The following is a 1,145,410-nucleotide window of genomic DNA, read 5'->3' on the forward strand; positions in this document are numbered from 1 at the left end:
TTTTATTTATCGATTATTAAAATATATTGTGGCTTTAATTGGAGTTCTAACAAAGGAATACAAAGGATAATCCAATACCGTGTTGACATTGATGAATGGGTAAACATTAATCAAGCACAAACAGAAAGTCATTTCAACGAAACAAAGTTAATTTTTCCAATCACGCATTGTCAAACTTTCTTTTCCTATTGGTTGAATAACAATGATGGTATAATGTTTATTTGATTGATTGGCTTGTATCGTATCTAAATTTGTTTTATCGTGAAACCATTTGTGGCTAATTATATATTTAAATGCACAAGACATATGCTTTATACATATTTTTTATTGTATTAGGCAAGCCGTTATTCAAGTGGGTCACCTCATGATCACTCATAGACTTAGTGTTGCAAGAAATATTATAAGCATATCTCAAGCTCTTATATCGTAAATGTGGCTCCAACCTTGTGGAGCCACCATAAGTATTAGAAGAGTGGGTGAAACAAACGGGTTAGCACAAAACCTTACCACCAAAATTTTTTTTCCAATTAAGTTGACTTTTTTATATAATTTGAGCGGCTTGGTTGTTAATATAATTGTATTATAGTTAGCACAATACATCCCGACGTATTGATTGATTGTGTTTTCGCATTTCCAGATGGATGGCCCACTAAGAGCTTATTTGATTATCACGAAGTCGTATGCATCTTACTAATAACAATTTCTGTTTTGGCCTGTCATTAATATCTTGTAAATTATTATTATAATATATACTAAAATTATTAATGCGAAACTAAATCTGTCTGTCTGCCAGTGTTGTCTGTTTTGCTCTTTCACGGGCAAACAACTGAATCGAATTTGATGAAGGACATAGATAATTTTTACCTAACAACCAACCATTAAAATGCGGGCAATGCCGCGGGCGACGAGAAGTGTTTTATATGAGTACACTTTGTTTTAATATACTTGATGTTTAGCTAGTAGCTAGTGCATTAGGACAAGCTAAGTGTAAGCGTAATTATACTGTAACATAAAGAGGTAAGTTTTCTTGCAGATTCACGCATTAAAGTACAACAAAAGTATTCAAATTTCATCTTTCGAACTTCTACTATACGAAATATACTAATTTATAAAATATAAATTATACTTTAATTATTCAAATTCTAAGTGTGGGTAATCTTAATAAGTCAAAAATAAAAATATTCTCCTAAAAAACATCAAAAATTACTTTAAAACCATTATATGAAAAATATTAATTTGATGTTGAAAATGTTAATGTTTATATTTAGTAAAATAAATTGAATGTACAAAAAACTTATGAGAAATTAATAAGTATAATGCGAATAAAAATATTTAAAAAAGATAAGTGTTTAACCGTCTGGAGTGATCTCATGATAACATTCTTCCTATCAACCAAATTTTAGACGCATTAAAGTAGAAAACGTTCGAAACGAATACGTTACCGCGCCTTTTTTTAAATTATTTAAACTTATAATGCAAAAAGTTGAACATTTTTTAAATGTTATTGACTATTTTTAGAAGGTTTGTGTCTATTTGATGTATACGGTTTTGGGGTGACCCCTATGACCGCTCTCGGTCCGCGCTTAATCGACTAGTCGTTTTCTCATAAAATAATTAAATAATTCTAAAATATAAAATTTAATTTGCTTAAAACAGCGATGTTTGTTTGACATAACAATATGTAACAAATTCTTAACATAAAATAGGACGAGCAAAGTCATTCAATGGAATATTTTTTTCCTTATTCTATTGTAACACCATTTGAATTGTTATAGAAATATGAAGATAGCATGGAAGCAATGACGCGTAGCATGTTGATCTACCTAAGGGCGGGCGGTTGTGGGTGGAGAGATAGAGATACGGGCAGAACGAGCTACGTCCCGCACCTTACCGCAGTCTACTTCCATCTTTCGACTTAGAAGGACGTATTCCCGCGCAATGCATACACGCACACCGCGTAAAGGAAATATAAATATTATCAATTAAAACCAGTGAAAAAACATCTAATTCCGAGTGTATTACAAGTTTTCATTAAGTGTCAGTGTGTACAAGGATTTTCAGTGATTGTGGTTTGTGAAACGAAGAACGTAGTTTTTTTGTTGTTGTGACATAAATAATGTAAGTAACTTTAATTATATTCGAATTATGCTTTGTAATGGTTGATTATAATTTTTCTAATATGAATTGTTATTAAAATAAGTTAGATTTTGTAATTTTTTTTTTGCATATTTTTGTATTTTCATTAGAATTTAATTGTGTCAAAATTATTATTAACAATATTTGAGTTGCAAAATAACTTTTTATAGTTTAATAAAATGTTGATGCTTTCCAATTAAATAAAATTAAAAAAAAAAAAATACTTACAAATAATAATTACAAAATTGCAGCCCAATTTAAGCCACATGCATTTTTGCAAAATTAAAAAGAAACGTCTTAAACGTCTCTTGGTACGTTGATTGCTCTTTTGACGAATTTGTGTACTGTTCATAATTTATGGAATGGCATCTTAAAAATGTATTATAAAATATTATCATTCCCTGAACTTTCTCCTCGGGTCCTTTCGAATGAGAATTTCGAATTTCGAATGATTTATCTATCCTCTTGTAAGAATTAGTTTAAATATATACTATATATTTTCAACTATATGTACAAATGATTTATCAATAATACTTTTCGTTTAATTATTTGCTTAAATTTGATGTAAAATATAAATCTGGAATAAAATGTTAGTTCAATTTTATAAATTAGCTTGACTTTAAAATTTTATCTCGAAGAATTATCTGTTTAAGCTACAATGCAACCTCTTTATCCTCTTCTCTCTTCTAGCATTCATTTATGCTTTACATTAATAATGTGATCGATATTTTTTTGGCACGGCGACCTAATTACCTGTTTCGAAGACTAGCATCGGCGCAGGATTAAAGAGCACGTGTAAACAAAATCAGATGATAGCACTGTCGACGGCAATTGGAAACGACCAGAGGGCTCAGGTTGACCAAAGACATTATGTGTTTCGCGAGGCGAGGATATATATCACTACTAACTTCTCAAGTTCGGGTTTCTACTGAGGATTTTGTTGCACGATTTGAAACAGGAACCTCAAGGCTTTATAAGTTTGTTATAAGCTTGTTTGTATTATTATTGTATCGTATATATTTTCAAAGTATTGCAATTCGTTTGGGTGCTTATTGGTCCAGTTTTACAATAAATTTCTCATTCGATTCCTTTATAAATAAAATACAGTCTCCAATGTACGTAATTTAATAAAAACTTATCAGTAGTTTTTATGAAACTAAGAATCGGTAAATAAGTTTTAATGTGAAACATTATAACACTTAGAAAAAAAGGCATACGGATACATCATTCTATTATATCAGGTCTAAGAGATTTGTCATTTACATTAAAAAAAATTATAAAGATTTCCATTCCGTTCTTAATGGGATGGAGAATCGATTGGACGGAGGTTTGTTTTTTATTGGATTAAATCGAATGAATTGAATATTATAATTCTGCCTAAATTTTCATCAAATGTTGACCTAAAATCTACAAAAGAAATTATACAGCCAGTTTATGGGTATGGTAATGTTTGCATCGTTACTGTGAGAAAGAAGATTGTATATATGTATATAAGCCCACGGAAATCAGTCCGCTCGTTACGGTTATTGGAAGGTACGACTGAAGGTATACCAAATCTTTTGTAAATTTTCATGCGTGTTACGATACAAAACGAAGATGGAATTTGTTTAAAGACGTTGCGTCTCAGAATTTTAGGAACAGTAAGTGTATTTACGAAAAGAAGAAGAGATTAATGAAACAACATATCAAATAAGAAAATTATGAAACAATGTTGATAAAAAGACAAAATATTTCACATATTACGATTATATACACATAGTAATGTACAGATTGAGCGAAATAGTGAATTAATCATCACGAGATTTTCGGAACTATAGGTTACTGAGTTGGGATTTAGAACATATAGTTTTTTCACGACGCAAACGCTCACTACGAAAACATTTTTGGTAATTTCAACTTCGAGGGGTTTTACCCTTTCCAAATGTACAATTATAAAAAACTTTTTGTGTAAATTTTATCCGTACAAAGTCGGTATGGACAATTAGTAGTTCATACCGTAGTGATAATATCTGAAATATTTTATTCTCTTTGCAATATTAGTGTCTGTTGACAGAGGTGACGTTTTACCAAAAGACAAATTACCGTTTAAGCCCGTAGCTTTGTGCAAACCCGCCTGCGTAAGTATTACTCACTCATCATATTCTACTGCCATACTGTTTCGCAATAGAATATACTTAGTATAATTGTGTTCCGTTTTAAAAAGAGCCAGTGTAACTACAGGCACGTGAGATATAACATATTTGTTCCGAAGATTCGGAAAACATTTCCAGTGGTGACCACTAACCATCAACTGATGTTTTGGTGATGCTATTTTGCCAGTCTCCTTAAGTATTATCAACAAAATGGTCTCGTAATCTTAGAAGTACCACTTCTACATAGGTAAGTACATCTTCTCGGATACTCAATATATACGACATATAGACGTACTTAAGATATCTAAGTGGCCTTTTTTATATATGCAATATTTTATAATAATTGTTATAAGTCTAATATTTTTTACTTATATCATACTGCGAATACAAAACCGGTCGTAGTGATGAATGGCCTTGATCTTAACGTTCGTGTGAAACGATTACAATAACAATTAGGAACACCCAAATAGTAAAAAGATTTGCTTATCATTTAACTCATAAAGATAAAAGTATTTGAGTGTAAATAATACTACTGTACTAACGATTTAGGTCGCCACAGGTCGGAGCAGATACGAAGCAAGCATGTTTAATTTTTTTTTGTATTTGAATCGGATTTTGCCTACCATGCTTTGCTATACTCGCAACTCGGTGCGCAGTGCGCAATATCAAATTAAATATGGCAAATGGTTGGTCCATGAATTTGGCTCCGTGTCTGAAATTCGCAGAACATTATTGTCAATATGGAACTGTTCTCCTACAAACACTTCGTTACGCTTACAGTATAAAATTGATGGTGATAAGTAATTTTATTGAAATTCAATCAGATGTTTTCCAGTGGAAAATAATAAAAATTAAACTCACTTAAATGCGCCACAAACATTTGAGATTACTTTTTTATCTTTCAGCGCTAATTCATAAAGTGCTTTGACTTTACTGAGAAATTCACAAATATAGTACGTTTATTCTATTAATTCCTGGGATTACTTGATTGCTGATATAATATGTAAATCTTATGGAAGTTCAAATTTAAAGCTTATGTCGTATACTAGCTAGCCGTCTCGAATTTACACGGGTTATATTATACGGGGCATATTATTTTTATTTCTTCATTGTTATTTTCTTACGACGGTAACTTAAAAACAATATTAAAAAATAATAACACAGCGAAAATCAGACCTAATAACGTCTGTGCTAATATCTGTAATCATAGTACGCCAGACGTCTTTCTTCTTATGGATATTTTAAACATCGTATAACATATCCAAATAAGATTCATTTTACGACAAATAGGAAATTATTAAATTTAATACGTAATTATTGATAAGTACTGTTTATTTTATGCCGTTTTTATCAATCAAATGTGAACCATTTTAATGTTAAAGAGTTAGAGTGACTTATCTATAAGAAGTACGCCAGCTTATAGCCGGTATATAATATACTTTTTGGAACCTTAATACATTTTTAATCTAGCCTTGGTTTCATATTAAAAATAATACCAACGATTTATTGAATATTTTCTGTCGAGCTTGGGCTTTACGACAAACCCATTTTTTAAAAACGGGTCAAGTACGAGAACTGCTTACCAACATACAAATATCCTACAGCTCTATGAATTTGCAATGACGTATTTATGTCAATTTTTTATCTCTACCAAAATTTAATTTATTCGGTATACTTATGATAAAATGCGATTTTACTTATTCACTAAATATTAATACGATATTCCTGAAACATAATCAGCAGAGTCAACCATTAACTAATTTTTCTTATCTTTCTGCGAATATATCTCATAATTTTATATTTTCCCAAATTAAGATCAACTAAATGAATAATATTTTTTGTAATATACATTTACGAGACAATAATGCGAGAACAATGGATGATTAATCTAAAATATAACGCGTAGAGTTCCGCACTCGCGTCGTTGTGTTAAAAGGAATGTTCTTTTAACAACTCCCTCGTAACCTACATAAATAACATAAGCTACACATCAAAAGCGACATACAAACAATATCCAACATTAAAAAAACTGAATAATAAGCTTATAGCGCGATAAATGAAAGAGATTAATGGGTTTGTAATGTTTTCCTTCAAGATTTTCCTATTAATTTATATTAATCATAAAATTTGTACTTTGGATAATCATTCAGTCAAAATCAAATATATATTTTATTCAAGTAGGCTTCAAGTCCTTGTAGGACTTTTTATTTTGGACTGTAGATTCAACCGGGAAAAAACGTAAGTACTAAAATGTCAGCAGTTACTCCTTTTTATTAATCAAATAAGATTTGTATTCTAATAAATAATTGGTGAATTATCAGTAATCTACAAAAACAAATAATAATGAATTTTAAATAGTGATTACTCAATCACTATTCAACAAGCATATTATCCAACATAAGATAAATAAAAATTATTTAAAGAGTGGAGCTCATACTTGTTGACTTTCAAGCTGGATATGTTATATATATAATTGTATTTACTTAGTATTTTAAATGTTGGTAAAGACTACTACTGGGTTTTTTGACGGTTCTACTTGGTAGAATCTAAATTCCGAACCAGTGGTAGTTTCAATTAATATTGTTTTGTAAAATGACGTTTCAAAAATGCTTATAAACGTCTACTTGAATAAAGTATATTTTGATTTTGATTTAGTGGCAAAGTCACCTCTCTCTCGCGGTCCGGTTGCAGAGCAATCCGTCAGGATCGAACAAAAATAACGAGCAGTCGAGGGAATATTGATACACCTATTCTATAATTCCTAAAACTAGGCTGATTGTGACATCTCATATATAGTAGTGCCCGAGATGTTGTGTAGATGAGCCGAGATAGCCCAGTGGTTAGAACGCGTGCATCTTCCAATGATTTCGGGTTCAAGCCCAGGAAAGCACCACTGAATTTGATGTGCTTAATTTGTGTTTATAATTCATCTCGTGCTCGGCGGTGAAGGAAAACATCGTGAGGAAACCTGTATGTGTCTAATTTCAGTGAAATTCTGCCACATGTGTATTCCACCAACCCGCATTGGAGCAGCGTGGTGGAATATGCTCTAAACCTTCTTCTCAAAGGGAGAAGAGGCCTTAGCCCAGCAGTGGGAAATTTACAGGCTTCTAATGTAAATATATAGTAAAATCCAATAATTAATATGATAGTATATGTTTTGTGTCTATTCGTTTTTTATACAGTTAGTATTTAAAAAAAGTTAAAAAAAATATATAATTTTTTTCCCAGTTACTTCAATAAAAGCATTTCAATTTGGTAATAGTTTACACTCCAGAAAATTAAAATCACCAGACCAGAAAACATTTGTACAAAATATATGATTGATTAATTTTAGTACCTAATGGGCGAGTTAGTGAATGATAAATTTACATTAATAATATTTATTACGATTGGAAATATTTCGAGGCATTAAATGGTAATTATTTTGAATATTTAAATAAATAATAGCTAGAATTAACAATCAATATGAATATAAATAATTCAGTCAAATTACGTTCCGTCCGAGTGAATTAGAAAAATACTTTTATTTTATTTTGAAGCGATGTCAAAGACAAACAAATAAAATCAATTGCGGTTGGCACCCTATTGGCAATAAAAGAAATGATTAATGATTTTTACCAGCACAACTAATATTGAGCACGCATGACTTATCAACATTTTAATATACTTAGTAAACTTTATTTGGGTGCAAAGGCCCTTTGACTCACAGAATATCCCTTCATCGCGTTCGTTTCGCTTGGTTGTTCAAGTGTGTTTCACGCTATACGATGTATTTATATTTTTTAATAATTTTACATTTTAACTTATTTAATTCTTGTATAGTTTCTGAGTTGTTTAGTTATTCTTATGAAATTTGAGAAACAAACTCGTTTCGCGCGGTTTACGTATTATGTCATGAATCGCGGGCAAAGTCGCGTCAGTTGCAATACCGCACCGACTGCAATGGAACTCGCAACGCGTCACGACGCATAAGGTTTGATGAGTTGGATAACATTGCCGCGCAGTGTCGTGCCGCGCAGATTCCCTGCTGCGTGCGTTCTGTCTAATACGATTTCGAATTATAAACAACTAGTTGTCGCCTGGGGATTTTCTCGCATTTTAAGGTTTGTCGTCAGGCATAAAAAAAGTAGCCTATGTCCTCCATGAAGTTCAAGCTTGCGTCATACTAAATTTTATCAAATTCGGCTTAGTAGTTTGACTTTGAATGAGCTAAAGTCAGACGGAGTTACTTTCACATTTATAATATCAGTATAGAGTATATTTATTAACCTACGTCGACTCTATTGCAGTGCGGTTTCGCTCAGTAGAAACCGATGGAAAATAATCCTCATGTTTAAAACTGAGGTCTACTGCGTAATCGAATTAAATTTTAGGCACAATTTATTATCTGACGTTACAGGTCAATATATCAGGTAATATATTTAGTATAATGTGTAAATTATCACCGTCACAGGCAAAAGGTGGGATTATTTGTGTTATAGCAAGTCTCTGTCGCAAGGGATTTATGTTACTACTTTCTAATTCTGAATACCAGTTGTTTGTGAAAGGAGAATTACAAAAATGATGTTCGGCAAAGTCAAATTATATTTTGATTGAATTTAGTAATATAATATTATATTAACGGCACGGCAAGGTTGAAATAAAAACAATTATTTTAAGTGGGTTAATATAATTTAAGTCAAAGTTAATACATATGGCAATATATATAGGCAATATATGTTACATATATTCTAATTACTATATTGAAGAACATTCAAAATTATAATAAACTCACTTCTATAATTGTCCTTCGAAAAATAATTTAATAAATGAATATTTAAAGCTGCGGCTTATTGTGCCCAAAAAAGCCCATTACTGCCATTGTCTGAGATATACTCGACAGATACTCGTAGATAATAAACCTGGCATTTAAGAACAAACCGCGAGGTTTTTATTGTGCTTATCATATCGCTGGTGTATTTATTTTAGTTTTTATATACATATCCAATTATTCCTGAGTTTCAACAATAGTGTTATTTATTTTACTTAGTCGCATTTACACGTAAAATTATTACCTTATTCATGTGCCGTTTTATTGTATTAAACAACATATGTAATACACGTTTCTTTTAAAAGAATAATTACTTTCTTCTGTTTTTATATATGTTATAATACTGATAAAGAACTATCATCCCTGGCCTACCTCATCTACCGTGGAGGAATACTTTCGGAAATATTTTTAACAAAGTTTTAGCGATACGCTCAATCGGTTTTTTATTTTTATTTTACATATTTTATGGTAAATCCAACCTAATATAAAAATATAAAAAAGACACTTAATGCGTATTATAATAATAATGATACTGAACTAATCTCAAGTCAAAACGGCCAATTGTTCGGCGCAAGATATATTATATGTATGTGCGCAATCACAAGTACCTACTAATCTTTATTACCGCACAATTTAGTCTAATAAAAGGGCAATCCGACCTAATCGAAACAGAAAAGGTGTATATAAAATCCAAAACAATTAACACATTTAAAACAAATGAAGCGCGTGTCACCTCGTGTTATTTTTAATAATAATAAATACAATTTATGTCAAGCTTAAACCATATAATGTTGGTAACAATATTTCTCAAAAAAATAATTAGTAATTTATAAATTTTAGATATTTACTTTATTCAGATTCTTACGTTTGGACACTGGGGTACAAGGAACACAAACATATGTGTGTACCCGATACCTCAGAATATGGCGGTCACGTTTCTCACTAATCGTCTTCAGCGTGACGTTGCAGCTACTCACTGCGCATGAGCCATGCAACCCGTTTTCAAATGACCGTATTTAAATTAAAACACAGGAACAGTATATTATGTTCGATTTTTAAATTTGATTTTTGTTATCATAACGTATTAGGCTTCTATTATTGTAATTATTTTTTATCTATACCAATGGCGTTCCTTATATAAATAAATACATAAAAAGAAATTAGGTGATTATGAATTGCGTTAAAATATTGTCGTACGTCGCAAGAAATAAATATGCTTCTATATTGCTAACCTTGTCAAAAATATAAATGTTGTTAGTGAACAGAAATGATTCCAAGCGTTCGTATAAATTGAAATTGATAGCAGACATGGATCAGCGGAAACGCGATCAAGGAAATTGGAGCGAACAGAAAATCTACTGAGCAGAATTGTGTATTAAAATTACGTTAATGTTACCCATTTCAGAAGGAAAGATTTACAAAGTTATCCTAACATTTTGCATATATTTTAATAAATAACAAATCAAATTCTAGATATCATTTTACGGCCATAGATTCTTTTGATTGTAATATTTCATTGGTAACTCTGTCTTTCTGTATAGTCTTAACATAACACAGTCCTATATCAAATCTTTTCTTATTTTGCCCTCTTCACCTTTTTGACGGAAACTAAGTAATATACTTTAGGCACAAGCAGTAAATGGGATCCGGATTTTAATGCTATTAATGATAAAAGCGCCGGACATTACTAATGAGGAACTAATGGGGAAGGTACACAAGGAAATTCAACCAATATACACTTTAAACTTTGCTAATTTTTTACTTAATATTACTTACTAAATAAATCTTTATTTTATTTTATACTACCTATGCGTCTCGACTTCGCACAGGTAGGACATCTACTTAAAACTTTTTAATATAATTAGAAATAAAAAATCTTGTTTGTTGGATGTGGAATCTTTTCGTGTGTATGCAAGAGAACTCACAAAAATTTTACCATAATCCGATGAATGGCTTAGGAAAACAAAGAAGACAAACATACAAATATTAATTCTTATTTATTTATTTTATCATATAAGTACCAATTATGTTTGTAAAAATATTATATATATAAAAAATCGTAGCAATCTAAGCTTATCTCTAGATATTTATTCCAGTCAGCCTAGATCTAGAGCGTGATTTACGTGAGTTTATAATTATCTTGACGAAGGTATCATTAATATAGTAAATTAACAAATACTTTACAGTCTCTTATAATAATTTCATTTAAAAATAAAAAGAAGATTTAAAAAAAACATCCCTAACATTCTACTTTTAAACATTTATGTAATTCACGCACCACCTATCGTCCGTTAATGGAAACTATCAAGTAAGTGTCAAAAACAACTGTACAAAATTTCAACTCAGTCGTTGATCGATGACTAAAGGTGTCGAAACGTCGCACAAAATAAAAACGGTATGATCGCGGGTAAAGCCCAAATATGATGTAAAAAAATATAAATATTTGGTATGATCCCTTTCAATACAACTAATAGTTCAGTCACAATATTAATTAAAAATAATGTGTAATGGAAATTATAACTTTCGATGTAAAAATCACCCTAACAGTTACAATATATATATATATATTATATTATACGGCATCAGTACAAATTCAATTGAAAGACCTCCGTGGTCGAGTAGCGTGTACACCGGTTTTCATGGGTACGTCACTCCGAGGTCCCGGGTTCGATTCCCGGCCGAGTTTATAAAAAAGTTCATTCGTTTTCTATGTTGTCTTCGGTCTGGGTGTATGTCTTCTGATTTTCCATAACATAAGTGCTTTAGCTACTTACATTGGGATCAGAGTTATGTACGTGATGTTGTCCAATATGATAAAAAAATATATGTACGTGTATATTTTGATGGACTATAATGAAAGTTTATTGGATAATTAATCATCGACCGAATCTAAATATGCGGTTAGACTTTAGAACCCCACAACATAATGAACTTCAGAAACAGTGTAAAATCATTTGTAAAGCTTCAACCACACCTGGACAACTATGTTTATGAAATGATCGTTCTAATCTCATATAGTATATCATCGTACAGGTAACATTCCAGATGATTCGTCGTAGTCGCGGAGGCGACGCTTCGTTGAGCAGGTGTGATGAGTCCCTTAAGATATGCGACTTAGTATCTCTTTGTTATCTCAATTCGTCGCACAGGTATACCGCTCACTTAACAGAGGACTAAGCACCGCCTTTATTCCACATAATTATATATTTCAATTATAATCTAACAATATGATTCCGAGCAATATAAAACCGCATTTTTATCACAAAACATTAATATCAATATTACTGTCTATAAAAGTACGATAGCGGAATTAATTTCCATTTACTCCGAACAGTGATTACAATCAAACGGGTCTTTGCATATTCAACTGTTATATCATCAGTATATTATAAATTAAAGCAAGCCTTACCGCATTCAAATTAGGTGTCAAATTTATTTAAATCGCGAATTTGTATGACCAAATACGCAGTACGCTTCCGTTTTAAACCGTCGGTACAAGCATGACACGAGCATTATTATCTTTATTGAATTACGCTATGAGAATCCTTTATTATTTTGAAGTTCTGTTTTTGAAATAACAGGTTTGGTACCATGCATTTAATATTGTATTGTAAGCAATTTAACTTTGAAAGATATAAGATAAGATTACTTGGTCGAACGGCGTAGTGCTAGCCCGTCTATGAAGGTACCGCCCACTCATCAGATATTCTACCGCCAAACAGCAGTACTCAGTATTGTTGTATTCCGGTTTGAAGGGTGATTGAGCCAGTGTAACCACAGGCACAAGGGACATAACATCTTAGTTCCCAAGGATGGTGGCACATTGGCGATATATGGAATGGTTAATATGTCTTACTCTTTTGTCAATGGGCGGTGGTGACTACTTTCAATAAGTTGGCCCATTTGACTACATATATATATATATATATGTATATATAAAATAAGTGGTTTGTGAATATCACAATTTGACTGATAATCAAACATTTAGGTACCGATTTAGAGTAAGGCACACAATTTACCGAAGATGAATCAAATATTATACAATACTGTTACAATGCACAAGCCTAGTACACCACTTTTTTTCAGCGTGGGTTAACAATTGCTATTCAAACAAGTCATATAGATTTATTCTCAGATGAGCTTACTTTATTCTAATCTCGGAAGCTTCGTCACTTCACTAGTCCGGCTTATTCGAAAGGAAAATACCTCATTTATTTAAATCGTTTCATTTATTCATGATTCACAAATGGAAAAGCATCATCCGATATAGTTGTACAAAAAGAGTAAGTAGATGAAAAGTGAGCTACCTTTTTTCAATTAACTCAGATCCAGTTTGCCGGGCGTTGTAACGACACTAATATAACTGAACGTAATCTTATCTGCGAGGGCAAGGGCTGAGGCAATGAATGGAATCTGATTAAGTTTGTAACGCTATTTGCATTTTAATATTTTATGCTTGTACGTGTGTATGATTTAAAACACAGATATAATATTATACATTATACTTTGGCATTCAATGCTCATATTGTATGTGTTAGTATTTAAAATAAATCTAGTGTTTGCCAGTGAAATTTCAATAATTTGAAAAAAATATGAAAAAATAATTTTTAACCTCTATTAGAGCGACGATAAGGCTTAAGATATTTTCTTTGATGAATTCTTAAAAAATATGAGTTCTTTAGCAGTAATTAGTTTTATATTATTTCCAACGATAACGGTTATATAATATTATCAGCAGTGATAACAGTCAACCGACTAGGCGTCGCACTCCCTCACGTAACATGTATATTATATACAAGGCCAACGCCATAACTACAAAATATATTTGTTTAGTCAATAGGTCTGTCATCAATAGGATTGAATTCAAACTGACTTAAGCGAGTCCTTATTTAATAAACATTTGGCATTAATCACTGGATATTTTAGGAGATTATTTTACTCATAAATGTCTTGATTATTCATTATTTTTAATCTATTGATATCGTCTAACATTCCTGCTCTTTGGTAATATTTGTTACTCGTATAATGTCTTAAACTACTGATCTATCACACACATTTAAATATATATACCACGCGCATGAAACACAATTTATTTTTGTTGGGTTTATACGGACATTTTTTTTTTATTGTTACCGTCTTAAGATTTTTAATTGTTTTAAACACATAAGTATATTCTACAAATATTTTAGTATCTCAGTTGATTCTTTTCGATTAGATTTAAATATTTATTTTGATTAATAATATGGTTTTTATTTTGACTCGAAATTGGACTTATAATTAATGTCAGAAAACCAGCCATTTGTTTGCCTGATACCGCGCTAGAAATGTGTGCTGGCAAATAAATAATTATAACATTAAATTTGTAAGTGCCTTTAATTATAATAAAAAACATAACGTAAAGTGTGATAGTGAAAAATAAAGTGTTGTGCAGTTCGTGTGACTAAGATAATAAGATTACAAATAGGCCCAATGAATAGTTTTTTTCAGTTCATAGGTCGGCAGATGGAGAATTACGACACCTTATGGTAAGTGGTCAGTACTACCCCAAGACGTCGGTGCTGTAAAAAAAGATTAACAGCCCCTTGAGCCTATATTTATACTGACTCACCCAAACCGAAACACAGCTATATTAACTAGTTGCTTGGCGATAGAATATATAATATAATAAATAAGTAGGTCGTATCTAATAGGTTAGGTATCATCTGGAAGGGCTTCCAGCAAATAAATCATAGTTTATAAAAGACTATAACAGGTAAATCCTCATTTAGCAGACAGGAATTAATAGTTTTAATACTTTGTAATTAAATTTGTACTATTACTACACAGAAGCCATGTTTTTCAATAAACAGGTTATCAAACGCAAATATATTTTTGACATAAACGCATTTAGATGAAATCTCCAATCTTATATAATACTATAGGTAAATAAATAAGCGTAATATATTTAAACAACGATGCCCAAGAAAACGGTATCCAAAAATTCTCTCGAAGTGGAGCAAGGTGAATAAATGATGAGCTGGTGCGGAGCGTGATATCAATTATGTACCGGGTTACGGGATAGAATCGCTTTATTTTAGCCACGCTACCTGCAATCAATACTTGAAAATAACTTGGCCGCATTGTGTTGAATGCCAGCACTGATCTAAAAATCGCACCGATGTTTAATTGGACCACGAATTTTAACTTTAATGACCCATTACTAACTGGTTCAATTGATCAGCACAAAGCGTCTGACATGTTTTATAAAAAAACTTTGTAGTAATCCTTGTAATTGTTCCATTGCTAAAGTAATTCCCCCCTCCTTTTAAGGAAATGTCTTGGAGTTGCTTCCACAACGCTACACATGTGGAAAAATTTCATCTAACACATGCAGAAATCGTTAGAACATCTTTACTGAATATTAAATTCGAAGTGCTTGTCAGGTCTTAAACCCACTAATTTTTGAGCGAGAATCGCTTGTTCTAACAACGGAGCGATCTATTTTCATTATTGCTAATATAAATTCTAATCTAAAACTAAATAATGTTCAGAATGATAAGAGCAATATAAAATATTTTATCTAATAGTTATCACGCATTTAGACATCTCGGCTTAACTAAGTCCATTAAATAAATAAATAGTTAAAAAAAATAGGGCATTGGTTCTGTCTAAAATAACTGGATCATTTTAAAGTAAATACAATTTTATATTTTCGAAAATCGATACAACATTTATAAGATTTATTATTAAGTTTACATTACTTAGGACGTCGGCTACTTGAAATTAGATCTGATATCAAAACAAGAAGGAAAATATAATCAACATTTTGAGATAAATCTTTTACTTATTTATATAATATACGCATTGGTTTATTTTATATCCCTAATGCGCCACTCCTGAAACCGTATTTCATAAGTCCCTTGGGCTCATTATGAAAGAAATTAAGATTCTTTTTTGTCTCATGTAATGATATCAATTGTACTTTATTCCATTTATTGTCATAACCTCAGCGTGATAACTAGTTGATAAAATATGTTTTATTTTTCTTATCATTCTGAACTTTATTTAGTTTTAGATTGGAATTTCTATTAGATATAATGAAATAGATTGCTCAGTGTTTAGGCAAGTTTAATTAATTGTGAGTTCAAGTTCGACCAATCACCACTGAGTTTGGGTTTGTGTGTGAAAAAATATCATGAGGAATTTTTGATGTGTATGACGAAAAAATCACACGTGTAGACCAAGCAACATTAGGTCAAGCCAGGTCACCTTAGCCCAGCTATGGTAAATTTACAGACGGTTGCTTTTCTACTTCTAAAATACCAAATATGGTTATTAATACTTGTAATGTAAGCACTTGTTCTCGTCTTTACAAAGCAGAATTTCCTATTTATAGAGAACACTTTTCTGTCTTGAACCATGATTTTTTAACAAGTCACACCTTACCGTACCTTGACCTTTATTTGTCACTGAACTATCATTTCGATGTAGGTCGGCCCATTCTTCTCAACCCTACTTATTATTTACTGATCATATAACGACGCAAAAAAAAAACTTTTAAAAATAAAAGGTAAATCTATTTTCATATTATTAAATTTTAGCTTTTTATACTTTTAGGACTAGTGTTTATATTGGAGACAAAAAATAGTGTTTGATACGCTTTAATGTATTCGCTGTGATTGATTGGTAGCCCCGGCTGGAGAGATCGTTTGACGCGGGGTCTGGTTAGAATGACTTATTGGTACGAATTTATTTAATGTGCATATTTTACATAAAAGGATAATGCGGTTGAATAAAAACTGTAATTTAGTCAAAAGAAAAAGCGCACAAAGTGTAGTACTAATTATATTATTTTAAGTGATGCAAACGACTCACATTAGACGATTTTTTGTATTGATTACCATTGATTACCTAGTATGTTTAATCTACAGACTATTGTTTTTTAGTAAACCACATTGGTAGCTTTATCTTTACTTGATGGTAAGGCTCTGTGCAAGCCCCTCTGGGTACTCAGTATCGCCATTCTACCGCTAAACAACAATAATTATTATAGTTATTTTCTAGTTTTTAGCACAAGTGAGACAGTAAGTAAATGAGTAGTAACTACAAGTACAAGGGACAAAATAGTTTCCAATGTTTGTGGCGCATTGATGGCGTAAGGAATGGTTAATATTTTTTACAGCGTTAATGTCTATGGGTTATGGTGACCACTTACCATGAGTTGATATTAACCCGTCCTCCTACCTACCTATATCATAAAAAATATATCTTATCATTAAAAAGTAATATACAACCATAAATCTGATCACCGTATAGTGAAGTCAAGATTTAAGGATAGAAAAAACAAATCTAGACAAGAATTTTAAGCTATCGACTGGCTTTAATCATTAAGACGGCCAAAAACAGATAAGTTAGTTACGGTTCATCAGTTCACTTCTAATTAGTTCGGAGCGGTTCTTAAGTGGTTTTTCTCCAAGTCGCTACGAATACCGAGACCCTTTCATGCTTAATCGGCTATTTAGGACCTGGACCTTAATGTTTTACGCAACATTACGTCATTAAATATTTGAGAAGGGGTTTTGTGATGTTCGTTGAGCTGAACTAAGCAGATAAGATCTTTAATCTAACCTCGTAATGCCTTTGTTGCTTGCGATTGTGATATAAATCGCGGCTTCAGTTGGGCTTCTGTTGGTCCAATTACATCAGCTGTATCTTTTGATGTGATTTTGAAGCTAAACAAAAGTTACTCATTATTGAGAGACTTCGATTGAGCTGAGTGAGCCCTTAGACGGTACACGTATTGGAGTCTCTTCTTCCTTATAAACTCTTTAGACTTTTAAACTGAAGCCTATTTAAAAATGTCAAATAAATTTCCTGACGATATTTCTTACATTGAAAATTTAAAGTAGGTATTGCGAACTCAAAATCAAAAACACAGACAACCTCAACCTTTTAAATTTGTATAAGTTACAAATATAAAAAAAAGTATTCTTATATTTTTTCGATACTTTGAATAGAAAGTTAATTTTCATCGAGTTTATTGATAATGGTAAATAAAATTTAGCGCAATTATGATTTTAAAAAATTGAATATAATATTGATTTAAAAGATAATCTTTAAAGTCAAAATACTTAACATATTTTATGACTAAAAACTTCAAAGGATACATTTCAAACGATTCTGATATTATTTATCATTCCCTATTATACAAAAATTTTGTAACACTAATATAAAGTTTGTTTATCTGTACCAATTTCAGAGTTTAGGTACTGATTTTGAACCAAACCATCACCTCTCATTGTACCCCCTCGAATTTTGAAATGAAAAAAAATAACCTATTTCCTTCCCCGGAACACAAACTTTCATCTAAATCGATTCAGCTATTTCAGCGAAAACAGTCAAGAGTTACTTTTGCATTTATAGTATTAGTATAAAGTGACGTATTGACTTGACGCTGATTACTACTGCGTATGTAACGCAGTAGTAATCAGCGTCAAGTAAATGAATGCTAGAAGAATAGAGAATATTAAACAACTAATAATAAATTATAAAAAAGAAATATATACAAAAATGGAATTGTAATTGACTGAGAAATGTCGATAGCTGACACAATGATACAAATCTTCGCGATCATTCTCTATCCTTTAATTAATTAATGATAGACATTAATAATAGACAATCTATTACCGTAACTTTCTTTATAATATACTTAATTCAGTCTTTTATATAATATATGATACTAGCTGTGTCCGCGACTTCTTGCACGTTGTTTGAATTTAAGTTATTTGGACATTGTAGCGTGATTTTATTTTTTTTCTATATATAATTCTAAAATAAAAGTAGCCTAAGTTACTCCTTATCTGCTATCTGCCAGTGAAAGTTCCGTCGAAATCGGTTCAGCCGTTCCAGAGATTAGCCGGAACAGACAGACAGACAAAAAATGTTATTTTGTTATACATACATATGCATTTAGTAAAAATGGGTTATTTTAATATTAAAAACAGACACTCCAATTTTTTTATATGTATAGATGACAGACAGTTTTAAATTAAATTAATTATTTCATTTCGAAATCAATTGAAAGAATACCCAAGATAAAACAATTATAACTCCGTTCTGATATTACTAACAGATATGTTATAAACTTACTTTTCTCAATTTAATATTCACATTAACTAAGCATAAATAACACTTTACATTATAAACATATAGCCACTTAGTATTATCGTTGAACAAATATTAAACGTCGAGAAGGTTCTCACTTATCTTGAAGGTAACAAATATTAGTCGTGGGTAACAACGCAAAAAGTCTATTTGTCTAAAGAACATTGCTTAGATCGTTGCTTTAGAAATAATTACTTACCGCTGTGGAATATTAGTTATGACTAAAATTTATTTAAATTTCTACTCTTTTTAAATACTGCCTATTATTTTAAACGTATGCGTACTAAAATGCATGAAATTAATACTGAGAACATTACACTTATTCAAGAACAGGATCAACGGTCTTAATTTAGAGGATAGATACTACATGTTCATTAGGGGTATGAAAACGTGCACCGTTTTCATCTTTTTTATAAATCAGTGTATCATTATTTTTATTTCAATGATGACGTCACTCCAGTACTCTAAATTTGTGACCATATCGCTAGCTTTCCGAATTGGAGCAGTACATGCATGTACGTACATTATGTATTTCTCAACGAAAAAAAAAAATTACAAGAAAAAACATACGAAATGTTCATCATCAAATCATTTTACACAAATTGTTTATATTATTATTAGTTATTATTATTCATATACAAATTATAGCTTATGTGTTTTTCTGATGTATAGGCTATATAATTGTAAAGTTTCATTAAGTAACAAACATACATACATACAAACTTTCGCCTTTATAACATTAATAAAATATATACCAAAAAAAATCGTAAACTTATGCAAAAGTCAAAATCTTTATAAATCCAGTTAATTCCGATCGACAGTATTTTGTTGAAGAGAGACTTCAATACTTCGGAAGTAAAGTTTCGACTTTAAGTGTACCAGTTGACCGGTGAAGTATCAATAAATTTAAAGTTTATCTTAACATTATATAAAAGTAATTAACGTTTTCATTGTCTCCAAGATAAATAAGTGTGAAATCAAAACACTTAAATCAATAGTTTCATAAGATACATTTATGTATATATTTAATTTCAGGAACTTATCACGAGGCGAATGCTTACCTGAATTCGCCTGTTTTTGAATTCTGGTATTTTTGTTTGCTTCAATTATCATCATTCCACAGTTAATATGATTTAATATTTTTTGTTGTTTCCAATTTTATTCCAAAGTTTATTTTTGTTACATTTATATCTAAATACTAACTCTATTTTAATAATTTATCTTAAATATGTTTTCTAGAAATATTTTTACCAACAAACAAACAGAACAGGTCCAGGATTATTAATATTATAGGCAGCAAAATAATTCCGAACGGCAAGGCCTGTTATGTTACTTTTAACTCATTTGCATATTTGCCGTCTCTGACATTATATAAGAACAATTACATCTTCATAGATAAAATATATGTCGATAATAATACATCTTCTAAAACCTACCAAAATCTCACTATTTAATTTTTTTATCAATAAAGTGTTGTGAAAACTTGATCGACTATTAATTAATTCCATTGTTCGTTCCTTATAAAAGACCATTATTATAAACAGTCAACATTATAATAAAATGCTTCTTATAATTATAACGACTGTTTTCGAATTTCGAATTTATTATTTACTTTTTAATTTGGCAACAAATAAAGTATAAACGGTCGAAAAAAATCAAGACAATTTGTTTTATTTTTAGCGACGTTCCTACACGATAATCTTATTAACTCTGCTCTTTGGGCCGTACAGACATGAGGGCTCTTCAGTTTCTGAGTGCGGGAGACCTCGTTATACAAAACAGGACGCAATCACGGTCTATAACTGCGACTCTTCTTTGTGACTCTCGTTCATTTACGAGTTCCTGATACAAATAAAAGTTTTGTTTTTTTCATTTGACTTACAGTTTTGATTTTCTTTAACTATATTTATGAATTGATTTACACGAAATATAAAGAGATCAGAGCATTAATTAATCGTAAAAAAAAAATTACCTTAAAGTAAATTACGTGATATGATCGATAATTTTAAATTTGTAGACTGATAAGTGTGAAGTCATTTGGTAAATAGATTAGAGATGTGCCACTTCATATTCGTTCATCAGAAGAGTTAGACAGACAGTCTGTCTACATTGTCTAATAAAGCTAACTTCTAATAATAGGAGAATAGGAAATACCATTGGGTTTCTCATTAAGGTAACTTTGGTTTAAGCCCAATATAATACATTTGAATCAGTCATAAACATATATGACCAATAACATATAATTTCAATTAGAAATTATGTAATTATTTCACTGTTTTCTTTATCGTAACCCTACATTACTAAATAATATATGCGTCTCTAGATTTAGTACTTAGCACTCAATGATATTCGGTTCCAATAAATTCAGCCCAGCTAACTTATATCGCAACTTAACTTCACAATTATATGTTCGACTTCACGAGAATGTATAAGAAAACGTGACAGCGTTATATAATATAAATACAATTCACGTGATCCTGGATGTAATACGTAAGTTGTGAAATATCGATTTATTATTTTCGGAACGATATTTTCTCGTCGTCGGAACGGAACTATTTCCGTTATTATGAAACGATTCAATAATAAAACTTTTATTTTAGTCTATAATCGAACGACCTTGAATTTGAAACCCAGAATCAATAAAACGGATCGACCATTATGGAGCTATTCAAAAATGAGTTTACAAATACAGATGTACTCTCTATTGCTGCATTTCTATGCCCTTATAGGACTGGATAACAATCCGTGACGGTGAGAATCAGACTTTAATTAAAGTTATTCTGAATTCGATTTTGAAATCCCACCATAATCTAATTGGATATTAATTATTTCGTTTTACTAAAATGTATAAGAACTCATTGATTTTAATTAGAACAATTATAATACATTACAGTGATGACAAATTATAGAAAACTTCAAACTAATAATTTCAAATTTATAGTTTCTTAATTAATAACCGTTATTCTCAATGTATGCCAAGGTAATTTGATCAGTTTTATTAAAGAAATAATTTAAGTAACGAGAAATGGGTATATCACATCGTGAATTTTAATGAAATCATTTCAAAAAGGCAAGGTTCAAATATCAGATGCGGACATGAACACTGGGCTTTACGGTCCCATTTAGGAAATAATACGAGCTGTAAAACCGGCGTAAAATTATGTCTCCGAGTTGATTCAACCCACACGATTTTAAATAATTTAATGTCTTCTCTCCGTCTGCCATCGTGTTTATATTTAAGACAAGCGACTCGTCTTGGTTTCACACGGCTAATGTGTTTAAAATATGTTAAAGTATTCAACAATTAAACAATTGTAAATCTACCTTAATTATTGCTTAATTAACTTCATCCTAATTTGTGTATACTTTATAGTCTCAGAAAGTACTAGTTATTTTACATGGTATCTTACAGTGAAACTATTCGAACAAAATGTTTTATTTTATATATTGACTTGCTTTTTAAATCTGTAATATCTTCGAAAATGTTCATTTAAATTACATGCTGTAAATGTCCATATTGATCTATATTAAATTTACAATATATTTAAGGTACTTAATTGGATAAGGATTAATGCTGTATTGCTTACAATCCCTGTGAAAATAAGCTATAATTTCTCGTAAAAAGTAAAGGATAAAAAATGGTTATTGTGGATTTGTCCTAAGAGACATATACCATCGTAGAATTTTTTGCAGACTTTTTTAAGGTGTACAATACTGTAGTACATTATTTTGATCTATCTCGTTGGCTTCAGCCAGCGTTTACAATGTAATCGCAAAAAATGTGTTTATTTACGGCATCACTTCAGAAACCTTTAAAATTATCAGTGTTTCTATAATATATTGTGCATGTATACATATAAACCTTCCTTTTGAATCAATCTATCTATTTAAAAAAAACCGCATCAAAATTCGTTGTGTAATTTTAAAGATCTAAGCATACAAAGAGAGACAGCGGTAAGCGACTTTGTTTTATACTATGTAATGATTATTATTATTCTGAAATGAGAGAGCGAAGACAGTGTTGTGGATGGATACGTAAATCCTAAATATACATATATATATATTTGTATATAATTAACAGTATGCTTGTCATTAAAGTAAGATTCTGAGATAATTTGCTAATGTCAGAAGCAATTCTACCAAATGTGTATCCAGCATCTGCAATGAGGTATAGTGGTGTAATAAACTCTAATTCAAGCTTGTTTCAGAATAATAATGGCAGATTCATAAGCTGTTTACTAACGATTCTGAAACAACATTTAATTTTTTATCTTTTCAATAAAGGTTTTGTTTGATATTTGATAAGTATGTTTACTACAAACAAACAAACTTATCAAATATCACTTCCATATTTATACAAGTCAAATGTATTTGATAAAAAGAAACGATGTCGTAAAATTATTTGTATAAGATCATTTTGTAGTTTACCAACGCCTTAAAAAGTTGTGACAGAATTTTATTTTTAAAGAGACATGTTCTTGACAATTTTGTCAATTTTTCATAGGTTTTTTTTTTAAATTTATATATACATTATAATGGTTTTAAAGCCCATAGCAATATCGAAATACCAAGTAATTTTAATGTAAACATTAAACAGCTTATTGAACTTCAACAGTATCGGAGTAAGTCATTCAATGAAAACCCCAAACGTTAATAAATTGATTTTCAGTTCTGTTCGTCGGCATTGCGTTAATTATTCTATATTATAAAATTTACAATAATACATCCAGATGTTGAGAATAAAGTCCTACTGCTGACAGAGGGCTCCTCTCCTTTTTAGTATGATTGTAGTTTATCTCGCCATACTGAACACTGTCTTACCGTGGATACATGTAGTAAAATATCTTCAAGCTAGCCTTATTAATTTAACGGTGTTAAAGTTGTAGATTAGATTTTCAGCCAATAACCATTGTTAGTGGGTACCTTCGGGTAATATCCATATGTTTCATCTGTGGTTCCATTTCTGCTCTTTCAATTTATTGTCTATTATGCAAAAGTACTTTAACTTACATGTAAAGGAAGAAATTTTGGTGGTACAGCTTTGTGTGACCCCGTTTGGGGAGGTACCACCCACTCATCAGATATTCTACAACAGCAGTATTCAGTATTGTTGTGTTCCAGTTTGAAGACTGAGTGGACCTTTGTAACAATCACTCGGGATAATCTTAATTCACATTCGTGATGTAAGGAATAATTAACATTTCTTATAGCGCCACCAGCGGCAGGCCGTCTCCCTATATCATAAAAAAAAACAACTTTTGATACATCTTTACCTATAATGTGTACTAATCAATGAAGTAAGGAGACATTTTTGTTATGCCCAACTGAAAAACGACGCATCGTTTTTCAGTTGGGCATACGAATACATGCAAATTATAACAAAAGACTCAGCGAATTTTGAAGTGAATTTTAGCATTTAAGTGGTTGCACTTCGCAATTTCGACCGTTTAAAATTTAAACTATTTACGCGACAAGCGAATTCCATGTTCTTATATTAATTATTTAAATGGCTTTTTATCGCTCCGTTTTTATTCAGTCCAGTATGCTTGGTTTAATATGAGCTGAAAATATCCGAGCAAGTCGCGATGTGATGTATTTAATCGTATTAATGTTGACTGTTGTTACCAGAATTTCTCACTCGTAGAGTAATAAACCGACGTTTTTACGTTTTTCTAAATTCATAGTGAACGACATAGAATCATAGTCAATCATCAACTTTTTGTTTTTTTTTTTTTAAATCAACAGACTTGATAATTATATTATTATATGGCATACTTATCATTAATATATCGTATTTTTATATTATGTAACGTTATACTAATTAACTACTATTATAAAAAAATAGTATAAATAAGAAAAACCTATATATAATATTATTTTTTAGTTACCTTTACAACACTAAGTAACCAGTTACAGTTAAAAAGTAAAATTAATTTCAGTAAAAGTAATAAAAATGTACAAAAATAATTATGTATAGGTTTTTTATTAAATGATAGAGGTAAACCTGATATGTAAGCATCTTGCTTCTATTGAGAGCGCTTTATAATTCTGACAGGATATAATAGAATAGAGTTAAAACTAACGATCATTAATCTCCTTGCGTGGGTAATCATATTACGATCGGCGTTTGAACGCAAGGCGGCCCTTTGTACCCATATCGCTCGCTCAAATGCTTTTGTATGTGCATCGTGTTATATACTTACAAGCTGCTTACTGCCTTGTGGGTCAAGTAGCTAGCTTATGGTCCTGGGTTTAAATCCAAATAGAAATTAATAAGTTTTTTTCTTAAGACATTCTTAATAGCGATTTGGAGTGAGGAAGTTGGCAGCGTAACACTATCTCTATCCGGTCGTACTGTATTACTGTTCTTTCGGACTTTGAAATTTAAGTGAAAATTTTGTTTGCTCACGCTACACAAAAATTCCTTACACTATTATACCTGGGCAAACGTCCTTATACAAAGACTTATAATATATCAATTTAATTGTCTTCATAACTTTTGTCTTGATATACATAACATATTTATTTATAATTCTGATATCAATCGTGATCATATATTTTATAATGTCGATAGAGCTACACCTACGAAATTATTCAGCGAAGGTGTTCCTTGTTACCAAGAAATATTCTTGATTAATCGTTACTATAATCCAACAATAATAATATTATCAATCATGATAAAACTTTAACCATTGGTAACCATTCACCAGTTATTTATTTAGTGCAAAATAATAGTACTTTGTGTTACTGTTCTTCTCAGCATATTTTTTTTTTATGGCATTGGTTGGCGGACGAGCGTATGGGCCACCTGATGGTAAGTGGTCATCAACGCCCATAGACAAAGGCGCTGTAAGAAATATTAACCATTCCTTACATCACCTATGCGCCACCAACCTTGAGAACTAAGATGTTGTGTCCCTTGTGCCTGTGATTACGCTGGCTCACTCACTCTTCTAACCGGAGCACAACAATACAGTGTACAGTACACTGTATTTGGCGGTAGAATATCTGATGAGTGGGTGGTACCTACCTAGATGGGCTTGCACAAAGCCCTACCACCAAGTAAATAATATAGCTCACATCCCTAAATAACATCTACGAACTCATATATTACGGTGCAGATATCGCTATATTTCATACAAAGCGTTAGACACTAGTCTATGACGAAGGTAAGCGTCAGGTGGCCCATTTCCTCGTCTGTTTTTGTAAGAAAAATTTTATTCAAGATTCGATTAGTAAATGTGATATATATTTTTTAAATGCTTAAATGTTTCTTTCTCGAAATGTATTTAACATAGTGTGTATATACAATTAGTACCTACATTATGAGACTAGTAATAGTACAATTTTAAATTAAGTCAGAGACTACTTCGTGACGATTATCGCAGTCCCCTGGCGTGTTTAATCGCATTACTGCTGGTTGTTGGGCGCAAGACCAGCCTTTGTAATGTGTTGCTCGCTCAGCTGTAACTGAGCCTCCCGAACAATGCGTTACATTCGTTTATAGTAATTTACCTACTGTTATTTATAATATTTGTGATCTTATTTATTATAAACAAGCTATTCGGACTTCTACTTACGTTTTTGTGAAAAAAAAAACAAGAACTCAAATAAATTTATCAAAATCGGCTAAACTGTATAAGAGAAGCTTAGTAACATACACACGTACATAAAAACTATATAGTGATAAAAAGATTTCACGGCACAGATACCTTCGTAGAACTATAACAGTTATAGATATTTTGTCACAGAACAAAAATAACAGAAGCAAGAAGAACTTAAAATATAAAGAAGTTCCATACAAACTTTCATCCCCCTACTCCACCCTTTTAGACGATAACAAACATGTTGCGACTGTGTTTTACTTAAAAAAAGAACCCTAAACACCAATTTCCATATTTATAACGTCCGGAATGAAAAACTTCTGTACAAACTTTCATGCCGACATTTATCATCTTATGTGACGAATTTGACGAAAAAACGCTGTAAAAACTTATTATATATACGTATTTTACTCATAAGCGAAAGGTCAAACACCGATTTTCTTACTTCGAACAACAAAAATGGCGAACTTAAATACACATTTTCATCCCTAATTTAATTTAATTCACCCTCTTAACTCATGTATTTCGAAAGAATTGTCTTTTAGTTAAATCAGTCATAACCTTATTAAAAGAATCCAGAACACCGATTTTGATTCTTTAACTTCAAAGATTACGAACTAAACTTCCTATTAACCATCTGTAAAGAAAAAATAACGAACTCGTGCAAATTTTTATCCTTTTTCACCTACCGGCTTAAGTTATGAGTCGTATGAATCAGTCAGTCATTTCAAAATTTTATTAAGGTGACGTATAAACATTAATTAATTATTTAACAACATATACTATTACTTACCAGACAGAAAAATATATTGTAATAACATTTGTTTTGTATGGATCCATATGTATGTGTGAAAATTAGTTTCTACAGACAAGGTTTAAGATATATAAAACACATATATTTGTATTGTGTACAGAATAGTATGACATGCGAGGCCGTGCCTGAATAAATTGTCATACGAAAATAGACTTCACGCTCGCAAAATTATAAACCAAATACTGCTCTGTAACTCGTGTAAATGTTTGACTTTTTAGTAATATAACCTTTAAATTCGAATGCATAAGAGGTATAATTTAATAGTCTCAGGACACGAACGCGTAACGAAATTCATTAGCATGTTTACGTTGAACTAAGATCCTTTAAATAAGGAAACTGAAATTCTGTAGTTAAATCAAAAGTTCATGTACGTATCTTCTTATTGCTATTTTGTTTTACATTAAGCTTTAAGTAATTGTAAAATTTATGTAAATCCTTTGAACAAAACCACTGTTTTTTTTTAAACAGAACACGTTTAGATGTGAACTCTATAAATATGCTTATTGTGACTTTATTCTAGTAGGTACTGGTATCAAAACATTCATCTTTCTTAACAATTTCACTTTGTACATATAGATTACAAATTACTCAAAATATTTAAGCGCAGAATATAAAAAAATATATATAGTATACATATATTTCAGTACGATGAATTAAAAAACAATTTTATATCTTAAAATAAAAACCAATAATGTTTATATAAAAAAATGTTGCCAATCGAAAAATAAATATTGGATAAAAAAAAACTTAATCTCTTTTATAATATCAGTAAATGTCAGGGCAAAAACATTTCCCTCGCAGCAACTGCAATCATGAGCCTGGGGATAAACAACTGCTATTACTTCGGTCACTCGAAAATAAATGTCGGTCAACTTTTTCATTCGTATTATTTTAAATTGTGCTTCATATTTATACTGTCACAAACAGTGCGGAGCATTTTAAGGCACGACTTCATTTATTTTATGTAAATTGTGGTAACTAAATATAAAAAGTATTAACAACTAGTTTTCGTCTGCGATTTTACTCGTGTGCATAGGGAGGGCTGCTTTCATATGTTTTAATTATACAAAAGTAGTCTTTGTCCTTCCTTGGGTTTCAAGCTTGCTTTATACTGAATTTCATAAAATTCAATTTAGTGGTTTCAATATTTAAATTTTGAAATTGTAACAGATATACAGACAGAGTTATTTTCGCATTTAAAATATTAGTTAATTAATTACCGAAAATTGTATGTATACGTTGTATATGTATTGTGTATTATGTGTGTTATGTATGTATATGTACCAGCGGTATATTTAACCGATAGGATATTTTCTGAAATATTACAGTTGTTTTCGTAGCTTGGGTTGCCTATAGACCAATTTTCATAATTAGAATTTCAAAAATGACAAACTTGTACACCATTTCAAACCTTATCCTCTGGGATTTTCCTTCGGAAACACAACACAGAAATCCTTAGAGTTTCTGAAGGATTAGAGTGTTTTTGTAACTTGCATTGCCAGTAGACCAATTTTCATAATTAGAATTTCGAACATTGATAAACTTTTGTACACAATTACAAACATTATCTTAAGCGATCAGTAAATGACATTAACTTTTTATACTCAAAAACAGAAGTTTGATCAATATCCATATTTACAATTTCAAAAGCCAATGAAGAACTTCCATACGTAAACTTTTATCCCCAACGCCACCCTTTTAGATGATTAAAACAAGCTGTAGCAGCTGTCTTTTACAGAACTCTAAACACCGATATATGGAAATATGGATTTATCACATCAAAAACGAAGTAATTCCGTACAAACTTTCATCCTAAATTACACCCTCTTGGTTGATGAATTTCTGTCAAAAACGTTTAAGATCTGTTCAAAGGAAGTCTAAACTTTAATTTAAATATTTTCTTATCAGCAATCATGTCCGTAAATTCCAATAATTCCATACTTAACTCATAGGAGACCATTTTTTAAAAACTTTTTTTAATACCCATTAATTTCAATAAGGAATTCTAGTTAATTAATTACCAGTTTAGGCTATGTGTTATCAGTGGGACCGACATGTAAAAATTTTGTTTCGTGATTTATTTTTAATTTACATATTAATGTATTTTGAAAGTAATAATACAGACGGGAGAGTAAATTTTTGTCGAAAACAACTGTGTAATCCTGACCTAATTTCGGCCACTGCGTCTTATCTCAAGGAGCTTTATCTATTCAGCAAAATAACATATTATAAAGGACAAAAGTGTAATCCATTACGCAGATAATTCTCTTTTCCTTAACTTATATATAGTATAGTCAGTTTAATCGAAAAATAAAAAAATTGTAATCATTTCTAATTTTGTGGTATATCATTTTAATTATAAAAAAATAGTTAAAAAAATGTATTTTAATTCTTTTCTCCAATCAATGATTATGTTTTATTTATATTTTTTATACATAATGTGCAATGTGATAGTGCATGGTGAGACTACCTGAAAATAGTAGAACATTTGCCAAGACAATTTTGAAATATATTTTTTTATTTCTACTGTTGATTGTCCTACTGAAAATAAAATTGTTCTACAAGAGATAAATCAAGCTTAGGACCAACGGATTCACGTGCTTTTAGAGGCTTTGGTGTTTAGTTATTCCTACTTGCTACAATCGGAGTACTATGTGGTAACTTTTTACAAAAAAAAATAATTATTTATTCTGGGCTTTTAATACAGGAATCTGCAGCCATATAAACGCTACTAAACTTACGACGCAGTTAAACTACTAAACTAAACCAAAGTACTTACCAAACAGTTGACAATATAGCCTAACAGAGCTAAATAGTGTATTGTAGCAAAACAAACTTTAGCAATCTGACTTATTCGTTGGATTATTTCGAACTCCTGCATATGGAATTTACTTTCGACTATTTCGACCAGAAGAGAATATATTTTAATTGAAATGTCAAAACGTATTCATTCAAATTCGTTTAAATTTTTTAAAGTAACCCAATATTTAGTTCAACTAATGTCGTGCTGAATAAAACCGCTTACTTATAAAATTGTTCGTCCTCACTGACTATCAACACACAGCTTATTAGGTCGAGAAAGATGAAATCCTTTAAGAAATGTTTTTTTGGAAATTTGTACTTTAGCAGGGAAATGGGGATATTTCATATGAATTTCGCCTGTACGAGGTCAAGACTGACAGCTAGTTTGGGTAAACAAAACAACGTAACATGTTTAATTTCATTTTATATTTTAAAACAGAATATATGTTGTATAAAAATAGCTTTTCTTTTGAACTTTGACAAAACTCTGTTTATCTAATTTCAACCATAAATCTAATAAGTTAAAGTTCACATTTTAAGTTTGGCTGCATAACTATGCCACGTATATTTATAAACTATGGGCTAAGATTTATCGCCATCTTCTATCAGTTTGTTTGTGTAACTTATAATCCATTCCGCAGAGTGTTGAACTAAATTCCTTTGGGATGGTAAAAAATGGAAACTCAGATCTCAAAGTTATAACTGGCATAAAATAGAGCATGTAGGTACTTTCGTATGCGAGAAATTACGCTACGCAAAATTTTAAAAGTATAATAAATCATGTTAAAAAAATCCTGCCGTGATGGGATCCCCTGATTTAAACCAACAGAGCTAATTTGTATAAATTCCGAATAAAATACATTGGAATCCCCTTAATCAACTCTACATAATATAAAACAAAGCTTCCCGTCTGGTACGCGATTTGAATGCGTTTTTCATCGGTGAACAAAATGTTTATACGTATAATACATCCATATTCTAGTAGAAAAAAAGCCGAGAACCGGAAAAAACAAGTATTTTTAGTTATATTTTTGTTCTTCAATCTAAAATATATATACATTATTTTATCCACGTGAAGCTGGGACAAGTAGCTAGAGCATTTATAAATCACAATATTTTACGCTTTATTAAAGCGTTTAAAATTCCGCCCTGAAATATATCGGCGACGACAAAAACAAAACTCGATATTAAATTACAAACAGTTAGTGAATTCGAAATAAAATCAACGGAACGTTACCGTTTCCATTCTATTTCGGTTTTTATGGACAGACGTTTTCGTCCCACTATGATTCACGGTAACAAAACACAGATGTTATGAATTGTGGTTGTTTATATTTCCGAAAATATTATCACTTATAGCTGAAAGTCTTCAAAACATTGATTTTAATTATACAAAATAGAGTTCTACGTAATCCTATTTCGGTACAAATCTGGTCAACGCTTTACATAAACCTTCACCTTAACCTTAATTATAGAAGTTACGGAATACATATGTATGTAAACATGTACCATTTTTTTTATTTGTACTTATGAACTATTATTACGTACATTTATCAAGTCCAATAAACGCCATAATTCAAATGAAAGACATGTATTTTAGTGTGTTTGTCTCACTTTTTTAACATTTCGTGTCAGAATGTTGGAAAAGTATAACTGCACATTTGAGCGCTCTGATTGGTGAACCATTTTGAGAGGACATTGACATTTATCAGACTCAAAAATCCTGGGATCAAATCATATAGAAATTTTGTCAAAAATACTTAAGAAATTGAAACATGAAACAAACACTTGGCTTATACCGTAAAATATAAAATTGTTGTTGATATATCGAGCTATAATAAACAAAAAATAATATTCAGCAGTGTTAAAAAGTCACACGCGCCATAATCTCTAAAAGCTCCGATCACATTTGGATGCTGAGTCACGAATACATTGTCACAACGCTTAACGTTACGTTCCAATGCATTTTAATATGTTCTTTTTCAATTATCAGTAAGCCGCGCTTGTATCTCGCATCAATGGAGTTTACACGGAGTATAAATAAGAAATCCGAAAGTCGATATGGCCCAGAGGAAAAAAGACACGAAGATTTTAACGTAAGTATTAAAAAGGTTTCAAATGCGGATATTGCTTAGTTTTCGTGTGTTAAAAACAAATGTATTTTGTGCTTGCAGTAAAAAAGGGATTTTTTTTTGTTAACTCTTTTGATGTTCTTTTGAATAGAAATATATAAGTCGAATAATATTTGAACTATTTATAAAAACAACTTAATATCTTCATAAAAAAATAACTTGTGTTCAAAAGTATTCAAAAATGTTAAAACGAACGGAAATGAGAAAAACAAATGAATGGCGTATTTTTTGCGTTAATTAAAAACTAACACTAACACGTTTGGAGTAACGACGGTAATTTGTTTTGTCATAAATAACAACTACAAATTAAAGAGAGACCCTTTTCTCAAATCGTGTAAGACTTTTTAGAGTATTATAAAGTATCGCGTAAACATTGAAGATTACCCATTTATTCTATTGTTTATATTATACCAAATATTACTTTACTGTTACATTAAACATGTTGGATTATGAAAATAAAATTAAAACGTGCATTAAATGTGTATTCGTAAATATTCTAATGGCCTTTCAAAATGCTGTGAGCGGCCAAGTAATCCCATATTCTATTTGTTACAAAAAACCAGAACGAATTCCATTAGCTCTCAAAACCAACTCTAGGATTTCACGTTTGATCGATAATGGAGTTCAGTTTTAAAACAGTTCGTGTAGTTTAAAAAACACCGAGATTTTCGTGAACGTAAATCAGTACTACATGATGAAATGACTTGGCTTTTAACATTGTTTTGGAATTAACACTAATATATATAATAATAGAAAACGATTCAGTCCATTTTTCTTCTCTTTCTCAACAGATATTCTCTTTTTTGTTGTTGTTTGGTAGCATTTAGAGCTGTTTCTCCGCTAACGAGCCCTCGTGTCAATTAAAAAAAGAATAGAAAGCGTAATCAAAACAAAAACAAATTACAATGCTTTCTTAAAAATTCCATAATTTTCTGGTTTGTGTTAAATTTTCATTGCTACGAACTCTAGCTGAATTAAATAGAGTATATTGTTTTACTTAAATTGCTATTTCTTAGTGTAATTAATCCCGTTATTTATTATTAAATTATTAATTTGTAATTGGTTCAAAACACAAATTATTATTACTTCGAAAAAAAACTGATGTTATATACATTAATATATATAAATACAATACAAAATACATATTAATGTTTTCATCCGATTTGCAAAAACAAAGCTAACGAACTGTACGTGCCTTTAGATTTACTAACGATAGATTTTATTCTTAAGCATTTACATTTACATTTCAGGTGTACAAATATCACTCATTGCTTACTTTTAAATTAAAAGATTCTGAATAGTCTAAGGTACGATATGTATATACCCCTCATTCGTTATTTGAAGTTGACAACGATTATATGTTAGATAGGTATACTGATAAAACGCAAATGACAAATTTATGTTTATTTATGTTTGTTTTTTTTTTGTTTGTTTTATGTTTATTTAATGTTTTTTTTTTTTTAAATGAAATCAACTGTAATTATTTCTTTTTTTTATCAGCTTTCCCTATTTGTTATTGGTAAAAATCGAGCTTTAATTCAGAGAATATACACGTAGATTTGAAAAATATTATTAAAACATTTATGAAGTTGCCAGGTAAAAAGGTTTTAATAATAAAACCAGATAATATTTTAAGTGTATTTTTTTATGTACAATAAATGTTATTTTATTCCCAATCCAACAGGAAACCTTGTCTCAGAAATATAGCTTTGTCAGAAATATGTCACATCAATGGTTGCTCAGATTTTAAACGATTTTAGCCAGCGTTTGCAATGTAAGCGCAAAAAAGTGTTTATTTACGACATCAAATTAGAAACCTCTAAAACTATAAGTGTTTTTCTTTTTTTATGCACGTATTATGCATATAAACCTTCCTCTTAAATCACTCTATCTATTAAAAAAATCCGCATCAAAATCCGTTGCGTAATTTTAAAGATCTAAGCATACTCAGGGACAGACAAACAGCGGTAAGTTTGTTTTATACTCTGTAATGATTAAAATACTGTGACTTACGTCATAGTGGCTTTTAATGTCAAATTTTATTAGAATATGTCTTGATGTTCGATCACTTTCGTTCACTTTTGTTCGAGTACAGTTTGAGCAACAAATGAACACAACAACATATAGGTATAATTACTCATAAACATATCTTAAATAGCAGTTCCACGCAACAACATATAAGTGTTAAGTGATATAACTTTAATATTGTTTGATATATTTATTAGGCTGTAGTTTTTCAGATAAATATATATTATACAGTATATTTATGATTACGTAAAATATTTTTATAATAAGGCTTGTTAAATCATTTTGGTCGAAGGGAAAATTTTTGGACCTTGCATTTTCAATGCAACCAAAACAGATACACAAATACTTTATTTCAAAATGGTTGACCGTCACTTGTCTTAGTAATAAGAAAGTATTGTCGATTTTTGTTTCGAATTTTTAAGGCCTTTTTAGTTCAGTCGACGTAAAACATATTGTCACTCTAAAAGCACCTTTTAACGACTTGATTACAAACCATCAAACTCTAACATTACCAAATTGAATTCACAAGTGCTATATACTAAAACTTTCCGGGATAAATAGTCTAAATGATGGCAGCCACAAACCGTAAATCGCATCGAGGCGAAGTTTAGAAGAAGTTAGCGAACAAACTAACAGACGCAAACTAACTGAAAAGCGAGTTTATTGTATTCTGTTTAAAGATTAAAGACTTGTTTGTAAATATAATTTATATATAAGATTTTCGGTTAAACTGCGATGTCAGTCTAGTGAGGCTTTATAAACAGCATGATATCCTACAAGCATTTTATATGTGAGTACATAAATACCTGTTTCAACTAATCTAGTTTTTCAAGTACTTCAGAATTACATAATAGCAGTGGTCGCCCGCAACTTAACTTGCGTTCTAGGATGTGGTCGTCAGGTGTTGGGCAAAAAAATGTCCTTCCTCGAATTTCAAGCTTATTTTATACCAAATATCATCAAATTTGGTTCGATGAAGGAGCAACAGACAGACAACAGTCAGCTAGGCAGAGTTAATTTTGCATTTATAATATTAGTATAGATGATATGCTATAATATTTATATATAAATATTTAAATATGTATAAATAATTATTTCACTCGATATATATTTATATTTCTAAGCATTTGACCATCGTATCAAGTATCTCGAAACTCAATACTACTTCTCAAGATCAAACAATATTTTCCATCCAAGCTGTCTTGATATTTGATTTCACATACAGTCTAACATTTCAATAAACTGACAAACATGTGTACTGGACGTAAAAGACGTTTTAAAAACCCTAAAACTATTTTTCACGGGATACCATATATGAAACATCGAAATTTATAGTCATTGAATGAATTTATATTTGAATAATAGCATTAAATAAATGGAGTAAAATTAATAAGAACATAGTCTCGTCAATAAAATAATAAAACTTTTCTTATTGTAATATAATATATAGTAAAGAATTACTTATAGTATAGTTTTCCGCTCTTTTTTTATATGATATATGTAGACGGACGGGCAAATGTGCCACCTGATGGTAAGTGGTCACCACCACCCATGGACAATGGCATTGTAAGATGTTTCAACGACATCTTACATCGACGATGCGCCACCAACATTGGGAATTAAGATGTGATACCTACCCAAAGGGGCTTGCACAAGGCCTTGCCACCAAGTTTATATTCACTTTTGTGTGACAAGGGACTAGAGAGATGTGACAGAGAGGAAGCATGAGGTAATAAGAGAATGACATGTCGTTTCATGTCTTACGCGTCTTTAATAAATAAAATAATCCGCCTTTTGATTATTAATATGTCTATGTAGACTTTCAAAGCAGAGAACGATAAAAAAGAATAGTGGGAAACAGTTGGATATTTCGTACACGCACACTAGTAAAGTAGTACGATGTTTGGCGAATGTCAAGCGTAGCTGTCACGCACACCAAAATAATTCAGTCGGCTCGTTTGTCTAGACGTATAAATAATTTAAGAATCTAGCTTTGTTATTAACACAAAATTTGCTAAAAAAATGAGAGAAGTGTTACCTTTACATTTGATTTTATTGGAAGTGTATAATATACAAAAATAGAGATTATAGGTAAATTACTCGTATTTAACTTTACTTTAGACAATATACACATTTTTTTCATGAAACCGCAGAATTCTTTGAATAAAATTATTCAGTTGGTGTAAAGGACGATATATTTTTTCACTTTAATAGCGAGATTACATGTTTATGAAAAAAATTACCATTTAAGAATTCTAAAAGAAAATATTACATAAATATATCAACCGTGTTTGGGTAAAAATAATTGAACTCCAAGTGGTGACGTGCACCTTTGACGTCAAACGCAGCTGTGCCGGTACGGTTGAAAACCGACGTCATATTTTTTTAGTTCAACTACATATTAAAACGAATCTATCATTTTTAATGGCTATTTATTTTAACTAGTTAATTTTTAGAACTTTGACCGTGTTTTTTCGCTCTCAATAGTAACGCTACACAAAATATTTCCAGGTAATAAAACAAAGACGTCATTCCTTAATATCGGAACATTAGCTACAAGAAAGACCTTCACATGTCCTCGGCCTCATAGAAAAGAATAATAATAATTATTATTATTTTCTATGCAATAGAAAGGCATTTCACGTGAAGCGGATAGGCAAAAAAATTCATGTTTATAATTTTAGTTATATTTCACAATATTTATTCTCTATAATGATTTTCGAAACACTGTAACAAATTATTTTTATCGCGATATAATATGAGTCTTTGACATTTTGAATAACCGTTGCGTATAACTCTTTAAAGTGCTCTTCTCTTCAGTTGGAAAAAAGTGCAATAAAATAATTCTATAACCTCTAAAAAATAAGCAAAATATTTTTATATCAATCAAAATATTATATACCAAGTTTTTAGTTAATGGGCCGAGATGAAATTTACATTAGGTTGCTTAATTTTATTCATTGTTTAAACTTATTTCTGTAGAGCTATTACATAAGAATAAACTCGATGCTCACCATAGAACGCGAACGTGAAATATGTGAACATTGACTATAATAATTATACATATTATACACACGTATCAAAATAACGTATCACCGTAAGTCGGTTGTCAAAATTTCACGAGTGAGAATCGAAGTGAAATCTTACAGAATCACACTGCTGTATCGTTTACCGCGCTACTTGGCTAGTCGCAACGCACATTAATACGCACAGTAATATTAGTTAGAATAATCAAAAATAACTCTGTTGCAACTCTAAACTGCTTTAACATGTCGTCTAACAAATACAAAAACCAGGTCAGAGATAAAAATACGCAAATAAACATCGTTCTATTGAACTCTAAGACATTTGGAACTTTTAATAAAGTCCTGTCCATTTTTATAGAAAGTCTTCATTCAAGTACTCAAACTTTATCAGATATCCTGTCGTCATCCTCGTAACTACCTTTTTGCCCGAGAAAAACAACATTTGAGAAGTTCCGTCGTCGTATGAAGTTTATTTACCTTGGTATTCTTTAAATAAAAAAGCCGGTATTTTTACGAGGTCGGCTTTAATTTATCTCCTTGTATATAAATTCATATTCCTGCCATAAACACATGTGTTACCATAAATAAGGTCATAACATGAGACAAAACAAGTAACCTATTCTCACGCATTTTATCACTTTTATCCGTTCCTTTCCGCTCAGTTAATTCTATAGATATTATTTTTATTACAGGCTTAGATTCGTTCTTTTGTATTTTTTATGATCGTGATTTTTTCGTAGAGATAGCAAAAAAAAAACGTTAAAAATGTGACTAATGATTCAGCACTTTATTTGTATTAATATTAGAATCTAATTTTAACTACAATATTACCTTATTAATTTGACTCCACGTTTGATCAAAACTCATAATTTAAAGCCGTTTGTATGAAATTATACTTACAATAAACACGAAAGTTTAAAGCGTATATTAAGCAATTAATTCATGGGCGACATTTTTTTTTATTTTAGAAAATTTAGGCAAAAACAATAAATGGTCTCATTTATAACAATCAAGATGTTAAACAAAAAAATATTATGTTGATGGTACATTTTTGTAAAGATAAAGCCTATCAATAAACTTAAATATGCTTTTACAAACCCCAATTATAATAAAATGTTATATTGAGCCGAAAAAGCCTATTAAATATGAATATGAAAATCTTATTACTGGTTCAAACCCTAACAAACAAAACTAAATATACATTTCCGGTGGTGCAGGAAAACATCGTCAGATTAAATCTGATATAATTTTTTTTTTCTTAAAATATATAAAATGGATGATTATTGCCAGGCGTAAATTTTGTCTAACTACTCAAAAATCTCCCTAAATCCCCTTCCTCCCTACATTGTAATTAAAACTGGTTTATTGATAACGATCTTACCTCATTAAATAAGTTAATAAATTTTGCTTTTTAAAACTATATAAAATAATTTTAAATACAAAAAGACGACTATTTAACAAAAATGAAAAAAAAAAATTCACAATTTGGTTGAAATAATAATATTATAATAACTTAACCTTAATTGACACATACACACACATACTTATACAGTATACATCATGTAATATTTAAAGTTACTAGGTGTACGTAAGTTATTTTACTTAGTTGTAGGGCTTTGTACCAGCCCACATGAGTAGGTACCTCCCACTCATCAGATATTCTAGGGCCAAACAACTATACTTAGTATTGTTGTAATTCGGTTTGCAGGATGAGTAAACCAGTGTAATTACAGGCACAAAGGATCATCTTAGTTCTCGAGGTTGGTGGCACGTGTGCGATTTCAGGTTAGGTATGTTTAATCATTTACGACGCTAAATTCTAAGTGCAGTAGTGACCATTTACCATCAAGTGGACCATTACTCCGTCTGCCTACTTATGAAAAGTTGGATGGGTGAGTCACCGTAACTACAGGGATATAACATCATAGTTCCCAAGGTTGGTGACACATTTGTGTTGTAAGAAGTGTTTAATTTTTCTTATGGTGCCAATGTCTGCCAATGGGCCCATTGGCCTTTGTGTCTATATAAAAAAAAAGTTGGTTCCGTTGCATATGCCCAAATATTAATATGGTGAAAATGAAATCCTTATCTGAGATACTGTCCCCTTAATAAGATGTAAATGCACCATGATATGAAATTATAATTATTACCTTTAGACAAAATCAAATAATTATTAATGAAATTTCTTAGTTTCTAGCCGGTTCTTCTCGGTAGAATCTACATTTCGAACCGGCGGTTGCTTCACTTAATATAATTTGTAAAATGATGAATCAAAAGTGCGTGTAAAAGCCTACTTGAATAAAGTATATTTAGATTTATGATCATATTATTTATGGTTTATTATTTGAATTAAGCGTTTCCTTTGTCTTTCTTGATTCATATTATCTTTAATGGCTCTCGTTGTTAGGCCTACAATATATATATTTACGCATTATATAAATTCAATTATGTCTTAAGATTCAAAAATAATCATTTTAACTTTTCACGGACGATGAAGAGCTTGGATTAAAAAATGTATTTTAATATTAAAAATCGATGCCTATAACGCAAGTTATATAAACATTTCTTATAAATGTATATGACGGTCTGGTTAAGCTATACCTATTCATATAAACTCCATTTGGTAACCCACAAAACACGGCCTACATTTCAGGAGGGATCGCAAAACAATGCGAACTTCTAAGTCCCCAGATCGATATTTTACCCAACACTCAAATGTATGAATACGAATTTATGAAACTGAACCTTTTACACATGATATAAAGTCTAATTTTGTTTAAATTAGCCCGTGAGTTACGACGGTTTAAATTAAATCTTGCAACAGGTGCGCCACAAATACTCAACGATGGCTCGAGGGCTGGCGAGCCCTGGATTTTATATACAATCAAAAGTTGGATTACTGGAAAGTATAAAAGTTGTCGAATATAATGGATTGTACTTGAACCCAAATTGAGATCAAAATTTTAACTTTTTTGGTTACTGAAAAGACTATTTATTCCGGTATTTTCCTTTTAGATAATATACATTATAAAATGAGTAATTGTTTAGATACGGCTACGCCAGAGGCTTATTACATTTCATCGTCGTCGTTAATTTATCGTTTTCTTGCGAATTTGTCTTCTTGAAGTTATTATTGTGAGTCATTTGTAATAATAATAATAACCATTTATTTGCATGAAATGTTATGATAGTATATGAATGTGACAATTATATGTATAATGTCTAGAACTTGATTTCGAACAATATATATGATTAACATAATATATATAAAATAAATAACATACATAATGTAATATAGTATTATATACATGTTCAGTGCATCTTAATCGTTCAATATCGAAATAGTTCAATATTTGATTAACTCGAAACTATCCCTACAGTTGGCAGTTGCTTGAAACTTACATTTACCGGTATCTAATTGATATAACCCTTAAATTAAGGATCTGAGATATACATCTGGCATACATAAATAAAAGTATTTGCAATCTTGAAAAAATATCATATTAGAAGTCACTAGACTTTTAATATGTTTTTTTTTATTTGCAAAAATGCAGGAATCTACATCTATTCTGTAAAATCAAATTCGCAACTCATATCAGGACACAATCGTGAAATCTTAATATCCATAATATATATTATTTATTAAAAATATAGGTGTGTTTGATAATTAAGACCATAAGACATTGACGCTGTAAAAAATATTAATCATTCCTTACATACTGTAGTTACACTGGCTCACTCAACCGTCTAATCGGAACCAAACAATATTAAGCACTGATGTTTGGTGTTAGAATATGTGATGAGTTAGTTCCTACTTAGACGAGCTTGAAGCCCAACTATTAAATTGTTATTCTTCTTGTTATTTCTGTTTAATTATAACACGCAATATATTTATGTTTTTTATTTGGATAAAGTATTCATTTTCTGTTTTATTTTTTTCTGAAGCTTTCAACATCAAGTTTATGAACTAATATTAATAATCCTTCATAGAGTGATCTGAACGCCGTTCAATAATCTCGGTTTTGAGGTACTTCTATTCGAACCGGTTGTATTACTTATTACAGTTTTTTACTTGTCTACAAACAATCAAACGGGAAAGTTATGTCGAGGTATTTGATGCAAATAATTAATTTAATAAAAGACATAAAATCTTCGGAAAATTATATGTATATATTATCTATAAATAAGCCCCTAACCAACTGACGTACGTACACAACTAATGTCACCTTAAATAATAGCTTTGCTGAATACAAGACTCTGACTTTCAGTAAACTGATTGGATAACCATTAGGCCTTTATACCATTGTTCTCAGAACCACCATAGGTATCATCAATCATTAAACCGTCAAACTTAAATACTCTCAAATGTTGTGTATTGCTGTAAAGAGCAAAATAATAATAGGTGAGAGCTGTAAAGAATAATATTTAAATGGATGACATTTATATAACACTTGAAATAATTTAATAGTTACAGTAGTGACTGCCTTTACTTGGTCTTGTTCTTGGTCATCTACTAACTACCCTACACTGAGCCATCTCAGTTCGCTTACATTACGAAGTGTTTTTTATTATCTTGTATATCGTATGGCTATTAATAGTAAAACTAGTATGTTCGTGTTCGATCGACTCCACCCATCGTTTTATAAAAAATACAACGTAAGGGGAGGATCTAACGACCAGCCGTTCATTAACCGTAATACTTTTTTTCACGGTGACCATAAATTATATTCGCTTCCATCACGCAAAGGCAGAATTTATTTATGAACAAATAGTTTGTTAGAAATGTCATACAAATGTAAAAGTGCCAGTTGTAAAATTATATAGAACTGCTTAAGTATACTTGTATTTTTCTTCATTAGATATTTATAAATAAAATAAAATACTCGAGAGTATTTTATGACATTAAAACTTTGACTGCCTTGTTGATATATTGGCTAGCTTACAAGACAATCTCTCGAGGCCAAGGTTCCAACAATGGTTTTGAACAATAAAACAATATTGAGTTTTCCTAAGATCTTCAACAGCATCCCGAAGTTTAGAAGTTGGGAGGCTGTATGTGCATGTGTGTGCTAACAAAGCTAGTTTTAGCGTAATATTTACATGTTGATCCAGGAGCCTAAACTCTCTATTTCTAAATAAGACTAAGGGAATAAAGAGCGTAATAGTGTGTAACTCTGTGTCGCACACATGAATCGAAAAGCAAACTTACACCACCACTGAGTTGAATTGCAACGACACCCTCGGGAAAGTTAAGATACGAAACTATAACTTCACTGAAACCACTTCTACTTTAGCTCTCCTTCTATGACAACGGGGGCACCAAAACATGATTCATTTCCTTCTTAATTTTGGGTATTTCCTAAGACTAGTGTTAAGTCCCCGTTATACAAATCATCACCGATGATATCAGTTGGAACTATTACACCATACTCGTAGCTGCTATGAAACGACGATAAGTCGGATTACAGCTTAAGAAATCGTAGGGCGTATAAAGCAAAATTGCTAATCTTATACTTGATCTTGTAAGGATAAATCCAGTTCAAAGAAAAAAATAAAATATTACATTATATTTTTTAAGGATTGTGTTTGATCAAAAATATGAAAGATTTAATCATCTCGATAGAATAGAATCACGAAATGTTCGCTTTTAATTTATTTTTGATTTATACTTGTTAACAAAATCACGAGACGAATAAGATAAATATACGAAAAAATTACTACATAAAATAAAATCCCGCTGACCCATTGAAAAAAAAAAACATCGAATTTATTTATATAATTTTTACGAATTATATAATTTCGTAAAGTTAGTAACATAAGGCATGTAAGAGGTAATAAATTAGTTTTTAATACATCTTGTTCCAGTATACGTCTATCGAAGTAGGCTCATAAAAGCAAACAGGAAACTCAGTACATAGTTTCTCTTTTTAACCATTTTTATTATGTCAATCAAGTTAAGTTAAATTTATAACATTTATGAATTATTCAGAAAATATGAAATTAAATTTTACGTCTCCAATTATAATGATAAAGGATTAATTTATTAGTGGGAAATAAATTATACTCAAAAATTCATCACATCATTTCAGTTTTCAATTAAAATTAGAACGAATTTCCTTTCGCTATATTTTGTGTAATAAATAATATACAAATAGAATTATCAACGCTCGATAATAACTAAATGACAAGAAAAAAATTGTTATTAAAAATCACCTTTGAATTAATTAAGTTTAATTAATGTCATATTAAACCATATAAAATGGAAAGAGACAGAGATGATGAAGAAAGAGAGGGAAAGATCGCCTAGAGGGGGCTTAACGCTTTTTCCTTACGTGACGACTTCTGCCAGTTCACTCAACTTAAAGCCGCGTAAAATGACTTTGTACCACAATTATGACGCATGATATATAATCATGTCTGAGCCGATATGGCCCAGTGGTTAGAACACATGTATATTACCAATGATCGCGGGTTCAAGCCATGGCAACTGAATGCCCAAGTGCTTAAATTGCTAAAAATTAAACGTTAAAATTCATATCGTGCTCGATGGTGAAGGAAAACACCGTTAGGAAAAACCTGCATTTGACTAATTTCAATGAAATTCTGCTACGTGCCCATACGAACGTGAGATGTAGATAAGACCTTGTTAGCAGTGATATATTTACTGGTTGTTACATTATGATGTACAGTAGCAGCCCGTAAATGTCCCACTGCTGGGATAAAGGCCTCCTCTCCCTTTGAGGAGAAGGTTTGGAGCATATTCCACCACGCTGCTCCAATGCGGGTTGGCGGAATACACATGTGGCAGAATTTCGTTTAAATTAGACACATGCAGGTTTCCTCACGATGTTTTCCTTCACCGCCACATTATGATGATGACTGATTAAATATTATAGCTACTACCTGTTCGGAATCTAGATACCGAACTGGTGGTAGTACACCATCACGCATTCACTAACTTAAGAATATTAATAAAACAAGTGAATATAGACGTTTTAATAAGTAGACAACTCAAGAATATACTACAATTGAAGTGTATTGCTGCTACTTAAGACTATCAATCTCAAATTGAGTTATAGCATAGTGCACTCGCAGTAATTAAGTCTATTAGCCCAGCACATACCATTAGCAAGCAATAATGTACCACCATATAAGAATATTGTACAAACTCGCGAGAGAAAATCAATTTCCAAGAACACTCATAATAAATATATTGAATTTCATTTATGAAGTGGGTATCGTTTGAACGCGACTTCGAGAGGCTGATTTGAAGTGATCTACGAGTTCTTGATACCTACCTCATAAACGTAATGTAAGCGTTTGAATAAATTGCTGACAAAAAATATTGTATTGAAATTATTCATACAAAAATCATGTAACCAAAGATAAAAATAATAACTTAATTATGTCGAAGTAGATTAAACGCGTTATCAGATTTTTGTTAATTAAATCAATTATTATAATATTGTAGATTTAATTATTTCGATTGCAGTATGTTAATGAAGTCTATGCCAAAATAAGAATTAAAAGAAAATACAAATTCAGTTGTAAGTTTATATTTTTGTTTAAATTTAAAGTTTATATTTGTAAATCACGCCAATAATAATTTATCGTGTAGCAGCGCGCCTTCTTGAGTGAGCAGAAATATTACTTTATATTATTATCTTATATAAAAAAATTATAAAAATATTTTAATAAAATACTAATCATAATTTTAGAATTTAATCACAATCAGAGTCCATTTGTCCTTAATAGCAATGAACACCGTAAAAACGTAATGAACGAGCATTTCATGTTGTTTATGGTTCTATTAGTACCTACCATATTAGCACTGTACTTTTAAGTTGATTTATTGAAAGTACTAGTTGTCACCCGAGGCTTAGATCATGTTTTAGGGGTTTAGCATGTCGCCAACTGTTGGTAATAGGCTCCCAAAATGTATCAAAGCCAGTTCTTCGCGTTCCTTACCCAGTCAGGTCACGCCATATTTTTTATATTATTTTTGACTGAAAGGCGCTCAATTCATTCGAAATTTAAAATGAACTATTTATTATGACTCCTCTGAATATATAAAAAAACAACACCATTACACATATGTAAGAAAATAGTACACCTGTACGATAAAGTGATTTTGTAAAATGAAGAAGTAAGCCAATGCTTTTGAATATGACAAAAAGTTCAGATATTACGCTTGATAAGGATAAGTACACCCACGCTTCTATATCTAAATTAGGTCACGGTTCGAAATGTACGTGAACATCACATGAACACAGAGATTATTTTGTAAAATTATTTCGTTAAAAATATTATGCTTTTTAAAATTTTTCATTAGTGTTTACTATATATATCTAAAAAAATATATAATAAAAATATGTTTCCTTCACGTTCTTTCGACTCGCTATTATAAATTTTACAAGATGAATTTTTTTATTTTAATCGGTTTGTAATGTGGATTCTACAGTAATGAATCGGCAACAGATTCTATAGTTTATTTATTGTCAATCATACACATGTTATTTGTGTGCGCTTATATTCAAATCTTGCAGAAAAGAAAAACTTCGGGAGAAAACCTGCATTTGTCCGATATCTACTATAGTATATAAATATATGTATATATACAGTCTAGACGTTCACGAAATGCTAACGCCAGACCTTTTAACCATCTTAATAATTATTTACATAATAAATTACGCCTTATTTATTATTTGATATTATTAATTGTGACTCATCTTTTATTTCCTTTAATATTAAGCATTAAGAATTATAAGAATGAAAATTTCATAATAAGCATTTTTTTTTCTAAGCCCTCAGTAATAATACCTTCGCCCACCTACGCTCGACATTTATATAACTTTTTTAAATTCACGCTTTAACTAGAAAGTACGTTGCGTGCGAATTGAAATATGTTACACACGATAATATCAACTCCAAAGAAATTATGAAATAAGCTATTGTTTTGTTTTATACATTCTCAATTTAAATTTACATAAAGTTACTTATTTTTCATTTCGCCTATTAAAATGTGTCCTCAATTTATCAATTCTAACATGTCAATCCAAACGACTTCTATTCTAACATGAGTACTTGTGACAATTTGCGCTGCTTAGAATTTCACAAATAAACGTGCGACCTTGTGAATCGTGCAAACTTTACAAATTTCAAGATGGTGGCTAACAAAAAAGGTGATACTCTTATTATTTTCTAATCGAAACTAAAGGATAAAATACGAATAGGCCTCAGACTGTTACAGCCATAGCTGATGATATTTAGAGGTAAAAAGCAAATTTGCTAATCTTTTTAAAAAAAAATACAGTGCTATGTGTTATGACATACCATTCTACAGCCTAGCAGTAATACTTAGTATTGTTTCAGTGAGTCCGTGTAATTATAGGCACAATGGACATAATATCTACATTTACAAGCAAGTGGACCATCTGCCCGTTCATCTACCAATATTATAAAAAAAGCAATTATATTTATCAGAATAATTTATAAATTATGCTCAACATGAAAAAATAAAATATTAACAGTCGTTGTGATAATCATAGAAATGTGATCGTCTCCCGAGTGCGGCGTGGAAGTGAAATCTGGATTTTGCTTGCTCTAGGCGCGCTCTTCAGAAATCTTTATATCGATAATAAAATGCAAAAACTCCCAACCCTCATTACGATGGCCACGAACATACAAATTGAATAGAAGTAATTATAGTATTCTTTTCGAATTGCTTCTGATAATATTCCCCTAAAACACACTATTTAAAAATTTTTTTAGACATTCAACACAAAGGTTTATGGGCCGCCTAGCGATGTAAAAATTCGTAGGATCGATCCTGACCCTTTTTGCCATTGTCCTCTCCACTCCTAACACAAGACTTAAACATAAATGGAGGGGTAAATTAAAATATTATTAATTTCTTGACAAAAGAAAAAAAAGGACATCACTACTTATTTTTATGATATATACAAAAAATTAAAGAGGTTTCATATCATGACCACCAATAAGCTGAAAATATATTTCGTTTTTTCCAAAGTTTTCTATCAAATTAACAAACGTATATGTGTTAAAGATTCATGTGATATATGCTAGTTTCTTTAAAATGTTGCCGGTGCTAAGACAAGATGAATAATAAACACAAACATTTGCAATCCTCATTGCTAGTCTACATTTGAACCCGCGACCTTCAGTTAAGATCAACAAATTCTATCAACTGGGCCATCTCGGCTCATGTTAAGTGTAGCTGTTTATTAATAGAACGGATCAAAGCTTACTGCAAAACATACAACAACTATAATTTTTACATTAACGAAAAACATCTTTGAGAAATTTACTTATACCTAAGATTAGCTACAAACGTACGTGAAACGTCGATAAAAACTAAGAAAAGAATCTGTCGTACGAAACTGAATGTCGCTATTATAGTTTAATAATGATAGCATAGAATATTTATAAATTTAATTGTACTTTATTGACATAAACTCTGTAATGTGGTAAATAGTAACTACTGAGTTTTTTGCCTTCTCTTAGCTTTAGAAGTTTTAGAACCGGTGGTAGCTGTACATTTAATTCAATACTGTAAAATAATTTAAAAGTGCTTTTATGAGCATATTTGAATAAAGAATATTATGATTGTAATTTAATAATAATAAATACAATTTATATTCACAGAAGTATACAATCTCAACGCTCCGATTAACACCGATAATTTTTGTAGAATATTTTTTTTTCTATTTAAGTATAATAAAGCAGTTAGAAAATGAGCGTCTGTTAGTAAATCGCTTCCCCTATTCATATGAATACTGTAAGAAGAATGAACTTTTCCATACATTATCACCGGTAAATCATACGAAATGACTGTCTTACCCGTTTTTTTACAGGCACAGGTGTACAGAATCTTAATGCTTGTATGCTAGTAGTAGGTTTAGGTAGTTGGTAGTAGCTTTGGTAGTCAGGCATTATGCGAGTCCGTTTGTGTAGTAGTAACATTATAATAGTATGTTAGTGTTCCGGTTCGAAGGGTGAGTGAGCCAGTGTAACTATAGGCAAAAGGGACAGAAAATCTCAGTTTAGAAAGGTAGTGGTGACAATTTACCATCGGGTTGTCTATTTGACCGTCCGCATACGGCTGCTATAAAAAAAAAGTTAGTCGGTTGTTACCAGGCAAGCATAAAAGCTATATAAATATTTATAGAGGTTTCTTTGTTACATACACATAAATTGATGAATGTATGAAAGAGATAGAGATATTATATTAATCCGAAATAAGATTTAAGCAAAATTAAATAAAGCAAAATCATTGGCATATTTTCTCTACTTAAATATTATTATATTATCTTATATTATATTATCTTACAATGCTTAATTATTTATACAATATGAAATAAAAGTTTAATGTTAGAAGGTACTGGGTGATATTAATTAAAATCGGAAAATTAATCCCTTTGAATTAATATCGCACGATGCGTACGTAACCTGAGCCTGGGTCTATAACCGATTAAATGGAATAAACATCCACTTCGTGGTAGGACTCTGTGCAAGGACGTCTGGGTATGCCCACATATCATATGTTCAATCGGCAACAGCAATACTTAGTACCGTTGAGTTCCAATTAGAAGGTGGAGTCAGGCATTGTAACATGTATTTTTTTATTTTATTTAGGAAACACATTTTTATTTTATACAGTAAACAACACATACACTATATAACAATTAACCCGAGCACAGACCAATTAAGTTTCCATTAAAAACTAATTCATGTATAGCAGTAAACAAGCAATTCAAATTCAAAAAGATGAAACACCAAATTAAAAAAATAGGATAAATATATATAAAACAAATGACTAAATTGACAAATGCATACTAACTTTCTCTTTAAATGTATTGAGCGAATGTACTAGGGATATTCTTTAGATTATCTTAGTTCCCAATATTGGCGGCGTATTACCGATGTTTTGGAAAGAAGTCGTTTCTTGCTGCACCAAGAAGTGGCCCATTTATGTGGTGGTACGTTACATACCTAGAGTTTGTTGCGGTATACAGTAATAATTTAATATTTAAAAAAAAAACCAAGAGTACTTTAAAATGTTTAAATATTAAATAAGAGAAACTTAGATTGACTTCTAATAAAAATACGTTGTACAAATTTTCTAGTAAAACGACTGAGGTTTATTAATTATAGTTTTTATAACGTAAAGTTAATGTAACTTTCCAATTACATTTACACCTATTTCCTGTTGGATTATTTGATGGATACCAATGAACTATATATATTACATATAAACGATGATATAAACGAATTCATATCAACATACAATATACAATAATTAATATTACTAATTTTAATTGAAAATACGATTGAGGCATTCTTAATGTAAAGTTATCGGCTCATGATGAGATGAGATTCACAGAAATGAGACGTAGTTACTCTTTTGCACTAATTAAATTATTATTAATAAATGTTAACTTCAACAAAAAAAAATAAAAAGTTTATTATATATATATATATAGACTTCGATTTTCATATAGAACTGTTAAATGTAATGGTATATAGTTGACTCCGTAATTTATTTCAGATTTTTGTTGGGCTTATAGCTAATTTTTTTTTTTAATTAATTTCTATTTATAATATATAACTCTAAAATGTATACAGATCCGACTTGTAAAAACGATATTTTGATTTCGCATACACTACTACTTTACCTTTGTGAGAAACTTTAAAGGGATCGCAACAAAAAAAAGGAAACAGACATCATAATATGTTGTTTGCAACACTGAAATTTATACTAAAAAATAAAAATAAAATCATTTAATCTCATTTTGTTGTTTTCTAAACTATATATTATAAAATAATTGTACAACGTTCGAAGTGCTTAATTTAAAGCTAGATAAAACCGAGTTGGCCGAGTGGTTTCAAGAACGTACCTTAACCGATGATTGCGGGTTTAAGCCCAGGCAAGCAAAACCGAACTTTTATGTGCTTATAATTCATGTCATGTATTTGTCTGTAAATGAAACTTTGCCACATCTGTATCCACGAACTCGCATTGGAGCAACGTGGTGGAATAAGCTCCAAACCTATTAATTGTATTTAAGAAATAAATAAATAAATATGCATATTTAAGTTGTGTCTTCCAATTCGTATTAAGTAAAGTATAATTTTAATGTGATAAATATATTTTTCGTGATAGCGCCATATTTGCTAAGTTCATTTATTGTACAAATCCACAATGATTACACATTGGATTAATTTCGCTCTTCTATTAACATTTACTCATTCGAGAATTTCTAATTGACAGATATAATTCCGTTTAAATAATTTCGCTGGATATACCATAAATATTCAGGTTTTCAGTTACGAATGATGTTTTTTTTTTAATAATGAGAAAAAATACATTTTATATGAAAATCAATAACGTGCGCGTAAAATGATTTATCCTAGTCTACGTCGTATCGCAACAACTAGATATTCTAATTGCAAAGTAAAATTTTAATAACAGAAAACGCATAATTGATCTTGTTATTTGTTTCGAAGTAATGTTGCGCAACTTAAAAAATAAATTTAAGGTTTCGGTATCATTTACAAACGTTATAATGATTAATGTAATTTATTAATTAATACTTTCAAAGACATGTTTTGGTTTTCGTGGATTTTCTTCTTACTCGAAAAATCCTAGAGGAAAATAATAAAATTCCTCTATATACTTAAAAAACGTTATGCGTGATAAACATAATCTAATAAAATCGCAAATATGTGCACAGAGGAACATATTGTACCATATATAATAGAAAAAAAAACATTTTTCCACTTACCTTATTAGCTTATTTACTTAACCCACTGCTCCAAATGGCCTTCTCTCACTTATTCCACAGAGTAAGTGGATATACTTGTGACATTTATTATCTGACACATTGAGATTTCCTTACGGTGCTTTCCTTCACTGTCAAGCACGAGATAAATAATAGAGAAAAAATAAGGCCGAGAAATTTAATTTGTGGATGACCCATTTTATATTTGGTTTATTTGGACAAATATGGTAAACAAGCGGCCTGTTCCGACTTCGTGCGGATACACACTGCCAGTTCTCCCAATTAAAGTTACAATTTCTAAAAGTGCTTTTTATAAAATAATATATTACTATTTCAGATTTTATGTATGTGTGCACTTTTTTACGCTAATTACATAGCAAAGGTGTCAAGTATTTAATACTAAATATTGTGTTGACCTATGTAATATTTGGCATATTAAACATTACACGGATTTAATCCATATGTAGATGACATGTCGCCAAAAATTAGTTAACAATGCTATATCACTACAGCACACTAAGCTATGTGTACCACAATCTTTATATTATTCATCTTAAAACAAAACAATACACATCGCAGAATTAATTACTTGAAAAAAAAACACGCACTCAGATCTAATGATAATAAACAATCGATACATTTATCCCGCAACGATAGGTATTAAGTACGCCATCGGCGATAAATCTTCTGAGGCTTCATTCAAAGGAGCTATAAAAAGGCGTATAATAATGGACATTCGAGTTGCTTTTGATTAGATCCCTTTGTGTTCGTAGCGCCATCTGCGAGATCGCTATTCCCTTGTTATCGTGCCTATTGTTGTGTACTTCACTTGACAAAATGAATACATTTACAAATTACGAAGGGTTTTTTTTAAGTGAAACTTCTTTGGGCGTGATGAAAGCAAAATTTCAATGTCAAATTTGAGTACATTGCTGTTAATGTATTTCATGTGTAATCTTTGTAACTTAAAAAAAATAACGTCTTAATCAAATTTGTATAATTTACTCCTGAACGTTGAAATACCAATTTATTTGTTGTTTTAATCTTTTTTTCTTACGCAATTGTTTAAAATCACTTGATTGATACATCTTATACTAATATATCATTCATACTTTTTTAAATTACGATAATATTCCGAGAAGGATCTAGAAAGATCCACGTGCAAAGTTGTTCGATAATAACAATTTTATGACAGGACGCCACAGAATTGCTAGCGGACGTTTGTTAATCAAGAACACCACGCAAACACAATCGCTTATAAAATCGCTTAAAATATTACGAGTTTCAGAGAATAGTCGTATATTTTTAAGGTTATCTATATAGAATAAAACAATCTATTTACTGATAAAAAAATATATTTAACAAAAAAAATTGTATTAAATAGTTTTTTCTTTGTTCACAGAAAGCAGTGGTGTAGGATGAGTGCAGGTTGAGGTAAGGGCTGGTGGGGGCGCGATGAGCGCTCCGGAGCCATTAGTGCTTCAAGCGCTGCAGGGTTACACCGAACAAAGTGATAAGTGGCCTGGACCTCGCGCTGTGAAAATATATGTAGCCTCCGTGTACAATGGTAAGCGACATTTAAAAAAAATCAACTCTAACTATAATTCTTACAAGCTAAACAAATACAAACTTAAATTAAGAAATTTGGTGATAGTAAATACATATTATAGTCATTTCAAAGAGATGATAGGTAATTAAAATTCTGGTCACATAAAACAAAATCACATTTTGTATCTAACTTTTTGATCGCTTACGTCATTTAACCTATATGGTAGATTTTGATGCGATTTTAGACTTTAGGATTTCTTCCTCTTGATTTGATCGTATCATATAGTAATATTAAATTTAATAGTGATCTATGAAAGTTGATGTTTAGTCACAAAGTCGTTACAAAGTGCTTTTAGGGATCTATCGTAGCTGACTCTATCATAACTATTACATGAAATTAATGCATTACTTCATCGTAACTCCTAAAAATCTTGTGTGCATCGTTGACTTTCTATTATTGTTACAGTAACTAGTTTAATGTTTAATAAACATGAACAAATAAACGATTGATTCATAGTAATATTTTTATTATTTGTCGTAGATTTCCGTGAGGAGCGCCGCCAGATTCTCGAACTCGTTGGTCCTGAATTGCAATCCACATACGATGATCGATATATCGAGGTGAGGTGAAATTAATTTATAAAATTATTTCATTGTTTCTGCATATTTTATTGAACGCTATAAATAAATAAAGATAAAAAAGAACAGAGGACATAAGTGTAACAGAAAAGTTTCAAAGAAAAATAAACACTTTCGCGGATTTCTGCTAATATTTTGTGAAACTACAAAATACATCTTTATCATCTAGTTAGCGACTAGTCGGTAAAGTCGACAATCCAGTCGCATTCCTAGTTGGCGACTAGTCGGCTATAATTCGGCAAAGAGTGCTGACTAATCTGGACACTGGACACACTTGACTTTGACATGTCAATCATTATACAATTGGTAAAAAAAAAATCATACGCGAGACTTACTTTTCACTTTAATCAACAATAACAATTTAATGTTCACACAAAAAAATCGTAATTACTCGGTAGACTAGTCGGTCTCTGTATAACCGACGAATCGTTAAGTCGGCTAGTCGACCAAAATTATAATCGGCACATCTCTAGAAACTACAAATCACTGAACAATGTTTTAGCTTACCCTTTGATAAGTGAAGGCAAAACATATTAAAAAAACTTTACGTCTTCTAATAATCTATTGAGCAGACCAAAACTATGCACAGAGAAGCACGTCTTGTTTCTCTGTTAAGCTTCTACCCTTTTGACGAGAAGTATTTTCCAAAACGCTACTCCGATTCGGTTTTGACGACACACATGTTAAAAAATCAACTCATTACCGTATAACATGAGATCGCAGAAATAACTCTCTAAAACAGCAAGACGTTAAACGATTAATAAAAGAATTTGGAATAGTGAATAGGACACTAGTATTACTGCTTCAGTGTAGTTAAAAACGTATTAGCAAAGAGATTATAGGCGAAATAGCAATTTCCTTTCTGCTGCACATAATCTTCTCAAGTAGTGTAATTATTTCCAACGTTGGCTTTCCACAGTTTAATTTCTTAATGCATACAGTGATGCATTTTTATTTTGTAAAAGAAACCGCAATAATCTTTCCAGGATATTTTTTTCACGCAACACAACGCTTGTGAACTTACCCTATATTAAAACGATCATTTTATCAATTTAATAAGTAAAAAATTGAACTCGTATATAAATGTTTGAACATTTTTGAGTTGAACAAAGAGGAGAAAAGGTCTACGGAAAAAAATTACAGCGCTTTATTTGTGTTTATTGCCAAATTAAAGTATAAATAAAATAAATCATACTATATTTTTAAGAATAATTTGTAAAAAATGTGTAAAATCAAATATATATATTATTGTGGTTGTAGATAGACAGAGCATAGAAAATAAAATCGCGCACCAAAAGCGTTTAAGGGATGCGCAAGTGAAATCTGAAATATTCCTCTATATCCCGGATTTAAGCGCGCTCTACAGACTCAGGCACTGTAATAAATATCTACCATTCCATACACAACCATAGGAACTAAAGTGCTATCTCCTCCGTATCTATAATTATACTGACTCAAATCTCGATCACCATTCAAATACTACACAATAATACAAAATATTTCTTTAAATTTATTCAAAATAGATACTCGAATACATTTAAAACACTTAACCATAAGAATACTAATAATGTTTTTTTACGATGATGTATATTATAATTGAAATAAATACGAAAAATGATATTTATTAACATAAGTAGCACACAGATCGGCACTCTAGATTTTGCCCCTTCGAGGGGTGAATAAAAATGTAGTAGTATGAGTTTCACCGGAATTTAAACTCCATGGAAAATTTCATGTTAATCGGTCTAGCGGTATACCTAAGCATAAAGAAGTTTTTATAGAATAAATTTAGATTATTATTTATATATTAAACTAACGTATTCTGTTCTTAATTGAATAAGGAAGAGCGAGATGCCCCTCTAAGTTTTCTTCAAACTACGTTACTTAATTTGTAATTTTTCACGTGCTATGGCATAAGAATACTTTGCAAGGAAAAGTTCAAACTAGACATTATTCTGAGGAATTCCACTCAATTCTCAGCGGGACATCGTACCCGACAGAGTTCTTAAAACTTTTTATATAGTTATGAAAAATTACTTCATTCGTAATGTAAATAAAATCCTTTATATTTCGTTTAACATAAATTTAAATGAATATAGGTTTTTAAAAAGAGTTTTCAAAACACTATATTATATTGACGGTTATAATTTATACCAAATATGTGTTCACTTATGGCACAACCATTTTTAATTATGAGGATATATGTATATTGTGTGTATTTGCTTATTATTGTTGTCATAATGTACTTGTTTTATTTTTGCATTATCCTTAAATTATGTAGTCCCTATAATAAACTAGTCTCAGTCTATTGCTAATAGGACTTTCGTGTTTCGGTTTGAACGACATAGAAAGTTTAAGCATTTTTCGTAAGTGCCGTTTACATTTTCAATCCAAAACGGCAGTTTCCGACATTAGCATTTTTAAAAAAAGGCTGACTGACTGATTTGCTTGTCAGTTAAATGTAGGCTGGCTCTCAGATTGCATAGTGATACTGATTGTTACGAAAGTAGAGTAACAGCCTGTGTATGTCTGAATGCTGGACAAAGGCCAAGTTTAAGATTAATGGCCCATACACATGTGGCACAATTTTCGACATATGCAGGTTTCCTTATGATGTTTTACTTCATCAGATGAATTATGATAAACACAAATTGAGCACATCAGTGGTTCAGTGGCAGTCCTACCATCTATTGAATTCGAAATTCAATTGTTCTTGCCATGTTATGTTATCTCGGTTAGGATTACAACATATAAATAAATTAATCTTATGTATAGATATAGATAGATATAATCATTTTTTTTATGGCTGATGGTAAGTCACCACCGCCCATAGATAAAGGCGCTGTAAGAAATATTAACCATTCCTTTCATCACCTATGCGCCACTAACCTTGGGAACTAAGATGTTATGTTCTTTGTGCCTGTGATTACACTGGCTCACTCACCCTTCTAACCGGAACACAACAATACAGTGTACTGTTATTTGGCGGTAGAATATCTGATGAGTGGGTGGTACCTACCCAGACGGGCTTGCACAATGTCCTACCACCAAGGGGTATATATATGGATTAATCTCTAAATATATAGATCATATATATATAGATTAATCTCTAAATATATAGATCATATATATATAGATTAATCTCTAAATATATAGATCATATATATATAGATTAATCTTTAAGCTCATGTAAAGTCAGTCAGTCAGTGCCAGTTAGTCGTTTATAAAATCGACTCGTTTAAGCTGTATTTGTTAACTAAATAGTCTCTGAACTAGGCATAATTTTGTGGGATGTATTCAATACGTCAAGTCACGTCTCGTTGCGGTAATGCGGCTTGTGTACACAAGTGTTCATAATTATTCTATTTATAGACAGCCAAAACTCAAGCTGATGGCATCCCACGTGGCTGTTCTCATAAATTGCGTTACATGATGAGTCAACGTATCTGATGAATGGGTAAAAAATATAAAAACGTTAGTATAGTATATTGTAAAAATCATAGTTAACAAGATCGCTTGGTAATGGAATCAGATTTCACTTTATATGACATATGGAGTCATACTCTGATTTCAACTCAAATATATTATAAGTTACTTCAATGCTAAGATATTTATTACGAGTTAGTATCAAAAGATGGCATTCATACTTTTTTTTTTCTAACATCACGCTGGCAAAATTTTGTTTGATTATTATTTATTATTATTATATATGTTTATGTCATCATTACATATTATAAAGTCCTCCCGTAACTCAAAACCTAAACAAACTGTTTTTTATACGGTCACTAATGGACGGAGTGATTATAATGATGATTATCGAAGTTGTCAGAAAAAGTGTATCGACTAATAGAGATGTATATTTTTATCATCCATAAAATTTTGTAGATCCTTATTCTACTCGTACGAAGCCGGGACTGATAGCTAGTTGTTATATAAAAAATATATGAAAGTATAATAAACAGTGAACGATATTAATAGCTGTTCATGTTTCATTCTTCAATTTGGACCCCTTCGAATACTTCGGACATAAACGATGTTAATTCTAGAATGTTTGCATGTCAACGTTAATGGTTTAAGAATTTGTAACTTATAGTTGGGCAGTTGGCAAGTGGTACACTTGAAGCTTGGTCGTACTAATTGCGTCTGATATCCCTCTGGTTGTCGTTGAATGATTATGAGAGAGTGGCAAAGTGTTCATACAACATCTCCTATGGAGGCTAGTCCTTATAGTTGATCAGGGTTTCAATTCGATCGAAAAGAATAAGAATTTCATGAGAATCTTATAAATTTACAAAATATCAAAGCCTTTGTGATAGAAATATAATCTTTTTTTTTTACAATAGAAATAGTAACATAAAACAAACACGTTCTTTTTTCGAAAATTATTATAATTTTATTGTAAATAAATATGGTTTCAATATTAAATCCAATAGAAAACTATCTGCTACCAAGTCAATAAGTCCTTATGCATACAAGATTCAAAACTTACACGTCAGGATTTGCACCGTACTAACTTTGGTACCGCTTGCGTTTAACCAAATCCAGTGTAACTATCCTCTCAAACTATCCTCAGTTGCACACAATGTATGGAAATGAACACTGATTCCTCTGAAATATGGTTGATTTCTCCAGTTTTGAATTTTGCACTGAATATTATTGGAGCTTTGTTACATGTAATCTTATAGGAATAAGGAAATGATCACATCGGGAAATATATTGATGTCAAGTGCAAATAAAACCCTAAGTTTACAATAGTACTAAAATATTTTATTTTGGAAAAAATACAGTAATTTTATAATAAATAATATTGAATGACTTTTTGTCTCTTTTTGTCTTGTTATAAAGGGTAACTAATTTTTATCAGTCAATTATATACTTGATTTTTTTTTACATAAATTTGATGGGTTTGATAATGATTTATTTATTGCTTGTGTATTTAATAAATTAAATAAAGAATGAATGCAATTATACCATTTATAGAAGGCAAGGCTTTCTTTGACATGATAATGATCAACTATCTGGTTTAAAAAGTGAAATGAAAATACTATTGTAACTCGAATGGGTTTTCCTTCCACACAAAGTTTCTCACCATTCTTGTTCAGATCGCAACAGGATAGGTCTGGGTGATAAACTTTTTAAAAATGTCGGAAGAAGATATTGTTTTTGTTGCATTTATTACAACTACGTTTTGACCAAGACGTTTTTAGTTCCGTATCCAATGGGGAAAACGGGACCCTGTTACTAAGACTCTGTCCGCTGACAAACAACAAAAAATACTAAAAACAGAATAAAATAAATATTTATGTGGGGCTCCCATACAACAAACATGTACATAATATACATACATACATGATATGACACATAATGGTACGGAACCTTTCGTGCGCAAGTCCGAATCGCACTTAGTCCGTTTTTATTTTTTATGTTTTGACAAATGGTCACATGTCATAGTGGTCGTTGGTCACGAGCAAATTTACCCAATGAAAATAATGTATAAAATGGATATTTGGTAATCAATTAACGTTTGGCTATAACAATACAGCTAGTATCGTTCTATTTTTAATGCGTTCACTCCTTGAACTGAAATAATTTGTTCTGTTGCTCTATGCCCGTCCGTTAATGGTACTAACATTACTATGTCAGTTAAGTTCAACACATGCTGGCTTGCGAGTTGCATCGCATAATTGTGTACGAAAAAATTTATAAAGACATTGCATCCCATACCGGACAATTCGCTAGTAATTATTGACCCAAAATTCTATTTGTTTTTTCAAAGAATAGTAGCATTGCCCCAAATTAAATGAGGAATTAAGTTTATTAAGTAGTATCACTTATTTTAGGAATGGGTAAAGATTGCCCAAGGGATCGATTCTACGACTTTTTACATCGCTAGGCCCGCAAACCAATGCGGTATTAACGCTTCAATATGCTCTAATAACAATCACGAACTAATTTATTATGATATATTAAAGTCTGTGTTTATGTATGTTAACGCTTATATCGGATAGTAATTTTCAGGTTACCTAACTAGGTAACCCAACTGTAACCTAACTAGGTAATAACTATTAAATCTTATAATGTATGTAAATATGTGTTAAGCGATATTGTCGTTGATTGTAACACGAATTTGATGATACTTGGTTCCTTATATTTCGACCCTTTTTTATTTGACCATTATTTATATTTGAAAAGGGTCGAACGTTATAATATTAATCACTTTTTTCTTCAAACACCGCGATTGTACATTGGAGCAGTATAAATAATGCCGAGATGACCCACTGGTTAAATAGCCCAGGTCTCATCACAGGAAAACACTACTGTATTCGAATGTACTTAATTTGTATTTATCATTTATCTCGTGCTCGTCTTTTGTTTTGAGACAGTAAAGGAAAACATCGTGAGGATACTTGAATATGTCAATGACATTCTGCCATATGTGTATCCACTAACTCATACTAGAGCAGCGTAGAGGAATATGCTCCAAAAACCGTCTCCTCAAAGGGAGAAGAGGCCTTTGCCGAGCAGTGGAACATTTACGGGATGTTACTTTTTATGTAGAATTCCAATATAATTTTAACACTAATTTACTACAAAAAATATTATACCGAAAATATTTTATTGCAAAAAATACTTCCAATGACTGGTAAAATTCAGTTAAATATACTAAATATTTATACGTAATTTTGTAAAATTTTGTATTCGAAATTTAGAGTCATTTTATCTTATGTGTGAAAGTTCAAAATTTTTAAATTCTTTTTGATAATTCCGATTCTGTTTTAATACCTACTTCAACCACATCAAAGTATTGTAAAGTAAGATTATAATCTATATCGCGCGATTGTAAACGGTAAAATTGTCAACGGCAATTCAATTTACAATGAAAGGTATAAAATGTCCATTGTTTATAATCATTCGGTTAGGTAAAGTTAGAGTTGTTATTTAACTGAAATTCATTTGCATATAATCTACCGAAAAATAATGCGTAAAATTGCGAGCAATATCATATACATATATAAATCTATAATATTAAAATAATATATAAAACCTTTTTCTTGAGTTTTTTTATTAATTTATTTTTATTACAGTTCGAGTTTGTGGACATGCACTACGGGACTGACGGTGGAGATGAAACCAATCCCACGTTGCTTCGATACCATCTCGACGAGATAAGATGCTGTAATAACACCTCGAAAGCCGGATATTTTCTTGTAAGTCATATTCACATTTATTTATTCTTTCAATACAAAAAATAGATTGACGTCATGTAAACGAAAATATAGTTAATAACTAAAAACAAACACATTCAAAAAAACTCGAATAATATTTAGTGTACTAAAATATCGATTGCGATAGATGGAAACAAATATAATGCAGTCCAAAAAAAAGTCAATCAAATAAATAAAAAAGAACACGGATATATTTATTCAGTAAAAAAGGTTGCCTTATTTATTCAAGCACATTTATTAATAACCTTACTTTATTAATTATTTGAAAATCAATTACCAAAACAATCACTACTATTATTTTTCAAAACTTAATGATATTTAATTCATAATTTCATACAAATATCGGAGTAAGGACAATCAATGAAACTGTATATCCAATTACAATACAATTGGGTCAATCACATCAATTCCTCCGTTTTTGGATAAGTAGCTTTTGTTTCGAGTAGTTCTTTGTAAATAAAAGGTTCTTTATAAGGTTAACTTGATTTTTGTACGACAGAAATATTCGATAATTTTTACCCTTATTACGTATAACCTCATACCTAAAGAAATAAATTCATTATTCCATTTTAATTATGGTAATTAAACATAATTGGAAATATTCTCGGTATATTTGAGCAATATTCTTTTATACATATACTAATTAAATGAGGAGACGTTTTAATACCTAACTAAAACACAATACTAAACTGATATACATAAAAAATGAACCAGTAGAAAAAGCGCGTTTGGAAAAGATTTTAGTATTTAAAATCATATATGTAAGTAGTTGCGTTTCATAGTGTCTTCCGCTTTAAAAGTCAAGCGTTAATCTGATGTTCTTGTTGAAATATAAATAGAGAAACAAATAATGGAAATCAATTCATAGAATACTAATAGTATGGACTTCGTGTGCATTTGTTTGATGGTTTCATATCGTTCTTTGACACCGTCAACCACGAGGAACTTAATTTTTTTGAGCCTGAGAGTAAAATTGAATATTGTTGTAGTGTTTCATCGGCGGTGACGCTTCAACTTATCAACCAGTCCTTCCGTTCAAGATCGATGTTGATTTATTCGAACAGTTGGTTAAGTCGGATTCCACACAAACCGCCCTTCTACGAGCTTGTTACAAAATTAATGACGACGGAACTTACCACCTTGACGGCGATGAGAAATGGTAAGCTTTTAAACATGATATTGTTCTTATTTAATACTGAATCATTTAAAGGTCAGTGAATGAAGGTTATTTTTTAACTAAGACGCTTTGGATACATTTTATACGAGAAAGAGCGAATTGAAAGACCTACTATTTGCAATCTTAGTTTTATTGTTTGTTAACATTAAAAAATATTTAATAAGATGATTTTATGATGAAAAGTATAGAGAACGCTAGAAATCCATAATATGTACGTATGTATATAAACTAAACAAAAGAGTTAAATATATAAAATTAATAACAAGAATATTATTATATATTTATACGTTACTTTTTTTATGAATATTAATATATTAAATTCATTGTCTTATTGTTGAGCTATATCCGCGCTCTAAAAATACGCCGGATAATAATTTATCACTGTAATTACAAAAGGTGTTTAAGCACCAGAATAAAGTATTATTTTATCCCAGGTCACTTTATTTTCAAGAGAATCCTCCCGACCGTCTATTAAGACCATAGCAGTTTACGATCTACCTCTGAAATAAGATCCGGTTACTCAGTGGGATCGTAAACTAAGTAATTTATAGGACAAGAAAGAGATCCTTGTACATAAATATCGCTACATCTAAGCTTAAGGCTATATTTTATAGTAAAGACGAAGAAAGACTCGACAAAATCTATGTAAGGCAAGATAACCTGCATTATTCAATGTGTTGACCCTTATTTACGCTTATGATTATGTAGGTACGTAAAAGGTTATTACAAATTGGATCAAAATCCCCAAAGTCCATTCTTAAGCTGAATTTCATTTCAGATTTTATTCAAATTATATTTTATATTTGAACGATTTTATATTCAAATAAATTTTATATACAGTAGAATCCGCTTATAATGACTCCGCCTATATTGACCAAACGTTTATTGTGACGTACTTACATCATGAAGTTTGGTTCTCATATAAAATTCTTTGTAAAAAAGTCAGATATAATGATTTTCCTTATAGTGACAGTTCGCCTCTATATAACTCACCTGGTCATAGGCCTCCCCCAAAGATCGCAACAATTACCGGTCTTGTGCAGCCCGCAATCAGCTGCTTCCCGCGACCTTCACCAGGTCATCGGCCTAACGACTGAACCGAATTTGGTGAAATTTGGAATGAAGCAAGCTTGGCCCCAGGGAGAACATCTCTCCTCTTTATACTTAAAATGCGACCGGAAACTAGTTATTTTATATACCTAGCGTAGCACACGTACAAGATTATATTTATAACAAAACTAACCTAACAAAAAGACTGAAAACATTCAACTTGGTAGGATTCACGCATTTATGAACTGTGACAGAAAATGTCTTTGTTGTGTTCCAATAATTTATTCAATTCTTATACACATGTGCCGTAATGTGATACTTTACTCTCATAATAAGAAAAGACAAGAATGATGAGACAGATGTTTTTCTAAATTATAAAGTAAGCCAGTAGAATTAATGGTACCTTCATTATCAGACCGAAAATTTGCTCTTAATAAATTTAAAAAAAAAGTGCCTCCGTGTTGAAAATTCCTATGAACACGTCACACTAATAGCTATAGATATACACAATATAAAGTATAAACATAAAATATTTTAACATAAGCATGTCGGTGACGCAATATCATTCGATATTCCCTTAATATATATATATATATATATATATATATATATATATATATATATATATATTGAAATTTTCACTTAAAAAATCTCTTGTATAATGTAAGTAAGATAATATATAAGATAATAACAAAATCGTAAAATCACTATTTTTACTACTAATTAAGTAATCTATTTTAAATTAGGTACAGCGATTTACATGAACGGGAGGAACAGCGGAAGAAGCTGTCGGCAGTTCAGAAGGTGTTCAATACGCTAGCGCTAGAAGCGCTGGAAGGCGGTGCTAATATCATCGATTTACTTAGAAGCCCTGTGGAAATACAATGCGAAGAGGCGATCGGTAACTATAATTATATTTTGGTCAAAATACAGATGAAGTTGTTTAAGAAATAAAGAAATAGCTAGACGACGATCAGCGACATCTCCAGCAATCAACACATAACTTTAATGAATTGTACACTCAAACCTCCCTCTGTGCCTCAAATCACTCTGGTTATTGGTGAAAACTATAGGAAAATTCGTACGTTCGTTTCTGAGTTTATTGCATACAGACAGAAAGTAGACGTGATAACTGATAATGATAATTTGGCGTTCGGTGGGATTTCGATTTTATTGTAAGGGGAAACATGTCAAGGGGTATATCAACATACGAATAGGTATTTAGGGCTGTTGTCTGCTTAATTTTGTTAAGTTCGATATTGTAGTGCCGCCTTAGACTTTAACTCTACTTAGAACAGCAAACACTTGAAAAACAAACTAATCAGGTTATCGAAATTAATATGATAATACGAAATATTGATTATGTTACAGGTAAAATAGATTTTTTTTTTATTTTAATAATTAAATACCAAAAATATTGGGATTTTTAAACAACAGTTTGATATAATTTTGCAAACAATGCATGCACAAAAGTCACCTGTATAATAAATATTTTATTTAAAAATGAACAATAATTCCACTCTAAAATGAAATAGTACATTGCTGAATGACGAGAAATCGCTACATTCTGCATAGCTTAATCAAGAAAATAGTCCAACGGTTAACCTAATTTCCCGGAAACAACGGCTACGCTTGCATTGAAATATCTTTACAGTCTATTGCTCTACTTGTTGATTGCTCGCTATAGAAATAAAATCCGTTTTAATTTTTCATTCTGTTCTTTCTACCTCTATACTTTAAACATTGCTTAGTAACTTTAAATGATTAACTACATAAAATTCGTTTTAAAAGTAAGCCTTTCTAATATTTTTTTTCGTTTAAACAATAATATTTTCCTAAGTCTATATTCGTTTGTTTAATCATAGATAAAAAATAGAGTAGATTTATTGCCACAGCCTTCCGTGTATTTTTAATCAACCCTTCTTTTTCTATTTCTATTTACGCTCTGAAAATCAAATATGTATATCAAGTGCAATTAAGCATAGTTGCATAGTTTACAAAATGATAGAAACTCATACAAATTTTTATATGTACTTGTATACGCATATTAAAGTATTCCTTTTTTTAGTAATGATATATATATATATTCATGGAGTTATTTAATAAATTTTCAATAAGGGCTGATGTCAAAATTTACATTTTTTACTGATTGTTTTCTAGATAAATATCTTTACGTCGTTTTTAGTACTTATGCATAGCTTAACAATAATGATAAAAGTTGAAAGAGCATTTGTTAATTTTACATTCTTAAATCAAGAGCATGTGGACCAATTTTATCATAAATAACTATTTAATATACATACAAACGTACATAAAATACTCAAAATTCTCAAAAGTCTAGTTAGTTTTATGCCGATTAACTTTGCAGTAGGGCTCTATGCGATGCCATCTGAGTACCATCCACTTATCATATATTATTCTACTGCCAAATAGCAACACTTAGTGTTTTTTCGGTTTAAAAGGTGAGTGAGCCAGTGTAACTACAGGCACAATGAACATAATATCTCAGTGGTACCATTTGAATGGCTCATTTGAACGTCCGCCTACTTGTGCCATTAAAAGCAATCCTTATATTATTACATTTATATTTGTTCATAAAAAACATTTCTCTTGTATCTGCGGAACTCTGTATGTGACTCAGTTAGGCAACTCATATTGTAACATATGATACTATTTGTTTGTCTTAATAAAAAGAGAAATGAAATAATACTCATAAACAAATTTTCTTTTACACTTTATAGTGACCACTAATCATATGCATTTATTTATTCTGAATTTAAATATATATGTAAATATTAACGTTAAATTCCTTGTTCCAGAATTATTATCAAACGGAAAGCACCCCAAGGGTCTGATAGCTGTGTTAAGAGACATTCCAGATTTGGAGCCTGACGACTCCAAACTAACAGCACTAGCACATGAAAGATTAAAAAAATTACAAAAAAAGTTAGAAGACCTTTTACCTGAAACACACGTTGTTAGACTTGAGTAAGTGGGCCATAAAAATTTATTGCTGCTATTAAACCTAAATAAGGAAAAACTTTTTCACTTTTGTACCACGTTTCAATACTTTTTTATTTGTAATTTACCTTGTTTGTTCCACTTTTATATTATTCGTTACAGTTTTCTTAATCGTAACTGCTCATCTGTCCGGTGGCAGGCATTACAAGCAGAATATGAACATCAAAATTCATTACCATATCAAATAATGCAGCTGTTCATTTTATGTTTCCCCCCAGAGCCACATCAGCAGATTCTTCTCGAACGGATGTAGCTTCAGATAATGAAGAGAAATTGTCGCCCTTTAGGGAAGGAGTACAGGCTGTGGTATGTTCGCTGGTCGATGACAGCCTCAGCACAGAACCTGATCAGGGCAAAGGCAGGAAAAAGACTGTACAGGTTCGTATTGCTTATACTACTTTTGTTTACTAATAGTGGACTCGCAATGCAACCGCGAGATTTTTTGTATATTTACTACAAACTAAATCTACTTACCTAACATAAAATCATTAACTTTGTTGATTTGTTGCCTAAATAATACAACATTTTATTTGTTGCAGGAAGTTTTTTTGGAACATATTACTCACCTTAGGATATGTATAGAACATAATGAACTATATAAGGTTACTGTTAAACAAATTGAAAACGCAGCTAGAACTATATTAAATAATGCCAAAGAAAACTACGAAAGTCGCTCACGGCATCCTCCAGTACTGATATACGGTCCCGATGCTTCCGGAAAAAGTTCGCTGTTGACTCATCTATATTTCAAATTTGAGGAAATATTTCCGAAACCCGTCTTGAGGATAATACGTTTTTCTGCGTCAACACCACGATCGGCTTACAATCTAGAACTGCTAAGAGTTATGTGCCAACAAATATCTATTATCTTGAACATTCCAGAAGGCTATCTCCCTAAAGACGCAAGTTTCGATCCCCTGTACATAAACAACTGGTTTCAAAGTTTACTAAGACGTTGCGAAGATATGGAAAACGAAATTCTGCTGATTTTTATCGACAACGTTCATAGAGTGAATCCATTAGAATGCGATATCGTGACAGGCTTATCCTGGCTACCAATGTCTTTACCGAGAAACGTCTTCTTAGTGTGTACTAGTGCAGTTTCTCTGGAACTACTACAATTAACCCCGGCTCAAAAGGAAAAGTTTAAGGTTCAGAATTGCTATTACTTGTTGGACGCGATAGATGATACACCTGATAATAACAGCTCCGGTGACTTCATTGATGGTGCTTTTGACAATTTAGAAGTCGTCTTCGGTTCGAAAGCCTTCAGTAAATTGGCTGGTAATCATTTGGTATTTGTAAGTTTCCGTCGTGTAATGTTACAAATAAAATTAACAGTTGCTCCCTTTGTGTTTCAGGTTACATAACTTGTTCCGAGTTCGGTCTTACGGAACTCGAACTGTTGGAACTTTTGATGCCAACTAGCAACAGTGAAGCTGTTATTACGCTCAAGGATGCCAACTTCAACTTTTCCACTTTATGTGTCGCTAAATATATGATGAGTAAGTACAGATTATGTTTGGATTTCTCGTCGTAAAGTTGCTCAACTTAGATTGGATTCTTTTTTCTAGCAAAGAGTTTACGTGTGCAATTTTTTTGGTATACATAAGCATTACATAAGTTAATAGAAATGTTATTGTTCTTAATAATAAAATATTTCCCCAACTCAATAATACAAAGTTAAAGTATGATATTGTTAAATAGCAGTCACATAGTCACATGCTAATTATGGGTTTATTTTGTTTATTTAGTTTAATGTTTCAAATTCGAAAGTTATCGCTCTGTGGAAGAAAGCTCAGTTACTTTTGCTTATAAGAGCAGCAGATATTTTATGAAATAAACATAATATATATACTAACCTTAACCAAACTCAAAAACCAAATAGAGCGTTTTGGACAAACTCGAGGAGATATTTTGTTCTGTTTTCAAAGATCAGTAACCTAATTACTATTTGTCCAACCGAAAATTAAACAATAAAATCAGAGATCAGAGATAATACAAGGTCAAGGTCAATTCTATTTACAAACATTTATAATTACATGAATTTGTACCTTAAAATTTGCTGTGCTAGCACTGTGTGCGCATTACTAGTTGTAATTGCGTTTGAAGTCTTATATTATATTATCAAAGATGAGGATCACTCTGGATCTTCGACTTACTCTAGGTGAATGGTAATTTGATATATTTATTGGTAGGTGTTATATGGGTGTTGTACTCCTACCTCCCTAAAGTAATTGTAAAAAAGTCAAATAACTTAACTGTAACTGATTTATTTACTTCCAATTAATAGAGTCAGTAATATCGGAGACCGTGGTGTCGGGTAGGAGCACGGTGCGATGGCGAGCGGCTGCGGCGAGTGCGCGAGCTCGGCGCCGCTACGTGCGCGTGCAAAGCGCGCTGCGCGACGCGCATTCCGACCTCGCCGCGCTGCACTTCGCCAACTTCCTGAACGACGCCGATGACACTGACACTTCGGAAACTCAGGAACCCGGCAAGTTCAACTCTCATTCCCAGCGACATCTATTCGCAGTCGGTACGTTTAGAACTCTGAATAAATATGGTATATTAAAAGTAACGCGGGAAGTGGTACCGACGAGAATGTGCGTAAGTCGAATTCGCTTAAATCGGAATTCTACTTTACATTTTCTTTTTACGTAGCACTTTGGATAGTTTTTTTTCATAAAAATAAGAATTATTTTTTTGTAAAAAAAAAGAGCTCTTTTATTTATTTATCCTTTTTTTTGGATCGAATATCTGATATTAAGACGTAAATACATTAACAGATCATATAACGTCTTCTTATTTGCTTAAATAATCAGTTAGTGTGCTAAAATACAAAATGTTTTTTTTTGTTTGATCAAATATAAACTTTGAATCGTTTTTAAATCCAACCTTCTTACCTAAACAGGTTGCGTAGACGACGATGCTCTTCTGGACTCCACGCCTTTCCATTCCGCTAGCAGAACGGCGGCGGCATTCACGCAGCGACACGTGGAAGAGTCTTGGTTGCATCTTCTACTCGCCGGTGACTTTTCCAAATTAAAGGACCTGACTGTCTGTAATTTTGACTTCTTACTTGCCGCTGTAAGTATTTCGTAACTTCTTTATTAACATTTATATAACAAGCTAATACATATACGTATATCATAAATGATATAATTGGTTTGAGTCGTAATTTTATTGTGATATACAGATCAAAAATTGGACCACGTCTTAAAGGTTCAATTTTAGGTAATTTTAACTGACATGGGCAAAATTTTATCGTCATAGCCTGTTATCTGACCGCCCGTTGCGAAGTGAATGATTTTTTGGTCACATGTGATTTGTAGTCGCTTATATGTTCTTAAGTGTTGATTCAAATGATAAATTGTAAAACAATTTAAATTTATATGAAATATGTTGTCTAATATATCAATAATAATTGGCACTTCAATTTTGTTATACATACCTTATCTTTGTTTTAAAACATGTACGCATAAGCTAGATAGAGGAAAGAGATTCTTAGCCCTAAAGTGGGATATTATAGATTGTGATATAATAAAAAAAATACTTGGTTTGAACTTGAATAATCTTCGCGCAAAGTCGCATTGCACAGTATAATAAATGTAAATTATTCAACAGGTGCAAACAGTAACGATATCCTACCTACGTTGTATTCTTGAACACGTCCGTTGTTATATCCTGGATAGAGACGTGGAACTAGTTTACGGCGCTGTGAGAAAATCTAGCGACATTCTCACTAGAGATCCTATGCAATTAGGTGCTCAGGTAACTGTTTATTTATTACTCTTTACTTGAATTTTTTTTTTAGGTGGTTTTCTGTAATTTGTTTAGTGAGTGAATAAAATGCAAGACTTCTTTTACACGAAATAATCCGTTTGGTATATTATATTATCGGAGTGATATTATGACATTTACAGAGGATATTATGACATTTATAGAAGCAATTTCTAATATTGCTTTCTAGTTGTAAAATTATTTATGATACTGCAGAGCTATTCTGTAAGAACTTACTTCGTATCTCATTCGTGAAATGTGACCTGACTTACGTTGATGCGCTATTTTCAACCAACTTCAAGAAAGAAGGTTATCAATTCGGTTCGATGTTTTTGTTTTGTTTTTGTTATTTCAAAACTCCGTATTTGATGTACCTATTTGGAAGATATTTTTTTGTTTGTGATGGGATCAAACGAACGAAACGGTTGTTCACTTCACTTCTTCCAGTTTCTTCCGTTTGATTTAATGACTAATTTGGAATCGTTTTTTCTTTGTTTAAATGTTATATTATTAAGTGTGTATTTTAAAAATTTTAGAACTATTATTTTGAGTTGCGTGTTTTTACAGAATAGTTCTAATGTATTAAGATGTGATGTTTAGTTATAATATAGTATCGATTATTTATGTGTGTCACCGTTAATTGATTGTAGCTGATACATATATTTTGGTGGTAGGGCTTTGTAAGCTAGGGCTTGATAGGTACCATCCACTCATTAGATGTACTACCGCCAAGCGGTATATTGTATTGATGTATTCCGATTTGAATAATAAGTAAGCTATTATAGGTACAATATCTTAGATCCCAAGGTATTGGTGGCGCATTAGCGATGTAAGGAATGCTTAACATATCATACATCGCCAATGTCTATAGGTGGTGATAATTGGCCCACCATTGGTTGGGCCAGATACCCATTATAAAAAAAAAAAAACTATATTAGCATTATAATTGTGTAACTCACTAATGGACTTTATGTTTCTTAATAGTTTTTATAACGTTATATTACATTACATACAAATCGTTTAATTTAAAGTTTAAGTTTCTGTAATAAAATTAACGCGTTACGTTTTGCAAAATGATCATCAACGAAATAAAATAATATGAATTTACGTTTTAATCATAATCTTGATTTGAATGAGAATTAAATTAAGTAGGAGAATATTAATCAAGAAGAATATTAAAACTTAAGACGTTTATGTCCAATTCATTAAGTTGGAAGCTTATTGTCAATCAATGCAAGCTTATAGCCTCAAAGACAAAATACGATAAAATTCCTGTGATGGGTATTTTATGAAGACATTTATACGGAACGTTAATTATAAATGTAGGTAACCTTCCCGTTGACCTTCCATTATCTTACATCGTTTCGGAATTCGCCATTATTTTTTATTCAAATGCAAAGATCTAAATACAAGATTTGAAGTATTATTACTGCCCAATAAATGAGTGTGATTTGTTTTCAGGGTTCATGTATGTGTGTGTTTCTTTATTCTAACATTCATTTGTATGTATGAGTTATCGTTAGAATTCTGACATCATCTCGGATAACACTGTCCATAAATTTATTTATTCAAGAGATTGGTATTTTAAAGTAAAAAAATATTAACTATGGACATAGCATTCTTTGTTATTAATAAGATACCAAAAATTTTCTTAGTTATATATTACTTAATGTTGCATTATATTATATACTAGTATAAGTATAAGCTTTAATAATTCCTTAGTATTTCTTAGTCCAATATTTAATTAAGCCGCAACGGCTCAACGATGTCGGTTCCGGCTATTGTCTAATTCCTGACACAAGCCTTAACTCTGAACTGGAGGGGAAATAAAATTGATGTATAAAATATCAATATAAATTTATAATAAGAAACGTTTTATATAACACAACAACAATAAGTTTGACTCCTTTGATTTCCATGTCATACGATATATAGATCCTTTCCGTAAACCACGACTGTTATAGTTGTAACTTTAGAATTTATAAAGCACACCTTTCTGCAATTGTTAGAATTGTTGGGCTCTTACATAGTCCGAGAATGTGTGTTCCCGTATAAAACCCATTCGTTTCTCCAAAGGAGAAGTTGTTTAGTCGAATCGACAAACTTATCTAATTTTAGGCCATCGTACTTCATCCAATCTGTCCTTCACTAAGGCATTACGGGCCCTCGAAGTTTAAATAGCCCGAGATAACCCAGGATCTAAGACGACAGGGCTATGTAAATAAAGCAACGGTTAATTGCTGAACGTTCTCTTGCGATTATATTCAACAAGTTCATGTCTTAAGGCTTTTACTTTTAAGCAATAAGTATGTACATAGTTCTGACAAACAGATATTTCTGGATATCAACGAATTTGTTTAATAGACATATATACATGAATCACATAATAGGTATTCGTAATATTGATTGAACAATTATTTTATACTATAAAATAAATTCTTATTTATTTATGTTACACTTATTATAAATGTTTCTTATTTTTAGTGTTCTAATTAAAATATATTTATCCCCCTTCCCATCAGCATTAATCCTTTGAATTTACCTCGATCAAGTAATGTCACGAGGTATTTCGTTAAGACTGTTTAAATCTATGTTTGTTACAAAGATACTCCACGTCCTTCTACAATTACTTCAATTACGTACTTAGGGATTTATTTATTAGGGATTTAGGGATTATATATATATTCTTATTGTAAAATGTTTTCTGTAATTACTTAACGATATTAATAATTCTTTCACCATTAGTCACCTACTTTTTCTGTAGTAACACAGGCTAAGCATAGCTTAGCACATTTTATTTCAGTCTAATAAAAAACAGTCTTAAATAATGGTAATTGTAACAAGCTACATCATAAGTGCTATTGAGATACATACGTATGTATATATGTATACTTACAGTCACAAACTGAAAACCATACAGGCAAAGTTGCTAGTATTAATTTATCTTAAGTCCTTAGTATTTTATATAAGTATATAATTTATATTATAATACGTATTATAAACTAAACCTCAAAACCAATTATATAAAATAATTTAACGGTTCGAAATAATTAATGCTATCAGTAAATAAACGCTTTAAATATTTACAAAACACAATATCGAGTTTGTCGGTAGAGAAACCGTTAACTAAAATAAAGCAGCGGTTTGTTTTGTAATCTAGATAATAGCGTGGCTGCGGCCTGCGGTGGCGCGGCGCGGCGTGCTCGCCACCCTTGTTACAGCCGCCATGGCTTGGTGTGATGGCTACGACAAGCCGCTGCTGGTACCACTTAATGGATGGTGAGTATTTTTTCCCCTTTAATTATACTACAGTACAGTATACCGTATGGATATTTGTATAATAACATCTGTGTTACCGAATACGTTTAGAACGACATCTTCATTGGTCGTATAGTGCATAATAAGGTTCTTTATATAAGTTGCTGTGTCCTTTTGCTATGTGTCCATCATATGAATTTAGTTTATTCTAGGTAACGTTAAAGGAAATCTCATTTCATTTTCGTTAATGACCTTATTGATATATGTCGTGTACGATACCATAGAGTTGAGGTTTGTCGTTGTTGTTTTGTAAGTAATTATTGTTGATATAAAATATCTATTGTTGCACCATTCGCGTAATAGGGACTCGTTTGTTCGGCAAACGGCATGATGCTCTCATATGCCGTCATGACCCTCTCCGACGCCGCTCTCTATTCCCTATTGTATGCTTTGCAATGCTATACATTATTATAATAAAATCTATTTATTTTGTTATTTAAAAAAAATACTCTATCTTTTCATGTTTTTTTCTCCATATTTATTTATTAGTTTTCTTGAATTATAAAATATTTTCAATAACCGTTAATTTCGATGTTTGGCATCTACCGGAACTATCGTGACGGCTGCATTTTTATAAATATAGTCTCGAATGATTTTAGGGTAATTGGATTCGATGCCACTCTGTTTGATTATAAATAATGTGAATTCGACCAAAACTTTACCGATTAATTAGTATTACCTTGTAAAACGTAAACAGTCTACATATACAAATGTTAACAGTTATGACTATGATATTCAAGGTTACTTGTCGATCGTCAGATGTTTTTTTACATATTAAAATAGCAATTATTGAAATCTCATGAAAAAATGTTAGGATCCCATAATGTCAACATGGAACATTTAAAAATTCTTCGTTGTTACGAATTATCCGTGCTTCACAATAAAATGATACCGTAAAACAAGCAAAAGTTGCCAACGCAACCAAGTAGGCTTATTAAATTACTAAACAAAAATGTATTCATGTACATCTTTATTTAAATGAATAAAGTTATAGTGATAAATATCTGCCTCGATGCTTAAGGCTAAGTGGTCTTCAGTTCAAATCCGCAGTCCGCTATTGAATTTTTTTTTGGACTTTTCTCTCTACCAACTTTCAGAAGAAAACCGGCTATAGGAAGCTAGTGTTACACTTCCGAGTCTCGCATAGCTTGTAAAACTGTTTGTCCCATGACCGATTTCTCACCAACTGAATTGCTGTTTCATATAATTATGAGAATTGTGTATTATTTCTTTATAGAGTGTCATATGTGCATACTTGTGATAAAAATAACTCATTTCAACTAAGACTTGGAGTGGTCTCCTGATGAATTCCACTGCCCATTTCTCATATAACAAATGTATCCAACAACTTTGGGAACTCATCCTGCCAGGAAAAGCAATACTAAGTATTACTGTTTGGCAAAATAATGTATGTTGAGTGGGTACCTAATAGACGGGCACAAAACCCAACCACCAATTATAGTTTTTAGAATTTATCAAATTTTTTCATTAGAACTCGACATTATCACAACGCCGAAGGTTTTAGTTGAATTCCCTTATCACAAAATATTATGTACTACCTCTGATTCAAAACATCTTATATTTGCATTACACAGCCCGTTTATGAAGAAGTTTAAAGGCTATACAACTTCACGCTTCGAGCTTGGCGGAGCGGAGCAGTAACGCAATTTCGCAAATGTCAACCAACTTCGTAAAGTTGATTTAATGAGGCGCACGTGATATACTCCTAAAACAAGCATTTATAATTCAAATTGAATCCCGAACAAGCAAAGAATAATGTATTTAAAATTTAATATATTATATATATATTAAAAAATTAAAAAACTACTTCCAGACAGATTATATTATATACATATATAATTGTATGCAACTAACATAACTTTGTATTTTAAATGTTGAAAACGTGTAACGTGTTTCTTGCCGATTCTTCTCAGTAGAATCTACATATTGAATCGCTGGTAGCTCCAATAAATATAGTTTTGTTAAATGACGATTCAAAAGTGCTTGTAAAAGCCTACTTGAATAAAGCATATTTTGTTTTGATTTGTTATTATGGAAGGAAAGTGTATTTATGTTGTTATGCACAACCACTCATGGTTTCTCATCATAACAATAGGAAGTATGACGCTCAATACGGACGCCATATTTATTTTGTAGTGACGTCACAAAGCATGATGTAGGATAATTTGATTTTAATAAATTTGATAAATTTTAACAGAAAACCCTCCGGCAAAAGCTGGAGAGTGGTAGTTGCGAGGCAGAAAATGTCTTAAAAATTGGCGCTGTTGTATATTTTCGGACATCTAGGAGGTGCAGATGAAACTTCAAATTCTGATGCGATGTCCGAAGGTAAAATTCAGTAGCGGGGTTTAATCCAAAGAATTCCACGGAACATTTGCCTCGAAATATCACCAATAAATATGTAACAATTGATAAGAAATATAACCCTTTTTCATTTATTGGCATTTAAAAAAAGGACAAATCGCCACAACCCTCGGTAAGCCATTGTAAATCCCGGAATAAATCAATAGAGCCCCCAGTCATATGTTTTACTTTATAGTGATTGCGGTAGCCGCGTGGCGTCTCAATTGTTACGTCCTATTTTTTAATCCTGCTGATACTGCTATACAGTATATAAAAAAGCTCCAAGATTAATTTATAACTTATTTGTATTTTTTTTAAATATACAAATCATAAAAAATATGAAATACTAATAACAGTTTTCTATTTCTCGTCATTTTTCTTCGAATACCTTCGAATGTCCCAATTTCGATTTATTCCACTAAAAGCCTTCATATTGAATGAATAGCGTCCCCATATAATAGAGGCATATGTATTATATAATTATAGTGATTGTGGTATTAACCCAACGACCCAAGCGCCGTCAGCCGAACAAACCTTACCGCACCTGCGACCCGCATCTTTTGTACATAAAATGGACCGTATTTTAACATTTTTTGCAGCCAGGTTTTAGTATTGTGGTAAGCGAAAATGAAATGATATTTGCCCTTAATATTTATGGACGCTTAATATTTGCTATGTAATTAATTTAAAACAAATTTTAGTAATCATTTATGCATGTTATAGTTTTCTATACACGATTATATAAAGGATAGTAGGCGTTTAGTTCGTGCAAATTAATTTTTATGTCAGATATTTTGGTATATCCATGCTGATGTTGTCCTACTAGCCGACTTGAGTTACGACGGTCGTTTTCAATGGGTGGATGGAGAAAAGCAAACAGCGCAGAAGATATAGTGCTTAGGTATATCATATATCAATTCTACTGATATAATCTGTTGTTAAAATGGTGGGAAAAAGTAACTACTGAGTATCTTTTTGTCGGTATAATCTACTTCCCGAACCGGCGATAGCTCTACATTTAATTCTACACTGTAATATGACGATTCAAAAGTGCGTGTATGAGCCTTCTTGAATGAAGAATATAATTATATTTTTTTTATTTGATTAATGAAAAAAATATTATACCAATATACCCATATATATACCTACTTAAATTTATATCAGTAGATACATATTCTTGTAATTCGATGGGCGTAAAAGTAACTATTGAGTTTTAGTCCAGACTTTTTCTTCAGGGATTTTTTTCCTGTAGTGGTAAGCTTAACTCTTCTAAGTTTCAACCATCATCGACTTCATGGCCATCTAATGTACATTAATGAAACTACGCCTAAAACCTTACCACGTGACAAAAAATACAAAGTTTCAAAAAACAAATGAAGTTTACAAGCGATGTGTTCTACAATATATTGCATATAAAATAAAGATAAATTCTTATAAAACCTGTAAATCTGCTCACCTCACTCACATTAAGTAACGACCTGTCACACATCCATTAGGGGCTTGTCGATGTAGATTGGAACTGCAATTAACCCGCTAATCGCTTTGTTTATCTCTCTCATTAACTTTCTCGACCTCATCGACGGCACAAGGTGAGGATCGTTTAAGTAAATTGCTTTGATCGTTATATGGACGTTTATAGGGTCTCGACGTATATCGAGGATAGGAATCAATGGGATGTGTGTTTTTGTTGGCCCTTTAATCCGTAATTGGATAAACAGGTTTCTTCTGTTGTAATACCAGCATATTCCGTTATTATTGTCAAAACAAATGCCTATCAATTTGTGTGTTATATATTATTTAGAAATATAATAATAAATTCACAACGCATCTCCACGTATACAATTTCCAATAAATAATTCATCGCCATTCGCTTTCGCTTGCCTTATTCAATGTGTTATGGGTGAGAAATTTTTCTCTCATTCATCACTTATATTACAACACGTACTAACTTACATATTGACTTCTCTCCGGTCGCTATAATACAGTTTCCATACTCGACATTTACAATTTCCAATATAAGGCTATATTTTATAAGGATTCGGAGAATCAAACAAAAGAATATATATACAAATTATGACCCCCTGAAATTTTAGCAAGGATGCTAGCGAATTTCCTCGTTGAATCGCATTCTCTAGGCGAACAATGAACCAGTCCTTTTGTTACCACAAATGTTTGCCGTTTGCAGTTAAAACGCTTGGACGTTAGAGTAATAATGCAAGAACTTTCCATGAAATAAATTAAAGTTTTTATAAATTACACGTCTGATATCGAACTTCTTTTCTTAACAGGCTACATCCACCAATAGCATCAACGGTTCGAGTAGTATCAGTGGGTGGTTCAACTCCGGGAGCTGGAGTCCGGTTACTACAACTTGCACCATCAGGGCAGCACTTGGTACTGGCACCATCTGCTGGTGACCCGCAGCTATGGCACGTGATGTCTAATTCGAAAGTGCATACTTTCAAAGGTAAGTTCAGATAAACATTGATTCTGTAATTTATATCGCAAAGATTTTTTATCCCGTGGTTTTTAAGATTTCTGTTTTTCTCTCAATTAAAATTAAGCCATACATTCAACCCAATCCTCGGAAAGGATTAAAGTACGATCGAATCGAATGTTCCCATTTTACATTAGAGATTATGTAATTTCATTTAGGGATTTATTTATCATTCATTTAAATAAACAAGTATACGTTTTCATATTGACGCGGTAGTTAGTTAATAACTCAATATAATTATATGTATAATTTTTATTATATTATTTTACTATTTAAAATATCGACAGTCGTTATTTAATATGTTTTAATACAATAACGCGATCCTATTATAATTATTATCAGAGTATTTACCTTTGATTCAAATTCAAATACGTTATTCTATGTAGATGCATTTTAATGGTTATTCAATCAAAATGAACTACCGGCTCGTAAATAAATATCTTGAGAACATCCGTCGAAATAAATTCAATGGTATTATTTATTTCAACAATAATTGTTGTATACCATTTATTATTGGAAAGGCGATATCGTGTTTCATTCCCATCGTGTGCTTTGCTCTGAGAGTGGATTTTATAATAATATTTATCAAACAAACATTCCTTAACATTTTTAGATTACTATAATGTTTTATAGACTCGCATACGACTTAACGCCTACAATTTTACGCAAACTTCTGTTTATTCATATCAGCTTTAATATTATTTAGCTTGTTCTTGAATTATGCTTTGAAGTTTATATTTTCATATTGATACTTATTTATCTCATCACGGCTACATAACTGAGCCAATAGTAATTTTATTATATGTTAAAGTAGTCTGGGACCTAGATAAGGCATTAGAAATATAAATGAAGAACGTTAAATCTTTTACCTTTCAACGCGCGCCTAGTCTCAGCAAACACCGAGATCTATCACAGTTATAATAAAAACCATTTTATTTTACGGTTTGAGTATTTATATGTTTATTTCACCTTACAGTTGTGAACCTTAACAAACTGTTTACAATTTAACGCATTATTTTTCAGTAGATTAAACTATCGAAATTATATACGCTCTATAATAAGTTGAATCACCGTTTAGAATCTTTCAACAGTTTACAATCTCGCGGGATAGATAATAATCTAACGATGTTAACAGTTTTTTAGTCGATGTAACAAAACACAAACCTTCCTTCCTAACAACCCTAAGCCTTGTTCTAGATTCTGACGCACGCAACTTCTTTGTGAGCGCACTATATTAACAGCTGCTCTCTCATCCTACCGTATATTTAATTAACAAACGTAAATCCGTTGTCTCAAGGCGTTATACGGGGTAAATACGAGTACATGTAATGGCTTTATTTGAGTTACACTGATTTCTTGTTACCCTGTAATTGTTAACGGATAAATTTGTTATATGATATTCGCTTTATTTTGTTATGCTTTCTATCACAATATATTTTTTTATTTAAGTCGCAATAAAAAGTCAAAGGAAATCATTGGCTTATTTTTACAGAATACGTAATTTTTTTTTTTAACGTAATCGCATTAAGCGTAATTTGCGCTAATAAATCATGCGGGACGAAACGATGCACTCAACGGACTTGTGAAATTTTGCTTCGCAAATTTTTACAAGCAGAAATCTCAAACCTGTGCCTGTGTGTGTCAAGGTATGAGATTTCCGCTCGGCATGTTTATCGGTAACGCCCAATCGAGCAAGGTCAACGACGTATATGACGTTAAAACTTGCATTAAATTAACTTGAAAAATTTGTTTCATGTGTTGTGGATAGGTATATTAACATTCGAGTAAATTATACGTCTGATAGCTTATTAATTTTTTTTCCGATGTTTAAACTATACACCGGATATAATTGACACCAACATTATTTATAGGTTTATTTATTTTTAGACCGGATTAGTAACAAAAAACTGCCTTATAAAAATAAAATAAATACACTAGTCTGCACGATGTTTGATAATAATGTATTATGTGATGATTGCATGATACGAAGTCACTTTTTCTATTCAACTTATACGATAGATTTGACAGAACTGTAAAAGTGTACTCGCGTACATTTATTTAATTGATAAAAGAATTGATAGCATCAGTTTAATCCACGAAGACGCTCCCTACTATTTTTCGCCAGAGCGAGAGATTGCGGGAAGCTCAATTCAAGCGTGAGTCGCAAGTCAACGACGGCTCAGTGTACATGAGTAGTTTAATTCACGTTGTCGTAGATAATGAGTCAACGGGAAAGTTGCTCTAATTATTAGTTTTCGTTCTATAATAATAATTATTATTTTTAATTATCTTATATCGTTAAATGATAAACATAAACATAATTTTTTCAAAAATGCAGAATAAGCCTTGGATAATAACACTTACAATAACTCTTGTCCGAAAAAAACCAAGTCCACATCCAGGACATTAGAAATGCAATTCTTATAAGATATTTTCATACTTTTATTTAAAAATGAATATTATTAGTAAATATTAATACAAAATATTGTTCTTTGAAAAAATATCATCGTTATTTGAAATTGCGAATATGTAGAGCATATTTCCAGTTGAATATAAATCCCTTCTGTCATCTAATTTAGTGTACCTGTGCCCACAAATGCACTCTAGGCGTAGCAATGGAACCTACACTCTAGCAGCTAATATTGCACAATCGCACTGTAGCGATTTTGAAATAGAGTGAGGAGCGTCATCGTCCAATATGAATACATGTGAATCTTTAATAACAATAATTGAATTATAATGAATACAAGTTTTACTTTAAGAATATATTATACAAATTATATCAGTATTATTAGTTATTTTTATTTCACTTACATTTTATCAGCAGACAGAAGGACGGATTGACGTGTTTCTGAAACATATTATGTAGTTAAAACATCTAATAAAATAGTTTTTTTAATAATATAGATACATAATTTTCTTAATTAAACTAAAGAGTAATTCCTATACAAAGCTAAATAAACAAAGGAAAAATTAACAAGTAATACGCATATACTTAACGCGAAAGCAAGGACGTACGCTCGTACATCCGACGTACATTTAATTAAGAAACTAGATCCCCTATTTATATTACGCAGTGACTTTGTCCGTGTTATAGAAAAACTTATAGGTCATGTCTACAACAACAATATGTAGGTATACTTGAACCTTATAAACTACTCGTATTCAAAAATTAGACGTATTTGTCCATTAAACCAGACATGTGATTGGCACGTATAATGTAAATGGCACGTATTTTGGCGCAACTAGGGTTCATTTCTGTCGCGTGAACTGAGTTGGGCGCACTTTTATACTATAGTACTCAATAGCTTTTTAAAGCAGCTGCATTAATAGATTCGATAAAAACATAAAATAATTATGGAATTTTAATACATCTTTTGGGAAAATTAATCTTACTAACATTTGAATATACCATAAATACATTTTATTTATGAATACAACAAAAACCCGTAATAGATAGAATTGGTAAATAATATAATACTTCGAATCAAATATGTGACCGCGACCGTATGAGAAGAGTAGGTCAGATAGCAATCACTTTGCGCAAAAACAGTAATCCATCAAATATAACTAACAGCATTTAACAGAACAAATAAAATAAAATATAACGCTTGTAAGAGAAACTTACAACAACATTTTAGGCAAATGAAGGTTTTAAATACCATCTGAGATATTTATGATAAAATTAATTTTGTTCAACGCTTCTTGTACGTATTTGACATTTTACAAGATTAATTTAAATTTCAAATTACATACCTCACTGCGAGACATCTATGTATACACTATACTGTATTGCCAGTTTCGATGGAATCAACATACCCAACCAGCGATAAGAAAGACTTGACGTTGATAAGGAAACGTCTAGTGAAATGTTTTCTCAAATGTCGTGATTAAAGTGGTTTTACATAAATGTATTTTAATTTCCTCAGACACCGTATACTAACATTTCAATGAATATTTGTCTATCCATAAATCGTCTATATATACTAGATCAATTATCCCTACGGTCCATTTTTATCCATATACATACGATGAAGCAAATACATCTATTTAAAAACATAACCAAATAAACCTTTCAGCTTTAATAAGCTTTAGTTTTTTAGCAAAAAAACCAACTTCAATAGCATAAAAATTATTATAACAGCAATAAGTTCTAAATCTGTTTTAGTAATTGATACATTAGGGTCGGTAAAACTAACTTCGGATCTACATGTAAATCGCTCCGATTAAAATTACAATTTTGACCCAAACTCAGGCGATTTACGTCATGGATGGATTGTATTCTTTATAATGTTTAAAATGAAACTCACGATTTTCCAATTATTTTCTGCATAACGGAAAAGTCGTTTCAGACACCTGGGGGATTGAATCCATATCTAAACTCACTCGATGAATATATTTAAATGTATTATACAGACATCAATGTTTATAAATCTTTTTATTAGTTCTTGGTTGGATAAAATGCTACGTGTACCGATGACGAGGTGTAGGAAATGTCTATGAAATAAATTAACTTGGACTTTTACGAAATTTTTAGAGCCCACTGCTGCACTTAGATTTTTGCCGCCACGTTAAAAGTGTGTTTAATTTAGTTAATGTTTGTGTCCGTCCAAAGTGTGCTGGTAGATGCATATGTAACAGATTTTAGTCCATAAAACACAATCCGTTGGATGTTTTACTGCATCACCGAATACGTTATGAAACTTTTTGCCAACTATGTTATCAATTCTTGAATTGAAAACTCAGTTGAAACACATGAATACTCGGTGTAGTGCCCACCCGGATTCAAACTCGTAGTCTTCGGTTAAAATTCATGTATTTTAACCACTGGACTATTTCGTTATTAATAAGGATTTGCTAAATCCAGTATTACAATCTTAATAGATTCCTTGAAAATGTTAATGCTATTAATTTTAAGCTCCCGATAATAATTGCGTCAAATTGTTCTGGGCGGCGAGTGTACGATATTAAATTTAATTGATCAATACCAAACTCTCATTAATATTGCTTTCGGTACTTTGTTTATTTGGCAGGTTTTAAACTACATTTTGTAAACTAATTAATAATTTGAGTAACTCGTTATTTACAAGAATTTATGCGTTAAGTGGATTTTGTTATCTTTTAAAGCTGTCGTAGCTATAGCTATATCGTATACATAAAATATATATTATTCATTAATATATACTAACAGAAAATCTAAAAGATATCGTACTGATATATAATAGATATATAAATGTGTGTGAGTATAAATCTATCTCGTGTTAACACACAATATGTGCAAATCTTTAGCGTCAAATTCTATGGATCTCAAACAGAAATACGTCTTTATCTATACTATTATTAATAATTAATAGTATTATTACAAAAGCGATAGTAGCACTGACTGTCTGTTGCTCAATCACTATGAAGCAAGCTTGAACTCTAAGGTAGGACGTAGACTACTTTTTATGCCGATTACCTGACGAGCAACTCCTAAAAGGCGAGAAAAGCCGCGAGCGACAACCAGTATTTAATATAAATAAATAATAATAGCATAATTATGGGAATTGCTGTTCGCCCAGTAACCGAAAATCAATCATCATTATTATTGTAAATTTGAGGAAAACATGCATATGTAATTGCTTATTACTATAATTGAAAAATATTATATTAACGAATATTATTTGATTTGTACTGTTACATTAAAATTATATTTATAATTTTAACTTTTTAATAATTATCTAAGACCTCAAAAAAGTGTCAATCCGCTTGGTTCCGTGCCGTTAACCCATTTCCTACTTCCAATATATTAGTGTTGCTAACTCAACACTTCGATTTGGCATTTTCTTAAAATTTAAATAATAAAATAAATTACATTTATTTTAAGGGTTTAGTGAAATAATTATTATAATTAGATTTTATTATCTATTCGTTTGCTGTATTATCCTGTGATGTCCAAACAGGATATCATTTTGCATCGTTTCAGATTTTTGACCCATTGAAAAGATTATCGGTGAAATCGTCATTTATAGTAAGCAGGATTTTGAACCTCCAGGAGGAGATTTTTTTTATACCGTACCTATTAGGACTAGAAATTTAAAGCTGAAATATTTAGCGTGGACGGCTGCAGTTTCCCGGTTGTGTGGGTCCAGATACTTGCTGATGCTACTCCAAGGATGGAATGCCGGTTCCAAATATTTGTATCCCATCAAAAACATAAATGTAAAAATGAGAGCCAAGTTAAATATTATGATATATACCTTGGTTGTTGTCTTCAACGACAAAAGAAGTGAGATCTAAATTTGTGCCAAGTTAAATAGTCCTTTCTAAAATTTATTTATAACTACATAAAATATCATTTCATCTTATAACTTGGGATAATATATTGTTGCCTAAGGTCTGACTTGGCTCGACACTCGTCGAGCACGTCCAAATGGTTTCAAATTCCGTGCTGCAGCAGATCTCATCCGCAGAGATCGTAGTTCTTGGCGATTTTAATGTCCACCATGCCGAATGGCTTAGATCACGCACTACCGATCATGCGGGTAGATCTGTTCTCGACTTCGCTTTAGCATATGATTTGACACAACTGAAAACCAGATGTGGAGGATCATACACCTTCCCTGTTGGACCTTCTGCTGACTTCCCATCCACTTCTTTCGAAGCTTCCTTCCTATGGGCTTCCCGGGAAATTATGGAATTGGATTACCAGCTTTTTGGCAGATCGGAGCATCAAGGTCGTTGTCGACGGTGCATGCTGCGACCAAAAATTCGTCAATGCTGGTGTTCCACAAGACTGCGTTCTATCACCCACTCTGTTTCTTCTGCATATCAATGACTTGTTGCAAATCAGGAACATTCACTGCAGACGCATTCACGACAGTACCGTTGACACCTCATACACCGACCGCGCCAATATTTCTCATGAAAACGTCGAAGAAAACCGGAAAAAACTTGTGTCTGAAATCGAGTATTCGTTAAACAAAGTCTCGAACAGGAGCCGGCTAAACCTAGTCCATTTCAACCCCAAAAAGACGCAAGTTTGCGCGTTAACCGCCAAAAAAACACCATTCGTCGTATCTCCACGATTTGAGAACATTCCGATAGCCGCCACAGCTAGTATCGGAATACTTAGCGTTGATATTGGAAGGCAAAGCCAAATTGGCTTCGAATTATCGACGATCAAGCCCTTTCTGATCTGCTCGATCCTTTGGCTCTGCGTAGAGATGTTGGATCACTCTGCATCTTCTACCGAATATTCCACGGGGTATGTTCCGAGGAATTGTTTGGATTAATCTCGGCAGCTGAATTTCACCTTCGGACATCTCGTCAAAATTCTAAATTTCACCCGTACCACTTAGATGTCCTAAAATCCACAACAGCACGATTTTTAAGGCATTTTTTGCCTCGCACAACCACTCTGTGGAACCAGCTTTCGCCGGCGGTTTTTCCAAACCGATACGACTTGGGAACCTTCAAGAAAAGAGCGTACTTATTCCTTAAAGGCCGGCAACACACCTGCAAACCCCTTGGTGTTGCAGATGTCCATGGGCGGTGGTAATCACTTTCCATCAGATGAGCCTCCCGCTCGTTTGCCCCCTATAACATAAAAAAAAAATGTTAGGACTATTTATGTGAAGTATGGAATTTTAATAATGAAGTAACTCGCCAAGAAATAGAGATAATTTTATGAAAAAAATCAGATTGTGCTATTCTCCAAATAAATGAAATAAAAGCAGGCGAATCATTGTGACGATAACAGTTCTTATAACATATTTCATTCTCGAAAAAGTACATTCAAATAAAAATAAATTATGCATGGAACGTTGCGTGCAGCATGCATATCATTTCCATTCCACATTTTAATTTCAACAAAATAGGTATATTGCAATTTGAATCGCAGTCGACTCACGTTTCAAGCCAGTATTCCAATATCAGAGAAACGTCGTCGAGAATTATCCTTTACGACGGGCGATCACAAAATGGTAATTTAATAAGATTGTCCCTGCCGTATTATAAATTGTTTTTATTCTTATTGCATCTTCATTTATTTTTTTTATTTACCGTCCCGTTTTATTTTTTAAACAATGAGATATAAACATTCGAAAAACCATTGATTCGCGCTTATGCCTCTCTTATTTGCGTATGTGTGCGTTTATTTATGTCGTATGGGTATAACAATGATGTCGATTTATTTTCAACGACAATCTGTAACAAAAACTAACTCCAAACTATGTATCTAAATGTGTTTTGTATTATGCCTTATTATTACTAAGCCTTAATAAAAGTTTAATTGGTATTTATTGATTATGATTGCAATGAAAATGAACATAACGGTATCAATTTATTTCTGTTTCTTGCAATTTTTTATGATTTTCATATTTGTCGTTAAAACTACATTTTTATTGTAATATTGTAACTTTAAGAATCTTAAGAGAGATTTGGGATAGGAGAGCTTTTAAACTTTTTTTATATCTCAATGCGTGGTTAGCGTAAAAGCCGACTAAGGGAATTTCGTAACGAGCATCCATCAATCGATCACGTAAGTGCCTTCGTCTGATCCACGCCGTGTGATGGCGAGGAATCACAAAATGTAAAATCTCCCAAGTAAAAGTATTCCTAAGAGGATTGACGTCAGCCAAGCAATAGGCTGTAAAATACTGTTAAATTTGTTTTCCATCCATACTATTTTTTAATATTATAACTGCCTGTCTGTCTGTCTCGCTTTCACGCCAAAACTACTTGACCAATTTAAATGAAATTTGGTACACAAATAGTCTAGAGCCTTTTTTTTTTTTGTTTAACGAGGAGGAAATGCATTTACGCATGCCGCCCGGTCGGGGGACCGGGACGGGTATGTGGGACTCAACCGGGAACTAATGCCCCGTGCCAGGGTACGCTAGTGCTAATGCCCTGTCCTACCCACTAAAACCATCCTCGGGTTTCCACCATGCCGCCGAGTGGTGAGGCCACGGGATCGCCAAGGGCATGCAACCGCGACCCCACCAGCGGCAGCCACCCTAAGGCGGCTGAATATTCATGGAAAGCGCGCCTAGTGCGCGCCTTCCCCCTCATCCTCCACGTAAGAATGTAGCGAACTCCCCCGAGTTCGCCACTGGAGGCTGGGCGTCAACGAAGCTGACGCCCTGCGGCGGATAAGATGGTAGGCTCCGCCGCTGACCGCCGGTGTAAAACACCTGGGAGGCTCGAGTAGCGAGCCCTCCCACTCCCTTCTAGCCAACGAGGCCACTCACATGGTCCGCCCTGACGCCGATTAGGGACGTACCAGGAGCAGCCCCGCGGCATCCCTCCCGCCAGTCTTAGCCGTGGCCGACGAGCAAGCTCAAGCCGGCCCCGTTGCCCAGGGTACACCACGAGGAGGTGACTGACATGTACCCCAAATAGTCTAGAGCCTGAGAAAGGACATAGGCTACTTTATATTTGGAAAAAAGGGCTGTAAAGGGTTGAAAAGGGGGATGAAAGGTTGTAAGTTGTTGAAAGTATTGTTATTTTTAGAACTAGAAGCATAAAACTTATATGTACACTTATAAACTAACATATCATGACACCCACTAAGGAGCGAATTTTGGAAATTCTACCCCTAAAGGGGTGAAATAGGGGTTGAACGGTTGTATGGATGGCCGTTATTTTTTAAGTTAGAAACATGAAACTTTATTTTTGGGATACTGATTAAAAAGGAGTAGATACTAATTTAAATGTTTCTGCATATTCTACCCCTACGGGGGTGAAATAAGGGTTGAAAGTGTGTATAAAAATCTGTCATTTTTGAAGTTAGAAGCATGAAATTTTATTTTTGGGCTACCGATTAAAAAAAAAAATAAATGAGTTGATTCGCATTTAACCGCTTTTGGATATTTTACGCCTAAGGAGAGAAATTGGGTGGACATTTCGTATATAGGATAGTTTGGAAGTCCGTCATTTTTTAAGTTAGAAACTAGAAATTTTATTTTTAGGATACCGATTAAAAAGGAGTTGATACCTATTTAAGCGATTCTGGATGTTTTACGCCTAAGGAGGGAAATAGAGGTGACATTTCGTATATAGGATAGTCTAGAAGACCGTTATTTTTGAAGTTAGAAGCAGGAAACTTTATTTTTGGGCTACCGATAAAAAATGAGTTGATTCGAATTTAAGCGTTTCTGGATATTCTACCCTAAGGGCTACAAAGTGTGGTTGTGGCTGTGGTTTACAAAGAGGTCTTACATTAACGTAATATTTTAAGTTAATTTGTTAATATATTCATATTCTACGCGAGCGAGGCCGCGGGTAACAGCTAGTATATATATATATATAGCTTTTTATTCATTAAAAGAAAATTTCATATATATATTTTTCCGCTTCTCTTTTCGATGTCAAATTTAATAGCTACATATATTAATAAGATACAATACGAAACAAAATCATATTCTTCATTTCAACAGATGAAGTTAATTCCATATAACATTTCGCTATCATAGTGATTACATGGGTTTACAAGACTTAGGCAAGTCGGTACGCCCAACAAAGCAAATTTAATTTAGCTCCTTTGTTGATCGGAGACCTAAGCTTCCTAATAGAGAAAATACCGTCTAGAATATTCTATTGTTGAAATTTATCAATTTCAGACTATAATGTATGTATGAATATATAATATGACTGTTTAGCAGCAATTCCTAGTCAAATGAAAAGCTAATCTCACATATAATTTTTCGCCATTTGTTGTTGGTGAGACAATGGTTCGGAAATTACACGACTGATTCTTGTTTTGTTTAGTTTTTTTTTTCTTTATATAAAGCTAAAATTGAAATAGTAAATTTATATTGCAAAGAAGGATATCACATCTAAGGGAGCACAACTTTACAACAAATTACCGTCTACTACACACTTTCACAACATATTTTAGAAAATAATTGATATACTAACGATGTAACACACTATCTTACTATCGTTAATTGAGTTCTAAATAATCTGGCGACTATTTTTTGTATTTTAACTTTTGTATGTATGTTCTCATGTAAGTGACTATGTCTTTTTGAAAATAAATTCTTTAAACCTATATTGTATTGAGAATTAAACATAGTGTTTAGTTGAAGAGACAAAATCTGTCAGAAATCTATTTTATACTCAATTGTCTTATAAAGAACGGTAAGCTATAATAGACGATCATTTATGAATTTATTATTTACATCTATAAAACTAAAATATATTTATAAATCTGAGAGCTAAATATATATACATATATGTAGACACAATATATGATATATATAAAGCTCTATTGAGTAAAATCTGAAAGATGAGCAAACGTAGACAAATATTGAGTCTTCAATATATAACTTCAGAGATTACGAGTACCCTTATTCTAAACCTTATCGATATATTTCAGAGCAATATTGCATAATCCCGATCGCTATTATAATTCCATGCTATATTAGGGTTAGCGTTCACGGAGCAGCACAACATGTCCTACGATACTTTACAGACAAGCAGGCGAAACTAAAAATTTGTTCAGTCAGGAAAACTATTAGACCAGTCTATTTTCCCGCAGTTTAAATACAATAAAGCTTACCAGATTGATCCAATTCTTTGAATATTTTATCTCAAGCGTTTAGTTTGATATATTTACCGTTATAAATTTGGTTATACGCCAAAGTTCAAGGTGTTCGCTGATCGTAAAGATACACGCAAAAAGGAATTACCTCTTTGTGCTATTATGAAAACTATTTCATAAAATTCATCAATTAATGAAGCACATAAAGGTTTGCACTTGGTGACAATTTAAATCTGAATAGGTGTATCGCAATAATTATATACTGACATACATCATCGTACACTACAGATATAAAGCACATAACACCTTAGTTCCCAAGAAAGGGATTTCTTACAGTTGCAATGTATGGGCGATGATGAGGGCTAACCATCAGGTAGCCATTTTCCAATCTAGCTATATATTTTTAATTAATATGTATTCATGTAATATTATATATAACATCAAAATACAGTGACGTTCATGTTCATTCGTCGTGTTATTCAAATTAACTTTAGCGAAGTGAATCTGTGAATTCATTCAGTTTCAATGAACTCACTACCCTTATTTCTTAACATACTCAGATTAGTATGTTCAAACAAAAAAAAAACACAAACAAATTTGAATTTTATAATATTAGTATAGATACCCGCCCGATGTGTGCCCGCGACTTCGTGCGCGTTTGAATTTAACAAAAAACTTATTGTTCAGTTCGCAAATTTTACTTTAACTTATTATTTTGTATCAGGCAACTTTTGTGATATAACGTCCTTGGTGGGAGGCACCCGACGTGACGGCTGAGTGGTGGCATGCGCGAGGCTTGCGGGCAATATTTCGACATATTTTATTTTATATATCATTCTAAAATAAAATAAAGCCTAAGCAACTCCTTATGAAAGTCTCATCAAAATCGGTCCAGCCGTTGCAGAGATTAGCCGGAACAAACAGACAGACAAAATTGTAAAAAATGTTATTTTGGTATCTGTACCGTGTATTCATAGATATGCATTTAGTAAAAAGCGGTTATTTTGCTATTACAAGCAGACACTCCAATTTTATTATATGTATATAGAGTATAGAAGATAGATAGGATCATTGCCATATGAAAATGACCATAAATGAGATGTGAAAAAGGGTTAAAATGTTGCAACAAATATGATAATGATGATGACTATAGTGGTCATGGTGATGGTAATAATAATTATATCATTACTTTACTAGTTGAAAATATGAGTGTCAATAAAGTGAGACATTAAAATGCAAACTACATCTATCGTATTCCTGATATACTCTCAGCATATATTAAAAATACCTTCGACACAGGAGTTTACATCGATATATGAAAGGCACTTTAATATTTGCTAGCAACTAGAGCAATCAAATATGCTTCGATATCTTCTCAACTACTCTGAATATTAAATTCAAAGACCCAAGTTTTAAATATATATTTTTTGTTTATATTATGTCTTTAAACATTGAAGAAATATAGTGCTGACTTACATGGTGTATTTAGAAAAGTAACATTTAGTGCTATGGCTACTACCATTTTAATAATTATAACAATTATTAAAAGCCTAAGACTAAGGGCGTTACGTAACCATTAGTATGCAAGCACAACTCGCACTAGGTTAGATGTTATAATAAATATCATCCTATGAAACTATGATACAAGCTTTTATTTACTATACGTTAAAAGGATGTCATTTCCAGGTCACTCCGGGCGGATATTATGTATGTGCGTCACGCGCGAATCTCAGTATCTACTAACCGGATCTGAAGACACGAGCGTCGTTGTGTGGGATCTCCACACTTTGGCTGTCAAGACGAAAATCTTGTAAGTATGTTACGAACTTAGTTCGGATTAAGTCTTAATCTTTCAAAGATAAAAAAAATTTAAAATGATTCATAAATATTTTCGAAAGTTCGAAACCTATATTTTACTAAAATCGTTAAAGTTGTTAAAATACGTGACTATAAAAATCTACTTATTCAATCTGTCTGATAAAAGTTATCTCGTGGAATTCTTCTCGGTACTAATTAGCTCCGCGTGAGATCTGGTATATCGTATTATAATTGCGCAGTTAGAATCCACAGTTTAATAGGTTAATGTGTTTATTCGCGAAACTTTGGTTTGAAATTTAATGTGCTGTTTGTTTGTTACGTAAATATAAAGTACAAGTAAATATATTAGCGATTACCTTTAATGGGTAATTCTCGGTGACGATGGAAAACATTGAGAGGTACTCGCCTGTTTTTAATGAAATAGAAATATGATAAGAAGAAAAACACCTCTGAGTGCGCGATGAATTATTAAACACGAACTTGGCCTAGACTGCATTGATTTTGAACGCGCGATTTTTGGTTATAATTCATGTGCTCTGGCTACATGGTTACCTCAACTTAACATATACTATTTTATATTACATATTACACAATCCTATACTATTTTCTACCATCCAAAAATAAAGATAAACAAAGTGATACATATATATTTCATCCAATTCTATCTTTATATTCCATAAAACTTTTGTTATTTTTATGGGTTATGTGAAAATATATGGAGGATTTATAACAAATATAGTATCAAAAGGCGAACCTCCGGCCAGAACCCTTATAAAAAGCAATTCGCATGATTTTATTCAAGTTAACCCTCAAGGTAAATATAATCTTTCATGCATTAATGCTCTGATTTATTTGAAAATCATTTTCAAAAGATTTATATATTCCAAAAGGTAAATTCAATATCATCTATAGATATTGAATTTACCTTTTGGAATCTATTGAAAGTTTGAAATTAAGATGAATTTATAATTAGGTATTAAGAGCTTTATGAAGCTATCTTACTCGTCAGTACAAGTCAACAGTTAAACCATCGCTAAAGTTGTATGTACATCTAGAATTTATTACGAAAGTTGATCAATAAAAGCGGACTTTCAGCAGCTGCAAACGGAGTTACTACTTACCTTTTCTCACTTTGTTTTTAACCGACTGTTCGAGAACAAGGATTATGTATTTAGAGTGTACACTTAGATTATTTTGTATGCTAAGTAATCGTCTCTATAAATTGTGAAATATGAAGTCTCGTTAGTTTCACATTATTTATGGGATTGCCAAACTAACACGTCGGTTGTAAGCCACACCGGATTCCTAACGTCGGAGACGACTTTGTCTCTTTTCAGGTTTTAATGTCGTTAGATCTTTGTTAAATAATATATTGTTTAATAAATGTGCAGAGCCGTCATTTGTATTTATAATTCATGCTCGGCGGTGAAGGAAAACTTTGTGAGGAAACCTACTCGCAGTGGATATCTCCCACATGTATCCACCAACCCGCATTGGAGCACCGTGGTAAAATGTCCAAACTTTATCCTCAAAAGTAGAGGAAGGCTAAATAACAGTAACAGGCTGTTATTTTACTTTTACTCAAAAACATGAATGAATTAAATATGTTTTTTATCTTAAATTAGAGAGCACATCGCACCCGTGCTTTGTGTGGCAGCTATCGTCAATCGGTCCCTGGTTATCAGCGGCGGTGAAGATTCAGCCGTAATCGTGACGTCATTAGTCGACGGGGCCTTGGTAAGATTAATTTTAATGATTAATATTTTAATATGTCGACGTACTTCCAGCGAAAATAAATATATAATTATCATAAAAATATCTCCGAGTTCATAATATGAAATTTATACTTGAATTTTACATTAATAGCTAACGAAACTTGATCACCATCGAGGACCGGTAACAGCTGTTAAAGTAATCCAAGATGGCGATATCTTGGTCACGTGTTCACAAGATGGCACCGTATGCACGTGGAATGTGGACAACTTCACCCTACTCAGCACTGTCTCAGCTGGCGTTCCGATACACGCAATGGAAGTTACGGAAGATAATGTATTCCTGATTACACTTCAAGGCGAAAATGAACTCCATATACGAACGTTTATAACAGGAACACATTTACATGTGCTGAAGAGACATAAGGCTAAAGTAAGACAATAAAACTTTTATTTAGCTATAAAACTATATCGTAGAAAACATTATAGTTAATAAGAGAATCGACACCATTATAAAAATGGAAAATTTTAAAAAAGGTATACACCATTTGCCAATTTCAAAATAAAAAAGTATATATTAAAATAATTTTAGAAACGTTTTGCTGCATTGCAGATTTGCGAGAGAAATTAAAAGTAGCGAATTAATTAAAAAAAGGAGACCAGTACTAGAAGTTTGTTAAAATTAAAATCATCGCAAAAATATTTTGATAAAATAAAAATTTCTGAAAAAAAAACGACTAGAATTAATTTAGTAATACAGTCATTCCCGTAATCGTATTTTCTACCAGATAAGAATACCTACTACTGAAGAATTATTTTCCATTTCCAATTATGTACTTCTTGTACAATACATAGTACATACTTAGAATATCAAGTAACATTTCGAACTAACATAACTTTTATCTTACACTTGCAAAAGTTTATTCGACGTTGGAATCACTAATACTAAGAGAAAAAACATTTCTATCTCGAACGTACTTCTTTAGTTACTCCAAAGCGCTTTGCAGACGATCTTGTTGTGAGAATTACATATAAATTACAACAAACAATAACAACATCGTTAGAAATTTCTCTACCACCCCTGACTCAAATCGCATTCAAACAATTCACTCTCAAACCATGAATCGTTAAATTTATTAAAATATCTCTCTCGTTTTTAGCATTGCTTATTTTTTTTCGAAAATAAAAACAGGAGTGAATATAATAAAACATTCATTTTATGCGACTTAAAAAATATATATTACACTAAACAAACAATTAATCGTGGAATTGAAACTCGTGGAACTGAAAACGTAAAATGATGATATTTTTAACAAGACGAATTTCGTTATAATGAGCAGCGGTAACCCAAAATGTTCGATCTCGCCTCTTGGAGCGTTATTATCGTGGATCACTAAATTGTTTTAGCTCTTTCTTATACTTGGTAAGGGAAACAAATTACTGTCGTTTTCTAGTAAGTGCCATTACACCGTTCACATTCTTATCACGTTAAGGGATGTAGGGATAGGTTCTCTCACAAACGGTTATTGATTGCACTAGCTTAAAATTTCAAAGTCTAGAAGTACGAAATAAATAAATGAATGATTGTAATTTATTTGTTTCAAAGACAAATTGTGCAAATATGCTGAATATATTGATGGACACATTTGTGTGATGGAGTAGCCGCCATCTTGCAGCGTTACCCAATCATTCAAGCTGGTAATGTTCAATCTCGCTGAAATATATTCTGTAATTTGGTACGAATCTCAATTCAGAAAGTTAATGTTGCTTGTTTGCCAAACTTTTCAAACATCATCGGTACGTGAATTTCGCGTCTATCTTAATCTGCTCAGAACTTCGGTAAATTTGCACATTAAGAGATCTTAACTTGAGCGTCACATGAATAATTAATCGGGTTTCAAAGTTGTCTATGTTTATTTAAATTACTAAATGTATACGAAAAATGATTTTAATGAATAGTCATATTTTTATTTCATAACACTTGCACTTAAAAGGTGAAATGTTTCTGCGTGGGGCACGATTCCTCAAGAGCTGCTGTTGGTTGCGCTGATCAACGAATATACGTGTACAGCTTGCATAGCGCACAGCTGCTTCGAACATTAGCAGCTGCTCATGATTTATCTGCTCTCGCTATTGCTGACAAAGATCATTTCCTACTAGCTGCTGGTAAGTAAAAATAATATAATTCTAATTTATATATATTATTTCAACATTAACTAAAGTAAATTTTTTGAACTGTATATCTGACGGGGCTTTGTACATAATTGTTTTATTATTTCAGGTGGCAATAGAGTCACTATATATTCATTCCACACGGAAGATAACTTGACTAACTTTAGACCTACCAAGCAGTTGAAAAGACGGCAAACTAAATCAACGACGAATATCACCATGTTACAGGTATATCATCAAGAAAACAATTGCTTAATAAATTTTATCTATCGAGTATAAAATTACGTTTTGGTTACCAGGCGGAACAAAGTGAACTGATCCCAATCAGCTGTTTAGAAGTTTCTCGCGACGGACAACTCGCAGCCAGTGGCTGTGCTCGAGGATTAGTAAGAGTCTGGCAACTTTCCACACATCGTCTTCAAACCACGCTTAGCGGACATATGGGTCACATCACGTGCGTCACATTCAGTCCCAATAACCTCCTGGTATTGAGTGGCTCTGAGGATAGGACAGTGGTCGTGTGGCAATTAGCAGATAACTCTCCATCTTTAACGTATAAGGTAAGTTACTTCATATGAGAGACCATGGTCCTATTATAATAGGACCATGGTCGCATTCTCTTATTTGACATTAATATTGTATAGATCTGTTCACACACAAAGAACTCCACGTTAAATGTTTTCAAGACGTCCGATGTGCGTGAGACGACTCAGAGTAAAGACAGCAAAAATAAAATACATATTAGATTATATTTGTTTATTTGATTAAAACAATAATATAACGTGGTGGGCCGAGTCTTTGTTAGTGAATAAATCTATAGCCCATTATTTATTTTACGACAGTGTAGCTGACGGTTAGTTGCTTGTCAAATGGCCGTTACTCACATCTTAAATTTGTTCACATATATTACTAGTTAGTTTAAGTTAATATAATGCCCAGGGTCACCAATCTGCTCTGCAAATATTATTGATGATGTCTGACGGTCGACGAGCGCTATCAGGTGACCGTGCACGACGCGTACACGTATGGATCGTGGACTCTGGCATCGTCCTGCATTCCGTGACCTGCCCTTCTACTAGCATTGACGTTACGTTAAATATGAAGTATGCGGTAAGTATTAGCCTATTGAAGTATATGTCAGTCTCTGTTCCTTCATCATCTTATGTCACTTCGTCGTTGATCTAGTAGCTAGATGATACAGCAGTTTAACTAGCAATTAACAACCTGTAAATTTCCCGCTAAGACTCCTTTTGAGGTTTGGAGCATATTTCACCACGCAGCTCTAATGCAGGTTGGTGGATTTTTGCCAAAATTGGCCGCTGTGGCTGAAATCGTTAACGAGGAAATTATCATATGTCACAAAAAGGTCTACGATTACCATTAATTAAGCGACATTACATTACATTATTAAAAAATATACCATACCTGTATGAAATCTTGGCTCACCACTTAATTCCATATAATTCGAAAATATGATAATTCGACGAAAAACGTACAACTGGGGAAATACTGGCACGTTGTAACACTCACTTTGTAACACGTATTATATGCTAATTTTACAGATCAGACGCGTTGTTAATAAAGCAGGGTTTTGAATCAAATCAAATATATTTATTATTAATACATCAAATTACATACATCAAAGAGGCCCTGTACCTCTAAACTAGGAAAACCCCGTATCTTAGGGGCCAGTGACCAGTTAAATAGGTTATCTTTTATATTAAAATTTAAATGATCTACATATAAGGCTAAAAAGGTTTTATAGGCCTATTTGTGTTATTGATATGCTCAGATTCCAAACCTATTGTATTAAATATAGTTCTACAAAATTACAAAATAATTATCATTTTACAAATATACTAATTAGGATTGTTTCGTCCGAATGGGGAATTTGATGCGTCGGTATAGTGTCCTAAAATTTTTGGGGTGGCATCCAATTGAATTTGAATACCGACTAATTTTTCTACTTTCACACTGTAAAAATAATTTTCATTCAATTCGTAAAACACAATCAAATATTCAAAGAAACGTTCTTTCGTCAATTTCGAAATCACGTAAACGCCGAGAAATTAGTCGTTAGATTATTGCCCATTGTCTTATATTTGTGTCTTCTATAAAAGATTTTGCATTTAGACTAACGTCGACTTAAATAAATTTATTTTATCTTTCTGGTCTATTGTTAATTAAAACATAAATTTAAATTACGCTTTATTTTGTTGCAAAATTTTTGTTTCAAGGGGCGCCACTCTTGAATTTCGCCCAAGGCGGCGAATTTTCTTGGACCGACGTTGGCTTCCACAGATAAGAAAAGGGTCGGTTTATTTATCATTAAATTTTTGGCTTTAATTCGGAATTGAGAATTGTATTTAAACACGGGTAATACTGCTATTATTCTGATAACTTCACTAATATAATATATTCAATTTTAATGATTTTACATAAATATTATCTACTTATTGCGTTAGCTCACTTCAAAGAATAAATATAGGTTCTGAATTCAGGTGATTTGCGAATATTATATTTGAAAAAAATCCATTAATTTAGATGGAATGAGAATATAAGCTATGTAAGAATACGGTGATCAATCAAATAAAAAAAATGTATTGTTAAATGGATTTGCAGAGACAATAAATAAAATTAGTTGTAGAAACAAGTCAAGGAAAACTAGATGTATCTGTAAGATATATTTATTTAGTATTATAAACTTTAAAAATAAATGTAACCTTTTTTAAGTAACACAAATAGATAACACAAATCTATTTTATGCGGGCAAATATCAACTTTACTAAGCACCGATAAGTATAATTATATTTGAGTTTGATACATTTATGAGTCACTACGAATTTGGCTTTTTTTTAATTAAAAATGTTTATTATTTAAAGTTAACGTGATAAATGAAGATTTTTCCTTAGTAAAATGGTAACAGAAAGATAAGTACTTCAGGGGTTTAATCTCTCTCGATTAAAAAGGGATTAAAAAAGGTATTACAAAGCACTATTGTAAAGAACAATTGACATAAAAGGACATCTATTGATCTTAACTGTATATTAAATTCTCTTTAAATTAAAAAAGTAGATTGAAAATCTCACTGTTAACTCTTCGTTTAATTACCTTTATTTTTTTATTATCACTTTTTACCCTTGCGATAAAACTTTTGCAACAATCTTCGCAAGGAATTGCGACGAAATAATTTATTAATTTTAGCTTTGTGACTTAAATGCGTACCTTTTTGGTAGACCGGTATAGGCTAGGCGATTTAAATGTGTTTGCTAGAGACATTTAAAAATGAAAATGAATACAATTTGAGGAAATCTTCATGTGTTGAATAAATATTTACCACAAGTGTATTAACCGACTATGAAGAGCATGATAAGCTCAAAACCTTCTGCTGGTGAAGGCCAGTAGTTATATGCGTCTATTTGAAATTGAAAATATTCTTTTGTTATAGATATTATCTGATGGTGACAACTCAGTACGTATTTGGGCACTGGCCGAAGGGGACAGTGGGGATGAGAAGCGTTCCGTGTCCCACGCGGAGCGAGTAACGTGCTTCGCTCTGACAGCCGACTCCAAACATGTCGTAACTGGCTCCATGGATATGTCGCTTAAAGTTTGGCAGCTCGATGGCGGGAAACTGTCACAAGTAAGACATTAATTAATTAATTAAGTATCTAATAGATAATTTATCTAGTAAATAAATTAACAATCGATCAAATATTTTAAAAAGGAACGGTAGGGTTCGAACAATTAATAAACTTCTCAAATTAAAGCATACATATAATATTTAAAAATGTTATTCAAAAAGTTTTATAAATATTTGTACAAAATTATACATAGTTTGAAAAAGTCGGGACCGTCATTTAGTATACCAAATGTTGAATATTTATCCTTAATGTACTTCAACATTTCACTTAAATAGAGTATTTAATCTTACTAACTTCACGTCCGAAAAATTAATGTTATCCGCGTAGATAAAAATAATCTTGTATTCCTAGGGCAAATAATAATAATAAAACATACTATTTTTTAATTCATGTCGTTTTTGAAAAGATTTAAAATTTAAAAAAGATATAAAGCTAAAGCGTACAGTAGAAGTACGTTTTTACTTAGCCTTGCCCCAGCTTTTGCGGTAGGGCTTTGTGCAAGCTTTTCTGGGTAGATACCTCCAAACAGCGATACTTAGTCTTGTTGTATTTCAGTTGGAAAGGTGAGTAAGCCAATATAACTACAGGCACAAAGGACATAATATCTTAGTTCCCAAGGTTGGCGGCACATTGACCATGTAAGGAATGGTGAATATTTCTTAAAACTCAAATCTCTATGAGAGGTGGCAGTGGAGACCCGTCTGCCCCTAGTATCAATAAAATTAATATAATTTCCAGCTTGTATTTTAATTTCAATTGATTTTCACAAAATATTTAATCGGGTGTAGCAAAATTACAAAATTACTTAAAACTTATATAAACTATTAACACATTTATTTTATTCAGCGAACTTTGCAAAAATCATCGATATTATAATCAGACAATTAAGTAGGAAATATGTCATCGAACTATAAATGTCTATATGTCTATGTGTATAAATGTAAATAATATAAATGTAAAATGGCAAAAGCAACGGGATTTATTTTTACCTAAATAGAGCCCTATCAACGATTTAATTGGCCACTTTATCATATGTGGTTAAAATCCATAAATTCGTTTAAGCATAACTGTTTACAAAAAAAACTTTCCCATTCATGAAAAAAGTAACATGTTTTAATATGATTTGTAAACAACGAATGAATAATATGAGCATTTCCTAAATTATTTAGCTATTAGAAAAAATCATTAAAATATACCTATTTTAATTATAATGCTTTTTTCAACAAAGTAAATTTCAAATTAATAAATTATTTGAAAATATCTTATTTAGAAACATTTTTTTATAGATTTGTAATCTCGATCTCGAAATCTATACTTCTAAACTAATATTATAATAATGGAAATCAGTACGAAGCAAGCTTAAACCCCAAGGACGGACATATGCTTCTTTTTAAGATTCCCTTCAAGGTAGAAAAATTGAAAATTATTGGGGGCTTATTGCAAAGTCTTCAATGTTTTTACCTCACAAACTGAATTCTATGCGAACAAAGTCACAGACTAAATCAATATAATGTTCTAAATCAACGATTTTCTTATTAGGTCCTTGTCGGTCACTCGGACATAGTGACATGTGTCGCCGTCTCAATTACGAACAAAACTCAAGTCGTGTCTGGTTCATGGGATTACAATCTGATCGTCTGGGATATTAATACTGGATCAGACGTCCACCTCCTCTCTGGTCATTTGGGGAAGGTGACGTGTGTCAAGGTCACCGGAGATGGATCGATTGCCGTTTCGGGTAAGTTTTTCAATGTTTGTTTTTCGTATCTATATTTTATTAGTTTTAGTATATGAGATAACTAAAAAACTAAATATACTTCAACATAATGGTCTAATATAAATAGAAGGGTTTAATACAGTTTTAAAATAATTCTCAACTCGAAACACTCTTGGATGATCTGGTCGAGTATGTTCTTTGAAGTACACCTCTATCTTCATTTTAATTAAAATATATTTGATGGGGCTTTGCGCAAGTCTGAGTAGATGCCTTTTCAGCCCACCCAGTTATCAGATATTCTGCCGCAAAGCAGCAATTAGTCTTGTTGTGTTTCGTGTTCAGAGACAAGGGACGTAACAATTCAGTGCTTAAAGTTAGTAGCGCATTAGGGATGTAAGGATTGGTTAAAATTTCTTACGGCACCAATGTCTATAGGAAAAGGTGATCACGGGTGGCTCCTTTGCCAGTCCGTCAAGTATCCAAAAAAAACTTATTATGTTTTGTAATAACAGTCTTACTAAATTCTTAAATTAATTTATCTAAATCCTGATGTTGAAAAGTAAGCCCAAATTCGAAGGCGACCCAACTGAATAATAAAAATGAGTGAATGAGAGCATTTATTATTTACAAACGAGCACTTAAAACTTTTACTACGTATATTATTAATTTTGTATATTTCATTTGGAACGACTCGGCGCATCTCGTACAACAATTGGACCTATTTCTATAAATCTGACCACTATTATATATTTTAGTACAAAACAGCAATACATAATATTAATGTAGGGACATAACATCTCAATTCATTCAAAGTATGGTGGCATATTGGTTATGTAAGAAATGGTTAGAAATTCATGCGACGTCATTGTGTATAAGCAAAAAAAAAATTATCACCATTATCCTCGTCACATTATTCATAGTTCAATGGAAAATAGCTGAAACGCTATGCAATGATCTAAAGTTGTTCAAAGGTAAAGCATTCTACTGTAGTAAAGCGACATTTAATCACTGGTCAGACTAGCAACGAACATAAATCAGAAATGTGTTTTTGCTGTTTGTACTTGTATCAATAGTTTGTTGAACCGTTTAATAAGATTGGTTAGACATAATAATAATTATAGTAACATTTTCAAACAATTCAAAAATAATTCGTTTCAACTCGATCCAATACAGAACTTATTTTAAATTAGTATATATATGACAATGACATAACATTGATTCAAATACAGACAGTCCAAGCATTCTGAGAATATGCTCAGGATATTATATAGACTAATAATATAAATACAAATATCTCTTCTAGTCTGTCTTTTGTTTTTATACGGCCAAGCTGTTGAACCAAATTTGATGAAATTTGAATGAAGCAAGCTAAACCTCAAGCAAGGACATAGGCTACTTTAGTATGTCTAAAACCTAAAGTTATTGGTCAATAATTAAAAAGCGAACAACAACTAGTTTATTAATAAGATTACATTTTATAAGCTTGTGACCATATGTGTGAGTTACCCGGATTAATTAACAGTTACCGTTAAATTTGAATAATTAATTATTATTTTAATAAATTGTGATATATAATCTAATTAATGTTTTATTCCATTAGGGGCGGAAGACAAGACCCTTATTATTTGGGAGACAAAAAGAGGTCTCGCTCTCACCTCACTCTCCCTTCACGTCCCTCTATTGGGCTTCCAGATAACAAGCGATTGTTCTCGTATCGTCGTACACCTGTTAGACAGAGGTAATATGTGTTTGAAATTGTTATTTTTTTATTTTTATTATATAGGTAGGTGGACGAGCAAATCGGCTACCGGACGGTAAATGGTCACCACCGTGCTTTATTTTTAAGTTGATTTTTTTAAAGTGCTAAACATAGGTCTCCCTCTCCCATTTGAATGTTTTGAAATAGTTAGATAATTAAGAAAATCTTACTCAATTCAAAAGGTTCAACAGAAAGTTATCCTGTTCTTAATGTTCCATTTCATATCGACTTAACTGTCTAACGTAACCTATGTACTAATTAGAAAGAATCGCGTCAACGAAATACACATACAATTCGTTGGTCAAATATTAGTATGTTAATGTACTGACTTTTGAATCTTTTGAATGAATCGAAATAAGATAATGTGAATGTACATATATCGAAATAGAATAATTTAAAAATTACTAAAGCATCGCTGGTCTTTGTTTCATAGGCTTTATCTAGAGTAAGAACGGCAAAAAGACCAACAACAGTTTAAATAAAATGCAAATTCTATGCACTTTCATTATTATTCAGAGGCACGATGTTCTACTTTTTTCTGCCGCAACAAAAATTTAACCATTTACTCATTTTAATCTTTTCTTTTACACTATGTATCTTGTCAAGTGATTTAATATTTTCTTTTTCATTTAACAACATATATTAAATTTGTATTAAAAATTTTAAACTATAAAAGTTGAATTGCGAACACTTATAAGTTCTAAACTCTAGAAAGTCGATTTGTCGACAGTTAAAACATCGAGATCTTACACAAAGATCATGAGTCTTCATTAGAACGTAACCTAACTTTTAGTTTAGTTTACACTTAGCTTCCTATCGTTGTACAATACCTTTTAAATATTATCTGCTTAAAATAAAATTATATTTATTTAGATATTCATCAACTTTTTAAAGTAACAATAGAATTTAAAACAATTCGTAATTTCAATAACACGAAATAAAATAAAATTCAAAATGATAAAGAAAAGAACAAATCATACGTTCTATAATACTACGTATCTATTCTATGTATATCTATATCAATTACGTCTATGCTACAGGTTGCTTGCCAATCATCTGCCTCCATAATACGCCCGCTACTTACGTTAAAATACCTACCTACGCCGCGCCCACCAAAGACGTTGATGGTAAGTGTTTGCTGTATAGTGCCCTAGAAAATTGACATATTCATGAATAACACGATATGTTATGATTGACGATAGTCAGTAACGATTAAGAAAATTATTCATTCAGACATGAGGACTACTTGTTTTGATAGTCGTTTTAAACGTTGTTCTAAAGATTACAATAACAAATTTCAGTCCAAAAATCCAAATCAAACACAATTTATAAAACGATTTTTAAATTTAGAACTGCGACCATTAGCACCGAAACGTCCGATGAGAAGACTGCTCAAGAAGGAAGTGTCATTGGACACATACACGTGGCAGAAGAAATACGGACACCTGACATCGGCCGCCATGATGGCGCAAGTGGACGAACGTTTGAAGAGACGGTGAGAAAGACAAAAACTTCTCCATTAAGGATTACATTTTAATTATAATTCCAATGATAGTTAAAATTATTCTAGCCTGAGATCTACCATTATGATCCACGGCTTGATTAAAAAGATAATTAACCGAATTAAAAATAACAGAATCAAGTTTAATTCTCTCTTAGATCACTTATCATTCTTCGTACATCATTCTTACCTTTTACTTCATTATTCTTACGAGTCATAAATAAGTATCTTAGGCTCAAACTAATGAAAGACGTGAATAATAACTATCTTAATATTTTCTAGATTTTCTGTATCAGCATCTATGGAAGAGATATCGAAAATTCAAGAGGCGAAAAATAAAGATTTAGGTTCACAGGTAAGTGGAAATGAAGGAGTGAACTCGGTTACTTAGCAACTATAATAATTGTGTAACTAATTTTGTCATTCCACTATTGCTACAATAGCAAATCTATGATCAGTATGAAAACAATTGTGATTTTTAAAAAAGACATTTATTTCAACTAATTATTATCGCCAAAAACCAGATCCATATTATGTAACCAGATCTTCAGTGAACTAATTACGATGATCATTACTATAGAGTTGACAAATGTCTAGTATGTAGAGTTGAACTTCGAATTATAAGACTTATTATGTCATAGGTGAGCCTCGGCCCTGAACAGGCAGCGATCGCCCAATCACAGCATTTCGATCAGCTCGAAGCCCTCTGGAATAAAATATCCCCTCCGAGACGACGGTCGAATAAGGTAATCAATTTTCATATCCCTTTAAAACTTAAAATAATCTTCACTTTGTTTTCATTCCATCGTCAAAACTTTTGAGGGTAGAATTTCTAAGTAGTTTTAAAAGGAGAAGCGATGAAATTTGGCCGAAGTTTAAATTAAATCTTATCTTCGGATGGAATTATGCGAAACCACTTTAAAACAAAAAAAAAAAAAACATCTAGAAAAAGTCTTATAAAACTACGACATAATTTGAAAAAAAAATCTACAATATACAATATTAAAATTATATTATTTTTTAGTCACTATCAAAACAAAGTTCGCTGATTGAGAGGCTCGATTCCTCTGATGAAGATCACACTCCGGTGGAAGAACAAGGTGAGTTCAGTGACCCTGACTTACTCTGATATTAAATCTCTGAATAGAAAATGAAATACCTTAATTCAAGAAATATCACAGAAACTGATTTAATTATAAATGAATAATCTATATATTACATTAAATGTGATGGAAAATATAAATTTAAAAAAAATCCTTTGTTTATTTTTATTCATATTACACCCTTAATAAAATTTTAATATTAACATTCATTCATAGGAAGATTCTTGGTAGGAAAGACATGACTAATTACATTTTTTTTTTATTTCCAGAGCATATGGTGGAGTAATGTAGGCTTTATCGAATTAGAGTAATTCGTCATTAGTATCATTAGTTTTTATCTTAGATTAACTTTTTAATGAGCTGGTCTCAATTTGTTTTGCTCTATTTAATTATCTGTTACTAATTGAATAATATTATTATTTAAGTTATATATTATACAGAATGTAATAATAACCAAACTGTTATATTTTTTTTGTTGATTATTCAATTAATTCAATTAAAGTTTTATATAACTTAGTTTTATTTAAACTAAATTACAGAACATTGTCATCTTCAACCAATAAGTTACACTGATTGTCCCTTGCGGGTTAATTTGTGGGCAGAGACGTAACACATAATTTCCGTATTGTATAATTCAATCCAATAGTCAATTTTGACCGTGCAAACTTAGATAAAAATAAAAATAATATTCTAAACGATTTTTATATACTCAATTTTATTATTTAAATTAACAATATATTTCTTATTCAATTTGTCAAAATAAATAGTAATTAATTTTATTAAAAGCGTATGACCCGGGATAGGCGCTTTAAAAAATAATAATAGTGTAAGATTTTCTTGGAAACCTTAATTCGACTAACGTAATAGAAAATTTTCGAATGTCGATTAAAAATAAACACGTTTTATTCAATTACTTCTCATACAAATATAAATAAGAAGCATAAATTATTTCAAAAATAAAACTTATATTAACTGTCATAAAAATTCATGGCGCACTTGTCAATGAGAACGTTAATCTTATTTAAATGTCTTAACAACTTTCGATATACTCTATCACTGTCTAACACACGCGTCTTAATTATCAAGACAGAGATGGAGCACTTATGAACAATTAATTTATTGTGTTTATTAAAACGCGTTGACTTGCAATTAATGTCTCTGCCTTCGTCTAATTTACTCGTAGTTTGTTCGTTAGGATGTATGTATAGTGTACCTAAGTAACTCTAGACTTCCAGCCTCTATGCAATGTGATCTTGTAGATAAGCGTACTCTTGGATCGGTTTCCTTTGTTTTCTTGTTCATTTTTATTGTTATTGTTTGTTTAAAAAATAAGATAATTTGTTTTTCATAGTATTTTTTATGTTATTCTTAAACATCTGAAACTGATCCTAATTTCTATTTAGAATAAAGTAAATTTTCATGCTACTATTTTAACGTAGAATTGGATTAGAATAATAATATTAAACACAATTTAAAAATTATGATGGCACCATTTTATATCTTCGTTATAAAATTTCACTTAAATTATAATTGGTAATCAAAGAATTTAAGATAAATTTGTTTACCTTTTCAATGATTTCGTGAAGATTTTGACTGTCTTAATTAACATTTCATTAAAATTTGCTTAATAAAATAAAACTGGCACTTATTTTTTCTTATAAATTAAAATAATTAAAAAAATATATAATTATTTCTAACATTATACCTAATTATCTTAAATGGAATAAATAGTTTTTGAATATAATATAAGCTTAAAGAATAGTCTCCCCGATCGCTGTACCTTCAGAACAAATAGTCATTTATAAATGTTATTCACTGTCAACAAAACTTTAATAAAAAATAATATTTATAACTTTACCAGAATATTATAACCCAAGTACTAAAATTATATAAGTAAAAATTCGTGCTCACATTCCATTTTTAAATTACTCTCTGTTCTGAGGTTGTATCGAACTAGTTTTCCAAACTGTGATCCCTTATAAAGACTTCTATATAAGTACATTAAAGTTACCCCTACGAATAACTTAGCGTATGTTACATTTTAATCTAGTTAACACTTAGTCTATAGACTTACATGTAGTACAATTTCATTAAACAAATTAAAATCATGATAATTATATTGTATTTTACGTTTAACAAGTTAGAGTGTATTTTATTGAAATTTTTTTAATGACATGTATTCCTTTATAAATATGGAATGAAAAAAACAATTAATTTTTTTTCGAAATAGGAATTCTTTTATTACGCGTGATAAAATAAAAAGTTAAAAATTTTACAAAATTCGTAGAAATCGTTATTATTACTTAATTATTAGATGTTATACAGATTAGGAAATGCAATAATATTTCATAAGTAGATGCACTTACTTGTAGTTGTTTAAGCTTTATGACTATTGAAGTTTCTTTAAAGTCTTACGACTGTCACAAATGTCTTAAACGCTTTATCTTAATATTTTATTTGGTATTTGCAGTAGGAGACAATTTTCTAAACCTAACTTATTTTTTCTAACAATATTCATTTATTTTTTGAAGAACAACACTAAACGAAAAATCATTTCATTGATTATATCATTTGACATAAATAAAAAAAAAAAAAAAAACATTTTAATAATCTGTGGCGGTAATGGTTATGTCAAATTGTCTCTTGCTTATGGACACGTTTATACGTACGCAATAATGTATGGTAATTATAGACACTGTCACCTTGTTAACTATTTGTATAGAGTTTTATATATTCGTGGTTTCCTATTCCTCACACGAGTGAGTTTTATTTTGGACCTGTCGTGATGTTATATCTGAAATATATTCTCTGTGTTTCTTACAAATCGTGTTTTTATTTCTCAATCATTACCAAACCTCTTAGAATTCTAATACTTACATATTATAATTAATGCGAACATTATATTTCCCAGCGTCTGTAACGATGACGCCTATATTCACACTCAGCAGTTTTCAGATTTAATTGATTTTTATGAAACGGAAATGTTACACTAATTTAAGAAAAAACTTGAAAATGGAATCATTTTATGTTATCTTCTATAATCTAAACGGTCATATAATTATACATATATGAAGGAAGTCTTTTAATTTTTCGTTCTAAATATTTACTATAATTTCTAAAGCAGATTTGATTCGAGAGCATATTATCTAATTACGAATCAACTTCGATAACTATTATAATATGTTACACTGTTTAGAGTAGCTTGATTAAGCTCGAAAATTTCTGTTTTATTTAAGAAAAAAATCTAATATTTGGTTTGGTTTAAACGTCGTAATATCAATCATGAAATTTTACTCCCAATCGCTCCCAAAGACCTTTTGCTTTGGAATGTACGAACATAACGAAATATATATATATATATATATATATAATATTTTTACAACGAAATTTTATTAATTACAAATGAATAGTAAATAAATGTTGTACAAAGTCAAGAAACTGTAATGGAATTTCTGAAACGTAATCATAAAATTGGAAAGCACCAATTGAGTGACCAATTATTAACATTGTGCCTTCATGTGAATAGTTAAACAAAATATCTAAACCATTTCACTATATTGCTAAGTCCGCTCATATATTATGATCGAAGTTCTCTTTAACAGTTACAAATCCCAGTTGGTTAATTTGAAATAGCTGCAGAGATTTATGTTATTTATTTAGAAATCAAAACGATTTTACTATATATATTTGATTTGATTTTTGACCACTAAGCGAAAAGTATTTCGATGGATTCATTAATTTACAGACTTTTTTTTCCTTTCGTATTAAAAACTTTTAAGGTTAAATTAATTTGGAAAATGATATATTTTTTGTATTTAAATTAAAATTCGACATTCTTATCGTGGATCACACGCGGATTAGAAAATAAATATTTTGTTGTTTATTTGTTTTTAAAATATTACTTATTATTGAGAGCCGTGATTTACCAGTGGTGGATTTAGACTTTTAGACTTACTGTGGGACAAGTAAGTAAAGGCTTACTTTCATTTGATTTATTATTAATCCTCGATCATGTCTGGAGCAAAAAAGTCTTTATTACTTTAATTATGCGCACATATACTTATCCCTTCTATTATGTTTACTAACAGAAAGCTAATTATAACAATCACTAAGTATCAAAACATTTTAATAATTAATGTTTGTGCAGGAATATTATCTATTGATAATACTTATCACACATGTTAACAACAAAATTATAACTCATTGTACGCTCAAGACTCGACCAGGAGCGTACTACGTTTGTCAAAACAAAAGTGGTAAAGTGCAATAAAACAATAAAATTACAAATAAATATCATGGTGGTGTTTATAATATTTGTGTTTTAGAAGACTGATATTTTAATAGGAAATGTATACTTTACACATTGAAACGAGGACTATGAACTGACATAACTAAGTATCATTCGAAACATATTTGAAATCAGAAACAAGAATGAAAGAAATTCAATGTTGGACTGTACTATACGCATCAAAGAGTAATTCCACCTTCCTACAAGTCTTTACGTTCACACTCAGCACCCTCGGAATGATACTATCTATCACAGCTCTAATGCTACTCATCTTGACAGCCGCGCTATTCGCAGAATGGAGACGTAATTACAAAAACCAGCTCCTCATACAATTCATGGTCGCGAGATTCTTCTACACCTTCGTAAGATACTTCTACGACGTAATCAATTTATTTCAAATCACTGAAAATTACTTTCATCCCATTTACTTAGATAAGATCCCGATGGCTTACAGTGAAATGGCACTTGTGACCTGGATGTGTATATTCAGCAAACAGATGCACGATAGCCTCGCGAGAGTGTTCAATATTGGATCTACGAGTTTATGGAGAGTGTCTTTATCGGCGTGGCTTATACCGGCAATTATATCGATTCTTTTAACCGCTTCATATACGATACAAAACAACAAAAACGTACAATATTTTATATTATATTTATTTCTTATTAAGTGGCCAGCGTTATGCGCAAATGGGATCTTATTAGTTTCAGTCTTAAAATCGATTATAAATACGAATAAGAGTAAGACAGAAAGCAATCCTCGAATCGTTTTCGTGATGATAACGCTTATATTTACGTTTTGTTTTCAACAAGCTGTAGCTGATTTTCATAAATTAATGTACGCTATATTTAGTTTCGATTACGACGGCGTGTATGTGCCCATATTTTTTATATTTACTAATATTATTATTATATATCATTGTGCGTTTTCGATATTGTTTTGGTTATTTGCTAACAAGAGAACGAGAAAATTATGGGGTTTTAATAATGAAAAGAAAAATAATATCCACAAACGCCAAAGACGTATAACTTGTAGTACAATATCGTAAACTTATTTGACGCCTATTCAATATCATAGAAATTTAACTACATTATACGATATTGAATGATCGAAATAAATATTATTATTTATGTAATCAAAATAATAAAATATTTATTTCTTTATTATGTGTTTTAATTAATATTAACTGACCAAATATTTATCTATACATATAATAAAATTGGAGTGTCTGTTTGTTATATTAAAATAACCCATTTTTACTAAATGCATATGTATGTATACACGGTACATATACCAAAATAACATTTTTTACAATTTTTGTCCATCTGTCTGTCTTTCTGTTTGTTCCGGCTAATCTCTGGAACGGTTGAACTGATTTCGACGGGACTTTCACCGGCAGATAGCGGATGTAATAAGGAGTAACTAAGGCAAAATTTTAGAATTATATAGAAAATAAAAATAAAATCACGCTACAATATCCAAATAACTTAAATTCAAACAACGTGCACGAAGTCGCGCGCACAGCTAGTTACAAAGCCTTTATTTTCAGTAGGCGAACACATGAAACCTTTCTGGCATTTTTTTAATAATTTTTTTTTAATAAATGAAAATTGTTTCGTGAATTTTTCAAAAACTATTTGGGTGACAAACATTATTCTGCAAACATATAACTTATATTAAAAATGCGAAAATAGATTTGTTTATTTGTCGTTTCATAAAAATAAATTCGCTTTTGTTTTTTGCAAATGTCGCTGAATGTTCAAGTTTATTCATTTTGCAATCTTCATTTTTTCTTGCTGGAAAATCGCCTTTCCGCTTTTCCCCTACACGACGTGTAGAGCTCACCGTCACTGAAGGCACGGGAATACCCACTAAAAAACCCACGGTTCACACTCCTTTTTTTCGAGGAACGTCACGGAATCTCTTGCGCATAATACCGTGACGTTCCGACGATAGCCCCACCTCTGCGAGCATCCAAATTCTAGGGGGTTCTCAGTGTATAGAGACCCCCTAGCCCCGGCACTTATGGTGGAAGAGAAAACGCCCCCTCTTCGGTCTTCTTCGACGAAGCGGCAGCAGCACTGTTCCTACGCTTCATTCCTCCGCGGCTTCCTTCTTTCGTTTTCACAGAACGAGACCATCTCCTTCCAGCACCACTCGCTGACGATCACATTTTGCAACTTCAATCAACAAGTTTTATTTTATTATATTTGTCAAATGATATTTTAAAATTGTTAAATTTCTCTAGTAGTAGTCTGATAAATATCAGATGAAATATTATTTAAATCAGTAGTTTGTAAAATACAAAATATGATTCATCATTCTCCTTGTAATTATTTTGTAAAATTAAATTTTATTTTTGTATATATACAGTAATTTTAGTTTAAATGAATACTTATAGAGATTCATGGCATAAATGTAATTCAGTCGGTATAAACGAGTCGGAATAAAATTACGTCTCGATTACAGTTAAAACGCGCCTAATAGCAAAGTAAATTGGTAATTATCGTTAAATTACCACTTGAGATGGACCTCAGGTCCTAAGTGGATGTGAGAGCTTCGTGTCTGAGAGCACTATGTGATTTAGTTTGTACATTATCTAAGTCGACTTTATGTTGCCTTATGTTCATGTTAAAAACATTAAATTGAATTATCTTAATGTTACCTAACACATAATATAGTTAAAAGAAATGTACTTGAATATTTATTCTATAAATAACTGTATACTTCTACTTATACCAGTATAAAAATGTAAATATATCTTTATTATTAATGTGGCATCTCACTTGCACACTATTTGCATCTCATTTTTCTATTAATCTGTTGGAATTTTCATTTCTTCTCGAAATAAACATAACAATGTTTTTCTAATTAATTTATTTCATTTAATTGTAAAGAAACCTTAAATAATATAATTAATATAGTATATAATGAATGGTATATAAATCACCATCATTCATAAATGAAATATAAAATGTTCTTGCTGACCATACCTTAATATTTTCTATCGCTTATCAAGATTATTTTGATGATAAATTAAACGTCATTGTCTTTCATTTCCCTAAAATGGGACAAACCCTTGACGATAATAGCAGTAATTATTAACGTCCAAGTATAGAAGCGGCATAATGAAACCAAAAATTACTCAAACCGCTGAATTATTTTGAAATAATGTATTCGTGAAACTTTCAAATGTTCGATGAAAAATTCTATACAAATTATCTTCAAGGTTTTTGTAATTGTTTTTTGTTTCCTTTGTAGCGAATTTTTAAAGTTAAATCTAAATATAAATCACATCGGTAAAATATTTAGTACGGTATTGAGATTGGAGCTACATTACCGATCCCATACGTTGATATTACGGCGCTTCACGATGAGCGACATAACAGCGCTTTGCAATCACGAAGTCGTGAGCTTGCATACAGTTTTAATCATGAAGCCTTTGAAATACAAATATAACTGTATACGATAAATAGTAAAAGATTAGAAGATTAATATTACACTGTCATTGCACAATTTTTATTGCAATTTACTAAATAAATATGCTTTTGAAAATTGAAGTGATTTAAATGAATAGATACAGAAACTAATTTATATAGTCATATCAAATAAAATTCCCCATTTAAAAACTTATTCGTTTGTATTTAAGTTTATTTGTTTATTTAAATTATAATTTATTTAATTCAATATTTAAGCATGACATTTAATTATTGATGGTAAAATAAAAACGGTCACGTAAGTATACCTGTGAAAATCCTTTTCAAATCGTATAATATTCATAACATTCAGTCATTGGTAGCGCTTAAAATATTACACGCCTCGTCGATCTAGTGGCAAGGTTATTACGGTCGCAATGGTTCTGAGTCCAAAACCCCAGGTTGGGCCTGTAAAGTAAATGGGATTTTATGTCGAGAAATCTCAGTTTGTTTCTCAAAAGCGTCAATCAATGGTCCTGAACTTCTTCGGGTCGTATCGAATTGCTGTCCCATCAGGTAAAAGGAGTGAGGAATAGTGTTTGTGTTTGTGCAAACACTTGTGCGACATAATGTCTTGGCTATTCTTCCGCAAATTCCTTCTAAATAGCTTAGAAGATCATAACCACCACCATGCATGTAGTTAAAATTAGTATTTATAGTAGTAATTGCTTATTTAACTATATGTATAGTGTGTATTGCCGCATGGTCAGGATATGGCTTTTTACAAATATAAATGCTTGCTATTGTATTAAATTTTTAATTTAAACTCTTAATTACGTAATATCAAATGCGATGTAATATTGTACGCCCATGAGTCTATAAAAAGTAATCCATGCTCAATCATGAACGAAACTTATAAAACATCAAATAGCAAATAGCACACAAACCGTCACCCCTTATTTTACCCTCACGAGGGATGAATTAAGACTAGTAGTTTACGTCTTTCCCCGGGACTCCAACTAACTATTCCAATAAACTTTCTCCATACCAAATTCCATATGATTCGGTTCAACGGTTTAAGCGTGAAGAGGTAACGGATAGAGTTACTTTCGCATTTATAATATAAGTATACATTTACGACGTGTGAGAATAACTTATGATTTAAGGCTATGTAATTTATTTAAGCCGATATCACCCAGTGGTTATAACGCGTGCATCTTAACCGATGATTTCGGGTTCAAACCCAGGCAGGCACCACTGAATTTTCATGTGCTTAATTTGTGTTTATAATTCATCTCGTGCTCGGCGGTGAAGGAAAACATCGTGAGGAAACCTGCATGTGTCTAATTTCAACGAAATTTTGCCACATGTGTATTTCACCAAGCCGCATTGGAGCAGCGTGGTGGAATATGGTCCAAACCTTCACCTCAAAGGGAGAGGCGGCCTTTAGCCCAGCAGTGGGAACTTTACAGGCTGCTAATGTAATTTATTTAAAGTTGTTATCGTCTTTCAGACGACTTAGAGATTTATCACCGAAATACGCTTCGTACATAATTTAATAGAAGAAAATGTCATGTAGCCGGAAATTAGACCCAGGGGCACCGTCGAGTGATGTGACATCTTAGTAAGGGTTACCTCCGTTACCTTTTCATCCACGTCTATTTAAATGAACTCTATTAAGACTCCCAAGAAAACGAATGAAAATACAATTTGTAGACTTATCTGAAAGATTTAGTTTTATTTCTATGGGTTTTTTATGACAATGCGGACGAGCAAATCACCGGCTAACTATTAGTATGTGGTCACCACTGACTATAGATGTTTTAAGTAACTAAGTAAAAAAAACTATGGACATCATCAATGGAAGAAAAAATAAGCTGATAAAAAATATCGATAAAAAAAAAATCGACATATGATGCAGTGCCGATAAAAAAGTTTATATTACTGATAGTTACTAAAGTTCATATGCGTTAAATCAAAGATTACTCACAGAGTAGTCTCGTGATGAAGAACAAAATTGCAGTGAAACGCTATGTGCTGGAAGATTTTCTGAATCATTATTTCACCAATTTCAAATGGAATAACGTAAAGGATTGAGTTCATGAAACTTTAATGAGCAAAAGGGCACTGTCCAGTAATAGGACATTTACTTATTGGGTCATAAGTATTAGTTATAGGTCTGAGATATAAAGAACTTAATTTGTGAAATTAATTTCTTCCTTAACAGTGAAGGAAAATACCGAGCTAATAATATATATTATCGGAGTTAACACTTAACCTTGATTTTTCGTTTTGCATACTTGTGTTTTTTTCGATACAAATATTTTTTTTTTCTACATCAACAATTTTAAATGTAATTTTTTTATCAAAATATTCCAATCTAAATCCAAGATACAGAGAAAAACAAATGCCATTCCAAAAAAAAAAAAACAAAATCATTAAACCAATTTTGTATACGGGAATTCCAATTAGCACTCACTTCGAGAAATCGTTCCCCGGGGTATATACGCACTAACTAATTGGAGACATGTAAAAAGAGACAAAATTAAAACATCAAAATACTTTCTGTGACACCAATACATATGCGTACACATATAACACATACAATGATTTGAGTGAAAAAACTATTCTATACCGACTAACAAATTTTAATTGGATCACATAGAGTGCCTTTGAGTGCATTTGAAAAGGGTATTCAAAACTACTTATATATTTTTATATTGTTCTCTGAAGTGGAGAAGTTTATGTCGTGCAATAGTTTTATGTTTGTGTGTGCATAAAATGAATAATTCCAATCTATTTTTATTATACTACCCATTGCAAAATGCGTAACATCATATTTTTTAATAGCTCTCGACCGAAGCTTCTCTTGAGTGGAATTCGGACTTGTTCATTGGGGATAATAATTGTATCCGCTTCGTCAAAAGGATATACTTCACGATAATTTGTTCGTGTATTCAATTATAACCGTACGACATTGAAATGTTTTATCACGAACTTCGATGAATATAGCGTTTTATCCATTTTATAAATATTGATATAAATATTCTTATAATAAATTTAATTCATGATCTAACTTTCAAGATTTATACTATAAGTAATCGATGCAATTCCCTTTTCGCAAAAATAAAAAGTACTCTATCAAGGCGGCTCTTACAAGCATTTTAATTTGTATCAAGCAAGACACGTTCTTTTCTCTCTTGAACATGCGTTCGTTTAATTATTTCGACTAGGCAAAATTCGCTTAATCTAGGTCGTATCAGCTTAACCTACAGCTGACGTATACTAAAACCAATATGTTTGACATAGGCTCAACCGGGTTTTCGTTTCGGGCTTAGGACGAATTCGTTTGGTTTAGTTTATATTGATTTATTCGACCACCTGCAAGAACGCTTTTGGTCCACGCAGAAGTCCAAATTTTTTCTCATGTAAATATATCAGAATCACCCTCTTAACAGAATCTACTTTATATACATACTCTACTTAGGTAGGTACTCATTAAAAGCGCGTTTAAAGCCAACAAACTCTTCACCAAATTTAAAATATTGACTTACACAGTTTCTTGATCATTAAACCATATAATTTATACTTAAGTCAGCTATTTCGAGTATCTGAACTTCGTCAAAGTGCTAACACAGTCATACTAATCGCCTCTCTGTCAGCGTAATTTACGGTTCTTTCACACAGGCGATTTTCAAATGTTTGCCAAACGATACTAAGGCTAAAGTTTTAATGCAGAATCGCATATCGCAAAAGCGATCGTTCGCATGAACATTTTATAGATATTATCCATTTCACATAAATTGTTGGAATTATTTCCAAAAGAGCGTTTGATATTCTTGAATTTCGTTAATTTAAGTCCGTGAATTAAGATTTTATTTTATCTGTAAAATATAAATTTAAATTCCGAAAAGTTGTGTTCAAATTCTCTTCGTTTTCTATATACACGAGTTACGTCATTATAAATTGCAGTCATCACAATTTATCAGTATTATATTATGGTGCACTGACATTACTAATAACGCTAACTAAGACCTAAACATCATAATATCAGCCAATCGCAATCGCAAGGTCAAACATACGTTTGCAAAACACTAGTGTGAAAGAGTCTTAAGTATTTGAAAACCACTAGACATTAAGTGTTAAATGAACTTCTTGTTCGTGCTCTGTGACTGAATATTTGATTTACAGCTCGCTATTACGCGGGAATCTGCCATGTAATTATAATTACTCGCTTAGGTACTTTATATGTATTTGAAACATTTACTAATCTTTTATATTTACAACTGTATCTAATATGAATAATAATTCCACATATATAATATAATAAAACTTACTATTACTATTGCGGTGGTCTGGTAGCAAAGATAAGCAAGTGTAACTTCAGTCACAAGGAACAAAACATCTTTGTTCCCAAATTTGGTAGCTCATTGGTGGCGCAGTTGTTTACCATCAGTTCGTTGCTTACATTTTCCAGTATGCCTATTACAATATATATATATATATATATATATATCGGAGCGTGGTTACTTTAGTTGTTAATTTGGATAATTAATGAATCGAGTAGTTGGCAATAATGTTTGATGGCTGATTTACTTATAAGAGCGGGTCACCCCGAATGGAGTTGTAAGCGTCATGGCAACGCGAGTCGTTATGTTTTGACAAGCTTCTCGAATGCGATGGTTGCTTGCAAACCCATTTGCTCTTAATCGAGATGAATTATTGTAATCCTTTGATATTATTGTGGTGTACGATTATTGAATCAATTAATACAGTGATTAGACGATAGTAAATACGTTTTATTTTATGAATATCTCCATTGCACGCCCACATAGTCTTACAAATGTCGGATCAATCCCCGAAACCAACTGTTCGGCATCCTGCTTCTCCGACATCAGAAGTGGGATCAGAACACATATCAGACCACGCAGGCTCACTCAGCAAGTTAACAACGCCAAAGCTCAAGCAAGCAAGAAATACAATGGACGTCTCGAAGAAAACATCCCCGCTGACGTGTTTTTCCTGCGGCGAGCGAAGCCACATATCGACGCGTTGTGCGAAGAAGGGAAAACAAAACAAGCGAGCCGGTTATGAAATGTCGAGTGGATATCTGCACCATGAAGCCAGCTCTAGGTCTATTTTCTATTAAAAACGGTGGGCAGTTTTCATTTTGTTTTGATTTCGGTGTTAACAAATTACTTGGTAAGAGAAAGCGTAGCATAGTGACCCTACTAGAGATTGACTTGGTGACAAAGTTGGCCTTGGTGGCAAATGATGGCCTTGGTGGCAAGTGATTGACTTGGTGACAAAATTGGCCTTGGTGGCAAATGACAGCCTTGGTGTCAAGAGATTGACTTAGTGGCGTAAATAGACCTTGGTGGTCTTGTTGGTCGCTTACCTTGTAAAGTTATGCTGCTAGAGAATATTATGCTATTGAGATAGCATGGACGGTTATAATATTCATCGTGTGGTGGTCAGAATGGCCAAGCGGGTTATGATGTGTACATTTGTTGTTTCATTGTTTACAGACGAGGAGGTTTACAGCAACGAGACACACGAGGACGTGTGATAGTGCAGGATGGCCGTATCGGAGCGTGGTTACTTTAGTTGTTAATTTGGATAATTAATGAATCGAGTAGTTGGCAATAATGTTTGATGGCTGATTTACTTATAAGAGCGGGTCACCCCGAATGGAGTTGTAAGCGTCATGGCAACGCGAGTCGTTATGTTTTGACAAGCTTCTCGAATGCGATGGTTGCTTGCAAACCCATTTGCTCTTAATCGAGATGAATTATTGTAATCCTTTGATATTATTGTGGTGTACGATTATTGAATCAATTAATACAGTGATTAGACGATAGTAAATACGTTTTATTTTATGAATATTTCCATTGCACGCCCACATAGTCTTACAAATGTCGGATCAATCCCCGAAACCAACTGTTCGGCATCCTGCTTCTCCGACATATATATATATTTATATATATATATAGACTATTTATAAATATGTATTCATAGACTATTTAATATAACACTGCAACTATCTTTATTAAATACTTAACCATCTCTGTACAACATTTGCCCAACCGTGGGTTTACAAGCTATAATACTTTTATTTAAAAGTTACCATTTTTCACACCAATTCAATTTTTTTCCCCAATCATTTTTCAAGACCTCTTTTAGACACGTCCGTAGACACTCAATTCTTTAAGATAAGAGTCTCTTATGATTGAGGAACTCTATTGTTCCCTCAATATTGTATCAAAATGGCTTCCTTTTGTGCGAATACCAAAAAATCTTTGGTTCGAGAGTTATATGGATATAATCTTCGAGTATGCATCATTCATAATGCATCAAAATAAAAAATCATGTCGATTTGAAATCGAATAGCTACAATTCGGTTAAAATAAAAAATATGAGACATTTATATTTTATGTGTAATTTTTCGAACTGATTGATTTCGGCTGGTACAAAGATATAAAGTATGTTTATTTCTTAAATGAAGAATTTTGATTTCAATGAACAAATTCACATCCTGTATAGTACAGACCAATTAGTGTAGGAGATTTCAATGTGTTAACAAACTGAATAGGGTACATTCAGTCATTTCGCCAACCATTTGATCTCCCAATTACTCCGAAACTTTGAATGTAAGCACTTGGACTACCAACCGTTGGCTACCAATGTGTGTGTTACACATACATTTGAACATTTGCTATTTGTAATGCCCTTCAAACGCTATCTTAGAACAAATCGATATCGATGTTAATGAGCAACACCCTTAGTTAATTTTAGATATTTAATAGCATCGTTGGTGAAATGTAAATGTTTGCTGTAGCGTAAATCAAATATGTTAATAAGACGCTGTTATATAAACTGAACTTTGTGTAACAAGCAAGGGAATTGACAGGCGATCAAAAATGTAATCATATGTGGTTTTTTGAACCTGTAAATGGATTAACAAAATAATAATAACTTATTCAAACTATATTAAATGAATAATTGTTAACTAGTGAAAATTATATAAGTACAAAAAAGACACATATTTATGCAATTGAAGACGTAATTATTTAAAAAACAAAAGCAAGATTATAATCGTCGCAAGGAGACCACGGTGACGAATGGACCAAGAGTAAGTAGTCACTATCGCTCATCGACATGTAAATAGATGTTGACATGTATGACTTGTAATGCCACCAACCTTTAAAACTAAAATGTTATGACCCTTGTGCATGTTACACTGGCTAACTCACTCTTCAAATCGGAGCGCAACAATAATAAGTACTGCTGCTTGACAGCAAAATGTCTGACCTAAAAAAAATCTGTACCTACCGGACCTAGACGGGCACGAAGCACTACTACCAACTTAACAGTGGTCGATTTCACGATATATGCATCGCGGGCTCCCCTGTGCCGTTCAGCACATCTCGCTCCGCACTGATTTATTACGAAATAGAGTATGCATCGCAATTTGCGTTTATCGATTACGTAGAATATATAAATGAGATATTCTGCAAAGATAAGCCGAAAGTTCCCATACTATTTTGATACTTAATGTCCAAAGGTAAATTTAAAAAAAAGTAGTATGTATATAATTTGGAAAATAAGCAATAATAAAAATAAGATCAAACTCTACTGTTTATTTTATTTATTATTATTACTTTATAGAACATAATATATATATAATTTTTTTATGTTTATCGGGCAATAATTACCGAGAAAATAGGAATCAATATAACTCAAATGGAACCATTGCACATATATCCAAAAGTTGCCTATAATAAATTTAAGTTATTCACATAACATAGCATATTGATTTACATTCATTCATTCGTTTTGCTCGCAGGATAGTAAAAATGTCTAATTGACGTTTATATAATATTTTTTTAAGAAATACTATCTGTCATTTGCTGTCATACCTTTGCTAACGCATTTTACGCATTTTTGTAGATCAGTAGATCTAAAATAATAAATACGTAATAATAATAGATAATTATGAAATCTACAATTAAAACTAATTGTTTCTAGAGTATAACGTTTTATAAACTAACCAGGCATAAGACTAAGCTATGTATTTAAAAAATATCGTATTAAAATATGATATCAATAATCAACAATCCTGACTTTTTTTTTATAATCCTTTCTTTCAAGTTTTATAGCCACGTATTATTATTATAAAAAGTAATAAAATAAAAACAACCAAACTCCCGATACTTAAGCAATAACATAATATATTTTTTAATTTGATGCTATTTTTTATTTTGCCGACCTCCGTGGTCTAGTAGTGTGTACACCGGTTTTCATAGGTACGCCACTCCGAGGTCCCGGGTTCGATTCCCGGCCGTGTCGATGTAGAAAAAATTCATTAGTTTTCTATGTTGTCTTGGATCTGGGTGTTTGTGGTACAGTCGTTACTTCTGATTTCCATAACACAAGTGCTTTAGCTACTTACATTGGGATCAGAGTAATGTATGTGATGTTGTCCTTAAAAAAAAAATCGGTTATTACAAAAAAATACTGAATCCAAGGAATAATCACCATGATATTGTAGGAATAATGACAACTTTATTAATACTATTAGTTGATGTTTAAATTTGTTCTCAAGATTGATTCAAAAGAAGGATTTACATACATACACACACATACGCATACATACAAAGGAATACTTCAAAAAGACACAAAATCAGATATGTCGAAACGCAGTTATTTATCAAAATTTTAATTACAGAAAATCAGACATATATTTATTTACCATTAATAACCGGAAATAATACCACATTGTCATCTTTAATCTATATTAGTTTTGGATACATACAAATTTTCACGGCTAAATTGTAAAGGTGATTGGAATAAAATTACATTTACGAACAACCCTCGATTTCGATGACCAGCAATGTTATTTTTAAGTAGAAATATTTGACACTCATTGCTCGACCCTCTCGTAAAATATTGAAAACAAAAAGATTAATGATACGCTTTTATATAATAAATGACCCTTTCCATATTATAATTAAGGCCATATCAGGATCGAGACCAGCGTTGTAGCAATAATATATTATTTCCAAGAAGAACTACATTCTACAGGGCGATATAAATGTAATCAAAATCAAAATTTTATAATCAAGTAGACTCTTTTGGAGACTTTTGAATCGTCATTATACAGAAAATAAAGTAAAGCTGTGGTAGTAGTAATGGTAACTTTACTTTTAATATAGTTCGGAATGTAGATTTTACTGAGGAGACCCGGCAAAACAATCTTGTCCAACATTTGAAATACATTATGTTAGTTAAATACAAGTATAATATATAACATAGCCTGCCAGCTAATACTTATTATTTTAGCTCCAAGATTTTTTATCGTGTACATAATCTTTTGTTGAATAATATTCATCATTTATTAAACATTTTTTTGAACAAACGACATGAATTTGATTTAAAAGTATCCTAATATAATAATTCAATAGGATTTGACAATGAAAGGCAATTTTCAATTTCAGAGATAAGTAACTGACACTGGTGATATTATTGTAAAAAAGTATGTGTTTAAACACAGGTGCACTCTCCGTTCCTGAACTCTAAAAGTCCAATGAAATAGTAATCCAACACCTCCTATTAACTATCCACTTAAACAACGAGGCGATGATAAAGCGAGCTATTTTTAACGTGTGTTCTTTGCTTAGTACGGTCGGTCTTGGTAATGACGTAAATATCATACGGAAGAACTCCTCTCGTTAAAGAAGATACAGAACGTACTTCAATATTTGTTCTTTATGTAATAGTATACGAAATAACGTAGATATATGCTGATTTAGTAATGTTTTATTATAACGCAAAGTATATAAAAAATAGATAATCTAAGAACTTTACCAAACTCAGTAGTGCTTATCGGGATTTGTAACTTTCAACTTCCTTGTCATGTTTCATTTTATCAACTGGGTTTATCTTCGATCTCAAAAGATTAGTGTTTAATTCCAATAACTTGTAACGGCTACGATACGTTCCCCATTCTATTCCACAAAAATAAACTCCAGTTGAAGTAATTGGAGACAACATTTACGAATTTATAACGAATACGATACGTTCTCGGTTCAATTCCGACCTTACTTCGACCGAATTGCAACTGGATCGTTATGATAATAGAAAAAAGGCTAAACGGCGAAGATTACGTTTCAGTTCGATTGCGATTAAGTAACAATTTTTCAGTAGAATTGGTTCCCAGTATATATGTATCTTGGTGGTAGGCCTCTATGCAAGCCCGTCTGGGTAGGTACCACTCACTCATCAGATATTCTAACGCCAAACAGCAGTACTCAGTATTGTTGTGTTCCGGTACGAAGGATGGGTGAGCCAGTGTAACTACAGGCACGAGGAACGTAACATCTTAGTGCCCAAGGTTAGCGGCGCTTTGGTGATGTAAGGGATGATTAATATTTCTTACAGCACCATTGTGTATAGGCGGTGGTGACCACTTACCATCAGGTGGCCTATTTGCTCGTACGCCAACGCCTATAGTGTAACGGTGTCGTTTAACACACACTTCACTTGACATCTTACCCATCAACCCGACTGTAATTTGTCTCGATAACAAATTAGGGAAGCAATTTTCAGGCATCAGATATATCGTAAAGTTAGCGTCAAAACCCATCAAATTGAGTTTGATAATTAGGACAATATTTACACTCACAGTTGATTAAACTAAATTGATTTGAATCCTGTGCATATTATTATCATTAACATACCCGTTAAATACTCGTATATAACTAATTTTAAGCTCGTTATCTTTTATACATACATATCTATCCTAAATATTTTCCAACGACAATTCAAATCTATACAAATAAAATACCATTTTATGTTTATTATTATTCGATAAAAGATCATAATGAAACGTGACATTCACAGTAATTTATAGTATAGATGTAGTGAATAATCCTTTCCTTTCGTATTTTCTCGGAAATGTTCGTTTTTGTCTTACTACTTCACTCGCACTCAGTACCCATCGAGACAACGTAGGGAACGGTCGCATTGCAAGAGGAAGTATCTATATAGAGTAGTTAATACCACAGAAATATTTTGTTGATATTTATGTTAGATTTTGTGATAAACTTCATGGACTCGTGTACTAATGCAGGCCACCTATATTTTGATATACTTTTTACATTTTACTCTTGTCTGTCATTTTTGTAAATAATAAACATTGATTTTATTCGATCCACATTAACAAATCATATTTATTTATATTAATTTCTCTGCTGGTATTTTTTGTTTTATGTTGAGGTGTCTTTTTTGTTATGTCATAGTATTTTTAATTAATTACAAAAATTTATTGTTATAAAAAGATCTGCAAAATCCTACTGTAGTTTTGACTTATAGTTAGATTTTTGGGGTTCCAATCCTTATAGAATCATTAGATCATCTCAACCGGAATTTGGTTTTTATCAGTGCGTTTTATTGAAATAAAACGTCCTCGGTAACTAGTTATATTTTTGTTTACCTAACGAATTCTTTATATTATAGAATCGTGGTGGTTTTAACATCTCATTGTAATATACGTCAAACGGGCAGTTTGACATTTGACATTGATAAATAAAGTATGCGATTTATTTGATACCTACACGTAATTTAATAATACAGTAATTCATAGACACATCGGCACCATTCGGGTGTTATCGTTGTTCCGAGTTTTGCCGATAGGAAAGGATTATTCACTACATCTGTAATTCATAATAACAATTCAATTGTTTTGACCTGATGTCTTTGATGAATAAACTGAGTTTCCTGCCAGTTCGTTACGGTAGAATCTTCATTCTGAACCAGTGAGAGCTGTTAATTTGAATTAAGCATGAGAGTTTGCGAATAAAGGTGCTCGTAAGAGTTTCTTAAATATATTTATGTATTTGAATTCCTTGATTTATCAATTGAATTCAATTTTGTTGGTTCATTTTGACCAAGAGTGTTTTTTGACAGTTGAAATCGCTTTCAATTTAGCATTGTTGTGACGCGCTATAATCAGTTGAAAAAAAATCGTTATCAGATTTTTACTTAACCTTTGCTAAATTTCTACGTATTCTACATAGTGACATTTATGTCTTTAAATTATTAAGTTACTGTATTCTTCAAAAATTAAATTAAAAAGTCCAGTCAAATTTCCAAACAAATCGACGAGCCTCAAAGAAATATACTTCCGAATCTAATAAATCTTAATATGACTTGTGGCACAAAACCTTCCAATATTAATTGCATTAAACGTATTTTCATTTGTCTAAAGCCACATTGTGTCTCCAATATGTCCACGAGCTAACGAAACAATGATACCTGTCAACCCCAACCCACAACATTGGAAACAACACTTCAATAACAGCACCGTATAAATGATCAATAATTGAGTATAGTTTGAATAGCAAGCTGAAATTGTAAAGTACTGTTTCGTAATCAAAGACGTGAAATTACAAGGCTCCATTACATCACATTGGATAAAACACGTGTATTTTACAATAAGATTGCGAGTTCGAATCCATTCGAATACGTTTTATACAATTAATTAGTTTATAATCATCTCGTAATTCTTTCGTTCGAAGAAATCGTTCTTTATTTCGTATGTCGTATATATATCTGACTAGACTAGCTGCTATATGCAGCTGTATATAACTCACATTTTTGTTTTAAATTATACCTATTATAATTATACATACCATCGGAACCTTAAACATTTTGAAATACACAATATACGACTCCAAAGAAATAAAAATAAAAAATATACCGACGAAATTGTTGCGTATAAAGTGTACAAAGCGCCCTTTTGTAAGCCTCACCAAAGCAAAAAACTACTCTACTACTCTATCGGAATATATCACTTAGTTTTCAGAATTGTTAGTTATTTTAAAAAGTCAGTATTTTTTTCACGTTGCCAACTTGATTTCAGTAGCCATGTAATTGTATCACCTCATATTGTAAAACAAAGTACCCTCGCCACGTCTGTTCATCTATCTGTGTGTCTGACACGATAAACTCAAAGACTAAACATATCTTTATAAAATGTTTACCAAAGAACGGAATGATTAATGAGGAAACTTTTGTGATAATTGTGGAAGATATCGGGAAAAATAATGATGACTGGGATCTTCACAGGCGTTCGACACTTACACCAATAAAATTATATTTATAACGATATAAATGTATAATTATATATATATTTTTGCAAACCATCATTCTATCCGTGAGATACCCGTAAGGATAGCTAGTAATCTAGTCAAATTGGGCCACTTATATAGAAACTGTACCAAGATAATATAACAATAATAAATTACGATTTATTAGGCAGCGAAATTAATATTATACAATTAATTTTGTAAAATAAAAAAATGCTAATGTTACACATTTATTTTAATTATACTTTGTAATTCATTAAAAAATTTACTTTGCCTTAAACTTTTATTGAAATAAAAATATCTATAGATAGCAGAATGACGAGACGAGACGTCCGATAAAACTAATAATTAACTTCCGAACAACTTCGACTTATAATGACGCAAAGTTGTAGAAACTTTGTAAAAAAAAACTATTAACTCTGTTTCGGAGCTTCACGGCGAACATTTGTTTCGTCCCTTGCAAATTAATTTACGTACAAAAGAACGAAATGGTTTATTCTTAATTTAAAATTACTTGTGAACTATCTTTCTTTTGTTTTTGAATTTAATAAGGGTTTTACTTCTTCTTCTTATGTCTCAGTAGTTGGTCTAATGACTATAAGGTCGCAGAACCTGAGGTCCTAGGTTCAAACCTCAGTTCATGCCAATAAAAAGTTGTCGTTGTATAAATTCAGTAACAGCTTAGTCTGGAAGTGTGTACATTATGTGTATTATTGAGTATTCCGTGCCACAGAAAGCACGTGGAGCCAATGGTCCTACGTTTTGTGACAAGCCACCATTACTTTATATTAAAATTACTAGGCTAATATAAATAAAACCTAATCCAGGAAATAAAGAGCCCTTAGGAGAAGATTTCAGTCTAATAACATTATTATATAAATACGTACCCTTCACAATTTCGCCCGTTTAAAATTTAAACAGTTGATGTGACAAGCGTTAATTTAATGTTGTTCTCGTAAGTTATAAATTATTGAAAAACATCAATTGTTTGGCGTAACTATTTCAATAAATAAATAATATATTATATAGATTATATTATGGTATATTTATTTTATTAGATTGCTTAATTGGTTTGAAGATACATTAAGAGCAATAACAAAACGCAACTGCCTAATGCATTGCCATTACACTTACGTGAAGAGAACTAATAAAACAATGTCACCGCCATCTACAAACTGTTATGTGATAATGTTTCCGTAGGGTTGTCAAGAGTAATATGTATATAATATAAATTTATATTATATTTGAAATTATAGTAGTCTCGATACTGTTTGATTGGTTGTCATGAAAAATTGGCACATACTTAAATGCATTATTAAATGAGGAATTTTTAAATTAAGAACGTCATTGTACATATCAACATCTAAACAGTTTAATCGTTCCTTGTAATAATTGGTATAAATGTACATACAGACATATAGATAAAACAATTTCTGCAAGGTATCGCCAGTATGATATGACCCTAAAAACAATAGTCAATAGTAGTGATTTTGACAGATCAGCTTAAACATCGATTGGTTTCAAAATCTGGCATGAAGACACTCTAAGCTGCCCTTAAAAGATCTACCCCACTTATGATATAGGTATTTTAAAAACTTTTATGTAATTTCACATGTAAGTATGTGTGAGTTAAAGTACTTACTTTAACTCACACATACTTTCATGTATACAGGTAAAGAACACACTTAAAAAGCGATTTAAAGGCAACCCTATTTTTGAATGCAATAATCTATGATTTGTGGATAATTTGCATAAACAAGATCAGGAGAGGTATTCCGGTATATAAATGTTGTAATTATTATATATAGTATCCTTAGCATATCATTTAATGACATCTCTCGATCGTGTTTTGCGATAAGTTTCAAATAAGCTATTACAGAAAAAAAAAACGAAAATAATCTTTGACTTCAAAATTTAAGTATGAAGTTAATTCTGTAGACAAGCGAGATGAAAATTCAAATAAATTATTCAATTATAAAGTATAAAAGTCTACAAATGTTTAGACAATTATTGGTATTCCTAATAAGTAATGTCCGAATAACGCATGACCCAATTAATGTGATTGCGCAACACTAAATACGTTAAGGCGACCACTGGGAAAGGCTTCAATTAGGGAATGTATACCAACGAGCCTTTGAAGGCTATATGGATGTACATATTGTTAGTGGTACGATCTAAGTCCTCCTATGTCCGCACCGGCAAGCGCTTCTGTGTCCACCCATTCCGTAAAAAAGTGAATCAATATCCTATCATTTATACTGTAACTATAGACCATCCTTTAGCACAGCCTCAAGACATCTATACTATACATAAGCGCGACATCTGAGTCGCCGTGGCTGTACTCTCTCTGATCGAGCACGGAGCAGGGCCCGCCGGAATGCAGTAATTAGGATTAAAAAAAACTATTATATACAGTATTTTTATATATTATCATATATTATTTATATATTGTTTTAAATTGAAAAATAAAAAAAATGTCAGTGTGGGCCACGTCTTCCAAGAAGACGACAAGCTCGAAGTCCAGCAAAGATCTACTGATGTTCGGTAAAAATATAAAATAACCCCAAAATTTATAAAAACAAAATGTAAAAAAGGCATGGGCAACTGTGAGCCCGTGGATGTTGTAAATTAAATAAATAAAAAAAATAAAAAAATGCTGTTAAAACATATTATTAATCCAAATACGAGATCATTATTTATTTATTTTATTCCATAATCTCATCACGAGTATTTACATATAAGAATTTATATAATAAAAAAAAAAACATTATTAAGTTACATACATATATTTTATCGACATCATTAAAATCAAGAGTTTTTTTAAGCGCGCAATTATCGGAATGAGATAGGCATAGTCGGAGCAAGTCACGTTCGCAAATGCAACTTCTGAAACAAAAAAAAATAAACCTAACCCATAATGGGTTTAATACTCTACAATTACTCTACAAAAACGAAAAAAAAAGCTTGATTTATATTTTAATCTTAGAAATAATTATATAACAATAATATAATTATTAATGTGGTGAATACTAATATTATAGAGACAAAATTTGTTTGTTTGTATGTAGGTGTAATCTCCGGAACTAAGATTATATTGCTGAGCGATATAGAAATATAAATTATATTTCTATCATATAATTTTCATTAATGAATTTCATGAGTGTGAAACCGGAGCGGATCGCTAGTTCAATAGTAAATGATGTAAACATAAATATCCAAACTATTAACCAACATTTTAGCAAAATCAATGCGAAGTACAAGAAATATACTCAACACATATACATTACAAGGAAATACTCTTAAATCATTTTCTTTACGGCTCGGCTGTGCTTATCAAATAATACTTCCAATAACACTGTCACCCACAATATAATGGACAAGGTTTTCTCTCTGAAAGATTTTGTCCTTTGTAGTCCAAGTTTTTTGCCGGCAGAGCAACTGCAGAGCAACGTACAACATAACAAATAAATGTATCTTGTATACTATGATACTATTAGTACTTCATGGAGTTTATTGCAATATAGAATTATATATTCACTCGGTGGTAGAGCTGTTTCCAAACCCATCTGTGTTGGTCCACCAATTGATCATATATTCTACCACCAAAAAGCAAATTTAGTTATTTTGTTTTCCAGTTTGCCAAAGCCAATGTTAACACAGACATAAGGGACTTAACATCCTAGTTCCCAAGGTTGGCGGTGCATTGGCGATGTAAGAATTTATTGATATTTCTTATAGCACCAATGTCCATGGGCGATGGTGACCACTTACCATAAGGTGTATTTCAACTAAAATAATGATAAATTACAAATAAATTTTGTATTTTACTTGTAGTAAATAAATTATAATTTTCACTTCGTCTTTATACAATAAAAATCTAATTTCGAAGGGATGCGAGTGAGCTCTACGTCATCAATCTTGCGGTCAAAGACGCGGTCATTTCAGTACTAAATAGATTATCGGTATACGGTACCAGAATAGGCGAGCGCAGTGGGACAACGCAAGTGGCTTGTGTTCTATCGTGCAATTATGTAAACTAAGCCATTTGCCGATCCTTTGCTGACGTCACTTTAAACATACAATGCTGATGAAAGACCAAGAATAACACAATACATAAAAGTTAATTTATGTATGTATATATAAAAAGTCTCCCGCAGAGTTAGATCATTACTTTTAACGTGAACCTTTGAAGCTTATTTCAACTACTCAACTCAGGATACTCCAATGCGGGTTCGTAGATACACAAGTGATTGAGCGTTAGATAATTTTTTAGCATATAATAAGCAAACGTTACGTACGAAAATTTGTTAGACCCGGCTTCAAGCTACAAACATCGATTAAGATTCACGTGTTTCAACAAATAATTGTAAGATAATCATCGCCGACCATGAGCCATTTTATTCCTTGTTTTGCACAAAACCCTACCACCATGTAATCTGCCACCACTACACAAATGTGAATTCCAGTCCCCGTATAGTACTATAGTACTGGAGTACCAGTATCAAGTTTGTAAATAAGATAGAAGACGGACTTGTACATACATACATATACCAACAAATAAATGGATAATTTTTATAATGATGGTAACATTTATCACCTCTCTCGTTTCTTTATTTATTAAAAGCAAAAGGTCTCAAAATAAATATGATGACTTAATGATATAATGCATTCGGTTATGAGTTAGATTTAATTCACAAAGAACAATTCGTACAGAATACGAAAGGTGTTTTTGAAATGTTGTCAGTTCACAACCCACTTGTAATATACGCGGGATGGAGAATTTAATATTTCATGAAGCAGCTACAGCTGTAGGTCATGGATAATGAAAATTGTTCGCTCGCAACTACCAAAATGTTTTGCTTGCTTGCTTCTAACTTGTGCACTCAATACAAAAAAAAAACGTAGAAAAACATTCCACACTTTAGTAAAAATAATCTCTATAAAATAAATAATATGAAATGATTATTTATTCAATAGGTCAAATTATTATAAAATAGTTTCACTCGGCGTCACACGGCCAAATAAAGGTCTATATATCGTATATATTTTAACACATATAACTATTCGTTAACGCGGCGCACGCCCGTAATGCCGGTCAGCATGATTTTTTCCGACAACTTCAACAGTCATCTTCTTATTACAGCCAATTTCCTGAAAACTTTAGTAAATTATACATTTATACCTTTCTCATAAATCACTCGGTCAATACGTGAAAACCATACGAAAATTCGTGCAGAAGATTGGAGGTTATTGGCGACCGGGAAAGACTTTGTTTTACATTATATTAAGTAGTGAAAACATTTTGTAAAAACAAATGATGTTGGTATAAATGGTTAAAATAAAAAAAATAGACACCATTCTACAGATTATAATTAAAGTTGCCGTATTTCTTTCTATAATAGGTGTAATTATAGTATCAACCTTTTTAGTAATTCGCCACTAGCTAGCACTTCAACATCATATATAACAAACTAAAAAAAATATCTACCGTGTTGCGCTAATACATAAACATACTTAAATTGAAGAGTAACTTTTCAAAAATATAATTCAAATTAAGACCGCGTGAAGTAGTCGAAATAATACTAGCATCATTTTATAATAAATGATACTCAGAAATACGGAGTGCTATTTATGAAAAACCGTTTGATCATGTTAAATACAGAATGGGCACATGTAATACTTAATAAGCAGTAACAAATGTCATTTATAATATAATTGCAATCGGTGTGCGTGACAGGAGTCTAGCAGTTCGTGAAATATAAGCAGACAATATAAACTGAATGAATGACGCAACGGTCACTGCAAGCAACTCCAATATCAACAGCAGTGTCTATTTGTGTAGTTCACTTGTCGACTTGCACCAGAAACACACAAATGTAACGATGAGTTTCGTCGTTTGATGTCGTGTTCAGTTGGCTTGTTGGACGTTGGTTGGTTGGACGTAAGTTGGTCCTCTACTGAATAAAAAATAAACTTTAGTAAAAGTCTGATACGAATTGTCGACTAAATAATGTTGAATAAAATAAAAATTGCAATTTTTGCAATTAGAAACATGGCAGATATGACTATGAAATACTGTTTTTTCAAATGTAATAACCATTTCGAGGATTCCAATTAATAAAATACAACAATGATATACATACATCATTTTATTTTTATAATTCGTTACATACAATATGTTCTGGAGCCGATCTGGTTGGAATGCGCGAATATTAACTAACGATTACGGGTTCAGTTGAGCTGAATTCTCATGTGATTATATTTCACGTCGCGCTCGACGGTGAAGGATACGTGAAAACTCCACGCGTTTCGAGCGAAATAATAAAAAAGGTAAGATCGCACTCAAAGCCCCGAATCTTATATAAAAAATCTATTATACTAAAAGCTCTTGCGATACAAATTAGTTTTGTCAGAATTGGACTAAAGAAACAGTTTAGTTGGCGTTTCTCGTTAGATACCATTAGGATTGACGTAATCGGATACGACACTCGTCACAGACGACATTACTAGACGTACATATATATATTATCTCCGTTCCAATCTTTCATTCTGCTTATTTTGCCAAGGCAACACATGTGATGTTCAAAAGCATTATGTATTCGTAGTTTGTAGTTTGAGCTTAATTCACATTAAGAATTGTTAACATACACAACAATACCATTAATTATTAACCATATACAAAATAATCCGTGTGGCGTGTGGAATTCCGATCATCTGGTCAAAAATGTCACGAGTGGAGTCAATAAGGCGAGGATATAAATATTATTGTACGCTATTATTTGTTTTTATTGTTATTTACATTTATTATTCTTGAATACTATTTTTTGGTATTAAATACTTTAACTGTATTTGTGTTTGACGGCCAAGCAACTTAAATTAATAGTAAATTTATATTCTTTAAAACAAGCTTTCATTTAAATGATCTAAAAAGGAGAAAATAAACCTCGAAGTTAATCAAACCTATCGTTTTGTAACATTGGCTTTATCAAAAGTAATTTAGTTTCACTAGTATCATTTACATTGATGTAAATACTTAATAAAAACCTTATATCGATGGCAAAGTTGAATTGTACAAAAACAATAAATTCAGAAGAAGACAATGAAGTAATTGAATCCTCGAACAATTGCGTATATATTGGGAATAATATCTGATTTTGTTTAAAAGTATTGATGAACATATTATAGGGCAGTCTCATTAATTTACATTCGCATCCCAACTTATATTATAAAGTCTTAAATACAGCACGATATTTGTCACGGGCATAGAAAAATATTTAGGGTACCTAACACTTCAATCTTCAGTGTATTATATTAAATCTAACAATTCTGAATATCTACGAACAAGACTACAAGTAGAACGGCTGCCAAAGACCAGGGTACACATATATACTCGTATGTATAGCTAACGTTTGTCGAACTCATTCAGATTTCTTCGCAGGGCTAACAAATTAGTTACATAAAAAAACAGTGATCTTATCCAAATTTAAACCTGCGAGCAATGTTAAAAGAACGTTTTCTAACTGCTAGTCAATCCCTCTTTTATTTAAATTGTCTTAACGAACTATTAACCTCATGAATTTAAAAAAAAAATCAAATTAAAAATTTGCAACAACTAAAAGCATTCTCTATATTGGGCTTTTAGCGCGCTCGTTAAAAATACTCTTCAATCACACGCACTCTATTGTTGTGTAAATAAGCAAGTCAAAAGCTATACAAATATAACTAGATTTTCGAAATATTTGAATATTCAATCAAACTTCACCTGGTTATAGAGTCTATGTAGGTACCCTCTATCAAACATTCTATTACTAAACATTAATACTGAGTATTTTTTATGGTGCAGGTGGCAAACGGGCAGGAGGCTCACCTGATGGAAAGTGACTACCGCCCAGGGACATATGCAACACCAGAGGGCCTTTGTTTGATGGTTTCCAAGTCGTATCGGTTCGGAAAAACCACCGGCGAAAGCTGGTTTCACAGAGTGATTGTGCTAGGCAGAAAATGCCTTAGAAATCGCGCTGTTGTGTATTTTCGAACATCTAGGTATTTCGAGTGGAACTTGGAATTTCGACTTGGAAGATGTCCGAAGGTAAAAAGGTAGTATTGCTTTGGTCCGATTTAATGAGTAATTGAGCCAGTATAACCAGGTAAGTCAGCCAGGCACAAGGTACATAGCGTCTTAATTCACAAGGTTGATGACGATCATGTCAAAGGGAGGTGGTGACCACCTACTATCAGATAGTCCATTATGGCTAATGCATTATGGACTGGCGTCCGCCTACCTATACCATATGCAATATACATATTCCAAATAAGATAAGAGATATATATTAAGGTACATACATTTTGATTATGAATATAATCAAAACGTATATCTCTGCGATGCCGGTGTAAAAATAATTATATGCATATATTAGATACCGTTAAATTTTGTTAATATTTAAATTTTAATATAATTTATTTCTTACAGAAATATATCTCCAGACGTCTCCGCTCTATAAAATTATTTTTTTCTTACATTGCAACAATTTATTAAATTGCAATCAAGAATCTTCTTTAATTTTCTGCACATCTACGGCTGAAGCTCTTCAAAATGAGACCATAACCGATTTTTTATGTGCTATCGTCCTATAATGACTGGGGAAAAAATGTTATCTTACTATTAAAGAAAATATAATTATTCAGTTTTTTGTTAACATCTAAAAAGACGTTAGTAATTCTAAGAAAAGAGTCAAAAATCTGTATTCCATACACAAAGTCAACGCGAACGTAATTACGTAATATAAATGTATGGCCGGAAAATGTAAAGGAGGATCCTTAAGTACATCCTTGGGTCTTATTGCGATAATTGCGTGTCCAATCAATTTTAAACTTTCACGTGGATCGTCGTGAAGGGTGGGTTAACGGTGAACTTTTCAAATTTATCTTGCTAATGAAGAAAATTAATCAAAGTCTCATTTAAACTTTTAAGGGGTATCCTAGTCTAGAAATATAATACAAATATGAAACGCCCAATGTTTGAAACAAAACTCAGATGAACAAGGAATATACGCGTTACCGAGAACGTTAAAAGTGTTTACCTCGTAACTTCTTTTTGATGACTATTCTTATGATAGCTCAAAATCCACTAAATTTACTACTTACTTTTTTTTTATTTTCAAGTTACTTGAAAATGGATCTGAGCCTTCTCTATACTTAAGTCTATCGCAATAATTAAACATACGTATAGATAAATAAGATTACTGATGCTAAGACGATTTCAGCATTATATGAAAATTAAAAAAGATAAAAATACTTCTGATAATAAAGGCGAGCAATTTTTGAAAAACCCCGACTTTTTCAACCTGTAACTTTTTGCAAATTCCTTATTTTTACTTTATTTCATTTGTATATATTCAGACATTTATATATATATATATATATATATATATATATATATATATATATATATATATTTATATATGTATATATATAGTCTAATAGTGCTAAATCTAAATAATATCTACTTAAAATATAGTATGTTTGTTTTTAACTCCAACTGAAAAATTACATAAAATTCATGCTTTTACATTAGAACATTATTCCATGAAGTTAAATTAAAGACATTTAAGTCGAGTCAATCAAACATTTTTATAATTTGATTTAAGTGTCGATTTAAATTGAAATGTACAACGACGGCCTAATAATACACCTATTATATATTATATATGAGACTGCTTGAAAATATAATTAAATTATATTAAAAGTGTAAAACCGTTAATAATATAATGTTCTTATTTCATAAAAGTAAAGCATAAAAGGCCGTAAGCTGAAATTAAATTTAAAACAAGGCTTGCTTAAGAGAGTTTTAATTAATCCAATTAATTATTTCGCAATATACTAGCACTGAGCCTTACCTCTTTTGAAGCCCTCAAATTCAAATTACCTGTAAAAAGTACCCATTAATTTTGAACAATAATAAAATGTTAAGTCAAATCGGTGCAGTGGATTGTATGTGAAGATTTTAACATCTAATTGCAAAGTCATTCTATGCACAACAGGACTAACAAATGCTAAAAACGATTAACTGTGACGGATATTTTGCAAATGTTGAATAAAGCCTGCCAGTAGTATGATTACGGACAGATAGTGCTTTGTGCAAGCTCTGGGTAGTTACCACCTACTCATTATATATTCTACCGCAAAGCTATAATACATAGTACTGTTACGTTACAGTTGGAAGGATGAGTGATGCAGTGTAACGGGCAAAAGGGACTCATCATATTTCCCATGGTCATTTCGTGAGGCGTCAATGACTTTGGACAGTGGTGACCACATACCATCATCTCACATGTTATAAAAAAGAAGCCATTGCCAAGCAGTCACACAAGACTTTTATAGGCTGTTACTTCTTTACTATATATCTATTTATATATTATATGTATATGATATGTTGTATAGCTCAAGGATTGTCTCGAATAAATTGCTATTAAGTGTATAAATCTTTTGTACTATTACTTTTTTTTCTTGAATCCAGCGTCGTAATAAGAGTTATGGAAAGCTTTGAATATTGCCCATCCATCTAGACACGCGGTAGCGTGTCAGCCAAGTTCTAGTAACAGAACTGGCGAGCAGCACCGTGTGTAATATTACACGAACCATTTGGAGCCACTTTTGACCTCCTCATAACTCAAAAACTATTTGACATAAACCTGTCAAAATTGGCTCATATATTGAGACTAGCGAGAACTAGCCAAGACAGACCTTAGGCTACAATATATTATCCCAAGTTATAAGAAGAAATGATATTTTATGTTGTAATAAATAAATTTCAGAAAGGACTATTTAACTTGGCACCCATTTAGATCTCACTTATTTTGCCGTTTAAGACAACAACCAAGGTATATATCATAATATTTGACTTGGCTCTCATTTTTACATTTATGTTTTTGATGGGATACTTATTTTCTAGATAGAGAACTGATGCTATGATATTAAAATAGAGTATAATTTAAAAAAAATATATTTCTTATTCTGTAGGAAGGAAACAATTCGACCCGACTTTGTTACATTACATGTTGCATAATCCTAATTAAGAGCAACTTTATTTTAATATTTTAATGTTTTGTGTCTTTGCTGGGCATACAGGCTTACAGGTTTAAAGTATACAAAGTGCGGCACCGGCAGGCAACACTACTTGTCCATATATTTTGTTTAAAATTATTAATTACACATGTGTATAAATAAAATAAATAAATACTTCATGCATCAATCATCAAACAAAAATGATGTCATAACTTAAACAATTAATATCAAAACTCATTTCGTACTCAAATGAAATAAATAGTCAGTCACGGGTTTATTTTTAAACCGCATTTACGCAGAGTGATGATGGACAATCTGCCGGTAAGGACGTAATATATTCGTACCATTACGTTTTCACCGCGATAAAATATTTACAAGCCTTTTTATTTATTTGTATAACAGAATGAGCGCAAATAATTAACTTTTTAATTTATTTTTATATCAATGTTTTTTTAACGAAACGAGAGCAAGATTTGTATAATTATTGAAAAGAGCGTTGACACAACACCGTATTGAAAATAAAACAAGTAAGTACCTAATTCTTTGTTTTATAATCATTTTCATTTACACAATCAAATTAGACGTTATGTGTGAGTCATTTCGTGACAACGAAATTACTCAATATTGACTAGACATTACTTAAACTATGCAGATTTATTTTATTTAATTCAAACTAAAATTAAATATATACATACATATGATATCATAGGTACACATATGTATATTTTTTTAATATAAATGGAATTAGTTTTATCCCTTGACCCTTAGATATTACTTACTGTTCCATGGAAATGAAATATTTTTGATGAATTACTGTTTTTTTATGTGCCTAATTTGCTAGCGTTGCAAACACGAGTTCGATGAACCTTAGCTATACATATACGAGTACCTACATATGTATATCCTCTGGTCTTTACCGCTGTTCTTCTTGCAGTATTGTTCGTAGAGATTAAGAATAGTTAGATTTAGTACAATATACTAGTATCAGAAAACAAGGAAGTGTTAGGTACCCGGAGGTTTTTTGTGCATGTGATGTCACGCTGTAGTTAAGACTTTATAGTATTAACTGGGATGCGAATGTAAATTAATGAGAATAAATAAATTTGTTCTGTAATATGTTCGTCAATACTTAAACAAAATCAGTAATTATTCCGACTATATACGCAATTGTTCGAGGATTCAATAAATTTATTAACATAAGAATTGATAATATTAAGTGCTTAAATAAATATACTTTGCGATCATACCTTACGAGATAAGGTTATTATTAAATATTTACATTAATGTTATTACATGATACTAGTGAAATTAAATTACTTTTGATGAAGCCAATGTTACAAAACGATAGGTTTGATTAACTTCGAGGTTTATTTTCTCCTTTTCAGATCATTTAAATGAAAGCTTGTTTAAAAGGATATTTTTTTACTATTAATTTAAGTTGCGGCCGTCGAACACAAATAAATACAGTTAAAGTATTAAATATCAAAAAATATATATTAAATACTTCAAGAATAATAAATGTAAATAACAATAAAACAAATAATAGTGTACAATAATATTTATATCTTCGCCTTATTGACTCCACTCGTGACATTTTTGACCAGATGATCGGAATTCCACACGCCACACGGATTATTTTGTATATGGTTAAGGCCTTAATGGTATTGTTGTGTATGTTAACAATTCTTAATGTGAATTAAGCTCGAATAATATTGTAGACAAATTAAAAATTAGCTACTATATTAATCATGACAGCGTGATCTTGTGGCAGGTGTGCATTTCACCGTTGAATCGCGTTTCTGATTCTAATTTAAATTATATCGAATTATATTTAACTACAAACTAAGAATACATAATGCTTTTGAACATCACATGTATTGCCTTGGCAAAATAAGCAGAATGAAAGATTGGAACGGAGATAATATATATATGTACGTCTAGTAATGTCGTTTGTGACGAGTGTCGTATCCGATTACGTCAATCCTAATGGTATTTAACGAGAAACGCCAACTAAACTGTTTCTTTAGTCCAATTCTGACAAAACTAATTTGTATCGCAAGAGCTTTTAGTATAATAGATTTTTTATATAAGATTCGGGGCTTTGAGTGCGATCTTACCTTTTTTATTATTTCGCTCGAAACGCGTGGAGTTTTCACGTATCCTTCACCGTCGAGCGCGACGTGAAATATAATCACATGAGAATTCAGCTCAACTGAACCCGTAATCGTTAGTTAATATTCGCGCATTCCAACCAGATCGGCTCCAGAACATATTGTATGTAACGAATTATAAAAATTAAATGTATATCATTGTTGTATTTTATTAATTGGAATCCTCGAAATGGTTATTACATTTGAAAAAAACAGTATTTCATAATCATATCTGCCGTGTTACAAATTGCAAAAATTGCATTTTTATTTTATTCAACGTTATTTAGTCGACGATTCGTATCAGACTTTTAATAAAGCTTATGTTTGATTCAGTAGAGGACCAACTTACGTCCAACCAACCAACGTCAAACAAGCCAACTGAACAACACGACAGCAAACGATGACACTCGTCGTTACATTTGTGTGTTTCTGGTGCAAGTCGACAAGTGAACTACACAAATAGACACTACTGTTGATATTGGAGTTGCTTGCAGTGACCGTTGCGTCATTCATTCAGTTTATATTGTCTGCTTATATTTCACGAACTGCTAGACTCCTGTCACGCACACCGATTGCAATTATATTATAAATGACATTTGTTACTGCTTATTAAGTATTACATGTGCCCATTCTGTATTTAACATGATCAAACGGTTTTTCATAAATAGCACTCCGTATTTCTGAGTATCATTTATTATAAAATGATGCTAGTATTATTTCGACTACTTCACGCGGTCTTAATTTGAATTATATTTTTGAAAAGTTACTCTTCAATTTAAGTATGTTTATGTATTAGCGCAACACGGTAGATATTTTTTTTAGTTTGTTATATATAGTGCTAGCTAGTGGCGAATTACTAAAAAGGTTGATACTATAATTACACCTATTATAGAAAGAAATACGGCAACTTTAATTATAATCTGTAGAATGGTGTCTATTTTTTTTATTTTAACCATTTATACCAACATCATTTGTTTTTACAAAATGTTTTCACTACTTAACATAATGTAAAACAAAGTCTTTCCCGGTCGCCAATAACCTCCAATCTTCTGCACGAATTTTCGTATGGTTTTCACGTATTGACCGAGTGATTTATGAGAAAGGTATAAATGTATAATTTACTAAAGTTTTCAGGAAATTGGCTGTAATAAGAAGATGACTGTTGAAGTTGTCGGAAAAAATCATGCTGACCGGCATTACGGGCGTGCGCCGCGTTAACGAATAGTTATATGTGTTAAAATATAAACGATATATAGACCTTTATTTGGCTGTGTGACGCCGAGGCAGGAAACTATTTTATAATAATTTGACCTATTGAATAAATAATCATTTCATATTATTTATTTTATAGAGATTATTTTTACTAAAGTGTGGAATGTTTTTGTACAATATTTTTTTTTTCTATGGAGTGCACAAGTTAGAAGCTTCGCTTATTCAAAACATTTTGGTAGTTGCGAGCGAACAATTTTCATAATCCATGACCTACAGCTGTGGCTGCTTCGTGAAATATTAAATTCTCCATCCCGCGTATATTACAAGTGGGTTGTGAACTGACAACATTTCAAAAACACCTTTCGTATTCTGTACGAATTGTTCTTTGTGAATTAAATTTAACTCATAACCGAATGCATTATATCATAAAGTCATCATATTTATTTTGGGACCTTTTGCTTTTAATAAACAAAAAAACTAAGAGGAGTGATAAATGTTATCATTATTATAAAACTTATCCATTTACTGGTAGGTATATGTATATAGGCACAAGTCCGTCTTCTACCTTATTTACAAACTTGATACTGGTACTCTAGTACTGTAGTACTATACGGGGACTGGAGTTCTCATTTGTGTAGTTGTGGCAGATTACACGGTGGTAGGGTTTTGAGCAAGATCGTCAATCACCCTTTACATATCACATATTCTATCTTCAAATAGCAATAATTAGTACTGCTATATTCCGGTAGGCAGTGTAACTACAGGCACACGGGACATGACATCTTAAGTCCTATGGTTGGTATCGCGTTGGTGTAAGAAATTGTTATTTTTTACGGCGAATTTTTCTTTAAATTTTTTGGGTGGGTTTGATCGCTTACCATCAGGTGGACGAACAAGGAATAAAGTGGCTCGTATGTCAGGATTGTTTAATCCTATTTACAGTTTCGATGTCTAAAGGCGATGATTATCATACAATGATGTGTTGAAACTCGTGAATCTTAATCGATGTTTATTGCTTGAAGCCGGATATAACAAATTTTCGTTTGCTTATTATATACTAAAAAATCTAATTCTCAATCACTTGTGTATCTACGAACCCGCATTGAAGTATCCTGAGTTGAGTAGTTGAAATAAGCTTCAAATGTTCACGTTAAAAGTAATGATCTAACTCTGCGGGAGACTATTTATATATACATACATAAATTAACTTTTACGTATTGTGTTATTCTTGGTCTTTCATCAGCATTGTATGTTTAATGTGACGTCAGCAAAGGTTCTGCAAATGGCTTAGTTTACATAATTGCACGATAGAACACAAGCCACTTGCGTTGTCCCACTGCGTTCGCCTATTCTGGTTCCGTGTACCGATAATCTATTTAGTACTGAAATGGCCGTCTAACCGCGTCTTTGAACGCAAGATTAATGACGTAGAGCTCACTCACATACCTTCGAAATTAGATTTTTATTGTATAAAGACGAAGTGAAAATTATAGTTTATTTACTACAAGTAAAATACAAAAATTATTTGTAATTTATCATTATTTGAGTTGAAATATACACCTTATGGTAAGTGGTCACCATCGCCCATAGACATTGGTGCTATAAGAAATATCGATAATTTCTTAGATCACCAAAAGGCCGCCAACCTTGGGAACTAAGGTGTGATGTTGTCCCTATATAAACACTGGCTCAGTCGCCATTTTTAGGGGTGGCGAAAATTAATGAGTACCTAATGAGTAAAGGCCTACCCGTTAAAAATATGTAAAGCGAAAACGGTTTTAACAATAAGTTATTATTAATTTCCTTCGGCAGTTATTGCGGAATTTATGGACCTTTCTTTCATTGAATAAAAAAATTAAATTGACGACATCCATTCGGCAATGTTTCGTCTCATAATTTATTACATTTAAATAAATGAAATAATATTAAGTAAAAACTAATCAAAATCGAATAATATGAAACATTTTATAAATTAATTTTCTATGGTTTGATTAGGATTATTTTTTAAAACAATATCATTTCATTACGTTAATGTCGTTCCTCTGATAACTGAGTATCGCGTAGTTCATTAATATGAAAATCATAAGAAAGGTTACGTAACGCCTTTGTATGAAATCGTTATATCTTCATTTTACGCTCAAGCAATGTGAAAATGTGTGTCTGTATTCATATGTTCTTATGAAAAATGTACCTATATATATAAAAACTAATTAAATATTCTAGTGCATATATATATATATATTTATCAGGTTAAAATAAAATCCGACTACAAGTAATACTTATTATGATAATTATTATATATACTATTTATATTACGGAAAAAATTACTTCGACTTCCATATTAACATAATTTAAATCTATTAAAAAGGTATGGACATATTAAATAAATGCAAATTAAAGAACTAACCGAACACATGTATAATGGTAAAATTACAATTTTGATGGATTGCTTTTCATAAAACTATTTACTAGTTTAAAACTATAGACATTTCAAAGTTATTCCTAGTGAAACTGCAGTTTTATAAATCTACAAGATATTGATATTCATATTTCATAAAACCTTGTTAAATATTTCATAAATCAAAAACTTTGGATAAGATAAATTATTTACATTTCGATATGGATTTGTGCATTATTTAAAATTGTATGTTTTAATTTGTAACGAGGCAAAGGAGCCACAAATTCAGCTTGGTCAGGTATACACATCATATGGACAATTACGGTAAATATCACGTAAATCGCAATATTAATTAGACGCCTGAAATAAACGAAACGTTTATTACTATTTGTAGTCATGAAAATTTAAGCATAAAACTAAACAGTTCACGCTTTTTTATTGTAAGTGGGTCAAAGTAGAATTTTATTACAGTTATACAATACAAATCTTAAGACATGCTTTTTATAATATGTAGACAGTAAACAATAAAAGTAATGTAAACTATATATCCCACTGTTGGGCCTTAGGCCTTAGCCTACCCTATGTTTGAGGAGACGGTTCGGAGCTAATTCAATTTCAAGATGAATTATAAACACAAAATTAAGCACATTGTAATTCAGTAGTGCTTGTCTGGGTTCGAACCCGCAATCATTGTTTTAGAAGCACGCGTTCTAACGACTGGGCCGCCTCGGTTCATCAATTATTAACGATAAACAACATTGAATCGTGCACGAAGCTCGATTACAACTGCCAACCTCAAAGAGTAGCCAACTGGAAAATTATTTGGCCAATTATAGCATGTAGCAGGTGCATTATCTATTCAGTCATTCCCATAATCCGATGGAACCGCAATCAAATACGACCCACAAGAAATTCCACATACCGTATCCAGAGCTTTAAAATCTGCAGTATGCTAAACACTAGATCTATGAGGTAATTTTAATGAAATAATATATTCGACGTCAAAAGGTAACTGCCAATAAATTTTAACAAAAAATTCAATACACAGTATGGTTAAAGCGGCAATGTCTCATTCATTTTATTGTATAGAAGCACGTCAGAGCTGAAAATACAAATCTAATCGGTTCTAGGTTAATTTGATTAAATTTATGTAATCCACTTTGCATCCCAAATTTATTAAACGCTAAATATAACTCCACGAAAATATTTAATTTTCATAAAATTTATTCCAAAGAAAGATTAGGTACTGTTCGGAAAGATGATTGTTTTATTTTAAATTTCGAAAGGAAGGAATCGTGTCTTTTTTTTTTATTAAAATTATTTTATTTTAAATTTAGATTTAAAAACTTGCAATTTTAAAACATTTAAATAAGAGAGAATTAAATTATTTCTCTAATCAAATTACAAGTCTCTGAGATTGTGAATTCATTAATTAGATTAATTATAAGTCTCGTCTCTTCTACTTAAAATTAAGAGCTGAGTGCTTCAACGTCTATCTTTACTGAAGAAAAACATTCTAACTACGGAAACATTATGCAAATTTATACAATTATAGTCATTCCGAATAGATTACGTTATACTATAGTAATAATGTACTCGGTGAAAAGGCTTTGTGGAAGCCTAGACAGGCTCTCACAAATCATATATTCTATTGGCAAATAGAATTATTATTGTTGACTTTTAGTTTTGAGAGTGATTGAGCCAGCGTTATTACTCGCACAAAGGACATAAATGCTTAGCTCCTAAGTTTTATAGCACATTTTTCACATTTCTTGCAGAGTCCGTGTTTAAGGACGCCCCTGACCTTTCACCACTAGGTGGCTCTTTCATCATTCTGCCATGACAAAAAATCCGGAAATGCCCAAGAGCGCAATTTTAAGGAATTTCCTGCCTAACACAACCATGGGCGTTGGTCTTTTCAATCAAAATAATAACTTTTGATTTAACTGGGGTTATTTCGTTTATTCACACTGTGAGCTATACATATAGTTATCCTCTAACATGATTTGGCAACTCTAGTAAATTTGACGTTACGTGTTTTTTCACTCGTTTGGTAAGTGGTAAACTCCATAAGCTTTTTGAAAATATACATAGATTTGACAGGTTTATTGTCAGTTGGTAATTAATTAAAAAATAAATTACATAATAAGAATTTTTTTAAGTCCATGTTCATGGTCGTTGACCTCTCTGCTATCGAGAATTCCTAAAAATAATATATGAATTTAATTAATTCCATACAATGACATAATTAATCATTACGGTCATAAATAGTCAAATACAGTTTAATAAATAAATAAATAAATAAATAGGTAAATGGCTACCTGATCGTACTCAACACAGTCCAAAGACAATGACATTGTAAGAAAAAAATATTTAGAGCCATTAGTACGAGTAGCGGAACTATCTGCATATGTGTGTGTAATTGAATCATCAAAAATAAAGTACTGATATAACATCATAAGACTGCAATGCCTTACTATTTTTTTGATTGCAAACATACACGTACGTGACACGTTCACACACTCGTATGCATTACACATGTGTGTGATACATACTTACACTTTTATATTTGCCAGACTCACTGACACGAAAAGACTATTGTTCTTCGAATTCAATTTCCGCGATTCTGCACGTTTTGTATTCGTTGATAAGCCCCAAAACCTTATTCCACTCCGAACCGTCCTCAACAAACACCTGTTTAATGAATCGATCGCACGCCACCCTCACCTCAGTGTACACACCGCTAAGTAGGGTCGGGTATATACCGTACGTATTTATGGCATATTAAACAAACAAAAGTATACTAAAGATTAACAGGGTTCAGTACAAAATTCTCTGTACATAAATGTAATTATTTACTTACTGATAATTTACATCCGAATGGGGTAAGAGACAAAATATTACCCTTTTTAAATATGTATCGAAAGGATATATGTATTCGTTATATAACATCAATATATATGTAACCAATAAGCGATTTAACCGCTATCAACCAATTTAGTATATTAGATTTGTACAAGTAAATAACGGTTTGTTTCGTTGTCGATACGTCAATAATTTAATAATACTGACGATAACCGGTTTAATCCAGATTTTTTATTGCATTTTATTTTATAACCTAATAAATATATATGCTATGTAAGAGAATATTCAATTAAGATTTACACTTTGGTACATTTTTCAAAATAAATTATAAATACAGGCAGACATTATCACACTGCTAGAACGTAAAATGAAGATATAACCATTTTATACAAAATCGTTAAATAAGGTAAGGTAATTTCTTATGATTTTCATATTAATGAATTACGTATTTCTGAGTTATCAAAGAAATTACATTGCAGTGATGAAATGAAATATTATTTTATAAAAAATGAACTGCTCAAACCTTAGAAAATACACTCATAAAATATCATTCAGTTCTGATTAGTATTTAATTAATATTATCTGATTTTCAAATATAATAAAAATTAAATTACATAAACATATATTATTATCAGACGAAACATTTTAGAATGGATGTGTTTAATTTAAAATATAGGGTAATATTATTCAATGAAACTTAGATCCATAATTTCCGCAATAACTGCCGAAGGAAATTATTAATAATTTATTGTTTAAACCGTTTTGGCTTTACATATTTCTTACGGGTATGCCTTTACTCATTAATTTTTGCCACTCCTTAATAAACAAAACAGGGTGACATAAAAAAAAGTTATATAATATATTAAAAAAGTATTAATACCGAAACTATGAGTCCTCGTTTACAAAGAGAACACACATTTTTATTTAATATTTATTTATCTATCATTACTTTATGAAATAAATACTTCAAATATAATATTTTTATGTAGTTTTCAACTATTTAATTTGCTTAATATATCAATATATCAATGTATTGTATAATTTTTTTTCTCAAGGTTCAAAGTATCTTCACAACAAACTTCGTCAAGATTCCAGGTGCTTGGACGTGAAAACGTAAAACGAGACTTAACTCCTAGACTCAACATATTAATTAATTACGAAAATTATATGAACATATTTTTATTAAAATAGATTATGTTGTCACGAACGTCCCGTATTTTAACGTTACAATATGCATTGTGTGGTTAATCGAACACGCCCTGAGGTGAAGCCGATAATAGCGTCATTATATCGTTTTATCTCCGCTACTCCCTTGATAAATTGTTATTTATACTATTAATATATTAACCCTTTTATGTCATTCATTATAACGGTTCCAACGCCTTTGTAATGTTTAACAAATGAATTTATGTTGAACACAAATAATGTAGTATTTATATTTATCTAAACGTTTCCAATTGATTCCACCGCTGGACAAGGGATCAGCGGTTCTTTGCTACCGTTTGATGCAGTCTGGTCACCTAATAGGGATTCTAAAAATACTCTATTACTCTTGAAATCGCTATTCGAACTTTAATTACTAATTGCTTTAATGTGTCATCTTTATCTATATACGTAAGCGAAATACTATCGGTAACATCACGAGTTTTCCGAAAATACAAATCCTATTGATGTGAATTTTACTATAGTTCCTCTTATCGAAACAAACTTATCCATTATGTGGGAGAGGTAAGTTTGATTGAATTTTATCCGTACGAACTCGGAGCGTAGATGTAGTTATAATAATAATATTAAAAAACATCACTGTGATTTAAAGTAGGTTATATCACGTTAAATCCTTCTAAGTCTACACGAAGTATTTTTCGATATTTACATTGTTTAGATACAATTATAATCACAATAGCATTATATTTGTAATAAAGCTACTTCAAAACTCATAATAACTTACAAATCATGGTTCGGAATGCCTTACTTTTAGAGCAACTGAAAAAACATCTCGGATTAGTGAAAACTTAAAATGAGTTATATATATTATGTAATTTGATATTCTTAAATATAATATTAAAATCGATACCTAAAAATTATTGTACCAAATTACGGGTCGTATAATCATAATGGCATTATCGTCATCATCATTATCAGCCTGTCATTCCACTGCTGGACGTAGGCCTCCCCCAAATGTGGCATAATGACATTATATTGAATATTTATTTATAGTCTTTATAAGTTTTTCTTTTTTTTATATATAGCAACATAATGAATGCTTCAGTAAATTGCAATTCAATTTCTTTCACGATGATCCGTGAATAAATATTCTGTAATCGATATGATACGATAGGACGCACCATTACCGTAATGAGGCCGGCTATCCCTCTTGAGTCCCATGTTTTCTTTTTTTTTTTTCATTACTTTACATTATACAAAATTGGAATAAGAAATTGTGGAATATGTATATATTTTTAAAATCTTCTACTTACATTTCATTCATTAAATAATTTTAAATTTTTACACTGGTAATACCTAAAAAGGAAAAAGTCGAACCTAACTAGAATTAATCTGCTTACATTGCATAACCTCTTAGTTCCCAACATTGGTGGTTCATGTAAAGGATGTGAAGGATTTGGATAATGTAAAGGATAGTTAATTTCCCTAATTTCTTACAGTACTAATGTATATGGGCGGTAGATCACGGCGGTGGACTACTTAGCATCGGGTGACTCAATCGTCAGTCCTTCCATCTTTTTGAAATTAAAAACAAAACTATAACGACTGGAATGAGCTTAAATTCCATTGTGGAGTGTAAACATTGTGGAGGGACCGGCGAATCTGGAACACAAAAATTGCGATGCATATATCTTAAAATTTCCATTAATCCAACAAAAAAAAAACATACCTACAATAAATAAAGTTTAGGTCAGGTAAATTGAAGCGTTAACAATAAAGAATAAGATAGAGAGGTTTGGAAGCAATTCATTGACTCCACTGATAAGTTCAAAGCGTGTTATTGACATTTCAATTACGATAACAATATAGTTTTTAAATTAAAAAAACAGAACGATTTGACATCTTTTAGTTATTAAACACCTTTGTCATTAATTTTAAACCAAGATGTCCAAGTGAAAAGTTCACGACTTTAAACTTGAACACGTTTGAATTATCCTGTGCTTAATTTGATTTCATTATTCATCTCATGCTCAGTGGTGAAGACTAACATCGTGAGAATCACAAAGTAGTAGCACAGTAATCCTCTTCTAAGTCAATTCTTAATTCTTGAGGAAATGACAAAATATTTGTCATAGAAATAACCCTAAAATTAGAAAAGTTTACGACTATTTCGAATCGTAAACTATCCTGCGCTTACGGCTCATAATGTAATCACTATGGACAGAACAAAAAATCACATTAAGTCGAGGTTTACTGAAAGTTACATGTAAATTTTCCTAAAATACATCCTTTCTCGACTTAAGATCTAATCATAATTCATTGGAGTATTACCACGTTCGGATTCATGACTTGTCAATGGCTGAAGTTCCGCTTGTCGAGGGCTGTCATTCTTGTCGAGAATTTGACATCTTTATCATGCTACTAAAGTTCGATGAAGTAGGCGTAATCAGTATCCAGTATGCATTATCAGGTCCATCGTCGTATGTAATAATCGAATTTGAGAAAACTAAAAGCCATCGCAAGAAATCTTCGGTAAATTATGGAATCACTAAAAACGAGGTGAGAAAAAATGGTATTGTAGCAGTTGCACTGCAAATTTGTTGAAGTGCGACAAGGATGCAAGATTGTGAATAATGCTATATCCAAACATAAATATGATTTGTTTAGTATTCCTACGTCATTTCTAGAGTTGATATCAGACCAAGTTAGGCAACCCAATCTATTCAGTAATGTTCTATAAAGTATTCGATTAATAGGTATTTTTAATATTTAAATACGCTTGATTTTAGTTATTAAGTTATATAATAAAATATCAAGACGAATTCGTACAATTTCAACCATTCTCTTTGTTCAAGGTTTCTTAATGAGTGCACTTAAACTCAAATGAAGTTTCGCGTAGCTTTTAAACATTTAACTCTTTCTTTCCCAGTTCTTTTGAAATCGACAGTTTCAATGAACCTTTGATAATTTTTTGTTCGGATGAGACGGAATTCAAAGTATTATTTCATTATACATAAAACTCTTTTAAGAATATAATTTACTGTTTTATATTCTTATTTTCTCTGCCTCCCTCTCAAATTATATAAATAATTAATTCGAGACTTACACGTATATGGAATTTTTTCTTCAAGCTATAATAATATTAGCATTAGCATTAGCAGCCCGTAAATGTCCCACTGCTGGGATAAAGGCCTCCTCTCCCTTTGAGGAGAAGGTATTCCACCACGCTGCTCCAATGCGGGTTGGCGGAATACACATGTGGCAGAATTTCGTTGAAATTAGACACATGCAGGTTTCCTCACGATGTTTTCCTTCACCGCCGAGCACGAGATGAATTATAAACACAAATTAAGCACATGAAATTTCAGTCCATCTAGGCATAATAATATGTCAACTAACAATTTTTTTTATGTTAGTTGTTTTATGAACTCTGAGTTCAGTTAGTTTACAAAAGTATAAAAATTATTTTTTTTTATTATTATTTTTATTGCGATTTAACAACTTTAATGTATTGAGGTAAGATAGATTTATACCAATATAGTTTTTGCGGCTTGACCAATTATGACTCATTAAATTTATGGGATATCTATATTACAGGCTTCTCTATTTGCATAACAGGAAGGTGATCGTATGTATTGAACCGTTACAAGAATACAGTTTAATAATTACTATTTACAAATATTAACAACATAATATATTTCAAAGGACGAAAACTGATAGGAATACGCTTTGGTACTGATATGTCAATTAGGATATATGTTTGTTTAACATGAGCATATAGTGTAGTCCAATTATCAACATGATCGCAGTCATTTGAAACTAGTTACTGCAATCCGTAGTGAAAGGCAACACAAGTCCGAGTGTGTGGTGTGGTCCTTTTCATAAATGATAACTCCTACAAATTGAGATATAATTGAGTTTCTGCGAATTTGTAAAGTAAGTGTGACACTCTAACTTGCACACTTTATAATAAAGCACAAAGCAACTAAACGAATAGCGACGTAAGACTACTGATGTAAAGAAGTGAGATTAAGGAATAAAATTATCGCACTCTTTCACAGCAGTCCAACAACCGAAGTCATCCAACGCCCGTTTAAAAGGTACTAAGGATGGCATAATTAGACTTAAAGCACCTAAATCGGCTGAGGTCCATGTAAATTCCGTCGGAGCTATTGCTTGTCGCATGTACCAACCAGTTATCATTGATTTGCATATGATTGCAACAACTTGTTCTATCCAAATCCGATTGCAATATATCCTTTATATTATTTTGTTGGATATCTATAAAATAATGTTACAGACTATAGTCGTTTAGAGGATGTTCCTTACAAAACTCATTTTAAGTACAAATTTTATTTTAATAAAATGTAGAATACTGTCTGTACAAAAAGAAATTAAAAAAGTATACTTAGATTTTATGTCAACAAAAGAAACTCTGGAATGCCTTAAGGCGTAAGGCTATAAACTTAATAGGCACTTAAAAGTTGATGTAACTTGAGTTAAAAAATAAAACCAATTATAACATTTTAAAGTTTTCTTCAAATACAAAAGGGAAAATGTTTATTTAAGAAATAATTTATGATTAAAAATAATATATATAATTTTAATATCGCAAACTCAGAGTAATCCGTTCTTTTCGAGCAAACTTGTCAGCCAGATGTCGGAAAAGCTATCTGAGAAACAAGTTTGACAAGCGTGGCTCAATCCGATTATAAAACGATAAAAACCGACTTTCGGTGACACGCTACCGTGTATTCTTTAGATGTTATTATTATTATTACCCCCTTTCTGATATTTCAGGGCAGTCAGATCATTTTTGCTTAGTTTTTAAAAATAGCTTACAGAAAAAATTTGTTACATGTTACAAACTGTTTCAAGTCAATCATCAGATTTTATAGACAATATTTAAAGTAGTAAGGATTCAATTATAAAAATAATGTTTTTTGCATGGACAATAAGTTAGTTCTCCTAGATGGAAGGACGTTCAATGGCGTGTACAAGGAAGTTTTCGCTTAATTTAACTTTAAAAGATTGAAAGGTTTTATTCAACTTTAGTTATACAAGATAAATCAAACGTTATTACAAAATATTATTGAATAAAAATATTTTTATTTTCAATATTAAAATATGAATATACAAATGATAACATTCATATTACTCTATTTGAAAGACTATATAGATGGTATATGTATAAGGCTGGACTTATTATTTGCTATTAATTAACAAGCCAATATAAATTAATTGAAAATAGTTACTTCCGAATATCTCAATGTCCATCTGACTTCTTCTCGGAATCTATTCCAAGCCGGTGGTACCTTTACATTTATTCTATACTACAACATGATGATTCAAAAATACGCGAATAAAGAACATTTTGATAACATATTTAATAATTCTACCTGCAAGTGTCTAATTTCAACGAAATTCTGCCACACGTGTATTCCACCAAGACGCATTGGAGCAGCGTGATGGAATATGCTTCATACCTTATCCTCGAAGGGAGAGAAGGTCTTAGCCCAGCAGTGGGAAATTTACAGGCTGTTAATGTAAAGTTTTTATTAAGTGATACCATTCTAAAAAAGTTATTCAATTTTAAAATAAGAAAATAAGTCTCAATTAGCACACACACATTTTATTTATTTTATTTTTAATTTATTCATAACATTCCTTATAAATACCCGGTTGTTTGTAAATATATAAACTTTAACCTATATGCGTTTTAAAAGCAATTTACTAGTAAATGTATTTGATACAATAAAATTCGATAAATACTTATCTAGCCCTCAAGCAATTAACGGGTGTGTTCGCCACACTTTACGGTCCCTTTACAGTCAATATTATTTGGTTTTAAATAGGCGTTGAAATTTAAGTATCTATGATAAGACTTAACTGTATTTAAGTTAATAAAACCGGTTTCAATAATTTATACAAAATATTCGCTCAGTCAAAAATCCCCTTATAGTCAATATATAACATTGAATAAATTTCAACCACCCCAATGATCTTCCTACCTGTAAATACATCATCATTTATCAGTCAATGTCTACAATACATCAGCAGTCATTTTTAAAACTGTAACACGGAAATTAATACGTTTAAAAATTGTTTGTTGTTTAGCGGTAGAATAAAAACCTAGTTCGTATGAACACTTACGAGTCGGGCCGGGTAGGTAACAATATACCCGGCCAAATTTGCTTTATACATTAGCTAAAGTAATAAAGATATTCGTCATCATCATTTACTCGTCCTTGTTCCATTTAATTCAATTATTTTTTTAATTAAATGATAATCGGCCTGCATTGGTATGCGTGACGCTCGTGATTACTAGAAATATTCGTGTGTGTGTGTGTGAGACGAATAAAAATTAAAGAGTATAAAAAAATACTATTTAGATTATATTTGTTAAATATACCAACAGTTAACGTTTGTAAGTGACAATGGCGATTAATTATAATAAAACATTCTGTTTCTCAGTTTCAAAACTATATCCTCGTAATTGAAACGTCAATAACACGCTCTGAACGTATCATTGGAACCATTGAACCCGTTTCAAACAAAACATATTCTTTATTATTAACGCTTCAATTCGCGTTACATAAACCCTTATTTATATATAATTGTAAAAAGTATTTTTATATCTCAAAAATATTAAAAAAATTACATAAGCCTATATATCTTATGCTGGTCGGTTTCACACAATGTGTGTAAAAGAATTTAAACTTATTCCAGTGAAAAAATTATGTGATTCAAAAGAATAATTCCGTCTATATTTATATAATTAACAAATCTAAAAATGAATGTAATATATAACCCGAGTCGGATCACGGCTTTAAAGACGCATCCTATCAATTACAAAAAAAATATATTTAAACTTTTGACACAAACATTAATTGAGTTGCTATTATAAAAAAACTGTCTGATTTAATATTCGATAAAGCGTTTACATTATTATTTATTAATAATAAATAATCCGATACTTAAAATGAGCCGAGATGGCCCAGTGGTTAGAACGCGTACATCTTAACCGATGATTTCGGGTTCAAACCCAGGCAGGTACCACTGAATTTTCATGTGCTTAATTTGTGTTTATAATTCATCTCGTGCTCGGCGGTGAAGGAAAACAACGTCAGGAAACCTGCATATGTCTAATTTCGACGAAATTCTACCACATGTGTATCCACCAACCCGCATTGGAGTAGCGTGGTGGAATATGCTCCAAACCTTCTCCTCAAAGGGAGAGGAGGCCTTAACCCTCTCAGCAGCAGCAGTGGGAAATTTACAGGCTGTTTATGTATGTATATATACTTAAAATCACTTACGCCTAATTAATGAGATGTAATGAGCTTGCTATTAGCTATTACGAGCTTAAATTTAGCGCATCAATTCACCTCACATCTTGGGTCACCAATATTTAATCACAGGTCTGCTGTTAATGACTTTAGATATAAAATTTTTCATATAATTTTATAAAATACTCTTGTACCTATGTTGGCTGGATCAAAAGTAGTTTTGATTTGGAATTATAATGCATTATTATTAATTAAGTGATTCTATTAAGAAAAATATATAAAACTGGCTATCACGCGCGGCTTCGCCATCGTTAAAGAATTGCGGGGTTTCGCACGTGTTAGGTTTTAGATATAAAAAAGTACCATACGTCTTTCCTTGGGTTCAAGCTTATAAGCAATTTCAAAATTTGGCTGTTAATGTGGAACAGACAAAGAAACTTTCGTATTTATAATATTAATATAGATATTTTTGGAATATTAAAAAATATATGTTGTGTATATTTTTTCTGCTACCAATATAAACGGATTCCGGATCCCTCTCGAGCCTCATTACGATAAGTGCGCGCACTATCAATTACAAAACGGATATGTGGATAGACGTGAAAGCAGTGAACTAAGCGGAAAGTACCATTTCACCTACTGATGAGAAAATTCATCAGAAAATCACTACATAGTATAAAACAAAGTCGCTTTCGGCTGTCTGTCTGTCCCTGTGTGCGCTTAAAACTACGCAATGCAAACGCAAATATTTTTATATAGTACCTATATTAATATTGTTAGTTAATAAAAATTAGGAAAATCCAAATTAAATAATTGCATAAACGGTTAATTTAAGCAAAGTTTTACTAAAGTGGGTCTATCTGCACTAGATGACGTAGTCGTGCTATAATGCCCACTAAGTGCACAAACTACCTCATCTGAGTAGCAAGGAGCCGCCGGTCGTCTCTTGTGTAGTGTACTAGTGAACTCAATTTGTTAAGAAGAATAAGTTTTTTTTTTATATTTTACTACTACTTTATGTGGTAGGACTTTGTGCAACCCCCTTTTGATAGGTACCACCCACTCATTATATATTCTACCGCCTAACAGCAGCACTCAGTATTGTTGTGTTACGATTTAAAGGTGGGTGAGCCAGTGTAACTACAGGCACAAGGAACATAACATCTTAGTTCCCAAGATTGTTGGCCAGTGGCAAGAAATGGTTAATATTTCTTACAGCGCCATTGTCTATGGGTGGTGGTGACCACTTACCATGAGGTGGCCCATTAACACCGCCGTGTACCTATGCCATAAAAAAAGAAATTTAATTCTATATATTTGTTATTAAAAGTAAATTAATTATACACAATTCATAAACGCATTGAAATCTTATAAATCTTAATATGTTAATAGTATAAATAACAATCTATCAAGAAACTACGAGCGGAGATAAAATCTCTATTATCGGCTTCACCTCAGGGCGTGTTCGATTAACCACACAATGCATATAGTTAACGTTAAAATACGGGACGTCCATGACAACATTACATATTTGAATAAATAATAAATTATGGCACAAATTGTCACGAATTCGAAAGTAAGTCTCTTACATTTTATCGTATTAATCTGAGGCAAAATAAAACAAAGAAGCACAAAATTAAATACGATTGTACAGTAAGACAAAAGTTATTTCAATCCTATAGAACTTCTAAAGACTCAGCAAGTTTTTTGGTTATTATAAGTAAGTTTTGCTTTTACTATTACATATGCCAAAAGTTTTTTACACGCAATTACACGCAAATTGTTGGGTATTATATGCCTTTGAAATTAGAGAGACTCACTTACTTTTCAAACAAGGAAACAGCATGATGATGTTTTCTTCCAAAAGGAGCTCCTTCCCAACCCGTATGGAACTGTTGCTAGAATTAACAAGATAAACAATTTACATTTGGAAGTTTGTGCTCAAATTGCGACCTCATTAAATCTTCTGTCATTTAAAACCCTGTAAAATTTAAAATACCATTTACTGATGATGAGCATAACTAAGCATGATGATTATATATTCCTCCAAACAAACCTCCACAATGCCCTATCGCTGTTAAAGAAGTTCGCTGTTAAAGTCTGCATATATTAATTTGTATATATATTTATAGTATATTAATGTTCGAGTCATCTCTATGGTGACGAATGCCGTAGTCTTTCCCAAATATGTCGAACTGTCGTATATGATGAAACGTCGTATGTATTTGCGATACATAATGTAAATTAATAACACAACTATTTTTCTTTGATGAATTTTAGTAAATTTCCTACAGTGTCCGACCAAATTTAACTTTAAGATTAAATTTAATATGGCTCCTAATACTGTATGAAACCTCATAACACGTTCACAGTTGCAGGAGAACAATTTTCATAAAGCATAAAGCTGGCAGCCTCGTGAAATATTAAATTCTCAATCCTGCGTCTGTCACATTTTCGTTAGGAAGACTGTCACTAACAAAATACAGACCTACATTTCTCAGAAGTATACATTATTAGGGAGTAAAAATCTTTTTTTTTGTTTAAATCTGATAATGTTTTTAATTAAAATGTAAGTAAAGACTCGCCTATATACAGACAGATATTGCCAGATAGGTTTCTATAAATGATAAAAACGAGCAGAAGTGGTACTTGTTGATTTTCAGGAGAATATAAAAGTTCAATTATATTTTACTGTCATACCTAACCATGTTAAGATTAATTGGTAGAGAATCTAACTACTAAAGATAATCTTTAATAGAATTGGAATGTACACCAAAACGTAATAACTTCACATTAATCAACATAATCTTGTAAAATATAGATTCAAAATCTTCTTAAAAAAAAGTATGTTCGGTTTCCTTTGGGTAATCCTCATTAATTAAATTAGTCATACTCATGGTCGTATGCTTTAGATCTTTGCGTCAAATCATTTTAATTGTACACCATAAATCTTGCAATACTTTAAGTTGAGCGTAACCCCTAAATGGGTCGCACCCTTTGTGCGCTTAAATGGTGACCTGTTTCGGGTAGATTGCGGGCAACTACCAAACATAATGACAATTTCATGGCGAATGCTATTGTGCAAACACACTTTAAACTCGGTGTAGGTATAATACTTCTATACTACAATTATAAAGTGTTTGATTGTTTGACGGCCTAATCTAGAAAATAAAAATAAAAGGTCTAAAACTTGTAAAAATCTTTATCGTCGCTTCATATGATAAGTATATTATATATATGTCGCAGGCAACTAGCTTAATTAGCCTTTCAATTAACGTCTAGCCGTTTTAATAAACGTCCACTTTGTCCACCAGCACCTGAATGACATTCGCCAATACATCTTCAAATCAATAGAGTAATTTTGATGATGGAGAGTTTAAAGCAAGTTACACTATTCTATGAACTATGAATACATACAGTCCGCTTTACTAGTTGGGAGGCATATTCGCTATATATATATATATATAAATAGAATTCTATAACATAATTAGATTTGTTGAAAAATGACATAGCGTGGCATAGTCTTTATATTATATAGATCTATATATTCGCTTTTCACAATTATGATTGCATTAGTATAGGTGACGCTCGTGCTAACAAGATGTCTTAGTGTGCGTGAGGCGATTAATTAAATTTGTAACAATGAAATGATAATTTAACGTAAACGGGTGTGGCTTCGTAATAAAACAGATCTATACAAAGCCAGAAATGAGCTAAAAGATGACCGAATAATGATAGTCGTTAGGTAATAAATACTTTATTATATAAATGAATTAATTAAAAGTATAATTTTTAGACAAAAACGAGGTCCGCCTATCATACAAAGGAACACACACCCATCTAAAAATGACATAATCTTACTTTGTGTCAAAGATCCAAATTAAAAAGAAGTAACAAGACGAGTATCCAGTATTATTAGTAACGGATTATCCGTGTAGACAGTACAGACTGTCTATGGAGCCGACGCAACGCCGCCCAAGGCCCTCCACGGCCCCTGAGTAAAATAAGCCAAAGTAGTTAAGTTGATACTTTCCTTTCTGTTTCAGGTTTATTTTTTAAAAGGACAAACAATTTAACAAGAACAAACAAAAGAATATGTATATATAATATTAAAGGCCCAATGATTTACAATGATTTGCCCCCATTTTATCCCGGCCTTACAAACGAACAATTGATATTATAACTAAATAATTATTTCAGACTACAGACTAAATTTAATTAAATGCAATCTTGGTTTTGGATGCGGTTAAGTTGTAATTTCAGAGTTAATTACATTATAGACACATTGCTGCCAATCACTTAGGAAATAACGCGAGCGCCCTCTGTGGTTTGCGGTAATTACGACTAAAGCCCAAGGGTCATTACGAAGACCATTAGGTACGTTTTTTGCTATCATTTGTCGACAACAAAAACAATCGATCAAGAACAAAGTCTATAAGCGACGAAAAACAACGCTGGGATTGAAAACAGACTTTTTTTGCTACGTGGCATGAATAATCTAAATTCGCTGTGGTTATTGAAGATTGCTTATCTTTTTGTCCATTTAATATATAAACACTTCTTCTTTGGTCTAGGGAGCTAAAGATCCTGAGGTTTCTGATTTAAACTTTTGGTCGGTCAATTAAATATTGAGTATTTATATGTCAAGGAATTCTCCGTAGCGACTTAGAGTTACGATGTTGATAGCGCGTAAAGCTGTTTGTCTTGTCTGACCTTTTTCCGGACGAATTTCCTATCGGACTTTGAGAGTAATCCCTCACTATCATAGTCCGATAGGAAGGCAATCCGAATGTATATCTAGATTGATATGTGTTTGCCTCTAAACTTGTACAAATGGATCATGCTTGAGATTAGTCGTCATGGTTGAATTCAGTCAGAAAGACATATTATAGATTACATATCTAAAGAAGAACTATAGTTTTAGTATTTTTTTTTTTATTATTATTATTCTTTATTGTACAAATAAAACATGTACAGAGGGCGGACTTAACGCTATAACAGCATTTTCTGCCAGCCAACCCAGAATAGTGTATTTATAAGTTTTAGAGTCGTAATTTATTCCAATTTTTAGAAACATTCATAGATTTTTATAAGAATAATGTTCGCTTAGTCAGTACCAATATACCATCTATTGGAGTTCACGACGCTTTTACGATCACGTGATTTTGAATATAAAACTATGACCTAGAAAATATTGAAATGTTAACAGTATAAAATTCAAACCTCTATTATATTTATAAAATGGTATGAATACTAAATATTTTATCGTTTAAAGAGGTGGATTATAACGCCCACAGCCAAGCCAATAAAACCATTGAATAAAAATACTGAAACTCGATAATTGCCGAAGCAATTTTTTTAATTGAAAAGCTGAATGCAAATAGGCCAACTGATGCCACCATGAGGTAATGTCCCTTGCGCCAATAATTAAATAACAGTTTGCGGTAGAATGTGAGAATGTACCTTTTTTTTTTGTTTAACTAGGAGAAAATGCATTTACGCATGCCGCCCTGTCGGGGGACCGGGACGGGTATGTGGGACTCAACCGGGAACTAATGGCCCGTGCCAGGGCACGCTAGTGCTAATGCCCTGTCCTAACCACTAAAACCATCCTCGGGTTTCCATCATGCCGCCGAGTGGTGAGGCCACGGGATCGCCAAGGGCATGCAACCGCGACTCCACCAGCGGCAGCCGCCGTAAGGCGGCTGAATATTCACGGAAAGCGCGCCTAGTGCCCGCCTTCCCCCTCATTCTCCACGTGGGAATGTGGCGAACTCCTCCGAGTCCGCCACTGGAGGCTGGGTGTCAACGAAGCTGACGCCCTGCGGCGGATAAGATGGTAGGCTCCGCCGCTGACCGCCGATGTAAAACACCTGGAAGGCCCGAGTAGCGAGCCCTTCCACTCCCTCCTAGCCAACGAGGCCACTCACATTGTCCGCCCTGAATGTGAGAATGTCTATAAATGGCTATAAATATCTTGTATTGTCTGATATGTTCTAGTATTGTGTGTTCTAATTATTAACATGAAGGCCTTAACTATATCCAAATAAAAACTAAAAATACTTTAATGTATCAATCATGACCGTGGAATGTTGGCCAGGATGGTAGCAGCATTTCCCCGTTGATTCAGATCCTTTGGGTAAATTATAAACCAACCCTCCTGTCACCAGTGGAGGCAATAAGGCGAAGTGTTATATTTTTCATGAAGGTTTTTGCACTAATACTCTCAGGACCAAATTTTTATTATTATTTTTATAATGATGAATTACTATAACAAGAGGGCAATTACGAGGTCAATATAAATAAGTAGGATTAAACTAAATTTTATATCATATAAAATAATTCATAATTTCGTAATTATAGTCTTAAGTATCATAAATTAGATGACAATAAAAAATGGCTATGCCTAAAACATCAGGTAAACATCATCAAAATTATACTATTTTTATATAATATTTTTTTTTTATTGAAAAATAAATACAAATATCAATAATAAAATTGTTATACACTCAGTATATTATTTTACTAAAATGTCTCAAATAAACCAAGTATTGTATCCAATTTCAAGTTAACAGTCTACCGGTCTTCTTACTGTATGTAATTAGTTTGTTTGATATGAAGGAATAGATAAATATTTATCAAGTGTCTATACAAGAAATCAAAGAAGGAAATTTCATTTGTTCATAACTAGCGTCCCACCGTGGCTTTCCTCGTCGTTCAGTTCATTACACTTTAACCTGCATTTTTTTTAATAAGAGTGATTGTATAACATCTATACTAATATTATAAATGCGAAAGTAACTCTGTCTATCTGACTGTCTGTTACTCTTTCACGACCAAACTACTGAAGCGAATCCGAAGAAAATTTGTTATGATACAAGCTTAAACCCCACAGACTACTTTTTTATCCACAACACAGACCACTAAAACGCGAATGAAGTGTCGAGCAACTAGTTCTCAATATGACAAAACGAACAATAAATCAATCTCCTGTAAAAACTGAAAAAACAATTATATTCAAGTTAAAAACATCGTTACACTAGCTCACATAATGGCTACGAATAGCTTAATTCTAAATTCGTGGATTAAAGTCACAGTTTTAAATAATATCGTAAATAGTGAGAACCTAAAATTTGTATTTGTCCGTGATTTTAGGAGGCGAAACGTTTTCTCGTATTTATTAGGCAGGTCCAACATTAAGTGAATAGCATCGACGCTATTAGGAGCATAAATCTAAACAAACGCCTCGAGGCATTGCGAGCCTACGCAATTTCGCCGAGATAAACCGTGGGACAAAGGATTATTCGAATTTTAGTGTAATTTGTCCTTGTTTTATTGATTATGCGAGCAACAAATTAAACGCAAAATAATTATTAAAATGGAAACTAGAATAAAAAAAAATACAAAATTATAATAACAAATTACAAAATAAATATAAATTTAACTATATATCCTTCCCTTTAATAATATGATTTTAAAACAAATGTAATAATATAATTAATATAAAGCCAAGCGATCTATCCGCTCGTAAGATGTATTACAGCATCTTACCGCAGTAGCCACGGTCTTTTTCGTAACCAAGATTCCGCCCACCGCCAATTTCGATTGGGTCCCTAGGCCGTTGGGACCGAAACAAAACTTAACGCTTGCGGTGACGATTTTGGCATATTTGTCAATATATAATTGGCATTGGCAATTATATATTGACAAATATGACAAATGCCAAATATGGTAATAAGGAATTGAAGATACACAATTAAGGCTTATTTTTACCTTGAGATTCAGCCGAAAAATTTTGTAATCACGAAGGGCTTTACTGCGCGATCAGTTTTTCCGTCAGAAGTGTAATGCTTACTGTATTCCGTGATGCCAAGGGGATGAAATTAGCTATTATTTGGCGAAAGGAACTATAATTAAAATATAATATTATTTAAATTTACAACCCTCTGCACCAGGGACTATTCAGAAAACGGTGTAGAAAATTGCATAAGCGACTATTATTGTAACGGGGTAAAGCAAGACCTCACACTGCCATAAAAGCTAATTGCTTTCACATAAACCTCACTCACTGGACCTCGTACACAGCGATTATCATCTGTTCCCAGATTTGAAAAATCCTTTACAACCTTTAATACAATATACTCCATTCTGCTTTAGCATTTAACTGAGGCAAAACGTGTCATTGTTTATAATTTCGAAATGTTCTTAGAGTCGTTCATAGAGTAGTCGTCCGACTAATAAATAGTATTTTCAGTGAAACGTATTCAATGAAATTATGATTTATTTGAAAAACTACGTTCTAAAATTGATGAAAATTAAGAAAATAAATAAATATATCGCAAAAATCCCAGAACTTTGGAAACGTCCCGTTTTGTACTCATTCTATGTAAACCCAATATGGCTCCTAGGGCTTAGATATCTTGGTACCTACGATTCAGTAACGTTAACGTAACGACAACGACTATTTGATTTATCCTTGATAATCAAACTATGACAAAAAAAAATGTCACAATGAAGGTTTTAGCATTTGGATTGTTGAGTGTTAATAAACTTTTATATATTTTTTATTTTTTAATATTTATTAGCCTAATAGAACTTTCAGCCCTTACGACCGTTTGTCATTTACGGCGCCTTTAAAATTAAAAACACGACGTGAATCATAATTGGCTTGAGGATGATGTTCTACATGCAGCAGGAAAAGGATTATAAAAAAATAAAAATAGGTAATATTTATAAAATATTACCTAAATATTGTTTCATAATTTTACTCGTATAAAAATTATCTGCTTGGCCCGAATACCTTTCGTAATAAGGTAATTTGGCTAATGGCAACGGGACGCTGCACTAATTACTAAAATACATTATGAATTGACGTAACTAAAACTACTAGCTAAGAGAGGCTCGACCCAGATATTGCAAGGTTCAATCTTGTTTTTCTTTAGTGCTTTTTAATATTTTTCATTTTTAAAATTTGTAACATATTAAATTTTGAATAAAAAAAATTTAATAAATAATAAAAATACAATATTAATATATTACATAAAAATATTTAAATACATTGTTCCCATGAAAAAAAAAACGTAAATCCCTTGGTCGTAGGGCTTTGTACAAACCCGTTTAGGCAGGTACCTCCCACTCGTAATATTCAACGACAAAACAATAATACTTAGTATTTTTGTGTACTTAAAGGTAGTGTCTACAAACACAAGAGACACAACATCTCAGTTCCTTAGTTCGGAAGTGCGTTGGCGATATAAGGAATAGTTAATATTTCAATGAAGTGAAGTCATCCTTACTACTAAAATTAAACAAAATCTTTTCTATTTACAAAAGTTGCACTATCCTAAAAAAGATAGACGCGGGTAGGTGAGAAGAGTACGTCTCGGCCTCTCCATTATTCCATTACCTACAAGAATCACAAAATTTCAGTCGCCACCTACATCTTTGCTCAATCATAAACACTAACACTTAAAATCTTTAGCGCTTAAAAGCGCAATAGCGCACGCCGAATTTGATTTTTTTTATTTTCGGATATTGATTAAGATTAACGTATTCGGTAGCGCATCTCGGCCATCCTACAATCATTTAATAAAGTACTTCTAGAAATCATGATTATCGATAAATAATAAAACACTTTTCAATATGAAAAAGAAATAATTTTAATCATTGACTATGTATAAAAATATTTTTAACTAAATCACAATTGAAATAGCGCTGAACGTATCGTTATGTTTTGTTAAGGTACTTTTGTTTTAGAGTATTTTATGTCTATACAATAATAAGCATAAAACATTTTTTAAAGGACAAATTAAAAATAAAAAGTTATTACATTTTCACTTGTAATCTTAATACTTATAAAAATAAAAAGTATGTATATTTACTTGATTTTTTAATAAATAAATCTTCGGTTTCATAAACCATTAACTTGAATATTTACAATATTTCAGAGATGAAAAACAACAAAGTGTAATGTATAAATATTTATTTAACGAATATCAACAAACATGTTTATTTCTAAAGAGTTTTGTTTTATTTAATCTTTAAATACTGTTAGGTACAAGACCTGGTACGATACAAATTAATAAATAATCTGCATTTGACTTAGAATCCATAATATCTTAACGTTCATAATATATATAAATATTGAGAATAAAAAATAGCAACACTTTGCAATTTATTTTAACCAATCACAGTTGACTTATAGAAATTTACATTATATAATAAAACATATTTAATTAAATATTTGCAAGAATCTTTTAAAAAAATATATTAAACGAAAATAACGAATAAATATATGCTTAATATTTTGTGTAAATATAATATAAAGCATTTATACAGGCAACATTTTTTAAACGTGTACGCATTATTTTTAATCTGTGAATGTGCTCATTAAAAATTATTTAAATAATTACTTAATTACGATATGTAACATTCCTTATTAATGAACATATAATTGAGGCATACATTATAAGTAAATTAATTAACAGTAGTCATAACTCGAGTCGACATTGAGTAATTAGAACGAATATAAGATAATCTCTTAATTTTCAAGGTCATATTATATTTTATATTGAAACAAATTGCATTTTTATACTTTGAATCCCCTTTTGGTACAGATAATTAAGGGACAACGACCTCTTTGAGGGACAACAATTGAATCTTTGCGAAAATAATTTAAAAAAAGAATAATGAAAATCACATAGACTTCCTTTCACAGATTATCTGATCTATAATACTACTAATAAATAACTACTACTACTAATAGAGTAATGCAGTAATGCCGTATATTAAAATATAGAACAAAAATGACTTGTCTTTAATTAATCTCTTATACAAGATATCCGATATAATAAGCATCATTTGATCTCAGGTATAATCTCGCACATAACTCTTCGAGTCCTTACTACCTATAGCTGATTCCGTATCTCTTGGCTACTTGTGGAGTGTGTGTGGTCGCGACGGCTAGCAACAGCGGAACGTCGTTAACGTCGATGTTAAGCGATTTCGTTAGTGTCGCGATATCGCAGAAGTCTGTCGACATCAACATATCCGCCAACGTTTTTGATAGCACGCAGAATTCACGGAGTTTACTCTCGAGGTATACGAGACACTGTAAAAAATAATAATTTGGAATTGATTAATTTAAACAGATTTTATAATACGCTACCAAGCACGTAAGATTTGCAATAGTTCTAGCAATCGTATACGTTAATTATTCGTGAGATAAATCTTCTCAAAAAGAGAGTGTACCAAAATAAATCGGCTGAAGTTGTATTCAATTAAAACCAAAAATATTTCGCACTACAATAACGAAACTTTTGGGAAAAGTGCATTATTTCGACCAGATTTATCTACTTGTTTATCGTACTGATCTAGTTGTTTCGATAACATGTTATACTATTTGATTGCTAGCAGAATGGTCGTAGGGCTTCGTGCAAGACCGTCTGCTCGATACCATCCACTCATCGTGTATTCTGCCGCTAAGCAGCAATATTTAGTATTGTGGTGTTATTGTTTGAAGGATGAGCGAGTCAGTGTACCTACAAAGGTAGGTACAAGAGACGTAACATCTCAGTTTCCAAGGTTGAAGGCACATCGGTGATGTAAGGAATGGTTAATATTTCCAGAAGCGCCAATATCAGTGGGCGGTGATGACATACACGGTATACATCAGTGGCCCATTAGCGCGTCCGCCTACCTATTACATAAAGAAGCAAGGCAATGGCCAGTACAAGCCAGTACAAATACTAAGTATGGCAGCTCCGCAGCCAATGGGTAACGTGCCTGTTGCGGCGGCACGCGCGCGCGGCGCATGGCGGGCAGCGCGTCCAGCGCGCCGCCCACGAGCGGGGACAGCCCGCCGCAGCCGCACTCGCGCCCCACCAGCCGCACCTCCCTACGCGCCACAAACAGATATCATCAAGCACGAACGTCTAGCCCGTACCAAATAGTAACTACTGAGTCTCTTGCTGGTTCTTCTCGGTAGAATCTACATTCCTAACCGGTGGTAGCTTCACTTAGTATAATATTGTAAAATGTCAATTCAATAGTGCTTGCAAAAGCCTACTTGAATAAAGTATATTTTGATTTTTGTTTTTTTTTTCAGATTCCTCTTTCGACGTTAGTTTTGAAATCATAAGAACATGGAATAGAATTTTTTATGAAAAGTTTTGCATAGTTGGGTGGGGATGTCGAAAGAAATCTTCATAACGAAAAGTGCTCAAACGATAATTATCGAAGTAAGAAACTGCGAGGAGAAACGGTATAGAATACATTTCTAATCGCTTTCTTGGTAAAATAGTCGACCCTTGGCCGGTGACCACCGTGTCCGGTCCGAAACCAGGCTTAAATAATATTTAAGAACATACATACCACGAGTTAGTGTCTCCAACGATAGCGATGGACTGCACCGGCGGATCAAGTGTTTTGTTCAGGTACGATGTGAGGTCTAGGTCCCGTCGCAGATCCGCCTCCCAGGTGTTAGAGTTTGCGACGGTTCCTATAAAAAAATAAAAGAAAAAAATTGAAACTTAGCGACAAGTCAATTAGTGGCCATATATATATATATAAATAGATTTTTATTAAATATACATATTCCGAATCAGTCTTATACATCGTCAGTAGCAAGGTAGCCTAAGCGCTATAGTGGTACTTTTGGGAAATGAAGTTAAAGGTTACTTCAGTACCATGTTTTTGTATTATATTTAAGAGAAAAAATATTGATTCTTGTAAAAAAACAATATATAGTTTATAATGCTTCCCGGGTTTTCAAACAATAAAAAGGTTGTACATTTCGCACAGTCACATCGTGACCACGTCAAATGCAACTCAGACGAAACGTAAAATTAAAAATATGATTGCGATGAAAAGTCACATTCAATTTGATGATCTTATTTAAAATATAAATTAGACTCTTATTAAGGAGTTTATTTTTAATAAATGAAATAATGACGCTTAAATACATATTTCTAAATAAATAAATTATTTATTTGAACAACTCTACGTATTTCTCTGTTTATATATAAGGAGCCGACTTCCATTTATTTAATTAAGCACGTCACATGATAACCATTATGTTATCATATGATAGAGGCTCGTCAACCATATGACTGATAACACTTTATTTTATTTAAGCTAGATTAAATTTTGCTTGTTTAGTACTTGTAGGAACATAAAAATGTCATTGACAGAGTCAATATTTTCAACTCAAAACAATTTTTAAATATAATTTATTGCGGAAAAGCTCACACAACCTAGGCCTTGATTGTGTTCCTGTAGATTTTTTAAAATTCAGCTCTCGAGAACCTTATTAATTTTCGCGATAACTTTCTTTCCTAGATAGACTGGTTTAAAAAAATTTAATATCAGGAATCCATTAAAATCTGTTTAGTAGATTATGCACAACGCATACATACATACATACAACATTAATCGTTGTTTATATGTCAAGTGACATTTAAAGTTTTATTAAAAAAAATATATAACAATTTATTTTTCATTTAAATCTTAATAAATTGTATTAATATTTTGTGGGTTTGGTACCTTAACTTACCTTGTAAAACTAAATCAGGTACGTAGTAGTTGGTTAGACCGCCAAGCAGCGAAGCTTCATAGCCGGACCGCACTTGCGTCTGAAGCTTGCTCGAACTCACTTGTGACAAAGGAAACTCTATCACTTGCTTCACTTCCAACCGTTTATTTCTATCAACAGGCTTATTTCCGCCTCTCTTATCCTCTGCACCGAATTCACCGGAGTCAGAACGTTCATCGGGCTTGCTGTCAACGTTCACGATCATCGTGTTTTCTTTCACTTTCCGAACAAAAGTTTTCGGGGACATCTCCCGGTGGGTGGTCGTCTCGTCGACTAGCGTCTCTTTAGCGAACTGCGGCTCGGACTGGCGCGGGATGTCGTTCATGTACTCCATTTCGGACGCGTTGGTGGGCGTCTGCAGCATGGACTCCATCAACTGGCACTTGTAACACGTCTCGCACCTCTCCTCCTGTATCGGAGGTACGAATGTGGGGTCGAACTGGAAGTTGTCCAGCTTCAGGTTTCCCGGCTTTCCGATGTAGTGTCTATCTAATATCTCTAAATTCTTGCTCTTCATATAATTAGTGACTATCTGAGGATACTTATCGAACTCGAACTTAAAACCGGAATGTTTTATTGGCTTGGAATGTTGAAGTGTCTGCCCGCAGCATTTGGACGGGCTCTCGGAGCTCCGCGATGACTTGTCCTTATCACAATCATTGGTACAGTTCTCAGTCTCTTCTGGATGTTTAGTGTTGTCTTGCTCGAAGGACTTGGCTGATTTCTTAACGCTCTTTTTACCATTCGATTTGTTCTTCAGTCCTACCAGCTTATCGTCATCACCGAGCACGAACACGACTTTCTTCGCGTCACATTCCTCCGAAGCCGATAAGTTCGGACTCGAGTCAGACGAGGTCTTCAACGAAGTCATCATCGTCGGCTGCCTTCTCAACGGTTTAATCTGACTCTCCCCACTACTACTGCTATCCATCGCGAAATATGAACTAGAGAGCTTTTGATTCAAATCGACCATCGTAGTCGATTTTTTTAGACTTACATCGCTAGCTATTAACGTACTGACACTGACACCACTGTTCCTACTCAACGAGGGCACTTTCAAACGATCGTTGACACTACACTCTTTCACTTCTACGCTTTTCGTGGTCCTGCTTACATCTGAACTTAGATTTTTCACATTCACAATTTTGGGTTCATTGAGCAAGCAGTCTTGATACATGAAGTCGTTCTTTCTGACGTCACCGCATCGTACGAAGTACGTTAGCACTGCTAGTAGTTTTTTGACGAACTGAACGTTTTTGGAGCCTGTGATGATAGTTCTAGCGGAACGCGGCGGGTAGCCGATACTGCCGCAGAGGTCGGTTAGTTGTGCCCACAGCGCGTTATACGGGCGTCGGGTGTCCAGTTGTTCCGAGGTACACTTCTGTGGATCGATGGGATCGTAGGGGCTGACCGTGGACACCCAACCGAGATGATGTGTGAGAACGTAGGTTAGAAGTGTGCTGATAAAACTGAAACAATAGAATAACTGATTACTATGTGTATAAAGTACTCATTAATATAGAAAACATCGTTTTAGTGATTTCCATAAGTGTACTGATAAATCACTTCCTTTATTTTCCACTTTATTTTCCATTATAATATAAACTAATTTGAATTTAATCTGAATGGTCAATGGAAGTCGATTACGTAATTGGCGACCAATGATTGTGCAATGTTTAAGTTCAGTCATTCATTCATCGTTCATTCATTTCAGTAATAAATCGAATTTCAGTAAATAATACATTTATTTTTTTATACCGCTCAAAAATAAACCTAATAAAATCAAATGAAAGTATATCAACATATCTTCAGCATTTAAATATTAATCTAACCGTCGTAGATAAAGGGACGATGATTTAAAAATTACATCGATGAAACGGATCGTAAATATTTCTCCTACATTTGACATGTCTATGATCAAAAGTGAGACATTAACAAATCGTTACTATACGCCCACGTGTAAGTTATACAACTAATTTACAGTCTGTATCCGTCAATCGCGAAAGCGATCACGTGAAAAACACGTAAACATGACATATAAAAATAGAACGACACACACACACACACATTGAACGCTAAAAATAAAAAAGTTGCACTTGACAGTGACTTCATTCACACGTGTCGGTAATTATCGGGCGAAAGGTCCAAAGGCAGATTTTTTTCTTTTTATTTGAACTGCTCGTTACATGCCGGTGATGTTGGAAACGGTCCAACAAAATGTCAATGAAGTATCTCTCTTACATTAAATTAATAATTGTTTATTAAACGATTGTTAAACGGGTTTGATGAAATCAATTAACTTTACTGATCTACGAAATGTTGCCAGGAAGCATATAAAAATACAACGAAACGATTAAGGAACAAATTTTAAATTTGATTCGATTTATAATTTGGAGAAAGAATCTAACTATGCTATAACTTTTTTTAAATTAATTAACGGTTTGATTTAAATGATTACCTAGTACTAGTATTTATTATAACGAAACATTAAAAAATATATGAAAAATTATCACGGAAACTCGAGTTTTAATTTTAGTTTAACAAAATGCATACGCCATCAACAGTGCATTTAATTTAAAATATTTTTATCGGCAATTATCAGTTGCCGGTAAACTGAAAAATCTTCGAATGAATAAATTAAATTGAGTCGATAAATAAATATATCCCCAATCAGAACACGCTAATCAATAATAAACAAGTTTAAAGCTTCCTTTAAGAGATTTATTAACACCTATACGACGGTAAATTCATAAGTAAACAGCAATATTATAATATTGTTAAACATTAATTGAGAACTACTTCAAGTACATGATTTGTTTTCTTTATATATCTAGGGAGTGTCGCAGTACAGACTTAAACCAACGGTAAAGTTATCTTAGTGTGTGTACCGGCTACGATATTCGCCATACGTCATAATACTTTACTAGTGTGCGTTGACTTAATGACCAACTGTTGTCCACTTTTTTCGACGCGTGAGTATGTTGCAAATATATATTCTAACACAGAACAAAGTTGTCATTTCACGAAAGAAAAACTCAACGTTCGGACACAATTTCTTGCCATATCGATTACCAATAACATAGTATAACTTCTTATGTTGGAACATTATTAAAGCTGATTGGCGCATTGCTTAATTCCCAACTATAAAGGAGTAAATATAATCAAACTACATTTACACACTCCATAGGATATCCTTATAGCTCTACTATATTATGTACTAAATTTGGTTGAATCTCTAGATATAATACAACATTTTACCGCCTCACTAATTATATCCACTTCATTTTTACTTCCAAGGATCCGAAAATATCGTCGACATTTAAAATGCTTTTTTCTCGCAAATCCATAATGAATCTATACTAATGTTATAAATGTAAAGGTAAACGCTGTCTGTCTGTCCGTCGCTCTCACTGCCAAACCAATGAACCGAATTTTGGTATGAAGAAAACTTGAACTATAAAGAAGGACATAGGCTAGGCTTTTTTGCCTAACACATGACAACCAACCCTCTATAACGCGAGCGAAGCCGCAGGCGACCACAAGTATATGATAATTATTGTTTATTATAGATCTCTTCTTCGTTGGATAGAATTATGTATATATATATATATAAATTAGTCATAGTAATTATTGTCTCAGATAATATATACTCTACATTAGTCTACAGTACTACACGTATGAAAAGTTTCAGTCCAATTTATAGAAATTTGCCATTTATTAGACTATGTATAACATTCCGCTATGCGGACGGAGCAATAACTTTTGGCGCGGGTGGAACCACGCTGGGCGACTTGTTAATAATAATATTACCGTTATAAAATGAACGAATTATTTTTATCACCTGCCGACATCGACCAGTCTACGTCTGAAATAGTGGAAATTTCTAGTTATTTGGAATAACTAAAAATAACTTAGAAATGTTATTATTGGAAATCGTACGATGTTTCACCGAAGTCAATGCCCAGTATTTTGTTTACATAATCTTGAAGAATGAAAGATACACCTCGACATTCGATGCGCTTTGAAACGTTATTAGAACTATTACTAATCTAATAGGATATATGTTGACTGCCTTTTTGGTCTAGTTGATATAGGGGCATAGATCCCGGGGTTCTGGGTTCTAGCTCCAGGTCGGGCCCATAAAAAGTTATTGGGATTATCTGTCAATTTTTTTCAAAAAAACTTCGAAATCTCATAGCTAGGAGTATGTACACTCCCGTACCTCGGAAAACTGTTGGTCCTGCATCTGAACCCTTTCCGATAGCGTCGGATTTGCCGTCCCATCGGATTATGAGCGTGACGAAATAGGGAATGTACCTGTACCACATACTTGTGCACTATATTGTGCCCAAAAACATATACTAAAAACATAAACATATCTCTAAATTAATACTTACAAATTAGTATTCTTCGTGTCACCAACAGCGAGAACGGAGCATAGATCTGAAAGAAACGTGTCCGCAAGTTTGTTCGCCGACCGCGGCTCGCTCGTGACTAGATCCAACCACACGGGTTGTAACCGCGGGCCGCACATCAGGTCGGATAACCTGAAAATAACAATAAATTTTGTCATATCCTCATTTCTTTAGTACTAGATCTGGATAGGTGGTCTGGTGAATGCACCCTGATAATAAGTGACGCGACATTAGACATTAGCGCTGTAAAAATATCAAACATTTCTTACCCCATCACCAATGCGCCAAAAAACTGGGGAACTAAGATTTTTATGTCCCTTGTACCACCCTTCAAACTTAAACGATATTATGAAGTAATTTTTTGCGGTAGAATAACGGATAGGTCGGTGATACCTACCCGTCTGATTTCGAAATTAAAATCTTATGACATAAATCTAAGAACACGATTCATTTAAAATCAGCTTTAAAAAGGTAAATTCCCGTGTGCATAAATCTAAAATTACACAAGCGATTAACAGTACAGACATCTCAATATAGGTATGATAAGCTTTATTATATAAAATAATAATGTCCCATTTTTATCTAGACATATTTTCTTAGATTATAATCTATCTCGTGAGATTGTTAACTGCCGAAAGATTGTGAACGGTTTTACAAGAAAATGCCATCTACCATTTCTCGATACCCAATAAAAAAATATTCGTTCTATCGTAACAAAATATCCTTTAAAAAAATTGGTCACGTATGCTTAAAGGTATAAAAAATGACAAGAAAATTTTCGGTCAACTAACATCCGCCGATTTTGGCTCACGTCCAGTTCACCATAACTTATAGAAGTCAAGACAACAATCAACTCCGTCAACAATTTAAACACATCGGTCATTTGTTAAATAGATGAGACGTCTTAATCGAGCACGTGATGGATAGCGATTAAATAACACGACTCTTTAAATAGAATTATTGCGGTAGTTGAATTAAACAGAGCGAAACATTTGTAGCATATTTTGTTTTTTTTTTTTACTAATAAACATGTATACGTAATTGGGCCACTGGGTGGAATGTCACCTCCAAACATAGCCATTGCTATTGCAAAAACAACCCACTGAGACTATAAAGACGCTGTCACCCATGTTGACTTGCTGTTGTTTAGTTGATCCAAACCAAATCATAATCCAAATCCAATATGGAACCATTACACTTAGTTATTGATTGATAACTTAAAAACTACCCGTTAGTTCTAGTTCCTGTTTGTACGGACTCTGTCTGACACACTGTATGAATCTAAATACAGAATATGCAACGTATTGTTTACGTTTCGTGTTAATAAATATCACTTTTCTGTATTATCATTTAACTTAAGTAAGTTGGACTAAAATGTTGGAAAAGAGTTTCTTGCCAGTTCTTCTCGTTAGAAGAACCGCCTTTCATTTATTTTTTTATTTTGCTTTTGACAAGCATACAGCGCTAAAGCCGAGAGTTGCGTTGCTTAATCTAAATATAATATAATAATATTATATTAATAATTTATAAGACGAAATAGCACAAAATATAACACGTGAATGACACGAACTCAATATATACAGATATCTATCAAAATCAAAATAAAAATAAAAAACATAAAAATCCCTAACACGAGTATATCAGTTGTATACAGTTGGTTTTATTGCGTATTTCGAATTCCCTATTCATTCTTATGCAATTGCAGTTCGAATATAAATCTATACTCCCGCTCGAAGAATTTGTACAGCGTATATGAAACAATCTCCGTGCCAAATTTCGTGACGATCTGTCTAACAGTTAAGGCGTGAAAGCATATCAACAAAAAAAAAACACACATGTATAAAAATGCATCAGAATTTATAAAAATACATTACTTAAATTGATATTGAAACCAGTAAATATACAAAACTAATACGCTTACCATCTCGCTGCATCTCCGGCAGCTTTATAAAGGGTCGATACGAAGGCATTTCCTGTACCCGCGGCCAATGTCGCGAGACGCAACCGACACACCAGGGCCTGGAGTTGCGGAGAATGTTCCATGCAACGGCGAATGAGGTCCCTATTAGAATTTAAAACAAGAAATTGTTGAGTCATATTCCTTGGTCAAATATCTAATCCGTTGTTACACGAACGAGTTTATCACGGTAAGCTTTATTCAAATAACAAATAACAGAAAACTGGGTTATGGAAAACGGTGACCCTCATCCTATGATAAATATTGAAGCTGCATCAATGAACGTATGATGTAAGAATAAGTAGGCGTCTAGACATTAAATATTTTTAGTCTATTTAGAGATACTTTATTACTAATAAACTTCGTACATGATATCATTGTTAGCGTTACAGAAAAGCGAATTATCTCGAATAAGAAAACACAATGACTGTATTTTAAACAGATTAAACACTAAATAATAAGAAAGATATTATAAAATACATTATATGTTAACAAACAAATGAATAACAATTTAAATAATAATTAATATTTTTATTATTATATAATAATAAATATTAATCTTACATATCAGTAGAATCGGCAACCGTGATAAGCAATGCCAGTCCAAGTTTTCCTCGTCTCGTAACAACGGACGTTGAGCTCGCTAAACTGTCTGTTGTACCGCTGGTTGAACTGCTGCTGTATATCTAAATAAGAATTATCATTTTATATTCACCTGGCTGATTAATTAGTACGTTTGCCTTATCCTAAGTGAAGACGGAAAATACTTCGCCGACAAAACAGCCGGCTTATTTGACGTCAACTCTCCTTAAAATTACAATATTTCCATTCTTATAGGAGCTTATGTTTACTATAATGTTACATGTTAATTCCATTATTATAATAGACGAGGGCATTTAATACGTCTGCAAATAAATGAAACGAGATTCATGACGAAAGATTAAAGTAAACCGATATGACGTAGACATTCGTTTATAACATCACGTGATTTTGGTACAACATGCACTAAATACCAAGACTATACCACTTAGGGGTAGGCAATTGTGCAATTCTGTTGCGGATGGATAGCATCTACTAATCACATTCTACCGCGAAACAGCAATACTGAGTATTTTTGTGTTCCCAAGAATAGTGGCGTAATTGTGATGTAAGGCATAGTTAAATTTTCTTATACTGCTAATATCTATGGGCGGAGGTGACCACTTACCATCAGGTGGTAAGTTTGCTAGTCTAGTCATGCTAAAAAAAAACAATTGTCCTCGAATTTTAACTCTCATCATGCTCAAATGGGGTATAATTTAAATAATATTATGCACCTTTTCCTACTGTTAACGTAATGCCCTATATTTAGGGCAGAGCTTTGCGTGATTATATAAAATACACGTAAGATCTTATAACTATAAATTCAAATGTAGAATAACATATCTTTAGTGTGTGTATGTGGGTGTGTGAGTGTTACATACATATTCTCATTGCGACATGTAACACTATTGCAATGCCCGTTGTATTACTGTTAGTAACCGACTGTGGTCTCTAGAGATTTAAATGAAACCTATAATTCGAATGTATTATTGTTGATTGTCTAATATAATTCCTATTCTCTTTCAATATAAACGAATCAATCTATTTCAAATCGGTATATGAACTGTTATTTAATTCCATACGAAAAATAACCAAATTGGGTTTTTATTTTTATAAAAATACAATAATCAATTTTATTTAAGTAAAAACAAAGTTTGCCCTATCCCTACTAGAATTAAGATCCTTAAATGGTCAAACTGGTTTTCGACAGACAACTCGTTCCCAATAGCTTCCTTTAAATTGGACTACAATTCAAAATCACTACAAACGATCCTTTTGGCGGAAAGTTACGATACCACAGACAGATAGATTAACTAACAAAGTTTTCAAACTTATAACACTGTTACGTCGGTTGTTTAGTAAACAACGTTGATAATAACGTCCTTCTGACGGATTTCAGACACATTGTCCTTTTCTAACGAAGCGAACTGCGTACAAAATATAATATGTGTTCTATTCCTTTATTGTCAACCTTCAACACGACTAAAAAGAGATAGGAACAAATGACTTAATGTATATTCTTTTAACGCGATATAATTGGTCGAGCTTGAATAACCTATGATATCCGTTATGGATTTTCGCAAAAAAATGGCGTTTTGAACGTAGACGAAGCTGCTTCAAGTGGATATAAGTACTTAAGTGGGATACTGTTTTATTATAAATAAAGGCATTTTAATCAAGAACTTTTAGTAGCGTACAATATAACTGTACTATTAGCAAATCGCATGGAATACGTAAATCTAAAGTTTGTTTATATTCATACCTCCTTCGATTAGAATAGGCTTTTAATCAATCGACTTGGAATTCGAACCCAAAATAAGGATCTCCAATAAAAAAACGAATAAGCCGTCGAGGTAGTTATAAAGCAACATTAAAATTACATACAACAACAAAATATTCCTCAGAATATCATAGATAACAGTTTAATGACATAATTATTGTAATTATCTGTCTATTTGCCCGATATCAGATCACATGACCGCAACGACGCCGGTCACTCATGTGATCCGTCACGCGGATTGATACCGATAAACTTACAAATAAACCTGATATCGCGAATTTGATAAAAAAGTAATAACCTATTATATACACCTTGGTGTTATGTGTTTTGGTATTAAGTAAATAGTTATATATAGTACCCTAAGCTATGTCTTAATATTTTCCATGCGACCGTTTGTGTTTATAAGATTATCTGTATTAAGCATATTATGATAAAAAAAATTATGTATATATGTACTTTAAAGAGATATTGATGACCAAAATCAGACACATTTAAATAAATGAAAGAAATAGAGATAATTTTACATCATATAATAATTATTTAACCTAATAATCTATACTAATATTGTGAAGAGGTAAATTTTGTTGATTTGTAGGGCGTAATCTACGGATTCAAAGAATGATTCAACTCTAAAAAATCCGTGATAGAAAGTCATATTATTGCTGATTGCTCAAGGGTATAATCCTATATGAATTGCACCCGTGCATTGATCCATGATTAGTTGTGTATATAACACGCATTATTAATTTATTTTTCGGCAATCATCGCCCACTCGGTACACCTGTTTATTAAACTAACATGAAAAATCTTCATATCAACTGCAGTGAGTGAAATAAAAAATTCAATCATACAACATTTCAAGAAATATTAAAACCGCTCACCAGTCACTTACAACATTCGGTCATCGGTCATGCAATCGATCCATTCGTTTTAAGATTACTACAATACGAACAAAAAACATTTAATCGTCTCTATATAATATCGATGTAGTTACATACCTGCGAATCTACGCTGGAGACGGTGCTTGATGTTGGTACATTCAAATAGTTGGCCTGTCCGAGGTCGAACTTTGTCGCCATGCTCTGGAAAGTTCTCCTCTGCCAGCTACCGTTGCTCGAGCAGCTCAACTTGCGACCACACGGAGCTGATACACAAATACGCCTATTAATATAATATATATCTTAGACGATGGAAGTTAACCTTTATATAAAATTAAAATAAGTAGCCGTGGCGTATTGGTCACCTTGGCTCTGTTTGAAATATTGACCAAACCATTTGCCGCCAATGTCCAACATTGGGAACTGAGTTGTTATGTCCCGTGTTTGTAAACGTATATCAAATTGTGAAGGAACCCACGCCAATTACCACTTTTGGTTTTTGTTTCCTTTTACAAATTGTTATTTCCTAGAGATAAATTAAAGCATTTGCAATATCCCTCATTGTTAAAGTGTATTATATCTAAACAGTAGTCATCAATATTCTCTTATCGTACAAACTCTAATCGAGTTGAAGTAGAGATTGTGAAGAGATTCGAAATCAAATATTTATTGTAAAAAAAAAACTTTATCGAGTGAACTTGATCTTATTACAAAATAGCGCATTAGATATTTGAATCAACGTGTTTGCAATGTTAATTCTCGTGAAAAGAATCCCAACCCAAGTTTTTCATAATAGCGGCTATTCGTTACGCGTATTATGTGAACACTTCAAAGGGCTAACTAAGTCTATTCGGACGGAATAGGCCTAAAATTATCATTATCAATAGATATTATTACATTTAAAGTCATCGAGAGGTGTAGCTATATTAATATAACAATACTTACTGTAGAAGCAGTATTCGTCCGTGGCGTTCACATCCCACGTATCGAACATGGAGAAGTAATCATAGGTTGAACCCACGCTGCTATATGGTGATTGTTCCCCGTAAAATCCTAAAATAATATATAATTTAATAGATACCGGTTAAAGGAAAAGATTTATCGGAGTACACTCCAATTTCTAAATGCTACTCCACAACAAACCAGATTCATATACTTGATATGTACACGCATAATGTTTCTCGGTGATATTTTCCCGAATTCCACCCGTATTTCAGTAACATTTTGTTTTTATGATATAAGTGGGATGTCGGGCAAATGAGCCGATGCACAATGGCGCTGTAAGGAATATTAACTATTCCTTACATCGCCATTGCGCACAAATCTTGAGAACTAAGATCTCATGTCCCTTGTGTCTGTAGTAACACAGAGATTTTATTGTACACGAAGTTTGTGCAAACAGTTGCATATATACAACAAGACATAGAACGACGCTGAACATTTACAAAAAAGGAAGATTTTCTTGACAGAAAAACCGCCTTATCTTAATTAGCCAATAAGATTTCGGTTATGTTTATAGTAATATCAATAACACGAACGATAAATTCTAGTTTTAATTGTTTTGCGATGTCCGTTTCATTTTTATTTATTAAAATTATTGAGGTAACTAACCTAACCCAATCACCTACACCCATTAAAATTTTAAGCTCCAAATTTGAACATCTGCCAGTTTTTTGCTAATGACGATCTAATAAAAAGAAATTAATTTAATTGAAAAGTCAAGGAAAGGTCGTTGACCTCTCAATTGATTTACTTCGTTTTGGTGAGCAAGTTTGCTTAACTTGATTGTATAGAAATCTAACATTACAGACAATATTAAATATAAAATAATCATAATGTTATATGATCGATTAAAATCAAAACCAAAAACAAAACAACATCGGATTAACAATATCTCCGTATCTGTAAATTATCTTATTCGCAATATAATCTTATTTTTCCAATACTTTATCAACACTTGTTATTCGAAGTTGTTATTGATATGATAACATTGCTTGCTTATTTATATAAAATCAATGTTTCTTTGTTTGTCTTACATGCATTCCACCATTCATTCGATTGCAATGAAACTGACGTACGAACTTCCGAGGTTTCTTACTGTGTAACCTACCATAAGTGACACGTGACTTGTTTATAAAACAATTGAAAGAGGCAATGCACCGCGTGGAATTACCTTGCTCAACTTATACTTCGTTATAATAAATTTAAAAAAAAAACATCTTAAATAATAAAATAATAGCCATCACCATATACGAACAATACCGCCTTATTTTGGTCATAGTTTCATACCAATACGTTCACTAGTATAGTAGCATTCACGTGATTGACGCTTGAAGAAATAAAACATATATGGCCTATTTGCACTGGCAAATGGGCCGGCTATTAGATAGAGTGGATAGCCGGGATAGTGAGTGGTCTCCATGTGAAAACTAAACTTTTCATCCAGCCAATCTCTATGGCGATATTCAAAATTAGAACACAAAAATACAGTTATGTTTAGCGGTAGAACAAATGATTAGGTTGTACCTACCCACCCAGACGGGAACTATATTTATAACAATACGATTATTTTAGTATAGGGATTCGCGTCCAAACGTGTACGTTTTTTCTTAGGACTATCAAGGATTTAATGAACAAGTTGAATAAACTTTCGTATCGATCACGTGAATTATTAAAGGTTTCCATAGGTCAATGCAGTCAAGGTCTGAATTAATCGTGGCACATTCATTGAAATAAGCGCATAAATGTACACGAGAGGCCTAAAACGAGAATAAAACTGTACTTCAATTTACGCTACGCTACTTTATAAAATAAAAAGCCAAGATAATATATTGGTGTCATAAAAATCATTAATGCTATAAAGATGATTCTTATAATAGCGTTGGCGGTCAATTTCAAAGGAAACCAGCCAACTTCGCGGGTCATATGTACAAATGTGAGACCAAACACAGGTGCACTCTCTATAGCCTCGCTTCATAATCCAATGGGACGGCAGATCTGACGCAACCGAAAAGAGTTCAGGCTCTGGACTAACGGCTTTACGTATATAGGTATCAAGAGACTTTGCCACAGAAAACGCCAATAACTTTTTATCGGCCCGACCAGGATTTGAGTCCAACTTCGGGATCTGTGGCTTTACAAATAGTCACCAGACCAACAAGGCAGTCATTATAGTAAAAATATAATAAAACTGTTCACCAACATTGGAAACAAATATTTATTTATACGTAATTTATACACGTGTTTTGCACGAAAAAGAAATCGTGACGAAACGTCGAAGCACTTAAAATAAACTTTGAAGAATAAATCTTCAAAGCGTATATGGCAACTACTGACACGTTTTAACTGACCGACATCTATTAAAAGTTAAGTAAGCGCTAATATCCGTTTAAAGCCTTTCGTAATAATTACTATTAACAAAAAACGTATTATAAATACTAGAAAACTATTGAAAATATTACTAAGATCTCTTATTATGCAACAGAAAATATACATTAAAATGTACAACCTAGTTCCACTTTTACAGTTTTCTGGTTTGATATCGATCTAAAGCACGTAGAGGCTTTTCATACGTCTGAACTCGGACTATTAGAATGACAGAATAGAAAGTGCAATTGTGTTTGAGCACACGCCTGTGCACTATAACGTCTGTAGAGTAATAAACTAGTCTTGAGATTTGACGTTGTAGCTAAAATCGGTCAGAAGGATTAGTCGTATATAGCTCTGTCTTGGAATTCTAAAGTATGGACCAATTAATAGAAGCACAAACACACTAACATCCAACTAGGAATAAATGTATTATTGGGACTTCAAAATGTGGACCTTTGTCATTTACGCTTTAAATTAGAAATAAATATGTAGTTATTTAGCCAGTAGAGTAAACGTGTATCAACTTACCAGAGTCTCCTCTGTCCATAGAAAAACTTAGCGATACTCCTTCCTCTTTCAGCAATGGCACGTTAAGCGGCGTCGAGTGGGTGGTCAAGTGGCCACTACTCTTCGCCTCAGTCTTTGTACGACTTATCCGCGACGGTGGCACGTTGAATATCTTCGTGCACATTAACCTATATAAAAAGATTAAATTATAAAACTGCTACTGTACAATTTATACTAAGTAATATAGAAGTAGAGATTTATACTAAGTAAATTCAAAATATACATTTAGTTTTTGGATTTTTGCATTTGAAGGGGGTTATCTAAATTAGAGTCTTACAAAAAAACAGCGGACAAGCAGCGCAATTATTCATCTCTAGTCTATACTAATATTATAAATACGTAAGTAACAATGTATGTATGTCTGTCTGTTGCTCTTTCACGGCCAAACAAACTTGCACAAAGCAAGTTTGCACCCCAATGAAGGACATAGGCTACTATTTTATGCTTAACACCTGACTACAGTCTAAAACGCGAGCGATACCGCGGGCGTCAACTAATTACAAATAATCTTTATCTAACACCTTCTGTCTTATTCCCTCCATGTCAAATTCAACGAGGAAACGTTTGAGCTCTATACATATTTATACTTATAAAGCGGTATAATTTGTTCGTTTGTATGTAGAGGATAATGTACGGATCCAAGTAAAAAAAATTAACTAGTAGGAAGCTACATTATTCTTGAGAGCATCTATAGATAAATTATATTTATATAAAAGAAAATTCTTCGCTAGTCTATAATAAAATTTTATAATTAGATTTGATCGATATTTTCAATAAAATGGCTGATATACCTTCTCGGATCATTCATGATGTGAATCTTCAATGAAACGCTCTTGCAGTTCATTGCAACAGCACCGAATATCATCTCACCGAGGACGCTAGCATCCGTCGCTTGGCCTTTATACTAGACAAGGGAAAATACACAATATAAAAATAAATAAACTGGTTTACTTTGCAGATTCACTTAATACCTTGGAATGTTAATCAAATAATATTTATGAAGAAATGAGTATTTACAAAATATATCTTCATCGTAATATGGTGGTGTCCTGCTGATCTATTCCTGTAATAGCGGTCTATTTCTGCACAGTAAACACAGATCCACTCAATATTACCTCACTCTCATAATCCGATAAAACTGTAATACAACACAGAATCGACTTTACGTGCTCTCCGAGACGCAGAAGTACTAACAGTACAAACTTCTAAGCATCGGGCTTCTACTATGAATATCTGAACAGATAGACTCTATAATATATTATTGCCCCGACCTGGCGTTTGAACCGTGTATTCGAAACTTGCAGCTTTATACACTAGACAATAAAACAAGGAGGCCGTACTAATGTATATGTATATACTTACTAGATGGATTTAGTTAAATATTCGATAAGGAAATGCTAATAAAAGACAATGTCACGGAAACTTTTACTTGAGTCATATAACGAGGTCGGTAAGCCGGTAACAGGTCAAAGAATATTCTTCTAGAGAGTGAAGCCTTATTAAAACCAAATACGCGCATTGTCAATATAGGAAGTGACATTTAAAGCCGTACGAGAAAACATAATAGATAGAACATCTATAAATAATTACGTGAATAACGAAATCATCGAACATTTTATCATAGGAATCAAAGTAGCTTGTATCGTTCGAAAATAGTTCGAAGTACTGTGCAATAGATGCACAGACAGCATTAAGATTGGGAAAGTAACGGCCAAACCGAATTTGATGAAAATAGACTACTGCTTTATGCCTTACACCTGACGACCAATCCCAAAAACGTAGGCAAAGCCGCAGTGACAATTAGTTTTAATAAAATACTCCTAAAACTAAAAAACCTTCCACCTCATATTTAGATTTACTCTACGACCTAAAGTTCACCATTTAAATTTCCGTCTCGCATATTCTTGTCACGTGAGAACCATAATGCAATCATGTATAAGCCGGTTTATTTCAACGTATTTAAAAAGGTGACAATAATTTATTCCGATGTTCTTTTTAACTATTTCTCATAAATAACGTGCAAAAACAGAATAATAAATTATTTCTGCGGTTAGAAAACGTGCCGAGGAGTTTGTTTTTAAAAGAAATGTCCTGTCTTACAAATTATAAAATTCTGACCTAGCAGCAATCTTATCACTTGAAATTATTTTGTTCACTGATTGATAAGTTGGTTTCCATTACTATATAACAAATTTCATAGACCGATTAAACTATTTCTTTATTTTAACAGCAAGCAAATTGATAAACGAAATGCTAATATACACATCGAAAAGACCGAACCTCTAGACGTTGACCTAAATTACTATGATTTCAATTATTTATAAAAATAATTCAATATCCATTCAAATAAATACAATATATATAACTCCAAAAATAGAATTTTCTTCCGACGATCATTGACAAAACACAGAAAATACCCATCAAATATGACACCATTATTAAATTGACATCTAAAACAAAACATGTGATGTTACATGGTGTACAATTAGTATGGTGCTAAAATTACAGTCCCACGATATAGTTCGTTAGATCCACTTACGAGCTCGATTAGAATCGAAAAGGCTAACACATAAGTGGTCTAAATATAGAATCGCAATGCGAATAAACTGTGAATTGAAAGTCTCGTGACGCTATGTCTCAATTATTATGTTTATTTATAAATTGTTACAGTTACGCCTTGATAAGATACTTCTTGTATACATAACGCGATTTTGTGCAAACTATTGTGATATTAACTTAACTGTAACAAATCGCGTTTTAAATGTTTCGTTTAACAAATATGTTAAGTCCATTTACATATGAAATACAATCAAAATATTATAATATAAATCCTAATAGTTTCTGAGCTAATTAATTGTATAGAAATGTTAATTGCAGATATTTTTAATACCTGGAATGATTTTCAAGGATCTCGCCAATGATATAAAAAATATGTGCTAGATATGTTAAATTTCTATTTATGTAAGTTATTTTTCTGTGTTTTATAACAAAAACATAGACAAAAATTTAGATGGATTCATTTACATATTTTATTAGTCACTACTAAGAGATAACTGTATCTTAACCAAAGATCACAATTTCAATTTTAAATGCAATATATTTATATTTAAAATTCATCTTACATCAGCTTTTGTACAGCTTTAAGGAAAAATGGAGATATCCTACATGTGTTAAGTATATATAACAAATATAGGACAAGACACTTGTGATATTATAATTCTGCATTAAATATTTTTTAAGTTGTTATCAGAGACATTATTACCATGGTAATAAAATAGCAATAATAATAAAGTTTATGAATTTGTTTCTATAAGAACCATGCTTATACTACATAATCTTTTTTATGTATTTATTCTTGTTTTCAAGTCATAGAAATTATAAAAGTTACGAAAATAGGATGTCTAAAGGATACCTCAATCAAGCAATCAAAGAAATATTTAAAAATAAATTGAACCGCAAATATTTTTTTTTAGAACCAATGAATTGCATCTTACTTACCACATATGTGTATCCATTTGAAACTTCCATAATGCAAGGAATCTTATCTGTGTTTCTATAATCTGGTTTATCATTTTTGTGAGCGGGTAGTCTTTCTATAGTCGACGAATCAAACAAAACCTTCCTGCCTCTGCGATCACACTCTTTGTATAGAAGCAACCGCACTTGCTGCGAAGTTATTTCACAAGACCTGACAATAAATTTTTACATGTTTCATAATTTGTGAAAGGGACTTACAATAAAATTATATTATTTATTACACATTTCATTTAAATTAAAAAAAAATATTCTTATTTATAAAACCTACATCTAAAAGTATTTAAGCTATAAGTTGTGAAGTGTTAAATTGTATAAAACAAATGATCTCAATACGAGTATCAAGTTGTTTCACATGTCTTAATTTTTTACACATAAAAACATAAATAGAATTCATACAGTGTCGATCTCATAAGCTTTCTCTTTGCATTGTTGCAAACACATGCTTTATTTAGATATGTAATTATTATAATATCTACCATTGAAATTCTAATTATAATTAAGAATAAAAGATCATACATTTTCACTAAATTAGAACCCCCAAATAGATACTTGGTGATTACCACATTATATCCCTATATTATATTATCTAATATGTTTATATTTTAAGAACAATAAAAATAGATGCTATCTTTATTTAGCACAAACTGTTATTAATTTATCAAATGAACCACTTGTTTCCTTATTAGCAACAGCACAATCAAGATGAGACTGATTCAAAGCGGCTTTGAGCATCATAAACATTGTCATAGAATGGTCTAGACTTGAAATTATTCTTGGAAAATAAAAATATGCCATCAAGAAGTACACTTTTACCTAAATTTCATTTTATTTCATAGTCACTTAAATAATCCCACAGCTGTTTCACTATGAATGCAAATAATTACAACTCAAAAGGAGAAAATTTATTCCACATGCACATACGGTCCGAGAAATGCAATAACAAGAAGATTTCACTCTAAATGCACTTTGACGGCCGAAAGACAATAGACCGACGGCCGAGTGTCTTGGAATGTGCGAGTGTACTAGCTCGCGTGTAAATAGTAAGTAAACATTGATTGAGCAGAGCCGCCCCTCTTCCTAAGTGACGTGATCAGGCCGTCGCCCACGCCACCCCGCGGCCCCCGCGCTTATCACATGCTTCGCGACTTCCCCCGCTTTGAGCTAGTCGGTGACGGTGATACTCACCGCACTGCCACTTGCCAGTCTTGTGCGTCACCAATCTCAACTTCGCAACTCAATGATTCCACAAGAGACCACTGAAAGCTTCTTGCGTCAATTCCTCAGCGTTTCCCTTATACGAAAATAGAAAACAATAAATAATATGCATACATAATGACGTACCTGCCCCTATTTCGTGAGTCCCAATAATCATAATCGAGTTTTCTCTTATTAGAAAATATGTTATCTATTAATGCCATTGTGTCACACACAACATTTCACTTTATCCTCGGATTCGGAGTCAGTCAACATCATCATGTATATCCGATTACAACGAGGTTATCGAAAATATATAATTTTTAATTGCATTTCGGAAACACTTTGAATGTAAATAATCTGACTTATCACGTGCGAAAGTCATATGATTTACCAAAGACAACACGTTCTTACTTTTAAACAAAGGTCAAGGTCGGGATTTGTAAAATTTTGCATTATCTATATTATAATATTATCTCAAAAATACTAATTTAATATATTTCTAATATAATTGAATATTCAGCGTCAATAATTATTCTTAAATATGATAAATATCGCGATTTTTATATCATAGACAAATTAGTGTGATCCTTTACACGTAAATGCTTAAAAATTTTATAATGTTTGTTATACTACTGAACCTTAACCATTTTACACTACATAAACATGACACAATTGATCTTATTCTGCATAGAACGGTATGTAAATAATAGTTGTCAATTTATAAAACATTTGTTATTGATTAACGATTGTAACATTTGTAACATTGTATGAATATTTTTGCTTTTATATTTAGAATAACTAAAAAATATTTAAAGTACATGATGAGGACTGATGATATAAAAAATTGAGATTTATTGATATTTACTAAGATAATACTAGTTAATTACATATTGGGAAACCATGTCAGCCCGAGAAGAAATATTTGATAAAATTGGAAAATTTAGAACCAGTGTTATTTCAGCATTAACAGAAATTGCTGAACTCGATGTAACTTGTAAATCAATTATTGAGCAACATCTTAACGATTCGAACTCCTTGAATTCTAAATCTATTCTAAAAATACAGGCAGTTATTGATTATATGTATGAACAAGTAAATATCGGTAATTGGAAGGAAGTGAGGTTATATTTGAGAAAGACCTTAACCGTTGCGACTTACCTGCGTCTAAAAGCTCATTTAAACTTTAATGAAATTTTGTCAGACGATATAATAAAGGAAGCTCTTAGAATAATTGATTTTGGAATATTGTTTGGTTGCCCTCTTGATGCTGAACCAAATTTGTTACAACTGTGTGCTTCATGTCTTCACTCCTTCGTAAAACATGATGACCAACATGGAATAGACACAAAAGTCGTCCTCAAGAGTGAATCTCAATCTAAAAGTAGTCCATATAATTGCAAAGTATTGGACATATTAGATTGCCCGAGCATGGAACATTTTTTTAGAAATTACATTCTTGCTGAAAAGCCTGTAGTTTTGGACAATTGTCTGAGTCACTGGCCAGCGCTTACAAAATGGCAAGATCAGAGCTATTTTATTAAATTGGCTGGATTACGAACAGTATCAATTGAGCTAGGAAAAGATTATACAGATTCCAATTGGACTCAGAAACTTATGACGCTAGAAGATTTCATAAAAAATCACATTTATAATGAAAATGGTACTACTGGATATCTTGCTCAATATCAACTCTTTGACCAAATTCCTGAGCTAAGGAAAGATATAATAGAACCGGAATATTGTTGTTTCTCTGAAACCAATGATCCTGTAGATGTAATGGCATGGTATGGTCCCAAGGGAACTGTGTCGCCTCTCCACCATGACCCAAAGAAAAATCTATTGGCACAAGTTGTTGGCGAAAAACTAGTATTTATATTCTCACCACAGGACTCTGAATTTTTATATCCTCATGAACATGAGTTATTAAATAATACAGCCAGAATTGATCCAAGAACACCTAACTTTGAAAAGTTCCCTAAGTATAAAGATGCTAATGGGTACTACTGTACGCTCAAAGCTGGTCAGATGCTATATATACCACCAAAGTGGTGGCATTTTGTTGAATCACAATCAGTAAGTTTTTCAGTTAGTTTCTGGTGGGAATAGAAATAGAATGTCTCTGAATGAAAGTAGTTTTATAAATATATATATTTGTTTGTGATAATTTATGTTTTAAAATTAAGTTGAAAATAGATATATTTTTTTGTGATAATTAAAGTTATATAGAGTAATATAAACTTGCTATAATATGTAAGAAAAGATAGCCTTTTCTTTAATAAACTAGTTCCATTAAATTTTGTAAAAGTTTTGTAATTAAGATGATATTAAGAATGTATAGTAGAATAGACTTCAAAGAGTATTTTAACTTATTTAGAATTATATGAACAAATGTTTATACAGAAGAACCTCGATTATCTGAACTAATTGGGTCCGACACTATTTTGGATAATCAAAAGTTCGGACAATCTAAATGTGGGTAGTACTTTGGGACAAGATCATTAAAATTTGACATACATATTAAAATATAAAATATTATTTTTTTGTTATAATATTAAACATTTAAAAATAGTCATAGTTTATTTTAAGTTTTTTTTTAAATCGTCAATTCTTAATAGACGAACGGCTGCAACGCACCAACATACGGATAATTAAGCGTTCAGATAATCGAGGTTCTACTGTATTGAAAAATATTAATTATCTGTAATTGTTAGGTTAGCTAAAATTACAGATGAAGACCTTGTGGCTTGTACATTGTGCAATAATATTACAAAGGAAATGTTTAATCATCCTGTGTTCATTTTTACTAGCCATATACAATAAGCCTTGTAATCTTAGATTCTGTGTTGTCATTCAAACATGATTTATATCATAAAACCAAAGAATGAAAAGCATTTTATAAATGTCATACTATGTAAATAGTTATTTATTTAACATAAATATTTGGAACATTGGTTTTTATTTATATTCATTATTCAGTGCCCTTCCTATTAGCATCCTTCTAACTTCAGATGTGCCGGCACCAATTTCATACAGCTTTGCATCTCTCAAAATTCTACCAGTTGGATAGTCATTAATGAATCCATTGCCACCTAAAAAAAATATATATGAATACTTTAATATACCTCTATTATACTATACTTTATATCTCTTCTATGGGAGAGGCTTTCGTCCAAGAAAAGACGGCAAAAGCCTGAAAAAACAATATTCGTCTGAAAAGCTTGTTGCACCTTGGGAGAGGCCGATGTCGAGCAGCGGATTGGTATTGATGATGATAGACATTATAAGAACATTAATTTCTGAACTTAAATCACATTTAATTAAATAAATAAATAAATTTATTGGACAACATCACATATACCTCTGATCCCAATGTAAGTAACTAAAGCACGCTATGGAAAATCAGAAGTAATGACGGTACCACACACAACCCATACACAACATAGAAAACTAATGAACTTTTTCTACTTCAACTCGGCCGGGAATCGAACCCGAGCCCTCGGAATGGCGTACCCATGAAAACCGGTGTACATACTACTCGACCACGGAGGTCGTCGTCGTCGATAAATTATGTAACAAAAGTGTAAAAAAAAATTTTTTATAATATTTTTTTATTGAATCTTGTTTGCAATAAGGTAGTTAAGAAAACTTACCTAAAATTTGTATAGCATCAAGTGCAACTTGTGTCGCTTTTTCGGCGCAATATAGAATGACACCAGCGCAGTCTTTACTGTTCACATGACCCTCGTCACACGCCTTTGCAACATTGTACAGGTAACTACGACACGCACTTAACGTAGTGTACATATCTGCCATTTTACCCTAAAATTAACATAAATACGAATTAAAAAATAAAGTTTTTCTAAAGAATTGTAAACAGTACCCAGGAAATATTTATATCATTGATTAAAGGCAAGTTTATTACGAAATAAAAATAAATCAATCACGTGATAACTACTAAATCAGGATGAGGCTGTGGCCAATCGATCGTAGACGGTTATGAGCTATTAATTATTAGAATTCTGATCCTTCTCCCTTTTTTCAGTTATGTATAATGCACAGCAAAGCAGGCGGATAACAGCTAGTAATTATTTATAAACCAAGAAATAACTAACGAAACGTATTTTATACTTGTGTGTATTTGACTTATTTTGGATTCTTTAACATTTTATAAAACTCGCATTCATTATTCTGTCGCTGATCTATTTTAAATAAGCTATCCAAACTTTATCCATTTGATGTATATATGTGTACCTACCTATTGATAGTTTATAGAATTTCAGCTTATAAATATAGTGAGGGGACGTGCGGTACAACATGCCAAATATCCCATTTATATAATCTATTGATGAAACGTCACTCAATAAATCAATGTCGTTATTCAATACTTGTTTTCATCTTCGTACTTCTCAGGCGCTTTCGCTTACGATTAATCAATCAAAGTCCTACTTAGTGTGTAGCCAATCGATGTCAAGTGAATTCATGAAAATATTCAAGAATCGTAATTCAATAACGTCATTACGATTTTGCTATTCTTATGTTACGATAATTGAGTGTAATCTAGTAGTACTTTGATTTCTGTTTTGTTACGTCAATTGATTGAAGCGCAATACGGTAGACGTGGCCGTCTTGCTCTTGTACATTGTTATTTCTATTGGCTGTCTCAATTCGAACTCTGTCATCCAAGATCGTAATCAATAAGTTTATTAATGTACGAAGTGTGAAGATCATTCATTCATACAGGAAACGTATGATTGCGCACATAGTGGACATATACAGAACGTAGATAGGTTTATGGAAATTGATGAAAGTACATATTTTCCTCTGCGGTTTTGCTTCCATTTTCATTTCGTATGAAGCAGTTTACGAAAATAACAGTGTTTCCTTCATAGTATAGGTACTTATACCTATTAATTTTATAATGAAAGTAAAACCAAATGGTAACCTAGGGGCCTATTTCATATTTAGGTTTCGTTAAATCATTATCTTCGGAACGACTTATTTATAGACCGTTTCGAATATATTCGAGCATATTCGTACGTCGTTCATTCTTTTCAGAGATATAAAAGTATGCTTTATTATTAATATTACTAGCTGTGCCCGCGACTTCGTGCGCGTTTGAATTTAATAAAATAGCGTGACTTTATTATTATTTTACATATAATTCTAAAATAAAAGTAGCCTAAGTTACTCCTTATTACATCAGCTATCTGCTAGTGAAAGTCCCGTCAAAATCGGTCCAGCCGTTCCAGAGATTAGCCGGAACAAACAGACAGACTGACAGACAAAAATGGTAAAAAATGTTATTCAGGTATATGTACCGTGTATACATACATATGCATTTAGTAAAACGCGGTTATTTTAATATTACAAACAGACACTCCAATTTTGTTATATGTATAGATTATCGACGTACCTGTAAAAGTTGAAACTCTCCAATACATTTGCCAAACTGTTTCCTCGTGTGCGCGTACTCAAATGCCGTATCTATAGCAGCCTGCATGAGTCCTACTGGTCCAGCGGCCAACACTAACCTCTCCAAGTCCAATCCGGACATTAGAACGTAGACACCTTTGTTCTCTTCGCCTAAAAGATTAGTCGCTGGTACCTGGTACCACGTGGCGACGGACACAAAAGGATTTAATATGCTTCTATAAGTATATTATAAATCTAAAAACAATTTGCTACGTGGAAGGAATTATTTGATTTCATAATTATAAAATATGTGATCTTAAGCGTAAATTTTGATTCATTACGTTGTCAACGAAAACGCAGTGAAGTTAATATCGTCAGGAAACGTGTATGTTTTTGATGAAATTCAACTATCATGTGTGCATAACAAACTCTAGTCGAAATTATAATAGCTGGTGGAAGTAACCATAAAACATCTTCTATTAATAATCAACATAAAATATTAATAAATAATAGCAAGGGTACTAAAGCAATTTTGTTAAGAAATATTTCTTGAAATTGTGTTTTGATATAAAAAAAAAGTAAGTATTTATATTCAAACAGTGCCAACAACACTTGAGTAACTCGAATCTATATGTGCCAAATAACTTATGTGGCTTAGTGATGCAGGTGTGAATTTTACTACGTAACAATTTTGATGTATATTTAAATTTTATTATTTTCCGAGTGCAGTAACACGACATTGTTACTTATGTATGTTATGTATTATGTAAACGAAAAAGTACTTACTTCATAAAAATAATTTGCGGCTTTAAGCCGGGCATATGGGCTGGTTGACTTGACTGGGTTTTTAGAAATTAGACTAAGTCACAGAGACTTGAAGGATAGGATGATAATATTTTAAATTGTCTCAACCGTTTGGGGTATTTCTTTAAAAAGATATTAGTTCAATAAAGTAAAAATATCGCTTAACAAAAAACTACCTTACAATCTTCAAAAACTAGTTCACCGGTGTTTGACCCCCTCATTCCAAGTTTGTCCAATTTTTGTGCGGTTGAAAATCCAGGAAAATCTTTTTCTATTAAAAATGCTGATATGCTATGTTGAGGTTTGTTCGATTGACTAGTCTTGGCGTAAACCTAAAATTTTAAAATAAAATTTATTGACATTATCAAACAAAAGGTATTATATTTTGGAAAATGAGTACACACTGCCATTTCAATATTTCGGTAAGAGTAAGACGAATAAGTGTACCTATTAACAATACAATTTCTTATAAAGATTTTTGTTCGGTAAATAGCTGGCAGCAGGCAGTGGCCTTAAACATAATCAAATAAGTACATATATTTTCAAGGAAGTAATAAGCAACACGTATAATAAATGAAATCAATTAGCTATGACATTTAGCAAGTAGTTATTTTTCCTACCACTAATACATCAGCGTCAGGTCCATTTGTTATCCAGAATTTATTTCCATTAAGAACATAGTAATCGCCCTTTTTTTCAGCGCGCAATTTCATAGAGACGACATCGCTGCCTGCGCCGGGCTCAGACATAGCAAGCGCTCCTATGTGTTCCCCTGAACATAACTGAAAACGATTTTTAAATAAAAATATTTAAAATTATTAATTCTCTTACTTATTAAAGATGTTTAGTTAATTCTACACAAGTTAGGTATTTTTGTTTGCTAAATGAATAGCGTTTAAAAAATATGTAAGTACGATAAAAACTTATCGGTAATGCAATTTTAAAAGTAGGTAACATATTTTCGCTTAATATAAATAGATAATATTTCGACTTAAAGATGTTTAAGGTAATGGGTCAGCAATACCATTTAGAGATGTTATTAAAGACATGAAACTTACTTTAGGTAAATATTTGCTCTTTTGCTCATGGCTGCCGTTTCTATTTATCTGATTAACGCATAAGTTGGAATGCGCTCCGTATGACAAGGCAATTGCACCGCAAGCTCTAAAAAAAAATATTTCGAATAACTATAATAATATTAAGATGATAATGGGTAAAATGGGTGAAACGATATGTAAAAGAAATTCTGACTTATTATATTATCATATTGTATACTTTTACAAGGGCAGATAGTTGTATGAAACTAGAATAATAATGTATTAATTTATAGATAGAAATTTTGCTGCATTCAAGTCTGGATGCCTGGCTCACCGGGCTCACTTATTATTACACCGTTGAGACGGTGTAATAATAGGAGGAATAATGGATGTAATATTTGATATCCCGTGTTGCGCGGCGCATTGACGGTATAAAATGTGCTGTGTTTTTATGGTCCCAATGTAAATTAGAGCTTATTCCACTTCATTATTTCATTGCGGCTATATGGACACATCGACATCCTTTATCGACGAACATGAGATGAGAATTAAGTAGTGCTTGCCCGATTGAAACCGTAAACTTCGACTTGATTGAGGTGTTCTAGCCGTCGAACCATGTCGGCTTTGTTGCATGTGGCATGTGGCTTACTTCATACAATTATTGAAAGAAATTGGTGTCTGTTAATACAATTACTGGATATGATACAGAATAGGTATATCAAGCTGTAACTATCTAGGCATTATCTAGCAAATATCTATACATTATAATCATCACCTCGATAGTTCTTCCATAATGACACAGTGATCTGAATATTTTCCGCCAGTACCGCCATAATCGGGATTCGCAGTAATGCCTGCAATTCATTTCGTAAAAGGTTAAATTTTCGTAAGCATGGCAATATCAGCGAAAGTACACATTTCAATGTATCTTAATTTGTTAAGTAGGTAAGTTACATTGAATAATAATTAAAACATAAGTATAGAAAATTCCTACTGATATCAGTTGTTGCCATGCTGTTATTAAAAAATATATATCTTAAGATACTGTTTATGATAATACGATGTAAAGTTCACTTATAAAGCTGAAGAGTTTCATCATGGAATCTTTATCTACCAACCCTTATGTAGCGGTGTGGTCTTAATAAACTACAAAGTATCTCTTATAAAAAAGAGCAGGGCCCAGCACAGCAGTAGGGCTTTTTCAGGCTATTGAATATTTAATACTGACTGAAATTATTTGTGTAAATGTAATTCGCCTGCCGTTGCAGTACGATTTACATCGAAATATTATAATGATTACTTTATAGCTTACCTAGAAGTCCCAGATTCCCAAGTTTTTTCCAAAAGTCTTTTATTTCTTTGAAATTATTTTCTTTATCGATTTGTGCTGCTTTTGGCGCAAGTTCTTTTTGAGCGAAGTCGAAAACCAATTGTCGCAACTAAAAATTTAAATATAAAATACTCATACTTTGACTAGTTTCGACCTGATCAGGATTTAGGTAGAGAAAAAAAGCTCAATGTATTATGTTTCAAAAAATGACATATTTATATGTACAATACAAAAAGTAAGATAAAATGACATACAATTTCAGAATAACATGACATACAATAGTAGATAAATTATGAAGTTACTGTTATAATAAAAAAACAACCGTCATGCCTGCGTCATGGATACATATGAAATATCACAAATAAGTTACACCAAATAAACTTGCCAAAATTATCATTACTGATCGATCAAACGTTAGGTCGATTAGAAAAATCTACCTTATAATCAATCGATTACCTGGGCTAGCAACGCAAATTTTATTTTTGGTTAAATATCTTTTTATTCATACATGACGCAAACATTCTTAAAGTTAAAGCTGCAACTAGTCCTATTCAAAAGAAACTCAGCTGGTTTTTAGTCAAAGTTCATGATTGTATATTTTTGTAATATACCATGGAAGAGCTATATTAAGGGTTTAATTTTACCTATAAAGGTATATTCTCTTACCAAGAATTAATTAATCGTCACTACGGTATACGAATAGAAAGTCACTTCACCTGTTGCTGTTCGCTAGACAATCCAAATATATGTTCATCGATCGGATAATGAGACATACATCTCACGACGGTTTTTCCTGCACATTTTTCAATCAGTCGCTTCACTCGCGTAAACCTAAGCGCCATTGTCATTCCGTCCACGCACAACTAAAACGCAATATATACTGAAGTTATAACATACAAACTAACTATAATTAAAAATGATACTTATTATCACAAGCATTTAAGCGATAATGGTATAATACGTACCCCACATTAATGATAATGAAATGCTCGCTTCGTTGATAAGTTTAACAACATATATTAATATCATTACTGGTAGGAAATATATTTTTGTCCGATGACAATTAACAACAAATAATTTTAAAGATAAGTAACTAGGTATAATTAGAATGAGATATTTGATGTTATCTTAAGCTTATTAACTAATAAACGAAACGTACGAAAACACATATTCTATGATAAGATTGTGTAAGAAATTCACACATTTCATAATTATGTTGAAAATAGAAGTGGATTATTACGTTTTCTGCGTTCAAGGTTTTAATTTATTCTTTATAAAGTAATACTTAAAAGACTCGATTACACCGATGTAATTATAGCAACTATTTCAAGTATAAGGAAAATCTAATATTATACAGGTAATCTACATCTTGAATGAAAATTGTAGGTTTTCAATCTAAACCAAATAAACGACATCCTCCATATTTAATTTGGTTAATATCGTAAAAGTTTCGTTTAAAACTATTTAATGTTGTTATAATACTAATAATGATAGAATATTCAATCAGATTTTATTAGCCTGCGTTGCCAATTTCCATATTTGGATTTAATAAATGACGAATTTCTATCCAAACTTACATTAACCCTCTTAGGAGTTGAAGTTTGAAACACTTCCTTACGTTCGATAAGTAATTTCTGTGGAAAATTACATTCAGATAGACCAACAAGTTAAGGTTTAGTATATCATTCAGTCATTTTATAATTTTTTTAATTAGATTTACTTATATTAATATACATGCACACACTTTGTCTCAAAGTCAAAGTCAAAAATCTTTATTCAATATAGAAGTGTTTACACTTGCTTATTGATTGTCAAAAATCTACCACCGGTTCGGAATTTAGCACCTCGGACCTGAGAAGAACCGGCGAAAGAAACTCAGCAGGATATATTTTTTTTACTTTTTTTAACCATTTTCCATGTAGGTACAATGATAAGTATATTTTAGTTATTTGAAACAGCCTGGAGGCGATCATTTCATTCCCAAGGTGTGCAGTCAACTAAAAAGTAATTATTGTTGTAATATCCTTTAGCACACAAACGCTCTTTAACGACTCTTTTGAATTTTATAATTGAATAATTTTGAACGTTTTCTGGGATCCTGTTGTAAAAACGTATACATTGCCCCAAAAAAGAGTTACTAACCCTGTGTAATCGGGTACTTGGAGTAACAAGTTTATTCTTGTTTCTAGTGTTAATAGAATGTACGTCACAATTTCTGGGAAAATCATTTATGTTTTTGCGTACATACATAACATTATCAAAAACAAATTGAGAAGCGACAGTCATTATTTTAATTTCTTTAAATTTACCTCTTAACGAATCTTTTGGGCCCAGGTTATAAATTGCACGAATAGCCCTCTTCTGCAGTACAATAATAGTATTAATGTCAGCTGCATTACCCCAGAGTAGGATGCCATACGACATTATACTATGGAAATAACTGAAGTACACAAGGCGAGCCGTATCCACATCAGTCAAGTCTAAATTTTTTTTAACGCATAGGCTGCAGAGCTGAGTCTATTCGCCAATTTATTTATATGGGGGCCCCATTGGAGCTTAGAGTCTATTGTTATACCAAGGAACTCTGTTGATTCTAAAACATCTAATGCTTCCCCGTTTAAACGTACACTCGTTTTGACACATCTTACATTGGGAGTAGTGAATTTAATACATTTAGTCTTTTTACTATTTAACATTAAATTATTAACACTAAACCAATTTACTATTTCAGAGAGAGTATTGTTCACATCGTCATATATTGAAAGAAGTCTTTTTATTTTAAAAATTAAAGAAGTATCATCAGCAAACAATACTATCTCGAGTTTATCATCTAGGAGATGTGGCAGGTCATTTATATAAACAAGGAAGAGAAATGGTCCAAGAATTGATCCGTGAGGGACCCCCACAGTAACTGGAGACCCGGAAAAACTGTCTGTTTTTTTGTATTAATTAAGAAGTATTGAATATTTATATGATTACGGAAGCATTCGTTCATAACTTTCATTCGTACATATCGGTTACAATTCAAATGCTATTGAATGAAATTAAAAATAAAAAAACATTCGATTCGATTATATTATACAAAATGTTGAAGCCATTCGTTCCAAGTATTGCCTATGCTAATAGATAGAGCCCGTTGTTTATATTAAATATGTGGGTGCTTAGTTCATATTCAAATTGATAAATACGTTTATTGTCTAGTTTTATTTTATTTTGTTTCTTAATATCGTATTTGTATGTTACGATACAGATACCTATTTACTAATATATGTCAATATAGATACTAATAGAAATATTAAAATTGATATATGTAATGAATTGTTATAAAATAAAATCCTTCAGATTTTTCTTTACTTCATTATACCTATATTATGTCTGTGTTATTTTCTTACGATTTCTTTAAAATTAGGGTGTGGGGATATAATAAACAAACCAAACAATGAAATAAAATCAACGCTTCGATTTTTAAACATTTATATTGTATATTAAATAAATCTGTATAGCTTTAAAAGCACCACAATCGTTTCATTAAAATTGCAACAATAAAATTTCATTAAATCTCTTATAAATTAACAATACCTGCCCTTACAACACAAATTAATACTATTAGAATAAAGGTCCGTTTATACCGTCATTGATTTCGTGTAGATCGTATCGATTATTTATTTATTTCATTTATTATTTGTGCGATATAATTATCTTAGGTTATAAGTATACGTGAATAATTATAAGTAGTAAAAATATTTTGTAGCATTACATTCTAATTTAAGTAGGTATTTAGTAGTTTTTAATAAAACTTAAATAGAAAAATAATATATAAGTAACTACATTAAATCATATAACATACATTATTAAAAGCTTTTATTGGTGTACTAATGAACACTTTTATGTTATAACAAAATACAGTTTTTATGTGCAATCGTCTAGCGGTAACAAAAGTTATCGTAATATTATAAACGGACCTTAATATTTTTTTTTCTTTAAATAAATGTCAAAAGTAAAACGTAAATACATTTCGTACTGTGAAAATTGGAATGTGTATAACTACACAAAATAATTCTCTAGAGACAATTTAGGAATGTACACCATTATTTGGAGACGACATTTTTACGATATCCAAGGAGTTTAGTTAAAAAATATATTTTTTTTAAATATATTTCATTTTTTAAATTAATTAGTTTGTGTCCATTTTTGACTTAAGCGACTGATAATATTCTGAGAGTACTTTCCAAGCGCTCGGCGCCATGAAACCCTTGGGCGGTTCCTTACCGGCTCGGGCCAGACCTAGAAAATAAAAATTTATAACACAACAATTCAACAAACAATTAACAACAGATCTAAGTTACGACAGGGCCAATACGTGGATCTCGAGTTCTTTCTCAGCTCAATACAAATCCGGGAACGTATCATTGTTTAATAGTTGCTGTTATTGTTAACTAAATTAAATTATAAAGGTTAGTTAGTCATAAAGTTTAATAGGTTAGGTACTCAACACTATAAAATTCAATAACATCACAAAATTTATATTCTTATTATATAAATGACATCAATGGCTGGCTTCATTCTAATACTTAAACAGCAGTAGTTAGTATTATTGTTTCTGGATGAAAGGGACACATACCACACAGTACAAAAAAAAACATCTAAAAAATATTTTAGTCAAGATTTACCTCGCATTCTAGTTCCGGAAATGAAGTCAAAGTCTTCTTTACGAGTCGGGTCAAAGAAAGCCATTTTACCCACTGATGCGTCATAAGCTGCTACACGGAACGGAATAATCTAAAAACGAAAATAAAATAATATACTTTTTAAAATAAAACAGCGTTTCGACTTGAATCCTTCTATTATTATTTTGCCCCTTTTTTCGATCGACTAATAATCGTAATATAGTCCAGTCATTAAAGACAAATCGAGACCTCGCTGCTAACTTACTGAGGATCGTAGGTCGTTTATATAAAAAGGACAAAAGGCTATGTAAATCGTTAGGGTTCGATCTTGCTAGATGCCAAATTTCATCAAATTCCATTCAGTGGACTCAGAATATGCAAATAGTTTATAATGACAAATTCAGCTCAGAGGTGAGCCGGATCGCACCTCGAGGTCGGCGAGGCCGGGCGCGACGGCGAGCAGCATGGCGCCGTGGCGCGCGTCGAACAGGTCGCCGGGCGCCGCGGGGTGCGGCACGCCGGCCGGGTCGCGCCCCACGATGTAGTGGTTGGCACCCGCGTTCATGCGGCACTTGGCGTGCCACTGCACCTGCGCACGCACACTATGCGTCACTACGATCCCAGCGCCGGACTCAGAGGGACAGGAGCGACTGCCCTGGGGCCTCCACGGGAGGGAGGCCGCCACAATAGATTCCGAACTATTTTAATGTAGTGAGTTTATATATTACTGACAAACTTCACTCAGAGAAATGAAATAATAATTAGGGCCTCCACTCCTTTGTGACCCCAGGGCCTCCTTTAAATCCGGATCTGATCATTCTAATACTAACAAGTGCCTTCAATACAAAACATTTTTAAAGTTATATTTCTTTTGCACTAAGCACTAAGCTGTGTACGGATATAAGCTTTAGTAAAGTAATAGAATTATTTCTGAATTGGATGACATAGCTGTTAAACGGAGGAAATGATCTAAATTAGCAATGGCATCACCAAAAATATAAAACCTTTTAAGAAATACTACTTTACCAAAAAGTTAATTATAATACCTCAGTGGGCCCAGCATACATCATAGGCGAAGGGAAAATAGCAAGAACCGTAGACTTCGAATCCAGAACGCCTTCGTTCAGAACGGCTTTATGTTGGTTAATTCTCACTTCCAGCGGAACGTCGTCGTCTTTTGTCCAGCCTCCTTTATTTTACAAGAAAATCGAATTAATCATAATATAATGTTCCGAGCTTCTGGGTTCAAACCCAAGGCCGGTAGAAAGTTATTGGGTTTTTCTATAGCAAAATTCTCAGTAACAGTTCGGTGTCTGGAAGAGTGTACATTTCCGTGTCTCGAAAGCAAGTAAAGGCGTTGGTCCTGCATCTGAACTCTTTCAGGTCATGTTGGATTTGCCGTCCCATCGGATTATGAGTGAGAGAAAGAATAGAGAGTGCATCTGTGTTTCTAGTCTAGTCTATAATATGACCTGATAGTTGACTTTGAGGTTTTGGTAGGCTTTGAACTTTGAGATTGGACGCCGTGCCCAAAATCGCAATACGACATCACATAAAAGCGTAAATACAATGCCTAATTAAATTTATAATTAGCGTCGAAGTATTGTACGATGTGTATAAAAATAAATCTTACCCAGAGGGTGTAACAAGAGGACGGGGTTCTTGAATCCTCTCTCGAGCAGCTGCCGGCGCGTGTCCTGCATCAACAGCGCGTGGCCGTTGTGGATTGGATTACGAAGCTGTCGAAAAAATTAATACTTTACTTTGTATAATTGACCTACATAGAGGATATACATTCGAATTCTCAACTCTTTTCTCGTGTATTTTTTGGATTTTTTATATTGTACAACGGAGGTTCTTCGCTATCAAACGACATTATTTCTAGGTGGTATGGACCGAAGCTAGTCTGTGTAGGTAGTACCCACTCATCCGCTAAACAGCAATACTTCGTGTTATTGAGTTCCAAATCGAAAGGTGACATAGTGTAAATACAAAGACAAGGGGCAAAAAATTCTTACTTCCCAAGTCATATATTTTCTTCTAATCGATTTTATATAGTAAAAATTTAGTGTTATGATTACCGATTTCCAGTAGTATTTATGTACATTTGGTATTACTAGTACTTAACATTAGGAGCTTAAACATTATCATTTTTTTTTCCATAATTTTGACGGCATTTTCCCGATAAATAGAGATAGGCTAAAAGCCCACCCAAATGTACACATGGCGAAACATTTTCAAATGTTTGTTTTTTGTAAAGCAATATCACGATGAAGATAAGTATATCAGATTTGTCATACGATTTTGAGATAAATTATGACTCATATGACGATAATTATTAATCAATAATCTGAATTTTTATAAATTAGATCTAAATTATGAAAAGAGAAAAACAAAAACAAGAAATTATTTATCATTACTTTTCTTTCCGATTGTTTGATTTTATTTGATTGTTTGTGTTGTTTTTCGATCCGTTGTAAGTAATATTGTAAGATACCTGCTGTGCAGAAGTCTGCAGCAATGTAATTTATTTGATCGTGCTATTAGTGCAGGCGCAAGGGATCAAGATTGGTGGCGATGTAAGCAATATTTGATGATGAATTTTTACGGCACCAATGTATATGTGCGGTGATGAAAACTTAGCATTGGGTGGTCATTTAGCTGTTCAAGGCAAACAAGCTAATGGGACCATTGATTTAAAAAAAAATAGATATAAAGGTGTTGTATAAAAATATATCTGTATTAATAAAAAATATCTTACTTGGAAAGCAAATACGGCGTCCGCGTTCAACTCTTTGAACTTTTGTCTGAGCTCGTTAGGCGTGAGACGGTACGAGTCCAAGCCGTCGTCCCAACGAATGCGTTCGAACACCTCCAAGTTACCGCCTACGAGCCAGTCACCTGATTCCTCGATCATCTGAAAAATATAATTTGTTTTTTTTTTTGACGTGGAACTTTTTTTTTAAATTCAACCAATTAATAAGTAGAATTGTTCAACGTATCCGCCCAAAAAACGGAATTAACTCAATTCGTCATGAAGAAACATAGCTATATTAAAATGATTGCATATAAATTTCGTCTATGTGTACTTCAAATAATCATAGATTAATCACGCTCTCGGCCAACGCAAGCAAAATTGCTTCAATTTATGAACCTTGATGTAGGGGTGTCCGGTGTGGTAGATGCCGAACTGGCGCGCGCAGCGCTCGGGCTTGCGGTGCGGGTAGAACTCGGGCGCGCGCAGGATGGCGACGGCGCGGCCCGCGTGCACGAGCGCCACGGCCGCCGCGCCCGCCAGCCGCTCCTTGTCCGCCGTCTGCAGCGGCAGCACCACCGGCACCGACTGGTTCACGAGCGACGAGTCGCCCAGCGTCAGGCAGTTGGAGTGGAGGGCCTAGAGTTGGAAGGGAGACTGATACTATCCGCTTCGTTTGTGCACCAAGAATTTACGACTATTTTTTGTTTGTAAGGAGCCGAGGAACATGACCTCCTTACCGACGATTGCGGGTTCGAGCACAGGCAATCACTGAATTTCCATGTGCTTAATTTGTGTTGAATAATTCATCCCGTGCTTGGCGATGAAGTAAAACATCTGAAGGAAAACTTTATATCCACAAATAAAGTGTTCCTTCAGATGTTTTTCTTCAATTTCAATTAAATTCTCTCACATTTGTAGCCCCCAACCCGCATTGGAGCAGATAGGAGGATAATAAGCTGAAAACCTTCTCAAAGGCAAGGAGGATGTGAAATGAAACTCAGATTAATGGAGTTGCTAACGATAAATATTAAAAAACTAAAACACTCACTTGTAAATATTCAATTTCTCGCATAAAACCTTTGAGCGGATAGGCCCAGCCCTCAGACAGCACCTGAAATAAATAATTGACATTAATAACAATTTCATATTACTTTCCTACGTTTAATACAGTAACATACCATCGGTTTTTATTAAACAAGACGCGACCAAAGACGTCAGAGAGAAGCGATTAGGTTTTTGTTGCCTGCAGCATTTTAAATAATCAAATGCAAATTATAAAATTTATCTAATATACACAAGAAATAAACGACCCCATTCTCGAAGTGAATTCATTATTATAATTACTTTTGCCATAATGTAAAACATTTACTACATAATCTATTGTACATAAAATTAATTGCTTTTCATTAAAATTACCGGTAATTTAATTAAGATTATAAGTAACTTCTGAAATAAGTGAAGAAATGTAAAAAAGCTATTAATTAATGCACATTTAAGGAATAAAAAAATATGCCTAGTATTTCATAAGTAGTACAAATTTCGAGAAAAAAAATACATAAATTACAATACATATAATACCGAAGAACTGAGAAGACTGAAATTAAAGAAAAAATAGTAGCGAGTAAGTGCCGCGCAAGTAACGACATGTACATGTACATGTAGCTTTTATATGATAGAAATAACTTCACCATCGATCCACAAATCCAGCTCATGAATTAACCATAAAAATACACGTTTTCTATACAATACTACCTATTTACTATTTTTGTATTTTATTAGTAGTTTTTCTTTTTCTCATTTTCATTTTATTTTAGTAGACAGACTAGCTAATGGACATGTTGTGCAGACAATGATACTGCACGAAATTTTAAGCTTTCCTTGCATCATCCTTAGGACATAAGCTACTTATGTGCCAATACTAAGTCAGCAATACTAAACATACATATGTAATAAGTGGGCGGTATCTAGAAGTTCTTGCATAGTGCATTTTTATGACATGACAATAATGTGACTTTATCGTATCTAATAATTTGTTAAACTCACTTGAACCCACTGCAAATCAAGCTTCGTGATCTCAATCTGAGGGATCCTCGCCGCCTCTTCAATGGCGCTGCTCAATCTGTTCCCGTATATAAACAGTTCTTCGACACCGGCACCGTCGACTTCGTAACGAGGTATTATGCCCTGTGAATAAAAAAAAAAATAACAAAACGTTCTTAATTTGTTTTACATCATGTATTTTAAATGAAGCTCTATGATTGGTCGAAATGGCGTCGTATAACTTACCATGTGAGTTTGTTTGGATGTTACACCTAAATAGTTGGACGGATATATTTTATGGAAGTAGTTTTTACTAAATTTTAATTTACATCTAATGAATGGTTAACTTCTAGTACAGAAATACATACATATGAACAAGTTTAATGTATTGACCACTAGAGCTCTGCTATATTTAGACTAGGTAGGTTTCTATATATAGCATTACACATATAAAGGGAGGGATATGTTTATCGTAAATATGACCATTTAATAATATGACAGCTAATATATTAGCATAATTTAATGCTGCATAAGAATTTCTTAGTATATTGAAATTTTTATGTAGCAATAATTTATAGTTTTTAATAGTCTTTGTTAAAAATAATCACATTAATTTTAAATATAATGTTATTTTAAGTTTATTTGAACTAATCCTCACCTGTGATTCAAGAAGACGGACAACTTCCATTGTAGATTCTTCGACTGATCGTCCAACTGTTTGGATGACCAGCTCTGGGGCTTCAGGCCGTTCATAGTCTTGGGTGATGCCAGTGAAACCCTGAAGACATAATTAAGTATTGTACTCAGAATAAATATTTAATTATTATTATCAAAGTCAGTTTCACATGCCTTCGCTGCAAATATTATGGTAGGAACTGTAGTATTACTGAAACATGTCGAGAAAGACGATAAATTTCATAAGTAAAACAGGATTGGTAATATTCCAATATAATAAACATACACGGTTTAACATTTAAAATGAACCTAAAATTTACTTTGAAACTTTACGTTGATAATCGCTTATAAATGTTCTTTTATAAATGTAATTTGATTACTTACCTTAATTTGTCCTTCACGGGCCTTCTTATAGAGACCCTTAGTGTCTCTCTGCTCACAAATTTCCAATGGCGTGTCAATAAACACTTCGAAGAACGGAAGATCGGAATCGGTGTGAGTTCTGCGCGCCACTTCTCTGTCCTGTTACAAATGATTTATAAAATTATCAAAATTATGATAGACTGTAGGCAAACTGTCTTTTGTAAGACTTCCTGGGTAAGTATACATTATCACCCGTGTAGCAATGATTTTAAATTCAATTTTTTTATTTTTATACCTTGTTATATGGTAATTAGGTCAGTGCACTTATAGACTATAAGGGATTACCCTTCATCAAACCAAATAATACTTTTTTTTAATGAGTTATTTATAGCGAACATACGGTTTTCGTATTTTTTCCTATACTTGTGCTACAAGATAAGTCAATGGGAATTATCCTACGGGTTTTGATTCTCTTTATGAATATATGAGAAATACAACAAAAAAGGCTGTATATATTGATTGCGTAAAGACAACATGATGACTTTTGGGTTATTTTTATTATTATTTTTTTTTTTTAAATAAATCACGCTATACTTGCCTGTTAAAGTTAACTTAAAATCTGTAATAAATCGTAATAATAAACCGTTTCGAGATCAACTGTCACACAAATGTTAAAAATAATTCCTCAAAACTTAATATGCTGTATAGAACAATTAGATTGTATAAAAAAAAATATTTTTTTTGGGAAAACGTGAGAATAAAGTCGCTCTTTATTACTTTTATGAACAGTTATCATTATAATTAGCCATTGTAAGGTAAACTTCCATTAAAATTGTATCACATAATTGTAAACAAAAGTTGGAATGTCCACTTTCATCGACCAATAATTAGATCTAAACATTCATAAAAATTCACAGTATTATGACGTATAAAACGAGTTATAAATGCTTTAAAATCTGATAAAAATTATATGAACTCGTGAGGAGATTACTTCGCTATCAGCCATATAGAATCGTTATAATCTGATAGTAACTTTAGTTTGGTATAATACATTTTTATAAAAAAAATATATATTACATAATAACACAATTATACTATACTAGCGAACCGCCCCGACTTCGCAGGGGCGCAATGCTGATACTAAATATACTACAGAATGTCTTACAACATTCACAGTTTTTCAGTCGTTAGACAATACAAACCGCTATGTCTCTGCGTTTTAAATCTGAAATATCTTCGAAAATATTCCTTTAAATTACATGCTGTAAAGGGCATTGCCTATATTATATGTACAATATATTTAAGGTACTTAATTGAATAAGGATTAATACTGTATTGCTTAAAATAGCTTCGAACATAAGCCATTATTTCTAGTATAAAGAAACAATAAAAAATGGTTATTGTGAATTACCCCTAAGAGATAGACATAACATAATAACCCGGACTTTTTGGAAGGCCTTTTTAAGGTGTACAATACAGTAGTACATTATTTTGATTTATCTCGGAGGGTTCAGCCAGCGTTTGCAATGTAAGCCCAAAAATTGTGTTTATTTACATCACTTTAAAAACCTCTAGAAAAACCGTGTTTCACTACTATATACCTTGCTCTTGATTCAATCTATCTGTTATAGATAGATAGATAGATAATAATGATCAAAGCATACACAGGGACAGACAGCGGAAGGCGGCTATGTTTTATACTAAATATGAAATGATTCTTGCAATAAACATTTATTTTTAACCGACTTCAAAAAAGAAGGACATTTATATTTACTTTTATATATGTTCACCAATGTATAAATGAAAAATAAATCGTTTTTTTAAAAGGTTATATTTTCTTTGTTACCAAACCATTAATATACTTATTATATATAAATAAGATATAAAATTTTAGTACCTAATTAAAATAAGTGTGCGGAGGCTTAGCCTGTGGAGATTAAATTAACAAAAAATATATGTATATATTAGTATCATAATGTTGTGATAAACACTGTTGCCGGTGCATTAACTATGTTAATTGACCTTTTAGAATGCCAATGGCGATCAAGAAATTAGGTTGCTAATATTGCACCTGCCTAACTTCTTTCATAAAAAGCCTCTAGAATCACATACATACTTTTTCAAAACATAGATCTCCAGATTGTATATTCTCGGCACTAACATTTTATCAGAATCCAGCGTCAAATCGTTCTTGTTACGCTAATGTAAGACGTATACGGTTACTTTAGAGTAATAAAGATACTACCCATACGGAGGGTATGTCACTCAGTCGCTAGATTTTCTACTCGGCGCAAAGCCAATATTTTGAATTATTGATATCCGGTGTGAGGGTCACCCCTTAGCCTGTCCACTCGTAATTGAAAGGTCACGATTACTGGTTACTTTTATAGACTCATGAGAAACTGTCTGCAAATATTGACTACTGCATGTATTTTTTTTTTAATGGAAGCCATGCGTACATTTTGTCCACCTACTATAAAGTCATCATTACCGCCCAAATATGTTCAATGTCTAAGAGAAATGTAATCTATTCGCATCATCTTCAATGCACCATCAACCGTTGAAAGTAAAATATTTTGTTTGTTATGCGTGTAACACTACTTCATAACTCTCTTCAAACCGCATTATAGTATATTGCTGTTTGGCGGCAACGAAAGTGAGATGGGTTGATGATGACATCCAACCAACAGATTGCAGTTACAACTATCATTTAGGATACATTATATGATACCATAATGCACGCAAGCACAAATCCAATCTCTATTCCAGCCATCGTAATCAAACGAGGGGGATTCCCACACGACCGCAAAAAGGCGCAGGAACAATGGCTCTAAATATTTTCCAAGGGATGGAAACATGTCTACGTAACAGTGTACATAAAAAACTTCGGGTTGCATCCGTAAATTTTTTGACTATAAAAACTCGATATTTATTCCTTTTTTTATTATACGGAACCCAGTTCCAAAGGATCTACAAGAGCCAGTAACTACGACAAGTAACAAGACAGTCTGTTTGCCCCTAATAAAATTCCCGGTTATAATCATTGTACCTAGCAATAATAATTACGCTCATTTAGTTCGAAACTAAAACAACTATGAATAACACAATCCGATGATATTTTGATGCAGAATAACTTGGTATATACCGGTTTTATCTAGGTTTGTAGCGCTCGACGATACCAGTTACTGTAGTCACTCAAAACTAGATACTCGATTAAATATTAACTTACTTCTGCAAATGGGGAAACAAAACTGCACAAGCAGACGACTCCGCTGTCGGCGAAAAGTTTCGCCACTTCGGCCACTCGCCTGATGTTCTCCTCTCTGTCTTCCTTGGTGAAGCCAAGGTTCTTATTGAGACCAGTGCGAATGTTGTCGCCATCGAGGCCGTACGCTGGTATACCTGGAGAAAGAATTCCCTCATTATTATTTTTTGTTTCAGTACCATCTGTGACATCCTTTACTTCAAGCCACGTTTGTTTTACGAACCTTGCTGTATTGAATCGACCAATGTACTAACATTACGCTTACGTCGTGATCGACGTTAACTAACTAAAGAAACGACTCCAAAAGGAAGAATACATTTCAAAAAATAAATAGGTAGTTACAATTTTCCACAAACGTTCAACTATAATCCGAACAAACGAACTCGAACTGACAATACAAACGGCCTAGAATACAAGTACAAGTTAATTAATGCTGTAAACACATACAACGACCATTCATACCGACGTACATGCGCTAAAAATAAACGACATAATATTATATAATACAACAATTGTAACGCACGTGTAAAGGAAATCTTAGCTTAAGTACGTTCACCTATTGCAAATCATGTTTATGAATAAACTGCATGCACGACAGTCGAGTGAATCGACGACGTATGATTTCGATATTTTATTCATTATTAAAGAGCATTTATTCAATTATGTATATATAAAAAGATGACTTTATCAAATTCGAACGGAAAATGAAATTAGTAAATTAATTTTATATGAATTATACTATATATTTAATTAGTAGTTCCGAGCATTTAGCGAGCAAATTATTCTAAAAGATATACCAAAACTTTGTATTAGAGAATTTAAAATCACTCAAATAGCTAAGACATCAACATCCGTGAGTACCAAATTTTACCTTTGCAATTTGGATCAATCCTTATAGAGTTTATGTATGTACTGTTATGTATGTACGCAAAAACAAAAATGATTTTCCCAGAAATTGTGACGTACATTCTATTAACACAAGGAACAAGAATAAACTTGTTACTCCAAGTACCCGATTACACAGGGTTAGTAACTCTTTTTTGGGGCAATGTATACGTTTTTACAACAGGATCCCAGAAAACGTTCAAAATTATTCAATTATAAAATTCAAAAGAGTCGTTAAAGAGCGTTTGTGTGCTAAAGGATATTACGACACTAATGACTTTTTAGTTGACTGCACACCTTGGGAATGAAATGATCGCCTCCAGGCTGTTTCAAACAACTAATATATACTTATCATTGTACCTACATGGAAAATGGTTAAAAAAAATGAAAAAAAATATATCCCGCTGAGTTTCTTTCGCCGGTTCTTCTCAGGTCCGAGGTGCTAAATTCCGAACCGGTGGTAGATTTTTGACAATCAATAAGCAAGTGCAAACACTTCTATATTGAATAAAGATTTTTGACTTTGACTTTGACTTTGAGTTATGAGTTTTAGAAATAACATAAAATAGTAGAGAAGTACGGTAAGCTGTATAAGTATTTACTTTTTTACTTTAGGAAGTCTCAGCTCGTCTGGGTGGGTACACTTATTACATTTTCTACTATTAAACAGCAATAATTAATAGATATTGTTATGTATCCGTTCCAGAAACATGTGTCGACATACATGGGATATATTTTCTATAGTTATGAACCGACTTCATATAACTCCAGGACTTTTATTTATATAAATTAATATTCCGTACGTGTGTATGTAATTAAACTCCATTTTTATAAAACAATGTGAATATTTGAGTTGTGCCTTATGGTTTGCCGATAAACGGCGCTACGATCGTTAATAAAATTCTTATTTACCCGGACGAAGTCGGGGTAGACGGCTAGCATTCTGTTTGAATAAGTGTGTTACGAGTCAAGTAAGTACGATCCTACAAAATACATTTTCACATTCAAATCCGGAACTCCATAAACTTTCTTATATAACAACAAATCATCTGTCTTCTTTGTATCTCGCTCTTGCGTGATAGTTTTAGACATGGCAATACTTTTCTTATTCAAAATAAAAAAATATATAGCTTTGTAAATTTCATATTTCAATAACAATGAAAAAGTACTCAATCTTATATATTAATAGCATAAGCCGATTTTTGTCCCAGTGATTATGGGACGATGGCTACACATAAAGAGTCGGTTATGGTCTTATTTTGAAGAACTTCAGTCGTAGATGTGCAGAAAAATAAAGAGGATTATTGATTGCAATTTACCAAATTTAGATGACTATAAAAAGAAAACAAACGAAAAACGCGTAAACCTACTACGACATACGTTTTTCTTTGTCTTGTGTTTTAATAAAAAATAATAATAATAATAACTGACTGTTAGGATGCGGACAAGGTGAACTATACGTTGCAATGTCCGTTCAGAAAACTCACTCAAGATACAAATTGACAACTACTCGCAGTATGCTGTCATTGATGGAGAAGGACCATTCGACAGAAACATTGTCGCACGCAAAATATTACAATAAGTACAATGCTTACAGTTCATTGCATTGACCTTTTATCAAACAAATCATCATGTTTCAAATAACAATGTTTAAGTTGTAAACTGTGAAAGTTAACTAAACAAAATTAAAGTAAATTGGTATCGATAAATTCCAATTATAACTGAACTACTATAAGTATACTATTTGCCATTAAAAAATCCTTTAAAAAGATTTCATCACTTTGGCGCCAAATTAAGATGAGTGACTTGCTGTTTACAATGAAATTCAAAACAAAATCTGTCATGGGTTTCGAAATTGCTAAAAATACTATTGAATAAACGCGAAGTTTTACGGGTGACCCACTAGTATATAATAAATATATAAACCATACCATGCCTTTATATAAGATACAGAAAAATATCAATAAGATATCCAAAATAAAATATTAAAAAGATTTATTACAAAGTATACCATGGCTAATCATTTTCTATCTATATTCCAATGTATTTTTATAAACATGATGAAAACGTCTTAAATTTATAAATGTACAATCTAATCTCTTGTATATTATGTATGTACAAATATTGAAGACAGAATGTTTATAATACCGGTTTATAGTTAAATTATGATTTAAGCTTTCGCAACTTTCACAGAAGTTCAAGTGACGGAATAAGTTTCCATATACATACAACTTAAAATTACTTGCGGTTATTATAAATAATAAATAAATAAATATTGGACAACATCACATACATTACTCTGATCCCAATGTAAGTAGCTAAAGCACTTGTGTTATGGAAAATCAGAAGTAACGACGGTACCACAAACACCCAGACCCAATACAACATAGAAAACTAATGAACTTTTTCTACATGAACTCGGCCGGGATCGAACCCGGGACCTCGGAGTGGCGTACCCATGAAAACCGGTGTACACGCTACTCGACCACGGAGGTCGTCATTAGTCCCCTAATTGTTTTTATTTTAAAAATCCGATAGGTGCATTTGACATGTATGAATAACACAATTTAACATACGTAAGAATAATTATAAAAAGGAAGATTTTTGCTCCCCATTAAAAAACAAAAGTTTAAATCACTAAAGATATACTTCTTCATTGGGAGAGAAACAATAAAAGAAACCTGCTTACGATTCTGGATGAGGTCCAAAATGAAAGTAGAACAAGTAGTACTTTCAAGTGGAAGAATGCGTGAATTTTTTCGCTTACTTATTGAAAAAAAAAACTCTTCAATTATTTTTTACCTTTGGAGACAAGATACGCTTCAAGTGCGAAAGCTATACTAGTCTTGCCGGCGCCACTGAGTCCGGTAAACCAAACGGTACTTCCCCGAAACGCTCGACTACCCAGAGCTCTGCTTCTCTTAGCTCTGGACACTTGGTGCTTCTGCTCGACCACATTTGTTGCTACTTGTGCACACTGAAACAAATATAATCAAGTTATACCTAGAAAATAATAATTAGTATAATCTAAAGTTGATATTTGTTGCTGTTCGAGTAATATTGTTAATATTATTCGAACAAGGTCGGCAGGTCGGTAGTGCCTATAATAGGGTCAATATATTAAGAGCGTTTTCTAGTTTTAGTCGGCAGTAATTGCAACGTATAAGCCTTAAAGCCCAACACCACTAATTTACATCAACACAGTAAATTAAACATTGACATAATCTGATAAAGTTGATGTAATTAACCAGATTCCTTTTGTGGCAAACGTTAAAGTCAACACGTATAACAAGAATCAAGTGAACTTTAATTAATTAAACGAAATATATATAGAAACGTTATATATAAATAAATCTTTGCACGTGTGTGTGTAACTGAATATCTCCTAATCGCTTGGACCGATTTAGATGTGTATTTAAATAGATCCCTGGATATATTAGATTAGACCCTTTATGTAGCGATCGGTAAGTAAATAAAATTCTTATTTTACCCGAAGTAGGGACGGATAGATAATTAAACTATATGGTTTGAAACGTACGCGCAGCGTATATGTTTATAAGTTTTATTTGTATTTTAAGGTCAATATTCCAATCTGGATACGAATCAATTCCCCTTATCTCACGAAGTTGAAATTTCACATATCGCTTCAGTTCCGACAACGACGCATTTTATGGTAAACATCACCTGATTCTACATCTAGGATTGATTCGGACGTGGTACCTTATAAACGATCCACAATTCAACAGAAAAAAAAAGTTGTATACATATAAAAGGTTGGTTTGCTAATTTATTAACTATATTAGTGACCATTCATCCATCACTCTCGTAATCCGATGGAACAGAATTTGGCAATTTGACACAATAGATGAAAATTCAAACAACATTAAGTGATTTCTGAGGGACAGGACGGCTACTGCTAACTTCTAAACTTTCGACTATTTGTGAAAAATTTTACTAGCCAGAAACTAGTGCAGAAATCTAGAACCCAGATTTCTGCAGCCGTATGAGCTATCCGCTAGACTAACGAGGCAATCAATTCAATACATAAGATGCACTGATAAGATAATCAGTGCACCTACTAAGACATTTGATTAAGCAAGCGAGAATAGAAGGTAGAATGATCTCATTAACATCACAATTTTTATCACTATCATAATAGCAAACTGCTATACTAAAATAATTAAGCAACAAACTTATTATTTTAGTAACGCATTTGTCACTATCTATTTACCTACCACCTTCGACTTCCTCTACAAACTTTTCTATAATGTATACATTTCAAGGCAATAAATAATAGATCACAAACAATTTGAACGCGGAAAATTGTTTACAGTTCATTAAATCGGAGGTTACTTGCAACAATAGACACGTAAATCATTTTTATTTTAAAAATTAGAAAGAAAACAATAGATTGGTGAATGTATTTAAAATAAGAACAACCAGAAGTAACGGTCGACGTGACCTTCAAAAAGGTCGAGTTTAAAATTACATCTATTACGATTTACGACTCTAAAACTGCATAAAACCAGTTTCCTGTTCCTTGTATATGTGCATCATAACATAATTAGTATTAGTAATAAAAAAGTTAAAATTAATTGTGGCAGTGGTGACTGTTATGAGGTAATAAAATACAATAGGTATATTTACAATGCGCGATACTTTTTTTTTCATACATATTCATGGTTTACTTTAATATAATTATAGACCTAGATACATTAAATTATATTGCTAATAATTCGAACAAAGAATTAAATTTTTGTAAATAATTATTACGTCAATTATTCACTATAAAACGCAAGCAATTTGCACGTATTTTGTAGGTAGCTTTATGTTATTTATGTATGCACTTTGAAATATCTAATAATTTATTTAACGACATTGTGTTTTAGATATGATACGTAATATCCATAAGTGTGTAATACAAAAAAGATAAAATTAATGATAAAAAAAGTCTTGAGATTGTATTAATCTACATCAAAATAAACATAATTTACAAACAAAAAAAACTCTTTGGCTTCATATATTGAACAGTTTTCTCAAAAAATGGGTTGCGACACATACAATAGCAAATATTGTGTGTGTCTCTGCAAAAGAAGTCCTTCTCTTCAAGGCCATATGCTTTTTTGCCTGACTAATACTAAAAATAAATTAGAGATAAAAATTGGAAAACTCATTCCCATAGTTGTACTCCTATTTATGTGTAATGTGTAAGTTTTGGTTAGGTGGGTCGCGGTCTAGTCGGCTTTGGGGACTATTGTTATATATATATGTATGTACGAGTAAGGTGTTATTGTACGTCATGTACGTAACTTTAGCAAGAAAAATTCACTAGCAAATAATTGAATTATGAATATTATTCGTCTTTTATTCGATTGTTTAAGTGTCGCCATTTCTTATATATATTATATTCAGTTTATTTCGCAAAATAAACTTAAAGCCTAGTCAAGTTAGACCAAAAAATAGGTAAATTTACCGAATTAGCTTAGAGCTAAAAATTGGTACTTGTGTTCCAAACTCCACTATAAATGAAATGTGAAAGGTACAAGCCACCATCGACCCCACAACTGCAAAAATAATTTTTCAAATTCAAAGATCGCATTAATGGGTTCTTTGGGTTTTCCAACCAAACAGTAAGTTTTATCGTAAAAATAGGTCAGACAATGATTGTAGATAATGCGATTATCTATAAAATTTGACTTTACACTTTTTGTCATAAAAGTCCCAGTGTTTGGAGATTAACGAAAGAACGATACTTTTCACATTTATTTTATAATGATGTTCCCAACATTCGTAGCAATTTTTAACTCTGTGTATTTTAATAACTTTGAATCTCTATTTTGACCAGGACCTGATAATTATTATAAAAATAATTGTTATAAATATTATATATTATATTGCATTGAATATACCAATATTATCTAATATTTATCACAATATTACAATAATAATTAAAAAATATATCTTATAGGTAACTTACAATGAATGCTAAATCTGCTAAGATATATCATCGAAGTCGGAATCGCATGAAAGGCGGAGAAAGTGAGCACTTTACGTAAACAAAGCCACATAACTAGTAGTAACGTTGGATACTGCAGTTATCGCATGCGTGCAATAATATACTTGCAAATAAGTATAAATATGTATACAAAATATGGTGCTCTCTTTTATACACAATAATTGTATCCCGTACGGGAAAAAGAAAACTATATTTGTAACAAATTTTAGTAATAACTCGACTATTGTAGGATGAGTGTTCGAATTTATTAAATCGAATGACAAAAACAATATAATTATTATAAAATATAAAACCCTTATGCATTCTTTCGTTATTGGTATTCTACGTAAACTTTCGTTTTTATTAGATTTATATATAAATACACTAATATTACAAAGGCAAAGATCTGTTTTTTTTTTTCAGATCCATGCAATAACTACCAATACCAACGAAACTTTTGTCTTATAACGCAAAAACAGGATGTAAAAAGGCTTTGTCTTATGTTAATATGATGCGTATATTTATTTACAAATATCGCTTCAGACAAAAGACAAGATTGTTTATATAAATATGTGTACTTTACGGCAGACGACAGTGTAATTATTATTTCCTTATGTTTTTTATTATATTAATCGATTGAGTTATCGAGGACAATAATAACACAGTCGGAGAGAACATTATCGGCCTTAATTTTTATTTATTATGGGAAATCTAAACAGCCTGAATTATAGAAAAATATGTCGCGAAATGTTAAAGTTATTTGTTAAGTACATATATAAATCAAATCACAATTTTAAACCTTATTAAAATAAATTCCATACTGTAATTTTTTTTTTGTAAATTTTGATCGGCTTAGTAATTTCAGAATCTTACAAAAGGTTTGTTTACTTTCAGTACAATTGAGTGCGGACGGACACCGTTATGTAAAGTATATCTTTAATTTAAAAATATCTCAAATTAAAACCTTGAATAAACGAGTATTCGTGCGAAGACGGGCAAGGACTGCTATTGTGTAAAACCGCAATTGTATTCGAATTCACTTTCATTCGAACTCTCATCTAAATTGAAAAATATTTGGTATTCTGTAACAGTATGTCATATTACGAGAGTGTAAGACGACAAAATAAAGCAACCAACATTGTTTAAAAAAATCAATGACGTCACTTCTATTGTAAAATATGTTATACATATAATATAATAAAAATTTATATAGGATAAATTCTTTATAGTTAAAAATAATTTACAACGCAATATCAGAATTTTATTATTACGCAATTTTATTATTGTCAAAACATAGAGCGCCTTTGCGTGAAATATTGTTAAAAAAAGTACGTTATCAATGTCAACCTATATACTTTTTTTATAATATATATTAATGTCAAGCGGTAAAATTAAATTACTTTTCGATTACGCCGCGTTCACAGCTTACCAGCATAGCAAAATATGTATGTAATAGAAAATCGAATCATGACGATAATGGAACAAAATGTTTGAAAACTCACAACATAGTGGAGGAAATAAATGGGCAGAATTATAGAAAAAAATATATATTTTCTTTTTATTCGATACAGTTTTTATATAGTTTCCGGTAGCGTCATTATTAATTTATTTACATTAAACAATCAATCTAACATTGTATCATAAAATTATTATCAGATATATTTTTATATGAAAAACATTATTTTTTTTACTTTAGACTAAAAAAATATATTTATTAAGAAAGTATTTAATACAAATATTAGGTTACGTATTTGTTTATCGCAGCTGCTTTTTATAGACAAACGTATACCTATACCTATTACCTAATACTTAATTTATTGTATATTATTTACGTAATCAATTCTTACATTAAGTACGCTAATATTAAAATTGTATTATCAGATATAAGTTCATACTAACCGATAATGCAAATGGGGTCCATTGAACTTGTGGCTCGCACCAAGATACGAGTATTATCAGTGGCGAGACAAGGTTGAATACAATCGTCAACAATTCTTATAAAAGTAAAAATAGAAACTTTTATTAGAATCCCTAGAATCCTCTGGAATGTACAATGTAATGCATGGGACACTTCGTTGGTCTAGTGACAATAACCAGATCCGAGATTTAGACATTAGACTTTGAATACGGAACTGGTCTTTCATGCTACAGACCTCCAAACGAACATTATGAGTAACACGTATGAAATCATTGATAACATATATTTTTATATTTACTCCGGATGGCCATCCTTTCGCGGCGGTCCCCGATTGGTCTATTAAAGCTCCCCTTATGTTTTGCTGAATAAATTAATATCTCAGGTACCAATCGATATATCACAATAGACTCAAATCATGTAAGCTTTTACAAACAATGTATAATTAAAGAGCTAGCTTAATATATTAAAAAAAAATCTCTTTATTTAGAAATGGTATGCGTATCTTTATATATTTATTTTTATTATGTTCTCTGATTCCTTTGTATCGCTTTAATATGCAGACCTTCGATTTCATCATAATTCAGTAACTTTATTCCGGAAGATATTGTATGGATTTAATTTAATAAGAGTTGTCTGATGATTTGTAATTAAGTGTTTTAGGGTATGAAGTGAATAGAGAGCAAAAAGATAACGTTGTTTAAGCTGGATAAATCATAAGAAAAGCATCAAATGAATGCATTTCTAATTCTACGTAGTTTACTCGCTTACTTTACGTTTAATTCTACGCTTATCTCTTTTATATTTCTTCGAGTCACACTTACGCTTAAAATTTTAAAAATAAATTAACGATATATCAGATGTTTTTTCCATATTATCATTTATTATCAGTAATATAGAACGAATATTTTATATAAACAAAAATTGACAATTTGTGCTTAGGGCCTATAGTTTTAGATGAAATTATATTACAACATATTTTAAGACATAGCATCAAAATAAAGTGACTAGAATATAAAACAACGGTACTGGTGAATAAATCGCTTGAATGGATAGGAAGTCATTGTATAATATTTGTTTATAGCTCCGTCAATGTTGCCATGATGAAGTAGGGAGTCGGGACAATAATGATGGGTCGTTATGGGCTTTAGACCACGAGTCGTACATATATGAGCTAACGCCTGGCCATTTATTAGGAATGTAAAAATTATCAAACTGTTATATTTCTTTTATTTACATCTACATATATCTATGACATATAAAACATTATGTTATATTAAAACTAGTTAGCAAAAATGAAAGTATTGGATGATGCCGTTTAATAACCGGACACTATTCTCGAGGAAATATAAACAAGTGAAAGTAGAATCTTTTTTATTGAGTACAATTTATTTCTTTTTTTTTCCTAATTAAGTATTATATTAGTATGGTACATACGATAATACTTTATTAAATAGTTTTAAATTTAAAGTTTATAAATAAAATATAACTAACCGTTCTGATTATTGGATTACCCCATTGTCCAATTTTATACTTTTCAAAGGTTTCCGCGATTTTCTTATTTCTTATTTCCAGACTCATTTTTAAAATTAGAAACGAGCGCTATTTGCCGCTTTATTTTTCCCGCCAAACAGAAATACGTTCGGAAATTGAACCGGTTATGAGAACACGACAGCACGCGCGCTGCTTCACAAAGCACTAACACCAATGATCGTATTTCCCTTATAGCTGTAGCGTTGTTGACTTCGAATGTAATTCAATTTAATTGATAAAATGCGCTCAACTGTAATAACAAACAGGTACGTGCCAACCGTTTTCATTTAAGACTGTCAGCGATACCTTGATTAAGTATTATTGTTTAAAAAATCTAGTTTTTTTTTTCAATTGTATAGCTAACAAATAGGCCACCTGATGAACACCTCCGATATACACCTTGGCTCTATATAAAATAATAACCATTCCTAAGTTCCTCACATCATCAATGCTCTGCTAATCATGGGAACTAAAATGTTTTATCCCTTCTGATGACGCTTACTTAACTTTTAACCCCGGAAACCACCATAATAATAGCGACGGACGAGCGAGTGGTCCTTGCCATTAGGTTCGACGGGTTGCATTAAGATCGAAATACCTACAAAGTGTGAATGCGATCAATTTAAAACATTATTTTAAAAATTGCAAGATTATGTTAAGTGTTGTGAGAATAGCTCTGTTATTTAACTCACTATAATAAATATTCATATATGTTTTATGCAATTATATATTTAATTAAAGATTTATCTTTAAGGACAAAAAAAGGATTCTTGCATTTTTTGGGCAAAGGCCATTCGTATGGCGCACTAGTGTTAACATACGCCATGCGCATAACACCTGACCAAAGTTTCACAATTATCGGATGAATATGTTAAAAGCTTATAGTGGATCAACATTCATTTTTATATATTTTATATAAATTAGAAATATATTTTAATGAATAAATTTTAGATAAATGAGTACAGTTACATTTTTTACGATTGTAAAGATGTTTGAATTCATAAGATAAAATATATTTTTATTATATAAAATAGGCCAATGAACATTTTATCACTTGATTCCCTCATTTTATTGTATAATAAGAATTTATCTAAAGCAATAATTTTAAACATATTCAAAACCTTTTTTCATATCTTAAAACATCTTCGATAAAAAAAAACACCCTGAGACAACAAAGAAAAAATTTAAAAAACAACTAGTTTTTGAACCAATAAAGTTTTGAAAATGTTGCTCTTTCTAATAATAATAGCTTTGAGGTTTATCGTTTTATTTTAAAGCTAATTTATCCACAGTATCACCTTTAAGCCATTCCAATTAAAAAAGGAATAAAGAAAACAAATGTCATATTTACATATTCCATGCAAATTGATTATTCAAGATTTCAACCAATGACATTGCATCTATTCATCGTTAAAATTCATGATTTGTTTAACTCCTCTTGTGTCTAGACACATATAATATTTATAAAATTATTTCTTCTCTGTTTAAATTCAAGCTATATTTAAAATTGTCTTTGAGGATGCTTGTTGGCCTTTATGTAAGTAGTTATCACCCGCTCATGACATGTTCTACCTCTAAGTACTACACTAAGTATTATCATGTTCCAGTTTGAAATGTAAGTAAGTCAAGACAATCAAGCACAATCGACATAACTGAACTGAATTTTGAATATTTGTGGAGCATTTACAATGATAACCACTTACCATCTTGCCAATTTCAATCTTGCCGTCTTATTTGCCAATATGCCTACTTATTTTAAATAAAAAGTTTATATAAAAAATATGTAGTTGGAATTATTGAAATGGAATTAACTATCACACAAGAACATGTCAGGATTATTTAAATGTTCAACTTCAATGATAACTGGTTTTCCTATAAAATATTATACCAATTAGATTGTACTGCATAGTTCTAGTAAACGGGAAAATAAATTAAATAATAAACAGACAAAGGAAAATATTAGAAAAAGATAGTAACGATAAAAAACCTTATAAATTTTTAGATAGAATGTAGTAGTGATTAAAATTTCTATACATTTTATTAGTTTAGGTCAATGCTATTATTTGTTTAAATAGTAAGTTAACCTCTTAAGGATTGACTTTCTGTTCGTATATCCTTACACATTGAAGGTAATTTCTGTACCAAATGACAAGGTTAAAACACATTTTCAAAATTGAATGTATTAGGAAATACATATCAATTTACAAAAACTAATTTCACATCAAGTCAACCATAAAAAAGCAATTGAAATTTCTAAAAATGGTAAAAGTATGTCTGAAGCAGTAAACTATGCCTGCAAAAACAAGAACAGCAAAAATAATATTGATGAAAAAAATTTATTAATCAAATTGGAAAAGTACCAGAACAGATGCTGGGAGCAGCATTAAGCTAGCCACATTACCCAAGACTCGTCAGTCACTATAGAATTAATATGGTTTTAGTTTTTCTAATTTCTATCCAAATACAAAATTTCATTATCAAGATAAAAATTTACTGGTTTATAATAAAGTTTATTCTAGTTAAAAAAGGAATTGTCACCTTAGACATTTCTAATAAGAAAATATAAAAAAAAGCAATATAATTTTACTCATTTTGTATGTGAATTATGGAATGATACACAGCTAAACATAAAAATACAAGTAGGTACCTACTTCCCTATTGTTTTAAAATACAAGATTTAATTTAATAGAGAACAAATTAGGTTTAAAGTTATAATTTATATAATACTTAGGTTTTATTTAATTTCGTAAAAGCATATTATAAGTCATCTTTAACACTTTGTTATCTTATATTGAACTGTCGCAGTTTCTGTATAATACGTAATTAAATAGTATTATTATTAATGTGTATAGTTGAAATATTATAAAAGTATAATACAACTAATTTTATTCAGATTTTACTTACTGCTTTAAGCTTTTTTCTGGGTCTAGAAGGTCCGTCCATGGTTAAAGCAGGCAACGATATAAGATACGTCACGTCAACTAATGACCCAGTTATTTACTGCACTACAATAAATGATACAACAAGTGTGTGATGAGGTCCTACGACAATTAATGTAGATATTCGCTCTTTACATTATATTATTAGATATAATCTTATCAGAACAACATGAATTTGAAATTATTTCATTTGAGATTTGTTATGACATTGACATTTGTGATAACCGATAACAATAAAAAGAAAGAATGTAAAAGCAATAAGGCTAAGAAATGGGTCGAAAATACATATCTTTATAAGTCTAGTTTTTTTATGGTATATTCTATTTAAAATTTAGATGAATTATATAATTATATTATACTTATTTTATGAATTTATAAAAACATGTGGAGCAAAAATATTTATTATTTCAAAATTCAATTATAATCACATTTATTTGATGCTATATATTTTACCCAGGACAGATTTGATATCTTGTCTGAAATCTAAAGTAACCTAAAGCTACTCAGTTGTCGGTTTGAAAAGAAATAAATAAATCCTTTGGTATTTTGGCCCCAAATCAAATTGAAACAGATATCAAATTAATTACTATTTGATAAATTCGAAATCATGCGAATAATTTATAAAGTTGGATAATTCAATGATCAATACTACAGACTTTAAAGTTTAGTTAATTGTAGCTACACTCATAAGGACGCCACCGATTCTCTACATATTATTATTAGCGTAGAACGCGATTAAAGCGATTATATTTTTTATCTGTCAGAATTGAAAAAATTGTGTCAGAGTTGAGACTCTATAGTCTGTGCTTTAGTATTATTTTTAATTTAATTAAGAATATTTAGATTATTAAGATTGACAATTTATGTGAAAATAAGTAGTTGCATATTGTTGTTAAAAATAGCTAAGAAATAGACGAGTAAACAATGACAAATGAAATTAATAGCCTTCTGTTGTGTCTAAGTGTAAATTAAAGATTTAATTTATTATTGCCGGAATATTGTAACTACAAAATGCCTGCCGTAACGTCAACAACAGCTGAAGATCAAAACGATGGAGATCAGAAAATGTGGAGTGCCCTCAAAAGATATATAATACGAGAAAGGCAAAGAAAGAAAGAAGGTACATTTAATTAGTAGGAATAAAATACAATACTGTCTTTGAATGTTTGGAATAATGTTCAATATTGAAATCTGTAAATTTCATGATTTCTTACAGAATATGAAGCAGAGGTAGAAGAAGAAAGATTGAGAAAGGAGCGGGAGGCACGAGAAAGGCAAGATGTCATGACATTAGGTGAAGTATTGATGAAAATATTGAAATAATTAAAAAAAAACATTGTTGTAAGATTGAGTTTTTAACAGTGATTTGCTTATTTAACTATATTAAAATATGGTATTATGAAAAGATATTATACTGCATACAAACTAAGTTTGACCAGTTTGTAATATTTTTATTAGTAGCAAAGTTCTTATAATAAATATAGCATCATATATTGTTATTTAAGTATTAACACCTTCGCAGCAAATGTTGGTATATGGTAGAGGTTTGGTCCCTGATTAAAACAATATTTTCTTTGTGGTTTCTTTTGATAATTTTACTAAAGGCTTAAAAATTACCATAGTTTCAGTAATAAACACATCAGACTTGAGAAGAAGCTTTAAGAAAAAGACTAGTTAAAGAAATTCTGTAGGTTTTTTTAATGTTATATAATACAATTATTGCTTTCATAAAATAACAAAAAATATATTTTCGTCATATGAAAAAGCCTGGAGGCGATCATCTTATTTCCAAACTGTGTGATCAACTAAGAAGTCTTTTAGTTTTGTACTATCCTTTAGCACACAAACACTCTTTAACAATACTTTTATATTTTAAAAATTGAATATTTTGAAAATTTTCTTTGATTCTGTTGTAAAAACCTATACATAGCTCACAAAAGAGTTACTAACCCTGTGTAATTGGGTAATTGAAGTAACAAGTTTTAGTTTGTTGCTACTGTTAATAGCAGTTATGTTACAATTTCTTTGAAAATTGTTTATGTGTGTGATATTATAAAAACAAATTGAGAAGTGACAGTCTTTATTTTAATTTTGTTAAATATACATCTCTTAATAAATCTTTTGGGCCAAGGTTATAAATTGAAGGAATATCCTTCTTCTGCAAAACAAAAAATGGTATTCATATCAGCTGCATTACTCCAGACTAGAATGCTATAAGACATTATATTTTGGAAATAACAAAAAAACACATGGTGGGGTATTTCAAGTCTGTAGCCTTTGTGGTAAAAAAAGAGCTGTCTAGTCACCAATTTATTTATATTAGGATCCCATTGAAGCTTAGTAGTAGTGATACCAAGGAATTGTGTGTTTTCTGGGATAGCTAATGTTTTCCCATTTAAAATTAAATTTGTTTTGACACATCTTACTTTAGGAGTACAGAATTTAATTCATTCATTCATTCTTCTTACTATATAACAGTAAGTTATTAACAATAAACCAATTTACTATTTCAGGGAGGACATTGTTCACATAATGTTGTCTTAGATTTTCGCGATTATTACACATTGAAATAAAACTAGTTTTTAACGGATTTAATCGCGTATATTAATTATTTTAACATCCCGACGATACGACGATACGCGAGGCTATTGAAATTCAAAAACATCCGAACTTCAATAGAGAAGATGGTTGGAGACTTTCTAACACTTGGGATCCACTTATTAAAAATTTAAAATCCCAAATCCAACAGACTGCAAGACCTAAAGATACAGTTAGTGCCTTCTGCGTGCAACCGGAACGCTACTCAAGATACCAATTAAGAAATCGTTGGCGGTAGTTGTAAATAATATTTCTTTTTAATTCGAACAGACAAATGTCACCTTAGTCTGCCCGTGACCACGAACACTGCAAAGTGCTCGAAACGTCGGGATGTTAAAATAATTAATATACGCGATTAAATCCGTTAAAAACTAGTTTTATTTCAAGGACATTGTTCACTTCATCATGTATTAAACAATGTCAATAATTAAATATTTATTATAAAAATTAGAGAACTATGATAAGCAAACTATCTTGTGTTTATTATCTAAATGATGTGGTAGGTCATTTATATAAACGTGGAAGAGAAATGAGCCATGAATAGATCCTTTAGAGACCCTCACATTAACTGGAGTCACAGGAGAAATATTTCCATTTACAGCATCACTCTGAATCTGATTGCTCAGATACGAAACCAGAAAATTGAATTGAAATTATCCTTAAGACATCTTGTGACTCTATAAATATTTTTAACGAACTCAACAGTAATAACGAAGTGTCGCTTTTCGAGCAACTTGTTAGTGTTATAATATATTAACATTTGATTTAGTAATAATTTTCAAAAATCTTGCTGAGAGTTGGTATAGTAGTACAGAAATAGGTACTACCTGATTTTAATATTGGGATTACTCTACTATGTTTCATGGGGTCAGGAAACACGCCGCAAAGACCTTATACATACATATACATACTTATAATCTTCAGTCAAATAAAATACAGATTATATAATAAAATTTGTGTCAATTGTGTATCAAAAGATTATCATAACTTTGAAAAGTATTATATGAAGCATAAATGAATATGGTATCAATAGATGGTAAAATTAATCATAAAAATGTAAACAAATTGCAGAAGAAACTAAGGAACAGATTGAGCAACTAGAACAGAAGTTAAAACAATTAGAGAAAGAAAAACAACAGTTGTTCATGCAACTTAAAAGAGTACTTAATGAAGATGAAATCAGAAAGAGACAGCAACAAAAAGAGACCAAGTAAGTTATAATATTGTGATTATATGCCTGTAATTGTATTTTTGTGGGTTTAAATTTGTACGATTATTAAGCCCTGCACTCGAAGTACGCAATGAAATTTGAGTAATTTAAAAAAATAAATATAAATTAACAACACATAATGTTATCTTTATCTCTTTTAGTGATATGCAGTCAATGAAGATGCCTATGGGTAATATCCAGATACCTATGTTCTCTGTACCGACATCAATGGGTCAAGGAGAGCCTCCGCAATCACAAGGCAGAGCACCACCACTAACAACCCATATCATGAACAAAGTAAGTATCCTATTGATTTTAATCAATATGCTTCAATAAGTTAAAAGAGTTAAAAAAATCTGATATTATTTATAAATAATAAGTACATTCATTTTGAACCTGTTATGTGTAGATGGACTACATATATCTAGATGAATTCTACACCAGTCTCAGTAATTATACTATGAGATAAATATTTTAGACAATTCTTAATGTATTCAATTTAAACAAATAATGTAGATTTAAAAAGATGTTTTTGTAACAATAAATTGTTTTTTTTTTTTTCAAGAATAAGCACTCAAACTACATGCTGTTCCCACAACAGCAGAGCTTAGTCAGAGGTCCAATACAATCAAATGTGAAACGAACAAGGAGTCCTTCACCAACCTATGCTCTGTACGCACATAGATTGCATCAGCCTCCTATGAAGCACCAAGCCGTCTACTCTGACCACAGTAAGTTAAAAAATTGTAGCAATGATTTTTGAATGACAAAAGTATCCTCTTGATGGATCTTGAGCATTTTGACTCCAAATTTAGGTAAAATGTAATAATAGGTTAAAAGGACATTCCAAAATTTAAAAATATTCTATATTGATTCATTTTGTCTTATAATTAATATTTTTCAGCTGTTATAACTTTGGAAGTGCTAGAAAAATAAGATTGAACATGATATTTTTTTCAAGATTTTTTTAAAAGGATCGTGTATTATAAATCTTTTGCAGAAGTAGAGGATGGTCGTATGGGCCGCCAAATGGCGCGCGCAGTGCTTTGGACCAGTGAGTTTTATTCACGCTAGGTGTCAACACTGTCGCTTCTACTTGCACGCTAAATCATTTTCATCATATCTTTTTTTGCCACGTAATTTGACAGCTGTGATAAGTTTTACGTCTAGACTTTTATGTATGGACTTATTTGACATAGGAACATTATTAATTCAAATTTATAGGACACAACCATTTTAATATTTATGTTTGGTTTTTCTTAGAAATTTCTACTTTAGTTAAAGAATGATTAATCTCACTTTTAAATGTGATTATGATTATTTTTAATATGATTCCATTGGTTTGACTTTTGAGAGAAAAGGCAGCACTATCAAACCTAAGCCACATTTAATGGTAAAGCCGTTAATGTCAAAATAACAGTTACTTCATATGTAATAGGATCTATAGCTGTCAAAATATATGGTAAAGGAACTATATGTTTCATTACATTAATACTTTTATTTGTTTTTCTGTTGTCTGTCGTCTTGTGTCGCTTTATGTATATGTTTCAGATTTTCATGTAATACCTTAACAACCTTCTTCATGTTCTGTTTCTTTAACTGTTAGTTAGTCATTAGTTGCTAGTGTTAATTTAAACCTGGGTTAAACTAACGTAATCATTAGAAGATCATTAATAGCAACAGAATAGACATTGAACCTGTTTAGATGGGTTTCAAGTCTTATTGATTCTAATTTTGATATGATTTTCAAATTATTATTATTTTTTTAATCTTCAGTTTGTCATTAATCATAACCATATTAATAACAATTCCTTGATCATAGAACTAATATTACTGACCATATGTAAATATCATTAACCATGATAACATTCAATAGAATTTGATTGTGTTCTGTTATTGAACCTTGTGTTTTTATTTAAGTATATATCAATTAAATTTCACATAAATATAGATAATTTTATGTGAAAACTATTGTTAGTTTATATTATTTAATAGTTAATAATTACTATTCAATAAGATACTAGATAGAAAATTAACTCTTAAGCTTAGTACTGATGACGCTTACCCCGAAAGCATACATGAGATTTATGGTTACCTCGTCGTCACCCGTAAAATGTTTTGTATATAGATAAATATTTATTTAATTCAACATATACAGAGTCGCCGCAATACGCATCGAACGTGAGCGGGTCGGGTGTTTCGTCGGGCTACTACGCGATGCCGACGTCGGGCGTGGTGGGTGTGGTGGCGGAGCGTCCGCCCCCGCTGCTGTACGCGCACCACGGACACACGCCGCACGCGCACACTCCGCACACCCCGCACACTCCGCACCAGTCGCACCAGCCGCACCAGCCGCACCAACCCCACCAGACCCATCACACGAACCTCATGTACGCGCCCGCGCAGCCGCAGCTCTACTTGGACATGCTGAAGAACAGGGACGGTCAGCAGCACTCCGAACAGAAGAAGGAGGCCCAGGTATGAGATGGGGTGTGCTTTGTATTATTTACACTTATCATCATCATCTGATTAAACTCCAACTGATCTCACTGTTAATATTGCTTAATTGCTCGATCGAACTAGTGGGCCTACATTCAATGGGTGGACAAATAAAAAATTAAGAGTTTTCTATCGAGATATTCTCAGTAGCAGTTTAAAGTTTGTCAGTTGCCGATTGTTACACTTACACTATACACGGAAAGCCGTTGGACGAGCAGCCTATGTCTCTGATATATTGCCTACCCATCGGAGACTGACAATATCATAAGAAATAGACAGTTTGCGCACCGACTTGTGAACAACACGATATTCTGTGCACTTAGATAGACGAAATAATCCACCGCCGATCTCAAGAAGAGATCATCGATTTGTCCTGCTAGATATCGAGCGGTCCTTCACGGAGGTAGTGACTAGTGACCCGTGTTTTACAGCCGCAGGTACTGATCGGGCTGAGCGAGGGCCACCACCCGTCGGTGAGCAGCGGCGTGTCGTACGCGCAGCCGCCGCCCGCCGCGCGCCACCTCGCCATCCACCCGCCCGCGCCGCAGCACGCCAACATGCAGGTCTGTCGCCGTATCGAGTCGGGGGGGGGGCACCTAAGCTTACTTGACTAGGAGATTGTTGCTCCCTACTCCATGTAAAGCACGAACATTTGTATAAGATATCAGATAATATCAGATATCTGAATTAAATAACTTATTTTGGAGGTGCTATGGACATCATTTTGAGTATTTAAAAGTCCACACCGCGACCTACAAAGGCTCCGGAATTCAGTTTTGCCGTGTCCCCAAACGCACAGGCCGGGTTATAGGGAATGCCGTTGCCGTGACTCATGTTTGTTGTTGATTTGTGGAAGAAGTTGTTAAGAACTATGTAATTGTAATTAATCACAATTATAAGGGATTTCCTTAAACTGTTGTCTTCTATAAATCCCATTAAGACATTCTTCTAATATCAGTTGTGATATTTTAAGCCAATATTTTATCTGTGGTCGACAACGTTATAAATCGAAATGACTTAATGTAAATCTCAAGTATAATTGATTATTGATTAATTAAAAACTAACCATTTTATTGTTACAGACAGCGAAACCAGGGAGTATAACCCAGGGTTACCCAGTTCAGCAATCAAATCCAAATGTACAGAACCCGAATATATATCCCAACAGACACCGCTATTAGCTAATGATCGTCCAGCGAGACGCCTCACCACCACAACCATCAAGAAATATAATCATGCATACCAGAACTTATAAAGATCTTTAGTACAAACATTATTCAATGATATTTAAAATGGTGACTTTAAAAAGAACGTTTTATTTTTATATTTTATTATGCGATAGTTTCGTTATATTTCATTATTATACAGTGTATGTGTTAGTCGGTACAGTTAAATTGGTATTATAATAGTTGTATATAAAATTATTACAAGCAATGAATACTAGCTATTTGAAAAAGCCATTCGCCAGAGAATGATTCTTGACTGAGTTGATCTGTAAAAAATACTATAGATTTTTTGTTTTTTTTTTGTATGTTTTACGATCAGACTGAGGGCTTAGTTTCATATTTTAATGTTATCGAGTTAACCTAGTGTTCATTGTTTGTAACATGCTTATTTTTTTGCGATAATCCTAAAATTATTGTCTATAACAATTAAATTAGAAAAAATATGATTAAATGTAATTTATTTTTACATATTTGGTAGTGGTTTCTATTCAAGTTCTTAATTTCTTTTTTCTTAATTTAGCAATAGGTAAGTTTATTTTCATAATCTGTGGCAATGATCTGTAATGACACCTGCAAGTTTATCCATTTATAGAACTTGGTGTTCAAATTGCCCAATAATATTACATGTATAGATTTTATTGTATTATAGATATATTTTTTTTAAATTAAACATTTAATTTTTCACGTCTAAGAAATTTGTAGTATTTTTATTTATGTAAATAGTGTCATTAAATAATAAATAAGTATATAATCGAAGTGCTGTAAATTTATATAATTGCTTGTTTGTAGGTAAAAGTAATAATAATTATATTATATAAAAATTGGTTATCTTTCATAATTTTATCCCCGCAACCTTTTCATGATATAATAATAATAAAATAAATATATAAACTGTATACAGTTATCATCGTTACATCATATTTTATTCAATATAAAATGCAATTAATAAAGAATAACTAATAAATTGTGTAAAATGAGTTAAAGATTATCTTCTAATAATATTTGAAAATTTGTATTTAATATATAATATTTGCCTAAGAATAAACAACGAAGTCAAAGCGTACTTGCGTACTTTTGCTTTTGACGGTAATAGCCGCCGCGCCGGTGCCATACAGTACAACTCAGCGCATTGTTTCTTTAAATGCGCTCTCATGCAATCGTAATAATTCGTCACTTACTTCAATCTGGAACCTTCCCTTACGAAATTTCTGCCTACGGTTAAATCTTTGGCTTCAAAGACGAATGTTCGTTCAGACACTACCAGCGATCAAGGCCTTTTTTTTATTTGGTCTAGTCGTTAAAAATATTTTGAAGGTATCGAATATAAAATAGTTAGGAGACAATTAGTACATTCCCTAGATTTTACTGTAAACTTTTCCAACCTTTCGTTCGCAAGTGATTTTTTCCGCGTTTTCAAATATTAGCAACTGAGTCACTATTCTTTTTTGGGAATAAGTATATCCCCCTAAAAAACAGTTCCTAATTATTTTATAGTCCGAGTAGCCGGGTTAATATGTTTATGTTTAATCTGTTACGTTTCTCTTTTCTCCTGCTCTATAATATAAAACGCCTTATCAGAGTTTTTATTGTGAAACAGACACGCTTAAGTGGCTTGGCGCCCGATCTTTAAGACACCTTTAATGAATGTCCAGCCAAAGTTATATTTTACTCGACTACGACAGCAAGTGTTATGCGTTTAGCACTCATCTCAACTAGAAAAAGTACCTATAAAGTCCAAATACGCATACGCATACAATATATTTTATAGTCGGCGGTGATCGAATCTTCTAAGTACTGCATAAGTTAGTTGTAACTTGACCACTGTGCCCAAATTTACGAATTTTATAATTGAATGCGTAATATATTTTGTATTTTAGGTGGTATTACTTTAAAACATGATCTATTAATGGGAAAACAGTGGCACAGAAATATGTTATGACAAAATTACATATAAGCTTTTAAACGCGACATAGGCGGCCACAAATATTTATTTGAACAATATTTGGCCAATTAAAATTAAATTGAGAGTATGTATATCAAATATTCGGTTAAGAAACTTAAAATTATAAACCCTTAAAAATATTGCAATCTCATAGGCTTAGGGTGGGGTTAAAGGTGCACGCGGGAGGCAGTTTGACCTGCAAGTAGGTCGCGACGATCGATGCACCGCTGCATCTTGCCACAGGGTTTCGAACGTTCTAGATGAATTGATGTTTAATTAAGTATTCAGTGAAGCCGTATCATTTGATTGTAAAAGGTTATCATCGCATGTGTTTCTTTCATTGTACGATTAAAAATACTTCATTGTATGATTATGTTCGATTTCGTCGATAGACTCGTAATTTTATAACATAATATTCCTTTAATTTTGAAATATCAGCATTAATATTAGTATTATTTTGAATATGGAAGTACCATTGTTTGATATAATAAGATTCAAATATTTCTAAACGAGTTATGTAGTAAGTATATTATCGTTTCAGTCTCTGAGGCGCTCCTCCTCTAATAACCTTCCCTGACCTTACTCAACTACGTTTATACGCCACTCCTGTAACGTTATTTGTAGATGCACTTCTATTTCAGTATAAATATTTTATAGAGCCTCCATTGAAAGAGGCTTGCCTGGCGAAGTGAGGTTTTGAAATTCTAATTTATAGAAATGTGTTACGTAAGATGTCGGAAGTCTAAATAAAAATGCCTCATATTACTTAAGACGAGGTATTTAATTGCTTGTATAGAATTTATCAAAATGATAGAAATATTGTCAGAAATCACTTTTAATATGATGACGGTTAATAATGATGAAAATACGCATCATACTCAAAAATCTAAATATACTTTATTCAAGTAGGCTTTTACAAGCTCTTTTGAATCGTCATTTAACGAGCTATTTAAAGTCAAGCTATAAAATTAATTACAAATGATTTACTTGGGTAGTATCTAAATTAGTAATAGGAAAACTTTGCCGCATATATTGTTTACATTGGGCCAAAAAATGACTTCGTCCGTCATTAGGCTTGGCAGGAAGAATTTAAATTTTTGGCTCACAGCCCAAAATTTAGTAACTTCTTTGCATAACAAAGTTATACCTACAATAGTGCCTTATTACAGCGTCGATTCGAAAGTAACTTTACGTTAAAAAAACTGTCAGTAATTTGTAGTCTTGTCATTAATATAGACGTAACTATTAATGCAACGGACATTATAAAAGGAAATGTCTAACTGGTATAAACAAAGTCTGCCTGGAATTGACATACAAAAAATCAACTTCAAACCTTTCATACTATAACCACCACGCTAAAAGATCGATGTTCGGAGTTTCATATTTTTATTTTAAAGAATATTTTGTTCATTATGTATAATCAAGTATATCATCGAGGTGCGTTGCAGGCGAAATTGTTGGCCCAAATACGAAAAGCCAAGTTAAATCGTAATGCGTAGAAGTCGATTTTCATTTTCAGTACAAAGCAAAGTGAGCGCGAGGGTCAGTTGGGCAAGGAAACCACAGATAAGATACAAGGCCTGTCATTTGTTTGATGAAATGATCAAGTATTGATTTACACAAATCAATATCCTTATAAAATGTAATCAGTGATTTTTTTATCATTATTATTTTATGCAATTACAATATTTTATATTGTAAATATTATAGCAATAATTATATATCGCTTTTATGAATTACCAGAGGTATCAAATACCGTTCTATTTCAGACTGGTAACATAATCGATAATAAATCAAAAGAATAATCTTTTATTATTTTATTTTAAAAAGTTTATTTCCAAGTTGTACAAAATAATGAATCACATTGATTTTTTAAAAATGTTGTATATTTTGTAATAATATAAATACAACTACTCGCACGTAATACATTTTTTTTTATTAGTGCTCCGACATTAAGCAATTGCGTGATTGTTATAAGTTATTTGTTAATTTACTTGATATTTAGTAGGCTGAATACTTAACATTTATTTAAATTATAAAATTATGCTAATAATATTATTGTTATGTGTTTTGAAAATATTACCTACATGAAAGGTTTAAATACGATTATTTTTTAAATTTATTTGCTTTTTATTAATTCGATTTATGTTTGTATTTAAATAAATCTTTTTATTCATATATATGTCTGTATACCTATATATATTTTATACATACTTACGCTGTCACTGTTTTTCATCTATAGTAACATTATAAATGCGAAAGTAACTCTGTCTGTCTGTTGCCCTTTCACGGTGAAACCACTGAATCGAATTTGATAAAATTTGATACGAAGCAAGCTTGAACTCGAAGGAAGGCTATAGGCTACTTTTTATACCTAATACTTGACGACCACTAAAACGCTAGACAGATTTTTGACTATCAATAAGTAAGTGTAACGATTCTATATTGAAAAATATTTTTGCCTTTGATTTTGGCTAGCGACCGCGCCCTCGACCACTAATATTACATAAAGCTACGATCAATTAATGACATTTTAATTTGCTCTTTTGCTTCTTTAATAGACCGTAGCTGTGATTATCGGCTGAAAATACATTTAATATTTCATGTTTGTGACTTGGCTTCTGCATTCTCCAGTCTGTCTGGCCGACGTCCAGCTGCAGCTGTCGATAAACTTGGCAATATCTTCAGTTATGGGAAATATAAATTGAAACTTGAGGAGGATATATTTAATAATTTGTATCTATTGTACAAAACTACAGGATTTTATATAAGTTAAATTACGATTTTATTACCTTTTACATATAAGTAATGACGTACGTATTATGGATACAGGAAATGTGGGTTTGTTGGAAGCAGTTTTATTGATGGACTAGCGACCCGTCCGGCTTCGCACGGGTGCAATGCTGATACTAAACATACTAAAGAATGTCTTTATACACAATGTTCACAGCTTTTTGTCTTTAGACTATACAAACCACTATGTCTGTATTTCAAAATATTTAATATCTTCGAAAATATTTATTTAAATGACATGCTGTAAAAGGCCATGTTGATCTATATTAAATGTACAATGTATTTAAGGTACTTTATTGTATAAGGATTAATGCTGTATTGCTTAAAATCGCTTCGTATATAAGCCATTATTTCTCGTAAAAAGTAAAGGATAAAAAATGGTTATTGTGGGTTATCCCTAGAGATAGACGTATATAATCTCGGAGTTATTTGTAGACCTTTTTAAGGTGTACAATACTGAAGTACATCATTTTGAATTATTTCGTAGTGTTCAGCCAGCGTTTGTAATGTAAGCGCAAAAAAATGTGTTTATTTACGAAATCACATTAGAAACCTCTAAAATTATTAGTGTTTTTGTACTATATTATGTATGTATTATACATATAATCCTTCCTCTTGAAACACTCTATCTATTAAAAAAAATGCATTTAACTTTGTTGCGCAGTTTTAAAAATCTACGCATACAAAGGCATTGACAGACAGTAGAAGTCGACTTTGTTTTATACTATGTTGTGAAAAAGCTTATATAGAAATAGGAAGCTTACTTTTCAATACGATACGAGAAACCGGACATGCTGCACATTAAAAAATCGTCATCGAATAATTATTGTTTTAAAAGACTATCATTTGTGTTGTAAAATGTCATAGAGATAATTTGTTAAATCAAAAAGTACAGTGGGAGTTATATTCTAGTAGTAATTTTTAGATTTTGTTGAATTTTACCATTAATTGAAAACAATAAGTAAAAAATATTGTAGTTCTCTCTCTAACTTTTGGGTAAAATAACCCGCGTAGAACCACAAGACTACATTATTTGAATTTACCGCCCTTAGGAGACTACCTTGTTAAGGATGACCATGTATTATAGAAGCAATAAATATGTTAATGTACTACGATTTTGTTGTAGATAAAACAAACTATGGCGTAAGGTTGGTTACATTGTTGTAGTAATTGCTTTGGGACATAAACAATTCGAACCGACCCAAATAACCAAATGTATTTTATTAAATAATATATATGGGTATATATGACGTTTTAATTATAAGTAAGTATAATATGGTAAATGAACGTCTTAAGAATTCAACAAGTTCACCTTGACAGAATAAAGTCTTGGATTATCTCTAATAAGAATAGTTGGAAATTATAAAGATAAATTTATGTTTTTGAGGCCTATCCCATTATTGATATTATAAATATGAAAGTCTATATGTTCAGACGCTTGTTACTCACTCACGTGAAAAACGGCTCTTTTCGCATATGTAAATACTTACTTAGTTTATAGCGTAGATTAACACATAATTTCTAACCCGGTAAATGATATGCTTTAACGATACTTCTAAATGTATGTTATGTATTATCTTAATATAAATTAGCTTGCCCTTCGCAATTCCGTCTGAGTGGATTTCAGAAAAAAATGTGTGTGTAATAACACATCATAGAAAAAAAATCAATCGTCGTAACCCTTGCTCTGGATAGAGAAAAATAGCTGCAGTTCTGAGTTTAACGATTAGGTCTTTGATAGAATTATTAAGTAAGTGGACGAGATGGTAAGTTGTCTCTACCGCCCGTTGACACTTGCGCTATAAGAAATATTAACTTGTCCTTACATAGCCAATCTTTGGAGCAAAGATATTAGTCCCTTGTGCCTGTAGTTAGACCAGCTCCCTCACCCTTCAAACGAGAATACAACTATACACTATTGTTGTTTGGCGGTAGAATATCTAATAAGTGAATATCAACTCACTCATATTATACAGTAACCAAGTAAAAGTTTGTTTCTAACGCACATATATTAATTAAATGAACTATGTGACAATGAATGACTTAGAATTTTTTGTCATTATTGTATGTTAACAGTCTGCAGAGAAGCTAATTATAATTAATTTTACTGCAGTGTTAGAAAATATCCATAGTTGATTGCTAATACATTTAAAAAATTAATATACTTTCCTCAGAAGGCCGTTCGTTGAATAAAAATAATCAACAACAGTAAAAATGTTACACAAACGCTATATAATATATACTATCTTCTAAACCTAGCACCTAAAATCCTTTGTCTCGACAGCCTTTACTTAATTTGAGCTTTACGTTCACGTAATAAAGGCCTCTGTGTTTGGTAGGTATTATCTCATCTGATAGCTGAATCTAGACGATAGTTGTACGCATGCGCGGAGCTATCGACTTCCCCTCCCGTCCCTTAGAAAACTGAACGTAGTGTTCACAGGACTCGACTAAACAGCAAGGATGGCATATCCGGTACAGCCAATGCGTATTTACTTACTAAGACTTTTTTTTTATTTCAATCGACTTTAAGAAAATTTAATTATCTATATTTCTGTTTATTCTTCTTCTCTTTCTTGCGATACAATGCATTTATACTTCATAACATGTTTATGTATATTGTCGAGTATATATCTTCAAGTACTTTTATTGTACTTGACTAATCACTGGCGAGCCCTTAATGAATTTTCATCTAGGTTTCTTCGTAATCAATAATAATACATTACAATTTGTTAGCTTATATTTAGGTAACCATTTTTTGTTCATCTACTTTATTGCCAAAGTTAATATAAACCGGATTGCTATTTTAATGAAGACGAGCTTAAAGTAGTAATTATTATTTCAACAAAAGTGAATGTTTAATAGACCTTAGGATCCTATAATTAGGTTCATATACCTATTCATATACATAAAATACGACTAGTGTCGGGGGACGGGCAACTTCGATACAACCACGTAGGTGGTTGTATCGAAGTTGGTTTCGCTTTGTATTATGTATTAAAAAAAGGTGAATTAAAACAAATTACAAAAATAATTTGAAATAAAAGTGTAGATAGAAAGAGTTAGAGATAAAGAGAAGGAAATGTCGCTTGAAGGGGGAAGAACGCTTTTTCCTGTGACGACCTTTTTTATGTCAGACTACTGTCAGCCACGTAACAGAACTTCGTTCCTAAAAAAATATAATCAGTATCATAACAAAATACTGATGTATAAAAACGTGACATTAGCAAATGTACCATAAATAGAACTATATCGTAATTTAATTACTTCTTGATATAATTGGAAGATTAGTAAACAAGTAGATACATTTATTTTCACAAGATATTACAATGACATTTACTTAGGTACCCCAAGGCAAACCAAACCAAGCTCGCTTGGGTAGGTACCACTCACTTATCCGTTATTCAACCGCAAACACCAATGGTTAGTATTAACGTGTTCCGGTTGGAAGGGTGAGTGAGACATAACATCTTAGTTCCCAAGTTTGGTGGTGCAATGGCGACGTAAGGAATGGTTAATACATATTCCTCACAGCATCAACGTCTATGAGAGGTGGTGGTGACTCATTTGCCCGTATTATGAAAAAAAAACATTACATACTGCACCGTCATGAACGGTAAAAACTATCGGTTAAACGTCATAAATATATATAATGTTATAACAGATGTAGCGGTGCTTTTTACTTTGGTATGCTATTCTTAATATTAACCATGAATAAACCACCTCGTCGTATTGTAAGTTCGTAAACGATAATGGAATTAACCATTTCGCCTTTTCCGATATGAAAACAAACAAGTATCAAATATCGAAATGAAATATTGCAAACAAATTGTACATGTATCGGCTGCGTGTTGTGGCTTTTGCGTATTTCGCTTGCACAACAATTGATTCACATTTCGCGAACATGATTGTATTTATTTTAAACTTTATACATTTATTTCATTTACTATTTTTATCAATCTTATATGAACTTTGTGCGTATGAATTCTTAATTATTGAAAAGATTCAATCATTAAAAATTCATTCACTTACGCAAGTAGGTTAATCCTGATGAGATTTTTTTATTAAATAGAGAAAGCTTCGAGTTTATTTGACTATGAAAATAGCAAAAAAATAATTAATTAACATTATAATATTATATCACAACCAAATATAAAACATCACAAAGCAAATGAAATTATATCATGCGTCGTTTTATTTTTACCACTGTTTTTTTACGTGATTAAATTGTGTTTAGAATTCATTACGGTTTCGTTCTCATCATGAAGGAAAACATGGGATATTCTGCCATATGTGTGATGTTTTACCAACCAGCAGTGGAATTGCTTGCAGGGGTAATTGTTAATTTGACTACTAAACCATTCGTAACCTTATTTCATTCATTTGTAATAGAGGCATTGTTTACAACGCTGCAAGAAATATAGGCATATAAAATATCCTATATAATTTTGTAAATTATATACATTCAAAAATACATTGCATAATATCGGTGTAATTATGTAAAACTAAACAGTAGCATCATTCTTGGAAACCTATTTCGGTCTTGTGCAGACTATAGAGGTCGTTTAAATTTACCTCAGCTTCGATCCATTGCGCTTGCAATTAATTTTAGTTACAAATACTACAAATATACGTTTAATAGATGACTAACGATGTACAATTAGAAGTTTGAACATTGATGTCTTACTATATTCAAGAAATAACTCATTATGCTTACAGATTATAGAGGGGTCTAAATGACGTTTAAATTTTTTGTCTCCATGTTTTAAACATGTTAATCGTAGCATTCGAATTCGTAAGTAACAAGTCAATAGTAACTTTTGAAATATGTCTCATAGATAATTCTATTAGCCATAAGGAAAAATAATTATTTCCTTTATTGGATAAAATAAAATTGTTTGCCTAAATCTCACCGGTCTTTGATTGATTAACCACATATTATTATTATCATTATGAGCCTATTCAACTCACACTCTACGGTGGAAGATTTATCTTATTTGTTTCCTTTTGTAACAAAATGTATGTTTATATTTTTCATGTTAAATGTAACCTAAGAACGTAATTGGTACATAAATAATAAAATCGTTTTCTAGTGTCCGTTTACAGCCTTTTGATGTCCTTGTATGTCTTACGGATCTATACGTAATGAAAACCTAGAACTCAACTAAGCGGAAATAAATGCAAATGCAATTACTGGTAGTTTTATACTAACATCGCCTCATTGGTCTCGTTGCTGCAACCTCGGTTTATAGGAGATGAAGATGAAGGTTTTTCTCAATATTTATTTTACCATAGGCGGATTTACCAACGGGATGAACAAACTTGAGCCAAGGGCGGCTCATATGCAGGGTGGCAAATTTAAAATAAGTCAAGAATATTAATTTTTGCATTAGCAGCCTATAAATTTTCCCACTGCTCGGCTAAAGGCCTGCTCTCCCTTTGAGGAGAAGGTTTGGAGCATTCGAGTTCTAAAACTATTTTGTAGACTTTATCAACTAAATGGCTAAATTATAATTTTAAAAGAAACCTAAAATGTTATTGTTAGGGAGTCATTATTATCCATGAACTTAGAATGGTTTCCATATCGTTCCAAATTTACCGAGTGACTCGAAAAATATCTAATATCGCTGTTCCTCGATATTTGACTAGTCGTCTTCACACAATCTGTGGCACAGATGGAAGCGAGGAAAACTGTATTCACGCATGCACTTGCGTCCTATGAAATATCAATAATGTTTAGTACTTAGTCCTTTTTATTTCACTGGAAGAACGCATTTACGCGAGTTCCCCGCATAAAATGTGGGACATACAGGCGCCAAATGCTTCGGAATATCCATTATCGGGGTAAGGGAATACACAGGTCGCTTGAGCATACTGCCGTGCCAACAGTTTAGTAATCCTGAGATTAGGTGCCAAGGCCAATATTTCCTCAGGACTTCTTCATAATACTCACATACTTTATTTTAAAGTCATAGTTTATTTGCTTCAAAAATATAACTTTTATCGGCTTAGATATTTGTATGGTATTTTAAAAGTTCTTAGAAGACGTGCATGTTGAGGTAGTAGGCACTATTTTAAACTATTATAATAAGAGAAAATAAGAAATATAAGTACGTATTTATGTGGTGAGGAGTTTTACGAGTACAAATAAGGAAAAATATAATTTTAAATTTGGCCGCTTAAAAAAATCATTTTGTTTATATAATATTTACAAAATGAACAGCAAACTTTAAGAAACCTTTATGCAATTATTTCAAAAACAAAATTTATGTTAATGTTTTACCGTAAATTCAGTTCAAAAGTGTTAAGTCAATTATGATTAATAACTTAGTCAAAAATTTTTAGTAAAGATGATGTCCTTGTTCTCGTCTTATCAGTATTTCGGGTGACCTTGTTGTCCGCGCTATTCAACTCAATCCTTGCTACATTTTGTCACCTAATCATAAAAGCGTCTGAGCATCGCATTGAATTATAGGTATTAGGTTAAATGCTCCCCCGGCGCACTGCCAAGGTCACATCGATCCATGTGCAAAAGAGACCGCTATTCATATTCACCTCCCTTTCTAATGTAAAAGCGTTGAATTTCCGCCAGACTGTTGGTAAACAAAAGAAAATGCGTATCGTATATAGCATTGTATTTTGTTTATGTTAAAAATTATATTATGTGACGTAAAGTTTAAGGTAAGTTTGAGCGTATCCCAAGCCTAAGATATATTCATTTAATTGTATGAGGTTTATGTCTTTTGTTGCTTTAATACTCAGTATATAGTTACTGAGTTTTAAATCAATTATTCTCAGTCTATTTATCTTACAGAACTGAACTAAGCTTTATATGATATAGTTGTAGTATTAAACATTTTGTATAAAATGTAAATGTACTAACATAATTGTTTTACTCGTCCATGTAATAATAATTTCTGTTTAGTTTTGTTGTTGCATTTTCATTTTTTTTTCTATAAATAATAACCAATATAAGCAATTATAACGCACATTATCTGTGGAGTCAGTTTAAGAAAAAAAATTACAATTCCATATTTTTATTTTCATACATGTATGAAAAAGTTTTATACTATATCTCTAAAATACTTTTACTATCGAACTAATAGAAAAACGACAAATACCTATCTTATTTATTATTATTTATTGAAGTTTAAATAATTTTATAATAACGAATACAGCCAATAAAACTCCTTTTTGTCGCATTCCTTCATTGCCCTTTTATATTTAATTTGAATATAATTAAGACCTTAATGTGACTTAGGTAAATAAACGTTATATTTTAGGAATAAGGAAGTAAATTAAAACGATATGTAATGAAAGAGAACACTATATACGATTATATAAATTAAAGAGAACGCGACACCGTCCGCGACCCTAACATCAATCATGTCAAAGCCAAATCATATTTTTTCCTATTCAAGGTTTAAATTAGAATTGCGATATGGAACTAATTCGTTCGTTTTTGTCTCTTTTCGGAGATCTATCTCACATCTGAGTCCATGATCAAGTATTATAATAGAATGTTCCGGTTCTTAAATTTATTTATTTTATTTATTGCTTTAGAAATACCATCGGCATATTCACAAATCATATTTAGGAAAAACAACATTACAGGTATTTACATTTAATACGGTTTTACATCTAATACGGTTTTACATCTAATACGGTTATATAAACATAGAATGTTGCAACCATTCAGTAGAATACATTTATTACTTGCTACTACTGACAAATAGCCCTTAAGAAAAAAATATAAGTATAACGATCCTAAAAATACTTTTTTTTTATATTATTGTCTATGACTCTGATACGTACGAAATTATGTATTGATCTCCGAGTGACTGCATGAACTGTAGTAGAGTTTGTTATGGTAAAAAACATATAAGTAGGATATTTTATCAACCTGAACTTTATATTGTTAGAGCGAGCAGCGAGAACGGCATTTACAATGAGTAACATGAGACTTTAGATCTAGATATAAGTACTTTGAGGTTTACGATGCTACTGCTTGATAATTTATATAAAAATTTGACTTAATCTATTGCTCGGTACACAACAAATCAATCACTTGAAACTAATGTGTTTAAAACTTTGCGTTCCAATTGATCGATGTTTGTTTGACTACTGATTTAATAGTGTAACTTTAAATATACGTTTCTTTTTATATCAGTCCAACTGATTTAGCTCAGATTTTACACACACTTTTGGTGTTTGCGTCAAATCAAGCTAATTGGATTACTGAATTGAATTCCTTTTAGTTAGTACACGACTTGACTATAATGTTTTTTAAAAGATAAATGTAAATCTTAAAAGTGAATAATCCCTTAATAAACATAAAGTTTTTTCTCATTTAATTGTTGCAATGAACGATGTCATATAAAAAAATAAAAATAAATAAATATATAATGATTAAAAGAATCATAGACATGAGGCATCGCTTTATAAACATTTTTTAATTTTAGTCTACTTTTGTAATCTGTTCCTTTACATGATGTGCAAAAGTAAAGAAATTCGAAAATGTTAGAAGGCCTTAATTGTACTTTTCTATGTAAATATATAAAATTAAAAAAAGGTCAAATTTAAAATCGTTGTACGATTATGTCTTTCAGCTCATATAGGAACTTTGTTACAAACGCCCTTTTTATTCATAAATCCTCTCACAAACATGGTCTGGAAGAGATTGATTGGAGTAATAAAACCGGCTTTTCACCCTTATTGTACTATATCTCGTTCGAACGATACTATGTGTGGAATAAAGTTACTCTATTCCATTTTCTAAAAATATAAAACAATACTAAATAATATTAGTGCACCTGTGCAACCGGCCAGTGTCTGGTTTACCTTCTGATTTCATTTTATGCTAGATTAACTCTTGAGGCCACTCACCGCTGTAAGTAGTTTACGACAGCGGTTTACGTCTCTAGGCTGGGACTAATTTAATTACATATGTTTACAATGTGTAAGTACGTATGTATTTAATAAAAAACGGTTAAGGTTAAAAATATACTACAAGGTTAAAGTCCGTTTCTTTTTTTAACTTTGTAATTTCTTCAATAAATATGTACTTTTTTTCAACACGATCTTACTTGTTTTAATTTATTTCATTAAAAACAATGGATGTAATTGAATTTACGATAAATTGACAAGTGTAACTTACGAAATTTTAGGCTAAGAAAAATTTCAGTCTTAGTGCCATGATCGGAGCAAGGAATGGTCCTATTGTTGAGCAAAGGCTCTTCTCAGAAGAAAACAAATCGGAGCATATTCTCTGCTCCATTGAGAAGTTTCATCCGACACGTGAAATGAATTATGTACATATGAAGCACATGAAAAATCAATGGTATACGTATTTGAATCCGGCATCATCGGTTAAGATTTCTATTCATTGGCGGTCTTGGCTTCGTTGGCATAATTGGGAAGAAAAAATAAAGAAAATAGATATGAGTGAACTACGAGTATATCAGGTAGTTAGTACAACTATATTAACTACTGTTATAACAACTCCTACTACTTACTAACTAAAACTAAAACTTACAACTTAAAAACTAAAACGGTTACGCGTGTGTAGACTTGCCATAAATTAAGAGGGATACCTTCGGGTTCAATTGATAGTTGCTAATTGGCTTGTAATTATGGACACTGAAATTTGTCTTGAAATCATGATCACCATTTTTAGAAAGTCGAACAGGATATTCTAGAAATATGCGAATGCTGATAAAAAATTCATTTAAAATTAACTTTTGTACAGTAATTCTATGTCTAAATATTATATATTTCTAGAAATTGGAAAAGTACTATATTCATAATTAGTAGTAAATTGAACTAAAATACGCAAAAAAATATAAATATATAAATTATCCGCTCTATTTATGCATGTATAATTAAAATGTAATATACTAATAGCCGCCTCGTCGAGGATTTGTATTATAAGTAGAGTAAAGAAAACGAGAACAGTTCGCACGACGAATGCACGCACGCATGAAACGCACGATGAAGACTTTAAAACAATGAAGATTATAAGAGGCGAAAACCGTTAGTAAAATTAACCTGATAAATTGAATTCATGCCCAAGATTAGGAAAAGGTTAGTAAAAAGCATCTTAACAGAGTGAATATGGTGCATATACTGGAAGGTAATTTCATTACGAATACTACATACACAATACTGTACTTTGCCGACCATTTTCCAAGACTTTCCAATTATGCAGGGGATAGTGTAGTGCACAGGTGTTCGCGTACTCTGTTCCATACTCTTCATTGTCCTTTGCAATGGAAATTTGTCAAGATCTAAGAGATCAGGCATAGAATCAATAGTTTTACGTTCTTTCCGAAGTAGGTATAGACGTGTAGACCACCAATTTCTTCACAGAAAAAGACAATAAAACTTGTTTTCCCGATCCACACTGAATAAAGAAATCCTTGGTTCAATCATTTACTTATGCCATAAGCTGGCTTCCCCCGAAGTACGATTCTTTAAATACACACATGAACAAAATAATATCCTAGTGTGAGTTTTCCTAGTGAGAAAATGATTTATGCCCTACAATTTCACCGACGAGCCATTGCGTATTGATCTTGTGTAAGCCCGCATGATTTATCTCTAATATTGGTTTTAATTTATGGCAATATTAATTTCCACCAGTGAATATAATTTAATACTTTATGGATATGAATGAATTATTAGGCTTGGAACATTTGGAAAATTGTTTCATTTATATCATAAAGGTTCTATTTGTCTGCGGTCCCATTGACATAAGATCAAATTAATTCATTTTAATGAATTATACAACTGTGAATTTCCAGAACTAGTACATGCTAGTGTATCGTGATCAAGCTTTAATTCATTAAACGTATAAACGCTATATATAGCGAATGAAAGACTGCTGTTATGTAATAATATACTACACACAACTTAGGTACTATTTTATGACTAATAATTCTAGAAATAAAACCATACAAGCATGTTAAAAATAAACTCAATCAAAATTATAAAATTAGGTCCTTACTTATGAAATTTGCGTTTTGTATGGGAGAAATATAGTCAATTTTTTTTTGTAAAATATATTAATTAATCAATGTATGCACCGCTGTTATCTTTGTAATTTTGCCATTTAATAGGTAGTTTATTGATCCGTTTACTAAAAAAACCTTGGGAGCGAGAATCAATAAACTCTTTGAAGGCGGTTTGGACTGCCGTAAAAAATTGTCCAAATTCCGGAAAAAATGGTAATCGGTTGGAGCAAGGTCCGGGGAGTAAGGCGGATGTCGCAGAAATTCCAGTTGTAGCTCCAGTTGTTTGTGTGCAGTGTGTCTTGCGTCTTGTGTCTCGCGTTATCGTGAAACAGAAGTGGCCTAGAGCGATTGACCAATCTCGGTTGTTTAGCAGTTAGTTCTTCCTTCATGGTTTGCAGTGGCTGACAATAGATATCTGCCGTAATCGATTGGCCAGATTTTAGAAAGCTGTAGTAAAAGTCCGTTTTTGTTTAGGGCAGGATTTGGCTGGGTCTCCAGGGTTCAGCTATTGTGACGAGCGCTTCAAATAATCGTACAGTATCCACTTTTCAACACAAGTAATGATTCGATTTAAAATCGCTTCATTATTGTGTCGGTTGAGCAAAGTAACATAGCAGTCAACGCGTGTTTGCTAGTTCGATTCACTCAATTCATGAGGTACCTAAGCATCTTCATTTTCCACTTTGGTCTCCAGCCGTCCACGGGGTTGGTTCTAAAGGTCGAAATTTCCAGAACGAAAACGTTGAAACCAAAAACGTAACGTGCTTTATTTTGTGATACCAGCGCAGTACACATCATTAATTCTTCAAGCTGTTTCTGCAGCACTGGTGCCATGGTAAGACTCGTACTCGTAAATATACCGATATTTCATGTTTTTCATAGTGCGGTAATAAGCAACGCCAAAGAAAAAGAAGGAGGTAAAATTATAACTCAAATGTACCCTACTAGCTAAATGAATTTATAAATTTGAATCTGGAATTCTTAACCACAGAGGAGATATTTCAGATCAAAGTGGTCAGTACGACAAAACGTTAATTTCATATGTAAGGACCTAATATGATCTACGAATGGACAGCACGTCTGCTGATGTTTATTATTTTAATTTAGGGTCTTAAGATTTGTAAAGGGATCAGTAGTTTATCTTTTTATTTGTTATATAGTGTTTTTAATTGTATATGTATGTCCAAAAACCAAAATACAACATGTCTAATTTAAAAAGATTATCATACAACGTTGCGATTAATCTTTACCCAGTGGTAACAAGAATAAAACAAATCATTTCTAATTTAAAAATCTACATATAGACTGAGGAGACACTGAAGAAATCATAAAAGTTCCTTTTAATCTGTGACTACTCTAAACTATAACATAACATAACGTGATAACGTATTATTAACATTATTGAGTTAGCTATTTGTTTTATTGACTAACTAATTACGTTATATAATAATTATTATTATTGCAGAGTCCCCTACCCTACTGTTGCATAGTACTGTCAAATATTATATATACTTACTTACTGCATACAAATAATCCAAGACAATAATATTTAGACTAAGACTAGTTATTTCTTAATAGTAATCGATATATTCCTAATAGATATATGGAAAAGATTTTTCTATTTTCTCTCTCTTCTCTTTTCTTTTTCTCTTCTTTCTTTCCGTATTTAGAGAATCTGTTTCGCTGAGGGCTTGTCTGAGCGCTATAATATCTGGATTTTTAAATATCGAGATTATTGGATGACAATTTATAACACCTGTTACTCGACAGCATAAATCTAGTCATCTCTTTTGTGGGACGACATATTATATAGTTTTATAATAGCATTACAGAAATTGTGTAATCTCTCGAATACATTCTGACAATCTGCGAACTGAGATAAAACGCCAGAATCTTAGTATGTAGTTACTCTATTATAGGGCATCGATGTATTTTGGGTTTCCAATGCTGAAATTGAAGATGAATTTCAAAAGGGTTTTTTTATTATAATGATAAAGGTAAGCGGACGGTCGAATAGGCTACCTGATTATAAGTAGCCACCACAGACCACATACATTGGCGCTGGTAGAAATATTAACCAATCTTATCATTACACCAATAGGCTACCAACTATGGGAGCTAAGATTGTGTGATGTCCCTTTTGCCTGCAGTTACACTGGCTCATTCACATTTTAAACCGAAACACACCAATAATAATAGGTCAGTACTGCTGTTTGGCGGTAGAATATCTGATGAGTGGGTGATATCTATCTAGACGGGTTTGCACAGAGCCCTACCACACTTCCTCTTATAGATTTTTTTCTTAGTGTTAATGGTAACCTGGACAGCTTCGCGCAAACCAATATATTCTAACGTCAACCTCTAATTTTTTATTTATCTTTTATTTATATTTTATTTTATTTATCTTTTCCGATTTGAAGCGTGAGTGAGCCAATGTAATTAGTTAATTACGGGCATAAAGGTCATTTTTTGCTTCTATTGATTGTGATGCATGACGAGACGATGTAAAGAATGATTAGAAGAACAGAGAATTTAAAAGAGTACCCTTTGAGTTGGTATGGACATGTGATGCGTAGAGAGGAGACACATGTAACTAAAAGAGTGATGAGTCCTCTTCCCCGCCCTGCCTCTACGTTCATGGTAGAGGTAGGGCGGGGAAGAGGACGACTTAAGAAGACAAGGATGGAGTGTGTGAGAAGGGATATGAACGATCAGATGACGAATAATAGAGGAGAATGGAAGGAATAAACATACTGCGTTGACCTCAAACACTTTAGTACAAATCAGGGAAAAGCACATGAGTTATGGGACTTACGATCTCTTCCTACTTTAAATAACTAAAAAGAAAACGTGACTCACTAAAGTGTATTACTTTGTCACAAGATTATCGTCGCCTTAAGGCTGCGTTTTCTGCTTTAGATCCCATACTAATGAATATTTTAAAGATTTTGTACAATTCACTTGATATCTAACAGTGGAACTGTTTGATATCAAGTGAATTGTTATTTATGAATTATTATTTATGATTGGTCCTGTTTTATAGCCATATAACAATGTAATTAAAATTCGACTCTAAATATTTTTAATTACATTGTTATATCGAATATGTATATTATTCGTATTAAAGTAGGGAAAGTTTTAGTAAAGTACTGCTCTGTCGTAAACATAAAACCTACGAGACGCTACAATGAAGACTCTGCAAACAACAAAATTATTTTTAGTAGAATCGAGACGTACTTGCTTCTATGTCAACAAAATTAATCAGAAATTAAATAACTAACGATTTGAATTTGAGACTACAAGGTGCTGCCCATAAATTATTACGTCTTTTCTTAATAAGCGACCTTTGTAGATAATAGATATTGCATAGAACAATGGAGGCTAGAGGTTTGTACGGCATGCTCTTTATACAAGTTTTGGTACGCTCTGCGCCGGCCGGCACTCTGTGGGCTTACTTCACAGTTCACTCTACCTATTCTAGGTATGTGACATGTCGATATCGATAAAATTTAAGTTTAATATTATTACAGTTATAAAAACTTTATTATAATATTTATAACGCTAAACAACATTTCCAGTAGTTTTATTGATACATTACAAATACTCATCAAATTTCCGTATTTGTTTACAAATAAGCAATGAGTACAATAAAGTAAATCCGGCAGCCAGCAGCTGGTAAATCTCCCAATGCTGGGCAGAAGTCTCCTTTCGTCTCGGAGCTTATTAAACAGCACTCTTTAATAATATAAAATAAATAAATAAATTTCTATATATATTTTATTCTCATATTAATTTTAGCTCGATTTAATACCTAGAAACACTGCACTATGAAAATTTACAATATTCAATTAAAATATTTTTCGGTAGAATTATATTTTAAATGTCTATTAATATTTTATAAAAGTGAGGACAGCATAATTCAACGGATGAAGTTAACGTTTTTGAATGTAATAATGAAATATCAAATACAGAGTGCAGAGGGTTACAAACAACTAGTGATAAAATGATTGTTTTGAAGAAATTCATATAATTCCTCTCACCCAGTTAGGGGTAAAGCTTGTGTCCGAAACGAGGATCACAAATGAATTAGCAGTACAGTCAAAATGTATGAAAAAAAAACAAGCGTGTGCAACTTAGTATAGATCTATTCATTCACAAAGGTTCCTCCACGCTAAATTATCGACGTGCATTAGTGTGCCTGAAGCTCGTAGTTACAAGATCTTTTATTTAAGAATAAGTGTGTCAGATGAATAATGAAAGAAAAGAGACAGCAAATAAAATACAAATTAGATGATATTCGTCAATACATGATAATTACGCGTAACGGTAATAAAGTAGAGGCACGCACCTTCGTGAGTGCAATCTATACACAGGAAGAAGTGAACCGTTAGAAATGTAATGTATAGAAATTCAAATTCGACCTTGAAATTTTACTATCATCGAATTCAAAGCAATTTCAATTGTACATATGTCACTTTTTACATCTAAATAAATAAAAAGCTTTAATAGGTTATCGATATATTGCCCTCACTATCACAACCCAACCTCCTCCCCCAACCTCCCTTCAGTCACTCTTGCCGGCTGCTGGCGTGCGGACATTTCAGTCGGTTTATCGTTACGACGCCATTTAAACAAAATTTCTCTTCCTTGTTTATCTTCATCTTGTGTTCATAATCTTTCAAACTTCTGGATAAGGTAAGATATTATTTTTTTTAAATAAATAATTTCAAATATTAATGCTACAAGAGGGCGATTTTATACTCAAGGACGTTGGTTCTCCTTGTCTACTGTAAATATATGTACGTAGTACCTGGCTTCCTTGGTACGTGAAATGAAAATATGAAAATTCTCCTTATTTATCTGTAAATGTATTTAATTTACGACGTCATACATTATTTATTAGGAAATGGTTAGATTTTTAGACATAATTTACGAAAAAATTAAAAATATATAATCCTTTTCATTGCTATGTTGGTAATAATAGTACGGGTTTCTATTTATGCTTTTTGATTATTTATTTTATTTTATTTATTCACTATAATAAGAAAGCAAAAGCTACCTCTACGAAAAAATTGTGCAACATCAAGAAGAGCAATTGTGGAGTTATGTTTAAAATAAAGGCATTTTTGAATACCACTAAATTGTTATAAAAGAAAATATTTTTTACGATAATATATTTGAGTATTTAACAGCTATATTTATATTCTCTATTATATGTGATGTACTTTATTTATTACTTTCTTTATTATATGTTATTTTAAAATTATAATTCTAAATAGTTATAATTCGAAATTATTATATTTGTTTATAAAAGATAAATGCATGTCTATAAAACATATACATAAATAGAGCTAGTGAATTTATAACTACCGAACACATCTAATATCTTAGAGCTTATAATGTCCTATTATTATACTCGCAATGATTACTTAATAATATCGGTGTTTAGGATGAGTCAAAGTCAACAAATATTTAAGCAAAATCTCCATTGATGAAATTGTGTTTCGTCACCGACACGCCCACTCGCGATCATCGAACTCCGTTGAAATAGGTCATCCTCACTGTTTATTTTAATCCTTGAAAATTTAGCTAGATCAACAAAGAACTCCAATGCCCGACTACTTAATTTTTTTTCTTTTTGTCTGGGCGGTAAATTGCGCTAGATGCCGCGAAATATTCTGCCGATATCACGTAATTATGACAGGGAAGTCATTGGTAACTTTTATTCAAGATAAATCATGTTTAGTTAACAAAAATCTGAATTAAAATTAGCTGCTATAGAAATCGTGACGCCTGGAATGGTGACAAGAATGCTAGCAGCATTTTCCCTTTGAATCGTCGAAGTCCTATTCTCTGGGTGAAAAATTACGCGAGCTCTTTTGTGACCAATGAGTGGTAACATTTTCTAATCTACTGGGATTTTAATGTTGGACTCAAGATATTTACACATGGTCAATTAAGTTCCTAATTAATATCAGGATTGATAATTGTAGTACTAATGTACTAAAATTTCAATTGTTTATTTTCTATGATTATTTTGTGTAACAAACTTATAAAAAAGTAACCATTTTTACCATCGATTTTTTAAAACAGTTTTCGTATTACTTCATTCTCAACGAGCGCTTATGAAATTCTTCCCCTTCTCAAGTGTATGCATCTATATGCCCGTTTGGGCACGCCTGCGTATGTCTACTGCGTACATGTGTCTAATCGCCAAAATCATCTTGGTCGTATTATACAAATGCATATTTAGATGCAGCTATTTTTAGTTTCATTTTAAAGTGACGACCAAATTGCAGTCCGCGATATTGAGATATGTTAAGTTAGGTCTGTTGATGGTGATCTTCAATTTTTTTTTATTAAAGGCCAATATTTAGGAAATATTAGTATCGAAATATTATCTTATTCATAAAATACATAACTGTTTTAAATTTGTAATGTCCCGGCAACGTACCTGCAAGCCCCCCCGGTGTTGCAGATGTCCATGGGCGGTGGTAATCACTTGCCATCAGATGAGCTTCCTGCTCGTTTGACACACAATTACGACATACAAAAAACATATCTACTACGTATTTATTACGTAACTAACATGTAAATAGAATGATAATTAAATTTGTCTTTTTTTATTTTTTTCAATTTAACCAATTTCATTTATTATTTCTATGAGTGTTTTTTGTTATTAATTATTTAAGGAAGGTAACGAAAATACTCCACTCGATGGTAGATACATATATCATAGATAAGTAAGTAAGATAACCAACCAATAATACCAATAAGTAAGTAAGGTAACCTAATCCATTATTTTATGCGGTTTTTATGATGTAATGCCTCTATCTGCAAGTATCCTTTAAACTGGATCACACTACACTAATAAAAGGAATATAACAAATAGAAAAATTGTTTACGTCTAAAACTCACTGTCTTTGATTAATACTATATATAAAATATTAATTTAATATAGTATAATTACTAGTAAAACACGATAATAACTACAAAGTGATAAAATTACAACTATGACTAGTACCTACTGAGTATAGCTTTTGAGCGATAGAATAATTGCTTAATGGGTAGAACCCTTTTGGACCCGCTATAACCAACCATCGATAAGAGTCGTTATTTCGTAATCATGACGTCAGCTCATAAAATTTAATGATGTAAATTTTCGTTTATGCTTATGCCATTACCAATATTTAATCAATCAAAATACACTATATTCGAGTAGGCTTTTTTCTTATAAGTACTTTTGAATCATCATTTTTCAATACTAAATTAAATTAAAGAAAGTACCAGTTTGGCTTATAGATTCTAATAAGAAATAGGATTAATAAGAAATCCAGTTGTTTCGACGACCTCCGTGGTCGAGTTGTGTGCACACCGGTTTTCATGGGTACGCCACTCCGAGGTGCCGGGTTCGATTCCCGGCCGAGTCAATGTAGAAAAAAATCATTAGTTTTCTATGTTGTCTTGGGTCTGGGTGTATGTGGTACCGTCGTTACTTCTGATTTTCCATAACACAAGTGCTTTAGCTACTTACATTGGGATCAGAGTAATGTATGTGATGTTGTCCAATATTTATTTATTTATTTATAGTTGTAATTGTTACTGGAGTCTAAGAGGAAGAGAGAATTTGGTAATATCGAGAGCGCATTAAAAAAACGAATAATAGTTGTAGTAAGCAAAACATAAAATTATCTTGAAAAAATATCGAAAACATTAACTATTTCAAATGCTGGAAGTAACTAATAGCTCAGTTAGAGTTATTAAGCAACAACAGTTCCCTCTTATATTCAAATTCAATATGGCGTCCATACCTATGGCGGAATTCCACTAAATAATCGAGCAATAAAATTCCCGTGGGTATTTTATGCAATCCAACAACGTGGCTATTGATGCCAGAGCTTATTTTTAGGAAATATTTTCCTATGCTAACTTTTTATATTTAATTTAAAAGCTACCTATTTCTAAAAATAAAAATATCTTTCACTTTTGAAGTAGAGCAACTGTTTGGATCCAAATTAATTTTGCACTGTATTGACTCTTGCAAAGATTCAGGGAATTGCATTGATTATACGTGATTATACATGTAAGTTAAATATTAATATAGTTACAATAAAAAATACAGTAAGTAAGTATGTTATATACTTACTAAATAATAGCTCCTACCCTTTGTAAATTAACGCCTGCATACTTTTCTTTGGCAGACTTACAGCGTCGAGTGTATTTATTATAGGAAGCATTTCAAAATATTTTGAAAGAAGTTATTATAATGTTAAATACGCTGTATAAACGTTACAAATAATGTATTAAATTATTAACTTAACCTTTGATTACAATTACGAAAGCATTGCTCACACTATAAATATTTTTGCTTTGTGCAAGTCTGTCTGAGTGGGTAAACTCAAAAATTTAATTGAAAGATGTCCATCTTAATCTACTAGGCTGGGCGCGTATTGCCAATGTTATCAAGGAATGGTTAATATTTCTTATAGAGCCAATGTTTTTGTGCAGTGGTAGTTACTACTTACAAGCAAGTGGTGCATATGCTTGTCAGACTATTTTAAATAAAGAATAGAAACTAGGGTCTTTATTCATGACGTAAAAGACATTTATTCTAATAAAACGATTGTAATGTCTAAGTACTGAAAAAATACTAAGAGCGATTTCAAGAAGGTTTTAGTATATAATATTCGTTTAAAAGTAGACACGCTTCTTTAAATACGTATATACAATATATATTGTTTTTTTACTTCGGTGTATTTGAATAAGGATAAGTCTCTAAGCCTAGCAATAAAGCAGATATGTGGTCTACGATACGCCTACGCAAAAGTCTTTCCAATCTATATATCATGAGCTACGAGTACATTCGATACGATTTCGGGGTTGTGATAATAATATGTTCCGATTTGGTAAGCTTTAATTTTAGTCGATGTGGCTCAGTGAAGTTCGTGAGTTGTAATAAAATGGTTGCAGTTATCAATCCGGACTATAAGTTATGTTTTTAACTTATGTTTATAAATGGTTAGTTCTGCAGTAAACAAAAATAACTTGAGCTAAACTTAAACATGAAACGACGTTACAGTTTACATCCTTAGTAATATTATTATTGCATTTCAGTAGCTAAAATAAAATATATTACAAAAAAACATAGTTGCAGCGGATGTGACAGGCGGCCTTATTGCTTCAGTAAAATACGTGTCTCGTTATGCTAGTAGCTTTTTCATGAGGTTAACCTCGACTTGTGTCTATAAAAAGTTATTAAGTTTTTCTATCAATAGTTTCTTGGTATTATCGGAGTTTGGGAGATGACAGCGTTTAAGTTACGAAATGCAAATAAATTAAAAATTGCGTTTAAAAAATATAAATAACGGTAAACTTAAATTATATAGAATATTTTTTCTTTGTTGCAGACGTGATACAATAAAAACGACTCCGACGTCTATCTTCAGCGACGGTATTTGGTGACCAGTGAAAAATAAACTAACAAAAATGACAGACGATATTTGAAAACAATTCTAAAACCGTAAACTAAATATAAACAAAATGTATACCTACAAAGACATGAAGATAGCAAATAATTATTGCTAAGAGCTAAAAGGCTCTGAAACTTTAATCCTCAAATTTCAATGCTAAATTACAGACTAGTGTCAACGCATTTTCTGAAGCAACCGTAACTTTACTTCTGACGATAAAATATCTATAGACTGTTTGTGTCGTACCAATATGTGCCGGGATCGAGATATGCCGGTGCAAAGGAGCGACATCATCAAATAAATATTTATACGCATCGTCGAGGAGCCTAGTGTAGTGTACAGTTTTCCGGCAAAACGGCGCGCGATTTAAACGTACCGTTTCGTTTTGTTTCTTTTATTTTGTTTTACATCAAAGGATAAGCAATAGCCCTGTTATTTGTTATTGGTTTTGAATAAACGGACAGGGTCTCGGCCGGACTCGGGACCCAACGCTACCCTGGCCAGTCGGAGCCGGCACAACATTTCCAGGATATTCGACTCTATAGTGGGCGCTGCGAGATATTGCATTGTAAGTGTGGCTTAATATTCATTTTACCATAAAATATATCAGACTCTGCGGAGCCGTGTCTTGACCTACATGTTATTGTTTAATGTTATATACTTGACATCGTTTCATATAATTCATTTGGAACACAGCCAACCAACTAATAAACAAAGGTAACTTGTATCCGTACACGTACACGCTGTATATAGTACTTCAGTGTCGGAAATAATTTAATTTCAGAAACACGTTACGGCCCATCGCTTTTGGAAATTTGGGAATTTAATTTCGAGTTAAGGTTTAAAATCTGAAGCGAACATGGTTCTATTGGAAATTCATCAGGTACTTGTAAAAGTCAAAGGCAGTGGAATTTCCATTCTTAGATTTTTTTAAAACGTAGTAACATTACAATTTTGCCGAAATAAAATTAATGTACAATATGTTTATAGCTTTATATTCGCTTCGCTAAGATAAAATATTATGAGGTTACTGAAAAAGGTAGACGTTCTGAAGTGACGAGGTGTTATTGATTGAGAGCTTACAGTTGGTCTTTCAGTAGCCTTGCTTAATGTGTAGGTCGTTTTTGTAAAATATGTGAGAACGCTTAATTTTACATAAAATAGATTGGTCACACTTAGAGGTTTCGCTTTAGACAAAATTTTATTGAATATGTACACTTGTACATTTTAATATTAGAGCTATATACACTACCATCAAACCACATTCACAAACTGGACATTCCATTTATCGCAAGAGGCTTTACTATACACGTGAACATCCAACGGTTACTTATTTTGGCACACTAATACATTCACATCTACACGTTAGGGTTACGGGCACGATTCCGAGTGCTCGAGCGAACACCGGGTTGTAATATCTGGGCTCGGGTGGCGTGCGCAGTGCTGCGAGCGGAGCGAGGGTGAGAAGGAGAGGGAAGACATGGCGGCACCGGAATGCGAGCGAGAGGCGCGCAAGCGACGCGAGCGTCGTGATTCCGGTTGCGCACACGAGCGAAAAGAGCGCAGACCACACAGTGAGGAGCGGACGCCACCACCTCCGCCACCTCCTCCACTACATGACCATAATCGACTTGAGGTGCGGATCTTGATTTTGGTTATTAAGTCATAAGATTTACTTCTCTAATTGGTTGAATAAAGTGATATTCAGATATATTAATATTTATGGTGACCAAATTTTTCGCAGTCGGAACGCCGAGCGGAACGCCTCTCCCGCGCTCGTCGTCCTCAACATGGTGGCAAGCGGCGCCGAGCACCCGCTCGCTTGCCACGACAACCCAAGGAAAACGACTACGTAGTATCGCACACAGAGGAAATAAGAAGTGGCACACCACCACATTTCGAATATGTGGTGCAGCAAAAACCAGAACGTTAGTCATCTATATATTTTTTATCATATATATATTTTAAGTAATTTTACAGATTTAACTTATGGGGAGGGCTTTGTGCGAAAAGCTCTTGGCAGATACAACATTTTAGTTCACAAGCTTGGTGGCGCATTGGCGATGTAAGGAATGCTTAATATTTCTTAAAGTATCAATCAATGTATATGGGTGAAGTTGACCACTTACCATTAGGCAGCTCATTTGTCGATTCACCTACCTATGTAAAATAAAAAAAATACTTCTTAAATCCTTACATATTATGTATTTTTACATTTTAAGTATGACAACATCTCAAGGTATCTATGAGAAACATTTAAATATCAGTTGAAGTAAATTTACGCAAGTTGATGTAATGTACAGTGTGTGAAGACAGTGAGCAGTCCTATGTGGCGGTCGGTGACGCAGTGGAACACACTCGACGTGACGAGCGCAGCGAACCGCCCCGTCGCTCTCAACCGAGCCCTGATCGACGCGTCGAAAAAATCAGCAAGAAGGTGAATTAAGTTATTGCATTGGATCTTTGTTATTGGAGATTATTTTTGGAAAATAAAACAAAATGGTTCAAAAAGTTCAAACCCAGAAATTAAAAGTTACGAACTGCCTCAGTGGTGTTCTGTTAAAGTTGTAGTTTTTATGTTATTTTTAAAGTGTTCAGTTTAATACATTTTAATTTGCTGTAGATTTCATTACTCCGCTTTGTATTTGTTTATATAACGTGGCAGGATTACTACGATATTTATAAACATGTGACAAATGGTACAGTGCGTTATATTCACGTTTTGGTCAGCAATACCTACTTATCTAATTAAATTATCTATAATAGATTTATTTAGTCGATAAACAAATTATATTCGGTTTGATTGTTTTGGTTTCTCGAAGATTCTATTTCTATTTATGAAGATTAATTGACTTAATGTAATCTATACTAAATGGTCAAATAAAAATTTTTTTTTTTTAATCTATTTTATGATTCAATCGAATTAAGTGTTAATACATATAATAATAGGATTTTGATACGCATATCTACGTAAAACCTACCATTACTATAATTTAAGTTAACGTGACTGATATATGAATTGTTAAAATAATTTTCAGATCAATAGCTTAAAGAAAAACATAGCTAAATATGAATGCGACTTTGAAGCTCAAAACGGTTACACAATGACCCAAAGTGATCGTATGACTGACGTTCAACTAACTCGTATGTACGAAACATTACGAAACTTGCAATCAGAAAAGCGCTGTATTAAAGCTGATCCTGTGGAATATGCGCTGAAAGTTCAAGCTGCAAAATTACAGAAAGAGAAGGACGATAAACTCGATGCAGCGCTTAAAAGCGATAAACCCATGGCCGAAGTCGTTCGCGATATTGAAGAGGTCGGTCAAGTCTTATTCAGAATCTTTATTTATTATGAAATTGACTCGATGGCTCTATCATTAGTTCCTCACGGCTAATATAATTTTCAACAACATGTGATAAGCCGATTTACGTCAATAACATTTTGATATGTATTATCTAAAAGTGAGCCATATTTCTCAATTCCAGTGGGTGGAGTTCTGTCGCAAGTCCACCGGTAGAGCAAGTGTGCCGGAGTCGAACTGGACGGCGGCGCAGCTGGCAGCGGAGAAGGCGTGCGTGCAACGCGCGCTACTGCGACTGGAAGCAGCGCGCGGCCGCCCGCCCGCGCACTCTGCCGAGCGCGGCGCCGCGCGCCATCTGTACGAGCGATACCGTGCCGTCAAGCGGGCTCTAGCTACCTTCCGCCCTGATGCTGTGAGTCAGCCAAGGGCTTTCAGCCATTTTAAATTTGAAACACTCAACTACACGATATCGTTGTTAATGTATGAAATTGAATTGACTGCTGTAGATCGTAACTATCGTATGTAACGATTAATGTTTGTTTTTGTAGATAATCTGCGGTACAAACGGCGAGTTGGCCACCATACATGAACATGAAACTATGCTATTTAACACGAGCGTCGATAGTTCGAGCGACTCACAGGAGAAGCCGTCTGATCCCTCCCAGGTTCGTAAAACATTTTCTGTATAGACATACGTTCATTTGGATATCGTTTTATACTAAAAAATATGTAATCTTTGATAGAATATAGACGACTCGGGAACGAAAGGAATTTTATTTATTTTAAATTTGTACTTTTAGGAAACTGTAGAGACGCCTCTCCAATCGCCACCGACTCGTGAGGGTGCCGAGGAGATGCCATCTTCGACATCATCGGCCAAGTCCGCCACTACCAGTGAAGAGGCGACTCCTTCTAACGAAGGCTTACATTGCCTCGGTTTAGAAGATCTAACTAGAGCGCTTGGTGAAGCTAAACTACAAAAGCTGGTAAGTATTAAATCTGATTTCTGCATACTTTAGTTTTGTAAATAGTTTGTTTTAACAATTAGTTTTAGAAATTAATAGAAAAGGTTTGAGAAAGATCTTGCGTTCATTCCACGTTTAAAATTTGGCAAAAACCTTGTTTTTTTCTTATTAGCAAATAAAAATATCGTAATGAAATCTTTATGGGTTTAATTCTGTCACGAACCCACAATGGGGCAGCTTGGATGGATCGAGTACCTTCTGTTTAAGAGTAGTTTTGCAAAACTTTGGTTCATATATGTCATTTACATCTATGTTGCCGTGGATTAAGAAAACTTATAAAAATTTAAAATACGAAATTTTATTCATAAAATAAATTGGGCTGTAATTCAAAGCTTTATAAAGCGTCATTGGTCTTAAAATCATCTGTGTAATGGACTTATAAAAATGTTATTAAACAGGTACTTCGTCGATGCATTAAAGAATATGAAGTCAATTTTGAACTTCAGAACAGCAGGAAAGTTCAAACGGATGACAAGAAGACACGTGAAGAGGAATACCAGCGGTACAAAGCTGTTAAAGCCAGAATAAAGCTTATCAACGCTCTTATAAATAAACAGAAAACATTGAATAAATCTTAATTTAATCAATTAATTTAACAACACAATAAGAAATAACGTTTTGAAAAAAAAGGTGTTGTTTAAGGAAAGGTAATCTTTTGGAGTATTGGGTCGCATTAATAAAGTAAATTATCGAGAGTCACTTTTTCTAAGGTAAAAGGTTAAAAAGTTATTTATATTCGAATTATAGTACAATACAAACGTGTAACAATTCAACCCTTGTATCTACTAACACGTTAGTCGAAGTGGGAACCAGTTCTCGTGCTATAACTCTTGTAAAAATATTTCACATTGTACTCCTACACATAGGTATATTACAGGTATATCATCATACATTCATCTCAACATTTAAATTGATGCAATACATAACTTTTTCTGTAATATGTTTAACAGTTCGTGTCATTAGAGATATTATATTCTTAGGAATGCTTGTTTATGTTGTTTGATAGATGGTGAAGAAACCGAATCACCCCGGATGTTTGAAGAATAGATCTTTTGCTTTTGTTGTTTTTTGTAATCGATTATACTAATTTATCACGTTGGAAATTTTTCCCAGTGCCAAAAGTTCAACTAATGAATTTATTTTATTTGCCTCGACATTAAATAAAATCAAAACTCTATTCTTTCTTATTAATATTTATTGAAATTTATTTAATAGTATCGTTGCATGTGCTTATAACCTCTTAATGTACAGACAATTTGAGAAATTATAATATCTGTAAAAATACTATTATCTTAAAAAAAATGTAAAATATCATTTATCGTATCATAATTTCTGATGATATTCATCAGATAATACATGATCACAGACAAAAGATAAATAGCCTACTGAAGTATGTCGGATAAATTGACTTTAAATATAGTATAACTGTGTCGCCAGTTTTCATTTGACGTTGCAGTAATTAGCGTCGGACATGAATTATTCTGTTGCAGCTTGAACTTTTTATATACTAATAATAAAAATCGCTATTAAAATTGATTAACGTGACGCATTAAATAGGTATCAAACATTGTACATAATTCATATAAAAATGTTATAATTAATGCAACTTTTATTAACGCTAAGTTCCAGTGCGTGATCTTATTATCGTCACACACTAACCAATTATTCTAATACTAAATATTACTTAAAATGAGTTAATGTAAATATACAGATAGTACATAAGACGTGACAAGTCTCTCGCAGGTAATGATCACTTACAGCCACGTGGTCGATTTGGGCTGTTTGCGTTCCTGCTGTCGATAAGAACGTCTTTGTAGTTCTTGTACAATTTTCATGAATCTTTGTATTGCAATATTAGGTTATACAGAGTGTATATAATAATTTACATCGTACAAACGATTGTAAATACGTATATATTTACAACTTACAATTCATTAAAGAAATTCTCGTATGTATAACGTTATGCCTAACTATTTCTTACAAAGTATATAAATGAAAAAATAAAATAAAAAAATGATCTCGAATAGTCGAATTTTTAACGATACAAATTGATTTTAAGTCTATATATTTAACCCTAATATTTCATAAGACAATTTATTAATAACTTTGTACCTAATTATTGATAACAATAATCAAGGGAAAAAACTAAAATGTTTGAATATAAAATGTTATCACGTCACTTTTATTTAACAAAGATTTTTATATTAGTGTTTAAGAATCGCTTGTTATTTAAAGCGGAAATCCGTCGCCGACTTACAAACTTATGGGTAAAATGTCTGTCTTGTACAACTTTGCAAGTGTTTTGTGAGACAAAAAAACTATGAAGAAGATATTGAGAATTCGTAATATTAACCACATATTGTAGATGAATAGTGATTTAACAATCGTGTCAGTCTGTTAACGACAATTAAAAATGAAATTAATGTTGGAGTGCGCACATTTATGAAAACTTGAACAAACAAAAACTTTACCAGATAACAAATAAGGTAAAATGTAATCTTCAATGTGCGTTGAGCACAGATCGGGGGATAAAAATTATAATATAGAAGAAATTATTTATTTCTCTTGCTCGATAATAATACGATTTCATATACGAAGAAATTCGTGAAATTATTCGGATTGATATTTGAAATATTTAATGATGTTATATGAACATTGAGTCGTTTCAAATCGATTTGTTGCCCGCCTGAAGTGTTATAATATTTTGTAATAACCAAATAACTAGCATTAAAATTCTATAAATGCGTATGCTGTTAATTGTAAGGCTAGTATGGTAATTTCATAGCTTTACTTTTAAATAAAATGTCCTAAGAATATTATACACTTCGAATGTCAGTCTGAGACTTTCTTTTTTCATTTATCAATATCATCATTTTCATTAACTAATCACGTAATAATGAGTACAGTTTATTGGATTCTTTTGTACTATGTTTGAATCAATTTAGCTCATTAATATACCCAGTTTAAATGTTTGCCTTGATCGTAGACGTCATCATATTTATTTGAGTGGTCTTTTTTAAGGACACCTATGATATGAATGAAATTTTCCTCACTAGGATCTGTCCTTATAACGTCGTGTACCTTTCTAAATTAAGATTTTTTATTCGTAGTACTTATTATGTTATTTTAAATGTTTCTAATTTTATTTAAATTGAATAAAACTTTTATTTTTCTCTAAAAGAGGAAGTAAATTTTAAATATTTCTAGTAATAAGTGATTACCTGTGATTTATATTATCGTAATGAATCTTGTGCGACAAGACTTTGTTTTTTATTGATGTTGTAGTAAGATTGAATTATTTTAAAAATATTAATTTATGTTTTTATTATTAAAGAGATTTTCATTAAATTATAACTATTTAACTAAAAAGACTTTTCGTCTAGAATAATATTGATTTCCTAATTGTACTCAATTAATTATGCGTAATTTTATTTCTCGACTATTTACGTTTATTAACGATTAACAATTAAAGATGTATTACTAATCTTTATGTGTGTATTTAAAAAATGGCAATTATTCTATTATCGTGTTAAGTTGATCTCCATTTAAATAATTTGCTGAAAATATTTTTGTTACATTTATATAAAAATACTTTTATTTAGAATACGATCTATTTACTAGATACAAATAAAGATATAAATAATTTTTTCATCGCCTGGAATTGTAAAATATTGACGAAAAAAAAATGGTGTACTTACCAAGAAACTAGCTCACGAAAACGATTTCGAGAAAACGTATTGTTACGTCTCGATTTTTATTCCGCTCGCTGTTAATAACTTTATAATAAGCAATTATTGTATTAGGAATAACAATAGTGTAAAGGAAGACACAACGTGTTTTTTTGCTTAATTCGCTTAGATATATGTCTTAGAGCAAAAATCTCTTCTGCGCATATTGTTTTTATTATTATTAACATTTAGACTATAAGGAAATTAACAATTCTTAACTAGCGGGTGGTAATAATAATCGTTTCGTATAAGCATCTTCCAATTTGGTCCATACTTTATATTATAAGACAAAGATCAACTGTTCGGGTAATGATCGTTGAAAGGTTGAGCATATTGTAAAATTATGTACTTAATATTTATTGCAATATAGTATATACAATGGCATGTAGCGTTCCATCAATTTTATTATTGGATGTTCAAAATAAAAACATTACAATGATATTGGATTTTCACTTTTTTTAACGAACCCACCTTATAAATTATCTCACATATGTAGAAATAAAAATAAATCTGTAATTAAAACAAAAAGGGAGAATTACAAACAATTTTATTTCGAGTTAACATTAAAATTTAATGATGGTCATTGTGTTATAGTTTTTTCTTTAATACTTATTGTGAATTCATTCGTGGCACAGATAATATAATATGTTCAGTATAACACAAATTTATATGATCAAAGTAGGTTTGGTTAAATCAGAAACAAAAACAGTTTATATCAATAAAGTTTATTAAAATATGATTTCAACACATTTAATAATTTAGTACTCTGGTGGAGGCGGAGGTGGTGATGATTTAAATTTATCAATTAAGTACTCCGAGGGTAAAAGGAACTGTTCGAATGATTTATGAGCACCCAACGAAGACTTTATAAGATATCTCTCTTGTAAAATACCACTAGTTGTGACTTTCTTTAAGTTGTCTTTGTTCGTGTCATTATTATTCGTTAAAATATAATTCGTTATTATTTCTTCACTTGATTCTTCGTAACTAGGTCGGCAGTCAACGAAAGCGAACACTAACATAATAACAGTCAGATAGCACATCACTTGATTTGGTTTTAAACAGTTAAAGTTTTTTAAAAACATCGTTAAAACAAAATACATCGCAACTGCGTCCTCGTCAATTATTTCTCAACTTATCGCTGTTTAGTTGAAATGAATATTTGTATCCAATTTGTAAATATAATTATAACCAATAAAATACTGATATTATTCACTGAATTAGTCTAATGACGGTGATTGGTGGAATCTTACTGCAATATATTTCTTATCTCCTTCTAGCTAATTAATGGATATTTTCAATTAAAATTATCCTTATTATTTGATAAATAAAAGTGAATTCATGTAATGTTTATACATTAACTCAAATGAGACTATTGGTTGCTTTATTTTCACCATGATTTGTAATACTAGAATTAATGTTGAAATAAACTCATTCTAGTAGCAATTACGTCTAATTCCTAAGTCTTCCTTGTCTTCTTGCCAAGCTAATAATTGAAGTAGCAAAACAAAAACTATTTGTTGTTATTATATAATTTTAAAATAAATTTCTTTCAATGATGTTTGTTTAATATAAATTTATAATATTTTACGATACAAAGACAAACAAAACCCTTATGCGACTCACTGACAAACGGTCAAAGATTATCTATAATAAGTAAGTGTTTGGAATCTTCGTCACAGCGGAGTAGTCATGATATAACTATAATTGTTATTTCTTTTGTACCCAAAACTGTTTATACATAATAATATATATATAAAATAAATTGTTAAAAAAATAAATAAAATATCGATTTAAGGTCATAACGATTTAAACGCTATACACAATTATATGTATCTGGCCGCGAGAGGTCAAATCAGAGGTTGTTTATGGTTTTACCTTAGTTTTGATTTATGGCTGTTATTTTTAAGGACGCGCGAATCTAAATAAATATTTCATAAATAAATAATATTTATTGAAGGGTTAACGGTACTTTTCTATTTAAAATAATAAAAACTTAGCTATTTATTTAATGTTCTAAATGTTCTGGATTTAAGCTGAGGGGGTATATTAGGTTATGTTAGTTAGTTTTCCATTCAAAAGGGTGTACCGGCTTAGCTCCATTCTTATATCTTTCAGTATCGTTCCTTATATAAGGAAATAAAACTTAAAGTTAAGTATAAGTTTATAAGTGACGGCGTGTAAAAGTTATTTCTAGGTGAACTGTGAGTGACGTGGACCGCACATAAACGTTTGCCCTGTAAGAAATATTAACTAATTGTTTCAATCCCGAGTTTCCTCAAATGACGTCCACAAAGCAGTGGCCCCGATAAATAATGCACTGACTTCTTAGTTATTCCCATAGTCTTTCTTTACTATTGCACCATAGCAAGTGAGATTTAATTAAAGCTAATGGAGAACCATGTAAATAATTTCAAGAATAAAAAAAATGCTTTAATCTAGAGGCTTTCATTTTTTTTTCTGCAGTTGAATGGGCTTGCCAACCTATAGGTAAATTTCTCTGTTTTGTTGTTTGAGATATCCATAGTGCTTAACATTAAAAATCATTCAAAAATAAGTTTTTTGATTAAAGAGTCATTGTTTATTATATATATAGGAGATTCCTTTAACTATACAACTGGCTGGAATGAATAAAATAAAAAAATAAAACAAAAACGCGCGAAACCGTATCGAGCCGTCATTACTTTTTGGGCGCGGACAGTAAAGTCAATATTGGCGCAACTTGTAAATTGTTAAAAGTTGTTTTATTGTTTAAAGTATTATCTATGTTATTGTTTTTTTTTATTCTATTTCCCTTCTGTACGCTAAATATATTTTTAATGGTGCCAAAATATAATTTTGATTATATCACACTTAGCATATTGTGCAATATTAATAAACGAATTAATATAAACAGATAGAAATATAGACGACTAAGTTTTATATATGACGATTCGGGATTCAATCTAAGCTACTATAAACTAATTCCCCATTTTCTTTGCTTGTTGTTTGAAGCTATTTAATTTATTTGACATTATTAATTATTCCGATTCTCTATTTTCCTACTATTCTTAAATTTATATTTAAATAGAATTAGAATATTAATGACCGTTTATTCAAAAATCAATACACTAATTAAGTAATTCGCTAGCTCTTTGTCATCACTGTTTATTTACCAATTCTTCTTTATCTCTATAGAATGTTATTCTAAAATAATATATTAACTTGTGTAATAAACTTTAAACATATTGTTCTTAAAGTTAAGATTATAATGTCGATTTACACAAAGAACGCAAGTCATATTAAGATTCATATATTTGAATGGGATGCCCGTAATTGACGGGAAAATTCTTTCATATGTAATTTAACTTTTGCGTTTTTCCTCGCGTCACTTTACGACTTACGACAAAACTTTACGACTTCTTTGAATCCAAAGTGTAAATTAATTGAAATGAAGTTATTTAGTATAACTTTACGTTGTATTACTATATTCTTAAAATCAAATCAAATCAAATCAAAATATACTTTATTCAAGTAGGCTTTTACAAGCTCTTTTAAATCGTCATTTAACAAACTATATTAAGTAAAGCTACCACCGGTTCGGAATGTAGATTCCACCGAGAAGAACCGGCAAGAAACTCAGTAGTTACGGCTTTTCAACATCTAAAAATACAGTCATGTTAGTTTAATACAATTATATACGTATGTTATGTCTCCTGCCGGAAGTCAAGCATTAACTCCACGCTTTTTTATCATCTATATAATCTTGTATCGAATAATATGCCTTCTTTACCAATGTATTTTTACAAATGACTTGAATCTTCAAAACCATAAGCTAACATGTATTGTTTATATTATGATTACTTTCTTAGAGAAGGCAGAATTTGCAGTTTAAATTGACCTCATAAGTGTTAAAGAATGAATATCCTCATTACTTATTTTCTCACAATATAGGTCCATTGTAGCACCGGCACTGAAAATGTAATTTAAGCTCTTGAAAAACATTAAGGTGAGATTTGAATAATGCTTTAGTTAAGATAATATGATGATAATTTCATTCGAATTAAGACTTTGATTTCTAAAATATTGATGTCTTAATTCGAGTCAAATGAAGTTTTTCAAAAAAAACATTGCTGTTTTTCTGTCTTTTAATTCGATTATGCATATTTTTATCTTATGTATTGATGCAGCAATGATGAATAGATACAATAGGTATTAAAGAATGATTAAATTTCAATAGCAGAAACTTCTCCATAGTTTCTATCTTCTTTTAACCTCATTCACGAGAAAGAGACATACATTTTTTCACCCCGATAACAGAAGCAGAACTATTATAACTCATTAAGTTCCTCAGTAAACAATATTTACTACATTTAAGTATAAAAAGTAATTATGATTAATAATTAAATTAACATTCTGGGAATGCTCAAACACACCATATATAAAACAAATACGATTATAGGGTTGTTTGTTTTTAATAAAGACGTCTTTTTTTTCGCCACATCGTAAACAATATTTATACATACATACATACATACATACATATTAATATTACATAGAAATGTTACGCTCGTATGGATATTTGACATTGATATAGAGATTGATACAAATAACTAAGAATACGTTCATCTCCCACGATAATAATGAACTTGTTTAATATAATAACCATGTAAGCTATGCTCATACTGAACTCATAAGCAGTTAGAGATTTGCGTAAAAATATGTATAGAGAAAAAACATCTTTAATTGAATGTTCAATTTTTGCTTAAAACATTGAAATGTGTTGATTATATAGTATTAAGAATATAATTATATAACATTATATATTAAGTTAGTTGTAAATAGTCCTATTCCCATATTTGATGAGTTTGAGTGCAATTATTAAATAATTTAAAATCATAATTTGGAATCAGAGACGTTTATAGAATATTTGTTTGATCGTGTATTTACTGCGGCTCTGGTGTTCTACATAGTTTCTCTACAAGAGACGAGGCCAAGGTGTCAACGCCAATAGCATCGCACACGAAGGCTTGTCTACGTCTGGCAATCAGTGTCAGTCCACTAGATCCTTTGAAGTCTAATTCCAGAAGGATCAATAAGACCGACGCGAAGACCCTTTTTATTATTATCATTAATGAACCGCGTTTTTCCTGTTCATATTTTAACTTTCATAAATGTACTTTACACTTTTGTTAAATTAAAGGACTAGTCTTCATTGGATAAGCCCGACTAATCTTCCTAATTTTTATGTATAGGAATGTTTGTATTTTACAACTTCACACTAGTTTTTTGTTGTCGTCCATAAAAATGACTTTTTTTTTTAATTCTGTAAATCGTAAAAACTATAATATTTAATTTCAATAAGAATTTGTTTCACACCGCACTCATGAAATCTTGAAAGCCCACTTATAGTGTTATACTATTTATATATAAATATAATATGTAATGTTACATAATATCAATTTCTGACATTTTACAATAGTTATCGTTTTTTTTTTCGTTAAATTTATTACTACGTAAAAGATATACTACTTATATAGAATGAAATACTATATAAAAGTCCATATTGAGAGCTTTTACTATGAATCCTGTATTGGATTTGGGCTAGGAGGAAATACACACAATACGAAAACAGCCAGACTACAATAAATACGCTTAAGTATAATAGACATAACGATTGTAAGAGGTACACAGCAGTACTTAGCATTGTCTTCCGGTTTGAAGGGTGAGTGAGCCATTTTAATAACCAGTACAAGGGATATAACTTCTTAGTTACCATGCTTGATGGCGCATTGCCGAAGGAATGGTTAATATTTCTTAGAGCGTCAATTTATGGATACTTGTTGGTCTTACTATTCATGGACTCCATTGGCCCATTTTTCCATCCGCTTTCCTTTTATAAATCATAAAGTTATTTGCACAAATCATTGTAATAAAAATAAGTAGACAAGAAATCATTTTCTACCGATTCTTATTGTTTTAACATTTAGTTTTAATTTTTCTTGTATTATCAAGACTTAAAATGTGAAATCCTACTATAACTGATAAACTGCATGTAAGTATATCGGCACAGACATAACGCTGGGGGTCAACCCGCTCTACAATACAGTCGTTAATTTGCCATTTGCTGGTCTCTATTCTGTAAGCCGAAAGTGTATTTGACAAAAATATAAATAAAACTTGGCTTAATAACAAAAAAAAATCAGAAAAGATTCATCATAAAATCAGAACATTACGAAAAGTCCTTGATACAATAATAATAAAATTTTGGCACCTAATTTGTCAATATAATCAAAGAGATTCTTCATAGAAATCACTTGTTTTACTTTATATTATAGCCGAGCTTTAGTTACATAGTAACCAAAATTTATATTTAAAGTATTATACATTAGTGTGCTCAATAATAAAAACTTTAAGCACCTATCATATTTTTAATATTTGTCTTGAATAAAAAATATAAATTGTAGCTAATAATAATATTTGATACTTACTACTTTTGCAAAATTAATTTGTATAGAAAAACAACTTGTTTACTACAACGTTGTCTATGTTTTGAGTTGCATGATTGTGAAAAATAAAGAAATAATATTCACTTTTCAATCGTTTCAAACTGAGGACCATTCGACATAATATCGTTTACGATGAGAATAGTGTACTATATGAGTCAACTACTTGTTATTATTATATATAACGACTTAGGACACATAGAGCTTCAGTTGACGTACGACTTCAGGGGAGTTTGGACTTATAGATATAAAAAAATATATATTTAAAAATGATCTGGAAGACAGTTTTGGTCGCCCTTTTCGCTGTCGGTAAGTTTCTAAGTATAAAAACTTATTTTAATTGTATTGTATGTATAAAACTTTGGCGTAGTTTTTTCTCTATATATGAATAATGTATTAAATAATATACAATTATTTGAGTTACTCTTTATGTTTTTCATATCATCTCGTTATTATTGAACATTAATTATCATACTTTTAATTGACGGATTAATCTTACTAAACTGTACTTAATTTAAATAAGAATAATACGTGCATTTTTACACAACTTTCCACATTGGTTGACATTTATGGTCACTGCTATGTAGAGTTGTAGCGTGAAGTTATAACGAAAAGAGGAACCAAATTAAATCGAATATCTAGTTCTGGAAAGTAAAATTAACTATTCAAACTACTAAACAATTTTATAGTATACCCTAGTTTTTTAAATATCGTCATATAATATAAAAGTCGCTATCGTTTCTTATTTTGCATTAACATATCCATCAAATTATAAAATAATGAAAATATATTATAAAGTTTTTCATAAAATTTTTGTTTTAAGAAAGTTTATAATTTTTAAAAATTAATTGTTTTAAAAGTCAGTATATAGTATAATTTTATGATAATAAAATTAAACTTAAACAACGAATTCAGACTAATGATATTGAAGATGATAGTGAAGCTCCCGCACTGGATAAGCTGTATTTCAGGAGCCAGGCAAGGAGAATAGGCCATGATATTCACTTGTTTCATATCCTAATCGACACAATGATTCACGCGTTGCATGTGGTCCGCGTCCCCTCTTCCTGTGCAACACATCATGCTATTTACCAATTCATCTCGTCAAAAGGACCGCTAATATACTTCGAATGGGTTAAACAGACTCTTTTACGACGGTTTCCTCGATCCTTTGACCATTAACCTTTTGATTTCATTAACTATTAAGACATTATTTAATAAATTTTAGCACTCAACTCTCGATCCGCTTTTACTTACAGAATAATTCTTTATGTTTAATTACCATAGACTAAATGCAAGGCATAACATTAAAACATTTAAATATTTTGTATATATCATCATCCTAATATCAATTATATATCAGATGTTGTATTATATTACATTTTAAATACTGTTCCTAAATAATCTCGTGTATTCCCGATAGAATGTCGGTAATCATACACTGCACAATTATATTTCAATAAAATTATTATAAATAAGGTAATGGGCGGCATTCATTGTAACGACAATTTAAATAACTATGTAAAGATTTATTTAACGACTCTTACACGATACACTAAATAAACCAACAATATAAAATAATAAAAGCTTTATAATTGAAATAATATTGTATCGAATAATATATCTGTAAAAGATGTACTATTATCTAGATTTATACATATCTTACTTTGCCAGAAGCATAGAAACAGATGACGTCAACAACTGTTGAAAGTTGCAACTCAAATACGAACAATAAAAATCATTAATTATAAGATATATTAATAAAATAAAAACAAAAACTATAAAATATAAAAAAGAATGATATAATTTGAGCGCGTGTAAATGTTCATATTTTATGGCCGTGCTGTTGACACTTCCCGAGGAGTTCCTTCATCTGAAACCAAACTTGGGTGTCGAATCAGTTCAAACTTATCATAAAATTGCATTTTTATCGAAACCTATAAATGTAAAATATCAACTCCACAGGATAGGAAGAAGTCGTTTTCGCAGTTTCAATTGACGCAAAATATCAACTAACTAAATTCACAGTTAAATAAACATTTTTAATTAAAAGCGCATTTATTTTACAAATTATAAATTACAGTAGAACACATAATTACACCATTACATTACATTAACAGCCCGTAAATTTCCCACAGCTGGGCTAGGGCCTCCTCTCCCTTTGAAGGTTATTATTAATATTACCTTTACGAAATTTAAATCGACTCAAAGTGAAATAGTAATATATACTTTATTGATGGAGGCGAGAGCGTTGTTTGTAAAAGATAGTAATAATTAAGGTTATAAGGTTGTTCATATCGAATGCTAATAAAGATAAACTATTGTTGCTACAAAAATTACTGATAGGTAAATGACGCCACGGAAATTTATTGTAAACATATTAATTTCATTATTATATACTTTATTTAATTATAATTGACTTTGTAATGCCTTGTTTTTTTAGTGACAGTAAGACTAATAAATAAATATCAATTAAAGATTTCAATTTGTTCAAAAATCTCATCGACTAGCTCGATAAATGAGCTAAAACTAATACCTATAAGATTCTGAGTTTGTATTATCCGAAGGACATATTTAAGAAGTAGAAATACCTATATTTGTTTTATTTTTTAGGCGTTCTGGCTGAATACAAAGTCACCGAAGAACAACGCCAGCAGATGAAGGCAGGTCTTACATCACTCTGTAGGGGAAACGGTGCAGAAGACAAAGTAGACGAAGTAGAGGTATGACATAGCACTAGTTCTTCTTTTCACTTATTATTTTTTCGCCCATTTTTTTTTTCCTACACAAATATGTTATATTTTTTTTATATTAGTATCTTGATTATTTTACTAAAAAATATAAAACCTTAATTTACCTAGTATGTCACTATGTAAATTAAGGTTTTATATTTATCTAACATAAAATGGATGGTTTTTATAAGTAATTAAATATTAAATAAAGTTATAGTGGTTTAGGGTTAGGTATTTGCCTAAATGTACCTAATATAGGCAAAGACTTCAGGCTACTCAGTTCATTTAAATTATTCAATTAAAACATCGTTTAACACATTTAATGTCGAGAGTTATAAGTATACGCAGTTAAAATACAAAAATGACAATTGATATACAAATATGCTTGTGACAGATAAAATACGAATCGATTCTGATAGATTTATTTAGGACTCGGTCCCCTTCAAAATTTTGGAACCCTTAAATTGTTACAATTTTCCGTCAATTTGTGTTTTTTACTTATGATGTACTAAATTTATTTCAGGCAAAAGTAACCAACTTTGTTGACTGTGTTAAAACTTTAATCAACGTCGAAACTATTAAAAAAGAGGTCGAAGAAGCGAAACCAAACGGTGCTTTAGACGAAGTATTCAAAAAGTAAGTTGAAAATTATAATTTATTTTGATATGTTTAAATACACTACCGGTATCCGCCTTTTATATTATAAGCTACTAATGTATAGAGAATATTTGTCACAATTGTTTTGTTGTTCTATCCTAACATTATGATAATAAAAATTTATAAAAATTATTCAGGTATTGCGAGAAGTCTCCACAGTTGAAGACTTGCATTCACACTTTGACTAATGGCTTGTCGCCTTGCTTGGGCGCGGGCATTCGGGAACATATCGGTATGGCTAACAACGGATCCGACCAGCTGATCGACTTCGTCTGTCACAAGGATGGCGACAGGATAGCTTGTAAGTATAAAGTTACAATACTACCGCCCAAAGGCACTCTGGAGATCATGCTAGTTATATTTATTTTCTTACTTATTACTGACGACTATATTGTTGTGAGGACATCCATTATAATAAAGTGTCAAGTGATTACACTGGCAAACCCTCTGCTTAACTATAGAATGACAACACAAAATATTGTATGTATGATGTATGATAAAATTAAAATATTTCCACCTACCCAGTGGCGTACACAAAGCTAACAGTAAATCTTTGACACCTTTATATTATTAATTCTTATGCACACACAGTGTTGATAAGTTTTTGATGATTTTGATTGATATATTGAACACTAATTGTGTATAACAGCATTATAAATTTGGAGTGAATAAATATTTTAAATCTATTTATTTTATTAATAATACATAACAATATACATAAAAACAAGTTTGATGTTTAGTGTTCATCGCGGAGGGAGGTCCCGAGTGTATCCAAGAGAAGGTCAACGAAGTGCGCGAGTGTTTTATGAAAGTTAAGGAAAACATACAAAACGTCGAAGAATTTAAGAAGATGACCTTATTGGTAAATAGTTACATCATTTATAATACTTCTTACACTTTCAATTAAACAAATATATTTAAAATAGCTTCACTTCCGGCCTGCCTAAATGTATTAAATATGGGATCAAATAAACATAGTGGGCATTACGTTAATTTTTTAAAAACTTAATTGTATTTTTGAGACTAAAAAGGGGGTATTCTAGTCAGGCTAGAAATTTAGATATTTTTTCAAGGTGCGATAAAAAAAACATTCAATTTTTTAAAGTTACGCACATTCTATGAAAAAGTAATTTTATACTTACATTTTTTAAACCAGCGATATATGCTCCATACATTGGGCCTTTCTCTACGTCAAAAAACGCAAATCCCGAACATAATTCTTCTAAACAAGTTGTTTGACCAACTTCGAAGCGCTGTAAGCTCGTATTTATTGAGCGATGTATATATTTGTATGTATGTATATATATGCATGTTCAGGGTTTAAGCTATAAAAATATTTTTATCAAATTTCTTGACATCTTGAGTTACTAGGCAGTAGTTGTTTTAAAGTGCAAGTGTTTTAATTTGCAAAAAAATGTTTCACATATTAATAGTGAAATTAATTCCATACGTTTACAATGATGTAAGTTATTTGAAAAAATGTCGTGTTTCAGGAAAAATGCAACAAATACGACGAGTTCTCTGCATGTGCTGTTAAAGCTTTGGAAGGTTGCAGTACGCCCACTCCCGGCAACATGGCTGAATCGCTGTTCCGATTCGTCCGTAAAGGCACACCTTGCGCAAAAAAAGATGCTTAAAGATGGTAAAAATAACATTAGTAACAATTTAATTCAACTAATTAAACACAATTATCATCGAATAAATAAGGTCTACGGTTGCTTTTGTTTATTCTTTATATAATATATTGAAAAAAATTATTATTAATAGATACGAATTTCGGTTTCTAAACTATATCTTCAGAAGACAATGTGTTGTTTTAAATCCTACATCCATTAGATGTGATTTACACACTAAGTCCTTTTAAGTTAAAACTAATGGTGATTTTTTTCGCTCCTCGTCGTATTATAAAATGAAAAATATATATATATGTATATATGGATGAATAAAAAAAACAAGTTGTTTAATCAAATTATAAATAACAAAAATCGATGTTTCATCCGGTTGATTGTACATAACTGAAATGTGTGTCATTTAGTAGGATGAGTCAAAATTATCTGTTTTTTTTTTTTAATATTACAAATAAACATATAAACTTCCTTTCCAGAACTGATTCGCGCCACTCATCTTTAGTTGAAAGCTGTCAAGAACTGTCATTTATTAAGTGCCATTTAGAGATCATGTAACAATAAAAAATTGAAGTGATCAAGCGTTTCATTTACTTAAATTTCATTTTTTGCTCTAGCCAACCTATCAAGTATAAATTTAAGTAAGGCTTTGATGAATTTTACGGTTATTATGTTGGTAAGAATGGTATTGTGTCCAAATTATTGTTCATCTCAAGATGAACGAGGCGAAACATATGTATATGAAGTTACAAACATAGACAACCTTCTAACACACAGCACATCCGAGCTATTAGTCTATTAAGTTCTCTACAATTCTCGAAGCGTTTTTTGTCTAAGTAAATTTACCAAAAAGCTGTAGATTTAACGTTTAGGTTTCTAAGAAGTAGATATAAAAAATTGTACGAATGACCATTTTGATTACAAGTGTTTTAATGAATAATTATATTTTGGACCTTTTTTCCATAATTATTTAATGTACAATACAACTATTATTACTATTTAAAAATTATAATCTATATATTTTTATCACTAGTGCAGTATCTACCCATTTTAAAAATTTACTTTGTTAATTTTAAATTAGTTATTTAATTTAATCATTTTACTTATAGATTTAAATGAATAATTCTGTTACTTTTAAAATATGATACATTTGAAAAAAAAAAGTTTTTATTAAATAGATATATTTGCTTGCATTTTTCGTTTGATAGCATTGATCAGTTTCTTATCCTAGATATTAATATACTGTGTAGGATGTAGTATTCGCGAATTGTCAAGTGTTAACAAAATAAACATTGGGTGGACAAAATTAAAGCTATTTTCAAACGATACAATAACTCGAGAAAAACTAAATGATTATTCAAAAACTGTTGTCGTGAAGGGCAAAGGGTATACGAAATAATAGTAAGATAACATTAAACCACCATTTTAATGAAGCAACATACAATATTCATCACAACATAGCTCTAATTAAACTACACTCACTTTCCTCACTCTACTTTACCACAGAACAGAGAATACAGATGTGCCATACAGCCAACTAAAATGCAATTGTACAGGTAATTTTATAAATCGACTTTGAAATTATGATTGCAGTAATATACCGATTATCTTACACGTTTGCGCCATGTTTTTTGCCACTATATATTCTCTGTTTCGAATTAAAAACTATAAAAAAAATATATGTAAATAAATGTCATGTTAAAATGGTTCTTGGAATGTAGATCAAATATAATTCATTAAAATGTAAATACAAAACAATACAAAAATATAAAATTAAAGCAAATTTGTCTAATAGGCCAGCTCTAACCAACAAATGATTCAAAGTTATTTATCATGTTCGACATAAATGATTATTGGTTTCGATCTTAAACATTTCTACGTCTATTACAGTATATAGTCCAACAAATCTACTGAATGCTAAAATTACAATATAATAAAAGTGTTATCGATTCGTCTTTCATGTACTTCAACTTAACCTCGAGAGTATATATCTTTCCTCTATAGTATTTCACAACCTATAAAAGTTAAGTCGAAATATAATGTATGTATGACGTCACGAAAACTGCATAATTACTAGAGGCTTATAATAATAGCGATAAAGTCTAATAGTAATATAAATCGCATCAAAATCTACAATCAAAATTATAAAACGAAGTTCATTGATTTGAGTCTTAAACATTTTTTTCCAAATGGATAAAATTTTATGGAATGGTAACCCGGGCTTATTTATATATTCAAAGTGACATTATACAGAGAGCCTAAAATACTACGAAAAAATACCATCCAAACCCCCCTTTATCTCTAGAGCTTTTATTAAAAATATATCTGCAATAATTATCTAATTCGGATGGAAGCGAAAAATTTGGCGATCATTGGCATATGAAAATACAATACACACTATTTTATCACGGATATGTAATTTTCAACGCTTAAGCATTCTAATATAATTAAAGGTACGCTTCACAACTATTACAATATTTGGTTTCAATTGAAACGAAAATAGCTACAAAAATAGTAATATTCTTACCTACTTTGTTCGTATTAAGCTAGCAATTCATATGGATACTGAAGAATTTTGCCAAATTACAGCTTTAAATAAAATTATCGTTCTCAAAACTCAAAGACGAACCGTTATTGAATGGAAATATTTAAATAACTAGACCAGGAACTCATAAAAAATATTATTATATTGTATATTGAGTCATTTTGAAAAGTCCCAAGATAGTTTTGTTATAAGCTAGTAAATGTTATCTCTACTGACCATAGGCCTCAATTCAGGTTTGGAGGTTATATCTCTACACCGCTCCAATGAGGGTTGGTGGAGTATGTTAAATTTATTTAAGACATTTGTAACACAAACCAAATATATCGTTTTGTAACGGTTTATCTTTGTGAGATACAATTGTTATCTAAATAAAAAATAATATATCAGAATAAATATTTACTTTCAAAACATTTTTTCATTTGCCGTTAAGGCAATTAAATGATTAATAATCATTATAAACATTATATTTAAAATGTATTAAGCAAAATCCTTCAATCAACCTTTGGCGATACGTTAAATAATAAAACTAAAGTACCAGGGCGTCATAGCATATGAGGCGATTGCGTTAACTTAGACAAGTAGGGCGAGTACAATCATACCCATTGTAATAGACTTGAATGTGAGACTGTTGGCCGAGTTTGATTTGTTATTTAGCGTAGTGTCCTGGAACAGAAACAATATATTATAGTAAATCTATATAAAGAAAACACACTAATTATTCTAACCTAAGCTCTATAGCAATTTAACTAAAACATAACATTTTGTGCTACTTCAATCCAAAACAAAATTCCAGCCAGACCCAAGCTATTGAAGTGATTTTACAACAAACATTTTTTAGTATAGAGTATAAGTTCCGACAATAGTTCAAAACGCAATTTTTTGCAAATCCATAATGAATGTCATAGATTATTCAAGCTCTCGACCAATGATATTGCATCAGTTCGACTAAACTATATAGTAGATATTTATTTTGGAGGGTAGATATCGCATCTAGCAAAAAACACTCCTAGAATTACATTCCTTACCAGATAAGTACATTGTTAACTATTTTGCGATATCTTAAACAAACAAAATATTTATCTAAGAAAAAAAAGCTGTGACGTTACATCAAGTCGCATTCCCTGCATTACAATACAATGCAATAAAATAAAAACTATATCTTATATATTAATAGCGTAATCCGATTACTAAATTGTAATGATTTAACAAAGAATGAATTTTATAGAGCGGAAAACGGTTCTTGCCCCTTAGGGAGGGGTGCTACGGCTGTATAAGAAGAAAAAAACTTTTAAATAGGCTCATAACATTTTGGCGCCAAATGTAGATGAGTGACAGTTTACAATGAAATGTACCTGTCATTAGTTTTTAATTTCTAAAAAATATTTTGAATAAACGCGAAGTTTCGCGGCGATCCGCTATTTATATATATTTTTTGATAATAAACATTTTGGGAGCTTAGATGTTATGTCCCTCACTCACTCTTTAAATCGGATTACAACACTAATAGGTAATAATAATACTGCTTGGAGGTAGAATGTATGATAAAAGAGTGGTACCTACCCATACGGCTTGCACAAAGCCCTACCACCGAGTGAGTATTATAATATAATGCATGTAATGTATATTATTATCTAAATACCTTAAAATGCAACAGAAAATATAACAACAATACAGGCGATGTTTATTAAGAATATCTTTGAAACGAATATAGTAAACTTTTGGCAGATATTCGTAAAAAACTAATGTGCAACATTTCCTTATATGAGAAACAAAAAAAAACTCCTAAATAATGCTATATTTGTAAGCACAATTAAAGCGTAATAACGTAATATATTTTCTTCACATAAAAAAAAACGTAAGCAAAACGGAAACAAAACGTAACATGTACATTAACGAATCAAAATAACGGCACATTACAAATTAAGGACTTACGCCATTTCTTTTGCTCGAATTTCCGTCCGCTTTTTCCTATTGTAGATTTATAATTCAGTAACATATGACTATAATAACATATTATTTATTCGACCTTTATTAATATTTTAAATTGTATATAGAATTAGACACAAAATAAAAATAAAAAAACATTTTCCCCTGCAGTTAAGTGTGTGTGAGGGGGAACGACAATAGAGACCTCAGGATTTTATCACTTTCAACTTTCACTTCTCTAGGCCTTTCTATATCATATATATTGAGCTACTTCGCTGATTTTTCTTGGTATTAAATAAAAAAAAGTCTCGTATTTGCACTTACAGGTAATTCCTTGCATGGTGTAGATTTTCTGACGAATTTGAAGAGTGACTCGACAATGTTCGCCGACGTGGGCGTCGAACACGTCTCTAAAGCGCTCACAACGCAGATTTGCAGTTCAGCGAATTTATCGCACTCGTCCTCCTAGAATGAAAAATCAAAATATTTATTAATCAAATGGCCTCTTACAAGCACTTAAAAGTAAAATATATAAATATTCATCATAAAAAGTAAAAAGTACTATTGATTCGTCATTTCACAATATAAATCAAATTAATATTACCATCGGTCGAAATGTAGATTCTACCTAGAACCGGCTACAAACTAAATAGTTACACTGTTTTTATTCAATTACAGATAATTTTAAGTGTTTGTTTCGATATGTACTAATTGAAACCGGTTGGATCATCACCTAATGCGTGTCTTTTGTAAAAGAATTATTTGACAAGAGGAAAAAACCTAAGCGAATACACTATACGAGCAAAGGTCATTTGAAACAAAAGAGACGCACTTGAATATATTTCAAAAGTATCGGAAAATATATTACTCCATGTTCAACGTTAAACTGCAATCAAATGGTTCACATAAGGGTCGAGTTCACAAACAGCCGACAATTTTATTTATTAACAATTTGGAAACGTCCTACGGCTGATTGTGAACTATGGGCCCTTCTCTTATTGAGGCGAAGCTGTTCCAATGCGGAACACGAAAATTCAGAGGTTCTTTTCCTAGTTTATACTCGCTATCTTAAAATTGCTGAATCTTTATATGTTTTGCTAAAGAAATAAGGCAAATGCAGTCACCATAAACCAAATAATTGTGATATCTCACCCCAAATTTAATTTCTGGAATGTTGTCAATGGGGAACTTGTTCTGGTCGTAGTGGAATTCCGATCCGAGGGTGTGGTTCGCACACATTTCGAGCTCAGCCTTCTTCTCGTTGAAACATTCGGGACCGTTTTCGGCGATGAAAACTGGAAATATAATAATACTTATTATTATTCTGTCCCTTACATATAAATATATATCGTGTAGTTTCCAAATGTGCTGATGGTAAGTGGTCACCGGGTGGTGACATTGGCGCTGTAAAAAATACTATCCACTATCGATAACTATCAGCAAGATATAAAGCATCTAATCCAACACTAATCGTATCAAGAAAAAATAACATTGATATTGTGAAATAGTAAATCGGAGGCGATTCAGGGTTACGTTTCGAAATCGAATTAGAGCCAATTATGATAGAGAGATACAATAGATTGTTAGCCAATCCGATGATGACTTTAATGTCCTCTGTGGACTGAGAGCAGAATATTTTGTTATTTATTGAATTGCATTAGTTATGTCAAAAGTGCTCGAGTATTTTCGCCATTAACATCTATACATATAATAAAATTGGAGTATCTGTATATAATATTAAAATAACCGGTTTATACTAAATGCATATTTATGTATACAGGTACTGGAAATATAATAATACTTATTATTATTCTGTCCCTTACATATAAATATATATCGTGTAGTTTCCAAATGTGCTGATGGTAAGTGGTCACCGGGTCACGAAATTAACATTTTTTAATTTAATTTTTGTCTATTGGTCTGTCTGTTTGTTGGTTCCGGCTAATCTCTGGAACGGCTCGACCGGCTGATATAATAAGGAGTACCTTATTATATCAGCTTACTAAGGCTACAACAATATATTTTTTGTTAAATTCAAACGCGCACTAAGTCGCGGGCACATCTAGTGTTATAAATAAGAATTACGATCGGAAATCACTTATTTTGTCACCCATCGAAGTAGTAATTAATATTACAATAAAAGCTCGCAGTTTTCCAAATTCGACAACCATTGTTATTGATAATTTAAGGAAAACAAATGAGCGTGCATTTTTCGTTTACCTACTACTCTTATTTTCAAAATCCGTCGACAAACAGACCTGGAGCTACTGAGAAACCGTGCGTATCTGAATGTAGATTTATAAATCATAAGAGCGACTAATAAAAGAGAAAAACCGAAGATCGGTAATATTATCTAAAGTTACTAAAGTAGGTACTATTCGCTTCAAAAGGTTTTATCGACTAAAGTTGTTTATAGTCAGGCGACCTCGTCTGACTTTTGCATGAATATGACAAATAAAATAAGGGAGGTACGTTGGAATGCTGCCTGGAATAGATATGGCATATTAAAACCTATTACCTAAATAACTTCGTTCTGCTTCGACCGGTCGATGAGGTCATTATTGAGTTCATCTATCTCATAAAGAAAATATACGGCAATTTTTAAGGTTTTCTACGAAACAATAAAAACTATGAAATAAACATTCCATACTTATGTGCGTACTTATTATTTAACTCACTACATAAATATGAAAATAAGAATTAAGTACCTATCAAACGGAAAAGGTGACATTAATATTACGAATGAAACATCAATATTTATCAGCCATTATCTAATCTAACCTTTATTACCCAAATAAAGCCGTACCAACTACCGTAGGTAAAGTGACAGGCAATTAGTAAATTAAGTATGAAGTAATTCTTTTTTAATTAAAAACAAGATTTCCATTCAATAATCTAGACTTCAGCTGTGTGGAGGCACATAAGTAACGTTTGCATCTTATGTTATTTTTATTGCTTAGTTGTACATGTTTCGATAGAAAATTGTTATATAACTTATAATTAATACAGCAATAGCTTAAACTATCAAGAAGTAGTCACTTTGTGACTGCCGAGGAAACTTATCACAATAAAATAAATATCGCTGAGTACCATATGAAACCTTCAAAATATTCTAGGTCAAGACCTTTCAGAATCTCCGCAGTTTTCCTTATTCTCTTAGTAATAGAACTAGCTACCAGCAGTCATTATGTGACTACAGGGTACAGAGTACAGCATATGATTTATCGCTGGGTACCATACCATACCGTACCATATCATACCATATGAAACCTTGAAAAGGCACAAATTCCGGTCAAGAACAGTCCAAAGATAATAAATTTGAAATAAAAAAAAAGAAACATAATAATAGCTGGAGACAACATTTTCGTTATTCTCTAATTAATAAATAAATAGTAATATAGTAACAGATTCTCCAACGAATATCGGCTCGTTTAACAATATTTTACAAATATAATAAATAACATTTTAATAAATTATACACGACTACAGCGTGGGCGTATACAAATTGTAGTCAAATGAATCCTGACGTGTGATTTGCAAATATTCATTAGTATTGATTAGTTGATTGGCAATTAATAACTTCTAATTAAATTGGGGTTAAATAAGCATTTTATAATGCCACACACACACACACACACACAGGAATGGAAATTATTCAATCAAGTATGGATTATGATCACTACAATTACAAGAAAATAAAAAAAAAACATCGTAAATTTTTACTATATTAAATTGTGTTTATTTGAAATGGTACTTACGTGCAATTCTATCTCCCTCCTTGAAGCATACAAACTCCGCTAATTGTTCAGAAATGTTATAAACAGTCTTAAGGTTCTTTTGTTCTTCAACCGAGAAGCAAGGCTTTACTGACTCTGTCATGTTTCGGAAGCAACTTTTGAAAGACGGTGTTTTCTCACAATACCTAAAAAAACATTGTATCGTAACATTAACATAGTATTTTTAAAATTTTATTAACCGTTTTTTTTTACACAATAATACAGATACAAGAGATGGATACAGGTAAGATAACAATTTTGACTACCATTTCTGAAATGACAAGTAATTCATTGTTTACAGTCTACACCCGTAGTAAGGTAAGGATTTCTATCCCTTTGTAATTAAATCTTTTTGGGCAATGTCTGTGGACGTGATATTTGGATATTAAACTAATGATGATGAGTTAGAATCTCAAACTATTAATATATAAATATACCTGAGTGTATATTTATATATTAATATTCTTTATTTTGACTTCATTGTTTAATTTTACTTACTTCTTGAAGACCTCGTCTACTTGTCCTGTTGGCTTTGCCGCTTCAATCTCTTCTTGTAACTTTGCAGGATCGACCAATTCTTTTAAGCATTCGACGAAATTTAAAAATGATTTCTGAAAAAGATAATATAACAATGAACTACGCAGTCCACTCAACGATCAACGCCTTGCATAAAGATTATTACCAAACGATTTTTATTTTACTTAAGACATGCATATTTCAATTGTAATTTAATTTACTTTTCATTGATGGATAGGTGATAGGTTCGGAGACAGATGATTTAATCTATATAACACAAATAAAATATTTATTTTAATTGTATAAAAGCATTTAAAAAAGAAACAAAAACATTCGATACTTGAGCTGATAGATAGTAAAGTACTGAAAATCGACTTGATACGCCATTAAAGTGTTAATATATAAACTTCTTAAACAAACAACGTAGCCACTACTATAATGCTCTAAATAAGAGAGGTCCTACTCTAGTAAAAAGTTGATATACAAATAGTATTTTTACATTTATGTCTACACTCAAAACGAATAGATTTCGGAAGATCACTTCTAAAAGTTAGAAGTTATGATTCTTAAATAATATTCTCCAGCATTCCTTGGTACACATTACAAAACAATACAAAAAAAAACTACCCAAAGCTTCCTTGTTTTTTCAATCTTACCTGGATGTAAATTATTTGTAACTACAGAAAGAAGAAACATCAAACATCCTAGTTCTCAAGGTTGATAATGCATTCGCGAGGTAAGAAATTATTAATATTTCTTAGAATGCCAATATCTATGGACAGTTACGACCACTAGCCAACAGTTGGCCCATTTAGGGCAATTCTTTAAAAAAAAAAGAAAAAAAAATGCTTAGGTGTTTGCTCAGATATCAATGTAGTTACTATTTTAATATATATAATTAAAAACGCACGGATGACAACTAACAAGTAACCGTACTATGTATGTTATTTAATATAACAACGCTGGCAATATGACACAGTCAAAGTTCAATTACTATAATCAGAACTCTTTATGAGATACACTGATACACCGACGAACAGTAATTCATGATAATTCTAATAACATTTACGTTTTACCATTGACACATATATTATTACTCATAATTTAATATTAATAAAAATTATAACGATTTCGTACCTTTAGGTAGGCTTACAAGTACTTTTAAAACACTTCTTCTTTCTGATTATTATGTCTTTAAAATAAACCTGCACTGGACATATAATTCATAGAACATGTTCGTAGGGAGAGCCCTACGAACTACTTGTACTACTGGTACTACTACTGGTACCGCTGTGCCTGTCAGGGTCGGTATCACCCACTGTTCATATATTCTACCGCCTTATATTGCAATACAGTTAAGCAATAATTTATAATAACTTATATAATATAATAACTGAAATATGAAATATCAAAAATGTGCTTTCCTTTGTGTATATCTCCGCGATTAGCGTTTGCTTCGTCTTTCTTCACCCTGGGAATAGTCTGCTCCCGGTAAGGTTATCGAAATGCTAGATAAGTGAGACATCAACAAAATACGTCGCTATAAAATAAAGCATTTTCGATACCATTCATATAAACACACTTCCCCACATTAAGGACATCCTTATTCATATGCTTGTAGCCAAAAATATAACACGTACCGTGTTACTTTATATGTAAGTACATTAGAAGCGAACTTGTTTTTTTTTATGAACTCAAGGCTAAAGGAACATTGTTTTGTCTCGTGATAAGGCTTGCGAATACAAGTATAATGTAATAACACTCATTAAAGGCAAATTACCTTTCCTACATACGTTCATATGATTACGCTTTGTTTATGTACTTCTTTATTTTACGGTTTACTTACAGAAAAGTCCAAAGTTTATTTTTCATTAATATAAATATATGTATTTAATAATATTAATAAAATACGAATGTAATTAAGAGCGATTAATTCTGAATTGAGTTATGTGTTACCAACGGTGGTGACGTTTCAACTTATAAGATCAACACGCGGTACACACGCTTAAAAACTTTAGATCCAATCGCATTGATGAAAAACATAACGAGAACCAAAATTCTAGGTTTACAACTTTGGTGATGACCATTTTTCGTGTAATATTAAAAATAAATGAGTTATTCAACAAACAAAAATCACCCTTAATTTCAAGACGGCGCATGACTGAATTGTTACTTATTATACTATATTTTTTTCAATGGCAGCCCCGTTTTTGATCGAATTCGAGTGGATTCTTTGGATAATTGGTTACTTCAAAAATTTTTTTTAGTTATTTTCGCAATATGAATAAAAAAAGTACAATATTTATTGTAAATTAATCAAAAAATAGCTTTTTATATGAACGTTTCTGTGTTAAAGGATATTATAAAACTTCTTAGATAACACACCTTGGTAACAAGAAACGATTATCACCGCTCACCAGGCCGTTTCAAATACATACGTTCTAACATTGGAAAAGAACAGAAAAAATCCCGCTGAATTTCTTTGGTCGACTTTTCTCGGTTCTGAGGTGTTTCTTACCAAAACGGTGGAAGATATTTTGACAAATATTATCGTAATATACAGATAGAATAGAATAGGGTTATATAAAGATGAGGACATAACCAAGTGCATCTCATTAACTAAATATCAGTACAGTTTGCAGATTAATTAATTTTATGGCTATTGACCTGCTCTTTAGGATCGAAGTGCGAACTTATATAGGTTACAATCTAACTCATTAAACGGGTCATCTAGTCTATTCTATGAGAGAAATAATAGTTCCAAATAAACTTGATAATTAATTTAAGCCTTTATTGTACTAAGCAAAAATAATTTTCAACTATTTTAAGTCTTCATCTAACATTTCCAGGTTCAGAGATCAGCGGGTCCTGTGATGTGTCAGGACACGCTGATCTCAGAATTTTTTCAGTTGTAAACTTGATAATAAATCTGTTTATATTTTGGTCAGATTCATAATACAGGTTAAATAATGTTCAAATATTAAATATTGTCTTAATTTGTGCCTTTAATGAATAACTTATGCTAATAATTTTATGAATACATAGACTATATATAAAAAAGGTTATAAAGTGCACCCAATAGGCTGTCAGACGGACAGACGTGATCTGATAAGAGTTCATCGGATAAATACACAAAAACAAAGAAAAGTTAGATATAAAAAATAATTTAAGAGCGCTGTTATCGCTAAAAGAGCTATCTCCTTGTTATGTCTTGTAACTAAAACATCGATCTCTTCCTCACTGCAAATGTACTAATGATCACAACGAACAGGTAAATAGTTCAAATTATAAAACAAAAGGTAGACGCACAAAGCGACTTTTTGTTAATACGTCAAACTTTTATGAATTATTGCCGTATTAACAAATTGTTAATTACTACAAAAACGGTATTAATGTTATCATGCAGCCGCTCCATCAAGCGACGAGTTACATTAAAAAAGCAAAAAAAAAACCTAAGTTTATTAAAAATAAGGCATATTATTTAACAAAAAATTATGTAGATGATAAAAAAACGTGGAGCTAATACACGTTGACTAAATAGAGTAACTACTTTCTTGATATAATCTGCAAACCGTTGATAGCTTTACGTGCGATACAATTCCGTAAAATTACGCCTCAAAATTGTCTTAATAAAGTTTTTTGTTTTTGGTTTGCCGCTTATTCGATCAAAAATGTGGTAGTAATTAAATAGAGGTGTGGCAACTGCCAACTTTAAAGATGACCAGTCAAACGGTGTCGAAGTCTATTGCTAAAACAGATATACCAACATACATTTATATAATATAGAGATAGATTAATCGTTAATTTAATTGTACAAGACTTATAATCAATGAAAGGTCGCGCACTTATTGTTATTACTTTTATTCATTAGTTAATGACTTGTAAACATATCGATTAAATGAATACCGTTGTGTGTTTAATACATACAACGTCAAGCGTTCCTTATTACTGTCACCGTATTTGAAGGGAATAAGGATAATCTTGCACTATATGGGCAGTTATTAGCTAATTCATTTATCAAAGACATATAGAAATACCATGGTATTTCTATATGTCACGTGACCCAAATTATACAAAAGAAGTCGCTCCGATTCGAATCAAATGCATTTTTCTAATCGTAAAGATCAATTATTCCCAGTATTGTGAGAATTGTTTTTTTTTTACAGACAAAATTTTCGGTCCAATTTCAATGGCATGCAAAGGCAGTTCCGATGAGAGTATTTGGAATGATGCCAAGGTTCCACCGCACTAGGTTATCTAAGAACTACTTCCCGATTGCTGGAAATGTTACAAAACTTCATGCCTTCCCGTTGATATTCATACGTATTTCAATTACCTAAAATTTTGCATATTATATTAAATTTAATAACATTTATTTTTCATTTTACATTGATAATTTATATCCAATATACGGAAATGATTATTTCGTGATTTATAGATTAAATAAATAAATAAAAACTTTTTTTTTTATTTATCAACAAAATTGAAATATTATGGATTACTAAAAAAATAAGTAATTCAAATCATCGACTCTGTCAAAGTTCAAAGTTGTTACTAATAGAACGGAACGAAATTATTTAACAAAATACATACCTACACTGCGCGGTACATTACATACATTAGTAGCTATTTCTGTTTTCAGAGAATATTAGTGAGTTACTTTGCGCAGTTTGTGTTAGGAGTAGGCATTACCATTGTCCGGTTCGAAACAGCAACTTTCACATCGCTAGGCGATCTATATATCGTTCCAGTTATTCAGGGGTAATACGGCAGTATTCAAAATAAAAAAGACACACTAATAATAATCATCTTCATACTCTTATTTCATGAAGATTGGTATTGTTAGAAGAGTTTCGACAATCAATAAGAAAGTGTAATGCTTCTATGTTGATTAAGATATTTAAATTTACGTTGAACAATTTAAACAACGATATATTAATACTAGCTGCCTGTCCCGACTTCGTACGAGTGAAATAAGACTTATATTTTTATTTCGATAGCAGTTCCATCTACTGGGTCCAATCTAAACTCATAAACACACCAAAAAATACATCAAAATCGTTCTACCCGTTTTAATCGGATGATTTAAATTCAAAGCTTTAAACATAACAACAGTAACCGTTTGTCGCTTTAGATTTTCTTCCTTTCTACTGACGATTTGTTCAACATATCAAGTGTTCAACGACGTATTTTAGTGAATAATTAAAAGGAAAGCAAGGGTCGAACTCACTTCGACTTTTGTCGAATACGCTTTGTCAAGGTAGAGAATTGTATCGATACTTACACAGCAATCGAATAAACATGTCAAAATTAATGGCACTCACGAACGATAAGGTTGAATATAAATAGTTGCTTTTTTTTAATTTTCGTTATTTGGCAACTTAGCTTTAAGTGGCACTCAACGCCATAAATATTTTAAACACTTCAAGTAATATATTACAAAGCTTCCTCTGTGTTATGAAATACCTAAGAAAATTTCAACTGAAGTACTTTTAAGTAGCTTTTAAGGAACATGAATGTGAAAAATATGACCTATTTAATTGTTGTTCCAATAACTTTTTTATTTTAATAACACAATCTATTATAACAGAGGATTTTATCATCCAACGTATGACGTGCTCCTTATCAGGCAAGCAATAATCTCTATAAATTAAAAAGCAATATATTAGAAGAAAATCCATTAATATCCTCTTAAAAATAAATCAAGGTAAATATAGCTTACATTATTTTCTAAATTAAATAGTAATACATATAGTCCTAAGTCAAGTCAATGCTTTTGCAATTAAAAATCATTGCGTAACGAACATAATTCTGACGAACAAAATTTCTTATATAAATGACCTAGAGCTAAGATTTCCGAAGAAGTACTTCCTATATCATGAAGTTACATAACACCACATTCGTATAACCGGGTCCTACAAAGTCTATTGTCATAACCCTTTTAAGTAATACTGTACAAAAAATAGATAAGCATTTACATATAGCATATAACATTTTATACAGATTGAAATTACTAAATAATTTAACGTTTGTTCCAAATAGTTTTTTTGCTGTTTTCATAAAATTACTTTGAACTCTATAAAGACTAAATTTTGATAAAATCTATCAAATATGCGAAAAAAAATTAAATAACCTTTGATTGTAAAATTCCAATTTATTATTAATAAAGCAGGCTTATTTTGTGACTGTTCATGTCCGATTACTTTTTAAAATTGTTACATTAATGAGATTTAACACCGACGTTACTTAGCAGTTTATATTAATTTTATATATAAATATGTAGTTATGAAATTAATCTAAATTACATAATTATTTAAATATAAGATCCTAAAACGTAGTTCTAGTGATGGGCCGAATTTGTTATTTTTACCGATTACGATATAATGAATAGAATTCATATTCGTGATTCGATTTTATTCATGCTGTATTTATTCCAGTAAAGTATACTAGGGCTAACCTATCCCTTTAAGCTCGTGTTGAAATCTCATGAGTCGTACAAGTGTTTTTTTTTTTTGTGAATGGTATCCTCTATTCATCAATCTCGACAAAAATAAGGACTTTAAATTCTCGAACCATAAATCCATCGGCACAAGCATTTATAATGATAACAAATCCTGTCAAAGCAGTGTGCACACTATACCAATAAAAGAAAATCTATATAGAAGAAAAGTGTCAAGTAAATTATATAATGATTAAAGCTACAATAAAATTCACTTTTCGTATGATTAAACAACGCTTAATACCTATTGATTGAGGTAATCTCAAACATATTTATTCTAAATCAAAGTTATCAGTGAATGTTGTAATCTCGGGAATATTTTTGTCTTGATAAATAGTTCTGCAATATGTATTGATAAGTTAGATAAAATAAGTAATCAAATTTGTTAGCATTAATCTTTTGTGTACGCGCAATCTATAATAAATATAAATCGTTGTACGCGACTATCAGCACACAGCCACAACTAGTAAGTCTGGAAAGTTGAAATTTGAGACGTCGGTATTTTTGTTTTTATAACGTAGATTTTTGGCAATTTATTATTAAAACGTAAGTTATTGGAAGAAATAACAATTAATGTTCTTTAAAGTAGTAAATATGAAGGCAGTTTACCCGTACGATTTTGTCATTTATAGTTGATTAGTTTTAGAAATAACATAGAATATATAGTAAATTCATACGTCATTATATATATTTTATATGAAATAATTTTAATATCGTGTAAACGAACGTAAGCATTCAAAGCAATAATATACACGAAAATTTTTCGTAAAATTAACTCTTATTTTTTATATTTTACCTACGTACTTATTAGAATGTCTACTACAGTATGAACATTCTTTGTAAATAAAGACACAGTAACTATTTTTGTTCCAAGATTTTTTTATCGGGTTAGGTATGAGTATTTTTTTATCACTACATTGTTGGCGGATACTGCGCTTTACTGATACTTGCATTACGTTATTGTTTTTTATCTTTTTATTTAAAAAATATATCATAACTTTAATTGTATATGAACGGGACTCAGTTTTATGAAACTATATAGGTCATAAGTAACTCCAATGCTTCAATTTCGCTTTGTGAGGTTAATAATAATTTACATTATGGGTTAGAGTACGTATATAAATAATAAGTTGATATGAAAACAACGTCTCATTTTATCCCATGAACTAAAACAATTACAATTAAATTCGTATAATAATTGGTATTGTTTCAAGAAGTATAATTTAATTAAAAAAAAAAAAAACGATTTTTATAAATAGAAAATTCGCCATTTCTGTAGGCTTTTGAAACAATGCCACCATTAACAAACCACTGTGATCGTTCATTTCTACGTATATAAAAAAGTTCTATTCAGCCCCGGATTTACGGTGTTCATGTTACCTAGACGGGCACTTGACTTTTAAGCCCTACCTTTCGTATTGTGGCTATTAAATACTCCGATGTTAATAACCAATGAAATTATACTATTTATTAAGTTACATGATTTAATAAGGTATTTTTTTTAATGTTAATTCGAATTTCAATAGCTGCCTTGGAGTTGGAATACCGGTTTACATGAGACCCTGGATTTGGTTATACAATAACTTGACATATAAATAATATAAACACATGTTATTATGCACGTTGAGTTAGTTTTAAAAAATCAAATTATGTCAACCTTGATAAGTGTTAAAACTGATTAACGAAATTATCACAAATATGATTAAATGGATTTTTTTTAGCAATTAGGTATTATCACTTACACTTGAATCAATACACGCTATGTAAGAATTTCTGCAAATTGTTAAGATTAATTTTATATAAATTATTATATTTTCAAATTGACACGCTCAATTTTTCTGTGCTGTGATATTAAATTTCATTCAGGATAAGAATAAATACTTGATACTTATTTACTAAATTGAATCGTATAGTATAACAATGAATACCTATTAAAATTATATAATAGAATTAGAGTATCTTATGAGTTTGTGTACTTCAAGCCAAGGCCCGAGTGGTCAGAAAGCGTAAATCTTAACCGATGATAGCGGGTTTAAACCCAGTCAAGCTTCGCTGAATTTTTATATGCTTTAACGTAAAGTTTATAATTCATCTCGTGCTCGGTGGTGGAAGGCCGAAGAAATCCTGCATGTGTGTAACTTCAATGAGCAGCGTGGTGGAATAAGCTCCAAACCTTCTCCTCAATAGGGAGAGGAAGCTTTAGACGAGCAGTGGGACATTTACGATTATCTTCGGTTTTTCAATCAAGTTCGGAAACGGTGGTTCCACTTATTTTTTTTTTAAAAAATCTAAAATTATATAATTTCATCCTTTTAAAAACACGATTTAAAAAATCTTGATAGGTCTGGGTGTAGTTTGATTTTAAATTGAAAATATCGAAACCAACTCATTACCAAAACAGTCAAAACATGTTGAATGAGTTTGAATACAAAAACGATTTAAGAAACGTACATCATTAGTAATCAATACTTGAAGTCTGTTGAAGAATATATTGTAATGTGTTCTCGGTTTGTACAAAAAATAATCAAGGCAATCAACTACAATTATCCAATGCAAGAAATAAATTAATTAAAAAACAAAAAAAAACAACCGTTTCATAAATTTGCTTCCACACTAAAATTTTGGATACTAAGTATCCAAAAAAAAACAAGGCTATGTCGAAATATAAAATCTTAATTTCGAAATCGGCTTAAAAAAAGAACATACTTAAAGAAACTTTTTTTCCGTTCTGTAAAATTAATTCTTTGTTAAATTGTAACAATTTAGAAAATTGCAATCAAGAATCCTCTTTATTTCTGTTTTGAGTTCTTCAAAATGAGACCATAATCGATTTTTATAAACAAATCGCGGCGAGCCACACGAGACTATGTCTGCTCGCTCACTCTTTAAATCGAAAATACATATTATATGAAATAAAGCATTTACGTTTGACAATAAAATAGCGGTGGGTTATTTTCACACGAATCTGCTCAATTACTTTTAAGCATACTATATCCCGCTGGCTCTCTGAACACAAACCATTGCTACATACTGTTAAAAAATCTGTAAAACGAATGTGCAAATGTATTACAAAACAAAATATGAGTAAAATTACATATCAAATACATCTGTTATGAAAAATGTTAAATTGGATAACTTGTTTTTTTTTAAAACGTTTCACGCAAAAACCGCTGGATATTTTGACATGAAATATATATCATATTCAGCGTGTTTCAGAGAAAGTTTTTGGTTAGAAAAATATCATTCAATGTGTTAAAGCCACGTGCATTTTTTTAAATATGATGATTTGAAACGACTTAATATGTTTTTTATTGTGACGAAATAGACTAAATATCCAAGAAAGCCTAAAATCAAAATTAAATATTAACCATTAGAACTAATTTAGTCTGTGGTCGAATGAATCATTTTGTTGTGTTTCTTTTACGTATAATTCTTATTTTACATAATATATATTATAAATACTAGAAATAGGATACACTTAATGTCAATGATCACATATGAATTCAATAATTTGTGAGAGAAGCGTAAGTATTAAATAAAATAGACAAGGACAAAGTATTACTATTTTTTTTTTTTTAGATAAATTCAAACGACTTATTGTGCGTATAAAATAGCAACTAACTAAATATTATGTAAGGAAGATCAAGTATCGCAATCATAATGTTATTGCATGCCCTCTATTTAGATTGTACAGTCATTGAAATATACACGTTTATTCCTGTAACGCCTGTCTTCGTCTTACATAAATACAAGGTCAAGTTTAAATGGTTCTTACATATGCATTGCATATTAAAAACAAACCAATAATAAAATTACGTAACTTTCAACTTGACAATCAAATCCAATCCTTAATAAATTAAGGCTGATATTGTATGAAATACGACGTTAATCTTTTGGTTACTTGGTGGTAGGGCTTTGTGCAAGCCCGTCTGGGTAGGTACCACCAATTCATCAGATATTCTACCGCCAAAATAACAGTACTTTGTATTGTTGTGTTCCGGTTAGAAGGATGAGTGAGCCAGTGTAATCACAGGCACAAGGGACATAACATCTTAGTTCCCAAGGTTGTGGCGCATAGGTGATGTAAGGAATGGTTAATATTTCTTACAGCGCCTTTGTATATAGGGGTGGTGACCACTTACTATCAGGTCGCCCATATGCTCGCCCGCCAACCAATGCCCTTAAAAAGAATTATAAATGCGGAAGTAACTCTGACTGTTACCTCTTCACGGTTTAAACCGCTGAACTGATTTAGATGAAATTAGATATTGTGATAGTTTTGGGTCCCGGGGAAGGACATACGCTTATTTTTTTCAATTCACCCTTGGAAAGGGCTAAAATAGGTAGAAACGGTTCAGCTCGTTTATCGATAAAGCCCAATCGAGCAAAATCACCGACGGATACCTCTTAAAAACAGTCGTCGTTATGTCGTACGGGTTGTTCTTAATAAAATATTATTAACAGCTCCGTGCTCTTGTAAAATATTAAATTACCATATCCTGATCAAAACCCGAGGTATAATTTCACGCTTACTTTCGTTGTACATTGAACATATGGCCGCAAATTACAAAGGTTCATTGAAACCAGTCCAACGACCTACGTGACTGTAACCAAAGCCTTTGTGCACCGTTGGCAAAAATTTGAGCTGCATAAATTAGGGTAGTGATACATTATTAGTCAAAACAATATGAAGCGTACGGCTTTGGAATAAATCAATTTTAAATTATATCTACACAAATCAAAGTAATAATGTGTCTTTATGAATTCATGGAATAAGTTAAATGTTCAAATCAAAGAAACAATTAATTCATTACAAGTTACAACAATGGTATAAAAAAGGGTCTCACAGAAAAAAAAAACGATGGTAGGACTTAAGTTATTATTAATTGTAGACGGATAATCTTTGAGCTAATTTATACTAATATCATAAACGCGAAAATAACTCTGTCTATCTTTTGCTCTTTGACAGCCAAGCCACTGAACCGAATTTGATGAAATTTGTTATGAAGCAAGCTTAAACTCCAAGGAACTCCAAGGAAAGCTGCTTTTTATACCTAATATCTGAAAACCAACTCCTGAAACGAGCGAAGCCGCGGGCTACTAAGTGTTACATATATGTTATTCGTTTGTTTTTTTAAAACGATTATATGATCATACAATATATTGTGGAACATACCCTTATTTCAACGGGGACTTCCCTCTAAACTTTATTAAATAAACAATTGTATCTTGTTGCATGCGCATCTTTAACCTTGGTCACTTGGTAAATTTTTGAATAAAGTATGATATGATAAGTATGAATTTATATTGTGATGTTGATTTTTATATCGTTATTACCTACCTACCTTTTTGCTAATTTGCCTTTCGGTCATCATTTAAGCAATCGGTTCGACGTAATATATACATACATATAATTTATGGTCTGGGTAACAAAAAGTTCCGAACCCACGGGATAAAACTATACATTTAGACGCATTCGATATTCTATCGTCCTATGTCTATAATCATAAAAAAATTATGTATTAAAACTGATAAAATAAAATTTATTAAGAACATAATCAAAAATCCGTTAAGTCTACTATGAAAACCATTTATATCTACGGTAGCCGGTTGTTATTAAAAACAAATTTCCAACTTGTACTATAAACTGAGTATATATTATCTCGTTCAAATTAACTTAGAAATATTTTTTATTAATATAAACATGTATATATGTTAAATATTCCGAGTTAGGTAATTTAGAATTAGGTAAGGTAAAGTTAAAATGTTTATAAAAAAACTTGTAAAAAGAAACTAAAGCAATAACTCCCCTACTGTCTATTAAAATTAAGGGGTAATAAAAACAAGATTAACTTTACTTAAGAAATAATATAGAAAATGAAAAATAACTTAAATGGTGCTTATTTTTTAAATATAGTGCCCATTTCAATTTGCACTTGCTATAATTTAATATTGTTAAGCACTCGCACCATGTAAAGTTAAACACTGATTTATCTCAACCTTTAATTTTAGAAGTAAAGCCAAATTTAGTTTCTTGATTTTACAAATGAGAGATTCTTAATTTATTTAAGTCAAATCAAACCTATAATATGTAAATAGCAATATGAATAATTCAATGACTATGCATAATCTACACTTATTACAAAACAAATTAATTTCATACAGGAATCTTGTAATTAAATACTTTTGCAAATACCGCTTGTTTAATTTCAGTGTTATTTTTAATAATATGTCAACCTTTGCACATCACCTTGTAGCTTATGTATATTTAAATATCAGTTTGTAGTTTATGCAAGGACGCACAAATTAATTAACTCTTATTTTGTTTAAGCCTGAGTAGTCACAAAAAAATCAATACTATTTCATCAATTCCCACATATCTTATCAGAAATTTGAAAATTTTTATGTTTGGATGTTTCTAACTCAATCACGCAAAAATGGATGACTGTGTTTGGATAAGTTTGGAAAGCCGATAAGTTTTACCCTAACTAAACACAAATGCTACTTATCACCAGTCCTCGCTACTCACATAGTCAAAGCAGAGTGCAAAAGCTAGTATTACTATGTTGAGTATGAATCTTTTGTAGATAAAGAGCCACAGTAACCATTTTTTTCTATAAATAATATTTTTCAAAACAATTAATGTGTTAATGAACTACATATTAATTTAATTTAAATGTTTTTTGTTGGGTTAATATTCCTTTATGTTTAAGTAAAAAATAATATTGATTTGTACACTTCCATACAAAATAAGCTTTAATAATTATGCATTTATGTACATAAAATTCCAATTAATTTCTATTGCCACTTCTTCTCTAGCAAGCGGTATTCATTTTCGAACCAGTAGTACATATATTGAATAAAGATTTTGACTTTTAACTATTCCATTGAACAACCTTGTACTATGAAACAGGCCTTTGAACTTTGAACCTTCATAGGTATCTTAAAACTATATAAGGTATATTTAAAAGTTTTTTGTGAAGAATAAGTTTTAAATATGGGAGTTTTAACAACAATATTTAGGATGTATGTATTTTAAAGTTAATATTAGTTGTGAATACAATTATTGTTTTTTACAATTACGGTATTATTTTTAATGATTTTGTACTTTTTATATGCACATAATAAACAGTAAGATAAAGTTGTTTTAACTCTTTTAAATTAAGTTTTATTTTATTAATGTTGATGCAAAATATATTAGAATTTAGTTTACAAGATTTAGCTGCACCAAGTATGAGCAAAATTTTATTTCAATTATTTAAGTTGGTTTAAGATATATCCATAATCTTACCTCGCTTTGTGGATAAGCTTCTGTTCCTCCATTTTCTTCACATTTTTTCTTAAAAACTTGCATAGATTTGTTTTTCAGTTCAGTAACTTGCTTTTCATCTACCTTTCCTTGAAGTTCAGGAGGCAGATTGTTGATAGCATCTGAGAGAGATGGTTCTGTCTGGGCCCATGTCATGCCTTAAATAAAAAATCTTTTAAAAATAAAATTATAACAATTAGAATGTATTTTTTACTAGGGTATTAATAAATACTTTTGTTTTATTGTTTTATGCATTCACTTATTCAACATTTACAAATTTTAATAATAACAGTGAAATGAGTTTATGATTTTAGCAGTAGGTGTTTTGATTAAACATTTTGAAGGTACACTATGATTTAATTTATTTCAATAGTTTAAGAAATATACGAATGGTGATGGTATGCTTCAAACTAATTTTATAATAAAATACGTTACATTAATTTATGATTAATTATAGGTGGTAATGTCAATTTTTGAACTATGAACCTATGATAAAACTTAATCTAAAATTGCCATACCAGACAATAACTGAGTACATAGAAAATTTTCCATTTCCTATTCATTTATACACAATGTGTGAATATTTTGTAGTCAAGTCAGATTCATTAAAATAAAAATAAAAAAATCTCACCGATGCAAATTACGAATATTATATATTTCAAAGCCATTATAACAAATGTGATTTACTTAAAATAAAATTCAATAAAACGCAAATGCCCAAAGTCGTCGATGTAATCTGAAATCAAACCGGTTTCGTTGAATCAATTTTTGTAAACCACAATAATAAATAACTAACACGTCACACACTACTCCTTCCGAACTTTAAACTAAACTGATTGTGATAACTGAACAGTGTTGCCACATCGATTTTTATAAAGGGGCCGTTGGAGAAGCTAGACAGGGCCAGATAAAGCAAATTTTACCATCAAAAGGGGTGAAAGAAAATTTAAGAAAATATAACAAATTAATTCAAACATTTGTTAGAAAGTATATAGTCAAAAATCGAATTCTTCAGAATCGTATTTGCTGAAGCCAAGCTCAGACAAAAGAAGTTTAGTTCTCTTGAGTTTGCGGGTCATATAAATATTTTAGCTACTTCAACTGTTTATAAACTGTTTTTTTCTTGTTCAATTTATTTTGTTAATAAAACAATAATAAAATATACTGTCCTCGTACCACAGAGTAATAAACTATTGTCATCGTGGCAAAGTAATGTCATTGGTCACAGAATTATAATTTTTTTACAACGATTTGATACTTTTGGTTAACAATATTTGTAATGAGAAAGACATTTTCAGCTCCTTGTTAGAATAGTTATTAAATTTACTATATATACTTGTTATTTCAATACGCAGGTACTGTAAAAACAGTTTTGTGATAACTTCAATAATTTAAAAATTTTAAAATTTAGCTATGTGACGTTCACACATAGAAAGCTAGATAAATTAGGGACTCAAATTGTTAAAAAATGTCCTATTGATGTTCTCGTTCTGAAAGCGGTTGAATATTTTTTATTTAAAAGGTATTCATGCAAAGGATAGAAGGTACATAGTGGACCGCATTGGAATGTTGGGCTTAAGGGTCTCCATCTCTATGACCAACTATCGGGGCGTGCGAAAGCGAACCCACCCTTAAGAGTCGGAGTGGGTAGCGCTGGTTTTTTAGTAGGTGTTCCAGCGCCTTCAGTACTGGTGAGCCCCGCGTAGCCCCGTACTTTACGTGGTTGAAACGCGTAAGTCCGTTATTCCAGCGAAAAAAAAAGAGATAGAAGGTAACGAAATTACATAATCTGCAGATTTCGGTAAGCCGAAGAAGTAAAATTAAAAAGGGAAAGCGCAAAGTGCAGGAAGTAGGTACTAAAGTAAGTAGTAGCAAGTAAATTGTACTTTATTTACTATCCACGGCAACGTGAATTAAACTAGCCGTCTAGTTAGGTCTATGAGCCGTGATCGAATTAGGGACTTATACTCGAGCTGTTACGTATATGTTACACCTCTTTTCCTTTTTCTTGTTTCGGACACTTACTAGCATATTATTTTTTGCAATAAATATATAATTTTAATGAAATAGTGTCTTTGTTTTATTTTTATGTACTTAATAATAATAATAAATTTCCTGGTATAATCGAATACTTTTTAAATTCAATTCCTTGAATGTTCTCCTTCCTTCTTCTCCATCCTTGAATACCATACTACGAGCTAAAATTAGTTGCCTAACAGTATGACAGTTCTGTGACCTCGCTCGACCAATGCGTTGCATTAGTGTTCTGCCAAGACCTGAGCGATGGCTTCACGACTTTGTCGAAAGCGCCCTGAAGTTTTGTGTGTTTTTACGTGGGCGCGCTTTTCGTTCCATCGAGTGTCATCAACATATATTCAGTGGCTCTTATGGATTTTTAGTCACTTTTTAACTATTTATTTTCGATTTTAATAATACTGAACTAAGTACTATAGTCTCTTTAAGAAAATAAATATAACGTTCTAACCGCATTGAAGGGTTCACTCATTATTAATATAAAAACAATTTCCCAGGATAAATATTATGCCTCGCTTTGGTATACCCGAGTGAATGACTTTGAGGCCTCGTCCTGACGGATTCGCTCGACATGACAAAGGTCTTTAAGCTTTAAAGCTCCACTATCATGGAGTTTCGACATATCTGAGATACATGCCCCTTTAGGGTAGAGAAGTCCTCTAGTTGGCAGGGATTTATGGTTGTATCGTGGGGATTATAAAAAGGCTGGTGGTTTAGCCAGAGTCAAAACGTCGCTTGTATTGGACCGAATTGGGATGCTGGGCCTGAATGTCTTTGTATCTAGTTGTACGTTCTCCTTCACGTTTCGAATAGGGCCCATATGGCGTGGTAGTGCAGGTAAAGTTACAATGAAAAGCCAAGGCCTTTCCTTGTACGAGAGAGGCTTATTGGACATTAACAAAATTATTTCATTATTATATAAAATTGCATTTTGAACATTAAAGCTCCATCAACTGCTCTAAACGCTGACTTCAACTTGACTGACCAAAAAAGGAAATAGTTCATCAAACTGAGAGAAAGTCACTGAAATGTTTTATGCCTATCTGTATATAAAAATATGTCTAATGTAGCATGAATATAATTGTAACTTAGGTCTCCAAAAATGAATATAACAAACTTTATATTTATCTAAGAGTAACAATACATGAGAGCTATGATTCATAAATGCATTTATCAAATTAAATATGACGGCGTATGGTCCGCCATCTTGTTTATTCATACTGGTTGGAAAAGAATGTCAATAGGAGTTGAACGGCGCTCTAGTGTAGCGTGGCAGCCATCTTGGATCGACAGTTATATTCAAGATTTCCCGCGCACCCGGTATGCGACGAATCGCTAATTTCCAACATTATTTATATCCAACATTTCTTTTGTAATAGTTTCAGTGATATATCTGTGTTTTTGTAAATGATTTATTAACGAATCGATATTGATGACTATTGAGAATATATCTGTGTAGTTGATTTGTTTAATTAAAAACTAACTAAATTTGTGGATCGTTCATATAAAATCGTTTGAATATATGCACACTTATCTCGAATATTCCTGTCATTGCCAGTAAAATGTCTATAAATAAAATAATTTATACTCTTTGGTTAACGTGACAATTATTTTTATTTAAATTACAAGTGTCAGATTACACAGAAAATTATTTTAACTAAGCCAATTTGAAATGAACTAGGAATGAATTGCAAATAATAAGATATATCGCTATCATTAAAAAATTAACAATCTCACTTTAGGATAAACAATAATGGTAAAGAAAAAGAAAAATAAAAGTATACAAAAGGTTGTAAAATTTATTGAAGCTAGCAGTATCACTCCAGCTTTTAAAACTGTCTCAAACAAATCTAATACAGAATATAGTATGAGAAATAAAAATTATATTAATGATTTCAACCTTTGTGGATGTAACAATGAAATTATCACATACCTACCAAAAACTTGGCAATCTATCACGAAAATGTATGGTGATGCGGACACAACAGAGGTTTGGGATAGTCAAGGTAAAAATCCAAAACCGCTTTTCAAATCTAAAAAACGAAACAAGCATAAATATAAATCAAAACAAGAACCTCAATTAAATAACGATTTTAGAAATGAAGTAAAAACAAACAAAAGTAAAGTTAAATCCAAACATAAAAAAAAGAAAAAAAAAGTTAAGAAATCCCTTATAAGTTTATATCGCAAAAGAAATAAACGTAATCGCGTTTTAAATCGAAAATACCTCAAGTCTGAAAAACAACAACAAGAAATTGATTCTAACGTTAAAAATAACAAGAAAGAGGAACCTCCAACACGTTTCGATTTTTTGTACAAAAAACCGATAGACAAATATTATCATCATAATGGAACCGGAGACTACAGTTTAATGCCAAATAAGAAGCAGAGACAAAATGGTGCTGCTGAAGGTACGGATAAACCTAACAATGAATTGGTTATTACAAATAAAAAGGAAAATATAAGCAACGGTGAAAGGAAAAAAAGAAACAAAAATACTTTCTTAAAAGACAGTTCAGAGAAAATTATGACAATCTGGAGTAAGTGTAACTTGGTTAAAATGTTTTACAATCCACAATTAAGAAAATCACAGAATTTTGTACATAATTTAAAGGATGAACCATTGTTTGAAATGAAGATTAACTCTGGTGATATGCGTGTTGTAAATTCTTCAGAAATTAAGGACAGATTAAAAAATCTTGGAAAAATTAAACGAAAACACTATTCGCAAAAAAAAACATTAGAAATTGGTGAAAATGAAGTGTGTCCGAAAGGAATATGCGAAAATGCATTATTTCATAATCAGACTCGTTTTGATTGCAAATGTAGAAGAAAAAATAATAGAGTTGTTTGCAGCGATACAAATTGTGATCTAAAAAATAATCCGACAAAGAAAAAAATACCTAAATCGTCATTGTCTAAACTTAAACAAAGTAAACCTTTGGTTGAGGTTGTGCTGGATCGCAATAATATGAGTATATTAAATTCTAATGAAATAGGTGATATGTTTAAGAAGGCACCTTATTACGAAATCTGCCCTACCGGTATTTGCAAAGAGGCAAGCAAAGATCCAGGAATTGAACTAAACTGTAATTGTATTGGAAGAAAAATGACACCAATTATAAACGAATGCACAGATGCAACGTGTGTCAGAACCACTAAAAAATGTAAATTATCAGAAATATGTTCTCGAGTTTTCTGTAAATCCGAAAATTGGGTTGGTTCCGAAAGAAATATAGTACGTGGTCACAGACGAAGACATAATATTATAAATCGACAATATGAAATACAAAAACATAAATCAGGTGCAAATACCAAAGGACCAGATGCACTACAGCTTACACGACATGGAGGTATAAATAAAGATTTTTTTTTTTTTATAAAAATTATTATAAGTATATACCTTTATACCATATTTTTAAAATAGACAAGATAACCAAATGTCTCATCAAGATAAATAATAAGGTGTTCAGGCAATAGATTACAGAAGATGTAATATAATCTCTGATATATTTATCTTATTTATTATATGTATAGTTATTACTATGATTTCAAAATTTAATTTAATTTAATTTAATAATAAATAATATTAATTATTTTTATTTCATGATTGTGAAAATTCATTGAATAATATGTACAAGGATTATATGCAAATGCTTGTGAGTGCCATTTAAAAGAAGCTGAAGATATCATGGAAAATATTGAAAACGAAAAGAGAAAAAAAAGAAAAGAACTGAAGGCATTAAGAAATAAGATTCGATTGCATAAAATTAAATCTTCAACTCATATAAAACCAAATACACAAAAATTTAATCGAAATATTATTAAATGCTTAAAAAAGAAACGTAAACGTTGTGAAAAAAAAATAAAACAAAAGGAGAAGGAGTTCAAGGAAAACGAAAAAAAAGCCGACAAGGACAACTTAAGAATAGACAAAATGATGGAACAAAATAGAAATATCGAGGAACCTTACTGGAATTTCTTCACGAAATTTATAGCTGGTATCTTAAATATCGCAATTGATTTGATAGTCAAAACATTTTCAATGACTTTCTCTATACTGATGAATCCAATTGGAAGTTTTATATATGTCAGGGAAAGATCACTGGATCCTCCAGGCACAATAAAGAGAATAAAAGATTGGTTCACTAGGACATGGTCAAATAAAAAATCAAGAATATCAGAAACTATAAAGCAATCGGATACCTTGAATATTATTGCCGATCAAATAGAAGACACAGCTATCTATGAAACTATTTTTGCCAGTAAAGGCGGAACTGGAGCTGAAAAGTCATTGTATGAGAGAAAACGTAGATTAAGAAAACGAAGAATACAGAAACGATATAATCAAGCTATGTTTGGATGCCGCCACATGCTTTTAACCACCATGCGAAAAACACCGTGCTTGTGGTTCTATTATATTTGTCCAGATTTATATCCCCAATGCCTTAGTTTAGTATCCTTCATGAGAAATTTCTGTCATATAATTATATATCTTCTTGCGTTGATTTGTTGGACTCCTTGTATTCTCTTTTTTGAAGGTTGTCGAGCATTTTTGTGTTGTTTCTTCTGCACGAATTAGTTTTTGTAAGTGATCAAAAGTTTTTTATATGTGCAATAATGAATAAAGTTCTATGGTTATTTTTATTACTTAAACCTTTTATTTTTAAAGCTTAACAAGCGAATTTAATAAATACAGTTCATATTTCTTTCGTATAATGTTCTAGTATTCGTGTTTATTGCAAAAAATCAAAATTACTAATACACTCGCAACTAGATACACAGCGGCTTCCGCATAATAATAATCTATATTTAATACAAGTATAGCTTTTAAGATTTACAATTTAGGTTTTTGGTCTCTTTTACAGTTCTGAAATTCTAAAATATTCTGTCTAATTAAAAATTTAAAAATATTTTTATATCTTAAAACATGTGTCAATTGGTCACAAAAGAAAACGAAAAAATACGTTAATGAAATTTAATAGGTATTGTTACTAATCTTTAAATGATATATTACTCATTTTATATTTAAGTTTTCCGATAATTCCATTAAATATCTGAGGATCTGAAGAGTTAGTATGGTGATCGTCATATGTTTTACTTTGGATATTTTTGTTAAACTGATTCTTATCCATGTAAAAATAGTAATCATCGTCTGGTATTTTCTCCCCACCATTGTTATATTTGATCGTTTCATTTGTGAAATTAAAAACATTCAAAATTCCATCTTTATTTCTAAGTATCTTTTCACTTCTGTTGTTATTTGGATTACATGTATTATTTCTAATTCTTTTATGTAATAAATAAAGCGTCTTCTTTATATTACTATAAATGCTGCAAGGATATTTGAATCCTATACTATGTAATAAATCTTCGATCCATAAAATGTACACAAGAATAACAAACAAAATAATAATAGCTATAAGTATGAATGAACAGCTACAAGTTTTATAGCACATTTGTGGATAACAGCCAGTACTACAAATATTGGTTTGGTAGCATTGTTTTATACAATAAAAGGCAATCCACATTGGCAATAAAGCGATACATTGAAAAATTGTAGAAATATAATTATGCACTGTCTGTACAAACAAACGTATTAGATCTTCAACAGCATGTAGTATCATGATGATTACTCTCGAAATTGTTTGAAGGGTGCATATTAGTGGCGTGTATAATGTATAACATAAACTCATTTTTGGTTTACTTTTATTGAACTTTTCTTATATTTTGATATTTTTTTGTTACATTTTAATCTTTTTAGGACGTTGATTTTTAATTAGAAGTAGAATAACATTAATCTGACATTTAATGTCAAACTATTTAAACGTGGTTGTTATGTACTCTGTGCATTTTTACTTTTTTAGTATTCATATTCGATATGAAGTAATTTACATAGTACCTACGACACACCTATTGTACAATTGTAGGATTGTTGATGGTTTTTTGAAATCCTTGGACTGCGTTAAGATAAAGATAAGTAGTTTAAAACAACCTGTTACTATAGAATTAATATGCTTACCAAATCTTAGTTGATTGTCAAATCAAATCCAGGTCTCGAATAGAATTAGTTTATTTTAGAGGTTTGCTCGAAATATTATATGAACTTAACAATGGGTTTTTTTTTTGGTGAATTTTATAAAATAACATTTGCTTAGATTGAGCATCATATCATTAATATTGCACTTTTGTGACCCCCGTTTGTTTGTGACCCCCTTAAACTTAAGGGGAAGATCTATAAGACCATGGTCAGACCTGCTGTTCTATATGGATCAGAGTCTTGGGCTACAAAAGGGATGACTGAAAGACAACTGCATGTGGCGGAGATGAAAATGTTGAGAGGAATGTGTGGTGATACGCAAATGAATAGGGTAAGGTATGAGTACATAAGAGGAAGTTTGAAAGTGGCACCGGTAACCGAGAAGCTATGTGGAAACCGGCTGTCATGGTATTGGCATGTTATGCGAAGGAATGAGGATCATGTTGTGAGGAAGATCTTGAGCATGTATGTGGATGGTTATAGAGGTAGGGGACGACCAAAGAAATGATGGATTGATTGATTGATACTTGTGATATGACGTCCGACAGAGAAGTATGGAAGAAGAAGACATGCTGCGCCGACCCCAATCGTCGGCAAACATATAAACCAGATATGTTTTTTATGTTATGTCATTTATGAATATAATAAAAATTAAGGGCCCCAAATTTGCACCTTGTGGAACACCGTATTTTTTTTATAGCGCTCACTGGCTTTTTATGCATATTTGAAAGTGTGTATACAAATAGAAAGAAAATAAAGTCAATTAAGGAAAGCCTTAATTAAAACTATTAAATAACCTGATTTTTACTAACTCCTTGGATCAATATTGTATTTTCAAATTAAGAGGACATCACATACAATACTCATTACATAATTATGTGTTGGTTATCAACTTATTATTTATTTATGTATAAGTAGTTGGTATGGTTGGTACTCATTACTTATTGTAACGTCAAGCTTTCAATTGCTGTTTTAAATAACGACTAAGTCCACAGGATCCCAAAATTATTCAACAGTAAAATTTAAGAAAAGTAAGGAATTTTTGTGTCCTAAATTATATTACAAAACTAATGAATTTTTAAATCATTGCTCTCCAAGTTAAAAAAAAGATTTTTGTTATTGTTTGTTTGCAAAATTATAAAATCATCAGATGAAAAATATCTTACTGAGTGTCATTTACCGGTTCTATCGGGCCCGAGGTGTTTACTTTTTTTACTTGTGGTAGGTTTTTGACAGTAAATAACCATCTTTGATGCTTCTTTAATTAATACTTAATCAATATCTTGACTTTGATTCTGACACATGGGACATAACTAGCGTCTGACCGTATTTTTTTAATTTAATAAAAAATCGTTAATTTGATAAAAAACCGAAACATTGTTTTAATGTCAATAAGCATAAATAGTAATATGTCAGTAAGACAAAAAGTTTGACCATATCTTAGTGTTTCGAATGATATCGCGTAACAACCGTGTATTGCTAAGCGAGGTTGTTGTTGTTACAGAGGTTTCTTCTAGTTTGATAATTGTTTCAGAAGTTTCTTCTACTTTGTCACTTGCTTCAGGAGTTATAACTAGTTTGATATATTTTTCAGAAGTCGAACTAAGTTCGGTTGATAAGAACATGTCAGTTAGTAGTTCGTTGTCATTTAAAGTGGTTAGTATAATATCATCTGTGTAATCCGTGTCGTTTCTAGAACATTCTGTAATATCGCCAGGAGTTGGGACGAATTTGTACACCGGAGCTTTAGCCTTAGTGTAACCGAGACTGTAGAAGATCTTGTCTAGGACGCCGGTTGCACGGAATATGAAGAACAATATGATGATAGCTAAAGCTGACATGATGCAGTCGCAAGCCCCGCCTCTGTTGACGGGACAGGGGCCGCCGCCCCCACACATAAAACATTTCAGCCTTGCCGTCAGTAGAAATACTATACATATCGGGATTAGTGATAGCATTTGTAATAGAAATGATATAAAATTGTATAGCGTTTGAAGAATCATTCGAATCAGGTTTTCTATCATAAGAATGACTGTCATAAACACTCTTACTAACATTTGTATACCGCATATTACGGTTTGAAGCAGCGCGTGTAATGTTCGACACATTTTGAATGATTATTTTTAGAATTTTATATGTATAGACTGGTTTATTGAAATATTCAATAAATAACTTCATTCACTTCTCATTGTTTATACGCTTGTATAACATTTATTAGGCACTGTTGATTTCTATAAAATACTTATATCAAATAAAGGTGAAAAAAATGACATTTCTAACTATAAAGAACGTGTCAGTTTTATTTAAAAATTAACGGCAAAGGTATTTAGGAAAACGCACCAATTTTTTCTTTATGATGAAAAAATATCCTTAAATACTTTCTTATTACATTTATGCATCGGTAAAAATATCGCGTAGCTGTTTTGAAATAAATCAGATTTACAATCATTATTGTTCTTGATCAGTCTTGCGTTGAAACCCGGCCTTAAATCCAAACATGTTTATCCAAAAAGTATTCATATAATGAGTACCTATTCAGATTTTTTCACTAACTGTGTCTTATTAAAGTTTTTAAATTTGTGTATTTTAATATCGAAGGTGACATTAGAAATATTTCTCAACTTCAGTTTGTAGACATCGTTATTCTAACAAACACTCTCGAAATAACTTAAATATATGTATGTTGCTTTCTGCTAGTAATATCATACAACTACCAAACATAGTCGCTAACTATGAACCTGAGACAAAGACGAAAGACCTCAATCTATACATTTTTTAATTTTTATGGAACTAAAATCAAAATAAAAATTCTTAATTGAAAAATAGAAGAGAATCTTAATCTCAAAATAGAAAATCTTGATTGACCAAAAATTTTATAACCATAAAAAATCAAAACACAAGTTAAAATAAGTATTTATTAGACGTAATAGTAGCACACAATAATTTAACAAACAAAGTATTAATAATAATATTTATTACAACGACATTAGAGGACAAGAAAGTAGTGCACTTGACATATAAGTGTACACGTCTCATTCGCTCTCAAGCGTGCGGATGTGCGAGAGCGAGACAGATATATACGTAGCATTACAGCTTGTAAGCTTGACGCATCATCAGGTCGAAATAGCAATCATTGTCGATGGAGACACTTATGCCGCTGTAGTAGTTCATAAACTCTTCAAGGTTTATCTGGAACGAAACAAGTAGGATTCAACTAATCATATAAAAAAATAAAATCATGTGGTAAGTCAACACCTTCTAGTCCAGAAGAAAACATCGCGAAAGAGTTTTCTTATAACAATAAGCAAGAGCTTAAGTATATTATCAACTATTGTAAGTATAAAGAAAATTTCATATTTTATTAGTTTTTTTTTTTTTTATTTACTTTTCATGGGTAAAAAGTACCTACATTAAAGTTATTTATACAGTAGTAAAAAGATCTTTTTTATTCGTATTTTATAAAATATCAAAGAAAAATTGACGTTTGAAAATAAAAATTACTCGCAATTGTTTAAACAATTTCAGAACTGTGAAGAGAGATAACGAAAAGAAGACAAAAAAGAATCTCGTCAAAAAATGAGGTGATATAGATTTTGGCACTCTTTAACTATTCTACTTTTATAAATGATAAATTAGCCTATTAAAAAAATGGAAATTAAAGTGACCAAAACAAATAGATTTACTAGTTTATTTCGAAAAATAGTTCCTTTAAGTATTCTTAAAAATATATATATTTTCCTTCACACAAACCAGCTTGGCTTTACAATATTTTTAAGTAAATTCGGACGATAAGTAGTCCTTACCTTTCCATCAACAGAGCCTTCAGTTTCAAAGTTTGCGAGGAACTTGTGCAGAATCATATCAGCAGACTCCTCACCACTCATGTATCTGTAAAAATTCAATAATAATCATTAGACTGTAATAACTTAATACCTTTTTTGCCTCGTATATCAACCCTGAAAAGATTTAAATAAAGTTAAGAAGAAAATAAATGTACTAAGCAAAAAAGAAAAGTACACTTGTCTATGTTTAATTGATTTGTTACAACGTGCCGAGTTTTATTAACCGTCGAAATGGACGAAAATTATATAATTTCCTATATAATTATTATATTATATGCATAAAAGTTATGTGTTTTTGATAAGAAACTCAAAGGGCACTACAGAGTACGAATTTTATCAGAGTGTGATATTCCATAGCGACTGTAATAATTATTAAATTTATAGGATACATGTATCAAAATGGCGTATCATAAGTCGGTTGTCCACATATCACGAATGAGGTACGAAGTCTATTCTTACAGAATCGCTTCGGTGATGTTAAGTTGACATTAACACTGATAAAGATACTCTATAAGTAATATTAATCTCTCCTTACATCGCTAGTATATTTTCAAACTTGGGAACTAAGATGTTACGTCTCTTGTGGCTTTAGTTACAGTGGGTACTTGCCTCTCAAACCGGATGACAACATACTAAGTATTATTTGACGGTATAAAATGTAACAAGTTGGTGGCACCTATCAAATGCCCTTGCACAAGCCGAATCTTGGAATCCAAACCGAATATTATTGCTTTAAACAGAAATTGACATCCAAGTCGTCACACATATAATTAAGAGACTAAAAAATGAGTACAACTCAAACACGAATTAAAACCATTATAGTGGTTACCATTATAGTAATTGCTTTTTATCATGTTTGGGTTTAGTAGAATACCACAGTTCTAATGACCTCTAGTCTCCGGTTTATTCATTACTAATGACCTTGGAAATGCTGCTAATATTGCCATATGATATAGAATTTTATTTTACCCCATTAGGATATAAGCGAGCAATACAGCAAGTTATTGTCAAAATCAATAACGTACCACACGTCTTCCTATTCGCATATCCACTCATTCACTGGGTTAGACTTCATCCACCTACACACACCGAGGCATATAACCCACCCCTATGTATAGAATACACGCACGTATACGTGCAAACAATACACAACCGAGTACAATAATAAAAAAAATGGTATTACTTAATTACAAAATATACATATATTTCGTTATTCTCACAAGCCACCAAATAGTTAAACAGACGAAAAATCCTAAGTAACACTGTCTTAAAGAGAACGAAAGGTCGTAACGACTCCTCGGTTTGATTTCATGAATATATATGTAATAAAGATACGCTAATCACAGATATGTTATATTTATATAACAAATTCTCCAACTTATATATCGCTGCTATAATTTCAATATTAACACGAGTCACGAACACCACACAACAATTATGCTTCACCCTATTAGAAAGATACACGAATAGATAATAAATGTTAATTTAATCTTTGAATTAATCGTTGATTATTTTCATCAAAATTTCTCACCTTGGGTGTGCAGTGACAGAATAAACTCCTCGAACATCATCGATCGTGATGACACCGTCTCCTGTTTTGTCGAGTTTCTTAAACGCTTGCTCGACGATAGCGCGACGCGATTCTGACATCGGTGGCTGAAGATTATTATTTATATATTAAAGAAAGAGTAGGCAACTGTCTGTACATTTATATACAGCCCAAGCTGGACTAAGGCTTCCTTGACGAGAACGATTAGAGCTTATTCTGCTACGATGTAGACTGGTTACACCACTGCGCAAGATATGAATAATTATAAAACAAAATGAAGCACATGAAAAATTCAGTAGTGCTTGCCAGGACCTGAACCCATAATCTTTGATTAAGATTCACGTGTCTTGAGGGTTTGGTTATATCTCATGTAACCAATTGCGATTCATTTAGAAAATGGTAGCATTCTTTAAACTATTCCACGAGGTCGAGACAAGTAGGCATTTTGGATTATATTTGTATATTCAGATAAATCTTTCATGTATTTATTACCAGCCAATAATGAAGAAATCAGAAACATACACACAAAAACTCTTAAAAGTATTTTAGTAAAGTTATTCTAAGTCAAGTCAAGTCCTCGAAAGAATTCGAATCTTATCAAAAATTTAAATCTGTCTAATACTGTGAAATAAACATTTGAAATTGGAATTTAAAGTGCATGACTTTAGGTATCTATTGTGTCTTTACTATATTAATTGATTTCATTAAAAAAACTATTATTCAATTTTAAAATGTTTAATTCTATCAATTTTTTCTTTCTTTTTTCTTAAAGGAAAAGAGAAAATTACATAAATAAAAGACAAGGTCAATATCAATTTTGTTCTCAAGTAAATACGTTCATATTGCATTGTATATTCACACTACGGTTTACACTAACAGTCGTACGAAACGATGGGATTTAACATCTTACCCGTATCTGGACAAGAAACTCGTCGAGACTGATCGAGCCACTTTTATCGGTGTCGAACTTGTTAAACAACTGCTCGGCTTCCTGAGAAAATATCGTAAATATAATCTTTAATATGTATTTTTATGGTGATTTTATTTATTATAATTTTAATATATATATAAATTGTAGGGTTTAAATGAAAAATAAAGTTTTATCATACGTCTTTGCTTATTTCTAATCCTGTCTCTTTGATACCGTTGAGGAACTCCTCCTTATTAAGTTGCTTGCTTCCATCGTCATCCATCCGACGGAAAACTCTGAAATTAAACAAACAAATCACATACAATTTGAAACTGTCAACTTGACTAGAGAAAAGTCTTACATTAAAACAACAATTATTTAACCATATATACTAAATATTAACCATTCCTTACATCGCCAATGCGCGACCTACCTTGGAAACTAAGATGTCATGTCTATTGTGCCTGTAGCTACACTGGCTCACTCACCCTTCAAACCGAAACACAACAATACAGAGAGGTACTGTTGTTTGGCGGTAGAATATCTGATGAGTGGGTGGTACATACCCAGACGGGCTTTCTCAAAGCCCTACCACCACGTAAAGTTGATTACCGATACTTGAATTATCTTCGAAGTGTAATTTAGATGCAAAGATATATATTCAATTATTTCCATTTTAATGCAATTTCCAGTTTCTACATTTTAGACAATACCCATGGATTTGTATTGCAGTCTTACAGTTCAAAGGATTCGGTATAATGATTATAGACGCGTGATATCTGGGATCCTAATGTTAGCGGCGCGGTGTAAGAAATAGTTTAATATGAACCAACGACCATTTTTCTTCAGAAAGCCAATCAAAAATTTTAGGATTAATAAAGTGGCAAAGAATGAATGATAATCGATCGAAAAATCCAGCTTTATCAATTAGCTAGTATAGCTCTGTATGCGGATTTTTCGATTTGATATATAATGTAAGTACCAATATTATTGTTCATTTTATTATTGCATCACGTGATTACAAATTTAACGATAGCTTTGCATCAGCAAATTTTTGTATTGATAGGTGATATTAAAATTAACCGTTTTTATTTTATATAACAGTCGCCACTTAAAAAGAAGTCATTATTTCATAACATTCTCAAGATCTTCCAGTACCAGTAGTCGTAATATCAAAGGCACTATTCTTAGACTAGAACACTGAAGGGTGTCAAGTTACTTCTTGACCTAATTAATATCCAAAGAGCGTTAATGATAAGTCTGTTTGCTTTACGTTACATGTTCAGTGAGTTAAAATAACGATCTTTACTAACATATGTGATAATTACATACACACATAGCCATTCAGCAATTATTTTAACTACATCGTTGGCTTTTTGCATAGCTTAGATAGATGCATATCACATGATGCCGGGAACGAATCCTGTTAATCCGGGAAAATTATTGAATTTTCTTTTAGGGGTTAGCCGTCCCATGGGACTAAGAGAGCGATGGATTTGTATTAACGTACTTATGCTTTTCTTGGTCCAGACTCCAGGCTGCTATTGAGACATTTTCTACAAAAAAATCAATCAAATTTTTATTGGCCTGTCCCGGAATTGATCCCAGAACCCCGCGTTGGAAAGACCAACAAGTATATAATTACTGGTTAGCTAGCTTGTTCTTGCAAAGAATATCGAAACTACGTCAATAATTCTAAGTGTATCTTCATGTAAATCAACAAACCTTCCAAGTCCGACGATTCCAGAAGCGCCACGAGAGAGACATAGGAGCCGTAACTTCTCCAACGGGTCGGTGGTATTGGAGAGAGCACGCGTGCTCTTTTGAATCAGTTCCTCCTCTTGACGGGAGGAAGCCGATTGCGGACGGTGCATTGCTACTGTTAAATTAAATATGAAAATAAAATTATAGATGTTTTATCTATGAAATGAACTATGGACTGATTTAACAGCATTTGACATGACACATATTGTATACAAAGTAACTCTTTTTTCTTCAAAATTGTTATAAACTATTGTTTCTGTTTTATCTGTAGTATTTAAATTTATGTATACATTATTCTTAATGTATGATATTTGTCTATGCTAACAATTTACAATAATTATATAAAAAAATATATATTTCAAAGTCGGAAATCAGAAGTGCGAAATAGCTTATGCGTGAAATTTCTAGGAAATAAGTTTCTAATTCAGATATTCGGGAAATAAATTATCAGATCACATTTACGGAAATAAAATCTATAACTATGTCAATGTTGTAAACATTATAAAAGTAGATTTTTTTTTTATTACTAATTAGGTAGATATGGAGCTTTCATATATATATTTTTAATGGTTTATAACATTTTCTTTGTTTATTATTTTAGGACGTATATTGACTCTAGGATACTATTAATCCAACGTAGTCAACGATTTTGTCGGTCCAGACACTTTGAACATTGAAGCGAATGCTGTCAAAATTATACACAAAAACTGCCCAAAGAAAAGTCAGAACCTTAAATACCTTACTAACCTTAAATACTTCATTAAATGGGAAATGAAGTTACCTTTAGTTTCATTTAATTATTAGCTTAAAGCAATAAATAAAATACAAAGCTTTTTTCAGACACACAACCTTTAACAGATTAGAAATATAACGACACATTAAAATAAATGCGTAAAAAATATGCAGCGAGATTTATACGATGCTTAAGCATAATAATTAAATACGTAATAAAAATAAACATTACACATACACACATATAGCAATTGTGCATGAACATATATGCACACATTATATTCTTATATATCATATAGATATCTAAAGCTTGATTTAAATGGAATACATTTAAAAAAAAATTTCCTTGCTCCTCGAAAAACGTTTGTAGAGCAGCATCATTTGACTGTCGTAAATTACAATACAAGTATTTGTGCATTCCTATTTTGGCTTTATCTACCAATTATTTTAATAAATTTTCTTACTAGCTGCTGGATTATCTCATAAATAAATACCGGCAAAAAGGTAGATTGGTAAATATATTAAAAAAATGCATGGGATTTAATCTTTATTTTACTCGTGCGAATTCAAGAGGTATCAAGCGATTAAGGTTGCAATTAAATTTTATGCCGTATCTAGCGCATAGCTCTATCTAGTTCTAAGCTATATTTTATAATATTTCACCTTACGATGATATTTACTACAATTTTGTTTTTTCAACACATAGAAATAATATTAAAATTGTCTTGCTTAGTTTCATAAATTTCTTACATAAAATGCGTTGTAAATTAAAAACGACATAACCTTCAATTTGTCTGTTAGGAAATCGATAAATGCGACATATAGTTCCGATGGTTGTGCAATTTAAAGCAAACTATTTCCTAACATGCAATATTTAAACCATAAAACTTCAAACGGCTTTATAAAGGCTATAAATGAATGAGCAAAGGCATTTATTATTTATTGGAAAGTAAATAAATCAAACGATCGCGAATGCAGAGATAAAATCTTTACGATTGAACTAACATAGTCACTAATCACTATCTAGGTTTAAATCCAATCCCTAATACCTTTATCGCCTATAATATAAAGCTCTACGTAGCTGTAAGCCAAACGATGTTAGATTGGTGCTAAATACCTTGAACTGTCCACATTTTATATTCTCAAACGGCAATCGATATGTACACTATATTATTTATGTAATAATTATGGGTGCCGATATAGTTTGAAACATCTATTGTCTATTTAAGAAATGAGTTACTTTCTCAGATATTGTTAAATTAAACTATTTAAATTTTATATCATTCGAATTATAAAACAAATAAATGACAAAACTTACGATTGGATTTCATTTTAGATTTTCCTCGATACATTTCTAAAGCATTCATTTATACGCAAGTCACAAAAAAAACTTAATTATATATATTTTTATGGTGGCACGTCTTCATCGTAGAAGGTGCTACGGACGACTGACACAAAACATTCATAGTTTCGTAGCGGAGTCACTGACCCGTGGATCGCCGCTGTATGTTTTAAGGAACAAAATTAATCTAATTAATAAGGTCAAAACTACCAACTGTATTATATGAACAATCAAAGGAATAATGAAAATATTTTTATTTCATATAAGTGAATTTTTATGTGTAATAAAACGCATATAAGGCGAATTACTATAAAATTATTGTAATAAATTGGGCTTAACTTTTGAAGCTTGATAAAAATGTTAATAATTTCAAATACTTCTAAAATTGACATTAAAACTTTTAAAACAAAATCATAAAAATAACTTGAAAGAAACTACATAAAAACTTTTTTGTGCTGACTGAGACGTCGCAGAAGGTATAGGCAAAACTTTTGTATTATTGATTGCAATTTCTAGGTAATTATTTAAGGTACCAGGTATGTTCAAATTTAATTGTAAATGAAGGTCAAGTTTATTTGTTTAGTAAAACTATCAAGGACGAGCGAACAAATAATCTTAGAACACAAACCTTATAACGAACATTAGCATGACAAGGGACATTTATATAAGAATTTAAAAATATTACCACTTTGGTTGATAAAATTAACTAATTATAACATTGTGGATTCAGACATAAGACTTTATATATATGTTTATTTTAATAATATATGAAATAGTGGCGGATGGGCAAATGGGCCACCTGATGGTAAGTGGGAATTACCCCCCTATAGATATTGGCACCGTATGAAATTTTAATCATTCCTCACATCTTCATTACGTCGCCAACCTTGGGAATTAAGTTATTTTATCCCATGTACACTGTCTCCCTCATTCTTCAAGCCGAAACACAAAAATACAAAGTATTGCTGTTTGACGGTAGAATATATGATGAGTAGGTGGGTGATGAGACGGGTGTAAACAAAGCGCTACCATCAAGTAACTTTTAAAAACATGTAAAAAAATTAACTTATGAAAGCTGAGTAACTGTATAAGATCAATTTTAAATAGGTGACATAGGCCCTGGGTGGGTGAAATAGGCCCTGATATAATATAACTGTATATAAGATTGTTTTTTTTTTATTATGAAAGAATGCGTATTATGTTATTGCCATTCCCAATACTTACACAAATAACGATATATTCGTGTCGTCAGATGCTAGGCATAAAAACGTAGCCTTTGTCCTTCCTTTGAGTTCAAGCTCGCTTCATACCAAATATCATCAAATTTTGTTTTGTGAGTTAACCGTGAAAGACCAGCACATAGACAGATAGAGATTAATTTCGCATTTATAATATTAGTAAGAATATGTATTGAATTAAAACAATAATAAACACTACGAATTAAATTAATAAATTAATCTATCTTGAAGCTACAGCAATTATATAGTGTAATGGGGTAAAGAGCTAGAGCTAGGGAAGTTTGTTTAAACACTTCGTCTAGGATATTTTATTTTCTAGAACGTAAAAGGATTGCGCTATAGTCGCGTGTGGGGTAACAACTTGAATATTATTATCGACATGCGAGCGATTACGTTACCGTCAACACTAACAAACGTTTAACAATTAATAAAATTTAATATTGTTTCTTCGCTGTACTTACTAATTTCATACTTCTCTTTCCTTTCATTTAATTCATATCATAACATTCCCTTAATGTTAAATTTATTATTTCCCTTAATGTTAAAGCACAGTCACTATTATATACTACTTAATTGATATATAAAGACTCTGCTATGTAATTGTTTGGCTAATATACATAACATACAATCGATGGTATAATAATATCAGATACTTTGTGTCTTTTTATCTGCCTGTTACTCTTCCACGACCAAAACCATTGAACTAAATTTGATTAAGTCTGGTAGGAAGCAAGCTTGAATCCCAAAGAAGAACAAACTACTTTATGACCAATCAGTAAAACCGCCGCGGGCGACAACCACTACACTATTTAGGCCTACATTATTTCATTATAATGTACATTCAAGAGAAGAGCGTACTTATTCCTTAAAGGACGGCAACGCGCCTGCAAGCCCCCCGGTGTTGCAGATGTCCATGGGCGGTGTAATCACTTTCCATCAAGTGAGCTTCCTGTTCGTTTGCACCACGAACATAATAAAAAAAAAACTAATAACCCTCATGGACCTTACTTTCGACCTAAACATCATGATTATTTTTTTATTGTGACATGGAAGTATTTAATTGTGCAGTATACACAATGTATCAAGAGACACACAAACAGACAATTGTATGGATGTTTTGAACCTCAATTTTATTAGAACCCTACCCATCATATAATGAAAAGTATACGTGTGTATGATTAATGACGACGGCTAATTGCATATTTTATTATTACAATGGAACACGAAGGTATGCACTAAATATATTATGTATAATATTAAAAACAAATGTAAATTGTATCGTAATGCCAAGATTATATCAAGATACTTTGTCGTAGTGCAACATAAAAATATAATTAACAAAGATTATTAATTATTCAATATATAAATGGTAATTTTATAATAGTTGTTGGTTAGAGTTTTAAGAAATAAAATTCACTTTTGATTTACGAAATTAAACAATGCAGCGCTTGATATTCTGTAAGAACTCACATCGCAACTCATTCGAGAAATTTAGAAAAACGATTTACCATGTTGCCCATGGTTTCTGGCTCAGCAAATACCTATAGTTATTTGCTAATTGGTAATGTCTGAAAATACCAATCATAAGGGCATTTGTAAGACCTACTATTTCTTACTACTTACATTATATTGATGTATCTCCTGAAGGTTAAGCCAATTTTAGCCTGGGAAGCTTACCCTTAGTAACAGTAATATGGTTCAGCCATTGTGTGCAAAATATTTACAAAACATAAATAAACCTATTACGCTTATCGCTCTTTCTATTAGTTAAAACCGTATCGAAATCATTCAACGGTTCAGAAGGAGTAATTGGAGTTACAGACAGAAAAATATTTATATATATACTCAGTAGTAAAGGAAATCATGACAAGGAAACTGAACGTATCGGCTAACTAAATCCCAGCCTTCTCTCTCAGTTTGGACACTTACTTAACTTACAAGTCGTATACAGTTTTGGACTCGTGTGCTTGCGTTTAAAAATTTAAAAACCCGCATTTGTTTTCTGGCTCGACAATTAAAGATAATACTAACAGAACTTTTAATTTATGTATCGGCAAACAGTTTAAACTTTCCGTTCAAGTATTACGGACGGACGAAAATTTACAGTATCGATTTTGATGATAACACGTAGCCTTTAATTATAAAGTAACGTAACGGGTCGTAATTATTTCCATGCTGCAGGGAGCTATCTTTTCCCACCGTAAGGAGAAAGAACTTATAAAATAATTGCGGATAGGTATATGGCTGCATTTCATTCGGCACGTGAAACGGAAACGACACCAATCCTCGAGATGTTTTTCTACACCACTAAGCACGTTTTTAATTATAAATAAACAAATCAGGAACACGAAAACTCAGTGATGCTGAGATTTCTGAACTTACGATCCGTATTGATAATAGATGGAGTTTGATATTAAAATCATAAAACAATACATTGCTTATGATTAATGTGAAATAATCATAATAACGTATGAAAAATATGTTCATAAAATATGATTATTGTAAAGGAACTATTCGATATTACTTAAGAAACATTAATTTGTAAAGTTCTAATTAAATAACAGTACTTGAATGATTAAATCATAAGATAGTAGTCAGTACGTCATGAAAAGCCATATAAAATTATGAAGTAATATAACACCGAACATCCGAATTAAAAATCGAAGGCAAATCTTTTCCAAGTAAATTTATTAAATCTCATTTAAAAGAATAATTACTGAATCCCTAGCCGGTTTCTCGATAGAGTCTACATTCCGAAACGGGTTTTTTTTTTAATTTAATTAAATCTTGTAACATAGTGATTCAAAAATAGTTGTAAATTCGTGTTTTTGAATTTTGTACTTACATCCGGCGTCCATTATGTTCAAGCTGTTGTCCTTTTTGTCACCTCTGCTGGAATTAGGCGCGTCCCCGTAGTTGAAGCAGGCTGTACAGAACACAGAATATTATTGATTTTTTGTCTAACCTATCCTTAACAGTTGAATGAGGTATGTAGTGACCAAAAATATGAAAGATTTTTTATTAAAATGCAATCCAAAAATCTCAGGCTTGATCTTGACATATCGAGCTATTGTCGTCCTTAATCCTAACACAACTCTCTCCACTAAGAATATAAGTAAATTCTTAAAGATATGAACTACTATGGTTCTTTTAAAAAACTAAACACTTGAAGAAATATTTAAGTACATTATGCCGTAAAGGAGACAACCCCTATATAGCCCGCAATGGGTAGGAACCTGATACTCAATCATTAACAGCTATGAGCCACTGATTATTATTAAAGGATTGCTAAACAATTTTAGACTTTACTACTTCATGGTATTCTTAACAATCGAACAACCTATTTTATCAACTATATTGTTAAATTGGTGGCTCTAACTACGTAACTACATAATAATGATCAATCGACGTGTCGTTACCTTGTGTGTGCCCTTATTAACCTAAAAAAAGTTGAAACTCGTGTCAAGGGAAATTAAACTAATTTTGACAACACTCGATGACTCTGGGGAATCTTTTAATAATTTGATGGTATTTTAATAATTACATTTATTAGAAGCACCACGACAACTTACTTGACAGACAGTGTGGTATAGATCACAGAAGGATTTTACCATTTATATTCTAATCAATATTTAGCGTAAGCACTTAAAGCTGATAACACTTCTTCTGAACTCACTCCTGTTGTGTAGGATTGATGAAATGTTCTCTATTCCCACTCACACTCTTGTGCAGACTGCAGTATAATATTTTCTGCGCAGTTGGCTAATATCCAAGGGAAGTTCGTTTCGAGTACCGTGGTTAAATTATTAAAAAAAAAAACAGTATCGTTCAAGACTTATTCAATTGAGCAACAGCATTACTTAATATTACAAAGTTCCGGCTTGAAGGACGAGGGAAACAATTTTACAAAACATGGATATAACATCTTCGTTCAAAGTATTAGTAGCAGAATAACAATTAATATTTGATACCGTGCCTAAAGTATATAAACACCGATGAGTTGCTACCGTCAGTTTCTCATTTTAATGTTGCCCTTTTTAAGATTCATTGAAGCGAACGCCGTTTAATGACTTTAATTGAAGGCGTAGGCATTCTTGAAATCATCAAATAGTAGTTAGAGACTGAAGGCCTATTGTTTATACATTAGTTAATTTAGACTCGTCACGGTCTAGCAAACGCTCTACATGATTCAGCCAAGCCCACGCTATAAAATTCTAAACAGACCATATCAATTCGCCAAGACTTGTTCATCCTTAACGAACGTTTGAATGACAAATAATCAATTTCCTTTCATATTCACCATTGAGTTGTATCTTGAATGTGGATGAATAGGATGATTAAATTTGTAAACAAAAATGATAATTTATCGATAAGTTTTCCATTGAAAAGTAATTAAGTCATAATTTATGAATGTTATCAATGCGGTAGAGCCGACAGTACTGTAAGTAATTGGTATGTCAATTTGTGTTGAATATATAAGTCATTTACCGTGTGACAGGCTTAGACTATCAGCCTTAAGTATAAATGTCGTTTATGAGGTGATTACTTAAACAATGTTGTCTTCTGATTTTATGATATAATTTATGAAGGATAAATTGGCCACCTGATGGTAAGTGGTTACCATCGCCTGTATATATTGATACCGTAAGTAATATCAATCATTGCTAACATCGCCGATGCGCTATAAACTTTAGGGAACTAAGATATTATGGCTCGCTCACCCTTTCAATCCGAATACAACAATACTAAGTACCCACTTATTGCTTTTTGGCAGTAGATTATGAATCTGGGGCCCTAACAAAGCGGACTGGGCCTCAGAGCTTGCACAAACCACCAAAATTGTGACTATCTAATCACTTTTGTACCTCCAGATGCACAAAAGAGGTTGCTAAAAAGCGATCTCTTTCACATTCAATTTGCGCATAGGAGTCGACATAGAAGCAGCGGTTTGATTATGCACAGTACCTAATCCAAAAGAATATAAATAATTATACGTTGATAGAGTTACCATTAGTTTTTTTTAATATTATCTCCTGTTTTGTCCATAACATTTTTAAAGCGTAGTCGTTGTCAGAATTTTGGAAGAAAAATTTAAAATGAATTTAAAAAGTGAAGTCAAGTGACTACTTGAAAAACAAGGCTTTGTTTTATAAGAATACAACAGAGGTAGACGCATGGAATATGTATGTAAATCTAAAGTCTGATATCTTAAATCTTTTTTCGATTGGAATGGAGTTCTTTGTTACTGAATAATTTCCTGATTCGTCATTGAAAATTATAGAGCCCCATGTCGAGTATCGAATAAAAAAATAGAATATAACAATTTTAATTAATTTTTAAAAGTACCCTTTGATATATAAATATATTAAATTTATAAAAAAAAATCTTACCAACTTTTTAAGTGTAAAAATTTCGAAAGCGCAGAAAAAACGGCGTTCAACTATCACTACCCCGACAACAATGATGCTTTGAAATAAAATTATATGCCCGTGAATCGATCGACTCATTTAAATTATGGACGATCATTAGTTGTATTGTCTGCGGTGAATTAAGCCCTATTATTATAAAAACTTCGTGTATAAAACAAATTAAACATTTTATGCTTTGAAAAACATCACTCAGTACATGTAAAACAAAAATATATTTTATTGAAAACGCTTTGACCAATCATATATTTTTAAATAACACTTCTGTAATGCACTTGTGAAAGATGATATCGTTAGCATTTATGCGGATTTTAATAACACAAAAAATAAATTCGAATGTCGCTTCTTAGACTGAGATTTTCTTAGGCAAACATAAGACAGGGAATATATTTTACGCTTACGATTTATAAATAAACACTAAATAATTCACTTTACCTTATTGCACAACTTAAGGTAAAAACGTGAGCGTCGTTTAACTGATGCGTATGACGCATTGTATGAGCATAAAGGAGGCGGAGATATTGTGTCTTAGCCTTGGTCTCTATTTGGCTCGAGATTGAGCCAGATTTTTAACAAGAAAATTTAAGTACCTAGGTCATGTTCGATCTAGTTCAATTTTCTTGCATTACATGCTATTATTATGATGCAATAATATATTGTTATATTATTATTCTTTTCTGTTTTGGGTGTAACTATTAAAAAACCTATTTCGTAAAAATAAAATGTGATATATCAATATTTACCCGAACAAACCTATGGAATATTACTTGTTAGGAGGACCATTTGTGATAATAATGTGATACATTAAATACCGATTTCAAAAAGTCTAGACTGAATCGGAAAGTTCTAGCTAAATTAGTCAACCGAGCTATCATCATTTGTCATTATTATCAAAAACGTTATTACAATATAACGCGTCTATGTCTAGAATAATATACTTACAGGGCAACGTAATCTACTGTAATATGTAGATAGATAATACACCTTAAATTAATCATAGTTATTATGTCAAAATATTGGACAGATGTTTTTTTTTTAATTTTAATATGCAAATGATATATTGGTACGTATCTCGCTGAAATTACAAGTTTCTTTTTTTTTCTGAGGTATGACATTTTTGATAGTTTTACAATAGAGTAACTAATAAATGAGTAGTTAACTACAACGGGCTACCCTACTAACAACTAACTAAGACTGAATTGATTGCACAAAGCCTTATCATGAATCTATATTTTTGAATACTTGAGAAATAAGGTTTATCAAAAATTATATGACTGAGTGGAGTTAAGTGGCCTGTATACCAATATCTACTTAAAATTCATCGCCTAATAGGCTTTTTTCCAAAAAAAACTTTCATTCCCATAGTTTCTTTGAAAATACTTATTTTTTATTATATTAAATGCAAATCGGTTTTAGACTTATGTTAATGAGTTCAAGACACGTGCTTAAGGTTTTTTTAAAAATATATCACCTAAGAGCGTGTAAGTTTACATTCACAGTAACATTGATCATTTTGATAGAATCACAGAGTTTGTGTGTGTGTATGTTGAATAATGATTATATATACATGAGACGAAAGGATAAGCTTATAACGCCCACTTTTCGTCACGTCAAGCTTAGACCACAAAGTTAATAAAGCCTTCTTGGATCAAAAAAAAAAAAAGAAATTTCAAATCATTTGTTAATAAATAAAGAATATTTTTCAAAACAAATATATAGATGATAAAAAAGTGGTGCTAATAGCTACTTTAAGTCAGGATATTTTATATATATAATTGTAATTAACAAGCTCAATGTTCTTCTCGGTAGAATGTACATTCCGAACCAGTGGTAGCTTTACGTAATATAATTCTATAAAATGTCAATTAAAAAGTACTTGTAAAAGCCTACATGAATAAATTATATTTTGATTTTGACGAAAGTATGAATCGAAGTTCGTATTTTTATAAGTTAGAAACATAGAAGTCGTTATTTATTTTTCTGCTTATATGCAAAAACCAGCTTTTAAAGTATTTTTGAAAATTATTCACCCAAGAGGGTGAAATTAGAGATTTAAGTTTGTATCAAATTCCGCCTTATTCCAATGTTTGAAATACGCCGATCTATGTCCAGTCGTTAACGCGCTTATGAAAGATCATCCCTTAAGGAGGTAAAATGAGAGATGGATTTTCGTGTAAAGAAATTAATATTTTTATTTGTAAGAAATACGGAAATTGGAGTTAGGTTTTTGTTTTCACATCACATACCTAATTACTAAAAATGAACGTACCTAATATTAATCGCTCTAATGAACTATTACATTAACACACTAGGTTTTTGTCAGATTTTTAAATATCCACCAATGTTTCAAACAATATTATAGTAATGATGGCTAAATAAGCTATTAAAATCTAATAATTCTATCACTACTCGATATACGATAACAAAAAGCATCCAGCAAACATAAACTATAAAAGACGTTTAATTTAAGAATTTTGAGTAAACTAATTATGAGTGATTTAAAATAAAACTACAGAACAATTTATGTTAAATAAAAGTTAAGATTCATAATTACCCGCCATTGAGGCGCTGCTCATTCTGCCGCGTGTAAAATCAATCTTGAAATATAATTTATATTCTTTGTAATAGGTAATCTTAAGCACAGCAGTAATTGCTATTTAAATTATTTGTAAAAAAACAATTTAGACAAAGATGTCACTTTTTATTTTTCTTTTAAGTTCCAAATAAATTAATTGACTAACATAATTATTATATGTGTTGATGTCAATTTTCTTTATATAAAGTAATACTTAGTACTTTGTAATTGCCAATATAATACAAATTCAATCGCAAATATAAATGCAGAAAATAAATAACCTGCATGAAATTTATCATCTTACTAAGCTACTAGTAAGCTACTATACTTAGTTTAACTATCCAATAAAATTTTTGAACGGAAAACTAGTGACTGTCATTCGCAATGGTATGTATGTTGGCGGCCCTGTCGTAATGCTAATTGTCAATTGTCACTGTCAGCTTGGCTGTCTCAATCAAAACAAATATTGCTTTTTTATATTATTTTATTCATTATTTATGAGATTTTACACATATTATTCTCATTAAATTAAAACACTATGGCACCTACTAAAAAATGTACAGTTCGTGGAAAACGATCTAACCAACATACTCAACGAGATTATGCAGAAAGGTTAAACGATTTAAGTATACAGTCCTCGGAAGACAGTGATGATAGCTCAGATAGTTCAGATACTGAAGGCGTAGAAGCAACATTTGCAGTAAGCATGTGGGATTTAAACCATTGTGATCCAAAGAAATGCTCAGGACGAAAACTCTCGCGGCATAAACTTATTAAAAACTTAAAACTTGGTCAAAAATTTCAAGGGCTTGTGTTATCACCAGTTGGAACTCAGTGTGTTAGTCCAAATGATAAAGATATTATAGAGAAGTTTGGATTGGCTGTCATAGATTGTTCGTGGGCTAAAATCGATGAGACACCATTTCAACGAATGAAATCCCCCCATCCAAGGCTGTTACCATTTTTAGTGGCAGCCAATCCCATCAACTATGGCAAGCCATACCAACTCAGTTGTGTCGAGGCTTTAGCTGCAGCCATGTTTATTACAGGTCATAAAAAAGAAGCAAATTTCTATTTATCTAAGTTCTCATGGGGACATTCCTTTTTAGAACTGAATTCTGAAGCATTAGACATGTATTCAAATTGTACAGATAGCAAAAGTGTAATTGAAGCACAAAACAAATATTTAGAATCTGCTGCAAATGAAAAAGATACTAGAAAAATGTGGCCATCAAGTGATTCGGACAATAAAAGCGATAATAGTGAATAAATGTAAAATTATTTGTAATTATATTCTGATATTAAATAATTTATGTTTATCATATTTCATTTGATATATTTCTCTCAATTTTAAATATTTTATAAAATCTATTTTCTCAGATTATTCATTAAATATTTAATTTTTGTGTTGAACATTTTTTATTTTTTTAGGCCATTTTAATTTTGTAATTCCATGTAAGCAACTATTTAATTTGTTATAAATATAATAAATCAATCTTTTATAAAAAACAAGGCATGAGTTTATTCAAGTCTGATAAGGAATTAACATTTAATTTACAGCGCCATCTATGGAGAAACATCTGAATCATTTCAAATAATCTTATCAATGGATGTTCTAGTTACTCAAAGGTTGTGTAGATGGCGTAACGATTATTGTTTTGAAATTAAATCGCTGTATGAACGTTGAAACGTGCTTGCGTCCGTTACTTTAGTTTCGTATAACTGCTCGGGTGAGGGAGTTGGTTCATGTCGTGCAGAGTTTCGGTCTAAACTCGCGGAATAACTAATTTATGACTTACTTTTAAAGTGTACTTGCGGTGAAATTATAGTGTTGTGCATGATGTGTGTTTGTGTACAGTAACAAAATATTGTTCGGATAAAACTTAAAAACTAACAAGGTAAGTTTGTTTCGGGACTCGACTTTTGTGCAACCTGTCACGCAGGTGTCTCACAAGTCACTAACCTCCGTGATGAATAAATATCTACTACAACTTTCAAGATAGCGATTTACGATAGAGCTTTTTTAAAATTTATAAAAATGATCACAAATATTGCAAAAAAATGTTTTGTTTGTTACTAATTTATAACTTTAATTTTTATGTTTTTAGAAGTAGTTTTATTGAAGTGCGAAGTACCTGTATCATAACTTCGGATAAACCTGGCTGCAATATAATGTCATATGTTTTAATTATTGTACTCGTCAATTCATAATGTTTCAAATTGACAATAATTTGTAAGGTTTCGAATTTCGCGCTTTATTGTGTTTTTCTATTTATTTTATTATCGTCTTCTCTTGAGGACGACGTTTAAAATGTTGGAGAGCTGACAGTAACTTGGGATTTTCTATGTCCGTCGGAATATGTCGGAGTATTTTGTATCCGTTTATGTTTGGTGAGAGTTTTTCGACATTATTATTCGTGCCTATTAATTACTTTATTATAATACATATATGTATTGCTTTTTTACTGCTAGATTAAACGTTACACTTCTTGTTAATTTTTATATTTTATAATTTAAGAATCTTTAATTTTGGTCATATTTTATTTGTGTACAATTAGTATAGAAATAAAAGCTTTCTTATTTATATTAAAGGTCGTTACAAAACATAATGTTTTAGTTAAGATTAAACTTGTATTTTCAGGTGTATAAAATCGTGGCATGTGTTGTGCTTAGCTGTGATTTGAAAATTATGTTCAATATATTTGGCCGAACGTTGCTGTATTTGTAGTAATTTGATGTAGAAAAAGCAACACAATATGAAGACGACTAATTTAAGTAGCATTGGTGATCAAAGTTGCTCCTGCACTTCTTGCACATACAAAAGTGAGGCCGATCACCCGTCTTTGAGACGTATAATTTCTCAAGGAACTCGTATTGATCGTCTTTACTATGGAAAGTATATTCCGCTTCGTGAAAAAAAACTTCTCGAAAAACTAGTTAGAACTAGAGGTGTATATGACGACATAAGAGCACAATTAATATCTAACAGCACAATAAGCCTCGAACCGAAAGCTGTATTAAAACCTCCTGTAAAATTATCACCAAAAAAAATAAAAAATAGACAATATTCTAAAGAGATATTGAAATTGGTTGATTTAGTTGATAAAGGCGAGAAATTGGAATCTAAAGAATTAAGCGTATGTTGTAGCTGTTGTACTTGCTCATCTAAATACGATGATCATTATAAACATATCGATAAGCAAAGACTAAAACGTACCTACCATGGTGGTCACAGGCACAGGTATGTCAAAGATAAAATTGGTGACTACAGAAAAAGAGCAGTGCGATTCAAAACAAAACACATCAAATCTGATCCTTGTACTTGTACATTTAAATTCAGTGGTATGCTAAAACATCTGTCTAAGGGGCCCAAAATACTGGGTTATAATCCCGTACCATTTACCGATTTCAAACCGACTTTTGATGACGAAATAAATCAAAGACTCGAAAAAAATAGCTATTTATCATTTCTATCCAACGAAAACTTACGAAAATCCAAAACACATCTAAAAGAGATTATGTTGGAAGGAATAAGAAAGATCAGCGAATCAAAATTAAAGATTGGAGAAAAACTTGATCTGCATGAAAGAAAATCCTTAGAAAAAATAAATAAATTAAAAAATAATATAAAATCTAAAGTAAAGGTTCATAAAGTTCAAAAAAAGAATAGTGGAACAATATGTAAATGTCCTGAAAACAATTTAATGTTGCATATAAAAAAAGATTCTATAAGCAAATTTAAGGATGACTTAAAACGAAAAAAAATCTTAAAACACTGGGAGTGCCATTCAGAGTGTGTTGAAGATGTCTGTATTCCAGAAGAGTGCTATGTCAAGCTAAAACATAAACGTTCACGATGTAAAAATATTGAATGCAACTTAATAGTTCCAGATAAAACGATTCGGGAACCATTAATTAAACCTATAATCAAAGTTCAATCAAAACAAGACTCTGCAACTGTATTGAAAAAAACGAACAAACAAAATCTTCGTTTACGAGCACAACAAACCTTTTTGAGGGCCAATCCTTGGCGGCGTTTTACTAGCGAGAAAGAGAAAATATCTAAAGAAGCACATGAAAATATTAAAAAAGAAAACCTTAAGAAAAATGCACTGATGCCGGGTATTTCCATTACAAATAAAACTAAAGCTAAGAATCAGAATATAGGTCCACTTCGTGAAAATACAAGTCCACAACAAATCGTACGAATAGGGTCATCTTTTAATTTTAACATAGACCTTTATAAAAAGAAAGGTGAACCTAATACAAATATATCTCGATTAAATTTACAAAGGTTGCCTGATATAACAAAACAATCACTACTTAAGTACGATCATAGAGATAAAAAAATACCTAAAAATGTACATCGCCGTCAACGTGGTTCACAAATAAAATTGAAATATACAATGACGAATACAAAAACAGGTGACAATAATTCGAAGAGCTGCTCGTCGTTCTGTCCCCGAAAATTGATACCCAAAAGAAGAAAACCAAAAAGTATCATTAGTATGAACAAAAGTACGACTACAAAAGAATCCCTATTAACATTCAATGTTGTCAACGACAATGTTGAAAGACATACTTATTATACACATCAGGAGATAATTAAATTACAAAAAAATGGACAAAAGAGGTTTCAGAAAAAACAAATATTGCTACCGTATGAATGTGAGCCTAACGTTTGTATACCAGATATTTGCGACCCTTACAAATGCATCAAATTGATAAACACTAGGAACACAAAAAGAAAAGAGCAATCAGTGCAGTACGACTCTGTAGATAACCTGTCTCAAACTGGAAGACCTAAATCTATTTCAAGTTCAACATCAATGCCTCATCCATCCCTAAAAACTAAATTTGTAAATTCTAAGACCATGTACAAAACTAAAAAAAATAAATTAAATAAAATAAAAAATAGCAAAAGAAATATGAACCAAACAAGTGACAGTAAAACTGACCGCCAAGTCGTTCGAATTGGTTCAAATATCAGTTTTAATTTAGAATTTTATAAAACAAAATATCCTTATCATATTAGCTCGCCTAATTTAAAAATGTCAAACGGAATTAATGTGAGATCGAATAAAAAGTCAGGGAGTCAAAAAGTTCTAGGAGACAAATCAACTACTCCTATTAACATCAATCTGTATAAAAAAGCTGGAATTGGTAGAACTCTCAAAAGATGTTTTTGTACATTGAAACTTCAGGAGAAAAAAAAAATTAAAAGAAAGAAAATGGTTACAATAGGAACTAATATTGTAAATGATATGTATTCAAACGCTATAGTAACTTACAATAAAAGTACTAAAACAAAGAAAGGTTTACCTTTAAATTATTTTGAATTTGAACCATTTGTGTGTATTCCAGGATCATGTGATCCTTATGAATGCTTAGATCGGATTAATAGAAAACGTTTGAAAGAGGTTGGTTCAGTTACGGAACCTCCAGAAAAAATATCAGTTTCCAGCACTACATATTTGAAAAAATCCTTAAGAGCTATTCAGATACAATCAAAACCTCAATCAAAAGACCGTAAGACGTCAGCGAAAACAAAAAACAATACTAGTGAAATTAAAGAATATTTAACTAGAGGTAGTTCTAATCAAGCAGTAAAAATTGGATCATCATTTAGTTTTGACATAGAATTCTTTAAGACCAACATACCTGCAAAAAAATTAACTTCTAAACCGCCTATTGAACAGAAAACAAAGATGCGCACTAGAATTAAAAAAATAAGTAAAACAAGAAAGAATAGCACATTAAATGTTGGTAATATAACTACGCAGTCAAAACAAAAAGATAAAGTTAATAAGTCTACTATGCCTGGTCATTTAATAAAAAGATGTTTTTGTACACTAAATTTGCAAAAATACCCTAAAAATCAAAATGGAAAACAGAAAATTTTAACAACATCCATGTTTCCCAGGGAGTATACGATTAATAGAGCTACAACTACGCTCAATCCAATTTTGATTTGCCAAAAGCATTTAAACGATTGTAGCAATTGTAGCAAGCATTCGGGTAAAAAGACAAACAGTATAAGTGGCTCTAGCCCAATTCTAATTCAGTCAACACAATGTCAAGAAAGTTTAATGGTTGTAGAAAAACAGTCGCAATGTTATAGCATAAATCCTATAGGTGATCATAAGTGGGAATCGAGTTTGAGTTTTATAGAAGAGAGACTGGTGTCATTAAACCAAAGGAAAATCACAAACTTAAGTCAATATATACGACAGAATTTTTGCACAATGAATTTACAATTGATAAATAAGAATGTTTACGAAAAAAATCCAAAATCTTCAATTTCTTCTGGTAATGGTAGAGTTAAGGAATTCTCGAAAGGCAACAAATCCTCTGTTCGATTAGGATCTAACTTCAGTTTTGATATAGCGTTCAGTAAACACTTACCTTCATCTAAATATTCCTCTAGTACGAAATTATATAAACCAATAAAAGATAACTCAAAAAGAGTAAAAACTATTGGTACCATAAGAAATTACAATACAAACTTTGACCGACAATCGCAATCAACATATAACAAATCGGTTCATAAAGGATCGGCTGCTATGCCTATTGCAAAAAGATGTTTTTGTACGCTAAAGTTACATAAAAAAGGCAGAACGCCCATGAAAAACAATAAAAAGCAGGTAAATATAAAATATGTATCAAAAACACCAAACAACACAATCAGCAGAGGACAAAACACTGATTTTAAGCCCATGAAAATAGCGCATTCATTAAAACCTTATGAATGTGAACCAAATATATGTATCCCCGGTCATTGTGATCCTTACCAGTGCTTAGAAATAATGAAAAGAAGAAAAAAAGGAAATTCCTTACTGCCATATGAATGTGAACCAAATATATGTATCCCCGGTCATTGTGATCCTTACCAGTGCTTAGAAATAATGAAAAGAAGAAAAAAAGGAAATTCCTTACTGCCATATGAATGTGAACCAAATATATGTATTCCAGGTCAGTGTGATCCTTACGAGTGCTTAGAAATAATAAAAAGAAGAAATCTCCATAAGCATATGAAAGAATCTGGTATAGTAACAGTACAAACTAAAAAATCTGCGTCTAGTATAACTACTGATAATCATTCTAAAGGGACACAGAAAAGTTATAAATTAAAAATGAAAACAAAGGAAAATTCTGCAAAACTATCTCCAAGAACTTTTGGATCCGAATCCGGCGTTGTTCAGCCTTCGAAGCAAGTAGTACGAATAGGCTCAAATTTTAGCTTTAATATAGAATTTTTTAAAGATCAGGGCTCACCATCAATTATACGAAAAACTACCAAAGATTTCAAAGATAATAAACAAAGAAAAATCAATTTCACAGAAAAAGGTATAACCACACCTATAGATTCAAAATTAAGACGACATAAGGTCACTGAAATAGAAAAATCTCCAAATCGAATTGCTTCGACAATGACATCGTCATTCTTGAAACGTTGTTTTTGTACCGCCCAACTTAAGAAAGATTCTAAGCCTGCATTTTTAAAAAAATGTTTTTGTTTAATGAAATTTCGAAAACCTTTTGGAGTAAATAATGAAGGAATTCATATAAGTAAGGTACAGCATGTAGATAAAAAAATTAATACTAAAAATGTAAAATCGAAAGGATATCAACTTTCTCCTTATGAATGTGAACCTGGCATTTGTATACCAGGGGAATGTAATCCATACGAGTGCGAAAAAATTATAAAGAAAAGAACAAAGTCAAAGTTATCTAGTACTGCAGAAATTAAAGATTCACGTTCTGTTTCTATTGATAGTCAGAAGCTTATAACGAAAAATGCTAAAATACAATTTAAAAATAGGGAAAAATTTAAAGCTGTCAAGACTCGTGATCTTTCGCAGTCATCTTTAAAACAATCTGATCGGCAAGTGGTAAGAATTGGATCAAATTTTAGTTTTAATATAGAATTTTATAAAAATAAACCGTCAAGGTACCTTATGAAACTACCATCGAATCAACAAAAAGATGTAATTCGAAAAAAACTGAAAAACCAGCAATCCGAGATAATTCCAAGTCGTACACAGAAGTCTCAGGTAGATCCAATTAACAAAATGGATCGTTCGACAGAACAGAAACATTTTTTAAAACGTTGTTTTTGTACACTGCAACTTCATAATCAATATTCAAATATACCTAAAGAAAAAATGGAGAAGAAGAAAAGTAACAAAGATATTAAATTACGTAATAAAAGTGTAATGACAAAAGAACCTAAACGTCCTGAAATTAATCTTAAAGATTATGAATGTCCTCCCAACATCTGTGTTCCGAACCAATGTGATCCCTACGAATGTGAGAGAATTATAAGAATGAGAAGGATGCAACAGGGATATAAAGAATTTGGAATGTCGACCAGGAGCCCTAAAAAGTCTAATGCTAGTAGTACAACACATTCGGTGAAAAAATATAAGCAAACTACTCAAACAGTGGGTCATAAAAAATATCATAAAAACACAAATTACAATACAAAGTTGAAAGAAATAAGCTCAACACAAAGAGTCAAAATCGGCTCTAGTTTTGATTTTAATATTGAATTTTATAAAAATAAAAATAATCGTGGTCTTGAAATCAATAAACAACCGAAACCTACACGTACCAAACGAAAACATCAAACTAAAAGAAAGGTTAGCAATGCCAAAACACAAATGCAGAAACAAGTAAAATTTGCAAAAATTGGTGACAAAAAGACTAGGTCTCAATCAACAATGATTAATGTTTCACCTACGCTCAAAAGATGTTTTTGCACTTTGTTTATGAAATCTGCCAAGGAGAAGCGTAAAATTAAAAAACAAAACACTTCTAGTATTGGTACAGAAACTCAAAAACCGTTTGTGCCACTTACAAGTACATTGTTGCCGTACGAATGTGAACCACAAACATGCATACCTGGGGAATGTGACCCTGTTAAATGCTTAGAGCGAATTATGAAAAGAAATAAAAATTTTGGAGGAAATACAAATTTTTCACAGACAAAATCTAGTGCTGGTACTATGACCCCCCGAAAAGCAAAATTTAAGACACAAAAAAGTCAATTTAAAGCACTAAGTAAGGGTGAATTTCAAACTAAAAATAAAAGAAAAAAAGAAAAAACAGAACAGGTCGTGAGAATTGGGTCTAATTTTAATTTTAATATTGAGTTTTATAAAGATAATAATACGCCATACGAATCGAATAATTATATTACAAACGCAAAGAATATACGCAATAAAAAAAAAGTACTCAGTGGCATAACAAAAAAAGACTATAAACAAAACCAATCAAACAAATCGTTTCATACCGCCCAATCTCAACTGCAAAAAAAAGCGTGTGATGTATCGACTTGTCCACAATTAAAAACGATGCTAAAAGAAAAACAAACAAATGTTAAAAATAACAAACCACCCACTTTTTTAAAAAGATGTTTTTGCGCCTTAAAATTACAAAAGTTAAGAAATCGCCACAAGAATGCTGCGACTTCATTAGACCATGAAATTAAAAAACAAGAATTTCCACCTCCGCCAAAACAAAGTATTGCTATAGAACAAAAATTATTACCTTATGAATGTGAACCAAATGTATGTATACCTGGCCAATGTGATCCTTATGAGTGCGAAAAACGCATAAAAGCTCGTGAATTATGTAATCGAAATAAATGTGATAAAAAATGTTATATGACGCAAGCATCGCAAAATATATGTACCCAGATAAAAAATCCATGTTCAAATAAATGTATTGGTATAAGACCAGACGAGTATAAAATTAGAAAACAACAATCATCTTTAACTCGCACTGTAACAACAAAAAGAACAACAGTAAATGAACCGAGATATGACACAAATTTGAATAATCAAGCTGTAAAAATTGGCTCGAATTTTAGTTTTAATATAGAATTTTACAAAAAAGGTACACCAACGACAACGCCTATTGCACTTGAACGTAAGGAGCGTAAAAGTACTGTTGAAAATGTCCAGGATAAAAATATTATCACCAAGTCAGCATTTAGACGTAATCATGGATCTCAAGCAATGGCTACATCCGAAGATAAGACATTAGATGTACAAAATGAATTAAATAGATGTTTTTGCACTTTAAAATTACAAAAAAATAGACAATCAAGATACCGTAAAGAAAATTTAAATATTTCAAGTAAACCCCCTTCGTATCCACAAACCTATGAAGTAAGAAGAGTGTCGTTTCAACCAAATCCTAAAATAACAACAAAGTATAAACATACGCCAGTGAGATCAGTTTCGACTCGGATAAATGAAAAGTATTTGAAAGAAAATCAAAACTTTTGTCCGTGTATAGATGTTACAAACACAACTGAAATGGAAACGATCCTGCCATTTGCACCAAATAAATTTAAAGACACCACTAGTAAGACGTTTGTTCCTGTACAAAATGAAAATAAAAAAAGAAAGGAAACAAAGCAAGGTTTTCAATTAAACAAGAAGAAAAGTAAAAGACACTTAAATTATAATAAAAAGTTGCTTAAAGATCACGAAGGAAGTATTCTTCCATCACGAGTAAGAAGTGTTTCTAATATTAAAGAATTTTTGTGCCGATGTGCTGGAGTTTTTTCAAGAAAAGAGAAAACTAATAATGTAATAAATACTGCAAATGATAGTGGAAATAATCGTGAAAATGAAAATAATTTGTATAAAAATGAACCAATCTACTTTGACAACCTAAGGAGCTCTAAAAGTGATCGAAGACAAATTGTAAATCAAAATATGAAAGTCAGAAAATCAAAGAGTCTCAAATTAGATAGTAAGTATGAGACAATTAATTTTTTTTTACTTTAAAGTCAAAAATAGTTAACATTTTATTATTTTCTTAATTGTAGATCAAAAACGAAATGATAGGAAGAAGAATATTAAGGAAAGTAACAAAGTTAACAAAAACTCAAAATATGCTAAGGTACCTAAGGATGCTGATAATACTGGTATAAATATATCAATAAAACAAAATAAAGATAATGACGGAGTATTGTGTTCCCATTGTAAAATGAAAATACAAAAGAATAAAACCAGTCCACCAAAAGTACACTTTGATGACAGATCACCTAAGTTAGATTCTCTCGATGAAACGAAAAGTATAAAGAAATCATTGAAATCTGTGAAAAAACAACAGAAGAAAGATGCAAATCTTAAAGAAGATGACAACTGTGCAAGTTGTAATTCTTGTGGTAGGAGATTTAATAAAGAAGAGGTACAAAAAGCAGCAGGTGATCGTTTGATCGAAATTGACAAAATAATGAATCCTCATAAAATGAAAGATTTGTTTAATAAGCACATTAGACATAAAAATAACACTATAAATACCAGTGAGCAACACGAAATAAGTCCCTTATTTGAAATGCAATTAAATAGGCGTGACTATGACATTATAAATAAAGATGAAGTTATTGATAATGTTACTAAATTAAGTAAAATAAGTGTAAAAGATAAACCAAAATTGACTAAGCCTCATAAAGAATCTTGTTCATGTTGTATATGCCGTCCTAAAAAAATGAAAGGAAATGATCTAAAAAGACCATGTACATGTGGCAGTTTTATTTGCTCTAAAAAAAGTCAGAAAATGAAGAAAGATTCACTAAAACACAATTATATAATACCCCGGAAACCATGTGTTTGTGGTAGTCCGATTTGTGACCGTGAATCTGAAGCTATGAGAACTTTATCATCTCGTCCCGGCAAAATAACGTGTGTATGTCAGAGAGAAAAAGAAAAGAGAGAAGAAAAACGCAAGGCTATTATTAGGAAAAAGCGAAACGAAGAGGATCGTATTCGTAGAAAATATCGATTGCAACAAGATAGAGACATGGAAAAAAGAATTAATAAAAACTCAAGCGATGTAATTTTAGCAGCTGAATCTTTAATCGACATTGGTAAATTAGGAATAACGGCTTGCGCTGATGTCTTACGTTCTATCGCCAGAATGACTTCAGATCCCAAGCAGGCTTACTCCACTCTTAAATCTATGAAAGAAGATCCAGAGCTTATAATAAGTACTATGCAATCAGCATTCGCGGATAGTGGTGTTGCTGCGACGGCAAAACGGGTTAGATTAAGATGTTTATCTATGAGAGGTGTAAAACAAATAAAAAATATACTAGAACAATACGCAGTTACAAATTTTTTATTACACATTGCTGATAAAGACCCGAAACGACGAATGCTTACAAGGACACCAAGCCGTGTTCGTGAACGACTTGACTTTGGTTGCAGCCTATACATGGGTTCTCTTAGAAAAAGGCCGTATTTATCAGTATATGACAGATGGCCATGGTTTTATCCTCACTTTCTGGCTCTTCTCAACGTGTATAGGCAGTTCAGGGATATATTATTATTTTTACTAGCAGTTGTTGTATGGAGTCCTTGTATTTTCTGTATGGAAGCTTGTCGAGCTATAATGTGTTGCTTTTTCTGTACTGGATAAATTTTGTATATTTATTTAATAAATTATTGTTTCGAAAATGGTTTTTGTTTTAAATAAGTTAAAAAATATATCAAATGCATGCCTCATATTATTTGAATTGACAAAGTTTTATGCTTTGCATTATTATTGACCATTGTAATGCACCCTCAGGTTCAATGACCGAAGCTATAAAATTTTGGGGTTGATACTACAACATCTATTTCAGCAACTTGTGGTTTAAAATGTACTCTAAAATTCGCAATCGTACGTTTTTTCATGTCAATCAATTTGAATTGTTTTTATGAATATTTTCATTGCCAACATAAGAGATAAAGATAATTTTATCAATTCCATTCAAACATATTTAACACCAAATAGACAATAAAATCCCAACAGCGAAAACTATTATGATTTATACCCAAAAGCTTCAAACAATCCCAACTTTTAATCATTTTCTATCCACACACAAGTTACACTTTGTGCTGTCGTTTATAAGTGGATTTAGGAAAATGTTAAATTCTTGTATATAGATACATATTAATTAATACTTATTAAATTTGAACCAATCAGATTTAATATGTATTTACACTATTGTGATTTGTGATGTAAGCAGAATACACGAAAATTTTATTCGATAGTTTTATTTAAACATAATATAATTGTCGTATCTACACAATTATCGTAAGTTTATAGCTATCTCAACTTATGTATTATGTGACGATATGAAGTATGTCATAATGAAAATTAAATACTTATCTGTGGAACATTTTAGGCTATCAATAAGATTTTCGTAATTCTTAAGATAAGAGCAGCTGATCTCTAACTTGACAATGTGTATTAAAAAATGTGACAATAGTTATCACTATTTAAGTATCAAGTTCGAACGAAACGCTTTGAGTTCGGAACGCGAAAACAAAAGAGAGTTATATCGACCAAACCTTCAAAAGTGAGAGGGAGCCGCCACCCTCTTTATGAGTCAGAGGGGAGGACCCTAGCACGTACTGTACCCTTAGTACACCGTACACCGCATGCACTCCCTATTGATCTGGGCATTTGGACCCGTCTAATATTGTTTTTGACCTATCAGCCATTTTTATTTCGGAGTTGTTTTAACGTTATGTATTGAGTTTATTATTTATACATATTATATTATTAATATAATATTCCTTTATTTTTAAAATTTATAAAGTTTGGTGTTTTAATTAAGCTTTATCAACAACCTCGATATTAATACCAGCAATGTGAAATAATCCAATATTGTCATTACAGCAAATGTATATGACGACCTTAATAAAATATATTTATATATAAGATATAATTCACCTAAACTTTATTTATTATATCGAGGGGTTTTGATGTACTAAGTCCGACTGTGTTTCATTATCTCGGAGCAAATTCACAGATTTGTACAAATTAACATATACATACATTCCTATACTCTGAACCCATGTTCCTGCTTATGAGTTTGTGTATTATTCGAGTCGATATTTAATGCGTCTTTATATTTATTTACCAACATTTCATACGCAAAATGTAAATTATACTGTATTTATATTAGACTGCTTAGGTGTTTTCAAATACTTTTTTTAAATAATTTAGATAATTTCTATATAAATCGAAAAAGTTTAAAATGTGTCTTGAAGAACCTGCTTAGTCTATGATGTCTATAATACACCATAGATTACATCGTATCTACATAATAACGTAAACACTACATTCATTCAAACTTTATATGTATAATATCAACTTATGCGTTTGTATAGATTGTATTCGATTGAATTAAACCTTTTTGTTCATACTTCAGTAAAGGTTTCTGGCATTCTACCATCAAAATACAATAAGTGGCCTACGTTGAATGGATTTATTTACTTTTTTAAATATTAAAATGACTGACTCGTACAACGTACAGCCTAAACCTAAGTAATTTCGTTTTTGTTTCTTTTCAGATATTTGTGGATGACTAGACCACCTGATCCTCATATTTTAATTCCCCAGGTTAGTCTAATGTCTATTTATCTTATTGAAAGTTTTTGTAGCTATATTGTATTAAAAATATAATCGATTATAGTATAAATTATTTAAAATATTAAATTTAATCGCCTTTGACGTAATATTCTTTACTGCGGCTCCCACATCTTATTTATCTATTACTGTAAAGGCGTAGACAATGGTATACTATAACATAACATTCTCATAAAATATATTTCATATTCCGCGATAAAAAATCATGTATATTACTTATATAAGAAACTATTGTGTAATTAATTCGCTAGATAGTTGTATAATAACAATAACTTTTTTATCAGTTATACATTTATAAAAAATAATATTTATTTTGAATCAGGGCATTAAGATCTTAAATAATATTGTTAGTGTGGAGACAGACCTACGATGATTTATTATTGGATGTGATTTATCGTCTCTATTGATCATTTACATTCATTCATTCTTGAGTTATTATACATTAATATTTATTTATACATATAATTAACATATCCTTATAGTTTTAAGTTGACGAATAGTAAATAGATTGCAATAAATATTATTCCCTTAGGGCTAAGCCATCATCCATGAGTTATGTTTTAAATATTTCCCCTCTGATGTCGTTTACCAAACTTTTTTACGTGATTCGTTCAAACCGCCAGCGCCTTGTCAAGACTCACGTCTCGAAGGGAGACTAAATTGTTCAGGGTTTGTAATAACACTTAAGAGAAAGTAACTTTATTATATTTCATATTTGATACAGATATTATCAAATACTACATTAGATTTCATGATATAAGTTTGAATGTTATATAATTGTATTTGAATATCTAGATAACGTACAATTATAATCAAAAGTTACAGTAACAGAACATTATCAATTCAAATCACTTAAGATTAGTATATAAAAGATTATAAAATATTATAAGTATATAATATAAAATGTGACATACATAACGAGAGTTAAGTATTGAAAGCGTTTTTGTGGTCATTTTAAAAATATTTCAGTTAAATGTTCCACGATTTTATAAATATCGTTAATTCGTTCGAAATACGTTGCGGTCGAGATGCCGTGCACCGACACATTTGTAATTACGCTGTATTGCAAAGAATTTATTCCTATGTCTCAATTAAAATATTTTCGATTTAAATCGCACAGCCATTGTATTTCGGTACATGTTTATAACCTTATCTGATTAAGAGAATCTTCAAACATGTTTGACTTCGAGTCTTGATTAATTGAGTGTATGATTTACCTTTATGGTTGAAGTTAATGTGGCAACATTTAAACGTATATTTAAATATAAAAATAAATAAGTTTATTTTAGTATATTTATACGTAGCAAAAATATTTAAAATGATTTTAGGCACGATTATTTTAAGTCAATAGGATTCCGTAAATCTATGACAGTTATCATAATTTAAATTTGAGATAATGTCATCAGTGGAAATATATTTTCATTTGTAATGCAAAAAATATTAAGGGATACTTAAAGAAATTGAAATACCTTTAAAATGATTTTTTTTTACAACTTTCATAATCAAATCTATTTAATGATATTATTTCCATTCGGTTTAGAATTTCATAATAAAAACATTATTGAGTGTTCCGTTTTTCTTAGTGATTTAATTTCACAAAAACACAGTGACTGTGATTACTGATTGTGTCATAAAACTATAGATATAATCTTATTATCTTGATTCTATTTTACTTACTCAACGCTTTACTATATGTTCTAGTGAATATACAAACATGTCAAAGATAACTTAATACATAACATGCTTAATTCTCATGCTTTGAAAATATTTCTTTTTCTCGAGAAAGGAAAGAATAATAACATTTAAACACGTATAATCTTACAAAATCTAAATAATATACAATTAAAATCAAATATATACTCAGTTATAAAATATATTATATACTGTACATAAATAATAAACAAATACGTACATTACCATATAAACTAAATTAGGGAAAAAAATACTCTTTCAACTTAAAAAAAAGAGACTTGAGCATTAACAGTAAAGAAGTAGAAATAGAAATCAGTAGAGTGGAGTGAGATACATTGTATTCTCGTTATTACATAGGTGTAATAGATGTATGTTAAGCCATAGAGTCGCCACTTGATTTTAGCTTGAAATTTGGAGACGTCGTCAAATTCTCGGAGCCAGAAAATGAAGCGAATACACAGCTTGTGTAGCTTCTCAAGTTTATTTTGCAAAGACTTGTAATACTGATCTAGTAAATAACATATTTTTATCCCAATCTATAAGAAGGAACTAGAACAATAGCCAATAACTCTTTAAAGCCTTACTAAACGAAGCGAAAAAGGAGCATTGGAATGTAAAGAAAGTAAAGTAAACTGCAAAGGCTCTCCTCTCAAAGGTTAGGAGTTTATTTCACCACGATGTTTTAGTGCGGGCTTGCTAATATAAAGTGCTTGAGTTTCATCAGACAGTCTCCTCACGATGTCAGTCTTCATTGAAAACACAAATTAGGCACATGAAAAGTAAACAATCACCAGGTTTAATTTCGCATCGGCTTAAATTCACGTGCTGTATTTATTTCAAACATAGCACAAATTCCATTATCATCCTGTCCTCTCACGTATATAATAGTAAACATGAGTTGTTTTATGTAGTAACAGCTTCTGTCGGCTCAAATAAATGACATGTCCACGATATAACGCGTTCCTTTACTTCGAAACCTCATTTGAATAATTTCTTCGGGGAATATTAATGTGTTCGGAGCTCAATCCTTATTAAAATTTTGTCTGGAAGCATGATTAGTGACAATTCGCTGCGTCGAAAAATTAATGGATTTTATTGCACTAAAAATTGCAGACTCATTCAGAAGAATTTTTATACTGGTGTTGTCATGTAACTAATATTTTTTTTTTTTTGTGATTATGTTTTAAGTTTAACTATATATTTCTTTAAGTAAGTATTTACATAACAGATCAAATTATTTCTTTAAAAGTATAATTTTAATAAAAAGACATCATGTATTATATAAAATAATTCTATAATCTCTAGATACCAGATAAAAGATTATATTAAATAAGATATACTTTTTGAACAAAAAAGAAAAATAATGCTAACGTTTTCCCGCCAAACATCCAACATGGCGGAACGCGCGTCTTTTTACGACTTCCATGAAAAATATGACCTTGTACGTACGTTAAACTTTTACGTTCCGAGTAGGATCCACATGGGGTGCTAAAATTATATTATTGCTGTTAAAAATACATAGAAAACCTAATTTTTAAAAATATTCTTGTTCCGCAAGTCATATTCAAGCGAAGCTCGTGAGTAACCTACTCCTTAGATACTCTAGATGTATCCGTAACGATACCTATAGAAATATTGTCACATAAAAATTGAAATGTTATCAGTAGGTTTTAATTTAAGTTTAAGTTGCGTTTTTGAGAACCTTCTAATTTTTATATAAAACTAGTTTATCTTAGAGATTTTATTCAATTTATTATTAAATTAATATATTATTTACATCACATTACGCTAAAAGTATTAATGTGATTTTACTTATATAAATTTGTATTTGTGTTTGTGAAATTGTCTCAAAAATCTAAAAAGATAAAAGATAAATCGTATATTGAATCTGATATGTTTATTATTACAATATAGTTAAAGAAACGGGTGTAAAAAAAAATTTATCTTTTATTAAATTAAAACATTTCTCACACGCTTTAAACATGTAAAAGAGGAAAGTAAAAACATCGGCTATTTAGCCGAATACGAATATTTGGTAATCCTCCCGAACACAGAACATAGAATATATCAGCTCAGTCAGATAGAATTACATTAAGGTATATTTTTTGGTTGAATGTACACTATAACTAATGTTCTCGATTCATTTTTAAATTTCTATGAAAATAATTTATCTTATCTGTCGCCATATTTTACTTTAGTTCAAATGTTAATCGGAAAGTACGTGACCATTAGCCAGTTAAAAGTAAAAAGATTTACGCACAAAGTTTGTTTACACGCCGCCGGCAACATCGATTTTGTGATTCATTCATGGCGTACTTGTGCCAACTTTCTCGGTTTACACAAATTGGATTCTGCTGTTTATTTTAAATTTCGAATTGGTTAAATTTTCGTTTGTTTTTTTTATTATTATAAGGAAATATAAATAATATATAAAATATTTTGTTGATTATTTATCATTGTACATTGTGTACAAATTATATCACTAAACATTTAGTATACAATCCATATTTTTTATCTTAGTCTTATTTTACACTAATATAGTTAAAGACAAAATTATTTTAAAGTTGATAATAATAAACAACCCTTCTTGGGTACTGTATGTATAATTTATACTACAAATTCAATAATTAATTTATACTTCAATTCCATGGTTTAGTGGAGAACAAATATGTGCGCAAACACTGATGCGCCCCCAATCACACAATCCGTTGGAACGGGAAATTCGCGATATCGGAACGAGTTCAGGCGCAGGAGCACGGGCTTCCAATTTCTAGACTACAAATTCCGGGGCTGTTACTAAGAATTTCTTGACAGGAAAGCCCGATAACTTTTAATGGCCTAACCCGGGATTTTTAAACGTATCAAACCATGCTTGGATAAAGTGATAGTCTGAAACAATCGTTAATACTAGTCTAAGCTATAAATATCGAAATAAGGTAGTACTATTCAATAAGCATTCGTTTCGTATCCACGATATCGAAAAGCCGACTTTAGGTACTACGCCATTTGCATTTATCCCTAATTTTAGTATTATTAAAATCAACATAATTTTCTGACATTTCACGACAATGACGCTTTTCTGAATCCCTGTATATTTTTATTACCTTCCGCATTTTCTTTAATGGCTCAATAGTGTGTCTAGCCATAATAATTATCCCCGAGCAATTTTACGTCCTATGATTGTATAATAAGACTCCGAAATTCAGAATACAAGGTTCAAGAGTGCTAGCGTATATTTTTAAAACGAATTTGAACAACGTCTTGCTGCAATTACGTTTGAAAATCGTACTTCTGGATTCTGTTTGTGACATTGCTTTAATCTAAAACCTACTTTGTGAATAGACGGGCTTCTTGCATAACCGCGTAACAACTAATAGTAAAATTTATTGCGAATAGAGTATTTTGATGTTTATTTAAAGCAAAAAATGCTCTTTTATTAGACTGTAATATTAATATTCAGTTGGAATATGAAATTTGTTAGCTGATATATTTAGCACATTGGTTACAGTAAATATTTTAATATATTAAAATTTATTTTTAGTTTCATTTTGATTATCCACGCGAGCACACGGACCTTATTGAAGTGGACCTTATGCCCATATAAAATTGTTGAAATCTAAACTAAGCCTAACACCATCAATGTACTGCATATTAAAACATCTAATGCTAAGTATCGTGTGCCTGTAACACAATGTCTCTCTAACCCTTCACAACGGCACATACATCGATACCGGGTATTGACGAGTAATGATAGAAAAATTAATGAGTGAGCGTTCCCAGACCCAGGCAAGTCTTAACAAAACCATCAGGTAAAAAAAAAATTATGCCATCGTTTATTATGCTTCTATCTTAGAACTTTCAAAAGCATAGTTGATTTAAAAGTGTGAAGAATTACGAAAACAATAAAGGAATTAGAACGCTTGAAGCTCACTATAAAATTTAATAGAAGTAAAACTGCTTATTCAGTCAGAAAAATTTTAACAAAAATAGAAGTTTTACTTGAAACATAGTATTCTCGGGTCGAACACTCTAGAGAAATGACGCACGTATTAAGGCATCACCGGAGAAATTTATTAGCCAGAAAATTTATGACGAATAATGCTGCGTTATGGACAATAGTAAATGGTTGGTGGAAATGGATAGCCCGTCAACGTACCAGTTCGTTCTGACGTTGAAAGCATGACTAACGACCGTGCTGGGGAACAAATGTGTTGATGACGGCTTTTCGAACACTATTGAATAATCATTATACGATTACACCAAACCACAACAAACCATATTGTCAGTGTATTGCATACATCTTTTTATTTTCAACTAATAATTTCTTAAAAATAAGAAAAAAATAAAAGTTTTCTATCTTACAAATATAGTTTAGGAAAGTTTGTTTGTATGGTATTTGGCGATTGTATCATTTTTAATTATTTATATAAAACAAAATCTTATTTTTAAATTATAAGATAAAAGTACAATGTTTTGAGAATATATATATATTTTTAAATTTAACTAAAATGTCGTACGAACACGCGTTAAGACGATAGCTGTAAATCTTTTCCTTTACGTAGAATTGGCAATAAAAGTGACAAAGTTTTTGTGGATTTGATTGATCACCTCAGTTCGATGATCTGAGACACCGACCGCTAAGCGATTTAGGAAAATCGAAACAGAAATACGGTTTAAAGTTTTATTATGAGTTGAATTATATACAATTGTACTTGATAGAATGATGGGTATTACTATATTTTAACTGGATAAAATAATTAATTAGTTTATTTGGTAGTAAGGCTTTGTGCAAGACGAAAAATAAATGATAAGTAGTTGGTACCTACCCAGACGGGGACTATCACCCACTTATCATTTATTTTTCGGCAACATTTTGTCGTGTTTGTCGTGTGTTTTGAATGGTGACAGCTAATTTAATTACATACAGGACAACGGCACATAATACTTTAGTTCCCAGGGTTGGTGGCGCAATGTACCATATCTGGTTAAACTTTTTCATACCGCCAATGTCTATGGTCAGTGGTGATCATAATATTGTCAATTTATTCGTTTTGCTCATTTAATATACGTTATTAATAAATAAAAAAATAATGATATCTTTTTCAGAATAAGTTAGCATGTCGAATATTTGAAACCGATTTTAAAAAAGGAAGAGGTTCTTAATTCGTCTGTATATCCGTGTTCTGATATAGTTTCTTTGATATTGAAACGATTTTTCTTTTTGCGTATTTGCGCATAGCTCCAAGGTTATCCCATCTACAGTTCATTGTTAATAGACATTGCTAAGTTTTAATTTGAAGTGTAGTGTCAGGCAATTTTCATCATATTATTATGTATTAGATGGCCCAGTGGTTAGAACGCGTGCATCTTAACCGATGATTTCGGGTTCACCCAGGCAGGCACCACTGAAATTTCATGTGCTTAATTTGTGTTTATAATTCATCTCGTGCTCGGCGGTGAAGGAAAACATCGTGAGGAAACCTGCATGTGTCTAATTTCAACGAAATTCAGCCACATGTGTATTCCGCCAACCCGCATTGGAGCAGCGTGGTGGAATATGCTCCAAACCTTCTCCTCAAAGGGAGAGGAGGCCTTTATCCCAGCTGTGGGACATTTACGGGCTGCTTATGTTATGTACTTATAAATCATAATCTTTTTATTTTCGCAAGTTTTTACTTTTGAGTCTAGCCAGAAAGTCAAGACACATTTTTTGTAACATTGTTCGTTTTAAATGCTTTTATATGTAAATTAAATTTGTTTTATATGTAAATTTCGATTTATGATGGCGTTTGACTAAAATGATACGCTTTTAAAAAATATCACATCATTTATTATTGATACAATTGCGGAAAAGGCTGACTTGCTTGTCTGTTCGTCAAAAGTAAAATACTTACCTATTTACAAAAAAAACCTTTTTATAAAAAGAGATTTTTTTTTTGTCTGTCTTCTGATAGCTTTAATGATTTACTTAATTAAGTACATAAAATTAATCAATATTATTTGTAAATATAAATTAAAAAAAAGGTTTTACATAAATATAGTCGAAGACGAATAATATTCGCAATAAAACAATAATGACCGCTATTAATCTGTTATATCGTTATTTCACACGTGACCGAGAGTGTTACATCGTTGAAAAGAGAAATAAAAGTAATTAATGCGTGACCCGCGTCCATATTCGTTTATGATTTCTGTATTAACGTAATAAATTTCGTATCAAATATTAAGGTTCAAGGACTAACGTCCTTTGTTAATTTAATGTACAAAAATGTTTTAATGTATTGCGTAATAAAATTAAATATGTATCGTCAATATTGTATACATCAATTGACTTTACCTACACCTTGTTGTGGTTCCAGCTTAATACAACACCATCTCAATCTGATAGTGTTGTAAGAGCCGACTGATTGAATTTGTTCATCACTCCTTGAAACCATCCAGTATTAAGTGACTCAGCTCATCGTAACGTAGGTAACCAAGGAGGGAGAGTTGACAAGCAATGGAGTACTAAAACAGATCGCCGTGGGAATAGGCTAGTGAATGATGATGAGACAAATCGCTGGATTCGCTGACTTTAAATCCTGTCAACGCATTTAACAGTACATTAAAATCGTAGTGTATATATATATATATAATTTAAAGACAAAGCGGAAAATATTTATGGAACATTAACGATACAGTATTAAGTCGATTCATAACTTAATTTGAAGCAAACTTGTTTAAGTATATAATACCATTATTATGTCCCGTTTACCAGCGCAATACCCTAAACCGACTTTTCTTTTTTTTAATAAAGTTTTCCTAAATCCGTTTAATTTAATTATAATCAAATTAAGACCAAAAATAAATAAAAGAAAGTAAATGAAATATTCATCGAAATGTACATTTATTTTTAGTGTCTAAAGATATTAAAATGTAACTTAAAATAAATGCTGCACTTTAGTAATGAAAAATTCATACAAAAATTTAGTTCCAAAGAGATCTCGCCGTACATCTAGGGTACGCTGTTTGTAAATGGATTTTAAATTAAAAACTGTACGCAGGGGATTGTCTAGCATTTGATTACAAGGGGTTTGTCGGTGATCATTGCAATCGAATACTGCGGAGTCACTGGCACCCGGGTGAACATCGGTTTTTAATATATTTTAAACATCGCCAAAAGGGAGTTCTGTTTGAACGATTTTATCTGCATTTATTCGCTTGATAAATTACAAATTTCGGCTTTAAATGCATCTTGTGTTAAATTATTATCGAAACCTTAATATCTAAAGAGATTTTTTATTTTTATTTTATAAGACATTTTAAATAGAGTGAAATGTATTGTTTGATACACCTTTTTAAATATGTATAATTATAAATATTTATCCATAACGTATTTATATCTAGTTATAATAAACGTAAGTACCCATTATATAAACTCCTTAAAAAAACACAGATATTTAGAAGATATTCCTCTGTTTTGAATCTATACAAAGCTGTCTTAAAATCATTATTACTTCTTGGTATTCACTTTATTGATATATTTTTTATATAAACATGAGGTCGAAGAATGGCTTGTACAAATCTATTACCAGTTTTATTAGCTTAATATATTTTCTGAACAAAATAGTTATACCCTGTTTCTACTTCCAACGGAAGAAGGCTGCAACTAAAAGCTTCTAGTGCCGCCGTGTATTTTTAAAATGAATTTATTAAACGTTTTGCAATTACGTTCAGAGTTTCAACTTCTAGCTTCTGTTTGTGACATTGTTTTAAGCTGGTGGTTCATATATAAATGGGCTTGGTGCTAAAATATCTTCTGGTGTTACATTGTTAAACATATTACTGGTATCTTTGCTAATTAATATGTCGTTAAACTTGGCAACAATGCTAGTTTCTTCGCAATGTATGAGACGAATGGTAAATTCGGTATTTGTCCAAATTGCACCCACGATCTTCAACTAAGATTCAGGTGTTCTATAAATTGGATTATCTCGTATGCGTTTGACTTCAAAAAAACGATATTTTCTAAAATGTATACATTTTTATGTATGTTTATAAGAACTTCACCATTTATGTATACTAGTGGGTCTCCCGCGAAACTTCGCGTTTATTCAAAAGTTTTTTTAGGAATTTCGACACCTATTGCTATTATACATATATAACCTTTGTTTTGATTTCATTTCATTGTAAACTGCAAATCACTCATCTACATTTGGCGCCAAAATGATGAAACCTCTTTTAAATGAAATTTTTAGTATCAAATAGAATACATTAGTTCAGGTAGAATTTGAGATTGTCGAAAACTAATTACTTTTATATTGTTTACGTTTTCCATTTTTTTCTTATACATCTATTGCGGCGCTCTCTAACCGGCCAGTAACTTTTTACAAAAGTAATTATTTGTTAGTTCCTCCTTCAAGAATCATCTTTAATTTTCTGCACATATACGCCTGGAGCTCTTCAAAATTAGACCATAACCGATTTGTTATGTGCAGCTACCATCCCATAATCACAAAATAAATCAAAAATGTCAAAAATCGGGTTACGCTATTAATATGTAAGATTTCCTTTTAGTCCCATTTAAATCACATACGAAATTAAATGTTATATATATTTGTTATATAACAGTAGCATTTCATACGGTTATAAAATAGGCGTTGCTTCTGACATCATTATTACTGTAACATTGTCCATGCGAGAATATAGCAGTTATAAGTCCCTTAGAAAGTATAATTTACGTGAAGGAACATAATATAACTCGTGTAAACTGTAAACTAAGTTTCAAAGTTCAAGTTTTTAACACGCCAACTCCAATAATTCTAACTTATCAATTCTAACTTTCGACTTTGGTTGAACTGAAAAAGTTTTTAAGTATTTTAAATTTCTGTACACTTACAAAAGTTTTCAAATTATGATTCATCTTTTTGTTTATAGTTCGTATATTGCTTTAACGGGTACCTTATAAGGGTTCACAATAAATGGTCGATCCAATAAAAAATGAGTTTTGCTGTCTAGAAATATATAGTAAGCAACCTGGAGTCTGTGGGATGACAGGACAGACTCGGAAAGCACTGCCTGAACTAATTCCGGTCGTGTCGGATTCCCGTCACAATTTTCCATAAATACTTTTTCATCAGGTTTATGCATTCGAGAGTGAAACCGTGAAAGTACTAGTAAACCGCCTCGGCTTCGTGCGGGTGCAATTATTAATAAGGAAAATGTTATGATATACATATAATTTATACCCCATAGCACTCAGGAATAATGAAGCTTTCTACCAGAGAAAAAAAAGTAGAATAGGATCATTAGCTCCGGTTATTACCCTCTACATACAAACAAATAAAAGAGATTGTCCACTTAGTATGGGGACTTTGGCCTGACGTGAACAGACATTTTATCATATTTTTTGTAATTAGTTTAAAAGCACTAACTAGTAATATTGAGAATATGAACTTAATTTTGTATCAAAATGTTTAAAAAGAGATTTTTGTCATGTGAGGAAAAACAGGTTAAAACGAAATAAAACAACATTTTTTATGATTTATTTTTATTCTGAGACATCATATGTTATTAATATGTATTGACTGAACCTGATTAAGATCTAGACTATGTCGCCTTCGCTCTATCAAATCAGTTCCACAGTTTATGCATCTCAGAGATACGGATTGGCAAGAAGTCACTTCTTCTGTGTGCAGACTATCATGAGACACGCTTTGGTTTTGTTCAATGTCCATATTCAAGCCGTGGTTAGCGATGGAGCTAGTTTCGGGGTCCATATTACGTGAGTGTTGGTCATCGTTTATGCTATGTTCGGAGTCCATAATACAAAAGCCAGTGTCATCGTTTGAGCGAAATTCGGGGTCCGTAGATGTGCCGGGGTCATTGGAAAAAGATAGGTCGGAGTCCATAATGAATAAACAATCGTTGAAAGAAAATCCAGAATAAATCAACACTCTCAATGTAGGAAAACAAAGCGAATGTAAAAATCAATCTGTGACATACCAATGTCAATTTGTATTTTTTTGTTTTATTAGTGTTGCATTAGAAAAAAATCATTACAAAATCGATCGAAAACAGATATGATTACGTTTAACATTCTTCATATTTCAGTTTATAAAACGTTTTAAATGACGAAACTAATTAAAACAAATATTTTTAATTTTTTTTTTGTATTAAATACTTATAGTTGTATTAATTACTGCGAGATGATTCGATTTGACGCAATCGTTACTTGATCTCGCTGGTAACACAAAACGTGGATCAATAAAGCAAATCAATGAAGATACTTTAAAAATATTTTTTCAATAAAATACAAATGTACACTCAAACAACAATAGAATGGCTAGCTAAAAATTAATATTATTTTTTTCATAAACTTGTTTTTTTGATAGCAGCTTGTTCACGCTAGGCCAAAAATGGACATTGCCCTTTCATCTCTTTATAATAATAGTATGGATTAATAAGTTAAGAGATTATAACTCAAGGGATAAACCTTTTTTCTAAAAAAAAATCAGTGTCATCTATAAAATACATTGTCTCTTAGATCCTTTTAATTCTAACACATATATGTTTGTTTTGTTTTTTATTATTAGGTATCTTTATTAAACAAGCAATAAATTTTCACCATAAAGTTGATAAAAGATTTGAAATAAGATAATTGAGAGGATTTTGGTCCCGTAACGCCGATTAACGATTCTTTTCTAATAACCTTTTGAAATATTATTATTAAACATCGCTAGTTTCGTGTTCACACAAGTTCTCACGCACAAACGCAATAAACTTTTATGTTAATGCTAACGAACTTTATATAGAGATGTGCTGGTCACAGATTAAAAAAATATCCAGCCAATGGAAATTTGGTTAAAAATACCGAGGGTTTGTCGAAAATAAAACGTTTATATTGCAGAAATGTTCCACTGAACGAACGTATTTGCATGTGTATTTATTTTGTTACGTAATTGTATATCTATGTAGGTATTGAATTGTTTGTGTGCATCTTTAATTCAATTGTTTTTATGCAAAATGCTAACGCATGTTCCAAGTATGATAGATTCGTCATTATTCAGATAAAGTTCAATTTTTTTTTTTAATATATTTTAATATTATATATAGATGAATCAAAAGTACTTGCAATCTATATTAAAAAATGAGGATACTTTTTTGTATTGCTTTAATGAAAAAAATCGACTATGCCAATATCCGTAAAGCTTATATCAAAAATGCAGAGCGTGCTTGTATATTACTATATTTAAATATTACTATATTTCAATTTTACTACATTTCAATTTCACCCGCTTTAAATTTACCCGATTGACGTTACAAACGTGAATTTAATGTTCTCTTACAGAGTGCAAATTAAACAAATATAAATAATATTCGGCGTTCGTATTTCAAATTCTACTTACGAGTAAATACACATTCCTTTTATATTTTTAGAAATAAATTTCTGTTCGAATTTGTTGCTCTTATTTGTCATTTGTCTCTTTTCTACACATAGATACAATATTGAAAGAAAGGGACAGCTATATGTTATAGTATTTACAAAGTGCGGATGAGCCGTATAGACACAGTAACGACCAAACAACACATCCACCGCGTTAATTGCAGCCATGACTTCGTGTAGAACGTTTCGTCCATTGAATAACGAAAACGCAAATATAGCTAGTATTCCCTTTGTATATCGATCATTTTAGCCTCCGCTGTATTAATGTCCCTTGTGTAATTGCATGCACTTATTTGATACAGCTAATGTGTGATGCGAGACCACGGGTTCACTCATATTTCGATGGGTCGCGCTGTTGTGATTTTAACCAAGGACAGCGATCCTCTGTTCCGTATAAAATATTAGCTATTAATCTTTTCGATATATTATTCCCCATTTTCTCTATAAGTAAAAGTGGAATCTGAGTACCGGTGAGTTATTAAGGTCTAGGAGGACGGGGAATTCTATTTCTGTGATAGTTAAGTTGAATAACAATATTAACAGTGGTTTCATAATTTCATTACAAAAGTACCAAAAAAAAACCCAGGTTTCTTTAGGGTGCTTAATATGTTCTCTTATGAGTTTGTCGGATTCCTGTTTGTAATTTTGCTTATTTTATATGTATGTAGGTATACTACTTATACTTAAAGATTATGTTAGAAAATAAAGCCTCATATTTATTAAAAATCTCGTGTTATTACAAACAGTCAGTGCAAGAGCAGCTGCTTCTAACCCCCACCCTCATCAGGTTAAACGAGGGTTCTCCAGTTCCGCTCGGATAATCGTAACCCCTCTGTTAGACTGTCTATGACGTTGTTAAATAATTAAAAAAAGTTTTTACTAGAATTATCGTTAGAAGAAATCTTAAACTTTAACATCTGAACGTCATGACGTGAGTAACTGAATATGGGCTTAGGTAGGCAAACAGGCAAATGGCCACTTGATGGTACGTGGTCACCACTGCCAGTAGATATTGGCCACGTATGAAATTTAAACCATTTCTTCGATAAAGAATGGCCCACCAATCTTAGGAACTTTTATGTCCCTTATGCTTGTAGTTACACTAACTCATTCATCCTTCAAACTGAAACACAACAATACTAAGTTTTACTGCTTGGCGCTGGAATACATGTTGAATGGGTAGAAGCCAGACGGGCGTACACAAACGCTTACTACTAAGTTACATATATGTATATAATTTAATTCGTAAACTAATATACTTCTTGTTAACAGTAAGAATAAGACAAAAATGAACTGTTAGTAACGTTCTTAATGAAATTGTAATAGCTACTATTTTTGTTACTCACGTAAATCAATATTAATTAGGTACTCTTATGCAATAAAAAAGGGTATTGCGTATCTCAGTATGTGTGACTAACGTGAAAACTATTTAATTTAAAAACGTAACATATGAAAACGATGCTCAAGATTCCATAAAATATTTTTTAATTCAATTAAAAATAACTTACTCGGCCTAGATTTCACTTTAGCAAATCCGTCAATAAAAATTGTTTCCTTTTCCCGGTCTATAATAATTTTAGATGAATTAACACATTTCACGCATTACCCTAATCCTGATATAGAACGTTTAAATCTCCATAGCGCGAGCTCACTCGGTCCCTAATCCTGTATGATTCTTGTTTGGACCAGGACAAAGGGCAGAATGGGGCTGTCCGATAAAGGGATTAAAATTTACGCAATTTATAACTATAGAATATTATAAATTGGTCGTTGGTATTTGTAATTAATTTTAATATTTATTATATTAATAAATACTACAATACGATTATAAAGAGGATAACCTTTGTTCGTTTGTTTTAAAAATTTCCAATCCGATTAATACGGAACTCTCATATAATATTTTTTTTGCTTTAGTAGTTAGCATATAAGGCTATCCGAGTTAGGTAACAAATACTGATTCTGTCAAGAAATGTGACTTTTTCACGCCTCGGAAATCAGTTGTTCCTGTATCTGAACTATTTCGATCGTGTCGGATTACTGGGTCGAAATATGAGAGTAAGGAAATGATGAGTGCACCTGTGTTTGTGCAGTGCGTATATATTTGAGATGTCCCTCTAGCCGCCAAGAAAAAAATTTACAAAAAATCATAACTTAATTTTTTCTAAGTAGTATATTAAAATTTGTGTCATTAAAATAAATCGGTATAAAATACGAAACATTTAACACCGAACACTCTTGTTAATATTTCTTTTAAACTGTTTAATTTTATTATTATAATAAAACATCACTGTTTTTTGTTTTAAAGTATGCGGTTAAAAGCGAAGCTCCAAAGTAATTTGGTAATATATTAAATATCCCGATTATTCGGTTTGTAAAGCTTTAATATTATTCGAAACATTTTGTCCATCCTTCGGAGCCGCCCTTCCGTGGCAGACCCTACTAATTTCCTTTGAAACCTAGGCTCTCCGTATAATACGGATTTGGAAATGTACCCAAGCCGGGATTTGGTTAAATGCCGCATTTGCTGTAACATATGTAACAAATTGGTATTTGAAACTAAAGTTAGATTATAATCTTATAGTTTAATACTTCATACGGATTTTATTAGTAAGTATAAAATATTTAATTATGTTTTAAAATAATATAAAGATTTTTTGGAATAAACGAAACACGCTAAAGCTGACACTGATTCGTAATTTGGAAAAAAAGTTTAATCGATTACATGGAGAGTTTTATTAAAATTGCTGTTCTTCCATAATATTTTAGGTATGTATTTTAGGTATGTATTTTAGGTATGTATTTTACCTTCTGATTATTGAAACAGTATGAATTGTAGCACGTCTTAGATCTTATTTTATGATTAAAAAGCGTGCTCCATGTTTAATATAGGAAATACCTTCAATTATTTTTTAGTATCCCTAATTTTATTTGTAAATTGAAAAGTACTGTCCCAAAACATGTGATTTTTTATCAAATCTATTTTTACATATATTATAGCGAATATTTAAGATTAATTGATTAATGTTGTACCAATATTGTAATCGTTGAGATAGCGTAATGTCGAACTTCAAGTATGAATCAATCAAGTTCAAGTAGTACAAGGTTCAAAGCAAATATTCAAGCAATGCCCGGTAAAGTACTGAATTATCTCAAAGACGTAATCTTGTTAATTTAGCGATCACCTCCTAGCGCTTTGACGTGGTTGGGTACTAAGAGGTGCCTAGCATCCTTAATTAGTGTTAACGAGAGGCGGTGGGATCCCTTTATGAATTTTGAATAGATTACATCGAAAAGTTCCTCCGAACTTGTCCTTCGCAATCTCATTTTGTTTCGGGTTTCGCTATTGTACTGAATTCAAAGTTTACTTCGTTTCAAATTAGTATGTTTTGTCTGAAATCTTTTAAATTTTAATCGAAATCAATTATTAACGTTATAATTGTAAACATTTAGAATCATTATTACAAATTCAATATTAGTAAAGGCTTAAATTTAAATTAATATTTTATTATTAAGTTTTTAAACCAGCTTCCCTTGTCCTATAAATCTGACATTTTACATACTAGTTCAGTTCTGATGACAATGCATTTTTATGGTAACCATGAACTGTTAACCCAGCGTTGGCTCCAGACAGATATCTCCCCAACGGTCAACAGTATAGAGATAGAAAAAATGAAATTCATATTATAACATATAATTGCACATATATTTATGAAGTTTATTTTCTACTGTTTAGAACATTGAAATAATACCTAATCCCTTTTTATTATTACCAAAGACTTAATAAATCAAGCCATTGCGTTAAAATTCTACAAAATAATATATTTCTTAAGACATACATTTATAGATAGAAAAAAAGCTATTATCTTTTTTTAGCTGTCTCAAAATACCTGGCTCATCCAGTGTAGTGAGCACAGCTATTGAGTTGGGTTCACAGTAAATTACGACGGGCGCCTACAAAAAACTAGCCTTAACTTTAATTTAAGGGCGGAGATTTCGTTGAAACCCATTATTAATAACACGCTAGCCCTGTTTTACCATTTTTTAAAGAATGAAGAATCATTATTATTTTTTATTTTAAACTACAAATGAAACTATGAGATTTTTATACATGACTCAGTTATCCTAATAATTTATTAGATTATATTTCGTTTTGTTACCATATAGCTGGACATTAAATGCAGCATCGAGGGTTCGATTATCTCCTTCTCTTTTACTCTCGCTTTCCTTCTCTCTCTCTCACACACACACACACAAATCTTAGGTATAATTACTAATAGGTTAATCGAATAAAAAATATGTTAAAGAATCCAATAAGCACAGCTTTTTTTTAAACATTAAATGAACAAGAAATTTAATGACTTCGCATATAAACAAGTTTGTTTTTAAATTGACCTTTTCATTTATCAAATAAAAATAAACTCCAACCTATGATACAACCTTCCAATGAATTTTAAGACACGTCTTAATTAAAATTGTAATCCCGAATATTTCGATTGTGCCATACTTGTATATCTGGAAATTAAAACATCCAAGGATATTAAACTGCTGAACGCAATGTAAATAATAGAACTAAAGGCACGAACAACACGTTTGTAGAGATCCGCAAGCATAAAAAAATGATATGAATACATGAATGCATGTCGCGAAACCATGCATATGTCTGGTTTTAATGAGTTTATTTCGTGTCCTAGTTTCTGTGTTTACAATAATTATATAGAGGAAGGACGGTGCTTGTTCCGGGAGTATTTGCATAACAATACCGTGTAGAACATTCGAAACATGTAAAACGGCGGACTATCGCAGAGGAATAATTAAATCGTAGTTTGTATAATTTACTCAAATGTGTATACAAATAAAAATGGCGATCACGGGACGTCAGATTTATTATCAAGGACAAACGATAAATAAGTAAAACCATGTAATTTGGTTTTTAAATAAATATAATTTCTTTTTATTATAATAACTAGCTACCAGTCCCGGCTTCACGCGGATGCTATAAGGGTACATATATACATACAACTTTTATATTGTAAAAACATATAAAATTGAAAGATGACATTCTCGGCTTTCTTAACTATAATGTACATATAAAACTTCCTCGTGAATCACTCTGTTTATGACTGAAAACTGCATTAAAATCCGTTGCGAAGTTTACAAGATCTAAGCGTACAGACGGCGGAAAGCTACTTTGTATTATACCATCTAGAGATATGTCAAGGAAGTATAAATAGTAAACGCGCCATGAAAACATTAGGGAGTAGAATGTGGCGGCGGAGAGGAACATGCTGTTTGCCGTCACGGCATATGAGTCGGTTTTACCCCCAAAACAAGCCAATAGATGTTTCATTTCAAAAGAGTATTTGTAAAACTAATGGGCCAACGCGATTGCTCTGATTTTGTAAGCCTATAACTTTTTTATTTTTTTGGAAAATAAACAGTTCATTCTTAAAAATTAAAACAAAAAATTAGCTCATATACCAAAGTTTCCACTTATAACTAAAAGCAGAACAAAAATAATAAATAATATCTTAACATAATAATAATAATAAAACCTTGAATGAAGAGGAAAAAATTTTATGGTTCTAACACAAGCTTGGTAAAGTTAACGACTGAATCTGTAAATATATATGTTCCTTACAGACTATATACATAAAATAATTTCTCGCAGGCGCATAGCACTGATAAGTTTTAACATTGGTTTTAGTAGAACACACTAACTGATGTGATGATTCGGTTTTAAACGTTACTACCCAACTCACATCGTAGTGTGAAGTTATAATCTTTCCTGATAATTTTGCCCAATCTAACGCAAAAAAGTTTTTTTTTGTAATTCAGACTGATAATTCCCTAGATTAAACCGTTTAAGGAAACATAATAAACTAACAAACTCCTTAGGTTTGTATAATAATATTGATGAATGATAGGATTGTTAAAATTGCTTCTAACTTTAAATCTCTTTTAATGTAGTTCGACATTGAGGATAACTTTTGTTCCTATTCACTCTCTTAAGTTCATCTCTCACTCATTTTTTTAGATTGTAGGTACAAGTGCTTTTGTCCACAGATGGAAAACAAAGTCATTCTGTTGAATTTTTTTTCGTTTTAATTTCATTCTGAGTTACGGAACCCTATAACTACTCATAAAGCTGCAGCTTCCGAATGCTTCAACTACACAACTACTGGACTTCAACAAGCATCTGGTATAAAAAGATATGATATTCAAATATTTTCATTCGTAAGTTTATCACAAATAAAACTTCCATTAAAAAGGTCGCATGGACAAAACTCCGTGGAGTTTTTGCCTCGTAAAACATTGAGGTCCAATAGGGGGCAATTTATATCGAGTTGAATCTACTTAAATTTACTTTTTATATATGATTCTTATGGTTTTGATGATAAGGTTTAAATTAGCTTAAAATATTTTGACTTTGTTGGGATGTGTCCCGAGGCTAGCGTATCCCTTTACACGGAACAGGATTGTGGTGTTTACGGCGGAAATGTCGATAGCTTTATCGTGTGGCCAGGCGAAGTGCAGGGAATGAATGTATTGTTATTTTTTTAAGTATTTTTTAGTAAAAATAGTGGTATATTATGTCATTTAGATTTAAATGTTTCTATCAGTGTTGTATATTTCTTATCACAATGTTATGCCAAAAAGAGGGACTATTATAAAATATATTTGCCAGAGTGGTTTTGATTTGATTAAAAATAAATAACTAAATTTTAACATACGTGCTCCTTAATATAATCAACAAAAGTAGATAAATTCGATAAGATTCGAAGATTAGGAAATAAATAATGTGTAGATACAATAAAAGGACCATAATAAGAATATTTTCTTTTTAAAGTTTATGTTATCACACAAAACGAATTTCCCTCTTTTATTTATCTCGGTTGTAGGTGTAAAACGTCTCCGAGCTGAATAAATAATGAGTCCGTAAAGTTTGAGAGACTTAGCTTTACACATCAAAGTTTTAGAAGCACAGCGTATGTATTAACAAATGTAAGTTCCGTAATATGGTTTTTACTTTATATTATACGAAATAAGAAATAAAGTAACTATCCTTAACACGCTGTTTCACTACGAATAAACAAATAAGCCAATTTGTATCGACTTATCCGGAATATCTCAAAAACTATTCTGATTGTTGACCAATACCTTTGCCTTTTGTACTAATGTAGATATCCCACGAAATTGAACCTACTACCATAGGTGAATTTCAATGTGCTATATCCACTGAACCATCGTTGTCTCTACGAGTATGCAGCAGAGTTATTTCCTTGCAACGAAACTACAAGACATAATTTGACATAAATTTTCTAATCCATGAATATTATATATCAACAATTTAATCTTTTCTCATAAATAACTTACAACTTTAAATTACCATTTAATAGTAACAACATCGTATTTTAATACACTAAGTTATTACTACAACGAATTTTTTCGGTGGCGATTATAGTTCGTAGTGAGACTCTATTGAATGTGATACTTATATTAAATATAATATTCATTATTATTATCTGTATATTACAGACGACTATATCAGTCGTTATATTATTATCTTTTTAATCTGTCAACATGAACTGACAGATACTTGTCATGGCGGGAAAATTGACTCTCAAATAGATATATTTTTCATTGTGCATCGATTAAAACATTATTTATAATTCTTATAAATTTATACAAGAAAACCTAATAAATATCGTTTTATTTCTGAGTTAAGATCAAGTCCTTATATAGTAGTAAGTATAATAACTAAGCATTCTCAGGTTTTACGTAATATTTAAGTGAAATTTGGCACTGTTACAGTTTATGTAGTGCGGACAGCTAAAATTTATTAAATAAAATAATTTAAAATTAATGTTGTTTAAGTTCATACTGCCAATGATTATATCTTTATTTCCTTTTTTATATTTAGAATTAATATTGCTTATTAATAGCAATCAATTACGGTCGAATATCAACTACAACTTGTAATAATTAGTTATTGTAAGATATGTCGTCAATAAATTCATTATTCCGAACCCGACTTTCGATTATATTCTTACTGATCCCAATAGCAACGAACGTTACACATCATAATTTTCAATGAACCACTTCGACCGGTCTTAGCAATTACAAATTTTTATCATAGTATCTCGGGAATGAGATCGCAACCGGTTCCGTATCAAATATGCAGGAGCTTCGACCAGTCGGTAAGGGGTTCTCAACAAATATTGACTAAAGGAACTACTTGCATCAATGGCTCTTCACTTATATAGTATCCAGGCGTCCATTTTGTATAAACATGTTTAACTTCTAACGTTGTCAAATAATAATTTATTTAATTCTTTACATATTTTTCAAACTCTTAATATAATATATATAATATTACAAAATACTAGTCAAATATTAAATTTCTAAACGCGTTATGGTTCTAATACATACATCTGTATATATACATACATAATACATTTGATACGTATGAACATATATATGCAAAGTATATAGATTACTATCATTGGCTTCACATAATCCGGAAGCTTCTGAATTGATGAAATTCTTGAATCGCTGCACGATTGCAATGACTTCAATTTAACTATACTATAAGCAATTTAATTGACAATATATACAAGTTCCAAAATTGATTTATATACGACATTATATCTTAGACTTATATTTTAATTACTATGATACATAACAAATGATATACAGTATTTAAAATACATAGGTATAATCTAGAACACTTAAATCATTAGAATAAAATAAGTATAAATGAAACTTGTTTTATGCGTTGCTTAATATTTATTTTACATAAGAATTATTTACATTGATCACTTGAATACATATCAATCTAAATTAAAAATAAGCACTATATAAATCATGACCGTTTGGAATGGAGGCAAGAATGCAAGCAGCATTAACGGCGTTGTTGATTGTTATCTGTCAAAATCGGATGAAGCAATCATACTCTATATACATTATACACCTACGTTTTGTCGTTTTGTATATTGTTGCAATCGAGATTAAATTCAGTACCCTCTTTAAATGCTCTGAAATTGGTTGGCAAATGGACCACGTGATGGGAAATGGTCACTACCACCCATAGAAATTGGTGCTGTTAATCATTCCTTACATCGCCAATTCGCCAACAACATTGGGATCTAAGAAGTTATGTCCCTTGTACCTGTAGTTTGTCTGAAAATCTCAAAAGCTTGTAGTGGTTCCGTATTTACGATACCGTGGCTTGAAAGAGCGAAAAACCTTTCGTCTGGCGCCTGAACTTTCTCCGATAGTCTCTAGATATTCACTAGTATTTGCGATAACTTGTGCATTATAATATCCCCAGCAAAGTTGGTTATCTCCTATGAGAAGATTGGCCGTGACTGAAATCAGTCAGAAAGATATATTTTGTTGCGACAAAAGTAATATTTCAAGATCGAATTTTATTCTATACGTAACCAAAGTAATTTTTACTCTCGTCAATCAGGAATCATTCTTTTAAATAATATGCGATATACTTACACACATACTGTTCAGCTATATATATATATTTGAGACATTTCTTTATAATTTTATTCGTAATCAATTTCAAGAATATAGAAGCCACAAGTTAATTATCCTGTTAATTAGTGGATAATAATAATACAGTTTTAAACGAATTTTAATGATATTATAGTTTACGTTAAACTTCCAACGCAAAGTAAAGTAGCTTAAACTATAAAACTTAAAACTTTACCTCTCCTCTTCAAAAATAACACGCTAAAGTTATTTTATTTATTAATTCTTAAAGCACAATGTGATCTATTAAAAATAATTCAAACTAATCATGTACTTCATCATATATATTTCAACTAAATATAATATTTTAAGAAATAGATTGTGTTACCGTAGCTTAAAACCGAAGACTTTAATGTTCTGTACCAATTATAGGTAGAAAACAAATTTTGAAAGAAAATGAGTGGAATATTTTCTTGTTATTAATATTTGACCTCAGACTAAGACACAATAAAGAATCTCTTCCAGGCAACTTCCGATGTAATGAAAAGAAAATTTCATAAGAAATGTAGTGAATATATTTTTTAATATTTTAGTTTTAATACACAGTCATATAACAGGGTAGTTGTGGTTCAAATGGTCATAAACTGGGTAATAAGTTTTATCGACTCACGGTCACTCGGCGCCGCAGCACACATAGCGAGAGCCGCGAACACTACTACAATTGTCAACGATGCCATTGTTACTGCTTGTTTTAACTTAAACAGCTTTATATATAATGACCGTGACTACCCACGGCTCCTATTAGATCCATCCGAATCGACCTTGGCAATTGGATAATAGCACCTCATTGTTGATTATTGTTTTGCACTGGTTCTAAAAGTGTTTGACCTTTTTATATTCGTTTTAACATATATATAGTGTAACCGAGACAGTTCAAAGATCAATTCGATGTTATATAAATATTATGGGTTGTTTTTACTGATAACTTTGGAGCTCAAGCTACTTACAGTTGAGTCACAATATATTTTACAACAATCAGTGATAATCATTGTATAAAAACGACAAGTAAGGATAAGCTTATAACGCCAAATTTCCGACTGCACAAAGTCAATAAATCCTCCCTGGGGTATGGTGTTCGTTTCTATTACAAAATTCCGCAGCTATTTTTAACTTTGGCAATTCATTCATTTAAATCTTTTGTTTGCTGTAAAAACTTTAATTAATAAGGCATAAAAATAAACATTTTTTTTCACTAAATAAATAAAATCTACCACCAGTTCTGAAACAAATACCTGAGATGTGGGAATTGAAACATAAACCGGCGAAAGAATCACAACTGTATTTTTGTAATAAAGTGTTTATTGTTACTAAATATATCCAAATTTATCTGAGAGTTAGCCTCTGTAGTTCTTTCTCCTAAACTGAAAAACTAAAAATTATGAAATAACTTATTCTACTTTTATCTCTACTTTTATTATATAATATAATATACATTGGTTATATATTCAGAATTTGTGTATTTTTTATATCAAATCTATTAATTTTAACGACACAGATAATGTTAATGTTGTTAATGCTTATTTCTCAAATGTTTGTGTATAATATAATAAATAATATCATCAAATCAGAAAAATCTTGTCTACACATTTTTTATTTTATTCACACATATAATGTTTTAATTTTAAATAACCATCGCGTCCGAATGCTATTCGTTCATTAGGAAAGTTTAACAGTTGGGGTGGTAAATCGATATGCGCTCCTAACATCTTTTGTTGTAGGGATCATCCCCAACTCGCCACCCTAATGCGTACGAGAGGGCTCGGGGACGCAGTTCTAGGCTTATGAGGTTCAATTATACATCTATTATGCATACATATGTATATGTAATGAGAAATTTGTCTCTATTCAAATGGAATATATTACTAATATTTTTTATCTTAATATAAAAAATATACAACGAATCATACATATTATAAGCAAAATAAAATAATATTTCATATTATTTCTAACAAATGTTGAATTATTTCAACTTCTAATCTGAATGCAACATTTCTGTCTATGTAGGTAGTTACGTGAAGTTTAAAAATAAAATTATTTTTAAGATTCAGTAATGTCACGTGTACTTAGTATAAAAGCGCGTTCAGCTATAAACTAACTATAACTAAGAATAAATTTAAAAAGAATATTTTTGAAATAAAACTAGTTTTTTAACGGATTTAATCGCGTATATTAATTATTTTTAACATCCCGACGTTTCGAGCACTTTGCAGTGTTCGTGTCTTTGCAGTCTGCCCGTGACCACAAACACTGCAAAGTGCTCGAAACGTCGGGATGTTAAAAATAATTAATATACGCGATTAAATCCGTTAAAAAACTAGTTTTATTTCAATGTGTAATAATCGCGAAAATCTAAGACAAGAATATTTTTTATTGCACTTATTAATATTTATTACTTAGTCTGGAAACAGCCTAAATTACTACCTAAATTTTTGAGTCGGTGCCAGCTAAAGCCAAACACGACAAAGCTATTTAGATCTACACCATATATGTATATGCGTCTCGATTTTTCGATCACGGGCTTACAATATAATACTTAATTTAACATATATTAAAATAAATTATATAATAGGTGTTTTTTAAACGTATGTATTTTGATCATACAATTATACACAATATGTAGAACTAGCTAGGCAATTCAACCGTCGTTACGTTTAAAATACATGTTTACTAACAAGGAAAGTGTGGGCAACACTGTTCAATGCGAATGTGTCGAGGTTGTAAGATCGATGACCTCATGTTTCTACTAGTACTATGTAAGGAATGTTAGTTACATTATGTCGAGCGCGTAAGTTTGTAGACATCGGAAACGCAGGTTACGTGACTGTTTTTGTCACTAACAACTCGAAGAATGTTTGCAATTTTATTTTAACGTTTTTACCCAAAGACATAACGCTACGCATATGTCATCATATTCGATCGAGCAATATGACGCGCTGGACTAACTCTTATAAGAGGAGAATCCAAATATGTACTGACTAAATTAAATTAGCTTCTACAAGCATTTTATAACATATTTTAAATATTTAAATAGAAAAGTACCATCCCTTCGAAAAGTAGATTAAAAAGATAACAGATTTGAAGGTTAATAGTAACCCTTTTATTAATTAATAAATCACATACATTTAATAATTATTATTTGTTTATGTAACTGTAGTTATGGGTTAAATATTTTCGTTGAGTTATGACTATTATATTTAATATAATTTTTGTACTACGCATGGTGAGAATTATTTTTATAATTCGGAAAAAAATTATATCATTATATTCATGTCAGTTCACGCAATCTAGATACTTTGCATACAATTGTAAATGAATTTAAACTAATTACAGATTTAAAAAAAAAAAACTTCAAAAATTGGTTTAATGCGTTGAAAATGTAAAAAACATCATAATACTCCAAAAACTTTTACCGTCAATTAAGTGTGAAACTTTAGAACACTTTAATGTGCTTTAAAAAATCACTAATTAAGTCATTTTGCCTATCTTACTCTATATCATTTAGTTATAATTTATATAAAACTGAAAAGACTTGTATTCTACATCTATATAGGTACAACATTTTATTCGTTTAACTTTGTGACTTATTAATAAATATAAATGTTTCTGTTTTTTCAATTCAATGAGAATTATGAGACCGAAATTCGATATTTGAAATAAGAATAACAGGATTACATTTTATTCTTAAATGAAAATTGAAAATATAAATCCTTTTTCGTTTCATTGAAGTCTTTTTAAACTTTTACACGCAAAGGCGAGGAGTTATTAGTTAATAAAAGAAGCTTCAAGCTCCGTCACTTTGACATGTAAGCTTATGAATTGACTCTGCCTTTGATCGCATCCTTAAGACTTGCGAGATGCATCTCAGTCTTTTAACATGTTTCTATGTCAAGATATTAGATAAATAGGAATGATAACTTGGCGTATTTGCTTCAGTTGACGTGTCCGCGTACTTCGTATTAGTACCAGATGATGATTAACGATTTGTGATAACGTCATACCTCAATATGTTCACTTTATATATATCTTCATTTGGAGTGTTAATACTATAATATATGGCATGGTAACCATGATTCTACTGTTAATCTATATCTATTCAAAGACCAGTTTTACTTTTTTGTAATCGAATAGATTTATAAAAAAAACGATATCAATTTTTTTTTTAAGTAATATACAAATTAATATTTTTTTAAATATTAGATAAATTTTAGTTATAGTGTCGCTTTGTCCTAAATAAACGTAATGGCCAAATATATTTTCTACCCAAATTGAAAGGGCACCAAAGTACTAAAACGTTATTCGTTCAAGTGTATGTATTCATAACAAATGTATGCACGTGAATTCGCAAGCACTATTTTCCATAAGCTATAGATGTCCTGAACTTCAACACAACTTGATGTAGGTCACTCTTGGGAAAAACCGAACTACAGAAATAACGATCCGTACACCACAGTTTGTTAAGACTTATTAAATATTACCGTAAGCATGGTGGGTAGTCGTAGAATATAAATCTCATAGCCTATTTAGACTAACACACCCATTATTAACTGTTGCTGTCGGGGTATATAGCCAATCTTGTACAAATATGGCTTAGTTATTAACTTTTTTAATAAAGTTTTAAATTGATTAATTGGTAAAATCTCAAATGATCTCCGGGATCTCACTCAACTGGTCAAAGCGTATAAGTTATTTATGCTATAAAGTTAGTCGCTTGACCTTGACTTGACTTGACTTATAGACCACGCTTGTCCATTGGCTAGCTGGAACAACGGGTAGGTAGGTAGATTTTTAGATTCCGGGTTCAAATGTGGGGCCGGGCCAAAAAACGTTATTGGGTTTTTTGGTCGAGGATTTTTTATTAAATGGTCGAAGTTAAGAAATTGGCTGTTAAAGACCCATGCTTCGAAAGATAAGTAAAATCACACCTGTTTAATTTGAAGAATTAAGGCACTAAAATGTTGGAGTCTGAAATCTGAGAAAAACTGTTGGCGTTTTCCATTGCTTAATTTATTTTTAGTTAATTTCAAGCCAATTCGCGTAAACCAGTGAAGTAGTATTGAATTTAACTAATCATCAGTAGTAATCCTTTACCCAATAGTGGGAAACCTGCTGCTGTTCATTTACTTTTATAAAAAAAAAACTCGGCTGTTGTTTTTATACATATTTCAACACATTTTCTAAATGAACTAGTTTATCACTTCACCTCAGGGAAATGACTTACGAAAGCGCGTAAGTACTGTTTTACGAGAGCCCCGTGGCTACGAGTTACGAGCAAAACATTTTATTTACATTTTTCCACTTTGATAAATGCCATTCGAATGAGGTTTTAACTAAGCAATTATGAAACAAGAGCTAGCCATTATACATAAAATTATAAAGATTAGATTTTTATATAGTTACTTGTTTAAGCAATTATTTGATTGAAGCTTTCATTTTATTCTGCTCATATGCTCAGGAAAAACTTATGTATATAAGCTATATGCTATCTATATGCTTGTAATAATACGACTTGGACGACTTATGAAGAAAACGGAAAAACAATATCGGTGAAATTGTTAAATTGAAAGGTCATTGCTCTGTGGATAGACAATATATATAATGGATTGAGTTGCAATAAATAAACCCCTGCTCTCAGTTACCAAGCCATAAATTCCGTGTACAGTTTTGTACTTGCAGTCTACATATTCATCAGTGAATTATAGATTTAAACAACTCACCGGTAAAAAACTTCCGGATTGGGTACCAATTTAAAACAGTTATAAATATTTTTGTTTTCCCCTATTCGAAGTTCGTAAGCCAACTTACCTCATAAGTCTGTCGAACGCCGGAAAACTTTGCAAGTTAAATTCGACGTTTTCGTTGAATCTACACAGAGTTTTTATAAGGCATATGAACCACTTAGACTGAAAATAAAATGAAGTCGATACAGGAATTGTATTCCAGATTCCATTGTAGTCAATTGGTCCATAAGAGTACTCAAAATATAGCTAACACTTAGGGTTTCTATTGGTTAAAATTTATAAATGCCAACAAGTTTATCTAAAGGTGGGATAAATGGAAAATATTGGATCTGCTATTAGAATCGATAGCTACATTCAGTTAAGTCGAGATGAATATGAAACGTATCATATAGTAAGCTTCCAGTGGATGTCAGCGTTAGAACGGCTGGAGATGATTCACATATTGAATAAAGAGATAATGGAATAAAACAGGTTTCTGTATTAAAGCTCGCTAATTTACGAATGCCAGAATTAATATCGATCTACTCAATACTAATACGTTTTTATTTACATATAGGTAGGATACATATATATAGTTAATAAAATTATAAATGAAATTTTGCATAGAGATTTCTTGTGGCAATCATTAGCATTAGCAGAGTGTAAATTTTCTCACTGCTGGGCTAAAGGCCTCCTCTCCCTTTGAGGAGAAGGTTTGGAGCATATTCCACCACGCTGCTCCATTGCGGGTTGGCGGAATACACATGTGGCAGAATCTCGTTGAAATTAGAAACATGCAGGTTTCCTCACGATGTTTTCCTTCACCGCCGAGCACGAGATGAATTATAAACACAAATTAAGCACATGAAAATTCAGTGGTGCCTGCCTGGGTTTGAACCCGAAATCATCGGTTAAGATGCACGCGTTCTAACTACTGGGCCATCTCGGCACTCAAGTCAGCATTAAAAGAGAATTTTTCTATATTTATCTGCTAAGGACGTTAAATTAACGATGAAAATTTGAGAGAATTGGTAATTGAGTTTAAGCATATGTTTATGAGTAAAAGACAGAAGTTTAAGGTTCTTTGAGAATTCATCACCGAAAAGGGTGAAACATAGGGCAAAAGTTTGTTTCGAAGTTTGTCATTTTTGTATATTAGAATGATGGAAATCGGTGTTTAGGCTTCTATTTATGAGAATAAGACTTATGACAGCGTTTTTTAAAATACTATCTGGTAACCTAAGAAGATGAAGTTAGGGATGAAAGACTGTAGCGTGTAGACACGCTTCAGTCTTTTAGTGTTCGCCATTTTTTATGATTGAATGAAGTATATCGGAGTTTCCATTAGATTGAATTATAAATACAAATTCTCCATTTTTAACGTTAAAAGGAAATTGGCCATTATTGTATATAAGTAAAGAACGATTTTACAGTGTTTTTGAAAATTCATCCGTAAGAGTTTTTGATTGAGCAGATTATGTATAGAATTTCGTCATTTTTAAATGGCAACTATGAATATTGCAAATACGCAACGTGAGTAACCAAAAAAATGAAATTCTTAAGAATAAAGGTTGATTCTGCATAATGCTTCCAATAGGATATCTTATCGGGTAAACGGCTACTGACAATATAAAAATGTATATATATATTATATGCAAAATATACTCGCGTGTAATTATGGCAAGAATGCTAAAAATGAAAAATATTGACGTAAATCAATGATAAATTTTCCTTCATGACTTTTCCTTCGACATGAATTTTATTTGAATATCAACGGGACGTCTCCTACAAATTTCAAGTTGAAAGTTCGATCCTGATCCCCTGGGATATCATCGTACTATTTATTTTTACGCAGTGGAAACCTTAATGCATCCGACTCCCATTCCAGGCTGAGTACTACATCATGGAGCAAAATTGTCGTATCAGCCTCAACGTAAACACTACCTTACTATTAAGAGTGAATGATATTACCTATGGTAATTGATTATTTATTTTATAATTAATTTGATTTCGTATCCTCTTAACCTAACATTACACAACGTAACAAATAAAAATTTAATATTGGTTTTTATTAAATAATTTAGTAGTGCAATTAAATGGCTTTTTATTGTACGCGGAGAATTCACTTCTAATTTCCAGACTTTGGTTTAAAACTGAGAATATTTCGACCCTATAACTTTTTATCAGCCCGACCTGGGGTTGAACCCACTGACCTTAGGATCTGCGGCCCATATCCAGCCATTAGACCACCGAACCTGTCAGACCCTACTGACAGAAACAAAACGAAGTTTCCACCATTTACCAAAACTGCATGAAATCATGAAGCAAAAAAAAATGCAAAAGCGAATATTTGCTAGCTAAAACTAAGAGCTATAAAAACTTTGAACGCATGAATAGTTTTGGAGCAATATAACGCACCAATGAACACGGATATTTTGTTAATACGGTTACAGCGATAGTGTTTTTTTTATTTGTACAAACAAACATTCAGTTATAACATTTAGGGGAAGAATAAATGAAAAAAAAATGTTTAATTTTAATAACACTCCTACTATTACCAACTATGTTTTTAAATAATGAGATATTGACAAACGTATAACACAATGTATGTTGCAATACCCACTGCCTCTTTTTTGCGGTAATTCAACTTAACTATTGATTAATGCTTTTAGCAGCTAATCAGCTGATTAAAAAACTTTTTAAACGCCAAATAAAGATACCGTATTTTCTGCCGCGTACTTTAAACAAAGAAATGATTATTCTATCTATAAAAGTAAAGAAAATCAGTAAGACTAAACGAAACTCACCCTAATCGTTACCGAAATGTTAAAAAGTGATATGCGACAATGACCATAATAACAGTAATAACAAAAAAAAATCAGGCATTAAAAAAGCAAAGAAACGAAGTGAGATTTTAGAGAATAGCACTGCTGCTAACCAAAGAACTATATAATTTACATAATATATATTTACAGAGGAGCGTTCGAACCGACGACTCTATCTACATGATATGTTATGTTTCTAAACATATAAATTCTATATCATAATGTAAAAAATATGAAAACTTACCTATTTGTAACAATAGTTTAAGATAAGTAAAGAAAGATTTAGTAAAGTCCTAAACTGTAATAGGGGAATCATAGATCAGTATAAAGCAATTAAAATAAAATTATTATTATTTATATGTCTGGAACGTAATAAAACAAATTGCAATAAAATCACGCAGTAAGAGTCATTAAAATCCACTGCACCGTGGATTCGTTAATTAATGATTTAATGGAGCCGCGTGCACTCCCGGCCTCCCGTGAACTTGACAATGGCATGCTGGGTGAAGTTGATGAAACTGAGTTTTTTTAACCAACTACGAACATGCAGACAATGGTAATGCCTTTATCTTTTATGTATGTAACAGCATTTAATTTGAGTACTTCGTCAACTTTGACAATTAACGATGTCTCTGTTGATACCTACCTAGAATGATTCGGTATTTGAGTGCACATTTAATTCAAACGTCTTGATCGAACCGTATACGATAAAAATGTGATGCTGAATAGCATTAAAATATATAAATGTTATTCTTGAAAATCAAAATATACAATATATTTTAAAGACATTAAAAATTTGTTTTTTTTATCTACATTTTTTCAGTATTATGTATATTCGTTCGTTCGTTTATTCAGGCTAAAGAATTAAATTTATTTGTTAATGTAATAAAATATGAATAAGGTTATAAAAGCGTGGAGGGAGCTCGTTGATTTTGAAGCAGATATTTTATTTTCAAAGTGAGTTCATAATGTATCTTAATCCAGAAGTATCGTTAAAGTAGCAACGGGTAGTTAGTTTAAAACCGAGTAAGAATTAACAACAGAAAAAAAAGTACCAAACTTACAGCGGGCATTTACGAAATATTACCGACTATCATCCTGTACTGTGCAATTACTTAATCGACTGCGAAAACGAACGCTCTCTCAGTCCTCAAACCGAAACATCACAATACTAATTATTGCTATTTGGAGGTAGAACATATAAGGAGCGGATGGTAAATACCCAGACGTCGCACAAAATCCTACCAACAACTAAACCATAATATTTCTTAAGATTACCAAATATCTTTAAACCAAAAATATGTATTTGTTATATAAGATTTATTTTTAAATTTACTGTACTGCTACATATTTCAAATTATTCTTTTTCGTTTCAGATATAAAGCAGTTTCATATCCTGAACATCAAATTTAAGGTATGTGAATTCTTTTAAAATTTTGCACTATATACTATAATAGCCCACATCTAGCTTTATCATCACACCTTTCCGAGTTACGCTGACTAGATATTCCCGGTATCTAAAAATTGTCCAAAGTGCTTGACTTGATCCTATAAGTTTAATCCAGAGACTTAGTATCAGATGACCGTCGACGGAATGATAGAGAGATGATATTTAAGCAGATAAGGAATAATGTATTTAAAATATTTAATATGTGATAGACTCGTTTTGTTATATTATTATTATAAAGTCAATAATTAGTCAATATTTAAGTTAATCTATTACGAAGTAATAATATAAAAAATATAAAATGTTAGATCGAACAAATATTGTTTAAATATATAAAAGCATTATTACAAGTTATTAAAGTTATATTGATTAGTTACCTCATTCAACCCTGCGGTTTAATCGCTGTATTAATTTAATACTTTATCAAATTTGTAAGTCGTTAGAAACTCCTCTCACAAAGTAATTATTTACACTCATATACATATGAAAACAAAGAAATTTTCTGAGAATTGAAAACGAAGCAAGTTTAACGAAAAAAATACATGGCGTGATTTCCATAGAAGTACGTGTCCTTACGAATGTAGTGTGAGTTAGCGGTGACTCAGCCAACAAGGGCGTGTGCAGACGAACCAAGTCCTAACCTACCTATAAGAAGCCTTTGAAGAACACATTGTATATTATTGATTACCATATTAACTGATATACTATATATTTTTATTACTCTTAATAATTTTATTAGTTATTTTGTATGGTGCATTTAAACTACATAGTCATTTAAAGTATATAAGATTCAGGATTAAACCGTCAACCCTCACCTCAAGAGCCGGTCCGTATAACGTACAGCTAGATTTATTCTATGACAATAATTGAACTATATGTATAAAAAGCTAAACGTATAATACATCTACATATTGATTAAGATAAAATAATATTGTTGTATTAATGAAAGTTTTTATATTACCTGCTTGTATTTTTACTGACGGTAACCAGACATGTCTGATATTTATTTATACATAATTAAACAATAAAAATAAACAAATCATTATTTTAATTAACGATATCCTCTAGAGACGGTTCTGTCTGGAATTCATTTTTTTATCTTTGATAGCTACAGTAACTCATTACTTAATTGTTACCTTTGAAAATAGTTGAGTTTTATGATTTATAACTTTGATATAAATAAATACATACCTACTCAAAAAAGTAGGATGTTCAATAACTGTTAAGTGTCATATACTGGTACGATTCCGAATTTCATAGACCAATTCTGCTTAATCGTCAACGATTTCACCGTTTGAAGTCTTTGAATAAATTAAGGCAAAGACAGTTATACTTTCAGCCTCTGTTGATTTCTTTTATAATTTTCATTATTTTATTTATTTTAATTTTGAAGACAAATATAAGTCAACTAAAATCAAACTGTGTGAACTCTACAATGCTAAAAATCTACTATTTTTAAATGGTCACTTCTAAAAGCATATGTGAATCATTTTATGATATCAAAATTTATTTAATTATTTGTCATTAATAAAAAGTAAAGATACGATCAATATCTCCCTAAACGATGTATCAGTTACTAATAACTACTACTAGTACTGATTGAGTACTATCAAAGGGATTCGCCAACAATTCTTTCAATAATCCTTCCTTTTAACTAAAGAATGTTATATTTATAATATTCGTAGAATGACCGCAAAAGCGTTAATCTGTTTTTTTATAACAATCCCGATTAAACTATGAGCCGAGATGGCCCAGTGGTTAGAACGCGTGCATCTTGACCGATGATTTCGGGTTCAAACCCAGGCAGGCACCACTGAAATTTCATGTGCTTAATTTGTGTTTATAATTCATCTCGTACTCGGCGGTGAAGGAAAACATCGTGAGGAAACCTGCATGTGTCTAATTTCAACGAAATTCTGCCACATGTGTATTCCGCCAAACCGCATTGGAGCAGCGTGGTGGAATATGCTCCAAACCTTCTCCTCAAAGGGAGATGAGGCCTTTATCCCAGCAGTGGGACATTTACGGGCTGCTAATGATTAAACTAATTTGATAAATTGTTCTAGCTTAACGATAAGTCTTACGATAAAGAGGGGTGACTAATCCATAATTGAAAATAAAATTCACGTCAGGGTTACAAATGATTATGGATTCCAATACTTTTAATGTTTCAAATTGAAATGCGTTGTTCGAACTGAGTCGTGAAAAATTTAATAAAGAATTATTTAATTTGAAACGTACAAATGAAATTGAACTATGAATATTTTTATGTTTCTTTCGTCACTTTATTCTGAGTAACTCATTTCAAATCTAATGTTCTAATATCCTGATTATTTTGTAAAATCATTAAATGGACTAGAAAATTTAATAAACCTTATCGTTAAAAATAATATTAAACAAATTCTAATCTCAACATCTTTTCGCTGCGTCGTAGCCGTATTTGAAGTCATAGGGTTGTTGCGAAATCATGTTTGAAAGTATTAATTTCATATTAAAAATAGATACGGATCGAGTATGGTAGGAAGATTTAACTGTAGGTACTAGTATTTGATCAGTTTCCGAAATTCTCATTCGGAGTAATCATAATTGATAATTTGAGGAATTGGTTTATATATGAATTTTTATGCTTCGGACATAATTTATTTCAATTTTAATTTACAATTTGCTTTATTGACTACACAAAAAAAAAACGGTTGATAAACAGAGAAGGAAAAGGTACTGAACTGTTTTGTCTTTGCACGTCTTTGGTGTAACTACAGTCACAAGGGACATAACGTGATATTGCCCAAGGTTGGTGGCGCATTGGCGGTATGAGAAATGCTTATAATTTCTTACGGCGCAAATGTCCATGGACAGTGATGACCACTAACCAACTTAATATATATTTAAGTTTATATGTTAAAAAAAAACTGTTTACATTACGTATTTGACGAAATATGAACGTTATAATGTTGTTTGATATTAATTCTTTTAATTAAACGTCAGCATGTTGACACCACAGCGATACTTTCATCTGACAACCCTGACGGCTTACAAAGGGGCGAAAACAACGCATAATTGCAACGATTCATGACTATAGTCGAGTGTAGACGAGGTATCGATTAGCGTTTTAGCAGACTGCTAGAAATTATTCAGTTGGTTTTATGTTGCTTACGAACTTTTAAAAATAAATGTTATATAAACGTATTTAAGTATATTATTATTTGGTAGCCTTACCGTCAGTTCACCTACACATCAGGATTGAACGAAAATGATGAATGAGTGTGGCATAACTTAGACCAAATTATAAAATATTCTTCCAAGGAATCGAAAGATTTTTAACGCGTAAGCTCCTAGCTATATTGCATATAAGATTACCTATTACAGCGATTTTAACTAATCACAATTCTCTGATCCTATAATAAAATTATGGTAATAATATTATGTTTTATCTTATTAGTAATAAAGATTTAATTGATATAATTTATTTAACTCTTATATTTTTATTTTTAGTTGTAGCTTCACATTAAATCTAATTTCTATCTGTCACATAGATTTTCAAAAGTTCTTAGTACGTTTTTAGAGAAAGTTTCAAGTTTAATTCACAACTCGCACAACCGACCCGCAGAGAAGCATCTCTGCGGGTCGGTGGATACAAGAACATTGTCATGGAAGATTTTTATTGGCTTTCAGCGAGATCGAGTTTTCTAGTAAAAGGGTCATCTTCCGTCGCACACACAAGTGCTTGTAATTGAATAAAATCTTTATTGATTTGGATTAATAATTGAATTTAAAAAATACAATAATTTTGTTGAATACAAATACTTTTAAATTATTTTTTAGTATAATATCATAAGTATAGGAAAAAGTTATTAGATTATTATCTACCATCTATGATTACTATTATAATTATTTAATGATAAAGCTTTTAAAATGGAACTCATTCTATTAGCGGTGACGCTCTTATTAATATTCAGCGTAAAAAATAACTAATCGATAAATTAAAATATGGATTGCTTATTTTTTATTTAAAGTATCTTTATATTTATTTTTTATTAAATAACTGGCTTTGCTGGTGTAGTTGCTAGCTTAGGATCTGCAACCTTACATGGTACCGGAGGTCCTGGATAATAGCTCACACACCTACCCGCATACACATAAACATACACATGCTTTATATTATTACATAGTATTTTTATATGCTTTATTTACCAAAAATTTTTCCACCTCCCATTTAAATGAAACTGTTTATTTGGTGGATGATGTAAACAATGTAAACTACCCACTGTGTACTAACATTTTGAAACGAATAAAACATTTTTGATTTTCTTGGAATTCTCGGTACCAGCTCTTTATTTAAAAGAATTTAAAGTTCGCAATTTAACAATTCTGTGCCTCAAAAAGCACGTAAAGCTTTTGGTCCTGCATCTGAACTTTGTCCAGTACCATCGGACTATGAGAGTATAAGCGTCCCTCGCTTGTGCAATATGCAATGGGCTAACATTTCTTAAAACTGATCTTCATGATATATATTAGTATCATGCCAGGTTTATTAAAAACTTATAGGCGTATTAAGTTAGATTTAAGTAATTTTGTTGGGAAAAAAGGGTGAGGTTTAATGTTTAAATCAAATAATCAAAAAGGTTTTTATTTGATTCGTACTTTTTTTTCTCTAACAAATGTAGATTATAAATATACTACACCTTAAGAATACCTAAATAAAATTGTCCTTGTACTCGTAATCTTTTTCAAAAATTCACATAGATTTCAAATTGAAATTGTATTACGTAATACAACCTTCAAAAGCTAAAAGCAAAAAATCATTTATCTTTAAAGGACGTTTTATAATAATGTTGCCACCTAAACGATATCAAGTATCGGATTCCAGTAAGACTCATAACCATTGAATGGCGCAGACGTCGCACTCACATACTCGACGTTCGTGAGACGCATCCAAATCGCCTCAATAGATTAGGGTTGGCACAACGAATATTATTATACATAATTTTATTTTACGAAGGTTTTACATGTTCGATTCTTACTTCCTTGCAATGCCTTTGCCTTTTATTGAGTTATTACCAAACATGCGAAATGCCAAACTAACATTCAATAATGTATCTTTTATAGTTCTCTGCAATATATTAATTATTGTAATATTATAATTGTACCAAGGAGCTTAGATAATTGAGCAGTATATTTAATGACAACCGTTCATAAATAAATATAAAAAGATTAATAAGAAAACTATTTGTTGGTGGAAAAATATTACTTAGAAAAACCAATTTACGACATAATATGTAAATCGATTTGGTTGTTGGTGAGAAAAGAAAATGTTTTGTAGATTATAATTCTCAAATTAATAATATTGGCAACCCTACATCATTAAAGAATCTCTGTTCGTTACTTTAAACGACTCACAGCGGAACGACAACGCAGAATTACGATTTGTCGACTGTGTAAAATCTATCAGCAACGCAATGATTCTGTGTCTTCTAAAGTAACAAAATAATTTCCTAACATTTAAAGATAAATTTAAAAATACTGGTAAGTAAACTAGAATATCTATCTTGTTATACTAGTAACACGTAATACTAATAAAAATAGGTATTTCTAGAGATTTATTCAATCTATTTTATTTATGTCGTCGGTAAAGATCTATTTATTAAATCTTTACAACAACTTTTACGAGTTACCAACTCCATATCCACTATATTTAATAACAGAAGCTAAGACAGTCAAGAGACAAATAAGCGGGTGACAGTTGCTAAGACAAATCTCTCTTCGGGGATGCATTGTGTTCACGAGCAAACTCTGTTGCGTGTTTGTGGCACGTAACATTGTCGCCGGCCAGACGCGATGTAGGGGGTAGTAGTGTTTTATAAGGTTTTGTTTGCAATAAAATAATTTAAAAAGTATGTATACTATTGTTTTGCTTAATGTTAAATGAACGGTTAGTCATTGGATGGCACATTATTTAAAACAAGTGAATCTTAATCGAAGTTTGCGAGATCAAACCGCGCATACTCATCTTTCATGTGCTTCTTTTGTGTTTTAATAATTCATGTGCTCGATAGTTAAATCATCAGAAATTTGGCTTATTTATGTTAGATAAACACATCGGATGCACACGCATTGGTGGTAGGATTTTGTGCAAGCCTGCCTGGATGAGTACACCCACACATCACATTTTTCATCGCCAAGCAGTAACACTTAGGATGTTTGTGTTCTAGTTCGGAGAGTTAGTGAATCAGTGAAACATCTTTTGGTTAATACTTCATAGTGTCAATGTTCATGGGCAGTGGTTTGCCATTACTTACCGACATTGGAGCCGTGATGAAATAATCATCTTCTGTTCGTTACGTAATCATCATCATTCAAATAAATTTGTGGTAATTTATTAGAGTAGGTTAGGGTGAGGGAGCTTCTGTAATTATTAGCACAATAGACATAACGAGTACTCCCGATCGGCAGCGGCTAGCATCTAATGCAATTTGCATGAACATCAATTTTTATTAGATGTTTCATATCTTATTTATATTGTGTCTTCTCATATAACTTTTCTCTAATTATATTTATTATTTTAAATACAAAAGCCAGTTATAAGCAGCTTACTTGTTGTTATTATTTATGCGTTATCATTAATGTTCATAGTTAAAGTTATTGACTCATTTCGATTTATGATTTATAATTTTTGAATTAAAATTAACTGCTTCGTTCGTCCTTCCTGATTGTAGCCTAATAATAAGGCTGCAAAATCCGAGGTCTACACGAGCTCGCAGGCAATTAATATTAATTGAAACAGTATTATCATCATCATCCCAAATCATAAATTTAAATTAATCTACATATATTATTCATGACATTAAATCTTAGGTCAGGCCAGCAAAAAAATACTCTGTTATATCTGTAAAGCCTTTCTCGCTAGCAGGACGGAACTTGGAAGTACTCCCGTCGTTAGTACTGAGTCTGAACTCTCTCTAATCGTGTCATATTTAAATCAAAATGTGAGAGGAAAGAAATAGAGATAAAGAGTATCAGTTCGCACACCCAATTGCGCATAAAAATATATATATGCGCAGTTTGGTTACTCTTTCTAAATTGGTCAGGAGTATATATTCATATGAAATGAAATATAATTTTTCAACATTAAAAGAATATAACAATTAGTTAATGTCTTCCATGCGGGATGTCTTTAAATTTAATTCTTTAAACACCGTTCGCTACTGGGGTACACATCCGCTTGGTGAAACATTAGCAATTTTAATGTACTATCTGCTGTATTCTCCGCACTCTGAAACAAATAGTTAGTGTTAATCTATCGTACTAGTACCGAAACGTGGTAATTTTAAATCGTTTATGTCTTCAGATTCAGGCAGAATGTTTATGCGTTCCAAACATTTCTGTTAAAGTCGAAAGATATGTGATTTTTCGAATGCAAATTCTGATATAATTAATAATAATAAGAAACCCATATAGTAAGTTTTTTTTATAATATGTGTCATTATAGTAACGAAAAATCCTAAAAAGTACTTACGTAAAAACTAAATCTATATTATACTAGGGAAAAAAAAAAATTACCAAATATCACGGCCATATGAATATTATAAGTACGTAATATAATATATTTTATTTTCTGAATGTCTTTGCTGCTTTAAACAAGATCCATATTTAAATCTATAATTAATAAATTATTTTATTTCTATGTGCATTTTATTATATTCGAAACTTAAACATTACACATAAAGAATATATTACACGTACTAGATGTTACTGTAACATGTATGCAATATCCTGTTGAATCGGAAGAAACTGAGGCTTCATAATAAATATTTAAAACAAACAATCTTAGTAAGTCGATAAAGAAGCCGTAATTAGAGTTGTCGGAATGTTCCCACTTCCCGTAAGTTCCCAGGCACCGAACCGCAACCCGGCGTCGTCTATTGTACTGTATATACATATTAATATCAAAACCTGCACACGACTATTAAAGTATTCAACTCAGAAGTGTCGATAGTAACATCTACAAACGCCATATAAGTACATCTAATTATCAAATCATTTAAATGTATAACTATTAATTTTGTGCATAAAAAGTAAAGCATAATGTTTTTCCAATCAGACAAAGGTAAAATTTTAATAAAGGTAGATCAACATTTTGGGTTGTTTTGATACAAATACCTCTCGAATTTTAATATTTAAAAATTTTATAATTAACACATATTTTATTTATAAACTCTTGCGAGCACCTGTGACTCATTATTTTACAAGTTAAATTATAGTTACCACTGGTTTGGAACCTAGATTCTACCGGGAAGAAACGGCTAGAAACTGAGTAACTCTTTTCCGATGATTAAGTTACGTAAGTAATTAATTATAATTTATGATGTATGTAAATTACCGCTTTCTAACTTTACGCTTTGTTTATTGTCTAAATAGTCTTTTATCCAGTAATATTCGTCTTATCGAGTCTTTCGGATTTTGTTTAAGGTATGTATGTACATTTGTTTGTATCGCATGTCTGGAGAACGAAATAATGACATCGAAGCGGGACCAGTTTCATTCGACATGATTATGTAACTAGAACCTGATTAAGTTAAAAAAACTCAATAAATGCCAATGTAGCCGAATGATAAAAATGTTTTTGATAACCGATTACAGTTTCAACAAAAGTTATTATTAAATCGCATCAATGATTTTATGGCTGGAGTTACAATTACTTAACCTGTAAAGGCGAAACTGAAGACCAAAACTAAAAATAATATATTTTACAATAAATATAAATCAAATTGACTAATGGATTGGAATGATAAAAAGGTTCTCCAAATTGATGCCCTTGTTTAGGGGAAGATGTAATCAAGCGAACTCCTCGTTAAATTGATCGAACATAAATGTTGTTAGTCTGCCGGCCTAAGTACCAACTGGAAATAATTGCTATAAATTACTAATCGGACATTAGATTTAGCTATTTTATAAATATTTAGAAAAAAAAGCAAGACAATGAAGGAGACTTTACATTACATTAGCAGCCTGTAAATTTCCCACTGCTGGAGCATATTGCTGCTGTTTGGAGCATATTCCAACACGCTGCTCCAATGCGGGTTGGTGGAATACACATGTGTCAGAATTTCGTTGAAATTAGACACATGCAGGTTTCCTCACGATGTTTTCCTTCACCGCCGAGCACGAGATGAATTATAAACACAAATTAAGTACATGAAAATTCAGTGGTGTCTGCCTGGGTTTGAACCCGAAATCATCGGTAAAGATGAACACGTTCTAACCACTAGGCCATCTCGACTCAAGGAGGAAGGAGACTTATTTAAATCAAATTAAAAACAGCATAAGTGATTTAACACTGTAATATAAAATAATATACAAGTGTTGAACCTGAATAAAAAAACCTGATTTCCACTGGAATTTCAAATTATGTTACGCTAAGCGAAATTGCGTTTTGCATCATGCGAATACCAAATGAAGTTCGTTATTGTCAACAGCATTCCTTCGTTCGTTATATGCACTCCCTGTCTGCGTCCCTTACTCCCTGGAATACAAATTATTCTGATAAATACTGACGTCGGCGTAGTGCTATTGTGTATTGCCTGAAATTACTGAAACATTTTAGTTAATGGTTTATTAGAATGGATGGACTCTTTGATGTCGCAGGGTTATATCTTCGTATAATGCCGGGTTTCTTAATTTAGAAGGGTTACCGAATCGTTAATGTAAATCTTTAACCGACTGTTTTTACGTGTGTAGTTACGAGTCACGAATCAGACAACAACAACAAACCTAAACACGTGGGCTAAACTGTAGTGCATAACATTTTGTACAGTAACTGCTTATATAATGACGTAGTTAGTACCGGTCAGTTAGTATAGTCAGTATGTTAAACTAAAATAACTCAAACAATAATAATCAAAAACAATTATAAATAATAAATAAAAAATGACGATAATCTCTTTTGGATTTATGGATCTTAGGCGCCGCCCGCATACCGTAGCCAGAAGCTATCTTGTCAGCTCTCTTCCTCTAAGACCATGGAAGTTACGAGTCCCTCCTAGCCTCCTCTTAAAACTGGGAGACTATACCATAGGGTATAATTGTAATAGCCTGCACAAACGAAGTTCTGTTATTGTTGTGACTAAACCAATATGAGAGTTGTTTCTGATCAGGGACAGAATAGAGATATTTGTAGGGATCGAGAGCGATCTTTTTAGAGAGTCATGGTAATTACCGAGTGCAACTCCCAAGATTACTGAATCTTGATCGGTGCGTATACCGAAAGATGGACATTGGACATCTATGAATCGCTTACGGTCCACTGTTATATAATAGCAATATATAATAGCTGTGGATCCGGCGCCAGCGTTACTTACAGGTAGTAGGATCGAAACGTAAATAAATAAATGTTCAAATATTTAATTAAATTTTATAAAGTTATAAAATAAAATTAAATAAATAATAAATATTTAATTTTAATAAATGTATAATATAATTAATATAGTGTAGACGTTTATAAAGACAAATTAAAAAAGTTAATTATCATGTCGTTTCAAGGAAATAATTTAACCTCAACGTACCTTGTCATTTAAAAGCCATTTAAAGTAGATGAGGTAACTCCGAGACGCTCTGCTCTACATCTAGATGCAGACGGAGTAAATGGATGTTTTGAAAACTAATAAAACTTTCACATGTGTGCTATTTCTTTGCAGTTTGACTTAATAACTTTCTTAACATAAATTTTGTGCTTTCTTATTTTCATGAATTCTGTACAATATGATGTGATTCTTTTGAGAACGTAAATAAATAAAGTTTACTGTAATTGTGACTTTGAGGTAAAATGTGTCACACGAACAATCTCTTTAAGCAATGGAATAGAGATACGGTTGAATAACTATCACATAGTTGCTCTAAGTCCCAAACTTGTTAGAAACAGCTGAATGTCTCTTCACTACTTGAAGTCTCTAGAAACCTCACAAATTTCGAACTTCATCGTATTTGGCATCGATGCGATCTGCTCAACGCTGATATTTTACATAGACTTCAATTTAATCACGTGCTTTAATTATTTTTATTCACACGTACTTAATATTTAAAAAAAATTCCATGCATTGACAAAGGGAAACCTATCATGAAGAGTAATTAGATAAAAAATAAAGCTACGGGGTGTGTTATTGATAAAAATATATAATTAAAGAAAACCAATAAATGTATAACATTTGAAATAAAATATATAAAGAAACATAATATAGTACGGGCACACAAGTGGTACTAGAGAGACATACCGTTTTTGCCGTCATACTCAAACAAGGCTGAACAAGTTATGATATATAGGATATGAAATTATATTCCTACTGGCGCCAAAATTATGTAAAAAATTCCAACTACACATACTTACTACCAATGTGAAATAAACGTCAACGTTAATATCACCGACCAAAACCTTCAACCCATCTTTTGAAATTGATTCGAACTTTTGTTTAATTATGCTTTATCTATAAAAACATAAACTTATTTTTTTTGACGACCTCCGTGGTCGAGTGGTTTGTACACCGGTTTGTCATGGGTACGCCACTCCGAGGTATCAGGTTCGATTCCCGGCCGAGTCGATGTACAAAAAGTTCATTATTTTTCTATGTTGTCTTGGGTCTGGTTGTTTGTGGTACCGTCGTTACTGAGTTTGAGTTTGATTTATTTATGAAAGTGAATGTTATAGTTACTGTACTATTCTGACCATTGACCACGAAAACTATCTCGTATTAAATATAAAAACTTCTTTAAAAATAAAGTATATTATTTTTTTGTCCAATTAGGAAATTTATTATTCCGTAGTCTGACACCAATAAATCTATCAAGCGGGTTACAGCTCAATGCTCACTGAACCCTACCCTTGTCAGGAGGCTAGCCTTCAATCTAACACTTTTTTATTTTATTATAGTTCATTTAATTTTTATTTTACACAAGTAAAAAATCGTGATATATGTTTTTGAAGCCCATTTTCTTTAAAAAACATCACAAGAGATACATTTTCAATTAAATTTACCATAATATTAAAACATGAATATATAAGAAGAAATTTCGGGTTCTTAACTTATCAAGCTGTATCAGTAAATATCTCTCAGTTAAATGTATTTACGCAAACAAATTCAACAACCGTCTCAAAGCTTCTAAAACAAAGATTATGTTGTCATAGAATAAACTCAGAGTGAGACATTAATACCTACACTTCAGATTTGAAAGGGTCATTTTAGTGTGATACTTTAAACAACATATTATCATTTTGATTTTTATAGATCTTCGTCTAGTTTTTTGTCTTTTTGCTGTCTATATCAGAACTGGTTATTCGATTATATTGTGTCGTTTTTGATCTATTAATAATATAATGACAGCACTTAATAATAATTATAGCAGATTGAACGATTACATTGAAAATATTATTATTATTGTATTGCTTTATGAAACAATACTCTTGATAAATTAATATGCAATATTATAAAGCTAAATGTTTTTTTTTTGTAAAATAAAATACATATTTTATAATTAGAGACTTTGACCATACTTTACAGTGCATTTACATTTTAGTGTGTCTGTCGCTTTGTAGGTACGTTAGCCTCGTCAATATTTTAAACTTATTTACAAATGAGACAACCAAAACTTTTACTTGCGGACTCACTCAAAGATATTCTGTTTGAGTGAGTCCGCCTGGGTAAGTACCACTTACTCACCACATATACCGCCAATCAGCAATATTTGCTATTGTTGTGATCAGTTTTAAAGGGTGAGTGAGCAAGTGGAATTCCAGGCATTAGAGACATGGCATCTTAGCTCGTAATATGGAGACGCATTGGCGATGTAAATAATAGTTAATATTTCTTACAGCATCAATGTGGTAACCACGTACCATCAGGTGGCCCATTGACCCGGCCGTCTACATATTAAAAAAGGCAAGAAATAAATACCATAGTATCTATAATGATAATGATGATCCATACATTATGATGTATATTATATTACTAATTTTATGAGACTTTAAAATATATTACATTTTTTTACGTAATACTCAACTAGAACTAGAATGCAAGTCAAAATACAATTAGGCAGAAGCAACTCATTATTCGCTGTAGTGATCTGGCGCGTCTGCATCATTCATAAGACTTAAGCCGTCATTCCGGGGCGGTTGAAACTCAACGCTTCTTGGCAAGCCGCTTATGTTCTGCCCCGAAATTTGCACAAACTTGAAAATTTAATGAACAAACCGAATATTCTATCTCGTGAAATTACTTTTTCTCATTTAACTTTTTATTCATTTTCTGGTAAGTACATACTTGGCTCTTTGCTCTGTTTCGTAGTTTCAAGGATTTTAAGTGTAGCCTTTTCCTAGTTACTGTTATAAGATAATTTGGCATTAGTTTGTTATTAAAAGAAACGTTCTGTCGGCGTTTATGCAATTATAAATGAATAACGATAATATTGTGAGTGATTATCGTTAACGGTTTTACTCGTTAGCGATCCAGGAGTGAACTGTTAAAATTATCCAGTCAACATAAATATATAATCAAAGTAGAAAATCATTCCGTAAATATCCTTTAGCAAATAAATGAAGGATATTTTGGAAAACAGATTTTTGGTCCGACTTTGCTAAATATCAAAATCGGATGACGTGTACTTGTATTACTCAATATTCCGAGGCTCAATTATAATTAAACATGTCTATTGTTTAGTTAATAAATTAATATATTATTTTATATAGACAAAATTGTCCAGTCTTAATTACATTAAACTCACATTAGAACCATTTATATGTAATGTTATACATATACTGTAAAAAGGGTTAAACTTTTAAGCTGTTTACCGAGCCACTAAGTCCGACCAGTTTATTTAGACACGCCAAACCTCTACATTCCATTATCGTGCTAAAACATAATGGAGTGACTAATAAACCTAGTAATAGGTATTAGCTTACAGTGGTCACGCAGGGTTGCATGTAGAACTAAACCAACTATAGTAAAAACAATTATGGATTAGCAAGAATTATTTTACGTTATTTTCGGAACATTATGTACAGCAGTGGTATTTTAAGTAGAAGTCGCTAACGTATCTGATTCTTAAACTGTTGAAAACCGGTACGGTACCTATACCGTTAAGTTACGTTAACTAGATCTTAATCTAGTATCATATTTCAATACGTGTAGACATAAATGTTATAATTAACGATGACATTAACTACACATACGTATGTCAACATATGAATGTTATATGTTTATTATACATACATATATTGTTATTGTTATTGTTTATAGTCAATATCTCTTTTCACGCTCCGATATTTCACGATAGTGTTCTGCGGTGATTTTCGAGTTCTTATACAATAAATCTATAGCTTAGATTATTAGTTTTTTCGAACAAGGTTTCTTTACGCGTCTTACAATATGGTGAACTGTCAAAAAACTTATGGAAAAAACGTTATTCTCCCTCCAGGCACCTTTGTATGCGGTTTTATATAACAGTATTTAAACTTTCTTTTTATTGTTTTAATTTATACGGGATTTTTAATAACAATTTTATTTCTTGTCATTTATATATTCCCAAGCGGTATTAATTTATTTTATTGTGTGATTTAATACATAATATATAGCAAAATCAACTTCGTTTCACAATTGTGAATGAATCCTTGTTCAAACAAACTCTTCGTCTTTTTATTAGCATAGATAAATTTAAATGAGTATGTGCTTAATAACCACACGGTTGCTGCCTTAATTCTACAAAAAAAGATATGATACTGAAACCATCCTGTAAACTTTCGTGCACAATGCAACTGGCTTCTATTATTGTATTGTCTACTAGCCTAATTGCTTTTGTATGTTAGTTTATAAAGCACTTTTAGTAATACAGCATTCCGTAATATATAACACTATATTACTGAACAAGTGTATCAAATTCATTAAAACCACACTGTCACTCGCCGCGTACATAGTTGGTCTAAAATGGGAAATACATGCAAAGGTTATCTTACTAACATACAATCAACGTAACGATTACGTTGATTGTATATTAGTAATTTTTAATACAGTGATCTATATTAAAAATTTATAAAGAGTGAGAGAGAGAAAAGAGTGGACTTGGTATTAACTCATCTGTTCAGTCAGGATGTGAAGAACCGATACGTAATAGGGAAGCTATTTTATAAGAAACAAAATTTGTAATTCGATGGATATAATGTTCGAAACCTATCTACAATTGGAAGCAATTTTGACGTGCAAATTATTGTACTTAATGTCGCATTACCCTTTATCAACATTATATGATCGAGTTCTATGTCGCGTTTCGAGATAGAACTCGATCATATAATGTTGATAAAGGGTAAGAGGTTCTCACAAATTTTCCACTTGTAATTGTAATTAATACACTATGCCAGGAGAAACCGTGAGTTCAACAATATTAAGAATCGCAAGTATGTCTTTAATATTTAAATAGATCATTCAGACGTTTTAGTGAATTGTAGATGAACATTAAATTGTTATCAAACCGTTTTTCAAAGGTGCATAAATAATTTAGGGAGACCGCACATTAATTACTTAACGAATATAAACTTTTATATTGTTACGTTCAATTTAAATATTCATCGATTCATGTTTAAAGTCATGGTAGTTAAGGAATATCAATAATTTGAAAAAAATATAAATGTAGATTTTAATACACTTCTACGATAAAGTACATTGTTCGTTGGTTCAAGGGCGGGCCGGCGGTCGATGCCAAGGTTACTCTGAGAGTAATCCGCGACAGTGAAACGATGTTTTTTGTTGTGTTTGAGGTAAAAATAACATTAATTTTAATGTAAATTTATTTTGAAAGTAATCATTTTCGTCAAAAATCAGGGTTAACAAAGCTGGGCTTTTAATTAAGGTACTAGTTCATCTTGTACTCGGAAGTAAGACCATTTCACACGTGTTATTTCATATTACACGCATGCAGTTCGTAGCAAAGATGACATATATAACACCAACAAAATATACGTTTCTATCATAACAGAGATAAAAAACCGTTAGAAGTGAACCTCTTTATTATCTTACTACAGGTTATAATAAAAACATCAAAATATATTTTATTCACGAGCACTTTTGAATATCCATTTTATAAGATTAAATTAAATGTAAAGCTATAATAAATTAACGTATAAATTTTCATTCAAATTAACCTTATTGACTTTTGACACAAGTTATACGACTTTAGAAGCCTTTAGTTTATAGGCTTACATGTATGGGTGCGTTACCCGGGATCATCTATTCTAATCCCAGGTCCAGTTCATAAAAGCTTTTGAGGGTTTCTATCTCGATTATTTCAGTAGCAGTTCGAAGATCGGTACTTGGCCTTGTGACACTCCTTTGCCTCGGAATTGTCGTGAAACCGTTGCTTCTGTCCTTGATCTACATCTGGTCGTGTCGGATTGCCAATCCATCCTGTTAAAAGAGTGTGGGAATACGGTTCACAGCATTGTACACTTGTACACTATTGTCATATAAGATACTTCATTTGTATTTTTAAATCATAATCTTATTAATTAATATCAATCGATTCAGTATTGCGAATTATCGGGGAAATTCATCAACTTCAATGAGTGACATTAGCATTCATTACACGACTGTCCACAATCAGTGTAATTTTTTCAGGGTTTATGAATGTATGTGTATCCTTTATTCCACCATATCTTTTAAATGCTATATCGTTACAACCCTTACATTATCCCGAGTGACAATTTTTTTTTTTATATAATTTATTATGACGGGGCCGTCCTTTTTTTACTTACGACTTGTTTTTACAATGCCTTTAATTCTTATCATTACTGTATACTCTGTAGCATTTAAGAATAAAAATTACTTTACACATGCTATCAAATTAAGTCAATTGCATCCCATATTAAGGGCTTCATCAAGGGCTTCTTTTAATTAAATGACACTTAACACTTTTATGGGATGTATAAAAGTAATATGAATACTTAATTTTAAACCTTAGCCATTTGTTAACAAAGGCTTTAATCGCTCGCGTTTAAAAGTTTCGCAAGTAATTTTAAACCGGTTCTGTTAACATATTTGCAAGTGGTCGGTATCTTTGTTTCCGACAATAATAAGATAACTCCGATAGTTCCGTCGTAAACATATTTAAGCTCGACGTTTAATCATTTTATTTAAACGAATCATTAAAAAAAATATCGCTTGAAACATATTTAATTTAACAGAGTACAATGGATATTTAATTTGATTAAATCTTAACGAATTTTTATATTAAATTTGTAAGAATGATATGGGCTTATATTTATTTAATTACGGTTGTGAAAATGAAACATTTTATACGGAAATAATAGACACTAAACTATCATATTCAAAAGTACAAAGTTTCTATTTCACAGCAAACATAATTTTTCAAATAATTTCACATATATTTCTTCACGTTCACAAGATTCTTGTTTTACTCATAACATTCAAACTATCATTAAGCATATTGAGATCGTATTACAGTGCATTCAAGCGACCTAACACCTTGTCCCTAGGATACGGTTACGGGGAACCAGTTTAGTTCTAACCAGATCTACGTCTGAACTTCGTTTACTCCTCGCGTGTATTTACTTCATTAATAATATATCTGTCAAGTCTGGGAGACTATCCAGTTATGTCTTTATGTATTTATTTATAAATTAATGTGTCTTTGTTCATTTGTCAGCGATATGACTCTCGTACTTTTATACGTTGCCTTTTCGTTTAAAATTAGCACATCATATAAGTTTCAATGCAATTTGACGAATGATAGTCATACGCGTGCGTACAAAGAAACATTTTTTTACTAGAGTTAACTACTACTACTAGAGTTAACCCGGGTCTGCTGGGCTTGTGAGAGGGACTTGTGTGGAGGTGCAAGTTTTAGATAATCTGTATTTTTCGTTACCCTTGACAACTATGTAATGTATGTTTTTCGGTCGAATAGTTAAGCTAAACCAATAAACTAATTTCAGAATAAACAGATACACATTAATATAATTCGTAATAGACAAACATAGCGAGTAATCTGAGATGAAAACGAATAGCACTTAAATATTCCATCTAACCTTAGAGACTGCGAAATGCTATGCGAACTGCGAATATTTGCTCGGTAAATCTGTTACGTTACAACAAGGCGTTTACAGAGCGTTAAACTAGGATTTAGCGCAGAGTAGTAATAGCACAAATTTAATTAAAACAGGTCCTCGGGCACTCCGCACCTTATTTGTGGTATAAGATAAGCCCCTTAGATATTTACTTTTAAAGTGATGTTTGCAATTCGTTTAATATATTGGTTTTAAAAAACATTATGTATTTTAGTGTAATGATACAATTTTATCACGGCGGCACTAAGAGGCTCGTAAATTAGAGACTATTTATTAGTTCTACTTGATACTTTCATTATTATCTTGTAAATATGTTTAACATTAAAATACTCTATATAATGAAGCCCTGATTATTATAGGCAGGTAATATTTTGTTTTATACATATTTTTTAAAATAATTAAAAAATATATATATATATACCGTACTTTGTTACATTTGTTCAATATATTAAAATCTTAAGTAGAATCAACTTGAATTAAAATTTGTTGGTTGTAGATTATTACATATACAGTACATAATAATTAAACTATGCTGTAAATGTATTATTTCTGTTAAAAATGAGCGTATTCGTCTTGGAATGTAGAGGTGAAAAATATTTCGTATAAGTTATTACGTCCCAAATTTTACTTTAATTTAAACTTTACATTTAAGTATAAACAATCTTAATAATGTTATGTCGTGTAACAAAAAACTACCAACAGATAACTACAAAAATGTACTTATACCTATATCTAAATGAAAAGTAATTACAATGTTGTTACAAATAACAAAGTTTTTTAAATCAGAGTTTGCCTGTAACCTACTCATAACTATAATAAATGTTCTCAGGACAAAATTTTAGGCACAGTGGCTAATTCAAAAGCCAGCCAGCCAGAGAGTGCAATAACATAGACTAAGACCAACGGCTTCACGTGCTTTCCAGTTCCAAGGCTTTCTGAGTAGTTTAACAATGTTAACATCCAAGCTGCTAATATGAATTTTATTGACAACCTGGCAAAAAAGTGCAATAACTTCGATACGAACAAACTATTACTACTATACTAACTATACTATATAACTATACTAATTTTGTAGGCCACAAAATTTATACCAATATGAAATAACTAACTAAATATTTTAGGTTACAGATAGAATTTAGTACTAATCAAGAATATAAAAGTAGGTTCTTTAAATTCAATTGCTTGTAATATATACAAAATAAAAGTGGTTTACATTTTAGTAATTAAATCTAAGCTAATTAGTTATGTACATAGTACGGGTACGTCGACAAAATACGTAAAAGTTCACTCTGTACGTGAACACAAATTAACTTATAGTTTTATTCATAAAGTTTATTAATCAAAGGAAGCAATGTTTTATTAATATCAAAGACAATTATTTTATACAAATGAGACTTGGCACATATTGCTATACTTCTGTGAAGTTTTGTAGGACATTCTAACTTTGAATTTTTTTTATTCGCTTATAAAGTTTATTTATTTAAAACTAATGAGCATTATTTCATTGAAATATACTTTTTGGTAAAGTCCCGTACAAGCCCGTCTGGGTAAGTACTGTACTTTATACTTTATTGTACACCACACAGAGAAAATAAATAAAGACAACATGGATTCAGCCTAATAAAAGAGGCGTACAATTTGGGCGATCTCTTCCAGGCAACCAACGGTACACCGTTGGTTGCTTCTATTGTAAGGATAGCTGATAGAATATGAGGTGGGTGGTGCTGTAATAGTACCACTTACTCATGATATATTCTACCGCCAAGCAGCAATAGATGGTATTGTTGTGTACCGGTTTGAAGCGTGAGTAACGCAGTATGACTAAAAACACAAGGGACATAACATTTTAGCTTTTCGGTTATGTAAGGTATGATTAGTATTTCTTTAGTTAATGTCATTTTCACAAAAAAAAGATGAAGTTTCGTTATTCTTTTGACTTAATAACGGTACTAATATTAAAAGTTCTTATTAATTCACTAGTATATCATTATACAAAGCGAGAGTGAATTCGCGGTCTACTGATCAAGCATATATCACATGACCTTATTCATTACGTCAAATAATTAATGTGAATTTTACTTTTATACTTAATTAAGTGTTACAGTAAAAGTTATTAAAATCTAGATGTTTTAAAATTGCACGGTATTTTTTAAATCGTCTTTATTTTAAACAATATTTTGTGCGAATTTCAATGAAATTGTATTTTCTTTTCTCTACTGGTGAGAGAGACAGAAATATCAGAATTACTGCTAGTTGATCTCAAAGTATTTAAACAATATCACGTTTTATAGATTCTAATTGTACTACAATCATTCAGTGTCATTAACATTTGTAATAAACACAGGCATTGCCGTAAAGCCGATAGACATTTGTAACGTAGTCAAAACGTTACCAATCGCGCTAATATAGTTGACACCGGCTCAATCACCCTTTAATCTCGGACTACAAATTGAGTTAGTAAACGGCAACTTCATTTACCGAACTTATTACTATATATAATTTGATTAAGAATTTAAAATTTGATTATTTGAAATATGTTCTTGTAAGAATTACGGATGTTGTGTTCGCACGTATGTGTATATAAATATATACACATAAGTACATATACGTACACATTTTAATAGTTACATGTTACGCTCACATACAGATTATAAAATTGATGACATAAAACTTACTCTCAAATCCTGTTTTATCTTTCGCGCTTAAAGAATCAATAGACAATCTTTTGCCCATGATTAATTGATGCAATTATATATTTTCGAATTGCAATTAATTCGTTCAATCGTGATTGATGCGTTTCAAATTCCGGACCCTCGACAAGATGTCTTGATGCATCAATCTCTGACAGAGGGTGTGACGTTGAGAGTATTCCGCTCTGTTGACTGACCATGTATCTCTTTGATCATTGATGATTACGTACTTGACATTGTATTTTGTCTATAATATTATTTACAAAAACTTAGATACCTACTTATGTTTACAGTTGTTGGAAGAATTTTATACACGTCTATGTACGTAGTCCAACAAACTTGGATACTGTTGGAATTATTTTTACATTTTCTTAATTACTGTCACGACAAAATATTATTTTGCTGTCGGTTAAATCTTAATACGATAAATTAGAAGTCAATAGATCAGAATAAATATGCAGAATCAAATCGTATTTTATACTCTATTACCTGATTGATGTATGTGGGTTTTCGCAACTAAATTTTCAAACTTGTTCCACTGGACTAAAATTTTGAACTTTTTGTTATGGTTGGTAACTAAATACTCTAGTATACATATACATATATATCATAAATTGTTATTAATTTCCTCTCATTACTTATATACGCTTTGAAAGTTAGTATCCTGAGGCAATCATTCAATAAAATATTAAAATGATGGTTGGTGCATCTAAAAAAGTGAAATATAAAAAAAAAACTATGAAATTGTAACGAACCCGTGATTGTAAATGGAATTTACTTTTTATATAAAAATACAAACGTTGAAAAGAATTTCTTGAAAATATTGCTTTGTCTTTGACTATAAATTCATACAGCATTTGACTGAAACCTAATTAATTCGAATGATTGAAAACATCTGTTTTCTTGTATTATCTAACACAAAACAATACTAAACCACTTTATATAAAACTTCTACCTGAAGACGCAGAGTGTTTCGGAGAAGGATTTATTGTATAGTATTATAATTAGCTGCGCTTCACAGTTTCACCTGTTGAGGTTTCTGCATGAAGAAACTCGAAACTCACCGCAAAACACGAGCGTCATATGTCATAATGTGATATGCAACGTATCAAAATGATGTATCAGTATATATGTAAGTCGGTTGTCAACATTTCACAAGTGAGATACCAAGTGAAATCTAACAGAATCGCATAGCAGCTCTAAATGCAGAGCTCTACATTTCATCTTTCTTAATATGACAATTTCATGTTCTTGTCATTGATAAATAAAAGCTATCAACCTAAGGGAATATAATTTTAATATAGCCGATTAATGTAAAAAATTACAAATCTACAAATTAAAATGATTGTTCAATATTTGCTGACAGCTCATTAAATAATATAATTCAGTGATTGTTTCTGAACTGATTATTAACGTTTATTGCGACGAATTAATCGCTGCCAGAAGATAAATTATGTTATATTTAACATGTTATGTTATGTTTGTGCGACGAAATTAAACGAGCTCGTAAATATTTCGAACCGTTCGTGGTAGCTTCTCTTTCAATTTAATTTTATAAAATAATTTAAAGTGCCTGTCAAATCTTGAATTTCAAATAATTTCACCTTACATTCACGCAACACAAGGAACATAACATATTACAGAATCTATTCTATGTACTACGTGATAATTCCTCAATTCGCGTTTACGAATGCTTCGATACACACGGGTCGAACAACTCTACTCAGTCGGTACAGAGTTAATTCGTTGATTGCCTAATGTATATATGCTTAAAATGCTCGTTGAGCCACAAATGTTGATCAAATAAATTATCTCATAAGGAAACTGCAACTTTAGTCTTTAACTTACCGTAAGCCTAAATACAGAAATGATAAATTTTCATACAAAATTTCATCCCTATTTAAAATCCTTCCCTAGTGCTCACTATACACACAAATTTTATCCTGTTAGATACACCAGTCTAAGCTTGGTATGGTAGTCGGTGTTTTAATTGTATTAAGTACACATAATATCGCTTTTGATACAATTGAATGGGACATTAAGGTCATGGGATGAAGGTCATGAAAGATAGGAAATTAATTGCGTTAAATAAATTAGAACAGACCCATAATGTATAGCATGTAAACCTGCCCTTATTATAACGCAATAAATAAGCTGGGATGACGTCATCTGTGACGTAGTTACACGCACCGTTAACCATGCATAATTATATCACCTTACACCGCGTTACTTAAAATTTCGTTTAGCATGAGTGTAATTTCACTGCGGTATCTTTACTTATAACGATGGTGCTGTACAGTCGTGTGTGTTATTTTGAATCGCAATTTTTTATATAAGTTTATAATATAATAATAATAATTATTATTATTTGTATAAATAATATCATTATTGTTATAATGCATAGCGAGTTGATATCAATATAACGCTTTACTTATAATAATTTATTTTATAACATGTAAGTATAGTAATATTATGAATGCTAAAAGTAACTCTACCTGCTACCTAACACTTAAACTCTTCAGGACGGTAAAGTTGAGGGTGACAGTTTGAGATGGGGGTGTGTGCTATAGGTAAAGTTTTATAAATTCAGCTAATGCTTAAATATATGGATATATAATTATATATGCCATTTACAATAACAGAAAAAAAATTATATAATTATATCATGTACGTTACAAAATGTGTTTTGATTAAAACTGCGGCAAGACTAGGAGATATAGTTCGATTCGAAAACTTGTGCAGTTTTTGAATAAACTCAGTTAATACTTCCTTGGTGAATTTATTTGTTTCCTTACTAAAATCTCGTAATTTTACATTATATGTTCATAATAAATTCAAAGATAAGACGATTTTATGAATTATAAAAAATATATATTATATGTTGCGACACAAATTATTATTAAAAGCGTTTGAAAAGAAAATAATGAAATAAGATTATATAATTGTTATATAAATTCTATAATTAAAAGCCGTAACGAAATAAATTATTCAAAGTAAAATATTCGTTTATTTATGAAAGCATCAACGTTACAATGGAAGACGGCAAAATTCAATTGAAATATCTGCTCATTGGCTTTTTGTTAAATAAAAGAGAGAGATTGTTTTATTAACAATACAATTTGGCAGAGAATTCTGAAGTGGATTTATATGTCTATAATTAAAGCAATCAAGTCACAATAAAAGCATAAAAGGCAATTAAAATTGTAATCCGAAAATTAAAAATGCAGCACATCAAACCACTAAACTCAATCCGGATTATAAAACGATACACCAAAGGCCCACTGACGTTTTACAAGACCGCAGTTTTATATAAAGTAGTTAGGCGGACTGTAAAATGGGCTACCTGATGGTAATTGATCACTACCACCCATTGACATAAGCGCTTTACGAAATATTAACCACTCCTTATATTGCCAATGTGTCACCAACCTTGGGAACTAAGATGTTATATTCCTTGTGCCAGAAATCACACTGGCTCACTTAACCTTCAAACTAGAACACAATAATACAAAGTATTACTGTATCGCTGTAAAATACCTATTGAGTGGATGATAAAATTAAATTGACAAGCTTGAATTATTATCGTCATTTTATTTAAATATCTTAAAACCACTCATAACAAAACAAGACATGTTAATCACGGATATAGTTAAACTATGGCATTGCAGCTATCGGATGTTTTATATGGAAAAAACTAAATCGTATAGAATGTAAGCGCGCTCTACACTAGAACATATAAAAAAAGAGTTACAGCTCACTGCAACTAATAGTTATTAGTTATTTACAATGTTGTATCTATTACTAAAATACAATTTGTATTCAGTAATTGAGCAGAAAATAAACAAGTCGACGTGATTGATTATAGTGTTCGTTCGACAAGTTGACAGCGAAATCAATCAGAGCGACGCCACGTGTTTTTGTTGTTCGAATGAACGGAACGGAACGGAACTTAGAGCATTGAGATAATTACCAATTAAACGAATTAAGTTATTTTAATATTATAAATGCGAAAAAACCTTTATCTGGCACCTCCTCACTTCAATCTTAATTGATAGTTTGAATTATGAAGGATATAGGCTACTTTTTTAAGCCACTCCTCGACGTGATGGAATGGGTCGTGACGGTGTTGTGTGCTATACGTAGTTTTATGAATTTCGCGCGGGTAAAGCCGCAGGTTCATCTAGCATTTATATATATTGATCTGGTTGCAAATTTTCTTGAAATAGATCTGACCGATTTAAGCTATTCCAAGTAAAATGGCAAATATAAAATAGAAATACTTTTGTATTTACTGTATACCTAGGTAGCTTAACCTAATACAGTTTGTTAGACGACGATTCAAAAGTACTTGTAAAAGCCTACTTGAATAAAGTATAGTTGATTTTTTAGTATATATGGCGCAGGGGATATAATACCATTTAAATGGCTGATGGCGCATTAAAGGTGTATGGCATTTGATAATTGCCATTGTCAATGGAACAGACCGATACGACTAGCTACGCATCTTGGACGCTCTGGACGCGTGTTGTAACTCGTGTAACTTTTGTTTAAATATTGGTGTGCATTAAAGTATGCATAAATAAATACCTTCAAGTAACACATTTTCCTTCATAATATAAATAAATAATAACGATGATGATAATTATTTCATTCACGGTGGTCAATCGCAAAGAGGAGACCAGCCAACTCCACAGGATATATTTATAGTGCACAAGTTTGTGTAGAACTCTCTTTTCCCTCACTTGTCCGATGGGAGGGCATCCCAAAAATCCGATGCCATCGGAATGAGTTCAGACGCAGGACCCACGGTCTTAATTTGCTTCTCGAGGCTATCGAGCCTGTTGGGGGTTAAACTCAGAACCTCGACATCTGATTCTTTATATCTAATCACAAGGAAGACATCGTGAGGAAACCTGTCTAGTTTCAACGAAATTCTGCCACATGTGAATCCACCAACCCGCATTAGAACAGCGTGGTGGAGTACTAAGCCCAGCGGTGGGAAATATACAGACTGTACATATTGTTGTTGTAAGTGGAAAGGTAACCCACGGCCATAAACGTCAGACAGCTTAACTTCCATGACAACAAGTGTTTTGGTGGTTAAAGATGAATTATATAAATTCTGTAATAAATTATATAAATTCTGTCATGACTGTATTGATAATTATTTTTGGCAAATAATCGTTCAACATTAGCTATCATTATTCTAATAAGTGTAAAGAAAGTAGAAACAAATACATCTAGATTAACTATTACAATACGTACGTGCGTAACATATACGTATATATGTATGTGTTAATACATTACATATTTTATTTTGCCGTGTGTGTAGATATGAACACTTGTGTGTACTACATCGTGTTGGCGTTTGTTCCGTTCATCTCGAACTCTGAAATTATAAGTATTTAAATAACATAGTATATGTTTGTATGTATGTGCCATTCATATGTGTGCGTATATTAATATGTACTTTTAAGACTTAGATATAGTCTTATTAATATTATAAATGCAACAGCTTACTTTGATGGATTTAAAAAAAATTGTCACAAAGATAGGTTATAGTCTGGAATAGCACATAGATTACTTTTATCCCGAACACATGCATTCCCCATGCGTCATGTGAAAAGCCGCGAGCGTAAACTAGTACTCCATGAATATTATTAAAATATAATGTTACAGTATCAGAGCAAAACACCAGAGCGACTCAATTCCCTAATCTATTCCTGTTTTATTGATTTCCGCAATATCCGTTTCTACTAAATGCTCGTGTAAGAAATACGTATACATTACGAATAATATAAATGTTATGTTCATAGTCTCGTAGATCTCTAAAGATTTTACCTCTTATATATTCATCAATAGATTACTGATTATTCTTTGGAAATATTTTTATTATATAATAACGTGTATCAAGATATCGAATTTATCAATATCCTTTTTGTTGGTTTCCTTTCGATGCGGGTATAGAGAGACAAATTGATAATATTACACGAACAGACAACCCTGCTTCAGTTCTGTCATATGTATAGATTACACTCAAAGCAACTAGTCGTAACCATCTGTAGTAGATGTAAACATCATTCCATTCCTCGGTTTTTTAATGACGTTCCGTTCCGTTAATATAACATTCGCAACAATTATAGCTTAAAAGGTAGTCGATTATCCCAACCTAACTTGAGTTCTAGTAAGGTAATGGACCGCGTGGTAAAGATGGACTTACTTAAACCGGTAACATAGCAGGCAACATTGATCATTCTTAGAAAAAAACATTTTACAGGAAGGAAACTTTAAGGTTTCTATCTATACTATATTATAAATACGAAAGTATTACTCTACACCTAACACTGACGACCAACCCCTAAAACGCGAACAAAGACGCGGGCGACGGAAAATTACAAATAAAGTAACAAACTTGTATTTTTTACATCTTCTAACCATTCCATGGGTGGGTGTGATTTTACATTTAGTTGCTTAGTGATGATAAATAAAAACTTACGAAAAAGTGAAACTCGTCCGACGTACTCGTACATACACAGGTGACTAAAGTTGAAATTTTTTGCAAACTAAATAGATTCTGATTCGATGGTGCTTGAACAATGAACCTGCAAACTCTTGTTACGATTCACGGTTACTAACCAATATGCCATATCGGCTCTAACATCTTTAATAACATCCTTTTGTGCCTGTAGATATTGTAATTTATACCTCACCCTGACTTTGCAAAAACTCGAACATCTTCATAAAATCTCCCGGAATCCAGTATTTCTCAACGGGGGCAATCTAAACGTGGTTTAAATTTACTTCTCTTTCCTTATTCAGCGCCATTGACTAAACTTTTCCTCTTACCCTGTTTTATTTTGCGCTATCTGAATACATTTAAGGTAATTTATAGTGAGTAGTTTCGGCGATAGCTTAAACGTTGAAAAATAAATTAAACAAATTGTTTTATTGTTAAAATATGCAGATTACAGACTATAAATTTCGATAAAATATTGTCTGAATATGCCAGTATTTATAAAATTACAAAAATGTAACAAATTATTTTATGGTCCAGAAGAAAAAAAAAATCATGTCTTTAGTTTAATGGCGGTTCGCATGTTCATCTGTCTTTATAATTTTATTTTGAAACTATGCGTACTCACTTTTGTTTTCACACCTGGATATCATATTTAATTAAATTTAAAAAAAAAAATCATGTTAATTAGAGAAAATTCGAACAATTGTTCTGGTAACTCATCTGTCAGTCGCAATACACCTGAAATATGCCTCAAGTAAGGCGCATCACAGGTCCCGATTCTTCGCCTTCCACAACCGATCGGTTGCGGTAATCTAAGAGGCTTGGCCAATTTCGCTCAGATTTGACCACAATCAATCAAACAATCTTTCAGGTACAACAACTCGTTTTGAAAATCGTAAGAAAAAAAAAAGATGGGTAACTTTTAAGAACACAGTATTTATGTGAAATAAATTAATATAAACGACATTTTAACACAAAATTATCTTAATGCTTTTATATTTAATTTGTATATTTGCATGTGAACGCTTAAAAATGTATCTATTGGTTTTATTTAATTAAATTTTCTGCTAAATAAATCATATTAACGTTGAAGATTTAAACACTAACGACCATCCATTAGTGCCCTCGATTTTACTAGGAATTATTAATAATTCAAATATTTAAAAACTCAAACAGCTCAACTATATACGAACCTCCTAGTAATATGAAAAATAAACTTCACGTTAACAGCCTTGTAAATTTCCCACTGATGGGCTAAGGCCTCCTCTCCCTTCGAGGGGAAGGATTGGACCACCACGCTGCTCCAATACGGGTTGGAGCCACAGTGGTGCTAGCCTGGGCTTGAACCCGCAATCATCGGTTAAGATGCACGCGTTCTAACCACTGGACCATCTCGGCTCATTTATGAAAATTAAATTATAATGCTGATTAATTGGAGTATTGTCAAACTCATTTGTAGCCAAGTCTTATCCTTATTTGTAGGGGAAAAAAGGAATATTAATTTATATTAAAACAGACATCGCTATTATTTAAAAAATACCAAAAAAAAACTATTCATTTCTAGGATTCCGATATTAAAAATTGTAAATACTAACCAATGACAGTGATGGCGACAAACAACAACAAAAATATGTGAAAAGAAATATATATATATAAAGACAAATATCTTACAATAAACGTAAGAACGTTCTCATTCTGACATAGCTAATGCTACAGGGATACTTTTTTAGTAAAGGTAACTGCCGTATATCCACCGAGATCAACTTTCAATTAAGTTTTATTTACTAAAGACTCGAAGATGTTTTGGATACACATCATCAAATCCTTGGCTTAATGTGAAAGCTGAAGCGTGTTAGCTGATATGTGATTAATCAGCCGGCCTGAGTCGGATAGCCGGGTACGTCCGGATAGACACGGATTATCCGGCCCCCTAAGGCGTTGAGTTTGCGACTTTTATAAGAATCCAGTTTCTATATACTTACTTACTCGCATAAGGCTTTTTCATACTATAAATATTTTGATAAATAATTTTGATGAAACATTACATCAATATAATTTTTTAAAAAATCTCACTCACCCACACTCACACACACACAGACATAGAAATAACTTTAACATCTAAACACCTTTGAAATAATAAGATTTTCTCGTGATTAGAATGTTAACACTACACCTAGTAGAAATTTCTTTCAAACATACAAGACAACTAAAGTTTAATAATAAAATTGGATCCTTAAAATATTATCATATACAAAATTTAAGATAAGTAGATACGTATCGAACCGTAAGTGACATTGAAAAGGCGCACACAAAATCAAACTATGTCTTTTTAACTAATTTCAATGTTCCAGTAACGGTAAAACTTTAATTCTTAAGTCGGTAAATTTTACAACTTTATGCACTAAAGTATAAATTTCTCCGTTTTTTTTCCTACACAAATGAATCAACATTAATAAGTCTCGTTCCAAATTAGCGCACGCCAAAATTGATTTAAAAATTAAAATATACGAGATAAAACACTCGTTACGATTCCATGCAAAAAATATACATTAAATCATATGTTATTACTTGGAAGTTGTCACAAGAAGCGAATAAAAATCTCGACAAGCTATAACATGCTTTATTACCTACATAATAAGATGATCATTATCCGTAAGCATTTTACAAATGAACATACATCATCTCGGAACCAGTTTTGTTGAAATAAAAAAAAACACATTCGAAATGTCTGGAAGAATTTCTTGATCACTATTAGTAAATGTATATATGATAAGTGAGTTTATCACTGGTTGTTATTTTATGACTTAATATATTCGTACTTAATAATATGTTCGTTCAATCATTGATTGCTAGGCATCAAGTTAAAAATATTAATTACATCTAATTAAAAATGAAAACTTTGTGCAAGCCCGTCTGGGTAGGTACCACCCACTCATCAGATATTCTACCGCTAAACAGCAGTACTCAGTATTGTTGTGTGAAGGGTGAGTGAGCCAGAGTAACTACAGGCACAAGGGACGTAACATCTTGGTTCCCAAGGTTGGTGGCGGATTGGTGAAGTAAGGAATGGTTAATATTTCTTACAGTGCTAATCAATGTGCGGTGGTGACCGCTTACCATCAGGTGGCCCATTTGCCAGTCCGCCCACCTATATCATAAAAGAAAACACGAATATAAATTCATTTAAGAAATCAAACCATATCTAATATGAGTTATATACGAAAATATATAAGTTGCTAGAAACATATAGAAATCAATGCATAGAAAAAAATGTATTACATTCCGAACAGCTTGTAACCTCACTTTTTAAAATGTCAAAGTGTTCAATAAAATTAAAAGCATGTCTTGATTCGAATCATATATTCTATTACGTCTACTCGATTTTGTGCTATTTTATATTGTTTCCAATAACTTATTCCGTACTTATTCCCTGAGTGCTATGTACATCCATCCAGTGTTGGAAATATATTCTCCGTTTATAAAGAGAAATGGTAAAACATTTCTCCCAACCCCCTGTTGAGATTCCCCTTGTCGGAGTCCGGATGCAAGCGACACGAACCACGGACCTCTTGACTTTTATATCTACATATTTATAATAATCATTCGAAGAACGAATGTGTCATGAAAAAATTAAGTTTGGAATATGCTTTTCGTATTAGAATAATCGCTGTGTATCTTAAAATAATATAAAACATCTCATTTCAAAACATAATTAAATTGAATATGATAATACATTTACAGACGCTTAAATATTTAAAAATTAAAAATGATAACATGAAATAAATATTCGACTTTCATAGATTGATTACCTTTATAATAATTAATTATGTAACAATATATTTTACATTTAATTTACAGCCAAAATTAAAAATGATCTGTACTGTTTCAAATAACCACAAAAAAATTAAAAACATTTTATCGTATATAGCGGTCAATCTCTAATTTTAATAGGCCTCCCCTAATTGGCGCCACTCTGACCGGTCCTGTACCTCTGAATCTATCGGTTTTTCAATTCTTCTTTAGGTCGTTAGTCCTTCTGACTTGTGCTTCTTTTTTTAAATGCAGTCTGCTTCTAGATCTTTTCTTTCACTTCGGTTATAATTTCATGGAACCGTGTGGTCTATTCATAGTGAGATCAGCTTGATAACTCTGATACATTCGATTTTCTAAATTTAGTTAGTTACATTCGATCGTCGAAACCATGAGCACTAATGATGCAAGACATTTTTACAACCATGTTGTTCTACCTTACTTATAGAAATGTACATTCATTCAAGTGTATAAATACAATTTTTCTCGTCTTGAGCTCCAATCGAGCAATATACGCGTATCAAACTTAATATTCGAACGATACTTTAAAATTGTAATACCAGTATCCATACCCGTGGGGATAATAAACGTAAATTTTATACGCACATACATGTCCACAGCCGCCGTCTGTCCGGACATAATTCAAATTAAGCTCATGACTGAAGGGTCGCAGTCGCTACGATGACTGAAATCAATGTGTTTTGGAGGCGGTATTTTTTATATATTGATGTGTTTAAAAACCCATTAGACTCAGTGAATTGCACACTTTCCGGATATACTTTATTTATATTATATTCGGATGATTTGACAGCAATCATATTTGAAAGAATATATTGTTTCGTGGTCAAGACTAAAACATGACTGAGAGCTACTCGCGCCCTTCGCCGTAAACTGCGCGAGTATTCATCGGCTACACCCTCTTTCGCTGTTACAGAAATATCTCATTTATACGATTAATTTATCATACATTAAGGATAAATTATAAAATGCACATAATATACTAAGTAGACTAAGTAGTTGCCTAAATTGTGATTTGTTTTTCATACATTCTAAAACGTAGCAACGGTTTACAATAAACAACTCAGTGTTTTGAGAAGAACGAAAATTTTTTTTAGCAGATGTTCAATTGTTTATTTTTATATCACAATAATAAAATAAATATTGAAAAAAGTACACAAAAAGTAACATTCATTTCCACTCCAAATACGCTTATCAACAATATTTAACGTATAAAACTTTGCTTAATATTAATATCTTTTTTCAGTTTTAACTTCACGTCAGTTTGTTATAAAATTGTATACAAACATTAAAACTCTGCGTTTTAACCGCAAATATTCCTTTTTATTTAACGTTACGATATAGTTCCATTTACCATATGTATAGTCATGAGATGTTGAACTGCTTACAGAACTGTGTAAAACTATTAATTCGTGAACAATGCGAAACTCAAAACGGTCCTGTAGGCTAATTTTCAAATTATTAATTTAGTGTTTGACAGCTTCAAAGGAATAGTGAGTATAAAACGTAACTTAATGTTATAGACAACTTAGTATCAGATATTCGAGTCAGGCAAACCTGAACTGTAATTCGGAATAAACCTACAATCCCCAGATACATAATTGAAGTAGTAAGTACGGATTGCCTACGTGAGTATCATGATAAGTAATGTCGATATAAATGTATTCATCGTTCTATAATTTTAACTGGAGGCGAGATGGAAGATGCAACATTGCCTTAAATTCGGCCAGCACCTTTGCACCTTTCAAGTGCTGAGGAAACCTGCAGTTCTTTACTTCAGTTACTTTACAATTACTTCTATATTTTCGACTCTTATATTTATTTATTGACATAAATGATTACAAAATGACATGACAATATAAATCTATAGACAAAATGATTATTAGCTTGTATGCTATGTTTAAAAATAAAAAACTTGTCAGAAAATACAATATATTTAGTATTGTTTCTCTTTTTCATTGGATGAGCAAAAAGGATAACAAATCTACCATTTTATTGTATGCATACAATATAACAGCTTCATTGTAATAGACAATGTACTAAAACATTAAAAAGGCTATTTATTATATAATAAACGACAATAAAAAAAAATTTAGCATACAGTATTAAAACAAAGAGGTTTTAATACCTATATCCAGTTCTAAACTCGGGGTTATATACCTAACACCCTTCGGCGTTAAAACATCCCCGTATAACTCACCAGATGACGTCACGCTTTTGTTCAGCCGAGAACCGAGTATGGAGCATGAAAAATATTTAATCCACACACCATTGTCTCTTAGGCTTATTCTGAATGAATGCTTGTTAATTGTAAAAAAATATAAATTAATATTGGAAATATAAATGATACAATTCATACGTAATAAAATATTTATAAGTAAAGTATTTTATTTTTAATTTGACATAAGTCTGGATTTATTAGCAATTGCTGGATTTCTCATTATCTATTCTAGTTCTTACAAAATTGTATCATCTGCCTTGAAGTGGGCTCTAGAATTTGATTGTATATAAAAGTCCATTACATTCGGAACAGTTGCAGCTTTAGTTCTGTTTAATTATAGTGCGCTGTTGTTATTGTTGTGCCATTGTGATCACAATAGATTTATTAGCATGTGGAACCCACATAAAGTGTAACTACTTTACCTGATCGTTGCTTACCAAAACAAACGACATTCCTGTCGCAGGTGGCGCTTGCTTTTTCAAAAACTCCTAAAAAGTATATTGAAATAAGAAGAATAGGTAATAAGAATTAAAAGTTATACTCACTATATTGACAAATGTGAAAAAAAAACTCGTTATTATGTTGACAAATCACATGCAAGACGAGATAAATTAATATGATAAGATTTAATTAGTTGGCCGATAAACTCGGTTATACGGGGACACGATTTAAGTTGTGGCATGTTGCAATTAGGTATATAATTGTACGAGCCAGTATCACACACTTGAACTAACGTTTAACGATATAACCGCGTAGAATAACTAGTTTAGTATAACGTTGGAAAGTTGGTACAATTGTACAAGCTAATCACAGAAACTGCAAGTCGAATATGAATAGTTCTTTTTGTATTAGTATTCAGCTTACTGAGGAAGATTTAAGGCTATAAAACTTTACAGGACAACACTTAAGAGTGGACCCGTAACCATAAACGTCCAGCCACAAAACTATGTCTTGATTCGTTTACTAAATTGCTACTGCTGGGTATAATGATGACATAATCTCAAACTCGCTGCTAACAGCAATTTTCATAATAAAATCACCATCATTTAGACTTAAGAGTAATTTATAGTGGTGCTGTTGCGCTTGTGGACCTCAAACAATTCACCCAAAAGTATCCATTAAGGCCCAATCGAATGATGTATGTAGTAAATAAAGGTCGTTACCAAACAAGTAGAGTAGTTTCTAAACCATTATGATTTACATTCAAGACGGTTCGTATCAAATTTAACATATTTTAATATAATTAGTATTACCCGATACAGCTTCACTCTGTGCTATTTGAATGCTTAAAGTTGTTTAATCGCAAAACCCATTCGTCGTATCTCCACAATTTGAGAACATTCCGATAGCCGCCACAGCTAGCATCGGAATACTTGGCGTTGATATTTCGACCTCGTTCAGTTCCGCGGTCAATTGGAAGGCAAAGCCAAATTGATTCAAAAAAGCTCGGTGTGCTCAGCAAGGCAAGACAATATCTCACGTTGGCCCTTCGCCTAAGTGAACGAGGCGCAAATTCGGCCTTACATGGAGTACTGCTCTCACCTTTGAGCGGGTGCTCCCCAGTACCAGTTCCTTCCATTTGACCGTATCCAACGTAGAGCAGCTCGAATTATCGACGATCAAGCTCTTTCTGATCTGCTCGATCCTTTGGCTCTGCGTAGAGATGTTGGATCACTCTGCATCTTCTACCGAATTTTCCACGGGGAATGTTCCGAGGAATTGTTTGGATTAATCCCGGCAGCTGAATTTCACCTTCGGTCATCTCGTCAAAATTCTAAATTTCACCCGCACCACTTAGATATCCGAAAATCCACAACAGCGCGATTTTTAAGGCATTTTCTGCCTCGCACAACCACTCTGTGGAACCAGCTTTCGCCGGCGGTTTTTCCGAACCGATACGGCTTGGGAACCTTCAAGAAAAGAGCGTATTTATTCCTTAAAGGCTGGCAACGCACCTGCAACCGCCCTGGTGTTGCAGATGTTCATGGGCGGTGGTAATCACTTTCTATCAGGTGAGCCTCCTGCTCGTTTGCCCCCTATAACATTAACAAAAAACATATAATTAATTATAGAATAATCAATTTGAAACGTTCGATGATATGAAGATATTTCTTCAAATTCTTCCTTAATTCGAGGTGCATTAAGTTACAAAACATAAGCGCCATTTAAAATTATCCATACTCTATGCGTAAAGTTGAAGGAGTGCATTCAAGTCAGTAAGTCAGGTCATTGCCTCTTATAATTATAGAAACTTCCTTTAATTGTTTCCATGTCTATAAAATACTTATTATACGCAATCAGTTGCAGTTCATTAGTTATTACTGTAGAATTTATCTTAATGTTTCTAGTAATTACCGAGATTATCTCTATATACGTCTTAGACAACAATTAGTAGACGAGCTTGATTGCATTTAAAATACTTGGTGGAAGAGGTTTATGCAAGCCTAGGTACTCATCACATCACCCCCAAGCAACATTACTAAGCATTGAGAGACATACAAGTTTCAATGGCCCTAATGGCGCATCGACGATGCAAGTGATGGTTCATATTCCTTAGTTTGCGAATGTGTATCAGCGGTGGTGACGACTTACCATCAAGCCCATTTACCAGCCTGACTACCTAATTTCAATTAAAATCTATTTAAATGGACGGCACTGTATTCGTTTAATAATTTATTAAAAATTTCAATGCGAAAGAAATTATTTAAGGTTTAAATTGTTCCATAAAAAAAATCCGAATTCAGAATAAGTGCGTCGTATGAGTGAATGAATTATTCATACCGGGTCCGCGCTAACGAATACAGAGGCAGTTTTCAAGGGCGCCTTCCCCAGAAGTTTTTCTGAAATAATAACGTTCGTAAATTTTAATATTTATCGTAACACAATTTTCGGTATTAAAATTTGTTATACAACTGTCGAGTAAAGTGTTTTATTAATGTATACAGTTTATTATATTAATTTTATTGGTGTAATGTAAGTAATTGTTAATATTTCTTAAGGCGCCGATGTCTATGAGCGGTGGTGACTACTTACCATCAGGTTGGTATATGCCCGCCCACCTATTAGATAATAAATATATACAAACTCTTCAGTTGGTTTGCTTTCTTGATACTTTGTATCAGAAGAAGATACCAGCTCCATTTGAAAAAAAAAAATCAAAGCATCAGCAGCAGCAACCTCAGCAAAAACATTAGATAACTCATTCGTCGTATAAACAATCTCTATATAACTATATAAGAAGTTGATATTACACAGAAGATCTTTATGATAAAACGATTTTGTTAACGAGAGTGACATTTTACCTTTGACCTTCAAAATGATTTATTATTCCTTAACACGTCCTTGGTAAGTTCTTACAACATGTCGAACCCCGATCAATTCAGTTACAAAATCTACTTCTAGTATAACTGATTATTGGCAAACCCTTGCCAACTTCACCTTCTTGAATAAGACTAACTGGACAAAACTTGCTTCGAGGAGATTGAAGATTATTGAACTTTTAAAAACGTATGATCGATTAGCAAAATTAATTATTTATTATATAGACATATATTTAATGTATAAAATAATAAATCGTCCTATAGTCAAATTTGTTCAAGAAAATTTTGTTACTATAGTTAAACATTTCAAATCTTATATCATTTAAAAAATGAACTGCCAAAGTTCTCGCAATTGACATATTTACTTCATTTCAGAAAAAATAGAAAACATTTTCACAAATGGACGTTTTATAAAAAAGTTGTAGAGGTTAAAAAACACATTCGAAAGTCCACTACGACGATATGTTATAAAAAAAAAATTTAATTATGTTTTTGTAATATTTTACACGGTCAGGAAAAATATTTACACGGCCTCGGTCACGTCTACCGGGGTTTGTTTGTGTGTAGCAGTCGCCACATTAGTTGTTATTAGCAGTTGTAATCTTAATTGAACATCAGAAACAAGACGAAAGGAATCATTTGCAAATGGATCGTAATTAAGCCTGCCATATTCCAGTCTTCACTGAGTCCATATTAAAGGAAGTTGGTTTATCTAATGACACAAGTCAATGGAAAATGGAGCGTAACTATTCCATGAAGAAAAGTAACGGTTAGATTAGAAATAGCATCAAGCATCAAAACGATGATAAATATTACAAAAATATAAGCAAATTATTTTTGCACTGGAGTTAGCATAATTCAGATTAAAAAAAAATGTTTTAATGATGATGATGTTGAAAGGTGAGACAGCCTTTTATTTGTCCATCATCTTGTGCACGGTGATGTAGGAAAATGTAGTGAGTGTATAAAATGCATATAACATAACTAATAAGTAAATATATTACAATGATAAATTTAATAACATTAGTACATTCCGTCTTGTTTCTTACTTTTAAAAAGCATTTTTTATTTACATATTATAAAAGTTCTAGCTTTAGTTTAATTTGCTCATACTTACAATTAAGTTACACAACTGTGTAAATGAGTAGGAAACATCTCTGGTATCAATGTTATAGTTAGGTTATGTTCAAAATGAATTGCTATTATTAGTAATTTGTATGAATGAGTAAACAAATAAAGCCGCAGTCGAGGAACTTGTATGATTAAACTTCAAACATTTTCCCTAATCCTTTCGTGATAACAGAAGACGTCATTATAACATTTACGCCCTCTTACCATTCACTGATATTTCACGATATGTGCAATAAACAAAAGAAAAGCGTTTTATATATTTCTATGGCAATTTTATATTTCCACTTACGATATTACAAATGAATTTCCATTTGTAATATCGTCTAATACATCTTAGCTTTAATTTTCACTTAAATGCCATATCCATTATTGTGTGTTCTATGTATTAGATCATGGTGGCATTTCTTGCGGTCTGTGATTGCTGTTATTACTTCGACAAAGAAAGGGCTTTAAAGAACCGTCTCCGTAACAGCCAGTTATTTGCCATCACTGTTATTTTATACTATCGCGTTATAATTATTTTTCTTTGACTGGCTATCGTTTGTACAGCGAAGTGCACTCAGCTCACTTGAAAGTGCTCTTAAACCTCATTCCAGTTCTTCATTGTATTATAATTACGGATATTCGATCTTCGACGTAATTCTTATAGTTATTATATGAATCATTGTATGATAGTTTCACTTAGTTTTAGTGTGTATATATATATACACTAAAACTAAGTGTTAGCCACTAAATAATTACACTTATTAAACAAATAGTCAATTACAAAATTCATAAAAAATATTAAGAAACGTTTGTTTTTTAAAGCATATTATAAAACGAATGACTCATTTGATGATAACACATCCTGGGGTATGACGATCGCTACCAGGTCGTATAAAATAAAATTATGGATTCCATTGTAAATGACAACTATTAAAAAGAAAGATCTATCGTGTCTGATGTGTTTCTTTCCGAACTGGTGGTAGATTTTTTATCAATCGATAAATAAATCTAATGAAATAATAATATCGATTAAACATGTTTATTTTTTTAAATCAAAGATTGTTAATATTTAATAATAAGTATGTTTTATTTAAAAGCGTGAAATATATATTATATAAGTTTTACTAAATATAAACTATATATTTAGGCCGTAGATGTATTATCAATATAGGTAAAATTTGAACCCTTTTTGAATTGGTCCCAGAGCTTCTGACAATAACGTAAAAGACATCACGATATTATTGTGAGTCGATATGAATATTGCTTTATTTTATACGACAAAAAGATATTTTCCATATTTTATTTTATTACAAGAACAAGTTTTATTAGTTTTTATTGATTTTCTATCTATCGTTTAGGCATAGAACGGTCCAAAGCTTAGAGAGAGATTTTATTGATGAGAATTATAAAATGATCAACTGTTTCATATTGCGAGTTTCTTGCCGTTTCTTTGCGAAAAGATTGGAAGAGTAGAAATGTTGACGATTCAAACTTTCGTGCCTGGGAAGACACATAATGTTTGCCAACAACACATGAAATATTACTCTCCACTAGGAGATGTGTGTGCGTGCACATAACACTCTTATAAGCCGATGAAACGATAGTCAAACACGACCAGTGAATTAAGTTACAGGAACAACGGCTTCTCCTACTCTCTTGCTTAGACCCTGTGATCTGCATTATAGAAGTACAAGCTACAAGACTATCGAGGCAGTTAAAACATAAAATATACTTAAATAATCAGTGAGGATGCAGTTTGAAGTTAATCCACTCAAGACATCGAAAACTGTGTATTTTCGAAATCAACTTTAGCACTCCGCTAAAACTTGTGCTGTGAAGTTGCTGAGAGTTTTAATTGAAGTATTTTCCACAAGATTTCACGTAATTTAACTTTCTTTTAAGATAAGAAGTTTTGAAAGGTGAAGCCTAATAAGTGTCGATTGAACTTCGACGGAAGTAACCTCACCACATATAGATACTTAATTTTAGAAACTGCGGCGTTGCATAAAAACAAATTTCAACTGTCTCGACAAAATGTGTTGAGCTGTTAATTTGCTACTTTGGAATAGTATTATAAATTGCTGAATATACTATTTCTGATTACTCTGCACTGCACTGTACATGTACAGTATTTAGATATAAGACCTTTTTTTATATACATTTTATTTTTTTATCTTTCATCAAGGATAAACATTCACTATAAGTACTTTTTTGTATGGTAGAGTGTCTTGCTTCTTTTCTCTCATTCGTTTCGCTAGAATCTACATTCCATGTAGGTGTTCGCTTCAATTCAGTTCGAAGCAATTCTAGTTATTTTTATTTACGTATAAAATTTAATTATATAAATAGATTGATCGATGACTTTGTATTCTGAGACCAGCACTAAAATGCTTTGCGACGTTTAATTAATGGATCAAATTGTCACTTGCGCCGCCATTTTAATCCCACATCCCGTCGGTACTCGTTTTACGGTCGGTAAAGGAAGATTACAATCGTAAACCCGAAAAAAGACAAAAGCAACGATATCAAATTTGTATTCAAGTCAGATAGTCCGTGGACGTAGGCATTAAAGAGGGTCACTATTATGTAAATTGTGTTCTTAAACGAATTCGTGAATCTACATTCGAATAAATAGTGCTTTTAATATGTTATACCTTGCTTATTTCTGTATCTGATACAATTTGCACGCCACCAGTAAGTTGATGATACCAAGCCAGAGACCCTTATGTACCAACTACAACTGTACAAAGCTTCGACTCAATCAGGGCAATCCTGCGTGCACGCAATCAATACGACCAAAAATTTATACGAGTTTTTGTTTTTTTATTTTTTCATTCCATTTAAGTCTAGAATATTCCAAAATGTGATTTGAATAAATCGATGTTATAATCTTTGTAAATATTAATAAAAGATAATGACCTATTGAGTTTAATAATAATAAGCTTAAAAACGATATTTGGCCATCAACAACCATGAAAGTATACCGTCGTTATACAAAATTAATTATTTTCTTAAGAAAATACAAAGATGATCGAGTTGTCTTGGTGTAAATAAAATTACTCTTACAATATACGAGCGAAAGCTTTCAGTGTTAACGCTAGTTATTTTAAAGTATGACTATAGTTCTTATTCGGAATGTTTGCTTTAAAAAGTTCTAGGTTTGTCGTTAATACATTTAAAAGTTTCAAACAAATGTTCTAACACCTATAAGATATCGTAAAACTTCTCTTTCGAAACGTTAGTTCGTTTGAGTTTTATCACCTGTCTACAGCACATAATACTATACGGCATTTATACTTGGACAAACACATCACACACCTACACACACACAAAATCTCAACATACGCAAACCTTTGCGTTTTTTTTCTATTTTAATAAGTTACATTAGAAAATTCAAAATTTACCTAAGAGGTCTAATGTTTGGGAAAGAATGCTATAAGCTTTGGTGTACGTAAGTAATACTGAGTTTTACAAATAACTATTTATTATTATTATTTAACTTCTATATGTAGACTATGATATGTACATTGTATGTGCGTGTGTTACAGGGTTGATTGGTCTGATCGTAAATGTCGTTTCTGCCTATAGATATTTGAACTCTAAGAAAATACGATGTGTTCCTTGTGTCTCGACACACACTATCGTAATGCTTCATCGCTCTACAAAACCAGATAACAGCAATACAAACTACTTATGTGTAAAGTTAAAATCATAAAATATTAAAATTAATGAAATTTATAATTACAGTAATGTTTTGTTGCGCTATTATTGCAAAAAAAGTAGTTAACACTTTCAAAGTATATTATGGTTGAACGCTGCTGTTTTCGCTGATAGCACTCAAATCGAGGGGAGGCCATGTGCAAAGTGACTGTCTCTGTATACGAAAAGGAAATGTGAAACAATGTGAAATACGGCGGGGGTCTGAAAGCCAGTGATAATGTTAGATACAGACAATCTACCTCGATAGAGCTTTTGTGTGATATTTCACGTACTTGCTACCTGAAAATCACAATATTTATTATATTTACTGAGATGATAGTAACATTGTGATCTGATGAAATGTCCTTTAGAATTCCTAAATTCATCTAAGAATTTTTATACTTTATTTTTGACACTAACATATATACAATTGCGTTTAAACTCACGGTTTAAATATATCCTATAGATGGGCCTCATCTTCTGTCAAATAGACGGACTTATTCTACAAAACTGATTGGTGTTCACGCATAGAAATTAAGATATAACTTTTTGTATTTGACTACCTTCAGTGAAAATGTGTTATTTAATAAACCATTTTACCATTAAGGATTTTTTTATATAAGCAATTTATAAACCCAACTAAAGTTGGATCCACAATTTTATCGTCTAAAACTTTATATTGTAGGAATGTATAAGGTGAGGTACTCGATTACTTCACTCTATTTAATTCTTTATATTCAAGTACATATTCAAACCGATGGTACATAGAGATCGTAGCTGTCTTGATAAAGGTATTAAAATATGCAAGTAACGGCTCCCGACTCGCCCTACGTAATTAGAGCCACAATTACCGTCCCCGTAGACTCGCTAGGCCTCACGATTATGACTGTATATGAAATTCCATAACAATTTCAGTTATAATGACCTTATTGTGCCTGAATAAATAATTATGCGTTATATTTTTCGTTGTTATTGAACAGATCGTTATGTTAATATAAAATATAATATCATAATTAAATCATGTATTTCATACATGTTTTATCAGATTTTAAATTTAAATGAAATATAGGAAAATTATAACATAACTATTATATTCATATTTAAAAATACATAAACATGTAGATACAACAATGTGCGTACAGGCGATGTACATGCAGTAAATAATCCTTCCATGTGTTTTATGTGACTTTATATCTGATAAATAAAATTATCTACTTTGAAGTGACTTCAAATAAAAATATAGAAATAGCACAGATAAAATTAAATCAAAACCATTTAATTTTTTTTATTAATTCAAAATATAGTCGTATGTTAAAATGAGGGAGTAACATTTTTTAAATAAAGCTAAGAATTCATGAATTTTCAACGTTTCGCGTAGATTTTAATTATAAAATCAGCTCTGCCGCGATGTAATTACAACATTTACCCGAAAGTATAATCAAGTCAAAATTCACCCGTACTTGCGGCGCAGCGGAGTTAGAACGACTCCTTACATTTTGTGTATTTGGAAACTTTGTATGACTCAAGCATAGTAATTTATTTTATTATTCAACATAAGTTTTTCGTCTATCCATACTAATAATGAGATGTTTTTTCTCATAATGGCTGTCTGAAAAATTTACTAAACCTATATAATTATGCATAAAATGATATTAACATAAAACTTATACCAGAAAATTTAGTGTTTCGGTGAAGTTTTTATTATATAATAATAATAATATATAATAATACAGCGTTCGCTTTGCAGTTCAATTGTATTTTTTGATGATCGATAAGCAAGCGTGAATTTCAGGAATTTGTTATTTATAAAAAAAAATGTTTTTTTTTCTATGGAAATATGCAGTTAGTCCATCTACTCCGATGCGAATTTGCGGATAGATACAAATTTGGCAGAGTTTCATGCGACACATGCATGTGTCGCCTGAGCATGAGATGAATTAAAACTAAATCATATGATAGTTTTGTGGGGTCTTTTCGGCATATGTAATCATTATTTAGATATATATGTGTAGACATTAAAAAAACTAAACTTTAGCAAATGCCTAGTTACATAGTGTAATAAATGATTTTGACTTATTTTGCAAATTTAACTTATGCTATTAAGAAAAATGGCTCAGAATCATGATCAAACCTACAACATTCCTGATACTACCGTATAATCATATAGTACTTGGTAGGCTATCCGACTGTGACCATTTTGCTCATGAAAATTGTGCACAGCCGTCGATGTAAACTGATACATTCCACATCTCTTGAAATAAAAAGACTAATTTACCTTTATTTTTGTAACACAAAAAAGAATCATATCCCAAATAGAGCTTTGAGCACTGTAAACAGGTACCAACTAATTAGTAAATGGTTCTGAAAATTAAAAAAGAAAAATGCTCAAAGTTAATCGATTGTCGATTTGTTTGTAAAAGGCTAAATGTATGAATATTACTTTATTATAGGTAATAGTTCGATTTCCATACATTTAGGTAATCACTAACTGATGTATTGAATTTGATAATGTAAATGATAGCAAACTTCGAAATGTATTCGAGTATAATATTGTCAAACGCACTTTGTCTAGTTTGACCCGAATTTTTAAACTGACCTAAAACACGAATGTATATAGTTAATATTATCCTTACTCGTTGCTGTTAATAAACAAACCCTATTGATGACTGACAATTTGGTTAAGTGCACTCGTGATAAACTTTGGTAGAGATAGCAAACATTACATTAATCCATTATTGAAATTACATTAAAACATCTATATTGTTTGTGGTATTTATTATGATAAACAATTTTCTAAATGAGTATCGTATTAGTTAAATATAATATTAAAAATTAAAACTAAACTTAAAATTCTATTTACCATGACCTACTTCAGTTACTATTATTTATTATAGAACAGCATAATATCGTTTTCCAAATTTAAATGTTATATGAACACTTTTTTAAAATAAAAATACCTTACTGTAGCTTGGGTTAATTTTACAGACGCTTAGTTAGATCTTTTAATAATCAATACGTTTCAAATTAAAAACCAGATCTACATTTAACCAGAAAGAAAAAATATCTTTAAGAATGATTACTGAAAATATATGATATCGTTTTCAAAACAAAATAACGATAATTGTAACGTACATGTCTTACCTACGTCTACGTTACGACTACGTTAAAAATGGTAGATTTTTTTTATGACGAAAGTATCATACTCATACAATGAAATAAATAAGGAACAGCTTATAAAAGTCCCCTCGCTTAAAATGTTTTTACTGCTTCTTTTAGGGAATATTCTTAAATTGTCACGTAGTCACTCTAATTCGCGGATTTTCATGTCAGAGAATATATTTTCAATTCTTCTACATTCGTATTTCGTACCATTGAACAATATTAATAAGTCTGAAAAATTCGACAACGCTCGTATTTTATCGGCTAAGATCCACGTTTTCGCAATTACGATGTATCTCAATGAATTTTTTTTTAATGTGATTTTGGCAAACGAGCTGGAGGCTCACCTGATGGAAAGTGACTACCATCGCCCATGAACATCTGCAACACTTTTAAGGAAGGAGTACGCACTTTTCTTGAAGGTTCCCAAGTCGTATCGGTTCGGAAAAACCGCCGGCGAAAGCTGGTTCCACAGAGTGGTTGTGCGAGGCAGTAAATGTCTTAAAAATCGCGCTGTTGTGGATTTTTGGACATCTAGGTGGTGCGGGTGAAACTTTAACAGTCTTGTAATCTAATTAATACAATCTACATTAAAGTTTTAAGTTATAATTTGTTAGTTAAAATCAAATTTAGACTTATTTACCCTGACCTACTGCACTTACTAATTGTTATAGAAAAGCATAGTTTAGTTTTCCAAATTTTTACATAAAATAATAATAGTAAGATTTGATATATATATACATGTTGATCCAACGCTATGAAAAGTGTTTATATTGAATTTCACGGCTCAGTAATTAGCTAACATCAAACCTGCGCTGTTTGTTCGGGATGCTCTCAAAGCTAACAATTTTCATTTCGCTCGTTTACCCTCCCGCGTTTTTGTGTAATTTATCTTCATAAATTTTTAAATGCACTTCTGAATTTTATTTCCTAAGGGAGACCTTTATATTTTACTATCTTTTAAAGATTTAATGATGGCTGATGAAAAATTTATGCTTTTAACCTTTAGCGATGTGAATTTTTTATATTTTTATAGTAGGTAAATTGCTTAAATTTTACATGTTAAATTAACATATTTTTACGTGTGTGTTATATCCGGAGTGCTTTCCCCAGGTTTATTTATTATTTTTTAATTTGGAGTTCTATCTTTTAAACTTGGAAAATGTGGTATCAAAGTTTTTATATATTTACTAGGAGTCAATGATTGACTGTTTTTACTTCCAACTCTAGGTTGACTGTTCATGCATTTAATAAGTCATTGCTTTAACTTTAATTAATAATTATTAATTTAACTTGATCAATTCAACCAAAGCCCGTTAAAAAAGTATTTTCGATATCATAAAGTTCTTGGGATTCCGAATGAAGACATTGTGAAGTTCGTGTCCAGCAATCGGTATATTCACTGCGGTTAAAGTTGGACCTCATGTTGTTACTTAATTTAGATAAGGGTTTTGGCGGAAATCTACGTTGTCATTTTTTTAATATTTTTATTTAACATCTACTAAATGTATAATTTTTTTATTTATTTTTTTATTATTTTTTTATTAATCAACCTTAAATATTACATTATATATGTCACTGCATGCATTCTGCGGATAGATTCAATGAACCGATTATTAAATCAACCGAAAGTTAAATCGACATCACTATCCTCGCATTCAAAAACATTTGAAACCATCAAACAAATCGAGAAAATAAAAAAATGGGGAAACAATTTTTAAAATTTATTGCAAAATCACGGAATCATTTGACTAACTTTTTGGATAAATTGAGTTGAAATATTCTGCGTTATAGACTACGTGTCTATGACGCAGAATATTTATTATGTATTTTTAATTATACAAGTGTTCACAAAACTCGTCGAATTGCATACAAATAGGCGATATGCGTTTGCAATTAATAATACTTATATTTAATAGGCCAGTTTAATAGAACACTTGCAAAAGTAAAGTGTATAAGAATACTATATTATACACAATTGAGAAATTGTATATTGTTTTTTGAATTCCAAAAAGACTATCATTATTGTTAAGTGAAGTTTTATAAATTTTATGCCAGAATCCGATTTAGTACCGTGTTAATAAAATATATTTATTCTTATTTCAGGTAAGAAGTCTTCTCGTAACTGTCAACGATAAAAATGACAGGTTGTTTCGTAAGTACTTGAAAAATTTTAATGAAAGAAAATCAGTAAAATACACTTCTCGTAGTGAGGAGAATAATACTGCTTAAAAGGTGCTTCACCACTGATGGACGGATATAGTTTCTGATATGACTTTAATACACGCACTTCTCACCCATATTTTCTTCTACCTCCGATCATGACATTAATGGTTAACACAAATTTAGCACTCGATAAACTCAGTGTTGCTTCTCTGGGTATGAATTGGTATGAATTTATTTAATGATAACTATTATAATTTTTACTAAAATTTATCTTTAATTATTATAAAGCGTTTAGTTAATTCTAAATTCGTTGGATTCCAAAATGTTTTCGTTAAAATAAAATTCATCAAGCAAACTCGATGAAATTGATATTAGGATTTCCGTATTCAATAAAACAGACAGAGAAATATGAAGGGAAATGCGCTGCCATCTTATAATTCCTCCAGTGAAGACTATTCCCGTGGATTCTTATGAATTTATTTTTTTAATGTTTTCGTAATATTCAAAAGCCTTAATAGGTCAGTGGTAGCTGTGTAGGTACTATATCTGATCTATTCAACAATTCACACGAATATTGATTATTTTTATTCTGTAAAGATGATATCAGACACATTGACTCTGAAGAGCGATCACTCGAGTGAGTATGAATTTCTATTGCAAATTACGATATCCAACATTATTAGATCGGTTTAATTTTTAATTATTTTTTTACTTTTGGTTCATTTTGAAGTGATAACTTCTCATGGGAGGGTAAAACGCTTCGTTACGTAACGCGTTACGGCGCCAGTCTGTCTGGATTTCCTTTCTCTTACACATACGGCACGGTAGGCAGGCTCCTCCTGTCTCACTCTAAACCCACAGTGCTAGCCCTATTTCGGACAGTTTAAAGTATAACTTCTGTCGAACATCCCGAAACACATACGTATTTCATAAAGTCACTTTGAGTGAAAGAGCAAAATTAACGATAGTCTAAAAACACCTTAATTAAATATCACAGATATATTTACATTTGATAATAAATAATTTTAAAGCATTTATAAACAGACTACAATATATTCTAGGTATATATGTACCTATATTTAATTCTAGGTAATTAATATTTATAATTTAATTATTAAAAAGGATAATTACTGAGTTCCATGTCCTTTTTCTCGATAAATTCTAAATTAAGAATTCGTGGTAGCTTTACATGATATATTTTTAAATGACAAAGAAAATGTGCTTGTACTGAGAATATTATGCGTCTTGTTCTTTATTGATAAGGCTAACAAATATATATAAATAGCATTCGAAGTAGCGATTTATTGCATGTATTTCATTATTTTAGGGAAAATTTTCTTTTATCGTTTTTTATTATTATATATAAGTCTCCACAGACATGTTATCCGTGCCTCTACTGTAACTTGTATTGTCTTCTTTTTATTTTATTTAGCGTGCCTCTATGTTTTTGGAACGTTTTTTACGCGGCTTACAGTAGAGCGAACTTGAATGTACACGGGATTTGTCATTCAATTATTCTCAAACGTTGTTTTATTTTTATTTTATTGTGACTGCTATGTAAAACATAGTATATGGCGAAAGTAACTTTGATCTAGTAGGGTGTCCTAAGACACCTCGCGTTTTTTTTAACAGGTAATATCACAATTACAGTTCATCGCAAATCTTACATAGAACAAAAAAGTAACGACGATATAAAATTCATAAGTTATTATAGCTTCACAGATCAAGTTTCGATAAAATACTCAGTTCTCGATAACGATCTCAATAATATTTATTTAAAACAATATCTTACTGATAATATAAATTTGAGTGAACCAGTGTAATTACAAACACAATAAGGAACATAAAATCTTGGCGTCTGTAATTTTAAATTCTGACAGGATGTCAGGATTTACTTAGTGGTAGGGCCTTGTGCAAGCCCGTCTGGGTAGGTACCACCCACTCATCAGATATTCTACCGCCAAATAACAGTACTCTGTATGGGCAGTGGTGACCACTTACATCAGGTGGCTCATATGCTCGTCCACTAATCAATTACATAAAAAAGACGTCTATGAGCGAAGGTTGGGACTTATATACACATATATATATATACTTATATAACAATATTTTTAGTTTTTAAAAATTACTAATTTCCAACGATAAAGTGGTCAAATTTGTTGTTCTTAACTGATTAAGTCAATTGCTACAATCTAACGTCGACTACTACTTCGAGGTACCATTTGCGCTTGCCGATAAAACAAAATTATATTAGTTCTGTTAAGAAACAGGTTTTTTCATCTTATCGTACAAGCTAATAAAATGTCCGCACAATTTATGTACGACATATTTAACACAGGCTGGCCTTTAATTAAAAGCCCATATTAAACTAAAGAATGTATATTTAGCCGGTTATCTAAGAAAACATGATATCTTCCTTGATACAAAAATAATTTAGCTCAAGATAAACGACTCCCACTTCGGTTCAATTACATGCAAATTGGTAACCATCGCAACTTGGTCGGGTAGGTGGATGACATATTATTCCTGGTTGGCATCGTAAAACGAGAGAAGCCATAATTTTTTATGGACCTGAATCCAAATAAGGACTCCGACCAAGTAATTCTGAATCGTGCGCTGTCGCAGTTGTATGGTATCAAATTGATTATTATAATTCAATAATATAAAACCTATTTAAATTTATTCCTTTTTATTGCATGCGACTAACATGATAACTTATGATATGAATTATATTAAAAACTATCTGTGCCCGCGATTTCGTGCGCGTTTTAATTTAAGTTATTTAGATATTGCAGAGTGACTTTATTTACATATTGTGAGTATCTAAAATAAACTTTTATTTTAGATTTATACTAGCCTATATTACATCAACTATCTGCTAGTGAAAGCCCCGTCAAAATCGGTCCACCCGTTCAGCCGGATCAGTCAAACAGAGAGACAGACAAAACTTGTATATATATATGCATTTAGTAAAAAGCTGTTATTTTAATATTACAAACAGAAACCAATTTTATTATATGTATAGAAGACTTGATTTCGCGCACGCGTTATGGGGACGATCGAAGATTTAAAGTACAAAAAGTAGCCAAATCCTTGGGGGTCAAATATCAAATATCTTCAAATTAGTAGTGATATAACATAAACACACAGTATTAGTATAAATATGAATTAAATATTTTTGATTAATGTATGTTCAAAAAAATGTTAGCTTAGACAATACCTTTAAACAATAAAACCTTTTGAAAATAGCGTTTTTCACACAAAATATATATTTAAATTTGAATATATATTCAATTTACTGTCGATCATTCGAATTTCGATTTCAAGAGTTCATTTTAATTTTATTCTTTTGAAAGAGACATTTTATCGTCAATTCTATATAACATTCCAAACCTATGACCTGATATCATCACGTTTCCGCACTCGAGAACATACGGGTTCCTTAAATTAGTGTAATTACAGGATATGCTAATAATTGGCTAAAGACTCTAAAATTGCTACTTGATGCGCAAAAGTACGAAGTGTCATTTAGCGTTTTCAGGACAAGAGCGACGCTTAGGTTTGAAACAACCTCGTACAGAGATTTTGAGAATAATTTTTCCTTCTTAATTGTACTTGTATTATATGCACTATGTATTTTTTTTATTTTTATATACTCTTTATTGCACACCAATATAGACAAAAATAATAGGAGTACAACAAAAACAAAGAAAAGAAAAATGTACAATAGGCGGCCTTATCGCTAAAACAGCGATCTCTTCCAGGCAACCTTTGGTAGAGGAGAGAGATAGGATGGTAGGGGTGTACAAATTATTTAATACATAAAAAAAAAAATAGATACAATATATATATATATATATATATATATATATGTATATATATGTATATATACGATACATAAATAAATATTCCATAAATATATAATTATATAACAATATAATATACATATACATTATAAATATATACATTTACATACTATAGATACTTACATAATAAATAAAATATTGAATTGCAGTATTTCTTCATGAAGCAAGATAGTGCTCTTTTATCATTTTTTTAAAAGAAGTAATAGTTGGTGCACGTCTTGCTTCTAGTGGAAGAGAGTTCCAAAGACGAATTGAATGGACTGTAAATGATATGATATATACATATGTATATGTATATACATATGTATTTATTAATTTCCTTCCCCGCAGTCTTTTGCTTTCGTAACTTTTTGTTTTATAAGTTTTGATCTTTTATTGCCTATTTGTGTTTTTATTATCAATTAAATTAATTGTTTATATAATTGCAATACTATTTAATACAACGTAATTGTAATTAAGTATATCATATATATAATACTATTAAACATATAATTTATTTCATATAATATAAAATATATTTAGCTTAGGATTTCTGTTGATTAAAAGGCCAATGGTTAACGTTACATTCATATGTAATTGACATGATGGTAGGGTTTTGTGCAAGTTCGTCTGTGTAGTTACCACCCAATCATCAGATATTCTACCGCCAAACAGCAATACTTAGTACTGTGTTCCGCTTTGAAGGCTGAGTAAGCCAGTGTAATTACAGTCACAAGGGATCAGAAGCTAATATCTTAACTGCCCAGCTTACGGCGCCAATGTTTATAGGCGGTGGTGGTAAAAAATAATAACGATATATTTTATAAATATTCGATTAATTACATTTTCTATGACCTCACATTTATTTAAAGATAATTTATACTATGTAATGAATCTGAGGGATATCGAAAACACTGCAATAGTTATATAAACCAGTACGAGAGCGGCGTGATTCTCCATACCTTGTGTCAATTGATAACTTCTTATGACAAAAATTTACAGAATTTCATATGATCTAAAAGGAGTAAAAAGCCGTCAAAAGTAATGCTACGGTAATACTTGATACGGATAACAATAACAAAATTATACGTTCAATACTGATGATACAAAAGTACAGGGTATCGATCATCGAAGTGTATATTATAAGTAACACAGCGATGATATTACTCTTAAATTTTCCTCCAAATCGATTATATTACGTGGCACTCCTATGTTTTTAACACTGAATACACGAGTTCTATACCGTTGTTTACAACCCAATAAAATATTACGTTTGGCGCCTCTAAACTCGCATTGTAGACTGTTTTAGTACAGCATACTCGTAAATTTATTTACATAATGATAGCTCTAAACAATAATGTCAAAGCGTTGGGTATTTGCTATTAAACGCTGCTGTGTTGGCTGTAGGCTACTCGTTTGTAACGCGTGAAAGAAACATCAAATTAATTCAATACGTTTGTTTTCGCTTTACGTTCGTTTCATTTGTAGCAAATATTTAAAAATAAATGTTTTAAATTTAAAGTCTAAAATTAAATGCATGTAATTGGCGTAACCATCTACTTTGTTTTTGTTGTTTATTAATTATGGCATATAGAATAGGTTGGTACAGTTTACAGGCGATATATATCAGGTAGGAGCAAGGTAACAACCCTAAATAGGAGTGCAATATACTCTCTAGTAACAGTGCATAAAATAAATCACATAGATAATATATACATACATATATATTTATAATAAGATTGAGCCGAGATGGCCTAGTGGTTAGAACGCGTGCATCTTAACCGATGATTTCGGGTTCAAACCCAGGCAGGCACCACTGAATTTTCATGTGCTTATAATTCATCTCGTGCTCGGCGGTGAAGGAAAACATCGTGAGGAAACCTGCATGTGTCTAATTTCAACGAAATTCTGCCACATGTGTATTCCGCCAACCCGCATTGGAGCAGCGTGGTGGAATATGCTCCAAACCTTCACCTCAAAGGGAGAGGAGGCCTTTAGCCCAGCAATGGAAAAATTTACAGTCTACTAATGCTAAAAAAAAAAATTATAATTACATTATGATTAAAATAACTAATGATGCTGTAGATCTTAATGATCTGGAATAAAATATTAGAATCAGGCAATAAAAGTCTTGGATTTTCAGTCAAGAATTTCTCAGTAACAAACAGAGGGAGTAAAACTTAGAGGGACTTAAACTTCCTTATATCGAAAGCACACAAAGCAGATAAGCCCGAAATTTCTCTGGTCTTGTCGGATTGCCATCACAACGATTTAGAGGTATGCTGTGTTTGCGCACATTTTTTTTAAAAACTGAAAATCTTAATAGATAAATTTTATTATTTTATATAAATAACCAACACAGCCTTGGTTTATCAATACCCAGAGGAGAAGGTTAAAGAAACTTAACGAAATATTGCTTTTTATTTCTACGTGGTCTAGTTTTAAAATAAATTATAGTGCACGTTTCTTAATTCCAGCCTTTTCAGAAACTCAAAGCCGACTCTAGGTCAACGTTAGAATAATTTACTATTAAATTAAAGGCAACGTATTCTGAATTTTTCATATTGTACAAATATCGACAGACAACATAATTACATATGAAGCTTATTTATATTAGACTGAACTGAACTAACTTTCATATTGCTATCTCTTTTTCACATGTGAATTAAAAAGGAATAGCAAGTTATTTTATCTTGTCATTTCTTTCAGAATCACAACCTTTCTCAAACATCGACAAATACAAAGACACTACATATTGGGACGTTTTTTTTTTTTTTTGGTTTTACTGTTGTCACCACGTAATACTTGTTTTTTAATAACTTGAGTTTTTTTAATGACTTAAATAAAATTAATATTGACCCTTAACAACATACTCGTTAGAACAGTTTTCGTATTAGGTATTTTAAAATTAACATCAAGCTTCGAGTAAGAAATATATTAAGTTTTCATGTCAGTTTGTTAGCGTAATGTAATTTATATGAATTGACTTATTCCCATTAAGCTCGAGTTTACACACACGTAACAGTTTTATGGGCAAGTCAAATACGTGTTCCCATATTAAACGAGAAGATTACATACAAACATACAATGTTTGGGTAAAAATTTCAGTGGAATTGTCTGGAAATTGTTTTCTTATATGTAGCTAAAGTTTTCTATTCAATTGCTATATAAAAAATTGTCACATTTATTAGATACGTATATTAATAATAAATAAACATAACATTCAAAATGTATTCTATGTACGTATGTATTTTTAAAACTAATTCATATTTCCAAGCGTTTCCTTTAGGCGCGTTTTTCTCCTATAAACATTGAACTTCTAATTATTATTCCTAGATAAACTATAAAAAAAAAGATTTTATTTAAAAATAATTTAGTAATATATAATATATTAGCTACTGTATCCGATGGTTATATGAAATATAAACCTACCAACAGTTCGGAATGTATTTTTCGGTAAGGATCCCAGAAGTTACTGTGTCCTGCTTATTATGATACTGGGTATGTTAATAAACTATGTACAAATACTACATGTTCAGCCTGAAAATAGATAAATATAGACTCCACGATTTTTTATCGATCTATATTGTTGTAAATAGTAATATGACTTATTTACTATTTATTCAGTGGTTAGAACGCGTGCATTTTAAGCGATGATTCCGGGGTCAACCCTTGCAAGCAATATTAATCTATTTAATTCATTGGTTAAAATGGCTTCGGAAATAATCTTAAGTTTTATTCTAGCATGTAATAGACAAAAATAATTATTATGTTCCTTAAGATGCTTACATGGACTTTTCTGAAGACCGGAGACCTGAGTCTAGTATCTATTTTTTGGTGTTTTGGTAAGTACACCATAATTTCTCGGCCATATTGTACAAAATATTTACAAATTATATATATATATATATATATATATATATATATATATATATACTCGAGTACAATTTGATATAACCCTTAGTTTTACCATGATACCCGTACATAAAAATCTAGGCTAATATTAATCGCAAAAATAAATATACTTAATAATACTTTATCTCGTGTTAATCTCTCTATCTCTCTCTCTTTTTGTTTTCGAGGCATCACTAATTTCCCATATCACTTTAAAGGATGACTGAATATGGGGTATATATGTATGGAGGCGCATTTTCGATATATCGATTAAAGAGAGGAATAGTGAATATTGCTGCAATATCAATGTTTGTCTACGGACAGTGGTGTCCACTTACTGACAAGTGACCCGTGTGCTTCATCGTCTTTATTATAATTAAAGAAAAAATTTTTTTAGTTAAATTATATTAAATTCAAAAAAGATATTTTGCTAAAACATTCAGATATCAATGAATATAATCTCCATGGCTTAATTTAAGTAAACACGCGGTTCATGTTCTAATAACAATCGATACAAGGTACACACAGGCAGACCGACTCGGGACGTCCATAAACTATTAATGGTCCCCATGCTACGTGCCGTAGCGTAATTGAAGTCACTGGACTACAAGTATAACGAGAATACATAACAAGAACATAATAATATTACGCTTTGCTGATTAATAAACATAATCTATGTAGGCATATTATGTACATACATAAAACTTATAAGATAATATTCTAGATTTTTGTCTTTTTTTTTCTATGTAGTGAAATTTAAATTATAGAGATGATATGTATACAAAATAGCAGCAGTAAGTAGTTCTTCAAAGTATTAAATAATATGTAGGGTGAGCTGGGACAAAAAGGACAGTGGAGGAAGATTGTACCGATCGAATTTCCAGTTGATTCGATCACTCTTCAGTCAAGAAAAGCTGTTTTATTAGCTTGTATTGCTAGGAGAATATCAATAAAAAGGTTCACAAATTAGTTACTAATTCAATCTGGCCCCATCTCACCCTAAACCCCAAACAAGTCGTATAATACGGGTGCCATTTCCAATGTACTGTGACGTCCTAACATTTGATAAATATTTTACGAATCCAAAAGAGTGGTTTCGTTTATCGAGTATTATGGAAGCATATATTTGGCAAATTAAGTCATATTTATAAAACAAGAATGACTTGGAAAAATTCGTTCCATGAGATATTTATATCCTTTTGTCAACAAAAGTGCGAATTAAGTCACTGTCCCCTAAGCCTACTTATTTCATTAAATGCTTTCTAATGGCATCTTATTTTAAAAAAAGGTCAACGCGTTTATTTTTGATGATACTTACATAGAAATAGGTCAGAAATTTCGAAAAAAGCGGTAGTGACCGTCTCTATTTCTACAATAATCAAACTTCGGACGAAATTTAAAGCATAACAATTTTGCTTCAAATAATAAGATGCATTTTCGACCGAATGTCATGTTAAGCATTTGTAGGAGATGCCGGCTGCAGCATTCCGCAACGCAAGATAAGTTGATTTAAAACCCGCGTCGTACAAAGTGATATTTATAGCTTTACAATTACATAAGTAAACTCGTGATAAAATTATGTTTATTTCAATTACATTAGTACTGGATTTATTTACAGTGAAAAATCTCATGAATTCATCCTCCAGCCACTTTTCTATAAATGTTCAATACCGGACATACTTGTTGTACCGAATTCACTTGTTATCTCACTCGTGAAATTTTGACAATACGCTATTTCGATACGTGTATACTATAAATTTTATAATTATTATAGTCAGTGTGACATTTCACGCTCGGTTTCTACGGCGAGATTCAAATTTATTGTTACAGAATAACTCTAGAGTTCTTTACTATCGGTATTTCCTGCCGTTTTCGTTATGTCTTTATTCCACATATTCTAAAGACATCCATTTCTCCTTTTTCTGAAACATGATTTCTATATAAGGAATTTTCTAAACATAAAGGTAAATGTAATTTAAGCTCAGACTATGTTTAGATAATTAAATGTCTTATCTTTTTGTGAACGGTTTTAATTGAAACTTAACGATATGGGCAATCGCTTTTTACTCACACCTAACCATATTACTAGATGGTGTTAGATAATAGCCATTTACTTAACATTGCGTGAAATTTATAGCATATATTTTGCAGTATGTCAGAGGCCTAATGTTAACGTATGCAAGCCTTCCCAGTACCACAAATACAGTTAAAAGACAATTTGCTTACAGGAGATTTGGGTTCATTCACACAACCGAGAATAATGTCGACATTAAAACGATTTCACGCTTAATGATTCGGACGTTTTATCAAAGATTTGATTGTCTGGCTTCGTGTCTTTCCCATATTATATAAACGATTATGATTTGAATGACTGAGTGGAAAAAAAATCTTATAATTAAATTTATTAAACCTTATACATATTTTATTTTTTAAAAATCTAATATTTATTGTATTGCAACAAAATAACAGGCCCCGTAAATTTCTTATTGTTAGGCAAAGGGGTCCTCTGCATTCCTTCTTAGCATTTTTCTGCTCTTAGTTTTTCTCCGTTTAGGAGGAGTTTTAGAGCATACATACCACGCCACACTGTTCCAATGCTGCTTGGTTTGTTTAAATATAACTTTTATTTAATAGATAACAAAGTTACAAAAAAACAAACGTTTCATAAGTAAATTAAAAATATATAACATTCAGTAATATGATCACACAAATAATATAAAAGGTAAACATAAACTTTTCATTTTAACCTCGACCGAAAGGTCTAGGAAATTAAAGCCAGTCTACCAAAATTAGAGCTAACGAAATCTTGTAACAGACGCACGAACTCTGAGTTCCGTTACTTAATTAAAGAGTGAATTTTACAGACCAAACATCGAGTACTTTCCTGTTTCATCATGACCCAGGCTCATAGAAAACGGCGCATAGACAAGCACGCCTTACGCGACATATCATTACCATATGAAGAAATTGATATTGAGATGAGACGGGTTTGAAAAAAACTCGTAGAAAACGTCTGAGTTTACACAACTGTTAGTTTCAAGAAGGAGTAAAAAGTATAACTGGAATTAATCGGTTGATGGGTAAGGAGTAGAATCAAATACCAGGTTTTTTATATTATGTCTTTTTTATTGGCATCGGTAGGCTAGAAAATGGGCCACCTGATAGTAAGTGGTCACCACTAGCCACATGGACATTGGCACAGAATTCAATTTTAACCATTTCTAACGTAAACAATTCGCCGCCAACTTTGGAAAATGAGATGTTACGTCCCTTGTGTCTATAATTACACTGGCACACTCACCTTACAAAACAGAACACAAGAATACTAAGTATTGATGCTTTGCGGAATATATGTTATGATGAGTGGATACCCAGACGGGCTTGAACAAAGCCCTACCAACAAGTTAATATTTGATTTATTTAAAAAAAGGTGGTGTATACAGCATAAATAACCTATATATATATATATATTTGAATCTACTTATGTAAAACACAGTTATTGATTTTGTTTAACTTCAGTACTAGAAAAACTCATATTCAAGATTAGAATAGGAAGGAAAACATAGCTATGTTTTCCCAGAAAAAAATAAAGTCAGAAGAGAAAAATAAAAAAAAGCTTTATGGGAAAAAGACGTATATACCTTTGTAGTGTGTCAAACGTAATAATTATCCAAACTATGGAGAAATAGATGTTGCAAATATTAATATTACGTTAACTCTTACAGACTTTTAAAAGTGTCACTTCTAAAATTCGTTTCTGTTCTATGTTCCGACAAATGCTTTGAACGTTGGACCTAGTAATTATCTTAGTGTACTGCAATTCAGTACGCTAGTCCATGAATTAAAATGGGAATTTTCGACCTTTCCTCGGCGTTCTTCCTTTTTATCATATTGTGGACATTTTGGACCTTTTATGGCTAGTAGTTCTTTTATTTACTTTTCATCTGTTGCTTTAACGATTGCGGGCAATGATTATAATCTGAAAATGTTTGCTGAAGTTTTTAACAAAGCCTTTGCAAATGTGTAACTATTTGTAATGTCATACATACTTTCTAGGAATCGTTTAGTGTCACCATCGACCTCGATGACCTCGACCGATTATCTGATCAGCGCTTTACTAAATTATAGTTATGTCATTCGAATTACATTAAATTGCTTATATATTTTTGCATTGCAATTAAATATGTCAAAATCGATTTTGTAGATTTTTTAACAAAACTGTGTTAGTTTCATATAATTGGAGTTTTTACAAAGTGTCTAAAAACATTAGTTTGGTATTCAAACTATATAACTATTATAAAAAATACAACTTCAAATTGAATAATTTTGTTCGTTACCTTTTTTAAAGTAACGATGATCTCTGCTAACAAGATCACAATACAAATATAATGAAACATCCGTCAAAGTCCACTCATCTCTTCTACTCATCTCACTGCCACACTCCACTCCACTGCGCTCGGCTTAAAACCTCTATTCAACTCGCCTCGCATCGTTATACATATTTTTATTTTGTAATTTGTTTCAATCCAAACCTTGTCCTTAAAAAGTTGGCTAAGCATTGGAATATTGTGGCCTATTATTATATAAAATAAATATAACATTAGTTGTCCAATTAATAAATCCATGAATTATACAGTAACAGTTAAACGTTGAAGAAATATGCAATTTTCTCCCACTATATCACCTGAAGACCATTTCCAATGTTCACATACCAGACGCTGTAAAGTCTTCTATAGAACTTATTTTACGGCCAGCAATTTTCTTCTATCGTTTTACAGAACGACGAACGTGCAGAGAGGAAAATGACAAATTTCGTTTTTGACTATTTTAAAAAACTCATATAAATAGGTATTTATAGAAATAATTATACATATTTATTGATAGTATTCTAATTTAAAAGAAGTTAATGTTTAAAAAAAATTGATAATAGTTGTATGTATCAACATGTAGAATTCTCGGTGTCATTTCTAAAGTTGTATCTGTTCTTAGGGTCTAGACATTTGTTCTTACCGCCTCGGTGCACTAGCATCGCGCCTCTGTTATTTCGTTTCCGAATATAAAATGCAATATCGGCGGAATAATAAAATTCTGCAGTAGAATTTATCGATTTTATATATTAATTCCGAAGTCGCCGACACTTGATGTATAGAACGGAATTGGATAGAATTACATTAAAGTTTAGTTTTAGTAAAAGATACAGACTATATAGAATAGAAGTATACAAGGCTAGCTTCTTGACTTCATTCATGCGTTCATACATTTTTCATTAATGTATCTGATATTATAGTTGCTTAAATGTAAATAAAGTCTCAAATTTCGGTCATGAAGACAAATCTCAAAGACTAACTGACTGATAAAATGCAAGATTCGTCCGCTAGAATAGATGGACACTGCGCTTTTAAAAATATAGGATAATAATTCAACCAGAGAGATGAGATGTTTTCAGAGCTGCGAGGTTGTCACACCTGCCTGGAGGCTGCCTACCTTTCGAACTTTAATAAAATAAATTGAGTTACTAACTTACCCATGCAAAAGATTGGTAATTGTAATCAATCGGGATAAAATCCACGATCCGCGCGCTGCAACAATTTGCATTGACTTTTCAACCAAGCCACGATAGTATAATGTGAAAATAAAAGCAGCATATCAAATGTTATTTGACATCTCCGTTACGGCATTCCTTGGTTATTGCGCGTAACTGTACCTAGGTCGTTCCCGACCTTTGACTGGATGTCGTGTCTTGTGATATGTTACTGTGCCGAGAGTGCAGTTATATTCTTCATTTGAGCAAATTTCAAAATTCGAATGATGAGAAGTCCAGAAAAGAGGTGTTGAGGCTTTCAAATAAATTGGAACAACATCAGTATTTTAATGATTGTTATTGTCTATTAATTGGTGTAAATTTAAATTACTTTTTTATTATATTAATTTGTTTGAATCGCTCTCTTGTTGATAATTAATAAATTTTGGTCAACGGTAATTAAACCGCGTGAAATCGCTGTTAATGTTAACTAAAATTGTCAAATTGGATGACTTTTTAAGTACGCAATATGTGTTTAAACTTACTGTATTAAAATACGTCGTATTGTATTAAAAGTATTAAAACAGCACCACAGAAATTAAAAATTTGGTCTATAATTAATATTTTTAAAACTTTTATTCGATTAACATAAAAACTCAAATATATTAATATATAAGATTTTTATAATAGAAATAGTTTTTACCAAAAGTTAGTTCTGATATAAACTTGACATATATTTAGCCATATAATAAATTGTACATCAAATAAAATGGACAACGAATGGTTTTTTGTGTTCAGTCGAAAGTTCTGATAAATACATTGCTTTAATGTCAGATAAATATTTAATATAAAGGTAACGGATTGTGTCTCAGAGCAATTATTCTGAATATTAAATTTCATTTAAACATGAAATTAAAATCAAGCTAAAACAAATTTGAAAAATAAAATACTCTGAGCTGAGAAGGACCGTAAGAAAGAAGAAAAATCAGCGGGTTTTTCGTCCATTTTCGTTATTTTAAGCAAGACGGCTAGGAGGCGATGGTTTCAGTCACATGGCGTACGAACAAATGATAATAATATTATGCATATATATATTTTTTAATGCAAATATAACAGTTTTCTTCATTCTCCCACAAAATATTTACTAAATCTCTGCGTCACAGTATCAGGAGAAATAAGTTGGTGTTCGTTTTTTGAATTCATGATTAATTAATAGTGTAATTATTTCTTACAAACAAAAAAACATCCTGAACTACATAATGAAAATAACTCTAGAGCTCCTAGAAATCAGATTGCGCGAATAGCTCTCTTCTCTCTAACAAATATATCACATTGTTTGGATAGCAGCTGTTTTATCGTTAAAGCATTTTACTATGAAACTAATTGAAATATAGCAGCCCTTAAACAAAGGAGTGGGGATAGTCTGTACATTCAAAAAAAGCAACGGTATCTCCGTGTCGCCGTCGCTTTGCTTATGAATATTCAATCTAAGACCACATCCAGCTGTATGATATGTGTTATGTATTTAAACAGAACCTTCAGGCCAATTAATGCAATTGTTTATGTAGTCTCGCTTTCAATTTACAAACGTTTGTCATAGAGATCGTTAGCCCGAAGCGAGGCTTGTCAAAATCATTTAAACGTTTACGTCGAGGCTTATACGTATCTCTATATATGTATGCCTGCAACGTAAAATGTTAAGCAAAAGTACGCTTCACAGATTAAGTCTTTATATTAAAACTTAATCTAAAAATAAGTAGAAAAGGATTATTAAGAATTTTAGAAATAAGTAAAAATAGCTAGGGTTTACTAAAATAAAATAGTACGTTTTTGTATTTATCTAGGTATTTTAATTAAAATAACTATTATACGACATAAAAATACATTCTAGACTTTACAAATCAAACTGCGTATTGATTTTTTAAATTAGGTATTTTTGATCGTTTTATTTGAATATAGAATTTAATCGTAGAAGAAATGTTTTCTTCTACGATTAAATTCTACTTGGACATTATTTTACACTAATATTTCAGTGAAATATATTTATTTTATTTTTAACTCACTTCGAAAGTATTTAACATTTTCCTTTTGTATAACTGAAAATAACCTAATAATACAATTCAATATTCACTGACGTCCAGACGGCTGAATAATTTAGAATTTTGCATACAATTTCTTAGATAAAACAGGTTATTTATTCGGTTCGATTTTTTTTTGCTTTGTTACATAATAATAACTTAATAATAATAAATAATAATAATAACATAACTCCGTTACCTATAAATACGTATTTGTTTATTTTTATGTTTTTTGTTTGGGTGTACTTTATATTTTGCATTTGGTCCCATTTAAATTTGAAGTCGGTTATATTTTTGTTAAAATTTTACAGTTTTGTAACGTGTGTACTTCCTTACAGGACATGTGTATACTTTACGTAATAACTTTACACAACTTAGATTAGTTAGAGAGTTAAAATATGTAACCCCTTTCTCGGGGAGTATAACATTTGGTCCTTTAAATTTGAAAAGTATGCTTGATATATATTCAGTACTAATATATTCCGCATATCCCAGATTCCTAATCTATTCGTTTGGAAATGTTTTCTCAAGCTTTATCTGTAGAGTGAATGCATGTTTAAAGAATAATTCGCTATTTTCTCCATGTTATAATTAACAAAATTTCCAATATATTGTACAACATGTAAAAATTTAACCCAACCCCATGATGTTTTGGTTGGTTTTGAAAGATACATATTATTGTCACACAACTATTGTTAAATAACATATATATTATTAAAAATATTTTTTTGTAACTATATTTTAATTTTTGTTTATAAATTTTAGTGACGTTTTATTCGTTTGGTGAACCATAAAGCATATTATTTTCTTTTTTTTAATGTATAATACATGTTCCTCTATAATTATCGAAACTAGTTAATTGAAGTAACGTGTAAAGAACCGTTATAGTAAATTCTATACGCCACATATGTACATGTGACTTATCCCGACTCCGAACGGGTGCAATTTATTATATAAATAATACGATTTGATTTATATAATTATCTAAATTCTCTACAGCGATTAAGAATAATAGACCTTGCTACCACTGTTTCTTTTTTGAAAATCATTAGTTTTTGTTATTTCTCTCTACATACAAACAAACAAATTTTACTTCTTTATAATATCAGTATAGTATTGATTTTGATACTTACGAAATATATTTTATAAAAACAACATTTGTATTACGCCTCGTTCTCGTTTTGACGGTAAACAAAATGAATATTTTATTGAATATAGTAACCGGGCATAAGTTCAGAAGATAAATTATTCTTAACAGGTATAATTTTAGTAGCAGTTGATCGTAGTATTTTCTCACATTTGTCGGGTAGTATTAGTGCTAAGCTTTCAGTCGGAACACCTGAGGCTCTACCCTTCTACTGAACTTAATATATATGTAAAGGACAGTTCAGCTTAGTTCAATGTTGAACAAAGGCTATAGAATGTTCTATAAATACAAATTTATTGGGAATTCAGTGGAAGAAATATTACACTCAAGCTAAGACGTACTACGTAAATACGAGCGTGTGTAGTCCACAGAGCACGCTTGCACAGTATGCTCAATAATGTACGTACACACACGCACACATAAGCGACAGCAAATAAAACACAAACACGCTGACAAATTCACGCACAAAAACAAGCGGATTGTTTATAATTTAACATCTGTAATTTTAAACTGCAAAAGTATTATAATATAGTAATGTTAAAGATATAAATTAATTGTAGAATTTTAAAAGATATCTTCGTAAGTTTACAAATAATAAATATATCACACATTTCAGAAGTCTTATTTTTTTTTCGCGTAATAGAAAACTTCAGAAAGGTATTTGGGCCCCTTGGGTGGGAAACGGGGTTATATGGTAAGCCTCGCTTGTGCGTACGGCAGCACATCCCCACGGCCTCAGTCACACCCTATCTTTTAACCCCCGGACGTCCATTCTCGTGGTCCAGGACTTGCCTCTCCTCGTTCCACGTAGGGCACGCCTCCAGCGTGTGCTGGGCGGTGACTCGGTCGCACCACAATGACGATACACCGTCGTTGCTTTGCTTCCGATCTTACACATACGCAAAATCCGATCTAACACATGCATACATTTTGCTGCTAAACTCCGTTATATGCACAAACTTCGCGATAAACATTGAAACATAACTGTTATATATAATAAGACATAAATTATAATAAGCAAGTAATAAATTAAGTGATTAGTTAAAAACTATTAAAGTACATTAAATAAATAGCTAATCACAATCACTTACAGCCATTTATCAGGCAGTAATAGGACGGTGCGCTTTAACTTGAAGCACCGGATGCTGCGTCCCTCCATATATCCCGTCAGACTCGCTCGCCTCCTGTTTAGTGGAATTCTCTTATTTGTGTTCGATGTTTGAATAGGCTTTTAATGTAGTTAATTATAATGTGACACGACGGAGTTGAATGTTGGAACCAGATGAGAGATTTTTATTTTTTGGCTTTGAGTTTTAGATTTGTACAATCTGCTCGTGACGACTTTGTATAGTCGTTGATTACAGGAAAACAAAAGGGTCCCGATCCATTGTTTTTAAAAATTATTTAATTTTTTTGAAGAGAAATTCTTTCTTGTATCGTAATTTGAAAAGCAAGTTAGTTGTAAAGCCGTTAATCCTTCGCTTAATATATCTTCAGTACATCATTAAGGTTGGGGATATACAATATGTATGTACCATTTTCATGCAGTGGCTGATAAATTATATAATTTTTTCTCCAAGTAGAAAAGATCACAATGAGAATACTGGTCCAAATATTAAAGATATATGACCACAGAATATTTAATTTTCATTGACGTACAATAATGACTATTTGTATTGTAACGTTCATTTTTAATAATAATTTTGCTTTCCATAAAATCCAATTACATGCAATATTGTCGTTGAAATGCTCACTAACAAAAGATAATATGTTTTTAATTGTTTTTCAATATCGTATATTCTTAAAACATCTTATTTAGAAGATACTACAGTATATACGTTAGTATAGTAGATATATTTACTGAGTAACTATTAATATATTTGAAAATATATACAAAACTGTTTGCGTAACATCATAAGTACAGTAAATTTTGTCAACTCTTGACATTGATGTGAAGGTTTAGCAATAATAGGGCAAATCATATGGAAACTAATCGTATATTCCTCAAAAGTAACCTCCAAAGTCTACTCTACTTGAACATCGATGTTAGGCGACAGTGTTACAATATTTGTTCTTCTTACACACAGCACTGAAGTAAAGTAAAAATTCACGAAGATATACAGAAATAGAATTATTTTATTATTGAGACGAGATCGGCCAACGTCTAAAATATTTTAATCTTAACCGAAGATTGGTTCAAATCCACAGACGTGATTGCTTTCATGTGCCTTTCATTTCATTCTAGTTAATAATTCATATTATGTTCAGATGCGTGTGTATGCACCAAACTGAATTGTTGCCGCGTGGTGGTTTAAGCACCAAACGCATTCCACAACAGTGTAGGGTATTGTTCAGTGGGTTTACAGCCTGTAGCTTTATACCTCAAAAATGCATTTTTTTTTTTTTTTTATGTCATAAGGTGGCAAACGAGCAGGAGGCTCACCTGATGGAAAGTGACTACCACCGCCCATGGACATCTGCAACACCGGGGGGCTTGCAGGTGCGTTGCCGGCCTTTCAGGAAAGAGTACGCTCTTTTCTTGAAGGTTCCCAAGTCGTATCGGTTCGGAAAAACCGCCGGCGAAAGCTGGTTCCACAGAGTGGTTGTGCGAGGCAGAAAATGTCTTAAAAATCGTTATAAAACCAGTAATATAAAGCACATACGTTATTTTTATTTATAGTATATACGATCAATATAAATGTTTTCGTAACCCGCTTTGTGTCTCTCCGCACTATAAGAAAAAACTTTATCTCTATGCTTTGTTAACTTTATCTAATAACATCACCTATTGTACAGATAAACGTACCAATTGACGAATATTATCAACATAATATCACACATATTTAAGTTATTTAATGCTTAAAATAGTCCAAGTAATTATCACGTTCAATTAACTTGGACAATCGTAGAAATTTACAATGCCTGATAAAATGTAATCTGGTTAACATTCTTTAGAAAACCAAACATTGACGATCCGCCTAGACAAGATCTTAGTAGAAAAAAAAATACTACGTGAGTATCGGGTGGCAGTAACGTTATGTCTATTTAGATTAATAGGAAATTTAATTTAAAGAAAATATGATAATTTAAATGTGAATTTAAAATGCCCCTTTAATTTTAAATTAATTCTGTCGTATTTCAGTTAAAATACAAATAAAATCTATCCTATGTTTTGTTTCTCTATATATTTTTTGTATTAACTATACGCAACTTATATTTTTTTAGGTATTTAAGCTATCGTATGAAAAAATTGATGAGCATTCAAAATTACACCTATTTTTTTAACTCGAAACGGATCCCTAAAAATAAATAGAATAACATGCGTGCAGGTAAACGCGGGCACAACCGGTCCGCAGTCCTTGTATTAACGGAAATTGCTTACCAAATTACACCCGAACAACTTCCAACGTAATATATACCATATCCCTATTCTAATAAAATCTAATTTCTTACAAAACGCCTTCCCACAGGATTGGCGTGCATTTTTTCTGCATTTCAATGGAATTAAACACGCCACTAACAAAAGAATTCGATTCTCAGGTTAAGGAATTAATCTGTTTCGGACTTTTTGTCTTTACTTTATAATTTAAAAGTAAATCTCGTCATACTCCTAACGATATCTGTTGGATTCACTTGCGCAAGTAATAGAGCTAAATTATAGATAATTTACTGCTTATTTCTCCGAGCAATCCTCTTACGATCATGAATTAAAGTACTTATATAAATCACTCTGTTACTAGAAATACTTACACCGATTTGCTGTATAAGACTTGGTTTGTTTTATTAAGATATTACGTTGGCGTAACTCATTTTTAACTGATTCATGTGCTACTTTATAACTGTATAAATTATAGATTACAGGTGACAGTTTAGCAACTGTTATTTAAGCTCTTGTTTTTATTTCTAGTTGATCAATCTTTATGGGTATAACGGATTATAATTGTAAATATTGTACTTAAATTTTTTGTTAATGTTTATGGTGAATTTCAATGAATTTATGAGTAGAAAAGGAACAAACTTGTTTAAAGATCTCATGATTAACTGCAAAATTTCTTCCCAAATTGTAAGCTTTATAAGCTGAGCAATTACTATCAAGAAATCCATTTATTCATATAGGTTTACATTTATGAGATAAACAGTTTTTATTTATACTATATAATCTTTGACTATTTATGTATTCACGGCCTAGAAGATCTTTTGAATCCTGAGTCTGGCTAATTGCTTTTTCTTTTATTTTGAAATGATACCTTCTGATGTATACTCTCCGTATACAGCTTCGTTACGTAACGCGTTACGGCGCCAGTCTATCTGCCTTGCCTTTCTCTTACGCACGTTCAACTTATATTAGTTTAAGTTATCAATTCTGTCGGGCATCCCGATAAGCACACGTATTTTTTTTATTTATACCTGTTCGAAATTTGGAAGGTATATTCGATTGTCTGTGAAATGTCGTTAAACCTATGCCCATGGTGAATTCTACTGTCGTATCGAATTACTGTCACATCGAATAATGAGAATCTGGGAATGCTGAGTGCAGCTGTATTTGCCTGTGCAGTTTAATATCCCCTGCACATCTTTCTTCAATATAGCGCCACACTCAAAATTTGATCACAAAATATATTTTTTATTTATAGAAAACATATAAAAGTTATTAAAAAAAATATATTGCGTACGAACCATTTTTAAAATAAACGTTGTAAAACCGAAACATGAATTTTACATTGTATATTTTTATAGAAGAAAATATTTCTGAGAGTTGCCATTTAAGAAAATACTAGTTTTTAAATTAATCCCGTAATTGTAACTTACGGGTCTTATTAAAAATATTACCAGAGTTACTTTATATGTTTTGTGACAGTGATAACATAAAACGTCAGTTCTCTATTTTATACTTATTATTTCTATATAAATATAGAAAAAAAAAATGGTTTTTACTTAGATTTATTGTAGGTTAAGTATCCGATCGAACAAAACAACGTTGTCAAATAAACACTGTGTAAAACGAAATGAACTTTATTCTTGCAATAACTTCGTAACAAAGGACTTTTTAAGTCTCACAGTAGCTTCTTGCTGGATTCACTTTAGCCTTATATCTAATTAAAACTTTGTTCTCTGTTACACAAAGATTCTGATATGTGACTGGCTGAACTTACAATACTACGACTAGACGTGGATATCTTTCCATTTATTTTCAGCATTTAGGACATATATAAATTATATTATGAGAATTTACTTTTGATAGTGTAAAGAAAAAAACAATCATAAAATTCCGCTTATATCTTGTTACAATTTTTTGTATAATATTTAATATAATAAATATTTTTATCAGTATCTCGGCTCAGGCCGAGATGGCCCAGTGTTTAGAACACGTGCATCTTAACCGATGATTTCGCGTTCCGAAATTCTACCACATGTGTATTCCGCCAACCAGCAATGGAGCAGCGTGGTGGAATATGCTCCAAACCTTCTCTTCAAAGGGAGAGGAGGCCTTTAGCCCAGCAGTGGGAAAATTTACAGGCTGCTAATGCTAATGCTAAAAAATATTTATACTTTGTTAGAACGCCCTAATTTCAGGATCTACCAGTACGTATTGAAACTTTGTGCGTTAGAAAGCCCATTTATTGAGAAAGCTTATAGTTTAAATAATACCACGATACCCCCAACAAGAGTAGAACTGCAACGTTAAACAAGTAATCAATAAATAGATATACATTTAATGTATATATTTAATAACTTTATAAATTCTTTTAACTTACGTAAAACAATAATCGTATCAATATCAAATACTTCTCATTAAAATCAGATAGGTAAGCTTTGTACATGAGCACAAAATATTTTTTCGTATATAATATAATCTTCAAATTACAAGTACATAATCCGTAAAGGGTCCTTCAGCGGGATTCGGCGCATTCGACCGGTAATGGAGAGCACTCGCGGATAATCCTTGCTTCAATTTGTCAGGCTCTTGATATGGTCACGCTATATTACGGTATATTTTCCTGAAAATATATGATGACGATATTTCATCTCTCTCCATCATTCTGCTTAACCGAATCTACTATTATAAATGGTTAAGTATTATTTGTGTGTTTAGCTTCTGACATGAACTAACAACGGCTTCCATATCCTCCTTACATTTTTTTGAGTGTTTTTCGTGCCAATATTTTAAAGATCATTATTATCATTTTTAATAATGATCTTTAAAATACTTAACTATAATAGTTGATCTGTATCTCGTTGTTAACAGAACTTCATTTTCTGACAATAAATTCCGCCAAACACAAATAAATCACATAAAAGTTGCCAAATCTTGTATTTGAACCGATTACTTTTATTTGTCTGGGTAGATACCAGTGACTCATGAGATATCCTACCACCGATCAGCAATACTTAGTATTGTTATGTTGCAGTTTTAAGGGTGAGTGAGCCAGTGTAAGTACAGGTACAATGGACATAACATCTTAGCGCCCAAGGTTGGTGATACATTGACCATGTGAGGAATGTGTAATATTTCTTACAGTCCTAACATCTCTGGACGGTGATGACCACTTAGCATCAAGAGTACCATTTGCTCGTCTGTCTATACGACAAAAGACAGACAAAAGTGACCCTCTATCTTCGCTTAAAATTCAAATCTGGACACATATAGGCTCTATTTAAGGTTAATACAGCTATGATAAATCATTAGTTTCATTTACCAAGAAATATTTCTTATCAAATAAGCGTAATAATAACAGTTAAGTTATAATGAGAATAGTTAGTCCCTGTCAAACAGAGGATAATTTATTTAGCGAGCGAATGAGACAAAGAATGGATTAGTGTCACTGATGGTGTCACTATTACTAATAAGACAGAGTGTCTTAATGAGAAATGCCATTCAAAAGAAGCCCTATGATGGAGTATTAGTAACTATCGTATTTGTAACATTTTTGAATATTGAATTACATATGTGTTATTTCCGTTTCCTGTATCCCTACTTTCTTAATTAGGCTCTTATTAACGCTTTTAAATAATTATTTTACAATATGTATGTTAGACATATGTACATATATATAATATACTTCATGAAATTCAACGAATATTAACTCAACGCATTTATCCTTGTGTTATATTGTATGTCTATATTTTAAAATGTAATGCTATCTACGTGAGTTTATTATATTTGGTTAATTGTCCGTTTCGCTCAGCCTAAACTCGAATATGGTAATTGTTTAATTAAGTAAAAAATAAATGCTATCCTTTATTCAATTTCAGAACATAGAATGTTTCGAATCCGTTCAACAATGTTGGCATGATTGAGAGAACAACCACACACAACGACATACAAACACAATTATTCTCTTGTATGGACTTTTAAACATAAGTACATAGTATGATTTCTATCTCTTTGCAAATTTAAAGCAATTTCTTTAGAATATCAGGTCTTGGCTGTACTTAATGTTCGTAAATCATTGCTATTTAAAAAAACGGAAAGTGTTTCAATACGTTCTGTATGAAAATAGACAAATCCAAAATTCATGGAATATTTCTGTCTAAAATAACTGAGCTTAAAAACTTGCGTAAACGTCCCGTCCAGTGCCATAGCAATATATTTTTTCACATAATATTTTTTTCGTTTTTGTCTTCCGATAATAATATCGGAATTAATATCGGAACACATTTTAACATATTTTGATGTATTTTTTTAAATACATAAACTTATGTTCCCTTCGATTAATCACAAATATAAAACTGAAAATTTCTTAAAGTAACTCAGCAATTCATGCTGTATACTTCAAGAACTAAAAGTCTATATTCGTTGGAATATATCCTACAAACTATGTTTAAAATACTACTAAGTAAACTAATGAGAAAGCATTGAGTTCTTAAAATCATAAAAGCTACTTAATTAATACGCAAAATTCCGCTTTTGTGAGTAAAACATTTTATCCAACATGTTCATGGGAATAAATAACCTCTCTCGTAATATCATATCTGTCTAATAAAGCCTTCATAAATAATTTTCTGAAACAATGTTTTGTTGTAAGCCAAATTAATAAACGTCGACGCTACTAAGCAAATATAAATGTCTATAGTCTACACCCGCACCATAATAAGTGAGATTCCGTGGCAACCCCCACTCCAATGGAGGGGCTCACTTGACTCTTAGAGGAGCGTCGATACAAACTCTGCCTATAAGAAATCGACGTTTCGCTAGAATTTCTATGTACTATACATAAGACCACCTACACACGTTACAATTATTTTTGCAATGTATTATTTTGATGGCTATGACACTAAAAAAAATAATACAACCTCTTCGCTTTAAACTCGCTAATTATAAAATTTAGATAAATTTACATTCAAAGAATAGGATAGATAGATTAGCAGTCATTATTTTTGTTGATACATGGTATTTTGCTAAGATAAAATAATAGTACATCTATATCATGAGATCTCTGTCAGATTGACATCGCTAACGGGGTTCAAAAATGTAGATATGCTGCCAAAGTATATGAGCGAGTAATTACTTACATAGTACTTCTATTCCTTTGTAATCTTATATACAAAAAGATAAAGACAGAATAGTCTAGTATTCCGTTTTTCTCTGTTTGTCAATTATTTTCTATATTTTTATTGTTGTTGTGGTTGATTGATAGCTATTAATAAGATATAATAAATAAATTTTCGATACCTATGTTGGTCAAATTTCACCCATCATGCGACACTGGTATTATATATATATTTTTTTTAAATAGGAGGACTGGCAAATTGAACTTGGCTACCTGATAGCTAGTGGTCGCCAATCACTAAATATCAACTAAATAATATAATGATATCTGTCCTTAGCGAGCTTGTTAAAAATCACGGCAATCATATTATTCGTTATATTTGAATTCGGCCGTTGAGCCTAATAGCTAAGCAAACAAATATGATAATATGTACCCAGAGTTGGGAAATGATAAGAATTTATATTAAATCCAACATGGAGGATATCCCTCTATAGGAAAATAATAAATCGTCACATTCTTTTATCTAGTAAAGAAAACTTATATTTTTGTAAATGTGAACCATCATATTAAAAAAGTTACGACGTAAAAAGTAGGTTACATAATAGATATGGCAGACAAGAAGCAAAACAATTCAAAAATGTGTTATAATGTTTGCTCTTAGTGTACCTCAAAACTTAATACGGTGACCACCATCTTGAAAAATTGTATTAACCATTCAAATGTCACGTTCATATTATCGAGGTAGTATTTCTATTTTCCAATTAAAATAATTAATTAAAGTGGGATTAGGAATTGTTTTCCAAACTTATCGTCTAAATCCAACCGTTCTAAATTTGAAATCTACTGGAAATAATCGACAAGATATTCATTTGTGCCTCCATTAAATTAATTCCAGAGATGTTAGTCCAACCCTTAAAATCAACGTTCTTACTTATTCGACTTGTTTATCGTATATCGACTTTATTTTACCCTTCCATTTATGTTTCATTTTATAATAAGCTTTTGTTGTTTGTGAATATGATTTATATTAAAAATTTAAATTATACTAAAATATCTCAAAATGTTATTGAAATATGACAAAAATTAATAACTTTAAAACGCATGATATATGCTGGACGCTCTGTGAAAGGTATTTGATTAATGTGTTTACTGTGAAAAAGTCAATTTAACTGATAATAGGTCAAGTTATAGTGGTGAGTACATTTATAAATATTCGAGCTATTGACGAGTTTATTTATGGTTTTTAAGTCAAAGATTACAGGGCGTTGAAATGGTATTTTTATTGTTTGCAACATTTGCGACGAAGATAGTCACTAAGAATTACATTGCATCAATTTTTGGAGACATCTTATCAGATGTTTTGTGACCATATAAATGTTGGTAAGGTAGCTTTGATCGAGACGCTTTAAATTATTATTATTTTTTAAATTAGTAAGTTGTCACCATCAGCCATCGACATTGGAAGTGTAAGAAATATTAACTACCCCTTACATCGTCAATGCGCAACCAACATTTGTAACTAATGAGGTATGTCTCTAGTGCCTGTAGTTACACTGGCTCACTTATCTTTCAAACCGGAACACAACAATACTACGAATTACTGTTAAACTACTCAGGCGTTTTTGCATACGCCTCACACTACCACATAGTTGTATTCAAATATTATTTTTAATGAACTTAAAAAGATGTACCTTGAATATATTCAAAGCGAGCAAACACTACACTCAGGGAAATTGCATGAAAAGATCAGAATAATGACCGGGGTTTTAGAGATGCGCCAGCTCTTTGTGGAGTTTTTCGTACGTGAAATATCTGTATTCCGACTTGCTCCAATTTCCAAAATGCATTTTAATTTTTTTCGCTAAAAAAATCTAAGCTTGATGTGTAAATGTTCGAAGAGAATATATTTTTTTCAAATTGTATTTTTTATCGAACTTTATCGAGGAACTGGGTTTTTTGGTAACGGGGTTAGGAATTTCAAGTAATATGACCTTTCTTCAGTTTTTTTCACACGATAGTCACGATTCCATATATGTATATCCTTCCCTATTTGGTTATATACCAATCTGATACTCATTTCGTTCGCTGAGGTAGCCCGGTGGCTAGAACACAGAGTTTTCACACGGATTCAAACTCGGGCATGCACCATCGAAATTGTAGTTTGCTGATATTGTGCTTAAAATTCCACTCACTCTCAGTGGCGAAGGAAGACATAGTAAGTATACCTTTTTACTTTTATATAATTTTGTGGAAACACGTGATTGTCAAATAAAAATTATCCGATTTCAATCCATCAACCCACATTAAAGCAGCGTGCTAGAACTACAAACCTTCTTAGCTCATTAATTCACAGCTTATGAAGTACCTATAATGAAAATCTAAATATGAAAATGACGTTCTTCCCTATGTTTTTATTAATTTTATTAGTAAAGATTTCCAAGAAAAATAAAATGAAAGCTGTTTTATATTATTACGTAACTAGTAAAGTAGTATTTATAGTAAGTGGTCGGTCTGCCCATGATTGATTGCTTAATTTACATTACTAATTACACCAATCTGTATTGAGAGATAAAACTTTATTGCGCTCAATTACAAAGTAACTAGAATTACAGGAACAAAAAATTGCAAGTACCGCCTGTACTTATCAACCCTTATCACCCACATCGATCTCTAACAAACCACCTTGAGTGTATTGAAATTAAACTTAGAAGACTGAAAGAAATATAGTTCTACGCCACTGGTGATGATGTCATTATTTTAGTTTCGATAACGTTAGGGGCTAGACATACTAATGGTCTGAAACAGCGCGTAAGTATGAACAAATATTTTAGAATTTGACGCTACATAAAATACGTAAAATCTTTAATTAAAATCAGCGTGTCTTTATCTACTGGACCATCCCGAGTGTTAACTTGGGTGTGCTCTTAACTAACCAAGCGCTGTGAGGAAATTTTCGCCAAAAAAAAACATTCCCAGTAAGTGCAACCACAAAGATATCTTTAAACATATTTAATAGATAGGCGGACAGACAAATATTCGACCTGCTAGTAAGTAGTCACCACTATATACATTAGTGCTATCAAACATTTTAATTATTCCTTACATCGCCAATGCACCAGCTACCTTCCAGACACAAAGCTCTACCACCAAGTAACATAAATAGCAATCCCATTTTTGCTAAATCATAAATATCATAAAGCCTTACCTTCGCCGTAATGTGATCGTCATTCACGCATCATATTTTATAATCATAACATATGTCAACTGAACAATGAATAAAATGTAATAAAACGTAAGGATACTGATAAATTTTGCACCTTTGTGTAGGCAGAACAAATTACATGGTGCGATATACCATCCAACGATGACCTCTAAAAAGGCTTACGCTTCCTGAGTTTGGTATCAATTTAGCCTATTATTCGGGGACCAGGAGGTTCAGCGTCGATGGTCGGTATAGAATTGCTGTGATTCAGACTCGGACAATACATTGAATAGGGCGCCAAAGCACAATGGCCAAATCCAGAAACCCATACAGATCGTATTTTCAAATAGACATTATATTAATACATTATGGAATAAAGAACAAAATTGAATATTAAATTCAATAGAATTGTTTCAAAAGTAAGAAATATAATGCTGAAGTAATTCAGGTACGAATTGTTTTAATTGAGTTAGTCTTTTCAGAAACACCAGAATTAGACTTGATAAGTTTCTTTAATAAAATTCCACTTTGCCAATTCATAAATTTACATTGTTTGTTAAAAAAAGATTATACATTTATTTGTATTTGATTGACATTCCCTTTGAAATTTTGGAAAAATTTAACGACTACTGACTTTCTTCTTTTCGCTAGAATCGTCATTCTGAACCGATGGTAGCTTTACGTTTAGTAAACTATTCCTAATACTTAACTTTTTGCACTACTTAGAATATTTATGGAATGTTCAACTATTATTTAAATAAAATTGATTAAAATAATATATCATTTATCGTTTTAATATAAATTTATATTTGAATATATTATAATATATTGTATTGGTTTCATAAAATATTTTCATAAAACTAAGCATTTTTTTATAATGAACCTCAGCGTTATTAACTCACAATTGAAAATATCCGAACGTAGAAAAATTTCATCAGCAAAAAATGTTGTATAATATAAAGTGACAGAATTTACCAAATATATAACATCGTGTCTCCCGTAACCCATTACTCCAAGACAGCACAAAGGAATCTATTGAATACCTCCCCCTAACGTTGGTTTAACGCCAGGAAAAGTAACTAAGGTGAATGAATGGTATCGGATAAACCTCGTAGATCTATTCACGAGAAATTTTCTGTGTATAGATTATATTCGCGTCTTTTATCTCGGAAACTATAAAAACTGATGTTTCGCTATTTATAGTTACTACATATAATATAGTTGTTGTTATATGATATTCTTATAAGTTTCTGACATAATGTAATTCAGATTCGGGTCCATGCTGATGAAATATTGTATATATATCGTATTCCAGCTAATAATTTGTCAAATTTTCTTTTTTTTTCTTTTTTCTGAAAAATGCATCAAACAACGCCAAATTTTAATTATTTGTCAAAACTAAAGTCTATATTTTTTTTATTGTTAACGAACTTGTAAATAATGAAATATTAAATACGAAAAATAATAAAAATATAATATGATTAATTGTAATTTCCATGATTATAAAATACTAAGGAAATAATTAAAAACTGTTATATTAATAAATATATTATATTTAGCTTCCTTTTAATCAATTGGACCTGGGTCATGACTTTAAATAAACGTTAAACCAAAATGAACACCAAACCGTTTCGATTTCCACATTTTCCACATGGCATACAAAACCGATCACGAACAATAAGGCTTCTCAAATTAACCGGCGTAGGGACAGGCATTGTGCGCCGCCTAGACGCTTCAGACCACTCAACGTCCCTCTTAATTAAGGGGGGCAATACTCAAATGCTCCTAGCTAGCGCGTCGAATAGCCCCATTCAGACGTATGCCGTCTGCGACGAGATAACGAACCTCTCACGGTTATTACACTTCTGTTTCTTTTTTATCTGTGTTTTCGCACAGCACTTGTGTGCAATGAATGCTTGATTAAACAAGCTTGTACACGATTGTGACATCCTCAAAATTGTACGAAAAAAAATCACGTAATTTACTTTTGTTTTTTGGGTAAAATAATTTTGTTTGTTTTTGTTCTATTGTATTGCTCCGTGGATATTACCAAGCGTCCTATGTTCTTGTTTGCGGTTAAAGTGCTCTAATATTATTGACCGTAGATAATTCGATCTTGATGGTGAGATGATGATGTGTAATTTTTATCTCGAAGCTTGTTGGGGTTAAAACCAACAGAAAAATAAAGACATTATTTCTTCTTCTTTTTTGCCAAATTGTTGTACATTTGCAATACCTGTCATTGTAATAAATATGTCGCCATCGTATTAACGACGTAAAACTTTGATTACCAATGATTACTTGAAATTAACTTCAACGTGCATAAACTTGCAATGAGAATAACCAATTTTTATAAATAGCCTTCTAGCTTTTAACGTATAATATAGTAGGCAGAACCATAAAATAAAACGTAAACAGGTGAACGCCGTACAAGAATTGCAAGTTTTTTTCTCATACATTCATGGTTGTGTTTTTGCACAATCGTAATTATTTTTAAATCAAACCGAAGTCCGGTATCGAGAGTCGATTATTGTCTGGCATCACTAGGAATACTGGTCTTACCGTTAACTCTGGTAATAGTTGAACGGGAATGCTGAAGGCCGTAAAAACACACGCTTTTTACTCCGCCGTAAAGCCTTACATTGAAGTACGCTGATCGTAAGACAATTTATGCTTTAATAACGCAATAGTGTCTAAGAGTTTAATACTATTGAATGATTATAATAGTAAACGTAAGTGAGAAGACTTTAATACCTTTTGATATTAATTATTTTTGTAACACATGACTGTCTTATTATATTTTCTTAAATTGCACAAACTCGTAACTAAGCTAAATTTTAGTGTGTATACGTCAGTCGAAGATAAAATTAAATATAACACCAAATATATCAAACGAAACAATATCGATACGTCGACTATACAATGTTGTTTTTTTTTTAATGTAGTCTTACGAAGGAATTTTTCAAGGAATTACTAATATTCCTATTAAATCCACCGATTGAGCTTACAGCTTGTGCTAGAAACGGGAACGATAATAGCCCGAGGGGTCAGGATCGAACCTACGTTTTTTTACTTCCTTATGACGCTTGAATGTTTAGTTACTAATTTCATTCGTTCCTTTGTCCAAATAAGAACGTTTCCTAATATTCAAAGTCGCATGTCGCATGCTACGCAAAAACTTATGGGAATTACGTTGAAACGAACGTTCTCAACGTATGAAAAACTGTTACTGATATAAAATAACGATTCGTTAAAGATAGAAACCGAGTATCATCATAAAATGAAACAATCGTTGCTTAATATACATATATTATAATAACTAGTCCCTGCGGTTTCACACGCGTGAAATTACATACTTTTATATTGTTACTCTATATCGCCTTCGATATTGTTGTTCAACTAAGCTTAATAATTAGTTATTTTAATCTTTCATAACCTTAGAACATACTATAGGTATGTTTTATGAGTGATTAATATCTTCATAAAATTCAGTTGATTAATTCGTTTTTATTTAAACTAAAAAAAAATCATATACAAAAATATAGCTATATATTTCATTTTATTTGTAGCAAAGAATATGATTCTTGCTTAAATAGTGAAGCGTATAACATACAAGTTATTATTAGTTAAGTGTAAGAATGCTATAAATGAGAAATAATGGATGATCATTTTATTGTGAAACATAGATCAAAATGTATCCACCCGTACAGGCTTATGGATATAAAATTTGCTTAATTTGAACTTCCAAGGTTGACATTTTATCGTTACAGCAATATCCGACGAACCGTTTCGCGGCAAACGTTTTTCTCGTTGCACATAATATGGTTACGAATATATTTTCTAAAGTATTCATTCGAATGTTGTAGTATAATGCGTTGTGTGGTTAAGAAACAGAAAGTGAGTTTAATTATACTATTATATATATCGTATCGCGTCCCGTCCTTTTGCGCAAAATAGTGAATTATTTTTTAAATTATATGCAAATATAAACAATTATCATATATGACTCCACAGATTATAAAATGCGACTTCAAATGAATAATAATAAAACAACAGCCAGAGCTTCGAGTAAATTTATTTTCTTTAAAATTATAAACGTTCCGTTACTAAAATATTTTAAATATATACAATCGTTTTATAGAATATTCGCAGTACAAACAAATAAATTGTATCTACATCTTAAAGTGTAAATTGCATAATGATATCGTTATGAAAACTGATACAAACCGGTCCTCATTATTTCGATCAAAACAATCTGCGGACGACTTCAATTCAAAGAAGCCTCTTTGACTTTACAAACGCCCAGAACAAAGATTATAATAAATGTTCCACACTTCGTACAGAATTTCCAAGAAATTTAAACGAAACAACAAAATATTACCATCTTATATTGAGGAAAAACAAACTTCCTTAATATAATAATTTAAAAGAAATATCGTGAGATTGGCAACATTGTCCACGATGAAAGATATTTTATAAAAATATGTAGTATAAATATTTTAATAAAATATCTTATACATACATATTTTTATTCTTCAAATATTATCTGTATTCCTTACCCAACTATTTATCAACTTGTATCGATCTTTTAACCGTTACTAATTCATCTCACCGCATGTCTGCTTTTTTTATTTAAGTTACAAACGTATAAAAACCAAACAAATCTCAGACATTGATGAAGTTAGTCATCATTCGCTCGACCTCATCTTATTTATCTAAAGTCGGCGCACTGTGTTATGAGATCAATATGAAATAGAATTAATTATCTTTGCCAGTTATGATTAATGTCCTTTTAACATACGTACATATAAATACAATAACATATAAATGAATTATGCAGCTGACATAAACAAAAAATTTCCATGGATATATTATATTAAAATCGCTATTAGATTAACAATTAAATCTACACTAACTTAACTAGTGGTAAATTTACTCGGTAAGAATATAACTCTGTATGTTAAGCAACGTCAGCAATATAATTAAAAAAAATATGTTGATAAAAATATACTCTGGTTTTAACTATTTAAAAACCGACCGTAACATCTTGATCATGTTCAAATGCTTTTATAATCAACAATACCAATATCGGATTTTTATTTATCGATACAAACAATTCTGCAACAATTTTTCACGAAAGTATTTGATGTAAACACTGCACACTACACTTTTAATAAATGTGTATCCCAACGAAATATCGAAATGTTCAAAACGAATTTCACGATAGCTATCTAATGTATCGATAAAACAATAAACAACGATCTACGGATCAAAGGAAAAACGAACAGCAGAACAATGGCGAATTGTGAGTCTGCTCGGAATTGAACAGTTCGAAAATATACTTGTAAACTTTTGTTTAAATTACATCCAATGTTGCATTGAGATTGAATTGTAAATTGTTGATTCATTGTGAGTTATATGATGGTTATTAAAGCTGGAAAAATATATTTTTTTTATTCAACTTATGATTTAGCTTGACCTTTTTGTTTTTATTTAGTGTCGTATTATACTGCCTGATACTTTATTCAGAAAATTTAGAAAAATTTTAGAAAAATTATGAACATATAAATAGCTTTGATGACATTATGAAATTCGACATCAAAATAATTTCAATAATCAAACAATTTTAATAAAAATTATATTTTCAATAATTAGAAATTAGATATAAAAGTAGAAGTTTAGTTTATTCATAGTTTCGTTAAGTTTATCGGTTACTTCTTGTTTATGTCAGGAATGAGTCTGTGATTTGTATTTAATATAAATGTTTATTTTCTATACCTACTCCAGAAAATGTGTCTACAAAATTCACGATGATCGGTTCAGCAGTTACAACGTAAAAGCGAACAAACAACCAAATAAACAAACGACTTCTTGTCTTATCTTCTATTCTTAAATCTTTATCAAGATTTTTCAACTGTGTCAAAATCAATATATACTTACATGCGTTCGAACATAGTTCTCTAAGTTTCACACTACTTTAAACACGTACAATTATTCATTATACCCACCGGTCGTCGGTCTTATAAGTTTGTAATGCGTTCCGGTCAACGACTCATTGAGTAACTTCGCATACAACCTTCGTAGTACTGACGTTCGTAGTAATATTGAATACTTATAATAATTTGTTCATTTTTTATCGGATATGTGCTACTATTACATATCACAACTCGTGGTGTGTGATTTAAAGTCCAAAGCACAAATGTTACAGTTATATTTTTAAAAAGATCATGAGTCTTCTTAGCATGACTTAATTGGAAAAAAAGGTATCGAGATTAAGTCATATATCATATAAATATTAAAAGGAGTATGTTTTATTAGTCTTTTTATATTTGCTGCGGGTACACAAAAGTCCGATTTATATGGAACATTTACATTACGATAGGGAAATAGTTTCGGGATGAAGTTAAATTAAACTTATATTTTTGTTATAAGTTTTATATTTTTGAGCGGTTATATGACTGTTATGTTAGAAGGAAAATTATTGATACGTCCGCTTTCCAAACGAACCTTGGTGAATCTATAACTAAAACAATAGATAGGCAAAACAAAACTATAGTAAATTTAAAAAATAAGAAATAAATCAACGTTATCAAGTAAAATTTATTTATCAATTTTATTAATATAACTTTGATAAATATATTTTAAATGTTTTTCATAAATAACAATTAAAGTCGATACGCGAATTTGGAATACATACTCATGTACTCCTATAAGATTAAGTTACTGTTAGTAACTGATAACAAGTAAACGAAGACAAAGGATCCAAATATACAAGTGACAAAATTTTTATTGAACTGAACTAGATTTGTATAACTGCATGATGAGTTAGCCTACAGTTGCGATGTATGGTGTTAGTAAATAATCTCAATATCATCCTCCTGCCCCTTTCCTAATTTAATTTGGGGTCGGCGAAGACAGGCTGTCTTCTTCTTCCATGCTTCTCTGTCGGACGTCATCTCACAAGTAACATTCTTTCTAACCATATCGCCTTTCACACAATCCATCCTTCGTTTCTTTGGTCGGATTGGTTTTTTTTTTAATATTGAGAATAAATAGACTCAATATTAAAAAAAAATTATACATTACACATTGTATTGGCATCATTTTTAATGTAATAAAAATATATAATAATCAATACAATTGTAAAATGTATACTATTTTCAATATCCTTATTTTAAAATTCTCTAAGTAACGAGTCCATCATCGGACTGCAATCATAGGACGGCGACCCCGTCGGTCGATACGTCGTTTTGTTTTATTAGTCACAGTGTGGTGTGTGCTTTTTCTTAATATGGCCAATTCCATACAAGACTTTTCGTCTCAGTTGGAAAATTATATTGATTTATCATATTTACATATTAATATTATAAATGATGTATGTCTGTTGAACCAACGAAATCACTGAACCGGTCTTCATGAAATCTGACGGTGAGATAGCTTGAAACCTGGCTCAGATAAAGCAAATAAATTAAGGGATTTACGGGAAAAAAATGACACGGATTGTGTGAGGGGTATAAAACTAACTAAACAGTTTACATACATAAAAGTGACGCAAAATTTGCTAAAGACGAGGGAAAAAGGAAATCCAAACTATAGTAAAGCTAAAATATTTTCATTTGATAGTTGAAGCCTGTTTTATGCTATTACACTGTATTATACTAAAGAAAGCGTGAGTCAAATTCGACTGTCCCTTTTAACGTATCAGTGTCAGAACTGTCAAACCTTTGTTTCGAATAAATAAAGTGCAGTGACTCTATCAATTTGTTCTTCCACTCATACGTAGTTAACAGTTTACATTAGACGGTACGTCTACACCGTATTACTATGACTTTAGTTGAAGTTTAAAAAATCATATGCAAACTTTAACAGTTTGTAATATGCAATAAATAAAATATTTAAAAACAATAAGTTTATATTGAATCGTCACAAAATGTATTTGCCTAATTTAAGCTTAGTTAATTAAAAGGAACTGGTCTAAAAGGTCCTTTTTTTCTTTTAACAAGTCATCTGATAATTAGTTGTCATCACTGCCCATAGCTTATGGCGCTGTATAAAATATTAATCATTGCCTACATTGCCAATGCCCTACCAACCTTGGGAATTAATATATAATATCCCCTGTACCTGTAGTTACACTCACTCACTCAACCTTCAAACCGGAACACAACAATACAACGTCTTGCTGTTTGGCAATATAATATCTGGGTGGTAGCCTAACCTACCCAAGGGGCCCAAAGCCCTACTACAAAGTAAAGATAATGTTAAAGAATATAAATTTAATCATATAATAAACAACTGAAACAAGACAGATAAAAAATAAAAGGTTTTTTCGTTCTGAAGTTATCTTATTGGAGTTTCATTTTGTTTACTGGCAAAGTTAAAATACATCGTATGCACAGCTGGAAGGCTCTCGCAAGATGAGGCCGATGCAGTTTTATGATACGCCGTATATCTTATGAGAGTATCCTACCATGACTCAGCTAAAAGCTTTCGAAATATAAATTTTCTATTCTAAAACTTAATCACTTTTAAAATTTCGTATTAAGTTTTATTTTATCAAATAATCTACGATCGTTATACGAACGAAACATAATGCTTATCATCGATAGTTTTGTTTATTAATAGTCGACCTGAATCAAGGCCATATTATTGGAAGTATCAATATTTCCATACTATTTACAGTTTAAAGAGTTGCAAGAAAGGTAATAGATCTTAACCAAATATTTATAGTTTTAGCTTGAGAAGCACAACGAATATTTAATATATTCAATTCAAAATTGTTAGCTAGTGCTAGACTGTATATTTATATAAATATACAGGCGAAGAATTTTCGCATGATATTAACACCTCACATCTAAAACTGGAACCCTCCATTTGACAACGAAGAATAATATGTAGACTAAAAATTATTTCTAAATTAACTTATTAAAACACTCCTCAGTGCCTACGTAAAAACATTATTAGAATACTAAGCTGTTTAAGATTTTTTTTAATCAAATGTTGATTTCGAATCACTTACGAGATAGAATTTGTCTCTTTGGTGTTCGTTGAACCAATTGTAAATAAAGTGTCCTTCGAATAGGACGTGTTTAAATTTTAATATAATTTAACCTTTCTAAAATGAACCTTTATTTTAAGACCTGTTATCAAATATTTTATAGGATGACGAAATATAATGAACAATTATAAATAACTGCTGGCAACGTATTCATTTTAAATCTGCCTGGATAACTATTTTCAACGTATTCGCTCCCATATTTTCCGCAGTAAGCTCTTTCGATATTTTGTGGTCATTTATATACGGTGTCGCGACATCGTAAAACTGCGCACAAATAAAGCCGTCAAAATATCGTAAAATGTAACAGTCAGTAGCTATTAAAACGGTAAGCTGGCTAAATATTATAATTATTTAAATTTTTACTGAATCGCAAGTATATTTCTGCTGCTTGAGATAAAATTAAACTGGTCTAAACAGCTTGTGAAGCTGTTCCACCATTTTATCAGTTTTTAATTTAAAATTTTATAACAATTTATTAATATATTACATTTTACATAATCTTTATCAATTAGTAATAAAAACATTTTGATACGTTTCTTAAAATATGCAAATGGAGACTAAATATAATTTTAAAAACAAATTCATTTTGGCATGTGGCAACATTGAGTAATAAATTCCACTAAATAAATAAATTCTTGACTCACTTCTTGATTCCGTCGTATTCTTATTTACAATAATTATTATAAATATTTGAAATAGGTAATTTATAATATAATTGTTAAATTAAAAAAGGATTAGTTTCAATTTTATAATAACAATAAAAACTTATAATACATAAACCAAATATATTACATGTTCACTTTATGCTTATAAAATGTATATTTTATTCTCATATTTATTTTATTGCTTAACCATTAACAAAATATATGACAACAAAATTACTTATCCTGTGAAAGTTACCTATATTTATATTACAAAGTCGGTCAATTTGAATGTTTGAACGCGCCAAACTCATAAATAACCTATAACCTTATAGACTATCTGTGTGTAGCTATAAACGTCAACCAATAAGACTAATTTTATGAAAGAGACAGTTATACATTCTAAATTTAAAGCATGAAACAGCGGTTTGATTTTTATTGATCAATATAATATCAGCATTATATAAAAAGCAACACGTTATTGCCTTGTCTATTTTTGTTTATTATAGCTTAGTCAATCGATTCGTCGCCGGCGTCAGTGTCATTAAGATTGTTAGATAAGATACTCGCCGACTGATGGATAGTACCTGTTGGGTTTTATAAATATTACCTTCCCTAATAATGGAACAACTAAGTATTTTTTATCGCCTATGTGAAAGAAAAAGAAATAATTACATTTTCTATGTGCGAAAAATGGAGTTTAACTAATGTAACTAACCATGTATAACTCATGTTTCAAAGTTTTTACTAAAAATATTCTAGAACGATATTTTTATGTGAATGTATTTATGTAAATTGTAAATAAATCCTCGCAAATTGAAACCAATCCCACGATATTAGGAAATAAGGAAGTAAATCAGGGTTCGTGACAAACGATTTCTATTCCTCTGTAGCGTTCTGGGTGTAATTCGTCAATTTTAGACGTGAGCCTCTGAACCAAATTGAACTAATATCACCGCATCGCCACGCATTTGCGCCATGCGTGTGGCCCTGACAGTTTGCTTTTTGTGTTGCCAAAATTAATAATTGCAAGCAGTATAACGAAACCTTCATCGATAAATAGATTTAAGATTTCAATAAGCTTTTAATAAATATTTTTAAGACCAATAATTACATTAATTAAACCAAACTAACCAGTATTACGGCATCGCTACAGATAATCCGAAACTTCATAAAAATATTTAATTTCAGGTAACTATAAAAACAAATAAATGAATATTTCATTTATAGATTAATAATAATAATAATCATTTTTTAGATTTTATTTTGAGCGATGTTAAAAATGATGTTTAATTGTTTGAATAAAGAACTTATCGTATATGTTACGAAATAAATTGAACGATCTTGTTTCAATTTTATTAATAAAATATTTAAAAAAAAACTGCTCTATTTTTAAATATTTGATTATTTTATTCAACCATTCCTTTGTTTTATGAGTTATGTTACAAAACCAAATCATTAATAATTGTCAAATACTCCCCTGCTTTGTTTTGAATTTCAAGCTTCACTGCAACATTACGTAGCAAAATTTCATTTTAATAATCATTTGTATCAATCATGTTAATTATTTATAGCTTCAATACATTGTACAAACAAAATTACGTTCATGCTCAATATTATAAAATATTTAAATGATTCAGAAGTTCACGAATATGAATAATGAAAGGTATTTTTTTTGTTACAGATGGAGACGAGTACGAAGTAAAGAAGGAAAATTAAACTGAAGCATCAAATAAAGGTAACTTTTAAAGTAAAAGTATTAGTAATCGTTGTTCATCCACTGTGGATGAATGACTTAAACTTTGATTATAAATCAAAAGCGACTCACGACGTGTTTTCGTTTCCTCAAAAGTGTTGTCACCTTTATTATTGACGAATAAACAGAAATATTTTTGTATTCGCTTTTGATACTTCACTTTAATGTTCTGTGCTCTCCGCCTATCTTTCGACACCTACATTAACAATTTATGTCGTCGAAGAAGTCATCAATTGTAATTTAACATTTAAATACGACTAAGAAGAGAAAATAAATTGTAAATCTATAACCCCTATAAAACTTTTTATTAGTAACAGATAATATACATTATTACATGTAGTCATAAAAAAATGTGCCTTTCACAAAGTCCCTATTCATGTCTAATATTTCAAATGTGATGGCTTTATTCAAACGTTCGATGAAGACCTTTTGGGAGACCTTCGTAGTGGAATTGATGAGTTTATTTTTCACCTAAGTAGTATGTAGATGTTAGTAAAAATATATTTCCTTCTTATCGTTTTCCTAATCTTTCTCACTAGTTTTTAAGATTCTTAAGATATTTTTCCTATTTGTGCTATAGAGCTCGGTTTTCTTTAGTGATTAAAGATTTTAACTTTATTTAATCATGCACCTGAAAGACAATAAATTTCATTCTGATCGAATTGAGGTAAAAAATTCACTGTTTAAGTAAATCGATACTGACGAAAAAAGTTTAATTCAATAATAACATTGTTTTACTCTTAGTACTCAACTACTTTACTTTCACAAGATTTTATTTTTATTTTCAAATTAGTTTATATAGCATTATCAGACACTAGAGGTAGATAAGTTAAGAAGATTTTGTCGCTAAATGTACTTGCTTCCACCGTATAAATACATATCAAATGACCGAATAAAGGCGGGGATCGCTATCGGATCGGCAATTCCGAACACGTTTAATAGATAGCACCATTAGCGTTAGGGTGACTGGAATGTTTGAAGATTTGCTTTAAAAATATCTTAGATTATTTAATGAGACAAATCATTGATTTACATTTTTGTTCTATAAGAAAATCGTTTTAATATTAAATGTGTTTTTTTATGACTTTTAGTAGGCGTACGGGCAAATGAACATTCTGATGGTATGTGGTCACCACCGCCCATAGACATCAAACCTTGGTAACTGATGTTATGTATATCCTTTGTGTCTGTATTTACACTGTCTTACTCACTCTTTAAACTGAAATACAACAATACAAGTATTGCTGTATGCCGGAAGAATGTCTGATAAGTGGGTGGTACCTATACAGACAGGCTTTCAACAAGCCCTACCAACCTGTATGTTAAAGTAAACTTTTATTTGACACATTATACAAATTTGAGAACATTTTACGTATTGGGATGGGTCCTAATAATTAATTTAAAGAGCTAATTTTAAGTTTTAAGTAAAATAATATTGAAGAAAAAAAACAATGAATTCTTTGGTACTATTGAGATTGATATTTAAATTTACGTATAAAATAACTACTTCAATTATATTAAATTAAACTTTGAGTTAAAATATTAAATTAATTATTATATTTTGTCCGTATTTTCTTAGAAATCGTAGTCAACCTTCGAAGTTTCCCCCGGTGACCCTCAGTCTGATACTATACAAAGCATTTTATTCTCTGGTATTGTTACTGATATCTATTTCGAATCCATTTACTTATTTTGGACTTTAAAAACAAAACCATATTAAAAATATTTTACAATATTTTATACAGAGTTACATAATATTGGAAGAGTAGTTAAATTTTTCATTTAACTTCACCTACGACTATCTATGGATCAAATTATATGAATAAATTTAAACATACCACTCAACATATTGACCTAAAAATTTGTACGCACTATAGTTAGAGAACATTTATTATATGCTTAAAATATTATAATTCCTTAAAACGGCCGCCGCACACAACTTGTTCATAAATTTAACTCGATAAAACATTCAATATTACCTTAAAAAGTAAATCTTAACAAACACCATTTTTTTTATTCACAAAGGTACATAAATATATTTTATTTATGTTTTATAGTATAATATTAAAATTATGTATCTACAATTCGCCTACTTATCGTGCGAAAAGCAAAACTTTATCATAAAATTTTTGCCTTTTATGTGATAATGTTGAAAAAAAATTGTTTGTCCGATACCTTTCGCACCTAGTAAATTCATTGTAAGCGTAAATTGCCATCGTGCACTCCCATTAATTGCCACCATTAATCTTGAACCTTAGCCGGTTTATGTCGAAAATTGCCGAATTTTGCCGAAAATTACCGATCGCTGTGAAAACCAATAATTGTACAAGATATTAGAGGGTAGAGATTCTGCTGACGCGTAGATCTCGGATTAGCTTTTGTTTGTAAAATCCGCTCTTATTGGTTTTAAGGAGCTGGTATTATGTCAGCCTTTGAACGATTTTCCAATCCCTTGAAAATTTCAAAGTTATGAATTTTAACACATTCGGTGTACCGATTGTGTATATTTAAAGAATAGATGTGATATTTCATTCGGTTTATATATACTACATACATAAACCCTTTATTACACTCAATCACAATATTGTTTTGTTCATAAACTTATGCAAGAGTCTATATTTTATTTATTAAAAATGAAATCTGTAGTATTTGTAATCTTAAGTATCTTTTATATTTAATTAATAGCAAAATATTACGTAAATTCTAATGTTGTTTATTTTTGTGATTGAGAACTTTCACAGTTAGTTAAGTAGTACTGTATAAATAAGAAATAAATAATAAACAAACAATTGGGCACGTCTTTGACAGCTTGGCAAGTACTTATTTTAATCATCCGTAAAATTTCCTTTGTTTTAAAGTTATTCATTTATTTCTATTATTGAAATTGAGTATAATTTTTGCCATTATCTCAATGGACTTTGTATAATATGACTTGATGTTAAAAATGAATTATACCTATTATATATATATATATGTAAAACTAATGTATTTATATGTAAAACTTTCACTAAATTGACTGGAATGTAAGATATTGATGTAAACTTTTTTCACAGATGGATAATCCGAGCTTACGGCGAACGAGGCGGCGCTGCTGTAGGTGAACAGAAAACAGCATGGCGCGGTGGGCGCACGCGGTGCTGATCGCGCTGGCGCTGTCAGCCGCGCGCGCCTACCTCATCATCATCCCCGACACCGCTCCGCCGGGCCATGTCGTCCTCGACGCAGCTGTGTACAAGCTTGGCTCCGAACGCGCATACAACATTGACGTGCATCGCACCGCTAACTTTGTACACCACATCCTACGAGTCAATAGAACTAGCGGTCTCGTGACGTTGCGTAAAAGGCTAAGATGTGATGGCGTCCTTTACCCCAACCTTTTCACATTTTATGTGGATTCTACCTCCGAACGCATTCGAGACATCGACTATTACAGCTTACCGATTAGAATATTGGTGGCCGGGGAGGATTGCAGCAGGCGGCACGCTGATTTGTACGATATCGATTTCGATCGCGTATATGATCAAAATGACGCTGCCATTCAGTATGAAGATGACCATATCAGAGATAAGAGAGAAGTCATCTACCAAGAGAGTATAGACTGGAGGTTGTTAGAGGAAAGCGAGTTAGGGGCTAGTCAATATAGTGTATTGTCAACAGCGTATCCGTGGTCGAACGCGATGTTCGAGGACTTTGCGGTTACGAATAAAAGTAGAAAAAAGCGATCTCCTTTAGTACCTTTCGATATGGCCATAGATGTAAAAATAGCTGAAGCAAAACATTGGATTTCCGAAACGTATGCCAGTTTTGCAATACCAACGACGGACCGATGGCAGGGGATTTGTTTAAAAAAGTCGCAATTCGTAAATTCGTTGACGGCATTTCTGCCGAGAACAGTACAAAAAATGTGTAGAGTGCAATTTTTGGATGTAAGTGATCCACGTTTTATAATAGAAAACAGCCAAGGAGACTTGGTGGCCAGCAGTGACGTGTGTATTCAAGAACCAATGTGGAAGGTTTCCGTGCTCTTCACATTTGATTGTGAACGAACTAACATTGTCGATTCAGATCACAGATTGAAAATAGTGTATCACCATCAAGAACTTAACGATACGGATATAGCGAGAAGGGTTAAAAGGGAACTGCGTAATCAGTCACCATACTTTGAGCAAGCATTGTACGTGGCATCTGTTGCTGAGGAGCAGCCACCAGGAGTTATAGTCACGACAGTCAGAGCACGGTAATTTCTTTTTATTGTACAATCTTTATATCTTATACTTGAACTTTTATTATTTCTTTTAGAATGTCATTGACGTACTAAAGACAAACCAAGCAACATTTTAAAACGACAAATGCCCTATTCCCAGCACTATCGTTTTAAGGACAATAAATTTTTATTACTTAACACTTTTACACCGTCTAATATCGTTTCATTCTATAAACTAAATTACACTAATCAATGAGTCATGAATGCCACGGAAGTAACACCAGGATAATAAACCATCTGCCCTGCTTTAATTGACTCTAAGCTGGCTCGTTGAGCTTTTATGATCTCATCTATTTTATGCGGTCCGGAAACAATGTAATCGTGACGACTAACAATAGCCCACGAGCTATAAAGCTAAAATACCTCAATTACTGTGACTTGCTTATGGAGTCATTGGCATATAAGTAAATGTTATTTGGTAGTTCAGAACAATATAGTATGGTTATTTTATTTGACGAACGTACTTGTTAATTTAATGTCACGTTTAATGTATATATATTTCTATTGACTTTGGATAAATGAGTTGTGATAATTATATATACATATAACCAGCTACCCGTACTGTATTTACACGGGTAGAACAAAGATCTTCGTAGAAAAAAGAAATGAAATACAAACATATAAAAAGTATAGATATTTGACATCACAATCCGATAATTAGTTTAAGAATGCGTACAGGACAAACATACAAACATACGTTTTTAATTATATAGAATATTGTCACATAAAAGGCTTCCTGTATTTTCTTAAGTTGCTTAGAACATATCGCTATATTTTTTTTTAGGCGTTATTGCTGCCTCTTGTTATATTTTACCAGTATTCTGTATAATTCTAATATATGTATATGTATGTTTGAAAAACATACCCGCTTCATTAAGTGGTATAAATAACTTCATTAAATAGATAAGAAGAGGGAATTTACTCAATTTCCTCGATTTAACTGCGTGAGACTACATTTCCCTTTGCGGGGTTATTGCGCCGCCGCCCATGTAATTAGATGCGGTCGTGTACGAATAACAAGTATGTTATGTTGTTTGTACCGCTTCTAACTTTTTGTTGCTGATTTTTGAAGGACTCAAAATTAGCATTGTGCCTTCAAGTCATTGAAATACTTTATTTAGTAGAAAAATCAGAGTCTACTTCCTGTTTTAATATTTCAGTCTATGCTACACGGGTTTGAACCTCGCAGAACAAAATTAACCCCTTGGGATATTTCCTCTGACTTCGTCTCTGGGCGTAAAATAAATATTAAGAAAACAAAAACACATCTTCCTACATATTTATGATTTATAACACTTGTTACAGTGATCCAGAAAACAGTCCCGTCACGTATTCCATGTCAAGCCTCCTGGACTCACGATCAGCTGGTATGTTCGCCGTGGACACGAGGACGGGCGTAGTCACCACACAAGCCCGATTGGATAGAGAGAGACTCGATGTCCATTACTTCAGAGTCGTAGCTCAGGATGACACGTTCCCACCGAGAAGTGGTACCACAACACTTCAGGTAAGTTACCATTAATTAATTAATCAACGATTAGTAAATGTACAATATATATATCTTCATAAATAAGTAAGTAAACCACGCTATGCTTTTGCTACATCCGGTTTTGACAGTTGGACAAGAATTTCTTCTGACTTTACCACCAACATCAAAATGATTGTAAAACCAAAAAAAACTCAAAGAAATCAAACTATTTTTAACCGAATCGTAAAGCGTTACTTTTGGCTCAAAATGTCGATCTAACGTTAAAACGATCAGAAAAAATCAGTCAAAAACTATTCTTAAAAAAGAAGCAAATTTATAAATTACTTAGTAATAATTTTGTACCCTGTAGACCCTGCAAATATCAAATCCATGTATTTTTATAAGATATATGTTTTATTAGAGAGTAATACTCTTTCTACCAGGTTTTACTAATGAGATGATAAATTACAAATTTAGTGCTGTATGACCGGATATGAACTCATACCATTCGATTCAATTTAAAACGTTCCATCTTAGAGATATCTTGACTTACAAAAACATCAACTTTGGTATAAATGTACAAATAAAAAAGTAATAAAACACAATCTCTCTTTATTTAAGACTTCCGTATCTATAATGATTCTTATTAACATCTCATTTAGAGTTCGATATTTGAAACTCCAACGTTTTGAGATATCTAAAGTAACTTAGTAGTACTCTGTTGCTTCTAGATTGATCTCTGTGTTGGTCCTGCTTTTGATCTCTCTCCGTATGTGTCGGAATGACGTCCCTTCTGGACTATCAGAGCAAAAAAGTGCACCTGTTTGTGAATACTTGATCGACAAGTTTGGTGATATAAACTCTGAATATATTTCATAGAGTAATTAAGAATTGAAGTCGACATAGCAATTCGTTTTTTTAATAATTAAAATCTGTTAAAAATTAATGAATATGTCTCGTCGTATGAGGAGTTGATAGCGTGGGCAGACAAACTCGCTTTAGATATCTTTTTTTTTCAAATATTTCATTAATAACATCTCATAACAAATTCATAGAATATATAATTGCTTATTCATTTATTAATCTACATATCTTAACGGGATACATATATTAAATAAGCTTGTAGATATGTCATAGATGACTTACAAATGTTATATCATTGATTTGGTTTATTTAAGGCACTTACAGCATACTAATTAAATCTATTATTTAAATGTAAAGAAAGTACCATAATAAATACCAATTAACTTCCCACAGAATTAAAAACTTGAACATTATTTGTCCTTCCTTCGTATGTATGATTATAATCTCACTTACTAATAACGTATTATAATAAACCTTTTTCTAAATGAATCAAAATAAGTCTCTTCCTGTTACGATAATTCTATTTTAAGGATTTATTTTTGAACAAAGATTTATTTCATTAAACGAAAAAATGTAATAAACTGTAATGTGTTAACGTAAATTATCATTCAATTTGTTGTGCAATAGACTTCATGTGTGATATATGACAAGTTTAAGTTTCGGGCTTCCTTTTTTTTTGTGGCCATATTTTTCCCAAATATTTTTTCATATAGTGTTGTACTCGTGATAGCCGCTTTCTCAACTTCATGCTGACTGCAATGAAAGTTAATTCCCGACGATATCACAAATTAAGCTTGTAAAAACTTAGTGTTCCTTTACATTGAACATACCATCCCTTACACACTAGACCATCTAGTTATTGAAAATAAATATTGTCTACTCTATATATAAATATAAGTATATCATTATAGTTTGCCTAACGTCATACTGTGTAATAACTACGTAGTAATAAAATTATAATAAAAGATTTTTTTCTTTTTTAGATAAACGTGTTGGACTGCAACGACCATTCGCCGATATTTGAAATGCAACAATATGAAGCGTCAGTAAGAGAAGGCGCAAGCCCTGGAACCACTGTCTTAACCCTTAAAGCGACTGATCAGGACATTGGAAAGAACGCTGAGGTACAAATCATAAAAATAAGACTACCAAATTATGGACTTAAGGGATTGAAAACACTACAAATAAATTTACATTTAGGTGAACTACAATGAACGAGCGATAATATGAGCCATGAACACTAGACTCACTTAATCAAGTCATTGAAAATAATTATTAAATTAAAAATATGGAAGCGAAGATGGAATTGTGAAAACACAGTAAACTTATTATCTTACCATTGGATTTTACTAACTTCATATTGTCAATTTGGCAATTTAAACTAAAAAGAGCGCTGAATTTAGTACACACGAGCGAAATAATTTAATTTTTAACATGGCGCTCTAATTTTATCTTGAAATTACGCGAAGACTTTAAAAAAAAAACCGAATTCGTATTTATGTTGCTGACTTCAGGTTATAAAAGTCACTTTCATATATCATATATCAAATAAAAGTCGTTATTATAACACTTAGGATAGGTACCACCCACTCATCAGATATTTGACCGCCAAATGTGTTCCAATTTTAAGGGCAAAGTCACTGTAACTACAGGCATAGGGGATATAAATTATTATTTCACAAGGTTGATGCAACATTGGCGAAGTAAAGAATAGTTAATATTTATTTACAGTGGGTGACCACTCACCATAAGTTGGCCCATTAGCCGATCTGATTGTTTAAAAAAAAAAACATTACTTGAGCGAATTTTTACTTGCTATTATCCTTTAAAACAATCATTCAAATACCCAAACTCCTTTTAGAAAACTTTTCTTAAACCGTTAATCATAATTAAATCCAAAGTTACATCAAGTCATGGTCATTATTCGTATAATTTATCTCCATAATTAAAACAAGTTTGACAAGCAACAACCAACTTGTTATCGCGAAACAATTATCATAAGCTGGGAATAATAGATCGTTTCATGAGACCGCATTGATATTCATGACCTTATTAATATGTGTAATGAATAACGTATTATTTGCTGGGATTCTTTTAAGTTTCATTGACTTATATCGCGTAGCTTAAGGTTGCTTCCTAAATTATATCTTAAAAGCAAATACATATATGATAATGATATAATGATTGCTCTATATCACAGTTTTCAGAGTGTTCGGCGTTATTTAAGTCCAGCATAACGGCAGTAACAAATCTTTGTACTATTTATGGCTGTTATAACAATTTTAATTTATTTTTACAAAAATTTAATTATACATTATCAATGTGTAGAATTCTTTGCGTATTAATGTGTAATCTCTTCGACATATTGTCTTATATTTTTTGTAAAAATGTCATATCTGAAATTTAAATGCCAAGCGTGATTTTAAGGTAATAACTGTAACTTATAATATTATTTTATATCCAAACCTCAGGTGGAATATTCAATCGATTCAGTTAAAGCGGAAAGCTTGAAGCAAGAAGATTTAAACGAGTCTATAGATAGCACAGAACATGTGGACGCACACGATGTTTTTAGAGTTGACGGCAGAAGTGGTGCGCTGCTGACTCGATCCACCCTGGACAGGGAGAAGGTGTCCCGATATACTGTGATCGTGAAGGCTACAGATCAAGCCAGCCCACTCTCAGATAGATTATCCAGCAGGTAAGATTCTTTCGGAATTTAAAAACAAATTGAAATTAAAAAATTTATTGTGTACAGATTTTTGCGCAGTCCGAATTGAAGGCGATATTGTTAATTTATGATACTAATATTTATCTCTATGAGGCATTCACAAACGTACGTCTATATAATTTATTGATCAGCTCAACTTGGTCTATTATTGTTCTTAATCAATGCAGTTAATCTGAATTTTCTTCAATAAAAACTTTTTTTCTAGTGCTACAATCCATGTCAACATTCTGGATGATAACGACAACTATCCTCAATTCAGTGAGAAGACGTATACCGTGAATGTCGATGAAGATATTAGTGTCGCTGACAATCCTGTAATTGCCAGAATAAAGTGAGTACATTTCAAGAAATAACTACCAGTCATCATTAAAGATGTCAGTCCAAATTATTGATGACTGAATAAAGTTAAATATTAAGATTTTTTTTATAATGTTACTAGATAAAATTTTAATAGAAGATTAATACCCAATACTTGCATCCATAGTATAAAATCACTGTATCGTAAAATAAAAGACAAGTTGCTCCATTTCCTCGCTTCTTTTAAACATTAGAACACCGAACGTCAGAGTACAGAAATTTATAAGTCTGGAATAAATCGTTGTTTATGGATATTGCATTTTCCGATATATTTAACATGAAATATACAGTTGAAAACCTACTGTGGGTGGTTTTATTCAAGGCAAACAATAGATTTGGCATTATACGTTATGAAAATATAGAAAATATACATATATTTCGTCAATATATGTTCTATTAGTCATCACAATAACTAATGTGAGTATCTATTTTTGTAAATTCACTTACGAGACAGATATTTTCAAGTTACGACAGTTTCGTTGTTGTTTGTTGTGGCGTGATAGCTGTCCAATTCTCTTAATAGAAATATGGCGGCAATTTCTATAAATTGAGACACGACCGTGCTTGGCTGAAATTTTTGAAAGAAATTATATTTAATCTACTTACATTTAATAATAATGTCTTGTCACATTTTCCAACCTGTATATTTTTTTAAAATATTGTCTCGCCTAACGTGTCTATCAATTAGCTGAATACCTTAAGAATTTTTATTAGTCACTTATAAACGAGCCTTTTTTACTGTCTACTATCTGTGCTTTTAAACTTTTTATCTTTATGTATTATAATCTAAAAACGCTTTGTCGAAATTACTCATTTAAAAATATTTTGTCCAAAAATTTCGAAAAGTATTATTTTTACCCTTTAGTTTCATTACCCTTTAAAATTTGGAAAGCTAAAAATCATTGCAGTTAAACAATTAATCAATAATTCTTAAAACTTGGGTAATAAAGGTATAATATAAATGACAATATCTATATTTTTGCTTCTAGAGCTACAGATTCAGATGTGGGTTCAAACGCGGCCATCCGATATGCGATCATCGGTGGCAATACACAAATGCAGTTCTCGATTGACAGCCTCAGTGGGGACGTGTCATTGGTTAAATCTCTCGACTATGAACAAGTACGCAGCTACCGATTGGTCATCAGAGCCCAAGGTAAGATACTACAACTACTAAACAATTCATACATACCTAAATTGTACCGCAATAACACGTTAAATAAAAAATAAATAAAACAAACATATAACTATTGGGTGATTAATAGTTGTAATTAATATAATAACTTTTTTGTTTAAGATGGTGGTAGTCCGTCCCGGTCGAACACAACACAATTACTTGTGAACGTCAAAGACATAAATGATAATTCACCACGTTTCTACACCTCACTGTTCCAAGAATCTGTGAGCGAGAATGTACCAGTTGGATACAGTATTGTCAGGGTAAGTGTTTGAAAGAGAAGATTTAAGTTAAATGTAAAGTAACAGCTTGTAATGTTTCACTGTTGTGAAATGACCGCCTCTCCTCATAAGAAGAAGTTTGTTCCCTAATCATGCTCCAATGTCTATTGGTAGACAGACATATGTTTCAGAATTCTATCTGTGACATAATCCATGTTTCTTCACGACTGAAATAAACAAAATTTAATAATAAGAACGAAACTCCGAACACGATTACAAAATTACTACATTAAACCTAACTTTTTTAATTAACGTCTTTAATCAATCTAAAGTAATCTCACAAATGTCTCAGTATTTAATTTTTATTTTGACTATTCCGAAAATAATTTATTTTTATTTTTATTAAGTAATTTAAATTGCAACAATGATTACTAAAATATTTTAATGCCACTAGGATCTACTAGGTCTACTAGATCTCGTGACATCATGAGATTAAAATAGGATTAACGGAAAAAACCTATGGTTTAGTAAGGTTGCCATGGTATAATTGTGACAGTGCAATTTCCTTATTTTAGCGCAGCTTAAGAATCGGTCTATCGTTTGTTACATATGTTAGGACGATTTAAATCTCAGATTGTAGATTAAATATAAATGTCAGCGATTAAAGTATTAATTAATTTGCAGGTACAAGCATATGACGCAGACGAAGGTGTAAATGCTGAACTAACATACACCCTGGCAGACAAAGAGTACAACGGCAACAATGATTTGCCAATCACGATTGATCCTCGATCCGGTTGGGTGTATACTTCGACGCAGTTGGACAGGGAAATTCAATCAAAATATCAACTTCAGGTATGTGGAATTTACCTTTTTTTAGATATGAAGTTTTCAGAAATAGATCATCAGTAATTTAATTTAAGTGTTATAATAAGTATTAATAGTTTAAAAAATCATCGAATTGTCGAAAACTATCTAGTAATATATGGACCGTAATACCGCTGAATCATACGAACACCAATGGAATCCATAAATCAAAAAGACGTCAGAAAAGAATTTGTAATGAGTTTGAATGTGCTTTTTATCTAGAAACCTTTTAGGTGACTCAAAAATACTTAAAATGAACAGGAAGACTTCTATTAAATCTCGAAATTCTTTTCATTTCATGCAGTTTCTTTTGACAAATATAACTTTTTTAGGTAGGAAGTAATACATAACATAAATTTGTGCAAAGTAAGAAGTATGACAGAATAAAAAAAAAAAACATTTTTATTAAGTATGGCCAATATTTATAGGTTACAGCCACGGATAGCGGTTCACCACCTCGGTCAGCGACGGCCTCAGTAGTGGTGGTGATACAAGATGTGAACGACAATGATCCGGTTTTCTCTCCACCACAATATGAAGTAGAGTTAGCGGAGGACGAACCCCCAGGAACTCCTGTAGTCACTGTCACTGCAACAGATGCTGATGAGGATAACAGGCATGTTTATTCTGCATTATACATAATTTACGCATTTTTTTAGATTTGATTTTAGTATTTACTGGCTACTTGTCTCAATAACCTAACCTTAGCCCATTCGTGAGCCGAGATGGCCCAGTGGTTAGAACGCGTGCATCTTAACCGATGATTTCGGGTTCAAACCCAGGCAGGCACCACTGAAATTTCATGCGCTTAATTTGTGTATATAATTCATCTCGTGCTCGGCGGTGAAGGAAAACATCGTGAGGAAACCTGCATGTGTCTAATTTCAACGAAATTCTGCCACATGTGTATTCCGCCAACCATCATTGGAGCAGCGTGGTGGAATATGCTCCAAACCTTCTCCTCAAAGGAAGAGGAGGCCTTTATCCCAGCAGTGGGACATTTACGGGCTGCTAATAAAAAAAAAGCCCATTCGTTAAGTTAGCTCATTGTCTGTGTAAGCAAGTCAGTTGATTTATTTAATCACACTTACATATATAGACAGCTGGTATACGCCGGCTGCTTCGCCTGCATTTTAGGGGTCGTCAAGTGTTAAACAAAGAATTATATAAGAAACATATGTCCTTCCTTGGAATTTAAGTATGCTTTATACAAAGTTCCATTAAATTCGTTTTAGTGGTTTTGGTTCGAAAGAGCAACAGACAGACAAAGAGTGACTTTAACATTCATAATATTAGTATAGATTATATTTAATAGCATAGTATTTATTGGGATTATGAACCTTGATTGATGGTGTTTTTTTTTTCAGATTACACTACGAAATCACTGGTGGTAATACTCGAGGCCGTTTTTCTATCACGTCACAAAACGGTCGCGGACTCATAACCGTCGCTCAACCTTTAGACTTTAAGCAAGAACGACGATATGTGCTCACAGTGACCGCCACGGATTCCGGAGGCAGATCTGACACGGCCATGGTCCATATTAATATTACAGACGCGAATAACTACGCTCCTGTTTTTGAAAATGCGCCCTATACAGCTTCAGTAAGATTTATTTTTGATGATTCTTAAGTAGTCCTTTAAAGAATCCAAATCCGTACCCAAGTATAATTATTTACTTACTCTTTTGCTTGCATAACAAACTCTTTAATAAATCAATTAATTTATTGGATTTTATTTGTTTGGATAGTAAACGACACTTTGCCAAGTAATGGTCACAGTTGCCAAATTAAAGATCAAAATGGCTCCAATCAAATACATAACGTTTTCATTTTCGGCAAAACTCATTTTCGATTTTTTTCAATAAAATTAAAATATTCTATAATGTCTACTTTATTTATAATAATTTACACTTTATCAGGTCTTCGAAGACGCGCCAGTAGGAACGACAGTGCTAGTCGTTTCTGCCACTGACAGTGACGTTGGAGTGAATGCACAGATAACATACACCCTCAGTTCGGAAATATCAAACGAAGCTGTTGCTCATCATGACCAGGAATTTCACATTAATCCGCAAACAGGCGCCATTACCACGAATAAACTACTTGATCGAGAGACTATGAGTGGTACGGCTGATAGTACATTGTGTTTACATTATTGAAAATAACATATAAATATTATTTGTCGGGCAATATTTAATTTTAAAGTTGATATAAAAGTAAAAAGTATATTGTTCCTAGGCTATCTACTGACTGTGACGGCTCGCGATGGAGGAGTTCCGTCACTCTCGGATACGACAGACGTGGAGATCTCTGTCGTTGACGTCAACGACAACGAACCGGTGTTCAAACAGCAGCTCTACACTGCAAGTATTATGGAAGATGCTTTAGTTGGTGAGTATATTGGACTTATCGGAAAGTAGATTGCCTTCCCTTTTCTTTTTTATGTTTTTGTTATTGTACTGTGGTAATGAATAAACTTATAAATAATAAATAATTAAAAAGTTGTGTTTATTAATTTTTATTGTTACGTAATGTAGGTGTTATATAGTATATATATTTTTTAATGAATTAAAACCATAAATATATAATAAATTATACTATTTATTAGGTACATCCGTAACTCAAGTCAGCGCAACGGACGCCGACGTAGGGCTAAATGGCAGAGTACATTACGAACTGGAGTCTAAGGATAGAGAGGAAGGATCGTTTGTAATTGACCCAGCGTCTGGAGTTTTAAGAACGAATAAGGCTTTAGACAGGGAATCGGTAGCAATATATGATCTAAAGGCTTTAGCGATAGACGGCGGAACTCCACCACAAAGTTCTACTGTAAGTATTTTTTTTATATTTTATTAAAATTAATCAAAATTCCTTCACTTGTAGTAACAGTGACTCACTTAACCTTTTAACTGCGACACAATTCTCTTCCGTCAAGTATTCTTCAATAAGTTTCCATGGCTTAACATTTTATGGAAAATAAATGGACCTCTTGATCTCGAGTTAACACATCATCAAATTAATTTTGGGTAATGACACGCATTGATGATCTGCATTTATTTTAACAGGTAATAATCCATATAAAAGTTGAAGACATCAACGATTCGCCGCCGGTTTTCGAGAGTGACTGCCTAACATTCTACGTGCCTGAGAATAGCCCCATCGGTACTACCATTGGGGAAATACACGCTCACGATCCAGACGAGGGTTCCAATGCAGTTGTACACTATTCCATAAAAGGTTTGTTCGTATATAAAACATTTAAAGATGTCTTATGAAATGAATATTGATGACGGCGAAAAAACCTTTCAATAAAATAAATTTAAGTCATTTTAAACATTATATTTTAGGTGGAGATGATTCGAATAGTTTTTCATTAGAAACTCGTCAAGGTTCTGACAAAGCGGAATTGGTTACAATGGTAGATTTAGACTACGAAAGCCCTCGAAAGAAGTACGAGCTAGTAATCAGAGCTGCGAGTCCACCGCTCTGGAATGACGTCAGAGTGGAAATCCTAGTAACTGATATAAATGACAATGCTCCTATGATGAAGGATTTTCAGATTATTTTCAATAATTATAAAGACTGTTTTCCCGTCGGCCCATTTGGTAGAGTTCCAGCGTATGATGCGGATGTGACTGACAAGGTAAAATGAAGACATTTTATTTTAAAATATGTATTAATAAAATTGCTTCATATCACGTGACGACCCGATTTCATTTTTTTTTAGTTGATTTTTCTAAAATATTTGTAAGGCCTACTTGATTGAAGTATATTTTGATATATATTTGTAATGGTTAATTAATCAATATGTGTGTATTATATGTTATTCCTTAACATATTTTATTTGCAGCTCCAATATCGTATTTTATCAGGCAACAATGCGAATTTGGTACTTCTCAACGAGACAACAGGGTCTATGACTTTATCACCCCAACTAAATACAAACGTTCCAAAACTAGCCACGATGGAAATATCTGTAACAGGTGAGTGGGATATATTTAAATATAAAAATTTCTAGGACTTTTAGTATTATTTTCTTAAGTATATAGAATCCATCTCTAATTTATTTTCATTATGTACTCCTTAACTTGCAAAACAACATTCATAATCAAAAGTTTTATCGACAGACAGAATTCATACATGAGTGAGTATTGATATCTGTAATAACAGAAATGTATATTTTAAATATAAGAAAATATTTCTCACGTAGTATATATTAGATAATAAATATTTTGTATTAGACTTAAATCCACTTCTACAGAATCATTCAAGAATCACAATGTCCTAACCCAAGGCCGTAACGGCTAAATATTTAGCTACGAATAATAATAAAGATGACCAAAAACTATTTAAAATTTTAGATGGGGTGAATGAAGTAAAAGCGGTTATGCAGCTCCTAGTGAGGCTGATAACAGAAGAAATGCTTTTCAATTCAATTACAGTGCGATTGAACGACATGACCGCGGAACAGTTTTTATCGCCTTTACTCGGCTTCTTTATAGATGGTCTGTCAGCTATCATACCGTGTCCGAAAGAAAACATTTATATATTCAGTGTTCAGGTCAGTACTAATCGTTTTTAGCTTACCGATAAGTTGTAACTATTTTTTATTGCTGTATGACTTTCAATCAAGCAATACTATTTACTTTATTCATGGACACTTTAAAGGCATTGAATTTATTGTTCATTATTGCTATTATAAGTTTGAAGTTTCTAGAAATAAAACTCAATTGAAACTAAATAATTTTTAATATAAGAGCCAAGATAGCCCAGTGGTTAAACTCGTTCATCTTAACCGATGATTGCGGGTTCATATCCAGGCAAGCACCACTGAATTTTCATGTGCTTAATTTGTGTTTATAATTCATGTCGTACTCAGCGGTAAAGGAATACATCGTAAGGAAACCTGCATGTGTCTTAATTCAACAATATTCTGCCACATGTTTATCGACCAACCTGCATTGGAGCAGCGTGATGGAATATGCTCCAAACCTTCTCCTCAAAGGGAGAGGAGGCCTTAGCCCAGCAATAGGAATTTTACAGGCTGTTAATGTGTGTGTAATGTGATAATATATTATTTACAAGAACGCAAATATTTATTAAGTTATATGTTCTCTAGGATGACACCGACGTAACTGGCAACATTTTGAACGTATCGTTCTCAGCGCGTCGGCCCGACGCAGAAGTGGGCATTGGAGGAGATTCGTCCCAGTATTACTCGCCTACGCACTTACGCGAGCGAGTGTACTTGCATCGCGCGACACTGGCGCGTCTTGCCACTGTACAGGTCTGTGGAAAAGTGAATTAAACAATATCATATATTTTTCAATTTTTGAACAATGAGATTCGAGTTTTACTATCGGTTTTTAATTTTTGGTATATTTATTAACTGGAATTCAGTACAGTAATTGAATGATTGTAAAATAAAATTTGAAATGTATGCTTTGTGCTATATATAAAAAATCTTTCCAAATAGGATAGAGTAAAAAGTGTTTTAGTTATTATTGTAAACTATATTTATGTCCCTAGGTTCTCCCCTTCGACGACAACATCTGTGTACACGAACCATGCCTCAACTACGAGGAGTGCCTCACAGTGTTAAAGTTCGGCAACGCATCCGGTTTTATTAACAGCGATTCAGTGCTGTTCCGTCCCATCTACCCCGTCACTACGTTTACTTGCCAGTGTCCGCAGGGATTTACGGGTAATTCAAAATTAGTGCCTACTCTATTGTGCACAATTTCTGTACTATTTTATTCGCACTACAAATATTGCTATCTCTTTCTCATGTGTGCGATAGAAAAGAATTGCAAGTGTTATAATCACGTCTAATTATTTAAGTTTAGGAGCGTTAATGTTTATATTAGTATCAGTACAAGGTTAACTTAGTCTCTACTCTACCATACAAATAGGTCATTTACTCCTCTGACACACGACATTGCTGTTTTTTTTATTGAGAAAATAATTATTTGAGTACTATTTTCGGCAAATTTTCTTACAAACCACAACGCGTGCAGGGTCCCGCGAGCACTACATGTGCGACACGGAGGTGGACCTGTGCTACTCGTCGCCGTGCCGGAACAACGGCTCGTGCGTGCGGCGCGAGGGCGGCTACAGCTGCGTCTGCGCCGCCGGCTACACCGGTACGCATCTCTCATCTATTCCTACATTACAGAACTACACGGACTATTTTATTGACATGATATAATTATTCGGAGTAAGTGTAATGTGATGACGCAAAAAGTTGTTGCATTGATTTAAAAAAAAAAACTGGCATGAAAAACTGCATTTTCAATTCCAAGGTCAAAAAATAAATAAATTGTAATGTCAAATTTAATAAGACTGCATTATGAAAGAATGCATATGCTGCTATATAATCTATTGATACTTGAAATTTTAGTCACATCACGATAAAATACTGCTTCTATAGAATAAATTATATTCTCGAATTTATGTATCTAATGACTGTCCACTCTTAGGTGTAAACTGCGAGACCGTTCTAACGAAGGCGACGTGTGACATGAACGGCGATGGCAGCATATGTCGCAGCGGGTCGCAGTGCGTCGCGAGACGAGAGGGGGGCATCCTCTGCCAGGGTTGTTCTATTGATACTGCGTACACCACCGCCATGTGCGAACTTAAGGCCCGAAGTTTCCCAGCTACCTCGTTTTTGACATTCCCAGGGATTAAGAAACGACATCGGTTCAATTTGAAATTAAAGTGAGTGCTGTGATACTTGTTATTGTTGATACCTATCCATCGAATGTTTATTATTTGTTATAATTAGACAAGGCAATCACAAGGTTCTCTCCGTTCAATTTAGTGATACTATTAGGTTGGTTTGTTAATCAAACCAATTCCCTTTTTTTAATTTAGTGTCTTGTAATATAATATTTTGTAGTTAAAGTACGATTAAAAGAACAATTAAGCTAATTCACGTCGATTAAAATCTTATTTAATTGATTTGTTCCTCAATTACAAATGTGAAAATATACTAAAATAGTATATATGTATTTCTTTACTACAGATTCGCAACTCAAACAACATCCGGCTTGCTCCTTTACAACGGTAGATACAACGAGCGCCACGACTTCGTGGCGCTTGAAGTCATCAGTTCCAACGCCGGTCGGAGTGGAGGGCCGGGATTGAGGTTTACTTTCGCGCTGGGAGGGGCGAAGACAGAAGTGACGGTGGAGGGTGACGTCGCTGACGGCATGTGGCATACGGTTGAAATTGAATACTTTAATCGGGTAAGATTAATTAAAATGTTTGGTTTTATTTTAATCAATATTATTGCAAACGTATTCCTGTGTCACGTGATCTAATTTTTAAATTAATTTAATTTCAACTTGTTCTCAGACTGCAACAATAATCTTAGACGATTGTGATAAAACGCTGTCACTAGCGGGTGGCGCCGACTTTGGTGTGAAGTACGCCTGCGCGAACTTTACGAGAAAAGTATTGCCACCACGCTGTGACATTCCAACAGAAACTTGCCATAGGTAATAAAAGAAAAGAAATAACTACTAGTAATTACTGATATTTGAAAAAACATTATATTAATTATCATCTAACTCTTATTATAAAAAAATATTACAATACATAACAATAATACATTTGTAATTTTTAAAACTCTTACATTATTTTATTATATGTATAGATAGATTGCTATTTTTAAATAGGTTCCTCGACCTCACTGGGCCGCTACAGGTTGGAGGATTGCCTAATATACCCAGCAGTTTCCAAGTGAAGAATAAAGATTTCGTTGGATGTATATCTGATCTTTACATTGACCACAAATTCGTTGATTTGAACAGGTATTTAATTTGCTTTATATAACATAAACTGTTATCTATATGTTACGAATTTCCCATCGATTACAACTAACACCTAGGACACAACTATTATTAACAATGAATAAAACTGTAATTTTAACTCATAATAACATAAAAATCTTAAGATTAATAATATCACAAATAACACAATAACAAGAATGCTTCATAGCAGCATTTTTATGCTTCCTTGAATCTTTGTACAGTAACAAATCCAAGTGCTTATAAATTGACTTAAATAAAGTATTATTATTTTGATTTTATTTTTATTATGGAAAGAGCATTTTATCTTCTGCCTGTATAATTAATCGATTATTACTGTTTAGCTACGTCGCCGACAACGGAACTCTTGCGGGCTGTCCGGAGAAGCGGTCGCAGTGCAGCAGCGCGCCGTGCTACAACGACGGACAGTGCCTCGACCTGTGGGACACGTTCCTGTGCCGCTGCAACGAGGGCTACACGGGGAAGGACTGCGCTGAATGTGAGTCGAATGCTTCATAGCCGTTACTATTTAGTGAGGAATATTTGCGGGGATATTTATCTGTCCTCACGCAGCGATTCGGGGTAGGCTGTCGCGCATTCGTTCCATACCCCATAGTCTTGAATACTATATGACGGCCGCCGGCCCTGTGACGTCACGCCACTGACGCCCGGCCTGTCCGCAGCGACGTCCCCGCCGTGGCGCTTCAGCGGCGACGGCTCGCTGTCGTTCAACCCGCTGCTGCGGCCCATCCAGCTGCCGTGGCTCAACGCGCTGTCGGTGCGCACGCGCCAGCTCGACGCCTTCCTCATGTCCGTGCAGGTCGGCCAGAACAGCTCCGTGCTCGTCTCGGTGAGTTCCTATGCCTTTTTTTTAAATAATAGTAGCGATGCCAATTTTCAGGAATTACTATTTTTCCGATATACCCTTCCGATTAAGCTTAAGCTAGGAGTGGGGAAGACTTTTTACACGTATCACGGTATTGACGCTTGTCTCAAGTCACTGGTAATAAATATTAGATCCTGATATAGATTTGAAAATTAACGTAAAAATATTTTGTTGACTATGACCGTAATGTATTTAACTCTATTTTTTTTTATAAATTAAGTTTATAACTTATTAAACAATGCTTCCTTAATATTATGTACATTTGAGCTTTTGCATAAGTAAATCCCGACTTTATAAACGTAACAAACTTCTGGAACAGGAACGTTCCTTATTTTGAACTTTGAAGTCAATTCAAATAACTTTATCTTGAAATTAGAATAATCTTTATATTTAAGAAAAAAACTATCCCTTTTAAAGTTTTACTCTCACTTTTACATAAATTATTTTTTTTAATCAAGATCCAATCATATTTTACTCATCTAAGATGGAGTTAAAAGTAAAAATTTTTACACTCATATCAATTTTAAATATTTATTTAATTAATATACGATAAAAATACAAATTCTATATTGTATATTTTCACATATGAAGTTATCTTACTATAATTATTGCTTTGCAGCTGAAATCTGGCCTTTTACACTATTCATATAATGGTGAAACAATGTTCTTACCATCGACCACACTTGCTGATGGTGCGTGGCATCGTATAGAAATCAAATGGTTGGGGACGGACATATCTGTGAGCATTGACTACGGCCTCCGAAATGCTTTACTACCGATGTTAGCCAATAAAATACAAGGACAATATATTGGGAAAATTTTAATCGGCGGACCGGACACCACAGCTGGTCTACTTGCGTCGGATGTGGGATACTTCGAAGGATGTATTCAGGTATAATACATTAATTATGACAATCATCCAAGTTTACCTATTGATTTATGATTTATCGAATCATTTGAAATTTGTTATGGTGTATTATTAATTTGTATTGGATGTGAGTTGCCGAAGAAAGACCACAGTGGCGTGCATTTGGAGAGACCTATGTCCAGCAGTGGACGAATATGGGCAGATGATGAATGGTGTATGAAACCCGGTCTAATTCCAGTATAGTCTATGTATTGATTTGTGTCCCTTTGTAGGATGTACGCGTGGGAACAGCGCAGTCTTTATTGAATCGACCTACTGTCAGAGAGAATGTAAGAGACGGTTGCCAATCAAGAGCTGACTGTATGCTGTCTATTTGTCCACCTTATGTAAGTTATTATATAAAACGCTTACGTATAATATAAATAATTTTTAATGTAATTATATATATTAACTAAGTTTATGACTTTTTTTTCTTTTAAATTTTTATGAAGAAAATTCCTATAAATGTGTTGAATTGGGTGTATAGTTGCTTATATAAAATTCATTTAATAAATATAATTTGTAGAGTAAATGCGTATCGGCGTGGGATACCACGGAGTGCATTTGTGATAAGGGTCGTATAGGCCCGCAGTGCGTAGCCAGCTGCGACCTCAACCCGTGTGGCGAGCACGCGCAGTGCGTGCCCGACGACACGGATAAGGGATACCATTGCACCTGCGACGACGGGTATATAATGACAGGTAAGGACTATCTATTTATAAGACAAGTAAAGATACGGCTGATTCGTTGGAAGGACATTTTGTGCGTGAATATATCAATAAAAATTAGACTCATATTACACTTAAAATGAAAGAATACCAAATACTTAAGTAAAGTACACTATTAAAACTTAAATATTGAAAAAAAAAATTCAATTAGGTCAAATATTTACTTACTTCACCAGTGATAGGTATACGCTTTCGGGGTTGAATCCTAGTCATCAATTTTATACGGATCGATTAATTTTATTTATGTTGTTGAAGAGTGAATAATTATAGAGTCGTCACGTGTTGGCTACGGTACTAGGAACGCTTTATATCTGTTATCCTATATCCTATAATCTCATGTTGGCAACTGCAATATGCCTGTCACTAACATCGACGACTCTCCCCACAGCGTCGGGCTGCACGGCGGAGTCGCGCCAGGAGTGTCCGGGGGGGTGGTGGGGGTCGCGGCGCGGCGCGTGCGGGCCGTGCGGCTGCGTGGCGAGCGGCCTGCACCCACACTGCGACGCGCGCACCGGGCGCTGCCGGTGCAAGGTATGAATCGCATTTGGATTGAAGTGAACAGGACAACAGCACTATTGATTACTACGAATATTTTGTAATACTTAATCCATACTAATATTATACATTCCAAAATATTTCTGTCCGTCCGACCAAACCACTGAACATAGTTTGATGAATTTGGTACAAAGCTAGCTTGAACCCTAGGAACGGCTATTTTTTTATGCCTTACATCTGACGACCATCGCCTAAAACGCGAGCTAAGCCGTATATGAAGACTAGTTTCCTATATTTATCGACTTAGTTATGAAAACCTTTCCTCCCAGTTAACGGCGATATATATCATATAGACATAAATAAACATTTTGGCATTCGTCTGTCCGGCACAGGAGAACCACTACCAGGCGGCGGGGTCGGAGCAGTGCACCCCGTGCCAGTGCTACGCGGCGGGCTCGCTCAACGGCTCGTGCGCGCGCTCGGGGCAGTGCTACTGCCGCAGCGGGGTCATCGGCCGCGCCTGCGACTCGTGCGCCAACGTCTACGCCGAGGTCACGCCCAGCGCCGGCTGTAAAGGTATCCTCATCGGCCTCCGTAAATTTTACGTCGCGATACTTTTGGGTCACAAAAAGGTCGTTCATTCTTCGTGTGATAGAACATCAAAAAAATATTACAAAATATTGTTTTGTAACTTAGTAGTCAATATCATTTATAATAGTTGTAGTGCATTCTGAAACTATGAAAAGAAAAGTTGGTATTGTATTGAGATGAACATTTATTTTCAGTGGTTTACGATGGTTGTCCGAGATCCTACGCCGGTGGTGTATGGTGGCCACAGACCAAGTTTAGTATTGAAGCAATTTCGGATTGTCCAACTGGTAAGAATTTCCGTTCCGTTCGTATTTATTATGTATTAAGCTAGTGACCAACTTATACGACTTTAGACTCAAAGGTGAAGAGTTCAGAAAGGACAGTATTATTCGGAACAAAAAGAGCTGTCGAGAAAGTGCTACAAGCAGCCCGAAGCTGCAAAACTCGCAGTATGAAACACCTATGTCTCGATGAGCACGCAAAGTCGTTCTGCGCCTTAACTCTTTCCGGTCAAATCTACCGTGGCCAAATTTCAGTGATATGAAGATTTTTTTTATACCTACTCCTAGTTTTCTATAATATTATAAATCTTACAGGTTCAAGCGGCAAAGCGACACGTATGTGCGATGAAAAGCAAGTTATCCCCTGGCATGAACCAGATATGTTTAACTGTACAACTTCTACTTTTTACCAATTAAGAAAACAGGTCAGTTACACTAACAGAAACATTATTATTAATTTGTTAATTTTATTAAATATGACACAAACTTACAGCTTGCGAATAATTGCGTTATTATCTTTTTCTCTTACAGCTGCACAAGATAGAAACAGGCGAATTGCAAGTGAATACATTTGTCGGTGTTCGATTAGCGGAAGATCTTGCAACAGCTTGTGATAATACGCCAAAGTTGTATGGAGCTGACGTGCTGGTAGCGGAGGGCATACTGTTGGAACTTATACAATACGAACTGCGTCAAGCGGGTTTGAATCTTACGCACAGTCAAGATAAAGATTATGTTCGAGTGAGTATTTGATAGAAAACACGAGATAGTCGAATTATTGAAATGTATAAATTAAATGGAAAATGATCCATTACTACCAAACTATAATGATATTTTCTTTCAGAACATTGTAAAATCCTCTAATACAATCTTGAATAATGGCTATGAAAAAGAATGGCATCGCATTAGAGAACTCACTGGGCGAGGCGTAGAACACTTATTACAGCAGTTCGACAAGTACATAGCCGTTCTCGCCGAGAGCCAACACGATACATACACCAGCCCTTTTGAAATTGTTACATCAGATTTAGGTATAAACATATTGAACAATTTTCTTTCCTTATTCAATATAATATTCAGTTTGTTCTAATGGTGAATATTATTTCAGCGATTGGAGTGGATATTGTTACAGCTGAATCCATTTATGGATTTGAACCCACAACGTTAAACCGTTATGGGGATTCATACACAACTGAACGAGTAGTCCTACCAGACACATCATCTTTTATACATTCACCTATACAAACACCAGGTTATTATGGCATTAAAGTGAAGAACAAAAAACCATCGAGTCCCAGCGTATCCTTCCCAAAGTATAACAATTTTGTGAAGAGTAAAAACAAGTTTGATAAGTTTTCGCGAGTTCTACTGCCTTTGGATTTAATTGGAATTAGTAATAATCAAGGTATGTTTTATTGGATGTTAATATAAAAGTTGAGAAACATTAAATACAACTATAACAGTTTAATGCAATTTGGCACGAATCCTACAAGGGAAGTGTAATCTTGCCAAATATTAGCTTACGTAAGCCTAAGATTTTTATTTATTAAATTTTCCACAGATAACCTAGAAACAAATTACGAGTCTCGCGCTGTTTTCTCCTATTTGCAATATTCTCGTAACACGTCACACTTAATGCCGTTGCGCATGGACGAGTCGGTCAGCCGACGTTGGGGAGTTAACATAACAGTGGGCTCGCCCATACTACAGGTGGCGTTGTTCGTGCCCGAGTACGTTTGGTACAGGGAGACGAAAGAGAGCGAGGACAATTCGGAAAATAACATTGAAGATATTGATGGTTGGTACTATTAATTATAATTATGATTGACATATCGTACAACAACAAAAATATATTTTAGCTAACGGTACTGCTAAAAATCAGAATTTTTGCTTAAATGTGTAAATTATTTTAAGATCATTTAAACAGTTCAAGTGTTCCACTTGTTAGGCAAAGGTCTTAATGTTTCTAAAACTAAATTAATTTTTCATCACTTTTTTAGGGATAATGTATACTAACAAAGGACACACGCATCAGAATCACATAAACAATCACATAACAAATGATATACAAACAAAACATAACACTTGGCCTCAATCAGAAGACGAGAATTCCAACCAAGACAATCACGGACCAGTCGTTATTCAACCAGCTTACAAAAAACAAGAGAAGCCGTACATCAACGATAATTTCCAAGAAAACGATTCATCGTATGTCGCTGAACGATTAGAAAGCTCTGATGGACCAAAAGTAATGGCTCTGATTAAGGAAAATGACACTGCCAATAAAGATGCCAATTTAACCAAGGAAATCGGAAAAAAGAAGTTGATATATAAAAGCTTGAATGGAGTAAGGTTAAAGAAACCGATTAGATTACAGATTTGGCTTGATATCAATAGAGAGACATTCGGTTCACGAACTAATCCCCAATGCGTCCATTGGTCCACATTACGAGGGTAAGTACCTATATAAATTGACATATCGGTTTAAATACTTATTTGTTAAGATATATTTAGAAAAAAAAAATTTAAAGTGTTTCGTAGTGTAGCCAAGTTATGTGGGAATAATCTTACGTTCAATTTTTTTAGGTCAGGGGAATGGTCACGCGTTGGTTGCCACACCGAGATCGACTACGACTGGTCTCCGTACTCCGACGAACCTCTGCTCATTAATTGTACTTGTAACCATCTTTCCACTTTCGCTGTTCTCGTCGACGAAGTGGATATTGAGGTTAGTTTATATACATTTTGGCTACAAGTATAGTATACTCGATAGATGTAAATTATTATACGATTTTTGTATTATACAATAGTTCATCCCGGAGCCGTCTCTCTTGGAATCAGTGACATCATACACCGGGTTCAGCATTTCGTTGCCGCTGCTGGTGTGGACGTGGGTGGCGCTATGTCTGATGCGTGGTGGTGCCGCCACCGTCTCCAATTCAATACACAAGCATCTCATATTCTGCGTATTCATGGCTGAGCTGCTGTACTTGATAGCGCTAAAGGCGAGGAGTTCTTTAGTTCAAAACGAGGTAATCAATGTTTATGCTAAAACATTACATAACTACTCAAATAATGATGGGAGTTGGTCAAGTGCTAGTCTATACAACGCAACGGGCGTTTCCGCAGAGTAGACTAAAATCACTAGCAATCTAATCACTAAAACATGTTTCGTGCATCTAGTTCGCGTGCAAGGTGGTGGCCATGGGCCTGCACTACTGGTGGGTGTCGGCGCTGGCGTGGGCGGCGTGCGACGCGTGGCAGCTGCGGCGGCTCGTGCGCGAGCTGCGGGACGTCAACCACGGCCCGCTGGCAGCGCAACTGGCAGCCGCGTACGCCGCGCCCGCCGTGGCGCTGGCGCTGGCCGCTGCGCACCACCAGCACCAGTACGGGAACGCACTTTTGTGAGTACCACTTCTACGGATAAGACATATTGTTCGATAAGAAAATATAAAAGGCATACATTTTTGTCGTGATGAAAATTATTTCATATAAAATAAATGTCATACTTGGATCTATAGTCAGCATAAAAGAGTAATTTTTTACTAAGTTTGCTTACAGATTTTTCTAAAAGCCTCTCCTCTCCGCCATTACATTAAGAACCTGTTGAACGTTTAATTATAAAAAAAAATGATTTAAAAGTCTTATTATATCTGAAGCAAATGTATACTTATCGATGTTCTAATTGTCAACTAAAAGATAAAACGGATTTTGTTCAGAGAATATTAAAACAAAGATACATTTGACTAAATATCTATTTAAACTCAGCTGCTGGGTGAGCTGTCACGAAGCAGTGGTATGGTGGGTGGTCATTCCGGCTGCGATATACGCGAGCGCCGCCCTCGTTTTCCTGGCGGGCGCTACACGGGCTGCTTTTACCGTGCGAGACCACGTCATTGGCTTTGGAAATTTGAGGTAAGTCAATAATATATTAAGAAATTTTAAGCGTCAGGCTACGACTTGATTTTGGGGTAAACTTATATAAAGCTTAACTGTTCGTAGCTGGATTTTTGAGGCACATTTCCTGAATATTGATTTACACTCTTTGTAATCTTTGTCTCGCATAGGTGAATATCTATGAAACGCAAGATTTTAATTGATACAGAATGACAGAGTATTAGATTTCAGTTGTGGTGCAAAATATTAGTTAAATTACATAAAGTAATCTTTTAAATGTGGTGTTTAAAAGTTTTAAACAAACGTGTAGACACGACCGAGCTACTTTTACTAGTAAATGGCTACGTGTCGATGGCCCGGCCCGGGGCGAGGCGGGTCAGTTGAGTGCAGACAGTTCTCTCAGGATGCTGCTGGCGGTGAGCGTGGTGTGCCTGCCGCTGCTGGTGTGCGCGTGGGCCAGCGCGCTGGTGCTGGGCAGCGAGGCGGGCGCGCGGCGCGACGCGCTGAGCTCGGTGCTGGCGGGCGCCGTGGCGCTGCACGCCGCCGTGGCCGCGCTCGGGTACATCGCCTTCAACGTGCGCGTGCGGGACAACCTCAAGAGGTCGGTCGGAGCTTAGCTGAGATATTATGTATTCCGGTACTATCCCTCCCACGCCCACGTCCAGTGCCATGTCACCTATGGTCACATATGTAGATGTTATGTTCCATTGAGCCCTGTGACGACATAGACTCACCCTTCAAACCGATCGGACACATAACTACTGTTATGCTGAGTAAGTGATTAAGAGTTATCGGTGCCCAGATGAGCTTGCAATACCTCAAAGCTTCAAATATAACCAGAGTGCGTCTACAAACAAACTATCGTTTTCCAAATCCAAATTATATTATTTTAATGTGATATTATTTTCTAACAGATCGATTTTAAGATGCTTAGGGAAGAAAGTACCACTCGCGGATACGTCTGTTATAATCAGCACGAGTGCCCAAAATCTCTCGCAAGTTAACAGGTAAATAAAATATAATTTACGTCTGATAATGTTGAAATAGTGGGATAAGTCTGCTGAATAATTTACATTTAACATATTACTTCGTGTTATAGATCTGCGCTAGCCTACCACAGCAGCACCGAACCGGGTCGCCAGATGCGCAACATTGGAATATCAGCTTCGTCTACCACCTCAAGGTCCACAACGAAGACGAGTTCCAGTCCTTATAGGTTCGTGCTATTTAAATATATTGGATCGTCCAAAAAGTTTGTAGTGATTTCAGACTCATAGTAAAAGACAGGTCTGAATATATCAAATGATTATAGAGATGGCATAAAAACATGTTCTAAAATGTAATCGCTGGTTCGCGATTTGCATTATTTTATACTAATATATAATATTGTTGTAAAAACAATACGAGTTTTACTAGCTTTTGTTGTTAACTAATCATCGATAATCAAATAATATATTAGTTGTCGTCTTAAAAGCGAACAAGATACAATTTGGTCCACAGTTTAATAAATCAAAGATGGTTCTACCTTGAATTTAATTTTATGTTTCTATTTAGTCGCAGCGACGGTCAACTTCGTCACACAAGCACATCTACTTCTAACTACAACACGAGCGCAAGTGACATGCCGGCTTATTTGAGAGGATTTGATTCTTCATTGACCACGAGAAAAGATGGTGAGAAATCGGAATTGAATTTACTAATGCATATTTCCTAATTTTAAATCTTATCAAAAATATATATATCGAAGTGAACTACTGAGATACTACAAAGTGGAGTAAAAAGTAACTGGCCTCACAGCCAAAAATTGTGTAAACTGAAACAATGGTCTGTACTAATAACAGACGAAAGTCGCCGTCGCCGCAAGACCCGCGGGAACACGGAAGTGGCGACGGAAGGCACCGAGGGCACGGACAGCGAGAGCGAGGCGTCCGCGCGCAGCCTCGACCTCGCCTCCAGCCACTCCTCCGACGACGAGGACACCACCTCGCGCCGCTCCAGCCACCCGCCCTCCGCGCACCGTGAGTATGCCGCCGCCTGCCGCCCTCTTGTCGTCCTTTGAAAGACGGGTCTACTTTGAACTCCTGGGTCTTGTTGGTTTCATTCCTAAATAACGTGATAAAGATTTTGCTACGACAATTTTGCTCTACCCTGATAAAATAGTTGGGCCGGCGCTTTCTCTTTCTTACATAGTAAATACTCTTTTAAAAATACATGATTATAATTTGCTTTTTATTTGTTTTTAGGAGATCGAGGTCCTAATAACACAGGAGGAAATTACTTGCCAAATATTACAGAGGGAGCTCCTTTAGCTATTGCGCCGAGATGGCCTTCTCATATTAGAGATGGTAAAAATTCTTCCCTTTTCCTAATCAGAATATTATCTTAATATGTTGCGAAATTTAATCAATTAAGTTTCTAACGAAATTAAAACCTGATTCACTTTTACAGAAACCAATCGACCTGAAATGAGTCGTTGGTCACAAGAAACTGGTTCAGAAGAAGGGATGAACCCTGGACCGGCCACACCGTCACCCAATCCTCTGCCGAATCCCGACTTAACATCAGACGTGTACCAGCTCAGTAGACATCGGCTTAAGCCTTCAATATTGGAAAATGTTCATGACACATATGTTGCCAGTGTGGATGCATCAAGGTTACCGCTGGATAACAGGTAAATAACTAAGAAAATGGTAATAATGATTAGTATAGATTTATTCACACGAAGACGTGCCTCTCGAATTTTGGAAATTTTTGCAATTAGAATATTCAATCAGGAAATTACAAATCCATTGCTTCTCGGAACTCTTTCCATTTATCCTTTTGTCTATTCTTGCCTTTTATTTATTTAATGACTTGTATTTTTTATAATAGATATGGAGTAATGGATGACGAGTTAATGTACGGAGTAATGCCAAACGACACCGAGAAGCAAGTTCCGTACGACCCAAATTACCCAATATCCCCGACAATGTACAGATTACCAACAAATCCCTACGGTTCAAAAACGTATTTATCATCTCGGACGTCGGATTACGGATACAGCCCAACTAAATATTTAAACACTGACCCCGGTGTGTACGGATCTCGAGATTTCCGAGATTCGACGGTGACCACGAGGGAGCACGATGGTTACCCTCCACGAGATTTCCGAGATTCCGGTATCGCCACAATGCTGAAGAACGATTATCAGAGGAAGATGGAAGGTCATTATGAATACAACGACAGAATGTCGGACGGCTCGGAGAAACATCACCCACACGACAAATATCTCTTTCCGTATACAGGTTTGTTTTATCATGTTTTACTTTTGTGGCGAGATGTCTTGTGTTGCAATAAATTTAAAAGTAATACCAGCATTAAAAAAAAAGTATATAACACGTGACAAAAATATGACTTAAGAAAATATATATGCAATTGAAGTAATATTGCTCAAGCAACTTTTAGTCACAGATAAATTTCGTATATTATTATAGTAATTACACTTACAATAGATTGCTTTCTTCCCAATTAAGTGACCACAGATGCACATGTGTGTTTTATATTTAGTTTTTTTGTTTCTTTTTCTGTTGTGATTTTATTTTGATATTTTTAATTATTTGCTATTAATTAGTCCAGCGTACATACAATGCTTATTGAGGAGGCTTTGTGTTTGTTTGCTTTGCTTAGCGGAGGAAGACCATATAACTGTGCGCGGTGCGCAGGCGCCTCAACGACTCAACAGTGATGTACACACAGGTATTTAAATGTACAACTTTGTCATGTTTTCTTGAAATATATTTTACCTAAAATGCTTACGAAATTCTATTCGAAACTAGTTCAAAGTATAATTAAGATCGTTACAAAACCAAATTTCGAACGCCGTTTCTCGTTGAACTGTTGAAAACAAAGTGAAGCTACATAACGTCACTACATACATACGATCTGCACGTATTTCTTTTTTATTTTTAAATATTTTTGGGATTTACAGGCGAAGTTCAACAACAAATGGGAGCGCCACTAGCCAGTATGGGAGAGACTAGCGAGTAAGATAACTTATTGCAATGTCACTTATACACTATAACAAATCTACAACAGCATGACTTATTCAACTTAAATTGCATGATTTTTTCAAAAATTATTTACAACTTTTCCGTCATACATCATTAACTTTAGTCTATAAATAATACAAAGGCATTTCAGACCCACAAAATGAACTTTTAAGTGAAACCAAATCTCGGTCAACATCATCCTTAACACATTATTTAAATATTCCATTTTTATATTTAAGACAACGTAACACTGTTAAACCATACAAAATGCCTCTAACTTTGATAAGATTTAAGCCAAGAGGTACTTCACATTTATCAATATTAAATTTTATTCATAACGATAACGTCAGATAAAGTAAATCATATATGAAAAACTTAAAGACTATAATAAAATTTAAAGACGACGGAGCACGAGGATTCTTTATAAGTGCTTACAGCACTAATAAATAAAATAATATAATCTGCATAAGGTAGTTAATACCTTATTAATAATAAAAAATATAACAAAATTTGAATATTAAATATAATAAATTTAATTTTTATCGTTGTAATATTTATTAACTTTATTTACATAAGAATTATTAACATTTGTTAATATGATGTATTATAAAAAAAATACCTTTTAATGTAAAGTAATATATGTACGGACTAATCTGGATTTACGTATGAAAAGCATGGTTGACTTAAACATAATGTATTTGTAAACAATGTTCAATAGATGGTGGAGGTTGTATGAGAAACACTCATTGTAAAATCATCTTTTGCTTTGCTAACCGATGGTGTTGCCGCGCGCGAAATCATCCACAATCACCGTAGGGAGGAGGTAACATATATCTGTGTAAGCATGAACACATGTTCGGATTCAGGTTTATGCACTTTTTACGTCACGTACTTCTATGCCAAGAATATCGAAGAACAAAACCTCACCAACCGTTTAAATTTTTAGTGTAAATGCTTCTTAATAACTATATAAATTTTGTTATGATCGCTTAAAGTAAATATATGTGAAATATAGTCGAGATTATTTCTATTAGAATCGTGTATTTTTTTACGTTTTTATCTCAATATAAAAGAACAAATTCATAAACGAATTTGTTTCTGAGGTAATCTTGTCATAGAATGATATATATTTTTTAATATATTCATTTGCACTTCGAAAATTTCATTAATTAGGTAATATTTAAATACATTTTACAATTGATTACCAAATGTGAATCCGAACATATTTGATCGTATTAAGTAGAATGAATTAATTATCTATGGCTTAATTCGCCAAATTATGGTAACTGGTAATTATTTAATTTAATTTTAAAGTTCCATCGCGTCAAGTTGAATCGTGTACAAAATTATGCCAAAGGGGATGCCTTTTGGTATAATATTGTACGGGAGTGAACTCTCAAATTATGAGTACGATTCCCCAACTTCAGGCGATTTACAACACACGGGTGTGCTTCACTTCTAAATTCCAAACGCTAGTCTACTCCTAAAAAAATGTTGATATATCTTAAGCCGTATGAGCTATCTATTAAACAAACGAAGCAGTTAGGAATTCGTTTTATTATTTAGCAAACAACATACTAATATGTAAAAGACAACTTTATATTTTATCGTTTACAGGAAATCTACTACTGAAGACGATGCAGAAACGAGAGTGTAAGACCACATAGTACAAGATTTCCAATGAATCTCAATTAGTTATTTTAATTTATTTCACTATCTAATTGTAAAATATAATACATTTAATAAAACTGTTAGCTGTTACTTCTGCAAAGACTGTCAAAATAACTCAGTGCTCACTGCCATAAAGTAGCATAACGGCTGTTTATTTTTAAATATATTGTCTATTGCTTTAAGTAGAATAAAATTCGCTATTATATTAATTGTAGATTATTTTTACTTCATAATTTTGACATCCACCTTTGCATTAAACTGCTCAAATAGTTAGAAAATATATTGTAAAAAGGGAATCATAACCTCAAAGATCTCAAAATTATAATATATATATATTTTGGTCAAAAAAGTAAATAAAATAATTACCTATGAGAAAAAGTAAAGTGTAAGTAAAATAATTCGATCGTTAGAATTTGAAAATTACGAGTTATATAAAATATCTATGTAAAGTACGGAATGTATTCAATTATTATAAAATTTAATTAAGATTATATATTTTTGCAAATTAATAGATTGCTTTAGAAAACTCTGGCTTCTTAGAACTTTCTAATAACGTGTCACCCAAAGTCAGTTGTATATAGACTAAGTTATAGATTTAGATATTTAATGTAGTTATATACGAGATGTGAAATATTTTTCTATAAGATACCAAAACTTATTAATTGTAATAAATGTTCAATAATTTCGAAATTTTGAGACACGTGTAGTTATTAATAATAGCTTGACTTGAAATTAGATATAGTTTTAGACTAAATATTTGCAATGTAAATACTAGGTATACAGTTCTGTCGAGTGTTGTGTGCATTTTAAGCGTTTAACGAAGAGTCCACCTATTTTGTAAATAAATAGACTTTTACACTTTGTAGCTATTAAGTATGGGGCGATTTGTATAGGGAAATATAAAAAAAAGCTTTACTTGATAATTCCCTAACGTCTTTATGCCATAATATTCAAATGATTTTATATTTTGTGTATCATGTATATTTTATAATAACAAATTGTCTAGAGTCTACTGCATGTCTACTTATGAATTATTTTCTCACATTAAAATTGCAAAAAATATTTCAAATATTAAACTTAAAAAAAACTCCTTTGGCGTTACAGTATATTATTTGAACAGAAAAAAGTATAAAATGAAGGCTATTTTGGAGATGAAAGGCAAAAGGAGGACATTTTAGTTATTATTATGATAAAATCTCGTAGACATGCAAGTTGTTTTGGACTACAAGCTCAGATGCTTTTTAATTATCAATAATCATATAATCAACACATTCAATTCCTCTATTAGGATTGTTTTCGAAGTTGTCAGCTTTGTAGCAAACGTGTTTTATGTACACTTAGTATATGAAAATGTTTTACGCTTATTTCAACAACTTTACATTCCGCTTTGTGATTTTAGTCTACATTCTCATTTACAGAAATGGTTTATTGTAGAAGTAGTACAAATGTAGCATCTGAACTGTTTTATATTATAATAAAATATTTTATGGCTAAAATGGTGTTTTTTTAACCTCATTGTTAAAAAAAATTGTTCAATGGACAATACATATATGCAATCAGGTTGTATGCATTTTTTTAAACGTTTATAAATTCATCTATTTACTACTCTCTCTGATTATTAAATTCTGAAGATTGCGTAACCTTACTTATTTTTTAAATTAAGAGCTTCTATTACATTGTGATTGAGAGCGCTCAACATTTTTATTATACTAAAATTATGACTATTTATTACTAAATCGCGTAGCTAAGATGGGTTTATCAGTACCTACTTCAAAGGATCTTGATATTCTATTTTAGGCTAATAAAGTTCTTCATATAAGTTATTTTCAATTAATTGTGATTTGTCCGCTAAAGCATAAAGTATAAAAGCATATTTAATAAATATGCATTTGTGCTTTTATTTTTAATGTTGAATATTTTGTATTTAGTACATCGTCTAATATGTCTACTACTAGACAAGCTGTTCAAACTTAATATAGATATAATTATGTCACTATTTTTTTACATTACATTACATATAATACACAATTTATAATTGTGTAATATAGTGAAATTATTTGATTTAATAATGGTATTAATAAGATTAGAAAATCAATTTAAGAACATTTAATCAACATTACAGATTTAAATTAGAACCTAGAAGAAAACAAAAATCAATGAAATACTTACTTAAGAAAATTTATGCCCTCAGAAAACTTTATTGTTTAACTGAAAATAGTCTTTACATTATCGAAAAAAGCAATTCGGTATTTTTGTATTAATAGTAGAAAATGGTATCTATTTCTTAAAATTATTTTTAAATTAATTTTTTCCGCTTTTGGCGAAATAAATTAATTGCAAACCATAAATAATAATTATTAAATCCTGTAAACAAAGCGCGCATGTAAATAATAATGTCGTTTTATGACCACGATGAACTATGATCGAATTTATAAAGATTAAAAACATATCGCTGTTTTCAGCATCCGTCTGTTATTCTTAATCGCTTCCATTCGACTAAATGAGTTGTGGTCGATCAATCGTAACTCAGTGCTCATATCGTAATTTCAGTACTGGACAGCGAGTCTGGTAACATACATATGAGTCAATTACTTAAGTATCTTAATATGTTTTATAATTGATATTAAAGATATGAATTATGATGATTATTAATACATTCTGTGTTTAAGATTTTTCTTCTTCTTTACTCAATATAAATAATAAAATCAAATTTGTCTCCGCTACAAAAAACCATATCTGTGACATAAATAGCAATTTTTGAAATGGTTTCAATAATTTATTTTATGGTACCTATATACCTACTTATGTTAAATTTTAAATTACTTACTTACACATTCAGATACAGGTTCCTCGAAACTTAAATCCGTATGAGCTCTCAAATCTAGCGAAAGTTATAGAATTATCTATCACTTTAAATAAAACCATAAGGGATCGGAAAAATCACTGACGGCACCATTCTCTAAAATTTGTTCATGTCTGTGATTCCTAAAGGTGTTAACAACCTGCACTATTTGTATTAGTAAGAACTTATTAAAGAGAAGACAAATACTTTTAAAAATATATTATCGAATTGATTCTATAATATAAGTTCTCTACGATTTAAGCACCTGTGTTGGCATGTCTTCCAGCCGTCTGTTTTTAGAACATGAATAAAGTTCTTTATTCTATATCGTAGTCATTCTCTTTCTTGTATGATATAGGTAAGTGGACGGGCAAATGGGTGAACCTGATAGTGAGCAGTCATCACTGGCGATAGACATTAGCGCTCTAAGAAATATTAACCATTTCTTACATCGCCAATAAGCCAGGGAGCTAAAATGTTATGTCCCTTTTGCCTGTAGTATATTATTGTGTCTAATGTATTTTATTCAAGTAAACTACACAATGAAGTGTTTTTGAATCGTCAATATTTAAACACTACTGTACCTACCGTTTCCGAAAGCAGCCCACAGCGAGAAGAAACGGCAAGAAACTCGCATAGTTGCTCTTTTCACATAAACTATTTTCAATGCTGTTATTTATAATTAGAATTCAATCAGTCCTGTTATGGAACCTGAGCCTAAATCCAAGTTTTTTCGAAAAAGTATTCTACCCAGACGGGCTTGCACAAAACCACCTACCACCAAGTAGCAAGTCTCTGACTAGTTCTTTTGTTGCGTTGCCATGCTACTCACGCTACTAGATTTATTTGTCTTAAATTATCCAGTACACAATTCTCATTCATAAGTGAAAATAGTAATTTCATAAATATATAAAAACATGGCACACTAAAAAGTTACAAATTATAAAGTATATATTTTATATATTATAATGTATATAGTAATGACTAGGTACCTACTTGCATAAATCTTCCACGTAATCGCTGGTACGATATAAATTATGCTAACATGTCAATATTTGTTAATATACTTTAAGCGCGAACGTAAGACCGTTGCCCAAACCGTATTTCGCAGTACCCATGACAACACCATACTAAAATTACATGTATATATAGTGTTCTCAATGTTACATTTCGTACAAAAATAACATTTAGTATTTCATTAATAAAGTTAAGATTTGTAAAACCGATTTGAAAAAACGTAGAAGTTCCCAGTTTAGCATCTTTAAAAATTATATTCTATACGAATAACATGGTCATATTATATAGACATTAGATATATTTTTTTAAGAATTACTAACATTAAGTCCTTAAATATATAGGTACATATATGAATTAAAAATAGTTACTGTATAAATCTTGAGCGCGTGGAAAGGTGGCAAGAGCGGTAGCAACATTTCCCCGTTGAAATAATAAAAAAAAAAAATTAACAAATCTTCTTAATTATTATACATACTTTTGAATATATAAGTATGTTTCAACTTCCACAAGAATGAAATGATATGAAAGTTAACTTAAAATGATTGAGTGATTTTGCAAAAAACAATAACACAATAAACCTTAATCAAGGTAATTTATGTAATATTCCCAGTAAAATTGAAGCAGTAAATATATAAATATATATGATGAGATCTGGTTATTAATTTTAAAAACAATAAGAACAAGTAAAACTTTTATCTATTTATTCATCAACATACATAATATCTACATTTGCACAAATGTTTAACTTATAAACGCATCAGTAAATAGTACTCAGGCTGATACCATATAATACTTTCTCGATAATTTATTATGGTCACATTGCGTGCCAAGGGATGGTCGTTTCTCGTTTACAATGTACGGCATTCACATAACATCTAATTTAAGTTAATATGGATATGAATTTACATATACAATAAATTAGTGTGTATCTCATTAATATAAGAGGAAGCAAACTAATATTTACAAATTGAAATAATTTCATAAAAAATACACATTAATTCAAAAAAAGAAAGTGTTACTTGAAAATTCTTTAATTAAACTGAACATAAATTATAACTGACACTTAACAAAATTTTGTTTGAGTTATTAAACTTTAATATTAAATATAGTATGTATAGGAATAACCTTTAGTAAACAGACAAAAGTTACTTTAAACATGAAAATGACTGAAATCTCAATAGGAAAATATTAAGTGTCATTTATTTATATACACAGGCTATTACCAATCAAAGCTTTCACAAATGTTGTATTAACATTTCATGGAATGTTTAAGCCTTAACAAAATGACTACATATACCAGTGCATTAATTTAAAGTAATATATTTGTTACTTGGTAACATTGATAAATAATTTATGATGACTTAAATCACATTTAATGCACAATATATATCTAGTCAATTTTTTGACAGGACACTGTGATATATTTAAAATACATATTCTATTGGTTTGAAGTAGTCTAAAACACTCCAATATTATACAGATAAAATATCTTATTCTTAGCACATTAAAAGTCAAGTCATATAATTTAAAAAAATGTTTTATCATCGACTATGAATTTGCATTCCATGTGTATTGTTAATATTTCTTTATGGACGACTCAGCTTAAAATAATAATATATCTTAAGGTATAATATTAAAATAATTGGTATTTTTCTTATAACAAAATATTTTTACAGCTTGTGCTAAGAGCAGATATTTTGCAAACAGTAGTTATCAAACAAAATATAGTTACACATCAACAAAACAGAAATTCAGAAGTATACAAGTCCAACACTTATTGAAAACTTCAAAGCTTAAAGTTGCTTTTTTAGATAAATATTTGTATTAAGCACTGGCGGCAGCAGATTTTCCAGGTCAAGGTAAGGGCGGGAGAGTCCAGTGCTTTATTACACTGAAAAAAAAAATATTTTTTAAGAAACATACTCCATACAATCAAACTTCAATGTCAAGAAAGAATTGCATATTGTCTATGAATAAAACATGTTACATAATCTATGAAATAAAAATTGTATGTCTTAAGGAACAGAAAAAAGTACTGCTTCTCAGGAATTCTGGTATAATATTTTTTCCATATGTTGTTCATATGTTCATATCATTAAATATATAAATAAATTAAAAAAATTGTGTTGTGTTAATCAAACCTGAAACAACTAGGCCATTGGGCTGTATTTATCGATAGCCCAGATTAAGTATTAACTACTACTAATATATTTTCTATTATATCTAATTAGATATTTACATATATACTTCTGCACAGTATTTATTTAGGTGATCATCATCATCACACTATTTAATATATAAATAAATAAAGACCCCCAAATATATACTGTATATTAGATTATTACAAAAATTATTGGAAAAAATGTAGAATATACCTTATATTAATAATTCTTCTAAAAAAAAAAATCTTATAAATTGTAAATATATTTTCTACTCAGAAATCTTACAGTACATCTAAATCACCATAACTTATTTAAACTACTTCATGATTATACTTCATGATTATTATATTTTAGATACAATTTTTAAATCTTTTTCACATACATGCTTACAAATTCATGGCTCATAACTTATTCCTTATCTTATAGGTCTCAATAGAATATTTAATTATTTATGATAAACAAAATGAGACATAAGATGATCTGATTCTGATAAATCCAAAACAACCTCTTTCAATTTGCTAAATTTAAGAAAAAATAGGTATAAAAACTTACTCTTATTTTCAAGTATAACTTTCTTCTTAAGTTACTGGTTGCCCATTTTGACTTTTGATGTCATGTAAATACCGACAATAAGTCCGAACAAACCAATAGCTGACCCAAAGATTTCTACAATGAGAATCTTAACGAAGAGGGCAGCATTGGCAGCATCAGCGAGTGCAGCTCCAGAGCCAACAATACCTACAGAGATACCGCAGAACAAGTTTACGAGTCCCACAGCCAATCCAGCACCGAACATCACGTAACCAGCCATCCAATTCTGTTGCTTGATGGCAATATCCAAGAATGGTTCTTTATACTGTTCTAGCATACCAGAAAGCACGATAGCTGTAATCAAACCGTAAATAGCCACAGCCTCGCAAAAGATAACGGAGATCAAGTTCTTGGTCTTAATTCTTGGGGCTTTGACACCACCTCCTACTATGCTCACTCCGGTGGTGTGAATACCCATCGCAGCACCAACAACTGAGAAAGCGACGGCGAACGCTATTCCCAACGTTCCCCACATGTAGGGGGACGTATTCTCTAGGAACCATCCGAAACTTATCAGCTCACCCTTTCCAGTTAGTAGGTAGTACAACGAAAATATGGGTATGGCGAGCGCCAACAGCAGCACAAACAGGTAAGTCAGAAAGTATCTCATCTTGATGGAGTTTTTGAGTCAATTGGAGCTGTTTAACCTGAAGATCCCAAAAGGGACGGCCTTTTTTTCTCCAATTTCTGCCTTGACAGAAAACTCAAAACGGAGAAGTCTTGTGATCACAAAATGTCAGAGACAAGAAAAATGTTGCCACCAATTAAGTTTCATATAGAAACCATAGAGTTTATATAAATATGTAATGGAAAACTAACTACTGACTGCGGCAACGGCTACTTTTAATATATTAGAGCCCAAAAACCTGATTAAAAAGAGAGTTATATTATGTTTTAACTTATATTGTACTTAAGAATATTCTTCTTTTTTAATTACGTAACCTTACAAAAAATTAATATTTTTTAAAGCAAATTAATGTTATTTAGTTAATAAAACACACGATTTCTATTTTGTTTCAATTAAAAAATACAAATCAGCAAAACTTAAAATGTAGATTTAATTTCATAATTTGTGAATTCATTTCAATTTTTTCAATTTATTTCAATTTAAAATTAAATGGTAATTTGCTACTAGCAAATTACATATGTAATTAAATACATACATATGGTATACAATATGTAGGTACGGAAATATGTTTTTACATAGTTAAATCAATTCTACAAAGTAATATTGATGAAATTTTTATTTTATTTTATTGCTACTTATACATTTTGATTGTTTAGTTTTATATTTCAATTTTTTTTTAATTTTAATTCATATTTGGCACGAGACTGATGGCAAGTATGAATTTGATCCATTTGACATTTAGTTTGGCATTTATATTTTGTATTTAATTTTGTCACTTTTGTGACAATCGTACATTTTTGGAAAAATAATGTTACATTTTTGTTTTGTATAATGTAACTATATGGAATTTACGTAAAAAATAGCTTTAACAAGAGGACATGATTAGGCCTTACATGACAACAAAATGGTGTAAGATATTAAATATGAAATCAATGAAGCCAAGGACTGAAGATGCTGTCTGCTTACGCCAGGTTTATTGTTCGTCATTCTTACTTAACCCTTTTTATTATAATCGTAATCTGCACACTCCTCACTGTCGTTCCTTTAGTATGCCACAATCTTCCTTCATTTTCCGAACCAATAATTGGATTCGAAACAAGAGGTACAAATTTAGCCGATCGTTTCATAGCTTGGGAAAATCTTATTGATGAGACAAGACCCTCAAGAAGGCTCGCTGTTAATCCTAAAGATATAGAAGACCAAATAAGAATGAATCAAACTTATCATAATAAAATAAGGAAAGATAAGTCTAGGTCCGGTAGAAAACATCCTAAAAAACAACATCACAAAAGGAAAAAGAATAACAATACATTTGCGACAACATTATATCGCTCACCAGAATTGAACACAACCATAGATCATGTTCATTGGAGTTATGGAAAGAATGTTTCTATTGAAGATGAGAATGCAGTTTTCCTTAAAAATCATACAAGAAAGCAGTGGAAATCCCTCAAAAAAATGCAGCAAATCCCTGATTACGTGTTTCATCCTAATTATGCTTCCGGTGTATGTGGTGCACCAGCTACAGACTATGCCCATTTAGTTGTTACTTCCACTGATAATAAATCAATGCTTTCTTTTGAAAATGTAGAAAAGGTTTGTCAATTGCAGTCCTTGCTCATGGAATTGGGTGAAGAAGACTATAATAGACTGTGTGAACGATCATCACACTCTGAGGAAATGTGCTGCCCAATATGGAGCGTGCCAAATTATATAGCTTTAATATCTGGTAAGAATTCATGTGAAAATTTAACTAGGGGAGATGTTACTAATGTTGTAAATATTTTAAAAAAATGTGCAGGTTATTTTCACAATTTTACTCTCATGGCCTCCTGTGAACTAGACAGATGCCGAGTGCCAAAATATTGTTCACAGTATGATGCGGTATACAACTTGTTGTTCTATATTATTGATTCAGATGCCTTCTCACCGCCTACATTTTCTGAGACATTTGTTAAAAATGTGATGATCTTTCTGCCTTTACCAACAAGTAGTACTGTAATGCCCTATTATATGAAATTGCAAGGTTCAACTTTACACACATCTTATGGCACACTTACTATACCAGCCATGGAACTAGGATTAAAGAATGCATTATTTGACTTGTGGATAATAGAAGACACTTGGCTGATAGGGCTTGGAGGCTTTTTTGTATTTATATGTGTCTGGGTGTATACAAAATCAATATTACTTACATTGTTGCTGTTTACAGCTATAGCATATTCTCTCGGTATAGCATATTTCTTATATGTGTATGTATTTAATTTAGAGTTCTTTCCTTTCATGAATCTATTAGTCATAGTCGTTGTGATTGGAATTGGAGCAGATGATGCTTTTCTCTATGTCAAAGTTTGGAAAATGGTAAGTAAACAGCTTATAAGAGACAATGTTGTAGTTGATGAAAATGGTTTGACTGATATCAAAAATGTTTCAAGTGCTGGTGAGACAATTCTCATACAAATATTAGAAGAAACCTTGAAACATTCAGTCTTGGCTATATTCATTACTACTTTAACAACTGCAGTTGCGTTTTTTGCATCATATGTCAGTTATATTCCAGCCATCAATTGCTTCAGTGTTTTTGCGGGTACTGCAGTTTTAGTCAACTTTTTATTAATGGTAAGTTGGTTGCCAGTGTCAGTATTTATATTAGATGTAAAATTGTGTATTAATAGGTGGTTAATATTAAGTTCAATTAGTAAAGCTATATATGAGATTGGAGGGGATATCAAAGTCATACTTAACCGATTTATTATCACTTGTATTATGCGTTTGCATTTATTTTTTGTAGTAATTTTGGGTGCTATTGGAATCTGCAGTATTATAGTAGTATTTTATTATCCTGGTCTTCAACTGCCAGATTCAAAACAGTTTCAACTGTTTCAAACATCACACCCTTTTGAGCAGTATGATATTTATTTTAGGGATAAATTTTTATTTGAAAGATTCGGGAGAGATATAGGCGTAGGTAGTAGAATGCCTTTAAGGTGGATATGGGGTATAAAACCCATTGATAATGGGAATCACATGGATCCCTTTTCAAAAGGAAAACTAATATTTGATGATAATTTTAGTATATCAAATCCAAAGTCTCAAACATGGTTATTAGATTTTTGTGCTAAAATAAAGGCTCAGCCTTTTTATCAATCAACATTAGGGCCTCTCTTGCCAAATTGTTTTATTGAAACTTTCAAAGTTTACATGAGCAGAAGATGTATTGACAACATAGACAAGATAAATAGAACACCATGTTGTGAATCGTCACAATTTCCCTACACTAAGGAGGTCTTTGATTTCTGTATTGTTGAAGCAATGGAATCTCTTTATCAAACTTCTCGCGCACTCTTTATGCCTGGAGTTGCAGGCCCTAAATTTATGAGAAGTTCCTACCCTCCTACAGTAGCAGCTATTGTTGTGGAATTTGAGAGTGTGGTACCATACACGATGTCTTACACAGCAATGAATGATTTTTTTATTCAAGTTGAAAACTGGACCAAACAAGAATTAGAAACCGCACCTCTTGGAATGAGATGCGGATGGTTTTTATCCGATCTTCAATTTTATGATCTGCAAAAAACCTTAGCTGGTGGTACTGTCACGGCGTTATTATTGTCTGCTGCTCTAGGTTTTATCGTACTTATACCATCAACATTTAGCATTATAATTAGTGTTTGTGCTCTCTTAGCAATGATGTTTTCTTCAACTGTTACAATAGCTATACTCGTGCTTAACGGTTGGAAATTGAATATATTAGAAAGTGTGGCTATATCGACATCAGCAGGGTTAGCAGTAGATTTTAGTCTACATTATGCTCTAAGTTTTACAAATGCCAGTGGCACAAAATCTAGTCGAGTTAAGTTTGCACTATCAACTTCTGCGGGACCGACTGCTGCAGCCGCACTCACTACTGGTTTTGCTGGTATATTTCTATTACGGTCGAATCTCCTCCCATATTCACAAATAGGTACTTTCTTAGCGTTAATAATGTCAGTAAGTTGGACTTATGCAACTTTTTTTCTTTGTTCGTTACTTAATATGTTTGGGAGAAATTCTCTTAAAGAAGTACCTACCGAAGAACGAAAAACAGTGTCTCGTGTAAGTTCTATTTGTTCGGCTGTACCCAATTTGGAAAGCCATGAATTAGAACACTTAGCAGATAGTAATCGTACAAATATTACTCATTCCCACAGTCCATCTAGTATAAGTGCAACCACTGTAGTTTTACATGACGATTTTGAAAACTCTTTGAATAAAATTGAGAAAAAACCTTCTGTTGACTTAAATATTGACTGAATGTTAGACTTAGTAGATTGTTAATAAGAGCATTGGGCTCTGTTTTGGAGTATTATAAGTAATTTAACAGTATTATATTATGCAGATATTTTTTGTAGTGCTCTATATTTTCAATTTGTGACTTTATACTTTATTATCTCGTTATATTTCTCTATTTTAAGATATTCATTGAAATCTGTGAAATATCAAAACGTATGAATGTTTACGGTGACAATAACTATCACATACTAGTTCACACGACAATATAAGATCTAATCGAGCTTGGACAATGTTGTATAATGTATTATTTTGCTTAATTATGTTACAAAGTATTTTTTCATAAAAATAATACGGTCACTAGTAATTTAAGAAGGTCATGTCAATTTGCAAATGTTCATAAGAATTAACTTATAAAAAGTAGACTCGCAAATTGTTTACTGTGAATAATAACCTACAGATTATTCATTGTTAAAAAAGTTGCAGAATATTTTTTAATATCAACGAATTACCTGCACTAAGCAACTTAATTCAAGATGGTATGTTTTATGGTACGCATAAATTCTCACTACACATTACAAATGTTATTTATAATTATTGTTAAAAGTGTAATTTTATAAATAATTATAAAATTATAAACGGTTATAAAACCGTAACCTAAAATTTTATTTGGAAAACGATTCTTCGTTCTAGTCTGTTGGCGTAGCGCTTTATTGAACGAAATTAACAGTGTGAGTGGTACAGGCTTAAGGGATGTATCATATTAGTTCAAGTGCTCGATGGCACATTGGCATGACATTAAAAACATTAATGAAAGCTAAAACTACACCGAAAAAAAAGATAACGCATTTTCCTAGCTGAATATATACAGACTATGCTAAAAAAAAATCATTTTCTTTCACATAAACTCTTATGTACAATTTTACATTTTCATTTCTATCTGACATCACTTGTACATATTCGTCATAAATTCGTTATATATTCCATGTATATTTTTTTACCAAGGATTACTCCATGCCGAAGCTGTATTTATATTGTTTTTTTACGTAAGATGAGAAAAAGTTGTAAGTTGTCTTGTTTAATCATTAACATTCGCATAATCGTATTTGTGGGTGTCTCGTAATAGGAAACTCAAACATGATAATTTGTTATTTATTTTAAGTCGCACTGTTTAATTAATTTCCATTTGGTGCTTCTTATTTAAGAACATCTGACGAGTATTTATTCGATGTGTTGGACAATTTATTGAAAATAATTATGAAGTATTGTAAAGAGTCATAATTACTGTCATTCTGGTGTTGATCATTAGCCCAGTCAAAAGAAACAATCTTTCTTCTGAGTAAAAGGTATATATTGTTAGGTTAATCTTGTCTCATTTGGTATGATGTAAATTTTATAGATGTTTCCATACCAAAATAATAAGTAATGATTTTATTGAATAATCTATGGTACAGCGGTAAATAAATAAAGCTGATTATTGTGTTTGCATTTCGAAACTATATATTCTACTGTTTGTTTTACCATTAAAATACACTGTTTTGACATTGTTTCCTAGTTCAATATGTACTTAATTACTGTATTTTTAATGTGTAAAAAGGATGGAAATAAAATGTTAATTTTTATAATACTTATATATTTTTTATTAATTGCCGAATAAAATAGCCTTGTGCGGTTTGGTTTACGTACACTATCAACAAGTTTGAGTCTACCCATTTGATGATGCCCTATAGACGATATTAATCTAGACTTGTATTTTTTCATAAACGTTTAAAATGTTAAAATTATTTAATATGTTTAACGTTAAAACGTAATATATTTGCTAAGTATACATTTGTGTCTTATTAAATTGATTTGCGATCTTAAGCGATGATAGAGATGAGCGATGACAGGTAGTACATCAGACCCCAACAACTAGAGGCCCATCTCTGTACTATCAACTCTTAGCAAGATCTTTGAAAAGTTATCACTAAATAAAATGCTAGTACATTTTAACAATAACAAGTTGCTACACAAGAAACAATTTGGATTTACAAGGGGTCGCTCGACAACTGACACTGGTGTTGAGCTCGTTAAAAATATTTACAAGGCCTGGGAGGAATCACAGGATGCCTTAGGGATATTTTGTGATTTATGTAAGGTCTTTGATTGTGTGCAACACGAAACTTTGGTCAGGAAGCTACGTCATTATGGAATTAGGGACATTGCACTCAGTCTTCTGATTTCGTATCTGAGCAATCAAATTTAGAGGGTTGATGTAAATGGAAAGAGATTCCCGGGTCTCCAGTTACTGTGGGGGTCCCTCAAGGATCAATTCTTGGACCATTTCTCTTCCTTGTTTATATAAATGAACTGCCACATCTCGTAGGTGATAAACTCGAGATAGTATTGTTTGCTGATGATACTTCTTTAATTTTTAAATTAAAAAGACGTTTTTCAATATTTGACGATGTGAACAATACTCTCTCTGAAATAGTACATTGGTTTAGTGTTAATAATTTAATGTTAAATAGTAAAAAGACTAAATGTATTAAATTCACTACTCCCAATGTAAGATGTGTCAAAACGAGTGTACGTTTAAACGGGGAAGCATTAGATGTTTTAGAATCAACAGAGTTCCTTGGTATGACAATAGACTCTAAGCTCCAATGTGGCCCCTATATAAATAAATTGGCGAATAGACTCAGCTCTGCAGCCTATGCGGATACGGCTCGCCTTGTGTACTTCAGTTATTTCCACAGTATAATGTCGTATGGTATCCTACTCTGGGGTAATGCAGCTGACATTAATACTATTTTTGTACTGCAGAAGAGGGCTATTTGTGCAATTTATAACCTGGGCCCAAAAGATTCGTTAAGAGGTAAATTTAAAGAAATTAAAATAATGACTGTCGCTTCTCAATTTGTTTTTGATAATTTTATGTATGTACGCAAAAACTTAAATCATTTTCCCAGAAATTGTGACGTACATTCTATTAACACTAGGAACAAGAATAAACTTGTTACTCCAAGTACCCGATTACACAGGGTTAGTAACTCTTTTTTGGGGCAATGTATACGTTTTTACAACAGGGTCCCAGAAAAAGTTCAAAATTATTCAATTATAAAATTCAAAAGAATCGTTAAAGAGCGTTTGTGTGCTAAAGGATATAACAACACTAATGACTTTTTAGTTGACTGCACACCTTGGGAAATTAATTATCGCCTCCAGGCTGTTTCAAATAACTAAAATATAATTATCATTGTATTAATAAAGATTTTTGACTTTGATATGATGATCGAAGGTATTTTCATAGCTGAGAAAAATATTCGAATGCAACTTTCTTTCAATTGGTCATGAGTACATAATAGGTTATTTGACTGGTTTTTAAATCCATTTTATATTATTTAGTAGAGATTAAGGAACTTAGTAGAAGTTGTGTCTTTTAATTCTAGTTCATATTTGCTGAAAAATATCAAATTAAAAATTTAATATTTAAATAGCGCGCGATAACGCTTTGGCGATATGGCGCTGCAATTGGGTCGATTACATCACTTGCCTGTATTGTAATCTGTGGCACATATAATCCACATACAGTAGGCAAGCGAAGTTATTAAGCAAGTGACGTCATCATAAACCACATCAACAAGGAGCGTTTGGTGTCACGTGACAAACGTTTAAAAAAATGCATTTTTGTTTTTGGATTTTTGAATGAATTAATTATTATTTTCAACTTTCGTTAGTGAATAACCATTTTTAAACTGTTAATATATACTGATTACAATAATTGACACTTTATTTTTCGCATTATCAAATAGCTTGTTATTACATCGAGGTAGATATAAATATTGGCATGCGTTAGTATTGTCAATAGTATAATTTTTTTACCGTCTTTTTTTCTTAAATTAGTCATCTCACGCACATTTATACATCGTGCTTACAAGATGAGCATCATTCATAATGTAGGTACGCCGATAATTTATCTAGAGTCGCGCGCCTTCTTGAGTGATCATATCTATACTATAAGTTTCAAGATTATTGATAATTAAGAAGTTCAAAGCACTTCTTATGCATGGTAGTGAATTCATTACTAATAATAATTATATATTTTTTTCTAATTTACCTCGAACGTGAAAGTAAAAAAAAAATACAAAAACAAATGCAAAAACTAAAGACGTGACAAGTGAAACTTACTATTAATTATAAAAGCAATAATTAAGTATTGTGATACATATACATTTTCTAAAATATCTAAATGTAACATTTTTAGTTGTACTAGAAGAAAGTAATAAAGTAAAATAAAAGGAGGCTTGAACATTATAAAATGTTTTTTTTTCTTTTATATATTTATATTTGACAACATTTTTAAAAATAACTTATTAAGTTGAGGCAGTATTGGTTCCATACATTTGCCTTTTCTGAAAGGAAAAAAACATCATCATATCTGACAATTAACTGACGTTTACTTGATTACTTCTGAATAGTGAATGGTGATTCATACAAATTACAAACAATATAATAAGATTCTTCTATTACTCATACGGAATTTTTAATTTAGTGCTTAGTTTTTACTTTTAAAATGTTTTCAACAAATCCCAATTATTCTAAGCTAAAAACTCATTTGAGATTAGCTATTAACCGCTTAAAATTACTGGAAAAAAAGAAAACTGAATTGGCCCAAAAATCTCGTAAAGAAATAGCTGAATATATTGCTGCTGGTAAAAGTGAACGTGCTAAAATTCGTGTCGAACACATAATCAGGTCAGTAATATACATTTATGTATTTTATCAATAAATAGTATAAGAATACTTTATTTTTGCCTTCTATTTATAATTATTTTTTTCTAAAATGTAATTCATTATAAATCATCTAAAAAAGTAATTGCTTACAGAGAGGACTATATGGTAGAGGCGATGGAGATAGTAGAAATGTATTGTGATTTGGTGTTGGCTCGATTTGGATTGGTGACACAGATGAAAGAATTAGATGAGGGTCTTAGTGAAGCTATATCAACTCTTATTTGGGTTGCTCCAAGGATGCACACTGATGTACAGGTAAACACAAACTTTTGTTTATTACATTTACCAAAAAAGGTACCTTTAATATTTTTTCTATGAATGAAATAAATACCTAATCTACATTACAGAAATATCAGCATGTATTATATACTTTATTTATAGTTTGGTATGTATTTCAGGAACTTAAAATAATATCTGATTTATTTACTGCAAAATATGGAAAAATTTATGCTGATGCATGCCGAAGTGAGAGTGTAAATACCATTAGTGATAAGTTGAAGCATAAAATGTCAGTACAAAGTCCACCTAAAATCCTTGTGGAGAAGTATCTGATAGAAATAGCTAAGAATTATAATGTTGAATACACACCAGATGAGCAAGTAATGCGAGAGGAAGAAAGTAAGATTTTCTATTGATATTGGTATTTCTATTGATAATATTGGAAACATTTAAATAAATAGTACCAAAAACACTTCTCGAAAATTATATTAGAAGGCAAACATAGTTGTTGTCTTTAATTTGTAATTATTTGTGATGGTACTCACCTACCCATACCAATTACTGGTAATGTAACTAAAGTGGATAAATGACATTAAATGGAACAGTTTTTCAGATTACATTTATTCATTACACATGAATGTCTTGTTACAGGTCATGATGCAATGCTCATAGATATAAATGGACCACCAAACCCACCTGGATTTATAGGATATCCACCTCCTCCAATGCCTCAAATGCCTAATTTGCCACCACCAACAGTGTCACCATTCAATTATCCAAATGTACGTAAAAATATCTATCGGTCTACCCTTGTCTGATACACTGACAAATAATCTTATTTATTATAAGATTATTAGTAAACATACCCAAACCTTACTTTTTTTTTGAAAAATGTTTCTCTCTTTTAATTAATTTAAAACAATATTTTACATACCATAGCTGATCATAAGTAGGCTTTTCAGCCACTTTCAATTCATATTAGGACAATAATATGGTTTTCATTAAGATATTCACAGAGTAGAAGTTATACAGATTATTTCATACCAGATATAATAATTAATGTTGTGTTATAGGCAAATATTTACACATTCTCTTTCTGTCATCAGAAGTTTACATTTTCAAGAAGACAATTAAGACTTTGGTTTACTTGTAACTGTTAGACAGTGTTTATTAGCAAGGGGGTTGATGATACAAAACCTGTATTACAGATAATTATATTATTAATTTTACTGACAAGTAACTTTAAGTAGGGTTATGTCTTTAGTTATAAAACAATTAGCAATATAAAATTTCCATTTTGTTGAATTTCAACAACTACTCTACTACTACTAAAAGATCAATATGATTTCATAATTTTTTTTTACATAATTCATGTTTTAGCAACCTTCTGGAGGTAAAGCTGGTGGTTTTGTTGCAAATCCACCCTCCATGTTTGGGGGGCCAAGTAAACCTATGGTCTACAATGTACCACCTGGTGTTGATTCTGCAACTCTGAACAACAGCTTTTTACAGGTAAATATTTTTCCTAACAGTAATAGATTTATTTGAGTATATCTATGAGTAATTAAAGATTGGCTTTCCTTAGTTTTTTAGATTATAGTTTTCCTGTTAATTCATTAGCTCTTATTTTTTCATTTTTAGTTAATGCATTTTCATGTACATATTTATATACATTTGCAAAACAACTTACTTAAAACCTCCAAATTGTTTTAAAATTCAGTTTCTGAGAGAATAAATTATTTTTCTTTTGGACTTACCTGTTTAGTCACAATGTTTCAATTTCCAGGAGGAAATGAACAATCTACCTCCTGCATATGACAGCATCGCTCATGATTCGGTAATATTTTCATTTTTAAACTGCCTATTATCAATTATATACAATAAATGTGATCAATATAAAGTCAACAATACTCCAAACTTAAAAACAACCAGTTTAATTTTAAAAACATATTTAAATATTATGTTGTCATAATTATTTTCTATTTCTTTTATGTTGCATAAATATTCATTAGACTTTTGATTTGCTTTTATAATCATTTTAAATGTATTATTTGTAGAATATAGTGCTTATTATGTTCACAATCATTGAATTTGTAGTTAGACTTAAATGCTTCACTTAAATATTATGATCCTCCTAACTACAAAAAGTGCATTGGTTTTCCCATCAAATGTATACAAAGCTTAAAAATATTATACAACTAAATTGACACTATTATTGAATAATACTTTAACTATTTAGTTCTTGCAACAGCATTATATTCATAATCGTCGTTCTTATAAACACTTTTCAGCTTAATTTTTTTAACATTTTTAAAAAGTGTTACAGCTACATGTTTCTATAACTTATCACAAATTATAATAATTATTTTCGTCAATTTTCAGCCAGCGCATGTACCAACACCTCAGCCACGATCGAAAGTGCCACCTAACAACTACTTTCCAGAATTACCAGAGTTGCCGTCGGTGCCATCTGATCTGATACTACCCTCGGTACCTCACAGTAGCAACTCCAATGCCTCCAACGGGACAGACGCGAGTGCTCCCGATGAGATTGACTTCGAAGATCTCAATAGACGCTTTGAAGAGTTGAAGAAAAAGAAGTAAATGCATTGCTGAAGATTAATTTTGTATCATCTTTAAAATTTGTATATGGTTCTTTTAGTCTATAGTTTTAAAGATAAATTACTCAAACTAATGTGTCACATCAGCAAAAGACATGTAATCTAAACTAAACTAGATATGAAGTTATGATTATTTGACTGTCATTTAATCGATAAATTACACTTCAGATTAATTAGCTTTAACATATTATTATTTACAATAATTGTTTGTATACTTGCAAATAAACAAAGGTCTGTTAGATATTATTTAGATTTTTCTTTAACATAATGTTATAAGATTAATACATTTTATCTTATATATATATATATATATATATATATATATATATATATATAGTCAAGTGTCAGTATCAGTCAATGAATTATATGAAAAATCAATGAAATGAATATCATTTTGTCTTAATTATCATTTGTTCTTATTCTTCAATAGAAAAAAGATTAAAAGAATAATAATTGTGATATATTATAAAACTATGCATTGTTACAAGCAAACTATGTGTTCCAAAAAGTTACATAGATTTTCGCTAGATCGACAGATACTTCACACCCATTTATACCCATTAAAATTTCTATATATTAGGCCACATTTATGCCACACTTCTCTTTCCTCGCTTGCTTTTGTTATGTTATTTTTATTAAACATGCGGTATATTGTAATTTTTCAAAGAAATATGTAGATCTTTGAGATTTTTAGTTTTAAATAACATTGGTATATAGGATTCAATCTAATTAAATAATATTCATTTGCGAACACGGCTGCTTGTCGATAACAATTCATGGTTTATTCAATTAACTGTAGATATTTAAATTATGTTTCTAGGAATTAAGACATTATATATAAAATTAAAAATATTTTTTTATTTAATAAAAGTTGCCACCAAAAATTGCATTTCACTCTCGTAGCGCGATCACAGTTTTGTAATTAACATCTAAATATAATGAATGTACAGTAATTCAAAATAAATATTGTACATCAGCAAACATCAGAAACGATCGCAATATACAAAATCTATTGCCTGTAACTTCGTCCCTAGAAAACTTGCAATTTTAACTTTATCACAAACCAAAGAATGTCAATGGTGTGTCTGAGAACAGTAATAGTTGAAAGCAGTGCGATCGGGGTAGCAAACAAATAAGTCACTTATGACTATGGAGTGTAATGGTATAGAGAGATTATTTCACGTATATATATATTTTACTTGGTGGTAGGACTTTGTGCAAGCCCGTCTGGGTAGGTACCACCCACTCATTAGATATTCTACGGCTAAATAAATACTCTGTATTATTGTGTTCCGGTTAGAAGGGTGAGTGAGCCAGTGTAATCACAGGTACAAGGGATATAACATCTTAGTTCCCAAGGTTGGTGGCGCATAGGTGATGTAAGGAATGGTTAATATTTTTTACAGCGCCTTTGTCTATGGGCAATGGTGATCACTTACCATCAGGTGGCCCATATGCTCGTCCGCCAACCAATACCATAAAAAAAAAGTATAACATGTGTGCGTCAAAATACTTTAAATTAAAGTGAACATTTCGAAAAAAGCACCAAAGTATCAAAACCAATAAAAGTATTATTTAAAGTTACTAATTCTATCACTCTCCTCGTTTTCTCAGGTTTTGTATACTAGATTGAAACAAATTATACTAGTTACAAAAAAAAAATTGCTGACTTGGTACACTTCAATCTGTTATTATCATTTGCCTATGCTGGCGACATTTTGGATCTGTTATTATTGCTTACAGCAGGACACTTTTTCAACTTGTCCTTTTCAATAGACTGATCTCAGTTTTATGGGATCATAAAGAGCAGACATAATCCGTAATCGTGGATATTTTTATAAACTAAGATTTTTAATTTTTGACGAATCGAATTTCGAAAAAATGTCTATTTAAAAAGCAACTCTATATTTTATAAATACCTTCTTGATGAGGGTGGACATCGAAAAAAAGTGTTAGCCGATGCATAGTTTTTATTCTGATGTATTGTATATTAACATTATATTAACAAATAGCCTATTATTGCTATGATTTTAAGGATCACTTTATGATATTATTTGACGTCATTAAAAACAAACAAACTGTTCTTGTATGTAAGCTGTAAAATAATTTTCTGTATTAGTTAATAAATAACCAGCCTTTATACTATCGACATAAGTATCACTATTATCGTTCATAACATTTTCAATATTTGTAAAGAGCAAATGGATATCTTCTTAAAGTCTGGATCAAAAGTTGAACTGTCTTTTTTCAACCTGTTTTGTAGCTGAGTATTTGAGACAATTTTCGTTTGTATCACAAGCTTGTTTGGAGATTCAGCTAATATGGTCCCGAGTGCTACCAAGCCCCTGAAAAATAAAAGAAATATTATAATTGAGGTTTATTTCTTGTATCATATATTATAACTAGCTGTTGGAGTGTTAAATTTGCATTATACATTTTGCATTTGTTTATGGCTACTGTCTCTTCTTTAGGATGGTGGCGTAAAGTAATATGTATGACTTTCCTCAATAAACGGACAAACTAATGATAAAAAAAAATTGGACTAGTACACTTTATAGTAAACTTAATAGTTGTAATTTTCTAAGGGATCATAGATAGTATCTATCTAGCGTGAGTAGTATCTATGTCGGATACAAACACAACACAACAAAAATTAGTTTTCTGATTAATATAGTTTTAAATAACTTACCGAAAGTAAGCTTCCTTATCAGTGATTTTATTCAACAAAACAATGATACATTCAGCTAGCTCTACGTTATCGATTTGCTGCGCGAGAGCCACTGACAAGTTTAGTAATAATGAAGTCGCTGCAACCTGTTATTGTAAAAAAATACGTTATTAAGTATAAGCTTAGTAAAAATATATTAATAGACTTCTTCATTTTTTTGGAATGGATAATGCGGTTTGTTGTTAGAATAACAAATTTTCAACGGGTAGGTTAAATATAGATAAGATTTAACCATTATTGACTTTTATTTTTTTTCCAAATTAAAATGAAGAAGATGTTACTTGGTAGGTCACTTTATAAGCCCGTCTGTTTAGATACATATTCTACCACCAAACAGCAATATTTAATATTGTTGGATTATTTACGTTTGAAGGGTGAGTGTGCCAGTGCAACTACAAGCACAAGGGACATCATTGTTTCTAATATTAGTTTCTAAGGTTGGTGGCCCATTGCCGATATAAGGTATGGTAAATACTTCTTAAAGTGCTATTGTATGTAGGCATCGGTGACATCCTACCATTAGATATTCCATTCACATGATTGCAAAACCATTTTCATGAAAAAAAATTAAGTAGTGTATTTCGACTAATTTTGAGACAACATTTTTTAAGGGTAAGTAAAGATATTTTGCTAAATATATTAAGAAAGAAAAAATTATTGGCTATTATTTTTACGATTCATACTCTCAGTGGACTTTTCGAAATAGATCGTATTTTTGCACCTCTCTCACCTGAGCGTTGTTGTTGAGCTGAGCGAGACAGATGAGGGCGTGCGTGACGCTCTCTCTCGCAGCCAGCACCAACATCTCGCCGGGCAGGTCGCTGAAAGCGTTCACCAACACGCGCATAGCGAGCATTTGATTGGCGGCCAGATTACCTGTGATAGGTAAAGTTATCAAAAATATAAATCAAAACCAATATTATAAATAACACATGAATATTATATTTTATTTATAAAAACAGATCTACCTGGGGTAAGCAGCGTGAGGAGGTATTTCACAAAGTTTGGTCCGTAACTTGTGTCAAATATTTGTCCATTTATTTCTTTATTTCTAACCGCTAATCTTGTAATATCGAGAACAGGGAAGAGTATTTCTGAAAGAAATAAAATTATGGTCGGTCTATCTTGGTTTATAATCTAATTTTGATAACAATATACGTGTTACATTCAAATTTTGATTTGAATTAACTAACCTTTCGGCCACTCTAGCATTTTCTTCAGTAAGTTAACTGTTTCAGTATTAAACTTACAATTCTGTAAAAAATAAGATAAGTGCATGTTATGAATATAAAAAATATATACGCATATTTAATTAAATTTAAACTCTTTTGAATATATCACTCAGGGAGTATTGTATACTCAAAAAGTATCATATCAATATTCTAAATGAGGGTAAATGTCTCGTGGTAAAAGTTCCAATAACTTCTGTGACAAATAATATAGCAGATCTATAAATAATTGGAGTTAATTCCATGAATTCCATTGAATTAATGATTTATACAATAGTGACGAATGCAATCACATATTAATAGGTGTCTACTTTTTTACATCTTCAATGTTTTATGAAAAAGTCTACTTACCAATTCACCTAATTTAACAATGTTTTCTATCTGTTCATCTGTAAATGCATTTAGACCATCGCCTACTTTACTATTGAACTCCTTTAATTTATCGTGTATTGCTTTTAAGTTAGCTTGGTCGAATCTGAAAAAATACATTAAAAATAGCAATATCCAAAACAAACAAATTCTTAATAACTATTTTTCGAATAAATTATCCAGTAGCTGTTTATCTCGGATAACAGCTACTGAGTAATTTATTCGATGAATAAGTAGGAGTATATTATACTATTTATCGTCAATTTTCAATACAAATAAATGACCAATAACTGAAGAAATTCACGTGTTAAATTAAACTATATTGAATAGCCCGTATTGTTATAGCCGGGGCTAGTACCGACCGTATATACGCGTCGTGAGGCACTAGCGGCTTGTCCGCGGCGCCGGCGGCGCTGGCGGTAGTGTAGGCGCCCGCGCCGGTGAAGGGGTCGGCGGCGGAGGGGGGCGGCAGGCCGGCGGGCGCGGTGGCGCCCGGCACGTAGCGGGACTCGCCCGTGAACGGGTCGGCGAACCTGCAACGTCAACACGTTACTTTATATTAAAAAACGAGTTTCAACCTTAAGTCGTAGCGTGATTTGTACAACCTTTCTTAACTAATTAACTTTTTATCGCATCACATTTTTATTCGGATTCTTGAAATTGGAGCGTTCTAGCAAACTCATCTTCTTTATGTAACATACATAGCATATTCATATAACATAATATCCAGTGTTTTTATGGAATACAAAAATTAATATAGCTTGTTTTTAGAAAGTTATCATGTTCTGCGATAAAATTATTACTGAGTAAAGAGAGTGGGCGGTGACAATAATTCATACTGTAAATAGAAAGTTAATAATATATAGTTACAAAAGTCATAGGGTACAGAACACTTTATGAATTTTGTAGTCAACGATTATGCCTATATTGTTAAGTATAATAATATACATATTGTTAAATATAATATGATGTTTTAAATTATATTATATAGATGTAGAAAATTAGCAAATTCTTTAAATTATTGTATCTTTCAACACAATCAATATATAATATGCACTTTTAAAGAATTCACATATACATACCCATTACTCGTAGCTGGCAATGAATCCAATTTCGCATTTGTGATTATAAAATTGGCGACTTGCTCTAAATATACTTGGGGTAGATCATTTCTGAAAAACAGATTCACAGGTATTAGAAACAACGCCCTGGTTTAGTGTTACAGACTTTCTTTTAAAGCTATTTGAGAGGAACATTAATAAACAATGGTTTCTTATACTAACTTGTGTATGAATGCTTGAGCAGCCACCCATGGATCTTCAGTCTTATTGAAAGGTAGTTTGATGGGAGGGGCGCCGTCTTTAATATCGACACTGAACACGAAATCATATTCCTAAAATATTAAAAATAGGGTATAAGTTTTTTTTTATTTGTATAAATTAATATATTTTTGAATGGATATAGAAAGTGCACTTGCACATAAGCTTGTACACAGATTTAATATCCTACAGTTAATTAACTGAATTACAAATCAGTAAAACAGTTAAGAATAACACAATTTACTTAGTATCTATTCTGTGTTATTTTTAAAGCATGGTTGTAGAATACTGTTATGGTGAATTTAATCATCAATTTAATAGCTTACCTTGCCTTGATACATAGTCTTACCCTCGCTAGGAGGATTTGCGCCCATTACATCACCAATTTCATTCCAAGTGTTTTCAGCGTTGCTCCAAGAGTAGCATTTAACATTTTCACCACGACGAACCAACTTTGTTTGTCCATCAGACTTACCAGGCTCTAATAGTGCTTCGGGCCCCGGCAGTCTGTAACATATTTTAATGAGTAAATCACTAGTTTAAAATATACAATTTCTGAGCTTACAAAACTATGAGTAATTGTTTGTGATGTAGATGTGCTGGTGCCAACCAGCAAATCTGTCTAACTCAGTTTGTATTTATTCTTCATTGTTATTTTTTTTTTATTTTAAATAGTAATCCATTTTTATTATCAAAGTAATTATCTTAAAAAGATAAATTACATTTATGAAACAAAAAAAATGTTCCCAATATCAATAAGCAAAAATTTTTTTAAGGATATTGTTAAGCCAACTCAACAAATTATCATATCATAGTTGAGTTACATAACATGAATGTTATGTAACTCAGATCACACAATTGCCACAGGGCTATAAGTCTTTGAAATATATTCCTTGTAAAAGTTACATAAGTGATGGAGAAAAACTGTGCACACATACAGAAGATTTGTGTATAACATTTTTTATGTGTTACAAGATTACATGGATGAAAATAGTTACACTATTAATATAGTTATACATTAAACTTGGTTTTCCACATCACTTCTAAATATTCAACACGTAATGACGTAAAAAAAGGAAAAATAATGAATAACTATTTGACTTCAGTGTGAGATTAGACAACATCATAACATACTCAGATAATTTGAATCCACCAATTTCCTGTTGAGAGGCAGCCTGCATTTTTTGTACTTCTTCTTCAAATTGTTTGAGCATTGTTTCATCTGCATATCTCGCGGGGTCTTTTGTAAAAACACGCACCAAACCATCACTTGAACCTAAAAAAGCAATAATAAATTAATTTGGATATAAAAATCGCATAAGATATGATTTATGCATGATGAACATGTGTTATATACTATATGATACCTGTAATAATAATACCACACTTACAATTCAGCTTTTTCTATAAAAGTATGCAGGGCAAGTATGTACATTGTAACAACACTTTCATTGTAATAAAAGTAATTTGTGTTGAGGAGAGCTACCAATAAATCTGCCATAGGCTCCAACTTGGTCTTTGATGTAATGTTACATCATACCTCAAAGTAATGGCAAATAAATGGCAAGTAAATACTGCTTCATTAAAATTATTTTGAATATATTTTATGTGAATTTCAGTATAATGAAGTACAATGAAGGCACGGTGACCAAATTAAAAATATTTTTTTATTCATCATAAGCAGGTCGTATTACATAATTAAATACATGAAAATAATAATCATTGTGCTAATTGTCAGGTTATAATATTGAGGAAAATTCGTGGAACTTAAGAATTTAAGATTGTAACAAATTTATTTTATATACCGGTGACTATGTCCCCGTTGTCGAGGCAAGTGAGGCTCCAGACAGAGTGCGCGGGCAGCCGGAGCGAGCGTACGCAGTCTCCGGCCGCCCACACGCGCACCGCGCCGTCCTCGCCGCAGCTCACGAAGCCCTGCGGGATGCCAGGGTTCATACTGATGCTGGAATTAATAATAACTCATTTTAATATAATTTTCTACATGACTATAGACAAATAATGATTTCTTTTTATAATATTATTTACAATTTCAAATCTTCATACACAGTTTTGTCCAAAACAATATAAACTTTACTTTATAATTTAATTAGCTTTGTAAAACCATGTGTTTATTTTTATTTAATCAACAAGCTTCATTCTAAATATTATTCAAGAATAGTATTAGTAACATTATAAGGATTTTTTTAGCAGAACCCGTTTTTTTTGTTTATTTAATATAAAAAGCACTTGAGCAACTACTATCTTGCCAAAATTTTACATATAATTACCTATAAATATAATTTGTGTGACCATAATAGGTATTGAGGCATTCTCCTCTATTCGTCCATAATCTAATAGAGGCATCATTTGAACAACTGAGGAAGCTGTCCTCACTTGCTACAGTTAGACCACGTACACAATCTGTGTGACCTGTGAAAAAAAGAAAAAGTCAGTGATATAGTTATAAATCATAAAGAAGTCAGTGATCATACAGTTTTATAACCAAAAAGAAATGGGTGGAAACTGAGTGGCATATTAAAAAAACCCTTTGGGCTGTTGACTTTTTTTGTCAAGATCATACACAAAATCCTTATATGACTAGGCAGTCCTTACTATTAAGCCATTAATTATTTATTTTTTACATATCAATTATAATGACAGTTAAGATATTATAAAAAAATATGTTACTCTTTTGAAGATTTTCCTGTTTTAATATAATTTACTAATAAATACCAATTATAAACAGTAGGATCAATTTAGGTAATATAAAACAACACTTTTCTAATAAGAAAAACTTAACAAGATTCTTTTACCTGTTAAAGTACTAAGAAGTGCCCCATCTTTTCTCCACAATTTTATAGTCTTATCTGCAGATGCTGTAGCAAGAGTACCATTTCTAAGTTCAAGGGCTGCCCACACTGCTGCTTCATGCCCTTTTAATATAACTGGGGACATTTGTGGAGTGTTCAAATTCCACACCCTGGCAGTATTGTCCCAGCTAGAGCTGCAACATTCATTTAAATAAAACAATAAACAATTATTGAATTATATATAATTTTTTTATTAATGTATTTAAAAAAAATAAAAATTAAATTGAACTAATTATAAATGATATACTTATCTTAGAGAGATTTATTCTAGAGCACACAATATGAAGATTTACACATAATATACATTTTTTTTATAATTATACATTAAATTGTGGCACTTAAAAAATCTACAATAAATAAACTTGAAGGCAATTGGTAACATTCTGAATCAGATTAAATTATGCAACTGAGATTACTTAATGATTTTTGTTTTAGTTAGTTGTTCAAGCAAAACTTTTATTACTATATATATATTTTTGGTAAATGATTTGAGATAAGAAGCAATAGTAAATTATACGCTGCAAATGATTTTTAATGAAAATAAGAAACATTTAATGGAATAATATCTTTAGAAGAAATTGGTTTATCTGTTTACCAAGACAAAAATCATTAATTACTATAAGACTTTTAGTTTCAAACCTTATTAGAACTCCAAAATCATGACCTGGAGATACACTGCATACTGCATTTTCATGACCTTTCAAATTAATTTGAACAACTCCATCTTGCAAATTATAACCAAGTATGGTATTGTCATTACTACCCGTTATAACCAGGCCTTCAGGGAAAGCTTCACACGGCGGCAACCAACATACACAAGATACGAAGTTACTATGTCCTTTATAAGTTACTACATTTACAAAGTCTTTTACTCTGTGGAGATAAATAAATATTTAGTTACATATTATTATAATGTAGTGTGTATTGTTATATTATAAAAATTATATACCAACCCTTCCGGGTGCCACAATTTAGCGGTTCTATCGCGAGAGGCAGATAATATACAGAATTCTTTGGTTGTTGCAACACATCTAACATCCATAGAATGACCACATAAAACAGAACTAAGTTTATAATCTGGTATAGCCATTGCACTTTGTAAATATAGGCAACGAATAATTCGAAACAATCACAACGAAATAAGTTGTAACGTCATTTTGACAACTTAAAAAATAAATTGTCATCATCGTAAATTGCGTTCCAAATTAATGAAATATAAAATCTAAATTTATTATTTTTTTTTATTATTTATATCACAATTATAGTCATACTTATTCGTAATTTGTTTTAATATATCTAATCTATTTTCTAAAAAGCATTGTTATTTACAATTTCGTTGATATATGTAACGATTTTTAATCTATATGCAATGAATGGAACGCATTTATAAAATATACATTGCCAACATTTTGATTCGAAAGCGGGTAAATTTAAATTATATTAATTAAAATTTTTAGTATAATTTTGGTCATTTAAAATTTACAAACGTTATTGCGATTTTATTACCATTAAAATTTAAAGACAAATAATTTACATATTATTCTTTATAACATTTTTAAATATTTTATAAGTGCGCGAGTATAAGCAAACAAAATAATAAATCTATCGAAATAAGTTATTTAAGAAATATTTTATAACGTATGTGTATGTAAAACATAAGAACCAATATATCTTACCGGCAAATGAGTATGTTATTATATAATAAATATTATATCAACAATGTTAGTACACATTGATACCAACCAAATACAGCGTTATAGATGGATTGGGCGGGTGTACATAAGTAGTGTAAAGATGGCGTCGACGGTGTGTGTGTCTAGGTGCCGACTTTTAGCTAAATTAGAAATAAATCGTGGTTTGTGTTTATCACCAATATTACGAGATTTGTCAAATAACAGAGTAAGTATTAACTACTTTAAGTGCATTAATGTATTTATATCGACAAGTTTCATATAGAATTGTCACTTTTGGAATATTTTCGTTATGCACGTGTACCTAAATACTTCGGTAGGTAATAGGTACGCATAGTATATTTATTTTTCAGCTGTCAAATGTCATTTAGACGAAAGTTGTTTTTGTAAAAAAAATAAGTGTTTACTGGAGCCTTGTTTTTTATATAATTTGGCTATCTATAAAGTTGTTATGACGTTATAGTATATTTTAACAAAAAACACAAAATTGATACCGGTTTGCTTATTATTTATGATAATAAAGCTTACGTAGAATAGATTATTATTTTTAATACTGCTTGTTGGAATTTACTTAATATCAAAATAAATTTACTTTTTATTTACTGTTTTGTATTTAAAACTTTCGTTAAATTTAATAAAAATATAATTTAAATTATTAAAAATATTCTTTTCATGCAAGATTACTATTGTGTTACAAGTGATTAAAGAATAATTGATCTAAAAATAAATTAAGCACTTTATCCTCATTGTTTTCAGTATTTAAATTCCTGTTAAAGCGTGCTTAAGTAACTTTGTTTTTTAAAATAATTAAAATATTTGGTTTACAAACCAAATATATTAATTATAATGTTATTAATGTTACTTTCCTCTATCTGCATTTAAATAATAATATAGTGATTTTTCAATATGTATTTAAAAACATATTTACTCTGTCAATTATTTATCTGCAAATTTATTTTAAACCATTATACAAAATGAAATATAATATAGCATGTTGTTACTGAATGACAATATTTATCTAAAACTATAATTATAAGTATTTATAAAATATACTGTAAGAATTTTATTTTTTACAGTTCTACCTGATAAAACAATAATTTGAATTTCAAACTTTGTTTTATTTAAAAATTAAAATTAAAAAGATTGTCAAATTTTCATATTTCGAAGACCTATTTTAATAAGTAGCGAGTAAATATTAATTGAATATATTACTAAATGTATGCCACATTAGTCACACAGTACCAAATTATTTTCAAACATTATATTTCCCTAATGGTTTTGTTTATTATATGATTTAAAAGCTCAGGAAGAGAGTCAAAAATATACTGAGTGCAGTATGCAAACCAAATTAAAAAAATAATAATAATTTGTGTTTTTAATAACATATGATTCAAATAAGACAAAATGGTACATATATATATGACTTTAGCTAAAGTTTTTACCACAAACTATATGAGATTGATAACCAAACCCAAAGAACAATAAATGCAATGACAATTCCTTTTCAAGCATGGTGTTCTAATGACATCATGTGAGTAACACTGAGTACATTGTACTTGAATTAACCAGTCATGAATTGCTTGTATGTTTCAACTTTAAGCCACTAACAAATTCCAAAATTGCAACAAAGTAAATAGATTTAAACATTTTTAAACTACGCTAGTTCGAAATACGTGCTTGATCGATAGAGGTTAACTTTGTAAACGTGTTCTTTTAATCATTTACATTAGCAGAGTTGACTATGATTATCGTGTGGCATAGAATCTCTTTTTACATTACGCCACATCATTATTCTCCGTAATAAATGTCCAAGACAGATTAAGCAAATGCAAATGTGTAAACGGAACATTATCGTAAAGCAAATGAATATGACATTGAAATATGTTTGCTCTCTTGATACAATCGACCGACTTCAAAATTACTTTAATCATTGGACACCGTTATGTTTTCTTATTTGATTCGTATTATTTTTATGGTTAACTCCGGTGTATTTCTCGGAGTTTCGGTGATCGGTAACGTAGATGTTTTCATCATTCGAAATTCAAACATGCTGTAACTTATATGATCGAAATTTCAAAAAAAAATTCTTTCGTATGTGGTTTGTTCGATTTTTCTGCTTTAATCAATCAGCCTCGTGACAAACGAGGCTGAATACATGTTTGTCAATATCATAGGAATAATATGCTTTTCATGTTTTATTTTATTGCTTCTACTATACCAAGTTAAAACACATTACAAATTACAAAAACGAAGGATGTAAATGACCATTTTAAAACCAAAAATTAATAAAATAATATATTATCTTAACTTAATAGTTGAGATAATATATTCTTAATAAGTTAATACTTCATCGAAAATTTATAGGTATATTGTAAAATTGTATAAAATCAGATAATTACAACCGCAGAAAGAGTAAAGATAAATAAACAAATTATGTTATATATTTGTATTTATACTATACAGAATAAGGAGTGTACCGATCTCAAGCGGTAGTAATATTGAGTAATAATAATTAACAATTTAATCTCTTGGTTTTGATGTCTATTTTTTTTTGTTTATATAGGAATCATGGTGTCGGAGATGGCGGCCAACGCGTCGTTCGTTTTTCACAGGCGTATGTTTGCATGGATCAAAAACGGCACCTACAAAACTGGATCCCGAAAAATCTGACGGTAAGGCCTTAAATTAAATGAAATTACTGAGACTTTCAATATCATTTAATACACAAAGATTGAGAGACCATCACCAGGACTACAGTTTTGTCCAATGTTAAATTTATCAGTAAGTGTTAAATAGTATCTGATTTATGACTAAAACTAATTAAGATAATTAGTTATTCTAAATACGTAAATAGTTGGCTAAATTTACAAGTAAATAAATTAATGCGTTCACAAATATGCACAGATCACGAGTCATACAAAGGAATTTTATTACATGTAACTATTTTAAAGACCTATTACTATTTAAACTATCGTAACACGTTTCTAAAACCTCGAATTCTTCGAATACCATTTCTCCAAACTTTTCGGTTGGGACTCTATTTTGCTCTTTATTTTCGTTAACATAGTAAAATTTTTTTTCGAAATTATCTTCATTTATTTGCTTATTACCTAGAGTCGAATTGTCAGCATCTATTGATTCCTGAATATTATTGGCTGAATTTAAGTCTTTTACCACCTTTTGATTTTCAATTTCATTCGTTAAATCAAACATTTTACTTTTTTTTAAATTACCTATTTGCCCATTTTCAATAGTACCATTTGTTTTTGATTTGATGTCCCCATCTTTTTGTTGGAATGGTGTGTTAACAATCCCTTTGCTATAACTTTCTAAGCGGCAAATTTTATTTTTTACAGAATTTTCATCATCGTATACTATAGGAGGGTCTTCTTTTGAATTCTGTTTCCTAAATTTGAATCTGGAACTTTTGGTTTCATCTGTACCAGTTAGTTCTAATCGACTGCTGCAACTATTCGATTTTACAAGCTTGAATTTAAAACCCGGAAATCCTTCCGCTCGTTTATTTTTCTCTAGATTCTGATTGTTTTCAAAATTTACATATTTATCAGTAGTTTGTTTTTCTGAAACCATTTGTTGATGTTTATCGGCCACAAGACAAGAACATCTCTCTCCTTTACATTTAGTTTGACATGAATAACAGTCTCGACTACAGTTTTTTTGCAAACTTTTTATTTCTTCCATTATAGCTTTAGTCATAGGACTAACGGTAGAACCTGTTTTGGAGTTCAAAACCTTTCCGCCATAGTAAGTAACAGAAGTTCCACATTCTCTTATTTTTTTAAGAATATCGGGACTAACATATTGACTTTCACAACAAAAATCTTGACTCGCTGAATCACAAAGGTATTCATCGCTGGAACTATATACATTATCTTTAAGAGTTTTTTGTGAATATGGACTAAGGCCGTCTGTCTCGTATTCGTTATTAGAACTTAAATCACCACTAGATACACCACTAGAAAGGCTAGCGTTGTCCCATTTCTTAATACCAAAGTTGGTATCAATTGTTAATTGCTTTATAATTTTTTTCTTTCCACTAACTTTGCTACTCTTCGTTTCCTCACTTAAATTTCTGTAGGATGTGGCTCGACGTGCAAGGCCAGAGTTATCTTCAAGTAGAGGAGGGTCATGACCCATTGGACTTTTCATTTTTAAAGTGTCTTCAAACAAATTTCGAACTTTTTTAACTGTATCCGGATTAGGGAGTTCTTCTTCTATAATTTCTTTATTTACCCTTATAGGATGATAAAAAAAATGTCTTCGAATTGCATTTTTAGATTTATCGACATGGGAAGTGTATTCATGTTTTTTTAACATTGTAGGGGGTATTTTACACGTTTCGGTATTTGTATTTTTTCTGGGGGCTGGTTCGACTTTTGTTCTTACAGGTTCAATAATTACTATATTATTATTAACAAGTAATTCTTGAAAACTGTAATCTTGAAGATATTGTAAAAGACCATCAAATTGAGCTTCTTTCCTATAGTTAGCTATCATACTGTTTTTAAACAATTCAGACTTCATAACTTTATATCTGACATGATCGAATTCATCGCATCCTTTTTCATAACCTTTTGCTTTAATGAGCGTTGCTTGTGTCTTTTGATTTTGATTATCTTCACTGCTTAATTCGACTATTTCAATTTCTGGCGTATCTCTCGTCATTTCTATTTCAGGTTTTTTAAGTATTTTATCAGGCGTAGGATTGTCATAGATAGTAGTTGTATTTTCCTTGAAAATTTTTTCTACTGGAGTCTCTTCTATTTCAGTGTCGCTTTTAACTTTTTCTGATTCATCTTTCCAAAGGTGTAGTTTTGTTTGGCTTATTTTCTTTATACTGTCAACAATTTTAACACTTTCCAAAGATTTAATAATACTACCAACTGAAACTTCTGGTGTGTGTATGTTACTAATATCCTCATTATTAAGTTTATTTTCTTCGACAATATGACTGTCATTAGAAATATCTGATATTTCTGTTTTTTCCAAAGAATCTTGTTTATTTGTATTTTCTGGAGATTTATCAATGAGTTTAGACCAGTAGTTTTTAACTGAATTAATTTTTTCTTGATATTCCATGTCTGTTTTTATTGCGTTATTAAGCTTTTCTTTTACATTATTTTCTATTTTAACGTCTTTATTTTCTTCTCTTGTCTCGCAATTTCTTTCAATTCTTTGACTATTAATTATGACTTTGTTTTGTTGTTTTTTACTTTTAGAATCAATAACTTGTAGTACTTGTGGCCGCGTCATGTTTTTTTCGGATTTAATGGTTGGCAAATTGGTTTTAGAATTCAGATTTTTATTATCGTTTATAATAAGTTTTAAAGGAGGCTTTTGAAATTGTTGTCGAGTAACTGAGGTATTATCATAAGTTACACAGTTTAATTTGGGAATAGTCTTTTTTACTACTTTTTTAAGTTTAATTGTTATAAAGGGATCTTTTGCTATGTTATCATTTATTTCTGTTTTATTTATGTTATTGGTCTTTGTCTTTTTATTTGATTCTATAGAATTTATTTCTGTTTCTAGTATACTAGAATCAACTTTTGGCTTTAAGTTTGATACTACCTCTTCGTTTAAAATAATTGTTTGTTCTTTGGTCTCGGATTCTTTGTGTGATAGAGGCGGATCAATGACAATTGTCTGGTGACCGCTAAGTGGTACAATAGCAATTTTCGATTCAGCTGATGTTTTGAAAGATTGTACTCGTGAAAGTAGCGAATGATTTTTTATTTGCTCACTAAATGACAATTTAGAAACAGATGATTCTGATTTATTTATAACAGTCCTTTCTACAGTGCTTGGACTAGGTAGACGAAAATTGTCATCATCCGTAGGGTTACGTTGTCGAAGGGAATAGTGTTTTTTTATTCCGGTTTTTATTTTTCTTCCTTGTATTGATTTGTTTATATTATCGTTTGACAAAGATTTTAATATTTTTACTTCTGGTTTATGTATAACATTAGAAGCAAGCCTTAGGCTTTCAGATTTAGTAATCAATTTATTGTTTCTAATGGTTCCTTCTATTTCATTAATTTCTCTTTCGTTTTGATGATGATCCAATTGATAATAATGTATAGAGTTAGAGTCATCTGCATTAGAGCTATCTATAGTTATTATAGACTTCAAGTCGTCTTCGAGTTTTGAAAAATTTTGAATTATTTGTGGTTCTGGTTCTTCTGGTAGATAGTCACCAGAATTTACTTTAATATTCTTATTGTTACCATAAGAAATGTTTACTTTGTTTAGATGGCCGTAATTTTCGTTAGTTTTTTTGGATAATATTTCACGAAAATGAGTTTGTGCTACTTCATACGTGTTTTCACAAATAATGTCCTCTGGATCTTCTTCCCTTAGTCGAGCATCAATTCTTTCAGATTTTCTCAAACATTTACTTATATTTATATCAGGTAAAGAATAGTATTGATTTTCTATAAGAGTCGTTACAAAAGGTTCAGTTGTTATATTCCTTGAAGATGTACAGTAATCTTCTCTTTCATAATCGTTACATCCAATGAAAGTATTACTTACATAAAATTCATTAGATGGTGTCTTCGTTACCGTGTCTTGGCTAAATTCGTTATTTTTATTTGAATCCTTTTTTATATCAGCGAATGTTGTTTTTTTCTGAACAGACGTGTAAATTGGATCAGTTTCGTAAGTTTGAATCTCAGAATTAATAGTTTTTGAATTCAGTGAAATATTTTCCTGAAAATGTGAATCACAATATTCATCAATTTTTTCAGCAAGAGAATTGGCTAAGTATTCTAATTTATGAGATTTATCAGTAGATGAAGCAATAGAAATAGATATGTATGATGTTATGCTATCAGTTGGACTAGATATAGTACCATCATTCTCAGATATAACTGATCGATTATCACTATCTTTGCTTTGCTCTTTCTCTTCTCTACTGATCAAATTTTCACTAACGGTTTCTTTTCCGCTTTGTTTACTTTTTAATGATATTTCGTCGTAGGCATCTGGTTCTTCTTCAAAATTAGTTGAGACTTCTTTAGTGATATTTAGTTCACCAAGTGTGTCAGAGCCGCAACTATTATTTAAAGATTTTGGCGTTTTAGGTCGATCTTCAACTTCGTTATCACTATCGTGATCATCAGTAGTTATGTATAGTTCTTTGCTATGATTTTGTGAAGCAATGGATCTTTCTGTTTCTGGTGAACTGTTATAATTTTTTAAGTGTGCTTCAAAATTGTAATGCTTCCTTACGTAGTTAGAATCTAAACTATCTATTTCACTCGGGTTTCGCGAGTGACCGATGCTGTCTTCAGAAAGATTTGTTTGCTTGGTATCTTCGTTTAAGTTTGGCCAACTTCCGCAAACGGACCTTGACTGATGACTTTCGTTTCGTGATATGGTGTCTTCTTTTTCTGATCTATATTCTTCGTTATCTTGTTGATTTAAAGATTCTTCTTCTGGTTTTGATCTATTTATATCAGCAAAACAAGAGACGGTACTATCAATATAAATTCCTTCTAACACTTCCTCTTTTGTTTGGTATTTAGTACGTCCAGTTAATCTGCAATAACAAAAAAATACAATTTACAATGGGTTTTTATTTAATTTATTTTTCGAAAAGGAAAAATATAAATATTAATAAATTATAATGAGTTTTACCTGTCTCTAAAACAAGGCTTGTCAAATAATCGAGCACGTGGTATGAGTTGTGACCTCTTGCTTTTGGGGTGGTTTTGAAGCTGAAGATCTGTAAAAGTCTCTTCTCTTATTACTGCCAAGCTTCGGCTTCGACGTAAATTAGATCCTTCTATTTCTTTATGCTTGCATAGTCGCCCGTAACTACCACTAAACTCTGTGTCTGAATTTGGAAAACGTTTTTGTAGAAATTCCTCGGCAGCTTTCGACCGCGTTAAATGTTGATAAAATTCGTCTTGAGGGAGTTGCACAGGAATTTTATAATATTCAGCGAGCTTACTTTGATATTTTTCTTGTTTTTTATTTTTATTTTCGGAATCTTTGATTTTAGACGATTTCTTTTTTTTAAGGCGATCGTCCTGATTCTTTTTTGATTCTAGAGAGTTACGTGGCTTGTCAAATTCAAGAGTTTCTGAAGGATTTTCAAAATATTGTATATCAGCGACGGTGTTTGCCGCGGGCTTATGTTCGTCCTGACCCGATTTCCTTTCGACAAGTTCTCGGAGGCGGCTTCTTGTGGAACTTGTGTTGGACGTGACGCTCTCTGGCCGTTTAATTGGATATTCTAGATTAGAAGATGAACGTCTAAACAGGCTAGTCTTGATCGACCCGAAGTCGCCTTCGTCTTGACAAGAAGCCGCTGAGAAATTTTGAGTCCTTATACGGTCAACGTGATTCTGACTAGAATACGACGCGACCGAGTCCACCGAGTGCCTGAAACAAAAATATTTCCAGATCAATTTAAGTTCACTCGAAGATCAAGGTGGTGTAAAACAATATTACAAATGAAAATAAATAAATTAACGGTTAATTGTATCGGTTAAGAAAATCATATTTATTGGGTTATATAAATACATATCGAACTCTATATTTAAAGGGTTATTTTATCAATGTGTGACAATTTTGGCAAGTGGCCAGTAGACAGTGGACAACGTTAACATTACACAGCTTTACTCTCACGAAAAAAATCTAAATATAACTACATGACGTTCGAAAATAATTAGTGAATTCAGTTAGTATCTGTAGACAGATTTAGATTATTCGGATATCTGTTTTTTTTATTAATTCTGTATAATTTCTTGGTAAACTTAAATGTGATTTTTTTTTGGTATTATAAAGTTTTCTAATCTAAGTTACAAAAACAATAATATCATTAATTTTACAGTAATGGTATACATATTTATGTACATATATATTATATTATATACATTGGTATTATAAAGCATTATTTCTAATTAAATAATTAAAAAATGTAAATTCTATTTGCAAGACATATATAGCAAATTTGCGAATGCATTTTAAAGTACAGTGCTTTAAACATTTGAACCATTGCCAAGAGCGTCGCGATGTCCTAATGATTGTATGCCTACTGATGGCGCTCAGACTGAAGTATGTGCTATATTAATTAGGCTCATCGTTATCAGTTTTCATATTAAGATCTATTACCAACACTTATAAAGATCAAGCAGTCTAATGAGCTCGACGTTATTTTCGAGTACATAATATTAAATTGGCAAATACTTATTTTTTTCAATGTAATAAAATTTTCTGAATTTGTTAAAAATTTCTTTTTTTAAATATTCTCTCTCATCGAGATGTTTACATTATATTGGTGCGTTTTCAATTTGACGGAAAACAAACGAAATATGGTAATTGGTCATATTTCTGTAGTTAGGTACCTACTGCATATCTATTTGTCGTTTTTTATAACATAATATACTAATTGTATCTATATGTGTTCGTAATGAAGGCTAAAACATACTAAAAAATACCACGTATAATGTACACCTACTTATATACTAATTTTGATGTCGTTATTTTTCAAGGAATAGCGGCAGGTCCTAAATGTTAGATAAATAAAATTAACGTAATTCTATATAAAATGGGACGTAGTGATTGTTGTTGTCGTTGTGGTCAAAATCTCGTTATATTTAACAAAATAAACGTATAAGAAAGATTTTCTAAAAAGTAGTGTGTGGTATATGTATCTTGCATGCATATTATTTTATGTATCTTGCATGGAAACATAAAAGGTACAAAGCGTGTAACGTTTCCAGCTAATGTTCGCCAACCTAAAATGTTGGGTGAAAGTGTTTTGAAAGGAAAATTGCAGCGGCAGACATCTATATTATTCAAGGGTTAAGAACGATGTTGATTCGCTTCTTCCTACTGTAAAAATGTCTGTTATAAATATTCATGACGCTGAGGCCGCCAACTCTTGACGAGTTGTGGAACAACATTTGGATCTTTTTCGCTTAAAAAAAGCCCCTAATTAAGTTAAGAGACGATTATTTATGACAATTTCAAGGTCTTTGTTTATTCATATTACATTAAACGACGTTTAATAATTTTCTTAAATAAAATCAGATAACATTATTTTGTGGTAATTTTTGACTTCTTATTTCAGCTATTTATTTGAAGTTTTTTTTGTAACTGCTGATAATATGAAATTTAATTAAAAAAACTTATTTTAAAAATATGAAATTATGTTTAATATACTTAAGAGAGAAAATAAGGCATTTAGGTCACATTTTTAGGGTTAATTTTCTAAGCAATTTTATGTGGAATTTCGTCAGAAGGAGCATCAGAAGTTCTTTAAATATGCATAAATCATCAAAATGTACGCCTATATACGCGTACTTGCGTTCATTCATCCCCGCTTCATTTCAGATAAATTTTGAATTAATTGGATTACATTGGTAATTCAAATAACTAATTAGATGAATTCTGACAAATATCTTATGTAGGTGATAATCGTAAGATAACGCGTTGGTTTATTTTATTTATTATTTGTTTACAAACTTCGCCTGCTAATTGGTTCGCAACAAAAATGAATGTGGTTTTATACACTTATTAAAAGTGTATGAAATCATATTCAAAATATCATATGCTATGCACAAGATATCAGTAAAAACCAAACCGAATTTGTTTACCTCTAAAGTGTCCAATCAGAAATAAAAATGTAATGGTTTTTTTTTTAATAAGGTTACCCACAAAAATTATTAGATCTTTGTGTACAATATTTTTCGAATTCATTTACAAATATTTGTTCCCTTTTACTGTATTCATTAATTATAATAAAGTCTACTAGACTTTAATAAAATTAAATAAAGTTATATTAAAGTCTAGTAGACTTTAGTAAATTAAATATAATTAATGAACACGAAACGTAAATTAGATAAATTATGTTGATTCAAAGATTTTTGTCTATGACAATTAGTATTCGTCAAGTTCATAAATGAGTAACCGCTTAATTAGTGTGATTAATTACTTAATTAATTGTATTGAGAATCAGTGCATCTACATAAAATGAAAAATATATAGGTATATATCATATCACATAACATACACAACATATAAGCTTATAATTATTATAATAAGTTTTGCAATGCTCGATATAAATCGAGATGTCCTAATTCAATTTTACATTTAAAGAAAGCAATTTTACATTTTCCAAAATATATATGAAGATAGAATTTATTTTATACATTGACAAACTTGGTGTTTGTTTAGAATGCTTTCACACTTCAATATGAACAAAGTACTATAGGAACTTTATTGTCCTTTCGCAGCTTTCCAGGCTGACAATTACAAAAAAAAAAGTCGGTGATAAGACCAAAACTCGAGCCGATTCGGTATTTAGTTGAGTTTTATTTTTTTAAAAACGTTACAGACGCGACTATAGTATAATTTTATTTTAAAAAGGGTTTTAATAGTACTCAATAAGTTAGATTATAAATTTTATTTTGTTAGTATTTATATAGATTACTTTTTTTAAGAGAATGGAATTTTTGTGACAATTTATCTATTGATATTGATGAATTGAAGTATTACGCGTATCAGTATGCTATGTTACAGGTGATTACTAACGTTATCGAAAATATGTAATCTCTTAAACTTATTTACTCATACTGACTGTATTTATAGATACATGAAATATTTATTGATTAGTTTAAAGTTACAAAATAATAAACAATGACAACGGAATATGCATTTTTCGGAAATGCATATTCGTTGACACACTTTAAACCAGTTTAGCAATATGTACTTCCATTGTGCTAAAATAATTTATATCATATTTCTGACACGTTCAACGCTCTTAAAATCATGATTATGTTTATTCCAAAGAAGTTTGATAAACAGCTAAACGACCAAAATAATTTTAACAAAAGCGTTACAAACTATGTTCAAATAACTAAATGATAGTGTGGTAAAAAAAAAACGATTAACTTATTAATATGGTTTTGAGCTTAATTATGAGTAATTAGGTAAAAAATGAGTAGTTCCCAATTAAATCATTTATGAGAATATGACGTAAGCACTTTTGTTATATCAGTTGAGAATAAGTAAAGAAGTATATTTTTTTAGAAATACGACAGTGACGAAAAAGAATAGAAAGATAGTAAGAACAAAACGGGACAGAGTATCTCATACGACCTCATTAAACTATAATTAAGCTTGAAAGGTCTCTGTCAAGGCTACAAAGGAATAAAAGATTGTATAAACTTCTCCACTTAACAATTCTATTGCAAACCATTTTTTCACAACTACTGTTACTCGGTAATAAACTGCAAAAACTGGAATTGTTAGTGCAAACGGCAGCAAGATTTTTTTTGTAAAAAATATCAATGACCGGTTCAATGGTTTCATGGCAACCGAACATAGTTGACAGTTATTTTACATTTACAAGATATGCTAAAATGTATTTTATAATTAAAACTAAATTTAAATCAAAATAAGATGAACGAGTTTTAGTTATATATTTTAGGTATGGAATTAAATGTTTGTAAGATATAATTTCATGGTCCCTCAGCATTATCATGATGCGTCTGCAAATTTAATTAAAATAGAATTTGTGTTTTAAGATAGAAAAGACATTTCGTTAAAATTATAATTGAATAAGATTTCTGTTTGAAGCTTTTCAAGAAAATGTTCTTATTTTACGACATAAATGTCGGTTGGATTAAATATTGCAAATTATAACTTTAAATGTAACTGACAAATTCTAAATTATTCTAGACTCTTCATTTATAACGTATGAATTGTATGGTGATTCGTTGAATACTAGTTTGAACGTACTTATCTCTCAAACAACCATTTGGATTTGAAAAATACTTTTTTATACGTTACATTTGATAGTCCAATTCTTGAAAAAGATTAGAAGACTTGAAGAGGTTATATTGAACATTATATAAGCTATTGAACATCACGACTCGACTCATAGGCTCAGGAATGTTTAACATGGGTTGTAAAGGTATGATTATAACGCCCAAATTAACTTATTCATTAACAAAAGAAATCAGATCTTATTACGTTGTAAAGGGAAATTTATCTTAGAAAATATCTTGATTACCTGAGAATATTGAATTGAGTAAATTTTATTCTAAGTTGTGAATAATATGATAAAAATTGGTTGATTTAGAAAAATGAGCCAATTTTGAATATAAATTATACATAATAATACAACCAATACCAATAGATTAAGGAGTTATACAAGACAATTCAGTTTGAAAAAAATAACTAAAAAATATCTCGGAAATGAACCAGTTACCACTGAACTGGTATCGCTGTCATTGGTAATTTGCGTTATATTCGTATTTTTAGATCATTGACAATTACGATTAAAACGTTTAAGTGGTATGGATGGTGAGTGGATTGGATACTATTCATTCATTATGCTTATGTTTCAAATATCATCATAATTTATTTTTGTGCACAAAAACATAACTAGTAAGTTTATTTTAATAAAGGAATGCTGGCTGAATTTCTAAGCTTTAATTAAATATATATACAACAGATGAATTGTAACGTATGTTTATTTGATATATTTATAGCACTGTTACAAGATAATGAAAAAAAGTATTCGAATTTATTCAGAGCATAACACTTTAAGGAGCGTAATGTTTGTATTTTAAATATTTATTTATTTGGTTTTGTCTAATTTTATTTTATGTTTTTGGTACAAGATTCTAAAGGTCTTTCGTCTGTCAATGTCAATGGTGCTGACGAACCATTACGATTCTTATTATTTTATTTAATATTTAATGTTGTTATAAGATTTTTCACCTCAGCTCTAACACCGCCCGCTGGCTTAGCACAGAGAAGGTTAAAAGATTCATTTCAGCTGTACGTTGTCACAGTTTTATATTTAGAGATGTAAAGATAGTTTCGTGTGTTTCGTCTTATTTTTGGTGCGGACGAATAAAAGTCGTTGTGGTACAATGTTAATGTTAAATATTGCTTAAAATGTGTTTCCCTTTAGATCAGGTTAAGTTTCGTTTTAAATACACTATCATCTGAAATTCAGCATATTATTCTTCCTAGTATTTTTAAAATTTTATTCATTTTAATTTTTTATTCTAGTGATAATTGTTATACGGATAAGATACATTAGAAAATTTAAATAATTACTAACATATAAATAAAATATTTTGTAACATTAATTCTTGAATATTTCATATCAATTAAATGATATAAAATATTGTGTAACAGTGGTGATAAATAAATAAAAAAGTCGTTCATACCTAATTGGTTTACATCTCTGAGAATTGTATAACAAAACTAGATTAATGCAAGTTATCACTTTTTTCTCAGTATCCTAGTGACCGCTTTTCTTCCGGCCGTGACACTCTACTTGCTATCAGTGTTCACGCTGCATTACATTCAATTATGATCGTGTGTCTAACGGTCAAATTATTTTTTCAAACGTGTAATTAAACAATTAAAGGTTATTTTCAACATCAAGATTAATGAATAAAATTTTTATTTTAAAATACCTATATAATTGCCCAAAATTATATTGCTTTTTTTTAAATTATGTAAAATGTACGAAATGTTACTGCTCATTACGTGACGAAAAGAGACTGAAAATTCGAAATTTTCGTATACATTATCACTCATAATATTGAACAAGCACTTTGCCCGCTATCGGGCGAATGTAACGTGAAAATAATTTCCTTTTTTTTGTGGATAATGAATTGTTTTTTAACATGTATGGTTTATTTTAATTTACCATACGATTAAATAAGCTTTATTGGATTATGTTTATTTGCAGCAACGCGATTTTCATTTGTTCCTTTCCAAAACGAAAAAAATCGAACGAGCTGTAGGTACATATAGAGGCACTATATTCCAAATAAAATTTGAATATACTACCTTCTGACTGTATATGAAAAAAAAATATATTTTTATTACATTTTTTATACGTGCGTTAAGTTTTAGATATTAAATATTTTTCCTAAAATATTGTTGAAAATGGTTTACAAGGTAAATTTAAACTTATACGTTATCGTTTAGATTTTAGAACTTCTTTAATAGTTTCTTGTAACATGTGTTGCTAACGTACATTTATTTTTATATCTTGCTATATATACATTTTATATAGCAAGATATAAAAAGTCTGCAATTTTGTTTACAAAGCTATTTAATAGATAAATTGAAATACTTTTTCAGTTTATTTTATTTTATTCATTTAAATCACCATTTAATTGTATGTTTGTTAACTTCACATATCATCAATACGAAGGTACTAAGAGAATATTACATGTAATGTCTCCTTAAATTTTCTTATGTAATAATTACTGCAAGATATTTTTTTAAGAATGTAATATGAACTGCGCTTACATTAGTACAAGTGTATTAAACAGTTATCGCATTTATCAGTGTGGTTGTATGTGTAACCGAAAAACCCAACAGTTGGACCAATTTCAATTTGTTTTTTGTGTATATTTGACACTAGACGTTTTAAATTGGAGCCAATGTGTCGTGTTGCAATCGGAAGTAAATAACATTTTTATTGCACCCGGTTGAAGTCAGGAATGGCAGCTAGTATTATTGTAAATCTTTTGATGCAACTGCTGTTTATAAATGTCAAACATCTCACCAACATTGAAAACTGTCAGAGTTTCGTTATAGTTCTCCTGACTATGCTTTAGATTGTATAGATCGAACTTGTCGATTAGTTCGTAAGTTGAGTTAACAGAGAGAATCAGATGGATCGTTTAAATTGTAGTATTTCATCTATCTATCTTATTCTTAAATAGAAATATATGTTTGTTCTTGAATATAAACGTTTTATGTGGATTCTTATTCTAACCGTGCGAAGCTGGGACAGGTTGGTAGTATGGAATAAAATAAGACCACATCTACAACAAAGTACTTCATTATTACATTTCAACTATGTTTTATTGCAATCGTATTGTTGATTTCCTTTTTGCCAACCAGAAACTATATAACAAAACATTTTCATCCTTGACTTTGAACGAAATATTGTACTAAAATCTATATTGTCAGTTTAAATCTTTCCCCTGAATCCAATAGCGGCTTATCTAAATCGGGTTGCACAAAATTAGTTGTGGTATTGATCGATCTAGACAGGCGGTTTCACTACTGAGCCACTTTATCTAGATTCTAGATAAATACAACGTTGAGTTTAGTTCTGATATATCCTTCAATTCTACAAAGTTTCACGTCTTTTATTCCATTTCGACACTGTAACTTTCTTTTATGAGAACAAATAAATGTTTTCCATGGTTCAGTTCATTATTGAGTCTAGTTTATTGCATTGTTTAATTTCAAAATGTATATTGTAAATATTTGTTTGTATTTTGATTAGTTCATAAAATGTTTTAGCTAATTATAGCAGAAGCTAATTGTGCAGAAGACGGGCCTTGTGATTATATCAAATGAATTTCAACCGAAGATCGCGGGTTCAAGCGGGTTCCGAGCAAGAATCACTGAATTTTCAATTATTTAATGTGTATATACATATAATTAATTAATCTCGTGCTTGGCGGTGAAAGAAAACATCGTGATAAATCTGCATAAGTTGCATGAAAATCTATCACGTGTGTCCACCAACCCGCAATGGAGCAGCACGGTGGCTTCTTCTCAAAAAAGAGACGCCTTAGCCCAGCTTTTAGATTTTTACAGACTGTTGCATTACATTCCATATATTCCAGTGCATACTATTAGAAATGCTCGATAAAGTTGTACGTTTTTATTAGGAACGGCATAAAATACTAGTTATTTAGATTTAGTTAGCGCAAACGTCATTCATTCTATACACGTGAACCGTGTTTACAGGTCATCATGCTATTTTATATGCGAAAGCGAAAGACGAATGGAAAACATCTCGAACATCAGAAGACACGGCAAAAACGATTAAAGCTAATTTATCGCCGTTCGCAAAATAAACTGTAATTTTATTATAGAGAATGATTGAGCGATAGACTGCTCGATAAAAATGTATATTATTCTAAAGGTATTGTTGCTTCATAACTATGAAATATTATTGCAGATTATTTTTAACAAAGTGTGACCGAACTGAGAAGAACCGGAGAAATAATATAGCTGGACTTTTTTTCAGCAATTGTTTATTTCTAGCAATACCGTACATGATGCCTCATACGAAAATTCCAAAAGCCTCTAATTATCATTTTCTGCATTTGTATTAAGAATAATGAGATCAGAACTAAAAAAGCTTTTGAAATATTTATATTTTTTTAATACGAGGTAAAAACTCAGAAACAAAGTATACGTTTCTTACGATTGGGGATGGAAACTATATTTTTTATAAATTTCGTGCCTATGCAACAAATCAATTATATAATTTACGAATATTACTAGAAAGCATATAAGCATACGACACCTAAATAATTCTACATTTTGTAAAGACTTCGTTAGACATCGTTAATTTCTTAGCACAAAACGAATTATTGTTCAAAGTACTTTCTCAACACAATAACTGTATACTATACTGGTAAGGTTGACAAGTTGATAGTTATCTCATATAATGAAGAAAGATTTAAAGTCTATTCCTGTTCGCTGATCAACTTTGCGTCACTGGATTTACATGTGCCACAGTTCATTAAGACTGCATTTGACTTAACAACTTGTTTGCTTCGCGATAATTTTTCTCGCCGAGTAAGAGATTACGATTGAATACAAATTATGGCTCGTGAACAACTCTTAACTATTACTTGTATAACAACACAAGTTTTTTTAATTCTTGATGTGAGAAGACATTTTTCTTTGACCCTTACCCGAATAGCCAATTTTTAATATACTTTATTTATTATACTTGTTGCGTACAATTATGATACAACTCGATAGTATGAAAAGATACAATTACAGATTTTCGAAATCCCAATGAATTTATGAAACATAATATATACGTTACCCTTCTACAACGAAATTGATATTTTATTTGAACACGTCCTTGTATTTCAATAAATAAATGTTGTCACCAACACTCATTTCCAGATAGCGCATTGCTCAAATCAGAACTGTGGAGTAATCAATATATGAACAATAAACTGTTTTCATTGAATTATTGAATTCAATTTTATATAATTCAAGGAAATCCCAGTTCATTGTGCGAATTGTTAAAGATGTTAGAATTAAAATAATACATAAAAAGATCGTGTTTGTCTGTATAAATATAAATACTATCGATTATTATATAGTTTTTTTTTTAAATTTAATTGTTAGTGACTCACATAATGTTTTAATAATATTAAACTAGGAATATAGTTACCTTCACCTCCTTTTAGTATGTTATTGAGAACGGCTTTATTAATAACGTGTTTAAGGCTTTAACGAGAACATTTCTACTGGAATCGAACTCAGTGTCGCACTAATATTGACTCGGCTGTTAACTGTTCTAATTGGACTTCAATCAATTCCGACCTCGATCGAGCGCAGGTGCTAACATTGAGTGTTAAATCGATGTTTTAAAATTGTCATTACGTTTTTTTTACTAATCTTTTTAATACATACTCATAAATATAATGCCTGCTGGTATTACAAATGAATGATCATCTATGATGAATAGAGTAGTTGTTAAGTTTATGTTGTTAAAGCAAGACACCACAATGTTTTGAAATTGGATTAAACTCATTGAAAATGAACATTGGTCAATATTGTTTTTGTTAATTTCGACCTGTTTATTATTAGATTAAATTGAATTTCCAAAGTAATCTTCAAGATGATATTTTAGTAACGTTAAATTTTTGTACAAGGAAATGTTAGTATTTAAATGTAAATTTAAGTTTTATAAATAAAAAATAATTTAAAGCTTGGTAACATCAATATAATCAAAATAAAATAATGAAAAACAGTGATACATACTTTAAAAGTCAGCTAAAATACCTATCGCAAGAAACGTGAAAGTGTTAATTAAAATCTCCGTGTCGGAGAAATGTAAAGATCGCGAACATTCGATTTACTTACATAGGCAGGTACTGAATATCTTTTTGATATTACCGCTCTTCTTTCGTCTTTTAATTGGCACGATACATAAGAATAGTTTCCTTTCATTTATTCGTATTTTTAATTCGATACATGACATAAATAAAATAGTTAATTTAATTTTTCGTGTTTTAAAGTAACTGAGTTTTAATGAATAAATTATAAAACTTAGCACTCATTGAATGCATTAAACAATTTTTTTTTTTAAATTAACAATTGACTAAGTTTAGTGATATAAATATTTGTTTGTACATTATGATTAACGGTTATAGAGGAAATGTAACTCGTATGTGGGTTAATTTACCAGTTTCGAACCCGCATGAACCATCGAACTGTAAAGTACATAGCTTTACATCAAAAGGACACGTGGAATTGAGACGGAACATCAAATTTAATCACCCGCATCAACGATTATTTATTGAATTGTGATCGCACTAATTCACAACGGTGTTAAGGTCAAAGCGAATTCAAATCGTAAGCGATTTACGACGCTTGTTTTTGTTTTTTACGTGACGTTTTTCCAAGTAGAGACCATAGTGCGGAACTTTGTGATGTATTTTTGATTCGACTTTTACTGCGTCACATGTTTTTTCATGGTCGCTTCATACTCTTTGAACTTGAATTGTTCTTCGGAGAAAATTATTATAAAAGCTTTGTAATCATTTATAATTATTATAGTTATTGTTTTCTCACTAAGAAAAAGCATGATACATGATATATATAAGTTACGTCACAACTATATTCAGTGACTGTATTTTTTACAAACTTTTATTCAACTCTACCTGAGAATGTTTCTAAACTTACAAGTGAATTTTAAAACAGCTTAACCTATCTGATACAGTTTATATATTGATTATACTTTTGTTGCTAGCACTACAACATAGTTTACTAAATTTGATTATTTTTTTTTAACTTGATGTCATAAAACCTTTTCGATTTGATGTGAATTTAAAAACCTAGTCCATGTAGGACGATACGTTTATTTGACATTTGTACTATAAAAACATCTAAAATGTGTTTTTTTTTTAAACAAACGCATAGTTCACCTTTTCTGTAAATTAGAGGAGCAAAAGGGCATATTTGTATCAAAGGATTCTCGAATAAAAGTATAACTCAAGTTAAAAAATAAATGGTATCATAGCATGAATATATATCAAACCATTCCACTAATGGAGAATCTAATATCGAAGATAAATCGTTTGATTTTCCTTGACTATTCTCAAACCCAAGATCACCAGTTAAAGTAAAAAAGTTCTATACACTGTACGCCTATCTGAACAAGATCGCTTTATCGGTAGAAATATAATAATTGAATTTGAAATTCAACATGAAAAATTATACGGCTTCGACTTTTTATCGGTAAATCCCAAGTGTGGTACCGAGGTACCATTTTATAGATTGGTTTTATCGTAAATATAAAAGATAGGTGGATAAATGTGTATGCAAAATACGTTAGTCCTCTTAAAATAAATTTTCCAGTTTAAATTCATAGAACCTTGCTAATATCTTAGTGTTTTCCAACGTGAATAAACAATTTGTTGAAAGTTTTATAATGTTTGTTAACGTTTAGCAAAAACGTGATTCGCGCAAGGCTTTTGTTATATATGTCAATACAATCAATGCTACCTACGTCACTTGTGTCCAAAGCTAATAAACCAATGCATAAAATATAAGACATGTTGATTGATTTAAAAAATAAAGTGTTGGAACTACATTACGAATGGACTATTATTTTATTAGGTATATGCAGCTTAAGTTCTTTTTTGAACAGTTTAATTTTGACCCTAGGAATGCTGCCTAAATTAATGCCATCCTTTTTTTTTTTTTTTCTCGCTGGAAAAACGTTTTACGCGCTTCCCCCACGTGATGGTAAGTGGGGGGTGTGTGGGACTCCCCGGAGCCCTGGACGCGGAGTGCGCCCAGGTACGCCGGGTTTACCCACTAAAAAACCAGCGGTACCCTCTCCGTCTTTCGGCGAGCGCCACGGGATCGCTTACGCATGCTACCGTGACGAAATTAATGCCATCCTAAATTATCGATATAATAGCAAGACCGTTAATAAATAAATAAATTTATTATTATAACTTATTGACTTCGCTATATCAGCCTTTTTAATGATGTATTACGATTTTTTCGATTTCATGTTACCAATACATGCCCTGTTATATAAATATTTTTCTACTTTCGCGCCAAGGTCCATATCTGACAGAAGCTATTACTTTTATCTGACGATGTTTATAAAGGTTACCTAAACCAATTGGGGAGTCTATATGAACTATAGAGTAATACAATTTATTAGAATTATTTTCCGGTTTAGTGTTACTACTTAGTCGTGATCTAAATCGATATCGATAAAGCCTTGTGGGTAATTTATACTATAACCTGCAAAGTGGCCCGTGTCTTTGAGGTGCACTGAATGGAAAGAGAAGTGAACAATTGGACACTTTTATTGAGCACTAAATTCAAAGCGAAGACGTTTTCGTTGGAGCCTCGGGCATATTATATTGTTACATTTGCCTACCATCCAGTCGAATCTGCTTGTATCAAAAAATATTAATACTTTTTTTGTTTTTAAAACCTTTTTTATTTCAATGAAATACATTTTTTTTTATATTATACACAAGAATACCTGCACTTTAAATCTTATTAAACCGAGTCGGTATTACAATAGGCAATAAGAAGAGAAAATTTATCGTTGCCCTCAATAGAAATAACATTGCGACAAAAACAATTCAGATTAAAATAACAATATTATCTAACAAGAAAAAAAGTTGAAGCAAACAGTTCAGTTATCGGTTTGGTAGAAGTGGTTAAAAATTTAGTTGCAATATTTAACTTACATTGTTACACTAACTGGTGAAGTTAAATAAAAACATATAATAAATTAAAAGTATAAGTACTATTTAAATTGGGCAAAAAAGTTTAACTGGAAATAAAGTTTGTCCACTATTTAACAATTAAATTTTATAAAAGTTGTGCATTGTGCAATTAAAAAAGTTGTTTTTTAAGTTATCATACAAGATAATGTAAAATCTATTTCGTCGTATACGTTCGCGACTTAAATGCTCTCTAGGGAAAATAAGCTGTTACGGATTGATCGACAGACACACAAAGCGATCCTAGAAGAGGCTTTAAATCGGATATGGACAAACCCCTAAAATTAAAAAAATACATTATATATAAATTAGGGCAAAAATGTTATATGGTTTTGATATATATTTTATTTCCTGTTTGTAAAAAAAGAAAGTAATTTGACAAACCTATAAAAGTACGGTAACAAGGTTTTATTTTAGTTTGATTTGTAATAGCTTGGTACGGACATTGGCTTCGTATTTTCTAGGTTAATTTATAGATCTGCAGAATGCAGATATAAATCATTTCAGTACCTCTATCATATATTTCATTTCGAAGATATCCGTGGCGCTAGAAGTAGGAAATTAAACATTACTCACCATCGATACATGCATAAGTATGGAGATATTAAAAGCTGCCTCAGTTAAATAGAATTCATTTATGCCTTTAAACAATATTGTAAGTGATTTTATCAAAGAAACTTTTCCAATTTGTTTTTACAAGCATGATTAGGTTAACATATAGCTTTGGATTTATTTATTTTTATCGCAACAAAATGCTTTACTATTGTATGCAAGTAGGTCAAAGTTTTATCGCGATATGCATCTAAGTAATTACGTGTAAACTTTATTTCGCTAAAACCTTCCGCAGTCTACATTTCTAATAAAACTTATGACGAAATTATATCCACATAAAATGTTTAAAAAAAAATGTAGAAAATTAGTATTCGAATATAAATGGCTTGTTTTTTTTAATCGGTTATTAATTTAGTAGTACAATATACCTATATCGTATACCATTATACAAAATTATTAAGTCGAAAATAGGCATTTAAAACCAGTTCTGCACAGTTTTATAACAATAATAAAATAATATTAATTTATCTCGCAATTCAGTAGGCTTTATTTTAATACATATTCAAAACATTAAGTGATATACATATTTACACTATTATTCTGTGTTGTCTATGATAAAAAATGCCAATATAAAACATTTAGACACTTCAAAATGGTCTTGATTGTAAAATGAATATTTTTGATTTTCCTCATGTATGAGATCTGCACTGCTCGGCTCCACACAATAAACTTGTCCGATCCGGCACCGATTTTTTACCAATATAACTGGTAAATACTAAGATAAACGAGTTCAAAACTAAACATAATATGATAATGCTTATTACATTTCGTTCAGAAAAAATGAATCAAAATAATATGTTATAATAGCTAGTTACTGTGAGATAAACGATTATAATAAAATTTGAAATTTTGAAACGTCGATACAACGTTTGTACTGTTACAGACTCATTCAATATTCTTTAACAGTTATCGGTGCGCGATAAGTAAACGTAGTTAAAAGTATGTTAGTTTTTAACCGTCCTCGTATTTATCGCATTGAAAGTCAATGGTGTCATTGACCCAGACGCCAGCTGTTTATTATTTTTAATCACAGTTATTATACTAATATACATTTCTTATCGTGCAAAATGTGTAAAACATTTATGTATCCTAAACTGTATAAATATTTTAATGAATTAATATAATTCTTTTATTATTGATTAATTTACTTTCGACATGCATGCACTGACAAATCTAACTTGACCATGTTCAAACAGCTGGTCAGATTTGAATACAATTGTTATAGAAGTAGATTATCACATGGAGTAGGACGTAATATCAATAATAAAAATAATATATAAATATAATTTAATAATTATACAATGTCATACTTAAAATCTTTTTTTATATATAAATAATGTCGTAACATTTTATGTTGCTTTAATTTAACTGTCAGATTATTTTTTTAAGCGGCAACCTGTACGTCTTCTTGCCGCGGATTACGAAGTGGTTTTCCTGCAAGCTTGTAGATAATTTGCCTCATGAAGTATCCTTGACATGCATAGCGAACAAGCTTAAAATATTGCATTATAAGTACATTTGTAGTTACATTTTTGGGTACATTTCGTTTGCTTAAAACATATTTTTGGTCATAACCGATAATAATAAAAAAAATAGGATAAATTTATTATTTTAAAATTATACGTCAAAAAAATTATGTTAATATTCCGTACTTTTGTTTTTGTACTCAACAAAAGTTGTGAAATCTTCGTCTCGATTTAAAAGGGAAACGGGTTCTGTTGCGGTTTTCATTATAAATATTATTGGGGTCGTATTTATTTAAATACATTTCGATCTTTATATTATAACACGGAACAAGTATATCGCTTTGTAAAACGGGTTACATTATGAAATGTTTATAAAAAGATTTAATTAATATTACAAAATTACTTGTTTTATTTATATCCATCTAAAATACACATGATATAAATTGTTTGCTACGTGTAAATTAAGCTAACTGCCAAATTGTTTACATTTTATTTCAACATTACGATTAGAAACAAATATTAATTATAAAGTATAAGTAAACTGATATTCCATAAGTATTGCTTCAAAAAATTAAACAATTGTATTATTATTATTATTAATTACATTTTTAATTACATTTATTAATTACATTTTTTAAACAAATTTTCGTAATTCAATGAATATATTTAAGTTGCTATTGAAACTAATAATTTGATGTAAAAATACGTAAATATAATGAGAATAAATGAATATTTATCTAGTAAGACGTAATGATATATATAATATTACAAATGAAAAGTAGGTAAGTATGTATCGGTACAATTTGATATTTTTTCTTAAAAAAGAATAAAACATAGCATGCCTTAATTTTGAATACGCAAATGTATTAAGTCAAAGCAATCTGTTACTACTACTTATTCACTTTAGATAAAGTCAGAAAGAGTGCTATTTCAAGATTGTATCTTGTTAAAGATGAGTGATATAATGCGTTACGTCTGGTTTCTACGTTTTAAAGATTCTAATATAACGCATGTTATCTTTTGAAAGATAAAAATATGAGCTGTTGAAATTATATGTAATTGTTATAAAGTAAAACTGCTTTACGTATGTATTTTATCGATTCTTTGCACCTCAATGATGTAATCTTACTCATTGTTAATATGGACGCAAAGTCGATTCTGTAGTATTGTTCTGAAAGTACGAACTTGATAATGATATTGATTGTGAAATGTCTTATAGTGTAATGCGTTATCGAGTCTAATAATTTATAGGATCAAAATAGTGTATGAATGCAACTTGGTTTTCGAGAGAAATATGTTCTGTTCTAGCACTGTTGGACCTCTGTACTATTATTATTATGTGTATGTAATTTATTTTATAACAAAACTTTAAAACATTCAAAGACTATAAAAATAAAATATTTTTTAATCAATTTTAATTAATAGGAATGAGATTGATCAATAACCCATCTTGTATCGCGCTCCAGGCACATTGCCAATTAACGAGCCACGGCAATGGTGAAATGTTTAATATAATTCATCTTTCGTCAATAGGTCTTAAGCGACAGTCATGTCAAGAAAAGTATTAATTACAAAGATCAATTATCCACATATAAAAATGAATGTTGGTATGTCTTTATGAGATTAATAGCCTTCGACATCGTTTGAAAAATCAATGAAAGCATATGTACTTTTTCATAGAGCGAGTTTTTATACTATTCAAATTGTTGTAACATGTAACTCACCAGGGAATGAAAATACTGTACAACATATCGCTGTGGCAATATAAATGTTGGATTCAGTTACTCAAAATCGTGATAGAAATTTCAACATAAACTACGTATTTTTTGTTATAATCAAATTACATATATTTCGTATTAATATTAAAACTGAACACGTAAAGTTCAGATGATCATCATCATTATCATTATAATTCGCTTGCCTTTTTACCATTTATTTGGGATAGGCGAATGTGTCTTATTCGAACGGACTCTTGAGACCATCCCTCCAAGGGCGTACTTTTTAAAGTTGACGGTTTTTTAAGGTTAACGATCTCGATTGGCGATCTATGGGTTGTGGTTGTGGTAGCCGGACAGACAAATAAACTACCTTATGGTTAATTTTTTACCACCGTACGTAGACATTGGTGCTGTAAGAAATATAAACCATTCCTTCCATCGCCTTCTAACCCTCGTTCCTGTAGTTACACTGGGTCAGACTGGATTATACAAAGCCTCAGATTATACAAACCTATGACTCGAGACGGATGGTTTTATTTATCTCTGCCGGATATACACGGCAAAGTTTAGATAGTATCTTTTAGAATTTACTTACATGAAAACGAACAAGAAACGTTTATATGTATATACGTGCCTATATTAAAATTTCATAACTTAGAGCTTATGTCTTATGAAATGACAAAGGCCTGTATAAACGAAGAACTGGTTATTTTATCGGTGAATATTATTGAATTGATAGCTTTATTTCGATATATTTAAGATTCCACCTCCATATAAAGATAGTCAGTTTAATCCAATAAAGAATAAATACTAAGAAAGACAAAACATTATTTAATATTATTTTAAACTAGATTTTACTTATGAAAATGTATTTAGTATGCAATGGAATTAAATTCGATACAAATATGTATGTATGTTGGCCGAGCATACGATTATTGTGTCCATTTATTTGAAGATTAATATGACACGTTGCTCAAAATATACATTCCTCACTTATGATGTTTCGCTGCAATAGAGAATACGGAATGAATTGTAAACACAAATAGGGTAGCGTAACATTGAAACTTTTTTTTAAATTTATGTCATCTGTCGTTGTAAATTACTTTTTTTGACGTTGCTTTATTGAAATATTTATATAACTTATAGGAATTTAAATTGTAATTTTTATCGAAGTTATCAGTCTTTTTTTTTGAAAGTATTCTGGCAAGTGATCACCATTCTCATGTCTTTGAGTATAAGTTCGAGTCAACTACATACACGGTATTTAAAATATGACGTCACTCTGTTATTACACACTCATCCTTTCAGCTACTACTACAGATTGGTGGTAAAATAGTGAGTGAACCAACCCACCTAGGCTTGCTTGGTCCAATCCAACGACAGACCAAATTGCTAATATTTTAAATGATTATTCCTTCACAAGCAACTTTAATTGTAATATGAAGAAGTATTTATGTTTTATAAAGAGTCCGTATAAATATAAATTCATATATATCCAAAAATGAATTAAATTCACATTGATCTGAGTTACATCTAAAATTATTCTAGACTTATAATGAAAAATATTTATATAAGCTTGTAAATAGACCATTATAAGCAAATTAGGTACAAATAAATAAGCATTTTCTATTTCTGAGTATATCTGTTTTGAAATTCTAATCTCATGCACGAAGACATCTGAAGCTTCTAGAAAACGTAATGATGCGTGAATGATTTGGAAACGCTCGATGAAAGAACACTTGATCTATTTAACCGTTCACTGTTACGTCTGAACGGGGCTTTCAGTGTATTTACAAACATCCGACTAAAACCTTCACGCTCAATTAGCTAAGAACTTTTTTTAATCATATTATTTTAATGTTTTGCAAAATTATTGTGTTGATATTATTAAGCCAAGCTTTAATGGCACTATTTTTTTTGATGACTAAGAGAAATAAATGACATATATATTGATGATACTGATAATTTTAAATTAATAATAAAAAAATAAAAACAATAATAAGAAAATGAAACCTTTTTGTTAATATTTCAACTCGATAGCAATAAAGATAAATTACGTAATATTTTATAGACATAAAATATTACGATAAAATTAGGAGTAAAGCAGATTAAACCCTAAGGTATTCCTTTCTAAAAGCGCTAATCTATGTCATAAAATGGCGATGACATTTCTTGAGTTTAAGACATTAAACAGGGTAAAATTTCATTTATTATTTTACTTCTGCTCAAAAACCCATTAAATTTAAAATAAACCTTTATTTAAATCTATATATACTTTTAGACGACATTTTGAAACAAATAACATTCACTTACAACCTATAATTTCTAAGGTCAGTATTATTTGATACATATATGTACATAATATAATACTTTCTTAAACAAATGATATTTGTGTAACTGTGAGACAACTTCTTATGTAAATGTCACAGATTAAAAATGTTGTAACGTGGACATTACATCTCAAAGTTACATTTATAACGACTCGTAATCACACAGAACATACATTATGAACATAATCACATGTTATTGTGAACTATATTATGTAATTTTAAATCGAGTGGTTTATAGAGTAATGTAAAATAGTATCAAAGCTGCAAATTATGTTGAACGTGATTTGTAACGTGATACATCTTTTATTATAGTAATATTGTAACGAATTGCTTGTGAATAAATTATTATAATTATTGAATAACTTTTGATGAAGTAATTGGAATATAATTATAGAAGTCGTAATAATGTAACAAAGAGGAAAGTTTTTTCCGGTATCACGCGAACTACGCGACTGCTATTTTGATTGATATATAACTTTCACATCACGATAGCTCGTAGTTTCAGAACATAAGTTATATATTTAAATGTTTTCCATAATTGTTAACAATACAGGTAGTGACAGTATGTAAGTGAACCTCTGCTGCTCTTCTCTCCTTTTAAGGAGAAAAAATACCACCTCGCTGCTCAAGAGGGTGACGTCGATGGCAAATGGTAATTTCCACGATATATTACCTTAACCATTTCACCAACCACCACCAAGACAAATTACCAAATACCAAATTAGACAAAAGTACCTAAATGAAAAACTTGTCATTCTATCCGTTCTACCTACTGCGCCATCACTTCTAATTTATAAGGCGTTGTTATTTCAACGTAGTCATAACGATTAATGTCGATATAGTACATTTGTTTCCAAATATATCACGCGTTTGGTATTTATTGTGCCGACGAAGTTTTGAACTTAAAGATGTTGCTATGTATAAAAATAAACCTCGTTAAGACGAAAATGATGTAATTAATAAAAAGAATGACGGAATAAAACGCATGAGGACACGATTTTTAAATAATTATTTTCGTGTGTATATAAACAAACTTAGCTATTATTTTCAAGTTAATAAGAATCATTATGGCTTCTATAATTTATTAGTCTTTTGGCTCCACACCGTAGTTCCTGCCGTATTGTTTTCAACGAACCCGGTGTTGATTATTCGTGCGATAAGGTTATGTTGTCAAATGCATGTTAAAATTTTGGCCATGGGACGCATTTGCTTTGAAAAATAATTCACACGTTTGGGGATTAATTTGTTACTACAAAAAAAAACGCAGCTTTTTAATTATTGTAATTATATCATTGTACAGGTAAGTATATTCTATACATTGAAACATAGATATCATAAAAATTACTATCACGTATGCATGCATTCTAGTATTAAATTAGGTAATAAGGAAAATTTGGTCTTTACAATCTGCAAATATAATTTTATAATATTTAAAAAAAGTAACCGAATTGAATATCTCCTTCTTTTTTGAAGTTGGTTAAAAACATAACCTACTTAAAGTTACACGTTAGTCATAGATGAGCTGTTAAAACAATGAAATCATTTGATAAGACTATGCACACCCATTCTTCAAAATCAATTATTTTTCGTTTATTAGTTTAAAATATATTTATCGTAATTGGAATAATTTACATTCAAAGCAAGGCAAAAAAGTGCGTAACATGCGGCAGTAAAAGTAAAACGGTTGTACGCATTGGAACTAACGAATGATTAAGCTATTGAGGATTTTATTTATGCAGTCATGTACTGGTTATAAAGTATGCTCCAGTGTGTTGGGAATTCTAAAACGAATTTGTAAGGCTCAATAAAAACTGTCTTGCAGATGTCTTAATATCAACTTCGTTTTACATATAGACGTCATAACAATTGCTTAGCTATTGTGTCTAGTGTACTGTCCCTCAAAGGATTACTGTATTATTACGTATTCATTAAAAAAATATTTGAGTGAATGTTAAAATGATTAAAATGTATATACATTAAAAAGGAATAAAAAAGGACTAGGAGTTAGTTTTTAAGAATAAATTTGGAATTAAAGATTCTCCAAATTATCTTGTACCTAATTCTATCGCTGAATTTAAAACGAATTTAACAAAACGTCGGTCTATAAAACTTAAACAACCAGATTCATGATAACTTTGCGTACTTTCGTTAATTATTAAATGATTTAGCTACATTGTATTTAACTTCTCAAGGTTAGTTAAGTTTAGCTTTGATCATTGTATTGATTATTGATTAAGGCCTGAGAGTGGCAATTAAGCACTTAAACTCCTAATGGAAAATATGTAAGCAAATACGCGATATCGTGGGAAAGTTTCTTCACTTATCAAGGAAATGGCAATGATACTCACGGAGATTGAAAATAAAAAACTAAACAACGTTGATTGTAGAGAAGGCCTCGAAACTATTAATCACAAACGCGTATATGATTACCTATTATGAGTCGACAATGAAAAAATGTCTATATATTATTCAGTAAACAAAGATGAGAAAATGATGTCAACCGTGAATCGAAAAATGAAAGTTTGACCCGTTGCTGAACAGGCTCGGCGATGATAAATACTGATTATACTTTGTTATCAGTTGAGATAAGTTATCTGAGAGGTGTTCGAGAAAAACTCGATCATATCACTTCGCTATAAGCAAACATTGTTATATCCGAGTAAGCATACATGTTTTTGATAAAACATTATCAAACTTTTGCACGCTTTCCGTGAATATGTTTTTTATTAAAGTAAAAGTATGTTAAAATGTATGCGCAAATATATAAAACTTATATCACAGCTATAGGCGTAAGCCTTGACCTGTACAGTTAATTTAAGATTGCCTCATATGCACACAATTTTTTATCAAATTCAGAAACTAGTTTCTGAAAACATCAATGCAAATACTATAAATTATTGACTTAATAGTACTTGACACTTTTTATATATTTTTTGTATTTTTATGAGGTATTCTTGTTATCGATTTATGAATCTATGCTATATTTGTCATAAATTTGGCGGAAATGATAGACAAAGCAAATAATGTAATTTATTTGAAAAGTCGACATTATTCTATTTATTCAATATATTGTCAATAAGTTTGAAATTCAGTCCGGTTTCGATTTAAAATTCAAAGAACTCTTACGTATTTAAAGTTTTCCGAATTTTCAATTGAATAAGACGAAGTAATGGAATACAATTATCGAAACAAACGCTACAAAGGCTTGTTATGTATTGTTTCGATATTGCATAAGAAATCATCTTACAATGCTCCCTTTGATCTTTTTTTGCTTACAAGAAGAACAATAAATCCTATATTACATCATATACGTGCATTTATTACTTAATTAGAATATAGAACGACGACTCGTTTCGCTTTATAAGCTGAAAAACTTGATCAATATTTGGAAGCTTTATTTGTTGCATTTAAAATACAGCGAATGGTCAGTCTTAGGGTTCTTCAATAAATATTATAAAATATTCGTTTTGTTTCCAAATGTTAGTGTATCAAATGTGATTCGGGTCTCAGTAATCGCAACGCGTTAAATAATATTTATTACAAGTTAACACACTCAGTATTATTTAAATAACGTAGCCTAATTACAAACCCAAACAATATTTACAAGTGTACTAACAGTAGAATTCAAAGTCAAGTTCGAGGCCGTTTTACATTATATAATTATTTATTATTTACCTTTAGAGACGTTGCCATGTTCACTTTCAGGCACAGTCGGTTACACTTTTGGTTATTAATTAAAAAAACAGTTTTCACTTTTTGTCACGCGCGTCAAGTAGCGGTACGTGTGGTGTCGTTTGATGTTATGCGCGGGAGGCTGTCGCGCGGCGGCTTCGCGTCTGATAGGTTGCGCGAGCGCATAGTCGCATACATCACGTGCCGCAGTGGCGCTGCCGTGCCGGTCCCATGCGGTCGACTGCAGAACTAACGGCACTTTTCACGCTCCACAGACTATCCGCAAAGAATGATTACTCTCTGCAGACATTTATCTATGTCTTTAAAATGGCATTAAATATGAAACGTTAATAATTGCTTGCACTATAAAGCTAACATACAATACCATTCGTAGGTTGATTCGAATTCGAAGCGGCGCCAATAGTGAAGTATTGAACAAACGCCACTCATTTCCACTGGAACTGTGAAGAGTTTAAACTTCGCAAACAAGCCGCGTCGCTCTTAATCCAATTTGTATGAAAGTATAAATAATTAATGAAACAGACACTATTAAAACGAAGTCGCTGGGGGACATAATGATGAAAGGAATATTTGAAATAATTTTAAACAAGTCAGATTGACATTTTCTCTTTAAATTTTTGTTGAAAAGGTGTAATCGCGAATAACTTATGCGAAGGTATATTAGCATCGCTATCGCAAAAAGTCAGGAATGAAAAACATTAGTTAATATTTAATTTTAGATTAGCCTCGCTACAACAGACAGTTATCACTTATTTGGCAAATTAATTTGTGGTTGTGCCTTTAAAACTAAGGTTGAATGATAACAATTCCAATTATTTGTTTACTTTGAATAAACATATCTTATCTTGAATCTATGGTAGATGACAAGTATCGTCGCTTATTAGTAGAAATCGTTTTGTTGATATTAACAATTGTTAATTTTTTAAATCTAAACTGTACTTAATGCCGCATAAGGCATAAAAGCATCAACTTAAACGTAACGCTTCAGTAATTCTGTAGTTCGAATCGTTGACAGTACATACATATAAAACCTATTTTGTACTATTCGTTCTTAAATTATAATGATCCCAATTTAGGTAAGGCGTGTAAACTTAACAAAATATGTCCTTAAAATAAAACTCCGTAATGATCTCAACCACTTTTTAATTCCCCTTGACTTGACATTTTTCCTGCCGTTACATTCAACGCTCAAACCAAAATGAATAAAATAACCGTATTCTCCTTCCCCATCCCTCAAAATATTATCGGCAGTCAAAAATCATTTTATTGTTTATAAAAAATTATAAAAATAAATTGAAAAATAATAATTCAAAATAAAAAAGTCGGCTACAGGCGCAATGTGTGAAGTACACCTAAAGAATTTCGCAGACTTGCGGTCGGGCTTCATGACGCTAACTCTCTTGGAATTACTTAACGGTGGCTTGGTTCCTCGCCAACCGATGGTTGAGGTGTTTATGTGCTTGACAAATATCCCTTACGACAGGTTTGAGTGGGGTTGGTATATTTTACTTTACCGAAACTAATCGGGGAACTTACACAGCTACGTGTTTTTTTATATATTTTATTATTTATAAAAATAGCATGAACATTTTACTTAAATAGAATTTCTTGGTTAATTAGATAAGCTATCGTTATACTTGTTAAAGCTAACAACTGATGGTCATTAGATTGTATTAAAAGTCACGTTTTCATTTTCAACGTCACGCGGATCACGATCGCGTATGACATACATGAATATATTTGTTACCACAATACTAATGTATAGGTTATTATACAACATTTTCCTTACAAGAAACACATGACAACATACATCAGATACAAATACATGTCAAAATTATATACGACATTTACGCTTTAAAACAAACTGCCATGCATATGGATATTACGTAACGAATAGAATAAATATATTATCGTTATTTTCAAGGTTTGTAATATTTTTTTAACATGCAACACAGGTTGCGTGAAGGCGTTAACCTCTTAAATACGGGGTGAAAACAGAAAGTCCGAAAGTACCTCGTATAATAAAACGTTATGGTCGGATTAAACAGCGGAGGCCTAAAAAGTACCTTATTACTTTAATAACGACCAACTTCAATATGCTTTAAATGTCTTATTTAATGTTTTAGTAAAATAAGGATATTATCTACGTCACACGAATCTTTTAATTTATTCCGATATCGCATAGAAAAAAATCCTATCCGTATGGATATGCAACTCTACAAATAAAAAATGTGCAAATTTGTTTACCAAGAATTTCAATGTTCATGAAATTACATTTAATTCTAAAAAAATCCTCTTTTAATACTATATAATATATATTAATAACTAGTAATATTAACATATTATTATTTCACCATTTTATTCGAAGATATATACTTGAAATAAAGCGAAGAATAAGAATAAAATTGATCGAACTTCACTTGGATGTTCGTTTGTTCTTGTATTATATTCGTATACAACTACAGAAATATATTTAACAAAATTTTACTAGAGTAGAGACCGACCGGATACCTAAAATTATAAAATCGATAATAAATACCCCAGTGATCGTAAAATTAAGATTTTGTTTCTGCCGTAAAATAAAAACTTCAATTTAAGAATAAAAACGGCTTAGGTGTACACAAACATTTCGAGAAACAAGAATGTATTTCTTGAGATTATAGTAATTTTAATGAATAAACTTCGATAATTAGTTGTTTAAATTATGCCGTGGACTTTGTCATAGACTTTTTGAAGATGTATGGTACTAATATAATATTTCATATAAAGTTTGAAATCATAGTTATATACATACTAAATAACGTTTCATACAAACATATAACACATCTATCATACCTATATCATTTTAAATATGTTAATGTATAGCTTATGTCCACAACAACATTATAAGTTATTTTGATCGGAACTTAATTCCTTTCATAATTACTATATCAATTTTATCAATTATTACCAGAACAATCCGCGATTTATAATATTCGTAATTAAAATAATTAATAATGATTGTTTATTATGCGAGCAATAAATGTTTTATTGGAGGGTTTTAATGATGGTGATCGGAGAATTTAAAAACTGCTAAATATATATAAAAATGGTCTAATTATAAAATTTAATACAGGTAATGAAGTTTAATAAAATCTGATTAAGAATACATCATTATTGATATTTAAAATATTTATAAATAACTTGAGAGCAGAGATCGTCAGAATTGGATAAACAATGAATTTACATGTTTTTAACTTCTGTCATTAAAGTTTATCTTGCGGAATGCTGCCGGATTAATCTGGTGGATAAAATTCTGTCATATGTGTTTCCCACCAACTCATTGTAGCAGCGTAAGCTTTCTTAAAAGAAGAAGAGAAGGCCTGTGACCTTTGCCCATCGGTGGGAGAATAGGATACTGTTACTACTATAACCAAAAGCATGTTTCAAAATACATTAAAGAGGGACTACAGTGTTAAAATATTTTAACACCTATATTGTTGAAAACTGGATTTAAAATACAATCTGGTATAATGAGCCATCTGTTGGTTTACGCGGTGAACAGATTATAAAGATCTTAAACAAAGGTCGCGGATAATCTGATGTTGACAATTTGTACCGTGCTCTGCGTAAAATATTTCTGGAATAATTTGTATTCTTCGGATCAAATATTTTTATTCTCAGAATAATTCGAATTCTGTATGATAGCCGAGCAGCGAATCATTTACTTATAAAATCCATTTGATAAACACTATAATATTAGGAACTACGTATATAATTATTATGGGTTATGTATGTTGTAAAATTTTATACAAAGTAACTAAAGAAGTATATTACTTAATATTAGTAAGTACAACTACATAAGAAACAGCCCGCCAATATCACAAAAAATCTTTATTCGTCAGGACCATCACTTTCTGCTATGATCTAATCCTACCTAATATTGCATGGATGGTACAAGATTTATATACGAATGTCATTAAGTTACCTTATGCTGTCTGCTTTGTTACCATCCTCGAGAAAATCCTGATCATAAAGATTATTGAATAAAGTAATTATCCCTAGGATTTATTATTCGACGTGATTTAAAGGGCTCAAGCGGATTAAAGCGTCGCGTTTAAAATAATATAATAAATTACCTAAATTTAATGACATTGAAGATTACTTATAGAATATAACAAGCTATACTTAGGAGGTGACTGACCGGCTAATTAAACCTAAAGCCTTAAATGTTTGTTGTATAATGTGTAAAGCTACGTAATCTCGGAAAATCTAAGATAGTATACGATTGTTTACTAAGTGATTGTCAGCCTGACCAGTGAAGGACATCGCTGATGCGAGAAACGCAAACAAAACAATGAGTAGTGAAGTAATTCAGCAACCTGGCCGAAAATGATTATAAATATACGAGTATTTTTTTGATTTTAAGGCATAGGTAGGCAGACTGGCAAATGAGCCACCTGATGGTAAGTGGACACCACTCATACTGCCCACAGAAATTGTCATTGTAAGAAAAGGTAACCATACCTTACATCGCCAATGTGCCGCCAACCATGGAAAATAAAAAGTTATATCCCTTGTGCCTGTTACACTGCTTCACTCACGTTTCAAGACGTTACAACTGCTGGGATACTTACTGAGACAGAAGGGGAGCAATAAGCCATACCGCAAAGTATTTAACAATAAATATTTTTTATATAAAGTTAATATCTTATGGTTAATGGAATATTTCTCTGTCGTTGACAATACTGATGACCAAGCGCGAGTGCGCGGCGACCGTGCCATGTATATGTATCATTGTCTACATTCTAACGCCGAGCTGGCATATATAATATACCTATATAACTTGACAGATAAATATTTATTGATGTTTGGACTCTTTTTTCTTTTTATCTACAGCCTTATAAGCTAGCCACTTCGAAGAAGTTTTATACTTAAAAAGAAACTACTACTACATGGATTGAACTCCTTGCATACACTTTAAATAATAATAAATAATTCAACGATTCAGCTATATTTATATAAATTGTAGCATATTATATTGATCCAAAAGAAAAACACTGAAAAGCAGAATATTTGTTCAATCACTTTTCTCGAGTGGTGTTAATTGGAGCCTTTGCGTCACAAGTTCTGAGGCAATTTTAAAATCAATATATAACTTTCCTATGTGTTGTTTGAGATAAATATAAAATAATTTAATTTATACAATCATATTTACAGTATTAAATATTCGGTTTTACAAAATTTATAGTTTAATCCTGGTTGGTTTTTCTACTCCATACGTTTATTAAGCAAATTGAAATAAAAATTGGTTGGTTTATTGTTCTGTTCGATGTTTAAGCGACACTCTGTATGAACATTGATAGACATATGTAAATGACAAGCCTGTTAAATTAAAGTGTACTGTCAATTCATTTGTTTTATATTTGTATAAAATAACATATATTTCATACGTATTATATTTTTAATGACATTCACCATGATGTTATTTAATACTAAGTATTAATGAAAAAAATGGCGTGGACGTAATTTCGTTTGCCCACACTCTCCTTCTTGAAGCTTACTTAATAATATTATCTAATATTCATTTACTTTTTATGCACTTTTATTACAATTTGTTGAATCGAATTAGATATTTATTATGCTATTACGCATCATATGAAATTGGTTTCAAAGCGATGTCATTTGTCCTCGAGGTGACGTCGTGAAAGAACATAGATATTATGGATATGTTAGTTATTACATTCCCATACATAGATAGATAAGTAAAAACTGTGTTTGTTGAAATTGATTTCTTAGAATTGAAAACGTGAATATAGTTAAACAAATATATTAGTTACAATAATTTGCAAATGGAGAGGTAATAAGTACCTAACGAAATAAATTCAAATTCTTGCAATGATATTGATAAATATTTTTTGATTTTAATTATTTTTTTTGTTTTTCATGAAAAAACAAAAAAATCATCAATACAAATAGTTCGTTACTTTCTACAGGGCCAGCGCAAAAAATGAATTTCATATACTTTCACTTAGTTTGAACTTAGTTTTCTAAGTTTTAACTTGTCCCTGAAAACCAATTACTATATATGAAGTACAATTGGCGTCTTATTGTTCATATAAGAATATTATGTTTTCGATGATTTGTCTTTCAGTTTTTTTTTTATATTTATTTATATTGCTTATGTATTATTTATTATCTGATGTTGTGCATATTACTTAAATTTCTATGTAAAATTACAATTTCTATGTACAATTTACTCCACTACCTTGTTATTTTCTTCACCATCGATTAAACCTTGAAATTAATACTCAGTAAGTCTGTTTAATATTTATAAGGCCTTGCGAATAACAAAGACTGGCGTTTCTATTGATTTTTAAAGAGCTTATTAGCGATACACACTTCCTTTCATAAATGCTAAAATATTTTTCTCAAAAAATCCATTTGATAATTGCGAATATATATTTTTTTATTTCAGAAGATTATAAATAGGCTACAACATTATTTTGTTGAGATGCAATCTGTGTATTCAGTCACTGGACTCTGTTAATTGGGTAGTGAGGTGAGAATTGTAATATATATTACAATTAGACCACACTATATATGTTGTGTATGATAAAATCATTTTACAATAACTAGCTATACAGGTGGTGTAACCTGCGTTAAATTTCAATTATACGTGCCTGGGTATACGTACATTGGTCAGACGAAAGTATTTACATTTTGTAACTTTTCTAAGTAATTTGAAAGCTAGACCTAACCAGGGCACATTTAACTTAATTAAATAAGAATAATATTTATAAGGTAATAGAGTAATAGAGTGTTTAAATTACGCTGAATACACTATTTACCCTAAGTGAGATAATAATGTTTGTGTGTATTTTATGTTATGTATCTAATAGAAAATTTTTTGAAGAAGAAAATGAGAAGTTATACTGTCAAATTTAGTGAATGGTATTAATTTAATTTTTCAATCGTTGTAGCAATGAATTGAACCTCACGCGTGTCACGTACGTGACTACGTTGCGTGATTCGTTCTAATGAGCAACGTATTTATGGAATTTAAACGTAATGATAAATTAGTTAATTGTGGTATGAAATAGGCTGACGGAAGCCTCGTATATTTTATAAACCGACCTAAATACGGGGATCTGTTTATATTTATATGTAAAAGCTGAACAACAAATATCGAAACATTGTGAGTTATGGCGTTATTATTCATATGACTAGAGTTCGCCCAAATATATGATAATTCATATTTCTATATAATACACGTTTCGATTTTTTTCTCATAATTTGTATTGATAGCACTAAAGCTCGTCAATAGTTCCCAAAGAAAAGAATAAGTTCTACTTTGTCTTTGCTTATTTAATATATAAATATTTAAATTGAATCTTTTCTGCAACCGACATCGAACTTACATAGTTGGATATGTTGTCGAAGAATAGCTTAAAACAACTTTGCCTTTCCACCTATATCTGTAATGCAAACAAATTGTTGTGCGAACAATTTTATTATTCGTCGCGACAGTGTAATCTTGTAAAGATAAATTACGTAATTTTTTTTTACAGATTTTTTTCATTTATTAAAATGGATTTTTTTTTGTCATGTTTTAAATTAGTTTCGGTTAAACTTTATTAAAATTAAATTTGTTGAAGAGCCTGTGTACGTACCGATACGTAATAAATACACTTAAATACAATTAGATACGTTTGAATTTTGAAAAAAAAAAAACGTTACCGATATACAATAGATAAACGATATATGATAGATGACTAAGAGTTTTATTTATTCTCGTTAGAATCTACATTGCAAATCGGCCATCGATTAGTATAATCTTATATTTAATATCTCTTAATATGACGAATGAAAAATGCTTGTAAAAGCCCTAATAAAAATATATTTTGATCTTATAAAAATAATATCATTGAATTACATAATATTTTGTTTTTTTTTATTCTACTATTATTTTTAATCATTACTTTACACAAAATAATCCGTACAATAAAGTTATATAGAATGTGTAATTCCCGATCCGTTGCTAATCCTTTACACTACGCCGTAGTGCTAAGCTCTCATATGTATTTCACGCAACTGCCGATTAGTTAGATCCAGTAAACCCGAATCGGTAATTCCAATAGTTAGCTCGAAAGCCATATTCAAAGCCTGAAAAATCATTCGTGCTGGTTTAGTATCGAATCCAGTCAAATGATGAAATCTAATGAGCTCAGATCAGAATATCCAACATTTTCAATAACGTTGAACATTATATTTAAAGGTGAATAATCATGTCGTATTGATCTATTGGATTTAAAAATCGAACGGGCTGTTATTTATTTTTAATTTAATACAATATATTTGTAAAAATAACAATTCATAATTGCTTATTAGAGTCAATTTGTTGACTGAAATCCTTTCATTTCTCGTTACATAAAGTATCATGTATCAGTATTCAAAGCTAAATAAATCAAAGCGTGCGCAACTCGGTCTAATTAGCAGTGATATTCTGTAACAACTCACTTCGTTTCATCTCAATTGAAATGTTGAAAACTTACTTAAGTTGTTATGCTATTTTGATGCGTGTGTACCTAAAATGTGATAATTATTAGGTATATTCATTGTTACATATCACTTTCTGAAATTTAATGATCGTATTCTGAGGTTAAGAGAAGAGGATTTCTTATTTGTAGATGTCAGAAATTATACCAATAGTTAAATTGATATTCAAATAATTCACGAATAGAAACGATGAGCTTATGAGCTTAAGATGATTTTTATTCAAATTAATTCATAACTCGTACAACTCTATACACTAACAGAAGCAAAACTCTTATGTCATATAAATTCCATTTTGAATTGTTTTATATTCGTTGCGTTGAAATACGCTCTTGAAATGTAACTCTTATCGCGTACCGAGTACTACAATAACAAACACTACTCGCTTCAATAAACATTTTCGATCTTTTCCGACAAATACTTCTCCAATTTAATGTTCTTTTTTTAACGACGGTTATATAGTTTAATTAAACGTATACCATAATTATCATACAAAATATTAATTTGAAATAACGGTAAAAATCAATGGCAGCATAATGTTTGGAATTAATTCCATATTCCAGAGTGAAAACTGCCGCACGTATTAATCTCATAAACTATTGTCGGTTATGGTAATTATCCAGAAAATTGTTTACAAGTTCTATTTAGCGTTGATACATGGCGCAATAATGTTACATACATTCTGAACATTCGACCTGAAAAGGCCGATTGATAAATTGCGAAAGTATTTTATCTGTCTGTTTTTTACTCCATCAGAATGTATTCTGGATAAGAAATAAAACCTTACGAGAAAATAAAATGAAGCGGTCGGAGCCCTGTGAACAGCTAGTATTAAATATTCACAGACACCTTATGTTCTGGATTATTGCAAAACCCTCTAATTAGATTGTATCAGAATTTCACACTATGATAGCTCTGGGTTTGAGAGGTTATATTATCGTCTTAAAATATTGTATTGAGTACTAATATGCGTTTTTTTATTATCATACGATTTAAATTTATTATTTGACAAAGGTAAAAATAATTGCGGATTTTTATTTTATAAATAAATGTCTTGGACCAGGAAGCATCTAATGACTTTACGGTGTCGAAGACTAAGTATATGAGATTATCTTTATTTACCGTGTTTATACAATTATTACCACTGATTTTATCATAAAATAAATAAATGAATATAACACTTGATATTCAGTTTAAATTTTAATCTTGTAAAATGACTATTTAGCATTAGCAGCCCGTAAATGTCCTACTGCTGGGATAAAGGCCTCCTCTCCTTTGAGGAGAAGGTTTGGAGCATATTCCACCACGCTGCTCCAATGCGGGTTGGTGGAATACACATGTGGCAGAATTTCGTTGAGATTAGACACATGCAGGTTTCCTCACGATGTTTTCCTTCACCGCCGAGCACGAGATGAATTATAAACACAAATTAAGCACATGAAATTTCAGTGGTGCCTGCCTGGGTTTGAACCCGAAATCATCGGTTAAGATGCACGCGTTCTAACCACTGGGCCATCTCGACTCAAATGACTATTTAAACTTTGTTGAAAGAATATACTTGCATGAAGAATAAGTTAGTTTGTAAACACGAAAAGAGGACGTTGCAATATTTATATTCACACGTCAAATTATAATCCGATGACCGAGGCAATAATAAACAACTTTAAAAATAAATTCTCAAAATTGAATTAAACTTCATATACTTATTGAAAGTTAAAGTTAACAATATAATTTTATCTTATAACTTTTATATTGTATAACGCATTATTAATATCAACTGGTCCATGATACATTTTCCAAGAGGATTAACTTATCCTATTATCCCTTTATTATTCTCCGCGGGGGTTAATTTGTTAGGACAAATTGTATTTGGACAAAGTTCGCTCAGCTTAATTATTTACAACATACATTTTTTTTTTTACAAATGACCAGTGCCTAACTTAATTCCTTTGCGTAGATTTCGAGAATAGAAAATACTTGCATGTCTATGCTCAGGGGACCCTTTTATTCCTAGAGATAAAGAGTTTCCAGAGATAATTCGCATATTAACCTTGGATATAGAGCTTTTATAATTTTCTACTATGCAGTGAATTTTGCTTGGCATTTCCACAGCGCTCGTTATCTTTATAATATAAAAAATATTTATGTTCTGTACAATTTTTCTGCTCTTTTCGTTTGTGGCATTCTGTACTGTCGCATTTGCCTGTTTCGATACCAACTAAGTCAATGTTCCATATTTAAAAACGAAATTATGTTCTTTGTCACAAGCAAACAGATAAGCGTTATTTGATATGATTTCTTATAATAAAGTTATGGACTGCTAAACAATAGATTATTTTAAAAATACATCCTATCTTTAGTAAAGTACAAGATTAATGGTAAGTCAAGTAACATGACGCTGTTGTCCCAAAAGCAGAGCAAAAACCCTTTTATATTAATGAGATGGGTTTGAAGTTTATCTTACGTTCCGTGAGGGAACGTGAAAGCCTGCATCTCATAGTTTCTTAGAAATGCAGGTTTCCTCGCTATCTTTTATTCTGACTTAGATTATCATGTAATGAAGTTGCTGAACTGAACTATGCGTTTAGAAATCCTACAATTTATAATTAAAAGCATCAAGATTATACCTATTTCGATTAATTAATCAATCTCCTCCCGCATTAAGCTTGTCAAAATGATACCCATTAATATTAATTAATTAACAGGAATGTTTTATTTTTTGTAAAATAAAGGTACTGACGTGTATATATTTGATACATTATAAATGTTACGTTCTAAAATTTCATTTCATTATTGACTAGCTTTTTGTAGGATTACTTAAACTGTTTAATTTAACGAAAACCGCTCCAATAATAGAGCCCTCGGCACGGTCGAAAGCAAGAATGTAATCAACGACCATTTAAGAGATTTCAATACTTCATTAGAGCACTTTTTGAAGGAAAACATAGTTTTTTTTTTTGTTAAATCATGGGTAAATCTTTAGCAGTCACGCCACGAGTTTCGATGATTTAATTATCTTAGCAAATATTTATCATCGCAAATTACATGTATATTATATTTATATGTAATAAATTTAAAAAAATGTGTATATAATCTATGAGTATTTGATAAATAGCAAACGATGTTCGTTTTTCTAAGCAATACTTAGTATTGTTGTTTTCCGGTTTGAGGGGCCAGTGAGCCATAGTAACTTTAGGCACAAGGACGTAACATCTTAGTTCCCAAGGTTGGCGGCGCATTGGCGATGTAACGAATCATTAAATACATATCCATATTCTTACACCGTCAATATTTATTAGTAATGGTGAACACTTACAATTACCTGATTTTGCCCATTTGCTCGTCCGCCAACTGTAGTATATAAATATAGTAATTATTGTTATTGGTAGTTAACAATTCGTTTTGTAATCATGAGTTAACTTCCACTAGCACTATTAACCTTCATTGTAAGCGCGTTAAATGTACCTTTACCTTTACTAATTTTAATTTTCTTGTTTCAGGTAAATACAACAATACCAAAACAATTGCTAATGTAAGATCGTTCACTGGGAATACTTTTATTGACTTAACAAGTCGCCGGTAAGCCTAGCCCAGATTGAACATCAAAGGGCTCTTTCCTTAATTAACTTGGATTTTGCTTTAGTCCTTCTTCACTCTTTCGGAATATTATTTGTACAAGCAAGCTCTGATATAATTGGTTGCTGGGTATCTTTTTGTAAAATAGAAATGATTCTTATTCAGTATTCGAATTCTCGAAGTTTCGAGAATAAGGGCTAGCATACACTTCAAACATACTTATTCCTTGTAATTGAATAATTTATACATGCATCCATGACTTAAAATACGTGCGTTTAAAATATCAGTGGTTTGATAGAAATTTTGATTTAGCACGGTGCAGTTCTAAAGCGTGAAGATAATCGCACGAAGTGATTTCACAGTGCGGCCTAAGCTTTAGCCTTATTGGAATAAATTGAATATAATGAAAATAAATGAGGTAGTGGAAATAGACATAATGAATGAAAACAGTAATCTGTAATAACAATGAATAATTGGTTTTCTATAGAATTTGACTTTAAAATTTAGACGTCACTCAACCAAGATTTTTTAAATATAAATTATGTTCATTTGAAATACAAAACAAAAATAGTAGTGTTCCTAATACAAATGAATATTGCTATTACTTTTTCGATATGGTTCTATTCAAAGTTATAATTTTTCAACAAATGGTTCTTTATATAGTGCGGTTGCTCGGCAATGCACCGTGAATGTGTCTATAGAAAATGCGAGAAATAGAGCTGAATGGATTCCACAAAAGCCATATATCCCACGTACTTAGGACATGAAACACGTCTACACATCTTTTTTATTTATATACAACTTCAGTGAATTACGTTTATATTTCAATGCAGTATACGTACGCTACGTATATTTGAACAGGTCTTTCCCAAAATTAAGTTACGATAATTTTATTACGTATTATCTAAATGCAGATTAACCACACATTCATATAAATATATAAACTTGTATATATAATTATATGATTGTAGTGTAGAGTCAATAATTTATTGAACCATCTGTTAAATAATGACGTGATTATTTTGTGTCGATTCTATTCTATATAATCTAAAAATTAAAGTGTATTGACAGGATATATTGCTATCTCTTCTATATTTGTGTCGTAATATGGGTAGCAAATATTTTAGTCGTGTAAATTTTATTTTGGAGATCATATAATTCCATCCCATACACCGTCAATGCGCCACCATCTTTGGAATTTAAGATTTTATGACCCTTGTGCTTGACTCAATCACCATTCTTAACAAAACAATAATATTAAGTGTTTCTGTTTGTCGGTAGAATATGTGATGATTGATACCTACTCAGGTGGGTTAGAACAAAGTTCTGCCATCAAGTAAAAGTTCTTACCAACTTTTAATAAAGTATCACTTATAATTATTGTTAGTTATGTAGATTTACATTTCTCAGAATTGAAGTAAGCACAGTTTAAATGTATTTCTATTCGATATAAGCCGCGTATTATAGATAAAATTGAAAGCGAATTCAATAACGAGATAAATCAAAGATCAATCGTTATCTCCGTATGAACGTGATTCGTTCATTGTTTTAGATGGACACGTTCGTCAAACTCGGAAATTGTCGCAGAGGGGCCGGAGCGGATTGGATTCACTCGGTGTTGATTAGTTATTCTTCCTGCGATTCACATCGGACGATGGTCTATTTTTGTATAGTATAGGTAGGCGGACAAGTGAGCCACCTGATGGTAACTTGTCACCACCGCAAATAGACATTAGCGTAAGAAAAATATTAAACACTCTTCACATCGTTAGCGCGCCATCAAACTTGGGAGCCAACACGCCATGTCACTTCTGACCGCAGTTACACTGGCTTACTCACTAGGCCTGAATGGTTTGCACAAATAGAATGATTTGTCTTAATGAATTGTTACTTAACATAATTTTAAAGTATATATAAAATTCATTTATTTTTGTGTATTGACTAACTTACGAGAACATTTTTTCTTCATCTTACCGTAACTAGAATGAAATACACTAAGATAATACATTTATGATTGATTCCATGACAGAATATTAGGCTTACGACAAACAATTATTTTATATCACAAAGCCTCGAAATTCTATCATGTAAACTGTATTAAGTTCGAACGCCTTTTACATTTAGTCGTTCGGTCACGTACATTAGAGTAACTGGACATGTTCGGAAATTGAAGATACGTCGACAAAGGAAACTAATCAAAGAGGCACTCTTTCCTCTATTGGTTCAATCAATAACTTTCTAGAGATTACGATTGGGCCAATTTCTACATCTAATTAATTGAGATCACACGATTGGAAGAATAAAAACGTTCGAATTTTAATTATTACGATTTTCGATTCTTCCATTCTTCTTATCAAGTTATTTTTAAATGAAATGTTCTAAGAAAAGTCTTTATTTATGTTTAGTTTTAGAATAAATACACATAACTGAATAAGGCATAAGATTCGTATGTCTCACTCTAGGGAGGACAAGAAAAGTAGAAAATACAATATCTAATATGTACAAGTGCATTTCTAGCTATGTCGAATGGTCCCAATAAGATCATTCATGCACGCAAAAGCTTTAAAAAATACTCGGGATACGATTTCCATGAAACCATTAATAACCCATTTTATTTCTATATAGTATTTAAAAAAAAATGGAATTAAATAAAAAATAATAACGAGATATTTTGTTTAATCAATCGTAAAATGAAGTTTATTAAAGTTGATATGATTATTTGTATTCATGATTACGACGTGAAACCACTAAAATCTATTTAACGGTGGTAGGGCTTTGTGCGAGATCGTCTGGGTAGGTACCACCCAGTCATTAGATTTTCTACCGCCAAACAGCAGTACTCAGTATTGTTGTGTTCCAGTTTGAAGGGTGAGTGAGTCAGTGTAACTATAGGCATAATAGACATAACATCTTAGTTCACAAAGTTGGTGGCGCATTGGCGATGTAAGGAGTGGTTAATATTTAGTGACCACTTACCGTCAGGTCGCCCATTTGCTCCTAAATATACCTATATAATACCTATGAACCTATATCATAAAATATAATGTTTCCAATGGTAGGACCTATTCATTTTACATCACATTTCATTGATATAAAATAATTTTCAGTATATAGATTTGTGAAATGACAGCGTTTTGAACGCCGGCGAATTTGTAATTGAAACATGAAATATATAACTAAAGTTTGATTATCGTTAGTCCTCCTGCCATTGGAATTAAATATACTAGATACCTACAATATGTCACATGTTATATTCGTGTACAGAAATACTATAACCACTTCTAAATTGTAATATAGGAGGTCCACTGTAACAGAGTCTGCCAAACTTGAATATTTTATTTAAAATTAAAGCTCTTTTTAGTTAAAAGGATGCTAATTTTAGTGTAGGAAATGTACATGCATTTTGTCTCAATTGCACGTAAACTTGGAGTTTTCATTCTCCTAGCGTATTTTAAATTCGTATGCTTACATTTGATGTCCGCAAATTAAAATGTTATATCCTTTAATCTTTGAAGCTAACAAATTGTTTTAGACCATAATTTTTTAGAGTCATATTGTTTTTTGTGTTAATAATTATAATTTGTACAGAAACTAGTTTTAATTCGTATTTTATTTATTGTATATCGATTTAAAATCCAGTGATTGCCATGAAAAAATATTTTAAATTAGATCTTTCACCAAAGAAAATAAAAATTAACATAGCATTTCAATAAACGATATCGTTTCAATAATCTCTCTCGCCATATTCTCATATTCCACGTTATATAACCTTTGGCAGAACAATGACAGTGCTTTTATATCCAAGGTTGTAAGATAGATAAATTATCCGTAATGTGAGACTTAGAAATTGCCTATTATTATTGATTTGCATCTCACGGTTTGCTTTCGTGACCGGAAAATCTCGATTAGTTTCAAATGAAAACTGTCAACTTCGTCAAGGTTGGAAAATACTATGGAAAAGACTATTTAATCATCTTCAGGGGGATTGTTGTGTTATATTTTATTAAGTATTAGTAGGTTGAGTTTCACTAGTGAGCTTTGTTTTATAAATTATATCGATATTGAAGACACTATATAAATCCCTGAAAGATTTTCTGAATAATTAAAAATTTAATTAAAATATCTAGAATAAAGTAAGACTTTTCCCTTGGTTATTTGACAAAATATTATTATTACATTTAAAGGAACTCGTAATATAAATTTTAAGTGGATTATATCGAAGATATTTAAGGCTATAATGCCAAGAGGACGGAACTAGTAACGAGCCAATTGTCTGACACGAAGTAAGCCAATTAAGTGTACAACTCCGGTAAATTTAAGATAAAGACACTTTTATTTCTGAACTTCGTTTAATTAAATTAATTTAATCGAAAAAAGTGCGACAAATGTGGCAAATGACAATGCTATCGATTTTTTTATATAAATAGCTTTTGAATCCCTGTAGTCTCCTTAGTAACATGTATACTTACTTATCTGTTCGTCTACGATACTACTCAAATTTTCAGGCTTAACGGGCTTTTAGGGTTTGAGTTAATGTTTCTATTAGTTAATTAATCATTTAGTTCTTTTATAAATACTAATATTAAACTCTACATTATTATATTTTATTTAAAAAAATCAAGACTTACTTATTTTTCCCACTTAATAAATTAAGGAGCTGAGTATAAATATAATTAAATTTAATCCTGCAATAAAAAAAACATTTTATCGTCTATATAATCTTCGTTTGACATGACAGTAAATTATAATAAAGGTTATTTTTGGTGTACAGTTGTTTTCGAAATCGGGCTTCTTTTATCTTATTAAAGATATGACTGCTTAATTGTTGTTGTTAATTCAAATAATTTTATGGAATATGTTCCTAATTTAAATGAATGTTTATTTTTTTAATTCTGCACAATTACACATTGGTTCGAATAAATTATGTCGTTGACAAGAACAAATCCCTTCTGTTTTGTACCGTTAATCTTGTTCACGTACAGGGAACATGTAAACTATTCATAGGCGACAGCCATTAATTGGCAAACAGGTACTCCTATGCGGTTTGAGATAGTAATCATACCACAGTGATTAACGATCGAAGGAAACGTTATATCCTATTGTTTTGCTCATAAAGCTTCAAATCCCGTAAATATACTATCATAATAATTATTATAAAATCTTATCTTGTATATTTTTTCAATAATTCACTCGGACTTTATAAGGTTATGGCCAAGGTCCAAATGACATCATCGTTTTATTTAGTCGCTTAATAATAGGGCAAAGCTGTGATAGTCTCAGAAGAAGGCGTTATAATATTTAAAGTAACAGCAGGAATTTGTATAGATTTAAAATAAATTTAGACCATTGTACGCATTGTAGCGTTAAAATTACGAGTAAAATATATAATATTAATAGAAAGACTTGTAAAAATCATTAATTTGTAAGTACTATATATTCGATTAATTGTAAACTTATATGTGAAATTTAGAATTTATATATCTACGCATCCGAAGCATTCCAAGGGGAAAATCCTAAAAGAGAACAATCCCAGTTTAACAATTACAATATTTTAAAAAATGCTGCGCTATTTTACGTCGGCTTCGCCAACTGGCTATTGGAATGAGATTGTTCACGCTTCAATGCATAATTTTAAAAGAATCGAACTAGATGGAAAAGATTCTGACAGAATGCTGATTAATGTCTTCAAATAACTTCATTTAGTTTTCTTAAAGTTTCATTAATTGTATTTTTGGAATAGGTATTAAGTTTTTTTTAAAATGATTTTTATTTTCTCATCATCATCAAATCATCTTGCTTTCCTTGCATGATGATTTATTCTTGTTTTCAATGTTTCAAAGAAACAAAACTAACAACACTTGAACTACATTAGCTACAATGAATACTTATTGTTTCGAATTGTTAAAACACGCCAGTCACGAGTTTGTTACCAAATCCTTTGCTAGAATAAGAAAGTGTTAAGAAGTTTATTATAAAGATCTGGATTGATTATGATATTTGGTATGAATATCTATTATGATATAAATATGTTCTATAAAAATATTGATATTTAGCTGAGCTGGTCCTGAAGCTGGAATAAAGGATTTAAACCCAGCAGGGCACCGTTGAATAAATGTGCTTATTTATATGATTCATCTCGGGCTCGTGCTTAGTCCATCGATGGGGCATTTAAACATTTTCTTTTCATTACATAATATGCCTTTGGAAGCTAAAATGTAAAGTTTTAAGTATCACATATAAAAAAATGACCACAATACAAAGGCTAGTGGAATATTTCATTGCACATCAATAAAGTCACGTACGTAATACGTTTCCATCGTTTAAACTACTAGAGCACCAATAACTACACTACAAATAATACTAAATTGTACAATTAACAAATGAAAAACACGATAACCGGCCGTTTTTTGTTTTCCAAGCTCGCAGCAGTCTAGATTAACGTTACATACGTAACTTAATTGAAATATTGTTTTCACATAAAAATAATTACTTTTATAAAAATAATAATTGTGTAGTTAATAAATGTTAAGTTTAATATATATATTTAAGACTGTTTTGAGTAGATTTTGACTTATTTATATTGTTCATTGATTCGGAAATAATAATATTAATGAAATTGTTAAATTTTATAAATTTAATATTCAAGCCAAACAATAGTTAGGTATGCGTTCAAATATGAATTGTTCATTCGACTTAAAAGTTTTGCACTAAATCACTTTTGCCATTTTTTGAATATATTTTCATACTATTAACTAAATTAAGTCCATCTTGTATTCGAAGCAAGATATTTCTATGATTATATATATAATTTCCTAGTTATGAAATTTTCTGTGAAAACTTTAACAAAAAAATGTTAAATTATGATTTATTTTACTTACTTATAAATACGAGTATATTTCTAACTCCGTAAGTTGAAACTTTTTATAGAAAGTTCGAGGCCGTTTGTATATATTTTTTTTACGTAAAGAGGAATGCGAAACCTCTTTGCAAATATTTTTTTTCTATTCATGAAGTACATGATTTTAAATGAGTAAAATGGAATTCATTTTTCGTATGTATCGTTTTTAAAATAATATTGTGGAATAGAATTAAAGTAGGTATTAACATTTGCAAGAGAGAGAAGATTTTTTTTTTATCATGTTGACTATTTGGAACATGTCGAAATATATTTTAAACATATTTTATCTTAAATCTTGTGAAATTCAATAAATGTCAATTATAGATAGCTTAAACTAAACTCATAGTACAGAGACAGCATAATATGAGAGCTATTTGTTTTTGTGTTCCCTAAAAATATACATAATTATTTATGTTTTTTTTGTAACCAAAAGCTTTACAGAAATTAATCGAACATTAAAATGTTCAATACTTATAACTAATACGCCTTAACACAGCCATAGCACTCAACACTTAATAAGGTTTAACACAGGAATATAATGAAAATAAAACAATATTTATATTAGCTAAATATATTCACAACTTGATAGTATATGAACGTGTGTGTGAATGTTTGTATCATATATCCCTTTAAATATTTAATGTCAATGTCTTAAGGCTTTATCGGAATGTTGGTAAGGGGTTATTCAACAATGCTGTGTCTTATTTCAATTAGCAAATCAACGTGACAACGTGAAATGTTGTTTTAATCTAAGTCCCCGCCAAGCAACGTTTTTAAAGAAAGATCGTTAATGTTTTATTTTTAATCTTACTTATAGGTTTAAGTAATCTAAATTAACTTATGTTGTTATTAAATATACCGGATTCACTTACGTTATTTATCAACGAATATGTTTAGTCGGTGAGGATTTTACCGCGTCCATACCATTGTCTTCTCGAAACATGTTGATCGCTCCTTGATAAAAATCTTTAATATTACCCGATTGTAATAGAAATAACGTCACTATTGCCATGTAGGCCAAGATAACATTGAATCATTAATTCTTTATGTCAACAATATGTTATTTTGAACTCAAAACACCTAAATTTCGTTATATTAATAAGCTGATGTAGCTGGATTGATGAACACAATTTTTCATTATTTTTTTTACTGATAACAAATGTTTCAGGGTGCGCAATAATTTTCACAAATGGCTTGTTCCCGATTCTGCTTCGAGAGCATTTCAAGTGTAGTGTAGCCTTTATCAGCGTTTATGTAAAATAGTAAAATATTTTGAATTCTTCCGTAACTTACCTACCAGCGCTTGTAATTTTAAAATTGTTGAAACTGTATTGAACTAAGGTACTGAGTTTTTATATTACCTGAAACAAAAAAGGTAATTATTATTATCCAGTAAATTATCTCTTACAACTATTACAATGCTATAAATTTGTTGTTTCAAAATTACTTACAAAACTGGCTACCCGACCCAACTCCGTAATAGTGAAATTCATACTATAATACACCTCAGTGTTAAATGGGAGGTATAACTGTGTATGAAAGGGAATTTAAACTTTAAGGTCTCACTTTAAAGTTGAATTTTCCGAAAATCCTTATCCTTTAGAATCACTTATCTAGACTAAGTAGTTTTGGCTGTCCATTGATAGTCAGTCAGGATGAACGATTTTATAAGTATATACCTGGATGTAACACATCAAAATACATTTTTATACACAAACTGCTAAGTTGTAATTCTTGGTACGTAGGATATTTATTATCTCTGAGGTTACCATGGCGACACGAAGGATGTCGTCAATTATTAAAGTTATTTTGAAAGCCAAATAGCTTGGAGTAACTGCAATACTTTTGTAATGAATGCTTTTTCTGACTCGACCCGGCGTTTAAACACAGATCGTTTATAAACTACTACTTCTAGCTACTAGATTAAAGCGATGGATATCTGTAAAACGAAAACTACTACGTATTAATCGTTATATTGATGCAGGAGTGTTGCATTTTATCGAGTAATATTTCAAGCGTTTAAAAAACTAGCAATGTTGACACCTGAATTAATAGACGTGAGATTATTTATCGACCGTGAAGACGTACGAGTGCGATTAGAAGTTATTGCCTTCTTGTTTTCTATGTAAGGGGTAATGACTGATGTTTTTTGTATATGTTTTGCTCATATGCTTCCTATTCTCGTTATTCGTTTGTTTCTAATAATTCAAACTATTGAAATTTGTAAATTAAATTGTCTGAAGTGGCTATTGAAAAAAAATATTAATGTTCTAATATTTTATTTGTATAAGTAAACCAGCGGTAAGAGTTCTCCAACGCCAGATATCATAAAGTTTTATTAACCAATATTTGTCACAACGAAAATAAAATAACATGCAAGTTAAGGAAATATTATCTGAACATACTACAATTTTTAAATCAAATTCGCGTAACTCGCTCTCGGTAACTTAGGTCGGTAACTCAGGTCTTTTTTCCAGCGTTTTATAAATACTTTTTTTTATACTTTAAGAATAAATAAATACAATAATACAATAAAATATACAATATTTGACTATGTATTTCATACGTAAATGAGTAACTACTGAGTATTTTGCCGTTTTATCTAGGTAAACTCTACATTCCGGTGGTAAGTAACAAGAACATACAGAAAAAGCTTATAAGAGCCTACGCAGGTTTATTTTATGAATGGTACACTTATAGACAAATTCACTCGCGAAGGCGCGCCCATCTACGTTAAATTATTATTATCGGCGTGCATTAGGAAGAGCGACGCTCGTATTGACAATACATATGTCTTAGTCAGCATGAAACGACTAAGTACCGACAGCAAAAAAAAGATTGTTAAGTTTTTTTAATTTAAAATTAATTAATTTAACATGGAGAGGCGCGCCTTGGTTTGAGAACATATCTATATTATTAGTTATATTCTATGCCTGCCAATCTTACTATCAAATACCTTATCTCTCTTTTCATTGCTAAAAAATCTCTACGTGAGAGCCATTCACACTTGGCACGTTTTATTTAAGTTGGCAAGATGAATAAAAACTTTTTTAACATTCAAAGCGAATTCAAGCTTAATTTTGCTATTTTCGTTTACATTACTAAAGTTTCAAATAGGAACTTTGCAAATGTTTGCATAAGTCTTGTGGCCTATTATTTGAGAAAAATATTAACATAAATATGAGAATCAGTAAAGTGAGTATGAGTCTACATTTTTTTTTTAATTTGACGTATTATTTATAAAATTCAAAAACTATTTGAGAAAATTGACTTAACTTATTTTATTCTATCTATACAATATTACTTGAACGCATTTATCTCAGTATCTGGCAGACCGTTACCAGATATACTATTTGGTGAGGAAAATTTGTTGAGGTACATAAAGATGTATGAAATGTAAAGGTATATAATGCTACGACCCATGAGGGCAGTGTAGTGAAGCTTAACACCGCTAAAACCACGTAGAGTAGTTTATTATAAAAGTAGGGTAAAAATTTAACTTATATTATTTAATTTATCATAGTGTTAGAAGTTATTGAATATTTCTAAACATTACTGATTAAGCAATTCCTACTTGCTGATCTTTTAATTTAAATGGTAATATATTTTAAATAGACTTAAGCTGAACATAACAATATAATTTATTTTACTTCACTTTTTTTCTATTATTTTGGTGTTTGTATTTGGTATGCCCAATAGCTCCGTATGTTTAATGTAATATCTAATCACCGTCACGTGTGGACACGTAATTAACTTGCGTACAAACATTCAATTGTCCTAAACAAGCCACAGTATTTGTATTAGCTGCTAATAGAACATGGTGTACGAAACAATTATAGTTTATTCAAATATATGTATATATTATATTTGTCTGCACTTCTGAATTTTTTTTTATTGGATATATTGAATTTGAAATATTCTCTATCATCGTTTACATTTCCTAAATGATCCAGTGTTTGCTTATAAAGAGAAAAATTTAAAGACAAGGAAAAAAAAACACTACAATTACACTACAAGGTTCTCTGTTAATTTTGTATCTGTGACTTTGTATATATATAGGTCATATGTTATATCAACTCGGAGCTTTCCGGAGTTTTCACAATTGTACTCATTAAATATTATAAATCGTTTGTCGTTAAAGTGTCATGTTATGCACGAATATTGGCAACGTCAAGCGTATTTGGCAAGCGTTTGTCATTAACTAAGCAATCGGCCTACTTGAGACCTAACGATTTATATCTAAAAAGTCAGATTTAGAATTTTCTATTATACTTGATTTGTGTTAAAATCTACTTACAAGTAAAAAGAAAAATAGTAATTTAATGGTTGATCGAAGCTTTATTTGAAATATATTTGGACTATTAATTGTTCCCTAATGATAGATATAGGTAGTAACTACACTTTCTATTTAACGTTTTATGGAATAAAAATAAAGATAAAGTTGCATAGTATTTATAACTGACTAGATATAAAGGTAACAGGTACACTCGTACGTTTTGCTGTTACTTTCGGCATCTTATTTTTCTTAAATTCAGTAAACATTTATGTGTTTCTTTTGGTTTACGACAGGCGATAAAACTCTCTACTCGTAATATCGAACCTTTGGAAGACGATAACCTGCGAATGAACTTACGAGTTTTCATACATTCCATTTACGCCTGGACGGAGTTTTCGAATGAATTGAACGGTTCTTAATTCTAATGGATATTGCTTTTAGCACTTGTGGTTCGGAATATAGAACGATCTTACCTGTGAACTTTGAAAGGCAAACCTCGTGAGGTAATATATAATATTAATAATGCATAATAATCCTTTTTATGTAGTAGGTAAGCGGACGGGCAAATGTGCCACCTCATGGTGGTCAAGTGGTCACCACCGCACATAGACTTTGGCACTGTTAGAAATATTAACAATTATTTACTTCACCAATGTGCCATAAACTAAGATGTTAGGTCGCTTGTTCCTGCAGTTACACTGGCTCGCTCACCCTTAAAACTAGAACACAACAATGCTAAGTATTGCTGCTGGCGGTAGAATATATAATTAATTTGTGGTGTTTGTGTTTGTTCCGGCTTGCACAAAACCCTACCAACACAAGTGAGTATTTATTATTACAGTTTGCCAATGTGTATTTCCTAAACGAAAAATATCGAACATAAAAATGTTTTATTGCATCTTCAAATTGAGTTACGTCTAAGTTTGAGTTTTATTTTACGAATACGTGTTTGTAAGATAAAATTTACTAGGTAGTTATTACTTTTCGGGTCAAAGGTTAAATTCGTACATTAGTACGAGTAGGTCATGTACAATGCAAGGACGGTCGTTTTCTTGAATTTTCAAAAAATAGTGTTAAGGATTAATTTTAAGTTATATTTGAGCCGCTTGCAGTAGAACCACTTAAACTTAGAAAACTTATAGAAATATAAGTCCTAATACCTCCTCTTATAACTGTTGCTGGTGACATTTATCACTCAGAAAATTGGAACTGCGATTCAACCAAGAAATGCTAGTTTGCCTTCATTCCACGCGTTCACGATTGGTTCAGTAATTATTTTTTATTATGATGAAGGTATATTTAAATAAATCTGTTGCATATGGAAATATTTTTAAGCTGTATTTAAATTAAATTTTCCTACAAGTAAAGTACGTGAAATTGGGATTAAATGATAAAGTTACCTGGGACCAATTTATAGCCCCGTGTTAAATAAATCGTACCGCATTCCACTCGGAGCCAACGATGGTTGAAACCAGAGTAACATTAATCTGACTGGATTGATGAATTATTTATTAATGAAAAATGTTCATTCGTTCATTGCGTGTTTGTAGATACCATAGAGTATATTAATTATTAATTAAATATTATTTGTAATTATCATTGTATTAATCTAAAAATATGTTGTTTATTTATTACTTAACATTTGAAAAATTACAAAAGTTATAAAAAAATTAATTAAAAATTTTTTATGCCAAATTTTAAATGCCTCACTGTGATTGTTTGAGAAAAAAATCTTATTGTAGTACATAATATTCTACCAAACTAAACAGAAACTTTTTTTTTTAGTTCACTTTATTTAAAAATCTCAGATTCTCAGATTTTTTTTATATAATATAATGATCTTATAGATCTCACCAGCAACCTTAATTTTCCGAACAACTAAAACTCTTGTTCGGTTTGAGTGGTCAGTGAGCTAGTGTAATTAAAGTTTCAATGGATGGCGGCTTATGATGAGGATTTTAAATCTAAGTTTGCCAAAATCTATGTATGAACATGACGCTTATTTTCTCGCTTACCTTTCAAATAAATATACCTAATTCCACCAACCCTCATTGGTCTCGGTACAATGTTACATTTATCGTGGAATATGTTTACGACACGGTTTGAACGTTCAATTATGCAAATGAAAGATAGTCAATTTGCATGTTTTTTGTACTACAGATTAATTACGATACATTTTTTTTTTAATTTTGACTAAAGATTTACCTTAAAGGTAATTATAACATTCTATATAATTTAATATATAAATTGATGCTCTTGGTTTTCTAAAACAAACTCGAAGGCTACACAAAGCTAGCACAAACACGAAACCAACGAAAACCTAAGTTGGTAAAACTATGCTTTTACTCAGCATTTCATTTTACGTTACAATGCTCTTTGAAATGGGAAAAATATTTTGTATATTTTCCTTGCAAAGGGACGTTGTTTCGAGCCTTTCCATTGTCAATTTTCGTCGGAACGAATTATAATATGACTTAATTCTAGTAAAATATTTTTTTACTGTTTTCAAGTAACGCTTCGTTTTGTTTACTGATGTTAGAATTATACACGAGCCGCAATGCAGAAGATATCATTAGCCCGTTACTTGCGGAGCTGCAAATAACTTAAATCTATAAAGATGTCAGATAAGCCATGACATGTAAGCCTATATTACTGTGCGTAAGGAAAGCAAAACGAATTTTTTTTTTTAAATATAGTAAACGGAATTAAGTCGAAACATTTAAAAGTATTCTGTATGTTGTAAAGTATAGTTTTACATGCATTAAAATGTATAATTCTGAACGGGAGGATTGCTTGAACTTTTAGGTGTTGAAATAAATTGGTGGTGCTGGCACGGTTACTGAAAAGTTCGGCGGCAGAAGTCAAAGCCAAAGTATTTAATTTCATACACTTATTCAAATATTGTTTAATGGTTCTTTATCATTGAATAATAAAAATCTATTACTGAAACAAACACTTTGTGTTGTTTTGTTACAGTACCTTAAAAGTAAAGTCCTTTTAAGAAAAGAAAATACACATTCAGATTACGACTGGTTTTTTTTACAACTTTTATTCTTTATTTTCGATTAAGTTTTTTATTTATATATAATAAGAACCAACAAAATAGTCTATTAAAGACAGAGTAATAACGCCTTTAATTGATAAATTAACGACCACGTTAACAAAATCATAATATTTCATTATATCAACACATCGTAGGAATATTCTCGAAAAACATGATATGTTTATAAAGCTGTAGGGAATAATGAATGTGCCATAAGATGGTAGACTCTCGGCGCCGCTTTCGTCCGACTCTTATGATAGAATTAAGCTGTGCGCGTAAGTAAATGTTGCAGATGTAACAAGACGATGTGTGCATCTCTTTACTGACCTTTAGTCTATGAACTATTATTTTTTGTGATGTAGACGAAATATTGTGTACAATCAAATATGACCTATTAGATAACAAAAGCAATTTATGTATTTTTTTTTGGAAATTGAAAATAGCGTTTCTTCATTGACATAATATATACAATCGATAATGTAATTAATATAATGTTATTCCGATTGCCTTTATTGTTATACTAATAGTCCATAAAAGTTTTGTAAATTCTAAAATTGATTCACATTGCTTAGCAATCTTAACAATTTTAGAAGCTGAAGAGTTTGTTTGGATTTTGTTTGAAAGCTTTTATCTATAAAAACAAGTCGGATTTGAATAAGTAATTTTTCTCTTTTTGAAAAAATGCTTCTGCTATTTAACACCTCTTTGCGGTCCCTGGGGATGGAAAAGTAAAATTTAACGAGGATTAAACCGCACAGACCAGCTGGTAGTTGATAATCATTTTAGAATCACACTAACGCCTATAATAATAATGTTATATTTGACATCCTAACGGAATATTGCTATCAAGTTTTTTATTTTATAAATTATTTATTATATCTAATAATCTTGATTCAGATAAATTGAGCGTCTTGTAGTTTTAATTTCAGAAACGTGACGCTTTATAAGTCATGGCGAGTAGAGTTTGTCGGCGACTAATCGTGTAATATCCTGTAAATATCTCTCTTCAGTGCGATTTCCTTTCCCAGAGATTTATTTGATGCCTTTGTATTAAAATGCTGCTTTAGGCTTAATAACTCTTTATAAATACGCCTAACGGTTGTTTTCTAAATGCTACTAATATTATATTTTCTTAAATTCTAATAGGAGTTAGCAAAGAGTTAGCAAGCTTGAACCGGCGACATTCACATCGCAAAATGATCTTCTTATAACATTGAGCTATCTTGAATTCTAAATGAGCATTGCCTTCCCGATAAAATCTATATAACTAAAATGTGATTTAACTAGTGTAAGCCGAAAGTAGAATATAAAATCGCTATCCATAATAAAAATAAGAAAAGGGTAATTTTTCTCAAGTACCTACATTTTGATTTTTGTAATTATTTGTTGGATCATGAATAGGTTATTATGATATTTTAATATTATCACGACATAATAATTGTTATTGTTAATCTTAGTTATTCGAGAACGTATCACAACGCCTACTGCATTATGTCGATCTCGTGTGTTCCGCACGCGCATTGCGTGTACGACCCAACAGGCTTTTAATCTTCAGTTTGAAACATTTACTTTTAGCTGCGGATTCTTAATCTTTATGATAATGAAGAATACAATGTAATATTTATGCAAAGCAACAGTGAGTGCTATATGATCGATTTTTTTTTTGCCTTATTTGGTACTGTTTCTATTATTTTACTCTTGTTAGTTCATTTAAAGGAGATCAATTCTGTATTTTTTTTTATAGATGTGTGTTTGAACTAGGTAAATAAAATATTTTACAACTTGATATATTTGGTCCTTAAAAGCGGAGCATGTCAATAAAAATATATATTTAAAGTTAACAAGTGCTAACATAAATTATTAATTTTTAAGCATCAATTCGATTGCCTCTTTATTTTTTCTACAATACTCGTAATTATAGTTTAAAAATATTCAATCCTAGATTTAGTTAGATGTTTATTATGTATATTTTACTATACTGCCAGGTTTTTTTATTGTAACAGAAAATTGGTCGATCAAAATATATATTTTTTTTTCAATATAATATGTTTTGCGTTATATATTAATGTCTGCTCTTTGTAACTTAGACTAGTATGATAGGAATGTTAGGCAGAAAAGCGAACTGCGTGCGTGCGTGCTCATAGTTATTAGGACGTATGGTCTATGTGACAGAAAAAGGTAGCCTGGCGTGGCTGTCCTTTATTGCATAGCGTTTGTATTATCAAATATTGTATGAATGCAAACTGGTATAAAATATTCAAAAAATATGTTAGTTATTTCTTATACGAAACAAAATTGCATGATACGTAGTCATATTAAGTTATGAGTTAAATTTACCCGCTTAACCTATAAAATAAACTGAAATCATTTTATATAATTCCCAGCAACGTTTTTAATTTGCTAAATTAGTGCAAAAATGTAAGTCGAAGTGGTCATTACATCAACTACGTATGGCTGGCTACACCGGTGAACCTTTTGATTAAAAATTCTTCCAGTATTAAATATTACAGTGGAGGTAGGAAAAATAAATATTTCATCTCAATGTTATATGAGTTTAGTGTAAAACGTATGTTTCGGTTGTTTAGCTAAAAGGGAAATAAATTTTAAAGGGTACATCTTAATATTTAATAACTTGTAGCTCGATTGACTTATGACCGGTCACTTTTAATGTACATAAAACATTTTTATCTATTATTTATTTATAAAAATATTAGATACTTTCATTTGGTTCGTTGGTTTAGTGCTAGGTTGCCGCATATCGTTTAGGTTGCAAGTTTGAATCCCAGATCTAGTAAAAGTTTCTGTCAGAGATAATTCATAAAAATACGTATTCAACTTATTACTCCTTTGCCTCGGTAAGCACGTAAAGCCTCTGACCTCTCTCCGGTATTTTTAAATGTCGTATCGGACTTTAATTAAAATCTCCAAAAATCTCTAACTAAAATCAATACGGTAAATATTTTTGACCATAGTTTTACTTACTTAACGATGTCTATATGTGTGTAATGACACGAGAAGCAAATTGAACTTGTAACTAAATAAATTTACTCAATTTTATTTTTATAAATTTATTCGTCGTGATCTTTGAATTCTCTAACTGCGGCAATGATAAATTTATCGGACCGATCGAGATAAGTCTGACCGAGAGAAGTATCTGAGGGAATAGACATTTAACAATTCAAATATAATTAAAATGTACTAAATGTTACGATTTAAAGGTAATTAGAGTTTGCTCATAATCATTTTAAATAATTTATTCATTTGATAAACTATAATTAGTATGACTGGTACCTAATAAATAAAACCATCGCATGCACACCTCTTGTTTTTTTTCATGCATTTATTCAAAGAAAATAGAATACTAATATCGTTTGTAAACGTTATATACAGATAATGTTTCTTAAATCAAATAGATAAATATACTTACTATAACTATAATAGATAAATTATACTTAAGTGAGCCTTTCCCGCTATTTTTATAATGTTTATTGTGATGTATTTAAAAAAAAATGCTTGATTTTATTTCCTATGACTGCGTTAATAATAACAACTATACATATCCTATTAAAACAATAATAAAATCCTTATAATTATAATTTAAAAATATAATCATAGAGATACGTCATTATCATTTTAAATAATTTCGTCGTATCCATAAGATTCCTTATTGCGTAAATAATAAAACACACTTAAATTATCTTTTCATAATATTAGTATAACGAACATCGTTATGATATTTTGTTTCAATACTTTGTCTTAAAACATAAATATTTAGTTTAAGTTACACTCCGTGTCATCATTTTAAAATTTGCAAATATTTGTAACGTCGTATCGGTTAGCTATGCATATATAAAACGCAATTGCTTCCAAGTATATTGCATGACGGCAATGTTATACACTTACTGGATTGCTTATCAAATTCAACATTGGCTAATTCATAATTGATAGTCCACGTTTGATATTAATTACCTTTATTAATTAACTAGTTTACAGCTCCGGTTTTTTCCTCGTATAAGGTGGTTTGTATGTGTTACTTACCTCCTTTTCTAAGCCCCTGACATGGTGTATTCTAAAATAATAATCATCTCGATTGAGTAGTTAAACAAACTAACTAACTTTCGAATTTAATATTATTAGTTAAGATTAGAAAGATACAATTGAAGTGTATTAATGATTAAAAGTAAACTATGAAATTATATTAAAGAAAATCGATTCAGTAAATCTGAACCACGTGCTGTTGTAAGAGACAGAATGATAGAAAATTATTGAAACAGTGACGACGACGTACTATTGAGGTATTCATATCATATATGACTTCCTTAGTCGCCTGGTAGAGATCTTCTTCACTGACAAGAACGCATGCCTTTTTATTTTATCATTGATGGTTTTCATTGTTTTTTTTTTTCTTGTGTTTGGTAGTAGAGATATTCAATATTGTTATAAACTCGCTACAATATTATATAGTAAAGCGACACAGGTAAGTTCAAATGACTATTTTGTATAAGTATTGATTTATAAATTAGTTCCAATATATCACCGCACAGATTTTAGTTATGTCCAAATTGAAATCTTACATTGAGTATTTCAGTTAAGTCAACTCAAACAGCACACAACGTAGACAAAATGTAGATTTGAAATTTCAGTTATAATTTTCAAAACACGGCGTCACAGTTGCCAGTAAGCGTTAATAGTTATTATACAGCACTTGAATAATAAAAGCAAGTATGTACCCACTGGTGTATGAAATAAATAAATGAATGAATGCTTAAATGAATAAAATAAAATAATATTTAGGGATTCAATTAATTTAAGTAAAATTTATTGCGAATTACGACAAACAGGGTAGACCACATGGAATTAAAATTAATTCGTTTGTTTGTATTTGAGAAATGTTCGTTTGTTTTAACATTTATTTAAATATATTTTAACAAAAATATTCGTAACAAATTTTATTTATCAATATTCGCGTAAAGGCCTCTTTCTAAAGTATTGTCTCTCTGTTTCCTTATCTATCAAATATGTCCATATATATCTATAAGTATATGGTGCTAAGGGATTTTTCTACAATGTTAAAAAAAATATAGAGGTATAACGTACGAAAAATTTAACTAAAATCGATTTTTCGTTTATACCGTCGCATGGAACATGTTATGTGGAAATGCCGCCTGTTATCGTCGCCCATCGTGAAAACTTTACGAGGAAGACTGCATGTATCGTATGAAATTCAACTCCACGGTCGCCCCAAAACTCATAATGGAACATTGCAGAATAATTATGCATAACTGTAACTGCTATTACCTTTTTTAACAAAATATGCAACATATAAATATACGTAAAATATTAAAGTACATATAAGTACAAATAAATGAAACTATTAAATGAGTTCTGTTATATGTTATACTATGTCTCTAAAAATAAATATAAGTACATAATGATCCGTAGTAGTAGTAGGATCCGTATCGGAAAATAGAGTTTTCAGTATCAAGATTTTTATATTTATCACGTTTTATATGTAAAGTTTAATATACTTCAGTTCAGGTCAGGGAATAGTCGCTTTGCATACTAATCAGTACGACTCGATATTTCTATATCGAAAATTTGTAATTTTTGCTATTGGTAAACATATTGAAAGCTAAGGTTAGTTGAGTGAGGTATGCAAATACATGCTTGTATGTAATATTAGACATGGTGGCGTCAAAAGTCTTTAGTACGAGTTTGGATAGATATTTTTAAAAATATTAAGGCAAAGGAATATGTAAAAAAATCCAAAAATATTACTTCATCATATTCCAAGCACATTTAAATCCGCAATGCAAATAATTATTAAATTCATTTAATTATACATGTTAATTGATATATATTTATTCGTTGCCACTTTGATATGGTATTGTCAGTATATTGAGGTATTTTGCGTTATGTTTTATCTAAGTATTATCAATATCGAATTGATAATGTAATGTCATCGCCATAATACGTGTATGTCAATATAGTACTATTGATTGTGGGTACCTACATCTCTACTCTTATAGTTATAATATGTTAGAAGGCATAATCGATTAATAAAGTTGACCGATGTGAAATATAGTCTAAATGATAAAATATATTTGCGTTATTTTATTTTAACAACTTACTTTTTTAATTAAATTCAATTTCTCATGTGCATAATTGTGAACGGTTTCGTAAGCTGCACTTAATAATATAACATTGACAATTTTGCTTAACAGTTTCTTTAACGATTCATCTGATGCTAAGTCAACTGAATGTACGATACCGATGATAATTGTGTCTGTAATAATACTGACTAACTCCTCTTAACCGGAACAGAGAAATATAAATTATTGCTGTTAGCGGTATAATTGTGAATGTGTAGTAGGTACCAATCCAGACCAGCTTCCGCGCAAAGTTATATATAAGGGTTAATATTGCTGCAAAATTTGTACATAACTATTCTCTAAGAGAAGTGTTTATATAAGAACTCGAAACTCACCTGACAATATAATCGTAAAATTTAAGACATTATGCGACATTGTTTGTAATAATTATAATATATAAAGGGTGCACGTGCTCTAATTCTATTAACTAAATAACATGCACTGTATATACATAGTTACGTCATATATTTGTATGTTAAGCTAGTGGCGTGCATTCGTAATTGAGATAAGCTAAACGAAAGGCACATATTCAAAAAAATTACATACATATTACATGTTTAATAATAGGGTTTGCGGTCCGTATGAACTTTTATATGATGCTATTGGGGTAAGCAAAGTTAGCTTTTTAAAATAGTTTAATTTTCTTGTTTTTTGTCCAATTAAAGCTGTTATCAACATAAACGTTTATTTAAATGATGGAAAATACGTAAGTAGAACAATTACTGTATTTATTCCCTTCATATCTTATACATAGTGTATCTTAAGAAATGATATTGTTTAAACAATGTGTTTATTCATAAATAATCATATATTGTTTATAATGATAGACTATACTTTGGGTGACTTTGTAAAAATGGTAAACTTTAGTTTCATTTTCCGTTTTATTCGACACAAAATTTTGTTTTTATTTTAGTAACATAAAGTATGGTAACTTTACGACTAATTAATAATAAATATAGCTTAATATATATTGTAATATATGTTATGAAAATGTAAATATAATTATTTAATCATCACTAAAATTTACTAATTCATTAATCATTTTACGGATATGGTCGAGATGCAATTAATCTGTGATATTTATCGTCAGCTCGGAAAATGGCATCTTAATGAGCGGCGAAGGTAATATATTACGTTCACACAAATTGTGTTCTATTATATTGATATTGAAATCATGTTTGAATTGAAATGTTTTGCTGTAAGTAAAGATTAATGTAGTGAAAATAAATAAATTATGTAATGCTATATCAGGGCTAACTGCAAATGGCATGGTATGCCAATGGCTTGTTTAGCTTTATTCCTCGTGTCCTTGGAATTTAAGTTATTATGAGAATGCGGTCCATAATAAAAAGGAAACCCAACGTATAAAGTAAAACGTGTAAGTCTTTATATTAAACATACTTTTTAATATCTTTTCTAGATTATAAAGGAATTGCGAACGGTAAATCTTTTGTTTTTTTTTGCCGCTTAATCAAGAAAATCTCGCGCTAATGAGGGCGGTTTCGTTGAAACGAAACTTCACTGTGAGCAGTTAACTCGAAATTCTCCGAGAGACTTTTCTATTTTGACGCGTTTAAAGTTGTAAGCTTAGAATATTTTCAATACGTTTGAAATTAATAAACAAAAAATTGCATGTGATGCATTTACACAAAAATAAAAGTTTTTTTTTGTAAATTTGCTTAGTTAGTTAAATTTGTTTATTTTCTATTTTATTTCATTCGCATTACTGCTACTAATACTTACAAATATATTTACAAATAGATTATAAGGATATACGGTTTAAGGATTTATTAAAAAAAACTTGAAGTTCAAGTTTTTCAAAGTTTTAGTAAGTTTTCGTTTTAGTAAAGGAAATTTAGTTCCCAGAATGAAGAGTACATTTCTTCTTCAATCAGAGATTTCCATCAATAATTTTAATGAAAACCAGGATAGTTACTAATGATAATTTAAATATATATACTATAATGTATAACATTTATGATGACGTAATTTTATTTGCTAAGAGTTCTTACGGTCTTGCAATTCAAATTGTCCGAATAAAATATGGATCATTTTATTGGCACGATCGATTTAAAACGAGAAAAACACGAAACGATCCGTGTTAAATTGTGTTTGTAGTGTCGATGTCCAACGAACCAGGTTTTAAAATTTGCAAATGGTTTTTCAACTTTTAACTCGATTTTACGATTTGATATCAAATTACTTATTTAATAACAGTGACGTTTTTGGATTGCACTTAATTATGTTAAATCTCAAGGGATAAACGTCTTTAATTTTTTAAATCTGTTTGCGCAAAGTTTTTCTGAAAAAGAGCCATATTTTTTTTCCAGATTTTCACTTCAAAACATATAGATGCTGCTGACCGTTATGGTCCTTATTACAATGTAGTAAAGCATGTTTCCCTCTAAACATAAATAAAACGATTAACCTCAATTTCCACAAAATATACCACAGCTGCAATTTAGTAAATTGTCATGATTTAGTCCGTATTCTGGGCTTTATCTTCTTATTCGCACTGCAGTTACGCATCTGATTTTATCGTATATGGGATATGACACTATTCAGAATGTTATTGAATGAAGTTATATATCTTCTATTAGATCTGTTTTTCAGTCAAGACATTACAGTTCTGCAGTTATTAATATGTCCCATAAGGTAATTTAGGAAAAACAAAAGTGAAATTGTCAAATGTAGCTTTTAATAGTATGTCATGTACAGTAACTGTTTCGTAATTGTTTTATTGAACGTAGAAACATGAGTGCAAGTTCAATTTTTAAGTAATTGTCAGTGTACTTTTATTTAAACTAAAGCGCAGTTCCGTAGAATATATTTTACAAATAGTTAAATTTGTATTTTGGTATTTCAGTAAAATTTAACTACGAAGCTTAAATTACTGTAGTTACCGTTGTCTTATAGCTAAACCACAATGTACTCAAAATTTAATGAGCAAATAGATTCCTCGTGGTTGTGATCATCGCTAAACCGTTGTTAGTCCTTTATTAACCGCGTTATTGCTCGTTTGTCAATTAGTAACTGTTTGGTAACTGAGATTAGATAATACTGATCGCCAGTGTAATCATTAGCACCAATAATTATTATTATTAGTTGCAGCATATTGCATATGTAATATTAGTTTACTTGCGGCCTCGTTGGTCAAGTAGCTTTATATAAGACCACAGATACCATAGTTCTGGGTCCAAAAGTTCTGGCCCCGAGGTCCGGCCGATTAAAAGTTATTGGGGTTTTCCCTCGAAAAATTCTCAGTATCATCCCGAAGTCTGGAATTTAGAAGTGTGTACACTCCCATGCCTCGGAAAGCACCTAAATTCGTTGGTCCTGCTTTTAAACTCTCTCCGGTCGTGTCGGATTTGCCGTCCCATGGGATCATAAGAGTGACGGAATGGAGAGTGTATTTGTGTTTTCGTACACACTAGTGCACTATAGTATGTCCTGCGTAGTTGTCTGGACCTCCGAAAACGGCCGGGCGACATCATCATTAGTTTACTATTTCTATAATAAAATATACATAAGATTTGTTATTTCTCAATAATCTGTTAATAAAAAAAAAATGAATGTGAAATTTGTAAACTTCATTTTTACATTAATATTTTGATAGTGAGGTAATATTTCTACAAATATTAAGCCTATATATTTTGTTTTTCTATTAAAATACTCCGATATGTTTTACGTATACTATGATAAAATTCATTTTTATGATAAATGATTTTAAATGAACTAAAAATAACATTTTTGAAGCCATCGAGACACAGGCCAAACAGTATTTTGAGTATTAACTTGGCACTGACACAGGATATCGGCCTGATGTACGAGTTACGGCATGCTACGAATTTCCAGCGTCTACGCTTGGCATCTACGCCGACCTATTTGCTACGACTGCTACGCTTTAAAAGTGATTAATGGGTGCTACGAGCCGTACTTGGCAGACAATTGACGATCGTACAGAATGTAGAAGTTTTTATTTTCTATGATTTTTTTATCTTGTAACTATTTCTTGTATTGTTTACGTATGACGTTAAATAAAAAACTGAACTGATATACTACGCTCGCAACTTAATACGAGTGAAACACTGGTACATCGCCAAAGATTTACAGAATTGAAATATTCGAGAGAAGTTGAATAACCTTATTATATTAAAGAGCTCGACGTACTGTTTATTTATTAAAGTCAAGGAACGACCTTGAGTTGAGAATTTCATTTATTTCGTTGTACATAAAGTCTATGACTTGAGCCGGATTTTGATTTGTATATCTGATTAGATAGTAATTGTCAAAACCTTACACGCAACCATATATTCATTAATATTTTATCATATAATTCAAATACATAGTATATTTATCATGAGGTTTGTTATTGAAACATGCAATAACAACATTTACAATAATATTTAAAATATAAATTTTAGTAGATTCTATACTAAAGTAATGTTAGGTTCAAATGTAGAAGCTCTTCACTTTATACATAATTTGGTTCAAAGTTAACTATTAATGCAAAGTATTAAACTTCACCGTAAATTCAAAGTAAGACGGACAACTTGAGGCAAAGACGTTCTATATATTATACTCGTACTTTCAACTTCACGTGTGACCTTTTAGGTATCAAATAAATCCAATGTCACATCAGTAATCTCACAAAGAGACTACTCACAGTTTTATATCTTTATTTTGATTCTAAGAAAAGATTTTCATTTTACTATATATTTTTAAGTAAATTTTTATCAATGTCGTTTATAGATTTTATTTACTAATCGAGTACAGTTTGACAATATATATGTAATTTCGATAAATACTAAGAGCGTTAAAATTTAATGAGAGTTAGATATAATGGGTAAAGTTTCTAAGAAGCGACAAAGAATAAAGTCATTTTTTTATTTATGAATACATTTTGAATTTAATAAAATTACTGTTACGCTTTTATTTTAAAATCTGTTTTAATAGTCGCTTAAATATTTTGTATAGATGTATAATTTTATTTTTTAAAAGAAAATTAAAGTCATATCATGAAAGTAACTGTAGTTCGAAATATTTATAGTGTGTCTGTCAGTGTGTGTCCTTTGTTGAGTGAGGCACTTGGTCTCTTGGTTTCGGGACAGCGCCAGCGCCAGACGCGCGTCCTGACCGAATTAGTAAAATCAACATGTCGGACGACAACAATGATCATTTAGATAGCTACATATTTATATATATTGTGTACGATGTAAGTAAATACGGACAGCAAAGTGTGAGAGAGACAAAAGTTGCGCTTTCTTAAGGAAAAAAAAATTACATTGTTTTTATTAAATTGTTTGGGAATATTAATTGTATCTCAATCCAATACCAATAACAACAAGCTTTACTTAAAAAGTTATATTATACTTATGCATAGAATATAAAAACCAAGAATTACATACAATCTATGGTAAAAAAATATCTATGGTTAAAGTCTATACAAATAGCAGCTATGTCAAGTAAATATATATAAAAACTAATTCTATAATGTAAGTATATACTAAATCGGAAATGTTATTTACATATATTTTAATAAAGTTTTATATACAAAGAAATATTTTAAATACTCATTATATATTTGAAATGAACGAACTGTTCTTATAAGATAAAAAGCTCTTTGTCCGTTGTCATATGAACTTCAGAACGGAAAACCTTTTGAACATTCGTTTTTTCTTTTTCAAAAGAGTGGCCAATTTTACACACATATGAAAGTATAGATATTTGATCAATTATTTAAGTATTTAACTTTTTTTTTATTTATAATACGTTGGCGGACTGGCAAATGTAAGTCTATACACGCCCATAGAAACATTGGCGCTGTAAGCGGTATTAACCACTCGCCAATATACCACCAACTTTAGAAACTAAGAAGTCATGTCACGTGCCTGTTATACTGGCTCACTCATCATGTTCTGTTGCTTATAAGAATGATGAATGGGTGGTAACTATTCTAACGTCTTTGCACAAAGCCCTACCACCAATAATTAGAATCCTATTAGCGTCAGCCTATATACGAATATAATACTATACAGTTCTAATACGAAGGTAAAATGTTCAAGTTTTGCACATAATAACTTCCGACACGCTACTACGTGTTAACTGCTTGTTACATTTTACTTATGAATCATGAAACTGTTAGCGAATTGTATGAACTGGGATCATTATATCGTTGTTTTTTGGGTACTTAGGTACGCTTTCACTCGTTAGCGATTTTTGTCATTATATTAACTTGAACGTTTATTATTTTAATTTCTATTAAAGACATATCTATTCTATAATGTCGATTAAATTGAATTGAAGTGTATGAAGTATTATTAAATTATAATTCCCTAAACAAAGCTGAACTGAAAGTTTGAAAATCAATGTTGTACTTCTTTGTGAAAGTAGTGGACGAACTATGATGACCAGTTGTTGACTGATGATGATAATTATGTTGATAACTAGTATAAAAACCGAACACTTATTTAAAAAAATTGATATTAATCTGTCTGTACGCATCATAAATATTTATGATGATTATATTATGTAAAAGGTTATCATAATCAAACTAGACAAACGTTAAAATAGAGTACCTTTAGAGCTTTTGACCTTTTGTTGGATACTCAAAGTACCATAATTTTAGATCTGTTCAGAAATCGAAAGCTCGTAATAATCTAGAATACGTTTTAATAAAATTTTACTGCATTAAATTTATCTTTCGTTGTTGAACGTAGCGCATTCTATTGAATAAAAAGAATATCTTTTGTATGAAACACGAACGCTTCTGACATCGCAATCACAAAGTTGAGCCCAAGCATTATATAGAACGAAGTTATAGTTGGGACGATGTACTCATAAAGATTAATATAGGCCGTGACTAAAATATATTTTAGTGTACAAGAATTCAGCGAAGCTGAAAAGAGGTTTTGCATACTACTGATTTCTTTTTTTTTCGGTATTTGTTTGTTCACGTTAAAAAAGTAAATTGACATTCAACACGCGACATATATGAATGCATTATGTTAATACTTGTTTGTAAATCTTTAAAATTTCGTGTTTTGATATCATCGAAGTCGTATTTTATCTCAATTGTCATAAAATATAAACAATTGATAGGAAACAATTATATTCTTATCAGTTTATATTTTACCATGACAATGACATATTTATATATGTGTGTCGACTTTGGAGGATAAGTATATCCTACAATGCTTATGTGATCGTGACAATCCGATAAGACGTGAGAGAGTTTAGACGCAGGAACGACGGCTTTACGTGATTTTCGAGGCACGTGAGGGTAAACTCTTCTATTTCAAAATTTTGGGCTGCTACTAAGAATTTTCTGACAAAAAAACAATAACATAATAAAAATAAAAAGTACAAATAAGATAACTGTTTATTGTACCGATCCGGGGTTAGAATCCAAGACTTCGAAATCGGCAGTCTTAAAAGTATGATACTAGATCAACAAGGGAGTCAAACGTCTAAATAATTTTATTTTTTGTCTTCTTACATACAAGATTGCTTATGTTTGCGCCTTCTCACGGTGGACGCGTTCATAAGATATAAATTTTCGTTGACATCTTGATTTATACGCGTATGTGCAAAAATCCACCTGCAAACAATTTACCGCAAAAAAGTGGCATTAGGAAAGTAAAACCAACGAAAGAAAAAATAAAACCTCGTACCTGAAATTTAATATATAAGTATATATATAATATAATGTATAGCCTGAAATAATAAGGATAAGTTTATCCTTATTGTGTACTCATAATAAGTATGGTGCGCCACAAAATCTTTAGTTGTTCTCGTAATCGAATGTATTACCTATTATATTATAACTGCACATTAATATTATTTGTATCTCAAGCCTAAGATACTTAACAGTTACAAACTTACTGCGTAGTAAGGTTTTATGCAGGCCTATCTGCGTAGGAACTATCTGCTCATCAGATATTCTATAAAACAGCAGTATTCAGTGTTGTTGTGCTCCGGCTTGAAGCGTAAATAAGCTAGTGTGACTACAAGCATAAGGGAAAATTTGTTCCGTTAAGTTTCGTTATAATGCTCGTGTTTATATAATACAAGCTGACCAGACAGACGTTGGCCTGCCTTTGCTATGAATATTCAATTCGAATTAGTATAATTAATAAAAAAGAAAATTTATTTCATAAACGCATTTTTTATTATTATAATGTTTTATTATACACAAAATTCTTAGTTTAATTTTTTGGCACGTATAAAGAAATAAAAATACATTGGTCAAGAAGGCATATTATTCAATACAAGATTATATAGATGATAAAAACGTGTTGAGCTAATACTAGTTGACTCCCAGGCAGGATATATTACATACATATATAATTGTATTGAACTAACATGACTTTGTATTTTAGTGAAACGTGGAAAAAGAGTAACTACTGAATTTCTTGCCGGTTCTTCTCGGTAGAATCTGCATTCCGAACCGGTGGTAGCTTCACTTAATATAGTTGTAAAAAAAGCGATTGTAAAAGTCTACTTGAATAAAGTATATTTTGATTTTGTATATGAATAGTTTTGTTGACACGACACGGTGACATACAACTGGCCATGCGAAAAACACGGATTTCCAAGATTTATGCCACAAACACTTAGCAACTGCCCTGCGATTTATTTATTGACATTGTAAATACTAGCCGACTATGAAATGTGCACTTAGAAGTCATAAATTAATTATTTTATTACTATAATTCCGACCGATTCATCTGTTATAAACTCTTAATAAAATTGCAGTGCGCAGCATGGTGGTTATAATAGAAAAGTTAACATGAACGTTAAGTTTTCTTGAATTTTCTAATATTCCGAGCAACTTCTTTATTTATTCTTTTATAAGAACATTCTAACAATAACTTACAAAACAACAAAAAAATTGCGAAATTGGTCCCGCCGTTCACGCGTGAGACCGTGACCAAGAAAAATAGGGATTCATTTATATATATGTAGATACGTCACTTTTTTAAATATTAATTTTAATATAGATAACAGTTATATTTAATTATGATGATTATATGACTTATATGGTTTCGATTATGACTTCAAGTATTTTAAACCTAGACATTGTGAGAAGTAATTTCTTCTTTAATTCTATATTGTCCAGTTCTCTAATACTCACGCGTTGCTGATCACGTTTCTAGTTCAATATGAGTTTCGTAGATAAAGAGATATAGCATACAACAGATAAACTTTGTTCCGAGGCGACCAATATACCGCAAGCAATATATTATTAAGTTTTGGAGAACTGGACGTGTAGTCTTGTCTTTAGTAATTAAAAGAACCAAGCTACTAAATGACGACCTCGAAACTGCCTAAAGTTTTGCTACAATTTAATAAACTGCAGTACAGACGGAAAACGTTTAAGTTTTAAGCACGAAATTACATAATTTTACGTAACGACATACGCTTTTCGGGTAATATTAGCTGCTGGGCTTAAAATCTTGCAACATTTATAAAAAAAGAGTGAGAGTATATTAGATAAATATACTCTCACTCTATGTATATCCATGATTAACATGGTGTTTTAAAACATTGAGGTCGAGCCCGCAATGCGTGTGTTTTTGATGCCAAACGACCGACTTCTACAGGCTGACAGTCAGATATAAGTTCCGATAACTGAGAACTTCGTCTACGCCTTACGGGGTTTACGCTTATTCTAAAAAAAAACACGATAATTTTGTTTCCACTCTTTGTCAGCAAAATTGGTACGACGTCATTTCCCTTTATGAATATATCTTTGTTTGTATTTAATAAGTATTTCTATTTTGTATAGTTATTTAGTATATTGGTAATCGCTACATTATGCCGACATATTAAACCTTGACACATTTTATCACTACCCTTGTAGAAAATATTATAGTAGGTATTTCGTCAATACATTATCTTAATTTTAAAAGTAATATAATTTATATCATTAAAACGTCATAAGGTTGCTTATTTTTGGATACGTACCATGAAAATTAACTTTTTTTTTTTTTTTTATTGTCCGGGAGGGCAAATGACTCTGCTCCACCTGATGGTAAGTGGTAGTAGAGTCCAAACGCGACGACGGCTAGTGCAGTTGGGAAAGGTGATCTGCTCTAGCCGCCCCCGCCTTGCCGGCCCGCAAGATGCCTCTTCACGCCTCGCTTGAAGGAACCCAGGTCATAAGAGGAGGGGAATACGTGCGCTGGTAAAGAATTCCATGTTTTGGAAGTGCGACAAAGAAAAGAGTTGCCAAATTTCTTTGTACGCGATGGAATTGATGTCACAGTTAGGCGGTGACATCGAGAACCAGCACGCGTGGACTTGTGAAGGAAAGGGGAAGCAGGAATAAGGGAGAATAGTTCCTCTGAGCACTCGCCGTGACACATTCGATAGAAAGCGCTGAGTGCCGCTATCTCTCGACGCAATTGTAAAGGCTCGAGGGTGTTGGTGACCTTTACATCGCCAATAATGCGAACCGCACGTCGCTGCAACCGATCCAAGGCCTCCAGTAGGTACTTAGCGGAGCCATCCCAGAGGTGCGAGCAATATTCAACGCAGGACCGTACCTGTGTTTTATACAGCAGGAGCAGTTGAGCAGGCGTGAAAAAACGCCGCACCTTGTTCAGGACTCCGAGTTTACGTGAGGCTGTTTTTATAACAGCCTCGATGTGATCCTTTGGATTGAGGTCGCACCGAACGTCGATTCCCAGTATGGCGACTTTGCTATGTATCTCCAGCGTGGTGCCACAGAGGGAAGGAGGAGGGGAAAATGGTGACTTTTTCGCTGTGAGAGCGCACACCTGAGTTTTCTTGGCGTTAAACTCAACAAGATTGTCAGAGCCCCATTTGGCGATGAGTCCTAACGTCCTATCGAGCTCAACAACAAGATCCCTCCGTCTCTCCTCAGTTTCCGCCCGTCCAGCCGCTGCGCGTCCGTGGTATCCCCCGTGCACCGTACTGTCATCTGCATAGCAATGTATGTTCCCAAGAGAGAGCATATCATTGATATGCAGAAGAAAGAGCGTGGGGGATATCACAGACCCCTGGGGGACTCCAGCATTCACTACATGGGATTTTGAAGCGCAACCATCAACTAGAACGCGAAGGCTGCGCTTGTGTAGGAAGCTAGCAATCCAGGTGCAGAGCTGAACCGGCAGACCGTATGCCGGCAGCTTGGAGAGAAGACTTCTGTGCCAGACTCTGTCGAAAGCCTTGGAGATATCGAGGCTGACGGCCAACGACTCTCCACGCTTATCGATAGCTTCACCCCAGAGGTGTGTTACGTACGCTAGAAGATCACCTGTGGACCGTTTTGGTCGAAACCCGTACTGACGATCATTAATTAGACAATGATCTTCTAGGTAATGGATCAGTTGGTTGTTTAAGATCCGTTCCATCACCTTACAAAGAACTGAAGTGATAGCTATTGGCCGATAATTTGCCGGGTCAGATCGATCCCCTTTTTTGGGAACCGCTTGCACATTAGCTTCTCTCCAAGAATCCGGCACACATCCTGTAGAAAGAGACAGCTGGAACAGGCGCGTTAACACAGGAGACAGCTCCGCTGCACACTTCATCAGCACTATGGCTGGTATTCCATCGGGACCGCTAGCTTTCCGCACATCAAGTGATTGTAGCTCTGCACGTACATCACGTTGCCTGATTTTGATGTCAGGCATCGTGTAGCCACATGAAGGAATTGTTGGTGGCAGCGCACTACAATCATTGATTACGGAATTATCCGCAAAGAGTTTTGCCAGAAGATCAGCTTTCTCCTGCGGACTGTGAGCTAGCGATCCGTCCGGATACCTGAGCGGTGGCAGCGAAGGTTGACAGAAATTGCTTTGCACAGATTTGGTCAGACGCCAGAAGCTACGGGAGCCTCTAGGTTGTGAAATAAGGTCATGGCCAAACCGCGCAATGCGCTGTGCATCCGCTCTTGTGTATGCCTTCCTACAAGACTTGGAAGTTTTATTGTAGGTTGCTTTCAGTGAGTCAATGTTAGATGCCCCACTAACGCAGCCATTGATCCACGCGCGATAAGCCGCCTGCTTAGAAGACACAGCATCGGCACATTCGCGAGTGAACCAACGGTTACGCGTACCCTTACTGGCGAGGTCTGAGTTAGGAATGTAGTATTCCATCCCCAACAGGATCTCACCAGCAATAGCAGCGGCGCTAGCTGTCGGGTCATTCTCACTGAAGCAACGCTCCTTCCAAGGGACTGACGCATAGTAATCGCGCAAACCGTCCCAATCTGCCGACTTATAGTGCCAAATGCGACGTTTGCTTACCGTTGGTGGCGGCAGCTTGGCCTGTGGCACTTTGGTAGATATCAGGCAGTGATCCGAAGAACCAAGTGGAGCCCGAACCTCAACCTGATATTCCACCGGGTGGCTAGTCAGCAGAAGGTCCAGTAGGGAAGGCGCTTGCCCGTCAATGTCTGGGATCCTGGTGGGCTGATCAACCAACTGGGTCAAGTCATGCGTGAGAGCGAAAGCATGGGCAGTCCTTCCCGCATGGTCAGTTTTGGAGGACTTCAACCATGATTCATGGTGAGCGTTAAAGTCCCCCAAAAACACCAGTTCCGCGTTAGGAAACTGCTCTTGCGCAGCATCTGCCACCCGACTAAGATGGTCAAATAGTCGGCTTGTCTCCAAGTCACCATTGTGGGATCTGTAGAGGCACACGTAGACCCGACTCTGACGAACCAAGTCCACACGTACCACTAACAGGGAGAAGGAAGGGTCCTCCAAGCAGCGCAGACGGTGACAACAAACATCCGTCCTGACGAACAAGCATACTCCGGCTTTCGCTTTGAAGGATTCTTCAAGCATGTAGCCGGGATAATTAAGGTAGCTGGTATCGACAGGACGGAGTATTTGAGTCTCCGTCAGAAACAACATTGCTGGCCGTGCTGTCTCGAGATGGTGGTGGACAGCATTGAGGTTAGCGTGGAGTCCACGGATGTTAACGAACTCAACCTCAAACAGCGTGGGAATGGTGGGGGTGTGCACCGCTGTACGACCGTCATTTCTTTTATGCACTGTCATGGATAGGGGGAAAAAAGAGGAAGAGACGTGAAGCGAGCGATGCGTTGCCACGATAAGGACGGTCAAAGTGTGGAGCTGTGTTTCCCTAATAAGTTGCCAGAAGAGAAAATAAACTGACCCGCCGGGCGGAAGGGCCCCCGAACCCTCCCGGTAGTGGCCGCCGGGACCCCACCGTCCGGTCACCAACCGGCACGACGGTCCACACCGGGATTATGCGTGGCCTGGTGGGGCAGCCTCGCGAGCTGGTTAGGAACGCTTGGGCCCCTGTACTCTGCCACGGGCGGCCAGCGGAACAACCGTTTCTACGGGTCTCCCTGACCGGCGGGTCAATATACTTTCCTCCAGCATTGGTTCAACAGCAACATCCACCGGACCAACACTTATCGCGACAATGCGCGCTCGGGCACTGGCTGTACGCCGGCTGATCTCGAAACGCGGCTGCAAGCAGCCACTTCACGAGTGTTTCACCATGCGTACGGTGGTAACAAGCCAGGCGGATGATTAACATCCTACCACCAGAAAACTGTGTTTTGTTCGTACTTTTCAATTGAATTGTAAACTAAATATTTTAAATAACAGCATATTTTAAACTATTATTATATTACATTTTTATTTTATTTAATAAAGCAATATAATTGCATCTAGGGTTCTATTGTGTTGCTTTCAATTTCCCCCCCCCCCCCCATTGTTGGCGCGATATTATGTGTACTTTATTATGCAGATATCAATACAAACTGATTGTTCCTTTTGTGTATATAATAACGTAAAAGTAATTATTTCTACTTAATAAAAATATTAAAATGTATTACTTCTTGTATTGATTGATTTTGAGTAATGTCTTCAACATTGAATGTCTGCTAGACTAATTGTGTGAACTAATTCGACCTGCGGCTAGTTTGAACTAGATTTTCCACGTTCACGGAGTTCTTGTTACTGCACAGCTTGTTATTTCTTTAGTTAGAAGAAGTTTTATGTTGAACCGGATAAATCTATTTCTATACAAAGTTATTTATTCGTTATGTCTAATTAATTTATAATAACATATATACTTTTTTTAGGTCTTAATAACATATCCGCATCAAAACCCATTACATGATTATTTTAGATAGAAAATATTTCATTATTTAAGTTATTTTTATAATTCAATGTTTGAAGATAAAACTGTACGTAATCATGGGTCTGTCCAATCAAATTGAAAAAAATGTTTGAACTACCATAGTTTCTAGATTAGTCATTGTATACATGTGTAGTATGCATTAACATGTTTTAGCTAAAAGTAACAGTCTAGTACTGTCCTCTCGTCTCCCCTTTGAGGAAAATTTTTGGAGCTTACTCCACCACGTACACGTCCTTACAATGTATTCTTCACCGGCGAGCACTTTCAAATACAAATTAAGCACATTAATTCAGTGGTGCCTGCCCCGGACTTGTATTTTGAACTCAGAATCATCGGTTATGATTTACTTCTTGTAACCACGGGACCATCACAGCTAAATTAAACGGAACTTTGCACTGCAATTTACTATATTTATTTATAGTAGTATCTGTATTACATTATTTAAACTCAGTTTATTGCCTTATTACCTTTTAAATGAGGTAATTAAGCAAGATGTCAATCAACAGTTTGTTAAAAATGATGAAATCAGCGAATCTAAGACACTTAAAATATGAAAATAAATAAATAAATAACCGTTAATGGTGGTTACCCCATATAACAGTACACAATACGATACGTTCGACCTTTTCGTATAAGTGTGTAAATACGAAAGTGGGTCATTATAACGACATCTACTATTTACGTAATAACAATTAATGTTATAATTTATGTAAGTTCATAATTATGCAAAGTATTCCGCTCTTTGGAGAGGCCTCGAGTAAATAATATGTTTGCGTACAAGCTTTCAGTGCCAGAGGAATTTCCGTGACCAGCTTTGTTTTAAGTATTTCTTGACAAAACTTCAATTAATTTTAAGACGAAGTTTTATATTAAAATACTTCATTATTTCGTTTTTTTTTTTTTTAACAAATGAAAGTCATATAAATTATATACCATGACCTTACTTGACCTAACTTGATGTATATTCGTTTATTTATTTCATTTATTATTTTCTACATTGGGTGTTGAATATTAAGAAGAAGCACCCCCCCCTTTATAATGAACCATGTTGCAAAGCTTTTAAATAGTCTCTCTGTAAGAGACCAATTTAATTTAATTAAATCTAAAGCAAAATATTAGATGCATAAATGGGAACTAAACGCAACGAAGGCGGAAAAGTTGAAATAAACACTCATAATTAATTAAAAATGAACTCGCGTACAAACAAATTTACAGCCATTCCAATGAATATATTCCTACTGAATTTGAGATCTTTTATTGATATTGATAGGCAGACGGACATATGTGCCATCTGATGTTCCTGTAGTTCCCTCACACTCACGGACACGGACTCCCTCACACTTCTTACCGGTAAACAAAAATACCTGTTTGTCGGTAGAATATATGCACGAAGATCTACCGCCAAACAAAACATTTATCATCTAAATATTGTGTATATTTTATGTGATAAATGAGGGTGTTATGTATGTATATTTCCCGACCAATATGAATAACGACAAGCTACATCGGTTAAGTGATTAATTATTATCTAAACGTCATTATTTATTGCATTTTCCGGTCATTATGAATATTGCTAAGTGATTGTTGGCTATAGATATGACGTAGGGATATGAGTAGATTATATTAGTGGAAATAAGTATACCACGAATCACGGAATATGTTGATTATTCTAATCAATTGCATCTAATTACTTAAAACATTTAGCGAAATCTTGTAAAATGAAACAAGTATGTATTGTTTTTACTGTGTGTCCTTTTTTCTAAGTAGATATATGTAAGTTCATCGTCTCCTTAATTTCTCACGGGAATACTATAGTCGCATTGTTTTAGGCAGAATATGTCGTTTAATTAATTTTACTTGTAGTATTACGGAAACGACGTACTTTATCAAACACTAAGTACATACTGGTGACATAATACCAACACCCAAATACGATGTAAAATGTACTTTATTAAACCTTTTGATGATTAAATTATATGATATATAATATTACGATGAAACTGAAAAAAACATTCATTCTATTGCTTAATCTCAGCTGACAAATAAACAAACCCACACACGCTCATATTAACAAGCCCGCAAACTCATACATGCATATCTCACGCACCCGTGAGCGTACGTACATTCAAATACAAAAATTACACAGAATTATATTTCACCATTTTATTTATTTCAAAATATTCTACTGTATATGAAAGTTCTTCATAATCAATATATTAATATATATTTTGTAATTACCAAGACTATGTTTCTGATGTACATATTTCGATTATTTCGACTTTCGGGGGAGGACTGATTATCCTTAATACAGTTTATAAAATTAGCCTAGCTAGGATAGCCAGCACATGTCTATGTGTATGTGTTTAGTTATTTTGATGTTTATTGCTATGAAAATAACGTAACGTCTATTATAGCTGGGCTAGTGATTTATAGTTAAATAGTTTTTGACCCCAGATTTTTCTGCATCTCGCGGCTTAGTCTATGTTCTTAATTGAGGTTAAGGCTCGCTTCATACTAAATTACATCAATTTGGTTCAGTGGTTTGGATGTCAAAGCATACCAGGCAGATAGAGTATTTTACTTACTATTACATAATACATATATACATGTGACATTTTTTAAGGTATTAAGTCCGATATTCACTGAACATGTACATTTTATATTTTATAAAAAGTTTAAGGTCAATAAATCAAGAGATTGGGCCAGGGTTCTTTATAGAGGTGCGATATTTACGAGCCAGATGGCGATATCGAAGTGAGTTGATACTGACAAGTAAGAATTTCCTGTCTGATATATCGTAGAATATGTTGTACAACCAAACCGATACAATGTTCAAACACATTCAAAGTATACTTATATAAGCTCTTAAAGCCCCTTTTATTTTATTTCCATGATAAAATTAAACGTAAAGCTATAATCGGTTCAGAATGTGGATTCATTTTTATTAGATTTATTTTTCCTTTAAAGGAGAAAGGGTATTTATTTTCTCAAAAATATAATATATCTACATTTTCAAACTCAGCTTTAATCATAGCCGTAGATATAGAGCATATTTCGCCATGGTGCTACTACGTGGGTTGGTGGATACATCTATGAAAAGATGCATTCGATTCATACTGGTGCTATCCCGGGTTTGAACCACAATCTTCCGTTAAAACTTATGTGTTTTAACTTAATAATGATCACATTATCAATAAATCTCAGCTCTGTTGATAATGTGAAAATAAACTCGTAATAGTCTATCGTTCATTATTTCATTCAGAATTATAATTAAATAATGCCATGCTTAAGTCTTTGAAACTGTATTATAAGTTACATAAGATTTATGAAGCAAGTTTGAAGAAGATTTTCAATTCAAACCTTGGAATATATTACCTTTAATTATCTGAATTTCCAACTAAGACACAGACATTTTGCAACTTATCGTGTTCTTTGAATATGTTATTAATTTTATCATACATGATTAATTCCTACTTCCTTTTCGCTAGTAAACGCTTTTAAAAATGGTAATGCTTTCAAGACAGCTCAAAAGAAAACTTTCTGTATCAGAATAAATTACACGGCAATGAATCAACAAAATATTGTCTCTATATATTTTCCCATTACCATTACATGAATAATACTGTGAGTAATAATGTTTTCCAACGTAAACTAGTTAAAAATGTATAAGAACAAGTTTTAGTTTAAAATAGTTTTATTGATAGTTCCACCCAAGTTCTCGTAATAAATTAAAAATAAGAATTAAAAAAAAAATTTAAGCCTAGACTCATGCAGGTGAAAAAATCGATTAGATCAAACGTCTGGACTCAGCGAGGGCGCCGTTGAATGTACTTAACCGGGAAATTGGTTTGCCATCTTTGCTGAATATTTCCTTGTTTAATAAAACTCGCCATCTGCCTGGACTACCGGATATTTTAAAAGTTTCTTTATTTCTGTTCTTCAAATTTCCCGTAATTCCGTAATATAAAATAAATATACGTTATAAAAAAGAAGTAGTAATACTCTTTTAATTGTATTTATTTATTGTGTGAAGTTATGCATAGTGATGTAAATGAGTTATAAATATCAAAAGATGGGTATTTGGATTATGATGACACATACATAATTATCTTGTTTTAAATATGGCGCTTTGCGGGCGCTTGCCTATGTTACCGTCCGTTCATAACTTATTTAGCCGTCTAGCAGCAAGAATTCGTAAACTTGCGGAATATTGTATATCGGCTCATAAGCGTGTCATGTTTTAAGCTAAAAGAGTAACAATGAATGGACAAAACTGACCACATAACAACGGGTAGTCGGTTTGTTTGTTTGCCTAAATGTCTTGACCAATGATATAAGCTAATACGGTATCGAGTTTTGCTAAAATCAATGCGGTTGTTCCTTCGAATACCGAGAGCTTGAAGGCTAATGCAATAATGTACCCTCTGCAGTGGTAAAACTATTAACTTGCATAAACACTCAACTACGGATACGGCTTACTTATAATAAAACTGTTATTATATTTTTATTATTAGTTAAGAGGAGAGTCATATTATCGTAAAATATATTTATATATGCAACTGTTTTAGATGGTATATTTATTACGTCCTTTGAGCTTTCTTTACGAGATAAGTCAAGGTGTCGGAGGGTTGACGCCTTTGTAGGGTAACGATGTGGTCTCACTATAACAGTATTTTTATAGCGACGATTATGTTATGCGCCCATTATGTTTCTTGTACCCATTAGGAGGCTGTATATTTTTTAAATATCTGGTAATGATTTTGTTGTCACATATAATTTTTCGTCCTTTATAAGTGATTTATTAAAGGTCTTTACTTCTTTATACTCTTTAGTAGACATCGATCTATAAAGCTACGTACATATATACCGAACTGATTGTGTTCTTAATATCTATTGACTAATACCAATGTATATTAAAGAAAGTTTCTTTATTCAAATACCGGAACCAAAGGTTTTTAAAATACTTTATGAAAAATAACATTATATAACAATTGACGCTTATTAGTATTAGTTTCACAGTTTATATTTATTAAAAGATAATGTTTCGTTACATAATTGTATTTGTGAACATATCCGTTGGTGAACTAGATTATGAAATGCCACAATACAATTTGGTTAAGCCCTCTTGAATTGTATGGTTTTATTTTGATAAATTTACTAATTAGTATCCCAAAGTAATACGTTATATCTGAAAACAATAATTCAGTTTGTAATTATTTTGAAATAAATTGGTTTGGGTAGTGAAGTTTAATGAAATTGTATCGAATGTTCAGTAAGTAAACTAAATAATGATCGCCCTGGTGACGAGAAGGGCACGAATTTTGATAACTTTGTTAATATAGTAAAGGATTTGTAATATAAATTTGTTGACTCTCGATACAAATCGATGGATCTTGCGAAATATTTTAATAAAACCTAATATTATTTCGATAAGCACGTAATCTAAAAAGTTAATAACTATTCTGGTTTTATTTACAATATTATCTAAGAATGCTTGTTAATTGGATACTTATCGTGGTCGAATTGATAATTAATAATTATAGTTTACTTATTAGTAAAATCTTTAAAAAAATATTCATTCATTACATCTTCATAAAACGCGTTTTTTTACCTATATTTTTTATTAACCAATGTTTACAAATGATACAGTGTTCTACATAAGTCTATTACAAATATTTTATTTTTGTATATTTTCTTAAAGCTCTCCAATGTGGTTAAATATCCTATTGTAGTTGGTAGAAAAGAATAAAAAAATATTTTTACTTTTTTTTTTTGGGAATTGTTCTGGTCCTGCTCGTAGCCCTTAAGTATCTAACATACAAAATAAACAACAAAAATACAACGTGACTTTCTGAACTATACCTTTGAATAAATAACGTAGTCTTTTAACGAAAAGTCCTAAAGCAACTGCGCTCCGGTGACTAAATGACCTCCTTTTATGCAGTAATGAGCAGATCTCTCGTTAACCGCCTGTGTAGGGGATGACGATATCCCGCCCGTCTATTTACACCAACTTTCATTATTATTTCTGTGACGCTAGCCGAATTTTATTTCTGATGTATTTGAAGCCTTTATTTTTGATAGGTTTTTATTATACTTGTTTTTCTTTTTCTTAAAGCTGCTTGAGTATGGCATCGCAATACTTAAACAATGTGTTTTTTTTAACTTCTTTCATCTGGATGTTTCTTAGCTACGTTAATTATTGGTCATGGTCATTCATTAATTATTGGCATATTTCTTTGTAGATAGGAGTCGGATAGTGATTGAATCTTGACGTTAAGGGAATGTTTGTAATTAATTATACTGCCGTTTTATAATTTACAAATGACCAATCCCCTGCAGCCGGTAAATTTCTCATACATTAGGAAAACAGTAGTAGATAATTATTATACTAATCTTTTATATCGAAATGTATTTGTATTGCTAACGATTAATTTAAAATTAATAGCTATTCGACACACAAATAACACACAAATCTCCACAGAAATCAAATATTGTGTGATAATAAAATTTTACTATTTCGGATGAATTTATAAACTAATATTATAATTATATTTTCAAAATTGCGTAAGTTCATTTATTTTATTGTTATGCTATTACTATATCTTAAATATTCAACCGATCATCATGAAATTTGACATACCCTATGTCAGGGGTACAGAAAAGTACATGAGTAACTAACACCTGATTCACTCGCACGTGTCCGAAGTCGAAACTTAATTAATCGAATATATTCCAACTTTACTTGAATAAAGAGTCACTTCGAATGGATAACACGTGTTACATTAATTATTCACACAGAAGAAGTGAATTCGTACCGTCATTTGTTAGTAAAATGAACTGATTAAATCGTTGCGTTTTCATTTGTCTAATGTGAAGGTCCGTCCGCTTTCATTACTAATGTTATCTACGCCTGACATGAAACTATGGACATTATTTGACTGTATTGGCAGGCGATTTAATAGTATTTACATCGAGTGTGAAATTGATTTAGTTTATTTTAGAAATATTTGTAGATATACACTTACACAATGCGTCATTTCCCAGAACTGATTGAATATTTTGTCCGTTTTAAAATATTACATCAAACCAAAGACGTCATAAATGTTTTATATAGTAACTATTTTCATTTTAATTTCTATACAATTAAGGTCTTAATGTTAATAATTCTTATGTAAATAAATAGTATAAATATTAATTAGTATATTAACATAATGGTTTTAATTTTTTTTTATTGGCACGGTCAATGTGCTTTGTCAATTTAGACGGTGAAGACATAAGTATGGTCGCATGTTTGCTTTTTCTCTTTCTAGAGAGTGGTTATCGTTTATTTTTGTGAATTTAAAGAAAACTTTGCCAGATGAATAAAATAAAAAAAAATGGTATTAAAAAAAGAAAATCTATCTAAATGTTGAATACTTTTATTGAAATTTAAAGTGGAGTCATAATCCGTGCCTAAACTGCTCGTCAATATAATAGGTTTATAAAATTGTTTGTTTGTCCTCCATTTTTATGTACATCACGTAAATTCACTATGCATATGGATGAGGTGTTGCAGGGTATCCGAAACGCGGACAGCTTTTCGCCTAACATTTCATAAATATGCGAGCAAATTTCTGGTTCATAACATCTTCTTTTGAATGGCTTACTCCAAAATGAATGATGAAATATTTATAAACAAATGACAATCGTATAAATTCGTTTTCTAATCTATTCACAATAAACCTCTTGTATGTATACGTGCGTTGTTTCAATGTATTTGATAAAAATACATCAATACATACTAAAGAGAAATTATATATATTTCTGAATATGTAGATAAATGAAACTTATAATTACATCTGTCTGTATTAAATCCTAGTTAACACATTTGTTAGTCATGTTGAAACAAACATTATATCATCAGAAATGTTCTCTAAGCTCTGCAGTTGAAACAAAAGGAAATGGAAAATCTAGATAGCTTAGTTTTGGTTTCATATCTGCGAACTATTTCCATCCTCTGGCTCTGCTTGTATTATTAAGATATACGTATTATAAACAAATATATGTACATATACTCCAGTCGTAACTCTTATCCTGTTAAAATTGTTTAACAAAATTACTCAATAGTACTTTACTTACATGTGTACATCTTTATTTTAGATTTATATTTTATTACCATATTACTTGCTTCTGAAAATAACGTACATGTTGTAGTCGCCTCTAGTCGTTTTGAGGTTTGTTTTATACCACTACGGGTATCTTAACTCGTGAAAATTTTATGGTGCTTGTTTGGCTTTGAATCTGCAATCATGGGTTAAGATTTACGAGTTCGAATAGTAGACTATCTCTGCTTTACTTATATAAATAGATGGTATACAACAATCGCGTCATGTGACGTCGCCACCGGCGCCTTGCCGGTATTGTGTGTAACACAAATTTCGTTTATTAATCTTACTGCACGCTCAACTACTTATTTTTCTTACGCGTTTCTTTAATACTCCTTGAAACCTTCGTACTAACTTAATTAACATATCATATACAGCGATAACAGCGTTTTTATTAAAAGAAAAATTAAATTCTATATTTTATTGATATGGTTCGCCTGAAAAAAATTTGGACTGGCGTTTTATCTCCGACTACGTACTTGTTTTAAAATACACAAAAATGTATGTAACTTGTCCTTTACAAAAATATACAATACTCTCTTCTTTCTCAGTATCAATGATTAGAGTAAATATTTAACATTTAAGTTTGGATCAGCATGAGACCCTTGTAGGCGTTAATTATTATAGTTCGCAGGGAAATTGTGGATCCACCTTTCCACACAATGTTGACTCCGTGTATGTAAATGTATTCATACACTTCGAATGTAAAATTAACATTCGCAACCTAAGCGTACAAATATAGTCTGATATTATTTATATGTATTGTTCTGCTTTCGTGTGTATGAATTTATTAACTTTAACGACGTATTTTAAACACTTTCTCGGAGCTTCGGTATAATTGAAGAAATTGTAAACATAGCAATGTTTTTTTTTTTAATATGTTTATATTTTATATCGTTTCTTTCTTAACATAATTTTTATTAAATCTTAAAACCAAGTTCTCTATATTAATTAAGGAAAAAAATAACGTTGAATTTCTCTTAAATGTACTAGCAGAGCAAGTATTTTTATCTACTAGCAAAGGTTATTAAATTTGAGTTTTTAATTTTTTAATGAGCGTATTGTTCTAAATTCGTCCAGCATTTAATAATATAAAAATATAAGGTGAATTGATCGAACGATAGGAAAAATGAGATTCAAAGTCACACCTTGTCGGTATTACTTTGAAAAATCCCAAATGTCGTGTATTAATATATATTAATAATTAATTATCAGTATGAAAATAATGTTTTTTTTTTCATATTAAATATGCATATCAAATAGTTTTTCTAACGTATGATATATTGTATTATATTATTTTATTAATTTAAACTATTTCTAATGCATATTGAGTCAAAAGCTCGTTTCACCCCTTCTCCATATAAGCTTAAACTATGCGAATGTTTATACTATTTTCCGCGTTATTTTCGTTAAAAAGGGTGCAAAGTTTTTGTTTCACGTTATTTATTAATAAGTAATATGTTCCTTATTTTTTATTTTAAACAAAATATCTCGATAAATTGATCTAAAATCCCTTTTTTTGTTATCACATCAAGTATCAAAATCTATCATTGAATAATCAAATAAAGTAAATTTTAATTGTTGTAAAAATTACATAAGTTTATAATCACGCCTTCATAATACTAGAAGGGTATATTGAGGTTATTGTGTTAATTAAAGTTCAAGGTATCGCGTGTCGCGCTGATCCGCTTGATTGTCATTAAAACATTTTATTTAATTGTAATTTTTAAATTAAATACATACATACAAAACGTAAATAAATAATATAAATAAAAAGCCTGAGTGATTTTCATATTGAGAAGAGCGATATAGCCTAATCTTCAAGTTCATACATTGGCACGCTAGGAATGTAGAGATAGAGATAGATATCGTATGTTTTTTGTATTAGAAAGATTATTGTCGTGAAAATGCACCAAAATTTTTTCAATCATTCAACGGATGACGACGACTGCGACATGTATAACGGACTAATAGATAAAATATGCATGAATTATAGACAAATTGATATATACTATATGCATTACAGTTATTTTTGTAAACTGTAAACAGTATGTCCACTAGTAGTCACAGTATATAGTTTTAATACGAGTTTCGGAGACATGTATTATTTAAATAAAAGTATGTGTCTCCGAATATTTTATAAACGGTTCTGTTACACTTTTCCTTATATGTTTAAATATTCTTGCAAGGTAAAAGAATATTTTGTGAGAATTTTTATTTTTGATAATACAATAACATTATTTTAGGGATCATAATGGTTATGGTTCTTTATTTTATATTGTAATAAAGAACTTCTAAATGTAATAAATCTAAATTTCAAATAGTTATACGTGATAATATCGGCTTCTCGTTAAGAACGATCTACAATCTGCTCTGTAGACGACGTCCTCTCGAGCTCTCGACCGTTTATCTCGACGTAACCTACTCACGTCAAATCGACTACCACTACGAAGTAGGTAATTCAACTACGGCTAACGATCATTATATCGAGGTTCGTAGGTAGATAATTACGGGCTCCACAACCTTCAAATCGTTTTATTTTTAAATAGAAAACTTAGGTAGACTTACTCGTCAAACGTTACCACTGGAAAGTCTGTTTAATCGCACAAGAAAATCAATAGTAAGAAATTTCACTCATAAATTTTTTTTTATTCATAACAGATTATTTTTGCAAGAAATTTAGCATTTTAATAAAATTCTTAATTATATTATAGCAATATTAGGTTAGCGTTATCGACATTCTTCTTGTTCGAGGACTCTAAAATGTATTAATGAAATATTGTAATTGTTATTAAGTTAACTTAATAGGAACGAACGAAGTGAAAATGGATTGACGTATCTGACGCAGATTGAAAATCGATCTTATCTAGAGAATTGGTACCCATCTAAGATTGTCTATCTAAAATTGGATCTGATATCAATTCTGGATATATTAAATAAAATGAGACATAATTTTTTATACTCGTAAAAAACCCCGCCCAATAAATTAATGTTTGGTCTACAATCTTAACAATAAAATAATCAAATCGACACTGTAGAACTTGTTAAGCTATAGATTGTAATATATAATATATGATTTTACGTTAATGAAAAACTACCTATAACGATATTGTATCATGCACTTTAAAGCCAAATTACAAAAATATATTCAATATACAAAATTGCCAATTACTTTAAATTTAAAAATTAATTAATTTAACTTGACATGCAATTCGTATGCTTCATTATATAAGCATCTTATTTAACCCTCAATTCGAAGAGTTATAAAATAGTAATTGTGGCTACGATCACGTTTTGGGGTTGGTCGTTCATAAAAAGTTCTTGGAGTCATAACATTCAATTAATTATCAACATAAGTAAATCAATATTTAGTTCAATTCCGATTTTTTTTCGTTTGATCATAAAATATATATAAGTAACATTTCGTAACAAACTAGTAAGGAAATAAAATATAAAAATACTTATCAGTTTATTTTTCTTCGTTTCATTCCTGTTTTTGTTTCTTGTTCAATTGTAATATTGAGATGAAATAATTAAACGTCAGATACAAATACGGAATCATGGTCTAAATGTCAATAAGCAACGATTCTTTTATTGCATAAGTTTGTGATGAGATTAATTCGTCTAAAGAAAAGATTTAGATAGGAAAGAAATTAATGAACTTCCATTTGGTAGCGGGAAGAAGAAAGTTAGGCTTTGTTTTACTATGTAAAGAAAACTCCGATTTTCGTCTTAGTAAATAGGCATGTAACTATCTACTAATCTTTTAATATATGTTGCGAACTCGAATAAGCGTATATTGTAAATTATTTAAGATTATATACCCATTATATATTAACATAATTCCAAAAAACTATATGAACATTTGTTGGCCTCATGTTTTAAAAAGTTATTTTAGACGGAATCGATAAAATGATAAAGATTCAGGAAATGCATCGTACTAAACTAAATAGGTCCCCAATTTTTTCTTAATTTGTCTCTGTGTTACACATAATAGAAATTTTAAGAAAACAACGAGGGTTTTCTCGAAATTAAGTAAATTAAGAGGTAAATTAAGTTATAGTAAACTTAATGTACTAATTCTTAGCGCATTGTTATGGGCCATGTAGTATATTTGCAAAAATAAATTTAATTATTGCTATAGCAACTACAATATATTGTTGTGCGTAAATTATTCCAATTTTTTTTATTTTATTGTATATATTACGAAAATGTTTTTCATGTAGATAATACATCTACTCACATATACATTTGTTTTATTATACAAATAATCAATTGACATGTAATTAGTAAATTATTATTCTATAATTTATTTTTTATTATTATAAAACAAATACGAATTATTTTTCGGTTCCTACTAAAGATAAATCCCCGAGTTCCTGTCACTTGTCTAAGGAAATAAATGTTAAAGCAGGAAAAAAAATCTTTAAGGTCGAATAATTAAGGAAAGTTAAAATATTTTTTTACAAAATCGAATTAAGTTCGAGTCGTCACGGCAGTCGCTTTAGGAGACCAAGAGGACTAGTTTATGGGCGAAGTTTTAAATTTATTTCTCTAAGTCAGCTGCTTTTAAATCACAATAAAAAATACCTTTTAATGTCTGGTACTTTAATCACATATAATGTTTAAACACAACTAATCGTAAGGTGTTTAATCGCATATCAATATGGACTAGCTACCGTCTCGGCTTTGCACGGGTAGAATAAGGGTATACATAAAATGTATATTTATAGGTATATACATACAAATATAAATCATTACATATAAATCTATTGGTATACGTAGTGTACGCCAGTAAAGCTTCTAGTCGGCGGATTTTTTTCTGACATATTCAATATCAGACATTTTACATAAACCCTCAAAGAATTCCTAATGAATGACACTATCGATTCATAATAGTCCGTTATTTAAAATATGTAGTGATTAACAAAAAATATATACGAAATAGAACTTAAATATAGTAATTGTATAATCTATTTTTTTATGTAATTTTATTATAAGATAATACGTAGTTTATAAACATAATCATTATTAATTTAATTTAATCAAACTTAATCTCATATTCGCGGTTCGGCTAGCGTGAAGCGATTCAGCAGCTTACATGTGTCTCGAGTGGAAAAATGTAGTGTGGAGAAACGCGAGAAGCGTACACGCTCCGATGCGCACTTTTTACACGAATTGTAGCCACACTGATAGCGGACCGCAACGGTTTTAGGACAATTTATTTATAAATCTTTTTTAGGGGGTGATCAGTTGAACAATGTTGTCTTCTTCTTTCAAATGACAAATCAATGATGAAGGAAAGAGAAGATACATTGTTTATTAGAATTGTTATACTATCTTAGTAATAAAATAGAGTAACGTATCTTTGGCTTTGTTCATTTTCACCTAAATAATTAGTTGCGTCTTGCTGCTATGACACGTGACTGTGATAATAATAATTTTAAGGTATTGATTTCTGTATTTTATTTAAATGCGATGTTTCTCTTTTATCTTCATAATATAAGTGACAATGAATAACTTTACGTATAAAATACAATACTGTTATCGTTATTGTGGAGTTTTAGTTTAAACTTGATTTTCAATGATTATGTCTCTTTTTAAATAACTGTTAACTCTACCCGCGTCAAATTTACCCTTCCTGTTAATCTCGTAATTTATGACCCTATGTCTATATGCAGGCTACTGGACAGGCGGATCGGTTCAGTGGTTTAGTTGTGGTGAGGAATAATCACACAAATACATAATATATAGATACTATTGGTCATTAGACGTTTATAAAAATATGTGAATGTCCCACTGCTGAACAAATGCATCTCGAGAATGTAAGGATCTTAATTCAGACTTCAGCACAATGTTTTTTTATTACGAAAATTAATCATAAACACAAATTAAGAACATGAAAAATTAGTGTTACAAAACTTAATATTCAGTTCTCACTGAGTGTTGTAAACACCGGGCCATTTTGTCCAAATCCATTTGTTTTCATCCGCTACAAATAAGACCAAACTCGAGATATACAAATGTTATTATCATTAACAGTAATCTTGAAATTTAACTTTTTAATTTAATTACCTCGCAAATATTCTCAGCCATTCTTCTCACTAGTAGTTGTCTTAGAAATTAATATCTACTCGTAACAGAAGATATAAGAAATTTTAATTTCATTATTAATTAGAAAGTTATTGATTTGTAACATATGCAGTGAAAACATGTTCAGTTCAATGAATTTATACAGTTATGAATACACTTTGACGTAAACAATGAATAATGTTAAGAAACACTTGTTGTGATAGTGTCGCAAATTTAGAATTAAAATAAAAGCATTGAGATGTTATATTTCTAAAATTAGACTATCAATAGAATGGAATATAATACACCAAAAAAGATTATTATTTTTTTTTTAAATTATATATATAAATTTATATATAAAAGCTATGCACAATGGGCGGTTTTCGCTACAAGATATCTCTTACACAATATACTAATTACTCTATATCTTTATAAAGAATATTAGATTGATTTAAAGTTAAATTATGGTAAACATTAATTTGAATATTAATGCTAAAGACGAACGAAGATGTTGCATACTTATTAATTTATTTGTTAAATAGTGACAAAATATTTGTATTTTATTCCTTTTATGAATGATTTAGTACATGTTATAATTTTTTATTACACTCCAATTATCAAAACATTTTATACATTCGTGGTACATGATAATTTTTATGGGAATGTAACAAGTTGTATTGGATGCAAAAGATGACCTTATCGTTTTGGCTGTGATCTATATCCGGCCATCTTTGAGAAGAGTTGCAATTGTAAAACATTGAAAAGAATTTACCTTAAAGTATTTATGTAATGAAAGTATACGTTGAATTCTCTAAAGCGTTAACTGTTTTTTTTTCTAATGACTTTAATATTTGCTTATTAAAAAACATATAAATTATGTGTAAGTTATATAATAATATCTTTTTTATTTGTGATTAAATGTGTTGATTAAATACGCAACAGTGCTATTTCGTACATAACGGAACTTAAAAATATTTAATTCAATTTGAGAAATCACACTGTAACATTAATGTTTACCACATAGACTAATTAACACGGGAAACAACGTTAACGATATATATAGAATGTCTATGTATATATGTAGCATTCATATTGTATATAATTAATTTTAATGACACCTTTATTGCCGTTGGTTGTAAAGTATTTAAATAAATAAATATAAAAAATACCTTCTATATGGAGAAATATTTATTGAAATGATTAATATAAAAATTCAATAAGAAGCAAATTAATACTTCTTATATTATTTCTAGTTTATAATTTCGAATATTGTAAATATATTAATGATATTGGATCTTAATCTAAAAAGTATCTGATAACGGCGCTCGCTCGCCGTAGTTCCAGTTAGGATTCGCTCCAATTGCTGCGCTCGTGGCTCGCTAATCGTCAGGTGGTCGTCGAGATCTTCATGCGCAATACATATTTATACTTTGCGAAATGTGACGGTGTTTTCCCCGTTTCATATCGTAAAAATTCTACGAATCTTGTTGAAAGCTTCGGCTGTCATATTTAAAATTGACTTTTCGGTGAATGACTCCAGGTAACACCTGTTTTTCATTATTTTCTATTTTGTTTAACGAGTTTTGGAGAATTTAGATTGAGTTTAAAGAAAGATGAAGCTATCGTTACATCACACACACAGAACCATTTAGTAATATTACTGGGCATGACGACAACGACCTTGATGATCCGTAAAGCTGGTGATCCAGTTGCATAATTTCCCGGGAAGCCCTAGGGAGGAAGATTCGAAAGACGCACTTTATGCCTTACGTGATCCTTCCTGCTAGACTCAGCTGCTTCGGCCTATCTATATGTCAGGTAAACTAAAAATTATTTCCCTCGTTCTTTGCTTTATATGAACTACAGTTGATGCGATAATTATAATTGCCAATTTAACTAAATTTTGGCTACATTTTTAATTCGGGAATCAAACTACCTCCGGCTCGGTGCTTTAAGTGTGGAGACGTAACAGACAGACTTACTTTCGCATTTATAATATGAAGTATAGATAGATGAAATCTATAGGTTATTAAATTAATTAATATTATAGTAAATAGTTTCAATCATATTGGATGGATTAATAATTTGTTTAACATTGAGTAGTAATGCAAATCGTAATAATAAAGTTATTCAACTTATCGAGAAATAAATATACAAGTTGAAAAATATAATTTTAAATGTTTTGTATAAATGTACAATAAATTATTTCTACCAACAGTAAAAATATATATAAAACGAAACACTCGAACACGGGTAGAAATATTCCACAATAGATTTCATTCGATTTAATACTATTTGTTTACGAGGAAATGTTTCCCAACTTTTATGAGGTGTATCTCGTTATTTTATTATGTGAGCCAACACTCACTGGTCTCGGCTTCCGAACTATGCTGCACACCGTAACACTACTATTAAAACTAAGTTGAACCAACTTAGTTTTAATTAAGTGGTATAAGTTGTATTCGAAGTAGAACATAAACAAGAAAAATAATTTAGATGTTTTTTTTAATATAGGTTTGCATTTGGATTGGCAAATGGGCCAACTGATGGTAAGTGGTCGCCGATGCGCTACCAACCTTAAGAACTAAGATGTTGATACCCTTTTCAAAACGGAACACAACAAATGTAGGTGTTTGGAGGTAGAATATATGACGAGATGAGATATAATTAGTTAATATAAACATCTGCAAACTGTTAAACGAGCTGAGTTGATATCTTCATTAAATATGTTTAATAAACAAAGAAGAAAACAAGACCCTAGTGCCACTGTGAACGTCTTTTGGAGTCAAAAGCCTTTCATAACGAGAGGGCTTAAGTGTAATCCACCGCACGAGCACCACTACCGTTTGTGGGCCGGATACATGTCACTGAATTTCTCAAGTTTTTAGACTTGAAATAGATGATATTACTTAATTAACGCTTGGAGGTAAAGATACGAATACTTTTTTATTTCGTTTTTGATGCAAACATTCATGAATATGTTTGATAAAATGCTTAACGTGATATTTTTTTATAATTAATATGAACTATTACTTCTAGCTTAGAATGTGTGTCTTAAATCTTAACTTGAATTTTGAGCTGATATTTTAGTACTGTTTGGTACTGTTGATATTATCTGTCTATCTGTTTGTATAAAATAACATGTCCTAACTGACTGATTCATCACCGCCGAGCGTAAACTATGGAATTTGGTGTTTTATGCCATGAATTAATTTTGAAAATTCTTCCCCTAAGTGTGAAATAAGGGTTGACAGTTAGTATGGAAGTCCGTCATTTTTTAAAGTAGAAACATAAAATATTATTTTTGGGATACTGATTAAAAATAAGTATATAAGTATTTAAGCGTTTCTTCATATCTAATCCTAAGGGTTGTAATAGTGATTGAAATTTCGTATATAGAGTCGTCTTGAAGTCCGTCATTTTTTAAGTTAGAAGATTGGTACGCCAATGATGTAACTGAAGAATTTAAGACTTCCAAAATTATGCACCAGACTAATAATAACGACACTCCATCGTAATATCATAGAGGAACATTTATCACAGGATGTGCTAAGGAGAAACAGTGTATATTCCACGAATATCTTTGATACCATCAGAATACCCGTTCAGTTCAAGAGAGTACAGTTCGCGCATAAAGTGAACTTCGCCATGACAGTTAATAAAGCACAATCTTTGAAATGGTCGGAGTAGACCTAAGAGAAGACAGTTTTTCGCATGGACAGTTCTAAATTGCCTGCTCGAGAGTGAGCTTCACGAGCAGTCTGGTGGATCTAACCCACTAAAGTCGAACCGCAAATGTGGTATACAAAGAAGTCTTAAATTAACGAAATATTTTAAATTATTTTGTTATTTTTCTGATTTATTCTTACGTTTTTCTTTAATTAATAAATCCACACCCTTAAATTAAATGTATTTAATATAAAAGTTGACTTGAACTTCTTCTTTTCTTCTTTTTTCTTTCTTCTTATTACAACGTTTCCTTGTTACGTTTCTTATGTTAAACGACTGTCACTTGTAATGCTTTTGCCCTTTGTTATAAATGGTAAACAGCAGGATGATCAATTTTAAATGATGCGTCACACGATGTTTCATATTTCATATGAGAGCAAGTTTGTTTTATCACGTATAGGTATATTTCCACAGAATATCATCGTCACACCAACCCGACTTTAAAATGACAACAATATTATCTAGGGCGAGGTGTAGGATTCGAATCAATCAGTTAATTTAAAGCTATAAATCAATATAGAGAAACTATTGTATAAGGTATGTTCTGTATGTTATAAATAATAATGTTTTCATTAAATTACGTACGGCTGTATTATTATTATTATTATGTACATTGATGTAATTTCTTATAACTCATTATAATTATATATAAAATTGATAAACATTTTCAGTTCTGTGTGTTGAGTGAAACTATTTTGAAATTCAAATGTCAAATATTTGCGTGCATTATTGTTACTAACATCAAATTCCTGGTTTTATCACAATTGTGTTCAAAATTTGTCATTAGAGAAATGTTAAATCAGATTATTATAAATTGATTTTCGATTTGGTAATCGTAATTAGGTCACTAGTACACTAGTTTGGTCGCTTAGGATTAGTCGAATAGAAAACAATCAAATAAATTAAATTTTGGAAGAGATAACGCCTATTGGACATTTCGTATTACGCGTCACACACTTTTCCGATTTTATTCAGATTAGTCTTCTGACAGTTATGAAAAAAGATTGTTCTACAAATTGAAGTTTGCGATATGTCATAGAACGAGATAAGGGGCGAAAATAAATTGCCATCGATATAACCCGACACCCAGAAATTTGATGGTGCGGTATGACTTTCGCTATATGACGAATGACTATTCGTCTAACCCAAAACTTCTTGTTTTCACTTGTACGAAAGCTGTTCTGTTTCCTTTATTCATTGATAGTTTAAATGTTTTTTTTTACAATTTAGAACTTACCTTTTATATTAAATAAATATAATTTTAGTAAATTTATGTTTAATGTAAAAAGTTAAGCATTCGGGCGAGTCGAGTTACGCAAAGCATATACGGGACGTAGAATTATGATTCGATAAAAAAAGGTTTTACCGTGCTATGATCCTATATAATTTTATTTTAGTGCGACATTTTTGATAATAGAATTAAATCTTTATATAAACAACAGGACTTTATATTATTATATTTTGTTTTCCTCCATTACCTTAGGAATGGAGTGATTCATCTCATTTAACGACTTAAAATCATTTATTAAAATGTCCTTAACGTTCTCATAATCATATCATCTAAAGAAATAAGCTAAAAATAGGATAATTTTATTGATATTTTATTTTATTACAAATTATATATTTTAATGTTATTTACCGTCTACTTTATTAACCCTACTGTGTGCAAAATCCGGTTTCCCTTTCTCCGCTGAATTGTAAAAACAATACAAGAACAAAAAAATCTGTACTAATAAAAAATGCAAGTGTGCGCTTCGGGTTTTTAAAATGTAACTTTAAAAGAAATGCTATTTGTCGGAAATAAGTTAAAAGCGTAAAATGTTAACTTGTTTGTTACTTGGAAATACTTTTAGCTAAAAGAAACTGAAAAGGATCAATTTTTATTGGATATTTTTTATTTCTTAACGGGAAAGGAAATTTATAATGAATATCTTTTTAAAGGGTGGGTAGTTTCGTCTTTTTTCTAAATCAATAGCAAAATATAAGTTAAGGTCGAGTGATAAGAATGATGATATATGAATATAGTCGTAAATCTTTTATTCGATAACGGAGTTGCGATATATGATATATATACTTAAAAACCTATAATAGTACAGCCGCAAGTCTGTTTGTATTTTTATTCTGACTTATTTTTTACGCGTCATTATAATTTACGAAAGATGTAACGATCACCATTCCAAAAAATTCAAACCCAAGTTTCTTACGAATCGAGCGGTACAATTTCGATTACCATATTCATAAGAAAAAAGGAAATCTTATATTTAAACGTAGATTTTATTAATCATAATTCTTGGAGATACAATTTAATAAACGGTATAATGCTTTTAATGCGCTTTGTGCTTGTTACTTGTTGTGACTGTCCTTCTATATAGATACTGATAGTCCGTAATAAAACATACGTAATACGGTCGCATACATCCAATTAAATATTTGTTCTGCAATTAAGTATTATAAAAAATACACGATTTTTAAATTACTTGATTGTAATAGTCACACTTTCAAGTTTTTATTCAACTTTGAATTACAGATCTGCTCATTCACTGCGCTTTAAATTATTATCGGCGTGCATTAGTGCGAGTGAATATCGTGCTTACAGGATATATTAGTGTGTGTGAGAGAACTAACAGAAAAGACGGCAAAAAATACAAATTAGATTATATTTGATATGTTTATTTTATTAAATGTGTTGCCTTCGTAAATGTTTGACTCACACAAATAGATATAGATAGATATCTTTTTAAGATGTGTAAGTAATAATTTTTGATTCCAAGAAAGTTTATAGTAACTATTAAGTTACAAAAACAAAACTGATGTTTTCATATTAAATACCGCTAAAATATTAAAACGAATGCTTGTCGATTTTTTTTATTACAATAATCTACTTCGATTTTCCACGATATTTAAAAAGGCGTATTTCATACAAACTATTGGCTTTATTAACCATAACGAGTAAAGTTCTTGCGTTGAAATCAGCGAATGTTTACATAAAATTTTACATGAATCTGAGCCCTAGTACTTTTGACTTAGGTTGCATATTTGTTTGAAAACATTACTCGTAGCGTACCCTGTCTACGTTATCATTAATTAATACTTGAATGGTTGATTGATAACTGCACCGCTAGAAAAGGTTGTTAACATTCCTTTTATTCGCCTAGCAGAAAATTGCTACATGCGGACATATTTAATTACTTCATCTTGTTTGACCTACTTAACGATGAAACATTTTCTCTACATTTCCCTAAGACATTATTAATAATAGGTTTTAAAATGTTTTCTATTTTTAATTATCCGTTATTATTGATGTGAAAAGTCTCTAAGCGTGATCTGATGAAAGAAATAAGTAAATAGTATTAGCTGCCTGTAAATGTGTCGCTGCTAGGCAAAGGTCTCATTTTTGTGGAGATGGTTTGGAGCGTATTCCACTACGTTGTTACGCGGGTTGGTGAATACACCATAGCAGAATGTCATCCGACAGTTGTAGGTTTCTTCATGATGTGCACCTACAACGCCGAGTGCGAAATGAATTACACATAAGCACATGAAACTTGTCTGAATGTGAGCCAGCAATTTCTGGGCCACTTCGGTTCTCAAAAGTATAATGCTATGAATTTCGAATTGAAGTGTAACAATTATATACCATTTCATGAAAACGTGTAATGTTTTTGACACAAAAGTAAGTCCAAAACCTGTACGTAGTTCAACGCTCAGTTTTTATTTTAAAATAATTTGTCTTTATACGCTAAAACTTTTGGAGTGAGCATAATAGATAGGTAAGTTTTTAGGACTCAGTTCCGAGAAGTTCCAATCACGATTTTTCAGCGGGGATCATAAAATGATCGACGTTTGGTTAAAAATATAGACCAATAAATATAAAATATTTAAAAATATTTATAAATAATTAATACATTATTTTGTAACACAGGTTTAAGAGATAAGTTTAAAACTTATTTACTAACTTAAGGTATTCTTACTGTATATTACAATACAGTAAGAAATATTCTAACATTGCGTAGATAGGAAGTCTTTCATTGAATTGTGCAGAGTCTAGGGAATAGTCATTGTCATTCATCGTCAGTCTATTCACTACTTTTATTTCTATTTTATTAAATTTCACAGTATGCGGCGTAATAAAGAAGCTCTTTCATATTTAGGGTTTGTTTATATTAAACAAAAATAGTTTTATATTTTATGTTTTACAGAGCTGGTATGATAAACTAATATGTTTATTATAATAATAAGTATAAATGCTTTTTACCTTCGCCTCCTGCTGTGAGTTTTTCGTCGATCATGGGCGGGCGGATCGCTCGTGGCGCCGCCGTCGCCCTCAGCGCTGTGTCCCGCCCCCATTCTACCCCATGCCACAACACACACCGTCACAAACACACGTCCAACGACACCCAACACACACGAGACTGTACACTTGCCCCACACAATGATTCCAGGGTGTCGTGGTTTTCAAACTGGCCACGTTGTGCCCGCACGGATCGCGATGCGAATGTGAAACGTACCGTCGCACGCGCATACCGCACGCCTTACATTACTCTTAATTGCCCGAGTTTCATACGATGACCGTTCTTAGTTTGGTTATTGTTAGAATTGAATTATCTCTCGTAATGTATTAAGGCCAATCATTTTTAATAGACACATAACGTGGGAAGTTTATAGAGCTATAATTATTGACAGTGACAATATTCAAACAAAGCAGACTTGAAATAAAATATAATGTTTACGTTTATAAATAATATAATGATTCAGTCACTCTTTCAAAAAAACCAGGAACTCATACTTGTGTCAACACGTGTTTCTGCGGTTACTGGTTTGGACTTAGAAGCAATATTCCGATCTTATTTAAACGAAGTGCGGTTTCATAATTTCAATATTGTTGTTAATTTGAAATTAAGCGTTTTATGTCTTATATTTCTTACTGGACCCATTTTTAAGTATGCAAATGTTTTTTTCATTTAAATTCAAAATTTGTTAAAATCTTAGTCCACTAATATTGATATTTAATTAATCTGATGTTTAATTATTTTATTAAATGTCAAACTATTTTAACGTTTTATTAAATTATAGTACAATATTGCAGTTTTACTTTATTTTACCTTATTTTAATATAATAAAAAATATCTTTATTTTTATTATAAGTAAACTAGCTGTGATAAAATGGAAAATGCTCCAAACCTTCTCCTCAAGGGGTTAGGAGGCCATAGCCCAGCTGTGGGAAATTTACAGGCTGCTAATGTGATAAAATATTATATAATACTTTCCTTTTCTAGAAAAAAACTATGTAGGTATAGCCGCAAAAATAGATAGTCCTATGCAGTCAGTGTAATCTAAGTCAGTCTAATCAAACATTGTATTTATAAAGGAGTAATCAAAGTAAACTTTAAAAGACGTAGTACGTTACATTAGAATTCTAATGATCGGTAAAATTGTTGATAGATCGTAGAATGATGCGTTTTGAATTGTGTATGAAAGCATTATGAATGCTGTAATGTGATTAAGAATCATGAGATTAACTGCCAAGCTGGCAATAGCGGACTTTGTTATTCAATGCACTTAGAAATCGCTTCGCTCTCGATTCCAATAATTACACGATCTGCTGCTTCCCTGTGAAAATGTGAAGTTAACATCTTTAAATAATTAATTTACTTTTGATACATCACGAAATCTTTTCAAATTATTCAATAGAAAGTTTCTAAAAAATGTACATATCCAACAACATATTTTACAATTCGTTTTTTTTTTTTCTAAATATCAAGTAACAAATTACAGAAGCAAATGTTTTTACTCTGAGATTAATATAAAAGGAACGTTAAAGGAAATTACGTAAATAACATGCGTAAATATGTTAATGCGTTCTAGACGGATTGAATTGCGAAGTCTAGAAAGTACATTTATAAATTTTTAAATCTCATATAATTAAACGAGCTGGATTGAACGATATAAAGACAAAAAAATATCGCTTGGCAATTAAATTATACGTTATGATATTTATTATAATTATAAATATATTGAAGGGTATTCAAAACATTTTAAATGTGTATTAGGTACATTGCCTAAAAGTTGCCTTATCTAAAAAATATATATGGTTGTTGAATTTTACAAATACACTGAAAATATTTTTAATATATTTTGGATTAAATGTGTTCATATTTTTTAAAACGATCCTGAAAACATAAAAGTTATTATAGGTAGATCGTAATCGGTGTCGTTGATAAAATAAAACTATGATTAATGATGTAGTTTAGCGTAAGCATAAGAACTAGAAAGGCATAACATAATGGGTTTAATTAACTACTTTTGTGTAGTTTGTACATGAAAAAATGTCTTATACTAGCCGTGTAACCGATATAATATCTTATCGGAATACAGTGTCACGCTGGTCATTTACTGATAAACAGAAATATGTGTCATATTTCTTTATTTTAAACATTGAAAAAAGTCGATCGAATATCAAACAAAAAGTAAATTTTCAAAAAAGTGTAACAACTGTTATTTACACCTATTTCAGAATTTCTAACTCCCAAAAATGATAAAATGCCATTTAAACTTTCATCCTAAGTTTTACCCTCTTAGGTGATGAATTTTCAAAAGTCTTTAACAACTGTCTTTAACTCATTAACATAAGCCTTAGTATATATTTCAATATTTCTTACATCGGAAATTATGAATTTCCATTTAATGTCCCTAAAAGTAACATGTTGATAAATCCTTTCTCAGCACTCACTTGCATTCCGTGAAAAAAGTCTGTGCAAAATTTCATCCCGTTATACGCACCGATCAAGCTGTGTGCTGTCAGTAAGACATTTTGCAATTTTATTAAGTAGAAGATATCTGTATGTTTTTCTAAACAGAATTATTATGTATAATGTTTCTTGGTATCGTTCAGTTTAATCTAATATTCCTTTATCAATGCATGATGTATATCAATACATGGTGCTCGGACTCTGCAACGTACCACCCACTCATCATTTATTCTACTGGCATACAGTTGTACTTTGTATTGTCGTGTTCCGCTTTGTAGGGCGAATAAAGCTTTATTGTTAGTGAATTTACAATTTAAGGAATTCAAAAATCAAAATCAAAGTATACATACTTCAAGTAAGCTCGTACAATAAGTTCTTACTTGCAGTGTTACAAAACTAAATAACATTTAAAGTTACCACCGGATTTGTATGCTAGTAAGAAGTTTATTTATAGTTCTTACAATGTATCAATAGAGATGAACGTTTAACGCAGTGTTGTTTGCTTTCCTATACTTTAACATTATAAATACGATATTAAGTCAGTCTGTCTGTCTGCTGCTTTTTCACGACCAAACCAATGAACGCAATTTGATTAAATTCGATATAAAGTAAACTTTTTATCGAAATTGACTCCTTTTTTACCGACTTCAAAAAGGAGGAGGTTATCAATTCGTCTGTTTTTTTTTTTGACACCGACTCCAAAACTAACAATAATTGTAACTACATTATAGTATAGTAAATCCACTTTTCAGTAGTCTAATATTTTTCATTTCATTTTATTTAGCCGAACTCTAAAAAATATTTTGATCATTGTTTGTTAATAATAATAATATAATAATAATAATTCATTTATTTGCCAGAATATGGTACATAACATAGATGGTCATTTATAATTCTCATATTCTACCGATTTATCGGTGTGCAATTGTTATTCATAGATAGGTGTTGAGTTAGATTTAAAGTGGGTACGTACCTTCTTGCGTGGTAAATTCATAGATCGTACCTACGTATTGATGAGTAGAAATTGAAAATTGATTATTAAGTTATTTTACTTTTTAGTGCATATTCATTTGTTTTGGAATAGTGGTTTTTTGAAGTCGGTTTTTTTTTTGTTAAATTTTTTATTTATTTTGTCTAACGCCTGACGTCCAACCCCTAAAGCTTGAGCAAAGCCCTGAGCTATAACTATATACATTAAAAAAAGAAATGAACAATATCTATTTACGGTAATTTAATTCATAAAATCAATAAGTTTTATTTTAACTTCTTTTGACAGATACAATAGTTATCAGTGTTCTAGTTAATTGTTAAGACGAAGTGGGTAAAGCATTAAAATCTAATTTAGTGAAAGAATTCTGCACTTCTTGTCTCGCTTCAGAGAGCGGTGGATGTCTTCCGTATAAATGTTGTTTCTTTTCTTCATATGAATAATGTTTAAGCGTGAAAGAGATAACAGATCCAACGGTTATTATGATACTGTTAAAAACTTATGATCATAAATGATTAATGCTAGTTACCGTTTGTTGGTCAGTAGTGACCGTGCAAATGGTTGTATTGTCGGTTTATGTAACGTCGGTACGTCTTTCATTGAAAATGATAATGAAATATTCCTTTTGCGTATCGTATGTATTACCGGATAATTATAAGCACTGCTAGTCTGCTTTTTCTATCTATACACTAGCTGTGCCCGCGACTTCGTGCGCGTTTGAATTTAATCAAAAAGTTATTGTTGAAGCCTAAGCTACTCCATATTACATCAGCTTTCTGCCAAATCGGTCCAGCCGTTCCAGAGATAAGCCGGAACAAACAGATAGGCAAAAATTGAAAAAAATGTTAGTTGAGTATATGTAACGTGTATAAAAAAATAAATAAATATTATAATAACCATTATAATAAACATACACAAAACATACACAAAACATACACTTGTTGTTGTACTTATATGATGTATATATGTATTATTATTTTATTATATATTGAATAAAAAAGAATTGTTGCCTTCTATGCGTTCCTAAACTATTCATCCGATTGTGATGAAACTTTGGCGGGTCATTGCGTACGCAAAGGCCCTGGCCCAAAAAACAACAAAAACCTTTCTTTGTGTGTTTCTCCTTCAATATAAACGTCATATGTAGACTCATATTCGACACGTGAAATACCGGGATGTGAAGCTAGCTTACAATAAATCCAGCGAGATTGTGAACTGTCAAAAATTGTGAATGCAACGTTGTTTACATTGTATGCGAATTTCAGTTCAATTATAAAGGTACTCATTCCGTGTACAAATTTTTAGCAGATTACAATCTCGCTAGATATATTTTAATTTTTACAATGATATGACGACATACATACAACTTTATTATTTTTTTCTTTTTTGTGACAGATTAAACCAAAAAGGTTATTTATAATAATAAGTTTATCATAGTGAAAAATGTTATTCATAAATATAGTACAAATAAAATAAACCTTAATTAAACATAGATATTTTCAATTGAGAAAATTTCATCGCACACTTTAGATATTTCTCATCGTATTGAATGAATGAAAATATTTCAATGTTTTCCGCCTTGCACAGCTAATTAGATCCTCGTCATAGAATTTCTTCACTGCGTCCGACGTGTTTATTTTCAAAATGAAAATAAATTCAAGCCCGAAAAAGAAATTTCTTGAGAGAAAGAACTTGTTATCTATACATATAAAAAAGAACACATTGTTATAAATTAAAGAACTGTTATGTAGTAAACAATCCAATTATTTTAATATTTATTAATAATATAACGTTCAAAGAGTTGGCTCGTATGCTGTAATGTTGCAATTATCATCAGTGAAAGAAAATATCGTGGAGAACCTTACATGTGTCGGAAGTAAGTGCAGTGGAGCAGTGTCGTGGTATAAGCTCAAAATCTTCTCGTATCCTTAACACGAAAAATGATATATAATTTTAACAACATTTATTCTATACAAAAATAAAAGGCTTAAAATCCGATCTTCTTTCTATAAGAGATCGCTTCAAGACATTTTTTGAATTCAGGAAGTTGATTTTTTTTATTTACTAACTGACGCCTTTACACAAAGTTTCTATAGATAATAAAATAAAATGTTGTCTGTAAAATACTTGAATAAATTTTAAATTCAGTCTCGATCAACAATATTATCTTTAATTTCTATATTAAAATAATCATACAACAGTTTGAAAATATTTGAAGGGATTCAATAATTGGCTATAATAAGTCTCCAATACAAATTAAATAACGTGTTGCGGTAAATTAATTAATTATTATGTATTCGTATTATAAAGTTGCAAAGTTTATCTGGTTACACGCGCTACTCTTTAAAACTACAATTCTGTTTGGGATAATTTTTGAGTTAGATAGTCCATTTATTTGGGAATACAGACATCATTTCAAGCTACGATTCAAAGGAGCAGTAACTGTAAACGCCAACTAATATGGTACACTGTTTGAAACGGGTATAGTCTACATTCGACGCGGGTAACCGTATGGCACAGATAGTTAAATAAAAAATTAAAACGTTCTATTTATTAATATACTCATTATTATGCTAAAATTATTATTCAAAATTTGGATCCCAAAGCAAAAGTAGTGCTATAATTTTAGGTTCGAAATGTTTTGCACGCGTTAGGTGTATAAGATGTTTTAAAAATATTACGATACTATTAAAATCGTTTTAATTTGTTATGTTATAAAGTGGTTCTTGAACAGATTCATTTTATGGCTATTGGCACACAATTTCGTTTCAGTCATATATCACTGAGTAAAAATAATATCGCCATATCAGATTTCGAAATCGAAAGTATCGAATATCAAATTTCAAAGTATCGATAACGACTCGGTATCGATATTATCGTTCCAACTCTTACAATAACTATTAAAACGAACAAAAACCAAATCAAGCAATAAGAGTGTTTTTTTCAATTAAAAGATGACACTGATTGTACCAGCTAGTGAAAATTTTTCAGCTACGATTTGGGTTTCAAATTTCTTGTTAGTACCAATTTGTTTTGCAAAACTCTGCCGTCATAGCTCATACGGGATTTAGTATGAATGAACACCGACGAGCGAATGGCGGGAATCTCTTGTATGAAATATTCAAGTCCAAAATGTTCTCATTCAATATAACTTTACAAGCGCTTTGGTATATTTTCGTATGTATTTGTTTACCGATTGTTATTTGAATTCATTATATGCATAGAGTTATTGCATTATTACGAAATCTAACAACAATAATATAAGATTTTTGTAGAATAATTAAAACGAGCTTACCAATGCTTAAAGCGTTGTCAGTTTTTTATTATTTGGAACTTTTTATTGTTCGTAATAGTTTCCTTTAGTATTAGGTCGCAATCGCTAAACTTCGGAGACCCGGCCAGATCTTGTCCTAAACGAAAATTGACTCAGAAAAAGTTACTTGTAAGTGTTTGGTAGACTGCTGACTGGCGCCGGTGTCGTTCACTACTTTCTTAAATCTGGCCAAACTGGCAGATATCTATTTTCAGCAACTGCAAAACATGAAGGAAGAACTAGCTGCCAAATAACCGAGATTGGTCAATCGCTCTAGGTCACTGCTGCTTAACTACAACGCAAGACCACTGCACAACAAATAATCACTAAGATAACTTCTTACAAGGAAAAAAAATCAACTCCGATGCGGCAGTCCAAACCGCCTTCAAAGAGTTTTTTAGTAAAGGGATCAATAAATAACCTATGTGATTAAGCAAAAGTGCATAGATAACAATGGTACATTCTTTGATTAATTAAATATATTTTGCAAATAAAAATTGACTTTATATTCCTCCCGTACAAAAAGCCAATTTCATATCTAAGGATATTAATTTTTTAAAGCATTTTGAAGTTGCCGGTGTAAATATAATCTGATCATGCAACATTCTGATTCGTTATACTTCTACACAAAGTGTTCTTAACTTTTATTTACTCATAAATAATCCTTTTGGAAATATAACCAACATTGCGTCTCCTTCAAGATAAAGACTTAAGCGTCTCAGCATTCAGAGTTGCTTATCTATTGTGAAAGATTCTGGAGTGGTTACATCTTGCTATTGCAGAGATTAAGCTATTAACTGAAACGCTTTAAATATTGTTTAATATTTAAGTTTAATGAAAATTATCAAACGAGAGTTACATTTAAAAAATGAGTAATTATTTTAATGGGCTTGTGAAATTCGAAATATTTTTGAATTAATGTTCATTGTTGGTGACGTAACTATTTGTGGTTATATGGTGTGTACTATATGTTAAAATGTCTAATGATAAACAACAGTTGCTAATTGTTTCCCTTTCTTAAGAAACTACTCGCCCTCTGAACTTGCTAATGCTACCAAAGCCGGTATAACCAACAGTATTTGCACTCCGAGCGCACTCGTGTTGTGCAAAAACTCGGAGCAGGTCGCTCTTCAAAGATAAATACGTAAAATATATGTCAGGGATTTAGGATTGTAGTTAAAACTTTAAAGCAAGTCGTAAAAGAAACAAACCTAGTTTTTCAAACTCGTAAAGCAAGTTTAGGTGTATAAATTCTTCGTCGTCTTATCCTCGTTTCAGGGGTAGAGGTAAATCCGACTTATACAATTGCATGAATTTCCGTCCACTGTCGAACATACTCTTATCTATTGGATTTATGCACTCACCGTGTGAATACGTAACCCTATCTACGTAAATTTTATCCAGTGAACATATCTTCAGCTTTTCAAATAAAAAAATATATTTTTTTTTAAATATTTTAAGCAAACAATATAGTAACATACTCTTGTCAAATATATTGATTGATTTTCAAAATTTATTGCGTTAAATGCATGTTCTCAGTCTTATCAATCATGTCTGGACATGTCTAAATATGACTTATAGAGATTAAGAAAAGCTAAACATATAAATACAATATTTATAGGAAATAAATATAAAGTTATTTTAAGAAAAGTTCTCGTTTACAACGAGATCGTTTCCGAAGAATTTTTTAATATAAAGTTGTGGTGCAATTTCAATAAAAGAGAGATATGCCCTAGGTATTAAATTCCTTCGTAATAATATTTGTTGTTTTTTTTTCTCGAGTTATTGGAATAAGTTCTATATCGAATTATGTAAACGATTTTTAAGTTGTTTTAGTAAATATGTGATTATGAGGCAAATACACCACCAAAATAGACATAAAAAATTAAATTGATCATAGACTATAATTGAAATATTCAATTGTTATTTTTAAACACTCGTTTTATAAATGTTGTAATACAAATCGAAGACTGTGTAATCGAATCGATTGAATAAAAAAATTAATTTGAATAGCAAGGAAAGTCTTGTCAAAATGTTTAATAAAAAAAAATTGTCTATGGATTGTTTTAATATCAATCTGACATCAATTACTTTTCTAAATTATTTCAAATATTCTTTGCTTCTATTTTTAAATATTTTATATATCATCTCTATTTGTCTGAATTAAAATGTTGGAGACGTTTGGAATTTTCGCCCCTTTCGCCCCTGGAATGTGTTTCGGTCGTATAAAATGTCATTAAGGTGTAAAAATTGCTTTGTTGAGAATCATGGGAGCATGAGAGAATTTTGCTTTATGAAAGCTTCACTCAAGTGGGTGACTATTATTTAATACAGACCTATTTAACCTTAAAGTATTTTTCAAAACGTATTAAATATTTAAAATTAGTGAACGCAATGTAACTTTTATTAATGTTGCCTTTATTAAAACTACATAACAATTAGATCATGTATGATGTTTGAATTTCTAAGTACAAAGAACTAATAACAATTTCTAATTACAATGGTAGCTGGCTCTTGATATGCGCCCCAATTTGACAGACTTCGGTCTGCCATCACATGATGGTAAATAGTAACCACGGCTTATAGACATTGGTGTCGTAAGAAATTTTAACCATCTTTTACATCGCCAATGCGCCTCCAACTTAGGTAGTGGCAGTGGTTTACTCATCCTTCAAACCGGAACACAACAATACTAAGTGTTGCTACTTGGCGGTTGACTATATGAAGTGAGTGGTACCTACAAAGTTCTACCACTAAGTTATTTACGCAAATATTAATTAAGACTATAATCCTAAATGCATTCGTTAAAATTATATTTATTTAAGTATTCACTAATCTTTAATAACCAATTTTATACCGTCATGTTTAATGGATGGATTCCATTGAACGCAAAGCTTAGCAATGGTTCCATAAACGAGTTAGTAGTCTTTTTTTAAATATTTTAAATAATATTTATTAGCTTATTATAAAACTTTTCTTTTTAATAGAAATGCAGACTATAAATCGTGGCACCAGATTGTAATTGGTTACTGGTATCGTTATAATTTTGAACCACTTCTTACAATTCTAATGCTCGTTGAATCGGGTAAGATCTTACGTCCCTTGTATGGCTCACTCGCCCTTTAAATGGGAACATTGTGGGTCGATGTTTGTTTGTACATTAACAGATAAGTAGATTTTAACGAGACGGGCACAACGTTCTGTAAATCACGCTAAATTGTAAAATTAATTTTGTATCGTACTTAAAATAGAACTATATCTTTATACTAATATTGTAAATGCGAAAGTAACTCTGTCTGTTTGTCGTTCATTCACGGCCAAACTACTGAATCTAATTCGATGCAATTTGATATGAAGTAAGCTTGAACCTCAATGAAGGACGTAGGCTTTTTATGCCTAGCACCTGGTGACCAAATCCTTAAACGCGAATTAAGCCGCGGGCGATATGTTGTTTATATACCTACAACATATTCGATTTAAACACGTATAATAATAATTTTATTTCAATCGCAAAAGGTACCTTCAAGTATCAAGACGTGTGAATCCATAACACCTACTTATGCTTATCAGCGTTATGTATCAGATAAACCAAACACGAGTTCAATCAGATGTCAAATCGCGGGCTTATCGTATAAATTACAAGATTAATAGATAGTTTGATATTGTGTTTCATCTACAACCTACAAGCTCTCACATCGTACGGCGTACATCGTATAAGCTAATTTTAATTCCTTAATTATGAATTCATCTTCAACTGGCTCAGTTAGTTTAGTAGCTAGTTTTGACAGATACAGATTCCAATCGTTCTCAAAGGAAACTAAATAAAAAATTACGAATTTTCCTATCATCTGCACGTATATTATAATTAAAAATGGATAAATTTGTTTGTTTTTTATGTAGGAGATAATCTCCAGAACTAATGTTTCAATTTTAAAATTATTTTCACAGGTAGGAAGCTATATTATTGCTAAGCGGTATGGGGTATAAATTATATAAATGTCATATAAATTTCTTTATTAATAAATAGTACCCGTGCGAAGCCCGGGTGGGTTGCTAGTACGTTATACAAAGTGCCAACGAAATGCGATAAATCATGGTTTTCATAAGTTACGTTACGTTAACTTATATTTGTTAATACGCGTTAATTTCATAGAAAGTGTCATATATTGATAAATAATTATTTTACGTATAAATATGTTGATGGCATTTCAGTTAATTCTAGTGAATTGAATATGTATCGCTCTAAAGATTATTGCTTCAGTGAGTATTCAGAGCATCAAGCTTAAGCGTTTAACGTTTGAAATTCATATACGTAATGTATAAGTATTTATATACCTATTATACTTAGTAATATAAAATATATATTGTACATAAACCTTTGAAAAGTGACAAGCTTTTAGAACAATTATAATAATCGGTAACTACATTTTTAAAAACATGAAAAATAGCTTTGTATATAATAAATAAATAGTTAAGTAAAACATTACAACAATTTCATATAAATGCTTATATTAACTGAGCTGTGAGTAACCCAGTGTAACAGGCTTATATATAGTCAATATTTTATACGGTGCCAATATCTATGGACGCTGATGAACATTTACCATTAAATGACGGTTTTTTCAGGTAAACAAAACAAAAAAAAAACTATTCTATAAAACTTTAAACAGAAAATTTGGGAAATAAATAATATTGTACTTCTTCAAAACGTTTAGATAACAGTATTCAGTATCCAGCATCACATATTGAAGTAACGTCCACCACGTTTCATTAGGCTACAATATTTATTTTTAATTAAGAGTAATAGTAAAGTATTGAATTGTCATTTAACAAGAACACGATAAGGTCCTATCGAGAAGAGGTAAGGAACTCATTACTTATTATTTTCTGCGATTTCAATACAAAATTATGTCAATCAAATTTGATTAAATCTATATACGAATACCTGAATTTAGTCAAATTGTAACTTGACGCTTTTATATCGTCTAAATAATCTTGCATTAAAGTAATCTGCTTTATTTTGATTGTTTCAATCACATATTTAAATTCCTTAATTAAACCTTAATTTAGTGAGGAGAGTGCTTTTATCCAGGACTGGAACATTTTCTGTACGTTTATTCAGTATTTGGTCACGTAACTGATAATGTAGATAGAATACTTTTAATAGCTTGTATTTTCCACACGATTTTAAATTCATCGTACTGACTTGTATGCAAATCGAAGTCTCTGCTTCTAAGCTCCGCTCAATGTACTTTCAAATGACTTCGTGAGCAAAATATTATACGATTTCTTTATTTTTGGTTTTTTTCTTTTCATCGAATAATAAGAATCACGTGAAGTATATCTCTATCTTTTTCGCTCTCGAATATCTTTTGAAGTTCAACCATTAGTTGCAATGTGATATATCTATAATAATATATATAAATATAGATATAATAATAATATAAGTTTTAATGCTTGGCGGCGCATTGACGTTATTTGCAGTGTTATATGGTCCTTGCAGTTTTTGCGTAAAAGTGATCGCTTACTATGAGCAGGTTCGTTCAGATGCATGTGTAAATAACTAATAAAATGAGTTATACAATTAGTAATGATTTTTAAGGGTTAGTTATGATTTGCAATTGGAAAGATAGTTTTTGCTTGAATTCGATAGTAAAGTTTGGCTTAGAACCACATTTATTATTAATATTAGTCGTTAAATCGGTATAAGTAGTCAAAATCAAGGTTTTCGAAAGGTCATATTTCAATAAATATGATATACCAATGTATTAGATGTTTGTCAATAAAAACCCCTTTCATACCATAGAGTGATACAAGTAAATTGTAAAAAAATCTTGTTACATCGTTTTCAACCACGATATGTAACCACAGAACATTTTTAAATTTATATTCAGGTTTTGAGCGCGATATTACCTTTTTCATGATTTTGCTCGACGTTTCGACAATTGCGCCTGTAGTTGTTTGAACCATAGTTGAAACGAGCTGACTGAATCAGTCTCAGAAATAATAAAAGAGGTATGATCGTCCAAACCGCAATATATTATGAACTGTATTATATATGTATTTATATTGTGAATATAGGGTACATAAAAGTAAATTTTCACATTGCTGGGTTCAAGGAATTTAAGAGAAGAGGAGAATAGAGCTTATTCCGTTTGGGCCTGATCCCACTACGCAACCGCAATGCGGAATGCTGGATACATATATAGTACGTGTCACGTGCAGGTTTCTTCAAGAGGTTTTCCTTTACCACTAAGCACGGTATTAATTTTACACGTTAAACTTCACTCTTTAAGATTCACGTGTTATCACTGAGTAATGTCGGCTCCTCGGTTCGTATGTATGTATTCAATATTAGTGAAGTTATATTATTATTTCCTTACAAAAACAAGCAGATAAAGTAAACGACTTTATGAGAAATAAAACGGAAGAGTTAAATTTTGCTTTAATTTTAGCGTCTTTACATTGACATATCTTCTAACGAAATGAATATATTCTTTATAAAAAATGGTTTTCCGAATCGAATTCCAATACTGTTTTATCAAGAATAACGGCCGAGAGCACTTATTTATAATTTAACGCTCCCGTTTTGTAAAAAACAAATTCACCTCTATATTTTTATAGCGGCGCTATGTAATGATTTATTTTACCGTATCGGTTCAAGAATGTAAAGGTCTTTATATTAAATACGCTTTCAAACTTCCCTGATAAACAATATTGATCTTTATCGATATAATGTAAACTAATAGCTTTATAAGCAATATGTACGCGCGGTAAAATATGCCTCAAACGGGGCCTTTGACCAATCGTGTGATATTTACCTACCGTTTACTTTAACAAGCATGTATAAGGTATTTCATATAATATATAATAGAAATAATAAGTAAAAGAAATATTTAATGAATTAGGTTATTGGGCTCATTCGAATAGTTAATTTATACTCGTATGTAGATTCTACGGAGAAAAATTGATAGGACACTTAGTTGTTTTTTTTGAAATTAGTAATATTCCTATTTACCTCTCAATTTAGCTTACAGCTTGTGTTAGGAGTGGGAACGACAATAACCCAAGGGGGTCAGGATCGATCCTGCGACTTTTTACATCGCTAGGCGGCCATTGTGCTATTACCGCTTCGTAGTTTTATTCTTTGTAGCAATAAATATTAATTATATAAAGCAATTCCTTAAAATTGTTATTTTCTTATTATCAAAACAGCTTTCCTTAATTTTATTTGTGTAAATGAAAACTGAATTAAAAGCGTAACGTAATGTAACTGTGTCTACTTGTAATTAAATAAAAAATCAGTACTAATTTTAACAAAAATAGCGTGAATCAAATGAACAAAAAAAAACAAAGTATGTAAGGGTAGATTGCCATCTAAAGGATATTGATAGAAGTTAAATCACGCACTCTTAAGAAGAGTCCTAAAACATTTATTATTTAATTTGCGTTTAATAAAGTGTGTGGAAGTAAATTATGTGTAGAAATTATCCTTATGACCAATTTCACGGGGCCATTCTCAAGAGAGACTTATCTACTGCGCCGGACATAAGGCACGACTATCGCTGTAAGCACAAGCTCTTTAAATTATGGAAGGCTAAATTTCTAAATAACGGCTTTATATAGCACGGAAAAATTACGACGATTGATATGAATTGGCTCATTTATCATTCGAAATATAACGCTTAATGTTTTATCTTACCTGCCAACGATATTATAATAGGCGTCCTATATTGCGGTAGTAAAACATTTCGGAAAAGTATTTGTGTCCATTACGAGCAATACACAGGGGCCGCTGTGTAAACGTTACAAACATCAGCCACAATCTTGCCGATCCCCAGATAGTAATCCGAGTCCGCTACCTGCGCTCGAATTACTATCTTTTAGCAGTCGACTGCTGATGGATTTCCGACAACGTTTTGCAATGTATATATGTATATGTAAACATATCAGAACTATTTCCCAAACAAAACTATGTACTCATTGTACATTTTTGGAATAAAAGTTTCCCATGCAAGACTAATATAATTTAGGTATTTTCTTTTTGATATTTTTGGGTCATAGTCACTCCTTCAATGCGAATAGTAAATAAATATGTTCAGTAATCAAGTTTACTTTAAATTTGACCGATTGACATTAGTAAAACATTCTATCGGTATATTTGTTATTGAAGACATCTTGTTTTAATATTTTAATTTAAAAAATACATAACATATAAATCCAAGAGTAAAGGTAACATAATCGACTCTATAATGTCTTCACGAAATAGTCACGTAAATATTTATGAAATGGCTTTCCTCTACTTATAAAAATGTATACAAAATCGGAGTGTATAATTTATGTTATATAAAGTCTTAATAGGATTAGTAAACACGACTTAAAAAAGACTAATATCGTAAATTGGAGCCCTTAATGTTGCTTTTTTACGAAGTCGTTTTGCAAGCGCCACTTATACTCGGCTTTCCGTCCCCGTATCAATGTTTTACTGGGTACTGCAAAAACCTCTTATGGGGTTTCCCTGAAGAACGTTTTCTTTGGTAGAAACGAAGTTTCGCAATATCAAGACGCTCTACTTCCGTGCATGCTTGCTTTTGTAACTTTATGTTTCCATCAAAGTTTAATATATTAATTAAAGCAACGTACATTTAAATTGAGTAGGCTCTTGACGGTTCAATGTCATTCAACACATTATGAAAGCTACGCTCGGTAACGTTTCGAGAATAGATGGATTCAACCAAGAAGATCCAGTAAGCTAGTTGCTTTGTGCAATTTATAGATATTTGTGTTGAAGATATGAGGTTATATATTAATTATTGTTTTGAAGAAATATTTAAATTCATAATTAGAACATTAATTGCATCCAGTTGATTAATTAATAATAACTAACGTTGCGTATATGTACTTTTATCTCTCTCCGACACGCACTGTAGTTTTGCTTTCCTTGTTGCACACAGTATACAATCAAAACATTAATAAATAAAACATACGTTCGTATTGTTTTGGTTCGATAGTTTATTTTTCAAATACTGCAAACGAAAAAAATACATAATTGAATTTCACAATATAGTTTTAAATATTATTTCATATTCATTAATAAGTTAACATATTAGTTAAGATTTTTAAGTTATTTTAGGATAAGATGGAGATGCGTATATAGAAAACTATTTTATAAATACTTGTTGGTTATGTTGATGCCAATATATATGAAAACTGCAAATACCTGCACCTCAAAATTTATTAAAAAAGTGTAGCTGTCGAAATATTATTTACGACAACGTAAAAACAATTTAAAAAATATATCGTCTATGTTTTTTAACGGACTTTATATTTAAAAAATGTTTGGATGAAATAAAAACTGAGCTTGCTTAAAACCAATGTGAATTGAGTTTTATTTATTAAAGGATATCCAGGCAATGTCAAATAGACCAACTACCCTACATCTAGCACACAGGCGAATCCAATCATGTGTGTCGCAGTTCGGCTAACAAAATGAATTACATTTTATTTACTTTAACTCATTTGTAACTCACCTGCAAGAGACATTTACATTGCAAAACTTCTATCTACTAAGTTCCCGGGTACAGTTCCTTAAGTTCTTAAGAGTTGGATATCGAGTTTCTAAAATTTACATAAATGTTAAGTAGATTTTGTCAAACGAAATTTTTCCAAGCTTGATCAGATTTTTTCTTATTTTAAACTTACTCTTGGCGAAGTTTTTATCGAGTATAATAGAAGTGGTGGCACTTCAAACTGCATAATAAGATTTATCTAATTATTATTGTAGTACATTGAACAAACTACTACAATATACTTCAAATAATATTGTCTCCTCCCGCTTGTGCGCAAGAAGCGTTTATTATTAAATAAGCCTCTAGTTTTCGAAACGTTAATTAAAGTAAAATTGACTATTTTCTTCTTTTTATTTAGATTATACTGCATTGTAATTGGCCGATGGTAGCGGATGACGTTAGGCCAATAGGCCAATGAGCGTTCAGTATTAATACGGGTAAGAAACTCTGACATTGATCACAGTCTTAGAAACTGGATGTACTTAAACGTATAGTTTAATATATTCAACTCCTTTATACACGTTATCTATACATAACTGTCGAAAAATAAGAAAAAATTGTATTTTAACATTAAATTGGAGTATCTTTACGTTTCTCATGCCATTTTCTATATTTTCAACGAACCTTACAGATGTATATCTGTATTTAAAATCAAACAAAACATCATATTTACAATCAACACGATGAAAGAACAGAAGAAATCTAGATAAAAAGAAATCTTACAGCGTTTGAAACGAACGGATCCGTTCAGCAAAAACTTTATTATTGAATGATAAATGGTCATGTAAGACGTTATAAACTCGTTAACACGTTGTTCCACGTTACTCTGTTGCATTACATACATGCAATTGAACATTGAACCAGCATGTAGCTATAACATATGCAAATACTTGTAAAGATCAACCAAGTGGCGTGATGTAGGATGATTAAAAAACATTTGTCATTGATATAAGTGAGAGTTTAGCGTACATTGATGCGTGGTGCGATTGAGTTACTTTAAAATTGTTTTCCATTTAACGCTGTGAGATAGCTATGGTTGTAGTTACTTTTATTCATTAAAAAAATTGTAATTTAACAAATGTTGTAAATAATAAACATACGTTTTTATTGTATGCAAAGTTATTTACTGGAATTAACAGCTTTTATTTATTCAAGTCAATGTGTTTGGTGAAATAAAAAAATATCTATGACAACTATGTTTCCGACGATGAGTCTTCTTTTTAGGATGTGATGCATTACGTATTTGGTTTGGTCAAAAAAACTAATAATAATAACATCTTCAATATTCATTTAATTTTTTAAATAATGCAAATTCTTCTATATGTAAACTCTATATTGCGTCTCTTGTAAACATTAGTCCTGTATCAGAATGACAGAGACGGCTTACCATGTAGGCTTAGTAATAGGTAATAGTAGCCCTATAGTATAGTACAGTATTTGATACAATAAAAAGGAAATTAAAAGACAACACAGTTTCTAAGTTTTATTTCGTATATCAACTCGAAGTCGATGGATATAATACCTTATAGCGTTACACATGAATAATAGGTGTTTGCCCATCGATAAATAATAATGCAATGTTTTACAAGATGAATCTCTAAGAACATCGTGTAACGGTCGTTAGCGATAAAGAATTGCCATTTCGTAGACAAAGTTTTTTTGAACATCATAAAGTATTTTTGGAGACATGTTCTCTACATAGTTTTTCGTTCACTAAAATTAATGATACGTAAAGAATCATATTAAGATAATCACTGTGATACGAATACTTTTACTCGTTAAATTATTGTATGCAACGTTAAATTAGTTTTGATACCATATATAACGATATATTGAACGGTGATTGATGAGTGTGATGCTAGTAAAATATCAAGATGGAATTTACTTCACTTCTGTGAATTGTTCTTTTATACGATTTCGGTTGTATTTTCTAACATTTTTTTATTATGACTTCTCGTTACATCCTTCCATTAAAACAAGCCGTGTAGCTAGGACTAGGCTGGATTTTATTTTAATTTTAGCAAAAAAATGGCCCTTCTAATAGATTTTTCATTGCTCAAGCTAAGGCGATGTTTAACTAAACCGCTTAACAACGTTTAAAAGTAGGGCTGTAAATTTTAAATTAAGTGGAAATTTAAAGTGGTGTTTCTCTAAAGCGGTTACTTAATTTTGAGAAATGCTGTTGTTATTTGGTCCGATCGACAATGAAGTACTTTGATATTTGTAATTTAATTCTCAATTCAACATAACCTAGCAAATAAAGGGCTTGTTGTGTTTTAATCAAAGATTTTCTTTCAAGTGCTTTCAAAACCGAACAAGAATTACTGTTTCACGTCACTAATTTGTGTTTTAAGTTACTCGAGGAAAATGGCACTGAAAGAAAGCATAGTAGTAGTAGATGAGGAAAACAGTTTCTGTTTTTTTTTAATGTTATAGGGGGCAAACGAGCAGGCTCATCTGATGGAAGGTGATTACCACCGCCCATGGACATCTGCAACACCGGGGGCTTGCAGGTGCGTTGCCGGCCTTTAAGGAATGAGTACGCTCTTTTCTGGAAGGTTCCTAAGTCGTATCGGTTCAGAAAAACCGCCGGCGAAAGTTGGTACCACAGAGTGGTTGTGCGAGGCACAAAATGTTTTAAAAATCGCGCTGTTGTGGATTTTCGGAGATCTAGGTGGTGCGGGTTATATTTGTTTGATTTCTGTTGTTGTATTGTAATTACGTTATATAAATTAATATATGTAATTAGTAACACTTGTATTAATATTCATATACATACATATTTAATTATGAAATATGAAATTTGTAAATATTAATATATATTTAATAATACATATTTACAAACTTCATATGATATATAATTTTAAAACACAGAAGAAAAAGAAAAAGCCTGTAAATTTATTGCTCTTCTCCTGTTTTGATAACATTTGGAGTCGAGTAATTTTGCACTACCTGGAATAATTACCTATATAACAATATTTTAGAAGTCTTCATATTATTGTACATCTTTAGTATCCTTTAACATATGCTGATATCATCTTGAATACAAAATTTCCCCAACTTTCGGTCTTGATAACTTTATGAATAGAAGCCACGTCACATATTGATGGATGTCTCAAGACTCTATTGTCAAGTCGAGTACACTTCGTCATGACAATATCAATCTAAAACTATTCCTCTACTAAATTTACTTAGGCCTATCATCTATCATTATATAAAATGACATAACAATTACAGATATAACATAACATTTTTTTTCATTTTTCATTTTTCTAAAAATATAATTAGAACTATACCTGTTGTATACGTAACATTTAAAAAAAAATCAAATCGTTTAAGCCTTTCAAAAGTGATGCGCTTAACAACGAACAGCATTTAATTTTTATTTCTATAAAAATAGTATTTATTACGTATAACATAATCGTTTTTACTTATATGCTACCATTAAATTAAAAAAATACGGCTCATTTTCAAAGAAATTTTCTGAAAAGGTATGTTTATGTTATATTGCGGTAACTCTACTGGGATCAGAACGAAGCCACAGTAAGTATAGTGTACATATTATGTTTCTATATTAATCTTTTATGTCAACCACTTATTGTCGTATCAAGGAAAATTGAGGAAAACTGGATACATATTTCAGTCACTCAACTTTGTATTATACTTCATAGAAAATTCCTCGTGAATTATTGTTGGTTAAGAAAAAATAAATAAGTTAACATGCAGTTGAAATAATATAATTCAAATTTATTTAAAAATCAATTATTCTGCACACTATTTAGAGCTCTGAGATTTACATCTTTTTTTAATCCTTGGAATTTATTGCACGTTGTCTGGTATTTAAATTAATTAAATATAATCAAGCGTTTAATTACCGTGGAAACCGAATGGTCTGTAATTCACGAAAATCAGCGGATAAGCAATTAAGAGAGGATAAGCACTTAATTTATTACTACGAAAATGTTCTCATAATCTAGACATATTGCGCTGTTTGAAAGCTGTGAGCATATCTTGCTGAAAATACCTTCTCTCAATTCAAACCAAAGTTGTATTAGCAAAATAATGATAACTTCCTATCCTAGATTACACTGATGTGGATTATTGACTTATTAGTCAGTAAGTTATTATATTAGTTGCTTACAAAACTTGTTTTGCATTTCGTTCAAGTTCTCAGTTATCGCGTTAAATATGAACTCTCAGATTCATTACATTATGTGCATGTCCATTTTATATTCTGAATTATACCTTCTACATATTTTATCCTAACTTAAAAAGCGATTTACTTTCATATCCGCTAAACTTTTTTTTATAATTCTATTAAACTAATTGCAGCCTTAAAATTCTATGTCACATACACCCAGTAGTATAATATAGGTTAGATACTTTGAAACGTTTAAAAAAATATTATTAAACTATTAATTCGGATTGTATATCGATCATAATATTGTATATACATTATTATGTATATTTTTGTAAGAATTTTACTACACAATAGTATTAAAAAATCTGTTTATCAAAGTTATCTGGTAGCGTTTACTGGAAGCAATAAGACCGCCTTTGCACATTCATTCTGATATACTTTTATTTTAACCTGAATTATTTAATATATTTAAATATAAATTGTGTGCAGCAAAGCTTTTCTATTTTTTCTTAAGTAGTGCTACAAATATCACACAATTGACACAAGCATCAATAATAAAGGCGTATAATTAATATAATCGCACAGCATGGTAAATCATAACTATGATAAATCAGAGATGTTGGAGAAACGTCGGTATGGCGATAATTAGGAAAGTGACAGGGCAATTACGGCGTCTACCTGCGCACGCGCCGCGTCGCTCTCCGCGAACGCATAATAAGCAGACGTGGTGCACAGCACAGGTGAAAGCGAACAGTTTACTTCTTGATAAACATTAATTCAAATTTGTGTATTTTCTTGACAATAAGAACTTTTACATTCAAATGTTTAAAACATCAGTAATTTATTCCACTGAAAATAGAAATCAAAATGATCTTTACTCACGAAGATTATTACAAGCTCCATTGTATCGTTATTTCGAAGATACGGCATAAAACTCAGTAGGTTTTTTTTCACAGTACGTGAATTCATTTAGGAAAGTTGACCGAATAAGCTGTAGATTGGATACAAGTTTCGATAAAAAAAGACGTTTTTTAAGTCTTAATACCATACAACTTGTAACTTACTGATATTCGACGATTAGTAGGCATGAAAGTACAATAGTGCTTCGTACTGTTCTGCACAAATTTCATAGCAAATTTTTAAGCTCTGCTTCTTGCTTATTCTTCGCAGTTTAGCTACTGTATCACGTAAAGGATAAATGATGAACAATTTGTTCAAGACATCCGGGGTATTACACGAGGTTAAGTGAGGCAAGTTTCGCAAGAGCTCTTTGGCTTTTAATTACAGTTTCAATCCTCCGACACGCCGTAACTGCACTTGATTGAAGAGAACAAGTTTTTGTAGTTTAATAATCTTGAAACACTAGTAAAGATTTGCCTTTTATATATTACTAGCGAAATTGTGGGATGAATGTTCGGTAATGTTTTGTATAAGCATTCTTAACTGTAGATTGCAGGTTCAAATCCAGGCTAACATCAATGAATTTCATAAAGGTAAACCAAGTCCCCTCATTAATAGCAGTGTAAGATATAGCCCAGCGGTGAGACATTTTCAAGCTGTTACTTTACTTTTCTTCAATATTTTGTATATATGTTATGTACATATATAGGATGTTCAATGTAGTCAGTTTTGTAATATGGTGGGACTCAAAAATTTAACCAAACGTATTAAATTACGGCTTTTTACATAATACCTATACATTTAAGGCCCTTAAACCATTAGTAATTAGGAAATTACTTAATTGAGATGTTAATTATATATTTTCAAAGCATTATGAAGTCGATTGTACTTACAGGCGAGTGGGTAAGTGGAGCGGTTAATCAGGCTGCATCCGACGCCCGCGCAATAATTAACGTCCACTGGGAATAAAGTTAAGCCCAACATATTATAGCAACGCGACTTTATTGTTAATAATATTCTATATTATATCTATACTAATGTTATAAATGTAACTTAATGACTCGGTCTTTTGCTTTTTAACGGCCAAACCATTGAACCAAATTGGATGAATGAAATTACATATGCTATTTTGTGGATAGCATTACACGACCAACCCTTAAAACGGAAGTGAAGCCGCATGCAACAAGTTTATGATAAAGGAAATCTGAAATTCAGTGGGTACGAATTAGGTATCGAGGGTTTAGTTAAACTATTCACAAAGCAAACAGAAGCAAATAGTTTATAGTAGATATCAAATATAAGAAAATAAGTTTATAAACCAGCAGAACTATTGCTATACTCTTCGCTGCGTTGTATCCAGTGCAGCGCGGTCTTATAAAACAATTTCGTTCTAATTGTACCACCATACTGTATTCATTGGTGGTGTGATGTCTTGATACGATGCATTCAAATGAGCTTTGTTTTTAGATTGTATAAATTACAATTACTTGTTATCAGGAGAAAGTTACAAGTGGGAGGGTGAGATAAGATTGCCTGATAAATAACCTCGTGCTTACGAACTGAATCGAAGAAAACTGATGTTATTTAAATGAAAACGAGAGTGTGAGATTTTTTGTACATAATTACTTGATGGTAGGGCTTTGTGCAGGCCTGTCTAGAATGTTAACACCCATTTATCAGCTATTTTACCGTTAAACAACAATGCTTAGTAGGGCGAGTGAAACAGTGGAGTACCTGTCTCACTCAACCGTCAAACCAAGTATGTCACAACATTTTATTTCTTAAGTTTGGTGGTGCATTGGCAATGAAAGGAATGGTTAATATTTCTTACGGCGCTAATATTTATCGGCGGTGGGGACCACTAACCATCAGGTGGCTCATTTGCCGACCCACCTACCTGTATCGTAACATATACCTTTTTATGTGTATTATGTATGCATATGAACTGAATGATTCTTACTTGAATATATATATATGGATCGAATAAGTAAATTAAGTCGATACATACCGACATATGGCATTAGGTTAACACCTTGATAACAATTTCAAATTCAATGACATCTATTAAATCATACGTGGGGAAGATTGTACTTACAGTAAAAAAAGTAAAGTAAAGTCAACAGTCTATACAAATGTCCTCCTGCTGGGTTAAGGCCTCCTGTCCCTTTGAGAGTTGGTGGATACAAATGTGTCAGAATTTCATTGAAATTTGACACATGCAGGTCTTCTCACTATATTTCACCTTCGCCGCCGTGCATGAACTAAACACAAATTAAGCATACGTTATTCAGGTTTGAATCCACAATCATCGGTTAAGATGTATGCTACGTACGTTATGTACAATAAATCAAGTTATTTTATAACAATGTCACTAATTATCTTCTAACATTTCGACGTGACTCGTTATATTACATCAAATAGAAATGGATATTGTTATAAAATGTTCCGTTTCTTCTTACGTCAATTATCCGCTAACGTGATATTGACATGCCTTCTGAACTTATCGATTATTTCTCGATACATAAAAACTCTAGGCTCGTTTAATATTAGAAATAAAACTGATATATATATATATATATATATATATATATATATATATAAAAAAGAATAATTACGTCTAAAATTAATAATTTGAATATAATATAATGGAAATAAACCATATCGGAAATTAATATTCAAATTAGACCTTGTTGCGCTCCGGGGTCGGTAATATCGACTCCATATTACGACAATATTGTAGGTTACAGGATTTCAACTGTCAATATTCATATTACATAGAAATTGATAAAAAAAACGTCAATCGAATCGTTCGGATGTTATAAAATAAATTTACAACTTTCCTTTTACACGAGTATTTTTCCGCATTGCGTATGTAAATTCGTAGTAGGAAATTGTATCCGGAAACTGCCCTTTTTCATATCAATGTTTATTATTATAGTATATTTTATCAATGTATATTATCCTTGCACCTGATACAAGAATCGTTTGGGCCTAATTACGTATACGTCAATTGATTTCGAATCTACATTAGAAATTGTTTTATTTAAAGTACATTTGAAATGGAAAAACGGTTTGCTAAGGAATACAATAACACTCATATAACTTGTAAGTGTTTTGTTGTGTAATTTTTGATATAAGGTATGAATTTCTTGCCGGTTCTTTACAGTAGAATTTATATTCGGAACCGGAATTGTCTTTTAATACTTATCTTGTAATATTTCCAAAGTTAATTCCTACTCGAATTATATTAAGTTTAATTTCGTCAATTTATTGTCTTATAAAAGATTCCTATGTAAGATTTTAAATTAACATTTTATTACTACAAGTATTTAAAACGAGTTAATTACCATGTTTTTCATTTTTCGACATTATCTTCGAGACTTTTCGTGAACAAGACATTCGTAACCACCAAATAAAAATTAAAAACATGGTAAATATCCCGTTTAAATACTTTTAGTGATATATTACTAGTTAAAATATTTTTTTTTAAGTGCTATTTTTAACTTTATCCGTAAGTATGCGCGGGAAAATCTCGGAACTAGATTTTTTAATCAGTTGTTTTCAACCGATTGCATAAAGTTTTGGTGCTACAATACACTATTTTTACTTAACTTTTTATTTTAAAGATATAGGTTTAAATCAAGAATCGTTTTTGAGGTGTCTTTGTTAATTTATCTTCGATTTTTGGTTTTATTGGGCATAGATACCTGATGTTTCTGAAAATGAGATTGAGGGCATTCAGTTTCATATTTCTTGTATAACTCGCAAGTTTTTGCAAATAGCTAAAACTACAACCAATCAAAGTTCGACAGTTCCACATCAATCGAGTAGTATTGGTTAATGAAAAAAAAAGAGACAAAACTTATTTAAACATTAGTATGATGTCTGCATTATAAAATCTCGTGACTCGTTTTTGCGTGTTGACAATTTGAATAGTACTCTTGGTAGTATAAATGTACAGCGCTTTAGGAATTGCTTATACAATAGAGTTTCTCTATTTACAGTTTTTCTTTAAAGCTAACATGATAGTTTGCGTTTAAAACTCGCACTTTGTACTAAGTTTTTTAACATTTCTATTGTATTGCAATGAAATTTTATACCGTCTATTTTGTTTCTTATTCTTACTGTTTTGGTATAATTTCGAATTTATACTTTATATTTATACCAAAATTTTCCAGCCTCCAAGTGATTGTAGACGCATATAAGAAGTGATTCATTTAATAAAGTCGTGTTTCTATCAGCAAAGTATGTAGCCGTTTTATTCAAGGTGTAGGTGTAGAGCAAAATGTAAGGGATAACTGTAGGATTTTCATCAATTCAGAACATAAGGGCAATAAACACCGGTGCGGATGCGGAAAACCAACACATCACAAAACCATTACCAAGGGTTGGCGACAAACAAACTGAATATAATATAAGTTTGCCAAATGTTTTCATAAAGCTTATAAACTACACCGACCTCAAACAAATGTAATAAAGCCTCGAAAGTAATGAGTAAATGACTCGATAAACTAAGGTAATCTAATAGTAGTCAGTCTTATTGCAGGCTCATGTGAGTAGGTGCAACTCACTATTAACTACTATAAACTCACTATAAAATACTAAATTACAAATTTTGACGTTACAAGCGAGTTAAGTGAGCCAGTTTAATTTAATTACAGACAAACCGGGTAAACTATTCCATATCCATTGTTTCGTTGCGCGCGTCGACAATGTAAGGAATGTCTAATCTACAATTCTGATGACCATATTTTACATCTGATTTTCTTGAATTGTATATATAATTTAAACAAAATCTGAGCAAATTTGATAATTTGTGATTTTTTTCCGTATGTTTTGTCATTTTTCAACAATCAGTCCATTTTTATTAAAGTCAAATTGCTCTCTGTCATCTTATTTTCTTTTAGAACTAACTAGCGACGTCTGTCCCGTATTCAAGCATTTCTTGGAGTTACTTTTAAGTTTTAATCGTTTTATTTATCATATTGTTTCAGAAGTGTTAGTGACGTACCGGCGTGGTCTACCGGTGATAACAGTGCCGCTGCCGTCTCGTCGCGAACGCTGCCGGTTCACACTTCGTCCTGTTTCGCAGACCGTCGGTGACCTTCTCGAACAGGTTAGCTAATCTCATCAATAAACACTAGCCGAGATGGCCCAGTGTATTGAACACGTAATCTTAAAGTCGAGCTTAGCAGTGGGATATCCATTTACAGACCCTTTGTATTTACACTTTCTTAAGAACGAAATGTTTCCATTCGACCTTTATTAAATAAATAAATATCGGACAACATCACATACATTACACTGATCCCAATATAAGTAGCTAAAGCACTTGTGTTATGGAAATCAGAAGTAATGACGATACCACAAACACCCAGACCTAAGACAACAAAGAAAACTAATGAACTTTTTCTACATCGACTCAGCCGGGGATCGAACCCGGGACCTTGAACACATGGACACACACACTTGGACCGGGAACACAATAATAAATAATTAGATAAATGTATTTTTATTAAATGTAAAATAAGAAAATATATATGCCAAGATAAAAACAAAATCTTATTCAATATTTCTACATTTATTTGGATATTTTTGCATATAATTTTACCGAATTACTTCAATTAACGTGACCGTGAATAACAATACCTGAATGTGACCATTCAGCTATTGTTATTCAGAAAACTACGGTTTTAGATTTTTTTTCTCGTCTGTGGCCTTCAAACGAGTTATTTTCATAGGGTAAAAGTTCAAAGGGTAGGTGCTGCACAGTCTAGGACATGCTTATAAAGCACGCCACATTCTTGCAACCATTCCACGCCGTCATGCTTGTGCAGTAACTATTTTTAATAATCATTTGTACATAATTAAGGTGTTAATGTTAAAAAAAACCATTTGTAAAAAACGTTTATTAAATTCATTAATAATAAAAAAATATAATGTGAAGCATTTTATTGATGTTATTTTATGTCTGTGAAGGTGAAGGCGGAAGATCGCGGCGTGGAGCGTGCGGTCGCGCTCGCAGCGGATGAACGGGTTCGCATCGCGGCCAGCGACACGGTCGAGTCGTTATTGGAAAATGACTTCCGACTGCTCATAAATGACACCGAGTACTACGTTAAAAGTCCACCGCAGGTCTGTTGCGTACATTTATCAAATTGCACCTTTTATCCGCAAATTCGCTTCTGAAGTTTTGAGGGAAAATAACCAACTTTATGTCATAATTTATGCTTTTTAATGTCTGTGCTATATAGGATAGTCAATATCTACAGCCAGTTCCAGTTTTATCTTAAATGCTAACTATTGTAATTATGCTACTTATTCTTGTATTATTGCTGTCTACTTTGACCTCTTTAATTTTCTAGAATACCCGAAATATTATTCTTCATCGCCTATTTCTTGTTTTGTCTTATTTTACATTGAATATATATCCTGTGCCGTGAGTTCTTTGCCTTGTAATTCCATAAAAACTGTGCATTTTACGAGATAAAAAGAACGTGATATTATTCTAAACCATGTTTGCACCAAATGACATCAAAACTCGTTGAACTGTTTTAGAGGACCAAGTCGAGAAGCATTATTTGGATCCTTTTAAGAGGAAATACGCATTATTCCGGAATAAGGCGTCTCCGGAATGTCACTCTTTGTCACATAAAATATCTTAATGCAAAAAATCACATCGAGCAATTCTGCATTGCGTGAAGAATAAACGAATTTTCTTTCGTAGCTTTTAGTAGCTATTCTTTTTGGTTTGTAAAGGAAACACACAAATAAGTAAATGTCCTTTGTAAATAAATTTAAATTATTTTAAAACTTTCAAGTAGTGCTAATTTAATTCAGTAGATTATGTCCGTTTATGTGTTTCGACCTCGTAATTAGAAATTAGAATATACTGCTATTTAATCTGAGAATTATGAAAACGTACTTTGGATTGAAAACGTTATATAAATAAATGCTTAATGGTAGCTAAAAATTTCTTTAAATGAAATTGCGGAAACATTAGTTACCGAATTGTTAGCAAAAAAACAATACCACCACTAAAATGAATTTTTATTACTTTTAATTATAGCAATTATATTTGTGCTGTTATTATTTCCTTATGGCGAAATATAATTTTAAATTCAATCAAATATGTTATTATTATAAAGATTATTTTTTTAGAAATCAATATACAAGTAAAAAAATAATGATGTTCTTACAAATTTAATACAATATAAAAATAAAAGAAACTCAAAAATACAGTTGAATGGTCACACAATTCCCAACGTTGTTAGATTTCAGCAACGCTTTTAACAACATTGACTATGTCATGTCTTGTTACTTTGGTACGACGGGTCACGGCGGATAAGGACGCGATGGATAACATAATATGTCCGTTAGTGATAGATTGATTTTCCACTTTACTAAATGTTCGCTGGAATTATATGAAAAATAACGTGTTCTCGTAGCAATGGAACACTGTAGTACAAGTAATGTATAAATCGATGCCTGATGCTGTTTGTATTCCCTGTTGCGGACATTAAGTTTGTTTATCCTATCAAGTAGAAACTTTTTAAATTCGTTGCGACACATGCGAGTAGTTTTCTAGTTACATAGAAACAACAATGTATGATAAAAAGGTACCGAGCGAGTCGTATCGAAATATCGCTAGCAATGCTGTGATTATGATGAGCGGGTATACCAGGGAGGCGTTTTGATACCATTATTTATTTTTATCTTTATTAATAAGATTGGTCGTAATAGTTTCATACTGTTTTTACTATCATATGTATGCAGATAACTAAAATATAATAAAAAAAATGTTATATAACCTTTGAAAATATATTAACGCTGAATATTCAACGCTTCACGCGATGTTAACTACTAGAACAAGACATTCATTTTCAATCATTTTGATATTAAGATATTTGGTCTTTTCGTCTGCTTAAATCTTCGTTTGATTTATCGGTTAAGTTCTTACTGCTTGGATGGTGACATAGTATTTGAAAACTCAATTAAGAACGTTGTATTAACGTAGATGTCTCTAGCAGTCACGAAAAATATATCGGCGTAGGCATATATAGTAGTCTTGATATTTTCACAATTTTTAAACTATTATTCTACGAAGAAACGCGATTACTTATTAGTATATATGTATATATACTAATAACTAATACAATATATATACCTATATACCCGACTTAAAAATGCCTCATCGTTAGCTAATCTAGTTGAGCATGTGCTCCAGCGAACACGTATGTGTGTCTACTACTACAGCTGACTAATTGTGGCGATACAAATCGTAACGAACGTCAGTTAAGTGTACATTTTTTTCTATTCTAATATAATAAAGTCGATGTTTGTTGTTATAATACCTATAACAAAATTATAAATAAATTTTACAATTATATACCCGGCCCGACTTCAAGCGAGGATATCTCACTTAAAATCGAAATTTCCAAATAAACTTTTGTGGGGAGGCTTACTATGTGTCAATTTTTAGTTTTTCGACTCAGTTCTTTCCGCTGTGCATCAATATTCATAGAGGACAAACGATTTTATGGGTATATGACTATTTGCTCAATGCATTTATCGAATAGGAACCAGGTGAGTTTTAATAAAGTCGGATTGCCACTGCTCATATTCGGGTCAATTCATACTTTTATTCCGGAATATTTTTTATCTACGGAACGAAATTACGGTAGCAATGGATATTCTTCTAAAAATAATTGGTTTCTTAAATTCGTATAATTATTTAAAAGGTTTTCCTTCAAATTCTTAATCTTTTCTAGATTCTATTCTTGAGTTGATTTCCATAAAATCACATACTCAGCTGATGTTTATCATCAGGCATATAGCAATTTCGAGTTTGTATACCTTAATCGAAACAGTAACGATAGGTGAGAGTGAGTGAGAGTGAGTGTGAGTGAGTTTGTTTTTGTATCGCAATAACCCTAAAACAATTGTTAATCTAAAATAAATAAGCTCGACAAGCTTTATATAACTGTTAAAAGTACTAAAGAAATACAGTCATAAATTAGAAGTACTAAAGTATCCTTGAATGTCTCACTCTAAACCAAAAATAATCTTTATTCAAGTATGCTCATAAAAACACGTTTGATCGTCACGTTACAGTGCTCAATTGAATGTAAAGCTACCACCGGGTCGGAAAGTAAATTCAAGAAGAACTCTTTTTCATCCATATGATTACAAAGTATGTCAGTAAAGGACAATTATTCAACCGTCAAACAGCAATAATTAGTTTGGCTGTGTTCCGGTTTGTAGGGTGAGTGAGCCACTGATACTACATGTAGAAGGGGTACATTTTAGTTTTCGAGGATGGTGGCGCGTTATAGATGTTGGGAATGCATATTATTACTAAGTCTATGCTGGTGATACTATAATTTTCCCGTCCGTCTACCATTTATAAAAAGGCTGAGCTTATCCCATTTCCTGCTTCAATGCAGAGTGTGTAGCAGATGTAAATCTGAAATATGCAGGTTTCCTCATTATATTCACCGCTGACCACGAAAGGAATTCTAAAAGAAATTTATACACATGAAAATTTACCGGTGCTTTCCCAGATTTAAGCGCCCGATTTTTGGTTAATCTCCACATATTCTATTTACAGCAATCTCGGCTAAGATAAAGTATTTAATTTACACCGAAAACTTAAACAGAGTTATAACCATTCAAGTTGTCACTTTATATTACGGACAAACTTCCCTAAAATGTTCAAGGAGAGCATATTTCGTCCTTAGAAATATTTTTTCAATAAAGCACTAGAGAAGTTAAAAGGAGAAAAACAGATTTATTTTAAAAAATATATCATATTATATAATATATTTGGACCACAGTGGCTAATCTTTAGGGAAAGTGTCTAGGAAAGAGCATAATATAAACTCTTTATACGCTCTCTCGTATAGTCCATTGGACAAAAGGGTTTAAATGCTTTCCGAGGGAAGGCCGTTAATGGCAGTGTCCGTTATATACGATTTTTCTGTTCTTTTTTTTTGTTATTTTTATAATAAATCCGTTAAATATAGAACTCGTTTAAGCTTGGCTCATAACAAACTCGCGGAAAACATGTAAATATAAAGTAGATTTCGAAACTGCCAAATACCCTCAGATGTAGTTAAAATGCATTTGAACAAAGAGAGAGCATTTCAAAGCTGTGCACGACTATTAAGCTATTAAGCTTTAACGTAATTTGTGACCCTATTCCAGCTAAACAAGGTTTCTGAATACATTTTCGACTTTTATGGGATTTTTAAATTGAAATCACGGTTCTGCCTATGTCACCAGATTTTTTCTTTTTTAATTTGATAATAGTGTTGCGATTATAAATACATATCGCTTATAACAGGCTGGGATATTCGTTTTATTTTAAATTGTTTTGTTATTAAGTCGTTTGAAACAAATATAATTTTCTTAAAATCTTTGCAGCCTTTCCAATAAACTGATATTCAATAACGTAATATGTTTCTATACCCGCATAAATGTTGCCATAAAATTAATATAAACTAGGGAAATAAAATGCAAAATAATCAAACTTAGAATCGATTTGATATAATAAAATATTCAGTCTTGTATAAAATAATATGTCGTAAAACTTTTTTAGTAATTTGTAGCCATGAAAGAACTATTTCAGTTATAAAAATATATATATATATATAAAATCGTATTTCATACAGTTGGCTGTACAATAAGCTTCATTAATATAAAAAAAGACGATGAGTTAGTTTTTTGTTCGAACGTAGTTATTTCAGTAGATATTTATTAGTATGGTATTTAATATAATTTTTTTTTATTATTTTCGTTTATAGAGAAAAGTATAAAACTGTATGACGTCACGCTACGACGTAGCAGTATTTATGATGGACAAAATCGCGCGGAGCTCATAATTTCTTAAAAATACGTTAAAATATTTGATATTTAAGAAAAGGCCTTTAAAACAGCTTTTAATAAATCAAAATTTTTTCGTCTTAAGACCAACAAATTGTGATTTATTAGTTAGACAGATTAAAAAATAAAAATTGAATTAAGAATAAGTAACACGCTAAATTGATAGTTTATACCATAATATGAATTTATAAAATAATGAGAGACTTCTAACAAGTTTCATAAACAGAGTATTGCCCCAAAGTCTCGAGAACTATTTTTCCATAATCGATTTGATATCTCAGTCTTACGTCGTACAGAATTAGTAGGTTTTAAGAAACTATATTAATATTATACTATATACCTAGTAGAATAGTAGAATAGTTGAAGGTAATCTCTATGAAAATGTTAGACAAAGGAAAGTATAAACTAAAAACTTAATCTTTTCTTTGTACGGAATATTTTTTATATTTTTATATAAAGAATAGTCTCTTATATCTTTCTAGCAATTCCAGTATTTCTAGATGTATTATATTATTTCATCCACAGCTAGAGAAATTATATTTGAATTTGGAAATCACATAAAAACATACGCCACAGCCAGACTTACGTCTACATTTTGGGTTTCGTGCCTTATTTGCTTTGCTAATGATGTCTGAATAACTCCTGTGTTGCAATTTTTGATAAATGCAATTCTGTTTCTATTTAGATTATAAGCATTCTAATGTAAGAGCTATTATTATTGTACATTTGTATGAACAACGGGATTGAATGAAACATGTTCACCAAAGCAGTAAGAAGTGGGTTTCCCATGGGGGTAACCAGTCTAACAAACGTATATACTTGTATAACCTATATTAGCCCCGCAGACTAATTATTAACACGCTTCTTCACAAATCGAAACTTTGAAATAGTGTGGTCTTTACCACAAAATTGTGCTGTATCAATTAAATCACTAGGGCGTAGTAAATCTTAAATTAAGGTCGCGTTTTTCAATCCTAGCCTCAAAATCTTTTCGTATATCAATATACTAGATAAGATCCTTTAGTACTTGTCTCCCTTTGATATTTGTACAGGAAAATAGGTATATTTGTAATTTGTTGGAAACAAGAATTGCTTGTTTTCTTATTTAAAATGCGGGTAACGTTGAGTTTTGACGGCATATTTATTTTTTCTGGTAGATGCTAATGTTATGTTCAAGTGGGCGAATTTAGCTTGTGTTAGGTAGTCTGAGGAATGAAGCGAAATCATTTTCAGACCCTTCCCCGTTTTAGGAGGACCTCGTACCCAACTGTATGACATTTGTTTCCCATTATTTAATATAGTTCGTATTATTTCTATTTAATTTCAAACATATATCATCGAACGTTAGTCAATTAACAACATATGAATATACCATTTGTACGCCGTACGTCGCCTGCAACTGTCAGATTGTTTAACATTTTGATAGCGTGTGTGTTTTGACAATTAGCGTGCGGTCTGGAAACAATTCGGCTTTTGCTTTGAAATTTGGTTGTCTATCGTTTAATTTTAACTTTTTAATTCATAGGAATGTATATTCTAAATGAAGGAACGAATATATAAACAGTTTAGTGAGAGGATATTTGACAAATAAATGAACTATAAGGAATGGTAGATTTTTATTATGTTTGACTTCACTTGACTGTTTGACAAAGGTAAATCTTACCTTTTGCTATTTTTTTTATATTCAAGTAATATATTTAAAATCCATCATAGCCTATTCCAAACAAATAGGGAATATTTTATTTTCCATTAGTATATAAATTAAAATATAACTCTATATCTCTCTAAATAAAGCTGTATTATGCTGTTAAAAAAATAGTTCTTTACTAATATATATTTATTTATAATACTCTCCATATATAATATAATTACTCCCAAAGTTCCGATAACATCTACGCTGATATTTAAAATAAAATTGTTTTACAAATCCAAATTTTTTGTTATTATTTATTAATAACATAGGAAATGTCTCTTACTCGTCGTGTGATTGGAATATGTTATATATTAAAATTAAAATACATCATAAAATAAATGCCTTTATATGACAGCTAAGATCAACTGATTATCATTTAAAAATGACTGAAATACATCTGGTTTGGGAGAAAAAAAAATTACTCAAGAATTCATTATGGAACGAGTGTTAAGAAATGATTTTTCAAAATTCATCTCCTAAGGGAGTTTATCGATGATATGATGTATGCGTGGTATGGAAATTCGTCATATTTGATTTTAGAAATATGGCAAACGATATTTAGGCTTTTGTTTATCAGTTGAACGGTTTTGTTACTATTTTTTTGAAAATTTATCACGTAATGGGGACGTAAGGTCGTATGGAAGATGAATGTTTTAAGTATAAAATAATAAAAACCAGATTTTAAGCATCTTTTTATAAGTGATGTGTCAGCGTTTTTGAAAAGAAATCAACCTTAGAGTTTGAAATTGGTGATGAAAATTTGTAAAGAACTTCGTCTTTTTTCGATGTTAGAAAATATAAATTGGTGTTAAGGCATCTGTTTAGGCAAATAAAGACAGTCGACTCAGCGTTTTTAAATATCAATTCCATAACAGGGTTGAATACATAATAATTTTTTATAAGGAACCTGGCGTAAAATAAGCAATACACCAAAAATTTATTTTTACTAGAGAAAATTCAGTAGATGTTTGAATAGTGTTTCTGATAGGATATTGCATCGGGTATACAACTAAGGTAAATAATGTTATGCCTTTTTTCCTGTTACAAAACCGAATTTACAATACATGGTAGCGGCGAATTTACAATAACGAGTTTTCAATATCCTAAAATATTTTACGTTTTATGTTGGGCGTGTAAAATCTAACAATGGAAATCCTTTTTTCTCCCATTCGAATTTGTCAGGGAACAAAGCGTCATGTGCCCTGGCTCGCAGGACTTTTGTTCGGGGTCGGGATCTCGTTTATCACTATCACAGATTCTTAGGAGCTTTATTTTTGACACGATATGAAAAATATATCTTGATATAATTATCCCTATACAATCAAAATATAAAATAACCTTTTTCACTTTGCTTACCACAGACTATCAGAACTTTCGGGAAAAATATACGGTATTGGAAAAAGGTCCTAAGTTAATAAAATAATTATTGTGTGGTACACTAAAAGTACTGAGGTGAATACGATATATCGGCCACATTTAGACTTTGATTTATTGATTGTACGATACAATTTCTTTATATGTCAAGTTTAATTTCGTAGGAGAAGTTGAGACGCAAGCTAGCTTAAAGTAATAACGATTCAAACGTAACAGAAATAAAAATAATGGTCCAAGTTGAACGTACAGTTCAAATTGTTAACTTTTCACAGCGAACCTGTCGCTTATCTGACATTTAAACGATTAAACATCACGCGAACTTTGAGTTTGAGCTGCTTTTTATACAAAATATTCGCTTAGCTTGCCTGCCTACGACTTTGAACGTCTTAATAATTTTACATAATATCTTCATTAAAAAGAGTACTCCTCGAAAAATAAAATGCAAGTAAAACTGAAATAACTAAAAGTAATAATACCTACATTTTATGTGAACCATCCTAGAAACAGAATACGAATGAACGGAATGCATATTTTAAGGAGGTTTTAAATTGTGGATTATCTTTAAATGGAATAAGTATTAGTACAACTCGGTCTTCTATTACATAATTAATTATGAACACAGGTGCACTCTTATAGTCCAAAGAGATGGAAAATTGACACGACGGGTGATCAAGCGTTGGACCAAGGGCTTAACTTGTTTTCCAAAGCACGAGGCTAACACTGCATACTCTTCAACTTTGAGCTGCTACTAAAAACAAATTTTCACATAACCGGGACCTATGATCGGCATACGTACAAACTACTAGTACTCTTTCTTCCAATCCAATATGTCTCTTAATTCTAATTGACAATGGCTCATTACAATTGATTAAAATATTTATTAACATTGAAATCATAAGAACAGTTTAACAAAAACAATGGAAAAGCAAATGCCAAGAAAACAGCAAACCACTTTAGCAGAACAACTTTTCAATTGATTTAGATTTAATGTTACACGGCGCGACTTTCAGTCAAATAGGTCAATATAATAACAAGAATCGAAGACAAAGGATTTTAGATTTTCCACCTAAATGGAATAAAAATATATTTTATTTCGAAACGATGAAATATATTTAATGATGTACTTACGTTTTCTATCTTATTTACTTATCTGAAATTGTAGATGAAATATTATAATTTGGGCTTGAGCTCCTTTTGGAGAGAAGGTTTGGTGCCTATGCCACCATGCTGTTACAATGCGGATTGGTGACTATTTCAGTTTTTATCCGATACAGATTTCAATTCAATAATTTAAAGATATTTTCCTTCGTCGTCAGATAGCATCAGATCAATTCTGAATACGTATAAGTAAGTACATGAGAACTCTGAAGTGCTTGATTACAAATGATTATGGCGTCATTTGACATGTTTCACTAAACATATATGCAATTTATTTTTCAGTAGAATTTCTATTTTCTCATTCAATGAGAGCAACGTTGCTCTGGAGCCTTTTACAGAACCATTAACATCGCTTTCTTTAAAATCAAGTCAAAAACCATACAGACATCATTAAAAATATCTCATGTTGTTCCTTAGATATTTTAACAAAATACCAAGAATGTAGGTATACAAGAATATACAACGGAGCAGCAACCTTTTATGAATGCATAAACCAGCGAAGTAGTTTTAAGCCATTATTAACCAGATTTTGCATATTTTTTTTCTTTAAAAGGAATCAAGTTGACCATTCCGTGAGGATAAGATACGCTCTAATTATTATTTTCCTTAATTAAGGAGATTTTAAACTCGTCTGAAAATTCCTTTTCCGTTATCTTATATATCTTATGTATGCTAATGTTATGTTCTGTTAATCTTGTTACTGGACGAAATAAATTGAAATTCAGTGCTCGTGGAGCACATGAACCTAACGTAAACGAATAGCACGACTTTGATTTTGATAAGATTTTGTTCAGAAAAATAAAAACCATATAAACTGCTTTTTTATCACAACCTTTAAATGCACTGTTTAAAAGATATTAAATCGGGTATAAAGTCGGGTATTAAACGTCTCACCTCTGAGCTGCTATTGGTTTTATAGCGCCATTTTCTGACAAATATACTCGGTAATTTTTTAATGACTTCTCACGGGGTAATACCCAGGATTCTAGGATCTGTAGCCTTATAAGCTGTGTCTAGACCAACGACTCAGTTTATACAATTAGAACTTATTTATAAAATATTTAACCAATATTTAAAAAATAAATGCAAAGAATATTATGAAAATTTACTAACCAAGCTAATTTCAGAATGCAGTGTCAAGATCTGACATGTAGGTTAGACACCTTTACAAATGTAAAAGTAAGAGGATCGCGGTCGTTAAGTATCTTCAACTGAAACTTGGCGAACGTGATGCCTTTTGTTGAAACAACGTTCGTAGGAAATAGAGATTTGCTAACTTTGCACTAAATTAACTTCAGTGTGTACTTTGTAGTGGAAACATTTTTTGCTACAAAGTAGCTGTTCAATTTTCATGTATTACATATACGTATCTATCCATACTTCCATACTAATATTATAAATCCGAAAGTAACTCTGTCTGTCTGTCTCGCTTTCACGCCAAAACTACTAGACTGATTTAAGTGAAATTTGGTACACAAATAGTCTAGAGCCTGAGAAAGAACACAGGCTACTTTTTATTTGGAAAAACGAGCCGGAAAGGATTGAAAAGGGGGATGAAAGGTTGCAAATTGTTGAAAGTATTGTTATTTTTAGAACTAGAAGCATAAAACTTATACGTACACTTATAAACTAACATATCATTACACCCACTAAGGAGCGAATTTTGGAAATTTTACCCCTAAACGGGTGAAGTTCGTTATTCTTTAAGTTAGAAACATAAAACTTTGTTTTTGGGAAACTGATTCAAAAGGAGTAGACACTTATTTAAGTGTTTCTGCACATTCTACCCCTGCGGGGGTGAAATAAGGGTTGAAAGTTTGTATAAAATTCTGCCATTTTTGAAGATAGAAACATGAACTACATACAAAATGAGTAGATACGTATTTAAGCGTTTCTAGATAATCTACCGCTAAGGGGGTGAAAAAATTTATATTATATAATATATATTTTTGGGATACTGATTAAAAATGAGTAAATACGTATTTAAGTGTTTCTAGATATTCTACCTTTAAGGGGTTCAATAGGGGCTGACATTTCTTATATATATTAGTCTATAAGGCTGTAATTTTTTAAGTTAGAAGCATGACATTTTATGTTTGGGCTACCGATAAAAATGATTTGATTCACATTTAAGCGCTTTTGAATATTTTACGCCTAAGGAGAGAAATTGGGTAGACATTTCGAATATAGGATAGTCTGGAAGTCCGTCATTTTTTAAGTTAGAAGCTCGAAACTTTATTTTTTGGCTACCGATTAAAAATGAGTTGATTCGCATTTAAGCGTTTCTGGATATTCTATACTAAGGGCTGAAATACACACCAATGTGGTATACAAAGAGGTCTTACATTAACTTAATATCACAAGTTAATTTGTAAATATATTCATATTCTACCCGAGCGAAGAGCGAAGTATAATTACGTACTAATTACTAGTTGCGTTAATATGGAATTCCATCATAAAGTATTTCATATTCTTATCAATTATGATTCGAACGAAATCCAAATTAACGATCTGTCGTTGACAAAAAGACGTTCAACTACGAAAATATGATTGCATTTATGGATGCCTATATACTGCGTCCTTTGTGGATGACTATATACTGTTATTTCTTTACTGTAGCAAGTCAGACAAGCTTATGAGCCACCTGATTGTATGTGATCAACTTAATCTACAAAATTTAGCACTGTAAATAATATAAGATACTTCATAACCCCTCAATATTCATATGTCCTTTGTGTCTGTAATGAAATTAAACTGCCTAAATTGTTGCTTGGCGTTTAAATAAGCTGTTGAGTTTGTGGTACCCGCCTAGACAGGCTCACTCAAAGTTCTACCACAACTAGGTCCAATAATTTAATCAAAGATTGTGAGTTCAAATCCGACAAAGCACCACTCAATTTTCATTCGTTTAATTTGTGTTAATACTTCATCTCGGCGGTGAAGGAAACTCAAACAGAGGTTCACTTTTAGTACATGTTTATTATTTTATCATTATATTTTCAATTCGTTGCTTTTCAGTTATTTTCCAGGAGCGATGGTAGAATTAGTAATAATCTAATACTTTTATAAAAATGGCGAACACTCACACACTCAGATTACGCTTTGTACTATTTTCTTTTCAATCAAAGTAGCCTTTAATAAACGTTTAAATCAGCAAAGTTTGATGCAAAACGTTGAAACAAATTTAGTAGTTCATAAAACATCGTTCGGAACTACAATTACTGAAATGGCATTTAGTTTTCCAACTTAATATAACTTAGTAAGAAATCTCCGTAAGAGGTCATTATAAACTTTTCCAGATTCTCCTTAAGATAATATTTAGGTGAGGCAATGGAAATGCAATCGTCCGACCGAAAGTTTAAAGAGAATTGACGTTATTCACGAATTCGTCTATTTTTAATCATTTAACTATTTTGTACCTCACAAAAATATCTGTTTTAAAAAAATATCTTAAAAAAAAAAATAGAAAAATATTTTTAAAATTATAAAAAATGTTGTTTTTGTAAATTCGTTTACAAAACAAGGTAAATAAATCTATTTTTCAGCCACATGATTGAGAGTGTGCAATGTTCTATTAACATTTTGCTAAGCAAGTTACTTTTACTTCTTGATACAACGAATTACCCTGGACATCTCCGAATATAAAACAAATAGCTATTATTTATCATTCTTTACATTGCCAATAATATTAACAATTTAAGGAATAAGAAATTCCGCTCCTAATTGCAGTTAGACTTTTCTGAAATCCGACAAAGCCCTCTGAGCAATTAACGTGGACAAACAGAGTTCTCAAGTTGTTCTTAGTTTTATTTAATAGTTCTCCTCGTACTCGTTTATGAAGAAAGACTTGCAAATCGGAAGAAATTCTGGCTCACGAATTGGTTCCCAATTTTGAATTGAGCAACGTTTCAGAATAAACTCAAAATCATTGCCACGAAAATTTCCGTGCTTATTCTCAGCATAGCAAAATCCATTGTCTAACTGAATAGTAAGTTATTGCTGGTTCTGCGGTACATAGAGATCAGACGGCATGTCTTCTGAATTTCCTCGACAACGCAAAACGTGACGCAGAGGGGTCTTACAATGTCGTTGACAATGAAGAATTTAAAGGTATTTTATAGTTTCAAGTGGAGCTCGTATAACTTAGTTTGAGACGTTAAAACTTCACGTCAACTAGCAAAGTGCATATCAGTCTCAAGTTTAAAGCGTAGTTTGTGGTTTTGTCACTTAACAAATTACGATTAACATCTTAAGTAACAAATTATAAAAGTAACATGTCTTACGAAAAGTATATTATCCAAAATTAAAAACTATTTGTTAACTAATTTTTTTAAAATACATGCAAATTACATGTATTTTTTTCACAAATACATATTAAATTTTCTTACCTAAATGTTTTTATTTTTATGAATTCATAATTAAGTACTTAAAGTTGACTTGTTTATAATATGTATCTATTCTACAAATACCATATTTGTAGACTATTCATTTGTAAACCTACTGTAAAGAAACAGACTGTTTGAACGAGTGAGACCACTAATCCTTAACATAATATAACATGACACTAATAAGTATAATATTCAAAATCATTATTGTGAAATGAATGAATAATTATCATACATTCAATCTATATTACGTGTAGTTTATTTATATTTATAAACTAGATGTTTTTCCAACTTTAAAATTGGTATTTAAGGTTGTTAAAAAAATATGTTTAAATAATGAACTATTATAAAAATATTTTTCATTATCGATCTACGTAATGTATCTCCTTAGAAATCTACTTCGCAATCTTAAAAATCTAATCGAAATCTATCGCTTAGTGTAATATTAAGATCAAAATACGAATGTTCACTATATTTGTCTTTGAGTTTATTGTTCAATAGAAGCTGAACACGTGTCAAACTTTCTTTAGGCTTTTAATGTTGTCGTTGAAAATAAAACTCTCAGAACTAGCCAAGAACAACCGTAGGTACCTATGAACAATAACGCCACTCTAACGAATTCACCAAGAAGCTACACAAAAGCTCAATAATAATTTATTTTACTAACGTACTCACTGAATGGAGGCGATTTGTCCCTAACTAATCTGGCGACCAGCCAAAAACGTGTACATTTTCTGTTCGAGCGGCTAATATATTGATGTAGACATTAAAATATTGTATTGTCTTAGATGTAACCGACTGAATAATGACTCAGATCAACCGTATGAATAACATTAACTATACGAATGAGACATCTTAGCATATAAATACAAAATTCAAACAACAATTTGTCATTTCAAAGTCAATTTTGCTTAATATTATTATAATTAAGTCAAACAAATATAAGTCTTTAGCTTTTAATCAATTATCAATCAATTTTTTTCTAAATCAATTTAAAAATTATAGAATTTTGTCTTTTCCAAGAAAATTGAAATAAAAAATAAATAAACAAAACGATTTTATTAAATAATTACAGGAACGCCTAAGCAATGAAGAGATCACCAGATTGAGCGACGTACGTAACCTCGTCAATCAATTGTATGAAGCGCTGAATGTGCGTGAACACCAGATTCGAAAGGAAAGGGAACTCCGATCGCAGCTGGAAAAGTTATCCGCTGAACTGCAGCCGCTTGAAGAGGTAAAACACAACTGAGGATTATTCATTTTCTATTCGTGCTGTTATAAATATCGAATGAGGAATATTTGTAAATAATATTTGGACAACAACAATTTACCTCGTATCAGTTGTAAACTAAACATAACTGTTTCATTTAGTTGCATTTGATCTTACTAACTAATATAATTTTTAATTCATACTCTCTTTTTCGAACCTGTTCGTTCTTTGTATCCTAGGAGTTCGTTTAATATCCTTAAAATATAAAGTAACTTTAAGAATAATCCAAATGAAAGAAGTAAAAAAAGTTTAATTCACGCATAAATAAATATAATATTAACAGAACTATGCATATCAATATGTAACAATTAGCTATGATAACAATCAAACTTTAAGAGAATATCACATTTTTGTTTACACTAAACAATTTAAAACACTAAAAATTTAAATTAAATTTAGACTATGTCTTGACATATGTATTAACAAATGCAAGTCAAAAATAATAAAAATGGCGCATAATCTTGAATTGAAAATTATCTGAGCTGTTTTATTCGTATTCGTAGACTTTAGGAACAACAAAAGTACCTGTGAATGCATTAGCAGACGGGGGGTTGTTTTGTCCTACCGCGTGGAGTGCATTAACATATAGATTACACTCAGCAGCTTCGAGAACATTACCGTAAATTGCCTCAATTAAAATGTCTTAATTTATGAACGGTATTTGCTACTATAATAGTTCTGAATCTCGCACTTTATAGTAGAGAGATATTATTATCTTAGACATTAAGTTTCTTTAATCGATTTTTCATGGATTTTTTTCACCAAATAAACAGACGGCCACATAAAATCTAATCTACTACACTATATACTATAAATGTACTAATTTGATCACATATTTTTTCAGAAACGCATGTCCCTAGAAATGGAGACGACTCGCCACACATCTGCTCTGACCTGGGTGGGTCTTGGTTTGATGGGCGTGCAATTTGGAGTTTTGGCGAGGCTTACCTGGTGGGAGTACTCTTGGGACATAATGGAACCCGTCACGTACTTCGTTACGTATGGCACCGCTATGGCTGCCTATGCTTACTTCGTTCTTACTAAACAGGTACACGATTACAGAATATTTAGAAAATTTGTTTACAAAACAGGTTTTAAATTGTATTATATAAAAGTTGTTTAAAAATAAATGTCTTAATATGGTTTACTTTTTTCCAGGAATACATACTGCCAGATGTAAAAGATAGACAGCATCTTCTTACTTTGCATAAGAAGGCGAAAAAGATCGGACTTGATATTGTCCAGTATAACAATTTAAAAGATGAGGTAAGGGACTAAATACTTTGATACTTTTAGCAAAGAAGCCTAACGCTAAGACGATGTGTCGATAATATTATTTTCCTTAGTAAGTTTAAATTACTGCATATAAATGAAAACATTACTAGTGGTATTAAAAACTACCATCAAGTCTGTCAAATTTTCGTCTGCCTGTCTATTATTAATTTAAAATCTGAAATATATTTTAATACTTAAATATTCATACTAATATTATAAATGCGAAAGCAACTGTCTGTTACCTCCTCACGCTTTAATCGCTAGACCGATTAAAATAAAAATTGGTATGGAGTTAGTTTGAGTCTCTGGTAAGGACATAGGCTACCTTTTTAAATTCACCCCTCGAGGGTTTATGATTGTGGGTGACGATTTGTTGCTTTAAGTAAAGTTTTATAAATTAGGCCATGGTTAAGCCGCAGGTTCATCTAGTATTAATAGAATTTATTATCTTTCCAGATGGATAAGCTCCAAAAGGACCTAGCGCGTCTCCGCGACCCCCTGCACATCCACTTACCTCCATCAAACACATACAAGATAGACGACATCAAACGCTCACCCTTGACCAAAATAAAGGACATGCTAGAAGGGACGACCAAGAAGATGAAAATCACGTAATACACGTTGTTTTAATCGTTGTATGACATTTTAGGTAGAGCTTGTTGATTCTATTTTGACCGGTGCATTTTAAGTTTGAACGTTGAACTATATAGTACTGATATTGAGTTAGCACTGAACTACGAACTGTATTTTTTTTTTATAAAGAATGGCTTTCGTATGTGTAGGATTTTGTGACATATTTTATAATTTACATTTTTATAAAACATACGGGACATTGCATTGATAGAATGAAGTCGGTATGTTTTATAATTTAAAAAATAATTGAAAACGTATTAATATATACAATCGTCACATTAGTCATTTTTTTTAAATCTTAAATTAAAAAGAAAAAATAGTTAGAAGAGTACAAAACGGGAAATACTAACAATAAAAGTAAGTCCTAACAGCCGATCTAGTCACTTAGCATAAATATACATATCTTAGTTCAATCCAAATAACCTCTGACTGATTCTGACTTTGAAGTAACAAAACTATAAAAGTACCTTTACCGAGTCGCATTTCAGTGCTAACCTCTCAGATTATAAAACAAAGAGCCGATGGAGCCCACTGAACATAGCGAAGCAACAAAAACGAAAACAAAATCAAAAGTTAATGCCACAAGGCAAAGCGACGTGTCTTTTTGTAAATTCGCTAAAAGTGCTGTCACTTTACTTATAAATTATCGACGTATTAACAAATTGTTACGTACGTACATACGCTACGCCTTTTGTTTTTTAATCTGAGGCTAACCCTTTGTAAATAGAAAACAAGTGAATGATATTAAAATAAAATGAAGAACTAGCACAGAGTGAATAAAGTTAGCAAATATCAAGACTTATCAAAATATGGTACATATAGTTCAATAGGAGGGATATTTTAAGTACATTTTGCTGTAATTGTTATGAAGAAAAGTCCGAGAAGGTAATGTTATAACTAATAACGGTTTATCCTTAAAACTATTGCAATTCTATTTATGTACCTACGTCTTTCTAGTTAATTTAGACCTTATACTATATATGTTTTAGAACCACATTTCAATAGTTTAACTTAATAACCATATATATATCATGAAAGATATTTATTACCATGTTTGTATTATTCTAAATGAATGTTAGTAAGATCTTATTTGTTACATCTTTCAATTTTCAAAATAACGAAAAATATAGCTTGCGTCAGACTTGAAAATGTTGCAACTACACAAAATTAAAAAGCTATACTTAAAAAAGTTATCAATATAATTCGCATTATTCAAATATATTTTCTTTAAAAATATTGTTAATGTTTTTACCTGTCATATTAAAGGAGCGTTGTGTATATATGACAGATCTAGCAACATTTTTTTAATCTTATGCCACTAAAACGAAAAAAAAATAAATGATATCTTTAGATAAATTTACTTAGAATAAATTATGTTATTTGTTAGTGTTTTAATCGTGCTCAGAATTATTGTTTCCTATTTATCTATTTTAAGACCTATTAAACTTTTTATTAAAATAACAGATAAAAAATATAAGTCTGTGCCAATATGACGTTGACAAAAGTAGATTTAAGACATGCAAAATTTTGCCGCTTTGCAACATAAAATATACAATTTATTTCTTTTGTAATAAAAATATTTTAAATGAAGACATACAAATTATAAACTAAAATAATTATTTTATTTACTTATAAAATAGATTATTTTATTTAAACTTTTTACTCATTTTAAACGACATATTTCCTGTTAAGTATTCCTAATAGTAATTCTAGTCTCTGTACAAATCATTTAAATCTTGTGTTCCTTTTGACTTGCCCTGAAATTTTAATCGAAAAGTTTTTTGTGTGTACAACTAATCAGTAAAAATATTTAAAATAAACCAACACAAATAAAATTAATTATTGTAATTGTTATTTAATTAAATGCACAAATTAAATTATTGTGTTTTGCTCGAATTTCATATTATTGCTTTAATTATATAATTTATTTAAATTAATTAAATATAGATAACTGAAATGTCAAGAGTTGATTTGTCTTTAATTAAATGAATTATTCAAATGTATTTTTATATTCTGTGACTAACATGTCTGAATAACTAACACAATTTTATTTAGGATTAATGAACTCATTAAAAAAATAATGAAACTGAATAATTCGACCAACAATAAGGTTTTTTAATCTATTTGAAAAAAAAACAGATTTAAAGAACTATAAATAATCTTAAAAAGAAAAATGCTAATTAAGCTTAATGTTAATAAATCATAAAATATGTACGCTTGGTAATGTAGTCTTAAATAAATAAACGAGCCGTAAGATTAATGAGGGCTGTGAAATAAATGTGAAAAACCAATGCAGTCTGTTTAAAAAAACGACCGTCTATGGTTAAAATAAAAAAAAATGCATTGTCTCTGCTTTAACACAAAAAAAAATCAGAAATAAATAATTGAACTTACCTCGAAGTTCATTCTTAAATTTCTGTAGAAAGAACTTTTATTTGGATAAATATTGCACTGTCCAATTCTTCATATATTATCAATATATATAAATATAATCTTAGATACATTTTCTTAATATTGTTATGTAATAACTACTACTGTATCTACACTCTAAATTAAGTTTAATGGCCTTGAATTTACGGTCTAGTATAATATTTTGTATATATCCTTCGTAAATGTAGTTATAAGCACGCACACTTTATTATTAAAATGTCGGTTTTCTTGCAGTATTCAATTTTGAAAAGTATTTTTTACGATAATGTGTCGTATAAAACGGTTTATATATTTAAACCTAAAAGTGTATATGTATTTTGGAAAAACTTTGATATTATATTTCTTGATCTGATAAAATTTTATATTTATATAATGAAGTTAGCGAAACAAATTGTTTGAATGTATGTATATATTTGTATGTATGTTATGTGTCTTAGGGGCAATGTTCCAGAACGTTTGGAATAAAAGATTTTCCGTTTGTCAACTCATAGTTTTTTTTACTATTGAGTCGGTCGTATATATGAGTATTTATAATTAAGTAATATTTTATGAAAAAAAAATACCTTTCCTGTCTTAATTAATCATTAATGTAGTTTTTGCATATTGCAAGATAACCGACTTGACGCTTTCTCTTGTGATTTGCGGATTTGCCTTCTAGAATCTTCTCAGATGTTTTTTCTATTAATATAAAATTTTATATACTTAGCTATTAAGTCGGAGCAAAGCTTCTGTTCACGCGAATTTGTTATTTACTGTAGGTTGAAATAATGATCATTTTTGTAAATTGTTTTTCAGATTTGTGTATTTATAAATATTTTTGAGATATCGATGTTAGGTGATTGTTTGTATTCTAAAACGTTCCGTCGTGAAATAATTTACTGCTACAGAAACAAATATTTAATATCTGTATTTATTTATACATTTTAAGATTAATTTGTTCAAGGTTTCAGAAGATGCGAATGACAAATTAGTTTTATTTTTCGAACTTTTTTAATTGCATTATCTCAATATTGTTCGTATCACTTAATATTGTTATATTCTCGTTTAAGACTATTCTGATATTTTTCACTGCATGTTGTTTTTCTAAAATAATACTGCCATATATAAATTCTTCTATATTTATAATTCGTAACTATTTCTTAAGAATATATCCATGTTTTGAATACGCACAACGTGTAAAGCAGCTTAATTCAGAAACGAGAATGTAACATTGTATTCAAGTGACTCGGTTAAATAAAATGTAATAAAAATATTAAATCACATAAGCTAGACACTGTTCGTTCAATCTCGCAGGTAGTTAGGTATTTACTTATAAAATATATATTTAGAAGTAATAGTTTAACCACGTACTAACTTTCTTCTTTATTCACTAATAAAATTGCCAAACTAACCTTCCAATAAATGCATTTCTTGTTAACTTTGTTACAACTTTCGATATGTCTCAATTGATATAAATATATTTCATGTCAGCTTGTTAAAATAACTTGAATGTACTCAATGATTATAATATATATATATATTTTAATTTTAATATCAAGTGACGTCGTAAATCTTTGAGATTTTCTCTAATAAAAATTAGATAAAATAAGTATGCATTTTATCGCATTGTTTTAGCTTTGGAAAGGTGACAATCTTTATAATTTTTTTGAAATATTATACGTATAAATATTTATTTTTATAGTTGAAGCTGTCATAACTATATTTTTACGATTGAGACCCGAGTTATAAATCGTTGTTGGTGAAGTGACATACGGGAGAACGAAGTGAAAACGTTGCGCACTATAGGTATATAATAACAGCCAGACTCCTTGTAATAGTTACTATTTTGCATTTTGTTAAATTTACAGTCGTGTTCGAATAAATTTTTAAAAAATATAAAAAGTATTTTTATTAAATTAAACGCAATTAAATTTTTAATATATTTATTCACTGAATAATTTAGACCTTTTAATTAAAGTATAACATTTGAAATCGAATATGTTGGGAAGATTTTAATTTAAGTGATCTTTTGATTTAAAAATTATGTTTTATCATTTTCCAAAGCTTCAGAGGGTGAAACTGGTTTAGAGCCGAAGGGGTATAAGTCAATACTTTGCACATGAGCCCTGACCGACACGCCGGGTGGTATGCCAAAGTAATCCTCCCCTATATTCCTAATAATAGTCGTGCCAGGTTTTGTGTGATGTATATTAAATCCTATCGCGAATTCAGGTTTACTGTTATCGTCATCGTCAACTTCGTAATCATCGTGTATACTATTCGATCCTTGGGTAGGTTTAAGCGGTACGTAAGGTCTCTTCGTCGGCCTATAAGGTTTGCTGGTGGGACGCCATGGTTTGCCTGCAAGTTGTAATCATTACTAAGTTCTTTGTGCGCTCCATCACTGTGCTTTGGTGCCGAAAGGTGTTGGTGTAATAAAAACCAGTTTGATAGTGTACAATATTTATTGCGAACAAGCAATTTCTTATAAGTCATTCCAAGTTAGTGCTCTCTCCAGCCGTTCTGTGCAATTCGATTGAATATTGTGATCTTGTTATTTTTAAATAAATGGCACATTATTTTTAAAAACGCAAATTCATCAATCGTCCTCTCAGATATAAAAGAACGTCGACGTACGTAAAACAGAAGCAATAAGCAATCTTCATCAGCCACGAGTGTTCTGTGCAAAAGTTGATGAAAAAAGAATTTTCGGGTTTCAACAAGATCACTAACGTCAATCACTTGCCATCATCCGTGCTATGCATCACCTGGTCCAGGAGTTGGCTTGGGGCCAGCAAAACTAGAAGCATCCTCATCGACGTAGCCCACTTCGGGCAGGTCCTCACTTCCAGTATCTTGAACAAAAGGCGGTGCTTGACCATAACTTTCCCCATCAGACTCCTCTTCAGAATTTCCAATAACGGGAGCGGTGGTCACTGGCTTGCTGGGCCTGTCGACGTCGGATGTAGGAAATGGAGGTGGTTTGACGTGCCCTGATGCAGCTGTACCGTCTGGACCTAAAACAAATATGAACTCTCAATAGATTAAAAAAATGATCAAAGGGACACTTTTTGAAAATGAAGATCTCTTTCGCTAGAAATTGCAAACAATTTGACGACCAATTTACCTTTGAATACGTCATCACTGCTTTCGTCATTTGGAGTGTAGGATGGTGAGCCAGAACTGCCGCCCGCGTTGAATGCTGGATCATATGCACTTGGTAGGGTGGGGAAGTAAGAGGGGATGAAGGGGTCGTTGCTATTCTTCACGATGCGATACCCAATTCCTGGTCCAGCTATATAGTGTACCGTCCTATTGGAAAAAAATGTATTTAAATAATTCCTTCAATAATATCTGCTCTATAAATACTAGTAAGTTGAACAAAACGAAATTGAATTTAATTAAAAGTGTTTTTAAGGCTTAAAAAAATAGTTTATACATATGGAATTCAAATACAACAAGATTCGACCAATCATTAGTTAAATCTTAAGAAGTCAAAGATAAATGTTTATCAACTTTGTAATGGTTGTCTCTATACCTTTGAACACCTTTATCATCCAAAAATGTGTAGGATCCTCTGACGTTACCGTGCGAGTCACTACTCTCTGTTCTTCTTTGATCAGGCCCCGCGGATATAAATCTATAAAACAATAATACTATAGCACCACAGATAAAAAGTAATAAAACTAAATTGGAGATGGATTTTGATATTCTCGTATTTTGTTTGTAATTTGCAATACAAACTTATTGGGAAGTATTTTGACGGGATTTCCGGAGATCATGCATCTCAATGATTTTCTTATTGACCACTTATACCTGTAAGAACCATCCAATCCTCTTTGCACAGCAGTTCGACCTCTCGATTTACTCTCTCCTCTTACAAGAGGTGCGCGATGGAACGGTGATCCGATGAGATTAGGAGCGTCAGGATGAGCAGACGATACATGGAAACCTGTGTCCTTTCCGGCGATGTAGGATACGTCGTGTCGCTCGCCGATGTCGTCCACGAATGAATAGTGTCCTGTGGAGATTTAATAATTTAAATATAATATGAAATTTTATGCATACTACGCTAGTTTGTTTTTACAAGCTTTTATTTAACTTTACTTAAAACGTAAGGATATGTGATCAAACTTTGTATATTAATTTTAAATGCGTTATACAACTAATTGAGCTGAATTTATTGCACACATTTTGGTAGCAAAACAATCTGATTTATACTAATTGAATAAAATGTTTTAGAATTTCATTGAGATTACTTTAAGGTGCGCTCGGCGGTACGGTTACTGTTTGTGAAGGTGGAAAAAAAGTTGTCATCACAAGATTGATTAAAGGTATTCATATTATAATTATTTGAACATTAAACATTTTTTATTAAAACAAGTAAATATATTTATATCCGAAATATGTAACTATCAATTTGATTTAAAGAACATGGAGCCAAAACAGAGAAACTTATCATAAAATACGGAAAGTTGCCCTTAAACTTATCGCTTAGTTTTAGCAAAAGAACGGTAGAATAAAAATGTACTTTGTATGTATGCTTTTACAAGCAAGATATTAATTACCTTTAACATCACCCCGACTGTCAGCATTTTCATTTTTGGAGTAGGTCCTAGTATCTACTTTGAAAGAGTAGCTGGGGTCTTCGTTGGGATCGAAGTAGGGGTCATCTTTATTACCAATAGGTCCTCGTGGTCGCTGGTCTAGGTCAATTTTTCGGTGCACATTTGGGCCTTTCGCTCGAAACCTAAAGAGTTTTGATTATAATTCGAATGAGCTATTATGACTGTACTAATGATATGCTATTCTTAAAATCTCACAATTAAAAAACAATAGGCTGTTTATTTTTAATTATATTTAATCTTGCTATTCAAATTTATTATTATTATAATGTATACAAATAATTTAAACTTACCCTCGAGGTCCAGCAGTGTATATAGTTTCTTTAATTTCGTCAGTTCCTGGTTCTCTCGAGCCGAACCTCCCTCCTACCACCTTATTTGCATTTCCATGGGCTAAATGGTAACTACCTCCACGATCTTTGTTTGCATATCTAAATAATAATAATATTACGTTATTTTTACGATATGAAGTTTTCGTAAAATCATCATTTAAAAAAAGTTGTTTTCTTTTTTTAAACGGTCTATGTATGTAGAGCAGTTACTAAGTATAAAATAATAAACAACACAAAAATAACTCGACAATATATCGTAACATTTTGTACAAGAAACGTGTTTGGTTTAAAAATTCGCCGACGTTATTTGGGAAAAAAAAAATTATATTTAAATTTCTTTTTTAGTTCCGTTAATGATACGAGATAGAATTAGTGTATATTTTAATAAATGTTTAAAGCTTAGTAGAGAGAATAGGAAAACCAATTCATCAAACCGAGTTATTATATACAAAAATTTAGCTCATCTCAATTAATATCAATATAATTGAGCGTTATGATATACAAGATTAGATCAAATTCTTTGGTTTTTACACCACACTTACGTTTTGCAAAATAAAAATGACTTAAAGATATGATCTATACCATCTACTAATTATGGTTTAAAAAATGTCAGATATCTTCTAAAAATATGCAAAGAGATATTACTATATATAAATATTTAATATTATTATTTTCTAGAAAATGTAGAAAAATTATATCGCGTATAAATAAATTACTTGTGTCGGGTTAAAGAATTTGAAAATTACATTAACGACTCTTATAATCTTATTGGCATATTTATATCTTGTATGTTATAAATATAAAGAAAATGATCGAAATTTATAATATTGAATCATCTGCTACGACTTATTGAAAGTTATTTGATATATAAATAAGAATTACCCAAAGTCAAATGATCCATCTGTGTTAACGTTATTAAAATCACCATCGCTTGCTCTGGACTTGCTCGGAATAACTTGAGTCCTTACAATCGAGCACACACACAAAACGCAAACACTATACAATGTCCAGGACATTTTAACACAATATTCTCATCACCTCACTGTGTTTAAGTCTAAACGATCAGGGAATGACTATGAAGATAAAAAACAAACCCGCCTTATATATGGCGCTAAAATTGAGCGTCCAACGAAGTAATACCGCGCGAAAATAACCGGACATCATTGTTATTAATACAAGGTACGTAATCCAGTGTCTGCGATATTGGAAGCTAAGCTAAGCTAAGAAGTTGTTATCAAAGCTTGTTATGTTTTGCTACAAAAACGTTGATTCCGTTCGGTTTCCTAATTTATTTATATTTAGATTATTGATATTTAATACTAACTAAACTAAAATCGTACCAAATTAGCAAATTTGGTTATTGTTATGTTGGGAAAAAGAATAACGGGTTTGTTTGTTAAATAAATAAAAAAGTGATGATGTAAAATTATATCTTTGCGTGTGTGCAAGCATAAACACATAGAGATGCAGTAGCATAAGATGCGAGGGCCGCTACATCCTCCAGTCTGCCAGTACCAGGAACAAGTGTTGTGAACTTACAATTATGTATAGTTTTCTTAATTGCTTAATATAAATTGCATAAAAATTACTCCCCGTTTATTTCTCTATGAACACACACGTACCTACATGTTAAGAAAAAAACTTAACAACTAAATCTTAGAAGTCAGAACGATTGCTAATATTCTTAAGACTTTACTTATGACATTTTTAATTTTGATATTTTTAAGAATTTGGTATCGTTGATTATATCCATTTTTAAATATTATAGTACTATTATAACGTATCCAATTTTAAAACATATTTATATTGAGATTCATAATAATAATTTAAAAATCCAAATAAAAAAAAAATACACGTTAATTATATTAACTAATTCGTTATGTATATTTTAAAGAATTTTAAATTTTCTAAGAGATCTCAGCTAATCGCGCTCGCTATCGGGTTCACTAATATCCGCGTCCGGCGTTTGTTCCACTTCCTGGTGTGAGCCTTGGGGATGTTTCACAACGTCGTAATAAATATCTAATTGTGATGAGATTTTCAGAAATAAGTATCCACTGCATTACGTCGTTTGTTTGTCTCTTCTATATAAACTCCATTACAAATTAGCGATATTTTCATCACTATTTCGTATTTTAATTTGCAAAAGTAACCAAAGAGAGACGAATCATTAAATAAATTAGCGTTGTTACCACCCAGTCCATGATATTTAAATTGATTTTATGTTTAAGTTTAACGAGTGTTTCATTTCACATTAAATAGCATCTTTTTCATAACATAATTCTTCATAATATGTATTATTTGGAAACAAACTATTTACAAAATTATCAGTATTACTTTATTAAATAGTTTTAATGAGTTCTGATTGGCTGATTTTTCCAACTTCATATTAACCAAAGCAAGAGAGAAGTTTAGTACTTTAGGCATATTATTTCTTCAATCATAAGTGACACCGTTAAAAAGCTGTATTTTAAAATGAATCGTTAGTTTTACTACTTTAAGATATAATAATTTGTTGCGATGCATATGAATTACAGTATCAATTATCAAAGTCAGTTTGATTATTACCAAAGTTGATTATTAAACTTTGATAACAATTACATATATAAATTAAACCAAAAAAAAATAACGACTAAAAGTGTCAGTAATAATATGAAGAGGAACGAAACCGCCTTACAATACAAGAATGGAAACAGTGTTACCAATGCCCGTTCCGGTGTGATCATCGCGGATTATACCGAATTGTACTCACTCAGTGAAACACCTCTCAAACTTGACCCCTGGTATCAGTCTCATGTGAATTGTTTTCATCTACCAACGGTTCAAGTTATACTGGTGTTTAATATTTGCATATGTCCTTCCATTTGACTATTGTGTTGTAACGATATATTAGTTTGAAGATATGCCGATAGTATGTACCTTTCAAAGACAATTACGTCACAGAGGTGGTACCTACCATTATTATATTAAAAAAGAAATATTTCCTAAAAAAATAAAATATTAGGTTATAAACAAAGATTCAACAGCAAACAGTTTGTAGAATACAAATTGAAATAATTGTAACTATATAAGATGTTTACATTAGCAGCCCGTAAATGTCCCACTGCTGGGATAAAGGCCTCATCTCCCTTTGAGGAGAAGGTTTGGAGCATATTCCACCACGCTGCTCCAATGCGGGTTGGCGGAATACACATGTGGCAGAATTTCGTTGAAATTAGACACATGCAGGTTTCCTCACGATGTTTTCCTTCACCGCCGAGCACGAGATGAATTATAAACACAAATTAAGCACATGAAATTTCAGTGGTGCCTGCCTGGGTTTGAACCCGAAATCATCGGTTAAGATGCACGCGTTCTAACCACTGGGCCATCTCGGCTCTCTAATATCATAAGATGTTATATGACTTCAATAAAACAAATATGATTTTATTTATACCTACTTATATCTATTTTTAAAACTCACAAACGTCACCATTTATTCTAATATTATAAATACGAAAGTAACTTTGTCTGGCAGTCTATCTGTCTGTTATGCTTTCATGGCTGAAAATAATTTAATCAAATTTCAAAAGTATCGATACATTACATATCTGTAATGTATTAAATGTAAATACGTCATTTTAGTAAGTAGCACGGAAAATAAATGCTTTTAAATATCCTTAAATCGAATGAATGTAATTATTAAATATCATAGAAACGTATTTTCTTTCGTTATAAATATTCTGTCTGCAAAAGACTGATCTGAGTTCTGATCTTTAAAAAGTCGTCTTAAAATTAAAAAACAAAACTACACTTATAAATGGTTGTATTATTTAATTATTTATTGTTTAATTATTCATTCTCGATGAATTGTTGCTCTACATACTTTTATCTTTACCACAGTCAAGATTGCACACTTTTATCTCTATATATTTTTCGTCGTTGATACAAACAAATTAACAATACAAATGAAAAAAAAATCGTATTCGAGGCACGCCGAAAATAAAGTTTTAAATCAATATGGATTTTCATCATCGAGAAATGTTAATAAATAATATGAATCATTCTGTTTCTGTGTAAAGTATAAGAGTATTAGTACTTGGTTATTAGTAAATCGTGTAGGGAGGAGGCCTGAGGTCGGAGGGCTCACAATGGAGCGGGCGAAGGTCATCAGATCTTCACGGTGCATGCTTGTGCTGACGGTTATTGAACAGTTTTTATTCTTGTAAGGATAAACCTATATTGTTTTTAATTACCAATAACGTACTTTATTAACACTGCAAGTTAAGTTTTTAAAAACTTGTATTTAAATTATATTCAAAGATTTGTAATCACACATTAAATTGCGGATCTCTTTTATTGGTAATTTCAAGTTGGCTTCATAAAATAATTATTTACTTAGTGTTGTCAAACTAATTTTTAATAGGAAGCCATGCTGTAATAATCATTGTGTAACATGCATAAACCTGAAATAGTATCATTGTATCCAGAAACATTCAAATTTAGAGGTTCTTGCCCTGGTTTGAATCCATTATCGTCAGTAAAGATGCACGTTTTCTTTTTCATCGGCTGTAGGAATTTGATATTATAGTCATCACGAATAATACTTTATTTAAAGAATTTTTTGTTCTTATTAAAAATATACATGAGAATTTTTAAATTCAAATAAAATAGCTATATTTTATCTGTAGATCGGCACACATTGATAATTTTTATTATTTATAATTACGAATTTAGTTTATAACTCCACCTATTTCATAAGGCGTTTTCTCAATTAAAAATTGAATTACATAAGTATGGAAAATCCATTATATGTTCCGGTATCATAAAACAACTTAAATTTAAAATCAAGCAACGATATATGTTAATATATTTAGCTATCTGTGAACCGAACAATGATGCTATGAGAACTTTACCACAAAAAGTTATGTTAAAAACGTTTTTAAAAATCCCGGATTCACTATCAAATGTGTCTTGTTAGGAAAAACCTGAGTAATTAATGGTTGTACGATCATCTTATCTTACATTACACAATTGAATTTAGTAGGTAAATACAAACGAATTGGGAGGTCGTGGGATAGACGGACTGACAGACAATTGCTGATAGAGATCGTCAATTTTGTTCACGCTTTGTATTTTGTTGTGCTTTATGAGTAGGAAGCGGGTTGATTATGAAAATTTTATGCCAACGCGTAATAATATTGCTTTGTTAGTGTCCATTATGATTAATTACTTACCTAAACTGTCGTTTTATATTCTCGTTAGGATTTTTATTACCTAATTAGGGTTTTAAAATTTCTACCGGGTACAAATTAAACATATACTGACAATGAGAATTTTTTTATTGTAAAGTTATACAGTCCATAGACATTGGAACTCTAAGAAATATTAAACATTCCTTATTACATCGCCAATGCCCCACCAACCTCAATAACTAAGATGTTATGTCCCTTCTGTCTGTTGTTACACTAGCTTACTAATAAATATATCGTTGCTTGCACAAAGCCCTACCACTAAGTAAAACTTCATAATTGTTTGGTTTTATTAGAAACAAAATTAGTTTCCACGGCGACAAATGGTCATAGACGAGAAACAATGTGGATGCCGGTTAAACTAATTTTTTAAAACAGTTGCTCAGCTATACTTCAATACTTTAATAATATGGTTTTATTTTTGTAATTACGGAAAATGAACTGCTCAGTGATAAAAGTTTCTTCCTTTTAATTAAGAGATTTAATAGATCTTTGTAATTAAGTTATTGCTATTGTTCAATGGTTAACGAGCCGCCAAGTTATGAAGTTTCTAGGACTATTATTGTACCCACTCCTAAAGCAAGCATCACGTGTAATTTGGGGAAAACGATAATATTATAATTATGTTATGATAAGATTGAAAACAAGACTGTACAACAACAATTATTATTTTAAACGTATACAAATTATAACTGGGCTCTCGAATATCATCAGATCAATGTACATCCAATTTACAAATAATTTTTCGCTCTAAATTGACAAATACTACTGAGTGTGTGCAATAGTAGAGCAAAATATGCGTAAGTTGAATTGAACCCGCAACTGTCAATTTACAATATATTTTGAATACAATGAAAACTTTGCTTTTTTAATTTTACAAAACATTTTCTTGTGCCTTGTCAGAAAGGAGAGGACATCTAAGCTCAGCATTGGGACATACACAGGCTTACTTTTACAGAAAAGGTATACCGGTTCTACACCGCGCCTCCACTCTGGATTTAGTGTCCACTAACTCTAAACTAAACACTTAACTAAAATAAAACTAAGAGGCACCAGAAAATGTTTAGTAAAATTAAAAAATATTTTAAAAATCGTTTGTGTAATATATGAATGAGACATCTTGAAAAGATGAGAATAAAAACAAAAATATATATTCATTGTAAACAACAATTTTTGGAAAAAGAATAATTCCGCTGCGTTTCATCCGCCGGTTCTTCTGAAGTCTGAGTTTTTTGATTCGAGATTTTTGACAAACAATATTAGTAAGTGTAAATGACTGCAATAATTTTGACTTTGGCACGAAAAAGAATCAGGAGAATGAAAAATCGTATTCTGTTTTACTGTATTTACATACATTTAGATATATTTATATTATATGTAAAGTGATATAAACACTGAGGAGACTTTCCATCCCATAAATTCAAATTATTATTTAATTATTTTGACGTCATCTTCTTAATTCCATGTGCTACTTAGTTCCATCACTCGTTACATAAAATAGAGACAACGCCTGATATAATAAACGTAGCATTATCTGAATCTTATGTGTTGCTATTTTGGAAGTTATTCGTTGCCCATGCCTGCGATCAAATCAAATTTTAACATTATTAAGTGCATTTTTTACATTACAGCACCTGATATTTTTAATGTATTATTGACAGAAGTTTAAAAAAAAGGCTTTGCAAACAAATTAGGCTGATAGTTAACAATTGTTAACTATCAGCCTAATTTGTTTGCATTTCGTCGACCTCCGTGGTCGAGTAGTGTGTACACCGGTTTTCATGGGTACGCCTACTCCGAGGTCCCGGGTTCGATTCCCGGCCGAGTCGATGTAGAAAAATTTCATTAGCTTTCTATGTTGTCTTGGGTCTGGATGTTTGTGGTACCGTCGTTACTTCTGATATCCATAACACAAGTGCTTTAGCTACTTACATTGGGATCAGAGTAATGTATGTGATGTTGTCCAATATTTATTTATTATTTATTTATAATTGTACACATCAATTAGGTATAGCTGATGTGCATTCCCTAAGATTAGATGAGTGAATATCATCATATCGTATGACGTCCATTTGAGGATACATTAAGGCAGGGTATTATGGTTTTCGGCCAGGGTTTAAATTTTTCAAGGATATTACATGAAATACAAAGCTTAAAATTTACTGGTTTTTTTTTTTTTTTTTAATGTAAAAAGAAAAGAAGAAAGTTTTTAAAGTATATAGATTAAGTCGAGACGTCTATCCATAAACTATTGACAGTTATTGTTGATTGGATAGCGATGCCACGATTTTTATTATATTGTAATCATTTCTTAGCGCCGCTAGAATTTAATTATTTTTTTCTGTTATCATTTACAAGTTATATGTGAAATTCAAAGTCAGTTTCGTCCATGTTTGCCGTTTTTGCTACTGGAATATTCGAATATATTCGAATGATCGAATAGTAAAAACTGTTTTATTCCAATAACTTTAATTTCTTATAAATAGAGGATTAATAAAATAAAACAACATTGTTGCTATATACAGTATTTATTAAAGAATTCTTAAAGTAAATTATTCTATCAGTTCGTTATAAAGCTTTGATGAGCTTAAGATTAGAATTAAAATGTGTTTTGATATTATGATGACGAAAATCTTCAAAAGATTATTTACAAACATTTAATTTTGTGTTATATAACAGATCAGACGTTTCGAAGTCTTCATAATATGTATTCCAATATACACAAAGTAAATGAAACCGAAATAATATCTATATTTAATAAGTGTGAATCTAAAGGCAATAATAGAATATAATTCAAAATTAGAACGGGAATTTGGGGCTAAACGTATTTTTCATACAAGCTACATGTTCCCAGATTGAAAATGTATTTAACTCAATATCTATTTTGTTAAATACATTCCTCATTTACATTTTCTTATAAAATTTATAATATTAATACAAGTTAAATTATTATTCCAAATTCGAAATGTAAGTAATCAAATCCAATAATGCTTTCCGCCATTTGATGCTCGACTCGACTGTGAAACATTGAAAAACAAATATGACACGCTAATATACGCTTCAAATGTCATCATAATTGTATTTAATGCCGTTTATCATTTTCTGACATTTCGCGATCGAGTTCGACATCAAGTATCAAGACCGTTCATAATGAAGCTCCTCAGATTAACTATATCAAAGGCTTTGTAATTCTAAGCTACTGAAAATTTAGATGTATTTATAAAACTAATACTATGTTAATGAGCATCACATTTTAGTAGAATTTTATCACTACTTATAAATCTAACTTAATTTTAATGAATGGTAACACTATGTTTTTTTAAATCGATTGCCAAAATAATTGCCTGATGAAAAAATTAAAATTTAAGTCGTATGAAACAAACCTGGTATTTATATACATTTTTATTTTATTTTAAAATATTTTAACATTGACAACTAGTTGAAAGGATGTTTATGATATTTTCAATTACACAATTACCATAATCCCTAGTTACATTTTTTACTTTTAGTGACGCAATTGTTATTTTTTTATTGTAACTCTTCAACAATTTTGTGAACATTGTTAACAATTGTCTATACTTTTTCTATGGATATAATTATTTTATCAGCTTGCACCAATTTATGGTAACATACGTTATTAAAACTAAATATTTAAGAACATAATAATAATCTTACTAGAAGAATATCGAAACTTAAATTCGATTCCTATAAAAAAATATTTATAAACATATAAATCCAAATCAATGTCACATAAATAACAAATCAATAACACTTGGGAAGATCGTCGTAAAAACGTCAACACCTGAATGTTTTTTTTTACTTAATTGATTACGGTGTCAGACGAACGTACAGGTTATATTATAATTGGCTCCTAGATACTTATTTAGTTCTGAATTTACATTTGTTTTCCTAATTAATATAATATTCTAAAATGGTTTGAAAAAATAAATGGTAAGAGTATAAAGTGTGAAAGAATAAAGAATGATGAGAATCTATATTAACATTTTAAAGCGATCATAGTCCCGAGTTCCCGCAGTACTCGCCGATGCGGTCGGAGATGCATTCGAAGATGTCGAACGACACGTCGCAGTTCTTTCCATTATCTGTAATCACCGATAACATATCTTTATTACCAAATTGTTATAGAATATTCGAGAGACAACAATATACAATTGATTTGCACGATAGTTACTTCAACGATCGGTTCAGAAATAGGCTAGTTAAGGGGATGACGAATACTTATCAGAATTGTACATTTTCGTATCACGAAGTGGCTTACAATTTAAAACAGTTTTTGATTATATATTTAATTTCGCGCGATAAACCTGAAGTGACTTCGATCGCAGGTTAAGTTAGCCTTGTATTGAGATAAAAGATAAATTTGTATTAGGTGGAGATTGAGACGATGTTCATATCGCTGCCACGAACATTCTCTAGCGGTCCGTCTTGTGAAGTTTTGTTGGTTTTTCTTATTTATATCTAAAAATTATGTCTTTAAAAATCGGCCTTATCTAAATAACTGCGTTTCCTTCCAAGCTCTACTATTTAACTCACCCATGGGCACACTCCTGGAGAACTTATCATGGTTCCTCATGAGACATTCCCTCGAAGCTTCTAATACAGCCATGAAATATCCGCGCTCGTTGACGCCGTCTGAGTACAGTCCCACCAGACCTTCTAGAGTTGGAAATCCATAACCGTCTACCTGAAATGATGAAAGATTTAGATGTTAGATTGTTTATGTTTCGTTTAACCTTTGAACACGGAAATATTTGGTTTGTATGCTATGGTCTTAAAGAACACTTAAATAAAAATAAAAAAATGTATAGTTTTTTTTATGTTATATTGTATTACTTTCTTAAAGTAATAGAACTAATATTTCTTAATTGAATATGTCGATATTTAAATATTAGTAAATAAGGTTCTTTTGATATTACTTAACCTCTCAGAGGATTTTAAAGTTACTAGAAACATATTTTCTTTCCAAACCATACTAAATTATTTAAAATCCATTTGACAAAATAAGACTAAATACAATACTAAAGTGACTCATACAAAGAACCTATTATGAACATGAGAATAATAGTCCTTATATAATCTTAAATTGAAAAAATCGCTCAATATCAATTCCAACTTTTACGATCTACGGATGTTTATGGTCGAGTACTCGAGGCTGTATCATTTATTCATTTATATTTGATTATACGACTATCCTTGACGTCCGCCCCATTCGCGTGCTTTTAAATATGATATATGTTAAACCATTTGTTAGAATTCCCCGTCGCGAAACATCTCATGAACGATAATTTTACAATCTAAGATTGTTTGCGTGAAATGCGTTCCTTTTTTAAACCTCCTGGTAAACAATTGAAGTTGAAATAAGCTGATACTTCAACGGACAACACCAACGGACAACAACTTTCGAGAAAATTCTAAAATGTTCATATCTCTTATAGACCTAGATTGCATACTATTTTTTTATATAACTTTATAAATGTCTTGACGACGAACAATATTTTATCTGCTATTGCAAGCCCTCAAGGGTCAAATTTTAATGATCCTTTTTAGTGCTCATCTACGTTGTATAATGAAGTACCTGTTTCTAGATCCACAGTTGTAGAAGGTGCGTTGTCTGTGAGACAGTCATTCCATTTTATTATTAATATGCAATATAACGTATGAACGATACATATTACCGTCATCTATACGTATTGCCTGTCCATACAAAATTGAGCATTCGAGTGTAATTAAGTAGGAAACGTCGAAACTCACAAAGATACTACTTTCCATAGATACCGTCTATACTTTTCTGGGAGCCAATTCTATTACAAATAATCACATTATCGCCATCGAATCAAAACATAATCGTTGACGTTCAGTCGTTTTTCCTATACTACTTAGCTCCAGTTACGGTTCGGTCGAAGTTGGATCGAAATATCTTCGAGATCGTATTATAATCGACAAAATAAGAATCGGCGATTAATCAAACTAGGTTCTACTATTAGGTGAGAAATAGTCGAATTGCGATCGCAATAGAATCGGGAACGTATCCTACTCGTATCATAAGCGTTGTGTTAGTAGAATTGACGTGTTACCCGTGACAACGTGTATGCAATATATGTTGATCGGTTGAGTAGTTAATACGTGAAAGCGTAACAAATAAACAAATTAACTTTCGTATTTATAATATAAGTTAGGAAGTAAGATGTTATAATCACTTTTTTGAATTGCACGTAAGTTGAAGAAATATCAGACGGTGTTAAAATAAAATCTACTTGTAGGCAAGATGTCATTATTTTTATGACAAATAAAAAAACTTCAAATAATAAAGCTATATTTAAATAATTACTTTATTATTCGAAGTTTACTTGGTGGTAGGGGTTTGTGCAAGCCCGTCTGGGTAACTACCACCCACTCATCAGATATTCTACCGCCAAGCAGTACTCAGTATTGCTGTGTTCCGGTTTGAAGGGTGAGTGAGTCAGTGTAACTACACGCACAAGGGACGTAACATCTTAGTTACCAAGGTTGGTGGCGCATTGGTGATGTAACAACGCCATTGTCATTGGGCGGAGCTGACCACTTACTATCAGGTGGCCCATTTGCTCGTCTGCTTACCAATATCATAAAAAAAAACCTGTTCAGATACTTTGCTCGTTGATGTTTCACTCTCTTAGCTTATTATGCTCAATTTTCTAATTAAATAAATTGTTTCCATGAAATCTATGTATATATTTTAACTTTATAATTCGCATAGTCACAATATTACCTGATTAAGATAGATATTAATTTTGTTTGTGTAGACAATAACGTCGCCCAAACTCCTTGTGAATTTATGTTTAGTTTAGAATATACATAAGATTCTAGGTCCTTCAGTACAGGTAACTATTTGCTACAAATCTTAATTCAATGAAGTTTTCACGAGTCTTTTACCTGTTAATAACCTATTCCGTTCAAACTTTATGACAGTTGTATATAATGTGTCTCGGCTGGTGTTTTCAAGGGCAATGACTAAGGGACTTTCTTTTTCAATCTTTACGATCGGCCTCAGCGTTTATAGGTTACAAATTGAAGCGATCACTTCGCGACACCGCAATAAAGCATTAAAGTCGGTTTTTATAATGGTTTCTGTAGATTTTACTACGTTTTTGTTCATACGTTTATTTTTATATATACAGCCGAGCTGGCCTTGGGCTTGGACGTATGCTCTGGATATCGCCTCCATAATATAATCCATACCAGCGATTATCGAACCGAGATCGTTAAGTCTTATTCGAATACACTATTTAATTTAAATTAACTTTATATTGGTACTGGTAAAAATAAATAGGTAAATAACCGCACTTTTTGGTCAAATTTATTCCTTTATACGTAGGTTACTAAACCTCATACAACATACGAATTTATCAAATTAATATCTCCTTATTTGAATTTATGATGACATTTTTTTTTTAATTTGTTTAGACTCTTGTCGAACAAACTCTATTTTTTTATCATCCACAACAATAGCTTTATCGGGCAATAGGTAAATATATAATATATATATATATATAATATGGGTCAAGTAATATCTCACTTTAAAAGTAGACAAAAAGAGTTAAAGATATTGTTGACTTCTACCGTTCAAGTTAAGTGGGCAAAAGTCAATACTTACCGCTTTCACTTTCCGGTAAACGCATTGCAGCAAGCACTGGAAAATAGAGAAAATGTACGTTAGATTGTGTGTAATAATCTATTTATAATTTTTTCGCTCGACTAGTGCGTGAAATTACGATAATCATGTGCTTAAACATAATTTAGTACCGCTCGAGACTAATATTTAAATTCGATAGGGTTGGACTTTTTTGCAAGCTCGTCTGTGTAGGTACCGCCCTTTCATCAAATGTTCTTACGCTAAACAGCAATACATAGTAGTTTTGTGTTTCCGTTTGAAGAGCGAGTGAGCCTATAGACACCGGTAGCATCCTAACTCCCAAGGTTAGTGGTGCATTGACGATATAAGGAATGGTTAATATTTCTTACAGGGCTAATCCAGTTCAAATACAAACACATGGAAACACATATATACCCAATCGTACGAGTATTTTATTCGAATATATTATATCTATCTAATAAGTAGTTAGTTAGATAGTAGGTACCATTGGCTCCTCTGTTTGTCAACGAGCTCTAGTGTTATCAATACAACAGGTTGGATATAAGAGAAAAGTAAAAAATATTTGAAACATTAAATATATGTGTATGTATATATGTATGTGTATGTTATTTTTAATATTTATTTATTAGTTATATCGTAAACTAGTTGCTCGTCCCGGTGATTGAAATTAGTATTTGATTCACTTTCCGATGGCAGCGCCACCTACCGGACCCAATTTAATTGCATGTGCCGTAGCGCTATATTAAATACTCTCATATATTTTTTAACTATTCTCTGAAAAAAAAATACAGAATATATATATATTTGAGTCAAGTTTGACGAAGATCGATAAAAAGTCGAAGTGTATTCATGTGAAATAGATATTCAATATCAATTTTATAAAATATTATTTTTAATAGAACAAATTAGAGCTCTACTCTAAGTCTTATTCATAGTCAGTCCATTTAGTGTAAATTTGTAGACAATCTAAATAAACGTTATCCATAAAGTTACCTTAGCTCGATTAGTACCTACGTACTCGTCATAATAATCCAATTTATCTGCTGAATCCGACTGTTACAGTCCGCTAAAGCACTCTCCGCATAAAAGTCTACTAACGAGAAGGTTCATCTTTACACGTTGTAAAATTTTATCGGCGTTATAAATAATATTTGCATCGGATCGTCTACAAACGTCACTATACACGAACACACATTGAAGAAGTTTAATCAACTGATCGTTTTCAACGTTATGATATATCGCCTAAGACCTAGGAATTTTATTTATAATATTTACTTTGGTCAATTTTTAATGTAAATTTAAGTGCAATCATCTCGTGAAAGATACGAGCTATAATACGCGCATTGGTATTTTAATGCCCAAAGGTCTGTTTGTAATTTGTCACGTGGATCAATTTATCTCGTGTAGGTAGTAAGTAAATAAATTATATCAAAGACTACGCCTCTGTACATCAGATGTAGCGTGCGAATACGGTTTCCTTTGATATTCCTACACTCTCTTCCACCAATGGGATGGCAATCTATCATGATCCGAGACAGACCAGGCGTAGGAACTCTATGCCTTGGAGGCTGGAGTGTGACACTGCCGATTTACTAATTAACCTTGCTATAGCCAATTTACCTACCAAGTCATCAAATTTTAAGGGCCCGATACGGGCTTTGAACCTAGAACCTCGGGTTTTGGTGCTGTGTGACCTAGCAATAAATATATTGTCGCTTGTACATATTATAGTCACTTATGTTAGACTTTAAACTGCGAATACTTTAAGTTACGTAAAGCGCTTGTACTTTTCTGACACTGCGCAATATTACGGTGACATTTGTGTGTAATATAAAGTCTTATCGAACGAGTTTTATTGCAGCTTCGTAATCAATAATTATTATTCGTATAATCATTCTGTGTACTTATTTGTTTTAATTTGATAAAATATATATTAAAATGGGCCCAGTGTGGTTAGTACTCATTTTCTTACCTATTCGCTAAGATATACGTGTACAACAATTTGTAAAGAAATAAAACATTGCTGTATCGTGTCAATAATAATAATAGAAATCGGGATTTGGGAATGTGGACTCTTGACGTCATCGTAAACGAACATCGACATATCGACAAATCGAATATATATACAGATGGTAAGGACGTTGGTTGTTTGTCAAATAGTATGCATTCAAAATCAAAATATGCTACATTCAACTTAAGAACTTAAGAATTAGCACTTAAGAATTGTCATTTTACAAGGTTCGTAATGTAAAGCTGGCACTAGTTCAGCATGTAGATTCTATCGAGAAGAACCGACAATGAATTGAGTAGTGACATTTTTTTTCAATCAAAAAATATACATGTCCCTTTCCCTTTCAATTTTAAGGGCTTAGATAAAATGCCATTTCTTTTATTTTGTTTTTATATTATATTATTAATTTATAGATATTTGTTTACGTGGCTGGAAGATTGGCGACTGCCTGGGTCACTTTATAGTATAATCACTTTCCATGGTCGTCGGCACAGTAAGGAATATTATCGATTCCATACACTACCAATGTATGGAACTATGAAATTAAAATGACTTCCTAGTTGCACCGTCTCATTTAATAAGACAATCTAAATAAAATGAGGTTCAATGTACCCTTCACCGGTGCAACAGTAATTCAAATTGTTAATATTAAACTGCAAACACAACTTACTCCGGCTATACGTTTTTCGTCGTGAGTAAATGGTACTTCGCGCTTGTTCCTCCTCCTTTCAGCTGGCATTGTGTGTTCCTCCTTTATCACATCAAGAGCCTCTGGAAAACAAAAAAATAAATAAAAATAATGGTAGTCTTATGAGTGGATCATTGGAATAAATAAATTACATATCATTAATTAACTCAAGTCTAAAGTGAGTGAATTAATTAGTAGTGACGTACTTGGTGGTAGGGCTTTGTGCAAACCCGTCTGGCTAGCTACCACCTACTCATTTGATATTATACTGCCAAATAGTATTCTTGTGTTCCTGTTTGAAGGATAAGGGATGATGGCGCGTTGGCGATGTGAGGACTGGTTAATATTTCTTACATTGCCATTGTCTATGCAATGGTGACCTCTACCATGAGGTGGCCCATTTGCTTGTCCACCTACCTAGATAAAAAAGTGAGTTGCCAATATTATATCCTGCTCAGTTGTCAAGCCTCCTTTGAGAAAACCGTTGCCGAAATCGGTCAGGAGAACATCAATAGTGTTTATCGTTTTTGTTTTGGTAATATGTTATTTTTTTAAAGAATATAATTACAAAAAAATATATAATTGTTAACATCTTGTAGTTAGCTTTGAAATAAAATAACGCGTGTATTATGTATATGGGGGTTTTATTTTTGTGACATTCCAGTCAGCTTAAATTTAAAGATTAATTTAATAAGCACTTAGCATTCACATATAAAAGCCCTAATTGCCGAGCCCTGCGATAATGTTAAAAATAATCTCTGATATAAAACCTGTACGTAATAAATGCCTCGACGAATGTATGAATGTGAATACGATATTAATGACTTACTAATATTATAACTAGCAGCCGTCCTGTTACCATACCATTTTTTCCCAAAATTTATATGCCCTATCCAGAACCTAGGCTAGTTCTTTATCAGATTTATTTTAGATGTATTGAGTTGTATAATCAAACATACATTGGTACTATCGTATTTCCAATATGAGACTCGTACGAAATTCTTTGTGTTTGAATGAACCCATCAATAAATTAATAAATATCTCATTCTCGAAATTTATTGTTTTCGATTCTTATTTTTATTTATTTTAAAGTGCATCTCATCATCAATCAAAGGCTATTTAATATTTGAATTTTGTTAATAAAATGAGTAGTTCAAAGTATTTTTATTGTTATATAATTTTATTATATCTGTTCTTTGAAAAAAATCTACACCTACCATGCAATCTATAGCAGCTACATTTTTTATATTTTACTTTAAGTTATTCTATTAACGGGCCGTCCGTCGCGGGCGTCTTACAAGTTTCTTGTGTGGGCAAGCATAATCGATTTTATTAAAACTGAAGATGTTAAAATATAATAGTTTATATTAAAAAACCTAAGGCTAATAATGCTGCGTTTACACTGTGTGCAATTGCAGCTTTGCAATAATAGGTAACAGTTGAATGAGCATCGCATGTCCCGCCTTATGCAAGGCTTATGCAAGCGCTTATATGGGTCATGCCTGCGATTGCACTCGCTTGAAAGTGACAGTGTCCCAACACTACAACTTAGCTTCTAGAATGTTCTATACACATGTTTACAAGCACATGAAACATATTGGAATGTGCGAGTAGGTTTAAAGGCGTAACTCTTATTTTATAACGTATTATTTTTTTACCGTTATTTAACGTTTGTCAGAAATTAATTTGATATATCATTATTTACTTAAATTAATTTTATGCTTCTAGATTTAATTTAAACAGATCATACCTACTTATATAATTTCTATAGACATTATATTTGTATGTATTATACTGGTCTCACTATTTGTTCTTAGTTAACATAGACAATATTTACGGGGTCATCCTTAAATCTTTATCTTCAAAATCAATTATCAAATCAATGATTGATTTATTGACGTCATATTATTTATATGCGGTTGGAAGAAACACTACATGAAAATGGAATATGTACATTTAGCAGACAGGCTGATGACAATCTTAGGAATGTCATTTGTAAGGTTATTTGGACGCCACCATACTCTTGGTTACATTTTAACGCTCAATGTTTTTGATGTATTTTAGAAACGGAAATTTTGTACCGTGTCAATAAATAATCACAAAGATTGACGATATATTTTTTATAAATAAAAAATCTTCGGAAGTCGAATCGTTTACTAGAGATTCTCTTTTTATGTTTCAAAACGCCAATATCGATTGGGTTTGAAGATAAAATAAAACTATCTAGTTTATCATTTTATTATATATCAGTAGAGATCCTAATAAATATCAAACCTAAACATATTTAGATACAAGAAGTTAATTTAAAAAAGGTCTAGTTGTTATCGTATATTTGTACAAATTACTTAAATATTACGTAAGGAACTGCTAAGTGCACGAGTAAAAGGCCAGTAATATCTGCAACACAAAGTTCACTGACCGGACCTGCGACGTATGTCAATCTTTCATCACTATGACGATTTCATCCGATACACTTTCTTTTGGCATCAGAAGTCTTAACATGTGATTATAAGATTCATTACTCGGAATAATAATTCACGCATTGCGTGATTTTATACTATAATATATTGATTTATTATTATTAGTATTTTTATAGAAATATAATTGATTTATAAAGAGACGAATCGACGCCGGCGTAGCTTTGTAAGTAGTGCTAGCAGCTAAGAAGAAAATTACTTAGTATGCCTAAAATATATGAAACATTCGGTTGTTGGAATTCCTAAGTAAAACTTATCAAAAAATAATACGTTCACACTCAACATGGATGGTTATAGAAGAAGTTATAGAAGATAAGGTGTGCCATTGAGGACACACTGTTACCTATCCGATAGTCCCACGACGACCTCTTGCGATATCCATGAGAAGAAAACTTGATGGTCTATAAGATCGTACATGGATATAAAAATTATTCGTAATTCAAAGAAAGAATACTCGGAAGGAAAAAGATGCTTCAACTCGAAAGTAAAAAACAATAAATAGTGATGTTTAAGTCAATAAAACATCCTCGACAATTAAAAATCAGCTCAAAATCATGGATATACCTAATATTTTAAATGATATGCATGCCGTGGAGATACCGAAAAGTTTGAGGAAAAAAAACAATTTCGCAACATTACAGGCACTACACGTTCATGTCAGAAATGATGTGAGTAAAATAAGACTATCGCGACCTTATACACACGCATTTGGTGGAGGTGGAGACCTCGTGTGATTATATGGTTTTCGTAAAGATATTCTAAGTAGCAACCCACATTTAAGAATTAGGCACAATACCATCCTAGTGACTTTGAAAACATTTACCTTGCGCCTGGTCTTAGGACGTGTCGATGGAACATTTCAAAAGCAATGAGAGTAAGCATACCCTTAAGGACTATACTTACTCCTACGCAGTTGTGAAGATGATCACTGTTTAACTATTGAGGAAACTTGTTAGTATCTGATGTCAAGATTTACTTTGTACGATACTTTTAGATAAACCATGAATACTTCTTAATGAATAATGAAATTAATATATGTTTGGTTATAATATTCATTAGGCGAATTATATTTAAATGGTGATCTAAGTGACTTACTTAGGTACATAGATGATATTTACCCAAAATTGGTATTTATTTATTTTAGCTGTCACTGTGATTAGTGACAGTTGGGTGTTAGGTTTTGTAAACTATAGTGACAAACCTAAATATAAAATACAATTCGAACTTGGTTTTTATATATCCTCAGGTCATTAAACTTTTGCATGTGCGTAACAGTTCCCGTAATTGAGTTAATTACAATAAAACAGTACGCTAATAATTAAAAGTGGAGCATGCATATATTGCGACGTGAAAATTCTCGAAGGGATATTGCGATTAATTGCTTTGTTGGTTTAAATTCTGCAATAAGTGGATGACCCCGTCGAGCCTTTTTTGGGTTCTTTCGGAGGCGTCGTGCGTCACAATGTGGCCTTATCAATAAGCTACAGAGAGAGAGATGGCGTATCGTTACGCTTTTGTTTCTTCAGTGCGTTGGTTATTTTATAAGGCACGCTTATCCATCAATCCAGTTTGAAGAGCCAGTAGCTGGCTGGCTATTACTTTAGACCTGTAAATTATTTTAGACTATACAGTTGCCAATGAAAATACACACCTGCCTTAGATTTCTAATGGACTTCTTATTATTAAATTTATATAATTTTATTTTATTTAAGCAAATACTTAGATATTACTTTGACTTTTATCTTTTATAGTATATACTCGTATATAACGTGTTACTAACTAACTAGCATATATTTTGTAACACTACCTTTCATAAACATTACTCAATAAAATTATCTCCTGCATTCTTACATCATACTGTACAAAATCTGCTTTACAGTTAATTAGTTTTATAAATCGGTTCTACTTCAGTTTTACATTTGTTTTATGAAGACACGTAATTCAATTACTATTTTAACTTCAAGCTTTGGTGAGATTTCTTTTCAAAACGCAACTTTAATTAAATTATTTATAATTATTAAAACAATTTGAGAAATTAACATATAGAAACGCAATAGATATATTGACAAAATATTTAAATTTTATTCTCTTATATTTAAATAATTAAATTCGATTGAGACGTGCAATTAAAATGCATTTTCAAATTTACATTGAGCTTACCAGAATTCAACCTTTACCTTTTGTGAGCACGACTTTTGACAATCATTGAAGGCTTATTCAAACTTGTTGGTACAATTCTATAAGAGTCAAATTTTATACAATATGTAGCGAAAAGTCAAAAGTTATATAATTTATGTAACGAAATTATGATCAGGAGAGCTATTTTGTAAAAACCAAACTCAATACTCAGCGCTAAACACGATCGTGATATGTCAGAAAGTGATATGTGACCGTTGACTTTATCAAATTTAGCGTATCATCGGTTTTCAACCTTTCGAAGTGAGACACGAAGTGAGTTAATTGAATACAAAATAATCGTCATGTTTAAAAAAAAATATCTAATAATAATTATTCCTAGATATCTCTCGTGTTTTATTCCACATTGAATACCATAGTAATATAATATGTCGAGAGTTTTCCAAGTATCCTCCACTACCAAATGACCCCTTTTTATCTTTCTAGAAAAACCCATTCACGCGTTTTGCGCACACGAAGTAGGGGTTTAAAGGATTTTGTGGGCTCCGACTACACTGGAATACCAACCAAAAACCTATCGGTACTCACCCCTTATATTAGGGGGAATCCTGGCATTGCTTGCACATACTAGCGCGTGACAATTCACCCCTATTTAAAATGAGGTAAACATTGTATGCAAATTTTCGGTTTTACTCTATGCAACAAACGCATTTGCGTTTCATTCGCCAAATAGGTGGATACTATATTCGTAGTTTTTCTGGTCAGCCGTCACAATATATAAATATTATAACATATACCTAATTGATATTATATAAATAAATGTTTTGTTTTTTCAAACGACTAGTCAATTGCGAGTATCAACTCCTTATGCAATAACTATTAATGTTCACACTACTCAATAAAAAACTAGGTTAAGCTATTAAAACATAGATGGTAGATATTTATAGCTGTAAAGTAATACTTCCCAACAAAGATCATCTTTGACACAATAGATTGCTTCAGAAGATGCATTAAAAAGAACTTGTACAGTGTTACATAAGGCAATGTGCTAATTACAATCGAATGTCGAGCGCCGACGTGACCTCAGTTACTACAGTTAAGATCAACCTTCTACACGTTTTGCGTATTGACAATATGCAATGAGGACATTTTGAAGCTGCTTTTATTGTAGATACAGTTAAAATATCGACTAGAGCGGAAAATACGTGTTGCAATCATTTTACCGAGAGCCGAGATGGCCCAGTGGCTAGAACGCGTGCATCTTAACCGATGATTTCGGGTTCGGTGCCTGCCTGGGAGGCACCACTGAAATTTAATGTGCTTAATTTGTGTTTTTAATTCATCTCGTGCTCGGCGGTGAAGGAAAACATCGTGAGGAAACCTGCATGTGTCTAATTTCAACGAAATTCTGCCACATGTGTATTCCGCCAACTCGCATTGGAGCAGCGTGGTGGAATATGCTCCAAACCTTCTCCTCAAAGGGAGAGGAGGCCTTTATCCCAGCAGTGGGACATTTAAAGGATGCTAATGCTAATGCTAAAAAAATCATTTTACTTTTAAATAAGTGAACACAGAATAAGCACCTGCTTGTTCTAATATGGAATTATATATAAACTAACTGTGCCCGCGACTTCATGCGCGTTGTTTGAATTTAAGTTAATTGGATATTGTAGCGTGATTTTATTTCTATTCTATATATAATTCTAAAACAAAACTAGCCTAAGTTACTCCTTATTACACTCGCTATTTGTCAGTGAAAGTCCCGTCGAAATCGGTTCAGCCGTTCCAGAGATTAGCTGGAACAAACGTTATTTTAGTATATGTACCGTGTATATACATATGCATTTAGTAAAAATGGGCTATTTTAATATTACAAACAGACACTCCAATTTTATTATATGTATAGATTAGTGGTAAGTAATATCGATTGCGATTTTCAATTAAATTAATCAAAACCTAATAAATGAAAATATGAATAAAACCAATAGCAGTATTTTGGTATTTTTGGAAATAAATCATCAATAGCTAGGAATTTTCGGTTCCTAGCGTGCCACTTTTCTAATGAACGTAGACCTTGCACCTGCTCTCTTCGATCGTGTTGGTTTGCCAGCTCGTCGGAATATGAGAATGAAAAAATAGTGCAGCTCTGTTCGTGTAAACATTTGTACTCTATAATATCTCCTGCACAAGCATCAACACAGCAAGTGACGAATTGATACAGAAACTTATCCTCCAAATCAAATTTCATAATATTAACAGCCATTGGAAGATACTATTTGTCTGTTGCGCGTCTTTTGTATCGAAATACAACAATCTAAAATTGTTTCGTGCCTGTAAAACTAAATGTTGAATCCGTGATACATTGCCATAATATATGCCGTAATACAAGTGAACCTAGTTATCAGTCTAATCTATAAAAGATGCACCCAAACATTTAATGTTGCTCTTTATTTTTAGTTTGTTCAAGCTAGAATTCCAATTGCATAAATTCGACGTTTTATGAATACTTTATATGATACTTATACAAGCAAAAAACAAATTCATAATAATAATAAAGTACATAGATGAATGATTTCACGAACAGAAATGACATTCAATTTTAAATATACTTTACTAGCTGAACCTGCGGCTTTACTCGCTTGAAATTTATTAAACTTTACCTACAGCACATAAACCGTCGCCCCCATTTTATCTCCTCGAGGGGTAAATTATAAAAAGTAGCATAAAAAGTAGTAGTTAGTCTTTTCCCGGGACTCAAACTATCTACATGCTAAATTTCATTTAAATCGGTTCAGTGGTTAAGCATGAACAAGTTACAGACAGAGTTACTTTCGCATTTATAATATAAGTAAAAATTAAAGTTCTTAGTGGGTACAACAGTAACTTTTGATTCATATATTATATTTACTCAAGTCGATTAACATAAAGCTACGATTAGGACCGGTTCGGAATGTGGATTATACCAAAAACAACCACCAAGAAACACAGCAGTTATTATACTAAGTTACAAGTCAATTTTTAAACAACTTACATGCTAAAATAATTAAGAAAAAAACAAAACTACAGATTAAATTGCAAGAATACATTTGTTAAGGACAGCATATAAGGATAGGATATAAGTCAAATATATATTTTATAACTAAGAAATGAGGATTTTTTTATTTGTTCTGGGACATATCCATTATCTAACTTATACCAGAAGAATAAAACCGATATAACTTAAAAGTAGAGATCACGAAGAACCAAAGGAAGGTTGGTTAATATTTTGCATAAAGAATCGGAATTGTGATTCATCAAATGAATGTTGCTAGTATTATTAATACTATTCCACGCGGTCATGATTTATACAGCAGACGTATGTATAAGTTTTAGATTTTACTTCTATTATGAAATATCTATATATAAAAAATAAATACTATCACGCCGAAAAAACGACTTTAGGGTATGTGTAAAACAAATCACGACCACCACCACCACAATTACATATGTACATAATGTATATATGTATATAAACATTTCGAAGAATACGATCAATTGTTATTATCAGTAAAAACTAAGATTAGACAGTTTGATATGAGTAAGACACGTAAGATTTGATAGTTATTTTAATCTGGATTATGGAAATGATGCGATTTTGCAACGCCTTTACACACACACACTAACCATCACACTCGTAATTTTTACGAGTACTTGTTGCATGTGTTTGTTACAATAGTACAATTTTAAATAATGCAATACCAGACATGTTCATATAATAAAATTGTTAAGTGTGTGTATTTTATCGACATTACTACCCAGCTTTTGACATTTCCTTATAGTTGAACGTGGACAACAAAATATACGTTATCGTTAATGGTAGTCAATTGGATGTTCTTTTGATTTAATTAAAATTAATATTATTCTTTATACTAAATGTTTTATTTTGATATTTGCGTTTATTATAAATCGATTAATGAAGACGTACTTAATTTATTTTGTAAATTTATCTTCTGTTTCTGAGTTTCTAATTTTTATGTTTGACGAGCTTTTGTGTTGTAAATAAAAAAAATACTTGAAATAAAAAGTGCGTAACATGTAAATTTTTATATGTATATAAATGTATCTATATGTTTATCGTCTATTACGTAAAAAAATTGACCTAAAAATATACATTTTCACAATTTTTAAATCAATGTGACCAAGTTATACTATAATTGCATAAAATTAATTAAAACATGTTTATATTCAGTGCACAAGATAAGTTGCATAGCACGCCAAAATATAATTTAGTTGATATTAAGTTGGTGCAACCTCAAACGTTTGATATACAAGGTTGAGCAATAGTGAACGCATGAATACCCGTAGTCATTGAATTAAAACATTTTATTTTTGTATCTGCCAATAGTTATTGTATGTTTTTGCTATATTGTACTTAAGTAACTGTTATTACTTCTCTTGTATGATTGTTGTAGGAATTGTGCGTTATTTTATCGGTTTATTCGAACAAAACACTTACACGTAAGATGACAAAATGTTGCTAAAGAATAATTCATACACTATTATAGATTAAGAAAAGAATACGCTTTAATGTCTAAAATTATTTATAATATATCGTTAAAAGAAAGAAATATAATATATTGTGCATGTTATAATCATAGTAATGATTACATTAGCGACATGTACTAGCCTCATTGTCAAAAGTTATTGTATCATAAGTCATTAAGTACAAGGACTTCGATTATTAACAACTACCACACAAACATAACACATACATACGTAAATCTTTCTATTGTATGAACTTCATCGATCGGTAAATTTTGAATCATAACATTGTTGCTTAATACAAATACTGTTTTGTAATCTAAGCGCGAATTAAATTATATTATGCGTTACGTCATATGAGGTAATTAATAATGATTTTATTTTACCTAAATAAAGCTTTTTATTAAAATTTAATATCCGACCTATGGATACGAATATATTCTTAATGATTTTGAAATTAGTTTAGTATGAAAATAAAATGAAAATATTTTAAAGTAATAATGAAAATATTTAGTAAAAAATGCTTGAAATTTTTCTTATAATTCGTAAATGTATATACTTAAGTCGATTCGGTTCATTATTCTAGGTCGAATGAAAGTAACGTGCGTATTTACCCAATACACGTACCATTAACCATAACATAAATCAATATATAGGTGTAATATAAGTATATAGATAAAAAATTTTTCAAACAACTGAGTTAAACATAGGCGGTAAAATGTTTGGATTTAATTATACGCAATTTCGGATCTAAATTAATTTCTTCACAGCTCTGCCAATCTACAGCCAATTTAATACATTACAACATTAACAGCCTGTAAATTTCCCACAGTTAGCCTAAGGCCTCCTCTCCCTTTGAGGAGAAGATTTGGAGCATATTCCACCAGACTGCTCCAATGCGGGTTGGTCGATACACATATGGCAGAATTTCGTTGAAATTAGACACATGCAGGTTTCCTCACGATGTTTTCTTTCACCGCTGAGCATGAGATGAATTATAAACACAAATTAAGCACATGAAAATTCAGTGGTGCTTGTCTGGGTTTGAACTCGCAATCATTGGTTAAGATGCACAAATTCTAACCAAAGAGCCAAACTAATTTGCCAATTCAAAAAAAAAAAGCCAATTCAATGGTTTTAAAAAATAAGTATAATTTTTAATCTAGTCAAATATTCAAAAGTGCCTTTAAAAGCCTAAAAATGTACTAAAACAATTACAGTACTAATTTTATCGATAATGAAAAGTATATAAATACACATACTTATATACTTACTTAAAAACGTAATTATTTACAAAATATTTACCACCCCATAAAGTAAGTTATCTAACTACTAAAATCTCTATACTTACTATTATATGTTTATATATAAGTTTAGTTGGTAAACCAAGCACAAATAAATAAATAAATCAGCTAGCGAAATAGAGAGCATAGTGAGTACTTTGCTTTCACTCTCGACCTTGACTACGTAATTATGATCGTGTGTGCGCATACGCAGATATAAGGTTACCAAGCGTCGGCAATAATCCGGACGGTTAAATTTTTTTTCAATATTTTTGTAAAATATTAAAAAGACATAGCTTTTGGTGTAACAAAAACTCTACAAAATAGCTACTTTTGGAGCGATCGCAGTTTTAGTTTGTTTTATTCAAATCGACCATAAAATCTCTGACCCCGAGAATTATAAGCAATTGAGACGTATAATTATGACAATTAAATGATGTGAATCCTTAATTGTGATTTTTTATCATCCGTAATTTTTTTATCAATGAGTATCCCGTTTTATAATCCAGTCCGAACGAAGTCCGGTTATCATCCAGAGTTTCTGGTCACCCCAGAAACCGTAGATAGAAAACCGTAGATGATAGAAATACGAAGTGTTGTTTTTAGAATTTCACCAATTTACTTTCTTTATATTGTTCAGTTGAAATGCTGGACATAGTGCAGTCTTCAGTGCAGTCTTTAGCCCTTATATTGCATTAATACTAACAAAATATGCAAGAACCTTGACCGTTAATGGTCTAGTAACTCATACGATCATCTCACAATTCATCTGTTCATGGTATCAGCATATGAATATATAAAAACAGATTAAAATCATAGAGAAAAGAGCAGGGGTTACTTATACACAATAAATAAATAAAATACACACCACACGAACACACACAAGTACACAGTAAGATATGACCATAAGATTACGCTTTTTAGCTAGGAGTTTTAGCCACTGGCTATCAAAGTTCTATATTAATAATCAAAATATAAAAAATCTTATATTGGAAAACTTACCTCTCAATATAGAGACTTTGATTTCATCCTGGCAAAGGGTGATAACTCGTTCTATTTTTTGTGGTGCTGTGGGCGGGTTGCGACATCTCGTCTCCTGTTAAAAAATTATAATTTAAATATTAAGTACACAGGTAAGTCAGATTATGTTTAAAAAAATAACTAAATTTGAACAAAACCAAGTATGTGACTTAGGAGGTAGTAAATTGTCTACCTGAGCTTTAAATTGATCAATTTTCCATTCAAAATATCCGTTCAGGCTGAGGATTTTCTTTTCAGAGAACGCCAAAATTTACTTTTGACCCGCCCCGAAGTTCGAACCCAGGGCCCTACGATCTACCACTACTTAGAGACGTAAGAAGTGGTAGTGGTATATATATATATTAGTTCTTCAATTAAGCTCGGAATAATGGATTTGGATGGATTCCATTGAAAACCACAGAAGAGGATTGCGTCGTGGAATAGCATATTTTGAAAGATACTAAGATACTTTTTTATTTCTTGTTATTCATAAAATAATAAAATAATTCTTTGTGGCCCATTGCCATTGCAAAGTCTAGTGTAAACGCAATACAACATTTTATTTTGATTAATGGAGATTATAGAGATCATGAACAAGGGCTTACTGAGATTTAAGCTCGAAACGCATAGCACGGCCAATTTCTTTACTTCTTTCCTCAGAAAACTCAATAAGTTTGAATCGGATCTGCAATTATGCGAGCTAAACCAACGAGACTTAAATTTTAATAATAAATATGTGAAATGGTGTTCTATAATACTGCAAATATATACTACGCTTTGGTTTGTATTCTTCACACGTTTGAATGTAAGGTCAGAGCGAGGTCTTCAGTGCAGTCTTTAGCCCTCTATTATGTTAGTATTTCATCAATGTAGTGATCTTTTGTATATATTTATATTTATTATATTGCATTAATACTAACAAAATGTGCAAGAACCTTGACCGTTAATGGTCTAGTAACTCATACGATCATCTCACAATTCATCAGTTCATGGTTGAGTCGCGTTTCATACAAATTAACATAAACCGAATTAAATAGCCTTATTTCTTTATTTATTTATATTTTTTGCTCTTATTTATTTTTGTTTCTTTTTTTTATTTTTATAATCAATATCTGTCTGCACTAATTATTTAATATTTCAAAATGCTGTTTCTGTTTTTTTTTTGCAATTTTTGTTGTTTCCTTGCCTTGATATTATGTATGTAATAGTTTTATTATAACTGATAAAGCCTGAGTAGTCGAGTCTTAAAGTAACAAGTTTATATTTTGTATTTTGTATGTCGAACTTGTTTTTACGAACACACACACACAGTAACAAATAACGACGAACCGACAATCAATGTTTCTATTTCTTTAAAACTTACTAAACAAAGATTTATCATTACGCATTAAAGAAATAACAGCTGTTAAATTAATTAAGTTGTAATGTTGTCGATTAATAACTTAAACGTAAGCAATGTACATAAATCATCAAATATTAACTTTATCCTTCTATACAAGGCCTTTATATCACGACAAACGCTTTGATATGGGAGATTGAACACGGTCAAGCTACAATGGACACTCGTCAATATTTTATTGCGTATTTTGTTACACCTTTACAAAATTAACATGACCTGCTTTATATGATTTTTAGGGTTCTGTACAAAAGCATACTAAGAAAAACACTTGTCTATTGATATGATAATTTCTTTAGAATAGCTGATTAGGGTAAATTTAAATATAAATAAGAAAATATTTGCATTTAAACTTCCAAATATATATATTTTTGTCTTAATATATATCTAATATATAGGATTGATGGAAGATTTGCGCTAACACAACATCGCTGGTTCTAATCCGGAATCACTGAAATCAGTTTTAACGTTCTTATTGAATTAATATTTTTATTTTTTTGTTTTGTTGCATAAATAAATATCACTTGATAAAAATTGTTTTTATTAGTAGTGAATTATACTAGTTAACATTTTATGATACAAATTGAATTAATATTGCTATATAGAAGGACGTCGAATTATAAAATACTAGTTACCGCTTGCGTTTTGAGGGTAGAAGTAAATGATGATGATTGGGTCAGGAATAACAGACCGACAGACTTACTATCGGATTTATAATTTTAGTATAAATATATGCAATTGTTACTTTAATGAATCAACAATGAACTAATAAAAAATATTTATCTCAATACTATCTGATCCCATTGCAGTATATGAAAACAAAGGTATTTTCTCGTGTTGATTATTGAACGGAATGTGAGATGCTTGCTAATTATAGTAGAGGTGTTATTAACATAAAATTACTATTCATGGTAGACAACATATGCGATCATTATACTGCTTACTGTTTACAGTAGGTCACATTTAAATAACAATTCAAAAAAGTTTAACCCGGTAATACTATGAATCGTTGTGATGAAATAATGATTTTCCAGCTAGTACCTATATTGTTATTGAAACTTCTGTTCTTCTGAATTTACTAAAGTAGTTTAACACATTTATCTTATTATTGTTAATAATCAAATTATATTATTGCTGTCATATAATACTACGCGGTTTTATTTAAATATCACAAGAGAGTTTGTATTAATTGTTCAACAGTTTAATTTAGTTTAGTATAAATATTCGACCATTTAAAATAATAAATTGTTTGTGATCTTTAGTACTCTAATACATTTTTAAATTTCTCAGTACTAAATATCACTGCGCCAAAAAATAATTTACAAATTATAGCAAAACATGAAAAAAATAATATATACGTACATTATTTTTATTAAAATCATTAATTTTTTAAAAGTGTATTGATTTTATTGAGTTTTTCTATAGTTACATCGACGGAGAGCTCCTACCAGGTTAATCAGGATCTTAAGTATAATTTTATCTTAATACTGCAAAGAAACAACGGTATGACATAAGTTGTTAATATAATGTATGTCAGTATGTTCTATATATTCTATGTAATTAATGTTAATCATTTCCTGTGTCCTAAGATACACATAATATTTTAAAGGGGAATCTAGACGATGTTATTTTTTATATTGTTATTATTCACTTATATTATTGTTATATTCTATGTAATGTCGATCTATATGATTGTTATAGACTATGTTATCGATGAGATGAGATATAAATAATTAGCCAAGCGATATTCAAAAAATATATATGTGTCGAGCAAGGTAACTAATAAATGATTTTAATTTACAGGAAATGTAAAATTTGTATAGAATAACGCGTAAACAATAAAACAATATTAATTATTCTTTGAAGCGGTGGTTACTGGTTAAGTTACTGGTTCGGAATGTAAGAACTATACTTTTCTACCAATTACCTAATACATAAATTAAACACATTATGAAGTATCACTTACACATTTTTGTAAAGTAGATTCTATACTGTACTAGTCAGTAAGTAATTTATATTATCTAAAATGGAAATAGTTATAATTTAATTAAATATGCCAAAATATGACTTTCACGAGTTAAATATAATTTTGATCTCGTTCGATTCGCGTATGTGGGACATGATGCCGAGTAAATGTATATGTATCGAACACTCCGGTGAAAGTGGCTAATAAATAAAGTATTTAAATCATTTTCTTGAATGCCAATCATTTTTATAAAAGTATAATCTATAATAAATCTCCGTTTATGAGAACTTTGATTAAAAAACCGTGTTGGGTGTAAGATAACTGAATATGGAGCGATAATCAAATTAGCATTGACTCTACAAAACTTTTAATAAAGAATAATTTAGACAGGAAATTAGAGAATTAATTTAAGCGCTTTTAAAAAAAAACTAATCTAGATATAAATATTCAATATATAATCGATTAACACAATTTAAACTTTAATTTGGTGGCAATTTAGAACAAATTGTGATACTTAACCAGTTATTTATTTAATTATTTATTTTATTGTATAACGAACTCTAAAACGATGTGGTAAAATTAAAACTCAGATCAATCGGAGATCAGTTATAGGATTCGTTCTACACATACCAAGATATAAGTTACAAAAATTTTGAACAAAGTTAGTCGTGATATTCTTTGATTTGCATGCAATATATTCATTCCAATTTGTTTGGTGAAAACAATAACTACTAAGATTATTAGGTAAATGTTACATATAAGTTGACGTTTGTTTTATGTTAAATATAAAGTATCTTTAACATTATTAGCGATTCATAAGTCACGCTTAGAGCTTAGTTGAATCCTAGATTTTATCATCTTCTAAGCTAAAAAAATTTAAGTAGGAAATTTACAAAAATCTTTGACACTTTGTATTTATTTTTATGGCATTCTCAAAAATCCTTAGAAAAGACTCAACACGATTTTCTACGGCCGAGGCTCGTTTACAATATTGAAGCAATTGTTTTATAAGAACCTTTTGTGTAATTAAAGCCTGCAGACTGCGGTTACGATAACTGATACGATAGATACCTTACCTTTAATTATATTATGTAGATATCTTACATAATATAATTAAACTATAACAGGGTCGACCACCTCAGTAGATTTTAGTAAATATATTATTTGTGAACGTAAAAATATAAATGAATATTTCATTAGTGATAAGTAATTATTGTCTTTACTACTATGATGAATATGGTTACAAAATTAAGAAAATAATGTTTAGGTAATATAATTTTCTTGGTGATAGGGAAAGCACTTACACAGAGGTGTAAGCATTTAGGAAGGTACTACTAACCTATTACATATTTTGCCGCCAAACAGCGATACTTAGTATTCTCGTGTTACGGTTTCATGTGTGAGTGAGCCCGTATTGAAACTACAGGCACAAGGAACATACCATCTTAGATTTCAAGGTGGCTCATGGTCGATGCAAGGAATGATTAATATTTGTTAAAAAAGCTAAGGAATATGGTCGGTGATGACCACTTACCATCAGATAGCTAAATTGTTCATTCACCTATTTTATAAAAAAAAAATAAGTAAATTAAAAAAAAAAGATCAGTACGTAAATGTCCCCTTGCTAGGCAAAGGTTCCACTTAACTACATAAAAAGTAGGAGCTCATACCACCACGCCTTGATGGATTTACATATGGCAGAATATCATCCGTCACTTGTAAGTTTCCTCATGATGTTTTGTCTGAACACAATATTTATTAGAATCACAAATGAAGCTCGTAAAACTTAGTGTAGTTTGAACTAGTAGATGAGGAGAAATGATTTTTGATTAAATGTGTTAATCATTTTATATTTCTGGGACATCGATACATGTAACACTTTTTTAGTTTTTATGCAAACTTTCCAAGTGGCCACCGTCTAGCGTACATCTTTTTAATATGTATATAGTTATTTAAGTATTTAATTTACAAATAAACAAATAAATACAAAAAAATCAGGTGTTAAATTATTTAATTTATGTCTACAGCTAAGTTCCATACAACGTCAAACGCAATCTCGTATAAATGAGTCTTAAATCTTGTATTCAAAGTGCGTCAAAGTCTTATAACACAACGACTCAACTTATCCTATGTCATTTAACGATTACAACCTGGCTGTTATATAAGGCCGTGCAATCTTAGGCAACCGAACAGCCTTAAGATAATTCCTAATTCGATTCGGTTTATGCAGTTCTTACGCAACTTCACCTAAGACCAATGGAGCAATACTGTATAATTTTAAGTATCGTTTTTAAACATTACAAATATGTCAATTATAAATGTGTATTTATAACGATCGTGTACGCTATTTAATCAATTATTATTATTTGTTTTTTTTTCTTCGTCTTTGAAGTTCGGTTTGGCAAATCTTATTAGTTAAAAGAGCTTGACACGTCAAGTAAATTAAAAAAGAGGTTCTACTGCCTTGCTATTGTAAGAGTAAGATAGTACGCTATTTTGATTTTAAATGTGTGTATCGTTTATGAGTTAGAATTATTATACTCGTAGTTATTGTCGCAAATCATATTCTGACATATTACAATATACTGCAGTTATGAGTTTGTTCTTAGACAATAGTTATAATTTTAACTTACAGTACTTTAATATAGTATATTTTATATTTATATATACTTTTATATACTTATTTATAGTGATTTAAATAAAGAACTCAATTGGCTTATATCAAAAACCATTCACTCGACACCAATTTCGACAAAGTACAAGGTTATTATGAATATTTTTTGTATATTTTTGTAATCCTTAGAGAGATATATTGTGCCGTTAGTTGTATCGAATACATTATTTCCTATTCCACTAAACTAAAAAAAAAAAAAACTTAAGCAGCATTTACATTAGTAGACTAATTGCTAGATTGTGCTGACACACTTTAATCCAGGCTAACCAGACTACTTTATTTAATGCACAGTCAATAGCTTTTATGAGATAAGTTTTGTATTTTAATATTTTTTTTTATATTTATGTATGTGAGTTTATAATTAATATTGTATTCAGAGGATAAAGAAAATATCGTAAGTATAAAACAAAGTCGCTTCGCGCTGTTTGTCTGTGCCTATGTATGGTTTAAAACTAGGCAACGGATTTTGATGCGGTTTTTTTAATAGATAGAGTGATCCAAGTGGAAAGTTTATAATACCTGCATAATATAGTAGAGAAACACTGATATATAATTTTAGAGGATTCGAATGTGATGTCGTAAATAAACACTTTGTGAGGGGGGGGGGGGGGCGGGCTGAAGGCGCCAGAATAAGGCGACGACCTCTGTGGTCGAGCAGTGTGTCCACCGGTTTTGGTCTCGGGTTCGATTCCCGGCCGAGTCGACCTAGAAAAAGTTCATTAGTTTTCTGTTGTCTTGGGTCTGGGTGTTTGTGGTGCCGTCGTCACTTCTGATTTTCCGTAACACAAGTGCTTTAGCTACTTACATTAGGGCCAGAGTAATGTTATTTTAAAAAAAATGAATGCAATCCAATGCAGCATGTAATTTAAAGGAGAATTTTCGAAGATATTACAGATTTAAAACACAGGGACATAGAGGTTAGTAGTGTCTAATGACAAAAAAACCTGTGAACGTTGTATAAAGACATTCTGTAGTATATGCGTGCGAAGCCGGGGCGGGTCCCTAGTATGTTATAAATGAATATGGATTACGAAGACTATTTTATTATAATGTAAGAAATTAATAAATAAGTTTAATGTATTTCTGTTATTACAAAAATACATTAAACTTATTATTTTTTTATATTTTCCAAGAACTTTTGCGTCCGTGTCTTTTTTAGTTTTCTTTTTGTTATTAACCTAGGTAGCGATCTGTATTGGTTCTGTTAATTCTTATTATTAATTAAATGAATTGTTTGTATTGCAATAATTACACGAATGCAATAAGTTTTTGTAATAAACCGTTATTTTGGTTCCACCTTTTGTCTGTAAATCTTTTTAAAGTTATTATCTTAAGCTAACATTTGCTTTAATATGAAACGTTAGTTGTCACATTTGAGTCATAAGCAGTGGGCGCAACCTTGCCAAGACATTTATAGATGTGCCGTCTATATAAGGTGATGTGTGGGTCGGCGACGCTAAAGGCTTTATCCGCTATTTCTGATAAACATCCAAATATATTTTAATTAGAATTGTATATTGTCAGAGAAAAGAAAATTTGAATTAATATTGTGCTTTATTCATTTTAATAAATTTAAAAGAACTTGGATGAAGTTGAAGGTGTCTGGGCTGAGTTTGGACTCCTGTTAAATTCGGCTGTTCTATCTGCTGCTTGCTATTCATCAATAATAACTAAATGTAGTAAAGTTCTATGGGACTTTGATAACAATAATAATAATAATAATATTTTAAGGACACAGATATCAAAATAGTACAACGCAATAAAAAGTAACTTTTTTATTTTTATTATATTTGTCTCCGTGTAAGCTGTATAGTTTTTGAAATAATTCTTAAATATAATTTAGTTAAGTAGTTATGATCTTCTTACAGGACAACGGCGGCCAAACTCAAAGACAGGCCATCTGCGCAGGATAATATTACCTTGAAGAGTACACTTGTTCACTCAGTCTTATAGTCCAATAGGAACAAGAAACCTATTTAGAATTTTTTATTTGACCTTATATTTGAACCCAAAATATTGCAATCGAACAAGTCCTTTCAACAAACCATTATTTATTTACCAGCAACAAGAATACTAGGTATTTTGCAATATTAAATGGTATAATAGAAAAATGTCATAACAGTCCAAGGGACAAAAGCAATATTGTATAACTGTAACAAATGGCAGCACTGGCGGAGTATTGGCAAAGTGTGACAAGTTATGCAATATCTGTATCCGACAGCAAACAGCGATTAGGTTCAAATGTTCTGTCAACGAGACGAATCATCGGACCATTTTAAAAATACACTGAGTAATTTTAGACGGACAGAAAACTGGACCATTTGATGGTAAGTGGTCACCAACCCCCATAGACATTATTGCCAATGTCTCGACTACCTTGAGAGCTAAGATGTTTTGCCCCTTGTGTATTTGTGTAATTACACTAGCTCACTCACCGTTCAAACCGGAACACAACAATACTAAGTATTGTTGCTTAGCGGTATATGTGTAATGGCGGTAATATATGTTAAGTAGATGTAGGATATGTTTATTTAATGACAGATGTCAATGAACCGTCAGTTCTGATTAAATGTTTTCATGAGACGCTGTGTTTCACTCTTCACCTCGAAATTAGCAATACACAATAGTAGGTACCTGTCCAGGCGGGTTTGCACGAAACCATACCACCAAATAAACACATTCATGGTACTTTTACGTTACAATATCTATCAGAAAGGGATGCAATATACTATAATAAACTATATACTTTTAGACTTAGTAATATCATAAATAGAGCAATTGCCAACGTAACATTACAAAACTTCCGTCCTTTTTTGCCGATAAGCTAAAATGTACTTGCATAAGGTTTGCGTCATATTTTTAAGTTTGCATCTGCCTCTGAAATAACCTATTATTTATTTATGTTGATTGTTTCTTTTTGCGGTTTACCGCTACAAGGAACCTTGTTATTGCTTATGACAACGTCGTCTGAAAGTTACGAATACGTCTGACAGTCGAGTCTTCTCACTCAGTCCAAGTAAAGTAGGATTTTGTGGTTAGGTAGAATTTATTTGTCATGATACAAAAGGTTCTTTCAGAATTGTTTGTAGTGATGTAATTGAGTGATAATTAACTGTACTAGTTTGTGTTTCGTTGGCGGAATTCATCAATGTTACGATTAAAGCAATTTGAAAAGCAGAAACACTTTATTATCACTTTTTTATTTAATAATGAGCAACTTCAATGTATTACATGTATAAACCAAAATAAAAACACAACATGCGCTAGAATAACTCATAATTTATTTAATTAATAGTTATACATTAATAATTAATTAAGGTTACGTTTGTGGTTGTGGCATTGACATATTTTTTATAATTTTTTGATATAAAAAATAGTGTATAAATTGCGATTCTTTTATCGAAAATTTTAAAGCTAAACAATTTTCCGTTTTAATTCTGAAGTAAAGTACCAAAATGAACAAAATTAATAACTCACTAAGGATTTAATCGAATTTTATTAAAATAAACTAACCCAATTTTAAATAGGTACATTAATTTATTATCATGATACGACGGTTCTTCATTTTACCAGATTTATATAATTATAAAAATAAAGTCAAACCACTTTGTTCTTACTTCCTGAACATTTAAGGAAACAATACGTCAATACAAGCCGATTTAAAAACAAATTTTGGGCATTGCATGCACGGTTGCATCCATACCATGATCTCTTACCGTCGTTACCGGAGTTTGTCCGTCTGTCAACTCTCATCGGGGGTAACAAACGTCTTCTTATGTATTTATTAGGAAAATTATTGGATAGCCGTTGGTAAGACTCATGTATACTCTTAATTCTAGTCTAAGTTATTTGTACTGTTATAAAAACTGTAAATTTATTGTACACATATAAAATTTACCACCTGACACAAGTACTTAGTATTAGTAATACTACTAAATAACTAAAAACTTAAAGACATGTAACACATACATTTTTTGTAAATCAATTATTTTAACTTTCTCGAGTCTCTGTAATATTCTAAATTTTGTTTAGAATCTTATTGTCTGCAGATAAGTGACATATTGAACGATATTATAATATATATATTTTTAAATTGATATAGTACTTTTCGTATATTAATAATAATTTGTTCTATTTATAATATTCAAATACAAAAAATGTGACCTTTTTAAAAAAATTAAAATAATTAAACGCATGCAAATATGCGCCACAAATCTATTCAGAATAAAAATATTGTAATTTATACTCAAACAATTAAAAATCGAAATATTTTATAGTTCTTCTTCAAATATCCGGTTTTTATAATAATTAAATAATATATAGGTTTCATTAAACATACAACCTTTTTTAATCAGTCCTTTTTTTTTAATTGTTAGTACATTAAATAAAGAAAATAACACCCTTACAATATTAATGTGATATAAAATTTAACTGACGATTAAAACATCGGCCTTAAATCTTGGACATAAATGAATACATATTATTGTTCGTTCTATTTCTGCTTGTTTTCTGTATGTGCATTGCTTCTCTGATTGTGTAATATCTTTGTGCCATCAACATCAACGTACAATAGTTGGCGCGAGAGTCGCGTCATATAATTGTTTTATCTATCTATCTAATTCATATAGAGCCAAAGAGCCATTATAAAGCAAGCTGGTCATTAAATAGCATTTAAAAAAATAGAAAGTAAGCTTATGTCTGATATCGCATCATACATACTGGGCATTGAACTTCGGAGGGCAAACATATGTTACGAAAATACATAACTCTATTTTGTCACTTATATATAATACGTATAAGATACGTCATTAAGGTAGACCTTAAATATCAGAGTAGAAAAAATACTAGAGTATTTCATTATTCCTCCAAAAGGACCAAGTCTGGAGCACAACAAAATTATTAAATAATTTTTGTGTTTTAATGTAAAATTTTAACAGACTTCAAATAAATAAATTTGCTACCTCAGAACTCGTGTTTGTTATACTTCCTGTTTGATTCAATTTAAATTTGAACAAGAATTGGAAATCGGAAATTAGAATTCGAAGTTTCTTCGTTATAATTTTATATTATTGTTTATAAAGTGATCTTATTGGGTAGCATTATAATGTGTGAGAGTACAATGTGTAAGTAAAATGTGGTAATTTATAATATCCTCACAAATGAACTGACGTAAAATTTTATTGACCGCTTACGTTTATTAAAAAGGATATGTTTAAAATATGTTTGTTATATAAGTTTTTATTATTGTTCACTGAAAGAAAATTAAATTTTAATAAAACATATTTTGTATATATTAATAATTAACATAACTAGGAGTTTAATCTCTCTAAAGTTAAATTATTTGATTAGTACATTCTTCGTATTAAGTTAAAGTAACTAATACAAAACAAAATTAAGAAGGTCACAACAAATTAGCGCACACCATGATGAGTTCACTTTCTCCGTTGTTTCATTTCCACGCACCAGTTCTTGGGGACATTTGATTTTAATCGGTTAACCAGGGCTACCACTATTAGCATATTTGGATATATTTATTATTGTTTTCTTTCATAGATGGTATTGTGAATTGATCTTTTGTGATGGTAGTTTCAACCCTATTATATCTGTCACTGTGTGTGTAATACCGGTCGTGCGCATGAGTTATTTAATAGCCCTGACATATGTTATGCGGCAAACCTTATAAAACCTTCTCATTAAAGATTTTTATTTCGTCCTTTAAAACATATTTATAGTGAGATACTTCTATTTTATCTATTAGCAATTGATGTACTCTTATAATAAAATAACACAATAAGGTTAGTTCTGAAAATATATATTTTAAATTAACAACATCCACGGACTCACAGTTGTCGGAGCCTTTTTTAAATTCTACTTTAAAACATTTTGGCATTTTATTTTATAGTATATATATAGTAAAAAAACTGTCAAAGATTAATTATAAAACAACATTATTCACTTATGCGTAACTTAGCTTGATTAAAATATTTATGAATGTAATGCCTAGGATTCTACCACGGGAATCAATACGTTTACAAAGTTAGTACTAAGCAATACTCTAAACAGGACAATAAAGTTCTTCTAAAATCCATTACGATGTCTTTCTCATAATTACGTACCTATTTTTATTTCATTTCTCAAGTGGCTAGTCTTAAGTGACTGACGTGGACGGTTTTCAATTAGCTAGCTTAAGCAATAGAACTTCTGGAAATATCACACTAAGCTCTGAATGACCTTATCTAATTAGCTAATAGAGATCTATTAATACAATGTAAGTTGTTGAATGTAAATATAATACAAAAACTGTGACGTCAATATATGTGAATGAACCCTAAGTTTAGTTAGTTTCTGGTTGGCACTAACAAAACCCCTGCATGTAATGTCGATTATCGAGTACACTCCATGTTAAATTCAACACAATAGTGACAACTCTAAAACGTTTTAAATATTTCTTTAGATATTTCAAAATTTTGCTTTTGACAAACATTCCATTCATTCATACCTAATTTACTACATTTAAAATTAATTTTAAATATTTTAAAACATCTAGTTTTGTCTATTTTTATAAACTCGTAGAATATATAATTGTTATATAACACAAATTGATTTATATACAGCATAGAAATTACTAATAGTAAGAATAAGTAAATTGTAAGAGTTTCCAAGTCCACGACAAATTGTAAAGCGAGTTCAGTTAATGATATTCGATTTGATCCTTAGACTATTAAGATTCACCATCAAATGATCCGTAATACTATTGAGCATCCCATTTTATTGTTAAACGAGTCAATATAGCAACTTATAATATTTAAATGGGAAGTTAATCGACTACAATGTACAAGATAGAAATTATTTAAAAAAAATTAAAACATTTATATGAATTAATTAATTTTTGAAATATGTACTTATTATATTATAATATTCATACACTTAAATAAACATTGTAATTATTAAAAAAAAAAAATAGTTCCAGATTTTTTTTTAGCATGCTATGTTTTGTTATTTGCTTATTAGAAATAGACTTACATGGTCACCATACGTTTTCTAATTTCTAAATCTAATTTATTAATCTAACATTTCACACATTTTTAATAAAATATACTCGCTATATATTGAATGCGTAATCATTACAACTCAACATGAGTTGTAATGATGAATAACATGATAATGTACGATTGTCCTCGTGGTTTTATTTCGGTGAATCTCAAGGAGTCGCTTAATTCGCAGGATGATGACTATAACTTCTACTCGTATGTGCGCAAACCGTACTTAATATTTATATTTTCTCGCTCTTTGTTTAGTTCTAAATCCAATATCTCAACTTAACAAGTCTCTATTGAGAACTGGCTATGTCGCTATGATTATGATGTCGCAGAAGGAAGCCGCGGAGCGGGAGCGGGAAGAGGATGCCGCTGCAGACCCGCTCCACCGAAGCCGACTGGGGAGGAGGAAGAAGCGCTACGCGCACCCTCTCCCCGCGCCTCAATAGGCGTCGCAAGGACTAGGGGGGTCTCAGTACCCTGAGAACCCCCTCTAGGTGTTGGAGGCCCGCACAGGCGGGCCGACCGTCAGGGCGTCACGGTAGGATGCGTAAGCGATCCCGTGGCGCCCGCCGAAAGACGGAGAGGGTACCGCTGGTTTTTTAGTGGGTAAACCCGGCGTACCTGGACGCACTCGGTGTCCAGGGCTCCAGGGAGTCCCACACACCCCCCACTTACCATCACGCGGGGGAAGCGCGTAAAGGGGTTTTCCAGCGAGAAAAAAAAATGTCGCTATGATTATACAATAATATAATTTTAAAATATTTTTTTGCATGATTAATACTGTTATTAATACTATTTATATTTCATTCTCGGGCATGAATGTATTTTTTTTTAATTATTTGTTTACAATCCATGCAATAATTACTTTTGTTTTATTATTTCGTTGATTATTATATATTATTAAAATGTATAATAATATATAATATGTTTGCATGTATTATTTTAATCTTTAAATATGTAAACACATATCCGATTAAATCATAATAGATCGTTACTGTGACTTGCTGTGACTCAAGAAACAGTCACACGCTTTCAAGGTTGTCAAGAAACTGGAGCAGTTATGTGTAGAACAAGTTGTTATTGATTTCGGAACGATATATTTTTTATATAAATCACGTTTTACAATAAATATAAGTAATATGTAAAACATATTTAAGTGTTTTTAAAATATTCAATATTATTACCAAACGTATATATACCTATTAGATACCCGAATAGATTAAATTTTAAAAAGTATAAATCGTGATTTTTTTACAAAAATAAGGTATTTTTATATGGGAAAAATCTACTTACAGTTTCAGCCGATATAGCACTATCACTCAATGGAAAACTGAAAACATAAAGGCACCACAAAAGCACACTAACTTTGCGATACATCTTTATTCCCACAGACACAAAATTAATTTGAAAAGTTATTTATACACGATAGTTCATTTAAATTTCGAACGAATATTTATTTACTGCGACGTGAGGCGAAAGGCGCGCGACCGAACGCAATATGGAACTTGGTTGTAAGTGCGCTGATTTTTGAAAGGCCCGCGTAGGAGGGTTTCGCGCCTATTTCAAACTGTCATACTGCGTTCTGTTTTTGCAATAGATACTTTCATACGATAAAAAAATATTTGTTTACGAGTAAAATATATTTAAAATTAGAAGATAATATTACCTATATATTCTTTATATGGCTATAATTATAATAATATTTATATTGTATAACTATGATATATAATAGCAATATTATCTCAAAATATATTTTAAAAATAGTGACATAAAATTAAACGTCACATAACATATTAATATAGTTATTATTGTGTTAGTATACACTTAGATCTACTAGATAAAGGAAATCTATAGATTTCTAGTCGTGTTCTTATTGACAAATACAATACATGAAACAAAAACTAGTTCAGGCGCGAAAGTTGGCTTGACAATTGTCTTATCGATTGTTAAGATAGATTCACAATATATCGTTACAATACATTTTATTGAATTAAGTTGTCATTTGAAATAACAATTAAGAAAATTTAATATAATTGTTTATACTGTATCGAGAAATTTAATAATTAGAGGAAATTTAATATTGAGAGGAAAATACTAAACTATCATTCATAATATTTATTGCTATTGAACGTAATTTATGATAGTTAAACTAAATTAATATTGCGAAATAAAAAAGTAACAGTAACAAAATTATTAAGTTTTTAAATTTTGAAATTGACAATCTATATTAATAATTTCGTGCAGTCTACGATATCTAATCGAAACATATCCACTTTTATAGATCGTTCGATAATGATTTTTTTAGTCGACATCATATAACCGCAAAACGCGTATAATCGATATTGAATTTAAAAAAAAATCAATGATATGACAATTCAACGGGTGGTCATGTTTGTTTCCATGTAGTTATATATATTATGGATCTGATACATCAATGTAATAAATCTTAATATTACACCCTAAAAAAAAAAAAAAATTTTAGTTTGAATTAAAAAATCTTACTTAATCTTAATTAAAAAAGAAGTAAAGTTAAATTAAGAAATGTTACATAATTCTAATTTCCTGCAAAATGAAAAAAAAGCAGTTTTATAAAATGCAATTGTGATTTATTTTGAATTTGTTAATATCTCGTCATACTCACTGTAATTCAAATTGAGTTTCTAGTGAGGTCACTAGGTCTTATAATAATTAATTAATGACCTATGATAAATAATAGGTAACTGATGACTTTCTTGCCGATGGGAAGAAAGTGGTGGAGGTGGTACGTTCCGGTGGTAACTTAAAGTTTAAATTAATTTGGTAAAACGACGTTGAAAAACTACTCGTGTTATGTACGTACTTGAATAATAATGAATACATTTTGTTTATTTTATTATATTTCAAATGATTAAATTAAGATTTTTATTTATGATTTTCTCAGATTTGTTACAAAATATAGTTATAATATACGTTAATTAGCCTTATGAAAACATAATTATGATAAATATCACTATGAAGCAATGTCGGTACTTAAGTAGGACATATGAGGCATATAAATCTAGATTCTCTCTTGTGAAACACTTTTTAGTACTTTATGTGCTAACGATAAGCTATCATATGAGATATACATCATTTTAAGCAACGTAATTATAGCAATATTGTACTTAATGTTTGACACGGCCGAAATTAATATTAAAAAGGATAATTAATTTGAATGTTTTTAACACTTTTTAAATTCATCTCTGTTATTAATTTAACTATTAATTATGAAATATTGAGACGTTCAAATTATTTTGATATACATTCAATAAGTTAAACTTTTGCATAAACATTCCAAATATAAACCAAACATTCTAAGTTCTAAAATCAATATAAATATAAATTTTAATGTTTGTACGAAAATTTACTAAAATTAAGTTATCATTATTGAAGTTTTATAATTCAGTATATACTTTTTACTCATTAAGGACTTTATACAGATTATAAATTAAAACACCATTAATATGATTTAATTAATATTATTTATTTTCGTCATTCTTCGTTTCTAATTTCAAATTCGATCCACGAAAATTAACCTTAGATTCTTCTTTGTTGCGTTTATCGGTTATTTTTATAAGTGATTTGCTGGATTGTCCAACTCCCTTTAGTACTTGAACAGACATTATTCGACGTTGTGACGTCAAAGTAGAACGCCTATCGTTATAATATTCTTCTATCTCTTGCAGTGTTAAATCTCTTGTCTCTGGCAAGAAAAAGTATAAGAATACGCAGCCTGGGTAAAAGAAAAAACCTATTATTAGTATAAAGTTACTTTTAAGTTCTGTATAAAAATAGCAGTGAAGTTAAATCATGTGACTTATAATTTAAAAATAGTACATAAAACATGTGCATTTTCAGATTGAATACATATTCATTAAAAGACTAGCCGGTGGGCTATACCATCGGATGTCAAACGCTAAAGCGACTTTATTTGACTTATAAGTACAAACCTAAACATCAATTTTAAAATAAAAAAAAACATTCTACAAACTTAAATCCCCAAGTTTACCTTCTAACGATAACGACGGTAATGAATTTTTAAAAACACTAGAACTGCTGTCTTTTTCTCATAACCCCAAAGAAGCTGTAGAAGAGTCTAATCCTTATAAACAGAAGCCCAAACAATGATTTCCATAATCCTAACCTCTTAAATAACGAACCTCCATGCAAACTGTCATCTTAAATTACACCCTCTTAGGTATTAATTTCAAAAAAGCTTAAATAACTATCGCTCAACATCTCATTATGAGAACACCATTTTTCATTTCTAAACTGAGAGCTGAGAAATTCTTTGTTAGAGCTTCCCTACGTTCCAAAGGAATTATTGTGCAAAATGTCATCCTGTTAGACCTACAAGTTTAGGCTGTGCGTAGTATGTCGGCCAGTCATTTTAAGATGTGATTAAATAGATCTACGTTAAAACATAAAAAGGGGATCGTAATTATTTAACTTTTACATATTAATGAACTAATAACAAATATTTAAATAACCTATTAAAGAAGAAAAGCCGAAAGCAAGAATCGTGTTCGGAAAACCAAGACAGTCTCTCACATACGGATAACAAATGTTTGACGCGAAAATAAATAAATTTAAATTTGATATTGATATCCCGCCAAGTAATCCTCTTACCTAGGAAAAATACATTAATAAATATTAAAAAATACTAAACAATTATAAAAGTTCTATCGGATTAATCTGCTGGTGGATTCACTTGTGGCTGATTTTGATCCGACACATGTTTTTCCTCATGACGTTTTCTTTCACCGCCAAGCACGAGATGATGTGGTAAAACTGGTAAAAGTTATTAAAGTGACACTAATTCTTTATATAATGTTATGCTTATGCATTTATTTAGTATTTTTGCGCTTTACTAGACTTTTTGGAACATTTCTACTCAACATGGTCCGATTATAAATAATAAATTAAGCACACATTTTTACTAATAGGGCTAATAAAAACAACAACAATCAGTTAAATTTATAATAATATAATTAAATTATATATTAAATAATCAACTTACTTGTAAAGGGTATAATTCGTACATAATAAGAGGCGGCAGAGTGTAGTAGCCCATTGTGACAAACCCGATATAAACCATATAGCCAATCTGAGGCCAAACGGTGGGTTGCTCACCAAATCGTATCAGGAGAGTGAGAAACAGGCAAACTAAAGCAACACCTGTAGCTGTTATAACATAACTATAATTAATTACTATAACATAAACATTTTAATATGTCGTAAGGAAATTGTGGGAAATTTACAGGCTGCTAATGAACCAATTTTATACATTTCTTATTAGTATAACTGCACTCTTGGTACATATAATCATTTATGTACGGTATAGAAAATAAAAGTATAATTATGATAATACTTTCCGATAAAATATGACTTGGTTCAACTGCTCTGACTTCTTAAAGGCTAGGTAAACGAAATATATTGAGTAATTTGCCAATAAATATAGCCTGAATGTTATTTTATTATTTATTTTATTAATTAGTTACGTTACATTAATAGAAGAGTGAACGATTATAATATAAGGAGTTGTAAAAACAATACTAGATAGATAAATCTACAGACTACCTATAGAGATGTTCTATATATAATATATACTTACTATTTCAGACAATGAGTAAACTATTAGTCTATTATAATTATCTACCAAAAAAATATTTCCAATAATGTACCGAGAAATCTTCTGTGAAATAAAGTAACTACATCCTTTTTTTAAACGAAAACAGTTTTCTGCTCGACAGCAAAAAAAAGTTTACTGTTATTTTACATATAAATTTTATAATTGTTCATATTTTGGTCGTAATTATTCTTTTTGTCAAGATTTTAAATAATTAATATTTAAAAAATATCGACTAAAGATATTGTTGATTCTTGTCTCTGAGATTGATTCTTGTTTCAATATTAAAGCGATAATTATTTTTAATAAAAAAAACTATGATAATTGGTCAGCACTAACAACAATCTATCAAAATATGGGTACCTGAGCTTATCGCTAAAGGTCTTCTTCCAATATTAAATATAAGAACAGCTGTAAATACCGCCATAACAGTTCTTGTAAAGCCTAAAATAACGTTTCCTAATTCAGCGTTCACTGACGACTTCGATCTCTGTTTTTATTAATAATAAAAAAACTGTTAATCTACATGCAATTTTGTCTTGATAACTTTACAAACAAAGATTTAACAATGACCTATTGTTAATGTCAATAAAATTTGTATAGCTTTGACGATAAGATTTGAATGAAAAAGAAAGACTACTAAAATAAAAAAGTACTAAATACCAATATAAAATTATAGAAAACAATATATAACCAATTACGTAACAGAGTGCATAGTCTTAACTTTGATAAAATTGTATTGAAGTTAATAGTCTTTCTTATTAACATATTTAAACTAAATAACAGTACAGAAAATATTTCGGTAAAGCAATTATTAAACTAATATAAATAATAAATACCTCCAATACGTCGACAGTCCACATGTATATAACTGAGGAACCTGACATTTGGGATATCACAGTATATATTGTCATAAGGAAAAATGGTTTCAATGAAGACCGTCGTAAGAGAGCCGCAAATTCTTCCTTAAATGTCAATCTAAATTAAATGCTAATTTTGAATCGAAATACATAAATACACATCTAAGCATTTGTTTTTATAATATTACTTATGAATATCATTCTCGTTCTTAAAATCTATAAGTTCTTCCATCTCCGCTTCGATATTATATTTCTTTGAACGGAATTTCTTGAGAGACACCTGCGCATCTTCTATTGACGTTTTTTGAAGTAAATAATATGGTGTTTCAGGAAGACAAAAGTTCATTAAAAATAATGACATTGTATAGGCAGAGCCTACGTAGCACAGCGTTGGCCATCTCAACATAGAACCTAAAGCAGCCTGAAAATTAAGTCTTATTACATACCCAGTGGGTATTTAGACTTTGAATATGACTGTTTGAGGACATTCGAAAATATCTTATCACGAAACATATTATTTTTTTAGTGTTCTTTGAAATTTAAGTTCAGCGTAGTTAGCGTAACAAGATTTAAAACGTTTTAAATGACACGGTAGGATATAGTGAAGTAGTGTTCATGGGCAAATGTGACTGTTAACCAGCAAGATTTTATTACATAAAATAAATATAAAATGTTAGATATACGTAAAACAAAAATATTTTGTTACTTACCTGCATAGTAAGACCAAGAGACATAGCGATATTTGGGAAGGAGCCTATCACACCCCTCATATTCGGTAGTGAAACTTCTGTCATATAAACTCTAGGAACGCACATCACCATTCCAAGACCCACGCCAGTAATAATTCTACCTTCAAAAATAATTCATCATCTAATACAACATTTTACTCATAAGCGGAATTAAAGATGCAAAGATACAATAAACTAACTAATTTATTATCAGAGTTTACTAACCTAGTATTAGATGTTTGGCAGAGCTCGCAATACCAGTATACAACCATCCGACACAAACCGGTAGTTGACTGTAAATTATCATTGTACGTCTCCCAAATTTATCTATCAAATAACCGCACAAAACACAACCAACTGGGGAAGCTAAAGATATGACACTGGCTGGCAAAAAAATGTAATCATACATTAATTTCCACTTCAGAGAATTATCATATTTGTACATTTCTTTAAATACCCAAATCATTATTCTATATACATATATAACTTTCTTATTTGTCTGATTATAAAGCCAATATATCTGCTAATCCTTATGCGCTGGGTACTAATTCTTTCCTTTCAAATATTGTCCGTAACAGCTTAAGTTAGGTTGGCAGTGTTATATTTTAATAGTCTAATTCTAGTCGTTAGTCCTGCTAATCTGTCCAGTTGTATGGGGTTGCCATCCCACCGGACTATTAAATTGAAGGCGCATACACCTGTGCACCATGATTTTAGGTAAGTCGAGGGATTTTGAGATTCACCACCGTGACTGAAATTTAATCGAGTGGACATACAAATAAATTAAATCAAATCACATAGACACCAAGAAAGTTCAGATTACTAACCGATCCATGATTCATCAGCGATTGTCACTTTTACCAAAGATTCGGGTAAGCTTAGTTGAGGCAGTGCCACAGCTGAGAAACCATAAGCTAATCCAATTGTCACCATTGATAAATTCACCCAAACTCCATACCCTAATTGAATCATAGAAGTTGCCGTCCAAAATCCAGGATCTGGGTAGTTGATTTGTATTATGCTAGACATCATTAAATCATCATATTATAATAAAATAAATTGATTGAGGTCCAAATGATTTTTCTTTGAATAATTCTTTGTTAACCTTTGATATAATATTTAATAGAATACGTCACAATTGACATTTTTATAAATTGTCTTTTTATTTAGTTCTTCAACACAGCAACACTTTTGTTGTGATATAATGCGTTTTATATATTGTAATATATTCCAAATAACTAGTGATATATAACAATATATCAATATTATTTAAATAAATATTTATATATAGGAATATTTTTATATAGGATAAAAAAAATTAAAAAAATTATTTCAAATGACATTAATTTAATGTAAGTTCTTTAGCTAATTTAAACAATGTAAATATGTAATAGCAAGTTAGTATCTTTATCAATGATATACTATCTACTTATATATTTATTAAGAAATCATCGAGTCTTATAGTTTACTGAAAATTCTTAGACAAACATAAAAAGAATAAATCCATCCATTTTGTACTTCAGGTCATTTTGATAAGTTGAGGGTAGATATATGGTCTTGTATATTTATTATTTGCAAAGTCAGCTGTGAAAACTGGTTTCGCATTTTTACCGAGACGATTTTGAATGTTTTCTTCGAAAGCCGCAAGTATCTGTAGAAGAGTTGCTCGTGAAATCGAATCGAATTCCATTCCGTCTGCATGTCGGAGTTTTGCTATAAATAAAAAATATATAAGTTTCTTAATAATAAACAAACTTTATAATGTTTATTATTAAGAAAAAAAACTTATTCAAACTTATCTAGCTAATGCATATACATATATAACTTTAAAAATTTGAATGGTGTCTTTTTTATATTCAACTATAATATGATGCTTAAGATTTCTTTTTTTTATGTCATTGGTTGGCGGACGAGCATATGGGCCACCTGATGGTAAGTGCTCACTACCGCCCAAAGACAAAGGCGCTGTAAGAAATATTAATCATTCCTTACATAACCTATGCGCCACCAACCTTGGGAACTAAGATGTTATGTCCCTTGTGCCTGTGATTACACTGGCTCACTCACCCATCTAACTGGAACACAACAATATATAGTAATGTTTTTTGGCGGTAGAATATCTGATGAATGGGTGGTACCTACCCAGACGGGTACCCAGGTAGACTACCCTCGACTGTAGAAAAAGTTTGGATCTTTTTCCTCCTCGCTTCCCTAATACGAGTTTATGTGACCCATGTTTCCCCTACTGCATGTTTCTGACAATTCAAACCTCAAGGTTTCTTTACTGTCTGTCGTATGCATACCCGTGTTGGACCCATGATTTATCCGTTTAATCTATGGACTTCATCAGAGCCATCAACTATTTGAACTTCACTGACAAAACTTTTGATAACAAAATTATTTGAATACTTTATGAGCTACAGTAAAATTCCTAAGGAAAACTGAATTTACAACATCTATGTATTATGACTCTTTTTAAATATTACACAACACCAGCTTTTAAAAATATCTATATAAATATAAGATATTAACTTGCCTTTTCCCCTATACAGATCAGATAAGTCTGCGCTACACAAGCGCAGAATAATAAAGTACAACACAATGCAACGCATGTTTTCCCACGTCGACTATAAATCTTGTAGTAATCAAAGCTATGCATAAACATAGATAAAGTTTTTTTCGACTGTTTGCAATACATTCTACATCAGATTATGTTTTTGTTCAATCAAAATAGAATCCTACATTTTTCTTCCTGGTGAAAAGTTTGATCAAAGGCTTACGTAAAATCTACGTAAAGATTATTTTTAATTGTTTTTCAATGTTATTATTACTTAAATGTCGAATGAGGTCCAGCCGCTTTTTAATAATACAACAATTTAATTTTTAGATTTTATTAACTTAAATAATTTAACAAATACTTTATGGTAACATTAAATTGATCACATCTTCATCCACAGCTTTAGATTGTTCCACAATTTCATTTTTTCAAATACTCACAATATTTATAAATATTTTATTTATTTAGAAAAAATAAAAGCTGCCGCTCGTATAGTATATTACAATTATCTCTAAAAATAAATATATTTTTCTCTTTCAATGGCACAAACCTTTTCAATATTTTCTGTACATCATCTTATAAACAATAAACAACAAAAACTTTTTACATCAATATACATAAAAATATTTTCTTAATCTAAACGTTATTCAAAAAATACATGGATTCGAAAAATACAATTATTTTATTTTATTTTTTAATTGGATTTTAAACATTTTTTGGTTTCCAAAATTAGAATATTTTGTTCAGCATTCTAAGATATTCCTACTTAATCATTTATTTTTAAAAGACTTTTTATAAAAAATAAGTTCGCTTTGTACTTTACTATAAATATTTCCAGTTTATCTTTAAAAAATAGTTTTCATGTAAACCTTCAACTATATAAGTTTTGATTCTTCAGAATCTATAAATACACAATGATTTACAATATTCAAACTATTTATTTTTACATAATTTCAAATATTGCGTTCCATTTGTAAAGAGCTTGTTAAAGTTGAGAATATCCTTATATTGATATTTTTTTGTTCAAGCTGTTTCAGTTATACTCGCTTTTTTCAGAGTTTTCGTTCTTCCACAGAAGTAATCTTCTATTTCTTGTAACGTTCTTCCTTTAGTTTCCGGCAAGAAGACGTAGAAGAATGCCATTCCTGTAATTCAATCATAAATTTAAATTCGGACCCAATATATATCCTTTTGGAACCCCAAAATATCATTTATATCATTTAGATATAATTTTAAAAACTAAACTGAACTGTTTATTTTCTGGATACATACCGGCAATAGATATAGCACCATACAAGCCGAAGGCGCCGTAATCATTAAGCGAATGCTTTAGATAGGGGAAGGTTTTGACGACGGAGAATATCGACAAGTGCGCGGCGCACGTCGTCATTCCTCCCACGATGCCTCGAACCTGCAGAATTACATCTAATTAGGTTTTATTAAGAACCAAATTGGCGTTAGACATAATCTTTGCTTCGTGCAAGCCCACCTGGCTAGGTATAACCTACGCATCACATATTCTACCGCCAAACAGAAACAGTTAATGTGTTCTTGTTTCAAGGGTGAGAGTGCTTGTATAACTACAGGCACAAGCGTTGTGGATGCAAGATATAGTTAATATCATAGTGGTGGTGCCCACTTACTTTTGTTATGTACAATATGATGGTTTGTAGCTAAGTCACGCTGTCTCAAATTCGTTTGGATACAACTGTGTTATATCCAAACTAATTTGAGATTATTGATTTGAATGTGATGATTTATTAATTTGAATTGGACAAATTTAGGTTTCTGACAATTATTATATTTAAAAGTTATATAATTATGTCATAATTTGCATTTCGCACATACTTAAAGGTTACCTATAAAAGTGTATATAAGGGTACAAATAAAAATATATATGAGAACATAAAACAGTTATAACAGTTATAAAAAAATCCTATTCACTTTAAGTAGGGCTTGAGTATTTTTTTCTTTTAATGATTTATACGCGCCTATAAATTTTTAACAGCAATGAAACTTCTATCAATCGGTGATAAGGGGTTTTGTGCATTCCCGTATGTTTGAACCGACTCACTTGTATCACCAAAAAAAAACTGTAATGATTTGATATGATAACTGTAAAGCTTTTATGTATGTCTTTTATACCCACACAGAAGAGACATAACACCTTATGCTCCTAGGTCGGCAGCTCCGTGATGATCTAAGAATTAACTTATTTATTGTACTAATTAATATTTTATGTAAATTTCTTAATATTTTTATCAACAAATTATAAAAATATATTGGTGACTCAGTGAATAGATTCACGTGACTCTTAATATGTGGTGGAAACATTGTGATGAAACATACATGCGTCGGATGAAATTCTGCCAAACCTGTATCCAAAACCCATATCGGAGCAACGTCATAGAATAAGTTCCAAGCCTCAAGAGAAGAGGGAGCTTTAGTTGAGAAGTGAGACATAACGGCCTCTTACTTTACTTTTATTTTATAATAAGTTTTCATAATAAATACCTGAGTAGGATAGACTTCACCGATCATTATCCAGGGCACGATGAGGTAGCCCAGGGTGCAGAATATAGTGAAACAGTAGATGCTGGCGACTGGGATCCACGAGTTTTGTGTTGGAAGGTGATTATCCTTCCAGTATTGAATGTAATAGAGGTATACTGAGAGCGTTATCATTGTACTGCCACAGCCGAGAGCTGAAATTATATTTTGATTCAATTGAAAATCTTTGCAAATAGAAATTTGTTTATATTATTGAAAGAATTGTATAGATCTTACACGTTATAATAAAAATTTTATTTTTTATGTATTTTTTTATCGGAATAAGGTATATTATTTATATAAATATTTATTATAAATGATATTTTCTCTATAATTTACAATTACATAATAATGATTGATTTCAAATGCTTGAAATACGTGTTTTTATTTTATATAAGATCAGATTAACTAAAAGATTATTTACCAGAAACAAATGTGAGCGGTCGTCGCCCACATCGCCTGCAGAGGATACAGCCGACTACGGTGAATATGACGCGGAGGATTCCCATCGAGATCGTCAACCAATATTTGTCTAAGGTTGCACCGGATGTCTAAAAAGAGCGAATCAAACTTTAGATAGAACAATAGTAAAAAATAAATTAAAGCCAGCTAATTAAAAATAGAATGATGTTCTCGTAATTTTACTAAACTACTGATAAATGAGGATTAAAGTAAAAAAATATTTAACTTAAAGCAGCACTCGTGTTATCAGTTGCTTTTAATTGGTAACACGATTATTCTTTAACCACATTCACGTTCTTATTAGATCAAAAATATCAAATATCTAAATACATCATCACACATAAATATAAAGGCAATATATTTGGCGTTAGTTGCTCGGATTTTTAATAAACAATACGTCTGGGTCACATTTATGATATAATTTTCAAAACTAACTTTCTCCAATAAACCAATTAATACACATTAAATATTCTATATCTAGAATCTGAATGGTTTCCAAGAACAGTAGATGTGTAAATATTACTAACCTCGAAAACTTCAACGGCGTAAAACGTGATAGTGTTGACACCACACCATTGGTAGATGAAGAAATACAGCGCAAGGATTCCAAAAGGCTTGAGTGTGGACGGAGATAGTAACGCTTTCAATATTTCCTTTGGCGTTTTTAATCTAAAAGAGGTTTTACATATGAAGGTCAACATTTACATATCGTTGGATAATAATATTATTTCGAAATAAAATTAGCATAATTGACAAAAAAACTGATCGCCGGTCAGCTAGAATATTTATATAACATGATTTTAAAAAACAACCAACTAACTCGAAACTAACCACAGAACAAAATGGTAAAATATCAGAAAGTGCTTCAATGACGTGACTGTGTGTTCTTACAGAATTACTCTGCAGATTCAAGTGTTAAGTCCGACAGGCGAACAAGAGTAAAAAAATATCCTTTGTTATTGCAAGTAAGATTTATCTAATACTTGAAATATAACGTACCTACTTTATGATGACATTATCTATAAATAACATTACTATGTAATTTAATGCTTTATCTTTTCTCTAGACATGTCTAGTATTATATAAAGTCATTCTTTATGACATACAAGATTATTCTTAAAAACTACGTATATAAATATCATATTTGTTTTATAAATAAAAGTTTTAAACAATACTTTTGAAAAATTTGTTTTTAAATTTTGACATAATTTTACTAGATATCTCGTAATAACGAATATTATGAATGGTCTTAAAAACCATAACCAGCCATGATTTAAAAAGAAAATATTTCATGACGTTGTCTATGAACGTGTCATGAACCAATTATCGTGACAGGTGTAACGCCCGTTAATAACTTTGGTAAACAAACGTATTAGGAAAAACAAAACAATAACAAGTATTGTTTACTGCAAATATGTAAATTGTATTAAGGATTCGACGTCATGAAGTAAACATTACGGCTTACTTCCTAGACTAGACTAGACACACTTGAATAATACAACAGCTGATCGGAAAAATAGATGCTTTATATTACGCACATGTAAAAAAATGTATTTCTTTAATTTTATATGTAAATGAATAATGTTGGATCGAATTATTGTTTATCTATCGTTTAAAATTCCAAAATCAAAATTAGTGCGAATGAAAAAACATTAGTAATTTACTATAATAGTATATTTATACTTAGTTTAAAAGTATGTTAATTACGAAACAAACGCTATTTAAACAAAGCAGTTTACTTACGGTTCAACGTGATTCTTCTCTTTAAAGGATTTCATCTTCTGAATTTCATCCTGAAGGTTGCAAGTCGAGCCTCTTAGTTTCGCGAGCGACGTTTCAGCTTTATCCGGCTTGTCTTGAGTTAAGAGATAGTTGGGCGTTTCTGGCAGCAGTGTCATTCCCAAGAGAGATACAATAGGTATTATTGCACTCACTCCCGCTAATATGTTCCAGGACGTTACACTGCCTATCACGTACTGAAATCAAATTTCGTTCCCAAGTCGTTATGCACATAATATTAATTAAAGATAATTAAGGTTGTTGTAAATATCATTGTATATAAGAACCAAAGATTGCATTGATGGGACAGGCAAATGTACCACCTACTGGTGAATGATCATCATTAACGTTATATTTTTACATTAACAGCCTGTAAAATTCCCACTGCTGAGCTTAGGCCTCCTCTCCCTTTGAGGAGAAGGTTTGGGGCTTATTCCACCACGCTGCTCCAATGCGTGTTGGTGGAATACACAAGTGGCAGAATTTCGTTGCAATTAGACACATGCAGGTTTCCTCACGATGTTTTCTTTCACCGCCGAGCACGAGATGAATTTTAAACACAAATTAGGCATATGAAAATTCAATGGTCATCACCGTCCGTCACATTGGGATTTAAGATGTTATGTCCCTTTCGCTGGTTTTTACACTGACTAGCTCACTCACAATTCAAACCTGAACACAATTGTATGAAGTATTGCTATTTAGCGGTGAAAAATCAACCAAGAAGGGCTAGCACAAAGCCCTAAAACAAAGTTGAAGTGGATCAATCTATGGTTGTTCATTGTTGATTTCATGCTTGGTGCTTGAGTCGCAGATATTTTTATTGTTATTTTAAAGAATATTGTAGTAAATTGCAGGAATGATTAATCGACTGATTGTCAAAATAATATTCCTTATCAAATATTTTCATATGCCGGAATGTAAATTTGTTATTCATTTTTGTAAGAAAACTTCAACAAGTATTTCGTGTGGCTTTTTTTTCGATCTATCGAATGGTACGTGCTGTAAACTCTTTAGTTTTATTTATTCTCATAACAAATATGTTTTCTGATAGTAAAAAATCGGAAAAACTGCAACAGTGACAAACAAAGTGTATTGTTAAAGGTTGCTAACCGAGGAATCGCAATAGTTTACTCCCACTATCAGAATTCTAAGATACTATGTATGCTTGTTTTAAAATAACAAAAGAAAACACTTATTCATGTATACATATATATATTAGGTATTGAATTACAATATAATAAAATATTACTAGACTTTATCTATACACTATTATTATTATATGCAGATCATATATTATCTCCCGACTGTGTTGTACTAATGACTAACTTATAGACTTCTGATCTCATGATCCGAAAGTCAAACCCCGGGTCCGAAAATGAAAGAGATGTTGGGTTTTTTTATTAAGAGCTCAGACTTAGAATGTTAACAATGTTTCAGCCTTATGCCTCTAATTAATCTTGAGGTAAGCCGATGAACCAGCACTTGGACTTTTTACGGTCATATCGGATTTGTTTTCCCATCCGTTACGAGAGTGAGATAATAAAGAATATTATTTTAATTTCACATATAATTATTCGCAATAATGACATGTCTTGCACAGTTCGCTACTCTCCCTTAAGAATAACATCAGAGGGATATATATCCCTATCCCTCTATCCCTCTGACTGTAGAGGTCTACCAGTCTTATAATACATTAGTCTCAATATGTTGCTAACCGAATATAAGATAGCTCTATTTGCTATCAACAATCTGTACAAAGGGACAAAAGATATGCACACCTCAACCTCAATGCCGAAACCATTAAGTTTACTTTACAGAAACTTAATTGATCTCAGTTAATTATAAACTTTAAAACGAAATAAAATTTAATAAAAGGAAGAATATTGATTAATGTAATTCAATGAGTAATATCGGTGATTTTTTTTTAATTTCTGTTTAATTTGAAAAGGTATTAAAAGTCAAGAGAAAGTGCAAACGATAGTAATTGCAACCATAAGCATCCCAAGGCTCATTATTACATACTTCCGCCGTCGTATCGTGTCGTGTAGTTATCTAATAATGTTGGGTAAACGCCGTACACGGCAGTTATTGTTTGCATCGCTGACAATTCTAATTTTACACGAATAAACATGCTTGCCGTTCAATTACCGTTTATCAATGTTTGAAATGTTTACCGCGACCGTATACAAGCGCCTATTGACACTGGCGGGGCATTCATTAGTCTAATTTTCTATGACAATATTTTTAACATCAACTTCACAAATTGGATTCTAAATATTGAAATGGTATTTAAATTAAAACGTATATTTACTAACATTATAAAAGCGAAAGTAATTATATCTGTTACGCTATTACGGTTAAACAACTGAACCGATTTTAATGAAACATTAAAGTCGAAGCGAGCTTTAACCTCAAAAAAAAGACATGACCGAAACACGCAGTTCGAACCGCTGGGGAAAAGTACTATATTATAAAATTCAGAATACTATAATACCAATCAAAAATTGATAATGGGGTTAAACAATTTATAAATGTTTTGCTGCATCACTTACGACTTAATCTCTTACTCTTAGCTAGATAGTTTTAGGTACTCAAAATTTGTATGTATGTATGTATGTATGTATAAGCAAAATTTATGACGATTGGTTGAGTGGTAAAAGCGTGAATGCGCAACACAAAAACAAAATTACTTTTACATGAATTACATAGTTATTTATATATTTTAAACTATTATACCTACTTAATTATGTGTTATGAATTGCTATATATGTACTTGTGGATTCAATATTATGTAATTTATATTAATCGATCACACGTGATGATTAAATAATCAATATTGTTGAGCATATTTTAAATTATAATTATAGTTATAAATAAATCATATGAAAACTTGTAAGCCATGTATATAATTATATAAATTCCACTGAAGCCTTATTATACAGTATTTCAATGTATGATAATTCATAATCTTTCCGTTATACGGTATACACGACGTAATATTTGCCGACTGTCACTTTTTCAATGGATTACGTTTTACAAATAGTCCATAAATCATTTTGATCGATTATGTTTATGTTAAAAACAGAATTAAACTTCCTATGATAGCTTGTTTTTTTGTCCTACGAGCAAATCTCTCCTTCATATTCGTATTATGCTTTGTATTGCGTTACGAGTTTACGACCAACAAAAGAAAAACTTTATTTAATTCAAAAGTCAATTCAACCTTCCTGCAAGGTGTTCGCTTCTATCATAAAATAAATACTAAATGTATTTTCTTATTTTAATAAAATTAATAAAATTAAAATAAGAAAATACATTTAGTATTTTAAATACTTTTCTTATTTTAATTTTATTAAATTTAATTGTACGTTAAATGTAAACCTGAAGATAAAAAATATTAATAAAAAAGACATATTGCCTAGTAAGTAGTAAGGTTTTATAGGTGATAAAATACTTCTTAGAAATCGTTGATTATCATGCAACATTATTTAATTAGCTCGGTTAAAAGAACCGGGGTATTAAACTATTTGTTACTTTAAATTTACTGTAATCTACTAAAATCATTGGCGATTTGAAGATTCAATAGTTGTCTATCTTGCCTAGTTAAATGCTATATTTCATTGTACTATTTGACTTTTAAATTTCATAGATTCAACTTTATAACATAGCTATTTGCGATATCTAAAAATTACATAATGATTATCTATTTTGTCAAATAAACCGTGTACCGAACACACAGACTAAGAGATTCCATGCGCACACATTTAAATTTTACTATACATGTTTTACTATACTAAACACCAATGAGAAATATTAAATACAGTAAATTAAATGCTTGTGGAATGTAACCTAACAATATTGAATGAATGATTTATATATTGTTAACCAAAAGACCATATATATGACAATTCTATTATTTTGCTATTTGCACTTAAATAGAATTGGACTATTGTAATATTAGTTGATATAGAAACGTAAGAACGTCGTAGTACTGGTTAACTCGTGTAACACCTATATAGTTATTTAATATGTGGACATTTATAGTAAAAGAAATTAATGCAAAGAATGGAACTTATATCATTTACCAATGTGACATAAACAAAAAGGAATTGGTCGAATTACGTCCAAATAAAATTAAGCTTATAGATAAATAGCAAATAAGAGGCCGTCATTCTAGCAAGAGCCGAGATGGCCTAGTGGTTAGAACGCGTGCATCTTAACCGATGATTTCGGGTTCAAACCCAGGCAGGCACCACTGAATTTTCATGTGCTTAATTTGTGTTTATAATTCATCTCGTGCTCGGCGGTAAAGGAAAACATCGTGAGGAAACCTGCATGTGTCTTATTTCAACGAAATTCTGCCACATGTGTATTCCGCCAACCAGCATTGGAGCAGCGTGGTGGAATATGCTCCAAACCTTCTCCTCAAAGGGAGAGGAGGCCTTTAGCCCAGCAGTGGGAAAATTTACAGGCTGCTAATGCATTCTAGCAATATTAAAAAACGAATCATATATTCATTATGTAATTAAGTATAATTAAAAAGGTTTCCTAAAAAATTAAATTTCTTTACTAACTCTAGTTGAGAATGAAATACTTGAGAACGGTTACCATCCAGACAAAGCTAAACAAAGCCCTGCAACCGATAAAAATATATTATTTAATATTTAATTAATTAATTCCTTGTGTAACGAGATTACAGATCAAGTGCTTACAAATAATTTCTATGTATACAAACATAATGTTTAAAAGAGTTGTCTATAAATTATTACGCAATTAACAGATAGATGAAAAATTATCAATGAAGACTAACAATATAATTGTATCTAGTAATAATTTATCATTAATTGAATAATTTATTATTTTGACACTTGGCACGCAGAGATAATTTCTGTATTATCAAATGAAGATTGTATTTAAAAAAAGTTTGTTTATAACGATGTCTATTATTAAAATATATTTATTTTACTGAGAGGAAGGTTTCATGCAAGCCACAGGGGTGTTAGTTACCTTATCAGTTATTCACCCCCTACATATCAATATTTTTATTGGTAGCACATTGACAGTCTTATACTGCTTAGATAGATAGACTTGCTATGATTTTCAAACGAATACGTGAGAAAGAGATCTGTATGCTTTAAACCATATCTTGTATACAATAAAACAGCAAATATATTCCGTTAGAAAGAAATTGACATTCGATGCTCGATTCAAACGTTAAATAATTTATCTTTTAAGCATGACATAATTGTGATCAATATCGCATGTTAGTTTCTGATATTTATTCGTTCGAGATTATTCCACATTTCGCTCCACTGCAAGTGTGATTGTCGAAATACCTCGCACTAGGATGCGACGGCGGAGACTACGTCCGTCTGTATCCGAATGTAATATTATGTAATTAAGTGATCTATGAATAAACATTGGTAATGCAATCTGCATTTCTCAATTTAGACTGCCATCGATACACTAGCGAGACGTAAATTGAAGTCTATTTGCTATTCAGGTGCGTGAAAGTAGAATGTCTGCCAAGTTGCATAATAAAAAAAAATGCTAGAAATTTTTCCATTGGATTTCAATTCTATGTATTAAAGTTGAGTTAAAATTATGAAAATTATATAAAAAAACAATTATAAAAAAAAATCAACAAATGTCGATGCCGAAAACTATATTATTTGAATTATTAATAAAACTGTTTTAAACACACACACACAAGTATGAATAAATAGGTAACTAAGATTTTGATACTTTTCAAAGTCAAGTACGTACTTGTATCAAAACTCCAGTAGAAACTCCTACAGAGGCCATGGCTCCAAGCATCCCTCTCAAATGCGGTTGGGAAACTTCACAGGTATACACTCTCGCTGGAGCGCCCACCATACCAGATCCAAAACCTACGAGTAACCTGCCTGTGGAAAAAATCAAATTTATATATAAATATAAAGCAATACAAACCTTAACCGAAGATTGTCGATATAAATCCAGGTAACTATCACAGAATTTTCATGCTCCGTAAAGTACCAAAGTTAATAATTCGCCTGTGTTCGCCGAGAAAATCTACATGTGTTCTATAAAATTTTATCACATTAATCGGAACAGCTTGATGGAATAAGCCCAAAGCTACTCGCCAAAAAGGAAAGGGAGGCCTTTGACCATGAGATATTTACAGACTATTGCATATTAATGCAGGTACAGTCTAAAATAACAGCCTTACCTAAATAAATCATGGGGACATTCTGTGCACAAGCTATTAGGATCCAGCCCATAATAAGTGGCACTTCCGTGATGATAAGTGTGCGTCTGCGGCCGATTGCGTCCATGAGGTAGCCACTGATGATGCACCCGATGGGCGTCCCGACTGAACTTAAACTAGCTGGAAAGATTATTTGATATTGTAAAAAAAAATCAACATATATTTTTCGAACTCTGTTCATTAGCTTGGCTTGCTTTTTTGGGTTGGTTTTGCTCGTAACTTGATATATAGATCGCTTATAAAAATAGGAAATTAATTCTGGATATTTTTATTACATTTGGCTGTAATTTTAAGTAAAAGAGATGTACATAATTTTTTTTGGTTAGTAATGCTTTGATGAGGTCAAAAATGGTTATGGTAATATTTGTTACACTGCTGCTAATACAATAAAACTTACCAATCCAACTTGCTTCATTTTCCGTAATCTGAATGCTTGAATCGGCCGCTTTTAATTGTGGCAACGCTGTTGCCGAAAATCCAAATGCCATGCCTGTATTGATGGTTCCCAAATTGGCGACGAATGACGCCATTATCTGCTTAAATGCCTTTCCTCTACCCTCTTTACCAGGTTTAACAGTTTTTCCTGGTAAAGGAGTCTTGGTAATGATGGGTGAAGTCCCATTTTGTAAAAATGGTGTAGAGTCATTCCTGAAAACATGAAAATTTAATATTTTTAAATCAGGTTTAGAACAAAGTTTTAAAGGTGATTAATTATTCCCTTAATGAATATGATGAATTCTGTATTCCCTATGATAGTGATAGTTTTCGTTTTACGGAAACGCTACATATGTAGATGATTTAGAAATATAAATACATATAACCTTTTGTATAACGCGTATGTAAGGTCCAGTTTGGAATTTGCTTCAATTGCTTGGAATCCATAATATTCAAAGTATATTATGGCTATCGAAAAAGTACAGAATACATTTATTAGAAGATTAACGCGCAAATTTGGGTCCAATTCTGTTAATAAACTTTATATTTTGTCGCTTGAGAAACGCAGAGAATGCAAAGATCAGGTTTTTCTTTATAAAATTATATATAACTTTATCGACTCAATGTACTTAGTTAACAACATTAATATCAAATTTCCACATGCCTCTGCCCGTTCAAAACAAACCTTCTATGTGCCGATATGTAAACTAACTATTCCAAAAATCGCTTTTTGGTAAGAGCATGTGCTAATTATAATAAATATTATAGTAATGTTGATATATTTAACGTTAATCTGTTTAAGTTCTTACGAGTCTTAAAAAACGCTATTTATCATTAATGTTATTTGAAGCTTATTGTTTTGTGTCTTCTTTTTTTTGTTAATCTTGGAATAATTCATGTTTGATAACCTTATTTCATATACTTTGATAATATTTTACTTTTATTACTTTTAGTTCACTTCATGTTTTAATGCAACAGTGGAAACTTTTTTTGGCATATGTTAGAATTATTTTGGTATTAATTTTATGTATTGTATATGCTGTATGTTTCCCTAAAATAAATAAAATAAAATAAAAAATAAATAAAAATAAAATGATTTAAAATTCGGTTTAACTTTGTCCGCGTTTGGCGAAGTTTTATTTAAAATAAATTAGTACGTTTGCTTTATACAAAACAATTTCAATAAATTTCGAACAATTTGTTAGAGACCTAGCCTTAGTTATGTCCAAATAGGAACATTATTTGAGATAAGCTTGTTAATATACAACACTAACACTGTTTTTAAAGACCGTCTTTAGGGTTATCGTCCAATGTCTTTGCGATAAGCATATTAAATGGATCATCAAACTATCAAGTATTTAATTTAAGTTTTAGATTATTTTTCAGTCATTTGTTTAGAGAATGTTTTCAATAATTTACTAATTAGATATGTCTATATACAAGCATTCTACAAAATTATTAAAATTAAACACCAGTTCCGGTTTTTTTTAACATTATCGCTATACTAAGTTTAATATACAATATCTAATATTTTAATAGCGTAACCCGATTTTTGTCCTAGTGATTATAGTGCGATAGCTGCACGTTCGAAGAAGATCGGTTAAGGTCTTATTTGGAAGACTCCGAAGTAGTGCAGAAAATTAAAGAGGATTATTGATTGTAATTTACTAAATTGATACGATTTAACAAAGACTTAATTTTAGAGAGCGGAAACAAGTTACTGGCCGGGTATAGAGCGGCGCTATAGCTGTATAAAAAATAAAAATATATAAAACGTGCGAACAGATGTCGTCAGTTTACAATGAAATTAAATCAAAACAAGACCTCATAGGTTTCGAAGTTCCTAAAAATCTGTTGTATATAGGCGAAATTTCGCGGGCGGCCTACTTGTATAACTTACAACGTATACAACAAGATCAAAATAGAGACAGTCTTGTTACATTGACACATGGGATTCAATTGTTATTTTACTTCACAAATTAAATTATAAAATCAAGAACAACAAATAACTATCGTGCGTCAAATACAAAAAGACTCATTATATTATTTTATCATTAAACAATGTAGTACTAATTAAAACGCTTTAAAAATAAATGTTTTACTTACTAACAAAAAGTAGAACACTTATTAATTGATAAAGTTAAAAATATCAACAGAAATTAATTGTATACACAAATATCTTATCCAGGAATGACAATACAGACTCTAAATTAAATATTCAACAGTTTCATCAAATATATAACATAATTATAATTGTGATAGCAATATAAAGTTCAAGTTCTATTCAACAAAACACTGTTTATTAATAGTAATTAATATTATCTCATGTTTATTTACAACACGTGCTGATAGGCCGGTCATTGTTTGCCGTCCATTCGAAATGTCAATGACTGAACAAATAAACAATGAGAAAAATTATCTTCACATCTAATTACTATTAGATAATTGAACGTTTAATTGATAGTTTTTAATTACTCGGCAACTAATCGGCAATTGTTTATATATTCACAAATAATTATTGTAATCGAAACTCGTTATTATTCGATAATATAATAATTGATAGGTTTCATTAATCTTTATTAACTATTATTAACTTTACTATTGTAAGTTAGCACTGACTGTCTCGTTGGTCTAGTCTATCTAACTAAATATAAGGCTGCAGAACCCGAGGTCTTGGATTCACCCCCAGTTTGGGCTGATAAAAAAATATTGAGTTCTTCAATCAAATATTTCTCAGTAACAGCCCGGAGTCTGGCAGTTCGAAGTGTGTACAATCCAGTGCCTCGTAAATCACGTGAAGCGGATCGCCCTGCGCTGAACTCTTTACGGTCGTGTCGGATGTGCCGTCTCATTAGATTATGAGAGTACCTGTGTTTGCGCACACAATTGTACTCTATTATATGCCCTGCGTAGTTAGCTAGTCTCCTTTGAAATTGGGCACCGTTGCCATAACCAGTCAGGGCGACATTATTATTAATTAACAGTACAGGTCAAAAAATATATATTGGTAATTTCGTTTTATAAAATATAAACTCGAAACTGTTTTACATTTTACTAATAAACTATTTGTATTACTAGGTATTTGAGAGGTTATTCAGTGATTAATTAATCACTCCTATTACATACTTATAAACTTGAAATATTGCAAGTTATGACGGCATTCTTTTCCTATTTACTAAATATCTCGTAAAAACGTCATACCAAAGTCTAAAATCATGAATATCATATGTAATGCAATTAACTAACTCATGCTAAATATATAAATACGTGATGTATAAATTTTGCAAGCATATACGCTATTTAATGTTTTTATTTACACTGTTTAAAATCTTTTTGAGTAGAATCATTATCACTTCAAGCTTTGTATGTACTACGGTTTAATATCATAAATTACCACTATTCATATTATTTTTTTCCAGTTTAACAAAGAGCTGTTATCACAAGCTTGTTAATTTTTTTGAATACCCTTTTTATTAACTGCTTATCCTCTATTCGTTACAGGAAATCATTATTCATAAAAAATATCTTATTAAAAACCATGGTACTTTTTGTAGAGATGTAGAACTTTATAAAATGAGTTTATTTATCACACAGCTTTCAAGAAAAAAAAATTATAGTTTCCTTCAGAATTAAACCATTCGTTTTAAACAGACTCGTATAATAAATATATTCACCAATAAAAAGGAGGGTTCCACTATTGATGAATTCAAGATGATTGACGCGTAAAATTAGTTTACGTAGAATTAAAAGGTAACATTGTTACTTAACTCTGGGTTGCCATTGAAAAATTTTAAACGGAAAAATACATTATGTTTTTACGGACTCAAATCAAGATTTGACTCTATTACTAGATATGCATCCTTATAAACTACTTGACTATATAAAGCTATGAATAGGAATGTGCTAAATAATAACGATACTAAATATTCACAGAATAAAATAATTAGGTAAGTACCTATTTAATTGATATAATTTTTACTCATTCAAGGTATCCACGTAAATGTAACAAATGATATTTAAATTTATATAATGACTGTTATTTTAGTATTGAGACAAAATGGATGCTCAATAACTTAATTTAAAACCATATAAAGATGTTATACTGAACATAACAGACCTTATATAAAGCTCACTAGGAATTGACAATTTGAGTAGACAAAGTGACTAGAGCTGTTAATGATAGTTAAATAAATGAATGTGTACAACTGTAGATAGACCGTGTCATAACTTATATGTATTTCAATACTAAAAATAGAATAACACATACATGATAGATATACAGGATAACACATAAATACCACTATCCAGTGTTTAATTGCATTGGTATATAATGGTTGTCAATTTTATTTACTTATTACTTTAATTGTCAATAAAAATAAATTGTTAACAGTAGTGGATTCTATTTAACTCTATTTGGAATATTATGTTACCCTACAACAGGACAAAATTAAATAGACATAATGATATTATAATTTTTTTTATCCCGCTGAGTTTCTTTCGCCGATTCTCCTCAAGACCGGGGTTTTATTTCCGAACCGGTGGTAGATTGAAATTCAATAAGCAAATTTAACGTTTTCTGTATTGTACGAAGATTTTGACATATTCATTTGTTTTTGTACGTTACGTATACAACTAAATACAAATATTATATGATTTCAATTGACATTGTGTTTCAGTTTCATGCAAATATTATTATAAATATTATTAATAAATAAACTATATTATATACACGATATCTAAATGTAATAAAATATATTTATTATAAATAATGAATCACAATTTTATAGTCTAAACGACCGCAGATTTTATAGGAATAAAAGCGATTTAAAGCGCTATAAAAATTATACAACTTATACTAGGACAAGGTTTTAAGAAGCATCTCTATTTATATCCACAATGCAGGTTGACATTGTTATTTTTACTATTAATTAATAATTCAAATGTTGCTACCTTGTAAAAGTAATTACTAATAACTCTTAATGATCATTTTGTCGCTGAATATTTCATTTCAGATAAATTATTTTAATTTATGGAAACGTGATAATGAGATAACGGTAAGTGGTCACCTTCGAATAGACATTAGTAATGAAAGACATAACTAAGAGATTTAAGACGTTGTGTCCCTTATATGTCTACAATTACATTGGCAAGTATTACTACTTATTGCGGTACAGTAAATGTTGAGACAGAACTGCAGATCCTAACATTAATAATATGATATCTAACATTGAATATTGTTATAATTGCGACGGTTTATTTGTATGGATAGTTGTAATGGAAGATGAACTCAACAATGCTTCAACAGAGGAGCGGATTGTACTAGTTATACAGAAACAAAACAATAACATCATTTAAATCGAATTCATGCCGAGCGAATCGGATGACCACATGTGACATTATTATAAATAATGATATTATTGTATTCATTTTAGAATATACCTACATATTGTGCATATTCTAATAATGTCTGTCGTGAATGAATGAATGAATGAATGGGGTTGCCGTATAGGCGACAGATTGAGTTTTCTTTGTAAAATTTCCTCAGCGATGATACACATGTGAAATTACATTAGTCATATGATAAACTGATATTTTCTCGTGCAATATTTATTCTATACAGCATAATACACATCTATAATCTTAACGTATTTACATTTTACTTATGTTATTAGAAAATATTAAACAGATCCGAAGAGTTTATTATGGATAGAGAAACCACAAATAAAAGGATAGTACTATCTATCGACACTGCTGAAATTATTTTAATAAAAAACAATTAAGAATTTATCTTTTATCCTTTTGTACCATGTATAGGACTTTTCTAACTCAAATTCTTATTATATAGTTTTGGAACAAAACATTTTTTCTTATCATATCATTATAAAAAAAAAATAAGCAGTTTTTAATTATTATTTTTTTTACAGTTGTCTTGATTCACTAGGTCTACAACCTAATCGCAAGTTTAGTAAATATTTAAACAAAATAGAGACGTTGTATTATCAGTAACATATTTAATATTTCGTGTTATCGTCAGTTAGTAAATATTTGGATACACCGAAAATACCATCACGATATTATAACGGTGCGCGATTTAGTTAACACGACACTTGTTTTAAGTCTATTATTTTTAAACGCTAACAGTATTTGTCGGGTTATTATTATAATCTATGGTTAAAATAAATATATTTCAAATAGTATTCAAATGCAATATTGCGATAATTGTTATCTGAAATAGAGATAAACTGAATCAAACCCGGTCTATAAAAACAGACAATCTGCGTTTCTTTATAAATACCTACATGTAATTGAGTTATGTTATCTGTTCCCATTATACAATCACATTTTATTGTTTGGTTGTGGTTCTGTTCTCTGTACATTTGAATATTTTAACTAAAAATATTCGTTTCGAAGCCTTGTTCAGTAAGGAGCAACTGTTTTTTTTTTTTAATTAGAGTATATTCTCCTTCCCCGTCACATTAAGTTGAATCAATTGTTACTTTTTTTTTTATTTACTTTGTTCGTTCGAATTTAGAATATTTAACCGCAACAACTAAACTAAATAATAAGTACAGCGTTAATAATATCAAGCTTGGATAGAATACAGGGTTAAATTTTATGTATTTGTATTTATTAATTATTTTATAAATCGCCTGTTTTCTTCTATTGAAGTGAGTTTTGTGACCATGAATTATGAACGAATCATGTTCGTTCGTAATTGATGGTGATCTGACATATACTTTGGGGTATGCATTAAAGTGCATTTTTTGTGGTCAAATATAATTTTAACAATTAGAATGGGTTTTAGATAAGCCCCATGGTTTTACTATTGGCTATTACTCGATAGTAAGCCTGAGGAGGCCCGCTTGGGTAGGTACTACCACCTAGTCATTATATATTTTGCCCCCTCTGTTAGTTGTATGTCTTGAAGGGTGTTCGTGTAACTACAGGCACCAGTAACATCTTAGTTCTACGGGTTAGTCGCATTTGCGATGTAGGGAATTGTTAAAATTTTCTACCCCGCAATGTCTATGGGCGATGATGACCATTAAATATTAGTTGGCCTATTTATCCTTTCGTCTTCCAAGCTAAAAAATGTACTGTTTTATTAATAACAAAAAATACTTATATTATTTTGGCATTATAAGATCGTTCTTAGATCTTTTGCTTTGTGCAAAGGATCTGTGGAGCAGAACATGTTTTAAGGCTATCTTAGAAAATTTATATTTTGATATACATAAGAATACTAGATATATTACTAGTTATTAAGTGTATACGTCAACATCATAACCAGATCTCAACCGGTTAATATCATTAATGTTAACACTCAATGTAATCTTATGACATTGGAATAATATAAAATATCCTGTATATTATATTCATATTCCATAAGAATTCTTCGTCAAATAAAATTTTGAAGTTTGACGCTGCAAATAAAAGCCTCAGCTCAAATTTTGTGTCGAAAAAATATAAAGTTGGTGAGTTCTGTTAATTTTCAAATTCAGTTTCATACCCCGGCACCAGAATTCAGATGCGGTTGGGCTTGTCTAGTTACTGATATTATGTATTCCACCTTAATAAATTACGTTTTTGTTCCACTTACTATACAAAAGAAAAATCAGAAAATAGACATAAAATATAAATCTAATTAACCCAACATTATTTCATTACAACAAAAGGTTATAACATCCATACAAAACTTCGAAAAAAAGTGTTTAGGGTCAAGATGCTAAGTTTTCTTACCAACAACTTTACCTTGGAAAATCTTTTAAAAATCGTTACTTAAGCTATTCACTAGGGCTCGAACTGTATAAAATTTCATCAAAACAAAAATACTACTGCTAATTTTTTTTTGTTGGTATATCGCCTTAACGCTTTTACTCCGCATCATACAGATCTTTATTTACATCAAGGTTAGGAAATAATTTTCAACAGACCCTATTTACAGAATAACTAAGAAGAAAGATAGAAACGCTTCAAAGGGAAGCGACGGGAACACCAAAATTACGTCCATTACCAATTATTGTCCTAATGGGCCATAGACAAGAATTCAAGCGTAGGACCGATATAATTAAACAACGGAGTACCATAAGCAATCACCAATTATAAGCGAAAAACAGTAAGCCAACGAGGAAAACATACACATAAAAAATATCCTTATTTTTTAATATGTATTATAAATATTAGTAAATATATATATATATATATATATATATATATATATATATATATATATATATATATATATATATATATATAATTAATATAAACATCATAAACTTTTATGAACATATTTTTACCATCCTCAAGTCCTATTTAAATTGTGGAGTGGCTCTTTAAGACAAAATTGATAACTTAGATAGTAGATAGATTTTCCGACCTGAAATTAGGTTCTCTGAAACTTTTACGCCGTGAAAAATAACGATAAATATTGAACTATGTATATACACGACTGTAACCACAACATCGCATCACCAACCTAAGTTAGCGCAGCCATTCTTGACTAAATTTTGATCAAATAACTTAGATCGGTGATAACATTTTGTCCTTCCAGCTGTCCTTAAAATGATGAATTACTCAATAATTTAACTAACGTGATTATTACGCTAAACTTATCATAAAATTTAATACTTTTACCTTTTTAGATCTTATATAATCTAGTTATAGTAAATAATAAATATTTACACACAAAAAACATATTTTATGAAAAAATAAACTTGCGTAACCCAACCTTATATATACTTATAATATAAAAATGTATCTACCTATAGGACCAGAAGCAATATTTCGAATATAAACCAGTAAAATACCATAAACTCTAAACCGTAAATCCTAAGCTGGAGCATGCACGTTGCCGCATTTAAAACTACCCACTATTGAAGCCTCCCTTACCGACACCTGAAAAAAACTTACATAGAACCATAATTTCGCACGTCTTCATCTTCAAAAGTCTGCGATTCACCTGCATTGCACCTGCTATAATAATTGTCAATAAGTTACATTTTGAACAAAGATTATCAAGACCAAAAATTGACAGGTTGCAAAAATAATTGTTAATGGTATTCTGGGTAATGGAGTTCTCGTTTCAAGAAATCCTTGGTGCTGAATTTACTTAAGAATTTCTTAACAAGCAATTAAAAAATAAGTTATAAATAAAACAAAGATAAAGAATACAAAATTATTTCCACTTCCTACATAAGATATCTCTTATTTTAAGGCCTTGTGTGTTAACGATATAAACTCCTCCGAAATTAAAAAATATAGCTTTTACTATAATCCTGTAATATACTCTTTACAAATATAATTATAAATAAACTTATTGAAGTAAATTACTTTCTAAGAGAGTTGTAACCTTATTATTCGAAAATTTTCCTCAAACTTGACATTGAATCTGATTGCTTCCTCGCATTCATTGGGCTTCAAGGGTTATCTATCACGTCACAGCGGTTGTTACCCAATGATTTATGGCTATCAAATTAAGCGTATTTATTAGAATACAGACCAAGCCCGAATTTATGTATGTCATTTTTATACACTAATCGTTATTTAATAAAATCCTAATTACTTATAATATACAAAATATAAGATATTTTCTATTTAGATAAAATCGGCCTATTCTTTTTCCAAATTTTACGACTACCGTTTAATACGTTATAAGGCATTTTTTTTAAGGCATGAGAGCAATAAATAAATTTCACTCTCATGAACGAAATAAAATTTTATTTATACACCAATTAATAATAATTACTCATTTGATAAAATTCAGAAACCCGAAATAACCAGTTAATGCTTAGACTCATCTTTGGTATTAAGCGCATGTGTAACAGTCACATGATTCTTATCTCGCCACAAAACAAATAAATATATGCATACTTTGACGATGATTACGAACAACATCGAATATTAAAAAATTACAGGACAATAAAAGATCGTTTGAGCATGTTTCCAAACTATGCTTTTTTTCCATTTGCTGGTGAAACATTTGGATCTCGGAGTAGTAGTGCAAAATGCTTCATTAAAAGTATAACACCTCGGCTTATTGCCTCCATTGGTGACAGTGCAGGCAATTTAAGTGGTGATATTTAAGTACTTCATCGTAATAATTCCCTAGAGCAATTATTGTTTTACGAGTAAGTAAACTATGATGATAGCCTTCTAAAATTGTAGTGTATCGGCGTATGCGCAAACAATGCACTCGGCATTCTCTAAATCATTTTCTATCACGAGCGGCGGGGTCTAAATTGACTTGTACTGGCAACATTTTGAACAAAATATGTACATATATCGACCCAACCTTGAAACCAAGGACCTCAGGTATTGAGTCTTATAAGTTAACCACTAGTCTAACGAGGTATTAGAAAGTAAAAATAAGAAGAATAACTTCACTATTATTTTATAATTTTTATCGAAGCTAAATAAATAGAAAACGAAATATTTAAATCTTATCTAACAATATGAAAAGGAAATGAATTATTACTTAGTCGTGTTGACACATAATTACACCGGTTAACAGTGTCTCAACAGTCTTTGAGAACCACACAAACAATTAAAAATACATATATAGCTCAAAAATGTAAATTACAGCTCTTTGTATATCATTGGACTCATTTAAATTTTGATGAAAGAACTGAAAAATGTTGTCAATCCATGAATCATGAGTACATCCTTTTGGCACAACGACAGGTGTTATTTGAAGGTTGTCACACCCGGTCGTGCACGTGCACGCAACTAATTTTCTTTTAAATTTCAACGTTCTGACTTCTATAAGTAGATTTTTTAAACGGTAAGATGGATGCCAAAATTGAAATGTCCATGCCGAGTGCATCGGATATATCGTCAACTAAATATTCCCACGAATAAATTGTTCTTGATAAAAACGATACGAATAAGGTACATTTGAAAATAAAATACCCGTTTTTCACTTTATACTAAGATTTAAAGACATTTAATTTTAAGCTCATTACATCTTAAAGCTTCAAACAAAATTGATTTGTCACTTTTGTAAAAATAAAATCGTTCATCCCATGCCCTTCGGTGAAGGAAAACGTCGCGGTAAAAACTTACAAAAGACAAAAGAAATTTTGGCACACGTTCCAAACCTTTTGCTCAATACCTTTATATTATCTATATATTACAAAAATACTTTATAGGAATTATTATTATGTAATTTTTAAGCCTGTCTTTGTATAATATAAGAAAATAAGTAATTCCTATATTCACTACTTGATATTTGAATCGTAACGCGTGCCAATTGTTTACATTTCCTACAATAAAATATCAAAGTCCAATCGTATAATAAGATGCATTATCCAGATTAATTCGTCACAACACTGTCATTACCTGTTACCGTGGTCTTTTGATGTTACGATTGATAAGATAAGCTTGATATTATGATAATGAAGGTATATACAGAGGCAGTTGTCACTCTCATCTAGCATGATCATCACATGCAGTATTTGTATATAATAAATTCGTTCCAATTGATTAAAGTACTGATAAAAATCTACTGATACATTTTTATTGGAGAGATAATGTTCATCATATTTATATTACCTTTAAGCTGTTTTACGCTACTTATTTTGAAAGACAGAAAAACAAATACAGTGTAAGAAATTTAATCCTATACGCATTGTAGTTTTTGTGCCTACATTTACTTGTATGTTACGTAAAAAAATGCTTGTATTGACAAATTCACATTATCAGCCTTATCAAAAATTTAAGTCTTAAGAATAATGTAGCATATAATCTCGGTACAGAACAATGACTTGTACATTTAAAACATTCGAAAAGTTTAAAAATATATTGTCCTTATATGACATTTTGATTTCAAGTGTTAGAGTCTCGGTACACTTGTCTATAAGATCGATCTAGGTGGCAGAGTCTAGATTTAGTTTATCACCCAAAAAAAATTGGACCATTGGTCAGAATACAGTTCTAAATTCCTGAATATATTCAACTAAGTCTTTTAATTAATTTGTTAAGATCATCTAATAAATTAATCACGTGGCACCTCTTTTATAATACGATACAGTAAAATTACAATAGTTTTTCATTATTTACTCGATAAACATTTAAAATAATTAGTTAAAGTCCGAATATTGAATGTAAACAATGTCGTCATCTGCGCAGAAATTAATACGATAGTACGTATGTCTGTACGCAAACACAGGTGCTCTTTCTATTCCATGACCGTCATAGTATTTGTATGGCGATCCGAAAATCCTTACGATTTTCCGAGGCCCAAGAATGTATCTCTGCCAACATCATAACTGAGTTTAATTTAACTTCATAAATATCCAACAACTTTCTTTCCTGGTGCGAACTGCAGCAGGAGATTGACGAGACAACGGTCTAGTAGTTTTAGTATTGTAAGTTTACTAGATAAAGTTATTCATAAAAATATATGTCAAGAAGTTCTCAGCAGCAGGGAGTTATAATAATATGTATATCGTATTACACTAACCTAATAGCTATTACTCTAACCAACTTTCAACATGTGTCGAGTCCAAAGTTAAGCAATGTAAAATAAAAACAATTATTACCAAAAAACGTATGCTCGTAATACTCCCAAAAACTTAAATACTCGAAACTATTTCGAGAAGAATAAATTGACAAAATAACTTCTGTCATATTATGACGTATATTCATAAAAAAGTTTTAAAATGTCTATGGCCATTGGCTTAAGTCTCCTGTCTGTTTGAGTCGATGGTTTCATACTTATTCCAAAGCGATATTCCACTACAAGTTGTTAAATATCAACGATTTTTATTCGACACATTCAGGTTTTCTCAAGATGTTTTCCTTCACCGCTGAGAACGAGATAAAGTAAAAACACGAATTAAGCATCGAAAAATTCAATGGTGCTTGCCCGGTTTGAACCCGCAACATTCACTCAATTGAGGTAAGATTCACAAGTTCTGTCACCTCGGTCTAGAAGAATGGAATACTTTGTACATATGACATGTTTAGAACTCAACGTTAAGATTAATTTATATTCTTCTAATAATACACAGGTCACGTGGCGATGTCGTGACAAATCAGATTTGGAAAAGCTAAATTTCTTATTTATGATTTTGGCAACACCTCGACACCAATAAATAAAACGAGTCGTATAAATGTATCGTTTGTTAAATTTTCAACGCAACAACGTAGACTTTGCGATAAATTATATTTTCCTGCATGCAGGCACAAATGCAACTCATATATATCGTGTTCGCGTAACTTCTTATATATTTATTTGAATTTCATCAGAGTATATAAAGTAAATATTTTTCATCAAATACAAGAAACCAGTTAAGACCAAATTGCCTATATTTAGAAACAAAGAAAATACTTAAAATTTAAAACAAAATCTTTAAATTTTATTTAATGTCGAATAACTTTTATAAATTTTGCACGTTAAAATTTACTGTGTGCAATTCAAGTAGCGATCCAAAAGGCAATTATTTTTTAAATTAGTACAAAACGCTGAAACATTAACACTAAAACAAAAAGATTGACCTAGCACTCGGCGCACGAGTGCAAAGACAAACAGCTGGCGATAAGCCAACAACCTCAACCTTGCACTCTTAGCTCAAATAATACGTAACTTATGGTTATAAGAAATTTACACGCCATTTATAGATCGACTGATTTTTTTTTTTTGGATGTAATTGATTTTTTTATTTATAGATGCCGCCTGCTATTTTGTTAATTTAATTTTTCTTTGTATTCGATTTTCATAATTTTAACAGTTAACTAATAAAAATGAATACTTGAAATAATGAATCAATAAGCAAAAATATTCTGAAAATAATTTAAAATGTTCGAAATATTCGGGCATCTAAGGCTGCGTCTCAACACCAATACGCGTCGTAGTGACAGAAGATTAAGAAAACTTAATTAGTAGAATAAATAAAACTCGATAAAATATTTTGTAATTATTAGACTTTCTGAAGACATTAAAAAGTACAGAAATTTCCAACTATTATAGTGGAAATTAATTGATTGCAAACGTACTAAGCACCAATTTAACGTTAAAATAATCAAATCTTCCTTAAAGTGTTTTTTAGAATGTTAAAACCTCTTTGTTTGTTGAATATGCAATACAGGCCAAAAATATTTGGCGTGTTTATTCCGTATATATGATAAGGAAGGATGTAGGACTATAAGCGTTCTATAGCGAAATAAACATTATATGTTTGTTAGTTTAGCATTTATACTTTTTATTTCTTCAATGATCATCTTTGCAGTGGTATCGAAACTGTCCATTCCATTTTCGCTCTGACATTTAAAATATTTATTTCAGTCTGGCCCCATCTTCTCGTCTGCTGTGATTCAAAATAATACTTTACGATAAATATGTATAGTTATAAACTGTATTTGATAATAATTGTTTACGTTAAACTAAATAAATGAGATTTATTTAATTATAATCTTAATTCTATCTTTTAAGAAATTGGCACTGTCAATTAACAAAAAACATATTCAGAAAATAATTATTGCAAATAAAAATCAAGATGGTGGCAAAGGTCCACCTCTAAACGTTTCAAGTCACATAAAATGTTTAAAAACGATGGTTGGTTTTTTCTTCTCAATATTTTATTTTTAACTAATAGTTTATCTATATCTATAAATAGTATAAAGCAAAGTCACATCTGCCTCTGCCTGCATCTCCGGTATTTTTTCTAAGTCACTCAATGTTTATTAACATGATATTAATTAATAGAAAGTGCGATAAACTAGGAAGGTTTGTATATATAGTTTGGAAATATGGCTAAAATATTACGATCTTTTGTCCAAAAACTGTTTTCGGGCGCTTACATGGCTAACGTCGGTTAAGCCTTTGGAGTATTAGAAAATTATAGGTCCAAAATTCCGCAAAAGTATGTGTCTACCTTTTTAGGTACCTACAATTCGATATAGTAAAACTTTTTATATATTACAAAATTACTTTTACTGATTTTATATATATAATATATGAATCAGTTTAAGTTTGCACGTAAATTACTAAAGGTATTCTGTAATAACCTTTAAACGTCCCACGGCTAGGTAAAGCCTCTTCTTTATAAAAAGTCTTAGTCGCATAATATTGTGACACATGTATATGAAACCATTAGGCACTAGTATTCATTTACAAAAAAAAAACATTACAAAAAATAAATGAATGTTTACAAATAAAATCCAGAAGATTCATAAATAAAAGACGAGATTTCTGCTATTAAAATAAGTTATTTAAATAATTAATCAATAACTTACACAAGTCCTTATAAATATTTTATTAATTTTATTTGGAACTCGCGTGCTTCTTAACGGTAAGCACAAAAATGACACTTGATATTCCGGTTATATCGAAATAAATTCAGACCTAAGCATAGTCTACAAACGCATGTATAAAAAGAAAAAAAAACAAATATGTTTTTGTTTGGTGATATATAAAAAAGAAACAAATCTAATACCTAAAAATGAGTTACTATTTTTTTTTAAATCCATCTACCATCTACATATGGTATCTTTAAAAAATAAGTGAGTAATGAGTGGCTGTTTGGTGGATAAAATTATAGTAGTAGTAGTACACTTAACAAGAATTTAAATTACATTTTAGAAACTGGCCCAAGCATAACCCGTGCAATACCTGCTTAAACTGGCTAGAGGCCTGTCTAAGTTTTTTAATGCATATTCGTAAACATGATTAAGCATTTATATGCACTGGAAAACATTTTAACGATCATTATTGAATACTAGGTAAACTTACATCAAAGACAATAAAATACAAGTACATACGTAAAGTCAATATTGCATAATTACGCGAAACTATTAACATAACAATTTATATTAGTACGAGATTACTTATTAATAAAAATAAGTAAAGATCGCAAATATCCCAAAGCTAGGCAAAGGCTTGTTCTTCTCTAGAGGTGAAAGTTGTGTGTATATGTAGAGTTTTAATTCATTAAAAAAAGTTCCGTTATTTTCGTATATATTGGAATATATATTTTTTTGTATTATAATCTTTAAACAACATAAAAAAAAGAAAACAAAACAAATATATCATTATTATATTAACGAACCTGTCATCAGATTTACCATTTATAAGTACAGAATCATTCCAATTTGTATATTTTATGATAAACATTTAAACAGATCCTAAATTCCAGTTTCATTATCACCGAAACCTACATAATTAAATACACTAATTAATTAGTTGTTTGTAGTTAATAATTTGTTGTTTTAAAATAGTTCATTCAAAACAATTTGTGTTTTCTTTACGTATTGTTTAATGATATCTATTAATAAATAAAATAATATATAGAGCATTGTTAAAATGTACTTCATTTAAAGCGATTAGGATGTCTTAGCACTATAATAAGTAAACACATTACTTGTTTTCAAAAAACAATTGAAAAAAATATTCTCTTTTCATACTTACTTTTCGTCTGCCATTTTATAAATTTTTAATAGCTATAAAAATAATAGTTCGATACAATATCACAGTGTATGATAAAAAAAATATTTAAGTTATATCACATAATTCTATCACTTTTTCAGTCACTATATTTATTTTTTATGCGGCGCGATATATTTAATGCATTTTTAATCAACATGCGCGTCCTGTCCCTCCGACGGCTACATATGTACTGGATCTATGGGCATGCTTTCCTGCATATATGGATGTTTTTCCGCGCAAACTATTTCGAACGAAAGCACGACAATGTGACATCTTCGAGTTTTCCCGCCAATATCATTCACGTGTTTTGCGCTCTTTACGTAGGAGCATAGACCAGAAAACAAATAATTGTTAAGCAAATAAATTTTGAGGGTGTGTACGTGTGAAAAGTAAATCGCGTTATTAGGAAGCTGGTGATAATTATTTTTGTTGGACATCATAACATCAATAAGAAAATTTAAACGTCACCAAAATATTTGCGCAAAATTACCACAAATCGCAACGCCGATTATTATTATTTTTTCTTGCCAAAGAATCCATATAGTATAGACGTAATGTCGTAAAGCCCATGATGTGTGTCTTTACTTCTTGCAATGCCTGTGAATATTAATAAAAAAATAACAGCTAGAGCCTGTTGAAACAAATGATCACTACGAGATTATATTTTGTTAATTTTCTAAACTTAAAAATGACTTGACTTTACTAAATGATTTTTCTAATTTCAAAATGACTTTAAACTAAATTTAAAGATCACAGCTTTGTTCAAGAGGACGAAATGAGTTATTAATAAATCCTAAATAAATCTAAGTGAAAACAACCTTCTTATTATAATTATATTCCTTGGAAAATACACCTAACGACACCAATTGATGTAAAACCAATTAGCTGGTATTCGATAATCTCATTTACATGTACCGTCATGATATCTAAATTACTAAATCATGGTTTATTAAACGTCTATCATAATACCTATATTTACCTGTTATTTATAGTAAGGTATATATATATATAGATATAGAAATTATATAGAAAAGTGTATATTTAATAAAAGTAATTTGTAGTCCTAGAATAAATGGTCGGTTTCACGGCTGGGTTTTGATGATTGCTACGATCAGCTATCACCATGTAATTTTTTTAATTTTCCTTTTTGTCATTCCTTTTTATTTTTATTTAATACTCATAGAAATCAATTTGCTGTAATTATCGGACAAACTTATTACCTTTCAATATACTTCGTAAAATTTCGTATTCAAAAATAACAAATTCAGACACCGTACCCAAACAAGGGAATTCACCGAAGGTCGTAACCTCATCGGAGGCGACAAGTTCTTAACTTAAATACTTGCATTATTTTAGTTGACAGGCTTCGTATCGAGGCACGAGATCGGGAAAACAAATTAAATTTCCTCTCTCGTCCCAATCACGCATGGTTAACACACAATTTAGCGAAACTAAAGACTTACCTGTGACCTAATTGATTTGACATTACGTGTTTATTGCGATTGTTATTTCATAAAGGACAAAATATTTACTTACACTGCAAGATAATTCCTTGAGAACTGTTTATTTTGCAGAAGCTTTAAATCATCTGACAGTTCATGTTTAAAAGTTCTACTTCATATTACCTCAGTACCTCATTAATGTTAGTAACTTGAAATCTATAGCTACTTATAATGAGAATTCGTCTTTACTGAGTAATGCTGCTAAAAAGTACTAAAACAATATATTATATATAACTTATACCAGAATATATAGCACTTTTTAAAGGTTTTAGTTTAAAACAATTATTATTATAAAAATAACCTCGCTTCGCAGTTTCATTCTCTTTAAATTTAGACTATTGACGTGTCTGACGATATTTCACATTTTTGTAATTAATAAAAGACACCAAAACTGTATTAGAAGCTAAAAATATAATTATACGTCAATTCATACTAACAAATTTAATCGATTTTCGGTCGCAGCGGCATTCGCAAGAGAGACTAATCAACTGTGCAGGATATAACACAGCGCAGAAATGTATGCGCAAATACTTGTGCACTGAAATCCCCTCACTCTCATAATTCTCGATTAGAAGGAACATCAGACACGGCAGGAAGAATTCAAGTTCAACGACAAATAGATTTACGTACTTTCCTAGGCATGGGCGTAGAAACACTGCCAATTTCCAAAATCCGTGCTACTAATTATTAAATTTAAACATATAGCATAATAGCATAATATTCTGAAGCTAATAAAATATTATCAGGACTTCTTCGTAAGCTACGGACTTTATGAGGAAATAACTTAGGAGATCCGACATCACTTAAGCATAAATCTTGGTAGTAAAATATGCGGATTTATTTAAATAAAGTAGGTAACGAGAGACAATTACAAATTATTATTCATTTTGATCACTATGACACAATTTTACTTTTTTGCATAATCTGGAAGGCTATTCCGATTATATAATTTCTTTGAGGTTTCCTTACGAATGTTAATGAATTACAAAATGGGTTGACAACATCAGGCATTTTTTAAAATTGGTATTTATTTTCTATACCAGTTTTAATTAGAAAAATATACTAAAAAAAATAATTATAACCATAATGATTTTTCTTATTTTCTTTATAGCTCTGTTATCCGATAAGAAGTTACTTATTTGCGCATTACAATAATTACTAGCGTAAAATTTTTAACGTGCGGTAGAAGTGGCTTTTCTTTAAAAACATTATAATTAGTTTCTATTCTTTTAGCGCCGGAAGATCTGTCCTCCTACATAATGACGACGGACAGGCATAACTACAAATAACTTATAATATATAATACAAATACTTATATATCAATTTAGGGTTCAAACCTTAATCTTGATATTCTGAAAATTGCTTTGTCCGGCTTTTGTTGCTGTAATATAAAACGTTTTTATATAAACTGAAACTTAAAAACTTAGAAGGTAGACATTTGATAGTTATAGAAATAAAAACTGTCAAAAAATAAATTGTATGAAACAAAATCTTATATATTGTCATACACAGGTAGCCTTTTTGCATATTTATATGTACACAAAATTACTTACGTCAAAACGTAATCTTTTTATCTAAATAATACGAGGATCATTAGCACAAACAGAGTTCATAGAGTTCATTTTTTATACCAAGAGAGTTTTATTAATATGTGATCTTCGTGACTTTAAAATAAATAATGACATGACATAAAATCGTATACAGAAAACAAAAAAAAAACACATAACTATTTGGCAAATTATCAAGTGTCATACGCACACGTTATTTTTTGGCTTAAAAATAAAATTTAAACCTATCGGCAGGCATTGTCATTGAAGAAGGTAATACGTTCGAATAATAATATTTTAATATAGTAATAAAAAAATCTTATGATATTGTAAATTAAAATAAATAAAAATGAAACCTAAACTTTATCATTACGCTCATAAATTAGATTAAAACTATTCCTACAGTGTCAAACTTTAAAAAAATTAAACTTGAACTTGAAGGAGAGGCAGCAGTGAAATATTTTTGCGAAAGAAGTATTTCACTCTAATTCTTCAAACATATACTTACAAATATAACATATAAGTAGAATGTTTTACTGAAATAATATCTTAGTACTTAAATAATTTTCAGTTCCAAATTAGTTTATAAACTGGATTACATAATTTAATATAAACGATATTAATGTTTAATAATCTGATAAGTTTATCAGGAACCACTTGAAGGTTCTTAAACATAATCTCCATTACACCTTGTGACGTAAAGGTATTATTTTTATAACATCAAAATCCTCTCCGAACGCAATCTTATCACAACTTTCTTTGTAAGAATTCTGTCAATTTGAAATACATTGTACAGTAACAAAGGATTTTGTATCGTCCAAAGATATGAATGGTGTTATCATTGATTACACATAAAGCAGCTAAAAGACGTACAGAAAGAAGTACCGACCATAATTTAAACAATAAAAAAACATTCAAATATTAAATTAAAAGATAAAATACTATAACTAAAGAAAAATAAAGTCTCTCCTAGCATTCTCTGCAAGTAATTCACAAAACATAATATGCAATCGAATATATAAACGGAAGTGCTTTAAAGCGTAAATAGTAAAATAACACCCTGCAAATAAAGCCCAACAGTCGCTGGCTGGGCTTCAGGCCTGCTCTCCTTTTGAGGAGAAGGTTTTAGGCTATCTCCACCACGCAGCTCCAATGCGGGTTGATGGAAACACATGACTTGGTATAATTTTAGTCGACACATGCAGATTTTCTCTCTTGTTCTACCCATCCGACGATTTCGGCTAAAAATAAAGATAATAATAAATAAAAATAACAACAAATACACTAATAATATTCGATATCTATTACCGAATAGATTAATTATCTGTCAATAAAAATATATGTATCGGATCAATAAAATGAAACGTTTTTATCTTTAGATTGAGTGACAACTGTTTGATTGTTTCATTAAAATAATACGTTTATAATTTGTAAAAATAACTGGTATAAAAATAAAATATGATCAAATGTTGTAAACGTGATAAAATTAACATATCAATTACAATACAGTCACACGAGGGCTTTTTAGGGATCACAGCTATCGTATTCTAAGTCCTGTTTATTGTTCTGTATTACAAAATGCGTAACGTTATAAATATAAAATAATGTCCGTTTATACATTAAGTAGATACTGCGAATTGTACTAAATTTAAATATGCGATTTCTAAGTTTTTTAAAACACAAATTATCTAGACACTTTTTCTTTATGACATGAATCATTTATATTAAGATATCTGCCTGTGCAGACCTTATATTATGGCCTTGCTTGTTGCAACAATACTTTGATTCTCTGAGGACGCCTCGTCTTAGGAAAACATAAGCGGTAGAATTTGGCATTCACAATAACGGCTTCTTAATAAAAATGAATCGCAAAAATTAATATAGATTTTAAATAGTTTTAACTTCGATATATAAAAAATGTTCGAAATAAAAAAAAAGTAAAGTCGAACGTCGAACAAGAATCGTTTCTTTCATTACCATAAAATTCAAAAATAATGTGACACGTTATGGTTGTTCATATTTATTTTTATGTTACGTGTATTCGCTTACATAACAATAAAACGCATGCAGAACTTTGTAATAACTTCGACATAAGATTGTGACACAACCAAAACCATATAATTGGTTTGTACAAAGAATAAACTACAAACGATAATTCACTTTTAAATCTGACTGTGGAGTATCCAGAGAGTAATTTTTTACTATTTTTTCTTTATTTCAATCTCTTATCTAAAGTTTCATTATTGACTTTACAAAAAACTGCACTGCATTCATTATTTAGTAGACGTCCAATTATTTTTCATTTCAATGTTTACAATATACGTTTGTGTGCCGAAGGATTTTATAAACGTAGACTTTATAGAAGATAACACAAAATATCTTATTCAATTTATTCTTAACAGAAATGGTGTCGCTGTTCCTTCCCACTATCAAATAAGAACACAAAATTCTAATGAAAACCGTTACCACTTATGAGCCAACATGGTATAATTATTAATACATAGTATGTTTAACATTTTCTAATAAGATTCGATAGCAGAAAGTGACTGATCGAAAATAAAAATGATATTAATACTTAATTATATTATGATGAAATGTGCTCAAAATATAGGATGACTTATGCAGATATTACCTTTTGCTACAGAAGTTGACTTTGACAAACCCATCTCACCTGTTTTATAGGTACATCTTTATTACTCGTTGACATTTGATGATGTTTAATAACATTTTCAATATAAAAATGTTTTAAAATAAAAATAAATAATCTTTTTTTTTTTTTTTTTTATTTACATTTTACACTTAAATTATGAGATGCATATTCCATTTAATTATAAAGATTATACAAATTTACAATACATTAAATTAATTTTAAATACGAGAAGGCGTGTTTGTTTGCTGCTTGATTATACACTCATATAACTAATACCTATGCATTAAGGATAGAGGTAGATCGTTTATAGATTCGATAGCTTTTATATAAAGATTAAGACAGGCTATCCTGCCTCTCAATAAAAAAAATGGCCAGTCGTTGACATACTTTTAGTAATATTCAAGTACACAACACTTGCAAGTTGTAACATTTTGATATTGCCCTGTATCCTAGCTAATTATTGGAAATTTTAATTTTTACTTTTGTTGTTGATACGTTTTGTCTTCTCACGTCTGTGAAGAATAAAGCTAACCTAGAATCTAGCGGATCTACTAACAATATTATTGATTAAAATACTAATTATATGCGCCTTATACTACTTAAATGTCATATTATTGTCCTATGCACTGGGTAATACCACTGATTGAAAATATTTACTACGTTACGTTACGTTGTCTTAAAATTTATTATAATAAATGTTCTTTTAGAATATGCTCGGACGCCACAAGTAAATAGTAGGTAACGTTAACGTAACGTTAACCACTTACACAAAGTTTTATAGTTTTTATTTCACTGAATAAACTTGTCACTTATCAAAAGTGAAACGTCAACCATAATGTGTTGCCTTTTGGTCTCATATACATAATAGTATGCAAGACACGTTTCTACCCTCTTGCTCTCGCTATTTGTAAAATGCATCAGCATTATCCTCTCTTTATCATAAGCATGGTTTCGGACTCCATCTGTATAAATGTTGGTATTATGTGGGAGACCCTTGGTAATACTCTGTTGTATCAAGGTCTTGTTCAGTATATGCTTCATCTTGAAGTTCGTCCGAATTGTACATAGTGCCTGGTAGGAGGATGTACCGCGCATCTCTGAAACAAAGTATATACGTATATTTATTACACATCAGAAAACAAATACATAAAAAGCACAATTATTAATATTCGATTACGATTACCATGAAAAAGGTTTTAATATAACTCTAATAAAGCCCACTTCATATACATCCATGCCTTAAATAAAGTTTAGTCATTTGTACGAAAAATAGGAACTCTTTTAAGCTTCTACGCATTTCCACAAACTATCAGACATCATCAGTCTTTGGTGTATCTTTTTATTACATTATTGAGTTCATCTTTGATGCCTACAAGTCCCTTCGGGCTGCTTCACAGTTAGACTTCAAAATTACAGATTATGATGAAGTAACGATTAGATGCTCAAATATATTTAGTTACGAAGTAAATGACTCTTGCTTGTCTGAGAGCTTTCAATTCAGGTGCCGATGAAAAAACGTCCAGGTATGACAACGAAGTATATTTTGTAGTTTTAAATATCTCACATTCATCAGTAAGCTTAGTTCCCGCTACGAACATATTTCTCTATCACTTTGAATAATCACGTTTATAAAAAGGTTCAAAGAACTTCTATTTATGCACTTGAGACAATGTTGAATTCACAGATTTGTTTTTAGAATCGATACCGCAAGTGCATCAAACTGTATGTAAACCTTATATAATAATAATGCTCAGAGTATGATTTGACAACATTTCTGTACTCTTGTGAAGGACATGCACGTCAACATTTTTTTGTTCAAATAGCCGACTTTCTCGAGGTGTAGGTATTTTTAATATATTTTTGGAAATCATATTTCGTATTACCTATTAGGTAGACCTATTTTCCTTTATTTTTATTAAATACATTCCTACTAGTCATTAAATATTGTGAAAATGTGACAAAATTATAACACAGTCATATACGTAATTACCTAAAAAATTACACAGCACAAAGATTAATGGACAATATAGTAAAAGAAAATTATCATTCCTCTGCCTCTGTTTCAATATCGATCACAGATTGTAGCACTATTTGTTTCATTTGACAAGAGAATGATAAAATAACTAGTAGTCCAATAATTAAAAATTCTCTAACTTGTCATTTCAGCCTAAGCATTTTGATCTAAAATCGACAACTCTCATAGTGACGATGGTGATGTCCTCGTGACCTCTTACAGTCGACGACAAGACGCACTGCTCGCACATTTGTTCATGAGACCACCTTTCTCGATGGCGGTTGAGTGGAGTCGCACGATAAATGCTCGAAATTAAAAACAAATCATAATATTACCGCCGATGACGTTTACTACTTTGGATTTTGCGGAGTTGTAAACTCCGCAAAATCCCTCTGCATCGAATATAAGAAAATCAGGCTTAATAGTAAGAGTACAAAATATCTATCAATGTAGACTAAAACTATTAACTACAATACTTAATTTGTTCCTTAGTAATGTGCTTTTGATGAAAATACCGAAACCAGTCTTTAATACTTAATTTTAATATATATTTATATCGCATTTGTAACAATCAATAGCGTAAAGTAGATTGTAAATATTTTAGATGCATCCTACTGAGACTATTTTTCTGCTCAGATGATATCGAGATATGCGCACTATGCTCATATATTATGTGCGTATATGTACTCTCTATTCACTCACTCGCGAAGTCCGTAGGTAATGTGGCCAAAGATAGCTGAAGCACAAGACCGACAACTTTGTAGTATTTTATGTTAATTATTATTACAGTCCTCCGCTATAGATCCAACTTATATAAAGCCATCTGGCGTACTGACAATTCTACAAATTTTTACCAATTCTTATATTCCTAACAAACAGAGTTTAACAGTGTTAACTTTTTAACACCGGAATACTAGTTTTTAGGGATTTTATATAACAATATAAGGATTAAAGTTTTTATAGACAAATTTTATTGATCCGAACCGGATTTTAAGCCCGGTGCCTGCAATTTATATTTGCGTCGTATAAATTAGTTATTAGATCAATGAGAGCGTCAAACACTTAAAATGTGCGACAAAATTAAATTAAATTACCACTTTTTAAATGCATACAGTCTATGCACTGGTTACTAGATAATGATGATTAGCTATGTTATTGTGTAGTATATTAGTAATTCTGTAAACATTTCAACTCATTACTAAAATAGCAAGAAGAATGACAATTACATCACAGGATCATTTTTTGTTATAGACATGGCCATCTCTGAATCACGAAGTCTCGTCATCTTATTATTTTAGTTTAGTATGATTTTTAAGTATAGGTATTAAAAAAATACTTTAAAATTACCAATCTTTCATATACAAAGATGATTATCTAAGCAAAAATTTTGTTTTAAGACTACTTTTTCATTGTGTATAAAAGATTGATTATATTAAATAACGGTAAATTTTGATTTATGAGAGGTATTTAATTGAAGTAACATGCAGTATGGAAATTAGTTAGCTCAAGCTTCAGCGGTGCTTAATCGTATATTAAAAAAGCTGATAAAATATATAAAATAATAAAAACAACGTCAACTTTACTGTAACTAATAAATAAATGTATTATAATTTACAATTACAAATTACGTTATGGAGTTCTGCAAGAATTATTCTTAGGTGCTGTTTTCTTTCATTGTCGCAAATTGAAGGTATACTTAAAATAATGGTAATGTAAATTATTCTATAGATCTCTCTTTTTAAAAGTTGATATCATCCGTATTTATATACATAAATATTTGTTTCTAAGATAACTAGAACATCACAGTTCTTCTTTTTGTGTTATATATTTCTTTATATACAATTTTTAAGTAAAATATTTAGCAAACTTTATCTAAATTCATAAATAAATAAATTTTATATATATTATTAGTTACTACTAGTTTATTAGTTACTAGTAAATGTAATAAATAAAATATAAATTAATATTTTAATTATTTGAATACTATCAATGAAAAGGAATGTTTAAGTATCTTCAAAGATAAGGACGTCAAAATAAACACAGCAAAATCAGAATTAATTTATTGTCTAAACATAATCTACACGATATAATAACATTTAATAATACACAACTAAAGATACGAAAATAATTTTCGAGTAAACTTAAAATAAAAATCATATAAATTTAACCTAACTGCATTTTTCAAATAATAGGATCAGGGGGAAAAAGGTACGTTTTTTGAATGGGATATGTTTTAAATGCATTGTCGATGGAGGTTGAAATTAAAATGCATTGATATGACGCACATTTTAATATAAAATGTGTGGCTCAATCACAGATAATTTATTAATTGACATTGTCGTTATAACAAAATCAAAAAATTCATATATTTTTTTTCATATTCCCAACAAATAACAATTAATTTTATTATTTTATAAATAAATATAACAGCGAAGTATAAATATTAGGTGTTCCAGATCAGTCTATCAAATTATTGCCATGGCATGTAAAAAGTGAAATAATATCATACGTTGGCCAATAAATATGTATACAAATAAAGCATTTAAAATATTTGGTAGTCAAAAGTAAAATCGTATTTTTTTGGAAATGACATTCTTTTTCAAACAATGTAATTACCAAAAAAATATATTTAAAAACGTTCTTTTTAATTTTATGATTTAGCGGTTTCCGAGTACTTAAATTTTATTATAGGTATTTATTTCAACCAACCAAAGCAGCAAACTCAACTTAAATAAAGAAATGCTTAGGACTATAAAAATCGAGTCAAACAAATAAAAATAAATTAAATTAAAAATGGCAGCATTAGAAGCAGCAAAAACGCGTCACGCCTTCGCCTCAAGATCATATTTCTTCTCATCGGCATCCCTAAAAAAATAAATAAATAGGAAAAAGGTTTTATACTGGACAATTAGTACTACTAATTTAAGAACCAAAAATCACCGTAAAACAAAACAATCCACAAACTAAAGTTTAAGTTACACGTTAGTGATTGTCCGCTACTGGGCCTGAAGTTTAACTTATCCGTATACATACCAAGTCCGAACTAAAAAGTATTCACTGCCAACACCAGAACTCATCATGCTGGAACCCTCCTCGCTACCGTCAACAATCATAAATTTCTTGCCCTCTCTGAAAACATTAACCACAAAATGTTTCTTATCACCCCGAAAACAAATCCGCCATTTTGTATCCCATTTTGATTTTCGAACATCTCCGTGTTCGTACGAAATGCGTGCGTTAGCGTCCCGGTATGAAAGGTGATGTGTCCATTTAAAGCGATGTTTCGATTATGGTCGAATATTATTTGCAATACTTAATATATATCTCAAATGATACGTTTAAGTAGCGGTTGCCCAATTGCTATGTAACTATTTTTCAGGTAGTTTTGGTCAATAATAAGTATGATGTAATTTTAGATGATTAATTAATTATATTATTAATTTGAATATTATTTTTTGCGGACGTAGTAAATTCGGCATTCTGAATTAAATTTTGGCCATATTAAGAATATTCTTCTTCTTCTTTTGACCATATTTTCAATTGTTTTCATATCGAATAAAAGGAAGCCTCACTGTATTTTCTCATTTTCCATTAGTACAGATTCCATTTTCTGACTCATTTCCTGTCTCCTTTCATGCATCCGCCTCTAAATCGGTTTTTTTTTTAATTCATTCATATTCCTTTATCACAATGAAACTTGGTTCAATGTATTTCCTTATATGTAAACACAAATTACATTTCTCTGATTCTATTTCCTTTCTCTTATCTACATATCTCCAAATTCATTTTCTTAATTAATATTCCTTAATTTTAAGCTCAGTGCAACCGTCCGTAATATATCTTCATTAGATATTCACTCTAGTTTTATTTCTTTGCAGTGATTGTTAAAACGATGTTAATTAATCGATTGGTTAATAAGGAGCTTATTTTATGTTAATGAAACCCAAAGCCAGCGAAAATATTGAGCTAATATTTTTTTGAGCTCAATATTCTCATAGAAGCATCCCAAAGAAAGCATATATAGATTTCTCGGTGTCTCATTTAATAAATTAAAATTATTTAAGTAAATAAAAAAAAACGCCAAAAAAATTATATGTCATGGCAACACCGTGAAACTATACTGAATTTTTAATAAATAGAAGAAAACGTACCTGTAGAATACGTAGTGTTGCAAGATGAAGAATATGTCGAAGATAAGACTGAATAGTCCTAGACCGAACTTAGTAGCGTCTCCGAAGAATGATATCCAATCGTTGTAGTTGTAAGCGTTGAGGGTCATCTGCAGGATGGAGAGGAAACCACCGACAAAATCTAGGAAAATGTTGCCGATACTCCAACCTTCAGTCGATTTGCGCTTGTAGTTCATGTACGCCTGAAAATTTAGAACGTTATTACTTAAAACTATCCTTATTTGGCCGCTTAAATTACATTACATACATTACATTGCAAGTGAGAGTCAAGTGAAACTATAACATCATGGCATATATAATCCTTCCAGTTATATCATAATTAAAATCTTACACATCGACATAATTCGCTTGCTTTTCTGACACTAATCATCATGGGGGTTGGTTTTAAGGTAAACTACGAGATGAATAACCTTAACCGATGACTCCACTTTCAAACTGAACAAGCGAGCATCACTGAATTATCATTTTCATAATTTGTGTTTATAATGTATCACATGCTTATGTAGCAAAACATCTTAAGGACACCTGGCAAATGAAAATCTGTCACTTTTGTATCCAAAAACCAATGAAGCATTGTCTTTGTATGAGCTTCAAGCTTACGTCTCAAAAGAGGAATAGGTCTTACTAGTACTAGTAGCTACTTTTTGATGCCACAAATTTGCTCAATTGGGTGTTCTTGAGAAAAAATCCCTTAGTCGACTCTTACAAAAAGCACGGGTCGAGATGGTGGTGGGGAGGGGGGGGGGGGTACCTTATACTATTTTCAAAATCAACGGTGGCTGAAATATTATACTATGATCGATGAGAGCAGTGAACTATGGTTATAATAAATACTGAAGGCTATATTACGTTTCTGATTAATTATATACATGCATGATAAACCACATTTAAACTCACCTGAGGAACATATTTAATAAGCGTAATGCAGAGTTTGATGTAGCTGCAGTAGTAGAGGAAGTCAAGCCAGGCGATCTTGTTAGCGGCGCCCAAACTAGCTGTAATGATGACCACGGACACAAATGTGGTCAATATACCGCGACCTATCATCGATACCCGTTGACCATCACGCTGGAATAGAATTTGATCATTAGAACGACTTGTAATTACAACTGGTATTATGGCCCGTGTCTCCGTTCGCGTGACTTTAAGACTCAAAAGTAGGGGTATTGTATGGTTGACATATTTGTGTATGTTTTCGTCTATCGTGGCATTATAGTTCCCAAATGGATTACGTTTTTTTTTTTCAGATGCAAAATTGTAAATAATTGGATAGTTACCTCATACAAAAAGCACTGAGTGATGGTGATAAGGGTAGCGAACGCAGCGTGCAAGGAGAAGAAGACATCGTTCAACTGGACTGGGTTCAAGCTGCGAGGATGACGGTTGAAATATTCTTTCTGAAAATTAATAATAATAACTCTTACCAACTTTGACATCTTGGGAAAATAAAACGAATGGGTAGACTCTTTTATTCCTACTACTCTTTAAATATATATATTTTTACAAAAAGTTTTTATAGAAAAAGCGATGCGACCTATAGAGGATATTGACTTTTATACCTATAGAGGATATAGGACTACTGTTAGATTAAAATAATTTTGATTTGATTGTTTCTTTATTTTGAATTTATAAATTCAAAATAATGAAACAATACAACAAAATTATTAAATATAGTATAGTTACAATATTTTTCCTGTGCCTTCTCTAAGGTAACTAACATTATGGTAATAACAATCACATTACAAAAAAATATATAAAATATATTTTTCACTTTTTACGTTTATATAATCTTAAAATTGAACTTAATCAAAAGCCACGGTAGATAGAAAATAAATATTTATTATTTACCTGTATTTCCTTCGAGAAGTACAACCCACAATTGAACAATGAATACATGGTGAAACCCATCACGTTAAGTGCTAAGAAGTCGAAGTTGAGTCCGACGACACTTTTCCTCTTGAAGTTAATATATATTTGAGGGTAGAACGACACGGACCAGGCGACGAAGTAGATCCAACCCATGATGTAGGAGATGACGTATATCGCATTCGAGTGCATTACTGTGACGCGGAGAAAGACTGTATCCAGACTGAAATTATAAAAGTTTAACATAACATATCTAGTAATGAGATTTTAATTTTAGAGTGAGATACCCTATAATTTATGGGTTAGGCACCTTTATTTTGTGTAATATTAGATTTTTTATTTAAAGTAAACTTTGATATTAAATGTTCTCTAAAAAAAAATTTAATTGGGGAGTTGGGGTTTTATTCATGAAACGCGTGGATAGGTACCATCCACGTATCAGATATTCTACCGCGAACTTAATATAGTTGTATTACGGTTTGAGAGAGAGAGCAATGTAACTACAAGCACAAGGGACATAACATCTTAGCTCACAAGATTGGTATCGCATTGGTGATATAAGGAAAAAGAAGATGTTAGACGCCTAACTATACTATGAAAAAAAAACATCAAAAATGAAAAGGATGAGACTTGTCTTCCCTTGAAAAGAAACTTTATGAGTAAATACGCTGCTCCAACATGATGGAAACATATACCAAAATTTCTTCCAACGCCTCGATTTGATTTCATCATTAGGTTTTTCTTTAACTTTCACCTAACATCACATTGAAACAAATATATGCCTTGATTTTTAAAGCCAGCAATCTTCGAACTTATTCAGTCCATCTCTAGTTTTACCAAACCATTACCTTATAATTTGAATAATAATAAATGTTGATAAGTCTACACTTACTTCACAAAGCCAGCGGGCGTGACGTTAAACGTGACTTCGGAATGTCCCGGACTTTTGCCATACGCGCATATATCATACGTGTGCTTCATCGTAGGATCCGGCTTGTCGAAACCAGGCATGTCGACAACGGGTGGGACAAATTGGACTATATCAGCGTGTTGGATCTGAGAGGCAACTTGGAGTGTTGTATTGTATTCGCCACTGCAAAATAATATGTAAATTAACAGCCTGTATATGAGCCTTAGAGATTTCTCCTATTGAGAAAAATATTTGGAGGTTATTCCACCAAGTTGCTCCGATATGGGTTAATGGACACATCTGGCAGATTTTCACTAATACATACAGTATCATGATTCTTCACAATGTTTTCATTTATCGCCGGGCATGAAATAATTAAAATCGGTGAGGTTTACTTAGAAAATTGTAATGAACGAGGATCAAACCCACGACCGTTATCGTAGCAGCAGATTGCAGTAACGAAATCAGAATGTTATTACTTATGTAACGTCAGAAATAAAATTAGTTTTGCAACGTCACTCGTTTTCGTATTTCCTATGAAATGTTCATATTGATATGACGTTTATGAAAATGAACGTAAAATTGCATCATTATACAATTGGGATTATGTTTGATATTCTTTTATTAACACTGTACTTACATTTGAATTAATTTGAACAGATGCGTTTCATCCACAAGTAGATGCATATCCGTCTCATCGACATACAACTTTTCAAGTTGGCACTGAGCTAATGGTAATCCTGAAAAAAAAAAACATTAAGTTATTTGTTAAAATAATAATATTTTAGTCCTCACCGAGTTTTCTCTCTGTTGACATTGTATACGATTATTTTTACACTGCATTGTTGCTCAATAGCTAGCTTATAAAATTAGCTGCAGATTTCTAAAACTAGGACGACATCAAATGGGGATTGCGACGATAGACACTTCTTTTCAGTAGGTGCCCAGAATTTGAGAGATGGCAGTATCACTCTCCCTTGCTTTCCCAGCCATTAGTTGGGTTTGCACCTGAACTCTATCTGGTCATACACAATCGTCATCATATTCGATTATGAGAATAAACACATTCCCTTTCCTTTATTTCAATGAGATAAGGATAGGTAGGCGCATTCGTATACTATAAAATATTCATGGAGAATGACCGCTGTAACCGAAATCGGTAATGAGAACGACAAGAGAAAGATATGCCTCATAACGCTATAGATTGTAAACCATGGAAATGAAATTTATTGTCCTTTATAAATAATGGTGATAATGTTTGATCTGCCGCAGAAATTATTGGTATAATTATTCTACCGATCTTAGTCCCACTCCTCAGTTATTCATAACAAAAAATAATAATATTCTTTGTTGTATTTCCTTTTAAAATGTCACAAGTGCTAAAGGATATTACAACACTAATGACTTTTTAGTTGACTGCACACCTTGGAAATGAAATGATCGCCTCCAGGCTGTTTCAAATAACTAAAATATAATTATCATTGTACATGGAAAATGGTTAAAAAGGAAAAAAAATATATCCCGCTGAGTTTCTTTCGCCGGTTCTTCTCAGGTCCGAGTAGATAAATTCCGAACCTGTGGTAGATTTTTGACAATCAATAAGCAAGTGTAACCACTTCTATATTGGATAGATATAGCTTAAGGACTTGTTTAAGACTTGTAGTTCTAATCTATGGGGCTTCCTCCAAGACTAAAGTTATAAGAGTGAGCGAGATGAACAATAACCAATAGATGGTCGTCTGCTTTCTTAAATAAAAAAAATAGCAATGGAATATTTGACAACTCACCTAAGAGAATCATGGCAATCAGACAATAGCTTAATCTATGACTAGAACGTCCTTCAGCCCCGACGAATACTGTATTAAAGCGCGCCATTCTTCCTGTATTTTATCTGTGAACAATTTTTGAAATTCGTTAGTATTGTGTATATTAAACTGTGAAAATAAATATCTAAAGTTCGTCGTATTTATTTAGCTCAATTGCAAGATAAACACTTGTTCAAACTACATCATTGTAATTTTCTTTCACTCGGGAAGTATACATAAAATTTATACAATTTCTTTTATTTTACGACAAAGATAAAGAAACTATTAAAAATAACGAGGTAGTGAAATAATCAATTTTAATAAAAATTCAATATGCTCACAATATATTCAAGGTGTAGCGAAGACATTGAAACTTCGCCGAGTCTATTATAAAACAAATTATAACTACATAGCACACGTCTCATGTCGAAATCAATACAACGAAATCAAATATTGTAGTAATAATTTTACATTTACAGGTAACATTTTATAAGCGTTTCTTATTATACGTTGGTTTTAAGAACATTTCCTTGTAATAATCGAGTTTCATGTCGATTTTTCTCAGAAACATACAGGTACTTGTGTTTTATTCGTGGAATATATAATATTATTTAAGAGATATCATTGAACTTTTAAATACATTTTGATACATAAAAATACGTATAATTTAGAGATGTCTCCAAAAGTAAAGTCGAATCATATTTAATATTCCGATACAAAATGTAATAAGTTCAAGCAGTAGGTCAATCCACCTGTTTGATAACGAGCAATTAACGAATACTTAAAAATGTTTTGGGTTTATATTTATATACAAATATATATTGTACATATACAATGTTATAAGTAATAGTAAGTATATTAGCAATGAATGTAAGCAATTTCATAGTCACTATTTATGTTTCGTATAATTACAATTAGTATATATTTTTTTATTTACATATTAATATTGCTTATATTTTGAGTAGCGTATGTGTATATTATATTAAATATGTATGTGTGAAGTTATGTACATATTTCCAAATCGTTATAATTAAAATGATTATTTAATTTAAATACATTTTTAATCTGTTCGCCTCCTTACCTTGCGTCTTTATCGCTCATAAATCCTTTATATATAAAATATATTTATTTAATTTGGCATATTAGATATAGAAATAATGAAACACTTTTTCAAAACTATCGAACAAACACTTCATATAACATTTGCACTCATACAAATAAATGATTAAAAACGAATACCTATTTAGAGACACGTTTTCGTTCAATCACAATAATATCCAGCAATCAAACTAAATATGAGACTGACAATGAATTTACCTGTTACTAGGATAATACAACATTTATATAAAACTCAACCTTGTGCCTCGGTAATACGGTTTCATTTAAAATAAATATATGATACAAATGCGTTCCACTACTGTGAGTTAACATTGAATAGGTAGCCGCGACAGGTATAAAGATTGCAAATGGCAATGATCGGTTAACTTGATCAGAGAACGTCGAGTTTTAATAACATACTATAATTTATATTTAGATTTTAACCTAATTATAAATTATATTATTATACAATCAAATAAAAGCCTGTAATGGGAAATGCGTCTTCGGAAATCACTTGAATTTCGGTCATAAGTACGCGTATTACTTAGACGAATATAAGTAAATTGTACATAACTTATATGAAAAAAATGTATACTTAATAATGAAACGAACGATATCAATTACTCTATTAAGTATCATAAATTCATAGCATGTTATTGTAATCAATAATATAGATAAACAAACATAAACCAACTGGAAGTATTCTATGACAATTACCTATTTAATTAAAATGTGTAGGTCTAAACGAGGGACTTACTTATTTATACATCGTAAAAGCCGATGAATAATTATAGATGTCTTGATTTTCTCTTTATCATACATATATAATTTGACTAATGAAAGACTAAGACAAAGCACGGTACCATATAGCCCCTATATAACGTTAATTGGTAGATAGAAAATTTATAATCGCTCAGGGAATTACAGGTAATTCTATTGCTTACAAATAAAATCAAGTAATTTATATCGCTCGCTTGAATAATGGAGGCGTCTTACTTTTTACGGTACATTGAATTCCGTCACGCTATATCAAAACAAAAAAGTATACAAAGCAAACACACTCACAGGCGCAGATACAGTTTCCTCCTTATTTTTTATTTTCGAATATAATTGCTACGAATATTTTCATATATTTGATGTAATATAATAACGAAACTATTAAAAAGTTTACAAAAGACGGCAACATTATATGTCTCTCATCTACTGCACAAATATTAGTTAGCGTTCGTATTTTTGCACCAACTTTGACCGAAGTTATTGCGGTGATTGGGTGCAAAATTTCGAAAGTACACAGCTGAACCTACATCATTTATATCGCTGTGAAACCATTGAACTTTTGAAGTTTTATTGATGAGCGCGTTTTAAAAACACCGCCACCATCATAGTGCTAAAATGCCGATGCTATGGTTTAGGTACTAAAGCCTAGGTTTAAGGCGTGGTATATACGCGAAATTTGAGTGGCGTTGATTTCTTTTTTATTTTTAGAAAAAAATATATATGCTAAGCTTCATGAAATATACTTTTTCCTTAACGTTAAGAATATAATGCAAAATTCTCCGATTTCGTTGTTATTAGCTTTTTTCCTACGCTACCTATATATTTTTTTATTTCCATTAGAATTTTAAGTAACACTATACTTTGAGTCTTCAACTTATTTTTGCAGAAAATATTTCGAAATACTTTTCATCTAAGTTTTTATGTTCGTGGAATGAGGCATATAGAGGTGAAAAAAAAACCAAATTATTTTTACTTTTTAATATATTCACCTGCAAGACGGATACAGTTTTCAGATTTTTCAATTATTTTATTTAAGCCCCCATAAATGCATCCGTGACTTCATCATCGGTGGTAAATTTCTTAGTCCGTAGCTCTTTTTTCAATTTTGGAAATAGGTAGTAATCACTCGGGGCCAGGTCTGGCCTGTAGGGTGGGTGATTCAAATTACCGAAGCACACCTTATGCAGGGCAGCCAACGCAACACGGCTCTTATGGAAGGGCGCATTGTCGTGCTGAAGCAGCAGACCTTTTGTCAATTTGCCTCATCTTTTCTCTTTAATGGCTTCTTATAATCGCTCTAATATTGAAGCGTTGTATTCACCGGTTATAGCAACACGTTTATCTTTATAAATATCTATAATATTTCTTCAGAGTCCCAAAAAACCGTTGCCATGAGTTTCCCATTACTACGATTTGTGTTTTTCTTAATCGAGTCTCTTCGAGTACAATTTTCTCAACTTTTTGGATAAGATCTAGCATCTAGCATCACCTTAGTGCTTCTGCCGATCCTCGGGTCGTCTTCAAGTGATTTCCTTCCTTGCTTAAATAAATTGTGCCACTTGTACACCATGGTTTTTCCTGGGCAAGAGTCACCGTAAACCGATAACATCTCATTCAGTATGGTTTTCCTTGTTTGAAGGAACTTTATAACGACACAATATACGATATTTTCACTCCCGATTATGTTGCTTGGTTGACGATAACTCAAAAAATAATTTTCTAATAACAATGAAACCTCGTATTTATACTAATTATGAGTCACTGAACACATTACAATCCTGAAGAGCTTAATCACCTCCCTCCAACCCTCTCATTCACCGAACTTATAAACGCACCCTCGTATATCTCACACAATTAAAACGCGAAAATCACGATGTAACCCCTCTATCGCGTTATTAACCAGTGCGGGGTTAGACGTTCTACTGTACGGAAACTGACACTCTGACACTTTTCTCCACAACTATAGGGCACAGAGTGTGAAGTAAAGTCCAAGTCTTCTGGTTTTACCATGAACTAGATTTACTCTCATGATAGTTAAATATTTAAGGAAAGATTTTCATGTTTAAAGATTTTTGTCAATATTTATGGAGTCGATCGACAGATGATCATCATTGATCTCGTCATAATCAATACAACCGTAGACACATTCCATAAACACATAAAATGATGTATTGTATGTACTTACACGATACAAGTATTCAAAGCGCGTCTAAAAATGTCGTCTGAATTTTAATACGGGGGCAACATTCCCCGGAGTACGAGACACGGAAAATGATAGCAAATTGTGAATGTTACTACTGTTTTGAATTGAAGCTAACTGTGTTAAAACATAATTCATTAGTACTAGTATAAAAGTATTTTGTTAGTGCAATTGTTTTTATTTAATGTAACCTATTCGCGTGACCTGGGGGTAAAATGGCTCGTATACCGTGACGGCAAACGGCATGAAGCTCTCTTATGCCTCTACACCGCAACTCACTTTTTCCACACTTGGGTGTGCGAGGCGCGTACCATATTTACTTCCTTGCTAGTAAGACAATAATTAGGAAGATATATTAACATTGCCAACAACTCTTTTTCCTTTTATTTATTGTTTTTCTGTTAATTTATTTCGATATATCACACGAAACAAGCGATCCGTGACAGCCACATTTTTTATTTATTAATTTATTTGTCGACACTTCTGTTGTAATAATAGCAATATTTTTCCGACGTGTTATGTAGATAAACACAAAAAAAAGGTGTGAATATTATAATTTTATTTTATATATCTAAACAATCTATATTCCGGATGATAATTCCAAACTTTATTTTATGTTTTTTCAATAACGATTTACGAGTGTTTTGAATCATTGTACTCTAAAATGTATTTCGAATTGATTTGATCGATTTACATCGTTCTCTTTCTAAATACTATTACGTCATATAAAAATATATTAAGCAAATCTACTATAACACGAAACTTGTTATACCTGTCCTTTGTAGATACGAATATTTAAATTGCTTAATATCATACAGCGGAGATAAAACTTAAGCGAGATAAATCTCAGATAAATCTTTTATCATGTATTACATATGTATATTGAAATAAGTGAAGTGTTTTTATATTAAATCGCGTTTATTTAGTACTATGACAATGATATATATATATATATACATTTAAAGGTGAAATTCTTGCTACCATTTCGGGCATAGATAATTTTGTACAGAAGTTCTGTTTGACTTTGGTTTTGTTTAGGTTTTTCTTAACCTTGTATTTTTTTATTGAATAGCGCAGTTAACAAACTTAAATTATTGTAAATGAACATACAATATATGAATATGCTTAATATACATGTATATATTATTTAGCAATATAATTATTGTATCTATAATAATATATAATAAGGATAAAAACATAATTATGGACATTACAAATAACTTTTTTTTTAGACTGTCTTTCATCAAACGAATAAAGGAAACATCAATTCAAAATTATTTTGACATGGCTTATATGTGATTAAAAGTCATTTTTTTTATTTAATAATTATTTAATTTTAATAAACGGCAACAATTATATTTATTTGAGGTTAGCGCAGTGTTTTTATAGTGAGTACCAACTGCAAATTTAGTTTAACAAATTTAGCGGAACACACTTTTTTGGTTCCCCTTTTTTTTGTAAAAGCTGGTATGGCCAGTTGGTACTCAAACTGTATTAGATACTTTTGATCCTTATAAGGAACAGGATGATGATGATGTCCGACGGGCCGATTTAGGCCACAGTGTCAATTCTCAAGGTAGACAAGCCAACTACGCTCCTTTATTCTTATACTATTAAAATCAATCGAGTGCGATTGAACCAAAGACTCGCAATTCACAGTCTTATAAGATACCCACTTTTATTTTCGGTGATTAGACCCAAAGGAAATTAGATTCTATATAATTTTGATTTGTGATTTGATTGTCCACTACAACAATCAAAAATTCAACAGGATACAATTGTATCAAGCAAAATGTTTCATAAAACAGCTTTGTCAATAGCTATATTCTTGAAATCTATAATTCCATCTCTCAGTGGCTAAGACAGTCAAAAGCTAAGCCTTACAGTCCCATTTCAAAATTCCGCACTGCACGTACTTATAATCTATAAAATTCGAAACTATATAAAGAATATGTGTACGCGTAGAAACAAATCCAACATAATTATCACGTAATCGCTTGCATTACATTATTTCATTATACACTAGCGTGATCAATTCGCATCGCTAACGACCTGTTTAATTGTTAATTCATATGACATTGCTTGAATTAATCCTTACGCAGATTACACATAATATATGTACATTCTATGTTACGCATACAATAAATATACTAGCGTTGAAAGCATTTACGAATTTCAATTATAGAATTTATTACTGTGGTGTAAGGACGACTTTAGCCTGGACATTTAATCTGATTAGTAGTATACTGAAGTGTGTTCGTCTGTATGAGTCCATCGACCTTGCTTGTCAATACACAATGGTAATTAGGACAAATTCTCCTTAAGATGTTCATTAAGATGGCACAGATAACTCGGAAACATTAAGAACTGCGGACAATGAATGCACCAACTTTTACTATCATTCGTACGTACTTGGCAATTGGTTTAAATTATTTAAATAAGAATGATTGATATTACAGAAATTAATGAAAAGATAAAAATACATTTTTTTTCCTCATAATGTCGTATTCGTCATTGCATAGATTTTGCAATGAAGTTAAATTATGATTAAATGTTGATAACGTAATTAAATAAATTGACATATTATTAATAATCAAGGTTAATGCAACGGTGGCGGAAGAAATGATAAGAAATAAAAGAATTATATTATTTAAACCTATATATACTTTTATTGTGTTCATATCACACATTCATATAACTCCAAATTATTGTATCCAGTTTTGAAAAATATTACATACAACTATGTCGTACTGCAATTGAGTAGGCATCTTTCTAAAATAAATAATGAACTAACAAAATTTCAACGTTTATATATATTTTTTATATAGTTTTCAAATGAATATAAAACTAAAATCACATAATTTGTGTTATGAATCAAATATAAATTACCCTTATCCTTTACTTTATACTAACCGCAGGATATTACTTGTTAGGGGTCTGAGAATATGTGTGCCAACTAGAAATTACCAGACAATCGAAATATAAGTCAAAATTTTCAACTTTATCGATAAGATCTTTAAGACTAAAAACTTTTAAGAAAAAAACAACGTACCGTGATACCAAATTATCGAAATAATTTCAATCCTGATTGCGAATTAGGTATAAATATATATTATATTTGGTAAAAAACGGTTTATTCCCAGTAACCACGAATGAACATCACTAAACAAGAGCGATATGCCGATGCTAAAGTTAAAACAGGACAACGCATTCAAACAGTGTCACCTCCTTTCCTTAAAAAGGTTTCCGTTGAACAAACTAAAAAAAAACACGTAAATGCGCATAAGAGTTCTGCATTCTTAACTTAATAAGTGCTAACTGCGACTTGTGACACGGTCAACGGAGAGAAGCGAATACTTTCGCGACATCGTACATCGACCTGGAATGCTACTCAGCCCTAGAACGTCAATGACGATCATTATAATAACGTACTGTGCCCGCGACTTCATGCGCGTTTGAATTTAAGTTATTTGGACAATACAACGTGACTTTATTTTTATTTTATGTATTATTCTAAAATAAAAGTAGTCTAAGTTGCTCCTAATCACATCAATTATCTGTCAATGAAAGCCCCGCCGTTCCAGAAACTAGCCAGACAGCAGACAAACAAAAATAGTAAAAAATGTTATATTGGTGTATGTATCGTGTATACATGTTTATGCATTTAGTAGAAAAAGCGGTTAATTTAATGTTAGAAACAGACACTCCAATTTTATTATATGTATAGCTAGAAGATCATATTTCTAAAAATATAATCAGATGCGTGCACGACTCTTGTCCTCAACAAGAGTCGGTACTAGAAATACATAAGTTTTATTGGTGATTCATTTGTTTCAAATTAAAGAGGCCGTCGTCATATTAATCCGAAATTAATACATTCACAACGTTACACAACGATAAACCGGCATGAAGTCGTAGATGAGTTATTAATTAGTTAATTGATTTGCCATATTTTTTTAATTGAATCTTGTTGCTCTACATTGTGTATAACCAAGTCAGCTTGACTTGAGGCTATAATTTGGGTAGTGTATAGTCGATTTATTAATAGAAGGCATAAGAGGACACAGATCATCTGATGTCACCTCCGCCTGTGAGCATAAAAGAGCCATTTTTTATATATCTATTGTGCTCCCGAAATGGAATCTAAATTGTTGTATTTTGTACACAGGTACAATTACAATAATAATAAAGTACAATTTGTTTCCTTGGAACTTGTTATAATACTGTATCTTGGGAGATATTTACCTACCATTACCATTCTGTTTAACAATAAAAAAATTGTTAATATGGCTATGATCTGTGTCGATTTATCTCGGGAAAACCTTACTATCTATTGACACACTAAAAATTAATTATTCTTATTAGAATGGAATTGGAGTGGTATTCCACTAGATTCTACCACCAAACAATAAAATTTTTAGAAATCCAAGAACCAATTGTTATGTAGAAAAGATTTGTATACTATTTATGAGTAACTCGACGACATAGTGTTAAGTACATCTTATGCTTGTGTAAATGCGAAATAAATCAAATCAAGCAATCAATTTCTACTAATTATTCCATCGAGAGAAATTATTTAATAAACGATACACGAACTCCTAATAGCCTAAAATAATGGTCAAACACGCGACTACAGACCGAAGACAAGGAAAAAATTCTTAAGTCAACGAACTCCGTATTGAGTTACTCCGTAATACGCTTGCAGCCATAACAATGATTATTCAATTTAAGAAAACCCGCTTTGATGATGAAAATATTGTACAGGATATTTGGTGGTGCGAAGACGAAGGTTTCAGCCCTTAATGAATGCCATCATATACAAGGTTTTAATTTTGTAATATTCGTTAACAGACAAACCTTCGTTAATCATTTTTATTTTACAATTGTATATTTTCGAACGTTTTTTGGGATCCTGTTTTAAAAACCTATTCAATATTCCATGAGAATTACTTATTCTATATAAATTAGGTAACAGAATTTACAACTCCGTGTTCTTGAGTATATCGTATGTACGTCACAATATCTGACAAAATCTTTTACGTCTGTGCGCACATACATAATTCCAAAATGCAGGGACAATCGTCTTACAATAATTTTAAAAGAGTATTCAGTTTTAGGTCATAATAATCATAAGTAATGAATCACCTTATTTGGTTGTACAGACGACAGATAAAAACAGCAGTACATAACAGACATTCTATTTCACTAAAAATTCATAGTTTTATTTGTTAAACATTTTGAAAGAAGGAGTTTTGTTCATATATACTTAATTTATAATCAACGCGCGCGTAAAAAGGATAACTGTAATAAATCCTCTTTTTGGGGAGGATTGGATTGGTTTATCTAGTACTACTTGTTGGATACACTTGTGGCAGATTTTCACCAGAACTGTGTAGGTTTGCTCACGATATTTAAACCGCCGCCGATTAAATGAATAAATTAAAACTGAAATTAATTAATTAACGCGTGGAAATTTCGAGGTTCCTGTCAGAGTTTCTTGTTTCCAATCTTAAATTAACGTGTTCTAAACACTGGACCATCTCGGCTAACCATAAAACTATATATATAACATGTAATCTCACATTCGTTTAATAGTACTAACTACGCATTAAATATTATGTATGTCACTTCATTTACAATTAAAATAAAAATAAAATATTTAACATAAATGTTAATTTGATGCTAAATTATGTAAATAGTTTTCTGACGAGGCATGGTGTGGTCTATATTTTACCTTTCGTTAAATGCGCTCTGATTTACAAGACTAATATTGATAAGCAATAAAAACATAATTTCGTTATTATATATAGACACTAAGAAGTGACTAACTACAATGAAGCTACTTATCTAATTTTCTCTATCACATACTTAAGAAGTAATAAATCCGTTGATAGTTCACATAATACGAGTTAACACGACACGTGTTTAAATAATCTTAACGCAAAAATATTACTTAAATAAATTTTTTTTTCGATATTTTAGCAAATGGCGTGTTTAGAATTGGAAGTACGCTGTCAGATTAATAAATCATTCGAATGTTAATTAAACGGCATTTTCCGCAATATTTTTGTGATTGCAGTGACTATCGTGAGTCTTCCGTGACTACGACGCCTGAACACGTAAAATATATTATAAATATATTTAGCATCGAATAAATTATATGCATTTAAGAAATCTCACTCTCAATGGTAAGAATTACGAAAATATTAATAATAAATACGAAAATATTTAATAATAGTTATCGCCCGGGGCTTCACAGGCATTTTAGGGATTCGTCGAGTGTCAAGCATAAAAACAGTAGCCTATGTATTTCCTTGGGGTTACAGCTTGCTCCATATCTAATTTCATCACATTAAGTTCAATGGTTTGGCCGTGAATTAGTAACAGACAATCACTTACACAATTATAATATTAGTATACATATACATTTAAATAAAAATAAGCATTTATTTCATTCAAATCATAAAAGTAAAATAAAATTATATGGAAAGAATAGAGAGGAGGCTGGGTGAAATCAGTTTTGAGGGAAGCAGGCGTGGAAGCATCTCCAGGCTCCGTACGGTCTGCGGTAGCATAATTGGATCGAGGACTTTACTATTGATAAAAGTTTAGAAACTGGTATTTGGAGGCAAGAGCAGACATTTAGAAAATATTACCAAGAAGTGGTCTTGAAACAATCTAATATGATACTAAGAATCAATACTAAGAATCTTTCTTTATCAAATTATTTTAATTCGATTCGCTGAACTGGTATAATTATTTTGTGATTAAATTTATTGTAAATAATATGTATATTTCAATTAATAGCATATATTATAGCATCATCATTTTAGTCATCACCAGGAGATAACAAACACGTCACTCAAGATGGTTTCCGGATGTCGACCGGAATAAATAAAAGAGAGTTTTACCATACAATAAAACTTACCTATTATTTTCCCTTAAGACATCCGGAATCCAGGTAATTCCTACCTGGTGCGTCTCGAGTTAATAATGAACTTAAAAGTTGCTGTCAAAAAAAGTGCGCCCATTAGTGCCGCCAAAAGCGATAGTGGCGCCGGAAGTACGAAGGGAGGAAGTTACTAAGCTAAAAATCACTAAAAAGACAGGTGCTTGACTCAAGATGGATTCCGGATACACGGAATAAATAATATATTATTTATACATAAAACTCATTTCAAACATAAATAACAAGTTAACGGTACAAAGTAATTTCATTTCGCGAGAAGCAAAAATTACATTTACAGCTATCGGATGTCAATTTAAAAAATCTCCAGATGTAACAAAAAGATGTTGAACAACATAACAATGTGCTAAACTTGACTCTTATTAAACTGAGAGAAAACAATTCGATACGGTCTCCTCCATTAAAACGCCCCAAGTGGTTTTTTGTTTAACAAAATTTTAATATGTTGCATTCAACTTTTATAACCTGGAACATCATTTATTTATTTAATTCATAAATAGAAATATTATCAATTAATTTATTTGTAATTTATATATCTTCTCATGATATATTCGATCGTACGAAACTTAACAACTTCAGTCAAAAATTTTTTTCAAATTAATATGTTATAATGTTAAATATACATACAAGATATATTCTAAGCATTTTAGTAATACAAATTTTATATATATATATATATATGAAACATTAACAATGCATCAACGTCATTAAATTTTACGTCAAAGGCAATTAATTGCCAAATAATTTTAAGCAATTGATATTAGTATTTGTAATTATCACAGATAATGCAAAAACTTTTTTATAATATGTTACGTTTTATCACATTAACGTTATCATGAATAATATTATGATGCTATTTTCTCGATTACGTTATTGGTTGCAGGCTTGTATTGATATTTATAAATTTTATTTATAAATAAGATAGCTTCAAATTAGATTGGAAAATCGTGTATTTAGCACTTTCAAACAAACAAACGCGTCAGCTTTATAATCTTAGTATATATGTAAAAATTTGTCAAAAACAACGTCATCGAATCCAGAAATAAAAATAAACCTGATAGAAAATAACCTACATAGGTTATTATGTAAATATTAAATATAAAAAGGTGTTATGGACTGAAAGAACATTATAATTGAAACTGGACAGCATTTGTTTTTAACCTTTAAAATTTTTTTTAAGACAGATAGCAATCGCATACAAGCGGGAAATTACAATGAATTAGATAAGCGTATTAAATCAACGTCATAATGTCGAACCAAAAAGATTTATAGACGAATTCCATTATAACTGGCTGTAGATAGTATTACCATTATCAACTTCTGTATTTAAACAAAAAAAATGAATTGCATTCCTTTATTAAACTCTTATTAAGAATATTACCGGTAACGTTTCTGAAGTATTCGCCTTCATCGCATTCATTATCTGTGAGAAAAATTGCTTTAATATACCTTTACCATAAAGAGTAATAATTAGACACACCGTTATCCCATGATTTCTGAGTTTCTCGTTAACATTCACACATCCTGTACTAAACGTAATTATGGTATCGAGTGGACAAATAAGTCCAGTCTGACGGGACAGGCTTTCGAACTGTTTCTTAGTAATCAGTAAATCTACTGCAACATGTCAGAATATTGTTTTAATAAGCGAATACTTTTTAAATCGTCTGTGCTGCATAACAAAACTGTGTCCATAACGACAATAAAGATGAAAACGTGATTTTAAAAAAGTTTATTCTATGTCGTGTACTCAGTCACATTAACAATGTGTACTTTTTACAAAACCAGTGTTGTATACCGATTTTTTGAAATAATATATCAATGAAAATACAAGTCCACACAGAATAGTTGTCTATTTCGCGTTATGTTACAACAAACTTGCTGTTCGATTATGTAAATATTTTGGAATTCCATCGGAACAGTAAACCATTTTCCGAAAACACACTTGGAAATAATCAAATAATCAATTCTCAATTTTATGATCTACAAAATAGAGACTAATACTTCGATTTAAACTAATTTTACATGGCCAAGTGTATACTTCCGTCAAACGAAACATTAAACCATTTAATGACTATGGTAATGAGCGTCAAAATTGCATTATTTACTTGTTATTCTCAACAAAGTTAAGCTGAGTAATTTAACTGGTAATGTCGCCAGAGGTAAAGTGGTAAATTGCGCCAAATCGTGTACAAATTATTTCACAGCCCACTGACTTAATTAATAAATAAACACTCGTTGTGTTTTGTTTTGATTTTTTAAATAATTCTATAGAATAATATAATAGAATTTTAAAATTGCAATATTCTTATAGTATATAAACACAATAAAGCACTTGATTGCTTGCAATAAAACTTATTACAGAAAATGTTTAAGAATAATAAGTATCTCGTTGTAGTTTCGCTTGAAATTATAATCTCGATTTGGTTTCAGTTGCATATGTTCCTCATAACTTTAAAAACAATCTTCACATTTGTTTTTTTAAATAAAAAACATCAAGCACTATAATTGCCATATGCATATACCTTAATGAGCTTGAACATTCGTTTCAGAAATATAAAATAAAACTTTCACATTCCGGAATAGCAATCATGTCGAGTTTCTTTGCTAACCATATCGTGGTTGCCGTATGACAGACGGACAGAGAATATTTATGGAAAAAGTTCAAAAACATTAGTTGATTTCCACAAAATTTGTAACATTCGATAATATCATTATAAGAAGAAATATATTTTCACTTCATACACACAATTTCCTTATATTTATATTTAATAGTTATTAGAAGGGATATATATAATAAATACACACAAAACGTAAACATGTCTCGTTTACAACGCGACAAAGAAGAGTTAAGATATGACAATCAGATAATCGTATGTGGTTATTATATATATATATATTCCGCCTGACTTAAATGAATCTAAAATGATTATTATTTCCAATTATATCCTCTATGTTTGTATATTAGAATGACTGGTAGAAATTAAAAACAAGATTAACAAGCTACATTTATAGAATCAATGTTTGAGTTATATCTGTAATAGCAAAAGCTTTATTTTGTCATCTTTTTTTTTTACTTTAAAAAAAGGTTCAGCCATTCAGCCACCTCTGCAGTAGATATCTTTTGACTGATCAGAGTCACAAGTCTGAGCGTATACGCTCCGACTTTTTAGTAACAAAAGTCTAGTTACAAAAACATGCTATCTACATAAACGTTACATAAGTGTTGACATTTACGACACGCGTGTTTATTTATAAGATGCACACAAAATTCAAATAAACTTTCAAAAGCGCGGTTTCTCTTTTAAAGCATCACGTTAATAAGAAGTTTTATATTACTTTTAAATTATAATAGCATTATAAGGTTTAAGTTTAAATTATAATTCGCAAGTAAAAATATTAATGATGTTTAAATACTATTTAAGAAAGAAATTAAGCATTTTATAAAAGCTTTTAAATTAAAATCAAATTAGAACTGCGGAAAGTATAATGACCTTGCTTCATAAGAGAAATTCTATCTTTGCAGAACAATTTATTTGATCACACAACTAAAATTTATTGAGCTTTATTTAAAATAAATACATTGTTTAATAACAGAACACATTAAAACATAAAGAGTAGAGGGCGCATTTAAAATACCAACAAACTGACAGCACTAGGTTCCAGCATTTCAGGATCGCGTGCCTGAGTCCAAAAGTATTATACGTTGGTCATAAGGTAAAGAGATAACTTTGCACAACCAATTTTATCATTATAAGTACCAGTCTAAGACGATTTAACAAAGCAAAACTTATAATTCAAAAACGTAACATACTAAAATCAATAGAAGTGATTTCATTTTCGATAAGAATGTTTTGATTTACGATATGATTCAAAGGATTTACTTTTAATCGCACGATCATTATCAAGCGTGACGTGTGTATCATGCACCGCTATTAAGTGTAATTATATACATTTTCAGACGTATATCAATAAATTTTTAAGTCTAAAAATACGAGTTGTTACAAAACACTTAAAATAATTGACATAATCATTTATTCCTTGCTTTAATGATATCTTTAAAAAAACAATCAATTTAAAAATAAATATTAACGTACATATATCTCCTGCATTTGTCAACCGATTTAATTTTTGTTTTTTTGTGTTGTAGACGAACTTTTATATGCAGAAATAATAGTTCGATTGATGTATTCTTCGCATTAACAGTAATGATCATGATCGAAATTGAACCATTGAGCGAACACAAGTTAACATAAATATATTTTAACTCTATATTATAATTAACTAAATAAATTATTTCGTTCGAATAATTTTCGTAGTCCCAAGCCTAGAGTAATAATTAATACAGCTGCCTGTAGCAATTATTTAGAAATTCGTTCAGACCGTCCTATAATTTGGAATTCTAATAGTTACTCGAATTCAAATAGTATATATAAACGTATGACTCAAACCTACAATGTTGCGATTATAATAGGGTTAGGTTTAGATTGAGAATGAGGTAAACATTCGATAAATTCAAACGTATTATGACAGTTGTAAATTAACTTCTATGGACATTGAGAGTGGAATCATCTAGTTATTATGGTTCCAAAATAAATGTTGGAAGCAGGAAGATTCTGGTTGCATTATTTGTGTTTATTTCTGACTTTTACGATACAAACTGCTTCACGTTTTAGTTTAGAAAATAGAATATAGTACCAAGTGTAATTATTGATAAATTCGTTTAAAACATTACATAAAATCGAGCAAAAATAAAACTGTCATTACGACAGCGCTCTTTTAAAAGGTCCAAACAGTATATGTGATCAGAAAAAAATCAGATCATAGCCGAGATGGCCCATTCTAATAATACGTAACTCTTACCGAAGATTGCAAGTTCAAGTCACCACTGAAATTTGATATGTTTAATTTTCATAAATAATGCCTGCATTAAGCTGGAGATACCTGTAATAAGCCCCAAATCAAAAGGAGAAGAGGACTTAGTCAAACAACATAATATACAATAAAACTAAATGAATAATCTAATCAAGTTTCATAACCTCCGTACCGGTTGATCAAATAGCGAACCTCGGCCTATAAGCACGTGATACAACTCCATTAAAAAAAAACTATATTTTATCAAGACTTTTCACGTTATTTAAAGCAGGTTTATGTTAATCAAATTAGTATTGCTATTGTATAAACAAAATGTATTTCTAGCGTAGTTTTCCGTTAATATATATTTTGATATTTTTTAATTTAATTGAATACGGTCAGTATTAGATACTTTAAACATGTATTAACTTTATTGTACACACAAACACAGAAATTACAAACTTATTATACCTATATTTCCTTTTGTTTTTTTTTTTGTATCATCCATATTATGTATGACTATTTAAGTCAAAAAAACAAGTTCATTGTATTTTTTATTGCTTCCACGTCGAATTTAAGAAGGGATTAGCCTTAATAATTAAACCCTTAGGCGTGAAGTCTACTTATCTTTCAAATCCTTGGCATCAATATTAGTAAACAGCACATAAGTTAGTATGGTAGTGTATAGGTGTAGTTTTTACATTAGTCTCAGTTCCCGGTTTTTGTAGACCTAAGAAGACGTTAGGCACGAGTCAATGGCCCTTAATAGGCGTGTACCCGAAACGCCCACTTTTAAAGAAGTATTTCTTGCAGTGGCAACCTAAAAATATGCATTTTCGATTTCGTAAGGAAAATAATCTCTTTGTGACTCAAGAGCTTAAATAATTTCAGTATGACAAATTTCTACGGTATAAAATTATCCCAGCATGGCAAAGTAAATCGCGTATTCCTAACACAATATAAATAAAATGTAAGTTTAAGGAAAAACTAATAAATAAATGAAAGGGAAATTACGTATTGCATTCTTTGCATTCTTCGAAATATGACGTTACTATCCCGACGCTGTTTTTAATGAATGAATGAATCGCGTCCTCTTTTCCGTAAATATCTGACGTAACCTAAACAATCCAACACGTCACTTGAGTTGTACTACAGAAAACTAATGTAAATCAATGATTTAGTGAATTATAATGATATCGAGCATTTGATGGCGATAAATACTTATAAAGTATGTCTTAATTCTTGGGAAGCTGGCAGATATTGCAGGAAATCTCGCTATCCGGGTGGCTTTTAAACTAGGCCACTTCCGGGGATTCCCAGATGGTTGGCAACCCAAGATTTTGCTATTTGAAACATGAAATGCGGAACCTACGTATTAATAGCAGCGCATTCAAGAATACAAAAAGCAAATGAGATAAGCAATTTCGATTTGTATTAGTTTCAAAATCACCACTAACTTCATTGACTTTAGCTAACTTAAAAAAAGGGAAGATCTTGATTTCGTTTAGATCTTTTAAACTACGCAACGAATTTTAATGCGGTTTTCATCGATGAACAGAGGGATTCAAGGGGAAGATTTATATTTTATGTTTATAAGAGAATTTAGGCGAGAATTTCAGCTTTCCTTGATGGAAAATATCAAGATTTTTTTTTTCAATCTAAAAGGGTAACCAGTAATAAGTATATAAAATTAATATTCAATTACGTAGATATAGCTGCTCAGTTACTTATAATATATATGTATATATATATATGCCTCTTTATTTATGAACTGATTCTGATATTTTTTCTGTTGGGTTCAGTATAGTTCTAATATGGTCCCATCTCAATTCCTTAACTATAGCATATTTTACGATTTTATTTAAATGCGAATTTGAACTAAACATAATTCTTACTTTTATTTTAAAATTACTTCCATGTATTTATTAATATAGTTTACATTATGCTAATCAAATGATTATGATGCTAAATAAATATTATGATAAAATTACTTATAACATTCGCGTGCATTTGCGCAAAAAAAAAAAAAACGTAGCTCCTGTAATCCCACTACTGTTTGAACTCGACTTTTCCTTTACTACTAAGAAAGTAAGATATCGTTTTTCAACTACGGGAAATAATACTAGACACAAAATATTAATTACACTTGCTCAAATTTACGTCGGACGTATAAAATTACTTGTAGTGTTATCTTTATATCAATACAAATATTACCCCGAAACACTTTAATTTTACATTAAGAGTATTATTCATGAATAACAATAATACAGATTTAAACTAATTAAACAATTACTTTAATTAGACACAAGTCTAAAGCCTCTCCTTTTGATATTTCCATACAACTAACATTAGGCTTGTGCTATGAGTGTACAATAAAACTTTTACATTGTCATTCAACCTTCGTATCATAAATCTTTAGTAGCTCATTAGCATCATTGTCAAAAAGCCTAACCGTCCCATAATAAGATACACATACACGTGTACAGTGTCGCTGTTGATAAATATTTAAATGTATGTACATATTTATTTACGAAATATTCTAATAAAGCTTATAACTATATATTTAAATATTTTTGTTTCGTTCTAAAAATGTTGAAATAGTATTTTATTTTATAACAATACTATTAAAAAAAAAAAACTTTTATTTCCGAATACTTCACATTCCAAGACCGTCGATAATAATGCCTTCATAATAAATGCTACAAAAGCCTTTTCAGTTGTTTACAAATATTATATCAATATTTAAAATAGCATAAAGGAAAAAAAAAATTGACAATTGTATATCTCAAATAAAGCTGAAGTGGCGACTCAAAATCCAAATAGAATAAAAAAAATCTTATGGTGGGTAATTGGCAATTAAATAGGTAAGAACTTACTCGAAAGATTTATTTTTTACTGTTAATTTATATATAACAGAACATCGGCGTTATATTCCTCTTTATTTTAGTTCTAATTATTAATTGCTTAAAATATTTTATATATATTATTTACAAAAATATCAACAACAAACAAACTATTTATACTAACGAATTTTAATGAAACATTATGATTATAAAAAAAAAACTTACAAACTCCTACGTAAAGCTGCGCCAAAAAAGAACGGTCAACTTGCCACTTATACACTTAAAATTCCAACAAAAACGAGTATTTATTATAAAAAAAAACTGTTTATTCTTAATTTAAAATTGAAATCACGAACTAGTTAGTTTTAACTCGGCACGCGCGTCCACTATAACGCCTCGACACGGAGTGATAACGCTGCATTCAAAGCACGTTAATTATATCAATGTTTGAAGAAGTCAGGTGTAGGAGTTGAATTTTCATTCGTCATCTTTGCTAAGCGCTTCGAGTACTAGACGAGCAGTTTAATTTGATGTCATTCTCGGCAAAGTTTTAGTTTTAATAATAAATCATTTTATTCGTATATTGCGATATATCAATCTCTAAATATAGTAACTATACTAGTTATATATACATTTTAGAGATTTAGATATTTCCCTTTAGACAATAGAACACAGGGCACACAGGAATGTTATGTATGTACCCAGTGCTTTTGTATAGAGCAGTCACACTTCTCACTGAACATTTTCAGCATGACGTTGGAGCTACCCTACCTACATGCCTACCTTGCGCATAAGCGATGCAATCCGTTTTCGCTCGGCCAGGGAATAGTGTGGGCATACAGAATATCCTTATTTATTTCCAACAAAATTTACAGTAAACGCCAACGAACTCACAACAAACAATACAGATAAAGAGGATGGACAAGATGACGGCCTTATCGATAAGACGGCGATCTCTTCCAGACTATATATTTCACGATTTTCCTTAAAAAATACTTCTTTTATAACAAAATATGCTCTAACAATTCAGTATATCAACTTAATTATATTTAATTGTTGTTTGACTTACTACAAAAATGGAATATCACATGTATTATTAGAATTAGAATACGTTTTTATTTAAGTATTAATGTGTATAATTTATTGTGGTACTTAAACAACATTTCTATTCGTTTATAACGGCCAGTTTGTATCTGTTTTTAGTCGCTTCTTTTTGGTTGTATAAGTTTAAATAAAATAGTTTATATGTAATGTAGTCGTATAAATTTTAGTAAGGCAGCGTGTTGGGATTGGAGGAGAGCTGAAGATCGAACTCAGTGAAATGCCATGGGAGAGGTATATGTCCAGCAGTAGGCTGACAGGGGCTGATCACGACGAATCGTATAATTTGTGCTTTAGTATAGATAAATATATATTTTTTTAATTAAAATAGACCTCCAAATTACATAGTATTTCATACCTACGAAACACGAAAATATAGATCATGATTTGTTTATGTTTAAGCCGCACGTGTAATACTTTGATAATTTAATAAAAATGTTATTACAAAAGGATGTCTTATTAAATAAATACATTAATTAAATCAGATCACTCTTTGGTCGTATCTTTTTAGACTTAATTAGTTTTTTTTTTTTAGTTTTCAAAATCTATATACCGGGCTTAAACCGGTTCAGTATTTTAGTGGCATGTGCAAAAAACGTGAGGTCATATTATATCAAATTATTGACCTTAAATGTTTTATGTAATATTAAAATCATATAAATATCTTCTTATCAATATCGATATTATAATAAAATCGTAACAAGGTTATGCTACAGATGACTTTTTTAGAATAATCATATTCTGGGGACACTATCGATAAAAAATTCTAAAACAACAGTATTAATTAGTCTTAGTATGTTTATATGTACGCAAATAACGCGAGCAAACTAGTTAATTCAATAAACGTACAGAACAATCCTTGTTTAACAAAACATAACAATTAACACACAAATAATAAGGCCATCACAAAGTAAAGTCCTAAATTTATTTTCATAATTTTTTTTTTTTTTCGGTAGAAGAGTATTTGTAAGGATATTTGTAGGATAAGGATATAGTTATGTGTGTCATAAATTTTAAGGCAGTTGTAAAAAGGTCCTAAAATAGCCAAATGTTTATGCAAACAAAGTAAAACGTGAATCATCTATAACAAGTTAATCGCATTCCTCACAATCTCCACTTTCAAAGATATTGAAGAGTAAGCGATACGTCAACCTCAAGTGCGGTTTAGTTTCGACAATGAACTAGATAAATATGTACCTATAGTTGATTTCAATAGAATTTGGTTTTGGATAGAGTATAACTTCCCATTCAAGCTATAAAATGTAAGAACATAACATATCAGAAAAATTTAAATACTATCGAAAATGGAAGATATGTAGCAGGTTATCTAACTACGATTCATTTAGTATATTTAGAGACCACCAAAAATTAGAGCAAATCAGATGTTATGATTATTATATTTATAAAGCTGAGTTAAAGATACGCAGTAACAGTAAATATTTTTGGTCATTTATAAAATCTAAGAAATCATCTTGTGATAGACCACAAGATGATTTCTTAGAAGAAGATTTCTAGGTAGAAGATGATTTCTAGGTAAACCTAATAATCTATTTTTAATTAATCGTACTGCTTGCGGGGGGAGGGATGTATGCTCACTTTTTAATGATTATTTCTAATCTGTTTACGAAATTCCTGTCGCCTCTCTAGTACTTAATTGTTTTTCTGGGAGCAATAGTAATTTGGATATTGGCCATATAGAACTGTCGGTAGCCACCGTTAAAAAGTATCTGCAAAAGTTGGATCTTGATAAAGGATATGGCCCTGACGAAATTCCACCTATATTTTTAAAACTTTGTTACAAATCTCTTGCATATTCAATTTCTATACTATTTAAAAAACACTACGTAGCAGTGAAATTCCGGACATATAGAAGAGATCATATGTTGTTCCCATCTATAAATCTGGAGATAAACATAACGTTCAGAACTATAGGCCAATATCCAAATTGTACACAATTGCAAAATTGATTGAGAAAATTATTTATGACGGGATCATTAATTAACGAGCAACATGGTTCTGTGAATAGACCATCTGCTGAAACAAATATATGTGAGTTAACACATCATGTGACCACTGCTATGAATAGGGGCTATCAGGTGTATACTGACTACTCTAAGGCCTTTGACAAAATATCGCACGCAATCTTATTGCATAATCTAGGGCAAGTTGGTATACATGACGACCTGCTTCGTTGGTTGTCCTCGTATCTTCGTAACAGAAGTCAAGCTGTGACGATCAGGGGCTTCTGTTCTTCTTTTGTTCCAGTTTCTTCTGGTGTGCCACAGGGCGCTCACCTCGGTCCGTTATTATTTTACATTTTTGAAAATGACATCTATAAAATTTTTGATCATGCATCTATACTGTTATATGCTGATGACATGAAAATCTTCGGAATTATTGATAAGACTTCGGATTGTAGCCTTTTGCAGAATGATTTTTATAACTTGTGTAGTTATTGTAACGAAAACTCACTTAATATTAATATTAAAAAATGTTGCATTATCCGAGTAACGGAGGTGAGAGATTCCATATAGATTATATAGTTGCAAATGCATATCGAATGCTTGGTTTTATCCTCAGGGTTAGTAAAGATTTTAAAAATGTCACAACCTTTATGCTTTTATATAATTGCTTTGTCCGTTCATTATTGGAATATGGTTCTGTAGTCTGGAACCCACGATATAAAATGTATATGAATATATAACATTATAATATAAATTTATATTATACAATTGAAAAAATTCAACAAAATTTTGTTAAATATCTTAGCTCTACATTTTTCACACTGAATCAAAATCCGCCTAAAATTACTTCTGTATTAGATCGTCGAATACTGCGAGATCAAAGTTTTTTATTAAAAGTAATACGTAACTTAAATGACAGTCCTTTTCTTTTAAGCAAAATTTATTTAAGATGCACAAGACTGAAAACACGCAAGAATGCCTTATTTCAATTACCCTTAACTAAAACAAAATATGCTCAGAATGAATTTATTTATTGCTCTTGTAAGAATTACAATGGGAAGCTTAATGACTTGGACATATTTTCTTGTTCGCTCAATACATTTAAAGAGAAAGTTAGTATGCATTTGTCAATTAAGTCATTGTTATATATTTATTTACCGTTTTTTATTTTGGTGTTTCATCTTTTTGAATTTTGATAATTAATATTTATAATTCACTGAATTGCTTGTTTACTGTTCTACATGAATTAGTTTTTAGTGGAAACTTGATTGGTTTGTGCAGGGGTTAATTGTTATATAGTGTATGTGTTTTTTACTGTATGTTTCCCAAATAAAATTAAAAAATAAATAATTAAAAAAAAAAAACAAAAAACATGACATAACCCTGAAAACACTCTGTTTGTCGAGGTGTTCATTATATAATTACGCATCGGTAAAAATTGATATATATTCAATTCAAATATTAAGATTTGTACAAGATATTTTATTTTCATACTTTGAAAATATATTTAATTAAGGTAAGGAAATATTTGGTACATATATGTAATTTAGAATTTTATTTTAATCTATTCATAGGTACCATATTGCAAGGGCTTTTTATAAATACCTATACTAAACTTAGTGGTGGGTAGTAGCCTTCTCGATATTAGTAGATCCTGATATTCACACATAACATTTTTATATTAATATACCTACCCAGAGATATATACGTGCTGTGAAATAAAGTCACTAACATAGCACGCACAGAACAAAGAAGTATAACAAATACTTTAAAATGGCAAGTTCATAAATATATTATAAACAGAAAACATCTCTTATCAAATATATTTTTTTTTCAATGTAAAAAAAACTTAGGTTATCATTACATGTAAATGAACGTTTCGATAAATTTATTTTAATACATTTCTATATCATTCGTACAAATTCAATTGAATTGTACTTTGTAAGGACATAAGTACTTGAATATAACAACAAAACATGCTTGCTTAATATATATTTTATCACCAATCTAAAAAATTGTGTATTTCTTAATAAAATAAAGTTTCGAATGTATCTCAATATATTCATACATTTTAAAAAATACTCCGCGAGTCCATAAATTCAAAAAAAACTGCTTTACTTAGGAATTAAAAACCTGTAAATGGATATTTTAAACCTTAATTAACTTAAATTGGAATAATATACGCTTGATTTATATTTTTTATCAGATTTCCTTTGCTCATAAGAAAGATAAAAGCTTACCATATCGCAAACAGTTTGATGTCGCTCGCGTCTGGATAAATTGGATTATATTTACACATGATAAAACATTACGTTCGAGTATATTATAAATAATAAACATGTATAAAACAAAATTTATATATGTATACACTTATTATAATTATATAACACAGTACGTGTTTCGAACATTTTATTAATACAAATTGTTTTTATTAATAATTAATTAACACTAAAGCTCATCTAATAACTGCAAAAAACAATCGGAAATCGGTTGACAACTGGAGGAAAGAGTTATTGAACTGAAATATGAATACGATTATATTTCTTAATCCTTAATTTATTTTGAATTATGAACACAAACAAGCGCTTGACCGGAGTTCAACCCGCGTTTTGATTAATACCTACTTGTTTTATCTAGCCATTCCGCCTCCTGTGTAAGCGGTCTTTATTGCCTAATAAGTCAAGAATAAAATCAACAACATACCGTTGTGAAAATGGTTTATGGTTTTTATTGAATGGACGTATCTATACAATGTATTTTAAATTAAGCTAATCCCAGAAACTAGAAAAAAACATTTTCCGGATAAAAGTATCACTTATGAAGGACTCTTGGTTTAAGCTATTATCATGAAAAAATCTTTAAAATCGTGAAGGTCAATACCTACATACAAAAATAAATTGCGATCTCTTTGTCAACACGTCAAACATAAATAATATTCAAACGACAACAAATCTCATCATCTGAAAAATATCAGCTATTGGTAGACAAAGTCCTTGTTTCATTTCCGTATCAAATATATTATATATTGTGTATACATATTGATTTAAAAGTAGCAAATGATATGAAAATAACACTTAATTACGACATGAACTAGCAAAATCATGGGTGACGTCATTTTATAAAACAACCCATGAGAGAATGATATGGCACTTTTATAACAACCGTTTTCAATTCTGACTCTTTGAAATATTGTGCAATTTATTTCATGGCACTACATAGAACAATCTAGAATTAAAGCATTGATTGTAAATAATTAATATATTTACTGTAAATAGCAACTATTCAGAATTCTGCCTATTTATAACGTGGACTCTAGTTCACATTCATTAAAACTATCAAGGAGGTTTAATGTTAAAATAAAATAACAATAGATAATAAAATTAAAAAAAAAACATGCTGCGTTCACCTGTGAGGTGCGCAATGGGAAGAATTAACGACTATATTAGTTCAACTTATTTGTCACGCATGTTATAAATGCTAATCAAAATAAATCACATATTGATTGACTTCATTTTCTAAACAATAGTTTACACTTTAAATAATAATAATCTGTAGTATTAAAGGAATCGCAAGATTTGAATTTAATTTCTGATGTGTTAACATATGAAATTAAAACGGGAGGTACGCGAATGTATAAGTAAGGAAAACGAATGCGCATGGGCGGATATATCATTTAGTTAACTCTGTTAGAATCCTATTAATTATTTTATAAGATAATAATTCCAGTATAATATCGTATGGAAAAATCATAATTTTAGTCCTGCAAATCGGCACGGTTACCTAGTAGCGAGTTTTGTGATGGGATGTAGGGTGGGACCAAATTCATGAAGGCAACGTGACTTTTTTTAGCATAAACAAAACGGCGATAATTATTTTTAAAGACCTGAAGTGAGCAGAGCAAATAACAATCAGCTATTGTTTATTGTGAACCGTCGATTCATAGCACGCAAAACAGTAAGTTACAACGACTAAATGTCACGAGATAAATTAAATACACTGTTTGTCAATATTTACTATACTACAACACTATATTCGATAGAATAAATATTGTTCACAATATGCTACGAACTCGACTTAGTTTACAAGTGGTATAGCCACATATAGTAGTGTAGAGTCCGACTCAATATACTTTTATTCAAATATATCAATGTAAACATTTTCATTAATTATTTAATCACGGATGCACGGACATTGCACGCGATAAAAAATGTACGACGTTATACTACATTTTTTTGCATCTCTGTTGATACTAAAACAACAATAGCCGCAATATTTTATTTTTAAATATCTCACAAACCGACATTATATGTACAGCTGAAATAGATATGTTGGAAAATAAACGATAATTATTCAATATTCGTAAAATGCAATTTTAATAAATTATTACCAATCATTCTTTAACAATAAATAACCTTGCAGAATGTCAAAAAATTACTAATATTTTCTTGTTATTATATAAGTATATATCGCATGAAATCCAATACAATGCGATATAAACAACAATTTCAGTAAAATATAAAATCTCTTTACGCCAACCATTTAGATTTTATTGAGACAAAAGTAACAATAGGAACCGATTTAAGATGAAATATTATCATTTAAATAATATATTATTTGCGTTATATCTAAAAAACAATATTCATTTAAATCATCAAGGCGTTGTACAGTGTTAGAACCTTAGCATTTCCTATTAAAATCTGAAACATTGGTTTACTAAGTGTTTAAATTTTATTATAACTTATCACTACATCATAAAAATAACAAAACAACAGTGCATTTGTCATACGTACTGGTCAATAACTCTGAATTGTAGAAAAAAAAACATTACATTAATATTATGAGGGAGATAAGAATAAAACCGCCCTTGTGTGTTATGTAATAAATTGATTATCTCTGGTGACGTTTCCGATTTCATTTACCGATACATAAGACGATATGACGACTTATGTTACATTTTCACATAATAATATCACTATGACAATTCGCACGTGACATTGGCGAAATAAACTGTTCCCTCTTGGCACAAATAAAAGCCAGAATAATTAAAAAAATCACTATGACAAATGTCTTTATGATAAATATTCAGCAGCTGATAACATTAACCATTACTATTTCCGGACAAATATTGTTTACAAAAAGACAGCTTGTAGCAAATTGTGTTTTTTTTTTGTGATTCGAAACACCATATTATATTGTAAAGTTATTACGCACCATAAAAAAACTGTTTAATACAGAATAGGACCAGAAATAACCTGAAGCTTGCTTGCAATTTTTTAAATGGCACGAAAAATAGATGGGACTGTTTGTCACATATTTAAAATGGTCACAAAACGTAACGTAACGGATCATATGACCAAATTAATGGAATAAATATAATAAATTCTGTCCCCAAATAATTGGGATAAAAGCGAATGATGATTTACATCATTCCTTACAGTAAAACTTTGGGTATGCAGTACTAGCTAAACCTGCGGTTTTACCCGCGGATAATTTATAAAATATTACCTACATCAGATAAACCATCACCAAAATTTTATCCCGTCGAGCTCAATTAAAAAAAATACCCTATACTTCCGCATGTATAATATTAGTATAGATTTGTGTGAAAATTTATAACAAATAATACAACATGGGACGGGGTGGTATTGCCTCCACCGAAGTCAAGTGAACTGCTTAATTTTCGTTGGCCCTGACGATCAGAATTTTGATTTAACGGGGCAATGAAAGCAAGCAGTGCTTTCTCGCCACTTTCCTCACGGGCATGATGTACCTACAGAAGTATTTAGTAGTTTTTTGTATATAGTTTTCTTTTTTATAACCTTAATATGAATCATTCATATGTATTTTCAGTAAAACATTTATTACACAAAATAGTTCACTTCTGTCACGTGTATACTGACTTTTACATGCTTTCTTGATATAATCAATTACTAGAATTTAATAATAATATCCATTATTTATATTTAATAAATATTATAATATTATTTCTGCATGACCAAATTATACCCTATACTATTCACTATATTTAACGTCAATTATAATCATTACATAGTATAAAACAAAGTCGCTTACCGCTGTCTGTCCCTGTGTATGCTTAGATCTTAAAAATGACACAACGGATTTTGATGCGGTTTTTTTTATAGATAGATTGATTGAGAGGAAGGTTTATATAATCTTGCATTGGTTAGGTATGCATTAAAACAATTTGCGAGATATTCAAAGAGCGAATTTAAGTTTTTTTCGAATACGAATTTCCACCAGCGTCCTTTGTGGTCATTTTATTTCGGTTGCTTTGAAATAAGTTCCTAGTTGTTATACATCTTTGAGGAGCTAAGAAAACGGTCATGTTTTTAAAATAATCTGCAGAAGTTTCATAACGATTTTTTTATTTTAAGGCATTTTTGCTGAAAAAAAAAACTAATAAATGGTTCACTTTTGCAGTATGCATATTGGGGTTAAAATTATCGCAAATAGTCACCTCTATTACCTCCTAACGGGAATACGTCGAATTACCAATAACTCTGTATATGCAAATAAAAAATAAAAAATATGAAAATTTTGTTATGTTTTGAAGTAGAAAAATTAAAACAATACGCTTAAATGTAATATTAAATTTAAATTATGATGTTAAATTTAGGGTCAATATTGTTTTATCTTGTTTTTAAAGTGTTTATTCTAGTTCTTTAAACTCTGACTGATGTTAGGCCGGCGCTACACATTAGTGCATAAATTCGAAGTTCGATATTAACCTAAAGCGCACAGTGTAGTGGTGGGATGTGATTCCCGTAATCACGACTCAACAATTTGCTTTGTTTTTATTTAAGAGTATCGAAATAAAATGCATACAAAAATTATGAAACAAATCAAAGAGTGCTATGTTCTAACTCTTTTATGATTCTCGTGATAAATATATATATATATACATACAAATATTCGCCTACATTTCAAAAGATTGTAACAATGTAACGACGTGTAATGTAATGTTCAAACATGAAAATGGTTGTCCGGTCAGTATTGCGGCAGTGCAATATAATTATGAATTTATATTTGTACCACGTGAATACTCCCCATAAAATAAGGTGTGTGCGTTAGCACTGATGATGTATTTATTTTAGTACAAAATAAAGCTAAGTGCACATGTACGTCGCAGTGGGTGTATTGCTCTATTGTAATGAATCGTGATTGGTGTAATCAACCTCTTGAATGGGTACGACGTTACACTACGTGAAATGTTAAGAACGTTTTTATTTTTCTTTTATCTGACATCTAAATTGTATTTGTTATGCGAGATTCGTTGTTACTTATCGAGGTTATCCTATTAATGACTACCTTTTGACGCAACGATAATTGAAGAGAGTTTTACGTTAAGAATTGTGTTATAATATAATAGTTTTAAATATAATTAAGAATAACAATACCGACACTAGGACGACGGTACGTAGGGAAGATATTCGCTGAATGATTCCTTTTCATAGAAACATACAGGACTAGCTAATAAAAGCGTATCTTAATATCGATAAATACAATATCGAAACATGAAATTTACATAGTATCACATTTCACGGCCTATTGCTTAGGGTAACGCTACAGATATCAAAACAGTTTTCGTTTTAGAGCTTTCCCATATATTTATAATTTCGGCACTAAACTAGAGACTCCTTTGGATATTATTTACAAAGTATTTAAATAAGTATATAAATATTTACTGTTGCGCTACGATAAACATATTTACAAGAATATTATGTATATTCACAATAATGTAGATATTTTTGATAGAATCTGTGACAACAATTGCACAAAAACGAGATTATTATAATTTAGATAAATCAAATACAAATTTTCCTTCCACTCTATAATATTCTATCAGCACAGCATACTTTTATTCAACGAAAATAAAGGTGTTTTCTATGTAGGTACATATTAAATCGGCAAAACTGTATCACATATCAGAGCCACAAATGAAACATTAATTGCATTACTCCATATTATGATGTATTGCTGTTCTTTGCCTTGGGCCGAGTACATTTTAATGTATTGTTCGAACAACTAATGTTTCGTAGTTTTGAGTTTATGTGTGTATATTATTCAATAATTATTGTTTTCATTACGATTATCACGTAAGATAATTTCACACATTGTATTCATAATTAACTGAAAATAATAAGAAAGTATTCCTAATCCTTGAATTCAGTCAAACGAAATATGAAGTATTCCTTATATTTAGAATTAGGTGTTATTTCCGTATACATTCACTAAGACTACACAACGGGAATAAAGTAATATAAAATATTGATATTTAGTAGTGATAATTAATGATCTACAAATTCTACCCTACAGATTCTATAATACAGACATGACATAACAATTGAGATTTAGAATTGTCATTAAGGAAACGAAACGAAGTAAATCCATAAAAATAAATCACTCACCCTAGATAGAAAGATGTATCATTTACAATAATAAGGCTGTCCAAATACTTTCCGGAAGAAAACTTCATTCTTCGACGTCTGAAAAAAAAATACAATGGTAAATTAAAAATATAAATTAAGCAAAAAAAAAATGTAATTGCTATGAAAAGAAAATAACATCGAAAAATATTGTATATAATAGAAATGACGATGTCGATACATATTTTGCGTCAGAAATAAACACGATAAAATAATATTTGTACGCAATGATATAAAATATTTGTTGCAATGATTTTACTAAAACTTTCACAATAATATTATTGAATTAATATGTTACGTTATTTGTAAATATATTGAGCTGCTAATTATCAAATAGAGAAACATATTGCAGTTAAACTCTTAATAACATATTTAAAGATCATTTTCTCGTCTTAAAAGTAATCTATTCGTTGAGATTATTATTAATTTAAAGCTGTCAATACGAGGCTATATTGCACTATACTATTTTTTCTTGTAATAAAGCAAAAAATCTCGATCTTAGAAACTAAATTTCATGATACCCAAATCAATCACGTTTTACATTTTTGTAGAAGAGAGAATAATACAATTTATGTAAAGTTTTTTTTCCGGGATTCAAGCAACAACTACAAAACATTTATTACAAACTAAGTTAGAGAAAAAAAAAAGTCGGCGGATGTTACTAAAACTGCAAACGAACCTGAACTTAATGATAGGTATAGGTACGTAAGATTAGTTTATAATAGGCAGTGTAAGCACAATAGGGTTACTTAAATCTGTTCCAGTGTCTTATATAAGTTGTTTACAAAATCCTAAATGGAATAATGACTTTCTAAGAATCTTTATCCTCACACGAAGGAAATCATTTGTGAAGAGTAACCTCTTATCCCATTATCCTATAGGTTAGAGAGTTCGGCGGGTTACAATTGAACAATTGTAGTTCATGGATGAATACTACAAGTACTAAGTTTAGTATTCACAACCAATCGCAAATGGGGGACGGTCACTCGCTCGACACGTGACCGTAGCGTGATGGATAAAGCGTAACAATTAGAAATTCAATACACTTATCGGTAATTTCGTAATGCACATTGTTTCTGTAACATTTTTACCGTTAAGAAAAAAATTATAAATAAACCATTAGAAACGAATAGGATTATGCTACATTCTCATTATGATTTCTGTAATAGAATTTTAATTAGTTTTAAATTTACTGTAAGTTGCTCCATTATTGCGAATTACGAATACGCCTACAAATGTTGGTAGGGTGTGATTTGTTAAACAATTATGTGTCTTCTTCTATGGAACGTTAAAAAAAATTATGCCAAAAAAAGTGAAATCAATTTTCAGGCCCCTGGATTAAGAAATAGATGGTATAAATGGCGCATTCCTTCAGAATTTAGGAGATTACCAAAACAATACTTGCACCCGGGTGCTTGTTCTGCTCAAGAAGAGTTCAAAACAGCACTAAACAACTCATAAAAGGCTGTTAATACTTATAAATCACATTAATATATTCTTACATTGCCATATTTGTCTTTAAGTATAAAGACATATACATATTTAAAATTAGCCACACGCATAAAAATAATTCAGAACAGTTTTACTAATTAAAAATACACTGAAGAATATTTAATATGTCCTCATTACGTATTAGGCAACAAGTAGGTACATTAAAGTATTCCATTTGACAAAAAAATAACTTTAACTTATTTTAATTTCTGTGTTTTATATTTCTTATTTTATTTTATGAGTATAAATAATTGAATGAATGTTAATTATGGCACTTTTATCAAATTACTTTTTAATTTTATTATAATTGAAGGTTGCACTACAATTAATGACTACCCTCACTAAATGACCAAACATTGATCTGCATTCAGATTTCGATTTGTTTTTTTAATTTTATTCTCTAGTTTTTTAGAGTTCTAAAAAACTAACATGAGAATTGAGAATTTGTTTTTCACTTCATATATTATTATGTAATCAAACAAATTAAACTATTTTAAGGTTAATATGTGGATTTTTTAGAATCATCTTGATCTATACATGTTTTCTATGTGCACATTGAGGAATGCCATGTTCACCAATAATTAAAAGAAGTGAAACAATTCTTTATCATTCATACCATAACAATAAAAAATATTCCATATTCATAAATAATTAAAATTTGGCATAGTATGTATACATACTAAGCAATACAGTATTTCTATACTTACTTAATTTTATGTTTATAAAGAGACAAAATAATAGCTTATTTTTAATATACTTTTCTTATCTTTTTTTAATCCTAATTTATGATTACATTTACAGTAATTATGATGAATATTAAAGTAAGCAAATTTATAGTTTTAATTAAAAAGCCTTAAGTAAACTTAAATCTTCACATATTGTGTAATAAACTATTTCAATATATATTTATTCTCAACCGTGTTATTACTGCATATACATAAGTGATATTACTATATGCATCAGGCCTTTATTAAATTGTCAAGAATGACATTATTACAATTTTCCATAAATTTATAAATGCCATTAACTAAAAATGGTTTTTACATAGTAAATACAATGTCAATATAAAACAAACTATTGTTGAAAATCAATATGTAATGAAAAAAACTACAACAATGAAAAGGTCAAAAAGTGTACCCATAATATCACATAATAAAGTAACTTTTGGTAATTCTAGTGTGTATGAATTAACATAATTAGTTTTGATACGATAATATCAGTATCTATGAAGAGTTTTAGTATCATTACTAGAACACAACCTTAAAAAGCAGAGATGACCCAGTGGTTATGACTGAATAATAAGAAATGATTGCAGGTTCGACTTGGGCAAGCACCATTAAAATTTCATATACTTAAGTTGAAAGAAAGATAGAACGCAACTTTTTGGTTTAAAAGTTTTAAATGTCTTCAAATTAAAAATAAATAAATTTTGCACTAATAATCCGCCCATTCAAACAATCTTTCTACCTACAATAATTATTCTTAAAAAAACCTACCATATCATTAAATTCAATTTTTTTAGCCATTTTAACTCATTCTCACACTAAGACACGCACACAATAATTGTTTATTTTCTAAATGTTTTTACATTTTTTACTAAAAAAAATAATGTTATTTGAATACTGCTAACAATTATTTTGACAGATAAATGTGTCATTTGTCAACTGACAATCACATTCCGATATTTTTTCTCTAATATCCTTCCTCTTTAAACAGATAACAATATTGCGGTATACATCCTCGTTTTATTAATTTTTTAAATACGATCTAGTAACATGTCATTATATATCCACTATTGTTTAATAATAGATAGTGCTTACCTTACATTTTTTATACTCAATGTATACATTATCCGTTTCCATTTAGTATTTATTTTTAAATATGTATAATAAGCCCACACACACAAGTACCTACTGCCTTCCATTTTCTGATCGAACTAATGTGGTTTGGTTCAACAAGTATCTACTCATAATATTTCCAGTGCAAATAAAAGAATTCAGTAGAAAAATATTCGCTGCGCTGAGCTCATTACGGCCAACGGGTACTCCAATCTATGTTTATTTTCGATTCCTACCAAAATTAGACTAGCAAACTCTCTCCTGTTACCAATTCTAGATTATGCAGATGCAAGTTGTTCTGATCTGACTGAATATCGTTCCAAGCTCAAGTGGCTTCTGCCCAAGCCTGCATAGTCTTTACCTTTTGTACTGTGCGCTATTTAATAGTCTTCCTTCCTATTTAAATAATAAAATAATTTGAATTTCTTGGGGACCCTTCCTAAATAAGATATAAACAACCCGTGATAATGCAACGATAGCTGCACATAAAAAATCGGTTATGATTTCATTTGAATTCATTTATGAAAATCTCTTAATTAAAGAGGATCCGTGATTGCAATTTACTAAATATGTAGTTACAATTTAACAAAGAATTAATTTTAAAGGTACTGGCCGGTTAGAGCGGTACTATGACTTTATATGAAATGAAAAACGTAAACAACATTAAAGTAAATTTTATAGATAAACTCCAATTCTACCTGAAGTAATAAATACTATTTAACATTAAAAATTTATTTCAAAAAAGATTTCATCATTTTGAGGCCAAAATGTAGCTGAGTGACTTCCAATTTACAATGAAATGAAATCGAAACAGAACCTGTCATAGGTTTCGAAAATAGAAATTCCTAAAAAATCTTTTGAATAAACGCGTAGTTTCGCGGGAGAGCCACTAGTATGTATTAAACTTAAGCCATAAACCAAAAGCTTGGCTGCAGCACCTACCCAAGTAACGTTTTTAAAAATCTCTGTTTGGGTGTCTGCAAGAGATGGCTAATTTAGTCCACCAGTTGTACAACACATCAAATATTTTTATCTATTTTTGATTTTTTGTGGTTCTTTTCCTTTTTTAGTCCTAAGATTTCTGTAAATTTTGTTTGTGGTGTACTATAAAGTATGTTCACATTAACAAATATAGACATTCTGTTAAAAAAATACAAAGCTATCGAATTGTGTTAAATTATTTATTTAAGAGAAAAGTAATTATTTACACTTCTTTAACTGGTATTTAATATGTATTCCAAAAAAAAACAATTCAGATCTAAATAATGTTTAACAAATATTAATACTATTTTTTACAATATTAAGTAACATATTAGTGATATTGGATCTTAAATAATATCATCTTTTTCGTTTTAAAGCTTTCTTTTCTTTGTTAACTTTATAAGCTGCATTCATTTTCTGTAAATTATCTTTATGAACTTTATCATGATCAACAATTCTATTTGGATAATCTTCCCCTATTACGCAACCTGCAGTTCTTTGGACTGATTTTGGAGCCTTCCAGGGCTCGTAAATAAATTCACTTGGATATTTCTTTAATTCTGGTACATATTTTCTTATATAAAGGCCCTCTTTGTCTGTTTTTTTGCCAAATGCAATTGGACTGTAAACTCTAAAGTATTTATAAAAAAATGCAGATGCTGATAACCACATCCAATTACCAGCATTTAAAGACCAATCATAGTCAAGGAGATAATCTTCAAAGACCTTAGCTCCTTCTTCCCAGGATATCCATAAATCTCCCCTGGTAAGAAAACAGGCCACCATGTGACGAGCTAAATGATGAATCCATCCTTCTTGCTTGAGCTGCCTCATAATTGCATCCACAAAAGGATAACCAGTTTTTCCTTGTGCCCATGCTTGAAGATGTGTCTCATTTTTCCCCCAAGGTATTTGTGTGCATACAGTATTTCCTACCATTTTATCAAAGTTTTTTGTACCAGCTCCAGCCACATAATAAAATTCTCTCCACATAAGCTGACCCATAAGAGATACTGGAGGCAGTGTATGTTTCATTCCATTTTCAACTTGCTTTAGCTTGTGATAGAACAACTTTGCTGATAAGCAACCATGACTCAAGTATGGACTTAAAACTGTTGTACTGGGCTCAATACTATTTGGAGACGAGTTTGGTTTCTCAAAACTACAAACCCATTGTTTTTTGGCCATGTATTCATTAAGTCGTTTTAATCCTTCAGTCTCCCCTCCAGGATATTTACATTCTAATAATTCTGAATCATTAATACCTACTTCTTCTAATGAAGGTACATTGTATTCATCTGATTCAAAGTCTACTGATTTGCATTCTTCTAAAATTTTCTTTGTTATCTCTATTGTATCTTTCACTTGAGTGTCAGCTACTAAGGAAAGAAATTTCTGATAGGTTAATGGAATACTGCCATTATTCTTTTTTATCACACTGTTGAAATCATATACAGTATGTTGCATTCTTTTCACTACAAATATATCATTTTCATCACATACTTGATCAATGATTTCATCTTGTTTGACTAATTCAGCGTCAATATCTACCTGGCGCGTTAAAAATTTTACATGCCACTTTTCAAAGATTTTTGGTAAACATTCCACAGCTTTACCTTTTATTATAAACAAACGTGAATTAACTTTACGGAGATTTAAATCAAGATCTTGAAGACTTTGTATCAGAAATCGTAGTCTGTTCGCGCCAATTTTATTTTTGATCTCGGGGTCAACTACATAGATTGGTTTTAAAATATGTTTACGGTTTTCAGCCTGAAAATAAATTATCATCAAAATGATTACTATATTTTATTTTTACTATCAAATATATAAAATAAGAAATATTTTTTATAAATATTTTATTAACCTTTAGGAAGGTAACATATTACTTACTTCATTTATAGCGTTACGCAGCGCAAGATTATCATGAAGACGAAGATCCAGCCGAAACCAGTGAACTACTGTTGGAAGTTTCGACATTTCGCATTAATATCCTTTCATACATCCGAAAAATAAATAGCAACCAGGGCGACAAAGTAAGTTAATAAGTTTAAAGTGGAAACTTGAGCAGCAACTAGCAAGCATCTATAGAGTTTAAGTCATAATTAAAAATACCACAGAGAAATACTTTTAAATCACTAAACTAAAGCCTCCAATACACATTGGCGTTGGAGTAGGCCACCTACAAGGACCTAATTTCATAATTTCCGTATTTTTTACTATTTATTATTTATTACTTATGATTCGTGGAGTCGCATCTTAAGTTTTAACTTTTATTTGATGTATATACAGAAAAACTAAGTGCGCATCTTAATATCATCAAGTGTAATTTCTACATCTATCCTCTATTCATTGACTCTGAGTCAATACTCAATTTACAAACAAAGCTGTTACCGGATGAACAATATTATGTCAACTTTTGAATATATCTCTTATTGTGATCCTTTACGCTTATAGACCAACGTCAGCCAAGTTAACTGGTTAAACTTGTATGGAGGGTTTTGTTTTGATATAATTATAGATTAGTATATATTTTCTTTGGTGTTTTATTTTATTACCAGTACGGTGTTGTCAGAAAGGATTAGATAGAAATAATGATTAATATTATTACAGATCAGTGAAGAAGTAGTAATAATTAATAATACAAGACAAGTGATTTCTCTACGTGTGTAGTCTGATTTAATTCAAATCCTTTACACACTATAGCTAAATCTACCAAAATTCTGTTTTATTTTTTCCATATCCAATACTGTTTCCATGGAAACCGCTTTGCAACACAAAACGATATTGTCAATTGTCATGATATCAATTAATCAAACTTCAAAGGGATATCAATTTTTGAGAACTTCATAATTTATACAAGAGATTTAAAAAAATTTAACGTGTTATTATAAGTTTACACTAATTTATACACAAATAATTTACATGATCAAATAATATTTCAGTCGACTTTTAATAATTAGTAAATTAATTAAAAAAATCAACAGATATTATTATTTATATATGAATTCTTTCTTTAATCATGATTTGCCATTATTAAAAGAGATATGTGTAGTTAGAGTAATGTTATTTACAATATAAATAATAGGATGCTTGAATATGCCTAAACTAATTGAACTAACTATCGAAATAGAAGTGCAAAAAGTAAGATATCAATAAGTAATACTTTCCAATTGTTCCTAATTGTTGTTTGTTCAATCACAGTTGTTCTATAGATAGATTCCCTGCTCTTTATAAACTTTTTTGATCATAGCGTTTTATTAAATAGTACCTCAAAAACTTTAAAACTATTATATTCCAGGTATCCTGTCCTGGAGTGTGGCTTTGTCAAGATGGTCGTGTATCACTCACTGTATTCGCCCTGGGCACAAGTTATCACACTTGTTTACTACCGCCAGTCTTTCCTCTCTCCTTTAAGGACATATTTTACTTTCGCAAGAGATTTCAAGAGAGCTGTGCTCTTAACAACATTTGCTGTTTGTTGAGTTGGTTTATTTTCTTATATTGTTTTATTAGGTATTTGTAATTCATTTATGATTGATTAACATATTTTTTCACAGAGGGTGAAACAATATACTGTGAACTAGTGCAATGGTGTGATGATTGTTCTGCTGATGACTGTGTTATATTAGCTCAATATCTTGGCGCTTTGAATGATGTTCTTTTCCCACCGAACATGTGTTCAGCAGATGGTGTTGATCTCTTAATGAGGAGATCAAAGGACTTTCCTGTAAATATTAAAAATATTATGTAATTATAAAGAGACTTAAAATTTCTGAATTCGTTGGATATTCAATACTGAAATTAAGTTATAAAAGAAAGCCTTTAAATAAACTTATAATTCTGGGACACCTTTTAAGCAAAAAAAAGTACGCTACATTTTATATTGAAATATAAATCACATTCTGCCATATTCCTTGACAAATGCTCCAGCATAATTTTATAATTGTAAATCTGTATCAAATTTATTCCTGTTCATTTAGGGTATTCTATCTCCAAAAATTGAGATAGCAACAAAAGTCCGCATAGATGAAATATGGAATCAACATGACCATATGTTCAACAAAAGCAAACCATGTCATTGCAATCCACTGTCAGATATTGAGAAAACTCGACAGAAGCAAGTGTGTCACTCTGCACAATATCACAGGTATTAATAACAAAGGTTTTGATTAAGGCAACCAATCTCAACAGAGATTATCCAAATGCTTAGATAATATTATGAAGCAGAAGTGGGTGAGTCTATAAAAGTGCATCTGCACTCCCTGTTTAATAGGTTGGCAATCCAACACAATAGGTTTTTTCCAAACTCTGCTCTCTCTTTTCTCAACCTCATGAACTAAACCCAGCCTAGCCCTAAACACAAGAAACGCCCGGGTGTAAGCAGTGTTATGGGATGGTTACCGCCTACCCTTTCCCACGGTCCAAGATTTGACCATCATTGGAGAGGCACCAACTCGTTCGCCCGAAATTTTATAACACCCACTGCATCCTGTATTAAGACAAACTTGGCTAAACCTAATGTAGTTAGAAGGATTTGCAAACCTACCCCTTAATAAACGTGTATAAAAATAACAGTGAAATAAACAATTCTTGTTTCAGAACTAAATGCAATAAGACAAGAAGATCTCGATCCAGATCACGGTCTGATGGATCCCGATCATGTTGTAGTCTGGATCCCAGAGACACGGTCACATCATCGTGTCGTTGCCCAAAGTAAGTTGTCTATTATAAGTAATTTCTAACATTTATCAGGATCTTATTACGAACTGCTTAAGGTCATAAGATTATATTTTATTCTACCGCTAAACATCTTCACTATTTTTATTTGCTAAAATGAGTGAGCCAATGTAATTACAGACATAAGGGATAAAACATCCTTGATCTCAAGGTTAGCGTAGCATTTACGGTGTAAGGAATAGCTTATTTTTTTTAGTGGTAATGCCAATGATAAATTCTAGCCAATTGGCATTCAGTTGGTGAAATTGACAGCTAAGGTCAGCTGAAGGGTGAATGAGGCAGTGTAACTACAGGCACAAGGGACATAACATCTCAGTTCCCAACGTCCCAAGGAATGGTTAAAATTCCTTACGGAGCTAATTAATGTTCATGTTCTTGGTGACTACTTACCATCGGGTGGCGCATTTGTCATGCGTTTACCTATGCTATAATAACAACAAATATTGTATATTTTTTATTTTTTTGGTATAAAATCAAACTATATTTGTTAATCGAGTAAGACACCAACTTTGGTTTTGGGATAGTTCTGACATCTGAAGTTTCCAGTCATATATTCCTAGTTATACATTATATTTTTAAAGTTTTCTGATGAAATCCTCCAGTCCCGTGTCCAAATCCCGCGTATCGTTGTCTCCGAGTGCGTTGCGTCCCTCTCGCTGTGAGTACGCGGTGTACGCGCTCACTACTAGTAAAACTGCCCGGAAAGAAACGGACTCCCAAGATTGTAGCCTGTCTGTTGATAAACGGTGAAATGCCTAATATTTCAGTAAAATTAAATTAGAATTATATTTAATTAAATTCTATACATAATATGGTAGATTATGTAGATTTGAGTTAATGTAAAAAATATATTAGTTAGAATATATCAGCCTGTTTTCTTAGATATTTGACTTATGGCGATGCAGGCAATTAAATATGCCGACGTAGTGTGGCCACAAGGATGTTGCAAATGATTTGCGTAGTATCAATATTTCCATTTTTTAGTAGTTCTTTTTCGATGTGTTTGGTCGTGTATCAAAAACGCGCGTTAAAATCGCGTAGATTTGTAGCGTGCGACCTGTCGCGTAGGTGGGTTGTGGCTCTTCGAGTGATACCCCATGGGTACCAACGCAAGGTACAAATATTTATATGAACGAAATTTAATCATGTATGTAATTATTTAAATAAATTTGCAGAATCAGTGAACGTGAAATAGAAACATCAGAAACAGCAAACGACGAAAGATTACAAAAGATGATACTTGAGAGTCGATTTATTGAGCAAGAAAACGTCAACAGCCACGTCACTCCAAACCACAATAAGCAATACACGAAAGTGACTCCCTGCGTTTGTGAAATTTGCAAGAGATATCATGAACTATTCCACAGCAACACAGATAGTTGACCATTCGTAGAAGAATTTCGCATTATTTTTAACACTTCTTTTTTACTCGACAGACTAAAAAAAAAGGATTAAATCACTCACTAGAAATTAAAAATAAAAAGTTTTTTTTTATATATATAATTAATTAAATTATTTGTAGCGTATTAATTGTTTAGATGTGAATGTTATTTTTATTGTTATGTTAAAATCGTGTATTAAAAATGACAACTTGTTATATAAATACATAAAAACTACTGAATTACGTGTATGTTAAACAAATAAAACCATTTTACACTGTTACATCTATCTTTATTTGATATTTCTCAATCATTCTAAGCAAAGGTAACTTAACAATATTTTCTAATATTATGGCTCCTCGTTCGTAATCTTATTTAAATACTTTTTCTATCAAAAAGTTTTATTCATAAATTAATTAATTAATAATTGACTTTATGATTAAACTTACAACAATCACTGGAATCAATATAAAAATAAATGTTACGAAATATATTCATTTTGTGAGCATTATCCAAAGGCAGTGTTATGAAAAACTATAGTTTTTCTAACTAAAAATACTATGTTACGACGCATCGTAGATTATATATTTAAGATAAATTTGCATCGATCGATCGCACCGGCAAGGACATTTGGTGCAGTTTAAGACGAATAAAAATAAGATTACAATTCTGACTGACTGCATTTGAAATATCAGAGTGGACAACTTCCAATAATTAAACCTATCATATGTTAAAATACCAGAAAAATTAAACCCACCAAAAATATACACATAGTTAAAAAGTTTTCGTAGGTAATTTAATCATGTTCTATTTTTAAACATAACCTACATAGTAAAGAAGAATAAAAGAAAATTCCGTATTATCTAATATATGACGTACTAGTATTAACAGACTTGTTAATAATATTAAACAGAATTCATAGTGGTAGGCTTAATTATTTCAGTTTCATACCATACATATTAAACAGGATAATAGAAAGCCTCTATAAATAGGCTATAGATTTCCTTAGACAAAATCTCTTCTGATAGAATTATATTATATAAAAAATACTTAGGCCTAAAATTGTGATATATGTCTTAAATTAAGTAGACACCATATAACTTATTGTACATAGATTATTATACAACATCACTATTAATTAAATAAGGCAATCTGAACTTGCTTTTTATTATGGACGGAAGACATCGTAATATTCAGCCTTCTTCATTTAATTATATCTAAAATTTAAATTCCTTGTTAATAATATAATTTTTTGTACATTTATTATAATTATTTTAAAATTAATTATAACCTAATTGTATTGAATTTTTTAATCAAGTTTAGCTTAAAAAACCATTATTTAAACATACAACATGCTATAAATATTTAAGTATTGAGATTCGATATAAAGAAGAAATGCAATCAAACTGTGACAATGTTACACTTATACGTAAACCTTATGACAATAATTCAATAATATATAAATTTGATAATTGATAATAAGGAATAAATCACTAACACTTGCATAAGTTAGCACCAAAAATGGCGAAAAATACGAATAAAAATAAGCACCGAAATTTTTAAGGCGTATTGACAGTTACTTTATGACCTCGTCTAGAGGCTCTTTCCTTGGTTTTGACATATTTCGTGCAATCAAAGACAAAAGCAAACATGGCGACTAGAGCGAAAACTGCGTAGAAAATAGCTAAAGCAATCAGAAAACTGTCTTCGGTCCACTCCCAGATGTTGTCAGACCTCAGGTATTCAAAATTTGATAAGACTTGTGTACCGTTTGGCGGAGGACATGGAGATTGCACTATGATGTCTAAATGCTGCCTCTGTAATCATACAGTATGATGATAATTAAAAACAATAATAATAAGATATAACTCTAAAAAAATATACCCAAGCTTTTTAATTCACAACTTTAATCTTTTTGTGTTAAAAATTAATGGTTGACAAGTATTAATATTGGATACTACGATCAAATCATACAAACAAAAAGGATTCGTAATTTAATTTATTTACCACTACTACTACTATACTATACTATTTCTGCAAATCATATTGACATATCACAAAGTGCACTCTTTATTCGCTCACTCTTATTATCCAATGAGACAGTAAATTCGACGAGATCAGAAAAATAAGGTGCAGGGTGTGTTACGTGGTTTCCAATGCATAGGTTTGTAAATACTGCCAACTTCCGAAATGACAAAGCATTTAAATCCAATAATTTTCTACTGCTCTGACCCGAGATTTGAATACAGGAGCTTAAGTCGAGATGGCCCAGAAAGAACGCCTGTGTCTTAACCGAATATTTTGGCGTCAAACGTGAGCAAGCAACCATTGCATTTTCATGTGCTTAATTGTATTTATATTCTTTAAAAAATATATTAATAAATTAAAAATATTAATTAGTATTTATTAATTTTAGGAAAACAAAATGAGGAAACCTACATTTGATGGATGAAAATTTAAAGTAAAAAGGTGTGTATTCACCCATTCGCATTAAAGCAGCGTGGTGGAGTACGCTCTTAACTTTCTCCTCAAGCGACGAATTGGCAGCCTACTTGTCCAACATCGGTCAGAAAGGCATAATTATTTCTTATACAAATAAAAAATAACTTTAAAGAAACAAACCTGTTTATTGGTGCATCTTAAATCTTTACTAATACTGCTTCTCAACGCTACTTCGCTCAACTCCCGTCTCAGAATCTCTGGCAGCGTCCATTTTGAAGGGGACACGTATTCCAACCATTTGACATAGCGTGGTAGATCTTGTTGGTGTAACATGACTCCATTCACAAGAGTGGTGAGAAACAGACAGAAACCAGACAGAATTGACGCGGTTTTTTCCATTGGTATTAAAAATATAGCAGCCCGACACAGCATTTGTATGCTAATTAGATATAACAGCATATATCCTGAAAAACCAACAATATAATATAAGCGAATACATAACAATACATTTATTATTTTTGATTTTATTATCTAGCAAAATGGAAGCTTAACTATAACCATTATTTCATTATAATTAAGTTGGTGGTTCATTGTAAAAAAATAGGGACATTTACCTAAATAAATATAGAAACCGTCGAAAGATCCAAGTGACTGAGCATACAAGCCGCTCATAGCATAGCTCGGAACCAAATACGCCAACCACGTCAGTATGGCCGACCAAATTTCCAAAAATTGCTAAAAAACAAAATAGTTACAGTAATCGTATAACACAATAAACAATGAAAAAGGTATGTCGCTTATTTAATCTTATTCCAAGCAATGATAGAAAACGTGTCTCACATCGACCAGCACGAAGACGGTGCGCGAGTAGAGGCCGACGGCGACGTCGCGCTCCACGTGCGCGCGCGCCGCGCCCGCCTCGCGCGCGCTCAGCCACAGCAGCGCCGGCCACGCGCACACGCACATCACGCTGTAGTGGTAGCCCACGCGGTCGTGCTGGCTCAGCTGGGTAAGCACATGGTTGTAACGGTATTTAATATGTTAGGAACGGAACTGTATAAGTTGACAGAGAATGACTCATTACTAAGACTAAGAGAAATCTACACGTGCTTGCTAAAATTGGTTTTTTGTTCACCGAAATAATATTTTATTATTATTTAATAAAACATGTCGATAATTTTTTTTTTATAATTATATTTTTATCGTTGGACTCTTTAACTTAGACTAGTTCTTAAGAATCATTTACTTCACCCCAAATCTCTTCATGTCTGCTTTTCTTTATTATTAATTATTTAGTAACTATACATATAATACCATAAGCTAGTGAACGAAAATGTACTTACACTAATCATTTAGAAGCATAATGAACACCCGGATTATATTTACTATATTGTACATTAATTAGTCATTCTAAATTAATTATTGGGCACTGTCATGTTACCTTTGCATCTGTTGAAGGTAGATCCCAGAATATAGTGCCAGTGATGAGAGACATGACGGCTGCTATTATTATTCGAGTTATAACGTTGGATAATGTCGTCATTTGCGTATACAGCAAACTTTTTCTGAAATAGAAAGAAGTTAATTTTATAGAGTTATACTTTTTATTTTTTAAATTGCTGGCAGGTATGTAACCGCTTCGAATAATTTATAAGCATGACAACCTAATCGTTAATCTCATCCCAAACAGAATTTGTGGAACCATGATAAAAACTTGTCTTTTTTGGTTAGTAATTACACTACATTTTGATTACTGTTACAGAGATCTTAGCATACTGTCGGCATAGACACTAGTCTAACAGCTTTTTGGCTTCTTTTAAAATATTCTACCTAATAAAACACAATGGGATAAAAAATAGCCAATTTTACTATTGTTTACTCATTCCTAATGTTGTCAACGATCGGCGTTTACAAACTGCGCCTACTCCAATCGATGATGATTAATTGTGTCGTATCGTCACTCACTCGACGAGCGCGAAGGCCTGCGATAACACGTTGGGGCGCGTGGCGGGCGCGGGGAGCGGCACGGGCGGCGGCGGTTCGGGGGCGGACTGCGCGCCCGCGAACACGCCCGCCAGCGCCTCGATGCGGCCCGACGACTCCAGCATGGCGGCGGCGGAGAGGTCGTCCAGCGTCACTAGGTCCACTGTCAATGAATTATGCTTTTCTTTAAAAATTGTTTTCTGATGTTGGAAACTGCTCTGTGGTAATAAAGCTACTCAGTTTCCATGTTTACATTTTTATACAAGTAGAAGGCGCTTACGTTAAAATTGTATTTAACTTTCGTTGAAAAAATGTAAATGTAGCCTTAGCATTGAATGTATTTTCCAACATTATTTTATTACTATAAGCAAAACACTTACCTAATGTAACATATATATAATAAAAATTAAAAGTTCCAACCGACAACACCCACTAAAGTTAATTTTATAGTAATTTAGTATATATTTTATTATGTATTATATAGTAATTAAACCCCTTAATAATCAAACGTGAAAAGAAACAATGGAAAATTTTAAAGTCAAACGTTATACATACGATAGTAATCAGAAGGGTTCTTGAAAGCGGGACATGGGTAATCAATGGAGGCAAAATATGGCAACATGTCTCTTCTATAACCGCTAAACATCGTACGACCAGCTGAGATTAAAACTACCTGTAATATAACGAAAAAATAGATTAATTTGATTAATTACCCTCTAACACCCCCTCCGACTTCGCAAGGGTGCAATGCTGATACTAAATATACATACAATGTAAAATACATACTAAATATAAATACATACAGAATGTCTTTATATACAGCGTTCACAGATTTTTTCATTAGACAATACAAACCGCTATGTCCCTGCATTTTAAATAATTACATGCTGTAAAGGGCCGTAATGCAAATTAAATGCACAACACATTTAAGATACTTAATTGGATAAGGATAAATGCTGTATTGCTTAAAATGACTTTGTAAATAAGCCATTATTTTTCGTACAAAGTAAGCGATAAAAAAATGGTTATTATGGGTAATCCCAACGAGATCGACTTATACCATCGCGGACCTTTTTGTCGACCTTTTTAAGGTTTACAAAACAGTAGTACCTACATTATTTTGATCTATGTATCTCGTCAGGCTCAGCCTTTGTGAAATGGAATTCATAAGCGCAAAAAATGTGATTGTTTAAGACATCACATCAGAAACCTATAAAATTATCAGCTTTTCTCTATAATATTATGCATGTAATATACCTATAAACCTTTCTCTTGAATCTCTACTCTACCATTTAATAAAACCGCATCAAAATCCGTTGCGTAGTTTTAAAGATCTAAGCATACACAGATACAGACAGACAGCGGAAAGCGACTTTGTTTTATACTACGTAGTGATTAACGATACCTAATCTTACGTTTAGAAACTGAAGATACTCTTACAGACTTAGCGTGTACAAAATTATGCATGCAAATAAAATTTTAAACTTACTTTAGTGAGCATAGCGAATATTTCATAGGTAGGCGGATGTAAGGACATAATTACAACTCGCCCTGTACTAGCCCAATTCCTCAAGTACTCCACCAAGAAGAATGTGTCGAAGATGTCCATTTCCTTCGTGGGCTGATCGAGAATAAGTATCGCCATATCGAGTAATAGTTGACAAGCAACATTCAACCGACGGATTTCAGATCGAGTGAGACGAACAACGTTTGTGTCACGTACTTGTTCTAAACCTAACTCTTCGATCAACAGATTAATCTGAAATAAAGTTTCATTACACGTTAAATGTTTTTTATAATACATATTTCAGTTGTTACAAAGACCCTTCACCCTTAGCCTCATCGTAAGAGGTTTCGTTAAAGAAAAAATATAGGACTCCCTTCAAAAGATTTTTGTTTATTATTACGTCCATTAAAATAACGATTTCCGAATCTTCAACCTGACTACCTGATAAGTATGAGACAGACATTGAAGAAATGTGAACGTTACCCGATCTCTGTCGTCCATCTTCATTTGGTTGTGGTTGTGCCGGGGGCGGCGGAGGGCGGCGTGGAAGCGCAGCGTGTGTTCCACCGTCATGGCGGCGCACAGCGACGTGTCGCTACGCACGTACGCCGACACGCGCCGCAGCGTGGAAGACGCCACCGCCTGGCCATTCAGGACTATGTCGCCTGACAGCTTCTGTGGTAGTGACTGACTCGTTACACATCTGGCGCGAGGGAAGTCCCGCACGATCGACAATATATTGCTGTCAAGTAAAACCTCATACAGCTTTTAAGCAATTAAAGTATAGAAACGTTTAGATTGCCTTAAATATGTTATGATTATTATTGAAAAAGTATTGGTGGCAAAAATTGTTCAGAGTACAATACTTATATTTTAGAACATTATACTTTCCAGTACAGGAAAGAAAAAGCTTATCAAGTAATAATGAAAAATCTTTATATCGACATTTTAACAGATAATGATAATTCAATACTCGCCTTTCTAGCACCTGCTAAAACATCCAGCAAACCAGTTGCTTCTTGCTGCGATGTTGCCAATACTGCTAAAATTTCCCCTGATTTTACTTCAAAACTTAGTCCTGATACAAGTAATGTCGATTTGTTCTCAGGTGATGTTATTTCTAAATTGTTTACCTGTAATAATGTAAAAAAAAAACAATTCATTTAGCGTGTTGTGTGACTATACATCATGAAATTGCAATCAAATATAGGAATAAAAATTATGAAAGGGTCAATTTAAATGTTGTGTCTACGTGTTCTACAAAAAGTAGCACAATGGTCCGAAAAATACATATACAAATAAAATGTTGGTATATTAAAGTTAAAAATAATAATTTGCCTAGTTAACAAAAAACATTATTGATATTAAAGTCTTCGTTTGACTTATACGTACGTAATAATTAGGATATATGTACGCGGAATGCGTGTAACCGTCTAGATGGTCTCCAGGTCGTAAGGTGGAATGCTTTCGTGACTGTGCTAGGGACATGTGACTTCCAGCTTTTGACATTCGTCCGCCGAGATGAGAGGATGGCATGAGGTAGCTACAAAACATAATATGAATTTTAAACTTATTTTACTGATGTCTTGACTTACTGTAGAATCAACAATCAAAAATGTAAAAATGGACAAGAAACTAATTATATTTTTATAGTATATATTATGTTAACGGAAAAGTATAGTATCCCGTCATTGTATACAATCCTAGGAAAGGTCCGCAATTCCTTAAATAGATATTTAATTTGTAATATGTTTCTTTTTTCAGGAAATCTATAATTTTCCTAAATTACAATCTGAAATTTAATTATTTCGAAACTCAGCGGCCTTCGGCGATACGGGATGGCGTGGAGCACCACCTTCACGTCCTTAATTTCTTAAAAAAAATACTAGACCAGAGTCAGAGTTAACAGATTCGGTGTTTTTAGTTTTTTATATATTTTCTAGTATCACCTCGTAGTTGCATAGAATTTCTAAGAAATACATAAGAGGAAGAGTGTACATTAAAGAGTGTATGAAACATTATTTTAAAAGTGTCCTAATTATACTCGGAATTGTTTGTACTGTATATTGACCTAGGAATTGCGTACAATTCTTAGGTCTCAACCATCTCCGGGAAATTTATACGATTATTCAAACATTTTCATCGGTTTGTATTTATTCAATGTAAACTAAAGTTTTTGTAAATAAATTGTAAATAAACTGTAACAGAAATTATGAATTTTGATTTAAGCTGAGCATCCGAACTACTAAAATTATGCAAACGAGTCGGTGACGCCGGTGAATCTTAATTTCATCAATTGAGATGCGTTATGCAACGTCAGAAGTTGATGATTTTTTTTATATAGACACTTGTAAAAAAAAGAAAGATTAAAAATAATCAAACATAATAAATGTCGTAGAATATTTAAGATCTTTCTAAATTATATAATGTCAATTTAATGACAAAGTTGTAAGTTTGTCTTTACTCCTCTTGTGATAGAATAGGCTATAACTAATACTTACCTTTGGTGATCGTTGTCTGGTACAAAATCTGCAACACTGTTCCGTCTATTTGTATATGATCGGGTGGGTTTGGAATCGATTCCTAACAAGTTCGCTTCACTAATTGACTTATGCCTGGAGTTGGTCCAGTGGGATTCCCCACGTATACCAGCCTGTTGCATTGCAACCAAAGGAACGCCAGTGGCGTGCTTAAACAAAAATATGCATAAGTATCGGTAACTTTTACTATAATATTTTTGTATTCTATCTTATTTTAAAGGTGTAGTAAGTTTACCTGATAAGAAGTGTGAAGATTTTGCATCCTGAAGTCAGGGTCAGAACGATATTTACGGCTATATTTATAATTTGTTGAAGTTTCGTTGTCCGAACTATCGTAGCCAGACGATGTTTCACGTACACCTCGAGTCTGTCTTTGTATCCTGAAAAAATTAACTTAATATTGATCTTGATCTCAACAACGATTCTGTAAAAATAATGCCATTTAAAAAAAATACCTTGGAACAGATTTCATGCCGCTTCCAATAGATGTTTTTGGTTTTGGAGTTCCCGATCGTTGTGAGCCATTGTGATTAGGTGGAAAAACACGAGGCAACCCGAATTTAAGGTATGTGTACATATTGGAACCGAGAGCTGATCTGCAAAAAACAATTTCTTTTAATTTTAGGATATTACTCGATACGAACAAAACCGTTAGAAGACTTTATCAACCAATTATTCATTGCCAAAACATTCTCAAATATAAGTTGTATTATTTTTTTCATTAAGCTAAGGTGTAAAACGTTTACATTAATGAATATAGATTTACAATTACTACTTGTCAACATGACTGCATTATAGCTTTATAAAATCTTATTTTAAAAGGTTAACATTTTATTAATCAGGAAGTTACCAATTAGAATATTATTCGATTTTAAAATACTTACTTTGGCCCATATCTAGGGTGAGAAAGGATAGATTGAACTGTTGTATCACGAAGCTGGAAATTTCCATATGGCAGGGGACTTTTGTCAGTGCTACCGAGAGCACTGTCAGTGAAATCGGAATTTAGATTTTGCCTGAAAGTAATAAACTATGTGTAATCCACAAATATTCAAAAAAAACTTCAGAATAATCTGTTTTATTGAGAAAGTAATCGAGTGTAAGGTAGCCGCAAAAAAGGTGGGCGGTTTCAATTACAAATGGCCTATTCGACTACCTGCCTATTATAAATATAAAAGCTCTTATCTTTTGGATAAGATTAAATAATTATTTTCTAAGTGTAGTTTCATCCGAGACCATTCACTGTTGGCAACCCTTGCCATCGGATATGATTGCGGTTTAGCTCATTTAACAAACAATAAATAATTTAAAAGTATTTAGTTAATGTATTTTTTTAATGTCGTTTATGTTAGACGATGTGTTAAAATATATACCGTCGAACAAATTGCTACCTGTAAATGGACCAGGCGTGTAGATCTTCAGAGTGCATTCCCCGCGGATCATGCATCATGGGGTTAGAGGGCACAGAGTAGCGCCGCTCACCTCCCAAGCCTAGCGCAGACTGCGACATCTCCTGTCACTAAATGTAATTAAACCATTATAAGTATCAATAAAGATCATTGAAGTAACTTTTATATGTATATAATCTTATTTTTATGTTATTTATAACTAAATGTTTTAACCTTTCAAATACATAGATAATAAAAAACGCGCGTGTGTGGTTCAATTAAGATAATGGATACTTTATAGCATGCGGATATAATATTTGTTAATCGATACGATTTTTGATTTAAATAACGTAAGATTGATTGGTTTGTTTTTTTCTTACAATTTTTTCTTGTTGCTTATAAACGAGCCGAGTAAACGTATGGAAATATAAATTACATCCTAATTTTTTTTTATTGCACGTCGTCTAAAGAACATGTCACATTTTTTTATGATATAGGTATGTGGACCAGCAAATGAGTCACCTAATGGTAAACGCTCACCATTGGCGCTGTAAGAAGTAGATATTAATCATTCCATTGTGCCTGTAGTTACACTGGTTCACTCACCCTTTAAACCGGAACACAACAATACTAAGTATAGCTATTTGGGGGTAGAATGTCTGATATATGGGTGGTTTTTCGAAATCTATTCTTACTATTCCACCTAATGTATTTAGTCATTTGCCACGTTTTTGGATTCACTAAGCGCAATGAGATTCACAACATTCGCATTTTTTTTAACTCACCAATTAAAAATTTTATTTCATTTAGGTGGTACAGCTAATTCGCAGCTCTTTAGCATATTAGTGATACCAAAAAATTGAGTAGGTACATCATCCCAGAGGAGACCAGAAGACCTAATTGCGATCAACACTAGTATTAGTATTTTTTTAATTACATTAAATACTTCGCCGTTATGGCAACCTTCCTTTTTTTTTTTGAAACCATGTTATACGTTAACGTATCCTCTGTTTTTTCAAAAAAAAATATACTAAAATAAACTTTACTTCAAATATAAAGCGGCTTTCCAGAAAGTAATACTTATGCTGTACGAATACGATATACGAATGTGTTTTTATTTAATGAGATTTTATGTATGGCGAATTTCGGCCATGTTTATGAATCATGTTTGTTAAAAAATGTTTTAGCAGAAAATTCCACTAACCTGTGTCATGGTGAATACATCAGACGGTATCCAGCGTATTCAAGTCTCCACATTGTAAATTCCAATGGCTTGACATCTGCAAAGAAAATAGTTTGATTGAACTCTTTACGTAGGTAAGTATATCTTATAAATCTGTACATTATTTTAACCAGAAAATGCATATTTTTTATTAGCCTTATTAATAAAAAAATAAAGAATGTCTTATCTACATCATAACACTTAAAACATATTATTAATTTTCATTATCTTTTTAAGTTATACTACGATCATTTGAGGGCATTTCCTGAATATGACCTTTCGTTGTTAATTCAAAATGAACCTAATCTGTGTCATATTCACAATTAAATGACATTGAGTATATCCCATTCAACAAAAGCTGTCTGGTCGGATGTAACGTCATAAAAACATTCAGTATGTTATCTTTTTAATTTACCAGCGTATTGCTGCATAATTATAATTATGTATATTTTTAATTCAAAATAAAAATATTTTGAGAGGATCAATGGATACGAGTATTAAATTATTAATTTAAAAAGTATTCGTTATTGATTCAACTTCATAATAGATAAGTAACAATATACTAACCATTATTATTATAATTTATTAGCAATATAGATCCTACTGTTTCTTGTAAACACGTTCTACGAATTTGAGTGTAAAACAAAAATATACTGCTTTTATTTCGCTTCGTGTTTTTAAATGAATATATGGATTTTCATAATTTAGTGAATACAAAAGTTGAATAACATAGATAAATCTACATTTTTTTAAGTAAATGTCTTAATTACATTAACAATATTGCTAACTATAATAATATGATTATGGATAGTAAAAAAATATCTAAAAATACTAACATCAGAAAGTAAGTAAAACCGTCAAACTCCGATAAAAATACCTCAGATTTAAATACAACTAAATTAATTGATTCTAATATGTTTTTTTATGATATAGGTTGGCGGACGAGCAAATGATGGTAATTTGTCACTGCCCATAGACAATGGCGCTGTAAGAAACATTAACCATTCCTTACATCGCCAATGCGCCACCAACATTGGGAACTAGGGGTAGTTACACTGGCTCATTCACTTTTCTAAATTGCTAAAATTGGAAAGTTTCACAACATTTTTGAAATCCTAACTCTTGGTTCAAAATCTTATATCATAGTATATCATGTTACTTTGTTATATTTCCTTGTAAATAAATAAAGTTCGAGCTGCCAATTCTTATTATAAAAAGATTTTTTGCTTTTACCTGCGATTTTCTTTATACATAAAGGCTGTAGACGTAAAAAAAAACATTTTACGCTAATTAGGTATTTACCGAACTTATTTTAATTGAATCAAATTATAGATCAAGTTTTGTATATAATACAATTATTGTAATATAATAATACATTAATACGATTTGCGCCTCAATCTCCCGTATAGAGGCGGAAAAACAACCCATCAGATAATTATTATATTGTTATTTACTCACGCATTATATAACGTTATATACGAAAGAACATTGCAATATAACCAACCATCAAATTGCATACATGATTTTCTCGTGACACAAACTAATGACTAGGAAAATATCTATGTAAACAACGAGTAATTTAGGCCTTGAACCAGACCTTTATAAACGCCGAGACAACTCGTGAGATCGCCATTGTACTGAGGACGGGAGATTCAGATCACATGATTCACATATAATGAAATCATAGAGAAATAACTGGCGTGAAATTAACTTCACTCGATACATATCTAGGTAAATTCACTGATATATATATACTTTACTAAAGTAATCATAAAACGAGAAATGTAATTATATTGTGTACATACAAATTTTAACTGAAACAATATAATCAATTTACGAAAGGTAAAATACCCAAATAAGTAACATATATTAATCAACAATAAGGAAAATAACACTGCAGAAAATATTTAAAAATATATAATTAATCTAAATAAATGATAGATTCTATCAATTTATATGACAATGCTTTTATATTTTTCTTATTTATTTATGTATTACTTTCTCAATCGATAAACGAGTGAAACCGCCGGCAATAATTGGTTTCTTTATAAAACTAGTTTTTAAAATGAAACTGAGCAAGATTCTGTTTCCAAATAAACATTATCTTTAGATTGCAAATCATTATTATCAAATTTCAACTATTGTCGCCTTACTCTGAATCATTACGGTACTTGAGTCATTCGGAATGGCATTGCAACCGGTTTCATATCATTACCTACGTTACGTGTCCCGTTCTCACAGTACTTTTGGGAGCCACTGGCAGACCCTCACCTCATTGCACAGTTACCGGTTCTTAAGATTGCGTGTTAAGATTAATAAAATCTACAAGTCCACGCAAACTTATAGGTGATTCATTCGATAATGTTAGGAAGTATTCGTGTCTTGCGTACTTTTGTAGTTGTAATGATCATTCTTTTAGCCTTATATATAATGAACCTTCTTTTAGCAAATTATCAATTCAAATCTTTTCGCGGCTTCCTTCACGTTCAATTAATTCTATTATGTCCCCGGTAAACATTTAACAAAGCAATTCTAGTATCATCAATTACTTTTTTAATCTTTTATTAGCATTTACACATTTAAGCAATTTTATTGGGTTTGTCTGAACAAACAAATTTTTAGTGTTTAGCGATCATTGAATTACTAAACAATAAAGAAATTTCAATGCAAAGAACAAATGATTTAGCAATCCTAATACCGAATAGAATTTGAGTGAGCCAGGGTAAATATAGGGTCTTTGATCTTATTTTTGGCTTCATATGTAGGTAAAGTGATTTATTATTTGTTACTCCTATTGCTGTAGTCATTATTGTCTGTATCTATTGATAAAATTGATCATTTCGGTAGACTATTTGTTAGTTTTCCTACCTATAATAAAAAGGCAACTTTTACAGTATCCATACTAATATCTATACTTGTATTAGAAATGTGAAAGTAACTGTCTGTCTGTCTATCTGTCGTTCTTTCACGATCAAACCACTTAACCGAATTTGGTGGAATTTGGTATAAAGCAAGCTTGAACTTCAAGAAAGACATAAGCTACTTTTTATTTTTAGCATCTGACGACTAATCCCTAAAACGCGAGCCAAACCGCAGGCGACACCTAGTAATAAATATAAATTCTAATACAAAACACAGGTAACTTGGTAAGACACCAAAACCTACCCAAAAATTGATTTCTAAAATATCTGGAATCCTCCATTACCTATCAATTGTAGAGTGTAATAATAGTGATTTTCGTGTTGGAACGCGAAGAACCATTTATGTCGATCTCATTTAAATTTGTATTGATTTATTCGTCTCGGGGCTCCATTGTAGAGTTAGATAAGTTACTAAAAAGGCATTGACTAGCCGAGATCTTACGTTCTGTAAATGGTATGTCGAGAGTTGATTATGGGCAACTCTCGGTGGGCGTGCAGTCTTTGTATGTTAATTAGAAACGGTTATGTATTACTTACGTGACATCGCCTTTCGTCACGCCGACTGTAAAGTGTCCCTTTGATGATTGCGTGACTCATTAATGCAGTTTTTGATTATACATATGTATGCACAGAACCGATAAGGTTCTATTTGCCACAAACGAAGGCTACAAATAGTTTTCAATCTTTTGTATCATAAATTAACATACGTTCTATGGGAATTGATTCAAATTATTTCTTGTAGATAAGTGTTTAGAAATCGTAAAATGGATTATTCTTAAGCGCATATTATCTGTTAATATGATGTAGTAGCAATTTTATTGTTTGAAAACCTATTTTAAAAGATACATCAAATCATCCCTCGGGCTATGCATTCCTGGTTAGCGAATCCATTTGAAATCTGCGCGTGCGCAGGCTGCGGTCTATTTTTACACCGAGTGGTATGCGCGCCGGCGCCTTAAGGTCATTGCCCGAGACCCTTCGATTGTAAACCTCTTGCAGCCGCAGATTTCTCAAAACAAAGAGACTTGAACTTGAACGTGACTAATATTGAACATTATTTACCTGTATACTTTCAAAAGCAAAGCTTTCTTTTTAATTTATTTATTTCAGTTTAATGAGGTTTTTTAACCAACATTTCTATCTACTATAATATGTAATTATCAAAAATTTATTTATTTTTGATGCATCATAAGCGAAAAATAATTTGGTATGACAAATATTATTTCACCCGCTATAAACGTTACTGCTCTTCTCCTATGGGTCGTAACGTAATGTCTCATGTTCAATCGTCAATGAAAAACAAAACGCTTAAACGCCAAATTGTATTTTCAAGAAATGAGATTTAAAGTATAGGCGAAGTCATAGAAAACACAACTTTTCAGATTAATACAAGTATACATACTGTTTAGAAAATATTACATAAATGAATAAATCTTCAATATTTCCTGAATAATTTAAACTCGTTACACATATATTATCTGCCTCTGCAAAAAAGTATGAAGACAATGTAAATGCAAAATGTAGGTAAATAATGTTAAGTGGAGACCGTTATGGTTGAAAAAACCTTCATACATGTTGTACGTGTTATCGCCATTCATATATATGAAACAGTAAGTAATCTTTTACGAACGTACTTTTTTTCGATTAGGTAATTACAATACAATCAAACATTTTCAGGTTGTAAAGTAACGCAATATGCATTTGACTTGAATCATAAAGTAAGTAGTAGTATTGTAGATGCTTGTGTGCAAGTATACTAATATGAAAAGGAGTGGACCTAAACCTGTGGCTAAATAACGTCAAACTTTACTAAATGTTATTTAGAAAATATCCGCACAAGTACCACTAATTTTTACTTAAATTCATCTCATAAGCGGCGGAAGCGAAAAATATCGAGAGAAGGAAGTCACGGAGGAAGTCCCATGTCACACTAAGCATTCATTGTGAACTTGAAAATGTGGTGGTGGTAAGAATTTGTCCAAGTCACCCATTTATCAGTTACGAGTCTTCTACCACTGAACAACAATAGCTTTTTTATCTGTGTTTTGGTTTGAAAGATTAGGGTTACTATAAAACATACGAGTTATCGTCTTAAATGCTATAATATTTTGACACAATAACAGTAAACACTTGGGTTAATTTTCTTGCAGACTTTATTTTGCCGATTCTTCTCAGGTCCGAGGTGTATATTTCCGGACTGGTGATAGATTTTCGACAATCTACAGCAAGTGTAACGCATTTATATCGAATAAAGATTGTTGACGTTGACTTCGGTATATTTTCCATCATTTCCATTCTTTGCTCCATATAAATAAATATGAAGTTATAATATTTTGGAACGGCATTTAGGTGCTGTACTATTTATAATTGTTACTTTTTTGGCTTGTGGTGCTACTGATTCTACAAATTTCATCGACATTTTTAATATTAGTAATAATAGTAATAATAAACTAAAAACCTGTAAACGTGCTACTGGACTAAGGCCTCTGTGCTGAGGAAAAAGGTCAAAGGCTTATTGCATCAATGTGGACTTGTGACTATACAAGTAGCAGATTTTCATTCAACACATGCAGGTTTCTACAAGATGTTTTCCATCACCACCGAGCACAAGAAAATTATTAATAAAAATTAAGTACATGAAAATTCAGTTAATCTAAACCCACATTGTCCAGTAAAAATTCTGGTTAATGTTCTAAACACTGGACCATCTCGGCTCATAATTATTAATAGCAGAAGTAACAAAGAATAGGTAACACCTTCATTCAGCAGTAATAGGAGAAAAGCACGAGGTTAATTCAATTTAATTCTTAATGGGTCATAGTTAATGTTAGTGAGAAATTTTACTTTTACCTAGCTATTGATTATATCAGACAATAGAAAATGCGAATTTGATGACAAAATAACATATAGTTATTATGTCGTTAGTTCATTATTGTTTAATATATTAATTGTTATTCTACAACAAAAATTGCTCTACAGTTTGTCAGTGCCAATATTTTCCAGTTCCCATAGCGGTAGAAAAATTATGTTCTATGACTGTAGATTTTTACTAAACATTAATGTTATAACAGTTAAAAATATTTGGAAAATATGTCTCAAACTCTGAACCATAGCAAAAGCTCTTCTATACACGAAATAAAGAATTACATTACATTCCAACAACATTTTAATTCTTTTTTATCACTTGCTTAAGTAGTAATAGTCATTACTGCAACCAGGCTCCTTGGTATCCGATCCGATCCATTTCATATTGTTTCGTATATTTTTACTATTTTTAATAAACAGTTAATAAGCAGATAATGTATTACGTCTATACAATTATTTTGAAGGTCTCTTAAGGATTTATCAATTATCGTGGTACCGTTAACTAGATGCATGTATAGTTAGCTATTATCACCCACTTACGAAACTCACTTCTGCTTCTATAATATTTCATTTTAAAACTACGCCTTTCGAAATTGCATACATTATATTTATACAATAAAAGACGAATGTTACTTAACAAATGAGTTATTAAAATATACAAAGATATATTATTACTAAATAGAATGTATAATATTATACAGCAATGTATCATGAATGATGTAATGCTACAAATATTCCATTCGATTCATTCTCCTATGTTATATCCTTATACACGATTCAAGATTATAAGTTATGGAGTTAAATATCACTGCGCCGAAGACGATACATTTGTGTTTTTGTATAAAATAATTTTAACAAAATAATAAGATACATGTAAATAATTTAAGAACATTTTTTTTTGACGGCCATTCGGAATAAATTACAAATGTTCTAGAATATTATAGATACTGTCATCAAGGATATATGAGCATTTTAGATCTATGGGTTGGGTGAATCGGGTTAAAAGCTCAATTAAAACATTTCACTCAGACACAATAAAAGGTGAAATTAAATGCATTAATAAAATGCAGCGTTCTCTCAACTTACACCATTATTTATTTATATAATATAATTAAATAAATATCTGATAGATAATTCACGTTGTTGAATTGATCGGAAGCAAAACGTAAGTATTAGCATTTCCAACCAACTTCAGAAAAGATAAAACCATGATTTCTATGTTCGATGCATGTTTTTTCGGGTTACCGTTTTCATGGAAATGGTTTGACCGTTCTTTATTTTAAAATTTAGGTAGCCGGTCAGGCAAATGTGGTTCCTAATAGCTAGTGGTCACCTATACCCATAGACATTAGCGCTGTAAAAACATTAATTATATCGACCATTCCCCAACATTGGAAACTAAGGAGTTTTTTCTTGTGCATGTAGTTACACTGGCTCTCAACGTCGACGAAAGTTTGGAAGTAAAATTAAAAGTGTATATAAGTATATTAGTCAAAAACTGTTAATAGTGGAAAATTTTGCTGATCTATTAGCAAAATGCATCGTATATCTTAGATTTATTTATCTTTATTCCTTCTTCGATTGGAATAGAATACAAGTATTACCGTTTGGTGGTAGAATATTTGATGAGTGGGTGGTGAGTACGATTATCATCGTCATTTTCCTCTATTTGTATTTCGTAAAAATGAACTAAGAGCTAGATTGGTGAACCTAAAATCTAAAAAATAAAATACGTATAAATTTATACAAAAAAATGCTAAATAAACACGCTAACAGTCACAGAAATTAATGTGACTGGTGTGATTCAAAATGATCATTAATACATACCAAAGACGGTATTAAGAACTAGTCGGCACTGGGTCAGCGAGTTTTTGTTTAAACAACCAAATGTTGGCAAGCCACACTATATTGACATTTACTCATAACTCAACTCTCGCTTTTATTACAACTACATACTTATTGTATCACTAGCTCTGTCCGCGACTTCGTGCGCGTTTGAATTTAACAAAAAAGTTATTGTTCAGTTCGCAGTTTTTACTATAACTTATTCAATCTGTATTAGCCAGCTTTTGTGATATTAAGTCGTTAGTAGGAGGCAACTGACGCGATGGCGGAGTGGTGGCATGCGCGAGGGCTGCGCGCGGCATTTGACAGTATTTGGACATTGCAGCGTGACTTTATTATTATTTTATATTTATATATAAAAATAAAATAAAAGTAGACTAAATTACTCCTTATTACATCAGCTATCTAAAAGTCAGTAAAAGTGCCATCAAAATCAGTTCAGCCGTTCCAGAGATTACCCGGAACAAACAGACAGACAAAAATTGAAAAAAATGTTATTCATATATATATACCAAATATATGTACCGTGTATAAATACATATGCATTTAGTAAAAATCGGTTATTTTAATATTACAAGCAGACACTCCAATGTTATTATATGTATAGAATAGAAGATATAGAATTAGAAAATCTGTCGTAATAGTCGTAATTTTGTTAAATAATAATACTCTAACACGAAGTTATTTTAAGTACGAAGAGAGTATTACCAGCCTCGGATCTAAAAAGGGGCTAACCGGCAATTAAAAAAGATTGCAAGCTAATTCGTTTTTAAAATAATAATCACAAACACACCTCACATATAGTAGGTATGCGTTTTGTTTTGTATTTTCAATTGGTAGGGGTAATGCAAATCGTGAAATCTTAACCCGGTGTCGGAATCTTTGTTCATCCGAAGTTGATTGTACCTAATGTCTATGAATAATGGATGGCTTAGTAAAAAAGAGAATTGAAGTATCAAAGCCTTTCCAACGATAATGCAACGATAAAAAAAATCAGTTAACTTAAACGCAATTCGTAAATACCGTAACGGATATGTGTCGAATCGGTTTACTATCCCTTCGCTTCAGTCGCGGAGCATTATTGTTCAGATGATTTTTATTTGTTTCGCAACCAAACGTCCAACAACTTACCTTCATGGTGACGAAAACTTACTGAGATATAGACCTCAGTAGTTTTTAAAGAAGTTCTTAAAATAGAAACTGTTTTAATTTATCCAAAAAAGTTTCAATTAAACGGTAGGTAGGTTACTGAGGTATAAGAGATGGATGTTTGCCCGAAAAATGGTTTCTAAAGTATTATTAGCCTTCTTCATAAATTAAGTTTTACTATATAAGTATATTTTAAAAGCTAAGAAATAACATATTTATGTCAACGGATTTCCTTCGGGCTGTTGCAGCGGATATTAATTATAAAACACTTATTAAATGCTTGTGAGTACACCGCTAGGTAAGTGTTGAGCGTGTCAAAATGTGGAAATCACTAATTTTAAATGTTAAAATAAATGACATGTTTTAAAATCGATCTATATTGTTTTAATAAACTTAAATAGTTAAAAAATAACTGAAATTAATTTCATTAAGATTGCAATACACATAATCAATTTTTTTTAAATAATCGATAATGTTCAAAAATACGAGTAATCATTACAATATGTAAATAATAATAATTACAAATTAGCAGAGATGAGCCTATTGTGTATTGACCCGAAACCGATTGAAAACTTCCAAAATTCGGCCGAACTAATAAAATATTTAAAGAATATTTAAATTTATGAAATTAATAAATGAAAAATAAATAAAGTGTAGTTTAAAAGTTATTTTATTTTGTTTGTTATTATAATTTATTTATTTTCTATCTATTGATTTATAAAACATAATAAGTTCTATAAGTTTTAAATAATTATTACTTGTTATTACCTATTAAACTCTTTCGTTTGAGATCGTATCATGTGTAAGCAGTAATAAATTTCCTAAGTAAATGAAAGTTGTAAATAAATTATATACGCCAACTGTTTTCACATAAAACTAATTTCAATAAACATATATTTATTGCGACGAATAGTACGAATGAGGTTGCAGTTAGAGTGGCGAAAGTAGTCATCGCGTAAAAAAGTTTATAATAAATATATCGAAAAAGCATATATTTAATTTTAATTATATATTAATTTAAAATAAATTAATTGAAGAGAATAAAATCAAAAGTAAAGTCTTCAGGCCGTGATTCGGAAAAAAAACATAGTTTTAGTGCAAGTGTACTGACAATTATAACAAGAACGCCAGATCATAACGAAAACGCTGAATGCAGAGGGGAAAGGACTGGCAGCGAACCAATTTGGGAAGGTCTTGGTCCAGCACCTTGAGAGCTGATGAGCATTCAAGCGGTATAAAATAAAAACATAAGAACTTGACTATAACACCAGCTTCTAACAGTTGTCACAAATAATGATGACGTTCGAAGCAATTACACGCTAATCCAGATAATAAACAGAAAATGTTATTGTTCATATCAGCAGTCATAACATTAGCATAGCACGATCAACTGGAATCGATAATTTCGTTTATCCTTTATGTATTAAATGACTATTAACATTATTATTTCTAATTTTAATAACTTGGAATAATAACTACAAGCTCATTTAAGTTTCCTATATTTAAATTATACTGTTTCAATAGTAAACTGGTGAACTGACTGCTAGTACTGACGGTAACCATAACCGTTTGAAGGCCGTTTACTATATTCAAAAAATATTTCGTTTTTCTTACGTACAAAAGACACATGCAGGTTTCCTTACGATGTTTCCCTTCACCGCCGAGCACGAGATGAATTATAAACACAAATTAAGCACATGAAATTTCAGTGGTGACTGCCTGGGTTTGAACCCGAAATCATCGGTTAAGATGCACGCGTTCTAACCACTGGGCCATCTCGGCTACTATCGTGAGGAAACCTGCATGTGTCTAATTTCAACGAAATTCAGCCACATGTGTATTCCGCCAACCCGCATTGGAGCAGCGTGGTGGAATATGCTCCAAACCTTCTCCTCAAAGGGAGAGGAGGCCTTTATCCCAGCAGTGGGACATTTACGGGCTGCTTATGTATGTATGTACGTACAAAAGTATTAATTAATATTTATATTTTTATCGAAACACTATTCTATACATCTGTCAAATACATACATTTTTAATCTATTATCAAACCAATTATTGTCATGCCTCAGAGTGACGTACCTCGTACACAGTTCTGCTATCAGTAAGGAAAACGAAACGTATTTAGAATGTAGTGAAAGAGCATAAAATAGTTTATAACCTCGAGCTAGAAAGCTACCAGTATTGTACACGAAGAGTCATGATTCATTGCGCCCCATCGTTTTATGAGAGTGGGCAAATCGAAATCAGCGTATCGGTATTTACACTTGTGCTATTGCACAATTTAAACTTCTGCGCTACCGGCATGCCAAATCTTGAAATTCTGCTATAGTAAAACTGTGTACTATATTGTCATAGGCATAATGCTTGTAAGTATTTGCCTTATAACCTCCATATATTATGTATATACTTAATTCTGTCGAATTAATAAAATAACAAAGAAGGTCAAACTATTTTAAAATCAGTAACAAAGTTAATAGGTAATAATATACATATTTAACATAACAACAATATTTTTTTTTAAATAAATAAATACAGTGCTTTTTTATAATTAAACACGCAAATCACACGATTAAGAGATATTCATTCATGCAAAAAATGTATGATTGTCGACATAACCAATTGTTTTCTACCGTCAGAGCGTTTAATTGCTGACGAATCAACAGATGTCTGTTATTTCGTGTGTGACGGGATGAATTTTATCCTTCGTTTCTTTGCTATTCAATAATTATTACTCAGAAATATGAATACTTATTCACTTTTCTTATTCACTTTCAGTTTTTTTTATGATGTAAGTGATATTTTACTTTCGATTTTATTCCAATAACTTAAACAAATTTCTTTCAATTGGAAAAAAATGAACACTATTAATCAATATAAAACAAAATAAAATATTTGATGTTTTCAGAAACGTAATTAAAAAATAATTTTATTGATAAAACTAAATTTTATTTTCCACAAAAATTCTCCAATTTTTAATTTGTCTAGAAAGTAAGTGCTAATATGATTAAAAATATATATATATATTAGTTAAGTTATTTGTTATATCAATTTTTAATCCGTATTCAAAAACCAATGATTAGTTAACGAATAATAATTCATTTATTTTCAATTATGATTCACAAAAAATATCCGCATCGATTGACTATCACTATCGCGTAAAAAAATTGATAAATAAAAAATACTTTCCTACAGACACTCTTCCAGAATTTCTTCACTTTTAAATATTGATTTTGTAACCTTTGTATAATTGCAATAACTTTTTTTTTATTTATGCGAGTAACGACTACTTAAATATATTGAATAAAATAAATAATTTATCGTTAATTGTTAGATACATGAGGCGTGGTGCCTTTTGTATCTAACTAATAACAGTAGTAAGAAATTTTACAAACTGAAAACAAAAGGCACACGACGCCAGTCTTCATCGCAGTAATTAAAACATTATAATTGCTTATGTGGGTCAAGATTATCTGTACACAATCTCTACAAGTTATTGCAGAAGCGCCTCTAATACTTCATTTTTGTATTAAAAAGAGTGGATTGATGTGTTTGGAGAATCCTATGATAAGGATTTTTATGCCATGTAATCCCGTTAGGCCTGACTTATACACTGTATGAGTCATAACTGGCGAACGCTACATTTTTACAATAAATGTTTTAAAACAGGAATTTGGTCTGTAAGTACATGCCAAGTGGTCCATTATTTACCGACTACATGTATATATAGCCATCAACATGAAAAGTAGAAACATAACATTTTATTATTTTCAATGTTTGAAATGGTAATTTTCTTTGGTAAAAAATATTTAATCTATTTAGGCAATCTAGAAAAAATCCCGAGACCCAAACCGATTACAAAGAAAACTTCCGCAAGAAAACATAATTAAACAGAGAATTAGGTTCAATATAGGAGGTTAAGTCAACTGGTAATACTTATCTGGGCAATGAAGTCTGCGTTCTAAAGGGATCAATTTTAAATTTTAGTTATATATATTTATAAATTTTTACATTAAATGTTTTGTTTGCTGATATACTTTATTACATACCATCAGTACACCGGATAGGATATGTCATCGAAAATTTTAAAAACAAACTCTTTCTTAAGTATCAGATTTTTTTCATTACCTGCATTACATATTGCATACCATTAATCTCGGTCATGCCATCTGTCCATATGAACCATTATTTCCAATTTCACCTTCTCAGGTGATGAACATCCTAAAACACTGTAAAAACTATCTTATAAACTGATACCCATATTTACAAAATACGTACTGGATCTGTACCTAATAGTTTTATTTGAACATTTTTGATATATAAAACATCCTGTAAACTAGTTCAGAACATGTATGTATGTATGTAATAGTTTTACGACTTAAACGGTATAATAGATTAAAATCTATATTACGACATGTTTATGCTTGCATGTAGCAAGATGTTTGCAATCGATGCGCTATCTCACATTCCACACGAAATTATTACCTTTACTACAAAATAAACACATAAATACATATAATAAATACTTTTTTAAATGTTTTAATAGTTGTTTTAATAATTCAAACTAAATCAAATTATGTACTTTATTTAATTAGGTTTATAAAAACACTTTAGAATCATATTACAATTTAATGAAATGTTAAACTACCTTCGGTTCGTAATTGGCATATAATCAAATCACGTATATACTGTATCTTTAGTGCATATTTTTATTAAATTTCACTTCATATCAATTTATCGACTGTATATAATTGGTTTGCATTGTGAACTATTTTTCCATTTGTTAGGAAAACATTGCCATAGTTACCATTGTATCAGAAAACACAATCGACTACAATCTAACAATGATATAAAAACCTACAATTTGTTCTACGCATAACTCTTTTGATCTATGTTCTTAATAATGATTAAATATTATTCATGATCATTTATTATTTCGTTTACCTAAAACAATTATAAAATAAAGTTTTCCCTTAAAACGATGTTATTATTCAGTTGATTGTTTCGTTGGTCTGAAGGGCCTGGGTGCAAAATTGGAACAATTTCAGTACTTTTCTGGAGTCTGGATGTTGGCGGGATTATTATGAGAGGAGGAGAAAGTTAGAAGAACATCAAGATTATTGTTATCGATAGCTAGTGAAAAAAACATAGCTCAGTTTAATACGAAAAAATAGAATAAGTACACCTATTTTATACTGTTTTAGATAAATTCGAAACATATCTACATATATAGTTATATGGTTTTTGCGATTGGAATTTGTATAAACATCGAAGAAGCTTAGGTACGGGTAGTTTAAAACAATTTCCTTAATCAATAATAACAGCTTGTGTATGCTAGGCAAAGTACTAAAATGTACTATACTATATGTTACCTACTCAAATCAAAACAATAATTAGTTAACGAAGACGCAAGACTTATTGTAAAGATACAGCAACGCGTTGATGACACAATTACCTTGGCCGGGCGTAACCTCGTGGGAAGTAACTGAGGTTGCAACCAAATGATCAGTATCTTCCTTCCCACTACGATTACTTTAGTAACCACAATGCCATGAACGTATTCGAAGGCGGTAAGTAGGCTATTGAAATTAAAAATCGATTCCTACTTTTATTGAATTATAAATAATTTCACATTTGTTTATTTAATGAATTCAATTGATGTTGCCTAGCTATTTGTTATCTATAAGTTGAAATTAGACTAGATTAATCGCTTTAAAGTCATATTAATAATAGGTTAAGGCACCTGACTGTATAAGTTGACAGAGTAATTGCTGGCATGCAATTATTTATTGATCTATTTGGGCCATCAATCGTTAAGATAAGTGAAGATTAAATTATCAAGATACATACACATTAACAATAAAGTATTTATAAATAGTAATGATTTTTTATAATATATTAAATTTACACTTACAAAATTTAAAAAGTTTATTAAGACTAAATTAATAAATAAATCTTATTATTCATTAAATTAATACTTTTTTTGAAAAAAAAAAACGCCTAGATTTAGGCTCGGGTTGCATCACAGGACATTAATTATTGTGAAAAACAGCATTGTAAATCTGTTTATTTAAATAGAGCAATTATGCGAGTTTCTTGCGGTTCCTTCTCGCTGGAGACTGCTTTCCGAAACGGTGGTAGTGTTTAATTATTTAAAAACGCTTAATTGTGAGATTTATGTGAATAAATTGATTTAATTTGATTTAGCTATAAAATAATATTTTTATTGAAGTAACAATTCAACTGAATACAATCAGAATCCAATACAATCCAATCCAATACAATCAGATACCTATATTAAGTTAATATATTTTATAATCATATCTTAAAATCGCAGTTCAGTCATATAGTCATATAGTGACTCGTCAGAAACTTTCCGCTTTCAACCACGAACGTAATCTAATCATGATTATTATAACTGGCATCCGTTAGTATAAAAACTAAATGGTTATTAGCAGTGAGACAAAACGACTAGAACTTATTAGAGTTACAACACTTAAAAGATGGAAGACACCCGCTTCTAAAACTATCTTATTATACTAGTTTCGGAGACTAATAAAATTATATATTACAAAAATTCTACGCTGTCTGTATAGACACCTACTTATATATTTCATTTATTATATTCTCTTTACACAAAACCTCTTGTACGAAACGTCGAACATTTCACGAAACATTAACTTTAAAGGCCGTTTTGTGGCCTATATAATATTTAAAAAATTCATTAACAACTCAAAAAGTGAATTAATTTAAGAATTTGTAAAGTTTTATGCTTTACGTCATTATAATGTGAGAAAAGTAGGTTTAATGGTGATATCACGAGCATCATTTTTCCTTCCAACAAAACATAAAATTCTGAATTCGTTTCGCACAGTACAGAATACGAAAAGGTTAAGAATTTGCCCGTTATTTTACGGTAACCATGGCTATTACCAGCTCAAGCATTATCTAAAATTTCTCAGTGACCAAAATGTTTTTTTGTACTCTAGTTCTCAATTAGTCATTGTGGTACATATATACAAAATATTAGTCATTCTTTTGATATCTTTGATCAGCTTTTACAGACTTACGATCTTATTATAAGTTTAATTTAAATATATTCACAAATAAAATGTTACACTTTGAATATTATTGAAATACTTTTTGTAAAAGTAGGCAATATTTTAAAAGCAATTGTATATTGTCACTCAATTGAAAACTTACGTTTATATTCACATCTTTTATATACACATGTTTTACGAATTCAATAAATATATTCAATAATAAATTCGAAAAGATAAGTTCCAGCTTCTTGTCTCTCTTCCATGTTCTGTTTCAAAATCCATTTCCCAATAAATTGCAGTTTCTCGGTAACCATTTTTAATGAGTCGAGCGACGAACGACGAGTTGTCCACAGCGCCCTATAATTTCTCATTTCAGAGCAATCGTTAAAAGGCCTACAATTTACTGACCGTAATCAGCCCGTTCTAGTCTAACTGTAACATGTGTAACTGTACCTAAGTAAGCCGAACACAGTTGTTTGTTAAATTGCATAATAGACATTATTCACGGTACTTATATTTAAGAGTTACAACCGGTTACTCTGTAAAGGAACATGCATTATAAATATACATAATAAAAAAAAAAAAACATTTTACACGATATATTTTCATGTTATTGTGTTAAATATGCGTTATATTATTAAACATAAATAAAAAAAGAAACCGATATATGACAAAGGTAAATAAACATTAGACCATTAGAACATTGACTTATCGCAAAACTTTGTTTTTACAACTGAAAGTAAAAGTTGTTTTCTGCAAATGTTTTGTTTTGTTTCACTTTTAACAACTTATTTTCGTCATAAGCTTAGGTTGCAGAGCGAATTCTCTGTCACGTTGATTCGAAAGTTGAAAGGGGGACGACGACGCGCCTCATCAAGCAAGCAGCTTAGCATAGGTGAGAGAAAAGTAACCTTGATACGAGCGAAGAGTGAAGAAAGCGTCCGGAACATTGCCAATGTCAATTATATGGAATTCGAACATACACGTAAATATTCCTTGGAGTCTTGAGCGTTGGATGAATATAAATCACCTTATTTATTAAACGATGTCCGGATTGAGGTTTTATTTGGAACAACCGTATTATCCACGATATTATTACCCATAAATTGTCTTAATACAAGTAAACAAAAGAAACATTACTTGTTTGTAAAGTAAAATCAAATTTTCGCCACTACCCTTGGGAGCTAAGACATTATGTATCTTTTGCCTGTAGTTACACTGGCTCACTCACTGCTATTTGACAGTAGAATATCTGATGAGTGGGTGGTTAATACCCAGGCGGAATTCTACAAGCAACTCATTATTTTTAAAAAAAATATTCAAAGTTCAAATTTCTAACTAATAGAACGATGATGGTACACTTATAACAAAAAACTTGTGATCAGAGATTGCCTGCAGAGGTAAATGCGATCAATTTATTACACCCATTGTTTTGAACAATGATCAGGCTTTTGTCACAATCTTTTACTTAACTTTGATTGATAAAGTTTTATTTTATATATACATATAAGTACATCCTTTCATATATGTATATTATTGTCTAAAAATATATCTGAGAAATTTTATTGCTTATAATTAAGTTTTAATTAACAGCTTCATATAAAATGTCTTCCATATTTTATAACTGTGAAAATATCAAAGAAATTTTATATCAATAATAAGGTTTTATATAAAAATTAGTTTAATCCTTTAGTGATCAGACGCAGCGGCCTTAAGTGATAAAAAATGCAGTTGAATTCGAGCACATTCAGTCGTTTTTACGGTACATTGATTTCAGTTTTTGCACGTTTTGCGGTGTTCGTTTATTCAACGCTTTCTTCAATTTTACGATTTACCAAATTTCTCATACTATCACATCTCTGGGCATGACTCAACATTTACGATTTTTTTATTATAGTTGAACTAAAAAAACAAGGCAAAGATTCAAAATAAACTGACAGATTTAAAGCGTAATTAAGTTAATATGACTGAAATGCTTAAATTAAATAATATTTTATTTAATATTTGTAGATATATATATATGATAACTATGCCTAAACGTACTGTAATTATTTCTTAAAAAAAAACATTCGTTGTGCGATTACTTGGTTAAAAATTTATTGTATTAGTCGATACAAGGTTGATCCGATCATCTTGCAATTAAATCTTTAATTCTAGTTCCGAGATGATGGTTATATGATTCAAGCAAGCATATTACTAATTGATTAATTGTAACTTAAGCAATTCAATATAAAATATGATATCTTTTACAGTTTAGCTATAAGCCGAATCAGATAAAATTGGGTTGATAGTAAATTAAAAAAGGTTAAAATTTTACCTAAATAACATTCTTTTAAATTGTAACGCAAAGTTCGTTAAAACAAAATCGAGGTAAATATAAAAAAAAATTTAAATTAATGATTACAAATTATCCATCAAACGGATTCTAATACGAACAATTCAATTTAAGGAATATATCCCTTCAATTAATTATCATTTTTATTGGTACAGATAAGCCGGATTAATAACACATATTAAGGCTAATCATTTGAGTTACATTGGTTCTTTCTTTCTCGGTACCTAATCATTACCAACAAACCTTAAAAAAAGTATATTATCAAGTAAGTTAACCTTTGTCATATTCATCATAGAAATATTAAGTTGCACAATACTACGAGGAGCAACCTTCGGCTTATATTTGCATAATATCTTTTAAGCATTTTTACTCAATAAAATAGTACGGGGCGAGATGTTGTGCTGTGTAACGGGCCTGTGTCACTTTTCTCCGCACAACAGGGCACAGGGTTGTAAGACTTCTGCGCGGCATATTTAACGGCTAATCAAGCCACGTAATTCCACCTCGTATCATTAACCAAACATCTCAACTTACTCAATTAATATACATCTCTATACGTCTCATCTGAAGTAAACACAACTCATTTAATGGAGATATTCAATATAGAGTTTTTATTTTAAAAATCATTTAGTTTTAAAACTTCTTAATTAAAGTGACATTTATAACACTATGAAATAAAGATTCCCATGAAAAGTGATATAAAAGTCAAGTTCTAAGTAGAGTATGTGATGAGGATATCTACTCAGACGGGATTGCACGAGGTCCTACAACAATGTAAATATTGTTAGTAGATGATCGCTAAAAACAAATAAATAGTAATAACAAGGAAAATATTTTAATCGAGGCCAAGGACTGCGCTCAAAAGTGAAATACTCTTCACTATGAAAAATACAATTATATTATTTATGATAAGATCTCGCACACATTAACGAATGCAGTCAAAAAGTGTTATACTTTAATAGCAGTTCGTCTGCTAGTAATGTATAAACTAGAGCAAATATAATGATATAAGTGAAGTAACGGTCGCTTGTGCATTCCTTTATAACGGATGCTAAGGCCAATTCATGAGCTTGCTGTTTTGACGGACGTTTATCGGATATGAAGTGGGGCTCTGTTTTTTTTTTTTTACTAATATTAGACAACATCACATACATTGCTCTGATCTCAATGTAAGTAGCTAAAGCACTTGTGTTATGGAAAATCAGAAGTAACGACGGTACCACAAACACTAAGACCCAAGACAACATAGAAAACTAAACTTTTTCTACATCAACTCGGCCGGGAAACGAGCCCGGGACCTCGAAGTGGCGTACCCATGAAAACCGGTGTACACACTACTCGACCACGCAGGTCGTCGTCGTCTTCTGTTTAATCGACTTCCAAAGGAAAGGTTATTTTTTTTTTTAAATATAGTTTATATAAAAAAAATTATTTTTAAGTATAGAAATATAGTTTTAAATATAGCCTTAAGTTTTAAAATCGTATGTGATAGGTATACATACATTAGATACAGCCGGGAAAAAATACTATTTTTTTAACTTTAGTGAAATTATATGTAATATGTGCCAACACTTCTGTTATTTGTTAGTTAAAAAAACAACCTATATTTTCCAACTTTATTAAAACATTTTCGACCTTAAATAATTAAAATTTTACTTTATAAATAAACTGAATGAAAGTCGGTCTTCCACGAGTAACAAACACGACTAATTTGACAGCTCTAACGAATCGAATTGTTGTTACCCGAATTATGGAGTACCTAGTGTTTAAAATAATGCAATTCGTCTGAGAACTGAATTAAGTGGGTCTCATTGCCTCTCGATTTAGTAAATACCGTTGGATTTACAGTTGCAATGAGATAAATAAAAATATGCGGGTAACTAATTAATGTGGCAATTTTATCAAATTTCTAGAAATTACAATTGGAAATAAGTATAGAAAGTTCATAGTGGATTTTATGAAACATTATTATAATATTTAGAAGGTCACCTTTAAAGTATGTGTAAACCCATCAGAACATGACTTATAATACAAAAGCGAAACAGTATGAATCGGACATAAACACTAATCATTTGTGGATCTTCCAGATAATGTTTTTAAACAATGGCGGTCGTTCCGTCTGGTTGCAACTCTTGCGCAGCAATGTTGCGCGTGCCTAGGACGAGTTGCGACATCTATGAATTAGTGTAAATGAGTGGCTAATGTATTATCGAAGGGTATGAGCTTATACTAGTCTCATCATTTTATAACAGAAACTCAGGCGAGGAAATAGTAATAAAGATTTATCAATACGATACAGAACCTATCATCTTCCTTCCACCTTCCTTCATTTTGTAATTTATTACTTAGTAAATACGGTATTCGTCAAGTCGTCGTCAATTTTATTTTTAGCGATAGCCATGAGTTTAACAACCACCAAGGTATTGATATGGTATGCTTAATTAGTACTAAATAACCATTTACAATTTGGTTATATATGTTTCATTCGCATCATTGTCACTTCTTCTTTGGCTTACGTCACAAATCAAATAACAAACGGAACCAAAATGTTAATAAGCCCACAACTGACAAATGGCTGCTAGAAAAACGCCTCCTCTTCTCTTGAGATGAAGATTTGGAACGCGGATGGTTCAGTATCATTTGTAATAATTTGTACACAAATAATTGGGAAAACTATTCGCTAACCCATAGCGTTCAATCTAACAGCGCGGCCCTGTCACAGTTTCGTTTACCCGTGGAGGTCAAATCCAACAAACGAGTATAAAATTAATTGTACCATGAATTAATAATGCTATCAAATTGTTTTATGGACTATTGTCAGTAAAATGAAGTTGCAAATGGTGTGAGCTTAGTTTGAATAAATAAATAGAGAGTTTAATGTCCATATACGTTTGCTCGTGGGAATCAAATTCTATAACGATGAAACTAAATGCCTCAACCATTAAGTCCGTATAATTGAATCTTCCATAACATCAATTGAGTTATGTAAACTGGAAAACTCCCTTTAAAAAATTTAACTGCCGTCACCTTCGGAAGGACAAACTGGTAGTCTAAGTTCAAAACGGCGAATAACACGTTTCTGCAAAAAGCTTTTTATTCTTTTTCTTATTATTAAAATTATGGTATCGACGTTCAGAATTTTATATTTAGAACTTTAGTTTCGCGCGGAGCGAAATCTTTTTTCTAAAACACTATATTTTCTGAAATTCTTAGTGTTCGTAAAAGTAAAACCTATATGATTTCTAATTTTTTATGATTATATTTATATTCATTAATGATAAATTACACTGTTGATTGGTGGTTTTTTTTTCTTCAAATTTAAACGGAAAAAGATAAATGAAATCTGCACAATTGGCGAATGTAACAAGTAATATTCAGCAAAACCGGAATAGAGAACTTCTTCCCTTTTTTTAATTATTAGGCTTTGGTTTTTGATAAGAGTCGAGGATCGACAGTTTATTTGTATTGTCTAGTATATAAATCATGAACCTGCTAATTTTATAATTGAAAGATAGTCAAGCAAAGGGGCAAATTTTATGCTCACAGACCTCATATTAAAGTAAATGCATGCAGAGTCATTTTTTACATTTTAAATGCACCCACAACTTTATGTATCTGGCGACTGTAATACCCTCTGTTGCTATTATGGGTTGTAAACTTAAATCATGATAACACTAAAATAAAGATCATGATGATGGGTAATTATAATTATATAAGTGTAATAAGGATGAGGTCCCCCCTGACTGATTTCGTTAATGGCCGCCATTGTTATGAGATATTATAATACACATTGGACAAGCGTGTGCACAAAAATAGCTGCACTCTGTGTACCTTCAATTTTATATTATGATGGGACGGAAATTCGACAGGAGCAGAAAGTACCGGCGCAAGTCCAACATTATTTCGAAAAAAAAAATACAAATATTTACTGGGCCGTCCCATTCTTGGACCTTAGACATCAGGATACTGAAGCTTAATTAACTAGAAACGAACGAGTCCTACCCGTTTCTTTGATATTAAAGTAGATACAAAAATGTGTAATTTATTGGATTATCCTTTTGTGTTTTTTTTTAGTTTAGTCTTAAATGTCACAAACCAACAGCGGTAAACCTTATATCTCCGTGCAGCGTGACGTTGTGGTAAAAGTGTAGATACTTGTAAGATCTAGATTCTGTTTTTAGAAATTGGTGTAATCAAAAAATTAATACCGAGCACGAATATAAATAATTCATAATGTCTCCGACATACGTATCTTAAATAATACACGAATACATACAGCCGAAGCTTTGGAGGCGTGTGATGATGGATTTTGAAATTTTGAAACGCCCGGATGGAGGGGCCGCACCATCCGCAGCGATGAAGACTTAGGAATCGAAATTCTGGTCATAATTATTGTACTTTTGAGTTTGAAACCACACTCGGTATTAAAACCTTTTAGTGTGAGCGATGTCGGAAAAAAGCAGACTTCTCCTGCAACAATGGTTTTCGAATATTTACTCATTTATCTCATGGTATGGCTGTATGCGAAAAACGATCGATATTTCTTCAATTCGATGTTGAAAATAAAAAAATGCGGTTATTGAGAATGGATATTATATAATTAAATATGTTCTTTAAATTTTTAATAATAGCGGTGGAATCCGCGCCGTCGAGTTTTAAGCGCAGTAATATTCAACAAAGCAAAGTAACATCCGATTCCTATCAGCTTTTCGAAAACTACTAGTACAATAACAAAAGGGCATTTAGATGTTATTATCCTTTATCTTTTTACTTCGAGCAGTCTCGACCTTCCGACTGATATCTAGTAAATATTCACTAAAGTCTAGTGAAATAAATTACTAGATACATGAAACAACACAACAAATAAAAAAAACACTGTAGATAAGGTACACACGTAAGTTTCAATACCTTAATTAAATCGAGAAAGAGCAAACATTACAAACAGTATGGCTAATACATAAGTCGCTAAACATGTCAAATTACAACGATTGCCCAATTTTAATGCACATCCAATCGACCATAAAAAGGGTGTCCCTCCCGTGTAATGTTTTGAATTAGCATATTTTATAGCGGTTGCATAGAACGGAAGTTTATAGCTATATATATATTGACAGCTTCCTGCCGGTGACCAATACATTCCACTGATTATTTCATTTAAAATATTGATCAGTAAATTTTAATAATAATCAAAGCATTGCAAAGTAAAGAATATCAGCAAAATATGACAGTGAAATAAGCAGTATTTAAGAAATTCAAAACATATACATACATATATAGTTCCTACTTACCATTCCTGTATTACAGGTGTACAATGAACACTTTAAAAATACAAATAACAATTCCAACTCTTTTCAAATTTTACATTATTATTAAAAGATTAATACAAATTGATTTCAATTGCGCCCGCCATGTCGAAGTTATTTACACAAGGATTCTTTTATTGGAAACCAATTTAAATAAAACAAAATTATATATGTACTGATCAAAATCAAAAAAATACCTAGTCTACAAATAATGACAGCATGGAACGATGGCAGGAATGTTACCACTATTTCCGCATTGAAATGCAATTCCAATTGTCTTGGCAAAAAACCAAGTACCCCTCATTTCGCCGAGTCCAATACAAGTTTTTTAACAGCAAAGATACATTTTACATGAAACATTAATTTTTACCGAGTCGTAAATATTATATTCAATTTATCATCGAGTTTATTTTTCATGGGACGACTATTCTACGCCTAATTTTTAATATTAACATATTACACCTGTGACCTCTATAATTCACAAACAATGTATCGATTACGCAAGGTTTCGCTGGACATAGGACGGTTGCCTTCACGCTTATCGGTCGTTTGTAGGACACGAACCTAGGCCATATTGCATGACGTAATAAAGTGTCAATATATTAAGGCTTTTAAGAAAACGTAAACATCGCATATATAATACAGTATAATACATACACAATGTAGAAGAGAAACACTGATCATTTTAGAAGTTTCTAAAGCTATGTCGAAAATAAACAACTGTAAGACGAGAAAAGCCAAACAAACAAAATTTGACTGCAAATTGATTCGGTATCATTGGTCGCGAGCTTGATTCATCTATGATATTCAGTATGGATTTGCGAAAAAAAACGGTGTTTTAAACATTTACGAAATTTGAAGTAAAATTAAAGTGGATATAAGTAGTTAAGTGTTATAGTGTTGTATTATAAATAAAGATATATTAATCATAAACTCTTAGTAGTGCACATTATATAGCTGAGTTATTAGCAAATCGCAATAAATACGTATATTTAAGGTTTTGTTTATCTTTATTCCTACTTCGATTGGAATAGGCTATAGATACAATATAATGATATCCAAACCAATTTAAAACAGTAACTACTAACTTTGTTGCTGGTTCATTTCGATATAATTTTCGTTTAATTAATCTTTTTTGACGTTTTATTAAAATTCATCGTTATTCGATTTTTTTTAAATCGTTGGTAACACATTCAATGTTCTAAAAGAGGTTGTGTAGTTTTTATCCCATCAGCATATTTTACACGCATTAATCCTTACGCGTTTATTTCGACAAAGTATGTAAATTGGAACGCAAAATTATTATAATGGCAACCTCGTTCGTGTTGGCTTGATTTTCACTAAAAGAGATACTAAGATGAATGATTGATGGATGCGCTTTTCGAAAATTACCTTGGTCGGTTCCGAATTAAGATTGATTCAGTATTTTATATAAGTGAACGTTCAATGCAGGTTTAAATTGCATTTAAGTGTATTTTACAATCCACAAAGTGATAGACGCGTAAAAAACGATGTAACTTCCGGCCTCACACCTCACGCGATAATCCCGTACTGGATGGAAATAATAAATTATTCATCTAACGTAAAAATACAGATACGTAATCCGATTATAATTCCATGTTACTTAACAGTTCCGGAGTTTTTTCACAATATTATAAAAATAGTTTTATTTCTTATAATAGTGCTCGTTTTAATGTTAATTTTAATGATAAAAATTAATAACAATATAAACGATGTATTATTAATTTTAATTCCTCATATAAAAAAGTCCGTTTTTGACTGGGTTATTTTTAATTTTATCCCTTTTAATTTAATTAAATAAGTATGTCAAAAAGGCATGTCTTACAAAAATAATTAAATTATTTACATAATTCTGTCTTAAGCCACACCTCATGTTGAACGGGCGGTGCATATCGAATTGCAAACTACACATCAGCTACGCTTACATAAAGTAATCAGATGTTGCATTAAAGCATTGCTTCTATCTAATGCAATACTAATGTTTCGACAACTATATAAACTTTAGCATCACATAGACCAAGCCGAAGCTGAGAGCGAGTGCGGACATCAGTGTTGACACCACAAGGAGTGAAACTAATATTTTTTTAATTATAAATCGCCCAAGTAATGAACAAACCACACAACTTCCGCTATCTGATTGGAATACCTTTGTGATATAACAAAATCATTTGCAATACACAGACAAAGCTTACTGCCTTGTCAAAGATTAGTTGACTCACATCGTTGTTCATCATCATTGTTATTTTTTAAGGCTTTCGGATTTTTTTGGAAGGACTGACAATTTGTTGTAGTAGTTCATCAAAGTTCGTGCGTTCATCCGTGAAACCCAAGTGACATTGGATTATTAGATTGGTTCGACAATTCTGATGGTTTCTATTATGCGATTAGTTGCAATATCTTGTTTTTATACACAATTTGGGCCCGTTACTCATGTTATGATTACGACTTGCTCGCTTACACCCTGTTACCTGCACCTGCTCCCCAATGGACCGCAAACAGTTTATTTTTTGGTTAATAAAATTCGTGATCGAAATAGACAGGCAGATATTTTCAATTAAAACTTTAATTTAAACTTTTTCCGTCAATAATTAATTATTAGCAGCCTGACTTTAAAAAATTGGTAACGCTTCCGTACCTCGGAAAGCACGAAGACCCTGAACACACTCCGGTCGTATCGGATTATGTACGTTTTCTGACACACTTGTGTCCTATAATATCCCTTACTAATCATCGTTGAGAATAACCGCCGTCACAGGACATTGTCGATGTTATAATTATCATCAGCTCCAACATTCAATGTACAAATATAAGTAATATTTGTACATTTAATGTGCTTCTCAATTATCAATATTTTGTTACAAATATACGATGTCGGTTTAACTACTAGCTAACTACTAGCATAATCAGAATAGAACTATCACTGGAAATATCAGGGCTCTACGTACTAAAAAGAAAATATAATATATTAGGCCAGTATGATCTGACTAATTCATGAGTCATACATGTTAAAGTTTTATTTTTATATAGATTTTAATGTATATCAAAATCTGGTCTATAAATTTGCGTAAAACAAGCATATACAAGTATAATCAAGAAACATAGAACAATGTTTAAATTCATAATTTACGTACAAAAAATGCATGTAACGGAAGGCTACTAGGTAACATGATACACGTATTTCTCATGAACTCGGCCATAAAATAAAGGTCTATCTATGAGAACGTTACAGTCGTAAACCTAGAAACCAATGTCTGAATACTTTGTTACACTTTATAAACTCTACTAGCAATGACGGTCACGTGCTAACATCCGTAAAACATTTAGTTATCATTATTTTTTAAATCAAAATATACTTTACAAGCACTTCTGTACCGCCATTTTACAAAACTATTTTAAGTGAAGCTACTACCGTTTCGGAATGTAGATTCTACCGAGAAAATCGACAAGAAAGTCCGTAGTTCCTCTGTTAGTTGACATAACTTTGTATTGCAAATGTTGGAATGATATATTATATACATATATAACTATATATGTATATAATATATCCTGCCTGGAAGTCAACAAGTACTCGTATTAGTTCCACGCTTTTTTATCATCTATAATTCTATAGATATAAATCTTGTAATGAATAATATGCTTTTTTTATTAAATTATCATTCATCATTTTACAAATGATTTAAATTTATGAATCGGCAAAGCTAAAAATATCTGCGGGATTTCATTATAAAAACGGATACCTTGCCCCATGAAGGATTTATTTATTATTTACTCTGTGGAGTCAGAAACTTCTTGTACATATATTATTTGCGTATATACCGTGAGTATTCCTTCTTTGTTACAAACATCCCGAAACCTTCAAGATTATAAATAGACCGGACTGCTCTCTTTTTAAAATATAAAAAAGTTTCAATATATATAGCGTAACCCAAATGTAATATGCCATATTCCTTGTATTGTAACAATATTAGTTTATTGTTATTTGTTACAAAAATATCTCGGAGCAACAACCTTACTTAGTGAGTCATTATTATTGTTAAGTATTTTTTATAGTTTGGTGTAGTGTGTTTATTGTAGAAATAGAACATTTTTTAAAACATATTCACATTAAAATAGTTATTGTTCAAGAAGGAGTTCTCAATTGCAGTTATACTCCTTGATTGTCTAACTCGTTGGTCTAGAGGCTAGATATAAGAATTATAATCCTGTCATCCTGGTTTTATTATCCCAGATCGGTTCCATTAATCGGTTTTTCTGTTTTAAAATTCTCAGTAATAGCCCGTTGTCTTGGAATTGCATGTGTCTATACCCGTAATCGGAAAGTTAGTAAAGCCATTGATCCTGCGTCTAAACTCTTTGCGGTTGATTCGGACTTGCTGTCCCATCGGATTATGATGAGAAGGTGAGAGAGAGCCTTTATTAGCGGACACATTTGTGCACTATAATAAGTTCTGGGTTGTTGGCTAGTCTCCCTTGAGATTGGTAGCCGTGGCCTTAACCAGTCAAGACGACATCGTCATCATCACTACCTGATACATGAATCTATAAAGTGAAATATATATTTAAAGGAAGTATTAAATTTTCGTGAATAGCTTTTATCGGACTAGTATGTACTAGCATTAATAGTAGGTAGGTAAGTACAATCAATTTTCGAGTTTTAATCACAAAAGTTTCCAGTAAAATTAAAGTACATAAATATTTGATATCCAACTACTAATTGCTGTTTAAATTGTAAGAATATTATATTTCAATTTTTTTTTTAGATTTTACAACATAAAATAGTGCAAAATCAAAATAATTACATTTTAAACAGGCATTTTAAAATAGGCCTTTTACGATAATGAAGAAGAGTAACGTGCACGCAGTACGCAAGTGCACTATAGTGAACGTGATGTTCGTATCTATTATTGTAGATTCGATAAGCTTTAGTTATTGTATAATATATATATGTGTATTTATTAATTGCAGTTATGGGTTGCAACTTTATAAAAATATAGATATATCACCATATATTTTTCTTATATTTATATTATATTTTTTGCTACAAAATAATAACTTGGAACAATAAAATCCTTATTTTGATCGTAATAAAAAAAATTGCCAATTCAATATTTAGATTGCATTCTATAGATTTTTTTTCTACGAAAATGACAATAAGCAGATATTTTTTAACAAAATCCTTTTAAAAAAAGTCCTATCAGAAACTTTATGGCAAATTAAACTTTAAAAATATATTCTCCATACTCTATAAAAATAGTTTTATTTTTTAATTTAATAAAATAATAAAAACTTAATAAGTAAGTACCTATTCTAAAGTTTAAAAAACATTTTATATTATCCTCGTAGGCGACGCTCGGATGGATCTGTTACAAGACTGATTCATCACATCCTGAGGTCGTTACCATCTGCTATTGTTTAAGGTTTTTTTCTTAATGCAGCCTTTCCTTAGAACTTAAATGACCTAACCGGATGCGACTAAAGCTTCAAGATAAAAATAATATGAATAAATATTATTTTAATAACAAAAACTTTTTTTAAACAACTTATCTTAATTACGCTTTTGTATATTATATATACATATGTATAATTAATTTTAAATACTTTTATGTCTGTAATTAGGGAGTACATAGATAAATAATTTATTTTTTTCAACAAAGAAAATAATATATTTAATTTGTAACTGTTGAAACTGTGTCACTAAGTTAATTAGCGAAAATATTATAATTATTTAAATTATACTTTTATAGTGATCTTAATTTTATTTGATGTCTGCAAAAATATTATCTAGTGATTTAAAATACATTTTGCTTGTTGTGATAATATACTTATGCTTATAAGCTATGCTTTCAAGTGTTTCGGTGTTACAGATATTTGATAACGTTGTCATCTTTCTAACATCTAAAAACACCCATTAATAGCCTCTCAGACCACCTACACAAATACGAGAATATGTGTACCGTCAACTTACTTGGTAAAATACCGGCCAACGGGACTCCGAAGCGCACTACACTACACACCATAAAACACTTATCACAAAGAAGCAGTTCAACAGTTGACACAACAACACCTAATTGTTAAAATTATATGTATATTTCGAATAACTTCGTTCGTTTATTATCGCAGTTCGTTAAATCTATGGGTTCAGTATTTCTTTGCTTATACTAAACTGACAGACTACAGCGCAGGGACGACCGCACTCCTACTGAACTGTCAGTGACACTGCGCATTATACCTTCTCTTTCTAACATTGCTAAGATTTGTACGGCAAAAAGAGTAAGCTAATCCTTGGAATGTGTGAACATAACTTAGTAGTAGATATAGCCTTCTCAACTTTGTGTAGCCTTCTTTAACGAGAGAAAAAGAAACAAACAATGATTCAACTTATAGGCTTTGACTGTATATGTGTGAGTACGATGTGTTGTGTAGAAATTGTATACAAAAATGAGGCTTTCATTATTAAGGGTTAGCTATTTTATATTTTTTTTAAATCAAACTCTATTGGTAAAATTACATGAACACAAGAACAAAGTTACATGTATGTAAAACGTTTGACTCTATTCCCTTCTATTCAGTGGATCAGATACTTTTCTCTCTGTCACATAGCAAAATAAACATTGTCGTGAGATTTGAGACTTGCTTGAATTTATGACAGTTTCTATCGAATTTTTTTCTATATTAATATATAGAATTTCATTGGTACTTATTAGAGCCTTTCTTAGTCGAGATGGCCCAGGTTTAGGCAAATCTTAAGCGATGATTGCGGATTGAAACCTAGGCAACTACCACTGATATTTTTCTTTCCGAAAATGTATCTCATGCTCTTCGATGAAGACAAACATCTTAAGAAAATCTCCATGTTTCTGATGGAAATTTGTCACATGTGTATCTACCAAAGTTCCTTAGAGCAGCGTGGCGGACTAAGCTCCAAACCAAATATTCTCATTTGCCTAGCCTAGTGTGGCGTGATTTTTATAATTTATATATGAATTGCTTCCCTTTAAAAACACTTGTTCTTGGATTGGCAACGAAATTAAAACCTTATTTGATTAGAATAGAAAGCAAATTACCTTGCTCTTTATACAAAGTTAATGTCAAGTACAGTTAGTGAACAGAAGTTAGTAACGAGTAGAATTGGCAACGCCGCCAACGTTAGTTCAAGTTTGAAGTTGCCTACGTTAAGTTAGTTTGCGATAATATTTATAGTGGGAGGCTGTATTGTTTTGAAATGTGATTGTAATAATTTAAAGCACTTTGATCATTATTTCAAGATATATTATTATAATATTGAAGTGAAATTCTATAAACATGATCGGAAGTGACTACACATTGGAGTTGTGTAATGTTTTCCACTCGGGACAAGTAAGTGTATATACAGTATGTAGTGTAGGAGTAAAATAATATTTGTGTACATAAAAAAAAAATTATATAAACAATTTCTTATTAGAACAATAGCTTGTTTTTCTATAATTTAAATGATTATAAATAACTAATTTTGTATATTATTATTTATATATTAATGTTGGTATTTATAATATTGTCTAAAAATTGTTGTTATTATCTTAATTGTTACATTTAATGAAGTTTACCATCACTTTGCAATACACATTTGTCAAAATAATACATATATAAAGGTATTTATTTTTAGTTAAGTATACGATTCGTAGTCCGCACCCGTTGATGTCGATTGTATAGGATAAGAAAGGGATCTCGCAAATACACTTGGGTCTAAAATAAAAATTAGCTTAAATAGTATCACAACTGCTAATAATATAAAATATACCATTAATTGTTGATTTTTTTTACTTATTAATATTATAATATAAAAACAATGTATGAGTAAATATTTATATCCTTTTGAATTTATGTATATATCTAGTTGGCCCAGTTGATAGAACAAGTGGATCATGGGGCAAATCTACAATACATAATAATATGTAACATTCTCGGGAGGAAGTACCTTGTGTAGAAATATATCCAAAAACCTGCAGTGGAAAAGCATGGTGAAATAGTTCCATACATTAACCTCGAGATGACCATGAGATGAGGTCTTTGGCCAGTACTGGGACATCTTAGGATATTGTTAAATATCAAATTGTTTTCAATAGGTAGAGCCAGGTAGCTTCTTTCAACGCTTGACAGGCGGTGTGAAGACCGGCGTCATCCTTAAAGATGTTTCATTCATTACTCACAGTGGAGAAGTTACAGCTATTCTTGGTTCCAAAGGTAACCTAAACTATTAAATTGTTTCAACTAACTCGTCTCTCTTATAAAACATCTAGCTATTCTCACATTAAGCATTATCCATTAATGATTAAACTTTTTTAAATACTAAATTTTGATACAAAACCATGACACTTAGTGAATGAACTTTCCTTATGACTAGGTAGCGGTAAACGCGCTCTTCTGGACGTCATAAGCCGCCGAGTACCCTCCAAGGGACACATACTCCTTGAAGGAGTGCCATTGGAAGAGGAACAATTCAGAAGCACTTGTGCCTTGGTCCGACATTCCACTAAACTCCTTCCTGGCCTCAGTGTTCAACAGACCCTGGCATTGTCGCTAACTAAGGTACAATATGATCAAATATTAATGAAGAAATATTATAGTTTTAGATACCTATATGTAATAATTATGAAAAAATAAATAATATGATTAACATAATTTCAATAAGATTTCACGTGTTTCCCAACGTTTGTCCAACTTATTTATCAACTATTGGATTCGTGTTGGTTAAAAAAATATCCTATAGTAATTTCGAAAACGATATTAAAATATTCATCACTCTGGAATACAATAGCATTGTATGGCATCCACAATATGATGTTCATAACAATAGATTAGAAAATATTCAAAAACGCTTTCTTTACCATCTCTTTTTCAGCGATTTACAGGCTAAAAAACATCACGAGTTATAACGACAGACTTGAATATTAACACATGACCTCTTTTATTATATAATTCGTAGACATATCACAGCCCCCATACTCAAGTTAATGCTCCTTCTCGCATGCCTCGTATAAAGCATATAACTTATTTAATGTTCCTACATTACAAACTTAGGCCATAACCCTGCTGTTCCAAGGCTCTGTAGACAATATAACATACTTTCTAGGAATAATAATGACCTCGATATTCATCGTTACAATTTGTCCAAATTCAGTGTGTCTCACTAAACTTGTAACCTAACACAAAAAAAACGTTTAATTAATAAGCTTATTCTTAATTTTAAGTTATTTGATTTTACTGCTATGTATAATTTTTTCACTTTTTATCTTAATTGTATTTAACTTTTTTTTTTGTTTATGCTTCGTGGACGCTGGTCTCCTATAATTGAAAAAGCACACAACTTATAACCCTTATATTGTTTAAGTTTCAGAATATGTATTTAGTGTGTATCTTTTGTTGGAGACTCGTAAATTAAATAAGTAAATAAATAAATATACGTTATGACCACGTAAGCCTCAAACTTAATACATTTTAGTCGTTTCTCGTCTGTATCATACGAATAAATACATTGATGCTGACCTAACTTAAGTTAAATACTATTTTCACAGATTTCTGGATACTTAAAATCATCAAAAGTCAAACAAGTGATGGCGGATTTAGCTCTGTCTCAGGTAAAATCTTTATCTTAATTTATTCTATGGAGTATGGATTCTTGATAATATTTTTACTTAATACGAATATTGAATACTGTTATAAATTTATAACAGGTTGCCAACAAATGTGTAACAAGTTTAACGAAGAGCGAATATCGTCGGTTAGTAATTGGAGTTCAACTCATTCGAGACCCATGTAAGATATATCATCATCATCAAGAAGATATTTCTACTTTTTATCGGTTAAAATATCTTTACACTTCTTTTGATAAATACTTTATTATATGTTGAAAATAATTTCAGTAATTCTACTTCTCGACGAGCCGACCTGGGATTTGGATCCTTTAAACACATATTTGGTTATATCTATTCTGTCAAATACAGCCAAGAAATACGGTACTACTATTATACTCACCATGGAAAAACCTAGATCAGGTACATTAGTACTTAAATATTATAAGATAGATGAATAGAATATTATTTAATCTACAAGTAAATGAATTAAGGTTTATTAGAGATCGAATGTTATCTCAATTGTTTTTATTTAAATTTTGTCTTTTCCAGATGTTTTCCCTTTCTTAGATAGAGTGGTGTATTTGTGTCTCGGAGACGTGGTTTACGCGGGACCGACAAGAAACTTACTGGACTACTTTGGTAGCATCGGATTTCCTTGCCCACAGCTGGAGAACCCACTAATGTATTATTGTAAGAATTATTATTTTTGTCATCACATTTATTTATTTAATATTAAAATCTATATATAAAAATATCTAGGTACTTAGGTACAGTCTAGAGTCGTGACGACGACTAAACTATAAGTATGTTAGTTATAAGTTGAAAATTGGGAGATTCATTTACAAATAAATACGGCAGATTAGACTTCTGTTTGTACATACATATGTACATCGTACTCTTTTTTAAAACTGAATCCCCGAAGAATATTGAAGCTTCATTGGCTTGGTTGAAGTTTGTAATTTTTAAGTTAGATATCGAAATTGGAATTTCTGCTAAACTATCAAATGTTTTAAATATATCAGTTGAGTTGAATGAAAGTTCGTCATTTTTGTAGTTAAAATGAGGAAATTATATTATCTTTTTAGTATTTATTAGTTTTCAATTCAATTTCTCTCCGAGGAGGTTATAAAGAAAAAAAAAGTTAAACATTTGAGAAAGAATTTGAATCTTGAGTTGTTATGAATGAGAAATCAGGATACATAGCTAGTGAAATAGAAATTAATTTAATAAATATTTAATTGATATCGTATCGTATTCATATTTATGTTGTATATATAAATGGTATGTTTCCAGTATGCCTATCAACAGTAGACAGGCGTTCACGAGAACGCTTCATAGAGTCTAATCATCAGATAGCAGCTCTGGTGGAGAAGTTTAAGGTGGAAGGTCAAGCGATGATGCAGGGCAACCTTACTGAACACAGTCGGATTATTAACCCTAACAAAGTTCAGATGAACTACGGCAAGCCAGGTGGTGTGAGAGTGATATGGATGTTGTATTTGTAAGTTTCATTTATCACTATCAAGTTTAATTTGATCTAAATATAATATATGTAATAGATTGACTAATATTTTTGCAATAAGGTTTTAGTTGATAACAAGCAACATTGTTTTTTAGATTTGTGTATTTGTAATTATGTCTATAATTAAAGAAATATTGACGAAATATTTAATAGTTAAGTTAATATAAAATGTTAACACTTGACAATAGATACCATCATGTAGAAACGTAAATAAAAAAAATATGTTTCATTTTAGGAGAATGCTCGCATCAATTTTCAGTTTGAAGAAACACGGCTTGAAACAAATGTTTATGAGATTATTGAGCTTACCCATATATTTTCTAATTTTATGGATTTTTTACAACGAATCTAAGGTAAGACTAGTTAGTTTTACACAAGTTATTGTTCTACTTTTTAAAACTAATTGGCCAATCGTGAATGTTACAGGACTTTCAGCGAGCTTTTATTACGAAAAGTGGGCTTATCTTCAACGCCATGGTTGGAACGTACTTTATTAGTATTATGAACACTATCTGCTTATGTAAGTAAAATTTTCGAACACTAATTAAGCACTTGAAAATTCGGTGGTGCTTGACTGGGTTTTAAGCTCTTCTCGTACTGTCATAGTTTCGATTTCCACTACAAGCAATTATATCATAAATATATCTCATATATATATATATAAGATAATGAAGGTAAAATTATGAATAAATTCTGTAATAAAATGGTCTTGTGGTTTCAGACGGTCCGTACAGAACACGCTATTACCAGGAATCCCAGGAAGGTTTGTACAGCGGTGCCAGTCTCCTCCTCGCTTGGAATATCGTCTCGCTGCCCTTTTCATTTGTCACAACTTTCGCCTCCGCTGCTATTGTATATCCGTATGTAATATTTCCTATGTATATGAAGTATTATAAATACTGTTTATTTCCGCCGCTATAAGAATTTAAATTACAAGCATTTATTTTTGTTCACAGACCAAGCATTTTTCTTGTATTACTATACTACCTATACGTGTACTATACTATATTAACTATACGTGTAACGTTCAGTATAAGTAGAAATATTCGTTGGAAATTCGCTTATTGGTTTTTTTTAAATTAATATTATTTTTTAAAACAGAATCCTAGGTGACATATCTGAAAATCTTGACTATATATACTTCGCGCTGGTGCTCTGGTCGAGCTACATCTTTGCGGAGCAGCAAGCCATCGCCGTTATGATGTTCGTTAAAAATGGGCTCATTGCTGGCATTGTCAACATCTACATCTCCTGCATATACATCATGTTGGCGAGTGGAGTTTTAAGGTGATTGGAATCATCCATCGTTCGACATAAGTATTAAACGATTTGAAACAAAAAAATATTAGCTATACGTAGTAAAACTTGCCTTTATCTGCTTAATAGTGCTCAACTCGCAGTATTTATTAATCTATGATCACACGAGATCATACGAAACTTACAGGATAGAGATTTACTTACACATAGTATGATTAAGTAGATTACCATACCATCAATTAAAATTATAAACTTTACGGGATATATAATAATTGTAACTGATATATAAATGTCATTTTGTAATAAACAAATGATATAATAGAAGCCTTACTATAATATCAATTCTATATTTAAATGATTGAAGCATAAGTAAAAAATTGTTACAAGATCAAATATATCATCTTTTTCAGGTCATACAAAGGCTACGAAGAGTGGTTGTACTACCTGACCTACCTAACTCACACAAGATATGCATCGATTTTCCTACACAGAAATATCTTCAAGCAACCGATATTCAGTACTCTTCCTTACAGTGCTGAAGAAAACTGTACTGCAATCACTAATCTCATCCAAACTTCTTCCAACTTAAACAGTAATTCGAATGCCAACTGTAGATACCCAAATGGGAAGGCATTTTTAACAGAGAGATTTACTGCAAAGAATTTCGGTGGCGATATTTATCAGACTGGTGATTTCAACTTGGATTTTAATTTAGGAATTTCCTTTGCATTTTCTCTGGGCGTAATCATTTTTAATAAATTCTTGTATCTAATGCCCTTGCCTGGATACATTGTTGATAAATTTAGAGAATAGTTTTTTATGTTACTCAGTGTATTTTGTAAGTTAAATTAAAATCTTATGATGTTTAACTATTCTGCATGCGAGAATATAAATGAAATATAAGTATTATCAATGGCTTTGCCTTTTTGTATTAATAATATATATACTTCAATATTAAATATAATATATGCATAATTTTAATAAATATATTATAAAATTGAAATAAATTACAAAATAAAACAATTTGGTTGTTATTTTATTGTTTAAAATCAATACTTAAATAACTCACTGCAAGAAAATTTTGTTTATTACAATAGATGAATTCTTGTAAAAGAGTTCTCATTATCCAATAGGTCCTTATTTTTAAAAAGTATACCACAATTCCTTAGAAATAACATCTATTTAATAGTTTCTATCTAAACCTTTATTGGTTGCTTAAATATGAATTAATGTTAACATCACTTTATTGTTCCATATTAACTTTAAGTAATTGTAAAGTCTCCGATAACTTTAGGATAGCTGTATATAACTGTTTCTGTCTGTGTTTCATTCTCGTTTTCACTCGAGACACATTGTGTGCCATCACCTTAAAAAAATAGTTCATCATATTAATTATGAACAATTTTAAAGAAAATACAGAATAACACTCAATATAATATTTCATTGAATCCGAATTAGAGTAATGTTCATTATAATACACAACTGATTTATTGAAAATTATAATTTCTCATAATTTACTGTCATTGTGAAGCTTATTACACTCATTTTTACTAATTTGAATTGATTTAATAATTATAAAGAATATATTTTACAGTTAAATATTTTGTTTTACATAATGTAAAGTTGTACTTTCAATTTTTTAAATCAAATTGATGGTGCACATGTTACTTTATAAAGAACTTACTTTAATAATTGTACTTTGATCGAATTTTTATTATTTTTGAGTCTCACTTGTCAGACTGTTATAGATTACATTTTACATAATGTTAAAGTACACATGAACTTTACATGTAAATTAGATAAGGATCGACTATACATCTATCAATATAGACATGTGATTATTGTAAGAAGGAAATAAAATATACTTACTTCCATATAAGACTATTGTTTTATTTAACTTGCTGATTGTTACCTGAAAAATGAAAATGATATATGATCAAAGTATATTTTTTACTTTTGCTTTACATAATTTCAACATTTATGTCCTGAAAATAAAAGTTTTTATACAAAACTTACAGGGGACAGAACAATTTCTCTGTACTTTTTGAGATATAACTTAAGCGGTTCCACATAATTATCAAATCCCAAAGCATTCATTGCAAATAAAACATCTTCTCCGTTGATTGTTTTCCTTTTCTCCATCTGACAACGATCGCTTGCTTCACTCGTTATGAATGATATAAATTCTGAAATGCATTCTTGTACACATTCTCTAGCATCTTTAGCAATCTGTAAATTGATATGATGATTGATATAATGAAGGAAGTAAGTTAAAAATGCTTATTCAAAACACACATTCATACCTTTCCATTTTCTGGGATAGCTCTTTTCATAATTTTCGCTATATTAGCAATAGGTAAAAATCGATCCTGCTCACGAAGAGGTACATTTTTCCCACCACTGTTAGAATCGGAGTTGTTTTCTTCTTGTTCTATAAAACCATTTGTTTATGAATAAACTGCCAGTATAAATTACAATTAGTAGGTACTAAAAAAATCACTTGTTTACCCAAAACATCGTCGGAGTTCACAACATAAGTCTCTTCATCGACTAGAAAGCCATTGTCCAATCTAACCAAATCACCACCAAGTTCATCGCTTTCCATGGTACAAGGATAGATATATATTTTAAACAACAACAAGATTTAATTAAAGATACGGTAAATATAAATTAAGGCAATCTAGTTATAATGATAATATTCCTTATTTACTTCTCTGAAATCAACATCAATAACTCGATTCGACTCCAATTGTCAATTAACAATTACTAAATATTAGTTAACGTCAGTTTGAGTTGAGTCTCCAGATAAATAAGGTTTTTTTTATCAATAATATAGTATAGTTTTTAAGTATTGTGACCTTTGAATTTATAAACAATTTAATTAAAATTATTAGTTTAATAAAATATAAAAACAATCAATTAGTTTTTAAAATATCTTAAAAACATTACCACATCTGGATATATTCATAACGTATATTTTAAAAATATATGTGTTTCCAAACTTAAGCTGTAAAATGTAATGTAAATACTAAATACCAGTTACAATAGGTATGATAATCATATTAGGTAAAAAATCTATTATTTATTTACCCATACAATTTAATTTAAGGAAGAACCTAAAATCAATCTTTATCTATTCACTACCTACTAATAGTGCCTGTCTGTCACTATCAATTCTTATTTCTTATCTGTGAAAAATAACCAATTTTCTACTGGTGAAGCAAATCATTTTTAATTTTTTAATAATTTTATTATGTCTTAATATACGTTGCTATCTTCGATAAGATTATTTTCTTCATGTTGAAAAAAACAAATAAAAATATTATTGTTACTATCAGACACGGTTTTAAACTGAATGATCGATAACTTAATATTGGAACTAGGTTACCCTGTTAAGAGTTTAGATTCGTGATAATTTAATTTTTCGGATTTTTGCTGAAATTTTAATACAATGGGAGTACCGAAATTCTTTCGATACACCAGTGAAAGGTATCCGTGCCTTAATGAGTTGGTTAAACAATATCAGGTACGTTGATTTCATAATTTCAATAATGTTATATTATGTAGTTTTTATAATTGAAGTGAATTTTTATTATTGTAAGTCAACATGTTTTGGATGAATGAAAAAAGCTTGATTATTGTACTTAGGTCAAACTGCTTAATAATTTGTCTATACTTTTATTAAAATACCCTACCAATCTTTAACTTAAACATTGTTTCACAATATTCTTTTCAGATACCGGATTTTGACAACATGTATTTGGATATGAATGGAATCATACACAACTGCTCCCATCCAGATGATTCTAACCCTCATTTTCGAATCACTGAAGAAAAGATATTCAAAGATATCTTCCATTATATTAGTATTCTATTTCAAATAATTCGGCCTAAGAAATTATTCTTTATGGCTATTGATGGTGTAGCTCCAAGAGCAAAAATGAATCAACAGAGAGGAAGGAGGTAAAATTATTTTACTTTGTTTTTCTTTATTGGTACTCTACTTGAGATTAGTATCAATCCTGTAAGTTTTATGTGCTGTATTAGTGTTTATAATTTACAATATGCTGGTCAGGGAAGTTGTGTTACATATGAGAGATTTGCCTGATTAACATTTTTACCATATGTGCATGATGCATTGTACAACCTGTTCTGGATTTTAAATTCTTCGAACTTTTACCTAGTTGTGACAATTTTATTATTGATATATCCATATTTATATTTTAAAAGTTTCTTTTATATTTGTGTTTTTTATTTTATAGATTTAGATCAGCAAGGGAAGCAGAAAGCTTAGAAGAAAATGCAAAAGCAAAAGGTATTACAATCTTTTTAAAGTTTCATAAGTATGAATGTGAGTTTACAGACATGAAAGTATAGCTACAAGGCATTTAATTCTTTTTCCAGGTGAAGTACTGCCTACTGAAAAGAGATTTGATAGTAACTGTATCACACCAGGAACAGTTTTTATGGCTCGTTTACATGAACAGCTCAAATATTTTGTCAAGGATAAAATCTCAACTGATCCATTGTGGTCAGATGTCAAAGTTGTATTATCTGGTCATGAGGTGAGTGTATTGTAGTTAATAGAATAATAGACTATTAATAGTTCTATATAAAAAAAAGAAGAAAACAAACAATAGAGTATTATATATTTATTATACATTAGATAGTTCTTAAATATTTAAAAAAATCAATATCATTTTATACAAATCTATTATAATTTAATTATACTAAATAATGATATTATTATTATTATAAAACTGTAACATTATTTTTTGGACCAAAAATATTAGAATACACTTAACTAATGTGTAATCTAGATAAAGAAACTCTTCATGAACTAATTGGCTCACATACCAATTAATATGTATGATCCAAAAATTTAAGGCTGCTGCTTAATTATTAAATTAAGTTTTGATATATTTTTTTTAATTTAACTTTTATATTATTTAACAGACCCCTGGGGAAGGAGAACATAAGATAATGGATTATATTCGTTGGTCTCGTTCCCAGCCGGATTATAATCCAAACACACGTCATTGCCTCTATGGCTTAGATGCAGATCTCATTATGCTGGGCATGTGCACACATGAACCACACTTTGCATTATTGAGAGAGGAAGTGAGTTTATTTGATTATAGTGATTATGACAAATTATTCTAGTGTACATATGTAAAGTACTAATTGTAGTCTATATTTGTGTATTAGCAAAATTTTTAATTGCTTATATTTTTTTTGTAATCTACATCAAATCTGTTAGTTTTATACATTTATGTTAAAACAAACAAATGTAATATTCTTTAGATATTTTCTTTTCTTTAGATGTTTGGACTAGTATTAATTGTGAGATTCCTCACAATCATTCTCATTGTCTGTTACAATTGTTTGATAAGTTCAGTTAAAATAAATCTTAAAAATACACACATAAAATAAGGTGCAATTTTTACAGGTAAAATTCGGAAGAACCACACAACGTTCAACAAGTCCTGAAGAAACAAACTTCTATCTTCTCCATTTATCTTTATTAAGAGAATACTTAGAACAAGAATTTATATCTATTAAGGACAAGTTACCTTTCGAATATGATATAGAAAAAATTGTTGATGATTGGGTGCTGATGGGCTTCCTAGTTGGCAATGATTTTATACCCCATTTGCCAAATATGCATATCAGCAATGATGCATTACCTCTTTTATATAGTACATATATGACTGTTCTCCCAACTTTGAATGGTATGTTAGAAATTCTGCAATTGTGTCTTTAAAACTTGTGTTACGACATTTATGTTTTATACCTATTTCAAGGATATATAAATGAGGCGGGAGATCTACATTTAGAAAGATTTGAGATATTCATGCAGGAATTGGCAAAGATAGATAAGGAGAAATTTCAAGATACATATGCAGATCTCAAATATTTTGAGGCAAAGACTGGCAGAAGACCAAATGCTATGGAGAGAAAGGAGGTTTGTAGAAATGTGAAATATGTTTTAATTACTGTAACCAACAAAACTTCAAACCTACAAATTTTTATGACCAAATAATATCATTATCTTGCATTTATAGGTATTTTTTATTTGAATTTTTATATATAGAACAGCTATTCCAGTTTCACACACAAACACAAAAACGGATAATGTTGTAACTAGTCACTATGTAAATAGATATTTATTTTTAAAATTTATTCTCACAGTATAAACCAAACAATGATGAAACATTTAATGTAAATGTCGAAGACATAAAGGCTAACAAACCTGATGACGAATTGCAAGCTCTGATAAATGCTACGCAAGATATGGTAAGTGTAATTTTATCATTATGATGAATCTTAAAGTAGTTCAATTCTTTCATAATTATAATGATAAATAATAACAATAATGATAAATGAATACGATGTAGTGAGAAAGGTTTTGAGAATGGATGTGGATGGATATAGGGGACGACCCAAGAAACGATGGATGAATGGTGTGAAAGACGATATGGTTAGAAAGAATGTTACTTGTAAGTAATACTTATAAGTAATGTTCTTGTAACCCCAAGTAAAATTGGGATAAGGTCAGGAGAATGATGAATAATAAATGTATAAGTAGCTATAGAGCAAAAGTGCCTGGTTGTCTAATTAGATTTATATTTGTTCCACCCATCTCGCATATGGACCATTCACCGAAAATCGTGATAGTAATTAATTGTTAAGATATTTAAGCAAAATGTTCTTTGATTACAAACGAACTTAGGTGCTGAATGGTACAAAGCAAAGGTCGAAATTTTTAAGAAAAATAAATATAGTCAGAATTGTGAATTAGTTATTACATTATAACCAGATTCTGTCAGAGTACAGAGTTATATGATATTTTATGTAGATGAAGATGATGACGATCATAATAATGTAGAACTACATTGTGGGAAATCAATTAATCAAATTTGTACAATGTAGAAATTTTGTAAATAGCAAACAAGTTAGTTTGTTGTAGTTGAAAATACAAAAAATATGTCCTACTACAAAACATGTAAAATATGTTTGAGAGGAATTATCAGTAAGAAACAGATCTTTGTATATATAAAAACTGTTAATAAACTCCTAACATTTATTTTCGACCTTGTTCGATTTTTTCTTCAAGTTTTTTTTTATATCAAACAACAGCTCATAAAATGAACCAAAATTAATTATTCAAGATCATACTCCAATCCAAGGCTGATAATTATCGCATCATGATATGGAACAGAAAATCTTTTACATGTCGTACTATACTTTTCTTTCTCTTTCAAAACAGCTTATGGATGACATGGATGGAAATCTGGACTCTGACTATGAAGAGACAAGTGATGGTAAATAAATGCTAAGCATAGCATAGATATGTTGTTTTCTAAATCTGTGTAAACTTTAATAGATATTTCTTTTCAATTTTATAGAGGAAGCAAATATCGAAATGGAGTTTATATTACACAAGAAGGATTATTATATGAATAAATTGGACTATTCTAAAGTAACAGAGTAAGTGCAAGTTAACAGTTAATGGCTAAAGGACATAACATGCATGAAAATTATTTGCAGAAAAATCTAAAGTCTTGCATTAATTAGGCTTAGATAAATAAATATTAAAAAATAATTATAATAATGTTTGCTTTTTAGTGAAGTATTAGCAGATCAAGCAGAAGGCTATGTAAGAGCCATACAATGGAATCTCTTCTATTACTACAAGGGTTGTCCGTCGTGGTGTTGGTACTATCCACACCATTATGCTCCATACATTTCAGACATAAAAGGGTTTAAGGATCTTAAGATAGAATTCGAACTTGGTGAACCTTTCAAGCCTTTTGAACAAGTAATAAAAACAATTTTATATCTATGTTAAACACTTATACCAATTAGAAATACAATAGTAACTCTGTATGTTTATTACCTCACTTCAGTGATCCGGATCCGGATCCGGGATCAGTGTTGGAGGAACAGCTGTTACTAATAGACATAAATGTGTTTGGTTATTGTAATAAATCAAATACAATGTAAAACCAAAGTCTTAGCTAATTTTGCCCGCACATAAAAATAATTAATATATATAAAGTGAATTACTTTTTAATTATACAATTTCTACACCGGTACTATTTTCAAAACTAAATGTTTTATTTAAATAATAAAGATGAATAAAATACTGCTTATTGTAGCTTTTAGCGGTGCTGCCAGCTGCAAGCAAACATTTACTTCCATCGCCGTTCCATGATCTGATGACAGATGAAGATTCTCCTATCGTCCACTACTACCCTGTGCTTTTCGAAACTGACCTCAATGGCAAAAAAAACAGCTGGGAAGCTGTAGTTCTGATACCGTTCATTGATGAGGCAAGTACTGGTTTGAATTCATAATAAACTTTACTTAGTAACCTGTCAATTATTCTACCCCAAACAAGCAATACTTTTGACTGTGTTACAGTATGCGAGGATAAGCCAGTGTAAATACAGGCTTAAAGTCTTAAACCGCATTGACGGCTTAAAATTGGTATAATAAAAATGGTCTGCTATTTGTCTCCGGGTGTCTTTGATCTATGTAGTTTAAACTGCTGATAACAGCATGTCTGTCACAATCGTATCTAATTGATTTGATGATGCCCACGACATAATACAGTGCTCAAGTCTGTGCGCAAACAATGCAGCAGTCTATTCCTCTCAAATCCGATTGGACAGAGAGAGTTCACAACCAACTTCCAAATTTTGGATTGGTACCGAGAATTTTTTGACAGAATAACACAATACTTTTGGCCGAGGCTTTAAACCCAAGACCTCGGGGCTTTAAGCCTCATAAGTTTGTAACTAAACTGACGAGGCCGTCTAGTTGATATGACAATTAGTAAATAACTTTATCACAATACCGTATGTAATTATAAACAAATCATATTATTCATTATATAATAAATCATGTGTTTTTAGACAAATCTTCTATCAGCAATGGCTCCTTGCTACCAGAGATTAACAGAAGAGGAACTGAAACGCAACACACACGGGCCTATGCTTGTGTATACCAGGACTACAGAAAATTTAGGTAGGTTGAAATAAGTGGAACGCTCACCAGTTATCTAGCCCTTTCCGATCTGCTTGATCCTTTGGCTTTGCGTAGAGATGTATGCGTGAATTTTCACGGGGGTTGTTTCGAGGAATTGTTCGGATTAATCCCGGCTGCTGAATTTTACCTTCGGTCAACTCGTCAAAATTCCAAATATAACCCGCATCACCTAGATGTCCGAAAATCCATAGCAGTGCGTTTTTAAGACATTTTCTGCCTCGCACAACCACTCTGTGGAACCAGCTTTCGCCGGCGGTTTTTCCGAACCGAGACGTCTTGGGAACCTTCAAAAAAAGAGCGTACTCCTCCCTGAAAGGCCGGCAACGCACCTGCAAGCCCCCGGTTTTGCAGATGTCCATGGGCGGTGGTAGTCACTTTCTATCAGGTGAGCGTCCCGCTCGTTTGCCACCTATAACATAAAAAAAATATCTTTGTAGTATTTGGCGCATTGGCTGTTAATTGTAAGAAAATTAACAGTATTCTATCAGGGAATTAAAAAGGAAATATTTTAAAGGCCAGAACTTGTGGGCAAGGCTTTGTGTAAGTCTGTCTGGGTTATCTCACTTCACATATTCTACTGCGAAAAAGCAATATTTAGTAATGTCATGTTCCAGTTTGTAGGGTGAGTGAGTCAGTGTTACTACAAGGATAGGGGACAAAAAACTAAGATGTTATAGTTTTTAAGCTTGTCGGCGCATTGGCGACGTAAGGAATGTTTAATATTAATTACAGTGCCAATTTTTTAGGTCTATGGTGTGACCACTTATTACCTAAGATGGCCCACGGTGATATTTTCTATAAAATAAATGTACTACCCTGAACACTTAATGTCATCGTTTTCCATGCACTGGTATGAATTACTGTATGGAAATGTTAATTTGTAAATGGATCTGTCGTCCTTATTTGTGTTTAACTGCTTTCATAACGGAACTTCACAAACTTTTTTCAATGATCTAATAATTTGCTAAAATTAAGATAATTAAATAACGTAACGAAAAATTTTATGTTAAATTTTAATTTAATTGCAGGTCCAATAATTGCTCCAGATTATTTCTCACCCATAGCTGAGAATCACGCTAAAGAAATTGCAGTCTGGCGAACTGAGCTCGATGTTCCTGCTAGCGAGCTCAAGAGAGGAATGTTGCCCAATGTGGACAGAGAGTTGTTGTATCCTGGCTTCCCCACCATGAGGCATTTGAAATACAAGGTATACAGTTGAATAAAGATAATAAGTTGCTATAAAAAGCTAGTTTGGTAGCATAATTTTTTTTTCAATTTGTTTGAATTTTATTGAATAAGCTTTTTTTGTGTAAAGGTAAAATAGCTGTACTACCATTGACATTATGTATTATACATTATTGTTTCTGTGTTGTAATTGATAAATGAATCTCTCAACGGAAAGGTCTTTAGATTTATAAACATATTTAAGATTATTTTGCTGTACATTAATTTGCTCGAAGGATTTTGATTAAATTTTTCATATCATCAGAATGTTATTAGTTATTAAAATTTAACGTATTTAATTTTTTGTATTCCAGACGAGTCTAAAGAAATGCAAAGTGAAAGTTTTCGATCAACCATCTCGTAACGAGAGTATGATAGTGGAAATAATTCCAACCGAAACCACAGACCCGCTACTAGAAGACGCTGCTCGGAAGCTCCTGGGCAAGATCATATGGGTCGGCTGGCCGCATCTGACACAGGCCAAGTGAGTCTTATGTTAATCAAAACTGCTGTTTTCCGTTTTATGTATTTACTGTCCACCACACATTCACAAAAGATCTATTCCGATGGAGACTATTCCGTGTAAATTCCAGTCGATTGATTTCAGACAACCACGGTGCAACTTTACTACTTTGACAAACTTTAAAACTTTTTTTTTTTTTCAAATATATATTTCATTCATAAATGTTTGTATACATTTCCATTAAATTCACACAGACATATTTTTATATGCTTTCTTACAACGGACACTATAACATTTTCGTCATAACAATGATGATGTTCTTCTGACCGAATCGCAGCCACGGCGCCAATATCAAAGAGTAGCCACTTGTACAATTATATCTTATGATGTAGGCGTATGTGCGCAAACACAGATATACATTAGCATCTCACATTACTGACTAGAGTGGACCCTCTGTCCATGTTTGCAGTCTACGCGCAGGACAATAACCTTTAATTGGTTTCCTAGGCACGCGGTTGCAGTTAAATATGTGGACACAACAATTCGTATGTTGTCAAGAATACGTCATATGTAACTATGATATGTACATTAATTTGCAGAGTGATATCAGTCTCGAATGAGAAATTGCGTCTTCATCACATCGACAAGCAGAACAACAACCTGGACGGCGTCAGCTTCTCCACGGAGCCCAATGTAGGCAACTTGCACAAACAGTGGATATCTGAGCGGTCCACCATTATTGAACAGTATGTATTCGATCTATTCATTTGGTATTATAGCATTAATATATTGTATTCGTTGAATTGGTACTGTAATATACTGATATATAATATTATGATTGGGGAACGACGATTTTATTCTACTGATAAAAGACTGAAAATAATTAACTGATGAAAATAATGAAAAGTTTCTTAAAACCATTTTCTTTCCTCTTACAGCAACATGAATCGTCTGGGCATAGAATTAGGAGAAGTCAAAGTTATAGTTCATGCTCTTAATTTGAAAGGTAAGATAGAAAATTTGTATGACACAAATGTTATTTTATTTTCTTCTTTATTATTTTGGCTTTGATACATCGTCAGTGTATCAAGGATAAAAAAACTTTCTCTAGCAATTCGATATTTTACTTATATATAAATATAGAATACCTGGTTTATTCTGAGGAATACTTTCTTACTTAAAATAAATAAAGTTTTGAGATGTATCATAAAAATGTTCGTTTGATGAATGATGTCCAGGCTACAAGTACGTGGTGGAGGACAATGTGAGCATGGCGTTGGAGGAGCAGTGGTGCACCGTGAGCTGCGGATACGCGCTGCAGGCCACGCTGGCCACGCTGCCGGGCGCGCAGCAGCGCCCGCCCGCCCGCTACCTCACGCCGCAGCAGGCCTACCCTCCCGGCGACCAGGTGTTCCTGCTGACGCAGGGACAGTACTACGGCTGTCTCGCGACCGTGAGTACCGTAGAGTAAAACCATTTTTTTTCTTTCATTTTTAACCAGATTATTAGTACATACTCGAATTAAAAATATGATTTCAATTCCTGGATAGTATAGAAACAAACAAACAGTTTCATAGTCACAGTTATAAAAATAAATACCACGATACTCCTACCGACGACACACGGCGGTTCAAAGTATCGCCGGGGCCGTCGGAGGGAGTCTCGTGTAAGAGTGAGTGAGAGCCGGCGGCTGCGCAGGTGGTGAGCGCGGACACGCAGCGCAGCGGGCGCATCAAGGTGTGCGTGCGCGAGCGGCCCGAGCCGCGGCCGCGCGCGCAGCCCGCCGCCTGCGCCTACCGCGCCGCGCACCACGCCGCCGCCGCCTGCGGTGCGTGCCCGAGCCTCCTGCCGACTCGGATACCTCATTTATCTTCGATACGATTTGCCCCTGGCTCTGCCTCTGCTATATCGTGCCCGACATTCGGTTCCTGGTTAACATTTCTTGAGCTTTGACACAACATTAATTACTTAATTAATATTACTTTCAAAGATGCGAAAACGACTTCGCCTACATTCAAAACGCTACTTTTACGAATCCCTGGTGAATACGATAGATTTTATTTTTATTTTGCGACCAATTAATGGCGATATAATTCGTTGCCACCTAGATGTCCAATTCAATGCAAAAGTTGTTTAGTTGTCTTGACCCCCCTCATTGAAATAGGCTTTAGAGCCGTTGCAGGTGCAGGTTGCACCTGAATTATGTCCATTGAAATATTGAACCGTAAGCGAAGTAGTTCCTATGTTTATTTACGCACACATAACTGTAATATAATATTTCTGCATTACTTATTGTCGGTTCAGAATGGAGGACACAACACCCCAAGCCTTATTATTCGACGACTATACTTAACTGATTCATAGTTACGACACTTAAACATTGAAATAAAATTTACCAACATAATATCTTCTAGAAAGTAAAATATATGATGGTAATATATTTTTTTAGGTATATCGACTCAGATGTTGTCTCGTATAACGGGGACTGTACTGGTTGTTCTGGGCGAACGAAACGACTTGCCTACTGAGGGTCAAAGCAAGGTCAACGTGGGACTAAACCTTAAGTTTAATAAAAAGGTGCGTATATCAATATAAGAGATATATTTTATGCATAAACTATGTTTTATAGATTTTATAATGCTTGTCATAGATACATATATCGATTATGTAAACTGATAATTCTTTATTTTTATAAAGTAGTGCGTATTTATGTACTTTTATGCATCTACTTCCTTGACTTAAATAAAAATAGTTTTTAATCGCATGCAGATTAATCACAATAAAAATAATAATATATGTAATAATTGTTATAAATTTAATTAAAATAGTATTAATAAGATGTGATATAGTATCGTATTATAATAGAAAATATAACGCACAGAACCAGGAAGTGTCGGGATACACGCGTCGTTGCAAGCTGAGCAACTCGTGGCTGTACTCGGAGCGCTGCGTGAGCCTCGTCAAGAACTACGCGCAGCAGTTCCCCGACCTCTTCGACAAGCTCGCCTACTCGCCCAGTTGCGACGTGTACTTCGAGAGCGATCTCTGGCCGCAGGAAGTCGGGTAGGGCGTCGAGGATATAAGGCCTCCCTGAGTAATTTTTCAATCGGAGATTCGGTCTCGGTTTGACGTGTCGTGGTAGTAAAATATTAGATATACGTCTGATATATGAATAGCATCGCTCGGCAGGAAGGACAAGCCGCAGGACGTGGTCCAGTGGCTGAAGAGCCAGCCGCACGGCGCGGCGGCGCGGCGCGAGTGCGGCTCCGACGCGCTGGAGCCCGAGGAGATGCGCGCGCTGTGCGACGACCTGCAGCGCCAGCTGCAGCTGCTCGAGGGGCAGGAGAAGAACGTCACCTTGCACGTCAAGTGGAACCTGCTCTACAAGGTTCAATTTAAATGAACGTGGATACAATCGTGTGAGAATCGTAGAGGCGGAGTCGGGTGGTGTAGCGTTCGCATGGCTTGCAGCCGGAGCTGCAGCTGGGCAGCGCGGGCGCGGAGGCGGCGGGCGCGTGCCGGCTGTACGACCGCGTGGTGTGCGTGGCGGGCGCGGGGGGCGCGGGCGGCGCGGCGCTGGCGGGCGCGCGCGGCACGGTGACGGCCGTGCTGCGCGCCGCCGCGCACAACACGGTGCGCCTGGCCGACCGCCTCAACGCGCAGCCCGCCTACCAGGTCATGCTGGACGAGCCGTGCGCCGCCGCGCACACCGAGGACCTCTTCCCGGAGCCGCGCTTCTACAGGTACCGCTTTGTTTTCCTCCCGTTTGTCTGTTATGGTCTCTATGAGTGATAAAATAGTTGTTGTTATGAAATTAATGAACACGTACCTTCCAACGTGCTAATTTTTATCTATATTAAAAATGCAACTAAAATGTCACGTTAGGCAAATGATGCGAATGAAAAAGAAGTTTTGTTTAAAAGTATCGTTCATTTCAAATTTTAAAATGCTACTTTAAGTTCGATACGGTTCTACAATCAGAATGCTACCTCACAACCTGCTGAACATATCGTACGGGCGGAAGCTGCGCGAGGCGGTGAGCGAGACGGAGCCCTTCAACTACGGCCCGCCCACGGTGCTGCGGCGCGACGGACACAACTCCGCCTTCGCGAGTTACAGGTGACATGAAACTTTACCACGTTTCAATCGAATACATGCATTTCACAAGATTATTTAAAATTAAATGTTGTATTTAAAATTATGTTCTTTTAAAATCTTTAATTTAATATGTTGCCATTGACTTTAAGATCAAATAAAATCTAATGTTGATTGCTCGTGTTTCGCAGTCCCCCGAGAGAACTAAAGACTCCTGTCGCAGAAACACGGACTAACGCAACTAACAACAATGTCACTAATGGGCCACCACAGGTACATTTTACATTTCGATATTATTTTGTTAACTCTTTAAGGAAAATAAAAATAAAACTTCTGGAGCAAATTAAAACGTTAATACAATTATACGAGAACATTCCTATTATTGGAAAACAAATTATTAGCAATGCTTACCTTCATCCATAGACAATGACACCGTTAGAGGTGAAAACCATTGCTTACACCGTCTTTATCCCCAACCAGAGTCTAGTCTTTATTCAGTATAGAAGTATTTACGACTGTCAAAAAAAAATATATTTAAGACCAGTTTGGAAACAAATAATAAGACGTTACCTTATTGTTCATATAATTATCTCAACCCCTTACAAACGGGACATAGCATTAAAAAGTATAATGAAATAAAAATTATAATAATTTTGCCAGTTTGCTTAGCAGTATGAAATAATGCCGAGGCTGCAGTCAAAAAAATGTAAATAATCTTACGATGACAATCATAACTACTGTCTATGATCCAATTTACTTTAACTTATAATATTCTGTATTCTGTTTTCCCGCCCATTCATTACGCAACAAACTCAAAAACTACCAAACGGATTTTTATACGGTTTTTACTAATGGATGGAGTGATTCATGAGGAATGTGTATTATTCATTAGGTTTTGTGTAAATTAGTTGAAATATTATAATTAGTGTTGAAGATTTTAAATCTTATTCTTCTCGTGAGAATAAGATTTGATGTTGTTCGTTGGTTCGTTGTTCCAATGAAAATCGATATACTGAGGAGTGACTGATTTTGAGGAGTACTGAATCGATCAAAATATGTTAGTACGTCAGCTAAACACGGTGCAGTCCTGAACGAATAGTATAATTAAACTATTAATGTAATAATAATATTATGCATATTTTTGAATATTTTAGCCGCAGGACAACGCTACAAATCTTCTTAGAAGCTTGCTGAAGATAAGCGAAAGTGAAGCTGAAGCCAGCAAAAAGAACCATAAGGTGCATATTTCAACTATACAGATTACAAGTGCTCTTGTATATCATACATAATTACTCGATGAATATGAATATAAAATAAATCTTCCAAAATTAATATTCTATGTACAAAAATATTATATAATATTATATTATGTAAACTTTTGTATCCCTGACTACGTATGAAAAATTTCATGATGATCGGTTGCGTATTTAAAACGCAAAATCGCTAAAAAGTCACTTTGACATATACAACATTTGTTAGAATATTAACTTTTATTAAATAATTATAATAACCGTCTCAATGTTCAGATACAAAATCATCAAGAACCAAACTCGAGTTGGCGCATTAAAAACGACTACCCGGCCACTTCCTCGCCGAACAAGTGAGTTATAATATATATTATTCATAACTATAAGATGGTTATAAACTATAACTTTAATAATACAATGTCATCAGGGAATATAAATTAAATATTTGATGATTGGTATTGTATATTACTTTACCAACAGGATATCTTTTATTGTATATTTATTATAGTATACAATCATATGAATATTGAGGATCACGTGTAAGGAATACACTTTAAAACCTTTTGTTTTTAAATTTTAAAAGTATTAGGTCAAAATGTAATAACTTACATTTTTGCAGCACACACACACACTATGGCTTAATATACACATGTTGTACAATTATTTATCTTGCACACAACGGGGACACCCGATAATAGACTCATAGAAAATATTATATGGATATTAGTAATATAAAAGTACTTTTTTATTATATTAATAATAAAAAAGTAGTAATGTTTCATGCAGCGTTAATCATCTGTTCTGGAATTTGTTTTCTGGGTAAGAAGTAATGAAAACGTAGTTTGTTCGAATATTCCCGCTTTTTATTTAGAGGTTATTATTTCTAGTAGATATTTTTATAGTAACTACGAAATGAAATCAATGCCTGCGGAAATCTAATTATTTTTTTTAATGATTTTTGACCCATGGAATGTCACTTTCAAATTTAAATTTGGAAGAGGTTTATCCAAAATATAAGTTTGTATATAGTATTGTACCTGGATATTTGCACCTTAATATTTTTAGGTTGGTAGTATATCAGCAAATTAGCAATATACTTTTTGGTATATGAAAACCCGTCTCGGTAGCTCATCCCATTTTGTTAATATAGAATGTAAGCACCACCACGCATGAACGGTACAAGTCTTTAATATTTTTCACAGAGCCAATGCTAATGGACGATAATGACCCAGTGACTTTCAATTGTCCTTTTATATTATATTAAGATTGACTGAAATAAACAATTTTAGCAACTATTTTAATTAGACTGACATCTTAAATTATTCGGTATGAGCAACGGTTTCTTTACGGTTCGGCTTATAAATCAACGTATTAGAAGCTAATACACGCGATTAGAATCATTAAAATTATGCTAATCATCTAGTTCTTTTACTTTACACTTATAGCCGACATTTGCAACTTATTATTTTTCAATCGTTACACCAGCATAAGTACTCCACTTAGCACATCTCGTCGTTTAGCTCTCATTACGATGAAAGTGTAGCACAATTTAATACTATGAAAATATTATTTACATCGATGCTTTGCAATTGGCTAAACGTACCTAAAGGTATCGTTTGACGTCACACGTGTTCCGTTCCATTCCCATAGGGTCTATCCTAACAACACAGGAACAATAACAATACATACTTTTCTCGTACAGACCTCAACAACAGAATTGGCGTAAAGATAACTCATACAATCGACCACAGCCGTACAAAGAGTGGACGAACTCCACGTACAAGGTAAGATCGAAGAGTAATTAACTGTTTGGCTTCTTAAATAATGTTTGCCAGCTATAATGGAATACTCGAAGATTATAACTTCACACTCCTTTTACAAGCTACTACTTAATTTCACTTCGGCAGATTTAATAAAAGTCTGTCTTAGGAATATCAGTTATAATATTTTTTTTTATTTAAAATTTTGTGATACGGCGAGAGCCGTCCTCCGGTCCGTGTAGTCCGCTGTAATAAGTGCCGTCCCCGCAGCCGGCGGGCGCGCTGCCGCCGTTCCCGAGCTTCGTGCCGCCGGAGTGCGTGTTCCCCGCGCACCTGCCGCCGCCCGCCTGGACGCAGGCGCCGCCGCCGCCGCCGCAGGTCTTGTATACGCCCTGACATTCGGTCGCTTACCTTAATGATAATATCCGCGTCATTTTTGCACCTCCCGATCTTATGAAATATGCAAATAAATAAGGAGTCCCTCTGGGGGCTAGAGGGGATACTCAAAAATTCGAACTAAACAGATTTTGCTATTAAACTTACACGACAAATATAGAAGCGTTTTTTTCTACACTTTTTCATCTTTAAAATCAAGTAAATAAAATAAAAGTTTATTGTGATGCCTGAAATCAGTATTGTCCTTTTGGTACGGACGTGATAAATACCGTTCGAATTATATTATGCGACTAATATATTTCGCAATTCGTGAAAAAATATATATATATATATTATATATACTTACTTGCAAATTCTGTTAAAAGTTGTATTTGTTACTTTACAATTATTATCAACAGGATATAAAAACGATCCCGCTTCCAAGTCAATCGATAGTCAACACGGGAGTTCCTCCGAGTACCAACAGTGCGGATAAATTGAGCAACCCGTTCGTCCCACTACAAGTTCAGACGTCCCAACGGTGAGTTATTAGTTCGTATGGTATAAAAAACGAACTCACCAATTACTTAAATTAGTACTGCTTCGTTTGTGTTCCTGTTGGAAGTAAAAGGGAGCTTTTACGCATTGATGGTCTAAGAACTGAGAATTAGTTAGTGGTACGTCTTATAATGTCTTTATCCGGTAACCTATTTGCTCGTCTTCGTTTAATGAAATATTAAAAAAAAAAAATTTTTCACCTTTAATACCCAAAATCTTTAATAATAAATTTGACTACTTCGATAATTCTCTTTTTTATAAAAAAAATATTTCTTTTTATATATTCTTATAACTAATGTCCACCCTTAGTAGCTAGAGATACTTGACAACAAGCGACTAAACGTCGAAGAGTGAAGACAAGTGTTTACTCTTCAAAGCGTCGATTGACGATAAAAGTTTTACTCAGTAATTGTCCTGACGTAATACTAAGAATTTGAGGAAAATTATTATCTTTTCATTTTATCATTTCAATGATCAAAAAGTTCAAGATATACATTGTAGTGTAGTCACTTATGTTGTTTGGCGCCTTATGAAATTATCGAATACATAAACAAAATCACAAATCTAAAATTTTCCATAATATCAAAGAATTTTGAAGTTAGAATTATAAAGTTGGTTTTAAAACTTATTGTTTTTTTAAATAAAATCATTATTTTTGAAACGTAGTATTGTATGGAAGTTTTAGTTTAAAACGTAAAAGTCTTTTTAGTCTTCATCGATTGACGTTACCATATTTATCCCATATTGCCTAACAAAACTAAAAAGGAGGGCATAGCACAGCCCAAGCGGGGTTTTAAAATTTCAACAATAGGGATGATTCCTAAGAAGTTCCCGATGCGACTGGAACTCTCACCGGCCACACTATCCAGTAAAATAAAAATGGAATAATACTCAGTTAATTGAAATTAGTGAAAACTGTTTAATTAACCTTAAACGGGTCGCAGGTCCCGGCGCGCCGACACGGCGGGCTCCGCGCGCCCCGCGCCGCGCGCGCCGCCCGCCCGCGCGCCTGCGCCGCCCCCCGCCGCGCTCGTGAGTCGCACACTTACTTACGGAGCCACTGACCTAACCCAACACACACTCCGTCATTTAGTCAAATCATAATAGTACTAGTAGTAACTGTTGTAAAGGTTATTGATACAAGGATACATATATTACTGACCACCCTGACTTACACGGTTGGAAATTTTCAAATTAGATTGTAAAATAATAATTAGGGGCCTGCTTGCCGTTGTGGCCCCAGGGCCTCCAGGGTCGGGGTGAGAGAATCGATGCTATATCGACACGCGGATGGCAAGAAAAAAGCTAGTGATCGCTTTTAAAGATGAATACCCGTTTGTTTTTCAGTCTACGTACGCTTGCCGGGCAATTGCAGGGTCCATATCTATTTACCACTACTCGTGCTTATTTGTTCAATCTTGTCAGTTCTTGAGAGTAAATTGATGCATTGTATCAAGTTAATATTATTTTTGTCTCGTTTTTTAAGATTCCGCAACAACAGACCACATCGAGACCTCAAAGGAAGAAGAAACCGAGAATAGCAGCGAACCTTCCCTTCCAGATGGACTAAGTAATAAGTACTGTTCGTTATTTTAATGTTTTAAATAAAATATACATCTTTTAATAAATATATGTCTACAAGAATCTGCATTATGGTGCGTTTCCACAGAAAGACTTGTCAATTTCTGTATTGACATCAGTTTGCAAACAGAAAGTAAACAGAGATAATATAACATTGTAACCATTTTTGGTGACAACTTGAAGTATTAAAGAAACTTTTCGAAAGTCACCAATTTTCCTTTCGTGGAGACGAAGCTTTATGAGTAGATAGTGAATTTGAACGATATAATTTTACATTGTTAAATCGAATAATCACCGATCGAGATATGAAAATTGTTAAAAATTAATTATTATATTTATTTAATAATATGACATTATTTTTAGATTTAGGTTAGTTTTTAAAAATTTTCATATTAAGGTTTTTATCTCATGTCACAGTAACATCTCAGAATTTAATGTACATTATGTAAATATTACGGAGTTGAGTGTTGGGAAAGTCATAGTTCAATGTGATTTAATCTCACCCGAGTTCCTTATTACTGATTAAGTTTTGTAATTATTATTATTTTATTGTAATAACGTAAAGCATAACACTGTCATCGCGTTTAGATTTGACTCCTGCATTGGCTGCAATATATTGAATGGTTTTTTAAATAATCTAATAAAATCGTTTGATTCTTTACTTAAGATGAAGTATGAAGTTTTTATAAAAAAATGTTTGCTTCTCAAAGTTGTATTGTTTTAGATAAGTTAGGTACTTGTGTTTGAAACAGATGACAAGCATTTGATAAAGTATGTTCCTAACTTTTTTTAATAAGTAAAATTATATACATACCCCAAGGGAATAAGTGTGGAACCTGCGACTTTCACATCGCTGGAAACCCTCTGTATCGTTGAGCTACTGGTGCTTAAATGTATATCATAAGTTTAATGATTCAATATTATTATTATTATTTAAACAGATAAGTGTACGGACGCATTTGCAGCTACTTGTCAGTGAGGTAACTTTATACGCACATCATTGTGACATAATTATTACATAAAACAACTGTTTATTAGCAATTGACCTCAGATCTTCGCTCTAGGTTATCGATATTCTATGCAAGTTCTTTCAATTACTGTCAACCATATACCGCAATATATTGAATAAATAGTAACCTCCTATATCAACCATATGGTCATAAACTTAAAGTACATATTCCAATATATGGTATACTAATAAAATTAATACATATTACTTGGTAACTTTCCGTACAATTAAATAGGTAATATCGATTACGTGTTTCTGAATGTATTTTTACATAATAATTTTGAAAATTAAGTACATATTGATGTTAGTCGATGTCCATTCCGTACGTTATATTTTAAAATAATATATAATGCATGTTAGCGAACTGAACTATTTTTGTAGATTGTGTACTATTTTCGACCAACTTTTCTGTGACGTTTCTGTAGATACTACATACTATGTTTTGAGTACAAAACAATCGTGTACATCAATCGGTACAAATTTTTCTACAGTATATAGATATTCGATTTAATTAGATGTAGTTATTGCTGACCTATTCTATGAAACGAAGTTTTATTGCAAGTTTTAAAATTTACTGACCTCGTGCAATTTAAGATGTCCGATTTGACGTACTTATTTGATGAAATTAGAAGTGAATCATTACATATTTTTTAAAAAATAAATATTTAATTTACTTATAATGGAAAAGGAAGAATTATTTGGAACTTAAGCAAGTTTGTTTTTCATTAAATTATGGTTCTGTATTTGATTTTCGATCTATATGAAAAGAATCAGTCAAATAAGAATGTAAATCATATTTGAATAATTTAATTGGATATTTTGCTAGGACCATTTTAAAGTAATGATATTAAAGTTTTTTTTCTTTTTAAGAAATAGTCATAACCTCATATTTTTATTCTAACCATACTGTAAAAGTACAGTCACCTATAAAAACTGAAATCATTTAAGTTTTTTATAGGTGATATTACGTTTTTTTTTTTTTGTCAATGTGAAAACAAAATCGATATTCATTTTTATTTAGTATAATTAAAAGTTTTCAAATCAGGTATCTTAATTGCGATTTCGTGATCATTGATATGTGGAAATATTTTCCTTATGATGTTACTTATGTTTGGAATTTATTTATTTCGACAGAATTTTCTTCGTATCAAATTTAATATAATACATAAATATTTATATTGAGGAGAATATATTTGATATTGAAATAAAACTAGTTTTTAACGGATTTAATCGCGTATATTAATTTGTCTGCCCGTGACCACGAACACTGCAAAGTGCTCGAAACGTCGGGATATTAAAAATAAAAATAATTAATATACGCGATTAAATCCGTTAAAAACTAGTTTTATTTCAATGTGTAATAATCGCGAAAATCTAAGACAACATTATATTTGATATTATTGCGTGAACGTAAATATTAAACTATGCATACTTTAACTTTGTTGTATTCGATGATAGGTTTCGTTTTGTAGGAATATGTTATCTGTCAATTTTTTTTATGCCTTTGACAAAGACAATATTTTTTTTAGTTCGTGGTCTACTCTGTTTGTGGATTTTTTAAGTCATAAAATTTGTATTTTTTGAAACTTCACGCAGGACACTATCACCCCATTAGTTATACTAAAAATGAATCAAATGTTTTCATCGTGTATGTACAATAATCATTTTTTAAAACTTGTTTTCAAGCAAAATGTTACTTAAATAAAGTAAATTCCCCAAAAAACAGTTCGTATTATTTTTGTTTCTACCTAGTATATGTATTTAAACAGTAAGTATTTAAAAATTATAAATACATTGGATATTTTTTAAATTAAACCTATTGTATTATAAATGGGAAAGTAACTCTGTCTGTTTTGTTTGTCTCTGTCTATTTGGTCAAAAGCAAACTTTAACCCCCAGGAAGGACATAGACCCTTATATTCAACTAACATAACTTTGTATTTTAAATGTTGGAAAAGAGTAAATGAGTTTCTTGCTGGTTCTTCTCAGTAGAGTCTACATTCCGAACCGGTGGTAGCTTCACTTTATATTGTTTTGTAAAATGACGATTCTAAAGTGGTTTTATAAGCCTCCTTGAATAAAGCACAATTTGATTTCATTAATCGCATTGTTAGTTTGTTCTTCGATATTTCGGTCACTAGGAATCCTTTGACAGAAAATGTTTTTTTGGACAATGTTAGCTTCTAAACAGCACATATATCTTCCTTATTTTAATAAAATGCATCATTAACAGTTTATTTTAATTTAAATTATTTCGATTATGCTAGTATGTGTATGTGTGGAGAAAAAAAGACATTATATTATGTAATATTTTTTTTAATAATATTATTAGTGTTCACAATCGTTGGTTAACCTAGGTGAATAAATTTTAATTATTTAAATAAAAATAAAATTCAATAACTAGTGGGTCTCCCGCGAAACTTCGCGTTTATTCAAAATATTTTTTTAGAAATTTCTTTATTAAACTGCATGTCACTCATCTACATTTGGCGCCAAAATTATGAAACCTCTTAATGAAATTTTAATATCAAGTAGTATACATTAGTTCAGTTAGAATTGGAGTTTGTCGGAAACAATATACTTTAATTTTGTGTACGGCCAGTAACTTTTTTCCGCTCTCTAAATAAATAATTGATTCTTTGTTACATCGTAACTATTTAGTGAACTGCGATCAACAGTCCTCTTTAATTTTATGCACATTTACGGCTGGAGCTCTTCAAAATGAGACCATAACCAATTTTTTATATGCAGCTATCGTCCCCTAGTCACTGGGACAAAAATCGGCTTACGCTATTAATATAGTATAAGATACATCTTAGTGATTTGTAATAGAAAATATATAGTTGGTGAAATATATTTTACATTGTGGAAGGGCTTTAATTATACTGCTATCGTTGTGTTCTGGTTTGTAAGGCGAGTGTATAACATCTTAGATCCCAAGGTTGATGACGCATTGACGATCTAAGGAATGATAAATATTACTTTCAGAGGCAATGTCTACGGGTGATGGTGACCGCTTATTAGGTGGCCCACTTGCCGAACAATGCCATTGGGGTCCAAGATGTTATGTCCATTATAAATTAACTATTTTTTAAAACATAGCAACACTTTTCATTTACAAAAAGAAAATAAATTACGATTTAATCGGCCGTGTCCAGTATGTCGGCGTCGGTTACTAAAATTGGAAATATCTGTTTATATCAACAATTGCAATAAATTAATAATATATCGCTTTTTATCCCGTGAAGTTCTGATGAGTAAGAAGAACGTTTAGGTATTTTTTTGTTCTATATACTGAACCAAAGTAATGATTTTAAATTCGTGGGTCGAATAAATCGAATAGCTTATGATAGAACCGTTGAAAAAAAATTGTAAAACCAGGTTCAGAGGAAAACATTCAAGAAAAAATAGGTAAATTTACTTAAAAAATATATGTGTAGCTCATATCTGTAATTAAATAAACAAGCTTATATTTGTTATTTATATCATTGAAATGAGACTTTTTTGGAACCCTTTGATTTGAATCTATAAACCCAAAATACACCACGACCAAGAAAAAACACAAATAAGACCGACCGATTGAGTCTGAATTTCACAAACACATATTTATTTTTATAATCATTAACATTATACTTACGCATATTGGGTATTTACCTAACTTGAAAGATAGGAGGAGCACTTAGCTCGTAAGAGTCGAGATAATAACAATTTGCAAAACAAACAATTCAAATTGCATTTGATCGTTATCGCCAATGAGTACTTCTGCAGCTTAGTTTTATATTAAATGAAGTGTTAGGAGCTACCGGTTTCATTGTTTAGTCGGCACTGAGAAATAAACACGTCGCCGGGATCCTAATCGTAATGCGTGTAGCGATCCTTCTGTTGTTCGTGGCGACCGCCGCATCGGCGGTGGACTTGGATTGGTGGAAAACTGCTTTAATCTACCAAATTTATCCGCGTTCCTTTAAAGACAGCGATGGTGACGGCATTGGTGATCTCAATGGTGAGTTATTTTTAAAGTACATCAAGTACGTCTACTTATTTAAAATAAAGCAATTTGCAAAATTATTTGAATCATTACAGTAATTGTACCCACATATTAGGGTACTCAACGGAATACAATACACAACTATTTTTATGCGCGCTTCCAAATATATTTCTGTTCAAAACGTAAATTTGCAGTAGGTACGAAATTGTTAATCGTAATTTTTATCGCACTATTTTTTATTCTCTCTTTATTAATACTTTATTAACTCTTTATTCTTATATTACTATTATTTTTAAATAATGAACTTTATCTTGTAAAATAAATAAAAAGACGTTTTTGTTATAGTCAAAATCTTTCCTCATCTGAATTATATGAGTTATTCCTGGGTGAATTTTTAACATCAAACGCATTCATACAAGTCATACAAATAGCTAGTAACTTTACTTTTAATATACTTGGATCGGTAAAATTACGATTTCAGGCGCTTGTAAAAGCCTTCTTGAAGTATATTTTGATTTTTTAAGACTGCAATCGATTTGGTATTTTCTTTATTATTCAATTGAATACTTTAATTTCCTTCAGGCATAACTCAGAAACTTCCGTATCTAAAAGAAACTGGCTTTGACGCAATATGGCTATCCCCAATCTACCTGTCTCCGATGTACGACTTCGGTTACGATATCACAGACTACCGTCAAATCGCCCCCGAATACGGAACTATGGAAGACTTCAAAAGGCTCATGAGTGTGGCCAAGAGTATGGGTAAGACATCGTACTGATTTTTTTATGCATAAAACTATAACAGAACTTACAAAAAGTTAATGCGCTAGCAAAAAAAATCTTCTGTTTTATATAACTCTAAATCAGAATTATGTAAAACTAAATTTTTTCTTTAGATTTTTGGCCTTTCGGTAGGTGTAATTGCTATTCCTGAATAATTATTTATTTTATTGATTGTTTAATTGCATATTTTTATATCATAAAATAAATATATTTCAATATTTTCGCAATTATTTGCCCGTATAGTTATAATGGAACAATAATTATTCTTCCGAACCATTATCCACAATCAGCTCATCTTATTGCGACGTATGCGCGTTTATTTCATAATCCTTGGAACTGTTTACACTACTTAGTTCATCACAAATAAAACGTAATAATAGCCTGTGCACAATATATTTATTTTAAAACAAATTTGTAAGTTTTCAAAAATCAGTGACATGTTCGTTATGTTGTATTTGTACATTGTTAATACAAGAAGTATTATAAAATAAATAGACATAAAAGAAACTACCTATACTCTATACAGTGGCGTAGCTATCGTAGGGCCAGGTGGTGCAGTGCACCAGGGCCCCTGAGCTCTGGGGGCCCTCTAACCTAAGCTATGAAAAGAGCTTTGAATGGAGATGAAGTATAGATTTAACTTACTAATGATACGTTCAACTCACTGTATCCTGTATCCCATTTTTATTACTATCTATAATTTAGAATGCCAATATACGTTAAAGAGAGGGCGAGGGCCCAATTCTTTTTCTATGCACCGGGGCCCTTTCCCACCTAGCTACGCCACTGCCTATACTTATATGCTAGGAATATAGTAAATGACCCACTGCTCGGCTAAGTTATCGTCACCTTTTGAGAAGAAGATTTAAAGCTATTTCCACCATCCATTCCGGCTCCAATGCGGGTTAGTGGATACACATTGTTATGAATCATGACATAGTATAAAATAAAGTCCCTTTCCGCTGTCTGTCCCTGTGTATGCTTTGATCTTTAAAATTACACAACGGATTTTAATGCTGTTTTTATAAATAGATAGATTAATTCAAGAGAAAAGTTTATATGTATAATACATGTACAATATATTAGAGAAACACTGATAATTTTAGAGGTTTCTAAAGTGATGTCGTAAATAAACACTTTTTTTGCGCTTACATTGCAAGCGCTGGCTGAACCCTACGAGATAGATCAAAATAATGTACTACAGTATTGTACACCTTAGAAAAGCCTTCGTAAAAGTCCAGGGTGGTATATGTCTATCTCGTAGGGATAGCCCACAATAACCATTTTCTAACCATTACTTTTTAAGAAAAATAATGGCTTATTTTCGAAGCGATTTTAAGCAATTCAGCATTAATTGTTATCCAATTAAGTACCTTAAAAACATTGTGCATTTAATATCGATCAATATGGCCATGGTATTTACAGCATGTAATTTAAGTTAATATTTTCGAAGAAATTACAGATTTTAAAACGTAGGGTCATAGCGGTTGGTATTGTCTAACGACTGAAAAACTGTGAACGTTGTAAGACATTCTGTAATAAGTATATTTACTATAAGCATTGCACCCGTGCGAAACCGGGGCGAGTTGCTTGTTTATTGTATTAGTTGTGGAAAATTGTCTATGTCTAAATCTTACTGTTTTTAAGTTAAGTATTTGACAGTAAGCCAGAAGACTATATTAAAAAAGTCTATGCCGGAGGACTCTGTTATAATATTTAGTAATTAAATAAGATAATAACGTAATAGTGATAATAATACAAAATAGTTTTTTTTAAACGCAATATTAAGTCTTAAATTTTTTTAAAGGTATTCGCGTTGTGCTGGATTACGTGCCTAACCATACGAGCAACGAGAGCGATTGGTTCGTTCGTTCAGCGCGCAGAGAGCCCGGCTACGAGGATTACTACATGTGGACCGACGGTGTCACAGACCCTGAAACTGGCGACGTCAAACCTCCTAACAACTGGGTAACCAATTTATTATTTACGAATTCCAGATGTTCACTTTCAAACTCTAAAACAGTTTATACGCCGACAGAAATTTAAGTTATTGGAGATTTATTCGAATAATTTTATAGGTGAGCAATTTCCGTAAGAGTGCTTGGGAATTCAACAAAGTACGTGGACAGTACTACTTGCATCAATTTGTCATCGGTCAGCCGGATCTCAACTACCGTAGCGACAGAGTTCAAGAGGAAATGAAGGCACGTATATTTAACTTTTATCTCATTCATGTTGACATTCATTAAATTGATATTAGTTAACCAAAATTATTTACCTTTTTAGAACGTTCTACGTTTCTGGCTGGATCTAGGTGTTTCTGGATTCCGTGTGGACGCCGTCAACAGATTATACGAAGCTGACCCGAAAAATTACGGAGGACGCTATCCTGACGAACCTGTATCAGGTACCTACATTACTTTATCTACCTACCTATTAGTAAAACTAACAAGAATTGGTTAAATCATTTTTACAAAAGGATCTAATTTTTATTTCTTTTTTTTTTTCTTTAGGAATCCCTGGTACTGTCCCCGACGACTACGAATACCTCGATCACATCTACACCCAGGACATGGACGAAACGTACGAAGTTGTTTACAACTGGAGAGATCTTCTTGACGAATACATTCCAAAACAGGGCGAATACAAGATCATGATGACAGAGGCCTACAGCACCTTGAACAATATGATCCGGTACTACGGCACGAAGACCAGAAATGGATCCATTCCCTTCAACTTCAGTTTCCTCGGAGATATCACCAAATCTTCTAACGCTTGGGAAATCAAAACTGTCATCGACAAATGGATGACCTACATGCCTAGCGGAAAGACAGCAAACTGGGTTGTAAGTATAAATTAACATTTACACTGAGAAGATATGGACTTTTTAATGAGCACTAAAAAACGCTTTTTTTATTGTTTTCAGAATGGTAACCACGATCAAAGCCGAATGGGTACTCGTCAAGGAGTCGACCGCGTTGACGCAATGAACATGTTAGCTCTTCTCTTGCCTGGAGTCGCCATCACCTACCAGGTAAATATAACAAATCTTGGGAATGTCAATGTGGTATAGCTCGTTGGAAACATTGTTATATAATCCAATATATTCAAGGGTGAAGAGATCGGAATGACCGACGGCGAGATCAGCTGGGAAGATACAAGAGATCCCCAGGCCTGCAACACCGACGACCCTATCAACTACTACAAGAAGTCCCGCGACCCGTGCCGCACACCCTACCACTGGGACAACTCTACCAATGCCGGCTTTTCCAGTAACATCGGCAAACCTTGGCTTCCAGTCGCCGAGAATTACAGGAGTGTGAACTTGGCAGAACAAATTAACGACCCCAAGAGCCATTACCAAGTACGAATACATTCTATCGAATCTTAAATTGTGCTTACATTGATTGACGTAAAATAACACCATTTTTTTTTTTAATTAATTACAGTTCTACAAAGACGTCGCAAGTGTGAGGAAGAGCCCGACGGTCAAAGACGGAGACTTGGACACCAGAGCTTTGTCGGAATCTATTCTAGTTATCACCAGGTTAGCCAACTATACTGGCGTTGTAGAATATCAAAAACGTTTTATTTTTCTCAATTTTTTTGGATTTAATTTCTCATCGAGATATTTATATGATAATGTGTTTTATCACTTATACTTATTATTGACGTTACATCTTCAGGTTACTCCCCGGCTCTCCCGGAGTGCTGGGTGTAGTGAACCTCTCCGATGAAGCGCAGGACCTCGACCTCTCCTCACTGCACTTGTTACCTGCTCAACTGAGAGTCGTCGCTTCTGGCGTCGATTGTTCCGTTGAGAAAGGGTATGTATACAAAATATGTAATGAAACTAATTACTTTCAATTAATCCGACTTATTAAGAATAAAATAATCCCATCAAAAACATAAATGTAAAAATGAGAGCCAAGTTAAATATTATGATATATACCTTGGTTGTTGACTTCAACGACAAAAGAAGTGAGATCTAAATTTTTGCCAAGTTAAATAGCCCTTCTGAAATTTATTTATAACTACATAAAATAGCATTTCTTCTTATAACTTGGGATAATATATTGTTGCCTAAGGTCTGACTTGGCTAGTTCTCATATAAGAATTATATTATAGTCTTCGTAAGTTCTAAGCCTTTACAAATGAATTATAAACACAAATTAAGCACGCAAATATTCAATGGTACTTGTCTAGATATGAACTCGCAATATCTGGTTAAGATTAATGTTTTCTAGTGACTGGACCATCACAGCTCTTAATGTACGTATATACTAAGCAATACTGAGCAATACTGAGCTGTCCTCCATTCTTCTTAGATGTTCTGAGTTATAATTTGTTATTCTAAACACAAACTACAAGTTGTGTTTATAAACATATAAGAACTAGCCAAGTCAGACCTTAGGCAACAATATATTATCCCAAGTTATAAGAAGAAATGCTATTTTATGTAGTTATAAATAAATTTCAGAAGGGCTATTTAACTTGGCAAAAATTTAGATCTCACTTCTTTTGTCGTTGAAGTCAACAACCAAGGTATATATCATAATATTTAACTTGGCTCTCATTTTTACATTTATGTTTTTGATGGGATATCACTACTTTTTGTATATAAATTATTAATAGGTACTTATTAATAACAAAATTAATACCAAATGGTTTTTGTTAAGCTATTCTATTTTCCTACGTTTACGGGGTATAATTGTCTTTTTTTTGATACGTTCTTATTTTTCTTGTAGGTACCTCTGAAATGTTCGAGTGAATTGCCCATTCAGTGTCCGGATTTTTTTTTACGCGTTTTCTGTTTATACTTAATTTGGCCAAGTAGGGGTGGTATAACGTGCGCAGACGGTTGTACTCTACAATAGAGCTCTCTTGTGTCTTGATTTGAATTGGACCTAAATTGATAAGATGTACTCCATCTGAGGTTTTAACTCTAGAGAGGCCAACGTAAGCCTGCTCTTTACTTAATATAGAGGAGCCTATGTCGAAAAGAGCACCGTCAAGGCGAAGGCCTTGTAATTTGTGTATAATAGTAGAATATGCTAAGCAAATAGAGAATTATTTCCTTTGAACATATATGTACATTACTTAATATCTGTAACTTGGTTTTGACTTCTAGTTCGCAAATTAAATTATGTTTAAATTGAATTGTTATTTTACGTGCGCTATTGCTGTTATCGACGTCCCCAATGTACCTTCTCTATTTTTCCATTGGACCCATTCATCAGTCCTTTGCTGACATCAGCATGCTTGCTCGATACTGTTCTTCCAAGCAATAAGGATCCCCGTTTGTAGCGCTAAAGTACAAACTTAAATCATTCCAGTTACGATATACATACTCTACTACAATCTCACGAAACCTTTTTTATTGTTGTATACTAGTATACTCAAACAAAAAATATGCAGTCGAATAGACTAGGCAGTTTCCATCGGAAGGTATTGAAATAATTCTTATGAGCGCGGTTGCCACTCGCTCAGACACGTCCGCGTTAAGGTTTAATCGCAACGCTCCTAACCCGCTGTTCCGGCGTCGCGTCGCGCGCCGTGTACCGAAATGCCTATTATTATTATTTTTTTAAGTATAATTATTTGGCACCATTGATGTGCGCTAAATGCTAGTTAATAACGTAATAATAATAAATACGAAAGTCGGCTATACTCATAAGTACTAAAACGGAAATATTTGGATTTAAAAAACTTAAGGGTGGTATTCAACTTGTTATACATTCACGTGAAGACCTTAAAATCCACTTGAAGACCGGCTGTCATAAGTTTTGATTGCTGGTTCTTACATCATTTTTTTATTATTACAGTTATTACAGGAACTAAGTATATAAGTGTTCCTATAGACCCAATAAAATGAAAAATTATAATAAAATGATAAAAAATTACCAGTTTCAGATTTTTTCCTTTATATTGGCCTAATTATCTACCTGCATGCCAAATTTGAACTTTCTAGGTCACCTGGAAGTAGGATATAGTTTTGATCTATAGGTCAGTCAGTGATAAAAATGACGATTTTTAGACGTTAATATCTAAATAACCATTTGAGATGCGTTTATGAAATTTGGAACACATATGTATCTCGCGAGTCTTAATATATGAGCCAAATTTGACACATCTATGTCAAATAGTTTTTGAGTTATGAGAAGGTCAAAAGTGGCTCCAAATGGTTCGTGTAATATTACACACGGTGCTACTAGCCAGTTCTGTTACTAGAACTTGGCTGACACGCTACCGCGTGTCTAGATCTGTGTCGATATATCTATTACTTGAAAGAGAAAGAGAGAAAATTAATGATTAAATGCTGTTTTAAATTTTGTTTCATTCTTGAAGCAAGAATAATTAAAGATATTATTTAAAGTTCTTGTCTACTACATTATGCAATTAATATATATAAAATAATGTTATTTCAGAGCTGCCGTGTCGAAGAGTAACGTGCACGTATCTGCACACTGCGCTCTACTTTTACAAACTGTCGACAACTGCTGTTAATTGACCCCTGACATACTCCTTGATGAAATATTGTATATAAAATATACAAATTAAAACGATGAATTTAATAAAGTTTTTTTTTTTAACCTTTATTTTCTAAGGTAAAAATTATAATTAGGAAAAAATATTTTTAGGTATCAGTGGCCGTTGACCTATAAATATAAAATGGATTTTATTTTTATTAGATGCAACTAATACTTACATTACTGGTTAATTGAAAGCATCGTTAGCTTATAATAAACCTAGCTTGTAATATACAGATGAAAAATCAGAACTGAGCATTAAATTTTCAATTTTTAAAGTTAGTAGTTTTTAAGGCACACTAAGTGTCAATGCCAACCGAGATATATTCTCAATTTTTGGAAATTTATCAGGGACCTCCACGGCTTTCGCAGAAGGTTGCTCTTTAAAATTCCCACAAATTTGTTTTAAAATAATAACCAATGTATAAAATCTTACTTATTTACTTAACTTACTTAATTAATACAAATTTAAAATAAAATTTAGATACATAAACAGTTCAGTAGCTAAGTTACAAATAAGATATATTGTATTATCATTTTAATCCTGTCTTATCATTTTAATCAGTTGCATGTTATTGACGAAGAGGACGCTGAAAGAAGAGTTGCTTTCTGTAGATTCATGCTTAATGAGGATTTAGAAGATGCAACTTTTTTGAAAAAAATCCTCTGGACCGACGAATTCAAATTTGATCAAGATGGTATTACTAATTACCACAATAAACATTATTGGAGTGAAAAAGTGGACAAAAATCCTAATAAAAAGAGGCCACCTTTTGGTCACAACGCCGTTTTTCGTTAAATGTCTGGACATTTAACGGCGGACTTGAGTTCTTGCTCGAAGTGACTATTTACTCCTATTGCGAACGCAAAGTCGCATTATTTTTCGAAGTTGTGACTTAACTATCTAACTAGTCAAATTATTCCGCATTGTTCTTGAAGCATTCTTAATTCTTTTTTGATTTCTTCCGGCGAGACGACACAGGCGAGACGTTATAAACTAGGAATTTAATGTGACCTCAAATATAGAAATCAACCGGCGTTAAGTCTGGACACCTCTCGGGCCACGGGATGGGTCCCCTTCGGTCTATCCAACTATTAGGAAAATGGCTATCAAGCCATCGACTAGCATTTATACCAAAATATGCAGGACATCCGTCATGCTGGTATATAATTTTTTGCCTAGTAGCCAAAGGTTCGTCTTCGAGGAGGTCAAACATTTTTTTTGTCAAAAAATCTTCGTAAGCTGCAATATTTAGATTTCTTGGTAAAAATATAGTCCGATTAAATTGTCGTCAATTATTGCCATTTTTCCGCCGTTTGTCCGCCGTTAAATGTCCAGACATTTAACGAAAAACGGCGTTGTGACCAAAAGGTGGCCTCTTTTTATTAGGATTTTTGTCCACTTTTTCACTCCAATAATGTTTATTGTGGTAATTAGTAATACCATCTTGATCAAATTTGAATTCGTCGGTCCAGAGGATTTTTTTCAAAAAAGTTGCATCTTCTAAATCCTCATTAAGCATGAATCTACAGAAAGCAACTCTTCTTTCAGCGTCCTCTTCATCAATAACATGCAACTGATTAAAATGATAAGACAGGATTAAAATGATAATACAATATATCTTATTTGTAACTTAGCTACTGAACTGTTTATGTATCTAAATTTTATTTTAAATTTGTATTAATTAAGTTAGTTAAGTAAATAAGTAAGATTTTTTACATTGGTTATTATTTTAAATCAAATTTGTGGGAATTTTAAAGAGCGACCTTTAGTACTCATTCGGTCATGGTCGAATACGAATTTCCACTAGCGTCCTTTCTGATCATTTTATTTCGGTTGCTTTGAAATAAATTCCTAGTCTTTATACATTTACGGAAAGCTAAGTAAACGATTATGTTTTTAAAATAATCTGCAGAACAAGTTACATAATGATTTTTTTTTGTTTTTCAGGTATATTTGAGGGAAAAAATTAAAAAAAATATTGAAATAATATCGTTTTCCGTCTCGCATTTTTAAATTTGGACCGATAATTATTTTTAAAATATTGAAAAATATCCAGTGTTTAATCGTTTTTATAAATCAGAAGAAAAAAATAGATTTTAATTGATACTTTCTTTAAATAATTTTTTAAAGTTGCAATTTTGACTTATTTTGAAAAAATTTAAAAAAACGTGATAACTCAAAAATGATTAACTTTTGCATGATTCATATGGGGGTTAAAATTATCGCAAATCGTCACCCCTATCACCTCCTAACAGGAATACGTCGAATTACCAATAACCATGTATACTGATTACAATAATTGACACTTTATTTTTCGCATTGTCAAATAGCCTATTTGTATCCTATGTAGTTTCTGAGGTTATGATGTCATGCTTCAACCAGGAGGAAGAAGAAGTTTTGAATTATGTTCTTTACGGTATTAAGAGCCGAGATGGCCCAGTGGTTAGAACCCGTGCATCTTAACCGATGATTTCGGGTTCAAACCCAGGTAAGTGCCAATGAAAGTTTATGTGCTTAATTTGTGTTTATAATTCGTCTCGTGCTCGGCGGTGAAGGAAAACATCGTGAGAAAACCTGCATGTGTCTAATTTCAACGAAATTCTTCCACATGTGTATTCCGCCAACCCGCATTGGATCAGCGTGGTGGAATATGCTCCAAACCTTCTCCTCAAAGGGAGAGGAGACCTTTAGCCCAGCAGTGGGAAAATTTACAGGCTGCTAATGCTAATGAACACTACCCATATTCGAACTACAGATAGATTACCTAACCAAACTTACTAACCCTGCCAGCTAAAAGTCTAGAACCTAACCGTTTAAGAAGAGGTTTAATTGATGGACTAGCGACTATCTTGTATTAAAGGCATAACTGGCAATCTGGATGATTCCGATGCTGAAAGTTATTAAAATTCTTGAGATTTATGGAGAATAATTATTATCCGAGCTTACCATGTCAGTCTTAACAAAGCGTGAATGTCTCATTATGGGCAGTGTGTTATTATCTAATTCATCTTCAGCATAATATTCATAATATGCCTCTGGTTTTTCGCTGCACTGATTGCTAAGTACGTCCACGGCTTGCACGCGTGCACATAGATCACAATACTTGATAAAACACTTGAGAATGTAAACAGTTGAATTGGGTCATCCTGGAGCCGATTCATGGTTCTGGATGTATGCCGCACTGCTTCAAGTATCCTACCGACTCCTCCAATTACGTTTACGAAATCTGGAAGATTTAACTTCAATTTTCACCACATTCACACCACACACAAACACTTCAATTTATTACTAAATATAGCCTTAATCTTAAGCGACAATACTGCTCATTTCTGATAGATACAAACTGAATGCTGAATATAATTATTTCATTAAAATATGAAATTGTTAAAATGCTAATTTCTTTGGTTAAGTAGGTTATACGTATAGAACTGAGTCCTCCCTTATGTGCTGCACATAAAACCACCATAGAAATACTTATGTCGGTATCCATCGTTTATTAGCAGCCATCTTAATAATATAAAAATAATAAGAAGAAATATATAATATCGTCGTTCCGGAAACCAGCAAACCTTACCCTACCCTACGGGAGGCAGGTTAGGTTAGCGCCAGCGAGTGGTATTTACCCGTTTACTACATTTGGAGGAAACGCGATAACGCGCTTCATTAGGCGTCAACACACCAATAAGCACGGCGCGTATAAGAAATAAAAATAAATTTAAATTGAACTGAGGCTGTAAGGAAGTTTCAAGACATTGCTTAAATTATAGTTATTATATGGAAATGAAATATTTAGTTGGGTATTTACGTACCTTACTTGAAAGATACGAGAAGTACCTACTTCGCTCTTAAGAGTCGAGATAATAACAAATTGCAAAACAAACAATTCAAATTGCATTTGGTCATCATTGTCAATGGGTCACTACTTGATCTCAGTTTTATATTAAAGGAAGTGTTCGGTGGTGTCGGCTTCATTGTTTAGTCGGCACTGAGAAATAAACACGTCACCGGGATCCTAATCGTAATGCGTGTAGCGATCCTTTTGTTGTTCGTGGCGACCGCCGCATCGGCGGTGGACTTGGATTGGTGGAAAACTGCTTTAATCTACCAAATTTATCCGCGTTCCTTTAAAGACAGCGATGGTGACGGCATCGGTGATCTCAATGGTGAGTTATTTTTAAAGTACTTTAAGTAAGTTACTTTTCTCTTTATTTAAAATAAAGCAACTTTCATAACTAATTTAATTAATTACAGTAATCGTCCATCCGCTACTAGTCCTTTTACATTTCTTGCGCGTCCTTTGATTACCACTACCAATTACTACCAATTGATATTTATTTTGATAACAATTCATAATGTTACTTACAATTTGTTTAGGAGCATCGTAAAGTTTTATTATGTTTCAAATAACTGATTGTTTCTTGTAAAACAAACATATTAAATTCATTTTGAGATAAGTTCTAAACTTCAAGTTAAGCAATATTCGACTATTTTTTACTTTCTCTAAGGGCACTTAAATTTTCTTCAGGCATAACTCAGAAACTTCCGTACATAAAAGAAACTGGCTTTGATGCAATATGGTTATCCCCGATCTACCTGTCTCCGATGTACGACTTCGGTTACGATATCACAGACTACCGTCAAATCGCCCCCGAATACGGAACCATGGAAGACTTCAAAAGGCTCATGAGTGTGGCTAAGAGTTTGGGTAAGATATATTATTGATTTATTTAAGTCTAAGCTATTGCTTAGACTTAAATAAATCAATCTTAGTTATGATACTTCAGAACTAAGGATAAACTAAATTAATTAGCAAGAAAAATCAGAGGTATATATTTTGAATATATTCAGTGAACAGCTTTTAAAACACATACCTAAATTGTCAAAACTATAAATTAAAAGCGAACTTTTAAAATAAAGCTTTCAAAAAACTTGTGATACGTTCCATACAACTCCAATCCACGTCAACTATCCATATCTATAGGATCGGAATCAAACCGATGTGAAGTTATGAATCTTGATATAAATTCAAATGTATATCCATTAACAAATATAAAGTAACTTCAATGGTTTAAATGTTATACTAAGACATATTATAAGCACGAGTGTTACTTAAACTTAAGCTTGCCGATATATTTTTTTAGTGATGAGTGTCGCACCTTCGTGAGTGAATAGAGCTATACTATATTAAGCCGTAACGTCGAAACCAAATATAACTGTTAACTTTTTTGTTAATATGATAATGTTTCGATTCGATTGAGATAAAGTGACAATATGTTAGTAGAATTTCAGTCTTACAGTGTTTTCAATCGAACCATTCCATCTTACGAAGGTGTTCGCGTTGTGTTGGATTACGTGCCTAACCATACGAGCAACGAGAGCGATTGGTTCGTTCGTTCAGCGCGCAGAGAGCCCGGCTACGAGGATTACTACATGTGGACCGACGGTGTCACAGACCCTGAAACTGGCGACGTCAAACCTCCTAACAACTGGGTAACCAATTTATTATTTACGAATTCCAGATGTTCACTTTCAAACTCTAAAACAGTTTATACGCCGACAGAAATTTAAGTTATTGGAGATTTATTCGAATAATTTTATAGGTGAGCAATTTCCGTAAGAGTGCTTGGGAATTCAACAAAGTACGTGGACAGTACTACTTGCATCAATTTGTCATCGGTCAGCCGGATCTCAACTACCGTAGCGACAGAGTTCAAGAGGAAATGAAGGCACGTATATTTAACTTTTATCTCATTCATGTTGACATTCATTAAATTGATATTAGTTAACCAAAATTATTTACCTTTTTAGAACGTTCTACGTTTCTGGCTGGATCTAGGTGTTTCTGGATTCCGTGTGGACGCCGTCAACAGATTATACGAAGCTGACCCGAAAAATTACGGAGGACGCTATCCTGACGAACCTGTATCAGGTACCTACATTACTTTATCTACCTACCTATTAGTAAAACTAACAAGAATTGGTTAAATCATTTTTACAAAAGGATCTAATTTTTATTTCTTTTTTTTTTCTTTAGGAATCCCTGGTACTGTCCCCGACGACTACGAATACCTCGATCACATCTACACCCAGGACATGGACGAAACGTACGAAGTTGTTTACAACTGGAGAGATCTTCTTGACGAATACATTCCAAAACAGGGCGAATACAAGATCATGATGACAGAGGCCTACAGCACCTTGAACAATATGATCCGGTACTACGGCACGAAGACCAGAAATGGATCCATTCCCTTCAACTTCAGTTTCCTCGGAGATATCACCAAATCTTCTAACGCTTGGGAAATCAAAACTGTCATCGACAAATGGATGACCTACATGCCTAGCGGAAATACAGCAAACTGGGTTGTAAGTATAAATTAACATTTACACTGAGAAGATATGGACTTTTTAATGAGCACTAAAAAACGCTTTTTTTATTGTTTTCAGAATGGTAACCACGATCAAAGCCGAATGGGTACTCGTCAAGGAGTCGACCGCGTTGACGCAATGAACATGTTAGCTCTTCTCTTGCCTGGAGTCGCCATCACCTACCAGGTAAATATAACAAATCTTGGGAATGTCAATGTGGTATAGCTCGTTGGAAACATTGTTATATAATCCAATATATTCAAGGGTGAAGAGATCGGAATGACCGACGGCGAGATCAGCTGGGAAGATACAAGAGATCCCCAGGCCTGCAACACCGACGACCCTATCAACTACTACAAGAAGTCCCGCGACCCGTGCCGCACACCCTACCACTGGGACAACTCTACCAATGCCGGCTTTTCCAGTAACATCGGCAAACCTTGGCTTCCAGTCGCCGAGAATTACAGGAGTGTGAACTTGGCAGAACAAATTAACGACCCCAAGAGCCATTACCAAGTACGAATACATTCTATCGAATCTTAAATTGTGCTTACATTGATTGACGTAAAATAACACCATTTTTTTTTTTAATTAATTACAGTTCTACAAAGACGTCGCAAGTGTGAGGAAGAGCCCGACGGTCAAAGACGGAGACTTGGACACCAGAGCTTTGTCGGAATCTATTCTAGTTATCACCAGGTTAGCCAACTATACTGGCGTTGTAGAATATCAAAAACGTTTTATTTTTCTCAATTTTTTTGGATTTAATTTCTCATCGAGATATTTATATGATAATGTGTTTTATCACTTATACTTATTATTGACGTTACATCTTCAGGTTACTCCCCGGCTCTCCCGGAGTGCTGGGTGTAGTGAACCTCTCCGATGAAGCGCAGGACCTCGACCTCTCCTCACTGCACTTGTTACCTGCTCAACTGAGAGTCGTCGCTTCTGGCGTCGATTGTTCCGTTGAGAAAGGGTATGTATACAAAATATGTAATGAAACTAATTACTTTCAATTAATCCGACTTATTAAGAATAAAATAATCTGTGTCGATATATCTATTACTTGAAAGAGAAAGAGAGAAAATTAATGATTAAATGCTGTTTTAAATTTTGTTTCATTCTTGAAGCAAGAATAATTAAAGATATTATTTAAAGTTCTTGTCTACTACATTATGCAATTAATATATATAAAATAATGTTATTTCAGAGCTGCCGTGTCGAAGAGTAACGTGCACGTATCTGCACACTGCGCTCTACTTTTACAAACTGTCGACAACTGCTGTTAATTGACCCCTGACATACTCCTTTTTGACAAAATAACCAAATAAAAATTATATATATAGAAATGAAACATTTTTTATTTGTCAACCTTTCTATTTATATTTAAAATGATACTATTAATGGTGAATAAATTGCCGCATCTAATTAAAATAAACCAGGATACTTGAACTGATCATTCAATTTACAATAAAACATGTTCCATTTTGAGAGATGATCTTTTACATAATCTAATTTATAATAAATTTAAATTGACATATGAATTTAATATAGTTGCTTCATTTACCACTTTTTCATTCCTCACTATATTTTTTATAAGTCAACACAAATCACTATCTGGTGATCTGGCTTCAATTCATATTTATGGAATCAAAAAATTCAAATAGAATTTAAATGGTAAAAAAAAAATGCAGGTGAATAATAACTTCTTTAAACTTAGTTGTTGTGTATTAATTTAAAGTCTTAATAATAATTATATGCCTGGATATTTGTATTTCATCTTGAACATAAATTTACTTTTATCAGTTCAAAGGCAATATTTTACGTAGACATACATAAGTGCATATGTACAAAACTCTACCTTACACTTTACGCTTATTCATCAGACATCTTTGCAAAAACATGAATATATAATATAGGAAACTGTACCAATCTCTTACTTATGAATAATGAATTAATCTAAGAAATATATATAAATAAAACTATCACATAGATAAAGGAACACAACGCAATATCTATACAAGTTCAGTTTATTTAAAAGATTCATGTTATTTATCTACACTAGCTAAAGTAACTGCCCTGATAGTAGTAGCTCAGTTACACTTAATTTATAGATGATATAATTATTGGGATATAATATTTGAGTTTAGCCACCGTGGCTAAAATTTAACTCAAAAAAATTAATATTGATTGTTAGTGGTTTAATTTTTTAACATTTTAAGCCTAAATACTTTATAAATTAATAAAAATACTATTTAAATAGCTAAGCTTAAATGATTTATTGATAAAATATTTACAATTTTTTCCTTATTTTAATTAAATGTATCAATACAACTAGTGCCTTCAAAAGTCCATAGCACCTTCCAAGAAACAAAGGCAGTCCACTTTGTTGATAACTACATCCAGGTCTTTCTTGGTTATTGTTTTCCTTTTGTGCTGGGTTGTGTATGTGAATGTTTCTTTTGCGATTGTTTCTAAAAACATCTCCTGAAAAATATGCAATTTTTAAATGTTTAGTGCTGTAATTGTTTTTATAATTGAAATCAAGATTCGCTATAAAGAAAAACACTATAAGGAAATCTCTATTTTCTGTTGCTAATTCTGCAACATGTGAATCCACTTACTCCATAAAAGTTATTTTAATATTCTTTACATATTTAATACTACTATATTAATTAGTAAATAATAATCCAATTACAGCATGGACTGGTATATACCTTAGTAGAGCACTTATCATAAACTGTTATAGTATAATGTCTAATAATATGAGACTACAACTTATGGTGTAACTTATCCATAACAATCACTTATAATTGCTAATTATAAATTATTTGAATATTAGTTAGAAAATTAACGTTGTGAAATACTTACAGTTGCTTTTGTGACTAAGAAAACTGCTTCGGCGTTTACAATGTTCACGTCTGGATCCATTTTCATTATGTTTTTTATCCTAGCCATAGGAAGTTTTGTGGAACGTACAATTTCAACCTTATTGGCATTTTGCGGTTTTTTTTCTAATACGATTGTATCCTCAGAGTTTAAAATCTCAGAATCTTGGATTATACTTTGCTCAGATTCTGTTACTTCTGTTGGGTGAAAATCGTTTTCAAGGAATTGATCAGTGTCTTCTACTATATCGGATAACTCTAACCCTGCGTGATGGTCGTCTTCAGACATTGTTATAAACAGTAAAAATGTCAATGAGAAATGAGAATGAGTTAAAATTCCAAAAATTGCGCGATTTGGCGCTATTATGAAACTTTACTGTCAGTGTTCAAAGTGACATTGAAGAATTTGATAGATATGACTTTGACAGCTTATAGAACAAAATAAGGCTTAGTATAGACTATCAAGGTTATGAATATGTGACAACCCTTTTTTAAATTACCAGTATAAAAAAGTAGACAGAAAGAAAAAAGAGTTTTAAATATGTGATGAGTATAGTGGGAATTATTTATCAATCATTTTTATCAATATTAGAATTTTATTTTGTAGTTTAATTTTAATTCGATAAATCGAATTTAGAATATAGATCGACATATGATGTTTTTATTTATATTAAAAATTGTATTAATCAGATAAAAAGTAAAGACTAATTTATACAAATAGATTTAATTTCTAATCTATGATAAATGTACATTTCTTCAAAATGTGTGGAATAATGAGGAACAATAAAAATATAAAAAAAAATCTAGATTTATTTATTCGGAGTTAAAAAATAATTAACCGCTTCATTTGTTACTTTAACTCTTGGTACATAACAAGCTAACCGGCGTCTCGTCTGGTAACCAGTAGTTAAAGTGCAGCTCGGAAATTGATATTTACACGTATCTTGGTTAGTACGTAAAGTTTTCCTGTGTCTGCTCTGTCCGGCGATGTTGGATTACGATTCCATAGTAATATGAGATAAAAGAAATAAATAATTAACCTGTGTTTGCGCACACGCCGCTTAACTTATATCTTCTGCGCACTATATAGGTAGCCGTTGTTGCCAAATTTTGGTCGACTTATTTATCAAAACATTATTAACTATAATACTTAAACAACGTATGCTTTAATTTTTAATTAATTTTACATTGATTAATGCGATTAATATTGAAATAAAATTTATATTCAATACTATTTACTAAAAAATTTAAAGACTTATGTCTTATCTATAGTAGTATGATTTGAAAACTACTGTGTTGTTTCTATTTATTAATTACAATGAATATTAAGGTAATGGAACAAAGTTGTGTCAAAGGGATTGGTAATGGAAAAAAAAACAAAATCCGTATTAAAATATAATTATCAGTTCGTGTTGAGTATCAAAACAACTATATGCAGTCATGCTTACTATATACAAACTATGTAACAATGAAAATATATTCCACTAAAACTACAATTAATTATTTATTATACAATCGATCGATATTTTTTATGGTATTAACATTTTTTTACAAAACATTAATTATTGTTCAATAATATTTATATACATATCGTTTATATTAAGCCTCAACACATTTTTAAAAATTAATAATGAAATTAGGCAAGTTTTATAAAGGTACGTAACGGAGAAATGCTTAGTATTTAATATTTTAAAATTGTTTTCGGAATCACAACTTTAATCCTAGTCAAGAAGCCATTTTTAATTCATCTGATGACAAACATGATATATTTAAATTTATTACAAGTGGAAAGAAGAAAATAATCTGCTATTCGATATTCGAAGTTGTATATCACTTTGAGGTAAAAGATAGCTTTTGATTTTTATTATAATCAATATATTTCGATTTATTAATCCAAATACTATTAAGTTTAAATCATATAATCAGTAATAATATATTTTAACATTCACATTAGCGTTTATTTCTAATTTTAACAATTCATATACTAAATTACAGTCATCATTTCCAATTTACTTTTAAAAAGATTTCGTCATATAAGGCACATTACATTTTAAACACTTAATTGCTAAGAGTTTTATTCTACACTTTGGAAAAAATATATTTGCAGTGTGGATCATTCTTAGACGTATTTATTTGGATGTTTTTTTTTTAAATATTTTATAATGATAAGCATGTCATCTCAATTTCAAATTGAAAGGTACATAACTTTTTCTGTTCTTTATTTAATCCAAACATAATAACTTCTTCCAAAGAGGTCGCTTGTGTTGTATAACTGGCAGACCTGCTAGGATGGCGGCGTCAAAAGCGTCCTTTAACTGTTTCCTAGTTTTAGCGGAAGTTTCTACATATACTGCATTAATTTTTGCAGCTAAAGCTCGGGCTTCAGATTCTGTAACTGCGTGCTCTCCACGGGCCTGTAAAGATTAATTAAAAATAAATAGAGCGCTGTCAGATACAAAGTTTTCAAAAATAAATATAAAAATAAAAAAGCTTCATTGTTGTTTATTCTACCCACGATATAAACTTATCAGACACTGAACAAAAATGTATGTATATTTAATGACTTAATCTAAAATTTAGAATAACAACTACTAGGATGCTAGGTGCGCCTTGCACGAATAAAAAATACATAATTTCACACAGGTAACTGCTACATTGTATACGTAGCAGTTTTACCCTTTATATTTTTTTTAAACAATAAGTGCCTGAGAGTAAAAAACCATTTTAAACTAAATTCTTAGCACGTAGTACTGTTATTATAAACTTATGTTTAAACGCCCGCATTGTCGAGCCGCCATAAATTCGTAAACGCCAATGTTTAAGATAAGAGCGTATTTTATATTATGGTTGAAGTTTATGTTTATTTTATTATTACAAATATTCATTTATTTTAATTTTCAACATTTTTATATATTTTTTCACCCACTACACAATATACGTACGTATGTTTGTAAGTATGTAACATTACAGAATTTACAATAAGGTTATATTTATTTTAAATTTTCATGCTTGTATTTTGCTTAGACCAATTAAAAAGTTTTTATTTGTTTGAGGTATTATTTGTACCGTAAATCGTACGTACCGTGCACAGTGTATAATAAAGAATGCACGTAGCCATAAAATAAAATAGCACAAATTTAAGAATAACTTTGCAATGATTAATCGTATATTGAATTCTTTTTATTTTATAACATCATAAAATGAAATTGCTGCCGACAATTCTCGAAAATTATAGCAGTACTCTTAATAATATAATAAATAAAGATATTTTTTTGACCTTAGATTTGTATTATTTAAACAAAAAAAAATAATAATATTGGTTCAGAGTCAGTGACCGATCGACAATATGTGTTTATAAGATTTAGCCGAAATTATAAAACTTCTCTCTCTTCTAAACCGGGTAAGATCATTTTATTTATATAGCTGTTCCACAATATATGTAGATAAATGTGTTTGGTATTATTAATATAATCGTTTATTTTTAAACGGACATCATATAAACTAAATTTCATTTTAGTAGCAAGTATCATTATCGTCGTGTGTTTGGCGAAACTAAAGAAGATTAATATTTCTAATATATCTTGATGCTAAATTATGTTGCGTCAATTTTAAGGTTTTTTTATATATTAAGTGTAAAGATTTATATACAAAAACATTTAATACAAAATGAATACTGTTAATAGTACCTTTAAAGTATGTATAACACGTCCATCAAGTGCCAAGTCGCTTTGCGTACCAACGAGCACTAAAGGCGCGTCCACACTAGCGACTGCACGCGTCCACCGTTCGGCGACCGACCGGAACGTTTCCGGTCGCACCACGGAGAAGCACAGCATAAGCACATCCGTACCGGGGTAACAGAGGGCTCGGAGCTCGGACATGGAGTCCTAAAAATATAAAAAAAAATTTTAATCATTTTTGTATTTTGTAATAAAAAATATTATATTACCTTTTAAACAAAACACAGGAATTTAAAGACGTCCGATCATAGACGGATACAGATGTGTATATGAAATGTATTTTATAAAATATGTAATTTAATTTATACATTTTATATGTCAATTACACAAATTGTACATTATGTATTTTCATGTTTACTTATAGTATTATATTTATATTTTTCATTTCAACACCTGTCTATCTCATTCATTGCAAAATTCTATTCCTATAGTTGTCTGGAAGATATTGCTACCAAGCGATGTTTTTGTCATTATTTAGTTGTCTTATATAAGTACTAACTACACTTTATACAGATTATTGTTACAGGGTCTAGCATAGACCCCACTCTAAGACAGCTTTATGGTCAACTAATAAAAGACAATAATATTTAGACATAGATAATTTAACGACTTTATACTAATTGTTATAACAAGCTACTTTAAATCTGTATATACATTTTTAAATACTTTATTTTTCTTACACCTTCATCCTCAATTATAAATATATCTTTAAACTTGTAATAAGAATGAGTGTACCTATAAATATGTCATAATGAATCATGGTTTGTTCGAATTGTATTATACAAATAACATTGAGTTGTTTAGACAGGAAGTGCTAAATTGACTTATCCACAGCGCACGAACTCATCAGTGAAAGTTAGCCTGGACCAGCTAACAATATTTAAATCTTGCTTTTTGAAGTTACACAATATCAAACTTATATATGATTGTTGAAACATGAAACAATCAGAAACTCTAAATGTATACGGATATTATTATCTTAGATATAAAAAATATTATTGACCTGTATTATTTTCCAGATAAAAAAAGAATTTATGGTGTTTGGATTTATTTATTTTAAACTGCAAAAATGATCCATCCTTTTTTAATTAGACAAATTATGTTTCTTATCCCTACAAGTCTTTCTGATTTCCTTTGTTTAGATTTTTACTTAGTGACGTATTGTCATATAATCTTATCACATACATTAAAATGATTCTATAAATACTATTATTAATTACTTTAATATATTAGATATCTAGTTAAATTTCAAACAAATAATAAATAATGGATACGTCCCATTATATATATAGGATTTATTTTGACGTGTTAATTAGGAGTAAGTACTTATTGATTATCAAGAATACTCTCTATTTCCAAACACGTAGTAAATGACAGTAATTTTAATTAATTTTTACCCTAATTTAAGCTTTTTGTTTCAACTGTATGTTTTAGACTTATCTTTATAGTTAACGCCTTTGAACTTACGGTTTAACATTTTAATAGGCAATTACATATCTTATTCATTCTAAACACACCAAGTGGATTTCAGTTGATATGACCCAGTAAGTCCAACTCACAAATCTAACCAATGTTTGCAGAGTTAAACCACTCCGAGCATCATCTTTGAGATTTAATTTGTTTAATTTTGTCTCTATAATTTATCTCACGCTCAAATTTTGTTACATGCATGCATATCATACAACAGTGGAACAGTGTCGTGTACGCTCCAAATCTTCATTTTAATAAGAACATATGCTTGCTCATGGGAAATTAAACGGCTTTATTTTTGTACGACTAAACGAAACGTTTCTAATTAGGCATACGGACGCCCAATAGGCCAACTATGGCTGTCGAGGGAGCCCTATTATTGGCAGGTTAATATCTTTTGCGCGTTTTATAATACAATAAAGCGAGTTGGTGTCCATTAAGGGATTTCGCAGTGTACCTTAATATTTTATAATTTCGATTTTTCTATATTAACCTAATTTTGCTGTATCAACTGCTTTATTTAAAAATAATAGCACGTAAATATTTTACTTCTAAATAAAAGCATCATCGTTGAAGCTCATTCTACAGTTCTACTTCAAAGCAAGAGGATTATATACATGGTACATGGATAGTTACTACATACAACATGCATGTAACAGGGTTTTCATTAATACCGAATTAGAGATGATTAATTATAACAAACTAAGCACATGATAACATGAGTCAGTGCCCACGATGTTCGATTAGGAACCTATGCTTCATCACGTGTTCTATCAATCTTGAATCCTCGCTTTGTCATAAACTAAATAGTGGCGCCTTAACTTTATTACTTCATCTATTTAATAAAATTATATTTATCTATAGTCAAACCACAAGAGGAAAAAAGGTCATAATCATTGGTCATAATCTATGATATAAATTATGGATTTGAAAAAAATTCGTTTTGAATGTCGTCGAAACTGTTATCGGAACTTTGAAATTAAATTAAAGTGGATATACATATGTAGTGAATTGGAATAGTGCTGTATTCAAAATATAATGTATAAATATATATTTTATATATGAATCAAGAACTCTTTATCAAATCGCATAGAATACGTAAATAAGTATACTAAGGTTTGTTTATAATCATTCCTTCCTCGATCGGAATAGACTATCATTATTTTCGTCTATACGAGAATCAATAAGTTTAATAACACTTTTGACAGGATTGTTGTTGTGACTTTATATATGAATATAGCTATATGTGAAGTTTATTTATGTTTCTACAAAGTATGAAGATAAAATACAAGCGTGTCCCGTAAAATCAACTTTCTTGCCTTAGCTATGCAATTACTTTGTTGAACGTCACTTTCGTCAAATTGCCCATAAAGTTATGTTTAAGTTTATAGTCAACATTTACGACTAAGCTGTCGTAATAGATTTACTAATGATTGAGGGTCGGTCCATCATATTGCAGAGTTGATTATTATCTCGATATAAAACGAAACGAGACTCCAGTATTAATTAAATCTTATCAAAATCTCAAGTTTTAATAGCCACCTTTCTTCGAAATTATACAGTTAAAATAGTTTCTTCTGATTTTATTTATCTTTCGTTTTTAATTCTGTGAAGAACAAACAAGATTAACAAAACAAACGAAATAGTTCACACATTTGTAGATAAGAGTTTAAAATACTTTCATCAGACATACTTCTGAACCGATTAATTAATTTAAGAAATTCGTACTCTTCAACTATTTGAACTTTGTTTAATCCATGTTTTAGTTTCAACTAAATTTATTTAAAATTTGTACCTTCATTGCAATAATAATAATATTCACGTTATTAGCCAATCATTATATATATTTTATAAAAGTGCATGTTAAGGTTCACATTTTGAAGGCTGAATTTTAGATATTGGGTAGTATCGTAGCTTGAAATTGTCCACCAAGAATTTTTGTGAATTTTCGCCGCCATCTTGAAAAAAGGAATAAATTTTGTTATTTAAGCAAAATTGTGATTATAAACTTTATTATTGTTTTTTTTACTCTCTAAAATGTGGTACAATTTTGAAAGTTCTGTAGAGTCGCTAAAATATTGAAGGAAAAAGTAAAAAAATGATTAAGATTAAAAAACTATATAATCTTACTAATACTTACTAGTATTCTTCCTCTTGAGTCACATCGGAAATATGTACAAATAAAGTCTACTTATCTATTTCCGTTGTTCCTCTAGGGCCATATGAATAAATATAAAAGTAATCGATTCGTCCGATTACAATAATAATACACCTATAAAAAATTTAATCGTGAGATTACAGAATAAATAAAAAGATATAACACAGGATGGATAAAATAATTAAAATAAAAAAATAAGGATAGGTATTTTTTTTAATATGTGGATAGTACTTAAAATAAATAGGTTAGGTTAGGTTATATTATTATTCTAATCGGACGACACCATTACTTTATATTTATTTATGTGATTTTTCACTAATGATTCCATACGTGCTTTAACGACAAATACTTGGAGCAACGTTTTGTTGAATGCAAAAATTATAGAAATATAGCTCTCTTGAATCTATTTATAAAAGCGAGAATGCCTTGAATCGATCTGAGCATGTGCTTAGTTGTTTAATATATGAACGCTTATAACAGTTCTTGTAAGTGCAGGTAGAGAAACTGTGGGAACGCATGTTTTGTCATTTCAAGTTGAAAAAATATTCAATGTTTGATTAAATTCAGTACAATGGTGCACGTGCTTTTTTCCGTGTGAATACAACACTGCAGAAACAGATGGAGTCGGCAGGTGATGCAGTTATTACCTGAGCTGATCCGTGCAAACTTACTAAGGCTTCTTTGTCTGGCGGAAGATAAAATGTACTGGTTTATACGAACCAGTATGTGCGTATATTTAAAAGAAAAACTTGTTTAACGATGACTTCACTGTTTTTATTTTTTTATTGAGATGAAGAGGAGTCCTTAAAAATACTCCATGACATAATTATATACTTACAATAATAATTATTAAAAAGTTCAATAGGAACATACATTTCATTAAAAAACTTTGTAGGATATTTAGGTAATTAAGTTATCTAATACCTATAAAATATAAAATGATTTCGCCCTATCAAAGTATAATAAAGTATGGTTCTGGCGACAAATAAAATATTGTTCTGGCGACAGTTGTTAAAAAAATCATTCATTCATTGAAATGCTAGTAAATATAAAAAATAAAGTTAGTAAATATTTCATATGTTTTACACATATTCCGTTTGCGACATAAGTAGAATCGTTTTTTTGAAGTCTTTTTTATCTATAATACTCCTTTTCATATTTCCCCTATATAAATTCTGAAGTCTTAGGATTATTTTTTTGCCAAATTCCCAACTTGGAAAATTCATAATATTTTTCTGACACGAAAAAAATATTTTTATGAGAATACATTAATTGGACAGTGATGTCATGGGCCGTGCGTTTTTATGCGCTATCCAAGTGTATGGAAAGCACTGAAAAACGTCTCATCTGTATCCATTCCTGCTCGTGTCGGATTATAGTTTTAGATTGTAGACTATGAGTGTGAGGCCTGCATTTGTGTTTAAAGACACGTGTACGGCATAATATCTCCAGCGCATGGCTAGTCTTTGAGATTAGCCGCCGTAACAGAAATTCGGTCAGGTATCAGATACGCCAATCTGAGAGAAAATGTTTATCTGAACAATAAAAGTTTAAGCTATCTTGACATTTGCGATACCTCTCACTTCAGCAATTAGGCTTAAAAAGTTAAAGCCGAGACACGAATATGGTAGAACTATAACCAGAAGACAAGTATCAAGATCAGCAGCTGAAAGACTATATATATGTATTTGGCCAATACTTTTTGAATAAGCGTTATTGTTCGAGTCTAGGGGGAAATTAGTAGACGCATATTTTGGACCGGATTATCTCATTCAAGTATTAATAAATAGTCAAGCACATATCGAGTCAAATAAATATGGTGCCGCATTTAGTTTCCGTAGGTATATAAAAACTTAAGAGATTTCTATATAGTTTTCGAAGCAAAGATTTCGAATATAAGTAAAAAACAATCTCAATCGAGGAGAGATCTGTAATCTCAAAAAAAAACGCGAATTTAATAAACATGTGTAAATATACAAACTATATAGTTTTAATTTATACTACGTACTGTAATATATATTGTATTATAGACAGCACCAAAAATATTTATAAAGTTTTAATTCAATTGTTTGGATGGAACTAGTAAAATTCATAGCAAGACTTGAATCAAATACTGTACAAAATAATAAAGTAAAATAAAAACATTTATATAAAATTGTGTAAAAAAATTAAACACGTATATATCAATACATACATTATAATTAATTAGACATCTTACCTGACCCGCAGTATCACAGATTTCCACGCAGACAGGCCGATCGTCAACATCCACCACAACTGAAACATGGAAGTGAAAACTTAATACATAATTAATAATGCAATGCATTGTTAAAATTTAATAACCGTTAATTATATTTACTGAGTACAAGAGTATTCTTTGATATTTTTGCCTTAGATTGATGTTCATTTGTCAAAGTTTTCATAATCTGTACAACTGGTAATTAGTTACTGTATAACACTGGCTTACTCATCCTTAAAGTCGAATAATTGTTTTGTGTATGCCGTTGTATGTGACAGTGGTAGCCACCTAGATGGTGTATATAATCCTTCTTTATCAATAGATTTAAATTTTAATTTTACCCGTGTCGAGTTATAACAGAAACACAAACTGATATTTCTCTTTTTAAATGTTAGTGCTGTGTTATGGACATAAACTTGCGATTCAGCCGAAACCTTGACAAATCACAATGGTTAAAGCGTCTTGAACGTCAGTTAATGTCTATTATGTGGGAACAGTACCATTTAAATACATAAGCCACGACATTTACGAGGACGACACTGTTCTGTCGAGAACTAGTCGGCACTAGACCTTAAGATAGTTACCTTATTACGTCTTAATTAACGTCTCCATAATGGTTCCTACATGAAATTCAAGTATATTTTAACTTAATTTATCATTTAAGTAAACGTGTCACGTATAATTTAAATAAGTAAAATTTTTGTTACACAATTAAAAATCGACCTCATAAATATACCTGAATGTACGCTTCAAGTAGAAACTAATCAATGTCGAACACCAATAGAATTAAAATACGGTTTCAATTATTTGCAAGAAGCATCATCAAATCGGTTCTAAGCTATTTGGGAACCTCATCTTGTCACAATTTGTGTACGGATTTCCAATACAGATAAGACTTAAGAAATAGGCTATCTAACACATTATAACCCTCAGTCCCCTCCCACATGCCACGGGAGGAAGCAAGTTTAGCTCACTAATTACAGCACAATTCTAAATATATACATAAAATACAATAGATACTTGTTACGTCTTAACCTCAGAGCGGAACTCCCAACCGTAACGCTAACTGTTAGTGCAACTTCATACTACGTTCATCAGTCAATAATTAATCATCACTGCTGTTCGTGTCCGTTGTAATTAGCAATTAATTAACGGTTTTAAATCTGTAGCGAAACGGAACAATATTTTTTGTTATAATCATTTTCTAAAATGATGTGTTTATTTACATTCAAGATGTTTAATGTTTTGCTTTACTTTTATCAAATCGAGGAACACACAATGTTGCTACATATTTGTATATAATTGATTACTTAGTGCTATATTCAAAAATGTCTTCTTGTCACTTATAAATAAATGAATGTAATTACTCTATCACAATAGTTGTACTATGATGATTGAGTTATATAAATATATATTATTTTAATATAAGTACTTTAATTTATTATTCGAGGAAAATGTATGAGAATTGTGTTCTTAATTATATTATTGATTTAATTAATATCGAATGTATTTCCATATGAATTATTGCTTTTTAAGTGAACATTTATCAATCATGTACTTTAAAATATTTTCGTTAAATAACAATAACAATTTCATGAGGTTTTTGTGGTTAATATTTTGCCTAGAGTAGTCATTTGTGTTTATTTTATCTCACGGAGTCATTTCTTAGGAAAATTTTGAAGTATAAAGGTTGATTCACTTCTACAGGCATTTGAAGCATACACGTACCAACACAAACTTTTATTTTATATAATAGGTATCCCGTCCGGCTAAGTTATGTTAAGTGGCATTACATACATACATACGCCCCACATTGGCACTTTGTAAAATATTAACCATTCCTTACGTCGCCAATGCGCTACCAACCTTAGGAACTAAGATGTCCTTTGTGCCTCAGTTACACTGGCTCACTCACCCTTCAAACCGGAACATAACAATACCATGTATTGCTGCTTGGCGGTAGAGTACCTAATGTCTTAGTGGTTTATAGACCAGAATAAACCTACTACTAAATTAACGTACCCAGGCAGACTTGAACAAAGGGCTGCTACCAAATAAAAGATATATATTATTAATTTGTATATGCATTTTCTATGGATTGCATAATGTAAACCAGGAAAAATATTTTAGTTTAATTGAAAAATCGAATCATATTGTAAATGACTAAACTATTAGAATGTAGTGAATCGAGCGCAACAGAAGTGTTTGCAAAATATCAGTACAATCGGTTAGATTTATAATTAGTTGTAAGATTTGACCCACATTATATATACTACAAGTGAAATTAAATAAACACTTGAAAAAAAAGAACCTAATTATTTCGATATCATAATTATGTAAGTCTTACTCTTTGAGTGGTCGGCCGTTTGTTGTAAGATATAGGGGTATATTAAATTATTATTTAGATTCGAATATACATATTTAAAATTGAAATTTTATTTCTGGCTGTGTTGCCACACTACTAGTAGAGTAGAGCCTAAAAAAAGTAAGTAGGTACTGCGTACTTACAAAGGTAGGAAATAAAGGTAGGATTACCAAAATATTATTAAAATAAATGTTATAAATTGGAGAATAGTAAACCAACATTAAGAATTGTTTAACAACTTAGACTTACTAACATTATATTAACTAAATCATTGAAATATATTTTTAAAACAGTTTGCCGATTTTTAACAACATGGCTAATGTTTCGTTCTATGTCCGCCTATCGTGCAATTTTTAAGAATAGATTTATAAAATAATAATATGTCGCATATCCATTGCCCGTTGGAATTAGACCCTAACCTATATATTCTACATTTTGCTAGAAATGTATACTATTTGAGCATATTACCGCGTTGTTGGTAACATAATAGTTTGTCCGGATACCCGTAGTATGCTAGCGTGAGTGAAACGAACATCCTGCTTTTTGTTTAAAAACCTGTTCGCAAATTAACAAGGTTTGCACTTTTGTTTGTACCACAGGATGTATTCACTTTAGTTAGGATTAAAGTTAAAGCCCCATGTATACAATGTTATGAGAATGAAGAGAAGAGTTACGTTTAACAAGATGTTCTAATTTGAATATAAATAAAGCGTTAAAAGCTTAATAGTTTGAGGGCCGTCGATATAAAAAGTCGCAGGATCAATCCTGACCAACTGAGCTATTGTCGTCATCCTAACACCAAGCTGTAAGGTTAAAAGGAGGGGTAAATAGGAATATAAGTAATTACTTTATTAATTTGGGGCATAGCAAATATTCTAAAAAAAAAACATATTTATAAATGTTATATGTGTTTTACTATACTCCTATACTCTATACTAGCTACGCTACGTTATATTTAACAATTATTAGTTGCATAATTGTGCAATAATAAAATATGCGTATTTAATATTTCTATTTATAGTCTTAAGTAAATATGTAGTCGGTTATTAAATCTATTTATAATTCTATATGTATATTTAGTTTTTATGAATGTTTCAATTTAATCAGTAGGTTTATTTACATTTAAACAGAGGCGTTCAATGTCAGTAAATACAGTTATATTTTACGCAAAGCTGATTTTATGTATGATTTCCTGTGGCTCCTAACCGGTGTGGTACAATATAGATTTAAACTGATTACTTTTATTTAAACAATTTATTATTTAATTATAGTTAAGTAATCATTTTTATAAGTTTATCCTTTTTATTATACCGACTTATTGATTTTATGAAGAGTATACTAGTTACTATAGAGTTTGTCTAACAAGCGTTTTGTGACCCGTCTCGAAATGAAATCTGAGTATTAACTCATTAGGAGATATATGTTTTATACTTCGATTGCAACTATTGAGTAATTAATTAAAACATATAATAATTTCCCCTCGTTTTGATATCATTATGGGCAATGGGATCTTTATATTTATAATATATATTTATTTTTTATATACATCATTGAGTATTTCAAAATGTATTTGCTTTCTAATTTTAAACGTTTATTTTGACAGTATTTCCAATGCATTAGCATTAGCAGCCTGTAAATTTTCCCGCTAAAGGCCTCCTCTCCCTTTGAGGAGAAGGTTTGGAGCATATTCCACCACGCTGCTCCAATGCGGGTTGGCGGAATACACATGTGGCAGAATTTCGTTGAAATTAGACACATGCAGGTTTCCTCACGATGTTTTCCTTCACCGCCGAGCACGAGATGAATTATAAATACAAATTAAGCACATGAAAATTCAGTGGTGCCTGCCTGGGTTTGAACCCGAAATCATCGGTTAAGATGCACGCGTTCTAACCACTGGGCCATCTCGGCTCAATTTGCAATGATAAAATTAAATTAAATTTCCCTCCATACTGATATCTATTTTATTAAATAATATCCTTCATAGCCACCGGGCAAATTATCGTATTCTAAAAGTTAGTTCCGTGATCAAATAAATTGAACGTACTATACTCGATTGCTCTGAATTTAGAATTAGGCAGAGTATAAAGTATTATTAGACAACCTAGGTTGCAGGCCTAGGTTTTATACCTATTGCGAAAATTACAAAAAAAAAATAAGCGTATTTTGAATATAGACGTGAAAGAAGTGTAATATTTAACATTTCTTAATACATACATACATATTAGGTTTTTATCTTTAGCGAGCCAAGATTATTACGCCAATGTCTTGTAGAATTTCTGAACATTATAAACAGATTATAAATCATGTTAATAAATAATTACTGTGACCTTTCACAAATATTCTTTTAAAATATTTAAATCGATTAAGAATTGCGTTTCTGTTAAGTTACACGTAATATTCACTTTCTCTTTTTGGTGATCCTTAAAAATATTTTTATGATATTTAAATTATTAACACAATAAAGCTAGAAAATATACAGTTTGAAAAGTGATGATGCGATATAATTATGTTTTAAATGTGTTTTTTTTTTATTGTATTAAAAGTTACTGTCATACTACGTAAAAAGTTTCTATATTTCGTTTGTGTTATACTACGTAATACGTAGTCGAATTTATTAATCTGCAGGGACTTGTACTAATAAAAGACATCCTTTAGACTAATTGAATCGCATTATATACACTCCCACGCGTCGGTCATTATTTTTGTTTAGAACAATCCTCCATATTTGTTCTGTAATATTTTGGTTCCGTTCAGAATATAAACAATTACAATTCATACAAAAAGTAAATTACATAATCAAAATGGTTTTGCTCCATTTCATTAATGAAAAATTAAATGCCAAGGTTTTAAAATTTTGAAATAAGAATGTAGTCAAGGTAATTGTTATTATAAAAACGACATAATTAAACAGTAAAAAGTAAACGATTATTAAAAATTATAATTATCAACTTTGCTTTTTTTATTATTGTTGTTGAATAAAAAAAATACAAAATTATGAAGTAATTGAACAATAAAATTCTAAAAGAAATGCGGCCTTCTATTCGATTGAAGAAGTCAATAAAGACAGTAAAGTGTAAAGAAGTCGTAATAAATATACACATATATATATTAGACCAGCCCCGACTTCGGACGGGTCAATTTTTTTATAGAAAATAATATGAAATAATTATAATTTATATTTATTTCATATTATTTTCCTTTTGCATTTAGGAATAATGTAACTTTCTACCAGTTTAGTTCCAAAGATCTTTGTCGATAATAAACCTTAAAACATATTTTCTAGTTCAGTTAATAAATCAATACACGGTTCAAAGAATCAATATCTGGAATTAGACGTTCCCTAAAATCTATTGACGATGCATAGACAAAATAGAAGACATTCAAGCTCTATTGGAATGTTGACGGCATTCTTGATGGCCTGAGATGGTTGAGCTGACTGAATCCGGTAATAATATTCAACAATTATTTATTATGGAGCTTAACGGAAGATCTCAGGTTTAGATCCGGGTTTCTTGTTTACAGGCTGTTAATGCATTGTTTCTTAGCATCGGTATTTTCAATTTTGTAATCATTTTGTCATAGTTATTTTTTTGAATATATTATGAAGCAACTATTTTTTAATAAAACATTACATTAATTCATATTTGTATATATATTTAAGCACTCAATATTATCAATTCTTATGTTAATAAATATATTATATATATTTATTATTAATTATGATTACAAAATATTTTTGATCGACTTCAAACATTACATGATGTAAACATGAACTATATTATATATATATGGCTTTGTTTTTGTTTTTTAATTCTTGCGAACATGAATAAATAATAAAATAACGTTATAATAATACGTCTAAAATTACAGGAATACATTTCATAACTGTATAATTATTATATAGTTCAGAATAAAATATGCTCTTTATTTTTTTTTAAATAAATCCCTCATTTGTGTACTCACTCACAGCTCTACATAGAATAACAAAGCAAAACTTAGCACACTTATATTTTTAACGCAATTTAACTCTCCGTACTCATTTTTTTTTTTTAATTTATTCTGAACGCATTGAAATTCTTTTTTTACATGCAATGAATAATTTTGTACCTGGAGAGAACACGCTAGTCCCGGGGAGTCGTTGGGAGAATGACCTTACCCGTCCTTACACACAATGGACTCTGAGGTTAAACGAAAATATTCCTTATTTAGATCGCAATAAGGTCTATTAAAAAGCAACTTTAAGTTTGTGGTTCTATTGACTCCAGACGGTCGTGATAAGGCATTTAACTCCGCTTACTAAGCAACTTGTAATAAAGTTTTCTCATTACGCATCCACGTGTATTGTGTGAGGATTTTATAAAATATTTTGTAAGATTTTTTTCCATCAAAACAAAGACGTAATTTTCATACATATTTTTGTGTGAAATAACTTTAATGAAAAAGTTATTTACTTATTAATAAGAATATATAGGGATACCTCGATCGTTCGTTGAGATCGGTGGTATCGATGAGCGATATTTCAGTTCAAGTGAAATTAAGAAATAGTTATTATAAAATTATTATTATTCTTAGACGCGAAAGTCATTCATTGTTAGAAATCACAATTAAAAATAACCAAACAAAAAAATAACTATACAAATAGAGCTGCACCATCGAAAAAATTGTACGGTTTTTCAAAAATAAATGAAAAATAATTAGTAGTTATAACTAAATATGACCTTAACGATACTCATTAACCGATTGTAAAAGAAACATAAAAATAAACTATTACAATAAATTAGACACATGCAAAAGTAAATATATTTTAATCTTTGTCTTTTTCTGTCTCATAGTTTTTTTATATCTGAGTTGAATAAGTGTACTTTTATCCTTGTACCCTTACAACTTTTGCCTTTTTTGTATAGCGAAGTTTATTGCACAGTAAAACTCCCTAAGTACCAGTCCAGACGAGCTTGCGCAAAGCTCTACCAAAATATCTATTGAATTATTTTAAATACCGATTTACTATAATTTAAAATGTTATTTAAATTAAATTAAAATTTTCTTTTATATTTTGCAATATTCACTCGTTTTACGTTAGCAAGTTTAATTACTTGTAATTTCAATTAAAGTTACGTGTAACAAGTATGTACATTAATTATACAATTTTATTTGCTTTGTACCGATAAAAATTCTTGGAAAGTTTCTACTTTTGCTGGTAATAAATATTATAATTTATATTATAATCAAATCGAAAAAGTTCATTTCTACCGTAAAAAGTGCGGAAGACTTAAAGGAAGACAACAGAGAATTGAATATAAAAATACGTATTTAAGGAAGTGTAACGCGATATTTAAAAAATTATCATCTGTCAACGCGTCGAAGACTACTATATAACTTTTCCGACAACAGATTAGTGCTGCCATATAAAAATACAAGTTATCGATAAGGTCAAAAGTCGAGTAATTGGTTTGATTTCGTTTAAATTTTTTACTTTCCAAATCTATATATAAATTTATTTTGTACATAGCATTACGTTTTAAACATAACCAAATACTTGCTTGAAACGAAAGTTATATTACATATAAGGGATTTAATAATTAAAATTTTGTTTGGAAAATCAGATGATCTATTAAGAAAAAGTTTTTTTTCCAGAAGATTATTTTATTTTCTTCCCTTAATAATGCGAATGAGACATCGAAACATCGAGCTTCTGTTGAGCACTGTCTTCTCACCATCAACATCTAAACCAAGTTTTTGAAGCTGAGACCTTGTTAACGTATTTTTTATTACCCTAATGTCATATAATATAATAGTTACTGGACCACTGAACCAGAAAGTATTTCGTGGCGTGGACATAAATATATACTTTTCAACAGTATCGTGGAAACCTATTAAAAATAAGTATGAAATGTAAAGCGTTTCTATACCTTTTGGTACCTATAAAACTGACGACTGTATAAATGATTCACGTCTTGGGTATGAAAGGATCGCCTCCAAGCCCTTTTACATAACAAAATATAGTTAACTCTGTGAAATCACACTGACTTTCTTTCGCCTGTTCGACAGAGGTCTGTGATATATTTGAACCGATGTCAGATATTTTGAAAATCAATAATCAACCATCTACTTATATACCAAAAACAAGATATCGATTTGACCGTTTTCGACGAAATTCTACCGAGAGAACCGAAGAAAATCGTCGTTAATCTTTATGATTAATTAAATTACATTTATTGATTATGTACAATGTAACCAAATGCTAAAAGATGTTCATGTTCATAGCAGTTAACCTTACAAATTGGATGAAACAGTCTATACGTTTATTGACATTTAAGTATGTTGTGTCGGGTCGGGTGACGCCTCGTCATTTGCGGAACAAAGACCTAATTTCATCTGACCTATCGAGCTTCGATAGCGAACACGGGTACATGTCCTTATTATGGTACAATTTGTGTTGTTTAATATAATTTACACAAATATTATTACATAATCAAATATTTAGATACATTGTAGGTATCTTGATATTGAAATACATAAAAAAATAGTTGATAATTACCTACATTTCATTAGTAATCAAACAACGGAATTATGGAGGAATAATCACGTTACAATGGAATATCCCGCGCAATTTCCACTTTTTAGTAATTTTAAACCGAAGTTACGTATATAACGGGAAAATATCCGCAGGCATAAAAGTTGTAACGGGCGGATAAAAAGTATTAACTATTAATAAATGCATATATGTAAGGCTATTTTTTATCCAAAGAGGAAGTCTGTAGGTAATAATTAGCAATTTATTTGAATGTTATCTTACGTGAACTGATCTATCTCTATATATATTATTACAAGCTCTCGCTCTGACTTCGCATTGGTGCAACTAAGTATTACCTTGCGAGATATTTTTTTAAATAAAAGTAGGAAGAATTTCCTACCAATTTGTAATTCGTGACATGCGTTTTTATGCGCTCTTTCAAACATTTTATGTATAGAACATATGTTATATATATATGATTATTGGTTCATATAGAAAAATAGTAACGAGACGGTGCAAAGTCGCGTCTCGATACTGGCAACTTAATATTATAAAAGTTTTAAAAATACCGTCAACGTAAAACTGTTACAAATTAAATGTGCTATTACGAAATACATTTAAAAATAATATGTGAGTACACATTTTTATATAATTATTTATTTCACAAAAGTGGATACATTTGTGAACTAATGGTGCGTACAACAATAACATAACCTCGTAAAATATACATAAGTATAATCTTCGAGTGACTAAAGTCAATAATAATGTGCCAGTTCTTTTTAAATACGAATAATATTGTCTGATTCCGAAAAAAAATAAACACAACATACATCTTTATGTTATTAAAACGTTTCCGAAAGGCGCAATCTTTGACTAAAACGGTGAAAGTTACATAAATAATCTCGAAAATATCTGCATCGTAATAATTCAGAAGATAAATTATACCGTTATATTTTAATTTACATCGTTATTGCACGAAAAGGATGTTCCGATTAATAAGAAATATCGCTGTATTTTATCTCAGCGATCTTTAAATTCTGGGGCAAGGACCATTAAAGCAAAGATTTGTGATGAATCAATAATGTAGTTGTATAAAATGTGAATACTTGAACAAATTTTACTTATCTAATACAGAATATGTATAAATGTAATGAAATTAAAATTTTTATACTACAAAAATTAAAAAGTATTCTTATTAATAAATATTAATTAGCTTCTGATAATAATTATAAACGATAAAATCTTTAAATCTTTTTTAATTTTAATAACAATTAAATTACTTGGATTAAATTTCACAAATGTCTTCTCTTTAGACATATATATAATTCATTCGATTTCTCATTTTAAACACATAGCGCTGTTTACTTTATACTGATATTTTTTTTGCTTTATACAACCGTTTTGATCCGTCATGAAAAGTGTACATTGTTAGTATATTATTTTGATGTTAAATATTTATTATTAGGTTACTTTATTACTCAGGATTCTCATTTAATTCACGCTGGAATCAACACTAGCTGCAGTTAATGTTTACTAATATGTCATATAGGACTACGTAGAATGCTTTGTAAAACCGTTGTTTATACTCAAGTCATTGTGCCAGAGTGACATCTGTTTACATTTTACGAAATAAACAAATTGCATATAACCATGATACAGTTGAAATGGATGAATACGATTTTCCTGATAAAGGTGTGAAATATATACATTATATATAAACTAACGATCCGCCCCGGCTTCGAACATGAGCAATTGATTAATAAAGAAGTGCCCTTAAGACCATAATATTTAATAGGTATATTTATTTTATAATGTTCATTTACTGGTTAGGCTTATAACTATATCATAAATGTGAAATTTAAGTAATTTCTACAGCTTATAGATTGAAATTTGAACAATTTTAACTGCTAACGTCAATATTTTATTGCTACAGCCAAATGGATGGATAATCCACCAGTTTCGCGTCGAATGATTTTCTTCGTTGTTTGTAATTTGGAAACGATCATATCAAAATTATTCACACGTTACAGTGCAAAAGACAATTTTAATCTTTGTTAAATATCCAAGATAAGTAAAATATTTATCAGAACGAGGATTACTAATGAATTAAAGAAAATGCCATTCATTCATACTTCATTAATTTATTATAGTATATTAGGTATAGTTATTTGTAATACATAGAAAAATGTATGATGAGTGTATTTTAGAAGATAGATAGATTGCTATTGCCATTTTTGTAAATACAACTATTCGTAGGTTATCTCCTAAGATAATCAAAACAACGTGCCACTGCATAAACTTTAGGAGGTTAAGCATACGAAAACGGCTTTTTGGATAAAAACCATCATAGTTCAGCCATTTTAACAAACCTTTGCCGTTTATCGTTCTTTCTGTTAGTGAAAACCACAGCAGAACAGACAGAAACAGAAAGCGACTTTGTTTTACACTATTAATTAATAAATTAATTTTATAATGTATATATTTAATAATAGTAGATAATTTATAATAGATATGTACATAAAAAATAATGAGTATTATTCGATAAAAATAGAAAATATACATTCATAAAACAAACAATGTTCATCGATAAAAAATACATTCAATTTAAATGAATTGTGATTTTATAGAGTAGTTAAATTAATCCCGTTCATATACTTTCTCTGAAAACAAAACACGCTAAGAAAATTCCACAAAAAATTATCTATGGTATAACACAAGGCCTAAAATTAAGTTATCAACTGAATAATTGGTCCGATATGTAAATCTTACTATACGATTTGTACGACTTGGCTCAGGTACGCCTTAAGAAAGTTGGAGTTCAATTTTCTAATGAGGTGGTCGTACAAGTGCTTACGTAATGTTATGCGGATATACACTACGTCATCATCATCATCTTTAGATATTTTAATCAATCATTCAAATAACTGTTAAAACGCAATGCATATTAAAATATTTTCTAAAATTCAGTAATAATAAATTACGATTCGGATACACGCATTGATGGTTCCGTACAATGATGTCAAAATACGTCTGTCCCAATATTGTCCGAATCGTTTGTACGGTTTAATAATAATTTCAAAACAGATTCCTAATTTCCTTTAGGTATATTTAATGGTATGGTTGGTATGGTTCCTTCAATTATTGATTAATCCAAAAAAAACGAACGTGGGATGAATTGCTTATAATAGTATATGATGAACAAGCATTACATAAATTATATTCTTGCATTTAGCACGTAGGTTCTATTGTTCTAGCGGCCTTGTAAACACATGACTAACTATAGCTTCGATAGTTTACAGCCTTTATCAATCCGCCGGGGTCACTGACCGATGCCTTATTTATTACATGTAATAAAATAAAAATAAGTTTATATTTATAATAAATGAACAAATCGCCGAACACAGATAAATAAAAAAACCTCAAACATTGTTTTATTATAAAAGATTTTTTAAAGCGTCCTAGCTTTATTAAACTTTAATAAAACTGTTCGTACTTGTTTTGAAATATGTCTAGTTTTGTATAAAAATAGTAAATTCATTGACATTAATTATGTATAATGCTGTCATTATACATAATTATAAATGACTATAATTAATAATGTACCTACGAATTATCTAATTAATAGAGTTATTTTTCGAATTTATTTGTCTATTAAATATAAATATGATCTACACGAAGATGAAACCATCGTGAATTCGAAGAACAATTAATACTAAAAGAACTTTAAGTACCTAATTAACAGATAAAAACCATGTTGTATTAATTGAACGAGAAGTTCCTCAGTACCAAATTAGGTTATCTAAGCCCGAGGTATGATACTTTGTTTTTTCTAGTAACAAGAATATCTTACTACATACCTAAGCCATAATTCATACATAAATGCCACCTACGAAGCCACCATTTAAGGAAAACTAAAGCAAGCTTAAATATTATTTGTATGAAAGGATAAGACCTGTTCTAAATTAAAGTGATATTTATTTAAAAGAATACAGAGACCTATTAAGTTAAAAAAATAGTTTTCATTAAAAATTTTACGTTCAGCAACGATTAGGGTTGTGTGTGTGAGCCAAATTATTGTAAACTAGCGACCCGCCCCGGCTTCGCACGGGTGCAATGCTGATACTAAATATACTACAGAATGTCTTACAATACAAACCGCTATGTCCCTGCGCTATAAATCTGTAATATCTTCAAAAATATTCATTCAAATTACATACTGTAAAGGGCCATGTTGATCTATATTAAATTCACAATGTATTTAATGTACTTAATTGGATAAGGATTAATGCTGAATTGCTTAAAATTGCTTTGAAAATAAGCCATTTTTCTCGTAAAAAGTAAAGAATAAAAAATGGTTATTGTGGGCTATCCTTAAGAGATAGACATATACCATCGCGGACTTTTTTAAAGACCTTTTTATGGTGTACAATACTGTAGTACATTATTTTGATCTATCTCGTAGGGTTCAGCCAGCGTTTGCAATCACTTTGACATCACTTCAGAAACTTTAAAATGATCAGTGTTTCTCTACTATATTGAGCACGTATTATACATATAAACCTTCCCCTTGATCCCCTTGATTCCCCTTGAATCTATCTATTTAAAAAAAACCGCATAGAAATCCGTTGTGTAATTTTAAAGATCTAAGCATACATAGGGACAGACTTCGATAAGCGACTCTGTTTTATACTATGTAACGATGATACATTATTCCCCACCGCTCGTTAGCTGTGTGTGTTTAATAGGATTGCCATCCTGCTTGACTTTTGACGGTCCTGGTGACCAAATATTCACATCTCCGGTCAATAATTTGTCCGACCTTTGTGATGATTCTTGTCAGTTTACTGAATCAAATAGATTAAGTTTAACACAATAGCAAGCAACGCTTGTAGAAATAGCAAAGCAATGCCGAAAATAATTATAAAAGTTATATCCAAGCTTTTAGAAACTATTTTAAACAAATTATCGGCTTTTAGGGGATCCAAACGACTATACTATGCTTATTTGACCAGAGGTTTTAAATCACTAAAAAGGTTCAAGATTAGAATAAAAAATGCCTCATATCATGAATATGTAACTGATTTTATAAACAATACATTTATTAAACAACAATTAAAATTATTATAAATTGATATAAGAATTGAATTTCGTTTTTTAAAAGATATATTGTAAACATTTAAAGCTTTTTGTGTAATTAAGACATTTAGTAATGGAATAAATATCGGCATCAGGATACACGAACGAACGAACAGATGTTCGTTCGTTCTTATGAATATAAAGTAACATTAATTTACAAGGACAAAACAATGTGGATTACATACTGAAGAATACTTTTTAAGTCAATCAATCCCAAAACCTGTCCTATAGTTAAAATCTTAAACAGTTAACTGCAGGTGTCGCGTACCACAAATTGGAATACTATTAACTATACGTAAGAAAAACTTGTAAAATTATGTATATCTTGACTAGTTCGGTCGCACCTGTTGTGAAGACATCACCTGGTGATCATATTTTAAAATTACCAGTAACTGGTCTCTTATTTTAATTAAATTGAGTCTATTTATAAGTCAATTTTATCACCTGCATAAAATATGTTAATCCGTCAATATTTCATAGGTTTTCGTAATCAATAAAATAAACCTTAAAATAACAATAAAAAAATAAATAACAATTAAAAAACGAAAGAAAACGAATACGTTTATTATAATTTTTACAATAAGTACTTATTTTAAACCGAAATTTTCTATAAAAAGTTATATTAATCATATAACAGCATTTATTTTATAGTTATTCGTCTATGCTTAATTAAATTTATTTAACTAGGTACCATAGACAATAACATATTGATGATACTATTATTGTACCCTTAGAAGAGTACCTAGGAACACTACTGTATTTTTTAAGAAATGTCAAACGCAATGAGACCATGAAAAAAAACGTCCATATTTTGTGCTTTTGAAATCTTTGTATTGCCTTTAGCTACATAGGCTACATTTCACCCTACAGATAATCATATCTAATGGTTTTATAAATTATTATGTATAGGAAATTGATTTCATATTACTTTACCAGTTTTTATATAAAAATATGTGCCCATTTTGATACTCGAAACCGGAATTGGAATACTCGGCAAAAATAGAATAGTGTCTTATTACATAGATCATATTGTTAGTACTTTAATTATACAAACATATTTTAATGACAATTTGCAGACATTGTAGACGACAGAAGTTGGTTATTTTTCGTTACATGAACCGGATCAAATGCTCGTAATAAAAATATTATAACAACCGGTTGTATAACAAAAAAAGTTTTTTGTAAAGCTTCCTTAGACCATCCGTTTCTTTCGAACAAAGGCTTCGCGGCGCCTACACCCTCAGGTAACATGTATTATTCCATAACTACTTCACGACCACAATCTATATCTTGAGAAATGACCGGTCCACCAAACATGGTCAGTCGGGCATGAGACGATAACTACGTCTGAGTAATTCCGACGATAAGATAATTGTTTCACTTTGTACGTACGATGTGCCTAATGTTTTTGAATCGTATGGCAGATAAACTACTTATTTTTCTGTTTGTTTTGTTTTATTATTAAATAAGTATGAATTATATTTTTTTGAGAAATGTTTGCTATATTGTTGTCTACATAAAATAATTTTGATGATTTTAAAAGAATTTTTAAGCTGTTCGCTAAGTCTGTCCCGTATAGTGCCGAAACATTCTATATATATAGTTTAGTAACACTCGGTGTATGCAAAAATTGTCAGATTATGTTAGAACAAGATACTTTGTATACCATGAAATGTATTAGGATAAATGGATTCCCATGACATTATAAAACCGACGTAAATGTAATCTAAATGAAAAAAAATCACACGAATTAACAACGATGTTTATTTTTTTTATTCACAAATAATTTACACATTAATCAGCGAATATGCAGTATTAAGTGTCATTTATAAATATATTTTATATGTGAACTATTTGATAAAGACGGTGTTAACCTTCTAAGTTAGCCTTTTCCAAGTTCAAATCAGAAATCGCAAAAAAAGGCCTGGTAATGCCTTGTTTAGATATTAAATGCGACCTACAAAATATAAAATTGTTATCATTATAAATGTATAATTATTTATTGCAAAAAAATATGGCTAAACTATTAAATAGTCATTAGAGTTTGCAATTTCACATTTGATTTATACAATGAGGAATAGAATTCTAATATGTTACATAATTATTGTACAATTTCGTAAAATTATCATGGAAATAATGTCATTCCGATAGAATTTCAACCACGGCGGTCAAATCTCAAAGAAAATGTAACTAACTGAACAGGAGCTATATCAGTGCACAAATTTGTACACAAATACCTACAGGAGCACTCTAATAGCCTGAACTGCGATAAGACAACAACCTTACACGACCGGAGATGGATCAGGCGCAGGACCAACGGCTTACCGAAGCACGATAATTAACTCCGCCAACTTTTCAAACCGGGCGAAACTGATTAATTCTTGGTAGAAAAACCTAATGTTTTTAGTGACCCGACAGTAATTTTAAACCTGAAGCCTCGGAATGAGAACCGTATGAGCTAGCGACCAACCACTGGCCAATGATAAAGTCAATTATGATGTAACAATCATAAAATTAATCCGTATGTTGAAGTTTTGCATGTACATGCATGCTCATATAAAACCCTACAAATTACCTACATTAAATAAATGTATATAACAATATTAAATAAATAAAATTCAGATACGAAATTAATTATTTTAATTAATGTATAAAAATGTAAGTTTATTACGAATCGGCATTGACGAGTCTGATGTAATTAAAAATTACGTGCAGTTTGCAATTTTTTTTTTTTTTTTAAATATATATTAATAGATAAGGTACAAACGGATATTATAATAACTCGCAAAAATTACTATATTATTTTCATCGCTACAGTGTCCATCAATTGCGTTTCACCTACTAAGGTTTATTGGAGCAAGAAACTATAACAAAGTTGTACTGTTAAAAGAGGTTACTAAACAAATACATGGCATTTTATCAAAGATTGAATAAATATTTACAAATAATATTTTCTGGAAGTCTTTTGAATACCACAATGCTGTTACTGAATGCACTTTTATCTACAACCTTGTTCGTGATAAGATATTCTATCATTACTGTTAGTCACTATTACAAGAAGTATCAATAATCCGTAAAGCCAACTAAACGACACATCGTTTAAAAATTTATCGCTGACAAAGAATGATCGAAGGAGAATAATTATTTATGGCAAAAATCCTCGGCATTAGAAAACTTTATGCGTCAATGACATGACTGCACCTCATACCGTCAATTTTCAATAGTTCCCTCATCGTGAAAATGTTGAAATTAGAAGGATAAAGAAAATTAGATTATTTATTCAAGAAAATCTCTGTATCGAAAATGTAAACTAGTATTTTTTGACTAGTTTCAGTTAATAATTGTCATAGTTTATTGCTTTCATTTTTTATTTTAACTAACAGTTCCCGTTACTTCATCCTTGGTAAAAATATTTTTCCATATTAGTGGATCCTGGATTACTACTAAGTGATGGCTTAGTCGTTATATGTACCGACAGTTAATTCCATGTTTATAAAATTAATCTGATACATAAAAGAATTCGTGGAAGTTGCATATTAAAATCTTATTATTTTAATGAACGCCCAATATTAAATCGGTCGCCCAAAAATAACTGCTCAAAGAATCGTTTAAAAAAAAACATAAACTAAATATAGCGGTCCTCAAAATCGGCTGTGACTTGTGAGTAAACTGACCAGACATTTGATTTATGAATTAAAATCCCCGTTATCTGTTTATACGAGTAATGTGTGACTGATCCTATTGTCCTTTAAATTTCGTTACAAATGGCGAAAGTTATTGGAAGAAAAGAATTCGCTTCACATGGTAATATATTATGTGAAATCATTACATAATGCCTTTTATGAATGTAAGTTATATTACGTGCTAATTAACTATATAACTGCAAATTTGAAAACAAAAAAAGTGACAGGGTCGCTTTATAAAAAATATAATAATATTATAATATAGATAAATATAAATTTATTTAAAGTATATAAAATAAAAAAATAATAATGTAATGATTAATATATATAATTTATTTACCTCTTTCTGTGTTAATTTTATTTAATTAATATAAGTCCGAATAAAAGTTGATAAGAAATGTTCAACGGTTAGTTAGTTAATGTTATGAGTCACTTGCGACACACTTTGTATATCCTGATTCCTCAAATATCAAGTTCAAGATTTTTATTTTATTATGTATTTTTTAAAAAGTTTTAAGATCAGATCAGAAAGAAACAACCTATCTTTTTTAAGAATATAATTTACAAAATCTTAATGGTTTACATTACGGAAAAGTACAAGATATTTTTAATTAAATGTGAGATGACCTCCCTTCTATTTTAAACTGAACAGTCACACTTTTTAAGAACAATGACTATGAACATTGTGGGAAATTCTCCATTTTTGCGTGTCATGAGTCAATTTACATATTAATGTATCTAAGATAAATATTATGTATTGATGAGGAATATGGATTCCATTCACTCCAAAAAAAATAGCATGTTTTTTTTCACGATAAAATTTTTGTGATAATTTAGAACAAAGTAATTTTTATAATAAATATTTTTAATCGTATTATATAATTAAAGAAAAACTATTTACTAACAAGCGTGCGTGTCAAATTAATCACGATTGCGCACTTATGACGCCCGGATCCATAAGAAATATTCTACTTATCATTCATTCGAAACACATTTAAGGATAAACTTATTGTCAATTCCCCTCGCAACTGACTCGACAATATCGCAAACACTCCATACATGGCCCAGCCTTTAGATAGCAGCTAACTATACAATACGAATTTAATATGCTTTAATATTGACGATGTTATATTGAAAGTAAAGCTTTGTCCTCATGCCACTTCCGTTCATGCTTAATTTGGTTAAATTACTTGTGTTAAAGAAATCCTTTTTTAATTCTACATCTCAACATTTTTAAGAGTTAAAGGTGTTTAAGTAATATTGTAAGTGTTTGGACATACATTATAGATATATTATGCATATATCATTAGGTGTTTCAATTCGAATTATATCATAAATATAATTGTTTACTTTAAATATGAATGATTTCTGGAAATTCTTGTTGAGAATTATGATTCATAATCTTAGTAGGTATGTATTTATTGTGTATTGGTTCAAACATAGCTGTATTTGTTTATCAAATATGTTTTAAATATAATTAAACATTAAATAAATGCATTTCTAAAGATATTATTTATTATTGTATATATAAAAAAAAGGTTTCAATGTTTCACTAAATAAGTTATTAAACCACACAAATTCAAGTTTGTAAAGGTATTTGCAGAGTTATTCTCAAACTATTGTAAATTAAAAACGAAGAAATAAGGATTCCAGGTAATATATTTGACTGAATACATTTGATACGGCTGTGTCTGCAAATAATTTACATATTCTACAAACATACTAAATTCAATTTATCTCACGTCCCACTTATGACATCGCGTGTCAAAAACACGCCATTGAATTTAAACTACAATACATACTTATAGTTTAATGAAACGATCAATTTTTTACAAGTATAATAGCTAATTAGTTACGCAGGACATAATATTTCGATCGTACATAATATTTAGATAAAGATTTATTTTTGTTCTTTTGAGAAACGAATCGTATTAATTTCTTTAAAGCATAATGTGTATTTTACTAAATCAGTTTATTTTAGTCAAGCTTAACGTCATGTTGCATTTGTGCGTTGTTTGCCTCCGATTATGCCTCAAAAAAATACCATCCAAGGTAATATGAACCATCAACGAAGACAACACTCAAAACAAGTTTGCTATGGACAATTTAAATATTTCTGAGCTTAAATCGAACAAACGAAAATAACCAACAATGTAGAAAGTTAGTACGCTGCCACTGCGCCAGATGGTTATCCGACTAATTTTTGTGTACCATTCCAAAGTATACAAATAATAAGCAAGATAATTAATTTAACGTTTCGTTTCACTCCAATTATTATTGAATATGTTGTTAAATGTTAAGAGCACTCTGCTCTTAACATTTTAATTGTCTTCATATGATTTCGATTATCATATAATTTTTATCATCATTAATTTTATTAACTACTTATTTGAGCAATCAAAATATTTAAAGTACTAGTACTAAAAATTTTCATCGTGACCGATTGTCGACCTCGTTCCTATGACTTAGCCGGCAATTCGAGTGAGACATTTTCAATGTTAGCTGTTAAGAAACCGTAGTCAAACTTGACCAGTCTTGCGTTAATGACCATGATTTTGACAGATCGTTACTGGATACTCTACCTATACGGTCCGTAATAAGATATTATAAAGATTTTTTTCAGTGCATTTTTGTAACGACTTCTTTAAGTAATCAGATATTTTAATGTTTGTATAAATTAATATCAGTGTGGATTATTGGAACTTATTTTTAAACAGTTGGACGCGATAGATCATGTAACTGTATTAACTGGCACACAAAAACTTGAACGTAATTTCATTAGATACTTTTATAAAGTCAAGGTCTTTAAATAATGTGATCTAGTTTACTAAACTAAATTAAATCACACGAGGCATTTAATTTTATTGTCTCAATGACAAATACTTAGTAATGCGTTAAATTAGTTAAAATGTTTACGATCTGGTTATATCACTAACCGAAGCAGGTTTCTGGAAACTATAACCAACAATGCTACTTTTAGCTCCTGTCAAATGAGTCATACTTCTTACTATCGAACACCACAGATCAAGTTTGTGTTCATCGTTTTATAAAAGCTCCTAATGAGTTACGTAGATGAAATTTATACATATTATTGACGATGAGTTGCTTATATTAGTTAAAAGGTTATCTATTTTTCAAGTTTTCATACATCAGCATTCTTAATATATAAAATAGCTGTATTTGGTAGTTTTTTCCACAGATATGATATTCTTACCTAAGCTATGTAAAAGTAATTAATAATGCTATAGTATAATTAATTGCCATCTTATCGTTTCGCTCTGACACTTCATATCCAATGACTGTACACAAATGAAGTGTCGTTTTATTAAATTTTAGTATCAACGTTAACAGATGATTATTATCAGATCACTCGATGCATATATCGGGACAATGGCGCCGTCCAGATAAGATTCAGATAAAAACGGTAATAACGATGTTTCTAGAATTTTTAGATTATATAAATGACCAATACTATGAACTAAACGCAAGGTCAGTTAAACAATTAGAAATTAATATTACAGTTCAATGGAAATATTACGATCAACGTCTTTCAACATTTCCACACAGTAAGAATTTCCATTTAATTGCAACGTATATATACAGCCATTAATTGCAATGTTTGTAATTCAATATCGGTTAAGTCAAATTATAAGTTAATAAGTAGATGAAGGTGTTAATAATGAATTGAATTTGACTGTATGTAAACAAATAACAGAAATTATAAAATGCACAAAAATTACCTGTACTTTTGGATTTGAATATTTATAAACTAGACGAATTCTAAGTATTTATATTTATACATAACATTTGTCACGTATCACGAGAAAAATAATAAATAAGAAAAAACCGCAAATAATTAACCGATGGGGTCATCACAGTGAGACAAACTTCAAGCAACTCAAATAACTTACTAAGCTCTTTTAAGTATGGAAGACAAAGTAAAATCGAGATATCGGATATACTGATACTAAATTAGCTCCTTAGAATACTTCACTTCACATGGTACGGCATTGGCGCCATACATTTTTAGTCTTATTTTCCGCCCAAATCGGCAACGACTTGCTCATGGTAATGAGTAATGAGTCAAAACAAAGAAACTAAATCGAGTTGTCACCAAAATAAACACGATATGTTGCGGCAAAATGATTTTGTTGCAGCCTGCTCGTGTTTATGGCGTCAGATTATCCTCAAATACGTAACACGTATTCTAACATTTTCGTGTTTATTGAAATAAAACTAGTTTTTAACGGATTTAACGGGCAGACTGTCCGTGACCACGAACACTGCAAAGTGCTCGAAACGTCGGGATGTTAAAATAATTAATATACGCGATTAAATCCGTTAAAAACTAGTTTTATTTCAATGTGTAATAATCGCGAAAATCTAAGACAACATTATTTTCGTGTTTAATTAATTGTAGTTTTAATGTTTAGGCATTTTGTAGCTTTTAAGTGTTATAAGTAGGTATTGAAATGTTTGTTATTAATCATCATTACATAGTATAAAATAAAGTCGCTTGCTGCTGTCTGTCCCTATGTATGCTTAGATCTTTAAAATTACACAACGGATTTTGATGCGTTTTTTTTAATAAAGAGATTGATTCAAGAAGAAGGTTTATATGTATAATACATGCACACAATATAGTAGAGAAACACTGATAATTTGAAAGACCGGGGCGGGTCGCTAGTATATGATAAATTAGAAACATTCAGTATTTATCAGGCACTCATCTGATCATTCAGAAGAACTAAGTAAAATTATAATAAAAGTATATTATAAGTATTGCAACTTTTATACTATTATTTAAATAACTTCATTTAAAAAAAAAAATAAGGAGCATTAATATACAAGTGATTGTGCCAAACATACATTACATTATATTACCTACGTGAAGCAATGCATTAGCTATAGTGTAAATAGCACCCGTCAGTTCGTCACGCCGGCTTTGAAATTGACCGCTATTTGCCGGAGAAACTCAATTTGCATATTAAAATAGACCTTAACACAAAACATTAGGATAAGACATTTATAATAAAACAACCTTGTTCATACAAAGATCACGTTCATTGATTGATTAAAAACTTCTTATTTAAAAACGAATGGTTAGTAAGTGAATATAATATAACATTATATGTATAGAAAAATAAACATTTTTGTTTTAATGAAATACAAAACTGAATTAAGAACGGCTTCTCGCATTCTCAACAGTTCTATTAGACAGGTGCGCGTATCTAATCATTTCGAAGTCATCACTGTGTTCGAGAATTTTGAGGCCTTTTTGTAAAAAATAAGGTCCAAATGCCTAAAGAAAGCTAAGAATAATGGCCCTGTAATTTGCGTTTTTATGTCTTTTATATGAGTAATAATGATACATATTTTAAAACCTAAAGCGTGTAAATTCAAAAGTATTCAAAAATTCGCTTAATAAAATTTTATGAGCAGTATGATAACGTGTATTAAAAATGCACTCGCAATTTTATTTTATTATTTAATTTCACCATAATTTTCCTCAATTAAGCCATTATGCGAATGCCTCGGTTCATTAGATAACGCGTGAACCCGGGACCCCGGCATTAAGCAATTTAACCCATTTAACTAAAACGGTATGCCCCTCTCACAATCTGTAGACGTATCGAATACCGCAAGTGTATGTGACCTGATTCAAATGAAAGTCATTCTCTAAGATACTGCGTGATTCTTCCTCTGTATACGTGTTCAATTAATTTAATCTAAAAAAAATATTTTGGTAGATGAAATACAGAGTTCTGTTCATAGAAATATAAGATATTTATGAACACTATGTTCAAATGTTGTCAGAGGACAAAAATTCAAAAGTTCGTTGACCATAAGAAACACTAAATAGATATTAATATAAACATATATATCTAGGGACCCAAGTTATAAATCATCCCAAGTTAAACAGTAACAAAATACATATCTCGGAGCTCATACAAATGCAATAACGTGGAAGTCACGATCGGAACGCACGTGTTCGTGAACTGGTTTGTCTGGCTGTACACGAGTCATACAACACGGTGATGAACTATAAAAGTTTAGATACGATTCGATTCAAATGAAAAATGCCAATTTTTATATTTTAATTCGTTCCAATTTAACGTTTAAAATAGTAGACGGACTTTTAGCACTTGAATCGCATTATAGCATTTTTATTATCCATAACGACATTTATTTCTTTTTTTTTTGTTCAGGATATTTATAGTATAGTGAAAAATTAAAATATAATTATTTAAAAAATAAATAATTATCTATTATATTAATAGTTAAGTTAAAGTAATATTTTTTTGTAATCTTGAATATTTTTTAATTTCAACGTTTTTGTGCTGTACCTCTATGTACTATTCGTATCTTCAGGTTATTATTTATGGCAAAACTTTTTTTTTTAATTTATTCAATCATAACAACACCACACTTAGGTGTGGCCTGACAATGACTATTTTGGTACTATATATTCATAAATTTCATCTTTTCTAAATTTAAAATGGCTTGGCAGACTGGCAAATTGGACACGTGGTGGTAAGTTATCACTATACCGCCCCCCCCCCCTACCATAAAACAAAAGCATTGTAAGGAAATATTGACCATCTCTTACATTAACAATGCGCCATCATCCTTCGAAGCTTAGATGTTCTGTAGTTACATTGGCTCGCTCACCGAGAACATAACAATTTTTAGTATTACTGTTTGGCAATAGAATCTATAAAGTGCCCTTCCATCAAGTGCAGAATTTCAGAATTTATCTCAAGTACTTAAATGAGTGACTTACAACTGGTAACTTTTCATAATGACTTCAATTTAGTTGCGATACAATAAATACATTTTATAGAGTAACTAACCTGCAACAGACGGTTAGCCTGGTTTATTATATTATATATAATGATATTTTAGCGTGCATGATCAAAATCCAAGACTACAAAGGAATAGCGAAAAATACTCAAATGAGTCTCGGGATTGTGATCTAAAATTAGAAGATACAGTTGCATCATCCATTAACGCCTACTTAAAAATATTCGATTAAAAATAAAAGTGATTTATTTGATTTGTTAAAATATTAACAAACGTTAACACAAACAACGGAAAGCAATTTTTCAACGCTAAATAAAACATTTTTCATGTGTTTTCGAAAAGAAAATCTATAGCTGTAAGCATTTTAAATAACTTATTAATTTTTTCATATATGCATTCATATAAACCGTGTTAAAAATAAAATTTCACTGTTAAGAATGTTATTATATTATAATACATATTACAATACATTAATCTTTTTTCTTTCAAATCTACAATTTATAAATTTCACAAATTTGAAATATACCTATATCCGAAGTTCGCTACATTGTTACGTAGCATTCGTTTAAGCTTGACTTTTTAATCAGATATAACGCAACTTGTTTCAGTATCGTAATGGTTATACCAAATCTTGCTCTATCAGATTATTTCATACATCTATGACTGTTATACCACATAGGGAGTACATAATTTGTAGTACGTAATATTATGTATGCATGGTATTAAGATAACGGTGAATGGACGAACGGGCGGCCCGCATGCTTTTTTATTATGCAATAGGATCGTTGATTTATTTTCTTGTTGCGGGAAACAGATCGCCGTGAGAAACAAAAACGGTATTTTTGGCTCTAAAATTTCTTAAATACAAACATTCAAGGTGTTCTTGCAGTTTAGTTACTTCATAAATTACCTTTTTTATTACTTTTAGACTTACTGACATTAATGTCACTTTATATGTTGAAAGAAAATTATTTCTTATAATTTATTTATTGAATATGTGTTTCGAAGAGTATAACTAAACTATTTATAAGTAAAAGTTACAGCTTTATGCTAAGCAACCTTTTGCTTTCTTTTCTTAACATTGTAAACAATTGAATATTATATAACGTCTTATTACGATTTACGAATTACACTTTCGTTTAAATAAATAAACTTATTAATTTCAGAATTTTGTAAACAAGCATTTTGTTGTTTTTAAGATTTATTTAGATTACAAAATCAATTGCCCTTTGGTGATTCGACCGAATATTTTATTGGTTTGCATAAGAAGCATTTTATATTTTTATCCATGTATTTTTATAATTTTGTGATGAATACATTTAGTATATTCTATATGGGTTAACTGTTGTTGTTGTATATTGTTACATAGTAGTTATGACATATTTTATTAATAATTGAAATGCACAATAAAATAATCCAATAAGCGATAGTTGCTATAAATAGTACTTCAATTAACAATAATTTTGCAAGTTTAGTAATTTTAATAGGAAAGAAGAATTTGCAATAATGGTACCCACAATTTTTCACAAGCAAAAGGTTACAATATTGATCTGCTTATTTATTTAAAAATTAATTATGTAAAAATTTTCAGATATTTTACTTCGCTACTCATTGAGAAATAAAACCACGTCGATTTCTTTTCTGGTAATTAAACTCTCGCAATATTTCTTGCGATTACGCTCATTAACTATAAAGTTGTATAATTTTCTATGTAGGTCACGTATGATGTGCTAGGGAAAACTAATTACAAAAACTTTACTAATTGAGAGCATACTCATTTGGTAAGCATAACATAAGTTTTTATATTTAATTATATTTATATTAAATAGACAAAAGTAAAAACATTAAACAATATGTTTTTTAAAGAAAGTTACACGTATGTATATTATATTATATACAAATTCCTATGTTACGTATATAACAAATATTACTTAGGTTTCTTTATGTTTTATAATATCAACGTGTCTCTAAGCACCGTTTTGTGACCGCTTTAAAACCATCACTCATTTATTCAAAATTATGTAACTTCCTACTGTACTTAATTCAATGAAATATTTCAATATAATAGGAGTTCTGTATGTTCCATTTTGCGTCGAATCATGGTTCATTTATTTCCTATTCTATTAGAATTTAGTGTCATAAAAGTTAAATTAAAATTTTAAAATACTTACTTGCTTTATGATAGAGATTATACGCACAAATAATGAAAACGAGCAATTTTTGGCAAATATTAATTATTTTTTTACGATCCTCACCTTTTACAAAGTTATTCTATTTTTAGTACAAATTGATAATTAATTTGTATGTAATAAAAAATGAGTTTAATATTATAGAAAATGTAAACGTAACGTTATTGTCTGTGGTTCAAAGCAATTAAAATGCCACAGAGTAAGAGTACTTATTTTGTTTTTTTATCGACCATCATTTCGAATCAAACGTACCGGTCATAATAGCCGCTGACGGAGCAAGATTAAAAAAAATCCCAAAGGCGAAGGAACCTTTTCTAAAAGGTAATCGCTTTTTTATTTTTTTTATTTTTCGTAGAATGTAGACACAAAGAGTTGAAGCAGCTGCCAAGATACAGCTGCTTAGACCGAGTGAACTATCGCTGATCGCGTGCATTTGATTTCTTATTGTCACCTGGACTGATATTTTTTTTTCATAAGTTTATAATTTTTTTTTATAATAATTACTACTGGAGGTGTATCTATTTATCTGACATAATATAATATTATTATATTAAAATCTCATCTATCAAGATACATATTTTTAAAAACCTATTGTTTTAATCGAATTGTTTAAAAATTGATAATTACTGCAGCAAATAATCAGCAGCAGCAGTAATCAATTTTGTTAAAAATGTGGGCGATCTTATATCGACACTTTCCAGATTGTTCCTGCTTGCTATTTTAAAAAAAAAATTATTTTGTTTCTATTTAGAATTCAGTTTCTAGTCATAAGTAATACTATAACGATTAAAATCTGTTCCGTATCGCGTAATTTGACAATAAATATAATATATTTTATTATATACATATGTAATTTATAGAATATTTACTACTTGTAGTCGCTAAATAATAGCACTAATGCCCAAAATACTCTAAAACGTATTGTTAAGTAAACAACACCGACTAATAACACAAGATTTATGTATTTATTGAAATTACAAGATATCTATTCATTAGATGACTATGAATAATTGAAAAGTTGGTACGATAAAATTTCGGACGGAGACTATTTTCTGGTAATTAATTTTATAGGTACTTGGGTTTTTAACACTTAATTTGTTTATTTAATGAAAGTTTTTTACGTACCGCAATAATCACTATTTAGTATTAACGACTATATTAAGGATGTTGTGATAAATCTATATGTGTTGCTCGCCCAATCCAACATTATGTTTAAAAAGTTTAACTGTTTTAATAAATACCTTAATATAAAATTTTCGTTGAAATTGGAAGCTAATTAATTTTATTTGATAACAATTTAAACTATTTCAGGTTGTTTAACCTGTTACATATTATATATTCATTGGACTTTTGTTAGGTGTATTAAAAACTTCATTTATTTTATGTATTTAACTATTTCGAATCAAACGGAAATCACACGTGTCGTTATTACGCTTAGGTAAACGTAATTAGCCATCAAGTAAACTACTTACTAAATGTATACTTACTTCATTTCATTAGTCAAATCTATATGAATATGGGCAATAAATTACTAACAAAACTTACACACTTGTTGACTTTAAAACCTTACCTTTAAAATTTACTATTTGTACAAATTATATTCAAATGAACACCGGATGTCATTCGTATACTTGAACTATACACACATAATTTGTCTTGCATAGTAACACAATGGAGCTATTTTTATTTATAAAACTTTGATTTGCAATTGCCTTATCGTGTGAAGGCGGCATGAGTTCTACATCATTTGCATGCAAATATAGAGGCGAAAGTACATTGTTCTAGGCTTTCACACTGGCTTCAGTGTGAAGTCAACAGTTACAAGGAAATAGCCGGTTAAACATTGACACGTACTAATGTTATCTATTATATGTATGGTGTTATGTCTTAACTTTTAAAATAACGCTTAAGTGATTAAATTATTCAACGTTAATTTGTGATCAATCGATATATATTTACAATTTCTTATCTTTGCCATTTCCGAAACTGACGCATGGTGTAGTTGCCGGAACTGACGCAATCAATGAAGAATTTTAGAGGAAATACTACAATTATCTTGTAATCAATATTTAAAATGACTTATTAAACACAACAGTATTGCATTTGAAAGTCTAAACGATTTGTAATTGAAGGACGGCGACAAAAAATTTTATTTAAGCTAATAATGTTTGGCGCCACTTTCCTTTTACACTTATACCTGTTGTGGCTTTAGACAAAAACAAATTTCAATGGTTTCGACTCTCGTCGGTGTCTTCACCAATGAACAAAGTAAACCTTTATGACTCAACTAATATTGACAATAGACAATTTGAAAGAGATGACATCTTTCGCCACGGTACTTCACTATTGAGCGCTAATTTAGTCTCTGCTAATAACCAAATAATATTATTATTATTATTGATGGAATATACTTTGCCGACATCAAACACAGCAGAAAAACAAGTAAACGAAATTAAGCCAAAATTAATTCTTTTAAATATTGTAGTTAAAATAACTCGAAAAAAAAATATTTTTAAAATTTGGCTTAGATTAACGCTCATTATCCTTAATGTATAGAATTATAATTATACTGACTGTGTACCCGTCCGTAACATCTGAGAAAATACCTAATTTTTCTTAAATGTTAGTATTTTGGAAAACCTGCTCTATTCACTACGATATAAAAGTTTCGCTTTAACAAACAAAGGCTAAATAGTACCAAGGCACTTCATCCCTTCTTAAAATATCTTAAGAAATTATGTTTTAAATATGTATGTCACTGCTCACCTGCATTAAAAAAAACATGTGCAAAGCTGTATGCTTTTAGACCCACAAGCTAGAAAGAGCACGTCATTCAGTTCGTTTTATAATGGATATTATATAAAATATACGCAGTGTCGTTCCGTTCATAAGAGAAGATCGGGGGATTTTTTAAACGCTTTCATCAATCGAGCTCAGGCTAATATGTCTTAAGAACCAGGTGCTGTTGCTAAAATTATAAAATATATATTTGTTATGTATTGCTGTTTGGCAATAGAATATCTGATAAGTGGCTGGTACCTTGGCTTGCACAAAGCCCTACCATCAAGTAAACGATGTCAGGAAAACCTTTTGAAGCACGCAATTTTTTTATGAACCTACTTGAATTTGCAATGTTAACCAGATATTATGACAAACGCCTTTTTGCATCAATCATTATGTAATATATTTGATAATACATTTTTTTTTTATTCTAATAGGTACTAATTATTATAAATATTCCCAATGAAATTCATAGAATAGATAACACAATAGTGACATTGACATGTGACTAAGTAAACGTTACGTAAAACGTTACATGCACTTTCGAGTATCATGTTAATTTAAAGAAAATATAGTAACGAAAAGTGGAATACTTCTATCTACTTTATAGTCTATGCGATGAAAGCCTGTCATGTATCCGGGCTATCTTATTTGTATTCTAATCCCTGAGACAGTAACATTAATTGGTCTCGGGCGTATACGTTCCATATTAAAAAGGTGCTTTGACCTCTGATACGTGCAGAAATGTATTACTAGCTAGACTTTTTTTCAGTTCTTAAAAAAGTAATATTCTATTGATGTCCGTTATAAACGCAAACAGAATGTAATTATTTTTTTCGTATTAAATAATCAATTGTACTGGCTTAGTGAAACAGTCATTTTAAATATTTTAAATTATGTTAAATTAAACATTTGGGAATGGAGATATAAAATGCACATCATACTGTTGCGAACCGTTAAATATTGTTACATTTAAAACAATGCTTTAAAATGAAATAAAATTAAATAGACTAACCGAACACTAATATTTTGCAAACATTTCACGTTGTGATAAGCTATCACGATTGCGACGCGCCTTTATTAAAGATATCTTGACGATTGATTAGGAAAAGATCCATATACAATTTGCCAAAATTTATAATACAATAATGATGGAATAAGAATATACAATAAACTGTGGTTGTAAACTATTGGGCTAAACAAAATATATACCTAAGAACGCAAATGATTATTTGATTGAATATATTGTTTACTAACTGAAACTGCGGCTTTACCCGCGCAAAATTTACAAAAAAAAAAAAACAAAACAAACTTCCTTTCCCCGTTTTACCACCCTCAGGGGTGGATTTCCGTAAAATCCCTTCTGTGCCCAATTTCAAGTTTGTAGGTGTTATACCTAGTTGCTGAGATTTCGTGATTAATCAATGAGTGGTATTTCGCTTTTATATATTAAGATCATTATTATAACCCGTCTTCATTTAATATTAACTGTCTCGGTAGAAACTTGTTGTATTGTCTTCGATGTTGTTATTTTAGTATTAATTATAAGTATAATAGACAATTATTAAACATATTGTGTTGCCCTGACTTATTTGGATGTTGATAACATAATACTTAAAGTCGTTGACATATTATATTCACTTTTTGGTTTCCTTGACAAAACAAAGAACCAAGAAAATATTCGTCAGCTTGTAGGTATTTCTTTAATGTGTAAATTGTAAACATTATAATAATCAATAAATGATCCTTATTTTGAAGACTAGATAAATTCATTTATACGCCAAATATAGTATTGTTTTACTTATAAATAGTTATGTATAGCATGAAAATATTACGTTAACGTTTACGTCCTATTGCTTACATTAAACGGTTATTGTTAGAGCAATAGTTGATAAAACCATTACCAATGATGTTATCATTTCAGAAACAATTATTTGAGTGGTGTAATCTCTATTATCACACCAAATCAGGGACATTTGTGATAAGTTGCCGTATTGTTAAAATAATTTGTTTTAAATGTTTACTTTCTTTCAACCAATAGCTAATTGCTTACCATTGAATGTGTCGTATGCAGTGGGTTGATAATCTTCCCGGAACGTGTCCTGAGCATAGGCAGCTATTAAAGAACTTTTTCCTACAGCTCCATCACCAACTAACACACACTTAATCTTCTCCTTCTTCCCACCTTTCACTTTTCGTCTATCTTTGATTTGAAACATTCGATTTAAAGTTCTACGACTTTTTTTATCCCTTACTGCCCACTCATTCACTTTATCACAGCAATTTAATTCTGCAGACTCATCATCTCGTATCACAGGCCGACTGCTTTCTTCAGTCACTTCTGAATAATCGTAATCGTCTTCATCCCGACGCGAAGTAGGGAACTGGCTGGGGCTGTGGACTCCGAATACAAAAGGCCCGTCTCTCTCCGGTAGACGGTTAGCAAACCCGTTTGCCGGCGTCGGGGGCTTTGCATACTGAACTGTAGGAGCTTGATACTGACTCGATAAATATTCCGCGGACGCGTGAGGGTCGAATCTAAACACTAACTCCGCTTCCCTACGGTCTAAATTTAACTCCGGAGCGGTTACTTTATCTTGAAAGTAACCGATCTTCTCCCGTGCTCTCGTCTCTTGCAGTCGTTTTTCGATATCGACGTTCGAAGGTTTCCAACAGTCTGCCTTATATTCATAAGGACACTTCGCTGGCATATTCCGAGGTGCGGGTAAGGGTCGTTGTGGACCATAGTCGCGAGGTGGCGCTCGTGGTGGTATCACCACAGCCTTTTGCGGTTCTGCAAGCAACGGCCGCCTCGCTGACAGGTTCGTGCTCCTGTTAAACATGATCCCCTCTAAACTAGGAGACATTGGCACTGTCACGAGCGACTGATCAAGGGATTATTGAAGCGTGCGTTTGCGCACATAACTCGGAACAGCGATATAATCGCTCACGTGAAAGTCTCGTTGCTTACTGACGCGCGAAATATAAACGTACACACAATCGCCGTGAAAGGCAGAACGCGACTAACGCGGCTACTCGAAATGAGTCAGGCGCTCGACGGCGCGGTTTGCGGAGCTCCCCGCTACGATTGAAATGACCTGTTGCTTATATTACCTGCTCAGGTATAAACGGTCGTTTTGCGATTTGACTGCAGCTGTTCCCGAGGAACAATGCATGTCATATGGCGTTGGCGACGCCAGCCGTCGTGGATGGCGACTCATTCAACGAAAAGTCGGTACACGATGAATGAAGACGACGTGTTTTGTTTACCTATTACCATGGCTGCGTGACATACTATTATGTCGGTGCAAAGTGTAGACACACAATGAATTTAAATTTAAATGTGTGATTTATTTATCAAAATAATTGATTTAAATCCTTACGATCGATCGTATGTAGGTCAGTCTTCAACTTATCTATAATATGTAACTAAATCAACCGATTGTGGAAAAAAAGGATACCTATTGCTTTGTTTATTTATCTTTTATTCACAATGTAGATATTATCATTTATAAAATAATTACGAATATTAAGTATATGCTTTAGTAATTGGTGTTTTAGCTGATTATTTTTTGACAATGTCAAAAATTAATATACTAAGTACCTAGCTACTAATCCATAATAAATATTTTTAAAAGTATCGGTAATTAATATACAGGTATTTTAAATGGTTAAAACCGTTCATACCGTTACACAGCCCAACTATAATGCTGTATGTATGTCGGTAGAATATATATATATTATAATTATTTGAATCCCAGTACCCAGCCGGGCTTGTATAGAGCCTTACCAAAAATTACATATGAAAAATAAGATACTATCGAAACATATTTTTATATTCTTTATACAATAATTAATTACAATATATATATATATATATCATTTTTAAATAATTTTGTCTGTCTAATGTTGCCTATCGATAGTCCACCTTAACTATCGATAGATAATCGATTATCTATCGATAGTTAAGGTGTAAGCAAAAAATCGACAGTATCGACAGCTCATCATGAACAATACTATTGATATTAGCGATACTATCGATAGTATTGCTGTAACAAAGTAAAACAAACAAATAGTAAAAACTTTTTTCTTATTTAATATCATAACAGAATAATGACTCCATGCTTTTTTAATGACATCATCTTTTATTTGCATGAATTGTAGTTCTTTTAGAGATAGATTATATTTAACATCTATGTCGTTTTTAATCGAATGATCAGCTTTAAAAGGCTATATGTTTTGGCATGAGATTTAAATGTACCTATTTATAATAGGCCAAGTTAAAAATATCCGCGAAAACTTAATATCGGTACAAATACGATGCCGTACGAACGATGTATTGACTCATCGAAGTCGCTATCCACAAGAGGAGTTTGTACCACGGTTTGTTTTTTTTTTTTTTACGATTTAATCTATATTTCATTCGAATAATTATTAAGAATGTTTGATTCACTGCCATATATAATCGAACTATTCGAGACATTCGAATGTTAAAAACATGCCCGCATGTCATGGAGCACGTGTTGACAAAATTGACAATGACATAAAATGTCACTACAAGTCTAAAAGAAATAGAAAATGCGGGGTGATTTTATATTTAAATATTAATTACAAACTGTATTACGAATTTCTTTTATTTCTTTTGAATAATTTAGTTTAATAAAAGTTTTATAAATAGAGAAACAGAAAAATGGCCAAGTTTAAACTAAGTAAGTACTGGTTGATATTGTTTTTGACTGATGTGATATTATTGTTATAATTCTTTTGTAATATTTACTAAATAAACACAAACTGAATATAATAATCAATTGTATTTTATTGATGTTATCTTTCCTATATTATTCTGTTATAAATACTCAAGGATCATACTTTACTTTTAGGTTATAATTGAAAATATTTTTTCTAAAAACAAGAACAGACTAGACAACTATTATCATGTTTACCAATTATTATCTATTAATTATAATTTTTTTATAACTTGAATATAGCCGCTTTATTATTACAGAGAAGCCATCTAAAAGGCAACCAGCACGCCTTCGTTATAAGATAGAAAAAAAAGTTAGAGAGCATAATAGAAAAGTAAAAAAGGAAGCTAAAAAGAATCCTAAGTCTAAGAAGTCTAAGCCAATACAGATACCAAATGTGTGTCCGTTTAAGGAAGACATATTAAAAGAAGTTGAAGCAGTAAAGAAACATAAAGAGGAAGAAAGACAGAAGAAAAAAGAGCAAGCAAAATTAGATAAGCAAATTAAATTGGAGGAGAAAAAGAACAGTACTCTTAGTATGGATAATTTGGTAACAAAATAAATTTAGTTTATATGTAATGATAACAATTTTTTTTATGCTTAAATTTTTATTTGAACAATTCTAAAAAAATATCTTTCACTAAAAATATTTAATTCACTGTAAAAAATTTTCAACATAGTTGGTTTTAAAACAAAATAATATAATATTTCATTAAAACATGTAAATCTTTGTAGAAATTCTAATACTTTCATTTTACATAGACACCAATTAAAATCAGTTTATTTATCAATTAAATAAAATTTATATTACAATTTAAAGGTAGCAAATGCACAAGCAAGAGGTAAAGTCCACGAAGCATTCAAAGAAAATGATATTGTGAATGATGATGTACAATTTGGCAAGGACAGACAACAAGAAAATTCTTTAAAAGCTTATTATAAGGAATTCAAGAAAGTTATTTCGGAGGCTGAAGTTGTATTAGAAGTTGTGGATGCTAGAGACCCATTAGGTAAATTTGTATAACACTAACAACCCTCTAATTAGGATTTTATTTATTAATATAGAAAATGATATGATATCAATATAATTTAGAATATATATGTAATCAGAAATAACATAGCTTTCTATCAGTAGAAATTTTTTTAGTATTTTATCATGTTTGCTTTGGTTTAACCTCTTCATACAAACGTCCAAAATTTACCTCTTTATAACATTAGTATAGAAATATACAATATTATACAATTAAACACGGGTACACAACCATACACTTATTTATTAAATTATGCAATGCTATATGCAAAGTTGTCAGGTAGTGCTTTTGCTTATAAGTATAACAGTAAAGTAAAGGTAGCAAAGTACCAGGCCATAATAAATGCACAAGTTTTACATTTCATGATTTAAACAGGAGAGACGGTAACCCATTAGGTACAACATAAAATGAACTTAATCACTGATTGTGGATTAAATACTAGCCTAATATTACTGAATTTTCAATTGATTTATTTATATGAATTTATTATTTATTAAGTAGATTATTGTTTATTTATACCGTTGATGTTTAAAGATAATTGATAAGGTGAAGTTTCATTTTCTCTTTGGAATTTTTATAATTCTTATTAGTGCTTCTCTGGTTTAGGACACAGCATGCAATTCATTACAAATCAAATTTACAATGTGTTTAGCAATAGGTATATTATATTAGATATTTTTAATAAAGGTATTTTGTATATTATGTAATGATATATATATAGATGTAGATAATTGTATAATCAACATATTAACACAAAATTTTGTACCAAGACTTTAAAGTTGAAGATAAATAATATTTGTAAACTTACAAAATAATATATAATGTAATATGATTGTTTCCAGGTACTAGGTGTATTCAAGTTGAGGAAGCAGTTCGAGAGTCAGGCAAGAAGTTAGTTTTAATCCTTAACAAAGCAGATTTAGTGCCAAGGGAAAATCTCACAGCTTGGCTCAAGTATCTCCGTAGATCAGCACCAGCTGTTCCATTCAAAGCATCGACACAGGACCAGCAACACAATCTCGGCAGAAGGAAAATGAAACATATTGTGAAAGAAAAGGAAATGTCAAGTTAGTAAAAACATTGAATTTTTTTGCATTGAATGAAAATCCTTTATACTAAGTTGATATATGGCAATATTTGTTTAGTTTTGTGAAAAGGGCAAACCAGATTATCAGCTGCAAGCAAATAGTAATAATAATATCAATATTTATATTTTTTCAGACTCTGCTTGTGTAGGAGCTGAGTTACTCATGAGTCTCCTGGCTAATTATTGCCGAAACAAAGGCATAAAGACATCTATAACAGTTGGCGTTGTTGGGTTGCCAAATGTTGGCAAGAGTTCAATTATAAACAGTCTGAACAGATCGAAAGCATGCAATGTAGGAAGCACTCCAGGAGTCACTAAGTATGTACACTAGACATTTATTTATTTAAGGGAAACAAATAGCAAAATACAATTATAAATAAAATCAATATAACACATACCAAAAATGATACAACATATAATTATTTAATTAAGATGAATTCATGTCACATAATGTTTGGAAATAGCTATTCAAACAAAAACCTTTAATAATCAATTAATTACATATTTTGCGTGATCAAATAAAAGTAAACTAATAAAATTCGACATTAAAAAAGTGCATTATTAAAAAAAAAATCTTTTGTTTTATGTCCTAACTCTATGCATTCTTAGATTTTAATATATTTTTCTATGTGTTTCGGAAATTATACCATCTATATCACATTATAGACAAATGCAGACTGTCCAGTTGGATTCGAAGATCAAGATACTAGACAGCCCTGGTATAGTATTTCACACGGGCGCAGACGGTGATGCGTCCGTAGCGCTTAAAAACGCTCTTCGCGTGGCCAGTCTCAAAGACCCCGTCACGCCTGCGACGGCTATACTGAAGAGAGCTCAAAAACATACTCTTGTAGCGCTCTACTGCATACCAGAGTTTAACACGCCACAAGTTAGTTTAATTTATATTAGTGAACAATTTATTTTTTCAAATAACTGACTTGAAAGTGCTCAGAAAGTAGTGAATCTTGCGCCTAAGCTTTCCGATGATTCCATGACACTTTGCACAGGGAATAATGAGTAACTGTATTTATTATTTTTTAACATGTGTCCATATGTTGAAACATTAAACATATGTTTAGTTAGTTATTTTAAAATGTCTCAGAATAATGTTTATATATTTTTTTTTATTTGCTTTTAGGAGTTTTTCGCAAGTGTTGCATCGCGTATGGGTCGCTTTAAGAAAGGTGGCGTTCCTGACCAAGAGGCCGCTGCTAGAATATTACTTAACGATTGGAATACTGGAAAGGTAAAATAAAAAAGTTTGTTTTGTTACTAATCACTAATTCTACTGTTATATTATAATTACTAAATTTATTTTTACTTTGAGTAGGAATTTGCACCCTACATTACGGCCACGACAGCGGTTTTATTTGATTCTCAAAAAATATATACACTTTTGCTGTGGTATACAGAAACATAAAATTTAGCTTTGCAAAATCTAAAACAATGATCTATTTATGAAACAATACCATGTTGTTTTACAGGTGCGATACTATACTGAACCACCAGAGACGCCCGAGTCAGAAATACATGTTGACGCTAAGATAGTTTCAACACTGTCACAAGACTTCGATGTAAATGCATTTGAAGCGATGGAAGCAGAAACCATCGACACACTTGGTGCCACAAATACTGATGGCGCTATTAAGGTAAAAATGTTAGCTTTAAATTAAAGCACTATACTATGCTTTAATTGCAATTGCTTAAATTTATTCAAAATAAATATTGTGCATTAGCAAACATTGGAATCAATTGCATTGTATTTTACAAATTAATTGAAAAAGTAATTTGATCCTAAAATAATATTAGAATTATATAACAAGTGTCAAAGGTGTAAGGTCTTAAGGAACATCAATAATTGCAAGCAGTGCCTTCAGGTTGTAAATTAATCAGTATGAATCACTTGGTATATATTGTTATATATAACAAAATGGTTTTCAAAAGAGAATAATAATATCTATTAAATTTAAATGTTTGTGTCCCCTCAACGTAAAGATGGGTCATGTGAAGTATCTGTCCCACAAAAAACCTAATGGTATTTTCCTTGCCATTCTGGGATGCAAGATTGCTTGCACGGATGATTGTTCAATTTATTCGCTGCTAATTAAACAATTTAAGAAAACTAGGCTCAAATAGCTTATTAGCATTTTACAAATTTTTTTTTTTACCGTTAAAATAAAATCAATCCGCAACACTTAATATTGTTGTGTTCTGGTTTGAAGGGTGAGTGAGCTAGTGTAACTACAGGCACAAGGCACAAATATTTCTTTCAGTGCTATTGTTTATGGTGTCATTTACCATCAGGTGGCCCATTTGCTCGTCTGCGTACCAATATCACAAAAAATATCTACACCCTTTGCTAAATGACTTTTCTAACCATGGTTTGACTCATTTAAAACCTAAACACAATTCCCAGCAATCAATTTCAATACCTCCTTATTATTATTTTAAAATACCCAAGTTAATATTAAAGTTCAAATGAATAAGCCAATTCTGCATATCTCAGTTGAAATTCTGTCGAATTTGTTAACATCAACCTGTATCAGAGAGAACAATGGAATAGGCTTCCAAACCTTCGAGAAAACTTGAAAGGAGAGTAGGACTTTGTCCAGCTGCCAGGCATATTTACCTGTTATTTTATTATTACTACTAATTTAATTTCAGTGGCTTAATTATCCTAGTCTCTTTGAATTGTCAAAATACACAATTGGCTTGTAACTGAATTTTTATCAAACCTTAAAGTAGCCAATAGTCAAACTTTGATACAACAGAGTTTGGTTTGTAAATATAACTTTCGAAATAAATATAAACTTCTATTTCATACATTCAAAGTAAACATAAGCGTCAATAGCGCAATGTTCTACGGGCCGCCTAGCGATATAATGTCGCAAGATGGATCCTGACCCTTGGACTATTGTCGTACCCACTCCTAACACAAGCGATAAGCTTAAAAGGAGAGGTAAATAGGAATATTAGTAATTTCTTAATTAATTTGAGGCATTGCTAGTATTCTTTCAAAAAGAAGAAACATGTAATGTAATATTTTAAATGTATTTAAAATTGTACTTATATTGTTTTATGATTTATTCAGTCATATTCTAAAAATAAAATATTGTAACATTGTAATTATTTTATTTGTGTAATATTTAAATGAATCTAAATTAATATTTAGTTTAGGAATTTTTTTCAATAGAACATATATATGTATATTTGATGATATATATATATATGTTCTATTGAAAGAATTATAAGAATTATTATTCTTTTTTTACCATTGAATTAAAATAACAGAAGCACTATCCATATCAGAGAGACCTTTATACTTTTTTCTAATCAATATTTTTAATAATTATTCCACAGATCACAAGCACAGGTCCAGTCAAAGCGGCAGAAGACGACATGCAAGTAGACGAAGACGAATCTGTTCTACTCCCCAAAAAAGTTAACATTGTTTCTAAAGTAGTTACTAAAACTCCAAAGGACTCTGGAGTAGACATTGTTATGGAAGGCAACACCAAACAGAATAAAATGAGAAAAATGCAATTTAAAAAAGATAAAAAGAAAAAGGCAAGAGATGAGAAAAAAGTAGTAGCTTTGACGGAAATGCTAGATCAAGCAATAGTTACTAGTGTTAAGAAAAAATGATTATGAATATCAATAATGTTCGCACTGCTAACTGGTGATGTTTGATAATAAAAAAAAAAACCATATTTTGAACTTTATTATTTACCAAAACCATTTTTTTCTCAATTTTATTAATACCATACAATATTCAAATAAGTAATTTACGTTATCTTCCGGCATCCAACATGTTTCATGATGGTTTCATGTGATTACAAGTTGTAATACATTTTAACGATATTTTATGTTGTCAATACATATGGATACATTTTCTCACTATGTTTTACCTTCTTTTTCCATGAATAAAATATATACATTACCTAAAAAACCTGTTTTTATTTATCAGAACTAAATAATCATCCGATATTAAACATGCCACTTTAAATTGCAAATATGTAAAGTAATAAATAATGTTATGTATAATACTGGTAGGTACTAAGATATATAATAAAACTGTATTAATATAATAATAGCATATAAAATATGCATAGTAAAATTTACTATTCAGAATTAAATTGATTCTATAGCGTCAACCTTGATATTTGCTAGTTATGCCTGCTTTTCTAAATAATTAAGCATTTAAAATATACAATGATAAATATTTCTTTTTTTAATTTTAATAAACTTGCGATGCAACAGAAATAAGAAGTGTGCAGTAAAGTAATTAGTATAAATAAATAGTAAAGTAACTTCGCTATGGGTCAGTCGATTTATTTATTTATAAAATGAAGAAAATAATCGTATACTATAACAATTAAACATATTATCACTTCCTTTAATTAATATTGTCTAGTTGTCTACTAATAAGTACTTATGGTTTTGTTGGATTCTATATTGGCCTCTGTCAGTCTGTCACGTATCATGTATATGCTAGCTCTGTTTTTTAAATTTGAAGTTATATAGCTCTATCTCTTTCAGTTGTCATGTATGACACCGATTGGTGATTTGCTTATTGAGTCAACTGAATTTTCTGGATCGATGAACCTAAAGTGAAACCAATTAAGACATATGAAAGTCAAAATATCAATGAAATATCATTCAAATTGATGTATTAAAATATTTATTCGTAAAAGTTGACACTTATGAATATCTTTTGAAACTGCGGTTTTATTCATTTACGCGAAAGAAACAATCGAGTAATCGTTCATATTTCCCGCCACAGATATAGTATTTTAAAGAGAGTGTGTTCAATTTCTATTTGCTAACGTTGGCCAATAGAATGTTTCCATCTGTCTGCGTAACACTACGTCACTCTCTGATGCTTAGTATTTTTTTACTCCCTCACTCATACCGATTTTAGCCAGTTATATCTCTGTCAGCAATTCCGTAAGCGACGACAATTAATATATCTGTTTCTTTCTGCCCAATATACAATTCGTAAGAGGGAGTGAAAAAGCAACAGCAAACACGACAACACGCAATAAACCGGTCAAAATTAAATAATAGTTGACTCGCCAAATTTTCAAGTTATTCGTGGCCTGTCTTTTGCCAGCGAAGGAAGGTGTTAGTGATAATCAAAATGAAATCTTTAGTTTTAGCGTTAGCCAGTTTGGTGGCAATTTATTCTGTTAATTGTGATGTTTACTTTGAGGAGAAGTTCCCTGATGGTAAGTCTCATAAATATTAATTTACTGTTTAGTGGTACCGGTATATCGCGTGCTATCGATTTTTAAGAATGCCGGCTACAATTGGTATTATCGGTCTAATTATGTTTTTCTCTTTTTAGATTCATGGGAATCGAATTGGATTTATAGTGAACATCCCGGTAAAGAGTTCGGAAAATTCAAATTGACAGCCGGCAAGTTCTTCAATGACCCAGAGGAAGATAAAGGTACATACCATACTTCTACTTCCTTATTGTATTTTGTTAATTAAATATTCGTTCAATAAAGTACTTATAAAAATGTATATTATATTTTGTAACCGATATAAAATATATTTTTTTTGTAAAAATGTAAACGTGTCACCGAAAATAGATCCACGCCTCTATTCGAATTGACGTTCCATTCTCAATTGCGTTTTTATTGGCGTACTTGATATTCGAAAGTTTTTTTTTTACTTAGGTCTGCAAACCTCTGAGGATGCGAGATTTTACGCCCTATCGCGTAAGTTCGAGCCCTTCTCCAACGATGGCAAAAACCTGGTTGTTCAGTTCTCAGTCAAACATGAGCAGGATATAGACTGCGGAGGCGGTTACTTAAAGGTCTTCGACTGCAACTTGGAGCAGAAGGACATGCATGGCGAGACTCCATATGAGATTATGTTTGGCCCTGACATTTGTGGTCCTGGCACCAAAAAGGTAAGTTTTATGTTAAAATTAAACCATAAATGTAATATTCATGTTATTAACTTGATAAACTTGCTTGACAAGTCTGTTATCTCATTGGTTTATTTAATGGTATGGTAACAGCAAAATATTTTGCTAATTAATTATAGGACTATTAAAAAAAAAAACCATAATACCTGCTCTTTGTGATAGCATTCAACTGAAATTCTATGCAATAATACATTCATCGGAAGAGTATATAGGTTGCACAAATAATAGAATAAAGAATTAGCTCAGTTCAAATATTATCAGTAATGTTATATTTACAGGGAAAATAGCAGTTGCATGTTCTATTGGCATTGAGAATTTTTAAACAATAATGCTAGATCTAAATCAACAGTTTCAAACCATTACAAGTAGTATATAAAATATAATTTTATTAACTTTTATAACTTACTTTTTAGAATTAAATTTATTTCTAATTTTTATACTGATATTAACTTAAATAAATACAATAAACATTAATATGCAATTGGTTAGTGATTCCTAAAATCATATTTAAAATGTATAATTTCGCATAAATTATATATATGCGAAAATGTATCTGGATTAGCAACATAATTTGTAATACAAATTTACAACTTTCATATTAATTAAAAATTAAATGTTATCAATTTTTTTCCTGATATGTTATCATAGTGAGTATTATATGTAACAATACACTAAAATCATTTATTTTTTTTAACCTTTTGAAAACATATTAGCAATGTAATTATAATCCATTTTTTATACAATTGCTAATATATTATAGATACGAGGCAATACATATTCTGCTAAAAAAGTGTTTCACATTTCAACACCAACAATTTGTACCTGTGTTTAACTTTCGGAATTATGCTCATTAGTTTTAATTTGCATTTAAGTAATTTTATTGCAAAACTAAATTGAAAGTTTTGTCACTGAATTATTTAGATGTGTCTAATTGTAAATTGTTTCTGAACTATAACTTATCATGCACTGGCTTACTATCAGTTTTCAAGTGCTACTTATTTATATTGATTTTATAGTTACTAATTAATCAATAAATTTATGTCTACAAATTGTTATGAGCAAATATCAATCAAATGGAAATAATTTAATATTGACTTGGTTGTATAATGAAATTTTCTAGAATAGCTTTTGATCTTTATTACTTATAAAACCTAAATATTTATCATTTTTAATTTGCAGTTAAAAATTCTGTCAAGATTATCACAAGTCTTTAGATAGATTAGATATTTGTATGTTTTAATTTATGTTGTTGCTGAATCATGCATTAACTATATTTATTGTTCCTCAGGTTCATGTAATCTTCAGCTACAAAGGCAAAAATCATCTCATTAAGAAAGACATCCGTTGTAAAGATGATGTATACACCCATTTGTACACACTGATTGTTAAGCCAGACAATACCTACGAGGTGCTCATCGACAATGAGGTTGTTGAGAAAGGAGGACTAGAGGAGGACTGGGACTTCCTCCCACCTCAAAAGATCAAGGTAGGGCAAATTAAATAATACTTTAAAGCACTTCAATAGTGGAATAGATAATTATGAGTATTTTTCTAAAATCTGTTTAATCCTAGTAAAATTGAATGATTATCTCTTCTCAGGACCCAGAAGCCAAGAAACCAGAAGACTGGGATGACCGTAAAACAATTCCAGACCCAGAAGACACAAAGCCCGAAGATTGGGACAAACCAGAACATATTGCTGACCCCGATGCCACTAAGCCCGAGGACTGGGACGATGAGATGGATGGCGAATGGGAGCCACCTATGATTGACAACCCAGACTACAAAGGTGTATGGGCTCCTAAACAGGTAAGACAAAGAAAAAATAAAATTAGATTTTTTATTATTTTAAATCATAAAATTGTTTCAATCAAATCTTATTTTAAATTGTCTGTAATAATACCCCTTTTGAGGTGATTTTTGAACGGATTTCATAGGTTATTGAAATTAATTATTCCAGATATTTATATAAAAAAATCAATGCATATACTTTCAAATTGTCATCCATGAGTCATCGATTATATGATAGAAACGCGACACAACTTATTTGAATTTGTACTTAGCATCTTACTTCCCGCTCGCGGGCGTAGTTCATTTACCCACACAACCGTTACACGCGTTTAACTTTCGATGTCTAATCAAGTGTCGTAATATATTGTGTAAATATTTTAGGTCGTTGCCCCAACGATTTTGTCTAGGTAGGATAAAAATATAGTTTGTTTTTTTTTTCATAAACTTACGCGATATATTACAGGTATTTTTTTGTATTATTCTAGTTGTAACCCCGATCATATATTTTTTATTTATACTTTGAACGGCAATGCAATTATTTTGAAACATATTTAAAAAAGTTAGTAAGTTAGTTTAAAGGATCGGGACTAACGGCACTGCGATGTGTAGTATCAAATATGGTCAATGCTAAGAATATAATCTCAACTATCATTTAAATATTCACAGGAACATTCAAAGTAATTCGATAAACGATTTTCGTCTTGATAAAACGAAGTGATCAAATGTACGAATTTTATTAAATTTTATAATAAATTGTTGAAACACTTTATACTATGTATTACCTGTTGTTTATTTATGTTCTTATAAAGTTGATTTTCTTTCCAGATTGATAACCCCGCTTACAAAGGTCCATGGGTTCACCCAGAAATTGACAACCCTGAGTATGTAGCTGATGCAAACCTGTACAAACGCTCTGAGATTTGCGCTGTTGGTCTTGACTTATGGCAAGTTAAATCTGGCACCATCTTTGACAACATCTTGATCACTGATGACATTGAAGCAGCCAAGGAACGCGGAGAAGCTCTCAAGAAGACTTTAGAAGGAGAGAAGAAGATGAAGAATGAGCAGGATGAGGCAGAAAGAGAGAAGGAGAAGGCAGAGAAACCTGAAGATGAAGATGATGAGGATCTCGATGATGAAGCGGGAGATGCAGCGCCAGTGGTGAGTCAAATCTTTTATTTATTTAGTTTACAAGGTTTGTGGCACATTGGCGATGTAAAGTATGGTTAATATTTCTTACACCACCACTGTCTATAGGTGGTGGTGACTGCTTACCATTGTGTGCCTCTATATGTCATAAAAAACTTTCTACTAGTATCAAAATTTGCCCATACTTAAGAAGAAATGCTGTTATTTTTATAGTAAAAGCTGAATAGTGTATGAAAATTTTCAGTGTTTCCACTTCAGGTTAATTTTACGTAATGATAATAATGAAATACTTTTCTTGCCCACAGGAGGAACACGATGAGCTGTAAACGTGTTAGTGTATATGCAAAGACATTTGAATACCAAAAGGTATATAATATAAGAACGCGCAGGGGTTAATCGCATTTAACCTGTTCCGGTTATATAAGTTATCTATATGTGTGTCCAATCCCGTCTTTACTATATTATCAATAGCACTGTGTGACTCGAAATATTCCATTTTATACTAATCGGACGTATTTGGCAGTAAGCGTCCATAGTGATGATTTTTGTATATAAAGAATGCGTTCATTTTTGTTATTTATATGCGGCACTGTGTGTCGATGAATGTGTGTTTGTGTTACAACATCGGCCGTTCCTATGTTGCCTGTGTTGTAATATAAATTAGTGTGTTATCAGTTTACATTGTGAAATGAGTCTGATTAAATTAATATAATTTGGTTTGGTATTTTATTTATCCTCTTAAACATAAAAATCGTCAAAATTTCATTAAATATGACAAGAAGTTGAAATAGCTGGTCATCATTTCTTCAATTATTCCTGTAGACTTCACTGTTTCGACTTCTTCTGATTCCTTCTTCGGTCCCCATTGCGCTAAATGGAATTAAATATTTTCGTATTATTTTCTTAATACTGTCGATTTTTCGAAATGGAATTCTTAAACAATGGATTACAAAATGATGTTAAAAAAATAATCGACAAACTACAGGTAATTTCGTAATCTATGCGAGAACAAAGCGCCCAAAATACAACAAAACGCGCTTCCTGCTAAAGCTATCACAATAACCAGGCGATTGTTACAACCGCAAAATGACAACGCCGTGCGTATAACTGGACTAATTACATGTATTTGATTATACACCGATAAAAAAAAATCCAATATTTTATCGTTTATAGCTGAATTTCAGAATACAATAATGACGACTGAGAACTAGTACGTTTTTTTTGTTATACGAAATTTCGTTGGCTCTTGTAAATTTTATTTTGCATATTTTTGTCAATATACTTAATATAAAAATTTGTTATATGGTCAATCATTAGAAATCATTACATTATGAGTTTTTATTTTTTGTTTTATTGGCTAGGTTTGCTATACTGCAGAGGATACGAGACAAATATAAATTGTATAAGACCAAAAAAGTAAGGAGAAAGTCTGTAAGGAACGAAATATTTGTTGTATTTTAGGAAATCTTACTTGTCGTTGATGTCTTATGCGCCAAATATATTTATTTATTATGTGGCAAACGAGCAGGAGGCTTATAATCATCGGCAGGAGGAGGTGTCATTTTATGCACCTCAAAAGGAATTATATGACTGACGGTGTAAACGGTGCATTAACAGAGTTTTCACCCTAACAAATTTTAGAAAGCAAAATTATAATAAATCATTAAGCGGTGGCTGTCTTGATATAGCCAATACGGTGTTTTTAGGAATAGCATTGGATTATAAAGTTCAGTGGAGTCCTCATTTATCATGCCTGACAGAAAGACTCGGCTCAGCAGCATACGCAGTCAGAAAAGTTACAACAACTAACTGATATTGACACCTCTCGGTTAGTATAGTATTTTGGTTATTTCTATAATATTATATCAGCATATTACTTTGGGGTAACGCCACCGATATTGAATCTGTTTTTATTTTACAAAAGAGAGCAAGTCTTCAACTATTCATTATTTTCGACTCCGTCGGAATTAGTCGGAAACTTGGCGTTATAAGCTTGGACAATGTATCCGTTTCTGTAATAAAATTCTGCAGATATTTTTAACTTTTCCGATTCATAAATTCAAGTCATTCATAAAAAAAAGCGTGGAGCTAGTACTCGTTGACTTTCAGGTATCTGTTATGTAATGGTATGTTGTTGTTGTATTTTAAATGTTGGAAGAGAGTAACTACTGAGTTTCTTGTCTGTTCTTCTCGGTAGAATCTGCTTTCGAAATCGGTGGTAGCTTCACTTAATATATTTTGTAAAATGACGATTCGAATGTGCTTGTAAAAGCCCAATGGATAAAATATATTTTGTATATTTTTTTTAATCACCACAGTTTTATCGGTGGCGTTGTGCTCATACAAAAGCTGATTTTGCTGAGACCAGAGGCAATACTTAACATTAAGCGAGCCAACGATTAACATTTAATTGATCGATTATTTTTAATCCTTATATCCTTATATGTATAAGTACTGCGTTATAGTAAGATCGGCAATGTAGTGTGATCGTAGAGATCATATTGCCTTTTTATCGATTATGTTCTCCTTTGCCAGGACAGGCTAATAAAACTCCTTCTAATAACTGGAGCACAACAAAAAAGTGGTCGGATCCACCAGATATATAATCGGTACGATATTTCCACCTTGTTGATCTTGCCCGAACTCACTCAAATTGTTTTGTTTTTTTTTTTTAAATAATTTGGTTTTGTTTAATTGCGAACGACAAAGTATAAAAATACCACATATTTTAGGCAACTCTTATATAAAACGCAGATAGGCAAATTGATGGTAATTTTAAGTGAAATAATGAATATTTATAATGCATTTGTCTTATTCAAATTTTATCGTAATACAGTTGAAATAAGATATATTATTCGTTAAGTCTACAAGTTGTTCAAATACTCCATCTTTCCTTCTTATTCAATTACTTCTTTTCCACTGAAAAAAATAAACAATTCAGTAAGTTCTAACGTCACTTTCACACTTTAGGTATGAAGCTGATGAAGTAAAATTTTATTTTGTTTGGTTATTAATTGTGATACTTTTTTACAAGTGTAGTAATTTGTAGTACTTATATAATTTGGGTTTATTTAAAAATATACATAAGAGATGTGAGATAATAATTGTTTGATTAATTATTATATTTAAGATCAAGGAGTAATGGTCTGCCAGTATCTTGCTGTCTAGCCTTGCTCCCTAATACTGAATTATTTTTATAAAATTAAAAAAATCAATAACAAAATTACTTAAATTGACTATTTTTACATTCTTACATATATTGCGTCTGCTTTATAAATTTTCTGCTTTATAAGTTTTTTGTATTTAACTAGTAAAGTTTAATTTGCGAGCCTGGTCAAGAAATGTATTAGACGTAGGATGATTTAAGTAACTTCCTATTTTTTGGCGTGGTTTTTGACTGATTCATCATAAAAAAATTGTTTTCTCATGTTATAGCCCGAAAACACTAAACTTTGTTAGTTATTCTGAGATCAATCCTTGACCTCATTATGCTAATTAAATATAACTATAGAGGAATGGAATTCCCTCTTCATAATATTAGTATGGTATAATCATAACCTTATACTCACATATCATTGCCAACACTGAAACAAAGAAAATATAAAAATTATTTTTTAAGTTTAAAGATATTTTTTATTTAAGTAGGAGAATTTTACCACATTCAAACAATAATACAGTTGGTTAAAGTCTAAATATGTAAAGGTACTGAATAGGATATAAATACAAACTAAATAATCCAATAATAACGTTTTTAAAGAAATCTATGCAAATTATTAAGAGCAAAATTCCAACTCTGAACTGCAAAAAGTAGAAAATTGACATAGTTCTTCATGAATACGAATTGAAAGGAGCGACCACGTAAACTTAAATTCAGTCTGATTTGAATTCACCAACCGAATTTTCTATTATTTCTTGAAAAATGGCTTTAGTACAATTTGAAACAGAGATTTATAGCTCCACAGAATTATCTCATGCTTCGATGATTATTTTTGAAGGAACCAGACCTTTCAAACAAGCTTCTGTATTACAAACTCTCATAAAAAAACATTACGAAATAAGTCAAGTAGACAATTTGAACTACGGAAGTTAAGCCTTATAATTATATTGTGAAAAACTTTACTGAAAACTATCAATAATGTTAATGATAAAATGTATATGTTACTGTAAAAGCTCGAGCTACGATAAATCCTAAGATTTACCAGTAAAACCTAAGATTTATGAATTCTTATTGGTAAATGTCCAAAAAGGTTTGCGATTCGAACTTTTACGAACGTTTACTTGGTAAATTTTAGGATTAGGCACGGTAAATGTTGAAATAAATAATATCATAACGTGTTCAGCGCATACATTAGAAAGTTAGAACGATGTATCCCAATCATTTAACTAGTAAAGTATTCGCAAAATGAAGTTTTTTAATGCCTTAATTAACTCTAGGGATTGTTGGGTAAAAGCCTGGCTAACGATATGAAGCCTCAAGTTTCTAACACTTAGGAAGATAGTACCCATTTCTGACACCACAAGTTAAGCCTGAAACGGTAAGTACCGTAGTATAATGGTAAAGTAGGATGAACATTTTCAAGTAGCAGTATTTAAAAAGAAAATTATGTGATTGAGTACTTACATTTTTTAATTTGTTTTAATTTTTCTTTCTTATGTTTATCTTTACCATTGTCGTGTTTTTCTTCTTTCGGTTTCTTCAATTTCTCTGGTTTCCACATTACGTCCAACAGGTCATTGCATGGCTCCGGTGCAGCTTGTACTGTAAATATTTAATAATTCATAAAGATTTTATTTAGTTGAAAACCGATTTATGACATATTGTCCTCATTTACCTTGATAATGTTTTTGGAGTATATAATAGTTTAATATAAGCCGAAAATGTAATATCATTAATGATTAACTGAATTATAATTTAGAGAACGAAAACAATCTTAATACACTTCATTCTGGTTTTTCTCATGTTATTTTTAATCACATCAACAACGAGTCCAGAGATCTACATATTTACATACACTTTGTTAATTTTTCTTATATGTTTAATATTAAAATATAACTAAATCTACTGGTACAAAAGGTAAAGATTAATTGTCAGATCTCAGTGTTTATTAATTTGGTTACAAAACACTAAAATGTCTATAGGTACTCTTAATAATTTGAATTTGAATGGTACACATAAACCTTCCGAAATCAATTATCAAAACGATAATGAAAATCATATAAAAATACATCGTGTAACTAAGTCAACAAACTGACAAACGTGAAAAGCAACTTTGTTTTATAGACGTAGTGCCTAAGATTAAAGATTAAGGTTCATTTTCACGCATTTGACTTACAAGAATAAGTATACTTATTTGTAGTAAATAACAATAATGACAGTAAAAACAAAATACCTTCGTTCTCTGCTACCAAGGTGAAAATCTGAAATATAAAATTTTACGTGTTATCTATTGTTAGAAATCTAATACAATTACCCGAATATCAAGTAGGTATAAGTAATATAAAAACTAAGATCCAAGTTATTATGTACGACATATAATATACTAAACAAAAAATTAATATTTATTTGGATTAAAAAGGTACGTGATTGCGGTAATAATATTAATGAATGTCCAAATTTAATTGTCTTATTATCCCTAGTAAGTTACTTGTCGTATTTGACTATTAAATACACGATATTACCTAATTATTATCATTACAGAGTCCTTCAGCATTGAGCCTTCTCTTAGATAGCTTTCTTCCGTTACTGTCTCAACATCGGAATCAAAGACAATGAGATTTAAACATAAACAATTTTACTAATTGATATATTACTAACAAAATGTAATAAAAAATACCCAATAGGATCATAATGTATAATCATAATCAAAGGATATCATAATTAATATACACCAGAATAAAAATTATATTTTCTTAAAGTTTTTGAGTTATTAGTTTGTTTCGATTACTAGCTGCCAGACTCGACTTGTTATTTTTTCTTAAAAAAACCAACTTGAACCCGATCGCAGAGCTACCTACCCGGTCAAACCCAGGGATTTCAAGTTCCACAATCAAACACACAAACAATATAATTAAAATCAGTCCAACAGGTTACGAGCAGAAGTAACACGCGTACCGAAGAATTAAATAAATAAAATATTAACACGTTTTTATACAATAATGTATTTGTAAATGGTATGTACTACCTTGCAACCATACGCTTTTTCTTTGTCTAATTTGTAGTACGTAATTAGTTAAATTATTGAAAAGCAAAACACGTGACAAAATTGTAATTTAATAAGAACACTTATTGAAAACACCAACTTAATATTTCATGACACATTTAAAAAATATAATCTTACCACCAAACTAACAGTGAACGCCAATATCAAGTTGTTTCTGAACATTTTTGCTCTTGCAGATGTCGGAGTAAACTATATACCATTTTGAAAATACTCACATATTATAGGAGGACACCGCTACGGTGAGTTTCACGCTTGTTTGTTACAAAGAATATTGTTTTACTTTATGTATTTGGTTTCAATTGGAGTTTTGGCTAATGAAAAGAATTTTGTTAGCAATATACAAGATAATAAATAGTTTGCATAAATAATTTGTTATGTTTGGTCTCCTGTGACGTGACTAGCGCGACTAACTTACAAGTTAGTACAATTTAATTAAAAAACAAGAGAAGTTGTTGTTGTTATGAACCGGACGTAATGTTTTTTTACACATTTAAATTACATGTACCTAATGCTAAGTATACACTGATATTACCAATCACCAACATACATTTGAACTATACAGGCAGTATAATAATTATACGGAATAAGGCTTATGATAAATAATTTAAATTGATGGCTGTATCAAATTATACACTATTTCTTTTTCATAAATTATAACTTTCCATTTAAAAATAAGACCAAAAATGAATAAAAATTTCGTTTCTAAATATATTTACCATAAGCTTAAATCATAATTACTTACTTATCACAGACCAAACCATAAAAATAAATATTACCTGATAGTTTCATTCAGTCTACTAAGAATTTTATCAGAAGGTATTCCCTTAGTTTATTTTCGGTTGCTTTCATAAAAGGGCTAGGCTTAGAAGAGCTATATTGTTGTCTTTGCCACCCCTAACAATAAAAATATTTTATACTTGAAAATAATAAACTAAGCGACCTTAAGATCTTTAACATAACGACTAAATTTGACAAATATTTTGTGTTTCAGCTGCAAGATGTATAGATATGCTTTTGAATGAGGGGTGATAAGGATATGTCAACAGTTCTAGACCCCACTTACCCCTGGATATCCGGTGTCGAAAGACAGCACCGGTGTGACTAAAGGTATATAAATATGAATATCTACTAAGTATTATTGTTCGGTAATAATGTTTTTTATTTTATTTATATCATTGTAAGAAAAATTGGTCTTTTTGGTAAAGGATATATTTTTTAACTATGGTTTATTGAGTTTCTGGCATAATTATTAAAACTAAATAGAAATTTTGGAGTAAAATTTCAACGAAAACTTTTATTACACTTTACAAAAGTGTAATATTTATTTAGCTAAGCAAGCATTTAACCATTACTAATTTTACTGTCGAACGTAAAACACAAAATTAAGTCGAGTTAACGCTGATCGTAAACTGTTCCTGATTTAAGAAACGTTTCTCAAAAAAAGGACTGGGAAGGAACGAAAAAAGTTTATGCTTGTTGTGTAAATATAAAAAGGCATTGAGTTAACTTAAATAGATAAGTACACTTTTTCAATAGAAATGCAAATCGTACGAGTTAGGTATATCTTCAATAACAATTATTTATATTGATAAAAAAACGGTCGTTAGGGTAACGATTGCCTAGACATCAAGTTCTCAAAGTTGGTGACGCATTGGCGATGTAAGAAATATTTTTTTTTTTGAATAGGCAGTGGTGACCACGTACCACCAGGTGGCCTATTTGGTTGTCTGACTACCTCTGTCAAAATTTTATGTTGAATTGATATATTATTATAGCCAATGGAATTTTTATACCATTTTCCAATTCTACTAACTGTCAAATATGTAATTTATTGCCTCGCCCATTTAAAGAAAATTCCTTGGGGATCCTTTATAAAGCTATTGCAATGGTAAAACGTTTGTATAGTTCTATCTCGCTACTCGGTAGAATGCTTGCAAGCATAACCATTGCTCCTTTTTTAACAAACTTTTCAACGTTTCAAAACATTACGAACGTTGTATTCGTATAATTTAATTGATTAGAAGTTTATCGTTTTGTGGGTGTTGGTTTATAAAAACAAGTACTTTTGATGACATTATATCGATTATTTTGTTCTTCATAGCTTGTCGATCTTGATTGTTGGTGATCAGGCATAATCCCGTGCCCAGAGGATGCGAAGTGCGGCATCGTTTTTACATTGGTGCGTAACTGCTGCATTCCTGCCGTTCTCGGCATATCTGTCGGCGGAGCACAGCTCAGGACGGAAAAAAAATGTTGCGATCCCTTCGCACTCCCAGTAGCACATGACCATCTGATTTCCATTCTCCTGTGTTTGAACACAGGAAGCAACGAAGATCCCACCGTATCTATGGATCGTATAGGTGAATAAAAAAGTGACTTTTTAGATAACTATTAATGTTACAGAATATTAAAAGCAAATGAAAAGTCTACCTACCTCTTTTAAATTAGGAAAAACGTTTAAAAATATAATTTACAAAATATTTTTATTGTTCACTATTATATATTTTAGTGTAATAAAACAAGCTTTAGCGTTGACGTTGGCCGGCCCGTGACAAATTACTTTTATTGTTTATTCTACGGTTAACAAACTACGCGAGTCAAGAAAAACACCCACCGATTTGTACAAGCGAGGCGAAAACGACAACAGCAATTTATATTTATATTCCAATTACGATTAAACAAGCACAACAGATCGACTGAAGTAATTATGTTGTAGTTCTCCCGCTTAATTGTAATTATATGATCACTTTCAGAAGATACTAAATCATTATTATAAGTTTTACGGGTAACTTATAACAACATATGCACGAAACGACTATCATTCGACTTTGTTATATAAAATAATATTGCTATTGCATGTTTCTTTATAATAGTTTTATTTATTACTCAATAAAGCGCCAAGAATAAAAACGAGGAAGTATGCTTGAACGTAATATTACGCTTTGTTTAAGTAATTGTTAAACATATGTAGATTCGAGTTCTTAGTTCTTGTGTCATTAATTTGTTACATCAGTCATCTACCAGAAATGTTTTATAGCAAACAGCTTCCGAAGTTTTTTAAACTTGTGTTTATGCGATATAGCATATTGATAATTACGCGTTATTATTATTGATAAGTACAGCTTAATCCTCAATTAAAGATATTAAATGGTAAGGTACGTGTACATTCGTTTTAATTATCCAAATCTAGACTTTTTGTATGTAATATTATTTCAATAAGGACTTATAATATAAAAGTCTCCTCTAATAAATATTAACAGTAAGACGAAACCATTGGTCTCGCAGAAAACAATCGCCAAGGTCGTTCTTTCTTCGTAGCGTCCGCAGTAGTGACGAATCCAATTGTTATCAGTTTGTAGGGAATTGTCAGAGTCACAACATGTCATTAACTCGATTGTACATGATTGTAAAAGATATAGAAATATCAAAATTTATCTGTTTTATTGCTCAACTGTTATTTGACTTTGTACTAATTTTATTATTCTCCGCTATTGACCCTACTCATACATATTTTACTAGTTTTAGTGGTATACTTACAACTATTAGATAGGGATAGACAATGACAATGACGATGAGATTTGGACAGACAATTTATACTACTTTTTACGATTAGACATATCATCAACATTATTTCCTATAATTCCCCTTCATAATATATGTCAGCGGGAAACCACGTATTTAAGAAAACAACTGCCCGGAAAAGGTTGTTTTAATGATTGACAACTGTTTGATTATTAAATTAATAATATTTCGTGAATTCCGAGATGTTAAATTAGTCTGAAATATTTTACCGTCCATAAATAAGTGTTATATTGAGTGAATAGTTCCCCTCCCCAATTTTGTGATAAAAGGCCGAACGTCCGCCGGTATCGGAACGCTTGTTCGAGCCGTAGAAGCTATCGGACCTCCTCAGCTTGAAATAAATCAAAGAAGAATATTGCTATTGTTTAATTTCATACCTTCGAAGATGGATAGAAATCCAAACCCAGACATTTTAAAAACAAGCTGGGACATGCCACTTCGTCATATACTATAAGTAATACTATCGCAATCAATTTCGCACATTTGAGGATCAACAAATTAGAACAACGGAAACGTTAATCAACTACAATTTTATTATTTTCATAATAGTTAACTTTTTCTACTTACTTCTTTGGTCTAGCAACTAGTACACAATGGAGCAAGTTTGAACGTTCTAGGTAAACCAAATAAAATGTCATTGGATTTTCTGACAAAAAAATTAAACTCCTATGCCTAGGATTGCATGTAGAGTTGGGGTCCTACGCCTGGACCCTCTCGATCGAATAGGATTGCCTAATGCTATCCCATTAGGTTGATATGAGTGTAGGATTTACTTTAAAATTACTTACAAACGCCGACATCCAGAGTAAACGCGCTCCGAGTAAATTAAACTAAATACTGCATTTCGTGTATATCATCCGTCGCGCTCTCACAAATCATACGAAATTACGATATGATACCAATGACGAAGACTCCTTCGTCATTGGTTGAAATATCTAAAAAAGTTTTCTAAAATATTTTCAACTTTAATGTATAACTTTTAATTGACTGGTTAGTTTTATCATTTTCAAATTATATTAGTTGTTATTGGTAGAAATGTACGCGTTTTCTTTGGACGACCAAATTGTAAATATGCAGTGTAATTATCTATTTGTATTTTATGTTTTCGTATATATACGGCCACATTTTTTAAATAAATTCATTCCGATCCGACAAGCAAGAAAGTGTTACTTTATTATTTATCAAGAAGAACTACAAGTAAGCTAGGGACCATTACCCCTACATGAGAATGAGGATTAGAGGCAAGTCTCCACCATGAATGGTCACCGTGACTGAAAATGAAAATCGAAATCTTTTTAATATTTTGCATATCAAAAGCTAACCTTTTGTACTTAAATGCTGCGTTATGCTGTGTTCATTTGATCAAACAGAAAAATTTAAAATAAAATTAAAACCAATTCAGCTGTTTCAAAGTTTGCCGTAAGTAAGTTTTTTCATCGAAGACATTGAAGCAATCAAACGTAACTAACCGATGTTTCGAAGATTTGATAAACAATCTGTTACTAAGAGCCGATATTTTCCAGTGAGACCATGTGATTTGCGACTTTAAATCCGGGCAAACATCACTGAGTTATATGCTTAATTTTTCTCACAGTGTCAATGTCCATGGGTGGTGGTGATCATTTACCAATATGCCTGTTTTTTTTTCTTAAGTTGGCTCCTTTTTTATTTAGAGATGACAACATAACAAAAGAGAAATTAAATCATTTAAGATATATAGCATTTTTCTGTTAATTTACATTATTCGTTTTAAAGGCAGTATCAAAATATTGGTTTAATAAAATAAAAAAATGCGGTCACATAATTTCGCGGAGCCATAATAGGTCTGAAAAAAGTCGTGGTGAATTTTTAAAAACATATTAGTGTTGGAAATATATATTTAAAGAAATCATTTAAGTTTAATCATTTAGTTTAACAGAACCAAATGCAAAACTCGTTTTTGTTTCTGATAAATTATTTATAGAGATTCATTTTAACACGAGTTAGTTATAAACTTATAACTGAAGCGTTCAAACTTGCATTTTATTCAATTAGGTATCACGCACTTATATTATTTTTTTATAATACACTTGAGCAAAAAAAAATTTAGTAATTTAGTTGAGGCAAGGACGCTTAGTTTATGAAGATTCAATAAAAAAAATAACAATACTAATACAATACTGTATTTCCAACCGATTAAATTTATTAAGTAAGGTAAAAGTCGATGGTTAAGAAGTTGTTAGTATTGTATGTTTCAACTTAGTATTTAATAGACAATTATTAAAACTTAACGCACTTCTACAATATTATCTAATCTAGTGCTTTTTTAAAATATGATTGAATATTTATTGACGAAATCTGGATATTTTTTTAATAACGTAATGCACAAATTATTATATTGTACAAATATTATATTATCATTGGACAAATATAAAATTTTCAAAACAAAACAAGGGTTGGAGATGCATTTTTTATTGTCGATAAAAATAATTCATGAATTATTAAGCTTAAATGCATTATTCATAAATAAATCTTCGTTGGAATATGAATAATTTGCTGCATCACCAAATTGTTGATTTAGAATATCATAGGCCAGTTGAACCTACAATAAATATCAGCAAAACCGTACGGATGGTAATGAATATTTATTAATAGGAAGGAGTATTTATGTATTTACAACTTACGATGTTTTCGCTTTTTATTGACACGTTGAATTACATAATTAGATACAACAATGTTTAAAGGAAACAGATATATTGCGTTTAAATTTTTTTTTAGATAATCTTTTAAATATTTATGTATAAAGCATAATTAAAAAGATGTATATATTTATTACCTACATACTCTTAAATCGAATTTGAAGCATAAGCCATATGCAGTCAATATTTTGTTTTAATGGTAAATTGTGACTTGTCAGTACGACCCCACCCTCACTATAATAATACTAACGGAGGATAAAGCACTCAAAATTCCCGCTATATTATAATATAACATAAGTGTAACACTTAAATATTATTTTAAAGAATCTATTTCGTAATATATACTTTTCGCTAAAATGTAATTTTTTTTTATATAGATTTTATCAAAGCATTTTCAGATTGTCAGTTAATCAATCGAAGTAAGTACCTATCCCTTTGAGCAACACATAACATTTATAAGATCTATTTGTATTTTGTACCTGCATGGATAAGGAATATTATCACACGGGTATTCATATGTTGGTATATAATAGAAGGGAATCAAATTCATTTTATATGAAAGAAGTCAGAGAAAATTCCAACAATATAAATATTAAACACGTTGCATGCACAGAACCATTCAATCACAAGAATCGAAAAAAATAAGATAATATTCAAATATTCCATGCGTACGAAGTCGCGGGTACTGCTCGTCACGGAATATGATTTTTCTGCGGTTGAACATAAAATTTCATTATTGATGTCTAGACCTATAAATTGGTTTACCTTCATCAAATAATCGAGGGCACGAAGCAAGGAATGGGATTCTGTATAATAAAATATTTACAAATTGCATTACCGATCCGCATCTCATTGTTATAAAAGATATAGATAGGTAATATTACAATAAAAAATAAAAGAATGTAAAAATTTTAAGAATGTTATATAGCAGTTTTTCTTCCATTGAAGTTTTTTATTTTTTCACGGTTATATTTGAAGTTACTTTGTGAACTAGGATAAAGATATTTTTATTTTCTTTGGTTTTTTTAAAGATATACATATATGTTATACATATAACCAGTATGAATTTACCATGATCATTTTATTTTAAGAATTATAAACAGCAATGTATTACTTATCTAAGTAAACGACGATTAAAATTGATTATAGTTTCATAGTACGGAGGTTTGGCCCCTCTTTCCTCTCAGAGAGGGCGACCTCAGTCCTCTTCCAACTTCTATCGTGAGCGGATGTTTTGCCGCACAGCAAACAGTGCCGAGATAAAAAGTTGACTTTTTGTATAAAAAATCGTGTTGTGACTTTTTGAAATCCAGTCTGGACTTTGGATTTTTATTTCTGTAAGTATTGCTTTGCTGACGTCAATGATATTTTTTTTAATAAAAGGTCAAAGCTCCCGTAAGTTCAGTATCTGTGTGATAGCTTAAAGAAGCCGGGGGCATTTGGTAAATGTTTTGGTTAAACCTAACATTTATTTATTTATAATAGCACCCAATAACAAAAAGAAGTTTTCTTAAAAAAAACTTATTTAAGCTGTTATAGAAAATCAGTTTTAACGGTATAATTATTCTTCTTTTTAATTTATTTATTATTTGTATAATAAGTGCTACATATATTTGGTATAATAATAATAGGTATATAGGAAAAACGTGACCTTTTTTTCATATCCTGCAAAATTTAATTGACTTAAATCGCAGTAATTTATATTGTTAGTGTCAAGGTTGAACAGTACTTTTACAATGCAATACAAAAAAGTACTATTGTTCTTTGAATATCTACTTATTTTATATAAGTATATATATTTTTTGTTCGTATCTTAGCTGTTTAAATGTCAAGATTTTTTTAAGCATTGCCTAGTTGTTTTATAAATATTAAATATTTTAATAAATTTAAACATTTACATATGGATAAGTTTGTCTTTTTATTTTTCAGTATTTAATGACATTAAAAGAAACCTTTTTTTGTCTGACATAGAAAGGAGTTCCGTGTTTTATTAGCCGATTGACCTGTACTTTGTTACTAAGGATGCTTTTTAATAATTTCTGATACATAATTCACCTTAAATAATGTCTATTCGTACAAGTGTGATTGGGAAACAAACATTCATACACACAAACTATCGCATTTATAATATTAGAAATATATATTTTTTTATATTACAAATACACTATTCAATATAGTATCGAAATGTACACATACATTTCGAAATGTAAGTACATGATATTACTTCAGTGCGCTTGAAAATGATTGTGCTTACTTTTAATTATATTGTAATCATGTTCAAGCACACAAAATTCGTATTATATTAATAACAAACATTCTTAACATGGGGGTTTGGTATAACCTAGGTAAGACCAAATTATATTATTAATAATTTTGCATTATCAATAATATATATAATAATTTGGTAGTTGTTCTGCTGGTGGTCGAAAATTGTACTTTTTTGGAACAAATACAATACCTTATCTATGACACAAATTTTGTATAATATAAATTTCATTTTACTCCTTTTATAATAATCCAAAAAAAAACAAACGTCACCTTGCATATATATATTGTTTCGAGAGATAAGATCACGTTCGATTGAATTCTTAAGAAAAATATGATAAAAATCTTGAGAACAATCTCGATTCACGGTTTCTATATTTTTCAAATTTCAGACAATTTGTGTACACACTGAAATACAATCGGCATTGTTTAATGCAATATATCAACTAGAAATATAATGTTTTAACAAAAAAAAATATCAAATTTTTCGGCTACGACCGTCATAAAAAAACTCAAGTCTATTTACAATTATAAGTACATATAACATATAAAGTAACCTGAGGTAAATGCGTCTAAAGAGGCAAATGCGTCTTTTGATAATATCGTACAAACATAACACTTTATAACTACGACCGCTCTCTTTTACATTAACAGTTTCAAATTTAAGACGCTAAAGCTATGGATGGTTTTAAAATGCTGTGCTTCTATTTCATCATCAAAAGACGCATTTGACTCTGTAGACATTAATTATTATATTATTATATATCGTGTGTATATTGTTTTATATTACTAATATTGCAAATTAAAAAAAAAGCTAGTAATTTATTTCAATTACTTTAATGGCTTGGGGCTTTAAAAATAAATTAATTTAAAATAATTAATGACTAGAGATCGTTTATTGAAAATATCAACATTTAAATGATAATAATAAAAAAATATATATAAAAAACTTGAGATTTTATTAATTCTAACGTCTAGATACTTGTTTCTATACTCAATATACGTTATACTATAAATGTTATATTTTTTACGTAGTGGGTAGTTTCGATTACACAAATCTTAGAATTACATTTTTTTACATTATCAGCCTGTAAATTTCCCACTGCTAAAGGCCTCCTCTCCCTTTGAGGTTTGGAGCATATTCCACCACGCTGCTCCAATGCACATTGGTGGAATACACATGTGGCAGATTTTCGTTGAAATTAGACACATTCAGGTTTCCTCACGATGTTTTCCTTCACCGCCGAGCACGAGATGAATTATAAACACAAATAAAGCACATGAAAATTCAGTGGTGCTTACCTGGGCTTAAACCCGAAATCATCATAGACGACCTCCGTGGTCGAGTAGTGTGTACACCGGTTTTCATGGGTACGCCACTCTGAGGTCCCGGGTTCGATTCCCGGCCGAGTCGATGTAGAAAAAGTTCATTAGTTTTCTATGTTGTCTTGGGTCTGGGTGTTTGTGGTACCGTCGTTACTTCTGATTTCCATAACACAAGTGCTTTAGCTACTTACATTGGGATCAGAGTAATGTATGTGATGTTGTCCAATATTTATAAAAAATAAAATAAAATTATCTGTTAAGATGCACGCATTCTTACCACTGGGCCATCTTGGCTCTTCGTATAAATAATCATATGAATATTTTCAATATTTTAAAACAATAGAAAAGTTGCGAGACACGCCATTAAAATATTAATACCAAACTGATAATTTTCGTTTAGGTTTGCAAACAAATGGCTTGCAAATGACTCGTAAGATAGAATACTCATTATATATTATATATATATATATATATATATATATATAATATAAAACATTAATTTCTACTTTAACTCGGTTTGATGAAATAATTTACATAATTTTATTACTAAAATTGATTGATACGTAATTAAACTTCGTAATTACATTTCGTGGACTACATTTTATTATTATTGTCACGCAAAGATACGATAGCAGATGTTCTATTAATTTATTTACACATTTCATTACGGACTGTAAAATTACACGATGCTTATAATTAATTACTAAGCGAACCCTAAAAATTCACCCCATCCGCTCAGTCTAAACTGCAGTTTATTAATGTAACTGATAACATTGATATGTAATGAAATATCCTCCCTACTTTATTTTGTGTCTAATAACTTGTGCTGTGTAGCTGTCCATTATATTAAGTTTGATTGTTATTTATATTACTAACTTTTACAGTTAATTGATTCAAGTCTTACATTTAAAAAATAAAGTTTATTTTTTGTTTTTCTGAATTAAACTTTATTTCCGTGGTTTCTGACTATTTATATTTGCTTTACCGCTACAGTTAATACACATATAATACACAATTAGTAATATAATACTGTACATAGTTTTAAAATTATACTCGTCCAAGTAGAAAAGTATTTTGTAAAATAATAGATAAATATTTTTACAAAACGAGTAAAGATGACATAATCGTTTCTTGTAAATGTTTTCGTATGAATGATCTCTAACGTTTACTTTAACAACAAACAATTTTAGACTTCTGTGTCGCCCCGGGATTCGTTCCAGGGTAAGTGGGTCAGACAATTTGTCCCGGCCGTAATCTGTCTCACGGGAAATGGCTTAGGCGTAACACAATTATGCCTATGTTTTGTTTGTAAATTGCGCTTTAAATGGGAAGAAAGCCACATTATGTTTGCAGATTTAATAAAAAAGTATGAAAATTTCAAAGCTAATAACGTTTACCAAGCCTTATTTTAAACATACGTCCCAGAGGCAAAGTAAACGGAATGATATTAAATTTTAATTTATTAGTTATTTTAAAAGACAATATTTATGAAATATGAGTTCTCTCTTACAAATAATTTCAGATACATTAAAATATGATGCAAAAAATTAAAAACATTAAAAAATAATTTATATTCGCATAACATTCGAGTCATACACAAAAATATCAAGATATTTTGTGATCAAGACGCACGTTATCAAAGGGACACGTTGTACATGCATCAGTGGGCTATGTAATAAATAATTATCCACGCAAAAGCCACTATGCAAAATGCAAACTAATCAAAGTCCTGGTAAACTGCATGCTTTTGTCAACCAATTAGTTCGTTGACACGCCTGACGCCATTGACAAACACGCTGTAATGACAATCAGCACGATAGTGGAATGTTAATTAATTGGATACAATGAACGCCTTGCTTATTGAAACGCTCTTGATTGGGATTAACTGTTTTCTCAGCCTTCTATTTGTCATGGTTGTACCTTGCTTTTGTCGAGATGGGAATACTTAAACATACTCGGATGTTTTAGTCTAGATTTATGATTGAATAAAGTTTAATTAGACAGCAACTAGCGATTATTTTATTGTAAATAAAACTAAGTTAAATTAAAGTAACCTACATTACAATTTATATTATAAGCCGTTACTGTTTCAGCTGTCGAAGCTTTATGTGTACCGAATTATTTCTTTTTTTTTTAAATAAATAAAAAATAATTATCAATAATTTCCTTCAAAAACATTTTATTTTTATATATTTTCACCTAACTCTCGAAACCGTTTCTCGATTTAATAGTTCGCACTCAATAATCTTGCGTTCATTTTGTCGGCGATAAAAATAATATTTTTTATGCATTAGCTCTATCGCTCGTGTCTTGCGAGGGCTTTACAGTTAATGAGGCGGATCATTCGCCGTGCACAGCCTGCCCACACAGGTTGTAAATACTTTGTCTGATAACATCGTTCAGATTTATTCTTGTTCTGACTACCTAGAATATTATTTATAGGCCCCAAGAAACATTATTGTGCGCCACGAGCGATTACTGGTCGTTTAAGTTTGCTTGTTTTTAATTAATCGAACATTACATTTTTAATGATTTTTGCTTGCTCTTAATATTATAAATAATTTGTATACTTTCATTATTATACACTTTTAACAATATAGTCTGACTATTAAAAAATATCTTTAAGTACGTTCTTCAAACTAGGTTACTTACGCTTAGCAGTTTTAAGACATTTTGATTGATTTGAAAAATTGGCGAACATCAGGGTTTCGATTCCGGACAGGTACAGTAGAGTTTGCGTGCCATATTTGATTATATAGTTCATCATTTGCTCGGAGACGTGCATATGTCAGATGACTTTCGCGAGACTGAGTTTTCGATCAAACCATACTTGAGCAGCGTTGTATATATGTGTGTAATCTACAAGACTTACCCTAATCAAAATCTACGGGCCGTCCTTGATCAAAAAGAGTAAATACAAGATTATATCTCTAATGAAATATTTTAAAGGAGAATAAAAATAAAATTGTATTATAAACGACGTAGGAACACGTTCAAATATCAAGTGAACAATATCTTTGGGATGTCGATCGACTTTTAAGATTTCTAAACAGGTTATTATAACTAATGTTTGCACAACTGCGGTACAAGGTTGTGTTCTTGTTTAGGTCATTGTGTGTCACGAGCTGTTTGTTCGTTAGTAGATGACTGTGATTAAGTCTAAAAATAAATACATGAGATCTTTACTGCTTATTATAATCAAATATAATACATTTAATTTACAGTGTTTATAATTCTGAGAAACAATATGAGTATATTATTTTTATTTGTTCGCGTGTTTTATTTATAAGTATCTGTGAAGGTAATGCCGTTTTAAACTTTTTGTAGTTTTATTATCGATTCTTATCCCTGGAGACCTTTCGCGAAATGAACGCCCAGGCGGAGTACTTGAAAAAAAAATGCAAAGATAAAATAAATTGATAAACTCGTTTATAAATAAAAAAAAAACAACTGTACATTGCTCTTACCTGTTTGTTTTGAAATAAAATAATAAGCCCAGTCTCAAGCATGATAAAACTATTATGTATATATTATACGACTAAGTCTGCGATCCCTCTCCCTCTTGGATTATTACGAAGTTGTAGTAATATCTTCAGCTGCTGTCAACTAAGAGAGGATAAAATGCTGATGTGCATTTAAGTGTAATCATAATCTTTTAAATACAAAATTAATTCTGTCTGTCTGCTTGTTACCTTATCACTATACAATCATTGAAACCGTCACAATGAAATTGGACATAAAGATTTCCCGAGTCTCGAATGAGGACAAGGATATATAAATTACGGGATTCACGTAAAAAAATAGGATCTGTCGGGGAAAAAAATTAAGTCTCGGTTTATACCTATTAACATATATTACAGGGGGAAGAGTGAGTGAGTCAGTGTAATTGATAAGGATACAAAACATTGTGTAGAACGCAAGTGCAATTGTTGGCATAAAAAATAGCTATTGCTTTAAAATATCATTTAGGTACCTTTGCATTTTGAAGCATTAGCCGTGCTATATTATATTTATATACATATATAACTTCTACTATATATTTATATATCTCTAGGTTACCATCAGATCACCTGTTTTCTCTTGATTATCGTCTTGTACTAAGTAAAACGATGATATCTGTTTACAAGTCCCTACTCGAACATAGGTAACAATTCAAAAGACCGTCTTGGATTTTTTATTTTCCCTTTTATTAGTTATTCAACATTTAATTTCACTTAAACCTTATACCGTACGAGCGAAAAGCAATAGTAATTTACAGTTCACTGGCTAAAGAGTATGAATTACAAGCACGTACTCATAGTAAGAGCGCAATGGACCGTATCGCCACGCTTTTTATTTTAATCGCTATGCTTCGTTTAATCTCTCGATGAATCCTTGTTCAACATAAATATGAGAGAAAAAGTAACAATAAAATATCTTCAAACAAAATCCTTTAAGAAACGTTTATAGGTCTTGTGTGTAGTCTTGGTTGTAACTCGCTAATGCTACGAGGGACATAAGGCGATTTAATAGTGATCTTTTTAAAGCTTCGTTACATAATCGAAGGAGACCGTTTATCATCACGTACGAACACGGTTACGATTTGAAAAAAACAGCCGAAAGTACAATGATTATCAAGTAGACTTAAGTGAATTAGCGTAAACTATAAAATCTCAATTTTCAATTAATTATTTTCTCTTTTGCTTACAACTACTAACTTGAAATACTATTAAGATAAGCCTAGTCCTTGAAATAAAATATAAAGAACCTAAGTTTAGTTGCTTCTCATATTTTATTAAATTAAATGTCTATAAATATATGTAACGAAAAAAATATTTTTATTTTATATTGTTCACATATATTGTATAAAAGCAAGGATCGAAATATTACTAAGCGCCTAACATGATCAGCTTAAAACGCATAAAACGATACAAGATATCGCAGATTCGTATAAGGAAATGTTGCAGAAACAACAACGAAACGGTGCGGAGGATTGCAATCGTATATGTTATATGCACTATATTGTTGCCCGCAACCTATTGCGGAGAAACCGGTCTCGAGTCTGCCAGTCACCGGGTTATTGTAGCTAACGCGTACGTTTCCGTTAAGAGCTCTCGAAAGTAAGGCAGCGAAAGGGTTGGATACATCGCAATTATGTACTCTTCTATAAAACCTTCTGCGCTTTTATTTTTATTATCATAACTGTAAACAAGTTAATTAATAATTACAGAGTAACAAAAAGAAATCGAAGACCCGACTACTGATTTTTACAATGAGTAGCACGTAGATAATAAATAATTTATAAAAGTAATGTCATGATTAGATTCGACTGTATAATGTTAAGTTATATATCATATAGTATATAAAAATCTCGTTACTGGTCTAAGTTCAACTAGATATATCATAGACTGGTGCAATAAATAAGTTGCACAGTCTTTTTTTAAATCAACCGGTTAATCTTCTTTCGTTTTGCCTACGGAAAAGTACTTCTTGAGAATAAAATACAATTTTATGTTCATAAAAATCTGTATCGAAATTCTTTTTAGATTTTTCGAAATTCATTGTTAATTGAAGAGTAAACCCATCCACTTACACTCGAAATAAATATCTTGTAATACCTAAAAATAAAAACGTTACCGACCAATTGTAATGAAAATAAACCAATTAACCGATATCGACTTAGATTTTAAGTCAAATCTAAATATTATAATTATTGATTTAAATCAAAAGTGTATCATCCCAAAAGGGACAAGGACTAATTTAGATTCGGTTTAAGCTATAGAATCAATTTCGTGACAACTTTTCGCCTTACAATTTCCCATGCCCTTAAGCGAGTTGTGAAGTTAATGTCTCGCCTCGACAATGACTCATTGGTCAACATAGATATTCCATAGATATGTTGCGTGTGACGCATGCGCCGACTTGCACTGTGAATCAGGTCTGAGAATGTTCGTTAATTTTTTATTTGTTTCAAATTATGACAAGCCTTGTGTAACTTAAATTATATTTCTTACGATGTACAATTATAATTTAAGCTTGAAAGCTGAAGTGATCAAAGTTTTTACTTCTTTTTATCAATTATAGAACGGATTACTATCACTTAGAAGTTCGTCTTTCATAGCTAACCGATAAATAGTAACGTTTAGATTTGGCACACCTACAGCTTCCATATGTAAACTAAAAGAGGTATATAGAGAAAAAACAATCTGGTTAATTTTATAAATGAATAATTTGTAAAAAACTTCTTTTGTGTTTAATCCTAAGATTTCTGAATTTTTCTTTGTGGTGTACAATAAAGTATATTAACATATTTATTTAGGAAGAATAATTAAGTTTTTCATTTATGACATAAATTATATCATACTCATTAAAATAAGTAAAATTTTAATAATATAGTTTTAATTATATCACCCTCAAGTTATAGAGAGTCATGATTATGATTTATTTTCTAGGCATATTTATAAAATTGCAAATCTTTTCTGGAAATATGTAACACAATTTACATACTTTGCAAGTTCATTTTAAAAACATCAAACGTTTTTTTGTTGGAATGTTCATCAAATGTTTTTTTACGTTTTCGTAACTTACAATCAGAAATATTTCATAAAGTACGCAAAGGAATATAATTATAAATATGCTTCATGATTCTCTGTAAAAGGTTGACTGTTGATTGGCGGGTGTATTATATTGCACTGTCGATGGGATCTAATATGAAGCTCCGCATACCGCGAACACGCGACAGCTTACTGACACGGAAGCCCTCATCGCCACACTCGACCTACTTCTCCTTATCATCCCAACAAATTGATCAGAAGAAACGATAACCATGTGAAATGATGATTACCTAAATAATATTTTAGCAAATATTATACCTGCGAATATATTAGTAAAATAATTTTTAATTTTTTTTGTAGTACTAATTTATATAAAACTGCATATTACGGACACGGACTTAGTGACACGAAAACAGCCCTCGGTCACATGTGACCTGTTTCTGAACAACGCCCAAAGCTTAACAACTTTACATATATGTATTATAGTTAATAATATATATTCGTATTGAAATAAAAAAAAGTTACTTCGTGATGAAACCTGAAAAGTTGAAAACTCTTAATGATTTCTTGTTATTTTAGTTTACAAACATCGTCTAATAGAGAGAGAAATATTTTGAGAAATGTTTTACTTTATTCGTAATTTTGGCTTTAAAAACGTGTACGTTTATGCCATTCGCTATTATCGGTCCTAATGCAAGAGACAAATTGATACTATATTTATTTCTGTATTAAAATATATTGATTCGTGAATTTATTAACCATTATAAAATAAAAATGAAATGACGCTTCTAGCTCGAAATAAAAAAGTGCGTGATGGTTGTAGACGAATTTTAAGATATCAGGATGCCTGCCTCAAAACGTAAAGAGTGACGTATTTCTAAAGAGGCAAGGCCAACTAGACTACGGCAGTATAATTTTAGTTGAATATACATATACTCTACAGGAGAATTGTTTGCATTATATATGATTCTAATAAACGTTTGCATAACTTTCGTGACTCTTATTATGTTATATATTTGTAGAAATGAAATATTACAATGGGTACTCATATTTTAACTAAGCTATAATTAAAATTATTTTTAGTTCAAATCTAGAATAATAAAGTGTATTAAAAAATCGCATTAGTCGACGACATCAAATGTTGACGTTTATTAGACTATGTCCAAACGATGGAACGGTTACAGTAAGGTCATGGGTCAAATTGTGGTCTATTCAAAGCAAGGTGTTATTATATGATTTCCATTTGAACCACGATCAGTAAGTACTCCGTTAAAACCCAGTTACCTTGTGCAAGTTTTTGTTAGGTAATGTAATATTTTCGTAATGTTTTAATGTCCTCACAACCTTTTGTAAGGTCGCAACTATATTTTTGTTTTCTCCGAAAAAGATTTCAATTGCTTAACATTAGTTGAGTAAGCCAAAATAACGATTGTTTATGTATGTACACTATTACTCATAGTGTATAAATATGAAAATTATTCTTATTATCTTAGATTCTTTGGGTGACATACAATTGACAGTATAAGGAACTAGTTACATTTTCATAAATATTTTAATTTATACGCTAATGTTGAGTACGTTCTCAGGTTCCGGTCTCCCTCTTTATAAATTTACATTTCGATTCTTTCAGTATATTATTCGTGATGATAACAGACCGACAAATATTTGTTATAGGGTTTAAATAAATTAAAGTAAAATTGCATGCAAGGCAATTTTTGCCTGTTTTTCTTTCGTCGGTCGTCGTCCTTATAATTAGAAATGTTTTTTATCGAAAAATATTAAGTATAATAAAATTGATTGAACAGTTACTTACTTACTTGGTGGTAGGGCTTTGTGCAAGCCCGTCTGGGTAGGTACCACCCACTCATCAGATATTCTACCGCCAAACAGCAGTATTGTTGCGTTCCGGTTTGAAGGGTGAGTGAGCCAGTTTAACTACAGGCACAAGGGACATACCATCTTGGTTCCCGAAGTTGGTGGCGCATTGGTGATGTAAGGAATGGTTAATATTTCTTACAGCGCCATTGTCTATAGGCGGTAGTGACCACTTATCATCAGGTAGCTTATTTGCTCGTCCGCCTACCAATATCATAAAAAAAGAAAAAAAAAATGTCTTGCAAGCCAGTCATGTCAGTTCTACGTAAAGTTACTACGAGAAATCGGAATCGTAATCAATCTCATATCAGTAGAAAAAGTAGCATACTAATAGACGCGACCCTTAATTTTTTTTTTTGCTAAAATCTTGTTTGCGATCATAGTGTAGTTTATTATATTAGTTAAAATCCTTAACCTGTGCAAATATTTGCGGTGAATTGAATAGCACATGTCGCCGTCTCGATTTCTTGATCATTTGATATCTTCACGAATATCGAATAGCAAGCCGCTGATATTTGAATTGACTCTAATTACGTTTTCTAATTACTTTTTATTTTATTTATATTATTCAAGTATCATAACGTGAATACAACGATACCTGTATTTTACTTTGAAGTTAAATTTATCGGTTACTCCTATAAATTACACATTTAGTATAATATTTTATTTCTAACTTGCAACCTAACCCGGGTTATATTATATAAATATAATTGATACCCTATTGTGCTCGGGAATAATGTAGGTAATGATCGAATAAAAAATCGATTATTATTTCCGGAGATTACCCCCACATACAAACAAACAAAGTTAACCTCTTCATAAAATTAGTACAGATTACGAAGTTGAAAAATGATAAAAATGTTAACAACCCCTTTGCATCGCAATTTCGATTAATCGGACGAAACTAGGACATTTACAATAGATACAGCAACAAAGAGATGACACAGAATTACAATTTCTTTTTTTTCATATGAAGCTTGCATGTCGCGAACATTCTTTGTACAATTATATATTTGTGTTTTTTCTTAATACCACAATAATTAATGTATTCTTCACGATGAGACGAAAACAATTACGTCATAACATATGAATTTTTTTTTTTCAAAAATTGAGTGTGTAATATCATCTGTGTAATACGAATATTTATCAACGTATAACTCAAGAACTACTGGTTCATTTTATTTTCCTGCAATAACAAATGTGTATTTTAAAGTGCAATATATTATAGAAACTTAACATACATTAACCTTAATAAAGCGTTCCTTGGCGTAAAAGTTTTAAAAGTGCAAAAGATAGGAATAACTCTGGAATAAACAGAAACCTGTACTGCAAAAAGGCAATATCTTGAAGTTTTTATTGATCTTATTGTAAGTAAATGACAAGTTTTAATATAAATTCCTTTGCCCAGTGTTGCAGAATTGTGTGGATTTCAGTTGGTGTGAACAAAAGGCGACGCAGCAGACCGAGACGTAGACACAGACAGACAGACTGCAATCACTCCGCTTGCTATTTCGAGCGAGGAATTACTATTTTTAATCTGTTTACTGGGATGTGTTTTCATATACTTTCTAGTCAAGACCTAGAACCAACTTTGTCTAATTACGAGTTACTTAACGTCGTTAGTAAAATTTAAACTTTGGCGACGTGAAATATGAAATGTAGCAGACGAAAAACAACCATATAATAATCGACCAGTAAACCACAATGCCATTATGCCTCCTGTTAGCTTTACACGGGTATGAAGGATAAGCAAAGATTTCATATACTTTTAATAAACTAGATTGTACCTACCGATGTCTGTAGCAGAAATTTAGTTATACATTTATCTATATATTGCAAAGTACAGAAATTGTCACTAATTAACTTAATATCGTCGTATCCGTAGTTACAGTAGTATCCACTTATTTTCCTACTTTGTTTTCTGAATAACATCGACTTCTCAACTTCATTGCCATGAACAATTCCCTAGGAAGAAGTCCCATTTAACTTTTCGCATTCAAGTTTAATTATATTTTATAAGTTCAAGCACTAAGACCATCTAAGCTAGTTTTATTTTGTCTTTAATTATTCTTCTACAGTTTAAAGTAGATACGTGCATAGAAACTATGTATTTCATTCCTTTTTAACATTTCGACCTTTTCCATAAATTTTTGTAATAAAATTTAAAAGAAATTTCATTTCCTAAATGTCGATAGAATTAATATCAGTCGATGATTACGTAAATAGTTATTTAGCTACGAATTAGTAGATTTATTTCGATAATTTTGCACCATTTATCTTGGTTACTATATTCAAGAAACAATTCGGATTCAGATTACAGATGGTAGAATTCTCTATGAAGCGTAATTCAAAATCATCCCAATAGAGATTGTTTGGAAAGTTTTGACGCTGATAGAACGAATTTAAAGCTCGTTAATCGTAACTCTAAAATGATTGGTTGCTGATGATCTACTTATAACAATCGTTAAATATACCACATAACTATCACATTTTTAAATGTAGAAGTGATGCTGTTTTTTGTTAGTGCTGCTTTCAGATTGGTAGATCTAATCTATTTAACGATTGATAAAGAACCTCGAACAATTTGAGCGAATGATAACAGCGAAACAGCATGTACAACTTAGTCGCTAAGTTATAATGAAACACTTTTGTATTATAAGTGACTAAAGTTTTATATAAAAATAAATTTTAAGTAAATCAGCACAGTTACAGAATACGTTTACATTACAATCAGCACTAAAATGATTGTCAGCAAAAGTATCTAGCAAAAACACATTACGACATTATGTCAATATTTCAACCATTAGGTACTCAAGTCTAATATTTAAATCTTTAATGTAAGGTCGAAAATAGATTACTTAAGGATTATATAAACAAACAATATCAATTACAATGCATATATAGACATTTATTTTTTGCTTTTCTTTTGTTTTTTATACGCGGTCACTTTACAACAAATAACTTTAACTATTCATATCAAAGTATAATTTATATATGAATATTATTTTATTTATAATATAAATATATATTGTTTAATGTTGTCTTTCAGATATTTTGAACCTAAAGCTGCACGTTCTTAGCTGCTTAATGCAGTTAAAATTTAACCTTGTTTTAGTTCTTATATTTTTAATCGACTTTAAAAATAATGTTACCAATTTGATATTTTTGTCTGTAATTTAGTTGGTAGCCACTAGACTTGACTAATTATTTCTTGTTGGATTAGTTAATTGAAAAAAATAAAATACAAATACATAATATTATTATACATATATATGCTATATATATACACATATACATAGTAATAGGATCGAATTGTTAAGTCACTGCCACGCCATAGAAAATACCGCACAATACAATTACTTTATAAGTGCCGGACCTTGTTGCCTCTTCATCTGTGGCTATATATAATAAAACAGAAATATTTCTCGTCTTTACATGTAATACGGTATAATAATATCGTGCGTGGCTATAATATCGACGTAGTGAACAAAAAACAATGATAAAAATATTTATTATTTTATTATAATTGAATATAATTTATTTTTAAATACGTACTGTATGAGATTTATTAAACGAATTAGAGTACTAATGTAAATTGTGTCTCAGACGCCATAATAATGTACAGTACTTAGATATACTAGGCTACTACGCTCCGATTTCCGAACAAGTTCTCGACGAAAAAAACACATCCTAAATGTTATATGATTGTTAGCTCTTAGTAAAACTTTTAAACAGTTAGATAACATTTTCAATTTAATAAGAAGTGAAAAGTTGTTCGTGATGGGAGAAATGAAATACAATCCGACGCAGTTAAAGAACCGAGCCAAGTTTCATTTGGTCCGAGTCGTGGCAGATGGTTCTAAGGCAAAAGGTAATTCCACCATTAGTTAGAATTACTGAAGTTCTAATGGTACGTACTCGTACTATGAGAACGTTATAAAAAGACGAATGTAAAGAAACTTTCTCCTCTAAGAATTTAATACTTAAATTCTTTTCTACGTATTACTGAACTTAGTCATATTTTAAAATAAGAATAGCTGTAAAATAATGAAAAAGTAATCAGATAATACATTTAATTGACGAATATATAAATTATAAAAAAATAATACAATTTTAAGATTATTAAATTTTAAAAGTTAATTGTATAGAAATACCAACGTCAACCAAAAATATTGATGATTTTTGTGTAAGAGATCAATCCGTCATAGCTATTTTCAAAAGAAACTTCACTTATACAAGTAGTAATTAATTTATATTTATGTAATTATGAAAATAAGCATCATTAAACTAGAGTTTTAATTAAAAATATGCAGTAAGTACACCTTGATTATTATTCATAAAATTGGTAATAACCTTTAAATGAACATAAACATTATAACATAAAGTACCTATAATCTTACTCTTACATTGCCGAGGCTTATGAGTTTTCTGCAAAAACGTATAGCTTAGACATACAATCCTAGAGTAACTAGGTCTCTCATTCAAGAATACATCCTGAATATTACAGAAGCGAAACCAGGCCGGCTAAAGTTTCATCTTCTGAATCGTAGCAAAGACCTCTTTTATCGATCTACGTTATTAATGAAAACTACTGAACTTTCTAGAATACTTGAATACTTGTTCGAGCTTAAGAGGAGTAATTATTTCCTTTTAATAAGAAATGTTCAAGTAGACGTATATTAAATGTTTTCAAAGAAATTAAAGTGTGTAATTTATATGTGACTATATATTTTTTTACTAAATCGACACAAATAAATACATATTTTAAGTATTTCTCGTGTCGTAAATATTTATTCGATCCAATTTAAAAACAGTTCATAGCTAAATACCTCAATATATTTCGTTTTACAGTTACGATTAAATTAAATTTTTTGGTGAATCGATTTCCTAGCAAAACGTATGCATAAGACCTTTTTAATCGGTTACTTCGTTATTAAGAACTCATTTCCTGATTAACAATATATTATAAGTAACAATATATTTTTTGAAATGCCTTTCAAAAAATATATTGTTACTTATAATACTTTCAAAAGAACAATAATACTTATAGATACAATTTTCTAATAAAATAATTTATCATAATGACCTTTAATTATGTAGATAAATTAATAGTAATAAAAACGAGATTAGGAGTCTGACTTCAGTTGTCTAGAAGTCAGGCTCTTAATCTCATTTTATATGGCTTTTAATGTGGCTATTACAAACTAGTTTTTTCCTACTAAGCCTTTGACTAAGCGTCTTAAAAAAAAGTAGTTAAACAAACAGACATATTTATATTAGCTGTTTTTTTATTGCCCAAATCGTTATGTATTACTACAAAACATGTTTAATATAAGTGCCACAATCAAAATTTTGAATTACTTAACTTATATAAAAAAAATACATTATCCGAAATAGTAAAGTTGTGTTTACAACAACTGTATTTTAATACAATTTAAAAATGCCAATGTTCTTAAGATATCTTTAATATTAAGAATTGAGAAGAGAAGTCTGCTAAAAAAAAGTCTTCTTGGTAGGGCTTTGTGCAAGCCCGTCTGGGTACCTACCCTACCACCAACTCATCAGATGTTCTACCGCCAAACAGCAGTACTCAGTACTGCTCCAGTTTGAAGGGTGAGTGAGCCAGTGTAACTACAGGCACAAGGGACATAACATCATAGTTCTCGAGGTTGGTGGCGCATTGGTGATGTAAGGAATAGTTAATATTTCTTACAGCGCCATTGTTTATGGGCGGTAGTGACCACTTACCATCAGTGACCTATTTGCTCATCCGCCTACCGATAACATAAAAAAATGCCAGGCAAAAGTTAATAAAAAAACAAAAACAATTAAAAACAAAGATTGTCGTCAATAAATTGTGTAAAATTGTATTGTATTTTGAAGTTGTCGTTATGCAAAATCACAACATTGTTATGTGTGGATCCGACAATAATCTTTTTAATAGGCTCCAGATAATAAATGGCGCCAATTACTATTCTAGAAGGCTCCTATTATGAATGGAGGCGTCTTCCGTTGACTGGTATCAAAACCATTGTTGCCCATCGGCCTTGGCGCCTTTCACCTCTGTTTGGAAATTGTACACTGAAATTTAAACTACTTCGGTACACGTTTATAGATTACATTGAAATTGATACCGAGATCTGACTGTTTCGTATTCTTATCACTGCGAAAGCGAAATTTGTTATACTTTTTATATTGCCTTTATACATTAGCAAGGCAGAGGTTTTTTAAATTGGATTGACCTGTCTACCAGGAAGTGTTCCGTACTGTGGTTTACTTACAAAAAAAAAATGCAAATTTATGACGAGAAAACCGAAAACAGGACAATTTTATTAAAAATCAATCGAATAGTTCACCGACTTAAAGATTTTATTTTAAATTAATGTTTAGTTTTGTTTCATTACTTTCCCAAATCAAGTTAGTCTGACAATGAGTTATCCTTAAGAAAGTGAATGACTGAACAACTGAAACGGGTTCAATATACAATAAAGTAAACTTTTTATGCAGCTAACCATTATAATATTTGCATATATTTTTACGATTTGTATTATGACAAATTGGCCGTAAACTAAGTTCCGGTTACTTAGAATTCTAAGCAAGACTAGATATTATATCTATGTATAGCTTCCACAAGTTCCGTTAAGTCAAAGAGTACAAAATTGTAATTCATATACATACATATAAGATTATCTTTTTTTATAGATCCCTAATTAAATATAAAGTTAATAAAACTTACGACACTTGAATTATGTGTATAAAGGCGTAAACACTTAATAAGTGGAAAGTTTTGGTAGTGCAAATAAAATGTTGATTAACATGTTTTGGTACTTAATAAATATAAGATTGTTTTTATAACAAGCTCTTTTATAATAGTCTGGGTCATCTTCTCTAATTTATATTACAACACAAATGCAGACTTATATACCATACAATGAAATGTGCTGACTGAATGACGTGTGCAGCTAAACATTTTAATAAAAACCAATATCTAGCCTAATTTAATGTACTGGAACTCAAGAATTAAAACGTGATTGTTATTCTTAATTTAAAGTGGGTGGTACTACGAAGTGCAACTTATATAATAATATTATATACTAAAACCTTTTTCGAAACACGCTTCTTGTGGTTTAACTTATATAATATATATTTATTCTGTAGTTTTGTTTTCAGTGATGCATTATAAAAACTGTCTTCTCATTTATATATATAAGTATAGACTAAAATAAGACTGAATATTAACGTATCTCTTATCAATCAAGTAGCGAGCGGTCGGGTATTAACGGCCGAAAACGGAATACGTGGATTCATCTGACAATCGGTTCAAATCCGGTAAAGCAGAAGAATTTTTTTTTTGTTTACTATTCAACTGATGTACGACAATAAAGGTGGAGACATACATGCTTTAGAAGTTATTCTCAACCACGCTTCAATTTTCGTTTTGTCAAAGGTTTTTGCCTGGGGCAGCAATGGTGCAATAACGGGCTGTTACTTCTTATACTTCTAGGTTTATGTAACATACCTATTAAATTATAATTGGTTAAGATATTTGCACTTTATGTAAATTAGGTTTTTAGTTAAAATACTTCTTTAAGTATCTTAAATATGAAATTAAGATGATGTTATATAAGAATACTGTAGCAAATTGTATATAACTGAACAATAACTACACCTTACAATTGCCTTAATTAATCAAGAATTACATAATTATTTTGAAAATGCGTCTGTAAAAAAAATATAATTATATACAGTAAAAACCGAAATTACATATCTGAAGGATATAATTTCAGCTTCCTTCTAAGATGACGTAAGAATTTAATAATATGTAGATTTTAAATAGTTAACTTTAAATAGTTTTTATTTACTGAAGTTGCTTGCAACGTTTCTTTACATAATATAAGAGAAAGAGACGAATACAACTAAATTCGAATTTCGAAAGTCGAATTTTATTTGGCCCTTTCGATTATTATACAATAAATATTTAAATAAATAAATTGTCTAACTTATACTTATATAGAACATTGAGTAGTTCAAGTAAATAACCATCTAGTCTAAGAGACATTAAATATATCTTTTAAAATGAAGGTTAGCCCCTGAATTGGTAATGAAACAAAATAAAAAATATGTTGTTAAGAAATCCTTGCTACGTTTATTGTTCATCGCTGCAGTGAAGGCCATATTATGTCAGCGTCAATCGCCTTTCCAGATCGCCAAACTTGTTTTTTAAAAGCAGCTGCCTCGCGAAAACCGGGCAAAGGACTTGTTTCTTGGTACCGTTTCGTTTCGATTTTATTCTTTTTCCAAACAACTCGAACTTTGAACAGTTGCTAATTAATATGGTTAATTAATTAACGAATGCTAACAGTTTAGCATCCGTTAAACAAAGCACTTAAGCCAATATTATTACTGCCAAAGTCACTATTTTTAATTTAAAACAAGATAAATTATTTTGTTTGAATATAAAATCACATACGCTTCCTTGCTGAAAAAAGATGAATAGTAGGTGTAAATATTTATCGAGTTTTTACTTCAATGCTGACTAAAAAATATTACATTCGCGTTTTTGTCACAACTCAGCGCAAATATTAATTTTTAATATTAGTTAATTTTTGTTTTTGCAGTAAACAAATATATTTTAACAAAACATGTTTCTTTATTTATTATTCACAGACTGTGTCAGTGTGATTTTCCGTTCATTTTTTAAACCTTGAATTATTTTTTTCAGTTAACCACATCGACATACCCAATGATTCAGTTGTAAAGCTCCTGCTAACTGCGTAAGTATTATTAAATAAAATAAAATTGTACATAGACTATGACTGACTAACTGATTATTATTATCAGCGCACAGATAAAAATATAATAAGTAGTCTTGATATTTGACATAAATGTAAAAAACTTGGGCCTGATCATTGACTGCAACATGTCTTGGACGTCTCATCTCAACGATGTTAGTAAACGTATGCATTTCACGTTTCACTCTCTCAAACGTCTCCAATATTTTCTCCCTTTCAACACCAAAATTATGCTCGCTCAATCTCTTCTTCTCCCTATTCTCGACTACGCTGATGTTTGCTTTCTGGATGTGACAGAGGAACAGCTTAATAAGTTAGAGCGCTTACAAAATCTTGCTATTCGCTTTATTTTCGGGCTACGTAAGTACGACCATGTGTCTCTTTTCCGCGCTCAACTTAAATGGCTACCTATCCGATTTCGCCGTGATATGCACATCCTTTCGGTCCTTTTCAATATTCTCACAAACCCTAATATTCCTGAATACCTCAGCTCCCGCCTCAACCTGCTTCCTCCTTCAACCCGCTCCAGGCGTTCTTGCATCACTACGATGCTCGATGTGCCTCGGAGTAACAGCAAATTTCGACTTCAGTCGTTCACAGTACGAGCTCCGCTACTATGGAACAAACTTCCTAAATACATACAGGACAGTACTACAATTGATATGTTTAAAAAACGATTAAGACAGCATTTCCTGACACAAGTTTACCCTTCATCATAAACTTTGATATTAATATGTGTGTATCTATGTATATTATATATTTATATATATATATTTATATTATTTATATATATATATATATGTGTATTGGTGTATATATTTATATATATATGTGTATGAATGTGTATTTATATAAATATTTTTTTATAAGTAATGATGCACTACATTGCCCGCTGATTGACTCTTATCACTCACCTCCATAGGTTGACTGGAAGAGATCTCTTTTAGAGATAAGTCCGCCTTTGCTTATGTTTTCTCTATTTTGTTATTTTCTGTAATGTCTTTTTAAGTGCAATAAAGAATATATATATAAAGCGTTGTTTCCTACTCAGAAATGATATTGCTAAATCTTGATTAATAGTGTAAATTTTAAACCTATATATGTGTATTTATATATACCATACATGCATATATTTACTTACGATTGACTGCCCTTATATCTAGTACTACTCTCCAGATCCTCATGTTCTGGGTTCAAACTCCAGTTCGGGGCAATAAAAAGTTATTGTGTCTGTATTATTTCCGATCATGTCGGCTTGCCGTCAATCGGATTATGAGAGTGAGAAAATAGTGAGTGCCTGGTGCACTCACTATTTGTGTTGAAATCGGTCAGCATGACATTTTGTGGATGGATTTAATTCCACCTTTCCAATGCTACTGAAAACATAGGGATATAAGATTAATTTCAAGCGCAGGCTTTATGTCTTTCCGAGGAATCAGGAGGGGGAGTGTTACAATGCGAACTTCGTAACTTCAGGATACTACTTCAACTCCTTTTAAACTAGACTGGCTGCTATGATCAAGTTATAAATATTCCAGGCAGACTTATGGTCCATATACATATACAATGCGTACAATTACAATACGATTACATAAATTACTCAAAAGCTTTCACAACAAATAAGCAATTGACTTTTGTTCTTTAAAAATGTAATGTGTTTATACATTACGTCACTATAATATGAAGTACGTTTAAAATATTCGTATTATGCATCATCATCCACACTAACGAAACTATCGTATATATTATGAATCTGTGATGTGCGCTAAAGTTAAAATGATTGTGACTTCAAGTTAGACCGACTGGCACATCTTTTTCAATATCCTTAATAGTGAGGGAGCTGGCTAGCAAAATTTTTATATTATTGCAGACACGTGGCAGACATTTCTTAATAATATCTATTGAGATACACAAAACATCACAGGCGTCGTCAGCCACTACGGTAGCGCTGTGTTGTCAAGTGACAGTACTTTATTTACCCATGCTTGCCTCTCGATTTGACTCTAATATTGTTTCTAAATTAAATACATCAGATAAACGTTCAGACGTGTTATATTCTGCAGGCAATATATATTACGTCTAAAAAATACATCAATCTACAAAAATATATAATGTGATACTTTATGAGCAGTCGATAACATCGATAAAGTACAAACTCGTATATGCGATCGATATCAGCTGTAGTAATTACTTTTTCCACTAGACTATAAGTATAAAAATATTTAACAACGTCAAATGAATGAGCAGATGACTTAGAAGAGCTTTTTACAACTACACCTCGGAATATATATTGTAATATTGTCTCGTAGATTTTCATCGTGCTTTAGACAAAAAAAAATAATTTCATGCACTTGCTTTTACAAATCTAAGGCACTATTACGCCAAAATGCATACTGGTAAATCTTAATTTATTAAATTAACTAATTTATATAAATCTGAACTGTATATACCTTTATTTAATGTATCTTTATCGACATAAGCAAATCACATACCTAAATGTTCACCAGCTCCCTGGCTGATTGATTGTTGATTGTGACCATAACAACTAGTTTGACCCCTCGCTGTATATAATAAATATTGTAAAATACACTAAATAGGCGTCGATATTTTTAATAAAAATTCAAATTGAAAAGGAATGATTTTAAACATCTCGAATGTCACAGGCGATGCTTTACTTAAAACATTTACTTGGTTGAGATTTTAATAAACATTTTCATATTTAAACTTTTTTACGCAGATTTGATAAGGTAAACTTTAAAAGAAATCTTACTTTAGTGATTAATTGATTAAAATGATGGCAATAAATCGTTGTAAATTATTCCTCTCTGCTAAATGTATAAAAAAATCTTAGCATTAAGTGAGGTCATTATTATTAGCGGCCAACGACCCTTTTAGATATAACGTACTAAAAAAATTAAGAAACTTTAGCACTGAGCCTGATTTACAAATTTTTAATTTGAAAATACGTTCTCGACATATTCATTTTTAAAGTATATATATTTATTTAGAACTCATAAATTTAAGCTGGATTTATACTAAACATATATATTTATATATATATATATATATATATATATTTATATATATATATATATATATATATATATATATATATATATATAAAAAGAAAGAAAAGACCCTGAAGTATAGTTTAAGATCTGTTATTAAGCTTAAAAATTCCAGATACAGTGTGTACTTAAAAAAACCTTCGTCCGTAACTTAACCGCAAGGTTGTTTCTAAGCTCACCTTTCAGACCATCTTCGCATCGCATCGCTCGCAGTGCCCTGGTCGAGACAATGAATTTAATTATTCATGTAAATGGAGCAAGGGTACATTCTTATTTAAAACTTGGCCAATTTTATTCGAATAAAATTAAAATATTTCATGAAAAGTTGCCTCGAAACACTTCAATCGCAGGGTCGAATGTTATTGACTAACAAATTTGCGGTTTTAGTATGAAGTTTTAAGAATTCTGCTTTGTTAAAACGTTGATCTTTATATATTATACGTAATAATAAGGAAATTTCTTGTAAAAATATGACAAGTTTGCAACTAAAGTGCTCCTGAGAAATGTTATACCCTTATTTAGTTATCTCAACGAGTTCGGATATGATCGGAGCCTCGAGATTCAAATAAAAGTAATGTCAAAACTGATATGAGACACGAAACACAAATTCACGCTGCCAGATGATCAAAGTATTTTCGTTTAAGATTATTATCGAGGACTGAAGTAAATTCTAGGAATAAGACCACTAATCGTATTTATACTAAAGTCAGATTTGTATTAAACGAGTATTAAGAAGTTAAGACGCTAATAATAACTAGAAATATTTATAAATATTGTTATATAAATTTCTTTATCTCGATCCAATTATATAAAATTAAAATGAACAAAAATTATTTATTAATATATATTGCAGAAAACTAGCCCTTTAATTAACAGCCTAGACATTTTACTAAACGGCGCCGTGCAACCCACATCTTGAATAACATTCGCCAATACATCTTCCATTGATAGTATAGGCTTATTTGCTTTAATCTCCTGAAAATAAAAATAATAACACAGGTAAGGTGAAACAGATTATTTAAAAATATTATAATTAAAAATTTAACACATTATTAGTATATCTACGTTGACATTATTGTCACATGAGAACATTCAAAAGTTTCACTACGTGCTTGATGAAAATGACCACAATCGGAAATTTCTATAATTTTTGGTTATCTAGAAGACTGAAAGATATTCTGAAAATGTGTGTTACTTCGTAAAAAAACTACGTAAAGTGTCAGGTTGGTCACCTCGTTCAAATAGTTTAATTTATGTCGATGTATTTAATAATTGTAAATTAATTTTACATAGTGGCTACAAAAGGGGAGGTTCTTGATCTCATTAATTCATACCTAAATCAAAGAACTCAACAAGATTCCATAAATGGAATAAAGTATTTCGGGTTTGGCTAAAAGTCGGCGTTCCACAATGTGCAAATTCCACAAAACCTTATGTTTTTTTTTTATATACATTAAATGATCTCAATTGGGATGTTTTTTTTAATCGTATTGGAGTCATAGGTTGGTGGTCTACCGGACTACATTTATTCGGTATCATTTTTAATTTAATATACATAGTAAGCTAGACAGGTAAGCGCCACTTGATGGTAAGTGGTCACCACTGCCCATAGACTGGTACTTGTACTTGGTACTGTAAGTAATATTAATAGTTTCTCATATTCCCAATGCTCTACCAACCTTGAGAACTAAGATGCTATGTCTCTATTGCATTTTGTTACACTAGCTCACTCACCCTTCAAACAGGAACACAATAGCACACAGTATTGTTTTTTGGCGTAAGAACATATTATGATGAGTGGGTGGTTTCTACCCAGATGGGCTTGCCCAATGCCCTACCACCAAGTATGAGGAATGTATCCTCCTATGATAACCTTATGAGGGTATTTTCAAAAGGCAATTATTACAACATTATATTTTTAAAATATCTACTTCAGATTACAGGCTGCAGTGAAATACTCGCATGTTATCTTTAGAAAAAACAGCAATTAACATTGATGTTACTGTTTTTATACATTTTGATTCTTTATTAATATGGTAAACATTGGAGTAACTATTCAGAATTTGTTTAAAAAAATTTAAACAGTTTTTTGTTCATTATTAAAATTAATTTATTAAATCTATTCTATTCAAATCAAGGCAGTTAATCCAATATCACCGGAGGTTAGCATAATGCGCAGTAAATAATAAAGTGTGCCCAAATGTGTTCACAAAAAAAAACCTTGCTGTATTGTATACACATTTTCACTGGCACTGAAGTGTAAGCACTGACAACTGATTTTTTTTAAAAAACCAATGGAAAGGCCTGATCTATCTTTGAACCAAGAATATAAGGATATGGGCCTTACAAGCTAGCCCCTAGACCGAAGAATTACCTAGTCGTGATTAAGATTATACCCTACATGATGCGTGTGATTTCTCTAATGAAAGAGTAACGAATGACGTACAAATTGCCGGTCCTTCTCGATAAAAATTACCATCCAAACACTCAGTTCGGTACAACATGGGTTAAGTTTATTTTATGTTTGCTTAAATTTATTTTGTAAAATTATAAATAAAAAAATCTTGTAAGAGCTTATTTGAATAATAACTTTTAATTTTAAAACATTATGTCTATCTAACCAATTTCGAACCACGACTAATCGTTATTATTAAAAAAAAATGGACGAGGTTTGCGAATCGCAAACCGGTTAGCATAAGGTCATGATCCGAGTTCGCCAGACAATTAGATTATTCGCTTCCTTTTAATATAAAGTTTTATTTATGTACCTTTGAATATTGGCTAGGTCTGTTTAATTTACAAATAAGGCTATTATAACTTGTTTATAATATAATCATTACATTATTTACATTGATACCAACCTTCTATGTTAGCGGATTTCCCTTGCTCTTTTTTTATGGTAATATTATTTTTTTAAGTTTGAAGTTAGTATAATCGGCACTTGACTTAGTTACTTTTATTTATTATTATAGTTTATTAAATATTTATCGAAATTTCTTCGTTTTTAAATATTATATTTTTTTATGTGGGTAATTGTTTGAAATTAATAAGTAAGTTTAATATTTTTTATGGAATAAATATACTTAAAGGATTTTGAGTTTGAGATTTCGAGATCTTAATTATCAGTTTAATATAAAAAAAATTCTACAACTTCATGTTGAAAAATTGAATAAAACTAAATTATAAATCAAAAAAAAAATCATAAACATTTCACATAGCCCGACTGTAAAAAAGTTTTATGATAATAAATCGTTTGTGCTGTCAACAAACGTACAATTAATTCAGGCAACTAGGACATCTCCAAAAGGATTTATACAACGAGTTTGTTCTTATAACCGTTGCCATTCCGTCCTAACTCCCACATATGTCTCTACATCATTTAAAGTACGCTAGTTAAACGTATTGTACATGCTGTGACTTAAATATTTTGTCATAAAATTAGTTTTATGCATGGTCCAAAATGTTAAAAATTATGGTTTAAATAAATAAACGGCGTACTAACGGCATAATAACCTACCTATGTAAATTTCATATTTGTGAATTAAAAAAATGTAAGTACAGCTTACTTAGAAATTGCAATATGGCTGCTATTTGTCCACCATGTTGGCTATATATATTAATTTAAAAAAAGGTAAAGCATCATGCGAAAATAGGAGTCGGAATTATTTACTGTCTAACAAAATAAAATTCGAAGCATTATTTAGCAACTAATCATAATTTAGGTACTATTTCCTTATTTGTACTGCTGCTCTTATTCTATTGTAAGAATTAAAAAATAAAAAACGTTGTTATATGCCCGAATGAATACCATATCTAATGTTATCATTTATACTTATTTCGAAATACATAGAAGTAGTATATAATCACCTCTCGATGAAAACATAAGATTTACGATATAAACAATTTATATCTTGCTTTCCCAATACCTGCCAATTATTTAGTCCTCTGCCATTCCACTTTTTTAAAATAACGTGTAAAACAAAATCATTATCTAGTAATCACGTCGATTGGTAAACCATAAACTAGTAATCACTAATTAATAAAACCACGAATAGCTTCTTTTGTTATTCCCAGACATTAGCTTCATTCCATCAGGTTTAAATATATACACCACATATATTGGCCTACTATTTCTCGCTAAGCCGTTTATGTGCATTGCGTTTTATAGGATTGGTACGGATCTAATGTTGACTCAATCACGACATTGTCACGCCTTAGCTTCTAATAGCTCAATTCATACAAAAGACATTTAAAACTTTTTAAATGGAAAATTAGCTGTGTATTCGCAGTAAATTAAGTAGTTTAAATATCTAAGTCTCGCATCAAATAATGTCTTTGGTCTTAAATCGAGGTAATGACGTAAATTAATGTGAAAAAAAGTAAAAACTTATTGTTTTTTTTGTTTCAAAAACCTTTCACGAATACATTACATGATGATGAATGTTGAAGTGGAATGTTTGTTTTTTTTTTACACAGATACATACATACTTTTATACTTTACCTGTACCTGTAGTATATTATTGGTCTTTCAAAATAATTATCCATGTAAATCTAATCTCACATTCTAAATAGAGCTTTTATGATATTGGGGAATACAAATAAGTTTTTTATTAAAAGAAAAGTAATGAAAATAAAGAAAATGGAAAACAAAATAGTTCATAATAATAAGATGGTGTACTGTTACATCAATTTTTTGAAATAAATTTTGCTCTTAATAGAGCTTGACGTTGTCGTTTGAATGTTTGACGGAAAAATCATTATCCTGTTGAGGCCACGTTTTTAAATACTAACAAGAGATTTTTATTTTAACATGAAATTGCGGTCCTCTTAAAAAACTTACTCCTTGCCAAACTACTAGTCATAGGTTCGCTGTTACCATTTATTCAAAAGCCCGCTCTAGATTCAGACGCTGGCTAGGTTCCAAGGCAATTTCTTTAAAAATTCAAAAACAAACGAGCTTAAACCACTTAGTATTGAACCTAAACAGAACCTATGTACTTGTCCTGATCTTACACATAATTTACTAGATACCTAGAAGAGAATAGATCTATATAGTTTCATGAAAGACCTATATTAAAATAATTTTGGAGTAAAATAAAACTCTTTAAATTGAATATTTATTGCACTTTAAGGACCAGGACTCTCGACTGCATAGAGTCAGTAACTCTTTTGTGGGGCAATGTATACGCTTCTACAACAGGATCCCAGAAAGCGTTCAAAATGCTTCTGTTGCGAAATTTAAAAAAATTGTTAAGGAACGCTTGTGTGCGAAAGGTTACTATACAATTAGTGAATTTATGTTTGATAGCACACCTTGGGAATGAAACGATCGCCTCCTGGCTGTTTCTACTCATATATAATTATGTATATAATTAATTTGACGTAAAAAAAAAAAAAGTCCCGCTGAGTTTCTTTCGCCGGTTCTTCTCAGGTCAGGGTGTTTTCTTTTCCGAACCGGTGGTAGTGTTTAACTTGACAATCAATAAGAAAGTGTAATACTTCTATATTGAATAAAGGAATTTGAGTTTGAGTTTGAGTTTGAGTTTGAGTTTGCACTTCTTTACGAAACTGCAAATAAATAATCAATATAAAACGAGCCTTACTTTAGTCGCATATGATTATTTCCTATCGCAAAATCAGTTTTTTAAACCTGACGGCCATGCTCGATACCACCACCACGTAGTACCACGCGCTCATTGGTCAAAGCCATTTGAACACGCATCTTCTATTTCTTCTAGTTTCTTTCTGGCTTCTTTTCACCAAATCACTCCCATTGATTGCAGAAAAGCGAGAAGAAAGATGTTACACATAAAAATATATATATACATTATTAAGTCACATTTCCAACAAAAAAAATATGAAAGTACGCGATTACATGGTTGTGACACAGCGGATTTTGAACATGTTAATTGACTGATTAGATTGACTAGATAGGTCAGAATTGTAGTTAACAATATATTAATATTACATACACATAAGACTAGATAAAGAACAACCAAGTAACCAAGTTTTAATAGAAAAGAGACCTCTTACATTGCTTATAACAATAAAATAAAGCAATGCAAACACGTGAATGTTTATACTCCTTTTTACCACAAAAAATGTATTAACCTAACATCGATAGTTTAGATTTGTTGACCAAATCGGTTATCTGCATTATGTTTCCCAGAATAAGTTGGGTTATCCTCATTGTGTCTTGCAACTTCCTCGATAGTGTTCTTGAAAGCGATAATAAAAATATGATAAACACATTGGTGATGTGGTTGAATCTTTTTCTCATGTTTATCACGATTAAAATCCGTCATGTTTCTTAGGACTGTGTTGTTTTTCATATTGTATATTTATTAAATTTTGAAGTCGTTTTATATTATTAAATTAAAACTTTGTAATATGTTCTATTCGATTATGAGATCCTGAAGATTATTATATTTTTTATATATTTGAAAAATAGATACAAAATATTTAGAATGAGAACACGTTAATTTTAACCACAGAATAAACCCGTTAAAGTATCTCTAAATAACCATGTGCCTATTTATTATATACTTATTATATATCATTATCGGTTGTGAAGTAACAAAACCTTCATATTATATCGGTTGAGTGAGACATTTACAGACTGTAACAGTTATTGAGGGAATAGATCGAAACCATTTAAAAAAGTTTTTAAGTTTTTGGATCACTTATAATTTACTTCCTTATTTAATAAATTATATTAAATGTGAAGAAAAAAACAGAAGAAATGAAAAAAAAATATTAGTGAAACTTGGAATTTTTAAAAACCTTGCCAAAACTGCCAGCAATATAAGGAAAATCAAGCTTTTAAATTCACAAGGAAAACCGAGCTACGGTTGGTAAAAAAAAGTTAAGTACCTGCGAAGAAGGTAAAGAGTCTAGCATAAATCAAGTGTAAACGCATGAAAACCCATGTAAATTGTTTTATTACACGCAATTTTTACTTCATTGTTGCTGTACTGAATTTTTTGCTACAATATATATCAAGTATCCTTCTGTTCTCAAAAACTTTAGTCTAATTTCTGAACAAGTCATTGTTACTAAGTTTATGGACCCCATTGTTGCAAATTCAATTGTTTTTCAAGTTGCAAAAGGTATTTAGAAAAATTTAATTACTTGAAGCTTTTCTCTGAAAAAATTAAATTAGTCCCGAGAGAGGACATTATGAAAAGTCGCAAATTTACCTTGGCATTTGAGGGAAAATAAAAGTCTCGACATCTTTAAACGAGAGATTACAAACAATAAAAAAAAATTATACTTACTTCATTTAAATGTACAAGTCTCTAGTTTTACTAACAAAATAGAGTTTTGAGTTTTTTTAAGATTCTAATAAACATTTATTAAAATAACATTTTCGTGTAAATAAACTATTTATTTACAAACTATTCTTTTTATCAATTCGTTTAATTTTTACTTTAATTTGGATTACGTTTCATATTTTAACCCTGTTAATTATTAACGAAATAAAACGTTATCAAAGAATATAATAATCATTTTTATTATTTTTCCTTTTTCTTCTATCAATATACATATTTATATTAAAAATAAAATTTCTATTTTGACAAATTAAAACCGTTTCTTTACACATAAGTGACGTTACGTTAAGTGAAGCGTAGGCCCTAAGTGGAAAAGCACGAATATTTTTTAAAAACACCGCAGGATCATGTGTTTTTATTTTATGATAGAATATATGATAGTTTATAACACGGACTCCAGACTCGCGTGATTCACAGTGTGAATTCATGCCGCGATTTTCCCGCGAAGTCAGAGTGAACAACATAGCCCTTCAAGCTCGCCATCTTTGACAGCTTTTGTTTAATTCAACGTCCTGAACTAACACAATATGCGCTGAAATATTTGCTTCTGTTACATCCGTGACGCTGTTTGCTTTGTCTAATATACTCTGTTGTTAGTTCGGTGTTAACATACCCAAAAATATCTTGAATAACATTTATATTTCAATATTGGGTTTAATTACTTTCGTCGACTAATAGAAATTTATACGGCATTATAATAGTAATATCAAATATTTTGTCAAGGCTTGACGATGATCACTATATTCAAAATAATGTGAATTTGCTTCAAACTTTAATTTTGAGAAAATCAATAATATAATATTGCCACAGTTTGTTCACATACAATTTGTGGTTAACATATATGGTTTAAAATATATGTATGATTATTATATATCTGTTATAGTAATGTTAAATCTTCCCAAATAAACGCGAACGGAAACAACGATTTTCCTACATACACTAAATAATTATACCATAAGCATATTTCGAAAGTGTTTCGCATTATGTATTAAAATATGAGTATTCCATGAATCTGGAATGAAATATAACAAAGGAGTAAATATTTACATTATAAGATAAACAGATCTTGATATTACCAAAACTGACATACTATTAACCACACTTATCGATAATTTGTATCGTTTTGTTTAGTTTAACTACTTAAGAACTACTTTCTACGTAAAAATGTTAATATATTTTATTTATTTGGAATTCATTGAAATTATATAAATGATTGCTTGGGTATAGACGTTAATCTAATAGAAATTAATATTAGTTTTATATTCAATTCCAAAAGAATAACTATTCATTAAATATAATGACTGCCGGTCTCCAATTCATAGTTCTGATATCCTATCATGATTTCTCTTAAGCAAATTTGGTCACGAAATTCAATTCAAGAGCTTCAACAGAGCGAGATTACATCACACGCTTCCGCCACTTTTAGCTGAGTAAAGTTATAATTTAATTTAATTTATGGTAATTTCAACTTTATTACAACAATTAAAGACTCAATTCACAATTCGCAAATATATTTCGTAGCTTCGTGACTGGTTTCTAGACAATCGCAATAAATACATTGAAATATATTTCTTTAAAGTTAGGAAACACTAAAGACGAGAAGTTTTTGTCGCATACAATGACAAAATATAGTTTCAATTGAAATGTTACAAACAACAGTCATTATTATTATTAAATAATGTAGTTTTGATTTAAAATTAAGTAATAGTAGATGAATATTATTGAATAGTAGATATTTTATTATATATAGAATATTTTATTTATTTTTTACAATTTACATTGCACCTGCTTCCTTATAAATAGATAATTTTAAAGAAAAGTCTTTGATTTTAAATTTACCCGGTTGTATATATTTAAGGATTTCTTATAGCTTTCCTAAAAATATTTAATTGCAAATATGATATAAAAGACAGTTTATAAGCAAATGGTAAATGAAGGTTGCGATGATATAAAAACTGACACGCAATAAAGTCGTCAATTTTATTAGACATTTATATAGATAGTAAGGTAACGCTACACTTTGCCGGCTTTACCAGAAAAATAACAAAATATGTATTTTTGAAAATATCACTAACGTTAGCGTAAAACATAATGTTTAAATTCATGTTATTTTATATTTGAAACTTGTTATAAACTTATTTTACAGTTTATAACAAAATTTGGGAAATATTCTTATTATATTACTGTTTACACGTTAAATTGCCTACAACCCAAACTAAACTTGGTTCTATATGGGAATCGTTTAAATTTTTAAACGTATCGAATTTTTTATCGTAGGGATATTAAGTACTTATTTAAAATAATTCATAATAAAAGAAAACTGATTAATCGTAACATATAGTTTATGTTTAAAAATACAGATAAGAAAAAATAATATGTTGCCAATTTTTATTCCATGACTTTAACATCCAAAAAAAAACCTATTTGTGTATAGTTCTAGAAAGAAAAGATTTTGACTTACACAATTCCCCTAACACATTTGACACAGACAAGTGTAGAGCAGGCATAAAAGTATAAAGCCAGTGAAAACAACAACAGCTGCATTTCTTGCTCACTTTCACTGATAGATTAGTCTTTTTCTCGACATGAATGGGTAATACTTATCAGTTATCTGATAGATAGTGTTTAACTGTTTTCTAGCAATTCCGATACCATTTAATTTGTTTGAAGGCGTCTTTGTTTACAAAGACATTTGATCCCTTTCTCTTTCTAAGCTAACGTATTGATTTTGAGCCATAGTGTGCTCATCTATGCTCATCCAATTGATAATTGGAAACTACAATTCATGCTATGAACGGTATCACTTGCACATACAAATTTCATTATTTAAAAACCGTGAATACACTACTCGCCTCAAATTATTAAGAAAATATAATAGTTTGTATTAGAGCGTTATGAAATTTCCGTTTTAATAAAAAAAAAACATATTATTTATTAATATTTAATGGAAGTTCATCGATCCTTTTGCTATAGAGATCGCCGCGCTACGTCAAGAAATGAAAACTCATTAAAAGAGTTTTTCTGCCTGATTGGTTTTGAGATTTTTTCCATGTAAAATAATATCTATATTGCCAAAAAAATGGAAATCAGTTCAAGCAATGTTTGATGAGTATGGAGGCGGCCTCTATAACGGCCCCTTGTTGGACAACGAGCTTCTTCATCATCATTTGCAGTTCTTCACAGTACACATCTGCAGTAATTGTTGTGCCAGATCCCTAAATGTTGCAAGAAAAAAATGATTTTTATGATATTGACATCCTTGCTTTAGTAAAATTATTTGATTTTCTAATAATAGTAGTAATGCCTTATAATAACTTAATGTTGATCATAACTAGCCAGCTTCAATATTTTCGTCAGAAGAGGTGATTTGGATTTAAAGATGATGTTGCAGTTTGGCAACTTCTACATTGACTGCGCAAAAATAGAAACACTTGCAACTTGTAAGAGAACTTAAATTATTATTATAAAACAAAACCTTGTTATAAAATATTACTTCGTAATTGTAGAACAATGACAAACATTTATAATTAGGTATCTAACTACAGAACATCAACTTATAGTTTGAGTATAATTAATTATTATGTTATTTTTTAATAATTGACGGTGGCGTTTTGTATATTATTTTATTAACGAACAAATAAATAGTAAAACAGTATTCATTTACGTAAATACAATAGCAGAAAAATAGCATAAAGATACCCTGATTAAATGACATATAAGTCGAAATAAACAGATATGTATACAGTTACAAGAAATTATAGTTTAATATCTATATTACAATAACGATAAATGATGCTAGGAGCTCTACATCCGCATTTTGATAAATTTTGTAATTATATCGCTTGCTAAAAAATAATAACTGCTGGTATGGAATGGAGTATTATTAAACCGATTCTCTATAGTACGCTTACAGACATACGTTAAATAAAAAATAAAATCACACGGATTTATTTAATCCCCCACATTTGTATTATGTATAACCGCGATCTTGAGCCACTATATTTTTATATCTAGGTAATGAGAAAAGACTAGGCAGGAAATATCTACGAGATTGACTACTTCCGATGCAATGCACTTACTAGCAGCTACGTGATCTATTCCAGAATGATGCTGGCACGTAAGATATTCAAGTGACTATTGCAATTTTATTTTATATGGGAAATAACGACAATCTTGACTGTTACAATAATTTTTCTTATAAGTAACATAAGGAAACAGACTTATCTAAAAGTTATTACGTTATGTTACATTAAGAATTAACTTGACTTTTGTGTACAGCTTCCTATATTCCTATACGAAAAAAACAACGCATGGTGACGCATGTAATAAGAACAAAGCAAAAGAAAAAAATAAAAATATTACTCAATAAAATTAAAACTGCTATCGAGTGTATGAATGAAACTACATTCAAGTTAAAATCTGAGATATAAATTGGTTTATTACATTTGGTCATTTTAACTAACGTAAAAGAAAAATCTTATATAGCAATTACCATTAAGAAATAAATGAACAATTTAATTTTAATAAAGCACGTATGACGCGCCTGCGCAGCGATGACTTCACGCAGTCGTGATTGATGAGTCGGAAAGAAAAATCCGTTACCAACAAAGAAGCAGTGCCTCTCACACAGATAAACTAGCAGCATTACCAGTTATTATGTGGCTTTATTAAAACTAAATGAAAAAGATAAACATATTATTGTCAATCATTTACTAAAATTGCATTTGCTGACAGTTAAAAAAAGTGCTTATATTATGTTATCAAAGTATTATGCGTATTAGTTTTTTGTTAAAATATATTTTTTAAATATAATTTATTAAGTAATTGACGTTTTTTTTTATTTTTTTCAGTTAGTACCTCTCCTCTGCTCTAGCTCGCGATGAGTCCGAAAATACCTACTAGCTAGTTTTCAAAATATTGAGTTTTTTCACTCCAAATCAAAAGACGACTAAAACAAGCACAAATTATGCAATAATAATAGTTTTAGTTTAATTAAATGAAAAAAAAACACAATATTTCTTACTTTAATAATTAATTTATTATTAAATAAAAACTACACAACTCAACTACAACAAATTCATTTGTTAAAACGTTTTAACACTCAGCATTTACGAAACTTTTTAAAAGTGATATTGTAATTTTAAAAATCGAAAACGTTAGGAACAAAGCTGTTTCTCACGAGTTTTATCTGTGAATCTCAGGAAGAATTCGGACTTACATTAGATGTCGTAGTTAGATAGTTGACGCTTCCGACTGACATCAGTCGTGACATTGGGAATGTGAGAAACTTAGGATTAGGTTTAGGTAATCGTGTATTTTATTACGTTTAAGCTATGTATACGAGCGGTGATGGCGCAGTGAGTAGAAATGAATGTTGACAAAACATCGCAAGTTCAAAACTGGGAAACACCAATAAATACACGTGTCGGATAAAACTCTACCACTAAATCCGCCAACCCGTAGGTACTATAGTATAATCGTTTGCCTAGTGAGACAGTTACGCATTGTTATTTTACTTTGATTTTATTATGTTTAATCTATTTTATTTTTTTAATATAATAGAGAAATAATTTGTCTTAAGACTTACGAATCATAATTTAATATAAATAAAAGCAATATAAATTATATTATACCGATAAAAGTAAAGTATATAAAGGAATCGGAAAAATCGATTTAATTTGACAGTGCCTTACTTAAATATGCTACTTATTGTATATTATACTTTATTATACAAAACTAAAAAAAAATCCAAATTTTCATAGGTACTGCAATCCGTCCTAGTGGGAACATCCACATCGATTATATAAATATATATATGAACATGAGAATTCATAATTAAATTGTAAATCAGTGATGTCTGTAAATTAAATAAAAAATCTTTGAAAATGTAAGATGTTATATCGATGTTATCGATGCCGTCTTTGTTATACTAATTATGTAGACTGAGGCGCGATAATTTGTGAGCTCATGCATAGATCACTCAGCCTCGGGCAATCATATATGTTATTTAAGAAAAACTGGTTTTTACGATTATTAAACTTCCAATTAAGTTAAAAATTTACATACAATGAACTGCATAATAAATAAAATTAGTACTTAACATACGTAGCAAAAAGTTATACGCAATAATGATATTTTATGATTATTTTTTTGTTAAACGTAATAATGTAAAATCGCTAGCTGTATTATTTACTGTAACCGGACCGCCTTGTTTGAAATACAGCGTATTTGCGTAATTAATTTTAAATCAAAACATGGCATACTTAAAACACGTGTGCTATTAAGTAGTTTTAGATAAAATAATAACATAATTGCTCTATACGCCTGTAGTAACTACTATAACTCTAATACATATTTAAGTGATATTTGCAAGATTTACTTGGTGTTAGGGTTGTACCACCCTCCAGACCTATTATAAATTACCTAATTATTATAATATTCTACCACCAAAGAGAACTTAGTATTGATGTGTTCCGGTTTGAAATATGAGTGAGCTAGTGTAAATACAAACCCTACAGATTGGCGATGAGAAAAATTGGTTAATATTTCTTACAGTGTCAATGTCTATGGTCAATCGTGACCACGCACCATAAGGGGCCTTTTACCGAGTGTGGCTATTGATTTAAAATTAAAAATGATACCGAGTACATGAACAAACCTTTACAAAAAAAATATTATTCTGGACTTTTTTTTAATTCTATTGTGTTCCACATTCATCATAATATACAATATATGCCTTGACACAACGATACACTATAAAATTAACATTAAAACGTAGTACGAAGTATCATTGGTACATAATGAGCATAAAACAGCAATTAAAACGGTCGGGTGGCTGTAAACTCGCTTATCTGATTGTACCGCTCCGAATTATGAAGAAACAGTCGAGGTTGTGAGATAACGACGAATATAACAACGAACAATAATACACCGTCAAATATAATTTTCACTACGACGTATTTTCACACGAAATGTTATATCACTTGGTTGACAATCTGAATTGACCATGACTGGTGTGTGTTAGCATTTTTTGATCATTAACATTATATTAGATTATAGGATGCTTAATATTCAAGTACGAGTTCTAGAGCGTGTCCTTATATGATATTAATTATTATAAATGCTAAAATCAGTTTATTTGTTACGCTTTCATATCTAATTCACAGGATCATCATGAAATATTACATACATAACACCGGGCATTCGCCCCTCCCCATAGCTAACGCGGACGACGACGACGCCGCGGGCGCAAACTAGTTTTCAATATTTTCGCAATCTATAGTAATAAAACTACTGACTGAGAAAAGTCATGTGTAATGACTTTTCTTTCTGAAATACAGACGGCATAATATAAATTTATTATGCGGTTGCTAGTATATTATTACGATATTTTCGTGGACGATATGAATTGTTTTGAATTATTACAACAATGTATAAAATAATAAAATAAAAATTAATAATTAAAATCATTAACTACTCAAAATGCAAGACGTAACTATAATAATAACACCATGCTATTTACGCTCTGTTAATTTTTCCATATAAATTAATGATAACAGGATAACTTAATTACTTTACCGCTAGACATTATTGACAACGAACTTTATTCTTTTAACCTACTAAGTTTACTAATTTAAATTATTAATTCATTATATTCTTAAAGATAAAAAAATCTTTCCTATGTTATAAATCGAAAGTAATTTATGTTTTTCAACTAAAATATATCGTAATATTAAACATTTTTTGTCGTAATGAAAACATACATTTACATCATTATTTATTTAAAATATTTTTATATAGATTATTTACTATTTTTAATATTGATTATAATAATCTCTGACAACCCTGAAAGCCGGTATCGGATTGCATTCAAATGGTCAAAACGCACCAACATTTATATACAACAACAAGAATTCATAACACACACTAAATCGTTTCTAAAACAGTTGCACCCAATTCAAATATTAGTAAAGTTTATACTTTGCAAATAACTTCGTGCCAAATATGAGCAAAGTTTATTTTTGCAAATAACTTTTACCTACTATTATTATTTATGAAAAATAAAGACATTGTGGTTATAATCACACGGCGGGCCTTGGGTGTTTTGCGCAATCCATGAACAGTGGTTAAGTAACTATTATCCAACTGACTCGTGGGAATCATCGCACATTGGCAGTTGGCACATTGGCATCTAGAATCGACAGGAAAATCTAAAGTTCAGCTCGCTTTGTTGAATTTGTTAAAAGAACTATAAACAGTTTTTTATACTCAAGTAAACTCTTTTATGTAAATGATAAATTCCAAGCAACAGCCTGTAATCATTCATTTTAGAAAGTACACTAGTCATTTCATTTATATGTTAATCGTATAATTATGTTATAAACATTTACAGAGCTATTATAATCGTTTTCAAATAGTAAATGTACAACGACGTTTTATTAAATTTCCTTGCATCTTAAATAATATATCAAATTATAAATATCACCTATGTGAAAAAATTTAAGAAATAGGTTCCATGGAACGTCATTTTTTCTATCCATAGTAACTGCACACTCACTGTCTATAAAAAATTTGTACAAATGTTTGAAGTAATGGCAGTATCATTTATTCTCACGAAACTGTACATACAATTGTCTTATGTTGATAGGTAAATATAATCAATCAAAAATATATTAATAAAATTATTGACACAATTAAATATATGGTATAATATATTACAAAATATTTTTAAACAAAGGAACGATTAGTAAAATATTTTTAAAACTAAAAATATAATAACAATTTGCAATAATATATTAAATAATATATTATTTTGTATAAAATTGTTTAATTAAAATAATTATTTTCATGTTTCATAATTAACATAACATAACACACAACAAACATAATTTTATAAATAGTATAATTGTCAACCTGAAATAATTAATAAATAATCTATTTTCGTATGAATAATATACAGTAATAACTAAAAGAATCGCTGAAACTCCATTGCACTTATCTATCACATCAGGAACTTCACGTTGACGAAGCCGCAGGCGGGCGCAAGGTAATGTTTCCATTAGTTGATTGCGTGCTGGAGATGGAATGCTCATCAAATAGAGAGCCAACATCATGTACCAGTAACGTAGCCTACTACTTCCGTAGCTCTTATTACTAATGTAATAAAGATGACTTTGTAATAAATTTATTTAACTCCTGCAATTCCTCTAAGTAGCGGTAGGGCTTATCATCTAAAAGTGCTTATTACATTTATGATTTAGACTTGTCTATTTATAATCCTTATGCTTATTATTAAAATGGTGACTTGTCGCCGATTTTATGTATAAATTGCTAAATACTATAAGCATATAAAGTTGAAGATTATACCTGAAAAATTAAATTTTCTAAGTTCATGGTCATTCATGGAAATGAAATAGTTGTGTAGCCATGCAAAATAAACTAATTTCACACAAATGGACAGGCAGCATTTATTTACAATAGTAGCTATTTGCTATACAATAACTCAAATTAAATGAAGTAGAATTTTGTGAGTACTTTTGGTTCGAAATGTAGGTTCTACAGAGTGAAACACACAAAAAACTCAGTTGTTACTTTTTCCGACAATCAGCTACAGGTGTTATTAAATGCAATTACTGAATAATTACGTATCTTGCGAGGAAATCAAAGACTTCTAACTGCACGCTTTTTTATCGATATAGTCCTATATCATTATAAGTTTAATATACTATGAAAATATGCAAATTATAATCGACCAGTATCAATGTCAGTTTACCTGCAAGGGATGACCAATGACAATTCCACTGAAGCTTTGAATATTGATTCAAAGCTTACTATTGAGTAATGCCTAAAAAACTATCTTCTCAGTTACACTAAGATTTCTAATTTCCAATATTTACTGCAAGTGCTGTTGTTTTACATTTGAAAAAAAAATAATGAAGTATCATCAGCAAACATCACAATATTACAAATATCAAAGCAGGTCATAAAAATAGACAATGACCTAAAATGTATTGAATTGAGCCTGTTTATTGAAACTTGTTAATATTATTTAAAAATAATAAAATGTATACCTATTATCTATGCAATAATTAAATAGATAATAGTAATAAACAAAGGTGGAGAAAGGTTTGTTTACCTTATACTCCCGCGCATACGAGTTGCATATAAATGAAGGAACAATAAGAGAGCGAGTGTATACGCAATTTCCGGTATGGCCAGGCGCCGTATCAGGCGACGTACGTCAGGGTGACAAACGCCGCGTAGGGTGACTATATTTATATTATTTATACATTACAAACATTAAAAAAATATTAAATTATAACGAAACTGGGATGCTTTCTTAGGGCTAATAGTGAGACGTTTTAAGATATGCAATAATAATTGTTAATCATGTGTTCATCATCATTGTGTTTTCATGACGCTTCACAGTTAACAAACAAGAGTAGTCCACAAATCAATATGGCGTAAAGTGCATTAAGAACTATAATCGTCAATCAACAATTTAAAATTCGAGGCAAAATAATTTACTTGTTTTTAAATGAGATATTAGGCCAAACCAAGCGATGACAAAATCGTTGTACTAGAGCTTTTGTGACAAATCCTAATTTTGGTGTTATGTATTGTTGTTATTTTATACCGTAGTTTTTATGGTACTTCACACAATTATAGCAATAAAGAAATTATAAAGTCTTTTATTTATAGGTAATACTCTATTTTGATTTCAACGCATTATCATTTGATTTTTATGTATGAAAACTTTGTTATGAGTAGGTACATATTGTTTTAAATGTTTAATTGAGAATTTAGTAGGTATTATAAAAATATAATTTAAAAATATATTTAACAATTTGCCAAAAGGCATTCAGATACCGCAAATTAACAACATATATTGGAATGCATTCAAATTACAAGGAGCGCACATTCATTTCGCAAATGTTTGTAGTTAAAAAGAGTAATTTTTCTCGGCGCGTAGCGTTGCGCGCGATTATCAGGGCGCAACGTGGCAGCTAACACCTTTCTGCCCATTTGTAAAACGTAGACTACATCATACATTATTGCTGACATCAAATTGTGTGCGTATCGCAGATAGAGGCATGTTCCACATTGTATGGATAAAAAGAATCAGATTATATCACACGAAGGGAAACGGAGACAAGTCAGACAATAACAGTCAGTCCAATATTGCAGTGCAACGCATACAATGACATTGTTAAATAGAATGTCTTTTTTTTTACTTTTTAAATAATTAATGAAAATGTAAAGATAGCTAATTGGTCAATGATTTGTTTATTTCAAATTGGTAAAAAACATAGTAAAGAAGAGTGTTACGTACTAGCTGTATTAGATTGCTACGTGTCTAAATTTTAATATTAAGTTATATTTTTTTCATAACTCCGCAATATACCCATCAGTTTCCTTGGCGGTAGACTTTTGTGCAAGCCATTCAGTTTTTACTTTATAAAAATAAAGAAGAAAGAACAGCTGCTAATTGCTTTAACATTTTTACTTCTATAATAACTTTCTACAATTTAAATTACAATTTCAATTCTACAATTTTCTTTTGTATATGATTAACATATTTACTACTATACTGTATTCAATATAAGACAAAGTTCGGTATCCCGTTGTATTGTTTTAGTTGCATGTTTGTATATATAAAATAATTAATAATAATAAAATTTTAATATCTTATTTAAAACAAATACTCAGTAATATATATATTATAACATATTTTTAACATATAACAATATTTTTTTAAATAAGCACGTCTCCATTATTTATGCATAAGTGATCGTTTCCAGACTGGTTTAACCTATTCTTACGCTATCTTTTATGTTACATGCAGTTGAACAAACATTTTAAGTACATATATAAAATAATAAACGATATTGTCTTGTTAAGAAATATCTCCAAGGCCGCTTGTTCTTCGACTGACAATAAAATAAAATTTATACTTATGTAGCTCACATGCGTTTAATTTAAGTTATTTACTTATTTTTTTCTTTGTATATTTAAAATATATAGCTTGTTTTATAGGTTATTTGATTTTAAACATACATATATGTATAATACTCGATAGGTATGGGCAACCCGTCAAAAATACCTGCGCACAAAAGTACTTTTGACTGCTCTTCATACATGTAAAATTACAGTCTTAATTGTATCCAATAAAACATAAAAAATATTTTCATAACCAGCATCCGTTGATTTTTTTTATCGAAATAATTTATACAATTCTTTTTTAAAGAGAATGTTATATTTTGAAATCACAGACATATCCTCAGACTGTTTATGCAGGGATTAGGGAAGTAATGCTTCAGAACACCTGAAAGGGAACATCAGAACATATGTAAATCCTTTTTATCACGCTCAGGCTTTGTTAAATATGAATATGATTTCTAAAAATTACATCGCTTTGAAATTTACAATGCCTCCCTTCCGTTTTTACTTCTTTTGAACAAAAAGTTATACAATTCTGTTAGTATTTATTATTTTTCTTTTCAAAGTAAACATTTTTATGGCTTCATATTACTGAAAAATATCAATTTATCAAATATTATGCTACAATTTGTTTTGAAATATTTATCGGCTTGACGTAAATCTGTTTAATGCTATTTGTATAAAAATAATTCATGTAATCTACATTTTTACCTTTATTTTAATAATGTAGCTTAATTAATTTGATTTTAGATAATTGTTAATTGTTCGAATTTATTTTCGTTTATTTTATGAATACTGTAACCTTAACTTATTGATTTTCTAGAGATTCATAAGTCTTTACTTAAAATCAACAGATCGATTAATTGCAAGCAATTGCCTGACCTCCCAACCTATTACAGGTCTACGTAAATATCATGTGCACTTAGTTATATAACATCGCTGGAAGACCAGAAATATAGATAAACATTTAAAATCTACGAAAACATATTTGCTAACATTAGACTTCGAGTGACGTCATAGCCCAAAGATGGCTGCTCGAACGTGTGTTAGGTGAAGTGCGTTGACCCTGTGTCAATGTTAATGTCAGCTGTTAAATGGTTACCTAAGATGTATGGAGAGACTTTTATTGCATTCGTCGTCCGAACGTTTATGTGAGTTACAAAATAATAAAATGCCTTACGATCACATGTAGTACATGTATTACAACACATTGAATTGGTTTAGCCGAGTTATATAAGTTTAAGTAAAAACACCTCAAAAATTCAGTATTTTTAAACTTAATTTAAATATAGAACAAACTATTAAATTCTACTTCAAAAGTTGATAAAAACACGAATATAGAAAAAGATATATACAAACACAATACACTTACTCTTACTTACTCTACTCTTACTGTTACGAAAATGCACACACATATGAATACATACTCATGCATTTTTTTTCTCTCTCACACGGTATTATTAATTAATTTATTAAAGGATGGCACTGGCTTCTATAGTAAGGGTTGTAAGTTTTAAAAGCCTTTACTTCCAAATGATCATAAAAAAGCATAAACTTTATAGTATTACCGTTCCTTTTGTTCGTTTCCCTTCGTTTTTAAGTAATCTCGTTATAAGTATTTAAATTTACTTCTCCTAGCTGTTACAAATGTATTCAAATTTCAATCATGTCACATTCATAAGCTTAACGTAGGCGTAGTGTCTGATCGGCTCTAAATCTGATAATATATTACTATAATACCTGCTTTATTTTATGGACTATGTACGACTCAGTTTTTATGACCACTAACCAGAAATATCTACCGGTAAATCAATCAAGTAATAATAATACTTCCTATATTATTTGAAATTGACCGGATAAGTGCTAGAAAGTATTTATTATTTCGCAAACGATTTATAGGCGCATCGGCCTATATTTGTGCTATATTCATTCAAAATGTTATGAGGAGATTTCCATCCCTAACGCTTAGCAAATAGGACGAAAATTGCATGATATATTTTTAAGATGATTTGTACGAGTAAATGGTCGAAATAGTGAACGCATTGTTCGCTTGAGTCTAGAGAGAGGAGCCGACTCGTGCAGTGAAGCGCTCTTTATTACATTTTGAACACAATACGTACGGATGCTAGTAGATATATAGATAGTTAGGTACAGTCGCGTAAAGCGCTTGTTTCATGGTTGAACATGAATCACAAAGAACATGTTTTGAATTGTTCTCGACATTTTTGTATTAACATTTATGAGAGATGATGTAAACGGTCATCATAAACTTTGTGATCATTCTGAAGTATATTACATATATACTAATAAGAATACATTAAATGAAACTAAATCAAACTGCTCAACATATGTATAAATTTATAATTTTGCTAAAAACTATTCTATACTACTTACTATTCTTTCACGAAAAAAACAATGAACCGAATTTGATAAAATTTGGTATGCAACAAGCTTGGAAGGACATCGTCTTCTTTTTGATAATTGAAACCTGATGACAACACCGCGGAAGACAACTCGTAAAAGTTTTTTTTTTCTTAATAATAAATACCTTTCATTATTGATTAACATTTTTATTATTCCTTTACACATGTTTAAGTCATAATAATTATAAACATAAATAATATTAAATGAATATGAACAGTTGTGAGCATACTTGTCTTTTGAAGTCTTAAGGGAAGTTGTTGCAGCCACCGCACCGTCAGTAGTACCTACAGTCACGCTACGGAGCCTCCACTTACCCGCCATTATAATATACTGTATTTTGTTCCTTATCTGTTTTGACATGTAACTTAGGGTAATTTAAATCTCGAGAAATAAAGAATTCGTATTAACTTATTGTAATGGATTTGAAGAAATTAATAATAAATTGTATCGCTATTTTTTCTGGTAGCTTAGTATTTAAATATGTAGGTGTGTCTAATTTCCCAGTTTAAGTTTTATATTGTTAAAGCATTAAATCGATACATAGAAAATATATGAATATTTTACTCGTATCAAAAGTCTTGAAATGGAAAGTATTTAATGTAGATCAATTGCATCCAGATCATTCATTACAACGAGAACATTTAAAATTTAATATAATATAAGAAATGCTTATCTTATGCTATATAACGAATAAAAATAAAATTTTTGAAATAAAACTAGTTTTTAACGGATTTAATCGCGTATATTAATTATTTTAACATCCCGACGTTTCGAGCACTTTGCAGTGTTCGTGACCACGAATTTTATTTCAATGTGTAATAATCGCGAAAATCTAAGACAACATTAAATAAAATTTTTGTACATAAGTATTATGTACAGTGTTAATTACATATATCATTCCACAATAAAAAATAAGAGGTACAATGGTGAATATACGTGTATATTTAGGCAAAATGTTTTGCACTACTTTTGGCGACCTGTATTCAAAGATAATATTTCAATGGACATAATTATTATAATAGACATATATTATATTAATAGTTTTTTCGATAATACAGAAACCGCAGGCGACAATTAGTACATATTCAATATTAATACTCGTAATTCGCTTGTCACTTGTCAGTCTCGACAGCCGAAAAGGTGTTCTACAATGCTATTAATTATGCAAATTTTATTATTAGTTTATTATTATAGGAACCCATTCTTCTCCATTTTAACCATAATGCTAAAATTATGCTGTACATTAGCAATATATTATTATAGTTAGAAAATAAAATAAATGAAAAATAAAATAAATGTGCATACTATCGTATCTATTATATCTATAAATAATAAATATCGAATCAAAATTTAAATACATTTATTTAACGTTCTTCTCGTTAGTAGATGATTAATTCGTTATCTCTTTCTATTCCAGGTCCCATAATGAGGTGTTTGTGATCTTCTTACATTGGGCGTGATCGGCGCCAGCATACAAGATGACATCAGAGAGGGCAATCCCGCATTTGCGTGACATCTTCGGTCTGAACCAGCAGTACGATGGAAAGGCTTATGACGATAATGAGGATAAAACCAAAAAGTCGGTTAAAAAGAAGAAAGAGGACTACCGCACCTACGCTAATGGTGACGTAAAAACATTAGAGAGACACCTCAGCATGAAAAAGACCATACGAAAAAAGATTATGCGCGATCTGCAACAGGCGTTCGTTGAAGACCCTAATGAGTTTAAGGTCGAGAATACGAGTCCTGAAAAGTTGAAAGCGGAACTCAGTGCGGAAGCTGTAAAAATCGAAAAGAATGTGCGGAAGAATGATCCAACTTTCTTAGACATGCTTCGAGGCGAAACCAGAGGAGAGGAAACGAGGGAAGAGCAGCCGCCGGCAGAGAAGACTAGTTTCTGGCGGCGTCTTACCATGAAAAACAAGAACAAAAGATAAATTATTTATGGACGCCTATTACACTTTACTCCGTTTTTATAAATCTACTATTCTTAAACGTTGACTTTGTCGTAACTTCTTTGTTGTATTCAACCACGATTTTCTGGAAACGATAAAAAAAAACTTTGTTATCTCTGTCCGGCTTATGGCTACACTATCTTAACGTTTTTATCTGCGATATTTTGGACTTGAGATTAAATAAGTAAAACGATGCCAAATATGACAAAATGTATTGAAGTTGATATTAGTGAAGCGAATCTTGGTTTTTTAATTAATTGCTAGTATTCTTGGTACATTACTAATAATTAATCATAATATTTTGTTTTGATGTTAGGTAGATAATATTTCCTTCAATAATGAACTACTTATCAAATACTATTATTTGATAAAAGCTTACTTAATAAGGACAGTGTTTATTTAGGTTGAAGTTATATCTTCGTATTCTAAATTACATGGGATTCTACCTGATTTCAAATATTGTCTTTAGGCGCTTAAGAGCGTCTTCGATGGCACCGATCTTAAAGTCTAATGAACTTTTTATTATTTCAAAACCACAAAATTTAAATCAATACTGATATAGCAATGTATAAAGTAATAATAAAATTAGGTTTTCTATATTTTGAATGGAAAAATAATCTCCCATTAACTTAAGTCGTATTGAGCTGATAACTCAGTCGGACAGAGCAACACTTGAGCATATATGTATGTATGTATATATGTAGATTTCACATTTGCACATAAAGGAGTTATGTAATAAATATTAACGGACCTTTTTTAAAATGATGACGTTATCAAGAAAAGTCATTTATTTTGGATGTAAGCCTATTTATCTTTTAAATATCGGTTCTTAACAATGAAAAAAAATAGGTGCGTTTTATTAAAATAAATAAAATGTTAATTATATTACATTATATCTGTAAAATAAACATGTCTATTACGTAGGTTTATTAAGTAAATAAATATTGGCTCGTTTGCCCATTTTATATCGATATAAGACCATTTTATATGAATAACATTATACAATGTATTCGGTTTAATTATGAACGTACACGTTTACTCTAAATATCAATAAAAACAAAAAAAGTCTGGTATCAAATGTTTGTCATGATTAAGTTCAGGATAAGATTAGTATTCAATTTCGACCTCGGAGTAAAATGAAGACTGTTTTTCAAATAGTGTACATTATAAATTAGTATCATATCCATAATGTTTACATATTGACATTTTTGAAACATAATTTCTAATTGCTGCTCTAGTATTTAATCTTTTTACATCTGTTGTATCTATTTATATGTAATTAGAATGATATATGTAACAACTATCGCATAATATTTGTAAGGCGCTTATTTTTTAAATGAAAGTAACATGCTAAGGTTTTAAGACCTATCCTTAGTAACGGAGTAATGTGAAGAATATTATCGGCCATTGTTACTTATTATAAAAAAATGAAATCTCATTCTACATGTGATGTAAAATTAAGTCTTATAATTTACGTAGGTTTAAGTATTTCTTAAGTGGTATAATTATGTGAGGTAGTACGGCAATTCCTTGTTGTGACAGTTTATAACTATAATGCAATATAAAGTTTTACACATTTTGTGTGTGTTTATTTTTTTAGACTATGTACCTACATTTATTGGTAAAATCCTCATCCTCCTTCTGCGTATTTATTCTAGCAAAAACTTTTGTGCCTCATTATTATTAATAGATATCATTTCTATCTAGGCTATCAAATAAAATATTTAATTATATATACCTCTACAAGAATATAAGTATTAACGTTACTACTATCGGGTTACCGTCCCTTTAGAGTATGAAATTGACCTGAAGTATACATCCGCTAGACGGAAGCACAATACATTTACATTTTTGGAGGTACTTAACTACTTTACGAGATACTGCTTTATAGGGAATAATAAGTAGTAAGCGCCATCTATACTTCCAAAACTAAACTTCACTAAAGAATATGTTTTAGACCTATGGAAACTATTTGCGTGAAAAAATAAAATAATCATCTTGGTTAATTTAGACGTAGTCTTAATAAGTTACATTACGTTAGAACATTATGGTTCGTCCTCAAATTTTGTAACAAATAGCAAAACAAAGATAGAATACCTGGGAAAATATTTATCTAATCTTCACGAATGGTTTTAGGCGAGGCTTTGGTTTCTCGCTTATATTATAATTTTATCTTTTTTTCTTTAATGCGAACCTTTCATAGATAAGTAGGTACTTTGTAAATTTTGTAATAACAGAATAAAACGTTTATTTTTTATGTTATTTATTATAATGGACATAATGGATGGATGTAGATGAACCGTTAAAAGGATTACCTGATGGTAAGTAGTCACCACCGCGCATAGGCAGTAGTACTGTAAGAATGATAAAACATTCCTTACATCGCCAACACATCATTAACCTTGGGAGCTGAAACATTTCTTGTGCCTGTAGTAACAATGGATCACTCACCCGGCACACAATAATATTAAGAGTATTGCTATTTGGCTATATAATATCTGATGAGTGGATGGTTTCTACCTACCCAGAAGGACTTACACAAAGCCCAACTAACAAGTAAATAGTGATAGGTACATTACATGGAAATTGTACATTTACTATTATTTTTTTCGATAGATCCATTGTATTGAGTGTAATAATTGTGATTGTAATGGATTCATTGGCCCAGCAATTGGTCAATTTAGATTAATTCCCTTTCAGGATCAATTTCCTTATTTTTTTAAAGTATATCTTATACGTAATGCCAGCTAATTTTTATTAGTTATTTATATTATGATTATATTCTTATATAAATCATTTAGTAATAAACTGGAATTACAGACTTTACAAAAAAAGTGGTTTACTGCTACCCAGTCTTCCCTACAAATATAATTTTATTCTTATTTTATTTGATGACTAGATATCGAAGAACTGTTCAATCACTTGCAATCTATAACCTAGGAGCCAAGGAATCATTAAGGTATATATTTAAAGAAATAAAGATATTGACTGTTGCTTCTAAATACATATTCTGTAATGTTTTGTATGTACGGAAAAATATTAATGTTTTTATGAGAAAATGTGATTCTCATAACATTGGTACAAGGAACAAACAATCTTGTTACTCCTGTTACTCGACTGCATAGAGTCAGTAACTCTTTTGTGGGGCAATGTATACGCTTCTACAACAGGATCCCAGAAAGCGTTCAAAATGCTTCTGCGAAATTTAAAAAAATTGTTAAGGAACGCTTGTGGGCGAAAGGTTATTATACAATTAGTGAGTTTATGTTTGATAGCACATCTTGGGAATGAAACGATCGCCTCCTGGCTGTTTCTATTTAAATACAATTATGTCTATAATTATTTTGAGGTAAAAAAAAGACCCCCTTCTTTCGCCGGTTCTTCTCAGGTCAGGGTGTTTCCTTTTCCGAACCGGTGGTAGTGTTTAAAAGTGTGTGAAAGTGTAATACTTCTATATTGAATAAAGGAATTTGAGTTTGACAAGGATGTGTCTCATTATTGCAATAACACAGATAAACTCTAGCGTATGGAATTAAATCTTCAATAATCCGATGTTATGGCAATCAGGACCATGACGTGACATGACATGACCGACAGGATAGTTGAGGTTTGTTCAGTCGGCATCTTATATTAGACCTCAGGAGGTTACTAATTCGTTTAAAGGTTTGTTTGGTACCTACCTTTTAAAACCACAGCAGCAAAAAGCAGTTAGCATATCACATATATGCTATCAATATTTCCATTACTTTACTTTGTTCTAATCGTCGCAGGATTTTACTTTTTCTATTTGTCTATATGTATGTAAGTAGTATTTTTTTTTAATTACACTATTGCGAGGGATAGTGAAACATAATTGTTGGAGAATTATAATCAAATTTATTTCGTCATCCTGATCTACTTAAATTATATAACCTTTACGAAATTCGTACTTTATTTGCCTTCTCACTCTTTTTTGTTTATGTTTGGTCACATTATAGTGAAGTTAGATCATTTTATGAGCAAAGCATTAGAATTTATTAAAAACTTCCTCTTGTTCATCTAGAGGAACTAATCTTTGTCCTTTTTCAATATAAGATAGCAACAATATAAACAGTAGGTAGTGAAACGAAAGGCAATAACAACAACTATGTTATATATATTTTTTTATTATTCATCGTTTATATATTTTTTCACTCCGATATATTTTACCGCCTAGTTGCTATAGCGACCCCGTCTTTTCTTTTCTGTTATCGGTTGCCATAGGCAACAATCCCTTTTGCATAATTGTTAATGAGTAACGTTCGGAAAAGACTGGGTCGGCTATTCAATTCTAAGGCTTGGCTTGGCTTGGCTTGGTTTAGCATATAGCGTTACAGTAGATAGATATAGCAGTACCATTTACTATTACATACCTACCATTATTACAACAGTTTCAGCACGGAACACATGAAAATATAGCTTCAATATAAATAGTTGTAAAAATATTTATTTTCCGATAAAATATTTTTTCTTTGTCATAATCTGGTAAAAATATCAGTTGAAGTGCTAAATGATTTTGTAAAGATAATTCCGTAATAAGAGCTCTAATAAGAAAATTAAGTACATGGCCAATCTTGTCTTCAGAATGACTGGCCATTTCAAATTTTTTAATGTAGGTACCTATTACTCAAAGGTACAAAATATAAACATTTAATAAAACTGACAAAATACTTTTTAGTTATTCTGATGCACGTTTATGGCTGGGTATTTCGAATTCAGAGGTGAGGAAACTACTTCAGTAAGATGCTGGCCAATTCGTTTCACAAAATAAGTTAATAAAAATCAGGGGGTAAGGACAAGGGTAATAAAACAACAAGCAAACTTTTGAATTATATTTGTATCAATCATACTTGGAAGTGAAATAAAACGACGAAATAGTTATATCTTTGAATTTATTTTCATTGATTTATTCTTAATTTACATTTAATTTTTTAATTTTGAAAATATCTACTACCGCTTCGGAAGGTGTTCTTCTGTGGAGAAGAAGCGGCGCAAGAAACTCCACAGGCATCACCTTTTTTTTAAATTGAAGTTAAGCCAATTTTTGTATTGAATTATATATATTAATTTTGATGTTGATTTGGTAATATATAATTTTTAAAATACATATATATCTGCCTAGTTCGATAGTTGCGAAACATAACTTGATACTTAAGACTAAAACCCCCTATATGTCATCGCCCGGTTTTTACGAATTATTTAATTAACCTGAAAATTATTTGAAAAAATTAAGTTAATAGTTTAAGTAAGTACCTACTAACCTACCTATGTAGGTACTTCCTTAAATACATTTATCCTAAGTGGCAAGTTTTTTATGTCTACATTTTCAATGGTAATTTTTGCTTGTATATCTGAAAAAATAGAACATAAATATTGCGAAAAACCATGTTATCAAACAATTACTTATAAATTGTATTTTCGTTATAATATTTTAAGCTTATTTTTCGGTGACATGATACTTATTTTTATATAATTATAATCTAAAGATTAAAGTAAATTATGTTTAATACTATTCATGTATATTATATTAATTTAAATATTAAGACCTAACACATATTAGGAACTTCTTGTTAATTATATCAGGTAATAAGTAAATCTTAAATTATTGTATAAATTTATTGTGTTCATGATTTTTCTAAGCTGTAAAATAATATTAAAACTTACGATAGCCTGCGTTCACTGATACGAACTATTCAATCCACAGTACTTATTACTCAAGCATTCGAAAGAAAACAACCACCAATATGCTTCTAAATATCTACATACTTTGTATATAAAACCCGCTACCAGCCAAATACTTTCGTCGCTGTTTCATCAAATACCAAACTGTTACGTACCAATTAGGACGACACGAATATATTTCTCGCAGGCAAACATTTACTTCAAATGTTTTTCATTCGACTTTCTATCGCTAGATATTAATACCTGTTAAAATATTAAGAAATCGTATTTTCATACCTAGTTAGTTTGAGATGATCATGGACCCTTGCGTACCAGAGTTAAGCAGAACCTAACGTTAATACTATCTCTTACGCTAAAACTAACAACACATACACACAGAACTTGCTACACAAAGATGATGTAGTGATGTTATTTACGCGTAGAAATGCAAAAATAAATTAAATACCTATTTAGATCGAAGTTGTCTAATTGAAAGCATCAGCAACGTTACGTCTATAATAATATGCGGCATGGCCAATACATACGATATTCCGAGACAGAACCTTGCTGTCGGTCCATGTAACTGCGTCGATACATCGTTCTTATTATATTAACTATTATAGCTAAGATAATAGACTAATTATTTAAGGTATAAGGCGTAAAATACAACTCACAGCCAATGCAAGTGAACCAACACACCGTCGACGTTTACTATCGTAGAATCGTTTTCTTTCTCCGTAGAATATCTATCTGCACGAATCTCTGAACTGCAAAAATTTCGAGGCACACGAAAAACATACTCAAATCTTTTTATATAGGTTGTGTAGTGTAGTTGAAAATAATCATGCGAGTGTCACAATAACTTCTACTATTGAGTCGTACAGTACAGTTGCTCCTACGGATTTTGCTTACGAGTGCAATCAGATTTTGGTTAGGCTAACAGGCTCGAATTTGTTGTCCTTCGTAGTGTATGCCGCTATCTGCCAGCGTGATAACTGCAAACAATAATTAAGGGACACAAGAAAACGACGTTAAGAGGTAAAGGGTTAGAGATTTTAAGACTAGTTTAACTTTAGTCATGCTTCTAACACGTCATTGGCATCAACATATTCTACTTGGTGTCAGCAAACAATGTATTCATACCAATTTATAACCATTGAATTTAACTCGATGTCAGGAAATGATGTTTAGACTTGTGCAGAAATCTTCAACTGTAAAAAGATCAAACAGCACGCAGAAAAGCAAACAAAAAGGCTTAGTGTTTAAAAGATTACAGTTATTAATGTAAATACCTGATTTATAAGTTTTTTACTATGTCATATGACATTTTAAACATAACGTATGGCTGTTCCGCCCGTTTTCTATATAAATAAACGACCGCGTATCTGGTAACTGTGAACATAAATATAAAAACACGAACTAAAGGTAAAATTTTACCTGCTACTTTGAAGTCCGTGCATGACTGCAGATTCAGGCCTCAATATTTTTCCTTTATATTGTATTATCATTTGCTTAAATTATGCCTTGTTAATTCTTTAAATTTAATTTGATCTCCTTCGGGAGTTACGTGGAACGTGACAAGGCGTAAGAAGGCGTCGGAAAGAATCCGGAACTGCAAAAATGTACCGACACGAAAAAAAGCATAACAAGCATTTCTGCTTTGTTAGATTATGGCAATGAAAATCTTGGTTTGCTACCTATTCCGCTGCATGCGCCGTAAAGCTCAAATTGAAATAAAATATATATAAATAGGGAAAAATTGTTTGGAGTAGGCTATATTCTATCATACCGTTCTCATTCGTTGCCTTTGTGCAAAATTAAATTTCGTAGCCCGCATTCCACTCGATCAGATTTATACGTTTAGCTTTTGTCGAGACCCTCAACTGTGAAAAGATACACGAAAAACGCAAAAAAAAATAATTTATAATTACCTAAGTAAATAATAGGAAGTATATGCATTTTATATATACAATCAACATAATTATCGAAGTACAACCAAATAAGTCAAATGTGTTGTAATAAATCTGATGAATTGAACTGATCACTAGCATTCCGAATGGATGTGTCTAAATAATGGTAAAAACGTTATATTGTAAACAGTGACCGCGTCGGCGTGAAGTAACGTCATCTAACTTCTTTAAAAATAATTATAAAAATATAAATTTAGAAATATATATGCAAAAAAAAGGTTCATGAATCTTTAGTGATAGGAGAATAAAAAAAAACCTTTGGAATGTACATCATTATTTATGGATTACATGAATATTTCCTGTTTGTTTAAATAGATAAAAAATATGTATTAATATTGATTGCATCTATCGTTATGTATTGTCTCTGTAAGAAAGGACATTTATTGTTAATCTTAAACAATTTTGTTCAGATTTACCTTTTAATGTTATAATAAAATATCCACCGATTAAACGCAAGCGAAGAATGTCTAATACCTGCAAAATAAGTTTGAGAAAAATATAATTATACGCAGACGCCGCTGGTTGGATCACCGAAACCACGACAGACGCCATAAAATCACGAACTGTAATAATATAAAAAAAGGCACAAGGGGAAAGTACATGTCCTTATAACGCTAGCAGAGATTTTATTTATTATAACAATAATCTTATTATATTATTTTACCTATATTTTTCTCGTTCGGTGTCGTATGTGTAGAGCTACATTATATTCGTATTATGTTACTCTGCCGATATCGAGCCTACGGAATCTTAGAAATTTAACTGAAATTAAAACGTTAAAACAAAAACTCTCGGCATGTTAATTTCTCTCATTATTTTTATACATGTTTTGCTATTGTACGCATACGTTTTACATTTATATAACGTAAACCGTTATTTAATTGAGCGCCGTCAAAAACAGGCAACTGCAAAAAAAAGTTAAGAAAAAAGTTTTATACGTTCCTGGAATTATTATAAAAATAATTTCATTAATCTGTAAATAATAGTGGTTATAGTTTTCTAATATATTTTATTGCATTGAGTTTTAATGACGTGTTAACATTTATTATACTTAATTTATATGACTATATATAATTATCTGTAAAAAAAAAATATTAATAACAGAAAAAGCATTCAATCTGAGAACTATTTAGATCTCACTAACACCAACTTTCCACATCAACTCAACTTTTCTCGTTTCTCTATACTATAATTATTTTATGAATTTAATTAACTTTTTGCAATATATTTATTTAAACTTCCCAATTCAACTCACAACACATCACCACTGACACTTAGAACTCTAAAATTTCTCTCATGATTACTAGTCTGCTTTAGTTATTTTTGTTAAATATTAACTGTAGGTAGATTGCTAAAACCATTTCAAATAAACGTAACTTTTGTATTCATGCTTTCATTTTCACTATTCACAATTTTTCACTAAAAAACAGAACTAATTTTACTAACAAACGGCAAACGAACACTTAACCACAACAAACGAAATAAGACAAACTTAATTTGGTTTTTCTTTTTTGCAGAGATTAATTACTTCTTGGGTCGTTAAGGCATTAATCCTACAAAAGCATTTAAGCATAATATAATATAATAAATTGAAGTGAATTCATTTTCAAGCGACAGCTCGTTCTCGCACTCGTGATCCTACTGTTCATTCTCCCAAAGCATATCCTGTGATACAGAGTAACATACTCGCTACACTGGAGTGTTAACTATTATATAACATATACAAAACATATCGACAACATATGCCAGGACTGAAAAAAGTGTTAATGGATATAAACACTAATTTTGGACCTTACATCTTTACTATAAAGGGACGAATCACCACAGCAATAGGATTAAAAGAGTATCATAGTGACATTCCACAAATTATTAAAGCTCTATTAAAAATAAAAAGCATTTAATACAATGAGGGATAAAAGATCTTTAATATATTACATAAACACCGATGAGTAGCATTTAGATGAACAATAACTTAAGCACATATTTTCGCATTGTACTCATGAAAATCTTGCATTGCCTCTAGTAAACCCAACATCGATGTATGTGCCATATATAAGAATAATAAAGTGACAACAAATGTTTAACTATCACACACCATCTAAACCTGCAAGAAATCGCGATTTCATATGACATATTCCATCTAGCTCCATGCTCATTCACATGTTAAAGTTAGCCACAAAGAATTGTTGGTGCATTTTATAAAGATCACAGAAAATTTTGTAATCAAAATGAACTGTGTCTACAAACATAAAAATCGTTGAAATGCAAATAAAAGCATATCTATTTTTAAGAAGACTTGGACGATGCATGGAAGCAGCAACGGTTACTTTAGTTACATAGTAGAACCACTTTGGATAGTTAGCATATTGCGTTTTATCAAAATATCGTTTTATAATTGTTACACGGAACCACAAACAAACCACGTGACTCAAGCTTGGTGGGTATTTTCTGAGCTTACAGACGACTATAATGCGAAGAAACAAACTGGCATAATGATAAAATCGTGGATTGAAAAGCAATATGGTGCAGGAACAATCTTCTCCGTGTATAAATCCATTTATTCTAGTGTGTATTAATGTAATTTTTATTGCAATGTAGAAAATTTGCTCTTTCTAAATTTTCTATCGATTAGATTAGCTGAAAACAAAATATTGATGACCTAGTCGTGCTGTATTATGAAATTAAAATTTAAGAAATGTTAAAGAAAATTCTGTTTTCATAAGTTTTGTAATGAGTAAAACAACTACAATACCAAAAGAACCGTGTAACCGATACACAAACTGAAATAATATTTATTATAATAGCATAAAAAAAAAAAAAAAATTAAACAACGTATATTATATAAAACCATTTCACATAAGTAAAGCGAGTATGTAAATTGTTATTAATACTGTGAGGAAAATAACGTTACAAAAAACCATTGAAATAGGGCGCTAGTAGTGTATCGTTATTAATTTGTGACTTAATAAAAGTTACATACCCGTATGGACACCGATGACAATCATGATCCTAACTCTCAAAGGCGTGAAAAGCGTCGAATGTATATCTGCAGAAATGCACTAGTAATATCCAAGCCTTTTCACACTCTTATAGCAACATTTCAACAAACAACTCGCGAATTGACTAAACCAATCCCTCCTAATCTCATGCTCATTCAAATACAACGTTATAGGCAAGATCCAAAGAAAATTGTTAATCACCACAAGTAATCCCAATTAAGCCTATAACATTAAATATTATCCTTTATCTGAAATAAATTACTTGAACAATGTATGTGGCGCTGATAAGCATAGTAAGGTGTGTACTACGTTTTCGATGTATCCACATGGATCGAAACGCAGGGAAGACGAATCACGTGATATATCGAACAAATAAAAATATATTTACAAGCAGATGCTAAAAACAAACCTTACTCATCAACCAAGGGTCATCCAAGTGCTATTCAGTGCAGTCAGCTGTGAATTGTGACTATCCCTAGTGTTAAACAATCTAGACCATGCTGTACCAATTTTAGTTTAAATAGTTAAATATAAAAAAGGTCAAGCCAATATCGCACTATATTATGCATTATTTTGAAATGTAATACGGTTTCAAGCCAAATAATATCAATTGTACTCTTGTAATGTTAAAATTACATTTTTTGTGTTAACATTTGATTTTGTATAACATTCTTGTTACCAATATTGTTATTTATCTGGAATTAAAAAAGCTAAACGAAAAAAGGAAAGATAGTTGAGGAAGATAAAAAAAATATTAGTATATAATATATTACATAATACGAATATTTAATTTATGCAAGAAATATTCTTGTCATTCTCTCTCTCTTGGACTCACCTAAGACAAGTAGTCATCATACGTTCGATTTCTCATGTGGCCAATTCAATAAAATATCATGAGTATTTGTGTACTTGTGAATATAAAATTTGTAGTGATTATATCTGTTAGATTAAATAGTTTCTTCGGTTATTAAATATAAATATTCGGCTTCGTTTATTAGGTATACGTTTCTTTTTATTTTTTTTTGATTTTTCAGATTTCTTTCCGTAGTAAAAATTGTTCTTAGTGTTTTAGTTTCCGTCATTTTCTTTAAAAACATCCGTTATTACGTTTTTGGTGTTTTATCTCTATTGCTATTTTAAGATGCTAAAATACTTCAACCAATTGCATAAGGTAAGTAAAATTGAGGGCCTCTAATGTTTCCTATTTTAAGGCTAATTGAAGATATTAAGATACTTGAAGCATTCATTTAATGTAATCATGAAATCTATTCCAAAGTGGCATTAATACATGTCTTACAAAATGCTGTAAAAATGGAACGGTTGAGCTATTCATTATATCTGATTTTTAATGTACATATATGTTATCTAATATCTCTCGATGTTAACGTCAGTATTACCCTTTCCATGATTATAGGGAAATTTCCTTATTTTCCTTCTAATAGCGAATTACTTTTCTGCTGAGTAGAAATTAGTTGTTCAAAAATTTATATCTTAATGTAATTTTCCATGAACGAAATCCTACAAATAATCGTAGTTTAAAATCAGTGAATTATTTTTTCTGGATATTTTTATTGTAATCATTACCGATTTTATCAAGTCTCTTTCACTCATTGCGGTATTTTCTATACCTTTTCAAATTATTACTTTTATATAGATTTTAACTTGTATAACTTTTCTTCCGTATATATATTTAAAAAAAACTCATCACTAATTAAACATTCCACTATGACACTAACTGCACACTTAAACGAGAATATCTTGCGATTTTTTCATCCTTTTGTTTTGAAGCTATTTTCAACGTAAATGTGACGTATGTTGAGTATTTATTTGAGTATTTAAAAACATTTTTTAATTTCTGAATCAACTCTGCTCTGTATTTCAATTACTTTTATCAATCAACCTTTTCAATATGGTCATGTCGCAGAATATTGATTATTTCTCTTTATTTTCTAAATCTTAGTAACTTATCGAACAATATTCTTTTTAATTAAATAGCGGTGAATAATTATCATTACATCTACCATGAACTCAATTCTCAAAATATCACTAAACTTAAAACTTTCACGTGTTACATATAATACTTTTCTTAAAAAAACATTATCACTATTACAACTGCACACAAAACTTCTCCCCACAAAACTAATGAACACGCTATCATCCGATTGTATAGCCTAATTCTTCTAGTAACTGTAAAGCTGATTATTATTGATATTCTTCTCTAGTTATGGTTTTATTCTCTTATTCTGTTTTTGTTCAAGTATTCCCGTATTTTTCAAATTATTAATTTTTGATTTATATATATATTTATATATATTTATACATATGTATATGTGTTGAAATTCCTGATTTAATGTTACTTTGAATAGCACTTAACTCAATATATTTTAAAGGAAAAGGGCTAAAAAGAAAAAAAGATTAGTTGCAAAAATAAAAAGAACTGTGTGACTGGTTTTGCTTTTATTAAATTTTTAACAATATTAGTTTTGTTTTTTAAATAGTTTGAAAATTAAGGTGTAATTTATTTTATTCAAATTATCTGATCTGACAAATTACATTTTTCGTATATTTTAACATCTTCACGTACATAAATCACCGATTACGAGTTTTAATGTTTTTTATCCCGTAGTTTTTTTATAAATACGACTTGATGTTATTTAAGATACTGAGCAATGACGATATTACATCACGTTAATCAAAGTGTAGCTAAAATATTTATTTTCATGTACGTAAAATTTACTAGATATCTTATTGCACCTAGGTTTTTACATCTAAACACTACTATTAAACGAAATGATGAATACCGTTCAACGTGCCAACTTCGGTATAATAGACTCAACTATAAAGAATCTTATTTTGTTTTAACCTACCGTCGTGTAGTCGTCACTATTTCAGGTATAATTCATCCTAAACGATGCCTAATAGGTGTTAGGTCACTGCGCATGAGTGCTTCAATTCTACGCTTTTTAAACTTGTTATGCGTTAGATATATACATATATACATACATAAATATAAAAGGATGTGTCAATAACGAAATGATTCATACTTAGTTTAGCATTAATATCTATCTTATATTGTAAATAATACATATTATTTATTGATTACTAAAATTTACCATTATTCTATCATATTATATATCATATAACTAAGATAAAAGTAAGCTACATCTAGACAAAATCAACTGCTTAATGTGATGTTATAACGAACCTAAAAGTAATCTAAATACTAAATTAATAGTACGTCATCGCCTGATATTATTTTAACGTTCGTATCTTAGTCTACTATATTTCGTGATAACTAACTTTAAACTCGTATCTAATAATTCATGTACGATTTTAATATTCTAAATATATTGAATTACGACCTAAAGATAAGATTTCTTATCTTCAGTTACAATAACAATATCAAATATAATATGTAAAAATACAAGCTTACTTTGTAATGTATAAATGTAATTGAATCTGTATGTATCCGAAACTTACAAATGTAACTATTTCAGCCAGTAACATCTAAACTCAAGTTGGAGTATAATGATCGTAACTAAGAGCTTTAGCTATCTCGTGGCTACCGTGATACATAGCGAACAAGCCTGCCTGTAGCTCCAACTAAACATCTGAAAATCAATTGACGACAACCATTACTGAAATCAATCCTTATAACTATTTTATGTCAAGTGCTAGATGACTAAGATGTATGTGTTATGACCGGCGGATCTGATCTAAACGGACTATTAGCTATACTTATTGTAAGAGTCTACTTATAGTAGAACGTCTAATATTTCCAATTTTCGATTTCCGGTTACATTTAGTTTATCGTTAGTCTTTTGTAATAATTCTTCAACTATGGTAATTTATTTTAGAATTATTTGTAAAATCAGCAAATATATTATTTCGGAGAACATAGCTTAAAGACGTTTTCAGTTACATTAATATAAAAGAGAATATCTAATGAGTAGCTATTTTTGAAAATGTTATCTTAAGTCAAAATTTGTCAATACCTGCGTAACCAACTAGAAAGATCCCTAAACGGGGACGTTTCTACACCGATGACCGGATGTATTCCTTAGCGTTCGTACCGACGCGAGCCATATAAATACTTTTTGAATCTGCTAAAGTACTGGCCTAATGTAAGGGATGTAATCGACCTGCCATGATGTTCGACGAGTTAAACCGAGTCTGCAGAAGAAGCGTGGATAACGGTTAATAAATATCACAATAATCCTGAAATATAATAAAATCATAAAACATTAACTAAGTTTAAAATAATTCGTTATTCATATACAAACAGATTTAGTTGAATTTATAAGGTATATTTAAAGTAACATAAGAGTAAAAGCTTTAACGCACCGCAATTTTAGATAATATATGTACTGCGTTGCCAAATTGAACTATTAATTTTATAATTGAAATAATTCAATTTCTGTATCGTGCTGCATGTATATTTTAAAATTTTAATGATAGTAAAATGACTAATTTTGTGTATGTTTGCTCTATTACAATTATTTGTTTATTAATTGTACATCACTCAGTTATTATTGCTTCAAAAATTTACTAGCGTTTATGGATCTATTTAATTTGGTTATTTTCGATGAATTTTTCTTATGCATATATTTTATAAATTATTTAATATATGTTATTTTTCAACTCCCAATCTGTATAATATGTTAATTTTAATGCTTAATTTACCAAATGATTACGCATTTTACTTCATATAAAAAGCGATTTTTTTGTTAATGTAGATTGTATAAATAATACATGTTCAGTTTATGACTTTGGAGTTTTGATCTATTATTTAAAGATAATTATTTATAAATATTCCAAATTGCTTCTACAAATGAACCTTATATATTGTGGTAGGTGTTTAGCGAAATAAAAACTTATTTCATAAATATTTTAATTTTTCTTTTAAGATACCGATTATTATCTTATGATTAGAGATTGAGATCCATTATTTTATAAATTAAATATCATAGAACCTTTGCTTAACTTACATCTATATATTCCTTTATTAATATGACCCCGTCGAAAACTACCTTCCTTATGCCTGTATTTAATTACTTTTTTATAGATACATATTTTGATAAAACCTTAAAACTTGTCATTTAATTTAATTTATGATATTTTCCATTGATTGATTGTAGTACGAAATTTGTATTTAAAATTATCAGAGCAACGCGTATCGATAAAATCATTATTCTTTTATACCGCACAAATAACATCTTGTCTTTTGAAGGTTAATGTAATATAAATAAACAGTAAGTAGTCATCCGCTTATTCAGCGCAAACATAACGTCATCAACAGCTTGCATACGATTGTGAAATACTGAAATTATTAGGTACCTACTTTAACGATCGTGATAATGTATAAAAAACATATGTTTCGACATACTATCGAAATTTCTTAGAGAAAGTATTTTTTAAATATGGTTTTGTAATTTATTTAATTCCCTTCCTTAATTTGATTCTTTAAATAAATACGTTTCCAAATAAAATGTTACCATAATATGAAATAAAAACCTTTTGAAATTATAATATAAATGCACTATCAAGATGCCACATAGCGTTCGAGGCGTGCACAAAGGTTTTATTAAACTATGTATTTGGATACCATAACATGCCAAATAATGATAATGTAACCTTATTGTCTTAAATACCAATATTAATATAAACTCATCAATGACTTGTCTTATTGTTATAACTTGTTTTATAAATGTTATCACAATAATCATATTGATAATAACTGATATACAAAATTGTCGAACGGATATTTTTTTATAAACGATTTATTGATATGCATAAAAAAACCATTAACAAGATGAAACGTATTATTAATACGTTTCATCTTGTTAATGGTGTTTTTTCTTTAAATTACTATATTTCTTTTGCAATGCAAACGGCATTACTAATTTATGTCTTACAGAATTACCTTAATTTCCTATTTTGCGATTAACTGCAATTTGGTCCAGTGATATTTGTGTCATATTATTATGCAAGTTTAAATTCCGAAAGTATATAAATAATACTATCGTTATTTATAAATTATAATTATATTCGAATACAATAAAAACTAAGTTTCGATTTCCTTATATTTTATAAAAGATACAATTTCCTTTTATTTTTATACCTATAACATGAAAATATTGAAGACCAGCTTTCTGTTGCACCTTTATTTAATCTAAATTTTCAGCATTTTGAACTCTGTTAACGTAATATTGCTTAATTGAAAATTTTTGACTTCATAAAATAAGCAATCACTTAAAAAAATATGTACATAATTATACCATTATAATCATAGTGTTTTTCTTGTAAAATTACGGTTTTTCTGTGTACTTATTGAAAATATTTAAAATGTTTCTATTTAAAATTTTATTATTTGTGTTCTGAGAACATATACTAACAAACAATATATTTTATCATACGTCTAAAGTCAGACCTATTCACCTCTTTTTATAAATATCATAAAATCACTCTGAGTGTACCTACTTGGTTTCTATTAGTTGCAAATGTATATTTTAGGATACAATTTTAATGTGCAAAAGATGGACAATAGCCAATTTCAATCTCTATTTTAGTAATAAGTCTAGGCATATTGATCACTTCATTTTGCCAGCGGCTCCTAATAATAAACGAAATACTAAGGAAGATCTAAGGTTCAATGAACACTACCTTGTTAAGGGACCTGTGTATTTTATACCCTATATAAATTTGCGCATAAAATTTCAATAAAAAAAAAACCACTTAAAATTAGTTTTATATTATTATAAATTATGTTTTATTAATTATATTTTATAAAATTTTCTTAGGAATATTCACACTATTTCACGCTCTAAGCAGATTAAAGACGGATTAAAAAAATAACATCACTTAGCCGCTAACATTAATTTAACGTAATTTATGTACGTTATTTAATTTTCAATGTTTTCAATCTAATGCTACTTTAAATATACTTAAAATACCTATACCATATGTGTATATAGAATAACTTTTATGTCCTTATCCTGTGAGATACTGTCTATACCATTGACATAAAATTTTATTTTATACTTTCATTGAAAACGAGTCCATATTCTTAATCTGTAAGATAACTGTTTATACCGTTAAGATCTGTTACTGAGATTTGTTAAGACACTTGTCTATTATACCTTTGAGATTTGTAAGACTTTATATAAGTATTGGGCATTCAAATTTAAGTCCTACTTTCATTGAAAACGAGTCATATTCTTATCCTTTAAGATATGTTTGTTTATACCATTCAGATTCAATATTATTTTTCTAATTTAATTGAAAACGACTATCATATTATTATGCTTTAAGATATTGTCTGTTACTGAGATTTGTTAAGACACTTGTCTATACCTTTGAGATTTGTAAGACTCATAATTATTGGACATTCAAAATTAAGTCCTACTTTCATTGAAAACGAGTCATATTCTTATCCTGTAAGAAATGCTTGTTTATACCATTCAGATTCAATAATATATTTCTAATTTCATTGAAAACGACTATTATATTATGTATTAAGATATTGTCTGTTACTGAGATTTGTTAAGACACTTGTCCTGTACCTTTGAGATTTGTAAGACTTGTTATAAGTTTTTGACATTCCAAATTAAGTCCTACTTTTATTGAAAACGAGTCATATTCTATTCCTGTAAGATATGTTTGTTTATACCATTCAGATTCAATATTATTTTTCTAATTTCATTGAAAACGACTTTTACATTATTATGCTTTAAGATATTGTCTGTTACTGAGATTTGTTAAGACACTTGTCTATACCTTTGAGATTTGTAAGACTTTATATAAGTATTGGGCATTCAAAATTAAGTCCTACTTTCATTGAAAACGAGTCATATTCTTATCCTGTAAGATATTGTATTTTTCTTATTTTATTCTAAACGACTATTATATTATGTATTAAGATATTCTCTGTTACTGAGATTTGTAACGATACTTGTTTATACCTTTGAGATTTGTAAGACTTATATAAGTATTGGACATTCAAAATAAGTCCTGCTTTTATTGAAAACGACTATTATATTATTATGTATTAAGATATTGTCTGTTACTGAGATTTGTTAAGACACTTGTCTATACCTTTGAGATTTGTAAGACTCATAATTATTGGACATTCAAAATTAAGTCCTACTTTCATTGAAAACGAGTCTTTTTTCTTATCCTGTAAGAAATGCTTGTTTATACCATTCAGATTCAATATTATTTTTCTAATTTCATTGAAAACGACTATTATATTAAATATTAAGATATTGTCTGTTACTGAGATTTGTTAAGACACTTGTCTATTATACCTTTGAGATTTGTAAGACTTGATATAAGTATTTGACATTCAAAATTAAGTCCTACTTTCATTGAAAACGAGTCATATTCTATTCCTGTAAGATATGTTTGTTTATACCATTCAGATTCAATATTATTTTTCTAATTTCATTGAAAACGACTATCATATTATTATGCTTTAAGATATTGTCTGTTACTGAGATTTGTTAAGACACTTGTCTATACCTTTGAGATTTGTAAGACTCATAATTATTGGACATTCAAAATTAAGTCCTACTTTCATTGAAAACGAGTCATATTCTTATCCTGTAAGATATTGTATTTTTCTTATTTTATTCTAAACGACTGTTATATTATTATGTATTAAGACATTGTCTGTTACTGAGATTTGTTAAGACACTTGTCTATACCTTTGAGATTTGTAAGACTCATATAATTATTGGACATTTAAAATTAAGTCCTGCTTTCATTGAAAACGAGTCATATTCTTATCCTGTAAGATATATTTGAAGTATTTTTCTTATTTTATTCTAAACGACTATTATATTATATATTAAGATATTCTCTGTTACTGAGATTTGTAACGATACTTGTTTATACCTTTGAGATTTGTAAGACTTATATAAGTATTGGACATTCAAAATAAGTCCTGCTTTTATTGAAAACGACTATTATATTATTATGTATTAAGATATTGTCTGTTACTGAGATTTGTTAAGACACTTGTCTACTATACCTGCGAGATTTGTAAGACTTATAAGTATTGGACATTCAAAATTAAGTCCTACTTTCATTGAAAACAAGTCATATTCTTATCCTGTAAGATATTTTATTTTTCTTATTTTATTCTAAACGACTGTTATATTATTATGTATTAAGACATTATCTGTTACTGAGATTTGTTAAGACACTTGTCTATACCTTTTAGATTTGTAAGACTCATAATTATTGGACATTCAAAATTAAGTCCTACTTTTATTGAAAACGACTATTATAGTATTATGCTTTAAGATATTCTCTGTTACTGAGATTCCTTACGATACCTATACCTTTGAGATTTTTAAGACTTTTATATAAGTATTGGACATTCAAAATTAAGTCCTGCTTTCATTGAAAACGAGTCATATTCTTATCCTGTAAGATATTGTATTTTTCTTATTTTATTCTAAGCGACTGTTATATTATTATGTATTAAGACATTGTCTGTTACTGAGATTTGTTAAGACACTTGTCTATACCTTTGAGATTTGTAAGACTCATATAATTATTGGACATTCAAAATTAAGTCCTGCTTTCATTGAAAACGAGTCATATTCTTATCCTGTAAGATATTGTATTTTTCTTATTTTATTCTAAACGACTATTATATTATATATTAAGATATTCTCTGTTACTGAGATTTGTAACGATACTTGTCTATATCTTTGAGATTTGTAAGACTTTATATAAGTATTGGACATTCTAAATTAAGTCCTGCTTTCATTGAAAACGAGTCATATTCTTATCCTGTAAGATATTGTATTTTTCTTATTTTATTCTAAGCGACTGTTGTATTATTATGTATTAAGATATTGTCTGTTACTGAGATTTGTTAAGACACTTGTCTATACCTTTGAGATTTGTAAGACTTATATAAGTATTGGACATTCAAAATAAGTCCTGCTTTTATTGAAAACGACTATTATATTATTATGTATTAAGATATTGTCTGTTACTGAGATTTGTTAAGACACTTGTCTACTATACCTGCGAGATTTGTAAGACTTATAAGTATTGGACATTCAAAATTAAGTCCTACTTTCATTGAAAACAAGTCATATTCTTATCCTGTAAGATATTGTATTTTTCTTATTTTATTCTAAACGACTGTTATATTATTATGTATTAAGACATTGTCTGTTACTGAGATTTGTTAAGACACTTGTCTATACCTTTTAGATTTGTAAGACTCATAATTATTGGACATTCAAAATTAAGTCCTACTTTTATTGAAAACGACTATTATAGTATTATGCTTTAAGATATTCTCTGTTACTGAGATTCCTTACGATACCTATACCTTTGAGATTTTTAAGACTTTTATATAAGTATTGGACATTCAAAATTAAGTCCTGCTTTCATTGAAAACGAGTCATATTCTTATCCTGTAAGATATTGTATTTTTCTTATTTTATTCTAAGCGACTGTTATATTATTATGTATTAAGACATTGTCTGTTACTGAGATTTGTTAAGACACTTGTCTATACCTTTGAGATTTGTAAGACTCATATAATTATTGGACATTCAAAATTAAGTCCTGCTTTCATTGAAAACGAGTCATATTCTTATCCTGTAAGATATTGTATTTTTCTTATTTTATTCTAAACGACTATTATATTATATATTAAGATATTCTCTGTTACTGAGATTTGTAACGATACTTGTCTATATCTTTGAGATTTGTAAGACTTTATATAAGTATTGGACATTCAAAATTAAGTCCTGCTTTCATTGAAAACGAGTCATATTCTTATCCTGTAAGATATTGTATTTTTCTTATTTTATTCTAAGCGACTGTTGTATTATTATGTATTAAGATATTGTCTGTTACTGAGATTTGTTAAGACACTTGTCTATACCTTTGAGATTTGTAAGACTTATATAAGTATTGGACATTCAAAATTAAGTCCTACTTTTATTGAAAACGACTATTATATTATTATGCTTTAAGATATTGTCTGTTACTGAGATTTGTTAAGACACTTGTCTATGCCTTTGAGATTTGTAAGACTTATATAAGTATTGGACATTCAAAATTAAGTCCTGCTTTTATTGAAAACGACTATTATAGTATTATGCTTTAAGATATTCTCTGTTACTGAGATTCCTTACGATACCTATACCTTTGAGATTTTTAAGACTTTTATATAAGTATTGGACATTCAAAATTAAGTCCTACTTTCATTGAAAACGAGTCATATTCTTATCCTGTAAGATATTGTATTTTTCTTATTTTATTCTAAACGACTGTTATATTATTATGTATTAAGACATTGTCTGTTACTGAGATTTGTTAAGACACTTGTCTATACCTTTGAGATTTGTAAGACTCATATAATTATTGGACATTCAAAATTAAGTCCTGCTTTCATTGAAAACGAGTCATATTCTTATCCTGTAAGATATTGTATTTTTCTTATTTTATTCTAAACGACTATTATATTATATATTAAGATATTCTCTGTTACTGAGATTTGTAACGATACTTGTCTATATCTTTGAGATTTGTAAGACTTTATATAAGTATTGGACATTCAAAATTAAGTCCTGCTTTCATTGAAAACGAGTCATATTCTTATCCTGTAAGATATTGTATTTTTCTTATTTTATTCTAAGCGACTGTTGTATTATTATGTATTAAGATATTGTCTGTTACTGAGATTTGTTAAGACACTTGTCTATACCTTTGAGATTTGTAAGACTTATATAAGTATTGGACATTCAAAATTAAGTCCTACTTTTATTGAAAACGACTATTATATTATTATGCTTTAAGATATTGTCTGTTACTGAGATTTGTTAAGACACTTGTCTATGCCTTTGAGATTTGTAAGACTTATATAAGTATTGGACATTCAAAATTAAGTCCTGCTTTTATTGAAAACGACTATTATAGTATTATGCTTTAAGATATTCTCTGTTACTGAGATTCCTTACGATACCTATACCTTTGAGATTTTTAAGACTTTTATATAAGTATTGGACATTCAAAATTAAGTCCTACTTTCATTGAAAACGAGTCATATTCTTATCCTGTAAGATATTGTATTTTTCTTATTTTATTCTAAACGACTGTTATATTATTATGTATTAAGACATTGTCTGTTACTGAGATTTGTTAAGACACTTGTCTATACCTTTGAGATTTGTAAGACTCATATAATTATTGGACATTCAAAATTAAGTCCTGCTTTCATTGAAAACGAGTCATATTCTTATCCTGTAAGATATTGTATTTTTCTTATTTTATTCTAAACGACTATTATATTATATATTAAGATATTCTCTGTTACTGAGATTTGTAACGATACTTGTCTATATCTTTGAGATTTGTAAGACTTTATATAAGTATTGGACATTCAAAATTAAGTCCTGCTTTCATTGGAAACGAGTGATATTATACCATTTTGATTTCATATTATTTTCTACTTTCATTGAACATAAATTGTTTATGTTACTATGCTGCAAGATATCGTAAGACACTTGTCTATAACTTTGAGATTTCTAAGACTGTCTATACCATTGCTATATAAAAAAAAAATGAAGGATGACACTGTCTATATACCATTGACATACAATTTTATTTTATACTTTCATTGAAAACGAGTCCATATTCTTATCCTGTAAGATAACTGTTTATACTATTGAGATTCTAAGGTATTTTCCTACTTTACTGAAAACCACTATTATAATCTTTTGTATATGCCTATGCCTGAGATTTATTAGATATTTGTGTATACCCTTAAGATTCAATACTATTTTCTTCTTTCATTGAAAATGAGTCAATATTCTTATTCTGTAAGACAGCTGTCTATACCATTGAGATCCAATTTTATTTTTCATTGACAAAGACTAATTCTGTTATTATGCTGTAAGATATCGTCTATAGCATTGAGATTTGTAAGACTGTTTATAGACACATACCATTGCTATATAAAAATAATTTAAGATGACACTGTCTATAATACCATTGACATACTATTTTATTTAATACTTTCATTGGAAAAAACTTAGGTATATTATAATGCTATAAGATATCGTCTATTACTTTGAAATTTGTAAGACACCGTCCATACCATTTAGATCCAATTTATTTGCTTACTTCATTGAAAACGTCTATTACATTCTTAATATATTAAACATATATTAGATGAACATATTTAGTGATCAGTATTTTACATTATTTTTTGTAGATTTTAATATTTAAGAACTGTAAGCGGTTATATGTACTCAGTAGAATTTACTAGTATTTATATTATTTCTATTTTATAGATTACGAGAAATTATGTTTGTAGTTTTTATTGATATTTAATTGATTAAATACAATTATTTTTTTTACTATTTTTCTAATATGATAATACAAATTTTGTTGAAAATCCATAGGTGTTTTACCCTTGACTAGTAAAAATTTTAGTCGTATTTTATCAATGTATATAAAATACCTCAATGTATGTAATAAAAAACTGTAAATGAGTTTGTTAGTTTAGTATTTAATCAAGTAATTTTTAATCAATTCAATTCATGAAATCAAAAAAAAAATTTCGTTATGCCAAAATGGCAAATTATTTATCTTTTTTATTTCTTCCTAGTTTTTAGTTCATTATATTTAATGTTTGGTCATAATTATCAAAAACTGTATGCAGTAAAACCGTTTGAATCGTGAAAAGTTATGCACGGAATAAGTATTTTTTTATTTCACTTTAATCACAATTGTTAATGAATAAGATCTATCTATTTAATTCTATTAGTAACAATTTTTCATTTACTCATATTCATATTGTGTAACCCGTTATTAGAATAATGCTACCTTATAGTTTTGATCCAGTCTAAATTGAAATTTATTTGTCTTAAACTGATTATTGAACTAAATATGAGCATTCTTCTTAGCATATCATCATTCCACATTAATTACCCCTTTTTTAGTTTATATAATTGAATCGACTGGATTATTTATCATTAAACTATTATTAACTATTATTTTTTTTGTAAAAAAAAAATGTTTTATTGTCAACTTGCACTACTCAAGTTAATTTGTCAAGATACAAAAAAAAATTGTTACTCGTAATCGTAATTCAAAAACGATCGCTTATGCTTATGATAACCAATATTAGTACTTATAATAACTATTCGTTAAATATAAGATACCGGCATTAAGTTAATCGGTATGGGCTGTTTATGACGTTATGTCTATATTACGTATAGGCAACAGGTACATTTTTATTAAATTTCAAATATGTATTTTTGTAAGCAAATGCTTACAACAATACATAGTACTACGATATATATTACGATAGATATTACAATACATATTACTATAGTAATAGCTAAAATATAAATTATACTTGATAAATACAATTCCTTACAATACAATACAAGACTTTTTTGGTTAGCAGTCATCTAAAAGCCAAGTACCGTAGTACCGACTACCAACGCAGCTGTCGCGTAATACTACAGCATGTATGCAGTAATTTGAATCGTTAAAAAAAAATGAACAAGTTTCTAAATTATTACCAAATCTATAGTCATATTTATTTTATATTAAATAATCGAAATATTAAATATCAAAAATTTAGTAGTGATAAATTTTGTTGAGTGTTTAAACATTGATAAACATTGATGACATCATCAAAAATTAAATTTACAAATACCGACTTTGTACGACGCGTCAAGGTCAAATTACGGCGCAATTACGTGTATTAATACATTTAGGTACTTCAACTATGAACGTTTAAATAAAATAATAAAATCGGACCCACCTTACATCTTTATCCTTGTAACTTCCCTTGGATAGATATGGACAATCAAGGATACGCAATCAACCGGGCGATGACTCTGCCATCTTAAGACTCCTAACGAAACTTGCCACCTCTCATAGAAACTTCATATTCCAGAACATTTTATGGTAAATATAATAAGCTTAGTGCTACATTTTACTTTTAGAATATCTTTAACCTAATACTAAATTATCCTAAAATTCATTACGTTACAACAGAACCTCGCCACTACACTAATGGTAAAGGTATGGTGGGGCAATCTCGGCTAAATCGCTTTTATACCAGACACTTGACACCCCACAGACATTATAAGGCGTACAAATGAAAGAGATATGTTGGAAGCTAGGCTATAACGTTAAGGAAGTATACTCTTAAATTGGTAGCACTACCCTTCTAGAATTTTCTTTGTCCGAGCGAAAGAGATGCATATATAAGTATGAGCGACATAGACTGAGATTCTAGAATATTCCACTGCACCATATAGTCTAGGATATGACTTTATTTTGTTATTGTTATGCTTAAATACGATAACCAATATTAATACAAAGCATTCGAAATAAAATGTATTAAATTAAATAATTTAGATATATACTTTAAATATATATTTCACATATATTAATAGTAAATAGTAAAAAGGCATCATATAAAATTATTATATAATAAGTAAATCTTTATAGATTGTTGATAATTTGATATATATGTTTTTGTCGAACTATTTATTCGTATATGTCTTTGACTAATGTAATTTATTAAAATAAGAATTTATAACATAAAGTGCTTAAATATATACTAAAATGAATTAAAAATAGTTACTGTATAAATCTTGGCCGCGTGGAATGGTGGCAAGAATGCTAGCAGCATTTTTCCGTTGAATCGCAATTCCGATTCTCTGGGCTAAAAACGAACCAGCCCTCCTGTCACCAGTGGAGGGAATAAGGCGAGGTGTTACACTTTTGATGAAGCTTTTTGCACCATTACTCCAAGGGCCAAGTGTTTCGACAGCAAATGGGTCAAAAAAGTAATTTGACATAAGACACGAATAATGGTGGTATAATGTAATGTAACATTATTAACTTATAAGTATCCAAATTACAAATTTTTAAACGCTACTATCTCTGTACTTTTTTCAAATAGACAACTTTTTACCAGTGATTTTCAATTCCTATCAATTTAATGATTTACTTAACTGAAAACGGTATTATTTAATTAGTATTGCCTTTACAGTTGTTTGCACTAGTTAATTTGAATTAATTTGCCAACTGAAAATTACAAACATTTTTTATGAGATTTAAAAGATGATTATGGATTTCAGATAATTTTTCACATTATTAAAAACAAAATATAAACAAAATAAATTTCATAAATTGTTCAAATATTCCCTATAGACTCTTAGAGTATACACAACGGAAAAAAGAGACAAAAGTATTTAGCTTGCGACGATCAATACCGACTCGGTTATTTGCGAGAAAGGTGGCGATAATAATGGCGCATATATTGTGTTACCAGCTTAATTAAAATATATTTTCTACCAATTTAATTTGTTGAATAATTTAATCATTCATGTATTACATTTGTTAAATTTTTCGATTGACGGTTTGATAACTACATAAAATAATGTTACCTAACTTTTTTTTATTCAGGCTAAATATTTGTGTTTTATTTACATAAGAATTAATAACATCAAGGCATACAAATAAAAATTAAAAATAGTTACCGTATAAAATACAAATCATGACCGCAAATAAGGGTTACAAGAATGCTATCAGTATTTCCCTGTTGAATATTTTCAAAAGAATGAAAGGAGAGTCGTTCTTATTAAGCTTTTAATTGAAAAAAATGTTATTATTGTTGTACGAAATAATATTTAAAATTACAAAATTGATAAAATATTGAAAAGGTAACTAATTATTACATTCTACAAAAGGTTTAGAATCATTTATTTATGTTTTCAATATTGTTACAATTTCTTAATACTTATTATAAAAATTAATTGTTAAATATAAGTTATTTTAAATTAAATTAATTTCTGCACATAGTAGTTCAGGGAAAAAATATATATTTCTAATGAAGAAGGAAGGAAAGAGATACATTTTTAATGGTCAAATTAAATTAAGAATAATAATATCTTAAAAAAATATATTATTTTTAAATATTTCACCAATAAATTCTTAAAACACACACTGGCATCTCATCAGGGAAACAATTTTAAAGGTCGAAGCCGCAGCCGAAAAAGCTGATGCAAATGATGTATTCGGCTCTTATTCAAAAGTATGTCTTTCTTCGGGTTACAGATTAAACAATTTGATCTTAGAGTGATAAATTTGTATAGAAGCCATATTTATTGACAATGCCTTAATGTAAAAAACTCTTAATAACTTGTAATATGATTATAGCTGGCAACACTTTACCCCTCCTATACCGTGTTGATCGATAGCGTTATTTCATTGCGGCAAATGTAGAATTATATATCTCTCTCATTCTTTCACATAGCCAGCTCGTTATGATAAAAATATTTCTACACTGTTCTATTAGTATTCTTGACATAATTGGTTACCTGGTATTATGTTTCCAGAATGTTCTACCATTACTTATCTGTCATTGGTTGAAATGGAATTTATGGAATCTGATTCGCTAGCTTGCAAGCCTAAATAAACAGCGCGGCAAATCATTCAATATTTAAAAAGAAGAAGTGAACTCAGTGGTTTGTTCAAATATCTTAGTTATTTATTAAACTGCCTTTTTTAAGTATAGTGAAAACGTGATAATTAAACTAAACTACAAATGCCAGCCATTGGAAGTGATTTAGCAACAACATACACTTCTGTTGCAGTTTGGCAACTTTGAAATAATCGCTAACGACCAAGGAAATCGAATTACTCCATCATATATTGCAATACGGACACTGAACGCCTCATATGTGATGCAGCGAAGAGTCAAATAGCGCTTAATCCCAATAACACAGTGTTTGTTGCAAAGAGTTTAATTTAACTTCAATGACTCTGAATGGTCTGATAGTTTTGCGAATTATCAATGAGCCTACTGAGTTTAGATAAAAACCTCAAAGGCCAGCGAAATTTCTTGATATTCGATCTCGGCGGTGGTACATTCGACGTCTCCATTTTGACATTACATTGGATTTGAAGATTTTGATAACCAGGACGTAAATCATTTGGCAGATGAATTTAAACGAAAATAAAAAAAAGATATGCGTGGCAATTCACGAGCTCTTCGTCGGTTACGAGATGTGGCTGAACGGGCGAAGCAGACATTGTCTTCGAGTACGGAAGCAATAATTGATATCTATGCTCTTTGCGAAGGAATTGATTTCTATACTAGAGTATCAAGAGCACGATTTGAAGAATTGAAGACCCATCTATTTCGCGGTACCATTCGAAAAAGCACTAAAAGATGCAAAAATGGACAAAAGTTCTATCCACCATGTTGTATTACTGAGAGGTTCTACTTGTATACCAAAAATACAAAGCATGTCTTAAAACATCTTCTGTGGCAAAAACTATACCTTTCCATTAATCCATTTTAAGCTGTCGCTTACTACACCGCAGTACAAGCTACAATTTTAAGCGGCGAACAATACAGTAAAATTCAAAAGGTCTTTTTGGTGGATATTACAACATTGTCACTCGGTATTGAACCGGTGGGCGGCGTTATGACAAGAATCATAGAAAGAAATGCTAAAATCCCTTGCAGACAAACTAAGACGTTCACTACATACTCTGACAACCATCCAGCTGTCACCATACAGGTATATGAAGGTGAGTGTGCACTGACCCAAGGTAATCTATACAATAAATACTAGGCCGCTTCGATTTAACTGGCATTTCACCAGCGCCTCGTGGTATTCCGAAGATCGATTTAACGTTTGATCTTGATGCGAATGGCATTCTCAATGTCTCTGCCGAAGAGAACAATACGAGTCGTAGTAAGAATATAGTTATCAAAAATGATAAAGTACGACTATCTCGATCTGTAATTGACCGTATGCTTGCCGAGGCAGAGTAATATAAAGAAGAGGATAATCGTCAAAGAGAACGAGTATTGACCCGCAATCAGCTGAAATCATGCGTATTTAACGTAAAACAGACTCTGGGTGATGCTGGCGCTAAGCTAAGCGATCAGGACAAGCAAACGGCTCGCCAAAAATGCGATGAGGGTCTAAAGTTGCTTGACAATAACACACTGACCGAAAAAGAAGAGTACGAACACAAGCTAATAAAAATACAGCGAGTATGCATGCCTACAATGATTATAATCCATGGAGCCGATACAAGTGCAGAAGAAACACCTGGTTGCTTCGAGCAACGTAGTCTCAACATTTGGGACCAACGTTAGAAGAAGTTCATTGAGACTTAATATAGGTATTTGGTTTATTAACTGATCGGTTCCTATATCAAAGTATTATAGTTCATGTAAAGAAAGATGTTACCTTAATTTATTTTCACCAAAAGTTTTCCAAACAACTTCAACGGATGATCATGTATTTTTAAAATAAATGAATTTATTAAATATTTATACATTTATATTTATTTCTCAATATTTATATATATTTTAATCTTAATTTAATCGTAAATGTATCCGTGTTTTTTAAATACGATAATAGGCATGCGTATTTAAGTAAAATAAGCCTAATTTATTATTTCAAAATTAATTAAAATCTACAAGACAGAGATTGGACACCATAAGCAAGATTTCGATTTTATAAAAGTGCCTTGCGGCTTGTTACGTTATTTTTAAATTTAATAATAATAAACACAATGCATAGAACCGACAAAACAGGCTTTTTATTCAACGGCTAAAATCGTTTATTTATAATATCAATTAGTGTCGCAAGTCTTTTAACGCCATAATCTTTCTATATACAGTATCGTAAATCTCAGATTAGGAGTTTATTTAGTATATTTGTCTAACTTTCAGAAATTTCAGGAAATCATATTTTTAATGTGGAATAAGCTTAATGAGAATCGGGTTACTAATTATTAAACGTCACTAGTTGTGTCAGCTGTCAGTTCAATTGTCAGGTGTCATAGCAATTTTTACTTTTGTAATTTGTATTTGTAATACCTATATTTTTTCCAGTAGGTAACCATAAACCAGTTACATTTACAAGTTTATCGCGCACACTTGCCTAAAATCGTTTGGAAGAATACAAGTCACATAATAACAGATAGCGCAACATTTTCATTCAATCACATATAAACGTATAATGTGTTATAAAGTGATGATATAATGTGCATATGATAAAACTTTTAATATTGTTTTAGTGCTAAGTTTTAAAAAATGGCCCCGAATTTAAGCAAATTTACCTCCAGAACTGATGTAAAAATTGGTATAGCCGCTTCTGCGGCATTAAGTGCTTGGTTATTGAGAAATTTCTTAAAACCAAGGTAATTATAAATCGATAGTACTTTTCCATTCCATTATTAAATGTATATTATTATAATGCCTATTAGTAGATAATTAGCATTTAATCAGTAAAATAAGTATATAAGTAATTTTTGTGATAGTTTTGAAGATGTATCTTTTGTAATGCAATTTAATACTATTGTTTTCATTATACAAAAATAATCATAAATTGTGTATCTAGACTTAGATATAAAATTTTATTATTGCTGTGTTTGAGTAGCATAATTAAGAATGTAGTTAATATTGCTATGATTGCTTTGATTTTAAAATGTAATTGTACTTGAGATATATATTTTTTAAATATATAAAGAATATATATCTTAGAAATACCTATGACAATACTTTAGATATATTTCACATATTACTAAATCTATATACTTTATTTTTTACAGTACTTCCAAAAATCTCAAACCTGGGCTCTCACCTGAAGAAAGAGTGCAATATATGATTAAAGATAAAGATAAAAAGGGGCCAAAAGCACAAGTAGATGCCAGATTTTTTGCTGAACTAAAAGTACTATGGGGTATAATGGTGCCAGGACTATGGACCAAGGAAAGTGGCTTCATGGTGTTAATAGCTCTTTCATTAATATCTAGAACACTCTGTGACCTGTGGCTTATTCAGCATACAACACTTGTAGAAGGGTAAGCATTATTTATCCAATTAATAATATCTTATATGTTATACGTGTTTTGGGTACTGGTAATGATTTTTAGAAAATAAAATTTTATTTTTAACAAACTTATAAGAAAATACTTAATTATATTTCATTTAAAAGTATTAAAATATTAACAAAATATTATATAAAGTTTTATATTATAGTTTGCCTTTTATGTATCATTATGTAAAGGTTAAGTAAGGTAAAATTATTGCTCTATAATCTATGTTTTCACTGTAACAACAACATTTTAAATTGCTAATTTAAGTTCATATCGGTTCACAAATATTTCTATTGTATTCAAATTTATTAATTTATTCCGGGGTGGTGGGGTAACATTTTTGTGTAAAATTTAAATTTAAAATCTACATTACAAAAAAATTACATATTAATAATTTAATTTGAGTTTGAGTAATGAAACAGTGAGCAGGATGCCTTTGAATATTACTATTATAAATGAATATTACTATCATAAATGAAACAACATGGATACCCAAAGAAGATATGTTTCTGATCTATGCTAATACAGTTAATCAAATATGTTTTTTTTATCAGATAAATTATATTAACAACCTCCATTTTTTAAATAATTTGTCAAGTTTGTCAAGTTATGGTACCTCTTACTAAATTAAATATATTTAGTTGCAAAAGACATTACAAGGTTGCTATGTCACAAAAAGTGAATAAATTTTTAATGTAATTATAACACTATATTGCTACCACAATCAAGAATTTTTCGTCAGGAAATTGTTGGGTGTTTCATCATAATGAAGCTACACGAAAAATTAGCTTGATAGTAATCAAGTGCAAATATGGACCATGGATCCTGGACTAGAAGTGCAATGACATTAGATTTAAAATTCTGCATTAAAAGTTAAAACCCTGTGACTTGTGACTGAGATTGTGACTTGTTACTGCTTCTAACAACATCCATATTTTAATTTGTGCCTAATTTTGTGAGAAAAATAGGTGCATGGCGAAAAAATTGTTCTTTAATTTTCAGTCCAGCAATTGGAAAAGTCATAAAGTTCCTCGATAAAGTCAGTTCAATTTGGCATACAGCACTGGACAGTTGCTTTAATTTATTTTTGGCCCTTTGTAGCTCTTTTCTGAATGCTCAATCACTTGCAAAATGAAGGCAAGACTGTTTGACAGTAGTAGACGAAGGGGTGGGTAAAGATTTAGTTTCAATATAAATTAGTTATATGTTACTAAACTTCATACAAATAAACTATATAGTATATATTTATGTAATTTTTTATAGCTAAAGATGAAAATAACAAGTTTTGAATGTCTATAAATTGTAATCATTCTTTTATATTGGTACGTCTAACTATACTTGACTTAAATAAAATCACAGACTGTTTTTCATGTGCTGTATTCCATTCTATAAAACAGAGTGTCATGGCTGTAGAAGAATTGAAATTCGAAAAAAGAATTATCTAAATGTAATTGTTGTCTTAATTTTTTCAACATAAAAAAGAACATTATCAAATAGTATCAATAAGACTGATGTTACATAGTTATAAAGTCTGTGTATATATAAATTTACTGAGGTCTTGTTAAAAACTCAATAGGTATGTCCACCGTCTAATAAAGTTGTAGACATGTACTTGTATGGGATAAGTACAAGATAACATTGCTTGTTAAGGTTAAAGGATAGATAATAAGTGAGTAGTACAAACTAGGTATGCCCAATTTAAAAGTCTTTTTTATCGATATAAGTTTTTTTTTTCAAAATCTACTGTTTAATGAGTAAAACGTATTTTTTGTAATGCTTACCTGAAAAATAAAAATCAATATACATAAAACGTATATCAGTCAAGCTGCAGAGCATTCGGAGGTTTTAGTATAAAATATTATAAGCTTTGACTATGGCCTTAATGAAAGTGAATGTCAGGTTCTTGGCAATATATATACAGATATACAGTTAAAACCGTTTATGGCGACACCGTTTAGAACAAAATATCGGTTATAATGACCAAAATCAAAGGTCCTGGTTGAATGCTATATAACTGTCGTATAAAAATATTGCTTTTTACGACATTGCTTACTACGACATAACGCATTAAACGACCACATTTCGCTAATGTTTTCGAAAAATTATATCTGTAGAACAACCAGCTGATCCGTATTGTAAACAATTTGAATAGGCACAGTGTAATTAATGGTTTTAATGGCTATTATCGTAAAAGTAAACACGTGTCGAGTTTAGGCACAAATTAAAGGTGTAATTAGGGTCTTTTGTAATTCTTAGAACCAAAACAAACGCGTTTGTACACAAGACGCACCAAAACACAGTGTTGAGTTAATTGTGAAACTGTCAACATGTCGGGAGCAAAAAGAAAGCAGATTAATATCAAAGAATGGTCGCGTATATTCAAAGTTAGAGAGCGATATTAAATTTAATAAGCGTTTTGATTGAAATAAACGAAATATAATTTAATTTCATATATTAATACTATTTTGCCAATAATACCTATGACCTACACATTAAATAATACCACTTCATTAAAAAATAAGCATCACCGTTTGTTACGACTATCGGTTTTTACGACTTAATATGAGTAGTCCCTTCATTATAACAGATTTTGACTGTATATATATATATATATATATATTCGTATCGTATCGTATATATATAATCGAATTCGTAGAATATGTATGTATGTATGTATATATATATATATATATATATATACATACATACATACATATTCTACGAATTCATCGTCTTACAACACAATAAGTACAAGTAAAACTAATTTTTAATTAAAAAAAATATTTTACAAAAATGTCGATGAAAGATTCCTAGTTGCCTACAGAATTTAATTTCGTACTGTAATACAAACTGTGTAAGGAAAATTATGACTGAATATCAATAACGTTTTTCCTTTACTTGTATCGATTTTATTTGTATTTAAAGGTCATATTAAATGGCGTGATTAATCAACTCACTACACATACACATTTTCTACTATTTCACTTGAAAATTAGTGATTTTGCCGATTTGCACATATCGATCGAAAAATGAATATCAATTACCCCTTTAGAGTTACGAAGAGTAATCCAGAAGTAACGATTTTACTTTATAAACTGATAAAGTTAATGATAAGAGGGCTTGAAACTAAATAACTTTAAAAATAGATTTAAACGAATGCTTTCACTTTAAATAATTGACGTGAGCAAACAGGTTCTTCAAGTGTGCTAAATGTCATTGAATTTAAATATTGTACAAAGAACAATCCAAACATTATACCCTGTACAAGTCAGCTTGATCTTTTTGACAGATGTAAATTTTTCTGATCGACATAACTTTGCAGTTTGCAATGACGACATATTATTTTATTAATTTAATGATTTTAAAAATTATAAAAAATATTTAATAAATACTTATAACACAAAAGTCCCTAAAGATTCAAGCGTTATCAGAAAATTTTAAGACATTTTATTGCTTCAAAGTAAAATTTAAATAGGAACACTGAAAAGACGCTTGTACAATATTACATCGGTCGGACGGATGGGACACGAATAACAGGCAAAGGTTACAAATATCGAGTTATTGTTACGAACTGGGGTCTCTTTAGCTGGTATAACTTTTTTTAGAAAAATTAGTTAAAAAAATAATATTGAATTCTAATTTGAATTACGCATTCCATCGTTCCAACGACTGGCCATATAAGCCGAACGTCGGGAACACTCGGGGTCAGTAGTGTGAAGCAAAGTCAAAAGGAAAGAAGAGGTTAAAGGAAGAAGTTAAGAGAAAGCAAGACTACCCATCCGTAACATTATTATTGTTGAATTTAAGTATTGTTTTTTTCGTCCAAAAATTCAATTGGATAAAATAGACTTTCTGAATGAACAGATTGCTTGCTGGAGTGATTGAGTACTGTTTAGCAATCATACTTAAAATCGAGAATGAGTTACCAGCATATACAAAGTTTTATACTGAATAACATGAGATTGATTTATTTAATTGATTAATTTATTTTTCCATAATCATAGAAAAAAAAAAATAATAACAGTAATATATAAATGCTTGGTAAGTTCGAGACTACTATTATTATTTGACAACAAGTAAAATATTCTTTATATTCCTTTTTTTATGTCGAATAATAATAATGGCGAGCTATTCGTCGGTTCGCTATAACAACTATTTACATCATCTCCAATTTTACTTTATAACATTTAACTATAACAGTCTATCTAACGCATAATATTTTTTGAAGTCGAATTTGCAGTTTCTCAGTTCTTAATTTAAATAAAATTAACTGCAAGATCTCTAGCTTTTCAATATAGATAATAATACATATGAATAAACTGCTTAGCTTAATTCAAATATTTTAATTATAAGTACAATTAAACCAACAAAAAATATGACCACGACTCTTCGGTGATGTAGATGAGTGAACCACGGAACCACGTGCGTTTTATAAAATTGCGTCACAAAAACTTTCGGTAGATCACGTTTCCTCAAACGAGGAATAATAATGGTCAGAAAAAAATAAACGTGTACTAAAATAATAATCTAAAAGTTGGCGCCCAACTTATATTAAATATGTATTGTTAAAATTATTTTATAATATTCTAAATTGATGACGCGTGAAATATTTTTCTATACACATATTCCCTAACTTGCATTATAAAGTATTTAATGGAGCCTTTATAGTTGTTACTAAACCTAAAAATAAGTTTTCACTATTTTAAATCTACATAAATAAAAGTAGTATAAAACTACAAATTCATTGCAGACACTAAGCGACCTACCAACACATTCGTTTCTATTAGCATTTATATGCATTATTAGTTATTGCATTATAGTGTATTTGTAGAATAATATATCCTTGTGTATTGTGTTACTAATTGAATAATGTATATAATTTTATTCATCTATGTTATGTAATGACTAATGATATTAACGCATTGAGTTATTATTTTGTGATTAATGCGTTCCTCTTCTAAGTCCACAGATTATTAATCTATATCTACTTTTATTCATAAAAAGCTGAAGACTATATAACTGTGTTTTTAATTTCCCTCGATGTTTAACGGTGTAATCGCAAGCATATTATATAAAAATACAATGTGTGATGAATCACAATACAATGACTAGATGAGTTACTCGTCGTATTACTCTCAGTAACATATTATGATGTCCTAAAACATAAAAACTTTTTATGGGTTAGTCCCACAATTTCAAACCGGGACTTCGATATATGCAGCGGTATAAGCTGGCAACTACAACCAGACCATAACATAGTCTGAGTATGAAAGTCTCTTTTTTAGTTATACGAATTTCTAACTAATATAATATATTAAACTATCTACGTAAATTGTTTAACTTTAAATAGTTAGGGTACTACTGTATCAAACAGTACCTATTTGCTCATAAATTATAATTAAAAATGTAAATAACTTTCATAAATAAGGATGGACGCTCTTCCGATCTGATAATCATAATCGCCGGTGATCCAACATTTTAAATCAAGCTCAGGTCCGTTCATGTATATAGTATTGTACCTATAAGATGGCTTAGACGAATATCAGTTAGAGGCCCTGAAGAAGGAAGAGACAGAAGGCGCTAGGAGAGTTTGCAACATAAACTAGCTTGCCTATCGGTCTTCTACAGGTTATTTTACGGAGAGAGGGCTCAGGGCCCTTCTAATACCTCCTTTATCCTTCTACCATAGGACAACCAAATACGGTGCGACCCTACTTCCCTACGTCATCGAGATTCCACCCATACGTACGAAGAGTATTGCTTCTCTTTTATTATATTTGAAATGTTCTTACGGCGTCTGTGTTTCCTGAGACTTTCAATCCGAATATCTTCAAGGAAAAAGTGAATGGGCATTTTCTATGCAAACGCGTTCCATACTTACTATCAGGTATGATTGTAGTCAAGCGTAAGCCTATCAAAACGTACACGTAAATTTAATCATTTGTAACTCAAAGATACAAATAATTATTATATATAAATAGTTGAGTTTTGAACGCTGATAATACAGTTTTTAGGCATTAATGTAGGTTCAAAGCTGTAGTGGAATTCTAATTCAACACACGCGGTTAAGAAAGTTAGACTGACTGACATTGATACTACTCGATTACTATACTAGATAGTTTTACCTTCGAGAGGATTATAATAATATTGACATTCTTATGGTATTTAGTAAAACCACTATATGTATACTATATCCATGAAAATATTGATTAATTATATAAAATGATAAACAATGTATAAACACGAGAGTATGGAAAAACTTGTAACGTCAAGTTTCCGTCTCCACCAAGTGATTTAATCGTTAATCGGGCAGTGTTCGCTATTATAATATATATTCTTTACTTGACCTTTGCCAATTAATAAATTTAAATCTAACGTTATTAAAAAAAGTGAACTATAAGGCGCAATACGCGATAATATTTGTTGGTACCTATTCAGAATTAAATAATAATTGAATTGTATTGCCCAAATAATTGAGTTATCGGATAAAAGTACCTACTGAGTTTCATGCTGGTTCTACTAAAGTACATTCCGAACCGGTGGTAACTTTAAATAAAAAATAATCTTGTAAAAGGACAATGCAAAAGCGTACAACCTCAATAAATAAAATAATTTAAATTTTGTTCTTTTTCTTTGTAATGTTTTATTTATTTTATCATTGAAGATATTTGATAAACTGTATAGATATTATTTATTTACTAAAAATGTTTACATAATAATCGGAGTCACTCATGATTGTATCTCCATTCAAATCGCAAAGTCCATTTGCAAAGATAAACATTAAACATATGTAAATCATAATGGACTTTGCTTTTCACGATACATAATGGATATGCACAACGCACATAATTAGAAACATTTATAAGTAGTAAAAAAAAATAAAAAATAACAGCATGTTAATGTCCAAAAAAGCCAAAAGCCTCGTTCACCTTTTTAAGGAGAAGGTTTGGAGCTTATTCCACCGGACTGCTTCAATGTGTGTGTAGCAAGAGCAACAGCTCTTGCAAGTTACTTACAGTAATAATAGTAGCGAATGTAGAAATGTATGTAGGAATAAGGAATGTAGCGTAGTATAGTTATATAATATAGTTAAATTTATTTGAGTAAAATCAATATATTTTTTAAATAAGTAAATCAATATAACGCAAGGCATAGAATGCTCTTTTAAAAAAATAAATGTTAAACAAAATAATAGACTGTAGGGTAAAAATCCAATAATAGTAGTCTTAGTTATAAAATAGCCTATATTATGTATTATATCGATGTTTGTACGTTTGGTATAATTGTCTGTGAATGTTCGTCTCATACTTGTACATAGTTTGTCGGTGCTTCTCGATAAAATTTTAATTTCGAACCGTACACCAAGGAATGGAATATATTGACATCAAAAGTCGGTTCCATATTTTATGAATAAAAAACAATTTAATTTTGCTGCTGGTAATAATGATGTTTCATTTTAATAAATACAAATACTATTTTTATACTGTTATGTATAATTTGTGCGAATACTAAATAAAAAGTTATAATGAATTAATTGTTTCAGGTCAATTATTACAATGAATCACAAGGAGTTCAGGCGATTGTTATTGATGTTCTTCACGGCGATGCCTTTGGTATGTTTTCAGTTTTATACTATAACGCATTTATATTTGCGTTTCAAATAGACACAATTGCCTAATGGTCCAAATGTTATATTGACTCAATTTTTCAATTGATCTGGGCCGTAACTGATAATTTTATATATGAACTACAAATATGTCTTGGTTCTGCAAAAGTATAATACCAATAACAACATTAAAGTAATAGATATTATGTCTTTCGAATAATAATACATAAGATAGTTTTGTATGTTTGTTTTTTTATTCCTGATTCAGGCAAATGTTTTTGTTATTAAACCAATTGAAATCTAACTCGCGATCACTTATTGGTTTATATTCATGGGCATGGCTATATATATAGTAATTAAATAAAAGTTTTATAATTTGTGAGGTATAGTTTAGGTTATTATTTCAATATTGCAGATATACAAAACAAAAACAATGATATCTCAAAAGTAAAAAATATCTGATAATGTTACTAATATCAGCCGTGGGAAAATGTGGCGGATGCTAGTCAAATAGGTTGTTAATTGTGTAACTAATTAAGCTACAAATACAAACAATACAGCGTAACTGGATAAAGTTATTTATTTACGAGTACTCATTTTTAACAAACAAGATATGTAATCACATCTCACCTTGATGCTATATAAACTTTTTTTTTTCAGATATCTTTAGTAAACAATGTCTTAAAGTGGAGTATAGGAGAAGTTAAATTAAGATTGAGAACTAATCTTTCCTTACATTTATATCAACAATATTTAAAGTAAGTATATTTATCATATTTTCTCCCACCATTTGCAACCAAACAAGCACCAACCAAACGAAATCCAAACTATTAAAACTATAGATTTTTTAGACACCTTATATCTGTCTCTAGTGTGTTTTATTGTATTCGTGCATTTACTACAGCTAAATCATGAGTGAGGAAAACATTATCATGGTCGATTTTCTTATTTAACAACTCTGCTGTTTTAGTTTTGCATTTTGTTAATGCATTTTAATAACATCGGTCTATTATTATTAGTTATTTGACATCGATTTTTCTTTATAAAAATATCTTTGATACAACAAATCATAATTCAAAAATTATTTGGCATACATTCTAATAAACTTAAGTCGAATTGTAATTTTAACAAGTTTATTAATTAATACGCACAATAAATAAATGCCTTTTGCTGTGATGAATTTACGTCGGTTCATTGTTTATTACACATCTCAAACAATCCTATATATTATAGTAATTCTAGGTAAACAAGTACAATTCTAGGTAATGAATAAAATAAAAAATAAAATTGTACATATTCACAACTGCGTCGTAATCGGGACGAATCTTTGTGCTCACATTTGAAAGCTGTAATAACTGGGCTTGCAGAGCTACAGTTATTCAATTGACCGAGTTGCAAAGATCGTTAAGTCGTTAACTGACTCTTTATCATCTTAATTAAATATAATATTCATATTCATACATCGTTTTACTATGTATAAAGTATTTTTTTATATTTATGTACTCATTTACCACAAATATTATGTTTCCGAAACCGGGAAGTAGTATCATCCAAAATTATTGGTAAATACTTTGCAAATAGCGGTTACTAAATTAAGCTCATGCCTTTTTTAAAAATAATATTGGTATTTGTGTAATTATTAAATTGTGTACAGACCTAACACTTAACTGATACACAGTATTCTTATACATAGTACCGTGTAGTATTTAGATATATATAGCTAGTACATATAGCTAGTATAGACAAGAGGCGAAACAACTTAGATCCTTCAATTGATAGATAATTGATTGTGAATGACTCGTACAATGACAACGGCCTCAGGCGAAGATAACTACCATCATAATATTACTCTTTTACCGAATGTGAATATAGTATAGTAAATACACTGACAAAAATAACTAATTAAATCTATGGCTTAAATATGATCACTTATATTATTAATTTTAGAGGTTTCACATATTACCAAGTGACGAATCTAGACAACAGAATATCAAACGCAGACCAGTTGCTGACCACAGATATAGACAAATTTTGCGATACCGTTATAGATTTATATAGCAATATTAGCAAACCTCTACTAGACATCTCTATATATTTGTACAGATTGACTGTTAATTTGGGACCCTCGGTGAGTAAATATTGTAGATTTTGACTTATATTCGCTGAGCATTTTTTCAATATTTATATTACGATTATACCTAGTTCATATTAAGTTAAGGAAATCAGCATGTGTCAAAATAATTGACTTACCTCAGAGCGAAGGTTTTCCGGCAATTTTTTTTTTATTAAATATAATTTTATTATGACTTCGGTCCATATAAATACATATAGTATATTTAATTTTTATATTTTTAATCTCGTAGACGAATTGAAGGTTCAGTAAATATTATAAAATATATGTCTAAGGTAGAATTGAAAATATCAAACCGATAAAGAAAAACATTAACGTCATATCAAAATAACGTACTTTAACTCATGATTTTAGTGGTGCTACGTCAAAGAAAACTAAAAAAAAAATTGTTTATTTCAGACACCAGGCATTATGATGATTTACCTGTTCTTCTCTGGTATATTTTTAACGTACCTCCGAAAACCCACAGGTAAATATTTTATAATAAATTATAAATCGCATTCAGGATTTAATGTAATGCGATATTGATATTTCCATATTTTTTCCTATTATTATACAACAAGAAACAATGAGTACATTATTAAAGTGCGATGGTTAGATAATAATTTATTAACATACGAATTACAACTAGCTGCTTTATATGATAGCGAAGATAATTAATTTGTATAAAGTGTATTTATTTTAAACATATTCAACAAGTAGATGCTTGAAATTATTTTATTTTTTATGAAACGTTTTTTATTAAAAGTTGATGTTATTGCGATTAAAAACTGACGACTTGAGTTTAAGTAGTCACTAGATATATAATGCAACCTAGATATATATATATATATATATATATAAATATATACCTAAATTGATATATGTATACTTGACCCATATGCCAATATTATGGTATATGTGTACATGTGATCTAGTTTTAGTTCGTTCCATCATAATTTTATATTTAATGTTATTTTTTTCGAATTCAGCTCGAATGACAGTTCAAGAACAAAAATTAGAAGGTGAATTCAGATATGTTAATTCAAGACTTATTACAAACTCTGAAGAAATTGCATTCTATCAAGTGAGTATGTAGTTCTTAAACATCTTTGTGATTCACAGAGATGTTGTAGAATCCTGAATTAATTTTATTTTACATTATATCAGAAGATATTACTCTTTATCAACCAAAGGCTGCATAATACACATTTCTTAATTACGTATTATTAATCTTAATGAAAAAAAAAACACAATTATGATAATTTTTCGTGAGCCTTTTTTGTATTTATATAATGCTTTTAGAAATAAAATACCATTTAATATACAGTAACAATGTTATGGTTTGTAATAAAATGTATATTTAATTTAATTCACAAAGTAACCAAAATTAAAAATATGATTCAAACACCAGATAAATAGGGAAAAGGATAACAGGTAATTGAGTTTTTCCGTCGAATAATTCTCAGGAACGTCTATTAATATTATTATCCCGGAATTTGGTACAATTTACACTTCTATAAAGTATTTCGGATATGCTGTCCCATCGCATTACGAGAGTGTGGGATTGCTACTTATATTAAACAATTTTATTATACAAACCTTTCGATACGTCAAAGTCGATACAGAAGTTCGTATGTAACATGTACATTTGTTCTCAGGGTAATCATCGCGAACAGTTAACGATACTCGCCAGCTTCTACAAGCTGACGAGGCATCTTCGCAACTTCCTAAACTTCAGAGTCGGAATGGGATTCGTTGACAATATTATTGCAAAGTGTGAGTAAAATTTTTCATTAGGTAGTTGTAGTAACGTTACTTTCCACTGCTAGTCAAGGGCATCTTTTCTTGAAGATACGGCGTGCAGCTTATTCTTCCACACTGGTCGAATCCTGATCGGTGGACACAAATGCGGCACATTTCCATTCATCATATGCAAGATATGATTTAATAAAGTTAGATGTTGCACTGTTAGCAATGCCTTATCATTCTTTGTGAACATAGTGAAACAATTATTGTTGAAACATTAAATATGAATATACGTGCATACAACGATGCCTTTCAGCTTTCCAAATTCAAACACGGATTTCCTCATTATATTTTCCTTCACCGCCGAGCGCGAGATCAAAACTCGTTGATAGTTGCCCGGACGAATAATTAAGATATTTACATACAGAGAAGCATGGTTTACTAGACCAATATAAGAGTTTTCTAGAATTCGGAATATAATGTGTTTGTGATCGGCTTTGAAGACAAACATTATGAGGAAAGCTATACTTATGTGTCCGTAACAGCCAAAACGACCAATTAGGTCCAATAGTGGGGCTGTTTTGGAATAAAATTCTGCTGTATAAATTTCCCGCAGTGATAATTCAAACTAAGCTCTAGTAAACGAAGTTTGTCTGTTTTTCATATATATAGTTATATCCATAAAAATTTGAACGAATGTGTAATAACTTTAGCAACAATGTAACAATTCCGTTGGATTAATGTAATTTTTTGCGCCTTGATAATCTTAAATAATTATTACCGTAATTTAATTTGGAATGAATATTATATATTATGAATTTTTTACTTGTTTACAGATATCGCCATCACAGTCGGTTTCTATGCAGTATCACGACCGTTCTTCGTAAAAGACCACAATCTGTTAACGGCTGGCACTGAACAGGACAGATTCAGGGTATTTCATTTGCAGATACTTATTTGTTATTATGTATCTACTAAATAATGCAAGAATTTAAACAATCGTATTACATACTAAACAATATAGAAAATATAAACATACCATAGAGTTATATATATATATGTAATTCGGTACACTATATTATGCATTACAAGAAATCTTAATTGTCATATCTCTATTAAGATTAAGACTATTCCATTCAACTACATATTCACTTGGATAATAACTCCGCGCTCATTCAAAAGACACGTTTTAAGGGTCCCTTATAATGAATTTAAGACCAAATATGTTTATTTTTCCTTTCCTCTTTTGCCTTACGTTTAAGATATTAAAATCCTCTAGTCAACTAGAAGCTGGCATTCTGTAGTGGGGAGGTCCTATTCTACAAAAATGAATAGTAAACCTAATTTTATATATTTCGGCTGAGATGGCCCGGTAAGAACACGTGTATCTCAATTGATAATTGCGGTGCAAATCCAGGCAAGCACCACTGAATTTCTTTGTGCTCAATCTGGTGCTCGGCGATGAAGGAAAACATCGTGCGAAAACCTGCATCTATCTAATTTCAAGGAAATTCTGCCACGTGCCCAAAGAGAGAAAAGGTCACAGCCCAGCAGCGATAGCTACGGGTCGGTCCTTCAAGTTTACGTTTCGGTGTCTTGCAGCACTACTACACCTACGGGCGCATGCTGGTGAAGATGGCGGAGGGCATCGGGCGGCTGGTGCTGTCGGGTCGCGAGCTCAGCAAGCTGGCGGGGCTGACGGCGCGCGTGACGCAGCTGCGGCGCGTGCTGGGCGACATCAACCGCGGGAACTACACGCGCACCATGCTCGAGCGCCCGCCCGGCCACGACGGTACTGGCTCGATACGGGGCTCCCGGATATAGAAAGTTATTGGGGTTTTCTGTCGAAAAATTCGCAGTAGCAGTCTGAAAGTGTGTACAGTCCCGTGCCTCGGATAGCACGTGAAGCCGTTGGTCCCGCACCTAAACTCTTTCTGATCGTGTCGGATTTGCTGTCTCAGCGTATTGTCAGAGTGACCTTGTGCTTGCTCACACTTGTTGCCTATAATATGCCCTGCGTAGTTAATTGCTCACATGACATTGGTCGCCGTGAACGAAAATCCGCCTTACGACATCGCAATTATGTCAACATAAACTCTAATAAGGCTGAAAATTTAAAAGTTTTTGTTGTGCATCATATTTAAGAGGAAATTTAAAATAAAACTGTAAACAATTTGAAATTAATTATTTTTCTTCAAATTTTTCAAAGTTTTCTTAACTTTTATTTGCATACATTTTTTCTTCCTCTTATTATTTTTGTACAATATTTTTAGTTTTTATAAGTTTCTATTTTTAAATAAGTGAACCCCTATAAATACCCAGTACATCTTGATTTCCCCCTAAGTTAGAGGGTTACCCCTCCAAGTTGGCATCACTGCATGGACCAGACCAGTCACATTCCCATATGAATGTAATCGTAGTTATAATGAAAGGCTACATTTTGGAAAAACGATCTTAAGGAAAATATTATATCTTCTTGTTTATGGCAGACTTTCCTTACATGTTTCTATTTTATTTCAAGAGACTGTATATATGTATATATAAAACAAAATATATGTATATATAAAAAAAAGCGAGGCACTCAAAATTTGAATAATACAATTTCAACATTATATATTATATTATATTATATAAAATATAGTAATTGCTTCACCTCATAAATATTGTTCAAACGGAATCCCCCTTGACAATGGTATGTCACCTCCTTTCAAATGTCCAATCACTGATGAGCTAAAGAGAAATCGATGTTTAACAAAATATTAACTATAAAAGCCCTCAAGGGAATTATTTAGTGAGTATAAAACCTTTAAAGGTTGAAAGATGTCGCCTTTACAACCCGAACAGATTGCTTATAAATGATTTCGTGCAGGCGCCCCGATGCTGCTGGCCCCCGGCGCCGGCCGCATCGTGTACCAGGACAAGATCATCCGCTTCGACCGCGTGCCGCTCGTGACGCCAAACGGAGACGTGCTCATCAAGGAGCTTAGCTTCGAAGTCAAGTGAGTCGACCGGTTGACAATGAAAATATGGTTTGTCTCGATTGGTTGGTTGCAAAGAATAGCAAGTTTTTTGGTACAGTATAATTGTCACTGATATAGACCGAACCCTCGAGCCATGGACAAAATATTATAGATTCATTTTCATTCCCGAAGGGTTAAGTAAAACCGCTGACTCCTCCACTCCACCACTCCTCGACGAGTAAGAGTGCTCGATTGTAAATCATTGAAATATTATCATACAAACGAGGTTAAAACTTAAAACTATTAATTAAATTCAAAAATCATAGCTAAGATTTGTGTTTGAACTAATTCGCAATTTTTACAGATAAAAATCTGTAAAAATACAACTTCTAATTATTTATTTTATATTTAAAATTAGCTACGGGTGATGATTTAATTTAATAAATTTTCATTTCATTTATAATAAGTGTATACATAGAAGAAACCTTTTCAATCTAAAGAAATAACATGTCACCTAATATTTATTTATTAACACACACACGTGTGAACCATTCATTTGTGTAAACTAAAATAGATATGATTAACATCCTAATTATATTAAAATAATATTCTTTAAAATAATACTATGTTGCAGATCTGGTATCAACGTGCTCGTATGCGGTCCGAACGGTTGTGGAAAATCTTCAATGTTCCGTATGTTAGGCGAGCTGTGGCCAATATTCGGAGGAACACTCACTAAACCCCCGAAAGGAAAGCTGTTTTATGTCCCACAGCGACCTTATATGACCCTCGGCACTTTTAGGGATCAAGTAAGTGAAGATTAATTTACCATACAGTGCATCCGAACCTAGTTTGCGTTAAAATGTTGTGTTAACTGTTAACCGAGAGTTCATTTTCATGGTCTTTAAATTTTTGATCCTGTAACGTGATTTTTCTAATACAATACCTTTGCGACGTATGCTCACTGCACAATTCGCCAAACTTACAACAAATACACATTTTTTTAGAGATATATTAATATTCGAAATATTCTTAATTAAGTAGGCTTATACAATAGGCTTGTTTCCACTAATAATAAATCGGATGTCTTTGAGTTTCTAATGATTAACCATGATAATTAGTAAATAAAAAAACAACTTTTCTACAAAAATAATAAAAGATTAATAATATTTTTGGAAAATAAAATCGATAAAATGAGGCGTTTTATCACGTGACATTAAACACCAATCAGAGTCGCGTGACGTCACACCTCACGAAACAAGCGCGGAACGCTACGTTGTAGCTATCATTTTCGACTTTCGTATAAAGTGAACAGGTTATTTCGAGCTTGCACCAATTATTATTAAAGTAATTCAGTTCGTTTATAGTTTTATCTTGAAAGACAGGTATAATTCGCCATGGAATCGGGATTTAACAAAGCAAACAGCAATAATTTGCCCAAAATTGACGTCGTTATGCTTGGCAATTTTTTTGCAACTAACACCGACTTTTGTTCATCGGAGTTCCGCAATGTTAAAACTTCTATGTAAGTATTATATGAAGAACAAACAAAGTCTTATTTAATTAGCAGTCAGAGAATCGCATTTACCTACTGTGGAAATACTTAACTACTACTAAATACTTAACTGAATTTGAGGTTAGTGAATACAAAGTGTAAATAACTTTAAAATAATTCGTTTTCAATTTCAGGTCATCACGAGCTTCATACGGAGATGATGTTGTAAGCTATGTACAGCTTAAGCGTGACGACAAATTATGTATTGTAAAATGCAAAATATGTCCTGAGCACAAAGTTCATTCAAAACTTTATAGATGCACACTAGTTGTTGATGAGGAAGATGAGAGTATTCTCTCTGTACAATGTGAAGACTGCGTAGCTTCGCAGGGTGGTTGTAAGCACGCAATAGCTTTCTTAATGTGGGTTCATCGACGAAGTGAGGAACCCTCATGCACTGCAATTGAGTGCTATTGGAAAAAATCTAAATTATCGAGAGTTGGAAGTACTTTTAAATATATTACAGCAAAAGATTTATCCAAAGGCTGCCCGCTTTTACAAGCAAATTCAACAGTTTTGCTTAAGTTTTTAGAAGAGGGACAGAAGAGGAAAATTGAGGATTGTGAACTCTTAAAGTATCAACCCACTTATAGTGTGAGTGAAACACAGGCTGTGTCAATGCATCAACTTGTGTGGAATTTTAAAGAGAAATGTGTTGATGAATTTTTAAAAAAAGTTCAGATATCTGCATCATTAATATCAAAAGTTGAAGAAGAAACAAGGGAACAAGCCAATAGCTCTCTTTGGTATGAGCTGCGATATGGAAGAATAACTGCATCTAGAGCATTTGAGGTTAGCCGATGTCAAAAGAATGATGGTACACTCATATCCCTTATATTAGGTGCAAAGATACCAAATACTTCAGCTATGAAACGTGGACGCTTACTAGAAGATGAAGTAAGAAAAACTGTGGAAGAATTACTAAACAAAAAAATTAATAAATGTGGACTGGTATTAAGTTCAGTAAATCCTATGATTGCTGCTTCCCCAGATGGCATATTTGAAGATGGTGTAATTGAAATTAAATGCCCCAATAGTGTGAAAACATATAAAACTTATATTAAAAACGGTGAAGCCACAGAAAAATATAATACTCAAATGCAAATTCAAATGTATTTAACAAGCAAGAAAAACTGTTTCTTTTGTGTAGCCGATCCAGATTATTGCCAAAATAAAAAAGTTGAAGTATTGAGAGTGCCATATGATCCTAAACATATAGAAAATATAAAAATTAAGTTAATAGAGTTTTGGAAAATAAATATTTATCCATTATTATATAAGAGTGTAGAAGTATAAATAAATAATAAGAAATATATGTATTTAAAAAAAAAAGTCTTTAATTTTATGTCTTATTTTATTAATGAATCTTGTATATTAATTAAGGCACATGCTGTAATTATTATGTCATCAAGTATTTTTACAAAGTTAAAATTAATACATGCATGTGGTTTAAGCATATGAAATTCACGTAAACGCCGAATAACTCGCTCTATATGTATCCTTAGGCTAGCTATTTGTTTAGTTAGTTTTGCTTCAGTTTTATTCATCTTTACACCTGTTTTGACACTAGGGGGTCTTACTAGTGTAATACCAGCTTTTTTAAGATATTGTTCTAAATGTTTGAAACCCCTGTCTGCCAAAACAAACATACCACTTTGTAATGTTTGGACAAAGTCACAGGATTCAACTAAACAAGTGTCGGTTGTCCTGCCCCCAAATCCCAGAGAAATATAGTTAACTAGTCCATTTGGTGTACAGGATATTAAATATTTTATAGTGTTGGCTTTTTTGTAATCTGACCAGGTTAATGCTTGATTTATTGCTTTAGATGGTTTTTCTATCTCTATTTCAAGGCAGTCTATAATGCAACTAATATTATTATATTTGTGCCTGAATGCCATGGGTAAAGTTTTTTTAATCATTTCTTTATCTAGGGATACAATAAAAGGCCTCATAACACTAGCTATTAAGGGAATATTTTTTGAAAATATCTTACTTAAATAAGATGGTGTCATTGCATAATCATCTGACAGTTGATTAAATGAAATATCCAATCTTATTTTATTTAAACAAAACAATAAATGATGTTTGGGAATATTGACTTCATCTTTTATTATATCAATCAAATAGTAACACTTGCTTGGAATACCAATATACAGTCGAGGCTTTTTTTCAATTTTTTTAATCATATTCAATATGGTCTCTTTTGCTTCTGGTGGTAGATGTAGATAGTACATATAACAACTGGTGGTAGATGTAGATAGTACATATAAAGAAATGTCACTATCTGACTGTTCTACTTCATTAGACATATTTCTTGTAGTTTTGCTGGGACCAGACATAGAAGGGCTTGGATTTATAATGGTTTCCCATTTAAACGGAGACGTGGAAGTAGATATTGTTGGTGGTTTCAATGGCGATAGTGCCTTTTCTGTTGATTTATTTGTAGTCTGGACAGCTTTACTTCTGAACTTGTGTGTTATTAATGCTTGAACAGATTTATTTGCTGTTAGTTCACATAAAGTTTCAGGTACATTCTCTGCAACTATTTTAAAATCTGGAAAATAAAAAATATTCATCATAATAATCATAATAACTGCAATCAGTATCTTTTGTTTGTTACCTACCTGAACTTGTGTTAGAAGTATCCTGGACAGATGAACTGGGTGTCCTACTTGGTTCTGGTTCTTTTAAACACTCTGCGATTATTGACATCCTTTGTTTTTTCAACACATATGGTCGTTCCTTATAGCTGCACATCCGTTTCCTTCTATCTTCTTGGCATTCGAACTTCGTTGGTATACAACCTGGTTTCATGCGCACTTGAGAGACTTTACCCATAATATGATACTCTGCATAATTAGTCATATCATTTGGCAACTAAAAAAATAAGAAGAGTATGAATTATTACATTTTATAAAACGAAAATAATATTTTAACTCAAGCAAATCACAAAATCCTATTCTAGTCCTAACATTTTATAGGTTATGTGGTATATTATATTTGCTAAATTCATTTCTTTTACTATACGTTTATAAATAGATATATCAAATTGTATTTAATACTTACATCGAAATGATCTTCACAGAAATAAATTGAGGAATTAGTTGATAAAGTAAGAGCATCTTGCCTCCTTGCCATTTTTAACCACTTTCTTCGTATTTCTTTATTGTTTGGAACGTATATGAATAATTTGTCCGGCGTTTTTATCGTTGTACTTTCACATTGAGGCACTATACAGTACTTATAATACGAGGAATTCATTATTTATTAAAAAATACAATTGACTGTCATACACAAACACGGCTGTTTCGTGAGGTGTGACGTCATTCAAGACGCCATGACAATCTTGGCCTTTTTCGCGGTCAATTTCAAGTTCATTTCTAAAAACTCAAAATACTAACGTAAAAAACCTATTTTTCTTAAAATAGTATATTTTTGGGGTGAAATAGATGCTAAGCTATAGTTTTAAACTAATTTCCAAATTTTGTCAACTAGCCTATTCATTACGCAGAACTATATTTAAACAAAACTACCGCGGACTCAGAATGTAAATTATATGGAAGAAGACGCCCTCCGCCGCGAGCGTCGTTAAGCAGGTGCTGACTCGAAGCTCTCCGTCCGCAGGTGATCTACCCGCAGACGCGCGAGGAGATGTCGCGGCGCGGCCGGACGGACGACGAGCTGCTGCGGTTCCTGGACATCGTGCAGCTCTCCTACCTCGTGCAGCGCGAAGGCGGCTGGGACGCCGTCGAGGACTGGATGGACGTGCTGTCGGGCGGGGAGAAGCAGCGGATAGCTGTGAGTGACCGGCTCCGGGGCACCTGGGCCATAGCTACGTATTATGTTATACGTACCTTAAAATATTTCTGGTACTTAATTAGTAACTCAGACTCCTTCTCATTTAATTTTATTCTGGGGCTTCACTTGGCACTTATAAATACCGTAAATAATTTGAATTTATAAATAGTATAGTACGTCGTTATTGGTCATTGGTAAAAAGTAGTTTGCCAATGTTGTCTCAATGGTATCTTTGGCAATGATATAATTTGCTAACGCAGATGGCGCGGCTGTTCTACCACGCGCCGCAGTTCGCGATCCTGGACGAGTGCACGAGCGCCGTGTCCGTCGACGTCGAGGGGCAGATGTACCAGTACTGCAGAGAGGTAACGCGACGCTGCCCCCTTGATCTAGGCTCATACGACTCAAAAATCTACTGGCTTTCTCTCCCTACCTATCTAAACTTATCTAATTATTTTCGTATAGTCTAGTAGCTCTTGTGTCGGTTTTGTTTAAATAAATATATGTATCATTTTAAAGTTAAGTTTGAGTAAATCAGTCGCGGGTTCAAATGTAAGAAAACTCTACTTTTATTTGTCGCTGGGCTCAAAACAATCATACGGAAACTGTATGTAATTAAAAGAGTTCTGATACAACATTGTTTTGCCTGCAAATCGTGATACAATAGATTAACTGAAATACTTTTTCTTGGCTGGAAGGAAGAATCCTAGTTTCTCGAAAAGACGTTAGCTAACATTACTACTATAAAATGAAATGTTTTCAGATGGGTATATCACTCTTTACCGTTTCACATCGGAAATCTTTATGGAAACATCATGACCACTACTTACAAATGGACGGCCGCGGAGGTTACGTCTTCGAAGAGATCGACAATGAAACGACGGAATTCGGCTCTTGATCCGCCTTTTTGGATAAATAGAAACTTCTAGAAAAACCAGTAAAAGATATATACCTATAATTTTACGGATAATATAATATAACAAGTTTAAGATCTAATACAATATTGTATGTATTCAGATATCTCCGATAGCTATTAATGTTGTGGTTTGTATATTCCGATAACTTCATTGAATCACAATAATAGTAATTGTAATATTTTATACGTATCTAATGTGATCCTATATCCAATCAAATATTATTATTATATTTAAGTATTTCATATACGTAATAGAATTACTAAAGTACCGTGTACTTTATACTTATGTATTGAACAAATACTTATGTATGTGTTCAATACATAAGTAAAGTAAAGTAGTATATTACTTTTTGAACAAATACATATGTGTATTTCTTAAGTAATAATACCTATATCTACAATTTTCACAAAATGCCTTAAAATATAATTTATATTTTTTTGATATATAATTCAAAATATGTATAAATAATAAATACGTAATTTATCATATCTCCAAAAGAGAAATATATTTATAAAACTTTCGTAACAAGTCCTATAGACGCGAAAATGTTTTAAGTTAAATAATTAAATGTAATATATTTAATTGTATTGTAATGTATTCATAACAAGTCCTTGGAAACATATTTTTTTAAATACCTTGAAATTCTAATTAAAATATTATTAGGAAGAATATTTTATTACGTATTATATTGTAATAGATTTTTTTTAATATTTTTAATTTTTGTTTATTATTGTCTGTATTAACTTAAGTATCATGTAGATTTTTTATACACTGTAAAGACGTAATAATTAAGCGTTAATACTCGCCACAATATCTGCTCATTTTCTAAGAGTATATCGCGATAAAACTAATTTTACTTTGAAACGGGACCAGATTAATTTGTTAGATTTTTATTAATATTTATTCATGCATAGAATCGAAAATATTCACAAATAATAACATACTAAAAAAATATGTATGTATCTAATTATTTTTTTAAATCCTAATAAAACTATCAGCATCTTGATAGTTCAAGAACTTTTCTTGTTCATATGGTATATATTCATTCCGATTCATAATAAGAAGTAATTTCAGATATTGCACAAAGTACAAATAAAAGCCTTTAAAGTAATATTACTTTTACGAGCTAAAAATTTAATAACAGCAAAGTGTAATAAATAAGTAAATCATCAATCATTTACCACCAAAAATATCAAGAAATAAACTCAAATAGTTAAATTTTTAACGATTTTATAGATATGTTTTTTTTTCATTTCTCTATCAGAAAAAAACTTTTAAATGTAGGTAGTATGCATATATATTCAAAATTTAATAAAAATTTACAATATTTATAATGATAATTATGTGACATAAATGAAATGCTCTGAACCTTATTAATTTAAATTATTAAAATCTATGCTTAGTAAATCACAAATATTTATATAATTAATTAAATATTTTATATTAAAGTCGTTATACGTAAATAATTCTTGTCTTTTAAATGTTTAAACTTAACAATAAAAAAAAAGTGAAAATAATTTATAACCAATGTTGAATATAATTAATATACATAATAAAATAATGCTATTTATTATGAAATATATGTAGTGTAACAAGTGAAAATATTATTCAATTGCACAGTACAAGCTATGATTTATTGAAATACTTTTTATGTACCTTCTAATTTAATTCCACAAGTTACCAGTAATTGAATGGTCATAAAACTTGGTATAATTATATTGTATGTATATTTAATGTAATGTAATTCGTGGTATACACATCTTACATTTTATTATTATGGGTTATAAAAGTATATTTAAGAAGATTGCTGTGATAGATGTTTTTGTTGTTCTTATAAAACTGTCGGTGCTGGGTCAATAAAGAAGGTTGAGGATATATTATTATTATTATTTTATTTGTTATCCCCAAAGAAATTTAATTTTGTATGAAATGATTTGCTTGATGTCAAATTCCTTAACAAAAGTGTTTCTGACAAAATCCAATGGTTTTTTTGAATATTAATTTTTTACATTTTTATTTTTATATTTCTTATGTATTTTTATTTTTTAATATTAAAATTATAATTATAAAAAATAAAAGCAGTCGAACATATAATAAGGTCAGGTGCTAAAAAGATCTAAAGTAAAATTATACTAGGAAATGCATAAAGATAACTTATTTAATATTTTAAATTTCCCGCACAAAGCTTACTGACATTATCATTACCCTAAAGCAAAAAAATCTGACAGTTACGTTTCTTTTAAGGCAATAACATCATGAAATGAAAAAAAAATTGTAGAAGATTTTTAGATTTCGCCAATCGTTATTAGTTTTTCGTGGTTTAGTTATTAGATACGTGATACCGCAATTGTTTAGTGAACGGTAAAGAGCTAAGAGGCAATTTAAAACAAATTAATTTACTAAAAAGGAACGTAAAGTGAACATCGCTTCGCATCAGCTGTTGAATAAAAAAAAATAACGGGAAATCGACGATGGAGATTGGTCACACCGACGGCCACATCAAATCTGGGGGTCTAGCGTGTGACCCTGTTATTTCTATCCTACAATAAAATAGCTGTGTAATCCTAGATAAGTTGTGCATTATTAAAAAAATAAAACAAATAAATTGCAGTGTAATTTATGTGTAAAATATGGAACGTGCAACAGGAACAGAAGTTTACGGGTGTGGCTCGCCCCATTCTACGGACATAACGCTAAATATACAAACGACAACGGGTGGTAGTTTCTCTATCAGTCTGAACGGTAAAAACACAGTGGAGCATCTGAAAAAGGTCGTTTCAAAGAAACTTAAAGTGTCAAAGGATAGAATATGTCTTCTGCATCGCGAAAGGTAAGTGCAGAGGCGTCAGACGCCAAACTTCTATTGTTAAACATAGGTATCACGGAAATAAGTTGCGTCGATATGATGACGCATCCGCGTCCTTTGACATGGTTATTGATAAATGATTTTGTCTTTACAGACAACTGAGAGATGGTACTCTACAAGAAAATGGTGTGCTTGATGGATCGCGAATAATTTTACTACCGAGTGTCGAGACGGGCCTTCTGGTGAGTACGTCACGCAATTTCGAAACTCCATTCAATGCCCCATGATAATCACGTGTTTCACAATAATGTAAAGCTAATCAATAACAGTTTATCATTTGTTAACATTGCGTTTATACTGCGTATCATTCGTTTCACAGAGTCAAAGACCTGAAAACTCGGTGATGCAAGCTTTGGAGTCCCTAAATGACGCACAAGTCAATGATTTTTTGAGTGGTAAATCTCCTCTTAATTTGACTATGAGATTGGGTGATCATATGATGTTAATCCAGTTACAGTTATCAACTTTAAACTCAAGTTCATCAAGTGGCTCTCGGACTTTAAGGACATCCACTCCAACAAAAAGTTCATCTATACGAACAAAGTGTGATTCTAGGGATACACCAAGCTCACATATTACACATCATAAATCCTCACATTGTGAAGAAACGGTACTTCACAGTGATAAGACTAAACAAGAAAATCAAATGACTATTTTACAAAAGCAAGATCTAGATATGTTACAAAATGCTTTTGACTTATACCGCACAATGGCTGAAGAAAAATATGCAGAGAAATCTGCATTAAGTAAAGATAAAGAGGATCAGATGGATACTTCAAATTGTACACTTTCAGATTTATCAGACACATCATTAGAAAATGAACAGTCTCCCATAAAATCTCTATCTAATTTGGTGTCTAGTCCAATTGATGCAACTACCTCTGAAAACAAGGATATAACTGTAGCAAATGCTGTAAAGAGTAGTTTAATAGACTTGTTATCAAGTAATAAACTACCTACAGATTCTGTTCCTTCTACGAGTGCCATGAGTGATAAAGTCTGTCCCACAACTTCTCATACTTCAGATAGTTCCATCAGTGATGACAGCGACAACTTCACTGACCAAAGCTCATTCCTTGCTGAGAGCACAATCGATGAGTACCCAATGGAAAATTTGTTTAACAGTGCTGTAGACAAAGGATTGTTTGATGAACAGGATGAATCTATGATGGATAGAGAGATCTCTAATTTGGCAACCACAAGTCATGGATCACAGGAAACTTCAGGAACTTTGCCTTCATTTCAGAGTTTGAATGAACCATTAAAAAACAAGCGCTTCCAATATTTACTTCATAAAACCTCAAAATTCAAACATCCTATCGGTCATAATAAACAGAAAGCTTTTATGCAGTCTGTTGTTAATAAACACAAGAAGAAGATTACACCAATGAGTAGTCAGTCAGATGCAAGTTTTCCTCAGCCATCAACTTCTAGAAATGAATCATATGTGACAAATACAAAAAAACCACTTCAATCTGGTGGCCAGATTGATGAGATAACACCATCAACTTCTAAGCAAATATCCTTTAGGGCTCCAGATGCACCTAGAAAACCTCAGAGGGCATCTCCTACCCCACCTGTAGATACAAAAGCTCTTATAGAAGCATCAAAAAATTTGACTCAGAAATTGAAGAAGTTATCAAAGGAGGTATTGACCAATAAGGTTGATCTCAGAACAGCAGAAGAGTCAGTGCGCTCAAAGATAGGCCCTGGGGCTGTAATAGAATCCATGAAGCACCATGGGAAAGGAATATATTCAGGAACATTTTCGGGCACGCTGAATCCAGCTCTTCAAGATAGGTAAATATTTATTTTTTATTACTTTACTTTTTTAATCTTTTTTTAATATTACAATACTTGTAACCTCTACTTGAATATGAAAAAAAAAATATCTTAGGCATTATACACATTAAAAAAAAATTACTCATAAGTGTGTCAGCAACAATATTATTTATATTGTCAATAGTTTTTTTGCTGTGATAACAATACTAACTTTTACTATGTAAGTTTTTTTTGTATTCTATTTCAATTATGACAAGAATAAAAATGCACATGTAATAAATTATGACTCTAGTCTCACAAGTTCTTATGTATACATATCATCAAGTTATAAAATAGTGTTTTGTAAATAAATTACAATGCATTCTGAAAATATCCTAGTTATATTTGACTTTGAATATATTTACATTCACTATTAGAAATTTGCATTTGAATTTAAAAAAAAATCTTTTAATCTATGCAATATATTAGTTTGCAATAATACTTAATGTTACAATTGTTAATTGTTCTTTACAGATATGGACGACCGAAGAGGGATATCTCGACGATTATTCACATATTAAATGACTTATTATGTGCTGCACCACCCATTGCTTTATCACAGGTATGTTTTTGAAAAATATAACATAAAAATTTTTTGTGCACACATTGTACAGATGTTGAAAATGGTTTGCTTGTTTGTAGTCACTGACCTAGTAAAATTTGGATACATATTGTATATGAACAGTTATTGAAAAGAGCCTACTGACTCAGAGATGTAAATTGTGAATCTTAACTGAAGATTGCAGTTCCAAAAAGACAAGCACTAATTTAAAAAAAATAACAGTTTTTTATGCCCTTTTTGCTAAATTAATAGTTAAATTTTTTCTAACTAGGAAACTGTATATCAGATGAAATTATGCCACATGTGGACTCATCCACTATTTTTTTTTTTATTTATAATTTATGAACAGCAAATGGGCCACCCAATCTTATGTGACAACCCATACATGTAAATTAAGAAATATTAATTATTCTTTATATCGACATTACATCAAGAAGTTGCCTATAATTAAACTGGCTCACTCACCCCTCAATTTTTTTTATTTTTACCGACAGAGTAGGTTACCAGTGTGTGGTTGGTATCTATCCCTTTGTTAGCAGAGAGACTTTGGTGACTGTTACTTTACTATAAAATTACTTACCATGTTTTTTTCTTTTTTGTTTTCAGAAAGAATCTAAACACTCTTGCTCGACTATAAATCTTGACGAAGCTAGAAAATGTCTTGGTTGCAGTCAACCTTCATGTTCTTACGGTCAGTGTGACGGCCACCTCCCTTCTACTTCAAGCAAAGGCTGTATATGTGACCACAAAACCTGTCAGTGCAATCGATTGGATCCCAACGTGTGTATCTCTTGTGAAGGAAAATCGATACCAGGGGAAACATGCAAGAAATGCGACATGGCGAAAACATTAGCAATGGAAAATTCAAAAACTAAATGCAAGCTTGAACAACTTAGGCTGGTCATGCAACAAAAGAAGCAAAGACGCGAAGCGCGCAAGTTAAAAACCCTCCCTTACACCACTCCGTCTAAAGCTATAGCAGCAGCCGAAAAACAGGCTGTAATGCAGGAAGAAATAGAGACTGTTGCTTAACACCAAATAATATTATAATTGCAACTTGCTGTGGCTAGTGCGCTCTGGAACAGTAATTGTTATATTAAGTTACAGTTTTATTGTTATTTTAATTGCGGTAAATAATTTAGTTTTCAAATAAATCACCGAACGAGCCTGTTATAAATGGGTGACCTCAATATTGACAATGCTTTCATTGAGAGCTTGCAAAGAAAGTGTTTGTTCTATTGTTACCTATGCACTTTTAAAATTGTCAAATATTTTTTGTAGTACACATTGATCCCATCTATATAACAATAAAAAATATATTATAATAACTTGAAGATATTGCGCATTAGCAAGGTTGTTTAGCTTTATTGCGTGTTGCATTTGAAGGAGGGAAACCCTCGGATATATTCTAAAATACCATATTTAATAGTTCGATGAGTAGACATAAATTTTAAGCGCTATTACGCATGTACAAATGATTAAAAGAAAAATTAGCGAAATCCTAGTTGATAGTTAAATAATCGCGTAGGGTACTTGATTGATGTTGCCTGGTGCGGCTGAAATAGATTTTTGTTGTTATATTTTAGATTATATTTTATTATTTTATTGGGACAGTCAACTTTTAGACACTCTTGTACCTAGTTAATTTCTTTTCGAGATCGCTGTTGATTGATGTACCTTTTGGAATTTACTTTTTGATATTAAGAAAGTTACTTTTCACTGTTGAAATGTGGGGTTTAAACTACACTGTCATGGAACATTAAATTTTTTTTTAACATTACACAAGTTTGACTCCATGTTTTATTATAAAATAATTGGCACTGTTATCTTTAGTTATTTCTTTGTTTTTTTTTCATTACTTTTCAAAATGTTGTTTTAATAAATGTTTTTTTTTTCTCATTATAACCATTTTTTTTTAGTTTCTTTTTGTTTTTACTAACTTGTAATTTACCTTCCAAATGATTAAGAACTAAAACACCAATCAATATTTATCGCAATAAAAACATATTCTTACAAGCCTATAAAATGATATATTAGTGTATACAAGCTTTGTACATAGATTTATTAATAGAAAAAAAAATAGAAATGCTTACTGTTTTATTTCTGGTTTGTAAAAAGTACTTGATAATTGTTTTCGCTAATGATAAAAATATAATTTTCCAAATATGTTGTTTACAGCTTCCTTGGTTTTGAATATTCTTTGGATGTCGGATATTTTACTGAAATAAAAGTTTGGGTGGAATTCGATCGAATAAATTGTAAAATATATTTTATAAATTGAAATGTTAATCTGATATTTCGTCAGTAACGGTATATTAAAATCGAGATGTGGTTTATTTACCGCTATATTTATCGGGTATTTTGTTAAGAGATCTATTTTAGTAAAACAGGGATATGTAACTATTCTTTAGGAATAGTTTGGAGATTGTTATATTTCAATATGATAAAATATGATGTGAGGTTACGTCTTAGTCTTCCGTGACAAATCTTATGTTGCAGTTGTACCTTGGCGAGGGACCAAGAGACAAGCTATATTGTTGTTCGATTCCAGGATTGTTAACAAAGCAATAAAAAGTTTCCTTACATTGCCGTTGAGTAACGCAAAGTGCCTATTGATGTGTAGTAAAATATACTTACCTATAAGTGTTGTGCCATATGGAGATTTAGGTTCATATTTAACAATTTTTACATGTGGCACTTACATTGTTCTTATTCCTTTGATTTAGTTCCAACTTTTTTGTAGTCTGGAACGCTAAGATCTCATGAAATATTTGTATATACATTTTATTTTTTTAAATGAAAGAAACCCTTTTAAAGTTGTAATACTTTCGTTACCATATTCCCATAATCTTTTTGAGTTATAATTAACGTTTTCCAACCTTGACATACATAACAGCTATAATTTAACAGGGTTAAAGTAAAAAAATCGTGAATTGTTTTGTCTTTGTATTTTGCATGTCTAGTAAAGAGAATAAAGTTAAATACTAAATTTTAATTGTTTTATTTTAAACCTTTTGAAAATAATATATTCATTTATGTTGCAAATCTCAAAGAAACACATGACAAATGACACTTACTGTATCGAGGAATTTGGCTTGTAAATAAAAACATTATATTACACAATTCGTTTAATTTTCTGACATGAAGTTTGGTAAACTGTATAATATAATACATCATACATAAAACAACAGGTATTGTAAACAATAATGATGAGTGGTCTCACTTATTATAATAATGATATGAATCATAGTCTTTAAAATATTCATAATTAACATATAACGGGAAACGTAACATCTAGTAGAGCTTATTAAATTGTCTTAAAATGTAATCCAATACAAACATGTAAAGAAATTAAACTTTGTGAGATAGAACACATTACAATGTGGATTGATTGAAAGGTAGACTTTGCTTAAGTTAAACTGTAGATTATATAATAGTGGTACAATATTTGACATTCACTAGTAAGGAAATACAGTAACTACTATTACTAATTTTATGTATAATTTTTATGGATTATTGCACATCCTAGCACAAGAATTACAATAAAATATCTTCGATCTGTCTTAGGAAAAAAGAAAAGTCTGTAAATATCGTAAATTATTTTATTATATAAAGTTCATCTCATATAAATAGCACATAACCCACACACTCGCACGCACAAACGCAACGGCTAGAACATCGCGATAATATAAAAAAAAATACGAAAAACAAATTCGACGACACAATCACTCGTGGAGACCTAACAGTTACATTCTAGCCGCTTCGCCTGACATCAGACTGAGGCTTAGAATAGAAGTGTGCTCATGCCGCCCATTTCGGCTTGTTCTTTAACGAATATTTCGAAGTACTGGTAGATGATGGTGACGGCGAGTAAGATACCCGTGCCCGAGCCGATGGCTCCGAGGAAGTCTGCGAGGACTGAGAGAGCGCCGATGCAGAGACCTCCGAAGGCGGCCGCGGTGGGGATGTATCTGTTCAGTTCGTGGATCATCGAGTTGTCACGATGGCCGCGCATCACCATCTGTTGCTCTTTCAGTTGTTTTGCCACCTGATTAAAATAATAGGTTTTAAAAATGTATTCCAATTTTATTAATGTAATAATATACAAGGCAAAAAAATATACAGTTTTTAAAAACATGATCACACTATGTAATTAATTATTTAGTGCTCCATGAACTAAAAATTTTAAAAACATTACTTACGTCCTTAGCCGAAGACCCGGACACATCAATCCACGTCTTGGAGAAGAAGGCACACGAGCCCAACATGAAGATAATGTAGAGGACGGCATGTAAGGGATCGTGGGCGATGTGTGCGAGAGACTCCGGCGGACTAAAGTAATAGCAAAGACCGCCGACAGGATAGGCTCGGGCAGGGCCGCCGCCACTGACATCAGCCCACACACCCAGGAGGTTGACAAGGAAGTTTCCACTAAATTTGACAGCCAACATCTGTAATAGAACAAACATATTTATATGCTGATACACAAACTAGTCATTAAATATATATTATTCATTTTTAGATATATAATATAGAAATTAATATTAATAATGATAATTTATAGATTCGTAGTTTATGCTAATTAAATTTAAATAAATAAAGTGGTCACACCAAGTTATTATTTTGTGAACAATTTTGAAATATTTATTCAAAGAAAAATAATGGTCAATGCAATGTATACTACTAAACTAATTGAAACTACTATTCTTAAAACTCAAATTTGTGATTAAAGCTGAGTATGATACACAAAAATAATTCAAACTAAAGTTACCTGAGATATAACATAAAGATTGGAGACCAATGCGGATTGCAGAATGATGGGAATGTTGGAGGTATAGAACAGTTTGATTGGGTAAGACGAGTACTGTCCGCGGTAGCGCGCCGACTTGATAGGTAGATCCACTCTGAAGCCCTGCAATAAATATAGGAATTAGTTAATGATTAATATTTACGATTATAAAGATAATATAAAAAAATAAGTAATATTTTTAAGTAATATTTTTTTAATTAAACATTTCAAACATAAGCATCTGCTATGCTTGTTTCAAATTATAAATGTTCAATTTGATGCCTTTCACTTTTTTCTTTATACATTCTTCAAAAAAAAAAACATGCACTAACATGTGTTCTAGATGTATATTAGACAATTAATTTCCTATTTGAATAAGATTTTTTTACATTTCTTGTAAATATAAAATTTTCAATGGAAGTTCAAAAATTACCAGAAATTATTCAATGTATATTACACAAATAAAACCAGTATGTATTTATTCTCAATAATCAATTTAAGGAAACCCATTTTTTTGGTCACTTAATTTTCTGACAATGACTTTCTTTTTCACCTGATAGCACAATTTTTATTATTATATGTAAAAAAAGATTCAAAACATACCTGGAAGTATATAACTATAGCAAAGACCAGTACAGTAGCAAGCAAGTTCATGAGGTTGGGCAGGTTTTGGCGGTAGAAGGCCTCGCGAAGAGCGCGCACTTTGTCTGGCCTTGTGGCGAGAAGATGGAAAAGCGCTATCACTGCACCTTCAAATTCTGTGCCGCGACCTGTTTAGAAGAAACAGTAATGTACTTTATTGTTTACTAATTGAATCTGAATTGAATACTAATAAGGTATACCACATCTCAAAAGAAACTAATTAAAAAAAGGAATGAAGAAGACAATAGATTTATTTCCTTACCAGTATTGACGGTAGCAGGAGAGAAGGCTTTCCATACTATTGTTTCACAAATATTTGTGGCGATAAATAGAGAGATACCAGAACCTAAGCCATATCCTGAAACAACAATTATTATTATAAATTAACCCTTTGTTCTAACAGTCATGGTCTGAGCGACTCGAGTGTCCCATCCATCTCAGAACAAAAAAGTGTAGCACATATACAAACCTTTTTGCAACAGTTCATCAAGCAGTAAAACAATTAATCCAGCAACAAACAGCTGTATGATGATAAGGAGACACACTCCAGCCCCAATTTCACTGGGCTCTCCATACATGCCAGTCATTACATATACAATGGCTTGACCAACTGTTATCACCATTCCAAACACTGTAGGCAAGAAATGAAAACATATAATCAGAAATTATATTTTAAGCATTTTATTTATTCTAAGTATTATAAAAGAACTTTAGAAGCTTTTTTCATTAATTTTCTTATACATTGCATGGTATATAGTAATTTATAAAAAAACAAAAAAGAGTTTGAAATATAAGACAAGTGAAATTTATATATATATATTTTTGGCATTTTGCCTGAATTGTAAGTGTTAGAGGATATTGGCAAATTGCCTTTGAAATATATTGTATAGTATTATATCTCTAACAATACCATCTGTAACTTTCTCCATGAAAATATTTAAAACAAGTTATTATTTTTATATTATTACAACAAGAATTTAGTTCCATGTGAACTGAAATTATGCTAATTTACTAATAATATATCTCACATTTTTGAGCTCCATTGAACAATGCTCTGTCTTTTGGAGTATCACCAACTTCAATGATTTTTGCTCCCGCTAGAAGTTGCATGATAAGACCTGATGTGACAATAGGAGAGATACCAAGTTCCATAAGTGTTCCTCTGTTAGAAGCCAGGATCACACGGATCCAGTAGAACGGGTCTGCACTGTCCGATGACATTATACCAAATAATGGGATCTAGAAAGAATTTTAGTATTAGTAAATATGAAAAGAGTATAAAACAATTCTAATTGAGTGATTGTATACTGTTTAATAATTAATTGTATGATTTTATGGTAAAATATAATTATACTTTCTATTAAGGATTATTGAAGTACTTTTGTAAAAAATGTTTGTGCCTTATTTTCATGAAATAAATAACCATAGATTTGTTTATTAAAAGCTTCCAATGGATGCATTCAGTCATTATCTTAGGGTTATGTATGCATTATCTTAGATGCTCTCTTATTATTAATGTAAAACACATATTGATATTTACTTTCACTTTTTAAATGTGCTATAATTTTGTTTATAATAATAATTGATATATATATATATTTTTACACATTGTTCATTGTCTGTCTTTTAATGTCTATATATTGAATTGCCTATCCTCAATATAACATATGGAGTGCACTGTGCAGTAATGTTGGCTTACTGGCATAAACAGTATTTTCTTACCTGGCAGCATACTAAGAAAATAAATAGCGTAATAGCTGTCCATAATACTTTTTCCCTGAATTGAATCTGAAAAATAAAATTCAGTTTAATTGGTATATATATCTACAGTTATCTGATGACAATATAGGTTAGAATAATGTACTTTCACTTTAAGAATGGGAGCTTGTTTTACAATTTGCTTAATTAGATTAGAAACAATATGATTAAAACCTATATAGCAGATATAACTTAAAAATTAATGAAAAATATTAAAAAGTCGCGAAACTTACCTTTCTCTCCGGTTTTGCTATTTCAGGTAATATACTGCAAAACGGTTTAATTACTTCGAGGAATTTTACTGGAATATAAGAAATCTTAATTACTTTACGAGTTTATCACATTAATATTGAATTTAAAACACAATCTTCGGTCAAACTATGTGATACGTGTCTATAATATATATTCACTTATTTCAAGGATTAATATAAAGGATACTCACTCGCCATTATGATTTACTGTGATTTAACTATCCTAACTAAAATATCAACTGATCAATTCGAATGAAACCATTCAACTTTTGTTCAATAATAAGACTCCAACTAGACTTTTACAAAAATGAACCTGCGCAACGCCACCAACGAGCTATCCACAAATGACACGTCCACAACGTCATGTCACGTGACCTGTGATGTTGGCGTGTAAAATGTTGCCTTAGCATGTTTTTTACTACTTTAGCAAAAATGCATAAATATCAATACCTAATTATAAAATTACTAATTAAAATCGTATTTATTCTCATTAGTTCAATAAAATATTGTTAGAATAATTGTATTTATTAAGACCTTAAGTCTTACACTTATAAAGTATTTATTACTTTGATATAATATGTTGCAAGAAATTTTGTACTGATAACCTACATATATTATAATCGTATATGTGTGTATCAGTATTATAACTTTTTTAGTTTTAAAACAAAGTGTACAAGAACATGAAATAATAGCTTGAGTCGGTTTATTGTTATGGTTGTCATTTGTCAGTAATCACTGTCAATTTTTGAATCTTAAGGACCATGTGAGTTCTGAATTGTCACTGAATTAAATGTTTATCTTTTAGTTTTCAATTATACGATTAAAAATGCAACAAGCTCATCGTTCTGGAAACTTAAAACAGAGCAATAAAGTTCATAAATCTCGTCATAGATCAAAGCGGGGTATTTCAGCAGCAGTAAAAGGTCAGGTTAATAAAAAAAGGAATCGCTTGTCTTTACGGTTTAATTATTATGATTAAGATGATATTTTATATTAAACAATATTACAGGTAAAGTAAATGTTAAAGAAGTTGTCCGTCGAAATCGTCATATACTAAAGAAAGATGAAAGACGTCATCAAGCATTACAAATTCGTAAAAATAAACGCGAAGAAGTACTGTCAAAAAAACGTGCGCTTGGTGGAAATAGGAACCCTCCGTTCCTTGTGTGTGTCGTACCGCTTAATGCGCAACTGGATGTGCAATCTGCATTAGTTATATTAAAGACATGTTCTGAAGGAGCTGTTGTTAGCCAGTCCTCTAATGGTATATTGCACATTGGGTAAGAATGCACAGATACTCTATTTTCACGTTTTTTTATTGTGACAATTGCATATTATATTCTTTCAAGTTTATTTTAATTTATGCAAGTAATTAAATAATTCTTTTCAGTTTACCTAATTTCAAGCAACGTTTTTCATTTCTTTGTCCTGAGATAGATAATGAATTCAGTCTTCTTGATGCTTTAAAAATTGCCGACACAGTCTTGTTTGTTAGCTCTGCTCTCGATGAACCAGTTGATGACTGGGGAGAAAAAGCTTTAGCATTAGCTATGGCTCAAGGCATGCCCACTCCCATAGTAGTGGCTATGGACATTGAAGGAGTTCATCCTAAGAAAAGAACAAGTGAAAAGCAAAATGTACAGAAACTTGTATCAAAATGGTTACCAGAAGAAAAAATTATGCAGTTAGATAAGAATTCTGATGGTTTGAATGTACTACGTAGAATTGGTAACCAAAAAAGGAATATTATACATCATAGAGAAAAGAGACCATACATGTTGGCTGAGGAAGTTGAGTATGCACCAGATGCAGAAGGTGATAGTGGAACATTAAAAATAAGTGGTTACTTACGTGGCATGCCTTTAAATGTAAATGGTTTGATTCATATAACTGGTTTGGGGGATTTCCAAATGTCTCAGATTGATGGACTTGAGGACCCACATCCTTTAAATCTGAACAAGGAGAATACTAAATCAGACACAATGGATGCTGAAGTTACTAAGGTATCTGTATTACAAGTAGCCGATCCAAATAAGCAAGAGTCTTTAGTGTCAGAAAATATTCCAAATCTAATGGAAGCAGAGCAAACATGGCCAACTGATGAAGAAATCAAACAAGCTAATATTGATACTAAGAAAAAAGTAAAGAAAGTGCCGAAGGGTTGGTCAGACTATCAGGCGGCTTGGATTGTTGAGTCTGATGTCGAAGGTGATGGTTCTGAAGGAGACAGTGAAAACGAAGATGACGATGACGAGTTCATGTCATGTGAAGAAGATAATTCAGACCAAGAGGCAAATGAGGCTGATAATGATTTTGAATCTGTTACTGAATCTGAGGTTGGTTTGACTGATGAAAAATATGATGCTACAATCGACAGTTTTGAAGAACATGAAATGCTAAAAAAATTGGCTGCTGCAAGAGAAGACCAACAGTTTCCAGATGAAGTTGATACACCACAAGATGTCCCAGCAAGAGAGAGATTTATGAGATACAGAGGCTTAGAATCATTTAGAACCTCAGCCTGGGATCCTAAAGAAAATCTTCCAGAGGATTATGCTAAAATATTTCAATTTGAAAATTATGATAGAACAAGGAGACGAGTTTTCAAGGAGCTTGAAGAAAGTCTTGTTAACATGGTAATAAAAAAGATCTTAAATTAAATAAATACTTATTATTATTATTAAAAACTAGTAATAAAAAAAACCTTGATTTCAGTATGGTTTCTACATAACAATTCATGTAAAAGGTGTGCGACAAGATTTGTGGAAAGCATTTACTGCTGCCAATCCTAATGCACCAATGTCAGTGTTTGGTCTTCTGCCTCATGAACATAAAATGTCATTAATGAATGTAGTTTTGAAACGCACTGGAGTTAGTGATGAGCCAATAAAAAGTAAAGAGAGGCTTATATTTCAAGTGGGATATAGAAGATTTATTGTCAATCCAATCTTTAGTCAACACACAAATGGAAGTAAACATAAGGTTTGTCTAAGCACATAGTTTATATCAATTAAGTATTTTTAATAATTTGCTAAAAATTTGCCAATTAATTACTTATTTTGCCGATTCTTAAGGTGATAGTTGTGTTTGTGTTGAATATGAGGTCTCAGATCATTTTAATTTTACAATAAGTAAACAATGCAAATTACAAAATTGTGTTGCCTTTTCTTTCCTTTTGATAAAATTATAAATATATAATCATTTTTGTTTTCAGTATGAGCGATTCTTCCAGCCCGGATCTACTTGTGTGGCAACATTTTATGCACCTATTCAATTTAGTCCATCAACAGTTTTATGTTTCAAAGTAATTATCACATTTAATACAATTTAATATCTTTGAATGAAATTTTAATAAAACCCAATATTATTTAACAGGAAAAGAAAAATACAAAACTACAACTAGTTGCATCAGGTGTTCTATTATCATGTAATCCTGATAGACTTGTAATAAAGAGGATTGTTCTGTCTGGTCATCCATATAAGGTATGCTTTGTTAAGATCATTATAGCATTTAATAAATGTGACTGTGAGGCCATTCCATATGTTGAATATATTTTTAAAAGATTTATTACTGTTCAGTCTTTCTCTAAGAGAAAATATTTGATATACCGAGGGAGCCTTCATTATTATTGAGGCTTATATAATTAAAATGTATAAAAGAATAATACCTAAATAAGTAAGGTACACTTATTTTTTATTTTTTTGGTCATGGTCATTATTTAATTTGGTCATGTCATTGTTACGAAATTCTTAGTACCTTTTATTGACCCATCCTACTATTTGAAACTCAGACCGTGTAATCTGCAGCATTATAAACCATATACTTATGTATATTTTGGTTAACGAGTATAACACAACTCGTCAGCTCATATTGTATCCATTAAATAAACTATATAAGCAAAAAATCATGTGAGTGGGATACTCATAGTCTTACTTTTTAATTTTATAATACTAACCAGCAGTCACTATGTAACTGCAGAGAACTACTCTAAGCACTTATTAAAATAAATTAACTATTGGTACATTATGAAACATTGAAAAGGCACTTCAGGTTAAAACAAAAACGTATGTGTAGAATAAGGGTCTACATAAAACGTTTATATCTCTTAACTGTACAAATATCTAACCTGTACAATCAACTGGTCGGCATATTTTTTTCCATATTTTGGGTACAGACGCGACGGTAGGACTATTTTCTAATATCTAGTAATAAGCATTGGTCAACATAACTATACAACATTTTAAAATTGTATTTTAATAACAGGTTCACAAGAAATCAGCAGTTATAAGATTTATGTTCTTTAATAGAGATGATGTGGTTTACTTCAAACCTTGCAAGTTAAGAACTAAATATGGACGCACTGGTCACATTAAGGAACCTCTAGGTACGTTTTACATCACATTCAGTTTATTTTTCCATTACTAATTTAACAATAAGTTACCACTGGTTCGACTTGTTTTTAAGATATACATGACCTGCTAAACTGTATGCATGATTTGTATGTGTATAAAATTTTTATGTGTATTTCGAGCAGATGTCAAATGTAGCATATAAAAGTATGTGTCGACGAGACGAGTATGCTTGTCAAATAGGCAAGCTTTGAAGTTTTCGATGTAACTAGCACAAGGTGTGAGGAGTGTAGGATCATATGCTCAAAAACAAATTTCAAAGTGTTATAAATTCCGCCAACAGAATTGAACATGTTATATTTAAGACAATATTTTTAACAACTTGGGTGTTTTTGAATAAACAAAAATTAAACTTGACATATAATAATTATATTCATAATATTAAATGTTTCAGGAACACATGGTCACATGAAATGTGTAATTGATGGTCAGCTGAAATCTCAAGATACAGTACTTCTAAATATGTACAAGCGCATGTTCCCTAAATGGAATTATGAAGACTGTATTGTCACCGACAGGGATTGGAAAGGAAGTGATGTTCTAATGGAATAACTTTCTGTATATAAATAAAGATGTATTATTATATAAATGTTGGACTTTGTTTTCACACTTAATTATTAAAATCACAATTTTAAAAACCTAACACAAAATTACTATATAAAACATTATCACGCCGCCTAGCGTTCGATGAGAGGAATTTATAATTTATTTCGAAGTTGTAAGAATTTTTTTAATGTAGCAAACTTGAGACCTCTACTTTAGTTGAAATCGAATTCATATACTGAAATGTTACTGTTTACAATCAATACAAGGTTTGTATAAAAGGTATGTATTAAGAAAGAACAGATTTAGTTTCCACATCTTTACTGACACATGAAGCGCGAATGCCTACGCACAGTGAACAATAGGACAGCGATTCTCCTAGCTTAATTAACAATAATCTCTGGTAGGCAGTGGGGTGTAACCCTGCTTAACATCTACGTGTATGTTACGTCGATATTAAATTGGCAAAAAAATTAAGAATTAATCTTAATTACTTATTATACTGGAAAATATGAATCGAATTTCTAATAATTATATAATATTTTAAAACATCGGGGTTAAATTGATAAAATTTCAATTATATTGAAAATTCCAAAGGATACATTAATTATTTATTATAGATATTTGGACTTATGCAGATTTCTTAAAGTTTTGTGCCAACAAAATGATCGACTTTAATAATAGCATCATAAAAATCAATTCATATACAATAAACACTACAACACGTTATTTCAAAATAATCATATTATTGATAATATTCGTTTTAATGACTTAGTATTTTAAAGAAAATATTAAAATAGTTTATAAAATTATTACAGTATAATCTGTAGGATTTTCTGGAAATATTATTTAAAATAAGAATAATGTATATTTTTATTATATGAATGCAAACATGATTGTACTATAAGTTTATTTTTTATCAGTGGAGAGATTGTCGTGTTAAATTTTACATACATTACTTCGGAATAATATTCGATTACTATTATTTAATATAAAAAACAAACAAGAAATTCAAAACAAAACATTTTAATTTTTGTTGTTTTATTTGTTCATAACAACAATTAAATTCAAATTATTACAGTTTATTTATAATAATGTCAATTCCATACGTTACTTTGAAACATTTTTTTTATTAATAATAATTTGCATGTAAAATTTACTCCACATTAGTATCCTAAAATATGTAATTATATTAACAGCAATTGCCAAATGAATTGAAAAAGTTTCGTTTAAAAGTATCGATAGAAGTGAATGCTATTTAATGTGCCATGAGAAAGTTAATTGGTGTTAATTTGCAAAATATTTAATAAATTGAAAATAAAAAAGTATTTAATTTATTTGAGATATATTAATTTGTAAGCAAACTGCGATGACACGCTTTAAATTTTACTCACTAAGATCACCCAAAATTTAGAGACCTATATACATCGACTGCACACCAGGAAAAATAAATATGTACTTTATTTCTTTTATATAAGTTTGAATATTGCTTAACAGTAATGCTTGTAAGTCTCTTAACTTCTGAGGTACGCATATCGTTTAACCATCTTCAAAGTGCCATTTATTTATATTAATGTAATCTGCTCTGTTTTATATGGTAGAATTTTACAGAATAATAATTATGTTTCATTTATTAAATATAATATATATTTATATCAAAGGCAAATTTTCACAGATAATATTACGACGGAGAGACGGACATGAAATGGCGCGAAATCATGCCCGTCGGTATGTTGGTTGGGTTTATTTTAAGTTCTTTAGAGGCAATTACAGATTATCTTAAACTTTAGGTTTTTTATTGCGTCGTTTTTTCGCATCCGTGGTTTCGGCGGGCGGCTGCTTGGAGCTCGCCGTGTTTGTTGAAACCCCAGACTTACTATACAGGTTGTTGAGAAATTCTTCCAGGTTAGGATCGTGACTGCAACAAGAATCATTAATTATAAATTGTGCCTATTTCTCATTCGAAATTCTTAACAAGGTAGATTGAATCTAGACCATCTATAAAAAGATCGCGGTCTATTATTTTATAAATCAAATTTTTATAATTATAGTCAGCGTGTTTTAGAGTTTTTGGCAAAATTTTATACAGTAAAGTTTAACGTATAGCGTAGCCACAGCAACGTGGTCGGGTCGGTTGTAGTAGTAGTAGTCGGAATAGTAGTAGCTTGCTGTTGAAACTCCCCTGTAAAATACTTGTTGTAATAATTACTTAAAAAATATTGAAATAAGTAATATTTTTATATAAACATTTTTCTTTACCCGGTGGATGGTCGTTGGTTGATATCAGATGCGGCGGCCGCCTTGTTCCCGAGAACGATCCTGTACTGCACCACGTGGCAGTCTGGCCTCAGTTGTTTGAGGTTTTTCTTCTATTCACAAACAAATATATAAAGATATGCAAAAACATAAGCGATTGTTTTTAATTTGATGCTTTAACACAAATTATAATTAGTATTGTTGATTAATATATAGGATGTTGGTAAAATTAAATGGAAATTTAATTTTTAAATGTTAGAAGTTTTGAAAAGATAAGTCGTAAGGCTATCTTAACAGTTATTTTCCTTTTCTACTTTAATTACACACAATATATTAAGCTAAGTAATAAAACGAAATTTAATAAAAAAAAGGTAAAAAACATAATAATGAGAGTAAGGTGTCCCAAACCTGACAACTGGCCCACTGTGTTATCTGATAGACTGCGCCGTCCATACAGGCGTAGTACATGACCAGGAGGCCCATCATACTCGATTCCGCCCAAATGTCGCCCTTAATACAGCATAAATTAGAATCATTACCAATAAATGCTACTTACTTAGTTTTTCGCATACTTTCTAGTGAAATTGCATTTGATATAGGTTTAGTAGATTTTTTTACACTATGTACAAAACAAAACGCGCACCTCCTTGGCGGAGTGCCGGATCTTGCACTGCGCGCAGTACCGCGCCGCGTAGCACGGCCGCTCCGTCAGCACACGCTTGTGGCGGCGCCCGCAGTTCGTGCATCTGTCGGAGTCGTGGGTTATTTTTATTTTTTTATAATAGACGGAGAGTAAGTGGCCACCACCGCCCATAGAAAGACTGAGACAGATACTGGCGCTGTAAGAAATGTTAACCATTCCTCAAATTGCCACTGTGCTACCAACTTAGGGAGCTAAGAGGTTATGTCGTTTGTGCCTGGAGCACACACACTTTAAGCATTATTAGTGAGAGAATATCTGATGAATGCCACCCGGCACTGAGATTTGCTTTACCGGATGGTGTTGGCGGCGAACTCCATCTTGTCGTGCAGCTGCGCGAGCAGCACGCTGAACTCGCCCCACGCCGCCTCCGCGTGGCGCGACTCCTGCGCGCGCCGCTCGTACGCGTCGCGCCGCTCCTGCGCACACGCACCACCGTGCTTAGTACCGACTTATTGGGGTTCGTACACCTCCAGACTACTGTCCATAAATTTAAGTAGTAGCCCGGAGGTAAACCTTTGAAATTATTTTTACTCCATTTTATCGGTAGTGCCACATAGCATTTGTAAGAATCAGGGCAAATTCCCACACGCATACACATGCTCACCATTGCCCCTTGACATTTAATCACACACAAGGTGTATTTTATTTAGATGAGATAAGTTCCCTTTCATAATTTTATATTTGATCACAATATCCATTATATAGAGTGAGACAAAAAACAAGTTACAATATCAATTGTATGATATATAAAAACAATTGTTGTATTTAACTATTTTCAGATACTATATAGTAAGTAGTAACTAATAACTTTTGTTTTAAAATGTTCAACTGATTAAGTTTATTATACCGGCTCTCCAATAAGATCGAAAGCATGTTGCAGTATTTTGAAGGCTTCCTCGGCACCTGGCTGTTGGTTCTTGTCTGGGTGGACGAGGAAAGCTTGTCTTCGGTAATAACGCTTTATTTCCTCATCTGTGCATGTCACACTTACACCTAAGATGCTGAAAAGACAGGAAAACAATCAAGATAAAAAAAAATATTTAAATATAACAAAATAATATTCCAATACTAAACAAAGTTCTACCATTAAAAAAATTTACAAAAAATGTCACAATTTTTTTTTCTTATTTGATTGTGAAATATTGTTATTAGTATTGCAAAATGTCTACATAGAACTAGATATTTATTTAAGCTTGAACTTTCTACTTTTCTCTCTACTATTACTTTGGCAGCTAATCATATTCAGATTGATTTTCAAATTTCATATTGAGAAATAAAAACATGTTAGTAGCATACAACTATTACTATTCCTGTTTTAAATTGGAACTGAATTTTCACATATTATGACTTATAGCACTTTTTGCACTAACATATTTTAAAGAGTTAAAGGAAAATTATTTATATATGCAATAAGAAATCTGGTGATTGTAATTAATGAATTGTTATTTTTTGTTAAATATGTATAAAATATAAGATAAGAGGGATCTGAAGCTTGTTTTAGATTAATCTTACCTATATGGGTCCTTGCCTTTACAAGCCAACAAACGTTTCATTGCTTCCTCACCAGTTGCCGGCAGTGGTATGTTTGAATTCAATTTTGTTGCATCATTGCTGTTGTCCATTTCTGTTTCTATTCAAATATAATTTGTTTTACAAATATTTTAAGTTCATTTAATTTAATATAATTACACATAAGTCACACATGTCTGCTACATTATTCAAAATTGTAATACTAAAAATAACAGTCTGTTACAGCTTTGTGAGTAAAAGTAGTTATAGAAAAATAAAAAAATATAAGCATCATACCTTTTTTAAACCATTTCAGTTTTCTCCAGAAACCAAACTTGGTATGTCCAAATTTTCTGTCAATATACATTAAATATTTATTTTCCCCGAGTTTAGATAGCCAATCTTTTCCACTACGCCACACTGCTTGAGAGCTCACATAAGTCTGAGTAAATACTGATGTACATCTGAAATATGGTATGTTAGTTTTAAATAAAATCAAATTTATTAATAATGTAATGTAATGTATGTAATAATAATCTTTGTAATGGTTAACAACTCACAAGTCAAACGACAGATGGAGACTCATACGGCAGATATCCGAGAGCAAGTAGAAGAACCAAATAAGAGCCTTGCACGATGCCTCTCCCCAATGTTCCAGATAGTTCTGTACCAATCCCATATAACCAGGCTTGTTTCTCCTCAGTTTTGTCTGATTTCCTTTCTTTTTCTCCTGGACAGATTTCGAAATTTTATGGTGGCGAGGCTCTTTTTTCTTTTTTGTCTTGCCAGCTTCATTTTGTACATCTTGAAGTATGAATTGCGATTTTTCTTCATCTTCATCATCAAGGGCATAATCCTCTTCTTCAAAACTCTTTTCCATATTTTTAGGCTTGTCTTGCTTTCTTTCCTTCTTTGTTAACTTTTCTGTATCATTCTTTACAAACACAAAGTTACTTTCACTTTCCTGGTCAAAGCTTCCATTTTCTTCGCCAGTTATGTCATCCAGTGATGACCACTTGCGAGACATATTATTTCTCTTGTTCTTTGACTTTTTGTTGCTCTTTTGATGTTTTTCAATTTCATCAGTATTTATATCACCAGATTCACTACCAGAAGATATAGTACTTGTATGAGGTTTCTTCTCAGTTTTAAGTTTGCTCTCCTCATTAACATGTTTTAGGTTTGTTGAATTTTTTTCAGATTTAAGATTTGGTTTATTTGGAGTTTTATTTTCTGTATTGCTCTGAGGTTGAACCTTCTTTGTTGCATCTGGTTGAGTATTTTTTGTGTTTTTGGCTAACACATCCGAATAGCTTGGGCGCATTGGTTTTACTTCAGCGACTATACGTTTTTTATTACTTGTGTCAGCTAAAGGACCATTTTCATTTCTCTTAGGAGAATTATCCGGTTTTATCTGAGTCATTGACGGTTCCATGGTTGGATTGGTGTTTACAATTGTAGGTGCATCAGGGTGATTAAGAGGGTAATTTTGACCAAAGGGTGAATAAGTACCAGATGAGTTAGGTTCCCAATTTCCCAATACTTCTTTTAAAAAATTGGATGTGGGTATATTAGATGTCTGATTAATGTTTTCTTGGTTATATGAGCTAGGTTGTATAGTGGCTGTTGATGGCTGCATGTGAACATTGTTATTCACATGAAACTCTTGGTTCAGTGTAAAAAGATGTGAGGGTTGTGTTTGCAGAGGAACATCACAAAGGCTTTGGTTATGGTTGAACAATTCATATTGCCCCGACATCGGGAATATAAGTTGCTGGTTGTTTTCATCATAAAAGACTCTGACAACCTGTCCATTACCTAAATTTAACATAGCATTGCCATAATTTTGTCGATTTACGTTCGGCATAGTATTGTATGTCATTTTATCGTCTTTATTTGAAGCGTTATCGCCTGTCTGCATGTTATAAGGTTTGTTAATATAAACATCATTAGCAAAATTCGATCTTCCGTACATGTTTTCGGGTATTACAGTAGCATTCGGTGGTAACTTTGCTTTCTTTAATTCATTTATACCACCAGGTGTACAATTCTCGCCGGTTTCCGCGTGATAGTTCCATGTATTGTCATTAAATCTTGGATCATCCTTTGGCGACCTTGCCATTATGAAGAAGATATAGCCAATGAATGTTAATATATAGACACTGTGTTGATTGTTGTACTAAGGATTTAGCATTGTTCTATTTCATAAATAGATTTCAAAAAATAAAATACTTAAATAATTATGTGTATTTTATAGACTTTTGACACTGCTATTTACGGTGACACTTCGATTGGCTGCGATACAGATTATGTAGTGCATGTAGTATGAATTTAATAGAAGATTATAAAAGATAAATATTATTCGTACTATATTATATCACAAACTATGGACTATAAAAACTAAACATCTATTCGTAGAAATTCAATAGAGTTTTCCTTTAATTTCATATAACGGGTCCACACTAGGGTCAAGTTGCTGGTCCGTGAAACACAAGCATTAGCGCTGAGCTTCGTGGGTATGAATTGCGAAATAATAAGATAAAATAAAATTTGAATATTAACTGTTGTATCTACATACGGCGCGCCTGGCATGTATACATAGCTACTTTATCAACATAATGTCTTACGGGATTTTACTTTAGGATAGGGTAATGCAGCCACTATAAATATAATTTTAGCCCTGCAGAAGGAGACTATTCGCTATTGCGCTTATAGAACAGGATCCTAAAAATCGTTCAATAGGCCGTTTCAAAAATAAATAATTTAATATTGTAAACATACAATTCTGATAAAAAAAAATTGCTAAATTTCATCGCCGGTTATGCTCAGATGTTTCTTTCCGAACCGGTTTCTAAGTATGTTGAATAAATATTTTTGATTATTAATAAACGTAATAATAATTCTAGTAAAGACGCCTTGGATAGGAGAGTCCGTGTACTGCTGACTGCATATCGGATGTCATCATCCATCACATCATCCTCGGTCTTCGGTGATCTTTCACGATCATTTCAAGACCTCTCACCAGTTGGGCGGGAGCGGACACAGCGAAGATGATATAGCACAATAGCGTTGATCCTCGCGATAGTTGACGGGGCACTCATGAACCACTTTGGAGCTATCGCCATATGATATTGTGTATTGCAACTGATAAAAAGAGTCGTATTTATACCGGCTACAGCGAAGCGCCTTTGGGAACACTGGTAAAGAGGACAAATGGCGACTACCAAGGATTATATTCTGGATTACAACATTACAAATATATAATACTAATAATGGAAATCTGTAGTATGGATTGTCCGATAATGAACAGACTTACAGAATACCATCTAGTCCGGCTAAGGATTCCGGAATCTCACAAAGACAAATAATAGCCCTTCAGGGAAGCATTCCGAAACAATGAAGATGTCGTAGATTTCATCTACGACTTCTAATGCAGACAGATACTCATGCTACTACAAACATTTAAAACGGGATATTTATCATGTTAATTTAAAATCTTCTATAGATTCTTATATTGACAGACATTTAAGTATTGCATATGAATACTATATTATCTATATATCCTAAAATTTGATTTTTATTTTTATTTATAGTTTTATAAAAACACACACTATAAATAAAATACTTAATTTATGTTGATTACAATTATAATTAAAAAATAAAAAACCTAAGACGAGGACTACATGTTTGTGGAGCTACAAATATAACTATAGAAAAGACTCACAGTCAAACTACAAACTTTCCAAATAAACTAAACGTTTTTTAACATTCAACAATTTCGTAAGATATTACTTTGAAATAGAAAATAAAATATATTTGTCAAATCAAAACCTATATTTAATGTATATTTGTATAATGTATCCACATCTCCATATCTCTTAGTAAATGATGGCTAATAATCATTGTTAATTGATGCTATATATTAGACGTATTCAAATGGAGGGTGTATATTTAAAAAAAACAACCAAAGCAAAATTGTATCACTTTATTTCATTTGCGAAAAAATAGATTTACTATTTATTTGTGTTTGGCAATCAACAAATGTTTGCAATGAGGTAGTACCTACCTATTATCGAAAATTTTCGCTTCACTTCCCACAATAGATATTCAGTGTTGATAGATACTGTAACTCTTATATTTTGCGATCCCTAATTATTAATTAAGTGATTTCATTGTGTGCAATTTATATCAAGGTATCATAAAATATTTATAAAACATTCACTGATTTACAGATAAACTACACAAATTGAAAGTATGTAGCTTCAATATAAATTTTTTTGTTGACTGTGATTTTAAATATTAGTATTTGTTCCCGATGTGATAAAGCTTTAAAACTCAGAAAAGTTTAAACTATAAAATCATATTAAACGAATTGCAAACTCGTCCCTTCCGAATAACAGTATGGTAATTAGGTATATTATTATATGAAAGTTATAGGCATTTTATTGAGTATTAAGTAAATCCAAATCGTGTACCAATATAATTACGAATGCGTTTACAATATATATATTAATTGCTATGATATTATTTTAAATACTTTCAGATCATTGAAATCAATTGTGCCGCTATAAAAAAGTTTATTCTTACGTGTAAAACATTGACCAATTTTATTAAAGTTGACTAATGATTGCGGTGCCTGTGCAGTGCTAAACAAGGTCGCAATACTCAAAGCATTATAAAGACAGTGCTCTGCAGTAAAGTTGTTGTTGAAACACTTCTACATGATTGGTATATTGTGGGTCTTTGAAAATGTTAGTGTTTTTGTTATCTATTATGGTGACGGCGGTCGCTGCAGATTTGAGAGATCCGGCAGCGCAACAAATTATTACATTTAAACAGAGAAACAAGGTAAGTTAAATAATCTTTACAGTTACTTCATGCTCTGATAATGTTATTTAATCATAATTTTCATTTACACAAAATATTATTAAGGATAATTGACAGTAGTAATTAAGGAAACACAGCGGAATATTAATTTCTATTTATAAATAAATCTAGCCTTTATATAATACTTAAAATAATATTTGAGATAATCAATAGATTATATTTTGCCAAAAAAATCTAAATTTGTCAGCTGTACATAAAGTCTTAATAATGTAAAATATATATAATAATAATAATAAATAAATATATGTTCATATCACTGAAATAAGATGAAATGGCGATATTGTGAGGCTAAAGTAAAAACAATCATCAATATCATCGTTTTACTTACAAAACATTTCTGTCGTATGTATAATGTTATATATTCACATTTATAAATATATATGACATTCTTAAATATAGATGATTCGATAAATTCCTTAATTGCAAATTCGTTTGTTATTATTTTTGATTAGATTATTTCTTAAATTTATTCATATAGTTATCTTTCTTTCAGAGTCCTATTGGTATAATAACAACAAGTGCAGGAGCACCCGTTGAACACAGTGAGGCATTAAACACTTTAAATAAAAGACTTATATTCAATGAATACTTCATGGATACTATGACTCATCTTGTTCGTGAAAGAATACCGGAACGATTAGTTCATGCAAAGGCCGGTGGAGCTTTTGGTTATTTCGAAGTAACACATGACATAACACATATCTGCAAAGCTAAATTATTTAGTAAAGTAGGCAAGAAAACACCCGTAGCTGCAAGATTTTCACCTGTAGTTGTCGAAAGAGGCGGTAGTGATACATCACGCGACGCTAGAGGTTTTGCTGTGAAGTTTTATACGGAAGATGGAAACTTCGATATAGTCGGTTTCAACACACCTATGTATGTATACAACGACCCTCGTCTATTTCCTACATTTGTTCGCGCACAAAAGAAAAATCCAGCGACTAATCTTTTTGATGCCAACACCTTGTGGGACTTTCTTACTTTGCAACCCGAAAGCTTACACATGTTTTTGTTAGTTTTCGGAGATCGTGGTATACCCGATGGTTATCGTCATATGCCTGGATTTGGAATTCATACTTATCAAGTTGAAAATGAGCATGGTGACATCCATTTCGTAAGATTTCACTTTGTGCCTGATGCTGGTATCAAAAATTTAAGAGCCGTAGATGCTCAGAAAATAGGAGCTGAAGACCCTGATTATAATACGAGAGATTTGTATAAAGCTATAGGCAATGGTGATTTTCCAAGTTGGACAGTAAGTGTTCAAGTGCTAACTATCGAAGATATTAAAAAATCTGACTTTAACGTATTTGATGTCACAAACGTAATTCCTTTAGATGAATATCCTTTACACCCCGTTGGTAAATTTGTCCTGAATAAAAATGCGGTGAATTACTTCGCAGAAATAGAGCAATTAGCGTTTAGTCCAGCAAATCTAGTTCCTGGTATACTGGGAGGACCAGACAAAGTTTTTGAAGCAAGACGTTTAGCGTATCGGGATGCCCAGTATTACCGATTAGGTGCCAATTTCAACAGGATACCCGTAAACTGTCCTTTCAGAACAAAAACTTTTGTTTACAATAGAGATGGTCGCCCTCCAGTTAAAGATAACGAGAAAGATATTCCTAACTATTTTCCTAACTCATTTAATGGTCCTGTTCCTTATATTGATAAGAAAAGAACAGAATTGATCGAAATTACAGAAAATGAACCAGATAATTTTAAACAAGCAACTGAATTGTATGTTAATGAGATGACGAGTGAGGAACGAACTAGATTGGTTGAAAATGTTTTGTACAGTCTGGCACCAGCGACGGCACGTCTTAAAGAAAGAGCAGTAAAATTATTCTCAATAATTCATCCAGATTTGGGTTTCCGAATAGAGCAGGGACTACAAGCGAATACAACAAAAAGTGATGTATACAATGAATGGAATAATTGGAATTAGATTTTTTTATAGCTTTATTTATTGTTATATTTTAATGAGACGACAAAATAAATATTTAATTTAAAATATGTGAAAAAACATAGCATTTCAAGGCTGAGTAGTTGAGAATGATGAATAGAAATGGAAAAATTGATAAAGCATGTATAATATAGTAATAAAATTAAATTGAAGATTACAAATGTTTTCCCAAAACTCATTATTCTAAACGCTTCACATAAAATAATAATGTTTTTTTTTTTAATTAATTTTAAATCTTCGTAGAAATACTGAGAGTCAATTACATTTGCATACAGTTGTAATTTTTCTTTAAATTGGACGATCGTGAACTTTTTCAATTTAAGTACATAGTTAGCAGTTATTTTTAATATTACTGCATGTCAGTACATCAAATATTTAGCAAATTGTTGGCTGAAAAAGTGGTTCAAAGTATAGCTCTTAAATATTTTTAATTTTTTTATATTTGAAATATGCTCTACCTAAATTTTTTGCAGTGTTATCGAAGTAGCTTATGTGTCGGAAACAATAATCTTATTATTAATAATTAATAGAAAAAATAAAAACCAGCACTGCAAATATTCTTAATCAATATATGCATTTTATACACTTATGTGTTATTAATAGGGGGTCGTGCAGGTCCACACGAGTGGATGGGGATGGCTCGACCGTACTAGTTAAGGATAATTTTAAGCTATACTTCTAATGACATATGACCCTAGTTAATCTCATAAATATTTAGTAAAAGGTGTTTGTCATGGTCTGTCAACTATATAGTATACGACAGAGTACTTAATGTAATGTATGTACATGCAGCAATGTAACTTCTGAAATATTTTCAATGCTCTTTCTAGTAATTATTATTGCGTAAGACCACTAGACACTGAGAAATTATTAACTAGACAGAATGTAGTATTTTATTATCTCAGAGTATTAAGCTAATAATTCATTTTATAGATCAAAGCCATTACAATGGCGTTAGCCTTGCTCTAGACCTATTAGATTTCGTAACAGAAATGCTGTAAAAAGTAAGTCGAGTAAGTCGGGTCAAACGTAAATATTTTTTCGAAAACAAGTTATAAAAAAAATATGAAGATTTCCTTTTTGTTTATTATTCAACAAAGACATGCATTTTATATTTATAGAAAAAAAAACACTATCATACAAACACATTAATATGCAGATGTTTTTACTGTGAAATTACATCTTGTATGAGATGACGTTACTATGAAATGCTCTCTATAAAATGATTGGTATAATTTGTTTTTGCTTCATAATGTTGTTGTTGTTGTTTAGATGTATAGGATAAGAAATGTATTTGCCTCGCCCGCAGTTGAGCCTGTATTATATGCTGGTTATGGTATTACTGCTCCAGCCAATAGTAAAAATTATCGTCGTTAGAGTAGAAAACGATCCTTATTCGATAATATTTGAATCTTACTCGATACTAAGGGTTCATTTTTGGTACAGCCTGAATATGGAATTATCACCTTTAACCTCGATATCGCCAACCTCGACCGTAACAGTTAAGTTAGTTAGCACAGATCTCTATGAGTTGGCCGTAACGTCCTTCAAGTTGCGAATAAAATACCTACATTCAATTTTGATATGAGATTCTTACTAGCAATTTACGAGCTATTTAAATAAAAAACTAAATGTGTTTCTAATTTATAATATATTTTCTCAGAATGAAGGGAATCGAAGTCCGACACAATGTATTGTAGCGCAAGTTTACCGTAGTTTCTATAGAGGCCTCAACATCAATAGAATCTATCAACATCGTTATTCGATACTACGCTTCCGACAGTAACTTTCACGCCATGGACTATCGTAATTGATGGAAAAACTCATTTTATTTGCTTGGTTTATAAGCATTACTTGAACTAAAACAACAACAACAAACATGTTGTGTGTTAATACTGCTATATTGGTTCGATCGGCATAATAATTGGCTGCCATTTTGAAAAAGAAAGATGATGATAATACAATAATTGACAAGTAACAGTTATTATACGGAACATAAAGTATACGAATATGTACACACTTAGAAAGTAAGGTTAGCGGTATATGGACTTTTTCGTTGTTAAAATATGCAGATTAGGCAAGTACTGTTACAATTTACGTTATTTGATAATTTAATCTAACCCGTGGTATATTAGCCAAAAATTAAAAGTTTTTTTTGGTATGTTTCAGTTTGAAATAGAGAGTTAGCTAGTATTTAGTTCTAACAGTTGGCGATGATTTTTAAGTATAGTATGGTTTATTTTTCTATATAAGGTGATACGAGATATCTGATTGTAAGCGGTCATCAGCGTCCATGAACTGGCGCCGTATGAAAATTAAATTTGATCATTCCTTACATCTCCATTGCACTATCGACCTTGATAACTAAGTTGTTATGCCTCTTGTGCCAGTAGTTAAGCTGGCTCATTCAGTCTTCAAACAACAATACTGAGTACTGCTGTTTGGCGATAGAATATCTGATGATTGGCTGGTACCTACCCAGACGGGCTACCAGTTTCATCATATATTCTACCGCCAAGCGACAATACTTTGTATTGTTGTGTTCCAGTTTGAAGGATGAGTGAGCTAGTGTAACTACAGGCACAAGGGACATAACATCTTAGTTTCCGAGGTTGGTGGCGTATTGGTGATGTAAGGAATGGTTAATACAGTTTCTTACAGCGCCATTGTCTATGGGCGGTAGTGACCACCAAAAATTATTTTATTGTGTAAATTCCCGATATTAAAAAGAACTAGAAATAAAAATATGTTTTACTGACATTTTTTTATTAATTTAATTTCAGTGCATAATCGCTATTACAGCAGGAAATTTGAATATATAAGAATAATAAGTCATATGCGAATATTTTTTTATTAAGAATATGATAAAATGGATAAATAGCTACAGTCGGCCTCAAAAAATAAATACGTTGATGAAACTGCTCACCGTTGTACAATACTATATCTTATTGTGCCACATAGAAAATTTACTCTAAATTGTGTTACGACAACTAAAATATTTTATAAAACTTTAGTCAAATTTATTATTTTTACGTGAAACCCCAAAAGGTAACCTTTATCCCGCAGCTGGGATTTAGCATCTTCACTTACGCAAGATTTGAAAATTATTATGGACGTTTTTCAGAGTTTCAATATTTTATAAACATGCAAGAATGTACTGTTATACATATTTTTAAACTAGAATGGCGGAAGTCTACGCGGTTGAACAGATCTACGAAAGATGACATAAGGCTTTAGAGTCTCTCTATAACTATTAATTGCGGTCTGATTAAGCCATTGATCATATTGACACCCATTCTAATTAGCTATCCAGGCGGATGTATCATGTTATTGAGGCTAAGAAGATTTTTATATAACTATCAGCGAAATACGCAACTAATTGAAGATACGCCCTGAGGTATCGTATATCAAATAACATTTCAACAGAACTATAATAGATAATTTAAGAACACTAAAGCGTTAAAATTTATAGCGAACGAAGCATTAAACTTATCTATTTTATGTTATTTTTCTATCTTAATAATGAACAAGTAATTTTGTGTGTCAAAGTCATTACAAAAAAATATATTATTCTCATTACCTATAGATTTTACACGTTAAAGTTCTATATACGTGACTTTGCCGTTGAAATACGTAAGGCGCTATACAATATTGCAATAAGAAACTGCTTAAGTATGAAAGGTCTAAGATTAAAGACTAATACATATATGATCTAATATATATATTCTTTTTTTCTCTTTTAATTCAACAAGATATGTAAACTTAACCATGAGTCCTCCTGACCGATTTCGGCCACAGAGGTTTATTTTTAAAAATGACTGGCCAAATATAAAAGACTTTTAATGTGCACAGTTGCACTCTATATTCCCTTACTCTCATAGCTGATGGGATGGCAAATCTGACACGAGTGGTAAGAATTCAAGGACAGGTTGCGGCTTTTCGTGCTCTTTCTTGTGTTTGTCTTTCTTGTGTTTTGCACCCAGGAGATTTGCAGCCTATATTGTTATAGCAAAAATACACATTCACGTTATGTTAGGAAACATTTTTGTGTTGAATAAAATATCACGGAAAGCTAAAATAATGTTATCATCCTAAAAGACACATAAGTGTGCTTAGATTACTATGCTGATATAAAAAAGGCCAGCAGAGGACTATATTTACGCGGTCTTGATTACTCAAAACGATATATTTTGATAATTGGATTATTTCTGTACTATAAATAAATATTCATATTAAACATATTATGTATTGTAACTAAACTACTTGATTTTTATAATGGCTTCTATGAAAAAAGCAGGCTTCGAAAGAAAATGAACTAATAACAAGTAGGCAAGTGAACGGGCCACAGTCCGTAAAGTATCACTTTCGTATACTAGTAAAAAGGAATATTGCGACAATTTCCCATCGGCTTCTAGTGTTACACATATCGAATCCAGCTTTCTAGTGAAAACGGAGCGTTTGTGGTGGGTTGTGCAACGTACCGGAAGAGTAGGAGTACGGATAGACAAAAAAACTAATGGAGTAGAAAAAACATATTATGCTAGCTTGAGAATTTCAATATATCAAATTTATACAACATAATTTACATACCTATTTTATTTATACACATTTTTAGTACGTTTTTTGTCAATATTTATTTTCCAGTTGTAATAATACATAAAAAATATGGTACACCTTTGTTTGTTTATTTCACGAAAGTTTAAATTAGATATGTTTAATGTATAATCATAATATAACGAATATAACATGATACATAAATAAATACATATTTCTGTTTCTTTTTCTGTCGGTACTAAATCTGTCTCGATATGAAGGGAACAATTGTAACACATTGGGTACAACAATTTATGTGAAAATACGACGCCCTCCCATTAACAGTGGAGATGATATCTCATCTCATTGTTATATATTCGTAACTAATTGCCTTAACAATGAGTAATTAAAAAGCTCGTTGTTATCAAATAGACTCGCTAAAACTTTAGAAACGGAAATTAATTTAATATGAGATATCTTCGTTCGCCATATTACTCGAGTATATAATTCGTATAAATTTTTTAGTGGTTTATCTCCTCTCTCTTATGTAAAGATGCTTTTTCAAGAGTAAGACTTTTGTAATTTGTTTACGTTGTATACCAATTTATTTAGAATAAATAAATATTTAGAATAATTATAGTAACACTTTAACAAAGGCTTCTTATATAAGTAATTTTTAATCAATGTGGATAATTATACGATATACCTATATAGCCATTATTATTATCTTTTTTAGTAATAATTTGTGGTTTAATTTATTTGGGGAAGGTCGATATACAAATAGGCCACATGACGGACAGTGATCATTTTTGCCCACAGACGCTAACACTGGTATAAATATAAATTCAAACACAATCAGTGATGCTAAATAATTGCCAATAAAGAGTTTTACTAAATGTAGAACCTTATATTAAATATTTTGAGAGTTTATTAACATAATAATTAATAACATTAATTGCTTAAATATATACAAACATGAATTAAAAATAGTTACTGTATACATCTTGACCGCGTGGAATGGTGGCAAGAATGCTAGCAGCATTTCCCCGTTAAATCGCAATTCCGATCCTCTGGGCTAAAAACAATAATATAAAAAGTTGGTACTCATAAAATGTAGGTATTGAATTTTTTTATGACCCTTCACCCTAGCCGTGGAAAAAAATTCACTACATTAGTACAATTCAATTGCTGTACAAACTATAATTGATAACAATAATTTACAACCAAATTATTAATAAAAGAAACAGCTCTACAGAACGATGTATTAATTTAATATTTACCATCTATACCAATATCATAAATGTAAATATGTCTATTTGTCTGTCTGTTACTCTTTCACGATCAAATCACTGAACCGAATTTAATTTAATTTAGTATGAAGCAAACTTGAATTCCAAAGAAGGATATAGGCTACTTTTTATGTTTAGCACCTCACAACCCCTAAAACGTGAGTGCAGCCGTGGCAACCACTACTTTTCAATATACATCAATAACTTAGCAAAAATTTTGTACATTTACTTTGTTTTTATTTTTTATGGTTTGTATCATTTATTTTCTTATAGAGATTTCTTGCGATGCAATGGGCGGGCTGTGCTTTGTTTTGATTAATGTCAATTTGATGTGACGCGATTTGTTAATGGCTCTAAATAGCTACAGGGTGTTTATGGACGTGGTGATTAGATACATACATTCGTTTATGTTTTTAACTACTGACTGTGAGGTCTTTGTCGTAACAAGATAACATAGAGATTAAATACTTAAGAAATGAAATATGTAACGTTTAATACAAAGCTTTTTACGCTTCGAGGCATAAAAGGATAATTATAAAGTAATTCTAATAAATATTAAGCTTTATTTATGGTACATACATTACCATTAAAGCACTTTCTTGTATATTAATCATCTTTACAAGCTACAGCCACTTAGTCCTAAAATTGATAGCGCAAAAAAACTTAAGAAGTCATATATAATCACGAAATACCAAACTATTTCAGATAAATTAATGTCATTTATAAATATGAAAAATAATGTATTTTTTTTAGTTGTTTATTGTTGTTGGGCCTAATGGCCACTAAAGTTATTAAATGTTGTTGCGGTCAGCAATGCAGTCGCCAGTTTCAGCGAGTCAAACAATCCCAGCCAAAAGGACTACGTATGGTCAATCTGATATCATATGACATCAGATGGCTCCTGTATAAAGCCTTGACTTCGTCCCTAATATTCGGGGCCTATTGTCATAATTTAGCATAAACTATGTGAATGTGAAAATACCACAAAGTTTGTGTAAAATGCTCATTAATTTTAGTAATACAGTGCTACGTTTAAGTTTTTCATGTTATCAATAATGAGTTATCAATATGTAAAAAATATGTTTAAAAAAAGTAATCGTACGCACATCAAAAGTTTAAAAAAAAAGACGATGCAGTCACTTAAGATCGAACTAAAAGTATCAGGCTCCCTGATCTGTTGAGGCATTTAAAAGTTATCGTCGAATAAAATAACTCACGATACATGAACTCTGAAAACATTCGAATCCCTTTTTCAGCAGCCGTGTGTCAATGACGTAACTATTATATTGATTATTGATTAAAAAAGTCTGAGTCAGTAGACGGTGGTGACCACTAAACATTAGGTGGCTATAAGTATAAAAAATTATATTGTATTGTGCAATATCTTTGAGTTTGAGTTTTTTTTATAAGTCAAAGAAATGACTTATAAAAAAATTGCATGAGTTTCATACTTAGTCTAAGCTTTATAGCTCATTTACACATGAACGATAGTGACGAGGCGAAGCGATGCGAATAGCGACACGAATGTGTAAATGGTAAACTCGTCAATCGCCATAGCTTGTTTTGTATACGTTGGGTGGTCTTTAGGTGCCAGTCAAAAGGGCGAGTGGCTGGGCCTATTTTATCAGTGCTTGTTTGCTCGTTTAATAGTACGTACGAGTATATATGAGAAAAGTGGGACGGAATTTTTTTTTAAGAATTTAGTCCAAGAGTCTTAGATTTTTAAAGTACTTAAGGTTAAATTATTTGGTAATATGCATTAAACAAATTATATAAAAGAAATTTATAAGTCATTACAATCGGATAATTTTATTAATCCGAAAAGAAACGTGATTGCTGCAAGTAAACGTCGTTTCTTATTGGTGGAGTATTTGTTTTAGTCCCAATTAACAGATCGAGAATGATTAAATTTATGTATGTCTACCCGAATGTTCGTTGCTCTTTTATCGATTGGCTACGCAATAGCGTGCTCGCCTATGTAAATGCGGTAATACATTGTAAACAAATGTTATTTTAATAAAATGATAGCGGCAACTGACAAGTCAGTGCTAGAGGTGAACAGTGAAAGGGCCATGGCACTCACGGTTATTCTACAACATAATACCTTTTATTTATTGTTTGCGAATAATTGGAAAGTGTTGCGATAACTTATGTTTAGTTAGATAAAGATAACGATGTTTGCATTTCTGCGACAAAATATATTTATTACTCACTTGAATTTTATGTCCGTACCTCGTTGTTTGCAAATTGTATTAATCTCATACAACAAATATATTTTTTTTTTTAGCATTAGCAGCCCGTAAATGTCCCACTGCTGGGATAAAGGCCTCTTCTCCCTTTGAGGAGTAGGTTTGGAGCATATTCCACCACGCTGCTCCAATGCGGGTTGGCGGAATACACATGTGGCAGAATTTCGTTGAAATTAGACACATGCAGGTTTCCTCAAGATGTTTCCCTTCACCGCCGAGCACGAGATGAATTATAAACACAAATTAAGCACATGAAATTTCAGTGGTGCCTGCCTGGGTTTAAACCCGAAATCATCGGTTAAGATGCACGCGTTCTAACCACTGGGCCATCTCGGCTCTAACAAATATATAGTTTGGTTCATAGTTGATGACATTATTAAAAATAAGTGATTAAACAACAACACCCAAAACATCATTACAAAGTTTGATGTTAATGTAATTTATCAGCTTACTCTAATGTCTCGAAGCTTTGTTAGACTTACAATTAAGAATATAATTCAATCGAGTCTACAGAAAGCTTCGGTAATTGCCTTTTAAGGCATAGGAGAGTATACTTAAAATTCTGTGTAAGATATTTACATAGTTTTATTTAAATAAAACTTCACGTTTTATTCTTAGACTTCGTAGATACCTTATTCAATAATTTAATTCATCGTTTATTAATAGAATAAGATAGTACGATAATATATTAATATATATTTAAATTATTTCAATATATTTATTCATGGAAGAATATAATTTTGTATTAATTTGACAGCCTGTCAGTGTTGCTCCCGATATATAATACTCCTTCACAACCGAGCACGAGATTATAGATCACACACGAAGGCGAGCCGAGGCGATTTACATTAAAATTTTCCTCGTTACAAACTGCATTAGTACATAACAATTCAGTCAGATATTTTTAAGCACTATTTTAATCAATATTAAGTCTACTAAATAATTCTTTGATATTTAAAGACTCACACACATCTGTCACAATATATTTTACAACCCACATCAGCTTGAATTGTTTTAATGAACCATTTATATACAACGAGTACAGTTCGTGCATCTGTTGTTTAGCCACTAGTGTTAAGAGGACTACAAGAGCTAAGTGCCCTTGAGAATCGCACGCACACACTTACAAAATCGACAAAAACGGCAAGCCCGTGTACTAAGGGTTAAGTGAGGTAACGAGATTACGCCCAAATATTCTAATAGATGGCGCCAAACCGAGCGACGTAAGATCAATCATAAATCTCATAAAAAATAGATAGGACAACAGAATTATTTTTATTTCTTTCGATGTTAGTTAACAAATGATTATGAAATAAAACTGATTCAATTAAACTTACAATATTTTTATTTATATTTTGTATACAATAAAATAGACAGTTAGTTTTAACCTTTTTTTTCTATTATTTATATTATTATACCACAATTAGTTCTTATACTAAATATTGAAACATACCAATTTAACATTTAACATTTTATAAAAGTTTAATGATCTATTTATATAATAAAATCGTAAGTGTTCGAAATCTGTAGTGTAGTGACCGTGGGGTAACATATAGCGGAGTATTTGTTCGTTTTATTAATATTGGTTCATAAAGAAAAAATATATATTAAATTAAAAAAAAAATATCTAAATATTTACTAGAAAAAAATGTTGTCAATTCGGTTTGGTTGAATCATTGATGAATGAAAGGTTAATCATAATAGGTTTAATCATAAATCTCATAAAAATAGATAGGATATTAGAATTATTTGTATTGCTTTTGACTGTTATTCGAAAATGATTAAAAAATAAAACTGATTTAATTAAACTTAAAATATTTTTATTTATATTTAGTACTACAAAAAAAAAACATTTAGTGTTAATTTTTTTTAAAAAAATTTTATTTAATTTCACTTGTATGTATTAATGTTATTACATATGTCCTGGAATCTTGGAATAAATATTACACCCACTTTCAGCTAAAAGTTGGCACACATATTTAATCTCGATGACAATGCACGATTCATGAATTGCTGCTATATTCAATCCAATATGGCGGACGTTACAAAAAAATTTATTTTATGAATTACGTACAAATGACACTTCTAAATATTCTAGTTCTCTGGTTCACAACAATTACATTTTTTTTGTTACGACTTTACTTTTTTTTATTATTATTAAAATTAGTTCATACATAACTTTAATTCTTATTATAAACAATCGATAAAATTAAACTCTTACGCAATATAAATAGCTTCCGTGTTATTGTTTTCGACTTTCTTTATTCTGTAAAAAATAAATATATGTTAGTAATTACATTTTTATTAATTATAAAATTATGTATTTAAAAAATATGTATCTTAATATGCCATAGTAGTTATAATGAAAAAAAAATGTTTCGAGTTCATGGGGATCGAATGTAGTCACTTGATCCCCATGAAAGTCAATTGATGTTTTCCTTCCTTTAACCAAATACTCTATCGTAATTATTAAGAATTGCTCGAAAAATCTGATTATATGAGAACTGATTGCACATTTTTCTAATAGATGTTTTCAATATTCAAAATTTATAAAAAAAAAATATGTTTACTAATTAAATACTCTTACCTTTTAATATCGTTCATATGTATGTTCGGCGCTTGATTTATATAAACGTTTTTTAGTTTTCCTCACGCGTTTCACTTTATTTCCCATATTTACACAATTAAAATTTATAACAAAAAATATTATTAAAAATCAAATGCCTAATTACTACTACACTATTTTAACTTAATATATTTATTTACAAGAAAGAATAAAATTTATTATAAGAAAACATGAAACAATGAATTTACAATTAAAATTACAAAAAAATATCTCGTAACGTAATGAATGATGCGGCGAAAAGATCGACACGTCTGTATAGCATCAGGCCTCGGCCGGCATTGTCTGTACACGGCGTTTACGCACACATGCGTACGCATTTTGTTCGAAAATAAGAATATCGGATTTAAAAAAAATCTATTGATTTTACTAAAAAAGTGAAACCGAGGTTAAATAGTATATTGCTTGTAGAATAATCTGACAAAAAACCAGAATTATGGAACGTATATAAGTATAGTTATTATTGATTAAAAGATCTTTTTAGAGGTAACTTTGTGATTTTTTTCTATCGTACCAAATTAATTACATCATGTTTTCAAAATAACAAATACTTAGCATGTATCCTGAAGATTATCATATATTTTTTTCATTTGGTTTACTGCATTGGATCATATACTTTTTTGCATTATAAAACTTGCATTTAGCTCATGTAGTCCCCTTAAGTCGAAAGAGTTTACGCTTCCACGTGCTGATGATGCGAGATAATGTAGTAAATGACACTGTTTATGGTTTGGTTACACTTATAACTGACCGTACGTAACGTATTTATAAATTTCGTAACAAACTTGCAGTCACTAAGGACAAAACAGTTCACTAAATTTTTCTTTCTGTTTGTCTACACTTTTTTTGTCTGGCAGCTACCAACGAGCTTAAGTCGCTTAAGTCTTATTAAAAAAATGGAAATGGAACGCTATTTATAATCTTTTATGGTAGCATTTGCAGCAGTTTATAAGAGTTATTATGATCGAATAACGACAAGATCACCTTCGCCCCTTAGAAGAGTTCAGATGATTTGACCGGAGCACAGCATGGCCACGGATACGTTACCTATATCGACATGATCCAGCAGCCACTCTGATCTGTGCTGAAGACAGCAATCACAGTGGTTTTAGTGCGTTTCCACTGCGTCGAAGAAAAAATAAAACCTATATTTTATCTACCATGTATCTATTTTCCAAACAAGTACATATTTATTCTTTTTTATATGCAAATTATTATATTATTACGTGAACTACTCTACCGGAATTTTATTTAGTAAAAATCTAATACAAATATCAAAAATTGAGAAAATTGGCATAGAAAAGTGGCGGCAACAATTTCTATGATACATTTTAGATTCTATTCACCTGTTTTAGCCCAACGTGCAATCAACTCATCACGAGGGCCGTTAAACCATTAATAGGTTAACGGTCACCACGACCGCTGAAAGGACATGCTATTAAATCGGCTGTAAAACACAGCCTACGCACCATTGGTATTGATACGACAGTGTTGCAAACATTACGCAACAATCATATAATTCGCTGCTATTACCAACGGACTTCAAGGATATTGACATTTCTAGATATTTTATCGAATACAGAAATAACTTAAGTTACTAATAAATGAATTTACATATTAAGATAATGTATATAATATTAAACATTAATGTAATGTATATATCAATAAATTTATTTGAATTTATTTATCACTATACTAAATTATCTTACATTACATACAAGTACTTTTTAATTTTTAAAAAGCTAATTAGTGTTTACGAAAGCAAATGTTAATATGTTAACTGTTAAGTTATCTTCACTTAACAAACTTTAACTCTAAGTAAAACATAATACATAAATTCTTATATCTCAACACATGTTCGCTTGTAACACGCTGATTGTTATCATAATCGCTAATTGTTTACATGAATTTAGTGCCTAATTCTAATTTTCTATTACCTTATGCAACTAGTAATAAGTAACGCTAATTAAGCCAAACAATAACGTTTTCCAAAACAAAACAAAGGAGTTCGAAACGGTTTCACAGCCTTCCTGTTTAAATTCCGCAAGTCGCCTATCGCGTGAAAACAGACTCATTGAAAATTTAGTATTGTCATCCACTTAATGTTTTGCGCATTGGAAATATACATTATATATATACAAGTATCTCTTATATAAGGATAATGTTTACGCCGCACTTATTTACAATGCGCTTACTGACTAAGTTAATGTTATGGTAATTTTTCATTTTATAAACATTTTTATTCGTTTTTGATGGATTCAATATATTCATACTATATATATATACACTATTACTTATAGAATAATTTTGTTTGTTACATGTTTGTTTTACAAAAAAATTAGTATGCACCAGTACAAGGCATAAGGATGGCAAGTGGCGTCCACCGCCCATAGAATTTACGCTTTAAGAAATAATAAACAATTGTTACATCGCCAATGCGCCACCACCACTGGGAACTAATATGTTATGTGCCTTGCAGCTACCTATCCAGACCGAAGCCTGTCTGGGCAGGAACCCTGAGCAGGAAACCTTTGTGTAAGCGCACAAGGTTTCCTGTCTACCACTAAATTGAAAGAGAATTATGAAAAGATATGCATTTTACGTTTTAAGTCGTACTTGAGAGGAAATTAGCTATTTTAATTATAGAAATAATGGTTATGTTATCTGCTTGAAACGTTTTGCTAAGCCTTGCTCGACGCAGCTATATCCAGTAGTCAGGGTCTTATTAGCTTTTGTTAAGTTTGTTTAAAGAAATTGTTATCATAAAATGACCTTTATCCATATAGCCATAAAGGCGATTCGTTCTTATGAGCACGTGTTCATCCACTTTTACTCTCAAGATATTTTACACCACGAACGTGACAATAGGCCATTTGACCACATGTAGGGCTAAATAAGGCTACACACTTAAATATAAGGTCTGTTCTAGGAGAAAGTTGCGAGGCAATTTTGGTTAAATATGTTCTAGAATATAATTTATGTAGATTGTACATAAAAACGAGGAGTGCCTATATATATAATTAAAAAAAATGTACCATTTCATTTTTCTGAACCATACAAGGTGTATTAAATTGTTGCAAATTTCAAGAAACAACCGAACCTGAGGGCTGATATAAGTTTGTATGTTAAAATATTAATTTATGTCATTGAGAGAAGGTGTTTGTATCTCCTGGAAATTCAAGAAGTTCGTTAATATTAAAAGGTTATTGTTTACGTGATGCGCGCCATCATATGTAAACATACAGATATATTTTTTGTATATCAGTTAAACATTTTGATCATATGTGCAAATAATAATAATATATATAGTTTATTTCAGATAATAGTAATCTATAATTGGGTACATTGATAGTATTGGTAACAAGTATTACTTAATAGCATACGAAATTTGAAAACAATTATGTATTTCGAATAGCACTATGTTTATGCAACCCTTGCTATAAAATCCCTTTTTGACGGGATTGAGTAGAGAAATCTCTACTCAGCAAAATAATACCTATAGTTCATCTCGTGATGAGCGCATCGTTTAGTTTAGTTACATTGTCAATTGTTATTTGATGTTTGTCTTATTGTTATACATTGATAGTACTATTAGAATTAAACAACACAACATTAATGAGTGTGACAGTGTCGTGACTGGCTTTAGCGTGCTAAGTCCCCCCTATAAGTGTCACATGTTACAGGTTAATGCAGCTAATTTAATGCATTGATTAAATACAGTGTTTATACAATAAAATCAAGGATATGTCGTGTATATAAAGATTTCTATCTTTATAGATAGCTGTGAGTCGATTGGCACAAATTTGCTAATAAGTTATCGATTTATATAAAACGTTTTATTGACTATACAAATTTTAGTAATCTGTATATAAATGAAATAAATGTTACGTATTTACTTGAAACTATAAATCTGCATTATGTAACTAAAGATTTTATAAAGTTAAACAAGCTAATCATAGAAACTATAGGACTGATTTTATATTTCTTTAATAAAATAGACCATTTGTAGACAAAAACTTTAAGCTTTAAGAGTGATGTATTTTAACCTCAAACTCGAAAGTAAGCTACTTCCTTTTCTATCATTTCGTTTTTCTATTCGCTTCCCTTGACTGAAAATTAAATACCACATACATTATTTTAAGATGAAACTGTTTGCTATCTTTTCACTTGAGGGATTTATTGTTGCGAAATAAGTTATTTTATTTTATGTTATACGTTCGTGCGCAAATAATACGAATGAAGTCTCGGAAAATATATATCAGTCAGAGAAGTCTCGCTAATATATATTTCAATTAGTGGCATAAGGAAGTAATTGAGTTCAAAACGCCAGACCGTGCCATGCCCAGGCGTGAATTGCCTATAAAATTATGCAAATATAGCAATTTTGCTATTGACGCGTTTAATATAGTGTAAATTTTAAGTGTGCGTTGGTCTTCCGCGTTATTAGCAGCGATGTCCGCAATCAACGATTGTTCATAATTTAATAGCCTTTTCTATGAACTTTAGATTGCTTCGATTAAAATATAAGAATGTATAATATAATATATAAAGATTATTTAAATATTTGATGTACCCATCATACGACTCGTCTGTAGTCCGGGTAATTCAGTAGCAGCATGGTTCGCTGAGAAGCAAAAACCTTCTAAGTGTTGTAATTTCATTATATGCAATTTTTTTTAAATATTGCTAACGCCTTTTCTTCATCTACAATCTACAAATCGATTTGTAGTAGATGATGATGGTAATAGAATAAATAAATAGTTGTGTTTACACAACTTTTTTCCTTTATATGTTATAGTATGAATACAAAATATTCTTATAATAAGTCTAATTGCTCCGTGTACACACTCGCACTCACGTCTGATCTGGATCTTAGATTAATTACAAGATAGCGTGGCGTTGTCGCTGACACAATACAACTTGGTTAGGTAACATATTGTAAGGCTCGTTATGTGTTGAGACTGTATGACCGGAAATAGTGACCAACTTATATGTTTAAGCGACTTATTAATTTAAAAAAATATATATATGTTCCTATTATCGAACCGTTGCTTAGGTTATTGATCTTAGCATTGATTTATCGCATTGGCTTTTTATCGTTGTTTGAGTTTTGAGGGTTTTATATACCTTATACATAATGACCATTACCAACGATTACATTTGTTCTTTAGTTTAATAGGCAGATGATTATTTCCCGTAGCTAACTTTCATTTTTATAATTCAGACCTTATTCTCGGTGAACCTCAAACCTTATCATTATAAATTGATTTCACGACTGCTTAACATCCTATAGCTGTTATGAACCTCATCAATACACTTCAGAGTACGTTTGTGTAGATAAGTGTATGAAGGTTAATGACAATAACATTTGTTTGCTCAATTTGCGAATGAATGATTTATCTGTGGGAACAATTTTCGAGAGACCACTCGACTTTATGATTTGTAATGATGTGTAGATAGTTATTATTATTTTGTAATTATCGAAATATAATAATTAAAAAAGCGTTCTTCATTTTCTATTATCGTGTATATTTGAATCGGTGTAGTTCATAGAGTTTGTTACAGTCAGTTGCATGCCTGACGCCATCCCTTCTAATTTGATATGCTTTTGCTAGTGGATTGGTTCGGAGCCACCGCGTGAGTGGTTAAGCTTACGCGGACGGACGGACTTTTTGACTAATTTTTTTTTCCTTCTCAGATTTGCTTGAAGAAATCCATAGATTTCTTCACCTTAAGAAGGCTGACTTTTATACTTGTACTATATGTTTTATTTTTGTTATATATAATAAAGTTAGTGTTATATATTATAATAAGGATAGCAGTCCCATAAATACATATATTTGTGATTTTAATTTTATCACAAATTGAGTGTCTATGGCGTTACTAATACAGCGGGGCAGTAAATAAATTCATAATTTACAACCCAATTTTCAATTTCAACGATGGTAGCCGATGCATTATATTTATTTTAAAAGGCTGTACTTCGTGTTCCATTGTATTGTTTGATTCCTAACCGAAAAAAAAAACGCTTTTCATAGTATTCTATTACCATATTATAAAAAATTACGATAGTGAAATATCCATATTTCAGTCTTGCGTGACTTTCGGCTTTCCGTCTCCATCCGACACCGACATTGTTACGAGGTCTCGTTCCACGTCATCTAACCTGAGTTGACCTTTTTCTAGGACCGCCTGATCGACCTTACCAAAAAAATAAGAAAATAAACTTAAAAAACAATTTTTCGACAGTTTTTGAAAGTAATCCTACCTCCATAAATAATCGCCTATAATAGATTTTATTTAACTTATACACTTAGTAAAAATTTATAAATAGATTTTTTTATTCTTTTTCTTTTGCAGTCGGTAATAAATTTCGAGTCGAGGTTTGAATAAATATTATTATCTATAAAATGCTTACTTTAGCAACGTTCTTAATTTGAAAAAAAAGGAATACCCAATGGCAAGGAAATTTATTTCAATAATTATCATAAACTAGTTAAGTAATTATTTATTAATCAAATTATTCAGTATTATATATTGATAACACAGCAAATATGACCTACTTAACATTTAGGTTTGATAATTTGCGGTTTTAAGAAGCCAGATGTCATTGCAAATGTTTTGATATCATTCATCATGCAATACGTCACTTCATTCACTATCGCTCACCAAATCTTACCGTTCAAATCAATACTCATTGGTCAATACGGTCAGTGATGCCAAGCGCTAAATTAGTAATGCGTCGTACCGAATTTCAGTGACATAACATTACTAAATGAGAGTGTAGATTGTAAAGTCGTTTTGTAGTCGGAGAGTTAGCGGGTAGTAGATGTTTGGTAAATTAAAAATGACGTAAATATTAATATAATCTACAAACATGGATACATGAAAAAAAAAACACTTTAGTTTTAGAATTATTTTTATTATTACTACCAAGGTACACCAATCCTCCATAAAAATAGATGATACAAAATATAATAATTAAAAGGCTAACCAATTAGAAAATCTTTCTAAAAGGATATGTGAGGACTTCAATTATAAGATAAGCATCTACAAACTTATAAAAAACTTTTTATTTCATATTGATTTTATTGTGTGCGTTACGATAAAAATAATCCTGTTTACGGTGCACAGCTATGTTACATATTACATGAAATACACTGACTCTTAGACTATTAAGTTAAACATCATTCGCACTTCCTCTAGTTCACGTAATGTAGTTCCCATACATGATACGATTGCTTTAGTTACGTTCAGGTAAATTGTTTTACTCAAGACAGTTAAGATCCGCTCCCATTAAATAATATTATATATAATTTCACAAGCCGAGTATTGGCAAATATTTGGTTAAAGTTTGATTATACAGGTTACCTAGATTTTAAATCAGGACCGGTTTGATAAAAAAAGACAGATTTTAATTATTATGCTTTTGAATGTAAAAAAAAGGTTATGCAATTAAAACAAAATTGATCCATACTAGTTATGGAGGTTTTTAAGGAATAGCTATGTAACCTTATAAGTTATATATCTAACCGGCTTCAGCGAAGGCGTTTCGGCTTCACATGGGTACAATAGGGGTCTATATACTTTTAGATAAAAAACATAATTATATGAATTATGTTTTCTTCGTCAGGTTAATTTTTAAATTGATATACCAATTCATAAGAAAATTTTTAATTAAAAAAATAGTATGTAATACCTATTATGTGCCTGCATGCATAAGTGCTAGGTGGCTTTTATTATAGTAACTTTTACATTTTACCTTTTTAGATGCAGATAGAAAGCATTCAAGTCTTTTTTGAGGTCGAAGGAGTCAATCGGATAGAGAACATAAAATCTTAAGTTTTCACTTCGTTAGTTCAATGGTGAAGGTATAATTTTTCTAATTTTATAGTTATAATTTTATTTTTAAATAAATTTTATGAAGTCTTTAGTATCATAATAAGAGTTAAAGGATAAATAACAAATTTATTCGTGTAATGATAAGTACGAGGTTTATAATAGTAGAATTGCAACGCCTCAACATCATAATGAGGGGTTTGCACAAATATATGCAATCAAATATCTCTTAAAACAGGTAATCTATTTGCCCATTTATTAATTAATAATGATGGTATCCACTTGACCGATTTCAGTTTGGGCGACCATTTACAAGTCAGACTAGTCAACTACATAGGATATGTTATAATGCGTAATGCGTAAATGCGTAAAATCCTTCTTTCGTTCATTCATTCAGTCATCCATTCATTTATTCTTGTATATTCAATACAGTACAATTTGATCTTTACTCTAAGAAATAATCTATGATTTTCTAGCTTAGTATGTAATACTCCAAATATCAAACAATTTTCTAATAATAAAAGAAAATCAAACCAATCTCGCTTTCATTACTCTATAAATCTTAATTGACTTGTCTATAAATATATCTAATGCTCCTTATCTTATTGAAAGAAAACCATAATAAATTAACCAATAACAACCTTCTTCCGTCGGATGTTAAGCAGCCGGTAATCAAAGAATCTATTAGATGGCAGAGATGTAAAGTATAACACACACAGTTGTATATAATTAATTTTATTTTAGTGTATACTATTTAACTTAATGGACTTTGGTTTCTACTAAAGTATTCGTTGATTATTGTATGAATACACGATTCGATGTACTTAAACGTGTCCGTTACCTGATAACAATGTTTAAAAAAAATTGCAGCTACATGTAAAAGGAACATAACATTTTAGATTCCAAATATTGTGGCATATTAACGTTCTAAAAGTGGTTTATATGTCTAACAGTTCCTAGCAGTGTTTTTAGGCTCTGATCGTTTGCATTGGTGGTGCGGCGCTTAGATGGTTCATTCGCTAATAATTACTAACTAAAATATTATAAAACAATAATTTGTGTTATTAAACTAATCAATATTTATTCACCGTTTGAATAAGCATTGATTAGTAAGTTATGTTGCGCAGCACACAGATTCTGCCAACTGAGGAATCTCTGGGAACCAGACCTCCCGTGAGTTTCCAGTAAACTTGCTGATTCCTTCAAAATTAATATTGTATAATTTTAAGTTTAATCACTCATTACATGATTGGCATCCAATTTTGTAACATGTTTTCATTTTAGAATTCAGTTTTAATTTTTGTTATATGTTTTTTTTTTATTTTTTTTTAAATCTATTCGAAGCTCCCGAAACTTGAATAGATTCCCGTTTAGTTTGAATACAACCTTGCTACTATAATCAATATTTATCCAACTCTTGAATAATTATTGATTTTAGTAACAATAAATTTTAGTAACGTTAAATTATTTTTGTATGAAAAGAATTAATTCAAATATAGAATCAATCAAAACAACTCAAGTGTGTACTAGCCGTATATATTATTAAAAAAGTAAAAGTGAAACAATTATGTGCCTATCATTGAAATTGGTTCCCGAATCAACCAATTGACCTATCGCTTGTCCATAAATAATTATGGTGCATTAGATTAGATGTTCGTGTTACGATAATGGTCAATTGCCAAAGCTCTTTAAGTTATAAATACACTATACGATTAATATCGATCACTCATAGACAAAGCGTGTCGTTTATATTGACTGCTTATTAGGCAATATGTACGTGTGTTTAATGATTATCTGATTTAATAAATCTAGCTTACTAATTATAAACTTATCTATATCTATTTAGTTTTCGGGTCGCAAAAATGGTTATCAAAAATAGTATCTCCTTATTACATTCCTTAAAGGCTGGCAACGCACCTGCAAGCTAAGCGATGTTGCAGATGTTCATGGGCGGTCGTAATCATCTTCAATCCAGACTCCTACACGTTTGTCACATATTCCATAAAAAAAAACAGAGTCCTGGAACGCAACTAATTAAGAGTTTCATGTGACGTAAATGTGGCACCGATCATAGGAACTAACTTGTAATTATACTGGCTCACTCACCTTGTTACTAATCTCAGCAATACATCGTATTTAATTTTATATGTAAAATAATTGATAAATGAGTTTTACCTTTAAGCTTACCACCGTGTAAAATATTATTGGTTCTGAATATCAGACAAAACTAACAATATAATATTATCTCTCTAACTGAGCTAAATTCACTTAAACAATAGCTTCCTCACGTTTAAAACGTTTGCGTGTTTCCGTACATTTAGCTGCATGTATTCGAGAAATCTGCTTTGGCTTATCGTCAGTATTCGGGTTAACAGCTATACGAAATTGTCGAAGGTGAAATTGAAACGAATTGCAACTATCTATTGGTTTGTATAATAGGATGAGAAGGTAACAATGTGGGTTAATTATATTGAATTTTGAATACTATTCAATGTTTTGCTCTTTTTTTATTGATAGCCAGAAAGTTGTTATATAAATATTTTTAGAGTAAAAAAAACTATAGTTATAAAAAGTATTTATGGTTAAAAGACAATTTTAGTAAAAAATATTCATTTTAAACAATATAAATCTGAATAGTATAATATAGTATTTGAATATTTTTTTTTTCGCTACGAATACACATCTTAATTATGAATAGTATTGTTGAAAATCATGTTTAATGTATCAAAATTTTTTAGAGAACATTTCCATCTAATTACAAAAATATGTATATAGTTGGTTAACGTATTTGTTGTAATAAATTCTTCCATTAAGCAAAGCTTGATTTTACGGAAAAGAAATTATAATATGCATATCTAATGGGACTTTCTTTAGAGAAAAATTATATATTCAAAGGTGTGGTTTTCACACCATCAATAGAATAAACAAATAACAATTTCCCACAGTTAATATAATTTAGATTTTATAAATAACGTTTCCTGTTATTATATATAATAAAATTAGAAAATAGATCCCATTTCACTATATATGAATATTATTATTCAACAAATATGTTTAGTTTTTGTTTTTATTATGATTTTAAAGTAATTTTTATTATATAATGCATCATGTATTGTAATTTTGAAATAGTCCTACTTTGTAAGTATACCGTTCATGTACTCGTTAACATTCCAATTATTTCTAATTGAATATTTTAATTTAAATGTTCATAAAAGAATGCAGGATAAATATTTGCCACACTTATAGTGTAAAAAAAAACTCATATGAATTGAACTGTCAAAAGATAGTTAAATATGTTTAAAAAGATAAAATCCTGTATCACATATTACGTAATCTAGATGTTCATTTCTTGATTATTTTTTTAAAGTTTTGTCTATCCTGCCTTTTTTCTAATTTCTACTTTTATCTGCCTGATGAAATTACAGAATTTCAAACGTGAAAACATATCATTAATTAAAATAAACCATTAGTTATTTATGTGTAATAAAAAAATTAATTAAGAACAAATAGTATAAAAGTAAAAAACAATGTTTTTTTTGGTATAAACTGTTATAACGTTTTTGTACTAAATAATTGACTTATGATTATTTTATCTGTGCGCATGCAAAATTTTAATACGGTGCTTGTATATATATATATATACTTTTTGTATTTATATTATGGTTGTCTCGGTCGATGTAGCCTAACCTAAATCTATAATTATAAATATTATGCTGTAATGTTTAATATTGTAATTTAAAATACAAGTTCAGTAGTGAGATAGGTAATAAATTACGTTTTAATTTTTTATAGATTTTGTACCAACAATTATTTATAGAATTTAGATAGATTAGGAAGAATAAGGAAATTTTCGCTCCAGTAGTCGAGATGGCTTATAATTATTAATTTATATTTCTCACCACGAAGTGACGTTACCAGTATATGTATATACATATAAGTCGCAGGCTCCTCAACTCTCTCTGGATTTCCGACCATAAAATAATTTATACTCTTATCGTAGGAAGATTAGGCAGCGCACATAGAATAAGGATAGTATCCAATTATTGATAGAAGACAATGGTCTTATTAAAAGAGGAACTGATTTGCATTTTTTTTAAATGCACAAAAACGACCGTAATGTGCTAGATGCTTGTGTAACACCATATTAACATTTAACAAATTACTTACAAACTGCATTGATCTAAGAAGTGAGACATTCGTTTTAAAAATAATATTTAAGCCGTTTTTAAACGATTTTATAGTGAATATAGTATGCAAATATAATGCATTATCAGTAGAATAGCCAGCTCATTTAATAATGAAAATCATATATATCAGTTGGATTAATTATCTTGGATAAGCTGTAAATTTTTTTTTTATATTATATAATATTATATTATGAAATAAAACTGTTACGAAGCCTTTCATGTATATATTTATTAAAAGAGTGCGACAGACCTACATATACAAAGATTTGAGATTATTCATCGTTTACGAAAGCTAAGTCTCAGTATAAGCTATGCGTCGGTGTAAATTCTCGAAATACTGCAATTATGCATCTATTTGGATTGAAGCAACCATCTGCAAACAAGTCATCTGTACTGGAATCTACAGAATTTCCAATTTCTCAAACACTTATTGTACATTTCATTCTTGAACGAGAGACTTAAACTATGATTCATATGATGATCGTTAATGTAGGTTTATTTGTAACTATTGTAATCTTGTGAGCGCTAATTTAAAATGGATAAAATGCTTAAAAAAATTGGTGAATGAATTAGTCCTTGTTATAAGTTCTAAAGAAATGTTTGCGACACTGCGACACTACATGACTTTCGTTAAGTCTTATGTTTTTTTGTATGAGTATACCAATTACCAATACCTTGATTGTGTTACTAAATAAATAGACAAATTATCTGGTAATTTTTTTTAAGCTTGTGTTCTATATAGTATGTCGATGTACGTAATTACATTCGAAATTCGAATACTATAAACATTATCACATCCCGATTTTCGTTTTTAACATAATTTAAGGATATTTATCATTTTGAATAATATGCTATAAATATACGAGAATGAACGTTTTCTATTAATTTAAATTAAAATGTTGTTTTTTTACTTCTTCGTGTATTTTTTATTCCGAATACTTCATATTTGTAATTCATTCAGTTTTAATTTGAAATTGCTGATTGTTGACTTGTCAAGTAATTTTTGAAATTGTATTATTATATTTTGTGTAAATCTATCAACATATACCTCTATACACCCAAATTATCATTTTTTTTATTATATATCTGTTGCAACTGTATTCATTTATAAGTACTAATTTATCTATTGTAAGTTGTAACTCTAAATGTTACATAACAATTTGTCGCACTGTCTGTTTACACAATAGTCGGTCGGTACATACTTTAAATAATTAAAACATGTATTGTTAGAAGTTAATTACGTCTCTAGTTACTGCCTTATAACGTAACTCGAAGTATTTGATGAATAAGATAATGGTTTTGACATGTCGCAGTTTTCTCGGAAGTTTAAATTAATTAAATCCGGATATAATTGGAGCGTATTCAAATGATTACTTAATTTAAATTAATGATTACTGGCATATCTATAATCGTGTTATCCCGATGTGATCAAATTAAAAATGAGAAGATCCGTCAAGAATTAAGACCTCACACTGATAATGGAATTGGCCTGGCCTGGTAATGGAATTTGAGTTTTAAGATGTGGAATGTACATATATCCCGCACCTAAAAACCAAAATGGGGTAGTCGCTGGAGTACTATATTTTATACAAATCTCTTATACTTTTGCTATGTCCGATATACCATGACGATAAATAAAATCTTTTCTGTCGTATATTTTTTATTATTCAATAATATTTTTATCTGTAAAATCAATATTTTCTTACAAAACGAACTACAACTATAACTTCAAATCTGATGTAAATGTAATCATTGTCAATCACTTTTTATATAAAAGAGAAAAAAAATACTTATAAAATGAGAAAGTGTTGTTAGTAGAAAAACATGAATACAGTTTTATCAATATAGCATTTTAAATGCAACAGAGATACACTTGCACTAGCTTAGGCATCGAGTGTCAATGTGAAAACAAAGTAATACATAATATGTAATATGTATAGCTAAAATACATAATAAATAATGTACTAAACATATATATATATATATATCCTTTCTTAATCCTTCAGTGAATTGAATAATTCTGAAAATTGGTCTTGAGTTTTAAAGTATATACTTAGTTGTTTGAATTGCTTATATTTCTGTGTACATTTTTTTAGGAAAAAAACACATTTCGGCTCATAATCTATCGCTTCGCAAAATTTTGTGTCGATTGTTCTCGAAGAGAGCAAACACCTGTAAACATCTTTTCGACATTTCAATATCAATATGTAATAGGAATTCAGAGATTTGACTTGTAATTTGATATTTTTTTCTCTCTGGTTCTCTTAAAATTATTTTTGACAACCAGGATTTTCGTAATTTCGTGTCGTTATTGTAAACGCTATCTTTAAATCTCTCTGTATGTCTGACACCCCCTTACCTTTCCTGAAATGTAAAATTTAATAAATGAATAGAACTTTTTTATAATAATAGAGAATAATAATTCTTCTTTATTCTTCCCATATATTCAAGGTAGTGGAGGCTACTTTATGACTTAAAATTACGAATAAAATATCAATATTATTGCCAAATTATAATTTAAATATTTTTTAGAATGCCACGTCCATTACATTTCTATATAAAAATACTATGAAAAATACCATAGAGACATTTTAGGTTTAAATGAAAAAAGTAAAAATATCATTACTATAACGTATATAATAATCAGTACAGAGCGATTTTATAATAGTTATGTTACATATTTTTTTTACAAAATACAATAGTTTGCAGCGTCATTATATTTATCTATATTTGATTGCTATCAATAAACTAAACGAAATTGACATTTTAGTCTGAATTCAATCGTCGTTAAAACAAATTGTCGAGAAAGTGTTGCAATCTCGTCGACATGTTACGCGAAATGTTTATAATGGTCATAGAAAATTTAGTTTGAATACATATTTATGTGTATGCTTGCAAAAATCACCCTTATATGCCATTGTTTTATATATCATTGTTGTGTGAATATATAAAACACTGAGACACAAACAATTACGTTGTTTGTAAAGGTTAGATATAAGCGATTAGTGTTCATACATTCGTCCATAATAACATTATCCGCATATTTGACGTTGAATTCGATTGCACCTATTTATATTTAAGGGTTAGTTATTTAATTAGAAAAAAACAAACAAATGAACATATTTGAAAGCAATTTTCAGATTTTAAACGAATGAATTTCTTTCTTTGAAACAATTTTCTTGTATGATATTTTTAAGTTTATGAATTAGCAATATAATGATAATCATAAAATATATGGTTAAGATGATAAAAAATTAAAATTCTTATCTCCAATCTATGATGCAAAATTATAATAGTAAAAACATACAACAATGTAAAATATTACTTAGTAAGAGCTTTTACTTAACATGTAATGTTGGTTTGTATTAAAATCCGGAAAATATAATTGGAACCATTAATCCTTATACTTCTCTTATTATCCTCTTCAAGAGTTATTTTTTTTTGTGTTGGTTCCTTTCTGAAAACAATGAGTTGAGTACGCATGACCCGATGCTATTACAAGGATTGGCTCCAGAAGAAGTACCTCCTGGTCGGACAACAGTATAATTCAATCAAGCATCAGCCAATCGTAATCCACAGCTGGAGCAGAAAAGGAATATTACTATATAAAAGCTTGTTTTAATAATATAATTTTATTTTGAGCTTGAAATCCCGATACTTTCGAGATTATCTCCCCCTTAACAATTTAGACAATCCAACACGTGCGTAGATTATAATAGTTATCCAAGCTTGTCATTAACAGAAAATGCTTTCTATGTCCATTCAATATGCTATATATTATCTCACATGTAGTCTTTATCGGTCGATTAAAACGAACGTTCATTAAAATTATATAACTCAAAGGTACGACGTTGTTGTTTTAAACGGACAACAGTGATGAAACATTGTAACAATTTTTGAATTCGTTTCTATGTAATATATGCACATAGAATAACAAAATAAATAAAATAAAAATATACATTTATTATATTTTATAAAAAGCGAATTATAACAAAAAGTGACAAAATATTTATGTGATAACATTTTCAAAATTAAATTTACAATAAAATTAAAAAGTAACATGTAATAAACTAGTTGGCGCCCGTGCCCTCGCCAACGTTTTCATAATTAAAGGGGATTAGGATAAAAAAGTAATATTTTTGTGTTGTTCCTTAGTGTTCAAGTTTGCTCCATAACAAATTATATCAAATTCGGTTCAGTAGTTTAGCTGTATAAGAGTAACATACAGAAATACAGACATACAGATTACGTTTCGCTTTTATAATATTAGTAATATAATGTAATAAGTATAATAAAAATGTGTTTAAGTTATATTAATAATAAAATAAAGAAAGGTTTGTTAGACGTCGCATTAAAAATAATTGAAATTTTAATTGGTTGTGATTTGTAACAGTTACATGATACATTCATTGCTTTATCGAATTATATGTAATTTATTAAATATTCATTAGTGAATTGCAAATTAATTATTGAATACATTAGTATAAATATTCAATCGATATTAAAGGTATGCAATTTATATCAAAACAATTGTTTATATTTTGAGTAAGTTTTAAATCATATTACATATTTGCAATAATACTAAGAAAACTCATTTTTTGTTGTCTAAAGTGGTTTGATACTTTTCTTATCTATTTTGGAGATTTATGTCTGTTTTCCATTAAATTCTTAATCTCTTATGGATTGTGGATATTAAGAAAAACATTTTGGAAATTTCATGTTCATTGTTTAATGTAGGTATTTTGCCTGTGACAGAATCAATTTACTAAGCAATTTTAATGATAATGATGATGATATCGTCCTGATAGATTTCGGCCACCACGGTCAATCTTAAGGGAGATCATCCAACTACGCAGGACATATTATAGTGTACAAGTGTGTGCGCAAAAACAGATGCACTCTATATTTTCTCACTCTTAAATTTTAAGGAACGGCAAATACGATACGATTGGAAAGAGCTAAGGCGAAGGAACAACGGCTTTGCGTGCTTTCTGAGGCACGGGAATTCCTATTTTTAGCTTTCGGGCTCCCGGCTCTTAATGAGATTTTTTCGACCAAAAAATTCAATAACTTTTTATCGGCTTGATCTAGGATTTGAACTATGCCCTGGCACTGTTAACAAGTTTATAAGTGGTACTAACAAAATAAACTCATAAAATCATATATTTAATGTCAGCGTCAGCTCCTCGTTTCTTCAGATATCTTAAACTTTGACACTAAGGTCGTAAGCGAAAGGCGTCATCGCAACTGTCAATACTCGTCTCGAGTGTCTTGCTCAACGGTGAACACTCAACACTTTGCTTTGAAGATACATTTGAGCGTGAAACTTAATTTCTGTATTTTTTTAAGCCTACCCATAGAAATTATATGACGTTTATGTTTGTCGAGACTTACAAAATGTGGTCTTTTTGATTGATAATGCTATTATTTCTAAACTTTTAAAATGATACATATCAGTTAAAAACTTTAAAGAATTTTAATAAAATAGTTCAAGTTGATTTCATCTAAATACATTGTGGCAGTTAAAACACTGATACACAAATGAACGTTACTCACTTAATAGTTACTTTCCTTTCAAAACACTGGTGATACTATGATAAATAAAATTAATAATTATTAATATTTGTTAAATAGAATTATTTATTTGTCTATTAATGTTTTTTAAATATCAATTTTACAACGTAACCTCGTGTACTTTGTTACGTAATATTTTAAAATGACTTTTCACATATCATGTTGAGTTGCATCGTTGCAAAATTATGTTTGTTTAACCTGTCAGTAATGGTATTCTATTTAATTAAAGTTAAGTAAAGATTATTGCATAATACTAGTAGTTAAAACATTATCCAATATACATTGCTTGAATATTTTTAAATTGATAGCTCGCGGGTAAAAATAAAGAGTTGTATTATGTCATTGCAAATTGGTCTGCAATCAAGTCATTTATATAGCACATTTCTATTCGACTTGCTTGTTATACTTCACTGTTGTAACACATCCAGTAAAAAATTCTCACCGAATTCATGCCAAGCAATTAGTACATCTCGCTTATCAAAATGTATTTAATTCGATATTAATTTACATTTATTTATGTAATTTAAATAAGCGCAATAAAACAAATAACGGTCACGCGTGTTTATGTAGTTTTTTTCATTAGATTTGTGGTATATTATAAAATCAAAAGATTATAATTACGTTAATTAAATTTTCATGATGTATGTAGAGGTACTGTATAGAACGACGCGCGACGCGGAATCTTCCGTAGCTAAGACCCGCTTACTTAATTAAACTAATTTTTAGTATTGTATGACCGTATAGTTGCACCGTCTCTTTCTTGGGTTCCTCCTGTTGGCATCAAACAAAAGAAATCATAATGAATCCCCAGGAGGTTGCGTTTCCTTGCTTTTATAAGATTTGACACCAAATACAATAAAAATAATCAAAACAAAATTGTTTTAAGCCCATGCTTATATGTAATAACAAAATTAACATTAGAATATCTAATTGACCCAGTGAAACTAAGATATTATTTTAAACTTTCTTTTATACACACACACACACACACACATCAGCCCGCATTCGTCCACTGCTGGACATAGGCCTCTCCAAATGCACGCCACTGTGGTCTATCTTCGGCAACTCGCATCCAGCTCCTGCCAGCCGTCTTCCGCAAATCATCACTCCACCGTGCCTGAGGACGTCCTACACTACGTTTGCCGAGACGCGGTCTCCACTCTAGAACACGTTTTCCCCAACGGTTATCGGTTCTACGACAAATATGGCCAGCCCACTGCCACTTCAGCTTACTAATCCGGTGGGCTATGTCGATGACCTTGGTTCTCTGACGGATCACCTCATTTCTGATGCGATCCCTCAGAGATACTCCGAGCATAGCCCTTTCCATAGCACGCTGTGCGACTTTAACCCGGTGGACCAGCTTTGTCGTGAGTGTCCACGTTTCGGCTCCGTATGTCATGACGGGTAGGACGCACTGGTTGAAGACTTTCGTCTTAAGGCACTGTGGGATCGACGATGTGAAGATTCGTCGTAACTTCCCAAATGCTGCCCAACCTAGCTGAATTCTTCTATTCAACTCATCCTCAAAGTTGTTTCTACCTAATCGCAATGTCTGCCCGAGGTAGACATATTTTTGAACAACTTCGAGGACGGTACCGTGTATCGCAATCGGTTCCGGTAGAACATGTTCATTGAACATGACCTTGGTTTTATCCAAGTTCATCCGTAGGCCGATGCGCATAGAAGAATCAGCCAGCTCATTCAGCATCTGTTGTAGGTCCTGCAGCGTTTCTGCCATGATGATGATGTCGTCTGCGAATCTCAAGTGAGAGATGTACTCGCCATTGATGTTAATGCCACGCCCTTTCCAGTTCAGCGTCTTGAACATGTCCTCCATTGCATTAGTGAACAATTTGGGGGAAATAACGTCCCCTTGTCTCACTCCTCGATGCAATGGTATGGGATTCGTTTGCCGACTCTGTACTTGGACGGACGTGGTGGCGGCCTTGTAGAGACATCTCATCACTTGGATGTATCGCCAATCAGCTTGGCAACGCTGCAGGGACTCCAGAACAGCCCAGATTTCAACCGAGTCAAAGGCCTTCTCATAGTCCACGAATGCAAGACACAGGGGCCGATTATACTCATGGGACTTCTGTATAATCTGCCGCACTGTATGAATGTGGTCTATGGTGCCGTATCCGCTCCGAAATCCGGCCTGATCCGGGGTTGGAATTCGTCGAATCTTCGCGCAAGACGGTTCGTGATCACTCTTGAAAACAGCTTATAGATGTGGCTCATTAGGGATATGGGTCGATAGTTCTTCAGCAGGGTCTTGTCTCCCTTTTTGAAGAACAGGACGACCACACTCCTACTCCACGCCTCCGGAGTTCTCCCTTCGAAGAGGACAGAGTTATAAAGCTTCTGGAGCTCCCTCAGTACGGGTTTACCTCCTGGGATGTAAGGGGGCGCAAACTACACCTTGGCGCTCCAAGCCAACCTCACCTGCCCGTGGTGCATCCTGCCGATCAGCAAACGAGGCTCTGGCGACCGACTGATGGCGGTATAACCATCAAAAAATAGGCGTAGCTAAATACCACAGGCCGGTATCGGGCAGCAGCGTCACCGGTGCGAGAAGTTGCGTTCTGCGATCGCCAACCCGCCTGCCCAGCGTGGCGATTATGGGCAATACCTCCAAATGGCGAAAACAGGTAAACTTTCTTTTATGTAAATCGTTAATTTAGTAAATAAAATCCTTCGCGATAAATTTGCAAGTGAAGTCGTGATCAAGTGCTTGTTATTGTAATAGAAATGTATCTTGAGTTAAGTGTTGCGTTAAATTGTTTTGCTGGAATATATCTTGTTATAACATTACACTATGTTAAATACCAACGATAGTGAGTGATTGTGATATATTGTAGAAATAGTGGGGTTTATAGGAGACAGACCGTTAGCCAACATGATTTAGTGCCTCTTAAACTAAATCGATTTAAACGTTATCGATGTTATCTATTCAATTTATTATGGATTTAATTTGCGACGACAAAACTACAAAGCATGTTTCGTTTAAAGCTATTAAAAAATGCATTATATCCGTAAGAGTAAGTATTTTCTTTTTTTTTTTTTTGTTTATTATCTATTGCGACTTGCTGATTTATGCTAAATTAATAAAACTATTGCCATTTTGTCAGGTTTGAATTCTTAATAGCAATAATATTTACTTTTATTGCAGTTTAGTATTTCATTAATAATTTTATGTTAAAAACTTCCAATTAGCTTTATTAATGAAGTCTTCCAGTAGATCTGAACACACTCAGATATAAAATTTAATTCCGGAATCGAACCGAATTATCAAAGGAAAAATAATACAATTATTCATAAGATATATAGTTTCAATATAATTTCCTGATGAAATTAATATATTAGTTGCAATGGATTTTATTATGTGCAACGTTTTTCTTAGTTCTCATTGAAGTAATTAATAATTTATAAAACGCTTCTGATGTCTAGAAGAGAAACTAAGAGGAAGCGAAAATATATGCATTTATAATACTACATGTATGAGAAGAAACTTCATAATACCTTTTATAATGACACAATTTACTTTAAGGAGGTTAATGTTTTTTTCCGGTAGTATGAAACTGTTCTGAAGTGATCTATATTTTTAACCGAGGTTACTTTTTGTCCGACATACTTTCTACACATTTTAAAGTATTTCGACCATTTTGAATTTCGAATATTGTCAGCCGCTTTTGTGGACCTACCTTTAAAAATATAATCGCTGCAACTGATTTTAGAAAAATATTTTTCTGTCTGTACGTACGTTACGTAGAAAAATTAAACAGAGGATCAATCCGTAAAAAAATAGTAAGATAAGAGCTCGTTAACAGCTTATTACTGGACTAAGGCTTCAGCTCCTTCTTGAGGTGAAGTTTTTAAAAGTGTGTGAAGGCTGCTTTAGTGCGGCGTGACACACACAAAAACACGAACACGGGCGCAAAATGAAATTACACACAAATGCACTTGAAAACACATATATCATATACTTGCTTAGGTATAAACTCGCATTTTCGGTTCATATTCATGTATTGTAACTAGTGGACAATCTCGTCTCGTATGCGATTATAATCAATCAAAACAAAGAAAAAACCCAAAAATACGATTCACTTTTTATTTAAAGAAGAAGTGTTTATGAAATATATAAAATAGTAATAGTTCGTTGTCAGTTTTATAGTTTTATGTCTTTGAATCATTAGGGGAAACCCACTGAAAAAAATTAAATAAAAGTGTATGTACGATTCAAGGAAACAATAAACCAATTTCATCCCTGGTAACATTGAGTTTTGCAGGTTTTTCTGCAAATCAAAACTGTACCTCGAAGCTCAACGCAAGCTCATCTGAATATACAATAAGTCATACCATCTGAGTCATAACAAGTTGTACCTAAGCAAAACGTAAATCCCAAAAGCAATTACTAATTTTTCTACTTGGACAAACATTGAAATCGAACAAAAAACGCAATCTAACTTTTCATACTTGTGCTATGACAAACGAGTAAAGTCTACGACAGTGTAGGTTTTTATAAATAAAATTACATATAAAAGTGGGTATTCGATGTATTATAGCTTTTACTTTATTTCTGCGAATGAGTTATTTGTTATGAATCGATTAAACTAAATTTGAAATTAAGAAGGTGTTACAAATATCATTATCAATTATTTATCACAAGTATTATAGAAGAAATGAAGAGAGTAAATATGAGAATTGAATCGACGATAATACTAGAATTGTTTTTCATCCGTCTAACATCAATTTCAAAGTCGAGATAATATTTACTGATTTTAAAATAGTTGCAGTTCTAGGGTCACGAGAGTACTTTACTTGTTGTTGAAAAAATTGTGACGCCTGTATATTATTAGACTATAAAATTTTTACATCGTTATTATTAGTGAGATCTTTCTCAACAGTATTTATAGTACAAAAGACGAGAGAAATGAAGCCCTACACATATTTATTTATATGCTCTTTATTGCACACCAATATAGACAAAAATAATAGGAGTACAACAAAAACAAAGAAAAGAAAAAATGTACAATAGGCGGCCTTATCGCTAAAGCAGCGATCTCTTCCAGGCAACCTTTGGTAGAGGAGAGAGATAGGATGGTAGGGGTGTACAAATTATTTAATACAAAAAAAAAAAAAAAAATAGATACAATATATATATATATATATATATATATATGTATATATACGATACATAAATAAATATTCCATAAATATATAATTATATAACAATATAATATACATATACATTATAAATATATACATTTACATACTTACATAATAAATAAAATATTGAATTGCAGTATTTCTTCATGAAGCAAGATAGTGCTCTTTTATCATTTTTTTAAAAGAAGTAATAGTTGGTGCACGTCTTGCTTCTAGTGGAAGAGAGTTCCAAAGACGAATTGAATGGACTGTAAATGAGTCACTATAAAAAGATGTTGTATGGGGAGGTATTTTTAGCACCAAATTCTCTTCAGAACGAAGATTATGGCTATGTGAAGAACTGAGAAATTGAAAACGTTCTTTTAGATATGAAGGAGAGGACGGATTGAACAGAATACAGTACAGAAGTTGAAGGATGTGAGTATTCCTGCGAAGCCGGATTGGGAGCCACTTGAGCTTTTTACGATATTCAGAAACGTGATCAAATTTACGAAGACCAAATATGAATCTGATGCAAAGATTTTGGAGACGCTCAAGTTTATTAAGTTGCTCCTCTTTTAGATCAAGATAACATGCGTCAGCATAATCGAGAATTGGTAGTAGGAGTGACTGTGCTAACATAATTTTGGTAGGGATGGGTAGAAAGTTGCGTAATCTTCGAAGGGAGCCAACGGCTGCAAAAATTTTTTTACTAATCTCACTTATCTGTGGTTCCCAAGATAGGTGCTGGTCAAAGGTAATTCCCAAATTTCTAGCTGTAACACTGAACGGTATGTTAACACCGCTAAAGTGTACAGCCGGGAGATCCGAAAAAGATATACGTGAAATTAATTTTGAACTACCAATAATCAGCACCTGTGTTTTATTTGGGTTTACACATAAATACACATAAAGTAAATGAGTTCTAATATCAGCGATATCCTTTGTGTCTTCGATACTCATAGGACGAGAGGCACGATTGCGTTCGCTATTCAACAACATCAAAGTAAAAATGAGATTTCCAATTGAATTTGACATCATACGTCAAGAAAAAGCAGAAATAATTGAATAAGCGATCAGATCGAATTCTGTGCATAAGTATAATAAAAATATATAAAATACAAGAACATGAAATTCACATATGCCACATAAATCGATTCGGTTCAGAGGTTTGGCAGTGTAAATATAACAAACAGAGTTACTTTCGCATTTATAATATCAGTATAGATATTACATACTCAAACTTCCTTCAAAACTCGCTGCATATTTTAATAAAAATCTTATCTATATTGGTTTGTACTTTTTGTAGTGATACATAATAAACAAAACGGCTTCTTTTTCATTCATATAGAGAACTATATATGTATATGTATGTATATGTATGTATAAAATAAAAGATAAACAAATTTAAGCCATTAATGCTTTTAAATAAATTAAGGCATAAATGGGCATATCTATTGGTTCAAATTAAAATTAAATTTTAGGCAAGTTTGAAGAATAACTGTGGCCGTAAAAAATAATCTTATTAATGGTATACATATACTTTGGCTTTTAGTGGTTATAAAATAATCTTGAAAAAGATTTCTCGATTTTCTCCACTACAAATCTTTATACCGTAACTTTAAAGGCATTTTGCGAATATATAATTAATCAATTGACTTCGTAACTTCTAAGGCCTACGTAATTCACATATTAATGTGCATATGAAAACTGTGTCACACTGTAGTGTAACAATAGGGTGATGTATATACTATTTTTTTTGTTCCTTTTAACCGTTTCTATATTAATTTGAAACCCAAAACGATTGATTGATTTAGACTAAGTGCATTTTAATTATGCTTTTAAATTAGTTTTTATGATCCTTCGTAGAATGTTTTTGTCACGAATCGGATAAAAATAATGACATCCTGTGTACAAAAACCCGGCGAAAAATATTATATACATAGGTCATGATGATTATTATAATGAATGTCATACTAATTGAAAAATTGTTATGACATGAATATAATTTAAATATATTATCATCATCAACATAAAAGTAATATAAACTAACCAACTAATGAGTTATGATTGAGGGTAGAGGTCTCCGATTTCACCACTCATTTTTATTTTGGCTCTATTGTGGATTTCTTTTGACATGACAATATGAAATTATCAAGATGTCTTATTCGCGATCATGAGATGAATAACAAAAACATATTGAAAACTCATTAGTTTGCTCGCAAAATACTTTAATTTGCTTACTTTATTAATGAACGACGTAATTTTAAAACTGTCGGTACTACATCGTGTGTATCACAGTAAATAATGTTTTAAGCCTTACGCTCTCTAGTAGCGACGGTGTGAGCGAGGGTCCCAAAGAGTTATAGACTACAAACTAATGATCAGCCGATAGTTTGGTTTATACCTACTTGAGCAATTTGCGGAAGAAGCGGCATCAGATGAGGCCAATTTCTTAACTATTTTATTACTCTTGCGTTAAAATTTGTTATTACATTTGAAACAATTTTAATATTTTATTAGTAAATTGTAAGACAGACAGTGCAAACACCTTCTGTTTCATATACAGAACGTCACGCTAAATTTAAGCTACAAATGTGTTGCTTGGATCTTCAATAGCTTCAATCTGATTATTTATATTTATTAACTTTATATTATACCATTTTTAGTGAAGATAAGTTTAAATGTCTGTCTAACTGTAATATAAAGTAAGAATAAAATCGGCCAAGTGCGAATCGGACTCGCGTACGAAGGGTTCCATACCATTGACTAGGTAACACACATTTATTGATATCGAGCAAAAATAAGCAAAAAATTGCGTTTTTTGTTTGGGAGCCCCTCTTAAATATTTATTTTATTATTTATTATTGAAGCAAAAATTCAATTAAGTATTTTGTGAATATTGCAAGTTCCTATCTGTTGCTATTATTGATATCTAGCAAAAAAGGCCAAAAAAATCACGTTTGTTGTATGGGATTAAATGTTTGTTAAATGTCTAGCTATCGCGGTTCTTGAGATACAGCCTGGTGACAGGCAGAATGACGAACAGACAGCGAGGTGTTAGTAATAGGGTCCCGTTTTTACCCTTACGTACGGAACCCTAAAAATCGACAACATTACAATAAAAAAAGTTCTAGTTCAATATTATGTTTGAGATTTCGAGGAAGAAGGTATATGAGGAGGTATGGAATACAAAATATTTTAATAAGCACTCGAAAAAAGATACAGACAGACAGACAGATATATCAATTTTAATAGACTTTTTTATCATATTGAACAGGATGTTCTAGTAGAAAGTGATAGGCCGATTAGCAACATAAAATATCATAGGTTATATGAGCTCTATCTTAGAATACCTACCATCAGGTATAATAAAAAAAAAAACATATTGTCTATTCTACTTTATTATCAACTTTATATGTACTTGATTATTATAATTCCGAATATAATAATTCTAAATAAATTTGAATATGTTATCAACTAAATTTTAATTATTAATAATGTATGAATCTGATGGTATGCTGATGGTAAGACATCATTGCTTTTAAACAATGGCTACTTCTTAGGCCTCCAATGCGCAACCAATGGGAACGAAAATGTTATTTCTTTCAAATAATGATTAATCGAATTGTCGCTCCCAGTTTTTTTCGGCTATATCATAATGAAAGGGGTCTTTGCCAATATATGTAAAGCCGCGGGCCTTAGTCAAATTATATAATGAGTTATTACTTTTAATACTCTGCTTTCATTTGACCCAGTGACTTTACATATGATTAATGCTATCACATTATATTCTGTACGTAACATCTCAATCTCATTAATATAACAGATATCACACGCACTCGTCATAATTCATAAAATATCATGCTGTTTGTATTTCGCCTTTTACAATTTCAATTTATATTTTACTCGTTACGTTGCTTCGCTCAGGCTCATTATTTTATTTGCATAAATTAACAAACAACAAATTAGTAAATCGGAAAGCACATAAACATAAATATGTAACAAAAATTATAAACAATGCTTGTTACAACTTAAAAAAAAACAGGCAATCGAATAGATTAAGCTCACGCTTAATTGGTATTTAAAAAAATATTTCATAAGAAAAACTACCTGTTTAACCAATATCCTTTCAAATATCAAAGTATTATTTCCAAAAAAATACATCCTTAAAAACCTGAAATATTAGTAATGTATTATGTATGTAATATAAATAATGTTTTGGAACCAATCCGCCAACAAAAGCATTATGAAAAGCTTTAAAATTCGATCTAATCATTTTCACAATGCATAAACTCCAAATAATCATTATAAACAAACGAGTAATGATAATAGAATCGAAGTAAAGGATCAAATAGCTTAGATATATGTACAAGACATAGACGCAACATAGTACCTAAGAACATTTTTATATAGAATAATTTAATAGAAACTTTCTCTCGATTTCGTTTTAATGCATACTATAAAATATCATTATTAATACATTTTATATATATACTTATAATATTGATTTTATATATACCAAACTTTAACTACGCATAAGTTTGTTTATTAGTTTCACGATCTATACGTGAAAGCAGTTAAATGTTTTACTACCTTATTTATTTAGTCTATTTACGTAATAAGCTTAAGTTATAAAATGCTACTTCTTAATAAATTAATGCTCTTGCTTAATAATTATTTATAATATTTGTTATCCTGCCAACAGTCGATGTGATTTTGTCTTTATATTATGTTATTTCACTATAAAATCACATCAATTTACATTTAGTAAACCGAATATTTATGATTGGCGTTAATATAACCGATGAGTGGCTGATGTCGATTTACGCTTTTGACGTTGTATTTTATAATTATTAATTAATAATGTCTCAATTTATTTGGTATCAATTTTTTTTTATCAAATAGTTTCTAGTTTTATATTTCATAGCCATGTTGATTTGTTATTTAGCTTTCAGCTCTCTCTGTATTGCATCTCAATATAATTGGCTTCCCTTAATCTTTTGCTTGCCTTCAAAAACTCTTGATACATTATTCTTATATCACATTTTAACATAACTAAATTATTTTTGTTTTACAATTATTTAAACAATATTATCATCATCATCAGCAGCCTGTAAATTTCCCACTGCTGGGCTAAAGGCTCCCTTTGAGGAGAAGGTTTGGAGCATATTCCACCACGCTGCTCCAATGCGGGTTGGCGGAATACACATGTGGCAGAATTTCGTTGAAATTAGACACATGCAGGTTTCCTCACGATGTTTTCCTTCACCGCCTAAACAATATTAAGTAATCAATAATTAACTTATAAGTGTATTTATGTCACCGACAAACCTTAGATTAATACTGTTAGATTATAATCTATAGAAGTACATTTAAGTTAAAATTACTATATAAAAAACCAGCTTACATAAACTATCGAACATAAACATAAACATAAACTATCGAATTTTAAACTATTTATTTTAAATTGAATGACCGTTAAAAATATTTCGACTGTTTACATTCTCGCTATATTATGTATTATCATCTAACGGTATTTACAATTTTACTGTGATATATTTATGATATACATATATTGAATCGATATTAAGGGTCAATAAAGAATCGATTCTAGATTTTTATTTACATATCTACACGTCTATGACTTTTTGGGCAGTTGTGTTTTAGGTTTATCTGTAATACATTTTGTAAAATCCCCAATTAATTAACTGTTTGTGAATAATATATAGTATACAAAACAAAGTGACGTCTAAAAGAGATTGTAATAAAATTATATATATCATACATACTACTACGATCTTCTCGGATCTAATTATCTCGATTCTTCCTCATCAATAATATTTAATAGCTATGAAGTGTCGAGCTTTTGAAAAACGCCTTACGATTAAATAGTACGTTTCCTTACGCCCTCGGCGTTTTTAGCTGCTTATTTGAACCCAGCACTTCTATCATTTATTGATGTAATTGGTTTGTTGCTCTATACTTATAACAACTTTGTTCATAAAATGTTGTCTGTACGTGAGAATATGAAAACATCGTGAGGAATCCTGCATAAGTCGGATGAGAATCTGTCACTCGTTTATCTACCGCAATGGATCAGTGTGGTGGATAAAATCTGCCAGTGGGACATTTACACTCTGTTAATTTTTCATTACTTTTACAGTGCATGTATAGCAGTCACTGGACCATTAACTGTCACTGAAATACCATCAGATATTGATAATTAATCTTATTTAATAAAAAAAGTTAATTTTAAAATGTAAGCTCTTTTTACTTAAAAGTAACTCTAAGTGATTTCGCTTTTATTGCTGATTCTAATTTTAATTCATTAATAAAATCTGTTTGATCTATGAAATAAGAAAAAGGAAAAGACTATCGCTTAAAAGAAGGAGCACTTATCTCATATATTTATTGCGATATGGTTAGTAAAGGAGTAATGAAGCTTAATAATTGCATTATTTAAAGAAAAGAGCAATGCCACAGGCTACTTCTAGTATTTAAATTGCCGCTAGGATTGGATTAGAAATCGGTAGAAAATTACTAAGAATCTACGATATATGATAGATGACATTTATGTACGTTTACGTCAAACTTTTAAGTTCCCACTTCACTGTCATGTGTGGACTAAATACCTATGTAAAGTATTGATTCGTATTAAAAACGTGCACCTATTCGCATAGAGCCAAAAATTATAGTTCTTTGTCTAGCGTGTCAAGCATAATTGACTTTTATAGGCATCCGTATGCTTTACGATCCTTTAAATAGATTTTATTCCCATTTGACTTAATAATAATAATATAATGTCTAAATTAATTTTGAGAAAACTGTTATTTATATTAATAACATTATCAGAGTCAGCTTGCGAATACATAGATCCTGTGCAACTTTAGCGGGCTTACTAGATATTTGCTGAAATGACTCTCGTATATGTTGTATTAAAGTAAACTCTAAATAGTGTTATATTTCAAAGAAATTGATTTTACGAGTATTTTGTTGAAAACATCCAAAAGTACTTCAATTCAGTTGTTTATTTTGTAAAGAGTTTGCTGTTAATTAATTATCCTACTTAATATAGAACTAATCTGAAGCCTCGGGATTGATATACGTCGGTTTTACATTTCCTTTTCCTTACACAATAATCACTCAACCGTGACATGTCCAATATTACCTTCCAACTTATTTTTGCTGCTAAAAATGAGTATCCCTTGCTTTGTCAACCTTAGTCAAACGCAATAAAGTTTAAAATATAATGACAAAAAAATGTTTAATACCAAATACAGTTTTGTAGGGTCTAAAATAAAACGATATATTAGATTTGCGCGTGCGCATGCATCCAGTCTCATTCATCATCGTAATGTTGGTCATTAATGATTAAAGTTATGTCATTGTCGGTGTTCTGGTGATAATAATAAGTATGGGATTCCTACGGTTAAATTTCACGCTGATCGCCTTAGGTCTTTTTTTAAATAATGAGAATATTATGAATAAAAAAAAACGCAAAGAGTATTTTATCATGTCTATATCATACGATTAAATTGCAATTCAAATAAAAAGTAGTGTTCACTTTTTAATGATTACAATTATGTAATTGATATATTCTAAATTAAAAACAAATTAGTTGCCCTATCATGTATTTAAAAAGGTAAAATAAATCACAACATACATTTTAATACAATAAAGAAACATAAAGATATATTAATTTCATTTAACCATTATGTAATTATGTTTTCACTTAATTCGTTAAAAGTAGGTTACGTTCATTTTTTTTTGGTTTATAGATACTAAATATGGTAAGTACTTATTTTGTTCATAAATTGCAAAGACTAAATAAATAACTATAGAATCATTGACATGGACATTAAATTACCACAATAATGCATATTTCAAAGGGCAGTAAAGCAAAATTACGTTAATTATCTCAATCTCTTTCCTTCATAGTAGTCGACTAAAAATTCTTGTAGACTTTAACTTAAGCAAACAAGCATAGCCTCCATTCAACCAGTTTAACCGTATCATTCAAACTTCTCACCTCGAAGTCCCATTCCAAAACCATTGATGCATGCTGCTAGAGAGAGATGGGTGTTGGAAAGAGATGGATTTATTTGCTCCGTATTATAAGTTGAATGGATATGATTCTGAGAATAACCTGTTTAGTAGGAGACGACTCTAAAAAAAGTTTAGAAAACTTTGTACTCGTCCTTTTATTTTTAAGGTTTCCTTGTTCGCCTCTAAAATCTTGATTTTTGTACGATTATAGTGCATATTTCAAAGGTATTCATGAAAGACAAAAGAAATCTGAAAAAATATGTAATAATGACCTAACAGTCTTTGAGAATAAATACGAATCAATACACACATATACATATGTAGGATTATAATTAATAGACGTTAAAAAAACGTGCCATTATAATTTGTTGTTTCTCAAGTAGGAAAATTAATCATCTTTTTGTATAACTTTAATAATAATATTATTTGATTATAAAAGAACACGATATTTAATATTTATACTAGATTGTGTTCAGCTTTACTAAAGGTTTGCGCAAAATTTCAGATCAATAATGGTTGAGTGATGTTGAATCGCAGCTTGGAAAGAGAGTAACTACTAAATTGCGACAGAAAATAACTTAGTTACTGAAATATATTAGTAAAATCGAGTACGTTTTAATTTATATTTTTATTAAAAATAACTTTTATACTTTAGTTTAGCGGTATTTTCATCAAATTTAAATTTTCTTGTTTAAATTAAGGATGAAGAACAAAATATGAAGCTATTAATCTGTTTAATACGACAGTAATGTCGACGGCAGTGACGTTTTAATTTAGCTTACGTGTAATAATAGTATTAGTCTAGACGACAGCAGAGAATAAAGTAGAACTTCTTTCAGTGGCTATCTTGACTTATCTGGAAAATGATTTAAAATTAAAAGTAGTTAAATGAATGGAATGCTAGGCGAAAGATTCGTACAAAATCTTATACTAAAGTGAGAAAACTTTTCTCATTAATAATTTTTAAATAAGTAATGTTGTCATTTAAATTTGGTACCATTCATCATTTATTCAAAGCTCGTATCGATTTAATATTAGGCATGACGATATCTACGTGTTTTATAAACAGAGGTATAATAACTTATAAATTAATTTTAACATTATTACAAGCTGAACGAGATTTATTTAATTAATCGTAAAGTAGTTGATAGTTTTAATGTAATTGTTTCGTTAACTTTACCTTTAGTAATTAATTCATTTATTACGGAACTATGGCGCTATGCAAAGCCGTCTGTGTCGATACCACCCATGGGTCATTTTTTCTATCGTTAAGCTAAACTATTTTGTATATTTGAGTTCCTGTGTGTTAGTTAATTTCTGCTCTCGGTATTTCTTTGCAACAGGTTAAAGTTAATAAGTCTTTAATCATGATATAGTATATAACAAAGTCGCCCACCGTTGTCTGTCCCTGTGTATGCTTAGATCTTAAAAATTACAAAAAAAATTCGCTTACATTGCAAACGCTGGATGAACCCTATGATATAGATCAAAATATTGTACTACAGTACACCTTAAAAAGGTCTTCAAAAAAGTCCGCGGTGGAATATGTCTATCTCTTAGGAATAGCCTACGACAACTATTTTTTATTCTTTAATTTTTACGAGAAATAATGGCTTATTTTCGAAGCGATTTTAAGCAATGCAGCATTAATCCTTATATAAGTAGGTACCTTAAATACATTGTGCATTACTTAATTAATTAATTGTTATTGTAATTTACTTTACAGCCTGTAATTAAAATGTAAACGAAGATATTACAGATTTAAAACGCAGGGACATAGCGGCTTGTATTGTCTAATGACTAAAAAATGTGAACGTTGTAGGACATTCTGTAGTATATTTAGTACCAGCGTTGCACCCGTGCGAAGCTGGAGCAGGTCGCTAGTTATATATAATTAAAAAGCTAAGGGATAAATTATGAATTTTAAAATAATGGTTTAATAGGGTTTAAAATCCCTTCTTCAGAAGTACTTCAGACGTATCTTTAAAAAACTGTATTTATAGTATTTATATGTACAAAACTAACTTGTTCATCGCGTGCGTAGAATATTTGACGAGACTCTAGTAAGTGTGATATTGTAATTAGATACTATTTTCACCTTTACTTTCCAGACACAAGATATCAGTAATTGATCCTATCATACAAATGAGTCTCAGATATCTGTTCGTTAAGTGAGAAATTGTAATAAATCAATCCAGTGTCATTTGACAGTACTCTAATTATTATTGCTCCAGTTCAACTCCTGCGCAATTAACGAGTTTTGTTTCTATATCTGTCATGGAAAGTGTTTCCAACTAAACAATTTTCTTACTTAATATTCATACAATTATCTTTCTTAACTTTAAAGTAATATGACATATTTCACTGCACACCTTTTACAGCGTTACGGTACTATTTGTAAATTATTGTAGCTGTGATGATGATTCTTAACTCAGTTAGCTAAAGGTTATTTCGGCGTGTACAGCTGTTGTACTGTGTGGGTTCATTAATAGCAAAACGTAGGGCACATATGAAGGCAGGTTGTGTGAGCGATACCTGTTCGTTGTCAACATACACCCGACCTACTAAACCTGTTGGGTGGCATGAGTCATAGGGCGACCACGTATTTCTATTATTATTTATGTGATATTACAAATTTATTACGATAATCTTTTGTTTTTGACTTTTGATCTAATTCATTTTTAAATTAATATATGTAGTAATAGAGTAGCATAGGGATATACATATTAAAAACAGTTATATTATATATTTCGTAATCGTTATTATAACATAGCATAGTATTCATTAGCATATGTAAAAATAAAATAAGCCTTTTTATTTTTAAAGGACCATGCATTAATAATGGCTCGTATAACACTTCAAATGATAAAATTTGAAGTCACATTGAAACACGAGGTAATATTCGAACGAGCTCTCTGCACGGTCCGTAATCAAATCGGGTACAGATTGATTAAGCCCTACGTTCGTTCATTCTGCCTGTTACCGTTAAATTGGACGAATGTTTTCGTAGCTCTGTAATATTTTACATTGAAATAGTATGTAATATTTGAAAACTTCCAAGTGTCAATTATTATCAATATTCGATAGAACTTTAAATATAAAAGTAGTTCAATTTAATTCTTTAAACAATTATAATCTGTATTATATCTGTTTAAAAGAATATTTTTTTATTAACATGATCGAAAATAAAATCTTTTAATTAAACCAATTATTCTTTTTTCTAAACTATCGAGCGCAAATAATTGTATATTCCTTAATATTTTCAGAATTAACAATTTTATCTTTTGTAATATTTAATCTTTCATCCAGTATTCACGTGGACACCCTTACACGAATCAAGTGCAGGCGGTTCGCCTTGCCCGGACGTTTCGCTGCGCGTGCGCAAGTCAACACCAGACACTCCTTACCGTGCGTGTTGATTTGCTGCTGAATCGATCAATCGTCCAATGCTCTTAATTTCTAGACTCTCTCCGTTCAAGGCTGAATATCTTTTTAACTATTAGAACTAGTTAATTGAGGTGAATGGAGTTTTTCACTGTCAGTCGCTATTTTTACATTTCCATAATCATTCTAATGCAATTGAAGATATACAAATACGCATTTTAAATGTTCTCATATAATAAAATTTAATTAAATAACTAGTTTTTATTTTAATACTAAAACAAATAACACTTAGCTTACTAAATTGTCTTATACGATTTTATATAACGATTTATATAAAATTTCAGCTCAATCGGTTAAATGGGATTGGCTTTAAATTATGTTTCAAGATTTAACAGACTCTTACTAACGGGTAAAGTAACATAAAAAGCTAGTAAAATTTAAAGTTTGCAAGTTAGTTCAACTAGGTTTATATTTAAAATAAAATATATGATATTAGTAAGTTTCTTAAATAATAATAATATGTCTTAAATGATTTTATTGGTTTTTTTTTTCATTTTGTCTTATTTGGTAACAAATACTATATGCATCGAAGATACAATTCGGGCTAAAAAACATTTTTATGTGCTTTCCGAGGCAAGAGAGTGTAACATTGCTAATTACATAACTTCAGGTTGCTAGTGAGATGACATTTACTGTGAGAAATGACAATGACACAAAAAAAATAATTATCTGGTGTCTGGCGAAGGAACTATTCTAGTGCATGTGTGTCTAACGCAAGCTCGGGTATGTTTTCTGTTCCCTCAATCTCGTCATCTGACGGGAGCACTACACAACTGGAGAGAGATCAGGCACATGATCAACTGCTTCGTACTTATGTGTTTTCCGAGGCAACAAAGTTGAACACTGCCAATTTTCTAAATTTGGACTGCTAGTTCGTTTTTTTACAGAACAATTTAATGCAGTTTATTTACCCAATCCAGGATTTACAGCCTTATAAGCTGCTAGACTAACGACCCAGTCGGCGGTTTATCCTAAAGAGTATAATAACATATAATTTGTATTTTTATATCAAACTAGTTACTAACTTACTTAACTTTCAGGTAGTAGGGATTGCATAACTTTCGTTGCGAATTAATAGTCCGTTATGGTGACGGTCCTTTTTATATGTAGGTACATTATTCCTTATACAGAGATCGAAATTTCTTCGATTTCTTAGTTTATTCCAATCAAGCCGAGATCACAGTTCCATAATAAAGTATAGGAACATATCAAATATTAATCTCGTTGGATTTTACTACTTCGATACAGAATATTATAATGATCTGCGGGCTATAATTTTCTAGGGAAGGAATCAATAGTGACATGGCTATCTACAGCGATGAATAACGGAGGGAAATTTATGTGACCCAAATGGGAATCGAAAGCGTTATATATGGTCGTTACAGTGACCTCGTGGAAATGTCTGTACACTGTTTCTATAATAAGAAAGTCCTATTCTGAAGAGGTTATCTCGTTGACGAGATTTTTCCAATTTCCCTTTATAGATCATTATTATTATTTGAACAATTTGCATATTCATGACTTATTATGGTTCACGAACATATTGAAGAATTGGTTGTTGTCAAGAAAAACAAAATTTTTGTGCAAAGACTTCGAGGTACCTTTACGTCGTTTTGTTACTATTTTTTGTTCCTGAATTTTTTTGGATTAGTAGTTTTTAGTTGAATTTTATTGCAATTTATTGATTAGAATTTTATATATAATATTACTCAGAATATGATTTGCAGTCATCAAGTTAAGCTATTATGTTGCGTTTACATGTAAGTGCTAGTAAATAGCTTTTAACTTTTTATAAGTTATTTACGCTGTAATGAGACCTATTATATACATTAATAAATAAATGAATATATATTTAGGAGAGCTGATAAAGGTATATGGATTTTACTAAAATAGTAAAACTTTTTTGAAAAAACAGAAACACTTACGTAAATAAAGTCCTGAGCGTACCTAAGCTTTTTTTAATTGCGACATTTAATCAAATGAATAACTAGAATGCTAAATCTAAAATTCCAGAGGGATTTTAGTATAATTCAATGCATGGACAATGTAAATGATCGGAGCGCTCGATGCTACGTCTAAGCTTAGCTAAGCTTTTGCTATTCATTACGGAACTCTTTATATTTTTTTTGTATTCAATTATTTAAAACTACTACATAAGAAGGAGCTTGTTATTAAATTAGTTTTTACTACACAATGTATATTATTTTGTTTTAATTAACATATTTATCGTATAGAATATACCTGCTTATGTAAGAAATTATAATGATGAGGATGAAATATATTTATATCGATATACGTATATCGCTAGAGTTAAATTAAATTACACTTAGTTAAGATTAGTCACACAATATTTTTTATAAATTAGCATGATATCATCAAATCAATCACATAGGTCTCACTTGATAGAATAATTACGTCACTAAGGCCTAAAATCATTCGGAAATGTGATGCTAGGAATGTTAATGAGCTGTGCAGTTTTGGCCCACATCCGCCAGCGCAGCGTGGTATCAGTTTGGTGCGCTATGTCAGTTGACAAAGGTCAGGCTTCGGTCACGAGTTGAACCCGCGACCGATACTCATGGGAACAGTCTAGCCGTACCATCGGTCGCTTTTGGATTCATTCCGATTGTGTATTAATTCTTGAAGGAATTTTATATGATATATGAAGTATATAAATGTTCATTGTTGCAATAAATTAAAAGGCCTTTTAAAATGGGTAAATATAAACAAAGCATGGCGAAGCGAATAGATGTTATATAACGACCGCGATTTGATTGTTATACAATATTTTTATTTTCAAACAAAGTGTTTCAGTTGTTCATTCAGTCTTAATATCAGCAGTCAGATCATTTAATAAATTAAAATAAAATATTATTTTTGTAATTTAACCAGTTTAGGTTACATTTACAGTTAATCTTGAGTTGGTTCAATAACCAAATATTGTGTGAGCTTGCACGGTTCATAAGTAAGAAAATAAGTCAGAGTAAATTAATTTATATAATTAACTTTGTAATAACCAGATAACCCAGATACGTTTATATATATGTATAATATTTTTAAAAGATAACCAGTGGTTCTCGTTAAACGTTTTTCAATAACTTAATACAGTTTTAATATATTTAAAATAAATACGGACAAGTAGTAAGGGCAAGCAAGGTTGTACATTCAGACCAAAGGCGCCTCGCCCTTACTAATGTACTAGATTGTACCTGAATTATGACGTCTCTTGATATCGCTGTGAGGCGAAACTCGGATATTAAGCGAAAGTACCAACCATTGTTTTTGTGTCGGCGTAAATTCGTATCTAAATGGAGCATCGTATGTTGTATTCGAACCGGTTGCGAAGTGTGTATGAATAATGTCGTGCTGAAGGAAATGATGGCAAAATAGTCCTATTTTGCATATTGCTTTTGGTGCTGTTCGATTCTAATCTCTGTCAGTGAATTTATGTAAATTTAATGGAACTTTGAGGGAATTTTGCAGTCAAGTGGTTTCGATTGGATACTTTCGACATAGTATATCCGCTGTCTTATTAGAAAACTATGTGGAACTGTCAAACTGCGATGATAATAACATTGAAACAGCATTGTTTCAAAAAATCAGTGATCTATCTAATACAGTTATGTCAAAGTTTTAAAATATTTTTTGTCCTCTATTTAAATCCCACCGAATATCTCAAAATTTTCCCCGTGATCATGTAACATACACATTTACAAAGGAATGCGGAACTCTTCAGTATTTTCTCTTCAACCTTGCATGACCAAATTTGATCTTAATGAACGAAAATAATATACTGTAGGTGATTATAAGAAAAATAATTTACCGTATCATTTCGTTTTTCAACACTGTGTCAATAAGTGCTTTCAACAATTAACACACAAAGTTGAGTCTGGGAACCCGGTCCATTGTTTAGTAATCACAATTTCGTTTTTACTGGACAAGTTTTCGACATGCTGTCCGTTCCTCGTAACAGTGTGTCGCAAGCTAATTAGAGAAGTGATGTTTATATTTTTTGCATATTGTTATTGATAAAGATAAGGTAAGGAGAAGGATAAGGTTAAATACGTCACCTATCTTGTACCGTCAAAATTATGAATCCTATTTATACCTACATAGGGACATTACTGTATCTTTTAAAATAAATATTCTGTACGTGTGTAACTACTCAACCTAAACGTTTGGACCGTTTTCGTTTTTTTTTTGGTTATGGATTTGGATTAAATCCGGTGGCGCTGCGATCGAGAAAAGGATCTTATATCAACTGGACGAAATTGGGACGGATAGTTAGTAAAATTAGGTGTTTGGAAGTAGATGGGTACAGTTGTTTTATGATAGTTAACGCATCCATTCCTTATTTTATAAGCTGCAGCACGAGGATGAATGAAAAAAACAATATGTCGCGCAAAAATTAATAGTTGTTAATCAATAGTGTTATTATATTTTAAAACTGTTTTTTGTTTTAAAACTGGCGTTCTTATTTTATCATGCGCACGAGCAAATGAGCCACGTGCTGGTACGTGGTCATCACTACCTATAAACATTAGCAGTGGGTGGTATTTTACACAACCAATGCGCCACCAACCATGAAAACTAAGATGTTACGTCCCTTGTGCCTGTAGTTACACTGGTGAAGATGCCTGAAGGTCATGTCAAAGTATTTGTTAAACATATAATTAATCAATAGATTTAAATGTAGGCGATATATTCCATTTTATTTAAGTAAAAGTAATAAAAACACTTATTTCTGCTTTAGGTATTAACTTTCCTTGCTATAAGTTTTAACATCAAGAGTTTTTCAAGCGTATATAATGTGGTCGGTAAATATATTTATATTTAATAAACAAAACGTTATTACGTTATGATTGATTGATTATAATAATTATATCTTCAATGCAAAAAAAATCGAGGTCACTTACCAAATTTATTACATAGCACTTCAGCTTTTAGCGTTAATTCATATTTTTTATTACTTTCAGGGTTATTCTTCAAAGCATGACGAAATTATGTTTTAACTAGAGAGAGCCTGTGACTTCGTGGCCACATTAACATGTCGATAACTAACTGTCGTGTTGGTCATTAGCTAGCTTATACGACTGCAGATGTCATTGTCTTGAGTCAAGTCCCGTGTCTTAGTGGCGATTCAGTAGTAGGAAACCGGCAGGGATCCTGTGCTTTGGAGGACAAGTAAAGCCCAAGTATCTCGCTGGTATCTCTTTATATGTATTGGATTGTCTTTGTCACGGATAAAATAAGCGACGGAATAGAATAGTGCACACACATGAGCACAGCTCATCATTGTAGCTGCTGCAATTTATATCTAAGATTTGCCAGAGTGGTAGCCGATATTTAGTCAGATGGATATTATGAAGATTTTTTTAAAATATGAATAAACATTAAGTAGAAGATAGAAGCTTGGAACTATATGATTTTAGTTTTGCTGTACACATACATACTTATTACAATTTTCACGTTTTCCAATATATTAGTGTATGCCACAATTTTTTGAATATTGTTTTATTTATTAATGAGATGCAAAGTATTTTATATGGTAAGTCGCAAGTATATCTATCATTAACAGTTTCTTTAAAAAAGATTCGATTCTTTCTCGTAATACGTAGATACACAGATATACAAAAATGAAATATTTCGAATACTTCATTGCAATTTTTAAAATATACCTACATTGTTTTTATTTAAGGTGTTTTTAACGTACAGACAAATTATAGTAACCATAATAATATATAGATATTGATTACTTTAAAGATAATTAAGATCGGTGGTAGTCATTGGTTTCGCATTAGGTTTGAATTAGCATTAAGGCTTGCACTGAATAAATGATGTTCGTTAGAATATACATTAATTTAAAAATTAGTGGCTTGTTTTTTTTTTCAAATTACGTAACCGACTTAATTAGAAATTTAATTTATATAAAAGAAGAGACTATAGTCCGTATGTTAAAATACACCACGGCAATAATACTTTGGACAATCGAATTCGCCGATACAAAATATTTATTCTGAAGTACTAATGTATCTATATAATTTAATATTTCATTCATTTGAATTTTTTTGGATGACAACGCTTTTTTTAGGTGTTGTCGAGATTACTTTTGGCTGTCCTAAATTTTTTTCTCTAGTAAAATACCGTCTCCGAAAAAGCCGTGGACAATTCTTGAAAATGTCTGAAAATGACAAATTTCACATCTGAAGCACACGTGAGATTTTTATTTATATATAAATAAGGCGAGAAACAGCGTGCGAAAATAAACATTTAGTTTCAAAATTTTTAACTCAAGCAGTAGTGTCCCACTTTTAATCATGGTTTTTTATAAATAAATTGCTTAAATTGTTTTTAATTATCCAATTATAATTGGATAAATATTGGAAGACTTAATACGCGTGTGTCACGTATTTATATAATAACACAAATATTATATTGGAATATTAAGCTGATTTTTATTGGGAAAACATGTTTAATTTTAAGACGTCATATCATGGATCTTTACCGATAAATAATAATTAATTATTAGTGATTATTACTCAATATTTTTATTTTTAATCTGTTGTAAGCCTAAAGTTCGGCGATACCGCAATGACGTAGAATGTGTTAGCATAATCGTTCGGCGCATGTTCAGATAGAAGAAGACTGGGTGAAGGAATATCCTGACGATAATATTGGACACAGCGTTTGTAGAAATTAGATATCCAAATATTTTATTGTGCTACACACGTTACACGTTACACAGACGTATATTTAGTCTGAAGATGTGCACTGTAGAGCAAACAGAAATGTTTTATCGCCATTTTAATCAAAAGTTTACAGGCTACAAGGCTACAGGCGCTTAGTATGTTAACATATAGTTTTTATAATTCTTCATTTCACCAATAAAATTATATGGATATTTTAATTATATACGATAAATTTGAAATATAAAACCGCTTAGTATGGCTTTGTACAATGTCTATAAGCGATGGTAACCACTTACCATCAGGTGGAATATTTGCCAGTCCGTCACTTTATAATAGATATAGAAAGCAAGAAAATAAACGTATATTAACTTCAAGCTTTTTTATCTATATTGTATATGATATGTATCTTTAATAAGTATGAAAATGTAATTTAACGCGGAATTCAGACACTTAGTCACGAATCCATTCTATCAAATGGAAATTGTGAAATGCCTACATAATTCATTTTAACTGTTATGGAATTGTTGCCATGTAAGTACTTTTCTCGGTACAAAGGTCTGGCTAATAAATGTGAGCCTCAGATCTGGATATAATAACCGCGTGATAAACATTCTGAGCAGCGAGCAGGACATTTAACGTCATTATTTATGTCAGTATTTTGTTATTTACACGAATTACTTTCAGGGATACCATCGGTTTATATTAAAACACGAAATTAGTTCGAGTGACTTTTTATTTTGGTGTTTATGTAGTATATAAAATAATCTGGTTTATGTTCGCATGCTCCAAAACTTCTCCTCAAAAGGAGAGGAGGCCTTAGCCCAGCTGTGGGAAATTTACAGGCTGTTAATGTTGTTGTTTGTACGATTTATTTATAAAATAAATAATACAAGAGCCCGGATTTTATTATTCGATGACGGAAGTTGGTGATCATAACATCATTTGTTTTAAGTTATTTCTTAAATAACGTTTTGAGTGATTTATTTTATTGGAATTGTAAGCAATATATTACAACCAGTACCTAAAATAGTATGTTCCTTGAGCCTGTAATTATATTGGCTCACTACAAAACGAAATACAGTGTACAAAGTGTCGCTGGTGGGCGATACAATAATTGGTGAATAGATGGTCTGTCCCATCCAGTCAGTATCAGTGTGTCGATATAATATAATTCTTCTTTCATTCTGCCTCTGGTTTTACTAAACAAATAAATATCACTAAAATATGTATTTTTGTTATATCTCCTAAGTCGTTGTTCCAAAAGATATATAGGAATAAATTATACACATTAAAAAAAAAATCTTTGACTTTTCAATCAAAGAAAACCATATGTGATGTATAGATAAAGAGTTTTATGGGAGCTAAGATCCTCAAAAATTAACAACGCCGGCATGATATCAAAGGCGACTTTTTATTTGTTCATAAAAACATTAAAACTAAGGTGTTGGCAAAAACGTCATACATAGGTTAATCATACCGCAAAAACATCTAAATTTGTCTAATTTAACATTTGAGTGTATCAAAAAATGTAATCTTGTTAAAAATAAACACAAAGAAATCGCTTAAATCTTGAAAAAGTTTTTGTTCATTTTACATTAATTTATAAAATTAAAAGTAATAAAAAAAATAATCAGTATTTTTCTACGAAATTTAAATCTTGGTAAATATTATGAAAATAGTGGGTCAAGTTTCTTTATAAAAACGATCGGAATATATATTGTTATTTTTTCTCTACTTTTTTGAGGCCACAAAACCTTAACAAAATATAACTATTTTAAAATGAAATCCAGAATGCAATAATTAATAAGCAGATTTGTTTATAAAAAATAGTTATCATATCTGATTTTTAAAAAAATATCTCTCCCAGCTTTCGTAATAACATCCTTACCATTAGTCATTCTTTTAATAAGATTTCTGGATAAATACGACTTAATTTCAAAGCATCAAAAAAACATGTGTATGAAACTATCCAACCTTCAGTTGTTTTAACAGTCGGCAAGAGTTTTACATTACTGTGATCTGTAGTGTGATTATGTA

General features: G+C 31.1%; 46 protein-coding genes, 2 long non-coding RNA genes and 1 pseudogene across 79 annotated transcripts; 24 read left to right on the forward strand and 25 right to left on the reverse strand.

The window, feature by feature from the left end:
* Positions 1-1,917: 1,917 nt before the first annotated feature.
* Positions 1,918-105,696, forward strand: LOC125063882 (protein qui-1). 2 transcript variants are annotated; one of them, XM_047670561.1, is made up of 31 exons: positions 1,918-2,118; positions 52,835-52,999; positions 53,522-53,601; positions 60,705-60,827; positions 61,835-62,004; positions 63,819-63,973; positions 65,892-66,060; positions 66,312-66,471; positions 66,633-67,377; positions 67,455-67,598; positions 68,387-68,629; positions 69,005-69,180; positions 69,718-69,864; positions 73,034-73,152; positions 77,844-78,022; positions 91,266-91,389; positions 93,023-93,134; positions 93,264-93,542; positions 95,104-95,275; positions 95,391-95,509; positions 95,581-95,841; positions 96,221-96,391; positions 98,730-98,924; positions 100,465-100,663; positions 102,243-102,380; positions 103,442-103,528; positions 103,752-103,896; positions 104,185-104,257; positions 104,544-104,648; positions 104,927-105,002; positions 105,275-105,696. In XM_047670561.1, the coding sequence occupies exons 2-31, from the start codon at positions 52,888-52,890 to the stop codon at positions 105,289-105,291; spliced, it is 4,995 nt and encodes a 1,664-aa protein (XP_047526517.1). In that variant the 5' UTR covers positions 1,918-2,118; positions 52,835-52,887; the 3' UTR covers positions 105,292-105,696. The 2 variants fall into 2 exon arrangements, with proteins under 2 accessions (XP_047526517.1, XP_047526518.1); XM_047670562.1 differs by having other exon boundaries at positions 68,387-68,587.
* Positions 105,697-164,310: 58,614 nt separating this feature from the next.
* LOC125063886 (folliculin-interacting protein 2) lies at positions 164,311-186,232 on the reverse strand. Of its 4 annotated transcripts, none has more exons than XM_047670565.1 (13): positions 186,015-186,232; positions 184,635-184,824; positions 181,928-182,040; positions 181,098-181,264; positions 178,146-178,253; positions 177,321-177,466; positions 174,525-174,646; positions 173,925-174,065; positions 171,986-172,135; positions 167,550-169,057; positions 166,370-166,496; positions 165,782-165,893; positions 164,311-165,107 (listed from the first exon to the last, which is right to left on the reverse strand). In XM_047670565.1, the coding sequence occupies exons 1-13, from the start codon at positions 186,089-186,091 to the stop codon at positions 164,901-164,903; spliced, it is 3,168 nt and encodes a 1,055-aa protein (XP_047526521.1). In that variant the 5' UTR covers positions 186,092-186,232; the 3' UTR covers positions 164,311-164,900. The 4 variants fall into 4 exon arrangements, with proteins under 4 accessions (XP_047526521.1, XP_047526523.1, XP_047526522.1 ...); XM_047670567.1 differs by lacking the exon at positions 186,015-186,232 and adding an exon at positions 185,487-185,776; XM_047670566.1 differs by having other exon boundaries at positions 164,894-165,107; positions 165,696-165,893.
* Positions 186,233-186,551: 319 nt separating this feature from the next.
* On the forward strand, positions 186,552-188,477 carry LOC125063901 (bifunctional peptidase and arginyl-hydroxylase JMJD5). Its single transcript, XM_047670590.1, has one exon. The coding sequence runs from the start codon at positions 186,771-186,773 to the stop codon at positions 187,974-187,976; it is 1,206 nt and encodes a 401-aa protein (XP_047526546.1). The 5' UTR covers positions 186,552-186,770; the 3' UTR covers positions 187,977-188,477.
* A 230-nt stretch (positions 188,478-188,707) lies between these two features.
* On the reverse strand, positions 188,708-195,433 carry LOC125063898 (isovaleryl-CoA dehydrogenase, mitochondrial). Its single transcript, XM_047670588.1, has 10 exons — positions 195,419-195,433; positions 195,170-195,316; positions 194,436-194,562; positions 193,899-193,977; positions 193,145-193,250; positions 192,707-192,868; positions 192,263-192,418; positions 191,284-191,475; positions 189,521-189,689; positions 188,708-188,959 (listed from the first exon to the last, which is right to left on the reverse strand). The coding sequence occupies exons 2-10, from the start codon at positions 195,299-195,301 to the stop codon at positions 188,826-188,828; spliced, it is 1,257 nt and encodes a 418-aa protein (XP_047526544.1). The 5' UTR covers positions 195,302-195,316; positions 195,419-195,433; the 3' UTR covers positions 188,708-188,825.
* Positions 195,434-197,953: 2,520 nt separating this feature from the next.
* Positions 197,954-221,640, reverse strand: LOC125063891 (bifunctional 3'-phosphoadenosine 5'-phosphosulfate synthase). 2 transcript variants are annotated; one of them, XM_047670575.1, is made up of 14 exons: positions 218,511-218,649; positions 211,909-212,083; positions 208,186-208,358; positions 204,978-205,115; positions 204,577-204,696; positions 203,922-204,062; positions 202,927-202,989; positions 202,275-202,514; positions 201,882-202,037; positions 200,754-200,859; positions 200,167-200,309; positions 199,548-199,709; positions 199,124-199,232; positions 197,954-198,737 (listed from the first exon to the last, which is right to left on the reverse strand). In XM_047670575.1, the coding sequence occupies exons 1-14, from the start codon at positions 218,595-218,597 to the stop codon at positions 198,628-198,630; spliced, it is 1,923 nt and encodes a 640-aa protein (XP_047526531.1). In that variant the 5' UTR covers positions 218,598-218,649; the 3' UTR covers positions 197,954-198,627. The 2 variants fall into 2 exon arrangements, with proteins under 2 accessions (XP_047526531.1, XP_047526532.1); XM_047670576.1 differs by lacking the exon at positions 218,511-218,649 and adding an exon at positions 221,454-221,640 and having other exon boundaries at positions 197,955-198,737.
* Positions 221,641-222,318: 678 nt separating this feature from the next.
* Positions 222,319-229,721, forward strand: LOC125063899 (putative uncharacterized protein DDB_G0291608). The gene is made up of 9 exons (XM_047670589.1): positions 222,319-222,608; positions 222,705-222,782; positions 225,158-225,296; positions 225,458-225,593; positions 225,862-226,027; positions 226,297-226,350; positions 227,455-227,774; positions 228,227-228,358; positions 228,878-229,721. Exons 1-9 carry the CDS (start codon positions 222,500-222,502, stop codon positions 228,974-228,976), a joined length of 1,233 nt encoding a protein of 410 aa, XP_047526545.1. The 5' UTR covers positions 222,319-222,499; the 3' UTR covers positions 228,977-229,721.
* A 19,604-nt stretch (positions 229,722-249,325) lies between these two features.
* Positions 249,326-262,735, forward strand: LOC125063896 (protein FAM13A-like). 4 transcript variants are annotated; one of them, XM_047670580.1, is made up of 11 exons: positions 249,326-249,463; positions 254,176-254,806; positions 255,023-255,121; positions 255,608-255,874; positions 255,983-256,166; positions 256,542-256,675; positions 257,277-257,558; positions 257,728-257,955; positions 258,092-258,208; positions 258,344-258,529; positions 258,967-262,735. In XM_047670580.1, exons 3-11 carry the CDS (start codon positions 255,098-255,100, stop codon positions 259,144-259,146), a joined length of 1,602 nt encoding a protein of 533 aa, XP_047526536.1. In that variant the 5' UTR covers positions 249,326-249,463; positions 254,176-254,806; positions 255,023-255,097; the 3' UTR covers positions 259,147-262,735. The 4 variants fall into 4 exon arrangements, with proteins under 4 accessions (XP_047526536.1, XP_047526538.1, XP_047526539.1 ...); XM_047670582.1 differs by having other exon boundaries at positions 255,680-255,874; XM_047670583.1 differs by lacking the exon at positions 255,023-255,121.
* A 6,246-nt stretch (positions 262,736-268,981) lies between these two features.
* On the forward strand, positions 268,982-274,372 carry LOC125063909 (27 kDa hemolymph protein-like). The gene is made up of 7 exons (XM_047670604.1): positions 268,982-269,090; positions 271,395-271,504; positions 272,037-272,149; positions 272,308-272,471; positions 272,911-273,032; positions 273,664-273,812; positions 274,275-274,372. The coding sequence occupies exons 1-6, from the start codon at positions 269,051-269,053 to the stop codon at positions 273,805-273,807; spliced, it is 693 nt and encodes a 230-aa protein (XP_047526560.1). The 5' UTR covers positions 268,982-269,050; the 3' UTR covers positions 273,808-273,812; positions 274,275-274,372.
* Positions 274,373-275,202: 830 nt separating this feature from the next.
* On the reverse strand, positions 275,203-297,205 carry LOC125063904 (27 kDa hemolymph protein-like). 2 transcript variants are annotated; one of them, XM_047670595.1, is made up of 8 exons: positions 296,998-297,205; positions 296,349-296,524; positions 282,541-282,653; positions 282,025-282,188; positions 279,419-279,561; positions 278,591-278,731; positions 278,273-278,308; positions 275,203-277,003 (listed from the first exon to the last, which is right to left on the reverse strand). In XM_047670595.1, exons 1-8 carry the CDS (start codon positions 297,032-297,034, stop codon positions 276,911-276,913), a joined length of 903 nt encoding a protein of 300 aa, XP_047526551.1. In that variant the 5' UTR covers positions 297,035-297,205; the 3' UTR covers positions 275,203-276,910. The 2 variants fall into 2 exon arrangements, with proteins under 2 accessions (XP_047526551.1, XP_047526552.1); XM_047670596.1 differs by lacking the exon at positions 278,273-278,308 and having other exon boundaries at positions 296,998-297,203.
* Positions 297,206-305,797: 8,592 nt separating this feature from the next.
* LOC125063907 lies at positions 305,798-306,654 on the reverse strand. Its single transcript, XM_047670602.1, has one exon. The coding sequence runs from the start codon at positions 306,546-306,548 to the stop codon at positions 305,853-305,855; it is 696 nt and encodes a 231-aa protein (XP_047526558.1). The 5' UTR covers positions 306,549-306,654; the 3' UTR covers positions 305,798-305,852.
* Positions 306,655-307,336: 682 nt separating this feature from the next.
* Positions 307,337-361,595, reverse strand: LOC125063905 (calcyphosin-like protein). Of its 4 annotated transcripts, none has more exons than XM_047670597.1 (8): positions 361,528-361,595; positions 318,663-318,743; positions 312,467-312,620; positions 310,941-311,037; positions 310,742-310,822; positions 309,814-309,938; positions 308,244-308,328; positions 307,337-307,629 (listed from the first exon to the last, which is right to left on the reverse strand). In XM_047670597.1, the coding sequence occupies exons 1-8, from the start codon at positions 361,592-361,594 to the stop codon at positions 307,528-307,530; spliced, it is 792 nt and encodes a 263-aa protein (XP_047526553.1). In that variant the 5' UTR covers position 361,595; the 3' UTR covers positions 307,337-307,527. The 4 variants fall into 4 exon arrangements, with proteins under 4 accessions (XP_047526553.1, XP_047526554.1, XP_047526556.1 ...); XM_047670598.1 differs by lacking the exon at positions 361,528-361,595 and adding an exon at positions 323,798-323,872; XM_047670600.1 differs by lacking the exon at positions 361,528-361,595 and adding an exon at positions 321,679-321,697.
* Positions 324,255-325,104, forward strand: LOC125063906 (18S rRNA aminocarboxypropyltransferase). The gene has a single exon (XM_047670601.1). The coding sequence runs from the start codon at positions 324,357-324,359 to the stop codon at positions 325,086-325,088; it is 732 nt and encodes a 243-aa protein (XP_047526557.1). The 5' UTR covers positions 324,255-324,356; the 3' UTR covers positions 325,089-325,104.
* Positions 325,566-492,073, forward strand: LOC125063878 (protocadherin-like wing polarity protein stan). The gene is made up of 57 exons (XM_047670553.1): positions 325,566-325,716; positions 338,182-338,230; positions 370,836-370,873; positions 457,300-457,353; positions 460,425-461,608; positions 462,941-463,142; positions 464,951-465,091; positions 466,439-466,668; positions 466,904-467,029; positions 468,045-468,211; positions 468,353-468,495; positions 469,138-469,308; positions 469,749-469,936; positions 470,688-470,925; positions 471,242-471,446; positions 471,561-471,713; positions 471,931-472,151; positions 472,388-472,559; positions 472,670-472,965; positions 473,173-473,305; positions 473,684-473,883; positions 474,442-474,609; positions 474,852-475,026; positions 475,340-475,465; positions 475,802-476,042; positions 476,350-476,572; positions 476,682-476,824; positions 477,005-477,139; positions 477,481-477,635; positions 477,820-477,986; positions 478,642-478,914; positions 479,163-479,276; positions 479,456-479,630; positions 480,046-480,188; positions 480,545-480,728; positions 480,938-481,030; positions 481,340-481,449; positions 481,556-481,765; positions 481,869-482,055; positions 482,133-482,429; positions 482,586-482,822; positions 483,025-483,478; positions 483,611-483,752; positions 483,835-484,056; positions 484,208-484,428; positions 484,793-484,939; positions 485,325-485,522; positions 485,836-485,928; positions 486,021-486,137; positions 486,476-486,594; positions 486,763-486,939; positions 487,165-487,266; positions 487,370-487,592; positions 487,793-488,205; positions 488,588-488,656; positions 488,889-488,943; positions 490,567-492,073. Exons 5-57 carry the CDS (start codon positions 460,485-460,487, stop codon positions 490,604-490,606), a joined length of 10,458 nt encoding a protein of 3,485 aa, XP_047526509.1. The 5' UTR covers positions 325,566-325,716; positions 338,182-338,230; positions 370,836-370,873; positions 457,300-457,353; positions 460,425-460,484; the 3' UTR covers positions 490,607-492,073.
* LOC125063887 lies at positions 333,059-336,256 on the forward strand. The gene is made up of 2 exons (XM_047670570.1): positions 333,059-334,585; positions 334,662-336,256. The coding sequence occupies exons 1-2, from the start codon at positions 333,175-333,177 to the stop codon at positions 336,254-336,256; spliced, it is 3,006 nt and encodes a 1,001-aa protein (XP_047526526.1). The 5' UTR covers positions 333,059-333,174.
* Positions 492,074-495,157: 3,084 nt separating the features above from the next.
* LOC125063911 (V-type proton ATPase 21 kDa proteolipid subunit c'') lies at positions 495,158-497,977 on the reverse strand. The gene is made up of 2 exons (XM_047670606.1): positions 497,194-497,977; positions 495,158-496,370 (listed from the first exon to the last, which is right to left on the reverse strand). The coding sequence occupies exon 1, from the start codon at positions 497,840-497,842 to the stop codon at positions 497,225-497,227; it is 618 nt and encodes a 205-aa protein (XP_047526562.1). The 5' UTR covers positions 497,843-497,977; the 3' UTR covers positions 495,158-496,370; positions 497,194-497,224.
* Positions 497,978-498,622: 645 nt separating this feature from the next.
* Positions 498,623-503,700, forward strand: LOC125063884 (protein dispatched). The gene has a single exon (XM_047670564.1). The coding sequence runs from the start codon at positions 498,812-498,814 to the stop codon at positions 502,151-502,153; it is 3,342 nt and encodes a 1,113-aa protein (XP_047526520.1). The 5' UTR covers positions 498,623-498,811; the 3' UTR covers positions 502,154-503,700.
* A 2,879-nt stretch (positions 503,701-506,579) lies between these two features.
* On the forward strand, positions 506,580-510,001 carry LOC125063903 (IST1 homolog). 2 transcript variants are annotated; one of them, XM_047670592.1, is made up of 7 exons: positions 506,582-506,866; positions 506,998-507,160; positions 507,304-507,523; positions 507,776-507,906; positions 508,505-508,636; positions 508,911-508,961; positions 509,507-510,000. In XM_047670592.1, the coding sequence occupies exons 1-7, from the start codon at positions 506,685-506,687 to the stop codon at positions 509,726-509,728; spliced, it is 1,101 nt and encodes a 366-aa protein (XP_047526548.1). In that variant the 5' UTR covers positions 506,582-506,684; the 3' UTR covers positions 509,729-510,000. The 2 variants fall into 2 exon arrangements, with proteins under 2 accessions (XP_047526549.1, XP_047526548.1); XM_047670593.1 differs by lacking the exon at positions 508,911-508,961 and having other exon boundaries at positions 506,580-506,866; positions 509,507-510,001.
* Positions 510,002-511,697: 1,696 nt separating this feature from the next.
* LOC125063889 (phospholipase A-2-activating protein) lies at positions 511,698-519,405 on the reverse strand. The gene is made up of 16 exons (XM_047670573.1): positions 519,214-519,405; positions 518,900-519,133; positions 518,204-518,394; positions 517,679-517,820; positions 517,196-517,353; positions 516,525-516,666; positions 515,717-515,897; positions 515,355-515,464; positions 515,154-515,243; positions 514,434-514,604; positions 514,054-514,177; positions 513,667-513,727; positions 513,442-513,567; positions 513,204-513,349; positions 512,435-512,559; positions 511,698-512,090 (listed from the first exon to the last, which is right to left on the reverse strand). The coding sequence occupies exons 1-16, from the start codon at positions 519,348-519,350 to the stop codon at positions 511,916-511,918; spliced, it is 2,313 nt and encodes a 770-aa protein (XP_047526529.1). The 5' UTR covers positions 519,351-519,405; the 3' UTR covers positions 511,698-511,915.
* A 649-nt stretch (positions 519,406-520,054) lies between these two features.
* Positions 520,055-666,505, forward strand: LOC125063912 (calcium uniporter protein, mitochondrial). The gene is made up of 8 exons (XM_047670608.1): positions 520,055-520,159; positions 522,515-522,623; positions 646,831-646,952; positions 647,816-647,971; positions 662,406-662,567; positions 663,448-663,651; positions 663,762-663,869; positions 664,335-666,505. Exons 1-8 carry the CDS (start codon positions 520,055-520,057, stop codon positions 664,491-664,493), a joined length of 1,125 nt encoding a protein of 374 aa, XP_047526564.1. The 3' UTR covers positions 664,494-666,505.
* Positions 522,651-620,637, reverse strand: LOC125063880 (protein javelin). The gene is made up of 3 exons (XM_047670555.1): positions 620,432-620,637; positions 527,614-528,363; positions 522,651-527,515 (listed from the first exon to the last, which is right to left on the reverse strand). The coding sequence occupies exons 1-3, from the start codon at positions 620,521-620,523 to the stop codon at positions 522,892-522,894; spliced, it is 5,466 nt and encodes a 1,821-aa protein (XP_047526511.1). The 5' UTR covers positions 620,524-620,637; the 3' UTR covers positions 522,651-522,891.
* Positions 666,506-668,870: 2,365 nt separating the features above from the next.
* LOC125064147 lies at positions 668,871-672,944 on the reverse strand. Of its 2 annotated transcripts, none has more exons than XM_047670978.1 (8): positions 672,760-672,944; positions 671,839-671,976; positions 671,489-671,670; positions 670,737-670,941; positions 670,459-670,560; positions 670,048-670,232; positions 669,689-669,937; positions 668,871-669,281 (listed from the first exon to the last, which is right to left on the reverse strand). In XM_047670978.1, the coding sequence occupies exons 1-8, from the start codon at positions 672,891-672,893 to the stop codon at positions 668,962-668,964; spliced, it is 1,515 nt and encodes a 504-aa protein (XP_047526934.1). In that variant the 5' UTR covers positions 672,894-672,944; the 3' UTR covers positions 668,871-668,961. The 2 variants fall into 2 exon arrangements, with proteins under 2 accessions (XP_047526934.1, XP_047526935.1); XM_047670979.1 differs by having other exon boundaries at positions 669,206-669,281; positions 669,667-669,937.
* A 7,819-nt stretch (positions 672,945-680,763) lies between these two features.
* Positions 680,764-713,487, reverse strand: LOC125064262 (general odorant-binding protein 70). The gene is made up of 6 exons (XM_047671214.1): positions 713,268-713,487; positions 698,881-698,974; positions 687,444-687,544; positions 684,763-684,798; positions 681,663-681,813; positions 680,764-681,211 (listed from the first exon to the last, which is right to left on the reverse strand). Exons 1-6 carry the CDS (start codon positions 713,349-713,351, stop codon positions 681,123-681,125), a joined length of 555 nt encoding a protein of 184 aa, XP_047527170.1. The 5' UTR covers positions 713,352-713,487; the 3' UTR covers positions 680,764-681,122.
* Positions 713,488-718,665: 5,178 nt separating this feature from the next.
* On the reverse strand, positions 718,666-720,238 carry LOC125064409 (facilitated trehalose transporter Tret1-like). Its single transcript, XM_047671400.1, has 4 exons — positions 720,037-720,238; positions 719,435-719,593; positions 719,192-719,331; positions 718,666-718,902 (listed from the first exon to the last, which is right to left on the reverse strand). Exons 1-4 carry the CDS (start codon positions 720,236-720,238, stop codon positions 718,666-718,668), a joined length of 738 nt encoding a protein of 245 aa, XP_047527356.1.
* A 2,316-nt stretch (positions 720,239-722,554) lies between these two features.
* Positions 722,555-749,860, reverse strand: LOC125064266 (facilitated trehalose transporter Tret1-like). 2 transcript variants are annotated; one of them, XM_047671219.1, is made up of 10 exons: positions 749,651-749,860; positions 733,208-733,458; positions 732,772-732,930; positions 732,327-732,466; positions 726,522-726,754; positions 725,306-725,447; positions 724,741-724,867; positions 724,281-724,471; positions 723,039-723,177; positions 722,555-722,911 (listed from the first exon to the last, which is right to left on the reverse strand). In XM_047671219.1, the coding sequence occupies exons 1-10, from the start codon at positions 749,662-749,664 to the stop codon at positions 722,790-722,792; spliced, it is 1,518 nt and encodes a 505-aa protein (XP_047527175.1). In that variant the 5' UTR covers positions 749,665-749,860; the 3' UTR covers positions 722,555-722,789. The 2 variants fall into 2 exon arrangements, with proteins under 2 accessions (XP_047527175.1, XP_047527176.1); XM_047671220.1 differs by lacking the exon at positions 749,651-749,860 and adding an exon at positions 734,791-734,809 and having other exon boundaries at positions 722,557-722,911.
* Positions 749,861-755,573: 5,713 nt separating this feature from the next.
* On the reverse strand, positions 755,574-799,537 carry LOC125064149 (cystinosin homolog). Of its 4 annotated transcripts, XM_047670981.1 has the most exons (11): positions 799,391-799,537; positions 796,386-796,463; positions 766,135-766,238; positions 764,988-765,087; positions 764,330-764,530; positions 763,420-763,660; positions 762,849-762,968; positions 762,469-762,639; positions 761,533-761,753; positions 760,415-760,510; positions 759,489-760,246 (listed from the first exon to the last, which is right to left on the reverse strand). In XM_047670981.1, exons 3-11 carry the CDS (start codon positions 766,220-766,222, stop codon positions 760,204-760,206), a joined length of 1,281 nt encoding a protein of 426 aa, XP_047526937.1. In that variant the 5' UTR covers positions 766,223-766,238; positions 796,386-796,463; positions 799,391-799,537; the 3' UTR covers positions 759,489-760,203. The 4 variants fall into 4 exon arrangements, with proteins under 4 accessions (XP_047526939.1, XP_047526937.1, XP_047526938.1 ...); XM_047670983.1 differs by lacking the exons at positions 759,489-760,246; positions 760,415-760,510 and adding an exon at positions 755,574-756,464; XM_047670982.1 differs by lacking the exons at positions 796,386-796,463; positions 799,391-799,537 and adding an exon at positions 785,117-785,294.
* Positions 799,538-800,955: 1,418 nt separating this feature from the next.
* LOC125064121 (cryptochrome-1) lies at positions 800,956-802,811 on the reverse strand. Its single transcript, XM_047670928.1, has 2 exons — positions 802,607-802,811; positions 800,956-802,486 (listed from the first exon to the last, which is right to left on the reverse strand). The coding sequence occupies exons 1-2, from the start codon at positions 802,691-802,693 to the stop codon at positions 801,071-801,073; spliced, it is 1,503 nt and encodes a 500-aa protein (XP_047526884.1). The 5' UTR covers positions 802,694-802,811; the 3' UTR covers positions 800,956-801,070.
* Positions 802,812-803,642: 831 nt separating this feature from the next.
* On the forward strand, positions 803,643-807,066 carry LOC125064098 (spermatogenesis-associated protein 6). Of its 2 annotated transcripts, XM_047670887.1 has the most exons (7): positions 803,644-803,857; positions 804,015-804,198; positions 804,274-804,443; positions 804,697-804,863; positions 805,316-805,429; positions 806,056-806,199; positions 806,629-807,066. In XM_047670887.1, the coding sequence occupies exons 1-7, from the start codon at positions 803,813-803,815 to the stop codon at positions 806,834-806,836; spliced, it is 1,032 nt and encodes a 343-aa protein (XP_047526843.1). In that variant the 5' UTR covers positions 803,644-803,812; the 3' UTR covers positions 806,837-807,066. The 2 variants fall into 2 exon arrangements, with proteins under 2 accessions (XP_047526844.1, XP_047526843.1); XM_047670888.1 differs by lacking the exon at positions 806,056-806,199 and having other exon boundaries at positions 803,643-803,857.
* Positions 807,067-807,175: 109 nt separating this feature from the next.
* Positions 807,176-847,591, reverse strand: LOC125064097 (ATP-binding cassette sub-family G member 8). The gene is made up of 18 exons (XM_047670886.1): positions 847,359-847,591; positions 817,897-817,972; positions 816,696-816,823; positions 816,189-816,320; positions 815,760-815,900; positions 815,540-815,684; positions 815,266-815,453; positions 814,157-814,307; positions 813,742-813,897; positions 813,248-813,439; positions 812,747-813,016; positions 811,813-811,930; positions 811,240-811,420; positions 810,716-810,839; positions 810,115-810,279; positions 809,889-810,009; positions 809,455-809,738; positions 807,176-808,649 (listed from the first exon to the last, which is right to left on the reverse strand). Exons 3-18 carry the CDS (start codon positions 816,812-816,814, stop codon positions 808,392-808,394), a joined length of 2,745 nt encoding a protein of 914 aa, XP_047526842.1. The 5' UTR covers positions 816,815-816,823; positions 817,897-817,972; positions 847,359-847,591; the 3' UTR covers positions 807,176-808,391.
* A 978-nt stretch (positions 847,592-848,569) lies between these two features.
* On the forward strand, positions 848,570-854,695 carry LOC125064239 (ATP-binding cassette sub-family G member 5). The gene is made up of 13 exons (XM_047671189.1): positions 848,570-848,749; positions 849,496-849,613; positions 849,774-849,958; positions 850,945-851,007; positions 851,104-851,185; positions 851,293-851,424; positions 851,554-851,694; positions 852,298-852,505; positions 852,762-852,879; positions 852,953-853,046; positions 853,248-853,386; positions 853,628-853,813; positions 854,194-854,695. Exons 1-13 carry the CDS (start codon positions 848,696-848,698, stop codon positions 854,594-854,596), a joined length of 1,923 nt encoding a protein of 640 aa, XP_047527145.1. The 5' UTR covers positions 848,570-848,695; the 3' UTR covers positions 854,597-854,695.
* Positions 854,696-854,964: 269 nt separating this feature from the next.
* Positions 854,965-856,539, reverse strand: LOC125064241 (nuclear transcription factor Y subunit B-4). The gene is made up of 5 exons (XM_047671190.1): positions 856,292-856,539; positions 856,087-856,214; positions 855,800-856,012; positions 855,653-855,695; positions 854,965-855,149 (listed from the first exon to the last, which is right to left on the reverse strand). The coding sequence occupies exons 1-5, from the start codon at positions 856,386-856,388 to the stop codon at positions 855,046-855,048; spliced, it is 585 nt and encodes a 194-aa protein (XP_047527146.1). The 5' UTR covers positions 856,389-856,539; the 3' UTR covers positions 854,965-855,045.
* A 451-nt stretch (positions 856,540-856,990) lies between these two features.
* On the forward strand, positions 856,991-874,323 carry LOC125064107 (5'-3' exoribonuclease 1). Of its 4 annotated transcripts, none has more exons than XM_047670900.1 (33): positions 856,991-857,309; positions 857,520-857,746; positions 858,046-858,098; positions 858,188-858,348; positions 858,740-858,904; positions 859,233-859,515; positions 859,588-859,748; positions 859,976-860,080; positions 861,054-861,108; positions 861,193-861,274; positions 861,413-861,605; positions 861,946-862,119; positions 862,705-862,816; positions 863,866-864,044; positions 864,376-864,545; positions 865,124-865,270; positions 865,463-865,530; positions 865,763-865,977; positions 866,223-866,352; positions 866,974-867,101; positions 867,406-867,587; positions 867,714-867,912; positions 867,996-868,267; positions 868,506-868,643; positions 868,811-868,892; positions 869,774-869,857; positions 870,146-870,219; positions 870,638-870,685; positions 871,569-871,650; positions 871,897-872,004; positions 872,418-872,542; positions 873,504-873,591; positions 874,046-874,323. In XM_047670900.1, the coding sequence occupies exons 1-33, from the start codon at positions 857,235-857,237 to the stop codon at positions 874,127-874,129; spliced, it is 4,449 nt and encodes a 1,482-aa protein (XP_047526856.1). In that variant the 5' UTR covers positions 856,991-857,234; the 3' UTR covers positions 874,130-874,323. The 4 variants fall into 4 exon arrangements, with proteins under 4 accessions (XP_047526856.1, XP_047526858.1, XP_047526859.1 ...); XM_047670902.1 differs by having other exon boundaries at positions 872,421-872,542; XM_047670903.1 differs by having other exon boundaries at positions 870,653-870,685.
* A 4,627-nt stretch (positions 874,324-878,950) lies between these two features.
* LOC125064105 (maltase A1-like) lies at positions 878,951-886,494 on the forward strand. Of its 2 annotated transcripts, none has more exons than XM_047670898.1 (11): positions 878,951-879,152; positions 879,720-879,899; positions 881,728-881,888; positions 881,999-882,124; positions 882,207-882,327; positions 882,434-882,765; positions 882,847-882,954; positions 883,033-883,284; positions 883,370-883,467; positions 883,607-883,747; positions 886,349-886,494. In XM_047670898.1, the coding sequence occupies exons 1-11, from the start codon at positions 879,011-879,013 to the stop codon at positions 886,425-886,427; spliced, it is 1,740 nt and encodes a 579-aa protein (XP_047526854.1). In that variant the 5' UTR covers positions 878,951-879,010; the 3' UTR covers positions 886,428-886,494. The 2 variants fall into 2 exon arrangements, with proteins under 2 accessions (XP_047526854.1, XP_047526853.1); XM_047670897.1 differs by lacking the exon at positions 886,349-886,494 and adding an exon at positions 886,182-886,223 and having other exon boundaries at positions 883,607-883,814.
* Positions 886,495-890,428: 3,934 nt separating this feature from the next.
* LOC125064144 (maltase A1-like) lies at positions 890,429-894,175 on the forward strand. The gene is made up of 11 exons (XM_047670974.1): positions 890,429-890,617; positions 890,980-891,159; positions 891,784-891,944; positions 892,055-892,180; positions 892,263-892,383; positions 892,489-892,820; positions 892,902-893,009; positions 893,088-893,339; positions 893,425-893,522; positions 893,662-893,802; positions 894,037-894,175. Exons 1-11 carry the CDS (start codon positions 890,476-890,478, stop codon positions 894,113-894,115), a joined length of 1,740 nt encoding a protein of 579 aa, XP_047526930.1. The 5' UTR covers positions 890,429-890,475; the 3' UTR covers positions 894,116-894,175.
* A 529-nt stretch (positions 894,176-894,704) lies between these two features.
* Positions 894,705-896,107, reverse strand: LOC125064224 (DNA polymerase epsilon subunit 4). The gene is made up of 2 exons (XM_047671170.1): positions 895,698-896,107; positions 894,705-895,313 (listed from the first exon to the last, which is right to left on the reverse strand). Exons 1-2 carry the CDS (start codon positions 896,001-896,003, stop codon positions 895,170-895,172), a joined length of 450 nt encoding a protein of 149 aa, XP_047527126.1. The 5' UTR covers positions 896,004-896,107; the 3' UTR covers positions 894,705-895,169.
* Positions 896,108-897,096: 989 nt separating this feature from the next.
* Positions 897,097-937,890, reverse strand: LOC125064325. The gene is made up of 4 exons (XM_047671300.1): positions 936,850-937,890; positions 905,301-905,359; positions 899,401-899,601; positions 897,097-898,128 (listed from the first exon to the last, which is right to left on the reverse strand). The coding sequence occupies exons 1-4, from the start codon at positions 937,661-937,663 to the stop codon at positions 897,937-897,939; spliced, it is 1,266 nt and encodes a 421-aa protein (XP_047527256.1). The 5' UTR covers positions 937,664-937,890; the 3' UTR covers positions 897,097-897,936.
* Positions 937,891-939,341: 1,451 nt separating this feature from the next.
* LOC125063986 (guanine nucleotide-binding protein-like 3 homolog) lies at positions 939,342-945,596 on the forward strand. The gene is made up of 9 exons (XM_047670747.1): positions 939,342-939,505; positions 939,802-940,091; positions 940,362-940,551; positions 941,415-941,639; positions 941,794-941,977; positions 942,326-942,548; positions 942,798-942,905; positions 943,144-943,308; positions 945,020-945,596. The coding sequence occupies exons 1-9, from the start codon at positions 939,487-939,489 to the stop codon at positions 945,302-945,304; spliced, it is 1,689 nt and encodes a 562-aa protein (XP_047526703.1). The 5' UTR covers positions 939,342-939,486; the 3' UTR covers positions 945,305-945,596.
* Positions 945,597-946,729: 1,133 nt separating this feature from the next.
* LOC125064074 (calreticulin) lies at positions 946,730-951,253 on the forward strand. Its single transcript, XM_047670855.1, has 7 exons — positions 946,730-946,887; positions 947,007-947,111; positions 947,344-947,579; positions 948,886-949,083; positions 949,197-949,406; positions 950,214-950,549; positions 950,843-951,253. Exons 1-7 carry the CDS (start codon positions 946,800-946,802, stop codon positions 950,861-950,863), a joined length of 1,194 nt encoding a protein of 397 aa, XP_047526811.1. The 5' UTR covers positions 946,730-946,799; the 3' UTR covers positions 950,864-951,253.
* Positions 951,254-951,270: 17 nt separating this feature from the next.
* Positions 951,271-956,940, reverse strand: LOC125064076. 2 transcript variants are annotated; one of them, XM_047670856.1, is made up of 5 exons: positions 956,876-956,940; positions 955,928-955,955; positions 955,159-955,296; positions 954,107-954,121; positions 951,271-951,407 (listed from the first exon to the last, which is right to left on the reverse strand). In XM_047670856.1, the coding sequence occupies exons 1-5, from the start codon at positions 956,918-956,920 to the stop codon at positions 951,292-951,294; spliced, it is 342 nt and encodes a 113-aa protein (XP_047526812.1). In that variant the 5' UTR covers positions 956,921-956,940; the 3' UTR covers positions 951,271-951,291. The 2 variants fall into 2 exon arrangements, with proteins under 2 accessions (XP_047526812.1, XP_047526813.1); XM_047670857.1 differs by lacking the exon at positions 951,271-951,407 and adding an exon at positions 953,301-953,456.
* Positions 956,941-964,223: 7,283 nt separating this feature from the next.
* LOC125064302 lies at positions 964,224-1,012,106 on the forward strand. Of its 2 annotated transcripts, XM_047671266.1 has the most exons (3): positions 964,224-964,355; positions 983,740-983,791; positions 1,009,990-1,012,106. In XM_047671266.1, the coding sequence occupies exon 3, from the start codon at positions 1,010,051-1,010,053 to the stop codon at positions 1,010,507-1,010,509; it is 459 nt and encodes a 152-aa protein (XP_047527222.1). In that variant the 5' UTR covers positions 964,224-964,355; positions 983,740-983,791; positions 1,009,990-1,010,050; the 3' UTR covers positions 1,010,510-1,012,106. The 2 variants fall into 2 exon arrangements, with proteins under 2 accessions (XP_047527222.1, XP_047527223.1); XM_047671267.1 differs by lacking the exon at positions 983,740-983,791.
* Positions 1,012,107-1,015,420: 3,314 nt separating this feature from the next.
* Positions 1,015,421-1,036,266, reverse strand: LOC125064358. Of its 6 annotated transcripts, none has more exons than XR_007119582.1 (6): positions 1,035,988-1,036,266; positions 1,025,171-1,025,348; positions 1,024,609-1,024,786; positions 1,022,573-1,023,573; positions 1,022,011-1,022,478; positions 1,015,421-1,021,885 (listed from the first exon to the last, which is right to left on the reverse strand). It is a non-coding gene; the product is annotated as an uncharacterized LOC125064358 (long non-coding RNA). The 6 variants fall into 6 exon arrangements; XR_007119580.1 differs by having other exon boundaries at positions 1,015,421-1,020,813; positions 1,021,157-1,021,885; positions 1,022,011-1,023,573; XR_007119579.1 differs by having other exon boundaries at positions 1,022,011-1,023,573; positions 1,024,656-1,024,786.
* Positions 1,032,154-1,033,609, reverse strand: LOC125064360. The gene is made up of 2 exons (XR_007119584.1): positions 1,032,373-1,033,609; positions 1,032,154-1,032,241 (listed from the first exon to the last, which is right to left on the reverse strand). It is a non-coding gene; the product is annotated as an uncharacterized LOC125064360 (long non-coding RNA).
* Positions 1,036,267-1,038,988: 2,722 nt separating the features above from the next.
* LOC125063929 lies at positions 1,038,989-1,040,465 on the forward strand (annotated as a pseudogene).
* Positions 1,040,466-1,041,073: 608 nt separating this feature from the next.
* On the forward strand, positions 1,041,074-1,063,049 carry LOC125064182 (ATP-binding cassette sub-family D member 3). 2 transcript variants are annotated; one of them, XM_047671103.1, is made up of 16 exons: positions 1,041,074-1,041,102; positions 1,041,285-1,041,407; positions 1,041,819-1,042,070; positions 1,049,629-1,049,698; positions 1,050,352-1,050,449; positions 1,051,639-1,051,819; positions 1,052,222-1,052,291; positions 1,052,794-1,052,888; positions 1,053,463-1,053,580; positions 1,054,387-1,054,484; positions 1,055,153-1,055,342; positions 1,056,420-1,056,549; positions 1,057,145-1,057,319; positions 1,061,693-1,061,866; positions 1,062,127-1,062,231; positions 1,062,630-1,063,049. In XM_047671103.1, the coding sequence occupies exons 2-16, from the start codon at positions 1,041,301-1,041,303 to the stop codon at positions 1,062,762-1,062,764; spliced, it is 1,998 nt and encodes a 665-aa protein (XP_047527059.1). In that variant the 5' UTR covers positions 1,041,074-1,041,102; positions 1,041,285-1,041,300; the 3' UTR covers positions 1,062,765-1,063,049. The 2 variants fall into 2 exon arrangements, with proteins under 2 accessions (XP_047527059.1, XP_047527060.1); XM_047671104.1 differs by having other exon boundaries at positions 1,041,082-1,041,098.
* Positions 1,059,415-1,061,329, reverse strand: LOC125064183. The gene is made up of 3 exons (XM_047671105.1): positions 1,061,135-1,061,329; positions 1,060,693-1,060,945; positions 1,059,415-1,060,610 (listed from the first exon to the last, which is right to left on the reverse strand). The coding sequence occupies exons 1-3, from the start codon at positions 1,061,327-1,061,329 to the stop codon at positions 1,059,415-1,059,417; spliced, it is 1,644 nt and encodes a 547-aa protein (XP_047527061.1).
* Positions 1,063,050-1,065,261: 2,212 nt separating the features above from the next.
* On the forward strand, positions 1,065,262-1,071,023 carry LOC125064081 (midnolin homolog). Its single transcript, XM_047670866.1, has 5 exons — positions 1,065,262-1,065,613; positions 1,065,744-1,065,831; positions 1,065,969-1,067,449; positions 1,067,945-1,068,032; positions 1,068,639-1,071,023. Exons 1-5 carry the CDS (start codon positions 1,065,414-1,065,416, stop codon positions 1,069,062-1,069,064), a joined length of 2,283 nt encoding a protein of 760 aa, XP_047526822.1. The 5' UTR covers positions 1,065,262-1,065,413; the 3' UTR covers positions 1,069,065-1,071,023.
* Positions 1,071,024-1,071,620: 597 nt separating this feature from the next.
* LOC125064185 (protein transport protein Sec61 subunit alpha) lies at positions 1,071,621-1,075,824 on the reverse strand. The gene is made up of 10 exons (XM_047671107.1): positions 1,075,664-1,075,824; positions 1,075,455-1,075,522; positions 1,075,186-1,075,251; positions 1,074,492-1,074,702; positions 1,073,933-1,074,094; positions 1,073,726-1,073,821; positions 1,073,425-1,073,591; positions 1,072,804-1,072,944; positions 1,072,235-1,072,483; positions 1,071,621-1,072,080 (listed from the first exon to the last, which is right to left on the reverse strand). Exons 1-10 carry the CDS (start codon positions 1,075,668-1,075,670, stop codon positions 1,071,817-1,071,819), a joined length of 1,431 nt encoding a protein of 476 aa, XP_047527063.1. The 5' UTR covers positions 1,075,671-1,075,824; the 3' UTR covers positions 1,071,621-1,071,816.
* A 361-nt stretch (positions 1,075,825-1,076,185) lies between these two features.
* On the forward strand, positions 1,076,186-1,080,471 carry LOC125064244 (pre-rRNA-processing protein TSR1 homolog). The gene is made up of 8 exons (XM_047671194.1): positions 1,076,186-1,076,395; positions 1,076,482-1,076,752; positions 1,076,863-1,078,108; positions 1,078,188-1,078,454; positions 1,078,687-1,078,776; positions 1,078,848-1,078,955; positions 1,079,737-1,079,857; positions 1,080,277-1,080,471. The coding sequence occupies exons 1-8, from the start codon at positions 1,076,299-1,076,301 to the stop codon at positions 1,080,432-1,080,434; spliced, it is 2,358 nt and encodes a 785-aa protein (XP_047527150.1). The 5' UTR covers positions 1,076,186-1,076,298; the 3' UTR covers positions 1,080,435-1,080,471.
* A 980-nt stretch (positions 1,080,472-1,081,451) lies between these two features.
* LOC125064256 (dnaJ homolog dnj-5) lies at positions 1,081,452-1,087,177 on the reverse strand. Its single transcript, XM_047671208.1, has 9 exons — positions 1,085,454-1,087,177; positions 1,085,191-1,085,357; positions 1,084,897-1,085,014; positions 1,084,232-1,084,385; positions 1,083,676-1,083,800; positions 1,083,325-1,083,427; positions 1,083,090-1,083,191; positions 1,082,685-1,082,794; positions 1,081,452-1,082,343 (listed from the first exon to the last, which is right to left on the reverse strand). The coding sequence occupies exons 1-9, from the start codon at positions 1,087,013-1,087,015 to the stop codon at positions 1,082,205-1,082,207; spliced, it is 2,580 nt and encodes an 859-aa protein (XP_047527164.1). The 5' UTR covers positions 1,087,016-1,087,177; the 3' UTR covers positions 1,081,452-1,082,204.
* A 2,489-nt stretch (positions 1,087,178-1,089,666) lies between these two features.
* On the forward strand, positions 1,089,667-1,091,728 carry LOC125064411 (catalase-like). The gene is made up of 2 exons (XM_047671402.1): positions 1,089,667-1,089,741; positions 1,090,274-1,091,728. The coding sequence occupies exons 1-2, from the start codon at positions 1,089,667-1,089,669 to the stop codon at positions 1,091,726-1,091,728; spliced, it is 1,530 nt and encodes a 509-aa protein (XP_047527358.1).
* Positions 1,091,729-1,145,410: the final 53,682 nt, after the last annotated feature.

The sequence above is a fragment of the Vanessa atalanta genome, chromosome 5, assembly GCF_905147765.1.
Source record: "Vanessa atalanta chromosome 5, ilVanAtal1.2, whole genome shotgun sequence".
Classification (NCBI taxonomy): domain Eukaryota; kingdom Metazoa; phylum Arthropoda; class Insecta; order Lepidoptera; family Nymphalidae; genus Vanessa; species Vanessa atalanta.

What these genes read in the sequence shown, in the direction of transcription:
- LOC125064185 (XM_047671107.1), bottom strand. An exon ending in GTTCAATGGAGCTCAAAAAT is followed by an intron (nt 1,074,095 to 1,074,491) that starts GTGAGATATATT and finishes TCTTGCCTACAG; the next exon opens with TGTTTGGAATGGTGATAACA. An exon ending in TGATGAACTGTTGCAAAAAG is followed by an intron (nt 1,073,822 to 1,073,932) that starts GTTTGTATATGT and finishes TTGTTGTTTCAG; the next exon opens with GATATGGCTTAGGTTCTGGT.
- LOC125063903 (XM_047670592.1), top strand. Translation starts at nt 506,685, where the DNA reads ATGTTTTCAACAAATCCCAATTATTCTAAGCTAAAAACTCATTTGAGA. An exon ending in GGATGCACACTGATGTACAG is followed by an intron (nt 507,161 to 507,303) that starts GTAAACACAAAC and finishes TATGTATTTCAG; the next exon opens with GAACTTAAAATAATATCTGA. An exon ending in AGTAATGCGAGAGGAAGAAA is followed by an intron (nt 507,524 to 507,775) that starts GTAAGATTTTCT and finishes GTCTTGTTACAG; the next exon opens with GTCATGATGCAATGCTCATA.
- LOC125063886 (XM_047670565.1), bottom strand. Translation starts at nt 186,091, where the DNA reads ATGGCATTAATAGATAACATATTTTCTAATAAGAGAAAACTCGATTAT. An exon ending in TATGGACAGAGGAGACTCTG is followed by an intron (nt 178,254 to 181,097) that starts GTAAGTTGATAC and finishes ATATTATTTTAG; the next exon opens with GATTTTACGGGGAACAATCA. An exon ending in GACACGAAGAATACTAATTT is followed by an intron (nt 169,058 to 171,985) that starts GTAAGTATTAAT and finishes CTATTGTTTCAG; the next exon opens with TTTTATCAGCACACTTCTAA.
- LOC125064262 (XM_047671214.1), bottom strand. Translation starts at nt 713,351, where the DNA reads ATGTATCGCAAAGTTAGTGTGCTTTTGTGGTGCCTTTATGTTTTCAGT. An exon ending in GTGCTATATCGGCTGAAACT is followed by an intron (nt 698,975 to 713,267) that starts GTAAGTAGATTT and finishes ATTTTTTAACAG; the next exon opens with GAGACGAGATGTCGCAACCC. An exon ending in ACGAAAAACGTATAGCCGGA is followed by an intron (nt 684,799 to 687,443) that starts GTAAGTTGTGTT and finishes TCTATTTTCCAG; the next exon opens with TGCTTGCTGCAATGCGTTTA.
- LOC125064121 (XM_047670928.1), bottom strand. Translation starts at nt 802,693, where the DNA reads ATGTCGAAACTTCCAACAGTAGTTCACTGGTTTCGGCTGGATCTTCGT. An exon ending in TGCGTAACGCTATAAATGAA is followed by an intron (nt 802,487 to 802,606) that starts GTAAGTAATATG and finishes ATTTATTTTCAG; the next exon opens with GCTGAAAACCGTAAACATAT.
- LOC125064076 (XM_047670856.1), bottom strand. Translation starts at nt 956,920, where the DNA reads ATGTTCAGAAACAACTTGATATTGGCGTTCACTGTTAGTTTGGTG. An exon ending in CGTTCACTGTTAGTTTGGTG is followed by an intron (nt 955,956 to 956,875) that starts GTAAGATTATAT and finishes TTTATATTTCAG; the next exon opens with ATTTTCACCTTGGTAGCAGA. An exon ending in CTTGGTAGCAGAGAACGAAG is followed by an intron (nt 955,297 to 955,927) that starts GTATTTTGTTTT and finishes AAATATTTACAG; the next exon opens with TACAAGCTGCACCGGAGCCA.
- LOC125064241 (XM_047671190.1), bottom strand. Translation starts at nt 856,388, where the DNA reads ATGGAAAGCGATGAACTTGGTGGTGATTTGGTTAGATTGGACAATGGC. An exon ending in CTATCCCAGAAAATGGAAAG is followed by an intron (nt 856,013 to 856,086) that starts GTATGAATGTGT and finishes ATCAATTTACAG; the next exon opens with ATTGCTAAAGATGCTAGAGA. An exon ending in AACAATAGTCTTATATGGAA is followed by an intron (nt 855,150 to 855,652) that starts GTAAGTATATTT and finishes TATTTTTTTAAG; the next exon opens with GTGATGGCACACAATGTGTC.
- LOC125063880 (XM_047670555.1), bottom strand. Translation starts at nt 620,523, where the DNA reads ATGGGGGCGGGACACAGCGCTGAGGGCGACGGCGGCGCCACGAGCGAT. An exon ending in ACTCACAGCAGGAGGCGAAG is followed by an intron (nt 528,364 to 620,431) that starts GTAAAAAGCATT and finishes TTTTTGTTTCAG; the next exon opens with GCACTCGGTGGACTCGGTCG. An exon ending in AAGCCTTGTTTTAGAGACAG is followed by an intron (nt 527,516 to 527,613) that starts GTAAAACTCATT and finishes TTGTTATTGCAG; the next exon opens with ATTAACTGGACGTACTAAAT.
- LOC125064183 (XM_047671105.1), bottom strand. Translation starts at nt 1,061,329, where the DNA reads ATGAATTCCTCGTATTATAAGTACTGTATAGTGCCTCAATGTGAAAGT. An exon ending in TCTGTGAAGATCATTTCGAT is followed by an intron (nt 1,060,946 to 1,061,134) that starts GTAAGTATTAAA and finishes TTATTTTTTTAG; the next exon opens with TTGCCAAATGATATGACTAA. An exon ending in TACTTCTAACACAAGTTCAG is followed by an intron (nt 1,060,611 to 1,060,692) that starts GTAGGTAACAAA and finishes ATTTTAAAATAG; the next exon opens with TTGCAGAGAATGTACCTGAA.
- LOC125064239 (XM_047671189.1), top strand. Translation starts at nt 848,696, where the DNA reads ATGATCGGAAGTGACTACACATTGGAGTTGTGTAATGTTTTCCACTCG. An exon ending in GAACCCACTAATGTATTATT is followed by an intron (nt 851,695 to 852,297) that starts GTAAGAATTATT and finishes GTATGTTTCCAG; the next exon opens with TATGCCTATCAACAGTAGAC. An exon ending in GTGATATGGATGTTGTATTT is followed by an intron (nt 852,506 to 852,761) that starts GTAAGTTTCATT and finishes GTTTCATTTTAG; the next exon opens with GAGAATGCTCGCATCAATTT.
- LOC125064302 (XM_047671266.1), top strand. Translation starts at nt 1,010,051, where the DNA reads ATGACATCAGAGAGGGCAATCCCGCATTTGCGTGACATCTTCGGTCTG.
- LOC125063884 (XM_047670564.1), top strand. Translation starts at nt 498,812, where the DNA reads ATGCTGTCTGCTTACGCCAGGTTTATTGTTCGTCATTCTTACTTAACC.
- LOC125063878 (XM_047670553.1), top strand. Translation starts at nt 460,485, where the DNA reads ATGGCGCGGTGGGCGCACGCGGTGCTGATCGCGCTGGCGCTGTCAGCC. An exon ending in GTCACGACAGTCAGAGCACG is followed by an intron (nt 461,609 to 462,940) that starts GTAATTTCTTTT and finishes CACTTGTTACAG; the next exon opens with TGATCCAGAAAACAGTCCCG. An exon ending in AATCAAAATATCAACTTCAG is followed by an intron (nt 469,309 to 469,748) that starts GTATGTGGAATT and finishes CAATATTTATAG; the next exon opens with GTTACAGCCACGGATAGCGG.
- LOC125064256 (XM_047671208.1), bottom strand. Translation starts at nt 1,087,015, where the DNA reads ATGGCAAGGTCGCCAAAGGATGATCCAAGATTTAATGACAATACATGG. An exon ending in AAAGGCAAGGACCCATATAG is followed by an intron (nt 1,084,386 to 1,084,896) that starts GTAAGATTAATC and finishes CTGTCTTTTCAG; the next exon opens with CATCTTAGGTGTAAGTGTGA. An exon ending in TTCGCCGCCAACACCATCCG is followed by an intron (nt 1,083,428 to 1,083,675) that starts GTAAAGCAAATC and finishes CGACTCCGACAG; the next exon opens with ATGCACGAACTGCGGGCGCC.
- LOC125063889 (XM_047670573.1), bottom strand. Translation starts at nt 519,350, where the DNA reads ATGGCTATACCAGATTATAAACTTAGTTCTGTTTTATGTGGTCATTCT. An exon ending in GATTTTGGAGTTCTAATAAG is followed by an intron (nt 518,395 to 518,899) that starts GTTTGAAACTAA and finishes TGAATGTTGCAG; the next exon opens with CTCTAGCTGGGACAATACTG. An exon ending in CAACGGGGACATAGTCACCG is followed by an intron (nt 516,667 to 517,195) that starts GTATATAAAATA and finishes TTGCTTTTTTAG; the next exon opens with GTTCAAGTGATGGTTTGGTG.
- LOC125063899 (XM_047670589.1), top strand. Translation starts at nt 222,500, where the DNA reads ATGCCTGCCGTAACGTCAACAACAGCTGAAGATCAAAACGATGGAGAT. An exon ending in AAGGCAAAGAAAGAAAGAAG is followed by an intron (nt 222,609 to 222,704) that starts GTACATTTAATT and finishes GATTTCTTACAG; the next exon opens with AATATGAAGCAGAGGTAGAA. An exon ending in GCGCGCAGTGCTTTGGACCA is followed by an intron (nt 226,351 to 227,454) that starts GTGAGTTTTATT and finishes CAACATATACAG; the next exon opens with AGTCGCCGCAATACGCATCG.
- LOC125064266 (XM_047671219.1), bottom strand. An exon ending in TGTCCCCATGATTTATTTAG is followed by an intron (nt 732,467 to 732,771) that starts GTAAGGCTGTTA and finishes TTTTTTCCACAG; the next exon opens with GCAGGTTACTCGTAGGTTTT. An exon ending in ACCGCTCACATTTGTTTCTG is followed by an intron (nt 724,472 to 724,740) that starts GTAAATAATCTT and finishes ATATAATTTCAG; the next exon opens with CTCTCGGCTGTGGCAGTACA.
- LOC125064409 (XM_047671400.1), bottom strand. Translation starts at nt 720,238, where the DNA reads ATGTCTAGCATAATACAAATCAACTACCCAGATCCTGGATTTTGGACG. An exon ending in CGCTGATGAATCATGGATCG is followed by an intron (nt 719,594 to 720,036) that starts GTTAGTAATCTG and finishes TTTTTTTGCCAG; the next exon opens with CCAGTGTCATATCTTTAGCT. An exon ending in TGCCAAACATCTAATACTAG is followed by an intron (nt 719,332 to 719,434) that starts GTTAGTAAACTC and finishes TTATTTTTGAAG; the next exon opens with GTAGAATTATTACTGGCGTG.
- LOC125063906 (XM_047670601.1), top strand. Translation starts at nt 324,357, where the DNA reads ATGGCACCTACTAAAAAATGTACAGTTCGTGGAAAACGATCTAACCAA.
- LOC125063896 (XM_047670580.1), top strand. Translation starts at nt 255,098, where the DNA reads ATGGTTCTATTGGAAATTCATCAG. An exon ending in GGTGCAGCAAAAACCAGAAC is followed by an intron (nt 256,167 to 256,541) that starts GTTAGTCATCTA and finishes TGTAATGTACAG; the next exon opens with TGTGTGAAGACAGTGAGCAG. An exon ending in TCGAAAAAATCAGCAAGAAG is followed by an intron (nt 256,676 to 257,276) that starts GTGAATTAAGTT and finishes AATAATTTTCAG; the next exon opens with ATCAATAGCTTAAAGAAAAA.
- LOC125064097 (XM_047670886.1), bottom strand. Translation starts at nt 816,814, where the DNA reads ATGTCGCAGTCTGCGCTAGGCTTGGGAGGTGAGCGGCGCTACTCTGTG. An exon ending in CGGTTTCTATATTTATTTAG is followed by an intron (nt 809,739 to 809,888) that starts GTAAATGTCCCT and finishes TTGGTTTTTCAG; the next exon opens with GATATATGCTGTTATATCTA. An exon ending in TAAGATGCACCAATAAACAG is followed by an intron (nt 808,650 to 809,454) that starts GTTTGTTTCTTT and finishes GTATGATTACAG; the next exon opens with AGGCAGCATTTAGACATCAT.
- LOC125064144 (XM_047670974.1), top strand. Translation starts at nt 890,476, where the DNA reads ATGCGTGTAGCGATCCTTTTGTTGTTCGTGGCGACCGCCGCATCGGCG. An exon ending in TCAAACCTCCTAACAACTGG is followed by an intron (nt 891,945 to 892,054) that starts GTAACCAATTTA and finishes ATAATTTTATAG; the next exon opens with GTGAGCAATTTCCGTAAGAG. An exon ending in GAGTTCAAGAGGAAATGAAG is followed by an intron (nt 892,181 to 892,262) that starts GCACGTATATTT and finishes TTACCTTTTTAG; the next exon opens with AACGTTCTACGTTTCTGGCT.
- LOC125064182 (XM_047671103.1), top strand. Translation starts at nt 1,041,301, where the DNA reads ATGGCCCCGAATTTAAGCAAATTTACCTCCAGAACTGATGTAAAAATT. An exon ending in AGAAATTTCTTAAAACCAAG is followed by an intron (nt 1,041,408 to 1,041,818) that starts GTAATTATAAAT and finishes TATTTTTTACAG; the next exon opens with TACTTCCAAAAATCTCAAAC. An exon ending in CATACAACACTTGTAGAAGG is followed by an intron (nt 1,042,071 to 1,049,628) that starts GTAAGCATTATT and finishes TAATTGTTTCAG; the next exon opens with GTCAATTATTACAATGAATC.
- LOC125063901 (XM_047670590.1), top strand. Translation starts at nt 186,771, where the DNA reads ATGTCAGCCCGAGAAGAAATATTTGATAAAATTGGAAAATTTAGAACC.
- LOC125064224 (XM_047671170.1), bottom strand. Translation starts at nt 896,003, where the DNA reads ATGTCTGAAGACGACCATCACGCAGGGTTAGAGTTATCCGATATAGTA. An exon ending in TCTTAGTCACAAAAGCAACT is followed by an intron (nt 895,314 to 895,697) that starts GTAAGTATTTCA and finishes CATATTTTTCAG; the next exon opens with GAGATGTTTTTAGAAACAAT.
- LOC125063905 (XM_047670597.1), bottom strand. Translation starts at nt 361,594, where the DNA reads ATGGCATCGTTGACAATTGTAGTAGTGTTCGCGGCTCTCGCTATGTGT. An exon ending in GATTAGAAATAAGCAAAGAC is followed by an intron (nt 310,823 to 310,940) that starts GTATGATAAAAC and finishes ATATTTTCTCAG; the next exon opens with GAAGCCGAGCAGTTGTTTAA. An exon ending in AAGGCTCTGTTGATGGAAAG is followed by an intron (nt 307,630 to 308,243) that starts GTAAGGACTACT and finishes GTTTCGTTCCAG; the next exon opens with ATAAACCTTGAAGAGTTTAT.
- LOC125063904 (XM_047670595.1), bottom strand. Translation starts at nt 297,034, where the DNA reads ATGGCTTTGAAATATATAATATTCGTAATTTGCATCG. An exon ending in GGAGGGAGATAGAATTGCAC is followed by an intron (nt 279,562 to 282,024) that starts GTAAGTACCATT and finishes TTATATTTCCAG; the next exon opens with TTTTCATCGCCGAAAACGGT. An exon ending in TTCCAGAAATTAAATTTGGG is followed by an intron (nt 278,732 to 279,418) that starts GTGAGATATCAC and finishes TTTTCATTCTAG; the next exon opens with GAGGACGAGTGCGATAAATT.
- LOC125064149 (XM_047670981.1), bottom strand. Translation starts at nt 766,222, where the DNA reads ATGGCGCGCTTTAATACAGTATTCGTCGGGGCTGAAGGACGTTCTAGT. An exon ending in GATTGCCATGATTCTCTTAG is followed by an intron (nt 765,088 to 766,134) that starts GTGAGTTGTCAA and finishes TTTTTTTTTCAG; the next exon opens with GATTACCATTAGCTCAGTGC. An exon ending in CTCAGTGCTTTTTGTATGAG is followed by an intron (nt 762,640 to 762,848) that starts GTAACTATCCAA and finishes ATTCTATTCCAG; the next exon opens with CGTGATGGTCAACGGGTATC.
- LOC125063986 (XM_047670747.1), top strand. An exon ending in AGCACTCCAGGAGTCACTAA is followed by an intron (nt 941,978 to 942,325) that starts GTATGTACACTA and finishes ATCACATTATAG; the next exon opens with ACAAATGCAGACTGTCCAGT. An exon ending in ACGATTGGAATACTGGAAAG is followed by an intron (nt 942,906 to 943,143) that starts GTAAAATAAAAA and finishes GTTGTTTTACAG; the next exon opens with GTGCGATACTATACTGAACC.
- LOC125064147 (XM_047670978.1), bottom strand. Translation starts at nt 672,893, where the DNA reads ATGTCCTGGACATTGTATAGTGTTTGCGTTTTGTGTGTGTGCTCGATT. An exon ending in GATGGATCATTTGACTTTGG is followed by an intron (nt 671,977 to 672,759) that starts GTAATTCTTATT and finishes ATTATTATTTAG; the next exon opens with ATATGCAAACAAAGATCGTG. An exon ending in TACACTGCTGGACCTCGAGG is followed by an intron (nt 671,671 to 671,838) that starts GTAAGTTTAAAT and finishes AAAACTCTTTAG; the next exon opens with GTTTCGAGCGAAAGGCCCAA.
- LOC125063882 (XM_047670561.1), top strand. Translation starts at nt 52,888, where the DNA reads ATGAGCGCTCCGGAGCCATTAGTGCTTCAAGCGCTGCAGGGTTACACC. An exon ending in GCAGGAAAAAGACTGTACAG is followed by an intron (nt 66,472 to 66,632) that starts GTTCGTATTGCT and finishes TATTTGTTGCAG; the next exon opens with GAAGTTTTTTTGGAACATAT. An exon ending in TTGACTTCTTACTTGCCGCT is followed by an intron (nt 69,181 to 69,717) that starts GTAAGTATTTCG and finishes ATTATTCAACAG; the next exon opens with GTGCAAACAGTAACGATATC.
- LOC125064081 (XM_047670866.1), top strand. Translation starts at nt 1,065,414, where the DNA reads ATGGAACGTGCAACAGGAACAGAAGTTTACGGGTGTGGCTCGCCCCAT. An exon ending in GTGTCGAGACGGGCCTTCTG is followed by an intron (nt 1,065,832 to 1,065,968) that starts GTGAGTACGTCA and finishes TTCGTTTCACAG; the next exon opens with AGTCAAAGACCTGAAAACTC. An exon ending in AATCCAGCTCTTCAAGATAG is followed by an intron (nt 1,067,450 to 1,067,944) that starts GTAAATATTTAT and finishes TGTTCTTTACAG; the next exon opens with ATATGGACGACCGAAGAGGG.
- LOC125064098 (XM_047670887.1), top strand. Translation starts at nt 803,813, where the DNA reads ATGCCTAAACTAATTGAACTAACTATCGAAATAGAAGTGCAAAAA. An exon ending in GGAGATCAAAGGACTTTCCT is followed by an intron (nt 804,444 to 804,696) that starts GTAAATATTAAA and finishes CTGTTCATTTAG; the next exon opens with GGTATTCTATCTCCAAAAAT. An exon ending in AGCCTGTCTGTTGATAAACG is followed by an intron (nt 806,200 to 806,628) that starts GTGAAATGCCTA and finishes ATAAATTTGCAG; the next exon opens with AATCAGTGAACGTGAAATAG.
- LOC125063911 (XM_047670606.1), bottom strand. Translation starts at nt 497,842, where the DNA reads ATGAGATACTTTCTGACTTACCTGTTTGTGCTGCTGTTGGCGCTCGCC.
- LOC125064411 (XM_047671402.1), top strand. Translation starts at nt 1,089,667, where the DNA reads ATGGTGACGGCGGTCGCTGCAGATTTGAGAGATCCGGCAGCGCAACAA. An exon ending in CATTTAAACAGAGAAACAAG is followed by an intron (nt 1,089,742 to 1,090,273) that starts GTAAGTTAAATA and finishes TCTTTCTTTCAG; the next exon opens with AGTCCTATTGGTATAATAAC.
- LOC125063887 (XM_047670570.1), top strand. Translation starts at nt 333,175, where the DNA reads ATGCTAAAAGAAAAACAAACAAATGTTAAAAATAACAAACCACCCACT. An exon ending in AAAGAGTCTCAAATTAGATA is followed by an intron (nt 334,586 to 334,661) that starts GTAAGTATGAGA and finishes TCTTAATTGTAG; the next exon opens with ATCAAAAACGAAATGATAGG.
- LOC125063907 (XM_047670602.1), bottom strand. Translation starts at nt 306,548, where the DNA reads ATGTGTCGAACATTACACGCGCTGCTTCAAACCGTAATATGCGGTATA.
- LOC125064074 (XM_047670855.1), top strand. Translation starts at nt 946,800, where the DNA reads ATGAAATCTTTAGTTTTAGCGTTAGCCAGTTTGGTGGCAATTTATTCT. An exon ending in GTGGTCCTGGCACCAAAAAG is followed by an intron (nt 947,580 to 948,885) that starts GTAAGTTTTATG and finishes ATTGTTCCTCAG; the next exon opens with GTTCATGTAATCTTCAGCTA. An exon ending in GTGTATGGGCTCCTAAACAG is followed by an intron (nt 949,407 to 950,213) that starts GTAAGACAAAGA and finishes TTTTCTTTCCAG; the next exon opens with ATTGATAACCCCGCTTACAA.
- LOC125063912 (XM_047670608.1), top strand. Translation starts at nt 520,055, where the DNA reads ATGGCGTCGACGGTGTGTGTGTCTAGGTGCCGACTTTTAGCTAAATTA. An exon ending in AACTGCAGCCGCTTGAAGAG is followed by an intron (nt 662,568 to 663,447) that starts GTAAAACACAAC and finishes ATATTTTTTCAG; the next exon opens with AAACGCATGTCCCTAGAAAT. An exon ending in ACTTCGTTCTTACTAAACAG is followed by an intron (nt 663,652 to 663,761) that starts GTACACGATTAC and finishes ACTTTTTTCCAG; the next exon opens with GAATACATACTGCCAGATGT.
- LOC125063891 (XM_047670575.1), bottom strand. Translation starts at nt 218,597, where the DNA reads ATGAGTCTGGAAATAAGAAATAAGAAAATCGCGGAAACCTTTGAAAAG. An exon ending in TGTATGCTGGGCCCACTGAG is followed by an intron (nt 199,710 to 200,166) that starts GTATTATAATTA and finishes GTGCGTGCGCAG; the next exon opens with GTGCAGTGGCACGCCAAGTG. An exon ending in TTCCGGAACTAGAATGCGAG is followed by an intron (nt 198,738 to 199,123) that starts GTAAATCTTGAC and finishes TTTATTTTCTAG; the next exon opens with GTCTGGCCCGAGCCGGTAAG.
- LOC125063909 (XM_047670604.1), top strand. Translation starts at nt 269,051, where the DNA reads ATGATCTGGAAGACAGTTTTGGTCGCCCTTTTCGCTGTCG. An exon ending in ACAAAGTAGACGAAGTAGAG is followed by an intron (nt 271,505 to 272,036) that starts GTATGACATAGC and finishes AATTTATTTCAG; the next exon opens with GCAAAAGTAACCAACTTTGT. An exon ending in TTAAGAAGATGACCTTATTG is followed by an intron (nt 273,033 to 273,663) that starts GTAAATAGTTAC and finishes GTCGTGTTTCAG; the next exon opens with GAAAAATGCAACAAATACGA.
- LOC125064105 (XM_047670897.1), top strand. Translation starts at nt 879,011, where the DNA reads ATGCGTGTAGCGATCCTTCTGTTGTTCGTGGCGACCGCCGCATCGGCG. An exon ending in TCCTGACGAACCTGTATCAG is followed by an intron (nt 882,328 to 882,433) that starts GTACCTACATTA and finishes TTTTTTCTTTAG; the next exon opens with GAATCCCTGGTACTGTCCCC. An exon ending in GAAAGACAGCAAACTGGGTT is followed by an intron (nt 882,766 to 882,846) that starts GTAAGTATAAAT and finishes TATTGTTTTCAG; the next exon opens with AATGGTAACCACGATCAAAG.
- LOC125064244 (XM_047671194.1), top strand. Translation starts at nt 1,076,299, where the DNA reads ATGCAACAAGCTCATCGTTCTGGAAACTTAAAACAGAGCAATAAAGTT. An exon ending in TATTTCAGCAGCAGTAAAAG is followed by an intron (nt 1,076,396 to 1,076,481) that starts GTCAGGTTAATA and finishes ACAATATTACAG; the next exon opens with GTAAAGTAAATGTTAAAGAA. An exon ending in TGTCTGGTCATCCATATAAG is followed by an intron (nt 1,078,956 to 1,079,736) that starts GTATGCTTTGTT and finishes TTTTAATAACAG; the next exon opens with GTTCACAAGAAATCAGCAGT.
- LOC125063898 (XM_047670588.1), bottom strand. Translation starts at nt 195,301, where the DNA reads ATGACAATGGCGCTTAGGTTTACGCGAGTGAAGCGACTGATTGAAAAA. An exon ending in ATTATGGAAGAACTATCGAG is followed by an intron (nt 193,251 to 193,898) that starts GTGATGATTATA and finishes ATTTTTTTTTAG; the next exon opens with AGCTTGCGGTGCAATTGCCT. An exon ending in GAGAGTTTCAACTTTTACAG is followed by an intron (nt 189,690 to 191,283) that starts GTACGTCGATAA and finishes TGTTAATTTTAG; the next exon opens with GGTAAAATGGCAGATATGTA.
- LOC125064325 (XM_047671300.1), bottom strand. Translation starts at nt 937,663, where the DNA reads ATGTCTCCTAGTTTAGAGGGGATCATGTTTAACAGGAGCACGAACCTG. An exon ending in TGCATACGACACATTCAATG is followed by an intron (nt 905,360 to 936,849) that starts GTAAGCAATTAG and finishes TCCATGTTTCAG; the next exon opens with TTGTGGTGGATGTTGACGAT. An exon ending in GTGTTATACATACTTTAAAG is followed by an intron (nt 898,129 to 899,400) that starts GTACTATTAACA and finishes TAATCTTTACAG; the next exon opens with GCCCGTGGAGAGCACGCAGT.
- LOC125064107 (XM_047670900.1), top strand. Translation starts at nt 857,235, where the DNA reads ATGGGAGTACCGAAATTCTTTCGATACACCAGTGAAAGGTATCCGTGC. An exon ending in CCACGCCGCCGCCGCCTGCG is followed by an intron (nt 866,353 to 866,973) that starts GTGCGTGCCCGA and finishes ATATTTTTTTAG; the next exon opens with GTATATCGACTCAGATGTTG. An exon ending in CCGGAGCCGCGCTTCTACAG is followed by an intron (nt 868,268 to 868,505) that starts GTACCGCTTTGT and finishes TTCTACAATCAG; the next exon opens with AATGCTACCTCACAACCTGC.